Genomic DNA, 1,129,872 nt, shown 5'->3' with positions numbered 1-1,129,872 from the left:
AGAGCCTATGGGCTCATTTCAGTTTCAGTTTCTATGACATGACGTCAGCTAAAGGTGCACGCTGATAGTCATTTCAAGAAGCCAAAAAATATAGCCCTTGGAGCTGGGTAAGCTCTTCCTCAGCTCCAGAGTCTATTTGGGGGGTGGGGAGGGAATCACTCTGGTGCCTGCACCAGAGGTATTCCCTGTGCCATGGCGTTAGACGCGCTGGAACCGCACTTATGCCTCGGGTGTCTCCCACGCGTCCAACACATGGAACAGGTTAAAGGAACCAGACCTGCTTTAAAAAAATTGTTTTTGTTTTATAAAGCTGCAGTAGTCCCATATATCACTACCTACTCCCACTGAATCTGCGCCAGATTGCCAAATGGAATAGGTCACAAAGGGACCTCTTCCCATTTGCGAACCAATTACCTCTCCAACTTGGGAGTTGGTATCTGATCAATGGTTTGCAACTTGAATAGTAGTTGTAAATCATTGATACACAGGTCAACAAATCACTATTTGGAATGCCCCTAACACGTCTCTTACAAATTGCAATTCAGTAATCATTTCTTAACCCATTTTAGAATTTTGGAGAAACATTTCCAAATTGCAAAATAGTTCAGTAGATACGTAATCGGGTTGTTTTGAACACAAACCCAATGTTTTACTGAATTTCAGGATTTTGCAACTGCATAAATCCCTTGTGCATTTGGCCATCAGTTTGCCAAAACGATTCATACTTAACAAAATGAATCCCGCAACTCGGTTGGAATTCATTCATGACACAGAAACATCATGGTTGGCATCTTTAGAACATGCCTGCTTGCCATTTCAATGATGCTACAGTATGCACAATGGGAACTTTATATTTACGTGGATTCAGGATCCAGTTTCTGCATTCAAGGGATTTTAAACAGCCACTCTACACAGTATCCTTGGGGTACTAAAGCCATAAAAAGTCTTGAATCCTAGGGACTCCAACCAGCCACCTAGCACTATAATTGAAGTTACAATGAACCACCACATTGTGCATTACATTCTAGACATGCTACCCCATCACACTGCACCATAGAGATTCTTACAACCCACACCACAGCATTTGCAGTGCAGAAACGAGCCATGCTACCTTGCATCTTAGGAACACTAACTCTAAAAACTGCATTGTATTGTAGGACGCTTACATACCACATGGAAGTGCATTATATTCACACTGATCCACCATGTTTTACAGTCTGCTAGGAATAATACACCTCTCTGCTTCCAAAGCTTAAAATCCACCACATTGCACTGTATCTTAGGGGTGGACACGCAGAATAGGGAAGAACCTTTGCTGGTAGCCATTCAATTATTTTTCTGGGCCAGGGTGAGCTGGGCTGCCTTTTCCTGAGGCCCAACCATTCTCCAGCATTTCATTTCCGTGCCCACCTACCAATTTCCTCTGCTTTCCTACTATAGGTGGAATGGTTCAGCTGTGGCAGGGATAGGCACTGGGACGGCCATACGCAAAGTGGCTTTTGAAGAACTCTCAGTCTTCACCATGTGTGTTCGATCAGCGTTCCAATCCCAAACAAGCCAGCAGGCTAGTGAACATCATTCAGTGCCCCCTAGTCTGGTCTGGGCTTGAGTTGTCTGGCTGTATTTTTGGCATGAGTGAGATAGTGACAGAAGAAGGCAACATAACATGCTGGGGAGCTGGAGGTGGTGCTCAATGGTGCTGTGTTAAGCAGGAGTCCAGCTCTGAATGTTTATTGGTGTGCATGGTATTTAAAAAGTAAGCATGTATTTTTTATGTTTTACATGTCTTGCCAGTGGAAAACCTCCAAAGTAATTTTTCATTGTGGCAAGGCTGGCTCTTCACTAGGGAAACACTGCAATACATTATCAATCAATCAATCAATCAATCAATCATGAAATTTGTATAGCGTGCTACTCACCCGGAAGGGTCTCAAGGCGCTGGGGGGAGAGGGGTCCGTTACTGCTCGAAAAGCCAGGTCTTGAGCTGCTTCCTGAAGGAGAGATGGTCCTGGGTTTGCCGGAGGTGGATGGGGAGGGAGTTCCATGTCTTGGCTGCCAGGTAGGAGAAGGATCTTCCACCGGCGGTGGGTCTGCGGATGCGTGGAACGGCGGCGAGGGCGAGGCTTGTCGACCGTAGCTGGCGGGTGGGCGTGTAGAAGGTCAGGCAGTTGTTGAGGTACTTGGGGCCCAGGTCGTGGAGAGCCTTGTGTGCGTGGGTGAGGAGTCTGAACGTGATCCTCTTGCTGACGGGGAGCCAGTGCAGGTCTCAAGGTGGCCGGAGATGTGGCTGTGTTGGGGGATGTCCAGGATGAGTCGTGCGGAGGCGTTCTGGATGCGCTGGAGTCTTTTCTGTAGTTTGGCTGTGGTACCGGCATAGAGGGTGTTTCCGTAGTCCAGTCGGCTGGTGACGAGTGCCTGGGTGACTGTCTTCCTGGTTTCGGTAGGGATCCATCGAAAGATCTTTCAGAGCATGCGCAGGGTGTTGAAGCACGATGATGAGACGGCGTTGACTTGTCTGGTCATCGAGAGGGAGGAGTCCAGGATGAAGCCCAGGTTACGTGCGTGATCTGTTAGCTTGGGAGTGGTGCCCAGGGCAGGGGGCCACCAGGAGTCGTCCCAGGCGTAGGGAGATGATCCCAGGATGAGGACTTTTGTCTTGTCTGAGTTCAGTTTTCAGACGGCTGTTCTTCATCCACTCGGCGACGTCTTTCATCCCTTCGTGTAGGCTGGTTCTGGCGGTGGCTGGGTCGTTGGTGAGGGAGAGGATCAGCTGGGTGTCGTCGGCGTAGGAGATGATGTTGAGTTTGTGTTGGCGTGCGATGGCTGCGAGGGGGCTCATGTAGACGTTGAAGAGGGTGGGGCTGAGCGATGATCCCTGTGGTACGCCGCAGATGACCTAGGTGGCCTCGGATCTGAACGGGGGGAGGCGGACTCTCTGGGTTCTTCCGGCGAGGAACGAGATGATCCACTCCAGTGCCTTCTCTTGGATTCCGATGTTGCTGAGGCGCTGCACTAGGTCGCGGTGGCATACAGTGTCGAATGCTGCGGAGAGGTCCAGGAGGATGAGGGCCGCTGTTTCCCCGTTGTCGAGCAGGGATCTGATGTCGTCAGTGGCTGCGATGAGGGCGGTTTCGGTGCTGTGGTTGGCTCGGAAGCCGGACTGCGAGTGGTCGAGGGATCCGTTCGTCTCGAGGAAGGCGGCAAGCTGTCTGTTGACGGTCTTCTCGATGACTTTGGCAGGAAAAGGGAGGAGCGAGATGGGGCGGAAGTTCTTGAGGTTAGTGGGGTCCGCAGTTGGTTTCTTTAGGAGGGCGCTGAGCTCGGCTTGCTTCCAGCTTTCCGGGAAGGTGGGGGTGTTGAAGGAGGCGTTGATGATGTCCCGGAGTTGGGGTGTAATGATGGAGTCGGCCTTGTTGAAGACGTGGTGGAGGCAGGGGTCGGTTGGGGATCCGGAGTGGATGGTGTTCATCGTGCGGGTGTTGTCTTCGGTGCTGACTGGGGTCCAGGCGTGGAGGGTGGTGGTGGGGGACGTTGGTTCGGTGGTTGGGTGCGTGGTTGGTGGGCCTAAGCTGTTGTGTATTTCGGCGATCTTGCGGTGGAAGAACGAGGCGAGTGAGTCGCAGAGATCTTGTGAGGGAGTGATGTCGTTCTTGGAGTTCTTAAGTTCGTCGGTGAACCAAGAGGTTTTTTTGCTGCTGTGTCTGCTGGGGGGGGGGTCTTCAGTGGTGCGAGGTCGTCTGCGCAGTTGGTGATCCACTGTGTGAGGTTGCTGGCTGCTTCGTTGGGTCCGTTGTGCTGGCAGGAGGGTTCTGGCTGAGGCAGGTGGTGAGCTGGTCGGCGGTGATCTTGTTCCAGTTCCTGCGAGGAACCTGTTGCGGGTGGTGGGTCGTGGTTTTTCTGAAGCTGAAGTGGACGCAGCTGTGGTAAATCCAATGAAGTCCAGTGGAGTGGCTGAAGGAGATGTACTTGCTGGAGGAGAAGAATGGGTCAAGCGTGTGGCCGGCGTTGTGGGTGGGGGTGTTCACCAGTTGCTTGAGACCGAGGTTGGCGAGGTTGACCAGCAGGGTGGCGGTGTTGCTGATCTTGTTGTTCTCCAGATGGAAGTTGAGGTCCCCTAGGAGGATGTAGTCAGCGGAGGGGAGGGCGTGCGGGCTGATGAAGTCTGTGATGTCTTTGCTGAATTGTGTGCGTGGTCCCGGGGGTCTGTAGATGAGGGTGCCTCTGAGTGTGGTCTTGGGGTTGGTGTGCATCTGGAAGTGGAGGTGTTCGGCGGCGGTGAAGGTGTCGTCGGAGCTGGTCGTGATGCGGATGGTGTTCTTGTGTATGATGCCGATGCCTCCTCCAGTCTGGTTGACGTGGTCCCTCCGGGTGATCTTGTATCCGTCCGGAATGGCGATGGCGATGTCGGGCGCTAAGGAGGCGTTCATCCAGGTTTCCGTGAGGAAGGCGACGTCTGGTGATGTTGTGTTGAGCAGGTTCCAGAGTTCGACGGCATATCTGTGGACGGAGCAGGTGTTGAGCAGGATGCACTTGAGGTGGTTGCTGCTGGTGCTCGGCTTGGCGGGTGCGGTGCAGGTCCGAAGGCAGGTGTATTTGCAGGTTTGGCAGGTAAAGGGTCCGTGGGTGCGCCTCGGGGTGGCTTGATAGCAGGCGGGGATTCAGCCGGTGTTGAGGGCGTTGAGGGTGGCGGCGTCGTAGGTCCGTCGTGTGGTCTGGCATCGGCGGGGGCCAGGGGTCTTGGCGCTGGGCGCGGTCAAGGCACGGATGGGCGTAGACGGGCTTGCCTTTGGCGCGCCCGTTGCGCGTACGCGCGGTCTCCATTTAAGGCGAAGTGGGAGGGAGGAGCAGCTGGGAGGCGGGAGCGGGGAGGACACAGAAAGAAAAGGGGGCGGGCCGCAATGTAACTACGGCGGGAAGCGGGGAGCAGAGAGGGGGTCACACCAGGGGCACAAGCGGCAAAATCGCTAACCTACAGAAAAAAACAGAGTTACAGTGCAATACAAAAACGAAACAAAACAGAGGCACAGGGGGGCAAAAACGGAGGAAGAACGAGCAGCAGCGAGGGGGCACCGAGGTCAAGGGCGGACCTGAGGTGCTGGACACAGACTCGCTTACAGCTGGAGGGCCGTGCAGCGTGGGGGTGTCCTGAGGACATGTCACACTCACCTGCGCCGCGTGGTCTCCATTTAAGGCCAAGTGGGAGGGAGGAGCAGCTGGGAGGCGGGAGCGGGGAGGACACAGAAAGAAAAGGGGGCGGGCCGTGATGTAACTGCGGCGTGAAGCGGGGAGCGGAGGGGGGTCACACCAGGGGAACAAGCGCCAAAATTGCTAACCTACAGAAAAAAACAGAGTTACAGTGCAATACAAAAACGAATCAAAACAGAGGCACAGTGGGGCAAAAACGGAGGAGGAACGAGCAGCAGCGAGGAGGCACCGAGGTCAAGGGTGGACCTGAGGTGCTGGGCACAGACTCGCCTACAGCTGGAGGGCCGTGCGGCGTGGGGGTGTCCTTATAATGCTTCATTTTGGTTTGGAAGCAGCTAGGAAAATAACTCAAGGACTTATTTATTTGCATAGTATTTTTAAATCCAACTTAATGTATATTAATGTTATGAAAATGACACTGTTAGAAAGATGTCATTTTCCAAACTAAGCTAAATGTGACTTTCTGCCTGTGTTCAGTGTTTCATGACTGGTGAATGGCTCCCCTGTGGTGAGATGTGAATTGCTCCCAGACAGTGGACAAAAAGTCTATGCTTGGGGGTGCTTGTTTCTCTTCCTTGAGCAGGATAGTTTTGGGTGCTACTCCCAGACCCTTCCTGAGCTTCAAAGGCTTCCTACTCTTTTTTACTGGCAGATAGAACTCACATCTAGGCCTGCCCCCCTTGTCGTCTACGTCAGCTTAGCTCCAAACCTAGTGGGGGATGAGGGGATGCTGTCCCAGAACTGGTACAGAGTGACCACCATTGAGTATTTGCCCAATATCTTAAACACACATTTGGGTGGGCACAGGAAATTCTGATCAGGGGAAGAAGTGTTCTGCCATGTTGCATTTAGTTAGAATGGGGAACTGTGGGATAGATTACAGTAAAATGCATAGGAAGTGCTGAACAAATTGCCTAGGGCCACCCTGAGGAACTTTTACCCCAGTGGGTAGTGAGTGGCCAGGAGTTTTCCCCACCCACAAGCACAATGGACATAAATGTGGCATCTCCAGTACCCTTCATAGAACAGTCGGGGATCTTTGTGGATCAGAGAAAGGGCTGCTCTTACAGTCTGAAGTCCCTGAAATAAGACTGGGCCTTAAACCTAGGACTTCAGAAGTTGGCTGACCTCCAGTTTGAGCTGCAGGGCCAAAACAAGCTTCTAGTGCTCTTTTTCTGCTTCCAGCTGACCAGCCCTAACTGCACTTGGTTCTCTCTGATGGTTGCTTTGAATGAGTCCTGGAACCCCAGGAACTGTCCCCAATGTCAAGGACTATGGTTGGAGTTTATTCCTCCCTGCTTAGCTGCAAGCCTAACCAGGCTCGATGTCGATAAGCACCCAGTCAACAACCTGGCCAGACTTGGTGCGAGCAGCCACCAAATAATGACTTCATGAGACTCAGCATTGAGCAGCCTGTTGTATTTACTTGTGCTTATTATGATTCATATGTAGAATCTCTTGGTTGTCATGGGGCTAATGGGGTTCTAATTCTTTAAAGAGTCAGTTGGTGTTGCCCAGTGCCAGTGCATGGTGCGGTGGCTCGTTGCTCTGAGAATAAAGACACCAAACTACAATACTTCAGTTTCCTGTACTTTATGTGGAACCCACAACATAATTTTGGCGACGAGGACTAGGAGTTAAAAGAAAACGAGCCACTGCTACAAGATTCGTCGCATTTTTCAACACTTGAATGAGCACGACATTTGAAGAAGCGATCTTTCTTAAAAAGGTTTTGTTTAATCCCCTGCGACCCCACGACCTTCTCCAGCGGCTGTAAATCTGAAAGGGAAATTTATTTCCCCAGAGGCAGCGCATACATCTGTCTACTTAAAAGGTGAGGAGGTCGAAGGGTATGGGATTTTAAAGAAAGAATCTTCGGCTGTGGATAAGCTTAATTATATACGAGCTCACCCTTTGGTTTGAAGATTGCGTTTGATGTGGCGTGGAAGACTCGTTTCGTCTTAAACTCCTGTTGCTGCTGCTGTCAGTTGGTGGTACTGCGAGGTCCTTTCTTTCGGTGAGTTAAACTCAACTGATGACGTTGTGGAACGTACTGCAGAAGTCGGCGAAGGGACAGCGCGTCATCAGAGTATCAGCGCGTCTCTTGAGCATGCGCATGGGACAGCGTGTCATCTGAGCTTCAGCATGTCACAAGAGCGTGCGCATCATCGCGTCTGACGTATGCTCGATCAAAACGTCGTGTGTTACCGGAGTTACAGCGCGCATCTGAAGCTTCTACTGTTGTGTTAGTTTTTTCAAAAGAAACCTGAAGCAAGATACAGATCGTCTCAGCAACTGCCTATTTGTAAAACGGTGTTTACTTGAATTACATTCGTTGTGTTGTAGTAAGGTTTTATTTACTTCTCTGACAGTTTATGTCATTTTAGTTATTATTAGATAATAACACTTACTGCTCATTTCTATTTTCTTTTCATTGCTTTTATTTGTTACATCCAGAGCTGGTAACATGAAAAGTGTGTAGAATAAGTGTATATTAAGCAGAGGTTTTTCCAATATTCTTTGAATTTGAATTTGTTGTGATTTTTTTTTCTCAATATGAAATCTGTCAATCAACCTCCTCCTTTCTTGGAAAGTCCTGGTGCACCACAGATTCAGTGGAGGCAGTGGTCCGATGCATTTGAGACCTATATAGGTGCTATAGGTGCTTCTAGATACAGAGCAGAAAGAAAGACATTTTTGTTATTAAATTGCTTGGGATTTGAAGGGAGGGAGGTGTACAAACACTTACCTGATTTAGTTCTTGCTGTGGGTGAAGTTCTTGATGAATATCAGGAAACAATAAAGAATCTTGTTATTAAATTCGATGTGCAACTAAGTTTGGTTGTATTAAGGCGCAAGTTTTTCAAGAGGGCGCAACTCCAGAGTGAGGATGTTGATTCATATTTAAGTGCCTTACGCAGAGTGTCAGTTCGGTGATTTTAGGGATCAATTAGTGAGGGATCAATTTAGAGCACATTGTAGCGATAAACACATTCAGCAGAAACTACTTACCATGGGAAACCCTACTTTAGAAGAGGTTATTAAAGTGGCTAAAAGTCTTGAATTGGCTCAAACTTCCATTAAGGAATTGAGCAAATCAGATGTACAAAAAGACAGTGTGAATGCTGTTGTTTCTCAAGTACCAAAGAATACTTTTTCTAAGAAAGAGAGATTTAACGAGAAGGGGTCTTTTAAAAAAATATGTGTTATAGATGCGGGTATCCACCACACTCTAAAGAAAATAGTTTTTGTCCTGGCAAGAATGCAAAGTGCTATAAGTGTGGAAGATTAGGTCATTTGGCCAAAGTATGTCAATCCAGTTTGAATAAATCTGAAAAGGTCAGTGTGTGATGGAGGATGAACGTGTTTCGGAATGTGACATGGTGGAAGAGTTTAACCCCTTCGACGCTCATGACGAGCTCAGCTCGTCATGGAGTTTCCATTGATTTCAATGGAAATTCAATGGTCCTCCTAGCACACCCCTTAGCATCCAAGTGGTTAAGGACATGATTGTCACTGTTACTGATGATGGTGTTGTGACCGGGAATCCAGATGAATGTGTGGATCCTTATGTTGATATTCTGGTGGGTGATGTTTGTTTAAAGCTTCTTGTAGATCCTGGAGCAAGGATAACAATGATTACATTGGAGTTATTCAAACAATCTTGGGCAGACAGGGAACTCTTTCCTCCAGACAGGGCACCTGTCTCTTATGAAGGTCGCAGGATAGATTTGGAGGGCTACATTGAAGATGTTTTGCAGTTCAAAGATAGGAAGATACAGGGAAAGATATATGTAGCTGTACGTGGGGTGAACATTTTAGGTTGGTTCCATCAGGGCCTGTTTGGCATGATGTTGAAACCTGGGGCTAAAGTACTTGTTGTGCTGGATATGCCGGATTCAATGTGTCTTGAGAAAGAATTTCCCAGGGTTTTTTCTGATTCTCTTGGAGAGATCACAGGATTTAAACACAAAATCTAAGTCAACAGTGATGCTGTGCCTGTGAAACATAAGGTCAGGTCTGTTCCTTTTAGTTTGAGGGCAGATCTCAAAGCTGAACTTGAGAGACTGGAGAGTAATGGCATAATAGAGCCCATTGAGTCTAGTTTGTGGCTTAGTCCTCTTGTAGTCGCGCGAAAAAGGAATGGTGAGATTCGTCTCTGTTGTAATCTCAGGAGTCTTAATAAAGAGATCTGGGTGGATGCCCGCCCACTTCCCAAAATTGGTGATCTATTGGAAGAATTGAGACGTGCGCAGCGGTTTTCGGAGATTGATTTGGCTTCCGCATACCACCAAATTGTTTTAGAAGCTGAGTCGAGGCACTATACCGCTTTCAATTCTCCTTTCGGGACTTTCGAATTCTGTAGAATGCCGTTTGGGCTCGCCTCTGCGGCTTCGGTCTTTCAAGAGTCATGCAGAGTGTTCTTAAGCATGTCAAGGGAGTAGTAATTTTTCAAGACGATGTTTTGATTTTTGACACATTTTTAGATCAACATGATTGCACTTTAAAGTCTGTTCTTAAAAAATTTGATGAAAAAGGGATTGTTGTTGAAAAGAACAAGTGTGAGTTTTGGAAGAAGGAAATCGAGTTTCTAGGACATCTGGTTTCTGATAAGGGTGTTTCTCCTCGACCTGGTTTGGTTAAGGCTGTGGTTGAGTGTCCAGTACCCAAAAATAAAGATGAATTACGTTCATTTTTTAGGGTTTGTGTGAATTTTATTCACGTTTTATTACAGATTATGCAAGTAAAATGAAGTCTCTTTCAAACATGCTTAGATCTAATGTTACTTTTGTTTGGGATGAGTTCTGTCAACAAACTTTTGATCTGGTTAAATCTGAGTTGGTCATGCCAAAATTTTGAAGGCTTATGATCCTAGTGTCAGTTGTACCATTACAGTTGATGCGAGTAATTATGGTTTGGGAGCTGTGCTCACACAAAATGTTGATGGGAAGGAAGTAACTATTAGTTATGCTTCAAGGGTGTTGAGAGATCCTGAGGTAAATTACTCAGTGATTGAAAAGGAACTGCTAGCATGCTATTGGGCTTGTGAAAAGTTTCGGACTTACATTTGGGGAAGGAAGTTTGCAATACAGACTGACCATAAGCCTTTGGTTTATATATTGTCTGGAGATCATGTTAAGTATGCCACACCACGTATAGCTCGTCTTACGACCAAACTGTTGCAATATCAGTTTGTTGTCAAACATATACCTGGAAAGGATAATTGTACGGCTGACATGCTCTCTAGACTACCTTTACAAGACAATGATGGTATGGATTTGGATGAGGATAGAGAGGATTGCTTCATTGCTACTTTGGATGTTGTTGAAAACGTTGGTTGTGGTGAGAATGAATGGTTAGATGCCATGAAGTCTGATGCAATTTTGGTTAAAGTAAAAGATTATATTGTTGCTGGTTGGCCAAAGGTAAGAAATGTACCTGTTCATATTCAACCTTTTTGGAAAGTCTCTGAAGAACTTTCTATTGAAGATGGAGTTGTCATGAGGGATGAGAGATGTAGACCTCCTATGAACTTACGAGTGAAATTAATAGATAGGGCACATGATGGTCATTTAGGGCTCTCAATGACGAAGAGGCGTTTGAGATTACACTATTGGTGGCCGTCTATGGATAGTCATGTTGAAGAAAGAGTCAAGGAGTGCTGTGTTTGTGCATCTGCGGAGAAGAGTTTGAAGGTTGTTACACCTCCTTTGCAGCCTATACCTTTTCCCTCTAAACCCTGGCTGAAAGTAGGAATTGATCTGGTGGGTCCCTTTAATTTTCTTCCCTCTCATTTAAGATTTGCTTTTGTGCTAATGGATTTCCATAGCAAATGGCCAGAGGTTAAATTCTGTGCCAATCCCACTGCAAAATGTGCCATTCTTTTTCTAAGAGAAATATTTATGAGAGAAGGATTTCCTGAGACTCTAGTTTCTGACAACGGTGTCCAGTTTATCAATGCAGAGATGCGTGTTTTTTTGTCAGAGTCAGGAATAAAGCACCTTAGAAGCTCAGTGGGACATCCCCAAACAAATGGTCTAGTTGAGAGAATGAATCGTGTGGTGGTGGAGTGCATAAAGTGGGCTAAGAACAACAATTTTGATGTGGAAAATGCTGTGAGATCTATGATTTGGTTTTATCGCACTACTCCACATTCTGTCACAAAGATTGCACCTTTTGTTTCTCCCAGAGGAAGATTACCTACTTCAACACTCTATCCTGCATGGCTATTGAGAACGGTTGATCAAAAAGTTTCTTGTCACTTAGACAACTGTGATGAATTGCAAATGCGTGTCAAGGTTGCTCAAGACAAAATGGCACTCAGATACAATGACAAGAAATCAACTAAAACAGTCTATGTTTCACCTGGTGATATGGTGCGTGTTAAAAATTATAGAACTGTTAGGAAGGGTTGTGACTCTTTTGGTGAACCAGTTTGTGTTGAGAAAGTGTGTGGAAATGCTGTCATGGTTGAGGGTGGACATTGGTGGAATCTTGCTGAAGTTATCAGAGTGAAAGAATGTGACAATGGGTTGAGTTCCTATCGAGGATTTCAACCTGTGTCTCCTGTTCCTGTGGAAAAGCCTAAACGATCTGTACCGGGACGTGTTTCTGAAGTCACTCCCATGTGTGGTGGTTCTGTGAGGAAGTCTACTCGTGTGACCCGTCTACCATGGAAACTACGTTAGTTTTTGTACTTCTTACTGAGATTCTGCATTTTCAATTTCCATGGAATCTATGTTGGTTCTTGTTCTTTTCACTGTGGTATTGCCTTTTCTGCTGCATTTTCTTTTTCTTTTTCTTTTGTTTTTTTGTACTTTGTTATTTTAAACTGCTCTTTGGAAAAAAGAGGTAATGTTGTATTCACTTGTGCTTATTATGTTTCATATGTAGAATCCCTTGGTTGTCTTGGGGCTAATGGGGTTCTAATTCTGTAAAGAGTCAGTTGGTGTTGCCCAGTGCCAGTGCATGGTGCAGTGGCTCGTTGCTCTGAGAATAAAGACACCAAACTACAATACTTCACTGACACCCTCCATCAATGAGCCAACCGGGACTTCGCTCTTCAGTAACCTGCCATCATTGAACCCAGCTCCGGATCTAGTTTGCAGCTTGCCTCCCTGACTGCCCTTAGAAGACCACGGTTTCTCCATAAACATTTCTAAGTCAGAGGGTAAACTCTCCACTGCGCTGAAACTGGTACCTGTATCCGGCCTGTGCTCAATCGTGGTCGGCCTTAACTTTTGACTATGTAGTACCAGTTAAGTGCAATCAGAAGACGGTGGTTGGTGTTCAGTGTATTTTGGTGCTATTTTCAACTAAAACTTTACAAATTCATAACCCTAGCTCTACTGTTTGGATTTTTGTTGTTTTGGGATCATTGTATTTATTGACATTTCTCTATATTTCTAATCTTTTTGTGAATTTTCTTGTGTGTTTTCACTTTATTACTGTGTGAGAAAAAGCACCCTTCCCATCTTCCTTGCAGAGATGCCTTTCCAAGTGGCTTAGATAGAACTGATTTATCACTAGGTCCCCTTGATGATTCCAAATCGGCTGATGACCCTAAAATATTGTCCACCTTCTCCCTATGAACATGTGATCACGTCCACAGCTTACTCAATAATATTAAATCTGGCGTCCCATTGATCCCTGCCCTTTGAAAATTATGCATCTGGCACCAGAGATAATAAGAGGAGATGATGGACAGAGCGCTGAGACTTTTCAGACACTCACCCCTAGTCACAGATTTGGGTTGAATCCAGCATCGTTATTTAGCTCACTTTGCCACTCCAGTTCAGACCCAGCTATATGCAAATCAGTCTTGATTTTGTATCTCATGGGAACAGTCCAGCTCGGACTGGCAAGACAGGTCTTCCCTGGACCGGATCACATTGGTATACCTAACTGATTTCTTTAATATGATATTCACTTCTGGCTATTTCCCAAAGGACTGGAAAAATCCTCAATCTTGCCTCTCCTCAAGAAGCCATATCTTGACGCCACAGATTCTCTCAGTGGCATTTGACACGATCAATCATGACCTGCTTATCGAATGCCTTTATTCCATCGGAATTACGGAAGGGACCCTCACTCGTCTGAAATACTTTCTCTTTGAACAAGGGTAATTCATAGTGCTGGAGGATTTTAAATCATCCTCTTTCTCAGTACTGCGTGGTGTGCAAAAAGGCTTATCCTTAAGTCAACCCTTTTTAATCTTTACACGACCCCCTGGCCAGTCGAATTAAATACTTCGGGTTCTTGTTATTATCCTACTTAGGGGTGGGCGGAAGTCGTGTAAGGGACTTACGCGGAGAGGCACGGAGATTGAACCAATCTCCGTGCCTCTCCGGAATATTTCAGTTACGCGACGCCCGCCCGCCTCCCGCCCGCAATATTAAATGACATTAAAAAGCCTAAAATAAGATTTAAATAAAACGTACCTTATTGCGGGGTCATCCTTGTCCATCTAGCCTTCTTCTTGGAACTGCGCATGCGCGGGAGCCTGCGCATGCACATTCCTCACCAGGAATGCGCATGCGCAGGCTCCCGCGCATGTGTAGTTCCAAGAGGAAGGCTAGATGGACAAGGATGACCCAGCGGTAAGGTAAGTTTTATTTAAATCTTATTTTACGCTTTTTAATGTCATTTAATACTGGAGGCAGGCGGGAGGCAGGCGGCCAACTTCCATTACGCCCCCGAATGTGCGGAGACTTGCCTTGTTTCTCTTCCTTCATTGTGAAAGGCAGAAGAGGCAAATCTCCGCACATTCTGTGGGCGGAACGGAGATGTACGCCCACCCCTAATCCTACTCCAATGACACTCAGCTTTTGGTGTCTGTGGCTAGTAATCTGGAGGCCACTGCCATTAGATTTCACAACTGTATGCATCAGATTAGCACACGGATGAACAAAAATTGTATGAAACTGTGCTTTGGTAAAACCGAGGTTTTGTTGTTTGGAAGGAACAACTACTTCTGCTCCACTAGCTGGTGGTCACAGGAACTCGGTCACTTACCTATTCCTGTCACAAAAGTCAAAAACCTAGAGATTCTATTTGATAATAAGCTATCATTTGAAAGTCAGATTAATGCTGTCACCTCCTCTTCCTCCTTTAACAGCTTGAAACAGATTAGGAAGGTTTTACTTTTCATTTCACAACAGCTGCAGAAAACAATGTTTATACTGTCCAAATTGGACTATAACAACGCACTATTTATCAATCTGGAGAAAAATTTAAACAGAAGCCTCAGATCTTACAGAACGTGGCAGTTTGTCTGCTATTTGGGATTCCCAAGCATCAGTCTGCCTCACATGCCCTGATCCAACTTTGTAGTCTATCCATGAAGAATTATATTGACCTTAAGGCACTCTGCATTGCATTTAAGGCTCTACTTGATTCTGGACCTGATTACCTTACACTATGCTTTCAGTGGTATCCCTTCTGGGCCTCTAGGCTTTTCCTTAACTCACAACGTAGTGGTTCCTAAATCTATAAGATCAAACTGGGGTGGTAGGAACTTTGAGACCTGCACCTCCAAACTTTGGAACATTCTTCCTTTTGACCTAAAATAAATTACAAGACAGCTTTGTCTTTGAACAGCTTGGAAAACCTGGCTTTTCAATCAATAGACCTCATTCACTCCACTTACTAACACAGGATCTTCTGGTTACTTTCTTCAGTAGGCTAGCACCTCAACGCCTAAGGGCATTAGAGTGTTTTACAAATGTAATTATCATTTCATAAATACTTTACATATTGCCTCTAACTTATGCCTGACGGCTTTCTGCCAAGCTACCAGAGAGCTAAGCATAGGTTTATTTAGTGACATTTGTGGTTCACCCTGACACGGATTATGATTATTATTTGGGGTGAGTTGTCAGCCCCTCAACTAACACTCAAATCTCTTACAGGTCCAGCAGTGAGGCTTGGTGATTGCTACCTCTTCTGCTCTATCTTAGGTAGGTTTCCACATGCTTAGTGCTTAGCAATGCTTGAAAAGTATATTTGTTGGTAATCTCTCTACCTCAACAAATGTCTCTTTGCAACGTATTTAGAACATTGGGGTGCCAACAAAAAACTGGTTTTGGGTCTCCATGAAACGCTAATAAATGAACTATATTCCAAAACCTACAGCCACATACCTTAAAAACAAATGGCAGCTGTATATTACATACACAGAATCTGAATGGTAAGATGTCCTGGTGACTCATGATAGAAGCCTTCGTGAAGCCCGGCTGAAATTTAGCAACTTTCTAATAATCCATGACTGGCATTGGTCACCATACGAACTACACAAATCAGAACTGATAGCTAATCCAAATTGAGGGAGCTGCAACCATGAAGGTCTTGACATGGTGCATATTTATTGTGTCTACCCAGTTAAGCAGGCCTTTGGGAACTCAGTATACCATCAACTGAAAGAATCTATTGACCTGGTTATAACTCCGTTGGCATAACTAGCACTGGTTCATGATACACAAGTTATTGTTGGCCTAAAACAACCTTAATAAGCTATGGTTTTACTGTCCATTGCAATGGCAACTATCTGTACTCTGAGATACTGGAAATCCAAAGTACCTCTGACACTTAATGAATGGTCTGAGACTAGGATGAGAATGGCATCACACAAAGGAATGACTTATAAACTGATCAACTGAATATATTTGTAGAGATCTGAGGAGAGATGCTGAGTGGTTATCAGACATAGATAAATACATTCTTGATAATCTTAATCTTGCATTTTACACGTTCTGGTCTTTTTCCTTATGCTATAATGTTAACTGGTATACTATTTCTATATTGTAAAATCAATTAAAAAAGATTTAAACCTGATACTTCGAATGAGACACATGGAGGGAGTCTGCACAACTCGTCCCATACTTTACTTCCTGTGCTAGTCAGAGTCCTTTCCAAGGTGGTCCATTTGCTTGCCTCTCCTAAAATGAAGTGAGAAGGTTATGGCATTGGGAAGGTCAAGGAGGATGTATGCTGGGAATCTCGGGATCTGTGAATCAAATCAGGAATCAATCTGATCTAGGATTTGTGGTTAATATGTCCCCAGTGTATGGCAGTCCCAGATCAAGTGGGTAAGAGTACCTGGCATGCCGCAACCTCTCCAGCACAATGGGCTACGTGAGGGATTACATGTCTGGAAATTTTAAGAGTATGTTTGTTTTGACCTTGTTTAGTGTCACATGTTGCAGTATCAGAAGAAGTGGTACAACATTAGCTGTGTAAACAAATGTAGAAGAGGTTGAGTGTATGGATTTCTAGAGCATTTTACCAAGCACCGTTCCACTATGCGTTTAGGCTTGGTCTGCCAAAGTGGACCGGCTGGGGATGAGATAGCCTACAGCCATAGCATCTTGGGTTTTCGCCAGAGCTTGCACAGTTCCATTGTCCTCCTTCAGCCCCTACTCCCCCACTCTTCCCTTTCCCTTTCCCTCTCCCGCACTCTCCTACTCCCTCAACCCCACTCTTCCCATCCAGGCCAACATGCTGGCTCTATTTAGTGGACTTCCATTTGTTTGACGTCCAGGCTCCTGGGTTCTACTGGAACTCATGGTATGGAGTACACCACTGTCATCCCTGCAGTGCCTCAATTGAACATGCGCTTTGAGCTTCGATCTGCACCTTCATGTGGTTTTCTGTTCTTCTGTTGTGTCACTTTGAATGGATTCCATGAAGCGTGCTAATTTGTTGTCTGCATCTTGGAGGTAATTGTGCCTCTGTCACACTGAGTGGACTTGAGGAAGTGCTAGTTTCCTTTCACTGTTTGCTGCTGGTGGCATAGCACTGAAGGCATTGGCCGGCATCTAAATTGTGGAGCTGGGCAGCGTTCTGTAATAAAACTTTGCCCATGCCAACATGTTTGGTGGCGGCCCTGATCTCTTTTGAGTCTTGGGCTTTCACTGCTATAATGATCTCTTTTGAGTCTAGGGCTTATACTGATATAAATATTGTATACTGCAGTTAATATGGCACTGTAGAGTTCATTGTTTATACTGCATAGAAATGTATGATACCTACCACCCCAGCCTACTGCTTGATTCCTGATTACGACTCAGCATTTCCACCATTCAACCTTGCGCCCGCCTAACCCCACCCGGAACTCTAATCTCGTGCATTATGGACCCAACTCCTGGTCCATTAACTACCCAAACAAAATGACCAGTAATGCAAAAAAGAACTCCTACTCTAAAACAACACCCGGAAATACTCATTGTAGATAACTTCCACTCAGCGACCAACGGCAACACGAAAACGAACTTCATTTTTTACAGGAATCGTCCGGCTAAATGGAAAAACACCTTCTCTCTTCACCTTCCAGTCGCCAAGTCAGTAATCATTCCTTATGGTGAAAAATTCTCCACTACCATATCCCCGACCCTCAAAGGGTAACTCACCATTTTCATCTACAAAACTGGAACCATTCTCATACAGGCCACCGACCCGCACCTCACTACTTTTGACCGCCACTTCCCTACACTTCTCCCCTCGTTAACTCAACTGAACCATCAAACCCTATCTCCCCTATCCCCCTCCACCCTCACTAATAACGTGGAACTAACCCAATCACCCTGCCCTGAAGAACCTCTTCTCAACTCATAGACATCCACCATCACTCACTACAATCACACTACCCCTATCATTACTCTCCGTCGCCAAACACCCACCATTATCACATCAACTGATCACACCAGGATCACCAAACTCACAATTAACAAACACCACAAGGCCGATCTTGACAACTTGGTCTCCAACCTTAGTCCTCCTGTGACTATAATCCCCACAGACATGCCCCTCTCTACCACTGATAATCTGAACTCTCCCTCACAATCTACCCTTCCTCCTACACAGATCCTGTTACCACGACCCTTACTTCCCCCTTGTCCAATGTCATATCCAATCCAGTGGTCACTCTCTCCCCTACCTCCACTGCTAATCTCACTGACATTCCCTGGAACTCTAACTTCCTACCTAGAATTTCTCTCCCTCCTCACTTGGACACTAGTCCCACTTCTCCTCCTCTGAACTCCTTGATTGGGAACATTACTAATCTGGCTCCCCGCGTCCAACCTCTCCCCTCTCCTAATCCCATGGATTCCATCCATTCCGGCCCCTGTTCACTCTCCCTCCATAGACCCAAGTCATTCTTGGCCCCTGCCTAAAACCTTAAACTTTTTCAGCTCTTTAGCACAGCAACTGAACAGAATGGAGAGGAAAATTAACTCCCTTGCTGCCGATTTCCTATGCTTACAACAAGACCTTCTCAACAGGACCAAGCCACAGTGCTCCCTCTCCCCAGGTAGGTTTGCTCCTACCACACTCAATACCACTCCCATGGCCCCTCAGAAGACCCCTAGACCCTCCAGTCCATCATGGAGTCAGGCACTTCTACCCAACCGTGATCGCCAAACCTTTTCGGTACCGAAATCTGATGAGATCACTGACTCAGACCTTGCATTGGGCTGGAAGTTAGCCCCTTTTCCCATCCGTTATTATTGCCACAAACAGAATCTCTAAAACTGTCCACTCGCCTAGACCTCCTGCTCAATACTCCTCTAGCCACCTAACTCCCCCCATCACCGTGGCTCCCCCCTCTCTCTTGCATGCTTCTAAACTGCAGATCCGCTGTACAACATGCCACAGACATTGCTGAAGCTCTACTCGCTGAAGAAATTAACATCGCTTTCCTCACAGAATCCTGGTTCAATGTCCACTCTACCCCCATTTTTGACATTCTCACCCTTCCAGGGTACAACATCATCAGACAAGACTGGACGATCAAAACTGGGGGGGAGCAGCCATCCTTCACAAAGCTGGAATACAGATTACCAAACTTAAACCTGCAGAATACCTTTTGTTTGAATACCTGGGTGTTGAACTCACTGCCAAAGGCACCTCACCCATCAAATTCCACACCATTTACCATCCTTCTGGACAGCTTACCCTTTTCCCCGAAGAACTAACAGACCTAATAACACGGTTCTCCATGACAGACACTAAAGACGTGTTCCTGGGTGACCTCAATATCCACTGGAACGACCCAGAAGACTCCACTGTCCAGAACCTATCCAACTTACTTGAAATATATATCTCAAACAACACTGCAATAAACCAACTCACATCAAAGGTGCAACACTGGACGTGATCATTACCAACAATGAACTGACCTCTTTGAGAGCGATTTCTCCCATTAACTGGGCCGACCACCACCTCATTCTGTTCACGATTGACGCACTTGTCAGACACCAACCTATTCGTGATAACAAACCTAAACACTGGACGAGAAACATCAAAAAAGTTCCTTTATCCAAACTTGAATCCAGGATTCATGCCCATCTTCAACTCCAACCAGGGACGGCTGATGACCTAACTACACACTTTAACTAAACAATTACAGAGGTTTTAGACCAAGTAGCTTCACTCAAACTCAAACAATTGAGGCGAACCAAATCTAAACCCTGGTTTAACATGGATCTGAATGATGAAAGACATCAACTCAGACAAACGGAAAGGTCTTGGAGACTAAACCCCTCGACCTTGCACCTAGCACAACTTGGATCTGCTCAGCAGGCATCCAAAAAACACATTTTCAGTGAAAATGTGTCTTTCTTCCGCAGCCAACTAGATCTGGTGAAAAACAGACTGAAAGAACTCTTCAACATTGTCAAAAACCAAACAAACTGCACTCCCTCTCAGGAAATCAAAACCACCATAGAGTGATGTGAAGGAATTGCCACCTTCTTCTCTAAGAAAATCTCAAGAATTGATCAATCCTTCATCCGAACCTCTAACCCTCCTTCCCTCTTAACCTGCCCCCCTTTAACCACCCTTGAGCATTCAGAAACAGTTCTTACCAAGGACAAACAGGTCTGCCTCCAGCTAAAAAACAATGCGCCTTGGTCCGACTTTGAGCTAATGTCGGAAAACTAGGTCTTCAGTATAATCTCTAACCTTAAACCTTCCTCCCAAACTATGGACCCCCTCCCATCCACAATTATAAAAGAACTCAACCACACCATTTCTCCTTTCTGGACAAAAATCATCAACGCCTCTCTCACCTCAGGCTGTGTCCCAGACTCCCTTCAACTAGGACAAATCACACCCATTCTCAAGAAACCTGGGGCTGACCCTAATGATCTTAACAACCTCAGACCCATCTCCAACCTCCCCTTCCTTGAAAAAACATTGGAGAAATGCGTTCTCCACCAACTCAACAAACACATTGATGAGTTCAACCTCCTCGAAACCTTTCAATCAGGATTCAGGAAAGGCAGTAGCACGAAAACAGCTATGCTCACCTTCTCTGACGATATTCACAAGGCTTTATATGAAGGTGATGCCTGCCTACTCATTCTTATTGACCTACCTGCGGCATTCAACACAGTAAATCATGCAGCTCTTCTGGAGACATTGCCAAAGCGCTCCGGCATTAATCGCACAGTACTAAAATGGTTCACCTCCTTCCTGCAACAATGCTCGCAACAAATTAAAATCAACTCCTGTCTCTCGACGCCAACAAATGGCACACTTGGGGTCCCGCAAGGCTCGATCCTCTCCCGTCCCTCTTCAATCTCTTCATGGAGCCCCTCACAATCATCTTGAAAAAAGCTGGAGTCAATTAACACCTTTACCCTGATGACACTCAAATCTATTTCAAAATCAAGTCTCCCAGCGACATCCGACACCTCAATGACACTCTAACCGAGATCTAGACTTGGTTCAACGCTAACCATTTAAAGCTCAACCCAGATAAAACTGAACTAATCCTATTCTCATCAAAAAGCAACCATCGACCAATCCAAGAGTGTCTCAAGAACCTGGTTGCCCTAAACTGCCCCCTTGTCTTATCCGACTCAGTTAAGTTTCTAGGCATCACGCTTAACAAGAACTTATCAATAAAGGCCCACATCAAAAACTCTGCAAAAAGTGTTCTTTTCTCTCTAAAACATTTCATGAAATTTAAACCTTTTTTTCCCCATGATGACCTCAAGACAGTAGTCCAATCCCTAGTTTTCTCTAAAATCGGCTACGGGAACGTTATCCTAACAGGGATTCCAAAAGCTCACCTAGCCTCACTAAGGCCAGTGCTGAACATGGCAGCTCGACACATATCTGGAGTAAAAAGATTTGAACACATCACTCCAGCTCTCAACTCCCTCAACTGGCTTCCCATAGAAGGGAGGTGTATTTACTAAGCATGGGCGGATCTAGCGGATCTCGCGTACGCGAAATTGCGGATTTACGGATTCGCAATCCGCGAAGATACGCGAACTCTAGCGGATTTGCGGATTTTCCCGTTTTATGTGTTGGCGCGCGTTCGCGCCGATTTTGGGACAAGTTCGCAATTGCGAACTTACTTTTCGGCTCGCAACGGCCACGACTATGTTGTTTCTACGTCTGGTTTATCATCACAGGTTCACAGCACCCTCTGTTTCACCACTGCCACCCTCTGGGACACCCATGCCACCCTCTGGTACATCCTCACTGCCACCCATTAGGTTTATTTATCACTGTAGATTATGGTGGTTGAAAAAAGCAAGCACACCTGCCCTTCTTCAACTGCCATCAATTAATTTGTGGGTCATTAATGTGTCAGTAATTTTGAAAGTTCCAGTCTGGCTGGCACCTGCTTCCTCCCTTATCTGTAATTTGCTTTTTGTTGCAGTGAAATTTTTTTTCACAGGACCTTTATGGTCTACTTGTAGCTATTCTATGAGCCTGCTGTTTGGGTCATAGCAGGGTCATAGAATAGTTGCAAACTCTGGAGGGGCCCCTCAGGAAGCACTACCTTGAATGTTACTAATGTTAAGTTTGAACTTTTGCACCTGCTCATTGCTTTCAGTTTAGCTAAAATCGTTTTTTCTGCAATTTCGCGCGTTTTTTGGGGCGCGAATCCGTGCGAGATCGATTTCGGAAGCCGCGAATACGTGCGAATACAAAATTGTTTTTTTTGCGACGTGTATGTTCGCGTGATCTTGCGCGTGTTCGCGAGGCGCTTCTAGCTATACGTTTGCCAAGTTACCCTATCGGTCGTACACGGGCGCGGCCATCTTGTTTGCGTGACGTAATTCCGTTTCCGGCCGCTATGTGTAATCTCGCAAAGTGTGCCGCTCGCTAGTACAATTTCGCGCGTGCTCGCGAGGAAAATCTCGCGCGAACTTACCCACGCGGTCGTGAACGGGCGCGGCCATCTTGTTTCTCATTCATTGCTATGGTTCTGGGCATGCTTTCTCTATCCTCTCTCAATCTCTGCCATCCTTTGCTTGTTTGAAGTTTATTTGATCTAATTTTACTTATTATCTATCCCTCTATTTTTCTAGCTCTATATTTTTGTGTTTTCTGCTGCTTTTAGTTACTTTTAAACTACTTTTTAAAACTCTTTTCTTTTCTTCTTCACTATTCTATTTCTTGTTTATCATTTAACTGTATTTCTGCCCAGACCATGGTAAAGGGAGCCGGGAAGCACCCTGAGAAGGGGAAGGGTCCCGCACCCCGTGCCCGGCTCCCGTGCGGGCGTTTGAGGGGGGAGCAAGTGGTCCCGCGGGAGATCTTCAGCGCGGAGGAAGTGGCGGCACTCATCTTCCACGTCCAGCGCCGCCTCCCCAAGACGATCCTGGGAGGCGGCAAGATCGCGACTGGCTATGGCATCCGGGAGCGCCGCAAGCGGTGGGAGAAGGTGTGCCGGGCCATGTATAAGCTCTCTGGGGTCCGGCGCACATATAACCAGGCCACCCACCGCTGGACCGATGTCATGGACCGGGAACGGGACTTGCTGGACGCGCTCGGCGTAGAGGTCCCCGGGCTTGGTGAGTAGTAGTAGCTATTCATTTACTACTCTGTTTTATCCGGCTCTGTTATTTGCAAGAGCAATAATGCTGCCGATTACATTGAGGTAAATTATATTTCAAAATCTTCTATGCATTTCAGGTGCACTGCTCTCCTTCTCAGTAGCCTTGCTTGCTACTATGCTTCTTTGTTTTGTATGTTGTGTTCAGAAGCATTTCATTGGCCTGAGTGTAGTGTAAAGATAAGAACTGCGTAATGCTAGACACTAAGGGTCATATTTTCAATTACCGGCGCATCCCTGCAAAGTAGCAGGGATGCGGCAGGAATTGTGTGCCATGCCACCACCACCCATTGGCCCAAAACGTCACAGAAGCCTTACGCATCTGTGCCGTAAAGGCAGCGCATTGCTGGAGTTGCGTGCCAACGATGGCGCAGCTCCAGCAATGCTCTGGGGTACCCTATCTCCCCAATGCTGCATCAAGCCGTACGTCGGCTTCAAGCGCGCAGGGTTTGAGTCATGCATCATTGTCCTAAAAGTGACTGATTGACATCTTGTAGATTTCCCTCAGCCACTTTTAGGATTCGTTCCTGCGCAGGTACGCCCTCCCTTGCGCCGGAACGCCCCCTGATGGCGCAGGGCTTTACAACGTGATGCATCGCCCATATGCCCATATGTGTTTTTTTTTAATATATACGCCGCACCAACACCATGGCGAGTCTTTTGTTCTGCCGCTGCGTCACAAAAGGCACGCAACAATGGAGGAAAATGAGCCGCAAGGGACTTCTAAATCAGCCCCAACAGACTGAAGTCCAGTCCTTCCTTTAGACACATGGCTATAAGAAGAAATAGTGGCGGTGGTGGGTGGATTGATTTGAGTATTCACTGATCTGCAAGCAGGATGGACTTTGTCTGTCACTTCGCGTGCTGCGGACTGCTGCCTGCAGTGCCAGGCCTAGGCAAACCTCTTTAGTAGTCTGTTTATTGAGTTACATAGGAACTTTCTAAGTCAACGTTCCGCAAATCAGGCAATACGAATAACGTAGTATACCACATGAGATAGATCCCGTGGAATAGTTGTCTATCTATTTGCTATTTCTCCAAAATATTTTGTTATTGTTCTTTTGAAATGTTTGATTTGGTTGAAAAATCTCATCCATGTTTTCTGGTTTTTCTTTCTTTCATGTTGTACATCAGCTCCCCCCAAGGGCAAGAGGACACAGGAGGAGGGTGCTGAGGATGCAGGCCAGGATCGGGCAGGCGAGGGCTCCTTTGCTGGCCCCAGTAAGTTTACATTTTAATAAAGAGTACCTATTTTTTCCTAGCGTTCCTCATTCGATTTTTTCTAAATCGTCTTTGATCTTCTTGTAGACTGGATATAAATTCTTATCCTGCCTCGAATATGACTCCCTGTGGTATTACTAGACTATTCTTATTAGTCTGTCTGTGTAGCTAACTAAGATTGGACATTTGGCAATTCCATTGGACTCCCATTCTATTCAGCAATAGCTCTATGCACTGTCTCCTTACTGACTAGATAGTGTGGCAGAGTCATTCAGCTCCCGAAGTCACCGATTATTGATCCCCAATGATCTCTAGATTATCGTACGCAGGACAAGAGAGTACGGAGTCACAGCACAGTCAAGAAGTGTCAGAGGCACTCATGCTTGCAAAAATTCCAAAACCTTTAGCTCATCCACTCTAGTCTGGAGGAACAAAAACCACAGAGTCTATTTAAGTTTAAAAGCTTTATTAAAAGTAAACACATTTATTAAAATCTACTTTGTCATAAAACTATTTAACTGAAAACGGAAAAGTGGTTAGTGCTGACGATTAATTGGACACATTTCTTGTGGTCGAGCCGAGCTCTCACCTGGTTTGAACTTGATCCTGGTCGTGTTCTTAGGAGTCAAGCTTCTGTCTGTTAGGAGAAAAAGTGGTGCGTGTTAAAAATCAAAAGCAAGCATTCATCAGTTGTGCATAAAAGTGCAGCAAGACAACAGCCTTCCCTGGAAAATGGGACATTTTTACTTTGGAGTAGACAGTCACAAATTATTACATTGTATTCAGTTTTTTTAACATTTCTCCTAGACCAAATATTATATAGTAGTGAGTGGTGTATTCTAACATTCTTAAATGTACTTTGTAGGTGTAACATCTGGTGACGGGGCCAGCGCGGAGGTGGCTGTGTTGGGCGAGGACTCGGCGGACTCTGGGGAGGAGGCGGTGCAAGAGCCGGCGGACGGTCCTGTGGGGGTTCAAACGGTGGTGGCGGAAACAGGTAAGCTATATATTCCTTACTTATTGAGATTGAAGACTGCATAGTGTGCTTTCTGCACGGGTGTATTACAAATCAACCAGGTAGTAGCCTCCTCGAAATGTACTTCGACTTAGCTGTGAAGTTTTTGGTGAGAAGAATCCCAATAAGTTCTTAGACGAACGTGATGGATGGGATGAACGAAAAGCGAAAGAAGGGTGTAAGTAAGTGGGACGCGAACTTGTATGATGGCTGGCAAAGAAGAACGATATGTGTTTGCTTGGCCCCCGAGGTGGCTGGGAAGGAAAGAATATGGTATGGTGCATGGCTGGGTCAATGATGAAGCAAGGATGGGTGGAAGGACAGCAGCCTGGGTGGGTGAAACAGAAACTGTATGTGTGCGTATACTTTGACTGAATGGATGCCTGGAGCATGGTATTCTCTGACTCTTAGATAGCACATGTGTATCTAGAGAGAGTAGATGGTCGCCAGATGAAGTAAGTGTTATCTTGAAGAGCATGTACCACCGCACCCGCACGTCCGTTCCAGTGCAGGGAAGGCAAGGAAAAGAAATTGTAAATGTGTCCAATACTACCATGAATAGTAGCAGTACTTTGTATTGCGTCTGCAATCACAGCATATATCTGGTTATTACGGTGGACACTCCGTACCTCTCTTAATAACTTTAGTTTACTTGTAGTACGTCATTCATGTGTGGGTGTATCACTGTTCACTCAATATTAAGCAAAGCACCTAAAGTCATCCCATATGTCATCAAATACGTCCCATGTGAAGTGATAGATAATCAAATTAGCTTCTTCATTTTCCTTTTCTAGTACTCATTTGCACTGTGGGGTGAACGGTAAATTAATTAAGCAGTAGCCCTTGTAACAGAGTATTCTCAGTGCCACCCGTAATAGAAAAGTAATAGCTTCACCACCTGCATGTACTGGACCGGTACAGTAACGCAAGTCTGTCTCACTCATCATGGTGTGCAACTTTTTTTCTCGGGTGCAAGTTCACTGTGCTGTCCATGTCATTCTGCCGGCTTGAATAAGATTACGTACCAATTTCCCTAAACAAGAGAGAAGAAGAAGAATAAGACTGGTGTACTGTCATAGTCGACTGTAATGGAAGTCCATAGTGGTCGTAGAATTTGTTCATTAAACTACCACTAATGTTAGAGCAAGGATGCAGAAGTGGGAGGTTACATAGATACTGTCCTCAATAGTTATGTACTGTGCTTTCAATTTGCTACTTGTACTGTGACCCAACTTTCGGCTCAATCACTTTGTGTTATTAATGCTAAGGAGCATTGGTTACAGACTATGTCTTTCTTTCTTCATATAGTTGCTCCTTCCAAATCAACAACACGGAGGGAGCAGGCTAGAATGGCCCGGCAACGGAGGCTGGAGGCCACTGTCGCCGAATATCGGCGGCTGGTGGCCCTGGAGGAGGAGGAGGACACGCAGTCGAGCGGGGCAACAACAACATCCTCGACTGTGACCACTGCATCCTCCTCCGTGACTAAGCCAGCGGGACCGAGCCGGGCTAACAAAGACAACCGCCACCGCCAAGCAACAGAAATACCAGCTGCCCCCCACAGGAGCTGCAAGGAACGCCAACGCCGCCTACGAGTCCGAATGTCCAACCTGGAGCAGGAGGTCCTGAAGTATAAGAACTTGGTTAAGGGCCTCCGCTCCGAGCTTGCCACCCTCCGCAAGGAGTATGATGCCCATGCCGCAAAATGCACCAGCACCAGCACCCTCCAGTAGTGTCCCTTGCCCTTTTTTTATAGACTTTTGGGGGGTGGGATTTGGGAGTTGGGATCGTTTTGGGACGTTTCAAAGACAATCGTTGGGGTTAGGGTGGGTGAGGGAGATTATTTTGTTAGGGCTACATAAATATATTTTTAAACTTTATCTGACCATACCTGTTTTTTACTGCTTTTCAGTCTGGTGGGTGGGGGGCGGGGGTGTAACAGTAACTTTGTTTTCCTGAACAGTCGTAGGACTTTAGTAGTACAACCGTCAATCTCTTGTCTACTCCGAAATAATACTCCATTATACTACCTCCCACCAAACGCTTATCTTACCTGTAATTTGTGTTAGAAATTAGGGCTAGACCCAGGGCTGGCTCCACGTGAAATGGGGATTAACGTTGTCAATCCTGGGCGGGTGACATTTCCTCATTGCGGTGGTACTAGTGGTGTGACACAGTGGCAGTTGCATGCCTATGGAAAAAAAGAAAACGAAACCTTGTTTGTCCTTACTGTAGCATTACAACAGTTACGGTACGATCGAGAATATAGCAGGTGACAGACAGAACAGTGCCATAATGTAGCCTAACAAATGGTAAAATATTTTGCTTGCAAGTATAACTAGTACTTGCGTTGAATTTATTTGACATTGGCTACTACTACTAGAAGATATAGTACTGAAGCTGAGTAAGTCTAGAAGATATCCTCGTATTCCTTCACCAGCCTGTTGCTATGACCTTATCCTCCCCAGCAAGTGTGTGGAATTATTGACGTCATTTTAGTCAGACATCAAGCAAAACAACACAGCCCGGGGGAAGAGGGTTAGGGTTTGTAAAATGGATGGGAATGGGGGTTTCTTTTTGGGTAGGTTTTGTTGAGAGAAGAAAAAAAAAGCAGAGCATGGACAAACAATAATTGAAGATAAAGACAATCTTTGGTTACAAAGTAAAGCTAAGCACATGCAGTCACACTCATAGAATAAAACAATGGATACTGTATCTGTATTGCGTATGTTGTTGGAGTTGTCCTTGAATTTGGTAAGTAAGTTGCATGCAGCAAACAATTCCTCTTATTGGCGGCACTCCTCCATTCCAGCTGACGCTTCGTCCATCAATGTTGGTGACCACCACTGACAGAAGACACCCTGTCCACTGCCTGCCTGGCGGATGTTGACTGAAACCCGGCCTGTAATTATTGAACGGAAAACAGGAAGTGCTATTACAATACCACTGATAAATAAATAAAAGGTATGTACGCTGTGTGGTTCAAAATGTGACACTTTGATTTCCCTAATAGACAGTACAATATTTTTGAAATTGCGTGCTCTGTCTGAGTCACCTTTTTAAGGATAAATAAGTATGGCCAAAATATTATAGCGGATCTTTCCCCTCAAGGTAGGTGTACTGTAAACTGTGTTTTAGAACAAAATTTGACCTTCCCAGCAATGCTCCCACCAAGACCCTTACTAAAGCCAGTCGCAAAAATGTAGAAGAACCCCAATCAGATCTCCAAAAACGATGCCTAGCAGAAAAATGGTTACAAAACGTACTTTGAAAGTAACAGTAGGCCCAAATACAGACCGTGGATTGTATTCAAACCACTTGCAAGCAAGCAAAAGTATCCATAGCCAGCATCGCTCCAACAGTGCTCTACAACACCAGAACTGCGTTGCAATAGAACCCCCCGAAACACATGCAATCCTGCTGCTAGGGCTAACCCTAACGAACCCTAACTTACAAAAAGTGCCAAAACTGGTGTTTCCTTCAGGATTTTGTCCAAAACACTTCTATCCGGTATTAGACCTTCCCAGGAATGCCCCAGGCAAGACCCGCAAACCCACCCGGAAAAAATCACCCGACAACACCCCCAAACAGCGAAAAAGCTAAATCTCATACTTACAATATCTCTCGGCCTTCGGTCCAAACGCGGCGCTGTGCAGCTAGGTCATCATCATCATCAATCATCATAACTCCTGTTTTCCACCACGGATTTCCTGAAAAGCAAATGCAATCAAGATTAGATTGTCGCAGCAGTGCTTCGACAGAGACCCCGGCCGCAACCCACCCACGAACAGCAGGAAGCCCCCCAAAACGCTACATTGAGCAAGATGACAGAAGAAATAGCAAAAAAAAGGCTGTTCCTTCAGGATTTTGTCCAAAACACTTCTATCCGGTATTAGACCTTCCCAGTAATGCCCCAGGCAAGACCCGCCAACCCACCCGGAAAAAACCACCCGACAACACCCCCAAACAGCGAAAAAGCTAAATCTCATACTTACAATATCTCTCGGCCTTCGGTCCAAACGCGGCGCTGTGCAGCTAGGTCACTCATCATCATCATCAATCATCATAACTCCTGTTTTCCACCACGGATTTCCTGAAAAGCAAATGCAATCAAGATTAGATTGTCGCAGCAGTGCTTCGACAGAGACCCCGGCCGCAACCCACCCACGAACAGCAGGAAGCCCCCCAAAACGCTACATTGAGCAAGATGACAGAAGAAATAGCAAAAAAAAGGCTGTTCCTTCAGGATTTTGTCCAAAACACTTCTATCCGGTATTAGACCTTCCCAGGAATGCCCCAGGCAAGACCTGCCAACCCACCCGGAAAAAAACACCCGACAACACCCCCAAACAGCGAAAAAGCTAAATCTCATACTTACAATATCTCTCGGCCTTCGGTCCAAACGCGGCGCTGTGCAGTTAGGTCACTCATCATCATCATCAATCATCATAACTCCTGTTTTCCACCACGGATTTCCTGAAAAGCAAATGCAATCAAGATTAGACTGTCGCAGCAGTGCTCCCAGACACCAAAAATTACCCACAAACACCCGGAACCCCGCCAAAGAGCACCTCAAAGGCAAGCAAGTCAGCAAAAATGGCAAGAAATTTCCACCTCATATTTGGTCCAAAACACTTTTGTCCATTATTAGAGCTTCACAGCAATGGGCCCAAATCCGTCAACTCACCCGCAAAGAAGTACAACACCCCCACAAGTGCTGAGTCTTTCTTCATTGGGCGTAATCCAGCACTCTGCTTTGAGGGAAATCGCAGTCTGGAGGAGGAGGATAGAGGAGCATGTCCTTCAGAACTTGTGAACCTGAGGAATGTAGACTGTGGCACCTTCAAATCAATAAGCAAACAAGTGAAGACAGTTCTGATGATGGTCTTGTTTTTGGGATTAGGTGATTAAAGTTTGAATTAAATTAACTGTGCAAAACAAAGAAAGAGAGACACAAAGCACACAGGAATAAAAGTGAATAAGGACGAAAAAGAAAGTTCTTGATTGATTGTCTCATTTTCAGGGCTCGGTGTCAGGGAATAAGAACAAGATTTCGTCATCATACTCTGCGAATTCAGGCTGGATGAGGTCAGTGCCAACGAACAGAGACCAAATCCCCTCATCTACGTTGCCGTCCTCCTCGTCTTCATGCGGCGTGCTTTCTCGTACTTTGTAATCTGGTGGTATGAGGTGCTGATTCATCTTGATCATTGTCAGCCGCTCCACATTTTTGGGCGAGAGGCGGCTCCGTTTGGGAGTTACAATGCCACCAGCAGCACTGAAAACACGTTCAGAAGACACACTTGCGAGTGGGCAAGACAAATAGTTTATAGCCAGGTTGAAGAGCTGTGGCCACAATTGTTTTTTGCCATGCCAATACTGCAATGGCTCATCATTAAGAAAGACCTCTGTTGAGTCATTCAGATAGTCCTGCACCATCGACTCAAGGTCATCAACTGTTCCTCCACTTTGCTTACTTTTTGCTGTGCCTGTGACATTTTTTCGAGAACCATACCCCATCAAACTTAGCCAATCCTCCTCCGCAGCCACTGTTAGTGTTGTCATTGTGTGTGGTGCAGATGATCCAGTTGCCGGTGTCTTTAACGGCTGAGAGGTCACTTGTGCCCCAGCCACAGGTGCAGAAGTGGATTCTTGTGACTGGGGATGGCCTGCTGATGCTGATGCTGATGTACTGGCTTCTCCTTCAATAACCTGCCGTTCTTTTTCAAACCTCTTGGCTGACCAGGCTAACCAATGTTTGTACTTTTGAACATCTGCATCAGCAAAAGGAAAGAATGCTTCGCCTGCCAGCGCCTTTTTGTAGCGTGGATCCAGAATAGTAGCACAAATGTAATGCTGTTCTGAGTTGATCATTTTAAGACGTTCATCACCACGTAGGCGCTCTAATAATTTCTCAGACAAAATAAAATGGTCTTTTTTTTTTTCATCTTTTTCAAACTCAGAAGATACCGCCATCAGTTGGTGCTCCAGCATGCACAACAATGGGATAGCTTTTCCCAAATTACAGTCCTCCTGGCTGACTGCACGCGTGAAGAACTCAAAAGGACGAAGCATGTCTGTCAGGCTTTTAACTATGTCCCATTGCGCCGCACCCATCCGCATGTCCTCCTTCTGAGATGTAGCCTCCGTGAAGAAATAGTGATCGAGTACCGTATACTGCTCATACAGACGCTCAAGCATGTAGAAGGTTGAGTTCCAACGTGTTGCCACCTCCTGGATGAGTGCTTTCACTGGCATTCCACGTTGAAGTAGCAGTCTCCGCAGATGCTTCCGGGCCTTAAAAGAATGGCTGAAATGGTTGCACATTTTGCGGCAGGTGGCCATTACCTCGAACGCTGGACTCTGTTTATCACTCAAGAATTTTTGAACTACCAGGTTGATACAGTGCGCCAAACACGGCACTCTAAAATGGTCACCCTTAAACATGGCCTTAACTACATTGGCGCCATTATCCGTGGAAACATAACCAATCTTGCGTTTTAGGGGGGATAGAATTTGCAAGACCTTTTTGTTAAACTCTTCCAAAAGGTTTTCTGCTGTGTGACTTTTCTCCAAGCCAAACATGGCTAGTGTTGCATGTTTCCGAGCAGCTTTGAAAACTTTGTCCGGGTCAACACCTGCGTTTAGCTTTGCTTTAACACCTGAAAAAGAGACCCAGTGTGCAGTGATGCACATGTAATCAGCGCCTGCGCCACTGGTCCACATGTCTGTTGTCAGATGTATTGTGTGAACAGCACTCTTCTGCAAAGCTGCCCCAATCGCCTCCAGCACATCTTCATGTAGTGCTGGAACCGCAACTCTGGCAAAATAGAACCGGCTCGGAACCTTCCATTTAGGGCAGAGCGTTGCCACTAATTCAAGAAAACCTACCGCTTCTACAAAAGAAAAAGGTAGAAGGTCCACAGCTAGCATTTTAGCCAGCTTAGTGTTATACAGACGCGTCAGTGGGTGGTTGCGTTCATATGGCACATCTGAAGTAAGCATTGTTCTAATGTTGCCCTGGACCAAGCATTTACGGGCTGATAATGACTTCGTTGACCCAATTTTGCTCGCTGGTGAACTTTTGTGCGTTGGTGTCTCACTCGCTCCAACACTCTTAGTGTGCCTCACATTGGGTGTGCTGCTGACAGGGGTACTGGGTGTAAGGGAAGTGTTTGACACGTCTTCTTCCTGCTCGTCATCATCAGATGAAACATCAACGTTTCCTTGAATTTGGCCTTTCTTGATCGCATCTAGGTGCGCAAACCATTTGACTGTGTGCTTTCTCTCAAGATGACCTCTCTGGCCACCGGTACCATAGTTGGTACCTGACTTACCACGACTAACTGCAAGCTTACAAATGGTACAAATGGCAAACTTTGGATTTTTGGGACAAACAGTAAAGAAGTCCCAAACTGGGGACTTGAAGTGTCTGTGGGACCTGGAGGAGGCGGCGATACTGGTGGTGGTGGTCATGAAGCTAATGCCAGATGAAGTGGAGGATCTGGATTGCCCAACTTTTGTACGTTTTGCACTTTCACCGCCACTAATTAAGGTCAAGGTTGACGGAGGTCTCTTCTTGCCAGAAAGAAATATGGAAGCGGGACGAGTTGGTGTACTACTTAACTCCAATGATTGTGGTGTTTCCACTGCCTCCTCATCGACAACATCATCATCATCATCATCACGCTCAGCAGCTCTTCGGGCTAGGGTCAAAATGTCTGTTTGCTGCATGCCCGCTGTGGCTGCAGTGACCTTTATGATGACTGGGTCGTCGTTGGCAGAGTCTTCATCAGCAGCAGTATCCGCCACTTCTTGTTGAGCCTCATCACACTCCATAACTCTGAGACTTTGGACGAGCTTCCTTTTACGCTTAACTACCTTTGTTGGATCATGGTGTGCCTCACTCTCAGACGGCTGTGGTGCTGGTTCCCAAGTTTGATCCGTATCATCAGAAGGAGGTGTGCTTGAAGAGGATGTAGACACCACCCTTGATCTCTTCCTTGCTAGGGGTGTGGAAGACAATGAAGGATCATCAGGAGAAGTGGCTTCCTCAAATGATACCTCGCCTTGATTGTCGATTTCCTGATGTGCCCCTACTTCGGGAGGAACAACTATTGTGGGCACTTGTGACCCTCCATGCACCTCTGCTTGCGCATCTCCTTGCGCTGCCTCTCCTTCCACATGTACTTGGGCTTGTACTTGCACATGTGATTGTTGTTGCGGCTGTGGTTGTTCAACACTCGTCAGATGAGCTACAACAACCTGTGTTGATTGAGGGACATTGCTGCTGCTTTCTTGCGATGAGCCAACATCACTGGTCGATGGTGATTGAAGAACTATACTGGCTGCCTCTGCAGCACTCAAGGGCTTGGACTTAAGTTGGCGTGGTGGTGGTGGTGGCACTGAGCCCAATGGAGCGGGGGTGCTGCTGCCAGCTTGGTCCCCAGCAGATCCCGCTGCTGCTGCTGCAGGCATACTTTTTTTTTTACTCCCAAAAAAAGGGGCGGGCGGCACACCAGTGTCCTTGGTAACTTGCTTCTTCTGCTCCTTACTGGCACCTTTCTTGCTAGAGGAGCTATGGGTTACTTTTTTTGGGGCCATCTTCTTCAGAGCAGGTCAGCAGGCAGCAGTTGCACGAGTTGCAGAGGGTTCTGTGTCCAGACGTGACGTCGCGTGACGTTATGCTGCACACACACACCGCTGCAGGACTTCTTCCTGGCACTGGTGGTTCTCTTGAGTCTTCTTGTGCACCTAAAAGCAATGGAAGACAGAGGAACATCAGTTCAGTTATACACCCCAAAAAATCGACAAAACACAGAAAAATGAGCACAATCCCATGCCATCCATGATGTTTACATTGAAGACACCCCACAGAAAGACTAGGGACATGCAAGTATGCAACACTCACTACCCCTGGGCATAATGGATGAAAAGTAGGCAAAATAAGTGCATGCCTCAGACACTGCCTCTCTTCAAAATGGCCCCTTACACCCCAAGCACATGTTGCCTGTACCAGCCAGCACTCAAGATGGCCACCACCACCACCCACATGGCCAGTCCACATCAACAGTACACCCCCAAAAACAGAAAAACAGCCAGAAATCACCACAATCCAATGCCATCCATGATGTTTACATTACAGAGAGTGAGACCACACCACAGGCACACTCAGTCCATGCACCACCACCCCTGGGCAAAAGGCCACACCAGCAGCCCCCCAAAAACGACAAAAAACAATAAAATAAGCACAATCCCAGCCCATCCATGGCCTCAATTATGTTTAAATTCAAGAAGACACCCCACAGAAAGACTAGGCCCATGCAACACTCACCACCCCTGGGCAAAGGGCCCCACCAGCAGGCCCAAAAAAACGACAAAAAACAATAAAATCAGCACAATCCCAGCCCATCCATGGCCTCAATGGTGTTTAAATTCAAGAAGACACCCCTCAGAAACACTAGGCCCATGCAACACTCACTACCCCTGGGCATAATGGATGAAAAGTAGGCAAAATAAGTGCAGGCCTCAGACACTGCCTCTCCTCAAAATGGCCGCTTACACCCCAAGCACATGTTGCCTGTACCAGCCAGCACTCAAGATGGCCACCACCACCACCCACATGGCCAGTCCACATCAACAGTACACCCCCAAAAAACAGAAAAACAGACAGAAATCACCACAATCCAATGCCATCCATGATGTTTACATTACAGAGAGTGAGACCACACCACAGGCACACTCAGTCCATGCACCACCACCCCTGGGCAAAAGGCCACACCAGCAGCCCCCCAAAAACGACAAAAAACAATAAAATAAGCACAATCCCAGCCCATCCATGGCCTCAATTATGTTTAAATTCAAGAAGACACCCCACAGAAAGACTAGGCCCATGCAACACTCACCACCCCTGGGCAAAGGGCCCCACCAGCAGGCCCAAAAAAACGACAAAAAACAATAAAATCAGCACAATCCCAGCCCATCCATGGCCTCAATGGTGTTTAAATTCAAGAAGACACCCCTCAGAAACACTAGGCCCATGCAACACTCACTACCCCTGGGCATAATGGATGAAAAGTAGGCAAAATAAGTGCAGGCCTCAGACACTGCCTCTCCTCAAAATGGCCGCTTACACCCCAAGCACATGTTGCCTGTACCAGCCAGCACTCAAGATGGCCACCACCACCACCCACATGGCCAGTCCACATCAACAGTACACCCCCAAAAAACAGAAAAACAGCCAGAAATCACCACAATCCAATGCCATCCATGATGTTTACATTACACAGAGTGAGACCACACCACAGGCACACTCAGTCCATGCACCACCACCCCTGGGCAAAAGGCCACACCAGCAGCCCCCCAAAAACGACAAAAAACAATAAAATAAGCACAATCCCAGCCCATCCATGGCCTCAATTATGTTTAAATTCAAGAAGACACCCCACAGAAAGACTAGGCCCATGCAACACTCACCACCCCTGGGCAAAGGGCCCCACCAGCAGGCCCAAAAAACCGACAAAAAACAATAAAATCAGCACAATCCCAGCCCATCCATGGCCTCAATGGTGTTTAAATTCAAGAAGACACCCCTCAGAAACACTAGGCCCATGCAACACTCACTACCCCTGGGCATAATGGATGAAAAGTAGGCAAAATAAGTGCAGGCCTCAGACACTGCCTCTCCTCAAAATGGCCCCTTACACCCCAAGCACATGTTGCCTGTACCAGCCAGCACTCAAGATGGCCACCACCACCACCCACATGGCCAGTCCACATCAACAGTACACCCCCAAAAAACAGAAAAACAGCCAGAAATCACCACAATCCAATGCCATCCATGATGTTTACATTACAGAGAGTGAGACCACACCACAGGCACACTCAGTCCATGCACCACCACCCCTGGGCAAAAGGCCACACCAGCAGCCCCCCAAAAACGACAAAAAACAATAAAATAAGCACAATCCCAGCCCATCCATGGCCTCAATTATGTTTAAATTCAAGAAGACACCCCACAGAAAGACTAGGCCCATGCAACACTCACCACCCCTGGGCAAAGGGCCCCACCAGCAGGCCCAAAAAACCGACAAAAATCAGCACAATCCCAGCCCATCCATGGCCTCAATGGTGTTTAAATTCAACAAAACAGTTGTATCATGCACCCCTAACCAACCCTGGTCCTACTGGATACTGTGGCTACCCACAATATAATTTATTTAATGTTCTGAAAAAGTTCCCAAATTTTACTTGCAGCAACTGTAATGCCCCAAACAAACTTACTTGTGAAAGTTGATTTCTAATCCAAAAGTGATCCAAAGACAGTCAAAAAGGCCTCAAATCCAAATATCCAGCAGCACCCACAAAAAGTAATCCTTCCAGCTCCAGATCCAAATGAAAGTGACCAGGAGATGGACAAAGCACTGGGAGGAGCCTGCTGGACAGGAACAGGAAGTTGGAGACTGTGGGGCACTTCCTTCCTCCCCCCCCCCCAAAATGGACTCCTTGCAAAAAAAAAGGCCATGCAAATGTCAACCTGAGGAGTGATTCTGATAAAAATCATAATTTTCTGAAGGTTTATCCTGTTTGCTGGTGATTTTCTTGTGCGAAATTGCAAAATCTCTATTTCGCAAGTGCGAGATTGTTCCTTTCCGCTGCAACTACGTGTTCACAATTGCGAACTCTCGCGAGGTGTGCTGTGCAAGGTGGCAAGCCGCGATTACGTATTCGCGGGCGCCAAACTCCCGCGGGAACACGCAGCAAGATCTAAAATGGCGCGTCACTCGCAAAGAAAAACAACTCGGCAAACGCTAAATGACGGAAAGTGAACGCCGTGCACCACGCCGCACGCCGCAACCAAGCAAAAAATCCGCCGCCAGCGGATTCACGGATTTTTGACAAATTCGCGAGCGTTCGCGGATTGCGAATTTGCCGAAAATCCGAAAAATCCGCGAGCGGAGCGGATTTTACGCCCATGCTTAGTATTTACAAGCTGACCTGCATCACACACAAAACCCTTCACTCTCTGGCCCCCAACTACCTGAACAACAAACTGGTAAGAGCAGGTCAATCTAGAACACTGTGAAGCTCCAACTCACTCCTTCTTATTCCTCTGAAACTGAAAAAGAAAACCACCCAAAACCGATCGTTTTCTGGCAACGCTCCCAGGACGTGGAACGCTCTCCCTAGAGTCCTCAGTTGCAACCCCTCCTTCTCCTGTTTCAAAAGGGACCTGAAATTCCATCTCCTTAACCAATACTTTCCTGACCAACATCAACTAACCTAGACTTCAATATCCAAATTGACTCCTCTCTCTCTTGACCCCAATACCTCAACCCCAATGTCTCTACTTCCACGCCCCCAAGAGAAACCTCCACTCAGCCGACCTCTCCCTATCCACCATCCCATGCTTCTACAGGACCAGAGCAGGTGGAAGGTCTTTCTCATACCTAGCAGCCAAGACCTAAAACGACCTCCATCTTCACCTCTGGAGAAGCCCGACACTGTCCCAGTTCAGGAAGGATTTCAATACCTGTTAAGGGTTAAATCTGGTTAACTATAGACATCAGATGTGCAATGTTAAAACCTTCTTGACATCCTAACGTTTTGTGCAGAATAGATTAATGGTAAACTCTTAGAATGTCTCAAAAACTACTCGTGTTACATTTGAAGCCGCTTGTAGGTAGCATTGCTTTTTTGACTCTTGTTGTTAGTCTTGTGTGGATTGCTGTCACTAACATTATGGATACACATGTGGTTCCCGTACTCAAACTGCAGACATTGGAACACGTGCATAGCGTTAGGTTCATTCTGCTTCTCACGTGCAGTCATCTATATAAAACCCACCCCGCTGCCAAACGGTGCTTTGCTTCATCGGACCCGCTTAGAAACACCGCCCCCTCAAGAACTCCCGGACCGGCTTACCTGAGAGAGGACGCTGCCTCTGGAGTCGCTCCTGATTTCCTCAGCTCCCCGGCTGCCCCTTGACTCTCGGATGCTCATCGACGACTTCCAGGTTCAACACTCCTCCCGACTGCTTTCCTCAAAACCTGTGGAGAAAAAAGGAAAAGTACAGTGTTCGAACAATCGATAAAACCATTTCATGCACGCTTCTATCAAAAAGAATACCGGTAAGCTTTTTGACATTAAAGAGCATTCTTGGCATCTTTTGGATGGTATGCAGACAAAATATCGATATTTAAATATCGATATACAATTATATCGAAGTTTAAATATCGAAGGGACATAATATAGAAGGTAAGTAATATCGATAGATTTAATATCGATATTAGTAATATCAAAGTTTGAAATATCGATGTCAGTAATATCGATGTTAATAATTTCGATGTCACTAATATCGATTTTTAAATTATTTGTGTGTATATTATTATGTATTTATTATGTTTTTAATTTATTTTTATGTAATTTAATTAAATTTTGTATTTTAGTACTGTAGCGGGTTGTGGGTTTATAGGGGAATAGTGTGGGAATTAATTTATTTATGTTAAATTAATTATTAATTAGTAGGAATTATCAATTAAGTTTGATTAATTGGTAATTAATTTTAATTAATTGGTCATTAATTTTTATTAATTGATTAATTGATAAATATGTTTTGTAGCGGGTTGTGGGTTTATAGGGGAATAGGGTGGGAAGTAATTTAATCATGTTAAATTGATTATTAATTAGTAAGAATTATAAATTAAATTTAATTAATTGATAAATATTTTTAATTAATTGGTAATTAATTTTAATTATTGATTAATTGATAATTATGTCCTGTAGCGGGTTGTGGGTTTATAGGGGAATAGGGTGGGAAGTAATTTAAATGTAATTAAGTAGTAATGTTCTTTAATTAATTGTTTTGTTAATTATATAATTTTCAATTAATTATTAATTGGTACTTAATTATTATTATATGGTATTTTTTATTAATTTCTTTGGTTAAAAATACTTTGCTAATCATGTTTTTAATAATTATGTATTGGTATTTGTAAATTGTTTAGATTTATTTAATAGTTAATATTTTTATTATTTAAAAAATACATTTATTTTAAAACAAATTATTTTTACTCCTACGCTATCAGTAATTGTTACCCCTACGCTATCCAACACTTTCCCTACTGTTGCACTCTCCGGAGTGGGAATAGCAATTTTTACCTCTATTCTATCCAACACTTTCCCCACTGTTGCACTCTCTGGAGTGGGAATAGTAATTTTGACCCCTACCCTATCCAACACTTTCCCTACCGTTGCACTATCTGGAGTGGGAATAGTAATTTTTACCCCTATGCTATCCAACACTTTCCCTACTGTTGCACTCTCTGGAGTGGGAATAGTAATTGTCACCCCTACGTTATCCAACACTTTCCCTACTGTTGCACTCTCTGGAGTGGGAATAGTAATTGCTACCCCTACGCTATCCAACACTTTCCCTACTGTTGTACTCTCCGGAGTGGGAATAGTCATTTTTACCTCTACGCTATCCAACACTTTCCCTACTGTTGCACTCTCTGGAGTGGGAATAGTAATTTTTACCCCTACGCTATCCAACACTTTCCCTACTGTTGCACTCTCTGGAGTGGGAATAGTAATTTTTACCCCTACGCTATCCTACGCTTTCCCTACTGTTGCACTCTCTGGAGTGGGAATAGTAATTGTTACCCCTACGCTATCCAACACTTTCCCTACTGTTGCACTGTCTGGAGTGGTAATAGTAATTTTTACCCCTACGCTATCCAACACTTTCCCTACTGTTTCACTCTATGGAGTTGGAATAGTAATTGTTACCCCTATGCTATCCAACACTTTCCTTACTGTTGCACTCTCTGGAGTGGGAATAGTAATTTTTACCCCTACGCTATCCAACACTTTCCCTACTGTTGCACTCTCTGGAGTGGGAATAGTAATTATTACCCCTACGCTATCCAACACTTTCCCTACTGTTGCACTCTCTGGAGTGGGAATAGTAATTTTTACCCCTACGCTATCCTACACTTTCCCTACTGTTGCACTCTCTGGAGTGGGAATAGTAATTGTTACCCCTACGCTATCCAACACTTTCCCTACTGTTGCACTGTCTGGAGTGGGAATAGTAATTTTTACCCCTGCGCTATCCAATACTTTCTCTACTGTTTCACTCTATGGAGTTGGAATAGTAATTGTTACCCCTATGCTATCCAACACTTTCCTTACTGTTGCACTCTCTGGAGTGGGAATAGTAATTTTTACCCCTACGCTATCCAACACTTTCCCTACTGTTGCACTCTCTGGAGTGGGAATAGTAATTTTTACCCCTACGCTATCCAACACTTTCCCTACTGTTGCACTCTCTGGAGTGGGAATAGTAATTGTTACCCCTACGCTATCCAACACTTTCCCTACTGTTGCACTCTCTGGAGTGGGAATAGTAACTTTTTACCCCTACGCTATCCAGCACTTTCCCTAGTGTTGCACTTTCTCTAGTGGGAATATTAATTGTTACCCCTACGCTATCCAACACTTTCCCTACTGTTGCACTCTGTGGAGTGGGAATAGTAATTTTTACCCGTACGCTATCCAAAATGTATTTAATTTTATTTATTAGTTTTACATTGTTATTAATTGTTATTTATATTATTATTTTATGTATATAAATGTATTTGTAATTTATTATATTTTCATTTATTTATAAGTTATTAAAATAATTATTTTAGAGTTATAATTAATGAAGTATATACTATGTATTATATCATTATTATTATTCGTTTTTATTACATTATCTATTAATTTTAAATATTATAATATAATTTTAACAATGTTTATTACATTTATAAGTATTATTTTGTTATTATTACATTGTTTTTTTATTAAATAAAACGATATTTTCTAAAAAAACAATCTTTTTGACATTAATATATATTTTTCGATATTTTTGTACTTACCTTGTTAGATATAGGATCTCGATATTATTGTCCTCGATATTTTTGTTGCGATATTTTGGTAGGTAGATATTTTTGTAGTCGATATTTTGTCATAGATTCCTTTTGGATATTATAGAAAAGTGCTTGGGTGCATTTTAAGGGTATTTAAGTCAAAACATCAGATTTAATAACATTTCAAGGAAATCCGCCATCTGGAATCCTTTGTAGACATTCCTGCGAACAGAAAAAAACTTACTCAGAACTCCTTTGACATTTACAAGAACTGTTCTAATTTATTCTTACTGTTTAATGTTTATTTGTTAATTAGTGGCTGACACTCGAGCAACAGAACAAAAGTAGTGCAACATCTCTAACCGAAGATCACTGAAAGTGTTCTGCATAGTATTTCTTTTTATTGTTATTTTAATTTCAGAATCCCTTTTCAACTGAGTCGTCCCAGATAAGTAAGGTATGTTTAGAAGTTAATAATCCAACCTTAACCCCTTCGCTGAGGGGGTTATTCCCCCGCTGTGCTTTGCTTTAACTACCAAAAGAGCACCGGAGCGCCGTGTCTCATGACGAGCTCAGCTTGTCATGAGCATGGGAGGGGTTAAGACGACTAACCACCTAACTAAAACAAAGAGTAATATGCGTTATGATTAATGTTTTATCCTTTGTTTCTCTTGGCATAACACAGTCATCTTAAGGGACGTAAAGCTTTATTTCCTTCGAAGTGTGTGCATGAGTTCTCAACTATTAGGTAGGCCAGCACTTGAACTTGGAACAATATTGTTAATGCTATGTTAATACTAGTGAGTGCAATATAGCTATTATGTTTCCCCTTTAATATAGATCACATGGTGAAAGAGAGAGCTCAGAGTCACTTCAAGTTGAGAAAGCATCGCTTGGAAATTCAAGAAGAAGCAGTCCAGTGTTTGTCTTGACTTTTCTCATTCCACTTCCCCTTTCCCCCAGGGGTTACTCAGATTGACGGAATTACTAAGATTTGTTAGTTTGATTGGTTGAGGGGGGATTTTGGAACATTCAACGCCAAGAAGAACACAATTGGAGACTCGGGAGATTCTGGTGAGTGACATCGTGACAATACCTGGCTCTTCAAATGACCTAACGGAGCTGCTTACACCCACCCCTCAGCGCCTTGAGACCCTAACGGGTAAGTAGCATGCTCTAAAAAACCCTGATTGATTGATTGACTGAAGGATTGATTGGTGTACTGCTCTGGGAAATCCAGCCTTTCCACTACCATGGCCTGGCTGGCACTGATGTGCCTTGGAGCATTGACAGGGATCTCATTCACTTCACCTAGTGGAAGTGTTTAATCCCACCCTCAGGGAACACTAGCTCACATGGTTTCATACAAACTGCAGTTTCAGAAAGAGACACGTTGGATGGGTGTGAAACCGGTGGGGTTTAAAAACCCAGCTTGAGCCGGAACAGCACGTAGCTAACACCATCCACAAGGGAGTGCAATCTTCCTACTGGGAAACAAAAGAGCAATTATCTCCTTCAGGAAGTAAATATTAAGACACACCGACACTATACAGCAGCAGAATTAGTAACGAGACGTGTCGAGAAAATGCAGAATGAGTTAATCAGTGCACATGCGCAGCACAGAAGTCCTGTGCCCAGGAGCTAGAGATAGCACTGATATTGCTCATAGTGGCCTGGTCAGTTGTACTGGCTCAAGGAATGCTTCACTTGTCAGGGAGGCTGCCCCCTGCGAGGTATTTAATGAGGTAAAGCTGTCCATGTGATCTAATAGTGTGTACGCACGCACGCAGACAGTAGAGCCGCGTGCCATGCCTATTAGAACAAATACTTCAGGTTATAAACAAACCAGGTGCGAGGGCAGGGGACGCGCGCGCATACACCGCACGTGGCATACAAGAGGATGATTTAAGTGCAAGTTTCAAGCGCGAAACCCAGTGGCGGAACAAACCCACATTCTTCCATTAAGCAATGGAAAAATCACATTTAAACAAGGAAGTACTAAGGCTTGAGGCACTCATGTCTGCTTAGAGCATGCACATCCTGTAGTGCTTGGCGCTGGTAGGAGGAAGGTAGGCACTCAATGAACTCCAAAAGAGAACAAATTAGAATTAATTACCAACCAAATAGCCTAGCTCCATATTAAAAGTACGGATTTAGGAAGGCTAATGCTTTGCCTCTCCTGCGCAGAAACTATGACAATGGCAGCTGGATAGTTTGAAGTAAAAGCTAGATTATTTTAGTAAACTCCATTTAAGATTTCACTTGGTGGCAACTAGAGGACGACTTCATGTTAGAAACATGCAGCATGCTCTTAGGAAATTAAACAATTCGACATTGAGCCGCAAACATGCACACATTATTTGGTCTTGCCTATGGACGAGCAGTTACCGACCCAGGAATGCGATGCTCTGGTGCCGAACAAACATGCGATAACAAGCCCGCGAGTGGTGGACTCCCGCTGTTTTCGTGTCTGGGCACGATAATTGAAAACAGATGTGGCCTGTGCGTGTAACCGCAAGCAATAGGCCGTGGGCGGAGCTAAGGCGGGACATGCGCCGGCCTTTGCCCAATTGTGTGCAGTCTTTCTTAGAAAGACACACGCAAAGCCCAATAGCCTGCGACGAAAACAGAACCACATGCACAAGCGTGTGGTGAGAATTCAAAAGCCCTTACATAAAGTCTTCACCAGAACAGCGCATGCAAGCTACTACAGGTTCGATCTAAAAACAGTGATTGTATTATTTCTTTTTTCTAAAGGCTTTTCAAGTAACTCTGAACAGAGTCAGACACTTTGAGTTGAAAAATAAATTACTTTTAATTGATTAGTATGGCATTATGCACTATTATGCAGTACAAATGTTGTGCTAAAATAATGAAGCCATGCTCATTGCTAGCCAGCGCTTCTGCAAGTTTGCTTCTGGCTGCAGCTGTAGTTGACAATTATCTAATTCTAATGGCCCTGATCTTTGCCAAATGCATTTTTCTTTCTACAGTGTCTCCAAAGAGGCCGATGAATAATAAATAAGATATGTCAGTCACACACCTCATCTATGAAATGTGTATATTGATATATTATCCTGTTTGCTGTAAAGTAGATGTTGAGGAAAATGAATCTAATGAACTGCACAACAGGTAAAGGAACAGATTTTATAGATTTCATTTGGCACATTTGTCACTGTGTATCCTATATGCCAAACTTGATAATGAATCATGCACTTACTCCCACTTTACTCTGTGGCCTCGCACGCAATCACATTTTCCAGTAAATTCATTTGCTGGGCAAGAACCAAGGAAAGGAAACTTGATTTTCTCTATTGCTGGGAGTAGGGTAGAGAGATTAGACAGGTAGGGTACTGCTTTTTTATATATACTAATTATTGAGCCACTACACCGTGTAGTAAGGCTTATAGGTCCATTGTCGACAATTGCTAAGTTAGCATGAGCTTCGCTGCCATAAGGCTGCTTTTGTGCACGACCTTGCAAGCATATATTTCACAAGACTTCGTTTTTGCCCCTTATCACATGAGAACTGTCTGCCTTGCAGGTTCTTTGCTGTGCACTGAGGTTTAGTCTGCACATGATGTTCAAGGTTAAACAACAATGCCCCTTGTTATTCTGTTCTGATCTGTCCCTCGCACCTAGACATAACATGCTACACACAGCTGCACTTCTGGAAATCGTGTTCTTTTTGCAACCGCAACCTGTATTTGCACACTCGGAGAGACACCTTTCCAGAGAGAAGGCCCATGTTTGTCTTGCGATGTGAACATTGCATCTAGGCCTTGAGGTATGAGGGTCTACTGACAAAGCACAGAGGTCTTCTGTTTTATAAAAAACTATCTCTTATCATGGGGAGAGTGGTTTGGTTGTTTCGTCCTTTTCCATTATTTTCTATACCATGACATCCCTGTTAGTATTCTATGGTATTGTAACAATGCTGACTATATTGTGTTTATGCATTCTGCTGCTAGTATTGGCTCGTGTACTGCACTATAGAGCGCGTTAGTTGAAATAAACATTCTAAACTATACTGCGTCTCTGATTACTCGCATTGTGGACAAGTACAAGTAGCTAAGCGAAAGCGTGTCTGGCTCCTGCGATTCCCAAGATAGAGTGACGTGTTCTGGGTTGTCTAATCATTGGTAGCTTCACTATAGATGGAGAATGAATGAGACACTATAGCTAGTCGGTTAGGGATTTTGGGTACGGAAGTGGTAGGTTGGCACACCACCTATTCACTGAGGTCCTGTTTTCCTGTGCATAGTTCTGTATATGTGCAGAATCCCGGCAACATGGCGCCACCAACATTTGGCCTGGTTCTTCTCTGCGAGATGCTTAAGTAGTGCTTGTGCTTGTCCACGATACCCTCACATCCACCTCCAGAGGCGGCTGTGACGGGACAACCTCCGATATTGAAATTTTTATAGGTTCTTTCAAGCTTGAAGTTATATACAAAAGGTTACTCTCTATTAATAGCCCTTGCTGTGCTGCCTGTAGTTAAGTTGTACTTCCTACTTTTTTATGATGGGGCTTAATATTGCCGCACACAGTCATGCCCCGCTCAGGGAATTCTTAAGAAATTTTGAGGTCCCTGATGCTGGGGTATCTTTAATTTTTGTGGTTGAAACTGATCCTACGTATCTGTTCATAGTCTTTTATTCTTTGGTTACTTTTCCGGCGGTTAAGGCAGATGATAGTCTGTTTCATGAGTATACCACCTCAGTGGTTCCGGTCGCATATTGTCCCTATCAGACCCTAGAGGTTCCGCTACCTGCTTGGCAAAACCGAACTTGGTCTAATATCACCCTTCCTCACACGTTTACGCCTGTCCGTTTGGGTTCTTTGTCAGTCAGTCAGTCATATTCACTTTATTCGGTTAATTAAAACCATAAAAGCGTACTACAAAATACACAGTAAAATTATTTACAAGAATATTACAAAATCACATTCATCACAAAATATCAAAGACAAGATCTAATTCATCAATATGCACATTAGAGAAGTTTCATGAGATTTCTAACTGGGATGCTTATTATTAACAAGTCTTCCTTTCCTCCTTAATCTGACAGCTGCGCTTAAAAAGCTAGCTATGCTACAAATTTCCCAAACGTTATTTAACATTTGTAGATAAATAAAAGCTGGTCTAGCCTGGGTAAAACTTTTGCCTTTTAAAATGGGTAATATGAACCAGTTTTGAATGTGCAAATAATGGTCACAAAATAATACAAAGTGCATTGAGTCCTCAATGGAGAAATTATCGCAAGTACATACTTTTAGATCCTCCACCTTTTTCCATAACATTGGTACAGCAAGGAGCAAATGTAATTGATTCAATCTGAATCGTACCAGAAGAAAACTGATTTGTCACTATATTTAAATATGGCTCAATCGTTTGTGATGTACATAACAACTGGTGTGCCCGTACGAGGGGTTTGCTTAATTCCTTGCACTATCTATCACTTTGCGATATCTGAACGTACATGCTTTTGACCCAGAGCATGTCCGCCTTTAGGAGTTTCTCCAGGGAGCTAAATAACTTAGGTCTCCCCAAATAGGTTGCAATGCTTTTAACATAGTTTAACCACGGGATACTGCTAGCTAAATCAAGAGTTAAACAATCACGAATAATAACGCACTTCATCTCAAACTCTGGATTTGTCCAGATACCTATCCATTTGAGTAAAGGAGCCATTCCTATAATGTCTATTATAAAACCTATACCCATTTCTTGGTGTATGATATAAGTAGAGCTTGATGGCGGCACGGATAGCACATTTCCTAGAAATTTGATTTCCACTATTTGGACATCCTTCGGCGTCCCTGTATCCCCAGAGATCAGAGCCATAACTAGCAATAGCAAGGCGTTTAGCCCTGTAGATATTTAACATGGTATGTATAGGTTTCGATCCCAATCAGTGGGCAAAATCTAGGACTGCAATAGTAGATCTTGTCATTACGTTTCTTTTGGCTTTCATTTGTGGGATCCATGTGCCTCTTTCATCAAATAACACTCCTAAATATAAAAACAACGCCACCCATGTGAGTTCATTCCCCTTTCAATATTGGGTCTTAAATTTCTTCAGCTTAACCCCCATAATCATAATATGGGACTTAGAAAAATTTACATCTAAATCCAAGGACTTCATAAAAGTGGCAAAAGTTGTTAAAAGATGCTGTAGGCCATTCGCCGTTCTGGCTAATAAAGCAGCAGCATCCGCGTATAGGAGCACCGGAATTAATCTCTCTCCTATAGGGGGAATGTCCAAACTAGCACCCGATAACACTGTTTCTAGATTATTAATGTATAGGGTAAATAAAAGTGGGGCTAAAATGCAACCCTGTCTCACTCCTTTAATAATACGGATGCTATGTGTTAGGTTGCCTTTTTGGTTAAATCTTACTGTGGCTCCAAGATCTTGATGCAGATTTGCCAAAAAGTTTACAATATTTTCAGGCAATCCTAACTTCAGTAGTAGATGCCATAGCTTGGATCTTTTGACACCGTCAAAAGCCGAAGAAAGGTCCATGAATTCCAGTTGGAGTGAGCCCTTCTTAGCGATCGTGTATTTCCCAGATAACAGAAGTCAATTTAGGCACTGGTCCATAGTGCCTCTCCCTTTCCTGAATCCATACTGAAGATTTGAGAGGATGTTGGCATCCACTCTGTAAGTGTTACCAAAACCACTCTGCCTAAAACCTTCACGGCTGAATCTATCAGAGAGTTTGGCCTATAGCAGCGGGGGTCACTTCTAGTTCCCTTTTTAAAAAATGGTATTATTACTGATCGTGACCAAGATTGTGATACACCTACTTTAAAGGCTTTATTAAAAACATTGGCTAGCAATTTAGACCAGAGGGGTGTATTTGGTATGACGAGATCGGCAGGAACCCCCTCCGGGCCGGGAGCTTTTTTTCTTGACATTTGGGCTATGGCCACGTAGGTGGGACTCCTGGTATCACCCTGATCCCCATATATAACTTTAAAATGATTAAACCAATCCTCTTCGGGGATGTTACACTCCAATAAACTACCCTTATTATCAGACAAGAAAGGTCTACTCACAACATTCCAGAATTCGGAGCTATTCTTTAACACATCAGTTGACATTAATCCTTTAAAAGCATCATTTTTAATCTATAAATTACGGGTATTTATTGCCAATTTATACTCCTTCCTGCAGGCAGCGATCAAGATCTTGTCTTGAGGTCTATTTTATAGGGCACTGAAGAACCGGGCCTTATGGGCCTGGCGGCGCAGGGCACGCCTTAAATCTCCAAGTTCACCTGCTTTGTCGGATAGAGACACGAGACACTCTGTTAGGCGTAGAAAACCAGGTTTATTAGCTGCAGCTAAGCACAGTTGTCCCAGAAGTACAAAGTAGGTTCTCAGGAGACTGCCACTTTACTACGTGGCGCACAATCTTTTATAGCACTCATATTTACAACGTATACTCCCAATACATACAAGGCTAACCAATAGGAAAAGTTGAAAAACAAGCTATCAAGTGTCCCAAATACGCCCTTCTTTCAGACCCTGTGTGCCACCCCTCCTAACAAGTTAATCAATGCTAGTGCCTGCAATCTAATTTGCAGGTGGCAGGACGCATTTGTGTGCCTCAAAGGATAGTTGTGTAACAAGAGAATACAAGGAGAGAATAGCGAAGGCCAGTCGGATAAGATAAAGTAAGGAAAGAATAGGGAGAGCCAAACAGTCAGTCGAGACAGGGATCAATCAGCCCAGACAGAGATTAGTAGACTCGGCCAGACCCTGACATCAGTTTCGTAAACAAGGGCAGGGGGTTACTTTTTAATAGAAGATACACGTAACAGCTGGAAAAGGCAAAAACACTCCGTTCGCCGTGCTGCCTGAGTGAAGGCAACACAAAATGGCGACGGGACACAAAATAGCGGCCGAATACGGGACAAAGTCGAAAATTGAAGAACCTCAGCACCCATTAGTTTTTGGTGCGCCACTGAACATCTATGGTCAAACCATCTTTCTCCTTTATTTACATATTCTGTACGGCAGTATGAAAGATCTTGTGTTACCTTAATACAAATTTTACCAAAGGCAGTTAAAACCCTGTTATCTCCGGCCCCACTGTCGCAACACAGCTCCATTTGTGGCCCTACTTTGTTGACTAATTCATTACAGAAATCTTCTTGGATAACCAGACACAAATTCAGTCTACGGCCCTGGTCTGTATTCTTAACTTCTGCTGTGAGAGCCCATTTATTAATTCCGAGTTAAGGTCAATTTCCCCCCTCAAGATCAAATGTTTGGGATTGTGGTCACTAAATTGTGACAACAGTACAGTATAGTCATGAACATATAGTTCAAGGGCAGGGTTTATAAAAAAAAAAATCAATGGTCGTGTGGTTTCCCCTACCTTTGAAGGTTGGAATAACACCCATATTACATAGATTAGTTGGATACAAAAGACCCAGGTCTGCTATGATTTGCTCCAGAAATTCGCCTTGCGAAGTGTGTTCAAAGTGTATCTCTGTGAACCTGTCAGGCCCTAAACTCTCAGAGACACAACAGCGCTTATAACATAAGTGTATATTAAAATCCCCTAAAATAATAACCGAATAAGGTGTAAGATGATTCTCCTCATAACCCCCTAGGTAGGTTTTAAGGCTAAACAGGTGTTCAGTGACTGTGTTTCTATCAAATGAATTATAAAAGTTAACAATTAAAACTCTAATTGAATTTACAGGCGTAATCTCAACAACTAGACAGTTTGCAAATCCTGTTTCTAGTTTATGATGACTCCCAGAAACCTTCAAAGCAATCAAAGGGATCAAGCCCCCTTTCGGTCTTCCCATAACAGATGGCGTAGCAGGTTCAAAGTAGGAAGTAAAGCTGTCTATCCATAATAAACTATCTACTTCCCATGATTCCTGGAGCCCAACAATATCATAATCTTTTAAAAATGTAATACAGTTAGCATCCTCCATTTTGTTTCTTAACCCAGCAATGTTCCAGCTAAGTATTTTTACTAGTCCAACTTCATATGTCATACGTGGTTGGAGCAAATAGGTTGTCCCCTTTCTCTGTATATCATCCTCCTGCACCTGGGTGGTGATGCACACTTACAACGCAACTTTTACGTCGTAATGCTGTTACAACGCAGCTATTACAACGCAGGATCCATTACATCGGATGCCATTACAACGCATGGCATTACATCGCATATGCTATTACAACGCATACCATTACATCGTAAGTATTGGTAAGTATATACATTTTTTTTATTTTATTTAATATTATATAATTGATTTAATTATTATTAATTATAAATAAAAATAAATAAAAATATTTATTTATGTTTTTAAATATTATAAATTAAATTTATTAATTTAAGTAATTTTTTAAATAAGTATGAGTATAGGAGTATATGTTTTGGTGTACTGAGGTATATGTTTTGGGGTGTTTGGGTATTTTTTGGTTTTATGGCAGGATTTGGGTTTTGGGGTACAGGGGTGTTTTTAGGTTTCAGGGCTAGGTTTGGGTTTTGGGGTACAGGGGTGTTTTTAGGTTACAGGGTAGGGTTTGGGTTTTGGGGTACAAGGGTGTTTTTAGGTTTCAGGGTAGGGTTTGGGTTTTGGGGTACAGGGGTGTTTTTAGGTTTCAGGGTAGGGTTTGGGTTTTGGGGTACAGGGGTGTTTTTAGGTTTCAGGGTAGGGTTTGGGTTTTGGGGTAAAGGGGTGTTTTTAGGTTTCAGGGTAGGGTTTGGGTTTTGGGATACAGGGGTGTTTTTAGGTTTCAGGGTAGGGTTTGGGTTTTGGGGTACAGGGGTGTTTTTAGGTTTCAGGGTAGGGTTTGGGTTTTGGGGTACAGGGGTGTTTTTAGGGTTCAGGGTAGGGTTTGGGTTTTGGGGTACAGGGGTGTTTTTAGGTTTCAGGGTAGGGTTTGGGTTTGGGGTACAGGGGTGTTTTTAGGTTTCAGGGTAGGGTTTGGGTTTTGGGGTACAGGGGTGTTTTTAGGTTTCAGGGTAGGGTTTGGGTTTTGGGGTACAGGGGTGTTTTTAGGGTTCAGGATTGGGTCTGTGATTAGGGCTAAATAAATTATAGTTACCATTTATAAATTAATTAAAATATATTTATTAAATTAAATTAATTATATTATATTAATTACATTTTAATTAAATTAATTAAATTAAAAAAATTATTTTAATTAATTTAATTTCATTACAATTTTAAACATATTTAAACTAAAATAATTTCATTATATTAATTAATTAAAATTAATTACAATTTTTATTAAAATTAAATTAAATAAATAGATTTAAATTTATTAAACTAAATTAATTACTATTTTAACATGTATTTTAATTAAATTAAATAAATTAAATTAATTAAATTAAATTAATTACAATTTTTTAAAAAAGTATACTTACCTATACTTACGATGTAATGCCATGCGTTGTAATAGCATCTGCGATGTAATGCCATGCGTTGTAATGGCATCCGATGTAATAGATCCTGCGTTGTAAAAATTCCGATGTAACGGAATGCGTTGTAATAATCCGCGATATAGTGACACCAATCCACCTGGGTAAGTGGAGCAATAGTTAGTCAGTCATTACCATTCAACTGGGGTAGTGGGTCAAATCTGTTTGATGTTTCCACCCCACTGGTTACTGAAACAACTCCCCTGGTACCCCACGAAGTTTAAGGGATTGTAGGGATACCACTAACTAAGCAGCGATCCTAAGTGAATGTGGGTCTGTTGTCCAATCTTTGTCTATTCACTCTTAAGTATGGCCCTAAGGATGTCAATAAATTGTTTGGCCTTTCAGACATTTTAGGTGGGTAAAACACCCCCAGTGGAAATGCTCTAATTACCCCCTTATCGCCAAGCTGTTTTCCCCAAAGAGCCAACCTGCTACATCCTTCTTGCCAAAAGTGACCACCACACAGTCTCCCTTAGTATTTTTAGGACAGAGGCTAACCCAATCAAAGCGTCTGGACATTATGATATAGAGTGACGCCATTGAACCTCCCTCAGAGTGTCTTGAGCACCAAAATTTCACTTTACAAATTAAATCTTCTGTGGTTTCCTTAATATTTGCTTTAAGGGTGGACACCAGTGAGAACTGCAACTAGTGGTGTAGCTTCCAGAGGGAAATGGACCCTAACTTGGCTCACCAGGCCACTTGACTTGGGCAAATGATCCACTGGTTTGGTATCGACTCTCCTATGGGATTCTATGTTAACCTGCTGATTGGGATCTCTGCCCCTATCCTGGGGGAGCTCAATAGGATTTCAGGGGCTAAAACCAGAAGTACTGGCACATTCTACTCCTACTCAGACCCTCTACCCATATTTACATTACTATTCCTGCAGTGTGATTCACATTGTCCATTTCCACCCTTGTCATTCTCATTCACTTTTGTGATACCCTCGCCCATTTCTTCTCAAGATATGAAAATGTCTTCATAATTCCATCCACCCCATATTTCATACAGTTAATTAGTTAGTAATGTCTCAAACAAGGGTCAATATGAGTCAGAAAAATGTCCATAGAAATATCCAAGGATGTAGCTCCAGAATGAGCGGGATACCTTTCTGTGACATTTAAGTGACTGCCAAGCACCACCTGGTGGGGCAAAAACTTTTTTAATGCCTCCTCCCTTAGCCCCCTTAGCTCCTTTATTTCTTTTTTTCTTTATAGACGTTAGAAACTGATCCGTAGGAGAGATCGCAGGTGTGTTATTAGCAATTCCCAATGGATGTTACTGGCAAGGGTGCAACATAGTTTCTTTCCCTTGAACACAGTCTTGGGCTCCCGCTAAAGTATCCTTAACAGAATCAGATACTGAAGTGCAATGGGCTAAGAATGGATGGATATTAGCAGCCAGGTTCACATCACCCATCCCCAACTGGGCTTCTACATTATGGATCTCCGTAGTAATTGCCCCTACAGCACTAGTTAAATAAGACATTTAGAGGCGCAGTTGCAGTGAATTTTAGCTTTAGTCTTTGGCAAGTCATTTGAGCATGTTCATTAACGCTTAGCCATGTTAGCTTCCACACGTCAGAGAGGTTGCTCAGCCCAGCCCAGCCCAGCCTCTGTCAGTCGCCGATGGGTGCAGACGGGCCCGCCCTTGGCCCGGGCATGCCCACACGCGTCCCGCACTGCGGAAGCCCTTGGAAGTTTATGAAGGCACCTCCTGGTGCGGGACTGGTATTGGCGACGACGCAGCTTTGCTGGATGCTGCATGGGAGTGTAGTCCTGCACTCCCCCAGCACTAGGGTCCGCTCTCCAACCCTCCTTCACCTAAACCTCCAGACTTTAACCCCTTCGTTGGGCGAACAGCGGCAGCAGAGCTTCCCGCGCTGTGGAAGCCCTGGAGAGTTTATGAAGGTGCCTCCTGGCACGGGACAGGCGTTGGCGGCTATGCAGCTTTGCTGGATGCTGCAAGGGATGCTGGGGAGTGTAGTCCTGCACTCCCCCAGCTCCAGGGTCCACTCTCCAACTCTCCTTCAGCCAAACTTCCAGACTTTAGCCCCTTGGCCCGGTGAACAGGGGCAACAGATCTTCCCGCGCTGCGGGAGCAATTGGGAGTTTCTGAAGGTGTCTCCTTGTGCGAGACAGGCGTTGGCGGGGGCACAGCTTTGCTGGATGCCGCAAGGGATGCTGGGGAGTGTGGTCCTGCACTTCCCCAGCTCCAGGGTCCGATCTCCGACCCTCCTTCAGCCAAACCTCCAGACTTTAGCCCCCTTTGTCGGGTGAACAGCGACAACAGAGCTTCCCTTTGTCAATTGAAGGGGCCTCATGGCCGGTGTTAGCTGGGTATGCACCTCACCCGCGTGGGTTGCTTTCCAGGCCACTCTACCTGGGGTTGTCGCACAACCTGCGGGGACTGGTGGTGTGACTATCTGTCCTGTTATGGTTAATTTGGTAATGGGCAAGCGCCTGACAAACAAAAATGAACCACCTTATTGGCTTGCAGTGAAATTTTGACAGCTTGAAGCTATTTTTCCTAATACCCCCCCTGTATAGAAACATCAAATCTTAACTATAAGTTTGCCTAAAGATTTGATTCCCGAGTTAGCTGATTGTAACACCTGGGGAAAGGTGTTTGCAGCTGTGTACTCGAAGTGTTTGGATACATCATCCGTGACTGTCCTCCCCTCCATTATAAAGCGTGTTCATGATGAACATGGCGCTGAAGCGGCTGTAGAACTGGGGATGTGTATGGTAGGATTATTCAATGTCAAGTGTATGTGTGGAACTCTGGGTGTATTCACGTTGATCAATTCCTTTAATTATTATTAAACTTAAATGTTCGGGTGCTGGCGGGGTGCTCCCTCTGACCTGGTTGAGTTTAATTATGAGACGAAGACATTGTTGACCATAACAATGTACCAGCCGCACTCCTTTGTGAGACAAGGTGTCTTCGGTGAAGTTTAACTCAAAAAGTAAACAAATGTAATTCCAATAATTCCATTCGTACGCATCCAAGCAGTCTATGTGTTTTTATTCTCAACAAAATTTAGTCCTTTCAACTGTTACATCACAGTTTCAATTTTGCAATTGCATTATCACTGTAGTTCTGGTTGACACAACAGTGGTATTCAAATAATTGCTCTGTTCAAGTTCAATCCCTATGCATTTTGTGCCACAGCACTTCTTCAGGGGAAATGTGTAAGCTCTACAATGAAAATGAGTGTGTGTAAATGATATGGAAGTAGGCTGGCATGGTTTCAACTAAAATATGAAAGTCACAGCAGATACTCATGCATGTCGTGTCTTATGTCTGTTGCGTGCTGGTCAAAAACGGGTAAATGGTGAAAAATGCTACAAGCAAGTGTGAGAACGTGCAGGAAAATCCCCAGGTGAGTGAACATGACTAACGTGTGAATCAAAGGTTGGCCATACTGTCTGGTCGTATTATAGACCCCGTGTTGTGAGCCTATTAAAGTGAAACTCAGGAGTGGAGAACAAGAGTGAAAAAGTACACGAAGTATGCATATAAACACCAGTGCTCATCTGCTGATTAAAAGGATTCCCGTCCGCGGTGGAAAGCATAAACATTGCAAAGTGCAGTTCAAGTTTTCCCGAGTGTTAAAAAAAACATGCTCAATGGTATCTGAGCTCTCACCGATATGCGGCAATTGGTGTGGGTTCAGCGGCGCCTTCGCGGTAACACGGTAAACAGTGTAAAACGCGGCGCATGCGTATAACGCCACTAGGCTGTAAACATCAAAAACGGACTAACCCAAAAGTGTGTGCGTGGGCCAAGAAAGTAAACAACAGACTACGGTGCAGGTGGTCCCGTGTTGAAGTGGTATTGCGAAAAGAATGACTGAAAGGAAAACAAAAAATCCGGCAATGATTTAGTAATAACAAATACTGACCTATCAAATACAACTTGGGACCCCTCATAGGGTTGAATCTCTTGTGGTTTGTGTGTATAAGTATAACTGCAGACTGAATGAGTGAGAATGTTTGGTGAGAATAAATAGGTATAGGTTGCTGTGGGTTTATGTGTAGGGAACTCTACATGGGGGCCACTGCCCGGGTTAGATATGGAAAGGGTGGAGAATGTACTGATCCCTTTACCGTATCTAGAGGAGTGCGGCAAGGCTGCGTCCTCGCTCCATTTTTGTTTACACTCTATATTAACGGTCTGGAAAAAATATTGTTAGAGGAGTGCAGGGACATGCCACTTGTTGGGAGAAGATCTGTACCTGCACTCCTTTATGCTGATGATGCAGTTTTAATGGCCAGAACATCGCTGGCAATGCAAAAGGTGATCAACTAATTTACAGGCTTCATGACTAAACTTGACCTACAAATTAACTGCACGAAGACCTTTAGTATCATATGCGGCCCGGGGCGGCATAGAAAGGGTAGAAGAATATTTATCGGTCCTAAGCGTCTTGAACAAACTCCGACGTTTCCATATCTTGGTGTACTGTTTGATGAAACAGGCCGATGGTCTGAGGCAATACAATCTAGGAGGCTACTGTTCTGTAAATCTATTACAGCTTTGAGAACATTCAGTAGAATGATGGGCAAAACACCTGTCAGGGAGCTTTTGGATGTGTATAATGCCCCTTGTGTGTCAGTTGCTACCTATGGTGCGGGGGTTTGGGGCTATGTAAATATAAAATCAATACAAGTAGTAGAGAATAATTTCCTAAAATCCCTGCTAGGAGTACCTCATAGTGTATCATCCTATGTTAGTCATGCTGAGTTGGGGGTAACATATATTGAAGATATTATTAAGGTTGCCCCGGTACTCCTGTGGCACAGGATTTGTTCATCTGAGGAATGCATCCTTAATCGCTCTATCCTAAGGGATGTCATGGGCCTAGAAAATGTAGGGAGGGTGGCTTGGTTGACATATGTAAGAATGTTTCTTACAAAAATAGGGTACAAGGAATATTATGATGACCCTCCCAGAATTCGTGAAATATCTAGGAAATCTTTAAAAGAAGTTTGCATGAGGCATTTGTGCGACCTTAGGATTAATACAGAAATGGTAAAGAAAACGGTGGTCGCACATCAGCTGACTTTGACCTCTGCTTACATGCAGCCATATATAAAGGTAAAAATGAGTGATATTGACCCATTTTAGACTAAACCTGTTGCATCGATCTATTAGTTTTCCTGTTATGAATAGTTGGATTAAGCAATTCATTAAATGCCCATGTGACGATCTTTTAGAACAATCAGATATCCATATTCTCTTCTTTTGTAGATTTTATACTGTCCCGAGGAAAACACTGATTGTGTCCCTCCTGAAAATTATGGAATGTAGAAAGTGTTGCCCTGCATTTTTAGAACTTCAAAAACTGGACGATATTTTAACCATTGCACATTTGTCTGCCTATTTTAAATCTGTTTTTAAATTTCGGAAGACTATGATTTAAATGATTTAAGGAAAATGGTTTTATTTAATTTTTTAATCATTGTAAATTGTTCATATTTTGTATTATGACGAATTTTATATGCACTTTTATGGTTGTTTTACTTGATAACCAAATAAAGTTAAACTTGACTTGATGTATATATGTATTCAAAGTAATGAGTTTTGGGTAAGCCATTAATTTTGGCGCTACTGTTTGAAAAGATAACGACAGTATTGTATGAATATATGTATTTTTGAAAGAATTCTATTTAAATGTACATGAAAAAGATAAATTAATGTAATTTATACAAATAAAGCTTTTTTAATGTTTAAGAAAAAATGCTAGAGAGGCAGAAAAAAAGAAAGAATAAATCATAATTTGCTTCAATTTTGATGGTCCTGCAGAATAATGGAGGATTTATTGACATGTTAGAACCTGTTTAGGTCACATAGAAATGAATATAGGTCAGAACAGAGGTATTTTGTGTTAGTAGGTCTAAAATATGCATATCGCCAATGAATATTCCGCTCTTTACTGTATACAAACCCGATGGGCTGTACCGCATAGTTTTTGATTACCGGCATTTGAACTCCCATTGCCGGACCTTTGGGGTACAGAATACCCATAGTTCTGCCCTAGTGGACAGCATAGTTCATAAAAAATATAAAACAACACTTGATATTTCCAATGGTTTTTACAGCCACAACCTGTCCCCTGAATGCAGTCAATGGACCACATTCACAACAGGTGGAATACAGAAAAAATACAGGCGCTTGCCAATGGGATACAAAGCTTCCCCGGTGTATTCGCTGCATGTGTTGTCTCTCTGTTAGATAGCATTGACTCAGATGCATATTCGTATGTTGATGATATCTACCTCACAAACGACGAATTATGGCCGCATCTGTGCCGAGCTGACCGCATCATTCTGCACTTTGTGGACTACTGTTAAAAGTTTAATTTTGCCAAGTCTCACATCACTTTTTATGCGGTGCTCTTCTTGGGCTATAAGCTCAAAAATTAAGGTCTAGGCCTGGCTCCTCATTTTCTGGAGAAATGAGCACGGTTGCAATCTCCAAACACACAGAAAAAACTTCAGTCCTTGCTGGGAGTTTTACATTTTGGGCATTCTTATATACACCGAATATGCCCAGCGTATCAAGCCACTTAATGCTTTGATACAACCTACCTTTTCAAAAGCCAGCTGGTTACGGGAACATTCTGCCATTTTGATTTTTTTGGAGATTGACTTGCCACTCACACATGTTATACATACTATTGGCCATTAGAGTGATTGGGGCAATCCTTGACAGCTAGAGTCTTAGGTACTGGCAGGAACTGGTTATCCCATTTGTATGGCACCCAACGAGCACTTGATAATCTCCTTAAAAGACCTTATACAATGGCATCAAAATGATTGTGCCAGATCTTGATGGTCTAGACGTTGCATCAGCTACTGCAACCTTTGACGTAGATAATCATTCTGCTATGTTACAGAATCTACAAGAGACCCGTGCCAGCCTTGCTACCGAATATTTGTCTTCAGCAACTGATGCAGCACTCCAGAATTCGGTGGTTGGCTGGCTTCCCAAAGTTGGAGATCTGATCCTAGAAAAGGTGGACAACAGAATTTGGTCCCTCTTATCGTACACCGGTTCCAGTGCTTGGCCTTTAGGGTACTCGAACAGTAATTTTACCTCCTCTTCCAGGTCGCAAAGACAACAGATACATCTCAGTGCACAATGTCAAGTTACAACATCTGGTCGATTCTGAATAGCGTGACACCTGCTGTTCCGTGTCTAATAATTTCAAGAAGCAGAGAGAATATAACATCTTCCAATTTGCCAAACGACACTGTCATCGAGATGGTCACTGTCAGTCCTACGTCTACACTCCTGTTTATATTATTCCAATGCGCAGAGCCTATTGGGAATATAGGAACTACACTACATGGCGCCCAACGTTTGGTAAGGCGATAATTTAACGCAAGACACTAGAGTAACTCATTCGTGCTTTTTCACACAGAACCCTTTTTCCCGTAAAAACTCCAAAAGACGTCTGGAGTGGGTAAAAGGTTAATATTCGCCGGAACTTAGTAGATTCCTATGTATAGTTTTTGGTTTAGTCAACGTTGAAGGATACAGTGTTCCAAAATATTGTGCACCTAATCTTTGTTCCCTTGAAACGTGCTCTGAAACAAAAAAACTTTCTGTCAGTAAAATGCCGGACGGTGACGAAGAAAGAGAGGCTACAGCGTCTCAACTGTTGTTAGATGACACAACTCTCCAACAGAATGGCCCGGATGCAATTATCATCCCGGCAAATATAAGAAGAACTATAACTATTAAACTTATAGAAAATGGACTATCATCACGAGGTGGTACAGTCATATTCGTGGTAGAGGCCCATGAATATCGGCAGACGGAGGTATTTTATTCATGGATACAGTTTCCAGCAGCAAACGCTGTAACAAAAGAATTCCACTATTACAAAATAGAGGAACCTCCGGATGAATACACTCCTTTCGAGGAGGTTGAAATCCCACTAAATTACCAAGAGCACCTGCTTTAGTTTAAAGGCGCCCTAAAACATCAAAATCACATCACCAGGCTCGGTCCATTAGGTAGACCAGGAGCCACGTGGCCGGTTCTAGCCAGCTACACACCAGAATCCGACATAGAAAAAATGTCAAGCGAAGAACTTTTAGTTAAAATAAAAGAATTAACAAAAGCATATAGAGAATTAGTTCAATTGGCAATGGACGACATAACATACCTGCAGACATTGAAAGAAACAGATATAGCAGAACAACCATTTGAACTTGCCAGAATCATAGAAAAATCCTACGAAGAACTAGGAAGAGATAGTTTGGGTGGGAAACCAGTAAAACCCTAACTAACTGAAAATCCTGAAAAAACTTTTATTTAAAATAATCTAAATACTCCAAAAAAGAGTTGGGATGGTAATAAACAATCCACTCCCAAAGAAAAACGATTCCAGTCCAGAGGAAGGTCTCCTCAATGGAGAGAGATATCTCCAGACCGAGGACACAAGTCTCCCCAGAGGGAGCCCTCTGAGAAAAGATACAACCTTAGAGATAGGGATAAATTGAGAAAACCTGATAGATATCAAGATATGGATACACGTCCCTCTCAATCTTTTCAAACTTCCTCACAGAAATCGGAAAGAAGAGGACGGTCAGAACACAAAGAAGAGGACGTCAAATCCAAAGACAAGGAAACTGCTCATCAAAGTAAAAAATTACAATTTCCAAGAAAGAAGGTAGCCAGTATTAAAATAATAAAACATGCAGAGGATACTGAGGACTCAACTGAAAAACAGAGAGTGGGCCCAGACAATGCTAGACAGTGCAGCAGAAGTGACCATAGCTCGCAAGATCCTGATGAATCTTCTGGAGACAGTGGACACGAATGAATACATTCAGGTGGAAACTGCAGATACCAGAGTTAGCAAATCTCATAAAATATACGAAATAACATTACGTATAGAGGGGGACAAGACTAGGAAAGTAAGGGGTCTCTTTTGGGATAACCTTTCGAAAGGCTATGACATTCTGTTAGCTGAGAAAGACTGGCCACCAGAGTTTGTCCGAGAATGCCCACATGGCGAAGAAATGATTATGCCTGCCTTCTCAAATCATATTCCAATTCATAAAAAATATACACTTGCAAGAAAATGGGCAGTGGCCCAAGCTCCTGCATTATACAAAAATCATGTAGGATGGGATGAGGACTCTCCTCCTCACAAAATCCAGTTAAAAAGTCAACCCACTGCACAAAGGCAGTACCCAGTTAAAGAAGAAGATAAAAAGCAAGTCAGGGAGATCTTAGATCAACTTGAATATCAGGGGGTGATTGAAACATGCACCTCACAAATGAACAATCCTTTGTTTCCTGTCTCCAAGCTAGACGATTCATATCGTCTAGTTTTGGACTACAGACACTTAAACTCCTGTTGCAAAACATTTGCAGTACAAAACTCACACAGTGCAGCACTGATGAAAAACATCGTGCGCAAAAAGTATAAAATGACATTAGACATCTCTAATGGAGTCTTTTGTCAAAACATTGCACCTGAAAGCAGGTATTTACCCGCTTTCTCAATAATGGGGTTGCAAAAACACTTCTGTCGACTCCCACAGGGATTCAAGAATAGCCCAGGATTATTCTCAGCAAGAGTAACAGAGTTACTACAAATATATGATGATGAAGCATTATCTTATGTTGATGACATCTATCTCACAGACGATGAACTGGAGACTCACTTGAAAAGAGTGAACACCATAATACTTGGGTTCGCAGCTGAGGGTTACAAATTCAACTTTAAAAAGTCATGAATTGTCCATCTAACTGTCCTGTTTTTAGGATATGAATTATCACGTGAAGGCAAGAGCCTAGCAGACAACTTCTTAGAGAAGTGTGCTGTACTCCAAGCACCTAAAACGCTGAAGAACTTACAATCAATACGAGGTTTCCTGAATTTCGGACGAACATACATTCTAAATTATGCAGAGAGGGTTAAACCTCTCTATGAATTAATTAAACCTGATTTCAAACCAATAAATTGGACTCAGAAACACACAGAAATTTTAAGATCATTGCAAACAGACATGTTAGCTAAAACAAAATTGCAAACTCGCGAAAACATACGCAACCTTATAATTTGAGTCATCCCAGGAAGATGCGGATTCACGTATCTAACCTCTAATGAGGGAGAAACGGTACCAATAGCTTACAAATCAAACTTGTACACACAAGCTGAAATGAAATTCAGTTCAACTGAAAAAATTCTAACTGCGGTTCAAACTGCTGTAGCAAAAGAAAGAGCCCTAGCACAAGGTAAGCGAATAATAATCGTTACACCAGTACCTGCCCTAGAAGCTGTAGCAAAAGCAAGCATTCCAAATGCTAAAGCACTACATCCGAGATGGATACAATGGGGTAATTCTCTTGCTGCAACAGACGTAGTATACGAATTTGATCCTAATTAAAAAACACAAGAATTACTCCAATATGAATATGAATGTCCTCTGCCGACCGAAATCCTGCCTCTAGAACATTACGGCTGTATAATATATACAGATGGATCAGCACAACCCGCAGTTGGGGGTAAACAAGCTTACAGTGCTGCGTGCGCGATTGTTAAAGGTCGGTGGCACGAAGGAAAATTTAGACCACTGGTCACTAAAACCCAATCTCTAGGAGATTGGACAGCTCAGTGAGCTGAACTACTAGCATTTAAGATGGCGCTTGAAAATACCGATCGCGAATTCCCCACACTAATAGTGTGTGATTCATATTACTGCGTTCAGTCTTATAATGAATACTTGCAGAACTGGGTTCAAACGGCTTCAAAGATGCAAAAGGTGGCACAATCAAGCATAAAACGCTTTGGGAACAAGTAGTTCTTTTACAGAAAGCACTACAAAAGACTCACGTGATCCATATTTATTTATTTATTTATTTATTTATATTCTTATATAGAGCAGGTCTCGACCCCCTGAGGGGTATCTCCGCACTTGCGCTTTTACCAAAAAAGCCCTACCACGATCATAGACTGTGAGGGAATCAATATTTTTAATATTTTAAAAGGCCGAAAATAAATATGTTTTTAGAGTCTTCCTAAAAGACTGAAGGTTGGTGATTTGTTTCAGAGTAGGGGGGAGTGAGTTCCATAAGATGGGGCCTTTGTAAGAGAGAGCTCGACCTCCTGCCTAGCTCTTCTAATCCTTGGAACCTGGAGCAGTTGCTGACTACTGGAGCGCAAAGTGCGTCCAGGACTGTAAGGGTTGAATTTTTCATTCAGATATTTGGGTCCCGTGCCAAACAGACACTTATGTATTGTGCAGCAAATTTTGAATTTTACACGTTGCCTAACCGGCAACCAGTGAAGTTTGTCCAGGAGGGGACGTGAAGCAGTCCTTGGCTGAGCATTGAGAAGAAGTCTCGCTGCAGTATTCTGGACCACTTGTAATCTTTGTAGTTGTTCCACATTGGCCGAGATGAACAGGCCATTACAGTAGTCCAGCCTACTGATTACCAACGTCTGTACTAGTATTTTCCTGTAGTTATCAGGTAGGAATGGAAAGAGACGTCGTAGCAATCCGATGACACGGAAACAGGATCCTGCAACTTGATGTGTATGTTCTTTAAACAAAAGTGCCTTATCAAGCCGCACACCGAGATTTTTTACGGTCTGTTTGGGACTTGGTGCTGGTCCCAAATCCAGGGGCCACCATTCTGGAGACCACAGAAGCGTGGCCTCCCCGAACAGCATGACCTCCGTCTTGCCTACGTTGCACTGGAGGCAATTTAGGGCCATCCAGTCCGATATTGCCCTCATTCCTTCCGCAGAGGATTTTTGTATTGCGGGCGTGAGGGTCTGAAAGGGGAATAAAAGCTGAGTGTCTTCAGCATACGACACCGGGGTGAACCCATGTGCTCTTACAATGTCTGCCAAGGGGGCCACATACACATTGAAAAGTGTGGGGCTTATACATGAGCCCTGTTGCACTCCCTTGGTGAGCTCCCTTGAGATGGAATGATGGGAGCCCAATCTGACTCCTTGTAAGCGGCCCAAGAGAAAGCTCTCCAACCAGGATAGAGCCGCACCTCCTATGCCCACCTCCCTCAGGCGACCGAGAAGTATCTCATGTGACACCGTGTCAAAAGCAGCGGATAAATCTAACAGCACCAGAATCATGGAACCCCCCTCCATCCAGTGACATCCTGATGTTATCGGTCACTGAGAGGAGGGCAGACTCGGTGCTGTGATTGGGCCTAAACCCGGATTGAGAAAAGTCTAGACCCTCCGCTGCCTCGATGTACTTGGACAGATGGGTGTTCACATGTCTATCGGTCATTTTGCTAAGGTAAGGCAGGAGGGAGATGGGTCGGAGGTTTGAGAGGTCTGTCCATGGAAGTGCCGCGTTCTTTCGGATAGGGTTCACCACCGCTTTCTTCCACTCCGTGAGCACATGTCCTTCTCTGAGAGAATGGTTTATTACTGCTTGGATGTGAGGTCCAAGCAGAGTGCTCAGGGAGGCAACCATTTTGGCGGGCAAGAAATCATCGGGAGACCCCGATTTTATGTGACTAATGAGGGAGGGAAGATCTAAGTCACTGACTGCTGGAAATGTCATGAGTGAGATATCTCCATGGATGGGCAGAGTAGGGGGGATAGAGATGTTGCTCTTTTGGCTGGGGGCCCTCATAATTTTATCATAAATCAAATTGATTTTATTTTCGAAAATCAAAGAAATTTCATCACATAGGGACTGGGAAAAATCATCTGGGCTTTCACATGCTACTGGTTTCACAAACGCCTGTAGTATTTTATATAGTTCCTTGGAGGAATTGCCCGCCTCTGCGAGTTGCTGAGTAAGGCTGTTCTTCCGTGCCAGTTTGATATTTTTATAGTAATTAGACTGGGCTTCATGATGTACTTTCTTGCTTTTCTCTGTTCACGTTTTCCTCCATATCTTTTCTATCTTCCTACACCCCTGCTTCTCTATTCTGAGTGCTTCAGTATACCATGCTTCCTGCTTGGAGGTGGGATATTGCTTATGTAGCTTCAGAGGGGCTAGTTTATCAATTGCCTCTATAAGAGAGTTGTTGAATTTGGATAATGCGGACACCACATTATCCTTTTCTATAAAGATAGGCTGCTCCCATACCCTCTGCAGCTCCTCCACCGTTACTTTGTGCCACTGTCGACGCCAAATTGGCAGGAGAGTGTTCTTTTGTGAGGGTTTGTTCACTCCTAATAAAGAAAATTCCACTATAAAGTGGTCAGACCAATTTATTTGAGCAGTGGGTTGACACCGTACTTTAGAGCAATTGGAGAAGAGCAAGTCTAAGGAGTGGCCTCCTTTGTGTGTGGGTCCGCTGTTCTGCAAATCTAAACCAAGGGTGGATAGGTCAGCAAGCAGAGATATGGTTGAAATATCTGCATGAATATTAAAATCACCGAGAAGAATAAAATCTTCCTTTGCTTTAAAATGTGGAGCTAAAAGCTCCAAAAGAGAAAGAGAGTAGCCCAGGCTAGGTCCCGGTGGGCGATAGACTAAAGTTCCTTTCCAAAAGATTTTTGTGGCTGAATTAATTTTAAGCCCTTCCACGCTGATGACCGCCCCCAGCCGTCATGCACTACAGTGCTCATGTGCTGATGACGGCTGGGGGCCGTCATGACCGCACCCGCGCTGAAATCTTCAGCACAGGAGCAGAATCGGCCCAGCATGAAAGGGTTTAAAAATCATTATTTCTGATTGTGGGCAGTACTTTTGTTCTAATATAGTAACCTTCAGGTGTTCTTTGTACATGATGGCTAGACCACCACCTATTTTTTCTGGGCGATCAAGGTTTACAAACTTATATCCTAAGGGAACCCCCAGTGCTATAGCAGGGAGGGTATGAGGTTTTAGCCAGGTTTCCGTTAGGAAACATAAGTCTGGTTGCAATGTGTGTACTAAGTCCCATACTTCAAGTTGGTGTTTAGACAGGGAACGGACGTTTAAGAGAAAACACTTTATCCCTTTTAATGGTGTTGCTTTCGCTTTATTTTCCTCGATATTGGAGCTAGCGTGGGATGCTTGAAAATGACAGTTGATACATGAAAAAGGGCCCTCTGGACATGGCCAGGAGTCTCTGGTGCATCCTTTCAGTGGGATTGTCCTTAAGTTTGATAAAGTTTGGGCAGAGTAGCTGATATTGCGTGTCCCTGCAGATGATTTGTCCATTTGAATCGGGCCCATAGCCCTTAGCCCCGTCCAGTCGCGGACGAACGCAGACGGGCAGCTCTTTGGCTGCTCTTTGGCGTGTCTTCGGCTGCGCGTGACCGCTGCGTGCCCGGTAGGGGGCGAGGGCTAAATAGCCCCTGAAGAAAAACCACTAGAGCGCTACCCGCTCTAGTGATTGCCGGAAGTACCAGGCTCTCACCTGCCCGCCCTCCTCACAACGGTACTAGTTAGCCTGTCGGAACGGGGCGGACAGGAAGGAGAGTTGAGCCAAGGCTTCTCACTGCCCTCAGGAAATGAAAGACTGAGGGCATACACTGAGTCATCAACGTGATGGGGTTCACGTTGCGGGGAATTCATTGGCTGATGAAGCCGCGAAGGCAGCTGTGCAAACGGCTTCCGTAGCTGCAATCACTCGGTCAAAAACAAAAATAGACAGCGATATAATGCAGGCTGTCAGTGCTTCAGTAAAAGATGATAGAAAATCACTCCCGAAAGGCTTTCCAGTAAAGTACTCATACATAACTGATGCGAATAATGTTCCTTTTGCTCGAATCCCTGGAGTGGGGGATAGGGCAATTCCAAACATGGAACACAGGTTAGGACTAATTACAGCGGCACACGAAGGGCTGGCTTCTGCACATGCTGGTGTTTCTGCCACAATATCGTTATTAAAACAGAGATATTGGTGGCCGTGCATGAGAAAACAAACTAGGAACTATGTTCTAGAATGTGAAATATGCCAAAGAATGAAAGTATCAACAGTGAAACGACCAGCACAGACGCCCCTTCTAATATCAGATAAACCATTAGCTTGTGTTTACCTGGACCACTGTGGTCCCTTACAAAGGGATGGCAACTATAAATATATCATGGTCGCAGTGGATTCCTGCACGAGATTCATTTGGATGTGGCCCCAGCGCTCGGCTGACGCCAGAACTGTTATAAAAGATTTGCGAGTCTTTATCGGCACATACGCAATTGGCATGCTACATTCTGACCAGGGTCCTGCGTTTAGCTCTCGAGCTTACAAGGAGGCCATGGCCAGCATGGGCATTGCATTGTGGTACTCTTCTCCATTCCATCCTGAGGGAAATGCGGTAGTGGAAAGAAAAAACTGGGACATAAAGCAATCTATAACGGCGAGGGTATTAGGTTTGGGTGATGGGTGGGTCAAACATTTAACAAGTGTCCAACGTAGTCTTAATAATCTGCCAAGAAATTCTCTAAAAGGTCTCACTCCATATGAACTATTGTTCGGTACTAGAATGTACATTCAGGATCTTGATAGTCAAGCTTCAGTGGTAAAAGAAAAATGCTTTGACATCAAAGACTGTTTGGCTGTTTTACAGGACTTAAATGAAACAAGAAGAAACTTGAGTAACATAAAGTTAAAACAACAGCCAACAGCCACTGAAGAAAAACCACCTGTCCCAGCAAGACCTGTTTGGATTCCAAAGATTGGGGATCTGGTCAGAGAGAAGATCGCGGTGAAGAAGGAATTTGGGCCTTCTTACAGAAAAGCAGTACCTGTCTTAGCTGTCAGCAGAACAAGAACAGTTGTACTGCCGCCCCTTGCTGGTAAAAAGGAGAACCGAGTTGTATCCATCGACCTGGTAAAACCACAATCATGTGGCCAATAATAAGTAGTAGGCCCAGTGGACTCCCAAGAAATAGCAGATTACCAAAATTTGCTACAATCCAAGAGGTTCAAACTGAGAGACTAATCACATTTGATAAACCTGCAGTGAATAAAAAAGGACTATGCAACAAAGCCATGGAACTTGTGCCTCTTGAAACCCAAATTGCAACAGTTCGTCAAGAAACACCTGTCTACAATGATGTAGCATCGGACTATACTAATGTCTCCAAGAAAGATCCAAAGACTAAAGAAAATCCGGAAGCAATTCCAACAATTGACAGAACTGCATCTGGCTAGTTCATCAATTTCGATGACTTTTCTGATGATCCAAGTGAACATGAAGAAACGCCAGCAACAAAAACTTTCAAAGACAAAGTAACTGAACTCTTTTATCAACTCAAAGAAACCTATCTGATTTCTCCATGGATTGAATTTTGGATTGTGTTAGGTGTACTTTTCCTCCTGCTTTGGCTCATCATGGTTCTTTGTTTGGGAAAATTCATTGAAGGAAAATACAGTACAATGGACACAGCAAGTCAGAACATCAACTTGGTCCTAAAGCCTCACATGTCATCTCACATCGAGAAAAGAGAACTGTCATCAGTGAACATCACAGCCAATCCAATACCCGGTGGGGTAGCATGGGACAAAACGGATTATGAAATTTATGGCCCGATTGAGCTCTTGAAATATCCACACTAGTTTAAGGTTTACTTAAGTGACTTTGTAAAACCAAGTACTTTCTCTGATGATTAGGACTTTGAAAATATTAATAATATGATGTCAGATTTAGTAATGTCAGCTAAATTCACAGAACATGATTACTTGCAGGGTTCGTCAAATTATGAAGAAATGTACTGCTATAATCATTTTGGTCATCACTATTTGCATAAATCTGCACAGCCTAGAAATGTTTTTAATTATAACCAATGGGAACATTGTGCAACACCGCATAAAGGCAGCTCAAAAACATTTTATGAGAAATTCCCATACTTCTCAGGGTTTAACATAAGTGATGCAGAAACGTTTTATTTTAAAATGTTAAATAAGACAGGAATTCAAACAATGTTGACAAATACTAAATTGATTTATTCTGAAACATTTTATGAAAAATGACTACATTTGGTTTTGAATTCTGGAAAAACAAAATTGAAACAAAAACCATCTGGGGTACAAAAGAATGGCAGGTCCAAGGTTTAGAAGCATTATTTAGAGCCTGCATGATCCCAGAACAATTAATATTCCTGAATGACACCATTCAGCAAACAACCTGTCTTGGTCTAGCCAAGATAAAAGACTTCAATAAACCGTCTATTCCGAAGCCCATACCTGATAGTAATAGCACTACAGAAGTGGAGATAGACGTATCCCATATTTTACACCAAAACAGAACATATCCTGATTGGAAAAAATGGTTGATCTGGCCCACAGACACAAATACCTGTCAAGATAGATTCCTGAACAAAATACAGGGGTTAAAACTGAAAAGGCCAGACCCAAGATACTCCCAGAGACAACATCCAGGGATAGTTACAACATACAGTGTAGGGAAACTATGCCTCGAATGGCTACAGAAATCCACACTGGCTGAAATTAAGCAACACTTGACTTTACTTAAAGACTGTGCTGACTTGCGTGATTTCATACTGGGACCACGCAAACAGCGTCAAAAACGTTTCATAGCGGCCGGTATATACGCTGCATACAACAAGGCTTGGAAAGAAACACAAATTGAAACAGCAGAAAAAATATGACAAATTGATCGTATTAATTTGGAAAAATCACTTTCTGTTGTGGACAATGGGTTAACGACTCTGTCCTCCAGAATATATTCACTGGACAGTATTGTATCATCTGCTATTGATATAATAGAGCAGGACTTACTAATGTTACAACATGGTCAGTCCCAATTACGTTCTATTGTACAGCTTGGCTGGACGTTGCAAAATCTGTGTTCAGGCTACGTGCCATGGCGTTTAATCAACACAACGTCATTATTTTCTATCTTTAACCTTACTGATAAGCAAATCAGTTTGGCACAAAAAGGAGCGGACTATACGATTCTGGGCATTGAAAAACTTGAGAGATTACCATTGACAATGTCAGAAAGACCTGTCATTGAATGGCTAATACACGGAATTATTACAATTCCGATAACAACTTTCCAGTTTAAATATTGCCAAGAGTATATACCAGCGGGCCAGTATGAAAGGTTGGGTAAAAGATACATCAAGTCAACATGGAAATTACCTTATACACACAAATGTTATAGTGAAAAGAAAAAGGAGGTATTTCTTAGTGATACAATTGTAAAAACTCGCTAAGCAGTACACTTATGTGTCAAGGTATTAACTTGCATGGAGCTTGTGAAGGGTCTTTGAATAACCTTTCATGTCACCTGCACGGCACTCCTACAACTCAGATAGAGCCATTTTTCAGACAGCTTTCCAACGGCAGCTATGTTCTAATAAGTGACGACAGCTGTTGTGGCATGGTGGCAGGAAAAGCCTATCTCGTGAGCGTTAGTTCCATGGTCACTTGCTGTATGCAAGTATTGTATCCAAACAGCAATCCAGACATGGAGGCGGCAATATGGCCTTATTTGAATATCTCTTCTATTCGAATTGATACTTTAAGCAGAATGAAGTCTATTCTTTTACAGACAACTGTGCCTTTGACCTCGTCCAAAGAAACGTATGATCTGCAAGTTGCAAGGACAGGGCAGAGATACATTCCCTATTATCATCAAATTGCCCCGTGCATTTCGTAGAAATGTTAAGTCAAATCTTAAACATGTCTGATACCAGTGGCATCGCACATCTATTTAAGACAATTTTTTCCAGACTGTTAGCACCCTTTGAAACAGTTCTGGGCATTATCCCGAATTTTGTGCATTCCATTTTTGGCGATGTGCCTCTTCTATTGGGGCTCGTAGCAGGAATTGTATTTTTGATTCTTCTGCTCCGATATGGCAAGCCAAGCCACAGACATGACTCCGGCAACGATGGGAGAAACGATCCAAGCTATACGCTACCGGGACCGCATCACTAAAGTCCTCGGATTTGCCCGGCTAAGAGATCTTAGTACAACTTGGTTTCTTTCATTCAGACCAATCTGGCAAGATTGCATCTTACCTGTGCTTCGGTGTATGCTATGCGGAGAAGAATGCGTGTTGGACTTCTGTCTTACACTACCATCAGCAGTACCAATGGATACAGATACCTTGCTAGGTCCGGTAACGACTCATGCATCGTGTTGTCCCCAGCGGCTACCTATTCTGATGACCGCATTCGTTGAGACTTCACCACTACGAGTATGTGGCGGTGGAGTACGAGATGAAAGCAGCACCACACATGTACAACCTTCTGTGAGCATTGCTGATTCTGACATCGATGATAGCAATCATTCTCACACATGCACTGTTACAGCATTTTCAAACTTGGTTGAACTTTCACCTGATGTCGTAGACCAATTTTTTGCAAGTCTATCTGATATGATGTTCTCCCCTGAACAACGAGAATAACTTTTAAAACAACGAGCACACAGCGTTCCCTGAACTCTGAATTCGGCCTTCATTTTTTGATAAACACAGCTACTGAAAACATTTGCAACTATTTTTTCCCCTGAAAGCGAAATTATTTTTTTTCACTTCCAAAATATTTCCCTTTTTCTGGCACATGGTAATCTGCTTAAAGTGGAACTATTCTTAGAGAACAGAGCTTCTATTTTAGGATAACTAGAGACAATATTTTACCTTAGCCTCTAGCACATGTACAGCATTTGTATAAATATGTGATGAAATGGTCTCGACCTTCTTTTCTGTATACAGAGCCATTTCATGTGTAATTTTCGCAATTCATTCAGCTGATATATATATGCATTTAACTGAATGATGAAACTGCTTAATAAGCGTACTGTACCAATACTCATTTTCGTGTATTTACCATATACCATTTCAAATGCGATTTATGTATTTTGGGGTGGGTTGGAAAACACACATGCATCGATATGTTTAAAATTGCTTCGTTTTTAGTAATGATGGACATTAATCCGTGGAGTGGGTGTTGTGTTTCTATCTAGGACCCTAATTCGATATTCCCGATTTATGCCCTTTTATATAGTTATAATAAATAATATCCTTATAAAGGCATAAGAATCATATGCATATTTAGTAATAGCCCATGCAGTCCAAATACGGCAAGGCTACTCCCCTAGACTCCTAGAAAGTACAACGCGTTCTTTAAACAAAACAAACCTCCAGCAACCTGGGAAGTCCCCATGCTTTTGTTTTGATTTGTCCTAGAACTCCTGCGAGCACTGAAAGAACAGCCAGTTCTTAGTGACATCTTTTATTGACATCTTATGTCCAACCTTACGTCAAACCCGGCACCTTTCAGGTATAAATATACCAACGTTGCCTTAAGCAAACACACTGTGGTTTGGAGCAGAGCGGCTATCTACTTGCCTGAGAGCCCAGATGATGCGAGAGCCCACGGACGCCGCCCCTCCCTTTTGACGCACTGAGAAAGACGCTGTCTTTTTCTCCAGCCGAGAAAATTCCAGCTCTGGTGTTTCCAGCCACCCTTGCGGGTTTCTGGGATATCGAGTCCTGAGAGAGAGATACCAGACCTCCTACATTCTATTACCAAGGTACGGAGCTGACTAAACCCTTAAGAGAATTCTTGATTCAGATTCCTTGGCAAAAACCAACTTAACTTAAACTGCTACTTACTTACTCCTTCCCACGTATTAGGCTTAGGTCAGGTAGGCGTACATTAGAAGCACCAGTTGAGTACGTTAGTCAATGTATTTATGTATGTATATATTTTATCCATTTTAAAGTATCATATGGTTAAGAAACCATATCCATGCTTTTACAGTATTATTTCATAATACTCATTTTACTGTACGCACTTTACTTTATGATAAGTATTGCAATTGTGGCAATTCATTTCTCTTGCATGAGAAAGAAGACTGCTCAATAAATAACACCTTTTATTGAAAACGCCTGTCTCTCTATTTCTCTGCACTCTGGTGAAACTAAGTATGCACGATTGACTGAGTAAAATAGCTGTCGATTGTTTTCACACGACTCTAGAGATACACTCTTATTCTGAGGGAGCAAAGTTGTCATGTTTATGCGGTTTTCTAGCACAATTTTTCTAACAAAAATAAAAAATACGCAAACACAAAGACGAACACTATTGTAAAAAGTAAAAATTAGGGGTAGAAAAGTAATAAAGGAGGTGGATGACAAAGATTAACAAAAGATTTAAGATCAGAACCATAACAGAGAGCAGAAAAACAAGATGGCTGCTCCCATGCGAACCATGTGGAGCTGTTTGCGCGTGATTTAAAACATGAGCATACTTCAGGACAACATAGTGCTGTTCCTGTGTGATTTTGAAGAGGTCGGACACACTCTGTTTCCAACACAACGCAAACAGATGCACTGGCAAACTCCGCCCATAGCACAGAGGAGTTTTTTGCGACTCTGCGCAATTCCGAGTAGTGGGTCTCCTCAAACTCCTACCACCCCTAGTCATGAGGCACAGTCAGCGACAATGCCCTCAGTTTCGTTCCCGGAAGCTAAGATCGTAGAGGGCAGTAAACAGTGTCACAATGCACAGCCATGGGTTCTTCCAGCGGGGTATAGACATCCCCGCACTGTAGTCGTGATATGTGAGGGGATGTGGATTGATAAATGATTGCAGCGGGTCTCAGCTTGCTGTTAGACGTCCATTCCTATTGCTATCTTGGATATGCCACATCACTGAAAACACAGTTAAGATTGGCGTGGGCAGAAAAGAAACCTAGATTACAATTAATTACTTTGACAATACCATTCTCCAGACCCTGAAATGGAATTAATCATTTATCTGCCCAGGCTAACCATGCTATTTAGTGATATGAACTCACTCCATTTCTTCATCACTTGACATTGATGGCCCGACCCCCCATCATCTTTTCTAGGCTCCTCTTCTTGTGTCCCTTCAATCGCTGACACCACTATGGCCTGTGCCTCAAAATTCTGGCATAGACTAGACCGTAAAACATGTAAGACAATCCTATATTCTCCTTTGGCTTCACTCGCATTCTACCCCTTGTTGCCAGTACCTTATGAGTCTTTAGGTAGACAGCTACCCCAAAGTCGTGGATTCACACAAAGAGGGATCTGTATCAAGATGGCGTTGAGAGAGATAGTTTTGAATACTATTTCTCTAATTATGATTCAGTGTTGCCAGAAGTCCCAAATTATAAGCAGATGAACAAATGGGACTACTGGAAGAGTGAAGACAGATTGGCCAAGTTCTTCATTCCTTGGATTACCTTAGATACTTCACATGCCCGTAGAAATAACCTGACATGCAAGGTGTCAGAAGTCGAGAAGAAGTTCATAGGGCAGGTGGATGATCGTTACAGGAGACAAAAGATTTTGAAAAAATCAGGACAAGGGAAAATAGATTGGACCGAGGAAGAGAAGTCACATAAGAGAAAGGGTAGTAGTGGTCCAATAGCTTTAGATAAAGCGCAGAGAGGAAAGTTATGTCTTCACCGAGCCAAAACGTATTATGAAAATGTATACGTGGGTGAAGTTGACTGTGAACATGCTTTTAATTTAGAGTACTACACTAAGGATTTCCTAAAGGGAATGCAAGTGATTCCAAATGTGTATTTTGTATGTGGAAGAAATGCTTACGTGAGACTACCTGATAACTGGTATGGATCATGTTACTTGGCAATTGTCTTCCCCAAAATATATCATGCACAAGACTTAGTGATCATTGAGGGTCAGACATCATCGAGAGGAAGGAGAGATGTAGGTGATACCGAAATGGTTGGAGATGTCTTTGGAGCTATGTTCCCTCTTTTGGGAATAATCCTTAATGATGTTAAAATTAGACGACTGGCAACAGTTGTCGACAGGTTGTCTGCCAGCACTGCTCAGTCCTTAATGCTGGTAGAAGGAGAGATGCAATCGATAAGGGCTATGGTTCTTCAAAATCGTCTTGCATTAGATGTCCTACTAGCAAAAGAGGGCGGAGTCTGTAAAGCTTTGAAGGTCCAGGAATGTTGCACTTACATTCCAGACAATTCGAAGCCCCTTGAGAAAGTTATTAAGAACATAACTAGTGTTCACAAGGAGATCGAAGACTTGAGTAGAGAAAATGTCTGGGAAAAGGTGGGCCACGGAATGAGTACAGTTGGAGGGTGGTTTTCCACCTTAGGCAAAAGCTTTGTATGGTATATTCTAAAGCCTATCATCATAATATTGATCTGTGGGATAATATTGTGGGGATTGGTGAGGGTATTCAAATGGTACAGAGCAAGAAGGTCAGAAAGGGCCCAAAGAGAGCAGCTGCAGAGATTGGCTGCCATACAAGATAATCAGTACAGGAGCCTGAGGGCTCTGGAAGCGCAGAGAATGCCAGCAATAACTGCAGTTTAAATGTTAGTGATGACCCCGAGAGGTCATCAAAGGGGGGAACTGAGAGAGCGCAACTGACTTAAATGTATGAGTACATCACACTTACCTGTAGTAAGCGCAAATCATGAGGAGAAATGCCATGAGTGCTAATAGTATCTGCAATTATATTCTGAATGTATAGTTAATATAGAGATTTAAGTAGAAGTGGAACTAATACAGAAATGTGTGACATTATATGATTTTATTAGACGTGATTATTTTTGAATCCATGTCGTGAAGCTGCTAAAACATAAGATGGTATGTGGTTAAAAGCAGAACGTGGTAGGCCTCAGGGCCAGAGCTGGAGGGAAAGGGAAGGTGGTTCTTTTCACGACACAGATTGCATTAAGGTTTTTGGTCATTGCATTTAATAGACCATGATTTATAGAAATGTTTACTTAATAATAGAATAAGAGTATTAACATGCTTTAATTAAATGAAGAAGTTGAATGCTATAATCATTATGAGAATATTGTAGGCCTGAAATGTTTTAGCATTTATTTACACGTACATGTCTGGGCTGAGAAATGTTGCAAGCCTTTTTAGAAGTCTATGAGAGTTGGGTTCTTGGCTACAGATATCTGTCTGCAACAGGAAAGGGGGGATCCAATTATAAATGAATGAATAGAGGTCTGTTCAGTAGACGGCCCAGACATGGAGGAGGGTTTTGGAATGTTTAAGGGGTATCAGCGGGCCGGAGAAGAGTCTGAGAAGCAAGGTCAACTCTAACGCATGAGGCCCAAGACAAAGCATCATGGAAAAAGCCAGAAGTTGCACCACGTGAGGGGCGTTCCGCAAGGGGCGTCTCAAATGTTGTTGACTGTTTTGTATTAGGGACAGCACCCCTGGGTGGAGTTAGAGCAGATACCTGAGGACCCTTTAGAGAGCGGATGGGTAGGCAGTGAGGGGTCATGACTGGAGAACTATAGGTTTTCATCAAGAGATTTAGAGTGAGTGACTTCCCTTGGGGGTCATTCACTGCTGACACCTTTGTTAGGTTGGGATTTGGTTAAGTAGGGATACCATCTAGAACAGGGTAGGGACGCCTAACCTGTGTTTGTTTTCCTCCAACCTAAATGAAGGAGAGATATGCGTCTATGCTGATAGCTTTATTATTCTTAGAACTTGTGTTAGTGATTTCTGTTGCTCGTCTGAGGGCTTTTCGAGAGCACATGTATGTAATTGGACCTGTGTATCTCGTGAATCTCATTCTGAGATGCCTGTATTTGCAGCTCATTATATCTTTACAATAAACTTCGGAAAACTAGAAGTTGTCCGTGATCTTTGGGAGTAGAGTCCTTTCTTGGGTGAACTAACTTGGAAATGGGTGTACTGTTTTCCTCCAAGACAGGCAATAAAGGTTCAGTCGACCAGATCGAGGTTTAGATCAATAGATATAAGGTATCGATCAAAATCTCGCCCTTTCAGCGTCTTCCTCTCCCAAAACGAATTCTTGAGTTGCAAGCCAGAATCCCCATTGGACGTTTTTATATACATTGGTTTGCGACATAACGCTAAGGCAAACACGGCTGATTTTCTGACTAAACCTCTCACCTTTGTCACGCTACACACCATGCTACAAGCAGACACTCCACAACTTTCAGTCTCATTTTTGTACTGATCTGTGCATGCTGAATGCCAGTGTGTTCAAGGGCAGGCACAATTGAAATGGGAGACATCTTGATATTTCTCTCTGGGATGAACATTTGAAGTAATGCTGTGCTCAAATGGGACAGATTGCTCCCAGTAGTAGGCTTCGCATCAGGGATTATAAAATCTTACACTAGATATATTATACTCCAGTTAGTTGAAAACGTTATCAGCTCCGACCGGATGATGTCTGTGACAGATGCAGTATCGCTAGGATGGACTTCCTCCACCGGGCCTTTTCCTGTGATTTGCTGCAGGCCTTCTAGTGCGAGTTAGGCATTGCGCTACCTGCCATGATAAGTCAATCTTTAACACTAACCTTTGTTGTGGCATTCTTGGATGATACTGATGCGCTTGACGATGGCTACAGGAAGTATGTAGTGCTAGCTCTGCTACTGTCCAAAAGGAGGGTTGCCTGCCACTGATGGCATGGGAAGGCACCGAAATTCAAGGATTCATTTATGGATCTAATTTATTGCAATATCCAATTTATTCCAATCCATTTATTCTGAACCACTGTCTCCCACTTGTAGACCTCGGGGCATTTGGAATCCACTCCGTACTTTTTAAAAATGAATATTTGTATTGCATTTTTGTGAATAACAAACAAACAAACAAAAACAGAAAAATAGAAAAGAAGAAACAGAGACATATCTTTTTAGCATCAATGTACAGACCATCCAACATCACAAGTTACCATACATTATTGTTGTTACAAGGAATATGATCCTGGCACAACACGTTGCAGCTCACATCAAGAAAATCAGGAAAACAGTACAGCATGTTGTGATACTAATAGATAATACCAGCATCTATTAATGCCTACCTGCCCGCTGAATCTATGCAAACCCATAGTCGGACATTAGGACCCCAAGGAAGCACCCAAGATGTGCACACCATACTCAACTACGCATCATGCCTTTGCTCGACTTGCTTTTGTTCAGGATGGCAGCACTCGTTGTCTCGTTATCTTTGATAGCCTATTAGGTTTGATATAGTTTCTAGAAGTTTTTAGGACAATTACGAGGAGGGAGTAGATCACTGTAATACTCAGTCTGTGTGCTGCAGTACACCATGTCTCTCGACCAGCATGTCATGGTGGGAGTCGGGCCACGAGACCAGCAGATCGCCACTCTGCACCTAGCTATCAGTAGCCCCCTATTTATCATTTGTCATACTGCTTTTGGCTGCAATATACCCCAAAGTTTTCAGATCTGGACCCAGAAGTTGGCGATCCCTTGGCATAACCAGGCAAGATGGTAAAAGTCTGCTGAGCTTTCACCACTGGTTTCACACTCTGCGGAGTCCTGCAGCCCATACCTGCAAAGCCGCTCAGGGGTATAATATGCCCTGTTCAGAAATTCTAAATGTATCAGCCTGTGGTGTCCGTTCAAAGAAATACGTTTCGTGCTCTCACAGCAGTATCATCACATTTTATCATCTATAACTTTGCCTAGATCTGCTTGCCACGCCAGTCTAGCCTTGGTGTAGTGATTTTCCTGGTACCCTTGAGCCATTGTGTACATTTTAGAAACTATCTTCACTGGGGAGTCAGTTTTTGTTATATATGTAAGAGGAGCTACATCAGGCAGTTCGTCTAAGTCACAGCCTAAAATGCCCTTAAGCGATTGCCTCGTCCTGTGAAACTGGAAACGTGTTAGCAGTGTGATGTGCTGTCCCGACATCTCTACCTTACCCTATGTCCTCACTTTGCCGTCTGTAAACATATCCCCTATTGTCGTAATATTTATGGAGTTCAAGGCACGAATCGTCTCTCTGCCTTTGCATGGTGGTAGCCAGAGGCACCATTCCAACGGAGTCTGTGAGGAATATAAAATAGCGACTGCTTATAATTTTCAGAAGGTAATGCCAAGCATGTACGGTTGCGTTGATGGAATCCAAGATTCTATTTCTACAGTCAGGAGAGTTAAACAAGAGTGCTGGCAATGGAAGAGGATCAGCTACCACCTGCTCAATCTGAACGTGCTTAGTACCAGTGGGGCCATGAATCCAATAGTGAGCATGTGCGCTTTGTGCCGCCCTAAATTACAAATCTAGGTCCGGGGCACCCAGTCCGCCCATGTGATAAGGTAGCGTGAGTATACCCCACCTAACACAAGCATGCTTCCCGGCCCTAGCCAACCTGACTAGCAGTGATGTAATCATCCAGAAGAAAGAAGAAGTGAGGACTATAGGAATGTTTGCAAACAAAAACAGAAACCATGGTAGGACTACCATCTTCAGAATCGAGACCCTACCAGCCAGGGACAAAGGCAAACGAATGCATCTATCAATATCTTCTTCCAATTTGCTGACGCCTCTCCCGTAGTTTTCCTTGAAAACTACTTCTGAGTCGGTGTGCACTTTAATTTCCAGGTTATGCACCGGATCAGTGGTACAACTTAGCGGATATTCAGTGGTAAAGGGAGTGGTAGCCTTAGTGAGCGGGAAGATGATCGACTTCGTCCAATTGACCTTAAGGCCTGATGTTGCTCCAAATTTAACTGCTTCACGCAGCACTGGTGACATATTATGGTCCAGTTCTCCTATGTATAACAATGTATCATCTGCATATGTGGAAATAATCCAATTGTAGCCCGGAAAACGAAATCTCCTAAAACTGTGATACTCATGAAGAGCGCAGGCAAGGGGCTCAGCCACCAGGGAGCATAGTGACACGTGCCCCTAGTTATTCTAATTGAGTCAGTGCCCATGTTACCATTTTTGATTCTGGCTTTGGGGTTATTGTATAATACGCCTATCATTTGTTGAAATATGCCTCCCAGCCCTAGTCTTATCAGAACTTGATTCATGAATGACCATTCTAAAGAATCAAACGCTTTTTCCATGTCAAGGAACACAGCGACTGCCTGTATATCTTGCCTGGTGTGTTGTATTGCCCCGAACACCGTTCTCAAGTTGTATGTTAGATTCCGACATGGGACAAATCCAGCTTGCTCAGGCGCAACGAGTAGAGGCACCAGTGGAGCCAGAGGGTTCCCTAAAATGTTTGCATATATTTTTGTGCCAATGTTCAGGAGCGATAGCGGTCGATACAATGAGCATTCAGTCGGCAGCTTATCAGGTTTTAATATTGTAACAATTAAAGCTTCCCTCATCAAGGGCGGCATCAGTCTGCACCCACTCATCTCCTCAAACAGTTTTGTTAAATGCGGTGTTAGTAGGTCTCTAAATTCTTTGTAAAAGGAGATCGTCAAGCCATCAGCGCCTGGAGCACTACCGGGCTTCATCCCTGCAAGTGCTGGGGCTATTTTCTCTGCCTCTAGAGGCCGCATGAGATATTCCCTGTGCTCATTCGTCAACCAGGGTAATTTGATACGTGCCAGATAATCAAGGGTTTCGGTTCTGTTTGCCCTACTCTCTGAGCTATATGGTGACAAGTAATACTGCCTAAATCTGTTCGCTATCTCCTTTGGATCTATTAGCAATTCCCCTTCCTCATTGTGAAGTTCAACAACACCTGTCGTCTCTCTACGTTTCTTTACTAGCGAGGCTAAAACCGAGCCTGGCCTTACTCCCTCCCCGTAATTTCGGGCTGTTGAATATTTACTTAAGTGTTTGATTTCTGTATCAGCCTTATCATGGTACTCTTTCAGTAAAGCTTGAAATTCCTCTTTCGCACTTTTGTCTGTGTTGTGTAGAAACCTTTGTTCTAGAGACTTGAGACTGCTCTCCAAGTCCGAAAGTCATTTTCGGAGCGCGTGAAGAACTCCATAGTGTTTAGTCATAGGAATCCCTCTGATGTAAAAGGCTCCCATACCACAGAGAAGGTGTTGACTGATCCTATATAATTTTTTTATTGTATTTGTTGATTTTACAACATTCCAGTCATGTCAACCCACAAAAACAAATGCTAACAATAGCCAGTTCCAGCGCACGTACAGTATACATAACATATCCTCACATTGCAGTACAAATCTCATATCTTGTCAATTTCCATGTATCAATGTGAAATTGATAGACCGGTTGGGTGTACAGAGGATATCACTTCAGCAGACATCTTCAGGAGACATATATACACAGTTAATAACACTTGGCTTAGCAGGTTAGGCTGGTGTTTACAACATACAAATAAAGACTGGGAAATAATTATTGCAATACCTCAGGGGTTACATCACCCAAGTCCGCACTCGTCAGTAGTACATGTCCACCTGTCATAGTTCTTCAACGCAGAAAACCTAAACTTGTACAGAGACCTCTGCGCTTGATTGCGTCCACTCTAAGAATGGCTCCAATATTTGCCGTGGACGGGAAGCGGAAGGCATCTGTTCCCAAAATAGTTTCAATTGAGTGTGCCCATATGTCACATCCGATAGCCAGTCAGCAAATTTCGGGATCCTCTTCCTGCCCCACCGGATGGCCACCTGTCTGCGAGCATAAAGTAGCAAGAGTGCATGTAGTTTTCTCCTCTTTGGCACTGTTTCACGTACATATCCTAGTATCCCCAATAACGGGGATTGTGAATCAGCCCTTCCAACAATCTAATTTACAACATCAAACACCTCTTCCCAGAACGCGCTCAGCTTCGGGCAGTCCCAAGCCACATGTAAGAACGTCACCTGCGCATACCCACACCTCCAGCATCTATCGTCTTCCCTTAAGTGCATGCTATGTAGGTTGATCGGTGTCCTATAGAATCTGTGTAAAAATTTAAAATGAATCAGCCTCAGGCGATAGTTGGGTGACAGCTCAGCCAATTGGCCACAGCAGTATTCCCACTGGTCCTCTGTAATCTGCGGGTTTAATTCGCCATTCCAGAGTTCCATGGATTTGGGCTTCAGAACCGGATATGTGGTTTGCATCGCGGTGTATAACCGTGTCACCAATTTTCGAGCCGAGGGCGTTTTGAGAACATTTTCAAGCAGCAATATTGTAGGGGGGCCTCGGGTAAATTCGTGCACAGCGCCCAGCATGTAGCGCGCAGTTCGTGGTATAAGAATGTTTAAGCGAAGGATATATCCTGCTCGTCTCCCTCAGGCAGGGGAGGTCTAAACTTGTTGTCCGGGTAAAGATCAGCAAAGGTCTTTAGCTTCATACGCTCAGCCAAGGCCTTGCCAACGCCTCCCTCCATGCATGGCATCATGGGATTTTTCTCTAACAACATGGATGGTGCATAGAGTAACAGCAGCCCCGCCCTCTTCTGTAATTCACGCCATGCCCACCTCACCATTTCAGCAGTGTCAACGTCTTCTCTCGGACGTTTCGCTTTGTGATACAAAGCGACGGCTAGCGGCACCGGGGCCATAGCGTCTCTCTCAACCGAAACATGTGGCTGGAATGGAGTTTAATGTACCCATAAATGGAGGAATTGAGCCTGTGCACATAGGGCATAGAGCTTCATATCCGGGGCTCCCAGTCCCCCCTGCCTCAAAGAAAGGGTCAAGAGATCCCATGACACTCTGGCCTGCCCATTTGCCCACACCAGGGATAGCAATTGCGAGCGTAGGAGTCCATAAAAATGCTGGGTCAGAGGAATGGGCACATTCACAAATAAATAAAGGAATTTAGGCAGGATGACCAACTTCGCCAGTGCCACCTTTCCTGTCATAGATAGGGGCAGTTTGGACCAGAGACTTTACCCTCCAACCAGGTATAAGCTCTGCCAAAATTTAGGTTCCAGATGTGTTGGAGATTCCTACTCAGCCACACACCCAGATATTTCACTGCTGCTGCCTCCCACCGTAGCGGGAACTCAGAAGAGATCTCCCTTGTTCCGTCCGTCAGTGGGAAAATTACTGACTTTGCCCAGTTTATAGTTATACAAGCAAATCCTCCAAATCGTATAAACTCCCGCAGCACTGGGTCAAGATTTTCAGCCGGGTCCAGTATCTATAGGGTAACGTTATCAGCGTATAGAGATATCTGAAGGCTTTGTGTACTAAACCCAATGCCCCTAGGAGTTTGGTGCTGACGTATTCTAGCCGCCAATGGTTCCATGGCTATGGCGAACAATAGAGGCGACAGCGGACACCCCTGTCTTGTCCCTCTTGAGATGGGCAGCGAGTCCGACACCATGCCATTCACTCTAACGCGGGCCGTGGGGAGATCATATAATATCTTAATCCGCTTTACAAATAGTGGACTGAAACCCATGCGTTGCAACACCTGTAAGAGATACGTCCACTCCAAGGAGTCAAACGCCTTTGTCGCGTCTAAAAATATTGCCGAGGCCTGGACACTTGGGTGTAGGTAGTGTATAACTGAGAACAGCGTGCGCAAGTTATGGGACGTTGATCTCCCCGGAATAAATCCGGATTGATCAGGGAGTGCAATTATTGGGAGCAGTGGTTGTAGACGGTTAGCTAAAAATGTTGCATCGATCTTAACATCTACATTGATGAGTGATAGCGGTCGGTAGGAATCTAGTTCTACTTCCGCTTTGTCGGGCTTCAATAAAGTAATGATCAAGGCTTCATGCATGGAAGGTGGCAGTACTTGCCCCTCCAGGGCCTCCTCATACACAGCCAGTAGTCTGGGCGTTAACTCATCGACATAGGCTTTATAAAAAGCAGTGGTTAAGCCATCTGGTCCCGGAGCTTTGTTCAACGGGAGACTTTTTATCACTTGCTCTATATCGTCTTTTGTGATGGATAAGTCCATGTATTACCTGTGATTGTTATTCAACCATGCAAGCGCAACTGACTCAAAGAATTCAAGCATATTTTCAGAGTCTCGCTACCCTCGTAATTCATAGAGGTTGGAGCAGAACTTATGGAATTCGCTCAGCACTTTGCACTGTCCTCTCACCATCTCACCATCCATTCCCTTAATCTCATGCACAAATGAAACATCCTTGGTGGTTCTGATCATGTTCGCCAGTGTCCTTCCCGGTCTGTCACCCTCTCCATAACGCCTCGCCTCCACATTCTTCTCAAGGAACTTAACCTCTCTGTTTGCCTCCTCTTCAAATTCTAGTAACTTAGCTTTGAGAAGGCCCGCCGTCTTAGCATCTGCATTGGAATACATCAGCCCTTCTAGGTCTTTAATCTTGGTCAGGAAACACCCTTTACAACGCAACTTTTACCACGCAGTGCCATTACAACGCATTGCGCTGGGGGCGCTCTAGGATAGGGAATAGATTTAATTTACTATCCAACACCTTTCCTAGTGTCCACGGAGACTGGAGTTGGAATAGTAAATTAAACTATTCACTATCCAGCACCCCAAAGCGCTATGCGTTGTTACGGTATGCGTTGTAAAAACTGCGTTGTAACAGCATGCGTGGTAAAAGCATGCGTTGTAACGTCATACATCCTCTTGGTCTCTAGCTCCGCCAGTGTCCCCCTAGTGGCCTTTAATACCCCCACCTGCCGCGCTATACATTGCCCCCTTATGACCACCTTAAATGCGTCCCATAGTGTGGCTTCGGTGTCCACTGATCCTGAATTAGTATCAAAATATGTGTTGAATCAGACCTGATTTCTTCCTTAAATGCCTCGTCTAGTAGTGCATTCTGAAGTAGACGCCAGGTAAAGGCGCGCGGAGGGACCCCAGGAATGGACAGCTGGAGTAAACAGGGTGCATGATCAGGTAGGGACCTCGCCATGTGTGATACTGCTATCGTCCATGTAGCCACCTCCCTAGACACTAACCAGAAGTCCATCCTGGACCAGGTCATGCAGTGCGTAGAGATACAGGTCCCCTCCCTAAGTGTAGGATTACGTTCTCTCCAAATATCTAAAAGATTCTCATCTGCCATTATGTCCGCATGGGCCATTCGCGCCTGTGGGTGTAGTGTCCTCGCTGTACCCTGTCTATCTGCGTCATCTGACAAAACAGCATTAAAGTCTCCACCCCAAATAATCGTACCACAGCCAAGAGCCGCAATCCTCAGCCATACTTGCCTAAAAAAATCAGGTGAGTCTGTGTTTGGGCCATAAATTGCTGCTAATGTCACTTCTCGCACGCACAGGTTCCCTTTCAACAGATTGAAGCGCCCCTGTGAGTCTACGTAGGAGCATGTACATTTCCAATCAGATCCTTTCTTAACAAGAATGGCCACCCCTCTCGCATAACTGGAGTACACAGCTGAATATATCTCCCCCATATGGTATTTTTCAGTTTCTGGGACGGCGTTACATTAACATGCGTTTCTTGTAGAAAACATATAGCTATATTATGCCGTGCTAAATATGCATGCACCAGTTGTGCCTTTCTTCCATCATTTAAGCTTCTGACGTTCCAAGTGATTATGTTTAACTTATTTGCATGTGACATCAGTTAGAAACTACAGTACTTACGTCCACTCCCAACCTTGTCATATCTAGAACTAGACATACGTTCTGCTGACCATACGCTGCTTCTGAATCATGGCTTTTAAACAAACATTCAAACTCCCCCGCCACCCACCACCCACACCAACCCCCCAATCAGGTTGTAGTACATCCCCCCAGAACCCTTAACCTTATAGAACAAATATAGCATAGGGATCCTTCCCATGGGGGCGAGGATAGACCAGCATACACCCCTACTTTCGCAAGGTGGCCAGTGTTGTTACATAAAGTGCTCTATTTGTGATAGGTGAATGTACAAATCATATATACACCCTCCCCTTCGGGGGGGGGTCTCGTGGGGCTACACCTCAGATCACATCGGCCCAACATGTATTAAGTAACTAGACTTGCATATGGTCGTGGACAAACCCCCATAGAATTACAATAAACCCAACAAGTTAGTCATTGTCACTCATCCTTTCTTCAGTGGGCTTGTCCACTTCCCCTTTTTTCCTGGATGGCTTGCCAGCGACATGTTTGGCGAATTTTAGGGCAGATTTCGCATCCGTAAAGTAATGTGCGGTGCCATCATGAGACACCTTCAGTTTAGCTGGATATAGAGGGGAGTATGGAATTTTCGCCTGTAACAGTAGTCTTTTCGCTGGGAGGAATTCTCATCTTGCAGCTTGCACCAGCGGTGTGAAGTCTGGATAAAAAGAAATGGAATTTCCTCGATAAATGATCTGACCCCTCTCTCGCGCCAGGTGCAAAATAACATCCCTGTCCTGGTAGTTGGGGCGAGGTGTGCTGCCCACCGGCGGTTTTGGGCCTAGTGTCCTGTGCGCCCTTTTCCACTATGAACACCGTCGATAAATGCGGATCAAAGAGCTCGTGGAGGAGATCAGTCATGTACATTTCCATCTTGGACATTGCTGTCGTTTCCGGAATTCCCGTGACTCGGAGGTTACTTCTTCTAGACCTCGCCTCCAAATCATCGTTCTTTGCTCTTATTTCTTCTAGCATCTTATCCATTTGCAGAATCTGGCCTTTTGTCTCCGTTTGAAACTCGTGAAATTCCACATGTTGGTTTTCAAGCCCATCTAGTCTGGTTTCATGCACAGAGACTTGAGTTTTGACAGTGTCCAGCTGTTGGGTCAGCGCGTCCAATTTGGAGTCAATACTTCTGAGGCTAGTGCGCACCTCTAGCAATAGGGCCTTCACGTCGACCCCCTCTGCATCAGCCTGCATCTCCGTGTCGGGTCCTCCTTGTGCACCAGTCTCGGAATCCGCCTGCCTAGTCGACCGGCGGGTATCAAAAGTTATTTTAGGTTGCTCCAACTCTTGTTTCCCCATGTCTGGCACCAGAGTTAAGGAGGCGGGGGCAGCTGTAATGTGCCGCACTTTAGACAGGGTAGGTATAGTGTGGCAGCGTGGCCGCACCCTCCGCAGCTCGCTCTTCCATGCGGCTCGTGGCTGCTAGTATCCCCCCCGCTGGCGCTCTAAACTCGCTGAAGAGGAGAGTACAACTGCAGCGTCGCTTCAGTGTCTACATACAATTGTGGCACCAATTCAGGAGCGCCCGTCGCACAGGATGGATATCACACTCTGGCTTCACCCAACTCAGCTCTGCCCCAGCGATGCGGTGCCAGTCCCGTTGTATACCCTCACTGCCCAATGTACCTGTTAGGGTATGTGTGCAAAACCGTGTGGCAAGGTCTCTGTCTAGTGCGCACAAATGGATCCCCCGCAAAGTCTCCTTACTGGACAAAATGGCGGCTCAGTGCATCACCTCCCCTTCACACAGGATCGTAGCCCAAACATCCATTTATATTGCCAGCCGCCAGGTCCTCTCTTCATCGCCCTGCGACAATTTCACAGGCAATCATGACACTTCACCTCAGGGCTTTTTAGTATCTGAGATAGGCAGGGGGGCTACATTCTTATCCACTCCTTCGCCCCGCAACGTTAGCTCCCGGTGAACAAAATAAACATATACCACTTACTCCGTGGCAATCAGATGAAGCAGCCAGACCACCAAGACATCCTCAAGTGTCCTCATATGATTGCACAGCATCGGCGAACAAATAGCAGAGCGCGTCCCTCAGTGAGCCGCCATTTTCTTTGCGACTCAGGCCTTGGCTCCGGGAGCGCACAGCCACTCGCCCAGCGTCTCCGTGTCAGGGCTGAGACATATGTCCAGCCGCACGCACGTCTTATAACTCCCCCGGTGTATATCTTCTCACCTCGCGGCAGCGCACATGGGGAATCAGCGATCCGCCGCCCGTAGCCCTCCTAGGCCTCTGACACCTCGGACTTTATTTTCAAGGCTGCCCAGCGCCCTCCGGCCTCCGCCTTTGCGTCACAGTCGCCTCCACAGGTCTCCGTTCGGAGCTTCGCTAGTTCGGCGCTTCTGCCCCCAAAACTTGCACCACCGACTTCCCCGAGGTTCACCTCTTCAGTGCACGTCAGAACCACAGTTTCTGACACAAATGGAGCAGGATAAATGCAGGATTAATCACCTAGCCGGCAGAGCTCGCCTAAGTAGCGGCCATCTCGCAGCTCGGCTAGCCACGCCGACTGATCCTATATTTAACAAACAAAAAAATCCTATGGCTTCCAGATAGTTCTGCTTTAAATACAGTATCAAGGAGGGGGTATGGAGGGAACTGCCAGGTAAAGGGGGGATATGTTTCTGTGGACTATCTATGACCAGCAGCACCGGTGAGTGGTCAGAGACGGTATGAGGAAGGACAGCACATTCCCGGATCTGAGTATACATAGCCCTTGAGGCAAGTCAATAATCGATCCTAGTGTGTAAATCGTGATATACAGAGTAGTGTGTGTACCATCCCCTCCCAGGTGACCGCGTTCTCCATACATCACACAATTCTAGTTGTGTCGCCGCATCAATAATAGATCATGCAGTGGCAGTGGGGCGTCGCTCTGGGCCTCCCGACCTATCAAGCCGCGGGTCAAGTACGCAGTTAAAGTTGCCCCAGCAGAGTTGGTGACTATTCCCACATCTGTGCATCCTCTCCAGTAAGTCTGCATAGACGTGTCGATTATCGTAATTCGGGCCATAAATATTCGCAAGAACCAAATCAACTCCCATCCTGCTGCATCTTGAGATAGAAAATCTCCCATCTGGGTCCGAGTCAAGCGCTTCCAATTTAAGTTCCGATTTTGGATTGACCCAAGTGATCAATCTCCTGGCGTGTGACGTGAACCCGGCAACATGTACATTTCCCTGCAGCCCTCTGTAGTGTAAGATTCTGCTGGAAAGGGGCAAGTTTGATTCCTGCAAAAGAGCAACATCTATGCCTTGTCTAGTGAGATGAGCTAGAACCTTCCTCAGTTTCCTATGATTCTTTAGACCACAGACATTCCAAGTTAAAATGTTTATCCTACTGGTATGTGTCTGCGCCATTTTCCTTGGTAGGGTACGCGATAGCAATGTGTACGTCTGTTTGGATGACTCTTCGTTCTACTGTGTTGCGGAATAAGTGATGTGTTGTTAGCTCCGGTAGTTTCGTATATATAGTAACAAATGAAGCAGGTCTCTGAACTCCCCCACCCATGTCTTGTGCACCTCAACTTTATATCCCACCCACGTTGCATCACCCCCAACTTGACACAAACGGTTATCCCCCCTTCCCAAAACTCAAATAAAAGAGGCACAGTGCCTGCTGGCGGAGCACACACGGGGCGGATGTTGCTTCTCTGCTAGCGCACCCCTGGACAATGCCAAGAGTACTAAATCGCCATGTAAGACTATAATGGCAGAAAATTGCAGCACCCAGGTTGAGTGTGCACTCCCAGCCCACCCAGGAACCAAAAGTCCAAAGGCCATCCTTCAAGCTAGATGCATCGCTTTATCCATCTCCAGCTTTATGGGCATCGAAGCATCGGCCCCATTCGCATAGGACCCAACGAAACCCTCAACCAGTCTTAATACAATGTGGTTCCTTTCGAGTGTGAAGCCACAACCCCCATCACTGAGGCCACGGTTCTACGATGGGCTCAGCGCTAATGCATAACTCCCTCCGGGTCTAGCGAACACTCGCATCAGGGGGTGCGCAGCGACAATGTGCCTGCCTATAATTTCTAACATAATGACACAGAAAAAATAGAGAGAGTTTCACATTTTAGCAGTCGCAATGAGCAATCCAGCATCACACCTAAGTAAATTATCCACCATCTGATGGATTGAGCGATCCATACTAGTTAACAATCTTAAATGTAGTCACTTATCTCTAGCGCTGATAAAAACTACTATAAAAGGCGAGGTTTGCGCTATGTTTTAGTCATTTTCATCTAGAGTACCTCCTTCTTCCCCTTGCGATCGATCCGAAGTAGCTCCATGTTGCTGCTCCTTACTGTATTCCTTACTGTATTCCTTGAGCACTTTCTGCAGGGACTTGGGTTCCTGATAGATCTTTGAGACATCATTCATGGTGACTCGCAGGCATGCAGGATAAAGCATAGCATAGTCTAGTTCCTGGGCTCGTATTGCCCGCTTCAGTGGGGTAAACTGTCTGCGCGCTTCTTGAACCCTGGCTGTGAAATCTGGGAACAGCGAGATCGTTGAGCCCTCATATTGTAGTGTCCCAAGTTCCCTGGCCTTCCTCAGGGCCGCGTCCCTGTCTCTCTAGTTCAAGAACTTAGTGATAATTGGGTGCAGGGGTGCACCCGGAGGCGGGCTTGGGCCCAACGAGCGATGCACCCGCTAAATAACAAACATAGCAGAAAAAGTGTTGCGGCCCAGCAGTGAGACCAAAAGGGTTTCAGTAAACGCTTCCATATTTCCGGTGGATGGCGATTCGGGCAAGCGCGTAAGGCGTATATTACTCCTCCGTGACCTAGCCTCAAGGTCCTATGCCTTACCCTGCAGCTGCGTTAGGGCTTTCCCCATCTGCTTCTGTGCAGTGTCTGTCTCCATTTGTGACTCCTCTACTTCAGTGATGCGCCTCTCAGCCATATCAAGCCTCTCCGTGTGTTTATCAAGCAGTTCCAACATGCTGATGACGTGGTAAACCAAGGAGTCTATCTTACAGTCTATAATAATAATAATAGTAGGTCTTGTAGAGCGCAATGGTGACGCACAACGGCGTGTCCCCGCGCTGAGATGTGAGCGTGTTCAAAGGGTGTTCTGAGGGGAGGGCCCGCTATCTGGTATAGAGAAATGTTTTCAGCTTGGCTCTGAAGATAGACTCTGATGGTTCCAGACGCAACGCTACCGGAAGTTTATTCCAGCAGGATGCGGCGAGGTACCCGAGGATGGAGCTGAGACTGGATTGTATGGTGGCCAGTCTTTGAGAGAATTCCGCAGGTGCCTCCCCACCCGATGATCCCTGCTCAGGGAGGGACTGAGTCTCATCTATTTCTTGATTCCTGGTTTTGCGCTGAACAAACTGGATATTGGGTTGAAGTTTATCCACCTTCCCCATAACTGCCAGGGAAGTGCCCCAGAGTCATTGCCTGAAGCAGCAGAAGTAGCAATGCCTCAGGAGCCACAAGATAGACTGGTGCAATTCCTCCTGATAGTCCACTAGTATGAAGTTTCCGCAGACAGGGTAGCAAACCAGGGGGAATTCAATCAAGGGCCTAATGAGACCAGCACTAGTATGCTGTAGTAGAGAGTGCTCACAGTTGATACCACCCTCCTCTAACGTATCAGGTATGAGGGGCTATTGTTGTCTAGGACAGGTGTGCACTCGGTTGCCGGTCCGCACTGTTGAGCTAAACTCTCTGATGGGCGCTGTCACTGTGGCGCAGCCATGTTGATTGTGCATAGCCTCTCACCTCTCATCTGCGCGGTTGCCTCAGGGTCGTTCCCGGTCGTGAACTTGAGCAGGCAGGGGCGCCGAGCAGACTGAGGTGTCATAGGTGGTTATGCGTGATGCGGCCTCCGCAAGAGAGGTATGGAGCTGAGGGAGGCAATGTAGATACGAGTGAGCCCAGTGCTGCTGACTGAGTATGCAAACCGCAAGGCCGCCGGGCTGCTGCGCCGCCCCGCAAATCACCTCGAGGGGCACAGCGCACCGGGACACTGCAACAATGTCCATGCGAAGTGGATTAACCCACAGATGCGCAGCCACCTCCTCAAGGCCGGCCCCAGCTGGGCAATCCAGAAGGCTAGGGGCACCAGGCAGGTCAGATGGGGCAACGCACATTCTGGCTCGCTCGCCTATGTGGGTGCACTCAACTCAGCGGGATGGCCTGGCTGCCCCGCAAATGCTGATGACAGGGAGAAAAGAAGAAGTCTTGCAGCTGGTCATGCAGGAAAGCCCGTTACTCACAGCTCAGGCAACAGGCCAGGCGGCAGTCTCCAGGACCAATCCGGGGAGCCAGCTAGTTAAGGCGCCTTCGTGCGTCAGGTCCAGGCCGAGATTCGGGCCCACTGCAGCAAGTCTCGCAATGCCTCTTCGCCGGTTCACCAGGTCAGTCATTGTAGTGTTGCTGCCAGTGGGGTGTACCACTGCAGCACACGCCCCCTCCCACTGTTTCCTGAATGTTTCCCCCTCATACGTGCAGGGGTTTTGGTATCCCCCAGACGTGAGCGTGGAGACGCTACTTGGTTAATAAATAGCCCAGGGCCCTGGGCGTGGTCAGTACGTTACTAGCCACAAACAGTAACGCATGTGTCCTGTGTCCTTACACTGTAGGCCCATACAAGGACATTACATTGGCGACGAGGAGGTCTATCTCCTACCCACCGCGTGCCCTGCCGCACCGTGACCCTGCCGGTCACCTACAACTGCCCCGCTGCCCTGCAGCGCGCCTCCCTGCAGGTGGCGCGCCTCCCTGCCTTCCGGGGCCGCCCGCAGCCTCGGCGACGTTTCCGACCCTCACCTGGCCCGCCTCTACCTCGGCGGAGGGGAGTCCAGCGCCGCCTCGCCACCCCTGAAGACGTCCTGCCTGTCAGCAGCTGCCTGCGCTGCCTTCCGGTGCCTCCACGTGGCCTCCGCCTCCCTTCCAGGTACGGGCCGCTGCCTGCCCGCTCCACACGGCTGCCCCTGCGCCCTGCCTCAGTCTCGCTCCTGCTGCCCTGGGCCCGCGCACACCGTCTCTTTCGGCGGTCCCGCGCATGCGCAGTGGACACCCGGCGGCGCACCCTCACGCATCTCGCGTGTCATCGGACCGTTAAGGCTGCCATTCCTCACGCTTCTGGCGGAACGGGGCCCGCCTGTGCCCCCGGGGTGCCTGCTCCTCCCTGCTGTGCGTGGGTGGACCGAAGAGACCTGCCTCTGCCCGCCAGTGCTGTGAGAGTGCCCCGCCTGGCCTTTCTGCCGCCAACATGGCCAATATGCCGCCCCTGGAGCCATTTTCCATCACCGGTACGCCGCCCTCACAAGCATCTCAGTGGAAGAAGTGGGTGGAACGGCTCGAGACCTACTTTATTGCGGCTGATATCACAGTGGCAAGACGCCGAGCAATGCTCCTACACCTGGAAGGGGAGGCGATCGACGACATCTCCAAAGACATCACGGAAGGCGACCCGCCCCACACGTACGCCACCCTGCGTGACGCCATTACAAGATACTTTGAACCTTTCACCAGCACAGACTACGAACGCTTCCTGCTCCGACAAGCGCGCCAACTCCCTGAGGAGTCTGTCGATGTGTTCTACGCGCGTCTTAAGAAATTGGCGAGCACGTGTACGCTCCCGGACGCGGAAGACGAAATTTGCGCCCAATTCATTCAAGGGTGCGCCTCTCTGAAGCTGAGGGAGAGAGTACTCGAAACGGACGCCATGCCCATGCGCGACATCCTCACTTTAGGACGGTCCAAAGAGCTCTCCAAAGCCCGAGCGGCCCACATGGAGCCGGATCCTGCCGTCAAAATCAAGTCGGAGCCAGTGTGCGCAGTCAAGACACAACGCCCGGATGGCCGGCCGAGGCCTCAGAAGACCGCTCAGCCCCATCAATCCCAGTCCACCCGTGATCAGACCTGCATGTGGTGCGGTGGTGCCACTCCGCACAAAGGAGCCTGCCCAGCTCAAGGTAAAATTTGCAGTGCGTGCGGCAAAGCCAACCACTTTGCGAGCGTCTGTTTGTCGTCTCAACGGAAGAAGCTCAGCGGCCCACCCAGGAGGGCGCGACAGGTGGCGCCACTTCCAGACACGTCACCCGGCAGCGTCATGGACGACGACGCCGAAGACGCCGCGTCGGTTCACGTGGTGCGCATGCTTAACACCCTGACTGCCACATCATCATCCGAACCGATGTGCACTGTCCAAGTCCATGACCAGGCAATCAGAGCCCTCATCGACACCGGAGCGACGATAAACCTCATGGCGGCCAGTGTGTACCAAGACCTGGTGGACACTCCCGCACTTCACCCCACCAGAGTGCAGGTGTTCGCCTACGGGACTCGGCGCCCTCTACGCCTGTGCGGAGTATTCAGAACAACCATATCCCATGATGCCAGGCAACTGCAGACGAAGGTCTATGTCTCCCAAGAAGGGTCAGGGTTCCTCCTTGGCTGCAAGACGGCACGTGAACTCGGACTCATACACTTTGCCCTTACGGTACTGTTCTGCTCGATTTTTGGGCTCTATTTATGAGTGATGGTGACTTTAAGCTTGCTACCATCCTGAATCCTTATTCTTGCCTTGTGTTGGTCATTTTAAGGCCTTTTTGCCATACCTAGAAGCATAAACTAGAGGATAGCTGCTTAATATGATGATAGATCCCTGATTATTGACTCTAATCCATCTATTGCCTATCGGCTTTGACATAATTATGTGTCCTTTCATGATTCTACCTATAGTAGAGGGTGGATCCTGTTGTCTTGACTTCATATTACATATTGGTATGGTTTGTGTAGGTACTCTGATAGAGCTAAGTGTTATTTCATCCTTCTCAGGCCTGCAAGGCCCAGAGCTAGAGAGACTCCATTTTGCTTTCTGTCCCTGCAGACTGAGATGCTTGCAGGGTAAAGGTAATGTTTTAGTTATGAGGTGTTGTTCGCTTGGAGAGAACCGGTTCAGGCCGGCCCTTGTCGAAGGATTGTATTTCTCTTCGTGCTGAAGACACAACATCGGGCCGGCCGGCTTGGGGGTGTGTCCTTGGTACGGGGAGGTGCAAGAATTTGGAGGGCGGCAGGCTGATGCCTGGAACTTTCCATGAGGAGACAGCATTCCATATTAGTGAAGTGCAGAGGCGGAGTCAGAGAGAAGAACTTTGGGCTGGAAGGAGTGCAGTCGTGGATTGGAACGGAGAGCGTTAGCAGTGGATGCTTGGAACAGAGGGAAGACAGACAGCCAGTGAGCTGGAACCAGAGAGAGAGAAACTAGAAGCAGTTGTGAGTAGATGGTGTTCTGAACAGAGAGAGATGAAGCAATGTTTGGAGCTGAAGACAGCAGTTAGAAGTAGTTACTTATCCGGAGGAGTTGTGATCAGCTGGAGTCTGAGGTGGTGCCTTTTGGAAGAGACTGAAGTTATACTAATCTGTGAGAGCAGCTGGAAGGCGGAGACAGTTCGTGGGGGAGAGGTGTCCAGTGCAGAGTGATCAGCGCAGATACACGTCCAAGAGTGCAGAGGAGAATCACAGACGAGGGAGGAATCCAGATGACAGCTAGAACAAGACTCCATTCTAATCATGTGATACCTGTCCTGTTATGTTAGTGTCCATGAAACGTTATTACTAATCCTTTTCCTTTCAGCAGTGTGCAGTCTATTTACAGTTTCTGTTAGGTAGATGTGGATGTGGTCTTTCCACCAGAGAGAGAGAGAGAGAGAGAGTCCTCCTAATAGGGTGAGGTGTTCTAAACTAGTTTGCTTTACACTTACATTAATCCTTGCTTTTATTTCCTAGGTTAGATTCCCTACTGTAATGTTTCATTGCATTGCTAATCCTTTTCCTTTCAGCAGTGTGCAGTCTATTTACAGTTTCTGTTAGGTAGATGTGGATGTGGTCTTTACAGAGACCCTGCAGATCTGTGTATGTGTCTATTATGTGTTATCAATGTTGTTTGTTAAATAAAGACCCCATTGTGTAATTGTTGTTGTTGGTGAGGCTAACCTTTCTTCTAGTCAGGTGCAGGTGAACGGATGCATCTCCCGTCCATGTGGGTCTGAGCAAGGGGGGTAGAGGAGAGCCCATACTTAATAATAACCTTTGCATAGTGTGCTCCTTATTCTTGCATGAAGAGATAACCTCTTCTTCTAGTCAGATGCTGCTATGTGAACAGAGGCTAACCCTGATCAGGTAAGTGGTAACTGAATAAGGGAGAGAGGAACTCTCAGATTGACGGATAGGTGGTACATCACCTAATTTGGCAACCATTGTGTGATCCCCAAAACAACGTAGTACTATACCCCTGATGAATAGTGAGATCAATCCCTTTATGTAATGGTAATCATAGGATAAGCTGCCGGTTGGGTAGGTGACTGGGTTCGACTGGAGCCGCGAGGTCATTGATTGCTACTGCTGCCGATTGGGTAGGTGACTGGGTTCGACTGGAGCCGCGAGGTCATTGATTGCTACTGCTGCCGATTGGGTAGGTGACTGGGTTCGACTGGAGCCGCGAGGTCATTGATTGCTACTGCTGCCGATTGGGTAGGTGACTGGGTTCGACTGGAGCCGCGAGGTCATTGATTGCTACTGCTGCCGATTGGGTAGGTGACTGGGTTCGACTGGAGCCGCGAGGTCATTGATTGCTGATATCATAGGAGGTACATGGTATGTATCTTAGGAATTCCCTGTCCTTAGGTAGTAGATATATATATATGTAGAGTGTAAAGAGGCCCTAGGGAGAGGGAGGTGGTAACGTTCTGGCTGGGTTAGTGAGGCTCTGAGGAGCAGGTTCTATCTGATCCGAAAACCCAAGCAGAACATTTGGCGTCACTGAACCGTTTACGTTAACCTGTGTGAAAACCCTTTGAAAGTTTGACATCTGTGTACAGTCTGTGAATTGCATGGTGGGGTGTGGTCCCTGACCTATTGGCTTGAACAGTTGGAGTATGAGGAGATTGCAGTACATCATGGCATCTGACTTATGCAGTGTAGGAGACATGCTTTTCATCTTAGTGTTTGGCCTGTCAGGCTGGAAGGGTGTCTGTGTGTGTGAGGGGGCCAATTACGTGGTCCCTGACCTATTGGCTTGAACTGTTGGAGTGTAGGGAAATTGCAGTATATCATGGCATCTGACTTATGCAGTGTAGGAGAAATGCTTTTCATCTTGGTGTTTGCTCTGTCAGGCTTGAAGGGTGCCTGTGTATGAAAATGTCTTGTAAACTGCTTATCAAATGGCTTGCTGCATTTGCTTATGCTGTGAAGTGTGAACTGTCTTCTGTGGTATAACTTGCTGAAAATCTTGTAAATTGCGCCTTCTGTCTAAGGCTTGCGTGCCTTGTGCATAGCGATTTGCGCTTCTCACTTGTGACTTTTTCAGGATCTTGTAAATAGCGCCTTGGGTGTGACTAGTGGAGTTATTTGTGAATTGCGTCTCCATGTGCGTAGTGCTTTGTGAGTGACTAGTTGAATTATTTGTGAATTGCGAATCCATGTGCATAGCGCCTCGGGTGTGACTAGTGGAATTATTTGTGAATAGCGCCGTGTGCTTAAGGCTTTTGAGACTTTGTGGATAGTGTATTGTAAATATGGTCTGTAGTGCCTTGTATATTTGGTCTGTGATTAGCGTGTTATCATTGTGTTTCTTGTGAATAGCGCCGTGTGCTAAACATGTATGAGTGGCTTCTTTAGACCATGTGCATAGCGCTTTGTGCCTGAGATTCGTGTATAATTTGCTCCATTGAGCAAGGATGGGTTGAATCCTTTCTGTCTGTTGGGGGAGAAAATGTGTTTTTGAAAGGAGCTCAACTGTTATGTGAGAACGTGAGTGTTTAGTCCTGGGATTTTTTCCCTTGTGTCTGCTGCGCTCGGGGAAGGCTTACATTTCAGCGGCTAAAGGGTTAATATCTTGAATTGAGACAGCAGTGTTCTTTTTTTTACGTACTGTTTGGAATGCATCCACGGGTTTCTGTGTGTCTTCCCTTTGTACACATGATTTAATGTGTTTGACTCGGAGGTGTACATCAACCTGTCGGAATGTGAGGGGGTGTTTTGATGGTTTTCAGCTGTGCACGGATGGTGCAATCTTTGGTTGTGGAAATGAAATTATTTCAATGTAGAATGTGCTTTAATTGGTGAAATGCAACCGTGTGTTTTTAAATGAAATGATGCATCTGGCCCCTTTTTATAGGTAGAATGGAAAAGGTTGCACATTTAATTATGGATTCTTGGTTATGCAATGTAAAATGTTTTGTTGCCCCTTGTTTAATTTGATGGTGTTTCACATGTTATAAAAAATGAAATGTGTTTGCATGCGTTTTTGGTCTAATACTTTTTCCCTTTCAGCAAATAGTGAACTGTTATGTCATACTTGTTTGATGTTTGTGTATACAGTCAAGGGTGGTTGTGAGGTTCTATTTTGATTTTGACTTTATACACTCACATCCCTTATATCAGTTTAAAATTGTTCTAGTGCAGAATGCCGTCTTTTGAATGTTGGTTAACTTTTCATATGGCTATAGAAAAATAATAGCTTAAGAATTTGATTACATTAGTTAGAGAAATACGGTACTTGTCTGAGGGGAGAGGGGTGGAATACCAGCTGCATGGAGTTTCATATAAAAATGTGTGAGCACAAGGCAGGGAAAGAAAAATGTTGTTGTAACCTTGAACGAGATAACTCAGGCCCGTCCTCAGACCAGATGGTGGGGGCCTTGTATGAGTGTAGGCTCCCTTTGGCCATTACTCAATTTCAGAGGAGAGAGAGCTGTCTCCTATTTTTGTTATGATTGGAATTGAGCCAGCCCCTGAGCGCGGATGGCTCTGAAGGGAGGGGCTGTTTCTCAAAAGGGTAAGAGAGAGTGATTAGGCCCCAGCCCTTCTGACTTGTGTAAAAATTTTTGGGGGGGATTCTGCCCAAACAAATTATGGTTTAGATAGAGTGTTCAAATTATCCCTTGGATTTGGAGAGTTCTTTTCAGGAATTAGGAGGTTTTCTTTGCTTACAGAAATGAAAAGCACTTGGGGTGCTTTTTTGAATGGAAAATTTTCTTTTATAAGATGATTGATGCTTGTCTCTCGTTTCAGGTTGATGGCTTGTGCGGGAGTGCATGGATTGTCTGCCCCGCCCCGTTTGTTATTTTGGTTTGTTATGTTCTTGTTGTTATGTTAGTTTGTTATTTTCTGAAATGCGGAACCAGCTTGGGCCCAAATTACACCGGAGCTGATGGCGAGAAGCGGTGTCTTACGGCGGATAGCTGGAGTTCCATGGATGACAAGATCAGATGGGATTCCCTCCTGGAAAAAGTACTTTGGAGCGGTGTGTTTTGCACACTGGAGAACTGTCATACCTGCTTTCTGTTTTAGAAAAGAACAGACTAATTTTTTGATAGAGACACTTTTAATTAAAATCCTTTTTTTTGGTTCAAATTGTAGATCTTCAGTTGGATGCTTCAGCAGTACCATTCCTGGATTTCCTAAAATATTTTTTTTTTGACAAAGCCAATAGTCCGATGTTTGAAAAAAGAAATTTTTGTTTCAAGTGATGATCTAAAAGAACCCATTGGTATTTAGTTATAACAATGTTCCTTTATGGACGGAGTCTATAATGTAATTCCTTGACCTGCATTCTTGAGTCTCATGTTTTTATTTCAGATGGACATGATGCCACTTTTTACAGTTATCACAAACAGGTCCCAATGATAAGGTTAAATTTTCAGTCCTGATTATGCTTTTGATTTTCCAGTTTGAAAGATGCAGTGCCACATTTATAATTTGGCCTTTGGTTTAATGATTCCTTTTACTATATACAAATGATTTTGTTTGAAAGTTATAGGGCGCAGTATATAATTAGTGAGCTGCTTTAGTAATCTGATGCCCTGTGATACATGATATTTTGATTTTAGTATGCTATGCTAGTACAGATTAACTTTACACCTGTTTATCTTTCACCTATTAGATAGTTTTTCTGTTTTTTGTAAAACAGTGTTGCCAATGAAAGGAAAGTAGTGTTCTGCATGATGGTGCACACATGTGTTCCACAGATTGATACAGAGGGATTAGTGCACACGGTTTCCTGAGTTAGATGACTTATGACCTTTGCCTATTGACTTTGGCATGGTCTCCTATCACTTAGTTTTTCAAGTCTAAGTTTCAGTTATTTTAGCTATAGGGATTTCTGGACAGACTATGTCTGAATTATCTTTTAGAAGAGTATATGCACCACACTTAGATCACTGTTTCTGATTTCTTGCTTGATATGCATAGTGCTACACCAGCTATTTTGTAGGAATGGGGTTGTCCTTGTTTTCCTGTTATTACTCTGTTACTTTGATCCATCAACTTTTAATTTGAGCAGTGGGATTAGTTCCAAGGGTGGTCACCCTAGACTTTAAGTTGTCCCGGGAGGTGTGTCATTTAGTTAGGTCGTGTCCTAGATTTACTAGTAATAGTTGCCCAGACATTGAGGACCCTTTGTTATGTTTATTTGTCAGACTTTACCAAATCCTTTCTTAAGTTGACCGAAGTAGGTAGGCCTCATTTAGGCCCTTTGTTATTTTTTACTTTACAGACATGTCCCTACATTGATAGATTTCATGGGTTAGTACTAGAAGCTGAGGCACGTTTAGTCCAAGGGTGCTTAGGTTAGTTTCTTAAGTTGGCTGAAGTAGGTAGGCCTCATTTAGGACCTTTGTTATTTTTACCTCACAGCTACATTGATAGATTTCATGGGTTAGTATTAGAAGTTGAGGCACGTTTAGTTCAAGAGTGCTTAGGTTAGTTTCTTAAGTTGGCCGAAGTAGGTAGGCCTCATTTAGGCCCTTTGCTATTTTTACTGCACAGACATGTCCCTACATTAATAGATTTTATGGGTTAGTACTAGGAGTTGAGGCACATTTAGTTTGAGGGTGCTTAAGTTTGTTTTTGTGGTTATTAGATATTTTGTTTTGTTATTTCCTTGGTTGTCATTCATTTTAGGGAGTCTTTTTGTTTTTGATTTTGTTGATAGATCATGTCGATGTTTGTTTATTTGGTTGTTGTTGTTTATAGATGTTAGCAAGTTAAAGTCAAAGGGTGTAATGTTCTGCTCGATTTTTGGGCTCTATTTATGAGTGATGGTGACTTTAAGCTTGCTACCATCCTGAATCCTTATTCTTGCCTTGTGTTGGTCATTTTAAGGCCTTTTGCCATACCTAGAAGCATAAACTAGAGGATAGCTGCTTAATATGATGATAGATCCCTGATTATTGACTCTAATCCATCTATTGCCTATCGGCTTTGACATAATTATGTGTCCTTTCATGATTCTACCTATAGTAGAGGGTGGATCCTGTTGTCTTGACTTCATATTACATATTGGTATGGTTTGTGTAGGTACTCTGATAGAGCTAAGTGTTATTTCATCCTTCTCAGGCCTGCAAGGCCCAGAGCTAGAGAGACTCCATTTTGCTTTCTGTCCCTGCAGACTGAGATGCTTGCAGGGTAAAGGTAATGTTTTAGTTATGAGGTGTTGTTCGCTTGGAGAGAACCGGTTCAGGCCGGCCCTTGTCGAAGAATTGTATTTCTCTTCGTGCTGAAGACACAACATCGGGCCGGCCGGCTGGGGGTGTGTCCTTGGTACGGGGAGGTGCAAGAATTTGGAGGGCGGCAGGCTGATGCCTGGAACTTTCCATGAGGAGACAGCATTCCATATTAGTGAAGTGCAGAGGCGGAGTCAGAGAGAAGAACTTTGGGCTGGAAGGAGTGCAGTCGTGGATTGGAACGGAGAGCGTTAGCAGTGGATGCTTGGAACAGAGGGAAGACAGACAGCCAGTGAGCTGGAACCAGAGAGAGAGAAACTAGAAGCAGTTGTGAGTAGATGGTGTTCTGAACAGAGAGAGAGATGAAGCAATGTTTGGAGCTGAAGACAGCAGTTAGAAGTAGTTACTTATCCGGAGGAGTTGTGATCAGCTGGAGTCTGAGGTGGTGCCTTTTGGAAGAGACTGAAGTTATACTAATCTGTGAGAGCAGCTGGAAGGCGGAGACAGTTCGTGGGGGAGAGGTGTCCAGTGCAGAGTGATCAGCGCAGATACACGTCCAAGAGTGCAGAGGAGAATCACAGACGAGGGAGGAATCCAGATGACAGCTAGAACAAGACTCCATTCTAATCAGGTGATACCTGTCCTGTTATGTTAGTGTCCATGAAACGTTATTACTAATCCTTTTCCTTTCAGCAGTGTGCAGTCTATTTACAGTTTCTGTTAGGTAGATGTGGATGTGGTCTTTCCACCAGAGAGAGAGAGAGAGAGAGAGTCCTCCTAATAGGGTGAGGTGTTCTAAACTAGTTTGCTTTACACTTACATTAATCCTTGCTTTTATTTCCTAGGTTAGATTCCCTACTGTAATGTTTCATTGCATTGCTAATCCTTTTCCTTTCAGCAGTGTGCAGTCTATTTACAGTTTATGTTAGGTAGATGTGGATGTGGTCTTTACAGAGACCCTGCAGATCTGTGTATGTGTCTATTATGTGTTATCAATGTTGTTTGTTAAATAAAGACCCCATTGTGTAATTGTTGTTGTTGGTGAGGCTAACCTTTCTTCTAGCCAGGTGCAGGTGAACGGATGCATCTCCCGTCCATGTGGGTCTGAGCAAGGGGGGTAGAGGAGAGCCCATACTTAATAATAACCTTTGCATAGTGTGCTCCTTATTCTTGCATGAAGAGATAACCTCTTCTTCTAGTCAGATGCTGCTATGTGAATAGAGGCTAACCCTGATCAGGTAAGTGGTAACTGAATAAGGGAGAGAGGAACTCTCAGATTGAGGGATAGGTGGTACATCACCTAATTTGGCAACCATTGTGTGATCCCCAAAACAACGTAGTACTATACCCCTGATGAATAGTGAGATCAATCCCTTTATGTAATGGTAATCATAGGATAAGCTGCCGGTTGGGTAGGTGACTGGGTTCGACTGGAGCCGCGAGGTCATTGATTGCTACTGCTGCCGATTGGGTAGGTGACTGGGTTCGACTGGAGCCGCGAGGTCATTGATTGCTACTGCTGCCGATTGGGTAGGTGACTGGGTTCGACTGGAGCCGCGAGGTCATTGATTGCTACTGCTGCCGATTGGGTAGGTGACTGGGTTCGACTGGAGCCGCGAGGTCATTGATTGCTACTGCTGCCGATTGGGTAGGTGACTGGGTTCGACTGGAGCCGCGAGGTCATTGATTGCTGATATCATAGGAGGTACATGGTATGTATCTTAGGAATTCCCTGTCCTTAGGTGGTAGATATATATATATGTAGAGTGTAAAGAGGCCCTAGGGAGAGGGAGGTGGTAACGTTCTGGCTGGGTTAGTGAGGCTCTGAGGAGCAGGTTCTATCTGATCCGAAAACCCAAGCAGAACAGGTACAAGCTCAAGGCCTGGATCATCTGGTCACTGAACACTCCTCGCTGTTCGAGGGCATCGGATGTCTACGAGGGCCCCCCGTCCGGCTCCACATTGACCAATCGGTGCCCCCTGTAGCCCTCCGGCACAGGCGGAGCGCGTTCCACCTCCGGCCCAAAGTAGAAGCCGAGCTGAGAATGCTAGAACATGCAGGGATCATCGAACGAGTGACCGGGCCCACCCCGTGGGTGTCCCCCATCGTGGTGGCGAAAAAACCGAAGCAGCCCGATGCAGTAAGGATATGTGTGGATATGCGACTTCCCAACCTGGCCATTAAAAGGGAACGTCATCTGACGCCGACCATTGATGACATCATCGGGGAGCTCGCAGGGTCCAAGTGGTTCTCCAAAATGGACCTGAGATCAGGATACCATCAGATCCCGCTTCACCCACACTCGCGCCCAATCACGACGTTCTCCACACATGCTGGCCTGTGGAGGTACACGAGGCTCAATTTCGGCATATCAAGCGCCGCCGAAGTGTTTCAGAACATTATTCACAACGTCCTTCAAGGTCTCGACTGAGTACTAAACGTGAGTGACGATATCCTGCTGCATGCCCCGACTTTGGACGAACACATCCGGCGCGTCCACGCAGTATTCGACCGTCTAAAGGAGAGAGGACTGACTCTTCACAAAGACAAATGCGAGTTCCTGCGAAAAGACATAAGCTTCTTCGGATACAAATTCTCCGATCAAGGAGTAGGCCCGGACCCAGAGAAAGTCCAGGACATCCACAACGCGCCCACACCCACCTCAGTAACAGCAGTCCGCAGCTTTTTGGGCATGGTGACCTACTGTGGGCATTTCATAAAGGACCTGTCTGACTTAACTGGACCACTCCGCGATCTCACAAAATCCAACCCCACCTGGACGTGGGGCCCGGAGCAATAAGAGTCGTTTGTGAACATGAAAGCGGCCCTCTCAGCCGACACGACGCTAGTGTACTTCAACCCCCAAAACGAATCACAACTGCTAGTGGACGCCAGCCCCACTGGTCTGGGAGCCGTCCTGTCACAGCGTCAACCATGCGGGGAGTGGGCCCCCGTTGCATACGCCAGCCGCACCCTCACACCCACCGAACAACGCTACTCCCAAATCGAGCGGGAGGCCATTGCAATTCTGTGGGGGTGCCGCCACTTCCACATTTACCTCTATGGACATCCCTTTTCAGTGGTTACTGATCACAAACCCCTCATACCCCTCTTCCAAGGCTCTTCCTCTCGCCCTCCCCCAAGGATCGAGAAATGGGTGCTGCAGTTGCAGGAGTTCCAATTCACAGTGGAATACCGACCAGGCTCGCGCAATCCTGCAGACTACTTGTCAAGGCACGCCCGACCTGTTTCTGATGCGGAGGCAGCCGAAGCAGCAGACACTGAAGAGTACGTCCGACTGATCGTTGAAAGGTCAAGACCACGTCCCATGTCCCTGGACGAGGTGTCGAGAGCCACTAAGGATGATGATTGTCTCCAGATCGCGATCCATGCCATAGAGTGCGGAGACTGGAAGGCGCTCCAGAGCCCGGCATCCTTTCGCACATCGGACGCCCAAGCCATCCTGAAGGCCCTGTATCAAGTCCGACACGAACTGTCCGTATCCGCCGAAGGATGCCTCCTGAGAGGCCCTCGCCTGGTGCTGCCCAGCAGCCTGACCCAACAAGCCGCGGTACTAGCACACGGATCACACCAGGGAATCGTCAAATCCAAAAACAGGCTCTGAAGCAAGGTGTGGTTTCTGGGGCTCGACAAAGCTGTGGAAGAAGTGATCCACAGATGTCCAGTGTGTCTAGCGACGAGCCTCCCAAACCCTCCGGCGCCAGTAGTGACCGAGGAAGGCCCCACATCCCCGTGGGTGCGAGCGAGTGCAGACTTCGGTAGCCTCCCTGGGGGCAAGTACATGCTCGTCGTGGTGGATGACTTCTCCCGATACCCGGAAGTAGAGATTGTGTCGTCAACCGCAGCGTGGGAAGTGATACCGAAATTCGAAAAGATACTGGCCACCCACGGGCTCGTGAAAGAAATCCGCACTGACAACGGACCCCCTTTCAACGGCAACGAATTCACGGACTATCTTCAAGGCCAAGGTATCAAACACAGACGGATCACGCCCAGGTGGCCTCAGGCTAATGGAGAGACTAATTGGAGAAGCGTGGCTCAGTGGTTAGAGGCGGCAGACCCGGAAGTTGAGATCGACCATGGACCAGGGTTCGATTCCCCGCCTCGGCGGGTCTTGGGCTCAAAAATTCCACGGACTCGACAATTCTCGCTCTGGTGCCTACTCAACTCACGGGGTCACACTCTGCAACTCTGGGCAATAGCTTGCTTAATCTCCACTACGGCCCCTCGCGGCGGGATGCCTGGCTTTCACCTTGTGGACACCCTGCCGGGGTTTCTCACAGGGGAATACCAGGACGGGTTCCCTAAGCAAGCGCCGGGACGCTCACGGGCAGCCGTGCGCTTTACAAATCCAGCACATTCACATACAGGTCGAACGCCTAATGAGGACTTTGAACAAGACAATACAAATTGCGGTTGCCGACGGCCAATGCCTGGAGCTAGCCATCTACCAGTTCCTCAGAGAGTACCGCCTGACCCCACATTGCACTACAGGAGTCTCTCCAAGCCGACTCTCCTTCAATAGAGTCGTGGTAGACACCATCCCGCACCACCCCGCGTGGGAGATCGCCCCTCACCCGAGGAACCGGTCCATGGAACAGCGCACCAAAACCAATCAAGAAGCGTCCCGACGAAGACGAGCAACGGACAGTCCAATACAAGTCGGGGATAAGGTTCTGGTGAAAGACCGCCACCCCGGAGGGAAGTTCCGCATGCCCTTTGAACTGGACTCATGGACTGTGACGGAGGTAAATGGAACCATGGTTACAGCTACCAGAAACGGCGAATCCGTCACTAGAAATGTCTCATTTTTCAAGCAAGTACCTGAGGAGAGCATAGACTGTGACCAAGACGAGTGGTACCCGACCCCTCCATATCGGCCCTCAGGCTCTGTGGAAACCGACGCTGCAGCAAGCCAAGCGGAGGACACTGCCCCGAGCGTCCATGTCACGCAGAGACCCGTGGAGGACTCCACTGCCCACGAATCCAGAGACCCTGAAGAATCACCTGCAGCCACAGGAGAAAGCCGAAGCCAAACAAGATACAGCCTGCGTCCGTGCCCAAAGCCTTCCCAGAGATATCGCAACTTTGTGGCACAGTGTTGGCGCTGAACTGATCGAGATGGCTGACCCCGCCGAGAAATAAAGTAAGACTGTTCTGTTTTGGTATTTGAAATGTTATAGCGTGTTGCCAGTTAAGCAGAGACTGAACCAGAGACAGTTGGTGAACTCTTGTGTGGATGCTGTCATCCCCATACCACAACACGGTCGCCGACCGGATAGACTTTGAGCATCTGAATGTTTTGTTTCTTTCTGTTTTTCATCCCTAGGTAAAGGAGGAATGTAGTGTTGCTGCCAGTGGGGTGTACCACTGCAGCACACGCCCCCTCCCACTGTTTCCTGAATGTTTCCCCCTCATACGTGCAGGGGTTTTGGTATCCCCCAGACGTGAGCGTGGAGACGCTACTTGGTTAATAAATAGCCCAGGGCCCTGGGCGTGGTCAGTACGTTACTAGCCACAAACAGTAACGCATGTGTCCTGTGTCCTTACACTGTAGGCCCATACAAGGACATTACAGTCATGCTGATAGTGAGGGTAACAGAGTCTTTCAGCCAGCTCGGGTGCGCCACTTGTTAGCGAGAGTCAGCCACGTCCCTGCAATCATCAGGTGGTCGGGGTGTCTCATCCAGTCGGAGCTCCGCACCAGGCCTCGTCTGCGCAGCTCCGCGCTTCACTGCAGAACGTAAGGATCGCACCGTTTCCCAGCTCCACACAGCTCTAATTTTCGAGGTAGATGCCCCAAATCAGCACCGATTATTGCCATAGAGCCTCCGATCCCAAAGGCGCCCAGGTGCAGGTGAGTTAGAACACTGATTCCGCCAGGATAAATAAGGATAGCGTTGTGGCGTAGCGGAGCTCAACTAACAAGTTGATCTTGTTGAGCCGGCAAGCTCCGCCCGATCCACTCCGTACTTATCTGCTCTTGCATGCCCCTCCGGCAGACTTTGTGGATGAGACTGTTACTAATGGATACTGCACTGCCCCCTAGGATGTCATGGGCCCTGGCAGGTTGTCATCTTATTTGCTTATGCGACTAAGGTGAAAACTTTATAATTTGGGTTATGTTGGACCGAATTGCCTCCATTTGCACTTAATGAGATTGATGAGTCATAAATAAATGGAAAGAGAGATTTAATTGATGATCTTTTGGGGGATAGTGGGGTCCAGGGATCGCTGCTATCGCTGTACACTCAATAAATTCATAGCACAACTGTTATGGTTCATGACTATTTTTATTGCTAATGAAATTCAATAAGGAAACAATTCTATAAATTTACAGATTCTCGCACCCAAATGTATTGCTTTAGAGTCACTGTAGCCTCATAGCATAAACAGACAATCTTATTTGGGAAACCCTATATTTATTCACAAATATCAAAATCAAAACTCTAGGCAAACACATCAAAATACATACTTGCTGCAGAAATGTCTAAATCCCTTGCAATTAAGGTCTTCCTCCTGATTCGCTTGCTGGAAAACCCATCATATGTCTTACTTGACCATTAAAGTTCTTGAGAACGTACCTTGGATTCCTGCCCTTATAATGCTCTGTTGCTTCCAATCTAATACTGCCTTTTATGAGTACCCTACATGCCTACAGGACCTGTTTTGTATGACATTTCTTAAAAGATAGCATTTTTATTCTGCCACACACAAAATAAATCACTAGGGAAACTGGAGCTAGATATTAGTTCAGAATATCTTAAATGTAAGGGTCAATCGAGGTGTATGATTAATATAGGTTTGGAGTCTCTTTTGGGGCTGACCCCGAAAAAACACATTGCTGATTGAATGACAAGGCACCAGAATATAAATGAGGTTCATGTGCTGTGTATGTTATTTCAAGGAAAGGCTCACATTTCTATTGGGCAGTCCTCGTAAACTGACATGCCAGCAGGACAGGTGGGCCTTGGGATATCCTTAGTGTAAAAATACCAGAAAAATATGGGTTGCATTTTGGGTCAGGCCTGAGAATAATTGGTATGACCTCCCAAACTGCTTTTAGATATCCTCAGGTCCACTTTTTTATTTGGGGTGCCAACCACAATTTGCAATTCTGAAGAGTTACCAGGGATTATGATTTGCAGCCTCAGAGTACTTAGTGAGATCGGTAATCCCATCTCGGTCCCTCAGGTTATTTCTCATTTCCCCCTGGAGTTTCAGCTGGACATTGTGGCTGCATATCTGCAGCCAAAGTGTCTAGGTTAAGCCCACCATGGAGTTACAGTGTATACCTTAATGCCGATGGGTGCAGGGAAACCTTGACAGGATTTCCTCTGCACTTGTAAAGAGGACTTCGTTATATATGGCTCTTCTCTTGATAACACCGATCATTTGTCACATTAAGGTCCTGAATATGTTTGGATTTTTTGGGGAGTATCTTTCTCTCAATTTTATTTACTGACTTCTCTTTATCATACTGTGGCATAATAAAGTTTGCTTTCAACGAATATGTTGCTCTTTCGAAATATGTCAAGAATTTGTTGCCATGTATGCAACTAATACTGCGGTTACATCTTACCAAGATCGTACAGTTAAAACCCCATTCATGCTCCAGTACTGTCACTGTTCGGCTCGCGCGCAGGCACCAAAGATTTTGGAGCTAACTAGTGTTGTCGCCATCAATGCACACACTTTACTTACTCCATAAGGATAGACGTGTGGGCACCGGAAGGCCTAGAGGGAAACGTGGCTCATAGGAGCTCTTCGCATGGTCCCTGTAGTAATACACACAACAGGATTGGGAGTGCTGGTACCCCTGCCAAAGACATAGGTACCTGTGGGAAAATACAGATTGGCCAATGGTCTCAACAAAGACGAGTAAATATTTAAAGGCCAGTGACTGCGACATCACCGGGATCGCCCAGGGTGAAAGATAGAGCTGTACTCCTTTTAGGGCATTGCAAAGGTAGAACAGCAGATACTTCAGCAAAACTGTTGCCACTAGCAGCACAGGACCTCTACATGAGCCCTTCATAGTTTACTTAAAAAAGCACCCACTCTAAGTCTTCCAAGACCTTGTATGGGTTACTCCAGGACAGGTTTGGTCTGATTTATATATCCATAGCGCTGGTTTTTTGTTGTGCCCTAGAAGTGCATGGACACACTGAGTTTCTGGGTCACCTACGATGGCCATACAGTGTGGATCAAACTTAGAATGACAAGTTTCATTGGTGAATGAGCAAAATATTGTTTAAAAAAATATTGTGCTGCAACAATATATTATCAAAAATATTGTAAAGTCAAAACTATCATAGGACAGACTATAGAAGGTAAAAATATTTCTTTAGGTATTATTATTATTATTATTATTATTATTAACCGAATTTTGTAGAGCGCAAACAACCCGAAGGCCTCGTAGCGCTAAGTACCGTCATACTAAAAGAAAGGAAGGGATCAGATGAACAGATGGGTTTTTAAATTCTTCCGGAATTTTAAGAGGCTAGGTTCACTGCGGAGGGAGGTGGGCAGAGAGTTCCATTCTTTTGCAGCGTTCCATGAAAAGGAGCGCCCGCCCCATCTGGTCCGTCTGATTTTATTGACAGTAGCCAGGAAGGCAGTGCTGGATCTTAAGGACCTGTGAGGAAGGTAGGGTTTTGCCAGGGAGCAGATCATAGTAGGGGCATTTTTCCACATAGCCTTGTGCATAAAGCAAAGAGACTTAAACAGCACTCTGGCCCTGACCGGAAGCCAATGCAGTTTCCTGAGGGCAATGCTAGCTGAGTCTCGTTTATTGAGGTCTAACAGAAGACGGGCTGCAGCATTTTGGGTTACCTGTAGCTTTTTGATTGTAAAGGCAGGAGTTAATAAGTCACTGGAAGCACAAGGTAAGCCACCTTTCCAAACGCCCTCATGACAAGCCTCACAGGTCAGATTCACCTGCAACTTTCTGAAGCCAGCTTCAGCACAAACGGCTGGAATGCATCATAAATATAAAGGAGATAGGGGGAAGGGAAATACCATAAGATTATAGCAAAAACAGAGCTACAACAACTTTATACAAAAATAGATATTAAATCAGATGGAAGATGAATTACAACACATCTTCCTCCTTATATAAATAAAGAAACCGGGGAGGAGTACCTACATTTGACATGTGATAATCATCATGCCACTTTGGTGAGGATCTGGGATGTATGACGGTACAACGCGTACTTTTACAACGCGTACCGTTACCACGCAACTTTTACAATGCAAGTCGTTACAACGACTTGCGTTGGGGGGCGCTGGATAGTACATTTTTTAATTTACTATTCCAACGCCAGTCCCCGTGGATAGTAGGGAAGGAGTTGGATAGTAAATTCAATTTATGTACTATCCTGGAGCGCCCCCCAGCGCAAGTCGTTGTAACGACTTTCGTTGTAATAGTTGCGTGGTAACAGTACCTCGTTGTAAAAGATTTGTTGTAATGGATGTTCACCATTTTTGCCCATTGTCCGTGACCCCGTTGTGTGACTCCAACTATCCACATCGGTCCAAAGAACTTAGAGGCACCCTGGGACTTTTCATTATGTTTTTTGACATACACACAGTTACCCACCACCCAAACCCGTCTTTTTGGTGCCATTTTGTGGTTGTATGAAGTTTTGTAATCATTTTGATAGGAAGTTATTTTATTTCTAGTGTTAATCGAACTGTCTTCCACCTTCCCACCTCCTCCAATCTAATTTGGAAAGAACTTTGTACATTATTTCCTTCTTATGAAGGAGCAAAAGGGGGATATGCCGGTGACCTGGTTAGGCGTAGTGTCGTATGCTCAGAGCATGTCCTGTATCACCCTCTCAACAGGAAGGTGATTAACACATGCTAGTTGTATAAAATACTTGACCATTCTGTTAATTCTTTCCACTGGGCCATTAGCCCTGGGACAGTACTAGGCTATTTTAAGGTGGGTGATGGCTAATTTTGAAAGGAAATCAGTCATGAGAGTAGAGGTGAATTGCACTCTATTGTCCGTGACAAGGATGGATGGGATGCCTTCTGTTGTAAACATGTCAATTAGGAAATCGATAAGAAATTCTGTGGTGATCAGATTTACCATCCTTGTGACGGCCCAATGGGTTTGGTAATCAACTAAAACAAATGCAAAGCGTTTCAGAACACCTTTACAATTAATGGAGGATATTATATACAGAGCGAGGAGTTCTCCAATGCATAGAAACTGGAGAAAAAGGAGTTTTGAGAATGACCTTGGATTTGTCACTAATCCCACAAATTAGACAGTTCTTAACCTTGGATTCTACAAGCGAACCCATGTTGGGAAACCAGTAATGTTCTCTAAGCCAGGCTTCTATCAAACTCCTTCCAAGATGACCTTTATGTACAAGGTCAATCACCTTATCTCTTATGCCTTCAGGGGGTATTATTTTGTGATTCATGAATATCAAGTTTTGATTTAAATTTGATTTTGTGATGGATTTCCTAGAATCCCTTGGCCCCCTCGATGACTTTACTGTAACACTTGGGTAAACCTAGCCGGATATATGTCCTAAGTTGGTCAAAAGTCTTATCACGTGCAGAAAGAACACTCTTACCATTCCTCAGAAGTTAGGGCTGAAGAGTGGATCTCCAAAATAGGATATTGTGGAGTGTCAAATTGTTCCTATTTGTTCAGAGGGGCTCGAGATAAGAAGTCAGCTGCCTTGTTTAGATTACTAGGGACATATTCCACTTTAAAACATTCCAAGCCTACTAAAACTACTGGAACAAAGAATGGGCTTATCAGTGGCTGTATTACATTAGTTCGCTTCTTTCCTCCAAAACAGATCCGTACGAGTCAAAATTAATCAATCTCTATCTAAGCCACAAGCGATAACTATGGGTGATAATAAATTCTTTATTGCAATGATAATAAATTCTTTATTGTATAGTTAATAAAAACCGTTACAATATTCCAATCAATAAAATACTTTCCTTTGCGTGCTATTATACATTAAATACAATTTTAAATCTGCCTTTGTTAAAAAATTAACAGATACAGGAATTTTTTATGCAACTTGGTAAGTTATAAGTTTGGCCTTTTTGTCCTTTGCATGTGTTCTCGATATTAAGAAATAGTTTCGGAAACAAGTTCTAAATCAACCAATGTAAATCGCGAGATCAAAGTTCAAAGGTTCGGACTTGTGTTAGCTTTTCAGTAAATTTTCAAAATTGATTACATATTTAATTATTCGACAAATTAATTGTGGGTCCATTGAATCCAACGCGTTTAACATTGCTCAGCGGCATGTGCGAATACATTTTTCGTTGAACTTCCCCCTGAGTAAATTCCGGCGGACACACTCCAGCACTGGACAGATGCAAATCAGGTGTATGAGATCTTGCACTGCAGCGCCACATAGATTACAATCCTTCGGGCCCGGAGTCCTCCAGCCAGGTTGGTCGGCCTTTGTTGGCAGTTTTCCCATGCGTAACTTCAAGTACTTTAGTTTTAGATGGGGAGGAAAAGCGAGGCCTAGATAGGCAGCTGGTACCGGCCTTTTGTAGGATTGTATAATCATCCATGCATTTGCACGGCGTCTTAAAGTTGTTTTATCTTCGAACAGCGAGTGCATGTTGGCTGCTTTTTTACGATGTGCTTAAATGCTGATACTGGTAACTTCCTTTGCCAAACAGCTGTCATCTCAGTGCTTTTCAGGGAGGAATTTAGGAACTTCGCATAATGAGATTTGAGGTTGCCTCGCAGGGCGGCCCAAATGGCAGAGTTAATTTCTATATCACAGTTGAGCCAAATGTTGTACCAGAATATAATTGACTCATATCTTTTATGCAATATTTTGGACAGCAATCCAAATTCGAGACGTACCTGTGCTGGTGAAGCATCGCACGGTAAACAAAATACGCGTTTGTACACTCTTGTTTGGATTTTATCTAATAGCGGTGCACATCTTCCATTATGTACCACACTGCCATAAGCTATCGTTGGAAGTAGCTTGGCTTTGATAACTGTGAGAAGGGGAGTGAACAAGGGGCCTTTTAGCTGTTTGGATAATCTGCAAAATGCATGCAATAGGACTATTCCCTTCTTTTCGATAATGTCGAAATGCCTGGAGAATGTGAGCCGTCTATCCAGATGTATCCCCAAATATTTGTAGCTGTCCACTACTTCCAGGTTCATGTTATCAATTATAAATTTCGGCTGTTTAGAGCGACGATGCGTTATGATCATGACCTTTGTTTTTTTACTATTTATTTCCATCAGATTCTTTTTGGTGTATTGAGCCAGCTCATGGATTAGACGTTGCAGTCCTATTCTCGTTTAACTAAGAAGGACAACAACGTCTGCGTCAGATAGATGCGTACGGGGCATAGTCCCTAGCCGTGGCGGATGTGCATTGACCCCATCTAGCCTTCGTCTCAAATCGGCCATAAATAAATTAAACAGATGAGGGGCCAAGGCGCAGCCTTGTTTTAATCCTTCACTAGTTGTAATCTTCCTTGTTAGCCTTCGAACGTTATCAATCTTAACCTGCATCCAGATGTTGGTATAAAGGTCCATAATTGGGTTTAGGATCCTGTTCGGCAGGCCCTGTTGCTTTATTGTGGCCCATAATGTTTGGCGGCTAACACGATCAAAGTCCGCCTTGAAGTCCACAAAACATAGATGTAGTGCTTGACAGTCTCGTAGGCTTTTTTCTGCAATCAGGCATATTGCTATGACATTTGCCATTGTGCCTGTGCCACACCGAAACCCTGACTGATTGGCGGGGATTTTTTTATTATCATCGGTCCATTTTACAAGGTCGGTTAGAACCAATGAAGCGTAATATTTGGCCTTCCCATCTATCAGCGCGATCAGGCGATAATTTGCTGGATCCGTACGATCCCCGCCCTTATATATTGGGTTAATGATCACGCCTCTCCAACTCTCCGGAATGCGACTGGTGACATTAATCGTCCAAAACAGGTTGTTGAGTTTACTGGCCCAATAATATGGATCTTGCTTGTTGATTGCCTGGGGGACGCCGTACGGTCCTGGTGCACTGTCTTGCCTACTTTTCTTTATGATTCGCAGTATTACTACTTCAGGGTAAGCTCGGGAAGTTTGGCCTAAATCTTCCTTTTTCTGATCCAGGATGTTTATCGAGTCAGAAGCGATTAAGAGCTGAGTCTCTACGTTTTTACTTTTGCATGCTGAGCTTACAGCTAATGGCAGCTGTTCCATGGTGTTTATTGAAAATGTATCAATTAGATGCTGGGCCCATGCCATCTCCGAGATGCAGGTCATGCTTATGGTGTTTGTGGTTCTATTCATTGAGTTTACCTGCGATGAGAATGCTCTCGAGTCAGATTTTTTTGCATTCAAAGCTATTTTTGTCCAGAAATTGGTGTCCTCGTTTTTTTTCTCATTCCAAATTTGTTTCTTGTATTGTTTCTTTAAGGAACGTACATTCTGCCATACTTTCGATTGAGAATTATGACTTTGGGCTCTCCTCAGAGGCTGTCTCAAACGCCTTCTCAAGGCTCGTGATATCTGGCTAAGATGGCTGTTGTTATTCCCATTATGCGTCATTTTGGTGTTGACTCCTACTTTTGGTAACTTATTCAGGAAGGCGGTCCATGTTTCAACAGTCAAATGGTTTTCTGGGGCAAGCGTTAGCATTAGATGTTTTGCATCTTGAGCTATCTGTGGTAGTGAGGCACACGTCCACCTTAAACGTTTCAGATTTGTTGTAAAAGTTACCCCAGCTATTATTGGGGCCTCGAGGTGTTTTGGAGGAGTTATTTTACGCTCAATATGCTGAGCCGAGTGATCACTGTCAGGTGAGCATTTGAATTGAAACTTCTTAATTAACTTTAGGAGGGGAAGAGTGACTATAGTATAGTCCAAGATTGAGCTTGAACTGGGACCGATATACGTGCAATTAGCGGGCCTATCCTGTTTTATTCTCCCGTTTAACGCACGCATGCCTAGCTATTCAAGGTCCCGCATTTGTTGCCTGCCCACTTTGTCCATTCTTTTAGCCAACGGGATCGCCTGCATTTCTACTGCCCAGATTTCGTTTGCTGTGATGTTGTTTTCTTCCTCTTCATGGGGGTGTAATAAGTTAGCATTGAAATCTCCTGTAAGAATTATCTCCCAAGTTGGCTGTGCAAGGCGAAATTTCGCTATAACATCACTGACTTTTTTTAAAAGCTCTTGTTTTATTTTAGTTTTTGGGTGTGCATATATATTAATGAGTATAATGGTGCCTATACCGACTGATAGTCCCATTTCCAGTTTTATTATTTGCATGATAGAATTTTTATGGAGGCAAGACCGGTTTTACCACCCTGATCATAATTTCATTCCTCTCTAATTCCTCTATTAGTTCTGTACTGATGCTCAGATTTTGTACTTTCCGCCCCCTTGGCATCTTGCAACACTGAGTATATGATACATTTTTCTGTTGAAATTTTTTCTTTTAAGACGCCTGTCATTAGGAAAGGGGAGGGGTAGCCTGGTGTTACCTCTTCATTGAGAGAAATCCCCCACTCATCAAATTTGATAATTTCGTGTAGTATGTCTTTGAATATTTCTGCGTTCCTCCAAGTTGCTAAGGTGCCTTCCTTTGCTGTGTTGTTTCCAGATTTTACTAAATCTGTTGCTAATAGGTCGGCAGATGTTATGTGTTGTAGACTTGGGATTTCTGCCAATAGTCGTAGGATATTTCCTCTGTTCAGATAGTCTTGTGGACCTTGTGATTGATAGTTTGGGGTGAATAGTATCCTTCTTATTGTGTTCAATGTATTGTCATCTTATTGCACGAAAGAAGTTAATGACTGCTCATTTATCTGGTGTCTCCTTCGGTCTTTATGGTCTTTATCATTTATATCGTTAGGTTGATTTTTTGCGTTCTTGTTGTTATCCTTCCCGATATTATCTCAAGACTCGTTTACTTTCGCAAGTACTTTCGAATTACCTATCTTTAAGCCGCTAGTGCTAAAGATTCGGCCAAGTTCTTGCGCGGTTGTCAGGTAAGCTGGACTCAACCTTGTTTCTTTTTCTGTACCTCTGATGATCTTTGGGCCGTATGTTCCATATTTATGTTGACTAATAGCTGGTCTCGCGAGCTCTTGCCAACTTTCACACTAACTTGCCTAGGTTTTTTAGTGTCACATTTACTAAGATTTACTCTGGGACTGACCGTCGTTTGCTGGAAGAGGCTTACTTTTTTTTTTATGATTGTTGACTTTGTTTGTTACGTCCCTTAGGCATCCTTGTTAACCCACCCCTAGATTTAGGTCTTTGATGGTTTTTCTATCTGTTGCGAGACCATTCTCTACATCTATTGTAATCCGTCCATTTTAGGGCTGTATTGGATGAATAGTTTGTTTAATTTTATTTCCGGTACTTTTAGATTGTCCCGTTGGGCTCCCCACTCGATAACTATGGGTGTTCCTCAAGGATTCGCTCTCTCCCTCATTCTCTTTAACTTATTCCTGGAACCACTAGCAAACCTTTTAAAATCCGCTAACATCCATTACCATATGTTCGCTGATGACACCCAGCTATATCACGAGATTGACTCTCTAGATGACATTATATCCCTCAACCCCGTACTACGAATACACACCTCTGGCTCACGGTTAACCACCTCAAACTGAACGCTGCTAAAACAGAATTTCTTCTCATCTCTCCACCAAATAATAACATCAAGATTGATCTGTGGCTGAATCAACTTACAGCACTCAATTGCACGCCCCACATCATAGACTCTGCCAGATCCTTAGGTATTACATTAGACACACACCTAAATATGCAGATACACATAAGGGCTGCCACCAAAAGGAGCAAACTACCAACTGAGAATTCTGCGGAAACCGAAACCCTACTTACCTAATGCAGATCTAAAACAAGAGGTACAAGCCCTAGTATTACCCAGATTGGATTATGGCAGTGCCACACTGTGTGGCCTACCTAAATACAAACTAGCACCACTAAGAGCCTCTCTCAATGCAGCAGCAAGACTGGTCTTCGGAACAAAAAGAAATGCACACATTTCACCAGCCCTAAAAACCTTAAATTGGCTACCATGTGAAGCAAGAATCCATCTAAAAATTGCTTGCATGACACACAAAGCGCTACACTACAACACTCCCAGCTACCTGGCACAAAAGGTAGAAAAAGTAGGGGGCAGCAGATCCTCACGAAGTGCGCTCACCTTGTTGCTGAAACCCCAACGAACCCACAAAAAGAAAACGGGGGCTAGAGCATTCTCAGCTGTTGCTCCCAAGATATGGAACTCTTTACCGCCGGACCTTTGCCTAATCTCCTCCACCTACGCCTTCAAAAGAGAAGCCAAATCATATCTACTGACTAAGTTCTTACCCTAATTCAACATTTCAATGACACTCAATAGATTCAGATAGCACATTTTTATGTAGTCTATCCTGTCTTGGATGTGCTTTATGTTACTCCAATCACTGTTAGCCTATTCTTAACTGTTGATTTGTGTGTCTCACGTATATGTTTGCCTGTTGATCAGACCAAGTGCTAATCGTGATATCGCCATGTAAAGCGCTCTGATACCCTAGAGTGTCACGTCCGCGCTATACAAAACTTTCTAAATAAAATAAATAAATAAAAGCATAAGACCCAATGCGGAGGGTACTGTTGGAGGATCCTTTGGGGCTGTCATGCATGCTTGTGATTTATGGCCTGTGCGAATACAAAATTGTAGACCCCATAGGAAAAATGTTAAATGTTTCACAGCCCAGAAACATGCACGGCCTCTCTTTCGACCACTGAGTAATTAATTTCAGGTCTAGTAAGGATACGCAAAGCAAAGCCCACAATTCTTTCTTTGCCATCAATTATTTTGGATAACATGGCCCCTAATCCTTTATTGCTTGCATTCGTGGTTAATACAATTTTCCTGCAAGGGTCAAAGTTGCAAAGATATGGAGCTGACAAAATAGTTTCTTTGATTATCTCAAATGAACTTTGATGTACATCAAGTCATTTGTATTGTGTGTGAGTTTTGACGAGATCCCTGAGCGTTCTGGTTAAATCTACAAAGTTTTTGACATATTTGTTCATGTATTCAGCGAGTCAAAGGAACAACTTCAGTTCTTCTTTTGTATCTGGAGCAGGAGAACCCTTAACAGCTTCGAGTAGGCACATTTTCGGTGTGAACCCATCTTTGGAAATCATAAGCCCCAAATACTCTACAAACCTGACACCAATTTTACACTTCTCTTTTTTAAGCGTCAGACCCCATCTTTTAGTTTGGTTAAGACCTTCCTCAATATCATATTGTGTTCCTCCACAGTGGGCCTAGATATTAACACAGCATCCATGAAGCACAAGGTTTTAGATATGCCTTCTAATATTTTTTGCATTATTTTGTGGAACACTGTGGCCGCGGACGCAAGTCCGAATGGCATTCTGCAGAACATGAATGTGCCCATTCGTGTGGTGAACGCAGCGAACCATCTCGACTCAGTATGGGGCTAAACTTGATGGTAGGCCATGGAGAGGTTCAAAACACAGAAGCAATTAGCTGCCCTCATAGTGCTCAACATCTCGTAAATACGAGGTAAAGGATGTCTCTCAACCAAAATGTTGTTGAGGTCACGTAACTCGACACATAATCTGATATCATCTCCTTGGGTTTTTTTCGCTATAAAAATGGGAGCTACCCAGTTGGAACAATCAATAGCTTGTATGATGCCTATTTCTTTCAGCCTCTTGATTTCTTTTTGTAAAGGGTGCCACATAAGGTGTGGTATGGGTCTGGTTTTATGCACAACTGGTACAGCATTAGATTTAAGCTCAATTTTATTTTGAAAGTCTTTAAGCATCCTTAAATTCTCTATGAACACCTCAGTAAATTTATTGCATCCCCGTGACAAATTCCTTCATGGTATAGACTTAAGGTTATTAGGATCTAGTTTTATCCCTAATTCTTTCTGATGTTGCAATCCAAAGAGTTTGGGACCTTCTTCAACGACGTACATGTTCCCTACTGTTGATCAGAATTTAAATGTAATGAGGGTTTTAACCATTCCCTTGAGGGGAATGGAATCCTTGGTGTACCCATTGGGTGAAATGTCAGCAGTAACTAAATTCTCCTTGAATTTCATGGTCATGGATTTGTAGTCTGAGAAATTAATGTACACGGCGAGCACGAATCGGCGAACATTTTAATGGGCTTACCATCTAACATAATATCACATTCAGGGTAATTAATTTTACTGCATGATTGAATATCCATCACTTGAAGTATTACTTCTTGACAAATAAGGAACATCCTTCCAGACTTTCATTTTTGACTCCATCAATTTTCTTACAGTTGTTCCTGCGTAGCCTAGCTTGGTGGCATTTCTTGTTTTATTTCCAACAAACAACTTATCTAGCCTGGCAATTAGGGTTGTTAGCTAAGTGATTGCTCCTGCCACAGGGGTAACATTTTAGCTTATTTCCTACTGGCTACTCTGATTGGTGTACACTTTTGGTATTTTTAACATTACACTCAGTAGTTTCTGGTTCCGGTTCCTGGTGTTTGCCAACAATCTCTGACATTTGCCCATTAATGGTAGGTGTGCTAATTTCCATCCGACATAGATAGGGCTGTGTGCTCAATGGATTTGGCTATTTCAATAGCCTCTTGAAGATTGGGTTGTTTTTGTAGAAGTGTTTTCTGTATTCTAGTGTTGTTAGTCGAACACACTAACTGGTCTCTGATGAGTGACTCAATTAATTCTGCAAACCAGCATAACTTACTTTTTTTTAATGATTTTTATTGATTTTAACAAGGGAATATCCAGAGCATTTGCATAGTAGTTAGGGTATACTTTTGACAGTGCAAATTTAGCAAGACAATCGAATGGCTTGGGCAGGGGGAGAAGGAAACTCATAATCAATTAACACTTCCACGACTACTGGGCAGGGCGGCTCACTGCTTTACTCCGCAGCGCCGCAAAGCTGAACATAGGCAAAGTACAACAAAATTATCAAATGGAGACTCGGGCATTGCTCCGCAAATCCAGCCCCATGACATATCGCATACCTTTAAAAGAGACAATATGAATCCGGATACAAAGAACTCAATTAACGAAATAAGGAAAAGAAAAGAAAATCCACATGTGGCCTGAATAAGAGAACAATAGACCGGTACCTTGTATATATAAAACTTCAGTGCAACCACTATGGCAGGTCTGTTGTGATAGAAAGTGACATGGATATAAACATAGGGACATGTGAGGACGTGTGCTGATGTGTCGCGCAGTCGTGTCATGCACCTAGGAAAAAATGGAATAATGGAATAAAAGGGCAAGAGGGAAGGGAGGAGAAAGAAGGCACGTTGGGACCGGGGTGGAGGAAGTGAGGTAAATGGGGGGTGAGCAACCTCGCGTCCCCTGTAATGCGGGCGGGAACATTTGGTGAGAGGAACGTCCGCAGCAGCACTAGCCTTGATTGCCGTTAAAAAAACTCTGCCATTGCGCAGGGGTGTGCTGTGGGGGGAGAGGCGCCCGCGCCTCTGCCTAATGCTGATTTGTACATTCCGAGACCAGTGCCCTTCGTAGGTCCAGCAGCCACACCGCAACCCTGGGGCCCGCCTGCGCCTTAGAGGCCTTGGCAATCCTTCACTTAGCCAAACCAAGAACAAGATTCAGGAATTTATTCACACTCTTTCAAGTCGAGTTACATCTCGTAACTCCCAACAGGAAGTGGAGGGTTCCACAGTGGCGTAACGAAACTTGAGGGGGCCCCGTGCAAAGCACATGCAGGGGCTCCCGTGGGCCAGCCCACCACCTACCACTTTGCCCTACCACAGGTCAAAATTCAGGATAGGAGGTCAAAATTCAGGACATAACTTCGGGACAAAAGGTAAGTTTTACAGACACATCAGAGGAGGTCGTGCAATAGTATATAAGTAAGCACATCCATATCCAAACATATTCAACCATTTGCAAACATATCCATCATGTATCCTTCCATCTATCATTTCACTCATCCATCCTCCATTCACCCTTTCACTCATCCATCCATTACCATCCATCCACCCTTTCACCCTATCCATCTGCACACTCATCCATCCACTCTTCCACCCATCCATCCATTCCTCCATCCAGCCATGTACCCTTTCACCCATCCAACCACCCTTTCACTTACTAATACATCCACCCAGTCACTCATCTTTCCACCCATTCAACCTTTCAGTCATCCATCCATCCTCACTTTCTCTCTCTATCAACCCTTTCACTTAGCCATCCTTCCTCCCACCAATCCATCCATCCATCCATCTACTCATCCACTCATGAATCCATCCATTGATCTTATCGCTCATCCATCCTTTCTCTCATCCATCCATCCTTTCACTCCTTCACTCATCTATCCTCCTTTTGTCCATCTACCCTCCCTTTCACGGACTCATCCATCCTTACAGCCACCCTTTCACTCATTCATCCATCCATTCACCCTTTCACTTATCAATTCATCAATCTGTCATTTCACTCATCCATTCACCCACTCACTCGCTCATCATCCACCCTTTCACTCATCTATCCATCCTTCCACTCATTCATCCATCCTTTCACTCATCCATCCACCCATTTACCCATCCATCTACCCTTCCACCCATACATCCACCCTTCCACCCATACATCAACCTATTTACCTTTTCTCTCATCCATCTTTCCACTCACTCATCCATCCTCTCTCATTATCCATCTATTTAAACTTTCATTCGTCCATTCACCCGTTCACTAATCCATTCAGCCATCCACCCCTTCACCTTTGTCTGCAGTTTTGCAGACATAAGAGGCCCATCAAGGACTTCGCCGTAGTCCCTAAAGCAAGGGGCGGGTTCGGTGGGGGAGGGTTCACTATGCCTCTGCACATAGGCAATCTGGAAACTTGTCATGAGTCATGCATGATGCACAGTGCCAGGCCATGAGGTGACAGTGACATGGTGCTGTTTCTGGGGCTTTAAGTGGGATTATAAATATGGGGGGTCTCTCCAAAGTGTGTGTTCGATGTAATTACAGACGTGGCTAAAATACCTAAGCTAAAAATCTGTGCTAAGTATAGTGTACCACCCCTGGGCCTCTGCAGGCAACACAGACGCTGCCCACCTCCCCTGAGGCTCCGCAGGCAACACAGACACTGCCCACCTCCCCTGGGGCTCTGCACCCAGCACAGACACTGCCCACCTCCCATGGGGCTCTGCAGGTAACACAGACACTGCCCACCTCCCCTGGGGCTCTGCACCCAGCATGGACACTGTCCACCTCCCCTGGGGCTCTGCAGGCAACACAGACACAGCCCACCTCCCCTGTGGCTCTGCAACCAGCACAGACCCTGCCCACCTCCCCTGGGGCTCTTCTGTACCCAGCATAGACACTGCCCATCTCCCCTGGGGCTCTGCAAGCAACACAGGCACTGCCCACCTCCCCTGAGTCTCTGCACCCAGCACAGACACTGGCCACCTCCCTTGGGGCACTGCAGGCAACACAGACACTGCCCACCTTCCCGGAGGCTCTGCACCCAACACAGACACTGTCCAAATCCTATGGGGCTCTTTACCCAGCACAGACACTGTCTACCTCCCCTGGGGCTCTATAGGCAATACAGACACTGCCCACCTCCCCTGTGGCTCTGCAGGCAACACAGACACTGCCTACCTCCCCTGGGGCTCTGCACCCAGTACAGACACAGCCTTCCTCCCCTGCGGCTCTGCAGGCAACACAGACACTGCCCACCTACCGTGAGGCTCTGCACCCAGCACACACACCGTCCACCTCCCCTGGGGCTCTGCACCCAGCACAGACACTGCCCACCTGCCTTGCTTCGATGGAGCCACCCAGAGTCTGCTCACCTCTCCTTGGCTCTGCAGTGAATGCAGCCACTGCCCACATGCCCTGCTGCAATGGAGCCCACCCAGAGTCTGCCCACCCCTCCTTGGCTCTGCAGCAAAAACAGCCACTGCCCACCTGCCCTGCGGCAATGGAGCCCACCCAGAGTCTGCCCACCTCTCCTTGGCTCTGCAGCCAGCGCAAAAAGGGCCAGATCCCCACATACTGCTGTGTGTGAGAGGCCCTCAGTTCTGAAGCAAAGAGCTTCGCCATCACCACTGACTCCCCACGGCATCCATGCCACCTGTCCATAAGACAGGTGGCACAAGCGGATTCAGTGTCTGCCTTTCACCCCACGCCCTGGCCGAGCCCACGGTACACCCTGCTCTTGAGAAGCATCATTACCTGTGACGGACCCACTAGTTTAAACATTGTGCCCCTCTACCCTAAGTGGTCTTTCTTTAGTCTTTGAATACATTTTGTGTGTGCCCCGTTGCACTGGCTGCATCGACGAAGTCGTTGTCATGAGTACTCCTCCTTTCACTTATTAAATGTGTGAAATGTACTTAAGGCCCAAATTAGTTTACTTTCGACATGAAACCCATGGACAATATGTACTGCCCTGCAATATTTCAGTTTTGAAAGTTACCATAGCAAAGTGGTTCTTTTCTGAGAACCTTTCTCGACTGTGTGCAAAACACAGGCACAGCAGCACACACTGCACTGTCCCACACGGAGACAAATAACTGCAAAGACTGGAGCCTTCTGGTAGCAGTCGAATGATGAGGTGATCCAGGGAGGCTAAGAATCCAAAGAACAGACATGGAGGTGAGGCTGAGCAGCATAAGACACACTATGGGGCCGATTAGGATGGCGGACGGACTTGCGTCCGTCCGCCACCCTTGAGGAGGAGGGAACGTCCGCAGGGGCTGCGGCGTTCCCTCCGTGCTGATTAGGATGTGACCGCCAGGGTGGCGGTCACATCCTCTATATTTAACATTGCGGCGGGTGCAGCTTCAAGCTGCACCCGCCGCAATGTTAAAAAAGCATGTTTTACATTTACATGCACAAAGCGGCCGGCACCGCATGGTGCCTGCTGCTTTGTGCACGCAAATGCAGGGGGGTACCATAGGTACCCCCCATGTGCACCCCCCACCCCCCATTCACCCAGGGGGCCCGCAACGGGCCCCCAAAGTGAATGTCCGTATGCTTTTCCATGGCGGAAAAGCCGCCGTGGAAAAGCATGTATTCACGAACATCCTAATATGGCGGACGGTGTCTCATAGACACCACCTGCCATGTTATGGCTTTTCCGCCACGGTCGGAAGCCGACCGCGGCGGAAAAGCGGCGGACGGAATTCCAGACCCACCAGCCATCCTAATTTGGCGGTGGGTCTTTGGAGGCTCCGCAGCGGTTTTTCCGCATCCTCCAGGCCGGCGGACACTTCCGCCGGCCCGGAGGATGCAGAAAAACCGCCATCCTAATCGGCCCCTAGGTTTGTTTTACTTTTATTGCCGGCCGGGCCCCACCATGATGCCCTCCCTGAATCCAATCTAAATTATCTGATCATTCTGATTGCCACCCCGCCACCCACTGAGACTCTGACTGTCGTCACCACCACCCACGGACTCTCCCTTGCTGCTACTAGGCTCGGCCTCAGACGAAGTCTCACCTGACCTGAGGGCTGGGCCTGGCCTGCAGCTTCAGAGTTAGGCGCGAGTGGGACGGGCAGGCAGCAGAAGGCAAGGGCAGGCAGGGCAAAGCTAGCCAGGCAGGGGCTGAGGGGCTAGTAATACATTAATTTAAATGATGGCCCGATGACGGACTTCGGACAGTGAGTCCTGCGTAGGAGCGTGGCTGGGTCTTCTTGGGAATGGATGCCACACCTCAGTCTCACTTAAACTTTTAATTGTGCACGCTCAATGCGCATGTCAGGACAAATTCAAATCAGGGTGTTGGTCACCAGCCCTGCCCCACCCTGAATAACGCGCATACGCTTCCCGGAAGCAACTGTGTGCGGCGCGCCGCTAGCACCCACCATGAGCCACCATAACGATTTAATATAAAGAGCCTCAGAGGCCCGGCCCGGGCCGGTGACCATTTATTAAGAGCCTCGGGGGCCCCGGCCGGGGCCGTTCACCATTTATTAAGAGCCTCAGAAGCCCCGACCAGGGCCCGCGCGTGTGCAGCAGTTGTTGTTGTGCACCATTTAATTTGTGCAGACTGGGGCAAGCCTCCGCACACGCATCATTTAGTTAGAGATTAGCTTCTAAGGCCCGCCTCCCGGTGGGACCCAGGCATGCATGCCGTGCGCACCATTTATTATTAAAGGCGCACGTGCACTATTCAATTCATGATGAAGTAAGTGAGGGGGTCCCTGGAGCTCGTGGGCCCTCCACACCGCGGGGGCTGCGGGGGCCTGTGTTACACCCCTGCCTACAAAGGTTACAAAGGTTAAAGGTGGGCGGCTAAACTGTGGAACTGCCTTTCTGCCGGGAGTCAGGGAGAAGTCACCACACCTTGATTCTACAAACATCTAACAACTTCTGTAGAGCATATTATGACCAGGTTGTGGGTCCTAACCACGAATGAAGAACTTAGGGGCATATTTACGAAGAAGAGACGGAGTGTGGCATTAGCCTTCTTGGCTTAACGCTGTGCTCTGCCACTTCTGAAACACAGGGCTGCACCGTATTTACAACAATACAGTGCATCCCTTCAAATCCCCCTGCGCTGGTGCTTGCACCATAGGGGTGAAAGTGACAAACCCTGGGATAGTAACAACAGAATGAATAAATAAAACCACTTACCTTGCACTCGTCGCATCGCCTAACCCCCGGGCCCCAAATTTATGAACATGTTATATCTGCGCAGCTCTACAGACAAAAGCTCTTAGAAACATAGGGCCAGATGTAGGTAGGCTTTTACCGGTCGGTAACGGCCGATTTCGGCCGTTACCGACCGGTAAATGGATTTTGAGATGTAGGGGGCATGTTCTTACAGAATCGGTAAATTTACCGATCGGTAAATTTACCGATTCTGTAAATTACCGAATCAGTACCTTTTACCGATTCGGTAAATTTGAGATGTAGGTGGGACTCTTCTGAGTCCCACAAGCCTTACAAAATCGGTATTTTACCATCAAAATTTTTTGAAATTTTGGAAATTTTAAATTTAATCTTTATTGTTTAGTTAATTAAAACCATAACAATTTGTATATCGCACGACCATTGTAAAAAATGTATAAGCTTTCCATTAAAATAGAAGAATTAATTAAAAAGCATATTATAAAAACGGGTAATAAAACTCAATTATATTCCTGAAGTTATTCATATCATTATAGAAAATCACAGTAGCAAAAAGTCAAATCATTAACAATTCGAATCTCCATGTTGTTTAAGATGTTTTTCAAATGCCTGCAAGAACTTCACCAGGTTGCAATGTAAACGAGGAGCAGTTGTGTCCAGGCTTCCAATCATGGCAGATCTACATGTTCGTAGCCTCTTAATCCGAAAACTAGGCTTTAAAAAATATGTATGTTCCTTGGACAACATCTTACAATGACAAATTATATGTATTAGATCTTCTTTGGGGCTACCACACAGTCGACATGTGACAGCTACATGCTGTTTCCAGCCCGGCTCCTCAGCTAAAGTTGGGAATTTACCTAGCCTCAATGCCATCAACTTTCTCTTAATAAAAATGAAATAAGTTGTTTCCAGGTACAATGCTGGGGTTAATGTTTTATAGCCGTTTATCACTAACCAAGAGTGGGAACGATGTGAGAAAATTTCTTTATCCATAATCAATTAATGAAATTTGGCCACTTTGTTTAAAGCCTGTTTTAATACTTCAAATGACAGATTTTTGTCCCAGAGGGTTTTTGTGCAAGTAGCCTCCAAAGCATGTGTAAGAAATTGATTTGCTTTTGATTTTTTTTGTGAATTAAGCTCCTGCCATAGATAGATATTAAGATTATTGTTGATTGCTTTTTCCTTGATCTGGCTGGTACCACACCTTGATGTACGAATATAATCTGCCCAGTGTTTCGTTTTTCAAGCCAAATTCGAGACGTATTTGTGCTAGTGATGACATGCTGGGTAATCGAAGAACCTTCTTGTAAGTTTTAGTTATTAATCTGTTTAGTAGGACCGCATCCTTTCCATGCATAGCCACACTTGCATACGTCAAAGTTGGAAGGACTTTGTTGTCCATCACGATTAATAAAGGTTTAAGTGATGGGCCTTCCAATTTTTTTGTCAAAGTACTTAATCCAAATGTCAGGGCTCCCGCTCTTTGCGTCAGATATTTAGTTTGATCTTTTAAGTTAAGCTTATCATCTAGAAAAAAGCCCAAATATTTGTATGCTGAGACTTTCTCTAGTATTTTTCCTTTCAGCCAAATATCTTGACGAGATCCACGGCGGTTAGTTATCAACATAGTTTTGGTTTTTGAGACATTTAAGGCCAACTTGTTTGCCGACAGGAAATCTGAGAGTTCCGATACTAATCTGGTTAAACCCACCTTTGTTAAGCTCATTAATACTATATCATCGGCGTAAGCCAGATGGGTGAGCTGTAGATCACCTAGTTTCGGTGGATGAGCATTACAATTATTCAGTTTCCCGGAAAGATCTGAAATGAAGAGATTAAATAAATGAGGTGCAAGGACACACCCCTGTTTGAGTCCAATAGATGTAAAAACTTTTCTCGACAGCCGTGTGCCATCCCCTATTTTTACTTGCGACCAGGTATCGGAGTAAAATAGCAGCAGACCCCTTAGAATACTCTCCGGTATGGCCCATGCTTTCAATTCCGACCACAATAAGTTACGGTCTACGCTATCGAAGGCGGCCTGAAGATCAATACAACACAAGTTCAAGTCCTGTTTACTACTCATGCACTTCTCCGCAATCATAGTGATGGATAGGATATTTGCTGTTGTTCCAATCCCCTTCCTGAACCCCGTTTGATTATTGGGAATCAGCTCTTTATCAGCTGACCAAGTGACCAAATCGTTTAGGAGAAGCGATGCAAAATATTTTGCCTCAACATCCTGCAACGCTATTAGACAATAGTTATTCGTATTTGATCTTTCGCCACCTTTATAGATTGGCATGAATATGGATCCTTGCCAGCTTTCAGGTACTCGGTTCCGGTTTTGCACATCAGCAAACAGTTCAGTCAGACAAGCTCCCCAAAATTCTGGTGCGTATTTATACGCCGCTTGCGGAATACCATTCGGGCCTGGTGCCCCATTAGATTTCGCTTTTTTCATTATTTTAATTATTTCGTCCGCCGTATATGAATTATTCTGTCGGTCGGTACTTAGTATGTTACTGTGGTTGCTAGCCATAAGTTGACTCCCCTGTTCATATACGGGGCACTTTTTGTTTTCACTTTTTGGCCAAGGATCACTACTTAGTGTATTTGCCGAGGTATCGGTAAACTTTGTCGCAAGAAACGTTGCCCACTCCGATTCCTGCACATTCGATGTAAGAACGTTACAGGGTCTTGTTAGCTGATTTATAGATTGCCAAAATGTGTTAGTGTTCCGGAGTTTTGAACTGAAAATTAATTTGGACCAAAATCTCTCATTAGTTATCCTTTTAAATTCCCAGACCTTATTTTTATATTCTTTTCTTTGCGCACGAAAACTGGCCCATTCACATACATCATGGTCAGCATACTGTAGATTCTTTTGAGTTTTTCGGAGTAATCTTCGCAAATCTTGGAGCTCTATCGAGTGTTTTTTCTGTGGTCCATCAGTGCTCGCATTCATAACAGGCAGCTTCATTTTTAGTTTTAGTTTTTGCAAGATAAGAGACCATGCTTGGATCACATTTGTTGCAACATTCCCAATCTCATTCAGTGTATCCTTCATTATAATAAACCACTCGTTTTCATTTATGTTAGACCAATTTATACGTTTCAGGTTAACAGAGCTTAGTTGGCCTTCCAGTATATATGACAGTAGCAACCTTTCCTTGTTGAGATTAAATATGGTATGTTGCATCGCATGATCACTCAGCAGGGAGAACTCAATTTGAAAGCTGATTACCAAAGGGATTATTGAAAGACTAACCAATGTAAAGTCCAAGGTAGATTGGGAGTGTGGACCATAGTATGTTTTACTGGGGGGTTGATCATCGGGAAACCTCCCGTTCAGTACACGCATACCAAGAAACTCTAATTCAGTCACTAATTGGATTGCTGGTTGATCCTTCTGTGTTCCTGCACCACCTTGTATCTGTTGTGGAACACCCCAGTAGATATTATCCGCTGATATTTTATCGTCTTCGTCCGATGATAGGATCAGGTTAGAGTTAAAGTCACCAGTGATTATAATGTTGGAAAATTGATCTGTGGTACGTAAGTCCATAATAACTTTGCACAATAACGCATTTTTTGACTTTTTCTGCTTAATTTTAGGTTGCGTGTAATAATTAACCAGAATTGTTGACGTGGAATTATTAGTGTTTTGATCTGTTAGTTTGATTAACTGAATGCTAGAATCTGGTGATTGTAATTGTACTGAGTTAATTTTTAATGATGTTGACACATATACTGAGAGGCCACCAATGGCACGGCCATAGATTTTACACTTTTCAGCAGCTACGCTATAATGTATAAACGCAACAAGGGCGATTTCTTCTTGTAACCAAGTTTCCTGTAGCGCGATTATGTCACATCCGCGCCATTCTTCCAATGGTAATCCTCCATCTAGTAATCTTTTTGCACCTGCAATGTTCCCGGATAACACATGTATATCCTTATTAGTTTTTTGTTTCTGTTCTCTGTTGAGTGGTCAGACCTTCCGTTTTTCATTTAACATACCAGGAAGCCATTGCCAGTTATCCATAGTATTTTGCGATTCCACGTAACCCTGTTTTGTTTCTACACAAGCCAGTGGGGATTCACTTCTGCCCTTTGCATTGAATAGAATTGAGTAAACAGGCTTTTGTTGATTTGTATGTGCATCATCAATTTTCCTGATAAGTTGAACTCCACCCGACCTCATCAGTGGTGTCGGGTAGCGTGGGGAAATTTGGTAAGTTATTTGAATACCCCAAGATTGAAAAATATCCGATTTCCCCATAATTGCTTCGCCAATTTCTGTTGATTTCCAGATTGTCAAAGTTTGGTCAATATATGCGTCGTTAGGGCTTTCAAGAAATAGAACCTGCTCAAGGTCACCTGTTTTAATTTCTTTTAGGTCCTCAAATCCAGCCAACAACTTCAGGATGTTGCTCCTATTCAGTATATCGTGGGCCCCCTGTGTCTTATACTCTGGAGTCCAGATTATTTTGTGCAACTCAATTCCGGATTTATGATTGAGTTCCCGTATCAAGGTGCCAGATTCCATCTTTGCTTGAATCACTTCTGGATTTGTTACACAAAATTTTAATGATTTCTGCATTGGGGTGCTTAGCTCCATGGTCAGTCTTTGATGCTCACGGTGAGGTGTATTCTTTCTGGTTGGCATCTCCGGATCTGTTAATACTTGTGTAGAGGGAACTAGAATTGCCTTTGGACCTTCAATGCTACACACTGACATTTGAGCACGGCAGATTAAACTCTCTGAGGCAGTATTTTTATCTGCCGGTTGTATGACTGCCGACGTTTTTGATGGTATTGATTTCGATGAACTTCTGCTTGATTGTAATTGCCTTTCCTTGGTATCATTGACCGGGCCTTGGGCAATCGTTTCCGTGGGCTTCGTCTTATGCTCAACAACTGACAGTATGACCTGTTCACCATTTTTCTTACTCATTTTGTCAGAGTTTGGAATAGACAAATGATGTTTGCCAACCTTCTCAGTTTGCTGCATTTTTGCGACGTATAAAGTTTTCGTCACGGAACCTGATATCTGAGGGTTTTTAGGAGCATTTTTTGTCAATACTTTGTCTCCATTAGAAATGATGTTACTTACTGACGTGTCTGAATCGCTTCCGCTGTTTTCTAAATTTTTGTATGGACCTTGTTTCAGGTTAGAAAAAATGGGATGTACTCCAATTCCCATATTTGAAGCTACCTCAGATTTCTTACTTTCCTCTCTTTTTTTCGTTGTCTCTTTGTTAGCTTATGATTTGAAGTCTCATTATTTCTGGACTCTTTCTCTGCTGTTATATTGGTTACTTCACTCACGTTGGACTTTACAAAAGCCATATTATCCTCATTGGTGATTAACGCGTTTAGGGTATTTTCATCATCCTGTAAATTTTCTTCGGTTTTAGGAATAATCGGACCGTCCAACTTCAGATCTGTGTTAATCAATCTTTGATTTAAGGTTAGAATCTGTTCAAGGATGATGGGAAGAGAGCTCAATTTATCCAAGACAGGACCACAGGAGCAGGAGGACAATGATTGATAGGTATATGCTTGTGCTCTGTTTATTAGACTATTCAGGTTGTCCAGCTTTGTATTTATCCCTGCAATATTGGATGCAATAATGTTCATTAAATCGATTTGAATGTCCAACTTGTCAGATTGCATTGTCAAAGTTGTTGTTGACGTTTGCAAAGCTTTAGGAGAGGGGCAACCAAATTCACAAATGCCATATCCATTTGAGATTTAGACAGAAGTTCCTCTTTTGGTGGATCCTTGTAGTTTGTACTGGGTGCTGGCACTTGATCCGCCCTGGGACCCGTTGGTCTCTGTGGGTGTACTATGAGGCGCTCACTGGTCAGGAGCTTGTCCTCTTTGTAACTCTCAGTTGCTCCTACTCCCACAAACTCCCTATTTCCTAGGAAGATCTCAGCCGGCTCATCATCCCAAACACTTTTGTCTATCGTTGGGCTTGTGTTAGGACTGAGAAGAGCCAAATCATCGGGGGCCGATTCCATCAAAGCCGCACGTTTAACAACCTGATTTACTATGGAATCTGATACCATTGATAACACTGAGCTTGGATTGGTAGTTGTTAGCATTTTTGGAGACTGCATTTTTGATGAAGTTGTTGGTTTGACCTCGGGGGTAGGATGAACTGATGCTACTGTTATAACTTCACATTTTTTCCCCCAAAGACCAGTTATTTTTCCTGTATTTCCTATTGTCTCCAACTGTTCAGTATATTTACAGGGATCACATGTTTCGCTTGACTGGGGACTTTGTCCCCCAATGGCGGTTATTGATGTTAACATTGACGTTGAAGAAGCTTCAATTAGCGTGGCCTCCACGTGCGCCCCCGGGGAAGTCATAATAGTGGGTGCAATAGGTGTTGATAAGCCCAGGACTCCCTCCGTTGAGGAGAACAAGACGGCCCCCGGGTCTTTCAAAAACTGGAATCCGGAAGATGAAAAATATTTATTTTGAATTGACTTTTTAAAGAGGGAGGCAATTGGTGAAATAAGTGGATTCTGTATTGGACTGTTTGCTTTATTAGCATTCAGTTTTTCCAGTCTTTTCCGTTTAAGAACTCCTCGTGAGGCTGGTGTCTTGGTCCCTGGAGCTTTCCTCACTTTGCCAGACCTCATGGTGTGACCTGATGGTGAGACCCGATGGCACCAAGTCTTCACTTGACTTTATCTTTGTTTTGTTACTTGGTCCGGTCTTTTGCGGACAATATGTAGGAGTTGACGGATCCCTAGCTGAACCCTCTTTTCAACCTGCGATATATTCCGAGGCGTAGGGCTCACCAGATGTTACAACGCTTCACAATGATACAACCACTCGCGGGCAGGGCAATCACACTTATAATCAGCGCAGTTACTTCATTGGTTAACCACAGGCTGATGATTTCCTAACGCTAGTCCAGCTTTTTTATTTTTTCTCTGGGGGTCTCGCGCTTTCTCCGTCAGACCAAAAACATACAAACCTCTTTCGATTATTTCAATTGCTTATTTCGAAGGCTCTGGGCTCCAGGCTCTAGGCTCTCGGGTCTGGGATCCTATTCGTCCCAACCAGCAACTCCCAACTCTCAGCAGAGTCCTGGCAAAGTCTTGACTCCTCCCCGGTCCTCAGGGTCCAGTACTTCAGTACTTCAATACTTCAATAGCCCAGAGTCGCCGAGCTCTGCTAAACACTCAATTCAACAATTCTGGAAGCTGACGGTTATGCTGTTTAAAAGGCGCGAATGGCGTAAAAATGGGTTGACGCGCTCCAGGCGTTATATTGAGGTTTTTGCGCAACCCCTGCCGTTTGGAGGCCCCGCCAGCCGCCAACAAAGATACTCGCGGCTCTGGCTCCGGCCGCTATGTGGAGGTTATTGTGGCTCCGCTGCTAGAAAGACTCTTGTGGGAGGAGACCTTAGTTCCTTGCACCGTGCTGGTGTTTGGTTTTTTTCCTGGCACCAACCGCCGGAAGGACACTCGCGGTACTCGACTCCGACCCCCAGCTCCGGCCGCTGTGGGAGAAGGCGTGATTTTCGCAGCTTTCGCGGCTCCTTGGCTTCCAAGAGAGTTATACGAGGCCGGGGGGGAAAGGGGGGGGAGAGGTGCTGTGAGGGCGCCTATGGCTTACGGAGACAGAGACAGGCAGCCTCACGAACCCAGCACACACCCAGCAGCCGCTCAGCTACTTGCACCTTGCTCGCTCCTTGCTCAGCAAACCCCTCTCCTCCAGTAGATGGCGCTCCAGTGTTATGTCCTTACACTGGATGCTGCAGCCTCCTCCAAGGGCGAGCCGCGTCTCCGAGTGCAGCAATCCAGGTGGGCCAGGTGAGCCTAATGCGGGTCCTGAGGGCCAGGTGCAAGTCTGGTCTGGTGCGGGTCTGAAGCCCGAAAGCCCGAGTCCTATGCCTGCTAGAAACCGGCTGGAAACAGGCTCCGAATCGCACCGCACGTCCGCACGTCTCAGCCCCACTGGCCCCCCAGGCCCGGCGCGGCTCACAGATCACGGCACCCGGGGCATGGGAGAGGACGCGGAGGGGAGCGCAGGTAACACCGGGGAGCAGCACTGCTCCCTGCACTCGGCGTCTGTCGTCACTTCGTGGGCGGAGTAACAGGTACGGCCTTTCCCAATCAAGCACACTATGATGCCACCTGCTGTATTTTACCATCAAATCCAATTTGATGGTAAAATACCGATTCCGGTGTGCATGCACATGTGTGCATGCACACCTCTGCCATGTGACAGGCAGACCTGCCCTTGGGGCATGTATGCCTGCCACATGGCACCTGAGCCTGTTTTGGGGGGGCCAGAGGGTGTCAAAGTGACACCCCCTGCACCCTTGTGAAATTCGGTATTTACCGATTCGGTAAATACCGAATCGGTAATGCCCATTCATTCCTATGGGCTTCAAAGCCCATAGGAATGAATGGGCATTACCGGTCGGTATTTACCGAATCGGTAAATACCGAATTTTACCGATTCGGAAAAAAACATCTGAATTGTCCTACATCTCCCCCCTTGATATTTACCGACTCTTAAATACCGAATCGGTAAAATTCGGTATTTAAGAGTCGGTAAATATTATTTACCTACATCTAGCCCATAGTCTGGAAACCCCATACAGAGGTGGTGAGGGGGGCAAAATAAATCACTACAAAGGGGGCCCAGGTGGAGAAAGGAAGAGAAAAATAGGGAAAGTGGAAGAGAGAGAGAGAGAGAGAGAGAGAGAGAGAGAGAGAGAGAGAGAGAGAGAGAGAGAGAGAGGCAGGAAGGAAGAGAGAAAGGAAGGACATACGAAAATAGGGACTGAACTTTTACAAGAAGGAAGGGCCAATATGATTTAAGACTAGAGGCAAGGATGAAAATATTGACGGATGGAATGGTAAAAGAATATTTACATGATTGAGCGAAAGAAAGTATGGAAGGGTTGATAACACATAGGATGAATGTGTAGTTGGAAAAAAAACAGATTGAAGAGTGAAAGGATGTGTTTGGGGATTGATAAAAGGAGGGTGAAATAATTGGTGGATGCATGAAAAAGAGTGCATGGATGGGTAAAAGGATGGATGAATGGTTGGAAGGATGGTCGAAGAATGTAATGATAAAAGGGTAAATGGGTGAAAGACTTAGGCCCACATGCATCATTGTTACATTTTGCACTTCCTAATTTGCGAAAAATAAGGAATCGCAAATTAAGAAGTGCAAAATGCTATGCATCATTATTTTCGGTATTCATTTGGGATTCGGTAAAAATCGCAATTTTTACCGAATCCCAAATGAATACCGAATTCTTAAGTACATTTTCGCAATTCCCATTGATTCCTATGGGCCAAAAGGCCCATAGGAGTCAATGGGAAGGCATCAGCAAATTGCGAGTGGCACTTAGAAAATTTCATGGGTGCAGGGGGGGGTCCAAAGGACCCCCCCCTGCACCCCTGAAATGTATTGTTCTCATCATGTTTCACACACACATTTCCAAAGGACATGTGTGTGTGAAACATGAATGTTGAAAAAAAAACATTTTCACCATTTTAAACACTTTTTCCAAATTTACCGAGTGGTTCAACCACTCGGTAAATTTGGCACCCTAACTGCGAATTTCCACTTGTAAAAGTAATGATGCATTGCTTTTAAGAAATCGCACATATGCGACTTCTTAAAAGCACCCGCAATTTTAGAACTCGCAACAATGTTACGAATTCTAAAATTGCTTCATGCATCCCAAAAAGCACTTTTGCATTCGCAAACGGCCGATTTTAAGGAATCGCACCGTTTGCGACTACAAAAATGCTTGATGCATGTGGGCCTTAAATTCTGGAGATATTGATAGACAAAGGACGGATGAAGGTACCTCTTCTTGGTTGGGAAGGGTGTATTTGCTTCACTCTCCAAAGACATTCGAAGCATACATCGAAGTGAGGGTGTATTTTAAATTTCTGCTTACTCCCTTGTACTATTTCCTGCATGGTACTGAGAGAGCAAGCACACGGAGTGAGAAAACCAAGCGGTCCCAAACTTACCTATCATTTTTCATTTCCCTCTATGCCTCTGCCTTTCTTCTTTCTCCTCAAGTGTCGCCTTTCTCCGTTTCTTTTTCTCAAAAACGTTATAGTTTTTATAGTCATCCCCTTGTCATCTTTTCAATCATATTTTGCCTCCTCACTATGTTAGCCTTTTTTTAAATTGAAAGCCCCCTTACCTCTCACTTCATTCTCTTTCAGGTTATTTATGGGGGGTGCCGCTGATGCTTCTGTGCAGTCTCAGATCAAAGCTAAAGAGGTGATACAATGCAGTTTATTTTATTTATTTATTTATTTTAAAACCTTTATTGACATCAAAAGAAGACAAGTCGAGGCCCACAACCAAGCTGGCCGGCCGCAGTGTACAAAACAATCAGGAGGCACCAGGCAAATATTACATAATCAATCAATACAAAGCAGAGGCCGTACAATCGCAATAGGGGAGAAGAGATACAGAAACTAAAGGGCTAAAACACAGGAGTAAATAAGGCTTAATTTTATAATATGGGGAGAGGACATATGACAGGCTCACTTGCAATACGGAGGCATCCGACATCCCGTAACCAACCTCAACATTAAGAAGGGGGCATGGGGCAAAATAACAGGGGGACAACACAATGCAGTCAAGAAATCAGGATATGTGAGACACAGTCAGCCCCTGAGCATTATCCTCGTAACACGCCCGCCACCCGAGACACCACCAAGCCAGAACAGAGGGGTCGGAAGAACAATGCATCAAAGCCCGCCCGTCATAGTACCTTCTGGGACACAGGAAGGAAAAAAAGTGGGGGGGGGACTAAGTAGGGAGGGGGGAGAGGAAGGGAAAGGAAAATGGAGGGAAGAAAAACAAAACAATAAAAAGGGAAGAAGAAAGTATGAAAAAAAAAGGAAAGGTAGAAGACACGCCGACACAGGACCCCCGTGGCGGGAAGACAGGAGACAAAAGGATTAGCGGCACAAGTGGGGGCATGGCGATCGGGAAGAAAGACAGCCGAAATATAGCAGGAGGAGTAACGACGCCATACCCCCACCCGAAACACACCATAGGAGGTCGGGACAGACGCGGCCTCACGAAAAAGAGATACAAAAGGGCCATAGAACCAGAAGACAAACAAAAAATAGAGCCCAACCCACCCGTCCCACCCTGCACCCCTGTAGAAGGCTATGGCCTACCCTTCAAACAGCGTGCCTGTCGCCCTAAACCAGAACCCGAAATATAGCGAGAAAAAAGAAAGAAAAACGAGAAAAAAAGGCAACAAAAGCGGAGAAAAGAAGACATGAGGGAGGAGCAGAATAACTATAATCCAAACGGTCGGCCGCAGCCCTCCGCCCAACCGGACAAGCACATTCTAAAATAGACCAAGACTACACCCCATCACGCACCACAAAATATTAGGAGAAGGGGATCTCCCACCTTCCTACGATCAGAAACAATTGTGCAACAAACTCATATACCGGGAATCAAGCAGAAATCGTACATTTCACCCCCAACCCTTTCGAGCGACAAACCCCACCCACCTCATGGCAATGTATAACCACATACTAAATACGAAATCAGCATAGAATCGGGTGGAATGGTGACTAGCATAGCTACGTGGGGGGTAGATAGATCCACAAGTGAGCAGTAGTCCAAACTGAGAGTATCGATGCATCAACAATCGAAGCACGAGCCATGAAAAACAGGAGTTCAGTTGCGCCACTGGAGCGGGCGAGGTGGTCCCCATTATAGACACAGGCAAAGTCATCGAAGCAGGCACAGGAGGAAGTCCATCCATAGTTTCAGGCAACCATGTCGAACAGGGTCGCAGTACAGCATCTGAGTCTCCGGGGTCCGAACCTTGAAAAGCAGGGCGCCCCAAAGTCACCAGCACACTACACGATCCTCGATCAGTGGTGGAGACACTCAGGTCAATCGAGGGGGGTGAGGCAATGAAGTAATCGAAACAAGAGGGCGACAAGAAGAAACGGCCGCCCAAAATGGCGGCAGATCGTGGCGGACCCACCGAGACGCCCAGGGCCAGGGAAGCGTGTAGGGATCTCAGGGCTTCCAGGATATCTCTGACTGTCGGCTCACGCCCACCAGATCCGATCCCCACACCATCAGGCAACTCGGGCCCGCCGCCACAGGGTGACTCTCGTTCCAGAGGGCCGGCCGCCATTTCGTGAATCAGCCCAATCGCCGCCCACTAGGACCCCCGGAAATAACAGTTCTCAAATGTAGGACTTTACAAGCGCCGGGGGTCCCAGCAAGGGCGGCCTCGATGCCAAAAGGATGTCCGCCCAAAACGGGTCTCCGCCAGCACCAGCACCGGTGCCCCAAACAAGCGGAGTCCGGGCCCCGAGGACCAGGGCCGCCGGACAAAGAAGCGGCGGGGGGAGACCCCTTCTCAGAATCAGGTCCCGGGGCTTCTCACCCACGTCGGCCGCGCGGCCATCAGGGCAGGCCCGGGTCGGGATCGCCGGGATCTTCGCACATCGGCTCCCAACACTGGTTCTCGCTCTCGGCCGGGGCCGAGAGCCTTCGGATCCCACCGGCCAGGTCCCGGTCCAAGTCTCGCAGAGGCCCCGATCTCTCGGAGGCCACAACTCCGGAGCCACTGCACGCCGAGACCCCGGGGTCAGATGGTAAGTACCAACAAGCCGTTATGTTTCCAATTCCCCAAAAATGTGCCGTCCCGGGACAGGATAAAAGACAGGATAGGCAATCAGGATGGAGGGCTGCGGGAGCCGAGCTAAAGGGCGACCATCACGGCCGCGAGCTAGGCTCCTCCCTCGATACACTGCAGTTTAAATATCTTAATGTGACAGAACGATGATGGCACCGGGGAAAGCTCACTGCTCTCTCCCGCCGAATGAGGGGGCCCCTGGAGTGTGGGGGCCCCCGCACCACAGTGGCTGCGGGGGCCTGTGATACGCCCCTGGGGTTCCACCTCCACCCGCGCATCTGTTGCCGCTGTAAGCACAGCAGCCACCTCCAGCCAAAATACGCGTATGGTGGTTCAAGTCCAGACCATGTGGGTAAAAGTAGCTCCCTGATTTCCGCATCTGGGGCAGTCATCCCTGGCCATAGGGTGCATGCGTGCCAGTCGATGAGGGGTGAGATACGTATGGTGAATGTAGTTAAATTGAGTATATTTCACCCTGGCGTTTGTTGAGATAGTTTTGGGGTTCCCACATAACTTACTTAACCCTCTAAGTACAGCTGCATATTTAATCCCAGATTCATGTTTACCCTGGGACCGACTGAAGAATTTATGACGTTCAAGCACAATATTTATTTTATCACTGAATTGATTTTGCAACTTGAACAAATTGATTTTGTTCTCATCTACTTCATCCTCTACATCTTCCCTGTCTCGTTCAATACGGGGAATTACAGGGTCAGGTAAGGTCTCCAAAATCCTACTACCATGTGTGCCCAAACTATACAGTAAAATATGCTATTTCACTACAGAACTAACCTTTTCTCCCTCAATGGCAACTAAACATGGTTTGAAAATGTTATCCATTCTTTCCAAGGCATCACAGGTTCACCTAAGTCTTTTAGAAATGGTGCAGGTTGGAGCATGCTTGCAGCTGCCATGGCAAATATAAAGGGAACAAGGGGAATAAGAAGACACACTGGAATGAATGGAAAAAAATGCCAGGAGATAACAGGTCCAGTGTGCAAGAGATACCAGAGTAGACGAAGTAACAATTTTAAGACAGATATATAGGACATAGTTACTCCTTAGATAAAAGGAGTGACCCCACACACGCAATATTTATAAAAACGTATCCTAATAAAAGGTAAATATACTATGTAGATATAGTCCTTGACATGCAGACTGAACGCAGGACATGCACCCGAACTGCCACAGGTTGAGGAAGTGTGCGAGTCACTGAACGCAGGTTACGCCCCATAAATGCCACAGGTTGATCAAGTGTGCGGGACACGCACCAGAAATGCCAAAGGTTGAGTAATGGTGTGAGTCACTGAACGCAGGACACGCACCAGAAATGCCACAGGTTAATGAGGTGTGTGAATCACTGAACGCAGAACATGCACCAAAAATGATACAGGTTGATCAAGTGTGCAAGTCACTGATGATTGACCAACAACAGTGTACTCACAGCCAAGAATGAAGCTAAAGAGGAAAGGCTTCCAGATAACATGGACTGCCCTTCGCAGTGGAGCTAGCAGAAAATACCTCCATCACCACTCCGTCACCGCCCACAGCCGACTTTATATAACAAATAGGTCATTGGAGAAAACTTCTCTCTCCGCCCAAGCCCGGCAAACATCAAGGCCCAGAACAGGCAGGAAGGACAGCCCAGCACCAGACAGACTCAGGGCGTGTTTCCGCAGTCTGGTAAAAACACCTCCATCTCCGCCAGGGTCGGACTGACTACCGGGCAGTTTGGAATGCTGCCAGACTGATTTATTTGCAGTGGGGGCTGATTTCATTCATGGAGACCCGCGTGTGCTTCGAAATAATGAAAGGAAAATGAATTTCGTTTAGTACACACAAGTCCCCATCAACTAAATCAGCCCCCAGCTCAGCAGCATTCCAAACAGCCTGGTAGCCAGTCCGGCCCTGATCTCCACCCACCGCTGACATCCACAACTGCCCAGAGCCAGGCAGGGAGAAGGCGTGGCAGGACTGATAAAGACCTCAGGAGCAAAGTCAGCCGGAAAGAAAATAAGGGGAAGCGAGTGTCCGTCTTATAGGACGAATCCAAAATATAGCATAGAACACTATCTTAACGTTGTGGATGCAAGGTGAAAATGAAGAAAAGTTCCAGCTGGCAGGGTCAGAAGTGGAGGATAACCAGAAGGGGAGGAGGCCATGGCATCTGCCCCCTTTAGCAGATTGTCACCAGCGTTAAAAAGTCACTGGAAGTGCTGGTCTTTTGTTGTGCCCTAGAAGTGCATAGACACACTGAGTTTCTGGATCCACCCTGATGGCCTTGCAATGTGGTTCAAAGTTAGAATTACAAGTTTGATTGGTGAATGACCAAAATATTGTTTGAAAAATATTGTTCTGCAACAATCTAATATCAAACATAGTGTGAAGCCAAAACTATCATAAGACAGACTATAGAAGGTAAAAATATTATATTTCTTTAGGTATGTGTTGAAAATTCACTGGAAGCACAAGGTAAGTCAAAGAGACTTTATTACAAGTCTCCACTCTCCACCTCTCCACCTCTCCAAACACCCTCACGACAAGCCTCACAGGTTAGATTCACCTGTCAACATGAGGTGTGGCTCACTGGTTAGAGGCGGCAGACCTGTACGCAGAGAACGGCCCGGGACCAGGGTTCAATTCCCGACGCGGCAGGGTCTTGGACCAGGGTCAACGGACTCGATAATTCTCGCCTCTAACCAGGGAACACACTTGGTAACTCTGGGCATTAAGCTTGCCTCATCTCTACAACGGCCCCCCAAAGATGCCGGGGATGCCTGGTTTTACCCTGGAGATACCCAGAAAGGGACCATCTTACAGGGAAAACCAGGACGGGTTCCCCAGCGGTCTACAGCGCCAGGACACTCAGGTAGAGTAACAGTGCGCTTTACAAGTATCCAACATTTACATTTATAACATTCTGAAGCCGGCTTCAGCACAAACAGCTGGTGTGCACCATTTATATAAAGGAGATGGGGGAAGGGAAATACCATAAGATTATAGCATGAACAGAGCTACAAAAACTTTATACATGATAAAGTAATTAAATCAGATAGGAGATGAATTACAACAGTATGTAATGTTTTCCAAATATTGTTCTTAATAATATTTTTTACTTCAATAAAATTTGATTAAATATAATTTTTGATATCTTAATTTATTAGTTATAATTTTCATAGGTGTTAGTATTTTTAATAATAATTTTGATATGTGTTTTAGTATATTTTGAGAATTGTAATGCATAGTAAAATGTTTTCAAATGTAATTAGTAATTTAACATTTTGTAGTGGGTGGTTTAGGTCCTGTGCTGCTTGTGGCAACAATTTTGCTAAAGTATCTCCCTTTCTAGTTTTCCAAGGCCCAAAAAGGAGTAGAGAACTATCTTTAACACTGGGCGATCCCTGTGATCTTTGTAGGGGAATAGGGTGGGAACTTATTTAACTAATAAATTATTGTTTGTTATTTTACATTTATTTTAATGTTAATTCAATATTTCATTGGTAATTATATAAATTATTTAACTGCGTAATTGGTATAATTGTTCAAGTATATTTTGTGATTTTTAATGTGTAATTTAAATGTGTATAGTTTTTATTACTAATTTATAATTTAGTAGCGTGCTATTGGGTTCAAAGGGAATAGGGGGCAAAATGATTTAAATGATATATTATTGTTTATTTTAAATTAATTTTTATGTAAATATTTAATTATTTTAGTTATTTACTTTTTTAACGTGTAATTCAAATATACTAACTTTTTTTATTTTTGTTTTATATAGCGCGAACTAGACCTGAGACATCAGGTATCAAAGTGCTTTACATGAGCACCAGTTTTGTTACTGACTGACACATTCATTTTTGTTAGGCACAGGAAGATTAAGTGATTTGCCCAGAATCACAGGATGTTGAGCGTTGTTGCCGAGACTCGAACCCGGTTCCCCAGTTTCGAGATCAACAGCTCGGCTACATCCTCTCCCCAAGTTTAATTACTATCTTATAATTTACCAGGGGGTTTTGGAGTTTGAAGGGTATAAGGGTGTAAACTTATTGAAAATACTAATTATGATATTTTATTTGTAATGAGTTTTTAGATTCATTTAGATTACTTAGTAATTAATTATGATTACTTTATTTACTATCTCAATTATTAGTTGTACTTGAATTAATTGTTAATTAATTTGTTAATAAGTGTTATTAATGATAAATGTTTATATTGATTTTATATTTATTTTTTGTGTTCATTTTATTTAATGTTGCTAATGTTTATTTATAATTTATTTTTACTTTGTATTGCTTTTTTATTGTAGTGGAAAGGGAATAAATATTTTATTTTATATTTGTTAAAATATTTTAAATATTCCATTTTATTTTTTTCTATCACATTTAATTTCATGTATTTATATAGTGCTTGTATTGGAGAATAGTAAATCTAACCACTCCAAAGTCCAACACTTCACCTATGGTTGCTTAGATTGGTGTGGAAATAGAAAATCAGTGGTTGCTAATCTGTGGTCCGCGAGGCCTACTCATGGGGTCTTCAACTGGTTTACAAATTAAATATTATTAAAATTAATACATTAAAATTAACCCTGTCGGGAGCCGTCCGACATCACAATGGGCATGTCCGTCGGACGGCTCCTGGTCATCCTAGCACCCACCCACGGGGTAAGCACTGGCGCTCCCCCCTGTGGGCCGCCCTTCAAACTTCCCCCACCGGGGACGGCAGGGGAAGTCCTCCGCTTCCACCCCCCACCACGTCATTTAATGACGTCAGCGTGCAAGGCGCGCTGATGTCATTAGAGGATACTGGATGCGTTGAAAGCCATTCGCTTCCAGTGCGTCAGGAGGATAGGAGGTGAGTTTCTCCTCAGGGAGGGTGGGGGTGTGTTTAAAAAGGCATCGGAGGAAAGGAAAGGGTTTTCATTTCCTCTGATGTCCCTTTAAGCATTCCTGCTGCACGATTGTGCATGGGGCGCGATTGTGCAGTAGGAATGCCTGTGTTTTTTTTTAAATGGCCTTTGTGTTGGGGAGCGGCCCCTTGGGCAAGTGTCGCTCCCCTTGGGGGAGAATTTTGTTTGGGATGGGTCTGCCACCCTTGGGAGAGGGGGGGCAGATCGTGTTAAAAAAAAAAGTAACTGTGTGCCCACTAGGCCACCATGGATTTTTTTTTAAAATATGTGTTTGGGGAGTGGCTCCTTAGGCAAGGGCCGCACCCCTTTGGGAATCATTCGGCCTTGTTATTCTAGGCCCCAGGCAGAAGCCATTAGACATCGGGGATTGTTTTACTGTTGTTGGGGGCAGCCTCATGGGCAAGGGTCGCTCCCCTTGGGGGAGTGTCAGACGGGACCTGACCCCAGGCCTTTGGAAGCTGCCCCCTTACCTCAAACTGAAGCCGCTGTCACCTGGGGCAGAGACCGATCACTCAGCAACCCGGATAACTCCTGGTCCGGGACCTCTTTCCCACAGGAACATGGGCGTGCCAGACAACGAAAACCAATCAGGCCGGGAGCAGTGAGAAGAAAAGGCAGAGCAGGAAGAAGAGCGTGGTGACGTCGAGGAACCCGGAAGGCGGAACAGGGAGGAGTCACGAGGAGCTGAGGATACGGAGCCGGAGAAGACGCTGGGACGAGGCGAGGAGTTCGGGAGAACCACGGAAGGAGCCCCGGAAGAGTAGTGCAAGGAGTGGTAGATTCCACCCCAGGGAGGACGTGAATGCCGTCGTAACTCAGGAGAGTTACGGCCCGGACTGTAAGTGATACCATATACGAGCCTAGGGCTCAAAGAGACTGGAATCGGGTGGAAGTACGAGGGAGTGGGGAGGACGGGAGGGAAGGTACAGGTCACCAAAGCAACGTGGGCACTATTCAGAGGAGAATTTGTGTGGGGATTTTTGGGCACTATTCCATTTAGTTCTCCCCCTCTTTTTCCCAGCTTTATCACCTCCCCTCACCGTGGCACGTAATCCTTGTATTCTAAAAGACCTCAAGAGAGAAGTATCTGCTATGACCTGAGGAAATGGCGTACTGAGTATTCTCTCTGACACTTCCTTACTATATTTGCTATACACGGGGTGTGGTGATGGTCTACGGCATGGCTCTCTTATACCCTTAAATTCTAGTAGTGCAGAGTACTTACTGTTCTCTTTTGTCTCTTTCTCGAGATTCCTGGGGGTCGACGGACAGAGTGAACAGCCCCTGCCAAAACCAAGGAGGAGACAAGTCAAGGGACAGTGGTCAAATAACAAGATGGTGCACAGAGGATATACTGTTCACCAAAACTCTCAATAAAATTCAGCCATTGACAAGGCACGCAAGCCTCCTAGTTTCTATTTCCGCCCATCCCTCCCACAGGGAGCAATATGTTTTAGGGAGCAGCCCCTTAGGGGAGCTTTTATTTGGGCCATTTCTCCCCCACTGGGAGGGCAGATCGGCCCAAATAAACAATTAATTTTATTGTATGCCCACTGGGCCTCCAGGGATTGTTTTAGTGTTGTTGGGAGCAGCCCCTTGGGCAAAGGTCGCTCCCCTTTATGGAGTGAATATTGTGACCATTTCTGCCCCCTTTGTGGGCAGATCAGCCATGTGTTTTCATGCCCGTCTGTCCCCAAGGGGGCAGAAGCCACTAGACACCACAGCTTTTAAAATGTTGGTGTTGGGGAGTGACACCTTGTGCAAGGGTAACACCCCCTTTCTGAGGGTGAATTTTTTTACTGTTTCTGCTCCCTGTGGGGGCAGATCGGCCTAATGCTTTTAGGCCTACCTACCACCGTTGCTTGGCTGATGGATAGTGTGTGGACTAGTGCATTATTCGCATATGTGATTGTAATGTTTTATTTCTCCTTTTTATTCTAGTGCAAAGCTTTTCATTCTTCTTTGCGGTTTCGGCAGTGGTTGATCTGCAGTTTTGCGTAGTTGCATTCTTTTGGTAAGAACATTTTTCTTGTTGTGTTTACTCCAAATGAGTATTAATGTCATGCATGAATGAATTTTTTGTAAGTGGTGTCATAATAGCTGCATATTTAGTTAGTTTTTTTAGCATGACATTTTTGCGATGTGTTTTGCATTGTCTTATGTGTAATTTTCTTTTCTTTTTCTTGTGAGATATTGGTGGTCCCTACTGTGTCTGTGCAGAGTAGGTGGTGGTGAGTCTAGCTGCTTCTGGCAAGTGAGTGGTATAGTGTTGGAGTATATAGGTTTTTGTGATAAAGCCACATTTTGTTCATTACTAATTTTACAAAGTGTTTGTTGTTGTTGACTTGTTTTAAAAGTTACCTTTATTAGTAAGGATTATGGCTAACTTTAGAATTACTGCTCAGCAGGTGGTTGGTATGCTTCTTCAATCTTCCTCAGAGCAGGATTATGAGACTGAGAGATTTCGTCTGAGGGAAAGGAGGGAGTGCAAGATTCTGGCAGTGAGTCTTCTGTCCACGAGGAATCATCTGATGATGAAGCTGCTCTCAGTGCAGAGGAAGTGTCTGTTTTAGAGGAGGACACTGATGGGATTATAGTGCTGCAAGAGACATCAGGATTGCAGCTTAAGGCTGCAGGGCTTCCTACTGGAAGTGCAGGACTCTGGGTTGATCTAAACATGGTGTAGCCGGTGTTGCCTGCCTTTAGTGGTGATGCAGGGTGTAGAGTGGATTGTACATTTTTTTTACCTATACAGTTTTTGCAGTTGTTTATGGATGATGTATTTTTGGCTGAGTTTGTTGAGTAGACTAATTTGATGCTGAACAATTTTTGCGGGACAACAGTGCCAGACTTAGGCCCCACTCTAGAGCAATCAGGCGAACTCCCACACATCTGGATGAGATGTACAAGTTTTTGGGTTTTACTTTATTAATGGGCTTGATAAGGAAGCCGTACCTTGCTTCATATTGGTCTATAAGTCACATGATGGCAATGGCCATATTTCCTGCAATTATGAGTTGTGAACTGTATTCGGCCTGGAGGAAGTGAGGACTTGGATGATGGACTCCTGCTTGAAGCTCAACGACGACAAAACCGAGCTCATGCTCCTAGGCCCGGCAACCCCCTCCACTCTAGAGCTGCTATGGCCAGCAAGCATGGGGGCGGCTCCTGCCCCCAGCGACAACATCAAAAGTCTGGGGGTATGGTTAGATAAGTCGTTGAGCTTCAATACCCACGCCACAAAGGTGGCAGCCACCTGTTTTGGCCTCCTTAGGGTAATCAAGAAAATCCTTCCCCTTCTCCCGTTGGAGGCCAGGCAGATAATCATACAGGGCCTCGTCCAATCCCGCCTGGATTTTAACAACGCATTATACCTTGGAGCACCGGACTACACCCTACAGAAACTCCAGCGCGCCCAAAACTGTGCTGCTCGTACGCTACTGGGAGTCCCACGCAGGACCTCAATAACTGCTGGCCTAAAAGCGCTGCATTGGCTACCTGTTAGAAGCAGAGTTAAATTCAAGGCCCTGTGCATTGCCCACCAGGCTTTCTGGAAAATGGGCCCAGAAATTAACACCTCCCTCATCTCCCCATACCTGCCCAACAAGGAGCTTCAATCCTCCTCTGCTTTTTTGGCCAAAGTCCCTAAAATTTCCAGAGCCAGATCAGGGGGACGTTCCTTCTCCTTCAATGTGTCGAAACTGTGGAACTCCCTCCCCCTCCACATGAGAAGCAACCCTAACCTCATGTGGTTCCGGAAACAACTTAAAACCCTCCTCTTCCAGTAACCTAGAGCTTCTTGTTTCTAGAGGGCTTTTCTGAGAGTCATAGCGCCTGGACGCCTGAGGGCAATTGTAGCGCTCTATAAATGTTATTTTCATTTCATTTTCATTTCATTTCATTTACTTTTGCTTTGGATGATGCATTTTGTTGATAATTCTTTGGCGTTGCCACGAGATCACCCTGACCGTCTTTTTAAGGTTCAGCCTGTTCTTGATCACTTTGTAGATATATTTACAGATATCTATACTCCAGGGAAAGAAACAGCTGTTGATGAGTCTTTGGTCGTGTTCAAGGGCCATTTTGTTTTTTGACAGTACATTCCTAGCAAGAGGGCATATTATGGAATTAAGATGTATATGTTGTCATAGAGTAGGACAGTGTTAGATTTGGGGTCTCTAGTTGGCACAGGTAGGTACTTGTGACAAATAGGTACCCTTGCCTCTAGTCAGGATAAGGGGATTACACTCCTAAAATAATGCCTGTTCACCCCTTTGGTAGCTTGGCATGAGCAGACAGGCTTATCTCAGAGGCGGTGTGTTAAGCATTTGTGACCACATACAGTAACCCAGTGAGAACACTACAAATGGACACCACACAGGTTTTATATAAAAAATAAGTATACTTTATATAGAGTTACCAAGTTTCCATAAAAGACAAAAATACATAATACTGTTACTTTAAGATGGTAGATTTAGCTTAGTTCAGTTTAGTTTTTAGGATGCGACACTTTGCGTCAATGTACCTTACGATGCGTTGCGCTTCCACAACAAACAATGTTGCAGCGATGGAAATGCAGTGAAGTTCGGGTGCAAAGAAATAAAGATGACGCTCTGTCCTTGATGTGATACGCTTCCCGGTGATGCTGCGGTGTCTGTGGCGACGTCAATCCTCTTCTCTGGCAATGCGAGATACTTTACAAGATGCGAGCCGCGACTGGCCCTGCAACAAGCTTCCCAGCGATTCAGCAGCATCTGCAGCAACGTTGATCCTCTCTACTGGTGATGCGAGTTGCTTCCACAACAATGCGAGCCGCGACAGGCCCTGCGCCACTCTCCCCGGTGATGCGGCGGTGTCTGCGGCGACGTCGATCCTCTTCTCCGGTGATGAGCCGCGACAGGCCCTGCAACACGCTTCTCAGAGATGCAGCGGCGTCTGCGGCGACGTCGGTCCTTCTCTCTTGTGTCACGCTTCCCGGTGATGCGTCGGCATCTGCGGCGACGTCGATTCCCTTCTCCGGTGATGCGAGCGCTTCGTGTTGTGAATCGGCAGCGGCGGTTCTGCGACACGCTTCTCGAGTTGGTCTTCCAGCTCCCTGCGACATGCAAATCCCCCACAAAGTCCAGCACAGCTGCAGGCACTTCGGGAAGACTTTTAGGAAGCTGGTGGGTGAAGTCTCTTGTCCCTGAGACTTCAGGAGGAGGCCAGCTCTTTTCCAGGCCCTTGGAGGTCCTTCACAAATTGAAAGTAAAGCACACAAAGTTCTTTCTCCTTTCTTTGGCAGTCAGCCAACCACTGCACTCCAATCCCCCAAGCAGCACTTTAGCTCATGGATAGTCTCTCCTCAGTTTCTTCAGGTTTCTCTCCTCAGCAAAGGTTTCTTCTTGTAGTCCAAAGTGATCTAATTTCATGGGATCAGGGTCCCAATATTTATACCCCAAAATCCTTTGTTCTCTGAGGGGAGAGGGGCCTTTGCTCAGTCCAAACCAGTTCTGTAGCACTCTGTTTACCAGACTTCTCCTTTCCTTTCACAGTGCATGGCAGGCACATCAGACGCCCCACAGGAGGTGGAGCCAGCATTGTGGAAGGCAAGTACAGTCCTGGAGCACTTTATTTACAGGACTCCTTCTCTTCTTTCAGTGTGCAGGGCAGGGACATCAGCCGCTCCCCAGGGGGTGGAGCCAGCATTGTGGAAAGCAGGCACAGCCCTATTCAAGGTCCAGGTGCAGCTCCTCCCTCCCAAATAGATGCAGATCTATCTATTCACCACTGGGCTGACTCATCCTGTCTCTTGGAATTCCCCAGCCCTGTCACTCACAAAACCAGACAAAGGAATACACAACCTAGCAGAGTCAGGCTTGAAAGGTGAGGCAAACAAATACCTACTTTCTAAAAGTGGTATTTGCAAACACAGAATGTTAAAACCAACTTCACTAAAAGATGTATTTTATCAGTCTGAGTTCAGGCATACTAAACTCGAATTTCTACCATGTTCTCTGAGACAGTTAGGATTATGAACATGTAATAATCTAACAGCCCATTCTGGCCTATGAGGAACAGGCAGCCTTGCAATAGTGAAAAATGAAACTGGCTGTAATGCACTATTAGGACATGCCACCCACATCAGGGCTTGTCTTACCTCATACTTACATTGCACCCTGCCCTTGGGCCTACCATAGGGGTGACTGATATGAAGAAAAGGGAAGGTTTAGGGACTGGCAAGTGGGTGCACTTCCCCAGTCAGGATGACAGTACCAGACTGTACACAGGCTCTGCAATGGCATACCTTAGACACACTTCACAAGGCTGCTTCTGTGGGTGGCACAATCAGTGCTGCAAGCCCACTAGCAGCATTTGATTTTACACGCCCTGGGCACACTCAGTGCACTAGACTAGGGTCTGACAAGTAAACCAAATAACCAAACATGGAACCACTGATTAGTACATCAATTTACAATAGGGAGCACTTGCACTGTTGGCACTGGATAGCAGTGGCACAGTGCCCAAAGCATCTAACACCAGCAAAAATACATAAGGCAACAGCACAAATGGAAGGGAGACCCACACCAATGGTGCCAGGTCTAACAGACAGGATATGTCTATAATTTCCGGGTGTACACTGGTAGGGATTCCACTATTGGTGCTTGGCTGGCAGTGTGTGTGTGGGCTGACTTTTGGCTGGCAGTGTGTGAGTTGTGACTTGCTGCTCGTCATTACAGACTCTGCTAGTCAAACGCCACTACAGACACTTTGTCAACTACCAGCCAGTGTGATTGCAGTGTCAGTCATGTTGGCATATGAAAGAGATGGGCCCTTGAATGGTGCTGTCTGTTGATGTGAATGTGGTAATGTGCCGGGCCCTCGGTTGGCGGTGTGAATGGTCTTGTGTATCATATCTTATCTTATCTTAAGTGGAATTTATAGAGCGCACTGACACCATGAGTTTCCTGGCGCTGAGAAAAAAAGTGCGGAAGTTGTAGAGGGAGGGCTAACCAGATTGGATGAAGAGCCGAGTTTTCAGGAGTTTCCTAAAATTCAGTAGGGAGCCACTGGATTTAATTGAGAGAGGGTGAGAGTTCCAGAATTTAGGAACCAAATAGGCAAACCTGCGGCCACCGAATTTTTTGAGTTTTAGTATCATGTATGAAAGGTGTGTGAATGGCTTGTAAAGAGGTTGGTGCCTTGCCATGATTTTACAGCTCTCCTGAACCTGTTGGTTCAGGTTTTTAACCTTTTAAATATTAAGAGTGCATTTCCGTTTTGTGAAATCTCTTGCTAATAGAATTTGACACTCTGAACTTTCACTCACCCGCGTGCCAAATCCAACCAGTATGTGTGAGTACTTATGAATTGTTCATTTTGAAGTAATATTTGTCTTATCTGTCTCTCTCTGCCAGGGTGTACATTGTCTCCACGGTGTCTGTGGATGGGAGTGTTGTAATGTACTGGGGCCTCAGCTAGTGTGTGTCAAGAATGAAAGGCGTGTGAATGGCCTGTAAAGATGTTGGTGCCTTGTTGTGGCTTTACAGCTCACGAGCTGTGAGTCATTGGTTCAGGTTTTTAACCTTTTAATTATTAACAGTGCATATTCTTTTTGTGAAATCTCTTGTTAATGAAATATACGTTTTGAACCTTTCACTCACCCTCATGCCAAATCCAACCAGTATGTGTGTTTACTTGAAGAACAGATGGATAGCCTGTCATATTTGTCTTATCTGTCTTTCTGTGCTAAGGTGTAGTCTGGCTCTAAGGAAAATGTACCAACTTTAGATATTTCTGTAAAGTAAAAAGCAAAAGGGGAGTGCTGGGTGGTGTGCCTCTCACGGATCGCAACACGTTTTGTTTACTTACAATGCCATGCGAACTTCAAAATGTGACTATAGTCTTGCATTCTCCTTGCATTACTGTGTCATAATATTCTGGTGTCAGAAAAAACACAATTTTCTTACCACCCAGCATTCTCCCCATGTCTCCCGATAAAAATGGTACCTCACCGGTGTGGGTGGGTCAAGTACCCATGACAGGCAAGGGCCCAAAATGTATTGAGGCGAAATCAAAATTAGCTATCACAAAACAACCTGGTTTTGCAAGGGAGGGGGTCACCTGGGTTTTTGGCCTCAGGCACGGCAGCCATCTACGGAAACTACCAAACTCACCCATTTCTGGAAAATATGGCTTCCATAGATCCCCCAACGTTTCCCTAACCAGAATCTCCTGCAAACCTCAGAACAAATGACCCCTTGCTAAATTCAGAATTTTGCCTACTTTTCTAGATTGTATAGCTTTCCTGGATCCATTATTGCTTTCATACCCATTTCAACCATTAACTGGGAGAAGGTTGAAGCACAAAAAAATAGCACAGGTAGGCTATGTCCCAGTAAAATACAAAAACTGTGTAAAAAATGTTGACTTTCTGACAAAAGTCTGTCAGTCCCTGAAAGCTGGGAAAATTGTGATTTCAGCCCCACAAACCCTTTGTTGATACCTTTCATTTGCAGCACTTTCTTCCCATTTTCCCACAAAAAACTAATTTAGCTATATTTTGGCTAATTTCTGGATCCTCTCCAGGGTAATCCACAATACCTGGGTACCTTTAGAATCCCAGTGATGTTGGTAGAAAAGGACACGAATTTGGCATGGATACCTTATGTGATCAAAAAGTTACAGGGGCCTAAGCACAAACGACCCCAAATAGCCAAAAAAGGCTTAGCACAGGGTGGGGGAAGGGGGAGGCCTAGCAGTGAAGGGGTAAATAAAGAAGCAGAATACAAAAAGTATGACTTTTTCTATTGAATTAAACAAAATATTTTAATATTTGAGAATTCGTTTGGAGCATACTTTTTTCTATAGCTTTGTGTATTGTTCACATCATAAAAATAGGTCAATGTCAATAGCATGAATTTTTAATAGTGAATGTCATAATATGTGCATGTCTGTGGTAATATCTTGAAATGTGGTATAATGGTGTAATGCTTAGATCCCCTTGTTGAATATATAACGACAACTTGTAAGTTAGTCTGAGGTAGTAAGAGTGTATACCCCCTGATTTCCTATAGGCTCTTATGGGAGTATTGTAGTTTAAATGGGTGGGATTAAGTCCACATTTAGAGTATTATTTCACTTCTATGACCTTTCTTGAGTGTGCCACCTGTGTACTTGTTTTAATCTTTAGATGGTGTTCCATTGATTTTCCATCTGTAATTTTGTACATATTTACAATTTTGTGTGTATTATTTAGTTTTCCTTGTCTTAAAGTGTTTTTCCTTTTTAAAGAAAAAGTATGACTAAGCATTGACTTATAAAGTGTTATTTTCTTTGTTGCTAAGTTCTCAGTTTGGAATCCTCAGCACCTTCCTGCAGAAGCCTTAAGCTGCTCTGCCTCACAATCCTGAGACTCAAGTGCTAAAAGGCGCACTTTGTTCCCAGTTTGAGAGTCTGAATTATGGTGGTCCAGAAACACCAAAAGTAAAAGACTCTTGTTCTTATAATTGGGACCACCTATGGATAATAAGTGGCTCCATGTCATGTATGGAGGTACCGCCTCCATTGTAGGGTTAGGAGTCCGAATGCCTTCCCTACAGTACCCTTTATCTTGTTGAAGACGGCAGTCCTATCCCTCGACCTCTGAGGTCTGACCGGCTGCATTGTAATGCACTGGTCGGACCGATGCCCTGGATGGCAAGCGGACAACCACTGACGGCCTATCAGTGTTGGACGGACCACTATCATAATGAGGGCAAAAGTTATTATTTATAAGCTTTTTAAAGAAGAGGGTTGAATAGCAGTGAGCACTTAACTCATTGAGCATCTTGCTGACTTTAAAAGTTAAGAGAGTAGCTCAGCACATGCTTAAGCATTCAAAATAAATACCTGGAGGAGGGCACAAACTTTGCATCTCCCAAACCACAATACCTTAAAAGTCCCTATTAGCAAGTTTAGTCCCAGGGTGAGTTTCAGTCAATTTCTGCTGATTTTGTAAGTATCGGTTGGAAGAAATCAGACTTTATGTAGTAAATAGGTCACTGGAGAAAACTTCTCTCTCCGCACACAGCCGGCAAACATCAAGGCCCAGAGCAGGCAGGATGGACAGCCCATTAGCAGACAGACTCAGGGCGTGTTTCCACGGTCTGGCAGCAACACCTCCATCTCCGCCCACCGCTGACATCCACAACTGCCCAGAGCCTGGCAGGGAGAAGGCGTGGCAGGACCGATAAACACCTCCGGAGCAAAGACAGCTATAAAGAAAATAAGGCGAAGCGAGTGTCCGTCTTTTGTAAGTATCGGTTGGAAGAAAGATCTCCAGCGTATGATGATTTTGGAAGCACTCTGAATTTTTCGTAGATATCTTAATTGCCATTACTACATTTTCTTTCTGAACATGTAGTAATGCTAATCCTTGGATATAAAACTTTTAATGATTCCAAGCAGCGACTGAATTCTCTAACTCACTTTGAAAGATGGCATTAAAGGTATGGTTTTACAACTCTGAAACATGTGACATAATATTACTCCACCTGTCACTAAGAGCGTCACATTCACAGGTTTTGGGGCTAACAACCACAGCCTTATTTATTTATTTTTTTTATGCGTTTTTATATAGCGCGGACTTTACCCGAAGGCGTCAGAGCGCTTCACAATAGGAACAGAACTGATACATGAGGAGAACATTACACGTGAACAGATTACAAAAGCAGACGTTAAGTTGCATGAGGTAAAAGTGACAATTGTGAGCAAACAAAATACATGAGGTAGCAAAAAGTGCACAGGAGGAAAAAGTGACAAGTGTGCAAGTTACAAGAGAAAACAAAGTACAATTAGAGGTATAATACTGCAATATATGCTAGACACTCAGCAGAACAAACGTTACGTAGGCAATGGTGGCACTTGTGCAAGTATCAAAGGCAAACAAAGAGTGAGAGGGAGCAAACCGTGTGTTACAGGGGAAAAGTGGTGTGTGCATGTTACAAAGGAGTACCAAACACTAGTACAAGGATAATACTGCAATAAATGGCAAACACTCCAACCACAAGAACACACTTGGAAGGCACTTCCATAGTCATGGAGAATAGAATTTTCAGTAATGGGAGGTCTTCCTTCAGATAATAGAGAGGACGTGAATTACTTTTGGAGGTGTCTTTGGAGGAGGAGAACTTTGAGGTCCGTTTTGAAGGCCTGGGAGGAGGCGGTGGTCCGGAGCTGAGGCGGAAGGGTGTTCCAGATTCTCACCGCGTTGCCTGAGAGGATTGGGCCATCGTTCTTTCCTTCTTGAAAGTGGGAGGTTCAAGCAGTAGATTTTCCGCATTGCGTGATGGTCTAGATCCTCCAGAGAGTTTGAGTTTATTCGTCAGGTAGCGAGGAGAGGAGGAGTGCAAGGCTTTGTGGGTGATACAAGCAGTCTTGTAGATAGCTCTAGCCTCGATGGGAAGCCAGCGGAGGGTGGATAACATCGGTGTGATGTGGTCGCTTCTTTTGGCCCCATAAATGAAACAAGCAGCTGAATGGAAAACAGATTTAAGGGGGGACAAGTGGGATTTGGGGAGACCAGTAAGAAGAGAATTGCAGTAGTCTAGTCTGGAGAGGACCAGCGATTGCACCAGGGTTATAAGGTCCTGATCTCCCACATCAATTCCATTGCAAAGTCTGCTCGATACCAACTGCGCCTTCTTTTGGGAATCCGTCGCTTCTTCCCGGAGCAGATTGAGTTTTTTGTCGAGTATGACACCAAGGGGTTTTGCGCTGTCGACAATGATGGGTTTATTGTTAAGTAGATTCATCTGATCCATCCATGATTGCACCTGGGGAGGAGAGAGTGAGGAGGAGAAGAGGAGGAATTCAGTTTTGGAGGGATTCAGAATCAGTTGAGTTTACATCCAGTTTTGAATGGAAGCGAGAGTAGAGCTTAGGATAGAGAGATCGTGAGAGGAGGCAACCTTGAGGTAGATTTGAGTGTCGTCTGCATAGAGATGATAGTGGATCCCGGATTTACTTAGGAGATTTCCCAGAGGTTCTAAATAGAGATTGAACAATGTGGGTGCAAGTATAGCGCCTTGAGGAACCCCTTGACCTACCGCCACAGGAGATGAAAGACTGTTCGCTATTTTGATCATTTGGGATCTATCAGAGAGGAATGAGGCAAACCATTTAAGCACAGTGCCGTCCATGCCCGTTCTCTGTTGAAGAATATTGAGGAGGGTGTTGTGATTGACAGTCTTAAAGGCTGCAGAAAGGTCAAGGAGACTTAGAAGACAGAACCCCCCCGAATCGAGTATCCGCAGCGCGTCATCAATCACTTGCAGCAGGGCTGTTTCAGTGCTGCAGTTTTGAATGAAGCCAGACTGGAAATTGTCAAGTAGATCATTGTCCTTGATATGACGAGAGAGTTGTTTCGCTACACATCTTTCTGTGATCTTCGCAAGAAAAGGTAAGTTAGTGATGGGGCGGAAATTGTTGAGGTCAGTCGCATAAGCAGTTGGTTTTTTAAGCAGAGGGGTGACCTGCCCAGTTTTAAAGGAGACAAGAAGGGAGCCTTGACAGAGGGAGAGGTTAACCAGAGTGGTCCAATAGGAAAGGGAATGGGTACAGAAGTCAATGGCAATGGCAATGGGGATGGGGTCTAGATAATGGTTGGAGGGCTTTGTTTCGCGGATGCACTTGAGAAGGGCATCTTCAGATATGGGGTCAAAGTTCTGCCAAATGGCTAAGGATTTGCACTCCTCTGGAGGGGTAGGATGAGCGACCTGATCCACAAGTGAGTTCACTTTTTCAACGAAGAATATAGCGAAATCCTCTGCTCTCTTTGCAGAATCCTCCAACTTGGAGGTTGGGGGAGAGCAGTTAGGAATCTTGATGAGATCGAATAGTTTTTTGGGTCTATTTTTGGCTGAGTCAAGGAGGGTTTTTAAGTGCGCCGCTTTCCCAAGGAAGATGTGTTTGTGGTATTTGGATCTTGCTGAGCGAAGCGTGGCCAAGTTATCGGTGGAGGGCACTTGCCTCCATTGTTTCTCCAGGAATCTTAGCTGCTTCCTTTCTTCATAGAGGGATTTGTTGAACCAAGGTGCTGAGGGAGTGGGCCTATTCCTTTTGCTTTTGAGTGGAGCGACATTATTGATTTCGGCTGCAAGAACTGTGAAGCATTGGGAGGTGAGATCGTCAACATCTAGGTTCGGGTCTAGCCTTGGGAGTGATATCAAGGCTGATTCACAGAGGGGACCGACATCAATATTTTTAGCATCACGGAACCAGGAGATAGCCCACTTGGGTTGGCCGAGAGTTATAGAGTGTGATAGTTGAAGAGAGAATGGGATGAGGAGGTGGTCAGACCAGTCTACATGAATAGGGGTAGTGATAGAAAGCATGCCTGCTTTAGAGATAACAAGGTCCAAGATTGAGCCCTTAGAGTGTGTTGATTCTGTGCAGTGTTGGATAAGATCGTTTGCAGAGAGGAAGGTGGCCAGGGAGTTTGCAGAAGAGTCTTGCGGTAAGCCCCAGTGGAGATTAAAGTCACCCACGAAAGTCTGATTGTCACTTTGCGAGTATTGGTCACTGATGAAGTCAGTGAGTTCCTCCAAAATCGAAGGGCCACTACGAGGCGGGCGGTAAATGACATGGAATCTGAGGGGTGAACAGTGGTGCAATTGTAGCTCAAGAGAAAGGCATTCAAAGGTGTGGGGGGAGCTGATAGGAGATGCCTTAAGTTGAAGGGAGTTTCTAAAGATGACTGCAACACCTCCCCCGTGCTGTCAGTTCTGTCATTCCTAAATACCACTACGAGGCGGGTGGTAAATGACATGGAATCTGAGGGGTGAACAGTGGTGCAATTGTAGCTCAAGAGAAAGGCATTCAAAGGTGTGGGAGGAGCTGATAGGAGATGCCTTAAGTTGAAGGGAGTTTCTAAAGATGACTGCAACACCTCCCCCGTGCTGTCAGTTCTGTCATTCCTAAATATAGAATAGCCTGTGGGTAAAAGGAGATCAAACATAGAGTGAGAGGTATCTTTGAACCAGGTCTCTGTGAAGAAGAGCATGTCAATATTGTGATGGGTGATGGAGATTTCAAATTTGTGTTTTACTGCAGATCTGCAGTTGTGGAACAGACAGCGCAGCTCTGTCAAGTCTGTTTTGGTGACGGGGGCACTTGGGCTCTGAAGGGTGATCGGGATGTTGTACTTATGCGGGGGTGCTCGGGAGGATTTAGGTGGATGCTTGGTTTTGACAGAGGAGATGGTCGGAATAGTGTAGATAGTAGGGTTGCTATGGTATGCAGGTTGAAGAAGGGCGTCGTTCAAGGGCTTGTGTGGGTTAACGAAATTTGCAGATGACAGGTTGAGCTTGTCTATATTGGGGTGAGGGGGCGAGGTGCATCTCGTGGGAAGTTGGGAAGGAGTAGAGGTGCAAGGAAAGGTGGTAATCTAGGGCCAGATGTAGGTCGGTCGGTAACGGCCGAAAATCGGTATTTTCGGCCGTTACCGACCGGTATTGCAGGAATGGTATGTAGGGCTCTTAATTTTACAGAATCGGTAAATTTACCGATCGGTAAATTTACCGATTCTGTAAAATACCGAATCGGTATTTTTACCGATTCGGTAAATTTGAGATGTAGGTGGGACTCTTCTGAGTCCCACAAGCCTTACAAAATCGGTATTTTACCATCAAATCCAATTTGATGGTAAAATACCGATTCCGGTGTGCATGCACATGTGTGCATGCACACCTCTGCCATATGACAGGCACACCTGCCCTTGGGGCATGTATGCCTGCCACATGGCACCCGCGCCTGCTTTGGGGGGGCCAGAGGGTGTCAAAGTGACACCCCCTGCACCCTTGAGAAATTCGGTATTTACCGATTCTGTAATTACAGAATCGGTATTGCCCATTGATTCCTATGGGCTTCACAGCCCATAGGAATCAATAGGAAATACCGATTCGGTATTTCCAGATTCGGTAAATACCGAATCTTAAAGATTCGGTATTTACACATCTGGAAATACCTACATCTCCCCCCTTCATATTTACCACTTCTTAAATACCGAATCGGTAAAATTCGGTATTTAAGAAGTGGTAAATGAGAATTACCTACATCGGGCCCCTAGAGCTTAAAAGTGAAATGGCAGCTGTTAGCTGGGAGATGGAGGTGATAAGAGAACCTAGCTTATTTTCCGGCGGGAGAGTAAGGCAGAGCACGAAGGTTAGGTGGCTCGATGGAAACAGGGGGGGGCGGAATTGGTAGTGGAAGGCAGGGAGAGGTGGGGGACAGGAGGTGATTTGGAGTGTAGGGTACACAAGTGGGGAAAGGTGGAGGTTGAGAGCGGGAGTTAGTGAATCGGAGGTTATGGGAGAGTTGTCTTTGTTGGTGTTGCAAGACGGAGAGGAATTAAGGACAAATTTAGGGGGAAAAGGGTGCGGAACATGGCGGTGGGGTAGAAGGGGAGGACCGTACGGAGTCATGGGAATGTAGGAGGTTTGGGAGGAAAAGGGGTGAGGTGGTTGTGGAGTGCATGTCAGCTAGGAGAGGTGGCTGTGAGGGAACGGGCATCTGGCAGAGTGGAGGGGTTGAGAGAAAGGGAAGTTGGGGAAAGGAAGTGGTACTGCTGGACCCGAGGGTGGGAAATGGAAGGGGTAACCAAGGGGGGAAAGGGAGTTGCACAGCCTTGCTGGAGGAGTGGGAAGGAGGAGAGAGATGCAGTGGGATTGTGGAGAAATCCGGGTGAATAACGAGGGGAGGAGGGGGTAGAGAGGAGGGATGGAAGAAGGGATAAGGGGAGTGAAGGGAAAGTTCACTGGGGGAGAAGGTTTGAGGAGAGGTAGACTAAAAAGGGGGGTGACTGGAAGGAAAATGGGAGAGGAGAAGAGATTGGAGTACCGGGATGGTGCAGATTGGACGAGGAGCGTATTAGCTAGCGGTAGGGCTGAAATGATGTGGGAGGGGGCATACTGTGAGGGGGGAGGAATAGGAGGGGAGGTCACAGCGGAGGGGGAGGGAAGAGGGCCGACCTGTGCTTCTCGAGAGTGCAGCCAATTGGAGTGTAGGGGGGTCAGGGGAGGAGAAAGGGAGTAATGAGTGGAGCTAGAAGGAGAGTCAGGGGAAAATCCGGTCGCAGATGAGGGGAGTAGGGAGGGGAAGAGGTGGTCAAAGACCGAGAGACAGGTGTCTTTGCCTTGGATCATGACAGTACCGTTGTTATAGAGTGAGATAGTGAGGTAACCGTTGAAACGGGCAGAGGGGGACATTTTTAGTTGTTTCCCATGAGGGATAGAGGAGGAGGAAGTGACGTTAAGGGAATTGTATAAGCTGGTGGACCAAGAGGGGGTGTTGTGAGTGAAGAAAATGAAATAGTTTTTGAGCCTCCCAAAACGACCATTGTAAAATTGATCAACAAAAAGGGAATCCGGGAAACGTTCAAAAGTGTTATGCTTCAATCGTTTCATTGCAGCTTTAGTCAGTCTGGTAGGATAAATGATTTTGTAGCAATTAGTTCCAGCCTTAACTCGAGTGGTGGCCATGGTGGGAAAATGAGGAGGAGGAGGGTGGGGGGGGATAAGAGAAGGGTGTTACTGGGAAAGCGGAGGAGAGGAGAAATAAAAGGGCAAAAAGTGGGCACATAATCCAGACGTCAACTGGAAATACAAGGTGCCACCTGGCACTAGATAGAATTTACAAGGGAATTGTTTACATATGATAGGACCAACTTGACCACTTTCAGAACCATCACAAAGTAAATATAGTCAGAGTAGAACAGAGTATAAATGAACACCCAGTGTCCATTGGTGAACACTGTACTTAACACCAGCCTGTAAACAGAACCACATTCGGCACCAACTGCATTGTACGCCCAAGATCTCAACAGACTACTATTGGACCCTAAGCTCCTGAGAATCACTAACATTAGGGGTAAAGAGCATAGGGTGGAGCAGAATCTGACTAGCAAAGACTAAATATGCACAACAACCTCGTCATCTTAAGACCACTTGTAGAGGTACTCAGAACAGGGTGCGGAAAATATACTACATGAAAAGCATTTCCTAGCACCACATATACGTACAAGGGCCTGGCGCCCTACAAACTTTGCAGTCCTCCCTGGCCAACTGGCCATCTCAGAGGGGGACTCAAATGCCCTGGATCCATAGTGTCAATGGTGCTGCCACTGCAGCGGGAGTCCAACTCAATCAGAACTGTCCCCGCGGAAAAAGTTACTTAAAAAGTGCAGCTGGCACTACTAGCCGCGCAGCTGTGAAGGGCCTAAACGGTGCAGCTGGCACTACTTGCTGCGCAGCTGTTAAAGGCCTAAAAGGTGCAGCTGGCACTACTTGCTGCGCAGCTGTGAAAAGGCCTAAACAATGCAGCTGGTCCTACTTGCTGCGCAGCTGTAAAAGGCCTAAACAGTGCCGCTGGCCCTACTTGCTACACAGCTGTAAAAGGCCTAAACGGTGCAGCTGGCACTACTTGCTGCGCAGCTGTACCTTAAGTGTTTCATGAGCGCCTCTTCCAATGGTTTACTAGGAAATAAAATTAAAAACGCTCTGTAGGTTGTACCATTTAACTCAAAATCCACAAATGTTGCAAAGAAAGACGCCGAACTGCTGGAGAAAGACAGGTGTGTTCCTTTGATTGCTGGCTCAGTGCATTTGAGGGGTGAATATATTTGCATTTTACCATGTTCAAAGATTTGCTTTTGGAGCAAGAAGCTGGGCTGGAGGGAGTGACATTTGGGAGACATAAAACACAGTTCGAGGTGACCTGCAATCTGAAAGGAAACCGAGAGGGGTGGAAAGACCCACAAGAAGGGGGGGGTGGCTGGGGCAGTGATGGGGCCCCGCCCCTTTTGGTGTTCCCCTTCTCTTGAGCTTTCATCCAGTTTCGTTTTTCCCGAGATTCGATTTCTTCCTCTCTGGGCCTTCAGCCATATAGTTTTGTAGTTCTTGCAATAATGAGCGAAAATTGGCTTCCTGCTCAAAATCATGGAGCCGGGTATCCTCGTAGTTGCTGTAAACTAACGGGCCAGGAAGTGAGCGCACTTCGCTGATTTCAGCATTTACTACGCTTGCCCCTTAAAGTTACTATGTAAACTTACAACTCCCACCCACTTCATGACGAGCAATACGTGCTACCTCTGCCAGCTCCCCTAGGTCAGAGCCAGAGGCCAGAACAGAAGCGCTTTCAAAGTGGAGGGGTAGGTGCAGGTGCCGTCAGGGGTCCCAGCAATCTCTCACTGCTGATATAAATATGATTACAAGCTTTCAGCGATTTATAATTTAATTATTATTATTTTATTTTTTCAAGCACTGCATTGCCGATTGATGGCCTGAGCTGTCACTCCGCGACACTATATCCATAAATATTATACAGAAATGGCATAATTGAGCACCAACCTGAGCCCTCTCTCTCCCAGCAGGATCTCCATGGTGATACATGTACGTGAGGTCCTGGGTGAAAAATGGAGGATTCTGTTTACGTTGTATTTTCAAATCATACGTGCAGAGGGCTGAGGTCGCCGGCAGTCGTTTTGTCTGCTGCCGAATTCCTTGCACACAGTCACAGGGGGGGGGCACAGCGCTCTCCTCCCAGGGTCTAGTCTTGGCACCTCCAGAAGGTTGCCACCGAGACAAGAGAGCCAGGCACCTGGCAGTCACCGGGCCTCCAGCCCCGTCGCACTGGGCTATAAGGGCTCGCCGCTGGCCCAAAACAGATGGTGTCGGCCCCGGGTGGCTGCGCTGGTGAAAGTGCCTTACCGTTAGAGCCGCCCCTCACTCTCAGCAGGAGACGCTGCCATCTTGCGGGTTGCAAAGCACGGGCCAGTTCGCCGCATCAGAACTTCGCCACACCTCCGTAGGTTCATTATGGGGCACCCGCCGCGGTCTGCCAGTGCTCCGCCTCCCGTTGCTGCGGTTACGTTCTCCGCAGCGCCAGGGCTACGAGCTCTGCATAAGAGAATCTGCCATCTCTTGTACATTCCTGACAAGAGAGCTTGTCAGGAATGTACCCTGGCCCCCTGGCCTCACTAATCTCTTGCAGATTTTGATGGGTTGGGTAAGGGTAGAGTAGTGGCAGGGTCATCCCCATGCGTCCTGCAGATCAACAGTAAAAGATACTGGCAAATGCGACTGCTCCATTCTTAATGACAAGGGTCTGACATCTAACCCAGGGTATCCAAATGTGCCCTCTGACAGAAGCTTGTCTTGCAGTTATTAGAACTTTATTTTTAACAAGAAAGGGCGATACATTATCGCCGCTTATATCGGCAGGAAAGTGCCGCTAAAGCGGCGATAATGGGCTTGATAATATGCCCTTGTGAATTTCCATAGCAGCCCAGGTTCTGGTGTTAACCTGGGTTTCTATGGGAATTCACAAGGGCATATTATCAAGCTCATTATCGCTGCTTTAGCTGCAGTTTCCTGCCGATAAAAGCGGTGATAATGTCTCGCCCTTTCTTGATATTATGGCCCTGTGTCTTTTATCACAAAACTATAAGGACCCCTCAACTTCTCATGCTCAAGTATTGCCAACTTCCATCCAGATAACTAATGTATGCATCCAAGCCCTCGAATTTCTCAGGTACGTATGCCACTTTTATTTACGCTGTTCAGGTTTTAGAATAGTGACCTGGAGTTTATGAAAATAAAGGCCTCCTTGGCTAACGGTCATGGAATCCGTGAGCATGTGAACTGCAAGCCGATGGATATTACAAGAAATCTTTCCAGAGTTAGGAGTCCACACCTTTAGAACAATATGTGCCACCAGGCTAGAGGCAGCCATGATTAACAAACCACATTAATCCAGGATGGCTCCTAAACTGTATTTTTTTAATTCAATATCCTTTACTGCAAATAAAGTTATAAAGTGTGGAATCTTCTGATGCTGTTGCTAAATTTCAGGCAACTCTCAAGAACACACGGTTTTACCACAGGAGGTGACAGACACAGTTGAGATCAGAAATAAGTTACTGCTCAACCAAACTACACTCAGATTAACCATCAGATTCCGAGTCAGAATAAAGAAAATAATAAAAGACAACAGTGACTGACAACACAACCTTAGACAGACTTGTGGAAGTTGACAAATCCTCTAAAAGAGGAGTGGCGTCTTCAGATTCTAAAATCTCTAGTAACAAGGAAATGATTGAGAGCCAAGGTTTTTAATCCACTTACCAGAAGGACAATGTAGACTGTCTGGTCAACTTCAGATGTACCGCAGCACTCTACCACTGCGTATATGGGAAAACTTGGAGCATTATTTCATATTACTCTTCCTATTTCAGGGCAGACTCAAAAGGGCTTTTGGTACTCCATCGTGTCATACTGCGCATGACACGACTCAAAATAGGAGCTAAATCCTTTGACTTAATCTAAGATACAAAGGAAACAATTTATATAATATAGCCCCAGAATATTCTGTCCTAAACCTTTATTGATGGGGGGTGGACATTTTTTAATGAATAACGAATCATGAAAGCCATAAAAATATGCACTTTAAATCGACTGTAACCTAAACTGAATTCAGGTAAATTGTTAAACCAGTAAATTGAATCTTAGAAGCAGTTTGCAATGGATTGTTCTATCAACAGAAGGATGGTTCAGGTCACGTTGATGCACTTTATTTTCGAGCTGTATGATACATTAAAATAATTGAATTTGGAAATGTAGATATCACATATGATTTGAAGGTTAGACGAGGCTTATACAGGTATTACGGCATGATTGTGGTGTTGCCACTGACAAATAGACAATGTCAATTTACTGAGTCATTTTCTAAATAATGTTCTGCAAAGTTTCACATAGAAGTATCAGTGTAAGTGGAATAGCGATTAATACATTCATTTATTAAAATGTACCACTCTGGTTCAGCACATCAATGCATTCACTGCAGTTTTTAACCAGAATTTGTTTCTGGTCACCAGTGAAACACTGGTGCTCCATGCTCACACTTCCCTTTGCTGCAATTTTTGAGGAGCACCTGGATTCACGGATGTCCTTAAGTCCTTCTCCGTGAAGACCAACAAACGTTATGGCCAAGGGGGCATTTCTTTTTTCTGTTTTATATAGCACAAACTCAACACCAAGGCATTGGGATACTTTACCTGAGCACCAGTTACATTACACAAAGTCCCATTCATTTTTAAGCACAGGAACATTAAGTAATTTGCCCTGAATCACAGGATGTTGAGCCGACAATGAGAGTCGAACCTGGTTCCCAGTTCCAAAGTCAGAAGCTCTGATTGTAACACCACATACTCTCCAAAATCCTTTTGTCAAGTTAAAACGGCTCCACAATATTATTTGGTAGCTGTGTTTTCAAATACATTTCTGCCAGCTCGCAAAAATCACTTTATCATTCGATGAAATGTAATCAAAAGACAGGGGACACTGTTCTCTAATTAGTATAAATCTGAAAAATTATAAAACAGCAACAATATTATATTTATTTACATTCACTGTATTCCTTTGCAGTATCAAACCATATTTTCTCCACGGCCTCTTTGCCAAATTCTGCCATAGTCAACAGATGCTTCCAACCTGTTTTTGCTGTGACCATTAGATATTCTTCATTCTCTGGGTGCTGAAGAACACTATGCCTGGCAATTACCAGCGACTGTGCAAATCGGCCCATGACCAATAAAAAAAGGGCATCCCTCTCCATGGGTTTCAGGGGTAAAATACTTTCAAATCCAGCAAGAACATACCCACCAGCCTTAAGTGGGTCTTGACTTTCAATCATTGCGTACATCATTGCTATTGCCACTTCAAATACATAATAACCATTGCTCATGAGATTAAAGTCCAAAATACCAGATATCCTATAGGAGTCTTGTTTTTTGCCAAGTGAATCCTTGCTCGTTTGCTGTAATAAAATATTGTAGTCATTCAGATCTCCATGATTTAAACCTAAAAGTGAGAAATATTATAAAAGTTATTATCAAGTATTTAGAATGTATTCTGAATCAAAGACTCATCGTTGAACATAGTAACACAGAATACTGTCAAAAAAACATAAACGGAAATGTATTACATTGAGTTGTCTTAGCCAAATATTAATGACGTGTTGTATAATCACAGAGTTTCAGCCAGAATCCAGTGGTAATCCTTTTTGCAAATGAAACATTCCTTTTATATTATGGTTCACAGGAGCAAAAAAAACGCAGTATTCATCACAGAATGATACTAAAGTGGTTATTACTGTAGTTAATAAACGCAGACCCACTGTGTATGCGTATAAATAGGTATCAGGTGTAGAAAACTGTAAAACTCTGCACTGCACCTGATTCACTCCTGAGCTGAATGGAGGGATGGTAAACACCTAGGGGCAGATTTCATAGGCCCCTTACACCACATTTGCGCCGCTGTTCCATCACTTTGTGACGCAGCCGCAGCACAAAGCTAGCGCCATGCTGCAGGGTATTTACAACCTGACGCATCCAGGGAGATGCATCCCGTTGTAAAGCCCTGCACCGCCTGTGGGCGATCTGACATGGGGGCGGGGGGGGGGCGTTCCGGCGCAGGAACGCCTCGTAAAAGTGGCTGAGTGAAATCTACAAGATTTCACTCTGTTACTTTTGAGGCCATGCTGCGTCAAAACACTGCGCCTGCTTGAAGCAGGCGTAAGGATTGACGCAGAATGTCAGGCATAGGGGCACCACAAGTCTTGCTCGGGCTGCGTCGCGATTGTGACGCGACTCCAAAAATGCGCCACCTTTCCGCCGGGGGATGCGACATGCATCTGCCCTTCCGTGCGCCACGGTGTACCGCATTGTAAATGTGGCGCATCACTGGTGTCGCAGAGGTGGTTTGGCGTGTCGCAACTGTTCTGGTGCATCTCTGCTGATTAGCAGAGATGCACCAGAAGTTGTAAATATGTCCCCTAGGGTCTGTCAGTCAGGCTACAATCCAAATAGGGACCCATCAGTCCAACTGCTGGCAACCAACTGACACCAAACTGCACATCTGTTTTTTATGTCAGTCTCTTTCAGAGAGCCTCTATAATTTATTTCAGTTTCTGAAATTCATAACTCCTTAATATGACAACACAACAGTTGATAGCAAAACTAGTTTTGCACTTGTGATGTCATAAAGGCCTTCCAGGCCCGGTGACTGGGCTCTCCGAGAGCCCATCAGCACAGCCCAGCTTGTCTGCTTTGACTGAAATCAGAAAGCACAGCTGCAGAATGGGGAAGGAAGGGAGAGAAGGTGGTGGGTTTTGGTTAAGAATATCAGGCAAGATATTTATTTTACACATTTGCCTCAGGGAGGAGACGGCATGTTATGTATAGCTCTGTCATTATCATGTCGCCCTGCGGAGTAGTTTTTTTTTTTTACTTTATTTTTGCAATTTTTAAAATAGAAACATCATACATTCTCATAACATGTCAAGTACAGAGATGACGCATACCGGGCAGTTTACCAGATTTCAATATTACAGGCTACAAGAATGCAAATATCAGCGACAGAAAACAGTTTCACAGAATCATATCGAAATAGGCAATGTGTTCAAAGCAAATACTATCATGACATAGCATCAAAACAAGTATGGTAAAGCCACATTTTTTGTATAATAAGCGGGCAGCACCCTCAATCCATAAGGTAGCACTAGTACATTAATGCCCGGCCAATGTGTCCATACCAAGAGGCAGTGCAGTCTCACACGTTCCCTTACCCCTGCGTTTCTGCAGTTTCTCCACCTGTTTGTGTTGTCCCTTGTTGTAGCATGTAGATCTGTAAGGGACCCCAGATATCATTAGGTCTGGAGGCGATTGGTTGAGTCTCTGCATACATTTTACCCTGTTCCTGGCAATATAGCATGTCCTGCAACCATTCTTTGAACTTTGGGGCCCTCCCTCTCCCCCATCGACAGGCAAGTCGTCGCTTGGCTAGCAACAAAGAAACATCTAGAAATTTTCTGTAGGTCCTAGGTATCTGTGCAGTATAGCTCAATAACAGGGTCAATGGATCTTTGGTAAGGCTAGCCCCCTGCGGAGTAGTTTAAGACTGGGGCAGAGGATTTTAGGGGCCATACATAACATAAAATTGTGGATGGATAAAAAGTGAATTACCAGGATGTTTTTTACCTGGAGTGACATCATAGACAACTCGAGCTTTGCTCTTGTTGTCTATTTGACGTCACTCGGTACCTCTTGGTGAAAAATGTCCCCGTAATTCACTGTTACCCATCTATAATTCTATTTGTTCCCTTTGAGAAATATTGGTGTCATTGTAAGTTTCTGTAGAATGTGTCTAATATTGTCTCGACTTTGAATACATTTATGTACAAATCATAATATTTCACTACTGTGTTTGTGATGGAGCAAGGTTTCACACGTACAGAAACTTGCTTGGACTCAGCCCTCTCGAAATAACATTTAACATATTAATCAACATGTTTTGTCTATTAATATTTGCATTACACGACATATTTAGTATCCAGGGGAAGCTCTTCTATGTGCTTTTACTAACAATAACCTGAATGCCTTAAAATGGCCGCCGCATGCGTCTGCCACATCTACGTGGTATGACGTCCTTTGCTTTGGTGGGAAATTCTTGCTTCTGCGCACTAGTGCCAAGATGGCTGCTTCATGCTTACTCATACTAACGCACAGGCTGCTGCTTGTACTAAACTTTATTCGTTCTGCTAAACTACTAATGCTATAGTATGACTAAAGTAATGGGGTTAGAGTAGAGATAAATGGTATACAGTGCATTCATTTATTTTTGTTTTCTAATGTGTCTCACTTTGACTTTACTAGCTCGTATTTGGGCCTGAAAGTGACACAAACTCCATATTGAAAAGCTGCGTCTGTGCAGAGAATCCCTGAAAATCATGAAGCCTCTGTCATTGAATGGCTGCCAACACTCTTCTTACCCATGATGTTCCTGGGAACCTGCACATTTGACCTCAAGAGAGGAAGCAAACAAACTGTATCAAATACAATGTATTCAAATTGTATACTAATGTTGCTGGGTGGAATAAAGGCGTGAGAAATTAAATTATGGGCGGGAACTTGATCAATATCAGTCAATGAAGAATGATCTCATCTTAGTATGGTGTGACGACCTCTCCTTATCTTTCTGACCAATCACTGAAGGGGAACACATAGATTTGCAACATTTAGAGGTGGTACATTGCCCTGGAAATAGTATAACTAAGGTAGGTTTAGTTAGAGAAATTGTCCGACTTCTCCGAGTAGCTGACCTGTCACTGACCCAACGCATGCTATAGAAGATCGAGAGCAGAGGTGCTGGCGTAGCACTCTGTCAGAAGAATCAAAGTGTTTGTGCAGAAAATTATCGATTACCCAATCAGGATACCAAATTTGGCTAGAGAGGGGTGTTATGCTGGCATTGCACTTTGCGGAGGTCACCTGTCCTCTGGAGTCAGCCGCCACGGCCGCTGCGCCACACCTCTCCCTCCCTGATTGTATCTCCTCAGAACCTGTCAAAGCTCCATTGCCTTTCGTTAGGTTTGCACAAGTATGTGGGAGTGCACCACCAGAAGCATAGATAAGACTTCAAAGTATTTTATTTCTATTTTTCTTTACTATTTTGTCACTGCTTTAAGACTTGTTTTTGGACTGGTATTTCTTTGAAAAATCTGCCACTTGGCGCTAGTATTGTATTGTTCTTTTGTACAGTATAACAGCCTGGTCGTGTATACCTCACCTTCAGGTCACCACCTAGCCACTAGAGCTAAAGCATGTGAGTTTTAAGCACAATAACGAGGCATTTAGCGTCTTTAGGCCTCCAGTAGTCCCAGTACTTACAATAGACTTGATCAACGTATGACCACTGCAGGTTTTCAGGTATCTCTGCCCCTTACACTTTACAGCGGGCGCCTACTCTGATTATGATCTATGATGCCTTAATGTGTATTCACAACGCGCTCCAACACCTAGTGTATGAGAGAGTGCCAGAACGGCTCATGGTACATTATATGCTGCTGTAAATCGAACTCGGAATTATATTTTAAAAAACGAAACTTTTAACTTGTTTATTGTGTGTTAGGGACTACTTTCACTCTTCCCGGTCAACCGCGAGCACCGCTCGTTTGTTGTGGAGGGAGATTCTTCCTTTCACTGCTTTGGCTAAAATACTCACTTCCGGGCTAGGGTCAGCGCTCTAGTGTTCAAACGCTTGGACCCCATAAAACCATGTGCTGGGCGACGCGCAGCGGACGCGCTCCAACACCTAGGGTATGAAATAGTGCCAGAACTGCTCATGGTACATTATATGCTGCTGTAAATCGAACTCGGAATTATATTTAAAAAAAAAAACCTTTTAACTTGTTTATTGTGTGTTAGGTACTACTTTCACTCTCCCCGGTCCACCGCGAGCACCGCTCGTTTGTTGTGGAGGGAGATTCTTCCTTTCACTGCTTTGGCTAAAATACTCACTTCCAGGCTAAGGTCAGCGCTCTAGTGTTCGAACGCTTGGACCCCATAAAACCATGTGCTGGGCGACGCGCAGCGGACGCGCTCCAGCACCTAGGGTATGAAATAGTGCCAGAACTGCTCATGGTGCATTATATGCTGCTGTAAATCGAACTCGGAATTATAATTTTTAAAAACAAACCTTTTAACTTGTTTATTGTGTGTTAGGGACTACGTTCACTCTCCCCGGTCCACCGCGAGCACCACTCGTTTGTTGTGGAGGGAGATTCTTCCTTTCACTGCTCCGGCTAAAATACTCACTTCCGGGCTAGGGTCAGCGCTCTAGTATTCGAACGCTTGGAGCCCATAAAACCATGTGCTGGGCGACACGCAGCCTACGCGCCGATGGCGCGCCGAAGGCGCACCTAAGGCAAGCCAGTCTGCGCCCGTCCGCGCCTGGGTGCCGCCAGGCGCCATACCCCTTATATTTTTGCCGACGGACAACATACAGGGCTGCAGACAAGATCACAAATATACCAGATCTGAGTTGCGGAACATCGGGAAGATTAAAGGGTAGACTAAAGGTAACGGTGATTGTACTACATGTACTAATCGGCTCCCTCCCAATATCGAGGGTAGCTTCACATGCGTCAAATGCAGATTTGAGAGCCTACCCCCCCTTTAGGGGTGGGATCCCAGACCACACAATGTATCGACTCCAGGCCCCATAAATCCAACTGGCATTGTTTTTTAGCGAACGTTCGCTCGCTTCCTAAACATGCAATAAACATCTGGGATCTTTTCTCCACGTTAGCCTCTGACATAGGCTTCCTAACGGAGACCTATTTAAGATCTGCTTCGGCTCCTGATATTGCAGTCGCGGTACCAGTGGGCTATCATATTCTAAAACTGGATAGGTCCCACAAAGTAGGCGGTGGAGTTGCCATAATTTACAAAGACCCAATAAAGGATAGCTTGACTCCAGTGGTGTGGCTATCCAGGCTGATGAAGGCTGATAGCCAGAAACCGGTCCTTGGATGCTTGATTCCGGTCTGGGAAAGACATGGCTTGGTAGTTCGGACTGGACTGTTCCCATGAGGCACAGGGTCAGAGCTGATTTGCATATAGCCAGTGTCTAACCCAGGGTGGTGTGGAGTGCAAAAAAATGATGGATTTAGGCCCAGATCCTTGTACTGGGGTGAATGTATGACATTGTTCTACATTCTGTCCATCAACTGTGTTTTTTGCAATTTTCACCCCGAGTGGGCTGGGTATGCTCACACGTGAGTCCCAGGCTCTCCACACCACTGGAGTCAAGCTATCCTGGCTGATGAAGGCTGATAGCCAGAAACCGGTCCTTGGATGCTTGATTCCGGTCTGGGAAAAGACATGGCTTGGTAGTTCAGACTGGACTGTTCCCATGAGGCACAGGGTCAGAGCTGATTTGCATATAGCCAGTGTCTAACCCAGGGTGGTGTGGAGTGCAAAAAAACGATGGATTTAGGCCCAGATCCTTGTACTTGGGTGAATGTATGACATTGTTCTACATTCTGTCCATCAACTGTGTTGTTTGATAACAGTCCAAGACACTGAATTATTACTAAGATCCGCTAAGTCAGGTTCACCTACTGACTTAATTCCTGCTAAGTTTGTTAAGAAGCTGGCAGAAGAATTAGCTGAACTTCTTTGCTCTGTTCTGAACCACTCTATCAAAGAGGGTAAACTGCCTAAAGCTTGGAAAGTTGCCCAAATCATGCCAATCCGTAAAAATGCAAAATTGGCCTCTGATGTTATTACCAACTACCGTCCTATCTCCTTGCTACCCCTATATAGTAAACTCTTGGAGAGACACGTCATCTGTCGGCCTTTTTGGAATACTCCAATTGCCTGGACCATTCTCAATCAGGCTTTCGGCCAAAGTATAGTACTGAATTGGCCTTGGTGAAGGTAACTGATGATATAAGAATGCTGGCGGATGCAGGTCAGTCAGTAATTTTGGTGCTGCTTGACCTGTCCGCCGCGTTCGACACTATATCTCACCAAATCTTAGTAGACAGACCTTGTCTCACAGGGGTTCAGGACTCAGCTTTGAACTGGATACAGGACTTTTTAACTAACAGGACCCAAATAGTAAATCTAGGCCCTTTTCAATCAAAACTCAGTCATGTAACGAAAGGTGTGCCACAGGGCTCCTGTCTTAGCCCATCTCTATTTAACGTCTACGTCGCCCCATTGGCTGCTCTGCTTAGGAAAGTTGGGTTTTTCCCAATTTCCTACGCAGATGATACACAGCTGATATTCACTTACAACAAATATACCCCTGATGTTCAGAAAGTGTTCTCTGAAGGTATGAAAACTATAACCATCTGGATGAAGAGAAACTTTCTGCAATTAAACACAGGGAAAACTGAGATTATGCTGTTTAAGGATGCTATTTCGAGATGGTCTCCTGGGTGGTGGCCTGAAGAATTGGGTGTAGCTCCTACCCCAAAGACTGTGGTCAAAAACCTAGGAGTACTAGTCAACAGAGACCTTAACTTGAAGGGTCACATTGCAGCAGTTAAGAGATCCTGTTTTTATGCTCTGAGTCTGCTCCGGAGGATTTTTCACTTTCTGCCGATGGGCACACGCAAAACGTTAATTCATGCTCTGGTCCTTAGCCATTTGGACTATAGCAACGCTTTGCTGATATCCGCTAAGGACTCTGAGTTACAAAGATTAAAGGTGGTGCAAAATACTGTTGCCCGTCTGGTGACTAGTGCTCCCTATCGTGCCCCTTCCCTTCTTCTCCTGCATAGCCTACATTGGCTTCCAATTCGCAAGAGAATTCATTTCAAAGTGTGTTGCTTGGTGTTTAAAGGCCTTAATTCTATGGGTCCAACATATTTGACAGAAAAACTAATTAAATATACCCCTATGCGCTCTCACTTCAATCTGAAGTCAAAAGCCTGCTCACTATTCCTCGCATTAAGCAGACCAGATTGAGAGGCAAATCCTTTTCTTACTTAGCTCCTACATTATGGAATCAACTGTCAGTAGATCTTTGTCAGGAAGTCAACTATATGTCTTTCAGGAAGAAACTTAAGACTCAGCTCTTCTAATCTCTTTCTCCCCTTGTGTTATATGTAATTTTGTCCTCAGCGCGGAGATAGCCCATTTGGCGTGAGTCAGGCGCTTTATAAATGTAATAAATAAAATAAATAAAAATATATATGCACCACTTCATGGTATAAGGAGATATTATGCACCGTGCATTAAAATTGCATTTGCATACAGGCATCCTGCAATATGGGAATAGCGTCACAAAACTGTATACAAAATAGACGCTGAAACCAAGTTTGGTATTACAAGAAATGGCACCCATGTGTGTAACTATGTATATATTTGTCGCTGTATATATGTACATAAGCCATTTGCACTATTCAAACTGAACTATGCACAAATTCATTATGGTTTGTAATTTGCACATTCAAAGATGGCCGCTGACTACAGAACTGGTAGTCTGCTTTCTATTGGCAGTATTGTTAATATGTAAACTAAAGCGCTGCTTGGGTTCCTCGTGCGAACAAGGAAGTTCGCTTCCGAAACACGTAACCTCGATTAAATTCATTTGGGCAAAGACTTCTGAGAGCGCGTGTTATTGGATTACTCTTTTGATTATATGCCGGTCTGTGCACCGCCGGCGATTGTCGCGCCACCGGTCAATGGGCGGAGTTTCCAGAAGGGGCACTTGACTCTGCAATATTTATGGAGGAAACCTGGCGGCCGTCTTCTTTCAAAGTGACGGATTTTTCCAAATGAGTGGAGCCAGGACGACCTTCATCAACAGTGCTGACTCCCAGGGGCATCGGGACCGACGTCCCAAAGGTAAGCCACATACCGGCGCAGACTCGAGATGGCCGCATTTGCCTGTGTCCGCTTCTTCGAGTGCTGCGTTGTGTGGGGGGTGGTTTCTCTGGCTGGTCGGTGTCTGAAGCTCTCTGGTGGGAGGGAATAGCTGGGAGATCATCTACATGGCATAAAGCCAAGAAATATCTCTACTCCCAACCCGCGAGGCAGGCGTGACGCTCAACCTCCGTGATCCGCATTTTGAGGACACCATTGTAAAGGCGGCAACCTGAACCTCCAATCTGGAGGGGAATTTACTCAAAAAGAATACGAAGTATATTTGAGGAGCTTTGAACTCGAACAAGGTACTACGAAGGCAAAATCAAGCTGTATTCAGCTCTGTGAACAGGATCATCTCTGGTCATATCTGGTGGCAGCATGGATGAAAAATTCCAGAGATGCCTGGCAGCCCAAACCTTTCTGGCAAGGGCACCAGGAAAGACACAGATCAATGTAGCAGCTACAAAGGACAACGGTAATACACTTACTACCCAGTTAAGAAAATACGAAAAACTTTAAAAAGTTGAAACATCTAAGTGGTGGGAGGCAGTATCCCTGTAGGACTATGTTGACAAGAACATGATCCCCAGCGGACTGTGCATCTACACCACACCCTCCTATGAATTTCCCAACCCAGGCATGTTGGAGGAGTGGGCAGAAAATTCTGAAAAAAGTTCCAAGAATATGCTCTGCATCCTGATAAAGTATGCGTGGGAAGATCCAGACACCTTCATTAAAGAAATCACGAAACTTGAAGAAGAGCTCAAGAAAAACTCTGACCAGACTACAATATCCAAATTAAAGGATGAATTAAAAAAACGGATGACACAATACGAGGATGACATCAAACGTAGAAAACAATGGAAACTGCACCGTGACTGTGCAGATTACGAAAGTGGACGCATCTTAACCTACAGCAGGAAGTACAATCACCTATATAACTTCCAACCTCAATAAACAAGTGGTTCCCAAGATCAGGCAACAACACAAAGTGAACCAAGAGCGCCTGTACCAGACACCATGACCAGTGACTCTGAAACTGATATCTCAGTGCACACTTTCAGCACAACCTCAGAAGTAGAATTTCTTACATGTCTAGCTCCTTTTTTAGACGATACCGTACGCTGAGGAGGGGGCGGCAATCGGCGAACACAACCTCCCAACCAACACCAAGAGGAAGAGGCAGGGAAGAGGCAGGGGCAAAGTAAACAACGACGAAGGCGGCGCAAACACCAGATACAAAAAAGAAAACACAAAACCAGTGGGAACCGGACGGTGCATGAGAAAGAGGAAGTCACCATGATGGACACATGATGGACACAACTATGGTAAACAAAACCATCATTAATTTAACCACTCGCACCCTCCCACCCCGTGAGAAAAGTACTCTTTGTCTAGGGCTATTGTTCTGTCCCACAGAAATGTTTAACTACTCTGAGACCTGAATAGACATTTTTAAATTTGTAAGGAAGCTCAAGTTGACTAAATGGCATACCTTATAAGGTAGCGTTATCCTGGACCAACATAAAACTAACGTTACCGGTCTAACTATTGGGGACTATGACGTTTTTAATGCCATGCAAGAACTTGATGACATACAAGGAACGGAGGAAATCCCCACTGCTAGAGCTGCTAAAACTCCCTTCAAACCCCAATCCCTCTTTTATCCGATTCTCCCGCATGACAATGTTGATACATTTCATGAGGTAGTAACCAAAGCACTCATGGAATACAAACCCACCAGAGCCGCACATAACTTTTTTGCAGGCAATCCGACTATGAAACAAAGAGCCATCATATCCTCCCTTGCTAATGATAAAGAAATCGTCATCCGCCCGGCGGATAAAGGTGGGAAATTTGTACTTTTGAGTAAAAATATGTTTATAACTGAGGCTCATTGACAGCTGTATAACACTTCCTTTTACATACGAACAGACAATAAAACGTACAATTACAGCATTCTTGAAACATGGAGCAAACTAACCAGATGGCAAGAAGAGGGCCTTATCACATGGGAAGAATACCTTTTCATGAAAAAAGATTACCCCAAATTACCCATTATTTACTTTCTACCGAAGGTGCACAAAGATTCCCCTAGTGCCCCCAGGGAGACCAATTGTCTAATCGCTGGGGAGTGTTTTTGAAAACATCTCTAAATATGTCGACCATTTTCTTCAGGCATATGTGACCTTACTACCTTTCTACATCAAAGACACGAAAGACTTTTTATGTAAAATCAATGACATAGTTTGGACACCAGGGGGCAGATGTATCAAGATACCATTTTGCGATTCTCAAATAGCGATTTTTAAGGAATCGCTATTTGAGAAGTGCAAAATGGTATGTATGTAGAAATTCGCTATTTTTTAGCGATTTCTTAAAATTCCTTAATTGCGATTAGAAAATTGCTAATCGCAATTAAGGAATAATTTCCCATTCATTTCTATGGGCCTGGAGGCCCATAGGAATGAATGTGAAATTATTCTCAATTTGCGATTAGCAATTTGCTGATCGCAAATTGAGAATAATTTAAAGGGTGCAAGGGTGTCTTAAGGACACCCTGCTGCACCCCTGAATTTGACATGTGTGCGCATATGGCGCACATACATGCCCTAAGGGCATGTATGAGCGCCATATGGCACCTTTAGAATTTAAAAAAAGTGCATTTTGAAAAGAATTCGCCAATTACCACCAACTACAAGTTGGTGGTAATTTGCGAATTCTTAGTAAAAAATCGCAACACTGAAATGCTTAATACATTTCAAATAAGAAATCTCAATTTGCCATTTCTTAAAAGCCTCGCAGTATTAAGGAATCGCAAAATTTGCGATTCCTTATTATTGCGAGGCTTTTTGCATGATGCATTCCAAATCCTGTTTTTTTTGTCGCAAACGCTGCTATTTTGCGAATCGCAGCATTTGCGACAAAAAAAACGGATGATACATCTGCCCCCTAATGACATATTTATTACCATGGATGTCTCAAGTCTTTACACAATCATTGATCATTAACAGGGTGTAAGAAATGGGGTTACCAAATCTCCAGGGGGGGTAGCACGGAACCAAGCGGGCAGGCCAAACTTCGGAGGACATGTTAAGCACTCACGCAGTACCCACAGACAACACACCAGGCACACCACAAAAGAGGCAGGACACCAGCTTGAGTTGGAAAATTAGTAAGTAGTTTAGTATATCTCCAACCTGCAAGGCAAAAATGCATCAACAGTGGTATCACAACACGGCGCCACACGGCACCAGAGCCAAGTGTATCAGGGGGGATTATTTACATGGGAAGTAAGGGCTGAGTCCGTAAGTCCATGGCTGAAATAAAGACGGTGATTCAATTTGTCATTAAACCTGGGTTCACTATGGCGGGGCCAACTAAGGCTCTCATCCTTAGCAGTAGACTGTAACTACAAAGTACAACTTTAGCATCAGGACACCCCATTCAGTATAACTCCAACCCGACCCCTGTAAAGGAAAAGCTTCATGGCATCACAGCAAGTCCCAACAGACAGGAGCACCTGTAATAAATCAGCAAGGCTTGCTCATTAACATGGGATATAACCAGGGGCCTAGAATGACACGTCAGGCCAGCATAGGGGTAGGACACCTGTAGCCAAAGGGCACAACAAGGTTTACTCCAACATCAACCTTGGTGCTGCATGAACTCTGTTTAACCTGGGGGCTTATACCTTCAGCATAAATCACATTACTAGGGCCTAAACATTTCAGGGAACATCAGGCAACCGGTAAAAAATGTACCTTTCATTAGGCATATCATCTGGCTGTGCATATCAAACATTTCCCTGAGGGCCACTACAACATTCTACATTTCCCCCGTGGCCTTTATGATGAGCAGGGGTCTCTGTAGGCAGCACAACGCATGGGGATGCCCACCATTAACAGGGGCATTAACACTAGGCCATAAGCACACTGGGCGCAAAACCATCTGCCTAAACATCAACCCATTTGGCAAGAGAACTGGGCATTTCATTAAGGCACCTTTAACCCAGCATTCAGCAAAAGCACTTCCTTACGCCACGCTAACCCAAACACCAGGCCCTTCACTAGCTGGCGTTCAACTGGACACCCCCAGGCAGGGGTTAACTAATGTCTTGGCCCAGCTCCGAGGCCTGGCAGTCCCGCAGGTACTTCTCACTCGGAGCCCTCGCCCAGTCCGGGGCTCTAGTGTACAATTAAGGCCCAGGAGCTCAAGTACAATGTCTCCCAGGGGGGGGGGGGGGCCTGCTCTTCCTTAAAGCAGTGGGGGCCAACAGGGCCCAATCCCGATTTCCCAAAAGAAGAGGAGGGGGCGAGCACCGACCATGTGCCCCGACTCCAGCCCCCCAACCAACTGACACGAGGGGCCCTACAGTCCCCACTCACCGGGCTCCTGATGTCCTAGGGGCAGGCACCAACACTGCCTCGACACCCCCTTCCTCTTGCTCTATCGCGGTGGGCGGAGCGGGGCTCTCCTCTTCCTCGTGAGAGCCTCGCCAACAGCTTAACTTCTCACCCGGGTCACCCTCTCTCCCACGGGGACCCGGGGTTTCTGTCAGCCTCCTCGGGCTCCCCTCGGGGCAGTCTTCACCAGGATTCCGAGACGGAGGGGGCCAGGCACCGGCAATGTGCCTCGAGGCCCCCTCCGTGCTCTGGCAGCCAGCCGCGGGACCTGCCGCAATACTCGGGGCACTCCCTCACCGGCGGAGGCGGGGTAGGCTCCCGCCCTATGCTCTCTCCTCACTGCGGCGTCACCCGGGCCCCTCCTCCTCACAGGGGGCCCGGGGGTTCAAAACGGCCTCGGGGCGGCCACAGGGGACGAACACGGTGACCTGGCCCACCTGGGGGAAGCCCGCCTGGCTTTCCTCCCACCTCACACGGGGCTCCCTCGACCTCCCGGGAGCCCCGCCACGCCGTTGGGTCGCTTCTTCTGTGGCGGCGGGGCTGGCACTGACAGTGTGCCCCGGCCCCACCTCTTCCACCGGCCCCTCACTCCAGGGCACAGACCGGCGGGGTGGGCTCCCGCTCCGGTCGCTCTCTCTTCGGGGCTCCCCCTCGACCACGGGGGCCCCGCACCGGCACTTCAACCCGGGTCCCTCTCCTACCTCACGGGGACCCGTGGCTTAGGCTCGGGTTCTTCTGGCTGCCCGGCTGAGCAGCCAATCAGCTCGCGGCTTCTGGGGGCGCGGCCGCTGGGCCAATCCGTGCGCGGCGTTGGCGGGGGCGGGCCGATGACGCGGCCGGGCGCCCCCGTCACGTGATGCGGGTCCTGACGGCTTCAGGGCCTAGCGCGGCCCTCACCTCACACCGGCGGCCCTCTCCTGGCACCGGGGGCCGCCACGACGATGCCCACAGCAGTGGGGGGTCCCTCAAATGCAGCGCCGGGCCGCGGCGGTGAGATCGGCGGCAACAAGGGGTAGGCTCCCTTTTATTTAATTATTAATATTGCGGGGTAGATATCCGACCCGATCACGGGGCCAAAAGCGCGCCAAAACGCGGGGTAAGCTCCCGTGGCGCTATTCCTCTCAGAAAAAGGGCGCTATTCACGGAGCACAGCTCCCCCCTTGGCCCACACAGTTCCCAGGGCCAACAGCACTTCGGGGGCCACACCAGTCACAGGGCACAGTGCTTTAGCATGCCACAGTCCCTCGGGGGCACAATCCTCCCCAGGCGGCGCTTCACAGGTAGCAACAGTCTTTGGACTCACAGCGCTTAGGGGGCAATACCGCAGTTTACGCCAGTCAGTAGTCCACATCCCTTCACCGTAGGCACCTCACAGCCCAGTGCTTCCAAAGGGGCCACAGCTTCACCAGAGGTAAACAGTCTCACTTCTCACCTCCTGGGCGCTTCTCCCACGCAGCGCTGGCGTGGTACCCGGTCCAAACAGCGTCAGCGACCTGGGTAGGGGCCCTCCTTTGTCAGGGGCCCGGGGGACAGCAGAGGGGGAGGGTTTAGGGGTGCAGGGCCCAGCTCACAGGCCCATGTGGCGGTAGCACCTCGCAGCAGGTCCCCTCTCTTTCTTGTCCCAGCTCTGACTGACTCTCTGGTGGCACATCCCTCTTACTTATACCCTCCTCCCAGGCAGTGCAAGAACCTTCTAGAATGTTGGCAAAGCTCGCCTAAACTGGCTCAAGGGGAGGGGTTGAGCACACTGGGTGCCAGGCTTTCCCTCCAAAAGCTAGGGGTGGCTGGGTAATAATACCTAGACCGCTGACCTATGGCAGTCCGGTGGCAAAACCCATGGCCATGGCATCCATGAACATTTTAGTTAGGTGCATTTCTAAAATGGGGGAAATTTACAAGTGCTCACACCATTACATGACATTACAATTTTAAAACAGGGCAACTCCTACCACACATGCCTATACAGGTTTATTACCATGGGGGAGACATCCTAGACAAGGGAGTCAAAAGCGAAAAATTTTGGGGGAGAAGGCCAAGTCCAACACAGGGTATTTGTGCATGTATTCATTTTCTAAATGATAGAAATATAGCATATCTTGAACATACTAGGATGTTAACCGAGATGAGGTACCAATGCTTACAGAACAACATCTTTATGTTTAATAGGGTACTTTTTAAGCAAATACTGGGGACCGCCATGGGCACATGTTTTGCCCCCAGTTTTGCGGGGCTCTTCCTGGACCTGTGGGAAGAAGAAATCCGGAAGGGCGCAAGTCTTTCTCAGGATTTCAAGAAAGTCAAAACTTGGATGCGTTGCATCGACGATCTCTTTGACATCTGGGAAGGCAGTGAGGAAGAGGCTAATGAGTTTGTTAAAAAACTTAACAGCAATACCTATAATATAGTACTCACTCAGCACTTTAATAAGAGAGAAATCGAATTTCTTGACGTCAAAATCAGAGCAGTAGATCAGAAACTCGAGACAAGGCTCTTTAGGAAGGAAACTACAGGCAACAGTGTTCTTCACGCTCTCAGCAATCACCCCGTCAATCTCAAATGGATTAGTTGGGGGAGTTGCAGAGAGTGAGAAGAAACTGCAGTATGGAAGAAAACTACCAGCGAGAAGAACAAATCATGTTAAATCGCTTCAGAGAAAGAGGATACCCTGAATGGGTACTGAACAGAGCAGTCAACAAACTTAAATGTATTGATAGACCAACCACTCTTGTAAGAAAGATAAAGATACCAACCCACCAGACACCAGGGTCATCCTCACTTACAAAAAAAGTTCCCATAGGATACAAACATTTCTCAATGATAACTGGCAAATTCTGAAAATTGACAATATCGTAGGACCCACCATTAGTGATTGACCAAGAATTACTTACCGCAAAAGCTGCAGTCTTAGAGACATGCTTATGCGAGGCGATATCACCACTACCCTCAATACTAGCACTCACAACCTTACAGGTTTTTACCCTTGCGGACATTGCAAGGCGTGTCGATCTAGACAGATGGTCAAAGAATTTAGCATGCCCCTCACAGAAAGGAAGAAAACAATCTCCCAATTACTTACATGTAGTACCAACTATGTAATTTACATACTGACATTCCCATGTAAAAAACATTATGTAGGGAGCACCACACACATGGCCAAAAAATCAAAGAAATACTAGGAAGCCCCAGAGGAGGCAATTGTAAGCTGAAACTTGGAAAAAAAGAGTCTAAGTGGATTCTAGAACTCGAGACAAGATACCCTTATGGTCATAATGTGGATGAAGAATTGGCAACCCATTTGATTGAGTAGTGGTGTGAGACTCTTATGGATCTCCTCCGGGGTAGCTGCTTACACATCCTATGCTGTTTTTTTGCATATGTATAACTTTTCTTCACAAACATTTGTATCTGTATATGTAAAAGTTATATTTTAATATTTTAACCCATTTCTTCTCTCTTTCTATTTTTCACAGGAGGAAAGGAAGGGGCCCATCGAACACTTTCGGGCAATTCACGGGCCACCTACCCTTTTCTTTATCACCTCTAAGTGTGCACCACCAGAAGCATAGATAAGACTTCAACGTATTTTATTTAAATTTTTCTTCACTATTTTGTCGCTGCTTTAAGCCTTGTTTTTGGACAGTAACTGGTACTTCTTTGAAAAATGTGCGACTTGGTGCTAGTATTGGATTGTTCTTTTGTACAGTATAACAGCCTGGCCGTGTATACCTCACCTTCAGGTCACCACCTAGCTACTAGAGCTAAAGAATGTGAATTTTAAGCACAATACCGAGGCATTTAACGTTTTACGCCTCCAGTAGTCTCTGTACTTACCGTAGACTTGATCAACATATGACCACTGCAGGTATCTCAGCCCCTTACACTTTACAGCGGGCTCCATATCTGATTATGATCTATGATGCCTTACTTTGTATTCACAACTGTATATATGCACCACTTCATGATATAAGGAGATATTATGCACCTTGCGTTAAAATTGCATTTGCATAGAGGCATCCCGCGATATGGGAATAGCGTCACAAAACTGTATACAAAATAGACGCTGAAACCAAGTTTGGTATTACAAGAAATGGCACCCATGTGTGTAACAATCTATATAATTGTCGCTGTATATATGTACATAAGCCATTTGCACTATTGGAACTGAACTATGCACAAATTCATTATGGTTTGTAATTTGCACATTCAAAGATGGCCGCTGACTACAGACCTGGTAGTCTGCTTTCTATTGCCAGTATTGTTACTATGTAAAACAAAGCGCTGCTTGGGTTCCTCGTGTGAACAAGGAAGTTTGCTTCCGAAACGCGTAACCTCGATTAAATTCTTTTGGGCAAAGACTTCTGAGAGCGTATGTTATTAGACTACTCTATTGATATATGTCTCTATATATGGATATATATATATATATATATATAGATATATATATATATATTCACTGAAAAAACCATAGGTTATAGACCATATATAGTTAGGAATTAGCATTTAAAAAACCTTATTTTACTCACACAAAACCATTGAAATTCCATATATAGTTAGTTGCTCTAACTATATATCGCGCACCCGCAATCCACTGCTGATCATGTCACATATTACATCATTCATGACATGGTCAGTGACATCACTGATGACATCACTGATGACATCTCAAATGACATCACTGATGACATCACTGATGACAACATCCAGTGACAATGTTTCTGTAAAGTTAAAATATGTCTTACATATTGAAGAATGAGTGGATGTATAAGTGTCTGGATGAAGGATTTAGTAGGTGCATGCCTGACTGTATGAGTGAGTGATTAAATGTGTCTCACTGAGTGCATGGGTTAGTGACTAAACTGTCTTAATTTGTGCATCATTATGTCTGTTGTTCTGTAAACTGCTGCATGTGTTGATCAGTAGCTATATGAGTAACTATATGGGTTATTGATTGGTTGCCCAAGTATTTGTATGGGAGACTGAGTGTGTGTGTGGGTGGCTGGGAGGTGTATGACTCTGTGCATAGATGTGTGAGCAGTTGATTCACTAGATGTATGGGTTCAAAAGTGCAGGTGGAAACAGCTGTATGGGCGGTTGACTGTGTGCATGAGTGTATTGGTGAGTGAATGGATATCTCAGTGCTGCATGTCAAAGTAAGTACATATGTAAAACACAGTACATGTGAGAGTTGACATATATAAATAACTGTGCATAAGAGCCAGTGAATGTGTGAGTGGCTGTATGGATCACTGTGAACTTGTATCAGGGATTGTATAATAGAGTAAATATGTGTTAGTATATGTTTGAATAAGTAAGGTGTGTATAACTGTATAGTTGAGGAAATGGAGGTGTGATTGATTCTTTGCATGACTGACTAGGTGTGTGAGTAACTCCATGGATGAGTGACAGTCTGTGAGTGTCTGTTTACACTGAGTGTATCTAAGGTTATATTAGAGTCTGAAGAGGTTCATCGTATTATCACATGAATGATGTCATCAGTGATGTGATCAGTAATGTCAAATGAGATGTCATCAGTGATGTCATCAGTGATGTCATTTGAGATGTCATCAGTGATGTCATTTGAGATGTCATCAGTGATGTCATCAGTGATGTCATTTGAGATGTCATCAGTGATGTCATCAGTGATGTCACTGACCATGTCATGAATGATGTAATATGTGACATGATCAGCAGTGGATTGCGGGTGCGCGATATATAGTTAGTGCAACTAACTATATATGGAATTTCAATGGTTTTGTGTGAGTAAAATAAGGTTTTTTAAATGCTAATTCCTAACTATATATGGTCTATAACCTATGGTTTTTTCAGTGAATTTTCAAGGTTTTGTAAATGCTAATTCCTAACTATATATGGTCTATAACCTATGGTTTTTTCAGTGAATTTCAATGGTTTTTTAATAGCAAATATCATAAGCTGTCGAATGTCAAGTACGTGGTAAGTGAAAACATTTTCGTGTTTATGCACACTGATCTGCTTTGAATGGTGCCCCCCCCCCTCATTTCTATTAGGAGTACTCTCTCTTTGCAGATAGTGAAAGGTAGTTAACGCAGGCCTTTGCCCCCGTTGTAATCCGTCGTGCCTGCTTCTCTCTCCATTTGATTGATTGTTATCCAAGTATTTACTGTTTCAGAATTAGTTCTCTTTGGTTCATTCTCTATTTACAAACAAACACAGAGTCGCAATACTCTGTTTAGTCTTTGCAGATAACGAAAAATCGTGTAAAAAAAAGGAAAAGGAATCGAGTAAAATCAGTAGGCCACTAATGGGATCTCTTTTTGACCTCGCTAAAATAGAAACATTAGGAACAACCCCTCATGACAAATACAAAACTAGTGAGATGAACTGAACTCCACACAATGATGGCTGCAAAACAGCTCGGCTCCGCCACCCACCCCGCCCAAAATAACGATAAAGAGCGGCTGCCATGATAGGTTGCGGAATGGCCACAACGGAGCTACGAAATGGTGCTGCTCTCATGCTAACCCCAGCTTCAGTCTGAAACATCCAGAAACACTGTAGACTACCAATTCGATCAGTTCCGGTAGCGCCCCAATGTAACCCGGTAGAGAAGAACTAGCCCTCCCCTCTTTGACTGATGGTTCTTGTTGCCTGTCCCTTCTGTTGTCATTTAACAGAACTATTTAGCCTGCTGAAAGGGGTTGTGTTTCGACCGCTGGTTGGTGGAGACATTTTGACTATATTCTGGACCTGCGTTGTCGCGTAATGCGTCATATGACGCGCCGCGTTAGCGCATCCGGAAGTCATCCGGGGCGCGCAGCGCGTAACGTAAGCATAACAAGTCATGTGACTTGTTAATAAAACTTTTCATTGGTTCATTTTACTTTTCTTATTGTAATGATGAAAGGCTTGGTCATATCACCTAAAAATTACGCTTTTAATTACTTCCGAACATTATTTTTTCTTAAATATATGTTATAATGTTCCAGGCTAATGTACTTTCCCGGAAATTTTACAACTGTCCTGCAAGTAAAATATATTCTTTTTTCGAGAAAAAGAGCGTTTCTTCGTCCCATGACGGAGCCGTTGAGCAAAAGAGGGTCGACCTGCTGTCTTAGTCGCCGATACGCCTGAATATGAGATTCTTATCGATCACTTTATGTTGCAGGAATAGAAAACACAACAGCCCTTGACCATTTATCTTTACTGCGTTCCTTCGTATTATACCTTTTACCCTTCATGTAATTGGTCTGCTTTATTTCACTTGCCTTTTAATGATTCTAAAACAGTGACTATTATTAAAAACTTTACCAATGTATATACTACTACCATGTTTTCTTTTAAAAACCTTTATTGTGAAAATTTCATTATACAAATACGAGCCTATAACCACGTGGGCCTGCCACGGAGCAAACTGTAATCGTATATGATGAATAGACATTTACACTGTAGAGGAACGTAACGGGCGGGCCATTAGGTTGCAAGAACTAAGGTGTCTAACAGTTACGGAATCGGTGGACGTACATTTTATAATTAAAATACGACAGGGCCAGTTACAATAAAATTATCTAGATATACATTTGCGGGCAAGTACCATGGGTGACGTTAATTCGAATTTTCAACAGTACAGTAATCAATAACACATCAGAACTTAATATCAATAGGGATGTCGAAATATTCAATCAATTCTCGTCCCCGCCCGCCATGTGCTTCAAAACTGCATACGTATCTCGTGATTTCAAGGTTCTGCAACCAGTACACAACAAGGAGTTACGAGTCCCATTTATTCCGGCGCCATTTTGGGCGAGGACGGGCAGGTCCAGGATATAGTCAAAATGTCTCTACCAACCATCGACTATGATGATGTTCATATGCTGTATTTATTAGAGTAACACTCATCTGTCCACATGAAATTAATTTACCACAATCTAAACATGTCATTTTAATCTTTCCAAAGTTCTTCTAAATATTTGGGACCGTTTCCCTTGCCTCTGAAGCTCTCAGTGCCACTTCTTTGATGAATGTACTAGCAGGTCAGGGGTTCTCCTCCAAATCTCTCTTTTATGCAGCACTATAATTAATTGGTGCCACCTCTCCATATGACGATGCATGGTATAGTTACCACAACTATATTTTTTTTCGGTTCCTCTGGAGAGTTCATCGTGGCAGATGAAGCGTGTAACGTACCGGGCATTTACCTTTTTTTGCATGTACAGGAAAGGAAAAAAAAATCGAGCGTCCGAGTTCTAAGGTGTCCCAGGGCCATTTTAGTGGACCAGGCCCAAATCCAAAGACCAGGCCGCCATTTTGAGAGTCCTCTTGCAGCCGCCTGTCGCTGTAGCATCAAGAGCAGCCGAAACTCAGCTGAATGGCAAGTGAAACGGTAAAGGGGCGCCCCACTACATTTCAGCATTGTAGGATGACCACACCAGTACAGCAACTTGCTAGACATCACCTCGGTGCCATCCGGATCTCGGCGCCCCACTGCAGATGAAGTGCCTCTCAACTATGAAACCACCACGGTGACATCCGGATCTTGGCGCGTTGTGCTGCCTTCGGCCTATTCGCACATCGGTCCGCTACTGACGCCATCTCACAGGCTAATGGGGCGACCCACGCCGAGTTTCAGCATTGTAGGATGACCACACCAGTACAGCAACTTGCTGGACATCACCTCGGTGCCATCCGAATCTTGGCATCTCAACGCCTAGTGGTATCTTCCATACAGAAAATATTGTTACGCTGCCTTTGGCCCCATTCGCACATCAGTCCGCAACTTAGACATCACCTCGGTGCCATCCGGATCTTGGCATCTCAGCGCCTTGTGGTGTCAGTCAGAAAATATTGTTGCGCTGCCTTTGGCCCCATTCGCACATCAGTCCGCTACTGACACCATCTCACAGGCCAATAGGGCGCCCCACGCCGACTTTTACCATTGTACGATGGCCACACCAGTGGCACAACTTGCTAGACATCACCTCGGTGCCATCCGAATCTTGGCATCTCAACGCCTAGTGGTATCTTCCATACAGAAAATCTTGTTACGCTACCTTTGGCCCCATTCGCACATCGGTCCGCAACTTAGACATCACCTCGGTGCCATCCGGATCTTGGCATCTCAGCGCCTTGTGGTGTATTCTCTTCAGAAAATATTGTTGCGCTGCCTTTGGCCCCATTCGCACATCGGTCCGCAACTTAGACATCACCTCGGTGCCATCCGGATCTTGGCATCTCAGCGCCTTGTGGTGTCTTCTACTCCGAAAATATTGTAAAAAATATTGTTGCGCTGCCTTTGGCCCCATTCACACATCAGTCCGCTACTGACACCATCTCACAGGCCAACGGGGCGCCCCACGCCGACTTTCAGCATTGTAGGATGGCCACACCAGTGCGGCAACTTACTAGACACCACCTCGGTGCCATCCGGATCTTGGCACGTTGTGCTGCCTTCGGCCTATTCGCACATCGGTCCGCTACTGACGCAAACTCACAGGCCAACGGGGCGCCCCACGCCGACTTTCAGCATTGTAGGATGGCCACACCAGTGCGGCAACTTACTAGACACCACCTCGGTGCCATCCGGATCTTGGCGCGTAGTGAAGCTGCAGCAGCTGCAAATAAGCTTCAGACAGTGTTACAACCGCTGCTCAGAACTCTCAACTATGACACCACCTCGGTGCCATCCGGATCTTGGCGCGTTGTATTGCCTTCGGCCTATTCGCACATCGGTCCGCTACTGACGCCGCCTCACGTGCCAACGTATTTTCTCCGCATTTTATACCCTATGCCGCATAACAGGTCATGTGACTTGTTTATAAAACTTTTCATTGGTTCATTTTACTTTCACAAACGATGAAAGCCCCACCTTGTTTCTGGATGTTTCAGACTGAAGCTGGCGTCAGCATGAGAGCACCACCATCTCGTAGCTCAGTCGTGGTCATTCCGCGAGCAATCATGGCAGCCGCTCCCCACCAGAAGCCTGCAGGAGTCGGAGCCCCCAAAACTTTTGATGAATTCTCAAGGCAGAGGGGACGCTTTCGAGAATGGGGTCCAAGACCTAGCAGACAAGCGTCCGATTTCCAAGGTGTCCCAGGGCCATTTCAGTGGACCAGGCCCAAAAAGGAAACAGCCTGCCGCCATTTTGAGAGTCCTGTGACAGCCGCCTATCGCTGCACCGCAAGACTGGGCGCAACTCAGCTGAATTGCGGCTTTTGACACAGTGGACCAAAAACGGACGGAATGGCAACTGAAACGGTAAAGGGGCGCCCCACTACAACAGATGACACTCCACCTGGAGAGGCCCGTTCACGCCGCCTCCCCCGGGGCGCCCCACGCCGTTATTCGGAGCAGCATTGTAGGATACCAAAACCAGTGCGGCAACTTACTGGACATCACCTTGGTGCCATCGTTCTGCTGCCTTGGAACTATTCGCGCAACAGTTTGCTACTCATGACCCACCCCCCGCGACACCCCATGCCATTATTTGCTGGGTGGCAACTTACTAGACATCACTTTCGTGTCATCTAGATTTCAGCGCGTTCTGCTGCCTTGGAACTATTCGCACAACAGTTTGCTACTGATGACCCACCCCCCGTGACGCCCCACGCCGGAAATCTGGACGTTGTGCTGCGTTGGGACTATTCGCACAGCCGACCGCTACTTCGTTGTTTTTCCCTAAAAATGTTTATATGTTATTACTATTTTTGTTTTCTTGTATATATTTATAAATTATTAAAGTTTTATAATCTTACTACTTTGTCGGAGTGCTATATATTTTTAATGTGACACATAATTGTAAAAACTTTGATGTACAAAGAGTCATCCCTGGAATCTTCCGCTTCAGGCTCGGTCCCCTCCCCAATCACAATACAGGATGGTTTTCAGATAATAGCAACGCTTCTGCTGTGACGGATCTCATCGAGTGTGGGCCTTGATCTACTATAACTCCTTTGAAGAGGGGTGATTCTTTACAGCTGTGGCCATAAACTACATCTGCAGGGCTAGCTGATACCCTAGGACCAGCCTGGACAATCGGACACAGAGGAAAAGGAGTGTCAGAGGGTGCGGTAGTGAATAGGGCGAAAGGGAGGTGTCGGGCGGGTACAGGGTGTGATTCTCAGGGAAGAGCAGCGCAGATGGGGGGAGGTTTATTACCCATGCATAAGACAGAGAGCGGGGGTGACCACTGCCTGGGGGAGATGCTTGCGAGGGTGGGGAGCCATGCTAAGGATCGACAGCGTGCACAGAGTGGGTCTGGTCAAGGCATCTAAAATGGCTGCCGTGCACGACAAAAGTGTGGCATTTGAAAAAAGACAAGATGGCGCAGACAATGTTTTTCAACACTTCCTGATTTCCTTCGAATCGAACGTTAACAGACGTTGGGGCATATTACCAAAGTTAAGCGATAATTATCCCTAACGATGCTTAGCAACGATTTTTTTACCGTCAGAAATTATCGCAGATAAACCTTGCTATTATCAAGGTTTATCGGAAATACGATAAAAAACGACCGCAATGCATTAATATCGCTGAAAACTCAGCGATATTCATGCATTACCGAGCTAATGCTCTTAGCCATGTTATCCACCTCCCATTGGATAACATGGCTAAGAACTGCTCAGGGCAGGTGGTAGCTTTTGGAGATATTCGCGCTTATCTCGAATATTTCCAAAAGTTGATAATAGGAGATAGCGATGTTAGCGACTGTTTCCAGTCGCTAACATCTTGGCATGCCCACTTTGCATGTCATTAGTGATAAATATCACTCACATGCAAAGTGGGGCCCAAGATGGTCGCTATCTTCTACTAGCCGTCGCTAACTGGTGTTAGCAACAGCTAGGTAATACACATATAATTTTATCTCCGCGAAGCGGAGCGCTGTTACAGATATATATCTTGTTTTTGAACGTTAATTTCTCAAAATGCACTGAAGCACATATATTGAGACCTAGCAAAGGCACATCGGGCTACCAGTCCCTCATATTTTACCAAGTTTCGTGCAAATCCATTCAGCCGTTCGATTATTATTATTATTATTTTTTTTTGCCCCGCGGGGCCCTTTTAAAACCTCCACATCAAACCTAGGGGGTCAGCGAGGATCTACTATGCCCCCTTATGGTCATTTGCCCCTTCGCTTTGGCCTCCTCTTGTCTCTCGATCCTACCGAGAGACAAGATGGCGGCCGCTACGGACTGTTTGGAATGTTTACAGACACCGGAGAGCCAATCAGCTTCGCTTCGCAAAGCTCCGTAACGCGAAAAGTACGCGAAGCAGTGCGCTGTTACAGATATATATCTTTTTTTGAACGTTAATTTCTCAAAATCCACTGGAGCACATATATTGAGATCTAGCAAAGGCACATCGGGCTACCAGTCCCTACAATTTTGCCAAGTTTCGTGCAAATCCATTCAGCTGTTCGATTATTATTATTTTTATTTTTTTTTGCCCCGCGGGGCCCTTTTAAAACCTCCACATCAAACCTAAACGGTCAGGGAGGATCTACTATGCCCCCTTATGGTCATTTGCCCCTTCGGTTTGGCCTCCGCTTGTCTCTCGATCCTACCGAGAGACAAGATGGCGGCCGCTACGAACTTTTTGGAATGTTGACAGACGCCAGAGAACCAATCAGCTTCGCTTCACAAAGCTCCGTTGCGCGAAAAGTACGCGTCCTGGGACGCTGCCCGGTCCGCTGTTACAGATATATATCTTTTTTTAAACGTTAATTTCTCAAAATCCACTGGAGCACATATATTGAGACCTACAAAAGGCACATCGGGCTACCAGTCCCTACAATTTTGCCAAGTTTCGTGCAAATCCATTCAGCCGTTCGGGCTAAAAGTGAGGCCAACCGCCCTATGGAAAACTCAATGTTAAAAACACGTTTTGGGACCCCCCTTTTTTCTCGGCCCCCCCTTGACGAACCCCCCCCAAATTTTCAAGGGCTGCTCAGAAACAAAATGTGCCATTTTCCTGAAAATTTCAGCCAATTCCGTCCACAAACGCCAAAGTTATTAGACATAGAATTTTCAAAAATCCCATAGAGAAAAAATCCTAACTATATATACCTACTGGCGACTGCCAGTAGGTAATATCTATATATATATATATATATATATATATATATAGATATATATATATATATATCTATATATATATAGATATATATATATATATATAGATATATATATATATATATTCTACAATTTCTAGTTGGAAAACAATGGGCTGTTGCTGGCGGTACGAGACGGGATGGCGGAACTCCCTCGTATACTTTGAACAAATCCCGTTAATAACAGGAAACACTCGGGCTCTCTGGAATGCTGCAGATATCTTTATTGGCAAGTTCAGGGGAGTAGGCAAGATGGCAACTGACCAGCCTTAGGGAGTAGTCGCACTCATTCTCCCCTCCCTAGATGCAAGGATGCTGTAGTATGCTGAGCATTGCTATTTGGTTGGAGCGCTTACTGGACTGGTCACTGGGGTTGGAAATCTGGCAGGTCAGGCTCCCTCAGCGATCTCTTTTGTGGCAAAATCGCTGAAGGCGCACGTTCACCGGAGCCTAGAGAGCAGAATGGCGCTGAGGGGACCTAATGCCCCGAAAGAACAAAAGGAATCCTCTGATCCCAAGGAACCACAAAAGGAAGCAGCGGCACCAACTCCTGCTCCGGCTCCTAACCTACAAGGCACAGCGCAGTCATGAAGATTGGTCGCCAAGAATGCGGAGGCCCCTGAAAATGCAGGCGGCGGCAATAGCCTCAGCGGTTACACTACTGGAGAAAAAGAGACTGCAGCCACCGCCAGGAAAGGTGCCAAGAATCGGCAAGACGTGGCACTAGAACTAAGGGGAATTCGCTTCGCCAGCCTACCTTGTTCGAGTCTTTCCTCATAGTACCGACGGAAGCTCCAGGAGTCCTCGCGGCGGGCGATGCTGGATACAGTGTATCCCAGGATGAGACGCCGACACAACGCGCCCCAGAACCTGCAGAAAGCCAAAGCAAGTCGAGCGGTGAGTCCACGGAGGAGTTGTTGGATGAGCAGAATCTTCAGGCATCCAAAGCGGAACTGGAGGCATAGGCACGATCGGCGGCTGGTAAAGGCACCGACTCTGAGCACGGGGGGCGCTCTTCCTGAGGCGGAGGGTGGATCTGGATTAGACACTCCAGGTACAGATAAAAATGCTAGCTCTAGCACTGCCGTTATTCATGAGTTACTCCCTGCAGGGCCACAGCCGGTAATCCCTCCATCATGTGCAATTGTAGGGCCGGCTGTTTCTAAGCAGCTACAGAAGGTGGGTGTCCCTAGTTCAGTTCCCGGCTCACCTAATGATGATTGCTTCTTTTCCCTCAATGACGACTCAGGGTCATCAGTATCGAGTGGGGAAAGTCTCACGGGGGATTCAGACTCGGAGTTCTCTGAAGCAGAAAGTTCCTCACTCTAGAGGGCATCAGCCACTCAGAGGGCTAAGCTCCAGAAAGTTCAAAGCCGGTCTAAACCAAAGTCGACAGAGAGCCTGTCACAGGCAGAGGTTGCTAAAAGACTTTACTGGGACTACTCTGCTACGTCTCAGTTGTACCAGGAAGACGGGGCTGTGAATAGCACTCTTCTAGCCCATCGCAGATCCCCACTATGAATGTACTGTACACCACCTTGAAGCAAATGCAGGGGGAGGCTAGGTCAGAGAGCCGAAGGGCAAAACAGGCAACTAAAAACAAACAGGGGTCTCTAAGGAAAATGAATAAACTGTATGTCCAACGTTCAGCGTAGGGTTATTAGAGTGTTCAGAAATAGGATGGCGCTCTACAGATAGTGGTTGTAAGTTGGATTTTGTTAGTAGTAGTCGGTGCTGCTTGATCAGAGATAACCCTATTCTCTGAAAAGGAGGGGAGAGAGGAGCTCTACCTTCTGTTATGTCTGTATGCAAGGTCAAGCGCACACAACCTAATTGAGTTCAGTAATATGTTATGTATCTTTTAGTGACAGGATAAGATCAAACTTCACTTTTATCGATTCATTTCTTATTTATTTTGTCCATTGATGGTATTTGTTTTTACACGAAAAACCAGCCGACACGTGTTTCGTCAATAGCGGGGTGGACCCGTGACTCTTCAGGGCTGGGGAGATAAAGTAAAGTAAGAAACAATACTAGGGTAAGGAAATAGTGACAGAAAGTTGGTATCCGGAAGGGAGGTCGAGTGAGGGCCAGTGTGAGAGGATGTGATGAGAAGGAGAAATTGACTGGAAAGCCAATCATAAAGATGTGTAAACCCAAAGGATTGTGTAAAGGGATGGGCTAGGTGTGAGCCTATGACAAGGAAAGCACCCGAGTGTAACATACCATAAAAAAGTGAGTGTGATCAGAATGATCAGTGTGGTGGTGAGCTGCTAATCTTACTAATTATAACAATAATGATGGTGCAGCCACGCAGAACGCAAAACCACATGGTGTGTGTCATGTGGGGGACAAAGTGACAAGCTGTATATCACAGATACTATGAAATAATACATGTTCAATAATAAATCCTGCGGAAAAAAGAAAACATATATATGTATATTCGAAGACCAAAATATCTAATAGTAGCTCGAATTAGATGTGGTGGTGCGTGGGGTGTGGTGACCTTACATTTGTCATGCACAGTTCCATAATTATCTTCCTTCTTCCAATGTTCAATAACTGATAACAAGGACCGAATATAACATACATTTTCAAGAATTTGTATCCGACTTTTAGGTTGAGTTGTAGAAAATTATGGTGTTCACATTCTCAATGTAAAATATAGCTAACAGTTCTCTATTATGGCCTCTATCTGGTGTATATCCATCTACGATAGTATGTGTCTATGTTTAACTAAACAGATCTAGTGTGATTATCTTGTACATACGAGGATAGAAAATATCATGAAGCCAAAGAAAGTAGAAGATTTCTCATATGTGAAGTAGAAAATATCGTGTTCTATTTTGTATGGAAGTTATAATGTCCTTACTGATGTCAGTAGGGGTATGGTTCGATAAGCAGATCTAGATTGTCCTTGGTACCGGTTTATATTTTCACTTCTTGGTACCGGTTTATATTTTCACTTGAGTTGAACCCTAGCTGTAATGTGCGATGAAACATGTGTGTATTGTGGTAATTGTAGTTTTGTCTTCGAGATAGCAGGATAGAAGTATAGTAATTAATCGGTAGAGGTGGGCTTTTGTGTCACGAATAAGTTACAAATCATCACAAACATCATTCCCGTAAAACAGTGTTTAGTTAAGTTGACCGTAGATGTCAGGCGGCGCTGAAAATTAAAAAGCAGTCTAATTAAGTCCACACCCACGAGTGTCCTACGTAATGAAAGATTTTTTACAGCGGAGAATGACGATATTACAAGGTCAAAGGGGCATGGCAAGATGTGCTGGCATACCTGTAGACGTATAAGCTGAAAGCAGTATCTGTAGAATCGAAAAACAAGAAAAGAGGGCACAAAAGATAATTGATATAAAAACTATATATCCGAGAAGTAGGGGTATACTAAGTAGTTACGAGCCTGTCAAGGGATAAGGAAGGCTGGACTCACCGTCAGACCGGTGATAATTCTAACCCATCCTAATCGGGTGTCAGAAAATATTTGCGGACTTATAGGGTGTTCTTCCCACGTGTCTAGAAGATCTAACAGGGTGGAAATGTGCCGCCGTCGGGTATGCGGTCGGTCACAGAAAGGCAAGCCGATCCGCTTGCCCCATTTTTTAGGCTGTAGAGGATAAAAATTATTATTAGTCTAGTTAGGCCACGAGGTGGCATTCTCCCAGTAAACGCGCTAAAAAGGAAGAATCTAAATGTGTGTCTCTCAATGACACTATGGTAGATTGATTTACCTTGTTGCTGTAACGTGACAGACGGGAGTGGTCCGTCGATTTCTCCGGGTGTGTGAGAACCGAGTGCCAAGCGAAGCCGGTGATATGGCGAATGTCTAGTGACGACATCACATGGCGCCTGGCTACCGGTCGTAAAGACTAGAGCGTTCCTATGTGGTTCGTGACTGAACTCGCACTAATAGAAGAAAGACTGCACAACTTTCGTAAAAGTTAAACACACACATTAATAGATCCATAGTGAGGGTGGATTCTACAATGTGTCAAAACTTGCTATAAACCGAAAGAAAGGAAGTGGGAAATGCGGGAGTAATGAAAAAAAAACAAAAAACACCGACAGTATTGTGCGCTTGGCTTTCTAAAATGAAAATCGGTATACATTAGACACAAAAAAGTATCAATGTGGTAATTCATAGGGTCATAATTCAGAAAGCTCATCAAAAAAGTGGTGTTACAGCTAATGTCCAATATTTGGAACGAAATCTGTATATATCCATATGCTGGGTGTCGTTTAGATGTCATGGAAAGACAGAATAAATAGGCCGAGTAATGCAAAGATGCGGACGAGATAATCAAGAAATACGGTGCGTTCATGGCTATGGTCCGAAAATGATTGGATAAGCAGAGAAATTAGTAGTCCTAATGAAACAAAAGAAAATGGAAAGGGGCTGGGTCCGGAGTGATGGACAAAATCCGGTTCAGACAGGCACGTTTGTGTTATGATGAGAAAAATCAGTCCATATGTGTTGTTGTAAATATCGAGAAACTGAATGTGAGACTGTGGGTAGGACATCTATACAGCAATGTCAATATGAACAAACTTTGTAACATTTATAATTGTTTCAGACAGTTCTCAGACAACGATGGTGCTTATTCACAAGAAATAATGAAGTTCATCATCAGTGTTCTGGCCATGTTTGAGGCTTTGGGTTCGCATGATCCAGATTGCTTCCTGACGTCTCAATCTTAATTCTCGATTGCCGCCTCTTGCATGGGGTTCGATCGTGTCAATGCCATAGAAGTTGAACTTTTTGTTGGATCCTTGCGTAGGGCACGTGGCCATGTGAATGGCCATAGGATAACGTGAATCCTGAGTCAGAATGGCACGTGCATGTTCTCTGATTCGTTCTCTCAAAGGTCTGATGGAACTGCCAATGTATTGGCTGTGACAGAGGCATCCAATAATGTACACTGTGTATTTGGTGTCACAAGTTATGTTCATGTTTATTATAAATTCATGTTTATGGTATCCTTTGAAGGATTTGGTGTTATGTTTGGCCCAACGGCACATGCTACAGTAACCACATTTATAGAAGCCTTTCGATTTCTTTGTTAGCCAAGTAGTTGGTTTGGCTGCTCGTGGCATGGTAGGGCATAGTCTGGTTCTGAGGTTTCTCCCTTTGCGATAGGTGATTTGAGGTATGTTGGTGATTGTGTCTTTCAATGCTCTGTCTGCCAGGAGAATCCCCCAATGTTTGTTTAGGCTTTTTCGTATTGTTAGGCTAATCTCATTGTAGTCCATGATCAATCTTACAGGTTGTTTAGTTTCATTCAGCTTGGTCTTGTTTAGTAAAGTTGTGGACCTTTCAATATGTTTGACCTTTCTCTTTGCTCCTTCCAAAATGTTTCTTTTGTAACCTCTTTTTGAGAAACATTGGGTCATGTCTTCAATGCAGCGTTCAAATTCAGAGTTTTCGCTACAGTTTCTTCTTGCGCGTAAAAACTCTCCATATGGGATGGTGTTAATTTGGTGAGTCGGATGTGCGCTGGTCGCATGTAGATTTGCGTTGCAGGCTGTCTCTTTTCGAAAAAGACGGCTGTGTAGAGCATTATCCTTGGTATATAGCTCTACATCTAGAAAAGTTAACTTAGTCATGCTGATGTTTCTTGTGAACCTCATGTCCATGTGGTTGTTGTTGAGGTGTTCACAGAATTCCAGAAGAGAAACATGTGAGCCTGAACAGATTAGTAGGCAATCGTCTATGTATCTCCCCCAATATATTATGTTGTCAATCCATGGTTTCCCCTTGTTACCCCAGATGTATTCCGCTTCCAGAGCGCCCATGTATAGGTTTGCAAAAGACGGGGAGAATCTAGACCCCAAGGCCACACCTCTTGTTTGTCTGTACCAAGTTTGATCATAAAGAAAGAATTTGTTCATTAGAATGATGTGCATCATTGTTGATAGCATTTTGGTGTGTTCTAGGAAAGGTATGGATCTATTATTTAGGAAGTTGTTCACCGCTGAAAGACCCATTTCTGGGTTGATGGATGTATACAGTGAGACAACATCCAATGTGGCCATAGTTAGATCTGGTTGCCATTCAATGTCTGTCAAAATGCTTAGAATGTGCTTAGTGTCCTGGATGAAAGATGGGAGGTTTTTAACCATTGGATTTAGGAAGATATCGACATACTGGGCTAGTTTTTCGGTTGGACCACCTATTCCGGAGACGATGGGTCGGCCCGGGGGAAAGGCCCCTGTTTTATGGACCTTGGGTAGAGTGTAGAGGTAAGGGTATGTTGGTCTAGTGACTCTCATGTATAATGCCTCTTCTTCACTGATTAGGCCCTGTTCCCTCCAGTCATTTAAGTGTCTGTTGATTAGTATTGTCAGAGGTCCTGTAGGATTATATTCCAGTGGAATGTAACAGGCGGTGTCTGAAAGTTGCGTGGTGATTTCATTGTGGTAGTCTATTTTATTCATGATGACCACGTTGCCACCTTTGTCTGCTTCTTTGATTATCAATTCTTGGTCTTCACTGAGTGTTTTTAGAGCAAGCCTCTCATCCCTAGTGAGATTGTCATTATATCTCCTTCTTTTGTTGAGAGATTTCTTTTCCTCTTTTTCGATGTCAGCCAGTACCAAGTTATAGAAGGTATCAACTGGGTTGCCACCAGGGAGAGTGGGTGTCCATTTGGACTTATTCTTTAGGCCACTGTCTAGGCTTTGATTAGTATCTAGTTCTAAGTCATTCAGAAGGTTATCAAAGGAGTTGGGGGGGTCATCAAAGTCCGTGAGGGACAGCAGAAGGTGTGTAGCTTGTACATCTTTGATGGTCAGGCTATTAGGTAACAAATCACCATGATCATTTGGTCGAATGTCCTGAGGGTCATCTCTGCATGAGAAATGTCGTTTCAGTTTTAGATTGCGATACATTTGAAAAGGTCTACTCTGGCTCTACAGGGATCCCCTCTTTCGTGAGGATTGAAGCTGAGGCCTTTGCTTAAGAGTGAGACTGTGTTTGTGTTGAGTTGTTTGTTGGAGAGATTTATGACTTGTACCTCCTTGTTGTCTAGTTCTTCTAATTCTTGTTCCCGGATCGTAATTTTTCTTTGTAACCGTCTCGGGCCGGCTCTGTTGCCTCTCCTTGTTTTCTTTCCATTGTTTTTGGACGGGAGCGATTCTCTCGTCTGATGGTTTGTATCTCCCGAAATTTTTTTTCGATGAAGAGGCGGTGGCTGTTGCTCCGGTTTCGGGTGTGGTTGTCGTTGAAGATTGTTCATCTGGTTCGCTGTCACTTGGTGGTATGCTGTTGAGTGAGGTTGAACTGGTAGAGATGGAGGATTTATTCATTCTGGAGGTTTGGATGTTGCGTGTCGTTTTGTTCACTAGTTGGTCATACTTCCTGGCAAATGTGAAGACGCGACCTTCTCGATAGTCAGCTTCATCTCGTCTCAGTTGTCTAGTTTTGCGGTCCTTGATCTCATTTTGGTGTCTCACTAGGACATCTTCAAGTATTTTGTAGTTTTTCTCCGTGGCATCTTTCAAATTCATGTCTGAGATTTCTTTTTCGAGTAAGGTGATTTCAGCTTGTAGTTTTGTCACCTTGCGTTCTGCACTTTCAATTAAGATCAGTATTAAAGTTTTTGAGCCCAATGTGAGCGTTTCCTCCCATTTGTTAAGGAGGTCGTCGTCAAGATCCTCGAAGGTGGGAAAGGTTTGAGAACGTAAACCTCTTGGCACTCTGTTTAGTCTCAGATATTGCTTCAGTGTAGCACTGTCCCACCATCTGGAGTTTTCTGTTTTTTTAAGTTTTTCAAGCTTGATAAATTTCTCCTTCAATCCTAGTTTTGGTGGAGTGTTCCCACTGGTACTAGGTGTGCTGTGTGTAGCGTTACTGGCCAGATTCTCAAATAGATCGGAAGCGATCTTATCTCTATCCATATCGAAATCTTTGTGTTGAGAGTAGTGTAGATCACTGTGGCTGCCTTTCTGAGTCTTATAAGTACAACGTTCAGCGTAGGGTTATTAGAGTGTTCAGAAATAGGATGGCGCTCTACAGATAGTGGTTGTAAGTTGGATTTTGTTAGTAGTAGTCGGTGCTGCTTGATCAGAGATAACTCTATTCTCTGAAAAGGAGGGGAGAGAGGAGCTCTACCTTCTGTTATGTCTGTAATATTTTATATTGAGAATGTGAACACCATAATTTTCTACAACTCAACCTAAAAGTCGGATCAAAATTCTTGAAAATGTATGTTATATTCGGTCCTTGTTATCAGTTATTGAACATTGGAAGAAGGAAGATAATTATGGAACTGTGCATGACAAATGTAAGGTCACCACACCCCACGCACCACCACATCTAATTCGAGCTACTATTAGATATTTTGGTCTTCGAATATACATATATATGTTTTCTTTTTTCCGCAGGATTTATTATTGAACATGTATTATTTCAAAGTATCTGTGATAAACAGCTTGTCACTTTGTCCCCACATGACACACACCATGTGGTTTTGCGTTCTGCGTCGCTGCACCATCATTATTGTTATAATTAGTAAGATTAGCAGCTCACCACCACACTGATCATTCTGATCACACTCACTTTTTTATGGTATGTTACACTCGGGTGCTTTCCTTGTCATAGGCTCACACCTAGCCCATCCCTTTACACAATCCTTTGGGTTTACACTATTTCCTTACCCTAGTATTGTTTCTTACTTTACTTTATCTCCCCAGCCATGAAGAGTCACGGGTCCACCCCGCTATTGACGAAACACGTGTCGGCTGGTTTTTCGTGTAAAAACAAATACCATCAATGGACAAAATAAATAAGAAATGAAACGATAAAAGTGAAGTTTGATCTTATCCTTTCACTAAAAGATACATAACATTCTACTGAACTCACTTAGGTTGTGTGCGCTTGACCTTGCATACAAACTGTATGTCCACATTGCAGGCAGAGTTGCCCAGGTGGAGGAAGGACGGGGAGACTCGAGGACGATGTCAGTAAATGGCACGCATTCACGGAAGCTCAAGAGAAGGCTGTGGAGGACGTTCAGTGGAAGCTTGATGACTTCGAGAATCATCAAAGGCAGAACAACATCAGATTGCTTGGAGTGGCAGAAGGGGCTGAGGGGCAGGATGTCCGGGCATATGTTTTCGCCTTGCTGAGAGGGGTCTTTCCCTGAAATTACTTCATGGAATTGGGAGAATGAGGTGCAGCGGGCACATTGGTTCCACCTGACTCAGAGGAATTGTTGTCTATGTGGGGAATTACCTTCTCAGACAGGAGGTTATGGAAAAGGCAAGACTCGAGGCCAGGCGTTCTTTTGAGGGTACGACATTCTTCGCCCGCCCAGACTTTTGCCACGCTACTGTGGAGAGGAGATGGCGGTTAAGACAGCTGATACCTGCTTTGCAGGGCTTGGGCTGCGAGGCCTTCTTGTTATTCCCATCCCGTCTTAAGGTGTTGGTAAATGGCCAAGTCAGGATGTTCTTCTCTGAAATCAAGGCCCAAGCGTACCTGGCAGAACTGAGAGAAAAGAAGGACAAAAGGGTTGACCTGCATTGTAAATAAAGGCTCAGTAAGGCTTGCATGTTGATTGATGAGACTGCCGAGGAGATTTAGTATTAGATTCAGTATTGGAATATTTGGGAGAGCACAGCTACAGCGCAAGCATACTAAGTTTGGTTATAAAGGGAAGGGAGGGGTACACGACTCGCTATGGGCTCAAAGCTGTTACACATAGGTCATGACTGTAAGGGGGGTGGGAGGGCTCTGAGGGCTGGGGTGCTGGGGGGTGGGGATGAGCACAGGGCACAGCACAGTTAGGCACTTGGGAGACTACAGGGATCGTACATGTTGGACCATACAAAATAAAAGGGTTGAGGCCAAGGATTTTGGGAAGCTAGAAGACAATAAGAGGAGTTTGAGCGCTTTCTCACTGGATATTTGAGTAGGAAAGGCACCAGATGTGTTTTAATGTGTACACGAATAGCTACACTGGATGTGTGCGGCCTAAATGATCATCTCAAGAGGCAACGAATATCAGCAGTGTAAAGAGCAATGCGAGCGGATTTCGTATGTCTGCAGGAGACACATATTGAGGGGACCAAGGGCTTCTTACTAGAGCAACTGGGGTTTCATTTGCTTGCTCATTCAAAGCAGGGGGGTAAAACTAGAGTAGCGGGTATACTTTCTAGATTAAAAGATGTTGTAATTAGGAAAAAGCTTGAAGACCAGTGGGACAGATGGGCTTTAATAGAATGTATGATTAATGGGGACTGGGTACTCTGGGGTCAATATACAGATCAACAGAGGAAGATCCGGAGGTATTTGCTTTTTTAGATCTAGAATTAGCTACATGGGCTCCACATGTAATTCTCTGCAGGGATTTTAACATAAACGGGGTAGGAGGTTTGGTTATGGAACCTACAGAACGATATCAAGGCCGGAAGAAAAGAGTGTGTCGCACAATTTTAAGCCTAGCAAGGAATAACTCGTTAGCAGATGTCTGGGCAAAGTTGAAGCCCAATGACCCTGGAATTACTTTTTTTTCCACCCTTCACAAGGTCTGTGTTAGACTGGATTATTTCCTTGTCTCCAACAGTTTTTTGTGAAAATCCCAGATTGACAAGCTGCCTCGGATTATTTCCGACCACAACCCCCTAGATTTTTTCCTTAGACACCACAAGGGCAGTCAAGTATGAACGCATGTGGACTTTTGAGCCGTGATTATTAAAGGATGATAATTACGTTCGGCATATGAAAGGTTGGATTAAAGGATATTGGGAAGTCAATAGAGGCAGTACTTCCTCAGGAATCTCTTGGGACGCTTTTAAGGCAGGTATTCGGGGCAAGACATTGAGCTTTAGTTTGTTTAGACAAAGGCAGGAGCGATTAAGAGCTATAGAACTGACCAAGGCACTCACAGATGCCGAGAAGGACCTGGCTTCGCGTTCTGCAGTAGGCGCACCCCTGGATCAAGCACTAAAAGTCGCTAGGGCAAAAGCTGAGGCAGAGGAGAATATATCCAGTAAAGTGGCTGCCACTTACTTAGCAAGAAGGGCGCAGTGCTACAAATTAAGTGAGTGCGTTGGTCATACTTTAGCAGTTCGCGTAAGGCAAAAAGCGGCTCTAGACGAAGTTAAAGGGATTACTGATGGCTCTGGGGGATTACTCACAGACCCAGATGGAATCAGAGAGGTTTTCAGACAGTTTTATGTGACATTGTATGATGAGGACCCCACGGAAATTCCGTCATATCTTAGCGATATTTCTGCTTCACTCCTTTCTGAGGAGAATAGAGATGCCCTAGACTTGCCCTCTGGAGCGGAAGAGATCCTTGCGGCTTTGGCGAGCCTACTGTCAGGCAAGGCAGCAGGTCCCAATCAGATCCCGACAGAATTTTACAAAACTTTCCAGGATGTAATCTCCCCAGACTTGATTGTTACAGTACAATAGGCTCAGTTAGGGATATCTGTTCCAAACACCTGGGCAGGAGCGGATATTGTAGTTATTTTAAAAAAGGGGAAGCCATCTACAGAACCAGGGTCTTATAGACCAATAACGCTGATGAACTCCGATGCAAAAATTTTCTCTAAAGCTTTGGCTTACAGGTTATCTAAGGTTATAGACTCACTGGTTAGTGCAACTCAACATGGATTTATTCCGGGGGGAGGCACCACGGAGCATATACGCAGAGTTATTACTTTATTTGATGCCACAGAAGTCCCAGGAGATCCGATGGCAGTCATGTTACTCAACACCGAAAAGGCATTTGATCGGGTCTCCTGGTACTACCTTTGGTCAACTCTAAATGGTCTGGCTTTGGAGAAGGCTTCATCAAGGATATTCAGGCTTTATATTTAGCCCCTACAGCTCGAGTGAATATCAGATATACGATGCCCTAGCATATTAAACGGGGCACGAGGCAGGCTGCCCGTGCTCGCCACTGCTTTTCGAGTTGTATATAGATCCTTTACTTTGCAAGTTGGCGGCGAATGATAGGATTCCCCCTATAAAGACTGAAGGTGGAGAATGCAAAATTCTGGCATATGCCGACGATGTGGCTATTGTCACCCCAGCACCCAAGAGGCCATAGGAGAGGTTGAGTTGGAAGCCCTAGTTTTTGGTCGGGTGTCCACATACGCCCTGAATGGTCCCAAGACGCAGATAATCAAGAATGAAAAGGCCGAGTGCTCTGACACTCGAGTAGTGGAATCCGGAGTTTATCTGAGGATTAATATATCGGCGGACCGAGATAAAGTGGTGGAAAGGAATATAGAACCTATAATAAATAAAGCCAAAAAAGATCTGGATAGATTGTATAATCTTAATTTTTCTATAATAGGGCGTTGTAATATTATCAAAATGATCCTCTTAACAAAGTTTCTTTACCTCTTTAGGGCAATCCCACTCATTTCAGGCGAAATGGTTTACTACATTAGAACATTTGATAAATAGATTTATATGGGCGCATGGAAAGACTAGAAGGGCTCTACAATTTATGGCACTGCCTAAGGATAGAGGAGGCTGGGCTGTTTTTGATTTTAAAATGTCCTATTGGGCAGCAGCTTTGCAGTACATGTCTGGCCTTTTAGGGGGAGGAGCACCCGATTCAGTGGATACTTTAGGGTCTATAGCTATATACTCGCTACTGCTTGGAGGGGAGGCAGAGAATTGCTTTCTGAAGTATACAGATCCCAGCTATTTTAAAAGAACCAAGTTTAAGACGCTGATCGCTGCACACAAGATATGGACATCGTTAAGGAAAAGAAGTGGTTTAGGTAGGTTTAATGCATATACCGATTGTATAGGAACTATACCCTTCCAGTGGAAATATTTGCAGATTCTGTCTTTGCAGAGTGGGGGCGATGTGGGGTAACGAAATTGGGGGACCTGATGGACCCGAATGGAATGTGCCAGTTTTCTGATATTCAGGTGGCATATGGGGTTGAGAGAAGAAACTTTTTAAAGTATTTACAAGTCAGGAGCTTTCTAGTAACAAAAAAGGGTGGGCCGGCTGGGTTTGGGAAAAATACAATTATGGATGTTATTGAGGGTAGGGCGTGTTGCACGATTAAAAGGCTTTATGTCGGGCTGATTGCGATTAAAGAGGATGACCTTGGGAAATATGAAAGCTAGTGTGCCAAGAAACTTGGGATAGGACATGAGTGCTTTCATCTTTCGTTAGAGTTAGGGCAAGCTATCCTATGCTCGGCGGCACTTCAGGCCCAGCACTATAAAACAATTTACTTACTATTTTATACACCTGCAAGGATTGCGCAGTGGGGAGGAACAGCGGGCATCACTTGTCCTCGTTGCGATAGCTCAGATGCTGAGATAGTGCATGTCTTTGCCACTTGCCCGCACCTGCAGCCACTCCATAGAGCCATAGCATCTTTTTTAGGGAGATCACTGGGAATTGAGACCCCCCTTACATCATCAAGAATCGTGCTAGGGGTAGATGGCGATGGCACGGATGATCCCACATGTCATTTTATATTCTTGGCTATGGCAGTTTTACAAATTTGTATTGGTTCGGCATGGCTTGACAAGACCCCACCCACCTTTCATCAATGGTTGGCGAGATTGCTCTCTGTTTCTAATCTTGAGAAAGCGATATATGCAAGGAAGGATAAAAGGGGGAGGAGATTAGGGCTAGGTATATGGGAGCCTATTAATACATGGAAGGAAAGACAAGAAATATGTGTTTAGATACTTCTCCCTCTTAACTTCACTTTATTTATTCATATTGTTTCATGCATATATTGACTCATTGATTGATACTTGTCTACCTAGTGTAACTCTTGTGTTACTGTCTTTGTTTGTCTTTGCTCCTGGTTCCACATTGTTTTCTGTAGGTTTTATTTTTATTATGATGCTGTGCTCTGTAAAAGAAAAGGGAAAAAAACCCAAAAAATATATTAAAAACAAAATTGGCAAGTTCAAAACGTCGCGTTTCGACTTTACCAAGGCGTAAATCTGAAACCCGTTGTTTTGTACTTGCGAATATAGATATCTACAGCATTTCAGAGAGCCCAAGTGTTTCCTGTTATTGACGGGGATTTGTGCCCAAGCAGTGAGCTGTGCTCCACACGAACGTTAGGCACAAGGTCTTTCTTCAGGGTAAAAACATATTGCTGGCTGCTGAAAGTCCTTAACAGCCATTCCTGCGCATTGCCTTAAGCGTTTTGAAAAATCATTCTTTCCTCCTCCCTCAGAGGCTGCGTGAGGAACAGTGACGTGCAACTCAGGACCTAGCGCCCACATTATTCGGCTGAATTTCACGCCCCAGATGGGCCTGTCCAATGACCTCGCAGGGCCTTATGTGAGTTGTGGTCCTGATCACGGATGATGGCACTAACTACTGTCTATATTTAGAAGCCCTGTATGGACCTCAGCAGTCAGTGTCTGTTATGGAGCCCATGTCGTGATCCATCCAAGCAGCTGGGTGTATCCCATGCCTCGTGGCCCCCTCACATAGCAGGTTGGTGCAAGCTCGGGAGCGGGGCTGCTGCCGCATATGTTATGCTCCAAACCTGCCCAAGCAGTGAGCTGCACTCCACACGAACGTTAGGCACAAGGCTTTTCTTCAGGGTACAAATGTACTGCTGGCTGCTGAAAGTCCTTAACAGCCGTTCCTGAGCATTGCCTTGCGTGTTTTGAAAAATCATTCTTTGTTCCTCAGAGGCTGCGTGAGGAACAGTGACGTGCAACTCAGTCCTTAACAGCCATTCCTGCACATTGCCTTAAGCGTTTTGAAAAATCATTCCGTCTTCCTCCCTCAGACGCTGCGTGAGGAACAGTGACGTGCAACTCAGGACCAAGCGCCCACATTATTCAGCTGAATTCCACGCCCCGGATGGGCCAGTCCAATGACCTTGCAGGGTCTTATGAGAGTTGTGGTCCTGATCACGGATGATGGCACTAATTACTGTCCATATTTACAAGCCCTGTATGGGCCTCAGCAGTCAGTGTCTGTTCTGGATCACACGTTGTGTTCCATCCAAGCGGCTGGGTGTATCCCATGACTTGTGGCTCCCTCACATTACGGGGTGCCACCTCATATGTTATATATATATATATAGGAAACTGTGTTTGGTTACAAGAAGAAGTAACAGGGAAATATAACATCAATCCTGTCAGCAATATAATGCATTTTAAGCAGTAATAAGTTCATTATTGATTTTGATAGTTTGTTTCACTGTGTATCATAGATGAAATGTTATGCAAATAGTGTAAATTGGTGTATATATATATATTTATCTGTATATATTATCATAAACTTTTTACGCTTATAGATTATATTTTCTTGTAATTCATACATTAGTCCCAATGTTTAACTGTTATTTATTGAACAGTTTTGATGTGATTCAGCATTCAAGCAGAAATATTATAGTACCCACATTATTTGTAATGAATTGACGTGGTGTTTTGTAAAGTATTTTCTTTATGTTTACCATGTGACCATGTGATACACTTGAGAGGTGGAGCGTCACTTTAAAAAAAAGTATATATTAAGTCAGCTGACCGGGTGTACGGTGTGTGAACAAGAGCACTTGTTGCTCGAAACGCGTCGCCCGTTGAGAGGTCAACAATGAAATCTACCTTGCCGACAAAAAAAAAAAAAAAGTGTGAACAAGATCACTTGTTGCTCGAAACGCGTCGCCCGTTGAGAGGTCAACAATAAAATCTACCTTGCCGACAGCCTGGGGTCCGTGTCTTCATTTCACCGTTTTCCGGAGGTGGTGAAGATCGTTGGTGCATATATATATATATATATATATGGCCGTGTCTTTACACGCGAGCGCACATTATATATATACATATATATATATATATATATATATATATATATAATATATACATATATTTATATATACATATATATATATATATATATATATATATATGGCGTAGCTTGTCACACCGAACCAACAGAAGTCCAATAATAGCAACAAAGAGCCGACCCATAAAGTGCTGGTGAACAGTGGTTTATTCTTTGAAAGCCAGCGCTGCCGCCATGACGCGTTTCGCCTCCCAAGGAGGCTTGATCACATGACAAAGCAGCGAGCAACGAACTCGACCTTTTAAAGTGACAGTGCATTGAGTTGTATCATGGAAATGAAGAAAATACTTCAAAGCCTAATTGCTGTACACATAAGTATAGTGGGGAACTGCATCAAGCCCAAGTGGGACATCAAGATTCAAGATTAAGTAATATACACATTTACAACCAATGACATTTTTCAGGAAAAATAACCGCAAAACTGTAGAAATATGTCGTAATTACAAAACTTGATCTATAAAACAACATACACTATCAGAAAAGTGTCCATGATAAATAAATTCATCTATGTACATTCCGTAGTGTTGTAAACCCACATTATTATGAAGAATGTCTAATATTTACAAGTAGTGCAAATAATAGAAAATTTCAAATAGCAGCAATTGAATAACACAATGCAAATATATTCTTTTTTTCTCGAATGAAGCCACAATGGGCAAGTCACTCAGATGGTCATAGGCAATTATAGTGCAAGATTTAAAGTGCAAAATTTGAAAGTGCATAATGCTTATCAATTAATGATTCCAAGGTTAAAATCAAAAGCAATTATATGCTGAAGATAAAAAAAGAGAATTCATCATATATACATCAGGAACCAGGTTTTCAGTTTTTACAGGGAATAAATCAATAATCATTAAAATATCCGGACAGGCAATTTACAGTCATAACCAAGAAAAGTTGAAATTTTTAAAGTTTTTAAAGGCAAGTGTAGAGGTCTTCCCTGTCATTAAGGCCATTTGGATTTTTGGTATTCAATTCCAATATATAACGGGTCTCAAGGAGACGGAGCTTGGCCTCACGGTCACCTCCTCTCCTTGAAGCCTCAACACAGTCAATAAGGAAGAATATTAATGAATCAGGGACACCAAGGTGTTTGTCCTGAAAATGCCTGGCAACCGGATAGTTCTGGTCATGTCCAGAAATTGCTCGTATGTGTTGGAGTATCCTCTTGTGGGCGGGCAGCTTAGTGCTGCCCACATATTGGAGCCCACAAGGACACTCCAACACATAAACAACATATTCTGTTTTACATGTCAGCCATTTTGAAATGGCAATAGGACTTTCACAGAAAGGGCTTTTAAAGTGTGTCCTATTGGTGCCAAACCGACAGGCTTTACACTGGGGACAGGTCTTGAAACCCTTCCTCAATGCTGACCAAGTTGTAGAAATCTTAGGTTCTAGGGTGTTGTTAACTAAGGCCTTAGACATTGAGGGAGATCTTCTAAAAGTAAGAATCGGTTTGGTGTCCACCATGTGACCAATCACTGGGTCACTGCGGACCAAATTCCAATTCTTGGTAAGTATTTTCCGAAGGGCCCCGTGTTGCCTATTATATGTTAAAATGGCTCTAGGAGAACACTTCTGGACATCCTTGGTTGCCTCGCTATTCAGTTGCACATCTTTCTTTTTGGTTATGAGAGCTTCCTGCCTGCTCACCGAATTGGAACGTGTAATAGCCTTAGTGAGGATTTCAGTAGAATAGCCCCTAGCCAGGAAGCGTAATCTGCAAGCCTCTTGCGCAGCCGCGCATTCGGCATCAGTGCTGCAGATTCTTCTAATTCGGAGCATTTCCCCAAAGGGAATGCTCCGAATTAGGTGTGCTGGGTGTTGGCTATTGGAGTGTAAGATGGTATTACCAGCACTCGGCTTCCTGTACAGTCTGGTATTGAGGCTATTACCCTCCACAAATACTTCCACATCCAAGAAACAAATGGACTCAGAGCTAAAGTTTGCTGTGAAAATAAGATTAACGGTGTTTAAATTAATCGAATTCACGAAACTCCTGGCCTCCAGCTCACTTCCCCTCCAAATCAAGAACACATCATCAATGTAGCGTAAGTACAAAACAATATTGTAAAGAAAATAATCATGGTGCTGACCGACTAGGACCTGTTCCTCCCACAGCCCAACGTATATATATATCTTCAATGAAGAACGGACACGACCAGCTCCAATTCACAACCGGAGCGTCCGAAACACCACAGCACAAACAGGGTCTAACACTCGTTTTCAGGTAGGTTATTTTATTATTCCAACACCATAGTGCAGACAAAAGAGGACGGTCGACGCGTTTCGGCGATTGCCTTCGACTGGACCATAGAGTCCTGCAGTCCAAACAGTCCATTTAAAGTGCAAGGTGCTTAAAGTCCCTTCTTGATTACCATTAAAAACAGACTAGACTGTTAACCCTTCTAATCACTTATTTTTCAGTGGCCATTTTAGACTTTCATTTATGTACACAATTTTGTGAGCAAAGAGACATATAGGTAAAGTACCCTATAACTGAGAATGGCAGATTAAACCTCTTTTGAGCCACATCCCTCCCATCATGAATTCTAATTTAAAAATGCAAATTTCCAAGGTTACATAAGAGTAAAAAAGAATAAAGAAGTTGAAAATAGTTAAAAAAACGTTAGTTTGCAGTACATTATAATCCTAATAACTATATCCAACAATTTCAATAATTCCTAGCGGGCGCCAAGTAATTCCGGGACATGGATCGGGTCTAGAGATCATCAGTCTTACAAGTACTTACTTGCACCCACTTGGGTGAACCACTCTTCTACACCAAGTACCAGAATCCCAAGGGGCGACCCAGAGGAGGGGCTAGCGGAGTGCGGTCCATTGCTTCTGTTTCTACAAAATGGCTCCCTTGAGCCTTGAGCCGACGGGCTCCTGGACTACGCACCTGCGTGCCGGTTTGGGCAACAAGGCCTTTGACGGTTGTTTGGCGGCCTTCTCTTCCACCCTAAACCATTTCTCTACTGATGAGGGAAGTCATCTCGAAACCCGAGCCATGTCTCGGGCGACATCCAAAAACCCGGGACATGGATCGGGTCTAGAGATCATCAGTCTTACAAGTACTTACTTGCACCCACTTGGGTGAACCACTCTTCTACACCAAGTACCAGAATCCCAAGGGGCGACCCGGAGGAGGGGCTAGCGGAGTGCGGTCCATTGCTTCTGTTTCAACAAAATGGCTCCCTTGAGCCTTGAGCCGACGGGCTCCTGGACTACGCACCTGCGTGCCGGTTTGGGCAACGATGCCTTTGACGGTTGTTTGGCGGCCTTCTCTTCCACCCCTAAACCATTTCTCTACTGATGAGGGAAGTCATCCCGAAACCCGAGCCATGTCTCGGGCGACATCCAAAAACCCGGGACATGGATCGGGTCTAGAGATCATCAGTCTTACAAGTACTTACTTGCACCCACTTGGGTGAACCACTCTTCTACACCAAGTACCAGAATCCCAACGGGCGACCCGGAGGAGGGGCTAGCGGAGTGCGGTCCATTGCTTCTGTTTCTACAAAATGGCTCCCTTGAGCCTTGAGCCGACGGGCTCCTGGACTACGCACCTGCGTGCCGGTTTCGGCAACAAGGCCTTTGACGGTTGTTTGGCGGCCTTCTCTTCCACCCCTAAACCATTTCTCTACTGATGAGGGAAGTCATCCCGAACCCGAGCCATGTCTCGGGTGACATCCAAAAACCCGGGACATGGATCGGGTCTAGAGATCATCAGTCTTACAAGTACTTACTTGCACCCACTTGGGTGAACCACTCTTCTACACCAAGTACCAGAATCCCAAGGGGCGACCTGGAGGAGGGGCTAGCGGAGTGCGGTCCATTGCTTCTGTTTCTACAAAATGGTTCCCTTGAGCCTTGAGCCGACGGGCTCCTGGACTACGCACCTGCGTGCCGGTTTGGGCAACAAGGCCTTTGACGGTTGTTTGGCGGCCTTCTCTTCCACCCCTAAACCATTTCTCTACTGATGAGGGAAGTCATCCCGAAACCCGAGCCATGTCTCGGGCGACATCCAAAAACCCGGGACATGGATCGGGTCTAGAGATCATCAGTCTTACAAGTACTTACTTGCACCCACTTGGGTGAACCACTCTTCTACACCAAGTACCAGAATCCCAAGGGGCGACCCGGAGGAGGGGCTAGCGGAGTGCGGTCCATTGCTTCTGTTTCTACAAAATGGTTCCCTTGAGCCTTGAGCCGACGGGCTCCTGGACTACGCACCTGCGTGCCGGTTTGGGCAACAAGGCCTTTGACGGTTGTTTGGCGGCCTTCTCTTCCACCCCTAAACCATTTCTCTACTGATGAGGGAAGTCATCCCGAAACCCGAGCCATGTCTCGGGCGACATCCAAAAACCCGGGACATGGATCGGGTCTAGAGATCATCAGTCTTACAAGTACTTACTTACACCCACTTGGGTGAACCACTCTTCTACACCAAGTACCAGAATCCCAAGGGGCGACCCGGAGGAGGGGCTAGTGGAGTGCGGTCCATTGCTTCTGTTTCTACAAAATGGCTCCCTTGAGCCTTGAGCCGACGGGCTCCTGGACTACGCACCTGCGTGCCGGTTTGGGCAACAAGGCCTTTGACGGTTGTTTGGCGGCCTTCTCTTCCACCCCTAAACCATTTCTCTACTGATGAGGGAAGTCATCCCGAAACCCGAGCCATGTCTCGGGCGACATCCAAAAACCCGGGACATGGATCGGGTCTAGAGATCATCAGTCTTACAAGTACTTACTTGCACCCACTTGGGTGAACCACTCTTCTACACCAAGTACCAGAATCCCAAGGGGCGACCCGGAGGAGGGGCTAGCGGAGTGCGGTCCATTGCTTCTGTTTCTACAAAATGGCTCCCTTGAGCCTTGAGCCGACGGGCTCCTGGACTACGCACCTGCGTGCCGGTTTGGGCAACAAGGCCTTTGACGGTTGTTTGCCGGCCTTCTCTTCCACCCCTAAACCATTTCTCTACTGATGAGGGAAGTCATCCCGAAACCCGAGCCATGTCTCGGGCGACATCCAAAAACCCGGGACATGGATCGGGTCTAGAGATCATCAGTCTTACAAGTACTTACTTGCACCCACTTGGGTGAACCACTCTTCTACACCAAGTACCAGAATCCCAAGGGGCGACCCGGAGGAGGGGCTAGCGGAGTGCGGTCCATTGCTTCTGTTTCTACAAAATGGCTCCCTTGAGCCTTGAGCCGACGGGCTCCTGGACTACGCAACTGCGTGCCGGTTTGGGCAACAAGGCCTTTGACGGTTGTTTAGCGGCCTTCTCTTCCACCCCTAAACCATTTCTCTACTGATGAGGGAAGTCATCCCGAAACCCGAGCCATGTCTTGGGCGACATCCAAAAACCCGGGACATGGATCGGGTCTAGAGATCATCAGTCTTACAAGTACTTACTTGCACCCACTTGGGTGAACCACTCTTCTACACCAAGTACCAGAATCCCAAGGGGCGACCCGGAGGAGGGGCTAGCGGAGTGCGGTCCATTGCTTCCGTTTCTACAAAATGGCTCCCTTGAGCCTTGAGCCGACGGGCTCCTGGACTACGCACCTGCGTGCCGGTTTGGGCAACAAGGCCTTTGACGGTTGTTGGCGGCCTTCTCTTCAACCCCTAAACCATTTCTCTACTGATGAGGGAAGTCATCCCGAAACCCGAGCCATGTCTCGGGCGACATCCAAAAACCCGGGACATGGATCGGGTCTAGAGATCATCAGTCTTACAAGTACTTACTTGCACCCACTTGGGTGAACCACTCTTCTACACCAAGTACCAGAATCCCAAGGGGCGACCCGGAGGAGGGGCTAGCGGAGTGCGGTCCATTGCTTCTGTTTCTACAAAATGGCTCCCTTGAGCCTTGTGCCGACGGGCTCCTGGACTACGCACCTGCGTGCCGGTTTGGGCAACAAGGCCTTTGACGGTTGTTTGGCGGCCTTCTCTTCCACCCCTAAACCATTTCTCTACTGATGAGGGAAGTCATCCCGAAACCCGAGCCATGTCTCGGGCGACATCCAAAAACCCGGGACATGGATCGGGTCTAGAGATCATGTGAGTTGTGGTCCTGATCACGGATGATGGCACTAACTACTGTCTATATTTAGAAGCCCTGTATGGACCTCAGCAGTCAGTGTCTGTTATGGAGCCCATGTCGTGATCCATCCAAGCAGCTGGGTGTATCCCATGCCTCGTGGCCCCCTCACATAGCGGGTTGGTGCAAGCTCGGGAGCGGGGCTGCTGCCGCATATGTTATGCTCCAAACCTGCCCAAGCAGTGAGCTGCACTCCACACGAACGTTAGGCACAAGGCTTTTCTTCAGGGTACAAATGTACTGCTGGCTGCTGAAAGTCCTTAACAGCCGTTCCTGAGCATTGCCTTGCGTGTTTTGAAAAATCATTCTTTGTTCCTCAGAGGCTGCGTGAGGAACAGTGACGTGCAACTCAGTCCTTAACAGCCATTCCTGCACATTGCCTTAAGCGTTTTGAAAAATCATTCCGTCTTCCTCCCTCAGACGCTGCGTGAGGAACAGTGACGTGCAACTCAGGACCAAGCGCCCACATTATTCAGCTGAATTCCACGCCCCGGATGGGCCAGTCCAATGACCTTGCAGGGTCTTATGAGAGTTGTGGTCCTGATCACGGATGATGGCACTAATTACTGTCCATATTTACAAGCCCTGTATGGGCCTCAGCAGTCAGTGTCTGTTCTGGATCACACGTTGTGTTCCATCCAAGCGGCTGGGTGTATCCCATGACTTGTGGCTCCCTCACATTACGGGGTGCCACCTCATATGTTATATATATATATATAGGAAACTGTGTTTGGTTACAAGAAGAAGTAACAGGGAAATATAACATCAATCCTGTCAGCAATATAATGCATTTTAAGCAGTAATAAGTTCATTATTGATTTTGATAGTTTGTTTCACTGTGTATCATAGATGAAATGTTATGCAAATAGTGTAAATTGGTGTATATATATATATTTATCTGTATATATTATCATAAACTTTTTACGCTTATAGATTATATTTTCTTGTAATTCATACATTAGTCCCAATGTTTAACTGTTATTTATTGAACAGTTTTGATGTGATTCAGCATTCAAGCAGAAATATTATAGTACCCACATTATTTGTAATGAATTGACGTGGTGTTTTGTAAAGTATTTTCTTTATGTTTACCATGTGACCATGTGATACACTTGAGAGGTGGAGCGTCACTTTAAAAAAAAGTATATATTAAGTCAGCTGACCGGGTGTACGGTGTGTGAACAAGAGCACTTGTTGCTCGAAACGCGTCGCCCGTTGAGAGGTCAACAATGAAATCTACCTTGCCGACAAAAAAAAAAAAAAAGTGTGAACAAGATCACTTGTTGCTCGAAACGCGTCGCCCGTTGAGAGGTCAACAATAAAATCTACCTTGCCGACAGCCTGGGGTCCGTGTCTTCATTTCACCGTTTTCCGGAGGTGGTGAAGATCGTTGGTGCATATATATATATATATATATGGCCGTGTCTTTACACGCGAGCGCACATTATATATATATATATATATATATATATATATATATATATATAATATATACATATATTTATATATACATATATATATATATATATATATATATATATATATGGCGTAGCTTGTCACACCGAACCAACAGAAGTCCAATAATAGCAACAAAGAGCCGACCCATAAAGTGCTGGTGAACAGTGGTTTATTCTTTGAAAGCCAGCGCTGCCGCCATGACGCGTTTCGCCTCCCAAGGAGGCTTGATCACATGACAAAGCAGCGAGCAACGAACTCGACCTTTTAAAGTGACAGTGCATTGAGTTGTATCATGGAAATGAAGAAAATACTTCAAAGCCTAATTGCTGTACACATAAGTATAGTGGGGAACTGCATCAAGCCCAAGTGGGACATCAAGATTCAAGATTAAGTAATATACACATTTACAACCAATGACATTTTTCAGGAAAAATAACCGCAAAACTGTAGAAATATGTCGTAATTACAAAACTTGATCTATAAAACAACATGCACTATCAGAAAAGTGTCCATGATAAATAAATTCATCTATGTACATTCCGTAGTGTTGTAAACCCACATTATTATGAAGAATGTCTAATATTTACAAGTAGTGCAAATAATAGAAAATTTCAAATAGCAGCAATTGAATAACACAATGCAAATATATTCTTTTTTTCTCGAATGAAGCCACAGTGGGCAAGTCACTCAGATGGTCATAGGCAATTATAGTGCAAGATTTAAAGTGCAAAATTTGAAAGTGCATAATGCTTATCAATTAATGATTCCAAGGTTAAAATCAAAAGCAATTATATGCTGAAGATAAAAAAAGAGAATTCATCATATATACATCAGGAAACAGGTTTTCAGTTTTTACAGGGAATACATCAATAATCATTAAAATATCCGGACAGGCAATTTACAGTCATAACCAAGAAAAGTTGAAATTTTTAAAGTTTTTAAAGGCAAGTGTAGAGGTCTTCCCTGTCATTAAGGCCATTTGGATTTTTGGTATTCAATTCCAATATATAACGGGTCTCAAGGAGACGGAGCTTGGCCTCACGGTCACCTCCTCTCCTTGAAGCCTCAACACAGTCAATAAGGAAGAATATTAATGAATCAGGGACACCAAGGTGTTTGTCCTGAAAATGCCTGGCAACCGGATAGTTCTGGTCATGTCCAGAAATTGCTCGTATGTGTTGGAGTATCCTCTTGTGGGCGGGCAGCTTAGTGCTGCCCACATATTGGAGCCCACAAGGACACTCCAACACATAAACAACATATTCTGTTTTACATGTCAGCCATTTTGAAATGGCAATAGGACTTTCACAGAAAGGGCTTTTAAAGTGTGTCCTATTGGTGCCAAACCGACAGGCTTTACACTGGGGACAGGTCTTGAAACCCTTCCTCAATGCTGACCAAGTTGTAGAAATCTTAGGTTCTAGGGTGTTGTTAACTAAGGCCTTAGACATTGAGGGAGATCTTCTAAAAGTAAGAATCGGTTTGGTGTCCACCATGTGACCAATCACTGGGTCACTGCGGACCAAATTCCAATTCTTGGTAAGTATTTTCCGAAGGGCCCCGTGTTGCCTATTATATGTTAAAATGGCTCTAGGAGAACACTTCTGGACATCCTTGGTTGCCTCGCTATTCAGTTGCACATCTTTCTTTTTGGTTATGAGAGCTTCCTGCCTGCTCACCGAATTGGAACGTGTAATAGCCTTAGTGAGGATTTCAGTAGAATAGCCCCTAGCCAGGAAGCGTAATCTGCAAGCCTCTTGCGCAGCCGCGCATTCGGCATCAGTGCTGCAGATTCTTCTAATTCGGAGCATTTCCCCAAAGGGAATGCTCCGAATTAGGTGTGCTGGGTGTTGGCTATTGGAGTGTAAGATGGTATTACCAGCACTCGGCTTCCTGTACAGTCTGGTATTGAGGCTATTACCCTCCACAAATACTTCCACATCCAAGAAACAAATGGACTCAGAGCTAAAGTTTGCTGTGAAAATAAGATTAACGGTGTTTAAATTAATCAAATTCACGAAACTCCTGGCCTCCAGCTCACTTCCCCTCCAAATCAAGAACACATCATCAATGTAGCGTAAGTACAAAACAATATTGTAAAGAAAATAATCATGATGCTGACCGACTAGGACCTGTTCCTCCCACAGCCCAACGTATATATATATCTTCAATGAAGAACGGACACGACCAGCTCCAATTCACAACCGGAGCGTCCGAAACACCACAGCACAAACAGGGTCTAACACTCGTTTTCAGGTAGGTTATTTTATTATTCCAACACCATAGTGCAGACAAAAGAGGACGGTCGACGCGTTTCGGCGATTGCCTTCGACTGGACCATAGAGTCCTGCAGTCCAAACAGTCCATTTAAAGTGCAAGGTGCTTAAAGTCCCTTCTTGATTACCATTAAAAACAGACTAGACTGTTAACCCTTCTAATCACTTATTTTTCAGCGGCCATTTTAGACTTTCATTTATGTACACAATTTTGTGAGCAAAGAGACATATAGGTAAAGTACCCTATAACTGAGAATGGCAGATTAAACCTCTTTTGAGCCACATCCCTCCAATCATGAATTCTAATTTAAAAATGCAAATTTCCAAGGTTACATAAGAGTAAAAAAGAATAAAGAAGTTGAAAATAGTTAAAAAACGTTAGTTTGCAGTACATTATAATCCTAATAACTATATCCAACAATTTCAATAATTCCTAGCGGGCGCCAAGTAATTCCGGGACATGGATCGGGTCTAGAGATCATCAGTCTTACAAGTACTTACTTGCACCCACTTGGGTGAACCACTCTTCTACACCAAGTACCAGAATCCCAAGGGGCGACCCGGAGGAGGGGCTAGCGGAGTGCGGTCCATTGCTTCTGTTTCTACAAAATGGCTCCCTTGAGCCTTGAGCCGACGGGCTCCTGGACTACGCACCTGCGTGCCGGTTTGGGCAACAAGGCCTTTGACGGTTGTTTGGCGGCCTTCTCTTCCACCCTAAACCATTTCTCTACTGATGAGGGAAGTCATCTCGAAACCCGAGCCATGTCTCGGGCGACATCCAAAAACCCGGGACATGGATCGGGTCTAGAGATCATCAGTCTTACAAGTACTTACTTGCACCCACTTGGGTGAACCACTTTTCTACACCAAGTACCAGAATCCCAAGGGGCGACCCGGAGGAGGGGCTAGCGGAGTGCGGTCCATTGCTTCTGTTTCTACAAAATGGCTCCCTTGAGCCTTGAGCCGACGGGCTCCTGGACTACGCACCTGCGTGCCGGTTTGGGCATAAATGCCTTTGACGGTTGTTTGGCGGCCTTCTCTTCCACCCCTAAACCATTTCTCTACTGATGAGGGAAGTCATCCCGAAACCCGAGCCATGTCTCGGGCGACATCCAAAAACCCGGGACATGGATCGGGTCTAGAGATCATCAGTCTTACAAGTACTTACTTGCACCCACTTGGGTGAACCACTCTTCTACACCAAGTACCAGAATCCCAACGGGCGACCCGGAGGAGGGGCTAGCGGAGTGCGGTCCATTGCTTCTGTTTCTACAAAATGGCTCCCTTGAGCCTTGAGCCGACGGGCTCCTGGACTACGCACCTGCGTGCCGGTTTCGGCAACAAGGCCTTTGACGGTTGTTTGGCGGCCTTCTCTTCCACCCCTAAACCATTTCTCTACTGATGAGGGAAGTCATCCCGAACCCGAGCCATGTCTCGGGCGACATCCAAAAACCCGGGACATGGATCGGGTCTAGAGATCATCAGTCTTACAAGTACTTACTTGCACCCACTTGGGTGAACCACTCTTCTACACCAAGTACCAGAATCCCAAGGGGCGACCCGGAGGAGGGGCTAGCGGAGTGCGGTCCATTGCTTCTGTTTCTACAAAATGGTTCCCTTGAGCCTTGAGCCGACGGGCTCCTGGACTACGCACCTGCTTGCCGGTTTGGGCAACAAGGCCTTTGACGGTTGTTTGGCGGCCTTCTCTTCCACCCCTAAACCATTTCTCTACTGATGAGGGAAGTCATCCCGAAACCCGAGCCATGTCTCGGGCGACATCCAAAAACCCGGGACATGGATCGGGTCTAGAGATCATCAGTCTTACAAGTACTTACTTGCACCCACTTGGGTGAACCACTCTTCTACACCAAGTACCAGAATCCCAAGGGGCGACCCGGAGGAGGGGCTAGCGGAGTGCGGTCCATTGCTTCTGTTTCTACAAAATGGTTCCCTTGAGCCTTGAGCCGACGGGCTCCTGGACTACGCACCTGCGTGCCGGTTTGGGCAACAAGGCCTTTGACGGTTGTTTGGCGGCCTTCTCTTCCACCCCTAAACCATTTCTCTACTGATGAGGGAAGTCATCCCGAAACCCGAGCCATGTCTCGGGCGACATCCAAAAACCCGGGACATGGATCGGGTCTAGAGATCATCAGTCTTACAAGTACTTACTTACACCCACTTGGGTGAACCACTCTTCTACACCAAGTACCAGAATCCCAAGGGGCGACCCGGAGGAGGGGCTAGTGGAGTGCGGTCCATTGCTTCTGTTTCTACAAAATGGCTCCCTTGAGCCTTGAGCCGACGGGCTCCTGGACTACGCACCTGCGTGCCGGTTTGGGCAACAAGGCCTTTGACGGTTGTTTGGCGGCCTTCTCTTCCACCCCTAAACCATTTCTCTACTGATGAGGGAAGTCATCCCGAAACCCGAGCCATGTCTCGGGCGACATCCAAAAACCCGGGACATGGATCGGGTCTAGAGATCATCAGTCTTACAAGTACTTACTTGCACCCACTTGGGTGAACCACTCTTCTACACCAAGTACCAGAATCCCAAGGGGCGACCCGGAGGAGGGGCTAGCGGAGTGCGGTCCATTGCTTCTGTTTCTACAAAATGGCTCCCTTGAGCCTTGAGCCGACGGGCTCCTGGACTACGCACCTGCGTGCCGGTTTGGGCAACAAGGCCTTTGACGGTTGTTTGCCGGCCTTCTCTTCCACCCCTAAACCATTTCTCTACTGATGAGGGAAGTCATCCCGAAACCCGAGCCATGTCTCGGGCGACATCCAAAAACCCGGGACATGGATCGGGTCTAGAGATCATCAGTCTTACAAGTACTTACTTGCACCCACTTGGGTGAACCACTCTTCTACACCAAGTACCAGAATCCCAAGGGGCGACCCGGAGGAGGGGCTAGCGGAGTGCGGTCCATTGCTTCTGTTTCTACAAAATGGCTCCCTTGAGCCTTGAGCCGACGGGCTCCTGGACTACGCAACTGCGTGCCGGTTTGGGCAACAAGGCCTTTGACGGTTGTTTAGCGGCCTTCTCTTCCACCCCTAAACCATTTCTCTACTGATGAGGGAAGTCATCCCGAAACCCGAGCCATGTCTTGGGCGACATCCAAAAACCCGGGACATGGATCGGGTCTAGAGATCATCAGTCTTACAAGTACTTACTTGCACCCACTTGGGTGAACCACTCTTCTACACCAAGTACCAGAATCCCAAGGGGCGACCCGGAGGAGGGGCTAGCGGAGTGCGGTCCATTGCTTCCGTTTCTACAAAATGGCTCCCTTGAGCCTTGAGCCGACGGGCTCCTGGACTACGCACCTGCGTGCCGGTTTGGGCAACAAGGCCTTTGACGGTTGTTGGCGGCCTTCTCTTCAACCCCTAAACCATTTCTCTACTGATGAGGGAAGTCATCCCGAAACCCGAGCCATGTCTCGGGCGACATCCAAAAACCCGGGACATGGATCGGGTCTAGAGATCATCAGTCTTACAAGTACTTACTTGCACCCACTTGGGTGAACCACTCTTCTACACCAAGTACCAGAATCCCAAGGGGCGACCCGGAGGAGGGGCTAGCGGAGTGCGGTCCATTGCTTCTGTTTCTACAAAATGGCTCCCTTGAGCCTTGTGCCGACGGGCTCCTGGACTACGCACCTGCGTGCCGGTTTGGGCAACAAGGCCTTTGACGGTTGTTTGGCGGCCTTCTCTTCCACCCCTAAACCATTTCTCTACTGATGAGGGAAGTCATCCCGAAACCCGAGCCATGTCTCGGGCGACATCCAAAAACCCGGGACATGGATCGGGTCTAGAGATCATCAGTCTTACAAGTACTTACTTGCACCCACTTGGGTGAACCACTCTTCTACACCAAGTACCAGAATCCCAAGGGGCGACCCGGAGGAGGGGCTAGCGGAGTGCGGTCCATTGCTTCTGTTTCTACAAAATGGCTCCCTTGAGCCTTGAGCCGACGGGCTCCTGGACTACGCACCTGCGTGCCGGTTTGGGCAACAAGGCCTTTGACGGTTGTTTGGCGCCCTTCTCTTCCACCCCTAAACCATTTCTCTACTGATGAGGGAAGTCATCCCGAAACCCGAGCCATGTCTCGGGCGACATCCAAAAACCCGGGACATGGATCGGGTCTAGAGATCATCAGTCTTACAAGTACTTACTTGCACCCACTTGGGTGAACCACTCTTCTACACCAAGTACCAGAATCCCAAGGGGCGACCCGGAGGAGCGGCTAGCGGAGTGCGGTCCATTGCTTCTGTTTCTACAAAATGGCTCCCTTGAGCCGACGGGCTCCTGGACTACGCACCTGCGTGCCGGTTTGGGCAACAAGGCCTTTGACGGTTGTTTGGCGGCCTTCTCTTCCACCCCTAACCCATTTCTCTACTGATGAGGGAAGTCATCCCGAAACCCGAGCCATGTCTCGGGCGACATCCAAAAACCCGGGACATGGATCGGGTCTAGAGATCATCAGTCTTACAAGTACTTACTTGCACCCACTTGGGTGAACCACTCTTCTACACCAAGTACCAGAATCCCAAGGGGCGACCCGGAGGAGGGGCTAGCGGAGTGCGGTCCATTGCTTCTGTGGCGCCAAGTAATTATTCATTAATGGCAAAAGTAGGGGAAGGTAGAGGTGAGGGTTAGATGGATTGAGAAAAGGGATATCATTTATCTATCTGTCAGGTCGGTCCATAATTTCAACTTTGAATAAAGTGCCAAGTGTCATGTGCAAATTATCATATGTAAACATATTTTGTGCAAATAGTATAATGTTCAAAAACGCATTCCTATCCTTGACCTTTCACATATCCCTTCTTGACCCAATCTCCCCCATTAGCCCATATGCATCGAAAAGCCGTGACGATGTAAAATTACCCACTATCTGTTATATGATCAAGCTAAAGTAGACTTACACAAACAGAACCTAGTGAGCTACAAAATGAAAGCACCGCCTTCAATGATTCAATATGCCCTGCCCTAACATTATGTCATTAGGTATAAGCATCTATGAAATGCTCATATAGTCATTTATTACTTTTACTCAATTATGTAGGACTTTTAAACATTTGTAATCTTATTCCTTGGATTATTATTTCTCTCATCCAGTTCAACCAACCATATTTACACGTATCATCCAAAGATGCTGTTATTCTATAAATGTACATAAAGTTCTGCGTCCAGGTTATGTCCAAAAGGATTCTCTGTTCCCATTGCCAAGATGAACCTTGATTCTGCTCTTCTTAGCTCTAAGGTTCTATCTCCTCCTCTTTCCTGCTGCTTGACCAATTTTGCACCAAAAAATTTGAGGTCTTGATTATTACTGGAGTGTTTCTCCTGAAAGTGTTTCGCCATTGGGTAGGCGAGATCCTGATTCTTGATCGCCCTAAGGTGTTGTAATATACGTAGCTTCAATTTGTTTATTGTACTACCTACGTATAATTTTTGGCATGGACATTGTAGGACGTATATTACAAATTTGGATTCACACGTTATGTGATCGGTGATTCTTTCTATGTTTCCATTTTGTAGTTTATATGAGAGTGTGTTTTTGCCATGCTCACAGGCTTTGCATTTGGAGCATTTCCAAAAGCCAGGTGTTTTCAGCCATGCTTTGTTGCCTTTCTCATTCTGTGGATTGATAACAGATAGGTGGCTTTGCGTGAGGATATCGCCCAGAGAAGCTGTCTTTCTGTAAGTTATTTGGGGAGTTGGTGGAAGGTTTTTTTTCAGTGAATCATCCAACATCAGGATTTTCCAATTTTTCTTTATGATTTTTTTAAGACTCTGATGTTCTACATTGAAATCCATAATGATGCGAGTTGTTTCTTCAGTTTCCACCTTCTCCTTTGATTCCAGTAGTGTGGATCGTGGTCTTTCCGGGATTTTTATCTTAGCTTGTTCAACGACCTCCACAGGATATCCCCTTGCCAGAAATCTGAAACCAGTGTCTTCAATAGTTTCTTCTATATCCTTTGGTTCTGAGCAGTTTCTTTTTACACGGAGCATCTCTCCATACGGGATGCTCCATTTCAGATGATCCGGATGTCCGCTACTAGCATGAAGAACACTGTTAGTGGCAGTGGGTTTCCTGTGTATTTTTGTGCAGAACCGTTGATTTTTTACAAAAACTTCCACGTCTAAATAGAACACTCTGTTTTTGCTACAAGACGATGTGAAAGTTAAATTCAAATCATTGTGGTCTAAGTCCTCCAAAAATTCCGATAGTTGGTTTTGATCTCCTTCCCACAAAACAAACAGATCATCAATATACCCTATCCAGGTACGTATATTGTGCTTATATTTGCTTTTTAGTATGTTTTCCTCCCATACTGCCATGAAGAGATTTGCGTATGTTGGAGCTACAGATGTTCCCATGGCAGTGCCCTGCCTTTGGAGATAAATTTCCCCATTAAAGAGAAAAACATTGTGGGTTAGACAATAGTTCAACATGTCCAGTAGCATATCTGAATGTTCGAGGAAGCTAAGTGACCGTAAATCCAAAAATTTCCTCACAGCTGAGAGCCCATTTTGATGTTGAATGGACGTATATAGTGAGTTTACATCTATTGTAACCATGGTGAGATTCTCATTCCACGTGAGGTTTTTTAGTTTATTCAGGAAGGCAGTTGTGTCCTTCAGGTAGGACGGAAGAGATTTCACGTACTCCATCAGGAACATATCAATAAAAAGTGAAGTTTTCTCAAGTAGCGAGCCCATCGCACTCACTATGGGTCTGCCAGGTGGACAAGTGAGAGACTTATGTACTTTCGGCAGAAAGTATATCGTTGCTGTGATGGGATTCTCTACCTTCAAGTACATAAATTCCTCAAAATGTATAAGTCCTCTATCTTTCCAATTCAGAAGTAGCGAATGATATTCTTTAGTCCATCGTTCAGTTGGATTGGTCTCTAACTTAGTGTAATGATCTTGGGTATTCAATTGGCGGTAGGCCTCTGTAATATACTGCTCTCGATCTTGCATAACAATATTACCGCCTTTATCTGCGGCCTTTATAATGTGATGTCATCAGTGATGTCACTGACCATGTCATGAATGATGTAATATGTGACATCATCAGCAGTGGATTGTGGGCGCGCAAGTTATAGTGAGTCCAACTAACTATAACGTGGGAATTTCAATGGTTTTGTATGAGTAAAATGTTCAGCTAACTAAAACTGGTTTGAAACCTATGGTTTTTTCAGTGAATTTCAAAGGTTTTTTAAATGCTAATTCCTAACTATAACGAGTGTCAAACCTATGGTTTTTTCAGTGAATTTCAAAGGTTTTTTAAATGCTAATTCCTAACTATAACGTTTGTGAAACCTATGTTTTTTTAGTGAATTTCAAAGGTTTTTTAAACCATAATTCCTAACTATAATGTTTGTGAAACCTATGGTTTTTTGAGTGAATTTTATAGTTTTTTTAATAGTAATTCCTTTGTATATTGACTTTGTAACCTACTATTTTTTTGTTATTAGCTGTTTTTTATAACTATTATATTTTTTGAAAAAAAAATATTTGTTCAATGTATATATATTTTTTTACATTTTTTTCTGGTGCGCTCAGGGTGCGCGCACCGGTAAGCTCTCCCGAGAGCGCACCAAGAGAGCTATTTCAGCGTTCGTAAAAAAAATATGCATGAAAACAAAATAATAATGGAAGACATTTAGTATCGTACTTATAAAAGCAGTATTTTTGATTTATGAAATGAAAATGATATTGCATTTACGTAAAGCTATCAAAACGTCACTCAGGCGCGCCGCGTAAGCGCCCCCGGAAGCGCCTATGTTCGCGCCGCGTGAGCGCCCCCGGAAGCGCTCCGGTGCGCGCAGCGTAAGCGTGTCAAGTCATGTGACCTTAAAATAACTCTTTTCATTGGTTGCTAACAGTTTTTTTTACAAAGATTGAAATCCCCACCCATTTCCTTCACTTCTTCTTTCACTTTTGTGACTGCAAGACCTGCCTTTTTGCTGTCGGATCTTTGTGGGAATAAAATCTTGGATTATCATGGCTGCCAGACCATCCAGCAGTGAAGATGACTCCAATGAATTTCTTGATGAAGAGGCTCCTCAGCCGAAAGTAAAAGAACACTTTATTTGGAATTTTTTTTCTATTCCTGATGACCAGAAGAAAGTAAATGCTCCAAAAGTGGAGTGCAGGATTTGTCACACTATCCTGTCACGGGGTGACCCCACTAAGAAATATTCTTTTGGTAACTCCACAATGATTCGCCATGTGGAGAGGAGGCACCCCCAGAATTTTGCCCGGGAAAGTGTCAGGGCTCTGGCACGAGAGGCTCCCAGTGATGGGGCCTCTACTTCAACCAGAGGACAAACTGCATCAGGGAGGGAGCAATCACAAGAGCAGATTCCCAACATCCATCCTGCTTTTAATAAAGGCGTCATTAAATGCAGATATTGCGATAAGTTACTTTGCTATGGGGAACAAAGTGTTCTGCTCATGGTTCGAACATTGGAGAACCATCGCTGCCGTTCCCAGCCCTAATTTTGTTTTGTTTTTTTGCTCCTGTTGAGCAGTTTCCCATTCCCTGTTTTTGTTTTTGTTCTAAAAAAAGAAAAAAGAAGAAAAAAAAAAGTTCTTTTCAGAACTACCTCCAATTCTCATCAAAGAGCTGTGTTCTTAAATAAATGAAAAAGAGTAAGTGAAGTGGAGTGCATTGATCAAACGAGAAGAAAATGAGTGAGAAAGCACAGAAAGGGACGAGAGGAGAAGGGAAGTGATGTAGGGGGACTGAAAGAAGGTGAGTGTGGGGAAGGAGAGTGAGGAGAAGGAGAGTTAACATGGGGAATGTGGATATGTGAAGAAAATGTAGTAAAGGAACGGGGGTGTGGAAGGGTAAGAAAAGAGCAGTGATGTTTTGGAAAGACTAGAGATACAGACTGGATAAAGACAAGTAAGTGTGAGACCAGGTAATTAAGGCAGTGAAGAAACAGAGAAAGTGAAAGAAAAAATAAGAGTAGAAGACTGAAGTCCTCATTTTTGCACCTGCCTCACAGCAGGCGTAACACTGACGCAGGTCCTTTAACATGGGCCTGGCCCCATGTAAAAGGATACATTGCTGGGTTTGCGTCACTTTTGTAACACACTCCAGCAATGCATCACTTTTGCACTTACCGATACGTCACAAATACTGACGTATCTGTAACTTCTTTCGACATAATGTGTCATACATTAAATATGACGCATGAGTAGAGGACTGTAGGTCTCATTTATGAGGCCATGCGTCACTTTTACGCCACCGGTGCGTCACTTTTAGTGACGCACCAGTGCTGTAAAAAATGCACCTTGTTGAGTCATATTTACAAAGTGACGCATCTAGGTAGATGTGTCACTTTGTAAACCCCTGCGCCACATTATACCTACATCAAGTGTAATGTATGCAAAAGGGGCGTATTGACGCACGAAAGGGTCGTAGAGGTGAAGCAGTGAAATCTAAAAGATTTCACTTCGTCACTTTTAGGACGCCGTTGTGTCAAAATCTTGCGCCTGTCTCACAGCAGGCGCAAGACTGACACAGGCCCTTTCACATGGGACTTGCCCCATGTGAAAAGATGCATTGCTGGAGTTGTGTCACTTTTGTGACACACTCCAGCAATGCATCACTTTTGCGCTTACAGATACGTCAGAAATACTGATGTATCTGTAAGTACTTCTGACATAATGCACCATCATTGCACCATCAGGATTCAAGCAAGCCGGGCCGAAGAAGGCTGAAATGCCAGAAACCGGTCCCCGGAAGCTTGTTTCCTTCCCAGTGTAAGAATTGGCTTTTGTAGTCTGGTCTGCCCTGTTCCCATGATGCACTAGGCCAGGGACAGACTAATTTGCTTACAGCCGGGTTCTGAAACTGGGATGGTGCAATGAGCTAAAAAACGGTGTTGGATCGAGCCCTGATCTCTTGACTGGGTGAGAGTACTCTGCTTAATTCAGAGACTCTGTCCATCACCACCCCTTGTTGTAAATAATTTTGTCCACCCTAAGCGTGGAAGGGTATACTCAGATGTGAGTCCCTTGCTCATTGCACCATCAGGATTCAAGCAAGCCGGGCCGAAGAAGGCTGAAATGCCAGAAACCGGTCCCCGGAAGCTTGTTTCCTTCCCAGTGTAAGAATTGGCTTTTGTAGTCTGGTCTGCCCTGTTCCCATGATGCACTGGGCCAGGGACAGACTAATTTGCATACAGCCGGGTTCTGAAACTGGGATGGTGCAATGAGCTAAAAAACGGTGTTGGATCGAGCCCTGATCTCTTGACTGGGTGAGAGTACTCTGCTTAATTCAGAGACTCTGTCCATCACCACCCCTTGTTGTAAATAAATTAAATATGACACATGAGTAGAAGACTGAAGGCTTCATTTATGAGGCTATGCGTCACTTTTACGCCACCGGCACGTCACTTTTTGTGACGCACCAGTGCTGTAAAAAAAAATGCACCTTGTTGAGTCATATTTACAAAGTGATGCATCTAGGTAGATGTGTCACTTTGTAAACTCCTGCGCCACATTATACCTACGTCAGGTGTAATGTGTGCAAAAGGGGCGTATTGACTCAAGGAAGGGTCGTAGAGGTGACGCTATTTCACTGCGTCACTTTTAGGACGCCATTGTGTCAAAATATTGCGCCTGCCTCACAGCAGGTGTAAGACTGATGCAAGCCCTTCCACAAGGGGCTGGCCCCATGTGAAAGGATGCATTGCTGGAGTTGTGTCACTTTTGTGATACACTCCAGCAATGCATCACTTTTGCGTTTACAGATATGTCAGAAATACTGACGTATCTGTAACTACTTGCGACATAACACATCATAAATGAAATATCACGCATGAGTAGAAGACTGAAGGCCTCATTTATGAGGCTATGCGTCACTTTTACGCCACCGATTCGTCACTTTTTGTGACGCACCAGTACTGTAAAAAATACACCTTGCTGAGTCATATTTACAAAGTGACGCATCTAGGCATTATATATATATATAAACGCCAAAGTTATTAGACATAGAGTTTTCAAAAATCCCATAGAGAAAAAATCCTAACTATATATACCTACTGGCGACCGCCAGTAGGTAATATATATATTGATTTTCCTGGGATTTTGGAGCTAATTTGTAACTCGGGCACACCCCCGATTTGGCGTGCACCCACTCGCGTGTGCAACTGGTTGGTGTTTGAAGCCTTCTATATATATATATATATATATATATATATATATATATATATATATATATATATATATATATATATATATATATTACCTACTGGCGGTCGCCAGTAGGTATATATAGTTAGGATTTTTCTACTGGCGACCGCCAGTAGGTGATTAATATATATATATATAATATATATATATATATATATATATATATATATATATATATATATATTACCTACTGGCGGTCGCCAGTAGGTATATATAGTTAGGATTTTTTCCCTATGGGATTTTTGAAAATTCTATGTCTAATAACTTTGGCGTTTGTGGACGGAATTGTCTGAAATTTTCAGGAAAATGGAACATTTTGTTTCTGAGCAGCCCCTGAAAATTTGGGGGGGGGGTTCGTCAAGGGGGGGCCGAGAAAAAAGGGGGGGCCCAAAACGTGTTTTTCCAATGTTAATTTCCATAGGGCGGTTGGCCTCACTTTTAGCCCGAACGGCTGAATGGATTTGCACGAAACTTGGCAAAATTGTAGGGACTGTTAGCCCGATGTGCCTTTGCTAGGTCTCAATATATGTGCTCCAGTGGATTTTGAGAAATTAACGTTCAAAAAAAGATATATATCTGTAAGCGCGCTCTGGGCAGCGCTCCGGTTCGCGTACTTTACGCGTAACGGAACTTCGCGAAGCGAAGCTGATTGGCTCTCCGGTGTCTGTCAACATTCTAAACAGTCCGGAGCGGCCGCCATCTTGTCTCTCGGTAGGATCGAGAGACAAGAGGAGGCCAAAACAAAGGGGGAAATGACCATAAAGGGGCATAGTAGATCCTCCCTGACCCCCTAGGTTTGATGTGGAGGCTTTAAAAGGGCCCCGCAGGGCAAAAAAAAAAAAAAAAAAAAAATTGTGTTTTTGCGTGGGGAGCGCCCGGTTCGCGAACCGGGAAGCGTACTGGGGAGCGTACTATGAGTAAAAAAGAATGATAGACTTTTAAAATATTGTATGTTTATTGATTGTTCGTTTTGTTGTTTTTTTTATTTTTTTTTATTTAAGTAGCAATATGTAGGTACCAATGCAGAGTCAAAAAATTAATATACACCGTCTCCTTTGTAGATATCTTGCATGTTGTTTCAGAAGTTATTGTGGAATATGGAATCCATATCATAGTCTGTCAGGAAAGCAGAAAGAACATGGAGGCAGGAGATGAAAAAGAGTTGTTAAATACACATTGGAGATAATATAGTTGGAGAAAGGAAGTAACTATGAGCAAAATTACTATGTAACATAAAAAAGTTGCACAGTATACTATAAGTCTGACTTTACATTATAATCAATTAGGTACTAGTTTATGAATTACATATAAAAATAATTAAAGTCTCGAACAATTTTTGATTATTAAATAATTTTATTTTTGTGATTCTTTTTCGAAATTTAACAGAACATTTAACAACAAATTGTCGGAAATGTCCTCATTTTCAATCAGCGAATCTACTGCATCTACACATTGAACTAATTCATGGTCCCGTGATTCATCCATGAAATCTGAGTCATCATTGTCCTCAATAACTTCTTCTGTGTTGTTCTCCAGAACAATTTTGAAGGAAATAATCTGCTCTCCTTCCATTTTCTTGCTGTAATTTGCATAAAAAATAAATATATCAGTAGAGATAGGGCACTGTTGGGTTTAAGTTCAGACAGGTACTTGTGAGTTTATAACAGAGAAGTTATCTATGGGCACTGTATGGTTTCAGGCGTGAAGTAGTACTATTAAAAAGTGCCTGTGAAGAAGTCTAAGTAAATTCATAATTATAGCACAGAAACCTAAATCAATCCATAATTATAATAAACAAGCCTTTCTCAATGTCTAACTCTTACAGAGGGACAGTATATAACTATCTGAAAATGTTTTCCCAAATTAATTTAAAGTGCATAACATAGTTCTCCTTTCAAATTTATAAAATAACATCTTACCTTTTAAAAACAAGTTTAAGTTGTCAGTGAAAATGCACTTACAATGTACTTCAGGAAGTAGTAGTCAAAATGGCTGTGTTTCTCTCTCTTTTTTTATATATATTCAGGTACATAACCAATCAAATGTCAGGTAAAAAAAGTAGAAAATGAAAGTAACATTTTAATTGGTTGTCAATTCCAACACTTCAGATGTGTTTTGTGAAGTAATTTACCTCAGGGTATTTAGAGAGGTCTACAGGCTAAATGGCTAAATGGAATTCCAACCAAATTTGTGCAAATGGTAGGGATTGGTATGTAGTATGAGCTAATCTATATTTGGTGAGAGTGTCTCCAGTCGTTTTTCTGTAAATTACTTTCCCACCTTTTTTGATGGTGCGCTTCCCGGGGATAGCCCCCGTAGGCGAACTGGCGAGCGCCCCGGTACGCGAACCTTAAGCGTTACGGGAGTCCACCATTTTGTGTTTCGGTCGACTTAAGATACAAGATGGAGGGCAAATAATGTTCAGAATGGGTAGAAGGGGGCACGGTAGACTTATCTTGACCCCCTAGGTTTTCTGAGGGTGGCTGAGGAGGCTTATATGTGCGAAAAAAAACATTTTTTTAAAAATTTTCGCGAGGTTAGCTTCCGGTTCGCGTACCGGGTAGCGCCCCGGGGAGCGTACTTTGTTGAAAATTAGTGAAAAAAGTTAGAGTAAAATAATAATTGTGAGTGATCAGATGTAGGGTAGCTCTGAGAAGAGCTTTTGGGTTTATGGTACATTTAGGTACTTATAAGTAGGTACCAATGCACAGTCTTAAATTCAGAATGAAAATTCTGTTGCCCTCATCTGAGAAATGAACTCCATCTCCTCTGTAGATATCTTGCATGTAGTAACGCAAGTTATTGTTGTACACGGAGCCCATTCCATGGTCTCTCATGTAAGCTGAAACAGATTTGTTTACATGCTTCCTCGACTTCTCAATTTGTGGACAAAATTGGTTTGACCACCTCCATTTCTGTCTTTGGCATATATTTGAATATACCAAGGCAGTCTGAGGAAAAAGTGCCATTAATTGCTCAAAGGTGTCCTTTAAAAGCATTTCCAGACCTACCCCAGTCAAAGTGCCCAAATCATTACCTCCACAGTGCACAATTAACAGGTCAGGTTTTGGCAAATGCATAAAGGTTTTCACCAATGGTATCAATTGGTGACATTTTAATCCTCTGTGGCCAAACCACTTAATTTCCACATCTTGTAAATTGAGGTTAGGTAAATTTCTGTTCTCAGCATACCTCTGAGCCCAATAGATGTAACTATGTCCAACAATCCAGACAGAAAACATGGTGAGAGAAGGTTCTCGTGCAGTCAGATGAAGTGTGGCAATGAAATGGCAGTTGAAAAAATAAGAGTTTAAAATGAAAAAAACTGTGGAGTTTCTGTGTTAATGAAGCAGTAACAGTGATTGGTGGATTTTGATTGCTGAAAACAGAAAGTTAGGGTGCATGGATGAGTTCTTTGAAAGATGTATTTTGAGTGGTCAAGAAAAAATCATTAAATGAAAGAATGCACTGGATATGAGGTGCACTGAGAGTTCAGAGTTCAATTGCAACATTGTTGTGTGAACTTGCAAACACCAGAGGTCTTCCAAGAGGTGGTTGCTATGCAAAAAAGGCAGAGAGGGCAGAGGGGGGAAGGGTTTTGATTTGAAAAAAAGTGAGGGGAGAGTTTTGATTGGGTGACACGAGAGATATGTGTGAAAAATTACAGCATTTCTGTGCTTTTGATAGCTGCAGACTCTGGAGTGCATACCTTTTGCTCTGCTGAAGACAAATTGGTGTGTTTCTGAGACTGTTTTGAAACTCAAAGTATTTGCTAAGGTGAGAAAAGATTTCTTTAATTTAGATAGAGAATAGTGTGCTTTAAGGAGAAAATTATGAAGAAAGTTGTATTTTTCAAATGTTGCTTTGTCTCAAGTGTTTTACAAATAGATTTTGTTTCTTTGAGAAATTGTAATTGGAGAAAATGTGAAGTATTAGTACTGACAGGGTTTTTTTGTGCATAGGAGCTGTGGAGTGTTTTCAAATTATGACTTGAAAATCGTTTTTGAGGAAAAGTAAATGGTTTTAATATTTATGACAAGGACATAATGGTGTATGCTTCTTTATAAGGCAATTGAGTGTCTCTGATGTTATTTTTCACATTTTAATGTAAGACCTTTCCTTGTGGAGCAAATTGCTTGTAAATATGCTCCCACCTGTGCATGGCAAATTTAGATTTTGAATGTTTGCGTTACATAGCCATGTTAAAAGTGACCCAAACATGCTGCAAAGACAATCAAAAAACGCTTTCATGTGTCTTAAGGACATTTTAAGTCATTTCCCCATGTGGACTGTTTTCAAATTATGATTTGAAAATCGTTTTTGGGGAAAAGGAATGGTTTTAAAATTTATGACAAGGACATAATGGTGTATGCTTCTTTATAAGGCAATTGAGTGTCTCTGATGTTATTTTTCCCATTTTAATGTAAGACCTTTCCCTGTGGAGCAAATTGCTTGTAAATATGCTCCCACCTGTGCATGGCAAATTTAGATTTTGAATGTTTGCGTTACATAGCCATGTTAAAAGTGACCCAAACATGCTGCAAAGGCAATCAAAAAACGCTTTCTTGTGTCTTAAGGACATTTTAAGTCATTTCCCCATGTGGAGTGTTTTCAAATTATGATTTAAAAATCGTTTTAGGGGAAAAGGAAGGGTTTTAAAATTTATGACAAGGACATAATGGTGTATGCTTCTTTATAAGGCAATTGAGTGTCTCTGATGTTATTTTTCCCATTTTAATGTAAGACCTTTCCCTGTGGAGCAAATTCCATGTAAATATGCTCCCACCTGTACATGGCAAATTTAGATTTTGAATGTTTGCGTTACATAGCCATGTTAAAAGTGACCCAAACATGCTGCAAAGGCAATCAAAAAACGCTTTCATGTGTCTTAAGGACATTTTAAGTCATTTCCCCATGTGCAGTGTTTTCAAATTATGATTTGAAAATCGTTTTTGGGGAAAAGGAATGGTTTTAAAATGTATGACAAGGACATAATGGTGTATGCTTCTTTATAAGGCATTTCAGTGTCTCTGATGTTATTTTTCCCATATTAAATTAAAAGACCTTTCCCCGTGGAGCAAATTCCTTGTAAATATGCTCCCACCTGTGCATGGTAAATTTAGATTTTGACTGTTTGAGTTACATAGCCATGTTAAAAGTGACCCAAAAAAGTTGCAAAGGCTTTAAAAAAACACTTTCATGTGTCTTAAGGACATTTTAAGTCATTTCCCCGTGGGCAGTGTTTTCAAATTATGACTTGAAAATCGTTTTTGAGGTAAAGGAATGTTGTTAAAATTTATGTGCGCCATATGCCCCCAAATTTCTTTTTCAGGGGTGCAGCAGGGTGTTCTTGAGACACCCCTGCACCTTTGGAAAAATTCCTAATTTGCGATGAGCTAATTGCTAATCGCAAATTGCACCTTCATTCCTATGGGCCTCTTGGCCCATGGAAATGAATGGGTAATTTGCAATTAGCAATTTGCTCATCGCAAATTAGGAATGGTAAAGAATCGCTATTTATTCCTTAAAATTCGCTATTTAGGAAATGCAAAATAGTTTGATGATACATATGGCGGTTCATCTCTAACAAGATAAGAAGCTTAGGGATACATTTATGATGACTGGCGCAATGAAGTGGACATCACTTACTTCATTGGTAGACCTTTACATGTATTATCTCCTCTGTATTCTTCATCAAGCGTAACTTTCATCTGCAATCCTGATAGGCCTCACCTTAAACAAACCTCTGGATAGGCCACACCCTATCGTCATCCTGAATTAATCATTTAAAATGCTAGGGACAGATTTATGATAGGTGTATGCCTCTTTTGCGCCACTGTGCGTCACTTTTGTGATGCAGCGGCGGTGCAAAAGATTTGCTATGAGGCGACAAAATTACAAATTGATGCATTTAGGCAGATGTGTCATGGTGTAAAAAACACCGTGCCACATGAAACCGATGCAGCAGTGATGCAAAAGATGCACCATGTTGCAAGACAGGCCTCACTTGGGGCCATATGTATCAAGCTAATTAGCATTCGCAAAGGCCGAAATTCTGTGAATTTCGGCCTTTGCGAATGCTAATTAGACAAATGGTATGTATCAAACAAGTTTGATGCAAAATAAGGAATAGCAAAATTTGCTATTCCTTATTTTGCGATTGCACTGAAGGATTTGCAAATTTTGTGATTTCTTAAATGCAATGTATCAAACAAAAAATATGCAAAAAATGCCATTAAGGATTTGCAAATTACCACCAACTTCTAGTTGGTGGTAATTTGCAAATTCTTTTCAAAAAGCTTTTTTTCCAAAAAACAAAAGGTGCCATATGACGCCCATACATGCCCTTAGGGCATGTATGTGCGCCATATGCCCCCAAATTTCTTTTTCAGGGGTGCAGCAGGGTGTTCTTGAGACACCCCTGCACCCTTGGAAAAATTCCTAATTTGCGATGAGATAATTGCTAATCGCAAATTGCACCTTCATTCCTATGGGCCTCCTGGCCCATGGAAATGAATGAGTAATTTGCAATTAGCAATTTGCTCATCGCAAATTAGGAATGGTAAAGAATCGCTATTTATTCCTTAAAATTCGCTATTTAGGAAATGCAAAATAGTTTGATGATACATATGGCAGTTCATCTCTAACAAGATAAGAAGCATAGGTATAGATTTATGATGACTGGCGCAATGAAGTGGACATAACTTACTTCATTGGTAGGCCTTTACATGTATTATCTCCTCTGTATTCTTCATCAAGCGTAACTTTGATCTGCAATCCTGAGTAGGCCTCACCTTAAACAAACCTCTGGATAGGCCACACCTTATCGTCATCCTGAATTAATCATTTAAAATGCTAGGGACAGATTTATGATAGGTGTATGCCTCTTTTGCGCCACTGTGCGTCACTTTTGTGATGCAGCGGCGGTGCAAAAGATTTGCTATGAGGCGACAAAATTACAAATTGATGCATTTAGGCAGATGTGTCATGCTGTAAAAAAACCGTGCCACATGAAACCGATGCAGCAGCGATGCAAAAGATGCACCATGTTGCAAGACAGGCCTCACTTGGGGCCATATGTATCAAGCTAATTAGCATTTGCAAAGGCCGAAATTCTGTGAATTTCGGCCTTTGCGAATGCTAATTAGACAAATGGTATGTATCAAACAAGTTTGATGCAAAATAAGGAATTGCAAAATTTGCTATTCCTTATTTTGCGATTGCACTGAAGGATTTGCAAATTTTGCGATTTCTTAAATGCAATGTATCAAACAAAAAAGATGCAAAAAATGCCATTAAGGATTTGCAAATTACCACCAACTTCTAGTTGGTGGTAATTTGCGAATTCTTTTCAAAAAGTTTTTTTTCCAAAAAACAAAAGGTGCCATATGACGCCCATACATGCCCTTAGGGCATGTATGTGCGCCATATGCCCCCAAATTTCTTTTTCAGGGGTGCAGCAGGGTGTTCTTGAGACACCCCTGCACCCTTGGAAAAATTCCTAATTTGCGATGAGCTAATTGCTAATCGCAAATTGCACCTTCATTCCTATGGGCCTCCTGGCCCATGGAAATGAATGGGTAATTTGCAATTAGCAATTTGCTCATCGCAAATTAGGAATGGTAAAGAATCGCTATTTATTCCTTAAAATTCGCTATTTAGGAAATGCAAAATAGTTTGATGATACATATGGCGGTTCATCTCTAACAAGATAAGAAGCTTAGGGCCGCTCGTGTTCCAGAACTTGTTTGCGCTACTGATACTGTGCTGCAGAGCTCTACCTGAGGTCAATTGGAGGCGGAGGAGCTGATTTTAAAACCTGACTCGTCGTGGGAGCATTTTAAAGTACCTGGTGACCGCAGTGGAGAGAGAGGCGCCGGCCCCGGGACTGCGAGGACCAGCAATCACCACCTTTCAGCTGGTCCTCTTCCCGCGTGAGCCGCGCCCCCTCCCAGAGTCACACCCCCAGCAACTCAGATAACTTCTCGCGGCCCCCGCTTCGCGGGTGCCGCTCGTGTTCCAGAACTTGTTTGCGCTACTGATACTGTGCTGCAGAGCTCTACCTGAGGTCAATTGGAGGCGGAGGAGCTGATTTTAAAACCTGACTCGTCGTGGGAGCATTTTAAAGTACCTGGTGACCGCAGTGGAGAGAGAGGCGCCGGCCCCGGGACTGCGAGGACCAGCAATCACCACCTTTCAGCTGGTCCTCTTCCCGCGTGAGCCGCGCCCCCTCCCAGAGTCACACCCCCAGCAACTCAGATAACTTCTCGCGGCCCCCGCTTCGCGGGTGCCGCTCGTGTTCCAGAACTTGTTTGCGCTACTGATACTGTGCTGCAGAGCTCTACCTGAGGTCAATTGGAGGCGGAGGAGCTGATTTTAAAACCTGACTCGTCGTGGGAGCATTTTAAAGTACCTGGTGACCGCAGTGGAGAGAGAGGCGCCGGCCCCGGGACTGCGAGGACCAGCAATCACCACCTTTCAGCTGGTCCTCTTCCCGCGTGAGCCGCGCCCCCTCCCAGAGTCACACCCCCAGCAACTCAGATAACTTCTCGCGGCCCCCGCTTCGCGGGTGCCGCTCGTGTTCCAGAACTTGTTTGCGCTACTGATACTGTGCTGCAGAGCTCTACCTGAGGTCAATTGGAGGCGGAGGAGCTGATTTTAAAACCTGACTCGTCGTGGGAGCATTTTAAAGTACCTGGTGACCGCAGTGGAGAGAGAGGCGCCGGCCCCGGGACTGCGAGGACCAGCAATCACCACCTTTCAGCTGGTCCTCTTCCCGCGTGAGCCGCGCCCCCTCCCAGAGTCACACCCCCAGCAACTCAGATAACTTCTCGCGGCCCCCGCTTCGCGGGGGCCGCTCGTGTTCCAGAACTTGTTTGCGCTACTGATACTGTGCTGCAGAGCTCTACCTGAGGTCAATTGGAGGCGGAGGAGCTGATTTTAAAACCTGACTCGTCATGGGAGCATTTTAAAGTACCTGGTGACCGCAGTGGAGAGAGAGGCGCCGGCCCCGGGACTGCGAGGACCAGCAATCACCACCTTTCAGCTGGTCCTCTTCCCGCGTGAGCCGCGCCCCCTCCCAGAGTCACACCCTCATTCCAACCAATAGGGTGTCACATCACTATCATAAAAGGAAGCCCAATTACGCGCTAAGCGGGACGCGCGCGGGGCAAAGCTCGGGGCTAAGCCCGGGCAAAGGGCGGGCCGTCTGTGGCCGTCCGTGGACGACTGAGGACGGGACGGGCCACCCTACTTGCGGTCATCACTTCAGGTATCTGTCATTTACAAAGTCTTCACCGAAACGTCACATTCAGTGGAAAATAATTTCTTCTGTTCATTGTTAGTATATTGGGTTAAATAAGATTTTCCAAAAATATCAAATTCTCCAAAGATATCAGTAACGTTATAAGAGATCCATTATCCCTGACGATATTTGGAGCACAAATGGGTTTTAAGAAACTGAGATCTCGGACAGTCTATATGAAAAGAATGGGAACGGAAAATGCAGTGCGAAACACCACTGACAAAGCTATAAAACAAGGTCGTTTAGCCCATACTCCTGCCATCACTGCATATTTCTCCGCATTTTCGCCCAAACAAAGTCAAGATATACTATCGCTAAGCAAGGAAGTTAATCTCAACGTAACAGACTCAGCTGGGGAGACTAATAATCCTCCATCAAAATCTACCCCTATGAATCTTAGCTTACAACTTAAGGAGGAATGTTCGGAATCAGACTTAAGCAACAAATTATCTAGTACTCCAAAAGACTTTCTTCTGTCATATCATGAAACAATCAAGCTGAAAACGGTAACACCTATAAAAAGCAGAGGGAGCGTAACCCTTTTCGATGATATAAATAACAGTAAACAAATTATTGCGATAGAGCAAAAGGATCTAGGAACAACTAACAGTATCCAGTCAAAAACTTCTTCACCTATCGCTTTGTGTGATCCCTCAATGGACCCCTTCAACCTTAAAAATTACAATAACACAGCTGATAACGTTCCTCCAATATCAAAAGCTCTATTTTCTCTGCAAGAGATATTGGAATCTGTTCTTTCATTTCTTGAAAATATTCTTGAAAATTCTGATCAGACATTGGACGTCCAAATAGGCATCTTAAAGTATTTGGTAGAAGAAAAAAAGAAAAAAACTTCTCATGAAGTAGATAAAATCAATACGTTATATAAAACCAATTTTGACCAACAAAGCTTACCAAAAGATCACAAAAACAATCAGGAGGAAAAAATGCGTGACTTTGGTACACAAACTGTGGACATTCAGATACAAGAAAAACAGAAAATTGATAATTTGAATGATTCAATGACATATTCTCTGAAAAGTTTATTTAGAGAGAAACATCAACAGAAAATAAAACACTTTCCAGTATTTTCGAAAACTCATGGAAAGAAAAATCCTACCAATGCTAACGTCCCTGAAATACAGGAATCAATAATTAATATCAGTAATGCATTGAGCGAAGGAAAGGAAGACACGTTAACTAATAAGAACAAGGAAAGGATCACTGCAACCGGGAAAGGAAGGAGAAGAAAGCCAGCGAGAAGGATCCAAAAACGGAAAAATCGTAAACTAAAATTCCAAAAAACTGTAATCTCTTATAATTCTGAAGAAAAACAATGTGATATTAAAGTAGAGTCTCAAAATGTTAAAAAAGGCACTTCCAGTAATAACGTTGAAAATATGGTGCCTCAACTAGACCCGACAGTAAAAGAATATATTCCCACCAAATACCCTAAGCAACTAGATCAAAATAAAAACATCTTTATAGAAGGAAACAGTTGCTGCTATAAAAAGGTGGAAGGGCCTCCTTCCAAAACTCTTCAAATTGAGGAACTTTTTCCTATTGATTCAGCACCACTCAATAGAGGAAGGATTATAAATTTATTACGACACATAAGGCCATTAGCCACTATAACCAGTAGCGAAATTGATCTTGTGTCCTTTCCCAAAAAAGAGAACAAAAAATTGACAGTGGTAACCTTTTGGTCAACAGTCCTCCCAGGCATAATATTAAAAGAGAAAGAAACACTACACAAGCACGGATATGATGTACTGGAAATAGAAGATCCAAAGGACCATAATACTCCCAACGGGTACAATGCTCAAATACAGGCAATTACCAATTCTCAAGTCAGTAAATACCAGCGGAAAAATGGCGTCACTGAAGATCTAGACAACACAAACCTAAAAATTCTGGTGAATAAAGGCCATAGGGCAGTTTGGTATAAAGTTGACATGGAACCTGAAGAGCATAATACTACTGATTCCTGGGCTTGGGTCTCTGAGACTCTGAACAGTAACAAAATCAATAACTTCAGACAAAATTCTGTTTAGCACGGGATTAAGGATTGCATCCTGGAATATCGCTGGCAGAACTAAAAACAAACTGTCCATGGTTATGAGAAATCTCCCCGATATACTGCTTTTACAAGAAACATGGGATACCGCATCTTTCATTCTTAAAGGGTACTTTATATATGAAAAATTAGCACTACCCACCAATCGAGGTCATGCTAAAGGAGGGTTAGCCATATTGTTAAGAGAAGACTACCTATGGGAACAGGAAATAATAGACACAAAATCTCACAACTTGCAGTGCATCCAAATATTTGTAAAAAAACATAGCACTGCTTCTCCACAGGCAGTCTTACTTTTCAATGTCTATGCTCCTCCTGGGAAAGAAAATGACAATACATTTTTGGACATAATTGAAATGATTACGCATATTACGGAGACCCATACACATTCGTCTTTCTTAATTGCGGGGGATTTCAATAGCAAAATCTCCAATTCTGAAATTAACAGGTGGGCAAATTTATATGCAGAAGAAGGTCAGGAAATTATAATTCCACAATTCCCCGAGGGTATTTTAACCAATAAAAGAGGCGGATTGCTATTATCAGCAATAACAAATCTTAATGGACTAACGTTGAATGGAGCCGTTGAAGGTGACATTCCAGCAAAGTATACCAGGCGAGGCAATGGGTCTCCATCCATCATAGATTATATCATAAGTAGTATGGATTTGTTTGATACTGCTCTGCTATTATCTAATCAATTTTGTCTGGAGAGCGATCATGCGATTATGCAACTAACAGCAGATCTGTTACCCAAAACATCCCAACCTAGACATATTATTTACATTGATAGTACTGTTCTAATAGAAAGTGAACGGAGACGTATCTACTGGAATTCCTTGACCCTTGAGAAAATCATGACGAAGATTGATCATTCAAAGTTCCTGGAGCAGAGATTCTCCAAAAATCCTACAGAAAACTTTGAATATATAATTAAGGATTTCAAAAAACTCATCCTAAGTAAGACATCATCGGGTGCAAGAGGTAAGATTAAAAAGAAGGAAGGTAAAAATGTATGTTCCCACAAGCATTCAGAAGTTAAGAAACAATTAAATAAACTTTTACGTGCTCAATACATGAACTTTTCATCAAGTGTAAAGAGGGAAATAAATAGATTGAAGAACCAACTGAGGCGGGAGAACCAAAAGGAAAAAAGAGCCAAAGAAGATCGAAATTGGGTCGACATTCAGATTGCTGCAAGTAATTGCAATCAACGTAAATATTGGTCCTTAATAGCGAAATTAACTGGCACAAAGAAAAATCTACAAACCATCCCGGTTCCCCCGAATGACTGGAAACTATACCTCTCAGATCTTTACAAAGTAAATCTAGCAAATCCTATAAAAACCAAAGTAAGTAGTACAGATTTGAATTATGATAAAGATGAGAGTTCTCTAATACAAACTACAGCCATCTCGGTGGAACATAGTATACGCAAAGCAAGAACCACAGGTGCCTCTGGACCAGATGAAATCCCGATTAAGGCATTACAAGTAGCACCAAAAGAATGGAGCAAGCTATTATGCCCTCTCTTCAATTACATCTTTGAGAGTGGTCATGTTCCAAAATCTTGGCAGGGAAGCATAATTATCCCTATCCATAAAAAGGGAAGTAAAACCCAAGCTGGAAATTATCGTCAGATTGCACTCATGGATGCAGCAGGTAAAGTGTTTGCGGCAGAGGTATTAGATCGCCTGAAAGAATGGGCCTTTTCGTTAGGTCTGATTCCCATGTGTCAAGCAGGCTTTAGGCCTAGGCACTCGGTCACAGATAACATAGCAGTAATCCAGGTTATCTTTGATAAGTACATTACTTTAAAAGCCCAGGTAGTTTATGCCGCATTCATTGATTATTCAACGGCGTTTGATCGGGTTGATCGATCTACCCTATGGAAAAAACTTAGGAGCCTTGGAATCCAAGAACAATTGCTGCAAGCAATCATAAGCCTCCACACCAACACCTGGTGCCAAGTCCAGATGGGGGGAGAAAAAGGTCTTACAAAAAGAATCGAAACAGAGAATGGGCTGAAACAAGGGTGCCTTTTAGCCCCGCTCCTCTTTTCCCTCTATCTAAGTGACCTGCCTTACCAATTGCAATCTGGTTCTAATCTACCGCCGAAGATTGCTCAGCAAAATATAATCTCCTTACTCTACGCTGATGATATTGTATTATTAGATCTAACCCCTTTCGGACTGCAAGCATCACTGGATATTTTGTATCAATATTCGAAGGAAAACTATCTAATACCAAATATAAAGAAAACTAAAGTGATAGCTTTTTCAGGAAGAAAACAAAGCGCCAAGTACTCCTGGAAGATCGGCGAAGAAAAAATTAGAAGAGGTAGACAACTATCCTTATCTCGGAAGGATTCTCTCCAAAAATCTAACAAACTCAGCACAGGTATCAAACCTACAAAGGAAAGCCGATATACATGTCTCTGCTCTCCTGAAACTTTACAGCGCAACCGGGAATAGACATTTCTCTGCACTGTTAGGCACATACAGAGTAAAAATTCCACCTGTATTATCATATGCGATGGAATACATCCCCATAAAACAATGGGTTTTCATGGACCAAAAAGAAGGGAAAATATTAAGAAGGATCATGAAAGTTTCAGATGCTGTACCTGTACAGGCATTGAGATTAGAACTGTCAATCGTAAGCTCATATGCTATAGCTATCGCTAATGTAATAAGGTGGGCCTACAACCTGATCCATGCGAAGAAGAATACTTTAAGGTCAGTGCTGAAAAAAGAGTCTTTTGGGGCAGTGCCTAATAAGCTAGTCTTTTTGGAAAACTTGGCTGTTGCATTTCGGTTGGCAAACATTAAAATGGAAATGTTGAGTACCTGGTCTCCGGCACATTTAAAATTGTTCTTAAAAACTTTTACCCCTAAATTGAGCTATGAATTGGACTGTCTGCACTGCAATAAATTAACTATCTATAAGCCATTTGTAGAAAAACTTGAATTCAAGCAAACTCGACCGTACATTGGGTTTACCCTGACACATGGCGTAAGAAGAGCGATCACTATGTACCGGTTGGGTATTTTACCACTATTAGCATTTACCTCCAGATGGCTTCCAGGAGGCTCTACTATATGTACTTTGTGCACAGGGGGTGACCAAACTATCGAACATTTATTACTTGTGTGTCCCAATCAAAAAGTAATTTTAGCTCGTACAAGATACCTTAATCCTATATTTCGCTGCTGTAGAATAACTAAGGGGAGTGAACTTTTAGATATGTGTAGTCTACCCTTGAATGAATTTATTTGTTATAATCTGTACAAATTTTTAAAACAATTTTTATCTCTGTATTAATATAGTTGCATTTTTTGTAATATGTTGATTTCTTTTGTGGTCCTCTGTCGAGTACCATCACAAATACATTTTTGACTTGACTTGACTTGACTTGAGAAGCTTAGGGATACATTTATGATGACTGGCGCAATGAAGTGGACATCACTTACTTCATTGGTAGGCCTTTACACGTATTATCTCCTCTGTATTCTTCATCAAGCGTAACTTTAATCTGCAATCCTGAGTAGGTCTCACCTTAAACAAACCTCTGGATAGGCCACACCTTATCGTCATCCTGAATTAATCATTTAAAATGCTAGGGCCAGATTTATGATAGGTGTATGCCTCTTTTGCGCCACTGTGCGTCACTTTTCTGATGCAGCGGCGGTGCAAAAGATTTGCTATGAGGCGACAAAATTACAAATTGATGCATTTAGGCAGATGTGTCATGGTGTAAAAAAACCGTGCCACATGAAACCGATGCAGCAGTGATGCAAAAGATGCACCATGTTGCAAGACAGGCCTCACTTGGGGCCATATGTATCAAGCTAATTAGCATTCGCAAAGGCCAAAATTCTGCGAATTTCGGCCTTTGCGAATGCTAATTAGACAAATGGTATGTATCAAACAAGTTTGATGCAAAATAAGGAATAGCAAAATTTGCTATTCCTTATTTTGCGATTGCACTTAAGGATTTGCAAATTTTGCGATTCCTTAAATGCAATGTATCAAACAAAAAATATGAAAAAAATGCCATTAAGGATTTGCAAATTACCACCAACTTCTAGTTGGTGGTAATTTGCGAATTCTTTTCAAAAAGCTTTTTTTCCAAAAAACAAAATTCTTTTTCAGGGGTGCAGCAGGGTGTTCTTGAGACACCCCTGCACCCTTGGAAAAATTCCTAATTTGCGATGAGCTAATTGCTAATCGCAAATTGCACCTTCATTCCTATGGGCCTCCTGGCCCATGGAAATGAATGAGTAATTTGCAATTAGCAATTTGCTCATCGCAAATTAGGAATGGTAAAGAATCGCTATTTATTCCTTAAAATTCGCTATTTAGGAAATGCAAAATAGTTTGATGATACATATGGCAGTTCATCTCTAACAAGATAAGAAGCTTAGGGATAGATTTATGATGACTGGCGCATCACCAGGGATGTGCCAGTCATCCTGCGCCGCTGTTCCGCCACCCATGGTGTGCTGCATTTACAATGCGGCGCAGCATGGGGCAAAAATGGCACAGATGCGTGACGCATCTGTGCCGTAAAGGTGGCGCATTGCTGGAGTTGTATCGCAAGTGCGATGCAGCTCCAGCAAGGCTCAGGGGTGCCCCATCTCCACAATGCTGCGTCAAGACCTATGCCTGCTTCAAGCAGGCGCAGGGTTTTGACGCAGTTTTGTCCTATCTGATTGTAAATGCGGCACACCATGGGTGGCAGAGCAGCGGTGCACGTTAACTGGTGCATGCCTGGGGATGTGCCAGTTAACATAAATCTGCCCCTTTACATTTAAGTATGTGCAGGGGACACAGAGTCGGTGAGGCTTATCCAAGGTTAAGAAGAGATGAGTCCTGTTCACTGAAAAATTGGACATAGGCTTCACCTTCTCAGCATCGCTGGACATGGCAAAATAATAGCTGCAAAATGTTACTCTTGTTAAACAATTTTACTATTATAGTCTCTGAGATTTGTGCCTTACTCTGCAACATCTCATTGTTGTTCTCTTTCTTTAAAGATACCGACAACATCAACATGAGCGACAATCAGCAATCAGTTGATTACGACCTCATCATTGAACTCGTAATTGAAACATCAGTGGATGTTGATCCCTTGGATGATTTAAATCCTGAAGATGAAGAAGAACGTGATGAGGATGCAGATTTGTCAGAATTGTATGACATAGGATGAGAAGCTGACGTGCTTGAGCCTATGGAACTATAAACATTTATTTTAAAAATGTAAATTAAATAAAAAGTAAAAATGTAAACCGTTTAATTTAAAAATAAAGACACCTTCAAAAACAGGTTATGTGTAGTGTCTTCAATAAAATATTAAAATATGCTCATAAAATTAGATCAGATTCACATATAAAATAGCACAGGTAAAATGAATATAAATTCCATTTCTTTTCTGCTATTTCTGTATTCTAAATTTGCCAAGCACTAAAAAATCTTCTATGTAAAAATGTCAAGTAGTGTTTTAAGTTTTTGATTACTGTTATTGATTTACTGTTGGGTAATAGTGGTTAATAACATTTTTAATATATTTTACCACAGATTCAACTGCAGATCATTTCAAGATTTCACCATGCCAACCAAAGAAAGACTGAGAAAGGCTGCAAAACGTCAAAGACAGCAGGTCAATGAAAAAAAGCAGCAGTCCTCTAACAAAAAGATTTGTCAAGTCACCAAGAAAGCACCGGGTAAGAGTACAAAAACATTCATAAGAAATATCTGTAGTAAAAAAAATATTACTACAGAAAATGTTTCAGTCCAGAAAAAGAGAAGCAATTCAAACGGAAAGGAAAGGCCAATGAAAAATGTTACTGCTAGAGCAAGAGATAACTCTGTGCATGATAGTAGAAGGAAACAACAGTTTAGGGACATTCGTAAACGAATGTTCCGCAACAGGATAATTGGCAATTTGTTAAAAAATATTAAGAAAGGTCAACAGAATGTGGTTTTTTATAAGAGAAAAAAAATAGTTGAGAAAGTTATTGATCAGGCATTTGAAATTAAACGTAAGTTATTTATTTTGATAATCAATAGAATTAGGAAGCTAAACAAGGCAATTTATGATTTCAAAAGAAATAGTAGATGGAAGAGAATAGTTAATCATAGTAATTTTTGTGAGGTTTTTTCTAGAGAATGGATGCATAGTTCAAGCTGTGAGGCATTTTTTAATGAGGAGAGTTATTTCCAGGATAATGATTTGGTGCATGCAGTTGACACCAGTGGTCGAGCTTATGAAGTCAAAGATGGTTGTCCAGTTGAAAAAGAAAAACTTGTGACAACAGAGGCAGAAGAGGTGTTAGGTAATGAGGTTTTAGGAAGACGTCCTAAGGGTCCTGTGTACACCTGGAAGTGTAGTAGTATTTGCAGTGTGCGACAGGATTCCATCAATTTGCTTTGTGATTTTGTACGGTCATTTAATAAGAAAAGTTTGAAGCAGAAAATGAAGTTGTTGCAAGAATTAGATCCTTGCAGAGTGAGAGAAGTGACAGGTTTGCATGGTCATTCACTGGCTTGTCTTTCCAGGAGAGTATGCCAGAGTGTTTTTCATCATTTCAGGATGCTAGCAGTGCATCATAATAAAGTGAGGAAATTAGTTAGAATGTTGTATTATGCTAAGATTCCAGCAATTATGCTTAAACAATTATGCGCTGCTCTTTTGCATGGTTCTGAAATAGATGTGAAGAATATATGTGAAGAAATTGAGTTTTGTTACTTTGGAAGTAAAGAGGAGAATGTTGAAATTGACCAAGAAGAAGTGGGTAATGTGGAAGATAGTGTACAGGTTTCCAGTACAGATAATTTCCAGAGGGAAATTGCGACGTTTCAGGTGAAATCAAGTGAGAGGCCAAATTTCACTTGTGTGTGTTGTCGACGCACTTATTATAAGAATCAGACTAAGTTAGTGGATTTATATGCAAAAAGTGAAAGGGAAAATAATAGTGAATGGAAGGATTTCACAACATACTTGATGGTAGAAAATTGTTTTGATTTGGGATTGGATCAACGTGTGTGTACTTATTGTTGTAACAAATTAAATCAAAACCAGATGCCTGCTAGAGCAGTTCAAAATAATCTGGAATTGGTTGAGATTCCTTCTGAATTGAAGGATTTAAATACTTATGAATCTATTTTGATTCAAAGTATCCATCCCTTTCAGGCTATTGTAAGAATGGAGCCAAAGACAGGGAAATTGCCTCCATCAGATTTACAGAGAGGATTAAAGGGAAGAGTTGTTTATTTGCCTCTAGATTTGAAGAAAAACATTAACACAATTGGAGTAGAAAAAGTGGAAGAGGAACCTCTGGTTATCTTAGTTAATGGGGTTCCGACAAAGAATAAGAACATATGGCAAGATTTAGTGGATGTTAGGAAAGTTAAAAAGGCAACATTGTATTTGAAAAAAAATAATAAATACTATAAGAATGTATATGTTGCAGAAGAGGAAGTAAGTGAGGAAGTGGATAGCGATTTGTGTGCTGGTCAAATTGAGAAAGTAGAACCCTCTACTAGTGAAGAAATATATGAACATTATAGTGTTCATCCTTTGCATTCCAAGGAAGTCATGGGGAATGCTATTGAGTTGTTTCAAATGAAACAAGCCAAAGGGAGTCCCATTAGTGTTTGGGAGGAAAGTTTGGAAGCTCGGTGTTTCCCACAGCTTTTTCCAACAGGTCAGGGAGGAAGATATGATGAGCGACCTCATCAAATTCCTGCTTCTGAATACCGGACTTTGCGATTGTATGCAGGAGATGCTAGGTTTCGACAATGCATTCCCTATTTGTTTCATCTCCTGTTTGAAAGCGATCTGTCTGGACTGTCATATGCAGTGAACCACATCTTGAAAAGTGGTATACACATGCAAAACATCTCGGCAAGTGACTTTATGGATAAAGTCAATGTCCAAGACAGTATTTTGGATTCTCACCTGATTAATCTCATGGCGTGTCAGCGTGGTACTAATGAGTACTGGTACCGTCGTCATGGTGATTTAAAATGTATGCTGAGGAACTTAGGAACTCCCACATGGTTCCTCACTCTGAGCTGTGCCGAGTATGGCTGGGAAGACTTACTTGAATTTCTACGAGAGGCAAATGGAAACATCGAAAACATCGAATTCAAGATACCCGGAGAACTGTGCTCTTTGGATCCAGTCAATGTATGTAGGTACTTCAATCATAGATTTGAAGCTATGATGTCTTTCATCATGAATAAGAAGAATCCACCTCTTGGAGAGGTGTTGGATTTCTTCTGGAGAAAGGAGTACCAAGCAAGAGGTGCTCCTCATATACATATGTTGCTGTGGATCAAGGATGCACCTAAATTTGGAACGGATCCAGAAGACTCAGTGATGAGTTTCATACAACAGTATTCTACGTGTGCTGTTCCAAACGCAAAGGAGAAGAAAAGCCTAAGAGAAAAAGTTCTACGTTTCCAAAGCCATCGATGTGGAAAGTACTGTCGTCGTAAATTCCGAAACAAGGACAAGTTCTACACCAAATGTCGTTTCGGCTTTCCACGACCGGTGATTTCTAAAGGAAGAGTAAACAGTTTGATGTCTTCGCTGCGACATAATGTGATGAAGAAATCACCTAAAAACACATACAATTTGAAGAGGAACGAAGAGTCTAAGTACATCAACGACTACAACCCGGTGATTTTGTCCATGTGGAATGCTAACATGGATATACAGTTTGTGGCTGATAACTGCATGGCTGTGGCTCGGTATGTGACATCTTACATCACCAAAAAAGAGAAGACAGAATTGAAGGATATGTGGGAGGACATTTCCCATGAAAAGAGCCTCAGCAAGAAGTTGTACAGTTTCAGTCTGAAGATGTTGTCGCATTGAGAAATCGGAGCTTACGAATGTTCTGACCGGTTGTCTTCAGCAAGTCTCTATGCCAAGTCCAGGAGTATCGTTTGGGCGAGTCTTGGTCTTGCTGCAACGCGTAATCGAGTTCTCAAACCTGTGCGGGAAATTGAGTATTTGGCGGAAAAGGAGCCAAACAGTACCGACATTTTGAAGACCAACATGTTGGATACATATTATCCAAATCGAAGCAGTCACCTCGAGAATGTTTGTCTGTATGAGGTTCTTCAAAATTACATATTCAAGAGGAACATCAAAGAAGATACTGAGAAAGGAGTGTATGCTGTAATAGGAAGTGAGGGATGTCTGGTCAAGCAAAGAAAATGCCACTTGGTAAACCATCGAAAATTGAGTGGCGAATCTCCTGAAAAAAAGGAGTTTTTCTATTTAGCACTTTTGCAACTTTTCAAGCCTTGGCGTGCAGAAGAGGAACTGCTTGGAGATTTCCTCTGTTACGAAGACTCTTTCAATGCTGCCAAGGAGACCATAGAATGTCCTGCTTTTCCCAAATATGTAGAAATGTTGAATGCGGAAATTGAGCAGGAAGCAACGATTGCAGCCGAGATTGCCAGAGACAGTTCTCAGGACAGTCAGAGTTCTGCTTCATTGAGTCAGGATCCACTAGGAGGACCTGTTATCGAAAATGAAGCTGCCACTGCTATGAATGAAGTGGAAAGAGCCATGGCACATGCTCAGGAGGATGCGGTTAACTTAGAAGAGTTGGAAAGACAACTCAACGTTGAGCAGAGGAAAATATATGACGAAGTTACTATGCAAATTGATCATGGATTAAGTCATGACAAGAAAGAGTGCTCATGTACATCGTTGAAGCCTGTCCGACTGTACGTGAGTGGAGAAGCGGGAACTGGAAAAAGTTTCCTTATTAAAGCAATTTCATGTTATTTGCAGGAAAGGACAGAGTCATCGCTGTCTTGTGTTGTCACCGCTCCAACTGGACTGGCAGCACATAACATTAAAGGGATTACTTTACATCGTTTACTGATGCTGCCAGTGGAGCATGACAACAAATTACAATATCAAAAGCTATCTGGAGATGCTTGTTGTGAAGTTTCAAGAATCTTGAGGAAAATGAAACTTCTTATCATTGACGAAGTAAGCATGGTTTCCAATGTCATGCTTGCCTTTGTGCATTTGAGAATGCAAGAAGTTCTCAAAACAGAGTATGATGTGTTATTTGGTGGCAAACACATTATTGTTTTCGGAGATCTTCTGCAGCTGACACCAGTGAAAGGGCAACCTGTGTTCAAAATGCTCACGCATGAAGATACCAGGAAGTGCCTAGGGAGCATTGGCAACGTCAATATATGGTTAAACTTCAATTATGCTGAACTGCATGAAAATATGCGTCAGGCGAAGGATGAAGTTTACAAGACTATTCTACAAGATGTTAGAATTGGAAAAGTGACCGAGCATGGGAAAGAAGCTTTACATGCACGATTACTGACAAATTTATATCCAGAACAAGATGTTGTGCCTGAGAATATTTTTCAGAAAATTACTGAGAAGAAATCTGGAATATGTTTGATGCCAACTCTTGCAGAATGTGCCAAATTCAACCACAAAATGTTGCATTTAGAAAAGCAAGAGATTGTGAAACTGGAAGCTATTGATAGAGTAGAGCATATGGGATCAACAATTATTTTGTCTGAGAATTTGAAAACAAAATTGGATTCATTAGAGAAGACTATATCTAAAACTGCAGGTTTTGAAAAGACTCTGAATGTGTGCTTGAACTGCCGTATAATTTTAAGAAGGAATTTACATGTTGAAAGAGGTCTGGTAAATGGATCAATGGGTAATGTTGTTGATTTTGTAAAATACAGAAATAGAGATGGAATTGAATTTTTAAAAATTAAATTTGATGGCATTGAGGAAGTACAGCTAATTGGTCGTTGTTCTGCTAGATTTTATCTTGTAAAAGACTTATATGTTCGCCGTAAGCAGTTTCCTGTTTGCTTGGCATATGCGGTGACAATCCATAAATCGCAAGGTTTAAGTGTAGACAGTGCATTGGTGAATATTGGCAGTTCTGTGTTCAAGGAGGGTATGGCATATGTGGCATTGTCACGAGTTAGAACTTTATCGGGATTGTACTTGATTGAGTGTGATGTCACAAACATTTGTGCGGATCTAGATTGTGTTAAGGAATACAATAGGTTAAGAAGAGAGTATGCGCCACATTTGCCTCAATATCCTTTGTTTGAGAAACGTGTGGTAGGCCGGAAACGAAGAAATGTGACCAATACTGGGGAGGTTGTAGCAAAAAGACGAAAAGTCGATGAACCTGAAATTATAAGCAGAAACAAAAAGAATTCTGTTGAAGATGTTGTTGGTTTTCAATTTGAAAACAGTTCTGGTGTCAACTGCTATGCTAATGTAGTGGTTAATGTTTTGTTTTCTCTAGAAAATGTAAAAGAAGAGATTGTGGTCAATTCTGATCAAAGATTTTGCAGTTTGTTAAATTCTATGTTAGAGAAATGTAGCACTGATAGAACAAAAATAGAAAGTGTGTCTGAAATTCGAAATCTGTTAGACAGATGTTCAGGCCAAACACAATTCTCTCAAAATATTCAGCAAGATTGTCAGGAGTTTTTAATGTATATGCTTGATGTATTGCATGCTGAAGGTGTAGATGTAGATCACCTGTTTGGGCTTTCTTATCAATGGCAGCATGACTGCGAGAACTGTAGGGTATCAAGTACTACTAGTGTAGACTCAGAAAGATTTATATATTTAACTTTGCCAGACAGTAAATCAGTCTCTTTTAATAAACTAGTAAAAGCAGCTGATCACAACATGGAGTGTAGCCAATGTAAATCTGAAATGATGTCCACATTATTTATACGAACATATGGCCAGTATGTTATTTTAATGTTCCAACGATGTAGGCCTGATGGAACAAAATTGACAACTTTAATTAAACATTTTGTGGCTTCACAGTTGTCAATATCAGGAAGGACTTTTGTAACTGCAGCAATTATATATCATGACGGTCCTTCAATAACATCAGGACATTACACAGCTTATTTAAAGTCTAGAAATGGCTGGTCATTCTGCAATGATTCTGTTTTAATTTTCAAAAAAAAATTGCCGTATGACCTTAAAAACTCTTACCTGGTGTTTTTAAAACCAAAATTTTAGGGAAAGAATCTCGGGATGTGCTCTGAGGAATTTCAAGAAGTTCTAATGGCTCCTACACAATTTGGCCTTGAGGATAAGTGTAGTACAGAGACATAACTTCTTACCATAACACTGGACGTCATGGAGAAATAAGTGCACTTTGATTGAGTTCAGAAAAACTGTTTCTTTTTATAAGCTAATTGAAGCAGCCAATCAAAACATGGAGTAGAGGGAATGTAAGTCTGCAATGCTGTCTACTGTTTTACATTGCTTTGTGATTAAAAGTGATGTAGAGAATTAAATAATTGTAGTAGTCATAGAGGTAGTGTAAGTCTGCTTCATAGTAAGCAGTATCAGTGTCATAGGAAATGTAGAACATGACTGAGCAAGAAGGGGAAGATATTACTAGTCCAGGATTGTGAAAATGATCTTCAACATTTTAATTGTGAAAGTTGCGGAAATACAACATGACGGGATTGGCTTACAAGAATTCTAAGAGTTATAAATGGCTCAGACATGATTTGGCTTTGTGGAAACGTGTGGTAGAGAGCAAGAAGTCATTTATTGTATGTAACATGTTTTTCAAAACAATGGAGGTTTTCTTTCAGAAAGTGGCGGTCTGAAAGTAATAACAGCACAAAAGAGTGTAAGCTGTTCATAGGACATCCTTCGACGTCATGGAAAGTAAGTTAACTTTAAGGAGTTCTGAATTCTGATTTGTTATGTTGTATGGGTTTTTTAAACACAATCATTTTGATTGTGTTTTTTTTCCCCGCTGTTATATGATGAATACCTTCAAGTCACTGTTTTTAGTGAAATTTGATACATTCTGAGAACAGCAAAAATAAACCATTTAACATGTATAATTAGTTCTGTACTGTTTGCATTTATGATGTACATTTAGAACTGTGTAGGAGGCATGGAGAAGGAGAGGCTTCTGTAAGTGTCAAAGTTGTTGCATACAGTGCTCATATTCTACGTAGTATTTCATATGATAGACTACATTTCCACAATGAGATACCTAAGCAAAGGAAACACAGGTGATATGATTGTGGAATGGGCAAAATAAATTGCATGTTTTTCAATTATATTACCTGTGTTTCCTAACATTACACATCACATTGTGTAGATGAGGTTTAGGCCTGTTCCTGGAGACAGAGGAGGTCTGACATTTGTTCAAGAGTGCAGTGGACATGACTCACTTCGTTGGTAGGCCTCCACATGTATTATCTCCTCTGTATTCTTCAACAAACCTAAATTCCATCTGCAACCCTGAGTAGGACTTACCTGAAACAAATCTGTGCATAGGTTACACCTTATTGGCATCTTGAAACAATCATTTAAAATGTTAGGGTCAGATTTATGGTGGCCGTGCGCCTCTTTTGCTCCATTGTGGGTCACTTTTGTGTAAAAGATGCACCATGTTGCAAGATAGGTTTCAGTTCATCTCCAGCAAGATACCATCAGTTTAAAATGTATATAATTAGCACTGTGTAGGGAGCATGCAGAAGCTGAAGCTTTTGTAAGTGTCAAAGTTGTTGCATGCAGTGCTGCACTTCTGGGTACTGTTTAATATGCTGCACTACATCTGCACTATGAGATACCTAAGCATAGGCAACACAGGTGATGTGATTGTGAAATGAGGAAAAGAAACTCCACATTTTTCAATGAGATCACCTGTGTTTCCTAAGTTTACGAATGACATTGTGCAGATGAAGTTTAGGTCTGTCCACGGACACAGAAGAGGTCTGGCCTTTGTTCAAGAGTGAAGTGGACATGACTTACTTCATTGGTAGGCCTTCACATGTATTATCTCCTCTGTATTCTTCAACAAGCATAAATTTGATATGCAATCCTGAGTAGGCCTCACCTTAAACAAACCTCTAGAGAGGCCACACCTTATCGTCATCCTGAATCAATCATTTCAAATGTTAGGGACAGATTTATGATAGGTGTATGCCTCTTTTGCGCCACTGTGCGTCACTTTTGTGATGCAGCGGCGGTGCAAAAGATTTGCTATGAGGCGACAAAATTACAAATTGATGCATCTAGGCAGATGTGTCATGCTGTAAAAAACCCGTGCCACATGAAACCGATGCAGCAGTGATGCAAACGATGCACCATGTTACAAGACAGGCCTGACTTCATCTCCAACAAGATAAGAAGCTAAGTCTTCTGTAAATGTCAAAATTGATGTATATACTGCTCAACTTCTATGTACTCTTTGATATGCTAGACTCCATCTGCACTATGAGATACCTAACCAAAGGCAACACAGGTGATGTGATTGTGAAATGAGGAAAAGAAACTCCACATTTTTCAATTACATCACCTGTGTTTCCTAAGTTTACGAATGACATTGTGCAGATGAAGTTTAGGTCTGTCCACGGACACAGAAGAGGTCTGGCCTTTGTTCAAGAGTGAAGTGGACATGACTTACTTCATTGGTAGGCCTTCACATGTATTATGTCCTCTGTTCTCTTCAACAACTCGAAATTTCATTTGGAACCCTGAGTAGGCCTCACCTCAAACAAACCTCTGGATAGGACACATCTTATTGGCATCCTGAAACAAACATTTAAAATGTTAGTGTCTTGCGACACTTTTGTGAAACAACAGCAGTGCAAAAGATGCACCATTTTTTAAGATAGGCCTCACTTCATCTGCATCAAGATACTGTTAGTTTAAAATGTATATCTTTAGGACTGTGTAGGGGGCCTGGAGAAGCAGAAGCTTCTGTAAGTGTCAAAGTTGTTGAAAAACTGTTTGTCCTTCAATCTTTTCCCTTGTCTTTTCTAATTTTTAAATACATGTTTTAATATTTTTTCAAATGTTTGTTCTCTCTTTCACAGATTGAAAGTATAAAAACAAAAAGTGAGTAAGTTAATGACAATTATAAGGTAAATGTTTTGTACTCTTTTCGTTACATTTCTATCACATTCACCTACTAGTAGTTTGACAGCTTCATTTCTTTAACCCTCAGTTTCCTGCCTTTGCTACTTCCCTCATTCCTTTCTCTATTACCTACTTACTCTACTCCTTCCACTCCTTTTCTCAGTCCCTCTCTTCTCATAGTTCCTCACTCTTGTTCACTCACTCCGTCTCTATTACTCTTAGTGTCTTTGACTGATCACTCTTTCACTACTTGTTCATTATGCTTCTTCTGTGTAGTTGAAGCACACTAAGGGGCATATTATGAACACAGCCAATAAATTTATTGCTGTTTTTATTGGCAGAAAAGTGTTGCAAAAGTGGTTTTAGCTGCAGTTTTCCGTCGCAAAAGCGGCTTTAGCGACACATTTCTGCCGATAAAAGCTGCAAAACTTTTATTGCCTATGTTGATGATATGGCTCTATGTTATTTACATTTCTTTGCTGTTTCAATTAATCTTTTTCTGTTATTTTTTCTTTTTTGTTTTCTGTTTTTTCTCTCTGTTATTCCACATGTTTTACTCTGATTTTGAACATTCACTCACATTCTCCAAGAAACTCTTCTTTGTTATTGTTCTACTCTCTTTTTTTCTTTCACTTCCTTATCTATTTTGTTTTTCACAATTATACCCTCTTCCATCTTTTCTTCGGTAAATAGATCTATTAAACAGTATCTCTGGTTTACTCCCTATAGCTGTCTTTCTTTTAACATTACTCTCTGTTTACTTCCCTTATACTTACTCTTCTTTTTTTTTTTTTTTTGATTCGCTCCCGGTTCGCGAACCGGGAAGCGAACGGGGAAGCGAACTAAAAGAAATAGAGCTTGCCAGAGTGCTAAACATTCTAGCAATTTTTTTTTGAAAGGGGAGGTAGTTCTGAAAAGAACTTTTTTTTAATGTTTTGGTTGTTTTATATATATATATATATTTTTTTGAACATTTTTTGTTTTTTTTGTATTTTTTGAAGAGTTTTATGTTTTTTTTTTGTTTTTGATGGAGGGGAAACAACAAAAAACAGGCATTGAAAAGGGCTCAACAGGAGCAAAAAAAATTTTACTGTCTGGGGCGGTTAGGGCAATTGTGATTTACATAAGCTAGGTTGATTAACGTAATGCTCATGTTACCACATGATAGCAATGCACCGCAGTACATACAAGTAAATTTCATATGCGCAAAATTCTCCTGGATGTTTGGCACGGTTTCCCGTGCCTCTGCTCCTGTCAACGATATTAGTGATGTTGACCTGGCCACAGGAGTTGTTGTTGGGTTATCTTGCATGTCACGTATCTCCGCCTGGCTGTAGTTCAATGGATGCCACCTGTTCATGTGACGATGCATTGTATAGTTTCCGTAGCTATATGTTTTATCAGTGCCTCTAGATAACCGGTCTTTACAAATCAGGCAGGTGACATACCTAGCATTTACTTTTTTTTGCCCTCGAGGGAGTGAAAAAATCTGCCAAATAAAGCTGGCTTTCCGACGGGAAACCCGGGGCACCTCCTGTAAGAACTGTGGTCCTTCGGTCTCCTCTTCCTCTAGTTCATCCTCTTCCTCCTCTGTCTGGCTGATAAACTGGGGAGGTGGTCCTCTCTTCCCATGAGGAGGTGGAGGTGGTGGTGGGGGTGCACCAGCTGAAGCAACTACTGAAGCCATTGCTCAACTATCAAAAATGGTCTTCATCTCACAAAGATGAAAGTCAGAGTGAGGAAAGAAGGAGGGGTTTTCATCATTTGGGAAAAACAATAGTTCTAAACCAATCAAAAGTGTTATTTTTAGGTCACCTGACCTAGCCTTACATCATTATGAAACCAAAAAGGGATTGAACCAATGAAAAGTTTTATTAACAAGTCACATGACCTCTTACACTTAAGTTACGCGCTGCGGAACGCGCCCCGGATCGCTTCCGGGTCGCTGCGCTTCGCGCCTCGGTTCGCGCTCCGGAGCGCTTCCGGGTGCGCTAACGCGGCGCGTCATAAGACGCATTACGCGGCAAAGCGATACGTCGCGCTTTCGCGACGCGCCGCGGATCGCTTCCGGGGAGCTGCGCTTCGCGTCTCAGTTCGCGTACCGGAGCACTTCCGGGTGCGCTAACGCAGCGCGTCATAAGACGCATTACGCGACAACGTGATACGGCGCGCTTCCGCGACGCGTCACGATGTTGATTTCTAACGCGGCAGTTGCGCTAACGGAACGTTTACCGGTTCGCGGACTGGGTCGCGGCATCAAGATGAGCTAACGGGAAGCTTCCCGGTTCGCGAACCGGGAGCGAACAAAAAAAAAGTATTAACATTTTTTTTATTAATAAACATATAAAATATATTTTGGGATTTAAAGAAGAATACATTTTACAGCTACAGATATTAGCTTTTAAAAAACCAATGAAATTCACTGAAAAAACCATAGGTTATAGACCATATATAGGTAGGAATTAGCATTTACAAAACCTTGAAAATTCACTGAAAAAACCATAGGTTATAGACCATATATAGTTAGGAATTAGCATTTAAAAAACCTTATTTTACTCACACTAAACCATTGAAATTCCATATATAGTTAGTTGTACTAACTATATATCGCGCACCCGCAATCCACTGCTGATGATGTCACATATTACATCATTCATGACATGGTCAGTGACATCACTGATGACATCACTGATGACATCTCAAATGACATCACTGATGACATCACTGATGACATCTCAAATGACATCACTGATGACATCACTGATGACTACATTCAGTGACTGTATAAATCTGTAAAGTTAAAATATGTCTTACATATTGAAGAATGAGTGGATGTATAAGTGTCTTGATGAAGGATTTAGTAGGGGCATGACTGACTGTATGAGTGACTGATTAAATGTGTCTCACTGAGTGCATTGGTTAGTGACTAAACTGTCTTAATTTGTGCATCATTATGTCTGTTGTTCTGTAAACTGCTGCATGTGTTGATCAGTAGCTATATGATTAACTGTATGGGTTATTGATTGGTTGCCCAAGCATTTGTATGGGAGACTGAGTGTGTGTGTGGGTGGCTGGGAGGTGTATGACTCTGTGCATAGATGTGTGAGCAGTTGATTGACTAGATGTATGGGTTCAAAAGTGCATGTGGAAACAGCTGTATGGGCGGTTGACTGTGTGCATGAGTGTATTGGTGAGTGAATGGATATCTCAGTGCTACATGTTAAAGTAAGTACATATGTAAAATACAGTACATGTGAGAGTTGACATATATAAATAACTGTGCATAAGAGCCAGTGAATGTGTGAGTGGCTGTATGGATCATTGTGAACTTGTATCCAGGATTGTATAAGTGAGTAAATATGTTTTAGTATATGTTTGAATAAGTAAGGTGTGTATAACTGTATAGTTGAGGAAATGGAGGTGTGATTGATTCTTTGCATGACTGACTAAGTGTCTGAGTAACTCCATGGATGAGTGACAGTCTATGAGTGTCTGTTTACACTGAGTGTATCTAAGGTTATATTAGAGTCTGAAGAGGTTCATCGTATTATCACATGAATGATGTCATCAGTGATGTGATCAGTAATGTCAAATGAGATGTCATCAGTGATGTCATCAGTGATGTCATTTGAGATGTCATCAGTGATGTCATCAGTGATGTCATTTGAGATGTCATCAGTGATGTCATCAGTGATGTCACTGACCATGTCATGAATGATGTAATATGTGACATCATCAGCAGTGGATTGCGGGTGCGCGATATATAGTTAGTACAACTAACTATATATGGAATTTCAATGGTTTTGTGTGAGTAAAATAAGGTTTTTTAAATGCTAATTCCTAACTATATATGGTCTATAACCTATGGTTTTTTCAGTGAATATATATATATATATATATATATATATATGTTCAAAAAGTTCAAAACCATAGGTCAGGTCCGCAATCTCCGGAACGCCAACACAGCAAAGAACACGAGACCCAGGAATCAAGTGAGTTTGTTATTTTAATAGCACCTTCGCCAGCATAACGTTTCGGCCTGCACAGAGGCCTTGGTCACATGACGCAATGGAGAGCGTGGGCAAAATTTAAAGTGCAAGTGCTTGAATTTTAAAACATTTGATTGGACAGCAGCGTGAATAGGAAAACACCATAGAAGACAGACTTGTCACGGCACATATTGAGATAATCCCAATAACTAAACACATCATTCCAATTTAGGTGACACATGCATAGTTAGTAAATCCGTTTTGATTCATATCATTCACAATATAGGATAGGAAAAATTGCAGTTTGGAAGCTCATTCCCTGATAATATTTTCAAGGTAAATGCAAATAACATTATTTACGGATAAGCCCATGTACTATAAATGAACAATCAGCTGCCACCAACTAATCCACCCCTTCTGGCACATGGTTGGCATGCTATCATCAGATGTGTATCCCCACCATTCAATAACTGTATAAATACAAACAATACATCTGCTTTTCTCCTTAATGTGCCTAAGTTTTCAAAGTAATCTAATAAACACACTTACTATGTCCAATTTCATGCGTGATAAGTGAATGAATAAAAAATACAAAAAGTTAAAAAACATACAAATGATTTGTGGTGTTATTGTAGGCTGCTTCCAACCTATACATTTGATGTTGATGACCTAATATAATACCAGGAACCAGATTACAAATGTACAAGCTACGACCCAACCTGCTGAGAATACTATTTTGGTTAGGACGTATGGTCAGAGACTGTCATAGGAACCTGTACTGGGCATGATGGAATGAAAAGGCGAAATGAAGGTGCGCTATATAATTAAGGCCCAATGAGCTACATAGGGGGAATTTTTATAGACAAGTATAAAGATCTTCCGTAGAATTCAGACCCCAAGGGGTCTTACTGTTCAATTCTAGTATGCACTTTGTCTCTAGAGGTCTGAGAATGCCCTCCCTGTCACCGCCTCTTCTCAGGGGACCCACTGTGTCAATCGCATAGTATCTAAGGAGTGCACTGTTGTTACCATGACACTCCCTAAAATGCCTAGCAACTGGGTACGAGGCATCACTTGTATTGATGGCTCTTATGTGCTGGAGCACCCTCTTGTGGACCTGCAATTTGGTACTCCCAACATATCGCAGGCCGCACGGGCACTCCAGCACATATACCACGTACTCACTCTGGCAGGTTAGCTGTTTTGTGATTTTGCGGGGCATAGGAGAAAATGGAGTAATATACTCGGTCTTGCTGACTCCATGTTAGCAAGCCTTGCAGCTAGAGCACTTCCTGAACCGTTTACTGCCTGTAAGCCAATTTTGTGGGGCAATCACTTCAGGACTAGATTTTACTAATGCATCCTGCATAGAGTATGCTTTCCTGAATGTGATCGCAGGTTTCTTTAGCATATGCTCACCAATAACCGGATCAAATCTTACTAGATCCCAGTGTTTGTTTACAATTTTTCTCAAAGCCCCATGCTGCCTGCTAAAGGTCCAGATCAATCTGGTAGGTTGCTTGTTCTCATTGACAGTGGGTTTCAGCATCTTTTTATGAACCAGGGCGGCCTCTCGGGTTAGGGCATTTGCTTTCGTCATTGCCGCATCTAAAATGCTTTCCCTATATCCACTAGCTAGGAACATTTGTTTACTGGCCTCCTGAGCTAGTTTGCACTGAGCTTCTGTGCTACACACACGCCTGATCCTGAGCATCTCCCCATAGGGGATGCTCCTTATCAGGTGTGGCAGATGATGGCTCATAGCGTGAAGCACCGTGTTGCCAGCCGTAGGTTTCCTGTACAGAGTTGTTTCCAGACGGCTCTCAATGATCTCGATCGTGACATTCAAAAAATGAGCTTGGCTCTGACTAATATCTGAGGTAAAAGCCAGGTTGTAGTTGTTACAATTTAGCTTTTCAATGAACTGGATAGCTTCTACCTGTGTCCCCTGCCAGATTAGAAATACATCATCGATGTATCTATACTCCGCATACTCCTGTCAGAGCCTCAGCCGAACCTGCCCTGAAACTCCTTCACTGGCTCCCAGTGAGGTAACGAGTAACATTCAAAGCCCTAAGCCTGGCCCATAGGCTACTGCAGAATCAGGGCCCCCCCATTCTGAGGAAATTTATACAACCTTACAAAGCCCCTAGATCTCTTCGATCGGACAAGGAGTCCCTCATCACCGTGCCCAGATTCAAGAAAGCTCGCACGGGTGGTAGACGTTTCTCAATCCACACAGCGCGTCTATGGAATGCCCTTCCTCGTGACCTGCGGAAAGAACCGAACTACCTGAGATTCAGGAAACGACTCAAAACTCACCTGTTTCCCTAACTATAACCACCCCGATTCAAAATTGCTGTTCTAAATACTGCTTCTGTTTAAAACTACTTTCGCCCCTTTTCCTCCCCCTGCCTCCACGGGTGTAGGGTTCTTCAGCGCTGGGATACCTCAGGGTGACTACGCGCTCTATAAAAATTTTTAATAATAATAATAATAATACCACCGTATGATGTGCCTCTTGCAGATGTCATGGTGTTCGCCATAGAGGACCTGTCTCTCCCAGTAGCCCATATGCATGCAGGCATAACTGGGAGAAAAACAGGCCCCCATGGCGATGCCCCATACCTGCTGGTAGTGTTGATTGTGGAACATAAAATAGTTGTTATGTAGGCAGAAGTTAATCATGGAAATCAACGTTTTATTATGTTCTAGCAGTTCAATCGGTCTTTGTCCCAGATAAAACTGGACTGCTCGTACCTCATCCGCATGTACTATATTAGTATACAAGGATGTAACGTCTAACGTTATCAACCAATATTCCGGATTCCACTCAATTTCCCTGATCTTTCTTAGAAAATCGCTGGAACCCTGGATATATGATGGAAGTCCACAGACGTACTCCTGTAAGAACGAGTCCACATAGACTGTAGTCTTTTCTAACAGCCCCCCACATGGTGAGATAATAGGTCTCCCCGGGGGCTTAATAGCGTCCTTGTGGACTTTAGGGATGAGGTATAGGACTGGGGTAATGGGGTGATCGTTCTTCAAAAACTTTAGTTCATCCATGCTGATAAGACCTGATGACCGCCAACCCATCAGTAAGGAATAAAACTCTGATTGAGCTTTTCTGACCACCCCTACGTCACAATGTTTGTAGTAGTTAGTGTCATTCAGTTGATGGAGTGCTTCCTCCATATACAAACTTCTTGGCCACAAAACGACGTTGCCGCCTTTGTCCGATTGTCGAACGATCATATTGACATCTTTTTGGATTTTGTTCACGAGATCAGAATATTTCTGGTTTAGCCTGTATTTGTGTTTATTGATTTTAAGCATCTTTACATACAGGTCCTTTATCTCCTTGGTTGTTGCCTCATGACAAATATCAATGTTATCAAATGTCATCAGTGGTGTGAAGGTGGAACGAGGTTTGAACTTGGTTTGACTACTTAGATTGGTGATTGGTACATCCTGTACACTTTGTGAGACCGATTGTTCTAATCTCAATGCATCCATATCCTGCATTAATGGTACATCATTTACCGCCAATATATATATAAAGTCTTTAAGCATAGGATTTGTCAGGCATGAACGTCCGCAGCGCCTACTACGTCAGGATTGAGGAAACATACAGAAACTACATTTACCATGATACCTTTGTTTGAGGCTCATAGGTATTTCAGTAAGATACGCACGTCGACCGGCGTGCACCATTCTCACTCCTTGTTCCTGTTGTTTTGGATTGGTTTCAGCGAGGCGAGTTTATGGATGTGCTTCGTCCGTAACCGAGTACTGCTTTCCAGCGTATTCTATGAAGTTAGGGGTGTATCACAGGGCTGGGCGTGCACTCACGGCTAGACGTGGCTTCTTAAGCTGTTCTAGGATTATCGGCGTCTTTGAAAGGAAGGATGCAGGTATTTTGTGTTGGAGCTAGTGCGGTGGTCACACAGAGTTGCATCCCGCCTAACGGAGAAGCTCTGTTTTTTTAACATAACACTTGGCTACAGTAGAGGAACCAGGATTGGTTTACATTGGTGTTCTGTTGTTTTGCTTTGTTTCATTGAAGTGGCTCAACAATGTCATGGTATGACTAAACAATACCTCATAGTAGATTAGCGTTCAAAGTAAACATGACGATGTGCAGGAAGCATGAACTTGAATCTTGAATCTTGGTCCAGTATTGTACTAGGTTTGACATTGTTTAAGGAAGTATTCTGGAGGAGCTTACCTAGGCACTTACAAAGCTGCCATTCTCTTGCCTCCTCTATCCGAATTCATGTTTCCTATCTAAATGCATAAAAAGGGGTATGTATGAGGTATGAAGTATGAGGTGAGAGGTGTTCATGTTGGTAGATTACTAAGGCACAATCATATGATGCTTTCCAAAGAGGTTTACTGTTCTTTGTTTCTTGTTTTACTAGGTATATGCAAGGAGCAAAACATAGCAATACATAGATGGTTTATCACGGAAATTCTGTCTTTTAGAGGAATCCTGCTATATGTCTAAGGTATTTATGGCTTCTGAGCGAGATATATTGAGAGTATAATTGAGTTTGCCCTTTATTTATATTGTTTTTATTTGTTTCTCCACAGATTACATTCCCTGCAGTACTTTTCCTTTCCCCTATCCTCCGCTTGACCGCCTCACTACTCTGTGTATCTTTATATCAACGGAGTTTGGGAGGTCAGGAAGTGGAATCCTTTGCACATCATTCCAGTCCTGATGAGCTGTTTTATGCGCCTGACAGAATTTGCACAGACAGACTTTGCTGTAGAAATGGCAAAAAACGTTGTCCCTTTCTATCTCGGCATGGATGGCACTGTGCTAATCCTATGCTTAAAGACTTTTATATAAAAGCTGACATTTGAGGTGAGCAGCTATAGAGTGTCGCTGGTGTTGAGAGTCCTCTATACAGGAGCTGCTATCCACCTAAACTTGAGAACTACCCAGAGTTCTCTGCTTCTTTTTTTGCATAATTTATGAGTCACTCAATGCCTGAAAGTGGGTGCTCCCTAGTGTCTGGACAAAGCTATACCTCTCTGAAGAGCTCTAATGATAGCAAAATACTATGTCAGGGGTTGCTTCTACTCATTTCAGGTTGGTTAGGTTGGTATTTTACCAATTCAAAGCTGTAATACTGTGCCTGGAGTGGTACATTGATTTTGTCATTTTAAAGCTCTGCATGGACAGCACTGTGCTAGTCCTGTGCTTAAAGTAAGTAAGTAAGTAAGTATTTTTATTTGCATAATTAATTAAAATCATTGCAATTTGTACAGACAGTAATTGCGATTAAAAAAGGAAAACTGTAAGCAGCACATAAAAGAAAAGGGAGATAATTTTAGGGAATAAAATTCATTCTTGGGGTAGTAAATGTTTGATTCCTAACATAAATTTTACAAAGCGGGTGGCCATCTGAGGTGAGTCGCCCCTTATACACAGTTCTAATGCTTCATGACATGTCCTAATGTTGAAAGAAAGCCAGATCGGACGAAGCCAGAAGACGCGTAGGGCAAACAGGGGTCGACAAATGCATAGAATGTGAATTAGATTTTCTTCCGCTAGGTTGCAAAAATGACAATTTGTAGAAATTCCTTTTTTATATCCTTGGCCATATTTGTACGCCATTAGTGGGATTAGGCCAAACCGGAACCGGATTAATTGGTGCTTAATGTATGGTTTCATTAATGATGAAAAGTAGAGCGGTAGTGTTTTTGGAGCGTAGAGTTTAGAAGGTCAGCTGCCATGGAAGAGCTTTGATACTGATAGAGCATCGTTTTCATTGGTCAAAATTTTTGTTTGCTTAGTCAGAAGTTTTAATGTCGTCTCTATGGGTAACGATGCTGACCATATGTCTTGGGCTTTTAGCGAATTTAAGCAGTATGACAGATATTTGTTCCAAGATGTATCCGGATTGCTGAATAATGACCATATAGTGCTCTTTAAAGTATTGTGGCGAGCTAGTTTTGTCTTTAGGCTATATGCAATGAACCTTGCACTCATGACCCAGTGTTGGGAGGACAAAGAAAATTCCATTCGGATTTGAGCATGAGAGGTGGAATTTGGTAATAAAAACACTCTGCGATAGCATGCTGATTGATCTCTGTCCAGCCAGCATGACATTTTGTCTTTATAGGTTATAGCACCGAAAGCTATCGTCGGCAGGAGTTTTGCGCCTATAAGTCTTATTAGTGGGGTGAGATCTGGAGAGTGGAGCACGCTCTTTGTTCTAATGAAGGCTCCCTCTAAACTTCGGGTGACACTCTGCATTGCAGTAATGTGAGCGGTCGGTCTCCCCTTATGGTCTATCCAGACGCCCAAATATTTGTATGTGGAGACTGATTCCAGTCGATGCAAAAGGGGATGATGGACGGAGCGTTTGAGCAAATCAAACACTCACCCCCAGTCAACTGATCTGGGTTTAATCCATCACCATTCTTTAGCCCACTCAGCCACCCCATTTCAGACATGGCTATATGCAAATCAGTCTGACCCTGTGCCTCATGGGAACAGTCCAGCCCGAACTGCCAAGCCATGTCTTCCATGGACCGGAAACAAGCATCCTGGGACCGGTTTCGGATTCATAATCCTCATCAGCCAGGCTATCTTGAATCCAGTGGCCAAGTGAGCAAGGGACTCACGTCTGAGCATACCCTGCCACACTTAGGGCGAACAAAGCAATACAAAAGGGGATGATGGACGGAGACTGATTCCAGTGCCTTGCCCTCGATGAACCAAGTGCTTTTTCTTGTTTTCAAAGATGAGACTGTCATGACTTTCGTTTTGGCAATGTTAATCTCCAGAGTATTGATGTTACAGTACTGCACGAGAGAATTGAGTAGTCTTTGGAGTCCCACCTGGGTCTGATCGAGTAAGATAGTATCTTCAGCATACTGCAAGGTTTGGATCTTTGTTAGTTCGATTCGCGGGGGAAGGCTCGACATCCGGCTAAGCTTTTAGGGAGATCTGCTAAATACAGGTTGAAAAGTAGGGGTGCAAGGATACATCCTTGTTTTAGGCCTCTGGTGGTCAAAATTTTGTTGGTTGTAGACCACCTCGAGGTGACTCTTATTTTGACCCAGGTATCTGTATGTAATAAAATGAGAGCTCTCAATAAGGGCTGCGGAATGCCCCATTTTGCCAATTTTCCCCACAATTTGGGGTGAATCACACTGTCAAAAGCCTTTCGAAAGTCAATGAAGACCAGGTATAAAGATTTTCCTTTTGAGGCTAGTGTGGATTCGATCATATGGGATAGACAGATTAAGTTGTCTTCAATATGACAGCCCTTTTGGAAGCCAGTTTGTGTAGAGGGGATTAAATTACAATTTTCAACCCAGGTTGTAAGTTCTGATAAAAGGACACTCACGTACGCCTTTCCATCTACGTCAAGAAGGGCTATCATCCGATAGTTGTCGGGGCTGGAGCGAGAGCCTTTTTTATGGATAGGGACAAGCAGCGACCCTCGCCAGGATGCCGGGATGGATCCACCCAGAGTTGCGGTTTCGAAGAGAGGAGCCAGCAGGGTGGCCCATTTCCGAGCCGGCGCTTGGTATACTTTGGTAGGAATTCCGTTTGGTCCTGGGGCACCCGCTGAGCGCATTTTCTTTATTATGAATGCAACTTGGTTTGGGGTGACCTTGATAGCTGGCGTCTTGTCGTCGGGGGAGCTGAAGTGGGGGAGAATGGAGAGATCGTTACAAGTTATGTCACTTGGTTCGGTATAAAGAGCTTTGATATAGGCCTCCCAATCGGATGGAGAGATGTTTGTTACACTTGATGGTTTAGTAACTTTAACAGCCTTATTTATCCAACTCCAGAACTTTCGCTGATCTTTTGTTTGTATAATCTCGTGAGCAGCCACTCAATGGTGTTCTTCTTCCAGTCTCTTTAGAGTGAATCTGGCCTTTCTGTATTCCTTTCGAGCGACTGCTATTTCGCCCCGGAGAGATTTATATGTACTTTTGTGGTTGACATTGTTGCGCTGAAGCCTATTTAGTTTATGTTTGATACTAGTTATAAAGCATTTTTGCTTGGAGATGGAAGATGAAACTGGAAGGTCTTTACCTTGAGTGTTTATCAATTTTGAGGCTAATTGGTCTCTGAACTCTGTCATGAAGATTTCCCATGAAGGAGATATCGGACGACAATTGGAGTCTGGTGCCCATTTAGTCAGTAGATCGTCTACCTTTGCTCCCATAGTTTCCCGGTCATCCTCAGACCATCTTAGTTTTTTGGTGATCTCTTGGTTGGATTCTTTTCCAATCAGTGCTATTTTCGTGCGGTGGGAATGTGTAATATCAATTTTACACGTGAGAGTTGCATGGTCGCTTTCGAAAGAGGGGGTTACCAAGAACTGCTGTACTAACTGGAAGTGAGTAACAGATATCCATATATAATCTAGGGTGGCCATTCGAAAGGGAGATGAGTGGGTGTAGGTCGCCGGCTGGTCTGACTCGAATCTTCCATTTAAAATACGAAGGCCCAGTTGGTTTAGGTGCGTTGAGAGCTTTATCCCTTTTTATTCCTTCGTTTGAAACTGAGATTTTATCTCCGGAATAGCCCACATTTCATCTGTTAATGATATTTGGGAAATGAGGGTAGGTGCTACCTCCATTAAATTAGTGTTGAAGTCACCCATTTTTAGCCATATGTCGTGTGCTTAAAGACTTTACTGTAGTCCCGAGTGGGACGGGTAAGCCTAGACGTGGGTCCCGGGCTGACTGTGCCAATTGATTCAAGCTAGATGAGGGGTGATGCCTGAAACTAGTCCCAGGATGCTTGTTTACTGTCTAGGGAGGACCTGGCTTGGCAGCTTGGTCTGGACTGTTCTGATGAGGCACAGGGTCAAGACTGATTTGCATATGGCTGGGTCTAAACTAGGGTGGCATGGTAAGCAAAAGAACTATGGATTTTACCCAGCTCTATTGACTGGGGGAGAAGGCTTGATTTGCCCTGCATTCTGTCCATCATCTGTGTGCTTTTTTCTTTCTTGCCGTAAGTGCACCAGCTATGCCCAGACGTGGGTCTGGGGCTCACTCTGCCACTGGATTAAAGTAAGCCTGGCTGATGAGGGGTGATGCCCCAAAACCGGTCCCAGGATGCTTGTTTCCGGTCCAGGCATCACCTGGCTTGGCAGTTCGGTCTTAACTGTTCCCATAAGGCACAGTGTCAAGACTGATTTGCATATGGCTGGGTCTAAACTAGGGTGGCATGGTGAGTACCAGAACAATGGATCTAAGCCAGATCTATTGACTGGGGGAGAATGTTTGCTCTGCATTCTGTCCATCATCTATGTGTTTTTTGCTTTCTCGCCCTAAGTGTGCCAAGTATGCTCAGATGTGGGTCCAGGGCTCACTCTGTCACTGGATTCAAGCTAGCCTGGCTGATGAGGAGTGATGTCCCGAAACCGGTCCTATGATGCTTGTTTCCGATCGAGCGAGGTCCTGCCTTGGCAGTGCGGTCTAGACTGTTCCCATGAGGCACAGGGGCAAGACTGATTTGCATATGGCTGGGTCTAAACTGGGGTGGCAAGGTGAGCAAAAGAACAATGGATTTAACTCAGCTCTATTGACTGGGGCAGAATGTTTGATTTGCTCTGCATTCTGTCCATCATCTGTGTGTTTTTTCCTTTTTCGCCGTAAGTGAGCTAGGTATGCCCAGGCTTGGGTCCCGGGATCACTCTGCCACTGGATTCAAGCTAGCCAGGCTGATGAGGGGTGGTGCCCCAAAACCGGTCCCAGGATGCTTTTTTATGGTCCAGGGAGGACCTGGCTTGGCAGTTTGATCGTGACTGTTCCCATGAGGCACAGGGTCAAGACTGATTTGCATAAGACTAGGTCTAAACTGGGGAGGCATGGTGCGCAAAAGAACAATGTATTTAACCCAGATCTATTGACTGGGGGAGAATGTTTGACTTGCTCTGCATTCTTTCTCCCATCATCTGTTTTTTGCTTTCTTGCCCTAGGAGCACCAGGTATGCTCAGATGTGGGTCCGGGCTCACTGTGTTACTGGATTCAAGCTGGCCTGGCTGATGAGGGGTGATGCCCCAAAACAGATCCCAGAATGGTGGTTTCTGGTCTAGCAGGGTCCTTCCTTGGCAGTTTGGTCTGGACTATACCCATGAGGCACAGGGTCAAGACTGATTTGCATACGGCTGGGTCTAAACTGGGGTGGCATGGTGACCAAAAAAATGATGGATTTAACCGAGATCTATTGACTGGGGAAACGCCTGATTTTCTCTGCATTCTGTCCATCATCTGTGTGTTTTTTCCTTTCTCGCTGTAAGTGCGCTAGGTATTCTCAGACGTGGATCATGGGCTCACTTTGCCACTGGATTCAAGCTAGCCTGACTGGTGAGGGGTGGTGCCCCGAAACTGGTCCGAGGATGCTTGTTTCTGGTCCAGGGAGGACCAGGCTTGGCAGCTCAGTCTGGGCTGTTCTAATGAGGCACAGGGTCAAGACTGATTTGCATATGGCAGGATCTAAACTGGGGTGGCATGGTGAGCAAAAGAACAACGGATTAAACCCAGATCTATTGACTGAGGGAGAAGGTTTAAGTTGCTGTGCATTCCCTCTATCATCTGTATGTTTTTTGCTATCAATTTAACCAGCAGCCAACCATGACCACTTACAGTTACAAAACATTCCTAGTGTGAGAATATTGCTTGTTTCCATCAAAGTGTATCCATCCTAAAGGGCCTTTAAAAGTGATTCTGATACCAATCTTGACTTGATATTCGATATTCAAGTGCACTCTTATTTTCACATTGTACTCTTTTCAGTCCATATATGTAAAGCACAGCACAATTATTTATTCTACCCTCAGAGATCCTCCTCTGCTTAAATCCATGACGGGTCCTAGATACCTGTTCTGTGCTCTGCACTCTGAATATGGCCCTTGCTGCCATCCAGTCACATTAAAGTGAATAGTGCATTAAGTTAATTGATTACTCCCCCCCAAAATGTTTTTCATCCTCAGAGAAGTATAGCAGCTATTAACTCCTAAAGTGCAAGGTGTTTAGATCTAGAGAATCTTACAGTTCTACATTTACCTGGATCCCCTATGGCATGCAGTTGTTTTTTAATTATATGGGAAAGAGGAATTATAACGACCAACATAACTTTTATCAAAATACATAGTGCTATGTTCTCAGAGATCCCATATATATATTCACTGAAAAAAACCATAGGTTTCACCCATGTTATAGTTAGATGGACATTTCTCTCATACAAAACCTTTGAAATTCCTCCGTTATAGTTAGCTCAGCTAACTATAACTTGCGCGCCCCCAATGCACAGCTGATGGCGTCACATATTACATCACTCATAACATGGTCAGTGACATCACATATGACATCACTGATGACATCTCAAATGACATCCCTGATGATATTACTGATGACATCATCCAGTGAATGTGTGTCTTTCTGAAAAATAAATATTTTTTACATATGTATATCTAAAGGTCGATGGAAGAATAAATGAGTAAATAAGTGTCTAAATGGATGGGTTTTTTTGTAAAATTGATTGTATAACTGACTTATTAAGTATATCTTAGTGAATAGGTGTACTAGCGAGTAATCTTCAAATATTTAAATATCTGTATCAGTGTCTCACTTTGTATATAAGTGGCTGAATGGGTTGGTGAGTAGCTACATAAGTGTGTATATAGGTTATTAGTTGGTGTTTTGAATACCAAAATGAGTGTTCATACGGTTTGGTGGGGAATATGACTGACTCACTGTTTGGATGTGTTTTAAAGACAGCATGTGTGCACGACTGTATGGGTGGATGAGTGTGTGTATGGGTGTGATAGTGAGTGAATGACTGTCTCAATAGTATCTTTATGAGTAAGTACATATGTTTTACACTAGTATATGTGAGTATTGATGTATATAAGTGAGTATATGTGAGAACGAGAGATTCTAAGACTTCCTGTATAAATAACTATGTGTTTCTATAAGTGATTGTTTAAGAGAGTAAGTATGTCTACGAATCTGTAGAAGTGTCACGAGTGAGGTTATCACTAACCTGTTCAGCCGGATACAGCAGGAGCGATGAGCAGCTAGTTCACTCCCTCCCCGATATGGAACCACCTAGGAGTATTACAAACACCCACCAGATGCCACCATAGTTGGGGAAGGGGTAAAAAGGGACAAAGGAAACAAAAAAGTAGCAGCAGCCAAATGACGTGGTATGAGTACTGTCTTGGAGTTGTGTAGACCTCGCTCCCTGCAGTGACTCAGTGTATCCTGTATAAAAATATAAGCATCCACACATGAATATACAGACAACACTGGCAGTGCTCTATCAATGAATTATGTGTCTGTGATACACTTACAATTATAACTGCTGCCAGCACCTCATAACAGAAAAGGCACAAAAAGGAAAAATAAAGAAAAAGAATGCAAATTGTGTTTGTATCACTTCGTAGCAGTGATAACTCTGAGGCATAACAGGTAATTCTAAACTTCTTAACCACTATGCATTTATCTGTCACCCGTCTGTCCTTTGGTATGCTTGTAGTACGAATAGATGAGCGTTTCTATTTTAGATCCGCTGAGTAGACCAAGTCCAATGCTACATGCACAACTAATCCGAGCCCTCAACAGCTATGAGATTCATTACCTCGTAGCAGAGGTTTAAAAGTCACGTACTGTAAGGATATTGCTCCTTTCTACTCCAGAGGCCACGTGTAAGCCAAGTGCCCCAGGTGTCCAGCGTATAAAAAAAAGGTTCTAGCGTTTCTTAGGTGCGGCGAAGAATAGTGCCCCCAGCGCGGGAGTTACGTGCTATGCTTAGCTCCGCTCGCTGTTCCAGAAAACGATAAGGCGTCACAAGCGCGAAGAAAAAGCAGGGATTCCAGGGCCTCGAGGAGTGGGAATTTTCACACGCCATCCCTGAGGCAAAGTAACAAATGAAGATTTCAGCGCCGTCCAGCGCTTGACAGGAGATAAGGCGCCCAGGTGCGAGGAATTGCAGGACTGCAAGTCGGCTTCTTCTTTCAGGTGACAAGCACCGTTCCCCAGGCAGGAAGCGATTAAATGAAAGAAAGTAAGAAAGGAAGATAGGACTAACACCATCCCTAGGATTCTGGGAGATGTAGTTCATGCATTCAACCCTGTTTCCCGCTATCTAGCCCTTCTTCGGGTATGAATCGTGACAAGAAGTTATTGTAGTGGTATGTGTATAGCTGTTTATGCAACTAAATGGATGTTTGATAGTTTATTTGCTTGTGTGAGTATGTGTGTGAGTATCTCTATAGATGAGTGTCGGTGTATAACAGGATATATAGGTGTACGAGTACATATGATGAGTGAGTACATGTATGAGTGACTATATAGAACTGTTGGTGAATGAGTGGATGTGTATGTAGATTTTGGAATTACTGAATAGATTGTTCTAACTGGAATTGCTATCTCCATTTTTTTGAAAATTTTAGTTTCTATTTTTGATCATGTGTATCAAAGGTTATATTACAGTGAGAGGAGGTCTGCCACAAGGATGATGTCATCAGTGATGTCATTAGGGATGTCATTTGAGATGTCATCAGTGATGCCATGAGTGATGTCACTGACCATGTTATGAGTGATGTAATATGTGACGTCATCAGCAGTGCATTGCGGGCGTGCAAGGTATAGTTAGCTGAGCTAACTATAACGGAGGAATTTAAAAGGTTTTGTATGAAAGAAATGTCCACCTAACTATAACATGGGAGAAACCTATGTTTTTTCAGTGAATTTTTAAGGTTTTTTAAATGCTAATTCCTAAATATAACGTCTGTGAAACCTAGGGTTTTTTCAGTTAATTTCAAAGGTTTTGTAAATGATAATTTTGAAATATACTAATTATTATATGTCTTTCTTTTTATAGTAATTGCCTACATTTTTATTATAAATACTAATAATTATTTTATTTTTAAAGTTACATTTTATATTTTTAATGTAAAATAATAACAAAACTAAATTCAAAAAGAATGCACTGCTAGTGAAACTGCCTGGGTGAATTTGTAAGTGTTTGTTAGGGGCAGATTTACAACACCCTTGTGCCTCATTTACACCACCGTTGCATCACTTTTCTGATGAAGCGATGTTGCAAAAGATGCACCATGGAACGCATTTGGAGGAAGGATTGGGCAGCAAACAGCAAAGCCTCCTATCAGGCGGCCCTAAGACTTTACAAAGTAACACGGCAGAAAACTCAGGCGTCCTTTTTTTGAGGAAAAAATCAACCTGTCTGCCAACTCTTCTAAAGAGACCTTCAAAATTGTAAAGCAACTGCTTAAAACATCCACTCCAACTATCAACCAGGAATGCACCGAAGCTAGGTGTGACCTGCTGGCAGAGTACTTTGTTACCAAGGTACAACGAATACTTGATAGCCTACCACAGACTGTCCCTATTTCAGGCGATGAAGCCCTCCTGGTCCCGATCACTGCACCCCGGCTGGATGCCCTCAGATGCATCTCTATGGATGATTTCTGTAACACGCTCTCCGCTGTGAAGAGTGGCTCTCCATCCGATCCAGCACCCATGTACATCCTCAAACAAGCAGCAGATATCATTGCCCCCCTCGCAACGGAACTATTGAACGCCTCTTTTTCCAAAGGGGTGGTCCCACCCAGCTGGAAGCAAGCCAGAATTAAGACACTTCTAAAAAAGCCGGGCCTTGATACAGCTGACCTAGCCAACTTTCGCCCGATCTCCTTGCTACCCGGTCTGGGAAAAATTGGCGGAAAAAATTGTTAACCAGCAGCTCTCGGGGTTTTTAGAATGTAATAGCCTCTTGAGTTGCTCGCAAATGGGCTTTCGCCCAGGACAGGGCACTGACACAGCCCTCATAGTTGTGGCTGAGGAGGCGAGGTGCATCTTAGATTCAGGGGGGTTGGCAGTTCTGATCCTCCTGGATGTAAGCGCCGCACTTGGTACGGTGGACCACAAAATACTAGTCCACCGTCTTGCTAGACTAGGGATCGCAGGAACGGCCCTGGAATGGATGGAATCCTTTTTGGACAATCGAGCATTCAGGATCTGGGAAAATGGCGTTATGTCCAAGTCTACTCCCCTCCAGTGTGGAGTTCCCCAGGGCTCATCACTGAGCCCTACCCTGTTTAATGTTTATATGGCCCCACTGGAGGAGGTAGTAGCCCCGTTCGGGGTCAAATGCGTCACCTACGCAGATGACACCCAACTAGCCGTCTCGCTGACGCAACAAGTGGGATGCTCAGATAATCTCTTGGCCTGTCTCTCTGGAATTTTTTCCTGGATGACTAATTCTAAGCTCAAATTGAACGGAGCAAAAACCGAGATTCTTATTCTGGGCCAGCAATTTACTTCCCTGCCTAAAACATTCAGGCCGCCCTAGCCTAGGGTTATGGTTTGAGCCCGAACGTACCTTTAGGTCACATGCCCAGAAAGTGGCGGGCGTATGCTTCAGCCTGCTTCGAACAGTGCGGAAAGTTCTCCCCCTGTTACCTTTTCAGTCCAGGAAATCATTGATCCAGGGATTGATTTTGTCCAGACTGGATTACAGCAATGCGCTACTCCTGGCAGCACCAGAAGCCACCATTAACACCTTACAACGGGTACAAAATGCTGCTGCCAGGATGCTTATGGGCGCCCCAAGAAGAGCATCCGCCAAACCATTGCTGAAAGCCCTCCATTGGCTTCCAGTACGTGAGCGAATATTCTTTAAATCATCCTGTATGGTACACAAAGCACTCCAAGGCAAAGGCCCCCAGGTTCTGAGGAGCCTGATTTGTCCTTATAGACCTCCGTGTGTTCTCCGATCGGATCTTGAAAATTTTGCTATAGTTCCCAGAGTTAGAAAAGCCCGCACGGGAGGCCGCCGCTTCTCTGTAAATGCGGCAAAAAACTGGAACACCCTCCTGAGGCACATTCGCAATGAACCTTCCCTCCTCAAATTTCGAAAGCTTCTTAAATTTTTTCTTTTCCCCAAAATTCCTTAAAGATAAATTAATTTTCTGTTCCTTTTGAGTTTTCTGGTATTGATTAGGCAGCGCTGGGACGCTTACGGGCAGCCATGCGCTTTATAAATCCAATTTCATTTCATTTCATTCATGGTATGTGGTATTTAGAATGTGACGTATCTGGGAGGTGCGTCACATTGTAAATCCCTGTACCAGAAGGAGACAGTCCTACATGGGGGAGTAGGGAGGGCGTCATGGCGCAGGAACACCTCCTAAAAGTGGCTCACTAAAATCTACAAGATTCCACTTTGTCACTTTTGCGCTCATGCTGTGTCAAAACCCTGCTCTACCTTCAAACAGGTGTAAGGATTGACACAGCAGTCTGAGCATAGGGCCCCCAGACCATTGCTAGAGATATGTTGCACTTCCAACAGAACTCAAACAATGCACCACCTTTACAGGACAGATACATCACATATATGTGCCATTTTTGTCCCATGGTACACTGCATTGTAAATACGGCACATCCATGGCGGTAGTGTCACGGAGCACAATAACTGACATATTCCTGGGGATATACCAGTTATTGTATATATGCCTATTAGGGTTTTAATGTAGTGATAGGATTACTACATACCGATGAATGAGTCACTACAAAACTAAAACAACAGTGACAGAGTGTTTGCTGGAAGTGTAACGATACAAACTAGTAAATTGAACGTATAAAACACAAATTTGCAAGTACATAGAAGACTGCATACATCGTCTATAAGAGTTTTGAAGCAGTCTATGCCATAAGGCCTATTTTAAAGCATGAGTACTTAGATAGTGGGTGGATGATTACAAGACTGCAAGGAAAGAACCTGATTGAATTTATACCCGCCTCAGTTGTACCACAGTATTCAGATAAACACATACTGCTGAATGGCTCACTACAATATTGAAACATTAGTGTGAGAATGTTTACTGGAAGTATTAGGATACACATTGTGGAATTGAACGTATAAAACATAAGTTTGCTGGTGCATGGAACAGTGCATCCACAGTCCATAGAGGTTTGAAACAGCCTATGCACTAAGTCCTCTTTCAATCCATGACTATCTAGATACTGACTGGATCATTACACTTCTGCAAAGAAAGTTCCTCACTAAATTTATTACAGCTTCAGTTTTACCACCGTACAATCAAAAAGAACATACTGCTGAGTGGCTCACTACAATACTAAAACAGCAGTGTCAGGGTGTTTGGTGGAAGTCAAAGGATACAGATTGGGGAATTGAAGGCATAAAACACAAGTTTGCACCTCCATACAAGACTGCATGTATACTCCATGCCGATTTTAAGCAATCGATACCCTCAAACCCACTTTGCATATGTTAAATCAATACAAACATTTAAAGAATATTCTATAACTGCTTCACTTTTAGTACAATAAATACATTAGCAGATAGTGCTCAAACCTTTATTATTTTTCAACAATAAATGTATTCTTGTAACATCTCATAATTTAACAGACATTCCAATACAACTTCATCAGATATATCATTCAGATCAATGTCCTCATCAGCAGGTTCTGATTTAATGTGTTCTGAAATTTCAATATAATTTAAAACTTCAACGAAATCTCCATCAAAGCTTTCCTCTTCAAAATCACAATTCATGTCTGCAGCACTAATTTCCCCTTCTTCACTCTCATTGCCTGTAACAGATACGATTAGTTCTTCAATTACACTCAAGGTAATATCCAAAATCTCCTGAGTATCAGGCTGTTCTCTTTCCATAACTTTTCCTTTATGTTCTTGCTCCTTGTATAAAAATATAAACAGTTTATTTTATCACTTTTCGTAATATATAATACAAAACTACCGTTTTCTCCTATTTTGACCTACAAAAAATACTATATAAATACCATTATCTAATAACATTCCATTAGTGGACTTTTAGTCCTTTGCAAAATTATATAACTATAATTACCTAACATTCATTAACCTAGGCCTCTCAGTTTATTATCTAATTTTTATATTATTAATTTCCTTCTGTTCTTCTACTAACTTTTCTTTATGTAGTTGCTTGTTATCTATTCTGTCAATCCTTCAATATCTTGTGTTTTTCATTAATGTTCCTTCTTAATTCAAAAGTCTATCTACTATTCCTAATTCAATGTGTTCTTTTCCCTTAAGACCTTGCTTAACACGAATTTTATCGTTTCTTGTTTTGAAAAAGAGAAAATACATCGACTGAGTACATTCAATATTGTCTATAATGTCAGGTAAGTTTACTTAGTCACTAACTTGTCAACAACGTCCTTTAACTCTCACAGAAATGTTTCCACTTTCTCTTCACAAATGTCTAAAGAGCAACTGAAAACGGGTCTGAACTCCGAAACGTCTTCGATGAAGTGCGCACTCGTTAGTGAGCGCGCGCCTCACCAAGGATTTCCCACAACTCTGTGGTAAATGACTAGATCGCAACCGCGTCTCAGCTGCGGCCCGTGCAGGGACTTGCGATGGAGCAGGCAGGGCGGGCGTGGGAGGGGCAGGGTGAGGGGTGATAAACAACGGAATCTGCATGATTGCAGGTAACTAAACAATTCCATTAATAAAATGAATTTCGGCCATATTATCAACAAAACGCGATATCAACAAAAGGCGACACATTATCCCCACTCTTATCAGCAGGAAAGTGCCGATAAAGCGGCGATAATCCATCTCGTTTTGTAGATAATATGACCCGAAATGCATGCTAATGGCTTCGTGGTGACGATCACGCGTGGTTAGGGGGTCGTGCATGCATGTTTAGGCTCTATTTTATTTTTTAAAGAAAAATCGCAGCGTCCTCGTACAGAATTATTTACAATTATGAGCAGGAGCTGCATGCTGATTGGCTGTCAATACTCCAAACCAGGAAGTGTTGCAAGCCATCTTATTTGTCACTGGAGCCGAGTCACAAGGAAACAGTAAAACAAAGTTGACAAATAAGGAAAGGGGGCACGATAGAAACATTCTGAACCTATAGTGTTGCTCACTCAGGGGTTGTAGATTTATTGTACGCGTACCAACTACGTATGGACGACGTACAGCTGTACTGTTGAAAGTCATCACATAAGCGTACGGAAGCAAGAAAACTAAAAATAATTTGAGATATTTATGAAGTGTATTCGTCTATGTGTTGTGTGGCTCTAAAAAGAGCTGTTGTGTTTATTACGAGATTTTAGTACCTACAAGTAAGTACCGATGCAGAGACTTAAGTTTATAAGGAACACTCCGTTCTCCTCATCTGTAAAATGTACACCATCTCTCCTATAGATGCCAAGCATATTGAAACGCAGATTATTGTTGTAAATGGACCCCATTCGGTAGTCTCGGAGAAAGGCAGAAACAGATGTATTCACATATTTCCTAGCTTTTTCAAACTGTGGACAATAATGGTTGGACCACTTTCATCTCTGCCTTTGGCATATATTAGAATATACAAAGACAGTTTTGGGGAACTGGGTCATCAATTGGGCAAAGGTGTCCTTCATGAGCATTACCAGAGCTACCCCAGTCAAAGTGCCTAGGTCATTGCCACCACAGTGCACAATTATGAGGTCAGGGTGTTCGAGATGCATAAAGGATTTCACCAATGGCATCAATTGGTACAACTTTAATCCTCTCTGTCCAATCCATTTAATGTCTATATTTGGTAAACCTAGGTCCTTGTGAATTATTTTCTGTTGTGCGTACCTTTGACTCCAGAAAATATAGCTGTGTCCTACAATCCACACTGTAAGTATTTTGAAGAGAGGTCTAGATGCACTCTGATGGCTTCTGTAAATGAAATGCTAGTTTTAAAAGTAAGATTTTTCTAAAAGGGTGGACAACATGCAGTTTTCAAAAAACAGAAAAGAAATGATTGGTTGTTTGACAACATTTTACTAGGTTTAAAACTAGGTTCCATCATTCTGTTTTTTTAAAAGACTTATTTTTATTGGTTAAGAAAAAGTGATAAAAAAGAACATTACATGAGATAAGCTGGAATATTCTCCAGCCAAGCACACTTGGTGTTTTAATTTGCAACAATGTATGATGAACGTTTCACCTGTGTGCTGAGTAAGGTGTTCCCTGAAGTGTTTCTATGGTAACTGGCAGATTCTGGAACGGGGGAAGGGTTGAAAGTTTTATTCGTTCGAAAGCTTTGGAATGTTAAACCAATAGAAATGTGTGTTTTCTTTTGAATTAATGTGAACGGGATTTTAATTGGTTATTTATATGTATGTATGCGTAAAATGAGAGGGCAAATGTTCAATTTAACGGTTGTGCTGCAAACACTGAACTCCAGAGATTTTATGGAAGAATATCCACTGTGTGAGTGGTATTCTTGTTAATCTAGAATTTAATTTGAAAGGTGAGTTGAAAGGTTGTATGGAAATGCGTGTGTGCGGTGTATCTTTGTACATTAACGAATTATGGGGTATATTATCAAGACTCGGCGATACAATTATAGCCACTTTATCGGCAGGAAACTGCAGATAAAGTGTTGATAATGTTATCGCCTGTATTGATAATATGCTCCTATATTCATCCGTTGTTAAACGTTTTATAATAGTAAATGTGTTTTGCTACAATGCATGCTGTTATGTTTTTTTCTTTAATATCATTTTGTGCCCCTGTACATTAAGGGATTATTGTCGTTTCTATCGGCAGGAAAATGCCAAAAAACCGACGATAATGAGCTTGATAATATGCTCTTGAGAACTCCCATACCAGCCCAGGTTAACACTAGAACTTGGGCTTCTATAGCAATTTACAAGAACATATTATCAAACCCATTTTCGCCATTTTATCTGCAGTTTCCTGTCCATAAAACGTCGATAATTTTAACACTGGTCCTTAATAATATGCCCGTCAGTTACATATTATCAGGAAAGGACGATACATTATCGCCGCTTTTACCGGAAGACGGAAATGGTCTCGATAATTTATCCTTGTGAATTTCCATAGAACCCCATGTTAACACCATAACCTGGGTTTCTATGGGAATTCACAAGGATATATTATCGAGAGCATTATCACTGCTTTACCGGCAGTTTCCTATCGATAAAAGCGGCGATAATGTATCATCCTTTATTGATAATATGGCCCATAATCTATCGCCTTTTGTTGATAATATGTCCCAAAATTCATTTTATTAATTTAATTGTTTACTTACCTGCAATGATCCAGAGGGCATATTACCAAGGGGGCCGATAGGCAATTATCACCGATTTAGCGTCCGTTTTTGGCCGCTAAGCGGGGATAATTCTATCGCCCTATTAGCAACCTGTCGTTAACTGATGTTAGCGACAGCTTTTAGGCGATAGCGAGCAGTTTGGTGCCCGCTTTGCATGTCAACGATGTTTATCGCTAATGACGTGCAAACTGGGCGTACCCAACCAGTTAGGGACTGAAAGCAGTCGCTAACGTCGCTATCGCCTATTAGCAAGGCAGGCATACCCTTGGAAATATTTGTGCTAACCGCGAATATCTCCAAATACTAACACCTGCCCAGACCAGTTCTTAGCCATGTTATCCAATGGCAGGTGGATAACATGGCTAAGACCATTTCGTCTCTAATGCGTGAATATCGCTGTATTCTCAACGATATTCACGCATTTTGCCGCTATGGCTGGGTATTTTAGCACAATGGAGAAAAACGTTGCTGTTTTTTCCGCTAACATATCCAGCGATAGGCAGCGATAAAAAAATCGTCGCTAACCCTATTTAGCGATAAATATCGCTACTTGTTGGTAATATGCCCCCAGATTCTGTTGTTTATCACTCCTCACCCTGCCCCTCCTCCACCCCACCTGCCTGCCCCATCGCAACTCCCGCCACAGGCCGCGGCTGTTTCTATATTCCGTTATATTGTACTGTCTATTTATGCTCTCATTTTTTATTAAATTTTCCTTGCTTCATACTCCTTGTTCTTTAACTGTAAGTCGTCTTATTTTTATACTCCGAGGTTTGTCCTCATACTCCTCCCTCTGTTCTTGTAAGTAATATTATAGAATATTTGATATATATTTTTTTGTAATGTTATATATATTTTTTTATTATAGGTTGTGTTTATCGATACTAAAAATACTGCATCATGCCAACGAAGTACCAAAAGAGAAAGCAACAAAAGAAAAGAAAAGTGTGTATTTGAAGAGAACGCACCAAGAAGATTTACATGAAAAGAGATGTCTTAACAAACAGAAAGAAAGTCCTGGTAAGAGCAGGAGCGCTTTTTTGAGGAAAATACTAAAGACTAAGGGCCAGATGTAGGTCGCCAATTACCGTTTGGTAATGGCCGATTTCGGCCGTTACCGACCGGCATTTAGGATTTGGCATGTAGGGGGCATGTTATTCACAGAATCGGTATATTTACCGATTCAGTAAATTTACAGAATCGGTAAAATACCGAATGGGTAAATTTACCGATTCTGTAAATCAATATGTAGGTGGCACTGTAATCAGTGCCACAGGCCCGTACCGAATCGTTATTTACCATGGAATACTATTCCATGGTAAATAACGAATTCCAGTGTACATGCACATCTGAGGGCATGTATGTGTGTCACATGGCACACAAGGCAGAAACAGGGGTGCAACAGGGTGTCAAAGTGACACCCTGTTCCCCTTGTAAAATCGGTAATTTTACCGATTCGGTAATTACCGAATCGGCATTTGCTATTAAATCCTATGGGCTTCAAGGCCCATAGGAATCAATGGCAAATACTGATTCGGTAATTACCGAATCGGTAATTACCGATTCTTACCGATTCTGTATTTTTACCGAATTTTTTACCTACATAGCAATTACCGAATAGTGAATACCGAATCGGAAAAATTCGGTATTTACCATTCGGTAATTTGCTATTACCTACATCTAGGCCTAAGAGTAGTGTTCAGAAACAAAAAAATGTCTTTAGTGTATCAGCAATGAAAAAAAACTACTAATAATGAAAAGAATAATGGAAAATCAAGTGCAGACAAAACTGTGTATAGTACAAGGAGGAAAAAGCAATTCATGGAAATTAGGAAAAAAATGTTTTATAATAGATTGGTATCAAATTTAATGAAAGAAATTAAGGTATATAAGAAAAAAACTGTCTTTTATAAGGAGAAGAAACCTACAGAAAATGTAGTTGAAAAAGCTTTGGAATTGAAAAGAAAACTGTTAATTTTAGTAATCAATAGAATTAGATCACTAGATAAACCAATCCATTTAATGAAGGGCAAAAGTAGGTGGAGAAGACAAATTAGTAATTTTTGTGAGTTTTTTTTGGGTGAATGGAAACATAGTTCAAGTTCTGAGCCTTTTTTTAATGAAGAAAGTTATCTTCAGAGTAATGATTTGTTGCATGCAGTTGACACTACTGGTCGTGCTTATGAGGTTAGAAATGGCTGTCCTATTGAGAAAGAGAAAATTGTTCCTAGAAATGCAGAAGAGGTGTTAGCTGGTGACGTTTTAGGGAGAGGTTCTAAAGCTCCAGTGTACACTTGGAATTGTAGTAGTATTTGCAGTGTGCGGCAAGAATCTATTGATTTTTTACGCAATTTCTTACGTAATTATACCAAGAAAAGTGTTAAACAAAAAATTAAGATGTTACAAGGACTAGACCCTTGCAGAGTGAGAGGAAATACTGGATTGCAAGATCATTCTCTGCCTTGTGTTTCTAAAAAAAGTATGTCGAAGTGTTTTCCACCATTTCGAAAAGTCCAGCACTAATGTTAAAAAAGTTGAACAGTGCTCTTTTGCATGGATCTGTATCAGATGTAACAAATGTTTGTGATGAAATTGAGATTAGTTACTTTGGTCCTCGGGAAGACAGTGCAGAAAGTGATAGATTAATAGAAGAAAATGTGGAAGAGAATGTAGGACAGTGCAGTGTTGAAGTGTAGAAAATTTTGAGCAAGAAATTATATAGTTTAAGGTGATTTCAGGTGAAAGGGCAAATTATTCTTGTATCTGTTGTCGACGAATTCATCATAAAAATCAGACCAGGACTGTGGATCTGTATTTAAAAAGTGAAAAGGAAAATAATAATGAGTGGAGGATTTTGCAACTTATTTGTTGGTAGAGAATTGTTTTGATTTGGGTTCTGATCAGCGTATTTGTAAATATTGTTATAACAAATTAGAAGAGAACAAAATGCCTGCTAGAGCTCTGCATAATAATCTTGACTTGGTAAATATTCCTTCTGAACTGATGGATTTAAATACCTATGAGTCTATTCTTATTCAATGTGTGCATCCATTTCAGGCTATTGTTCTTATGGAGCCTAAGACAGGAAAATTGCCTCCTTCTGATTTACAAAGAGGATCAAAGGGAAGAGTTGTATATTTGCCTCTAGATTTAAAGAAAAATATTGAAACTATTGGTGTAGAAAATGTAGAGGATGAACCTTTAGGTATTCTTGTTAATAGCATTCCTACTAAGAGTAAGAAAATCTGGCAAGAATTAGTGAGTGTTAGTAAAGTGAAAAAGGCAACGTTGTATCTGGTAAAAATAATCAATATTACAAAAATGTGTATGTAGGAGAAGAAGAAATAACTGTACAAGAAGATACTGACTTGCCATCGGGACAAATTGAAAAAGTGGATGTGTCAAGACCTGAAGAAATCTACGAACATTACAGTGTTCATCCATTGCATTCCAAAAAAATGATAGGGAATGCTATAGAGTTATTTCAAATGAAAGAAGCAAAAGGAAGTCCCATTAGTGTATGGGAAAAAAACTCGGAAGCTTGTTGTTTCCCTCCGTTGTTTCCTACAGGAAAAGGAGGACGATATGATGAACGACCTGTGCAGATTCCTGCATCTGAATACCGGACGTCAAGATTACATGCAGCAGATGCAAGATTTCGACAATGTATTCCATATTTGTTTCGTCTTTTGTTTGAGAGTGATTTGTCTGGACTTTCGTATGCAGTAAACCACATATTGAAAACAGGTGTACAACTGCAAAATGTTTCGGCAAAGGAATTTATGGATAAAGTACAGCAGAAAGATAATGTTTTGGAAACTTAGCTGATTAATTTGATGGCATGTCAGCGTGGTACTAATGAGTACTGGTACCGTCGTCATGGAGAACTTAAATGTATTGTGATCATAAGAGGGAAGAGAAATTTTGCGTCCATTCAGTTCCCCTGAATAGGTACCTCAATCATTATGCAAAGGAATGGACACTTGTATCTACAATAACCATAGGTTATTTTTTGAAAACCCTCATAGACGTTGAGATGTTATGAGTGCGGTGTATCTTTTATCCGCCCCTTCTCTAGCGTCATGGCATATTCATCGGGTTAACAAATGACGTGCTATATGCCTGCCTCACCCGAGGCAACCTCTGGAAAGAGTAGAAGTGTCCAGGAATGAAAAAATGCACTGGTCCAGAGGGTTGTAGTGTAGTGCTAGTGAGCCAAAAATTCTAAAAACAGGGTTGCACCCAAAAGAACAATTTATTATAAAGAGGGTGCAAACTGTAGTCTAAAAAAAAGAATAGTGGTATATAAGGTAATCGAGTTACAGGACTACCATATAACTCTATCTAGGTCGACATGTTTCAGCTCTATTGGGCCCAACGGGTCTGTAGAGCTTTCGTCAGGACAATACAAAAGAACAAAACTGAATACTCACACTATTCGTGTAGTGTTCATTGGAAGTATGAAAATTTCACACTTAATTTCCTGTATAGGGAAAACAAATACACAAAAATATTGTACATAGTATAACGGCATATAGCATGCACAACAAGGGACTCAATTGTGTGGCCCAGTACAGAGAAGTGAAAAAAGTCAATTAAACTCCTTTCTTACATAGTTTGCACCACATTGTGGGTACTATATTACATAGGAGCAGTGAGGATGTGAAGCAATGGATCGTAACACTGGAACTTTAGGATGAACAATATTTTAAAATACAGTTTTTGTAATGAATGATTTGTTGGATAGCAGGTGAAAGTTACTATCGGTTACTCTGGATTAATGTAGTGTGACAAAACAACTATATTTATGCGCTTATAAGCCCATTAATTAAGCGTGTGGTTATAAAAGGTACATCTTTAAAAAAGGCAAAGTTCGGTACACATTCAGCTGTTGTGTGAGGTGTGGCCCGCTTAGGTACTTAAACGGTTGCAGGCACGGAGGTTTAGCATTGTGGGTCGTGCATAGAGTATTCTAGTTCATGCGCTATTATTTAAAATACCTTTTTTGTCAGGAAATCACTCCGCATCAGACGGGCTAATAGAGTCGCTGTACACAGGCATTCGCTAGAATGATAAAAGCAATGAGTTCTGCGTGAAGGTTTTACAAAGATTACAAGAGCGCAGCCGTGACTTACTGCGTTTGGTTAGGTGCTCGTCTCGCGCCATTCTTACCCTCGTGTTAGAAGCAATTACTGCTTGTGCTGACTCTGCCCCTGGGAAGAGGAACGACACTCCCTTGTTTGTTTTTAAAGTAATGGGAAGCAACAAGGGACTACTACCTGCCACAGATGTTAAAGTGGCAGGGAGACATTGTTCGTTGTCTTTCCAAAAACGGCATGGTAACTCGAGCGAGGGACTGTAAGTTCTTAACTCTATCTGGCCAAAAATATGTAACCTGACTAAGTGTCATAAATGGTAGCTTGGAAACTACGTTGTAAAAAATTTCAGCTTGGAGACTACGTTGTAAAAAAATTATTAAGGGCCTCTTATTGACATGGTGGAAATCTCATAAATATATGAGGTCGTTCTCAAATTAATTGGATTTTATAAATAAGTACAGATAGACCAGGAATAAATCTAAGGGGTTGATCAGTAGATCACAACCAGGGAGAACGTTTAGTAAAACTGGTGCCACGGAATATTGTCATTCATCCCCAGTAAATGGGTTCCCAATCGATTGACCCATCGTTGTTCCCTTTCGAATAGTGTACGTTCAGCATCAGTGTGTTTCTCATGGAGTTTTTCCAACACTGTCCATCTGAGATCATCACACGAATGTCCAGCTGTCACGAAATGTGTGCAGAGTTTCGTTGTACTTTTTTAAAGCCGTATGTTGCTCCTATGTTCTCCTATGCGAATCTTGACCTTTCGACAGGTCATCCCCACATATTTTTGTTGACAAGGACACGTTATGAGGTACACCACATGGGTGGAGTTACAGTTTGTGTGTTGCCTCTGTGTCCATAACAAGCTGTCAGTCAATTGTAGGGTCTTGGTTGGATTTGTGAATTTGCAGACTCCACAGGTGCCACAGGGAAAATGGCCAGTTATTGGAGTCATATTGATGTTTCTTATGGTAGTCGTAGTGAGTCTTTTCCTGGGGCGAGTGTGTACTAACACATCTTTGAGATTTTTTGTCCTCCGGTTGGCAAATCTTGGCTTGGGCCAGTCAAAGTTACCTGAGGTCACTATTGGCCAATTCTTCCTTATAAGTTTTTGTACCTGATACGTGGCTGGGCAAAAGGTGGTCACACATGTGACAAGGTCCTTTACTGGTTCCTTTTGGTAACTCTGTAACAGACATTCCCTTGGTTGATTTTGAGCTCTTTTTTTAGATTTAGAGATTGTCTGTGGGGTGTAGTTTCTAGCTCGTAATTTCTTACTCAAAGCCGTAATTTCTTACTCAAAGCCTTGTAGCCTGTTGTTTGTAATCGCTCGCTTTGCTACAATTTCGCTTGTGTCGAAGAAACTGGCTGTAAGGGAGATTGTCTCTGAGAGGTTGAGGATGGAAACTGAAATATGATAGTAAGCTATTTTTAGCTGTAGGCTTAGTGTAAGTCCTTGTTTCTAGTTTCCCATTCTCAGAAAATATGGTCAAGTCTAAGAAGTCTATGCTCTCTCTGTTGGCGATAGAGGTAAACCTAAGCCACCGGTCTCTGCCATTCAGCCATTCCATGAATGTGGTCAAGGAGTTCTTTGTGTCCCAGATCAACAGCGAAATTGTAGCAAAGCAAGCGATTACAAACAACAGGCTACAATCTTGAGTAAGAAATTACGAGCTAGAAACTACACCCCACAGACAATCTCTAAATGTAAAAGAAGAGCTCAAAATCAACCAAGGGAATGTCTGTTACAGAGTTACCAAAAGGAACCAGTAAAGGACCTTGTCACATGTGTGACCACCTTTTGCCCAGCCACGTATCAGGTAGAAAAACTTATAAGGAAGAATTGGCCAATAGTGACCTCAGGGAACTTTGACTGGCCCAAGCCAAGATTTGCCAATCGGAGGACAAAAAATCTCAAAGATGTGTTAGTACACACTCGCCCCAGGAAAAGACTCACTACGACTACCATAAGAAACATCAATATGACTCCAATAACTGGCCATTTTCCCTGTGGCACCTGTGGAGTCTGCAAATTCACAAATCCAACCAAGACCCTACAATTGACTGACAGCTTGTTATGGACACAGAGGCAACACACAAACTGTAACTCCACCCATGTGGTGTACCTCATAACGTGTCCTTGTCAACAAAAATATGTGGGGATGACCTGTCGAAAGGTCAAGACTCGCATAGGAGAACATAGGAGCAACATACGGCTTTAAAAAAGTACAACGAAACTCTGCACACATTTCGTGACAGCTGGACATTTGTGTGATGATCTCAGATGGACAGTGTTGGAAAAACTCCATGAGAAACACACTGATGCTGAACGTACACTATTCGAAAGGGAACAACGATGGGTCAATCGATTGGGAACCCATTTACTGGGGATGAATGACAATATTCCGTGGCACCAGTTTTACTAAACGTTCTCCCTGGTTGTGATCTACTGATCAACCCCTTAGATTTATTCCTGGTCTATCTGTACTTATTTAAAAAATCCCATTCATTTGAGAACGACCTCATATATTTATGAGATTTCCACCATGTCAATAAGAGGCCCTTAATAATTTTTTTACAACGTAGTCTCCAAGCTGAAATTTTTTACAACGTAGTCTCCAAGCTACCATTTATGACACTTAGTCAGGTTACATATTTTTGGCCAGATAGAGTTAAGAACTTACAGTCCCTCGCTCGAGTTACCATGCCGTTTTTGGAACGACAACGAACAATGTCTCCCTGCCACTTTAACATCTGTGGCAGGTAGTAGTCCCTTGTTGCTTCCCATGACTTTAAAAACAAACAAGGGAGTGTCGTTCCTCTTCCCAGGGGCAGAGTCAGCACAAGCAGTAATTGCATCTAACACGAGGGTAAGAATGGCGCGAGACGAGCACCTAACCAAACGCAGTAAGTCACGGCTGCGCTCTTGTAATCTTTGTAAAACCTTCACGCAGAACTCATTGCTTTTATCATTCTAGCGAATGCCTGTGTACAGCGACTCTATTAGCCCGTCTGATGCGGAGTGATTTCCTGACAAAAAAGGTATTTTAAATAATAGCGCATGAACTAGAATACTCTATGCACGACCCACAATGCTAAACCTCCGTGCCTGCAACCGTTTAAGTACCTAAGCGGGCCACACCTCACACAACGGCTGAATGTGTACCGAACTTTGCCTTTTTTAAAGATGTACCTTTTATAACCACACGCTTAATTAATGGGCTTATAAGCGCATAAATGTAGTTGTTTTGTCACACTACATTAATCCAGAGTAACCGATAGTAACTTTCACCTGCTATCCAACAAATCATTCATTACAAAAACTGTATTTTAAAATATTGTTCATCCTAAAGTTCCAGTGTTACGATCCATTGCTTCACATCCTCACTGCTCCTATGTAATATAGTACCCACAATGTGGTGCAAACATATGTAAGAAAGGAGTTTAATTGACTTTTTTCACTTCTCTGTACTGGGCCACACAATTGAGTCCCTTGTTGTGCATGCTATATGCCGTTATACTATGTACAATATTTTTGTGTATTTGTTTTCCCTATACAGGAAATTAAGTGTGAAATTTTCATACTTCCAATGAACACTACACGAATAGTGTGAGTATTCAGTTTTGTTCTTTTGTAATGTCCTGACGAAAGCTCTACAGACCCGTTGGGCCCAATAGAGCTGAAACATGTCGACCTAGATAGAGTTATATGGTAGTCCTGTAACTCGATTACCTTATATACCACTATTCTTCTTTTTAGACTACAGTTTGCACCCTCTTTATAATAAATTGTTCTCTTGGGTGCAACCCTGTTTTTAGAATTTTTGGCTCACTAGCATTACACTACAACCCTCTGGACCAGTGCATTTTTTCATTCCTGGACACTTCTACTCTTTCCAGAGGTTGCCTCGGGTGAGGCAGGCATATAGCATGTCATTTGTTAACCCGATGAATATGCCATGACGCTAGAGAAGGGGCGGATAAAAGATACACCGCACTCATAACATCTCATCGTCTATGAGGGTTTTCAAAAAATAACCTATGGTTATTGTAGATACAAGTGTCCATTCCTTTGCATAATGATTGAGGAACTTAAATGTATGCTAAGGAACTTAGGAACTCCTACATGGTTCCTTACTCTAAACTGTGCTGAATATGCTTGGGATGATTTACTTCAATTTCTTCGAGAGGCAAATTCAAATATACCAAATATCGAATACAAGACACCTGGAGAATTGTGCTCTTTGGATCCTGTTAATGTATGCAGGTATTTCAATCATAGATTCGAAGCTATAATGTCTTTTATCACCAATAAAAAAATCCTCCTTTCTTTTGGAGAAAGGAGTATCAAGCGAGAGGTGCTCCTCACATACATCTGCTATTATGGAACAAAGATGCTCCCAAATTTGGAACAGACTCAGATGATACTGTGTTGTCTTTTATGGAAGAATATGCTACATGTGAAGTACCCAAAAGTACACAAGATAAGGACCTAAGACAACAAGTCTTACGATTCCAAAGCCATCGTTGTGGCAAATAATGTCGTCGAAAGTACAAATCTAAGGACAAATTCTACAGCAAATGCCGTTTTGCATTTCCTCGACCTGTAATATCGAAAGGAAGAGTGAACAGTTTTATGTCATCTTTGCGACATAATATCACAAGAAAGTCTCCAAAACATACCTACAACTTAAGAAGAAATGAACAGTCAAAATACATAAATGACTATAACTCAGTCATTTTATCTATGTGGAATGCTAATATGGATATTCAATATGTTGCAGACAATTCCATTGCTGTTGCTCAATATGTGACATCGTAAATAACAAAGTCAGAAAAGATGGAATTGCAGGAAATGTGGGAAGAGATTTCCCATGAGAAGAGTCTAAGTAAGAAATTATACAGTTACAGTTTGAAGATGTTATCTCATTGTGAAATTGGAGCGTTTGAATGCTCGGATCGCTTATCATCTGCAAGTCTATACTCCAAATCTAGAGGAATCATTTGGGTGAGTCTAGGTCTTGCTGCAACACAAAATCTAGTTCTTAAATCTGTACAAGAAATTGAATATTTAGCTGAAAAAGTACCAGAAAGTACTGATATTGTGAAAACAAATATGTTGTATACATATTATCCAAATAGAAGTCATCATCTTGAGAACATTTGTCTCTATGAAGTTCTGCAAAACTATATTTTTAAACGGAATATTACAGAAAACATTAATAATGGTATATATGCCGTTATTGGTTCTGAAGGATGTCTGGTGAAACACAGAAAAGGACATTTGATTAATCACCGTAAACTGAGTTGCGAAACACCTGACAAAAGGGAATTTTACTATTTAGCTCTTTTGCAACTTTTCAAGCCATGGCGTTCAGAATTGGAATTACTTGGAAATTTTGAGAGCTATGAAGATTCCTTCAATGCAACTAAAGACACTATAGAATGTCCTGTTTATGCTAATTATATCAAAATGTTGAATGACTAAATTGAGCAAGAAGCTACAATTGCAGCTGAGATTGCTAGAGAAAGTTCTCAAGACAGTGAAACTTCTGCTCTGTTGAGTCAGGACCCACTGGGAGAACCAATTGTTCTAAACGAAGCAGCAACTGCTATGGAAGAGGTGGAAACAGTAATGTAACAAGGTCAAGAACATCTAAAAAACTTAGGAAACTTGGAAGAACAACTAAATCTTGAGCAGAAAGAAATATATCAGCAAGTGAGAGAACAGATTGACCATGGATTTCTTCATGAAAAGAAAGAGTGCTCTTGGTCATCATTTGAACCTATCCGTATATATGTGAGTGGACAAGCTGGAACAGGAAAAAGTTTTTTAATTAAAGTAATCACAAGTTTTCTACAGAAAAGAACTGACTCGCATTTGTCTTGTGTTGTCACTGCTCCAACTGAGTTGGCGGCACACAATATTAAAGGAATTAATTTACATCGTTTATTAATGCTAGCAGTAGAGCATGACAACAAATTACAATACCACAAGCTATCTGGAGAAGCTTCTTATGAAGTTTCAAGAGTGTTGAAGAAAATTAAGCTTCTCATTATTGATGAGGTAAGCATGGTCTCAAACTTAATGCTTACCTTTGTGCATTTAAGAATGCAGCAAATTCTTAAAACTGAGTATGACGTTTTATTCGGAGGAAAACACGTCATAGTTTTTGGAGATCTTCTACAACTTAATCCTGTTAAAGGACACCCAGTGTTTAAAACACTGGTGCATGAAGATACTAGAAAGTCTTTGGGGAGTATTGGCAATGTAAACATCTGGTCATATTTTCAGTATAAGGAACTTACTTCAAATATGCGACAAGCAAATGATGTTGATTATGGAACTATTCTTCAAGATATAAGAATTGGAAAATTGACCGAACATGGCAAACAAGCTTTACAGACACGATTACTTTCCAATTTGTTTCCAAATGCAAATATTGTCCCAGAGAAACTATACATGAGAATTGCAGAAAACCACTCTGTAATCTGCTTAATGCCAACACTGCTTCAATGTTCTATATTCAATGAAGAAATGTTAAAGTTGGAAAATGAAGAAATTATAAAATTGGAAGCAATTGATAAAATAGAACATGAAGCAATCAGTATTATTTTGAGTGAAAACTTGAAGAGGAAATTGGATTGTTTAGAGAAATCGATACGTAAAACTGCTGGTTTAGAAAATAATTTGTATGCATGTGTAAATTGTAGGGTAATTTTGCGACGTAATTTGAATGTGCAAAAAGGTTTAGTAAATGAAGCAATGGGTAAAATGATTGATTTTGTTAATCATGTAAACAGAGCTGGCATTGAATTTTTGAAAATCAAATTTGATGAAATTGCTGAAGTACAACAAGTTAGTCATTGTGCAGCTCGTTTTTTGCTTGTAAAAGATTTGTTTGTCTGCAGAAAACAGTTTCCTGTTTGTTTGGCCTATGCGGTGACCATTCATAAACCTCAAGGTTTAAGTGTAGATTGTGCTTTAGTAAATATTGGAAGTGCCGTGTTTAAAGAAGGGATGGAATATGTTGCTTTGTCTCAAGTCAGAACTTTATCTGGATTGTACTTGATTGATTATGATGAGACAAAGGTTTCTGCAGATGCAAACTGTGTGAAAAAGTATAATAGGAATCCGGAAGCACGGAGCTATGGTGGACTGAGGACGCCGCCGTGCAGTCGCAGCTGTGAGAAGCTCCCTACTCCCTGCTGACCCGGTGTGCGATGGTCACTGAATACCGCATTTGAAGAGGCTATGGAACTGCAGATATACCTACGAAAAACGCTAAAGTAGCACGGAAAGCATGGAACTTTTCCAAACGTCCAAGTAGCGATAGTACTTGCCGGTACATCTACAGCGAGCTTGTTGATACACCGTGAGGACGGATGGGAACAGATCGGCGAGATAGAAAATAAGATACGGAACGAAAGCCGAACCGGAGTCGGAGGTTCTTACTGGCACAGGCAGTGGTAGTCACGGATATATCCCCCGCTTGCCTGGTGATTCTTTTTGGGACCTTCTTACAAAGTAAAGACAGAGACACTCTCGGATACATGCAGCGGCTGCTCCAGACATACCTTTTGCTTGTGCGGCGCCTTATCACGCGGCTTGTTGGAGGAACAACGCGTGGCTGGTTTGGTCAAGATCTGGGACGCTGGTCGGAGGCGCGGTCTAACGGAGCCCAGGTGAGCGCGGACCCGTTGCTGAGTAAGTGCTCACAGATGGCCCCTAAGAACTATCGGAGGGATACCAGAGCGAACAAAACCAATGCCTTGGAGGGGACTGAGGCTTTAGGGGTCACAGATACGGCTTTGACGCCGAACATTTTGAAATCAAGCACTGTGACACCAATGTCGAAAGCTGTTAAAACAACCTCGGCTGCCTCTACAACAAATAAAGAAGTGGTTAAACTTATAACAGCTCCACCGGCACTGGGTAAGCAAGTACCTAGAACCCCCGTTTTGACTATACCGGTTCTTGGGTCCGTGAATGTTTCCACCGAAGAAGTAGCCGAAGATCTTATTAACAGGGGTCCCACGAACGGCACTAACAAGGGTGATGGGGGTGATGAGGCTATAGTCACGTCCCCGCTTGCCAAGGGGGGGGCTGCCCCAGTGGTAAATGTAGATGGAGAAAGAATCAGGGAAGAACGACCCGGCGAAGGCTCCTTCTATCTACCTAACGGAAGCTCTTTTTTCTGCTGCAGAGATTATTGCAGACCCCCCAGCTTCTGATTTATTTGAAATTAACCCCCCCCAAGGAAAACTCATATGTGGATGAGAATGGAGATATAGAGGGCGAAGTCTCGAATGAGGAATATGAGGAGCTGTCTGAAACTGCCTCTTTATTAGATAATACTGAATACCCTGCCGGTAGGAGAGACAAGGCTAAATCCAAACCTAAGAATAAAACGAAGACAAAAAAAAGGGAAAGTATTGGGTTTATTGAGTACATCTGTACCGATTTTAGTGCCAGCAGTAAAGAAATCGCTTCTTGTTGAGAAAAGTCCCCTTAGGAAGTGGATTCAAGCCAGGGGCTTGGTAAAGAGCATGACGCTGCGACTCTCTGGGGTAAGTACGCCTGAACAATATATTACCCAAGTCTTTGTAACTTCTATGGAAGACATTCCATCAGTAAAGGATACTTTTAATCTGCCTGTATCTGATATGATCACCATAGCATCGCAAAAGCCTGCAACATCTAACGACTTGGCTAATACCCTTAAAACTTTAGAAGCCCCAGTAAATGCTGTCATTCAGATGGAACTATCTACTAAGAAATCTCCCCATAATAGTCCAACGGTACTGGAGGACGTGGAAGATATTACTTCTTCTGCTAGTACTAGCCCGCTAACTCTACCTGCTTTATTAGCTGAAGATTTATTTGAAGGAGCGGACAATACTAGCATTGGTAGAACATTGGAAGAAGAGTGGGGAGATACGAACTCACCGTTTGATATCATCTTGAAGACTTTGGTTAGCAATAGGAAGGAGGCGCAAGAACATTTCTTAAAATTAAGAGAGGACAACACCAAACTGCCGAACTCGCTACAGGACATTGATGTAAAGATGGGCGGGATGTCGCAAGAAATTGGGGATCTACAGCAACGTGTGGTTAAGATAGAGGAAGGGGCTGCGGGAATGAGCACTGTGGTTAGCCAACATGATGATAAGCTTTTAGCATTGCAGTTAAAAGTTGAGGATCTTGAAAACCGCCAAAGGCGGTCCAATCTTAGGCTCTTCGGTATTCCGGAAAGGGTTGAGGGGGGGGGGGCCCGAGGGCATTTATGGTAGGGTTACTGCAGAAGGCTTTCGCAGATCTCTCAGACTGGGATTGGGACTCCCAGTTACAGAGAGTCCATAAGCTACCAATAACCAAGAGAAACAAACAAAATACATTTCCTCGCCCATTTTTAATTCATTTCGGGAATCATTTGTTAAGGCAGGCCGTCTCTTTAAAAGCAAGGCCCAATCTACCAGTTACGGTAGGTGAAATGTCCTTTTTCGTTAAATCAGACCTTAGTAAGGCCACAATGGACAGACAGTGGCAATTAGGCCAGCTAATTGACCCATTTAAGGCCCTAGGGGGACAAGCATACCTGCAGGAACCGGCTAGGCTAAAAGTTATTAAGGGAGGGCACACTCATTTATTCACAGATGTAAGGGAAGCCAAGGATCTATTAGCCTCATTCTCGTTACTGAGAGAGATACTACTTGAAGTAAAATATTTGTTTTTTTCCGGTTTGACAGCGGCAGAAAGCTGTATTTGGGGGGGGTGCCCTCTCGTTGGAGGAGGATGGGGACAGGAGGGATGGGGGTGATTTGGAAGAGGGGGGTAGGAGGTGGGGGGGTTTGTTTGAAAAAAGCATCACAGGAAAATGAAAATTCAGAGCAGCTGGAGAGAAATGTACTATATATTATACTGTTACAGATTGATAGGGTTGACAGGATGTATATAATTTTTATTTTTAAATGCCTCGAATAAAATGTCTGGCCTGGAACGTTGCTGGCTTGAATAGTAAAAGGAAAAGACGTTTGGTTCGGGAAGAAATAGCTTTGTATAAGCCCAATTTTGTTTTTTTATCTGAGACACATGTTGCCTATGTAGATAGGAAGATTTTGGGACACCTGGGGTATGAGGTGATAATCTGCTCGACATTTAATGCATCAATACGGGGGGTTGCTATCCTAAAAGATAAACGTTTTAAGGTAGAAGTTGGAAAGAGCAATTGCGATAAGAAAGGGAGGTGGGCCATGGTTCGATTATTGATTGAAAAAATTAAATATGTTCTCTGTATAGTTTATTGGTCAAATCTCGATGATGCCTATATTTTCGATCAGTTGAATGTAGAATTGTTGCAGTGGGTAGGCAAACTAATTATAATGGGTGATTTTAACTGCATAATGGACTATAAGAATGACACCACGAGGGGCAATGCCCTTTATGGAATGCGGAGAACTAGGGCAGCCATTTTAGAGTTAGGGCGCATTCACAATATTAAAGATGTTTGGTGATGCACTTTTCCTACTACGCCTGGCTATACATATTACTCTGCCTCTCACAGGCTCTGTTCACGTATTGACATGGTTTGGGCATCGGACAGAGTAATGAGCATTAGTACTATTGAACTTTGCCCAAGAATTAACTCTGATCATAATCCTATATTACTAACCTTTGACACTGAAAAGAATCACATAATACCCCGTACATTTACTTTTCCCAGGCATTTATTTACCAATACTTTGTTCATCTCACAACTTAAGGTATACATTGTAGACTTCATTAAGCTTAATTTAAATTCCACGACATGCCTGATGGTATGGGACTCTTGTAAAGCAAGTATTCGGGGTTTTACCCAGCAATTTCTTTATTACCAAAACTCCGAGCGCCGTAAAAAAGATAAAGCTTTGGTTAATGATATACTTTCTATCGAATTGTTACTGGCAGAGGCTTTGTGCCGACATGCCACGAATATAACCGAATTGGAATTACACCTAGGACGGCTGAAGTCAGCATTAAAAAATATCTTCTGGGACAAGAGCAGTATAAAATTACATAAATTTCAAGTGACACATTATGCGAGCAGAGATAAAGTTGGAAAGCTATTAGCTTACAAAATAGCAGATGAACGCGCTAATACTTTGATAAAAAATTTAAGAGGCCCTAATAACACCATAATTGACCAACCAACCCAAATTTTAGAACATTTTGCCACGTTTTATAAAAAGCTATATACTCCAGAAAATTATCCAACAGTGGCGGCTATCCAGAACTATCTGGATCACTCTCTAGAAAAGCCTGACTTTCTCGAGCTGGAACAATTATCCAACTCTATTAGTGTACTTGAAATTAGAAATGAGATTTCCTTCTTGCCATCTAGGAAAGCATCGGGTGAAGATGCGATTCCATTAGAAATATACAAGCTATGTGCGGATGAGCTCACACCTCTCCTTTATCAAGTCATTAAATTCATCGGGGAAACCAGGGAAGCCCCCGAGGTCTTGGATCAAGGTAAAATTGTTTTGTTTTTGAAAACAGGGGAAACCACCAGCTGAATGCGGTTCTTACCGCCCTATTTTGTTAATTAATACGGATGCTAAAATATTCGCAAAAGTGTTAGCCACCCGTTTAGCACCTATTATACCGAAAATAGTTAGCCCAAATCAACATGGGTTTGTAATAGGTAGGGACACCACAGCACATATTAATATGGCTGTGACAGCTTTTGACATAGCTGAAAAGGAATCCACCCCACTCGGCATGATTATGCTTGATGCAGAAAAGGCTTTTGACCGAGTGGGGTGGGATTACTTGTGGCAAGTCATGACTGGCCTGGGCTTCAGGGGTACATTTTTGAATTGGATACAGTCACTATATGATAATCCCATGGCCAAAATTAGTTATGCTGGTTTATTATCCGCTTCTTTTACTATTGCTCGAGGAACTCGCCAGGGATGTCCCCTGTCACCTCTTTTATTAGCATTATCAATAGAACCATTTCTTCATGCATTACAATTACAACTTGCCATTACTCCTTTTAAGTTTGGCCCTCAATTATTGAAGCTCACAGCTTATGCTGATGAGATCACCATCTATTCAACTGACATTGTAAAGGCGATGCAGGGTATTACAGTAGAAGCCAGTAGATTCGGGGACGTCTCTGGATACAAATTGAACTGAAATAAAACTCAAATAATTGCTAATTATAAACCAGGGGGCCTTGCTGGACTGTGTCAGTCAGCAACATATCTAGGGGTTAAGCTATCCGCAAGTATCAAGGACTTAATTGAATTAAACTACGATGATTTAGTTAAAACACTATAATTCTGTTAAAAAAGTGGCACAAACTTCCCTTAAATATTATTGGCAGAATTAATTTGATCCGTATGATAATTTTACCAAAGTTTCTTTATCTTTTTCGGTCTATCCCTTTGGCATTATGTAATTCTTTCTTTAGAAAATTGGATGGGGTCTTTAGTAGCTTTATTTGGGGGTATCGCAAAGTTCGTAGATCTATTACTCTTTTAAAAGGGGTGTAGGACTTGGCCCTTTTCCCAGAAATTTTTCGCTTTTTGCTCCCCTAATTTAGGATGTCCCCCATTGTAACAAAAGTGAATAGGCCTTGTGTAGTCGAGATGCCCTGCGTAATGTTAAACTAATGTTAAGGTGCAGGTGCCCTCTTCCCCTAACATGGCTGCCACTGACCCCTGCTACTGCAGCGCGGTCTTTGTGGGCGCATTCTAGTGACCAGGAGCTGGCTGGAACCCTTATACATTGTATCAATACTAGCCTGCCAGCCTGCCCATAGCCAGAATGGTGGAACCTCCTAGAACCTCCTGGAACCTTCTGGAACAGGTGAGATGACACCAACTGCCACTGCCAACTGTCAACTGGCACTATAAAAGGAAAGGGAGGGAAACTTTCCTGTCATATTGAGGAAGCACAGACCTGGGGAAGAACCTACGCAGGAGTTTTAGGCAGTGGGGCTTAGTCAGGGTCCTATGATACTGGGAGTGACAGGGCTTAGGTGTTGCCTTCCAAGTGTTGAGGAATCCTGAACTTACCCCCTGATCAGGCCCGGCGGGAGGGGAACCCAGAGTCCACCTGAGGAGACCGGCAGAGGAGATTTGATACCAGCCATCAACTCCAACCCCCCCCCCTTCAAGGAACCCAGAGTCTGTTATTTACAAGGGCGCAAGAAACATAAAGCGCCAAGAAGAAACCAAATCACCACAGGACTATTGAGAAAACAACCAGGTATTGGCTCCCCGCGCTCCCTGACGCCACCTGGGATCCCTTTTGCTGGTTTGCCACTGTTGTGTGGCCTGTCCTGTTGGTCCTGCTGATCGGATTTCAACTTAAATGAACTGACTGCTGGCTAAGCGCTCTTATTCCCTAGCGCTGGCACCCTGAACTACCTGTCCTGTTTAAACTGTGATCTGCCTCCCACTTAAATAAACTACCTGTGAAGCGCTAATGATGAAACTGCCCAAGCGCTGAAATTGCCGAGTGCTGCTCTGCTTTGTGCCCTGGCGTGGAGGACCTGAAGCGCTATTAACGAAGCTGCCCAGTGCTGTAAACTGCCGGAGCTGTTGTGCCCCAGACCTATTGCGACGCGCTGTGTCCTGCATAGCCTGCCGGGGCTCCTCAAGTGCTGTGGACTGCTTTCCCGCGCTGTGCCCTGGGGGGGGGGGGGGGGGGGGGAGTGCCGATCTGTTTTGTGGTGTCCCCTGCCCTGAAACGCTAGATCCCAGAAGCGCTACATCTGCCGAGTGCAGTGCCGCCGAAAGCGCCGCTCGACATACCTCTGGGCCTGGACATCGCCGTCGCGGCCCAGCGCTCTCCTGTGGGCGTCGGTGCCGCTTTCATCACCCCTTCGGCAGCCCTCGGAGCCAGGAGAGGGCCGCCGCGAATTTCAGTCAGGCCGCGCTAGGCCTGGGAAGCCGGGGCACTCACCCCACGTGACAGGGGCGCCAGGCTGCGTCATTGGCCGCGCCCCGCCGGAAGCCGCGCAGACATTGGCTGCTGTTCACCCGCCCCCGGCAGCCGCTCGTCGATTGGCCGCTGGGGTCGGGCCCCTCCACCAGCCTTCTCCCGATTGGTCCCCGGGCCTCGAAGCCAGGGAAGGCCCGGGAACAGCCTGGTGAGACGCCGGAGGGATCTGTGAGAGAGCGGGAGCCCCACCGGCCAGCGTAGGCCCCCGTCAGGCCTGAGAGCAGTCTCATGTCATCGAGGAGGGCTCTAAGAGGGTCCGGGCCCTCCCCCCACCTGCCAGATGCGCCGGAGGGCTCAGGAGGAAGGACAAGCCCTCCCGCACCGCCTGATCACGCCGCAAGGGCCCAGGAAGGGCCGAAGAAGGCAGGTAACCCCCGGGGAGGAGGGCGGAAGGCCGCAGGAGGCCTCGAGTTCGCCCCTCCCCTGGGGTAGACTGTTGTTGGGCCCCATTGGCCCCTGTGATCAAAACTGGGCTAGGGCCCTGTGAAACTCTTGGCCCTCATCAGTGGGAAGAGGAGGGTAACCCCTGATTAGGCTAATATAGCCCGGTTTGAATGAAACGGTTCCCCTGCTGCCCTTCATTGCCCTGAGACTGGGCCAGAGCCTCGAAAGACACCTATGGGGCCTGGGTTTAGCAGTGTGTAACATCAGGCAATAGTAGGCCCTGATGATTGAAACCCATTGTTAGCTGATACCATGGCTGTTTGCCCAATGAAAGACGTATTGCTGAGGAAATGGGGTTCCTAGCCCCAGTGAAATGGTTGCCTACCACCATGAGAGGGTTATTCTTATTTAGAGTGAAATTGCCTGATTCCTAATGAAAAGTTTTACATTAGGGAAATGCTTTGCCTCTAATGAAATGTGGGTTTTTGCATAATGTCATGTTGCCTGATCTTTAAGGAAGTGTTCTACATTCCGGCCCAATGCCATGGCTATTCGGACCCAATGGGATGTCTACCTAATGGGATGTTTACCTAAGGGGATGCCTATTATTGCCTTTTTAAATGTAATGCCTACTGATGTGGCTATTCTTCCCTAGAGAAAGGTTGATGCATTGCCTACCAGTGTATAATGAAATGTGCTACTCTGGTTTAGTGACATGCAAATTTCTGACGCAATGAAATGCTTATTAGGAAGTAATGAAAGGCTATGCCTTTATTGTACGTGCTGCATTGGTGAATTGCTCCCTTTACTCTACCCCAAGGAAATGTGTTGTTGAACTGCTTATCTTTACTGCAGGAAATGTTTACCCTGGTATTGGACTGTTTTAGAGGTCCCACGGCCCACAGTCTATAGGCCTCAATTCATAAGAAGGTTAACCCCTGATAAGGGGCTGTAATAGAATGCTTACAGAACCAGGATGAAGAGTATTAGCGAGGGCTATGCCCAAACCCAGGGATTATCTGTATTTCGCCTAGTGTTCTGTTTAGCCTAGGCCTTATGCATGGTTTACCTGTTGTTAAATGTTTACTTCTGCTCAGAGAAGTCGTTACTCTCTGGATGAAATGTTGGTGCATAACTAATGAAAAGTTCTACTTCTACTATGGAACTGCTTAATGCTCATTCCTGCTGGGAGTGATGCTTAAAATGGTTAATCCTGCGCAAGGGGTTGTTTATCCTTAATGAAATGTTTTCTCCCCTTTAGTGCCGCATTTACTGGAAGCCTACAGTTATTTATTTACATGTTTATTGCTGTGAACGATCACCCTTGCTTGGTGAGAAGTAGGTAAAATGCCTACAGAATTAATGAGATGCAATGTCATTTGGCTGTCTCCTTAATGTATTTCTTTCAGGTGCTGACAAGGAGCAAGGCCGAGGTCAGGCCTGTGGTTATCTATTACTTGATAATATCTAATATTCAGTATTTATCTTATATTTAATATTTATTCACCTAGTATTTATTGCCAAGTGTTGAAATACATGTATTCTGAAGGAAAACTAATGCGATATTGATACTGTAATTCTTGATTTCCCTGACTCTGCTCTTTATAAAAGTTATCTAATTTTTATACAAACTAACTGGAGTGGCGTCACTCATTGCGTGCCCATTTTTACCGTCTCAGTGGTTGTGTGTGCTGTATGGTCGCTTTACACATAAGCTTTCGGATGCCTACCCGCTCAAGCCATGCTACCCACGGGGAGCTGGTGACCCCAGTTCCAACATATTGGTGTCGAGCGGTGGGATCCAGGACCTGTGACCATGCAGCACCCTCCAGTGGGACAGGGTGCACAGCAATTAGGCTACACACCTATTGTGTGTGCAAGCCTAAGTTTTTGACCCCTCCACTGTCTAGCCTGTAGAGTGTATCAAGACCTGTTTGACCTAATCCTGTCACCCACGTCCTGGTATCTTTTCCCAGATTCATCTGAGTCCCCACCTGGCATAATGGAGTTTTGTCAGGGGATGGGGGTGCCTGTTGGGCGGAGAACCGGGAAGAAGGAACTCAATACCGCTTTGAGGGCATGGGTAGGAGCCCACCCAGAGGGGAAAGGGGATGGGGAACAGGAAGGGCAGGTCACACCCAGGGAGGCGGGCACACCAGAAGACCCAGGCCTACTCAACGTTGTTGTGTCTGACAATGTGCAACCGGGAAGATGTTCTGGGGCAGGGAGTAGAGTATCTCGGGGGTGTGCGTCGTCGAAGATGCTAGAGCACGAGAGGGAGAGTGAGAGCCTTGCAATGGAAGAAAGGAAGCTAGTGCACAGGCTTCAGCTAAAAGAGTTAGAGCTGGAAGCCCTTGGAATTATGTGTGCCAGGTACTTCTAATGGTGGCAGCGTACCCGAGGTTCGGGGTTTATACCAGTCACAGGTTGTAGAACCTGGAATGGGGTTTCAGGTTCAGGAGTTTCCTGACCTGGAGGGCGGGGTACCGGTAACTAAGGACCCTACCAGTGTGACTTCTAGGGGTACCTCTCCGGGTAGGAGGGTGCGGAACTCTGGGAGGGGGTGCGGAGGGAGGAAGGACTCTCCTCTGGCACCGGTCCAGCCACAGGGTGCAGATCCCGGGTTGGGTGGCCAGGTTCAGGGGTTGCCTGACTTGGCGGGAGGGATCTCTGTAATCAGAGTCCCCCCGATTGTGACTCTCAGGGGTACAACTGCAGGCGGGAGGGTGCAGAACTCTGAGAGGGGGTGCAGGGAGAGGGAGGACTCGCCCCTGTCACCAGTCCAACCTAAGGGTTTAGACTCTAGGTTGAGAGGGAGAGTGGTCCAAAGGTACCACGGGCCTGGGGCTACTTTCCCCCACTCTGAGAGAAAGCAAGGGCCAGAGGCTTCTGGATTGCCTAGAGGTCAGTCCTGGCCGCATCCCACTAGGGAACACCAGTGGGGTGGTTTGATTGGTGAAGAGCTGGCGGATGCCATTGAAGTAACGGGCCTGCGTCCACCTTTTTCCGCCCCAAGCAGGGAAACCCATCAAGGTGATGATCGGTCTACCCTGGCTTTTGGCGGGGGGGGAGACGTGTAGGACTTGGCCCTTTTCCCAGAAATTTTTCGCTTTTTGCTCCCCTAATTTAGGATGTCCCCCATTGTAACAAAAGTGAATAGGCCTTGTGTAGTGGAGATGCCCTGCGTAATTTTAAACTAATGTTAAGGTGCAGGTGCCCTCTTCCCCTAACATGGCTGCCACTGACCCCTGCTACTGCAGCGCGGTCTTTGTGGGTGCATTCTAGTGGCCAGGAGCTGGCTGGAACCCTCATACAATGTATCAATACTAGCCTGACAGCCTGCCCATAGCCAGAATGGTGGAACCTCCTAGAACCTCCTGGAACCTTCTGGAACAGGTGAGGTGACACCAACTGCCACTGCCAACTGTCAACTGGCACTATAAAAGGAAAGGGAGGGAAACTTTCCTGTCATATTGAGGGAGCACAGACCTGGGGAAGAACCTACGCAGGAGTTTTAGGCTGTGGGGCCTAGTCAGGGTCCTATGATACTGGGAGTGACAGGGCTTACGTGTTGCCTTCCAAGTGTTGAGGAATCCTGAACATACCCCCTGATCTGGCCCGGCGGGAGGGGAACCCAGAGTCCACCTGAGGAGACCGGCTGAGGAGATTTGATACCAGCCATCAACTCCAACCCCCCGCCCCCTTCAAGGGGGCGGGAGTGTGTTATTTACAAGGGCGCAAAAAACATAAAGCACCGAGAAGAAACCAAATCACCACAGGACTATTGAGAAAACAACCAGGTATTGGCGCTGTATCGCTCCCCGCGCTCCCTGACGCCACCTGGGATCCCTTTTGCTGGTTTGCCACTGTTGTGTGGCCTGTCCTGTTGGTCCTGCTGATCGGATTTCAACTTAAATGAACTGACTGCTGGCTAAGCGCTCTTATTCCCTAGCGCTGGCACCCTGAACTACCTGTCCTGTTTAAACTGTGATCTGCCTCCCACTTAAATAAACTACCTGTGAAGCGCTAATGCTGAAACTGCCCAAGCGCTGAAATTGCCGAGTGCTGCTCTGCTTTGTGCCCTGGCGTGGAGGACATGAAGCGCTATTAACGAAGCTGCCCAGTGCTGTAAACTGCCGGAGCTGTTGTGCCCCAGACCTACTGCGAAGCGCTGTGTCCTGCATAGCCTGCCGGGGCTCCTCAAGCGCTGTGGACTGCTTTCCCGCGCTGTGCCCTGGGGGGGGGGGAGTGCCGACCTGTTTTGTGGTGTCCCCTGCCCTGAAGCGGTAGATCCCAGAAGCGCTACATCTGTCGAGCGCAGTGCCGCCGAAAGCGCAGCTCGACATACCTCTGGGCCTGGACGTCGCCGCCCAGCGCTCTCCTGTGGGCGCCGGTGCCGCTTTCATCACCCCTTTGGCGGCCCTCGGAGCCAGGAGAGGGCCGCCGCGAATTTCAGTCAGGCCGCGCTAGGCCTGGGAAGCCGGGGCACTCACCCCACGTGACGGGGGCGCCCGGCCGCGTCATTGGCCGCGCCCCGCCGGAAGCCGCGCAGACATTGGCTGCTGTTCACCCGCCCCCGGCAGCCGCTCGTCGATTGGCCGCTGGGGTCGGGCCCCTCCACCAGCCTTCTCCCCATTGGTCCCCGGGCCTCGAAGCCAGGTAAGGCCCGGGAACAGCCTGGTGAGATGCCGGAGGGCTCTGTGAGAGAGCGGGAGCCCCATCGGCCAGCGTAGGCCCCCGTCAGGCCTGAGAGCAGTCTCTTGTCATCGAGGAGGGCTCCAAGAGGGTCCGAGCCCTCCCCCCACCTGCCAGACGCGCCGGAGGGCTCCGGAGGAAGCACAAGCCCTCCCGCACCGCCTGATTACGTCGCAAGGGCCCGGGAAGGGCCGAAGAAGGCAGGTAACCCCTGGGGAGGAGGGCGGAAGGCCGCAGGAGGCCTCGAGTTCGCCCCTCCCCTGGGGAAGACTGTTGTTGGGCCCCGTTGGCCCCTGTGATCAAAACTGGGCGAGGGCTCTGTGGAAATCTTGGCCCTCATCAGTGGGAAGAGGAGGGTAACCCCTGATTAGGCTAATATAGCCCGGTTTGAATGAAACAGTTCCCCTGCTGCCCTTCATTGCCCTGAGACTGGGCCAGAGCCTCGAAAGACACCTCTGGGGCCTGGGTTTAGTAGTGTGGAACATCAGGCAATGGTAGGCCCTGATGATTGATACCCATTGTTAGCTGATACCATGGGTGTTTGCCCAATGAACGACTTATTGCTGAGGAAATGGAGTTCCTAGCCGCAGTGAAATGGTTGCCTTCCACCATGAGAGGGTTATTCCTATTTAAGGTGAAATTGCCTGATTCCTAATGAAAAGTTTTACATTAGGGAAATGCTTTGCCTCTAATGAAATATGGGTTTTTGCATAATGTCATGTTGCCTGATCTTTAAGGAAGTGTTCTACATTCTGGCCTAATACCATGGTTATTCAGGCCCAATGGGATGTCTACCTAATGGGATGTTTACCTAAGGGGATACCTATTATTGCCTTTTTAAATGTAATGCCTACTGATGTGGCTATTCTTCCCTAGAGAAAGGTTGATGCATTGCCTACCAGTGTATAATGAAATGTCCTACTCTGGTTTAGTGACATGCAAATTTCTGATGCAATGAAATGCTTATTAGGAAGTAATGAAAGGCTATGCCTTTATTGTACGTGCTGCTTTGGTGAATTGCTCCCTCTACTCTACCCCAAGGAAATGTGTTGTTGAACTGCTTATCTTTACTGCAGGAAATGTTTACCCTGGTATTGGACTGTTTTAGAGGTCCCAAGGCCCACAGTCTATAGGCCTCAATTCATAAGAAGGTTAACCCCTGATAAGGGGCTGTAATAGAATGCCTACAGAACCAGGATGAAGAGTATTAGCGAGGGCTAGGCCCAAACCCAGGGATTATCTGTATTTCGCCTAGTGTTCTGTTTAACCTAGGCCATATGCATGGTTTACCTGTTGTTAAATGTTTACTTCTGCTCAGAGAAGTGGTTACTTCCTGGATGAAATGTTGGTGCATAACTAATGAAAAGTTCTACTTCTACTATGGAACTGCTTAATGCTCATTCCTGCTGGGAGTGATGCTTAACCCCTTCAGTGCTGCGCGAATTCCGCTGCGGTGCTGAAGGTTCTAAAGAACCTATGGACCCATTACGGAACGGTTCCGTCATGAGCACAGGCCAACCGACGCTCATGACGGAACCGTTCCATCATGAGCACCGAAGGGGTTAAAATGGTTAATCCTGCACAAGGGGTTGTTTATCCTTAATGAAATTTTTCTCCCCTTTAGTGCCCCATTTACTGGAAGCCTACAGTTATTTATTTACATGTTTATTGCTGTGGAATGATCACCCTTGCTTGGTGAGAAGTAGGTAAAATGCCTACAGAATTAATGAGATGCAATGTCATTTGGTTGTCTCCTTAATGCTTTACACATAAGCTTTCGGATGCCTACCCGCTCGAGCCATGCTACCCACGGGGAGCTGGTGACCCCAGTTCCAACAAGGGGCTTCTGACGCAGGAGGGCTGAACTTCCCGAATTTCAAGTTATATTTTTGGGCAACATTTGTAGGACGCTTACGACATTTAATTAATTCTGAGAATGTAGATAACCAACCTTATTTTCTTACATTTATGCTTAATTTGGACGCGAAAATGTTTTTGTGGAGGATCAATGATTCCAATTACTACAAAAGGGTGCGTTTTAAGACAGCTAGAGAGTTAGTCTAAATTTGGCGTAACATTCAGGCCTTCTGCAAAGTGACCTTTTTTCATCCCAAATTGATTTTGTGGGGAAATCCTGGCTTAACTGGAATATTTAGTGATGGATTAACTAATATATGGTTGGCGCATGGAATAAAAAATCTTGGGGATCTGTATGGTGCACAAGGGCTCTTGAGCTTTGATACACTTAGGATACTCTATAATATTCCCGACTCTACGAGGTTCAAGTATATGCAGATATATGATTATTGTATTCGTAAAATGAAATTACAGAATATTTCTGATTCTAGCATATGGGATAGCCTTTATTCGCAGAAAAATAAGTCATTAATCAGTGGATGCTATAAGTGTTTCAATACTTATAGAAACACGGACTGTAGTCCTCTAGCAGAGAAGTGGAGTAGGATGCTAGGGAGTAATATTACTCCGGCTGTGATTAATTCATCTTTACGCAATATTAACAATGTGGTCTCTTCGTCAAGTTTAAGATTGCTGCAATTTAAAACAACATGCATGCTCTACCATACTCCAGAAAGAATATCGAAATGGGCTTCAAACAGTATATACAGTGAACGAACCAAATGCCCTAAGTGTGCGTTAGTTTCAGCCGATTTGGTGCACATGTTATATACTTGCCCCAAGATATCAGAATTTTGGACATCCTTCGAGAATATAATGACATTGAAGCTAGGGGCCTTATTTTCTTTAGATTCAGCGCTAGTTCTGTTAGATATTAATGGTAGGAGCACTCCACAAAGATCCCTAATCACTATTACGGTGGTGTGCGCCAAACCTATAATCGCGCGCGCCTGGATCTCTCCTAACTCTCCACACATAATGGAATGGTGGTCACTGCTTAACGAAATCCATAGTATGGAACTAGCGTTGGCTAGGCTCAGGGGTACCAAATCTCTAGCTAAATTTGATAAGATTTAGGGGTCCTTTCTACTCTAGGTGAAAATTATTTATTATCTAGATAACAGTTGATTTATGTCGTATACCAGCAACGATACATGCATTTATTCTGTTTGGATTTAATTTGCACTTGTCAAATGATTTAATGTCAATTCCGTATATGCTTAGATTATACCTTTTTCTTTATATTGACTCTTTCCTCATGTTGTTTGTTTTGCTTTGTTTGTATATTTTTGTTTCCTGTGTTGCTAATAAAAAAAAAAAGTATAATAGGTTAAGAAGAGAATATGCACCCAATTTAGGTCAATATACAGTGATTGAAAAGCGTGTGGTAGGTAGAAAAAGAAGATTTGAGAATATCTGTTCTGAAACTGTAGAGAAAGAAAAAAAACAAGATGAAGTTGCGCCTCCAAGCAAAAAGACAAAGGACAGTGTTGAAGAGAATGTTGGTTATCGGTTTGAAAATAGTTCTGGTGTTAACTGCTATGCTAATGTAGTTGTTAATGTTGTTTTTTTTCTTCAAAGTGTCCAACAGCAAATTGTAGAAAATCGGGACTAAAGATTCTGTTCATCGTTGAATTCTGTTCATGAGAAATGTACTAGTGATAAAAGTAAAATACAAAGTGTTTCTGATATTCAAAATGTTTTGGACATATGTTCTGGTTCTAGTCAATTTACACAGAATATTCAGGAAGATTGTCAGGAATTTTTAATGTTTATGCTTGGTGTACTGGAAGATGAAGGTATAGATGTTGAAAACCTTTTTGGCCTTTCTTATAAATGGCATCATGACTGTCGAAATTGTTTGTTTACATGTAGCACTGACATAGACACTGTGAGATTCATATATTTGACTTTACCTGACTATGAATCTGTGTCTTTTAACAATCTAATTAGAGGAGCAAGTCAAAACATGGAGTGTAGCCAATGTAAATCAGAAATGTCATCAACATTATTTATACAAAGATATGGACAGTATGTTATTTTAATGCTGCAACGTTGTAGAACTGATGGAACAAAATTGAAAACTTTAATTAAACATTTTGTAGCTGGTCAATGAGGAAGAACTTTTATAGCTGTTGCTATTATTTTTCATGATGGACCTTCTACCACATCTGGACATTACATTGTTTATTTAAAATGTCTGAAAGGTTGGATACAGTGTAATGATACTCAATTAGGTTTAAAGCAACGTTTGCCCAAAGAGTTACCAAATTCTTACCTAACATTTTTAAAGACAAAATTTTAAGAACAAAATTTGCCCTTTAGGATTACTGCTGTTAAGGTACATTAGTCTGGTGTTGTAGAGTATTTTGTAAGTGAGGGTGAGGAGCTTGAAGGTGATCCTTTTGTTGATATTGAGGCAGTGTAGGTGTATCAGGTGGTGGGTGATGTGGGTGCAGCCGGGGACATTGATGATCAGTCACATAGAGGTCTTTTGGATTTGTTGTAGTTGTTGTAGGTGTTTGGCTAGAATTCGTGTGTAGAGTGTTTTACCACAGTGTAGTCTGCTGCTGATGAGGGCCTGTGTCACTGTTCTTCTTCTTTTGGTTAGGATCCACTTGTAAATGTGGCGGAGCATGTGGAGAGTGTTGTAGCAGTATGAGGACACAGTGTAGACTTGCTTACACATGGAGAGGGAGCAGTTGAGGTTGAATCCTATGTTGTGCACATGGTTGGTAGGTGTTGGTACTCTTCACACTAAAGTCAGGTAGCAGGAGTTGTCTGAGGCTGATGGAGTGGGTCTGAGGATGAGTACCTTCATCTTTCGCCAGTTTGTGTTTACAGTGCTGCTCTTTATGTAGTTAGTGACGTCCTTCATTGTGTCGTGGAGGTTACTTTTGGTAGTATGTGGCTGGGTGTTCTTTGTGTAGGAGATGTTGTTGAAGTTGTGATGGTGGGCTACTTGTGTTAGGGTGGCCATGTAGATATTGAACAGCGTCAGACTGATGGATGAGTCCTGGGGGACCCATAGATGATGTCGGTGGTTTTGAATCAGAAGACTGGGAGGCGGACGATCAGGATTTCTATTGAACAACTACCAAACAAAGGACTTGATGCATACTATTTGGCCGTAAGGAAAAGTGTGCAAAACCATTAAGGACTTTTTGCTGTGTATTTTTTCAGCATCTATTTGTAAGTAACATTATTTACAGTGTAAGAAAATTAATCAGAATGTATTGTTATTTTATGATAGTTTGAGATATGTTATATTTACGTAAGAAATTGCTCTAAGAAAATAACATTTAAGTTATGTTTTATTTTTATTTTGTATATTGTCATTGAGAATGTTGACTGCTTTTTTTTTAAGATATCCTTATGGATTGTCTTTTTTTTGCCCGCTGTTATGTGATGAGTACTATCGAGCTCACTGTTTATAGTGAAATTTTATATATTCTGAGAACAGCAAAAATTTATTCTGAGAACAGCAAAAAAGGCAACTGTGTTTTTTTCTATCTTCCACAGGTGAAAATTTTATAAGATATACTTTTTTTATTATTTATTATGCTTAAGGTAAGTATAAGTTACTGACTCAGCCACGGCCCGTGGAGGGAGTTGTGGTGAGGTAGGCAAGTGGGGGGCGGCAGGGGCAGGACGGGGGGTTATAAACAGCGGAATGTGGATGATTGCAGGTAAGTAAACAATTAAATTAATAAAATAAATTTCGTATCCTGCGCCCTGCATCGCAAAATGCGATGCAGGACACAAAACGAAGGGGCATATTATCAACAAAAGGCAATACATTATCGCCGCTTTTATCAGGCTTGATAATAGGGCCTTGGAAATTCCCATAGCAGCCCAGGTTCTGGTGTTAACTTGGGCTGTTACGGGAATTCACAAGGGCCTATTATCAAGCCCTTTATCGCCGCTTTATCAGCAGTTTTCCTACCGATAAAAGCGGCGATAACCTTAATAATGTCTTTGTGTTGACGAACACGCGTTGTAATGGCTGTGACTTACGTCCTTCAAATTAGTTTTTGGGTATACGTGTGACCAACTCTGATAACATCAGAGTTTAAGGACAAACACCATGGTGTCTGAGCCTCGAAATCTCGTCGATCACAAAGAAAATAGGAGGACGATAAAATGAAAGTAACAGATATAATAAAAACAACGGTGAGAAACTACTAAAATGGCGGTGGACGGAGTACTCATCAACTTTTGGCGCCTCGACACTACGTTCCAAATAAATGTAGATAAAATACGATTATTAATACATTACAAAAGTACAACAGCGGATGACACACACGACCCAGGAAAACAAAGCGCCAAATTTAATACCTGAAATAAAGAAAGCTTTGTTTGTTGAACTTGAAGAAAAAGAAAAAAACGTCGACTTCGAAACAAGGCTGCGCATGCGTAGAGAGTACAATTGCTACACAAAAAAAGGAAAGTTTTACATACTATCATAGAAATGAAGGGGCATATTATCAACAAAAGGCAATACATTACCGCCGCTTTTATCGCCAGTAACTGCCGATAAAGTGGCGATAATGGGCTTCATAATAGACCCTTATAAATTCCCATAGCAGCCCAGGTTCTGGTGTTAACCTGGGCTCCTATGGTTATTCGCAAGGGCATATTATCAAGCCCATTATCGCCGCTTTATCGGCAGTTTCCTGCCAATAAGAGCGACAATAATGTATCGCCTTATGTTGATAATATGGCCCATTGCTCTTTTTTTTACCAGTAAACTTAGGTACATATTATCAAGGACTGGTGTTAAAATGATCACCGTTTTATTGGCAGGAAACTGCCAATAAAAGGGCAATAATGAGCTTGATAATACGGCCTTGTTATTTCCCATAGAAGCCCATGTTAACACCAGAACATAGGCTTCTATGGGAATTTACAAGGACGTATTATCAAGCCCATCCTCCCAACATTAGTAAAAAACTCCACACAATGCAGATACCCGGAGCTGGAAGGTCTTTTTACATATCACTGCCCCAGAAATGTGGCGTTCCCCGCGACGTGAACGGGGAGAGAGAGAGAGCTCAAAACATGGTTTTTTTTTTAAAAAGACCCGCGGGGTGCCGGTCACCGAGACTGCGGGGAGTAGGACCGTAACCCCCGTATACTTCAAAATAAAACCAGAGGAGTGCTGTTCCCCAGTGCTCGGGGCACCTTACAAGCCCCCATTATGCAGAAAAATTGCCCCGTAATTTGCCCCCCCCCCCGGACCTAATGAACAAAACGGACTTCTACTTTTTTTTCACCTTTTCCACGGCGTACAAGTACTGCACGAGTACTCCACCATTTTTTATTTAAAAAAAAATAGATATTGAGCCTAAACATCCACGTACCATCCCCTGACCAACACTATAGGGTCAGAATGTTTCTACCATGTCCCTTTCCTTATTTCTCAACTTTGTTTTACTGTTTTCTTGTGACTCTGCTCTCCCGACAAACAAGATGGCTGCCAACATTTCCTGGTTTGGAGTATTGACAGGCAATCAGCATCCAGCTCCTGCTCGTAATTGTACGTATTTCCATACGTGTACGCCGCGATTTTTCTTTCAAAAATTAAAAAATTAAAAATAGAGCCTAAACATCGATATACAACCCCCTGAGCAAGCCTAGAGGGTTAGAATGTCTCTAGCCTACCCCCTTCCCTTTTTTCTCAACTTTGTTTTACTGTTTTCTTGTAATTCGGTTCTAGCGAAGCCCAAGATGGCTGCAAACACTTCCTGGTTTTGAGTGTTGACAGCCAGTTCCCAGCCAATCAGCATGCAGCTCGCGCTCGTAATTGAACAGATTTCCGTACGCGTGCTGAACTCCGTCTCTAGATATCGCTATGATTTTACTTGTAATTTTCTCAGAAAGTACTGAACGGATTTACACTATTGAACAAAAAGCACAATCTGCGAACAGAACTCTACCTCTCTGCCAAATGTCGCGTAATTCCGTTCAGCCGTTTGGGCTGTAGCCCTGGCTAAAGGTCCGTATGCAAATGTGCATGGGGAAAACACGTTTTGGGACCCCCCTTTTTTCTCGGCCCCCACTTGACGAATCACCCCCAAACGTTCAGGGAAGGAGCGGAACCAAGCAGGCCATTTTCTTGGAGCAATTCACGAAGATTCATCCACTGGTGCCAAAGTTATTCCAAATAGAATGTTGTGGATTTCCTATGGAAACTAGGTCCTAACTATAACTACCTACTGGCGACCACCAGTAGGTAATATATATATATATATATATATATGCTTGGCTTCTGGATGTCCGCGCTCCATCTCTGAAGAAGGCCAAAGGCTTGGCCAAAATGCATTAGAAGAAAAAAACATTCGGAGCGAAATCCCAAATAAACACCTGTGAATTACCGCGATATGTGCAGCTCATTCTTTCCCAATAGGAGAGGTTTATGCAATGTAATGGCGGCATGGTTCAACCGCAGAGCTACGCACCACTCGTGAAAGCGCGCCATAACTACCCAACAACGAACCTCATAAACATTGGGCGAAGGCAACAGGGTGGCGGCTGCCACCAGGACCTCTTGTTATAGTCCCTAGTACACTTGAGAATGGTGCACGGAGGGATCGCGGTAAAATGCCATTGGCTGTAACGACGGACCTCATCCACTGGAGGAAAACAATTGTGAAGCTGACTACAGGGACCACAATGCTTTGAAGCTGCAGTCCACCGTGGCACCCACCAGAGGGTACATCACCGTGATAAAAATGAAGCACTCACTGTGTCTCTGTTTGCTTGGCTTCTGGATGTCCGCACTCCATCTCTGAAGAAGGCCAAAGGCTTGGCCGAAATGCATTAGTAGAAAAAAACATTCGGAGCGAAATCCCAAATAAACATCTGTGAATGACCGCGATGTGTGCGGCTCATTCTTTCCTAATAGGAGAGGTTTATGCAATGTAATGGCGGTATGGTTCAACCGCGGATCTATGCACCACTTGTGAAAGTGCGCCATAACTACCCGACAACAAACCTCATAAACATTGGGCGAAGGCAACAGGGTAGCGGTTGCCACCAGGACCTTTTGGTAAAGTCCCTAGTACACTTGAGAATGGTGCACGGAGGGATCGCGGTAAAATGCCATTGGCTGTAACGACGGACATCATCCACTGGAGGAAAAAAATTGTGAAGCTGACTACAGGGACCACAATGCTTTGAAGCTGCAGTCCACCGCGGCACCCACCAGAGGGTACATCACCGTGATAAAAATGAAGCACTCACAGTGTCTCTGTTTGCTTGGCTTCTGGATGTCCGCGCTCCATCTCTGAAGAAGGCCAAAGGCTTGGCCGAAATGCATTAGAAGAAAAAAACATTCAGAGCGAAATCCCAAATAAACATCTGTGAATTACCTCGATGCGTGTGGCTCATTCTTTCCTAATAGGAGAGGTTTATGCAATATATATATATAGAGACTGAACTCGAGATGTCGGAAGACACAGTAAAGGGGCGGGAGGCGGCCTCGCTTATACTATTTACCAACTTGCCGAAAATTCCTCAAAGAGGAGCTTCTAATACAGCTGGTACATCGGGGGCTATACAATCACAACCCCCATCAGATGAAACGAAAATAAAGGCACTCATGAAACGCTTGGAGAAAGTGATGAAAAATGAGGTCACCAAATGGTGGGAACACAAATCATTGACAATGTACATAGCGGAAGAGCGTGTTCCACGAGGGTTACGCATATTATTGGCACCTAATTACGAGAAACCCCACCCAGAAATGTTGAAAAAATGGGGGAAAAGCAATTTGGAGGCCTCAAAAAATCTAATCCTCATTCTAATAGAGTATGCTGAGATAGACCGTGATATTTTGCTAAAAGAATTATCGACAATTAATGAGGAACTGCTCAAGTTTGAACCAAATGATTTAATTACTTCATTGAGAAAGGAAATTCAGGAGAGAGTCAATGCACATGAGGAGAAAATTAAAACTCGCAAAGCGTGGAAATTTGCACGTGATAAAGATGATTACGAGCATGGTAAAATTTACACGTTTGCACGTAAGTTCGAGGATGCAAAGCGCCTGAAAATTAATCAAAACAAGGCACTGCCGCCAACTGATGGGGGAGCATCCTCGAGTCAATCAAACACAAGAGAGCAACCAAGAGAGCACTCACCCAGTACAAGTGACTCTAACTCCAATTTGAGCAGCATTTATAGTGACAATTCAACAACTGGTGAAGATGGGGATGAGCCATCAATGGTGCTTGATTTGGGCAAAGAAATTGATTTTTTAGTCAACGCCCGACTGCAAACCTTGCGCCCGCGCAAGCAGCTACAAAAGCAGCAGAAAAAAGGGCCAGAATCAACCGCCGCAGGAAAGAGCGACGCCGAAAAAACTGATGCAAGAAACAACAACAAAAAGAAAAAATTCTGGCACAAGAAGAAGAATCAAGCGAGAAAACAATAATCAATCTCTCATCCCAAACTTTAACAATAGCGGAACAGCAATTACTCAGTCTTGGTCTAACTTATTGTACTCTCACGGACTTTAATTATTCGACTACAAGAATAGATATATTCCGCTATATTCGAAAACTCAAATTGTCCAAATTCTTTAAAATCAAGCATAATCCGAGTACATTGGAATCAGACTCAGCTACGCCATCCACTTCTAATCTCCAAGCCAGTGATGTAAGAGGTTTACTCACTCTTTGCCAGTTGGATCAAGGTACAAATGACATGGATGGCAACATATCGACTCAGGAAGAACTAAGAACTGCTGAAATCCCACAGATGGGAGCAGGATCAAGCCCATTTAAACCATCATCTACATTTATGCCCATCATGCCTAAGGATGCAATTGATTCATTTCATGATGTGGTAATATCAGATCTGAAGAAGTTACACCACCAGGTCAAACATCGTGGCAGGATAAAACAAGATAAAGAAAAACAATACTGGGACTTGGTATCAAGATTAAAAAACGACCATCGCAATATAGTGTGCAGCTCCGATAAAGGCGGCAATATTGTTATATGGCCACAAGAACAATATATTGCTGAAGCTATTAAACAATTATCTGATCCATCATGCTATACAAAAACAGATGTCAAAATGTACGACAAGGCAAGGGATAAATTGAGAAAACTCCTCCTCCAGTACAAAAGGGAGGGTTTAATCTCTATTCAAGAATTCAAATTCCTGCATGTCGAATTACCCAGCATGGCACGTTTTTATCTAATACCTAAAGTCCACAAGGAAGTAACACCTGTGCCGGGACGGCCAATTATTTCAGCTATAGACAGTATGGGTGAACACCTTGCTCAGTATATAGACCACTTCTTGCAACCACTGGTGGTTAAATTACCGACATACATCAAAGATACTGGACATTTTTTTAATAAAATCCATAATACCACCTGGACAGATAACTCTCTGCTAATTACGCTAGACATTGAGGCTCTGTATACGAGCATTGAACATCAGAAAGGTTTGAAGGCCCTAGAATTTTTTCTAGGGACAAGGCCGGTTGAATGTTACAACCACAGTAAAATGCTCATCACACTGACAGCATGGAGTCTCAATCATAATTTCTTTATGTTTGGCAAAGATATATATCTGCAGCAGAGAGGGGTGGCAATGGGGGCCTGCTTTTCCCCAAGCTACGCGTGCCTCCACGTGGGGTTTTGGGAGAGGCAGGTCCTCATGGGAACACATCAAAAAATCTTTATGGAACATGTCCAGATGTGGGTAAGATTCATAGATGACGTGTTTTTAATTTGGAGAGGAGATGTTTCTAGTGCACTTGCGTTTATTGATCAACTTAATGACAATGATTATAATTTGAAATTCACTCATCATATCAGTGAACAATCGGTTGATTTTCTAGATGTGAGGGTATACCACAAATCTGGCAAAATTGCAACTACCCTTCACAGAAAGACTACTGCTGGCAATGCAACCCTGCATGCCAGCAGTGCCCACCCGCAGCACACAATAGAAAATATCCCCTATGGAGAACTGCTCCGGCTTAAAAGAATTTGCAGCAGTGAGGATGAATTGGAGAGATGCACTATTGAAGCATTGAATAGATTCAGAAGGAGAGGGTATCATGCTGACATTTTAAAGAGGGCAGTTCAAAAAGTTAACAACAAATCTAGGGACTGCCTTCTACAGCAAAATAGTGGAAGTTCAACCACTGAAGCAAACCCTGAACAATCTGAATTAAGATTTATTACACCGTACAGTTGCCAGAATAGGAAAATTAGATCAATCCTTACCAAAAGCTGGCCAATCTTACAGACAGACAATGTTATAGCATCTGACCTCCCTGACAACCCCAGAATCACCTTCAGGAGAGGGCCGACTCTCCGCAATCATGTCACCAATGCATTTCCCGAAATCCTCAAACAGAAAACATGGTTCTCGCAACATCAGGGCTTCTTCAAATGCTCCAGTTGCCGGGCTTGTAAGTTTGGTGTAAATACCAGTACTTACATGACTCCGTTTAGCCCCATACCTGTCAAAATCAAAGGCAAATACGATTGCAGAACGGAGTTTGCTGTGTATGTCCTGACGTGCACTTGCGGCCTGAGGTACGTTGGGAGTACTCGGCTTGCGGTGCACGTCAGGATTTTGCAGCATCTCCGAGCAATTGTAAATAACGACAATGCCTACCCGGTAGCGAGACATTTTAAAAATGTGCACAGCAACAACTTGGAATGTCTCAGCTACTACGTTCTTACCTCTGTGCCCCGTCCTCGTAGAGGAGGAGACAGAGATAAGTTACTTCGCCAACTGGAATCTAGAATGATATTAGAGCTAGACACTAAGGTCCCGAATGGTCTTAACACCACTGAGGACCTATATCATTTCCTATAAGTCACTGTATTCTGTATACACTAGCCTTGATGTAACGTCCGGCGCGATTTGGCACCACCTTATGTTTAGAGGTTCATTAGTATACCCCGCCTCCCCTCTTAGGTCAATATACTGACTCATTAAATAAAACTAATGATTTTGCACACCCCTTTTTCTGTTTATTAGTAATTTGATTTACTTTTTCCTCATTTCGCCCTATGTATATATTTCACGTTTGAACTTTGAATTAAACCTACCATTACTGTGTGTTGCTGTAGGATATATGTACAACTATTATATTCAAAGGAAAACAATATTTATGATTCTGTTCATTTATGTTTCTTTTTGCATAATGTTACTCACTAGATGTTGGGCACACAATCCCATTATTTTTGTTGAAAACATACTATTAGACGTAGGAGACTTGTTTGGGAAATTAGGGGTTGCCATCATCATTTTGATGTCCCCTCATTAAGTACACCTAGGTGGGGTTGCCATCACTATATAACGATATCCCCACCTACTTACAAACAGGGCATGAATTGATTGATTTTTATGTATATTTGTATATATCTGTACAGTATTTATTGAGTATTAAGATGGTGTCTACTGAATATAGTATTTCCAGCACATATGTACATATGATATATGGTTTCTTGAATATACAGTAAATAGACGACAACAATATGTACATATATAAGTGACATTTGTATTTATAGTCATATTTATATTCTTGTATATACAATGATTATCAATCTTTTGTGTTAATATATTTAGTTAAAGTGTGGTCAGTATGTAATGAAGCCATGGTTTTCAATTTATCTAATTTACTCATTTACTGATGATATACATACATAAATGAAGATTTTTATCATCCTTGCCCTTGTAAACATTTGTAAATATGTGACACTAAGCATTCATGCGGACAGAATTTGTGCCACTATTTTACTAGAATTCATTCAGTTATTCACTTTTTGTGTCAGGGAAGCTTAAGCCACGTTAACACCATGTGTCTTTTTTCCCCTATCCCGAGCTTATGCCAGTGTATACGTAATGATAGTATGTTTTCCGTGTTTATAGGTGTCACATGGTATGCACATGCTGCTTAAAAGTTCAGGTGTGAGGGGTTTCTAATTGACTGTGATCAAGGGCACCTGCCCGAAACGCGTCAGTTTTCTCTCTCTGTTAAGCGTTGCTTAAATAAATAATCTTGCCTGATACTGGATTCGTGGAGTTGTCTGTTTTCCTGGGGACCCGGGACGGCAGTTTTGCTTCTTCTTGTTTCTGAGATATATATATATATATATATATATATATATATATATATATATATATATATTCACTGAAAAAACCATAGGTTCCAGGCCTTATGTAGGGGTCGATTACGATGGCGTACGGAAGGACTGTAGTAGGCGGAAAATGCCGTTTTCCAGTCCGCGGGCCGCGGTCACTCCGTCCGCCATATTAGGATGAGAAACACTGTCAAATGTCCGTACGCGGCGGAAGAGCACGCACCGCCGCGGAACTACACCCGACCCCGCGGCGGACATAACCAATCCTGAGACACCGCCGTACGGAATGACGTCTCCGACCGTCCTCTAAATCACAATGGCGGGAAAACACACATCAAATCGCTGCGGAAAAACAACCTGCCTGAACACGGCGGATTCACCACAGCGAAGATACAACACATTGCAGAGATACCCACCACAAGCAGCTCGCCGTCATGGACCCAGTGCTACAAGCATTTCCGATACTCTTCGTGCTCCACCACCAGCAAGTCATGGACCATCGCCGCCGCCGACGCAGGTACGCCAACACACCAATTGCTGTCGGAAGGGGAGTACCTGCCAGGGCTGTGATGTTGGGAGGGGGAGTGTCATGTTTTAGGAACTGCATTTACGATCACACCAATATATCCACAATTCAAGTACACAACCAGGAATGACAACGACAAACCACTACACATGATTGACTTGCTTTATTAAACATAATAGGGGTATAATCTTAGAGTATCCAAGAGCATGGGCACTGGGTACAACAGAACAGGTACATCTGAAGCAGCACATGAGAGGGGCTATGTGCATCAACAGTCCATGGCAAGGCACAGGTACATTAGAGGCAGCACATGAGAGGGCACAATGCAGTATCAGATCAGCAACAGGGCAGTGTCCATAACAGAGCAGGTACATCTGAAGCAGCACATGAGAGGGGCTATGTGCATCAGCAGTCCATGGTACAGAACAGGTACATCAGAGGCAGCACGTGAGAGGGGCTAAGTGCATCAACAGTCCATAGCACAGAACAGGCACATCACTGCCAGCACGTGAGAAGGCACAATGCAGTATCAGAACAGTAACAGGGCAGTGTCCATAACAGAGCAGGCACTTCAGAGGCAGAACATGAGAGGGGCTAAGTGCATCAACAGTCCATGGCAAGGCACAGGTACATTAGAGGCAGCACATGGGAGGTCAAAATGCAGTATCAGAACAGTAAAACGGCAGTGTCCATAACAGAAAAGGTACATCAGAGGTAGCACTTGAGAGGGGCTAAGTGCATCAACAGTCCATAGCACAGAACAGGTACATCATTGGCAGCACGTGAGAGGGGCTAAGTGCATCAACAGTCCATAGTACAGAACAGGTACATCAGTGGTAGCACAGGAGAGGGGCTATGTGCATCAGTGTTAATGGTACAGAACAGGTACATCAGAGGCAGCACGTGAGAGGGGCTAAGTGCATCAACAGTCCATAGCACAGAACAGGTACATCACTGGCAGCACGTGAGAGGGGCTAAGTGCATCAACAGTCCATAGCACAAAACAGGTACATCACTGGCAGCATGTGAGAGGGGCTAAGTGCATCAACAGTCCATAGCACAGAACAGGTACATTACTGGCAGCACGTGAGAGGGCACAATGCAGTATCAGAACAGTGACAGGGCAGTGTCCATAACAGAGCAGGCACATCAAAGGCAGCCTATGAGAGGGGCTAAGTGCATCAACAGTCCATGGCAAGGCACAGGTACTTTAGAGGCAGCACATGAGAGGGCACAATGCAGTATCCGAACAGCAACAGGGCAGTGTCCATAAAAGAGCAGGCACATCAGAGGCAGCACATGAGAGGGGCTAAGTGCATCAACAGTCCATGGCAAGGCACAGGTACATTAGAGGCAGCACATGAGAGGGCACAATGCAGTATCAGAACAGTAACAGGGCAGTGTCCATAACAGAACAGGTACATCAGAGGCAGCACGTGAGAGGGGCTAAGTGCATCAACAGTCCATAGCACAGAACAGGTACATCACTGGCAGCACGTGAGAGGGGCTAAGTGCATCAACAGTCCATAGCACAGAACAGGTACATCACTGGCAGCACGTGAGAGGGGCTAAGTGCATCAACAGTCCATAGCACAGAACAGGTACATCGATGGCAGCACATGAGAGGGTCTATGTGCATCAGCAGTCCATGGTACAGAACAGGTACATCGATGGCAGCACATGAGAGGGTCTATGTGCATCAGCAGTCCATGGTACAGAACAGGTACATCACTGGCAGCATGTGAGAGGGGCTAAGTGCATCAACAGTCCATAGCACAGAACAGGTACATCACTGGCAGCACGTGAGAGGGCACAATGCAGTACCAGAACAGTAACAGGGCAGTGTCCATAACAGAGCAGGCACATCAGAGGCAGCACATGAGAGGGGCTAAGTGCATCAACAGTCCATGGCAAGGCACAGGTACATTAGAGGCAGCACATGAGAGGGCACAATGCAGTATCAGAACAGCAACAGGGCAGTGTCCATAACAGAGCAGGTACATCTGAAGCAGCACATGAGAGGGGCTATGTGCATCAGCAGTCCATGGTACAGAACAGGTGCATTAGAGGCAGCACGTGAGAGGGGCTAAGTGCATCAGCAGTCCATGGCAAGGCACAGGTACATTAGAGGCAGCACATGAGAGGAGCTATGTGCATCAGCAGTCCATGGTACAGAACAGGTACATTAGAGGCAGCATGTGAGAGGGGCTAAGTGCATCAACAGTCCATGGCAAGGCACAGGTACATTAGAGGCAGCACATGAGAGGGGCTATGTGCATCAGCAGTCCATGGTACAGAACAGGTACATTAGAGGCAGCACGTGAGAGGGGCTAAGTGCAGCATCAACAGTCCATGGCAAGGCACATGTACATTAGAGGCAGCACATGAGAGGGCACAATGCAGTATCAGAACAGTAACAGGGCAGTGTCCATAACAGAACAGGTACATCAGAGGCAGCACGTGAGAGGGGCTAAGTGCATCAACAGTCCATAGCACAGAACAGGTACATCACTGGCAACACAAGTACGAGGGTCAAGCTTCCCGTCCCAAGGACATTAATAATGCAAGAGTGGTTACAATGGACAATCTACACACCAAGTCAAATGACATGTGAGTGATGGGAACTACACCTCACAGCACAGAATCTGGCGGACTGCTTGAACTAGTCGCCTCGGACACACTGCCAGCACCAGAAACAGGAGTGTGAGACACAGCCACAGCTCTAGTGACTGACACATGAGCCATAGACCCCGACCCACTGCCAGCACCAGAAACAGGAGTGTGAGACACAGCCACAGCTCTAGTGACTGACACATGAGCCATGGACCCCGACACACTGCCAGCACCAGAAACAGGAGTGTGAGACACAGCCACAGCTCTAGTGACTGACACATGAGCCATAGACCCCGACACACTGCCAGCACCAGAAACAGGAGTGTGAGACACAGTCACAGCTCTAGTGACTGTCACATGAGCCATGGACCCCGACACAATGCCAGCACCAGAAACAGGAGTGTGAGACACAGCCACAGCTCTAGTGACTGACACATGAGCCATAGACCCCGACACACTGCCAGCACCAGAAACAGGAGTGTGAGACACAGCCACAGATGTAGTGACTGACACATGAGCCATAGACCCCGACACACTGCCAGGACATGTCCCTGTACAGTGACCAACAAATACCATGCCAGCATCTGACATATGAGAGTGGCGGACACACACAGTGCCAGTACCTGAAACAGGAGAGGGCACAACTGACACAGTGCTACTACATGATGCATGACAGCGAACAACAGACACAGTGCCACTATCTGACACATGAGAGTGAACTGCAGCTGAGCCACTAGGACCACTGAAATGATGAGCCACAGGGCTGTATGGGCCAGGAGGCAGGGTGGCTCTGGGAGCTGGGGACAGCTGTACTGGAGCGACATTGGGGTGGTCAGGTGTCAATGGTGTGTGTCTACATTTCTTAGGGATATGTAAGGGCACCCTGGACATGACTGGACTGGTAAGTGGTGCGGGCTCATCTGAAACATCACCCATCAAAGGTGGATCATGTGCTGGTGGGGGTCTGCTCTCTGGGGACGTGCTGGACCCTGCTTGACGTTTGCTGTGGGCCTGCCTGCTGCCCTCTGCATCATGTGTAATAGGGGATGCAACAACAGTGTACTCCTTCCTCTGCTTCTGCGGGGCGTGGATGGGAGTAGAGGTATGTGGGGACTCCACAGCTGACTCATGTGTTTTACGTTCCTTCAACAACATCAGCCTCAGGGCAGCCAGGGGTGATGTATGCCTGTCCTTGATGGAGCTGGAGGTGAACCCTTTGCCCTGGGATGTGCCTTGGCCGTAGGAGGTGTCCTGTCTCTGGAATGTCCCTGATCCCTGGGCGTTGCCCTGTCCCTGGGAGCAGACTTGTCCATTGTAGTGTACCTGTCCTTTGAAGCGTCCTTTTCCTTGGGAGTGTCCCTGCGCTTGGGAGTTGCCCTTTCTTTTGAAGCGTCCTTGTCCTTGGGAGTGTCCCTGCTCTTGGGAGTTACCCTTTCCTTTGAAGCGTCCTTGTCCTTGGGAGTGTCCCTGCTCTTGGGAGGTGGCCTTTCCTTTGTAGTGTCCTTGTCCTTGGGAGTGTCCCTGCTCTTGGGAGGTGGCCTTTCTTTTGTAGTGTCCTTGTCCTTGGGAGTGTCCCTGCTCTTGGGAGTTGCCCTTTCCTTTGAAGCGTCCTTGTCCTTGGGAGTGTCCCTGCTCTTTGAAGGTGCCCTTTCCTTTGAAGCGTCCTTGTCCTTGGGAGTGTCCCTGCTCTTGGGAGGTGCCCTTTCCTTTGAAGCGTCCTTGTCCTTGGGAGTTTCCCTGCTCTTGGGAGTTGCCCTTTCCTTTGAAGCGTCCTTGTCCTTGGGAGTGTCCCTGCTCTTGGGAGTTGCCCTTTCCTTTGTAGTGTCCTTGTCCTTGGGAGTGTCCCTGGACTTGGGAGGTGCCCTTGCCTTGGGAGTACCTTTTGTGGGGGATGCCTGTGTAACATGTGAATCCCTTTCCCCCAACACCCCTTGAGGATCCTGTGTGTCAACTCCAGTGTAGCTCACGTCGTCTTCGTTGAAAGATTTCCCTGTCCTAGGGGATGGTGTCTGTGCCCTCCATGCCCTGCCTTGCTGCCTGTGGCTGCTTCTAGTTCAATAACCAGAAAATGAGGCCTGGTCTGAAATTTCACTCTCCCCTGAGACATCAAGTGGTGTGGATGGGGGAACAGAAGTAGCACCCTGTCCATGCGACTGTAGAATGCTGAAGACACAGTGTTTGCTAATGACTGAACTGTTCTGTGGAGACCAGCAACGTCGCCATGCATCCCCTCCATGAATGCTACCACCTGCCCCAACTTCCTATCGTGGTCTTGGAATGCATTGATCATGTTGGTCTGCCCTACACACATCTGTCGCAGCAGATCAACAGCCTCAGCACAGAGAGCACTTTGTGTCACAGGGGCAGGGGCTGCGGTGTCTGCACCGAAGGCAACTCTGCTCCCCCTACTCTGGCGAGCACGAGCAGTACTTGTTGCAGTTGGTGGCAGTGTGGGCCCTGTGTGCTGTGTCCCGACTGAAGGTGTTGATTGCCCACTCCCTGTCTGTGACAACAGTGCTGACTCACCAACACTGTCTGAAGATGAGGACGATGGTGTTTCCACATGTGAGTCATTTCATTTCATTTCAAGAATCTTTATTCGGTGATTAAAAAACACCATAAAAGCACACATATATATACATAGATAAGAAAACATTAAATCTTAGTCAAGATCCTTGTACATGAATAATACAATAAAATCCCAACATACAGGGCCATAAATTTAAAACATAAAATCCCAGGTCATTCATTCCTCTCCCCTCGTCATCCTTAATCGAACCGCCACCTTGATAAAGTTCATGACACAGCATAAGGTTAGCGGGTCGGCAGCTTGTTGCAGATAGACTAAAGCATCCCTGGCATGTTCCAATTTGGCTTTTTTTAATATGTCTACTAGAAATCTACGCCTGGGCATAGAAAAATAGGGGCAAAGCAAAATAAAATGAAGGGAATCCTGCGGGGACAAATTGTCGCAGCCGCAGGGTCCCTTCTGCTCGATTGACATAGTAAAACCTGCCGGAGTAGCCAACATAAAAGGAAGCAAATTCAATCTGAAACGACACATAAGAAATCTGTCCTGTGCGTTATGTACAAGATACAGATAAGGCTCCATACCCTCCACACTCTTCACCAAGTTATAAGCCCTCACGGACTTTTTCTCTCCTTCAGCCTCCGCACGACATTGGGTTTTCCGCTCTAGGAAAATTTCCCCTACTTGTTTCTTGTGCTGTGCTAAGATGGTTGTGGGGTTCCTGAAGAGATTTCCAAACCCTAACTCTTCAAGAGTGTTTCTCACATATTTGAGCCAAGGGATGCGCATGCAGTGAGTCCTACCCAAGCAGTCCAATAGAATTTCTCTGCTTAAATATGCATCTGGGTTTGCCCAAATTTTAAGCCACGCCACAATTGGCCTAAGTTTTAATGAGTCAACCAGGTGTGGCCTCCCTAGCTCCCTATGAGCTATATGTCCAGCAGTACTAGGTGGTACCCTCAGGATAGATTTCATGTGTCTATTTTCTTCCTGTTCAATTCTAGCAGTGTTCACAAAGCCCCAAACTTCTGCCCCGTAGCTTACTTTAGAACATGTTATGGAGCTGTACAGGATCATCACCTGTTCAGGGCTCCACCTGCCCAGCCTCCTGCCATAACCAGCTATAGCCCCATTGGAGGCGATCATTTTACTGCAGCGTTCTGCCACCAAGGGGTTAAATTGGAGGGCACCATCAAAGGTTACTCCGAGATAGGAGAACGTTTTAACCTCCTCTAAACGATGGGTACCTATTGTGTAAAAGGATTTAGAAGAAGATTTTTTGCCTGCCACGAGCACATAAGACTTACTTAAGTTGACAGATAGGTCCAGATCACTCATAAACTTAACGAACCCATCTATCAAAGTTTGCAAGCTTCGGGGTGTACGCGCAAGCAAAACCGCGTCGTCTGCATAGAGCAGGACAGGGATATGCCGCGACCCGACCCTTGGAGAATCTGTTTTTAAACCCAAGAGAGACTGTTCCAAATTATTAATGTAAAGGGAGAACAAAAAAGGGGCAAGGATACAGCCCTGTCTGACTCCACTTTTACATGAAAAGGAGTCAGACAATCCCCCCTCCCTATTAAATCTTACTTTGGCCGTGGTGTCACTGTGCAGCTCTCTTAATATGGTGATTAGACCACTCTCGATCCCCAAGCCTGCCATCATGTCCCACAGCTTCCCTCTATTGACGTGGTCAAATGCTGCTGCCAGGTCCATGAATCCCATATAAATGGGTTCATCACTGGCCAGAGTGTATTTGGCAGTCAGCATATATAGGTTCAGGCATTGATCGCTAGTGGACCTCCCTGCCCTAAACCCATATTGGGTATCCGAGAGGATGTTATTCTCTTCGGTCCACTCTGACAATCTATTCAGAATTGCCCTTCCCAAAAGTTTGGCCGAAACGTCAATCAGGGAAATAGGCCGATAACACCTAGGGTCATCCTTATTGCCCTTTTTAAAAATTGGCACTATAATCGCTTTAGACCATGATGGGGGGAGACCACAGGAGATAGCGGTGTTTAAGACCCTAGTCATCAGGGGAGCCCATAGGTCTATATTACTAAGGAAGAGGTCAGGGGGAATTCCGTCCGGGCCCGGGGCTTTGTTCTTAGTTAGGCTTTCCATCCCTACAATAATCTCTTTAAGAGTGAATGCTACCGGGGGAGCCTGACTTTGATTTACTGATGGCTCTACAAGGATACCCGGTTCGTGGTTATATAAACTCCTAAAGTGGGTAACCCACTGCTCCGGTAGGATATTGGCCCCTATTTCCGGAGAATCATTTTCTAAAAAGGTCGGTTTATTAATGATACTCCAGAACCCCGCTAGATCCCTTCTTTCCCCTGCCTCTCTCAGATCTGCCCAAGCTTCTGCCTGCAAGGCGAGTTTCCTCCTTTTGGTCTCTTTTCTGTATTTCTCTCTACTTGCCCTGATTTTTTGTGAATCCCGTGGTTTTGACTTAAGAGAGCATTTCAGTTCCCTCAGTGCTTTAGAACAATTCTGATCAAACCACCGGGGATTGACCAGGTTGCGTGTGGGCGCATTGGTCCTTAATAGCCCATCTATTAGATTTACAATATGGTCAAACGTTTCCAATAATCTTGTGCCCTGTACTTCCAGGTCCAGGCAGTCGTTTATGGCCCGCAGACCCTTATTGCTCAAGTTTTTATAAAATTTTACCCCATCTATTCTAGACCACTTCAATCTCCTGCCTTGATCAGTGACCCTCTCCCCTATTAGACGGTGGACATTAAGTCCTGGGCCCGCCCTATATGTAAGCATTAAAACAAGCGGGTTATGGTCACTGAAGCTGTTCCAGTCTATCCCTACACTAGTTACTTTATTGACCAGGGATCTCGAGACCAAAATGTAATCTATAATAGATGAACAACCCCTGCCTTTAAAAGTCGGTGGGAGTGTGCCGTCCGACTGTGGGCCTATCATGTTGATGGTATGCTCTAGGTCATACTTAAGCCGAAGCAACCTAAGAGCATCCCCGGTAGGTGAGTGAGAAAAATGAGGCCCCTTCTCAATTGGGCATTGCGCCCAATCTGTATTTGCTTTAATTAGTGCCGGACAGAGATGACAGTTAAAATCCCCCACCACAAGCAACCCATGGGATGGGCCCTTATTCTGAGATACGATTTCTTGACCCAGCCTTTGGTCGAGTTCAGTCAATACCGGGGTAAGGTTATTTGCTGACTCGGAGTTATACACGTTAAAAACAGAAAATCGTAGCCCCTTTCCATGGAACCGGACTGCCTGGATCCCATGTGAGGCCCAATCTGGGAAAGACCAGGTGCCTGGGAGAACTAGATCTACATAGAGGGACAAACCACCCATTGCTCTCCCAGAACTAGATTTTCGGGCCGGAACAAAAAAGCACTTGTACCCCTGCAGATGATAGTTATTCTCCACAGCCCATGTCTCCTGTACACATATGATATTAAATTTTCTAATGTAGTCAACCCATTCCTTATTATGAAATTTGCCCGCTATACCAGCTATATTCCATGAGATAAATCTCACCCCCTCTCCACTCCATTCTGCACCCCCCGGGTCCCTTGATCTTATTTCCAACATTGGCCTTTGCGTTGCCTGTTCATGTACCCCTCCTTCATTATTATTTTTAACTATTGCCTCAAGTTCTGCGCACATTGAATCCCCCACGCCAATCACCGGGGTTGGTGGAGCCTTAAAACTTTGCCCCTCCAATATTTCAGCCAGGTCGCCCTTTTCAATACAGCCCTGGGGGGTGTTATCTTTATGTCAATCGACCCCCTCTAGTCCGTACAAGCAATTGAACTGATTGTGGGAATAAAATGGTTGTTCCAGTCGACCAGCTATCGGTCTGGGATGTAAAGCCTGGTGTCTCCCCCTCCTCCCAACCCTCTCCCAAGTGTCATGAGTTTGGGGTTGTTGAAATGGAACCGGGCTAATTGGAAAAAAGAAAGACACATGAAGGGTTTGGATGGTGGATTCCCTAGAGCTATTTTTTCCCTGACATATATATGCCACCGTACCTGTATCCCTGAAACTCACTAGTATACAGTCCCCTTTTATGGATTTTTGTGTTCTCCCCACCCATGGCACCCTTCTTACCATTATGATCTCACTATTAAAGTGTGTCGGAAGGGGTCTGTTTATATTTAACCACTTAATTACCCTGCTTTTCAGGGCACAAAAGTCCTCCATTTCGCCTGCCTCAAGTGGGGGACACCCGCCATGACTAGCGTAAAAGCGTTAGTTTCTGGGGGTAAGTTAGGTCTTCGTGGTCTCAGGGTGAGCTTCATTAAAGGGGTCGGGATGATATTACCTCCCAGCTGTGCCGGGGGTACAGGTCCTGGCGGTTGGTTGTGCGTATTCGCAGGGAGGGGTTTAGATATGACAGGCTCTGGCCTTAAAAGTTGTTGTGAGGGTGCCACATTCGCGGCTTGTGAGGGGACTGGATTGGCAACACTATTTGCCGTCGGTTGGGGCACTATGGTAGGGAGAATGGGATCTGATTGCCCTCCTTGTCGGCCAGCTTGAGTTTTCAGACTACCTAATGTCGCCTCCAAAATAGTTAGTCTGATCTCTATCTTTTTAATACTCTCGCTGATCGGCAATAGCAGGGACCTTAGCAGGAATTCTACATTTCCAAGCGGGACAACAGACAAGGGGATATTAGCAATAACAGCTCCTGTTTCTTTTATTGTGCCAGGAGCTGGATCCTTATAAGCAGTGGGTTTTGGGTGTGAATCCTCCGGGGGTTTTCTACTAACACTGGGGTTTTTAAGGACTTACCAAAGTCCGAATGTAGAACCTTGGGTTGGTTCTTTCCTTGATTACCCTTGGATTTCCTCCTACGTTTGTTGGGAGGGGGTCCGAAAACTACTTGGGTGTTAGATGGCTTAGATGTGGCTTTCCTAGGTTTGGGCGCTGGGGGGAATTGGGACACTAAATCAATTGTCGCCCTAGTTGGACTAGGACTATTGGCTGGTGCTATACTCATAACTGCCCCTGGCGAAACATTAGTGCAATCCCTCAGCAGTAATGGGACATCATCAATTCTAGACAACTCTTCCCTGGGTGTAATAACGTGATCTCCAAGGAGAGTATTTTTCATGTTATCAATTGAGCGTCTCCGTTCTGCCCTTAACCTGGACAGGTTACACTCTTTATCCCCCTCCCCTACTGCCCGGGAAAAATAGTTTTCAAGAGTCCGGTTTTTAACCACAACCGGTTTAGATGGAGTACTCTCTCTTACCGGGGACGGCATGATGTCCGTAGTGAGTTAAACTCTGCCGGGGGATCTCAACCAATAGTTGAGCTCAAAAGCTGTGGACACAATCCAAGAGAGTAGGCCCAGCCCGGCCTCCTTCGGCCCCGGACGGCCACAGACGGTCCCGCCCTTGTCCCGGGCTTCTCCCGGGACGCTCCCGCACGCTCCCGCGTAGCGGGTAATAGCCTTCACTTAAATAGGAAGTCCATAGGATTGAAGGCGGGGTGTGGTGATGGCCAGGGAGAGCGGCCAGCTGGTCAGAGGCGCGGTGTGCAGGGGCTTCTGGGATTGGAAGTCCTGCCCCGCACGCTCGCAGCCCTGGTCCTCCCACGCAGGTGTGTTACAAATTACCCTCGACCTCTGGGGCGCAGCGGGACCCGCAAAGCGGGTTCCGCAAGTCGTGAAGGGCTGACAGGGTCCAAAAAGAGTGTCAGTGGAAAGCAGCAACAGGCAGCAAACAACAAGGGACATGTGAGTCCTCAGGGACGGTTCTGTCCCCCTCTCCGGGGCTGCCCTCTTCAGTGTCAGTCTTCGTGTGTGTGATCTCGGATCCGGATGCATTGTCACCACTCATCTCCGTCGTCTGTGTGTTAGTGCCCTCGGCCATAGGTGAAAGAGAGGGAAAAGATGTTTACCTAAGTGCCACACTCACGTACTGAAGGTTACAAATTCACAACTTTCCTTACAGTCGAATAACATGTAGCACCCATCCTGCACACGACCCACCCATACCAGATATCCTCATGTCAAAGAACCGGGGGTGCCTGTGAAACATGTACATCATACAAACAGGGCAAGTGCATGCAGACCACCACACATGTCATGCCATGGGACCACAGACCTCAACGGCATGTCCTGGAACCCTCAACTACAAAGCAACTGGTATGTCCACCTGGCGGACATGGATGCAACCGCTCACTCCGCTAATGGCACCAACATGCAATTGCAGCAAAACAAATGCACCACGGATGTCACTACTGTGTCTGAGCACCAATACATTCATGCACTCACAAGTCACAGACACATACAGTTTGCTTACCGCTAGTTTGCTGTTGATCCCCTCTCAGCCGTGCGGACAGGTCACGATGCGTCACAGCAATGATACGGTACATTAGAGGGGTCATGGTGCGTCGGGGAAGACGGGTTGATCTTGGAATCATCCCCAGTGTCATCTCCGCAACATTCTTGCTGAGCCTGGATATGTCGTCCCAGCGCTTGTGGCAGTGTGTGTGTCATCTATTGCACACCCCCACTGCCCGTACATCACGTGCTATGGTCCTCCACACGGCCTTGAGAAGGTGCAGCTTGACCTACCATGATGGGAGACAAGAGGGGAACGTCAGTGGACAGTTTGACATTCACAAACATCGTAGAAACACGTATCTTTATGCAGACATGCTCAGTACAACACATGTGAAGGTCCCACAGCACACCGCCAAGCTTGCAGAAGCCAGGAGTCAGTGACCACCTCATGCCCACCAACATGTTCCCCACTGCACTTACCACCTGTCTGGGGGCACCGTAGAGCCGTTCATAGTGGCTGAGCACACCGTTCACAAGGACATCCAGCTCCGCTGCGGTGAAGGGACGAGACCGGATCTCTCGCACTCTCTGCATGGCAAGGTCCTGGACTGTGGCACTACAGCAGCAGTTGTTGGTCAGCTCAGCAGCAGCAGGTCGAGGTGATGGTCGCAGGCAGCAGTTGTTGGATAGTTTAGCAGCAGCAGGTCGAGGTGATGGTCGCAGGCAGCAGTGGCTGGTAGCAGTGAATGTGTGCTGCAAAAATTCACACATATATAGGGCCCTGAGCTCATATTAGTGGCACACGTCTGCAGCAATTGGTTGTCCCTGGATGCCTCATTCAAAAAGAGCCAATGACTGGCCCTGGTGTGGCGGTGCACGGCTTCCGCTATTTTTGAATGCGTTTACGCGCCCCGCGTTACATGTTTCCATTGGCTACATGTGCACGGACCGTCACGGTCACACACCGGCAACCGCATGTGCGCGCTATCGCGACGGTGCATCATTTGAAAATAATCACTCACTGGCGTCGCTATGGCGGTGCACGCATTCCGCGGGGGCGGAGCAGGCTAACACATACTTTTGATTTTTAAATTCGAAATGGCAGTTGATACCCCCCTTACAGTCACATTCCAGCACCCACCGCAGACCGCCGGTCCTGGCCGGTCACCCACCGCCGGTCCTGGCCGGTCACCCACCGCCGGGCATGGCCGGTCACCCACCGCCGGTCCTGGCTGGTCACCCACAGCCGGTCATGGCTGGTCACCCACCGCCGGGCCTGGCTGGTCACCCACCGTCGGGTGCTGCCCGGGCACCCACCGCCAGCACCCGGCGATGGGTTTTCGGCCATGACCGGCGGTGTGTGACCGGCCAGGCCTGGCGGTGGGTGACCGGCTAGGCCCGGCGGTGGGTGACCGACCATGACCGGCGGTGGGTGACCGGCCAGGCCCATCAGTGGGTGACCGGCCATGACCGGTGGTGGGTGACCGTCCTGGCCCAGCGGTGGGTGACCGGCCATGACCGGCGGTGGGTGACTGGCCATGACCGGCGGTGGTGACCGGCCAGGCCTGGCGGTGGGTGACCGGCCAGGCCCGGCAGTGGGTGACTGGCCAGACCGGCGGTGGTGACCGGCCAGGCCCGGCGGTGGGTGACCGGCCAGGCCCGGCAGTGGGTGACCGGCCATGACCGGGGGTGGGTGATCGGCCAGGCCCGGCGGTGGGTGACCGGCCAGGACCGGCGGTGGGTGACCGGCCAGGCCCGGCGGTGGGTGACCAGCCAGGCCTGGCGGTGGGTGACCGGCCATGACCGGCAGTGGGTGACCGGCCAGGCCCGGCGGTGGGTGACCGGCCAGGACCGGCGGTGGGTGACCGGCCAGGCCCAGCGGTCTGCGTTAGGTGCTGCAATGTGACTGTAAGGGGGGTATCAACTTCCACTTCGAATTTAAAAATCAAATGAATGTGTTAGCCTGCTCCGCCCCCGCGGAATGCGTGCACCGCCATAGCGACGCCACTGAGTGATTATTTTCAAATGATGCACCGTCGTGGTAGTGCGCACATGCATTTTGCGGGGTGTGACCGTGATGGTCCTTGACTATACAGCATATGTAATGCACAAATGCAGTATCAACGATCATCTTCTGTGTTGGTGGAAGGCGTCCCCACATGGCGTATGTACACACAATGCATGTCTCCGCACACATGTAATGTTCATAGTTATACATGTGTGTTAGGACATGTCCAGAATGCTGCAACAATCATAATGTCAAGTCAATGGCCCGTGGCCACGTGTGTCTTTCATGTCCATTTTTTCCATGTGTGTTCATACTATTGACCTTGCCAGTGGTTAACAAAGGCTATTGATGTGCACCCAAGTTGCATCAGATGTGTATGGCGACGTGTTGACGTCTTGGTTTGGCGGACACACGTTTACATTAGTACAGATCTACACAGTACATCAAGGGTGTGTACACACATTCAGAAGCTGTTGTGAGTGTGTGGTTTGTGTGTGCAAGTAACAATGACGGGGGTATACATGCATTCTGTGTATGCGTATGTGTGTCGCCTGTTGTGTGCCCATGCATGTCATGTGAGGATGCCCAGCATTGTAGGTGGGGTCATGGGTGCATGAAGACAAGGAGGGTGTGTTCCATGTTCGTGTTGTGTGTGCACGTGCATGTGTGTCTGTGGGGACGCATGTCCACATTTGGACCCTCAGTCATGTGTTGTTGGCAGTTCTTTCTACATGTCTGCAAGTTACATTGGACATGTTTACACACAGGATGTTGTTTGTGGGTGAACATTGTGTGTGTAGGTTGCTGTATTGCCTTATATATTGGTCACGTCACACATATAATCAGTGTCTGCAACATGTAGTTTTTGCATTGTGTTGGTCAAGATGTGATAGTGTGGCACAGCTATGTGTTGTTGGTCAATTGACATCTGCTACCGTCTACTCCCACACAGGAGGGCTCCAAATGTGCATCGACCATACACTGTGCTGGAGGACATGGTTGACGAGGAGGTGATCCGCAAATTCCGGCTTGATCGACGTAGATTGCAGGAGCTTGTAGCCCAATTGTCACCTCATCTGCAGCCACGCAGGACATACCCAGGAGCTATTACACCCACAGCAAAGGTGATGGCGGCACTTCACTTCTTTGCAACTGACACTTTCCAGTACACAGTTGGACATGCCGGGGGGATGTCATAATCCATGTTCAGCATGGTACTGCGGGATGTTCTGAATGCCATGATGCTTTACAAGGATGATTACATCCATTTCCCACAGCCAGCAGAGTTGGCAGCAGTCAAAGGGGACTTCTATGCCCTGGCCCAGATACCACACGTAGTGGGTTCCATTGATGGCACACATATTGGTCTCATTCCACCCCAGGCACGTGAACCTGCATATTGGAATGGAAGGCACTACCATTCGATCAACGTGCAAGTGGTGTGCCTGGCTGACAACATCATCTCCCATGTGTGTGCCAGATTTCCAGGGTCCGCACATGACTCCCACATCCTGCGGAGCAGCATTGTCCCCTAACTGATGGCTAATCTGCATCCAGAACGTGCGTGGCTTGTAGGTGAGTGTGCTGTGAGGACAATTGTGTTGTATGTGTGGCATGGTGTTCCCACCAATCCTGGTAATGATATTTGTGTCTGTCATCCCCCCACCTAGGCAACTCTGCGTACCCAAACCGGCCGTGGCTGCTGAGCCCCATACGGAATCCTACTACCCCTGGTGAAATGCGTTATAATGATGCCCATGGGAGGACATGTCGAGTGGTGGAACGTACTTTTGGACTGCTGAAGTCTAGGTTTCGCTGCCTGGATAAAACCGGAGGGGCCCTGCCATACTCACCAGGCAAAGTATGCCAAATCGTGAATGCCTGCTGCATGCTCCACAACCTGGCCTTGCACAATAACATTGAACTGATCATGGACCCTGAAGACCAACAGGTTGCTCCGCCTCCCATCCCACCCATGTCCACTGATGAGGATAGTGGTGAGGAAGAAGGTGTGGACCAGAGGCGTCAGCTCATTGATCGCTATTTTCCTTGAATGTGAGTAACTACCTCTGGTGCATCAATGTGTGATGTATGTTTGCTGGTGAACTGTGGATGTGGTTTGTCTATGCTGCCTGTTCTGGTATGTTCTCTTTGCAAATGTGTGTGGGAGATGGTGTACATGCAAAGATCCCTGATGTGTGTCCTGTGATCCACTTAATTGGTGATGAGTGTGGTTTGTGGAATGTTGCAGTACAGTGTGTTGTGATGGGTGTGAATCACTTTCCTGACCTGTGCTTGTTGTTCTCTCATTATCCCTAGGTCACTCCCACAGAGGCATGATTCTCCAGAACATTGATCCCTGCACCTGGTAATGACAATTTATAGGACAATCATGTGATTAACACATGGAGGTCACACAGCAGTGAGTGTTTACGTGGTGTTTATTAACAGGTTGTGTATTGATGTTGGTGCATATTTACAAGTAGGTGTTGGGGGGAAGTGAGAGTTGAAGGTCATGGCAGATGAAAACACCGTGGGGACACCACATTGTGTGATGTTCACCTAGTCCAACAGACGTGTGCCAATGGTTGGCATTGTGGGGCAGGATAGTTGGCAGGGTGAATGGCAGACTCAAGGAAGGGTGAAGTCAGTGGTGGCCCCTCTTTGAGCAGGTAGATGGTGCATTTACACTGCTCTCAGTTGGATCCAGCCTCGGACGGCCCCTCCGTCTTGGAGCCGGAGTGGAGACAGTTGTGGGGGCAGGTTGATCAGGGGCCACCTCCCTGTCCGTGGCCTGAGGTGTGGGTGGCGGTGGTGTTTGTGACCTGTACCGCTGGGCACTTGGGTGAGGGGGTGGTGGTGTGGCGCGGGATAACCACTCCCTCCACAGAGCAGTTTGCTGGCCCATAAGGTCCACAATTTGGCCAATGCGAGTGTCAATGGACCGCAACAGCTGGCTGCTCTCTTGCGAGTCTTGGTGGGCCCGATCGGACTGTGCCTGCGACCGCTCATAGGAGGCAAGGACTCTGGCGATGACTTCCAGGGTCTCAGCCCCAGGATGGGGTGGGTGTCCTTCCCGACCTTGCCTAACAACTGTACTCCTGGTGGTGAGCTGTGGCCTCACCCGTGTCCTCTCCCGTCCACTCTCCCTGCTTGTCTGGGATGTCGATGGCCCCTCATCGGGGGATGGGTCAGGCAGGGTGGCACAGGCAGGAGTGGTGGTGGTGGTGGTGGTGGTAGTAGCTGCACAGCTCACAATGGCAGGTGTTGGTGTAGTGACACAGGCCAAGGTGGTGGAGGCAGGGATGTCCTGTGAGCCTGATGGCCCTGGGAGTCTGCTTGGGCCAGCATCATCCTCTGCACCCGAGCTGTCAATGGGATCGTCCCCAGAGAGTCCGGGGTGTGAGGGGGGCGACTGGTGCTGGCCGTTGCTGCTTTCGCCGGTCAAGTTGCGATCACCTGAGGGACAAGATTTTCAGAATCAATGCTGTGGACATGACATGTTTTTGGTAGCAATATTACAAATCACTATGGAATCAGGACATGGTTGTTGTTGTCATCATGTTGTTGTGGTCGACAGTACAGGGCAATATGGTGGCGTGGCGGTGGGAAGGCAATACTTGGATATGTGGGGTCCTGTCCTGCTATTGGATGTTCCCCCTGTGAAGATGTCTATCTACCTGTCAGTTTGCTTGAGGAGATGCAGTGGTCAGCAAATGGTGGGCGCACTCAATCTAGCTCTGGAATGAGACATGGGGGCCTCTTGGGAGTTGTAGTGCTGGTCTCTCACTCCCCCACCCACCTCTCACACACACCCCACCCCCCACCACCCTCCCTGTAGATATGGGGGCCTCTTGGGAGTTGTAGTGCTGGTCTCTCACACCCCCCACCACCCTCCCTATAGACATGGGGGCCTCTTGGGAGTTGTAGTGCTGGTCTCTCACACCCCCACCCACCTCTCACACCCCTCCCCACCACCCTCCCTGTAGACATGGGGGCCTCTTGGTAGTTGTAGTGCTGGTCTCTCACACACACACACACACCCCACCACCCTCCATATAGACATGGGTGCCTCTTGGGAGTTGTAGTGGTGGTCTTTCACCCCCCCACCCACCTCTCACACACCCCCCACCCCCCACCACCCTCCCTGTAGACATGGGGGCCTCTTGGGAGTTGTAGTGCTGGTCTCTCACACCCCCCACCCATCTCTCACACACCCCCCACCCCCACCACCATCCCTGTAGACATGGGAGCCTCTTGGGATTTGTAGTGCTGGTCTCTCACCCCCCCCCCACCACCCTCCCTGTAGACATGAGGGCCTCTTGGGAGTTGTAGTGCTGGTCTCTCACACCCCCCAACCACCTCTCACACACCCCCACCCCTACCACCCTCCCTGTAGACATGGGGGACTCTTGGGAGTTGTAGTGCTGGTCTCTCACCCCCACCACCCTCCCTGTAGACATGGGGGCATCTTGGGAGTTGTAGTGCTGGTCTCTCACACCCCCCACCCACCTCTCACACACCCCCACACCCCACCACCCTCCCTGTAGACATGGGGGCCTCTTGGAAGGTGTAGTGCTGGTCTCTCACCCCCCACCCCCCACCACCCTCCATGTAGACATGGGGGCCTCTTGGGAGTTGTAGTGCTAGTCTCTCACCCCCCCCACCCACCTCTCACCCCCCACCACCCTCCCTGTAGACATGGGGCCTCTTGGGAGTTGTAGTGCTGGTCTCTCACAACCCCCTCCCACCTCTCACCGCCACCCCCACCCCTACCACCCTCCCTGTAAATATGGGGGCCTCTTGGGAGTTGTAGTGCTGATCTCTCACCCCCCAACACCCTCCCTGTAGACATGGGGGCCTCTTGGGAATTGTAGTGCTGGTCTCTCACACACACCCCCACCCCCCCACCCTTCCTGTAGACATGGGGGCCTCTTGGAAGTTGTAGTGCTGGTCTCTCATACCCCCCACCTACCTCTCACACACACCCCCATCCACCACCACCCTCCCTGTAGACATGGGGGCCTCTTGGGAGTTGTAGTGCTGGTCTCTCACACACCCCTCCACCACCCTCCCTGTAGACATGGGGGCCTCTTGGGAGTTGTAAAGCTGGTTTCTCACACCCCCCACCCACATCTCACACACCCCCATCCCCCACCACCCTCCCTGTAGACATGGGGGGCTCTTGGGAGTTGTAGTGCTGGTCTCTCACAATCCCCACCCACCTCTCACACCCCACCCCACCCCCCACCACCCTCCCTGTAGACATTTGGTCCTCTTGGGAGTTGTAGTGCTGGTCTCTAACCCCCCCACCCTCCACCACCCTCCCTGTAGACATGAGGGCCTCTTGGGAGTTGTAGTGCTGGTCTCTCACACCCCCACCCACCTCTCACACCCCCCACCACCCTCCCTGTAGACATGGGGGCCTCTTGGGAGTTGTAGTGCTGGTCTCCCACCCCCCCACCCACCTCTCACCCACCCCCCACCCCCCACCACCCTCCCTGTAGACATGGGGGCCTCTTGGGAGTTGTAGTGCTGGTCTCTCACAACCCCCACCCACCTCTCACACCCTCCCCCCACCCCCCACCACCCTCCCTGTAGACATTTGGGCCTCTTGGGAGATGTAGTGCTGGTCTCTAACCCCCCCCCCACCCTCCACCACCCTCCCTGTAGACATGGGGGCCTCTTGGGAGTTGTAGTGCTGGTCTCTCACCCCCCACCACCCTCCCTGTAGACATGGGGGCCTCTTGGGATTTGTAGTGCTGGTCTCTCACACCCCCCACCCCCCACCACCCTCCCTGTAGACATGGGTGCCTCTTGGGAGTTGTAGTGTTGGTCTCTCACACCCCCCACCCACCTCTCACACACACCCCTCCCCCCAACACCCTCCATGTAGACATGGGGGCCTCTTGGGAGTTGTGGTGCTGGCTGGTTTGACAACATGCAAGCCTGGGAACGTAGGAAGCAACATTTGGGTTTGTTCATGGTGGGTGCATTTGAGCCCAGGACTTCACATTTGGGTGACTATGTGGCCCTCATGCATGGATTTGAGCCTGGGAGATGTGTCTTGGCAGTTGTGCAAGGCAGACCATGGCAGTGAGATTGTGGTCATTGGTTTGTACTTACCAGCCTCTAGTCCCTCTTCGATTCCTTCCAGGCTCTCAGGGTGCAGTATGCCCAACGAAAACGTATTGCAATGTCCCTACGTTAGAGAATAATCAAAAGGTGGGGTACCTGCTAAGTAGGCTGCCCACTAAGCAAATTCCTTTACTGGACACAACCACTAGAACTCAGTTGTAAAATAAGTAAGTTCTCATAACAACAGGCTTTTGTTTCAATCATGGACATACTGACATATCGCTGGATAGAAGCATTCATGTGACAAAAAACACTCTAAAAAAGGTTTGATATATATAAAATAAACATAAGTTTATTACACATGTGTCTTAAATTTTTTAAAAAGCAGGTATATTGTACACAACAAATACAACAAATACATAAAAATTATACACAAAAATTTGTTTAAAAATGTTCAAAAGAACCTGTGTTCTTTTGAACATTTTTAAACAAATTTTTGTGTATGTCAGTATGTCCATGATTGAAACAAAAGCCTGTTGTTATGAGAACTTACTTATTTTACAACTGAGTTCTAGTGGTTGTGTCCAGTAAAGGAATTTGCTTAGTGGGCAGCCTACTTAGCAGGTACCCCACCTTTTGATTATTCTCTAACGTAGGGACATTGCAATACGTTTTCTCTGTCATTTCCCCTGGTCCCAATCTGTACTTAAGGGGTCCCCCTATACTTTCTCTGCAGTATGCCCAACACCTTCTCCTCCCATTCTGCAAATGATATGGGCCTTGGGGGAGTGCCGCTGCCAGTGTGGTGTGCCCGCAGGTGGTTCTTGGCCCTGATGCCTATCACCCTTGCCTTGAGGTCGTGCCAGCGCCTCTGGATCTTGTGTTTGGTGCGTGGCACGGTCCCTGACGCATTGACTCTGATCACTATCCTGTCCCACATGTTGTTTTTGGTTGCCAAGGTGGTCTGCTGGACTAGGGTACTGAACAAATGTGGTTCGACACGGATGATTTCATCCACCGTGACCTTCAACTCACTGTCTGTGAACTTGGGATTTTTCTTTGGTGCCATGGTGTGTGATGTGCAAGGTGTTGGTGGGGTGGGGTGGGATGTGTAGGTGTGTGGTGTGTAGGGATGGTGTTGTGGGTGTTTGTGTGGTGGGTGTGTTTGTGTGCAGGTTGTATGTGTGTTTGTGTGTGTCTGCTGCTAGTGGTATTATGCCTCGTGCTTGCAGCTATGCTGTGATGCAAAGGATTGTGGTGTGGGAGGGATTCATTTTATACTCTGTGTGGTGGCTGTGTCCCAATGGTTGTTGCCAGTCAGGTGTTCTGTGGGTGTGGTGACTTTGGTGCATTTTTCGGTGTTTGTGGGGGGTGTCATTGGGGCGTGTAGTTGCTGGGGGTGGGTGTTTCAGGTGGATGGGTGTCCTCTTTAGTGTGTTTTCTATTTACTTCAGTCTGCCATTTTGTAATCGCTTTGACGGCAGGGATGGTGTTAGTGTGGTCTTTCCGCAGTCATGCTCTGTTTGTCGATGCATTGTTTCCGCTGCGGTCGAGGAAGGTGGTGAGTTCCGTTGGAAAGGCGGCGTTATCCTAATCGCGCGGCCCGACCCTCTGCAGGTTTAGCGGCGGTTGGGCCTGTTCCCGCGGTCAAGTCCGTCCGCGGCGGAGGGTGTTTCTTTGGTACCGGCCGCTTACGGCGGTCTTTGATGTGATCCGTCCGCCGCAAACGGTGTTTGATGTTATCAGTCCGCCGCGGTCGGAGTTTCTTGACATAATTAGCCTAATCGCAACCGCGGATTATCCGCGGTGCGGTCAGGAGTGTTTTTGCTGCGACCATGGCGGACGGGACACTTTTCCGTCCGCCATCATAATAGGCCCCATAGTTAGGAATTAGCTTTTAAAAACCTTTGAAATTCACTCAAAACTATAAGTTTTAGGGGTGTTATAGTAAGCTGGACATTTCACTCATACAAAACCATTGAAATTGCTCCTATATAGTTAGTTGTACTAACTATATTTCACGCACCCGCAATCCACTGCTGATGATGTCACATATTAGATCATTCATGACATGGTCAGTGACATCACTGATGACATCTCAAATGACATCACTGATGACATCACTGATGACATCATCCAGTGAATGTGGTTTGCTTCGTTATTTAAATATGCATTATATATATAGCAATTTGCATTGAAGAATGAGTGGATATATATAAATAAATATTTGGATGGAGGATTTAGTAGCAGTGTAATTGACTGTTTACTTGACCAATTTATAATGTCTCACTAAATATAGTGGATAGTGACTAAACTGTGTGAATATCTGTATCACTTTGTCAGTTGTTGTGTAAACTGATTCTACAGTTGGTTACTAGCTATGTGAAAGTCTATATTAGTTATTGATTAGTTAACTGAGTATTTGTATGGGAGTGTGAAAGTGTGGGTGGTTCGGTGGGGGGTGTGTGACTGTCCAAAGATGTGTGAATAGTTGATTCAGTAAATATATGAAGTTAAAACTACATGTTCTAACAGTTTGGGTGAGTGAATCTCTTTATGGGTGTGGTGATGAGCAAATATATTTCTCAATGGTACATGTCCAACAAACTAGAAAAATAAAAGGCAGTGTATGTGTCAGTTGTTGTATATAAATAAGTATACATAAGACTCAATGATTGTGTGAGTGACTGTATGGATAACTGTATAATTGTAATAATGATTTTATAATTCACTAAGTATGACTTCCTATCTAAATGAATAGATGAAGTGGTGTTTGTATAAGTGTTTTGCTAAGTAAATATGTAAGTATGATCCATTGTTTGCATAAGTGAGTAGGATGACTTCATATGTGAATAGGATGTGTGCTGTTGTTTAATGTCGATATAGGTGTATAAGTATTTTTGATAGTGTTCTATTGTTCATTGACAGCATGTATGAGTGAATCTACAGGTAAGTGATTAGATGTGTGTATACGTCTATGAATCACTGAGTGGATTTTTAGATACTTGTATTGCTGTGACAATGGATTCAAATATGATACTCTGTATTTTACAAAGAGTGATGACATTTTTTAATAGTGTATGAAAAGGTGTATGTGATTGTCACGTGGATGATGTCATCAGTGATGTCATCAGTGATGTCATTTTTAGATGTCATCAGTGATGTCACTGACCATGTCATGAATGATCTAATATGTGACATCATCAGCAGTGTATTGCGGGTGCGCGAAATATAGTTAGTACAACTAACTATATAGGAGCAATTTCAATGGTTTTGTATGAGTGAAATGTCCAGCTAGTTTCAGTTTCATACGTCTTTATTTCGATGTATTTCATCATAAAAGACATGGTAACAATAATATCCGTGAAATTACTCAATACATAAAAAACATTTCTTCCCAACATAAAAACATTTCCTTCAGTTAATAAAACCTTATAAATATGAGATAATTCTTCATGTATAAGGGCTCACAATATAGTGTATTAAAAGAATCTAAAAAAGTCATAAAAGCATGATTAAATTCATAGTTAAAGATGTACTGAAAATTAATTGAGATTAAAAAACTGTCACTAGTTCAGTAAGTCGACTGCTTTGAGGGTATCTAGCTCTAATAATCCAGACCCATCCCATAAATTTCGCTACCGCTATCGACACAATCTCAGATGTGTTGGTTCTAAGGAGCCAGAGCGCCTCTGCACCCACGCGTGTCCTCATCTTCAGACATACTGGTTTAAGCCATTTTCTTCGGGGGGCTATATAAGTAGGGCAGACAAAGAAGAGGTGTTCAATGGTCTCCTTTTGGTCAGTGCATCAAACGTACTTATCAGATGTCTGACCACACCAGGGAGCGTACCGACTCTAAACTGATGATAGAGCTTTCTGTCATTACTTCTAATGATGGTATCCCAATAGGCCTCTAGATGGGGGTCTAGCTTATGTGTCTAAAAACGACCCGACAGGGTGGTGGGCTCTGTCGTTACTGCAGAATGATGTCTTACGGACGCCCAGTATAGAGTTTTAAATTCTTTTTTAGATGGGAAATCATTATTACCGGGGTCCGACCACTGCAGGATTAAGCCCATGTTTCCCAATATGGACTTCACTTCTCTGAACCACGAGAGATTCCCAGATCCTAAAATAGATCTAAGATCCGAAATCTCATTGGCAAAGAGGGACAGTTCCGGAGTGGACCATATTCTCCTCCACAGTGCTACCATCCTATACCGTGCTACATCTTTAAGAGAGTGACAGCCCATATCAAGAAGGAGAGGTTTCAATGGGGTTGATTGAGGGAGGCTGACTAAATTACGTAAGAATTTGTTTTGGATTCTAACCAGTGGAGATAAATCCATGAAGCCCCAGAAGTCCGCACCATACAGGATCGCAGAACTTATTTTCGCTTCATAAATTTTTAGAGCTGGTATTATCCTTTTAGTGAATGATGTTTTTTGTTCCTTTAGTAGGCAACCTAGCAAATTTAAGACAATGTGCGTCAATTTGTGAGTTCCATCTTAACCTGTAATCTAAGGTTACCCCGAGATAGGTCATGACTTCCACCTGTTCCAATTCAATGCCATTCATGCTAACGTTTTCAATACATAGAATGCTTCCCTTCTAGTGTTATTTCAAATTTATGATTTTGTGGAGACCAAATAAACAGTTTAATTAAATCTGGTCAGGTATATTTATTTTTACCTTTCACTTAATATTTATGTAGCAAAAAACTCTCATCTGCAACCAAATTTCATAGACAGAGAGAAAAACACAACATACATAATTCACTTATGATTCCATTATTTCATCACAGTGCATTACAAACATTTAAATTGACATAACACATTACCTTATCTTTGGGAAAGAGCCTAAATAATACACCTGATGGTTTTTAAGTATATGACTGAGATGTCAAAGCTCTGTATAAATTACTGTTTGGGTATCTGAAAACCATTTTCAAAACAAAGAAATTTACTGTATAGTGATTGAGATATCGTGTTTTGTAAATGTTTGTTGAATGTAATTGTGTTGATATAATTTTTAGTTAGGTAATGTTTTATGTCAATTTAAATGTTTGTAATGCACTGTGATGAAATAATGGAATCATAAGTGAATTATGTATGTTGTGTTTTTCTCTCTGTCTATGAAATTTGCTTGCAGATGAGAGTTTTTTGCTACATAAATATTAAGTGAAAGGTAAAAATAAATATACCTGACCAGATTTAATTAAACTGTTTATTTGGTCTCCACAAAATCATACATTTGAAATAACACTAGAAGGGAAGCATTCTATGTATTGAATTCATAAAATGGTCCAGCTTTCCCCTCTGTCCCACTAAGGACCTAACTCCTTTCTTTTGAGCAGTCATGCTAACGTGTCTTTTCATTGGTCTGTTTTTCGTTAAAACCATGAATTTAGTTTTGCTCACGTTCACCTGTAACTCATTGAGATTGCAAAACTCCTCAAATTTATTTATCGCCAGTTGGAGACCCTTTTGAGTTTTGAAGAGGATAAGGGTGTCATCTGCAAAGATTAGAAATGGAAACTTTTTGCCGCCCAAAACTGCACCATCTGTGGGTGTGTCTACTAGAAATTGCACAACTTGGTTGATGAATAACAAAAACAAAGTTGGTGCGAGGACACACCCCTGTCAGACGCCACGAGTGACAGGGAATCGTTCTGTTACCTGCCCCTGTCTGCCCCATCTAACCCTTGCCAAATTGTCCTCGTGTAGTCTAATTACAATGTCCAGGAGTTCTCTAGGCATTCCCATGTTTTCTAGGGCAACCCATAGCTTATCTCTTGGGACGAGGTCGAACGCAGATTTAAGGTCTACGAACGCTGCATATATCGTTCCTCCACCCAAAAACACCACCTTCCAGTATATCAAGATAAACCTGAAAACCTGGTCTATAGTGCTGATGTTAGATCTAAAACCAGTTTGCATCGGGGATAGGATTGTCTCATTATCCATCCAGACCAGTATTTTGGCCAGCACCATCCTTGCTATAACTTTCTGTAGTGCGTCTATTAGGCTAATCGGGAGATAGTTCCCAGGAGACGAACGATCCCCCTTTTTGAAAATGGGTAGGATTTCGGCCCCTTTCCAAGAGTCAGGGATCCGGGGACCATTTGTAATTGCATTTGGTAACAACATAATGTAAGGGGCCCAGTTTGACAGGTCATACTTGAATAAGTCAGCCGGAATGCAGTCTAAGCCTGGGGCTTTACCGCATTGAACCTGACGCAGCGCATGCTCTACATCTTTGCACGTGAATACTAAGGAAGACTCCCCAAGCATTATTGACTCAGGGGAAGGGCTAGCCAGTACATATGGTTGCTCTGACTCGGAGCCCGTAAATTGTGATGCATTATGCTCAACCCAGTCCTCGGCAGGAACATGATTTACCAGGACTTGCGAGTCCAGGTTCCTGCCCCATTTTACAACCTGCCAGAACTTAATCTGGTTAGAGGACCTGCATGCCTCATATAAATCCTGCCAGCGACTATCATCCTATGCCCTCTTAGCCACCCTTTGCGCCTTCTTATACGCTGTTCTAGCCATTCTAATGTCTCTACCACTCGGGATTTTATGGCTATAATCAAAGAACTGTGGGCCTGTCGGCAAGTTTTATTATACCATTTGTTCCCTGCCATTACGGAAGCTGGACCAGGTTTAGTAGATTTTGTAAAAAGGGCTTTCAAAGTTTCAAACAACTGCTAGTGGTAATCACTTATTTGTACTAGAAAGCCTGGCGAATTAATCGATGCCTGAATAGCGCTCCGAGAGGATGAAATTTCACGCGAAACCTTGACTAAGATAGAAGGATCTTCTAACATCCTGCACCATCAGACCCTACGCCAGGATAGCCTCTGTTGTGGCGCAGTTAGTAACACTAGAGCGCCCGGGACTGTCCTCGAGTTTCAATCTTAAGATCAGCGGATTGTGGTCACTCTCGGGACGGGCAGAAACTGACATATCTGCCAAAAATGCCCAAAACTCAATTTTAATTAAGATATAATCAATTCTGCTTGTACTGGAGCCATTATCAAAAGTTGCCCGACCATTGTTATCGGAGATTGATCGGCCATTTGCCGCTCTCAGCCCCCACTCAAGGCACAATCCCGACCAATGTAGAGCTGCCTCTGTTCCCCTCTTTATTGGATTCAAAGCAAGATGTGGGACGTTCCATAATTCATCATCCTTAGCATAAATGTCCTCACTCTCGCATAGAAGGGGTTCGAAGGTACAATTTAGGTCCCCAGCCACAATTAGGAACTTGTCCCTCCCAATTGAATCAAGATACAAGTCTAGCTCTTTGATGATGGCCGGACACCTCCCACCAGGTAGACCCCGTGCGTGAATATTAATAATAAAAACATCCTGGTGATTAGCTTTACTGAGCTTGATCCCAAGAATATCGGGATTATGCAGTATCACTTCTGTCGGCCTATAGCTGGGGGACTGACGGACCCAAATGGTTAGTCCACCGGACGCTCTCCCTTTATTACCCCGTATGGCAGGTTTATAAAAATTGAGAAACCCTACTCGAAAGATGGCTTCAGTAGCCCAGCTTTCTTGAAAAATTATTATGTCGTGCTCATCTACAAAGTCGGCCCATTCGCTTATTTCCAATTTACCATTTAGCCCTGCGATATTCCACGAGACTATTTTGAACAGGGAATCCTGTGTGGGCAGTTGGCGATGTTTGGGGGCCATTGCTGATATGGACTTAACTTCACTATTTAAGGATCCCCCAGAAAACCATTCCACACCATTGCCTACGCCCAGGTCCACCATGCCCTCCTCTGTGGGGCTGCCGTGTACTAGATCGCTGCTATCCACCACCCCAACCATTGGACTACTGGATCTCGTTAGCTCCATTCTCGAGCTACCAGACCAAGTTTTACAATCAGACTTGGACAAGAGTCAGTCGACGCCCTCCAGACTTGAAAGGGGTTCAAAACGATTAAACAAGTATGGGTAACATGGAATATGTGATGCCTGATCAAAGGGAAATCTTCCGATGGGATTATTCCATTGGGGCTTGGGTGTATGCAAGAAAGGACCTCTAAGGCCTTTAGGATAAAAATACTGTAAGCCTAAGGATTGTACATCGCCTACCCTACCGAATCTTGGATCTCTGCGAACAAGGTCTAAAATTAATTATGATGCAGTCTCCCTTTAGTCCTTTGGACAGTGTCCCACCTAGCTAACTCTTCTAACATTTAGTATCTCTGTTCTAGTAGAGGGGGGGGAGAGGCCTATCCTTGTTTAGCCAAAAGGAGACTTTATTTTCCAACTCCCTATATGATTCCGTTTTATCCGCCCCAATAGCTGAAACTCCTGTCAGTATGATGGTGTATGGAGCGGACTCGGGGGTAAGATTAACAATTGGGGACACTGCTTATTAACCTCTTTCCCCAGTTGACTTTTCTCTTTGAGGTGTTTACTAGTAGTATCAGGTGGACTTAAAGCAGGCTGCTTAGTAGAGTCCTCACCCTCCTTTGAAGCCCTAACCCTTGTTTTTACCAATAGATTGTTTCGGGTGGGCTGTTTCTCCAGAGGTGGTTGACCTGATCGAGTAATCGGTTTTGCGGTTGGAACTGGAATACCCGCCTTAACTACATCACTAGTCCCTTTTACCTGGGAGTCATTGGAAGGAACAGTAGGGTTTACCAAGGCTTTTACTATTTTCTCTAAGGAGTTTGTATTAGCTAAAACTATAACCTCCAATTGGTCAAGTTTAGAGTTGATCAATTACGTTCGTTCCAAGAGAGGCAACATCAGGGATTTAACAAGGACTTCCATCTTACCCAAAAGCCCATCATCGGTACTGTGAGTGGAGAGTTGATCTGTACCAATCGAAGGGGCTGTTGTGGATATTGGGGGGCTGGTTAAGACATGTGGGGGCTGTAATATACTATTTTAAAAAAAAAAATGCGGCACCCCCTTTCTGGGAACCACCCCCTCTTTTTCTTTTAGTGGGATTTAGATTGCTTAATTCTCACATATTTTGTGCTGTTTGTGGTGGGCTATATTGCAGGGAGCACTCAACATCTCTGGGGATTGGACTACTCAAGGGCATACTGATGATACTGATGATAGATGTACCAGGTATGGTACAGTCCACCTCGTAGCAGGGTGCTGCCGGCGTAATGTCTGGACCTAAGGCATGATTAGTTAATGGGGTTCGATCACATGTTGTAACAGGGGATAGCATTGTTCCAATGGCAACTAAAAACGAGCGTTTGCCCATGACGAGATCCACTGACAAACGCTTCTCAGCGAAGACAGTTTCTTTTTCTAGAATAACAGTTGCCCGTTTGAAAAAGTGGTCTAAAGTTCCCGATACCACCACGCTCTTAGTTGAAATTTGAACAGTTCTCTCTTTCCCAGAACGATGCAAAAACGATGCTATAATTAGGATAAGACCTTCCAATTTCAACAAAAGCTTACGATAAATCAAAAGTAAGGGGGTGGGCCCAGCCCGGCCTCAAACAACCTCGGACGGCCACAGACGGCCCCGCCCTTGTCCCAGGCTTCTCCCGGGACGCTCCCGCGCAGCGGCTAACTAAATCCACTAAATAGGGCGGATAACGTCCTGTGGGCGGGGCAAACAGGGAGAGTGGACCAGGTGTTGCTCGTCAGTCGTCCAGGGACTCCTGGGAGTTTGAGTCCCTGCAGCACCGCTCGCAGCGCTGTTGTGGTCTTCAAGTACCTCTCAGAGTCCTTGTCACCTCCAGCCTGGATGGATCGAGGCTCCCACTAGATGGACGACGAAGCGGCACCCGCGGACGGGTGCAGCGAGCAGTAGGGGTAGATAGTTCAAAGAACAAGTTCCCAGCCACGGGCTCCACTGGGCACAGAGACAAACGCAAAAGGTATCCCACACGGGAGAAGGAAGCAGGGGCTCTTACACCATCGGGTGTCCTCTGGGCGGGGCAAACAGGGAGAGCGGACCAGGTGTTGCTCGTCAGTCGGCCAGGGACTCCTGGGAGTTTGAGTCCCTGCAGCACCGCTCACAGCCCTGTTGTGGTCTTCAAGTGCCTCACAGAGTCCTTGTTACCTCCAGCCTGGATTGATCGAGGCTTCCACTAGATGGACGACGAAGCGGCACCCGCGGAGTGGGTGCGGCGAGCAGTAGGGGTAGAAAGTTCAAAGAACAAGTTCCCAGCCACGGGCTCCACCGGGCACAGAGACAAATGCAAAAGGTATCCAGCTAACTATAACACCCCTAAAACGTATGGGTTTTTTCAGTGAATTTGCAAGTTTTTTTAAATGCTAATTCCTAACTATATAAGGCATGAAACCTATGGTTTTTTCAGTGAATTTGTAAGGTTTTTTAAATGCTAATTCCTAACTATATAAGGCCTGAAACCTATGGTTTTTTAAGTGAATTTGCAAGGCTTTTTAAATGCTAATTCCTAACTATATAAGGCCTGAAACCTATGGTTTTTTCATTGAATTTCGATGGTTTTTTAAATGACAATTTTTAAATGTATTAATTGTTATTTTTTTATACTGATTTACTACATTTTTGCAGGCAGGTGTTCAGAGGACACGCCCCCTTTTTACAACGTTCTGCAGAGCAACCTCTGGCGCGTTTGCAGAGGAGGAACTAATTCCCCTTGCATACTGGGGGTCCCTGCGGGGCAACTAGCCCACCAGGAGCCTCCAGTATAAGCCAGGGAGCTGCATTACAGAGAGGTGTAATGAGGCCTCACCCTTTTTTACACCACACTGCAACGCGGCCCCCGGGCGTGTTTGCAGAGGGGGAACTAATTCTCCTTGCATACTGCGGGTCCCTGGGGGCCAACTAGCCCACCTGGAACCTGCAGTATGCGCCAGGGGGCTGCATTGCAGAGAGGTGTAATGAGGCCACACCCTTTTTTACACCTCTCTGCAGCGCAACCCCTGGCGTGTTTGCAGAATAGGAACTAATTCCCCTTGCATACTGAGGGTCCCTAGGGGCCAAGTAGCCTACCAGGAGCCTCCAGTTGGCGCCAAGGGGCAGCGTTGCTTTGCCCCGGGGGCGGCGGTCCCCGGGGCAGTGTGGGGGGGATTGTGGACCCCCCACACTTCTTTATCACTATGCTGCCGCAATTTGGTCCCCCCAGGGGGTAATTTTTTTTAAAACAGACCAGTTTTTTTTTTTTTTTAAATGTGGCCCTTTTTTGTCCTTGTGGGACCACCTGGGCAGGCCTAGGGGGTCAGGGTGTATCTACCCTGCCCCCTTTTTGTGTTCTTCACGTTTTTTTCTGCCGTCTTGTGCCTCGGTCTATCTACACGCACACATATACACATATAAATATGCATATATATGCATTTATATATATGTATGTGTATATATATATTCACTGAAAAAACCATAGGTTATAGACCATATATAGTTAGGAATTAGCATTTAGAAAACCTTATTTTACTCACACAAAACCATTGAAATTCCATATATAGTTAGTTGCACTAACTATATATCGCGCACCCGCAATCCACTGCTGATGATGTCACATATTACATCATTCATGACATGGTCAGTGACATCACTGATGACATCACTGATGACATCTCAAATGACATCACTGATGACATCACTGATGACATCTCATTTGACATCATTCTTGTGCTAATACGATAAACCTCTTCAGACTCTAATATAACCTTAGATACACTCAGTGTATACAGACACTCACACACTGTCACTCATCCATGGAGTTACTCACACACCTAGTCAGTCATGCAAAGAAACAATCTCACCTCCATTTCCTCAACTATACAGTTATACACACCTTACTTATTCAAACATATACTAACACATATTTACTCTCTTATACAATCCCTGATACAAGTTCACAATGATCCATACAGCCACTCACACATTCAGTGGCTCTCATGCACAGTTATTTATATATGCCAACTCTCACATGTACTGTGTTTTACATATGTACTTACTATGACATGTAGCATTGAGATATCCATTCACTCATCAATACACTCATGCACACAGTCAACCGCCCATGTAGCTTTTTCCACATGCACTCTTGAACTCATACACCTAGTGAATCAACTGCTCACACATCTATGCACAGAGTCACACACCTCCCAGCCACCCCCACACAAACTCAATCTCCCATAGAAATACTTGGGCAACCAATTAATAACACATATAGCCTCTCGTATAGCTAATGATCAACACATGCAGCAGTTTACATCACAACAGACATAATGATGCACAAATTAAGACAGTTTAGTCACTAACCCATGCATTCAGTGAGACACATTTAATCACTCACTCATACAGTCAGTCACGCACCTACTAAATCCTTCATCCAGACACTTATACATCCACTCATTCTTCAATATCTAAGACATATTTTAACTTTACAGAAACATACAGTCACTGGATGTTGTCATCAGTGATGTCATTTGAGATGTCATCAGTGATGTCATCAGTGATGTCACTGACCATGTCATGAATGATGTAATATGTGACATCATCAGCAGTGGATTGCGGGTGCGCGATATATAGTTAGTGCAACTAACTATATATGGAATTTCAATGGTTTTGTGTGAGTAAAATAAGGTTTTCTAAATGCTAATTCCTAACTATATATGGTCTATAACCTATGGTTTTTTCAGTGAATTTTCAAGGTTTTGTAAATGCTAATTCCTAACTATATATGGTCTATAACCTATGGTTTTTTCTGTGAATTTCATTGGTTTTTTAACAGCTAATATCTGTAGCTGTAAAATGTATTCTTCTTTAAATCCAAAAATATATTTTATATGTTTATGAATAATTTTTTTTTTTAATATTTTTTTTTCTTCGTTCCCGCTTCGCGAATCGGGAAGCTTCCCGTTAGCTGACCTTGATGCCGCGAAATAGACCGCGAGCCGGTAAACGTTTCTTTACCGCAAGTGCCGCGTTAGAAAACAACATCGTGACGCCTCCCGTCCGCATGACGTTCCACGTTGTCGCGTGATACGTCATATGACGTGCTACGTTAGCGAACTGGTACGCGAAGCGAGTGCCAAAGCGCAGGTTTCTGGAAGCAAACCGGGAGGCCCTGCAAAGCGCTTAACGTAAACACAGCAAGTCATGTGACTTGGTAATAACACTTTTCATTGGTTCATTTCACTTTTGGTTTCCTAATGATGTAAGACTAGGTCATATAATCTAAAATGAACACTTTTGATTGGTTGAGAACTCTTGTTTTTCCCAAATGATGAAAATCCCTCCTTCTTTCCTCACTCTGACTTTCATCATTGTGAGAGAAAGACCCTTTGTGATCACTGAGCAATGGCTTCTTTAGTAGCTTCAGCTGGTGCTTCCCCACCACCTCCACCACCTCCAAGGAAGAGAGGACCACCTGCTCAAGTTGTAATTCAACAAGAAGAAGAAGAAGAGGAACAGGAGGACGAGCACGAAGAGAGGCAGTTTTTGCCTGAGCAGCCCAAGACGTCTCACCGGAAAGAAAACTTCATTTGGCAATTTTTTAAAATTCCCAAAGGTCAGAAAAAAGTAAATGCAAGATACGTAACTTGCCTTATATGTCAAGATAGACTGTCCAGAGGGACCGACAAAAAATACAGTTTCGGAAACTACACAATGCATCGCCATATGACTAGGTGGCATCCTAACAACTACAGTGCTGCACAGTTTCGGAACGACCTAGATAATCTCCCTATTATGGCCAGAAGATCTGTTGTACCGGAAGTAACGGGACCAGAGGGCAGGGAGATGGTGCCAAATATACAAATGAGATTTGGTGAAGTAAAACACACCTGCGTATTTTGCGATGGATTCATTTCCTACGGAGAAAGAAGCATCACTCTGATCAACAGAGCTATTGACTATCATATGCAAGTTTGTCCGAAACGCCCAAAATAATAAATACTTCTTTTTTTTGTTTTGTTGCTCCTGTTGAGCCCTTTACAATGAATCGTTTTCATTGCCCCCTCCAAGAAAAACCCAAAAAAATATAAAACTGTTCCGAAAAATTCAAAAACATTAAAAAAATGTTCAGAAAAAAAAAAAAAAAAAGTTCTTTTCAGAACTACCTCCCCGTTATTAAAAAATTGGTACAATATTTGGAACTGTGCCAACCTCTATTTCTCTTAGTTCGCTTCCTAGTTCGCGAACTGGAAGCGAACCAAAAACAGTAAGTATAAGGGAAGGAAACACACACTTATGTTAAAAGAAAGACAGCTATAGGGGAGTAAACTAGAGATACTATTACCCATAATCCACTACTGATGATGTCACATATTACATCATTCATGACATGCTCAGTGACATCATCAGCAGAGGATTGCGGGTTTTTTGGCAACATGCCTTATCCACGGTTTAATAACGCTGCCTTTTGCTTTATATAAGTTTTCAAATTGTATGAAATATATACCAATAGGTCTTTATGAACCTTTAGGTAGTGCTTTTGTTCATGAGGTCTGGTCGCTTCCATACACATACAGATGTTTCAAAGATGATCAAGAAGTTTATCTGAATGGAGAGGAATGCACTGAGACGCCAGATCATTCACTAATGTGTAGGCACATACAGTTACACGATTCATGCAACAAACACCGACCAAATATGGCTTGCGTGTTGCAAGGCACGCCAGTTCCTGCTATCATCCCCACGTTCAAGTTGTTGGAAAATGGTAGTTATTTGATGCTCAATAATGAAGATTGTTCTGAGTTAATTAAAAGTATTCCTTTTATCGTAACAGTAAGTGAACGGGTTATTTGCTGCAGAAATGTTCTATTTCCTCCCACACATGAACATAGGGAGTTTTCAATCTGGCCACAAATACCAACCTTGGGACACGTTTCAACGGCATGACAAGAATAAGAGCTCTTTTGTCTCAGAGAGAGGTGGCCTTGAGTTCGGCCCGTGAAACTTTCGTACTTCACATAGCGAACACCCGTACACAGGTTTGCCTTTCAATTTCAGCAACATGTTTCCGACTATCTTTAACGCATCCTCCACAAAATCCCTGGCACACTTTTTTAAAGTTGTTACCAGTGGTCTCGTGACTTCATTTGAGAAAATCTTTGGAGTCATCCCTGCTCCCTTTCATTCCATTTTCTCCACTCTGGTTCGTGGATTGCATTTTTACTTGCATTACCAGCGGACGCTCTTGTGCTTTTTTACATTTTTAAATATGGATGTCCCTCCTATGCAACCTCCGACCCTGCAGCTGCTGACACTGTTCCGCAATCGCATGCTAGAATATTATGGCACAATGCCGTTGGCGATATTAAGCACGGCATATGGATTATCTTTTCGGTTCTCCTACTTCACCTGTGTCCAGCCTGTATTTCACTGCCTGACCTGTGATTTCGATTGGGCCATTGATTTGTGTCTCTGCGGACCGATTTCTCCTGACGTCGACTTTAATCAGCTGATGACTCCTATCATTACTCACGAGTTGGTTTGTCCTGGCGAAAGGATTATGGCTGTGGCATTGATGCATGGACTACTTGGTCCCTGGAATTTACTGGCGGCAGCACAGTCTTTCTTGGAACACAGCTTTCTTGAAAACCCACCGAGCTGTCCTCTGATGGTGATAGAGGATCCGGTGCTGGGAGAGCACGTATGTTCTTTTCCGCTTTTAAATTGGATGGCTGAACTGTTTTCGGATGAAGACGGTGACTTCCTGTTGGAGGCTGTTGCAGCTTATTTTGCATACACACTTATGTCATAGACCTTTTTCATGTTTCATATGCTGAGTACTAGCATTTCATTGACAATTCATTGACTTAATTGTCAAGTTTTTATTATTTACCTTGCCTATTGGCTTAAGACTCGATAAAGTACTTGGCTGTTTTATTTTTCTTTAGCATTGAATTTTCCTAGTTTTTAATGCTTTACCTTGCGGACCGTCCACATATAAACTTGCAATCTGCTCTCATGAGATGGCACTTCTATTATCTTATTCAGTTCGTTTCCGGATCATGGGGAGGTGTCATCTAGGTCCTGGATATCTTTACACCGTGTTAAGTTAGCATGGGCTCATTACCGGTTTAAACGCCATTTTTCCTTTTTTGCAACTTCTGCACACGACATTTAGTTGTTGCTTTAGCTTTCCACCTAGTAGTTCATCGTGGTTTACATGAGAATAATATGTTATTGGTCTACTATCTGCTTTACTTGTTAAACTATATCTGTACAGCGAGTGCTAAAGTTTCAAGAACAACACGATACAGAATTGTTATGAGGTCTGATCTCCACGACTTCATACTCATAACATAAGTGCAACTTCTGCCAATTCTGGGCATGAGGCGGGTTTTATATTGCTTTGCCGAACACACATACACAACAGTTGATGCGGTTCACATGAAGAGAGAGCTGGTGTATGCTGATGTGATTCCTTCAAATCTAAGACACTAAAGTATGGGCACGCCCTAAACCAACACAAAGAGACCTTCTTAGCAAATAATATAATATGTGTATTAGGGAGGGTGAGATATAAGCAGCCGCGGGCCGTGGAGGGAGTTACGATGGGGCAGGGAGGCGGGGAAGGGGAGAAGCAGGGTGGAGCCCTCTCTACCTTGCCCCTCCCCCTCCCCGCCTCCCTGCCCCACCGTAACTCCCTCCACGGCCCGCGGCTGCTTATAAGTGTTGCTAACTCTTATTCATTTACAGCATGTTAACATACTGTCACCATTCGCTTTTTATGTACTAGTAACTATGCTGGTAATTTTGCTACTGATAATATGTGTACTTGTATTCTCCACCCTGCTTCTCCCCCTCCCCGCCTCCCTGCCTCACCGTAACTCCCTCCACGGCCCGCGGCTGCTTATAAGTGTTGCTAACTCTTATTCATTTACAGCATGTTAACATACTATCACCATTCACTTTTTATGTACTAGTAACTATGCTGGTAATTTTGCTACTGATAATATGTGTACTTTTATTATCTAAGGTACTACGCCTGAGAAGACGGCATTAGTAAATAAACATTTCAAATACACATGTGTTCTTCTTAACTCCATGTTCTGGTTTCTAAGAAATATATAACGACCGACTGTTCATGAGTTCCACGTATCCTGAGGTACTATAAGTTCATATTCTGGATTGTCTAAACATTGAGAGTTTGTTATATCCAATGTGACACTGTACCTAGCTTGCTAAATAGTTTTTGATTACTAACGTGAGTTTTGGGACACCCTAATTCGCCGAGGTTCCAATCCTCTGTCCACAGTTCTGTGTGAGAACAGAAACCCTGCGACAGGGGCACCCCCGACCCTTGCTGGAGCTTCATCACACTTGCGATACAACTCCAGCAATGCGCCACCTTTACGGCACAGATACATCACGCATCTGTGCTGTTTTTGCCCCGTGATGCGCCGCATTGTAAATGCAGCACACCATAGGTGACGGAACAGCGGCACAGAATGACTAACACATCCCTGGTGATGCGCCAGTCATCATAAATCTATCCCTATGCTTCTTATCTTGTTAGAGATGAACCGCCATATGTATCATCAAAGTTATTTGCATTTCCTAAATAGCGAACTTTAAGGAATAAATAGCGATTCTTTACCATTCCTAGTTTGCAATGAGCTATTTGCTAATTAGCCGAATGTAGCCCAATGAAGCCCAATGTAGCCCAATGTAGCCCAAAGATGGCCGCCAGACACACAAAAAAACAAATGTAGCCCAAATATCAGCCAGATGTAGCCCAACTATAGCCCAGTGACAGAATGACCAATCAGCTTCGCAAACCTCCGTTACGCGAAGCGGAGCGCTGTTACAGATATATATCTTTTTTTGAACGTTAATTTCTCAAAATCCACTGGAGCACATATATTGAGACCTAGCAAAGGCACATCGGGCTACCAGTCCCTAATATTTTGCCAAGTTTCGTGCAAATCCATTCAGCCGTTCGATTATTATTTTTATTATTTTTTTTTGCCCCGCGGGGCCCTTTTAAAACCTCCACATCAAACCTAGGGGGTCAGCGAGGATCTACTATGCCCCCTTATAGTTATTTCCCCCTTTGTTTTGACCTCCTCTTGTCTCTCGATCCTACCGAGAGACAAGATGGCGGCCGCTACGGACTGTTTGGAATGTTGACAGACGCCGGAGAACCAATCAGCTTCGCTTCACAAAGCTCCGTTGCGCGAAAAGTCCGCGAACCAGAGCGCTAACCGGTCCGCTGTTACAGATATATATCTTTTTTAAAACGTTAATTTCTCAAAATCCACTGGAGCACATATATTGAGACCTACAAAAGGCACATCGGGCTACCAGTCCCTACAATTTTGCCAAGTTTCGTGCAAATCCATTCAGCCGTTCGGGCTAAAAGTGAGGCCAACCGCCCTATGGAAAACTCAATGTTAAAAACACGTTTTGGGACCCCCCTTTTTTCTCGGCCCCCACTGGACGAACCCCCCCCAAATTTTCAAGGGCTGCTCAGAAACAAAATGTGCCATTTTCCTGAAAATTTCAGCCAATTCCGTCCACAAACGCCAAAGTTATTAGACATAGAATTTTCAAAATACCCATAGAGAAAAAATCCTAACTATATATACCTACTGGCGACCGCCAGTAGGTAATACATACATATATAAACATATATAATCTGCATATCTATATAAATACAAATATAAATGCATGCATACATATACATATATGCATACATATGCATGTTATTTACATGAAAGTTTAAAAAACACTATTAAAAGCAAAGCTAAAAAGCCACCTCATTACTAACAGAATGGCTTTAACTTAAACGAGGGCGAGATCTATTGCATTTTCAATGCTTGTTTACTTTGGTTCCATCAAGAAGGCATTCAGATGTGTCACACATTTGCCATGAATTCTGAATGTTAGGACTCTAGTTGCTCATTATATCACTGTAGTAAAGCTACTGCTCACCAGGGAAGTCTGCTGCTGGTATTCAAAGTGCATGTTTCAGTCTGCATGTCAGAATTTTTTTAATGAAATAGAAGAGGATTTGAGAATTCACTCAAAATGTGCCCTAATTTTTCTTTCTGAAGCACTAATCATACTTTCTATGGCAAAATGAACCCCCTCATTTTGTTCCTTTTTAAATTAAATGTTTTCAGACTTACCACTTCATTCCAATCAAGATGGCTTCTGGTGTGCCATACTTTTGTCATAAGTAAAACTGTTAGCGCTCTAGTTGTTCTTTAGAACACTCTGGGACATTCTGTCATTGGGCTATACTTGGGCTACATCTGGTGCTATTTGGGCTACATTTGAGTTCTTTTGTCTCTGGTGGCCATCTTGGGAGACTGCATGTCAGAATTTTTTTATGTAATAGAAGAGGATTTGAGAAGTCACTCAAAATGTGCCCTAATTTTTCTTTCTGAAGCACTAATCATACTTTCTATGGCAAAAGGAACCCCTCATTTTGTTCCTTTTTAAATGAAATGTTTTCAAACTTACCACTTCATTCCAATCAAGATGGCTTCTGGTGTGCCATACTTTTGTCATAAGTAAGACTGTTAGCGCTCTAGTTGTTCTTTAGAAAACTCTGGGACATTCTGTCATTGGGCTATACTTGGGCTACATCTGGGTGATATTCTGGCTACATTTGGGCTCTTTTGTCTCTGGTGGCCATCTTGGGAGACTGCATGTCAGAATTTTTTAATGAAATAGAAGAGGTTTTGAGATGTCACTCAAAATGTGCCCTAATTTTTCTTTCTGAAGCACTAATCATACTTTCTATGGCAAAATGAACCCCCTCATTGTGTTCCACTTCCTTTTTAAATTAAATGTTTTCAGACTTACCACTTCATTCCAATCAAGATGGCTTCTGGTGTGCCATACTTTTGTCATAAGTAAGACTGTTAGCGCTCTAGTTGTTCTTTAGAACACTCTGGGACATTCTGTCATTGGGCTATGATTGGGCTACATCTGGGTAAAATGTGGGCTACATTTGGGCTCTTTTGTCTCTGGTGGCCATCTTGGGAGACTGCATGTCAGAATTTTTAATGAAATAGAAGAGGATTTGAGTAGTCACTCAAAATGTGCCCTAATTTTTCTTTCTGAAGTACTAATCATACTTTCTATGGCAAAATGAACCTCCTCATTTTGTTCCTTTTTAAATTAAATGTTTTCAGACTTACCACTTCATTCCAATCAAGATGGCTTCTGGTGTGCCATACTTTTGTCATGAGTAAGACTGTTAGCGCTCTAGTTGTTCTTTAGAACACTCTGGGACATTCTGTCATTGGGCTATACTTGAGCTACATCTGGGTGATATTTGGGCTACATTTGGGCTCTTTTGTCTCTGGTGGCCATCTTGGGAGACTGCATGTCAGAATTGTTTAATGAAATAGAAGAGGATTTGAGAAGTCACTCAAAATGTGCCCTAATTTTTCTTTCTGCAGCACTAATCATACTTTCTATGGCAAAATATGCCCCCTCATTTTGTTCCTTTTTAAATTAAATGTTTTCAGACTTACCACTTCATTCCAATCAAGATGGCTTCTGGTGTGCCATACTTTTTTCATGAGTAAGACTGTTAGCGCTCTAGTTGTTCTTTAGAACACTCTGGGACATTCTGTCATTGGGCTATACTTGGGCTACATCTGGGTGCTATTTGGGCTACATGTGGGCTCTTTTGTCTCTGGTGGCCATCTTGGGAGACTGCATGTCAGAATTGTTTAATGAAATAGAAGAGGATTTGAGAAGTCACTCAACATGTGCCCTAATTTTTCTTTCTGCAGCACTAATAATACTGTCTATGGCAAAATATACCCCCTCATTTTGTTCCTTTTTAAATTAAATGTTTTAAGAGTTACCACTTTATTCCAATCAAGATGGCTTCAGGTGTACCATATCTTTGTAATAAGTAGGACTGTTAGCGCTCTAGTTGTTCTTTAGAACACTCTGGGAAGCTGCAGTAGAACACGAAGGAATCAACTGACAGTTTCTGTCCTGGTTGGATGTACATGTTTTACTGAGAATGTCAGACTTCATTCTCACGTGACTGAGAAAGATAATGTGAATTTACAGAAAATATGCTTTCCGTTTAGTTTATAGATCCTCTTCCAAACCACTGTGGGAAAAGCATGTGATAATAGTTTTCTTTCAAACATGATTCATGATATCCCAGCAGAAGGTTTTTTCACATGGTAAAATCACCTTAGAACACACCACAATTCCTAAAATTAGTATGGTACCATCAACAAATGATTTATAATGTAACTAAAGTCCTAAAACCTTCAATTAACTGCAATGCTTTTTAATCAGGTGCTATCATGTATATTGGTCCAAAGATGGCTGCCAACACTTCTTGGATGAAGAATTTGAATTTTGAAAACATTTTTTTTTGCCTTGGGGGTTCTTGTGGGACCCCCTGAGCAGGCCTAGGGGGTCAGGGTGCTTCTACCCTGCCCCCTTTTTGAGTTCTACACGTTTGTTTTTCAGCTTTCCTGTGCCTCAGTCTACCGAGGTAGAAGATGGCTGCCAACAATTTCTGTTTTGGAGTGTTGACAGACATTGGCAGCCAATCAGAATGCAGCTCGTACTCGGGAAGGTACAGAGTACAGTAAGCTTACAGTAAGCTTATATAGATATATATGTATTTTTGAAGTTAATTTTCATAAAAACCACTGGAGCAATTTTCTCCAAATATAGAAAATGCACTTCTGCGTACCTATCCCTACAATTTTGCAAAGTTTGGTGTAATTCCATTCAGCGGTTCGGGCTGTAGCCTTGTCTATTCGTCCTATGGAAATTAACATGGGGAAAACACGTATTGGGACCCCCCTTTTTTCTCTGCCCCCGCATGACGAATCCCCCCGAAACTTCCAGGGAAGAAGCGGAGCGGAGCTGGCCTAAATTTTGGAAAATTACATGCAAATTCCTCAACCGGCGCCAAAGTTATTCCCAATAGAATGTTGCGGATTTCCTATGGTAGCTAGGTCCTAACTATATCTACCTACTGGCGATCGCCAGTAGGTAACATATATATATATATATATATATATATATATATATATATATATATATATATATACATTACCTACTGGCGGTCGCCAGTAGGTAGTTATAGTTAGGATTGATTTCCATAGGGAAATCGCAACATTCTATTGGGAATAACTTTGGCGCCGGTTGAGGAATCTGCCTGGATTTTTCAGCATATTTACAACAAGGGGTGGTGAGGGACAGAGTCTCTGAATTAAGCAGAATACTCTCACCCAGTCAAGAGATCAGGGCTAGATCCAACACCGTTTTTTAGCTCAATGCACCATCCCAGTTTCAGAACCTGGCTGTATGCAAATTAGCCTGTTCCTGTCCCAGTGCATGATGGGAACAGGGCAAACCAAACTACAAAAGCCAATTCTTACACTGGGAAGGAAACAAGCTTCCGGGGACCGGTTTCTGGCATTTCAGCCGTCTTCGGCCCGGCTTGCTTGAATCCTGATGGTGCAATGAGCAAGGGACTCATGTCTGAGTATACCCTTCCACGCTTAGGGTGGACAAAAATATTTACAACAAGAGGTGGTGAGAGACAGAGTCTCTGAATTAAGCAGAATACTCTCACCCAGTCAAGAGATCAGGGCTACATCCAACACCGTTTTTTAGCTCAATGCACCATCCCAGTTTCAGAACCTGGCTGTATGCAAATTAGCCTGTTCCTGTCCCAGTGCATGATGGGAACAGGGCAAACCAAACCACAAAAGCCAATTCTTACACTGGGAAGGAAACAAGCTTCCGGGGACCGGTTTCTGGCATTTCAGCCGTCTTCGGCCCGGCTTGCTTGAATCCTGATGGTGCAATGAGCAAGGGACTCATGTCTGAGTATACCCTTCCACGCTTAGGGTGGACAAAAATATTTACAACAAGGGGTGGTGAGGGACAGAGTCTCTGAATTAAGCAGAATACTCTCACCCAGTCAAGAGATCAGGGCTAGATCCAACACCGTTTTTTAGCTCAATGCACCATCCCAGTTTCAGAAACTGGCTGTATGCAAATTAGCCTGTTCCTGTCCCAGTGCATGATGGGAACAGGGCAAACCAAACTACAAAAGCCAATTCTTACACTGGGAAGGAAACAAGCTTCCGGGGACCGGTTTCTGGCATTTCAGCCGTCTTCGGCCCGGTTTGCTTGAATCCTGATGGTGAAATGAGCAAGGGACTCATGTCTGAGTATACCCTTCCACGCTTAGGGTGGACAAAAATATTTACAACAAGGGGTGGTGAGGTACAGAGTCTCTGAATTAAGCAGAATACTCTCACCCAGTCAAGAGATCAGGGCTAGATCCAACACCGTTTTTTAGCTCAATGCACCATCCCAGTTTCAGAACCTGGCTGTATGCAAATTAGCCTGTTCCTGTCCCAGTGCATGATGGGAACAGGGCAAACCAAACTACAAAAGCCAATTCTTACACTGGGAAGGAAACAAGCTTCCGGGGACCGGTTTCTGGCATTTCAGCCGTCTTCGGCCCGGCTTGCTTGAATCCTGATGGTGCAATGAGCAAGGGACTCATGTCTGAGTATACCCTTCCACGCTTAGGGTGGACAAAAATATTTACAACAAGGGGTGGTGAGGGACAGAGTCTCTGAATTAAGCAGAATACTCTCACCCAGTCAAGAGATCAGGGCTAGATCCAACACCGTTTTTTAGCTCAATGCACCGTCCCAGTTTCAGAACCTGGCTGTATGCAAATTAGCCTGTTCCTGTCCCAGTGCATGATGGGAACAGGGCAAACCAAACTACAAAAGCCAATTCTTACACTGGGAAGGAAACAAGCTTCCGGGGACCGGTTTCTGGCATTTTAGCCGTCTTCGGCCCGGCTTGCTTGAATCCTGATGGTGCAATGAGCAAGGGACTCATGTCTGAGTATACCCTTCCACGCTTAGGGTGGACAAAAATATTTACAACAAGGGGTGGTACGGGACAGAGTCTCTGAATTAAGCAGAATACTCTCACCCAGTCAAGAGATCAGGGCTAGATCCAACACCGTTTTTTAGCTCAATGCACCATCCCAGTTTCAGAACCTGGCTGTATGCAAATTAGCCTGTTCCTGTCCCAGTGCATGATGGGAACAGGGCAAACCAAACTACAAAAGCCAATTCTTACACTGGGAAGGAAACAAGCTTCCGGGGACCGGTTTCTGGCATTTCAGCCGTCTTCGGCCCGGCTTGCTTGAATCCTGATGGTGCAATGAGCAAGGGACTCATGTCTGAGTATACCCTTCCACGCTTAGGGTGGACAAAAATATTTACAACAAGAGGTGGTGAGGGACAGAGTCTCTGAATTAAGCAGAATACTCTCACCCAGTTAAGAGATCAGGGCTACATCCAACACCGTTTTTTAGCTCAATGCACCATCCCAGTTTCAGAACCTGGCTGTATGCAAATTAGCCTGTTCCTGTCCCAGTGCATGATGGGAACAGGGCAAACCAAACCACAAAAGCCAATTCTTACACTGGGAAGGAAACAAGCTTCCGGGGACCGGTTTCTGGCATTTCAGCCGTCTTCGGCCCGGCTTGCTTGAATCCTGATGGTGCAATGAGCAAGGGACTCATGTCTGAGTATACCCTTCCACGCTTAGGGTGGACAAAAATATTTACAACAAGGGGTGGTGAGGGACAGAGTCTCTGAATTAAGCAGAATACTCTCACCCAGTCAAGAGATCAGGGCTAGATCCAACACCGTTTTTTAGCTCAATGCACCCTCCCAGTTTCAGAACCTGGCTGTATGCAAATTAGCCTGTTCCTGTCCCAGTGCATGATGGGAACAGGGCAAACCAAACTACAAAAGCCAATTCTTACACTGGGAAGGAAACAAGCTTTCGGGGACCGGTTTCTGGCATTTCAGCCGTCTTCGGCCCGGTTTGCTTGAATCCTGATGGTGCAATGAGCAAGGGACTCATGTCTGAGTATACCCTTCCACGCTTAGGGTGGACAAAAATATTTACAACAAGGGGTGGTGAGGGACAGAGTCTCTGAATTAAGCAGAATACTCTCACCCAGTCAAGAGATCAGGGCTAGATCCAACACCGTTTTTTAGCTCAATGCACCATCCCAGTTTCAGAACCTGGCTGTATGCAAATTAGCCTGTTCCTGTCCCAGTGCATGATGGGAACAGGGCAAACCAAACTACAAAAGCCAATTCTTACACTGGGAAGGAAACAAGCTTCCGGGGACCGGTTTCTGGCATTTCAGCCGTCTTCGGCCCGGCTTGCTGGAATCCTGATGGTGCAATGAGCAAGGGACTCATGTCTGAGTATACCCTTCCACGCTTAGGGTGGACAAAAATATTTACAACAAGGGGTGGTGAGGGACAGAGTCTCTGAATTAAGCAGAATACTCTCACCCAGTCAAGAGATCAGGGCTAGATCCAACACCGTTTTTTAGCTCAATGCACCATCCCAGTTTCGGAACCTGGCTGTATGCAAATTAGCCTGTTCCTGTCCGAGTGCATGATGGGAACAGGGCAAACCAAACTACAAAAGCCAATTCTTACACTGGGAAGGAAACAAGCTTCCGGGGACCGGTTTCTGGCATTTCAGCCGTCTTCGGCCCGGCTTGCTTGAATCCTGATGGTGCAATGAGCAAGGGACTCATGTCTGAGTATACCCTTCCACGCTTAGGGTGGACAAAAATATTTACAACAAGGGGTGGTGAGGGACAGAGTCTCTGAATTAAGCAGAATACTCTCACCCAGTCAAGAGATCAGGGCTAGATCCAACACCGTTTTTTAGCTCAATGCACCATCCCAGTTTCAGAACCTGGCTGTATGCAAATTAGCCTGTTCCTGTCCCAGTGCATGATGGGAACAGGGCAAACCAAACTACAAAAGCCAATTCTTACACTGGGAAGGAAACAAGCTTCCGAGGACCGGTTTCTGGCATTTCAGCCGTCTTCGGCCCGGCTTGCTTGAATCCTGAAGGATTTTTCAGCAACTTTGCCTCGCGGCTCGCTGCTCCTTCTCTGAAAGTTTGGGGGGGATTCGTCAAGGGGGGGCCGAGATAAAAGGGGGGTCCCAAAACGTGTTTTCCCCATGTTAATTTCCATAGGGCGGTCGGTCGCACTTTTAGCTCGAACGGCTGAATGGATTTTCACCAAACTTTGCAAAATTGTAGGGACTGGTAGCCCGATGTGCATTTGCTATGTCTCAAGATATGTGCTCCAGAGGATTTTGAGTAATTTAGGTTAAAAAAAATGTATATATCTATAGCCGCGCCCCGGTACGCGTACCGGGGAGCGCTCCGGGCGCGCCACGCGACTTGCGCACGGAAAGCTGATTGGCTCTCGGGTGTCTGTAAACATTCTAAACAGTCTGGAGCGGCCGCCATCTTGTGTCTCGGTAGGATCGAGACACAAGAGGTGGTAAAAACAAAGGGGGAAATAATCAAAAGGGGGCAGGGTAGACCCTGAAACTAGGTTTGATGTGGGGGCCATAAAAGGGTCCCGTGGGTAAAAAAAAAATGTAATTTTTTTTAGATTTTCGCGGGGGGAGCGCCCGGTACGCGCCCCGGGGAGCGTACCGGTACGCGTACCCTGTAGAAAAAAGATGGACAGAGATTCTTTAAAACTATAGGTTTATTTTTATAAATTAAAGGTAGTTCTAAAAATAACTGTTATTTTATTGTTTTTGTTGTTTTATATTTTTTTTATTTTTTTTTGGAACATTTTTTATTTTTTTTGGCTTTTCTGAAGTTTTATATTTTTTTTGTATTTTTTAAGGGGAGAAACAAAAAATAGGGAATTCTAAAGGGCTCAACAGGAGCAACAAAAAAGGCGGAAAAAATCAATGTTTCTTTGGGCACTTGTGGTTATCCCAAGCAAGGTTAATAAGTGTGATGCTTTGCTGTCCATATGAATTTCTTAAGCCGTCAGTTGCACGCTCATTGATTCTGAGGTTTTCAAAGTTTTTTTCAATATCTTAATTGTGTGCGACTCCCTCGCGTAGTGTTTTGTCTAAGAACACTGTTCAAAAATGAATATATAGATGGGGGTAGAAATTCTGCTTTGCATTACTCCAGTTTTCACCATCAAGCTTTGAAACAACATTTACCGCTATCGCAGTTCATTCGCTACAAAAGAATTACTTCAGAAGCCTTGGACGTTTCTGAAACTATTGACAGACAGATCAAAAAATATGAAAGAAGAGTGTACCCTAATCAACTTCTACAAGAATCAAAAAAGAAAGTCATGGCAATGACAAGAGAGTCTTTACTCACCAAAAAAGATAAAACTGATGAAAAACGTACAGTGTGTGTCTTAAAATATTCAATGCAGTCAACTCAAATTAGTAACATCATGAAGAAGCACTGGTCTATAATCACTCAGGAACCTGATCTTCAACCTTTATTTGCAGATAAAATCACCTTTGCGTATAACAGATCTAAAAACCTTAAAGAATTGTTGAAGAGAAAAGAACAGAATGTCAACAAGGTAACGCACAAGGGCATGCGAAAATGTGAAAACTGCACACATTGCAACAATGTAATAATTGGGTCTACTTTCACACATCCCAAAACTGGCCAACTGATCCCTTTGAAACATTCAAGTACATGCGACACTAAAGGAGTGATCTATGGTATTAAGTGTCCGTGTGGAAAATTATATGTAGGGCAAACAGAGCGCAAGATTAAGGTCAGAATCACTGAACATAAAAGCAACATTCGCCAAAAAAATCTGAAATCTACAGTGGCAGCGCATTGGGTTGAATCAGGTCATAATATTGCACAGCTGAGATTCACAATACTCGAAGTGGTGATTGCACGGCCTGGCTTAGACACTCACAAAATGAGACTCAGATCTGAATATTTTTGGATCAAAAAGATGGCAAGTCTCCAACCATATGGGCTTAATGACAGACTGGAACTTTCTTGTTTCTTGTAAATATGACCATGTGTTTTGTATTGTCCCTGCACTGGCCTCGGTGACTAGTGTTACTCGGCGGCAACCCTAAAATTATTGCTATCATGTATAAACTGATATAACATATGTTGAATATCGCTGATAGACCCCACTCCAAGATGGCCGACTTGTTAGTACTTCGTGATGTGAACATTTTGTTTATATCGTTTTTTGAACTCTCCATTACACGGTTTAATTTTGGCACAACTAAACACAGGGCGATAGTACACACGTCCGCTGTAATTATGAAGTTCGAAATAATATAATTTGACATTTTCACATATTACTCTGCTAAATATGTATCATGTTCAAAAACTCGCTCGCGAGTTCACGATGTAAAATGGTTATGTAGTAGCTTATACATAGTAGTTAAACGGAGTATGATTATATTTAAACATTGGTAAACATTCTGAAAGGGTCGCGGGCACGTGACCATGTCGGTAGCCTTTAAGATTCAAACTCGCAATGAAGAGTGTTGGACGTGAGGTTTACCTGAATGCTATTGGACAGGAGTAGAGGCGGGTCGCCACATTCTAATTCTCGTGAGTAACTGACACAGAACGCTGGTCGTTCGGATTCCATAAACTTATAGCGATATTGATGTTATATTGACTGTAGATATGGTAGCGAATAAATAAGAGGGAGCAGGTACAAGTTATGAGAATGCATTTAATCGTTAGAGTTATGAAGGCTGTTTTCGTTTTGCATTGCTTCGTTTACCAGATGTAACATAGCTTTGGGCTCATATTGTTTTCTTTGGTTCTCTCCATAGAGACCCCTGATGAAGGGTCCAGGTGTACCCGAAATGCATTGGGTTTGATGTAAAATCCTCTATTACAAGGAAGTTGTTGATATTTTGAAAAAAATTGAAATGAAATGATGAGAACATAACTTTCATCAATAAAGAGTATATAATTACGCTTGAAAAACGTTTTGGATGGATTTGTGAACGAACTTTGATGATGTAATATTAGGACCATAAGGTCCACAGTAAAACGTGCACACATTGAAATTGGGAGCAGAATTTCTACCCCCATCTATATATTCGCTTTGCTGTCCATAGCATATTGTTTGTCCACAAAAAATACAAACCATTTTTAAATTGTGAAACTTTCTTTGTATGGTGGAGCACATTTCCCTAACTTCCGGTCCCGATGGGGTGGGATCATTAGTTTGGGAGGTGCTGGCAAAAGATTGGACAGGGTTTCTGGCCAGTTCCCTGACCTCTGCCCTAGAATAGTTATTTGGATGCCTGCGTAGCAAATGCCTGATCATGGTGTGGTTGCCAAAGGAGTACTTTTTGTTGGGATTCCCCCTTGACAGCTCCTGATGGCATATTAAGCAGGTTGCCTTAGGCGCATTTACTTTTTTCTTGTCATTGGGGATTGAAAAAAACTGCCAGATGATGTGCTCTTTAGGTTTGTAGGTAATATTGTCCTCTCGGACGAATCTCCTCTCCTCCTCCTCCTCATCCTCTTCTTGATCTCCCCCACTGTGAAGTTGTGGTGGTCCTTGTGGTGGTGGTGGTGGTGGTGGACCAGAAGCTCCAGCAACTGCAGCTAATGTAGCCATTTTCTACTGAAATAACTGCAGGTCTTCCTCTCTCAAAGCACAAAGGTAGAATGAGGAAAAAAGGTGGGGTCTTTTCTCATTTGGAAAAGAAAACTGTTCTAAACCAATCAAAAGTGTTATTTTTAGGTCACATGACCTGGCCTTACGTCATTAGGAAACCAAAAGTGAAATGAACCAATAAAAAGTTTTATTTTCAGGTCACATGACCCGGCGCGCTTACGCTACGCACCCCGTAGTCGCGACCCGGGGCGCGTAGCGTAAGTGCGTCAGGATGTTGCGCGATCGTATGCGCACACGCGCTTCCGGGTGCGCTTACGCTGTGCGTCATATGAGGCATCACGCGTCTACGCGATACGTCACGATGTTGTTTTCGTTCGCGAGAATAGCGCTAACGGGACGCTCCCCGGTGCGCGCCCCAGGGCGCGCCGTAACATTGCGCTTACCCGTGCGTTCACCGGTACGCGACCATGTCATGAGTGATGTAATATGTGACGTCATCAGCAGTGCATTGCACGCGCAAGTTATAGTGAGTCCAACTAACTATAACGTGGGAATTTCAATCGTTTTATGCGAGTAAAACTTCCAGCTAACTATAACTGGTGTAAAACCTATGTTTTTTTCAGTGAATTTAATAGGTTTTTTTAATGCTAATTTCTAACTATAACTGGTGTGAAACCTATGGTTTTTTCAGTGAATATATATATATACACACATACACACATACATACACACCGCCCCTATTGAAAGCAGCACCAGCGTCAAACATGTGGGCTAAATCTTGACAATTGACTCCTAGACGCCAGGCGGCTGCCACACAATCAGCAACCGTGCAGCACGTAAGAGGAATTTCTCTTCAGAGGAACAACGCAGAAAATACAGTGTGGTAATCTGCATATTCTTTTCTTATACATAAAATGTTAATCTAGAATTGTATGTATGCCATATTGGAATGTATCTAGTGTCATAGTGTGATGTCATATGTTCCAGACAACTTTGGAAGTAAACCTGAACAGTTAGTTCCAGGTTGTCCTGTTGGTGGTTGGATGAGATTCTTACTTCAATAAATCTTTTAAAGAATTATTCCTGCCTTCATACATTATTGGACCTGCTTCATTGGCGTAGTCGGCAGTAAGAAGAGAAGGATCCCAACAGAGGAAGATTGGTGAGGAGCGCATCATTTTTTTATTTAAAAAAAAGGGGAATTTGGCTTTGGATACTTGGAATACAGATAATCACCCTTGGACTTTCTGGATTAATTTGAGGTCTGATGATATCTGTCTAAGTACTTTGGGATTGGGCGCTTTTCGCCGCATTTTCTTAAGACAAAAAATAATTTGGGCTTTGTGAGTACTCGATGCGGGCTCATCCTGACTTGTTATTTTGCCAATTAAAGTTCAAATTGCCCCTCGTTCTGTTCTACATCTCCTGTGCCAACAGAGACTAATTTGTGCCACATCTCCTGTACCAGCAAAGGCCAACTGTAACCACTGCAAATTATATATAATATTATATATAATATATATTTCATCGCGCAGCTAAAGGGTAATGAATCTGACTGAAAGTAAGCCAAGCTTGAAAGGAATTGAAAATAAACAATAGCGCGTGCAGTGTGTTTAACCAAGCATGAAGAGAAGCCAGTCTGAAAAGCTCTAGTTCATGCAGCCAAGGTTGAAAGTTGTAGTGTACTGCTCAGCCAGGATGTGTGACGTGTAGAGAATGTGGAATGTTAGAATGTCGGTTGGATGTCATCAGTTGCTGAATGGGCTGAGCAGAGCACAGACTCCTCCTGGTGGGGCTCTCCTTCATCTTGAATACAACTAAAATAAATACACCATTTAAATCACCAAGAATGGACTTATTCTTGTTCATTACATTGGCGACAATGCGGAAACGCCCTGCGCGTCAACTTTCAAGCTACCTCATCATTCAAGATTTAAATTCTTCAGCAGCTCATCTCTATGGCACCATGAGCCCCGCCAGTGACCTGTCATCGGTCGCCCTCAACATCAATCGTGCCATCGGCAGATTACTCAAATCGCGCACAACTGTGAACTGCCTTCATGCTAGCACCTGCCTTCATCCGTGTTCCTGTGACACAGATCGCCCTGCACTACAGATGTCAGCTGCATCACGTGTCAGCCGCCTTGCCTGTTCTTCAAAATACTCAAGGCTTCATTTTCAAATTGCCGGCAGCCTAGGAACATTTTACTCTTTGCTGACAGCCTACAGTCCACAAGCCTTGTATTGGACTTAAAGGTAGGGTGCAGCCCCTGGATGAACTGCACGGCAGGTGAGCCCATTTTCCCTTCTCTTGCACCCTTTGTGGTCCGGCACATAGCGGTGTCATTTTATTTCATTTTAATTCATTTTTTTTTCTTTTCATGCTTTCTATACTTGCCCTCTACCTGGCAGTTAAACCGCTTTGCCAAATTCAAACGCGCTCGAGCGCCACACCGAGCGCACGCACTCAGCGCATGCCACCTCACCTGTTTCTTGTGCCACCGCGTCACCGTCATCCTCCTCTATGACGTGAGTCAGCCAGCCTTTCTACCACCTCTGGATCTCCTTGAAGCACGCTGACACCGAGAGACATTCGGCACTTCTCACGTCGATGTGCAGCCATTTTTGATTGATCATCTCATGTGCAGTCTTCTTTTTTCCATCTCCCTACGCCATTTCATTATCCTAATTACAGCGATAGGCACGCTTTATTTTGGATTTGCCTATTTCACATCAGCATTTTCTACAGCGATAGGCACGCTTCCACTATTTTTCTAGCCAGGTTTTCCACAGATCTCAGGCATGCCTTCCTGTTTATACATCTATTTTTCTCAAGACTATCGGAGCCTCTTATTAAATCTTCCACAGGTACAGAAATCGCTTTTCTTGGGAACTTTCCTCATGACATCGATCTGCTGTTTCTCCAAGTACAGTACTTTATGTGTTTCAACACTGCCATCTAGCGGTTACTTTTCACTACCGCATCTCCTCAAGAAAACAATATTCCTTGTAATGCATATTTTCATGTGTTCCTTCCGTAATTTTATTTGAAGTAATTTTATCAAACTCAGCTTTGTATGTAGTTACCCACAAGGTTCACACAATTACCATTTGGCATTCACTATTTTTTATTACCTTGATTGAATTTTCATCTATTTACTTTAACTGGTTATTAGCGCTATCACTTCAAATTGCATTTCCACTGTGTTTAAAAAAAATTGCATTTCCACCGTGTAGTTTGTTTTAAAAGTCGTGGATAGTTTTACTATTACGTTGTTCACATCACATGTTTTAAAATTATGTGGCAACCCAATCCACACCACCTTCATTAGCTTATTTATTACACCAGTTATTGTGTGGTTTTTCTCTACACCTTCTTTTCAATGCCAGTTTTTTTTTCTATGTTAACTTGTGTGGTATTTCAAACCTCACCCACTCACACAGTACTTTGCATTACTGTTTTCATTGCTTGTTCATGTTTGTTTGTCACATATTTTTACTAGGCACTCCCATTTCTGTGCCCATGTTACTTTTCACATTTTTGTTTCATACCTGGAGTTCTGGACTTTTTGGTTCCGTCCAGAGGTGTCAGGGATAACACCCGAAGACCCCGGAGTTCCACCTGTCTCGGTGCACAAACAAACAGAAACACGGGCTTCTCGATGGTGGCGTCAAAGACCAAAGGTTTATTACTGCAGGGACACAGAAGTCACAGAAACTACACATGGGCAGTATCTAGGAGCCTGTTCCATTTGTACAAAGAGGGTTGCTCCTTATATACTAAATATTGGGCTTCAGGCGAATTCTTTACATGTTACCACAGTTCTAAACATTCGTGTCTTAAACAATAAATATTTGGCGTTGCACAGGGATCGTCAACAGTATCTGATGTCAAAACATTACAAATGAGGGGTTCCCACTAGTCCATCATAATCCCATGTCAATTCTTCATTCAAGACCCGGACCGCCTCATCGTATATTTCGTTACCTCCCCCTAATAAAAGCCCAGAAGGAAGGGAGCAGAGCCAGGTGCAGAAGATAGAAAGACAGGATAAGAAAATGTTTGTGGGTCGTAAATGGGCACGGTTACCAGCTTCGGCCGCCTAATCATGATCAGGCCAACGAACACAAGAACCAGTATAGCAGGACTGGCCTCAGGCTGGGGAGGCAGTTCTTGCCGAGTCATGCTGCTACAGCGTTGCTGGCCTAAGGTGCACGTGTCACTAGCAAGGTGAATCGCCGGTTAAAGCCTACGTGTCCTTTAAAAAAAAGAGGTCATTGCGTGTCCATTGACTATGTGAGGGCAAGGAAGACAAAATGGCTTCCGTGTTCTAAGATGGATGCCACGGGTAGAACAGAAATGTGTTTGTAACTGGAGTGCTCTTGCTCGTAGCATAGCGAAAACACCAGGATATACAAGATGGATCATTTGCGGTTCGCTGATACCAAAATTATGTATTTACGACAATGTTACAAACACGAGTAAAATCGTCACGGAACCTCAGACCCTCCTTTTGCCCTTACATAGGCAATTACTCAGTCTATATCAGAGTCAGAGTCTAATTCTATGCTCATTAGGTTAGTGACATGTTGTTGTATCATCATCCTGTCTCGTGCCTTTTCTCCTAATGCAGGTGGTTTTCTGAAACAGGTTGCAGCACAGAGGCTACACAGAGCGGGACCACATTGGATAATAAGACAGCACGAGAACAGAAATACTAGGATGACACCAATGACCATCAGAACCTTCCATCCCCACGCTGATACCAGAGTCCAAAACCACTCCATGAAGGACCAGTTTCCCTTATCTATGTGTATAGAGTCGGAAATCTTATGTAGCTTAGAGATTGCTTCATAGACTGTTGGAGCATTATTTGGAATAAAGACACAGCAGCTCGATTGGATCATTCTGCATACCCCACCTCGATCTGCAAGTATTACGTCTAGAACCATACGGTTCTGCAACGTCATGAGACGATCCGCCTGAAGCTCAGCTGTTAAGTTACTAAGGGCACCAGCAGTTTCTGTAATTGTAGATTCAACTACCCGTGTTAGTTGACGAAGGTTTCTACTATTGGCCATAGGCCCCCAAAACGGAAGGAAACCTTTGAAAAAGTCTCCAGCTTCTTGACCAGCGGTATCTTCCTTGCTGAAGACACCTCTTGCTACTCTGGTTTTGTGATAATCTGAAGAAGCAGTGTATGTCGGGGGTAACAATCGAGCAATATAACATGAACCTGAAAAGTCAGCAGGCAGCCATGTATATGCTCTGTCCTGACAGATGAAGTAGGTACCCCTAGCAGTCAGAAAGGCAGGGGAGGAGTTAGACGGAAATACGTAAGTCTCAACGCACTCACTCCTCCCTAGCTGAGCTCTCGGATTTCTCCCATTTCCTTGCAAACAGACCTGACCTCGGTGAGGCACGACCCAAACTGAAGTGGAGCTTTTACGCTTGCTTTCTCCCAAACTAAGGCGATACTCTGTAGAGTTCCAACTCAAATACACCAGTAATTCATCTCTAGGATAAGATGGAGTATTATTGACGTCTTTAATCATATCAATAATTCCCTGGACTAAAGCTTTGTTGGCTGAGTTGTATTTAGTGGACCGTGGTGGACGCGGAGGATAGGTCTCAAGGGCATATGAAAAAATGGTCTGAAAAGCCTGAAATGATCCATTATAGCTGAAAGGCAAGACTAGATAGGGAATGCCTTTATCCATAGTGTGAGGTATCAAGCCACACACCCAGCAGTCTGTAGTATTAACTATCAGTTGGTGTTGATGCAAGAGCTGTACAAATGTATTGTTAATAAACTCTGAGCGTCAAGCTTGTTCGTGTTCAGGAAATGAGTGAAAAGAATGCATAGAAGAAACCGTAGAAGTAGTAGGATCAAGGGAAGGTACTGTAGTTACTGGCATAAAAATCAAATGTACACCAAAGACGATTCCACCCACCAACGTTATTAAAACAATTAAAAATGTAACTGCACATTGCATTAGAAAGCATTTGCTGTGTAGTATTCTGTACAGTCTATTTCTGCGAACATAAATTACATTTTCTCGTTGTAGCTCAGGAAGCTCCATCTTCTACGACCGTTCGCGACCACTGATGATGTGTACGTAGATGAAAATGCCTCTATCAGCCCTGGGAGTTCCCAGAACTAACAGAAAGATCGACCTTGTGTCGGACCCCCGCAGATTCAACTAGGCACACAGCCACGACCCTACGGCTACCCAGACGGCAAGGCAATTTTAAAACAAAAAGAAACAATACAAAGTATTAGCAAACTTCCTGGCTGGAGGCAATGTATAGCAAATTCAAATCTGAAAATAGGCAGTTTCCTGCTTTATTTGTCCATATTGCGAGAACGTAAGTTGTATCTCAGTTTTGCAGGAGCTGTCTGATCTGGAAACAATGTATTTTCAGCTGACGTTGCAATGTTCACGTTCGCAGATGGCAAATGTTCTTTGGGTGTGGATGACAAATGTTCAGGGTTAAAAAGAGCAGTTTCAGGAGGAGAGTCAGAATTTGGTGAATCCGTGATCAGTTCTGCATCGCTGAAAGGTATGAACCTGGGGACTTGTTCCGTTTCAGAGGCACCGATTCCTTTCTTTACCCAGTTGTCGTAAGGAAGTGGCAGAGGCACACGTTTAGCATGTGTCGTATGGATCCAATTTTTCCTTCCGGCCACACGAATAGCAGTTCTCGTTGCTAGCAGGACTTGGAATGGGCCAATGAATCTGGGCTGAAGATTTTTGGTTCTTGCAAAGTTTCTGATGACCACCTGATCACCCGGTTTCAGCTGATGGCCTGGACTCTCCGGTGGCTTTGGTAATGCATCGAAAACCTGTTGGTGAATAAGACTCAATTTAGCAGTCAAGTCGAAAAGGTAATCAATTAACATTGGGTATTCCAGCTGCTTAAATTCTTTCGGTCTAGGTACCCCCCAAACATTTGCAGGACGGCCAAAAACTATTTCGTAAGGACTAAGCCCTACTCTAGAATGTACAGTTGCTCTTGTTGATAGCAAAGCCAGAGGCAATGCGTCTGGCCAGGACAAACCCGTGGATGCTTGTATCTTAGCGAGTTTCAGTTTAAGGGTGCCATTGTAACCCTCGACTAAACCCGCGGACTGGGGATGATTCGCACTATGAAATTTCTGTCTAATCCCTAGGCCGGCACACACACTCTGCATAACTTTCCCTACGAACTCACTTCCGTTGTCTGACCATACAATCCGTGGCATTCCGTATCTGGGGAAGTATTCTTTAAGAAGAATTTTGGCAGTGGATAAGGCAGTATTGTCCTTCAGTGGGTATGCTTCGATCCATCTGGAGAAAGCACAAACTACCACTAGGACGTATTTCAGATTATTGCAACGATCCATGTGAATGAAGTCTAGCTGGATCACCTCAAAGGGGCAGGAAGGAGGAGCGAAGTGACCTGCAGGTGTGGGGATTCCCTTGCCAGGATTATGCATCAAGCATACCATACAATTTCTCACCACTCTCTCTGCACACTTACTAATCCCGTCATTCTTCCAGACCGGAGCCAACATCTTACAAATCCCTTTTGAACTGATGTGCGCTGTTCCATGTGCCATCGTTACTACTGCAAGCACATACGCATCAGGCAACATCCAACGCTGTTGTTCCGACAAGTCAATCCAACACCCACTCGAGTCCAATTTACCCGTGCTCTCTCTCCATGCAAGTTTTTCCTCCTCAGTCGCCTCTTTCTGAATTTCCTTCACGCTTTCCACTGTGTTCTCACACATTCCAGACTCAGAAATCCATCTTGCAGACGTTGCAACATACATTCTACTCATCATATTTCTAGCTGTCTGTTTTGCGATCTCATCAGCAAAAGCATTCCCACGACCAACATCATCCGTGATTGCTTTATGAGCACTGCATTTCACAATCGCAACTTCAGTCGGCAAGGTTAGAGATTCCAACAAGTCATTAACTAGCTGACCATGTTGAATCTTAGTCCCATGGGACGTAATGAAACCTCTTTCTTTCCACAAACGGCCAAAACTATGGGCCACGCCGAACGCGTACTGACTATCTGTGAACACATTCACTCTCTTTCCCTTAGCTAAAACGCACGCTCTTGTTAGCGAGATCAATTCTGCAGCCTGGGCAGAATTCTGACTCACTCTTGCAGTCTCCACAATCGTACTCAAAGTTGTTACTGCATAAGCAGCAGTCACATCACCATTCTCCAATTTGAAGCAAGACCCGTCAACATACAACGTGCCATCTGGTTCTGACAACGGAGTGTCTTTTAGATCGATTCGTCCTTTTGTTTCTTCCTCAGTTTTGAAACAACAGTCGTGTGGTTCGGAATCACTCGACTCTTCGCTAGTCGGCAACAATGTTGCTGGATTCAATACATTGCATCTTTTGATCTGAATATGACTAGCTAACAGTGTCAGTTCATAACCTGATAATCTAGCACTGGTAAGGTGTTGCGTCTTGGTTCGGTTCATGAGTGTATCCACAGCATGGGGAACCATGACTACTAGCATGTTGTTCATTACTAAACCAGCAGATTGTCGAATGGAAGCTGCAGCTGCGGCTGTAGCTCTCAAGCAACTAGGCAATGCTCTAGCTACTGGATCTAATGTTGATGAAAAATACGCACAAGGGCGTTGTTTATCACCAAATTTCTGCGTCAAAACACTCAATGCACAACCTTCTCTCTCGTGGACATAGAGCATGAATGGCTTACTGTAGTCGGGTGTACCCAATACAGGTGCTGAACACAGTGCATTTCGTAACTCAGAAAAACTCTGCTGACATTCAGCAGACCATGGTACCGGACTCGGAACACCTTTCCCAGTCAAGGCTACCAATGGTTTTGCTAGAAGAGAAAAATTTGGGATCCATTGCCTACAATATGAGGTAATACCCAAAAAAGCACGTACTTCTCTCTGCGTGCTAGGAACGTTCATCTGTGTAATTGCTTTTATTCTCTCTGGGGTCAACTTCCTTCCCTCCTTTGACAAGAGATGACCTAGGTAGGTCACTTCTTGGCAGCAGTATTGCATTTTTGAAGGTGACACCTTGTGATTCAAATCTGACAAGTGATGCAATAAAGAAATCGTAGCTGTTTTGCAAGTTTCCTTGTCATCGGCAGCCACTAGAAGATCATCGACATACTGTACTAAAGCAGAACCACTAGGAAGTACGAAGGAATCTAACTGGCTTTTTAATGCTTGACTGTAAATGGATGGGCTTTCACAATAACCTTGTGGAGCGCGTTTAAATCTAAAACTTCGTCCTCCTAGAGAGAAACCGAAGATATCTCTGCTTTCCTCGGCTATCGGAATGCTGAAAAAGGCATTTTTCAAGTCGACAACCGAAAACCATGCTGCTGTAGCAGGAATCAACGTTAACAATGCAGTAATGTCTGGAACCACAGGAAACTGTGGGATCACAATTTTATTAACCTCTCTGAGATCAATTACGAACCTATATACTGGAGGCTTTGTAGGGTCAGTTCGTTTCAAAATAGGCAGTACAGGACTATTACAGACATTTCCTCTAGTCTCTTCTACAACATCTTTTTTGATCAGGTCTTGTACTATCAGTAGGAGCGCACGCTCGCCTTCATTAGAGATTCTGTATTGTGGAATTCGTGGAAGTTTGACATTTGCTTTCAAAGTTACTACATAGGGTGGAATTTCCAATAGACCTACATCATTAGGACCAGTCGCCCAAAGAGTATCAGGGAGTGAACGCAGCTCTGGTGGGAGCGCATCCATCGACAGGTACATCGGAGAGATTATTCTTTTACCCAACGTAAGCTGTACTCCTGCTGGAGAACAGTACAATGTCGCGTACAGGCGTTTTAACAAGTCTAAACCAAGCAGATTTTCGTTACAACCTGTCGTCAAAATCAGGGGTGCTTTCAATTGACGTGGTCCAACAGAAATAGACAAAGGACCAGAAACAGGGTTGTGAACAGGGGCGCCCGAAAAACCTACTGAAACGTTTGTTGAGCCAGACAAAGGTGCGCCAGGGAGTTTCGCATGTATGATAGAACTTTTTGCTGCACCAGTATCCAACAGAAACGGTTCGACTATACCTGATGTTGCTACTGCGACATAAGGCCCACTCTGATCTACTGGAACTGATACTACTCCCTCTCTTTGTCCATGGCTGTCCTAGTATTCACCTTGCTGAACTTCCTCACTAGCTTCATAGTAGTCTTCGACATGATACTGTGGAGACCTATTCTGTTGGGCAGATTGTCCATTTCGCTGGTCGAAATAATTAGAGGGGCGATCACTCGTCTGCGGAGGCATAGCACCTCGTCCTCGACCTCTAGAGTTTTGCATAGAACTACCACGACCTCCCTGAGCTGCCGCAGCATTATTTTGCGTTCGAACTGGACATTCACTTTTGTAATGACCTTCCTTTTTGCAATAAGCACATTGATTCCATTGGTATTGTGGCCTTTGAAAATTATAATCCGTTCTTTGATATGACCCTTGCTGCATATTAGTTTGATTCATGCGAGGCGGATAAGCTTGCTGTAAAAGTACTTTAGTTTTTAAATCTTTCGTCTTTTTATCTGATTTTTCCTTCTCTTCTTTATCCCTATTTTCATAGTACTGAGCAGTCGCAAGTATTTGCGCAGTCGTAGAGACAGCCCACGCACTTTCAGAATTCTTTAATTTACCACTAAGTTCTGGCAACAGATTGTGCACAAATTTATCAACAAATAATCTCTGGCCTCCTTCTGTGCTCATATCCTGACCACTATGATCCACAAAAGTCTCTTCGAATCTTGTGAAAAAGTCGGAGACGCTTTCGTCTTTCTTTTGTTTGCACGCGGACAATTTGTCCCAGTTAACGCGTAATGCTGGCATCAAGGTTTTCATTAAATCGATTATTCTACCAGGCAAATTAGCAATTAAAGGTTCAGGTTTGGAACCACCTATTTGTTGACCATCCGCTGCAATTATAGCTGCCCAGTCACCACCTAGGGCAACTGGATGATTCTCTTTACGAATTTTAGCCCAAATTGGTTGCGGTACTACATTACCAAATAGCAGATCTATGTCAGCAAGATTCAATACACAAGCGTCAACTGTTTGAGCCAACTCTTTGTAGTACCCTGCAGGATTTTTACGCGGATCTGGCAAGGCCTGTTTCACTGCTAATACTTCAGCTCGCTTCCATGGAATATGTATCCAGACTCTCTGGAATTGGGCCGGAGCGGCTGCAATACCAAGGTTTGCATTAGCTTGCACAGCTTCACGCCAAATTGGTGGAACCTCTCTCATTGGATATTGACGATTTCGTTTCGTACTACGTTTCTCTAATTCTCTCGGTGAACGAAGGGATGAGTCATTCCTATAACTTAAAATCAGTTCCATCGCTTCTTTTATATTTTGTCCAACTATCATACCTGCAGCAAACTCTTTCTGAACATTAATTAATTCTCCTAGATTTGATTCAGGGTCATCCTCTTCCAATTCCTCACGTAGAAGGAAACACATTTCATCGAACACATATCGTTGTGTCGGTTCGTTCCATTGCATAAATGTATCTAATACATTTTGTACATTATATCTTCCAACTTTCGAAACCCATCTAAGAGCAGTGGAATCTAATATTCCTTTTTCTTCAGTACTGGGAAGCTGACTATGTCTCTGCACAGAGTCAGAGGTAGGAGTCTTAATCAGAGTTTTATAGAAGGGAGATAGAATATTAGAGATAGAATCAGTGATTCTTCGACGAACAGAAAGCGGAGTCATAATATTAACAGAGGCAGTGAATAGAGTAGCAGTTGGAACAGATAGATCAGGAACAGTAGGGGTAGCAGGAAAAATAGCTTGTGAAGTAGCAGGTGTGAGCGACACAGGCATAGGTAAAGAAGCCGGCAACCCTAGAAGAGGGGTTGTCGAAGGAACATTAATATTGACCACAGGAGGTACAGGAACTTGATTCAGGGGAGCGGGAACAGGGACACCAGGTTGTGCAGCAACCGGTAATTGAACATTCGGTATAGGTGGAGCCGTAGCACCCTGTGCATACGGTGGGGGTGATCGTAACAAGTAAGACAACAGGGGATCCTTTTCAGGGTCCTCTACTATCTTAGCCGTACTCGATGGCAAAGCAGGATAGCACTTGTCTATCGCTAAATTACGCTCTCTATCGGCCACCTCCATCGCTTTCTCAGACTCGTTGAGTTGCAGCTACCTAGCAGACTGTTCTAAAGTCAACTCTTGCTCTTTCTGTTCTTTCTTCAACTTTTTAATTTCTCTCTGTTTAGATTCTTTTCGCCAATAACGGAAAGAATCAAACATTGCCGGCCGGGCTTTCTTCTTAAACAACCTTCTTTCTAGATTATCGAGAACTTCAGGTTCAAAACTACCATGTAGTGGCCAACTAAGGACACCATCTTTTTCTGTGTAGCGGATCCATACCTCATTATAAGAGATAGGGCCCACACCAAATTTGCAATATAGATCATAAAGGGGAGTTCCAATCGGAGGAACCAAACACGAGTCCTCCAACTGGGAATCACTGTTGCAACTAAAACAAGACAACATACGATTTTTCCGACTTACCATTTTATAATCCGGAACACAAAACAAACAAGACACAAACAGAAAAGATGCGCACTCGAACCAAGAACTTAGGCCTACCAGAACTGACAAATGTATCGATACCTGAACTGAACAGAATGATTATCGTAACCAGAATAACCAGTGATAACCTTACAGAACTGAACTGAACTGAGAACTAAAAGGATTATCCAAACAGGAGCAACCCTTACAAAATAACCAACTAGCAACCACTAAATACTTAACTGAGGCACTGAAGACGTCACCAAGGAGAAACCCGTCACGTTTCGCCGTACTGAGGACTGCACCTCGGGTCCAAGACAGGGCGGCGGTCAAGGCAACGGACCACTGCAGCCGTCTGAACGGGAACCCTCGTGGAAGAGAACGTCGGGGCCACTTTTGCGATATGCCGGGATCGATGAAGTGGGGCGCCTCCCTCTGAAATCTTCACACGAAGCTCCTCGAACTCTTCAGGCTTTTGGACCGGTACCGAATGACGTCGCCCCACGTTGGGCGCCAATTGGAGTTCTGGACTTTTTGGTTCCGTCCAGAGGTGTCAGGGATAACACCCGAAGACCCCGGAGTTCCACCTGTCTCGGTGCACAAACAAACAGAAACACGGGCTTCTCGATGGTGGCGTCAAAGACCAAAGGTTTATTACTGCAGGGACACAGAAGTCACAGAAACTACACATGGGCAGTATCTAGGAGCCTGTTCCATTTGTACAAAGAGGGTTGCTCCTTATATACTAAATATTGGGCTTCAGGCGAATTCTTTACATGTTACCACAGTTCTAAACATTCGTGTCTTAAACAATAAATATTTGGCGTTGCACAGGGATCGTCAACAGTATCTGATGTCAAAACATTACAAATGAGGGGTTCCCACTAGTCCATCATAATCCCATGTCAATTCTTCATTCAAGACCCGGACCGCCTCATCGTATATTTCGTTACCTCCCCCTAATAAAAGCCCAGAAGGAAGGGAGCAGAGCCAGGTGCAGAAGATAGAAAGACAGGATAAGAAAATGTTTGTGGGTCGTAAATGGGCACGGTTACCAGCTTCGGCCGCCTAATCATGATCAGGCCAACGAACACAAGAACCAGTATAGCAGGACTGGCCTCAGGCTGGGGAGGCAGTTCTTGCCGAGTCATGCTGCTACAGCGTTGCTGGCCTAAGGTGCACGTGTCACTAGCAAGGTGAATCGCCGGTTAAAGCCTACGTGTCCTTTAAAAAAAAGAGGTCATTGCGTGTCCATTGACTATGTGAGGGCAAGGAAGACAAAATGGCTTCCGTGTTCTAAGATGGATGCCACGGGTAGAACAGGAATGTGTTTGTAACTGGAGTGCTCTTGCTCGTAGCATAGCGAAAACACCAGGATATACAAGATGGATCATTTGCGGTTCGCTGATACCAAAATTATGTATTTACGACAATGTTACAAACACGAGTAAAATCGTCACGGAACCTCATACCGTGTGGTTACCTTCCACACCTTCCACTTGCTGAATGGGCTGAGCAGAGGACAGACTCCTCCTGGTGGGGCTGTCCTTCATCTTGAATACAACTAAAATAAATACACCATTTAAATTACAAAGAATGGACTTATTCTTGTTCATTACAAAAGTATTAACAAGAACACGTGAGCTCTAATGCACGGAATTGTTTAAAAATCTGCAAGTGCGAGAAGAATTTCACTGGTTTGAATGCTATGTGAATGCTATCAAGCAAAAAAGGGACGAATTAGTGCTGAGGGGAAGCTGCCGTTTCAGAGTAAATAAAGTTTCTTTTAAAAGTAAACAAAGCATCTGGAGTTAAGCGCGTGGAGATTATCAGCCTGCTCCATTCTTTATAAACTCACCGAGTTGGCATCTTTCAAAGTCCTTCGCATCATTTCGAATACTGTGACGAAGGAACAATCTTCATTGACAGAGTCGCCTAGCAATCTGTTGGAGTGTGATTCTTGAAGTGCGTTTTGTCAAGCATCTTGGAGAGCAACTTGAACTAAGAAGGATTCCATAGTATTGCGACGGATGACGTTGTACGTCATAACGCTATGCGTGTCAGTCATTTTTGATGCTGTAGGTCAGCTTTCTTCGTTTCATCAGATGTTTTAAGTTGAGCTCTTTCACTTAAATTTGGATTTGGCTCAATAACGTACTGTTTTTCATCATTCTACCTACGATGAACATCGAGTGTATTGTGCTTCGTTTCTAGACTTGAGGTATTATTAATAGTGACATTCCTGCATCGGAAGGTGGTGTAACAGTGCCACCTGGTGGATCTTTATGGTTACTACACTGATCATTTATTAATGGTTCTGTCTCATTCTAACAATCTGCATTATTATTTTTTTGCATTGTTATTGGTCACGTTGTAAAGGCAGTCACATATTAGTAAGAATATATATATATATATATGTATTGCACATATACACGATACATACATACATACATATTGTGATATAAGCATTTATATATCCATTTATTTGGAGTTATAACCAGGGACTAATTGAATATTGTTTTTTTTTTGTTAAAAAAAAAGGAAAAGGTAACAATGCAAAATGTTACTGCTGCACCCTTTTTCTTAAGTGACCCTGGTGATCCTCCAATTCCTTGCAAAAAGTGGAAGGTGGTATTCGAAAGGTATGCAAGGGTTTGCGGTCCTTCCCTCAGTGCTGAAAGGAAATCATCCTTACTGTTACATTGTTTGGGGTCAGAGGGCCAGGATGTCTTCGACCACTTACCGGAATTGTCCGGTGAAGAGGCAAATGGTGTCAATGACTACGAAATATGCATTAAAAAATTAGATAAGCATTTCCTATCCAAAGTTAGCACAATTCTAGAGCGTTACCAATTTGCAAAGAGAATGCAAGGTTCTGAGAAAACAGTGGAAGTCTACATTACGTATCTAAGGAAGCTTGCATTTTCTTGCAAATTTGGTAATCTCACTGATGAAAGAATTTGTGATCAGTTTATGTTTTGATGTAGTATGGAAAAGATCAGAGAGGAATTGTGGTTACGAGATGAGCCAACTTTATACGAGGTACTAGGTGTTGCTAAAAGGATAGAACATTCTTTGAAATGTGTTGCAGTATTGAAGAATGATTCTGATAAAATTTCCAAAGTCCAAGAGAATAAAATAAAGAGCAGAACTGAGTTTCAGTTTAAAGAGAAACAAAAAGGTACAGCGGTGCATAACGAAAGAGTTAGTGAAAAATGGGCAAATGTCAAGTGTTTCAGGTGTGGTAAAACGGGACACTTGGCAAATGATAAAAAGTGTCCAGCATTACATCAAACGTATACTAAATGTAAGAAGAAAGGTCATTTGAGTTCCTTGTGTAAAAGTAAACCTACACGTAAGGTCAAGGAGGTTGAAGTGTATGAGCATGGATGTGAGTGGTTCGGTGGTGATGACTGTGAGTGCGGACAGATTGTTGTACAAACGGTGAATGGTGTCAAGAAGAAGAGTAGTCCTTGTGATTGCATCTTGGTTGAAGGAGCTAGCACAAGAGTCTTATTTGACTCCGGTGCTAAGATAACTATCATCTCTGGTGAATTTTATTTAAAGAATTTGGAATAAAGAGTAAAACTGTTCAAACCAGATATTAGGCCTCTGGCTTATGGTGGGGAACCCATTAAGATACCTGGGTATTTCATTGGTCTCATCGAGTTCAGGGGAAGATTTGTTTCGGGTAAGATTTATGTTTCAAATAAGGGGGACAGCATAATTAGTTGGATTCATCAGGATGACCTTGGTGTGTACTTAGATCCCAATGCTGACCCTCCAATTCAGTTGAGAGAGCTTGTGAATTCTGTAGTAGATGGAAAATCAGATTCTAACTTGCATTGACTTGCGCCAGTTGAACAAATGTGTTGTAGTCGATTAGTATCCTTTACCCAACATAAACAAGCTTTTGATGCTATTAGGGTCATAACATTACCAGTAGTGGTGTGAAGCCTAAGCCTGAGTTGGTCAACATCATTCAGGAGATGAGCGCGCCTTCATGTAAAAGTGATCTCATGAGATTTTTGGGTGTTGTTGAGTACTATTCGAAGTTTGTGAAGAATTTTGCTGATTGTGCGGTCAACATGAGACACTTGTAAAAGAAAGGTGTTGACTTTGTGTGGTCTGAGGAGTGTGAGGATGAATTTTTGAAAATTGGGCAAAAACTTAAATCTGCTCCTTCTCTCAGTAGTTTCAACCCGAACTTAAGCCGATTCTCATCACTGACGCAAGCGAGAAAGGTTGAGGTGCGGTTTTGCAACAGTTGGGTCCTGATGGAATGCAAACACTAATGTTTTTATCTGGCACCCTTATGGAACCTAAGACAAGATACTCAGTGGTTGAGAGGGAATCGTTGGCTGTGTTCTGGGCGGTTAAAAATTTAAAAAAGTTTCTTTGGGGTGTTGAGTTCGAGGTACGAACCGATCACAAACTGTTAATTGAAATATTTAGCGAAAAAGGACTTGATCTAATTCCTTCTAGAATACCACAAAATGGGTGATTGGTTTGCAAGATTATAATTTTGTGATTCGTCATATTCCAGGATTGGAGAACAAAGTTGCCGATGTTTTGTCTCGTTTAACCCCTAAATCGGAGGTTTTGGATGAGGAAGCTGAAGATAGTGATGAGTGGGTTTGTGCAATTGAACATAGTGTAACTTCTGAGGAAAAATGGCGTGATGAGATGCTTGGTGATGAAAGTTTAAATCAAGTTGTGAGATTGATCAATAAGGGTTGGATGAGTAACAAAGAAGGATGTAAGAAATTTTGGCCATTGCGAAATGAGCTTTCCATTGACAAAGGGTTGTTATTTCGCGGTACACGTGTCATTCCGCCCACTACGCTTAGGTAGGAGCTCATTGATAAGGTACATTCTACTCATGATGGATTATCTAAATGTAAGGAGGGATTACGTATGACGAATTGGTGGCCAGGAATGGATAATCAAGTAGAGCATGTGGTTCGTGATTGTGTTACGTGTTCATTAAGTGATAAGTCTAAATGTCCTTGTATACAACCTATGGTGTTGATAAGACGACACTATGGGCCTTGGCAGGATGTTGCCTTGGATATTTTAGGCCCGATTAGTAGTAATGGTACACAATCCTATGTGTTAGCTGTTATTGACATGTTCTCACGGTGACCGGAAGTGTTTTTTTTAATCAAGTATTGATTCGAAACATATCATTAAATGCTTGAAAGATTTATTCTCAAGAGAAGGGATTCCTGGTTCATTGCTGACAGATAATGGTGTTCAGCTTGTTTCGGAGGAAATGAAGAAGTTTCTTTCTTCTAAAGGGATCATTCACAAAACTTGCTCTATTTATCATCCGAGGGAAATGGCATGATTGAGAAATTCAATAGAGTGATTAAAGACACTATATCTATTGCAAAGTCAGCTTCTGTTGACTGGAAATCTGAAGTTTTGAGGAAGGTTGAAGAATATAGATTGTTTCCTCATTCCACAACAGGGAAAACACAGAGTTTATTGTTTAGAGGTAGAGTTCCCAACACTAGTGTAGAACCGGGATGGATCAACAAGTACGAAATAAGCAGAGGTAAAGAAAATAAATGTGATGGTGTTGAAATCAAAAAGAAAGAAGAAGAGAAGGCTAGGGCAAGAAAGTGTTATTTTGATGCAAAGAAAAGTGTGAAGACAACCAAGGTAATGGTTGGAGATCTGGTTATGATAAAACGTCTTGGTTTAATGGGTACTGCTTGTTCAAAATTCATGAAACCTATTAAGGTTATAAAGGTTTGTAGGAATGCCGTTAAAACTCAGGATTACCGTATATGGAACTTAAATAGAGTGGTTGTTGTTAAAGGCAAGTTGGATCACAGCTTGGGGGGTCATGTGGATGGGAGTCAACACGGAGATGGAACACGGAGTTCATCTAGAGTAGGTAAACGACCACTGTATCTCTCTGACTATGTATGAATTATTTAGATTTATTTATAGTAGCATAAGATATTTATTTCAAGTAAAGAGGGGAGGTGTGTGGTAATCTGCATATGCTTTTCTTATACATAAAATGTTAATGTAGAATTGTATGTATGTCATATTGAAATGTATCTAGTGTCATAGTGTGATGTCATATGTTCTAGACAACTTTGGAAGTAAACCTGGACAGTTAATTCCAGGTTGTCCTGTTGGTGGCTGGATGAGATTCTTACTTCAATAAATCTTACAAAGAATTATTCTGAAGAAGGTTGAAATGCCAGAAACCGTCCTTGGTAGCTTGTTTCCGGTCCAGGGAAGGCATGACTTGGCAGTACAGGCTGGACTGTTCCCATGAGGCACAGGGTCAGACTGATTTGCATATGGCCATGTCTGAACTGGGGTGGCAGAGTGGGCTAAAGAACGGTGATGGATTAAACCCAGGTCAGTTGACTGGGGGTGAGTGCTTTTATTGTCAACGCTCCATCCATCATTTCCTTTGTTTTTTCTTTGTTCGCCATAAGTTGGCAGGGTATGCTCAGACGTGAGTCCCTTGCTCACTTTGCCACTGGATTCAAGCAAGCCCGGCTGAAGAAGGCTGAAATGCCAGAAACCGGTCCTCGGTAGCTTGTTTCCGGTCCAGGGAAGGCATGGCTTGGCAGTTTGGGCTGGACTGTTCCCATGAGGCACAGGGTCATACTGATTTGCACATGGCCATGTCTGAACTGGGGTGGCAGAGTGGGCTAAAGAACGGTGATGGATTAAACCCAGATTAGTTGACTGGGGGTGAGTGCTTGTATTGTCAACACTCCGTCCATCATTTCCTTTGTTTTTTTAAAAGAATTATTCCTGCCTTAATCCATTACTGGACCTGCTTCATACAGGCAAGCGGTAACTTGATCCTGAAGACGAAGGACCACGGAGACCTCAACCGGAGGGCGGAGGACTACGTGAAAATCCGCCATTGGGTAAGAGAAACCGCATAACCTGCTTTCTCTATTTCTTCTAAATCAGCAGTGCAACGGCTGCAGGGACACATGTGGCAAACGGGGCTTCCTAACGATATTTCACCAGTGTGACATCGCTTCCCCAAGCACTTTGTTAGCAGACATTCTCCCGTAGAGGGTAGATACAAAATAACTGACTTTACCGGCAATTATATAAAGAAAACAATAAAGCGTTACAAAGTGACACTAAACAGCAGCGCTTAAATTAAGCACAAAACGGGAAGGGAAACTTGTTTTCAAAGTGGATGGGAAAAATAAAAGAAAATATATTTGCCATGGAAAGACGAGAGGCAAAAGAAATGCAGAAATGTCCGTATTATTTGCAATTTCAAACTCACAATGAACAGAGAGAGGCCAAATAACACCCTTGAGCAACACTAAAGAGATACTGGGAGAGACTCTGAAAGAAGGAAATTAACAAATGGTAGGAGCTGATAACACTACAAAAGTATGTAAAAGTAAAAAGAATTCCCAGAGTTCTCCACTTTATGTTAATGCGACGCCATCAAGATACAAGTGGAGAACTAATACAAGAATGGGGAGAACACCTACTAGAATCATCCATGGGCTACATTTTGATCCTGATAAATTGATAAAGATCAATTCAAAAATGGTCAGGCGATTTCAGTAGATGTTTCCTAAGTTAAATTTGCCCGGCGTAAAAACACCTCTAATACCATACGAAGTTATTCAATTTAGAGGCAGGCGCTGGAGACAGGAAGACAGGAAACAAGTTTATTCCGACGGAGTAGAACACATCAGATCAGACAACAAGGTATCGTCTCGAGGTGCTCTCTCAGCCTCTTTGAGACCTGGTCTTTTATACACTGGTTTAAGACATGTGAACGTTCTTTATTACAACAAGGACATTGTGAAGTATGAGAACGACATCCCCGGCACCCCCCAGTTCCGGCCCCTTCCAACACATGACAACAGTAGAGGCCCTTTCCCCTCATATGATTGGGAGGGGGCTATCACGCAGCTGAGTGTTCTGCCGATTCCTTTGGAATGTGTGCGCCTGATCGAATCTCAGGGGGTGGGGAGGTCATGATCAATAGTGGCTCCTTTCAGGAAAAGCGAGTGCATACAGTAGTGGGCAATAAACTGTATCCTCGGGCTAAAGGATGACCAGCAGTTCGTACAGGCAGTCGGGCTCAGAGGAAGGGGTCATCAAAGGAGGGGTATGCATGGACGGAAAGGAGGTGTTGGTCAGGCGCGGGGTGTGATTCCCTGAGACAGAGTCATGGGAGGGGAGGGTTCATGACTTGTGCATGTGAGTGCGGGGGCAGCCAGGGTGCGCGGGGAAGGCTTGCAAGGTTCAGGGAAGTGTGCTGACGGGCGATCGTGAACAGGGAGACCATGGTACCTAAAATGGCTGTCGTGTATGCTCATACGTGAGTCTGCAAGATGGCGTAGATGATGTTCAGTACACGAACTAAAATTCCACAGTCCTCCCTTTAACATGTCTCGCCAGCTTGTCAGTTCGGATCAATCCCCATGAGACCACGCACCTCTATCTCGTATAGGGGACTCATGTGCTCAGTTTTAAAGTTCAAAGTCTTTGGGCACATACAGTTGGAAATGAGTGCACATAAAGGTGGTAAACATTGAATACCTAAGCAACACCCACACAGTATCAGGATTGGTATCAATAAAAACGTGAACAATCTCCATCCCCAGTTCTTCAAAGTGTCCCAGAACCAGCCTCCAAGCGACCATCCTTCCTGCTCCTGGTGAACCTCCGAGGACAGTCTGTGGAGGTGTTCGATTGCTTTGTAGACTGAATGTGAGTTATCTGGCACGTAGGTGCAACAGCTGGAGCCGATGATGCGGCATGCACCTCCACAGTCGGCCAGAACCACATCTAGAACAAGGCGGTTTTGAAGAGCCACCAGGCGGACTGCCTGAAGCTCAGCCGTGTTGTTAGCAAGGATGCCAGTGGTGATGTTAATGGTTGTTTCTACTGCCTGAGTCAGGTGTCGGATAGCGCGGCTATTTGCCATTGGTCCCCACAGAGGAACAAGTCCCTTTGCTGCATCCAGGAACTGTGCTCCGGTGGAGTCGGCTTGTTCAACATCTCCGGCGCGCTTTTGCCGGTGGTGGTAGGCTGAAGTCACATACGTGGGAGGAAGAATGAAGGCGATGTAGCACGTACCCCTCCAGCCTTTTGGGAGCCAAGTGTAAGCTTTGGTGCCACAAACAAAGTACATATTCGGGTAAGCAACAAAGGAGGGGGGTCAGCTGAGACCAATGTTTTGGTGATGCGACAAGAACTGTGACCCACCAGCTGTGTTCCTTGTCCTTCGAGGCATACGAGCCCTGTGACCTTGATGACAGACAGGGCCACGGTCAGGGTGGCAGCCGTTTGTTTCCGCAGGTGGGAGAAGGTGGGTCTGGCTGGATTGTGGAGCACTTGCTTTTCGACCCTTTCTTTGGCAGGGATGTTCGTAAGGAAGGTTGAACCTGAAATTGCAGGACAAAAGGGAGCAGACGTCTTTCCTGTTTTGTTCAGCCAGAACCCATAGTAGAAGTGTGACACTGTTTGACCAGAAGCGGCGTTGTCCTTGTGGCTTTCCTGCATGAGGATCAACCAGGTGAGGCAGGAGGCGTGAACTGAGAAAGGAGAAGCGATGAAGGGGATGGAGTGTCCGGTAGCATGTGGGAGCAACCCACAGATCCAGCAGTTCGTGGCATTTGCAGCAAGGTTGTGCTGGTGCAACAGTTGTACGAAGGAATTGTTCCAGAACTCCTTACGCCTTTCTCGGAGCTGAGGTGAAAGGGTGATCAGGTGGTGCTCTTTCATGGTGGTTGGCTGGACAGTGGTTGGCAACATCTGGTGAGCGGGTGTGCTTTCCTCCAAGATCCAGAAGGAAGAAATGAGGAGGAGGCAAAAGAGGAAGACAATGAAGAAAGCGATTGTCTTTGATTTGTGCAAATTATCAGTCTTTGGGTTCCTGTAGCGGGTATTTCCTGTTGCTTCCGACGTCTTCTTATCTGGCGCTTCCATCATCTTCTTATCTGGCGCTTCCATCATCTTCATCTTCAAGGTGCTCGGTAGTGGGCAGTACCACAGACTTTGTTTAGCTTCTCTCCGGGTAACCCTTGGTTGCTTTGGGTCACCGTTCTGAGATTTTTAACTTAGTCAGTGGCCTACTTAGCCGAAGCTCCCTCCTTTCGACGCAGGAAATACCCTTCTCGGGAAGGCACAGTGGGATCAGAGTGTTTTGCAAGTTCAAGTGCCTCGGTATCAGGATAGCAGTTCAGTGATGGTCGGTCTTTGTTCAGGAGCTCTTCTTGGGTGCTGACGTTGTCTGTCGTGGCCAGGGTCGAGGAAACCTTCTTGCAGTGGTGTGCGTGCAGCCAGTTCTTCTTCCCCTCCACTCGAAGAGCCGTCCGAGTGGTGATCAGTACTTGCCAGGGGCCCGTCCACCGGGGTTCCAGACTCTTCGCTCGTTGAAAGTTCCGGACTAGGACGTAGTCTCCCGGTTGGATATCGTGACCGGGACCCCTGGAAGCATCGGGGATGGCCTGCTGCACCTGTTGATGAATGACAGACAACGTTTTAGTTAATTTGTATAAATAATCTGACAGCAGGACGTCGGGGACGTCGTGAATGGAGGTCGGTTTGGGGGCAGTCCAGAGGTTCATAGGCCGCCCAAACACAACTTCGTAGGGGGTCAAGTGGTGCTTAGTGGGAGTGGAGCGCATCGATATTAATGCCAGTGGAAGGGCATCTGGCCACTTAAGTCCTGTGGTGGCCACTATTTTTGACAGTTTCAGTTTCAGTGTAGCGTTGTGTCGTTCAACCAGGCCAGCAGAGTGGGGGTGGAAGACTGCGTGGAACCTCCGTTTTACCCCCAACCCCTTCAGGATTAGTTGGATAACTTCAGCTATGAAGTGGGGGCCATTGTCGCTCCATAAAATTCGACAAAGGCCGTAGCGAGGGAAAAACTCTTTCAGTAGTACTTTGGCAGTAGTCATGGCAGTGTTATCACGGGCCGGATAGGCTTCCACCCATTTGCTGAAGGCACATACAATGATCAATACGTACTTCAAGCCTTGGCACCTCTCCAGTTGGATGTAATCCAAGGGGTGGTCGGGGATCCCAAACCCTCCCCGGGGTACCACAGTTCCTTTCCCGGGGTTGTGTTGTAGGCAGATAAGGCACTGCTGGACTAGGCGTTTGACCGAGTCGGGGATCTTGTTGTTGTGCCAGACTTTGGAAATGAGTTCAATCATGGGGGCAGAGCCTATGTGTGCAGGGGAGTGTGCCATTGTCAGTATGGGGATCAAATATGCATCAGGCAGCAACCATTTGTTTGTGTCTTTTGTCCGCCAGCAGCCTTCATCGTCCCTTAGACCCACCCGCGCCCACTCAGTCAATTCGTGTGGTGTGCTTGCCGATTGGATGTCCCTGATCGTTTCCCTAGCGTCGGTCCATTTATACATGCGTGTCGTTGTCCTATTCTCAGCTGTGGTTCGGGCAGTGATGTCGGCTAGTGCGTTTCCCTGTCCAACTAAATCTGTCACCTTCTTGTGTGCCTGGCATTTGATCACTGCTAATTGTTTGGGGAGAAGAACTGCTTCAATCAGGGCGGAGACTAAATCTCCGTGAAGGATGGGCGTACCGTGGGACGTCAGGAATCCCCTTTCCCTCCACAGGAGCCCAAAATGATGAACCACCCCGAAGGCGTACTGGCTGTCCGTGTAAATGTTTGCCGTGGTTCCTGCTGCTATGATACATGCTCGTGTGAGGGCAATTAGTTCTGCTGCCTGTGCGGATCGTTGTGTGATGCGGGCTGTTTCAACTACTGTTCGAGCTGTCGTCACCGCATAGGCAGCAGAAGTGGTGCCGTCTGGGAGTTTGATACAAGAGCCATCTACCCATAGTTCTCCATCAGGATCTGTAAAAGCAATGTCTCGGAGGTCAATTCTACTCCTAGTCTGTTCGTCCGTGAGGGTCACACAGTCGTGTATAGGGGGCACATCGGGGTCATTTTCGGGCAAGGGTAACAGTGTAGCAGGATTCAATGTCGTGCATCTCTTCAGGGTGATGTGGGGTGCAAGTAGAGTCAATTCGTACCCTGTCAGTCGTGCACTAGTCAGGTGTTGAGTCTTGGTCTGGTTCAAAAGGGTGTCAACTGCATGGGGCACTAATACCGTGAGAGAGTTCGAAAGCACAATTCCCTCACTCTGGCGGATAGAGACAGCAGCAGCGGCTACTGCTCGAAGGCAGGCAGGTAGAGCTCTGGCGACTGGATCAAGAGTGGCAGAGAAGTAGGCACAAGGGCGTTGTTTGGCGCAGATGGGCTGAGTTAGAACAGACAATGCGCATCCCTCCCTTTCGTGAGTGAAGAGGGAGAAGGGCTTGGAGTAATCTGGTGTTCCTAGAACGGGTGCCGAGCAAAGGGCCTCCCGCAACTCCTTAAAGGATGCTTGGCATTCGGGAGTCCAAGGGATGGGAACGGAACATCTTTGGCCAACAGGGAAAGTAGGGGTTTTATAATGAGACTGAAATTTGGTAACCATTGTCGGCAGAAGGAAGTAAGGCCCACTAATGAACGGACTTGCTTCTGTGTTTTTGGAATGGGGGTGTCTAGGATGGTTTGGATTCGGTCGGGCGTAAGTTTCCTCCCTTCTTTGGACAGGAGATGGCCTAGGTATGTTACTTGGGGCTGGCAGAACTGCAGTTTCTTTTTGGAGACTTTGTGGCCATTCTCCGCAAGAAAGTGCAAGAGTTGGATAGTGGCTGTGATTGCAAGTGGAGTGGTGTCGGCCGCCAAAAGGATATCATCGACATATTGGATCAACACCACTCCATCTGGTAGCTGGACGGCGTCCAGCTGTCTTTTGAGGGCCTGGCTGTAAATGCTGGGACTTTCAGTGTAGCCCTGGGGAGCTCTACAAAATCGGTATGAACGTTTTTTTTAAAGTGAAGCCGAAGAGATAACGGCTGTCTGGATGGATGGGGATAGAGAAAAATGCATTTTTAAGATCAATAACGGTGAAGGTGGTGGCAGTGGACGGGATGAGAGTCAGAATGGTGGCGATGTCTGAGACTACGGGGTACTGTGGCACCACCACTCTGTTGACTTCTCGCAGGTCGATGACGAAGCGGTACGCTTTCTCATCTCCCTCACCTTGCTTCTTAACAATGGGTAGGATAGGACTATTGCAGACATTACTAACCACTTCCTATACCACTCCTGCATCTACCAAGGACTGAATAATCGCTTCCAATGCCTTCTCGCCTTCGGGCGATATCCGGTACTGTGGGAGTTTCGGGAGTATTGCATCTGGTCGAACAGTTATGTGTACAGGATCGATCATCATTCGTCCTACATCCGAGTCGTTTCTGGCCCATAGGTACAGGGGTAGGGTATCGAGCAAGGATAGGTCAGCATCTGCTATGGTGTACATATGTCGTGCGGGGTAGGGTCTGGACATGCTCGGGTTGTCGTACAGGATGACTCGGACTCCATCCGGGGAACACCTAATAGTAGCGCGGAAATGTTTCAGTAAATCAATACCCATAATGGCGTCAGGGGAGTTGGAGGAGTGCAGAAACGTGGTGTCAGTGGGATTGTTTCCTAGGTCAAAGGAGATGGGTACAGACAGGGGATTAGTGGAGGGCGTTCCATCGAAACCTATCGAGGTAATGTGTGAGCCAGACAAGGGTGCCCTTGGAATCAGTCATTTTGATAATACACTACGTGTCGCTCCAGTGTCTACCAAAAATGGAGACTTTGTACCCAGGACCTTAGCAGTGACGTAAGGACCTTGCTGGTCAACACAGAGCTCGACTGGATCCCTCCCTTGCCCCTGGCAGTCCTATGCAGAGTCGTGAGCATTGTTGCAGTCGGACTGTTGGCACTGATTCTGTCGGGGGCGGTCAAATGAGTTTGGTCTGCCAGGTCGGTCATTGGTGGTGTCGCGGGTCTGCCCTCGTCCCTGCCCTCCAGTTTTTGGGCCAGTTGTCATGTCCCTTGTCTCTTTATTTTTAATCATTTCCCCAAGGGCCAGGCATTGAGACTTCCAATGTCCAAATTCTTTGCAAAATGCATACTGGTTCTCATCGAGGTCGGTTCGTGGAGCGCCAGGTGTGGGGTTGCGGTCTCTAGGGGGCGAATTCCTAGGGGCATTCGACTGGTAGTTTCCCTTATACCGTTCCCTTCCTGTAGTCACTTCATGTAATTGAGCAATCATCACTCGTTCCTTTAAGTCCTTTTTCTTTTTCTCATTCGCCCTCTCGTTCTCGTTCTTTTGGTGTTCATAATACTGAGCCATCTGAAGGATAGCTGCAGGTTTGGAGGCTCCCCAACTACTCTCACTCGTCTGTAACTTTTGGGAGACCTCTTGCGATAGCCCCTTTACGTAGTTTTGCACAAATAGGTGTTGTCCGGTTGCGGTGGTCATGTCTTGGCCACTGTAGTCGGAGAAAACCGTCTCAAATCGGGAGAAGTATTCTGATACGTCCTCCTGAGGTTTCTGGCGGCAAGCCGTGACTACCGACCAGTCTACCTTCTTTTCTGGGATCAACGTCTTTAGCTTCTGCACTATTTTGTCGGGGAGTTCCAGTATGTCTTTTACAGGTTTCTTTCCGGGCTCTCGCTGCCCATCTAGTTCAGTGAGTTGTTTCCAGGTGTGTCCGAACAGATCTGTGTGGTCGGCTTTCCGGATTTGCTTCCACACATCAGCCGGCAGACACAACCCGAAAAACAAATCAATGTCCGATAGAGTCATTATGGTTGAGCCCAAGGCTGTGCCTAGTTCGGTATAAAATGCTGTAGGGTTCTTTCTTAAATCGGGCAGGGTTTGCCTAAAAGTTAAAATATCTTGCCGATCCCATGGTTGGTAAACCCAGTTGTACACAACCCTCCCTTTTGCATCTGCGTGGTTGATATCATCGTTTGTTCCCTGACCTCTTGGGGGAACCCAGTAGGGGGCGGCTTCTCTGATAGGCATCATAGTGTTGGCTGCTTCTAATGAGGGCTCAATCGTCTCAGGGACTGTGATCTTGACCTCTGGTTTCTGTTCCGCGAGGTGGCGGAAGACCTCAAGCGTTTGCATGAAGAGGTCCGTCACATCGCTCTCAGTCCCATCTCCAACATCGACCCTTCTATATAGAGTCGTCAGTTTTGCAAGACCCTTATTCTGGTACCTATCCTCATATGCGTTCAGGGTGTGGTAGCTGAACCGTAAAATGAAATGCCGTCTGTGACTACCGGCATGTGAATTATGCATATTCATCGTATATTCTTCGCTCTCCTTCCGTTCTACCAGGGTCTTTGCTATCTGGTCGATTCCATCCCGCTCATCTTTGCTCAACCTATTTGGTCTGGCTGTTAGCTGTTTGCCAGTCTCGAGTTCATCTGGTGTTGTTACCAATGCGGCCGGTGCGAAGGCCGTAAGAGCCGGGGCACTAGCGCTATGGTCACCCACGCCTGCACTTTGAACTGGTGAGTGTTGTGCTAGAGGTTGGCAGGGAGCATATGGAGGAGGCATGTAGATAATTGGAGTACCGAGCAGTAACTCGTCATTTGCCCGCTGTTTGGAGGGCATATCCGGGTAGAGCGTAGGGGTGGTCCTGACAGGGCATTGGCCTGCCAGTCCTGATTCTTGTGTTTGTTTAACTTCCTCTCTTCTTCTTATTTCTTCATCTAGTTCTTTTGCGGCCAGATGGGCTGCTTTTCGTAATTCTTTCACTATTTTTGCATCTTCTCTTTTCCTTCGCTGTTCTGCTTCTTTGCGCCACATGCCAATACTATCGAGCATAGTGGGCGTTGCCTTGTTTATTTTTACAGCTGCTTCTAGTGTTTTTATTTTATTTTCATCAAAAGATCCTATCAGTGGCCACTGACTTTCAGGATCCTTTTTTGTATATTTATGCCATAACTTACTATAAGCTATAGCGACTAGTCCTTGCTTAGTAAACATGTCCTTATTAGGGGTGCCTTCCAGTGGAGCTGGATGGTTCATCTCTAATAAGCGGTCCAGGCTGACCCAACTATTAACCAATGGGGAGAAGATAGGCATGACGGATTACAATGGGGGGCAAAAGCCTGCACTACCTATCTTTTCACTACTTGCAAAGACTGGACAGAATATTCTATTCTACGCTATTTGTAAATAGAGAATACCTCCAGAAAGAACCAATTCCAAAAAGTCAATGTTTGGACAAACAATCAATCAATGAGGAGTGAAATAGGCACGACGGGTTAAAAGCTTGCGTTACCTACCCTTCACTATCGGCAAAGGGAGAGAGAATATTCCTATTCTTCCCCGTTTGCAGGCAGAGAAGATCCTTAAGAGAACCAACTTCGAACAATTCAATGCTCGATTCAAACAATCAATCAATGTGGAGAAAAATAGGCACGGCAGATTACAATGGGGGACAAAAGTCCGCGTTACCTATCCTTCACTATCTGCAAAGACTAAACAGAGTATGGCGACTCTGTGCTTGTTTGCAAATAGAGAATCTCTCAGTCAATAAGTAATACTAGTATTTTCAAACAATCAATCAATCAATTTCGCAATTTGTCGTGTGTCACGACCTTACCCGGACCGCATGGACAGTTTCTCGTCTTCCGCTTCCAGCGCCCGATCGTCCTCTACTCTCTGTTGCTATCGCGGCACTCCTGGTGGTTCCCAGTCAGGACCGTAGATCACTTGGGAGAGGTCTGCTCGGAATCAGTGAAGTTCAGATGATCGGCTGTCAGATGAGGGTCTATCGGACAGGAGCTCTCCCGATCGTTGCAGTCGTTCACTCTGTCGTCGGGACCTCTCCCACTGGATCCACGTGTCGCTGATGGGCCCCGCGTTTGGGACGCCAATTGATAAAGATCAATTCAAAAATGGTCAGGCGATTTCAGTAGATGTTTCCTAAGTTAAATTTGCCCGGCGTAAAAACGCCTCTAATACCATACGAAGTTATTCAATAAAGAGGCAGGCGCTGGAGACAGGAAGACAGGAAACAAGTTTATTCTGACGGAGTAGAACACATCAGATCAGACAACAAGGTATCGTCTCGAGGTGCTCTCTCAGCCTCTTTGAGACCTGGTCTTTTATACACTGGTTTAAGACATGTGAACGTTCTTTATTACAACAAGGACATTGTGAAGTATGAGAACGACATCCCCGGCACCCCCCAGTTCTGGCCCCTTCCAACACATGACAACAGTAGAGGCCCTTTCCCCTCATATGATTGGGAGGGGGCTATCACGCAGCTGAGTGTTCTGCCGATTCCTTTGGAATGTGTGCGCCTGATCGAATCTCAGGGGGTGGGGAGGTCATGATCAATAGTGGCTCCTTTCAGGAAAAGCGAGTGCATACAGTAGTGGGCAATAAACTGTATCCTCGGGCTAAAGGATGACCAGCGGTTCGTACAGGCAGTCGGGCTCAGAGGAAGGGGTCATCAAAGGAGGGGTATTCATGGACGGAAAGGAGGTGTTGGTCAGGCGCGGGGTGTGATTCCCTGAGACAGAGTCATGGGAGGGGAGGGTTCATGACTTGTGCATGTGAGTGCGGGGGCAGCCAGGGTGCGCGGGGAAGGCTTGCAAGGTTCAGGGAAGTGTGCTGACGGGCGATCGTGAACAGGGAGACCATGGTACCTAAAATGGCTGTCGTGTATGCTCATACATGAGTCTGCAAGATGGCGTAGATGATGTTCAGTACACGAACTAAAATTCCACAAAATCACATAGAAAAAGCTTTAAAAGAAATCAGAAAAGAATTAAAAGAACGAGAAGAGGAAATAGAAAAAATGAATTTGTCTGAAGACCAAGAAAAACTAAAGTCTGACATACTTAAAAATCTGGAAAAACATGAATATAGAGTCAAACAGCATAAACAACATGAGTTTCAAAGGGATAAAATAGACTTTGAAGAAGGACGGATCTTCACCTTTGGCAGAAGATATGAAGTGCGAAAGAGCAAAGCACGATTAGAAACTACTAGTAGGGAATTCTCAAGTTACGATTCTCTCACTAGCACGGATACAAGTGATAATGAGAACACCCCATCAGCAACATCGGATATGAGAAAAAAGACCGATTTCTTAACCGAAATGAGAATGGCATTAGAACCACAACAAAAAAACAATCAAAGAAGCGGGACAGGCAGAGGCCGGGGAAGAGGAACAAGAGGAAGACAAGAAGAGGCCAGAGGGGCAGGGCAGGAACCAAAAATGGAACGAATACATGGACAAAGGATCGATTGAGACAACTGAAGAAATAGAAGCATCAAGTTCACAGGAACTTAATGTAATCAACCTCTCTGAAAAAATCTTGACACTGAAAAAAACGTCCTTAAAAAACGTCTGAATTTCTGCCCTACAGCTAATTTGGACATTGCCCAAATCAGAATTGATCTATATAAATTTACAAGGAAGATCAAGCTAGCAAAAATACATGCAGAAAAAACTAAAATAAATTATCCCGCAAACACAATATCTTCAAGCAACATTCTTCTGGCTGAAGATATTCATGGTCTGGAAACTTTATTAACAATGGGGGCGGAAACAGCATCACAACGAAGAGAGGTCTTAACAGAACTAGAAAAATCACAACCGCCAGTTGAAGCAGGGGAGAGTGGCCTCAAGCCAAGATCAAGATTTTATAAAACTCCACCATCAGGCAACAAAGTGGACCTATTTCATGAGGCTGTAATAGAAGATCTATACAAAATAAAACATAGCACTTGTATAAACAACTTATCTAAAAATGAGAGGGAAACATTAAATAACCTACAAAAGGACAAAAGCATCTAAATAAAGCACGTGGACAAAGGCGAAAATATCATAGTCTTGGATAAAAGAGACCATATCACAGAAGCCAGCAGACAACTCATGGATGAAGAATGCTACAACCAACTAACCCATGATCTCACAAAGGAAGTTGTGGAAAATGTAACACAACACCTACACAAGTGGCTTGAGAAAGGACTGATAAATGCAGAGAAACAAAAATATCTTAAGTGTGATCACCCTACCATGGCGACCTTCTATTGCCTACCCAAAAATACATAAGAGCAAAGAAACCCCCCCAGGGAGAGGGATAGTCTCCGCCAAAAGGGCTCAATGCTAGAACCAATTTCGAATTACATCGACCACTTCTTGGCACCATTGGTCAAATACCTCAGCTCCTACCTATGCGATACCATGGATCTACTACAAAAATTGAAAGGAGTCACATGGCAATCAACCTTTAAACCAGTAACAATGGACGTGGTCTCATTGTACCCAAATATTGAACACTCAATTGGGATCCAGGCTTGTCGATACTTTTTAGGCCAAATAAATATTCAATATTGCCAACACAACACTATGTTAATCGAAATTATCACTCTATGCTTGGAGAACAATATCTTCATGTTCAAAAATCAAATTTTCAAACAAACAAAGGGTTGCGCCATGGGCTTTTCATACTTCCCCAACAACGCTAACTTAACGATGGGATGGCTCGAACAACAGGTGGCCTTGGCCCCAAAAAATTATGAATTCTTCGAAAAAAACATCCTAGGGCTTCGTTTCATAGACGATCTAATTATCTGGGATGGCACAGAATTGGAATTCAAAAGATATTTTGAAAGATTGTATAACAACATATCAAACTTGAAATTTACTTTTGAAATCAGTGCTAAGAAAGTAACATTCCTAGATACAAACATCAATGTGGAAAAAAATACACTCCATATAACACTACATCGCAAACAAACATCGACGAATGCGATATTACATGGGAAAAGTTTTCACAATGAGTCTTTAAAATGGAGTTTCCCCTAAAGGGAATTCTTAAGACTCAGGAGGAATTGCTCTGCAGATACTGAATTCACTAAACATAGCCAACAAGCAAGTAACAGATTCATGAAACGGAAATACCCAAGAAAAGTAATTGAATTACAGAGATTGGTAAACCAACAACGAAGGGAAATACTCAATAAGATAAAAATCAAACAGTGAAGAATCTGAAAACTCACAAGTAACAAGATTAATAACAACATACAGTGCGGAAAACAAAAGTCTAATCAAGATCATAAAAAAACATTGGGGTATCGTGCAACGCGACCCAGTATTGGCAAAGATAATGGGTGATCATCCAAATGTGACGTACCGCAGAGCAAAAAACATCGCAGATAAAATCACGCATAGCCACTTCAAAGAAACACCAACAATGACATGGCTACAAAGAGAAGACTTTTGGCCTTGCAAACAATGTAAGGCGCGCAAAATTGCAACACATAAGAGAGAGTTGGACATCCAAAAGAGCACCAAATGGAAGATCAAGCAACATCTAACCTGTAAAAGCAATTATGTAATCTACATGGTGGAGTGCCCATGCAAGCTACGCTACATTGGAAGTACAATCTTTGAAGTAAAGAAAAGAATTCTTGAACACATTCGAGCCACCAAACACAAGGATCGCTCCAATGCCATAGCAAAGCATATGGAGAAAAAACATGACAGTCTGTGGGAATGTCTAAAGTATTGGGCCATTGAACAAGTACCACATTCAGAAAGGGGAGGAAATCGTGAAAAAGTCCTACGTCAGAAGGAATCAAGACACATAGTAGCGTTCAGAACTCTAGATCCAAGAGGCCTCAACCAGGATGAAGAACTTTATGTACATCTCTAAAAATCTCTCAGGCTACTAATCAAGATAACATCAATAACAGAAATTGAAAAAAGAAAAATGAAACAAAGGCAAAACATTGAACAAACAAAACTACTCACCAGAGAGTTAAAACTATTATGAGGAACATTGTGAGTAAAGGAATACAACGTAAAACATCAAGTGATACCAGAATCACAAATAAAATCGGCAAAACATTCAGAACTGCTCACTTGAGAGCATCAAAGAGAATCAATAGTAAAAATGGACAAAAAACTGACATAAAAGCATTAACTGCCATAAGAACAATAAACAAAAGAAATTGTTCAAAGAAATCACACAGAGACACGAGCACTTAAATCACTTTTACCACTATGTTTGTTTTTTAAACTTGTATACCACATTCACCACAATGCACTAAAAGACAACAGGAAGTAACTGTGTGCAGATAGAAATAAAAGAAAGCTTTTCTCTGTAACACACTATCCCGTGAACAAGGTCAAAGCTACTTGACCGAAACAAGTAGGGCATGGCAAATACTTAATAAATCCACCTGAAATTCCTGAAAACTAGTGTGTGCATTCTTCACCTTGCTGAAAGTCAAAATCTGCTCCATATATATAAGGGGGGGTCCCAAAATATGTTTTTTCATGCTATTTTCCATAGGAAACTTTAGACACAGCTACAGCCCGAACTGCTGAATGTAATTACACCAAATTTAGCAGAAATGTAGCCCTTGTGTCAGAAAGAACTCTTTTTGTTAAATGGTGTAAATCCGTTCAGTAGTTCCTGAGAAATGAACCAAAAATAGATTGAAAAAAGCATTTCCCATAGGAAATTTTAGACACGGCTACAGCTGGAACTGCAGAACGGAATTACACCAAATTTGGCAAAATGGTAGTGCTTGCTTCAGAAAGCATCCGTTTTTTTAAAAGATGTAAATCCATTCAGTAGTTGCTGAGAAAATACAAAAATAAAAGTTTCGATATTTAGAGGCACGGAGGATCCGCGCATCCTCCCGAACACAAGCTTTATTCTAATTGGCTGTCAATACTCCAAACCAGGAAGTGTTGGCATCCATCTCGTTCCTAGGTAACCGAGGCACAGTAAAACAGGAAAACAAAGGTGAAAAAAAAGAAAAGGGGGCATGGTAGAAACACCCTGACCCCCTAGGCCTGCTCAGGGGGTCCCACAAGCACCCCCAGGGCCAAAAAAAGCATTAGAAAAATTTAAAAATTGGCAAGATTCGCTCACCCAGCGCTTCGTTATTATTTAGCCCCCGGGTGGGCCAAGTACAGGGGGCATGCAAAAATGTAATAGCGGGGCCCCAGAGAGGCCCCCGCAGCCACCGGGGACCACCACCCCTGGGGCTTTCCATAAATATTGCGGGGCACATGGCACCCCGGTAGCCCGGGGGACCGCCCCCCCTTGGGGCTTCTTATTTTTAATGTGCAGGGGCATCCGAGGCCCCCCCAGTGGTCCCGGGGGCTTTCATTAATTATTTTGCGGGGGCATACAGCCCCACCGCTGCCCCGGGGACCACCACCCCGGGGGCTTTTATTTTTCTTATAACACCTCTGTGGTGGGGCTCAAGCCCCCCCACATGCCCCTGGGACTGCCACCTCCCCGGGGCTGTGCAATAGGTGGGAGGGGGCCGGGGGACCCCCCTCCTTGAGCCCTTCATGGCCCTGGGGACCACCACACCCCAGGGCCAGAATCCTCAGGGTGCCCACCCCCGGAACACTGCTATTTGCAATGACAGGGCGGGAGCCACACGGCTCCCGCCATGTCATTGCAAACTGCTTTGCTTCATTGAAGCGAGAGCAGGGAAACCTGCTCTCGCTTCAATGAAGCAAAGCAGAATTGCTTTTCCATAAGGGGAGCTGCATGTCAGCAGCTCCCCTTGTGGAAAAGCAATACCAGCTCCCGCAGGAGGCGGGGAGCTGGCGGGACCGTGGGGGAATTGGGGTCCCCCTACAGTCCCCAATGGATAGGGCTGGCCCGGGGGGTGGTGTCCCTGGGACCAGAAGTGGCCCAGGAGGCGGGGCACACCGCCCCCCTCCCCTACAATTTTTTTTAAAAGGCAGGCCGGCCCCGGGGCATGAGGTTCCTGGGGCCATAATTGGCCTGAGGAGGGGGGCTACCCGGCCCCCCTCCGAAAAATAAATATTTAAAAAAGCAATGGCCAGGACCCGGGGGATGGGGTCCCCGGGGTCAGCAGTGGCCTAGGAGGGGAGCCACACAGCCCCCCTCCCAAATAAAAAATAAAAAAAATAAAGGCCAGCCCCGGGGGATGGGGTCCTTGGGGCCAATAGAGGCCTCAGGAGGGGGCCACGAAGTCCCCCTTCATAATTAAAAAAAAAAACTTTGGCCATGCCCCAGGGGATGGGTTCCCCCGGGGCCGGAATTGCCCACGGGAGGGGGGACCACACGGCCCCCTTCCCATTAATATATCTATATATTTTTTAATGGAGGTCAGGCCCTGGGGGATGGGGTCCCCAGGGCCCAAAAACTGAAAAAGAAGGGGGACACAGAGCCCTCTTTCCCCCCAAAACAATTACAAAACATACGCGACCGTGCCGGAGGCCCCGCCCCCTCCCATAACTCTCTGCAAATGTGCCCTGTGGCGCTTTTTAAGTTTGGGAATTAATTCCTCTTTAATACTGGGAGTCCCTGGCGTTCAGCTAGCCCACCAGGTACCTCCAGTAAGTGCCACAAGGCTGCGTTGCAGAGAGGTGGTCCAGGCCATGGCCCTTTTTACACCTCTCTGCAACGCAGCTCTGTGGCTCTTGCTGGAGGTGCCTGATGGGCTAGTTGGGCCCCAGGGACCCTCAGGATTTAAGGGGACTTTATCTCCCAACTTAAAATGCGCCACAGGGCGCGTTTGCACAGCGGTGAAGGGAGGGGCGGGCCTGAGGTGACATGTGTGGAAACACGCCCTGTGGCACGTTTTAAGTTGGGGAATCAATTTCCCCCTGGGGGCCAACTAGGCCACCAGGTACCTCCAGTAAGCACCACATGCCTGCGTTGCAGAGAGGTGGTCCAGGCCACAACCCTTTTTACACCGCTCTGCAAAGCAGCTCTGTGGCGCTTACTGGAGGTACCTAGTGTGCTAGTTGGACCCCAGGGACCCTCAGTATTCAAGGGGACTGAATCTCCCAACTTAAAACGCGCCACAGGGCGCATTTGCACAGTGGTGAAGGGAGGGGGCGGTGCCTGAGGTGAAATGTGTGCAAACACGCCCTGTGGCACGTTTAAAGTTGGGGAATTATTTTCCTTTCAATCCTGAGGGCCCCTGGGGGGCAACTAGCCCACTAGGTACTTCCAGTAAGCGCCACTATGCTGCATTGCAGAGAGGTGGTTCAGGCCATGCCCCTTTTTACACCTCTCTGCAACGCAGCTCTGTGGCGCTTACTGGAGGTACCTGGTAGGTTAGCTGGACCCCAGGGACCCTCAGGATTCAAGGGGACTTAATCTCCCAACTTAAAACCCGCCACGGAGGCGTGCTTGCACAGTGGTGAAGGGAGGCGGCGGGGCCTGAGATGACATTTGTGCAAACACGCCCTGTGGGGCGTTTTAAGTTGTTGAATTCATTCCTCTTCAATCCTGAGGGTCCCTGGGGGCCAACAACCCCGCCAGGTACCTCCAGTAAGCGCCACTGTGCTGCGTTGCAGAGAGGTGAGCCAGGCCATGCCCATTTTTACACCTCTCTGCAACGCAGCTCTGTGGCGCTTACTGGAGGTACCCAGTGGGCAAGTTGGACCCCAAGGACCCTCAGGATTCAAGGGGACTTAATCCCCCAACTTACAACGTGCCAGGGGGCGCATTTGCAGAGTGGTGGAAAAGGGGGGCATGGACTTTGTCTACCTTTCACCAATCTTACTGCGTGGGGCTTACTGGAGGTAAAAGGTAGGCTAGTTTGCCCCTAAAGGATCCCCAGCATTGAAGGGGACTTCAATCCCCATCCAAGAGCGTGCCAGGTAGCGCGTTGGTAGAGTGGTGGGCTAAGTGGGCGTGGCCTGGTACGAGTACTTACCAGTGCTGCTGTGTGGGACTGACTGGAGGTAATAGTTTGGGAAGTTGGTCCCCAAGTATGTCCTTGGGGGCCAACTACCCCTCTTTTTACCTCCAGTAAGTCCCACTCAGTGGGATTGCTCAGACGTCTTCGGAGGCCAAGGCCCCTTTTCTCTACCACTCTGCAAACATGCCTCGTGGCAGACCACGGGATGGGAGATGAAGTCTAATTTAATTCCGAGGGAGTTTGGGGGCCAAGAATCCCTCCTGGTACCTCCTGTAAGTCCTACGCAGCAGAATTCCTGATCATTGGTTGGTTGCCCAGCACCCTTTCTCCACCACTATGCAAACGCGACTACTAGTTAAAGTAGCATATTTCTGCACCTCTGACTTAGAGGTAGATTTAATCCCCCTGCCTTATTATGTACTAGGGCCTTACAGAGGAGATCATGCTAATCACAGGGGTACCCCAGCGCATAGTGTTCCCTAGTGTATGTAGGTGTTTTCACTGTATTCTAAGTATCTTTTAGCATAGCACTGGCTCTAGGCCTGGTTAGTCAGAGTCAGTTACCACTAGTACCCGTCTGAAAAAGTTGTGGGCATAGGATGATTTTGCAACAAGGCCTCTTTCTGCTCCTCTCTTGGTTTTTTCTGCACATGTCTTGCTTCTTCCTGCACTTTTCTTCATCTTAATGGACTCCTGTTGCTTGTTTCTGCATTGCTTTTGCTTCTTTCTGTGCATTTTTTTCTTCTTTCTTCACATGTGCCTCCCTCTGTAGGCATAGTTAGAAACTAGCATTTAAAAAACCTTTGAAATTCACTGAAAAAACCATAGGTTTTTGGGACGTTGTAGTTAGAAATTAGCATCAAAAAACCTTAGAAATTCACTGAAAAAAATCATAGGTAGCTGGGACTTTATAGTTAGTTGGACATTTCACTCATACAAACCCATAGAAATTCCCCGTTATAGTTAGTTCAGCTAACTATAACTTGTGCGCCCGCAATGCACTGCTGATGACGTCACATATTACTTCATGACATGGTCAGTGACATCACTGATGTCTGTCATCACTGATGATATATATATATATATATATATATATATATATATATATATATATATATATATATATATATATATATATATGAGAAACCGCAAACTCCGGTATCGTGAGGAAAATTGAATTTTGCCTTGTCATGTGTCCCTAATGTGTTCCCCATTATATGTCATATGTACATGATTGATATGCATATGTACCCCCTTGACCGAATAAAGACGCAATTATAGTTGTGTCCAACGTTAGTATGCCAGTTATCCAGTTCTCGTGAAAGCAACGAGTATTAGGCCTATGTTGTCAACGTTTTACATTGTGCACGTTAATTCACTGAGTTGTCCCCGTTTCTAGGCCTCATGGGGCCCGGACACCAGATTCGAGCTACAGTCTCCTGAAACCACTCCGAGGAGCGATGCAGCCCCTCCCGTATTCCTGACCCTTCGCTTACTTTCTGCTAAGCAGCGCGGTGCCCGGCCTGGCCTGCCTGCCTGTCTGCCAAGAATATGTTATGCCTCTAGTTATCAGTCCAGCTCCCCGGCTTCACATTCCTAAGCTAACGAACCGCATAAACATCTTCAGCTATAGTCTAGTCTTCCTGTCTCCTTGCAAGAGAATTACTGAATTAGTATTCATAGAAGATTCATAGCACACGCAATACATGTAGAATATATGCATGCACCAGCCTTAGTGTCAAGTAGCCTTTGCCCTGATGACATTTAGATTCAATCAACATGTACTCCAAACACGAGATACCAGATATGCTATAGGTACATGTCGTCCTGACATCCCAGACTTTAGTCTCCTCTTCTAGTGCAGAAGTCAGAGCCCCCAGCTCTCCCTAGTTACACGTCATGGCCCGTTTGCGCGCACCAGTAGGTTAAAGGTTCCAGCTGCCCAGGTAGCCCCCTCCATGTATCCACCCATTTATGACACTTCTGTGACGTTTTCATCACATGTCTACGTGCACGCCCTGTGCACGCCTTCTTTGTACGCCCATATGTTCTTATCTTACGTTTTGTCACTTGTTACGCCTACTGTATGTAATGCAATTATACTGTTTTACTATATATACTGTATAATGTTAATGAGACGTTGCAGCTGCCATTTCATTCCATTGCATGCCACTTCATGGTCTTTAGGCTCGAGCCATCCGATTAAAGCCCATTCTGACTCAGATATCACGGATCCTGCCTCTTATTTATTGAGCTATCTGTTTTAATTAATGCATAGAAAAATAGTACCGGTAATTAATTATTTATTTACCACATAAAATGGCGCCCGAATAGGAACGAGCCCCTTCCCCACGCGCCGGCGATGTAACGCAGGCCCCCTGACCCTTCTACAGCCGTGACGGAACCTCTACCGTGCACGTGCAGATATTTCTGCTTCAAGTCTCCCTCAGGCCCACGGAGGAGACGGAGACTGCGGTCCGGCATCCAGACGAGGCGGTGAGGAAGGTGGGTCGTTCCGACCAGAGCCCAAGCCGAGAGAGCAAGGTCCGAGGTATCCGGAGACCCACCTGTAACCGAAGCCCGAAGCCCGAAGCGCATGCGTAGTGCGTAGCAGTCCAGTCCAGTCCAGTCCGAGGCCTTCAAGTTTTGCTTCCCGGTGAGTACCGTTGCTGGGGGTATCTAGACGGGTGTTCATTAATTTGTGCCCGGTCCGACGGGTTTGGGTACACAGATCCGGTCCGACGTGTTCACCTAGGTGGATACGGTATGACGTGTCTCTTTAAGAGACCGGTATGTTCTGTACTGTTGTAGCAGTGCATCCAGTAATTCTAGTAAGTCCGTTCTCGAGAAAGTCAAGTATTGTGTTTTCAATGTATCAGGTAGTATTCTGTCCGAACTGTTATTAATGTGTTCTTGATGTCGTGGTATGAATGATTGTTTTGCTATTCATTACTGTGTTCATTGTGTATTGTGTTCAAGTTCAAGTACGGTTCAAATATGCCGCTGTTTTCGAAATTACGTCAGATAAAAACCAGAAAAGGGTTACTCGAAGAATCAGTTCCTGTCCCTCCTAGGGACAGTCCTGGACATTTCATGTATCATAAGCATGGCTTAGATGCCATACTGTTTCTAGATTTATGGGTGGATTACACAAAACATCTTGAAGAGAAATATAGATGGCCTGTTTCAGGAACATGGGATGCCGAGTGCATCATGAGAGTAGAAGAAGCATTATGGAAAAAGAAAGCCAGACAGTCCCAGAAAGATGCCATAGAATTATGGCGTAAAGAATCTCATAAAAGAACCGAGAAAGAATTCAGAAAAGCAGAATTAAGTAGAGAATCCTCCGAAAAAGCCCAAGAAAGGGAATTAATCGAAGAAGGTGAACGAGTTAGAGCAGAACAGTCAGACAGACAGAGAAATGCCCTTATTAAAGGTATGTATCCTCTTCTCGCCGAGGGTTTGCCGGAGGCGACCCCGGAAGCATCCCGTAATTTTCCGCCACCATTGGTCCCGACTAAACTGCGTCATAAACCGACTGCAGCCGAAATTTTTCTTTCTTCCTATTTAGACGACACTGTTCCCGAATATGCTAATACAGATCCTACCCCGCCAGTCCAAGTTCAAGTCCAGCCCCCTGTTAATAATGTAATTACTGTGCCTCCAGTCGGTGGTCCCGGGAATCCTGTTCATGTGCCAGTTCCCCAGGGTCAACCCACATTACGTACTCCTACTTTGCCAGTCACGTTACCAGCACCCGCACTTTCAGTATTAGTTGACGATTCCAGTTCCGGAGGAGCAGGGGGAGGTACTCCTATCACCCCGCCTCAAACAAGGCGACGGACGCTGAGAGATGTAGCGTTACAGCGTACGCCAAAACTGGCTACGTATGACGCCCTCAGAAAGTATCTTACAGAGTGCGGACCTGATTGTAGATATGATCCAGTACCAGGTGAAGATAGCATGCTAATATATTCCATACGTTTACGTAGAGTTGCAAGTTTCTTGGTTACCATATCGAATATGGAACCACATCTAGACAGAATATACCACTTTATTCAAACAGGGGAGAATCCAGAAAGTATTCACGAAGCTATGGCACACAGGAAAGTCGAGATTCAAGGCATGATTTTGCAATTTCTGATAAATTGTTTGATAAGAGAACAGGATTATCCTGATAAAAACAAGGAAGATATGAAAGTTCTGACAAGATGGAGTGACAATATAGCAGAAGGAAAACACAGAACACAAAATTGTATAGAATCCATGTACAAAAAGATCCGTAAAGAAATTATAAGTATACACCAAAAGGAGGAAGAAAAGAGAGTAGCCGAGAAAGAGAATGACTCTTCAAACGAAGAGGTAGATAGCGAGATTCCCAGTAGAATAGCGTATGTAGGTAGAACGAGACTTTCCGATAGACATTCACGCCTAGATTACAAGAAAGCTTTTCCTCCTCCTGTATCAGAACAGTGTTCTCTTGAACAAGTATTCCAGGCTACAGATAACGTTCTGAAACTACGAATAGGTTACAGTGAGCTTAGTACCATGCATGAACAAGAACTAGCCCGATCAGCAGTCCGATGGGTTAGTGACTCTGCCACGTTTCTAGACGAAGTAGTGGCCCAAATGTTTCTGAAACTGCCCCCAGCCGAGCAGCGACTGGTGGGTATGTACATGATCCAGCACCTCATCACACTGTACGAGAGTCAGCATTCTGATCCAGGTCCCTTATACAATGTATTGAACGAGTTACTCCTAAACAGACGGAAAGGTCTAGGTACCGATTTAATTAGCGTCATTTTAGAACAGCGCCACAAATACAGAACGTTCCTGACTCCGCATTTTGTTCCTGTTTCACCTCCGTTCTACATAGACAGACAGAATCCGTTGCGAGAAGTGCATCCAGTTAAGGGAGCGGGGGGTAACCTCGAACGAGTATTTGTCTACACCCCTATAACGAAAATAGAACTACTAGAAATGAAAAAGTTAATACCCTGTCACGATAAAGATCCAGCAGGGTTCCATCGGGAGTTAAAGGACATGCTCCGTATGGGAGAATACACGTATCCTGATATCATCAAAATGTTAAAGGTCCTGTTGCCTGCGGGCATATATAAGAAACTTAAGGAAAAAGAATGGGAGGTGGGAGAGAAAAAGATAGATTGGACCGCATTAGAGACCGAAGATAATATACGAGTCCCAGGTACTGGTCTTGGGGATAGAGCCAAAGAGTTGCCCGAACTGTTAATACAAGTCTTGCCAAGATTACTAGCCACGAAAAAGGAAGATTGGGATGCCATCTCAGCCTGTAAACAGAAACAAGACGAAGACACTAGTGATTTTTATTCCAGATTTGAGAAATGTTTCATTATTAATAGCGGTCTGAAAACAAGTAGTGAGTCGTATCCACATCTTTTTGTTACCAAACTAGTTGAGAATTCTTTACCGCAAGTTAAAAATAGAGTATTGAAAGTCGAGAGTACTTGGCAAGCTAATACCCCATCTCAAATGCTCCAGATGCTACAGTATCACCAGAATAGAATCAGGGAAGAGCAAGAACGCGAAAGGAGACGTATGAAAGACACGAAAATGAAAGTACTAGTTGCACAGTCTGTTCAACCAGATAGTCAGAAGAGGGGTCTGAACCAGACTAGTCATTCTGCAGCTCCTGTTAAAGGGACATGCAATTACTGTAAACAGCCAGGTCATTATATAAACGAATGTGCAGTTCTGAAACACAACATAGCCACAGGTAAGACGAAAGAGAGACCACGTCCTCCTAGACAAGAACATGTTCCGCAGAATGCCCAGCCACCGCAGAACGCACAACAGACAGTTACAGTACCGCAGCCTATAGCAGCCACACAACACGTTACACAACAGATGTACCAGTATGCACAGTCAGATTATCCAGAATATCAGCAGTATTCATGAAACAGCCTAGAGAGGGAGGTTGGCTTGCCTCTCATCGAGGTTCCTGTAGATCAAGAGGGTCCCTATGTACACAGTCAAGTATTAGGGAAAGACAGAAAGTTTCTGATTGATACAGGGGCAAGTAGGACTACCATCAGTCATGACGAGGTTCCAGGGGCTCCACTCTCAGGCTCAAGAAACGTTTCCCTGGGATTTTCAGGAAAGCCTATTGTTAATGAAATATCGAAACCAGTTTCCCTAGGAGTTGGTCCATTGTCCCGAACTACAGACTTGTTACTTACGAAATCATGTCCTGAAAATTTACTAGGTATTAAAACATTGAAAGAATTAGGAGCAGTGATATGCTGCTCTCCAGAAGGAGTGAGATTGTTTTTACGTGATTTTAAAGGTCATTATGTGTTACGTGATTTTGATCCAAGATTACTGAATGTACCACAGCATTTATGGGCGCAAGGTCCAACTGATGTAGGTTGTATGCACATTACACCCTATCGTGTCACTCTGAAACAAGGTGTTGTATTACCACGAATCCGACAGTACAAATTGCCACCTGAGGCTGAAGCAGCCTTATCGAAAATTATTGACGAGCTCATTGCTCAAGGAGTGGTTGTAGAAACTGACTCCAATCTATGTAATTCCCCTATCATTCCGATTCTTAAACGTACTAATCCAAATGCACCTCCAGTTTATCGATTAGTGATTGATCTCCGAGAACTTAATAAATGTATCATACCCCAGTACCCTGTGGTTCCAGATATCTCTTCCCTATTGACTGCCATTGATTCTGAAGCTACGTTCTTTACTGTTATTGATCTCAAGAACGCATTCTTTAGTGTCCCCATTCATCCAGACAGCCAGTTTCTTTTCGGTTTCTGTTTAAATGGAAGAAGCTATAAATTCACACGAGCTCCTCAAGGTTTCACAGAAAGTCCTAGTATTTACAGTCAAGCACTTAAAAGACAACTAGACAGTATTCACATGCCAACTGACACTGCCCTGCTCCAGTATGTCGATGATCTATTAATCACAGCCCGTACAGAACGTGACTGCGAACGTGCGTCACTTATAGTCTTGTATTTTCTGGCCGAGATGGTGCACAAGGTGTCCCCTTCGAAACTGCAATTCTGTGTCCAGCAAGTGGTATACCTTGGACACTTACTGTCCAAGAGGGGTAGACAGTTGACACCTGACCGTATCCAGTTAATAGCACATCTTCCACAGCCCAAGACACAGAAGGTGGTACGAGCTTTTATCGGCCTCACTTCTTACTGCAGACAATGGATTCCTCAGTACGCATATCTAGCTAAACCACTGATACAGTTAACGACACAGGAGGCAGCGACATCGACTGTCCTCCCTTGGACCCAGGAACATACACTTGTTTTTAATGAATTAAAGAAAGCTTTATGTAATGCACCTGTATTAGCGACACCAAACTACAGCAAGCCTTTTACACTTTTTGTTACTGAACGTGATGGTACAGCATTGTCTGTTCTCACGCAAGATCAAGCAGGACAACACAAGCCTTGTGCTTATTTTTCTAGCACATTAGATCCAGTAGCCCAGGCTCTGCCTGCGTGCCTCAAATCAGTTGCCGCCACAGCTTTAGCTATCAGACAAAGTGATTCCATAGTGTTAGGACACTCCCTGACAGTACAAGTTCCACATTCCGTGGAAGTTCTTTTAAACAGAACACAGACTCAGCACTTGACAATTGCACGTTTAACAGGTTATGAATTGACACTGTTTCAGCCACACATAGAAATCAGACGCTGCAACATTTTAAATCCTGCTACACTGTTACCCTCGATTACATCAAACCCTGCCACACATGATTGTGTGGAAGTTATTAACATCATGACAAAGCCAAGACAAGACTTGACAGACATTGCATTACCTGATCCCGACCTGACACTTTATGTGGATGGTTCATGTATGAGAACAAGTACCGGAGAACTAGTAGCCGCATATGCAGTGACTACTGAAACTGAAGTCATAGAAACACATCGTATTGACACCCTGTCTGCTCAAGCAGCAGAGCTCATCGCTCTGACCCAAGCCTGCATACTAGCTAAGAACCTGAAAGTAAACATATATACAGATTCACGTTATGCATTCGGAGTCGTACACGACTTTGGAGTACTCTGGCAAGAAAGAGGTTTCATGACCTCTCATGGAGCCAAGATTCAGCATGGCCCCCTCATTCAAGCTCTGCTAGAAGCAATACATTTGCCGAGAGCCATTGCCGTTATGAAGTGCAAAGCACATACGAAAGCCACTGACACCATTTCCCAAGGTAACGATCTAGCGGATCGAACAGCCAAGCTTACAGCTCAGACTCCAGACATTCCAGCTAATACTACAAAGACAGATATTCCAGATCAGATTACTTGTATCACAGTGAAGGACCCTACACGAGATGTACTAGACATACAGTCACATGCTACCCCAGACGAGATCAAGAAATGGTCTGAACAAGGAGGGGTCCAGACAGATCAGGGATGGTTGACGAAGGGAAAAACCACATGGTTTCTCCCCGACTCTATGGTTCAAGTCATTATTAACACCGCACATAGTCCAGCGCATTTAGGAGAGAAAGCCATGTTAGACAGTATTCAGAATATTTGGTTTAACAAGCATTTACGATCAGCAGCCAAACAGAAAGTACGTACCTGCATGATATGTTGTCAATTCAATCCAGGTAAAGGTGTTCCGGTGGAACAAGGTGGATTCCATCCTCCTGACCACCCTTTTGAAGTCCTCCAGATGGATTATATTCAGATGGATCGATGTCGAGGTTTCAAGTATGTCCTCGTAGTTGTATGCGCTCTGTCCAGATGGACGGAAGCATATCCAGTCCCAGATTACACTGCCGCGACCACTGCCAGGCAGTTGGTTCGTGAGTATTTCCCGCGCTATGGTTTGCCCAGGGTCGTGTATTCAGACAACGGCCAGCCATTCTCATCCGAACTCATGAAACAAGTATCTCTTCTGTTAGGGTACCAGTGGAAGTTCCACTGTGTTCGACACCCCGAGGCAGCTGGCCTCGTCGAGAGACATAATCAGACTCTAAAAATCCGCATTACAAAGATTTGCGCAGAGAAAGGCGTAGATTGGATGGTAGCTCTGCCAGTCGCCCTTTTTTACATGAGAATGGTCGCTCACTCCCGTTCTGGTCTGTCACCTTTCGAGGTTGTTTTCGGTCGTCCCCCGAATATGTGGGGTACACCAATGCCACGTAAAATAACTGATGTTGACAGTAATATGCTGACAGATTACCTGGCTTCCTTGATGTCTGCACTACTCTCTTGTCGTTCACAGGTTGCGGCTGCCTTTCCAGACAACACCCAAGTAAAACCACACGAGGTCATACCAGGCGACCTCGTTCTAATAAGGAACTTTGATCGTTCAAGTCCGCTGGAGCCCCGCTGGAAGGAGCCGAAACTCGTTCTGATGACCACAAGGACCGCGATAAAAGTGGAGGGCCGCAAGGGATGGATCCACTCCAGTCACGTCAAGCGATTTCATGGACTCCGTCCAAAGACTTTTTTCAAGGACTGCCCAGATACTGACTCTAAACTCCCCCTGTTAGAGAAAACTCCGCAGCAGGAGTATAAACTAAAGCTTCGGTCTAGTAAGTCAGACAGTTTAATTGTCTAAGTCCCTCTCGGGTGAAGCGGTTAGACAGGTTCCTGACATGTATGAGATAGACCCCCATAGTGAGAGAGTTAGACGAAACTCTAAGAAAATACGTTATTGTAAAATCTGCGCAGCAGATGTGTAATCACGTTGTCGTTTATGTTATTTCTGAGTCTTATGGTTACATGCATAAGTTATGTTTTACATGTATATTTTCCTCCTATTGATTCACATGTACATCTTTCTTCTAATGATACAGTAGAGCACACTTTTAGTGAACTACCCCCTCACGAGTTATCCTACCAACTTGCCATGCGCAACAATACTTTTATCCGAATGTTACACTATTCACACCAGACTAGCAATGCCACTAATTGTTGGGTGTGTGGTCGACTCCCCCCTTTCCAGACACCGAAGGGAGTTCTGCCACTCTTTCCCTATCCGTTTTCACACAATGGTTCGTGTGGAGCATGGTTTACGTTAACATCATCCTCAGGCGATAAGTCCCTTCTGAATAGAACATGTTTCCCAGACAAGGAAGGACTTTCCCATAGAACAGGGTTAGATCTAGAAAATGAAGTATATGATCTAGGTAATTATTCCTCGAATTTCATGGTTTTGAATGTTCAGTCCGAGACTACTCCAGATTTGCCTGCTATTACAGTCCTACCAGTGAAAGGCGAATTATGTGTCAGAAAGAATGGTTCAGTACATCTAGGACACAGTGATTGTACTACTGTGGTCGAGTATAGTGACAGTGGGAAATCTACTTTCAAAGCCTCACGTCATTCGTATTTCGTGTGTGGTCAGACCGCATATGTACGCCTGCCCCTAGATTGGGATGGAACATGTTACATTGCCTTCCTACTGCCACCAGTTTTCCTAGCCCCATCCGATTATCACAGAAATACACATCTAGTACACGTCAGACATAGAAGGGAGACCGAGTCCCCAATTGTCGATCAAACTGAAACTGCATTAGAACAGTATACAGACTTCAATAAAGGTTTCTTTTTCTTCATAGGTCCTGTCCAGAATAGTAAGCTAATACGTAGGCTAACCAGGACCCTTGAAGCAGTAGTGAATGAGACTACTTCCGCTTTAGGTAACTTAACCGAAGAACAATCTGCTATGAGATTTGTTGTCCTTCAAAATCGCCTTGTCCTTCACGTCATACTGGCCGATAGGGGCGGAGCTTGTAGAGTCATCGGATCTAGTTGTTGCATTTTCATTCCTAATAACGCACCGTCTGTTTATTCAGCTATAACCAGACTTCACAAAATAGCCCATCAGTTGCACCAGAATCCAGGCACCTGGACATGGTCCAGTTGGCTCTGGAGTATAATATCTGCCTGGGGATGGAAAGTATTGTCATTCCTAGGAATAGTGGTAATGGTCATATTCAGTTGTTGTCTATGTTTACAATGTGGCCCTGCGATTTGCGGCTTGTGCGCTACCTCTTGTATTCCTAGTCCTAAGTCCTGTTCCAAGAAGATTCGAGACGAGCAAATGATGCTGTATGAACAGATAGATGGTATCATGAATATTGATGTTTCCTGAAGGAAACGTAGGGCACAAGGAGGGAATGAGGAAAATTGAATTTTGCCTTGTCATGTGTCCCTACGTGTTCCCCATTATATGTCATATGTACATGATTGATATGCATATGTACCCCCTTGACCGAATAAAGATGCAATTATAGTTGTGTCCAACGTTAGTATGCCAGTTATCCAGTCCTCGTGAAAGCAACGAGTATTAGGCCTATGTTGTCAACGTTTTACATTGTGCACGTTAATTCATTGAGTTGTCCCCGTTTCTAGGCCTCATGGGGCCCGGACACCAGATTCGAGCTACAGTCTCCTGAAACCACTCCGAGGAGCGATGCAGCCCCTCCCGTATTCCTGACCCTTCGCTTACTTTCTGCCAAGCAGCGCGGAGCCCGGCCTGGCCTGCCTGCCTGTCTGCCAAGAATATGTTATGCCTCTAGTTATCAGTCCAGCTCCCCGGCTTCACATTCCTAAGCTAACGAACCGCATAAACATCTTCAGCTATAGTCTAGTCTTCCTGTCTCCTTGCAAGAGAATTACTGAATTAGTATTCATAGAAGATTCATAGCACACGCAATACATGTAGAATATATGCATGCACCAGCCTTAGTGTCAAGTAGCCTTTGCCCTGATGACATTTAGATTCAATCAACATGTACTCCAAACACGAGATACCAGATATGCTATAGGTACATGTCGTCCTGACATCCCAGACTTTAGTCTCCTCTTCTAGTGCAGAAGTCAGAGCCCCCAGCTCTCCCTAGTTACACGTCATGGCCCGTTTGCGTGCACCAGTAGGTTAAAGGTTCCAGCTGCCCAGGTAGCCCCCTCCATGTATCCACCCATTTATGACACTTCTGTGACGTTTTCATCACATGTCTACGTGCACGCCCTGTGCACGCCTTCTTTGTACGCCCATAAGTTCTTATCTTACGTTTTGTCACTTGTTACGCCTACTGTATGTAATGCAATTATACTGTTTTACTATATATACTGTATAATGTTAATGAGACGTTGCAGCTGCCATTTCATTCCATTGCATGCCACTTCATGGTCTTTGGGCTCGAGCCATCCGATTAAAGCCCATTCTGACTCAGATATCACGGATCCTGCCTCTTATTTATTGAGCTATCTGTTTTGATTAATGCATAGAAAAATAGTACCGGTAATTAATTATTTATTTACCACAATCGAAGGAAGCCGTCTGGCAGGGCGGTCCGTGTTCAGGGCACCGGCAGCCCTGTGTACTATCAATCAGCACTCCCCGACTCCAGGAAAGACAACACGGACACCTTGCTCGGTTTGCAGTAAGTTTATTCGAATATTCGACTGCACAGCAACGCGTTTCACCTTTCGGCTTGGTCGGTAAACTTACTGCAAACCGAGCAAGGTGTCCGTGTTGTCTTTCCTGGAGTCGGGGAGTGCTGATTGATATATATATATATATATATATATATATATATATATATATATATATATATATATATATATAAATTCCACTGATCTACTTCATACCTAAGACACACAAGGACCCTATCAGACCCCCAGGAAGACCTATTATATCCACACGTAAGAGCCTTCTTGAACACACCTCTCAATATGTGGATCATTTCCTTCAACCACACGTAAAAGTATTACGATCATATGTGCGGGATACGAGTGATTTTCTCAACAAACTGCTACAGATTCAATGGAAAGATACATATCCATTTATGGCGCTTGATGTATCATCGCTGTATACTAGCATCAGACACTGTGATGGCATCAATGCTATCGAATATTACCTCAATAGTGAGAAAGATCACAATGTGGAACACAAGAAAATGATTTTAGACATGACTTTGTTTTGCGTCACAAACAATGTGTTTATGTTTAACAACATCCTATATCAGCAGATCAGAGGAGTGGCAATTGGGGCCAGCTTCTCCCCTAGTTATGACTGCCTGCACATGGGCAGGTGGGAGGAGCTGGTCCTCATGCCATTGATAAGGAGTAACAACAAGATTGTATCGTGGCTACGGTACATTGATGATGTTTTTGCAATATGGGACGGAACTATGGAATCTGCTGAACAATTTGTAACTGATGTGAACTGTAACGAGCTCAATCTTCATTTATAAGTAGGCATTCGGTAGCATTTCCTGACACTGAAGTGTATGTTGCAAACGGGCAAATTGAGACTAAATTGTTTAGAAAACCTACATCCGCAGCAGCTAATCAGCAGTATTCCGTATGGTGAGATGCTGCGGATGAGACGTCTGCACAGCAGTGAGGAAGACCTTAAGGCAGCCCAAAAAGAGTGCACGCATGGATTTTTAGCAAGAGGCTATTCACTAAGAACTATTGAAACAGCTATTAGCAAATCCATGACAAAATGCAGAATTGAGCTCCTACAAGACAGAAGGGCAGAAGGAGTAGACATGTACACAACTAGCCAGACAAGTGATGAAAAGGAGGACAAAACATTCAGGATGGTACTTCAATTCAGCAATCAAAAGAGGCAAATAGAAACAAACATACAAAAGAATTGGCCACTTGTCCTAGGTGACCCAGTAATTGGTTGCGATTTACCATCAAGACCATCCATTACACACAGTCGGGCCCATCTATGAGAGACCAGCTTGTAGATACCAATCCTGAAACTATTGATTCATCCAACTAGCTAAAAACTAGAAAAGATTTCTATCGCTGCAAGACATGCAAAGCATGCCATCATGGCATAAACAAAACTGAGTACACAACTCCGTTCAGCGATAGAAAATTGACTATCAACAAATTATTAACATGTAAAACTGATCATGTGATATATATACTCCCCTTCCCCGTGCAAACTACTATATGTAGGAAGCACTAAACTGGCGGCACATAAAAGAATATTGCAACATCTCAGGGCAATCAGTAATCATGATAACACATATCCTGTAGCCCGACATTTCAAGGACAAGCACTCATCCAACAATAAAGAGCTTACATTTTATGTAATCGATACGATCCCCCCAAGTAGAAGAGGAGGTGATAGGGAGAGTGCTTTGAGGCTACTGGAGACAAGATACATTATAGAATTGAACACCAAGCAACCGAATGGCCTTAACATCTCAGAAGATATGTATACTGGTCTATAAAGCTGGGTTACCCCGAGATTAGCCACTTAGGGTCCACATAAGTGTTAGGAACTATCAAATGCCTGTGACATACTTCTATGATTCAAATTCCCATATATGTCACATGAAGGGTATATGCTCCACTCTATGAATTTTAGAAATGATCTATTATGGTTGATGGCGTAGCATGATGCTGTTACCCTGGTCAAAAAGAATACAGAGCTTAGGCGGGCTTATGAGATAATGACATTTGTGGGTAGAGTAATGGGAAAATAACTTTTTTATATATTTATGAATTTTATCATATTTATATAATTATTTGACTATTTATTGGACTATGTATTTATACAAATTATTTAAGGTCATATTTATACAAATGCATATTTGCACTATGTATTTATACAAAATATTTAAAGTCATATTGATACAAATGCGTATTTGCACAGTTTACAACAACCATTTTTGTCATGACACATAGGCCCTCTGGATGTTTTTAGGTCAGATGGCAATCGGGTATTTAACCGTAATTAAGTCTTACACTGTAATAATGCCTGGACCTACAGACAAGTGACTGTAACATCTAGAACACATTTCTAATTCTTACTCATACCAGGGGTACCTAACATTAGGACACAAAAGTAAAATTAATTATTCCTGCAGCATTATAGTACTGAGACATTAAACACCATATATCATCAGCCAGGATATTGGATCCAAAAAATATACATATTATATGCACCATCACTTTGAATTATATCTATGTTTCACTTTTAGCACAATACACACCTATTGGGTAATTAGCGCCATAGTGGACAACTACACAACAGAATATATGCCACCTTGAATTGTGAAAATGAGAGTTATTGGACCAACTATATGCTGTATTTAAACAAAACATTTTTTAGCCGTGTATTCGACATACCAGGTATTTGGAATAGTTATTTGTATGAAATCACAAAAGATGTATAAATGCACGCAGTACAAACAAAGGAGGTTTCACTAATATGCGAAAAGTATCTCCACTATGTCTATGATTGTAAGTTGCACGTGAGCACTAAGTAACCAGCACTAGCACTTTAAAAACAAAAAAAGTCTTCCTTACAGTGCCATGTGATCAAGGCTCACCCCGAGCCGAAACACGTCAGGACCGAGCAGGCGAATAAATATTTTATGTTGGCACCAATCTAAGTGGTCCGTCTCCGTCTTAGCGTGGATGCTGCTGTATGACGGAGTGCTGCGATATATATATATATATATATATATATATATATTACCTACTGGCGGTCGCCAGTAGGTATATATAGTTAGGATTTTTTCTCTATGGGATTTTTGAAAATTCTATGTCTAATAACTTTGCCGTTTGTGGACGGAATTGGCTGAAATTTTCAGGAAAATGGCACATTTTGTTTCTGAGCAGCCTTTGAAAATTTGGGGGGGGTTCGTCAAGGGGGGGCCGAGAAAAAAGGGGGGTCCCAAAACGCGTTTTTCCCATGTTAATTTCCATAGGGCGGTTGGCCTCACTTTTAGACCGAACGGCTAAATGGATTTGCACGAAACTTGGCAAAATTGTAGGGACTGGTAGCCCGATGTGCCTTTTGTAGGTCTCAATATATGTGCTCCAGTGGATTTTGAGAAATTAACGTTTAAAAAAAGATATATATCTGTAAGCGCGGACCGGGCAGCGGCCTAGGACGCGTACTTTTCGCGCAACGGAGCTTTGTGAAGCGAAGCTGATTGGTTCTCCGGCGTCTGTCAACATTCCAAACAGTCCGTAGTGGCCGCAAACAGTCCGTAGTGGCCGCCATCTTGTCTCTCGGTAGGATCGAGAGACAAGAGGAGGCCAAAGCGAAGGGGTAAATGACCATAAGGGGGAATAGTAGATCCTCGCTGACCCCCTAGGTTTGATGTGGAGGTTTTAAAAGGGCCCCGCGGGGCAAAAAAAAAAAATTATAATAATAATCTTACGGCTGAATGGATTTGCACGAAACTTGGCAAAATTGTAGGGACTGGTAGCCCGATGTGCCTTTGCTAGGTCTCAATATATGTGCTTCAGTGGATTTTGAGAAATTAACGTTCAAAAAAAGATATATATCTGTAACAGCGCACCGCTTCGCGTACTTTTCGCGTTACGGAGCTTTGCGAAGCGAAGCTGATTGGCTCTCCGGTGTCTGTAAACATTCCAAACAGTCCGTAGCGGCCGCCATCTTGTCTCTCGGTAGGATCGAGAGACAAGAGGAGGCCAAAGCGAAGGGGCAAATGACCATAAGGGGGCATAGTAGATCCTCGCTGATCCCCTAGGTTTGATGTGGAGGTTTTAAAAGGGCCCCGCGGGGCAAAAAAAATAAATAATAATAATAATCGAACGGCTGAATGGATTTGCACGAAACTTGGTAAAATATTAGGGACTGGTAGCCCGATGTGCCTTTGCTAGGTCTCAATATATGTGCTTCAGTGCATTTTGAGAAATTAACGTTCAAAAACAAGATATATATCTGTAACAGCGCTCCGCTTCGCGGAGATAAAATTATATCTGTATTACCTAGCTGTTGCTAACACCAGTTAGCGACGGCTAGTAGGAGATAGCGACCATCTTGGGCCCCACTTTGCATGTGAGTGATATTTATCACTAATGACATGCAAAGTGGGCATGCTAAGATGTTAGCGACTGGAAACAGTCGCTAACATCGCTATCTCCTATTATCAACTTTTGGAAATATTCGAGATAAGCGCGAATATCTCCAAAAAGTAACAGCTGCCCTGAGCAGTTCTTAGCCATGTTATCCTATGGGAGGTGGATAACATGGCTAAGAGGATTAGCTCGGTAATGCATGAATATCGCTGAGTTTTCAGCGATATTAATGCATTGCGGTCGGTTTTTATCGTATTTGCGATAAACTTTGATAATAGCAAGGTTTATCTGCGATAATTTCTGACGGTAAAAAAATCTTTGCAATGCATCGTTAGGGATAAATATCGCTTAACTTTGGTAATATGCCCCAACGTCTGTTAACGTTCGATTCGAAGGAAATCAGGAAGTGTTGAAAAACATTGTCTGCGCCATCTTGTCTTTTTTCAAATGCCACACTTTTGTCGTGCACGGCAGCCATTTTAGATGCCTTGACCAGACCCACTCTGTGCACGCTGTCGATCCTTAGCATGGCTCCCCACCCTCGCAAGCATCTCCCCCAGGCAGTGGTCACCCCCGCTCTCTGTCTTATGCATGGGTAATAAACCTCCCCCCATCTGCGCTGCTCTTTCCTGAGAATCACACCCTGTGCCCGCCCGACACCTCCCTTTCGCCCTATTCACTACTGCACCCTCTGACACTCCTTTTCCTCTGTGTCCGATTGTCCAGGCTGGTCCTAGGGTATCAGCTAGCCCTGCAGATGTAGTTTATGGCCACAGCTGTAAAGATTCACCCCTCTTCAAAGGAGTTATAGTAGATCAAGGCCCACACTCGATGAGATCCGTCACAGCAGAAGCGTTGCTATTATCTGAAAACCATCCTGTATTGTGATTGGGGAGGGGACCGAGCGTGAAGCGGAAGATTCCAGGGATGACTCTTTGTACATCAAAGTTTTTACAATTATGTGTCACATTAAAAATATATAGCACTCCGACAAAGTAGTAAGATTATAAAACTTTAATAATTTATAAATATATACAAGAAAACAAAAATAGTAATAACATATAAACATTTTTAGGGAAAAACAACGAAGTAGCGGTCGGCTGTGCGAATAGTCCCAACGCAGCACAACGTCCAGATTTCCGGCGTGGGGCGGGTCATCAGTAGCAAACTGTTGTGCGAATAGTTCCAAGGCAGCAGAACGCGCTGAAATCTAGATGACACGAAAGTGATGTCTAGTAAGTTGCCACCCAGCAAATAACGGCGTGGGGCGTCGCGGGGGGTGGGTCTTCAGTAGCAAACTGTTGTGCGAATAGTTCCAAGGCAGCAGAACGATGGCACCAAGGTGATGTCCAGTAAGTTGCCGCACTGGTTTTGGTATCCTACAATGCTGCTCCGAATAACGGCGTGGGGCGCCCCGGGGGAGGCGGCGTGAACGGGCCTCTCCAGGTGGAGTGTCATCTGTTGTAGTGGGGCGCCCCTTTACCGTTTCAGTTGCCATTCCGTCCGTTTTTGGTCCACTGTGTCAAAAGCCGCAATTCAGCTGAGTTGCGCCCACTCTTGCGGTGCAGCGATAGGCGGCTGTCACAGGACTCTCAAAATGGCGGCAGGCTCTTTCCTTTTTGGGCCTGGTCCACTGAAATGGCCCTGGGACACCTTGGAAATCGGACGCTTGTCTGCTAGGTCTTGGACCCCATTCTCGAAAGCGTCCCCTCCGCCTTGAGAATTCATCAAAAGTTTTGGGGGCCCCGACTCCTGCAGGCTTCTGGTGGGGAGCGGCTGCCATGATTGCTCGCGGAATGACTACGACGGAGCTACGAGATGGTGGTGCTCTCATGCTGACGCCAGCTTCAGTCTGAAACATCCAGAAACAAGGTGGGGCTTTCATCGTTTGGAAAAAAAAAAAGTTTTCATCCAATGAAAAGTGTTGTTTTTAGGTCATATGATCAAGCCTTCCATCATTAGGAAACCAAAAGTAAAATGAACCAATGAAAAGTTTTATAAACAAGTTACATGACCTGTTATGCGGCATAGGGTATAAAATGCGGAGAAAATACGTTGGCACGTGAGGCGGCGTCAGTAGCGGACCGATGTGCGAATAGGCCGAAGGCAGCACAACGCGCCAAGATCCGGATGGCACCGAGGTGGTGTCCAGCAAGTTGCAGCACTGGTGTGGCCATCCTACAATGTTGAAAGTCGGCGTGGGGCGCCCCGTTGGCCTGTGAGTTTGCGTCAGTAGCGGACCGATGTGCGAATAGGCCGAAGGCAGCACAACGCGCCAAGATCCGGATGGCACCGAGGTGGTGTCTAGTAAGTTGCCGCACTGGTGTGGCCATCCTACAATGCTGAAAGTCGGCGTGGGGCGCCCTGTTGGCCTGTGAGATGGTGTCAGTAGCGGACTGATGTGCGAATGGGGCCAAAGGCAGCGCAACAATATTTTCTGACGAGAAGACACCACAAGGCGCTGAGATGCCAAGATCCGGATGGCACCGAGGTGATGTCTAAGTTGCGGACTGATGTGCGAATGGGGCCAAAGGTAGCGTAACAATATTTTCTGTATGGAAGATACCACTAGGCGTTGAGATGCCAAGATTCGGATGGCACCGAGGTGATGTCTAGCAAGTTGGTGTGGTCATCCTACAATGCTGAAACTCGGCGTGGGTCGCCCCATTAGCCTGTGAGATGGCGTCAGTAGCGGACCGATGTGTGAATAGGCCGGAACCAGCACAAGGCGCCAAGATCCGGATGGCACCGAGGTGGTGTCATAGTTGAGAGTTCTGAGCAGCGCTTGTAACACTGTCTGAAGCTTATTTGCACCTGCTGCAGCTTCACTATTGCCCTGGTGTGGCCTAAGATCGCCCATGACATAGGCGGCCACCTCCCGGGGTCCGGCGGAACTTTTTTCCTTTTCCTTTCTGCATCTTGTCCCAAATTCGTTTGACCTGAAGACACGACCAGGTCCCTGAATGTGTGCAGGGGGACGCTATTGATTGAATCAAAATGGCGGCTTCACACAAAGCTGACTCAAGCGTTTTCTGGTGGTTTCATAGTTGAGAGGCACTTCATCTGCAGTGGGGCGCCGAGATCCGGATGGCACCGAGGTGATGTCTAGCAAGTTGCTGTGCTTGTGTGGTCATCCTACAATGCTGAAACTCGGCGTGGGTCGCCCCATTAGCCTGTGAGATGGCGTCAGTAGCGGACTGATGTGCGAATAGGCCGAAGGCAGCACAACGCGCCAAGATCCGGATGGCACCGAGGTGGTGTCCAGCAACTTGCCGCACTGGTGTGGCCATCCTACAATGCTGCGCCGAAAGTCGGCGTGGGGCGCCCCGTTGGCCTGTGAGTTCGCGTCAGTCAGTGGGGGCTGTTTGAGGATCTGACTGCATTGGAAAGCAATGTGATGCTGTGCGTCGCCCCCAAGATGGAGGTTCCTCGGCTGCAGTGGGGCGCCCCTTGGTGTTTCACTCGCTATGCAGCTGAGTTGCGTGCGCACTTGTGGCGAATAGGCCGAAGGCAGCACAACGCGCCGAGATCTGGATGGCACCGAGGTGGTGTCCAGCAATTTGCCGCACTGGTGTGGCCATCCTACAATGCTGCGCCGAAAGTCGGCGTGGGGTGCCCCGTTGGCCTGTGAGGTGGCGTCAGTAGCGGACCGATGTGTGAATAGGCCGGAACCAGCACAAGGCGCCAAGATCCGGATGGCACCGAGGTGGTGTCATAGTTGAGAGTTCTGAGCAGCGCTTGTAACACTGTCTGAAGCTTATTTGCACCTGCTGCAGCTTCACTATTGCCCTGGTGTGGCCTAAGATCGCCCATGACATAGGCGGCCACCTCCCGGGGTCCGGCGGAACTTTTTTCCTTTTCCTTTCTGCATCTTGTCCCAAATTCGTTTGACCTGAAGACACGACCAGGTCCCTGAATGTGTGCAGGGGGACGCTATTGATTGAATCAAAATGGCGGCTTCACACAAAGCTGACTCAAGCGTTTTCTGGTGGTTTCATAGTTGAGAGGCACTTCATCTGCAGTGGGGCGCCGAGATCCGGATGGCACCGAGGTGATGTCTAGCAAGTTGCTGTGCTTGTGTGGTCATCCTACAATGCTGAAACTCGGCGTGGGTCGCCCCATTAGCCTGTGAGATAGCTGTTCTTTGGATTTGGGCCTGGTCCACTAAAATGGCCCTGGGACACCTAAGAACTCGAACGCTCGATTTTTTTTTCCTTTCCTGTACATGCAAAAAAAGGTAAATGCCCGGTATGTTACACGCTTCATCTGCCACGATGAACTCTCCAGAGGAAACGAAAAAATATATAGTTGTGGTAACTATACCATGCATCGTCATATGGAGAGGTGGCACCAATTAATTATAGTGCTGCATAAAAGAGAGATTTGGAGGAGAACCCCTGACCTGCTAGTACATTCATCAAAGAAGTGGCACTGAGAGCTTCAGAGGCAAGGGAAACGGTCCCAAATATTTAGAAGAACTTTGGAAAGATTAAAATGACATGTTTAGATTGTGGTAAATTAATTTCATGTGGGCAGATGAGTGTTACTCTAATAAATACAGCATATGAACATCATCATAGTCGATGGTTGGTAGAGACATTTTGACTATATCCTGGACCTGCCCGTCCTCGTCCAAAATGGCGCCGGAATAAATGGGACTCGTAACTCCTTGTTGTGTACTGGTTGCAGAACCTTGAAATCACGAGATACGTATGCAGTTTTGAAGCACATGGCGGGCGGGGACGAGAATTGATTGAATATTTCGACATCCCTATTGATATTAAGTTCTGATGTGTTATTGATTACTGTACTGTTGAAAGTTCGAATTAACGTCACCCATGGTACTTGCCCGCAAATGTATATCTAGATAATTTTATTGTAACTGGCCCTGTCGTATTTTAATTATAAAATGTACGTCCACCGATTCCATAACTGTTAGACACCTTAGTTCTTGCAACCTAATGGCCCGCCCGTTACGTTCCTCTACAGTGTAAATGTCTACTCATCACATACGATTACAGTTTGCTCCGTGGCCGGCCCACGTGGTTATAGGCTCGTATTTGTATAATGAAATTTTCACAATAAAGGTTTTTAAAAGAAAACATGGTAGTAGTATATACATTGGTAAAGTTTGTAATAATAGTCACTGTTTTAGAATCATTAAAAGGCAAGTGAAATAAAGCAGACCAATTACATGAAGGGTAAAAGGTATAATACGAAGGAACGCAGTAAAGATAAATGGTCAAGGGCTGTTGTGTTTTCTATTCCTGCAACATAAAGTGATCGATAAGAATCTCATATTCAGGCGTATCGGCGACTAAGACAGCAGGTCGACCCTCTTTTGCTCAACGGCTCCATCATGGGACGAAGAAACGCTCTTTTTCTCGAAAAAGGAATATATTTTACTTGCAGGACAGTTGTAAAATTTCCGGGAAAGTACATTAGCCTGGAACATTATAACATATATTTAAGAAAAAATAATGTTCGGAAGTAATGAAAAGCGTAATTTTTAGGTCATATGAGCAAGCCTTTCATCATTACAATAAGAAAAGTAAAATGAACCAATGAAAAGTTTTATTAACAAGTCACATGACTTGTTATGCTTACGTTACGCGCTGCGCGCCCCGGATGACTTCCGGATGCGCTAACGCGGCGCGTCATATGACGCATTACGCGACAACGCAGGTCCAGAATATAGTCAAAATGTCTCCACCAACCAGCGGTCGGAACACAACCCCTTTCAGCAGGCTAAATAGTTCTGTTAAATGAGAACAGAAGGGACAGGCAACAAGAACCATCAGTGAAAGAGGGGAGGGCTAGTTCTTCTCTACCGGGTTACATTGGGGCGCTACCGGAACTGATCGAATTGGTAGTCTACAGTGTTTCTGGATGTTTCAGACTGAAGCTGGGGTTAGCATGAGAGCAGCATCATTTCGTAGCTCCGTCGTGGCCATTCCGCAACCAATCATGGCAGCCGCTCTTTATCGTTATTTTGGGCGGGGTGGGTGGCGGAGCCGAGCTGTTTTGCAGCCATCATTGTGTGGAGTTCAGTTCATCTCACTAGTTTTGTATTTGTCATGAGGGGTTGTTCCTAATGTTTCTATTTTAGCGAGGTCAAAAAGAGATCCCATTAGTGGCCTACTGATTTTGCTCGATTCCTTTTCTTTTTTTTTACACGATTTTTCGTTATCTGCAAAGACTAAACAGAGTATTGCGACTCTGTGTTTGTTTGTAAATAGAGAATGAACCAAAGAGAACTAATTCTAAAACAGTAAATACTTGGATAACAATCAATCAAATGGAGAGAGAAGCAGGCACGACGGATTACAACGGGGGCAAAGGCCTGCGTTAACTACCTTTCACTATCTGCAAAGAGAGAGTACTCCTAATAGAAATGAGGGGGGGGGGGCACCATTCAAAGCAGATCAGTGTGCATAAACACGAAAATGTTTTCACTTACCACGTACTTGACATTCGACAGCTTATGATATTTGCTATTAAAAAACCATTGAAATTCACTGAAAAAACCATAGGTTATAGACCATATATAGTTAGGAATTAGCATTTACAAAACCTTGAAAATTCACTGAAAAAACCATAGGTTATAGACCATATATAGTTAGGAATTAGCATTTAAAAAACCTTATTTTACTCACACAAAACCATTGAAATTACATATATAGTTAGTTGCACTAACTATATATCGCGCACCTGCAATCCACTGCTGATGATGTCACATATTACATCATTCATGACATGGTCAGTGACATCACTGATGACATCACTGATGACATCTCAAATGACATCACTGATGACATCACTGATGACAACATCCAGTGACTGTATGTTTCTGTAAAGTTAAAATGTGTCTTACATATTGAAGAATGAGTGGAAGTATAAGTGTCTGGACAAAGGATTTAGTAGGTGCATGACTGAATGCATGAGTGAGTGATTAAATGTGTCTCACTGAGTGCATGGGTTAGTGACTAAAGTGTCTTAATTTGTGCATCATTATGTCTGTTGTTCTGTAAACTGCTGCATGTTTTGATCAGTAGCTATATAATTAACTATATGGGTTACTGATTGATTGTCCAAGTATTTGTATGGGAGACTGAGTGTGTGTGTGGCTGGCTGGGAGGTGTGTGACTCTGTGCAGATCAATGTGTACTTGTATCAATGATTGTATAACAAGGTAAGTATGTGTTAGTATATGTTTGAAAATGTAAGGTGCTCTATGTTTAACTGTATAGACAAGAAAATGGAAGTGTCATTGATTCTTTACAGGACTGACTAGGTGTGTGAGTAACTCCATGGATGAGTGGCAGACTGTGAGTGTCTGTATAGGTGTATGAGTGCATATGATAGTGTTGTAAAGATGAGTGATTGTATGTATGAATGATAGTATGGGTGAATGAGTGAAGGTGTGTGTAGACGTAGGAATCAGTGAGTGCGTATGTAGTAACTAGTATTGGTGTGTCAATGGTTTCAAAAATTATATTCTGTATTTAACACTGGGTGAAACAGAGGTTATATTAAAATGTGAGGAGATGCATTGTATTGTCATATGAATGATATCATCAGTGATGTGGTCATTGATGTCAAATGAGATGTCATCAGTGATGTCATCAGTGATGTCATTTGAGATGTCATCAGTGATGTCATCAGTGATGTCACTGACCATGTCATGAATGATGTAATATGTGACATCATCAGCAGTGGATTGCAGGTGTGCGATATATAGTTAGTGCAACTAACTATATATGTAATTTCAATGGTTTTGTGTGAGTAAAATAAGGTTTTTTAAATGCTAATTCCTAACTATATATGGTCTATAACCTATGGTTTTTTCAGTGAATATATATATATATATATATATATATATATATATATATATATATATATACATATACATACATATATATATATATATATATATAAATATCCAACGAAACGCCGCAGTAATTAAACAACAGCAACCACAGACACGTTAGCAGACTTCTCAGCAACACGATTTATTCACAAAAGACAAGCAGGGTGTCAGGAACACTCTACGCGTTTCGGGATTACTCCCTTGATCACGAGTATATATATATATATATATATATATATTTATATATATATATATATATTTATATATATATATATATATTACCAGAATTTCGTTTTCATAGCTTTCTTTCGGTTTTTAGGCGCAAAAAAACGAAACAGACCCAAAGAGGTAGAGTTGCTGAATTTATTTCATTGTGTGCACCACTCCGTCCGCCATGACGCGTTTCGGGCCCTGAAGCCCTTGATCACATGACATGGTCAGCCAATCATTAGTGTTTTTAACGAGTATACAGGCATCATCTGACCTCTGGGCCTGTAGAGATTAACAACAGACTTCAGCCTGATCGTCTGAACATCATCCACAAAAGTTTTTCACTCCTCCCCAAATATACTGTACATAGATTAAAATACCAATGTACATCCTTATTTCCCTCCCCTTGATCACTTCATAATATACACCTTGTCATAATATGATAATTAAAATCGCATTTGTATTTAGCAGTTTCATGAACCATAGTGAATTCAATCTTAAAAGCATACGTAGATATATATCTCTTTCCCAATGTGCAAATCTCGCAATTAAATAAATTCATAAATATACTGTACAAATAAAACCAGTATTATTTGATCTTACATAAAATGTATAAAATTCATGATCTGGTAATATTAATATAATACACTTAATAAAGCAAACAATGTGCAAAATTCCGCTTTTGAGATAAGTGCAAATCAGCAATGTTATAGTTGGGAGAAATATCTACAAGGGGATTGATAGGGAGAGATTATAATAAAGCCCTAGTGGGCTAGATTGATGTCCAGGATCACTGCCTCTATATTGCCCTAGTGGTTCAATTTCTGACACTCGTTAAAAGGAATCAAATAATAAAACGAAAAAGTTATATAGTGTGTTTTTTTATACCCTTGTGCCTAGAAAAAAGGAATCTAAAAATTTACTCTTGTTTTTAAATCAACAGACAGTTAGCGTTCTTGACATTTACTCTTCCCTTTTTACAAAACCGATGCTCAACTGATACTCAATAATGTTGGAGACAGGTATACAAATCCTCTGTAGCATTGAGCCCGTTGGGGGTCTTGGTATTTAGTTCTATAATATACCTGGTCTCCAATGTTCTCAAACAGGCTTCCCTGTCTATATATATTACCTACTGCCGGTCGCCAGTAGGTAGTTATAGTTAGGACCTATTTTCCATAGGAAATCCGCAATATTCTATTTGAAATAACTTGGCACCTGTTGACAAATCTTCGCGAATTTTTCAAAACTTATGGCCTGCTGCTGTCTGCTCCTATCCTGAGCAGTCTTGGGGTGATTCGTCAAGAGGAGGCCGAGAAAAAAGGGGGTCCCAAAATGCAATTTTCCATAAGGACCGTTAATCGCAGCTACAGCCCGAACTGCTGAACAGAATTACACTATATTTGGCAGAGAGGTAGACCTTGGTTCAGAGTCGTGCCTTTTGCTTAAATGGTGTAAATCCGTTCAGTAGTTTTTTTTAGATATTAAAGGAATAAAATACATATATATCCGAGAGGAACCTAACCACACATCTCATCGTGAGATCTGATTGGCTGTCAGCACTTCATCCAAGAAGTGTTGTCAGCCATCTTGGGACCAATATACATGATAGACCCTCATTAAAAAGCATTGCAGTTAATAGAAGGTTTTAAGATTTTAGTTACATTATAAATCATGTGTTTATGGTATCATTCTCATTTTAGGAATTGTGGTGTGCTCTAAGGTGATGTTACCATGTGAAAAAGCCTTCTGCTGGGATATCATGAATCGTGTTTGAGAGAAAACTATTTTCTCATGCTTTTCCCACAGAGGTTTGGAAGGTGATTTATAAGCTAAACTGGGAGCATATTTTCTGTAAATTCACATTATCTTTCTCAGTCATGTGAGATTCTCAGTAAAACATGAACATTCAACAAGGGCAGAGACTGTCAGTTAATTCCTTTGTGTTCTACTGCAGCTTTCCAGAGTGTTCTAAACAACAACTAGAGCGCTAACAGTCCTACTTATGACAAACGTATGGCACACCTGAAGCCACCTTGACTGGAATAAAGTGTTAACTCTTAAAACATTTAATATAAAAAGGAACAAAATGAGGGGGTTCATTTTGCCATAGAAAGTATTATTAGTGCTGCAGAAAGAACAGTTAGGGCCCATTTTTAGTGACTTCTCAAATCCTCTTCTATTTCATTAAAACATTCTGGCATGCAGACTGAAACATGCACTTTGAATACCAGCAGCAGACTTCCCTGGTGAGCAGTAGCTTTACTACAGTGATCTAATAAGCAACTAGAGTGCTAACATTCAGAATTTATGGCAAATGTGTGACACATCTGAATGCCTTCTGGATGAAATCAATGTAAAAACCTGAAAGTATTTCCTACTGAGGAGACTGTAGTAAAGGAGGAAATTAGGGAACTTCATAACAAATAAGTCACCCAAGACGGCCACCAGAGACAAAAGAGCCCAAATGTAGCACAAATATCTCCAAAATGTAGCCCAAATATAGCCCAATGACAGAATGTCCCAGAGTGTTCTAAAGAACAACTAGAGCGCTAACAGTCTTACTTATGGTAAAAGTATGGCACACCTGAAGCCATCTTGATTGGAATAAAGTGGTAACACTTAAAACATTTAAATTGCAAAGGAACACAATGAGGGGGTTCATTTTGCCATAGAAAGTATGATTAGTGCTGCAGAAAGAAGAATTAGGGCACACTTTGACTTCTCAAATCCTCTACTATTTCATTAAAAAAAAAGCTGACATGCAGACTGAAACATGCACTTTGAATACCAGCAGCAGACTTCACTGGTGAGCAGTAGCTTTACTACAGTGATCTAATGAGCAACTAGACACCAACATTAAGAATTTATGGCAAATGTGTGACACATCTGAATGCCTTCTTGATGGAACCAAAGTAAACAAGCAGTGAAAATGCAATAGGTCTCGCCCTCGTTAAAGTTAAAGCAATTCTGTTTGTAATTAGGTGGCTTTTTAGCTTTGCTTTTATTAGTGTTTTTCAAACTTTCATGTAAATAACATGCAGATGTATGCATATATGTATATGTATATGTATGCATGCATTTATTGTATTTATATAGATATGCAGATTATATATATGTTTATATATGTATGTATATATACACATACATATATATAAATGCATATGCATATATATGCATATATATATATATATATATATATGCGCATATGTTTGCGTGTAGAGAGAGGCAGAGAGGTAGAGGTGTAGAGGTAGAGAGGCAGAGGTAGAGGTAGAGAGGTAGAGGTGGACAGGTAGAGAGGTAGAGAGAGAGGTAGAGAGTAGAGGATGAGTAATATAGATTAGAGAGTAAGTAGTAGAGAGTGGTAGAGAGTAGTAGAGAGTAGCAGAGAGTGAGTAGTAGAGAGTAGTAGAGTGAGTAGTAGAGAGTGAGTAGTAGAGAGTAGTTGAGAGTGAGTAGTAGAGAGTAGTAGAGAGCGAGTAGTAGAGAGTGAGTAATGGAGAGTGAGTAGTAGAGAGCGAGTAGTACAGAGAGATTAGTAGAGAGTAATGGAGAATGAGTAGTGGAGAGTAGTAGAGAGTGAGTAGTAGAGAGAGAGTAGTAGAGAGAGAGTAGTAGAGAGTGGTAGAGTGAGTAGTGGAGAGTGAGTAGTAGAGAGAGAGTAGTATAGAGTAATAGAGAGTGAGGAGTAGAGTAGTAGTGAGTGAGTAGTAGAAGGAAGTAGAGAGTAGTAGAGTAAGCAGAAGAGAGTAGGAGAGAATGAGTAGTATAGAGTAGTAGAGAGTAAGTAGTAGAGAATGAGTAGCAGAGAGTGAGTAGCAGAGAGAGTAGTAGAGAGTGAGTAGTAGAGAGCAGTACAGTGAGTAGTAGAGTGAGTAGTAGAGAGAGAGTAGTAGAGTAGTAGAGAGTGAGTGGTAGAGAGTAGTAGAGTGAGTAGTAGAGAGTAGTAGAGAGTGAGTAGTAGAGAGTAGTAGAGAGTGAGTAGTGGAGAGTGAGTAGTAGAGAGTAGTAGCGAGTGAGTAGTAGAGAGTGAGTAGTTGAGAGTAGTAGAGATCGAGTAGTAGAGAGTGAGTAATAGAGAGTGAGTAGTAGAGAGCGAGTAGTAGAGAGTGAATAGTAGAGAGTTAGTAGTAGAGAGGGAGTGTTAGAGAGAGAGTGTAGAGATTAGTAGAGAGTGAGTAGTAGAGAGTGAGTGGTAGAGAGTAGTAGAGTGAGTAGTAGAGAGTAGTAGAGAGTGAGTAGTAGAGAGTAGTAGTAGCGAGTAGTAGAGAGTAGTAGGGAGTAGTAGAGAGTGAGTAGTAGAGAGTGAGTAGTAGAGAGTGAGTAGTTTAATTTAAAAGAAACACAGTGAGGAAGCTCATTTTGCCATACAAATTATGATTAGTGCTGAGAAATGAAAAATTAGGGCACATTTTGAGTGATTTCTCAAATCCTCTTCTATTTCATTAAAAAATTCTGACATGCAGACTGAAACATGCACTTTTAACCCCTTCCATGCTGCCGTCGGCCATTGGTCATTTTGCCATAGATATTATGATTAGTGCTGCAGAAAGAAAAATTAGGGCACATTTTGACTTCGCAAATCCTCTTCTATTTCATTAAAAAATTCTGACATGCAGACTGAAACATGCACTTTGAATACCAGCAGCAGACTTCCCTGGTGAGCAGTAGCTTTACTACAGTGATCTAATGAGCAACTAGAGTGCTAACATTCAGAATTCATGGCAAATGTGTGACACATCTGAATGCCTTCTTGATGGAATCAAAGTAAACAAGCATTGAAAATGCAATAGGTCTTGCCCTCGTTTAAGTTAAAGCAATGCTGTTTGTAATTAGGTGGCTTTTTAGCTTTGCTTGAATTAGTGTTTTTCAAACTTTCATGTACATAACATGCATATATGTATATGTATGCATGCATTTATATTTGTATTTATATAGATAGGCATTTTATATATGTTTATATATGTATATATATATATATATATATATATATATATATATATATATATATATATATATATATATATATATATATATATATATATATATATATATATATATATAAATACATATGAACGAAAACTCCAAACACTACCTCCGATCCCAACTCGGAACGGCGAAGCAAACAGGAGACGGACCACCAGGATTAATTACAGGTTTTCTTTATTGCATTTTCAGCTGGGTTAAAGGGCAAGACGCGTTTTGGGCTGAAACAGCCCTTGTTCACATGCAATAGACCCGATGTAACTTTTTACTTTTTATAATGCCAGTGACCCTCCTGTAACCCGCCTCTAAACTGGTCATGTGACCCTAGAGATAGAAAACATACTGCCTGATGTGCAAAATACGCCGATAGAAACACTGCATGAAAATATCACAAGTGTAAACATTATAATAAAAAACATGATTAGTTAAATCATGAAAATTGAAAATAACAGGATACATCCTTACTTTTCTAATACAGGTCACAAGGCGTTGTATTGTTGTATAATACACAAAAGATATTCCTAAACTATATCCACGGTGCAATATGATACTCGGGCAGGACAGGGGAACTTATAGTGCTACTAATAGTGACACCTAGTCAATGCCTAAAGTGCAAGAAGCTATATTACATGTGCAAACAAAGCGGGAAAAAGTGCTGTAGTGCATGGTAAAATCAACCTGTAATTGCAATGCATAAAGGCTATCTTAACAATAGGGATCGGGCAGAACCTCATTTTGTTAGATAAAAATTTGATTTAAAACATTACAAAAAACGGTTAAATAATTTATCATGATAAAAGTGAATAAAACACCTGGTGTATAAAACAGTTGTAGCAAAAATCTAATAAAATACAAAATAATGAATATATATATATATATATATACACAACTATATACACTCTAGAGGAAAGTGTAGCACTGTTGAAAACGTTCTAATGACTAACAGGGAACCTAACTAGCCAATGAAATGCTGGAATATCAGCAATAAGGATCATAAGATCAGACTAAAAATCCCCGCAGGCAACAGGGAACCTGACTACCTGGGGGTTATGGACACATGCTAGAAGAATGAGACAATGATAAGTTGATAAATAGAGTCCAGACCATATAGATCACAGGAAATATGGAGGTCCGCGGTGTTATTGAGACCATTCGGCCATTTGCTGTCATATTCGAGGATCATGCTGGACTCCAATTGTCTCAATTTCAACTCTCTGTTACCTCCCCTTAGAGATTTCAGCACCGCAGCCACTACATAATAGGTAAGACAGTTTACATCCTTATTATGTTTGCTTTGGAAGTGGCGGGCCACAGGATAGGCAGGATCGCTGTGTAGGATGGCTCGGAGATGCTGTAAAATCCTGACGTGCACCTGTTGTTTGGCACTGCCTATATAGTTTAGGCCAAATGTGCACGTCAGGACGTAAACAGCAAACTCCGTTTTACAGGTATGATTGCCTATGATGGGAATTTCAGTACTGTTAAAAGGGGTACGGTAATGAGTTTTATTTATGCCAAACTTGCAGGCCCGACAACTGGAGCATTTGCAAAACCCGTCTGCGCGCTCTGCAAAAAGTTTCTACTGGTTTGTTAGGAGGCATGTGCCCTAATATGTTGTCTGTTAGAATGATAGACCAGTTCTTATTAATGATCTGTCTGATCTTGGATTCTTGGTCACTGAAGGCCGTTATAAATCTAGGACAGTCATTCTGTGAATCAACAATAACAGGGGTGGATGTGATCACCTCACTGCTTGGAGTGTCAGCCGGAAAAAGACTAGCCCTCGTTCTTAGATTGGCTTTATTCAAAGCTTGCTCAAACATAATGTCCGAGTAGCCTCGATTTTTTAACCTGACACGTAATTCCTTGACACATCACTCAAAGTCATCAGTAGAACTGCATATTCTTTTGAGTCGTAGGATTTCACCTAGAGGAATGCTGTGGATGGTGTGTTTTGGGTGAAGACTCGAGGCGTGCAGAGTGGTGTTGCCTGCTGTGGGCTTTCTATGCAGAGTAGTCTGCACTCTATTGAACTCGTCAATATAGATTTTGACGTCAAGAAACTCAATCTGCTTGGCACTAGTGTGCGAGGTAAATTTCAAATTGAGGGAATTGTTGTTAAGATCCTCAATGAAAGCAGATGCTTCTTTTGCATCACCCTGCCAAACTATAAAGATGTCATCTATATAGCGGAGGTATTTTATGATCTTTTCTTTCACCCACACTTGATGTGTTAAGTTTAGAACCCGCTCCTCCCATCAGCCCACGTGTAAACACGCGTAGCTGGGGGAGAAGCAGGCTCCCATTGCAACACCCCTCAGTTGTCTCCACACTTGTTTATCAAATACAAAATAATTATTGTACAAACACCATTCCATCAGACTCAATAATGCCTTGTTGTGTTCATAAAATTTCGCCGGTCTGTGACCAAGAAAATGTCCTGCTGCTAAGAGACCGTGGTTATGAGCTATACAAGTGTAAAGTGACTCAACGTCCAAAGTTATAAGCAGCATATCTTCCTGCTACTCTAGATCTTCTATTATTTCAGAAAGTCACTTGTATCACGTACAAAACTGGGCAGGTTGCTTACCAGATCTTGAAGAAAAAAGTCAATGTATTGTCCCACTTTTCCTCCCATGCTGTTAATCACTGAGAAAATTGGTCTGCCAGCTATGGGAGAAATTCCTTTATGGACCTTCGGTATTAAGTAGAAGGCTGGCAAGACTGGAAATTCATTATACATATACTTATATTCATCTGAGGAGATAAGGCCCTCTCTGCGCCATCTTGATAAGAGTTTCTTCAGGTTGTCGTTGGCCTTTAAATATTCCTTATTGCTCGATTTGGTGTAACAAGCATTGTCACTCAGTTGTCTATGAGCTTCAGTAATACAGTCTTTTTTGGGCCATATAACGATATTGCCGCCCTTGTTTGCCATTTTGACCACAATATCCGGATTGTTACTTAACTTCCTAATGCATGGTAGTTGGCCCGCTTTTGATTATATTTCTGCCTCTTGTGAGTGTTAGTCTTTTTGTATAGCTCTTTGATTTCCATCGTAATACAGTCATGGAAAGTGTCCACAGTGTCCTTGACCATGAGTGGGACAAATTTGGATTTACCTTTAAAGGGAGTCGCACCCGCTCCTTTTTGTACCATGTTTATTGTTTGCAATCTTCTCTGAGTACTTAGATCGAAATCAGGTCCCATAGGTTGTGAATTGGTTGGATGATTGAGATCATGCATCTCCAAGAGAACAGGAATATCCGCCGCCAAAAGATTTGGATCTTCATAAGCCATGTCAGGACTGGAAGCAGCACCTTTGTCGTCGCTAGCCTTTAATTTTTGCAGAGCGAAGAATTTTTTCAATTTGAGCTTCCGAATGAAACAATATACATCCACGCGTCTGGAGGCATATTTAAAGGGTCGCTCAGGACAAAAGTTCAGACCGAGAGCTAGGAGTTGCTGTTCAGCTTGGGATAGTACGACATCAGAGAGATTTATAATGGATTTCTCGTTTTTTACTACCTCTTCTGCCAGTGTTGATTCGTCTTCTTTTTCTGTATATTTTTGTTTTTGTTTTCTCCTTCTTTCTCGTCTTTTTTTTGTTCGTTCGTTTGTTGCCGCATTTCTTTGTTGTGGTCTTAGAGTTCACAGTCTTTCCGCGACTAAAAAATCAAGTTCCTCCCCAAGATTTAGAATGGTTGCGGGTTGTTTATGACTTGTCGATTTGTAACTTGATTCACTGGTAAGTGAGACAGAGCTCAGGCTCGAAGTATCATCATCCTTGTTGCCGGTTTGTCTCGCTGCCGCTTGAGGAGGCTTTTGTTTATTTTTTTTATCACTGTATTGTTGGCGTTTAATGTCATTATATTTTCTTGCAAATGTAAAAATTTTGGCCGTTTGTATAATCGGCTTGGTCCCGGGCGAATTTACTCACTTTTCTGGTTTTGATTTATTTATTTATTTATTTATTTTTTAGATTTATACAACGCGTACAATTGCCCGTAGGCGTCTCGGCGCTAATCTTTTCCTCATGTTTTGAGCCTTTCCAGCATAGATTCCTTTAGTTTTTTGGTGACATCCGTTTCTTTTATTTTGTCAATTTCCTCCTGTATTTTCTCAATCGTTTTCAAAATCTCTGCCCTGTCGATAGCTGCATACTTAATAAGTAAATGGACTAAATTCATTAACGCATCCAGAATATGTTTACCCCATTCTTTTAACATTTGGGGGTTCGGGTTCTCGAAGCTTGGTGCGAGCATAATTCGTAAGCCTCTCGGCACTCGATTGACCTCAGCGTATTTAGACAGGGAGTAATGCTCCCACCATTTTGTGATCTCAAGACGCTTTTGTTTTTTGAGGTCCTTATACAGAGTCTTGATGTTAGAATCTTCCCGTACTTCTGTAAGTGCCGGAGTTTTTTTAGGTATATTTCCCGAAGCAGAGATTTGGCCTAACAGTTCGTCAGCTTCCTCTTCCCTTGCACGGAAAGCTTCCGCAGACATACCTTCACCTCAGCTGATACATATATATATACATGCATATGGATATATATGTATATATATATGTGCATATGTGTGCGTGTAGAGAGAGGTAGAGAGAGGTAGAGAGGTAGAGGGGTAGAGGTAGAGAGGTAGAGGTAGAGAGGTAGAGAGGTAGAGAGTAGTAGAGAGAGAGGTATAGAGAGAGTTAGAGAGGTAGAGAGTAGAGAGTGAGTAATAGAGAGTAGAGACTGAGTAGTAGAGAGTGAGTAGAGAGTGAGTAGTAGAGAGTGAGTAGCAGAGAGAGTAGTAGAGAGCACTGTTCCCAATAAGCTGCGCGCGTGAGCGCGCGCACACAGAGGTCACCCTAAGCACGCAGTGTGCTGTATTTAGCGTGCACTCCCGCGACACCGTTCGCGCCGCCACTTTTAAAATGCGAGCGGCGCGAAACACTGCCATTTCCTCGTTGCGACTGACTACGATTCTTACAGTGCACAGCTGCGGGGCTTATTGTGGTCCTTTGAATTAGTATTCGTGCAATTAACGTGAATACTAACTCAAGGGGTCACAATCAACCCCGCAGCTATGCACTGTAAGAAAAGGAATGCAGAGTGTGTTTGACTTTGCTTTTCTTTTCTTGCGCTCAATTGCGGGGCTGCTTGTGACCCATCGTGTTTCCTTTCTCCAGCTCTCCTGTAAAGGAGAGATGAACGGTCACCCATAGCAATCAGCAGCTGCTTAAATGCGACACAGTCCACTTGCTCGAAAACCAGACATCTTTGTAATGCATTTCCTCAGTTTTTGTTAACTTACAGCTCATGTCATGAACGGTGTGGTTTCTACGGAACTCAATCGCGTTCTGTTGTACACAATAATTTTGCAAATGTTGGCACTCTTTGAATCAGTGCGGTGCTACGCTGCAGACACTGCTAATAAGTCGCACTTCAAGGAAGTTACTACTAAGCTGCCGACTCGAGACACGGTGTCTTGAGGGCTTAAGTATGTGGCAGTTACCAAACCCGACAACTACAAAGTCACTCACTGTATGCACACTGTCAGCAGCAGCAGTGAGCATACACAGGCCTCCATTCATCCAGTCACAGACGGTGAAAAATTACTGAGCAAACGAAAGGGAAAAGTAGAAAGGCAGAAATAAGTATCTAGAAAATTCTATAGCGTTTATTCTTGCACGTGTTTGTTGTGGATCATTCAGCTGGCTGCGTAAACTGTGCTACCGTGTACACAGGACTATTATTCCTTCTGGCTTGTGTTATAGCGCTATTTTAAGATATTAGAGCTTAAAAGAAAATATTCTAAACTATATCGCAATGCACCATATCAATCACCTCTTTACCTTGTGTGTGGTAAAATGGCTGTAACGTACAGCGCTTGGTGGAGTTACACATGGAGCGTATTTTCTTACAGCAGCGAGCCCTGGTGTCTGCTGCATGACTTCCCTTTGGTTACTGCCCTAAGTTTCTGAAAACACCGCGACCTGCTGTGTGATGTCACCCCTTTCAAGCTGCAGACATTTGCACATTGAATGTTGACCGCTATTGAAGGGAATATCGCAGCTCGAATTAAAATGGTTAAATGTGTAATTAATTAAAATTGCGTGAGAGCAATGTTTAAACACTCGCGTCAGTTCGGCTCAAATTACTACGAATTTAAAAAATATCTGTATCAGATCATATTCTTGCATTCTACCTTAAAGTGCTTTGGTATTAGCATTACAGTCATCGTTTGCTATGACTGGGTAGCATCTATATGTGTACAGAACAAAAGTAATCGTCTGCCTTTGTTTCACTTGGGTTCAAAGTTTGGTCTTTTCCTCTGAAGTAAGTGAAGTCAATCCACACGTGCACTACTGGTTTTAGGTCTGTCTTGAAAGCGCAGCTGTCACGGTTTTCTGATCACCTGAAAATGAGCTTCAAACAGCCCTATTGAGAGAGGGACTCTGGGAGGGTGCAATCCAGTTCACCCTTATAACCCTGAAATGATTTCCAGAGCACCACATAATTGGAGTGTTTTGGTCCATCAATCTGACAGGTCCAATGGTATTGTTCAGAAAGACGTGAGTTGATAGTATATATATTGGGAGTCCAATATATGATAAAACTGTATAGATCTAACTATAGTTCCAAAATGCTTTTTATTTCATTTTTTTTTTTTTTAAACCTTTATTGACATCAAAAGAAGACAAGTCGAGGCCCACAACCAAGCCGGCCGGCCGCAGTGTACATAACAATCAGGAGTCACCAGGCAAATATTACATAATCAGTCAATACAAAGCAGAGGCCGTACAATCGCAATAGGGGAGAAGAGATACAGAAACGAAAGGGCTAAAACACAGGAGTAAATGAGGCTTAATTTTATAATATGGGGAGAAGACGTATGACAGGCTCACTTTCAATACGGAGGCATCCGACATCCCGTAACCAACCTCAACATTAAGAAGGGGGCATGGGGCCAAAATATCAGGGGGACAACACAATGCATTCAAGAAAATCAGGATACGTGAGACACAGTCAGCCCCTGAGCATTATCCTCGTAACACGCCCGCCACCCAAGACACTACCAAGCCAAAACAGAGGGATCGGAAAGACAATGCATCAAAACCCGCCCGTCATAGTACCCTCTGGGACACAGGAAGGAAAAAAAGGGGGGGGGACTAAATAGGGAAGGGGAAGAGGAAGGGAAAGGAAAATGGAGGGAAAAAAAACAAAACAATGAAAGGAAATAAGGAAATATGAAAAAAGAAAGGCAGAAGACACGCCGACACAGGCCCCCCGTGGCGGGAAGACAGGAGACAAAAGGATTAGCGGCCCAAGTGGGGGCATGGCGATCGGGGAGAAAGACAGCCGAAACATAGCAGCAGGAGTAAAGACGCCATACCCCCACCCGAAACACACCATAGGAGGTCGGGACAGACGCGGCCTCACGAAAACGCGGCCTCACGAAAAAGTGATACAAAAGGGCCATAGAACCAGAAGACAAACAAAAAATAGAACCCAACCCACCCGTCCCACCCTGCACCCCTGTAGAAGGCTATGGCCTACCCTTCAAACAGCGTGCCTGTCGCCCTAAACCAGAACCCGAAATATAGCGAGAAGAAAGAAAGAAGAATGAGACAAAAAGGCAACAAAAGGCAACAAAAGCGGAGAAAAGAAGACAGGAGGGAGGAGCAAAATAACTATAATCCAAACGGTCGGCCGCAGCCCCCCGCCCGACCCGACAAGCACAATCAAAAACAGACCAGGACGACACCCCATCACGCGCCACAAAATATTATTAGGAGAAGGGGACCTCCCACCCTCCTACGATCAGAAACAATTGTGCAACGAAATCGTATACCGGGAATCAAGCAGAAGTCGTACATTTCACCCCCAACCCTTTCGAGCGACAAACCCCACCCACCACATGGCAATGTACAACCACATACTAAATACGAAATCAGCATATAATCGAGTGGAATGGTGACTAGCATAGCTACGTGGGGGGTAGATAGATCCACAAGGGAGCAGTAGTCCAAACTGAAAGTATCGATGCATCAACAATCGAAGCACGAGCCATGAAAAACAGGAGTTCAGTTGCGCCACTGGAGCGGGCGAGGTGGTCCCAATTTTAGACACAGGCAAAGTCATCGAAGCAGGCACAGGAGGAAGTCCACCCATAGTTTCAGGCAACAATGTCGAACAGGGTCGCAGTACAGCATCCGAGTCCCCGGGGTCCGAACCTTGAAAAGCAGGGCGCCCCACAGTCACCGGCACACTACACGATCCTCGGTCAGTGGTGGAGACACTCAAGTCAATCGAGGGGGGTGAGGCAATGAAGTCATCGAAACAAGAGGGCGACAAGAAGAAACGGCCGCCCAAAATGGCGGCAGATCGTGGCGGACCCACCGAGACGCCCAGGGCCAGGGAAGCATGCAGGGATCTCAGGGCTTCCAGGATATCTCTGACTGTCGGCTCACGCCCACCAGATCCGATCCCCACACAATTAAGCAACTCGGGCCCGCCGCCACAGGGTGACTCTCGTTCCAAAGGGCCGTCCGCCATTTCGTGAATCAGCCCAATCGCCGCCCACCAGGACCCCCGGAAATAACAGTTCTCAAATGTAGGACTTTACAAGCGCCGGGGGTCCCAGCAAGGGCGGCCTCGATGCCAAAAAGGATGTCCGCCCAAAACGGGTCTCCGCCAGCACCAGCACCGGTGCCCCAAGCAAGCGGAGTCCGGGCCCCGAGGACCAGGGCCGCCGGACAAAGCAGCGGCAGGGGGAGACCCCTTCTCAGAATCAGGTCCCGTGGCTTCTCACCCACGTCGGCCGCGCGGCCACCAGGGCAGGCCCGGGTCAGGATCGCCGGGATCTTCGCACATCGGCTCCCAACACTGGTTCTCGCTCTCGGCCGGGGCCGAGAGCCGTCGGATCCCACCGGCCAAGTCCCGGTCCAAGTCTCGCAGAGGCCCCGATCTCTCGGAGGCCACAACTCCGGAGCCACTGCACGCCGAGACCCCGGGGTCAGATGGTAAGTACAAACAAGTCGTTATGTTTCCAATTCCTCAAAAATGTGCCGTCCCCGGACCGGATAAAAGACAGGATAGGCAATCAGGATGGAGGGCTGCGGGAGCCGAGCTAAAGGGCGACCATTACGGCCGCGAGCTAGGCTCCTCCCCCCTTTTTATTTCTTAACAACTATTGACAAAGCCAATAGTCTAAGCCACACCCTTAATTGCATTGGTTACGCCCCTTTGAAAGATCACTGAGTATTTTCATCCCACTCAAAGCCCTGGTCTACACACGCGGTCAGGTTCTTGGCGCACAAAGCCTTGGCTGCAGCGCACACAGACCTTACTCTGCCGCACACAGAGGAAAATATTTAGAGGGAACATTGGTAGAGAGTAGCAGAGAGTGAGTAGTAGAGTGAGTAGTAGAGAGTGAGTAGTAGAGAGTGAGTAGTAGAGAATGAATAGTAGAGAGTGAGTAGTAGAGACTGAGTAGTAGAAAGTAGTAGAGAGTAGTAAAGAGTGAGTAGTAGAGAGTAGTAGAGAGTGAGTAGTAGAGAGTAGTAGAGAGTGAGTAGTAGAGAGAGTGTAGTAGAGAGTGAGTAGTAAAGAGTAGTAGAGAGTGAGTAGAAGAGAGTGAGTACTGGAGAGTGAGTAGTAGAGAGTAAGTGTAGAGAGTGAGTAGTAGAGCTTAGTAGAGAGAGAGAGTAGTAGAGAGTGAGTAGTAGAGAGTAAGCAGTTGAGAGTGAGCAGTAGAGAGTGAGTAGTAGAGAGAGAGTAGTAGTGAGTAGTAGAGAGTGACTAGTACCGAGTAGTAGAGAGAGAGTAGTAAAGAGTGAGTAGTAGAGAATGAGTAGTAGAGAGTGAGTAGTAGAGAGAGTAGTAGAGAGTGAGTAGTAAAGAGTAGTAGAGAGTGAGTAGTGGAGAGTGAGTAGTAGAGAGAGAGTAGTAGAGAGAAGTAGAGTAGTAGAGAGTGAGTAGTAGAGAGCAGTGGAGTAGTAGAGAGTGAGTAGTAGATAGTGAGTAGTAGAGTGAGTACTATAGAGTAGTAGAGAGCTAGTAGTAGAGAGTGAGTAGTAGAGTGAGTAATAGAGAGTGAGTAGTAGAGAGTAGTAGAGAGAGTAGTAAAGAGTGAGTAGTAGAGAGTGAGTAGTAGAGAGTAGTTGAGAGTGAGTGGTAGAGAGTGAGTAGAGAGAGAGAGAGTAGGAGAGAGTGAGTAGTAAAGAGTAGTAGAGAGTGAGTAGTAGAGTGAGTAGTAGAGAAATAGTAGAGAGAAGTAGAGTAGTAGAGAGTGAGTAGTAAAGAGTAGTTGAGTAGTAGAGAGTGAGTAGGAGAGAGTGAGTAGTAGAGAGTAGTGGAGAGTGAGTAGTAGAGTGAGCACTATAGAGTAGTAGAGAGAGAGTAGTAGAGAGTGAGTAGTAGAGAGTTAATAGTAGAGAGTGAGTGGTAGAGAGTGAGTAGTAGAGAGCAGTACAGTGAGTAGTAGAGAGTGAGTAGTAGAGAGAGAGTAGTAGAGAGTGAGTAGTAGAGTAGTAGAGAGTGAGTGGTAGAGAGTAGTAGAGTGAGTAGTAGAGAGTAGTAGAGAGTGAGTAGTAGAGAGTAGTAGAGAGTGAGTAGCAGAGAGTGAGTAGTGGAGAGTGAGTAGTAGAGAGTAGTAGCGAGAGAGTAGTAGCGAGTGAGTAGTAGAGAGTGAGTAGTAGAGAGAGTAGTAGAGAGAGAGTAGGAGAGAGTAGTAGAGAGTGAGTAGTGGAGAGTAAATAGTAGAGAGTAGTAGAGAGTGAGTAGTATAGAGAAAGTAGTAGCGAGAGAGTAGTGGAGAGTAGTAGAGAGTAGTAGAGAGTGAGTAGTAGAGAGTTAGTAGTAGAGAGAGAGTAGTAAAGGATAGTAGAGAGTGGGTAGTAGAGAGTAGTCAGTCAGTGTCAGCCAGTCAGTGTCAGTTAGTGTCAGTGAGTGTCAGTGTCAGTGAGTCAGTCAGTCAGTGTCAGTCAATGTCAGTCAATCGGAGTCAGTCAGTGTCAGTCAGTCAGTGTCTGTCAATCAGTGTCAGTCAGTCAGTCAGTGTCAGTCAGTCAGTGTCAGTCAGTCAGTGTCAGCTGGAGCAGCTCTGCTGACCTGGTTCTCTGTCTCTGAAGCAGCTCTGCTGACCTGGTTCTCTCCCTCTAAAGCAGCTCTACTAACCTGGTTTCTCTGGCTCTACAGCAGGTCTACTGACCTTGTTCTCTGGCTCCAGAGCAGCTCTGTTTACCTAGTTCTTAGGCTACAGAGCAGCTCTGTTGACTTAGTTCTCTGGCTCTAGAGCACCTCTGCTGACCTGGTTCTCTGGATCTAAAGTAGCTCTGCTGGCGTGGTTCTCTGGCTCTAAAGCAGCTCTGCTGACCTGGTTCTCTCCCTCTGAAACAGCTGTGCTGTCCTGGTTTCTCTGGCTCTACATCAGCTCTGCTGACCTGGTTCTCTGCCTCTAGAGCAGCTCTGCTTACTTAGTTCTTAGGCTCTAGAACAGCTCTGCTGACCTGGTTCACTGGCTCTACAACAGCTCTGCTGACCTGGTTCTCTGGCTCTAAAACAGCTTGGCTGACCCGGTTCTATGGCTCTAAAGCAGTTCTGCTGACCCGGTTCTATGGGTCTAAAGCAGTTCTGCTGACCTGGTTCTCTGGCTCTAGAGCAGCTCTGCTGACCTGGTCACTTGGCTCTAAAGCAGCTCTGCTGACCTGGTTCTCCCCCTCTAAAGCAGCTCTGCTGACCTGGTACTCTCGCTCTAAAGCAGCTCTACTGACCTGGTTTCTCTGGCTCTACAGCAGCTCTGCAGACCTGCTTCTCTGGCTCTACAGCAGCTCTGCTGACCTGGTTCTTAGGCTCTAGGGGAGCTCTGCTGACCGGGTTCTCTGGCCCTCAAGCAGCTCTGCTGACCTGGTTCTATGGCTCTAGAGCAGCTCTACTGACCTGTTTCTCTGGCTCTAGAGCAGCTCTGCTGACCTGGTTCTCTGGCTCTAAAGCAGCTCTGCTGACCTGGTTCTCTCCCTCTTAATCAGCTCTGAAGACCTGGTTCTCTGCCTCTAGAGCAGTGTTTCTATTACTGTAAAGCAGCTCTGCTGACCTGGTTATCTAGCTCTAAACAGCTCTGCTGGCCTGGTTCTCTGGCTCTAAAGCAGCTCTGCTGACCTGGTTCTCCCCTTCTGAAACAGCTGTTCTGTCCTGGTTTCTCTGGCTCTACATCAGCTCTGCTGACCTGGTTCTCTGGCTCTAGAGCAGCTCTGCTTACCTAGTTCTTAGGCTCTAGAGCAGCTCGCGGATCAGGTTCTCTGGCTCTACAACAGCTCTGCTGACCGGGTTCTCTGACTCTACAGCAGCTCTGCTGACCGGGTTCTATGGCTCTAAAGCAGTTCTGCTGACCTGGTTCTCTGACTCTAGAGCAGCTCTGCTGACCTGGCCCCTTGGCTCTAAAGCAGCTCTGCTGACCTGGTTCTCTCCCTCTAAAGCAGCTCTACTGACCTGGTACTCTTGCTCTAAAGCAGCTCTGCTGACCTGGTTCTCTGGCTCTAGAGCAGCTCTGCTGACCTGGCCCCTTGGCTCTAAAGCAGCTCTGCTGACCTGGTTCTCTCCCTCTAAAGCAGCTCTACTGACCTGGTACTCTTGCTCTAAAGCAACTCTGCTGACCTGATTTCTCTGGCTCTACAGCAGCTCTTCTGACCTGGTTCTCTGGCTCTAGAGAAGCTCTGCTGACCTGGTTCTTAGGCTCTAGAGGAGCTCTGCTGACCTGGTTCCCTGGCTCTAAATCAGCTCTGCTGACCTGGTTCTATGGCTCTAAAGCAGCTCTGATGACCTGTTTCTCTGGCTCAAGAGCTGCTCTGCTGACCTGGTTCTCTGGCTCTAGAACAGCTCTGCTGACCTGGTTCTCTGGCTCGAGAGCAGCTCTGCTGACCTGTTTCTATGACTCTAAAGCAGCTCTGCTGACCTGGTTCTCTGGCTCTATAGCAGCTCTGCTGACCTGGTTCTCTGGATCTAAAGCAGCTTTGCTGACCTGGTTCTCTCCCTCTAAAGCAGCTCTGCTGGCCTGGTTTCCCTGGCTCTAGAGCAGCTCTGCTGACCTGGTTCTCTGGCTCTAAAGCCGCTCTGCTCTCCTGGTTCTCTCCCTCTAGAGCAACTCTGCTGACCTGGTTCTCTGGCTCTAAAGCAGCTCTTCTGACCTGGTTCTATGACTCTAAAGCAGCTCTGTGGACCTGGTTTCTCTGGCTCTACAGCAGCTCTGCTGACCTGGTCTTGGCCTCTAGAGAAGCTCTGCTGACCTGGGTCTCTGGCTCTAGAGCAGCTCTGCTGACCTGGTTCTCTGGCTCTACAGCAGCTCTGCTGACCTGGTTCTCTGGCTCTAAAGCAGCTCTGCTGGCCTGGTTCTCTGGTTCTAAACAGCTCTGCTGGCCTGGTTCTCTGGCTCTAAAGCAGCTCTGCTGACCTGTTTCTCTCCTTCTGAAACAGCTGTGCTGTCCTGGTTTCTCTGGCTCTACATCAGCTCTACTGACCTGGTTCTCTGGCTCTAGAGCAGCTCTGCTTACCTAGTTCTTAGGCTCTAGAGCAGCTCGCTGATCAGGTTCTCTGGCTCTACAACAGCTCTGCTGACCTGGTTCTCTGAATCTACAGCAGCTCTGTCGACTGGGTTCTATGGCTCTAAAGCAGTTCTGCTGACCTGGTTCTCTGGCTCTAGAGCAGCTCTGCTGACCTGGTCCCTTGCTTCTAAAGCAGCTCTGCTGACCTGGTTCTCTCCCTCTAAAGCAGCTGTGCTGACCTGGTACTCTTGCTCTAGAGCAGCTCTGCTTACTTAGTTCTTAGGCTCTAGAACAGCTCTGCTGACCTGGTTCTCTGGCTCTAAAACAGCTTGGCTGACCCGGTTCTATGGCTCTAAAGCAGTTCTGCTGACCCGGTTCTATGGGTCTAAAGCAGTTCTGCTGACCTGGTTCTCTGGCTCTAGAGCAGCTCTGCTGACCTGGTTCTCTGGCTCTAGAGCAGCTCTGCTGACCTGGTTACTTGGATCTAAAGCAGCTCTGCTGACCTGGTTCTCCCTCTCTAAAGCAGCTCTGCTGACCTGGTACTCTCGCTCTAAAGCAGCTCTACTGACCTGGTTTCTCTGGCTCTACAGCAGCTCTGCAGACCTGGTTCTCTGGCTCTACAGCAGCTCTGCTGGCCTGGTTCTTAGGCTCTAGGGGAGCTCTGCTGACCGGGTTCTCTGGCCCTCAAGCAGCTCTGCTGACCTGGTTCTATGGCTCTAGAGCAGCTCTACTGACCTGTTTCTCTGGCTCTAGAGCAGCTCTGCTGACCTGGTTCTCTGGCTCTAAAGCAGCTCTGCTGACCTGGTTCTCTCCCTCTTAATCAGCTCTGAAGACCTGGTTCTCTGCCTCTAGAGCAGTGTTTCTATGACTGTAAAGCAGCTCTGCTGACCTGGTTATCTAGCTCTAAACAGCTCTGCTGGCCTGGTTCTCTGGCTCTAAAGCAGCTCTGCTGACCTGGTTCTCCCCTTCTGAAACAGCTGTTCTGTCCTGGTTTCTCTGGCTCTACATCAGCTCTGCTGACCTGGTTCTCTGGCTCTAGAGCAGCTCTGCTTACCTAGTTCTTAGGCTCTAGAGCAGCTCGTGGATCAGGTTCTCTGGCTCTACAACAGCTCTGCTGACCGTGTTCTCTGACTCTACAGCAGCTCTGCTGACCGGGTTCTATGGCTCTAAAGCAGTTCTGCTGACCTGGTTTTCTGGCTCTAGAGCAGCTCTGCTGACCTGGCCCCTTGGCTCTAAAGCAGCTCTGCTGACCTGGTTCTCTCCCTCTAAAGCAGCTCTACTGACCTGGTACTCTTGCTCTAAAGCAGCTCTGCTGACCTGGTTCTCTGGCTCTAGAGCAGCTCTGCTGACCTGGCCCCTTGGCTCTAAAGCAGCTCTGCTGACCTGGTTCTCTCCCTCTAAAGCAGCTCTACTGACCTGGTACTCTTGCTCTAAAGCAGCTCTGCTGACCTGATTTCTCTGGCTCTACAGCAGTTCTTCTGACCTGGTTCTCTGGCTCTAGAGAAGCTCTGCTGACCTGGTTCTTAGGCTCTAGAGGAGCTCTGCTGACCTGGTTCCCTGGCTCTAAATCAGCTCTGCTGACCTGGTTCTATGGCTCTAAAGCAGCTCTGATGACCTGTTTCTCTGGCTCAAGAGCTGCTCTGCTGACCTGGTTCTCTGGCTCTCGAACAGCTCTGCTGACCTGGTTCTCTGGCTCGAGAGCAGCTCTGCTGACCTGTTTCTATGACTCTAAAGCAGCTCTGCTGACCTGGTTCTCTGGCTCTATAGCAGCTCTGCTGACCTGGTTCTCTGGATCTAAAGCAGCTTTGCTGACCTGGTTCTCTCCCTCTAAAGCAGCTCTGCTGAACTGGTTTCCCTGGCTCTAGAGCAGCTCTGCTGACCTGGTTCTCTGGCTCTAAAGCCGCTCTGCTGTCCTGGTTCTCTCCCTCTAGAGCAACTCTGCTGACCTGGTTCTCTGGCTCTAAATCAGATCTTCTGACCTGGTTCTATGACTCTAAAGCAGCTCTGCTGACCTGGTTCTCTGGCTCTAGAGCAGGTCTGCTGACCTGGTTCTCTGGCTCTAAAGCAGTTCTGCTGACCTGGTTCTCTCCCTCTAAAGCAGCTCTGTGGACCTTGTTTCTCTGGCTCTACAGCAGCTCTGCTGACCTGGTCTTGGCCTCTAGAGAAGCTCTGCTGACCTGGGTCTCTGGCTCTAGAGCAGCTCTGCTGACCTGGTTCTCTGGCTCTACAGCAGCTCTGCTGACCTGGTTCTCTGGCTCTAAAGCAGCTCTGCTGACCTGGTTCTCTGGCTCTAAACAGCTCTGCTGGCCTGGTTCTCTGGCTCTAAAGCAGCTCTGCTGACCTGTTTCTCTCCTTCTGAAACAGCTGTGCTGTCCTGGTTTCTCTGGCTCTACATCAGCTCTACTGACCTGGTTCTCTGGCTCTAGAGCAGCTCTGCTTACCTAGTTCTTAGGCTCTAGAGCAGCTCGCTGATCAGGTTCTCTGGCTCTACAACAGCTCTGCTGACCTGGTACTCTGACTCTACAGCAGCTCTGTCGACTGGGTTCTATGGCTCTAAAGCAGTTCTGCTGACCTGGTTCTCTGGCTCTAGAGAAGCTCTGCTGACCTGGTCCCTTGCTTCTAAAGCAGCTCTGCTGACCTGGTTCTCTCCCTCTAAAGCAGCTGTGCTGATCTGGTACTCTTGCTCTAGAGCAGCTCTGCTTACTTAGTTCTTAGGCTCTAGAACAGCTCTGCTGACCTGGTTCTCTGGCTCTAAAACAGCTTGGCTGACCCGGTTCTATGGCTCTAAAGCAGTTCTGCTGGCCCGGTTCTATGGGTCTAAAGCAGTTCTGCTGACCTGGTTCTCTGGCTCTAGAGCAGCTCTGCTGACCTGGTCACTTGGCTCTAAAGCAGCTCTGCTGACCTGGTTCTCTCCCTCTAAAGCAGCTGTGCTGACCTGGTACTCTTGCTCTAGAGCAGCTCTGCTTACTTAGTTCTTAGGCTCTAGAACAGCTCTGCTGACCTGGTTCTCTGGCTCTAAAACAGCTTGGCTGACCCGGTTCTATGGCTCTAAAGCAGTTCTGCTGACCCGGTTCTATGGGTCTAAAGCAGTTCTGCTGACCTGGTTCTCTGGCTCTAGAGCAGCTCTGCTGACCTGGTTACTTGGATCTAAAGCAGCTCTGCTGACCTGGTTCTCCCCCTCTAAAGCAGCTCTGCTGACCTGGTACTCTCGCTCTAAAGCAGCTCTACTGACCTGGTTTCTCTGGCTCTACAGCAGCTCTGCAGACCTGGTTCTCTGGCTCTACAGCAGCTCTGCTGGCCTGGTTCTTAGGCTCTAGGGGAGCTCTGCTGACCGGGTTCTCTGGCCCTCAAGCAGCTCTGCTGACCTGGTTCTATGGCTCTAGAGCAGCTCTACTGACCTGTTTCTCTGGCTCTAGAGCAGCTCTGCTGACCTGGTTCTCTGGCTCTAAAGCAGCTCTGCTGACCTGGTTCTCTCCCTCTTAATCAGCTCTGAAGACCTGGTTCTCTGCCTCTAGAGCAGTGTTTCTATGACTGTAAAGCAGCTCTGCTGACCTGGTTATCTAGCTCTAAACAGCTCTTCTGGCCTGGTTCTCTGGCTCTAAAGCAGCTCTGCTGACCTGGTTCTCCCCTTCTGAAACAGCTGTTCTGTCCTGATTTCTCTGGCTCTACATCAGCTCTGCTGACCTGGTTCTCTGGCTCTAGAGCAGCTCTGCTTACCTAGTTCTTAGGCTCTAGAGCAGCTCGCGGATCAGGTTCTCTGGCTCTACAACAGCTCTGCTGACCGGGTTCTCTGACTCTACAGCAGCTCTGCTGACCGGGTTCTATGGCTCTAAAGCAGTTCTGCTGACCTGGTTCTCTGGCTCTAGAGCAGCTCTGCTGACCTGGCCCCTTGGCTCTAAAGCAGCTCTGCTGACCTGGTTCTCTCCCTCTAAAGCAGCTCTACTGACCTGGTACTCTTGCTCTAAAGCAGCTCTGCTGACCTGGTTCTCTGGCTCTAGAGCAGCTCTGCTGACCTGGCCCCTTGGCTCTAAAGCAGCTCTGCTGACCTGGTTCTCTCCCTCTAAAGCAGCTCTACTGACCTGGTACTCTTGCTCTAAAGCAGCTCTGCTGACCTGATTTCTCTGGCTCTACAGCAGTTCTTCTGACCTGGTTCTCTGGCTCTAGAGAAGCTCTGCTGACCTGGTTCTTAGGCTCTAGAGGAGCTCTGCTGACCTGGTTCCCTGGCTCTAAATCAGCTCTGCTGACCTGGTTCTATGGCTCTAAAGCAGCTCTGATGACCTGTTTCTCTGGCTCAAGAGCTGCTCTGCTGACCTGGTTCTCTGGCTCTAGAACAGCTCTGCTGACCTGGTTCTCTGGCTCGAGAGCAGCTCTGCTGACCTGTTTCTATGACTCTAAAGCAGCTCTGCTGACCTGGTTCTCTGGCTCTATAGCAGCTCTGCTGACGTGGTTCTCTGGATCTAAAGCAGCTTTGCTGACCTGGTTCTCTCCCTCTAAAGCAGCTCTGCTGACCTGGTTTCCCTGGCTCTAGAGCAGCTCTGCTGACCTGGTTCTCTGGCTCTAAAGCCGCTCTGCTGTCCTGGTTCTCTCCCTCTAGAGCAACTCTGCTGACCTGGTTCTCTGGCTCTAAAGCAGCTCTTCTGACCTGGTTCTATGACTCTAAAGCAGCTCTGCTGACCTGGTTCTCTGGCTCTAGAGCAGCTCTGCTGACCTGGTTCTCTGGCTCTAAAGCAGTTCTGCTGACCTGGTTCTCTCCCTCTAAAGCAGCTCTGTGGACCTGGTTTCTCTGGCTCTACAGCAGCTCTGCTGACCTGGTCTTGGCCTCTAGAGAAGCTCTGCTGACCTGGGTCTCTGGCTCTAGAGCAGCTCTGCTGACCTTGTTCTCTGGCTCTACAGCAGCTCTGCTGACCTGGTTCTCTGGCTCTAAAGCAGCTCTGCTGACCTGGTTCTCTGGCTCTAAACAGCTCTGCTGGCCTGGTTCTCTGGCTCTAAAGTAGCTCTGCTGACCTGTTTCTCTCCTTCTGAAACAGCTGTGCTGTCCTGGTTTCTCTGGCTCTACATCAGCTCTACTGACCTGGTTCTCTGGCTCTAGAGCAGCTCTGCTTACCTAGTTCTTAGGCTCTAGAGCAGCTCGCTGATCAGGTTCTCTGGCTCTACAACAGCTCTGCTGACCTGGTACTCTGACTCTACAGCAGCTCTGTCGACTGGGTTCTATGGCTCTAAAGCAGTTCTGCTGACCTGGTTCTCTGGCTCTAGAGCAGCTCTGCTGACCTGGTCCCTTGCTTCTAAAGCAGCTCTGCTGACCTGGTTCTCTCCCTCTAAAGCAGCTGTGCTGACCTGGTACTCTTGCTCTAGAGCAGCTCTGCTTACTTAGTTCTTAGGCTCTAGAACAGCTCTGCTGACCTGGTTCTCTGGCTCTAAAACAGCTTGGCTGACCCGGTTCTATGGCTCTAAAGCAGTTCTGCTGGCCCGGTTCTATGGGTCTAAAGCAGTTCTGCTGACCTGGTTCTCTGGCTCTAGAGCAGCTCTGCTGACCTGGTCACTTGGCTCTAAAGCAGCTCTGCTGACCTGGTTCTCCCCCTCTAAAGCAGCTCTGCTGACCTGGTACTCTCGCACTAAAGCAGCTCTACTGACCTGGTTTCTCTGGCTCTACAGCAGCTCTGCAGACCTGGTTCTCTGGCTCTACAGCAGCTCTGCTGACCTGGTTCTTAGGCTCTAGGGGAGCTCTGCTGACCGGGTTCTCTGGCCCTCAAGCAGCTCTGCTGACCTGGTTCTATGGCTCTAGAGCAGCTCTACTGACCTGTTTCTCTGGCTCTAGAGCAGCTCTGCTGACCTGGTTCTCTGGCTCTAAAGCAGCTCTGCTGACCTGGTTCTCTCCCTCTTAATCAGCTCTGAAGACCTGGTTCTCTGCCTCTGGAGCAGTGTTTCTATGACTGTAAAGCAGCTCTGCTGACCTGGTTATCTAGCTCTAAACAGCTCTGCTGGCCTGGTTCTCTGGCTCTAAAGCAGCTCTGCTGACCTGGTTCTCCCCTTTTGAAACAGCTGTTCTGCCCTGGTTTCTCTGGCTCTACATCAGCTCTGCTGACCTGGTTCTCTGGCTCTAGAGCAGCTCTGCTTACCTAGTTCTCAGGCTCTAGAGCAGCTCGCGGATCAGGTTCTCTGGCTCTACAACAGCTCTGCTGACCGGGTTCTCTGACTCTACAGCAGCTCTGATGACCTGTTTCTCTGGCTTAAGAGCTGCTCTGCTGACCTGGTTCTCTGGCTCGAGAGCAGCTCTGCTGACCTGTTTCTATGACTCTAAAGCAGCTCTGCTGACCTGGTTCTCTGGCTCTATAGCAGCTCTGCTGACCTGGTTCTCTGGCTCTATAGCAGCTCTGCTGACCTGGTTCTCTGGATCTAAAGCAGCTTTGCTGACCTGGTTCTCTCCCTCTAAAGCAGCTCTGCTGACCTGGTTTCCCTGGCTCTAGAGCAGCTCTGCTGACCTGGTTCTCTGGCTCTAAAGCCGCTCTGCTGTCCTGGTTCTCTCCCTCTAGAGCAACTCTGCTGACCTGGTTCTCTGGCTCTAAAGCAGCTCTTCTGACCTGGTTCTATGACTCTAAAGCAGCTCTGCTGACCTGGTTTTCTGGCTCTAGAGCAGCTCTGCTGACCTGGTTCTTTGGCTCTAAAGCAGTTCTGCTGACCTGGTTCTCTCCCTCTAAAGCAGCTCTGTGGACCTGGTTTCTCTGGCTCTACAGCAGCTCTGCTGACCTGGTCTTTGCCTCTAGAGAAGCTCTGCTGACCTGGGTCTCTGGCTCTAGAGCAGCTCTGCTGACCTGGTTCTCTGGCTCTACAGCAGCTCTGCTGACCTGGTTCTCTGGCTCTAAAGCAGCTCTGCTGACCTGGTTCTCTGGCTCTAAACAGCTCTGCTGGCCTGGTTCTCTGGCTCTAAAGCAGCTCTGCTGACCTGTTTCTCTCCTTCTGAAACAGCTGTGCTGTCCTGGTTTCTCTGGCTCTACATCAGCTCTACTGACCTGGTTCTCTGGCTCTAGAGCAGCTCTGCTTACCTAGTTCTTAGGCTCTAGAGCAGCTCGCTGATCAGGTTCTCTGGCTCTACAACAGCTCTGCTGACCTGGTTCTCTGACTCTACAGCAGCTCTGTCGACTGGGTTCTATGGCTCTAAAGCAGTTCTGCTGACCTGGTTCTCTGGCTCTAAAGAAGCTCTGCTGACCTGGTCCCTTGCTTCTAAAGCAGCTCTGCTGACCTGGTTCTCTCCCTCTAAAGCAGCTGTGCTGACCTGGTACTCTTGCTCTAGAGCAGCTCTGCTTACTTAGTTCTTAGGCTCTAGAACAGCTCTGCTGACCTGGTTCTCTGGCTCTAAAACAGCTTGGCTGACCCGGTTCTATGGCTCTAAAGCAGTTCTGCTGGCCCGGTTCTATGGGTCTAAAGCAGTTCTGCTGACCTGGTTCTCTGGCTCTAGAGCAGCTCTGCTGACCTGGTCACTTGGCTCTAAAGCAGCTCTGCTGACCTGGTTCTCCCCCTCTAAAGCAGCTCTGCTGACCTGGTACTCTCGCACTAAAGCAGCTCTACTGACCTGGTTTCTCTGGCTCTACAGCAGCTCTGCAGACCTGGTTCTCTGGCTCTACAGCAGCTCTGCTGACCTGGTTCTTAGGCTCTAGGGGAGCTCTGCTGACCGGGTTCTCTGGCCCTCAAGCAGCTCTGCTGACCTGGTTCTATGGCTCTAGAGCAGCTCTACTGACCTGTTTCTCTGGCTCTAGAGCAGCTCTGCTGACCTGGTTCTCTGGCTCTAAAGCAGCTCTGCTGACCTGGTTCTCTCCCTCTTAATCAGCTCTGAAGACCTGGTTCTCTGCCTCTGGAGCAGTGTTTCTATGACTGTAAAGCAGCTCTGCTGACCTGGTTATCTAGCTCTAAACAGCTCTGCTGGCCTGGTTCTCTGGCTCTAAAGCAGCTCTGCTGACCTGGTTCTCCCCTTCTGAAACAGCTGTTCTGCCCTGGTTTCTCTGGCTCTACATCAGCTCTGCTGACCTGGTTCTCTGGCTCTAGAGCAGCTCTGCTTACCTAGTTCTTAGGCTCTAGAGCAGCTCGCGGATCAGGTTCTCTGGCTCTACAACAGCTCTGCTGACCGGGTTCTCTGACTCTACAGCAGCTCTGCTGACCGGGTTCTATGGCTCTAAAGCAGTTCTGCTGACCTGGTTCTCTGGCTCTAGAGCAGCTCTGCTGAGCTAGCCCTCTGGCTCTAAAGCCGCTCTGCTGTCCTGGTTCTCTCCCTCTAGAGCAACTCTGCTGACCTGGTTCTCTGGCTCTAAAGCAGCTCTTCTGACCTGGTTCTATGACTCTAAAGCAGCTCTGCTGACCTGGTTCTCTGGCTCTAGAGCAGCTCTGCTGACCTGGTTCTCTGGCTCTAAAGCAGTTCTGCTGACCTGGTTCTCTCCCTCTAAAGCAGCTGTGTGGACCTGGTTTCTCTGGCTCTACAGCAGCTCTGCTGACCTGGTCTTGGCCTCTAGAGAAGCTCTGCTGACCTGGGTCTCTGGCTCTAGAGCAGCTCTGCTGACCTGGTTCTCTGGCTCTACAGCAGCTCTGCTGACCTGGTTCTCTGGCTCTAAAGCAGCTCTGCTGACCTGGTTCTCTGGCTCTAAACAGCTCTTCTGGCCTGGTTCTCTGGCTCTAAAGCAGCTCTGCTGACCTGTTTCTCTCCTTCTGAAACAGCTGTGCTGTCCTGGTTTCTCTGGCTCTACATCAGCTCTACTGACCTGGTTCTCTGGCTCTAGAGCAGCTCTGCTTACCTAGTTCTTAGGCTCTAGAGCAGCTCGCTGATCAGGTTCTCTGGCTCTACAACAGCTCTGCTGACCTGGTTCTCTGACTCTACAGCAGCTCTGTCTACTGGGTTCTATGGCTCTAAAGCAGTTCTGCTGACCTGGTTCTCTGGCTCTAGAGCAGCTCTGCTGACCTGGTCCCTTGCTTCTAAAGCAGCTCTGCTGACCTGGTTCTCTCCCTCTAAAGCAGCTGTGCTGACCTGGTACTCTTGCTCTAAAGCAGCTCTTGCTGACCTGGTTTCTCTGGCTCTACAGCAGCTCTGCTGATCTGGTTCTCTGGCTCTAGAGCAGCTCTGCTGACCTGGTTCTCTGGCTCTAGAGCAGCTCTGCTGACCTGTTTCTATGACTCTAAAGCAGCTCTGCTGACCTGGTTCTCTGGCTCTAGAGCAGCTCTGCTGACCTGGTTCTCTGGATCTAAAGCAGCTTTGCTGACCTGGTTCTCTCCCTCTAAATCAGCTCTGCTGGCCTGGTTTCTCTGGCTCTAGAGCAGTTCTGCTGACCTGGTTCTCTGGCTCTAAAGCCACTCTGCTGACCTGGTTCTCTCCCTCTAGAGCTTCTCTGCTGACCTGGTTCTCTGGCTCTAAATCAGCTCTTCTGACCTGGTTCTATGACTGTAAAGCAGCTCTGCTGACCTGGTTATCTAGCTCTAAACAGCTCTGCTGGCCTGGTTCTCTGGCTCTAAAGTTGCTCTGCTGACCTGGTTCTCCCCTTCTGAAACAGCTGTTCTGCCCTGGTTTCTCTGGCTCTACATCAGCTCTGCTGACCTGGTTCTCTGGCTCTAGAGCAGCTCTGCTTACCTAGTTCTTAGGCTCTAGAGCAGCTCGCGGATCAGGTTCTCTGGCTCTACAACAGCTCTGCTGACCGGGTTTCTGACTCTACAGCAGCTCTGATGACCTGTTTCTCTGGCTCAAGAGCTGCTCTGCTGACCTGGTTCTCTGGCTCTAGAACAGCTCTGCTGACCTGGTTCTCTGGCTCGAGAGCAGCTCTGCTGACCTGTTTCTATGACTCTAAAGCAGCTCTGCTGACCTGGTTCTCTGGCTCTATAGCAGCTCTGCTGACCTGGTTCTCTGGCTCTATAGCAGCTCTGCTGACCTGGTTCTCTGGATCTAAAGCAGCTTTGCTGACATGGTTCTCTCCCTCTAAAGCAGCTCTGCTGACCTGGTTTCCCTGGCTCTAGAGCAGCTCTGCTGACCTGGTTCTCTGGCTCTAAAGCCGCTCTGCTGTCCTGGTTCTCTCCCTCTAGAGCAACTCTGCTGACCTGGTTCTCTGGCTCTAAAGCAGCTCTTCTGACCTGGTTCTATGACTCTAAAGCAGCTCTGCTGACCTGGTTCTCTGGCTCTAGAGCAGCTCTGCTGACCTGGTTCTTTGGCTCTAAAGCAGTTCTGCTGACCTGGTTCTCTCCCTCTAAAGCAGCTCTGTGGACCTGGTTTCTCTGGCTCTACAGCAGCTCTGCTGACCTGGTCTTGGCCTCTAGAGAAGCTCTGCTGACCTGGGTCTCTGGCTCTAGAGCAGCTCTGCTGACCTGGTTCTCTGGCTCTACAGCAGCTCTGCTGACCTGGTTCTCTGGCTCTAAAGCAGCTCTGCTGACCTGGTTCTCTGGCTCTAAACAACTCTGCTGGCCTGGTTCTCTGGCTCTAAAGCAGCTCTGCTGACCTGTTTCTCTCCTTCTGAAACAGCTGTGCTGTCCTGGTTTCTCTGGCTCTACATCAGCTCTACTGACCTGGTTCTCTGGCTCTAGAGCAGCTCTGCTTACCTAGTTCTTAGGCTCTAGAGCAGCTCGCTGATCAGGTTCTCTGGCTCTACAACAGCTCTGCTGACCTGGTTCTCTGACTCTACAGCAGCTCTGTCGACTGGGTTCTATGGCTCTAAAGCAGTTCTGCTGACCTGGTTCTCTGGCTCTAGAGAAGCTCTGCTGACCTGGTCCCTTGCTTCTAAAGCAGCTCTGCTGACCTGGTTCTCTCCCTCTAAAGCAGCTGTGCTGACCTGGTACTCTTGCTCTAGAGCAGCTCTGCTTACTTAGTTCTTAGGCTCTAGAACAGCTCTGCTGACCTGGTTCTCTGGCTCTAAAACAGCTTGGCTGACCCGGTTCTATGGCTCTAAAGCAGTTCTGCTGGCCCGGTTCTATGGGTCTAAAGCAGTTCTGCTGACCTGGTTCTCTGGCTCTAGAGCAGCTCTGCTGACCTGGTCACTTGGCTCTAAAGCAGCTCTGCTGACCTGGTTCTCCCCCTCTAAAGCAGCTCTGCTGACCTGGTACTCTCGCACTAAAGCAGCTCTACTGACCTGGTTTCTCTGGCTCTACAGCAGCTCTGCAGACCTGGTTCTCTGGCTCTACAGCAGCTCTGCTGACCTGGTTCTTAGGCTCTAGGGGAGCTCTGCTGACCGGGTTCTCTGGCCCTCAAGCAGCTCTGCTGACCTGGTTCTATGGCTCTAGAGCAGCTCTACTGACCTGTTTCTCTGGCTCTAGAGCAGCTCTGCTGACCTGGTTCTCTGGCTCTAAAGCAGCTCTGCTGACCTGGTTCTCTCCCTCTTAATCAGCTCTGAAGACCTGGTTCTCTGCCTCTGGAGCAGTGTTTCTATGACTGTAAAGCAGCTCTGCTGACCTGGTTATCTAGCTCTAAACAGCTCTGCTGGCCTGGTTCTCTGGCTCTAAAGCAGCTCTGCTGACCTGGTTCTCCCCTTCTGAAACAGCTGTTCTGCCCTGGTTTCTCTGGCTCTACATCAGCTCTGCTGACCTGGTTCTCTGGCTCTAGAGCAGCTCTGCTTACCTAGTTCTTAGGCTTTAGAGCAGCTCGCGGATCAGGTTCTCTGGCTCTACAACAGCTCTGCTGACCGGGTTCTCTGACTCTACAGCAGCTCTGCTGACCGGGTTCTATGGCTCTAAAGCAGTTCTGCTGACCTGGTTCTCTGGCTCTAGAGCAGCTCTGCTGACCTAGCCCTCTGGCTCTAAAGCCGCTCTGCTGTCCTGGTTCTCTCCCTCTAGAGCAACTCTGCTGACCTGGTTCTCTGGCTCTAAAGCAGCTCTTCTGACCTGGTTCTATGACTCTAAAGCAGCTCTGCTGACCTGGTTCTCTGGCTCTAGAGCAGCTCTGCTGACCTGGTTCTCTGGTTCTAAAGCAGTTCTGCTGACCTGGTTCTCTCCCTCTAAAGCAGCTGTGTGGACCTGGTTTCTCTGGCTCTGCAGCAGCTCTGCTGACCTGGTCTTGGCCTCTAGAGAAGCTCTGCTGACCTGGGTCTCTGGCTCTAGAGCAGCTCTGCTGACCTGGTTCTCTGGCTCTACTGCAGCTCTGCTGACCTGGTTCTCTGGCTCTAAAGCAGCTCTTCTGACCTGGTTCTCTGGCTCTAAACAGCTCTGCTGGCCTGGTTCTCTGGCTCTAAAGCAGCTCTGCTGACCTGTTTCTCTCCTTCTGAAACAGCTGTGCTGTCCTGGTTTCTCTGGCTCTACATCAGCTCTACTGACCTGGTTCTCTGGCTCTAGAGCAGCTCTGCTTACCTAGTTCTTAGGCTCTAGAGCAGCTCGCTGATCAGGTTCTCTGGCTCTACAACAGCTCTGCTGACCTGGTTCTCTGACTCTACAGCAGCTCTGTCGACTGGGTTCTATGGCTCTAAAGCAGTTCTGCTAACCTGGTTCTCTGGCTCTAGAGCAGCTCTGCTGACCTGGTCCCTTGCTTCTAAAGCAGCTCTGCTGACCTGGTTCTCTCCCTCTAAAGCAGCTGTGCTGACATGGTACTCTTGCTCTAAAGCAGCTCTGCTGACCTGGTTTCTCTGGCTCTACAGCAGCTCTGCTGATCTGGTTCTCTGGCTCTAGAGCAGCTCTGCTGACCTGGTTCTCTGGCTCTAGAGCAGCTCTGCTGACCTGTTTCTATGACTCTAAAGCAGCTCTGCTGACCTGGTTCTCTGGCTCTAGAGCAGCTCTGCTGACCTGGTTCTCTGGATCTAAAGCAGCTTTGCTGACCTGGTTCTCTCCCTCTAAATCAGCTCTGCTGACCTGGTTTCTCTGGCTCTAGAGCAGTTCTGCTGACCTGGTTCTCTGGCTCTAAAGCCACTCTGCTGACCTGGTTCTCTCCCTCTAGAGCTTCTCTGCTGACCTGGTTCTCTGGCTCTAAATCAGCTCTTCTGACCTGGTTCTATGACTGTAAAGCAGCTCTGCTGACCTGGTTATCTAGCTCTAAACAGCTCTGCTGGCCTGGTTCTCTGGCTCTAAAGCAGCTCTGCTGACCTGGTTCTCCCCTTCTGAAACAGCTGTTCTGCCCTGGTTTCTCTGGCTCTACATCAGCTCTGCTGACCTGGTTCTCTGGCTCTAGAGCAGCTCTGCTTACCTAGTTCTTAGGCTCTAGAGCAGCTCGCGGATCAGGTTCTCTGGCTCTACAACAGCTCTGCTGACCGGGTTCTCTGACTCTACAGCAGCTCTGATGACCTGTTTCTCTGGCTCAAGAGCTGCTCTGCTGACCTGGTTCTCTGGCTCTAGAACAGCTCTGCTGACCTGGTTCTCTGGCTCGAGAGCAGCTCTCCTGACCTGTTTCTATGACTCTAAAGCAGCTCTGCTGACCTGGTTCTCTGGCTCTATAGCAGCTCTGCTGACCTGGTTCTCTGGCTCTATAGCAGCTCTGCTGACCTGGTTCTCTGGATCTAAAGCAGCTTTGCTGACATGGTTCTCTCCCTCTAAAGCAGCTCTGCTGACCTGGTTTCCCTGGCTCTAGAGCAGCTCTGCTGACCTGGTTCTCTGGCTCTAAAGCCGCTCTGCTGTCCTGGTTCTCTCCCTCTAGAGCAACTCTGCTGACCTGGTTCTCTGGCTCTAAAGCAGCTCTTCTGACCTGGTTCTATGACTCTAAAGCAGCTCTGCTGACCTGGTTCTCTGGCTCTAGAGCAGCTCTGCTGACCTGGTTCTTTGGCTCTAAAGCAGTTCTGCTGACCTGGTTCTCTCCCTCTAAAGCAGCTCTGTGGACCTGGTTTCTCTGGCTCTACAGCAGCTCTGCTGACCTGGTCTTGGCCTCTAGAGAAGCTCTGCTGACCTGGGTCTCTGGCTCTAGAGCAGCTCTGCTGACCTGGTTCTCTGGCTCTACAGCAGCTCTGCTGACCTGGTTCTCTGGCTCTAAAGCAGCTCTGCTGACCTGGTTCTCTGGCTTTAAACAGCTCTGCTGGCCTGGTTCTCTGGCTCTAAAGCAGCTCTGCTGACCTGTTTCTCTCCTTCTGAAACAGCTGTGCTGTCCTGGTTTCTCTGGCTCTACATCAGCTCTACTGACCTGGTTCTCTGGCTCTAGAGCAGCTCTGCTTACCTAGTTCTTAGGCTCTAGAGCAGCTCGCTGATCAGGTTCTCTGGCTCTACAACAGCTCTGCTGACCTGGTTCTCTGACTCTACAGCAGCTCTGTCGACTGGGTTCTATGGCTCTAAAGCAGTTCTGCTGACCTGGTTCTCTGGCTCTAGAGCAGCTCTGCTGACCTGGTCCCTTGCTTCTAAAGCAGCTCTGCTGACCTGGTTCTCTCCTTCTGAAACAGCTGTTCTGCCCTGGTTTCTCTGGCTCTACATCAGCTCTGCTGACCTGGTTCTCTGGCTCTAGAGCAGCTCTGCTTACCTAGTTCTTAGGCTCTAGAGCAGCTCGCGGATCAGGTTCTCTGGCTCTACAACAGCTCTGCTGACCGGGTTCTCTGGCTCTACAGCAGCTCTGCTGACCTGGTCTTGGCCTCTAGAGAAGCTCTGCTGACCTGGGTCTCTGGCTCTAGAGCAGCTCTGCTGACCTGGTTCTCTGGCTCTACAGCAGCTCTGCTGACCTGGTTCTCTGGCTCTAAAGCAGCTCTGCTGACCTGGTTCTCTGGCTCTAAACAGCTCTTCTGGCCTGGTTCTCTGGCTCTAAAGCAGCTCTGCTGACCTGTTTCTCTCCTTCTGAAACAGCTGTGCTGTCCTGGTTTCTCTGGCTCTACATCAGCTCTACTGACCTGGTTCTCTGGCTCTAGAGCAGCTCTGCTTACCTAGTTCTTAGGCTCTAGAGCAGCTCGCTGATCAGGTTCTCTGGCTCTACAACAGCTCTGCTGACCTGGTTCTCTGACTCTACAGCAGCTCTGTCTACTGGGTTCTATGGCTCTAAAGCAGTTCTGCTGACCTGGTTCTCTGGCTCTAGAGCAGCTCTGCTGACCTGGTCCCTTGCTTCTAAAGCAGCTCTGCTGACCTGGTTCTCTCCCTCTAAAGCAGCTGTGCTGACCTGGTACTCTTGCTCTAAAGCAGCTCTTGCTGACCTGGTTTCTCTGGCTCTACAGCAGCTCTGCTGATCTGGTTCTCTGGCTCTAGAGCAGCTCTGCTGACCTGGTTCTCTGGCTCTAGAGCAGCTCTGCTGACCTGTTTCTATGACTCTAAAGCAGCTCTGCTGACCTGGTTCTCTGGCTCTAGAGCAGCTCTGCTGACCTGGTTCTCTGGATCTAAAGCAGCTTTGCTGACCTGGTTCTCTCCCTCTAAATCAGCTCTGCTGGCCTGGTTTCTCTGGCTCTAGAGCAGTTCTGCTGACCTGGTTCTCTGGCTCTAAAGCCACTCTGCTGACCTGGTTCTCTCCCTCTAGAGCTTCTCTGCTGACCTGGTTCTCTGGCTCTAAATCAGCTCTTCTGACCTGGTTCTATGACTGTAAAGCAGCTCTGCTGACCTGGTTATCTAGCTCTAAACAGCTCTGCTGGCCTGGTTCTCTGGCTCTAAAGTTGCTCTGCTGACCTGGTTCTCCCCTTCTGAAACAGCTGTTCTGCCCTGGTTTCTCTGGCTCTACATCAGCTCTGCTGACCTGGTTCTCTGGCTCTAGAGCAGCTCTGCTTACCTAGTTCTTAGGCTCTAGAGCAGCTCGCGGATCAGGTTCTCTGGCTCTACAACAGCTCTGCTGACCGGGTTTCTGACTCTACAGCAGCTCTGATGACCTGTTTCTCTGGCTCAAGAGCTGCTCTGCTGACCTGGTTCTCTGGCTCTAGAACAGCTCTGCTGACCTGGTTCTCTGGCTCGAGAGCAGCTCTGCTGACCTGTTTCTATGACTCTAAAGCAGCTCTGCTGACCTGGTTCTCTGGCTCTATAGCAGCTCTGCTGACCTGGTTCTCTGGCTCTATAGCATCTCTGCTGACCTGGTTCTCTGGATCTAAAGCAGCTTTGCTGACATGGTTCTCTCCCTCTAAAGCAGCTCTGCTGACCTGGTTTCCCTGGCTCTAGAGCAGCTCTGCTGACCTGGTTCTCTGGCTCTAAAGCCGCTCTGCTGTCCTGGTTCTCTCCCTCTAGAGCAACTCTGCTGACCTGGTTCTCTGGCTCTAAAGCAGCTCTTCTGACCTGGTTCTATGACTCTAAAGCAGCTCTGCTGACCTGGTTCTCTGGCTCTAGAGCAGCTCTGCTGACCTGGTTCTTTGGCTCTAAAGCAGTTCTGCTGACCTGGTTCTCTCCCTCTAAAGCAGCTCTGTGGACCTGGTTTCTCTGGCTCTACAGCAGCTCTGCTGACCTGGTCTTGGCCTCTAGAGAAGCTCTGCTGACCTGGGTCTCTGGCTCTAGAGCAGCTCTGCTGACCTGGTTCTCTGGCTCTACAGCAGCTCTGCTGACCTGGTTCTCTGGCTCTAAAGCAGCTCTGCTGACCTGGTTCTCTGGCTCTAAACAGCTCTGCTGGCCTGGTTCTCTGGCTCTAAAGCAGCTCTGCTGACCTGTTTCTCTCCTTCTGAAACAGCTGTGCTGTCCTGGTTTCTCTGGCTCTACATCAGCTCTACTGACCTGGTTCTCTGGCTCTAGAGCAGCTCTGCTTACCTAGTTCTTAGGCTCTAGAGCAGCTCGCTGATCAGGTTCTCTGGCTCTACAACAGCTCTGCTGACCTGGTTCTCTGACTCTACAGCAGCTCTGTCGACTGGGTTCTATGGCTCTAAAGCAGTTCTGCTGACCTGGTTCTCTGGCTCTAGAGAAGCTCTGCTGACCTGGTCCCTTGCTTCTAAAGCAGCTCTGCTGACCTGGTTCTCTCCCTCTAAAGCAGCTGTGCTGACCTGGTACTCTTGCTCTAGAGCAGCTCTGCTTACTTAGTTCTTAGGCTCTAGAACAGCTCTGCTGACCTGGTTCTCTGGCTCTAAAACAGCTTGGCTGACCCGGTTCTATGGCTCTAAAGCAGTTCTGCTGGCCCGGTTCTATGGGTCTAAAGCAGTTCTGCTGACCTGGTTCTCTGGCTCTAGAGCAGCTCTGCTGACCTGGTCACTTGGCTCTAAAGCAGCTCTGCTGACCTGGTTCTCCCCCTCTAAAGCAGCTCTGCTGACCTGGTACTCTCGCACTAAAGCAGCTCTACTGACCTGGTTTCTCTGGCTCTACAGCAGCTCTGCAGACCTGGTTCTCTGGCTCTACAGCAGCTCTGCTGACCTGGTTCTTAGGCTCTAGGGGAGCTCTGCTGACCGGGTTCTCTGGCCCTCAAGCAGCTCTGCTGACCTGGTTCTATGGCTCTAGAGCAGCTCTACTGACCTGTTTCTCTGGCTCTAGAGCAGCTCTGCTGACCTGGTTCTCTGGCTCTAAAGCAGCTCTGCTGACCTGGTTCTCTCCCTCTTAATCAGCTCTGAAGACCTGGTTCTCTGCCTCTGGAGCAGTGTTTCTATGACTGTAAAGCAGCTCTGCTGACCTGGTTATCTAGCTCTAAACAGCTCTGCTGGCCTGGTTCTCTGGCTCTAAAGCAGCTCTGCTGACCTGGTTCTCCCCTTCTGAAACAGCTGTTCTGCCCTGGTTTCTCTGGCTCTACATCAGCTCTGCTGACCTGGTTCTCTGGCTCTAGAGCAGCTCTGCTTACCTAGTTCTTAGGCTTTAGAGCAGCTCGCGGATCAGGTTCTCTGGCTCTACAACAGCTCTGCTGACCGGGTTCTCTGACTCTACAGCAGCTCTGCTGACCGGGTTCTATGGCTCTAAAGCAGTTCTGCTGACCTGGTTCTCTGGCTCTAGAGCAGCTCTGCTGACCTAGCCCTCTGGCTCTAAAGCCGCTCTGCTGTCCTGGTTCTCTCCCTCTAGAGCAACTCTGCTGACCTGGTTCTCTGGCTCTAAAGCAGCTCTTCTGACCTGGTTCTATGACTCTAAAGCAGCTCTGCTGACCTGGTTCTCTGGCTCTAGAGCAGCTCTGCTGACCTGGTTCTCTGGTTCTAAAGCAGTTCTGCTGACCTGGTTCTCTCCCTCTAAAGCAGCTGTGTGGACCTGGTTTCTCTGGCTCTACAGCAGCTCTGCTGACCTGGTCTTGGCCTCTAGAGAAGCTCTGCTGACCTGGGTCTCTGGCTCTAGAGCAGCTCTGCTGACCTGGTTCTCTGGCTCTACAGCAGCTCTGCTGACCTGGTTCTCTGGCTCTAAAGCAGCTCTTCTGACCTGGTTCTCTGGCTCTAAACAGCTCTGCTGGCCTGGTTCTCTGGCTCTAAAGCAGCTCTGCTGACCTGTTTCTCTCCTTCTGAAACAGCTGTGCTGTCCTGGTTTCTCTGGCTCTACATCAGCTCTACTGACCTGGTTCTCTGGCTCTAGAGCAGCTCTGCTTACCTAGTTCTTAGGCTCTAGAGCAGCTCGCTGATCAGGTTCTCTGGCTCTACAACAGCTCTGCTGACCTGGTTCTCTGACTCTACAGCAGCTCTGTCGACTGGGTTCTATGGCTCTAAAGCAGTTCTGCTGACCTGGTTCTCTGGCTCTAGAGCAGCTCTGCTGACCTGGTCCCTTGCTTCTAAAGCAGCTCTGCTGACCTGGTTCTCTCCCTCTAAAGCAGCTGTGCTGACCTGGTACTCTTGCTCTAAAGCAGCTCTGCTGACCTGGTTTCTCTGGCTCTACAGCAGCTCTGCTGATCTGGTTCTCTGGCTCTAGAGCAGCTCTGCTGACCTGGTTCTCTGGCTCTAGAGCAGCTCTGCTGACCTGTTTCTATGACTCTAAAGCAGCTCTGCTGACCTGGTTCTCTGGCTCTAGAGCAGCTCTGCTGACCTGGTTCTCTGGATCTAAAGCAGCTTTGCTGACCTGGTTCTCTCCCTCTAAATCAGCTCTGCTGACCTGGTTTCTCTGGCTCTAGAGCAGTTCTGCTGACCTGGTTCTCTGGCTCTAAAGCCACTCTGCTGACCTGGTTCTCTCCCTCTAGAGCTTCTCTGCTGACCTGGTTCTCTGGCTCTAAATCAGCTCTTCTGACCTGGTTCTATGACTGTAAAGCAGCTCTGCTGACCTGGTTATCTAGCTCTAAACAGCTCTGCTGGCCTGGTTCTCTGGCTCTAAAGCAGCTCTGCTGACCTGGTTCTCCCCTTCTGAAACAGCTGTTCTGCCCTGGTTTCTCTGGCTCTACATCAGCTCTGCTGACCTGGTTCTCTGGCTCTAGAGCAGCTCTGCTTACCTAGTTCTTAGGCTCTAGAGCAGCTCGCGGATCAGGTTCTCTGGCTCTACAACAGCTCTGCTGACCGGGTTCTCTGACTCTACAGCAGCTCTGATGACCTGTTTCTCTGGCTCAAGAGCTGCTCTGCTGACCTGGTTCTCTGGCTCTAGAACAGCTCTGCTGACCTGGTTCTCTGGCTCGAGAGCAGCTCTGCTGACCTGTTTCTATGACTCTAAAGCAGCTCTGCTGACCTGGTTCTCTGGCTCTATAGCAGCTCTGCTGACCTGGTTCTCTGGCTCTATAGCAGCTCTGCTGACCTGGTTCTCTGGATCTAAAGCAGCTTTGCTGACATGGTTCTCTCCCTCTAAAGCAGCTCTGCTGACCTGGTTTCCCTGGCTCTAGAGCAGCTCTGCTGACCTGGTTCTCTGGCTCTAAAGCCGCTCTGCTGTCCTGGTTCTCTCCCTCTAGAGCAACTCTGCTGACCTGGTTCTCTGTCTCTAAAGCAGCTCTTCTGACCTGGTTCTATGACTCTAAAGCAGCTCTGCTGACCTGGTTCTCTGGCTCTAGAGCAGCTCTGCTGACCTGGTTCTTTGGCTCTAAAGCAGTTCTGCTGACCTGGTTCTCTCCCTCTAAAGCAGCTCTGTGGACCTGGTTTCTCTGGCTCTACAGCAGCTCTGCTGACCTGGTCTTGGCCTCTAGAGAAGCTCTGCTGACCTGGGTCTCTGGCTCTAGAGCAGCTCTGCTGACCTGGTTCTCTGGCTCTACAGCAGCTCTGCTGACCTGGTTCTCTGGCTCTAAAGCAGCTCTGCTGACCTGGTTCTCTGGCTTTAAACAGCTCTGCTGGCCTGGTTCTCTGGCTCTAAAGCAGCTCTGCTGACCTGTTTCTCTCCTTCTGAAACAGCTGTGCTGTCCTGGTTTCTCTGGCTCTACATCAGCTCTACTGACCTGGTTCTCTGGCTCTAGAGCAGCTCTGCTTACCTAGTTCTTAGGCTCTAGAGCAGCTCGCTGATCAGGTTCTCTGGCTCTACAACAGCTCTGCTGACCTGGTTCTCTGACTCTACAGCAGCTCTGTCGACTGGGTTCTATGGCTCTAAAGCAGTTCTGCTGACCTGGTTCTCTGGCTCTAGAGCAGCTCTGCTGACCTGGTCCCTTGCTTCTAAAGCAGCTCTGCTGACCTGGTTCTCTCCTTCTGAAACAGCTGTTCTGCCCTGGTTTCTCTGGCTCTACATCAGCTCTGCTGACCTGGTTCTCTGGCTCTAGAGCAGCTCTGCTTACCTAGTTCTTAGGCTCTAGAGCAGCTCGCGGATCAGGTTCTCTGACTCTAAAGCAGTTCTGCTGACCTGGTTCTCTGGCTCTAGAGCAGCTCTGCTGACCTGGTCCCTTGCTTCTAAAGCAGCTCTGCTGACCTGGTTCTCTCCTTCTGAAACAGCTGTTCTGCCCTGGTTTCTCTGGCTCTACATCAGCTCTGCTGACCTGGTTCTCTGGCTCTAGAGCAGCTCTGCTTACCTAGTTCTTAGGCTCTAGAGCAGCTCGCGGATCAGGTTCTCTGGCTCTACAACAGCTCTGCTGACCGGGTTCTCTGGCTCTACAGCAGCTCTGCTGACCTGGTCTTGGCCTCTAGAGAAGCTCTGCTGACCTGGGTCTCTGGCTCTAGAGCAGCTCTGCTGACCTGGTTCTCTGGCTCTACAGCAGCTCTGCTGACCTGGTTCTCTGGCTCTAAAGCAGCTCTGCTGACCTGGTTCTCTGGCTCTAAACAGCTCTGCTGGCCTGGTTCTCTGGCTCTAAAGCAGCTCTGCTGACCTGTTTCTCTCCTTCTGAAACAGCTGTGCTGTCCTGGTTTCTCTGGCTCTACATCAGCTCTACTGACCTGGTTCTCTGGCTCTAGAGCAGCTCTGCTTACCTAGTTCTTAGGCTCTAGAGCAGCTCGCTGATCAGGTTCTCTGGCTCTACAACAGCTCTGCTGACCTGGTTCTCTGACTCTACAGCAGCTCTGTCGACTGGGTTCTATGGCTCTAAAGCAGTTCTGCTGACCTGGTTCTCTGGCTCTAGAGCAGCTCTGCTGACCTGGTCCCTTGCTTCTAAAGCAGCTCTGCTGACCTGGTTTTCTCCCTCTAAAGCAGCTGTGCTGACCTGGTACTCTTGCTCTAAAGCAGCTCTGCTGACCTGGTTTCTCTGGCTCTACAGCAGCTCTGCTGATCTGGTTCTCTGGCTCTAGAGCAGCTCTGCTGACCTGGTTCTCTGGCTCTAGAGCAGCTCTGCTGACCTGTTTCTATGACTCTAAAGCAGCTCTGCTGACCTGGTTCTCTGGCTCTAGAGCAGCTCTGCTGACCTGGTTCTCTGGATCTAAAGCAGCTTTGCTGACCTGGTTCTCTCCCTCTAAATCAGCTCTGCTGACCTGGTTTCTCTGGCTCTAGAGCAGTTCTGCTGACCTGGTTCAGTGGCTCTAAAGCCACTCTGCTGACCTGGTTCTCTCCCTCTAGAGCTTCTCTGCTGACCTGGTTCTCTGGCTCTAAATCAGCTCTTCTGACCTGGTTCTATGACTCTAAAGTAGCTCTGCTGACCTGGTTCTCTGGCTCTAGAGCAGCTCCGTTGACCTGGTTCTCTGGCTCTAAAGCAGTTCTGCTGACCTGGTTCTCTCCCTCTAAAGCAGCTCTGTGGACCTGGTTTCTCTAGCTCTACAGCAGCTCTGCTGACCTGGTCTCGGCCTCTAGAGCAGCTCTGCTGACCTGAGTCTCTGGCTCTAGAGCAGCTCTTCTGACCTGGGTCTCTGGTTCTAGAGCAGCTCTGCTGACCTGGTTCTCTGGCTCTACAACTGCTCTGCTGATCTCGTTTCTCTGGCTCTATAGCAGCTCTATTGACCTCGTTCTCTGCGTTCACGATGCATGCACCCGACTTCGCAAAACCATATTTAAAAATAATATAAGTTTGTTATAAGTACAAATATATTATTTTTATGAATATCTTAGATAATCTCTTGCCCTAATATGTATATTAAAGACACGTACATATCATTTTGGAACATCATTATTTTTTGCAGGAGTCGCGCACCCAGCGCGCCCCAGCACCTATATAGTAACAATTCAAAGGGAAAACCCAAAAAACCCTTGTAGGCTTGGGTAACAATAGTATGAACAATTATAAAGTGCCAACAAGGGATTTCGTTTTAAAATCTTTGAAGTAATCTTAGTAAGGCTGGTTGAATGACTCTAACCAACAATCAAGTGAATTAAATCATAGATACAGTTCATATATATGTAACTGCTACACAAAAAGAAAGAGCACAAAGCAGGAATATCTTATCAAAATGTATAAGTCTATTTGATAGGGTATAAACATAAAGTTGTCATTGAATTAGATGCAGGACAAAAACATGAGCAATGTAAAGGCAACTCCAGCCTATATCTCATGAATAAATAGCCAGTTCCTCAAAAAATCTGATTTTGACATATATCATACTTAAACAAATAGTCAAAAGGATACTACTTTTTTTAGTAGTAGTATAGATATTTGTGTCCACGTTATGCGCAATTCAATAAAACAAGAACTGCTTCTATATTCAGAGTAATGCAACTATGGAAAGGCTTATAGGCAAATAATCTATAATAGATTTGTCAAACATAACGAGTTGGTGTTCAAGAGTACCACTGAGATTCTGGCCAGACTCAAATATGTTGCAGAATCCAATTTCCAGTTACAAACTTTTCTGGAGGATTAGCGAGGTGTTAATGATTATGCTTAGCACTCAAAGACCAACGCAGTCTTGAAACGCTGTAGAAATGTCAAGATAGACTGGTGTCTACTTTGGAAATTTTTTACAACCAAGTTTCAATACATCTGAAAGTGTGACCACTGGCGCACCTCGTCCTGTTTGGCTCTTGGCTTGCTGCCATTTTGTTGTTTGTTGTTGTGCCTTCCCAGCCCGGCTCTCCACCCCGCTCCCGCCTCCCAGCTGCTCCTCCCTCCCACAGAAAGGTTAGGCTCTACTCTCCTGAACCAGAGCTGTGAACGTCCTGAGCTCCTCAGAAGCGGTCGCTCCTCACGCTGCTCCCCGCTCACAACCCGGTATTGTAGCGCCATACTGCCAAATTTGCTCTTTGCCTTAAATATCAGCTGCCCATTGCTCGCATTGCCCCTGAAACTATTTGTGCCTTATTTGTGCTTGATTGTAACTGCATCGTAGCACTACATTGCCTGCTGAGCTACGCATTAATTAATAAGCGATTGTGCATTGCTGCCTTCAGCTGATTGAGTTAATTGTGCCTGATTGTGCCGGTAATGCTTCCCTTTTTAGACCGATTGTTGGGGTCCCAGTCTCGTCCTGTTTGGCTCTTGGCTTGCTGCCAATTTGTTGTTTGTTGTTGTGCCTTCCCAGCCCGGCTATCCACCCCGCTCCCGCCTCCCAGCTGCTCCTCCCTCGCCCCCGCCCCCCCACTATCTACATATGACAGATGCTTTTACGCGCAGCGTTCACGTGCGCGGATGCGTGCCGAAGGTGCGCCAAAGGTAAGCCCGTCTATGCCTGTCCGCACCTGGACCGCGCCATGCGCAAGACCCCCTGGCCCCCGCAAACTCCTCTCCAACCGCTGTACGTACGACGCCACAACCCTCTCTGCCCTCAACCCCGGCCGACCACCAAACTGCTACCAAGCCGCCCCAGGACACACCCATGGACCCTTCACCTGCCACTCCTGCAAGTTCGACTGCATCAGGACCCACTCCAAATCCACAAACTCCAAACAGAGCTCCGACACTAACCACCTGAAATCGCCGGACGTCGCCTTCCTTACAGAAACCTGGATGAACACCTCATCAGCTCCCGACATCGCCATAGCCATCCCTGACAACTACAAGATCATCCGAAAGGACTGCATCAACCAAACAGGAGGAGGCATCGCCATCGTCCATAAGAACACCATCCGCATCACGACCAGTTCAGACGATAACCTCGCTACCGCCGAACACCTTCACTTCCAGATCCACACCGACCCCAAGACCACACTCAGAGGCACCCTCATCTACAGGCCAACAGGACCCCGCACACAATTCAGCGAATACATCACTGACTTCATCAGCCCTCACGCCCTCCCCTATGAGGACTACATCCTACTGGGAGACCTCAACTTCCACCTGGAAAAGATAAACGACAACCACACCACCACCTTTCTGGCCAACCTGGCCAACCTCGGACTCAAACAACTCGTTGACACCCCCACCCACTATGCCAGGCACACGCTCGACCCAATCTTCACCTCCAGCAAGCACATCTCCTTTAACCACACCACAGTTCTCCATTGGACGGACCACAGCTGCGTTCACTTCAACTACAAAAAGACCACGCCCCCCAACAACCTCCCACAACCAATTCCCCGAAGAAACTGGAACAAAATTACCACCGACCAGCTCTTCACATCGCTTCACCAAAACCCTCCTGCCAAATCATTGGACCCAAACCAAGCAGCCACCAACCTCACACATTGGATCACCCACAGCGCCGATGAACTAGCACCCTTGAAAAACCATCAAATCAAGCAAGGTAGCAAAAAAGCCCCCTGGTTCAACGATGACCTTAAGAAATCCAAAAAGTTCTGTCGCACCCTCGAGAAAGCCTGGAGAAAAAACCCAACCACTGACAACCTGGCCACCTTCAAGAACGCTACCCGCAAACACCACCAACTGATCTGATCCACCAAGAAGTCAGCATTCAAGGATCGACTTAACAACAACGCCCACAACAGCAAGGAACTTTTCAACATCGTCAAAGATTTTACCAACCCCACCGCCGGCACCAACGACATCACTCCCTCCCAAGACCTCTGTGACTTCCTAGCCTTATTCTTCCACAATAAAATCGCCGACATACATAACAGCTTTGAAAGCCAGTCCGGAGACCAGTCCACTCCACCCACCTCCAAACCAAAACCCCCCTCTAACAACCTTTGCGCCTGGAACCCAATCACCACTGAAGACACCATCCGCCTGATGAACTCCATCCACTCAGGATCGCCAACCGACCCATGTCCCCACCACATCTTCAACAAAGCAGACTCCATTATCGCACCCCATCTCCGAGACATCATCAACTGCTCCCTCAACTCTGCTACCTTCCCGGAAAGCTGGAAACATGCCGAACTCAGCGCCCTTCTGAAGAAACCCACAGCAGACCCCACTGAACTTAAGAACTACCGCTCCCTCTCGCTCCTCCCATTCCCTGCCAAAGTCATTGAGAAAGCCGTCAACAGTCAGCTCGCCGCCTTCCTCGAATCCAACAAATCCCTCAACCCCTCACAGTCCGGCTTCCGAGCCAAACACAGCACCGAAACCGCCCTCATCGCAGCAACCGATGACATTCGAACACTACTGGACAATGGAGAATCAGTTGCCCTCATCCTACTTGACCTCTCCGCAGCCTTCGACACAGTTTGTCATAGCACCCTCATACAACACCTCAGCAACGTCGGAATACAAGGAAAAGCATTGGACTGGATCATCTCGTTCCTCGCCGGAAGAACCCAGAGAGTCCGCCTCCCCCCTTTTAGATCAGAGGCCACTGAAGTCATCTGCGGAGTACCACAAGGATCATCACTCAGTCCCACCCTCTTCAACGTATACATGAGTCCCCTCGCATCCATCGCGCGCCAACACAACGTCAACATCATCTCCTACGCAGACGACACCCAGTTGATCCTCTCCCTCACCAATGACCCAAACACCGCCAAAACCAACTTACACGAAGGGATGAAAGAAGTAGCCGAATGGATGAATAACAGCCGTTTAAAACTGAACTTGGACAAAACGGAAGTCCTCATCTTAGGTTCATCCCCCTCTGCTTGGGACGATTCTTGGTGGCCACCGGCCCTGGGAACCGCACCCATACCTACGGACCACGCACGTAACCTGGGCTTCATCCTAGACTCCTCCCTATCGATGACCAGACAAGTCTACACCGTCTCATCATCATGCTTCAACATCCTACGCATGCTCAAAAAAATCTTCAGTTGGATCCCCACCGAAACAAGAAAAACGGTCACCCACGCACTGGTCACAAGCCGACTGGATTATGGAAACACCCTCTACGCCGGAACCACAGCCAAACTACAGAAAAACCTCCAACGCATCCAAAACGCCTCAGCCAGACTCATACTAGACATCCCCCGCCAAGCTCACATTTCCGGTCACCTGAAAGACCTCCACTGGCTCCCCGTCAACAAGAGAATAACGTTCCGTCTCCTCACCCACGCACACAAAGCCCTCTACGACCTAGGACCCGAATGCCTCAACACGCGCCTGTCCTTTTACACCCCCACCCGCCAACTACGATCGTCCAATCAAGCCCTCGCCGCAATCCCGCGCATCCATAGATCCACCATGGGGGGAAGATGCTTCTCCTACTTAGCGGCCAAAACCTGGAATTCTCTCCCCACCCACCTCCGCCTTACACAGAACCACCTCTCCTTCAGAAAGCAACTAAAAACTTGGATATTCGATAAGTAAAGTACCCCCCTCCCTCAAGCGCCTTGAGACCCCCTGGGTGAGTAGTGCGCTATACAAATGTCTGAACTTGAACTTGAACTTGGAGGATATTGAATGTTCTCTTAAGAAAATAAAAGGTATAGCAACATCACCTTAGTCCGAAAGTAGTCGCTCTAATGACAAATAATAAATTGGACATCGAAATTGATCTGACACTCTTTACTTTTACAGCAGTAATTAAGATATGCCTGCGACTGTCATCTATATAACTCAATCTACGGATAGATCCCGTGTGGACCTTTCCTTAGAAGGTAAACAATTTCATTTCTTTATTGATAGGGCACCTTAAAATGCAACTATAGGTACCCGTCATAAGTTAATCAATATAGATCTGAATTGTTCATCTTTTAAAAAATTTCTCGGGAGTACTAAATATTATTTGTACACACGGGTTATCTTTTTTAAGAGAATAACAGAAGGGAAATGACAGAAACTGAATAATATGTATTGTGTCTTTCCAGGGGTTATATTTCAAATGCAGTAATATATTGTCCTGAAGATGGTCTGAAAGAATAACTTGAACAAAGACCGAAACGACGACTTGATTGCCTGGTTCCTGTATAATTGTTTGATCCTTTTGACTATTTGTTTAATTATGACATATGTCAAAATCTGATTTTTTGAGGAACTGGCTATTTATTCATGAGATATAGACTGGAGTTGCCTTTACCTTGCTCATGTTTTTGTCCTGCATCTAATTCAATGACAATTTTATGTTTATACCCTATCAAATACACTTATAAATGTTGATAAGATATTCCCGTTTTGTGCTCTTTCTTTTTGTGTAGGAGTTCCATACATATGAGCTGTATCTATGATTTAATTCACTTGATTGTTGGTTGGAGTCATTCAACCAGCCTTACTAAAAGTACTTCAAAGATTTTGAAATGAAATCCCTTGCCAGCATGTATATGACGTCAGGCTGGACCCGTCACCGCGCAAGCGTCTCGTACTGTAATGCGCTTTTGTCGTGAATGTGCGGGAGGAGGAGATCCTGATTGGTCGCATACCAATGGCGCACATCACGCAATATGAAATGTTATACAACCAGCCTTACTAAGAGTACTTCAAAGATTTTGAAACGAAATCCCTTGCCAGCATGTATATGACGTCAGGCTGGACCCGTCACCACGCAAGCGTCTCGTACTGTAATGCGCTTTTGCGCTACTTGTAGGGTTGGATGTCGAGTCGTTGTACACGAGCCTCCCTCAAGAAGACACTCTACAGATGTTAGAAGATCTACTATATATGGAAAATTGGACTCACACCACCCCAAGACATTTTGTATTGGAATGCTGTCGATTAGCCTAGAAAACTTCTTTGAATATAATGGTGATCTTTTCCTGCAGTGCCACGGGAAATCCATGGGCAGTGCCTTTGCCCCTTCAGTAGCCGGACTCTACGTGAGTCATTTTGAGAGCCATCATGTACTTAATGATAACAATCCGCACGTTTCCAGTATATTATTCAACCAGCCTTACTAAGAGTACTTCAAAGATTTTGAAACGAAATCCCTTGCCAGCATGTATATGACGTCAGGCTGGACCCGTCACCGCGCAAGCGTCTCATACTGTAATGCGCTTTTGTCGTGAATGTGCGGGAGGAGGAGACGCTGATTGGTCGCATACCAATGGCGCACATCACGCAATATGAAATGTATATAATGTAACTGAAAAACACGCAGCCGTCACACACCGTACGCGGATCCTTCACGACTTTTCTAAAATGGCGGCTAGAAACCATGCACCCACCGTGATGTGTACGCTTTGAGTGTGTGACTCCGAAAAAAATGTAGGAAAACATTTTTTTCAAAGAAAATAGTATACATTTATTAAAATAAAAAATGAAAACAAAAAAATGAATCAATATTTAAGTTTGATTTTTTTTTTTTTTTTGCAATTTTCTGAAAAATATATAATGTTATTTAATGATTAAAATATTTATTAAAAAACAGTTACAAAACTGTAGAAAATCAGTACAAAAAATAGGTATAACTACTATCACACTTAAAAATAAGCATAGGTTTCAGAGACATTATAGTTAGAAATTGACATTTAAAAAAGCTTTGAAATTCACAGAAAAAACCATAGGTTTCAGAGACGTTATAGTTAGAAATTAGCATTTAAAAAACCTTAGAAATTCACAGAAAAAAACCATAGGTTTTAGGGGTGTTATAGTTAGCTGGCCATTTCACTCGTACAAAACCAACTGGTACTCTGTATTTTACAGTGAGTGATGAAAGGTTATACTAGTGTATGTTGAGGTGTATCAGATTGTCACGTGAAGGATGTCATCAGTGATGTCATCACTGATGTCATTTAAGATGTCATCAGTAATGTCACTGACCATGTTATGAATTATGCAATATGTGACATCATCAGCACTGCATTGCGGGCGCGCAAGTTATAGTTAGCAGAACTAACTATAACGGAGTAATTTCTATGGTTTTGTACGGGTGAAACGGCCAGGTAACACCCCTGAAACCTATGTTTTTTTTCTGTGAATATATATATACATACATATATATATTAGGCTCCAGTTTGCACCCAGCGGGTCACTCAAGGGTGGGTGCTTTTTCGTGGTGGTGCGCCACCCTTCTATGCTGCTCCTTACTCCCAATCCTTTTCTTCCAAAGAAGAGTACCATCACTCCCGGGGGGGATTTTCAGATATTTATTCAACAAACAAACGCGTTTCGGATAACCTTCATCAGTGTTTACAAAGCGACACTGCGAGGGGCCATTTTAACTTCTTGTTTCATCATCATAGAAATGGGACTTCACCCTTACAAAACATTCGTAAATCGAGTGGTTAATTTATCATGACTTTTTCATATATACACATCTTATGTACATATTTACAAATAAATGTTTTTTTTCCATGTTATCTAACATTTCACGTAACGTTTCAATTCCTTTTGTTATCTCGCCGTGGATCGGCGTGTCTGCCGTTTTTCGTTTCACAAGCCTACATAGCTATATTTCAAACAAACGGCTAATATGAGCGATTATCATCCCTTCTGACCATATATACATATTTACATTTTGTTGCATGTGTATATCAGGTGAGGGTATATGTACACATCGAGCCGTGGATCGGCAAAGCCACCATTATTGTAGACCAGTAAACTGATCATAGCAACATATATATATACATATATATGTGCACCAGGTTAATAAACAGCTCGAATCTGTGCAACATTCTTTCAATTTTAGTTTTATTTTTTAGCTCAAGTCATAAGCGAACAATTGGCTTCCGGTCCCAGAGCAGGCTTGTAGTGTTGTGTTTCATTGTAGAGTCAGGAATTTAAATAGACTCTCAAAATTATAGTTGATATAACTGGTGAGACTTACAGTCCACATCAAATACATATTTAGTCCTTCTAATTTTTAAACATACGGCTACAATGCAATCCCATGTGCTGTACTTGCAAAATGGAAAAAACGAGGGGAAATGAAAACTTTTTGCATCGTTATGCCTCCCTTGAGGAGTCACAGGATTGTGGTACAAAGCCCTGTCTACAATTGTTTGTATTTCAGCCAAAACCTATGTGTGGTTGCATGTGAACACCCATGTATCACCCATGCAATGGCCTTGATTAAAAATAAAGCAAGACAGCGCATTGCACAGCTTTGCGTTACTTTGGGTTATAATCGTATTGTAAATCCCACAACACTTTGCATTGGATATGCGTTAAAAAAGTAGCACAAACCCGACTTAAAGTGTTTGCAACTCTGGGTCAGGAGCACCAGCTCAGAAGATGCGTATCAACAAGCACATATCGGTCTCTGTTTATGGTCACCCAGGAAGTAGATAATTTTTTTATTTATGACATTTTTATTGATAACAAAAATCAAAACAGAGACATAGCTTTCTTGTTGTTGCAGACACAGTACACAGAAATCAGCATTGTAATACAGGTCCAGCAAACCCAGGTACCCCGTATCTACATAATCCCTCACCAGATCAAAGCAGTAGTCGTTACATTACAATTCAATGGTGTACCCACCTAATACTTAATAGTAAATCTGCGGTCTTCCGCTTCCGACGCCCACGAAGAGGAAATAGAGGACAACGTTCACATTTCTTTCAAGGAAACCAAATACCTTTTTTCCAACCCTACATGCCACAATTCGAAAATTGGTTCAATCCTTTCAACCCAGAGATGCAATAGCCCCCTCAAATGGGCAATCGATATGTGCAGAATATGGGAAACCAACTTCAACCACAGCAGCCTTTTTTAATCGAGAGGCCAGAACCAATCCCGTGGACGAATGAAAAATCTGACTTGGCAAGACCAACAGCCCAATGTCCAAACTTGCAGCATGTCGTCTGCTCAGCCAGGAACGAGCAAGAAGAATCACTGATTGTAAATCTAACAGAGATCAATTTGACCAAGGACCAAATGGAGATCCTCAATAAAGGTCTAGGATTCATCCCGACCCCTCCTTTAGATACCTTCAAATTGAAGTGTGAAATATCAGAGTTTTGCAGGACATTGAAATTGAAGTCTTTCTTCTCAGACAAAGAACAACAACAAAATGAAGGGGATACGACACTGAGGAGAAAATCCACTTTTAATCCTCCTAGTGGCACCGTTCCAGTCGAATTTGAGACTTTTGAACAAGCCCTAATGCAGGGGATAGATATGTTAGACATGAAGAAAAGAAAGACCTTCCAGAACCTCAGCAAACAAGAACGCCTGGCACTTGAAGAATTAAAAAATAACAATGATATAATTATCAAGCCGGCGGATAAAGGGGGAGGAGTAGTGATTCTTACAAAAGATGGATACAACCAACAATGTTTATCATTACTGTCTGATACCAAGTTCTATAAAAAACTTGACACAGACCCGACAGAAAGGTTGAGGAACACTGTTGCGATTATGATACATGAAGCAGAGCTAAACATGTGGATATCCCAAAAGGAGGCTGATTTTTTAACACCGAAAGAACCAAAAACACCTTTCTTCTACTCGTTGCCTAAGACTCACAAAAACAAATCGCCCTCTCCAGGATGGCCGATAGTCTCGGGGATAGGCTCTATATTAGAGCCCCTTTTAAAGTTTGCAGACGAATATCTCAAACCCCTTGTCCAAAAAACTCCTACATATCTAAAAGATACACGTGATCTTTTAGTTCAGATCGTAGGAAAAGACTTCAATTTGGACACTATGGGCCAGATGTAGGTGGCCAATTACCGGTCGGTAACGGCCGAATTCGGCCGTTAACGACCGGTAATTGGATTTTGAGATGTAGGGGGAAAAAACAGGCATTTTCGGTAATTTTACCGAATCGGTAAATATACTGCTTGGTAAAATTACCGAATATGCATTTTCGGTATGTAGGTGCCAAGTTGCACATTGACACAGGGCTTTGAAAATCGGTATTTTACCATGCAATACAATTGCATGGTAAAATACCGATGCAGGTGTACATGCACATCTGTGCATGTACACCTGTGACATGTGGCACACATACATGCCCTTAGGGCATGTATGTGTGCCACATGTCACACAAGCCTAAAACAGGGGTGCCAGAGGGTGTCAAAGTGACACCCCCTGCACCCTTGCTAAAATCGGTATTTACCGATTCTGTAATTACAGAATCGGTATTGCCCATTGATTCCTATGGGCTTCACAGCCCATAGGAATCAATAGGAAATACCGATTCGGTATTTCCAGATTCGGTAAACACCGAATCTTAACGATTCGGTATTTCCACATCTGGAAATACCTACATCTCCCCCCTTCATATTTACCACTTCTTAAATACCGAATCGGTAAAATTCGGTATTTAAGAAGTGGTAAATATGAATTACCTACATCTGGCCCTATGTTACTTGTAGGGTTGGATGTCGAGTCGTTGTACACGAGCCTCCCTCAAGAAGACACTCTACAGATGTTAGAAGATCTACTATATATGGAAAATTGGACTCACACCACCCCAAGACATTTTGTATTGGAATGCTGTCGATTAGCCTTAAAAGAAAACTTCTTTGAATATAATGGTGATCTATTCCTGCAGTGCCACGGGACATCCATGGGCAGTGCCTTTGCCCCTTCAGTAGCCGGACTCTACGTGAGTCATTTTGAGAGCCAGCATGTACTTAATGATAACAATCCGCACGTTTCCAGTATATTATACTGGAAACGTTACATAGATGACATCATAATTATTTGGCAGACAGATAAAGATCTGAACGTATTCATCGAGTGGCTTAACGGGAGAGACAGATGGCTGAAATTCACTTTTATCTCGAACAACCAACAGATAGATTTCCTAGACCTGACCATCTTTTCTGAGCAAGGGAAATTGGAAACGAAAACGTTCACGAAACCAACGGCTAAGAACAGTTTACTGTCCTATAAGAGCTATCACCCGAAACCTCTGCGGGATAACCTCCCCTACAGTCAATTTTTAAGGCTCAAACGCAATTGTAGCAAAGAGAGTGACTATAAACAACAAGCGCTAGAATTAAGTCAAAAACTAAAAGCGAGAGACTATACAGCCTCTACTGTTTCTAGATGCCGTAAACGAGCAAGACACCAACACAGAGAATGCCTTCTCCAGAGCCATGTCAAAGAACCTGTTAAAGATCTAGTTACATGCATAACAACTTATTGCCCAGCAACCTATGAGGTTCAAAAACTAATTAAGAAAAACTGGGGAATGATTACATCTGGCAAACATAACTGGCCAAAACCGAGGTTCGCTAACAAACGTACAAAAAACCTTAAAGACACTCTAGTGCACACACGTCCAATTAAGAGAATGGTGACAACATCAGAAAGAGACATGAACATGATGCCCGTTACTGGACACTATGACTGTGGAACCTGTGTAGTTTGCAAATTAACTAACACAACGAAGACATTACAACTCACTGAAACCCTCCTGTGGACCCAAAGACAGCACACAAATTGTAATTCTACCCATGTGATATACCTAGTGAGCTGTCCATGTCAAAAGAAGTACGTGGGAATGACCTGTAGAAAAATCAAGGTGAGAATAGGAGAGCACAAGAGTAACATCAGACTGAAGAAAAATACTACCAAATTGTGCAATCATTTTGTAGAAGTAGGTCACACTTGTGAAGATCTAAGATGGACAGTGTTAGAGATGTTGACTAACAAAACCCTAAACGCAGAGAAAATACTCTTTGAAAAAGAACAGAGGTGGGTGAACCACCTCCAAACCCATGTCACTGGTTTAAACGATAATATACCGTGGCATCATTTCTCATAAAATCAGCAAGACATACTGGTCGTGAAACACCGTCCTCCTAATCAAGATTGTGTACAATGTATGACCATGCCAATAATTTTCATTTTTGATTATGCTATGAACATATATCTATAAAACAGCCATTATGTGAAAATTTACCTCGAATCATCAAGAACATTTTTGGACACTCACAGGTAAAAACGAGGTATGTGGTAAATGCGCTATAGAAGGTATTTCATAACCTGTTAGTCCGTGTATGAAAATACGACGTTAGTCCTCTTTCTACTTCTACTTCTATGCATCCTAAAAGAGGAACAGGAACTGGCCTCCGTCTACCCAGGGGCAGAGCCAGCACAAGACGCTAGAATTCCGGCAACATGCGGGTAAGAATGGCGGCCAAACTAGATCCTCTCTAACAACCTCACTAAGTAAGTGGCCCGCAATGTAATAACTGTGTTACCTATTGCAGCTAGGGTTACATTGACTTCCCACGCACCCTGAGGAAGTAAGCGAGTATCCGCATTAAGGTAAATGTCTTTTTCCAAAAACGCCAACACGGCAATATGATCAAACATAATGACTCGATATACGAAAGCCTGACTATTATGAATTGAACTCGACTAATGACCAACCATTGTTAAGTTTCGTAGCAGGTTGATAATATTCGATCTTCACACATATACTAACGATACAAAAGAACTTAATTTTTGTGTCTTAAGACTCTACTTACACATAAGACATGTGTTCTTAACCATTACCATCTCCATATTTAATTGTGAACAGTTCCCCTAACGTATTGCACAATTCATTGTGAGAAATTTCTGTAAGTTACCGAGCATATTTCAATCCCAACCTCATTTTGTCACATTCTGCCTTGAGCAGTGAAATCGGCACTTTAGTTCTTTTTTTATAAAAGTACAATGATTGCTTTTTACATCAGTTGCACACTCTGTACTTTATGTATGCCATATGTATTAAACACTGCATAGAATTTTACTAACTTTAAACAAATTAACGCTCAACTTCAAAACGATCGCTCTACATATCATGTCTGCACAAGTATAGACCTCATACGTCCTCATTGTCACTGCTGTCTTTCTTTCTCTTGTTGTTACTGCCCAAAATTAGGTGCATACTGCTGTTCTGTAAATCTGAATACAGATTAGAAATTGCTATATGAAGAAACCTCTGATCGAATAACATTAGAGATGAAAAATTCTCTCTGTGTTTTTGTGTTTTGTATTTTCTATTTCAGGAACCTAAATACCGTTCTAAACGAGTGTTGACTAAATACGCACACCGTATCGAAACCTCCACAAGTTGTATGAGTACATTATTGTTGTTGTATTTGTCCTGACGAATGCTCTATAGACCCGGCTGGGCCATAAAGAGCTGAAACATGTCGACCGTTTACTGAGAGATAGAGGGCAATCTAGTTACTCGATTGACCATCATATCCGATTTATTTTTAACAACAATACATCTCCTTTTATATAAAAGTTTCTTATGTCGGAGAGATATTGTTTTTTAAGTAAAAAATTTTTGTTTGCACTATTTTTCCTGTTGGCACTTCACCTTCCCTTTGGAGGTGTCTTTCGAATCTCTAGACACTGCTATCGAGACCAGAGGTTGCCTTGGATAAGGCTGGCATATAGCACGTTAATTGGACACCCGATGACTATGCCATAACGCTGAGTGTGGGGCGGAGAAGAAATATACACCGCATATAACAACCAGTGTTTATGAGGGTGATCCATTATAGCCAATGGTCCTATAGTTACAAGTGTCCATTCTCCTTTTTTGATTAATTGATTCTAGAATGGGGAACTGAATGGACCTCAACTCCTCCTCCCTACTACTTGATTACTGTCTCAGTATAGGGCCCTTAAGCCAGGTGCCACCTTCCAGGCAGCACCAGGCCCCATATCCTGCAGCATCTACATTCGTATTATGCTTCTAGAGAGTCGGTACGATGTGTGCTGTTTGTCTTAGTGGTCAATTAAGCTAGGTAATGCCCCCAGAAGTTTTTAGGTCGATTGCTGGGAGGTAATAACTCGCTATCGTGCTCAGTTTGCGTACTGCCGTAAGTCATGTCGTAAGTCCAATCCAATAGGGTGGGGTCAGGCCGTGGGACCAGCAAATCGCAACTCTACATCATGCCATAGGAAAGCCCCATATCTACCAGACGCCTGAGTCCCTTAGGTAAGTGTTTGGAATAGCCCAAAAGAGCAAGCATAGGGTCAATGGGAGTGTCAGTGATTTCGCCAAGTGTCATAAAAATCAATACCCAGAAAGACGCTATCCGAGGGCATAACCAGGCCAGATTGTAGACATCTGCAGGGTCTGCTCCACAGGGTTCGCAAGCAGCAGAGTCCCGCAATCCGTACCCGTGTAGTCTCTCTGGCGTATAATATACCCTATTTAAAAACTTTAAAAGTATCAGCCTATGACGTCCCTTTAATGATACTCATTTCGTGTTTTCACAGCACGTCGAGTCATCCAGTACTCGGTTCAGGTCTGTTTGCCAGGCAAAACAAGCCTTCGTGTAGTGGTTAGCCCTATAGCCCTGAGCTATGTTATAAATTCTTGAAGCCGCTTTAATCACATATGTGAGAGGCGCCATCTCCGCCGGCTCCTCCAGCTCAGGACCCAATATGTCTCTTAGTGCATGTCTTACCCTGTGAAATTGGAATTGGGTTAGTGTAGTTGACGTACTACTTTGCCTTCATCAAACAGCTCCCCTATTGTGTAAATGTTTATCGCTTTCATAGCCTGAGCCACCCCTTTTTCCCTACACGGGGGCAACCTGTAACACCAGTCTAACGGTGTCATAGGGGAATAGAGTACAGCACCAGATTGTAATTTCAGAAGGTTATAACAGGTGTGGGTTGTCACATTATTCGAGTCTAGATCCCTGTTCTACCATCCTGAGGCTTGAACAGCAGCACCGGCAACGTAGCCAGGTGCAACCACCTCTTCTATCTGGAAATGTGGGGCATACTGGGACCGTGTATCCAGTGATGAGCATGAGCACCCTGCGCAGCCCTGTAATACAACTCTAGATCCAGCATTCCCAGTCCGCCCATGCGGTATGGGAGCTTGAGTATTTCCCACCTGACTCTAGCGTGCTTCCCAGCCCAAGCTAAACGAACCATCAGAGATGTCAGCACTCGAAAGAAGGAAATCGGTAGGACAATAGGGATGTTGGTGAATAGGAATAAAACTGTGGTAACACCACCATTTTCATAATAGAGATTCTACCCATAAGGGACAGGGGTAATTGTATCCACCTGTTCACGTCATCTTCCAGTTTGGAGATCATTGTCCTGAAATGTTCTTTAAAAACCTCCTCCGAATCAGTGTGCACCTTGATGCCCAAGTACCTGACTGGGTCCGTCATCCAACCTAAGGGGAAGTCTGGTGCGAATTGGACTGTCTCTGTCTTGAGTGGGAAGATAAGTGATTTATTCCAATTCACCTTGAAACTTGACCTGGTCCCAAACAGAATTGCCTCGCGTAGCACCGTCAAGAGATTCTGATCGGGGTTTCTGACTTATAATAAAGTGTTGTCTGCATAGGTGGATATAATCAGATTGTATGTCGGAAATCGTATGCCCCTATAGCTATGATATTCCCTCATCGCACAAGCAAGGGGTTCGGCCACCAAGGCATATAACAGTGGGGATAGCGGGCACCCTTGTCTCATACTTCTAGTGATATAAATAGGGTCCGTGACCAGATCCCCAATTTTTATTCTAGCTGTAAGCAAATTATAAAGAACTCCCAGCATTTGCAAATAGATGCTCACTAATCCCCTTCTGGTCAATCATGCTTCATAAATTTCCACTCTACCAAACCAAACGCCTTCTCCATGTCAAGGAAGACCGCCACAGCAGGAGTGTCCTGTTGAGTATATTGTATGGCCCCAAATAAGCTTCTGAGATTGTAAGTGAGGTTTCTCCCAGGAACAAAGCCAGCTTGTTCTGGTGATATCAGCAGCAGCACTAGGGGAGATAATCTGTTCGCTAAACCTTTGCATACATTTTAGTATAGACATTGAGGAGCGATAGCCGCCTATAGGAGCTGCAAGCAGTCGGGGGTTTCTCAGGTTTTAGGATAGCAACGATCAGTGCTTCCCGCATAGTAGGAGGGAGTATGCCCATTTCAATTATCTCCTTGAACAGGGCCTGTAGGTGCGGGATCAGCAGGACACTGAACTCTTTGTAGAAAGAGACAGTAAGGCGATCTACCCCAGGTGCACTATTAGCTTTCATTCCAGCCAGTGCTGTGGTTATTTAGTCTACTTCCAGCATGCGCATAAGATATTCCCTATGTCCATTCAGTAGACAAGGTAATTTAATATGCGTGAGGTAATCTAAGATAGCTTCATCAGTGCAACAGCCCTCCAAGCTATACAGGGATGCATAATATTGGCTAAATCTGTTGGCTATGTTGAGAGGATCCGTTAGTGGTACCCCCTCAGCATCATGCAGAGCTGTAACATTGAACTTTTTTCTTCTAGTTTTTAACAGGGAAGCTAGTACCGACCCCGGATGATCACCCTCCCCATATACGCGGGCTGTTACATATTTGCCTAGGTGTCGTAACTCAGTATGCACAGTCGAATTATACTCTTCCAGGGTATGGTATAATTCTTGTGTAACACTGTCATCCGCCCCTACTAGTAATTGTTGCTCTAGGGTGGCTAATGTGGATTCAAGGTCTGTAAGGCATTGGCGGATTGTGCGGAGTACTCCAGAGTCTTTGACCATGGCCATACCATTAATGTAAACCGTTACATTTTCGCACACCATGGTAAAAGAGTCGACTGAACCTACATGAACATTCAAAAATGTCTCTATTTTCTCAGTCAGTTCCGCCTTAAAGGCGGGGTCTAATAAGGAATATGGGGGAACCTCCAAGTAAAGGGAAGTACAACTGCATGCGGGGTTTCCAAATCAATCTGTATGGGGGCATGATCCAACAGCGTGCAAGGCAGAACCTCGCAGTCACGGATCTGTGTGAGCCAATTCCTTGAAAGAAAGAAATAATCAATCCTAGTGTGGAGGTTATGATAGGCTGAATAGTGCGTGTAGCCTCCCGGGCCCTGTGATCGTGTGCTCCACATATCGTATAAGTCTAGTTGGGTCATGGTAGACATAATAGACCGGGCAGTGGTGGTTGGATGTCTAAGTGGCCTACCTGACCTGTCTAAAGTGGGGTCAAGCACGCAGTTAAAGTCTCCCCCCGATAGTAAGGGAACTGTGCCATAGCGACTCATGCTCTCTAACAACTTTACAAAAAAAGAAGGGTTGGCAAATTTGGGGCCATAAGTGTTACAATCAATCCAAGCCCCTTCCCACAGCAGAGTGTCAAGGCAATCCAGTGCATATATATATAAAAACAAACAGCTCTGGTCTCTGTAAAATCCTCCCCCCACCCACGGCATGCATTTCACAACTGTGCACACACAGTTTGTTCCCCTCCCATCCAACACCACAGCAATTAGATAACAGAAGTAGGCTCCAGCATCATGGCAGATTACCACGGAGCATCACCCGCTGACTCTCAAAATGCTCAATTAAGTTACCTGAAATGAAAAACGTTGTAAACAGAACTAGTCCCCAATAGTGTGCTTCACATGGAGGAAGATGTTGCTCGCCCAGTAGGTTGGAGAAACCACTCCACGCCGTCTGTCAACATGAAATAAACGGTGCATCATGCAAGTATATAATTGTGTCTACCCTGTCCCAATGATATCTTGCTATAACTGATGAAGAACATGCGAATCATGACTGCCCTGTCTGCGTTTGATACTGGGGCCTAACACCCCCAACAACAATTACCCGTTAACTGGTTCAATGCTAGTGGACCACCAGGGCCATGTCCCCTGCTAGAGTCCTGTGAACCCCCCAATCATTCACACCAAACACCATCTTATCTGTATCCCAATCAGCCGAGTCCTCAGTCCTGGTCATCATGACTGTCCCCTGTTGCTCCTTCCAAGGTGCTTCGCTCCGAGTCCGTCTGTTTTTCCTTGGACCACTCCTTCAGGGCTTTTTGTAGCGTCTTTGAGTCCATAAAAATCCGCGATTTGCCTTGACGATTTACGCAAAGTCTTGCTGGGTAGAACAATGCATAGTATAGGTTTTGGTCCCGCAACTGTCGTTTCAATGGTGCGAATTGCCGATGCGCCTCCTGAACGCCGACCTTGAAATCTGGAAATAAAGACATCGTCGAGCCCTCGAACTGCAAAGTGTGTTTCTCACAGGCCACCTTTAATGCCACATCCCTGTCCCTAAAATTCAGCAATTTGGCGATGATGGGCCACGGGGGAGCTCCAGGGGTAGGGCGCGGGCCCAGCGAGTGGTGTGCTCTTTCCGACATGAACATGGGGGAGAAATTCTCACTTCCTAGCACTGTCATAAGGAGTTTTTCAACGAAGAGTTCCATGTTTCTGACCTGAGTCATCTCCGGCAGGCCCATGATGCGAAGATTACTGCGGCGAGACCTTGCCTCCAGGTCCTCCACCTTGTCGTGCAGGACTTGTAGCGCCTTGCCCATTTGCTTCTGTTCTGCGTCCAGGTCTGTCTGGGCCTCCACGACCTCTGTGACCCTTCATTCGGCCATATCCAGTCTTTCTACCTGCTTATCCATCCACTCAGTCACTCTGTCCATGCGAAAGAACAGGCAATCCAGTTTATTGCCATGGATCGATAAGATGCTCTGCAAGTTCTTTTCCATGGCCTCCAGCAAATAGCACCATCAGCCACAGCTTGCAATGCGTCTTGCGTGGTGTCCCCATCCTCAGGTGCGTCATCTTGCACTCTTGATTTGCGTTGGTCGAAGGTGAGTTTGGGTTGGGATTTGTCCACTCTCCCCATTAAGGTGCAGCAACTGGGAACTACGGCACCCCCACTGACTCAAGCGGACGAATTGTGCATTTCCACTTAGTTGGCAAGCGGTGCGGCCATCCTCAGGTCCCTCAGGAGATGAACTCGCAGCCCACCCAGGGCACCAACGAGGGATCCGGCTCCCTCCTCGCTACAGCAGCCCCAGTGGATCACAGGAGTGCATCAGGTATGTCCAAGGTATGTGAAGAGCCATGGAACGCCCTGGTCTGCGCTCAAGGCCAGCTAGACTGTATGAGTGGCTGCACTAACCAGGATTGGGGCAGCATGAGTTGGGGCACTGCTACAACTGAACACCGCTGGGTCAGCGCACCAGTACAGTCTCGCACACAGAGCCCCACCGCAAATCCTTCAGGCCGCTCCAAATCCTCCGATGCGCAACTCAACTGCCACAGCAGCATGCACAGGTCCTCACCTGTCTGGGCACAGCAGGGTCCAGCAAATCTCACCAGGCTGCACCACCGTTGTCGGGCACAATCAGGCGGTAAGCCGCGCAGCCATCAGACCTCAACATCAGCAGGGACTTCAGTGCAGCAGCGTCCGGGAGTCCAATAAAGCCTCAAGCCAGCATTTCTCCCCACTTGGAACAGCAGCAGGGGGAGTAGTGTTGAGCCCCCGTGAGTGTGGGTAGCAATGGTGGAGCAGCTCACAGCCAGATCCCCAGGCTCCGGGCGGAGCATGCAAGGTCTCCTGTTATCAGCGTCAGGTGCCAAGTGCTGCGCACCCAACAGCAGCGCCGGTCGCAGCTGCTTCACAGTCGCTCCCAGGGCAGCGATGGTACGCCTTGCCCCTGCAGCAACCCTTGGACTTAAGGGGATGGGATGGTTTGGTGAGCAAGGCGCCAGCAGTCGAGGCGCCGCCTCCACGTCACTCTAGGTCAGGGCTTATTGCCCAGAGCAGGAGCGTCGCGATCCACCACGGCAGCAGGGCACAGCAGCAGGCGTAGGGCTCCGAAAATGGCACATCTTGCGCCCAACACCTTCCAGGACGGGCGTTTGTAGAATTCAGGACAAAAAGTAAGCACCCATGTCGGATCACTGGAGGATATTTCGATGGCTCCACTAAGCTATCAAGCTAAGCGGCCATCTTGGGCACAGGCAAGCTCCGCCTCCATGAAGTAGATTATTATCTTGCTATAGTACATGCACAGTGAACTCTAAATAATAGCACACATGGCCATAGTGAAAGTACATGTTAAGGATAACCGTAAAATATCTTCAATAAAAAGTATTGTTGTAAACAAGAGAGCATGTATCACAACCCGGAAAGTCCATCTGCCTTGATAGTAAATTATCCACTGGATGGTTGTGCATTCCTTTTCCTCTTGAGTGTCTCTCCTTTATCTTCACCCACACATAACAATGCCTAGTATATGACCTCTGTATTTGCTAGTCAGTGACCATTGTATTTACAAAACTCATAGGCATTAAAGATACACTTTAGGGGGATGGAGGTACAATTCTATAACAAAGAAAAACATATCCCCAACACATCACTAAGTGCTCAGTACTATCCTAAGTTGTCTCTTGATAAACTACACTTGATATTGACCACGATTCTAAATCTTACCAGACTGTAAAAAGAGGTCAGATATTAGTGGTTGAAGAATAACCATAATGATATACATTATATCTAAATTACAATGAAGGGTATGTACCCGTAGGTAACATCATATAACAATGGATAGCTTTAGTATAATGGTATACAGCCACTAAGACCTATTAAAAGGGTCAATTTTAAGTAAATGATTTGACCATACCTGGACTTGAATACTTTCGTTTCCTACTTTAAGAGTTCCCATCCACCGCTTTGCTTACTCCAATAGCCCTGTTTAACATCATTGTCATTTGTGCTGTTCATTTAATTTTGTTTGTTTTTTCTTATGTTTCAGTATGTCTTCACATATTTGTGGTAACTGCATATTTTTGACATTTGATCTTTTAATGAAATATATGTATATTTATATATAAGAAATGTTTAACAGATATAAAGATAATAATTTACAATAAAAATATAAAAACATCTGATTTATATACAAAAAGCAATTTGAGTTTTGATTAGTTCTTGTCACATGTCATAGTATTTATGTGTATGGTTTCCTTGGGTTTGTTGGCTTATTAATTATAGCTCACTAATGTCTGGTTTACAAAATAGAGTTTAAATTATTCCCTACAATTAGTGATTTCATTAGTAGTAGGGGTCCCCTTCTTTTCAAATAGAGTTTCCTACTTTAAATACATGATGCTGCGGGCAATGAAGTTACAGATTGACTTTGCAAAGCAGCTCTGTTTTGTGGTAGATCCATCGTCAGGAGAATACCCTTTGTGGTCCTAGTACAGGAAACATCTTATGGTAGCAATGCAATGTCCTTCTTTGACTTCAGAATACCTTCAGTGATGGAGGCCTATAGGTAAATATAAGCCTCCAGCTTAGCAAAACGTTTCATCTTTTTCCAGTGTTCCCGTCTCTCCAAATACAGCTTTGCATTGTTGACCATTAGTTCTGGGTGATCCTGTTATATCCTGACTTCAATGTTATGCATGCCCTGCCTATAGAATCCTACAGTGATGACATGCCTTTAGATGTTGTGAGTCAAATGAGACATAGTTAACTGGGCTGAGCTTCCTGTTGGTTGCTCCTGGTGGGGTCTCGCAGTCACCTAGTACCATCTTCAATAAAACCTCTTTGAATCACCTGAACCTGCATGGACTTGATCACTACAGATCCCAAAACGCTTATCCGAATTCTTCACTCAGAGATGATCTTAGAATTGAAAGGTCCAGCATGGACCACTTGATCATTGTCAGGGCTGGAATGTCGATGCTGACATTTTAACAATCAGCTGCAGACTGCTTTTAGACCATTATGGACTGCTATGGTGCCCCTATGGTCCTTTTCTATCCATGGCCTTCTGTAAATGTGGGGCCGGTTTGAATATTGTTTGCCAGGGCTATGTATTTATTGGTATTTATATAGCAAAACTTTAGCTTGGAGGCCTTAGACATTTCTTGGGAAGGGGGGTAGGGGGAGACAACAAGATTGTGACCATCAAGTGTGGATTACACAAATACATTTCACAATTTTTTAGGCACAGGAAGACTGATGAACTGATTTGCCCAGAATCACGTGATGTTGAGCCAAGACCCACGGCGGGATTCGAGCCTGAGCCCCTAGATTCTAAAGGTGGCAGCTGCATCCACTAGGCAACATTTCCTATTCGGCCCTGCTCATTATAGCTTCATACTTTCTCCTAGTTCACGATTGTGTCGCATTACAAAATACGGGAGCTAATCAGATGCAAACGATATGAAAATGATGGACAATTTTCAAGGCATTATTAATTTGTAAAATCTTTTTCCCTGTTCAAACTTGAAATAAGGGCCACCTTACAGTTGTTCTTGTTCCTCTGTGAACAACTTCAAAATGTTCCCACCAAAATAAGTACTGTGTAAAAAAGCTTTTGAATAGTTGGGTCTACACAGTTTAATCAAACAGGAGTGCCTCAGCCATATGAATCTGTATTCTACTAAGGGTTCAGAGAAGTTATTACGTTTTTTTTTCCTCATAAATGTCATGTCAATTCTGTGAACACTCATTTATCACCCATGCCTTTGAAACATTTCTGCATGTGGGATTTCAAGTTAAAATCCAATGATTTCATGCCGTGACTCTTTACAGCTCCTTTTTTAGGACAAAAGCCAGCAACATCTATGGGCAACCATTCATGTCAAAATTACAGACCCCCATAAAGGGTTCATATTACATTCATTCTTATATTTGTCATATTCATTTTGCACCATGCTATGCGCTACAGGAGGTGTCCTATATAGGAATCTGCAATTTTGACATGGATGACTTCCCAAAGTTGCTAGGAAGGCAGTTTCATACTTAAATTGAGAGAAAATGGCACATGCAACAAGGATGGAAATATCACCAGCGTGCAAAATGATACCAGCTCATAAATGAAGCGAAAGACAAGAAGAACTGCAGACAATGGGTAGGAAAGTATCTCACCTAATAAAAACTTTGCAACCCCCATACGTTTTACACCTACAATGTATTCCAGTTGTAATTTTCTGTACTCACTTCTGCGAAAATCACCCAGCTTTGGGAGCATACTTGTTTCGAACTCCAGAATAGTTTGCTCCACAACCTCCCGTGGTCTCTGTTGATCCAAAGCAAACACCATACGTTTCAGCAGAGGGACTTGTGACAAGTTCCAGATGAAGGGACCACGATCCAGAGTGTTTATGTTTGGATGACTGAACTTCTGTAGTAATTGGAAATGTGACAAGAAGTGGTTATAGCTGTGTAGGAATCAGAGTACTCTGAAATATGAATAAACCAATATGCTTTTGATATACAGAAAATTCTTTATACTGCAGAAACATTGTGTATCGTTGCCTACCTAGACTGAGGTGCCTTGTGTGAGCCATTTCGGGTGTCTGGGGCAGGTTTAAGCAAGAGTTCAGACTGACCAAAGACAATATGAACACAATCTGTGATGGTGATAAACAAGTATTACCGATCTAAGAGCATCCTTCACCAGATGCTTCACTCAGGCTCCTTGGCCAGATCATTTGCAAAGTTACTGGTGAGCGATATCTGGTGCGCCCCTTAAATACTGAATACATCAACTCTGGAGTAGAAATGACATGAAATGCCCCAAAAGTTAAGCAAAATTACAGAAAGGGCTTGTTGAGCATTTAGTGATATTATTAGCACAAAATGCGTCCTTGCTCTAATTTTAGGTATGACTTTAGCCAAGATAATTTAATTTTACTAAAATTATAAGAATTATATACTTACTTAAAGGGCCTTTCAGCCACCTCTCTTCATCCATTGCTGTGTTGTTGTGTCATTCACATTTTGCTTCCGCACCCTACAGCATAGGGCAATGGGGCAGCCTACTTCAGCCACTGGTTAACTTCACATTGAGTGACTGCATTTTGTTCTTTCACAGTGAGCACATTTGCACACAAGGAAGTTCACTTCAGTGCCAGAGCTTATGTTTTTACTTTATAATTATTATAGTGTTGTCTTTGGATGTAGAGATTAAGGTTAAAGCAGGACCTTTGTACCAGATGTGAGCACATGCCACATTTGATGCTTTATCAGTTTCTGTCTCCTGCCAATTATGCTGTACATACCTTTTGAAGTGTTGTATGTTTATATGACTATGGGTTTTTCACTCATACAAAGTGTTCTACCTGGAGAGAAAATTGAAAACAGAATGTTTTTCTAAAAAGGACATGGATATTCTATTAACCTGTAGTCTAAGTCAGTTACCTTTTAGCTGAAAAAGAATTCTTACAACCACATTGCAGATATTTCCATTTTGTATTTTGAATCATAGATATAAAACCTATAAGACTGATCATCTTGTATACACAAATCCAAAAAGGTGCTCCAAGTGACAGCGCAGTGAAGAAGTGATTATCCGTGAGCCATTACAACAAAAGTGACATAAAAAATCATTATTTACAGAATGTACAAAATATACACAAATCACCCAAACCCCTTGGATTATTTAGTTGAGCAATTAAAGCATCAGAGTATAAGTATCCAACAAAGAATTTCAGGGGTGGGCGTAAATCAAGATTACGTTTTGTCTCCTGAACTGGATGAATCCACTGGGTCTTCAGCAGGAGAAACCAAAAAGTAGTCACCTATATGGAAAGGTAACAAGGAGTCAGTCCTAGCTCAGTAACAATTTTAACTGAGGAAGTGGTGAAAGTCTAAAAGGAGTTCTCACCAAACTAGAAATAATCAGGCGCCAGTTTTCATGAAAGGGAACCCAACTCACATTTCTTTAGGTGGGAAATGAGAAAGATCCATGCTCATTAGATAAAGGGAATATGTCCCAATTGGAGAAAGTAAAAGGAGGAGTGTAGATAGGAAAAAGCGAAGTAGCATGCACACTAGGAATAGTGCGCTTGTTGTAAAAACTGAAAAGGGTTCCAAGTAAGCCAAATACCCTTAGTTGGTGTGACACATTACAACCTAATAAGTGTCATGCTGAAGTGTCCCTGGTGTGGAAAAAGAAACAAGCATGCACATGTGCGTGTGATATCCAATCTGAAAGTAAATTCAGACATGTGTGAAAACTGGCAAGTGATACATGCAGGAAGAGAAAGACATATCTCACACCTGGATGAGCCCCTGATGAAAACTAACCTCTTCAAAAACCCAACAAAGTCACTGCGAACTGTAAAGGAAACTAAGAAAACAGAAAAGCATGTGACATAGAGAGGACTCTCAGAAAAGGATTAACACATAACAAAATGTCACAGCCCAGCTAATTGCTCCTAAAAGACATAAATCAACTAGGGGAAATTAGGACTCAGTACCTGAATGATAATGCAAAGCCAGACAGTCTGTGTATGAATAAAAACTAGGACTGCATGGGTGATGATGGAATTCTGGTGAAGTTGACATTTTGGGAGTGACACAGTATGCAGCGCCGCAAACGTTCGGGACAATAGGTAAATGCGCCTACAATGGAATTTATTTTTCTCTAAATCTTCATAATATTCTCATATATTCACGAATTCCTAAATAGTGACTTCGGACAATACATTTTTGGAATTAAACATATGTTTTCATCATGAATGAATCTCAAAAGAAAACAGGACGTTTAAATACTTTTTTTTAGAAAAATATAAATTTGGACCAGGTGTGGTCCAACGCATGGATGATGAGAGAAAATGGACTGTCGTACCTGCATGGGTGTGACACAAGACAACCAATGAATGTTCTATTGATATTCAATGTACTCAAACATCATGTCAGAAAAATATATATTTGAATGCCATTCCGCTAGGAAAAGTCAAAAGGGGAGCTAATGTCCCAGATCCTTTTATACCACATCACCGACGTGTCATCATGATATCCATAGTAGACCATGAATTTACGGGACCTACCTGCTTCCCTTTCCATGGGCCTGTACCTCTTTTGATGTATCAACTGGCAAGCAGTACATTGCCTGGATGTAAGATAAAAATGTGTAGAGCCAACTACTTGGACCATATTAGAAATAAGTGAGCCCGGGCTAACAGGCCCGCATTTCTAATTACCAGCCATCCATGTGCACTACATTAGGGGATCCCATTGACAAACAAGCATTTGCAATGCAATAGGTCTCGCATTTGTGAGAGTTAGAGCTATCGGCTTTGTAAATGATAATGTTTTTTACCCATGTATTTTGGTTTGTAGTAGAGTGGATGCATGTGGTGTGGAGTGGAAGGGTTTGAGAGGAACTGTTAGTTGTGAAATTGTATGTGGTGGAATTGTGTGGTGTGGAGTGGATTTGTGTAGTGGAATTATGTGGCAGGATCTGCCGTGGAATTATTTGGTTAGTAATTATGTGGTATTGTGTGTAGCGAAATTTGCATTTGCAGCATGTGCACCACAGAAAATAAAACTGATGGTTTTAGACATAGCTATTTACTGGACATCACATTTAGTAACATTAAGGTACCCAAAGCCTGGCCGAGTAATATTTAGGAGTTCACCACAACATATTATACATGACACTCCTGATTACGAAGTGAGAGGAAAGTGCTGGCACTCAGTCACCAAACTAAGTGCATACAGCTGATGGAGAGCGGTAATTTCTTCTGGTAGTTTCTCAATGCAAAACCTCCATGCTACCTCTAATTTACCGCTCAAAAGGTGTTGGGCCCTTCACACTATGTATTACCTTCAGGAGACTTTAAATAAAGATGAACAGCCAAAATACAATTATTATTGTAAGCCAATAAAGAGAGTTGTTGAGTATTTTAAAGGGTTTTATTTTCTAGTCAAAAGTTAAGTTTTTCTCTGACCCTTTATTCATTAGTAAAATATCAATTAGGTTACAGAATTTGGAAAACAGGAAAAATATCAATAATACAGAACACATTACAGTCTGCATATAAGCATTACATGTAGTTATGAAAAATGTGGCGCAAAAGTCTTAAAGAGTTTCTAAGAAAAATAGTCTTGCAAAGCTAATCAGTACCTAAATAGTTTGCAAAAATATGCTATTAAGAGAAATAAATGCATAAATCAAATAAATCTTTTCAGACCTAATTAATTAGTCAAAACATAAACTTAAAGTTTAGCATCTAATCCTATCCTGATCCATTGCACTCTCTGTCTGTCTGTGTCTAAAGAGGAAAGCAGCCCGCCCTTCACAGGCCTCAAAGGAATGTGGCATGAAGTGCCAAGATATGACGTGGAAGCAAGAAACCTCCCCCTGACACTCCTCGGACGCAAGCCCGCCCTTCAGCAATCTCCCGGGACGTTTCTCGTACCTAACCCATAGAAGCCAGCTGAGCTGAGAAAAAGAAGAAGTGGCAGCCCCCATCCAGAGAGGACAGTATTTATACCATAATTATTGGCAGAGTACACAAAGATGTAACATTTTTCAGTAAAACCTTTACGTGATTGGTCAGTCATGATGCATGAGGTCACACTTCCCTGACTCATTCTAAAAACCTGACTTCACTAGTCTTAACAAAAGAAGCATACATGAATAACTACATTTATAAACATTTGCAACATTTACTAGGAAAAATGTTTCAATCTAATTCATCCTTCCTTCCTTCTCAGCGCAGTAGATGGACACTTTTAACTAACTGGTACATTGGCAGAATTACAAAAATGTAGAGTTCAGGTTGTCCTTGACTTTTTGTCATGAGGAAAGCTGCCACAGTCTGCGCATGCTCCCTTCTCATTAAATTGCAAGTCATAGCCTTGATGGATTCACAGGCAGCCATGTTTTGTGTAGGCCCCAAAAATAAAACAAACACAAAGATAATATTAATTTCATGTAAATCAGTCCATTATGTTTCCCAAGTGCATTATTAATTCACACACATTATAAAAAGAGGTGTTATTAACTGAAAATGTTTATCAAAATATGCAACAAGTCAAAGTCTATTAAGACAGGAATAATAAATTTAGATTGGCAAGGGATGAGCTGGGAAGAGAGAAACACATTTAATTAATCCTCAAAGGTAAAAAGGCCACTTTTTCTCTACATTGCAAAAAAAAACCACATGTAAATTCAGCAAAAGCATTTTCAGACTGAAGTGAATAGGCCTCACTTCATGTTTTTCATGTGCCATGTTTTTAACCTGCACCAAAATGTGCGTGGCAATTTAAATGCAGCCTGTCTGAAGCACAAAAAATAAAACAATGCATGACTGCAGATGAAATCTGCTCCATCAAATCCACCCTTCTGATAATTCAAATCATAATAAAATGATTTATAATTCATCACACATATTTAATTTCACAAGTGACAGTATTTTTTTTTTTTTTTCTTTTAAATTGCAAAAGCTGAGCATATAACAATGTTACTTCTATTTCTAAGGCAAACACAAGTTTGGTCTGTAATCAGATCATATATAGCCAAGTTCAATTGTTTTAGTGCAGAGTTCTGTAAGTAGCTTTTTGGAACAGTTAGTCTTCTTTAAAATAAGAAACTAAAATAATAAAAAAGGAATTCAACATGACAGTTTCAGCATTTCTTTGCTCTGTGTCATCAGCTTGCCATCAGAATGGCTCATAAAGTGTGGCATTCTGTACTTTTTCCATGCAAATTAGACTACTTAGGTGCTGAGAAACTCTGGCAGAGCACCATCAATCCTTTGCACTTTTTCAACCAAGGCCTTTCACTCTTATTTTCACTTTGATCAGATTCAGATGTTTCACCACAGCATCTCTCAGATCAAAACCGTTGCACCATCCATTATGCAGATCTTGTGTAGCAGCTGCAATCTGGTGAGAAACTGCACGCTGTACATCAACCAGACCTACACAGCAATGGCTAGTGTTCTCCTCAGTGTTTTCCACAAGTGCATTTGCATATGCATTTTCAAGCCACTTTAGTGTTGCTGAAACACAGTCTTTTGCAAAAGGTAACTCTGTGCTGCCATTGTGTTGCTTTATTATGCGTGACACTTCAGGCAGATGGCTACAATCCATTTCTTGTCCAATCTGTTGTTCGGCACTCATTATCTTTGAGACCACATTATGATCTGATTTCAGAGAAACTGGCAATCTATACCTGGGCATCAGTCTTTGCAATAACACATTTGCCACTTTGCAGTTGTCATTTTTCTCAAAAACAGTTCTGATACAACCCTGTTGTGCTGCTTCAAAAACATTTTCTTGAGCCTCTTTAAATTTAACTGTGAAGATTCCATAGAATGTACATGCTAACAGAACACAAATTTGTCCAACTGAATTAGCATTTCTCTCTCCCATGACTACAGTGACTCCCAATTGAGCAGATATACTGCATGTTATGGTAAGGGCAATCAATTTCGAATTTTGGGCTGGGGTAATTACTAAAAGCCATGAAGCTTTGACAACATCATGTATAAGGAGCACAGCATGTGCTGCTTTTAATGTGTCACCTTTCAAACTTGGGCCATCTACAAAAAGGACATTGTTGGGCTGACTCAGACGTTCAGCCTTAAAGTCTGAATTTGGCTTTATGCATATTTTCAGGATATTGAGACACTCATTTTCAGTTTCATCATAATCCAATTCATTTGCTGACATTTCTGTGAAGTTAGGGTCAAAGGCCATTGGGCAATACATCACAGACCTTTGAAAACATTCATCTTTTTGAATAAGTAATGAGAGAGCGCAGCCCTCCCTCTCACTGCAAATTAGTGTATTTTCTTTCAAATAAACTTTCATTCCTAGTGCTGGGGCGCGCCATTTTTTCTCTTTCAACTCTAGGAATGCTTTTGTGCAGTTGTTGTCCAATGGAAGCGGATCAGACACACCTGAGTGTGTCAGCCTCAGTAAAGGCTTAGCCACTAGGGAAAGGTTTAGTAACCACTCTCTACAACAGCTAACCATTCCCAAAAATTTCCTGACTTCTTTCTGAATTTGAGGTGAATTCATCTTGGAAATTATTTCCACCCTCTCTGGTGACACCTTTCTACCTCCCTTTCCAATTTTGTGTCCCAGACATTCATCTTCTTTTTGACAGTACTCCTGACTATTCTCATGCAATGGCACTGTGACATGAGCTTGGCAAAAATCAATAAAAATAAGCCATTCTTCACCACATGGAATGTGAAAAAATATATTGGCTGGATTCGGTACCACAGGACAACATGGAAAAAATATGCTTTTAATCTCCTGCACTATTCTGTTCCTTTTATTTGGTTTCTGTGAACCTGTGATCAGAAAGTTACATAAACTTCTAATCAATTCCATCAAAAATCCTTTTATTGGTAAAATTCCTGCAACTGATTGTGTTCCTGAACACATGTGATCTGGTTCAAATTTTAATAAGACATGTTCAGCACATTTTATTAGCCTGGCATCCTTCTCTGTGAACTCTCTTATTTCTGTGTTTATTATTTTTTCCAAAGCAGAAGGTAATTTTTCAACAGTCTTTTCTGAAAACAATGCTACAACTGTCTCTTGTTGCGCCATTTTAAAATGTACATCCTCATCAGGAATCTGAAAAATAGCATTATCTGGTGTACAGTAATCTGTGCTGCTTAATTTGCAAAATAATTGTTTTCCTGCTAGGCCTGAGTCACAGACAACAGTTTTGCAGTTTTCCTCAAATGGGCCTATTTTTGGTGCACATTCTTCTAAAACTTTGTTTGTAATTTCTTTCTTTAAAACTCCTGCAACTGAATCTGGACTTTCCACTACCTTCACAATGGAATTGGTAAATTCAGAATTGTGAGTGTTAAAACTCTTATTTGCAAACAAAGCAACCTGTTTAACTGGGTTCTGTTTTTGTCTCTGGAAATAATTCACATTTACTCTGGGCAACTTATTAAAATTAATTTTAGCATTTTCCATATTTTGTGGGACCATCTGTGCTTGAAAAATTTCTGCCATTGGTACCTGTTTCTGAACTGACATTTGCATTTGCTTAACTGGCATAATTTGCACCTGCATTTCTCCATGTTTTTGTGCATCATGTTTAAATTTAGTTTTCTTCTTCCAATGCTCAAATCTGTTATAAAGATGGCAAAAGGACACATTTGCCAGCAGTACAACATCCATACCTGAATTTGCACTAACCAAAACACCTTTACTTCCATCCTGTGCTCTTTTAATCTGTACCCAATCAACATCCTTTGCTGGCACTCTGCCCTTCAGGAAAATAATCACTGCTATATTTTCCTCCATAACAACAGAAAATGATGGTGCATTCATGCAAACCCTTTTCATTGTCTCTTCACTTGGCCCTTGAACAACTTTAGATTCAAACCACAATTTAGTCTGCATGGCAATGTAAAATAACATTTCCAAAATAATGCACAACTCTTTTAAAAAGTCATCAAATCCATCAACTTGTGGGTACCACAGCACAATTCTGTCTCTCAATTGTGGGAATGTGTTCAGAAATGCTGCAAGTTCACTTTTATTCTGTGGCATAGGAACATGCACTTCTCCCACCATTTCTCTCAATGAGTAAGCAAAAGCTTCTCCCTCATTCTGCTTATTATTTTTCTCAATTATATCTGGTGGCTTCTTTTCCTTATCCAGTTTCCTTGCTAGGTCTGGTGGTTTCTTTTTCTTCTCATGTTTTCTTGCCCACTTGTCTCCTAATTTCTCCAACCTATTGCATTTGAAAATATATTTTATTTCTGCAATGTGCAAATGCATTCCTGAAGAACACATTTTCTCATTTGCTTCATCATCCATGTGTACCCTAAAACTTTTCTGAAATGGAAAACTTCCTGAAACATCAGTTTCATATTTTTGAGCCAAATCTGTCAGTCCATTATGTGTAATTAATGCACATGTAGCTGTTTCCTTACTCAGGGAAATTAATTCTTTTTCTTGACACTGGTTCACATTTTCATTATTTAAACAGCAGGGACAGTTAATTTCTTCATGTTCACATGTTGAATTTAAAACACTAAGCTGTTTCTCTTTTTCAGGGCCTGTGTTGTTATGTTCTCCCATGTTCTCTATATTTTAATCACTGCTGCTTCATCAAAGCAGGTTTGAAAAATCCCATTTTCAAATATATTAATTTTATTCTGGGCTGAAGATGTTGTAAATACCATTTTTCCCTCCTCTTTCAGTGCTTGGGGTAATTTCTGTTCAATCTGTGAATTCTGAGTTCCTGACATAAACCCTGGCAAAATCACTGATTCTGCAGCTCCTTGAACTTTGTCAGTAGGGACCATATTAATTGGGACAGTCATAATTTTTCTAGGCATTATCTTTGCATCTGCAGTTTGCAATTCTTGAACTAAATCAGGCACATTTGAAGCAGTAACACCTGGAGGTATCACTGTCAGTACTGAATCAACAGGTAATGGTTCAATATAAAATGTCTGCACATTTCTCTCAGTCTGTATTTCTCTCTGTTCAACAGAAGCAGTAGCCCCTGTAGTATTTACTGGTGCACTATTTTCAGTCTTTTTCATGGGAACCACATAAAGTGGTGGGCACTCAGTTATCAATGCATCCATTATTTCATCCCCTGAATCATTATTTATTTGAAGCTCTTTGTCATCATTAATTCCATTCTCCTGCATCTGGTGCTTTACCTTTTTATCCTCACTTGCTTTCTCTCTTGCTGTCTTTTCCCACATGCTTACGGCCTCATATTGTGCAGCTTTAGATGGTGTCTTTATTTCACATAACACTTCCCTTAATTTGTCAATGGTTTTCAATTCAAAAGTACCATCTTTTGGAAAGCTCAAAGCACCCTCTTTTTCAGTAATCTTGCACCATTGGTGAACCCACATACATGTGTTTTGTCCCAAATTGGTAGACATAAAATGCACAGGTGTTCCTTCAGGAGCATCACCAATAAAAAACGAATTTTTCACTTTACCTCCTAACAGCTTCTTTAAACCTTCAAACAGTTTAATTTTTGCAATAGTTCAATGCAATTTATTTTCTCCAAAGCTGTCAGTCTCAATTTTAGTCAGTTTTACTCCTACCACTGACCCTCCACAAAATCTTACTTCAATATTTCTCTTAATCAATAACTCTGTTAGTAACAACATAAATACATTCGCTACTCTGTCTGTTGTGCTAAATAAAGGATAGATTTATTCACTGCAAGTAACACATTCCGCTTACCCTTCACAAAGTAAGACTTTCCGTTTACTCTTCAAACACTACAGGTAAATCCCTTCCGCTTACCTTTCACTCAAGCTCAGAAGAACCTGCTACTCCTTTGGACTTATCCTTCAGGATATATCTTAGTCCAAAGTTTCACCAGCGAACCCTTTTGCTGTCACTCAAGCTCAGAAGAACCTGCTACTCCTTTGGACTTATCCTTCAGGATATATCTTAGTCCAAAGTTTCACCAGCGAACCCTTTTGCTGTCACTCAAGCTCAGAAGAACCTGCTACTCCTTTAGTGTGACCCTTTCTAGGTGATATCAGACCAAAGTTTCACCAGCGAACTCTTTGCTATCAATCACTCACACAGAAAATAGTCCCTAATTTAACACTGCCAGCCCTACCTAGCTTCTCAGTGTTATTCCAACAGGCGAGTAACCTCAGTGCAGTGTGGCTTCCATTTACCACCCGCTATTCCTTCCCGGGATTCCACAGGTGTGCATACCTGCGTGTTCCAGACAACATAGAACAAGACACTAACTTAACATGAAGAGTTAAAACATGTAATCAATAACCAAAAAAGTATGTCCTATGAAATTACCAATATAATCAATAACACCATCAATTCAAAATGAGCAAAATATCACCTACAATAAAAAACTTAATATTTTCAACACTTCAAAAAACATGCTAGCATATTAACAACATTTCACAACCCTATTGATACTCACACCACTTCTTGCATCACCTGCCAGTACTGCTTTGCCAGTCTTCAGGTTCTGAGCATTGGAGTCAGGAATCAGGACTTGGACATTTATCTAACTTGGGCAATTATTTTATTTCCCTCTTAAGGTCAATGATCCATTAGTTGAGTAGTTGATGGTGAAATCAATAATTACTAATCACCAAACTAATCAATAATGACCATCCTCTGCTACCAAAAACTGATGGAGAGCGGTAATTTCTTCTGGTAGTTTCTCAATGCAAAACCTCCATGCTACCTCTAATTTACCGCTCAAAAGGTGTTGGGCCCTTCACACCATGTATTACCTTCAGGAGACTTTAAATAAAGATGAACAGTCAAAATACAATTATTATTGTAAGCCAATAAAGAGAGTTGTTGAGTATTTTAAAGGGTTTTATTTTCTAGTCAAAAGTTAAGTTTTTCTCTGACCCTTTATTCATTAGTAAAATATCAATTAGGTTACAGAATTTGGAAAACAGGAAAAATATCAATAATACAGAACACATTACAGTCTGCATATAAGCATTACATGTAGTTATGAAAAATGTGGCGCAAAAGTCTTAAAGAGTTTCTAAGAAAAATAGTCTTGCAAAGCTAATCAGTACTTAAATAGTTTGCAAAAATATGCTATTAAGAGAAATAAATGCATAAATCAAATAAATCTTTTCAGACCTAATTAATTAGTCAAAACATAAACTTAAAGTTTAGCATCTAATCCTATCCTGATCCACTGCACTCTCTGTCTGTCTGTGTCTAAAGAGGAAAGCAGCCCGCCCTTCACAGGCCTCAAAGGAATGTGGCATGAAGTGCCAAGATATGACGTGGAAGCAAGAAACCTCCCCCTAACACTCCTCGGACGCAAGCCCGCCCTTCAGCAATCTCCCGGGACGTTTCTCGTACCTAACCCATAGAAGCCAGCTGAGCTGAGAAAAAGAAGAAGTGGCAGCCTCCATCCAGAGAGGACAGTATTTATACCATAATTATTGGCAGAGTACACAAAGATGTAACATTTTTCAGTAAAACCTTTACGTGATTGGTCAGTCATGATGCATGAGGTCACACTTCCCTGACTCATTCTAAAAACCTGACTTCACTAGTCTTAACAAAAGAAGCATACATGAATAACTACATTTATAAACATTTGCAACATTTACTAGGAAAAATGTTTCAATCTAATTCATCCTTCCTTCCTTCTCAGCGCAGTAGATGGACACTTTTAACTAACTGGTACATTGGCAGAATTACAAAAATGTAGAGTTCAGGTTGTCCTTGACTTTTTGTCATGAGGAAAGCTGCCACAGTCTGCGCATGCTCCCTTCTCATTAAATTGCAAGTCATAGCCTTGATGGATTCACAGGCAGCCATGTTTTGTGTAGGCCCCAAAAATAAAACAAACACAAAGATAATATTAATTTCATGTAAATCAGTCCATTATGTTTCCCAAGTGCATTATTAATTCACACACATTATAAAAAGAGGTGTTATTAACTGAAAATGTTTATCAAAATATGCAACAAGTCAAAGTCTATTAAGACAGGAATAATAAATTTAGATTGGCAAGGGATGAGCTGGGAAGAGAGAAACACATTTAATTAATCCTCAAAGGTAAAAAGGCCACTTTTTCTCTACATTGCAAAAAAAAAAACACATGTAAATTCAGCAAAATCATTTTCAGACTGAAGTGAATAGGCCTCACTTCATGTTTTTCATGTGCCATGTTTTTAACCTGCACCAAAATGTGAGTGGCAATTTAAATGCAGCCTGTCTGAAGCACAAAAAATAAAACAATGCATGACTGCAGATGAAATATGCTCCATCACAGCCATGCAAAACTGATCACCGAACTAAGCACTTACTGCAAAAGCCCAGTGGCACCTGCATGCCAAAATAGCCATATTAAAGCAATAGTTAGTCAACTTTCAGTAATTAAAAAATTATACTAATTAGCATCACAATGAATGAAAGGCATAACAGCTCAGAAGGCTGTCAACACATTCGAGCCAATGAAATGTACTTAAAAGCTGAATGCACAACAATTTATATAATACAACTCTGTTCTTCAAAGTCAGAAGAAAGTTGCACTCTGGAATATCTGCTCCACAGTGTCAAATGCACAAGTTCACTTTTAAACTGTTAACTACAAATTGCACTGCCAATTCTGGATTTAGAACTAGAGGGTGTAAATAGTGTAGTATCAATCTACTGAAACTGTAATATAGGTTAATAAGGTAAATCTCTAAGGATCAGAGTTCCTACCTGTAACATATTAATATGTCAACACAGATACAGACAGGCAACCAATAGTGGCTCGCAAATGTTGTCGATGAGGGAAGTGCAGGACAGGAATGTTGAGCACAGTGGCTATGGGAGCAGACTAACGGGGCTTTGGTAAAGGGAGCCAATCCAATAACCTGACCTTTACTGCTGACGACAACGGGCGTGTTTATGCTAGTAGACGTTTTCAGTCTGGCAGCTAAAGTGGTATTTAACTGCAGCAGCAAGCAATAACCCACATGACATGCAGTTGTTGTATGCCGGACATCTGCTGAATGGGAAGAGTTAAGCCCATGAAGTCTGGTCCTCAGGCAATCTACTGGAAATGTTAGAACATGGAGTGTTAGTACTGGGGGTTTCTAGTTGGCAATGGTATACACCTTTGACCAAATAGGGACCCTTGCTTCTAGGACAGGGAAAGGGGATTTCACTATTCGAGCCGAGTCTGGTGGCTCAGTGGACTAATGCTTCCACGGTATGGGCCTGTGTTCGACCTCATTGTCACAGGTTCCAATCCCGGTGGGTCCACTCAGCCTTTCATCCATCTGAGGTTGATAAAATAGGTACCATTGAGTTGGGTAACAAGAAACAGCTGTTATTCAGCGCCAAGATACCTCCGGGTGAACGTGCGCTTTACAAATACACATGTTATGTTATGTTACTGGATAACCCCTGCTCACCCCCTTGGTAGCTTGGCACGAGCAGACAGGCTTATCTCAGAGGCAGTGTGTTAAGCATTTGTGAATATACATAGTAATACAGTGAAAACACTACAGATGGACACCACACAGGTTTTTATAAAAATAAGTATTCTTTATATAGACTTAACACAAGACCACAAACGACAAAAATCCACAAAACTGTACTTAAAATTGGCTTAAAGATGGTAGAAGTTACTTAATTCAAGTTGGTGTGAATGCGACAAATTGCTCACAAAAGTACCTGGATGTGTAACGTAAAACAACCAAAAGGTTCGCAGGGCTGGAGATGCTTTGGTTCCTTGCTTCGGGGGAGACGATGCATCGAGCCTCAATGCATGCACAGAGTAGGGGATGCGTCTTGTTCCTTAATGGAGAGGAGGTGATGCGTAGATTTTCGTGATGCGTTCCGGTTGCGATGTGGCAAGATGGCGCCGTGATGCGATGCGACGATCCGGTGCGATGCGATAAGATGGCACCCTTGATGCAACGATGTGAAGACGATGCGAGCATGCCCAGCAACCACACGGAGAACTCTGAAGCTTTGGAGCCACGACAGGCCCTGCGACCCGCTTCTCCGGCGATTTGACGGGTAACAGCTTTGATGAAGGCACGCTTCTCTGGTGATGCGGCTGCAACTTCTGCGACGGCAACACGCTTCTCCGGCGATGCGATGGCAACAGCTGCGACTGTGACACGATTTTTCTCGATGCGTCGTGTCTCCAGCTCCCAGCAACATGCAAGATTCTGCAGATAGAATTCCCAGCAAGGAAATTCAGAGGGGAGCTGGTAGTGAAGTCTTTTGTCCCTGAGACTTCAGCAGGAGGCAAGCACAAGTTCAAGCCCTTGGCGCAATATTCTACAAGATGATGAAAGTTCTGTCAAAGTTCCTAGTCCTTTACTTGGCAATAAAGAAACTACTGAAGACCAACCCAGCAAACAGCACACTGGCAGAGGGGCAGTCCAAACTCCCGCAGATTCCTTGGTTCTTCTCCTTGGCAAAAGGTTTGTCTTGTTTCCAGAGGTGATCTAAAGTCTTGGGGTCTGGGTCCTCATATTTATACTCAGATTCTCTTTGTTCTCTGGAGGCCTCTGTCTAGTCCAAACCAGTTCTGGTAAGTCCTGGAGCACTTTGTGGACTCCTTCTTTCCTTTCACAGTGTAGGCCAGGGACATCAGACACACCACAGGAGCTGGAGCCAGCATTGTGGAGGGAATGCACAGCCCTATTCAGGTCCCAGGTGCAACTCCTTCCTCCTATCTGCATGCAGATCTCTCTATTCAGCCTTGTGCTGACTCACCCTGTCTCCTGGAATCCCCCAGCCCCTGTCACTCAAACTCCAGACAAGGAATACACAACGTAGCAAAGGCTGGCTTGGATAGTTAGGCAAGAAAATACCTACTTTCTAAAAGTGGTATTTTCAAACACAGAATGTTAAAACCAACTTTACTAAAATATGTATTTTATCATTCTGAGTTCAGGCATAATAAATTCGAATTTCTACCATGTTTCCTGAGTCAGTTAGGATTATAAGATGTAATAATCTAACTGCCCATTCTGGCCCATGGGGAGCAGTTAGCCTTGCAATAGTGAAACACGAAAATGGCTGTAATTCTCTATTAGGACATGCTACACACACCAGGGCATGTCCTACCTTATACTTACAATGCACCCTGCCCTTGGGCCTACCTTAGATGTGTCTGACATGAAGAAAAGGGAAGGTTTAGGTCAGAGCTTTCCAAAATGTGTGTCCCGACACAGTACTGTGTCGCCTGCAAATGGTGCGTGTGTCACGGGATGACACCAGTATTATGGGCACTTAGCACATAACTGCTACTAATTAAGAGGCATTCCTTTGAAAGAGTGTCGAGTCCGCCACAGCAGCACAGACTCCGAGACACTCTGCTCTATAGGGGCCCGGCGGTTCATAACAAAGCCAAGTAAATGGTCTTTTAAAGACCTGCGAAGTACTCAGTTGGTGCGGCTGGGTATGTGCTCGGGAAGCTGGGGTGAAGTGACAGAGGGTGACAGCCAGAGGGAGAGAGACAGAAGGAGATAGAGGGAGGAAGACAGAGAGAGAGGGAGACAGAGAGAGGGAGACAGAGGGAGAGACGGAGGGAGACAGGGACGGAGACAGAGGGATGGAGACAGAGGGACGGAGACAGATGGACGGAGGCAGAGGTACGGAGACAGAGGGAAGGAGTCAGAGGGAGACAGAGAGGTACACAGAGGAAGACAGACAGAGGGAGGGAGACAGAGGGAGGGAGACAGACAGGGGGAGGGAGACAGAGAGAGAGGGAAACCATGGGAGACAGAGAGAGGGAGACAGGGGAGGGATTTCCGGGGTAGACAGAGGGAGGGAGAAGGAGACAGAGAGAGGGAGACAGATAAAGGAATACAAACAGAGGGAGACAGAGGGAGGGAGACAGAGAGAGAGGGAGACAGACAGAGGAAGACAGAGGGAGAGAGAGGGAGACAGAGGGACGGAGACAGAGGGATGGAGACAGAGAGAGGGAGAGGACGACAGATAGAGGGATTGAGGCAGACAGAGGGAGGGCGACATTCAGAGGGAGGGCAACAGACAGAGGAAGGGAGACAGACAGAGGGAGGGAGGCAGACAGAGGGAGGGTGACAGACAGAGGGAGGGCGACAGACAGAGGGAGCGAGACAGACAGAGGGAGGTAGGCAGACAGAGGGAGACAGATGGAGACAGACAGAGGGAGAGAGAGGGAGAGAGACAGAGAGAGAGAGAGAGGGAGGGAGACAGAGAGGGAGGTAGGGCGACAGAGAGAGAGACAGAGAGAGGGGGAGACAGACAGACAGATAGAGACAGAGACAGGGACAGACAGTGGCAAATAGAGGCAGGGACATGGGCAGACAGACAGAGGCAGAGACAGACAGAGACGGAGAGGGAGGGAGACAGGGACAGACGGACAGATAGAGGCAGGGACAGGGACAGGGACAGACAGAGGCAGAGACTGAGACAGACAGAAACAGAGAGGCAGAGAGGGAGACGGAGAGGGAGAGGGAGACAGAGGGAGAGAGAGAGAGGGAGAAAGAGGGTGACAGACGGAGGGAGAGGGAGGGAGACAGAGATAGAGGGAGGCAGAGAGAGAGAGAGAGACAGATAGAGGGAGGCAGAGGGAGACAGAGGGAGGGAGGCAGAGGGAGACAGTTAGGGGGAGACAGAGAGATGGAGACAGAGAGAGAGGGAGACAGAGGGAGGGAGACAGAGGGAGACAGACAGAGGTAGGAAGGCGACAGAGGGAGGGAGACAGAGGGAGCGAGACAGACAGGGGGAGACAGACAGAGACTGACAGAGGGAGACAGAGGGAGAGAGAGGGAGGGAGACAGAGGGAGAGAAAGGGAGGCAGACAGAGAGAGGGAGACAGAGAGAGAGGGGGAGAGAGATAGAGACAGAGAGAGGGAGAGAGACAGAGAGAGTGAGGGAGACAGACAGACAGATAGAGACAGAGACAGGAACAGACAGAGACAAATAGAGGCAGGGACAGGGGCAGACAGACAGAGGCAGAGAAAGACAGAGATGGAGAGGGAGACAGACAGAGGAAGACAGAGGGAGAGAGAGGGAGACAGAGGGACGGAGACAGAGGGACGGAGACAGAGGGATGGAGACAGAGAGAGGGAGAGGACGACAGATAGAGGGATTGAGGCAGACAGAGGGAGGGCGACAGACAGAGGGAGGGCAACAGACAGAGGGAGGGAGACAGACAGAGGGAGGGAGGCAGACAGAGGGAGGGTGACAGACAGAGGGAGGGCGACAGACAGAGGGAGCGAGACAGACAGAGGGAGGTAGGCAGACAGAGGGAGACAGATGGAGACAGACAGAGGGAGAGAGAGGGAGAGAGACAGAGAGAGAGAGAGAGGGAGGGAGACAGAGAGGGAGGTAGGGCGACAGAGAGAGAGACAGAGAGAGGGGGAGACAGACAGACAGATAGAGACAGAGACAGGGACAGACAGTGGCAAATAGAGGCAGGGACAGGGGCAGACAGACAGAGGCAGAGACAGACAGAGACGGAGAGGGAGGGAGACAGGGACAGACGGACAGATAGAGGCAGGGACAGGGACAGGGACAGACAGAGGCAGAGACTGAGACAGACAGAAACAGAGAGGCAGAGAGGGAGACGGAGAGGGAGAGGGAGACAGAGGGAGAGAGAGAGAGGGAGAAAGAGGGTGACAGACGGAGGGAGAGGGAGGGAGACAGAGATAGAGGGAGGCAGAGAGAGAGAGAGACAGATAGAGGGAGGCATAGGGAGACAGTCAGGGGGAGACAGAGAGATGGAGACAGAGAGAGAGGGAGACAGAGGGAGGGAGACAGAGGGAGACAGACAGAGGTAGGAAGGCGACAGAGGGAGGGAGACAGAGGGAGCGAGACAGACAGAGGGAGACAGACAGAGACTGACAGAGGGAGACAGAGGGAGAGAGAGGGAGGGAGACAGAGGTAGAGAAAGGGAGGGAGACAGAGAGAGGGAGACAGAGAGAGAGGGGGAGAGAGATAGAGACAGAGAGAGGGAGAGAGACAGAGAGAGTGAGGGAGACAGACAGACAGATAGAGACAGAGACAGGGACAGACAGAGACAAATAGAGGCAGGGACAGGGGCAGACAGACAGAGGCAGAGACAGACAGAGATGGAGAGGGGGGCAGAGGGAGGAAGACAGGGACAGACAGGGACAGACAGAGACAGGGACAGATAGACAGATAGAGGCAGAGACAGGGACAAGGACAGACAGAGGGAGAGACTGAGACAGACAGAGACACAGAGGCAAAGAGAGAGACGGAGAGGGAGTGAGAGAGAGGGAGCCAGAGGGTGACAGGGGGAGGGAGACAGAGAGAGAGGGAGACAGAGGGAGGGAGACAGAGGGAGGGAGGCACAGGGAGACAGAGGGAGGGAGACAGAGGGAGGGAGGCAGAGGGAGACAGTCAGGGGGATACAGGGGGAAGGAGAGAGAGACAGACAGAGGGAGGGAGACAGAGGGAGACAGAGAGAGGAAGACAGAGAGAGAGGGAGACAGAGAGAGAGGGAGACAGAGGGAGACAGACAGAGGGAGACGGAGGGAGAGGGAGACAGAGGGAGAGGGAGACAGAGGGAGAGGGAGACAGAGGGAGAGAGAGAGGGAGATGGAGGGAGACAGAGGGAGGGAGACAGAGGAACAGAGACAGAGGGAGGGAAACAGAGGGATGGAAACAGAGGGAGACAGAGAGCGGGAGGGAGACAGACAGAGGGAGACAGACAGAGAGAGGAGGGCAACAGAGGAAGGGAGACAGAGGGAGCGAGACAGACAGAGAGAGACAGAGAGAGGTAGACAGACAGAGGGAGACAGACAGAGACAGACAGAGGGAGACAGAGGGAGAAAGAGGGCAGGAGACAGAGGGAGAGAGTTGGAGGGAGACAGAGAGAGGGAGACAGAGAGAGGGAGACAGAGAGAGGGAGACAGTTAGAGAGACAGTTAGAGAGAGAGAGAGAGATAGAGAGAGAGAGAGGGAGACAGACAGAATGAGTGAGAACCCCCCGAACCCTCCTTAGGTAGTTCGGGCTCGCTCGCTACGCTCGCTCACTACACTGCCTTACTGTGTCCCAAATGGTACATCTCCAAAAAGTGTGTCACCAACATGAAAAGTTTGGAAAGCTGTGGTTTAGGTACTGGCATGTGGGTGCACTTGCCAAGTCGATATGGCAGTCACAGACTGCACACAGGCCCTGTAATGGCAGGCCTGAGACACAGTTTACAAGCTGCTTCTGTGGGTGGCACAACCAGTGCTTCAAGCCCACCAGCATCATTTGATTTGCAAGCCCTGGGCACACATGGTGCACTGTACTAGGGTCTGACTAGTAAATTAAATAACCCAATCATGGAGTCACTAATCAATACATCAATTTAACATAGGGAGCACTTGCATTGTGGCACTGAATAGCAGTGGCACAGTGCCCAAAGCATCTAACCAGCAAAACAGATCAAAAACAGAGGAGGCAATCAGTAACAAAATGGAAGGGAGACTCACGCCAATGATACCAGGTCTAACATGTGTAACCTCCAGCTGAAATGTGGGGAGAACTACCCATCCCCTTGGAAGTTATCTTCACTAAGGCGGAAAAATCTGGACAAACAATCAGCATTGGCCTGTTCTGTACTAGCGCGGTGTTACACCGTAAAGTCCATCTCCTGTAGGGAAATGGACCACATCAATAACTTTGGGTTCTCACCCCTCATCTGCATCAACCATCTGAGGGGCCTGTGGTCGATCTGAACCAGGAAGTGAGTCCCAAACAAGTATTGACTCAACTTTTTGAGTGCCCAGACCACAGCAAATGCCTCACGCTCAATTGCACTCTGTTCCCGTGGAAGTAACCTCCTACTGATGAAAGCTACAGGTTGGTCTAGGCCCTCCTCATTATTCTGTGATAGAACAGCCCCCACACCATGCTCTGAAGCGTCAATCAATCAATCAATCAGGACATTTATAGAGCGCACTACTCACCCGTAGGGTCTCAAGGCGCTAGGAGGGGGGGGTGCCGTTACTGCTCGAACAGCCAGGTCTTGAGCTTCTTCCTGAAGGAGAGGTGGTCTTGGGTCAGGCGCAGGTCGGTCGGTCGGGAGTTCCAGGTCTTGGCTACCAGGTAGGAGAAGGACCTTCCTCCTGTTGTCGCTCTTCGGATGCGGGGGACGGCGGCGAGGGCGTGGCTGGTTGATCTGAGGTGGCGCTTGGGAGCGTAGAAGTTGATCCGGTTGTTGAGGTAGCTCGGGCCTTGGTCGTGTAGGGCTTTGTGTGCGTGGGTGAGGAGGCGGAAGGTGATTCTTTTGTTGACGGGGAGCCAGTGCAGGTCTCTCAGGTGTCCGGAGATGTGGCTGTTACGTGGGATGTCGAGGATGAGTCTGGCTGAGGCGTTCTGGATCCGCTGGAGTCTCTTCTGGAGCTTGGCGGTGGTTCCGGCGTAGAGGGCGTTGCCGTAGTCCAGTCGGCTGGTGACGAGGGCCTGGGTGATAGTCTTCCTGGTCTCGGTGGGGATCCACCAGAAGATCTTCCGTAGCATGCGCAGGATGTTGAAGCATGATGAGGAGACGGCGTTGACTTGTCTGGTCATGGAGAGGGAGGAGTCCAGGATGAAGCCCAGGTTGCGTGCGTGGTCCGTCGGTTTGGGTGCGGTGCCCAGGGCGGGCGGCCACCAGGAGTCGTCCTAGGCGGCGGGTGAGGAGCCCAGGATGAGGACCTCCGTCTTGTCTGAGTTCAGTTTCAGGCGGCTGGTCGTCATCCACTCGGCTACATCTCTCATCCCTTCGTGCAGGTTGGCTCTGGCGGCGGCGGGGTCGTTGGTCAGGGAGAGGATCAGTTGGGTGTCGTCGGCGTAGGAGATTATGTTGAGGTTGTGTTGGCGTGCGATGGCCGCGAGGGGGCTCATGTAGACGTTGAAGAGGGTGGGACTCAACGAGGATCCTTGAGGGACGCCGCAGATGACTTCGGTGGTAATTGCAAATAAAACAGGTGATGGACAGAATGTGGATCAATGTCACACATTCACCCCAGTCCAAAGATCTGGGCCCAAATCCATCGTTTTTTTGCACTCCACACCACCCTGGGTTAGACAATGGCGATATGCAAATCAGCGCTAACCCTGTACCCCATGGGAACAGTCCAGTCCGAACTACAAAAGCCATGTCCTTCCCAGAGCGGAATCAAGCATCCGAGGACCGGACCGGTTTCGAGGTAACACCTCTCATCAGCCCGGCTAGCTTGACTCCAGTGGTGTGGAGTGCCTGGGACCCACGTCTGAGCATCCCCAGCGCACTTAGGGCGGTAATTGCAAATAAAACAGGTGATGGACAGAATGTGGATCAATGTCACACATTCACCCCAGTCCAAAGATCTGGGCCCAAATCCATCGTTTTTTGCACTCCACACCACCCTGGGTTAGACAATGGCGATATGCAAATCAGCGCTGACCCTGTGCCCCATGGGAACAGTCCAGTCCGAACTACAAAAGCCATGTCCTTCCCAGAACGGAATCAAGCATCCGAGGACCGGACCGGTTTCGAGGTAACACCTCTCATCAGCCCGGCTAGCTTGACTCCAGTGGTGTGGAGTGCCTGGGACCCACGTCTGAGCATCCCCAGCGCACTTAGGGCGGTAATTGCAAATAAAACAGGTGATGGACAGAATGTGGATCAATGTCACACATTCACCCCAGTCCAAAGATCTGGGCCCAAATCCATCGTTTTTTTGCACTCCACACCACCCTGGGTTAGACAATGGCGATATGCAAATCAGCGCTGACCCTGTGCCCCATGGGAACAGTCCAGTCCGAACTACAAAAGCCATGTCCTTCCCAGAACGGAATCAAGCATCCGAGGACCGGACCGGTTTCGAGGTAACACCTCTCATCAGCCCGGCTAGCTTGACTCCAGTGGTGTGGAGTGCTTGGGACCCACGTCTGAGCATCCCCAGCGCACTTAGGGCGGTAATTGCAAATAAAACAGGTGATGGACAGAATGTGGATCAATGTCACACATTCACCCCAGTCCAAAGATCTGGGCCCAAATCCATCATTTTTTTGCACTCCACACCACCCTGGGTTAGACAATGGCGATATGCAAATCAGCGCTGACCCTGCGCCCCATGGGAACAGTCCAGTCCGAACTACAAAAGCCATGTCCTTCCCAGAACGGAATCAAGCATCCGAGGACCGGACCGGTTTCGAGGTAACACCTCTCATCAGCCCGGCTAGCTTGACTCCAGTGGTGTGGAGTGCCTGGGACCCACGTCTGAGCATCCCCAGCGCACTTAGGGCGGTAATTGCAAATAAAACAGGTGATGGACAGAATGTGGATCAATGTCACACATTCACCCCAGTCCAAAGATCTGGGCCCAAATCCATCGTTTTTTTGCACTCCACACCACCCTGGGTTAGACAATGGCGATATGCAAATCAGCGCTGACCCTGTGCCCCATGGGAACAGTCCAGTCCGAACTACAAAAGCCATGTCCTTCCCAGAACGGAATCAAGCATCCGAGGACCGGACCGGTTTCGAGGTAACACCTCTCATCAGCCCGGCTAGCTTGACTCCAGTGGTGTGGAGTGCCTGGGACCCACGTCTGAGCATCCCCAGCGCACTTAGGGCGGTAATTGCAAATAAAACAGGTGATAGACAGAATGTGGATCAATGTCACACATTCACCCCAGTCCAAAGATCTGGGCCCAAATCCATCGTTTTTTTGCACTCCACACCACCCTGGGTTAGACAATGGCGATATGCAAATCAGCGCTGACCCTGTGCCCCATGGGAACAGTCCAGTCCGAACTACAAAAGCCATGTCCTTCCCAGAACGGAATCAAGCATCCGAGGACCGGACCGGTTTTGAGGTAACACCTCTCATCAGCCCGGCTTGCTTGACTCCAGTGGTGTGGAGTGCCTGGGACCCACGTCTGAGCATCCCCAGCGCACTTAGGGCGGTAATTGCAAATAAAACAGGTGATGGACAGAATGTGGATCAATGTCACACATTCACCCCAGTCCAAAGATCTGGGCCCAAATCCATCGTTTTTTTGCACTCCACACCACCCTGGGTTAGACAATGGCGATATGCAAATCAGCGCTGACCCTGTGCCCCATGGGAACAGTCCAGTCCGAACTACAAAAGCCATGTCCTTCCCAGAACGGAATCAAGCATCCGAGGACCGGACCGGTTTCGAGGTAACACCTCTCATCAGCCCGGCTAGCTTGACTCCAGTGGTGTGGAGTGCCTGGGACCCACGTCTGAGCATCCCCAGCGCACTTAGGGCGGTAATTGCAAATAAAACAGGTGATGGACAGAATGTGGATCAATGTCACACATTCACCCCAGTCCAAAGATCTGGGCCCAAATCCATCATTTTTTTGCACTCCACACCACCCTGGGTTAGACAATGGCGATATGCAAATCAGCGCTGACCCTGTGCCCCATGGGAACAGTCCAGTCCGAACTACAAAAGTCATGTCCTTCCCAGAACGGAATCAAGCATCCGAGGACCGGACCGGTTTCGAGGTAACACCTCTCATCAGCCCGGCTAGCTTGACTCCAGTGGTGTGGAGTGCCTGGGACCGACGTCTGAGCATCCCCAGCGCACTTAGGGCGGTAATTGCAAATAAAACAGGTGATGGACAGAATGTGGATCAATGTCACACATTCACCCCAGTCCAAAGATCTGGGCCCAAATCCATCGTTTTTTTGCACTCCACACCACCCTGGGTTAGACAATGGCGATATGCAAATCAGCGCTGACCCTGTGCCCCATGGGAACAGTCCAGTCCGAACTACAAAAGCCATGTCCTTCCCAGAACGGAATCAAGCATCCGAGGACCGGACCGGTTTCGAGGTAACACCTCTCATCAGCCCGGCTAGCTTGACTCCAGTGGTGTGGAGTGCCTGGGACCCACGTCTGAGCATCCCCAGCGCACTTAGGGCGGTAATTGCAAATAAAACAGGTGATGGACAGAATGTGGATCAATGTCACACATTCACCCCAGTCCAAAGATCTGGGCACAAATCCATCGTTTTTTTGCACTCCACACCACCCTGGGTTAGACAATGGCGATATGCAAATCAGCGCTGACCCTGTGGCCCATGGGAACAGTCCAGTCCGAACTACAAAAGCCATGTCCTTCCCAGAACGGAATCAAGCATCCGAGGACCGGACCGGTTTCGAGGTAACACCTCTCATCAGCCCGGCTAGCTTGACTCCAGTGGTGTGGAGTGCCTGGGACCCACGTCTGAGCATCCCCAGCGCACTTAGGGCGGTAATTGCAAATAAAACAGGTGATGGACAGAATGTGGATCAATGTCACACATTCACCCCAGAATTTTAAGATCTGGGCCCAAATCCATCGTTTTTTTGCACTCCACACCACCCTGGGTTAGACAATGGCGATATGCAAATCAGCGCTGTTGTGTTTGCAGTTACCGCTCTAAGTGTACTGGGGATGCTCAGACGTGAGTCCCAGGTACTCCACACCACTGGAATCAAGCTAGCTACCTCGAAACCGGGCCGGTCCTCGGATGCTTGTTTCCGTTCTGGGAAGGACATGGCTTTTGTAGTTCGGACTGGACTGTTCCCATGGGGCACAGGGTCAGCGCTGATTTGCATATCGCCATTGTCTAACCCAGGGTGGTGTGGAGTGGAAAAACGATGGATTTGGGCCCAGATCTTTGGACTGGGGTGAATGTGTGACATTGATCCACATTCTGTCCATCATTGTTGTGTTTGCAGTTACCGCTCTAAGTGTACTGGGGATGCTCAGACGTGAGTCCCAGTTACTCCACACCACTGGAATCAAGCTAGCCAGGCTGAAGAGAGGTGTTACCTCGAAACCGGGCCGGTCCTCGGATGCTTGTTTCTGTTCTGGGAAGGACATGGCTTTTGTAGTTCGGACTGGACTGTTCCCATGGGGCACAGGGTCAGCGCTGATTTGCATATCGCCATTGTCTAACCCAGGGTGGTGTGGAGTGGAAAAACGATGGATTTGGGCCCAGATCTTTGGACTGGGGTGAATGTGTGACATTGATCCACATTCTGTCCATCATTGTTGTGTTTGCAGTTACCGCTCTAAGTGTACTGGGGATGCTCAGACGTGAGTCCCAGTTACTCCACACCACTGGAATCAAGCTAGCCAGGCTGAAGAGAGGTGTTACCTCGAAACCGGGCCGGTCCTCGGATGCTTGTTTCCGTTCTGGGAAGGACATGGCTTTTGTAGTTCGGACTGGACTGTTCCCATGGGGCACAGGGTCAGCGCTGATTTGCATATCGCCATTGTCTAACCCAGGGTGGTGTGGAGTGGAAAAACGATGGATTTGGGCCCAGATCTTTGGACTGGGGTGAATGTGTGACATTGATCCACATTCTGTCCATCATTGTTGTGTTTGCAGTTACCGCTCTAAGTGTACTGGGGATGCTCAGACGTGAGTTCCAGTTACTCCACACCACTGGAATCAAGCTAGCCGGGCTGAAGAGAGGTGTTACCTCGAAACCGGGCCGGTCCTCGGATGCTTGTTCCCGTTCTGGGAAGGACATGGCTTTTGTAGTTCGGACTGGACTGTTCCCATGGGGCACAGGGTCAGCGCTGATTTGCATATCGCCATTGTCTAACCCAGGGTGGTGTGGAGTGGAAAAACAATGGATTTGGGCCCAGATCTTTGGACTGGGGTGAATGTGTGACATTGATCCACATTCTGTCCATCATTGTTGTGTTTGCAGATGACTTCGGTGGCCTCTGACTTGTACGGTGGTAGGCGGACTCTCTGTGTTCTTCCGTCGAGGAAGGAGGTGATCCAATCCAGTGCCTTCTCCTGGATTCCGATATTGCCAAGGCGCTGCACTAGGGTGCGGTGGCAGACAGTGTCGAATGCCGCGGAGAGGTCCAGGAGGATGAGGGCCGCTGTTTCTCCGTTGTCCATCAGGGTTCGGATGTCATCGGTGGCAGCGATGAGGGCGGTCTCGGTGCTGTGGTTGGCTCGGAAGCCAGACTGTGAGGGGTCGAGGGATCCATTCGTCTCGAGGAAGGCGGCCAGCTGTTTGTTGACGGTCTTTTCGATGACTTTGGCCGGGAACGGGAGGAGCGAGATGGGACGGTAGCGTCTGATTGGACAATAAATTATTTTGAGAAGTTGTGCTACTGAAGCACGGGTGCTGTGCACATGACAGTCTTCAGGGCTTCAAAAGCCTTCAGACCATTTTTTTTGGCTGCTTCCTGGAAGTCAGCTCAGGCAAGGGTGCAACAATGTTGCCATACCTCTTGACAAACCTCCTGTAGTACCCCGTGAGTCCTAAAAAGGCTCTCACCTGTGTCTGAGTCTTTGGGGGTTCCCATGCCAGGATGGTATCCACCTTGGGTTGTAGGGGCCAACTGGCCGCTCCCTACCTGGTACCCCAAGTACACCACGGAACCCTGTCTGATCTGTCACTTACTCGCCTTGATCGGGAGGCCAGCCTTGCGCAGTGCCATCAACACTTCCCAGAGGTGGCGTAGATATTCTTCCCAACTGGCGCTGAACACTGCAATGTCATCCAGGTAGGCGGCACTGAAATCTTCCAGTCCAGTCAACACCTGGTTGACCAACCTCTGAAAGGGGGCAGGGGCATTCTTCATCCCAGGGCATTACCCGGATTCGGTAGTGCCCATCTGGTGTGGAGAATGCGGACCTCTCTTTGGCCCCATCAGTCAAGGCGATCAGCCAGTACCCAGATGTCAAACCAAATGTGCTGAGGTACTGTGCAGCCCCTAACCGATCAATGAGCTCATCAGCTCTGGGGATGGGGTGTGCGTCAATCCTGGTGACTGAATTGAGTCCTCGGTAGTCCACACACAACCGGAGTTCAGGTGTGGCTCCAGGCGCGGCAACCTTTGGGACCAAGACCACTGGGCTGGCCCAAGGACTGTTAGAGGACTCAATCACCCAAGGCAAACATCTTGGAGACTTCCTCCTTGATGTAAGCTCTGACCTTGTCAGTCACTCTGTAAGCCTTGTGCTTCACAGGAGGACTGTCCCCAGTGTCCATATCATGGACGCACCACTCTGTGATACCAGAAATCAAGAAAAACAAATCAGAGAATTGTCCCAACAGTTGGCAACAATCTTGCTGCTGATCAGGGGTCAGTGGGGCAGAGAGGCTGACACCATCCACTGACCCATCTTGCTCTGTTGCAGACAGGAGGTCAGGGAGAGGCTCTATCTCCTCCTCCATTCCATCATCTGTCGCTAGGAGCAAGCCCACTTCGCACCTTTCTAAGTGGGTCTTTAGGCGGGTAACATGCAGGACCCGCAAAGGGTTCCTTGGAGACCACAAGTTCACCAAATGGGTGACATCACTCTTGCGCTCCACCACCTCAAATTGTCCGGTCCACCTGTCCTGGAGCGTACAAGGCTCTACAGGGGCCATGACCCAAACTTTCTGTCCAGGTTGAAGCTCAATCAGAGTGGCATTCTGATCGTACAACCGCTTCATGTCCTCCTGGCTGGCTTCCAGATTCGTCTGAGCGAGCTGTCTGAATCGCCGAGTCTGGTTCCTGAAAGCCAGCATGTAACTGTATACATCTTGGGCAGGTTTCCTGGGAGATTGCTCCCAGCCTTCCTTGACCAGACTCAAAGGTCCTCTTACCAGGTGTCCATACAATAGTTCAATGGGGCTGAACCCTAGGAACTTTTGTGGCACTTCACGGTAAGCAAAAAGAAGGCATGGCAACAGGACGTCCCACTTATGCCTCATAGGTTCCTTAAGACCCATGATCATGCCTTTAAGGGTCCGGTTGAATCTTTCAACCAGCCCATTACCTTGAGGGTGGTAAGGAGTGGTGAACTTGTATGTAACACCACACTCCTTCAACAGGGACTTCATATAACTGGAAATGAAGTTGGTACCTCTGTCAGACACCACCTCTCTGGGGAACCCTGCACATCAGAAAATCCCCGTCAGTGCACGTCCCACCACGGGGGCCATCACTGTCCTGAGCGGGATGGCTTCCGGGTATCGGATAGCATGGTCCACCAAGACCAGGATAAACCTGTTGTCCATGGCTGTCTTGGGGCCCAGTGGCCCCACAATGTCAAGGCCCACCAGTTCAAAGGGGGTACTGACTACAAGGAAGGGTTGGAGAGGGGCCTTGTCCTTCCACTTTTTGCACTTGCCTGGCAAGTTTGACAAGTCCTACAATAAGTATCTGAACTTTGCCGCATCTGGGGCCAATAAAAGTGGGTGACAAGCTCTTTAAAGGTCTTGTCCTGCCCCAGATGTCCAGCTAAAGGTACATCATGAGCCAACCCCAGTAGGAAGGCTCTGAAGTGCTGGGGTACCACCAGCACACGGGCTGACCCAGGCTCAGCAACCTTAGGCTCGCTACACAGGAGGTTGTTCTCCCAGTAGATCCAATGTGATCCAGACAGATCACCTGCTGACTGGCTTGTGGCCTGTTGCCACAATCCCTCAAGAGAAGGGCACTTCCTCTGCTCTGCACAAAATTCCTGCCTGGAGGGCCCTCCTTCTTGCTGCCAATGGGTCAGCTCAGGTAGGTCCCCCAGTTAAGCAATTTGCTCCCCTGAAGGTTCCAGGGCATCCCCCTCAAGGTCTGCCTCCCCCTGGACCGTGGGAACAATGGGGGCTGGTTTCCAGTGCCCCTACCTCTTCTTTTTAGGGCAGGTTCCCAGGCCAAACCTTCAGGCTCTAGGATCTCTTGAACACCCTTGGCTTCCGTAGACCGAGTGGTCACACACGCCCACTCAGGCTGACCCAACATCTCCAATTGAGCCTTCTTCTCCACCTTAGCCCAAGGGGAGTTCTCTAAATCATTGCCCAACAAACAATCTACAGACATGGCTGGCCTCACAGCTACTTGAAGAGAACAAGAGACCACCCCCACTCAAAGGGAACTTGAGCCACCTCACACTGGCTCTGTGAGTTTTTCTGCTGCAACTACAGTAAAGAATGCATGAGGGAGTACCTGCTCTTTGGACACCAACCGGCAATTGACAGCTGTCACACTAGCCCCGGTGTCTCTTAGAGCCTCCACTCTATAGCCATTGATGGCCACCCACTGCCTGTACTTTTTAGTGTTATCAGGCAGCTGAGTCATAGGGACCATCTCAAAGTCTCCTTATGACAAGGGACATTTCTGCGGGACCCCACCCACCTTGGGCACCCATCTCCTCCCCACCCAGGGCGACACTGGCCATCTGACGGGTGGTGCACGGGGTGGCACATACTTACCCTTTTGGGGACACTGGGGATCATACCAATGGTGTCCCACCTTCTTATACTTAAAACAGGTAACTGGCCCCCTGTGAACGGGTTTACCTGTTGGGGGCTCTGACTTCTTCTCAGGGGGAGGCTGGGAACCCTTCCCTTGGGAATTACTGTGGGGCCCTTTCTGGAACTCCCTCTGTTTACCCTTGTCCCTCCCGCTCTTTTGCTGGGAACCCTACCCCCCTTTGGATGAGTCTCCCAAATGACCCTTGTAGACGGTCCTCCTCCTCAGCAAGCTTCCTAGGGTTAGTTAACTTGCTTTCAATAAGGTGCTGGCGTAGCTCTAGAAAACAGTTAGCAGACAAGTGCGCCCTTACAATCAATTCATAGAGCACTTCAAAAGTATCCACTTTGCTGCCCTTCACCCAACCATCAATAGCTCTGTAAAAGAAAGATACATATTCTATCCAAGTGGTTGCCTCCAAATTCTTACAATTTCTAAACCTCTGTCTATAGAGTTCTGGGGTCAAACCATACCTTGTCATCAGGGCTTCCTTCATATGGGCATAAGACATCATATTTTCTCTGGGTAGGTCTAACAAAGTATCGCTCCCCTCACTCACTTAACTGCCCCACAACCCAGCTCGCCAATCCTTCTCAGGGACCCAGTGGGCCAGCATTGCTTTTTCATAGGCTGCAAACCACTGCCCAATATCTTCATGCTTATGGAAATCTTTAATGACATCTCTGGGGATATATACCCTGCCTTCTGAAGGCACAGATGGTGCGCTGCCACTAGAGGGATTGATATGTAAGCCCTTTGCCTTGATTTCTAACTCCCTCAACATCCTCTCATGTTCCATTCTCATTTTCTCTCTCTCCAAGGACAACCTACTATTATCTATTTCCCTCTGACCCTCCATCTTAAGCTTAGCCATCTCCAGCTTTTGTGCCATAGTTCTCTCCCTGTCTTCCAGCTATCTGGGGGACAGGTATTTGGAAAAGATACTACTGCCAGGTGGGGACAGTACCCCTCCCCTGGTTTGAAACACTGGCCTATCCAGTTGCCCATCTGCATCCCCAGCTGGCTCCACCACCAACTCAGGGGCATTTCTTACTTCTACCCAGGCCCTCACCGCCTTTTGGTAGTCATCCTTTTTAGAAATGCCTGGTGTAGTAAATTTCAATTTCTTGCACAGATGTTCGAGCTGTTTCAAAGTGTAGGTTTCCAACCTCTCTTCCTCAAAATCTAGATCCATAGATGCAACAGATGCTGGTCTACTCATGGTAGTAAGAATTGGCAGTTCTCAGGAAAAATAACAGTTCAGGGAAAAAAAAATTCTAGCAAAAAAAGTATGTGGTCGCGTTTGGTCTGCACTTACTAGTAGTGGAAGGCTTGGATAGTTAGGCAAGAAAATACCTACTTTCTAAAAATGGTATTGTCAAACACCGAATGTTAAAACCAACTGTACTAAAAGATGTTTTTTATCATTCTGAGTTCAGGCATACTAAGTTCGAATTTCTGAGTCAATTAGGATTATAAGGTGTAATAATCAAACTGCCCATTCTGGCCTATGGGGAGCAGTTAGCCTTGCAATAGTGAAAAACGAAAAAGGGCTGTAATTCACTAATAGGACATGCTACACACACCAGGGCATGTCCTAACTTATACTTACAATGCACGCTGCCCTTGGACCTACCTTAGGAGTGTCTGACATGAAGAAAAGGGAAGGTTTTGGGACTGGCAAGTGGGTGCACTTGCCAAGTTGACATGGCAGTCACAGACTGCACACAGGCCCTGCAATGGCAGGCCTGAGACACAGTTTTCAAGCTGCTTCTGTGGGTGGCACAACCAGTGCTGCAAGCCCACCAGCAGCATTTGATTTACAAGCCCTGGGCACACATGATGCACTGTACTAGAGTCTGACAGGTAAATCAAATAACGCAATCATGGAGTCACTAATCAATACTTCAATTTAACAAAGGGAGCACTTGCACTGTGGCACTGAATAGCAGTGACACAGTGCCCAAAGCATCTAACCAGCAAAACAGATCAAAAACAGAGGAGGCAATCAGTAAAAAATGGAAGGGAGACTCATGCCAATGATACCAGGTCTAACTTGGACTCAAAATAAAGCCACAGTACTAGCCATTAAAAAAACATAAAGAATGCCATGGACTCAGGAAAATGAGGAAACGAGACCAGTCAAGCACTTGAAAGTAATGACAGCTTTGGAAACATGTGAATAATTTAATTTCCCCATACTTGATAATCGTTCAATGACAATATGTACCATCTATAGATGTTTGTTGGCACATTTGAATTAACCCGACATTTAGTGAGAGCAAGATGGGATCCAAGAATGAATGATACCTGCCTTCATTGTGAGGTTGTCTCTGTCCACCTGTGACTCTGCACTTTTCAAGTGCTGCAGAGCAGTGTTGTGGGTGTTGATCAGCTGCTGGAGGGGAAATGGGCAGGTTTGAGTCTGGCTCAGCGGCTGACCACCGTGGCCTCTGCAGCTGTAGAGGTGATCCTGGGAGAGGTTGAGCTTGGCCGATGACGAAGGCGCAGACTCCCTAACCTGGCAGTAGGGGTGGGAGAAGCTTAAATTAGGCAGCCTGTTTTTGGTGGTGGGAGGAAGGGCACCCTGCATGGAAATGCAACTTTGAAGCTGCAAGCAAAAAATGAAGCATGGTTCTCGTGAATAGGTGGCGAGCTGAGAGTTAAAGTTGAGAGCTATTAAAAAAATGGAGGAGGGCGGGCCGAGCCGTACAGAAGAAAAGAAAGGCGTGGCCGCCATACTTTCAAATAAAGTGCAGCTGAAATATTCTCTCTTTCTCTCATGCACCGTGTGGAGCTCCTGCTTGGAAGCATGTCATATTTATAACTACAACATGGCTTGTGTTGTTGTAGCCTTACAGTGGGGGCCGAGTTGAAACAGAGCACGGAGCCCATGTAAAAAAACGTATGTGCGTCTCTGCGAGTAAAAGAGGCACCATGGTAATAAATTAGTAGTCCCGGAAGAAATACATAAAGGCCTACAATGTAAGAAAAGTAGTTAGTGGGTGTTCCTGGCCTAAAAAATGGAAGTGATGTATCGGGAGCACCAACCAATAAGGAGACAAGAAATAAGGGTGATGGAGGAGTGAACCAATGGCAAGCAGCAGATGGGATTACACTCCACAGAGGGATTACAGCAGGTCTTGAAGACAGCGCCTGCGGGCTGATGCTCTACCTAAAAATGATAGCTGGCTTCCAGGAACCTGAAGTCCCATAATTCAGTTAACCGCCTCCCAGATGGCATGCCAATTGAGAATCAAGGGTTACTCGTGAGTTACAGGAGAAATGCCTGCTAGTTCAATCGTAGCCCAGGGTCCCTTTACCTTTTCAGTGGAAGTAGCGCGCCTCATCTTGTTAAGTCTTCACTCACCTGAATTCCAGGTACCACAGCTTGAGAGATAGGATGAATGTTCTTTATGCCCCTAAAAATCTATACCAGCCATAACCGTATTTAAATCTCAGTTTGGCTTGAATAGATCTTTGGTGGGAGGGTGAAAATTGGACAAAATAATAAAGAGACAAACAAAAAACACTCCACTTGCTGTATTCTTCTATCTGAAGATTTCACATAACACTGTAAGGAGTGATTCTTCTATGAAGAGCATCTGTATACACACATAATAAAGAACATTAGTATACAGAAACCAGACCTTGTGTTCACCTATATACTGTGAAAACGCACTCCAGTAGATAGCTTTTAATAAGCCTTTTGTTCCTCAATACAGCTTTCTCTTCAGCAGAGGATTGATGCCTGTAAATATTCCTTTATAGAATAAAACAATAATTAGAATATTGTGGTTTTGTTCAAAAATACACTCTGTTATATGACACCTTATGTTTTCACTTACTATAAACTGATGATTATGCCTCCTATAAATATAACCATGAATTATGTGAACTGGGCGCTTTATAAAGTCTTAATAAGAGCCTATTTTCCCTTTCTTCTATTTTGCAGATTAAGTTTTGCTTCGTACCACAAGAAGGATTTTAGAATATCCAAGTTATTTTCAGCAAACAACATCCGAAGGTTTCAGATAAGTATTTGTTCATATGACCTAAAAATAGCAGAGCACGCCTTCCTTTAAATGAATTGTTTCTCAAAAGACCCAAAATGTACAAAGCGCGCTTTCTTTTAAATAAGTTAGTATCAAATACTTGAAGTTAACTGAGCGTGTCTTCTGTTGCAGATTTTATCAAAATGTTGCCTTACTTGAGTGAGTTTAGCCTTCTTTCTTTTTTGTTTCAGGTCGGAAGACTGTGCGAGGAGAAGCCAGAATCTCTAGACGGAAAGGAGAGCGTCGATGGCGTCACCGATGCAACCATGATCGGGACTGGAACTAATGGAAGGAAGAGGAAGGAGCCAAAGTTGTGCGCGTAGTCCTGGATAAATCAGGTAAGTGAAGCTGGAAACAACGACCGCAAGCGCGTTGTTCTGGACAGATGGGTTTAAATCGTTTTGGGAATGGGTGGGGTTCAGTAGGGAATCCAGCGGCATACACGTGAGGCGTGTGTCTCAACGGTAACGGAGTCCACGTATTGCCAATGTAATCCAGTTACCGGCTGAAGCGCGCTCTCATGTTCTTTCAAGAATAGCACGTGTAAACCTGTTTAACTGTGTTCTATACTACATAGTTCATCTTACAGGGGCACCACATTGCATACACAACATTCCTGGAGTTGCAATTGGAAAAAGATCTTAGGGTCTATGATACATTCCCATGAACAAAAATGTTGGTTTCATTGCACATTTGACATGCTATACGTTGCCTACATTTGAAATGGGTCAGGACCGGTGGTAAACCCCAGTGAGAATGAATAGTAGGGACTCTAGTATTGGGTCATGCTGCTCTGATCAGTTGTCTCTCACATTCTGAACTCTTTTGAAGGAGTATTTCCTTATGTTCTTAGATGTCACCTATAAGGTGCCAGTGTCTGAAAAGGATTTTACGTAAGGCATTATTGTGAGTGTTGTATGTACGGAGAAAAATCAGGTGGTCCTCTGTTTCCCTATGTGCCCTGTGGATCTGTGGATGAGTAGGCACTCATTGTGTGTGTACCATGGTCTTTTTCTGGATCTCCAGAGGGGGTAGCCCCTCTCCATAAGACGAGAAATTAGTATATCCGATTCATGAAAAAATCATCCTTCTTCAAGTAATTCCTCCGGATTCAGAGGAATTGCAATTTGGGAGGATGATGACTTGAATATATAAAGTATTTCATGGCATAGTAGATTGGATACTTTCGAAACTGTTCAGTATTTGGGGGCCGATTAGGATGGCGGTGAATCCGCATACTCCGGGCCGGCGGAAGCCACCGCCGGCCTGGAGGATGCGGATTCACCGCCGCGGACATTGGAAACACCCACCGCCACATTAGGATGGCGGTGGGATCAGCGGCGGATGGCAAGTCTGTCCGCCGCTGATCCGCGGTGTATGCTGGCAAATATGGTGGCGGTGTCTGCAAGACACCGCCAGCCATATTAGGATGCAGGCTGAAACATGCTTTTCCATGGCGGCTTTTCCGCCGTGGAAAAGCATGTGGTCTTTTGTGTTTGTGGGCCTGTTGCGGGCCCCCAGGGTGTCGAGGGGTGGGGGGAGCACATGGGGGTACCTATGGTACCCCCCAGCATTTACATGCACAAAGCGGCAGGCACCACGCGGTGCCTGCCGCTTTGTGCATGTACATTTTTAACCTTGCATGCACAAAGCGTGCAATTTTAAAGCATGCATTTTTAACCTTGCGGCGGGTGCTGCTTCGAGCAGCACCCTCCGCAAGCTTAAAGATACGGGTTGTGACCACCAGGGTGTCGGTCACATCCTAATTGAACCGGAGGGACCGCCGCTGCCCCTGCGGACGGTCCCTCCACCTCGGGGGTGGCGGATGGACGCAGGTCCGTCCGCCATCCTAATAGGCCTCTTAGTTAGTCTCTTTTTACTATGCATGCAGTAGCAAATCAAAAGCTTCAATATAACACATGTGAATTAATAAGTGGACAATTCTCCAGAACGCGTTTCTTCTTTAATAAGCGTTGCCCAGGAAGAGAAATCATCCTCATTTAATTAGCAGCACTTGTAACAAGTTTGTATTATTTATTTATTTCCTTCTTTTTTTTGTTTGTTTCTTTTTCCTTCTTTGTTTGTCTTTCTTTCCTTCTTTCTTTTCTTCCTTTTAATTTTTTTCTTTCTTTCATTTCTTTTTCCTTTATTTCTTCCTTTCTTCCTTTCTTCCTTTCTTCCTTTCTTTCTTTTTTTCTTTCTTTCTTTCTTTCTCTTTGCACCTTTGCATTCATTTACATATTGGAGATGACCATCTCCACGACAGAAACAAAATACAGAAGAATGCTGGCACACTAACCCTGCCCCTCCCACTGGGAGTATATATACCGGCCTAACCCAGCATTCGCCCTGAACCATCAAGCCTTCAACAGGAAGGCCGGCTGTCCGGGAGGGAGGGCGGGGCGTATGAATGGGACGAGGACAACAGGACCTGGAGTAAAGAAGATTACTGGTAAGTAATTGAACATTACCCCCAGGTCCCTATGTCCTCTTCCCATTCATCTACATATAGGAGAATACCAAAGCAGAAAAGCCGGCCTTCCCAAAACAACAGAAGCCAACCAAGGAAACCACACCAAGGCAGCCACCGAAGGAAAGCCAAAAAGGCAGAACCACTGAAAACCCCATTTCAAGGAACAAAGGTCCTAAGCAAATAATAATGTACACAAAATAATTAGAATATAACCAATGATGGGTTACTCTAGCCATCCAGTGTCCAGCCGGACAATGGAGTTTTATTTTTACAATGGAGAAAATAAAGTCAGAAATACTTAGAACAGCATAAATAGTGAGGCACAAGCCTGTACCTTTAAAGAACCGGGAAGTGTGGGGGAATGGGGTAACAATACAGACAATCGAACCAAAACAGAAATACAGGCAAAGACTTTGAGCATTGGCCACCTGCATTCAGTTTTAAATAACAGCAAGTTTTGACCAAAAATAGATACCACAACAGTTAAGCACAATGGACATTTGTGGTTCTATTTAGAAATGTCGACGTTTCGATCCCTTGCTCATGGTAAACTGGGATCATCATCAGGACTAGAAAATAACATTTGCCTGGTACAGAACATGTTTGTGCCTGTCAGGATAATTAGTCACAATCAGTAACGTGTGTTCTAATCCTGGACTCCACACACCATTCATCCTTGCTTGCCCACGAATGTCTGAAAGAGAATTAAATGTGTTTATACCTTAAATTCGCTGCCCTACTGTAACTTTTTTGTCAAATGTTTGTCATTGTTTCTTATAGGCCATATTTCTTCCTTTTTTTCTCCTTGTTTTTATCCTGACAGGCACAAACATGTTCTGAACCAGACAAATGTTATTTTCTAGTCCTGATGATGAGGCCACAATGGCAGGAACACACCACACACGCAAGGACCCGAACCCGACCGCAGAGGGACCATTGCAAGCCAGCAGCCAGGCAACCCCGAGCAGACAGCACCAGCACAACCTGGAGGAAAGCCCACCAGGACGCAACCAGGCACCCAAGTGCCAACAGGGAGGGAAGGCCGAAGGCAACCGGAGACCACAATGAGGCACTGCCGGAGGCCAAGCAGAGGCAGCTGTAAGCCCGCAGACCAGGAGCGACCGGAAAACGGCTTTCGGAACAACATGACCAGGGGAAAATCCGAAGGCCCAACCCCGGCTAAAAGAAACAGGACCAGGCACGAACAAGAACACGCCCCTCCCCCCCAGAGAATCAAGTCGGAGAAGAACCACCAGCCCAGATGCCATCCAACAATGAGCGCTGAGGCAACAGAGGCAAAACCAGGCACAACCGGCACCCCCAGGTGTCCATGCAGCGTCCAAGAAGGAAAGCTGAAACCAACAGCCTCAAACAGCATCCAGGCACACCAGGGGCCTCACCAAGACCAGCCCGAGGAGCCCCAAGCAGCATCTGCAGCGCATCTCCCCGACCGGCCCAGCCACAGAAAGACGCGGCCTTCAACCCAGAACAGCCCGGGAGGAGTGGCGCCCCAGCAAGAAAGGACAGTCAGCCCAACAACGCGGCTCCCGGCAAGCCCGGCAGGCCAGGAGACCGTGGAATCAGGACATTGAGATGCCCAGCAGCTCGACGAGACAACAATGAAGACTTCAGGGACACAGAGGACAGCCCAGCAGCCCGACTAGACATCCCAAGAGCCAACAGCAGGTGAGAGCAAACTTCACATCCCAATCTGTCGGAAGACAGAAAAAAAGAACAGGGCGAATGCTGGGTTAGGCCGGTATGATGGTCATCTTCAATATGTAAATGAATGGGACAAGAACATAAGGGACCTGGGGGTAATGTATTTTTTAGGTCTGTGTTAGACAAGACCTTTTGATTTTACTAAAATTATGTGTGGGGTGTAGCTACATATTCGGGGCTTCAGCCAGAATTCATCCATTTGTCTGTGGTTGCATCATTCACATTTTTCTTCAACACATTTAAACACGCAACAAAGGGCAATGCATCAACCCCCTTCAGTCATTGGCTGACTTCACTATGAGTTGCAGCATGTTGCCCTCTCACAATGAGCACACAAAGTAGTTTCCTTCACTGCAAGGACTACTGTAGTAAGGTGTGCTTTTGAAGACCAAAAACATTTTTGCCTTTAGTCAATGTTTTCTTTTTCAGATTGACGAATACCCTGCAGCTTCTTTAACAATAAAGTTTAGCAAAAGCAGGACAAATCAAAACAAGAATTGCAAAAAGGCTGGCAGATGCCCGACCTATCGGCCTTGTCAATGCCTGTTTTAATGTGAATTCATTCTCAAATCCATTTGGGAAAGACACATTTTGCTGTCAAAGAAATAAATAAAATTGTGCAAACTTTCTGTTTGTTCACATTGTTCCTGTGCACCTGCATGACATCTCAATTAACAAACATTGGCATAGCCAATAGGTCTCGCCTTTGGAACCTTATAAGGGTTTAAGCCATGCAACAGTTAATGTTGTTGTAGTAAGGATATTGTGCTGCATAACTAAATACTTTTAAGGTCCCAAAGGCGAGAGCTATTGTTATGTTATGTTATGTTAAATTGCGTTTATATAGCGCTCGGCTACTCTAAAAGAGTGTCCCGACGCTTTCCACAGGCAGCTCAAGTGTAGAACAACATAACAAGAAAAGACAAACTCAAAAGAAAAAGACACCCACTAAACAGAAAGATTAAAAAGCCAGGTCTTCAGATTTTTCCTGAATTGGAGCAGATTGGGGGTGCTGCGTAGTGCCAACGGGAGCGAATTCCACAACTGGGGGGCCTTGAGGCCAAAAGAGCGCCCCCCGATGCGGGCCTTCCTCACACGCGGAACCACAGCAGTGAAGAGGGATTCAGACCGCAGTGAGCGGGCAGGGCGATAGAAAGCCAGTCTCTTCTGCAAATATCCCGCACCTGAGCCAAACAATGCTTTATGCATCAGCGTCAGGGATTTAAACATAATCCGCTTCCGGATCGGCAGCCAGTGGAGCGTCTGCATCAACCCAGAGGCTCGTGCTCGCCTATGCAGACCAAAAATCGCACGGGCTGCAGAGTTTTGTACCACCTGCAGGCGCTGGACCAGGTAATCCGGGAGGCCTAAGAAAAGGGCATTGGCATAGTCTAACCTGGATCCGATGAGCGCCTGCACCGTAATCCGCCTGTGCTCCGCAGATAATAAAGGAAGAAACTTGCGGAGCATCTTCATAATGCCAAAGCAGGTGCCGGACAGGCCGAGAACGTGCGCTCTCAATGAGAGCTTGTTATCCAGCTTAACGCCAAGGTTCTTGGCAACCAAAGAGGATTGTGCCGGGGAACACATAGTGGCCGGCCACCATTGCCGCCACTCGGGGTCGGTGGCACAGCCAAAGAAAAAAACCTCCGACTTGCTGGAGTTGGCCTTCAGACTGTTCCGCTGGAACCATCCAAAAACCATACCCAGGCAGTCCCGAATTCTCTCCCCATCAAATGGCTGATCTTTACCACATGTGAAGAGGAGTTGCGTTGGCTATGCTAATGCTTGGTTTAGACCTTGTACTTTCCAAATGGCATGATAAATGCTGTGAACTCTTGTAATTTGGAATGCAATCTCACCTAGTAGTAAGCAAAGATCAAATCTAGGGATGAAATATACTTTGTACTTCTTTGCATGGATAAAATCCCTGTGATGTTGGGTGGCGGTAATCATCAACAATCAAACACTCACTGGTTTTAGGTCCATAAACAGCCTGGAATAACCATGGTGTTTTCATGCTACTATTGTCAGTGACACCCATTCTGTGCCTTTCACTTCCTCAATAATTTCAATATCCTTAGATTTCCCTAGAACTTTCATGATTTATTCAGTGATTTTACAGTGGTATTATATGTATATTCCTAGTTGTATCTTGCACATCTCACTTTTTCTTCACCTGTAATACGATAGAGTGTCTGCCTTTTTACAGTGGTATTATATGTATATTCCTAGTTGTATCTTGCACATCTCACTTTTTCTCCACCTGTAATGCACCGATGCTACCTCATACATTTACATCATATTTTTACACGCCAGATTATGATAGGGTATCTGCCTTTTACACTGGTGTTATATGTCTATATTCCTAATTGTATCCTGCACATCCCACTTTTTCTTCACCTGTATGCACCGATTGCTACCTCATATATTTTGGCTGCTCACTAGTGTCACTTTTGGTCTCATATAATTTTTGGGTTGCAATTGTATTTTGCTACTGATTCATGTACCTCATTTATTTTTGACTACTCACTATTGTTATATAACATATAACTTTTGTTGCAACTCTATTTTGCTACTGATTCATGTACCTCATTTATTTTTGACCACTCATTTTTGACTACTCACTATTGTCACTTTTGATTCAGGTATTTTACTGTCTGCACCGGTATTTCATTCTAGCATATCGTCAGTATTATACCTACATTTTATTCTGTACTTGTTTGTAACCCACACCAACCTCACTTTTTATTCCTGTAATGCACCGACTAATTGCTCATATAGACCTGTTACCTTTACGTAACCTGCTCCCATTTCAAGTTTTATTCCTGTATGCACCAATTACTACCTCATATACTTTGGCTGCTCATTAGTGTCACTGTTGTTCCATGCAACTGGTTATTAGTGTATGCGTTTGTATTCTGCTCCCGTATATCATTATTGTGCACCCTACATCTGTGCAACCCGCACCCACTACAATTTTTATCCCTGTTTGCATTGACTACTACCGCATATACTTTGGCTTCCCACTAGTGTCACTTTTATTCCATGCAACCGGCGATTACTGGGCACCCTCCCACACCTACCTATTCCGTCATCCCAACATGGAGCTCATCGGCAAGCACACAAATAGAATCAACTACCCACCCTCACTCACCAAAAAAGCCGCTAAACGCTTTAAACACAACTTACTGAGGTCCCACCCTAAAACTCCCTTTGCAGACACCTACTTCTCACCGGTCAATGGTGCCGTAAACATTGATATCATCTTCCACACCACACGCAGAGCTCAATGGAGAAAAACGTTCCTCTCTTTACTCACCGTCTCCAACTCCAGGAAAACCGCTCATGGCCGAACGCTCTCCATCACACCATCTCAACTCTTCCCGGGCAGAACCACCATCACTATCTATAACAACGGGATTGTCCTAATCCAATCCACAGACAGGAACCTGGAACTACTAGACAACCTGTTCCCCACTTTCATACAGCACCTCTCCAATCCGCGGACCCCGACTGATAGCACTCTCAGTCCGATCACCCGTGACTTCACAGCCCCCAACCATAATCATTCTAACCTAGCTCAGCCCCAAAACGACACGCACCTCTCCTCTACCCCCGGCACCTTCGTCATCCACCCACCTACTGTAGCCACCTCACACTCCTCAATCACAGACTTAGATCTCTCCCCCACATTCACCAGCCGCACCCCCTCCCCCCACCAATACCGTGACCTCCATTCATACCACACCCATTCCTTTCACCCCTGACACCACAGCCCCCAACCACAACGCCTCTAACCTAGCTCAGCCCCAAAACGACACGCACCTCTCCTCTACCACCGGCACCTTAGTCATGCACCCATCTACTGTTGCTACCCCACATCCCTCAATCACAGACATAGATCTTTCCCCCACATACACCAGCCGTACCCCCTCCCCCCTTACATCAGCCCACATTCCCATTCTTTTCACCCATGACACCACAGCTCCCACCCACAATCCGCCTAACCTAGTTCAGCACCAGATCGACACGCACACAGACAAACCCCCCCATTCTCAGCCCCCACTTCCACCCATTAACTAATCACACAGAACACGCCGCCTCTATCAACTCAACTCCGCCTCCTCAAAAAAGAACCATATACAATCCCACTTCCCCCCATTCACACCCCCCAATACCCTTCATGCGCCCCCATCACCACTAACATACGCCCATCCTCCACCATGCACTCTCCGCCTACCACCAATACCCTCTTCCATACCACCAACATCCCCCCTATGCCATCCACCCCCAACCCTCCCATCCCCACCACCAACACACATCACACACTAGACTACGTTATGGCCTCCCTCCTCCAGCTCAAAGAAGACATTCACATCATCAAACAACTACTCTGCACGCATTCCAGTCACTCCTCACCCACCACCCTCCTCAAGCTCAAAGAAGACATTCACATCATGAAACAATTACTCGGCACACACCCCAGACACCCCTCACCCGCCTCCACCAGCACCACCCCTCCCAACGGGACCTCCACCCGGTCGGCTGACTCGCGCACTCAACGCCCCCCGCACTGGACCTCAATCCCTGATCGCAATCGTGAAAAGCGTCCCCATCGCTCCTGCAACCCACTATCGGACCTCGACACAGTCACCCTCCTCCGCTCCTACGACCCAGCTCCCCATAACAACATACCCACCACCCTCCGCGCCATTCCAACGATTCATCCAAATCCCCTTAGACCCCCCACACTAAACAACAGAATTTCTATCCTTAGTAACCTGAGAAAAGTCCCCCTCTCTCTAGAACCCCCTTCCTCCCTCGACACACCCCGTCTCAAATGCACCCTCCTCAACTGCAGATCGGCCTCTAGGCACTCCTCCGCAATCGCTGATCTCATCTTAACACTGGACCTTGACCTAATCATCATGACTGAAACCTGGCTAACTGAATCTTCTACACCTATAATGGACATACTGGTTCCCCCCAACTACCACATCACTAGACTAGACAGGGTTGGTCAAAAAGGTGGTGGAATCGCATGTATACACAGGAGTAACCTCTCTGTCCTGAAAGTAACCTCTCCCTCCTTACCCTCCCCAACCTCCTGTGAATACATCTGCCTCGATATTATCAGTGAGGGCAAACCGATATGCTCTCTTCACGGCATTTACCACCCACCAGGGGACAACCTTACCTTCTCGCAACAAATCATGGATTTGATCACAACCAATTCCGGGCGACAACTCACACAAATATACCTTGGTGACTTCAACCTCCACTGGAACGATCATAATGACGCGGTGGTAAATAGTCTTAATCATTTCCTCGACGCCCTTGACCTCACCCAAATATGTAACAGCCCGACCCACGAGAAAGGCTCTATCCTTGACCTTATCATCTCCAAAGAGGACTCTATCCAACTCGAATCTATCCAACCCTGTGACTGGTCAGATCATCATATTGTCACATTCTTCATCAATGAAAAAGTCAAATTTAACCCGGTTCAATCCTTCAAGCCCAAAGTCTGGAAAAGAGACCTGAAAAAACTCAACCCAAACTCTCTACCCCCCAACAGCTGCAACCTCCTACTTCCTCCTACCGGCGTTACGGATGTCCAATCCTTGACGGACCACTATCTCAACGCTATGACCTCTATAGTTAATGAAGCGGCACCTATGCAGCTAAAAAGAGCCTCCACAAAAATGTCCAATCCTTGGTACAACGGGAGTCTCAATGACGATAGACGGGCCATGCGAATGGCAGAGCGCACCTGGAGATCAGCTCCCTCCGCACTGCACTTAAAAATGCTGAAGAAAAAGAGAAATGCCTACTTCAGGAAAATAAAAGGCTCAAAATCAGATTTCTTCAGCCGTCAGCTCGACCAAGCCAAAAATCGTCCGAGAAAGCTGTTTGAGCTAATCAGAACACAATCCAAGGAACAACCCCAACCACTCAGCACCTTGGGCGAAGCACCCTCCTGTGAGGACTTCGCCTCTTTCTTTATCCAAAAAACCGACAACATAAAGAACGATCTCCTCATTGACGTAAGTTTTTACCCCAAACCCCACTGCACAGCACCCACGGAACCAAAAAACAATGCTACATGGTCATCCTTTGTCACCTATTCGGAAGAAGAAATTGGTAGACTGCTCAGCACTGTGAAACCAGGCAATCACCTCACGGACCCCCTTCCTGCCAACGCTGTCAAAGACCTTACCCCGTCGCTCCTCCCACTCTGGACTAAAATTATCAACAGTTCACTTCAACAAGGGACCATCCCCGACTCCCTCAAAGTTGGACAAGTCACACCTCTACTAAAGAAACCTACAGCCGACCCCTCTGATCTAAATAATTACCGTCCCATTACCAATATTCCGACTCTTGCCAAACTGTTGGAAAAATGCGCACAAATACAATTGACTAAACACATTAATCAGTTTGATCTAGTCAACCCTCATCAATCAGGCTTCAGAGCAGATCACAGTACAGAAACTGCTATGACTCACATAATTGACGACGCCCTTCAAATCCTAGATCAAAACGATACCTGCCTCCTCATCCTTCTTGATCTCTCTTCTGCATTCGACACCGTCAAACATGAGAATTTACTCGATCTATTAAACACAAGAATGGGTATATCTGGAACCGTGCTCAAGTGGTTCACGTCCTTTCTACACAACAGATCGCAGAAATTCAAGAGTAACATCTTGATGTCTTCACCAATACCTGTATCGCTAGGCGTCCCACAAGGAACCTCCCTATCCCCAACTCTGTTTAACCTAGTTATGGAACCTTTCACCACCTTGCTACAAGCATCCAATGTTCACTTCCACATGTACGCCGATGACACCCAACTTTATCTCAAATTACAATCACCCAAAGACATTATGCTATTGAATTCAACGATCAGAAGCACCCAATCCTGGCTGGCCGCTAATCATCTCAAACTCAATGCACTTAAAACAGAGTTCCTCTTGATCTCACCTCCTGCGAAGATCACTACCGCTCAAATTTGGCTTAAACACCTAACGGCACTCAATGTTCATCCCACCATCGTGGACTCGGCAAAATCTTTAGGCATAACACTTGACACCAACCTCAACATGCAGGAACACATCAACAAAGCAACTAAGGGTGCGAACTACCAGATCAATACCTTAAGGAAACTCAAACCCTTCCTGCCAGCCAAAGATTTCCAAACTGCGGTACAAGCACTAGTCATCCCTCGAATAGATTACGGCAGCATCGCCCTCTGCGGTCTCCCACTAACTAATACGGCACCCATAAGAGCTTCTCTAAACGCCGCAGCGAGACTCATCACTGGATCAAAAAAACACTCACACATTTCCCCTGACCTGAAAGCCCTGAACTGGCTGCCTTTGGAAGCCAGTATACATCTGAAAATCGCCTGCATGACGCACAAGGCTATCCACCTGAGCTCACCCGGATACCTCGCTCAGAAGCTGACGATTTCTGGAGGCTCCAGAAACACTAGAGGCACAAACAATCTCTTGCTAAAGCCCCAAAGATTCCGCAAGGAAAAAACCTATAAACGCTCCTTCTCAGGAATGGCACCCAGGATCTGGAACTCACTCCCCCCTGAAACCAGGCTCATCTCCTCTACCATACTTTTTAAGAAAGAAGTAAAAGCTATTCTCATGGCTAAATACACTTGAATTATTACTGGGGATGATATTTACAGACGCTGTACCATTCAGTTGTACTGATCTTTTTGCATTTTTGTATGACTCGTGTTATTGACCTACCTGATTGCTTACGCTACCACTTATTTGTACTTGTATCATTATTGATGTATCTGCCTGACTATGCTCCCGCATGTACCTTCCTCACCCCAATAGGTATTTACTCACATGTTGTACCCTTCGTCTGTAAAGCGCTTTGATATCTGCAAAGATCTTGTTCGCGCTATATAAAACTTTCAAAATAAATAAAAAAATAAAATATGATCAAAAGTGTAGCTACCAGCGCTGCAGCCGGCGCAGTGCACCGGGAACCAGAGAGGGGTGGGCCCCATTCTTCCCTGCTCCAGCTTCATTTATTAGAAGCTGCCTTCTCAAATATTTGCCAACACAGAAAATTCATGTGGCTTAGTTTTTTGTTCCCTCTTCAGAGTAGTCAGGGGAGGAAATAGCATAGAAAGAGTAGAAGATAATAGAGAAATATAGGTGTGGAAAGAGATGAAAGAAAATGAAAAGATAGAAAGTACGGGAAGGGAGGAAAAAGTAACAGAATGGGAGAAAAACAGAGAGAAAGAGAAACAATGTAAGTATGAGCAAAAGGGGAGAGCAAAGACGAAAGGTTGTGTCAGAACTAAGGATGTTGGGCGAGAAGGGAGGAAACAATTAAGAACAAGCATTGGCATAGTTAATAGGTCTCGCCGTTGGGACCTTGTAAGTGTTTAGCCATGCACCAGTTGATGTTGTTGCACCAAGGATATTGCGCTACATAACTAAATACTTATAAGGTCCCAAATGCGAGACCTATTGGCTATGCATTTTTGTCTCCCCGTCCCCTACCATCCGCCACTGGCCACTTGGGCAAGCAAAGCAGCCATGGCCAGCATGAGATCCCTGCTCCTGAAGCCTGGGTGGATGGCGCCTTGGGGTATTTAGGGGGGCTTGCACTCCTGCTCTCCCTTTTTTTTTGGGCTGCAAGAGAGGAAAGAACCTCCCACCCACCTGGCACGTGCTGGAGAGCAAAGCATAAATAACCTGTTTCTCTATAGCGTCACAAATGAAATTACTGGACAATCTTAACACGCGAAGTGGAAATTGCTGTAAAATATGGAGATGAAGACGCAAATAGACATCCTCAGACCATAGGGGGCCATGAGAAGAACACAACGGCAGCCTTGTTATCCCAGAAGGGCGGTTGGTATACTGACAGCTGGGGTTGGCCTTAGTTTGCTCCCTGTGGGCACAGGTGTAGCAACTCCGGAGGAGGCTTGTATCGGCCGCTGTCGGGACAACTACATCACTGCGATTCCCAGTGCCTCTGGATTGGTTTCAGGGTGGGTGGTAGCCTTCAACGGCGTAGAACGCTCGAACCACCCGTCAATTAACCCCACCTGTGTATTGCAAAAAGAAATTGTGAATCAACTTGCAACCTTTTTTTTACAACAAATAGCGTGTGGTCTGTTTTGTGAGATGTAAACTCTGCCGTCTGTCCCAAGAGCAAGAATGCAGAGGGGTGGGGGCAGGGTATAAACGCTCAGCAACAAGCGGTGTAATCCAGACTACCTGCCTTGGTATTGGCATCTCCTAAGAGGTAGCGCCGGCAGAAGGTGCAAGACCAGGCACTTCCAGTTTTACAATGTAAGCATTGCCCCGCTAACCAAACACAAATCTGCCAAGGCCCTTTTGGGAGTCCAATCGCAACCAGCCATCCACAAAGCTTCATCATTAATGCTGCTGTGGGCTTCCTGCTTCACCGCATGTAGACACCGCAGAGTCGGGTGCTCATTCTCAATCATGCCCAACTGGGGCCTCTTGTTCACCTCAGTGCTCCACTACACTCACTCCGACTGAACACGAGGAGCATACGGCTGCCCTAGAGAGTGCAAAAAGAACAATTGCTGGACAGAATGCAGAACAATGTCATATATTCACCCCAGTACAGAGATCTGCGCCTAAATCCATAGTTTTTAGGTCTCGCTGAGTCAGCGCGCATGCGCTGACAGAGAGCCATTTAGAAGCTGCTTTGGGAAGTGCTCCAAAAGCGGCGACCAGCTTGCTAGATCGCGCAAAAGCACGCGCATCCCTTGCGTGTTTTAGCGCATCATCGCGATCACTTTTGCTTTCACAGTGATCGTGATCGCGATGACTTTCGTGGCGGCCAATGCTTGTTATTTAGACATTATTACGCGAGCTTAGAGCTGTGTGTCAAAAGCTTGAAGATGTCTGTGCATTCATTTTCCCACATCTTTTCGTTCATACTTGTCAACAGATGATGATGTAGGGCATCCCTTTCTCCTATGCATAAAAATTGTTTTCCTGCATCTCGGACAGCCTCCATCCCAGGACAGGGAGTGAGTGGACTCAAGGTTTGGCCAGGGGTCCAGCAGAGTACATTCTGCACATGCCGGTGACACGCCCTCGTACAGCGTGCTCCTCAGCTGCCCGGCGCGGCTCCAGCCCTTTTCTAACTTTAGAAGCAGCGCTTCTCACCTCCTACGCTATTTTTATTATTTAACAAAACATAAGGTCTCACTGCTCTCTAAACACTTCTTTCAGTTCTCGCCTCCCATCCGGTGCCCGCAGCTGCTCGTTCTGCGTGTCTTTGGAGCAGTGATGGGTGCTCGAGGAGCCGCGCATGCCTCCTCTGCCCTCCCCGGCCCAGGATCGTCAGTGACCAGACAGTGGTGTCAGCAGCTCTCAGCTTGGCTTGCCCTGCAAAAGCTCAGGGTACCAGGCAAGTGAGTACGTCATGAGTACAGCGCCTGCCACAGAATTAAAAGCCTCTGGGCACAGGCTGGGAGAAGAAGCGGTGAAGTTTTCAGCTGTGTAACTGAGGGGAAGGGGGCTGATGTCTGATGCCAGCTTCCTAACTTGACTTTATCGTGTGATCTTGACCAGACGTTTGAAGGGGGAGGGGTAATGGAAAGATGCGACTAAAGGCATGAACTGCGGACATTAGGATAAAGCAGGAGCTCAACTATACTTGTACTTTGGGTGGGGGGGTAAACACTTTGCACAATGGGGGCGGAGCCGTCATCAAAGGCTGAGCCAGAAATATTAGTGGGTATCCCTTCTCTGTTCTGATACGATATAGATGTTTGCTGCATTAAACCAGGCAGGCAGAGGATAAGCGGCCTGGCTAGATCTTCCTACAGCTCTGCGAGTACTGTTGCAATGTAATCAAGTTGTACAGACACACCCGGGGCCGACACATGCAGCACCTAACTCAAACTGAGATCCCAGTAAGGGCTCAATGGTGAAGTACCTTGACAGTGAGACACAGTTTATTAGGCTAGGGGGGTCACAGGTCCCACCTCCTGCTGCCGCCCGCGTTTTTTGAAGTCAAAATATGCAGCTCCTCCTCCCGACTTCGCCACTCTTACCGCAGTGGGGATGAGGTCAGGTGATCAATTTCCGATGTAACCCAAAGCCAGCGGTGGCTGATTTTTGCCGTCATCAGTGGCCTGATCCAGTGCTTCGCTGTTATCGGCCGAGATATTTTGGGGCTCTGAGAAATGCTACTTTGCGGCGATCAGCTTGCTAGAAGGCGCACAAGAGCGCGCGCGCATGCGCGTTATAGCAAGCTGATCACCCACAAGGTAGCACTTGCGGTGATGCTGTGTGTACAACGCGCGTCACCACTCGCGGTTTTTTTTAATTTCATTTCGCGGCCGCGAATTGAATGAGGATTTTCCGATTATGTGCTGTAGCCTCAGCTGCAGGGCCGGTTCTAGGATTTGCGAGGCCCTGGGCTAAAAGGGAACGTGCGAGGCCCCCTCTAACTTAGATAAGTGGCCCCTTGCAACGAGACCATTCAAAGACACTGTGGGGGGCCCATTGTCCAGCATTTTGGCGCCCCCACAGTTTTAAGTTTTACTCCACAAGTATTTCTCACACCTTCAGTCCGATAGGTGTGAGAATTGATTGCGGTCTAAAAGTTAAAACTGTGGGGGCGCCAAAATGCTAGACAATGGGCCCCCCACAGTGTCTGTGAATGGTCTCCTTGCAATTGAGGGAGCATCTCCGTCTCCCTCCCCTATGCCTCCGGACACCATCCATGAGAGGCCCAGGGAGGGGGCCCCCTCCAATGGACCTTAATCGCAGGCGACACCTTTCTTTGTAATAGATCGCCAGGGAAACAACAGGACACATCACCAGTGCGTGGCCCCATGCTGGTGGGCTGAGTGGAAGGCCCTGTGCAGCCGCCCACGCTGCCCATGCCTAGCGCCGGCCCTGCGAGTCAGCTGTGTGGCATTTTCTTCTACAGTGTGTGATGGTCAGAATGATCAGCTATATTTTAGATATTGCATTTCATTGGGAAGAGAACAAAGTAAGGTTGTCTGCATTCTGGGCATTTTGAGTGATATATTTTCTGGCATTTGGGAAATTTACATTGCCTGTGCCTGGGGAGCACTACGTATAACTTCAATGAAGCTACATCACAGGAAGCGGAGTTTCTGCTGGACGGATTCTTCCTGGTATGCACCATCTACATATAGATATTACATTTTCATGCTAGCGTCCATCCGGGGTGGGTGGACGCTTAACATGTACACTTCTTTACTGTGTGCAGGTTTGCCTTCAGAGTTCTTTGATGCATACAGGTTTGCATCAGGAGTAGATGGTCAGGATAGTACTTTTACTGGGAGTAATTTGTTATTTTGAGCTTCCAACCATGTGCCTGTTTCCCGATGTCTGGCAAGCTCAGTGTATTTCCAAAGATGCATAATCAAGCCCTGCATGGTGGAAGTCATTCTTTTTATTTTATGTATAATGATTATGCCCCTTGGGTTAGATGTTTCTTTGTGGAACTGTGTTATTTCTGTGAGGTAGATATTTGTGTGTGGGGTTTGCTTGCTTTATTTTTTTATGAGGTTTGTTTGTTTCACATTTTTGCTCTCTCTATACACTTGCTGTATCTGGGTGTTGAATGTGTGGTGTGTCTGCGGAGTTGAGAGTGCATGAACTGCTGGTCCTGTCATCTGTTTGCCTTTGATTCCGCTAAGTGGCCTCGAAGGTCGCGTCAGTCAACAAAAGCAACATTTGCATTCCATAGTTTGTGTTTCATTGAATATGTATAGATGCATGCATTAGCTTCCAAATGTATGCTCATGTATTAACATAAATGCTTTTGCTGTGCCGGTGTGTGTTTAATAAAAGAATATATACAAGACACACCATATACATAGATGCATATATCAGCTACAATGCAATCTGTACCCCGTCTATGACATAAAGGATGGTATGATAAAGTTGTGACAGCCCTTCTTATGATGAGGTGACATCACTGTCTATGTCGAATAGTCCCTGGCCAATATTTCTGGATGTCTTTTTTTTATGCAGTTTTATATAGCGCGAACTCGACCTGAAGGTATCAGAGCGCTTTACATAAGCACCAGTTCCGTAACAGACAGACTTAATTTTTTTACATTTGAGATTAAGAGATTTGCCTAGAATCACAGGATGCTTGAGACGCCCGCCAGACTCAAACCTGATTCCTCAGCGTCAAAGTCGGCCGCTCTGGCCGTTAAGCCACATGCAACTTTCGGGGTTCAATGGAGAGCAGCTCAAGGATCCAGCCCTAGATGGGTGGCGCTGCACAAAGTTTACAAGAGTGTGTTATGCATGGCTTGGGAGCCAGGCGAATGCGTTCATTCTTGGGTCTTTTCCATGGACCACCATGAACGAGGCTGGGCATTCTTGGGGCGACACTCTGACCTGCTGGTGACCAGCCAGGCCTCTGGAGAGCATGTCTTCCATGGCCTGACACGCACTCCTCCAATGCACCTCTACCCAGGTAACATCTCCGTCTGATGCCTGTCTCCACAGCCGCCTCGTTCCAACCTCGCGTGCCATACATGTACCGTCAACAAACAAGTGTTACTTCCGCCCAACACATTACACGAGACACCCTTCACAGGCTGTATGGTAACAGTTCTAATACACTCCTTTTCGAGGTATCCATCTATCTATCTATCTATCTATCTATCTATCTATCTATCTATCTATCTATCTATCTATCTATCTATCTATCTATCTATCTATCCATCCATCCATCCATCCATCCATCCATCCATCCATCCATCCATCCATCCATCCATCCATCCATCCATCCATCCATCCATCTATCCATCTATCTATCTATCTATCTATCTATCTATCTATCTATCTATCTATCTATCTATCTATCTATCTATCTATCTATCTATCGATCTATCTATCTATCCATCTATCTATCACCCTCACTCTATCTATCTCTCTATCTATCTATCTATCGCCCTAACTCTAACTATAGCCGTCACTCTATCTATCTATTGCCATCACTCTATCTATCTATCTATCTATCTATCTATCTATCTATCTATCTATCTATCTATCTATCTATCTATCTATCTATCTATCTATCTATCTATCTATCTATCTATCTATCTATCTATCTATCTATCTCCCTCACTCTATCTATGCTTCTATCTATCTATCGCCCTCACTCTATATATCTTTCTCCCTGAATCTATCTATCTATCTATCTATCTATCTATCTATCTATCTATCTATCTATCTATCTATCTATCTATCTATCTATCTATCTATCTATCTATCTATCTATCTATCTATCTATCTATCTATCTATCTATCTATCTATCTATCTATCTATCTATCTATCTATCTATCTATCTATCTATCTATCTATCTATCTATCGCTCTCACTCTATCTATCTATCTCCATCACTCTATCTATCGCATCACCACAGCATCACTCAGCACCACCACAGCATCACTCAGGGGCACCACAATATCACTATGCGCTACCACAGCATCACTGAACGCCACAGCATCACTCGTCGCCACCAAAACATAACTCAGCGCCACCACAGCATCAATCTGTCCAACCATTTAACAACAACTGGTTCAAATATGTTCTCTCAATGTTTCAAGCTTTATTACAAATGTCACAAAAAGATGTTAATATTTCACTTCTGTTCTTGGATTTTCATCACAATAAAATACACTGAACATATTCTTCACAAAAGTTATTTACAAAAGTTTAAGCTATTGAGATTATAAATTACAATAACTTTTATTTAAGTATTAATTATTTAAAAAATAAAAAACATTGTTATTTGTAATATCAATACATCTAAGTCACGTTATTACAACACATATTGCATTACAAATGCTATAGGTGTCACATTTGCGAAAGTAAAAAATATTGGCATTGTAAATGACAAAGCTATTAATTTTGCTATTTTCAAAACCAACACATAAATAAAAAAAATGTCATTTACAATACCAATAGCTCAAACTTTCCTAATGCGAGACCTATTGCATTGCAAATGCTTGTTTTGTTCCCCATGCCATTCCAGTTTGGACCCAGCCATATGCAAATCAGAGTTGACCCTGTACCCAATGGGAGGCTTGACCCTGCGGCCCAATGGGAACAGTCCAGCCATGGACTGGAAACAAGCATCCTAGGACCGTCGGGCTTTCAACGTTAGCATAAGGCTGCCATAGAGAGTGCGTCTGCTCGCTATTTGGAAACTGAACAGATATCCATTACACCAAATTGGAGTTCCGAGTGCACCCCAAGCATAATTAATTTCTTGAATGCCCCTCATTGACAAACCCGCTGCTTCCAGACTCAGCACTCTGGAGAGGAAGCCCATGTGGATGAGCACAAGAGGTGGGGTCGGGGAGGGAGGGGGGTGGTATCAACGCCCTCCAAGGTACACCACCTGGCACTCTCTCGGCCACATAGCCTAATTAATGCTGCCTGTGTCCTCGCTATCCTAGTAATTCTAATGCATATATACAGCGCTTGCCACCCCCTGACGAGGCGTTGAAGCGCTTTCAGCCGGAAAGCACACTGCTCCTGAACCCAAGGTTAGCAATACTGATATCTCAAAGGGGGAGCTGATGTTTATGCCACACTCAGCAGCAGCTCAGCCTCGACATCAGGAAAGGCGGGGCCGACATCGGCCCTGCCGCAGTTATTGCGGGGCGCACCAGCCCCCACCCGCCCTGGGTCCCCTGGTGACCCGGAAGTGATTGAGTCACTTCCGGGTCACACAGGGAACAAAGGCCTGGCCGGTTGGATCGGGCCTGGCCGACGTAGGGTTAAAAGTCTGTGCAGCGCGGGAGTCGGCCTCTTTGACTCCAGCGCACCACGGCCTGCCCTTCCAGGCTCTAGGAGGCTGTAATTATTTTTCTTCTTTTTCTTGCAAGGTTGGCTAGTTGGCAAGGATTACGTTGGGGGACACGTCGGCGAGTCTTCTCCTTTTGTCTCCCCTCTTTCAGGTCAGGTCGGAAAAGCGGGCAGGAGCGGCCCTTATCTTTCCGGGTGGCGCGGACATCGATGAGAACGAGAGACAGCGTTACCGGTTCCCTAGCAGGCGGCTTGTGCAGCAGTGGAACAGGAACCAGTTGTGGGACCGGTTTTATTGACCGGAGTAGCGTGAACGCTGCAAGACGCTTGGTCGGCGATCCGGTTGTAGTGTCCTGCGAGACACGTTCTAGTGTCTCGCCAGGCACTGGTTTAAACACCACTCCCCCTATGGGAGTGGGCACACACACCCCACAACCATCCACCACCGGCGTCACGAGTGACGTGACCCAGCTAATAAAAGGGCCCGAGCGCACATGCTCGTGGCCAGTTACTGCACCAAATCTCCTGGTGTCCGTCTCAGTTACTCACGTAATGAGGCTAGACAGCGTTGTTATATTTAGAATGGGGCATTACCAGCAGTTCTTATCAGGTTCTGAGGGTAAGCCTGCGGTGCCCGACTAGTGCTAGGAGGCAGGGTTTGTCTCAGCCTTGTGGGCAGAGGTGCAGCGTTAGCGAGGACTCAACAGTGAGCGGAGCAATGGAGTCTCGGGCTATCAGAACATCAGTTGTTGTCGCACTCGAATTGGGGAATCGACCGAATTGATGGTTTTGACCATTGTGCCTTCTAAAAGGGAGTACCGGCCCCTCACAGGGTGAGGAGGATTTAAAATGGCGCTGTGAGGGTGGCCAAGGAACCAATTGCTCGGCCGTGTACATACTCTGTGTGCAGTGAGGAGATTTCGCCACACGGTGGCACCTGTAGTGTTGCTGGCAGTTGGGCGTACCACTGCAGCACACGCCCCCTCCCATTGTTGTCCTGTTTACCCCTCCAGCGTAGAGGGGTTTGGTTAAGTCCAACGTGAGCGTTGGCGACGTAGAGGAAGCTAATAAAAAGTCCGGGGCCCCGGGCGTGGTTATGTTGAGTGCTGACCACTAACCGCATACACGTGCCCTACTGCCTTTAATTACTAGGCCTGAAACTAGGACACTACAGCACCGTCCTTCTGTTACGATCGCCGTACACACCAAATGTGACATTCGTATGTTAATGGGCTTTTTTCCAGCATCTCACCATTAGTACTGTATTGAGTAACCTCTCTGAGTAATTCCTGCTTGTAGGGCCTGGCAGATGAGGTGCTGGATTAGTCAGACACCTTGTCAGAGGCCGTAACACAACGGAGAAATTATAATTTGGTGAGCAATTGGGAATACTTTTCGGTTGCGTTCACAACATTTATTTTACTATTTCTGAATTCGGTGAAATTATTTTTCAGTGTACCTCTGAATACTAGAATGTTAGCGACCTCCGTCTACAGCCTGCATATAATCGGACTGTAGGTGAGTGTACACAATTATTCCTAAATAAGAATGAAAAGGAAGAAAGGATTGGCTTTGACTGATATTTCTCACCGTTTATACGGATAGGGGAATTGAGACTCACTTAGGAGAAGGAAAGACGTGTGATAATATACTCGATAATAGGTGAGAGTTTACGAAAAATATATTGACCAATAGCTTAGATTATGTGCAGCGAGACTGTTAATGGCACTACTTTATTTTAATAGAAACGTGAAAATAATATGAAGGTGATAATTCACTACTTTCCTATACCCCAGTGATGCAAGTAATAATGGTGAGTTATGTCTACCTTCGCTTACGCGAACCTAATAGGCTAATACTATGAGTTAGTGAGTAACTTTTACTGCTCATGTGTGTAGCTATGATGAGATGATTAAGTTCTATTCCAAGCTTGGAATTTTCTAAATATTGAGAGAAAACTGAAGAAGTATGTTATAGACCTTTGTTAAAGTTAACAATAGAACTCTGGTGGTCTAGTCTTTTGTCGGAACTCCAATGAGGATCCTATTGACTTATGATATTAGTAATGTAGATACATATATAATTATTCAAATAACGAATATTGATACAAGGTTTCTCTTTATAGAGACATTATTTCATTTGATCCAAACACCAATCCAAGAGTTTAAGGAACTGCGAATATATAGGTGAATATCAATATAGGTTTCACTATGATTACTAATTTTCTTTTCTATACTCTTGGTGTGGGACTCTTACTTGACTCACACAACTTTGGAGAATACTTTATAATGAGTGGTTTGACTTATTATTTCTTTCTCTTAAAACTACACACTATGCGGGCTTTCGTATTAAGAGGAAGGTGCATGGTACTCCCGTTTCTTTTAAGTTAGGCTATCGATACTAGTTTTATTAAATGTGGATATTGTTCATTTGGTTTCAGCCCTGAAGAAGTCAGTGTGTTTATTTTGTACACGACGAAACACGTGTTGGCTCTTGTTTGTATCATCATTTGGAATATTGAAGCAAGAAAATAAACGACAAGAAAGACTCATCTATTTTGATTTTGGACGATTTTATCACATATCGGTGATTTGAGAAAAGTGACTCTTGCCTGGAACATTTTTTATTTATATTTACAGACTGCTTTGTGATATGTGTGCTCAGAGGTTATTTTAGAATTTGTAGCTTTCAATTTTGAGAGTTGTGGATGTTGGATACGCATCCAACTTCTAGAGGCACCATTGTACAGTAGTATATACACAGATATCCCGGATAGTAATAAGGTTGAGCGCCCATTAGTCTGTTGGTATCCAAATTGAGTTTTACCTTGTCATGGTGTGTTTACTCAGGGGAACCATCTCTCTTTTTGTCGTTCGGGTGGTGCGGCTTGTGACGAGTTGGTGTGCTGGTCAGGAGGTAGCATGGGCGGATCTAGCGGATCTCGCGTACGCGAACTTGCGGATTTACGGATTCGCAATCCGCGAAGATCCGCGAACTCTAGCGGATTTGCGGATTTTCCCGTTTTTTGTGTTGGCGCGTGTTCGCGCCGATTTTGGGACAAGTTCGCAATTGCGAACTTACTTTTCGGCTCGCAACGGCCGCGACTATGTTGTTTCTACGTCTGGTTTATCATCACAGGTTCACAGCACCCTCTGTTTCACCACTGCCACCCTCTGGGACACCCATGCCACCCTCTGGTACATCCTCACTGGCACCTATTAGGTTTATTTATCACTGTAGATTATGGTGGTTGAAAAAAGCAAGCACACCTGCCCTTCTTCAACTGCCATCAATTAATTTGTGTTTCATTAATGTGTCAGTAATTTTGAAAGTTCCAGTCTGGCTGGCACCTGCTTCCTTCCTTATCTGTAATTTGCTTTTTGTTGCAGTGAAATTTTTTTTTCACAGGACCTTTATGGTCTACTTGTAGCTATTCTATGAGCCTGCTGTTTGGGTCATAGCAGGGTCATAGAATAGTTGCAAACTCTGGAGGGGCCCATCAGGAAGCACTACCTTGAATGTTACTATTATTATTATTATTATTATAGGGGCTTATAAAGCGCCTGGTGACGTCTCTCGACGTGTCCCCGCGCTATGGAGAAGAGTGTTGCTTAGATGGAGCGAAACATCAGACAGTTTAGATGGTGAAAAGATATGTTTTTAGATGTTTCCTAAAGGAAGTTTCACTTTTTTCCTGTCTGATATTCATAGGAAGGGTATTCCACTCCTTAGCTGCGAGAATGCGGAAAGATCTGCCTCCAAGTCTGGCTTTTTTTGGGCGCATTATCTTGAGCAAACCTGTTCCCTTCGAGCGAAGGGATCTGGAAGGTTCATAGGGTAAGGCTAAGTCTGACAAATAGGAGGGGGCTCTAAGGTGAATGATTCTGTGGCACCAGAGAAGGGCCTTGAATATTATTCTTTTTTTTATGGGTAGCCAATGCAGAGCATCCAAGGAAGGTTTAGAAGGAGCTCTTCGCGGGAGTCGTAGCACAAGGCGTGCTGCTGAATTTTGTAGGACCTGTAACTTCCTAATGTTTTTTTCTGAGGTGCCCAATAGAAGCACGTTCCCATAATCAATACGGGATGTGATGAGAGCCTGCGTCATCGTGCGCCTGGAACTCAGAGGAAGAAGATCCAGGGTGCGACGGAGCGTCTTCATCACTCCGAAGCATTTCCCAACTGTTTTTTGGACATGACTGTCAAATGAAAGTTTGGTGTCAATCCAGACACCCAAGTTCTTGGCCTCCTGACATGGGGGCCACCAATCCTTGGTCCAGTTGGTGTTGTTCCCACCTATGACGAGTACCTCTGTTTTTGTTCCGTTTAATTTGAGGCAATGCTCGTTCATCCATGTAGCCAACTTGCACATACATGAGTTGAAGTTATCCGCCTCAGAGGAGGGGGATTGAGACAAGGAGATCAAGAGTTGAGTGTCGTCGGCGTAAGAGACAAGCTCTACGCCGAACGATTGGACCACCTCTGCCAAAGGAGACATATATAAGTTGAACAGGGTGGGACTCAGGGCCGAGCCCTGAGGGACCCCCTGTTCTAAGATCAGACTGTCAGAGAGATAGATCCCTCTTTGGACCTGAAAGCTTCTGTTGGTTAAAAAAGCCTTCAGCCAGCCTAGAGCCTCTTTAGTGACTCCCGCTCTGTTTAGACACTGTAGCAGTATAGAATGAGCTACAGTGTCAAACGCGGCACTGAGGTCCAACATGATCAAGGCCATAGTTTTGCCTTTGTCGGCTCCCTCCCGCAGAGTTTCAGTGGCTCTTAGAAGTGCAGTCTCTGTGGAGAAGCCTGTTCTGAAACCCGATTGTGATGGGTGAAAGGTTTTTTGAGTTTCGAGATGGGTCATTAGTTGGGCGTTGACCACTTTCTCTGCCAATTTGGCAAGGTAGGGGAGTAAGGAAATTGGGCGGAGATTCTCCAGTATGTCTTGGCTTAGGTTCGGTTTTTTCTTAACGGGAAACACTATAGCTTGTTTCCAGTCAGCAGGAAGGGTGGCTGTGGAGAAAGATGTTTCCAACATAAATCTAAAGTGTTAAGTTTGAACTTTTGCACCTGCTCATTGCTTTCAGTTTAGCTAAAATAGTTTTTTTCTGCAATTTCGCGCATTTTTGGGGCGCGAATCCGTGCGAGATCGATTTCGGAAGCAGCGAATACGTGCGAATACAAAATTGTTTTTTTTGCGACGTGTATGTTCGCGTGATCTTGCGCGTGTTCGCGAGGCGCTTCTAGCTATACGTTTGCCAAGTTACCCTATCGGTCGTACACGGGCGCGGCCATCTTGTTGGCGTGACGTAATTCCGTTTCCGCCCGCTATGTGTAATCTCGCAAAGTGTGCTGCTCGCTAGTACAATTTCGCGCGTACTCGCAAGGAAAATCTCGCGCGAACTTACCCACGCGGTCGTGAACGGGCGCGGCCATCTTGTTTCTCATTCATTGCTATGGTTCTGGGCATGCTTTCTCTATCCTCTCTCAATCTCTGCCATCCTTTGCTTGTTTGAAGTTTTTTTGATCTAATTTTACTTATTATCTATCCCTCTATTTTTCTACCTCTATATTTTTGTGTTTTCTGCAGCTTTTAGTTACTTTTAAACTACTTTTTTAAACTCTTTTCTTTTCTTCTTCACTATTCTATTTCTTCTTTATCATTTAAGTTTATTTCTGCCCAGACCATGGTAAAAGGAGCCGGGAAGCACCCTGAGAAGGGGAAGGGTCCCGCACCCCGTGCCCGGCTCCCGTGCGGGCGTTTAAGGGGGGAGCAAGTGGTCCCGAGGGAGATCTTCAGCGCGGAGGAAGTGGCGGCACTGATCTTCCACGTCCAGCGCCGCCTCCCCAAGACGATCCTGGGAGGCGGCAAGATCGCGACCGGCTATGGCATCCGGGAGCGTCGCAAGCGGTGGGAGAAGGTGTGCCGGGCCATGTACAAGATCTCTGGGGTCCGGCGCACATATAACCAGGCCACCCACCGCTGGACCGATGTCATGGACCGGGAGCGGGACTTGCTGGACGCGCTTGGCGTAGAGGTCCCCGGGCTTGGTGAGTAGTAGTAGTAGTACATTTACTACTCTGTTTTATCCTGCTCTGTTATTTGCAAATCTTTGTTCTTTACCAAGAGCAATAATGCTGCCGATTACATTGAGGTAAATTATATTTCAAAATCTTCTATGCATTTCAGGTGCACTGCTCTCCTTCTCAGTAGCCTTGCTTGCTACTATGCTTCTTTGTTTTGTATGTTGTGTTCAGAAGCATTTCATTGGCCTGAGAAATTATGTATGAGTGTACTGTAAAGAAAAGAACTGCGTAATGCTAGACAGTAAGGGTCATATTTTCAATTACCGGCGCATCCCTGCAAAGTAGCAGGGATGCGGCAGTAATTGTGTGCCATGCCACCACCACCCATTGGCCCAAAACGTCACAGAAGCCTTACGCATCTGTGCCGTAAAGGCAGCGCATTGCTGGAGTTGCGTGCCAACGATGGCGCAGCTCCAGCAATGCTCTGGGGTACCCTATCTCCCCAATGCTGCATCAAGCCGTACGTCGGCTTCAAGCGCGCAGGGTTTGAGTCATGCATCATTGTCCTAAAAGTGACTGATTGACATCTTGTAGATTTCCCTCAGCCACTTTTAGGATTCGTTCCTGCGCAGGTACGCCCTCCCTTGCGCCGGAACGCCCCCTGATGGCGCAGGGCTTTACAACGTGATGCATCGCCCATATGCCCATATGTGGTTTTTTTTTAATATATACGCCGCACCAACACCATGGCGAGTCTTTTGTTCTGCCGCTGCGTCAGAAAAGGCACGCAACAATGGAGGAAAATGAGCCGCAACTTCCGCAAGGGACTTCTAAATCAGCCCCAACAGACTGAAGTCCAGTCCTTCCTTTAGACACATGGCTATAAGAAGAAATAGTGGCGGTGGTGGCGGGTGGATTGATAGTTTGAGTATTCACTGATCTGCAAGCAGGATGGACTTTGTCTGTCACGTGTTGCACACTGCTGCCTGCAGTGCCAGGCCTAGGCAAACCTCTTTAGTAGTCTGTTTATTGAGTTACATAGGAACTTTCTAAGTCAACGTTCCGCAAATCAGGCAATACGAATAACGTAGTATACCACATGAGATAGATCCCGTGGAATAGTTGTCTATCTATTTGCTATTTTTCCAAAATATGTTGTTATTGATCTTTTGAAATGTTTGATTTGGTTGAAAAATCTCATCCATGTTTTCTGGTTTTTCTTTCTTTCATGTTGTACATCAGCTCCCCCCAAGGGCAAGAGGACACAGGAGGAGGGTGCTGAGGATGCAGGCCAGGATCGGGCAGGCGAGGGCTCCTTTGCTGGCCCCAGTAAGTTTACATTTTAATAAACAGTACCTATTTTTTCCTAGCGTTCCTCATTCGATTTTTTCTAAATCGTCTTTGATCTTCTTGTAGACTGGATATAAATTCTTATCCTGCCTCGAATATGACTCCCTGTGGTATTACTAGACTATTCTTATTAGTCTGTCTGTGTAGCTAACTAAGATTGGACATTTGGCAATTCCATTGGACTCCCATTATATTCAGCAATACCTCTATGCACTGTCTCCTTACTGACTAGATAGTGTGGCAGAGTCATTCAGCTCCCGAAGTCACCGATTATAGATCCCCAATTATCTCTAGATTATCGTACGCAGGACAAGAGAGTAGTACGGAGTCACAGCACAGTCAAGAAGTGTCAGAGGCACTCATGCTTGCAAAAATTCCAAAACCTTTAGCTCATCCACTCTAGTCTAGAGGAACAAAAACCACAGAGTCTATTTAAGTTTAAAAGCTTTATTAAAAGTAAACACATTTATTAAAATCTACTTTGTCATAAAACTATTTAACTGTAAACGGAAAAGTGGTTAGTGCTGACGATTAATTGGACACATTTCTTGTGGTCGAGCCGAACTCTCACCTGGTTTGAACTTGATCCTGGTCGTGTTCTTAGGACTCAGGAGTCAAGCTTCTGTCTGTTAGGAGAAAAAGTGGTGCGTGTTAAAAATCAAAAGCAAGCATTCATCAGTTGTGCATAAAAGTGCAGCAAGACAACAGCCTTCCCTGGAAAATGGGACATTTTTACTATGGAGTAGACAGTCACAAATTATTACATCGTATTCTGTTTTTTTAACATTTCTCCTAGACCAAATATTATATAGTAGTGAGTGGTGTATTCTAACATTCTTAAATGTACTTTGTAGGTGTAACATCTGGTGACGGGGCCAGCGCGGAGGTGGCTGTGTTGGACCAGGACTCGGAGGCCTCTGGGGAGGAGGCGGCGGTACAAGAGCTGGCGGACGTTCCTGTGGGGGATCAAACGGTGGTGGCGGAAACAGGTAAGCTATATATTCCTTACTTATTGAGATTGAAGACTGCATAGTGTGCTTTCTGCACGGGTGTATTACAATTACAAATCAACCAGGTAGTAGCCTCCTCGAAATGTACTTCGACTTAGCTGTGAAGTTTTTGGTGAGAAGAATCCCAATAAGTTCTTAGACGAACGTGATGGATGGGATGAACGAAAAGCGAAAGAAGGGTGTAAGTAAGTGGGACGCGAACTTGTATGATGGCTGGCAAAGAAGAACGATATGTGTTTGCTTGGCCCCCGAGGTGGCTGGGAAGGAAAGAATATGGTATGGTGCATGGCTGGGTCAATGATGAAGCAAGGATGGGTGGAAGGACAGCAGCCTGGGTGGGTGAAACAGAAACTGTATGTGTGCGTATACTTTGACTGAATGGATGCCTGGAGCATGGTATTCTCTGACTCTTAGATAGCACATGTGTATCTAGAGAGAGTAGATGGTCGCCAGGTGAAGTAAGTGTTACCTTGAAGAGCATGTACCACCGCACTCGCACGTCCGTTCCAGTGCAGGGAAGGCAAGGAAAAGAAATTGTAAATGTGTCCAATACTACCATGAATAGTAGCAGTACTTTGTATTGCGTTTGCATTCACAGCATATATCTGGTTATTACGGTGGACACTCCGTACCTCTCTTAATAACTTTAGTTTACTTGTAGTACGTCATTCATGTGTGGGTGTATCACTGTTCACTCAATATTAAGCAAAGCACCTAAAGTCATCTCATCTGTCATTAAATACGTCCCATGTGAAGTGATAGATAATCAAATTAGTTAGCTTCTTCATTTTCCTTTTCTAGTACTCATTTGCACTGTAGGGTGAAAGGTAAATTAATTAAGCAGTAGCCCTTGTAACAGAGTATTCTCAGTGCCACCCGTAATAGAAAAGTAATAGCTTCACCACCTGCATGTACTGGACCGGTACAGTAACGCAAGTCTGTCTCACTCATCATGGTGTGCAACTTTTTTTCTCGGGTGCAAGTTCACTGTGCTGTCCATGTCATTCTGCCGGCTTGCATAAGATAACGTACCCATTTCCCTAAACAAGAGAGAAGAAGAAGAATAAGACTGGTGTACTGTCATAGTCGACTGTAATGGAAGTCCATAGTGGTCATAGAATTAGTTCATTAAACTACCACTACTGTTAGAGCAAGGATGCAGAAGTGGGAGGTTACATAGATACTGTCCTCAATAGTTATGTACTGTGCTTTCAATTTGCTACTTGTACTCTGTGACCCAACTTTCGGCTCAATCACTTTGTGTTATTAATAAGGAGCATTGGTTACAGACTATGTCTTTCTTTCTTCATATAGTTGCTCCTTCCAAATCAACAACAAGGAGGGAGCAGGCTAGATTGGCCCAGCAACGGAGGCTGGAGGCCACAGTCGCCGAATATCGGCGGCTGGTGGCCCTGGAGGAGGAGGAGGACACGCAGTCGAGCGGGGCAACATCCTCGACTGTGACCACTGCATCCTCCTCCGTGACTAAGCCAGCGGGACCGAGCCGGGCTAAGAAAGACGACCGCCACCGCCAAGCAACCGAAATACCAGCTGCCCCCCACAGGAGCTGCAAGGAACGCCAACGCCGCCTACGAGTCCGCATGTCCAACCTGGAGCAGGAGGTCCTGAGGTATAAGAACTTGGTTAAGGGCCTCCGCTCCGAGCTTGCCACCCTCCGCAAGGAGTATGATGCCCATGCCGCATCATGCACCAGCACCAGCACCCTCCAGTAGTGGAGTGTCCCTTGCCCTTTTTTTATAGACTTTTGGGGGGTGGGATTTGGGAGTTGGGATCGTTTTGGGACGTTTCAGAGACAATCGTTGGGGTTAGGGTGGGTGAGGGAGATTATTTTGTTAGGGCTAAATAAATATATTTTTCAACTTTATCTGACCATACCTGTTTTTTACTGCTTTTCAGTCTGGTGGGTGGGGGGCGGGGGTGTAACAGTAACTTTGTTTTCCTGAACAGTCGTAGGACTTTAGTAGTACAACCGTCAATCTCTTGTCTACTCCGAAATAATACTCCATTATACTACCTCCCACCAAACGCTTATCTTACCCGTAATTTGTGTTAGAAATTAGGGCTAGGCCCAGGGCTGGCTCCAGGTGAAATGGGGATTAACGTTGTCAATCCTGGGCGGGTGACATTTCCTCATTGCGGTGGTACTAGTGGTGTGACACAGTGGCAGTTGCATGCCTATGGAAAAAAAGAAAACGAAACCTTGTTTGTCCTCCTTACTGTAGCATTACAACGGTTACGGTACGATCGAGAAAATAGCAGGTGACAGTACACTAGAACAGTGCCATAATGTAGCCTAACAAATGGTAAAGTATTTGCTTGCAAGTATAACTAGTACTTGCGTTGAATTTATTTGACATTGGCTACTACTACTAGAAGATATAGTACTGAAGCTGAGTAAGTCTAGAAGATATCCTCGTATTCCTTCACCAGCCTGTTGCTGCTATGACCTTATCCTCCCCAGCAAGTGTGTGGAATTATTGATGTCATTTTAGTCAGACATCAAGCAAAACAACACAGCCCGGGGGAAGAGGGTTAGGGTTTGTAAAATGGATGGGAATGGGGGTTTCTTTTTGGGTAGGTTTTGTTGAGAGAAGAAAAAAAAAGCAGAGCATGGACAAACAATAATTGAAGATACAGACAATCTTTGGTTACAAACTAAAGGTAAGCACATGCAGTCACACTCATAGAATAAAAGACAACAATGGATACTGTATCTGTATTGCGTATGTTGTTGGAGTTGTCCTGTTGAATTTGGTAAGTAATAAGCATGCAGCAAACAATTCCTCTTATTGGCGGCACTCCTCCATTCCAGCTGACGCTTCGTCCATCAATGTGGTGACCACTGACAGAAGACACCCTGTCCACTGCCTGCCTGGCGGATGTTGACTGAAACCCGGCCTGTAATTATTGAACGGAAAACAGGAAGTGCTATTACAATACCACTGATAAATAAATAAAAGGTATGTACGCTGTGTGGTGCAAAAAGTCACACTTTGATTTCCCTAATAGACAGTACAATATTTTAGAAATTGCGTGCTCTGTCTGAGTCACCTTTTTAAGGATCAATAAGTATGGCCAAAATATTATAGCGGATCTTTCCCCTCAAGGTAGGTGTACTACTGTGTTTTAGAACAAAATTTGACCGTGAAAAAAAGGCTGTTCCTTATGGATTTTGTCCAAAACACTTCTATCCGGTATTAGACCTTCCCAGGAATGCCCCAGGCAAGACCCGCCGGCGCCAACCCACCCGCAAAAAAACACCCGACAACACCCCCAAACAGCGAAAAAGCTAAATCTCATACTTACAATATCTCTCGGCCTTCGGTCCAAATGCGGCGCTGTTCAGCTAGGTCATCATCATCATCAATCATCATAACTCCTGTTTTCCACCACGGATTTCCTGAAAAGCAAATGCAATCAAGATTAGACTGTCGCAGCAGTGCTTCGACAGAGACCCCGGCCGCAACCCACCCACGAACAGCAGGAAGCCCCCCAAAACGCTACATTGAGCAAGATGTCAGAAGAAATAGCAAAAAAAAGGCTGTTCCTTATGGATTTTGTCCAAAACACTTCTATCCGGTATTAGACCTTCCCAGGAATGCCCCAGGCAAGACCCGCCAACCCACCCGCAAAAAAACAACCGACAACACCCCCAAACAGCGAAAAAGCTAAATCTCATACTTACAATATCTCTCGGCCTTCGGTCCAAATGCGGCGCTGTTCAGCTAGGTCATCATCATCATCAATCATCATAACTCCGGTTTTCCACCACGGATTTCCTGAAAAGCAAATGCAATCAAGATTAGACTGTCGCAGCAGTGCTTCGACAGAGACCCCGGCCGCAACCCACCCACGAACAGCAGGAAGCCCCCCAAAACGCTACATTGAGCAAGATGTCAGAAGAAATAGCAAAAAAAAGGCTGTTCCTTATGGATTTTGTCCAAAACACTTCTATCCGGTATTAGACCTTCCCAGGAATGCCCCAGGCAAGACCCGCCGGCGCCAACCCACCCGCAAAAAAACAACCGACAACACCCCCAAACAGCGAAAAAGCTAAATCTCATACTTACAATATCTCTCGGCCTTCGGTCCAAATGTGGCGCTGTTCAGCTAGGTCATCATCATCAATCATCATAACTCCTGTTTTCCACCACGGATTTCCTGAAAAGCAAATGCAATCAAGATTAGACTGTCGCAGCAGTGCTTCGACAGACACCAAAAATTACCCACAAACCCCCGGAACCCCGCCAAAGAGCACCTCAAAGGCAAGCAAGTCAGCAAAAACGGCAAGAAATTTCCACCTCATATTTGGTCCAAAGCACTTTTGTCCATTATTAGAGCTTCACAGCAATGGGCCCAAATCCGTCAACTCACCCGCAAAGAAGTACAACACCCCCACAAGTGCTGAGTCTTTCTTCATTGGGCGTAATCCAGCACTCTGCTTGGAGGGAAATCGCAGTCTGGAGGAGGAGGATAGAGGAGCATGTTCTTCGGAACTTGTGAACCTGAGGAATGTAGACTGCGGCACCTTCAAAGCAATAAGCAAACAAGTGAAGACAGTTCTGATGATGGTCTTGTTTTTGGGATTAGGTGATTAAAGTTTGAATTAAATTAACTGTGCAAAACAAAGAAAGAGAGACACAAAGCACACAGGAATAAAAGGGAATAAGGACGAAAAAGAAAGTTCTTGATTGGTTGTCTCATTTTCAGTGCTCGGTGTCAGGGAATAAGAACAAGATTTCGTCATCATACTCTGCGAATTCAGGCTGGATGAGGTCAGTGCCACCGAACAAAAATCCCCTCATCTACGTTGCCGTCCTCCTCGTCTTCATGCGGCGTGCTTTCTCGTACTTTGTAATCAGGTGGTATGAGGTGCTGATTCATCTTGATCATTGTCAGCCGCTCCACATTTTTGGGCGAGAGGCGGCTCCGTTTGGGAGTTACAATGCCACCAGCAGCACTGAAAACACGTTCAGAAGACACACTTGCGAGTGGGCAAGACAAATAGTTTATAGCCAGGTTGTAGAGCTGTGGCCACAATTGTTTTTTGCCATGCCAATACTGCAATGGCTCCTCATTAACAAAGACCACTGTTGAGTCATTCATATAGTCCTGCACCATCGACTCAAGGTCATCAACGGTTCCTCCACTTTGCTTACTTTTTGCTGTGGCTGTGACATTTTTTCGAGAACCATACCCCATCAAACTTAGCCAATCCTCCTCCGCAGCCACTGTTAGTGTTGTCATTGTGTGTGGTGCAGATGATCCAGTTGCCGGTGTCTTTAACGGCTGAGAGGTCACTTGTGCCCCAGCCATAGGTGCAGAAGTGGATTCTTGTGACTGGGGATGGCCTGCTGATGCTGATGCTGATGTACTGGCTTCTCCTTCAATAACCTGCCGTTCTTTTTCAAACCTCTTGGCTGACCAGGCTAACCAATGTTTGTACTTTTGAACATCTGCATCATCAAAAGGAAAGAATGCTTCGCCTGCCAGCGCCTTTTTGTAGCGTGGATCCAGAATAGTAGCACAAATGTAATGCTGATCGGACTTGATCTTTTGAAGACGTTCATCACCACGTAGGCGCTCTAATAATTTCTCTGACAAAATGAAATGTTTTTTTTTTTCTTCATCTTCTTTTTCAAACTCAGAAGACACCGCCATCAGTTGGTGCTCCAGCATGCACAACAATGGGATAGCTTTTCCCAAATTACAGTCCTCCTGGCTGACTGCACGCGTGAAGAACTCAAAAGGACGAAGCATGTCTGTCAGGCTTTTAACTATGTCCCATTGCGCCGCAGTCATCCGCAGGTCCTCCTTCTGAGATTTACCCTCTGTGAAGAAATAGTGATCGAGTACCGTATACTGCTCATACAGACGCTCAAGCATGTAGAAGGTTGAGTTCCAACGTGTTGCCACCTCCTGGATGAGTGCTTTCACTGGCATTCTACGTTGAAGTAGCAGTCTCCGCAGATGCTTCCGGGCCTTAAAAGAATGGCTGAAATGGTTGGACATTTTGCGGCAGGTGGCCATTACCGCGAACGCTGCACTGTCTCTATCACTCAAGAATTTTTGAACTACCAGGTTGATACAGTGCGCCAAACATGGCACTCTGAAATAGCCACCCTCCGACATGGCCTTAACTACATTGGAGCCATTATCCGTGGAAACATAACCAATCTTGCGTTTTAGGGGGGATAGCATTGTCAAGACCTTTTTGTTAAACTCTTGCAAAAGGTTTTCTGCTGTGTGACTTTTCTCCAAGCCAAACATGGCTAGTGTTGCATGTTTCCGAGCAGCTTTGAAAACTTTGTCCGGGTCAACACCTGCGTTTAGCTTTGCTTTAACACCTGAAAAAGAGACCCAGTGTGCAGTGATGCACATGTAATCATGGCCTGGGCCACTGGTCCACATGTCTGTTGTCAGATGTATTGTGTGAACAGCACTCTTCTGCAAAGCTGCCCCAATCGCCTGCAGCACATCTTCATGTAGTGCTGGAACCGCAACTCTGGCAAAATAGAACCGGCTCGGAACTTTCCATTTAGGGCAGAGCGTTGCCACTAATTCAAGAAAACCTACCGCTTCTACAAAAGAAAAAGGTAGAAGGTCCACAGCTAGCATTTTAGCCAGCTTAGTGTTATACAGACGCGTCAGTGGGTGGTTGCGTTCATATGGCACGTCTGAAGTAAGCATTGTTCTAATGTTGCCCTGGACCAAGCATTTACGGGCTGATAATGACTTCGTTGACCCAATTTTGCTCGCTGGTGAACTTTTGTGCGTTGGTGTCTCACTCGCTCCAACACTCATAGGGCCTCATTACGATTGCGGATTTCCCGCATCCACCGGGCCGGCGGAAGCCACCGCCGGCCCGGAGGATCGGGAAATCCGCCGGGGAGCCTTGCAAGACCCACCGCCATATTAGGATGGCTGGTGGGTCTTACTATCTGTCCGCCGCTAATCCGCCGCGGGCGGATTCCGCCCGCGGCGGAAAAGCATTAACATGGCTGGCGGTGTCTATCAGACACCGCCAGCCATATTAGGATGACAGCGGAAAGATGCCTTTACACAGCGGCATTTCCGCCGTGTAAAGGCATACGGAATTGTGTTTGGGGGCCCGTTGCGGGCCCCCAGGGGTGAAGGGGGGTGGGGGGTGCACATGGGGGTACCTATGGTACCCCCCTGCATATGCCTGCACAAAGCGGCAGGCACCGCGAGGTGCCTGCCGCTATGTGCATGCAAATGCACAACTTACTTTTTTATCATTGCGGCGGGTGCTGCTTCAAGCAGCACCCGCCGCAATGATAAAAATACAGGATGTGACCTCCAGGGTGGCGGTCACATCCTAATTTGCACGGAGGGACCGCCGCAGCCCATGCGGACGGTCCCTCAACCTCTGGGATGGCGGACGGACGCAAGTCCGTCCGCCATCCTAATCTGCCCCTTAGTGTGCCTCACATTGGGTGTGCTGCTGACAGGGGTACTGGGTGTAAGGGAAGTGTTTGACACGTCTTCTTCCTGCTCGTCATCATCAGATGAAACATCAACGTTTCCTTGATTTTGGCCTTTCTTGATCGCATCTAGGTGCGCAAACCATTTGACAGCGTGCTTTCTCTCAAGATGACCACTCTGGCCGCCGGTACCATAGTTGGTACCTGACTTACCACGACTAACTGCAAGCTTACAAAGGGTACAAATGGCAAACTTTGGATTTTTGTAAAACTGGGGACTTGAAGTGTCTGTGGGACCTGGAGGAGGCGGCGATACTGGTGGTGGTGGTCATGAAGCTAATGCCAGATGAAGTGGAGGATCTGGATTGCCCAACTTTTGTACGTTTTGCACTTTCACCGCCACTAATTAAGGTCGAGGTTGACGGAGGTCTCTTCTTGCCAGAAAGAAATATGGAAGCGGGACGAGTTGGTCTACTACTTAACTCCAATGATTGTGGTGTTTCCACTGCCTCCTCATCGACAACATCATCATCATCATCACGCACAGCAGCTCTTCGGGCTAGGGTCAAAATGTCTGTTTGCTGCATGCCCGCTGGGGCTGCAGTGACCTTTATGATGACTGGGTCGTCGTTGGCAGAGTCTTCATCAGCAGCAGTATCCGCCACTTCGTTGAGCCTCATCACACTCCATAACTCTGAGACTTTGGACGAGCTTCCTTTTACGCTTAACTACCTTTGTTGGATCATGGTGTGCCTCACTCTCAGACGGCTGTGGTGCTGGTTCCCAAGTTTGATCCGTATCATCAGAAGGAGGTGTGCTTGAAGAGGATGTAGACACCACCCTTGATCTCTTCCTTGCTAGGGTTGTGGAAGACAATGAAGGATCATCAGGAGGAGTGGCTTCCTCAAATGATACCTCGCCTTGATTGTCGATTTCCTGATGTGCCCCTACTTCGGGAGGAACAACTATTGTGGGCACTTGTGACCCTCCATGCACCTCTGCTTGCGCATCTCCTTGCGCTGCCTCTCCTTCCACATGTACTTGGGCTTGTACTTGCACATGTGATTGTTGTTGCGGCTGTGGTTGTTCAACACTCGTCAGATGAGCTACAACAACCTGTGTTGATTGAGGGACATTGCTGCTGCTTTCTTGCGATGAGCCAACATCACTGGTCGATGGTGATTGAAGAACTATACTGGCTGCCTCTGCAGCACTCAAGGGCTTGGACTTAAGTTGGCGTGGTGGTGGTGGTGGCACTGAGCCCAATGGAGCGGGGGGGGTGCTGCCAGCTTGGTCCCCAGCAGATCCCGCTGCTGCTGCTGCAGGCATACTTTTTTTTTACTCCCAAAAAAAGGGGCGGGCGGCACACCAGTCTCCTTGGTAACTTGCTTCTTCTGCTCCTTACTGGCACCTTTCTTGCTAGAGGAGCTACGGGTTACTTTTTTTGGGGCCATCCTCTTCAGAGCAGGTCAGCAGGCAGCAGTTGCACGAGTTGCAGAGGGTTCTGTGTCCAGACGTGACGTCGCGTGACGTTATGCTGCACACACCGCTGCAGGACTTCTTCCTGGCACTGGTGGTTCTCTTGAGTCTTCTTGTGCACCTAAAAGCAATGGAAGACAGAGGAACATCAGTTCAGTTATACACCCCAAAAATTCGACAAAACACAGAAAAATGAGCACAATCCCATGCCATCCTTGATGTTTACATTGAAGACACCCCACAGAAAGACTACGGACATGCAAGTATGCAACACTCACTACCCCTGGGCATAATGGATGAAAAGTAGGCAAAATAAGTGCAGGCCTCAGACACTGCCTCTCCTCAAAATGGCCCCTTACACCCCAGGCACATGTTGCCTGTACCAGCCAGCACTCAAGATGGCCACCACCACCACCCACATGGCCAGTCCACATCAACAGTACACCCCCAAAAAACAGAAAAACAGCCAGAAATCACCACAATCCAACGCCATCCATGATGTTTACATTAAAGAGAGTGAGACCACACCACAGGCACACTCAGTCCATGCACCACCACCACCCCTGGGCAAGCAAAAGGCCACACCAGCAGCCCCCCAAAAACGACAAAAAACAATAAAATAAGCACAATCCCAGCCCATCCATGGCCTCAATTATGTTTAAATTCAAGAAGACACCCCACAGAAAGACTAGGCCCATGCAACACTCACCACCCCTGGGCAAAGGGCCACACCAGCAGGCCCAACAAAACGACAAAAAACAATAAAATCTGCACAATCCCAGCCCATCCATGGCCTCAATAGAGTTTAAATTCAAGAAGACACCCCTCAGAAACACTAGGCCCATGCAACACTCACTACCCCTGGGCATAATGGATGAAAAGTAGGCAAAATAAGTGCAGGCCTCAGACACTGCCTCTCCTCAAAATGGCCCCTTACACCCCAAGCACATGTTGCCTGTAGCAGCCAGCACTCAAGATGGCCACCACCACCACCCACATGGCCAGTCCACATCAACAGTACACCCCCAAAAAACAGAAAAACAGCCAGAAATCACCACAATCCAATGCCATCCATGATGTTTACATTAAAGAGAGTGAGACCACACCACAGGCACACTCAGTCCATGCACCACCACCCCTGGGCAAAAGGCCACACCAGCAGCCCCCCAAAAACGACAAAAAACAATAAAATAAGCACAATCCCAGCCCATCCATGGCCTCTATTATGTTTAAATTCAAGAAGACACCCCACAGAAAGACTAGGCCCATGCAACACTCACCACCCCTGGGCAAAGGGCCCCACCAGCAGGCCCAAAAAAACGACAAAAAAAAATAAAATCAGCACAATCCCAGCCCATCCATGGCCTCAATGGTGTTTAAATTCAAGAAGACCCCCCTCAGAAACACTAGGCCCATGCAACACTCACTACCCCTGGGCATAATGGATGAAAAGTAGGCAAAATAAGTGCAGGCCTCAGACACTGCCTCTCCTCAAAATGGCCCCTTACACCCCAAGCACATGTTGCCTGTAGCAGCCAGCACTCAAGATGGCCACCACCACCACCCACAGGACCAGTCCACATCAACAGTACACCCCCAAAAAACAGAAAAACAGCCAGAAATCACCACAATCCAATGCCATCCATGATGTTTACATTAAAGAGAGTGAGACCACACCACAGGCACACTCAGTCCATGCACCACCACCCCTGGGCAAAAGGCCACACCAGCAGCCCCCCAAAAACGACAAAAAACAATAAAATAAGCACAATCCCAGCCCATCCATGGCCTCTATTATGTTTAAATTCAAGAAGACACCCCACAGAAAGACTAGGCCCATGCAACACTCACCACCCCTGGGCAAAGGGCCCCACCAGCAGGCCCAAAAAAACGACAAAAAACAATAAAATCAGCACAATCCCAGCCCATCCATGGCCTCAATGGTGTTTAAATTCAAGAAGACACCCCTCAGAAACACTAGGCCCATGCAACACTCACTACCCCTGGGCATAATGGATGAAAAGTAGGCAAAATAAGTGCAGGCCTCAGACACTGCCTCTCCTCAAAATGGCCCCTTACACCCCAAGCACATGTTGCCTGTAGCAGCCAGCACTCAAGATGGCCACCACCACCACCCACATGACCAGTCCACATCAACAGTACACCCCCAAAAAACAGAAAAACAGCCAGAAATCACCACAATCCAATGCCATCCATGATGTTTACATTAAAGAGAGTGAGACCACACCACAGGCACACTCAGTCCATGCACCACCACCCCTGGGCAAAAGGCCACACCAGCAGCCCCCCAAAAACGACAAAAAACAATAAAATAAGCACAATCCCAGCCCATCCATGGCCTCTATTATGTTTAAATTCAAGAAGACACCCCACAGAAAGACTAGGCCCATGCAACACTCACCACCCCTGGGCAAAGGGCCCCACCAGCAGGCCCAAAAAAATGACAAAAAACAATAAAATCAGCACAATCCCAGCCCATCCATGGCCTCAATGGTGTTTAAATTCAAGAAGACACCCCTCAGAAACACTAGGCCCATGCAACACTCACTACCCCTGGGCATAATGGATGAAAAGTAGGCAAAATAAGTGCAGGCCTCAGACACTGCCTCTCCTCAAAATGGCCCCTTACACCCCAAGCACATGTTGCCTGTAGCAGCCAGCACTCAAGATGGCCACCACCACCACCCACATGACCAGTCCACATCAACAGTACACCCCCAAAAAACAGAAACACAGCCAGAAATCACCACAATCCAATGCCATCCATGATGTTTACATTAAAGAGAGTGAGACCACACCACAGGCACACTCAGTCCATGCACCACCACCCCTGGGCAAAAGGCCACACCAGCAGCCCCCCAAAAACGACAAAAAACAATAAAATAAGCACAATCCCAGCCCATCCATGGCCTCTATTATGTTTAAATTCAAGAAGACACCCCACAGAAAGACTAGGCCCATGCAACACTCACCACCCCTGGGCAAAGGGCCCCACCAGCAGGCCCAAAAAAACGACAAAAAACAATAAAATCAGCACAATCCCAGCCCATCCATGGCCTCAATGGTGTTTAAATTCAAGAAGACACCCCTCAGAAACACTAGGCCCATGCAACACTCACTACCCCTGGGCATAATGGATGAAAAATAGGCAAAATAAGTGCAGGCCTCAGACACTGCCTCTCCTCAAAATGGCCCCTTACACCCCAGGCACATGTTGCCTGTACCAGCCAGCACTCAAGATGGCCACCACCACCACCCACATGGCCAGTCCACATCAACAGTACACCCCCAAAAAACAGAAAAAACAGCCAGAAATCACCACAATCCAATGCCATCCATGATGTTTACATTAAAGAGAGTGAGACCACACCACAGGCACACTCAGTCCATGCACCACCACCCCTGGGCAAAAGGCCACACCAGCAGCCCCCCAAAAACGACAAAAAACAATACAATAAGCACAATCCCAGCCCATCCATGGCCTCAATTATGTTTAAATTTAAGAAGACACCCCACAGAAAGACTAGGCCCATGCAACACTCACCACCCCTGGGCAAAGGGCCACACCAGCAGGCCCAAAAAAACGACAAAAATCAGCACAATCCCAGCCCATCCATGGCCTAAATGGTGTTTAAATTCAACAAAACAGTTGTATCATGCACCCCTAACCAACCCTGGTCCTACTGGATACTGTGGCTACCCACAATATAATTTATTTAATGTTCTGAAAAAGTTCCAAAATTTTACTTGCAGCAACTGTAATGCCCCAAACAAACTTACTTGTGAAAGTTGATTTCTAATCCAAAAGTGATCCAAAGACAGTCAAAAAGGCCTCAAATCCAAATATCCAGCAGCACCCACAAAAAGTAATCCTTCCAGCTCCAGATCCAAATGAAAGTGACCAGGAGATGGACAAAGCACTGGGAGGAGCCTGCTGGACAGGAACAGGAAGTTGGAGACTGTGGGGCACTTCCTTCCTCCCCCCCCCCCAAAATGGACTCCTTGCAAAAAAAAGGCCATGCAAATGTCAACCTGAGGAGTGATTCTGATAAAAATCATAATTTTCTGAAGGTTTATCCTGTTTGCTGGTGATTTTCTTGTGCGAAATTGCAAAATCTCTATTTCGCAAGTGCGAGATTGTTCCTTTCCGCCGCAACTACGTGTTCGCAATTGCGAACTCTCGCGAGGTGTGCTGTGCAAGGTGGCAAGCCGCGAGTACGTATTCGCGGGCGCCAAACTCCCGCGGGAACACGCAGCAAGATCTAAAATGGCGCGTCACTCGCAAAGAAAAACAACTCGGCAAACGCTAAATGACGGAAAGTGAACGCCGTGCACCACGCCGCGCGCCGCAACCAAGCAAAAAATCCGCCGCGAGCGGATTCACGGATTTTCGACAAATTCGCGAGCGTTCGCGGATTGCGGATTTGCCGAAAATCCGAAAAATCCGCGAGCGGAGCGGATTTTACGCCCATGCTTAGCACGAGGAGGAGCACATTTTAAGGCGGTACACTCGGATAGTGCAGCGAGGGCCGGTTATTGTTGTTATGTATAGGTCTAATGGGTTGACAACAGGCGGCTCGAGTATTGCTTGGCTGTGCCGTCCACCGGGGTGGAACTAGGCTTTTCTGGAATTGGCTTCGGGGATCTGGCCACGTCTCCGGATTTTCCTATGGCACGGCACATGGGGGCCCGACTATTTTAAATTGGCGCCACGTGCGGAGGTCGCACTTCCCCCCCCCAGGGTCACGAGGCGGAGGAGGGAGCAGCGCATCCAGTTCCCATCGGGTCCCACAACAGGGTTTGATGGCCAGTGTGCTAGGTCGGGTTGATTATCCGTCATCAGTCGTCGTTTTACAGTTGAGTGGCTGCCGTGCCCTGGTAGCTCACTGCTATTACGTGTGCAGGTTGTCTGGTTTTCCGCCGATGCTCCTGTGGGCTGAGCAGTCGTGAAAATATGCGCGTTATCTGTTCCTGCTGCTCGCGCGGGTTCATTGAGGGTAATTCGTAATACCTCTATGCAACGGGAGGTTTGGTTGGTCTGTCTCTGGTGCTAGGTAGCAGGACTCTCAGACCTGTTTTCCACCTGCCAGGAGCGCTGTCTTTAGTCCCTATCGGGTGTAGGCAGTGGTGGAGCTCAGAGCTGCGAGGCGTCTCTGGGACCAGGGTGTCCTTTTTAGGGTCTTGGGGCTTTAGTGCAGCGGGGCTCATTTTAGTCAAGCAAGGGGGCAAAGCATGCGTACGTGCGGCCTTCAGAAGATGGTGTATATTAGTGCTGATGGCACTGCGGCTGCTGGCCAGTCCGGTTCCTCATCCTCTCCATTAGTCTTATGAGGGCTAGAAATGCTTTACACTTAGGTGCGTACGCAAGAGTGCCGCAGTTAGCTTGATTTTCAGGTTTTAAAGACTGCAGCTCAGTGGGAAGGAGGCATTTGTGAAGCAGGTAGCTGGATAGACAATTATCCGGCCACGGTCAGTCATAAAACAATACTCACACTGACCTGCCAGTGGGCTTAATACTAGGGCGCTCAACCTGGGCAGCTGGGTTCGAGTCTCGGTTACGACGCCGAACGTCCTGTGATTCTGGGCACAGCACTTTATCGCCCCATGCCTTTTATGTTTGTGTCCCACGTTACTTAACAGGTGCTATGTTGTAGGACTCTGTTTCCATCAGTATGCTCACGTCAGGATGAGGTGCTTGCTGCATCACAAGCAATGCGGTCTGTCAGCACGCTCAACGGATAGTTTGAATTAGTATTTACAAGCACAGCAGCTGATTTTTAACTCTGCATCTAACGACATCGACAAAGCCAACTTCCCTGACTTGTCAGGTTGATGTGCTTGCTGCAGCCTTATCCGGATGCAATGTCTAAAACAGCAAGGTGCCAGTCGGGAGGCAGATTGGTTCCCGCAGGCACAGGAAGGCCCGGGTGCAGGTACTCAAGGGGTATCTCTGGGGGCAGGTTTACACCAGGTATTGTACACACTCTTTTTATGCCTTCATTAGCGCGGCTTTACCCGTAGGTGTCAGTGCGCTTCACAATAGGAACAGAACTGATACATGAGAGCACTATAAGTGAACACATTACAAAGCAAACATAAAGTCGGCGGCTATCGTGAGCAATCAATACAAGGAGGTAGCATACGGTGCAGTACAGGAGGAAAAGGGACACGTGTGCAAGTTACAAAAGCGTACAAGTACAAGTAGAGGTATATTATTGCAAGAAAGAGAGGACACTCAAAAACAAGAACAAACGTTTCGTAGGCAATGGTGGCACGTGTGGCATAGGGGGGTGTTGCATGTCCTCGAGTCTCATTTCTAGGGGCAGTAATTGGGCATGCTCCTTGCTGTTTCAGTGCACAAATCTCAGGCAGGTGTATGTAAGAGAATGGTATATCACTAGATATACATTTACATACGTCCACCAGTACCTACAAGATACAGGCATGCCCATTTCACATACTTCGGTGGAGGGCTAGCAATTCCGGGGGCTACTTAGCGACCCAGGGAAGGGTTGGTTCTACACCAAGGGTAACTTTTGGGCAGCAGGTAGGGTTACCTGGGATGGGACTACAGCAATGAAGCTAGAGGGGATTTGTAGGGGTCACCCCACAGGGGATGCAGTGACTGCCCCTGACTTTTCGACAATTGGTACATTGAGACTACAGGATGATTATTTCATTCTGGTAGAACCACAAAAAGCCTCGATTGCAACATGATTCTGAATGTGCCAGGGGAGAGACCAAAACACACTTTACTCCTGCCGTAATATGCCCAGCAATACACAGTTTGGTTACTTGAAACGTGCATTTTAGTTACAGCCTCCTGGGTAGCAAAATATTTTATTGCTGTGGCCTGGATGCACCAGGGAGCCTCATAAGGATGGCGGGATATAGGCTTATCACACTATAGTATCTTGGGACACGTTCCTTTTGACATGTAATAAGGGTAGTTATATGTATACACAGTGGCAAATTGTCTCAAGCACATGTTACTAGCAGGCGACGCTTTTGCATCCACTTGATAGGGATCGTAGGAGTTCTTACGTTACTAAGTGCAGCTAGCAGAATTGTTTTAATAGCTATTGGAATTGTTCAAATCAGCTATTGTTGAACTCCTTTAACTTGCTGGTCGAAAATATACCTGGACGCACTACAATATTTAATTATAATTTCTGTAATGGCATCCACCTGTGTCGCGCAAGGGGGAGGGGCCCCCACTATTTTCCCCGCCTAGTTAGTTACGGGGTACACCCTTGTCAAAATGGTAATTTTTACCCACACAAGGTGAGAGAGTACAGCCTGGACTTCCGGGGGTGCGGCTGTTGCCCGCCACTGCTATTTTCGGCAGCAAGATTCAGCGGCGCTCCACTTTACAGGGTGGTTGTTTCTGGTGTGCGGCACCGTCCCTCATTTGTCATTACAGCACTGTCTGGCTTTCAGAGAGGACCGCTACTACAGCCACGGAGTAAGTCTAGATCTTCGGTGACTTATACCATTGGATTTATCGGTTGTTTAATTTCTAGTGCCCCGAATAAATCGGTCATTATTGGCACGTTTACACCCAGTTAGGGTTGTGTCAGCAGGAGGGCCTGCGGTGGGGTTTTACTGTAGGGTCCAGATGTGGGCAGGTAATTACAACAGTCTTCAAACTAACTGCAGGGGTTCACACACAGAGGAGTGCCCTTAGCTAGGTGTACTAGTATTGGTTCGGCCTGAGTCAAATTTATTTAGTGGTTATTGAGGATCGAAGGTGGGGAGATCTTAGGCAGTATTCCCATACCGGGAAGTACACAGGGAGAGAGTAATAGTGTCCCAAGTTGCCCTGCTGGATATATACATTTGGATGGGGGCTTGGTAATAGCCGCCTTTGGTCCAACGAGTGCCCAATCGGGGCGACTGGTCTAGATATAGACATTGCTAGTTACTCTGCTCGGTGTACTAAAAGGGAGATTGTGTAAGCAGGTTTCAACTAGCCTTATACACATGAGGGTGATTACATTAATGGCAAGCATGCACCAAGTGTTGGATGCTCAAGCCATTCAAGACAGACAATAACACCTGCGCGAGAGCCAGGGAGATAGGCAGTGGAGATAGCTACCAGTTAAATTGTGTGTTGCGGTGCAATAACCTGATGAAAACATGGGGTCTACAAAGACAGTGCGATCAATGAAACATTGATGGCATCCCTAAGGCACTCAATCTGGTGTATTCCTCCAAATTATTCACAAAGATGGTAAATATGTTTAAACCATTATTTTATTTTATTTTTTATTTTATTTTCGAAAAAATGGTATTCAATTCATATCCATTTGTAAAGTTTTTCCAAAAACAATCCAAGTTCATAGATACATGTTATTGGTTCCCTCTCCAATGCATTTCGGGCCACCGCCCTTCATCGGGGAGCATCTAAAATAAAGACGGTATCTAGTTGTAACGCTCATATAATTGAAAACACTCTCAAAAAATGTCTCAAAACAAGCAGGGTGACTAAGATTCCTTAATCCCATAGGGACACCAAAGTGCCGAAGTGTGTGATGCATTCGTTTGAAATATAACCATGGCTACAATGACTGAAGGGTAATAATTCAAAGTCTTATCGAATGGTCGTGAAGGGTGAAAGTAAACATAATTAGGCGTGCAGATTAAACCATAAGGTACTCGCGTTTAAGTAACGTGCAAGTTAAACGAAGGTGACAGCGCGCTTAATGCGGTGCTCGGGGTTTAACGTTACTTACTGTGCTTGGTATCTCGTACGATTCCGGACGCCGAAAACGGCAAAAGTTTAACCGGAAATGTAAACTCGGCCTTCAAAAACAGAAGCCGGGGGAAGTCTGAGTCATGTGATCAAAAGTTAGTGAAGCTAAAAAGAGGACTAGACGGTGCTAACTATTTAACCAAAGAAAACTTAAACAGAATATAATGCATGGGTGATAGAAAGTGTAATAGCATAATGTTGCTTAAATTCGAGCGCTATCTCTTAGATGAATTCAAAATGTATGATTCACATTTGTAATCCACATAAAGTTTTCAGATCAGAACAATAGGCACATGATGTGTTTGAAAAAATTATATACAGTCTATAAATAACAAGAAAACTCAACACGTTCATTTAAACCAAATGGCTTAGTTGAATTAAGTTTATAAATCCAATGGTTTTCTCGTTGTAATAACATCCTGTTGTTATCTCTTCCCTCTGTCTTTTTAATGACTTCCAATGCCATAAACTTGAGTTGTGATATGTATGGTTCATTTCCAAGAAATGTGACGCTACTGATGATTTTAAGTTCTTAGTTCGAATATTGGATTTATGTTCATTGAGACGAATCTTTAATTTTCGTTCTGTTTTTCCAATATACACCTTTCCACATGGACATTTAAGAAGGTAAACAAGATTATTTGAATCACATGTGGCCGTGACTTTAAGGTTGATGTTATAACCTTTCATTGGATGTGTCAATGTATTTCCTGGAATTATATTATGGCAATTATTGCAGTTATTGCATGGTCTGGTTCCTTTAGAGATGCAAAGCTGCTCCGTAGGTTGTTTTAAAATTTCACCCAAATTTTTCCCCCTAGTGTGGGCAAATATCGGTCTAGCTTTAAACATGTCTTTAAAGTCTGTCTCCAACTCTAACATTGGCCAATGCTTGAGTATTATCTTTTTGAATGTTTTGCTAACATTAGAATATTTTGATACTATGACCATCCGGTCACTCTCCTTTTTCTTACTGGGTTGTTGTAGAAGAGTATGACGATCTAGTTTGTCCACCTCATTTTTTGCTTGTTCAAGTAGTTCATTTGGGTACTTTCTCTCTCTGAACCGATCTGTCATTTCTTCCATTCTTGTTTTAGTCAATGTAGGATCAGCGGTGATTTGTTTGACTCTCAGTAACTGGGATTTTGGTAAATTGTTTTTCAGCGTTGTCTGATGAAAGCTGGTGTAATGTAACATGTTCTTACGGTCAGTTGGTTTTCGAAAAATGTCAGTTGAGATTTGATCATTTTGCAGAGTTATTCGGACATCCAGGAATGTTATAGTTTTGGAGTCTATTGTCCAAGTGAATTGAATTCGTGGGTTAGTTGAATTCAAGGTCATCAACGCCAACTCTAAATTTTCCCTAGTGTCTTTCCAGAGTATAAATAGGTCATCGATAAATCGAACATACATTTTAAGGTGATTTTTCCACTTTGGATTTGACCAAATGTTGGCCTGTTCAAATTCTCCCATAAAAATGTTAGCGTATGTTGGGGCAGCGCTATTTCCCATGCTGGTCCCCACTAGTTGCAGAAACCAATTATCTTTGTATGTGAAATAGCTATGATACAAGGTAAACATAACTAACTCCATCAAAAATACTTTCATAGGTTCATCCACTTCAAGTTTCAAAATGGCTTGTTCCATAGGTTCTATACCTTCCTGGTGCGGGATAGAAGTATATAATGAGCTGACATCAGCAGTGCATAGCCATAGTTGTTCGTTAGGATCTATTTGAATATCTTCAAGTTTTCTAAAAAAATCTGTGGTGTCACGAATGTAACTCGCTAAGGACTGAACAATCGGTTGAAGATGACGATCCAGAAATTGACCTACGGGTTGATGTATGCTACCGCAAGTTGATACAATTGGTCGAATCGGTGGGTCCATAAGGTTTTTATGGATCTTTGGTACGGCATATATGTGTGGGCTTCTAGGGTTCGATTTTAACAAAAAAGTCTTGGTTTTTTGATTGATCACTCCCAGTGTTAATGCCTTGTCAATTATTTCTGTTAGAATCCTCATATATTCTGTGGTGGGGTTGCCCGAAAGTTGTAAATATGTGGTATCATCTGATAGGTGATCATTAAGTTTCTGGTGATACATAGTTGAGTTCATGACAACTAATGCACCGCCCTTATCTGCCTTTACACAGGTTATCTCCTGATTGCTGGCAATTTTTTTCAATGTGTCGCGATCTTTTTGTGTCATATTTTTGAACGTATTTTTCTTGAAGTTAATTGACAACGGGTCTTGTTTGACCAATTGTTCAAATAGACCAATCGTTTTGTGACTCTGTGGGGCTTGGAAAGAGCTAAATGTTTTAAGGCCCATTAAGGGATCAGGTTCTCTTTCTCCCACTGATGGCAATATGTTTGTGAAGAAATGGCGTAGTTTCAACTTTCTGATCAGTTTGAATGTGCTAACTTCAAGCTCAAGTAAATCAGTTCTTGTCGTTGGTACGAAGGAAGTTCCTTTTTGGAGTAATTTCTTCTCATGTTCAGTAAAAGTGTATTTGGATATATTTATAACTAATTGAGACTCGGTTTTTTCTTGTTGTCCTTTTTTGGTAGGGTTACACTCCTTGTTTGAGGTGGTCCTGTTTTTTGTTTTACTCCCCCTGGTTCATCGGGTTCTACGACCTGTTCTAAAAAATCCGTGGTGAGTGAACTCGTGGATGTACTAGGTGTTTGTTCAACTGTTGTTCCAGGTCGTGTTGGTGGTTCTGGTTTTCTTTGACGGTTTGTAGTATCACTATCCGAGGATGAGGTTTCAGTATTTTGGGTATAGGGGCGGCTTCTCCTCTTTTGGCCGTACACCGCCGCCCAGGTGTAGACCTTCACTAATTTATAGTCCAGTGTGTCACAGCGGTATTTCCGCAGTTTCCGATCATTTATATCATTGGTAGGTTTTTCTAATTGTTGTTTTATATCGTTTATAAAAGTATCCAATTCGTCTGCTGTCATGTTTTTACTGATTTCTTCCGTAGTTTCAGATATCTCCCTTTCCAGATCGATTAGTATATTCGATAGTTCTTCTATAATAAGAAGGATCAGATCAAGGCTGCACTTATTTAATATGGCGTACCAACGGTCCTGAAACGACTTCGAATTTTTGCACAGTGAAGGTTTCAATGCAATTCGCAGGCCACGGGGTATACGCTGCATTTTATGGTATTTCACCAAGGTGTTTGCATGTAATTTTTTATTTATTTTTCATTTTGACAAATATAAAAGTTGTTTTATGTTCTGTTCTTTACTCCTGTTTGTGGAAGACGGTGATATATCATCTTGTATTAAAGCATATATCCTTGTGGCTTCCTCGTTGGCGAATGCAAAAGTTTCTGCTCCCGCTTCCGTAGAGCGTGCGATATCCTCGTATTCCATGTTGGTTGAGTTTGAAAAATGTTGATATTTTATGGTTGCGTGCAATCGGTTCTTATAGTGATTTCCAATTGATAAATATAAAACACATAGGTCCGTGCACTCGCTGTTAATGACGTATCAAAAGAAAGTCTGGAAACTTTTTAGGTGCTCTTAGGTGTCGCCCATCACCCTTGGGCGAGTAATTGTCAAACTACAAAGACAGTGCGATCAATGACACATTGATGGCATCCCTAAGGCACTCAATCTGGTGTATTCCTCCAAATTATTCACAAAGATGGTAAATATGTTTAAACCATTATTTTATTTTATTTTTTCTTTTCTTTTCGAAAACATGGTATTCAATTCATATCCATTTGTAAAGTTTTTCCAAAAACAATCCAAGTTCATAGATACATGTTATTGGATCCCTCTCCAATGCATTTCGGGCCACTGCCCTTCATCGGGGAGCATCTAAAATAAAGACGATATCTAGTTGTAACGCTCATATAATTGAAAACACTCTCAAAAAATGTCTCAAAACAAGCAGGGTGACTAAGATTTCTTAATCCCATAGGAACACCAAAGTGCCGAAGTGTGTGATGCATTCGTTTGAAATATAACCATGGCTACAATGACTGAAGGGTAATAATTCAAAGTCTTATCGAGAGATACCAAGCACAGTAAGTATCGTTAAACCCCGAGCACCGCATTAAGTGCGCTGTCACCTCCGTTTAACTTGCACGTTACTTAAACGCGAGTACCTTATGGTTTAATCTGCACGCCTAATTATGTTTACCTTCACCCTTCACGACCATTCGATAATACTTTATTTTAGATGCTCCCCGATGAAGGGCGGTGGCCCGAAATGCATTGGAGGGGGATCCAATAACATGTATCTATGAACTTGGATTGTTTTTGGAAAAACTTTACAAATGGATATGAATTGAATACCATTTTTTCGAAAAGAAAAGAAAAAATAAAATAAAATAATGGTTTAAACATATTTACCATCTTTGTGAATAATTTGGAGGAATACACCAGATTGAGTGCCTTAGGGATGCCATCAATGTTTCATTGATCGCATTGTCTTTGTAGTTTGACAATTACTCGCCCAAGGGTGATGGGCGACACCTAAGAGCACCTAAAAAGTTTCCAGACTTTCTTTTGATACGTCATTAACAGCGAGTGCACGGACCTATGTGTTTTATATTTGAAAACGTGGGGTCAACATAATTTGGATTCAATTTGGATTCAATGATTGAAGAAGGCAGGGTGTGCTGGGCCCAAAACCACCCTCACAAAGTCAGCAGGGGTATCAGGCTGTAAGGTGTCTTTGAGGGACGGGCTAGGGTACTATAGGGCTGAAGTGGGTGACACAGCTTTGGCAGGGACACAGTTGGGTCCCAACGAATCACCAAAATGGACTATAGCAAAACATGTGACACAATATCTGGTGGTTCAACACCATTACTGGTATAAGTATCAGGGGTCACAGGTGGATATCAGGGCCCGGGCTTCTGTAGGTTGGCACTTCACAAATTGGTGCAGCGTCTATTGATGGACACCATACTCTTATTCCCTCAAACCTGTCGTGACACGATCGCTATGGGCACCAGGGGCAGTTGAAAGTACTATCAAGTTGTCTGGTCAATGTGGCAAAGTATGAATCAGGGTTAAAGACCACTAGGACCACACGGGGCAAATTAGCAACCAGTGGGGGACAGGTAATTTTCAGTGGTTCTTAATCACCCCTGGCTCCTGTGGCAGGGAGCTTGGCAGGGGAGGCGATGGAGCCTGCGCGCAGGAAGTTCTGCGCTGTGCATAAATTCACTGGGCAGAGGAGACTTGGCATCATTAGACTTGTGTATGCCAAATTCACATGGTGTTTGTGAACGAGGGGGTACATCTGCCCCATATAAGTATGGACCGGTTCTTGCTGGATAGGGGAGAGGCCCTGGAATAGCAGGATGTAAGTAGGAATGCCGGCCTTGGTGGGGGGGCCTGGCTGTGACGGTCGCCACACCCAGGGCTGGGGCGGAGTTACAGGGCAATCCAGAGGCGGAAAGGTACTCAGGGGTACCCTCTTCAGGAGCACAAAGGGTGCTGAGGCCTAATATCCCCAGGAAGTCTGTGCGGTGGACCCTGGGGTGCGACGGCGCCCCGTCTGTCCTACGGGCAGTTGGAAACCTGTACAACCAGGGGTCGCTTGAACGCTCCTCCCCTCGTGGGGGGGGGGCGTGAGCAAGAGGGTGGACTGATGGTTCACCGGAAGTGGGTGTGGCTATCCCCTCACCACAACCGCTAAGCACCGATTGACTAAGGCCAAGATGCAAGTTGGCCCATCAGGTGGTAGGCCGCGAGGGGCGGCTTGCCTTTGGATCGTCTGTAAGATAACCCACCATGTTGGCATATGTGTATGCTAATAAACCTGCAGCAACTTTATCCGAACAAAAAGTTGTCTTGTCTGATTATTTACGATACATGCATGTTGCTGCGGGAGGGCTGGTGAGTGGGCCGATATTGGCACTATGCGGGCCGACCGGCACATCCCTGCAGGGGACACTCATAAGAGGGCGGCCCACTTAGTGCCACAAGATGGCACACGGGGCAGCCCAGTGTTCCACAACCCTAAAGGGTCCTGGACGTCACTTCCGGCCGTGGTGGGAGGCGGGGAGAGGTATATATTCCTCTCCTGCCCACCTGGCGGCCTCTTTGTCCCCTCACCCTGACGCCGTTTCCCTCCCTACCGCTTACCCGGCGCTTCAGGGTGGGGGGGGATGTATGTTCTAATCCTTTTTTATTTGTGTTGCAGGCGGAGTTACAGGGCGATCCAGATGCGGAAAGGTACTCAGGGGTACCCTCTTCAGGAGCACAAAGGGTGCTGAGGCCTAATATCCCCAGGAAGTCTGTGTGGTGGACCCTGGGGTGCAACGGCGGCCCGTCTGTCCTACGGGCAGTTAGAAACCTGTGCAAACCGGGGTTCGCATGAACGCTCCGCCTCTCATAGGGGGGGCGTGACCAAGAGGGTGGACCAATGGTTCACCGGAAGTGGGAGTGGCTATCCCCTCACCACAACCGCTAAGCACCGATTGGCTAAGGCCACGATGCAAGTTGGCCCATCAGGTGGTAGGCCGCAAGGGGCGGCTTGCCTTTCGATCGTCTGTAAGATAACCCACCATGTTGGCATATGTGTATGCTAATAAACCTGCAGCGACTTTATCCTAACAAAAAGTTGTCTTGTCTGATTATTTACGATACATGCATGTTGCTGCGGGAGGGCTGGTGAGTGGGCCGATATTGGCACTATGTATAAGAGCAACCTCTGACCTAAAAAGGCCTGAGGGAAGAAGCAGAAAGCCTAACCAGAGCGATAAGGGCCAAAGCAGTGTTCCTAGTGTGAGGAGCCTGAAAGCAAAGTGAATGCGGCACCGTATTACACTTTTAATGCCCAAGTGCAAATCACCAGGTCCTGAAGAGGGGTCAGCGCAGGAAGATGTGTTGTGGCCTTGAGAGAAGTGTCCCGCTGCGTGCCCTGCTGATACGAGACTGCACCAGCTCGAAAAAATGCAACCATAACAGTGCAGCACTTAACCCAACCCAAGCATTCTCGTGGCCGTAGAGGCCAAAGACTGCCACTGCCGGTGTAGGTGAGCCAGGCCCCCAGTGAAGTACATAACTGCCAAGGGCTGAGCAGCAGGATGATGACACTTCAACAGCACACGGACCTGCATTTCCCCATGTCAGCAGACATCCGCAATTCAAGGAAAGACTGCCGGGGTCTGTGATACCAAATGCTGCACTGCCACCTAGTAGCCATCGGGAGTACGGCACCCCAACATTGTAAGCATGGGCGGGCAGATTCGATAATGTAGGGCAGCCACATTCTCAAACACTGAGTAACTCCCAGCCTCAACTCTGCATCCGATCCATGTCAGTGGGTGAAGACTGAAAAACACCCCCTGTGATCAGACTGTCATTTGGAGGAGAGCGAGTCGGTAGGTGGGACACCACTGAAGGAAATGCACACTACCACCACTGGCAGAATCAGAGGAAATGCCCCTGCGAGCCATCCAGAGTCTCTGTCCCGAGTTAGCAGGCATCAGGACAGCACCCTAATGATGACTATACAAGGGAAGAGAAACTAAACAAAGAGCACCACAAGACACTCACAGCTGCCCATCAGTTGCTACTAGAAAGGGGGAGGCCATTACCCCCGCAAGATGTCACAAGACGCTCACAGCTGCCCCAACACATCCAATGCTCTGCATAAAGCACAAAGGACAATGCCAAGAGAAGCATCAAGGGGCCAAGCAAGGTCCAGTGAAAGTGACAGGACCGAAAAGCAGCCAAGCCCCATGAAGGGGCACAGGGAGAACGTGCGCTGAGCACACACAACCCCCAGTTCCTACTGACGGCACAACAAGCAGAGAAGTTTGTGCCGCCCACCCCTAGTGGTGAATGGCCACTATCACAAGAACAAGGAACAAGCACGCCAAGTGCCAGAAGAGAGTGCCCCAGAAGAAGACAAAGCGCACTACATCAGTTGCGCACAGAAGAGAGCGCCAGTGAACCTGCCAGCACGGGCGATAGGAGAAAGGAGAAAGAGACATCTCCACCAAAAGAAGCACTGCTGAAGACAGAAGGGCGATCCTCTACATCTTCACTGTTCCAGTGAGGATGTATGTTGTTACAACGCATGCTTTTACCACGCATGCTTTTACAACGCAGGTTTTTCAATGCAAGTCGTTACAACGACTTGCGTTGGTGGGTGCTGGATAGTGAATAGTTTAATTTACTATTCCAACTCCAGTCCCCGTGGATAGTAGGGAAGGTGTTGGATAGTAAATTAAACTATTACCTATCCTAGAGTGCCCCCCAGCGCAATTCGTTGTAATGAATTGCATTGAAAAACCTGCGTTGTAAAGGCACTGCGTGGTAAAAGTTGCGTCGTAAAGGATGTTTCCCTCCAGTGATTCCCCGCAGTGGGCAAAAGACAGCACAGTGTTCTCCCTCACACTGCCTTAAGACGGAGTCGCCAATGACCCAAGACAGGCAAGAAGAGAGTCGCACACTCCACGTGGCAAGCTGCCACCACAACGTATGTTCCAATAACTGGCGACACGTGCCCGGATGTCAAGTTGCCCAGCAAGCAAGGAGCACGTCACCCCAACTGACCAGCCTGGACAAGCAAGCTGAAGCGGAGACAGAAGACAGCGCCAGGGCAGCGCCACCTTGAGGTCCAAGCGCCACACCCTAGAAGAAAGAGAGAGTGACAGCCCTGTCACCCCGGCCGGATGAACACAGGTGGGCCGAACAGACTAACAAGAGGAGAAGCCCAAGGACTCGTAACAACACAACCCAAGAACACCTCCAAAGACACCAGACAGACACCAAGGTGGACCGACGGCCCTGGCGACAGCACCAAGGGAGAACCACACGTGAGCCGCAGCAAGCGCAAACCGAGTCTCATCCCAATGCCTCCCCAGGTGAGCGTCAATCGGCGTCCCTGGATACAGCATCAAGGGAGAACCAAGAGTAAGCCGCAGCAAGTGCAAACTGAGTCTCATCCCAATGCGTCCCCAGGTGAGCGTCAATCGACGTCCCTGGATACAGCCTCACGAGAGAACCAAGAGTAAGCCGCAGCAAGCGCAGACCGAGTATCATCCCAACGCTTCCCCCAGGTGAGCGTCAACCGGCGTCCCTGGATACAGTCTCAAGGGAGAGCCATACATAAGCGGCAGAAACGCAAACCGTGTATTATTCCAATGCGTTCCCAGATGACCGTCCACCACAGAGTGTCAGCAGTCGAAGTCAAACTGCATCCATGCTCCTGACTGCAGATGCCATGGGTGAAGATCGGTATCAAGTGTCTTTCCTCACACCCCCTCAAGATGGAGTCGGCAGTGGCCCAAAGCCAGGCAAGAGAGGATCCACACACTACGTGTCACGCCGTCACTGAAACTCAACCTCAGCAAGGCAGAGGTACAGGGCTACCAAGTCCCTCCTGACATCCAACTCTCCCAGTACGTCACCACCACCTGTCATCCTCAGTCACCACATGGCTGGCAACCGCCATCATGCCAGCCATCACCACATGCGTCAAACACCACTCCCAGAGTATCGATGGACTGAAGTCACACGCTGTTGCCACACCAGCCAAGAGAAGAGACTAGAGGCTAATTGTGAACTGGGCACACCCCTGAACCGCGGTAGCGAGAGCAAGCATCAGCCAAGACACCTCCACATCCGTGCGGCCAAGCAACGGCTCCTAGGTGGTCCTGCAGCTGCCCCAGTCGGCCCACAAGTGGCCCCAGCGTAGCCTTCCTGCAGTCCCGCAGCAAACCAGGCAACGGGCCTCTCCAGGTGGGAGAGTGAAAAGAGACTTTGCCCAACCGACGGGTCATCGGTTGTAGCCAGAAGGGTCTACAGAGACAAGTGATCAGGCAACACCTCCACAAACCGTCACCATGAACTCCATCCATGCTCATGACGCATCCCATTGAAAAACTGTTTGAATTCACCACAGACCATCACCGACGTCAACAAAAGGGAAGTCATGCAAGACATGTCATCATAAGTGAACTGTCGCTATGCAGCGGACATCTCCAAGCAGCGGTCTTGTCCTGAACCCTTCAGGTTAAACTACGAGTGCCAACTGAAAAGGTCCTGCTGCAGGCAGAGTCATCATCCCACATCTGGCATCTTCCCGCCACCTGTCACAGAGGACTGATGGACCCTGTGGTGTTTTAGTTAACTGTTTTGTCCCCACAGGTTGGACTAACATTTTGTTTGTTCTTTAATAAAGTTGTAAAGGAATGTAGTGTCCTGCAAGACATGTTCTAGTGTCTCGCCAGGCACTGGTTTAAACACCACTCCCCCATTGGGAGTGGGCACACACACCCCACACCCATCCACCACCGGCGTCACATGTGACGTGACCGGGCTAATAAAAGGGCCCGAGCGTACGTGCTTGTGGCCAGTTACTGCATCAGATCTCCTGGTGTCCCTCTCAGTTACTCATGTAATGTGGGCCTCAGGCCCGACACCACATCGGTAAGGCGCACACGCACTTGCAGGCAACGGAGGTGGCGAGAGTGGGGTCCCGGGCCGTGCAGCACTCGTGGACAATTTCCTCCTGTAATTTCGGAGTTGGGTTGGGTGCATGTTAGCCAGAGAGGTGTTCAAATGGTGGTGGCTGTATTAACAGAGTTGCGTGGCAGGGAAGGGATCGCCGCGGGGAAAGTTATGTTTGAGCTAGTAGGAGCGCTGCATGTGTTAGGAGGGCCAAAAGCATCGGGCTGCTGTACTTAGTTTTGGGAGAAGTGGCTTCTGGGAGGTGACGGGGGTAGCGATGGGCAGAGCAGCGGTTTGTTGCCGAAGCGAGGGAAGAGCGTTAAAGTGAAGTTTAAAGGCTGCTGGGGCTGCTTTAATTTTGAAACTCCACATTAAGAAGTAGATGCCGCATTGCTCTTCCTCACCTTTCAGAGGACGTTTCTGGTTGTAAGCGGCGATCAGGGGATGTAGCTCAGTGGTAGAACACGGGCTTGGCATGTGGAAGGCCCCGGGTTCCATCCGTGGCCTCTCCAGTCATATCGATAAATATATGCTTTATGATATTTGCAAATGTTTTGCAGGTACTAAGGTTAGGCTTTCCTTTACAATGGCTCATTTGTGCAATGGCTTCGTAGGGCGCATCTGAAACCCAGCACAGACGGTTATAATTTACTAAAGGCGTACCGGAGCAATCAGTGTAGCAGGTTTTGAGATCTTTTCGGAATGCAGAGGACTAGATCTAGCTTCCGGTGCTGCAATCTAGTCGTCTTGTCAAAAATGTCGGAAATGAATTGTCTAAATGTATGCCTTTTAGTAGTAATAGATGACTTTTTTCTTCATGGGGAAGACACTGCTTGGAAATAGCCAGCTAGTGATTAAAGACGATAAAGCACATTACTAGCCACGTTCCTTCTGGACCCTGTGGTGCTGGAGCAATTTTTTAAAGAGGTTTGGCCAATGACGTCACCGCACGAAAAGCATAGGGATAGTAGATAGTGCTTTTGTGAAAACCACGAAATGCAGCCATTTGGAAATCATATGAAGGCCCCGTTGATTGTTGGTTCTCCATCTGAACTCTTTCAGGTCTTGTGGTGGTGCTGCAGCACTTCCCGCACCTCTAGCATCATCGCCACTGGTTTAGTCGCCTAGAAGTGGTTTGATGCGCCTTCCAATACCGATTACAATGGGGGAGATAATGTTGCGCTTTCAATGGCACATTATTCAGATTTGTGACTAGGCCAAACGGAACAAGTCCCTGTGCCAGTAATTACGCATAGATCGAGCAATCATTTTGTTGAGGGAAGTCGCTGCCAAAGAATGCTAGCAACACGATCAGGCTACATGGAGAAGTTTCTTTGCTCCCTCTCTGTATGCAAGAGCTGTGACCTTGGTCGGTTCCAGTAGAGTCTGGAGCCATCCAGCTTCCAACAAGCCTGCAGTTGGTGGGGGGGTGTATTATTCTGCCCTATGCAACGGTGCAATGGGTTTGAGCTTCTCAATGGCATTTTTGGCAGGATGTCAATAAAGCTCTTCTCAGATTCGCTTTCCGGTGTATGTATAGTATAATATTCACAATAAGAGGTGGGATCATCCAAGTATAATGCAAATATGGACAAGTACTGCTGCCGTTGGTTACTTGACCACCTATACCCTTACAGAGACGGCAGTCATAACAGTTTGGTGTCTTGTTTATTCACATTTGGCATTAAATATATCGCGATGGTCGACAAATAGATTGGTGTTAATTACCCATCTTAAGGGCAGGGTACCACAGTCACACGATTTGGGCATTGTTTTGCTAGTGAGGTGGTGGTGCCATGTAGGGCCTCACTAAGCGCAGAACTGACACATGTATAATTTACAGAATGTCCATGTACATTTTAGATACAAGAACACAAGACTGTGCATGGATCGCTTGTGTATGTTAGTGCACCAGGCACATGTCAAGCCATATTTTAGGCTTGTGTGGTCATCAAGGGCGGACCATGGTGCGTTGGCCCTTAGCGAATCAATCTTTCCTGTAGCATGCAGGCACGATTGCTCCTCAGCCTCTCCGGAGGCATGACCCCGCCTGTTTCTTGCTGTATTTTAGGTTACAAGCAACTGGGTTCAAAGCGGTGTAGACAGCCCTGTCATGAAGAGACCCACGTCGCCGTTTCGTGACCACCGGAGGATAAAGAGGCTGAGCGGATGGGCCGGTGCGGGATCAGTATCGACAACGGAGAGGGATCTGCTGTGAGGTGCTTCCCGGTTTGCTCAGCTGTTACAATGTAGGTGAACACACATTGATAGCTGATGGGGACTATAATGTCTGATACCCCTGTTGGTGGTAGGAGGTATTAAAGGTTGAAGTGGCTGCATTAGCAGTTACAAAAGTTTGAAACATAAGCGTGGTGCCTTCCAACAGCATAGCCGTCTTGAAGCCTCCATATGAAGTCTCCAACTGTGCCAGTGCGTGACTGGTGTTGCCCTGGGCACAAATATCTGCTTGAATGCATGGGCTGCGGAACACCGCTTGCAGCATCGCCCACTCCTCCAGGAGAGTGGAGGCTGCGTTACTATAAAAGTTTATTAGCTTGCAAGGGGCCGTATCATGGCATTGTAGTACATGTGTTTCATACTGTGTTACTCCTAGGAGGTGTCCAAATATTAAGGTTTCTCCAGCTATATTGTACACTTCATGATCTGAGCCACAAATTGTTTTTTATCTATTGCTTCAAAGTAAACTCTTACATGTTTTAATTAGTGGGGCACTCGCACACGTGGAGTACACTTGCAGGAGGGCGGGTACGTGGTACTTTGTTAAATATATACCTGCTACGGAACTCTTGGAAAATACGCAGAGGTCCCCATGTTTGCAACTGGTGCCATGCTAGGCACCCTCAATGTAAGCCTGATTTCAAGGCTCCTCCTGTAAAACAACCGTTGCTATGCTAAGCGCTCACAGTGGTAAGTCTGAGGGGTATGTAACTGGTGCTAATCTTTGGTTCTAATTTTGGAAGATGTGCCCAGGTATACAACTGGGTTTATGCCAGGCACCCTCATTGAGGGCCTAAGTTCAATCAGCTAGGCGATGGCCACTTGCAAACGTTGTCATGCTCTAAAGGATAATGACGTTAGTACTTATGGCGCAGGCACTAAGTATTCAGCTTCCAACAGAGGGCAGGGCTCCTCCAACTAGTTCTAATAACATAGTTAGCTGGCAGGGCACACTTCCTACCTTTAGTTTAACCACTGAGAAACCCTTATCTGTATCCTGTGCAATTACAGAGCAATGATAGTATTCGATCCCTCACTGTGGTACTCTGACTTATATTCTCAAGGACGATGTTGGGAAGAGAAATAGGGACATTGGTTTACCAGTGGATTGCTAATTAATTACCAGCACCATGCAGTCACCCAACAATGTTCCTACTGGACAAAGACGTCCCAACAATTTTCTTACTCGACTAAACGGCACACGATAGGGTAAATAGCGCTATGTTAAAGCACTCATCAATGCTTATGCCCGCTGTGGAACAGTGGCGGGGGCAGTGTGTCTTATGGTTGACCTAGCTGATTTACTGATAAATCTCTGGGGACCACACATATGTATGTCAGGGCCAGTACGCTAAATGCTGCTTCTTTACATAGGTGACCTCACAAAATCCTACTTGGCAATGGCCTTGGGGAGGGTACTCTCTCAACACTGATGACGTCAAAGCAGCACACCCCAGGCCCTGTGGCCCTGTGGCCATACCTTCAAGGGTATCCCTGCGCACAGTGCTGCGGTACATAAGAATTTGGGGGCCTGTTTCTAAAAGCCCATGGCACCATGTGCTGGTACAAGTAAGCTTTGGTGGGATGTCATGTCACACAGATACGCTCATAGACGTATGTGTTGACGGACTTCAGGAGTACCGTTAGCATCGGCCTGGCTAGAAATGTGCTTGGCTGCGGCAAACTTTTTAGTAACCATGAATGCGCTGTGTCACTGCACTTCACACTGTGTACTGTCCTGAAGTAGTCATGAAGGCACTATTGCATTCACTGTGGACCCCAGGTCTATTCTTTAATGAAGGTCATACTACCGGGCACCCTCTCTGTAACACTAATTCAAAAACTCTGCATGTGACACAGACTGATGCTATGCTAAAAACTTGCAGTTGCAAGTTTTATGGGAATGCATCCGGTGCTAATCTTAGCTAAGGTTTAGCATGTGACAACAATGTAATACAGGCATGTGTACTGCATCTTTCTTCGGGAAGCCAGAAACACTAATCGTTTGTGTTTGTGTTTGTTTTTCCATTTATGTATGGCCGGATGCATGGCGGATACCTGGGAAGTGCTCCACACCGCAACAATTGCAACAGGTGGACAGCCAAGGGGACCCGTACTTCAGGAACAGGAATGGCAAGAAAACGACATCAAGTGTGATGGGAGATCGATCAAGGACTCAAGAGGTGCCAACACTGGGTTGATTGTCTATTGGTGTGTTAACCATAGGTTGGGCTGGCCGCAGTAATGTAGCAGGATGCTGTTTCACATAATATGGCAGTATGTTACTTATCAGGAAACAGTATTTCTACAGTAATGGCACCTGTGCTCGCAGGGCCACCGTGGTCATGATAGTATATTCGTAGGTTACCAATTGGTGGTGCCAGCCGTAGTAATGTGGCAGTGCACAGGGGTGTGCCTTGCCAGCTTGGCCAAACTCAGGAGTAATAGGCGTATGCAACACCTCAGCACCCCTTGTCGGGAAGCCTGACTCTGCCTTTACGGGGCCCGAGCTCGCAGTTACCATTGTAGCAGACACAGCGCATTTGGGGACTTCCATAGTAAGGAGATAGACATACACTGAACATTTCCCAGAGCGTAGTGGTCAGGTGTGGGTGGTTCACGGACTTCACGATCTACCAGTGGGATATTTTGGGGGCCTGTGGTTCCCCGGGTAGCCTTTTCAGTTGCACCAACAGTGGGTGTCAGCGTCCGGAGCACCGTGTCTTATCGGGCGCAGCGTAGTGCCATCAATTAAGCCCATCTGGTGGCCCTATGGCGGCAGGTCTAATTTCCCTGGATCAGACAGCCCTGGCATATTTAGCACGCATTTGGGTGGGGGGGGGTTGAAAGAACAGGTACACCGGGATGCCTGGGTAGTAGTGAGGTCGACATGTCCATACCCAGGGTACACCCTGGCGCAGGCATTCCAGATCTCCCGATAGGGGAAGCAAGTCTGTGAGGACATTGTGCCACTGGAAGCATATACCTAGTAACAACAATAGTGAGGCTTGTTAATTACAGACCATAGCCCAGGGGTGCATCTGGGGGGAGTCGTGCTTCTTAAAAGACGGCGTTCATTTGTCCACAGCTGGGGATGAATTCTCTGGCTTAGTTAAGGGCACATAGGGACAAGGTATGATCTTGTAGGGAGTTGGTAGTCCGATAGTCGGCCTAAAAAATATAACGGCTAGGTTTATCAATTTTAGGTTAGGGCATGACCTTTCAGTGCAGGAGGTTAGGGGGGGCCAGATAGTCGGTCAACTATGCTGGCCTGTGGCGGTAAGGTCATGATTAGTGAGCAGTTAATTTAAGGTCCTTAGGGGGCGGGTGGGATTTTACAGCCCCAGCGGTTTCCGCATAATTATGAATTTGCTGCATACTCCGTCATCTTCTGCTGCAGAATCTCCCCATTTAGACAAACATACATTTGTTTCTAGCTCAAACGGATTCAGTATCTCTAAAATAACAGCAAAGATGCTCCGCAGAGAGCGGCCCTCTGCAAAGGTTCACTGGTCAGCTTTCCATTGCTTATTGCTTTGGATGTCAGACTGGCAGTGATGGACTGTGGCAAAAAATAGGACCCGGCACCAACATTAAAGTAGCCTCCTTTAGCGAAGTATATAGGGAAAAAAGTGGTAGTATTAAGGAAATCAACAATAAAAAACCGGCCCACCTGGCCATAACACCGCCCACAGCTGAAAAACCGGCCCATCGCACGCTGCCTGATTGTCCTATAGGCCAGTACGACTTACTGAGGGGAACCCCTTTGCCCAGATAGTGTTAACGTGTAAAAATGACAAAATTATCAGGTAACACTATAAAAAGAATTTGCCCCATAATTTGCCTTTTCTTCCCACATAATTTAGTATCCCCTGCTTCCTAATTTGGTCCTCCACTGAGCATAATTCCAGTAGCAATGGCTATACAAATGACCCACATTTCTCTGTTGCAGTCTGGTGTGCCATATCCATAAAAATGACTCATTCTATGTGTCTTTCTCCCCACAAGTGGTCTTGGACCTTCTTTGGGTGACTCCTCCTGGAGGTCTCTCGAGCACAGGACGCAGCAGCTTAATTCCAGGGATGGAGTGTTTGCAGCAGACCCTAGCTGCCGTCTCCCCTCACATGGACAGGGCCAGTGAAGCACTCGGTAGTATGAGGGGCAGTTAAATCAGGCAGGGCCTTTGACTACCGCTGTCTGCCTGGTCTAACGCCAGAGACAGCCACCAGCTTTACCCTTCCAACGAATATTAAATGTATTGGATGGCGTGGATATAATCTTGGGTTGGCAACGGGAAATACCAATATGAGTGCCTTAGATATAGCCCTGAGGTTACAAGATGCTCGCTGCAGCAGGCGCGTTATCCTTCTTAGCTATTATATGTACAATTCAATCAGCTCAATACGGCTTAATAATGTGAATTGATGCATTTATTCTCGACGTTACCATACTCTGATTAGATGGATCAGCTAGTTAACGCTCTCTACTGACATCATCAGTTGTAGACAGGTCCGCGTTTGAATCCCAAAGCAAACCCTACCCTCCATTTTTCCGAGGTCAGTAAATTCAGCCCCTTTAAATTCGGTGATAGCAGCAGGTTATTTGTAGTGCTTGAAAGCTGCTGCGGTGATATAAAAGCGCTATGTAAAACTATTTTTATATTTCTTGCGGGTGAACAACCAATGCAGTCATCTGACTCCAGCTTGAAAGCTACACACGCCTTCGGGACGGGTGCTTTAGCCTGGAAGGCTGCCCACATGTCTTCCCTACCACAGGCTTGTGATTCTCGGCGCCTCCCACTCGGACTATTAATCTATCGAGCGCTCTCGCGCCAGTCTAGGAATGACAACAACCTCGCCAGAGCTATAATCGGAAACACGGGTAGAAAAGACAACGAAATGGAGAACGCAAAAACCCCCCCAAAAAAATGTGAGTGGTGATGCGAGTGGTGCGCGCGCGCATCACCGCAAGTGCTACCTTGCCGGCCACCAGCTTGCTATTATGCGCATGCGCGCGCTCTTGTGCGCGTGATAGTAAGCTGGTCGCCGGGAAAGTAGCACTTTTCAAAGCAGCTACTAAATGTCTCGGCCTGATCCAGCGCATGCGCTGGATCAGGCTGAGACCTGAAAAGGAAGTGATAAAACAGGATGAGAGGAAGGGGTGAAGGAGGATAATTTGTAAGAGAGGAAGGAGAAGACAGAGTGATGGCGATAGAGAGAAGAGAAGGAAAGAAAGGTTGAATAGGAGACTTGAATTCTGTAAGCGGGCGTGCATCTGTTAACAGTGCAGCAGGTGCAGTGACACCAATATCCAAAGGTGTGATTGGAGCACTGTACCCAAATTATATCTTGATTTTATTTCTGTACCCGAGGCCCATTTGCATTGCTTGTATGAAGGCCCATGACACCAAGCCTACGCCACTGACCATGATTGGCACATTCATGACTTTAGGGTCAGTCCCCTCCTTGAATGCACCCTTTAAGACATTCCAACTATTTCATACAGACTCTCTCGTGGGTTGGCCTGTCAGTCCAAATCTCACTTACGCCTGATTGCTCCTTCAATCTGTCGACTGATAAAGAACTGGGACCAAGCAGTACACCTCAATCCCCTTTGGTGGAATCAGCTGATTATGGATTCAGCTTATATTGATACATGTATCTAAGTACCCCCACACAGAGAACAGGCTAATTGAAACACTCCAGGCTTCCCTGACCCGTGTGATTGCAGCACAGGCAGCAAAACACTTTTCTTCTCCTGCACAGGGAGCAAGGACTGCGCAGAGAGCTGAGCTAGCTTCCCACACACATAAGGCTGCAGCACCTACTGCGCCTCTCGCACAGGGAGCAAGGACTGTACAGACAGCTGTGCCAGAACAGGTGCAGCTTCACAGTAGCATCCTGAGCTCCCCACTCACATTACAGGGAGAGCTTCGGAGCCAGCTGCACACGCATCCCTTATGCAGTCACCACAGATGTGCACTACAGGATGCAGTGCAAGCTTCCTTCACACACAGACCAAGCTTGGCAATGGCTGCAAATTTGCAAGCTCCCTTACACCCAAGAACAGGTGCTAAACAGGCATTATTCAGGCTGGCAGAATTCCCTCTCGCATTCCGAGAACCGGCTCGGTATAAGCCAACATGGTGCATGTTTAGCTCACAGAGAGAACAGGCGCAGTAAAAACAGCAGCAGAAGTGAGGCGTTCTTCTACAAGCAAACATCCACAGCAGTCTCCTCCTCCCCCCAAATAATGCACATGGTAGCTCAAAAAGTTCCTAACTCACATAAGAGGGGAGAGGGTAAAAAAAGAGTCTCCACTACCCCGAAACCCCTAAAATAATATGTAAGCACATAGAGGGGTAGGGAGAAATGAAATACAACACAGACACGAAAATGGCAAAATTAATATGTTTTGAAAACTACCCTCACTCACACACAAATGTGTGTGACATGCTTCATCATCGGGTCTGCTTACAAAATGCCCTGGCGTAGCCACGCTCAGGATGGAGCGTAAGGAGGGGGGAAACAAATCAAGAAAACACATACAAAAAACAACACAAATGTGACAAAACAGTGATAACACAGTGAATATCACCCTGTGACTGGGTATCGTGATAGAACAAAGTGCAGCATAGGAAGTGGTATAAAACTGGCTCATGGATGCCCTCACAACCTTTATTTATAGGTTCCAGGACCAGGATTAAAAATAGTGAAGGATGGGCTGTGTTGATAAAGAGAATATTAAGTTCTCAAACACCCCCCTTGGACTGCTTGTGCCAACATGTTTCGACCGACTTACTGTGCCAAAGTTAAACTGGTCATCCCGGTCTTCTTCAGGACGTCTATCTATCCCAGTCCTATGGTCCACCTCACCACAGTCCGGCAGATTGATGGAGTAAAAAGGATCCAAAACTGATCAAACATGTGTGGAGGATAGTCAAACATCACGGGAAACAAATACTGTAAAGAAACACAACAGACGGTATGCTATCATGTGTTGTGTATATAGTCATAAACCCAAATAAGTTGGCGTATGTTTAATATCTTGATGCTATCCCCATTAGTTACAAAAATATCGAGAACTGTTATATTAAGAAGAACCTATGTGTGGCTCATAAATCCACCCGACACCCTACATGACATAATGCAGTTACGGCAAAAAGAGTTTGTACAAAAAAAAGAAAACAATTCAAATATACTGCTGCATAAGTTAAACCACGCTCTACTATAGCGCAACCTGCTGCAATTAGTATTACCAAACTAGCGTACATATAGGATGGTAAAAACCTCCTAATCCCCACTATTATGGCGAACTCACCGAGTTTATCAATTTATAAAGCTCGAAAAGGCGCCCGGCGGGGAAGATTCCAAAGAACACAACCTTTGTTCACAAGAGAAAGAGAGAAAGAGGTCAGTGCGAAACCGTTGATTTATTAGTCAGCGGAAAGCATGAGAGTATTCCCTGCATCCAGCACGGTATTCCCTCCGGTCCATGTGTATAATAATAATAATAGCCCGGGTTCCTTAAAAGTTAAATACACAGTTTAAGTAATGCCTCCCACATACGATACTACTTACTGTTCAGATGGATATCTACGTTAATTCGTGCCTGCCTCTCTTGGTTGCCGCCTAGATAGCCAAACGGGAGGCGGCTCCATTAATTTATGCCAAACTCTTCCGCATCCGCCCTCTCACACCCGCTAGAGGACGCGTGCGTGTAATTGCGTCACGAGCACGGGGTTGCTGGGAGGTGTAGTACCTGTCAGACGTTGGCATGGCAACCCGTCCATTAGTAACACTGCACATGGTACACGCAGAGTCCGGACATCGCGTTCCTATTGATCCCGGCCTGCCTTATCAATCCGGTTGTGGTATATTCCAATGAGTCCAAATAAATCACATAACATTCATAAAAGTGGCCGATACACTTTTCGGTAGTTAGAGTTTGGCCTAAAAACACGTTACCCCCATCCCCCATGGTAAAGGAGAGGTGAAGTGACCGCTGGGTAGTTAGATAGCAATCCGCCCATAGTGTAAGGTTAAGAAACACGTTCTCCTCATACCCCATGGTCAGGGAAAGGTGAAGTGACCGTTAGGTGTTTACATGGTAACCCGCCTATTAAAACACTGCATACTAAGAGCATGGAATATGCACACAGTGATCTTCCGGGTCCAAACCTATTTTGTAAATCAGGAGAAATCCCTCCATATTCAGATTAATGGTGATCGATGTCTAAATTTAAATACCCCCCCAAAAAAAACCCACATGTTAAGAAGAAAGGGGAAGGTATATGTAACACCCCAGCTGATGGAGGCAAGAAATTTGAAAAAGGCAGAGGAGGTGGAATATACTTGTAGTGTAGTTCCTATATTCCCAATAGGCTCTGCGCCTTGGAATAATATAAACAGCAGTGTAGACGTAGGACTGAGGTCGACTAGGTCTCTACTGACTATATTAGACTTAATTAGTTTTGCCAGCTAGCTCAGAGGTCACTAGAAACTTTCTCGAATAAACAAGGAGGAGTTTAACTTCCCTGGATAGACAAGAAGGGATTAGCTTCTGACAACCATAAACCATGACTACTTTGCTCCCTCAGAATAAGAGTGTATCCCTAGAGTCGTGTGAAAACAATAGACAGCTATTTTACTCAGTCAATCGTGCATACTTAGTTTCACCAGAGTGCAGAGAAATAGAGAGACAAGCGTTTTCAATAAAAGGTGTTATTTATTGAGCAGTCTTCTTTCTCATGCAAGAGAAATGAATTGCCACAATTGCAATACTTAACATGAAGTAAAGTGCGTACAGTAAAAGTAGTATTATAAAATAATACTGTAAAAGCATTGATATGGTTTCTTAGCCATATGATACTTTAAAATGGATAAAATATATACATACATATATACATTGACTAACGTACTCAACTGGTGCTTCTAAATACGCCTACCCCGGTGTACCTGACCTAGTCCTAATACGTGGGAAGGAGTAAGTAAGTAGCAGTTTAAGTTAAGTTGGTTTCGCCAAGAATCTGAGTCAAGAATTCTCTTTAAGGGTTTAGTCAGCTCCGTACCTGGGTAATAGAAAGCAGGAGGTCTGGTATCTCTTTCTCAGGACTCGATATCCCAGCAACCCGCTAGGGTGGCTGGAAACACCGGAGCTGGATTTTCTCGGCTGGAGAAAAAGACAGCGTCTTTCTCAGTGCGTCAAAAGGGAGGGGCGGCGTCCGTGGGCTCTCGAATCAGCTGGGCTCTTGGGCAAGTAGATAGATGCTCTGCTCCAAACCACCGTGTGTTTGCTTAAGGCAATGTTGGTATATTTATACCTGAAAGGTGCCGGGTTTGATGTAAGGTTGGACATAAGACGTCAATAAAGATGTCACTAAGAACTGGCCGTTCCTTCAGTGCTCGCAGGAGTTCTAGGACAAATCAAAACAGAAGCATGGGGATTTCCCAGGTTGCTGGAGGTTTGCTTTGTTTAAAGAACTCATTGTACTCTCTAGGAGTCTGGGGAAGTAGCCTTGCTTAATTTGGACTGCATGGGCTAAGACTAAATATGGATATGATTCTTATGCCTTTACAAGGATATTATTTATTATAACCACATAATAGCATAAACCAGGAATATCGAATTAGGGTCCTAGATAGAAATACAACATACTTATTGTCAAAAGGAAAAGATAGTGTTTCACAGATGAGGGTAGCCACTCACCAATAAGTGTCAGCAAAAAGAGAGATATCAATGCAACTATCGGCCCACCATAACCGTCACAGCTACCTATAGCTTACATTTTAAGCCCCTGGAATCCATGTTCCAAATTCACATCTGGAGGGGAATCACAGTTCACCTACTCAGACATTGCCACGGTATATCATCATTTAGTCCCACAATATGACTCTTGAGACGGTAAACCCATTTCTGTTCCCGCAGCAATAACGTTCGGTTGTCATCCGCAGTGTGCATACCCAATTGCAATTTCTCCATGACAGTCCACCTCAAATCTTCCGGGGTGTGCCCTGCCTCTTGGAAATGTAAAGTCAGCCTAGTGTTAGATCTGCCACATCTAATAGTGCTTCGATGTTCTGTAATTCGAGTCTTCACTTTTCTACTGGTCATGCCTACATATTGTTTTGCGCATGGGCACGTGATTAGATAAATAACCCCCTGTGAGTTGCAGTTGATATGGGATCTCTGTTCCCACGGGGAATGGAGTCCCTGGTCGATATGCTGAGTGTTGGAGGTGAGATGGCAGACGCTGCACAAGCCATAGCGAGTGTGGCCCATCACTCTGGCTAAACCTGTAGGATTAGTAGTAGTCCCAGTACTCAAAGGCACCCAGGGTCTGGTATGGATGAGAACGTCTTTTAGATGATTCTTGCTCCGTTTAAAAGAAAACAATGGTTTGACCACATTCAAACCACCGGAGTTAAGGATCTTCCAATTCCGTAATATGGTTCTTCTGATCTGGTGTGACGCGGTATTAAATTTTGAAACAACACCAGTTTATTAATTTTAGGTCTGATGGTTTTTGGCAAAAGTGCTTCACGATCAACATTAGTGGCCCTCTTTCTCACTCGTTTGAAAATCCTAGTCGGGTAGCCCTCTGTTGTAGTTTAGATGATAGAAGGTCAGCCTCTACCGTAAAGTCCGCCCATTCAGAACAGTTGCGGCGTATACAAAAGAATTGTCCCACCGGCAAGTTGTCCCTTAGGGACTTCGGATGGAATCTGTCAAATGCCAATAGTGCATTCTTGTCGGTGGGTTTGTGGAATACTTTCGTATGTAGTGACCCTCCTCTTGGTTCTATCACTAAATCCAAGAAGGGTAGACTTGTTTTGGTGACGGTCGAGGTGAAGTGGAGAAGAGGATTTCTTTGATTGAGCCACTCCAAGAAGCGGGCGACTGATGGTTCATCGCCCCTTCCAAACCACCAAGACGTCATCAATATAACGATGCCACAATTTCAAGTTTGGTCCCCATGGGCAGGAGATGTCATAGATCATGGTACGCTCAAAGGCCCCCACATACAATCCCGCCAAACTTGGCGCAAAGACACTACCCATAGAGGTACCATGGGTTTGCAAGTACATCGTTCCTTCAATTTCAAAAAAGTTTCTGATAAGGGCTATTTCTGCCAGGTGTAGTACAAAGGTCTTGGGTGTTTGGTAGAGCCACTCTTTCGCAAACAGAATGTCTTCCAGAACTCTCAGAGTCTCTCTCTGCGGAATATTTGTATATAAGGCCTCGATATCCAGGCCTATGAGGAACTCAGTGTTGGGATCAAAAGACATATCCTTCAGATGGTTCAGGATGTCAAGGGTGTCTCTCAGGTAAGCAGACAGCTTACCTGAGAGACACCCTTAACAGAAACTTTTTTGAATTTGAAGGAACGATGTACCTGCAAACACATGGTACCTCTATGGGTAGTGTCTTTGCGCCAAGTTTGGCGGGATTGTATGTGGGGGCCTTTGAGCGTACCATGATCCATGACATCTCCTGCCCATGGGGACCAAACTTGAAATTGTGGCGTCATTATATTGATGACGTCTTTGTGGTTTGGAAGGGCGATGAACCATCAGTCGCCGGCTTCTTGGAGTGGCTCAATCAAAGAAATCCTCTTCTCCACTTCACCTCGACCGTCACCAAAACAAGTCTACCCTTCTTGGATTTAGTGTTAGAACCAAGAGGAGGGTCACTACATACGAAAGTATTCCACAAACCCACCGACAAGAAACTATTGGCATTTGACAGTTTTCATCCAAAGTCCCTAAGGGGCAACCTGCCGGTGGGACAATTCTTTCGTATACGCTGCAACTGTTTAGAACAGGCAGACTTTACGGTAGAGGCTGACCTTCTATCATCTAAACTACAACAGAGGGGCTACCCGACTAGGATTATCAAACGAGCGAGAAAAAAGGCCACTAATGTTGATCGTGAAGCACTTTTGTCAAAAACCATCAGACCTAAAATGAATAAACTGCTGTTTGTTTCAACATTTAATAACGCGTCACAACAGATCAGAAGAACCATATTACGGAATTGGAAGATCCTTAACTCCGGTGGTTTGAATGTGGACAAACCATTGTTTTCTTTTAAACAGAGCCAGAATCTCAAAGACCTTCTCATCCATACTAGACCACGGGCACCTCTGAGTACTGGACTACTACTAATCCTGCAGGTTTACCCAGAGTGATGGGCCACACTCGCTGTGGCTCGTGCAGTGTCTGCCATCTCACCTCCAACACTCAGCATATCGACCTGGGACTCCATTCCCCATGGAAACAGAGATCCCATACCAACTGCAACTCACAGAGGGTTATTTATCTAATCACGTGCCCATGCGCCAAACAATATGTAGATAGACCAGTAGGAAAGTGAAGACTCGAATTACAGCACTTCGAAGCACTATTAGAAGCGGCAGACCTAAAACTAGGCTGGCTTCACATTTCCTAGAGGCAGGGCACACCCCGTAAGATTTGAGGTGGACTGTCATCAAGAAATTGCAATTGGGTATGCACACTGCGGATGACAATCGAACGTTATTGCTGCAGGAACAGAAATGGGTTTACCATCTCAAGAGTCATATTGTGGGACTAAATGATGATATACCGTGGCAATGTCTGAGTAGGTGAACTGTGATTCCCCTCCAGATGTGAATTTGGAACATGGATTCCAGGGGGTTAAAATGTTAGCTATTGGTAGCTGTGACGGTTATGGTGGGCTGATAGTTGCATTGATATCTCTCTTTTTGCTGACACTTATTGGTGAGTGGCTACCCTCATCTGTGAAACACTATCTTTTCCTTTTGATAATAAGTATATTCCACCTCCTCTGCCTTTTTCGAATTGCTTGCCTCAATCAGCTGGGGTGTTACAGATACCTTCCCCCCTCTTCTTAACATGTGGTTTTTTTTGGGGGGCATTTAGATTTAGACATCGATCGCCATTAATATGAATATGGAGGGATTTCTCCTGATTTACAAAATAGGTTTGGACCCCGAGAATCACTGTGTGCATATTCCATGCTCTTATTATGCAGTGTTTTAATAGGCGGATCACCATGTAAACACTTAACGGTCACGTAACCTTTCCCTGACCATGGGGTATGCAGGGAATGTGTTTCTTAACCTTACACTAACTATGGGCGGATCGCTATCTAACTACCCAGCGGTCACTTCACCTCTCCTTTACCATTGGGGATTGGGGTAGCATGTTTTTAGACCGAACTCTATCTACCGAAAAGTGTATCGGCCACTTTTATAAACATGATGTGATTTATTTGGACTCATTGGAATATACCAGAACCGGATTGATAAGGCAGGCCTGGATCAATAGGAAAGCGATGTCCGGACTCTGCGTGTACCATGTGCAGTGTTACCAATGGGCGGGTTGTCATGCCAACGCCCGACAGGTACTACACCTCCCAGCAACCCCGTGCTCGTGATGCAATTACACACACGCGTCCTCTAGCGGGTGTGAGAGGGCGTATGCGGAAGAGTTTGGCATAAATCAATGGAGCCGTCTTCCGCCTGGCTATCTACGAGGCGACCAAGAGGCAGGCACAAATTAACGTGGATATCCATCGGAACAGTAAGGAGTATCATTTGTGGGAGGCATTACTTAAACTGTGTATTTAACTTTTAAGAAACCCGGGGTATTATTATTATTATACACATGGACCAGAGGGAATACCGTGCTGGATGCAGGGAATACTCTCATGCTTTCCGCTGACTAATAAATCAACGGTTTCTCACTGACCTCTTTCTCTCGTGAACACAGGTTGTGTTCTTTGGAATCTTCCCCGCCGGGCGCCTTTTCGAGCCTTATACATTGAAAAACTCGGTGAGTTCACCATAATAGTGGGGATTAGGAGGTTTTTACCATCCTATATGTACGCGAGTTTGGTAATACTAATTGCAGCAGGTTGCCCTATAGGAGAGTGTGGCTTATCTTATGCAGCAGTATATTTTAATTGTTTTCCTTTTTTTATACAAACTCTTTTCGCCGTAATTGCATTGTGGCTTGTAGGGTGTCGGATGGATTCATGAGCCACACATAGGTTCTGCTTAATATAACAGTTCCGGATATTTTTGTAAATAATGGGGATAGCATCAAGATATTAAACATACGCTAACGTATTGGGGTTTATGACTATATGCAAAACACATGATAGCATACCTTCTGTTGTGCTTCTTTTCAGTATTTGTTTCCCGTGATGTTTGACTATTCTCCACACGTGTTTGATCAGTTTTGGATACTTTTTACTCCATCTATCTGCCGGACTGTGGCGAGGTGGATCAATAGACGTCCTGAAGAAGACCGGGGGGACCAGTTTAACTTTGCACAGTAAGTCGGTCGAAACATGTTGGCACAAGCAGTCCAAGGAGGGGTGTTTTGAGAACTCAATATTCTCTTTATAAACTCTGCCCATCCTTCTATTTTTAATCCTGGTCGTGGAAACTATAAATAAAGGTTGTGAGGGTATCCCTGATCCAGTTTTAAACAACTTCCTATGCTGCACTTTGTTCTATCACGATACCCAGTCACAGTGTGGTAAATAAATAAATAATACCTCTCTTTTTGACTAGACATATATCATAACAGATAGCTCAATAAATAAGAGTCAAGATTCGAGGTAGTAGGAGTTTTTGCAGGTTTAATACAGCATAAGGACAGGAACAGGACAACCTGCATAGGAATAGGATGACAGGGCCCAGCAGCTGCTGGGGCTGGATCTGGGATGAGCGCGCTGCCTTTTAATAACAATACATGAGCATATATACATAACGCAAACACATAGCATTACATTGCAATAGGCGTAGCAGTGGGTGGAACAGAAGGCGTGACGCGTAGCAGTCGCGAAAGATAAGGGCGAAAAGAGGTGTAACGGGGCGTATACATAGACATGTGATGCAAACGTAACAGAATATGTCATGAATGGGGCGGAAACCATGGAGGGGGCTACCTAAGGAGCCGGGACCTCTAACCTGATGGTGCGCGCAAACTAGCAATGACGTATCACTAGGAGAAGCTGGGGGCTATGAACTCTGTGCTAGGAGCAGAGACTGAAGTCTGGAGAGTCAGGGCGACATGTACCTAAACAGTATCTAGTATCTGATGTTTAGAGAACATGTTGATATAAACTAGAAGTTAGGAGGGGAAAGGCTAACTTGATTCTAAGACTGGACCATGCATTATTCTACATGTAGTGCGTGATGAAGAATATTAAATGACCATTAAATGCAGTATTTCTCTAACGTGGAGACGTGAAGGCTAGACAATGACGGAAACTATTGATGCAGTTCAGTAGTTTAGGAATGCAGAGAAGGAGGACTGAACTGATAGCTGGAATCATAACATATTCTTGGCAGACTCAGAGGCTGAGCCAGGCTGGGCCGGGCACTGCGAGGCAGGAAGTAAGTGAAGGGTCGAGGATACAGGTGGGGGCTGGATGGCTCCTCAGCGAGGCTTCAGGAGACAGGAGCTGAATCTGGTGTCCAGGCCCTTTTGAGGCCTAGAAACGGGGACTTTATAATAGAATAACGTGCACACTGAGAAACGTGGCAACGTAGCTTTACATAGGCCTGATATTCGTAGTATTCACGAGAACTGGAAACTGGCATACTAGAGGTGGACACAACTGTAATTGCGTCTTTAATCAAACATGGGGAATAACATATGCATATTTATCATGCACACATAACATATTATGGATGACACGTAGGGACACAGAACATGGCAAAATTTACTTTTCCACATTCCCTCCTTGTCACTACGTTTCCATCAGGAAACATCAATATTCATGATACCATCTATCATTTCATACAGTATCATTTGCTCGTCTCGAATTATCCTGGAACGGGATTTAGAACGGGGCTTGGGACTAGGAATACAAGAGGTAGCACAAATGCCGCAAATCGCAGGGCCACATTGTATACAGAGGCAGCAGCTGAATATGATCGCTACTGCAATACCTAGAAAGGACAATATTTTCCATCCCCATGCGGAAATTATATTCCAGAACCAACCGGACCACGTCCAGGTGCCTGGATCTTGGTGTATCAGATGGGCAATTTTATGGAGTCTGGTTATAGCTGAATAAACAGACGGCGCGTTATTTGGAATGAAAATGCAGCAACTAGATCCGATGACTCTACAGGCCCCGCCCCTATTGGCCAGTATGACGTCAAGGACGAGACGATTCTGTAAAACGACAAATCTCATAGCAGATTGCTCTTCGGTTAAGTTACCTAGAGCAGAGGCAGTCTCATTTACTACAGCTTCGAGGGTTCTGGTTAACCTACGGATCAGTTTACTATTCTGGATAGGTCCTATAAAGAAAAAGAAACCTCTGTTGAAATCTGTATACTGTTCTAGAGTAGTTTCAGTATAATCGACAATTGGGGACTCCCTTCTATGTCTAATGTGTACTAGATGTGTATTTCTATGATAATCAGATGGGGCTAGGAAAACAGGTGGCAGTAGGAAGGCAATGTAACAGGTTCCCTCCCAATCGAGGGGCAGACGAACATATGCAGTTTGACCACAAATAAAATAAGAATGACGTGAAGCTTTGAAGATAGATTTCCCACTGTCACTATACTTGACAATAGTAGTACAATCACTGTGTCCTACATGTACAGAACCATAATTTCGGACACATAATTCGCCTTTGACTGGTAGTACTGAAATAGCAGGTAAGTCTGGAGTAGTATCAGACTGAACATTCAGGACCATGAAATTCGACGAATAATTACCTAAATTATACACTTCATTTTCTAGATCTAAACCTGTTCTGTGGGGGAGACCTTGCTTGTCTGGAAAACATGTACTGTTAAGAAAAGACATATCTGTTGAGGATGACGTTAACGTGGACCATGCTCCACACGAACCATTATGTGAGAATGGATAAGGAAAAAGTGGCAGGACTCCCTTCGGTATCTGGAAAGGGGGGAGTCGACCACACACCCAACAATTAGTGGCATTGCTGGACTGGTGTGAGTAATGTAACATGCGGATAAATGAGTTGTTTCGCATAGCGAGGCGGTAAGAGAGTTCATGAGGAGGCAGATCACTAAACGTGTGCTCTACTGTAGCATTAGCAGACTTATTTACATGAAAAACTGGGAAATACAAGTAGAATGCATAACTCGTGCAGGAAATCATAATGCTGAGAAACAATATGAAACATAGAAAAACGATACATCGGATTGAGTTTTGACTAACTCTCTCACTATGGGGGTCTATTTTATACATGTCAGAAACAGTCTAACCGTTTCACCTAGGGGAGGACTTAGACAATCAAACTGACTGACTTATTTTACTAGACCGAAGTTTTAGCTTGTACTCCTGTTGCGGAGTTTTCTCTAACAGGGGAGGGGTTGTAGCAATGTCTTTTGCGGGACAGTCCTTGAGAACAATATTTTGGCAATCCTTCAAATCCTGGGAAATGTTCTTTAAGACGGGTTTCAGTCCATTAAAAAGTTTGACATGAGAAAGGTGTACCCAGCCTTTGCGTCCTTCCAACTTCACGGCTGTACGGGTGGTGAGGAGGACCTGTCGGGGCTCTTTCCAACGAGGCTCCAGTGGACTTGATCTGTCAAAGTTGCGGACCATCACCATGGATCCTGGAACGATTTCATGCGGTGCCACCTCGGTATTGTCTGGAAATGCGGCGGCAACCTGTGAACGACATGAGTTGAGGGCAGACATCAAGGAAGCTAGGTAATCTGTCAGCATATTACTTGAAACATCGGTAATACTTCGGGGTCTAGGAGTACCCCACATGTTAGGGGGGCGGCCGAAAACGACCTCATACGGGGACAGACCTGATCTGGAATGTGCGACCATGCGCATATAAAATAAAGCGACTGGTAGTGCTACTAGCCAGTCCACACCTTTTTCTTTACACACTTTTGCAATACGGATTTTCAGGGTCTGGTTATGTCTCTCTACGAGACCGGCTGCTTCAGGATGGCGTACACAATGAAACTTCCACTGGTACCCTAGCAAAAGGGAAACATGCTTCATGAGTTCAGATGAGAATGGCTGGCCGTTGTCAGAATATACGACTCTAGGGAGTCCATAACGGGGGAAGAACTCACGAACCAACTGCTTGGCAGTGGTCGCGGCTGTGTAATCTGGGACTGGATATGCTTCTGTCCACCTGGACAAAGCGCATACAACTACAAGGACATACTTGAAACCTCGACATCGCTCCATCTGAATATAATCCATCTGGAGGACTTCAAAAGGGTGGTCAGGGGGCTGGAATCCACCTTGTTCCACCGGGACACTTTTACCTGGATTAAACTGACAACATATCATACAGGTACGGACTTTCTGCTTAGCTGCAGCTCGTAAATGCTTGTTGAACCAAATGTTCTGGATACTGTCTAACATAGCTTTTTCTCCTAAATGTGCTGGACTATGTGCGGTATTAATAATGACTTGAACCATAGAGTCGGGGAGAAACCATGTGGCTCTACCCTTTGTTAACCATCCTTGATCTGTCTGGACCCCTCCTTGTTCGGACCATTTCTTGATTTCTTCGGGAGTAGCATGTAACTGGATATCTATGACATCTTGTGTAGGGTCCTTAACTGTCATACATGTAGTCGGATCTGGAGTGTGTGTCTGATTAACTGGAATGTCTAGAGTCTGTGCTGTAAGCTTGGCTGTGCGATCTGCTAGATCGTTACCTTGGGAAATAATGTCAGTAACTTTCGTATGTGCTTTGCACTTCATGATAGCAATAGATGTCGGCAAGTGTATGGCATCTAACAGAGCTTGAATAAGGAGACCATGCTGAATCTTGGTTCCATGAGAAGTCATGAAACCTCTCTCCTGCCAGAGCACTCCGAAGTCGTGTACAACTCCAAATGCGTAGCGTGAATCTGTGTAAACATTAACTTTCAAGTTCTTGGCGTATATACAGGCTTGTGTCAGAGCAACTAGCTCTGCTGCTTGAGCGGACAGGGTATCAATACGGTGTGTTTCAATAACTTCGGTGTCAGTAGTCACTGCATACGCGGCGACTAGTTCTCCTGTACTTGTTCTCATACATAAACCATCCACATAAAGTGTCAGGTCGGGATCTGGTAACGGAATATCTGTCAGATCTTGTCTTGGCTTTGTCGTAATGTTAACTACTTCCACGCAATCATGTGTGGCTGGATTTGAATTAACTGATGGTAACAGTGTAGCAGGATTCAGGATGTTGCAGCGTCTGATTTCTATGTGAGGCTGGAACAGTGTCAATTCATAACCTGTTAAACGTGCAATTGTCAAGTGTTGAGTCTGTGTTCGGTTTAAAAGAACTTCCACGGAGTGTGGGACTTGTACTGTCAAGGTATGTCCTAAGACTATGGAATCACTTTGTCTGATAGCTAGTGCTGTGGCTGCAACTGACTTGAGGCACGCAGGCAGAGCCTGGGCTACAGGATCTAATGTGCTCGAAAAATAAGCACAAGGCTTGTATTGTCCTGCTTGATCTTGTGTGAGAACAGATAATGCTGTACCTTCGCGTTCAGTGACGAAAAGTGTAAAAGGCTTACTGTAGTTCGGTGTTGCTAGAACTGGTGCTTGGCATAGGGCTTTCTTTAACTCATTGAAACTAAGTGTATGTTCAGATGTCCAAGGGAGGACAGTCGATACGGCTGCCTCCTGTGTCGTTAACTGTATCAGTGGTTTGGCTAGAAATGCATACTGGGGAATCCATTGTCTGCAATAAGAAGTAAGGCCGATAAAAGCACGTACCTCCTTCTGGGTCTTGGGCTGAGGAAGACTCGCTATCAGCTGGATACGGTCTGGTGTCAACTGCCTACCCCTCTTGGACAGCAAGTGTCCTAAGTAGACCACTTGCTGGACACAGAATTGAAGCTTAGAAGGGGACACCTTGTGCCCCATCTCGGCTAGGAAATACAAAACTGTAAGGGATGCTCGCTCGCAAGCACGTTCAGAACGGGCTGTGATCAGTAGATCATCGACATACTGGAGCAGGGCAGTGTCAGTTGGCATGTGAATGTTGTCTAGTTGTCTCTTGAGTGCTTGACTGTAAATACTAGGACTTTCTGTGAAACCTTGAGGAGCTCGTGTGAACATATAGCTCCTTCCATTTAAACAAAATCCGAAAAGGAACTGGCTGTCTGGATGAATAGGAACACTGAAAAATGCGTTCTTGAGGTCTATGACAGTGAAGAACGTGGCTTCGGAATCAATGGCCGTTAATAGGGAAGAGATGTCTGGGACAACTGGGTACTGAGGAATAATACATTTATTAAGCTCTCGTAGGTCAATCACTAATCGATATACTGGGGGAGCATTTGGATCAGTACGTTTCATGACTGGAATGATCGGAGAATTACATACATTGGAGTCAGTTTCTACAACCACTCCTTGAGCAATAAGCTCGTCAATAATTTTGGATAAGGCTGCTACAGCCTCAGGTGGCAATCTGTACTGTCTGATTCGTGGTAACACTACACCTGGCTTGAGAGTCACACGATAGGGTGTGATTTGCATGTAACCTACATCAGTTGGACCTTGCGCCCATAGATGCTGCGGAACATTAGACAGTCTTGAATCAAAATCTCGTAATACATAGTGACCCTTGAAGTCACGTAGGAACAATCGTATTCCCTCTGGGGAACAGCATATAACTGCACCCAACTCTTTCAGTGTCTTAATGCCTAATAGATTTTCTGGACATGACTTAGTAAGTAACAGATCAGTAGTACGGGACAATGGACCTACTTCTAGAGTAACTGGCTTTGAAATCTCATTTACGATAGGTTTTCCTGAAAATCCAAGGGAAACATTTCTTGAGCCTGAGAGCGGAGCCCCTGGAACTTCGGCGTGACTAATTGTGGTCCTACTTGCCCCTGTATCAATCAAAAACTTTCTGTCTTTCCCTAATACTTGACTGTGAACATAGGGACCTTCTTGATCTACAGGTATCTCGATGAGAGGCAAGCCTACCTCCCTCTCTAGGCTGTTTCATGAATACTGCTGGTACTCTGGATACTCAGACTGTGCATACTGGTACATCTGCGATGTAACGTGCTGTGTTGCAGCGATAGGCTGCGGTGCGGTAACTGTCTGTGGTGCATTCTGTGGCTGAGGAATCTGTGAAACTTGTTCTTGTCTAGGCGGACGTGGTCTTTCTTTAGTCTTACCAGTAGCTATGTTGTGTTTCAGAACTGCACACTCATTTATGAAATGACCTGGCTGTTTACAATAATTGCAATTCCCTTTAACGGGAGCTGCAGGATGACTGGCTTGATTCGGACCCCTTTTCTGACTGTCTTGAGGAACAGATTGTGCAACTAGTACTTTCATTTTCGTGTCTTTCATACGTTTTCTTTCGTGTTCTTGCTCTTCTCTGATTCTATTCTGATGATACTGAAGCATTTGCAACATCTGGGACGGGGTATTAGCTTGCCAGGTACTCTCGACTTTCAGAACTCGATTTTTAATTTGTGGACTTGAATTCTCGACTAATTTAGTAACAAAAAGGTGAGGGTATGACTCACTACTCGTCTTGAGGCCACTGTTGATACTAAAACACTTTTCAAATCTAGAATAAAAATCACTGATATCCTCATCTTGCTTCTGTTTACAGGCTGAGATTGCATCCCAGTCTTCTTTTCTAGTTGTCAATAATCTAGGTAAAACTTGTATTAATAATTCTGGTAATTCTTTACATTTATCTCCAAGACCGGTACCTGGTACTCGTGCCTTGTCTTCAGCTTCTAGAACTGCCCAATCGATCTTTTTCTCTCCCACCTCCCATTCTTTTTCCTTTAGCTTTTCATACACCCCTGCGGGCAACAGGACCTTTAACATTTTAATTATATCTGGGTATGTGTATTCTCCCATACGGAGCATGTCTTTTAATTCTCTATGGAACCCTGCTGGATCTTTGTCATGACAGGGAATTAATTTCTTCATCTCGAGGAGTTCCATCTTTGTAATTGGAGTGTATACAAACACTCGCTGCATTTCGCCACCCGTTCCTTTAACTGGGTGGACTTCTCGTAACGGATTCTGTCTCTCCATATAAAATGGTTTACCTTCTGGAGGTGAGGCATGAACAAAATGCGGGTTCAGAAACGTTCTATATTTGTGACGCTGCTCTAGAATGACACTAATTAAATCGGTACCTAGACCTTTCCATCTATACTGGAGTAACTCGTTCAGGACATCATGTAACGGACCTGGATCAGAGTGTTGACCCTCATACAATGTAATGAGGTGCTGAATCATATACATACCCACCAGTCGTTGCTCGGCTGGGGACATTTTCAGAAACATTTGTGCCACTATTTCGTCTGGAAAAGTGGTAGAATCAGTAATCCATCGGACTGCTGATCGGGCTAGTTCTTGTTCATGCATGGTACTTAACTCACTGTAACCGATTCGTGATTTCAGAATGTGATCGGTAGCTTGGAACACTTGTTCTAGAGAACCTTGTTCTGGTGCTGGATGATGGAAAGTAGACTTGTGTTCTAGGCGTAAATGGCGATCTGGAAATCTAGATTTTCCTACATACGCTATTCTGGCGGGATTCTCGTCCTCTACCTCTTCAGTATCAGAGTTACTTTCTTTCTCGCTTACTTGTGCTGCTTTACGTTGTTCGTGTATCTTTATTATTTCTCTACGGATTTTCTTGTACATACTCTCCATAGCACCGACGGTCTTGTGCTTACCCTCGGCTATATTATCACTCCACCTTGTCAGGATTTTCATTTCGGCCGGATCTTTAGACGGGTAATCTTGTTCTCTTATTAGACAATTGATCAGAAACTTTAATATCATGAGCTGGATCTCGGCTTTCCTTTGAGACATGGCCTCGCTAATACTTTCTGGATCATCCCCTGTACGGATGAAACGATATATTCTGTCTAGATCTTCTTTCATATTCGGTAAGGTGACTAGATACTCGGCCACCTTTCTTACGCGGAACGAATATAAAACCATATTATCCTCGCCTGGGACTGGATCATAGCCGCATTCGGCAAGGGATTTTCTTATTTCTGCTACAGTCTGATGTCTGGGCGTACGCTGTGACGCTTGTGCATGTAATTCGGCTGTCGTTAAACGCTTGTGTGGCGGCGGGGTTTGAGGAGGACCTCCCCCTGCGGCCCCTAAACTGGAGTCTAGGTCTACTGAGGCTCTTCGTCCTGGCAGAGTGGGAAATGGAAATGTAGGCTGGACTTGTATGGCGGGCTGGACCGGGGGTACCGTAACAGGTACTCCGGTGTCTGGAGAAGCGGGAAGTGCCTGATTTACAGGGACTGGCGGAGCGCGAACAGGATTTGCATATTCTGGGACTGTGTCGTCCAAATAGGACGAAATAAAAATATCAGCTGCGGTCTGTTTGTGACGTAGCTTGGTCGGAACTAATGGTGGCGGGAAATTACTGGATGCCTCTGGGGTCGCTTTTGGCAAGCCCTCGGCAAGGAGAGGATACATACCCCTAATAAGGGCATGCCTCTGTCTGTCTGACTGTTCGGCTTTGACTTGTTCACCTATCTCGATTAGTTCTTTTTCTTGTGCTCGTTCTAAGGATTCTCTACTTAATTCTGACTTTCTGATTTCCTTTTCAGTTCTTTTATGAGCTTCTTTGCGCCATAACTCGATGGCATCTTTCTGTGACTGTCTGGCTTTCTTTTTCCATAATGCTTCTTCTACTCGCATGATGCACTCGGCATCCCATGTACCCGATACGGGCCATCTATACTTTTCTTCTAACTGTTTGGTATACTCTACCCATAAATCTAGATACAATATGGCGCTTATGCCATGCTTCTGATACATAAAATGACCTGGACTGTCCCTCGGCGGAACAGGAACTGCTTCTTCTAACAAACCTTTTCTAGTTTTTAGCTGACGTAATCTCGAAAAGAGAGACATTGTAAACTTGAATCGGAACACAATACAATACACGAGGAACAATAACAACTGGGAAAACAATTCAGGCATACCACGACATTGGAAATACATTGAACAACATCATAACATAACAGTTCGGACAGAATATTACCTGGAATACTGAGAACAGAAACACAAGAATTTCTCGAGAACGGAACAGACTAGAGTTTACTGGATGCACTGCTGAAACAGTACGGAACATACCGGTCCCACAAAGGGACGCATCAAGACCCGTATCCACCTAGGTGAACACTTCGTTTGTGAGTCTGTGTACCACCAACCCACGGACCAGAGTCAATTTAGATTGACCCTGTCTAGATACTACCCCAGTAATGGTACTCACCGGGCAGCAAGAACGGAAGGCCTCGGACTGGACTGGACTGCTACGACGACGGACGACGAACTTCGGACTTCAGTTACGGGTGGGCCTCCGGATACCTCGGACCTTGGACTCTTGGCTTGGGCTCTGGTCGGGACTCGCCGCGTTCCTCCACCGTCTCGTTTGGATGCTGGACCGCCTCCTCCGTCTCCTCCATGGGCCTGAGGGATACTTGAAGCAGAAATATCTGCCGGTGCACAGAAGAGTTCCGTCACGACTGCAGAGGGTCAGGGGGTCGGCGTGGCTTCACCGACGCGTGGGGAAAGGGCAAGTCCCTATTCGGGCGCCATTATGTGGTAAATAAATAAATAATACCTCTCTTTTTGACTAGACATATATCATAACAGATAGCTCAATAAATAAGAGTCAAGATTCGAGGTAGTAGGAGTTTTTGCAGGTTTAATACAGCATAAGGACAGGAACAGGACAACCTGCATAGGAATAGGATGACAGGGCCCAGCAGCTGCTGGGGCTGGATCTGGGATGAGCGCGCTGCCTTTTAATAACAATACATGAGCATACATACATAACGCAAACACATAGCATTACATTGCAATAGGCGTAGCAGTGGGTGGAACAGAAGGCGTGACGCGTAGCAGTCGCGAAAGATAAGGGCGAAAAGAGGTGTAACGGGGCGTATACATAGACATGTGATGCAAACGTAACAGAATATGTCATGAATGGGGCGGAAACCATGGAGGGGGCTACCTAAGGAGCCGGGACCTCTAACCTGATGGTGCGCGCAAACTAGCAATGACGTATCACTAGGAGATGCTGGGGGCTATGAACTCTGTGCTAGGAGCAGAGACTGAAGTCTGGAGAGTCAGGGCGACATGTACCTAAACAGTATCTAGTATCTGATGTTTAGAGAACATGTTGATATAAACTAGAAGTTAGGAGGGGAAAGGCTAACTTGATTCTAAGACTGGACCATGCATTATTCTACATGTAGTGCGTGATGAAGAATATTAAATGACCATTAAATGCAGTATTTCTCTAACGTGGAGACGTGAAGGCTAGACAATGACGGAAACTATTGATGCAGTTCAGTAGTTTAGGAATGCAGAGAAGGAGGACTGAACTGATAGCTGGAATCATAACATATTCTTGGCAGACTCAGAGGCTGAGCCAGGCTGGGCCGGGCACTGCGAGGCAGGAAGTAAGTGAAGGGTCGAGGATACAGGTGGGGGCTGGATGGCTCCTCAGCGAGGCTTCAGGAGACAGGAGCTGAATCTGGTGTCCAGGCCCTTTTGAGGCCTAGAAACGGGGACTTTATAATAGAATAACGTGCACACTGAGAAACGTGGCAACGTAGCTTTACATAGGCCTGATATTCGTAGTATTCACGAGAACTGGAAACTGGCATACTAGAGGTGGACACAACTGTAATTGCGTCTTTAATCAAACATGGGGAATAACATATGCATATTTATCATGCACACATAACATATTATGGATGACACGTAGGGACACAGAACATGGCAAAATTTACTTTTCCACAACAGGGTGATATTCACTGTGTTATCACTGTTTTGTCACATTTGTGTTGTTTTGTGTATGTGTTTTCTTGATTTGTTTCCCTCCTCCCTAGGCTCCATCCTGAGCGTGGCTACGCCAGGGCGTTTTGTAAGCAGACCCGATGATGAAGCATGTCACACACATTTGTGTGTGAGTGAGGGCAGTTTTCAAAACATATTAATTTTGCCATTTTCGTGTCTGTGTTGTATTCCATTTCTCCATAGCCCTCTATGTGCTTACAGCTCAAAAAGTTCAACAGCATGGCTTTGTATATTTAGCTCTGTCCAGAATCCTAATGCCACTGGTTAAAAATCTAATTCCTAACACATGAGAAATGCAGCACTGTTTCATAGCCAACACCAAACAGGCAGAAAAAAGAACACACAGGAAACAAATGCAGCACTACCCTGGTCTGGGGAACTAAACATTATACCCTTATGTACCACTGATGGCAGGGCAATTGCAATGTCCCTTGGGACTTAATCTGGTTTTGTACAAATATCCAACTGAATGTAATAATTTTATCGGCCTGGCAAGAATGAGATGTGGAGCCTGCCCATTGAATTCTGAACCACGGGATAACAAAAACTGGCAGAGAGCTTACAGACAGACCCAAGGCGCTGCAGTAATCGAACTCTCAAGCGCCATCTGCTGTCCTGTATCGTAAACACATCTGGTAAGAATGAACTGGAATCGAATGTACCAAACCACGCTTCCCAGGTAAAGAGACGGACATCTCTCACCGGAGGTAAACTAAGATGCATGGCCTTTCTTTTAGCATCGTAAAATATAAAAAATAAAGGCTTGAAATTCCCAAACTATTAGCAAACACTAATTTGAACTTTTTGCCAGGTGAACCCTTCAGAATAGCAGTTAGTATTTCGTAAGAGTAGATTGGAAACGGACATATATGCACGGGCAAGAAATTACTTAGGAAGAGATAGAAGAGTGAAAAGAAAGGAAAGGATGCAGTGTTACGAGTGAAGAGGATGGATGTTGCTGGGAAAGGACGCAGTAGTTGGGAACATGGCAAGGATGGGTACAAAGGAATGAGTGTTGAAAATGAAGGCCACCATCTCAATGAATAAAAACCATTAAAAACTTTCACCCTCAACTTGCTCCCAGGCCCTCAAAAAGGTGCAATTGTCAGTTTCCAGATGCAGGCTGCAATAGGCTGATGAAGCAAGTCCACGCTGTACCAGTGTTGGAAAGCATGACGATAACGAGAAACAAGTTGTGTGCGCGCACGCAAAAAGGAAATTAAAAAAAGAAAACGCGAGTGGTGAGCGAATTGTGTGCGCGCGCGCATAAAAGGAAATAAAAAGAAATGCAAGTGGTGAGCGCGCTCCAGATGGCGCCTGATCGGGCGCTGAAAGCTGCGGGCGTGCACGCGCGCATAACTGCAAGCGCTAGGCCAGCAAAAGCTGTGGTAGCACTTTTAAAAGCCCTGTTACTAAATGTCTCACAGACAGCGCATGCGCTGGCTCAGGCGAGACATAATAATATCATAATACCGTTACCTCAAGCATTTGTATAACAAGCACAATGCAAATCCTGAAAATAACATGAGATTAAGGTGAGCGTAAACTACAATCTGCCTGGGCCTAATCTGTAACAGGGATGAATACATTCGGGAAAAATAACAGTCATGTAAGAACGATTAAAAAAAATGGAAGAAACCCCTGAGACTGCTAATTGATGCTGCGGATACAAGCAGATCTGAAATAAGTATTTCCCCTTCTGCACTGCTGAGGCAGAAACCTCCACCAATAAACTACCTATGAGCTAAAGAGAACTGGTGGCCACCCATGAGCAACAATCAGTTCTGATTCTCAAAAAATCACAGCAAAATCCTTTTCAATTACAATATGACTGTTTCGTTGCCTAATGTGTGTTCTTTCAGTCTTCATACAAGATTGGTTACTGACACTAACCTTGAATGACACTCCCTTTCTTCTGTTCTACATGGGTTGTCAGAATATCAATATAAATATCATCTAATATATTGTGGCATAAAATTATTTATAAAAATATTACTATAGTGGGTGTAGATTTTCTATGAATAATTGCAAGGGGACAAACGTTTGGCCAATAATGTTTAGGACACAATATATTAGCTATTAAATATACAGCCCATGATATTCTGTTATCATAGGTCTACATAAGGGTCTCATGCTGCTGTAGAGGGAAATATACTCCCCTGGAAGGAAATATACTCCCCTGGAGGACACGTCACCTATTGGATGTCCTAAGTATAACAGTTTTAAAATTTATTTTGGTACTATGCAGATTAGTCCGCTCAATTCATGCAAAAGGGATTTCTTCCATATAAGCCAACCCTCCAGATTCACTGCCACTGGATTCAAGCAAGCCTGGCTGAAGACTGCTGGAATGCCAGAAATCGGTCTAGGAAGCTTGTTTCCGGTCCAGAGAAGGCATGGCTTGGCAGTTCTGGCTGGACTGTTCCCATGAGGCACAGGGTCAGACTGATTTGCATCTGGCCATGTCTGAACTGGGGTGGCAGAGTGGGCTAAAGAACGGTGATGGATTAAACCCAGATCTTTTGACTGGGTGTGAGTGTTTGATGGGTTCAGATGCTCCGTCCATCACCACCCCCTTTTGTACCGCTTTGTCGCCATAAGTTGGCAGGGTATGCTCAGACGTGAGTCCCTTGCTCACTTTGCCACTGGATTCAAGCAAGCCTGGCTGAAGACGGCTGGAATGCCAGAAACTGGTCTAGGAAGCTGGTTTCCGGTCCAGGGAAGGCATGGCTTGGCAGTTTGGGCTGGACTGTTCCCATGAGGCACAGGGTCAGACTGATTTGCATGTGCCCATGTCTGAACTGGGGTGGCAGAGTGGGCTAAAGAACGGTGATGGATTAAACCCAGATCTGTTGACTGGGTGTGAGTGTTTGATTGGTTCAGATGCTCCGTCCATCACCACCCCTTTTTGTACCGCTTTGTCACCATAAGTTGGCAGGGTGTGCTCAGACGTGAGTCCCTTGCTCTCTTTGTCATTGGATTCAAGCAAGCCTGGCTGAAGACGGCTGGAATGCCAGAAATCGGTCTAGGAAGCTTGTTTCCGGTCCAGGGAAGGCATGGCTTGGCAGTTCGGGCTGGACTGTTCCCATGAGGCACAGGGTCAGACTGATTTGCATATGGCCATGTCTAAACTGGGGTGGGAGAGTGGGCTAAAGAACGGTGATGGATTAAACCCAGATCTGTTGACTGGGTGTGAGTGTTTGATTGGGTCAGATGCTCCGTCCATCACCCCCCCCTTTTGTACCGCTTTGTCACCATAAGTTGGCAGGGTATGCTCAGAAGTGAGTCCCTTGCTCACTTTGCCACTGGATTCAAGCAAGCCTGGCTGAAGACGGCTGGAATGCTAGAAACCGGCCTAGGAAGCTTGTTTCCCGTCCAGGGAAGGCATGGCTTGGAAGTTCGGGCTGGACTGTTCCCATGAGGCTCAGGGTCAGACTGATTTGCATATGGCCATGTCTGAACTGGGGTGGCAGAGTGGGCTAAAGAACGCTGATGGATTAAACCCAGTTCTGTTGACTGGGTGTGAGTGTTTGATTGGTTCAGATGCTCCATCCATCACCACCCCCTTTTGTACCGCTTTGTCGCCATAAGTTGGCAGGGTATGCTCAGACATGAGTCCCTTGCTCACTTTGTCACTGGATTCAAGCAAGCCTGGCTGAAGACGGCTGGAATGCCAAAAACCGGTCTAGGAAGCTTGTTTCCGGTCCAGGGAAGGCATGGCTTGGCAGTTCTGGCTGGACTGTTCCCATGAGGCACAGGGTCACACTGTTTTGCATATGGCCATGTCTGAACTGGGGTGGCAGAGTGGGCTAAAGAACGGTGATGGATTAAACCCAGATCTGTTGACAGGGTGTGAGTGTTTGATTGGTTCAGATGCTCCGTCCATCACCACCCCCTTTTGTACCGCTTTGTCGCCATAAGTTGGCAGGGTATGCTCAGACGTGAGTCCCTTGCTCACTTTGCCACTGGATTCAAGCAAGCCTGGCTGAAGATGGCTGGAATGCCAGAACCCGGTCTAGGAAGTTTGCTTCCGGTCCAGGGAATGCATGGCTTGGCAGTTCGGGCTGGACTGTTCCCATGAGGCACAGGGTCAGACTGATTTGCATATGGCCATGTCTGAACTGGGGAGGCAGAGTGGGCTAAAGAACGGTGATGGATTAGACCCAGATCTGTTGACTGGGTGTGAGTGTTTGATTGGTTCAGATGCTCCGTCCATCACCACCCCCTTTTGTACCGCTTTGTCGCCATAAGTTGGCAGGGTATGCTCAGACGTGAGTCCCTTGCTAACTTTGGCACTGGATTCAAGCAAGCCTGGCTGAAGACGGCTGGAATGCCAGAAACCGGTCTAGGAAGTTTGTTTACGGTCCAGGGAAGGCATGGCTTGGCAGTTCGGGCTGGACTGTTCCCATGAGGCACAGGGTCAGACTGATTTGCATATGGCCATGTCTGAACTGGGGTGGCAGAGTGGGCTAACGAACGGTGATGAATTAAACCCAGGTCTGTTGACTGGGTGTGAGTGTTTGATTGGTTCAGATGCTCTGTCCATCACCACCCCCTTTTGTACCGGTTTGTCGCCATAAGTTGGCAGGGTATGCTCAGACATGAGTCCCTTGCTCACTTTGCCACTGGATTAAAGCAAGCCTGGCTGAAGACGGCTGGAATGCCAGAAACCGGTCTAGGAAGCTTGTTTCCGGTCCGGGGAAGGCATGGCTTGGCAGTTCGGGCTGGACTGTTCCCATGAGGCACAGGGTCAGACTTATTTGCATATGGCCATGTCTGAACTGGGGTGGCAGAGTGGGCTAAAGAACGGTGATGGATTAAACCCAGATCTGTTGACTAGGTGTGAGTGTTTGATTGGTTCAGATGCTCCGTCCATCACCACCCCCTTTTGTACCGCTTTGTCGCCATAAGTTGGCAGGGTATGCTCAGACGTGAGTCCCTTGCTCACTTTGCCACTGGATTCAAGCAAGCCTGGCTGAAGACAGCTGGAATACCAGAAACCGGTCTAGGAAGCTTGTTTCCGGTCCAGGGAAGGCATGGCTTGGCAGTTCGGGCTGGACTGTTCCCATAAGGCACAGGGTCAGACTGATTTGCATATGGCCATGTCTGAACTGGGGTGGCAGAGTGGGCTAAAGAACGGTGATGGATTAAACCCAGATCTGTTGAGTGGGTGTGAGTGTTTGATTGGTTCAGATGCTCCGTCCATCACCACCCCCTTTTGTACCGCTTTGTGGCCATAAGTTGGCAGGGTATGCTCAGACGTGAGTCCCTTGCTCACTTTGCCACTGGATTCAAGCATGCCTGGCTGAAGATGGCTGGAATGCCAGAAACCGGTCTCGGAAGCTTGTTTCCGGTCCAGGGAAGGCATGGCTTGGCAGTTCGGGCTGGACTGTTCCCATAAGGCACAGGGTCAGACTGATTTGCATATGGCCATGTCTGAACTGGGGTGGCAGAGTGGGCTAAAGAACGGTGATGGATTAAACCCAGATCTGTTGACTGGGTGTGAGTTTTTGATTGGTTCAGATGCTCCGTCCATCACCACCCCCTTTTGTACCACTTTGTCACCATAATTTGGCAGGGTATGCTCAGACGTGAGTCCCTTGCTCACTTTGCCATTAGATTTGAGCAAGCCTGGCTGAAGACGGCTGGAATGCCAGAAACCAGTCTAGGAAGCTTGTTTCCGGTCCAGGGAAGGCATGGCTTGGCAGTTCGGGCTGGACTGTTCCCATGAGGCACAGGGTCAGACTGATTTGCATATGGCCATGTCTGAACTGGGGTGGCAGAGTGGGCTAACGAACGGAGATGAATTAAATCCAGATCTGCTGATTGGGTGTGAGTGTTTGATTGGTTCAGATGCTCCGTCCATCACCACCCCCTTTTGTACCGCTTTGTCGCCATAAGTTGGCAGGGTATGCTCAGACATGAGTCCCTTGCTCACTTTGCCACTGGATTCAAGCAAGCCTGGCTGAAGACGGCTGGAATGCCAGAAACCGGTCTAGGAAGCTTGTTTCCGGTCCAGGGAAGGCATGGCTTGGCAGTTCGGGCTGGACTGTTCCCATGAGGCACAGGGTCAGACTGATTTGCATATGGCCATGTCTGAACTGGGGTGGCAGAGTGGGCTAAAGAACGGTGATGGATTAAACCCAGATCTGTTGACTGGGTGTGAGTGTTTGATTGGTTCAAATGCTCCGTCCATCACCACCCCCTTTTGTACCGCTTTGTCGCCATAATTTGGCAGGGTGTGCTCAGACGTGAGTCCCTTGCTCACTTTGCCACTGGTTTCAAGCAAGCCTGGCTCAAGACGGCTGGAATGCCAGAAACCTGTCTAGGAAGCTCGTTTCCGGTCCGGGGAAGGCATGGCTTGGCAGTTCGGGCTGGACTGTTCCCATGAGGCACAGGGTCAGACTGATTTGCATATGGCCATGTCTGAACTGGGGTGGCAGAGTGGGCTAAAGACCGGTGATGGATTAAACCCAGATCTGTTGACTGGGTGTGAGTGTTTGATTGGTTCAGATGCTCCGTCCATCACCACCCCCTTTTGTACCGCTTTGTCACCATAATTTGGCAGGGTATGCTCAGACGTGAGTCCCTTGCTCACTTTGCCATTAGATTTAAGCAAGCCTGGCTGAAGACGGCTGGAATGCCAGAAACCGTTCTAGGAAGCTTGTTTCCGGTCCAGGGAAGGCATGGCTTGGCAGTTCGGGCTGGACTGTTCCCATGAGGCACAGGGTCAGACTGATTTGCATATGGCCATGTCTGAACTGGGGTGGCAGAGTGGGCTAACGAACGGAGATGAATTAAACCCAGATCTGCTAACTGGGTGTGAGTGTTTGATTGGTTCAGATGCTCCGTCCATCACCACCCCCTTTTGTACCGCTTTGTCGCCATAAGTTGGCAGGGTATGCTCAGACATGAGTCCCTTGCTCACTTTGCCACTGGATTCAAGCAAGCCTGGCTGAAGACGGCTGGAATGCCAGAAACCGGTCTAGGAAGCTTGTTTCCGGTCCAGGGAAGGCATGGCTTGGCAGTTCGGGCTGGACTGTTCCCATGAGGCACAGGGTCAGACTGATTTGCATATGGCCATGTCTGAACTGGGGTGGCTGAGTGGGCTAAAGAACGGTGATGGATTAAACCCATATCTGTTGACTGGGTGTGAGTGTTTGATTGGTTCAGATGCTCCGTCCATCACCACCCCCTTTTGTACCGCTTTGTCGCCATAAGTTGGCAGGGTATGCTCAGACGTGAGTCCCTTGCTCACTTTGCCACTGGATTCAAGCAAGCCTGGCTGAAGACGGCTGGAATGCCAGAAACCGGTCTAGGAAGCTTGTTTCCGGTCCAGGGAAGGCATGGCTTGGCAGTTCGGGCTGGACTGTTCCCATGAGGCACAGGGTCAGACTGATTTGCATATGGCCATGTCTGAACTGGGGTGGCAGAGTGGGCTAAAGAACGGTGATGGATTAAACCCAGATCTGTTGACTGGGTGTGAGTGTTTGATTGGTTCAGATGCTCCGTCCATCACCACCCCCTTTTGTACCGCTTTGTCGCCATAATTTGGCAGGGTATGCTCAGACGTGAGTCCCTTGCTCACTTTGCCACTGGTTTCAAGCAAGCCTGGCTCAAGACGGCTGGAATGCCAGAAACCGGTCTAGGAAGCTTGTTTCCGGTCCGGGGAAGGCATGGCTTGGCAGTTCGGGCTGGACTGTTCCCATGAGGCACAGGGTCAGACTGATTTGCATATGGCCATGTCTGAACTGGGGTGGCAGAGTGGGCTAAAGACCGGTGATGGATTAAACCCAGATCTGTTGACTGGGTGAGAGCGTTTGATTGGTTCAGATGCTCCGTCCATCTCCACCCCCTTTTGTACTGCTTTGTCGCCATAAGTTGGCAGGGTATGCTCAGACGTGAGTCCCTTGCTCACTTTGCCATTAGATTCAAGCAGGCCAGGCTGAAGACGGCTGGAATGCTAGAAACCGGTCTAGGAAGCTTGTTTCCGGTCCAGTGAAGGCATAGCTTGGCAGTTCGGGCTGGACTGTTCCCATTAGGCACAGGGTCAGACTGATTTGCATATGGCCATGTCTGAACTGGGGTGGCAGAGTGGGCTAAAGAACGGTGATGGATTAAACCGAGATCTGTTGACTGAGTGTGAGTGTTTGATTGGTTCAGATGCTCCGTCCATCACCACCCCCTTTTGTACTGGTTTGTCGCCATAAGTTGGCAGGGTATGCTCAGACGTGAGTCCCTTGCTCACTTTGCCACTGGGTTCAAGCAAGCCTGGCTGAAGACGGCTGGAATGCCAGAAACCCGTCTAGGAAGCTTGTTTCCGGTCCAGGGAAGGCATGGCTTGGCAGTTCGGGCTGGAATGTTCCCATGAGGCACAGGGTCAGACTGATTTGCATATGGCCATGTCTGAACCTGGGGTGGCAGAGTGGGCTAAAGAACGGTAATGGATTAAACCCAGATCTGTTGACTGGGTGTCAGTGTTTGATTTGTTCAGATGCTCCGTCCATCACCACCCCCTTTTGTACCGCTTTGTCGCCATAAGTTGGCAGGGTATGCTCAGACGTGAGTCCCTTGCTCACTTTACCACTGGATTCAAGCAAGCCTGGCTGAAGACGGCTGGAATACCAGAAACTGGTCTAGGAAGCTTGTTTCCGGTCCAGGGAAGGCATCGCTTGGCAGATCGGGCTGGACTGTTCCCATGAGGCACAGGGTCAGACTGATCTGCATATGGCCATGTCTGAACTGGGGTGGCAGAGTGGGCTAAAGAACGGTGATGGATTAAATCCAGATCTGTTGAGTGGGTGTGAGTGTTTGATTGGTTCAGATGCTCCGTCCATCACCACCCCTTTTTGTACCGCTTTGTCGCCATAAGTTGGCAGGGTATGCTCAGACGTGAGTCCCTTGCTCACTTTGCCATTAGATTCAAGCAAGCCTGGCTGAAGACGTCTGGAATGCCAGAAACCGGTCTAGGAAGCTTGTTTCCGGTCCAGGGAAGGCATGGCTTGGCAGTTCGGGCTGGACTGTTCCCATTAGGCACAGGGTCAGACTGATTTGCATATGGCCATGTCTGAACTGGGGTGGCAGAGTGGGCTAAAGAACGGTGATGGATTAAACCCAGATCTGTTGACTGGGTGTGAGTGTTTGATTGGTTCAGATGCTCCGTCCATCACCACCCCCTTTTGTACCGCTTTGTCGCCATAAGTTGGCAGGGTATGCTCAGACGTGAGTCCCTTGCTCACTTTGCCACTGGATTCAAGCAAGTCTGGCTGAAGACAGCTGGAATGCCAGAAACCGGTCTAGGAAGCTTGTTTCCGGTCCAGGGAAGGCATGGCTTGGCAGTTCGGGCTGGACTGTTCCCATGAGGCACAGGGTCAGACTGATTTGCATATGGCCATGTCTGAACTGGGGTGGCAGAGTGGGCTAAAGAACGGTGATGGATTAAACCGAGATCTGTTGACTGAGTGTGAGTGTTTGATTGGTTCAGATGCTCCGTCCATCACCACCCCCTTTTGTACTGGTTTGTCGCCATAAGTTGGCAGGGTATGCTCAGATGTGAGTCCCTTGCTCACTTTGCCACTGGGTTCAAGCAAGCCTGGCTGAAGACGGCTGGAATGCCAGAAACCCGTCTAGGAAGCTTGTTTCCGGTCCAGGGAAGGCATGGCTTGGCAGTTCGGGCTGGAATGTTCCCATGAGGCACAGGGTCAGACTGATTTGCATATGGCCATGTCTGAACTTGGGGTGGCAGAGTGGGCTAAAGAACGGTGATGGATTAAACCCAGATCTGTTGACTGGGTGTCAGTGTTTGATTTGTTCAGATGCTCCGTCCATCACCACCCCCTTTTGTACCGCTTTGTCGCCATAAGTTGGCAGGGTATGCTCAGACGTGAGTCCCTTGCTCACTTTACCACTGGATTCAAGCAAGCCTGGCTGAAGACGGCTGGAATGCCAGAAACTGGTCTAGGAAGCTTGTTTCCGGTCCAGGGAAGGCATCGCTTGGCAGATCGGGCTGGACTGTTCCCATTAGGCACAGGGTCAGACTGATTTGCATATGGCCATGTCTGAACTGGGGTGGCAGAGTGGGCTAAAGACCGGTGATGGATTAAACCCAGATCTGTTGACTGGGTGTGAGTGTTTGATTGGTTCAGATGCTCCGTCCATCACCACCCCCTTTTGTACCGCTTTGTCACCATAATTTGGCAGGGTATGCTCAGAAGTGAGTCCCTTGCTCACTTTGCCATTAGATTTAAGCAAGCCTGGCTGAAGACGGCTGGAATGCCAGAAACCGGTCTAGGAAGCTTGTTTCCGGTCCAGGGAAGGCATGGCTTGGCAGTTCGGGCTTGACTGTTCCCATGAGGCACAGGGTCAGACTGATTTGCATATGGCCATGTCTGAACTGGGGTGGCAGAGTGGGCTAACGAACGGAGATGAATTAAACCCAGATCTGCTGACTGGGTGTGAGTGTTTGATTGGTTCAGATGCTCCGTCCATCACCACCCCCTTTTGTACCGCTTTGTCGCCATAAGTTGGCAGGGTATGCTCAGACATGAGTCCCTTGCTCACTTTGCCACTGGATTCAAGCAAGCCTGGCTGAAGACGGCTGGAATGCCAGAAACCGGTCTAGGAAGCTTGTTTCCGGTCCAGGGAAGGCATGGCTTGGCAGTTCGGGCTGGACTGTTCCCATGAGGCACAGGGTCAGACTGATTTGCATATGGCCATGTCTGAACTGGGGTGGCAGAGTGGGCTAAAGAACGGTGATGGATTAAACCCATATCTGTTGACTGGGTGTGAGTGTTTGATTGGTTCAGATGCTCCGTCCATCACCACCCCCTTTTGTACCGCTTTGTCGCCATAAGTTGGCAGGGTATGCTCAGACGTGAGTCCCTTGCTCACTTTGCCACTGGATTCAAGCAAGCCTGGCTGAAGACGGCTGGAATGCCAGAAACCGGTCTAGGAAGCTTGTTTCCGGTCCAGGGAAGGCATGGCTTGGCAGTTCGGGCTGGACTGTTCCCATGAGGCACAGGGTCAGACTGATTTGCATATGGCCATGTCTGAACTGGGGTGGCAGAGTGGGCTAAAGAACGGTGATGGATTAAACCCAGATCTGTTGACTGGGTGTGAGTGTTTGATTGGTTCAGATGCTCCGTCCATCACCACCCCCTTTTGTACCGCTTTGTCGCCATAATTTGGCAGGGTATGCTCAGACGTGAGTCCCTTGCTCACTTTGCCACTGGTTTCAAGCAAGCCTGGCTCAAGATGGCTGGAATGCCAGAAACCGGTCTAGGAAGCTTGTTTCCGGTCCGGGGAAGGCATGGCTTGGCAGTTCGGGCTGGACTGTTCCCATGAGGCACAGGGTCAGACTGATTTGCATATGGCCATGTCTGAACTGGGGTGGCAGAGTGGGCTAAAGACCGGTGATGGATTAAACCCAGATCTGTTGACTGGGTGAGAGTGTTTGATTGGTTCAGATGCTCCGTCCATCTCCACCCCCTTTTGTACTGCTTTGTCGCCATAAGTTGGCAGGGTATGCTCAGACGTGAGTCCCTTGCTCACTTTGCCATTAGATTCAAGCAAGCCAGGCTGAAGACGGCTGGAATGCTAGAAACCGGTCTAGGAAGCTTGTTTCCGGTCCAGTGAAGGCATAGCTTGGCAGTTCGGGCTGGACTGTTCCCATTAAGCACAGTGTCAGACTGATTTGCATATGGCCATGTCTGAACTGGGGTGGCAGAGTGGGCTAAAGAACGGTGATGGATTAAACCGAGATCTGTTGACTGAGTGTGAGTGTTTGATTGGTTCAGATGCTCCGTCCATCACCACCCCCTTTTGTACTGGTTTGTCGCCATAAGTTGGCAGGGTATGCTCAGACGTGAGTCCCTTGCTCACTTTGCCACTGGGTTCAAGCAAGCCTGGCTGAAGACGGCTGGAATGCCAGAAACCCGTCTAGGAAGCTTGTTTCCGGTCCAGGGAAGGCATGGCTTGGCAGTTCGGGCTGGAATGTTCCCATGAGGCACAGGGTCAGACTGATTTGCATATGGCCATGTCTGAACCTGGGGTGGCAGAGTGGGCTAAAGAACGGTAATGGATTAAACCCAGATCTGTTGACTGGGTGTCAGTGTTTGATTTGTTCAGATGCTCCGTCCATCACCACCCCCTTTTGTACCGCTTTGTCGCCATAAGTTGGCAGGGTATGCTCAGACGTGAGTCCCTTGCTCACTTTACCACTGGATTCAAGCAAGCCTGGCTGAAGACGGCTGGAATGCCAGAAACTGGTCTAGGAAGCTTGTTTCCGGTCCAGGGAAGGCATCGCTTGGCAGATCGGGCTGGACTGTTCCCATGAGGCACAGGGTCAGACTGATCTGCATATGGCCATGTCTGAACTGGGGTGGCAGAGTGGGCTAAAGAACGGTGATGGATTAAACCCAGATCTGTTGACTGGGTGTGAGTGTTTGATTGGTTCAGATGCTCCGTCCATCACCACCCCCTTTTGTACCGCTTTGTCGCCATAAGTTGGCAGGGTATGCTCAGACGTGAGTCCCTTGCTCACTTTGCCACTGGATTCAAGCATGCCTGGCTGAAGACGGCTGGAATGCCAGAAACCGGTCTAGGAAGCTTGTTTCCGGTCCAGGGAAGGCATGGCTTGGCAGTTCGGGCTGGACTGTTCCCATTAGGCACAGGGTCAGACTGATTTGCATATGGCCATGTCTGAACTGGGGTGGCAGAGTGGGCTAAAGAACGGTGATGGATTAAACCCAGATCTGTTGACTGGGTGTGAGTGTTTGATTGGTTCAGATGCTCCGTCCATCACCACCCCCTTTTGTACCGCTTTGTCGCCATAAGTTGGCAGGGTATGCTCAGACGTGAGTCCCTTGCTCACTTTGCCACTGGATTCAAGCAAGTCTGGCTGAAGACAGCTGGAATGCCAGAAACCGGTCTAGGAAGCTTGTTTCCGGTCCAGGGAAGGCATGGCTTGGCAGTTCGGGCTGGACTGTTCCCATGAGGCACAGGGTCAGACTGATTTGCATATGACCATGTCTGAACTGGGGTGGCAGAGTGGGCTAAAGAACGGTGATGGATTAAACCGAGATCTGTTGACTGAGTGTGAGTGTTTGATTGGTTCAGATGCTCCGTCCATCACCACCCCCTTTTGTACTGGTTTGTCGCCATAAGTTGGCAGGGTATGCTCAGACGTGAGTCCCTTGCTCACTTTGCCACTGGGTTCAAGCAAGCCTGGCTGAAGACGGCTGGAATGCCAGAAACCCGTCTAGGAAGCTTGTTTCCGGTCCAGGGAAGGCATGGCTTGGCAGTTCGGGCTGGAATGTTCCCATGAGGCACAGGGTCAGACTGATTTGCATATGGCCATGTCTGAACTTGGGGTGGCAGAGTGGGCTAAAGAACGGTGATGGATTAAACCCAGATCTGTTGACTGGGTGTCAGTGTTTGATTTGTTCAGATGCTCCGTCCATCACCACCCCCTTTTGTACCGCTTTGTCGCCATAAGTTGGCAGGGTATGCTCAGACGTGAGTCCCTTGCTCACTTTACCACTGGATTCAAGCAAGCCTGGCTGAAGACGGCTGGAATGCCAGAAACTGGTCTAGGAAGCTTGTTTCCGGTCCAGGGAAGGCATCGCTTGGCAGATCGGGCTGGACTGTTCCCATGAGGCACAGGGTCAGACTGATCTGCATATGGCCATGTCTGAACTGGGGTGGCAGAGTGGGCTAAAGAACGGTGATGGATTAAATCCAGATCTGTTGAGTGGGTGTGAGTGTTTGATTGGTTCAGATGCTCCGTCCATCACCACCCCTTTTTGTACCGCTTTGTCGCCATAAGTTGGCAGGGTATGCTCAGACGTGAGTCCCTTGCTCACTTTGCCATTAGATTCAAGCAAGCCTGGCTGAAGACGTCTGGAATGCCAGAAACCGGTCTAGGAAGCTTGTTTCCGGTCCAGGGAAGGCATGGCTTGGCAGTTCGGGCTGGACTGTTCCCATAAGGCACAGGGTCAGACTGATTTGCATATGGCCATGTCTGAACTGGGGTGGCAGAGTGGGCTAAAGAACGGTGATGGATTAAACCCAGATCTGTTGACTGGGTGTGAGTGTTTGATTGGTTCAGATGCTCCGTCCATCACCACCCCCTTTTGTACCGCTTTGTCGCCATAAGTTGGCAGGGTATGCTCAGACGTGAGTCCCTTGCTCACTTTGCCACTGGATTCAAGCATGCCTGGCTGAAGACGGCTGGAATGCCAGAAACCGGTCTAGGAAGCTTGTTTCCGGTCCAGGGAAGGCATGGCTTGGCAGTTCGGGCTGGACTGTTCCCATTAGGCACAGGGTCAGACTTATTTGCATATGGCCATGTCTGAACTGGGGTGGCAGAGTGGGCTAAAGAACGGTGATGGATTAAACCCAGATCTGTTGACTGGGTGTGAGTGTTTGATTGGTTCAGATGCTCCGTCCATCACCACCCCCTTTTGTACCGCTTTGTCGCCATAAGTTGGCAGGGTATGCTCAGACGTGAGTCCCTTGCTCACTTTGCCACTGGATTCAAGCAAGTCTGGCTGAAGACAGCTGGAATGCCAGAAACCGGTCTAGGAAGCTTGTTTCCGGTCCAGGGAAGGCATGGCTTGGCAGTTCGGGCTGGACTGTTCCCATGAGGCACAGGGTCAGACTGATTTGCATATGGCCATGTCTGAACTGGGGTGGCAGAGTGGGCTAAAGAACGGTGATGGATTAAACCGAGATCTGTTGACTGAGTGTGAGTGTTTGATTGGTTCAGATGCTCCGTCCATCACCACCCCCTTTTGTACTGGTTTGTCGCCATAAGTTGGCAGGGTATGCTCAGACGTGAGTCCCTTGCTCACTTTGCCACTGGGTTCAAGCAAGCCTGGCTGAAGACGGCTGGAATGCCAGAAACCCGTCTAGGAAGCTTGTTTCCGGTCCAGGGAAGGCATGGCTTGGCAGTTCGGGCTGGAATGTTCCCATGAGGCACAGGGTCAGACTGATTTGCATATGGCCATGTCTGAACCTGGGGTGGCAGAGTGGGCTAAAGAACGGTGATGGATTAAACCCAGATCTGTTGACTGGGTGTCAGTGTTTGATTTGTTCAGATGCTCAGTCCATCACCACCCCCTTTTGTACCGCTTTGTCGCCATAAGTTGGCAGGGTATGCTCAGACGTGAGTCCCTTGCTCACTTTACCACTGGATTCAAGCAAGCCTGGCTGAAGACGGCTGGAATGCCAGAAACTGGTCTAGGAAGCTTGTTTCCGGTACAGGGAAGGCATGGCTTGTCAGTTCGGGCTGGACTGTTCCCATGAGGCACAGGGTCAGACTGATTTGCATATGGCCATGTCTGAACTGGGGTGGCAGAGTGGGCTAAAGAACGGTGATGGATTAAACCCAGATCTGTTGACTAGGTGTGATTGTTTGATTGGTTCAGATGCTCCGTCCATCACCACCCCCTTTTGTACCGCTGTCGCCATAAGTTGGAAGGGTATGCTCAGACGTGAGTCCCTTGCTCACTTTGCCACTGGATTCAAGCAAGCCTGGCTGAAGACGGCTGGAATGCCAGAAACCGGTCTAGGAAGCTTGTTTCCGGTCCATGGAAGGCATGGCTTGGCAGTTCGGGCTGGACTGTTCCCATTAGGCACAGGGTCAGACTGATTTGCATATGGCCATGTCTGAACTGGGGTGGCAGAGTGGGCTAAAGAACGGTGATGGATTAAACCCAGATCTGTTGACTGGGTGTGAGTGTTTGATTGGTTCAGATGCTCCGTCCATCACCACCCCCTTTTGAACCCTCCAGATTCAGGCAGGAGTCTCCCACCTCCTGAATCCTGCATGCAAAAACCTAATTCCGCAGCAGGATTCAGCTGACTGGGTCTGGTATTGTGTAACTCGGTGTATGCACTGCCAGTAACCTGCTCCCGCAGGCCAGTGCACACTACCTTCATCACGCTCTCTCTGCCTGTCATAGCGCTCTCTCCGTGCTTCTGACAGGTAAGAAAACAATAATGTACGTTTGGGTATCTAATATCCGATCCTGCAGCAGCACACTTGCAAAGCCCATCCATGACAGTGACCTAATTCAGACCACAATAGAAGTCGATGGGGGAAATACATTCCCCCGATTTTTAGGTTTCACCAGCACAGCTTGTGAAGTCTCTCGTATTTAATATATCTTAAAAGGGGGCTCTTATCAGTTCCCACATCCGAATTACTGGTTCTTTGCTTTTGTATGGACCTTTTTTTTTTTTTGGTAACTTCCCCTGGCTGCACACATTTACGATACGTCTCTAAATCTGTTCAAACTGTTAAAGTCCCTTTCACTGTTCAGATAATACCTCTTCCCACAGAAAAGACAGACAGCTTCTAACAGTATGCTGCAAAGCTTGTTTTTATTACTTAGTTGTGTATAGCAGATGCTTTAGCCCTACAACGTTACTGATATTTCCTATTCAAGACTCAGTACCTTTCTTTGCACTTTTTAGGCATTACTGGATTGATTTTTTAACTAATCTATTTTGTCATTATGATCAAATTCTAAATGTTGTAATAAACATTGCACTTTAAAAATAAAGTTGACAAACAAGAACTATGCTATATTTTATTACTAAACATGCAGTCAGAAGTGCAATTATCTTTCAGGCACTGGGGTCATGATTTGAACGGTGCAGTGGCACCGGGCAAAGAATTTGAATTTGAATTTGAATTTGAATTTTTGAGTTATTTATAGAGCGCACATACACTGAGCAGTTTCTTGGCGCTATAGGATTTCAAACTGAGGGAAAGAAAGGTCTAAGGATTGAGAGCTTGCTCAAACAGAAAAGTCTTAAGAGCTTTACGAAACTCCATATATGAGGGAGAGGATCTGAGAGGGGGGAGAGGGAGAGGGGGTGGGAGGGAGTTCCAGAAAGTTGGTGCCAGTACCGAGAATTTCTGGCCACCAGATCGTTTTTTTCTGAACCGGGGGATGACTAGTAGAGACTTAGAAGAGGAGCGTAAGTCTCTGGCGGGGGAGTAGTTAGTAATAGCAGAGTTGATAAATGCAGGGGCAGTGCCTGCCCGAGCTTGGAAAGTAAGGCAACCGAGTTTAAAGAGAGCTCTTTGTTTGATTGGAAGCCAATGGAGAGCCATCAGAAGAGGGGTAGAGTGATGGAATTTTGGAAGGCCATACACCAGTCGGGCTGCCTGGTTCTGCACCATCTGGAGACGTTGAAGACGTTGAGACGTTGAAGTGCGTAGGCGGGACAAAGAGTTGTCAGAACTCCTCTAAACACTGAATATTGCTTTAATTTACTACTAAAGAGGCAGTCACATTTTCAGTTACATTGCAGTTGAAAGGGGCTTGATTTAAAAAGTGCAGAAGGTGCAGTGGCGCCAGGGCCAAACGTTGTCATACCTCCATTAAACATCAAATATTGCTGTAATTTACTAATGAACAGGTAATCACAAGTGTAGTTTCCTTGCAGACAACAGAGTCATGATTTGAATAGTGCAGCAGGTGCAGTGGCACCGGGCCCAAAATTTGTCAAGACCTCCTCAAAACACCTATTATTATAATATTCTACTAATATACAGGCAGACACAATTGCAGTTATCGTGCAGTTAAAAGGGGTTTGAGTTGAATGGTGCAGCAGGTGACGTGGCACTGGGGCCAAAACCTCTGGGGACCCCACTAAACACAGACTATTGCTAAACTTTGCTACTAAACGGGCAGTCACAAGTGTAGTTATCTAGCAGGTACTAGGGCCATAATTGCAATGGTGCTGCAGCAGCAGTGGCATGAGGGCCAAACATTGTAAGAACTCCTCTAAACACCAACTATTGCTATATTTATTTACTAAATAAGCAGTCACAACTGTAATTACCTTGCCAGCACTAGGGTCATGATTTCAATGGTGCAGCAGGTGCAGTGACACCGGGGCTAAAGCTCCAGGAAGCCATCTAAACACCAATTGCAATATTTTACTACTAAACAGGCAGTCACAAATGCAGTTACCTTACAGGCAATAGGGTCATGATTTGAATGGCGTAGCAGGTGCAGTGGCATAATATTGCTATTACATGAACTAATTCTGTTTTTCTCTCTTTCATTTGACTTTTTAAATTGTTACTATTACTTACCTACACTATACCACTAGTAATAGCACAAAGGTTTGCCCTGTTGTACATAACAGGTCATAAGACTTTAACAGACTTTCTGTAACTTATATTGTACTACTACTCTGCAAGCTAAAACTTACAACAAAAAACAGCTTATTATTAATCACATAGGCGAAACCTAATGCATTGGCCAATGTTGGTTTTTGTTTTGTTTTTATACATCTCCCACTTTTCTCTTCGAAAATGTTGGTGTGTATGTTCATACCCTGGACAAAGAAAGATCTTTTTTTCTATCAAGATTATTTATGTGGGGAAGTTGTGAAAAGAGGTCAGGACGCAGAATGCAACATAATTTTAGGCGTATACTTATAGAATGTATTAGCTAAAAGTAAGAGAAAATCATCCGCCCTGGTCACAGCACTGCTGAGACTGCGCTCTTGGCAGTGACCAAACATCTTCGGACCATTCTGGACGAGGGACAGACAGCGGCCTTGATATTGCTCGATCTAAGCGCTGTTTTTGATACAGTCTCTCACTGGATCCTTCTACATCGCTTAGAGGAGGCCGGGGTGGTGGGTTTGGCCCTGGATTGGTTTAGATCTTTTCTGTCTGACAGAACATTCCAGGTCACTGCCCCGCCCTTTCTCTCCTGTGTCCATTCTATCAAGCAGGGGGTCCATCAAGGCTCGGCCTTGAGTCCCGTACTTTCAATCTGTATGTGCAACCCCTGGCTGAGGTGGCAAGAGATCATGGTTTGACCATGGTCTCGTATGCCGATGACACAGAGCTGGTGGTGGTCCTCTCTGATGATTCCACACGTGGCGCTACCAAATTTAGGAACGGTCTGGCGGCGGTCACACTTTGGATGACCACCAACTGCCTTCAGCTTAATGCTAATAAGTCGGAAGTGCTGTTGGTGGGGAGAGATAAGGGGCTTTGGAGCACGCAATAGTGGCCGTTGAGCCTGGGCAGTGCTCCCACCCCGAAGTCGGTGGTGAAAATTCTGGGGGTATGGCTCGATCCCACTCTTGGGTTCCAGGAATATACTAAGAGGGTGGCAGGCACCTGTTTTGGTCTTCTTCAGAGTCTGAGGCCTATGCTAGGTTTTTTCGATCCACCCACTCGCCAAGTAATAGTCCAAGCAACTATTCTATCTAGGCTTGATTACTCTAACTCACTCATGGTAGGCGCCAATAAGGGAGAAGTGACTCGTTTTCAGCGAGTCCAGAATGCAGCTGCCTGAGTTCTGTTGAGGCTCCCCAGAATGTTTTCCGCAACGGGTGTAATATACCGCCTGCATTGGCTGTCGATAGCCAAAAGGATCAAATTTAAAACGCTATGCTTGGCCTTCAAAATATTAAAGCTTTTGTCCCCTGAGATCATATCCAATCTCCTGGCCCCATATGTTCCCACCCGTCAACTACGCTCTGCGGAGCAACACCTGGTTATGGTCCCTCGTGTGAAGCGCCTTGGAGAGGGTGGCCGGTCTTTCCGGTCTCTCACAGCGAAACTCTGGAACTCCCTCCCTGTTCAGATCCGTCATATGGATTGCTTACTGTCCTTTCGTAAGGCCACCACAACTCACCTGTTCCCTCTGACTTAGCCCCTGATCCTCCTCTGACACTGCTATCAGCCCCGGGACTCCTCTTCGCTGAGGCAGCTGTGCGCTGTATAAGAATACTTAACATTAACATAACAGAAAATCAGATGCATAAAGCATGCTATTTAAAAATTAACGGACTTTCTAACTAGAAGCCTTTCTGAAATGGGAATAGATTTTGTCAGACCTAACAACACTCCAGGCATAATGGTAGCCGATTCAAAGCCTCTTTAAATTAGGCCTTGGTATACTGGGTTATAGAAGTCAAGGCATAAGTACACTAGTACATTGTCCAGCAACTTAAATGGGAAACTGAAAATTGTTTCCCATGTGCCTGGGAACTCAAATCTGATGAAAACATGATTGGTATTCCGCTGAAAGGTAAGCACTCTAAGATAGTTTATAGTCCATTAAGAGCCCAGGATTCCTGACAACTAGTTGTCTGCCACTGCCTGGGATATCAACCAAGTGGGGTGAAATAAGTAGGGTGAATCTCCAACTTAATGTGGTTAACATTCATCCACAACTGCATTGTATCCAGTGATCCAGAAGCTTTCTTTCTTGATTTTTGGCTCTGGAGGTAAGAGATTGAAGAAGAGCAAACATAGTGGTTTGGGCATGGGAGGTCTTAGCACTTCATTAAATAAAGGAGGTACTAGCACCTCATGGAGTAATGGAGGTCTTCGCACCTCGAATCGCATGGGTGTCCGTTGCGGCACAAAAAGTACAGGTGTCCTAAGCGACACACATTTATAGACGAATATGTCCTAGATCTCAACGAGAAGGACCAAGATTTTGGAGATGCATTCGAAGATGCACCATCCTCCTCAAAGGACGTGATTCACAACCCCTTAGGTGAAGAAATTTCTTCACCTCAGAACCTGAAACACCCTCGGAGCTCAGAGTGTTGTCCTCAAGAACATGTTGCGAAATTTGATAAGAAATGGATAAGATATCCCTTAGAAAAGGAAACACGCTATATTTTGAGGGCAGAATGTTCTAGACCCTCTGTTGGTGATAAAGCCTGTTACACCCCTAATCTCGACCCGGACTTGATTAAATTCCTTTTTAAACTAGGGCGTGACCCTAGAAAGGGTATGGAGAAATCTTTTAAAAGTTGCCAGGATCGTCTACTCGACGTCCTTGGTCCTCTCACAAGAATCCTTGACTCTGCCGAAGAGAGCCATACTCAGGGCACCCATCTCGATACAGAGATGATAAGAGGTTGGAGCCAGAGGGCCATTATACTCTTAGGGAATGCCAATGCGAGTATCAACGCCAAGAGGCGTAGAGTCGTCCTTACTTGGATCAACCCTAAACTCAGCGATCTCGCTGATAAAGAACCCTCTAAGAACCAAAAGGACTTCTCTTTGGAGAAGATCTAATAAAATCACTAGGGAAATACGTTCCCACATTTACTGCCCTCGACAGAGCGCAACAAAACATGCGCAAGGACTTTAACACCAGTAATAACCTTTTTGGAAGCGCCCGAAGATGAGGCCAATCTTCCGGCCGATTCAACCAGAGGGCCAATTTCAGAGGATGTGGGACTGGCAGAGGGTACCAACAATACCACAACCCACCGTTCTATCCTCAAAGGGGTAGAGGACAACGTAGCAGGGGATTCAGATCACGCGGATCAAACAATCAAAGCAATCCCTCAGGTGAGTGTTCCCCACTTTACCTCCACATTCTTTCCCCTTAAAGGTGGGCGGCAGGCTAAAATACTTCCTAAAGAATTGGAAATTGATTACTCAGGACAGCTGGGTTCTACACACAGTAAAACGCTTTACAATAGACTTTGAACACCCATCCACCCAGAAGTGCTTCCCAAAGAGTATTCCCCTATCTCGAGATCAACAGAATATCATAGAAGAAGAAATCTCATCAATGATTCAAAAAGGTGCAATTTTGGAGGTTCCTATGGAACCTCTTCCTGGTCGAAAAGAAGGAGAAAAGTTGGAGGCTGGTCATAAACCTGCGAGAACTGAACAGATTCCTTACATACAGACACTTCAAAATGGAAGGAATTCACCTTCGCAGAGACTTGCTTCTAGATGGAAATTGGCTAGTCAAACTAGACCTCAAGGACGCCTATTTTACTATTCCTATGGCAGAAACTCATCAACCCTTCCTCCAGATTCTTTGGAAAGGTCACCTGTACCAGTTTCAGGCACTTCCATTTGGTCTCTCTTCCGCACCCTGGTGCTTCACCAAGGTAAATGTAAATGTAAATTGATACTTGTATAGCGCACTACTCACCCGCAAGGGTCTCAAGGCGCTTGTACGAATACCGCTGTGGAACCCATCCTGGCTTTCCCTGTGAGGTGTCCACTCCTGGGCACCCCCAAGGGGGAGGCCAGGCATCCTTAGCGTTGTGGGGGCCGTTGTGGAGATTAAGCAAGCTATTGCCCAGAGTTGCAGAGTGGGACTCCATGATTAGAATAGGCACCGAGGCGAGAATTATCAGGTCTGTGGAATTTTTGAGCTCAAGACCCGCCGAGGCGGGGAAATGAACCCTGGTCCTGGGCCAGACCTCTGCATCAGGGTCTGCCGCTCTAACCAGTGAGCCACACTTCTCCACGGTCATGAGAGCCGTCATCTCTTACCTAAGGGCAAGGGGCATTTGTCTGATCATCTATCTGGACGATATTCTCATTATGGCGCAAGATTACTCACATCTAATCCAAGATCTGAACTTTATGATGAATCTTCTAGAGAGTCTAGGTTTCATCATAAACAAGGAAAAATCATGCCTGATCTCCTCAAGATCTCTAGAATTCCTGGGATTCGCAGTCGACACATTCCGTTGCCTCCTCCTTCTTCCCTCAAAGAAAATATCGAAGATAAAGAAGCAAATAAAACACGCTCTCAAACGTCAAACCCTCTCCCTCAGGGACTTGGCAAGGCTCCTAGGCCTCCTTTCATCTCCCATACAAGCCATTTTTCCAGGTCCCCTCAATTATCGAGCTCTTCAGAGAAACAAAGCAAGAGCTCTGAGATCCGGACTTTGGTACGGAGATCATATCTCCCTAGACCAAGAGTCTCGTTCAGAATTGAGTTGGTGGCTAAAGAACCTGGAGGCATGGAATTGGAAAGCTATTTTTGACTCAACCCCAGAATTCGACTTGGAATCGGATGCCAGCCTACATGGCTGGGGTGCCGGTCTTCTGGGTCAGAACACTGGAGGACTTTGGTCTCCGGAAGAATCTCTGCACCACATACATTTCCTGGAATTGACCGCCGGGCTCTATGCATCATGAGCTTCAGACATTCCCTTCAAGGGAGGTCTGTCCTTTTAAAGATAGTCAACATGTCAGCAGTAGCCTAAATCAACCGCCTAGGAGGCACCAAATCTGCAGACCTCTCAGATCTAGCAAGGGAGCTCTAGATGTTTTATCTGGAGCACAAGATAGCTCTCAAAGCGGAATATCTTCTTGGAGCAGTGAACACCTCTGTGGACTGGAACTCGAGATTCCTCGTAGATTTCAGCGATTGGAAGCTGAATCCTTTTGTTTTCAAAACCCTGAACCAAATTTGGGGTCCTCTGGAGGTGGACCTCTCTGGAGCAGACTCACCTCCCAGCTCCTGAATTATTTCAGCTGGATGCCCGACCCGGGTGCTCTGGCGTTCAACGCTTTCCTTCAATCCTGGAAAGATATCCGAGGATATGCTTTTCCCCCTTTCGCAATGATTCAGAGGGTCCTTCAGAAAGTGAGACTAGATCAATGTCTCCTCCTTTTGATAACCCCCTTCTGGCCTTCCCAGGCGTGGTTCCCTACCGTTCTGGAATTGACTTGCAGTATCCTCTTCTTGATTCCTTCCCTAGAGAATCTTCTCACAGATGTAGACGACCAAATTCATCCTCTAATTCTCAACGGGAGTTTATCCCTTCTTGCCTGGAGAGTGTCAGGAGATCTAACAAAATCTCAGGCCTTTCGGAAACGGCTTCAACTCTCCTCCGGGAGTCTTGGGCACCAGGCACATATTACAGATACAACAGAATCTGGAAACTTTGGGTACGTTGGTGCTTGGAAAGGGACCTGGATCCCTTGGAGGCCCCTATTGTTGACATAACCAATTTCCTTGTTGAACAATTTGAGAGAGGACTTAGTTATAGATCCATCAACTGTTTTAGATCTGCGATTTCTGCCGGTCATACTCTTGTCAATGGCAAGACTATTGATAAAAATTTCATCATCTGTAGAGTTATGAAAAGTATACGTCTTAAGAGACCTCCTAAAGCTAGATATGAAACGCTTTGGGATGTTAATTTGATTCTTTATCTATTTAATAATTGGCCCTCCAACTCTCTCCTTAAAAGGAAGAATATTTCTATTAAACTAGCTACTCTTTTATGCCTGGTTTCTTGCAGAAGATCTTCGGATATCAGGGCTCTGGATATTGCCTATCGTTCCTACAATATGTTTGGTGTTAAATGCGACATCCATATAAGAACTAAAACAATGTCTGACTCCATATTTTATCCTCGTTTTGCCCTTTGTCCCAAGCTTTGCGTTGTTGAATGCATGAAAGAATATGATCTTAGAATGTCTGAACTCCGTCCTCTAGGTGTTAATCAATTGCTTATCTCCTTTGTTAAATCACACAAAGCAATTAGTTCCTCTTCTATCGCTAGATGGATTAAGTCCGCTATGTGCTTAGCTGGTATTGACCAGAGGAAATTTCAGGCACACTCTCTTAGAGGTGCTATGGCCAGCAAATCCCTTTGGTCCGGAGGTAAGTTGGATGACATCCTGAAAGCTGCTGACTGGTCTAATGCCAGTACCTTCGCTCGTCACTATTGTAAACCTATTCAACACATTTCCGATACTGTTTTAGGGAACTACCAACATCCATAATGTAGCCTCCGGTCTTGTAATGAAAATGCGATTCTCATATTTACATGACTAGCGAATCTGGATTTCATTAAAGACTCAGAGGCTGACATTATCCCTCTCTCCCACCTCTGGTGGCATTCCAATTAATTTTGTTATTTTATACAATTTATTGTAATGCTTTACGATCTCTATAGCATGTTTTATGTTCCCTTTGAATTTATATATTTGAATATATATGACATGTTTGAATTTTTTATATATGTTGATTCTTGGACTAATTTAATTATCTTTTCAGATAACCCCTGATTGTGGTCCCTGATTGCGACTTTTTCCTTCGTTGGATTTTCCTGCATGAATCTCTTCACCTTCCTGCTTCTCCAATTCGAGTTGTGAAGAATATCTTTTGGATTTTGACGTCTCAAGTTTATTAAGAACTTATCTTTGTTCATTTAAAAGAGGCTGTCTGTTGTTGCCTCATAGCCTTTAGCTGTTGCCTTTGTTCTAATTGGAACGTTTATATTGTAATGTATGCAGCTGCTTGGGTCTGCATTAAAGGTAAATGCATAATGTCAGCCTCCGAGTCTTTAATGAAATACAGATTCTCTAGTCATGTTAATATGAGATTCGCAATTTTCACCATGATCTGAATATCATCTGTATTCTTGTCTAGTGATAGGACATGCCTAAGTGCAAGATGTACTAATGCACTATATTTAACTGCAGCTGAGATAGAGTGGACCTTGATGCACACCCCCGGGAGCTCGTTTGTGGGATGCCGTGAAAGAGCCAAGATGTATTGATTGCCTTCTTATTGTCAAAATTTACTCAATCAATATAAGTGATATGATTAAAAAAATAATTTGGTGATCAACGCTCTTGAAAGCAGCAGCAGCAGACTGATGTAAAACCTGCAAGGCTCCAACTCCACCATCATCCATAATCCCACTAAAATCGTCAAAGACTGAGGTCACCAGCGCCTTACTTACATAGCTATATATATGAAATGTCATGAAATGGATCAAATAGCCAATTGTTTTGCAAAGACGTCTGACGTAAGATGGTGGTTTTCTGGGATGGAGGTCTGCAGGACCACCAGGCTCTTTACTCACTGACAGAAACTTAGCCTTGCTCTATCTAGAGTCGCGAGAGGGGAGAATTGTTCAAAACCTGGAGAACCTACCACATTTGCTGTTGCAAAGGTACAGAAATTGATTATAAGGTACCCTGGGCATATCCTTGACATTAACTTCGTTTTGGAACTCTCTTTTTAGCTGCTTTTATCATACCTTCTGAATGTATATGCTAAACTGACCAAGATCAGGAGTTCTGCTGCTGCTAGATATTTTCAAATGTTTTAGCTTAAGTAAAAACCATTTACACTGTAAGACTGTAAGGCCATATTTAGAGAGTAGGGGGCCCCAATGTACTTGAATAGAGGGGCATCGGATACTCTCCACCTTTGGAAGATGGGCTGCATCTACCAAACAGTATTTTTGTATTTTGTATTTATTAAGTTTGATATAGCGCTGGCTAGACCCAAAGTTATCAGAGCGCTTTACATAAGGAACAAGAGCTATTTAACAACAATAATAATTTTAAAAAAATTCGCGGAAAATTTCAGAGTGAATGCACAAATAAAGGGAGGCAGAGAGGGATGGGGGGACAAGAATTTGAGTGAGAGGAAAGCTGGGGAGGGGGAAAGGGAGCCGGTGGGGGAGAAGAGGCAGAAGGGGTGACAAGAGAAAAACATTTGATTCACTCATCAAGCATCATAGCGATTCACATGGGGTAAAAGTAAAGTAATTAAAGATCGAGTAGCAGGGATTTAACAAGGATAGTGCGAAAATCAAAACGGGTGCGAGAGAGTGTAGAGGGGGAGAAATAGTGTTATGCGAGAGGGTGCGGGGATAGGAGGGACGGGGTGGAGGGTTAAGTAAGGCAGACCAGAAATAGGGAGAAATACATTTTAGGATCATCAGCGGAAGAAACGGAGGGGAAGGGGGGGAAAGGACATAGGTTAAACAAAATGGTGGGTCCGGGTCCGGGGAAGCGGCAGTGATCAGCAACAAAAAAGGCAGGCAGGGCAAAAGTCAAAACAGCAAAAAGTTCATAGATGCGAGCCAAGGAGCATGAAACGAGTGCCAAAAGGAAGTCGAAGGAGGGTACGTAGTTCAAAGTTAGGGGCGGGAGGAAGGGTGAAGAGGCGAGCAGGCTCGGTACCACAGGGGTAGCGGTTTAGCTAATCCACTGGTCATGGCACCCACACCCCATACCTTGTGACAGTCTCACGGGTCTTCAGAAGACGGGGACGAGGTGAAGCACATCCAGGCAAACGGCCCGCATGGTGAGGCAGCGTGGGAGCAGCGAGTAGAGGCAGACCGGAGAGGGAGAGAAAGCTGCGCCATGGGAGGCACCATCATCAAACAGTAAATAAGGCCCTCAGTTTTAGTCTGAATAGTCTGCATCAGAGCTAAATCAACCGGGGCTACAGTAAGGATATATTTTGGGTGGTTTATGTGAGAAGTTGGCCCGGTATATGCTGACCACTAATTATAGTGGCCACCTTGTACCAGTCCAAACAACCCTTATTGATGATTAGGTTAAAGACAACCTTCATTGAAAGCTATCCTAGTGGTAGCTATGGAGCGCAGCCTTCAGGCTAAGTCTCGAAGGAATGTAAAGCAGCTTGGTTTACCAGATTATAACCTCCTTAATGACCAAATGAAAGGAGAACCACACAAGATATATATAAAATATATGTATTTATTACTAAACACTCTCTACTAACCTCCTTATGAGATTAGAGAACAAGGCACACAATATTGCAGTACCAGAACAACAGTAAATAGCACAATACACAGCGGGCTCCAGGGGGAGACCGAACCATATACTAAGAAAGTGGTATAACAACCACAACTTGACTAGACACAGCGCCTAGAGCACGTAGAATCACTGGGACCCCAAGGAACCACCCAAGGTAGTGACACAGGGGACCCACGGGGGACGTGTGCAGTCTGAGCACACAGCCGCAAGCTCCGTACAACTCTTTAGGAAAGTCGAGGTTGGAATTTTAAAGAATAAGGACACTTAGGAGAGGACTTTGAGCAAACCCAGCACCCATGTAAGCACCGGAGTACTCGTGTTACCTAACCAAAGGAAGCCGTGTGCATTGGTGTCAAATGGTGTCATTTTGAATGGTGTGATGCTGAAAAGTGCTGCTGCTGTGAAGAGGAAAAGTGTCTGGTGTGATCCAAGCCTGGATCGAAGCTGAAAAGAACCTGAAAGCAGAGGGGACAGAGTCTGGGTCACTTGCCAGTGACCAGGGGCACAATAGACTAATGCCCACCGATGTCGGGTGTTTCAGGTGAGATGAGGTGAAGCTTGACTCTGCAGCCACGAGGACCAGGAGATGTCAACAATGACCAAAGTCCACAGACGAGCTGTCCCACTAAGGATGTCAAGTGCTGGGGGGTCAGTGTCCGGATTGAACACCAACAAGCCTTGGCAAATACAAGCCACGCGGTCAGAGAAAAGATGCTTCTGTGAGGACCAGCAACGTTCTGGGGACTCTCCAAGCAATGGAGAGTCAGAGCACATCTGGAGCAACCAGGAAAACCCTTTGGAAGTTAAAGTTGCCTCCACAGGGACCCGCAAAGGGACCTCCTGAGGAATCACAAAACACCAGCCCACGGAACACTTGTGGAGTGTAGGCCAGTAATCTTCAGTGGAGTTACTGCTCAGGTCTGGACTACAAGTAGCCCAAAGCACATCTTTAGGGATCGCCGGAAAGCAGATGCTTATGCAAATGGACATGGTGCCCAGGGGTTCAAGTTGCACGGTCCCCACGAGGGATAAGGGTCTCAGGTTTGCTGATCACACTAGTCAATCTCAGGGACACTTGGGAACCCACCTCCTGTGTTGCAAAAGCCTTCGGAGTCCTCAGGAGCTTCAGAGTTGCAAACCGGTCAGATGCGTATTTGGTGCCTGCTTAGCAGGGGAGTAACTTCTTTACTCCAAGGGAGATTCTTCAGTCATTTAGCGCAGTGTAGATCGTCAAAGTACTTGGTTTCTGTAGCAAAGTTTCATCCAGGTAATTCTAAAGTCCTGTAGCCAGGGTTCCTACTTTATACCCAAGGAAGGAGTAAGACAAACTCTGGGGACCACCTATGGGAGGGTCAGGACAGAGGAGTGGCTACACCCATATCCCTTGTCCAGTTTCATGCCAGAGCTGGGGCTGAGAGCCCCTGCAACCGGTTTGAGCTGGACTATGTACAGGGACACCAAATGTGCCCCAGTGCAGACATCAAAGCACTCTCAGAGTGCACCCACCCAGCCCCAATACACTAAAGCCTGTCTGGGAGGAGGTTACACCTCCCTGTGACAGAAAACCTATTGTCCAGCCTCCCCTGCCAGAGTTTCGTCCAGCAGAAGGAGGGCAGACGAGTGTCTGTGGCTGGCAGCATACATCTTGTGATGCCAGGGTTCTGTTAAGCTGGTACCGAGTGCAACGGTGTTGTCATATTTTTCCCTCTAGGAGGGAAGAATAATACCTCCCACAGCTGTTTAAAAGTTAGCATTTACCGCAAGGTTATAATGCACTTAAAAGTATATGGTATGGCTGCTTCACAGAACAACCTCGGAGAATAGATTCCAAAGGCTGCAGAGGGGCTCTGCTCATGCATGGGTACTCTCTCATATAAAACCCAGCACCCTGCCTTCAGGATTGATAAGGCCTGCCATAGGGGTGATTGATAGGTTTATTTGTGCAGTGAAAAGGTAGATATGATGAACCTATATCTAAGTAAGGGGTGCATGCACCACCTTACACAGGTTGCAGTAGCAGACCTGTGGTGTCAATTTGAGTGGCCTCTCAGGGGTGGCACAATACATGCTGCTGCCCCTGGGAGGCATCTGGGGTACCTACGCCCTGGGTATATAGTATACCATATACTAGGGACTTATAAGGCTAAGGGTACCCCAGAATCCAATCTGAAGTGTACCTAAAGTGCATGCAATCAGTTTAGAGGAGAACGCAGCTAGGCTGGAGTCCTGAATAGCGGGATCCCAGCAAGACTAAGTCGAAAACAGTGAAACATCCGCAAAAAGTGGGGGTAACTATAAGAAGCAGATCCTACGCTCCTACAGTTTAGTATTATTCTAGGTCCTCGATTCTCAATTCGAGAAGGTGCACCTGTGATGAATCTAATAAAGTAATCAGACAGACACTCTGTTGAAACTCTCTTCATTAAATACTGGGGATACTTATCCTCCCCCTAAACCTTGCGGTAGCAAGGGCACTAGAGAAATGGTCTTACCATAATATCCGGCCTAAAGAGTTTAAGATTGGATGGACTAGGTCCTCAACGAGGGAGGCTGCTTCGTCAGACCTCTAACCTTTCTATATGTACAGCGTTATGTAACACTATTACTATTATTCACTGCCAATCAATAACAAATTATGAATTAATCTGACCTGTGGCTAACAAAAGAACAGGATGGCAGCCAGTGCAGAAATTGGAAACTACAAAGATTTGGTGAAAATTGAAGGTAAGTGTCCCAGGAATGAATATCTACAATGCTCAGATCACCATCTTTTTAAAGCCTCTTTGACAAAAGTGTCACATTACCATCTAGGAAAGCACCACAGACTCTCAAACAAGCTGTCATATAACCTGATTACCCATGTTACACGACACAAGATTAAGTAGTAGCGACTTCTCAACTTCTTCACAATCTGCAAGACAATTTTGTTATCAAGGATTTCTGGTTGAAATCAAACCTCATAGTGGGACCCATGCTACACTACTAAACATCAGTGAATAGAATAGAATTTCCTGTGCTTCTGGCTATGCATGTGCCCTCACATTGTCATACCTCTTTGCGGTTAGACTAGTCTGTGACTTTTGTCGACATAAACATGTCTCTGTGAGCCCTTGCTCCTACCCGTCTTCTGGTAAAACAGTATGTAAAGTTCAAGGCTTCAAGTACGGTGTAACGGCAATGCCCTTCTTTACAACTTCATGATATTCATTGTCCTGTGAGATCAGTAAGATGAAAGGCTCCACTGTTGCATCGGTTGTTGGCTTTTAACTGAGCCCAATGCAGATGTAGGATCTTCTGTTTTGGCGCCCAGCTTTTGGGTGAACTGTCACTGGACCTGCACAGCATCATGGACTATGCACAGTTCCAAGCAGGGATTTAAATATATATATTTTGTTACTTCTCCCTGTATTATCTTTTAGTACTTTTAGCACCACAGGTAGTTGCTAGTAGGGGTGGGCGGAATTTTCGTAATTGACTTTCGCAAACTATCGCGAAATTGCGCAAAATCTCCTCAAACATGCGGAACTTTCGCGAAGATGTGGAGATTGCTTTTCCCGCCCGTTCGCGTTGTGTTTTTGCGTGTTCGCGGGAAAATGTACCTCTAACTTGCCCATGCGGTCGCTAATGGGCACGGCAATCTTACTCCCGATGCTTATTTCCTCTTCCGGGTCGAATGACGTCGAATGACGTGTTCGCAATCGCAAACTCGCGTGGGATAGCGTGACCGGTTACCAACAATCCAACATCGTGGCTCACGCGAACGGATAGGAAAACTCGTCGGCGAACGCAGGGTTCAGGTAAGTCGCTACCGCACGTGCAAGAACGCATTTTTTCGCACTCTCCGCAGAACGCAAAAATGTCAAAGTATCTCAAATTCCGCGAGCGTAATGAAATTTACCACCCAGACCTAGTTGCTAGCCATATGAACAAGGATTGATAATGCATCAGTTTCGCCTAAGTAATGAATAAAGAGTTGTTTTAATCAATCATGGTCAGGAAGAAGAAAAGAGCTCCCTGATTGATAACACAGGAGTGGAGAGGATTTCATTTCATTTCATAAGAGAAGAATAGGAGGAACAAGCATTGGTAAATGCAGGAAAATATATTACAGCCAATAGAAATGGAGGAGGAAAGGTAAGTAGCACACACAGGAACCAATGAGAAGCTAGGAAAGAGAGGAGGCAAGATGTAAGTCCCTTTCAAGTTTATATTAAAAACTATAGTTTTCTCAAGAACGGCGCAAGCGCTGTGCTGGCAAAATCTAATAAATAAACACCCATAATGAAGTCAATTCATTGGCTTCTAACTAAAGATAAGGTGCGGTTCAAGACACTGGCCATTGCTGGAGGTTGTCTAAGTGCAACATTCTGTCCTTACACCAAGCCTGAAATGTTGCTGTGGTGACAGATCTAAAGTCGAAACCTCAGGAACAAGAAGGTTTTCTTGCGCTTTTGCAAATATTCAGAACACACATTTTCCATGCGTCGCCTAAACCCTTCGGTGCTCATGACAGAATGCTTCTGTCATAAGCAGCAGTGCTCATGTGCTCATGGTTGATCCATTCCGTCATGCACACACGAGCACAAAATCCCTCGGTAGCAGACAGCAGAGGGATATCATTTTTAAAATTTTTGCCTCGGGAGGTGCGCAAGAGCTTCCCCAACCTCCGAGGCTTTTTTTCCTCCCAATGTAATGTCGATCGCGCGCATGTCGCGCTGACGTCATTACATTGGAACTAAAACTCAAACTGTTTCGGTTCTCATGGGGCTAGCTCAGCCCCTTAAGCACAGCATCACATGAGAGAGGTATCGTTGGAAAGGAGAGTATCTCCTGTTTCCAATGGTATCCTTCCCTTGTGGATCCCTACGTGGGGATTGCCCCAGGAGGGCAGTCTCCAAGTAGGGATTTACCCACTTGGCACCAGGGAGGGAAGAGCGGCCCCTTGGACAAGGGCCCTGCTTCCCAATACAAATTGCCATAACCAGTCTTTCTGCCCCTGCGGGGGTAGAAAGCACCCTAGATACCAGGGACTATTTTTTTTATAGGTATGGAGTAGGGGCTGCCTGGAATGGGCATGCCAATGCCTCACCCTTCCCCAGGCTCGACAGCATCTAAGGAAACCTATCATACCTAGGCATTTCCGAAAACTAGACACCGTTGGGAGTTCAGGGAGATATGGCTTGCATGGATCCCCCAACATTTTCCTACCCAGAATCTCCCACAAACCTCAAATTTGGCTACAAAAATCAAATTTTCCCCACATTTCTGCCAGGGTTCATGGCGCCGGCACAAATGTGCTACCGCCCAGGGTTCCCCTCAGTCTCCCGAGTAAAATGATACCACACTTGTGTGGATGGGCCAAGAACCTGCAACTGGGGGGGGCCAAAAACATAGGTATTGAGGGGATAGCACAGCGAACTCTAAGCACTATATTGTTTTTAGATACATTTTTAGGGGGTTCTGGATTGGACACCCACACAAGTGACGTATCATTTTTATCGGGAGACCAAGGAGAATGCTGGGTGGCAGAACATTTGTGCTGGCACGGTGATCCCACACAGAAATGTAAGCAAAATTTGATTTTTTTAGATACATTTAAGGTTTATAGGAGATTCTGAGTAGGACAACATTGGGAAATCCATGCAAGCCACTCCTCCCTGCACTCCCCTGGGAGTGTAGTTTTCAGAAATGTGTGGGTTTGGTGGGTTTCCCTAGATGGCCGCTGAGCCCGGGACCAAAAGTTTTGTAGTTTTGTGATAATTTTTATGTCTCCACAATACTTTTTGGTCCCTTGCCTGTTGTGGGTACTTGGCATACAAAAGTAAGAGATCTGGGGGAATTCTGTGTGGTAGGAAATTTGTGTCAGCCCAGTGAGCCCTCAACTTTCCAACACAGAAATGTGAGTAAAATGTGATTTTTCAGCTAAATTTGATGTTTGCAGGGGATTCTGGGTATGACAGCATTGGGGGATCCACACAAGCCACACCTCCATGCACTCCCCGTGTTTTCTAGTTTTCAGAAATATGTGGGTTTGATAGGTTTCCCTAGATGGCTACCGAGCCCTGGACCAAAGACGCAGATGCCCCCCTTGCAAAACCAGGTCGTTTTGTGATAATTTTTATGTCTCCACAATACGTTTTGGGCCCTTGCCTGTTGCGGGTTCTTGGCATACCCACACAAGTGAGGTACCATTTTTATTGGGATTCTTGGGGAAATGATAGGTGGGTGGAAGTTTGTGACTCGCTAATTATTCCAGAACTTTCCAACACAGAAATTGAAGTAAATGTGTGTGTTTTATTTTTTAACAAAGCTTGGGCTTTGCAAGGGATTCTGTGTAACAGATACTGGAGCGATCCACACGTCACCCCATCCTGGATTGCCTCTGATGCCTAGTTTTAAAAAATGTAGAGGTTTTTAGGTTTTCTACGGTGCAGGCAGTGCTAGGGTCCAAAAACCACAGCTCAGCACATTGCGAAAAAAGGGTAATTTTTCACTGGATGTGCCTATGTTGCTTTTTGGGCTGTTTCCTGCCGCAGGTACTAGGCATACTTACTCAAGTCAGGTACCATTTTTATTGGGAGACTTGGGGGGATGCTAGGTGCGTGAAAGTTTGTGGCTCCACGAAGATTTCAGAACTTTCCATCACAGAAATGTGAGGAAAATTGTTTTTTTTTTACAAACTTTGAGGTTTTCATGGGATTCTGGGTAACAGAACATAGTGAGAGCTACACTAGTCACCCCATGCTGGATTCCCCTGGATGTCTAGTTTTAAAAAATGTATAGGTTTGCTAGATTTCCTAAGGTGCAGGCTGAGCTAAGGTCCAAAATCCACAGCCAGGCACATTGCAAAAAAAGATTCAGTTTTCATTGAAAAAATGTGATGTGTCCACGTTGTGTGGTGGGCCATTTCCTGTTGCAGGCACTAGGGCTGCCCACATAATTGAGGTACCATTTGCATCGGGAGACTTAGGGGAACACAGAATAGTAGAATAAGTGTTATTACCAATTGACTTTCTTTGTTTTTCTGTCTTCCAAATGTAAGGCAATGTGTAAAAAAAAGTCATTAAAAAATGCCATCTAATTCACATGCTTTTATGGTACCAACAATTTCGGAGATGTGCAAATAACCACTGCTTCTAAACTCTATATTTTGTTCCCCGTTTCGGAAATATATAGGTTTCTTTGGTACATATTTTTCACTCTTTATATTTTACCAAATGAATTGCTAAATACGTGGGCCACAATGAAAAACCATTGCCAGATGCAGCTCAGGTATTGGCTCTGGGTACCTCGGGCGTCCCGCAACCAGACGGGTCCAAAAATCTGCCATACATGGAAGAAGTTACAGGTGAAAACGTTAGCAGAAATGGCTGTTTTTTCCAACTCAATTTCAATATTTATTTATTTCAACAGTTCGTTTCTATAGAAAATTCTTGATGGATCCACATGAATGACCCCTTGATGAATTTATTTATTTATTTATTTATAAAGTTTTATATAGCAAGTCAAGTCCAGTCAAAAGAAGTCTTTATTCGATTGTTCATCTTAAAAGACATGCTACACATCCAACATTATGTCTCAATTTCTAGAGTGCACGGATAGTTGTTTAAAAAAATAACTTAATATGAAGTTAAATACATAAACTAAGACAGAATTAAATCATTTATACACGACTTCATTTGCAAAGTTAAAAGATAAACATAATAAAAAAACAGTTATTACAGGATGTCACAGTCTAATTGGGACCTTGTAGCTTATTTATAGCACGAACAAGATCTCAAGGGATATCAGAGCACTTTACAAAGGAAGGACATAAATCCAGTATTGACAACAAGTCAGAAAATACAACAGGAATAATCGCATATATCCCAGACAAATAAACGCATAATTTCCAGAAAAATGAAACAAGGAGAATAGTACAATAAACAAGTATGTAACAGTCTAAGAAGGGAGTATATCATGCGGAAAAAGGAGCATAGATCCCGTATGGACATCAGGTATGAATACACAACAGGAATACTTGCATGTTTCCCAGACAAGTGAATCACGGATTTAGAATTGCGTTTACTTCTCAGAAATGTATAGTTCACAGGGATTCATTATTGCTTTCACACCCATTTCAACCACTAGCTGGAAAGAGATTGAAAGCACAAAAATAGGAAAAATAGGCAATGTCCCAAAACCGTGTAGAAAATGCTGGCTTTCTGACAAAAGTCAGCCTGTTCCTGAAAGCTGGGAAGATGGCAATTTTAGCATCCCAACCCCTTTGTTGATACATTTTTCATGTAAAAAGACAGACGCTTTCTTCTGCAGCACTTTTTCCCCATTTTTCCTAAATAAAAACCAAGGATATGTTGTATTTTGGGAAAAGAAAAGATGGTGGGGGGTCTATGGGTTGTTTTATCAACCTATATATCTCAAAACCCAATCAATATCAAAAAACATATACAGGAGATATAAAGTCAAGATATGTGTTGTACTTAATCTTTGAGATAAACTGAGTCATGGAAAACACCAGAGATTACATGTGGCTGAAAAACTCCCATCAGACCACCATTATGGCGGAGTATTGTCACGTGGGATACGGATGGTTAATCCAAGTCTTACCCAACCCATCAGGTGATGGTGTAGAAATGGATTAAAATAACGCCCCATAGTGTGAAAATATGACTATGTGAAGGCGTAGTGCAGAGTGGTCTGCACTACGCCTTCACATAGTCATATTTTCAACCTATGGGGCGTTATTTTAGCTTTAACACTGTGACAGTACCTATTAAACATATTTTCTGTCACAGTAGTTAATTTTAGTACACACTTTTTTCACATAGCACACCATCACCACCTATTGATACATTGTGGCTAGAGGGTTACCTTTAATCCATTTCTACACCATCACCTGATGGGTTGGGTAAGACTTGGATTAACCATCCATATCCCACGTGACGATACTCCGCCATAATGGTGGTCTGATGGGAGTTTTTCAGCCACATGTAATCTTTGGTGTTTTCCATGACTCAGTTTATCTCAAAGATTACGTACAACACATATCTTGACTTTATATCTCCTGTATATGTTTTTTTATGTTGTATTTTGGTCATATCTCGGTCCCCTCCAGGGTAATCCACAAACCCTGGGAACCTTTAGAATCCTCAAGATGTTGGAAAAAAGACACAAATTTGGCGTGGATACCATATGTGCACCATAAGTTACAGGGGCCTAACACTAACTACCCCAAATCGCCAAAAAATGGCTTAGCACGGGGTGGGGAGGCTCAGCAGCGAAGGGGTTAAGGGTAAGTGATATTCGAATCTGCATATACCTACATACTGCAACTTATCTTTCACAATATGGTAAGCAGCTAAGATTTCCCTATCCTGCTCATTTTAGCATTAGCACTCATCCGGTCAAAGCCGTCATTCATTGGTGCTCTACTAAACAGCACGAAGGCGTTTATCTATAACGTTTATCCATCAGACAGAACAATGTCATGTAAGATGGTTTTTATCATCAATGAATCATCTATTCTATATGTAGCCATAGTATGTTTTCCCCTTCACTCAAAGTGCTTAGAAATAAATGAAGAGGAACACAGAGCCGATTATGAATTATTCTATGTATTACATAAATAAATTGCAGAGGGAAACGTATTCGCGCTATATAAAACTTTATAAATAAATAGATAAAATAGCATACCACATTCAGGAGGTCTTTTGATTGAGTTAAGGGTAAAGCTCAAAGCAGATATTACGCTGGAAACTTTACAATCGGTTGTTGATCTAAATAACCATAGATTGTTTATTTATATGACCACAGATTTCACAAATGATTCAGCGAATAGTTATTACAGGAGATTACACCACTTAGGTTTAGGGGCCTTATGTATCAAAATGTTGTTTTGCGATTCTCAAAATGCGATTTTCAGCAAATCGGAATTTGAGAATCGTAAAATGCAATGTATGTGGGATTTTTAAATAATTTTGCAAATTCCGCATATTCCTTTTTTGCTAATCGCAAATTGAGATTCACAAATTAGGAATACCTTCCTATTCATTCCTATGGGCTAGGAGGCCCAAAGGAATGAATTGGAAGGCATTCTCAATTTGCAATTAGCAATTAGAGAATTGCAAATTGAGAATGCAATTTCAAGGGTGGCACGGTGTCTAACGGACACCCGGTTGCACCCCTGAAATGTGCATGTGTGCACATGTGGCACACATACATGCTCTAAGGTCATGTATGTGCGCGACATGGCACTTTAAAAAATGCAAAATAGTGCATTTTTAAGTGAAATCGCAATTTACCACTAACTTGAAGTCGGTGGTAATTTGAGATTCCTTATTGCCAAATCGCACTTTCTTTTGTGCTTCTTACATTGCATTTAAGGAATCGCAATTTGCGATTCCTTAAATGCAATTGCAAAATAAGGAATCACAAAATTTGCGATTCCTTATTTTGTGAGGGGATTTTTGTGTGCTACATTGCATACTGCGAATTTCATCATATGCGATTGCAAATAGGCTTCATACATATGGCCCTAAAGGTACTAGGATCCATAAGTTAAAGAAGGTAAGGCACAAAGCCATGTTTTATCTATTGTTCCAAAGTCTCTTTTAATCTGTTAACTATAGATCTGCATATTAAACAGAATATCGCTCCCAAGCAAAGAACAAATTAACATTCAAAATTGATCCATATTAAATCATCAGTCCAATAAAATGTCCAGATTCAAGATAGGCTATTGGCTACATTTGGTGATGTCATCTACATCAACTTACCCACTATGAATTATGTATAATACATCTACGTTTATAAGGATAGCGGAAAACAAGAAAATAAAGAGAAGAAAATTATTTAAGAACATCCTGAATCTGGACATTTTATTGGACTGATGATTTAATATGGTTCAATTTTGATTGTACATTTGTTCTTTGCTCTGGAGCGATATTCTGTTTACTGTACATACGCTGTGTACTTTTAGTTACAGAGGATTATTGGGACGTGGGTGGCCATTTCCATTTTGTTCCCTAGAGCAATCTCAAGAGAATTTTGGTCATACTGTTACTTAAATATTGGTGTTGCGCAAGGTGTAACCTGGCCATGCTTCTAGGTTTACTATAGATCTGGATATGTCTGTTGATAGACGTTTCTCATAAGCTTATCATTGTGCACTAAACTTACTGTGGTGACACAACTATGTGATGCTAAATAAGTTGATAGGCTTGTAATAGCTCATGCCCCAGATATTGGCAACCATACAAGGGATATATTCCTTAATCCTTCTTGTCTTGAAATGTCTGATTTAGCTAGGTAGATAGACAGATATACATTTGAGAGCTGCTGATACTCAGGAACATGGGCATAACAAGTTTTATATTGTACTGGAAGAGGTGATTTTTACTTGAATTCAGTAGGGAGTAGAGTACATGCCCCAAAAGTCAGAAATCTACAACAACTGTAGGACAAATCTAGATTATCTGTCCAACTATTACAGTCGATGTATTCTCAGTCAGGCCCATTGTGTGTACATTTGCTTTTTAACTCAAATACAAAGGAACTCTAGTTGTTAATATAATTTTCTTCTCTTTCATACTGTTCTCCTGTACTACCATCTATTCATTTAACACCATTCTTGCAAGCGCTTTTGAAGCAACTACCTTTGTTCCTATGCTATCTATGGAACTATTTGCTTCATTTATGTTAACTGAATGTCTGGGATTTGCACATGTTCACATTGTCTTGGACAGACATAAAATGTATTTAAATACATTTCTAAAGTTGTTTGGTTGAGTGCCGAGGATTGGCTTTTGGTTACTGCAGTGACCTGATATTCTACTGCGATCATTTAGCCCAGTGGCCTAGCTAGGGGGGGTGGGGAGCGCTGTGGGGGCAGACTGCCCAGGTGGCACAGGTTTTGGGGCGGTGGCCAGCCCCCCTTCCCCTCTCTTACTTGTGGCTGTAAGAATTGGCATTAAGCCCCCCAACACCCTGCTCTTATATGGCCGGGATGCCCGCCACCCCCTCCCAACACGTTTCCCCAAGAATGGGAAGTCGGACAATAGTTGAACTTTTGGAAGGCGGGAGGGAGTCACCCTCCCGGCCGTATTTATTAAAATATGAAACAAAATTTAAAACATTAAATAAAAGTTTCATCATTATGCATAATGTACAATTTGTCATTTATTACCTTTCGATGCAGTCATGTACTTTTGGCTAACATCCTGAAAATGCATACACTCTAACTCAAATTGTACATCCTAGCATTAAGGGCCAACGGCAAGGTCTTAACCGGTGTCAGATCCCTACTACCAGACTCCCGCCCTCACGGTGTGAGCGGCGCATGCGCAGAGGACTGTACCCTCATTGCCAACTGTAACTTCCCTTGTCGTGGTGGGGCCCCCCTTTCTACTCGACGCCATCTTAAGGGTCGTCCGAGTTCCCGTATGAGGTCTCTGTAGGAAGGACAGCGTGGACTCCCCCCCCATCCCCACACTCTCTATCCGCCGTCGCGGATATCCGGCCCTGGGAAATTAGTAGGAGGGGCATTTAACCGCCTCCCCCCTGGGAGGGGCCCATGGCCATCTCCCCCTAGGCGCCCCATCCTTAGTGGGTGCCGCCTCCCCGTGGAAGGGGCCAATGGCCGACTTCCCCCGGGCGCTCCCATCCATTGTGGGTGGCGCCCCACTCTAGGGACCTTGAAATTACTGCTCACCGATCATGACCTTACCGCCACAGACCGGATAGTTGACCGACTATCCTGTCCCCCCAAATCCTCCTAAAGGTCATGCTTCCTCAAACCCCTTAGCCATGCTACGAAGTCTCCTATGAGCGAGTCATTCCCCTCCCTGGACAGGTGAACCCCATCGTTCAGATACATTTGATCACCCCGAATACACCCATGAGGAATGTTATGCAACTGCGCAGAACGGAACAATCTACCTATTTTATTATTGACCCGTTTAACTGAATGGTTCAGTGCTGACACCGAAAGGCCCCCCTGCCACATCTTCCTAGGAATCATGTGGGACCAGGCAATCGTACACCCCGGGACTCTTTTAGCCAACCAGCTAACCGCTGACAAAATTTGTTCAAGTAACACTCGTCTACCCAGTGTCACCAAGTCGTTGCCTCCCAGGTGTACTATGACTACAGACGGCGGTGACCTATACCGCCCTAGAAGCCCCTCGAAAAATGATTCAAAGTGGTCAAAAACGAGCCCACCCTTCCCATGGAAGGACACTCTGAACCCGTATTCCCCAGGTGCGTGAATCGCGTCACCTTCCTTGAATACGTCGCCGGCGCGCCTCACGTATGAGTGGCCCACGACCCATACCATCCTCTCTCCAGTCGGTGGCCTCTGACCGCTGGTCTCCTGGTGCTGGGTCGACCTCAAATTCCGCCCCGCGTGGCAGGCTCGCGAAACTGTAAAGTAAACAAAGACAGAAAACGTGAGTGCATGTCAATTGATCACTCACAACATGTGCAATCGCACATACCTCTTGAAGCAATTCGAGGACCAACGGCCCAATTGTTTCACTTCCTCAGCACTCTGACCCCTGGCTGTAGCCTCAGTAGCAGCCCCTATCCTAAAGGAGTGGGTCCCAAAATCGCACGGGTCCATGCCCGCGTCAGCGATTGACAGTGCTAGCACCCTCTGAAACTGAAATCTCGTCAGTGGAGTGCCATCCTTGTGTCGGAGCAAGCTCCCCCCCCATGCGGCCGCCCTTAGCACCAAATAGTCTTCCACACACTTCAACGGGCAGATGGGGGACCCACGCTTGCGCTGTACGGCCACACTGTTTCCCATAGCCCACTGGTCAGTCTTGGGCCTGGCTATCACGATCACCATCGAATCATCCCTTATTTGGATGTGATCCCTGCACAAGCCTCCCTCCATATCTCTCTTGTTCCTTGCGACAAGTTCGCTCACCCTCATAGCCCCATGGAATGCCAATGTGAACGCTGCCCGGAACAGAACTGCTTCAAAATGGGAGGAACACGTCTCATCCAGCTTTGCTAAAAGCAGAGACAGTCTGTCTAAGCCAATCGGGTGCCTCGTATCTTGCTTGCAACCCTCAAGGCGCTGCCAGCCGCGAAGGGCTTTTTTCACCAAAAAGGAACCTGTAGGGTCTTTTATGCCGTGTACCTGGGCCATGAATGAAATGGCCGCCCTATGCCTACTGGCCGTTGCCGCTGATCGGCCCTCTCTGTGCAGCGCTACCAAGTACCCCAGGAAGGATTCCTCCTGACCCCATTTCTGACTCTCTGTGGGACCCAAATATGTGCAATAGGAACGAAACGCTCCTTCGTATGCTTTCCTTGTCCTGGGGGCTAAACTCGCTGCCACGAGGTCTTGTAATCCGGGGCACCGATTAGCCATATTGTTTCGGGGAATGGTGCTGCCTCTAGGTCCGCTGTGGGTAGATAACCCCTGAATGCCTGCATATGTGAACGAGAGAGTGCATCAGCCGCATGATTCAGTACACCTGGCACATGTTTCGCCCTGAACTGTACATTCAATCTCATGCAAAGCAGCACAATTTCTTTCAACAATCTCAAGATCAATTTGCAGCGTGCTGCCTGTTGGTTAATGCACTCGACAACAGTCATATTATCAGACCAAAACACCACTGAGCGGTCCCTGAAGTCATCAGACCATGTCATCAGAGCAACCCAGATGGGGAATAACTCCAGGAAACCAATGTTACTTGTGAGACCGTTGGAGTGCCACCATGTTGGCCATGTTTGTGCCGACCATCGATTACCTAAGATTGCGCCAAAACCCACGCTCCCTGCTGAGTCGGTCCATAGACCTAGTTCATCTGAAGATTCCGGCGGGGAGTTCCACACGACTCGACCGTTGAAGTCCGCCAGAAATGCCATCCAAATACGCATATCCTGGCGAACCTCCCCTGACAGTCTCGTACGGTGGTGACCCTCTTTGAGACCTACCATAGCTTGCGCGATAGAGCGCGAAAAGGGGCGGGCCATATTAAAAGCAAAATTAACCTGACCCACTGTTTGTTGTAACTGGTGCAGGGTCACTTTCTCCCCACTCAGGCATTGCATCAGGGAAGCCCGAAACTTGACCACTTTGTCCATTGGCAATCGGAAACACCCCTCCACAGAATCGAGTTCAATTCCCAGAAACTCCAGTGAAGTAGATGGTCCAACCGTCTTACCTGGTGCCAATGGGACTCCAAATTCACTTATGAGGATGCAGAAATCATACAGCGCCTGCGCGCAGTTCGTATCACCGGCTGCCCCCAAAAACAGGAAGTCATCCAGATAATGCATAACATGTCTATGCCCTGTAGCCTCAGTGAATGCCCATTCTAAAAAACAGCTAAACATTTCAAAATACGCACAAGAAATGGAGCAACCCATGGGCATGCATTTTTTCCATGTAATAACTCCCCTGAAATGCAAAACCTAGCAGGCGCTGATCCTGCGGGTGCACCGGAAGCAACCGGAACGCTGCTTCGATATCACATTTCGCCATCAGCGCCCCAGGGCCTAGGTGGTTCAACATGGCCAAGGCATCGTCGAACGATGCATATCGTACTGCACAAACTTCTGGGTCAATGGCATCATTCACCGAGGAACCCTTAGGAGCAGAAAGATTATGTATGAGTCTAAACTCCCCTGGGTCCTTCTTCGGGACAACCCCCAACGGGGAACAGATGAACTCAGCCACCGGCGGGCAACGAAAGGGCCCAGCCACTCGCCCTAAACTGACTTCTTTTGCTATTTTCTTTTCTGCCACGCCTGGGTTGTGCTGTACCGATAACTGGTTTCTACAAAAGGAGTTCCCCCGAAAATCCCCCGCCGGGATGTGGAAGCCATGTAAGAATCCCTTCCTCAACACCCCAGCGGATACATGATCAGTGTATTTGTTTAACCAAGGAATCATAACCATGAGATCAACGGGTGTAGGCAATCGGTCACAAAACTCTACCTCACTCCTGTTTAGACCCGCCTTTACCCCCCGTCCCGCCAATTTTTGATCTACATGCACTTTCCGGGTGTGAGGAATTCCCACAGCCGGCACACACATGCTTAAACTTGCATGTCCCCTGTGGTCTGTTACAGTTGCCTCTATTGAAGCCCCAACAGACCCCCCCTTTTCCGCCATTCCCGCCAACTCTGGGCTGGTAGCCCCCCCTGTGCCTGCTCGAAAGGGCACCCCGGGCTTTTGGCGGACCACTCCGGACCCGCTCCCGCCTGGCGAGGACGTACCTGTCGCCCCTGGCAGGAGCTGCTTGTGCCATGACACCGAGTCCAAACAATCCCAAGACAAAGAAGCATCAAATTCTTTTGCTTTACGGAATTTCATGTCATAGCCTTTCCATTCTTCCCCCTCATACATTGAATAGAAATCTATAATGCGATTCTGATAGCAAATCAAATCAGTCATAACCTCGGGTTTACGTTCCCCCATCACTGCGGTAAATATAGAGAAGGCCTTAACCCAGTTCGTCACTGTCTCGTCCACCCTGAACTCGGCCATCTTGGCGCGCCAGACACTCGGGTGCCACAAATCTTTCTGTGTTTTAGCATACTCCATCTCGCGATGGTCAGTTAACAATGAAAACATGTTGACATACTTGTCTCCCCATATTAACTCTTTCGTGGCCATGGGAATGTGCTGTGCAACCTTTTCCCGCCTTGAGGGTATTGAGCCCTCCCCCACCATCGGCAATGCGAGCTTACCCGGATCGGCCATTGCTGCCGCCGTCTTTTCCTGACCAGCTGCTGGTACTCCAGGTGCCACCTGTGGGGGAACAAGAGGAACACTCGCCTTTGCGACATCTCTCGATTGCCGCAACTGCTTTATTAATACTCTGGCTTCCTCGGCCGGATCTCCCAGGGTCACTGTGCCCCCGACTTTTGTTTTGAGCCATGCCGTCAACTGTGCGGCCAATTTTGGGGGCATTTCATCATCCTCGGTCGAGGTGATCACCACCGGGATAGGCTGGCCTAAAACTGGTTCCTGAACCGGGTTACCAGCCGGTACGAGGGGGACGATGGAGGGTACCTCTGGGACCTGGACCCCCCCCGAGACCGCCCTTTCTTTGACCCGCTTCCCTCTTAACCCGGGGACGACTCCCGGTAAGGCCGGGCCTATTACCTTTTTCGGCTGACCTAGGTCGTTCAATGCGGCCAATTGCTTCTTCACCTCTGCTAGACCTCTCCCGAGCGATTGGACTTGTCCGAGCTTTCGGTCCATACAAGCCATCCGGTTCGACAACAGGCGTAACACCCTCTCCGTCTCGGAACCCTTTCCTGCTTTCTTGTTAGGCATGGTTTCGAGTCTTCCGCCCGAGGTCCTGAAATCTGTGAGCCTTCGAAACTGAAAGAGAAAAACAAGATTAACAAGTTCAAAATTGCTGCCTGTTCCGTCGAGGGCTCACGGGCAACGAGTGGTGCAGCCTTCCGATCCGAGGAACAAGAGGACGCTCCTCTGGATTCCCGCTCCTTTATTCTTCTGCGGGAGGGCGTGTACCCGTCCCCGGTACGCCTACGGGGCGTGGTCGTCTTCCGTTGAGGTGTCTAGGACAACCCCTCTTGGGCGGGGGTAGGCGCGCCCCGGCTACGCCGCTTCGGGCATACCAGCCGGGCTACGCCCACCCCGCCCAAAATGGTTTCCCGGGAGGTTCGGGGCACCCATCCATACGTTCGGGGGGACCGAGTGGTCGCCCCTTTCCATGTGCGGCTGTCGCGCCCGCATGAAGCGCCAGTATCTCCCTCTCCCACGCTCTTCAATTAGGCTGCAGGCGGCAGATTCAGTAGCCGCCACTGGCGGCCTAAGGCCTAGCTACGCCACTGATTTAGACCAATTAAGTAGTACCAGGTAAAAAAAACACACATGTGGAAATAATATTTGCTATATGAATTGAGCCTGTTTAAGCACTAGATTAGGACCTTGTGGTAAATAATGGGGAATAATATGAGCAAACACTTTTTCTACCCGTATTATTCGTGCACCATTTTTTTCCATGGACCTTTGCATGCTCTATGCTGATGGTAATCTTATATGAAAAACCCAGAGGAAGTGCAGTTCACCCTCATTCCTAAAGGGAAATAGTAGTAAGTTGGTCGCAAATGCGATTTTACACCCCTATCAGCACTTACACATGATATCAAGCACTTCTTATGATACCAAGCAGTGTCAAAGGCCTGGAACAGGTGGGGTAGGTGGGTTGCAATGTCTAAGATGAGGATAAGTTGGACTAAGAGTAATTGGACCATTACCTCTATGTCCCTCGCCCTTGCTCCATTCAATATGCCATGAGATATAATCAAGCTATAAGGCCTGTGACACCATAAATGGAAAAACACATCTATATACATTGCACAGTACCATCTCCGAGACACTAGCTGAGACCTTTGCTGCTGGCCACCCTGCCACTCAATGATGATGTTAACTTTACCAGTATCGTTTTGAGATAAATACTTTGAAACGTGATCGTATATGTTTTTACAAGTCTTCTCACTATTGGATTTAGGATTTAATACAAGTATACTATCTAGAGCCCTGAAGAAGTCTCTCCTGAGACGAAACACGTTGGCTATATGGCTCAATGGAATGTGTGAATATTGGATTTTAATGACTGCACCAATTTATCCATTAGAAAATAATTTTGATTATAAAGAGAAATCTAGACCTGCCATTTTCCTCAAGTCATCATGGACAATTGATATAATTTGGACTCTAAACAATACTTTAATTTGATAGGTGCTGATTCCATTTTTTTGTGCTTGTTTTTTGGGGAATCACCCCAATAGGAAGTGTAGAGGGGTGCACTTTCTAGTTTGCAAGCACCATCACTAAACTAGGTAGCCATTTGAAGCGACAGATGTGGGCATTTACCTCAACCCTCTTTGTGTGTTTTTTCTTCTATATTACACAGTAGCAGAGATCACAGTGCAGTTATAGTGAGGTAAGAGATTCATTAAGGAAAGCGTTTTTAGGTCAAGCCTAGCAGTGCGCATGCGCTGCACTGATGAGGCATGCTGTATCTGGTTCGGGTGCTTAGGCCAAACCCACCGCATTCCATTTGGTCCTTAGTCTGCCTTTCTGAATGCATTTGTTTTTATTGGCAAGACGTTGCTCTTTGACCCGCCATAAGGTGTGTTTTTCACTTTGTGGCAACCACCCATGTTACAAGCACCCTTACAATCTGATTGTATTTTCCTTTGTTTGCCACACTCTTTTTTCACAAACGTGGCCCTGTGCTGTGAACACAGCAGCTCTTTGTCTCTTCCCTGCCAAGCACGTTTAAAAAGTCCCTCATTTATGTTTTTGCTCCCTCGCCACACACAAGGTCTCTTGTTTATTTTTGTTTTTTGTTCAGGTTCAGGTTCATGACAGCACAATATCTAGGATCACGCTCCGTCTGGATCACTTAACGCACTCAATTAAGGACTTCTGATACAGTGATTCACGCAAATGCTGTTGAAAGTTCGGGGCAAGCGACATAAGCTGGCCACCTTCCTCGAGACTAATGGATCCCTCGACCCCTCGCAGTCCGGTTTCAGAGCCAACCACAGCACAGAGACCGCCCTGATCGCAGCCACCGACGACATCCGAGCCCTTCTCGACAACGGGGAAACAACGGCCCTCATCCTCCTGGACCTCTCCGCAGCGTTCGACACTGTCTGCCACCGCACCCTAGTCCAACGCTCGGCAACACTGGCATCCAAGAGAAGGCATTGAAGTGGATCATCTCGTTCCTCGCGGGAAGAACACAGAGAGTCCGCCTCCCCCGGTTTCGCTCCGAGGCCACCGAAGTCATCTGCGGCGTCCCGCAAAGATCATCGCTCAGCCCCACCCTCTTCAACGTCTACATGAGACCTCTCGCAGCCATCGCACGCCAACACAACCTCAACATCATCTCTTACGACGACGACACCCAGCTGATCCTCTCCCTCACCAGAGACCCCGCCACCGCCAGAACCAGCCTCCACGAAGGGATGAAAAACGTCACGGAGTGGATGAAGAACAGCCGCTTGAAACTGAACTCAGACAAGACGGAGGTCCTCATCCTTGGACCATCACCCTCCGCCTGGGACGACTCCTGGTGGCCCCCAGCCCTGGGCACCGCCCCCAAGCCGACAGACCACGCACGCAACCTGGGCTTCCTCCTGGACTCCTCCCTCTCGATGACCAGACAAGTCAATGCCGTCTCCTCTTCATGCTTTCACATCCTCCGCATGCTCCGCAAGATCTTCCGATGGATCCCGATCGAAACCAGGAAGACGGTCACCCAGGCCCTCGTCACCAGCCGGCTGGACTACGGAAACACCCTCTACGCCGGAACCACAGCCAAGCTACAGAAAAGACTACAGCGCATCCAGAACGCTTCCGCCCGACTCATCCTGGACATCCCACGACGCAGCCACATCTCCGGCCACCTGAGGAACCTGCACTGGCTCCCCGTCAACAAATGTAAATGTAAATGTAAATGTAGTTGAGCTTATATAGCGCACAGCTACCCGCAGTGGGTTTCCCGGCGCTTGCTTAGGGAACCCGTCCTGGTATTCCCCTGTGAGATATCAGGGTATCCACAAGGTGAAAGTCAGGCATCCCGCCGCGAGGGGCCGTTGTGGAGATTAAGCAAGCTGTTGCCCAGAGTCGCAGAGTGTGAACCCGTGAGTCGAGGAGGCACCGGGGCGAGAATTATCGAGTCCGTGGAATTTTTAGCCCAAGACCCGCCGAGGCGGGGAATTGAACCCTGGTCCAGGACCGATCTCAGCTTCCGGGTCTGCTGCCTCTAACCCCTGAGCCACACTTCTCCACAAGAGGATCACGTTCAGGCTCCTAACCCACGCACACAAATCTCTCCACAACTTGGGCCCCAAGTACCTCAACGACCGCCTGGCCTTCCACACGCCCACCCGCCAGCTACGATCCGCCAGCCTCGCCCTCGCCGCAGTACCACGTATCCACAGAGCCACCGCCGGAGGCAGATCCTTCTCCTACCTGGCGGCCAAGACATGGAACTCCCTCCCCACCCACCTTCGGCTGACCCAGGACCACCTCGCCTTCAGGAGACAACTCAAGACCTGGCTGTTCGAGCAGTAGCGGCCCCCCTCCCCCAAGCGCCTTGAGACCCTTCCGGGTGAGTAGAGCGCTATACAAGTGCTGTGATTGATTGATTGATTGATTGATTGATAAGCACATTTTTGAGGTAAGAATATCTATGAGTGTCTACATTTTATTGGTTGATACAGCACGCTAAGGGTGCACGCTATTTCTTAGTCACCCCTTGCCTCTGCATCAATGTGTGAAGTCTGCATGACTGGTACTACCGGTGCATATGCGTGCTTCTGAATAGCAGTGGGGGCCAAGGTCTCCACTCTGCCTGCATCACGGTGTATTCTGGGCTGAAAAGTCTGCGCCACACGAGGAAGAGTCATCCAAGAATGACCAGTCCTTGTCGACTCGTCACGCCGCCTAGGCAGGGCTGACATGGATCAATTGGCCGCCTTCCGCATAGGGCGCATTGGGACCATGGGGCAACGTCCACATGGTTTGGAGCGTGAGAGCCGGAGCTCTTCAGCGCGGGTCACGCTCCCGGGATCTACTGCCATTAGCTGCTGTCGGGATCAACAGAGGACTGTGGACACACGTAGCTGAGCAGGGGAGACCGCTGTCCTTCGTTCCTTCGATGGCAGCCTAACCTGGTAAGAGTGGGGTTGTTCACTGTCCTTGGCAGCTGCACCTATGCGCCCGCAAGCAGCTGCCTTGGTTTTCTTAATGCACAGGGAGACCCAGCAAGACCTCCCTGCAGACTGTGGCAGTGTGTGTGCCCTCCCCCCGTGAGGCTTACCGTGACTGACTGCGGAGCAAGTAATCTGCTTTTCTAATGTATTGCCTGTGTTGTGATCATGTTGTAAATTGTAATGTGACTTCTTACAAATGCGTCTGCTGTGGTCTGAGATAGTGTTTTTTTTTTACATTTTAATTCTATGGCAGGACGGAGGCTCCGATTATGCTGTCTCATTTCTATACTGAAAATTACAGCAGCCAATCAGAACACAGTAAAGAAACCAAAAAACTACATTTCCCATGAGCACCTCTGAGGACCATAGAGGCTAGATAGTATAAAGGGAACCATAGAGGACAATACTTCCTCTTTCTTTGCTGCTCCGCTGCCAGTTAAGTGCACTATTACTTATGCTTATGCTTTTTTGCTGAAAACGTTCTTGATATATGTGCGCTGCTTGCCTTTGTATTTCGCCGCTTCATTCAGGTTGTTATCCCCTGTAATTTTTTGCTTCGTGCTCTCTTTGCCCTTTTCAGTTGCGGCGTTCTACGGGAGCGCGTGTCCCCTCCTGGTTTGCTGGCGCGCTTCGTCCGCGCCTGTATTTCCTTTGTCAATTTGGTGGAGCGGGAGTGAGGGGGCTGAGAGACGCGCGTGTAGCTCGCGCGTGTCTCTGTTCACCGGCAGCGCTTGTCACGCGCATGCGCGGTATCTTTGTTGACACTTCTGCTCCGGCTGGACACACGCGTGCGCAGTGACAGCTTTTCTCCTCAGGAGAGTTTATATAGCGGCTTCCCTGGCCCGAACCCACCTGCCTGGTCTAATTGCCTCCATCTACGCCCCTACTCTCAACAGTTCAGGGGCTGTAAAATAGTGCAAAGGCTTTGCCTAGAGTGTTCTTTGGTTTGAAGCAAGCCCTCCCTCCACTCTTAATTCTTTTTCTGGTGCTTCCTGCATTGTTTTTGGCTTGCTTTGGGGTTACACTCCCCCTGCATTGCCCTTTGGGTTGTTTATATTATTTTACTCCTCTTGTGGGCATTCTCCAATTTCTATTGGCAATATGGGAGAGGAGTTGGCCTAACGGCTAGGGCGCTCACCCTCGGACCTGGGGATCTGGGTTCGAGTCTCGGTAACAACGCCAAAACCTCCTGTGATTCTGGGCAAGTCACTTAATCTCCCCGTGCCTAAAAATGAAAGTGTGTGTCCTCATGTAAAAACGTAACTTGTGCTATGTAAAGCGCTCTGATACCTGATTCGGTTCGGGTCTAGTTCGCGCTATATAAAACTCTACAAAAATAAATTATGAAGGTGAGGAGCATTACTACGTTGAAGATGAGCCCTCAGGCTCGGTGGATGGAGACTATATGGGTCAAGCCTTATTTAAAGCGGCATTTGTCTGAATATGCCACTCAACAGGGTTGGCTGCCACCTTCCTCTGGGCATTCAAAAAAGTCTCCTAAGAATACCCATCATGCGGATTTTGCGAAATTGGCTAGGACTTTGTCCTCTTCTTGTCCTTATAATAAATCTGCGAAGTCTGTGCCTACACCACAAGATTTTTCTTCTGATACTGATTCCACCACCACAGATTCCTCGTCCTCTGATCCCGTGGTTCCTCTGCCAAAAAAGAAGGCTCGTAAGGAGCACTTTGTAGATGCCCCTTCCCAGCCCCAAGTTGTTACCTTTGACCCTCAGACATTATTCACCCTAACTCCACAGCCTGGCTTCCTTCCCCTGAAGTGGCGGACTATGTGCAAGCGCATATTCGCTGTCCCTTTGATACAGATGTTCGGGCCCGATTACGGTCGGAGTGTCCCTGTCCAGATCTTTCAGACAAGTTGGCAGATACGCCTGACGTTGACCCAACCATGGTGACATACATGAAGAAGTATTCCAAGGATCCAAAGAAGGGTCTGGATAGGTCTTGGAGGTCCTGTCAGGACAAGATGTTGGACCTTCTTGGTCCGCTGACTAAGATTCTCGACTTGGCGTTCACAGCTAAACAGTCTAATGCTCTCATTGATCCGGATGAGCTGGTTGGCTGGTCACAGAGGGCTATCTGCATGTTGGGCAATGCGAATTGCACAATTTTGTGTGAGCGCCGCCGTTCCATCCTCTTAAAACTGGATCCAAAACTGACTGATTTGGCTCCCTCTGAATACGGTTCCCTGGCCCAGGGTTTGCTTTTTGGTCATCCTTTTCTCAAGGAACTTACTAAATTTGTGGCCACCTTCAGTGGCCTGGACAAGGCGCAGTCCAATTTGCGTCGGGTTTTCCGCACAGTTTTTAGACGGGCCGGACGTAGGGGACGTCCGTCTGGCCGGGGAAACACCCAGCAATATCATCGCGGTGGCCAGTCCCAGAGAGGTGGAGGACAGGATTCCTACAGCTCCAATAAAGCTAACTTCTACCCCTCTCGCAAAGGGAGAGGACAATTTAAAAAAGGTGGATACGGTGGAGCCCAAGGTGGACGTCCCGATTCCTCAAACTCAGGTGAGCTTGATTCTAGCTTCAGAGGTTGTTCTGGGGGGCAGGTTGAAGTTTTTCCTCCACAATTGGCAGCTAATCTCAAACGATGCTTGGGTGTTGGAGACGGTGCAAGGTTACAGAATCGAGTTCTACGAACACCCTCACCAACACCGCCCTCCTTTACCCCTTGTTTTTTCCCAACAAGATCAGGCGTTCATCTCCGAGGAAATCGACTCTCTTCTAGTCAAAGGAGCCATCGTTCCCACTTTTCTCCATCTGAACGGCTTCGTCAGCAATGTTTTTTGGGTGGAGAAAAAGGGTGGCGGTTCACGCTTGGTCCTCAATCTGAAGGACTTCAATGGCGGAGTGGTCTACCGCCATTTCAAGATGGAGGGCATCCATCTCTTAAGAGACCTTCTTCAAGAAGGGGACTGGATGGTCCGCCTCGACCTGAAGGACGCTTATCTATCGGTTCCAATTTATGAGCCTCATCGCCGCTTCCTTCAATTTCAGTGGCTTGGGAAGTGGTTCGAGTACGCTGTCCTCCCATTTGGTCTCTCTTCAGCTCCGTGGTGTTTCACAAAGCTTCTGCGTCCAGTGGTGGAGTCTTTGCATGCCCGCGGGGTTTGCTTGATAGTGTACCTCGACGACATTCTCATCGTGGCTCAATGTCCTCTCCTTTTGCAGACTCATTTACTTTGGTCCATAGAACTCTTACAATCACTCGGTTTTCTAGTGAATTCTCAGAAGTCTGATTTCCAAACCCTCTCAGACAATGGACTTCCTCGGGTTTCGGATCAACTCTGTTTCTTGCCAGCTCCTCCTTCCTGGTCAGAAAATCAGGGCCATCAAGAGAGAATTGCGGACGGTTCTGTCCAAACAGATGGTCTCTTTGAGATCAGTGGCTCGAATTGGGGGTCTTTTGTCATCTTCGATCCAAGCGATCTTTCCAGGTCCATTACATTACCGGGCTCTTCAGCGCCTGAAGATCAAACATCTTCAGAAGGGTCTTCGCTACTCCGATCTCATTCCTCTTTCGGAGGATGCTCGCTGGGAGATGTTATGGTGGCTGGAACACATGGAGTCTTGGAACGGTCGTGCGCTGTTCGGGAAGACTCCGGATGTGGTGATAGAATCGGACGCGAGTCTTTGGGGTTAGGGAGCCAGGTGCAGTCCGGTTGCAACGGGGGGCCATTGGTCCCAGGAGGAGTTGACTCTTCACATCAATTGCTTGGAGCTTCTAGCTGGCTCCTTCGCAATTCGTTGTCTTATCCCTCAAGCGTCGAACTGTTGCATTCTCCTCTGCATGGACAATATTTCGGCGGTGTGCTACGTCAACAAACTGAGGGGTACCAGGTCCAAGCTCCTGGCGGAGATTGCGAAGGACTTTTGGTATCTTTGTCTGCAACGACAGATCACAGTTATTGCAGAGTACCTTCCTGGTCGCGACAATCGGATAGCCGACTGGAACTCTCGCCATCTGCGGGATTACAGCGATTGGAGGCTTCACCCTCGGATTTTTCGGGCATTGTCCCGGATTTGGGGTCGTTGTCACCTCGACCTCTTTGCCTCTCGCCTCAACAAACAACTTCCCCTATTTTACAGTTGGCGCCTGGTTCCGTAGGCCCTAGCCACGGATGCCTTTCTCCAGTCTTGGCCTCCTCTCCTGTGTTATGCCTTTCCACCTTTTGTGATGATTCCCAGGGTTCTGGCCCGCACGAAACACTTTCTGTCGGAGCTCATTCTCATCACTCCTCTTTGGAGAGCCCAAGCTTGGTTTCTGGTTCTTCTGAAGATGAGCTGCTCATCGCCGATCCTTCTTCCACACAGGTGGAATCTGTTGCTGGACCCTCTTCTAGAACCTCACCCTCTTGTGCTATCGGGTCATCTCCGTCTGGTGGCGTGGCGGATTTCGGGGGTCGCTGGCAAATCCCAGGCCTATCTTCAGACGCTGCCAGATTTATCGGTGAAGCTTGGGCCCCCAACACCCAAACGTTATGTGTCAGCTTGGAAACGGTGGTGCGATTGGTGTTCACAACGGTCAGTGGATCCCGCTTCTGCGGATGTAGCTTTGGTTCTGAATTTTCTTGCGTCCCTTGCTTCGTCTGGGTTGGCATACAGAACTGGTAATAATTTTTGTTCTGCCATTTCCGCTGGGCACGTTTCTGTTGATGGTAAGCCTGTTGGGGAACATCCTTTGGTTTCAAAATTACTCAGAGGCATTCGGATGGTAAAACCTCCTTGTCCTAAGTATGTTGCTTTATGGGATGTTTCCGTTGTTCTGCGTTTCTTAGAATCGTGGCCTTCCAATCCCTTGTTGACACGCAAACAACTGTATGCCAAACTGACTATGTTGTTGTGCCTGTTGTCTTGCAAGCGTGTTTCAGATGTTAGTGCTTTGGACCTTGCTGGTCACACGTTCTCCCCGGAGGGTGTTTCCTTTGTTCTTTCACGTCGTACTAAATGTAACACTTCTTTTGTAACTTACCCTTCTTTTCCACACAATCCTAAACTTTGTGTGGTTCAATGCATCAAGGATTATGAGGTGAGTACTGCTCCTTTTCGACATGATTTACAAGGTCAGCTGTTAATTGCTTTGCAATAACCTTTCAGGCCTGTGACTCCTGCTACTTTGGCGAGATGGGTGCGTTGGCTCATGGTGGAGGCTGGCATTGACGTTTCCCTCTTTGGTGCTAACTCTGCACGGGGTGCCATGGCCTCTAAAGCTTTTTCCTTGGGTGTCAGTCTCCATGATATCATGAAGGCCGTGGATTGGTCTTCGGAGTCTGTATTTAAAACGTTTTATTTCAAACCTATTGTGGATGTTGCTTCTGTTGTGGTGGCTAAGCTTTGAACAAGCATAATCGGAGCCTCCGTCTTACCATAGAATTAAAAATTTGCTAACATTCGTGCCAAGAATTTTCAATTCTATTAAGGACAGCAGGCGAGGATTATCCCACCCTTGTTTATATTTGGCATTGGATTGTTCATTATCATTGCTTTGTATACATTTGTATTATGCTATGCTTCATGCTGTTCTATGCCTTAATTTTTTCCCACCCTATTTTATTTTCATCTGTATTGTACCCATTTGGGTGTTCTGTATTACGGCTCTGTTTTTCCTTTCAGGTTCAGATCATAAATGAGATGCTGTTCCCGTTTTCCACGTTGCCTGGAACTGGTGCTTTGCACGGAAGATCTTCGGCTCCAGTCTCCTCGTTCTTCCTTCCGGTGGACTGTTCTTCGTGACCTTCTTCATGGTTCCTTTGGCTTCTTGAGACTTTATATTTGTTGCACTGTTCTGGACAAAGAAAGAGGAAGTATTGTCCTCTACGGTTCCCTTTATACTATCTAGCCTCTATGGTCCTCTGAGGTGCTCAGGGGAAATGTAGTTTTTTGGTTTCTTTACCGTGTTCTGATTGGCTGCTGTAATTTTCAGTAAAGAAATAAGACAGCATAATCCTCGCCTCCTGTCCTTAATAGAATTAAAAATTCTTGGCACGAATGTTAGCAAATTTTTAATTCCTCACTACGCATGGACATGAACACATTTTTCCGGTTACCGAAAAACTCTGTGGTGGCCTTCTTCTTTCTCTTCTCGCTTTCCTCGTCCTTCCTCTACTTCATCTACATCGCACCTGGAATATGTAAGACCCCATTTTCCATGCCGTGTGTTTTGGTTTGTGTTCAGTTATGGAGTATGTCCTTTTTATGGAGACTGTGACAGGACCCAGTGCCCCCCTTTAACCAGAGATCCGAAGTCCGACCCCAGAATGCAGCACATGAAAATGTTTTTGGAGAGTAAAATTCCCTGGACTCCAACTGGTGGGAGTTTGTCTCTTTTCTGCGGTTACTTTCATAGAATGCTTTCCCAAAGAGTGATTTTTTTTGTTTGTTAAAGAGGTGAAATATGTACACATTGAGAGCCCAAGGGCAGCTCTTCAGACATTGGAATCAATTAGAACATATTACTGCATTCATTTTACTATTTCTGAGAAGAAGCAGTTGGTGGTTGAGCTTTCTGTCCCTCTCCCCCATTCCGCAAGTATGTTTTTATCATATGCCTAGTTCCCTTGTGTGATCTGGAAGGTTTGGAGTCCCTTCATCACATTCTGCACGGGCCCCATCATTTGACGTTACATCACTGGAGGTATACAGTGATATATGCACAGTAGGGCTTGACATTGTTACCATATTCCTTTCTTCATTTTCCTTCTTTCCTCCACAGCTTGTTCTCCCTTAGCCCCCTGAGAAGGACATTGGACTTATTTATACACAGTATACTAGGATACCACGTGGCATAACATAATATTGTCCCTTGTCCCCAATAACATACTATTTTTTTGCTTTCTCTAAACCTGCGCCCTTCTTTTTCTGTTCCCGTCATCGCGTTTTGACACAGCCTTAGTCATATAAGCACTACACAAGGGCACACATGCCCTGTAGTTTATGTTTATGTTTATGATTATGCAATTTTTATAGCGCGCAAATACCCGGGGGTGTCTCGGCGCTCAGAATACCGAACCATAGCTACGGCAAGCAATTATGATGAGAAGAACCATGTTTTTAGTTTTTTTCTAAAGCTGATGAGGGTGGGGGCAGTTTTGATGTGGAGGGGTGATGTGTTCCAAAGTTTGGCTGTAGAGATTGTAAAACACCTGTCACCCCAGTTGGCCCTTTTTGTTCGCGGGACTTTGAGCAAATGAGCAGAGGAGGAGCGAAGTGTTCTTGAATGTTCGAGCGGACAGAGAGCCATTCTAAGGAACTGTGGGCCCACGTTGTTGACTGCTTTGTAGGCAATGCACAGTGCCTTGAATTTTGTCCGGCTCCTGACTGGGAGCCAGTGCAGTTGCCGGATATATGGGGAAATGGATGTGAACTTGGGGACGCCCAGTAGAATTCTAGCCGAGGCATTCTGGACTAGCTGCAGTCTATTGATGACTTTTTCCTGGGCGTTCAAGAGAAGGGCATTACAATAATCTGTTTTGGAAAAGACCAAAGTGCTAATTAGAGTTTTACCGGTTGACGAGGGGAGGTATGGCAGCAGTTTTTTGATCCTTTTCAGGATAAAAAAAGATGAGGAGACCACGGAGTTGACATGATGATGAAAAGTTATTTTATCATCAAATATGACTCCAAGGTTACGAACCTTAGTGACTGGCTGAGGTGGAGCTCCCATCTCGGGTGGCCACCATTGAGGGGACCAAATAGGTTCCAGTTTCCCGAATGTCATCACCTCTGTTTTGTCAGAGTTTAATTTGAGACAGTTTGATGACATCCAGGAACTGATAGCCCGCATTCCCTCTTGGAAGTTTGCCGCAACTGATGTACCATTGCTGTGTACAGATAACACCAGTTGTGTATCGTCAGCGCAAGTTGTAAGGGCAATTCCGTAAGATTTTATTACCCTCGCTAAGTCCGAAACATAAATGTTAAACAATGTCGGACTTAGGGAGGAGCCCTGTGGGACGCCGCAGGGAAGGGTGAAGGTGTGGGAGGTGAAATGGCCCATTTTTACTGTTTGTGGACGGTCAGCTAGGAAAGAAGCGAGAAGTTCTTTCGCTTTGTTTTTAATTCCTATGGCTGAGACACGGTCGATCAAGATGACATGATCGACCATGTCGAAGGCTGCAGAGAGATCTAATAATATTAATACAGCTGCTCCTCCTTTGTCCAATGTCATCCTTATTTCATCTGCTGCTTTTAATAACGCAGTCTCTGTTCCATGACCCTGTCTAAACCCAAATTGGGTATCGTCCAGTAGGTTGTTTTTGTCTATAAATTTCAATAGTTGTATGTTCATTGTTTTCTCGAAAATTTTAGCTGGGAAAGGAAGACATGCAATGGGTCGATAACTGGCAGGGAGAAGGGGATCGAGTATAGTTTTTTTTAGAAGTGGCTTAATGATAGCCTCCTTCCAGACTGAAGGGTATGTGCCCGTTGTGAACATAGCGTTACAGATGGTCGTCAGAGCGGGGGAAATAGCTTCAGGGATAAGATTGAGAATGGCAGGAGGGCAAGGGTCTAAAGGTGATCCTGATTTAGTACCCGAGACAAGTCGATGGACTTGTTCCTCCGTGATAGCTTCGAAGACCGAGAAGCTAGGTATATTGCTGTGTGGTGATAGAATCGTCATGGTAGTAGGGGGGGCGTGAGTGAAAGCTGAGAAAATAGCTGTGACTTTGTCTTTGAAAAAATGGGCAAGAGAGTCGCAGAGGGATTGTGTTCCATCAAAGCGCGGGGAAGAGGGGTTGGAAAGGTGAGTGACCACCTGAAACAATTCTTTTGATGAATTTTTTGCCTGGTTGATTTGGGAAGTGTAGTAGGATGTCTTTTCTGCGGTGATAAGATCTTTATATTTGGAGAGGGCGCTTTTGTACACAATTTTGTCCGTAGGATTATAATAGCGGCGCCAATGTCTTTCCAAATTTCTGCAGTGTTGTCTCTGCAGTCGAAGGGATTCAGTGAACCAAGGGGCCGAGGGGAGTTTTCTGCTACGATGGGAGATTTTGAGGGGAGCTAGGTCGTGGCAAGCCATATTTAGGCTGTTAAGATAATTAGTGGAAGCTAGTGAGGGATCCTGTTCTGTAGTGATAATGATGTCAAGCAGCAAAGCAGCAAGGTGGGGAGGATTGATATTTTTCCAGTCTCTGAAAGTGATAGGAGAAGAGGATGAGGAGGAGAAAGGAAGGGAATTCAGTTTTATGGAGAAACATACTGCTGAGTGATCGGTCCAAATAAGAGGGATCACCTTAGGAGCCAGAATGTGTGGGTTGCTGGTAAATAACCCATCTAGGGTGTGTCCCGCTTTATGGGTGGGCTGATTGACAATTTGCTGTAGGCCGGCCGCTGCTAGATTGTTAATTAGCGCCGCGGTGTCAGGGTCACATATGGCTTCAAGATGGAAATTGAAGTCTCCCAGTATGGTAAAATGTGGCGCTCCTGCTGAGACCTCGATTAGGTTATTAAGATTGTTGAGAAAATTCGATCTGGACCCTGGGGGGCGGTAGAGTAAAATGCCTATAAGTGATTGGTTACCAGAGAGGCTGATGGTAAAGGAGAAAGCCTCACACTCACTATATTTAGAGTCTGTAATTTTGACTTTGAGATGGTTCTTATAAATGATGGCTATTCCCCCACCCTTTCTTTTAGTTCTATTTAGCCTGCATACGCAGTAGTTTTCTGGGGTGGCTGCTTTGAAATCTGGACCTGAGGAGTCATCACCCCAGGTTTCGGTAATGAATAGAAGGTCTAGGTTGTGTGACTCAATGAAATCTGAGATTTCAGTTTTGTGCTTAGGAACAGAGCGCACATTGATAAGTGCTGCTACAACCTGGGGGGTGGGGATAATGGAGAGGATAGGAGTAGTGCAAGTAGGACATTTGTGAGGACCTATGATAGGATTGGTGTATAGCAGATGTGGCAAAGGATGTGGCAAGTCTGCTGAGGTGTTCAGTTTTCGGAGTTGTTCAGAAGTGTATTTGAGTGCACTCGATTTGTGAGAGGTGTGAGGCACATCAAAGTCAGGGGGGATGGCCCTTGGCCCGGCCTCGGCGCGGACGAGCGCAGACGAGCTTGCCTTAAGCGCGCCTTCGGCGCGCAATCGTCGCGCCCGCTGCGCTCGTCCGCTGCGCCAGTGACCAAGCATGTTTTATGGAGGAAAAGGGGAAGTGGAGAGGGGGCGTGGCCAGCACGAGTGGGCGTGTCCACTGGGCCAGGGATGGCGGCAAGAGTTAACCAACACTCACCCGCGGCAGCGTGTAATCGGCTGGGCGGGGTGTCAGTGGCTGCAGTGGCAAGTAGCCGTGGGGTAAGTGAGTCTAAAAACACAGAATTATTCACACCAAAGTTTTTAAAAAATCGCTGTAGTGGCTCCCGGCTTTTCGCCTCAGGAGGGGTTCAGTAAACACAACGCTTTCAGTCAGCGCGCGTCTAAATACCAAGGAGAGGGGGCGTGGCCAGCACGAGTGGGCGTGTCCGCTGGGCCAGGGATGGCGGCAAGAGTTAACCAACACTCACCCGCGGCAGCGTGTAATCGGTTGGGCGGGGTGTCAGTGGCTGCAGTGGCAAGTAGCCGTGGGGTAAGTGAGTCTAAAAACACAGAATTATTCACACCAAAGTTTTAAAAAATCGCTGTAGTGGCTCCCGGCTTTTCGCCTCAGGAGGGGTTCAGTAAAAACAGTTGGGTGCTTAGTGGGGCAACCTTTAAGCACCTTCATATGTGATATCAGGTTTGAGTATAGACCCTCTGTCATGAGTATCTTCCAACAATGGGGGAGGGGGCATGTTGGGTCCCGAGTAGGGACATGCCAAAGTAATCCGAAAAAAATAATGAGAAAACATGAGTGTAAATCACATTTATTTCTGTAACATGTGACAGCTAAGATCTGTGCATTATTTTGACATCAGCACTTACTATTCAAAAGTCGACACGTAAAGATTTATAAAACGTATTAATTAAAAAAACAATAATTGGGATATTTTGGCTGCTCGGCATGCTCCACGTTGAACAGTGAGGTGTATGCGGAAGAGCAGAGTGTAGTTAGATTTTGATTCCTGCCCGTCAATAACAAAATGCTCACTTTCGCAGAATGCCTTGTTTTGGAGCAGCATGGCGGCGGTTTGGCAGACCCCAGGAACTGCATAACAATCTCCTGCTAGCTGTGATCTAAGCATTGTGTAAGTTGCCTGTAACAAACCTACTCACGTTCATGCGCATGGGTTTATTCCTTTGTGGGCTGCAACAAAGCGCCTACACCACCAATATGTTGCTTTAGAGATCTGAGCGGTAGTTGAAATCTCTTCATGTTCTTAGCTGCCTAAGCAGACAGCACAGCTGTAGCCACGTCTGATATACTAAACAACTAAAACTAAAAAGGTCACAAAACATCTCTGTTTACTGGCAGCGCTTCACCATCCGTCTACAAGCTTCCAGCTCACCATGATGCATTCGAAACGAACAAGTCACAACCTCACCACGTGGCAACGTGATAACAACTTCTAAAGCTTAAGGGACAGATTTCCTAAAACGCACACATTATTTGGCGCATTCATTGATGATTGAAACTGTACTATAATCGAGTTAAATATCTTCTCTACAGCTCTGAATTCACTGCCCGGCTCCGGGAAGTTGCACCCTTACCTCAAGACTAAGCATGAGCGTAGAATCCGTTCCGCTCGCGGATTTTCGGTCAATTCGCAATCCGCGAACTCTCGTGAACTTACCGAAAATTCGTAAATCCGTGGGAAGCGGATTTTTTTGCTTGGTCGCACTTGCCAACTAGAATACTATACAATTTCACGGGAGTAAACACTCGCGAAAACGTAGATGCGGCGGGCAGCGACAATCTCGCAATTGCGAGATTGCAAAATTTGCAATTTCGCACAAGAAATCCACCAGCAGGCAGCATAAATCTTGAAAATTATGATTTTTATTAGAATAACTCCTCAGGTTGACATTTGCCTGCACTTTTTTTTTGCAAGGAGTCCATTTTGGGGGGAGGGGGGGAGTGGGAGGAAGGAAGTGCCCCACAGTCTCCAACTTCCTGTTCCTGTCCAGCAGGCTCCTCTCAGTGCTTTCTTCATGTGCTGGTCACTTTGATTTGGATCTTGACCTGGAAGAACTCAGCAGGTGCAAATGTTCAAACTCATCATTAGTAACCATTCCCTGTAGTGCTTCCTGAGGGGCCCCTCCAGAGTTCAGTTGCCTACTTGCAACTATTCTATGACCCTGCTCTGACCCTCACAGCAGGCTCAGAGAATAGCTACAAGTATACAACAAAGGTCCTGTTAAAAAAATTACACTGCAACAGAAAGCAATTACAGATAAGGAAGCAGGTGCCAGGGATCTTGACCTGGAAGGATTACTTTTTGTGGAAGCTGCTGGATATTTGGATTTTTGCAAAACTGAAAGCACTCAGCAGGTGCAAAAGTTCAATCTTATCATTAGTAACCATTCCCTGTAGTGCTTCCAAAGGGGCCCCTCCAGAGTTCAGTTGCCTACTTGCAACTATTCTATGACCCTGCTCTGACCCTCACAGCAGGCTCAGAGAAAGCAATTACAGATAAGGAAGCAAGTTCCAGCCTGGAAGTTCAAATTCAGTAACACATTAATCAGCCCCTAATTCATTTATGTCAGTTGAGGCAGGGCAGGTGTGCTTTTCCACCCATAATCTACAGTGATGAACTAAAGGGTGGCATGGGTGAGCCAGAGGGTGGCATGGGTGAGCCAGAGGGTGGCAGTGGTGAAACAGAGGGTGCTGTGATGAACCAGATGTAGAAACAACATGTTCGCGACCGTTGCTACCCGAAAAGTAAGTTCGCGTTTGCGAACTGGTACAAAATACTGGCGAACTGGCAGAAATCCTTGCGAACACAAAAAAAAAAAATCTGCAAATTCGCGAGAGTTTGCGGATTTTGCGGATTGCGAATCCATAAATACGCAATTTCGCGGATTGCCAATTCCCAAAATCCGCCCATGCTTACTCAAGACCAGTTGAGTTCCTCAGGGCTATCATAAATTTGCTTTTCATTAAGTAGCACAGAAGCCCACCCTTAGGTGTGCGGCCGTTCACCAGTGCCACGTGAAATAACAGTACATGTTGCAGCACCCAGGATATTGTGCCGCATGGCTACATACTTAGAAGGTCCCAAATCGAGACCTATTGACTATGCCAATGCTTGTTTGTTTTGCTAATACATTTGGCAACGTTTGGCGGATCTGCCAGAAACTTCCCCCACAAAGTTTTCTTCATCAAATAAATCATGGCTTCTCTTTGCTGACACTTACAAAGGGATTCATGATAACATCCAGTTCACTGCTGGAATAAATTAGCTAGATGCTCATTCAACATTGGTAGGTTTTTTACAACAACAAAAAAAGAAGCAAAGTCCTTATTCTGTCTATTTTTTAATGTTGTGTGTTTGATGCATTTGAATTTTCCTCTGGATGTTGTTAGCTGATATTGTAATTGTAATATGATACATTTATATATCTATATATACCTATTTGTATCGATATAGACGTGTGTGTTTATGTATCTGAACATATATATATATTCACTGAAAAAACCATAGGTTATAGACCATATATAGTTAGGAATTAGCATTTAAAAAACCTTATTTTACTCACACAAAACCATTGAAATTCCATATATAGTTAGTTGCACTAACTATATATCGCGCACCCGCAATCCACTGCTGATCATGTCACATATTACATCATTCATGACATGGTCAGTGACATCACTGATGACATCACTGATGACATCTCAAATGACATCACTGATGACATCACTGATGACATCTCAAATGACATCACTGATGACTACATCCAGTGACTGTATAATTCTGTAAAGTTAAAATATGTCTTACATATTGAAGAATGAGTGGATGTATAAGTGTCTTGATGAAGGATTTAGTAGGGGCATGGCTGACTGTATGAGTGACTGATTAAATGTGTCTCACTGAGTGCATGGGTTAGTGAATAAACTGTCTTAATTTGTGCATCATTATGTCTGTTGTTCTGTAAAGTGCTGCATGTGTTGATCATTAGCTATATGATTAACTGTATGGGTTATTGATTGGTTGCCCAAGCATTTGTATGGGAGACTGAGTGTGTGTGTGGGTGGCTGGGAGGTGTATGACTCTCTGCATAGATGTGTGAGCAGTTGATTGACTAGATGTATGGGTTCAAAAGTGCATGTGGAAACAGCTGTATGGGCGGTTGACTGTGTGCATGAGTGTATTGGTGAGTGAATGGATATCTCAGTGCTACATGTCAAAGTAAGTACATATGTAAAACACAGTACATGTGAGAGTTGACATATATAAATAACTGTGCATAAGAGCCAGTGAATGTGTGAGTGGCTGTATGGATCATTGTGAACTTGTATCCAGGATTGTATAAGTGAGTAAATATGTTTTAGTATATGTTTGAATAAGTAAGGTGTGTATAACTGTATAGTTGAGGAAATGGAGGTGTGATTGATTCTTTGCATGACTGACTAAGTGTCTGAGTAACTCCATGGATGAGTGACAGTCTATGAGTGTCTGTTTACACTAAGTGTATCTAAGGTTATATTAGAGTCTGAAGAGGTTCATCGTATTATCACATGAATGATGTCATCAGTGATGTGATCAGTAATGTCAAATGAGATGTCATCAGTGATGTCATCAGTGATGTCATTTGAGATGTCATCAGTGATGTCATCAGTGATGTCATTTGAGATGTCATCAGTGATGTCATCAGTGATGTCATTTGAGATGTCATCAGTGATGTCATCAGTGATGTCACTGACCATGTCATGAATGATGTAATATGTGACATGATCAGCAGTGGATTGCGGGTGCGCGATATATAGTTAGTGCAACTAACTATATATGGAATTTCAATGGTTTTGTGTGAGTAAAATAAGGTTTTTTAAATGCTAATTCCTAACTATATATGGTCTATAACCTATGGTTTTTTCAGTGAATTTTCAAGGTTTTGTAAATGCTAATTCCTAACTATATATGGTCTATAACCTATGGTTTTTTCAGTGAATTTCAATGGTTTTTAATAGCAAATATCATAAGCTGTCGAATGTCAAGTACGTGGTAAGTGAAAACATTTTCGTGTTTATGCACACTGATCTGCTTTGAATGGTGCCCCCCCCCTCATTTCTATTAGGAGTACTCTCTCTTTGCACATAGTGAAGAGTAGTTAACGCAGGCCTTTGCCCCCGTTGTAATACGTTGTGCCTGCTTCTCTCTCCATTTGATTGATTGTTATCCAAGTATTTACTGTTTTAGAATTGGTTCTCTTTGGTTCATTCTCTATTTACAAACAAACACAGAGTCGCAATACTCTGTTTAGTCTTTGCAGATAACGAAAAATCGTGTAAAAAAAAAAAGAAAAGGAATCGAGCAAAATCAGTAGGCCACTAATGGGATCTCTTTTTGACCTCGCTAAAATAGAAACATTAGGAACAACCCCTCATGACAAATACAAAACTAGTGAGATGAACTGAACTCCACACAATGATGGCTGCAAAACAGCTCGGCTCCGCCACCCACCCCGCCCAAAATAACGATAAAGAGCGGCTGCCATGATTGGTTGCGGAATGGCCACGACGGAGCTACGAAATGGTGCTGCTCTCATGCTAACCCCAGCTTCAGTCTGAAACATCCAGAAACACTGTAGACTACCAATTCGATCAGTTCCGGTAGCGCCCCAATGTAACCCGGTAGAGAAGAACTAGCCCTCCCCTCTTTGACTGATGGTTCTTGTTGCCTGTCCCTTCTGTTGTCATTTAACAGAACTATTTAGCCTGCTGAAAGGGGTTGTGTTCCGACCGCTGGTTGGTGGAGACATTTTGACTATATTCTGGACCTGCGTTGTCGCGTAATGCGTCATATGACGCGCCGCGTTAGCGCATCCGGAAGTCATCCGGGGCGCGCAGCGCGTAACGTAAGCATAACAAGTCATGTGACTTGTTAATAAAACTTTTCATTGGTTCATTTTACTTTTCTTATTCTAATGATGAAAGGCTTGGTCATATGACCTAAAAATTACGCTTTTTATTACTTCCGAACATTATTTTTTCTTAAATATATGTTATAATGTTCCAGGCTAATGTACTTTCCCGGAAAATTTACAACTGTCCTGCAAGTAAAATATATTCTTTTTTCGAGAAAAAGAGCGTTTCTTCGTCCCATGACGGAGCCGTTGAGCAAAAGAGGGTCGACCTGCTGTCTTAGTTGCCGATACGCCTGAATATGAGATTCTTATCGATCACTTTATGTTGCAGGAGTAGAAAACACAACAGCCCTTGACCATTTATCTTTACTGCGTTCCTTCGTATTATACCTTTTACCCTTCATGTAATTGGTCTGCTTTATTTCACTTGCCTTTTAATGATTCTAAAACAGTGACTATTATTAAAAACTTTACCAATGTATATACTACTACCATGTTTTCTTTTAAAAACCTTTATTGTGAAAATTTCATTATACAAATACGAGCCTATAACCACGTGGGTCGGCCACGGAGCAAACTGTAATCGTATATGATGAGTAGACATTTACACTGTAGAGGAACGTAACGGGCGGGCCATTAGGTTGCAAGAACTAAGGTGTCTAACAGTTACGGAATCGGTGGACGTACATTTTATAATTAAAATACGACAGGGCCAGTTACAATAAAATTATCTAGATATACATTTGCGGGCAAGTACCATGGGTGACGTTAATCGAACTTTCAATAGTACAGTAATCAATAACACATCAGAACTTAATATCAATAGGGATGTCGAAATATTCAATCAATTCTCGTCCCCGCCCGCCATGTGCTTCAAAACTGCATACGTATCTCGTGATTTCAAGGTTCTGCAACCAGTACACAACAAGGAGTTACGAGTCCCATTTATTCCGGCGCCATTTTGGGCGAGGATGGGCAGGTCCAGGATATAGTCAAAATGTCTCTACCAACCATCGACTATGATGATGTTCATATGCTGTATTTATTAGAGTAACACTCATCTGTCCACATGAAATTAATTTGCCACAATCTAAACATGTCATTTTAATCTTTCCAAAGTTCTTCTAAATATTTGGGACCGTTTCCCTTGCCTCTGATGCTGTCAGTGCCACTTCTTTGATGAATGTACTAGCAGGTCAGGGGTTCTCCTCCAAATCTCTCTTTTATGCAGCACTATAATTAATTGGTGCCACCTCTCCATATGACGATGCATGGTATAGTTACCATCACTATATATTTTTTCGGTTCCTCTGGAGGGTTCATCGTGGCAGATGAAGCGTGTAACGTACCGGACATTTACCTTTTTTTGCATGTACAGGAAAGGAAAAAAAAATCGAGCGTCCGAGTTCTAAGGTGTCCCAGGGCCATTTTAGTGGACCAGGCCCAAATCCAAAGAACAGGCCGCCATTTTCAGAGTCCTGTTGCAGCCGCCTGTCGCTGTAGCATCAAGAGCAGCCGAAACTCAGCTGAATGGCAACTGAAACGGTAAAGGGGCGCCCCACTACAGCAGACGAGCCTCCACCTGGGAAGGCCCGTTCACGCCGCCTCCCCCCCCCCTTCGGGCACCCCACGCCGTTATTCGGAGCAGTATTGTAGGATGGCCACACCAGTGCGGCAACTTGCTAGACATCACCTCGGTGGTAACCGAATCTCAGCCCCTTGTAGTGTCTCCTCTTCAGAAAATATTCTTGCGCTACCTTTGCCCCATTCACACATCGGTCCGCTACTGACGCCATCTCACAGGCTAATGGGGCGCCCCACGCCGAGTTTCAGCATTGTAGGATGACCACACCAGTACAGCAACTTGCTAGACATCCCCTCGGTGCCATCCGGATCTCGGCGCCCCACTGCAGATGAAGTGCCTCTCAACTATGAAACCACCACGGTGACATCCGGATCTTGGCGCGTTGTGCTGCCTTCGGCCTATTCGCACATCGGTCCGCTACTGACGCCATCTCACAGACTAATCGGGCGCCCCACGCCGAGTTTCAGCATTGTAGGATGACCACACCAGTGCACCTTACTAGACACCACCTCGGTGCCATCCGGATCTTGGCATCTCAGCGCCTTGTGGTGTCTTCTATTCAGAAAATATTCTTGCGGTACCTTTGCCCCATTCACACATCGGTCCGCTACTGACGCCATCTCACAGGCTAATAGGGCGCCCCACGCCGAGTTTCAGCATTGTAGGATGACCACACCAGTACAGCAACTTGCTAGACATCACCTCGGTGCCATCCGGATCTTGGCATCTCAACGCCTAGTGGTATCTTCCATACAGAAAATATTGTTGCGCTGCCTTTGACCCCATTCGCACATCGGTCCGCAACTTAGACATCACCTCGGTGCCATCCGGATCTTGGCATCTCAGCGCCTTGTGGTGTCAGTCAGAAAATATTGTTGCGCTGCCTTTGGCCCCATTCGCACATCAGTCCGCTACTGACACCATCTCACAGGCCAACAGGGCGCCCCACGCCGACTTTTACCATTGTAGGATGGCCACACCAGTGCCACAACTTGCTAGACACCACCTCGGTGCCATCCGGAGCTTGGCATCTCAGCGCCTTGTGGTGTCTTCTATTCCGAAAATATTGTTGCGCTGCCTTTGGCCCCATTCGCACATCGGTCCGCTACTGCCGCCATCTCACAGGCCAACGGGGCGCCCCACGCCGACTTTCAACATTGTAGGATGGCCACACCAGTGCGGCAACTTACTAGACACCACCTCGGTGCCATCCGGATCTTGGCGCGTTGTGCTGCCTTCGGCCTATTCGCACATCGGTCCGCTACTGACGCAAACTCACAGGCCAACGGGGCGCCCCACGCCGACTTTCAGCATTGTAGGATGGCCACACCAGTGCTGCAACTTGCTGGACACCACCTCGGTGCCATCCGGATCTTGGCGCGTTGTGTTGCCTTCGGCCTATTCGCACATCGGTCCGCTACTGACGCCGCCTCACGTGCCAACGTATTTTCTCCGCATTTTATACCCTATGCCGCATAACAGGTCATGTGACTTGTTTATAAAACTTTTCATTGGTTCATTTTACTTTTGGTTTCCTAATGATGGAAAGCTTGATCATATGACCTAAAAACAACACTTTTCATTGGATGAAAACTTTTTTTTTTCCCAAACGATGAAAGCCCCACCTTGTTTCTGGATGTTTCAGACTGAAGCTGGCGTCAGCATGAGAGCACCACCATCTTGTAGCTCCGTCGTGGTCATTCCGCGAGCAATCATGGCAGCCGCTCCCCACCAGAAGCCTGCAGGAGTCGGGGGCCCCCAAGACTTTTGTAGAATCCTCAAGGCTGAGGGGACGCTTTCGAGAATGGGGTCCAAGACCTAGCAGACAAGCGTCCGATTTCCAAGGTGTCCCAGGGCAATTTCAGTGGACCAGGCCCAAAAAGGAAAGAGCCTGCCGCCATTTTGAGAGTCCTGTGACAGCCGCCTATCGCTGCACCGCAACAGTGGGCGCAACTCAGCTGAATTTCGGCTTTTGACACAGTGGACCAAAAACGGACGGAATGGCAACTGAAACGGTAAAGGGGTGCCCCACTACAACAGATGACACTCCACCTGGAGAGGCCCGTTCACGCCGCCTCCCCCGGGGCGCCCCACGCCGTTATTCGGAGCAGCATTGTAGGATACCAAAACCAGTGCGGCAACTTACTGGACATCACCTTGGTGCCATCGTTCTGCTGCCTTGGAACAATTCGCACAACAGTTTGCTACTGATGACCCACCCCCCGCGACGCCCCACGCCGGAAATCTGGACGTTGTGCTGCGTTGGGACTATTCGCACAGCCGACCGCTACTTCGTTGTTTTTCCCTAAAAATGTTTATATGTTATTACTATTTTTGTTTTCTTGTATATATTTATAAATTATTAAAGTTTTATAATCTTACTACTTTGTCGGAGTGCTATATATTTTTAATGTGACACATAATTGTAAAAACTTTGATGTACAAAGAGTCATCCCTGGAATCTTCCGCTTCAGGCTCGGTCCCCTCCCCAATCACAATACAGGATGGTTTTCAGATAATAGGAACGCTTCTGCTGTGACGAATCTCATCGAGTGTGGGCCTTGATCTACTATAACTCCTTTGAAGAGGGGTGATTCTTTACAGCTGGGGCCATAAACTACATCTGCAGGGCTAGCTGATACCCTAGGACCAGCCTGGACAATCGGCCACAGAGGAAAAGGAGTGTCAGAGGGTGCGGTAGTGAATAGGGCGAAAGGGAGGTGTCGGGCGGGCACAGGGTGTGATTCTCAGGGAAGAGCAGCGCAGATGGGGGGAGGTTTATTACCCATGCATAAGACAGAAAGCGGGGGTGACCACTGCCTGGGGGAGATGCTTGCGAGGGTGGGGAGCCATGCTAAGGATCGACAGCGTGCACAGAGTGGGTCTGGTCAAGGCATCTAAAATGGCTGCCGTGCACGACAAAAGTGTGGCATTTGAAAAAAGACAAGATGGCGCAGACAATTTTTTTCAACACTTCCTGATTTCCTTCGAATCGAACGTTAACAGACGTTGGGGCATATTACCAAAGTTAAGCGATATTTATCCCTAACGATGCTTAGCAACGATTTTTTTACCGCTAAGCATCGTCAGAAATTATCGCAGATAAACCTTGCTATTATCAAGGTTTATCGCAAATACGATAATAAACGACCGCAATGCATTAATATCGCTGAAAACTCAGCGATATTCATGCATTACCGAGCTAATGCTCTTAGCCATGTTATCCACCTCCCATTGGATAACATGGCTAAGAACTGCTCAGGGCAGGTGCTAGCTTTTGGAGATATTTGCGCTTATCTCGAATATTTCCAAAAGTTGATAATAGGAGATAGCGATGTTAGCGACTGTTTCCAGTCGCTAACATCTTGGCATGCCCACTTTGCATGTCATTAGTGATAAATATCACTCACATGCAAAGTGGGGCCCAAGATGGTCGCTATCTCCTACTAGCCGTCGCTAACTGGTGTTAGCAACAGCTAGGTAATACAGATATAATTTTATCTCCGCGAAGCGGAGCGCTGTTACAGATATATATCTTGTTTTTGAACGTTAATTTCTCAAAATCCACTGAAGCACATATATTGAGACCTAGCAAAGGCACATCGAGCTACCAGTCCCTACAATTTTGCCAAGTTTCGTGCAAATCCATTCAGCCGTTCGATTATTATTATTATTTTTTTTTTGCCCCGCGGGGCCCTTTTAAAACCTCCACATCAAACCTAGGAGGTCAAGGAGGATCTACTATGCCCCCTTATGGTCATTTGCCCCTTCGCTTTGGCCTCCTCTTGTCTCTCGATCCTACCGAGAGACAAGATGGCGGCCGCTACGGACTGTTTGCAATGTTTACAGACGCCGGAGAACCAATCAGCTTCGCAAACCTCCGTTACGCGAAGCGGAGCGCTGTTACAGATATATATCTTTTTTTGAACGTTAATTTCTCAAAATCCACTGGAGCACATATATTGAGAACTAACAAAGGCACATCGGGCTACCAGTCCCTAATATTTTACCAAGTTTTGTGCAAATCCATTCAGCCGTTCGATTATTATTATTATTTATTTTTTTTGCCCCGCGGGACCCTTTTAAAACCTCCACATCAAACCTAGAGGGTCAGCGAGGATCTACTATGCCCCCTTATGGTCATTTGCCCCTTCGCTTTGGCCTCCTCTTGTCTCTCGATCCTACCGAGAGACAAGATGGCGGCCGCTATGGACTGTTTGGAATGTTGACAGACGCCGGAGAACCAATCAGCTTCGCTTCACAAAGCTCCGTTGCGCGAAAAGTACGCGAACTGGAGCGCTGCCCGGTCCGCTGTTACAGATATATATCTTTTTTTAAACGTTAATTTCTCAAAATCCACTGGAGCACATATATTGAGACCTACAAAAGGCACATCGGGCTACCAGTCCCTACAATTTTGCCAAGTTTCGTGCAAATCTATTCAGCCGTTCGGGCTAAAAGTGAGGCCAACCGCCCTATGGAAAACTCAATGTTAAAAACACGTTTTGGGACCCCCCTTATTTCTCAGCCCCCCCTTGACGAACCCCCCCCAAATTTTCAGGGGCTGCTCAGAAACAAAATGTTCCATTTTCCTGAAAATTTCAGCCAATTCCGTCCACAAACGCCAAAGTTATTAGACATAGAATTTTCAAAAATCCCATAGGGAAAAAATCCTAACTATATATACCTACTGGCGACCGCCAGTAGGTAATATATATATATATATATATATATATATATATATATATATATATATATATATATATATATATATATATATATATATATATATATATATATATATATATATATATATATATATATATATATATATATATATATATATATATATATACATATATATATATATATATATATTTATATATATTTATATTTAAATTGTATGTACTTTTATTTCTTTTTCTAAATTAGTTTTTCTTTTTCAATAATTACATATTATGGGACGTTTTATGAATTGTATATTTATATTAAACCTTTACACAATGGAGACAAACAGTTAATGCATATGTTGTACATGAAATAAGAAAGTGTTGTTATTTTTTACTGTTCATGATCTTTATGAAATATTGTAAAAGTTGGTAGTTTTGGTCATCTTCAATAAAGAATAACAACAACAAAAATCTAACTTATATTAATCAGGGCACTGTCTGATTCCAAGATCCTGTAACTTTATTCATGGGTATACGTACGTTCATTCTGAAAACCTGGTTCAATGTCAAGTAAAATCAAGATGACTATTCATTATGAAATAAATTAGCATATCTAATAACATTTTGGGCACCATTTACTGTCATTTCGAAATCCATTTAGTTTGAATCTCTAAAATTCAGAATGTCAAAAAGGGTCAACAGATATGTGAATTTGCATCCTTTAGTTGAAAAAATGTATCATTGTGCGGTGGGTAAGGAATATAATGGAATGTAATAGTTGCAGAAGTGTGAGAAATGAATGGCAATGATTCCTAACATATGTATGTATGTATGTAGCTTAAGAGTTGTGGAGCTCTGAACAGAATGCATGGCCCACAGGAAGAAACAATAATTGGGAGATGGTCAAGGCTGTCTCTCAAGTCAGCTGTACTGCTCCATGAAGAGGTGGTGCCTTCAGCTCTATTCTGAATTGTAGGAGATTTGATGTTAATACGGTGCTGTTCCAGATCCTAGGGGCATGAACAGAGCCTTTTGGGTTTTTTCCCCGTCTTGAAATGTTTTGTTTCCAGTCTGGTAATAGTCAGGCTCTTGGTCTGGCATGGTCCCCAGATGTGTCTAGTTTGTATGCCAAATTCTACCCATATGGCCCTCCAGGTCCAAACAGGTGATGGCGTTGTCTATGTCCACCCTTAGCGGGGAGCAGTGGTGGTGGAATGTCCTGAAGAATTGACTAAAGTAGTAAAGAAAGCAGGAAATGACGCTTAAAAAGCAGTGGTGCTTCTTTTTCAGGGATGTGTGCCGGGAAATACAGTGTTTTCATAGGTATTTATTAATCTTATTATAGTTGCTCGTAACTTAAACACAGCGAGACAGACTATGGTCACAGTCAAGCAGCAGGGGAGAAGGTAGTCAGCGGCTTTTAGGAGTACAGTCTGAGAAAGAGGCAAATCCTTTGGGATTTCCTGGGAAACGATGAATGGGGTGAGTGCTGGTCTAGGTTGGTAGATGAAATCATAGTTTATTGTGGGTGGGGGTAACACATCAGCTATCAAAGTAACACATACATCTGGATTAAACAGTGGAAGGAGGTGGTTCTTGATGGTAGATATATGTGTGGTAAAAAAGGACAGCTTTTGTTTCACAAGAAACAGCAGGTTGCTTCTGGTGAGACAGAATACTCTGAAGTTAGGTATGACCCTCAAGGATAGCTATTGCAGGATTTTCAGAATGGGTGAAATGTTCTTTTCGTCCACATTTTAAACATTCTGTTGGCATTCAGACTAGGATTTTGGGATTCCTCACTTGGCCTTGAGATACTTTTCATCTAGGTTTTACAGCACTTGGTATCACATTTCGTTGCTGTTCTATAGTGCTGTACAGTAGATGATACAGTGTCACTCAGGATGGTAACCTGCTATCACCTGTGCAAAAATGAAAAATATTTAGCCCATTCAGTGGGTAAACCCAATGGTTGCTACTACGGAACAGAAGTGGTGGGCTTAGGGGGGAGAAAAAAAGAAAAGATCACTTACCGGCTGGTCGCCGCCTCTCTGTCAAGTTCTCACTACGTCGTCCCTTACCTTATCTTGTGGATTACGTAGTAGATTTCGCAGAGACGCAAGGGACCAACTTCCCAAGAAACTAACTATAAACTTGGCTGACTCAAATTCACAGCTAAGGTTAAAACTAGAAATTTGGGAGGAGGGCCGGTACTGGACGTAGATGCGAGGTTTTTGGCTTGCTGTCGACCTGCGAAACAACAAGTGAGGATGATTTAGTTTACCAGTACCTAAAAACCTATTTATTTCTTAAAACTAGTGTTTTCTCCTCCTTAAAGTTTGCGCAGAGTATCACAAGAATGACTCCTACCTGCGATCAGAGCTGCTCTATCCTAGTCCAGTATTTCTTTGTCTTGTGATGTCGGGAAGTCTCCAGATGTTCGGGTCAGATGTTCTGGGATTAATTGGGATATATGTCCTCTGTACTTATCTATTAAACAAGAGAAAATACCTTTAAAATTACTTCTCACAAGAGTTATTTATTTCCCCCTTGGCGCCAGAACTTACTTGCAAATGTTTTCATATGACGCTCTTCATTGTTTTCTAAGAAGACTCATGTGATCCCAGAGAACCTGTAGTAAATGCAAGAATGGAAAAACAAGGCTCTTCCCTAGCGTACACCCTTTTTATGAAACCCCCGAGACTATTGACAGTTTTATAAAACAAAAAAAAAATAACATTCTAATTACAATACTTTCTTGTAATGAATTTTCTCACAAAAATACAACAGATTATTTCTAGTAGTCAGTTCTTGTCTCTTCTCTTGTAATGTCCTGAAAACTTGCTTTCTTTTAAGCTTTCTCAAGATGCAAAGCGTTTTTCCTTCTAATGAAGAAAAGAATGTCCCAAAATCGGAATTAAACTTTCTTGCGTTGGGCGCCTGAATTGTCAAAATTATAAAGTACTTAACTCTGTTCTTTCTTTTGTTTCTGCAGGTTCCTCGTGAAGATAATTGGTCCCAAGTCAAGCCTCTGGAGCTGGATTTCTTCTTGCAGGTAAGATCGCCGAGATTAATCCAAACGCGACCTCTCTCCTAGCTGGCAGGAAGGCAAAGCAACTTCTTGAAGCCTGGGTGCGGTTTAAATAGCCGACCTCACCCAGGAGATAACGTGCGCACGTCACGTTTTAAGCCGCTGCGAGAGAGATGCTCTCAAGCGGTTTAAACGTGCAGATCACTCACAAGATGCCTTGCAAAAAGTACGCCTTCAGGAATCTTCCCCCCAAACCAACTCGTTATTCACGTCTCCCTTTCTGGCCCCATCATGGCATTTCCTTCACAAGCAAAAAACGAACCAAAGCACAATCAAAATGAATTACTGCAAGCTCATCACTGTAAGCACACCAAACCCAAATACATACACTTTTAAACATACTGAGTGCTGGTGCACGGGAAAGGGGTGGGTTTTCTCAGAACCTAATCGGAAGGCTTCAGCCTAGGATGAGGGGATCATGACACTCTCCTCCGTACTTTTCTGTACCTGGCGAGTCCCGGTAGCACACAGGCTCCCAGACTCTCCTAAGCTAATCATGACGCTGCTGTCATGCTGGTAATTTTATTACCAGCATGACAGCAGAGTTGTGATTGGTCTAAGCAACCTTGTTTGCAGCACAGACAGTGCCTGTGAGCCTGGGACTGTTGTCCACCAGGCTGTGCAACGCAGCTATGGGTCTCTTCTGTTCCTGTCGACTCCCAGCAACACACAGGCTCGCAAACTCCCTTAAGCCAATCAGGACGCTGCTCTCATGGGGCTAATAGTAATAGTATTACCAGCATGACAGCAGCTTTGTGATTGGTCTGAATCAAAAAAAGAAAATAAAGCCTACGGAATAGTAGTCTATCTGTCTAATTTCCTAAGACTGGATACCATTAATTATCCATTCTCAGAAAAATCATTTTTCAAAGGACATAATCCCAAACAATTATATGTGTAGAGTTTCTCCAATAGGGCAAGCCATTTACCCACAAACAATCTCTTAATGTAAATGGTTTAGATATTTCTTTTAATTAAACCATGTTTCTTCATGAAATATTATTATCTCACATTTAACATAAATATACACACTTTGTACATATATATAAAACAAACACCACTAATACATTTACACTTATATACAAATTGTTTAGAACCAAATTTAAAGTTCTTTTTGCCCAACTTATTTAGAAAAAAGGATGTTTATCTACAGTATCTCTGACAATATTCCTTATTTATAGATCACCAAGACAAAGCAAAAGAAGTGTCTAAGGATAGGAATTATTAACCTTACTCTCTTTGACACTACTAAATTCTTATTTTGTCATCCAAGTCAAAAACACTTATTTTGTGTTGGTGTCTTCAACAAAACTGTGTCAACGCGTTTCAGCCTCTTATCAATCCAGGCCTCATCAGGATTAAACGGGCAAACATAATATAAACATTTAGCAATATTAGCCAGAAAGCATGAAGAACACAAGTCTCTTCCGGATGGCTCTTAGAGTCTTGATAAACTTACTGCAATGGACGCCACAAAAAAGAACCAAGTCGGCAATTTAGTCCATTCTGTTCAATCCTTCTGCTCGTTACTGAATCACGAGGGGGAGAAATCCTATCCGATTGGTCAGAGCAGCCTGGTTTGCCGCTCAGAGAGCGCCTGGGACTGCTCTCCACCCAGGTGTGCAATACAGCCAGTAGAGAAATGCTAAGTGTGCCTGTCAGTTTGGCCATCTTAAGACAGCCGGCCAAACTGTTATGCACAATGTGTGCCCACCACTCCTCCTCCCTGCTCGTGTCGACAGCCATTAATGTACAGCTATATTCACCAAAATGAAAAATGCACATAAAAACAACTACCAAAAAAAAGCAAAGAAACACCACAGATCCTAGTAAAGCATGTAGTAACTGAGTTATTGTATTGGCAGCATGACTATCTGAAAGCCAGGCCATATAAATGTTGGATGTTTCATAACAACCTCAGTTTCAAAAGGATATTTTTTGGTCACTGCACTAGCATGCATACTGCTGCTTAGGTCACTACCTGCGTAGACACGCCTGTTTTTCACTGACTAGGTGAATGAAACCTAAGCCTTCATTAAGAAAGGAGGTGCACAGACTTCGCATTTGCATACATGTGCAAACACACGCATATACAGCACCACCCCATTCTGTATGGATGGGGAAGTGCCACCCATCTCATTTGTCACACAAATGGTTGGTCTCATGTGCATACACAAATAGAAAGACTGTATGTCTGAAAGAAGGTAGGCGAAAACCCCGGAAAAACTGCTGAAAAAGTTGCCCTGAAAAGGCTGAAAGAGCCATGGGATGCCCCCTCAAATACTTCAGGAACTGGGGCAGCGTCTCAGTTGCACTCACACTCATGGGTGGCGTGAACAGTCGAGGCTGGTATGACCTGCGGATGGGCGGCAAGGGAGGTGCGCGGGCACGGGTTCGCACGGGGTTTAATTAAAAAAAAGTTAACTTACCTTTGGCTGTACGGATGTATGACATTACAACGCATGCTTTTACCACGCATGCTGTTACAACGCAGTTTTTACAACGCATGCTGTTACAACGCATAGCGCTTAGGGGTGCTGGATAGTGAATAGTTTAATTTACTATTCCAACTCCAGTCCCCGTGGATAATAGGGAAGGTGTTGGATAGTAAATTAAATCTATTCCCTATCCTAGATTGCCCACAGCGCAATGCGTTGTAATGACATGCGTTGTAATAGTTGCATCATAAAGGCACTGCGTGGTAAAAGTTGCGTTGTAAAGGATGTTTTCCGGCTGTACGGTCCTGCATCACGTCGTTCTCGCAGGAAGCAGTTACAGGCAGCCTCGCTCCACTCCCCTAAGCCAATCACAATGCTGCAATGGCAGCGTTGTGATTGGCTGGGACACCGACCCCACAGGCACCTATGGGGAGGCCATTTTCTGCCTGATGCCCCCCGAAGAGACACTGGCAGTGTGGGCCTGAGAGACCCCTCTACCTCTCTTTGAGAGTCAATTAGTGGTTGAAGTGTAGGGGGGGATCGGATGGGCATGACGTGACCATACTTTAATTGAAGGAAAACAGTTCTCCTACTTTCTGAGAAGAGATGACCGTCATCCCGGGACGGTTAATTCCAGGCAAATATAAAGGGAGCTTGGAAGACGGTGTTAGCTTTAATTAATGGAATCACTTGACACTTCCTGATGAGACAGATATATTATTTTTGAGTGGTGTTGGAAAGAAGTTACCAGCTGAGGTATGAATTGTGTGCTTTTTAAAGGGGCGTAACACAGACTTCTGCGCAGAAGGGGCTGCAGAAGCCTATGTTAGGCCCTGACTATTCGCCACTGTTTAAATCAGGATTTAGTTCTGTGGCACTCTAGTTACAGACACAGACCACTGCACTGCATTAACTAATAGAGGTTTCATAAAATACGACAGTGCATTTCCCACTGATCAACTAGTTGACTTCCATTTATTTACATTTAAACTGTATGCTATTTTAAATGTACATACCTGAAAGTGGAAGACCCCCCAAAAAGTTACAGAATATTTTGTTTTTTTAGCCACGCCTTTGACCCTGCTACCATTGATACAGCATCACAGTTCCCTTACTTTTTTTAATGCACTTCGACTGCTGTAATTTCCACCACCCTTGCTACAGTGCAGCATCTACAGCTGGTCCCTAGCTCCCGGTTCAGAGGGCCCGGAATATACTGAATTGTCACACTTTTAGGAGTTTGATGGTTATTAATTGTGTTGGTACTGCCATTGGCAGCGCTGGGAGGGACAATGAGTGGTACAAGCTGCAGTGGCCTCCTGACGAGGGCCCTGGCATTTATTTATTTTACAAATTAAGCACTGTAACGCTGATGCAATATGTAAGGCACAAATATTAGACTTCAGGAGTGTTACCTACCTCAAGGACTTTATCCAGTTTTGCTGCTAGTTGTCCAACCTCGTACAACAGGTCCTGTCCTGCATGCATTTTACCAAGAGGAACTCCTGGAAGATAGGTCATCAGCCTCACCACATGGTCTTTTTTTCCTGAGCCATAATCTAGCAATGAAAGGAACAAACAATTATGTCTAATATTTGGGATTTCCTGTTTTCAGTTTCTATTTTTGGTAAATTCAGATGGGGATTTTTCAGCGCTTGTAAGTGATTTCAATACCTTAAAACAATGATTATCAGTAGTTATATATTTTTGCGCCATTAAAAACAACAGAAACAGTGTGTTTCTGGTGTTTATGAAACGTTATGCTTTTATTATTGCTTTCTGAACTGATAGTGTATGGACTATATAGACAGTGTAAGTACAGTGTATATGAGGTACAAATACTCTGTTACTAATCAGACTTATTGTAGTCCACCAAACAACACTTTTTCAGTGAGCCTTTGGTCATGTGCGATCGCTCTTTCCTACCCATGTAAACTTTTATCTGTGAATATGCCCTCTCAACATTGTCGGTCGACACCAAACAACACCAAAACAGCCAGTACACAATTTGCTAACTCTGGCCACTGACACAGCTTTCCATGCCAATAGTGGTGCACCTGAAGATTGCGATTATCTGGGACAGGTTCTGCAACAAATGTGTTGAACTGGGCGCATATTCCCTCACAGTTATTGAAGCAGTCAAAAATGAGGCAGCACTTTTTAAAGTCTGGAGAAAATTCCTTTTTACAGATGGGCTCTAGAACTTGTGCAGAGTACCACAGTGAGGCTTCAATGACTTAAAATGCCATGGTTTGTGAAGGGACATTTCTTTGCACCATTGCAAGCCATTTCTCATACATTGTAAAATACAATTTCCTGAATTGTTCCTCTACATTTCGTTGTGGAAAGCACTCTAACAATGAACAAGTTACAGTACTAAATTCACTTAAAGTGTCTATCCAGCCTACTCTCAAGGCTATGTTTCACATCTACACCAGTTATGTTGAACACTTGGTAGACAGGGGTGTTCTCAGACTCTAGTTATTTTTATAATGTCCACTTGAGCAGTCATGTTTTCCTGTAAAAATCTAAGAATGCAGTTGAGTGCACTTTTTCACATTACTAACCCTATTGTGACCGAAGATCCTCATATTTTTAGCCTTTGACATCATCACTCTGCAAAAATTCTTTAAACGGCCACCACATGAATAATATAGCATTCACGGCAGTGCTTAATATGTAAAATATGAAGTCCAGCTGCTCAAATTTTTGTCGGAGGCCACACCCACTTTTCACAACTCCACTCACTTTCTCCACTGGCTCCACCCTTTTATTCTATTGTCTCCATCCACATAATTAACTGGCACTGCTGAAAGGTAGATGTAATACCCAATATGAATTTCAGAAATGGGTTCATGCTCAAGTAAGGTTTTGATAGGAGCTTCACCTACCCAGAGAATTGTTTTTAAAAAGATGAATTAAAAAGTAAATTTAAAGCACAATTTTGAAATAAATGAGCTAAAATGACTAATGCATTGAAAAGGGACATGTGGAATATTCCAGTACTCTACATGCTGATTTGGGTAAAGAGCAATATTTTGAAACTGGTCCTAGGATGTTTGTTTCCAGTCCAGGAAGGACCTGGCCTGGCAGTTCGGGCTGGACTGTTCCCATTGGGCACAGGGTCAAGACTGATTTGCATATGGCTGGGTTCAAATTGGAATGGCATGTTGAGCAAAACAACAATGGCTTTAGGCCCAGATCTCTGTACTGATGTATGACATTGTTCTGCATTCGGTCCTTCAATTGCTATTTTTGCAATACTTTGTGTTGTCATTTTTAGCAGAGTCTATTTGTGTCATGAATTCAAAGATATAACTTATAAATATCTTATGTGACAAAACAAAATGTTCTGAAAACACTCTAAACAGATACATTTAATAAAATCATATAGTACATTTTAATGAGCCATTTGTGACTTCCGGGGGCCAAAGAAGTTTGGTTCATAAATAGTTGATTCATTTACCAATTTAACTTCTTACTATCACTCACTACCCTGGAGCAATATATGTGCATTTATTAAAATCCAAAATAGTAAAAAACATGGAACTTAACTGCTGTTTCTAAATGGAGTTCTGTATCACAGATAAGATAAAGATTAAAGAAGAGGCACATATGTTTTCTTATATGCACTGTGTTTCTTAAAATCCACTTGGTCATCAAAATATTGAAGAAACATTTGTGAATCTGGATGTTCCCAATGTTAGATGTGTTGGGGTTTCATTTCTAGATTATCCAGCTGCTCTTTAAATATTTTCCCTAAATTAATGTTGATTTAATCCTGAATCTGAAATCAAGATGCATTTCAGAATTCATCACTCCAGCATAAGGTTCCACTCAACTAAGCACTAGCAGCACAAATTATCCAACTGCTCTTTTGCTAATTTCTCACATATAGAATTTAAACCTGCACACATGCTACCTCTCTTAGACCCGTATTCTAAATGTTACTACATGCCACAGAGCATGCAAATTGTCTTCCCAATAGAACATTTCAGATCATGCCACATTGAAGGCTTATTTAGATAAAGCAAATGTCTTCGCAGCCTTTTCTCTCTGGTAATGTATGCTCTTTGAAAGAGCACCTATTTCCTGGAGTTGCAGATTCATGCATGTTAACAAACAATATGAATTTGTTTATACCGCATAATACACCAATCCCATCCTTTGTATGTTTCAGAGTATATTTATCAAAGGCACAGGCAGTGGTAAACATGCTAAGCACTAAACACTGTAACACACAAATCTATAGCCTCACCCAACTGTTGGTCCCTCTAAAATAACTGTCAGCTAGACACACAAGTCAAAATATGTTTCTCTGGACATATTCCTCTGCCCTGATAGTCATGAAATCTGTGATAGCATCATCCAGTGATGATTGTTTGCAGACATTCTGTTTCACCACATCTAGGAAATGCATAAGGCATGCATATTTCCCTTGGGGGATTATATTTTGCAAAATGTCACTTATGTTACCCAAAGGTGCACCACAGCGCAGTGTACCCGGTGCATATTACTGGCCCTGGTCAACGAAATTGAGTGCCTGAGTCCATCACCACCTGCTATCATAGGAGCAGATTCAGCACTGACCCGATCGTACCACAAGTTACCTCCAGCTAGCACAGAAATGTGTTGCCTTAACACCATAGTGCTTAGAGCTCTGAGACCAATTTAAAGAATTGCTTCATGAATCAAGCATTAGTGAACAAAGGAAAAGAACATTTCCAATTGCAAAGTAAGGATAGCAATTAAAAAAATGGACATTAGCTTCTTTAACCAGTGTGAGCTGCTCTGCTCTAACATGCAAAATACTTCAAATAGAAACATTTTGGTAAGAATTTAGAAACAGATCTGACCTTCTCTTTCTGACAAGACCGTGATTGATGGCTCCCATTAGAAGGCTACATACAACGCCATACCTGCTTTTAAGAGCAGGAGAGAGAGAGCACGCACACAGAATACATTTAATCATGTAGAAACCACATAAATCCATGTTCTAAGAACTAACCATAGTTAGTGTACGCATGGTTTCAATACTTTTTACACATATAAACAGGTTATCCTTATATAACATCAGCTGGTAGAATAAGGTGTGATTAGGCACAACAATGCCATAGGTCAGGGGCACAAGTGGTTAATAATTTCTTAGGTTAATAATTACTTAAGTTAAGGTTTACTATCATATATTATGTAATGCCTTAAGATATAATGGGTCCCTGGCAAGTTGGCTGGTTCATAACCACTCGATATATGCTTTAGAAAATCTGACCATCATACGTAAAATTTAACGTATATACAGGCATATCTAATCATGCTTTGTAGATATGAGTTGCGTTTACTTTTTTTATGTTACTCGTTTCTCAACAACATCTTTTGTAAATTTAGTGTCCTATGAATGGATATCATGGACCAAATACACACAATAGCCATATACACTTCAGGGGACTACATTTCCCATGATTCCTTTGTTGACCAGACGTACTCGCGTGCACAGCGTGATCTCGCGAGTAGTGGGATCGCGCGATGCGTGATGACGCGGAAGTCGGCTGCAATTGGGAATACTCACGATTTTCTTATAAACACCCGGAGCTCCAGGCATCGGTACCTCCCCGACGGCTTGGAAGACCGTCAGAGGTACCGACCGCCAGGTAAGAGGTGGCGCAGGCAGTGTAGAGCTTTGTCGTCCCGATTGACTGAATCTGAGTATGCGATCAATTTAACAACTTGAGATTGAGTGACATACCGAGTGGAGTTTTGTGTTTTCTCTGTGAAGTTTAACTTTATCAAGATCAGGGACTCACTAACATGAGCCCTGCTAGCCCGGATGGGTCAGTGACAGGGTTATACGTTGATGAACGGATGAGCATGTGATGACCGGTTTTATGTTACACGATCTTGCTTAACTGAAGGAGGTGGTTGCCTGTAATGTACATGTTCTGTTAATTGAATACTGATTTATAGTAACCGCACTACAATATGATACAGTGCTAATGATCACGGATGACATTCTCCTTTTGGGGCGGTATATTTAGATGATTTTGGTTGTTTGGTGTCACATTTGCTTTTTAGTGTCACGGACGATACAAGTATGTAATATGAAATGTAAAGGGTGAACAATCCACCATAAAAATTAATATTTTGGTGTATTCTGTTCCCCTTCTAGAGCGGTGCCTCTTTTCTCTTGAGCTGTTGCCAGGTGTGGTGAGGTATTTCCTCCATACTTTTGAGGTAAGGCTCGGTGGATGGGTGCCGACTATGAGGGTTAGTCTGACTAACAAATTATGGTTGCATAGACTGTTGATAGGACATATATACTGTATTTCAAGACTTTTTCTTTGTACCACTTAAATCTTTTATAGATCTTTCAAAAGATACGATAATTGAGAACTGTGAGAACCAAGCTGCAAAGTTGTATTGTTCCACATTGTATCCTTTTTGGTACTCTTTCACAATTGTGTATTTCACTTCACGTTGCAGTAGCATCAATGTTAATTAGGTCCCTGAAGAAAGCATCAGGTGGACTTTACCTGTTCATGCTGAAACATGTTGACAGTTTGATTAGTTATGGACAGCTATCTGTTGAAACTGTTCTTTTGCACTGTTTTTAACTTTTGACCGTATCAGACAATAATACATTTGGGGTCTGATTACGCTTCAATTTTAGATTTCACATCACTTTGCACTGCACTTTCCCATACACTCTATCAACATACTTGCTCACATCTGTATTGATATCAAAAAACATCCTTGGGCTCCTCCTTCATTAGGGTGGAGTTAAAGCCCTATCAAAGGAGACCCAGATGAAGCATGTCACCTGGAATGGTGAGTGATGGGAATCCATAGAATTTTTGTATATTCCACTAGAGTCTTGGATTTAGAGTATTTGTGTTCCTGAACGTTAGACCTCGGGATATTTGTTGTGTTTTTTTAACGTTCTTTATGGGGCTGTATATCCAGCTGAGTCTTTAAATATTGGCCTCTGACCCTACCCTAAGTATAGTGTGTTATGTAATAATAATAGTGCCTAGTTGCAAATATTAATTGAAGCACGATATATGCAACATTTATTTAACTGATGTTCCTCTGGCTTTCTTTGCTTTTAGGTGCACAAAGAAAACCACGGATCAATCATCATCATCGTTCATCATCAGTGCCAGGAAGAAGTCCTTCTGCGGTGTGTGCAGCACAACGTCACGTGACGTCACGTGTGGCCACAGACAACTCTGCAACTCGTGCCACTGCGGCCTGCTGTTCTTCTGACATCTTAAGAAGAATGGCCCAAAGAAAGGTGGCCGTGCCACTGCCAGTAAGAAGGAGCAGAAGAAGCAAGTGGCGCCACTTACCAAGGAGACTGGTGTGCCCACAGACACTTTTTTGGGGAAAATAAAAACTACGCCTGCAGCAGCGGTGTCCACCGGGGACCAAGCTGGGAGCAGCACCTCAGCTTCATTGGTCTCAGTGCCACCAAAGCCAAGTTAGGCCCAAGGCCATGAGTGCCGCAGAGGCAGCCACTTTAATTGCTCAATAACCATCGACCAGTGATGTTGGCGTTCACTCATCGCAAGAAAGTAGCATCCAATCAACGCAGGGTGTAACTCATCTGACGAGTGTTCAACCACAGCCGCAAGGACAACCACAGGTGCAACAAGGAGAGGCGCAAGGAGAGGCGCAGGAGAGGCGCAAGGAGAGGCGCAAGGAGAGGCGCAAGGAGAGGCGCAAGGAGTGGCACAAGGAGTGGCACAAGGAGAGGCGCAAGGAGAGGCTCAAGGAGAGGCGCAAGGAGAGGCGCAAGTAGAGGTGCAAGTAGAGGCGCAAGCAGAGGTGCAAGTAGAGGTGCATGGAGAGGCGCATGGAGAGGCACAACTGCCCACAATGCTTGTTCCTCCAGAAGTAGGGGCACATAAGGAAATCGTCGAGATTCAAGCGGAGGTATCATCTGAGCAAGCCACTCCTCCTGATGATCCATTGTCGTCCAGATCCGCAGCAAGAAAATGGCCAAGGGGGGCTAGTACAAGTTCTTCTTCAAGCCCTCTTCCTTCTGATGATCTTGATCTAGATTGGAACCCACCAATGCAGTCTGAGAGGGAGGCACGCCATGAGCCGACAAAGGTAGCCAAGCCTAAAAGGAAGGTTCCCGCAAGGCTTTCACTTATGGGTGATGACGACGAACAAGAAGTAGAAGTGATGTATTCTGCTGCTGATGAACAGTCTGACGATGACGACCCAGCGGGCATGCAGCAGACAGACATTTTTACCCTATCCCGAATTGCTGCTGAGCGGGATGTGGGCGGCGTGGCACTGGTACCACCACCAACACAGGTGACTACTAACCCAACACGACCTACAGCTGCCATATTTTCTCTTCAGAAGAAGGGCCGGCAGGGACCTCCATCCAGCTCGACCTCCGTTACCTCAAGTAGTGGTGCTGTAACTTTAAGTTCACAACAGAGTCAAATTCGGCCACGCCCATCCTCCACTTCATCTGGCATTGAAAGTAGCACCTCCACCACCACCACCAGACATCTCAACTCTCCAGTTTGGGACTTCTTTAGTGTTAGCAAAAAGGCGGAAAACCTAGTTATTTGTTCGATTTGTAAAACTGTAGTAAGTCGGGGTAAGCTTGGTACCAACTATGGTACCGGAGGCCAGAGAGGTCATCTCCAAAAACACCACACTATCCAGTGGGAGGCGCACCTAAGTAAGATCCGGGAAGCCAAAAGTACAAATCCAAACGTAGACATTGATATTGCATCTGATGACGAAGAGGTGCTGATCGTGCAGGGGGAGGTGAACAACCGAGAGACATTTTTTCTGTACACACAGAACCCCTGGCAGCAGCACTGCAGTGGTAGCGCCCACACCCACCTCTACCCCAACAACATCAAGGAGGCACAGTAGTCTGGTAGAGACACCAATGCGAAAAAGTACATCAATGAGCCTAACTGGGTTGAAGAGGTCTGCATCCTCATCACATATGAAAACGGTCCAGACCACCATTAAAATCATGTTTTGGTCGGAGGCGCCATTGGAACGCAACCACCCAACGGCACGTCTTTACAATGCAATGTTGGCTAAAATGTTAGCACTGAACCTTCTCCCTTTTTCTTTCGTGGAAGGGGTGAGTTTTCGACAATTTGTGGCAACAGTCTGCCCTAAATGGAAGGTTCCTAGTTGGTCCTATTTTGCCAGAGTTGCGGTTCCCGCACTACATCAAGATGTGCTGGAGGTGATTGGGGCAGCTTTGCAGAAGAGTGCTGTTCACACTATCCACCTGACACCAGACATGTGGACCAGTTGCCAAGCCCTTGATTACATGTGCATCACTGCACACTGGGTCTCTATTGCAGGGGTTAGAGAAAAGATGTCTGCAGGTGTTGACACTGCCACAATTTTTCAAGCTAGTTGGAAACATGCAACAGTAGCCATGTTTGCCATGGAGAAATCTCATACTGCAGTAAACATTTTGGAGGAGTTTAACAGTAAGGTCTTTAAATGGCTGCATTCAAGAAAGCGCATGATTGGTAAAGTTTCCACGGATAATGGCACTAATATAGTTAGGGCCATGAATGATGGTGGCTATTTCAGAGTGCCGTGTTTGGCGCACAGTATTAACATTGTTGTTCAAGATTTCTTGAAAAAAGAAAACACAGTCAGCAAGTTACTGACCACCTGCCGAAGAATCTGCACACATTTCAGCGATTCTTTTAAGGCCCGGAAGCAGCTGAGGAAACTTCAACATGAACGTAGAGTGCCAGCCAGAGGACTCATCCAGGAGGCGGTAACACGTTGGAATTCAACCTTCTACATGCTTGAGCGCCTGTCTGAGCAGTGCTTGGTAATCAATGAGTATGTCTTTGCACTGGGTTCTACTATGAAAGACATGAGGCTAGAGTTGGAGGAATGGGACCTAGTTAAACACCTGACAGACATGCTTCGCCCTTTTGAGGTCTTCACGCGTGAAGTCAGCAGGGAGGACTGTACTTTGGGCAAAGCTATCCCATTGTTGCGCATGCTAGAGCACCAACTGAAGGTGTCTTCAACGTTCAAAGATGATACTGACAAGCAAGACGCATATGAGTTGGCGGAGAGCTTATTAACCCACCTAGTTGACAATGACAGGCTTAAAAGAATACATACAGAATAACATTACATTTGTGCCACTATTCTAGATCAACGGTACAAAAAGGCAGTGGCCAGCAAAGCATTCATTCCTCTTACTGAAGCAGATGTTTCAAAGTACAAACATTGGCTAGCTCTACAGCCACTCGATTGGAAAAAGAGAGGCAGGAAATTGAAGGAACCGGCAGAAGTACTACTGAATCAGTAGGCCCTCCGGCGTCAAGGTCCACTTCTGTGTCCGAAGGCAGTCACTTTCCCTCACAGCCGTTACCTACACCAGCAACCGTATCATCATCCTCACCTGCATCAGGCCCAGCCATAATATTGTCGGAAGCGGATGGATAACTCATTAAGGGTTTGCTCGTTCCAGTGCTGATGCAAAGGCCACAGATGGTACGCAAAGAGGAGCACCCCTGGATGACCTTGAGTGGATGGTGCAGGCCTATCTGGATGATCCAACAGAGGTCTACATTGATCACAACACATTTGTGTATTGGCATGGGAAAAGGCCTCACTGGCCACTGATCGCCAAGCTGGCTCTAAATTATTTGTCTTTCCCACTCGCAAGCGTGTCTTCTGAACGTGTTTTTCAGTGCTGCTGGTACCATTGTAACTTCAAAAAGGACCCGCCTCTCGCCCAAAAATGTGGAGAGGTTAACAATGATCAAGATGAATCAGCACTTCATACCACCAGATTACAAAATACGTGTATCCACACAGGAAGAAGAGGACACCGACTTAGGTGACGGTAGTTCTTCTCTGTTAGCTGACCTACTCCCGTCTCAATTCACAGAGTTTGAGGACGAGCTCTACTTCCCTGACACCTAGGCCTGAAACTGACTTCCTTTTTTTTTTATCCTGACTCCTTATTCACTTTTACTCCTGTGTGTCTTTCTTTGTTTTGCAACTTTTACCACAACAAAACTCTAATCACAACAAATCCATCAGCAGCACTGTCTTCGTCTTATTTCCTTATTGAAGGTGCCGCTGTCTGCAATGCTGAAGTTCACAACTCAGTCATGCACCTTTATCCTCCTTCTCCAGACTCCCCCTATCCATTTCCCTCAAGGCTGGATTACGCAGAATGAAGTCAAGTCAAGTCAAGTCAGGAGATTTATATAGCGCGCTACATACCCAGAGGGTCTCAAGGCGCTTGAAGAAGGGTGAGGAATTACTTGTCGAATATCCACGTTTTAAGTTGCTTTCTGAATGCTAGGTGGTTCTGAGTAAGGCGAAGGTGAGTGGGAAGTGAGTTCCAGGTTTTAGCTGCCAGGTAGGAGAAGGATCTACCTCCCATGGTGGTTTTGTTGATGCGAGGTACAGTGGCAAGGGCTTGGTTGGAGGATCGTAGCTGGCGGGAGGGGGTGTAGAAGGACAGTCGTGTGTTGAGGCATTCGGGTCCAATTTCGTAAAGTGCTTTGTGTGCGTGGGTTAGGAGGCGGAAAGTAATCCTCTTATTGACGGGGAGCCAGTGGAGGTTTTTCAGGTGACCAGAGATGTGTTCTTTACGCGGGATGTTTAATATGAGCCTGGCTGAAGTGTTCTGGATGCGTTGGAGTTTTTTCTGGAGTTTTGCGGTGGTACCGGCGTATAGGGTGTTTGCGTAGTCCAGGCGGCTCGTGACCAGTGCGTGGGTGACCGTTTTTCTAGTTTCGGTGGGGATCCAGCTAAATGTTTTTTTGAGCATGCGAAGAATGTTGAAGCAAGATGAAGAAACGGCGTTGACTTGTCTGTTCATCGAGAGTGAGGAATCCAGGATGACGGCCAGGTTCCGTGCGTGGTCCGTCGGGATGGGTGCTTTTCCAAGGGCCTCTGGCCACCAAGTGTCATCCCAGGCGGAGGGGGAGGTGCCTAGGATGAGGACTTCTGTTTTGTCTGAGTTCAGTTTCAGACGGCTGTGCTTCATCCATTCGGCTACTTCTTTCATTCCTTCATGCAGGTTGGTTTTGGCGGTGTTTGGGTCTTTGGTGAGTGAGAGGATCAGTTGAGTGTCATCAGCGTAGGAGATGATGTTGAGGTTGTGTTGGCGTGCGATGGTCGCGAGGGGGCTCATATATACGTTGAAGAGGGTGGGGCTGAGTGAGGATCCTTGTGGTACGCCGCAGATGACTTCAGTGGCCTCTGACTTGAATGGTGGGAGGCGGACTCTCTGGGTTCTTCCGGTGAGGAACGAGGTGATCCATTCCAGTGCTTTTCCTTGGATTCCGACGTTTCTGAGGCACTGTAAGAGGGTGCTATGACAGACTGTGTCGAAGGCTGCAGAGAGGTCGAGGAGGATGAGGGCGACTGTGTCTCCATTGTCCAGTAGAGTTCGAATGTCGTCTGTTGCTGCGATGAGGGCGGTTTCAGTGCTGTGTTTGGCTCGGAAGCCGGACTGTGAGGAGTCGAGGGATCTGTTGGTTTCGAGGAAGGCGGCGAGCTGGTTGTTGACCGCTTTCTCAATGACTTTGGCCGGGAATGGAAGGAGCGAGATAGGGCGGTAATTTTTGAGTTCGGTGGGGTCAGCTGTGGGTTTCTTCAGGAGGGCGCTGATTTCGGCATGTTTCCAACTTTCCGGGAAGGTTGCGGAGTTGAGGGAGCAGTTGATGACGTCTCGGAGGTGCGGTGCTATAATGGAGTCTGCTTTGTTAAAGATGTGGTGAGGGCATGGGTCTGTGGGGGATCCTGAGTGGATAGAGTTTATCAGACGGATGGTGTCCTCAGTGGAGATTGGGTTCCAGTCATTGAGGATGTTCAAGGGGGGTGGGGGTCCTGCAGAGGGTTGGGTGGGTTGGTCTTCGGGTCGGTTGTCGAAGCTGTTGTGGATGTCTGCAATTTTGTTGTGGAAGAATGAGGCTAGGGAGTCGCAGAGGGCTTGAGAGGGGGTGATGTCGTTGGAGTTGGCTGAGGGGTTGGTAAATTCCTTGACGATGTTGAATAGTTCCTTGCTGTTGTGGGCGTTGCTATCTAGTCGGTCCTTGAGAGCGGCTTTCTTGGCATTCCGGATCAGTTGGTGATGTATGCGGGTGGCGTTTTTGAAGGCGTCCTTGGTGCTGGTGTTTGGGTCTTTTTTCCAGGCCTTCTCAAGGGAGCGACAGAGTTTCTTGGATTTCTTAAGATCATCGTTGAACCAGGAGGCCTTCTTGCTGCCTAGTTTGATATGTTGTTTTTTCAGTGGTGCTAGGATGTCGGCGCTGTTGGATAACCATTGGGTGAGGTTAGTGGCTGCTTGGTCGGGGTTTGAGGAGTGGGCGGGGGTTTTTGAAGAAGCGATGAGGAGATCTGGTCGATGGTGATTTTGTTCCAGTTTCTCCGCCGAGTGGGTTGGGGTGGCTGTTGGATGTGGACTTGTTGTAGGTAAAGTGAACGCAGCTGTGGTCAGTCCAGAGGAGAGCTGTGGTGTGGCTGAAGGAGACATGTTTGCTGGAGGTGAAGATAGGGTCGAGTGTGTGACCTGCGATGTGGGTGGGGGTAGTGACAAGTTGTTTAAGTCCGAGGTTGGCGAGGTTGTCCAAAAGGGTGGTGGTGTTGCGGTCGTTGTTCTTTTCAAGGTGAAAGTTGAGGTCTCCCAAAAGGATGTAATCCTCGGAGGGGAGCGCGTCTGGAGTGATGAAGTCTGTGATGTCTTCACTGAATTGTGCGCGGGGTCCTGGTGGCCTGTAGAGGAGGGTGCCTCTGAGTGTGGTCTTGGGGTCAGTGTGGATCTGGAAGTGAAGGTGTTCAGTGTTTGCGAGGTTGACGTCTGAGCTGGTTGAGATGCGGATGGATTTCTTATGGACGATAGCGATGCCTCCTCCTGTTTGGCCGGCACGGTCCTTGCGAATGATCTTATAGCCTTCCGGGATGGCAATGGTGATGTCTGGGGCTGATGTGGCGTTCATCCATGTTTCTGTTAGGAAGGCGACGTCCGGAGAGATGGTGTCTAGTAGATTCCAGAGGTCGATGGCGTGCCTGTGGACCGAGCGGGTGTTGAGCAGGATGCATTGTAGGTGGTTGGGGTCGGATATTTGTTGTGTGTTCGTAGATGAGGAGTTGTTCTTGGTGCCGTCAAACTTGCAGGAGTTGCAAGAGAAGGGTCCATGGGTGTGTCCAGGAGCGGTTTGGACGCAGTTGGGGGGACGGCCGGGGTTAAGGGCTAGGAGGGTGGTGGCATCGTACGTAATGCGGGAGGGGAGGGAGGTACGGGGCCAGGGGGTCTGGCGCTGGGCGCGGTCCAGGCGCGGACGGGCGTAGACGGGCTTACCTTTGGCGCACCTTCGGCGTGGCCGTAGCGCGTGGACGCTGCGCGTGGGCGCATTTGTCATTAAAAGGACTTTGAGGGGGAGGGGCGTGGGAGGGGCAGCAGGGAGGCGGGAGCGTGTCGAGGAGGAAGGGCTCAGGGAGACAACAACAAACAAAATGGAGGCGGAGAAAAGTCGAGTGAGGCTGGGGCACTGTTATAATATTCACAAGCGCTTTAAAACATGCAGCGTTAATGTGCACAGATGGAGCGCAGCTCCGTTTCCGTCGCGCTGTTTAAAAGGCACAGACAATGCTGCGATGCAGAACACCAGAAACGCTGTAGCGTTATTAAGTGGCACAAATTAGGAAGGCTGATAAATTACCAGAAGCGCTATTGCAAATGCACAATGAGAAGTACAGACACACAGATAGTCGGTATTCAGTGAATGAGTAACGATACCACCAGGAGCCAGGGCGCGTGGGAGCGACCGTGTCTGACGAAGTCAGGACGGTCACAGCTGTGCTATCTACGGGGTCTGCAGTAAGGGTCAGTGGGTGGGAGGGGCAGCAGGGAGGCGGGAGCGTGTCGAGGAGGAAGGGCTCAGGGAGACAACAACAAACAAAATGGAGGCGGAGAAAAGTCGAGTGAGGCTGGGGCACTGTTATAATATTCACAAGCGCTTTAAAACATGCAGCGTTAATGTGGACAGATAGAGCGCAGCTCCGTTTCCGTCGCGCTGTTTAAAAGGCACAGACAATGCTGCGATGCAGAACACCAGAAACGCTGTAGCGTTATTAAGTGGCACAGATTAGGAAGGCTGATAAATTACCAGAAGCGCTATTGCAAATGCACAATGAGAAGTATAGACACACAGATAGTCGGTATTCAGTGAATGAGTAACAATACCACCAGGAGCCAGGGCGCGTGGGAGCGACCGTGTCTGACGAAGAAACTTGCTTCGTAGACGAGTCCCCTCAAAAGAAGTGCGACTGGAATTACTGACTATATGCTGATTGCTGACAGTTACTTCTGAAATTAACACGAGAGGCTGCCCTGTGAGCCTCCACTTTAAGAACAAGATGCGGACAAAAAGTGGAACAGGTAATGAAAAATGAGATGGCATGCAGTGGACAGCACTGGCTGTCTGGCTCTGATAAAAGCAATTGCTGTTTGTTTGTGCATGAAATGAATCATCATATGTCTTCTGTTATTATTTGATCTTTTACACACTAAATGTAACTCAAGTCTACTCTGTTTTTTTACCTTGTTTTCATTCAAATTCTACTTCTACTGCAGGGGCCACTAAGTTGCATTTTTTAATACGCAAAATGTCCTTGGCACACATTTTTGCCCCCAACCTGGCAATTCTCTTTATGGATGCTCTGGAAACTGGCTCAATCCTGATAGATACTAACCCTTTTCATTCAGGCATTGGGCTGTGGCGCCGATATATTGATGATATTTTCCTCATATGGAGTCTTGACATCAACACACTAGATCAGTTCCTGCACTGGTTGAATAACAATTGCGCTGACCTCAAATTCACACTCTCGCATGACAAAGCAAAGATTGCATTCCTGGACCTGACAATCTATCACAAAGATGGTGAATTACTCACATGTCTCTTCAGAAAACCTACGGAGCGAAACATGCTCCTGAGCTATGACAGTAATCACCCTAGGGCATTAAATGACTCTCTGCCATATTCCCAATTTCTACGGATAAGACGAAATTGTTCATGCAAATCCGATTACTTTAGGGAGGACAACATTCTATCCAACAAGCTCAAACACCATGGCTACCCAAAAAGGCTAGTTAAAACTGCATCCAAAAGGGCATGGTATTGCCCGAGGGAGGTACTATTGACACCAAAAGTACGTGACAAATCAGAAAGGATAGCGTGCGTCAATACCTTCTCGCCTGTATCAAATAAAATCAGGAAGTCTATCCTTAAGCATTGGCCCTCGATTAATGCAGGCCCCGTTAACTTAGAGAGACCCCTCTTTGCCTTCCGCAAAAGTAATAATCTTAAGGACCTTGTGGTTAGAGCAGCACTACCTGCCCCTGCATCAAGGTCCACTATTGAATCAAATTGGAATCTTCCCCCACTGCTAGGACACGTCAAATGAGGTGGTTGTAACGTCTGTGGCTATACAATTGAAACACGCTATTTCAGCCATAATGGTGTCAATATTGAACTGAAATCTTTCTCTAATTGTAATTCCAATAATGTTGTTTATGCGATACTGTGCCCTTGCCAGAAAATGTATGTGGGACAGACTACTCAAAAAGCAAAGACCCGCATTTGTCAACATAGGAGTCGGATCAGGTGCAGGACCCCCAACGCACCACTGGTGGAACATTTTGCAGAAAAGAACCACACCGAGGATGACATTCAATGGACAATACTAAAGGTTGTCAAATTACCACCAAGAGGTGGCAACCTAGCTCAGCTCATGAACCGTGAAGAACTAAAGAGCATCATCCAGTTTGACACTATGCGGACTGGCCTCAACAGAAGTGAGGACTGGACTACACTATTGTAGCCTGATATCCACATTTGTACCTGACCTCATGAACTCTTAATGTGCAGTATGCTGAATAACCTTGACCTTCACCAACTACAGCATTGCCCTCTCAATTATAAATGTGTAATAACTTCAGAATCTGTATATAAGTCACGGTTTTGTTTCACTGTCACTGTACCTTGCCCTCCATTTGCGCCGGTTTTAATAGCACTTTTTGATTCAATTACACCTTATTATTATGTCATCATTCACCCTTACAAGATGTCCGCCGCAGTCACATGCCTTGGCAGTAATGACTCGCAGCCTCACGGGCACGTGACATAGTATCACCTGACACTGACGCTTTAATATGGCCGCGTAATTCCCCTCAGGTACACCGAGCGGTAAGAGCACTCAGGCAGATTCCTGCCGTCCTCGCTGATAGCACCTGACATCGTTCAGCAATGTGGTAAGTCGACTATTCCTTGGGCTGCCCGCTCCTCACTCACCCCCCACCACTCCCCGTAACCCAGTCCCTTTCTCCCCACAGCGGATCTTCCCATTCCAAGACCGCGCGGAAGGACGTGTAATTTTACACGAACACTGACGTTTCTCAGTACCAACAACCAGTGTCAATTTCGGTAAGATATAGGCACATCGACCACCACGAGCGCTGTATCTGATATCCCCTATGTGACAGTTAACTCTAAACCCTTGCCTTCACAGCGCAAGCCTAATACCCTTTTTGGACATAAGTTTGAAGCTACGTACGACACGCTAGTACTTCGTTCCCTCGCAACCGAGGTAAGCCTGCACTCGCCCTGACAATAACGGCATCGAATTGCACAAACACTAGTCGGCGGTCAGTTCACACGCTATTCCCACGCAACTCCTATGCTGGTTGCTAACTCCTGAACGGGACACTTAGTCTAAGGCGGCTCCCTTTATACTGGCATGACTTCTATCTAAATGATCCAAAACCAACACTAGGTCTGGGCTCACCGGCAATAAGGACAAGCCTCACTATATAGTACAAACCAAAAAGAGCACCAGTATTGCCAACCTATTCGCCAAGGGGCTATCTTTTGCCTCGTCACTAACTGAACTAAACAGTAAGTCACAGGGTTATTTTGTTTTCCTGAATAAATCAATTATTTTTATTTTATAATTCAACAACACATATTTACGAAAATTAACATCATATTTTGAACATTATTTACATCATGTCACATTTAATCAGATTGCTAGGTTAACCCACATTTCATACATTCAATCATCCATACACTACAACCACAACATAACAATATTTGCCTCAGTTATTAAACAATGTTATTTACAAGTATTATACAAAATAACAGCATTGGGGATAGTTTCAACAACTTTTCACTTTAAGTAATCCCAAAAAGTACTCCTAACGCTGTGAAAAACAAGGTCTACGCGTTTTGAAATCCCTTAATTAGAGGGAAATCTCGTAAGGACCACGTAGCTCCATCAGGTGCTCTTTGATCTTTGAATGCGGACTATTTGTCCCTTTCCCACCGCAGTTATTCTTAAGTCAGGCGGGCGAGTGTAAATGTTTGAAAGTTGGCATTTCCCGCCTCCAGCAGTGTGTGACCAAATTACGAAGCTGGAGACTACAAATTGGAGACAGGCGGAGCGAGTAGTCGGAAACTTTACCGACTTCGGTGAACACACGGCCGATAGCCAGCTTCGTAATTTGGTCACACACTGCTGGAGGCGAGAAACGCCAACTTTCAAACATCCCCAATGCTGTTATTTTGTATAATACTTGTAAATAACATTGTTTAATAACTGAGGAAATTATTGTTATGTTGTGGTTGTAGTGTATGGATGATTGAATGTATGAAATGTGGGTTAACCTAGCAATTAAGGCGAGCAGATTACTTGCTCGGCCTTGGACAGGTGAAAGCACGCACGCGCGCTACGCTGCTGTGTTTCTTGCATAGCGCTGCATAATTTTAAAACTACCGTTTTTTGCCTTTATGTTTCTCCTAATTTGCATTTTCCCCCTGATTTTATAACTGCTGCTTTGCCCACACACTCGCACTGTAATCGTGCCCTCCACCGCGCATTTGAGCGGACCTGTAGTGTAGTGTTGTCGACCTGATAGCAGGCAACCGGTCGCTATCTTGGGAGTGGCGAGTACAGAACGTGCCACTGGTCAGAGCGCTCTAGCGCTTCTCAGGAGCCAGGTGAGCCGATATTTAAAGCTCGCTATATTCGCGCAGCGGTGACGCTCAGCGGCGGCGCCTGACTCGCGCCTGAGTCAAGCCAGAGTCCTGCCCGTCTGCGCCCGTCAGCGCTAAGGCAGGGCTATGGCAGGGGACTCTGGCTCCCGCAGGATGATATCGGCTGCGACCTTGCGCTCACTGCGCATTAAGGTAAGAGATTGCCTACATGGCTCTCTGGACCCTTTAAGTGGGCCCTTTCAGTGTCCCACCTGTTGTTTTAGTATCCCAAAGCCGCAGCCTATTAGTAGCCTCTTAACTAGATCCCCCTGTGTCTGCAAGCCAGACTCTGCGGTAGGTGTTGTCACTCAAACAATTCTTAAAATATTTCATCTGAATGTCAGATCTCTGACATGTCATTATCAAGATGCATTTACTCTGATTACAGATGATAAGCCGGACATATTTTTCTTCTCCGAAACGTGGTTGCATGACCAATCTATGGCTGTTATGAACTTAGCCCTCCCCCCGGGATACACCATGCACTCTTCACACCGTAATACTAGAGGTGGAGGTATCGCAGTTGCGGTAAAATCCTGCTATCCATGTGTTTGGAAGCCCACCACCATAGCTGGGTGTGAGAGTGCGCATTTTAACATCTCAGTGAACCCCCATTTCACTTTCTCGGGACTATTAATCTATAGGCCTCCCGGCCCCGAGGGCGCTTTTCGCCATAGTCTTTTAGAGGTTGTTTCCTCCTTGATCATGAAAACAGTCAATTTCACGATTATTGGCGACCTTAACTTACATATGGACGCTCCACTCTCCAATTCGGTTTTCAGTTTGCTGTCTGACCTTGAAGCATTTCAAATAAACCAACTGGTGCAACTACCGACTCATATCGGTGGACATTTGTTAGATCCTCTTCTGACGAATCTTGCTACCAACATTTTAGTGCTTCAACCTAGGCCTATGGCCTGGACACACCATCATCTGATCGAAGCCCATATCACCACCCCCACTCCTCCCCATAGAAACAACACCCCGGATCTTTTTAAACGCCCTTGGAGAAACCTGAATCTTGAGCACTTCCATCAGTTGTTGATGGAACATCATCCTCATCCCCCCTCGGAGGTCTCTCTTGGCTACGATAACTTCTGTGAGTGGCTCAATCACTCTCTAGATATGTTAATACCTGCTAGGTGGAGCAAGACCAGATCTAGCCCTTCCAGCCCCTGGTATGATGAATCCCTCAGATTGCTCAAATCTACCTGCAAAAAAGCGGAACGCGCATGGCGCAAAACTTACGACGTGGACCTCAAGTCGGCTTATAGGGCCTGCACTAGAGTGTACCACCGGGCCATCTGTTCTGCTAGGGCTGCCTTCTACTCCCGGGAGATAAAAAATAGTACGAATCCCACAAAGGTTATCTTTAGGGTCTGTAAGGACCTTACAAGTAAAAAGAACGAATCTACCACTCTTGTAGCCTCCCTAGAGCACTGTGAGGATCTGGCGTCATTTTTCGTTGAAAAAGTCGAGGCCATTTATAGGTCATTCTCCCAGCCTTCCATCGAGGAGAATAACATCGTACCTAAGGCCTATGCACCATTGCTGACTATTCCTAGTCCTACTCTAGAGGAGTTCAAAGCCTTGACAATGAAGGTTAAATCCGGCTCACCGGACGACCCCATGAGACCCATTCAATTCCAGGAACTTGCTGAGTGCTGCTACCCGGCCATGCACAGTCTCATTGAGCTGTCCTTTAACACCGGCAGCGTTCCTAGTGCATGGAAGCAGGCCACCATCATTCCTATTCTTAAAAAGCCGGCCCTTGATCCCACTAAATCGGAACATAACCGGCCTATTTCCCTGCTCCCCTGGCTAGCTAAATTAGCAGAATCACACGCTAATCGCATCCTGTCATCCCATCTGCAGGAAGCTAAGATACTGGATAACTCGCAGAACGGGTTCCGTGCGGGTAACAGTACCGAGACGGCTCTTCTAGCGGTGGTGGAGCATATCAGGAAGATGCTGGACCAGGGTCAAACGGCGGCACTGATCCTATTGGATCTCAGTGCCGCCTTTGATGCGGTGTCCCACCAGATTCTCCTACACTGCCTTGAGGAGGCCGGAGTTGGAGAGAGAGCACTCGAGTGGTTTCGATCTTTCCTCACTGATCGAACCTTTAAAGTGTCCACACACCCTTTTGTTTCTGCTCCTCGCTCGATCTCGCAGGGTGTCCCGCAGGGATCGGCCCTAAGCCCTACCTTATTTAATTTATATGTTCAACCGTTGGCGGAGGTTGCCCATAGTTTTGGTCTCACCATGGTGTCATACGCCGATGACACGCAGTTGGCGGTGGCACTTAATGGTGAGCCCAACTTGGATGCTCCCACTTTTCAGTCCGCGCTAAAAGCTGTGGCGGGCTGGATGGGGAACAATCGACTCCAACTTAATGCCTCTAAAACCGAGGTTATTATTTTTGGTAGGGAAAGCGAGCTCTGGGGCGACCAATGGTGGCCATCTGAATTGGGCCCTGTTCCCACTCCAGTGGCCGAAGTCAGGAACCTTGGGGTGTGGTTGGATGATAAACTCTCATTCACCACCCACACTAAACGGGTAGTCGGTACTTGTTTCGGTGCCCTGCGGTGCCTCCGACCTATTTTCAAGTTTTTTGATGCGGACACTAGACAGATTATTGTCCCAGCTAGAGGTCCTGGCTAGATTAGATTACGCTAGCTCTCTGCTTCTGGGCGTCAACCAGGCAGAATTAGTTCACCTGCAGAGGGTGCAAAATGCGGCTGCCAGGAAGTTGGTCGGCCTTCCGAAGTTTGTTTCTGCACGCCGTACCATTCAGGATCTTCACTGGCTGCCTGTTGGGCAAAGAATTACATTTAAGGCTCTTTGTTTAACTTTTAAAATTCTTAAGTTAGCCTCCCCCCCTATTCTTTCACAAACAATCTGTCACTATGTGCCTTCCAGAGCCCTTCGATCTTCAGGGTCAAATCTTGCCACAGTGCCACGATTTAAAAGAGCAAGGATGGGCGGACGCTCCTTTTCTGTGATGGCGGCAGCTCTCTGGAACTCTCTGCCTGTCCCTCTTCGTTCCATCCCTGATCTGCTCTCTTTTAGGAAGGCCTTGAAGACCTTCCTATTTTCCACTGTTTAGTTCTTCCCCTTGGTCTTATTAGTTTTCGTGTTGTGTTTCTACCATATCCTAAGCGCCGGGACGCCACTTGGCTGCGGCATCTGTGCGCTTTATAAAATAAAATAACATAACATAACACAACATAACAATCTGATTAAATGTGACATGATGTAAATAATGTTCAAAATATGATGTTAATTTTCGTAAATATGTGTTGTTGAATTATAAAATAAAAATAATTGATTTATTTAGGAAAACAAAATAACCCTGTGACTTACTGTTTAGTTCAGTTAGTGACGAGGCAAAATATAGCCCCTTGGCGAATAGGTTGGCAATACTGGTGCTCTTTTTGGTTTGTACTTCTATCTAAATGATGTCAGCTCCGCCACAGCCACACACTTCGAAACGATATGCGTAACTGTGGCCATTCACTTAGCAGTGAATTACACGCCAGGCATTAATATGACGTTTCACCGCAGCTTGCACCCACTTCACAGCATGGTCACCCTCGACCTTCACAAGGCCATCTCGTGGTCCAATTCAGTTCGTAAACTCACCTTTCACGTGTTTTCACCAATTCCACCAACGGCACAACACCAGTGGGCTCACTGCGTTTCCGAAAAAATGCTAATGTGGTAATACTGCCCTAAAATGCTGACTTACCTTACCTTCTAAGAAAAATATTTTTGTCCTTTTCTCCCTGTTTTACTTTCTTAACAGGCGTACTATTTAAACCAGGCAAAATAATTTCAATTTTAGTCCTGATGATGATCCTTTTTCATTAGAGCAATGGATCGAAACGTCGTCGACTTTTTTAAGTGGACATACATGTAACTATTGTGTATTATTGTGTATAGTCTACGCTGGAGAACACTACTTACACTGATTTAAAAAGTGTCCATGTTGCTCTGTTTCTTTGCCTGTAAATTCTGACTTCTGAATTCTCTCTACTACTCTGTCTTCCTTACAAGTACGGTACAGGACTGTCCCCTACTTTCAGTAAATGTCGCTTTTGTATTTAATTATATTCTTCTATCTAAATAAATCCCTGGTCCGGCTGGACAGGAGAACTATATAGTTACCATTGTGTTCTATATAACATTTGTTTACATTTCTTAATGTGCTCAGGACCTTTGTCTCGTGAAATAGCATACACCCTTGGCCCTTAGCTACCCTTTGGGTCCCCCTTGTTTTCTTATAAACTTGAGCGCAATCCCCAGATTGCAGGGGTTTGTAACACAAACCAATACCTCGGTTCACGAGGTGGGCGCTCCTAGTTCCTTTGTACAGTCACTCATTTACCTTTATTTTACTTCACCTTGTCACACCAAGATATGTCAGCACATGCCCCTCTTTACACAGCAGACTACATCAAGCATTTGTGTTCAGGTCCCTCCCTCCTTTCCGACATCGCAGATGCACCCCCATCTGCTGATTCCTCCCTACCCGACCAACTAGAAAAACTTAGGAAAAAACAGGTCCGACTTCAACTGATGGTACTAATGCTAACAGATTATCTGAAGGCTGACGTTATACCACTAGGCCTCCAAGTCCGAAATATTCCAGGGATTTTTACAGACAATCAAAAATATATCTCCAACTTTAGTTATATTGGAACAACTTGCTCTAGGCATTGGTTGGCACTCGGTATAGATATAGCAACGGAGACATTGAAATCCCTAGAACAAGAAATAAATGATATTTTGAAACAGATTAACGACTCAGATCCCAGTGCTGAATGCAAAAAATTGCTTGTCCAAGTTGAGAAAACCGTAGCGGACTTCAACCGCATTGAGCAAAATAAAAAGGCCAATAAAATAAAAAAGATATCAAGGTGTATAATATCGAGAACACCTACCCTTACCTTAAGAAAGATTTCTACATCAACAGAGCTTATTCTAACCCCCAGAATAGTAGACCGTGGGGCCGCTACAATGAACATCAGACCCTAGTAGGATTTTCCGACACATCTGCGGAATCCTCGGATAATTCAGATCCTCACGAAGGGGCCAGTAACTCAAGGCGTGGTGGTGGAGCACTGCACAATTTTTTAGGCAGAGGCCAACAACAAACCCCACAAAGAGGCAGGATGAAGAAACCACAGAGATGGGTCAACCCACCAGGAGAGCGCAGGACGAGGAACAACTACTACCAATGGTAATTTCCAATGAGGCACTGGATCCCGCATGGGATGTCTCCTTGGATTTTACATCTGAGATTATCCCCATATTTCACCTGTCTGACCATAATTTGCTAAACCCTGAACTTAAACTCCTCAAAAAAGGCCTATCGTTTGTTCCAACGATCCGTCCTAACTTCATGGACCTACAAACGGAACTCATGAGATTCTTCAGGTTAGTCCGTTTAAAAGCCTTTTTTCAACTACATCCTTCACCCGCCATCCACTCGAGTACACCCTTTCGCCCACCATCCACATTTTTGCCCTCTGCAAACATGGTTCCCTCTGAAATCGTGACTTTTGAAAAACTGGTGCTAAAGGACCTCCAAGCCCTAGAGAAGAAAAAATTGTTTATTCCCTACAACATTTCCCACGAAGAGAAGGATGCCATTGGCACACTTAAGAACAATCCTTCACTAATAATAAAAAGTGCAGATAAGGGAGGTGGGATTGTGCTTCAGAACATTGACTCCTATAAAGAGGAGATTCTACGCCAATTAGCAAATACAGATCACTATCAAAGATTAGCAGGGAACCCCACTAAGGGCATCCAGGAAACCATACTCAGACTAACTTCCGACGCTTGTGCTGAAGGATATCTGAGTAAGAAGGAGTTTAATTTACCAGTCATATACACTCTCCCTAAAGTGCACAAGAGCATTGACAGTCCACCAGGGAGACCAATTGTTTCGGCCTGCGGCTCAGTCCTCGAACCATTGGGTGCTTTTGTTGATTTTTTCATAAAAGACTTTGTACCAGGAACCATCTGTTATGTTAGGGACACTATGGCCATGGTCAACCTAGTAGAACACTGTCCCTTTGACCCATTAGTTAATACCTTATGCACACAGGATGTAGAGTCGTTGTATACCAACATCCCCCAGACAGCGGCTCTACTTGTCATCCAGAAAAAACTCGACTCTCGTCCACACCCACATAAAATACCAACCCTTTTTATTTTTCAACTCCTGGAGTTGTGTTTGACTAGGAATTTCTTCACCTTTGATAATGTGTATTATCAACAGATAAAGGGGACTTCCATGGGGGCCATTTTTGCCCCCAACCTGGCAATTCTCTTTATGGATGCACTGGAAACTGGCTCAATCCTGATAGATACTAACCCTTTTCATTCAGGCATTGGGCTGTGGCGCCGATATATTGATGATATTTTCCTCATATGGAATCTTGACATCAACACGCTAGATCAGTTCCTGCACTGGTTGAATAACAATTGCGCTGACCTCAAATTCACACTCTCGCATGACAAAGCACAGATTGCATTCCTGGACCTGACAATCTAGCACAAAGATGGTGAATTACTCACACGTCTCTTCAGAAAACCTACGGAGCGAAACACGCTCCTGAGCTATGACAGTAATCACCCTAGGGCATTAAAGGACTCTCTGCCATATTCCCAATTTCTACGGATAAGACGAAATTGTTCATGTAAATCCGATTACTTTAGGGAGGCCAACATTCTATCCAACAAGCTCAAACACCGTGGCTACCCAAAAAGGCCAGTTAAAACTGCATCGAAAAGGGCATGGTATTGCCCGAGGGAGGGACTATTGACACCAAAAGTACGTGACAAATCAGAAAGGATAGCGTGCGTCACTACCTTCTCGCCTGTATCAAATGAAATCAGGAAGTCTATCCTTAAGCATTGGCCCACGATTAATGCAGGCCTGTTAACTTAGACAGACCCCTCTTTGCCTTCCGCAAAGTAAGAATCTTAAGGACCTTCTGGTTAGAGCAGCACTACCTGCCCCTGCATCAAGGTCCACTATTGAATCAAATTGGAATCTTCCCCCACTGCTAGGACACGTCAAATGTGGTGGTTGTAACGTCTGTGGGTATACAATTGAAACACGCTATTTCAGCCATAATGGGGTCAATATTGAACTGAAATCTTTCTCTAATTGTAATTCCAATAATGTTGTTTATGCGATACTGTGCCCTTGCCAGAAAATGTATGTGGGACAGACTACTCAAAAAGCAAAGACCCGCATTTGTCAACATAGGAGTCGGATCAGGTGCAGGACCCCCAACGCACCACTGGTGGAACATTTCGCAGAAAAGAACCACACCGAGGATGATATTCGATAGACAATACTAAAGGTTATCAAATTACCACCAAGAGGTGGCAACCTAGCTCAGCTCATGAACCGTGAAGAACTAAAGAGCATCATCCAGTTTGACACTATACGGACTGGCCTCAACAGAAGTGAGGACTGGACTACACTATTGTAGCCTGATATCCACATTTGTACCTGACCTCATGAACTCTTAATGTGCAGTATGCTGAATAACCTTGACCTTCACCAACTACAGCATTGCCCTCTCAATTATAAATGTGTAATAACTTCAGAATCTGTATATAAGTCACGGTTTTGTTTCACTGTCACTGTACCTTGCCCTCCATTTGCGCCGGTTGTAATAGCACTTTTTGATTCAATTACACCTTATTATTATGTCATCATTCACCCTTACAAGATGTCCGCCGCAGTCACATGCCTTGGCGGTAATGACTCGCAGCCTCACGGGCACGTGACATAGTATCACCTGACACTGACGCTTTAATATGGCCGCGTAATTCCCCTCAGGTACACCGAGCGGTAAGAGCACTCAGGCAGATTCCTGCCGTCCTCGCTGATAGCACCTGACATCTTTCAGCAACGTGGTAAGTCGACTATTCCTTGGGCTGCCCGCTCCTCACTCATCCCCCACCACTCCCCGTAACCCAGTCCCTTTCTCCCCACAGCGGATCTTCCCATTCCAAGATCGCGCGGAAGGACGTGTAATTTTACACGAATACTGAAGTTTCTCACTACCAACAACCAGTGTCCATTTCGGTAAGATATAGGCACATCGACCACCACGAGCGCTGTATCTGATATCCCCTACGTGACAGTTAACTCTAAACCCTTGCCTTCACAGCGCCAGCCTAATACCCTTTTTGGACATAAGTTCGAAGCTACGTACGACACGCTAGTACTTCGTTCCCTCGCAACCGAGGTAAGCCTGCACTCGCCCTGACAATAACGGCATCGAATTGCACAAACACCAGTCGGCGGTCTGTTCACACGCTATTCCCCACGCAACTCCTACGCTGGTTGCTAACTCCTGAACGGGACACTTAGTCTAAGGCAGCTCCCTTTATACTGGCATGACTTCTATCTAAATGATGTCAGCTCCGCCACAGCCACACACTTCGAAACGATATGCATAACTGTGGCCATTCACTTAGCAGTGAATTACACGCCAGGCATTAATATGACGTTTCACACTGGCTTGCACCCACTGCGCAGCATGGTCACCCTCGACCTTCACAAGGCCATCTCGTGGTCCGATTCAGTTCGTAAACTTACCTTTCACATGTTTTCACCAATTCCACCAACGGCACAACACCAGTGGGCTCACTGCGTTTCCGAAAAAATGCTAATGTGGTAATACTGCCCTAAAATGCTGACTTACCTTACCTTCTAAGAAAAATCTTTTTGTTCTTTTCTCCCTGTTTTACTTTCTTAACAGGCGTACTATTTAAACCAGGATAAATAATTTAAATTTTAGTCCTGATGATAATCCTTTTTCATTAGAGCAATGGATCAAAACGTCGTCGACTTTTTTAAGTGGACATACATGTAACTATTGTGTATTATTGTGTATAGTCTACGCTGGAGAACACTACTTACACTGATTTAAAAAGTGTCCAGGTTGCTCTGTTTCTTTGCCTGTAAATTCTGGCTTCTGAATTCTCTCTACTACTCTGTCTTCCTCACAAGTACGGTACAGGACTGTCCCTACCTTCAGTAAATGTCGCTTTTGTATTTAATTATATTCTTCTATCTAAATAAATCCCTGGTCCGGCTGGACAGGAGAACTATATAGTTACCATTGTGTTCTATATAACATTTGTTTACATTTCTTAATGTGCTCAGGACCTTTGTCTCTTGAAATAGCATACACCCTTGGTCCTTAGCTACCCTTTGGGTCCCCCTTGTTTTCTTATAAACTGTTCTTGTTGTAGCCATAATCATCAATGCAAATATTTTTTTCCCATACTCATCTTCAGCATTGCTTAGGCTACAAATATTATATACTGTTCCTTCTAATACTCCTCTCAGGCCACTCAATGTTATTTCCTTTTTTTCATATGCTGCTACTGCAAGTGTGGTACCACTCCTACTACCACCACAACAATGGAATTTCTGTCCTGGATTGATTTCATGGGCAACCGTAATCGCCATTTGCCATGCAGCCAGCGCTGTGCCTAGCTCTATTCTCAAACACGAATCACAGGTAAGATAATCATTTTGGGGAGGTAGAATAATGGGCTAGGACTCGGAGGAGAGGAGAGACTGACAGTAGTACTAGTAAAGTACTAGTAGGGCAATTGAATTCACTAACTCTGTTAGTGGCACTTTTGTACATTTTTGGACGTTTTAGATAATTCATGCTGGTAAGTTTGAGGAAACCAAACGTGCAGTAACCCCCGCCCACAACCCCACAAAATAATATGAACGCATACACTATGTTGAAGTATGTAAAATAATAATTATATTTTCCCTAACAGATGCGGGACAGGTGGTCCCGCATCTCTTTGCGGAAGTCCTGGAGCTGGCGCGTCAGCTTCTCAACTGCGCTCTCGAGGTAGTCCACTCTCCGGCGGAGACAGCGCTGATGTGCCATCCAGGCTCTGAGGGGGGGGGGGGCAACTGCTGTGTTTTTTGCTGCTCTGCGGCGGCGGGAGGCTGTCGGACCACGGTGCCGTACCATTGGAGGCTCCTGGCTGCTGGACGCAGGGGCACTGGAGGAGGATGTAGCTGTTGCCGCCTCCTCCTCCTGCTTCCGAGCCACCAGCCGCCGATATTCAGCACAAATGGCCTTCAGTTCTGGGCCCTGGCCCGGACAGCCATCAGGTGAGTTTTTGTGGAGCATCTATATGAAGAAAGAAAGAAAAATACTGTAACCAATACTCTTTAACATTAACACAAAATAATTCAACAGAAAGTTGTCTCACAGTAACACTAGCAACTTGCAAGCACAGTATAACATTTTGGCATGTATCTTTCCGCCGTCTTTGTAGGCCTGTAACATTAGTGGGAGTTTCAGGAATTCTACTAGCAGCACTATGGACTCACTACATAGTCAGAGAGTCAGAGAGTACACCAGTCTTCTTTTTTTCTCTTGTTTTGCGAAAAAAATTACTTGTACGTGAACTTGTGGTAGCCGACGGGGGGCGCTAGGTGGCGCCAAACCAAGATGGCCGCACTGGAGTGAGGCTCTCGCCAGACCGGGCACTCTTCTCTATCCTGCAGCATCCTGATCGATGATATTGGTCCAAAACCCACACCACTGGATCCATCGAGTTGCCCTGCACACGGCGGTACCACATTTGCCGAGTTTGCCCTTCCGGCTGCCTCGCGAAACAACGGAGCTTCTGGGGCGGACAGTGGGGAGGGCGCGAGGGCTGCAGAACGCCGGGGCCGCCCACCAAGAAAGACCGGTGCTCCGGGGCCTGTACGGCACTGCCGGGTGGCGCCAACTCAAGGCACGAGCTGCTCCTCACACCCAGCCTGGGAGGCTAATGCCATAAGACCCTCACCACTGTTCAGAAAGGTGAGCGCCGCCTAAATCCTACTAGCCCCTCCGCCGAGGGTAAAATCAGGCCCCGCTCGCACTCCAGAGGGAAATTGGCCGGCACCGGAGGCCAGAGCGTTGGCACGGAGGGCGGGACATTTCCTCAAGACCACATTGCGGGCTGATCGTTGTAATCCCTGGGGTCTTGCCCCTAAAATAAATGACGGGTAACATCCCTTGCCCGCCCGACTGCAGTGCATGCCTGGTACTCCTCGCCGGTCGGAGCGGCGCATCACGCGACCCCGTGGTTGTGCGGCCTGTACGGACCTGGCCGGACATTTTAGCCGGGACCAGTGTGACAACCCAGCTGCCGCCCTGAACACTGGAGATTGCCGCGATTGGGCGCTACAGTCCCCCCCTGGGCTGAGCTGCCGGGAGAGACCTTCTGACTACATCGGCCTGCATCGCCCTGCATCACTAAGGCACCCAGCACCGTGAGCCTCACTGGGGGACTAATCCACGTTTGGCCGCTGGACTACTCCTGCCTCGGGCCCTGATGCCAGCTATCTCCTGCATGCCTGTGGCCCCCTAATCCTGCTGACAAGACACGTGCACAGGCCTGCTGCTACGGCCTACATGGTTTGGGCCGGATGGTGGGCCGCTGACGCACTTTGCACACTGGACTGGCTGGCATTGGCACACGGCCACGGGGAGTCCTCCCAGAAAGCGCAGTAGTGACCGCACCATACGACCGGGAGCTTTTCATTGGTAGGGCTTACCGGCTGATGCGATCTACCCCTGCCAAACATTCGCGCCCTGAGAGCTTCAATTTCCCGGCCTTTGCGAAACTAGAGAAATCACTCTTCCCAACTGGATTGTGGCCCCCACTGTCCCCCCCCTTCGTCTGCGCAACACCCCCTCGCCCTGGCGACATCCGTGGGACCCGCAGTTGCTCAAGGACCTAGGGAATCAGCTGCCCCCACCTCTCGTCCCTGACACTGGGTGCCGAAACTGAGAAGGGACACATTCCCTCGTTACAACCAGTGACTCGAGGCCCTCCCGTTGCCTGCTGCGGACCAGCTGCTACTGTCAATGCCTGACGCGTGGGCGTAGGTACACGGTGGACACGGCCCCCCCTTGCTTACCTGTGGTTCACGACAGCCAGTGCTCCTCACCAGCGCCTCTGCCCACGTCAGTCCTCGACGTATCTACATCGGACGCCGTCCTGGCGTCCTCTTCCTCTGCAACATCTCAGACTCCTCGGCGCGAAATGGGCCGCAATGATGCTAGACAGTCCAAAATACCCTTTGAGTCCCAAAAAACTTCCAAAGCGACGCCGCAGACGGAGACGAACCCTACCGCCTCAGCCCCCCAGGAGGAGGATTGGAAATCCCTCCTGCTGGGCATGAAGCAAAGCCTGTCAACAATTGATTCCAAAATCGACACCATCAATACACGCATGGATAGCGTTGTGGCAAAACTGGAACATCATGACACCCGCATCAAAGAGACCGAGGACAGAATCTCTGTGCTGGAAGACGGGGCCACCTCGACAACCAAGCAAGTCACACAAATGGACAGACTGCTTAAAATAATTGCGGACAAAAACGAAGATTTGGAAGCGAGGTCCCGCCGCAATAACATCCGCGTCCTGGGCCTTGCGGAATCCACCAACACAGGAAAAATGGAGGTTTTCATGGAAAAACTTGTGGTGGAATTATTCGGGAAAGAATCCTTCTCCTCACACCTCATTGTGGAGAGGGCCCACAGATCTCTCGCTGCACAACCTCCTCCTGGGGCTCCGCCGCGACCCATCATCGCTCGCTTCCTCAAATACAGGGACAGGGATGCAGTGTTGCGTCGTGCACGAGAAATTGGAACTGTGACTTATGGCAACACGACGCTCTCCTTCTTTCCCAATTTTACCCCCTTAGTCCAAGACGCCAGGCGCAAATTTGCAGGGGTAAAAAAGAAACTCCAAGCTCAAGAGATCCCCTATGCCATGCTCTGTCCAGCGAAGTTGAAAATAACACACCACGGTACACAACACTTTTTTCATAACCCGCAGCAGGTGGAGGAGTTTCTTAAGCAGCACAGGAAGGAGTGGCCCAGGGATGAGGGGGGGAGGCGGCGATCCGGATCACAATCTCCGATGTCCCAACAAGACTAATACACGACGATGTCATCCTGGTCACAAAGATGTCGGACACTGCTCCTATGTGAGCTGGACACAGAAAATACCGGTGAGGTACCAATTCTGATTTACTCTCTCATCGATCTGAGACATAATTGAGTGCTTGATCACTCACCTCCGTCCCACATATGTCGACTGGGTTCCGACCCGGTTGCCTGCGGGTGCAAGTAAGGAGGTGGAGGGCAGGTCTGGCGCCCCTAGATTCCGCCTCCAATGGGCGATCCCCTAAACACCTCTTCCCCTTCCAGGGCAAGAGCAACTGTGATTACTATCTTGTTTTTGGTTCTATTTGGGTTCAGGGAGGGGGGTGGGGACTAACTGCCCGGCCAGTTGGGGTTGCCGGTGTGGGTGGGCTGACACTATGCTTCAAATCTGCAACCCTTAATATGCCAGCTATAATTGAATTGTTCAGTCGATCTTGGGTTGATGGACGAAGGATTTTCCGGCCAGTTGGGGTTGCCGGCATGGGTGGGTATTTAGTCTGGTTTCATTCTGTTGGTTCAGCTGCTGCAGTTATACCTATGGCAGGGGGGGATTATAGAGCAGTGTTGGAAAATGATCAAGTTAGTAAGTTTACTGATGTCTGTGTGCCGCTGATTACTACATATACATGCCACAATTATCTTTCACTGTGGGGATGGATGACGTAACGGATGCGCTACCAGCTCTCCAATTCCAGCTGCTGTCGTGGAATGTGCGAGGGTTGAATAACCCTAGAAAGAAGCGACAGATACTGGGGTGCCTGGACTGGCATGGAGTATCTATAGCTATGCTACAAGAAACACACTTAGTGCCAAATGGGTCCCCTTTGCTCGCATCTAGATGGGCATCGTGCAGGGTTTTCTCATCTTACTCAAACTATGCTAGAGGTGTAACAATCCTGATAAAGAAGGGTGTGGGATTTACCCCGGCAGGCTCGGACATGGATTCGGGGGGGAGATACTGCATGGTCTGGGGGAAACTATACTCTCATACGGTACTCTTTGCATGTTACTATGGCCCCAACACAGACGATCCGTCTGCACTTCTCACTATGTGGGGCAAAATTCAAACTTTGGGCATAGCTCATGTAATACTGGGAGGAGACTTCAATACTGCTGTGAAACCTGCACTGGACAGATCACACCCACAGCCACTGCATTATACGCATACCCAACGCACCTTATTGGGCATCATGGAAGACCATCATTTGACGGATGCAAGGCACACATTTCTCAGCAGTCCACTCCACCTGGGCACGCATTGACTACATTTTTCTGTCCGCAGGCCTCACATCCTGGGCGGTTAAAGCTCTACACCTAGCTCGTACATTCTCAGATCACTCACCAGTCCTCCTTTCCTTGCGCGTCCCCCTTGATGTCTCCCCTTACTTAAACTGGCGCCTCAACCCTGCGCACCTCACAGACTCGGCCTTTAGGGCGGACATTGAGCAGGACATGAAAGATTTCTTTGACCGTAACATTGACTCTGTCTCAAGCCTCACCACCGTATGGGAAGCCTTTAAGGTCACCGTGAGGGGATGGTGCATTTCCAAAGGGGGGGGGAGTCCTCAAATCCCTTCGTGGTGAACTGCGTAAGTTAGAAACTGAAATACGTACTCTTGAGCGGGATATTTCTCGCGGAACGAGGGGACATGAAGTGCGAGCGCAGCTAAGAGAAAAAATTAATCAGTACACCGAGGCTGCCGATAAGGAATGTAAATTTCTAGGGAAACCCTTCATGGCACGCACATATGGAGAGGGAGACAGGCCGGGTAAAGCCCTGACTTCGGCTGTTAGGCCCCCCAGACATCGAAATTATGTCACCACCCTGCTCGATGATCGAAAGGTGCCACAGAGAGACCTCCCCGGACAGCTTCATGTACTTACTGACCATTACACAACACTGTACACCTCCCAAAGACAGTCACCACTTGACCTGTGTACATACCTTGAAGACACTGCAATTGCATGGTTGGGCCCGACACAACAGAAGTTCTTACACCTCGAGCTAGAGCTGGATGAAATAAAAGACGCTATTATGTCCATGAAATCTGCCAAAGCTCCGGGGTCAGATGGCCTACCGATAGACTTCTATAAAACCTACATTCATTTGCTTGCTCCCATACTGAAGCAGGTGTACTATTCAGCTCTTGATGAAGGCATCCTGCCGACTAGTATGCGTGAAGCCCTGATAACATCACTGCTTAAACCCGGCAAACCACCGGAGCACTGCGACTCCTACAGACCTCTTTGATTATTAAATACTGACGTTAAAATACTGGCGAAGGTTCTGGCGACACGCCTGAATCTCCTGATGAACAGGCTGGTCCTTCCGGACCAGGCGGGATTTGTCCCAAACTGCGCGACTTCACACAACCTCCGCACCTTACAGGCTGTAATACAGGATATTGACCCTAGATGTGAGGCAGCTGCGGTTTTCCTAGACGCCACTAAGGCGTTTGATTCCCTGGAATGGGACTACCTACTGTCATTAATGGAACGGATGGGAACTCCCTTTAGCTCTCTAGATTGGATCAGACTATTATATATTAAATCACAAGCCTCGGTCCTACTGAATGGATCCCGTTCAGCCCCCTTCGAAATACATAGAGTAACTCGTCAGGGATGCCCACTATCCCCAGAACTTTTTGCAATAGGTATTGAGCCCCTCGCTGCCAAACTCCTGCAACATCATAATCATCGATCCCTGATCTATCCGGAACGGCAGCTGCTCATTTCATTATATGCAGACGACATGACTTTATATATTCATAAACCGCAAGACAATCTGAACCCCCTACTCCGCAAAATTACCACATTTGGAGCCATAGCGGGGATACAGATAAACTGGTCTAAGTCCGCTCTGTTCCCCCTAACAGACAAAACACCACAGTTTCCTCTCAACTACCCACTGTCAAGGGAAAATGACGAGATAAAATACTTGGGGATCAACGTAACCAGGAACCGTGAAGCCCTGATCAGGGCGAACTACGGTACTGTCCTTGACAAATTGACAGACAGCGTTACTAAATGGATCCACCTCCCGCTGTCCATGGCTGGACGTATATCCCTGATTAAGATGGTAATCCTTCCTAAGATGCAATACCTTTTCACTAATATTCCATACAGTCCAGGTTCGTACTTCTTCCGCGCCCTTGATTCCCAGTTGTCGAGACTTATATGGGGTGTAAAGCAGGCCAGGATGAAACTAGGGACGCTCATGTTGCCCTATCACCAGGGTGGATTTGATGTACCAAACTTTCGGCTGTATTATGACTGCGCACAAGGCCACTTTGCTGCATACTGGCTCCATCCACCTCCCTTCATGGCGCACCTGGCCGTGGAAGATGGGTACATGAGGCCTGAAAAGCCGTCGGGTTATCTCTACTCGGAAGCCCGTATTACTGACGTGACCCCTCTACAGTTGATTGCACGGTGCGCGCCTGGCGTAGGATTGCAGAGCGTATGGACGTCGCCTTTTTATATTCCCCGCGCATGACCCTAGCACATGACCCTAGAATAAGTATCACCCGTGAAGAAATTGGACGCAAAATGCTCACCAAACTAGCTCTTTATACATGGGGGGACTTGTACATACAGGGACAGTTTCGCACGGCGGCTCAATTTTTTGGGGAACATACACCCTCTGTCATGGACACGTTCCTTTACACACGATTACGACAGAATATTAAAACCATTACGCCCAGCTTTCCTGACGAGCCGGAAGTCATGGCGCCCTTGCAAGCTCTGCTTCATACTGACACCCCGAAACATGTAGTCTCCATGCTATATAAACATGCGTACGCTGCCCCCACGCCCCCAGATCTCAGAGCGAGACGCGACTGGGACGTAGACCTAGATTCCCCACTCTCGGACGACCAATGGGAGGAAAGCTGCTCACACACGAATTCAGTGACTGGTAATGCCCGCCTTAGACTTGTCCACTTTAAGTTTTTACATCGCCTCTACCATACCCCCACCAAGCTGTGCCGCTTCGGACTGCGTGACAACGACCGCTGCCTCAGATGCAAGCGGGCAGGAGCGGACTTCATTCACTTGGCATGGTCGTGCCAAGCTGTTGCCTTATACTGGGTGCAGGTTTTCGAAGCCATGTCTGCAATGATAGGGGAGGAAGTCGAACCCTGTCCCAAAATTGCCTTGCTAGGCCACTCCACCCCTGCGAATAAAAGTCACCGGAAATTTTTCGCGCACGGTTTTCTACTTGCAAAACGCCACGTGGCATGTAGATGGGGCCGTGGACGTGCCCCCAAATTCAAAATATGTCTAACTACTATGTCAACTTGGCAGGACCAACTACACAATGATGCCGACCCATTACCCCATAAGTCACGCCCCAAAGACCTCTGGGGTCCACTCTCCGCCTATCTACTTCGGGCCCAAGCTGACGACGAGTCCGTACCAGACAATCAGGGGGACGCGGGACAAGATGCACAACCCTCCGTGCCCACAGGCACGTCTGACCCACTACTGACTGACGCTGCTGGACTTCCCTCCCCCTCCCTCTAGGTACACTACAGGACAGGGGATTTCGATGCCGACATAGATCCCGTTCATGGTCCCAGGCACACTAATACAGATATATACTAGCACATTCCACATGCCCTGAATGACCGGGAGACGGACCTATAACCCTCCCGGCTCCTGCGTTATACGCACCCCACTTTTTGCGAACCGTGTAAACCATGGCATTCAAGCAAGTGGCGATCTCTCCAGGGCACAGATACGATCACAGACTACACATATCCCCCCCCACAACATTCATGTCGGTCACTAAGCTGCAGAGTTCACCCATTTCTAGCACAAATGGATCCCTGATGTGGGAATCATTGCATCCTTGCTCTGCGTTAATAGGTCCTCTGAACCACATACTACGTATGGTGGCCACATTGTGGCCGGGGACTGACCACCTTGGTTTTCATAGTTTGCTATGAAAGGTTTAGAGTTCAACAAAAAGAAGAAAATGAGACCTCAATTGTTCAGTGTTTGTCATTAACTGGTTATTTACCTGCGAAATGACGCATTCTTTCACGGCTTTAGGCACTTTACATCACGGCCGGCCCAGATGGGTTGTAGGCGGCATGCTGTGTTAACACAATGCTACATTTCCCAAGGTTACTGGGTACGATGACACTACTTGTTACTGCTGCCGGCCTGCTTCCTCAGGTTGTAGGCGATAAAGCTGTGTACTAAGCATGTGACTCCAATAAAGGTCTTAAAAAAAAATTATAATTGTGGTAGCCGACATAATGCCAGCTCAGTCAGCTTGCACCCAAGAAAATCAGACACAAGCCATGATGACGCAGACTCGCATTACTTTAAGCAGTACATGCAGGTGGGGATAGGGAAGCTCTTACTTTTCTATAAGGGTGGCACTGGCCATACTCGGTTACATCAAGGGCTACTGCTCAATGTAATTTAGATTTCGCACTGCCCCCCCCGGGCCTTGACTACTACACAAGGAAAATGAAGATTATTCATTTCTGATCATATATCCAGCCGATCACATGATCTTTTCTTATATGATGGATGACTTTAGGTGCTTTTTTTGATAGATTGAGTGAACAGCGATAGGCCACCCAAGAATTGACACAGCTGAAAGAATATTATTAACATAGGGAGTGAGTGTGGTACCCATAATTGCCGGAGGAAGGGACTTGACTTGATATAATGTGAACTATACAATACATACACAATATATGCTGTGCTTGCAAAGTAAACTACTGTACTGTTAGTCAAGGGAGTAATCACAACTTCTAGTATTTGGATTTCCTCTGCTTTGCTACTCTGGCACGGACATGCTGTTCAAAGTAACACTCTTCATCCACTGAGCGTCTGCTCCATACACCTCTGCTATCTATGAGGAAGAAGATACCATCCAGGCTTCCAAAGTAAACATCTATCATTCTTCTTAATGTCTCAACTGGACCAACTTTACTTTTTCTCAAAAACCAACTAACACCCTTTTTATTTTATTAGGTAAACCAAAGTCTTGACTTGCATTTGAGTTTCACCCAAATGATATATTGCAGTGCACACCACACATGCATTTTCTGATTCACCTACACAGGTAGTCATCTTTGCTTTCTCCTCCAACCATCCTTGCTTCAAGCAGCCATGCATCTGATTCCTTCCTATTGGCCACCTCTGCATGTATTCAATAACACGTATCATTCTTTACAGTCATAAATGTTACACCTCGCTCGTTCTTCCTTACACCCTTCTCCCTTTTAGTTCATCACACCCCTCAAGTTCATCTGATCTGACTTGGCTTCACGATAAAAGTTTCACAGCTGAGTTGAAGTCAAATAGAGGGGGCCATTGCTTACTCGAGAACTACCGCCGCTAATGCTATTGCTAAGTCAAGGGTGACTGTCTTCTCCGTGATTGGTAAAAAAATGGAGTTCTAAATTAGTAACTGTTCTTAACAGTACAGTGTACTTGCACTAGTGTACTGTCTACTGTACAGTACATCATACACCCCTTTGCGAACCTACTCTAAAATGTCAATAAGTAAGGAGTATAATAACTTACCACCGTCCTCCACTGCTGAGCCATCCCCCACAGCAGCTCCTCCTGGTGGCGCTTGTGGTGCCGCAGCATCAGCCCCTGAAGTGGACGCCTCTGCGCTGCTGGCCCTGGCACTGGTGGTAGGTGCCACATCCGATGTTGTGACACCTAGAAAAAACATGTCATATTTTTAGATGCCATGCACCACCCCCTATTTCGTCTCGTAATGGAAGAAAATGTTAATACATAAACTATTTTTAATTATTGGGACTGAAAAAAAGTGACGGTTTTGGGGAGGGTGTTAACTTATTATATGCTTAGCCATAACATGCAACCCTTTTTGGCACAACTTATGAATGCTTGCTTTTTAACGTGCACCATTTTTCTAATTACAGACAGTAGATTCCATTGCCCTTCTGCCAACAAAAGATTTTCAATTTTCATCACCACCAATCCTCATCACCACCAGTACTTGAAGTTTGCTCAAGGTGAGGGCTCCAGCACAGTTATTATAATAATTTGATGTGTTAAGTTGAAGTATATTCTAGGGAAGGGTGTTTAAACTTTAACGTCATCTATCACCAATGCTCGCTGGGAATACTGAGCTATTAAAAATAAAGAAATTGTTTTTTTATTTGTTATTTGAAAATAAAACTTTAAAACTAAAAAACACTGTGTGGTTTTTGTTCAAGAGTGAGTGATGAGCGGAAGGGTTTGCAGTTGCAATACTGCACTTTGCAAGCATGCTTCCGTGACTCTGATAGGTCAGGACTTGGTAGTCTTCTTCTGTTCTTCTGGGTCGTATAATTAATCATTGGTCAGACACACTAGATAGTCGGTCAGGGGATTGGGGGTTCAACTTCTGTTCTGACTGAGGTATGTGGAAAGTCGAACTGCACCTATCATCAACAATGTCCTATTTCTCTTGTCCATACCTCTGTATGTGCAGAATAGTCCCTGAAACACAAGCGGTATGGTATGTGCTCCTATCAAATCAAAAAGCCAACTACTAGCTTATTCTTGGTGGACATTGACATTTTGTTGTGGGGAATTGTCAAAGCACTAGCCTTAAGACTGGAATACACAGCAAGGGCAACCCAGAGGACTGCACTCAGTGCCTAGAGCTATTGCTGATCAGAGTTTTGTTTAACACCGTTTGCCGACTAGGCAAGCTTAGCTACCTACACAGACCGACTCATAATAATAGTAAATAGTACTAGCACAGAGAGTGATAGTAGAGGCAGGATAATGTAGAAACAGTCTACAAGAAGATCAAAGACTATTTTGTAAAAAATAGAATTAGGAAACAGTTTGGAATGAATAGGTGCTGTAAAAGTTAGGGAAGTATAATTATTAATATTAACAACAGAACAACATACTGGGTCCAGCAGAAGAGACCTCTGAGGACCGATCCTGCCCACCTTGTTCCGCCGGCGTCTCTGTTGTCGTCTTGACCCTGGCAGGTGCTGCTGATGATCATGAAATAAACACAAACATGGATGATTGTTTTTTTGAAATATTTGATTTCTTTGACCACAATCTAAAATTATCTCGGGAAAACAAATTACCAACAATTGCACTACATGTATTGACCTATCTGATCTGGTCAACTAGGAGGATAGTACAGTATTGCTGGATTCGCAGACCGTCTACTTCGAAAGTTATGTTGTAAATCACTAACTAAACCAACAACAAAAAGGTTCTACTAGGACTGGGAGCACTCAGCAGCACGCAATGTGACAGACACAGTCCGTCATGATTGCAGACCACTAAAAAAATTCCTACTAGATAAGAAGTCATAATATACTCAACCTATCAATCCACCACCACTATCTCTTCTTAGTGGTAGGAGTACAAAGGAGGGAATGGACTTGAGTCTCTAGTCTCTAGCATTACGCAGTTCTGTAAAGTACAGTCATACATAATCACTCAGGCCAAAGGAGCACGAAATTGAAAACCAGTAAGCATAGTAGCACCGCCACTGAGCAGGCGAGCACCTGCAATCACAGAAGCTTTTGAAACATAATTAACCTGCAATGTAATCGGCAGCATTCTTGCTGTTCGGAAAAAACATACATTTGCAATATAACACAGAGCAGAAGAAAACAAAGTAGTTATTAAATAGCTACTAGTACTCACCAAGCCAAGGAATCTCGACGCCAAGCAGGTCGAGAAGGTCATGTTCCCGGTCCAGTATGTCGGACCGCTGGTGCGTCGCCTGGTTGTAGGTAAGCATGGGCGTAAAATCCGTTTCGCGGGCGAATTTGCGGATTTTTGACGATTTCGCGATCCGCGAATCGCGCAAATTTACCAGATAATCCGCAAATTCGCAAGCTACGAATTATTTTGACTGGTCGCGCTTGAAAAATACAATATCGCGTGCGCGGCGTTGACTTACCGTGATTCTGAGTCCGCCGAGGTGTTTTCTCCCGATTTTTGCGTGTGCTGCGCCATTTTCGATCTTGCTGCGTGATCGCGTAACAGTTTTTCAAACGCAATTACGTTATCGCGGCTTGCCATCTTGCACGGCGAGAGTTTGACGGCGAGTACGTCATAAAGGCCCGCGACGGCGCGCAGCTGACTTCCGGCGGGAGGTTTGAACAGCTTGCGTTCCCAAAATTGCACAAATTGCAATTCTGCACAAGAAATCCACCGCAGGAAGCATAAACATTGTAAAAATGATGATTTTGATCAGAATAACTCCTCAGATTGACATTTGGCTGCACTTTTTGGTGCAGGAGTCAATTGTTTGGGGTGGGGTGGGAGGAAGGAAGTGCCCCAGAGTCTCCAACTTCCTGTTCCTGTCCAGCAGGCTCCTCCCAGTGCTTTGTCCATGTCCTGGTCACTTTCCATTTGGCTGTGGAGCTGGAAGGATTAATTTTTGTGGCTGCTGGTGGATATTTGTATTTGAGGACTTTTTGGACTTTGGAGTTTGGATCACTTTTGGACTTGAGATTTTACAAGTAAGTTGGTGTTGTTTGTTTGGGGCATTGCAGTTGAGGCAACTCCAGTTCTAAAACTTTTTTCACAACTTTAACAAAATATATATTGTGGTGGGTAGCTAGCCACAGTATCCAGTAGGCCCATGGTTAGTCATGGATGCATGATACAACTGTTTCTGTGATTTTTAAAAAACTTAATTTATGTCATGGAATTTTAGCTCACTGTTATATGTTGTTTTTTTTTAATTTTGGGGTGCCTGTAAAGCCTCATTAGCCAGTAGGCCCAGGGGTAGTGAGTGGTGCATGGACCAAGTCTTTCTGTGGGGTGTCTTGAATTTAAACATCATTGAGGGCATGGATGGCATTGGATTGTGGTGATTTTTATGTGTTTTTCGATTTTTTTGGGGTGTTGTTGGGGCCTGGCCATGTGGGTGGGGGCCATTTTGAGGGCTGGTACAGGCAGGGCCTGGCCATGTGGTGGGGGCAAGGGGCCATTTTGAAGGCAGGCAGTGTGCTCAGGCCTGCACCCAGTTTGCCTTGCTTTCAACCATTATGCCCAGGGGTACTCAGTGGTGCATGGGCCTAGTCTTTCTGTGGGGTGTCTTGAATGTAAACATCATTGAGGGCATGGATGGCATTGGATTGTGGGGATTTTTATGTGTTTTTCGATTTTTTGGGGTGTTGTTGGGGCCTGGCCATGTGGGTGGGGGCCATTTTGAGGGCTGGTACAGGCAGGGCCTGGCCATGTGGTGGGGGTCAAGGGGCCATTTTGAAGGCAGGCAGTGTGCTCAGGCCTATACCCATTTTGCCTTGCTTTCATCCATTATGCCCAGGGGTACTCAGTGGTGCATGGACCAAGTCTTTCTGTGAGGTGTCTTGAATGTAAACATCATTGAGGGCATGGATGGCATTGGATTGTGGTGATTTGTATGTGTTTTCCGATTTTGTGGGGTGTTGTCGGGGCTTGGCCATGTGGGTGGCGGCCATTTTGAGGGCTGGTACAGGCAGGGCCTGGCCATGTGGTGGGGGTCAAGGGGCCATTTTGAAGGCAGGCAGTGTGCTCAGGCCTGCACCCATTTTGCCTTGCTTTCATCCGTTATGCCCAGGGGTACTCAGTGGTGCATGGACCAAGTCTTTCTGTGAGGTGTCTTGAATGTAAACATCATTGAGGGCATGGATGGCATTGGATTGTGGTGATTTTTATGTGTTTTTCGATTTTTTGGGGTGTTGTTGGGGCCTGGCCATGTGGGTGGGGGCCATTTTGAGGGCTGGTACAGGCAGGGCCTGGCCATGTGGTGGGGGTCAAGGGGCCATTTTGAAGGCAGGCAGTGTGCTCAGGCCCGCACCCAGTTTGCCTTGCTTTCAACCATTATGCCCAGGGGTACTCAGTGGTCCATGGGCCTAGTCTTTCTGTGGTGTGTCTTGAATTTAAACATCATTGAGGGCATGGATGGCATGGGATTGAGGTGATTTTTATGTGTTTTTCGATTGTTTGGGGTATTGTTGGGGCCTGGCCATGTGGGAGGGGGCCATTTAGAGGGCTGGTACAGGCAGGGCCTGGCCATGTGGTGGGGGTCAAGGGGCCATTTTAAAGGCAGGCAGTGTGCTCAGGTCAGCACCCATTTTGCCTTGCTTTCATCCATTATGCCCAGGGGTACTCAGTGGTGCATGGACCAAGTCTTTCTGTGGGGTGTCTTGAATGTAAACATCATTGAGGGCATGGATGGCATTGGATTGTGGTGATGTTTGAGTGTTTTTCGACTTTTTGGGGTGTATAACTGATGTTCCTCTGTCTTCCACTGCCTTCTCAAGAAGATGGCCCCAAAGAAAGTTGGCCGTAGCGCCTCAGCAAAAAAAGTTTCCAGTGCCACTGCCAGTAAAAAGGAGCAGAAGAAGCAAGTGGCACCACCTACCAAGGAGACTGGTGTGCCCACCGACACCTTTTTTTTTGGGAAAAAACTACCCCTGCAGCAGCAGCGGTGTCCGCCGGGGACCAAGCTGGAAGCAGCACCTACGCTTTATTGGGCTCAGTGCCACCACGCAAACTTATGTCCAGGACCATGAGTGCTGCTGCGGCAGCCACTTTGGTGTTCAATCACCATCGACCAGTGATGTTGGCTCATCACAAGAAAGTACCATCCAGTCAACGCCGGGTGTAACTCAGCTGACGAGTGTTCAACAACCACAGCCGCAATGACAACCACACGTGCAACTAGTACAAGCGCAAGTACATGGGCAAGGAGAGGCGCAAGTAGAGGCGGAAGTAGAGCCGCAAGGAGAGGCGCAAGTAGTGCCGCAAGGAAAGGCGCAAGTAGAACCGCAAGGAGAGGCGCAAGTAGAGGCGCAAGGAGAGGTGCATGGACAGGTGCATGGAGAGGTGCAACTAGAGGTTCATGGAGCGTCACAACTGCCTACAACGCTTGTTCCTCCAGAAGTAGGGGCACATCAGGAAATTGATATTCAAGAGGAGGTATCATCCGAGGAAGCCACTCATCCTGATGATGATTATCCATTGTCTTCCAGATCCCCAGCAAGAAAAAGGTCAAGGAGGGATACTACTACTACTACAAGTTCTTCTTCAAGCCCCCTTCCTTCTGATGACCTTGATCATAATTGGAACCCAGCCATGCAGTCTGAGAGTGAGTCACGCCATGAGCCGACAAAGGTAGCTAAGCCTAAAAGGAAGGCTCCTGTAAAGCTTCCACTTATGGGTGATGACGACGAACAAGTGGTGTCTTCTGCTGCTGATGAACAGTCTGACGATGACCCAGTCATCACAGTCATCACTCCAGCCCCAGCAGGCATGCAGCAGACAGACATTTTCACCCTAGCCCGAATGGCTGCTGAGCGGGATATGGGTGGCGTGGCACTGGTACCACCACAGTTAACTACAACACCAACACGACCTACAGCTCCCATCTTTTTTAGTCAAAAGGGCAGGCATGGACCTCCATCCAGCTCGACCTCAAGTTGTGGTGCTGTAAGTGAACAACAGAAACAAATTCAGCCACGCTCATCCTCCACTTCATCTGGCTTTGAAAGTCAAAGTAGCACCTCCACCTTCAGTAGACATCACCAGTCCCCAGTTTGGGACTTCTTTACTGTTAGCCAAAGGGCGGAAAACATGGTTGTTTGTTCAATTTGTAAAACATTAGTTTGTCGGGGTAAGCTTGGTACCAACTATGGTACTGGAGGCCATAGAGGTCATCTAAAGCAACACCACACTATCATTTGGGAAGCACACATGAGGAAGATCGAGGAAGGTAAAAGAAAAACAAATCCAAATGTATCCCTTGATATTGCATCTGATGATGACGAGAGGCTGATCGTGCAGGGGGAAGTGAAGAAGCAACAGACATTTTTTCTGGTACACCCAGTTCTGCTGGCAGCAGCACTGCAGTGGTATCGCCCACACCCTCTACCCCTGCAACATCTATGAGGCACACTAAGAGTGTGGGAGAGACACATATGCGAAAAACTACATCAATGGGCCTAACTGGTTTGAAGACGTCATCATCATCATCATCACGTAAAATGATCCAGCCCACCATTCGCCAAATGTTGTGGTCGGAGGCGCCATTTGAACGCAACCACCCAACGGTACGTCTGTATAACACAAAGCTGGCTAAAATGCTAGCGCTGGACCTTCTCCTTTTTTCTTTCGTGGAAGGGGTGGGGTTTCTAGAATTAGTGGCAACAGTCTGCCCTAAATGGAAGGTTCCTAGCCGGTCCTATTTTGCCAGAGTAGCGGTTTAAGCACTACATCAAGATGTGCTGGAGGTGATTGGGGCAGCTTTGCAGAAGAGTGCTGTTCACACTATCCACTTGACAACAGACATGTGGACCAGTTGCCAAGCCCTTGATTACATGTGCATCACTGCACACTGGGTCTATTTTGCAGGGTCTTTGACAGGCGTTAGAGACAAGTCAAGTGCAGTTGTTGACCTGGACACAGTTTTTCAAGCTACTCGGAAACATGCAACATTAGCCATGTTTGCCATGGAGAAAACTCATACTGCAAAAAACATTTTGGAGGAGTTTAACAGTAAGGTCTCTGAATGGCTGCAACCTAGAAATCGCATAGTTGGTTATGTTTCCACGGATAATGGCAGTAATATAGTTAAGGCCATACAGGAGGGTCAATAATTCAGAGTGCCGTGTTTGGCGCACTGTATAAACCTGGTTGTGCAAGATTTCTTGAAAACTGAAAACACAGTCAAAAAGTTACTGACCACCTGCCGAAAAATCTGCACACATTTCAGCCATTCTTTTAAGACCCGGAAGGAGCTGGTGAGCATTCAACATGAACGTAAAGTGCCAGTCAAAGGACTCATCCAGGAGGTGGCAACACGTTGGAACTCAACCTTTTACATGCTTGAGCGTCTGTCTGAGCAGTGCATGGTAATCAATGACTATGTCTTTAAACTAGGTTCTGATCATAAAGACAAGAGGCTAGAGTTGGAGGAATGGAAGCTAGTTAAAAGCCTGACAGACATGCTTCGTCCTTTTGAGGTCTTCACGCGTGAAGTCAGCAGGGAGGACTGTTCTTTGAGCAAAGCTATCCCATTGTTGGTCATGCTAGAGCACCAACTGAAGGACGTGTCTTCAACGTTCAGAGATGATGTTGGAAAGCAAGATGCATATCGGTTGGCGGAGAACTTATTAAGCTGCCTAGTTGCCAATGAAAGGCTTCAAAACATACATACAGAACAACATTACATTTGTGCCACCATTCTGGATCCACGGTACAAAAAGGCAGTGGCCAGCAAAGCATTAATTCCTTTTGATGAAGCAGATGTTTCAAAGTACAAACATTGGCTAGCTGTGTCAGCCAGTCGGTTTGAAAAAGAGCGACAGAAAATTCAAGGAGCCGTAAGGAGTCCAACTGAATCAGCAGGCCATCCAGCGGCAAGTTCCACTTCTGAATCTGTGGGCGAAGGGAGTCACTTTCCCTCACAGCCGTTAACAACACCAGCAGCAACCGTATCATCATCCTCACCTGCACCAGGCCCAGCCATAATATTGTCGGAAGCGGATTGGCTAACTCATAAAGGGTTTCTTTGTTCCAGTGCTGAGAAGGCCACAGATGGTACGCAAAGTGGAGCAACCGTGGAGAACCTTGAGTTGATGGTGCAGGCCTATCCGGATGAGCCAACACAGGTCTTTGCTAATACGAACCCATTGCTGTATTGGTACAGGAAAATGGATCTATGGCCACTGATCACCAACCTGGCTATAAATTATTTGTCTTGCCCACTCGCAAGCGTGTCTTCTGAACGTGTTTTCAGTGCTGCTGGTGCCATTGTAACTTCAAAAAGGACCCGCCTCTCGGCCAAAAATGTGGAGAGGTTAACAATGATCAAGATGAATCAGCACTTGATACCACAGATTACAAAGTGTATGAATGCACGCAGGAACAAGAGGACACCGACTTAGGTGACGAACGTTCTTCTCTGTTACCTGACCTACTCCCGTCTCAATTCATGGAGTTTGAGGACGAGCTCTACTTACCTGACACCGAGCCCTGAAAATGACTTCCTTTTTTTCGTCCTTATTCACTTTTATTCCTGTGTGTCTTTCTTTGTTTTGCAACTTTTACCACAACAAAACTCTAATCACCTAATCACAACAAGTCCATCAGCAGCACTGTCTTCATCTTATATTCCTTATTGATTTGAAGGTGCCTCAGTCTGCATTCCTGAGGTTCACAAGTTCACAACTCAATCATGCTCCTTTATACTCCTCCTCCAGACTCCCCCTATCCATTTCCCTCAGCGTTTAGGCCCTGTTCTGTCCCTGTCCTCAGCTGCCCAGCAAGTAGTGGGCAGCTGCTAAGTTTAGGTTTTGGTGCAGTGGCGCAACCTGGACTTTGATGTTAAGTTCTGTGCTAAGGTAATTTCTGCGAATTCTCCTGTGCTGTCGTAATTTGGCAGCACCTGAGTTAGCGTTTAGCTCAGCTACACGACCTTTTCTGTTAACTTGACTTAAGCGTACGGGGGCCATTTTGTATTTTGTGGCTTCCATTTTGTACGAACATGCGGCCTCGTGGTAGAGTGCCCTTTTGTCCTTTCTTCATGCCAATGAACCTTCACTTTGCCCGGCAACAGGCTATTTTTAGCGATGGTCAGTTTCACGCATGCGCAAACACGATCTCTGGACTAGAGAGTGGTCACTCTTTAGGAATGTTCCCCTAACTGACCAGTGGTATTAAGCTCCTCCCACATGCTGGCTGTGCGCCAAAAATGTCCTTATATGTACCTAAAACTGTTCAAATGTGTACCGCCTTTCTTTTTATTACCTTTAAACTGTATAAAAGAGGTCGCGCACCGATGTTCGGGGTGATACTTCTTGCATTACCGAAGGGTGCTGTAGGAATGTACCACCTCCCCATGGGGTCCTAATAAACTTGTCTTTGCATTTTTCAGTTTCCGTGCCAATTTCCGTCTATGGTGTTTAAGTGTTTTTGCAGAGTATGTAGGCCTGACAGAACCCGATACCTCAATTGGCGACCACGAAGGGACTCATCGGCGACTCGGATGCCCGAAGGAGAGGTCACAACGAAGGATTGGAAACTTGCTATAGACGCGTACGCTGCCACTGAGTGACCCGAGTCTCGGCACCCACGGTGTTTTTCCCTTCCTTCTGATCTGACCTTCCAGGTGGCGTCGGTCTTCGACTGAGATCCTGATCGGTTGGTTTGTCGTGTAGTGCCCGTTTTGGCTGATTTGGCTACGGAACTTGGCAGTTGGAAATCTGGACACTTTTGCAGATATTTGGTAAGCTTATGTTTGGTAAGGTAGTCTACTGACACTTACTGTGGTTTTTTTAATTTGAATTTGAATTTGTATGAGTTAGCTAACGTTTGGACCTATGATTTGAATTATATGTGGAGTGCACCTCACTAAGCATGGGCAGATCTAGCGGATCTCGCGTACGCGAATTTGCGGATTTACGGATTCGCAATCCGCAAAAATACGCGAACTCTCGCGGATTTGCGGATTTTCCCGTTTTTTGTGTTGGCGAGCGTTCGCGAGGATTTGTGGACAATTTCGCAATTGCGAACTTACTTTTCGGCTCGCAACGGCCGCGACTATGTTGTTTCTACGTCTGGTTTATCATCACAGGTTCACAGCACCCTCTGTTTCACCACTGCCACCCTCTGGGACACCCATGCCACCCTCTGGTACATCCTCACTGCCACCCATTAGGTTTGTTTATCACTGTAGATTATGGGGGTTGAAAAAAGCAAGCACACCTGCCCTTCTTCAACTGCCATCAATTAATTTGTGGGTCATTAATGTGTCAGTAATTTTGAAACTTCCAGTCTGGCTGGCACCTGCTTCCTTCCTTATCTGTAATTTGCTTTCTGTTGCAGTGCAATTTTTTTTCACAGGACCTTTATGGTCTACTTGTAGCTATTCTATGAGCCCGCTGTTTGGGTCATAGCAGGGTCATAGAATAGTTGCAAATAGGCAACTGAACTCTGGAGGGGCCCCTCAGGAAGCACTAGAGTGAATGTTACTAATGTTAAGTTTGAACTTTTGCACCTGCTCATTGCTTTCAGTTAAGCAAAAATTGTTTTTTCTGCAATTTCGCGCGATTTTTGGGGCGCGAATCCGTGCGAGATCGATTTCGGAAGCCGCGAATGCTTGCGAATACGCAAATTTTTTTTTGCGGCGTGTATGTTCGCGTGATTTTGTGCGTGTTCGCAAGGCGCTTGTAGCTATACGTATGCCAAGTTACCCTAGCGGTCGTACACGGGCGCGGCCATCTTGTTTGCGTGACGTAATTCCGTTTCCGGCCGCTATGTGTAATCTCGCAAAGTGTGCTGCTCGCTATTACAATTTCGCGCGTGCTCGCGAGGAAAATCTCGCGCAAACTTACCCACGCGGTCGTGAACGGGCGCGGCCATCTTGTTTCTCATTCATTGCTATGGTTCTGGGCATGCTTTCTGTATCCTCTCTGAATCTCTGCCATCCTTTGCTTGTTTGAAGTTTATTTGATCTATTTTACTTATTATCTATCCCTCTATTTTTCTTGCTCTATATTTTTGTGTTTTCTGCTACTTTTAGTTACTTTTAAACTACTTTTTTAAACTCTTTTCTTTTCTTCTTCACTATTCTATTTCTTCTTTAACATTTAACTTTATTTGTGCCCAGACCATGGTAAAGGGAGCCGGGAAGCACCCTGAGAAGGGGAAGGGTCCCGCACCCCGTGCCCGGCTCCCATGCGGGCGTTTGAGGGGGGAGCAAGTGGTGCCACGGGAGATCTTTAGCGCGGAGGAGGTGGGCGCACTAATCTTCTACGTCCAGCGCCGCCTCCCCAAGACCATCCTGGGAGGCGGCAAGATCGCAACCGGCTATGGCATCCGGGAGCGCCGGAAGCGGTGGGAGAAGGTGTGCCGGGCCATGTTTAAGCTCTCTGGGGTCCGGCGCACCTATAACCAGGCCACCCACCGCTGGACGGATGTCATGGACCGGGAACGGGACTTGCTGGACGCGCTCGGCGTAGAGGTCCCCGGGCTTGGTGAGTAGTAGTAGCCATTCATCACTACTCTGTTTTATCCGGCTCTGTTATTTGCAAATCTTTGTTCTTTACCAAGAGCAATAATGCTGCCGATTACATTGTAGGTAAATTATATTTCAAAATCTTCTATGCATTTCAGGTGCACTGCTCTCCTTCTCAGTAGCCTTGCTTGCTACTATGCTTATTTGTTTTGTATTTTGTGTTAATTTCATTGGACTGAGAAATTATGTATGAGTGTAGTGTAAAGATAAGAACTGCGTAATGCTAGACACTAAGGGTCATATTTTCAATTACCGGCGCATCCCTGCAAAGTAGCAGGGATGCGGCAGTAATTGTGTGCCATGCCACCACCACCCATTGGCCCAAAACATCACAGTAGCCTTACGCATCTGTGCCGTAAAGGCGGCGCATTGCTGGAGATGCGTGCCAACGATGGCGCAGCTCCAGCAATGCTCTGGGGTACCCTATCTCCCCAATGCTGCATCAAGCCGTACGTCGGCTTCAAGCAGGCGCAGGGTTTGAGTCATGCATCATTGTCCTAAAAGTGACTGATTGACATCTTGTAGATTTCCCTCAGCCACTTTCAGGATTCGTTCCTGCGCAGGAACACCCTCCCTTGCGCCGGAACGCCCCCTGATGGCGCAGGGCTTTACAACGTGATGCATCTCCCATATGTGTTTTTTTTAATATATACGCCGCACCAACACCATGGCGAGTCTTTTGTTCTGCCGCTGCGTCACAAAAGTCACGCAACAATGGAGGAAAATGAGCCGCAAGGGACTTCTAAATCAGCCCCAACAGACTGAAGTCCAGTCCTTCCTTTAGACACATGGCTATAAGAAGAAATAGTGGTGGTGGTGGGTGGATTGATAGTTTGAGTATTCACTGATCTGCAAGCAGGATGGACTTTGTCTGTCACTTCGCGTGCTGCGGACTGCTGCCTGCCAGGCCTAGGCAAACCTTTTTAGTAGTCTGTTTATTGAGTTACATAGGAACTTTCTAAGTCAACGGTCCGCAAATCAGGCAATACGAATAACGTAGTATACCACATGAGATAGATCCCGTGGAATAGTTGTCTATCTATTTGCTATTTCTCCAAAATATTTTGTTATTGTTCTTTTGAAATATTTGATTTGGTTGACAAATCTCATCCATGTTTTCTGGTCTTTCTTTCTTTCATGTTGTACATCAGCTCCCCCCAAGGGCAAGAGGACACAGGAGGAGGAGGAGGAGGGTGCTGTTCAGGAGGATGCAGGCCAGGATCGGGCAGGCGAGGGCTCCTTTGCTGGCCCCAGTAAGTTTTAATTTTAATAAAGAGTACTTATTTTTTCCTAGCGTTCCTCATTCGATTTTTTCTAAATCGTCTTTGATCTTCTTGTAGACTGGATCTAAATTCTTATCCTGCCTCGAATATGACTCCCTGTGGTATTACTAGATTATTCTTATTAGTCTGTCTGTGTAGCTAACTAAGATTGGACATTTGGCAATTCCATTGGACTCCCATTCTAGTCAGCAATAGCTCTATGCACTGAGTGCAGTCCTCTGGGATTGTCCATAATGTCTTTTCAAGTCTTCTAAATGTTTATGCTTTGACAATTGCCAACAATAAAAAGGTGAATGACCACCAAGAAAGAATAAGATACTACTTTACTTTTGGTTTGGATAGGAGGACAATCCATTCTACTACTGTTGCAGGGACAAATCTGCACAAACCGAACTATGAACACTAAATAGTGCATTGTTTATCAATTATAATAGGCGCAGGTAGACTTTCTTTCCACATACCTCAGTGATATCAGACTTTGAAGAACCCCAATCTCCTTACTGACTAGATAGTGTGGCAGAGTCATTTAGCTCCCGAAGTCACCGATGATTGATCCCCAATGATCATTAGATTATCCTACGCAGGACAAGAGTACGGAGTCACAGTCAAGAAGTGTCAGAGGCACTCATGCTTGCAAAAATTCCAAAACCTTTAGCTCATCCACTCTAGTCTGGAGGACAAAAAACCACAGAGTCTATTTAAGTTTAAAAGCTTTATTACAACTAAACACATTTATTAAAATCAACTTTGTCATAAAAGTAAACGTTTAACTGAAAATGGAAAAGTGCTTAGTGCTAACGATTAATTGGACACATTTCTTGTGGTCGAGCTGAGCTCTCACCTGGTTTGAACTTGAGCTTGACCCTGATCGTGTTCTTAGAAGTCAAGCTTCTGTTAGGAGAAAAAGTGTTGTGTGTTAAAAATAAAAAGCAAGCATTCAACAGTTGTGCCAAAAAGTGCAGCAAGACAACAGCCTTCCCTGGAAAAAGGGACATTTTTACTGTAGAGTATACAGTTACAAATTATTACATTGTATTTCTTTTTTTTAAAATTTCTTTATTCCTCCTAGACCAAATATTATATAGTAGTGAGTGGTGTATTTCTAACATTCTTAAATGTACTTTGTAGGTGGAACATCTGGTGGCGGGGCCAGCGCGGAGGTGGTGGTGTTGGGCGAGGAGGACTCTGGGGAGGATGCGGTGCAAGTGCCGGCGGACGGTCCTGTGAGGGTTCGCACGGTGGTGGCGGGAACAGGTAAGCTATACATTCCTTACTTATTGAGATTGAAGACTGCATAGTGTGCTTTCTGCACAGGTGTATTACAAATCAACCAGGTAGTAGCCTCCTCGAAATGTACTTCGACTTAGCTGTGAAGTTTTTGGTGAGAAGAATCCCAATAAGATCTTAGATGAACGTGATAGATGGGATGAACGAAAAGCGAAAGAAGGGTGTAAGTAAGTGGGACGCAAAATTTTATGATGGCTGGCAAAGAAGAATGATATGTGTTTGCTTGGCCCCCGAGGTGGCTGGGAAGGAAAGAATATGGTATGGTGCATGGCTGGGTCAATGATGAAGCAAGGATGGGTGGAAGGACAGCAGCCTGGGTGGGTGAAACAGAAACTGTATGTGTGCGTATACTTTGAATGAATGGATGCCTGGAGCATGGTATTATCTAACTCTTAGATAGCACATGTGTATCTAGAGAGAGTAGATGGTCGCTGGATGAACTAAGTGTTACCTTGAAGAGCATGTAACACCGCACCCGCACGTCCGTTCCAGTGTAGGGAAGGCAAGGAAAAGAAATTGTAAATTTGTCCAATACTACCATGAATAGTAGCAGTACTTTGTATTGCAACTGCAAGCACAGCATATATCCGGTTATTACGGGGGACACTCCGTATCTCTCTTAATAACTTTAGTTTAGTTTTAGTACGTCATTCATGTGTGGGTGTATCACTGTTCACTCAATATTAAGCAAAGCACCTAAAGTCATCCCATATGTCATCAAATACGTCCCATGTGAAGTGATAGATAATCAAATTATTTAGCTTCTTCATTTTCCTTTTCTAGTACTCATTTGCACTGTAGGGTGAAAGGTAAATTAATTAAGCAGTAGCCCTTGTAACAGAGTATTCTCAGTGCCACCCGTAATAGAAAAGTAATAGCTTCACCACCTGCATGTACTGGACCGGTACAGTAACGCAAGTCTGTCTCACTCATCATGGTGTGCAACTGTTTTTCTCGGGTGCAAGTTCACTGTGCTGCCATTCTGCCGGCTTGCATAAGATAACGTACCAATTTTCCTAAACAAGAGAGAAGAAGAAGAATAAGACTGGTGTACTGTCATAGTCGACTGTAATGGAAGTCCATAGTGGTCATAGAATTTGTTCATTAAACTACCACTAATGATAGAGCAAGGATGCAGAAGTGGGAGGTTAGATAGATACTGTCCTCAATAGTTATGTACTGTGCTTTCAATTTGGGGACTTGAAGTGTCTGTGGGGGCCGGAGGAGGCGGCGATACTGGTGGTGGGCATGCTGCTAATGCCAGATGAAGTGGAGGATCTGGATTGCCCAACTTTTGTACGTTGTGCACTTTCACCACCACTAATTAAGGTCGAGGTGGATGGAGGTCCCTTCTTGCCAGAAAGAAATATGGAAGCGGTACGAGTTGGTGTACTACTTAACTCCTATGATTGTGGTGGTGTTTCCACTGCCTCCTCGTCGACAACATCATCATCATCACGCTCAGCAGCTTCTCGGGCTAGGGTCAAAATGTCTGTTTGCTGCATGCCCGCTGGGGCTGCAGTGACCTTTATGATGACTGGGTCGTCGTTGTCAGAGTCTTCATCAGCAGCAGTATCCGCCACTTCTTGTTGAGCCTCATCATCACACTCCATAAGTCTGAGACTTTGGACGAGCTTCCTTTTACGCTTAACTACCTTTGTCAGATCATGGTGTGCCTCACTCTCAGACGGCACTGGTGCTGGTTCCCAATTTTGATCCGTATCATCAGAAGGAGGTGTGCTTGAAGAAAATGTAGACACCACCCTTGATCTCTTCCTTGCTAGGGGTGTGGAAGACAATGAATGATCATCAGGATGAGTGTCTTCCTCAAATGATACCTCGCCTTGATTGTCGATTTCCTGATGTGCCCCTACTTCGGGAGGAACAACTATTGTGGGCACTTGTGACCCTCCATGCACCTCTGCTTGCGCATCTCCTTGCGCTGCCTCTCCTTCCACATGTACTTGGGCTTGTACTTGCACATGTGATTGTTGTTGCGGCTGTGGTTGTTCAACACTCGTCAGATGAGCTACAACAACCTGTGTTGATTGAGGGACATTGCTGCTGCTTTCTTGCGATGAGCCAACATCAATGGTCGACGGTGATTGAAGAACTATACTGGCTGCCTCAGCAGCACTCAAGGGCTTGGACTTACGTTGGCGTGGTGGTGGTGGTGGCACTGAGCCCAATGGAGCGGGGGTGCTGCTGCCAGCTTGGTCCCCAGCAGATCCCGCTGCTGCTGCAGGCATACTTTTTTTTTTACTCCCAAAAAAAGGGGCGGGCGGCACACCAGTCTCCTTGGTAACTTGCATCTTCTGCTCCTTACTGGCACCTTTCTTGCTAGAGGAGCTACGGGTAACTTTTTTGGGGGCCATCTTCTTCAGAGCAGGTCAGAACAGCAGGCAGCAGTTGCACGAGTTGCAGAGTTGTCTGTGTCCAGACGTGACGTCGCGTGACGTTATGCTGCACACACACACCGCTGCAGGACTTTTTCCTGGCACTGGTGGTTCTCTTGAGTCTTGTGCACCTAAAAGCAATGGAAGACAGAGGAACATCAGTTCAGTTATAAACCCCAAAAAATCGACAAAACACAGAAAAATCAGCACAATCCCATGCCATCCATGATGTTTACATTGAAGACACCCCACAGAAAGACTAGGGCCATGCAAGTATGCAACACTCACTACCCCTGGGCATAATGGATGAAAAGTAGGCAAAATAAGTGCAGGCCTCAGACACTGCCTCTCTTCAAAATGGCCCCTTACACCCCAAGCCAGTCCACATCAACAGTACACCCCAAAAAAACAGAAAAACAGCCAAAAATCACCACAATCCAATGCCATCCAGGATGTTTACATTAAAGAGAGTGAGACCACACTACAGGCACACTCAGTCCATGCACCACTACCCCTGGGCAAAAGGCCACACCAGCAGCCCCCAAAAAACGACAAAAACAACAAAAAACAGCACAATCCCAGCCCATCCATGGCCTCAATGGTGTTTAAATTCAAGAGGACACCCCACAGAAAGACTAAGCCCATGCAACACTCACCACCCCCCCTGGGCAAAGGGCCCCACCAGCAGCCCCAAAAAAACGACAAAAAACAATAAAATCAGCACAATCCCAGCCCATCCATGGCCTCAATGGTGTTGAAATTCAAGAAGACACCCCTCAGAAACACTAGGCCCATGCAACACTCACTACCCCTGGGCATAATGGATGAAAGGTAGGCAAAATAAGTGCAGGCCTCAGACACTGCCTCTCTTCAAAATGGCCCCTTGCACCCCAAGCACATGTTGCCTGTACCAGCCAGCACTCAAGATGGCCACCACCTCCACCCACATGGCCAGTCCACATCAACAGTACACCCCAAAAAAAACGAAAAACAGCCAAAAATCAGTAAATCACCACAATCCAATGCCATCCAGGATGTTTACATTGAAGAGAGTGAGACCCCACAGGCACACTCAGTCCATGCATCACTACCCCTTGGCAAAAGGCCACACCAGCAGCCCCAAAAAAACGACAAAAAACACAAAAAACAGCACAATCCCAGCCCATCCATGGCCTCAATGGTGTTTAAATTCAAGAAGACACCCCACAGAAAGACTAGGCCCATGCAACACTCACTACCCCTGGGCATAATGGATGAAAAGTAGGCAAAATAAGTGCAGGCCTCAGACACTGCCTCTCTTCAAAATGGCCCCTTACACCCCAAGCCAGTCCACATCAACAGTACACCCCAAAAAAACTGAAAAACAGCCAAAAATCACCACAATCCAATGCCATCCAGGATGTTTACATTAAAGAGAGTGAGACCACACTACAGGCACACTCAGTCCATGCACCACTACCCCTGGGCAAAAGGCCACACCAGCAGCCCCAAAAAAACGACAAAAACAACAAAAAACAGCACAATCCCAGCCCATCCATGGCCTCAATGGTGTTTAAATTCAAGAGGACACCCCACAGAAAGACTAGGCCCATGCAACACTCACCACCCCTAGGCAAAGGGCCCCACCAGCAGCCCCAAAAAAACGACAAAAAACAATAAAATCAGCACAATCCCAGCCCATCCATGGCCTCAATGGTGTTTAAATTCAAGAAGACACCCCTCAGAAACACTAGGCCCATGCAACACTCACTACCCCTGGGCATAATGGATGAAAAGTAGGCAAAATAAGTGCAGGCCTCAGACACTGCCTCTCTTCAAAATGGCCCCTTACACCCCAAGCACATGTTGCCTGTACCAGCCAGCACTCAAGATGGCCACCACCACCACCACCCACATGGCCAGTCCACATCAACAGTACACCCCCAAAAAACAGAAAACCAGCCAGAAATCACCACAATCCAATGCCATCCATGATGTTTACATTAAAGAGAGTGAGACCACACCACAGGCACACTCAGTCCATGCACCACCACCCCTGGGCAAAAGGCCACACCAGCAGCCCCAAAAAAACGACAAAAAACAATAAAATAAGCACAATCCCAGCCCATCCATGGCCTCAATGATGTTTAAATTCAAGAAGACACCCCACAGAAAGACTAGGCCCATGCAACACTAACCACCCCTGGGCAAAGGGCCCCACCAGCAGCCCCAAAAAAACGACAAAAATCAGCACAATCCCAGCCCATCCATGGCCTCAATGGTGTTTAAATTCAACAAAACAGTTGTATCATGCACCCATAACCAACCCTGGTCCTACTGGATACTGTGGCTACCCACAATATAATTTATTTAATGTTCTGAAAAAGTTCCAAAATTGTAGTTGCAGCAACTGTAATGCCCCAAACAAACTTACTTGTGAAAGTTGATTTCTAATCCAAAAGTGATCCAAAGAAAGTCAAAAAGGCCTCTAATCCAAATATCCAGCAGCACCCACAAAAAGTAATCCTTCCAGCTCCAGATCCAAATGAAAGTGACCAGGAGATGGACAAAGCACTGGGAGGAGCCTGCTGGACAGGAACAGGAAGTTGGAGACTGTGGGGCACTTCCTTCCCTCCCCCCCCCAAAAATGGACTCCTTGCAAAAAAAAAGGCCATGCAAATGTCAACCTGAGGAGTGATTCTGATAAAAATCATCATTTTCTGAAGGTTTATCCTGTTTGCTGGTGGATTTCTTGTGCAGAATTGCAAAATCTCTATTTCGCGAGTGCGAGATTGTTCCTTTCCGCCGCAACTACGTGTTCGCAATTGCGAACTCTCGCGAGGTGTGCTGTGCAAGGTGGCAAGCCGCGATTACGTATTCGCGGGCGCCAAACTCCCGCGGGATCACGCAGCAAGATCCAAAATGGCGCGGCACTCGCAAAATATGATCGAGAAAAACAACTCGTCAAACGCTTAATGACGGAAAGTGAACGCCGTGCACCACGCCGCGCGTCGCAACCAAGCAAAAAATCCGCCGCGAGCGGATTCACGGATTTTCGACAAATTCGCGAGAGTTCGCGGATTGCAAATTTGCCGAAAATCCGAAAAATCCGCAAGCGGAGCGGATTTTACGCCCATGCTTACACCTCACATAGGCAGGCATGTAGGGATATTTCTCTGATTTTGAATTTGTTTGAACGGCACATAGTGCGTAAGTACCTTCAGTGCCATTTGTTGTAATATCACGTTCCTGTGATATTTTGAACATGCCTGTTCTCAGCACACTCCGAGGAATGTGCTGTTTTGGAAATGGTACCAGTTATCGATTAAATGAATCTCAGCCGGCTCCCCCAGAGGGGACTCCTAACCGTGAAATGTACATTAAATTTGGCCTTCCTCCCATAATGTATAGCACGTTATGGCACAAATATACAAAATCTGATCGTGAATTGCAATGGCCACTACATGGGTCATTCGACTTGCGAAAAGTCCAGTATGTGGAGCAGTGTTTGTTCCAGCGCAGGTCTAGACAGGACATGTTTGATTGTGTGCGTATGTGGGAGAAAGCGGTGCGTGAACGAATGAAGCGTGAAGAAGCCTTGGCGGACAAAGAGCAGCGCAAGGCTGCTCGGGATAAAGCTTTGCAGCTACAGGAGAAAAAGAACAGGAACAGAAAGGAACAGAAAGAAAAAGAGAGTCGAGAGCGTAATTTACAAGTTAATGGTCAGTTTCCTCTTCGGCGTCCTCTCTATCCTGTCCTTACTAATGAATTAGATGATTTTTCATTGTTAGATCGTTGCCCGCCTCCGTATGTTCAGCCTACGGCTCCGGATGTGGAATCGGACGAGGATAATCAGGACAAACAACGTACCAGGTTACATGCTGAGGGTATGACGGAATTACGTTCGATTGCCCGTAAACTTAATGTAAATTCTATAACTGTTTCAGAGGTTGATGATTTTATGAGTAAGTGGTCCGACAAGGAACGGTTGTATTTTTTAGATCATTTTGCAGGTGAAGTTGTTGAGCGGTTTAGAAAACCATCTTCTGAGTTTGAACCTAAGGATATATCAGTTGGTCGTGAGAATTTTCGTAAAGGTGTTTTTGCTCTTTCAGATGCGGAGGAATTTTTCCGACGGTTGATTTGGTTACGGGATGAGGCGACACGATTGCGAGCGGTGAAAAAGGCATCGAACCCACCAGCGTCTGAATCGACGGAAACTTCTCGAGTGTGCCCTATCTATGGATCAGATAAGATTGTTGCGATTAATGTTTTGCCTATGCGGGAAGCCGCACCTTTGTATGTCCCTCCCAAAGGGGACGGTACGGATGATGATAAGATGTCTAAAGATTCAAAGGGCTATTTTGTGTATAATTGGGTTTATACGCCATGGAATAGAGCAGATGTTATGGCACTTAAGAATGCTTTGCCTGACCCCCGTAAAAATCCAGCAGCCTTCTATGAAGGTGTGGAGGGCGCTATTTCTTCATGTATTATGACGTTAGTTGATATTGATCTTTTCTTTGGGTTGATATTGCCTCCTGATATGTGGAGGGCGATTCGTAAGTCTGATGATCGTACGATATTAGGTGCAGATTGGAAGGAGATAGTGAGAGCTGACCTAGATAGGGAACCTGCATGTAAGCCGTGCCAGTTAATTTTAGAATTACGGACGGCTATCTTGACTAAATTAAAAACGCTTGTCCCCCCTAAGAAGATAGATTGGACAGTAGTGGCATCTTGTAAACAGAAGCTAGATGAATCAGTATCTGACTTCTTTTCACATTTCGAGGAAGCATTCCATGATTACAGTGGTCAATCATTAACAGAGGACACGGGCAGGCATTTGTTTGTAGACAAGTATGTGGCTAATCTCCTAACGGAGATTGCAAAATGATTAAAGGCTAGTGAAAGTTCATGGACCACTGCAACGCCCGCTTCTTTATTAACCATGGCTCAGTATTATGAACGACAGGAATTAGAGGCAAAAGAAAGTAGTGATAAGAAAGTGAAAGACTTAAAGACGAAGGTGATGTTGGCACAAGTTCATGCTACGCAATCGAGAGCGAATGATAGGGGTAGACGGGGATCATACGTTACGTCTCCCCCTCGTTCCGACATTTCTGAGGATCAATGTGCATACTGTAAACAGTTTGGACATTGGTTTGCAGATTGTCCGGTACTTTGTGAACAGCGTAGCCAGAGGGGTCGAGGAAGTGGAAGGTCACGGAATAGTTATTCAGGACCGAGAGGTGGAGCGAATGACCGTGGTAGGTTTGAAGAGAGGGGCCGTGGTCAGGTTGAACATAATACTTTTGATCGACGGAATCAATATCAGGTAGCTGAAGGAGAACATATTGAGTCACAGGATAATAGACATGCATAGGATTGCGTAGGATGGGGTGTGGAATCGGTTGAGGTACCAGTCGATCAGAGGGGTCCATATGTATCAGCACATGTTTTGGGTTCTACTGATCAGTTTCTGGTTGACACAGGAGCTACTCGTAGCGCTCTGTCCAAACACTTGGTTCCAAGGGCTCACCTGTCTGGCGAAACAATTACAGCAATAGGGTTCGATGGAACACCTTCTCTAAGCCCATTGTCTCAACCTCTTACATTTCATGTTGACAAATTCACTGCCCCATGTCCGTTTCTATTATCCCCAAATACACCAGATAATATTATGGGACTTGATATGCTAAAGCATTTTCGTGCAACAATACGCTGTGCCCCTGAAGGGGTGCGGGTTATTTTGAATGAAAACTACCCAGAAATTGAGAGATTGTGCCTCATGCAAGAGTCCGATGCATTAGCTTCCCTTCCAAGCACGTTATGGGCCACTTCTGATACTGATGTGGGTCAAATGATTATTTCCCCTGTGCACATTACTGTGAAGGAGGGAGCGGTTTTACCTCGTGTTCATCAGTACAAGATCTCTAGAGAAGACGAACTGGCTTTGACACATATTGTGAATGACTTGATAACGGAAGGGGTGGTGGAGGAAGTTCCCTACAATGTTTGCAACAGTCCAATTTTGCCGATTCTAAAGAAAGATACAGACTCCAAGATTTATCGTTTCATTATTGATTTGAGAGAAATTAATAAGATAGTTGTACCCCAGTATCCAGTAGTGTCCGATATCACCACATTACTTACTCTGGTTCCACCCACAGCTACTACATTTACGGTGATCGATTTGAAAAACGCTTTCTTTTCGATCCCCATTCATCCTGATAGCCGATATTTGTTCGGTTTTACATTAAATAATAAATCTTATAGATTTTGTCGAGTTCCTCAAGGTTACACAGAAAGTCCAAGCATTTACAGCCAGGCTTTGAAAAGACAGCTTGATTCTTTTGATTTGCAGTCTGGGGTGGCGCTTATCCAATATGTTGACGACATTTTACTTGCGGCAGACACACAGGAGCAATGCGAGGAGAGTACGCTCTCCCTGCTTTCTTTTCTTGCTGAACATAATCATAAGGTTTCACGGAAGAAGCTGCAATACTGTAGACCAAAGGTGACATATATTGGTCATCTTTTGTCTGAGGAGGGACGTGCATTAACATCAGACCGAATCCAAGCAATTTTAGATACACCAGTCCCTTGCACACAGAAGGATGTTTGTGCTTTCATAGGTTTGACGTCCTTTTGCAGGCAATGGATATTAGGATTTTCATACATTGTAAAACCTTTGTTAGCATTGCTGTCCAAAACTGCACCAACCTCCCTTGAATGGACGGATGAATGTCAGAATGCCTTTGAACAATTGAGACAAGCTCTTTGCTCTGCACCAGTGTTAGGTACACCAGATTATACAAAACTCTTTACACTGTATGTACACGAAAAGGATGGGTGCGCATTGTCAGTTTTAGTACAATTGCACGGAGACAAACAAAGACCCTGTGCATATTTTTCAGCGGTACTCGATTCTGTGGCTCGAGGACTGCCTGGATGCCTTCGAGCAGTTGCAGCAACAGCAGTAGCTATACGGCAGAGTGAGGGAATAGTTTTATCGCACAAATTGTTGGTGTTAGTTCCCCATGCAGTAGATGCGCTATTGAACCAAACGAAAACGCAGCATCTAACCAGTGCCCGTTTAACAGGATACGAGTTAACACTGCTGGCGCCACACATTACATTGAAGAGGTGCGCCACTTTGAACCCCGCCACTTTATTGCCATATCCTGTTACTGAGACCCAGGAAGAAGAACAACATGATTGTGTTTTTCTGACTGATGAACAAACAAAGGGTCGTGTTGATTTACAGGACACGCCACTTCCAGATGTAGATGGGGAATTGTGGGTTGATGGGTCGTGTGTGAGATTGCCAGATGGTACGGCTTCCGCGGCCTATGAGATCACGACACTTAAGACGGTGGTAGAAACAGCACGGATACTGCAGAAATTGGCTCAAGCAGCTGAATTGATAGCCTTAACGAAAGCATGTGAGCTAAGTGCTGGATTATACAAAACAACTGGGAGGTTTTTTAGGTATTCCAGAATTCCAAGGCGCACAGCCAGAGTGCCCGTAAGGTAGAATTTAAAAAGATTTTTACATGGACAGTATAGGCAATAGGGCGAACGGTAAATCCTCACAACCGCTCATGGATGGACCAAGAACGATCCATATGAAACACAAGAAAACAGCAATGCCCCTGCACTATACAATAGTGATAATTGATTGTTTAGTGTATAGAATGTCAATTCAATAAATGAAAAACCACAATAGAACACCACCCCATTCAGTTGGACATTTTAGACATGGGCGAACAGTTTTGACAAAATGAAGGTGTAGAGAAAATCCGCTGTTGGTGTGAAAGTTCTGTTTATTGTTCCTATACGTAGGCCAACACGTGTTTCATCGCAGGGAAACAGACTGCGAATCTTCAGGGCCTAATAGCCGAGGGGCATCAACACCTCGGTTTGATACGTGTTAAGGAATCCTGTGTTTGGAGTTAAGGATATACGTGGCATCCACTCCAAGAGACTTGATGAGTCTCAAAGGTTTTGCAAGCTTGTGTATACCGGGAGGAGACGATAACTAAGTAGTATCCAAATAACGTCGCTGTTTAAACGATAACAAGGCGGGTGCACCTGTATCTCTTCTTTCGTGTTCTCCCTCTTGAAGTTCCCGGCGCCGTTTTCCTAGGAGGGAGAAAAATATGCACAGGGTCTTTGTTTGTCTCCGTGCAATTGTACTAAAACTGACAATGCGCACCCATCCTTTTCGTGTGCATACAGTGTAAAGAGTTTTGTATAATCTGGTGTACCTAACACTGGTGCAGAGCAAAGAGCTTGTCTCAATTGTTCAAAGGCATTCTGACATTCATCCGTCCATTCAAGGGAGGTTGGTGCAGTTTTGGACAGCAATGCTAACAAAGATTTTACAATGTATGAAAATCCTAATATCCATTGCCTGCAAAAGGACGTCAAACCTATGAAAGCACAAACATCCTTCTGTGTGCAAGGGACTGGTGTATCTAAAATTGCTTGGATTCGGTCTGATGTTAATGCACGTCCCTCCTCAGACAAAAGATGACCAATATATGTCACCTTTGGGCTACAGTATTGCAGCTTCTTCCGTGAAATCTTATGATTATGTTCAGCAAGAAAAGAAAGCAGGGAGAGCGTACTCTCCTCGCATTGCTCCTGTGTGTCTGCCGCAAGTAAAATGTCGTCAACATATTGGATAAGCGCCACCCCAGACTGCAAATCAAAAGAATCAAGCTGTCTTCAAGAGGGAGAACACGAAAGAAGAGATACAGGTGCACCCGCCTTGTTATCGTTTAAACAGCGACGTTATTTGGATACTACTTAGTTATCGTCTCCTCCCGGTATACACAAGCTTGCAAAACCGTTGAGACTCATCAAGTCACTTGGAGTGGATGCCACGTATATCCTTAACTCCAAACACAGGATTCCTTAACACGTATCAAACCGAGGTGTTGATGCCCCTCGGCTATTAGGCCCTGAAGATTCGCAGTCTGTTTCCCTGCGATGAAACACGTGTTGGCCTACGTATAGGAACAATAAACAGAACTTTCACACCAACAGCGGATTTTCTCTACACCTTCATTTTGTCAAAACTGTTCGCCCATGTCTAAAATGTCCAACTGAATGGGGTGGTGTTCTATTGTGGTTTTTCATTTATTGAATTGACATTCTATACACTAAACAATCAATTATCACTATTGTATAGTGCAGGGGCATTGCTGTTTTCTTAAGTGCTGGATTATGTGTGAATATCTACACCGATAGTCGTTATGCCTTTGGAGTAGCGCACAATTTTGGCCTACTCTGGAGGGAACGAGGGTTTATGACTTCACATGGAACACACATTATGTACGGAGAGTTGGTATGTGATCTCCTGAATGCACTATTATGCCCAAGGAAGGTGGCGATAATAAAATGTAGTGCACATAAAAAGGTGACAGACAAAATAGGGCAAGGAAACGCTTTTGCAGACCGCATAGCGAGAGAGACTGCTATGTTGCAAAATGACTCCCCTATGTATGTGGTGAGATCGCAAGCTGAGCGATGGCATGATGCTAGAGAGGAAGTTTTAGACATAAAGAAATCAGCGTCTGAAGCGGAGCTTGCAGCATGGGCAATAGAGGGAGTGTTGGATGATGAGGGTTGCTGGAGAAGCAAAGACATGAAGAGATGGAAATTACCTGCTGCTTACTTGCAGGCAATGGTTCAAATGACGCATGGGCTGGCACATATTGGAGCTCTTGCGATTACTAAATTGCTTACATGAGTTTGGGAGCATCCTGAGATTACCAGCACGGCTAGGAGAATAGTATAGACCTGTCTGATATGCCTACAGTACAATCCTGCTAAAGGGACCTCTACTCCTAAAGGAGGGTTCGTTCCACCTACTGCACCATTCGAAGTACTGCAAATGGATTACATCCAGCTGGAGCGCTGTAATAACCTCAAGTATGTCCTGGTGGTGGTGTGTGCTTTCAGTAAATGGGTTGAAGCCTACCCCACGAAGGATAATACAGCATTAACAACAGCTAAGGTGTTACTGAAAGAGTACTTCCCACGTTATGGTGTTTGTAAATTTTTGTGGAATGATAATGGTCCTCATTTCGTTGGGAAAATAGTGGAGCATGTCCTGAAAGGATTGGGAATAAGACAAAAGTTCCACGCTGTATTCCACCCGCAGTCAGCAGGTCTAGTAGAAAGGTACAATGTGACTCTGAAGCTGAAGCTAGCAAAGATCGTGGCATCCACGTCATTGAAATGGCCGGACGCTTTGCCATTGGCATTATTGTCTATTAGATCTGTACCACACTCTCGGACTGGCCTCACACCCTATGAGGTGGTGTTTGGAAGGCCCATGAATATCTGGGGAGTTCCAAAGCCTCGTTTGATACATGATATGCCTTGTATAATGATGAACGATTATTTAGCACGATTAACAAATGATTTATCTTCTATTCATCAACAGGTTCGAGAAGCGCTCCCCGACAATTCCATTGGAGAGGCTCACAATCTTCATCCTGGCGACTTCGTGATGATCAGGGTGTTTGAGAGATCCAGCAGCTTGGAGCCGAGGTGGCGTGGCCCTGAGCAAGTGCTGCTGGCAACGCAGACGGCTGTGCGTGTCACGAATAAGAAGCGGTGGATACATTCGACGCACTGCCGATGCGTCTCTCCAGATCTGGTGAACACTACTGTGCTGTCCGACTACAGAAACATCTTGGACGCGGAGAAAAGCCCAGCTGGTATGCCTCACGAGTCGGAGGGAGCCTTCCCGGACCACACTGATTCTGGTGGAGTGAAGTACAATCTACGGCCATGGAAATAATTTTTTTTGTATTTTTCGTATTTTTCATGACTGGTTGGTAACCGTTCCGAGGTTTGTGAAACGGAAGCCGGGAATATCAAGGGGGGGGGTCAGTTCTGTCCAGTGTAGCGGCACCCGTCTTGAATCTCGGAGAAAAACTCAACGGCAGCCTCGGTTCTCAGCACCATATTTTTTATTTTTTAGTTTGTTTCTTGAGACGTCTGTTCATTGTACCATGGCACCTATGACATTGAGAAACAGAAGAATTTTGGGTGCGGTTCTTTTTGTTGCGACAATAGTGGTAATAACAGTAATAGCTTGGACTATAGAAAGACTATTTCCTGCACGGGACTATTTACTGCCTACCACTCCAATTCCATCTGAACATTTTCATTTTACTTTGCCCTATCACGAAGAAAGACATAGACAGACCTATTTGAATAATAGTTTCATTCAGATATTACATCACACGCATAATATGACCAACACGTCCAACTGTTGGGTATGTGGGATGTTACCTGGGCATCAGAAGAAGGGAGGAACCCCACTTATTCCTCTTCCTTTTTCTCATAATGGGTCATGCAATGCTTGGTACACTCCTCTCTTTACTTTGAGATGGCCAACAAAAGGTGGACTACTTTTTCGACTGAACAAGGTCTGCTATAATGATCGAGATGGCTATCCACAAGCAGAAGGAACTAAGTTCGAGTGGGAAGAATATCGACCGGACAATGTATCTGCACCTCGCATCTTCACTAATCAGAGACTTACAAATATGTCCAGTTTACACGTAATTACTGTCATTGATACGAAAGCAGATCTCTGTATTAGGAATAAGGGAACAATTCCGGTGGGGAGAAGTGAATGCAATATTACTCTTGCTTTTGATACTCCCAATGGTATTTCATTTGTGGCCTCACGAAACACTTATTTTATCTGTGGTAATAAAGGTTATCATCGTCTTCCTCTTGGATGGTTAGGCACATGTTACATATCCTTTGTATTACCCCCTGTGTTTATTGCTCCTCCTATGTACCATAATGATTTTGTATTATATCATGATTTTATTTTGAATAGAGTTAAGAGGACATTGGACATTGATGGTGTTGACCAAACTGACACCTCCCTACAACAATATGTGGATTTTAATTTAGGGTTATTTTCCTTTGTGGGCGCTGCTCTAAACAGCAGGAAAATTAGGCGGCTAACACGTGTTGTGGAGGCAATTGCTAATGAAACTGTTTCTGCTTTAGGGAATATAACTGAAGAGCTCCAGATTACTAGAATTGTTATGCTTCAGAACCGAATGGTTCTGGATGTAGTGTTAGCTGATCGTGGGGGTGCATGTCGTATCATCGGAAGTAGTTGTTGCGTCTATGTCCCTGATAATTCGCCTTCTGTGTATGATGCTATTTCCAAATTGCACAAAATCGTCTCTGAAATTCACACTGACAATGGTACTTGGACTTTTTCGGGTTGGTTTTGGACTATGCTCAGTACATGGGGCTGGAAACTGCTAACGATTCTATGTGTAATTATTGGAATATTCTTCTTTTGCTGTTTATGTATTCAATGTGGTCCTGCTCTATGTTCTGTATGTATTACGGCCTGTATCCCATCCAAACGAGCTATTGCTAAAAATTTACAAATGAGTAATGCCGAAGTGAAGCGGATCATGATGATCGATATCGAGGATGAACATCCGGATTATTTCCATTATGAGGTAGCTTCAGCTAAACGCTAAAAGGGCCGTCTGTCGTAATTTGGCAGCACCTGAGTTAGCGTTTAGCTCAGCTACACGACCTTTTCTGTTAACTTGACTTAAGTGTACGGGGGCCATTTTGTATTTTGTGGCTTCCATTTTGTACGAACATGCGGCCTCGTGGTAGAGTGCCCTTTTGTCCTTTCTTCATGCCAATGAACCTTCACTTTGCCCGGCAACAGGCTATTTTTAGCGATGGTCAGTTTCACGCATGCGCACACACGATCTCTGGACTAGAGAGTGGTCACTCTTTAGGAATGTTCCCCTAACTGACCAGTGGTATTAAGCTCCTCCCACATGCTGGCTGTGCGCCAAAAATGTCCTTATATGTACCTAAAACTGTTCAAATGTGTACCGCCTTTCTTTTTATTACCTTTAAACTGTATAAAAGAGGTCGCGCACCGATGTTAGGGATGATACTTCTTGCATTACCGAAGGGTGCTGTAGGAATGTACCACCACCCCATGGGGTCCTAATAAACTTGTCTCTTTGCATTTTTCAGTTTCCGTGCCAATTTCCGTCTATGGTGTTTAAGTGTATTTGCAGAGTATGTAGGCCTGACAGAACCTGATACCTCAGTGCTGCACCTCTGAATGTGTTTTGATGCATCATGTGCCTTGTTCTTACACCTCTGAATGTGTTGTTTATGCATCATGTGTTCTCCTGTGCTGCACCTCTGAATGTGTTTTGATGCATTATGTGCCTTGTTCTTACACAGCTGAATGTATGTTAATGCATCATGTGTTTTGTTCTCAGGCCTATACCCCTAAATGTACGGTGATATTTAGTTGGTTGTTTTCTCCTAGTACAGGTGGTCCCTGTGAGGGCCTAGTTCCCTGCGTAATATTCTCCTAAGGTGGTTAGGGTTGCGTAGGTGGTACTTACCGGTTACCAGTAGTTACTGGTTGTGTGCTAAAGTGATTTATACTCTATGTTCTAAGTGCTAATTCTAACAGTATTTCTAGTTATAAAAGTGCTGATTCCTGACAGTGGTCCAGGTGGCCCTGTCTTGTACATATCCCCTGTAAATTCTGCCCATGCCTGTTGGCACATTGTAAAGTGTGTGTTTTTATCTAATGTGTTTTGGTGTAATACAAAGGCTATTTTTATACATAACCTTGTGTGGAGTTTCCTTTGTGGTGGGCCTTGGGTGATGTTGCTGGGGGTGCATGCGCAAACACTTAACTCACACTGCCTCTGAGTTTAGCCTTACTGCTCGTGCTACGTTAGCAAGGGGGTGAGCAGGGGTTATCTTGGCGCGTAACTCCCTTGCCCTGATGTGGAAGTGGTGGTCTCTGACTGATTTTGGCGCAAGCCCTGGCCGGCCAGGGATCCCATTTCTAACATTGGCTCGTTCATAATGATTTTGGCAATGCTTTAGAGGGGTTTGATGTTCTTTGGTCCAGAATTGGCAGAATTTTGGCCTTTTTAGGTGTTTTGCGGGCGCGTGTGTTTGGGTGAAAACTAAGTGAAAACTAGTCGTGGACCTTGTTCTTCTTCAAAGAGCACAGTGGTTCGATTTTGTTCTGCCTTGCTGAGATTCTTGTGAATCGCTGAAACAAGTGAATGTCCAGGTGAGTTTCAAGAGGATCGAAGTAGTGGAAGTGCTGAAAACAGCAATGTTTTGTGAACAGCGCAATTTGCCATGTTTTGAATATACCAGTATTGCATGTTTTTGGGGGGCTGTTTGGGGGGCTTCTAGGTTTCTGTGGGTGGGTTTTGGGGTCTGGGAGCACTGCTGGCACAGTCTAATGTTGATTGCATTTGTTGTTCAGGAAATCCATGGTTGAAAAGGGGAGTTAGGGCCTAGCTGCAGAGCGTATTTGGAATGAATTGAAGGTAGGCCCATTCTTGCTTTTTGCCTGTTTGGGGGTGTTCTGCTTTTTGGCGGGTTGCTGCAGAGGTCTGGGGGCATAGCTCGGAAGGTCTAATATCGGATAAAAGTGTTTTGGATAAAATCCACGGTGAAAAAGTTTTTTGCATTTTTGCTCACTTGCCTGTCTTTGGGGGGCTGTTTGGGCGGCTTCTAGGTTTTTGTGGGTGGGTTTTGGGGTCTGGGAGCACTGCTGGCACAATCTAATGTTGATTGCATTTTTTTTTCAGGAAATTCATGGTTGAAAAGGGGAGTTAGGGCCTAGCTGCAGAGCGTATTTGGAATGAATTGAAGGTAGGCCCATTCTTGCTTTTTGCCTGTTTGGGGGTGTTCTGCTTTTTGGCGGGTTGCTGCAGAGGTCTGGGGGCATAGCTCAGAAGGTCTAATATCGGATAAAAGTGTTTTGGATAAAATCCACGGTGAAAACGTTTTTGGCATTTTTGCTCACTTGCCTGTCTTTGGGGGGCTGTTTGGGGGGCTTCTAGGTTTCTGTGGGTGGGTTTTGGGGTCTGGGAGCACTGCTGGCACAGTCTAATGTTGATTGCATTTGTTTTTCAGGAAATCCATGGTTGAAAAGGGGAGTTAGGGCTTAGCTGCAAAGCGTATTTGGAATGAATTGAAGGTAGGCCCATTCTTGCTTTTTGCCTGTTTGGGGGTGTTCTGCTTTTTGGCGGGTTGCTGCAGAGGTCTGGGGGCATAGCTCGGAAGGTCTAATATCGGATAAAAGTGTTTTGGATAAAATCCACGGTGAAAACGTTTTTTGCATTTTTGCTCACTTGCCTGTCTTTGGGGGGCTGTTTGGGGGGCTTCTAGGTTTTTGTGGGTGGGTTTTGGGGTCTGGGAGCACTGCTGGCACAATCTAATGTTGATTGCATTTGTTTTTCAGGAAATTCATGGTTGAAAAGGGGAGTTAGGGCCTAGCTGCAGAGCGTATTTGGAATGAATTGAAGGTAGGCCCATTCTTGCTTTTTGCCTGTTTGGGGGTGTTCTGCTTTTTGGCGGGTTGCTGCAGAGGTCTGGGGGCATAGCTCAGAAGGTCTAATATCGGATAAAAGTGTTTTGGATAAAATCCACGGTGAAAACGTTTTTGGCATTTTTGCTCACTTGCCTGTCTTTGGGGGGCTGTTTGGGGGGCTTCTAGGTTTCTGTGGGTGGGTTTTGGGGTCTGGGAGCACTGCTGGCACAGTCTAATGTTGATTGCATTTGTTTTTCAGGAAATCCATGGTTGAAAAGGGGAGTTAGGGCTTAGCTGCAAAGCGTATTTGGAATGAATTGAAGGTAGGCCCATTCTTGCTTTTTGCCTGTTTGGGGGTGTTCTGCTTTTTGGCGGGTTGCTGCAGAGGTCTGGGGGCATAGCTCGGAAGGTCTAATATCGGATAAAAGTGTTTTGGATAAAATCCACGGTGAAAAGGTTTTTTGCATTTTTGCTCACTTGCCTGTCTTTGGGGGCCGTTTGGGGGTCTTCTAGGTTTTTGTGGATGGGTTTTGGGGTCTGGGAGCACTGCTGGCACAGTCTAATGTTGATTGCATTTGTTTTTCAGGAAATCCATGGTGGAAAAGGGGAGTTAGGGCCTAGCTGCACAGCGCATTTGGACTGAATTCCAGGTAGGCCCGAAATTTGCTGTCTCACTTTTTGTGGTTTTGCTTTTTGGCTGTTTGGGGGGGTTAAACTTGTTTCCACCTGGGTTGACGGGTCGGGGGGCATTGCTGTGAAGGTCTAATACCGGATAAAAGTGGCTTGGAGAAAATTGGAGGTGAAAAAGTGTTTCCATTTTCAGGCATTTCGCTCACTTTAGTGTTTCGGGGGCCTGCTTGGGGGGGTTCCTGGTGTTTGTGGGTGGGTTTTGGGGTCTTGGAGCAACGCTGGGTATGGATACTTTTGATTGCAAGAGGTTTGAAGAAACTCCATGGTGGCAAAGGGGAGTTGGGGCCTAGCTGCAAAGCGCGCACGGAGTGCTCTGGGAACTATGCAGAAATTTGTCAAAGTGCCCATTTTTCCATTTTTGCTTTTTGGCTGTTTGGGGGGGGTTAAACTTGTTTCCGCCTGGGTTGACGGGTCGGGGGGCATTGCTGTGAAGGTCTAATACCGGATAAAAGTGGTTTGGAGAAAATCGAAGGTGAAAAAGTTTTTCCATTTTCAGGCATTTCGCTCACTTTAGCATTTTTGGGGGCCTGCTTAGGGGGGTTCCTGGTGTTTGTGGGTGGGTTTTGGGGTCTTGGAGCAACGCTGTTATGGATACTTTTGATTGCAAGAGGTTTGAAGAAAATTCATGGTGGCAAAGGGGAGTTGGGGCCTAGCTGCAAAGCGCGCACGGTGTGATTTTGGAATGAGGCCAAAATATTTCTAAGTGCCCGTTTTTCTATTTTTGCTTTTTGCCTGTTTGGGGGTCTTCTACTTTTTTGCGGGTGGGTTGGCGGGTCTTGGGGCATTGCTGGGAAGGTCTAATATCGGAATCAAGTGGTTTGGACAAAATCCATGGTGACATTTCTTTTCTGTTTTTGCTCACTTGTCTGTTTTTGGGAGGCTGTTTGGGGGTTCATGGGGCCAGATGTAGGAGCCATTTACCGACCGGTAACGGCCGATTTCGGCCGTTACCGACCGGTAAATGGATTTTTGGGATGTAGGGGCACTTTTTTTACAGAATCGGTAACTTTACAGATTCTGTAAAATACCGAATCGGTATTTTTACCGATTCGGGAAATCTCAGATGTAGGTGGGACTTTTCAGAGTCCCAAAGGCCCTACAAATTCGGTATTTTACCACACAATCCTATTGTGTGGTAAAATACCGAATTCAGGTGTAACCACCTATGCCATGTGACAGACAGACATGCCCTTAGGGCATGTCTGTGTGCCACATGGCGCACATGTCAATTTTTGGGGTGCCAGAGGGTGTCAAGTGACACCCCCTGCACCCTTGCTAAAATCGGCATTTACCGAATCTGTAATTACAGAATCGGTATTTCCCATTGATTCCTATGGGCTTCACAGCCCATAGGAATCAATGGGAAATACTGATTCTGTAATTACAGAATCGGTAAATACCTAATTTTAACGAATCGGTATTTCCACATCTGGAAATACCTACATCTCCCCCCTTCATATTTACCGACTCTTAAATACCGAATCGGTAAAATTCGGTATTTAAGAGTCGGTAAATATGAATTACCTACATCTGGCCCATGGTGTTTGGGGGTGGGGTTTGGGGTCTGGGAGCACTGCTGGCACAGTCTAATGTTGATTGCATTTGTTTTTCAGGAAATCCATGGTGGAAAAGGGGAGTTAGGGCCTAGCTGCTCAGCGCATTTGGACTGAATTCCAGGTAGGCCCGAAATTTGCGGTCTCACTTTTTGTGGTTTTGCTTTTTGGCTGTTTGGGGGTGTTAAACTTGTTTCCGCCTGGGTTGACGGGTCTGGGGGCATTGCTGTGAAGGTCTAATACCAGATAAAAGTGGTTTGGAGAAAATCGGAGGTGAAAAAGTTTTTCCATTTTCAGGCATTTCGCTCCCTTTAGCGTTTTCGGGGGGCTGTTTGGGGGGGTTCCTGGTGTTTGTGGGTGGGTTTTGGGGTCTTGGAGCAACGCTGGGCATGGATACTTTTGATTGCAAGAGGTTTGAAGAAAATCCATGGTGGCAAAGGGGAATTAGGGCCTAGCTGCAGAGCGCGCACGGAGTGATCTGGGAACTATGCAGAAATTTGTCTAAGTGCCCATATTTCAATTTTTGCTTTTTGGCTGTTTGGGGGGGGGTTAAACTTGTTTTCGTTTTGGGTTGACAGGTCTGGGGAATTGCTAGACAGGTCTAATACCGGATAAAAGTGTTTTGGATAAAATCGGAGGTGAAAAAGCTTTTCCGTTTTTGCTCACTTGCCTGTTTTTGGGCTGCTGTTTGGGGGGGGTTCCTGGTGTTTGGCGGTGGGTTGGGGTGTCTTAGAGCAACGCTGGGTATGGGTAGTTTTGATTGCAAGTGGTTTGAAGAAAATCCATGGTGGCAAAGGGGAGTTAGGGCCTAGCTGCAGAGCGCGCACGGAGTGATTTTGGAATGAGGCCAAAATATTTCTAAGTGCCCGTTTTTGTATTTTTGCTTTTTGCCTGTTTGGGGGTCTTCTACTTTTTTGTGGGTGGGTTGGCGGGTCTTGGGGCATTGCTGGGAAGGTCTAATATCGGAATCAAGTGATTTGGACACAATCCATGGTGAATTTGTTTTCCGTTTTTGCTCACTTGCCTGTTTTTGGGGGGCTGTTTGGGGGGTTCATGGTGTTTGGGGGTGGGTTTTGGGGTCTGGGAGCACTGCTGGCACAGTCTAATTTTGATTGCATTTGTTTTTCAGGAAATCCATGGTGGAAAAGGGGAGTTATGACCTAGCTGCACTGCTCGTTTGGACAGAATTAAAAGAAGGCCGAAAATATTCTAAGTATGAGATTTTCCTTTTTTGCTTTTTGCCTGTTTGGGGGTGTTCTGCTTTTTTGCGGGTGGGTTGGCGGGTCTTGGGGAATTGCTGGGAAGGTCTAATACCGGATAAAAGTGGTTTGAAGAAAATTCATGCTGAAAAGCGTTTTGGCACTTTTTTTAACGTAGGGCTCGTTAGGGTTAGCAGCGTTATTGCATGTGTTTGGGGGTGTTCTAGATGTTTGCAACTGGGTTCTAGGGTCTTAGCGCACTCGTGGGAATGTGTCATTTTGGTTCCAAGTGGTTTGAAGAAAATCCATGGTGGGAAAGGGGGGATTTGGCCTAGTTAAAGAAAGCGTTTGGCACTATTCTTAACTTAGGGCTCGTTAGGGTTAGCAGTATTGTATTGCATGTGTTTGGGTGTGTTCTAGATTTTTATGACTGGGTGGGGTCTTGGAACAATTGTTGGAATGTCTAATTTTGATTGCAAGTGGTTTGAAGAAAATCCATGGTGGGAAAGGGGGGTTTTGGGCATACTTTCTGAGTGCGTTTTGGCACGATTTGAAATTAGGCCTCTGCGAGGTAGCAGCAGTATTCTGCACGTTTTTGGGAGGGTAATGTGGGGTGTTCTAGATTTTGGGGATTGTCGTCTCTGAAAGTGAAAGTATAATTTTTGCACTACACAGCGTGCCTTATATATTTTTTTCTCCGAGGTGTATTTATCACTTACTGTTGTGATTTTCCATCATCAATTACAGGCAGGCTTTTACCCTGTGCCATCGATGTACTACTCAGGCTTACAAATAGCGATCCGCAAATCCGCATCAGGCAGGCAGTGGACAGTGTGTCTGGTCACCAAGAGTGATCGACGGAGCATCCGATGGAATGAAGGAGTACCGCGAATAAGAGGAATGGCTGGATGCATCAACTTCACAAATTCAACGGGACAACTACAAAAAACAGTAACAGTATCCAAAATTCTCCTTATCTTTTAAATGATATTCTTGTGAACTTGAACTTACTTCTACGAGTGTGACTCTGTGCGTTTGTTTGATCTCTGCTTTAAATTCATCCCTCCAGCTATTTGATACGTCTTTGCTATGTTTAACATTAATTTAATGTTCTAAGTGTTTATTCTCTCTGAGGGCAGAGAGGCAAGTGAAATTGCGTAATGACTGCAGCCCTGTACTGTCAACTTGTTTCTTCGTAGTTACTAGTAAGTTGCAGTAAGTAGTAGTACTACTTTTCAGTAACCTAACCATCCATTTAGTAAACAACTTCTGGCATGTAGTAGTGCACTTCCTTTATGTCCCTTTAAAGATGTATCAATATCTTCAAATCCAAAGATTTGTTTCTCTTCATTTGTTGTTTGACTGTCCATGCTGTGTTTTTTTTCCTCTCTACCAAACTTTCCCAAAAATCCCCATTCCCATCCAATTTTCAAACCCTAACCCTCTTCCCCCGGGCTGTGTGGTATTTCATTGAGGTGTGACTGATAAAAACAATAAATTCCACACACTTGCTGGGGAGGATAAGGTCAAAGCAACCAGAAGTTCATGTGCGCCATCGTGGATTGATAAGAACATCCTCCTCCTACACGACGTGAGCAATCAAATGCTTAATGCTTACCTCACGTTGGCACTGCTTAGGCTACAATTTAGGGCACTGTTCTGTACCGTACTATCTATTGTACTGTTTCTAATGCTACGCTCAGGCCACTCAATTTTTAATTTCCTCTTTTTTTTCATATGGTGAAACTGCCAGTGTGTACCACTACTGCTACATGCACAACAATGATATTGCATCCGTCGAGGATTCAAGTCAACAACCAACCTTAATCACCATTTGCAATGCAGCCAGCCCTGGGGCTACCCCGATTCTCAAACACAAATCACAGGTAAGATAAGCATATTGGAGAGGTAGTAGAATAATGGGCTAGGAGGACTAAGTTGGGACGAGAGTAGAGACTGACAGTACTACTAGTAAAGTACAGTAGTAGGGCTACTAAATTTACTAACTCGGTTACTTGCATTTTGGTACATTTCAGGACTAGATGTTTCATTCATGCTGGTAAGTTTGAAAAAAACGAACGTCCAGTAACCACCGCCAACCCCCACACAAAATAATATATGAACGCATATACTGTGTTTTTGTAAGAAAAATAATTATCAAGAAATATATATTCGTGTTGTTTTCAGCACAACAATAAAATAAATTACCCAAACTCACCCCCCTCCCTAACCCAACCAATGTCAAAAAGTCCAAAAGTCCCCTTTCCCAAACACCCAATTCCCACCCCCCCAACAGTCTTTAAAAAAGGGGCAAGGGACAGTCACTTCCTCCGGTGGCGTAGTTTGGCAAGCTGTTGCTGCATGTCCCGCTGCTCTTTGCAGAGGTCCCGGAGCTGGCGCTGATGTTTTTCGGCCAACCACTCCAGGTAGTCCGCTCTTCTACGTAGCCGGCGCACACAAACCATCCAGGATCTGGGGGGGGGTGCTGATTTTGTTGTTGCTGTGCGGCGGCGGCGGGAGGCTGTCGGGCCACGGCTCCGTTTGGCTGGAGGCTTCTGGCTGGTGGACCCGGGGGCAGTGGAGGAGGATGTAGAGGTTGATGTCTCCTCATGCTCCCGAGCCCACAACCGCCGATACTCGGCACAAATAGCCTCCAGCCATCTCCTTATGGGTGAGCTTTTTGGGAGTAGAATCTATGAAGAAAGAAAGAAAACTACTGTAACCAATAGTCTTTAACATAAAGTCAAAATAATTCAACGGAAGGTTGACACTCAGTAACACCAGCAAGTAGCAAACACAGTATAACATTTTGGCATGTATCTTTCCGCCGTCTTTGTAAGCCTGTGACATTACTGTGAGTTTCAGGAATTCCACTAGCAGCACTATGGGTGGACTCACTACTACATACATAGTCAGAGAGTACTAAAAAAAGGCCTTTTTTACTTTTTTTCTCTTGTTTTGCAAAATAAATTACTGGTAGGTGAACTTGTGGTAGCCGCCATCATGGCAGCTCACTCAGCTTCCACCCAAGAAATACAGACACAGGCCATGATGATGCAGACTCGTAGTACTTTAAGCAGTACATGCAGGTGGGGATAGGAATGTCTTACTTTCCTCACATGTCTGGGTGGGTAAGTGGTAGGATCACCACGCAGGCACAACTTTCTTACCACCCAGCATTCCCCTTGGTCTCCTAAGAAAAATGATACCTACTTGTGTGGGTGCCCAAAGTAACGTCAGCCTAAAATCTTATAAGGAAACAACCCTTTTGGACCCGTTTTGGGCCCCCCTCAAACTCTACATGTTTCTGGCCCTTACATGTCAAAGTCACTTGTCCCCTCCACACAAGTAAGGTATAATTTATATTGGGAGACTAATGGGAAAGCTGAGTGGTAGGAAATCTGTACCGTGCAGTGATCCCACAAGTTTCCCACACAGACATGAGAGGAAAATTTGACTTTTCTGCTAAATTTGAGGTTTGCAGCAGATTCTTGGAAGGAAAGTTTTGGGGGACCAAAGCAAGCCACATCTCCCTGGACCCCCACGGGTGTCTAGTTTTCAGAAATGCCGGGGATTTTTAGGTTACCCTAGATATCTGCAGGCCCGGGACCAAAAACACAGGTACCCACCTATCACAAACCGACCTCGTTTTCAAGGGGGTCACCTGTGGTTTTGGTTGCGGGCTTGATCTAGGGAAACCTACCAAACCCAGACATTTCTGAAAACTAGACACCCGGGGGAGTCCAGGGAGATGTGGCCAGTACCAGTTTTATCGGGCCACTTTGGGGAATGCTGGCTGGATAGAAGTTTGTGGATCCACGCAGATTACTGAAATTTACATAACAGAATCTGAGGAAATCTGTTTTTCTTTCCAAAGTTTGAGGTTTGCAAGGGTTTCCTGGTGACAGCCACACAAGTCACCCCATCTTGAATTCCCCTGGATATCTTGTTTTAAAAAATGGATAGGTTTGCTAGGTTTCCCTAAGGTGCCAGCTGAGCTAGGGTTCAGAATCCACAGCAAGACACTTTGTAAAAAAAGGGTCAGTTTTCACTGAAAAAATGTGATGGGTGCACGTTGTGTTTTGGGCTGTTTTCTGCTGTGGGCACTAGGCCTACTCACACAAGTGATGTACCATTTTTAACTGAAGATTTTGGGGAATGCGTAGTGGGTGGAAGTTTGTGGATCAATGCAGATTCCAGAACTTTCCATCACAGAAATTTGAGGCAAATGTGATTTTTTGACAAAGTTGGAGGTTTGCAAGGGATTCTGGGTGACAGAATCTGGTGACAGCCACACAAGTCAACCTAACCTGAATTCCCTGTGGTGTCTAGTAATCAAAAATTGATAAGTTTGCTAGGTTTCCCTAGGTGCCGGCTGAGCTGGGGTTCAAGATCCACAGCTAGGCACTTTGTTAAAAAAAGGGTTCGTTTTCACTGGAAAAATGTGATGTGTTCACTTAGTTCTTTGCTCCATTTCCTGTCACAGGCGCTAGACCTACCCACACAAGTGAGGTACAATTTTTATTTAGAGACTTTGGGAAATGCGGGGTGAGTGGAAGTGTGTGAATCCAAGCAGATTCCAAAACTTTATAGGGTATGTCCCAGTAAAATGCCAAAACTGTATAGAACATTTTGGTTTTCTGACAAAATTCTGCCTGTCCCTGAAAGCTGGGAAGATGGTTCGTACACTCACAGCAGAGGAACCAAAGGCAAGGGCGGAGAAGCCGAAGCATCCCACTCCCCCACAAGGCAACATAACATCCGCCAAAGGCCAAGACAGGAAAAGGTGAAGAAGAAGCCTAGAGGGCCCAAGGAAACGAGGAAAAAGAAGGCAAACCCACTCCCGATGGAGAGTAGCCTGCCAGCCAGAACAGCGCCGACAGTCAAGCCGCCAGAAACAAGAAGAAGTAGAAGAACAGCCTGAGGCCCCAGGAAGGCACAGTAGGCAGCGCCTGGCAAGGTAGAGCACAAGAACATCCCAGACCTCAGGACAGGAGCAGGGAAAGGAAGAAATGCTTGGGCACACCACTACGAGTGGCCACTCACACAACCTCAAGGAGCAAAAGCAACCTACACAAATGCAATGGAAAACAGGCACCCGAAGGCGACCAGAACCCTGCAGCAGTGCACAAGCCATATGACCTAGGGTACGACAAGTCCCAACATAGGAACCCACTTTGGAAGAACTTCCGCAGCAGAGGAACAAACAAAAGAGCCACGGGGAAAAAAACACCCCAGCGAACGGCTTGACAAGCAGCCCAAGCAAACAGAAGGCCTAATCTCAGGGCCACGTCTGTGCAACAATTCCAACACATACACATAATCAACAAAGGGGCCGTCCAGCAGCCAACAATATCAAAGTCCCAAGAAGGACCAAATGGCCAGAAAACACATTCCACAGCCAGAACAACCGGCCTAAGAAGGCCCAGAATCAACCCGACTCAGGAATCACAGAGGAGGGGATGGAGGATGATAAGGCGGAGGAGGAGGAGGCGGAGGAGGAGGAGGACGGAGCCCTGCCAAGAGCCTCTGGATGGCAGAGTCAGCAGGGGCATGGAACAACAGGCTGCCATTAAACGGAAGATCAATGAGTCGCTCCCGAATATTATCAGGGAATACTCCATCCCGAAGCCAAGCATGGCCACGGAGAGCGTCCGAAGAAGCCATGGCCCGGCCCAACACCTCTGAGATGTCCAGGGCGGAGTGGAGAATAAACGCCGCCAGCTCCCGGCCATCCAACGCATGATGCCTTAAGTCCATTTGACCACCCTCCGGGGACGCCGCGGATCCCAGAGACTCAGCTGAGTCCCGCAAACAAGAAGCGGCCTGCGCCACCACACACAAGGTGTTCAGAGTCTGCAGGGCAGTGCTGGTCAAGCCAAACATGTTGCGCCTCCAAGAGTCCAGCCAGCGGGCCTCTGGGGACGGCAGAGTCAACAGTGGCGGCAGGGAGGGAAAAGCAGTCCACAAAAGAGGACTGGAGGCCGAGGGGTGGAGGGAAAGGCACGCCTGGTTACGCGGCGCCGGGAGATGCCGGTGCAGAAGATGCTGAGGCACCGGGTCCCCAAAGGCAGGATGCCTCCAAGCCCCTGTCAAGGAAGAAAGGAGGGAACCTTCAAAGGGGAGCAAGATCTCCCTCCCACCAGAGCCCTGGTTTAGGACCTTCAATAGAAAATGAGCCACCGGGACACCCATACGCAGGATGCCCACAGCCGTGGACACCGCATGAGCAAAGGCCACACCCAGCTCCATAGGGCCCGCGGCAGGGAAAGCAGCTCCTCCGTGGGCGACGGCTGCAAAATAAGGCAGCTATCCCCGAGGCCAAGTGGGGCGGGCAAGGGCCAGACCTGGAAGTCAGAAGGAGCAGACGAATGAGGGACCTGCCGCTCTTCCGACGAACAGCTCTGCCTCAGGAAGGGCGGGGAGCCGCCCTTCGATGCCGCTGAAAAAGACACCACATGGCGACCAGTCTCCGGGGAGGATAACAACAATATACAGGCTGCCTCTGGAGAAGAAGAAGCGTCCAAAGACCCATCCGCAGTACGACCCCTGCGCGGAGCAGTAGAGTCAGCTGCCTGAGGCGGAGTGCCGGCACCATACGGCATCGCCGGACAAAGTTCTGCCCAGTCACCGGGGACCGGAGCGGAGACCGGAGCGGGGCTGGAGCCGAACCGGCCCAGGGGCAGCGCCGACCCGACCTCAACTGAGGTAGCCATCCGCGTGGGGGAACGAGACGGCCCTGGGGAGTGACACGAAGCCCTCCACCATCTTCAGGCCAGAATGAGGCGTAGATCGCTCGGCAACCCATGAGGCGGTGCCAGGGACGATTCCACCTCCGACTCGCCCCCGTCGAGATGTAATCTCGACAGGAAGCACTTACAGATAAAGCAGGTGCCCGAGTAGAAGCTTAAATTCTGTAACGCATTGATCAGATAAAAAAAAAATGTGAGCTTGGTCGAGGCTGGGCTGGGCACTTACTGATTAGCCAGTAGAAAGTCCAGCTGAGTGGAGGAATTGCATAAAACTGTGGCATCTTCTTGGATAAATATGAAGGGCAGGATTCATTCTGGCACCATGCTCGTCTGCCCCTCAGACCCTGCATAGATTACAACTGGCGCAGCAAGAAATCTCAGCAAGCACGCAAAATTCCGCTCGCTCGCGGAGATTTGTTGCCGTTTCACGGAATGTTGCATAGAGCAACTCCGCAAATTCCACCCATCCCTAGTGTATATGCACTGCATCACCAGCAGTTAGCACCCATTGTCACTTTGAAACACTGGCCACTTTACAATTGCGCCTCTCCTTGACAACCCTTGAAAAATGTGTTTCTAAAAATGGTTTGTGAAAACTAAAAAGTAACAAATAATAATAATTTTTGCAAGCAATTTTGAGTCTTTGTTGTGTTCCAATATCTATGCTGTTGCGCGCTGTGATTTATCCCATTTGTACTCTCTCGCATATCCGTTACGCAGAGTCACATAAAGTATTCTTAACAAGATTCATCTTTATTTGCGATGTAATTGCTTTCTTCCCGACATAGCCATTGGAGCGTTACCTATATTTATCCAGGTTGTGAGGGACACAGAGTTCCCCCATTGTATCTATTCGATAAATAATGTGGTGTGGAAAAGTTCTCAGAAGAAAACTGACGTAGGCGTGCCGGGGCGGGTCTTATGTGACCTCGCTGAATTCACTTGCGCCAACTACACCTGGGCGGAGTCACGTGATGTGGCCCTGCCCCCGGGGGCGCAGGGATGCTGTGGCAAAAAAGTTTGCAGATCCAGTCTCACGCCTGGGGATAATTCTACGTGAAGGAATCCTCGGCTAGAATCGTCTCTACCAGATACATCATTACCGAAGGTAAGTAACTCGTAAATTAATGACTTCTTGCAGCCATGGGTGTTGGAGACCAAATCGAATGTGCGGGACTCCAGGCACATTATCCAGCTACTGGAAGGTCGACCATTTGATGCCATCACCCAATTTTTGGTGACACTCGACATGTCTTCCCTGTTTACCAGCATACCACAGGGGAGGGCACTTGAAGTAGTCGGGGTCACTCTGGACAAACGACCGAAACCCCACTGGGTACCAACTGAATTTCTTATTTCAATGTTTGACAGTGCAATGACGAAGAATTACTTTGTCTTTAAGAATCAATATTACTATCAATGCTAAGGCGTTACGATGGGAGCAGGGTTCGCTCCCAGCCTAGCCACCCTCTTCATGGATCATTATGAAGATGAATATTTGTGATGATGATATGGACCGGCAGTGAAACTAGTCTTCTTGCCGTCAAGGATTGACTTAATAACAGATCCAGGGACATTCATTTCACCATGTCCCACGGCAACGATTTCATCAACTACCTTGACCTCACTTTCAGAATAGAAGAAGGGGCACTTTATACTGACCTCTATAGGAAACCTATGGAACGTAATACACTTCTGAAATATGACTAGCACCACCCCAGAAGCCTGAGGGACAACCTTCTCTATGGGCAGTTTCTTAGGATGAGGTGAAATTGTTCCCGAAGAGTCGATTTCTTCAAGGAAACTGAGACCCTCACCAACCGACTCAGAGAGAGAGGTTACCCATTGGGATTACTCAAGCGGGCGAGAAAACAAGCATGGCATTGTCCCCATGACCTTCTCCTACAAGTGAAATCCAAAGCCCCCTTACAGGAGAACATTGTATACGTTACCACGTTCAATACACGAAGCCAGGAGATAAAGAAGATCGTAAAAAAGTAATGGGGCCTAGTGTCTAGTGAACTAGGCATCAAAAAAGATCCTATCTTTGACTTTAAGAGAGGAACAAATGTAAAGGACACTGTGGTAGAAGCTTATCTCCAACCCACAAAACCTCCTGATATCAGGTGCCAGTTGGGCCTGCCCCCCCTTACGGGACATCACTAGTGCGCCCACTGCAAGGCCTGTTAACAAACCGCGGTAGGAACATCATTTACGTATGAGAGCAGGACATACAATCTCCCCCAGTACAGAAACTGCAACAGTAGCAATGTTATATTTGCAATAAAATGTCCCTGTGACATGCTATACATAAGACAGACCACACAAAAGGTGAAGGCAAGGGTATTGCAGCACATGAGTAGGATTAAATGCAAAGTACAGTGAGCCCCACTAGTTGAGAACTTTAATTCCCTTAACCACACATCCGAAAGTCTTAAATGGTGGGTATTGGAGAAATACGAGTGCACTCAAGAGGAGGAATGGTCGCCACTTCCCTAAACCTCAAAGAGTGTAATTGGATCCATTCCTTGGACACAGTCGCCAATGGGCCTAATGAATTGGAAGAGACATCAAGACAAATGGGTCTGTTATGAGTGGCAACACTTACATGGTCTATTCCTCCTTTAAACCATAGTCCACACACGCCATGCCTTTGGCAAAGCACTCCAATTGAACAAAGAAATGCCAGTACTGTCTCACTTTTTTAATAAATCCTAAGAACCATATGAATAATACACTATGGTACAGTGACACGGTTATGTCTGAGTGAATCTTTTGTTTTATTTTTAGATTTTTCTTTCACAAAAAAGACGTTTGGTTATTAATTCACCAATTCATTATACATTACAAGACCTCCAATACACAATATATAATTTCACACAATATTTACAAGCAGGCCTTTATACAGTTACAAAAATATAGATTATACACAAAAACCCAATTGTACTCTCATACATACACAGCCATTCATAATTCAATACATCAACTACCTTGACCTCACTTTCAGAATAGAAGAAGGGGCACTTTATACTGACCTCTATAGGAAACCTATGGAACGTAATAACTCAATTGGCACTGATTGGTTAATTTTTTACACAGGTCTGTTGTTCTGTTTGACTAATTTGTTGTCCCGTCGGGTTAGTGCACAACCCAGAACTAGCCTAAGAGCTTTAGAGGTAAGAGAAGGAAGCTTGTGTGATGAAGGTTGGAGCTAGGCGACCATGATCAGTCATGTTCCTAATAGAAAGGTTTTGCTCTCCTTTTCTTTTACAGCTTTTTTGTCCTGATGAGAATTCCCCCATTTGTGTGAGTTCGAAACGCGTAGACAATTTGTGCCATCTAAACAAAAGGAGGAAAACTTAAAACTTTTTTCAACAAAACTTTATTGATAGGAATGTATTTTGTATGGCTTACTGTGAATATTTCAATTCCAGTGTGTATGTGTATTGAGTTATGAATGGCTGTGTATGTATGAGAGTATGATTGGGTTTTTTAGTATAATAAATCTATATTTTTGTAACAGTATAAAGGTCTGTTTGTAAATATTGTGTAAAATGTTATATTGTGTATAGGTGGTCCTGTAATGTATAATGAATTGGTGAATTAATAACCAAACGTCTTTTTTGTGAAAGAAAAATCTAAAAATAAAACGAAAGATTCACTCAGACATAACCTTGTCACTGTACCATAGTGTATTATTCGTATGGTTCTTAGGATTTATTAAAAAAGTGAGACAGTACTGGCATTTCGTTGTTCAATTGTAATTCGTGGCTCAGCCTTGCTGTTGTAAGCCCAGACCCAGTGTTGTTTTTTTTGGCAAAGCACTCAGCATGGCTGACTGTAATGACCTATGACCCCATTGCTCTGTGCCTTTTTCCAATTCACTGTAACTAAGACTAGGTATGCGCTTATAACTGTACCTATGATCGGTGTCTATTGTACTTTGTTGTCACATCCATGAATTCGTTGATTTGATCACTGTAACCATCTGGGCTTTATACAATTAATTCCAAGAGTTGCTCCTATTATACAACCAGAAACGTTTCTCGACTATATAATCTTTCTTTCCATAATTCTGCCCTTTGTAACAGCCTGGGCTCTATCCAATGCAGGCCAGGTACCTTTCATAATTTATAACCAGAACATTTCTGACCATATAATTTTGTTTCTGCCTAACTACATCCATGCCTACTAAATATTGTAAAATAGATTAATTCTACCTAGGACTGGTTAGAACAACCATGTGTTTAAATTAATTCACAATAGTACTAGTGGTTTAATTATTTGATTTATAACTTTGTGAGCAATTAATATGCCAACTGTATGATAACTGAATGCCTATTTCTAATCTTGGTTATCATTGAATAACATGGAGTAGTTTATTTACATATGTTTTATTCACAATATGTTATTATGCAATACTATTTAATCGTTTGGGCAATCTTTTGACATACAGGAAGATTTGAACTTTATGACAACGGAATGCCTATTTACAATCCTGGTTGCCACTGAATAATATGGAGAAGAAGTTTTGCACCCGCAGTCACCGATTATTCACTGAAATTTAAGGCATTATTAACGCTGTACAAATACCGTTCTTGCCAGCATTGTTTCCATTTCTCAGGATGGTACTAATGTGCCCCAAGGGGGACTTGAGGGGGTGGACGACCGCAGGGAGGTCCCCCCCCCCCGGCGGTTTGGGAGGGGCGGGGGGGGTGTGGGGTTTAGCTGATCACTGTCGGGCATTTTGGGTTTGGGCTCCTTTTAATAGCTCAAAGGTAGCCCAAAGTATGAGTGCGTTGGGCTACTGCTCCCAGCCACCATTTTGTTTTTGGTGACCTAGTGGCTGGGAGCTTTAGTCAGGAAAGTTTTTGCCAGGGAGGTTTTTGTGATAATAGTTAGCGTGTGTTATCGAAGTCATCAGGTTTCTGTGCGAAGGTCGCTTGGACCTTGTAATTGGTGAAGTAGCTGGGCCGCCGCGTCCTGCGCGGCAGGCCTCAGCGGGCTTAGCAGCGACGGTGGCTGCTTGTACGTCGCCAAACGCCTGATAATTCCTCTGGTTTTGGAGCAGGCCACCCGCATTCCAGAAAAGGGGCCCGACTCGGCGCGTGTTGTCCGGCAGTGTAGCTAGCGGAGGTGAGGTGAGTGGTGGGCTGCTGGAGGGCGGAAGGAGTGCGGCAGGGGGGAGCGCGGCCGAAGTATTACCTTGGGAGCAGATGCCCGTCTTGGTTCCTGGGCAGCGGGCTTCATCTGCCCCCGCGTAGAATGGAAAGCGCGGGGAGGCCCGTCCGGCAAGCGGCACGCCGCCTCTCTCTTCTGCGGCTGCATCGCCTGCGGTGGCGGTGGGGGAGGTTTTTTTTTTTTTAAATCGATCAACGCACCCCCCCGAGCTGAGTTTTTTCAGGGAGGGGGGCACAGGCAGGCTATCACCCATGGTTTATCGGGGACAGAATTTCCTGCAGTTGCCAAGGAGGGGGAGGGGGTACAGCAGGGTCACATTGCCACCGTCGTTTTCATGGGCCAGCAATTGGAGGCCCCTCGTGCTGGGAGAGGTCAGGGGGAGTGGAACGCAGAGGTGAGGCTTCCTTTTAGGCCAGGTTGTTTTGTAGTTGGGTGTGGTGGTAGCGAGGAATCTGTGGGGCTGCAGGTCATGGGTGGGAGGGATACAGTTACCCCCCTTCTTTTTTACCCCGCACCTTCTTCTAGAGGGGAGGTGGTGTCGGTGTGTGGCATTTCTGAGGGGGAGAGGGAGGGGGAATGGACCCAGGTTGAGGGTGGGGAGGTTGCAGCATTTTGGGGTGTCTCATAAGCAGGTCTTGGAGGGGAGAGAGAGCAAGGTGAGGTATTTTGGATTTTCAGAGGTGGAATTGGATACAGGCTGCAGGAGCGCAAGCTTGGGAGGTTTTGGATCTCTTCCCTTCTGGGGCAGAGGGGGTTAGGGACATTGGGGTTGGGGGTCACAGGGACCTTAGTACCCTCCCTTAGAGTGAGTCCCCTTTAAGGGGCGCAGGTAAGTCAAGGGGTGAGGATGATACGAGGTTGGGATCCTTTCGGGCTGTTGGGAGTGAGGGGAGACCTTGCCACGCGGTGGCCCCCTCTGTGCCTGGATTTCACGGGATGTTTGAGTGCAGGGGGGATGTGGCGGAGGGGGACCCCTCCCTCTCCGTCGCCCCCCGGGTAAGTGCTGTGAGTCTAGCCCTGCGGGGCAGGGTGGTGATCGTTTTTTTTAGGGTGGTCTTTGGGCCAGGAAGGTTGGTAGGCCAGTTAGTTTTTTGGGAGCTCCTAGCACACCAGTCCAAAAAATTTCTGTTCACAAGTTAGGGAGTGCCGCAGGACAGCAGACTCGGTAGGGCGAAGTGCGACCCAAACCGCGCCGAGGAGAAGGGAGGTGGAGTCTTGCGTGGCACATTCCGTACCTGCGGGGGATCCTGGCGCGGCCAGCACACGAAGGTCAGGCGCGACCTCGCTGGCCCCAACGGCAAGCAGGACACGTTGGTCAGCAGGGCCACTGGACAGGAACGCTCAAGACAGTCAACGCAGGGGGGAGTACCGCCGGGTACAGTCGGCTCCCCCGCCAGGAGTATTTTCAAGGGCCGCTAGGGCTGGGGTAAGCAATGTAGGGTCGGCTATGGCCCGTAGTGTGAGTTTTCATCCTCTACAGATAGAGGAAGCGAGTGTACTGGATTCTGATAAGGAGAGCCCCGAGGAAGGGGAGTGGAGGGGCAATGAGGAGGGGGGTACCTTCTCATGTGTCTCTTAGTGTTTTACAGGCACCAGAGGTGGTGCAGCCCATGAGGGCAGTGACGGTGGGACCCAGAAGAGAGCGCGGCCCCTTGGTGAGGGCTTCTTGGACGGTGGACCCGGTTGAGCTGGCATGGAGATCGGCGCCTGGTTGGGCAGCCTTGTTAGTGCCAGGTGAGAATGTTGTTCTACTGCCCACACCAAAGATGGTGTCGGTGGGGACAGGGGATGAAGACGTATGGGAGGAGTGGGTGATAAGCTCCATAAAAGAGGAATCCGTTAAAGATCAGAGTGAAGATGATGTCTCACGGGCCAAACCCAAAATGGTGTCAGTGGAGACAAGGGGTGATGATGTACGGGAGGAGCCAGGTGGTAAGCTCCACAAGAGTAAATATGTTAAACATCAAGGTGGGGGGACTGGTGAGGTGGTTGCACCAGGCATTAAAGTGGAGAGTGGCATGAAGACGGAACCGAGATGCCAGGTAAAGAGCCTTTACAGAGCAAAGAGTTAAAGTTTAAAAAGCTCCCATACATTGGTGTGACAAAGCCCCTGGGTGCACGTTTGATATGGGCCGCTATAGAGCGCATTTGGAAGGGGGGAATACGTTGAAATTTTGAAGCGACTTCACAGGTGCGGTCCGGAGAGGGGTCTAAGGAGAAGGAGTAGGAGCTGGCCAAGCGGCCTAAGGTGCTGTTGACAATGGAAAATGGGATGGCGGCGTTTTTTCAAATATGCCAGCGTCTATTGCGAAAGTTTTTCTGAGCGCTGAGTAGCCATTTTAAATATATGGATGTCATTCAGAAAGCGCAGATTACGGGTAGTGGGTATGCATTGGCGCAATATGAGGAGGAGTTCAGGGCCCATATGGCTTGGGATCTGGAGGCAATGTGGGGGAACTGGACTCTGATTTATGGCAACATACCATGGGGGTATCAGCAGGGGGTAAGACTATATTTATCACAAGTGGTTTACCTTTAGTGTACCGGCCCTTTCAGGGGAAACTCACCCGGGGAGGGGTGGGGAGTACAGCAGCTACACAGTCGGGTTCAGGAGCATGCTGGGAGTTTAATAAAGGCATGTGCACGAGGGAGTATTGTAAGTTCAGGCACAAGTGCTCTCAGTGCGGAGAGAAACACCCCTTGGTTAGGTGTCGGGGAGTCAGGTTGTAAGGAAGCCAGCAGTGGCAACAGACAGGTGCTAGCACATCTGGGCCATCACAGCAATGTCAGAGTGGTAAAGGAGGAAAGGGATCTCAGGGGCCTGGGCCCAAGGGCTCCTACGCCGGGTTAAACTGGCAGCATTGGCGTCAGGTTTGAGGGGGTATGAGAATTTGGAAGCAAAACGGATGCGGTTGGAGGGTTTTGAAGAGGGGTTTCGTTTGGGTTTCAAGGGGCCTCGGCAGAGGCGGTGGGCACTAAATTTGAAGTCGGCATTTGAACATAAGTCAGTGGTGCAAGACAAATTGGAGAAGGAAGTTTGTGAAGGTCGGATGGCAGGTCCTATTGATGACTGGCCAGTGGATGATTTGATTGTTTCTCCAAAAAAAGAAGAGGGTCAGTACAGTCTAATGCAACACCTATCGTGGCCTGAGGGGTCTTCAGTAAATGATTTTATTGATGAGTAAGCAGCCTCAGTGTCATATTCCTCAGTTGACTGCTATGTCACTGGTGGTGACCGCGGGCGCAACTGCAGGGATGGCGAAATGCGACAAAAAATCTGCATTTGTTTGCTTCCCGTACATACGGATGATTGGGGTCTTTTGGGAATCCATTTTGAAGGGCGATGGTAAGCGGATAAGGCTTTACCGATGGGTTGTTCAAGGTCGTGTGCTTTGCTTGAGTGCTTCAGCACTTTCTTACAGTGGTTTTTTACACAGCACACGGGTCAGAGGCCGGTAACACACTACTTAGATGACTTCCTTTTGTGGTTTCCCAGGGCTCCACGGAGTGCTAGGTAGCGCTGGACACGTTCCATGGGGGAGCTGTGTGTGCCCTTGACACAAGAAAAAACAATGGGCCATGTAGACCATGTCATTCTTAGGCATTGAAATTGGTTCAGTAGGAATGCAGGCACGTATGCCAGTGGATAAGAAAGCAAAAATGTTGGAACTGTTGGAAGGAATGCTGGCAAAACATAAAGTAACATTGAAGGACATCTAGGTTTGGTGGGGCCATCCCAATTTCACCTGCAGGGTAGTCAGGGCTGGGAGGGCCTTTTGCAGGAGCCTGGGACGGGCAATGTCAGGACATTAGCTGCCTCACCACCATATCCGATTGAAGGAGGACCTGCGTATGTGGAAACATTTTGCATTCCTTTGATGGTATAAAACATAAAAAATATATATAAAAGAATTTTTCTAAAAGTAAATGATGAATACTAAATAAAAAATATAAATGAAAGAAACCATTGTATTTGATATGCTTTGAAGGACTATGTTTGAAAGTAGGAACTACATGTCATAATTAAAATTAGTAAGGCCGTGAGGGAATCTTTTTTGTTGTGATATTGCTCTTCCTCTCTCTTCCCTGGCCGAAAGTATCCATAGAGGGGGTCCCTTTGATATGTTGATTCCTTTGATGGTATATCCATGGTTATAGATGATGACTTTCAGTGGGATGTTCAAATCTTTTCAGATGCAGCAGGCAGCGATGGTTTTGGTATATACTGGCAAGGCAGGGGGTGTGCAGAGAAGTGGACTGAGCAGTGGAAAGATGGTGGGAGGATCATTGCCTTTTTAGAGCCTTTTTTCCTGTGCTGGTGGCATTGACGCTGTGGGGTGAGGAGCTGGCACATACAGTTTTGTTCAGTATTGACAACATGGCAGTGGTGGAAATTATCAACAGGCAGTCGGCTAGAGATGAGCAGATTTTGAAGTTGTTGCAGGTGTTTTTGGCTGCCTTAGGCATGATATTGCGTTCAGGGCACTTCATATCCCTATGGTGGACAATGACAATTGCGGATGCTTTGTCTCATTCGCAGTGGGAGAATTTCCGTAGACTGGCCAAGGAGGCGGACAGGACGCCGACTCCAATGCCGGAACATCCGGGGTATGTAGGCAACGTAGGGTTATACAGCTGGTGGTAGGTTCATTGTCAGCTTTTACTCGAGTGGCTTATGCTCTGGCCTGGAGAGAATTTATAGCATCTGCTAGGGAGCGGTGGGGGGACGTTCAGTTCGCAGGCCATTATCATGGCACACTTTAGCGCGTCTGTTAGGGGCGTTGCCTGTTGTTTGTAGGGATGGTTTTGAAGTATGTTGGTTTTCTACGCTCATGGTTTGGATGTTTTGGAGCCTTTAGGGTATCCAAGCTTGTAGGTTCTAGGTAAAAATTAGGTGTTACCTGGGAGGGGGTTTTCTTTTCTGAGACGGGGATTCAGATTTGGCTGGCTAGCGCTAAAACAACCCGGAGAAGTAGTGGCGAGGGAGTATGGCTGGAACCAGTTTCCCCGGTGGCGACGTGACCTTTACATTGGGTTGGTAGTGCGAGGGTTTTTTAACATGCCGACGGGGACCGTGTGACGGACTATCAACTACGCATGGTGCTCAGCAGGGCATGGAGGCAGATTGGTCTGGATGGGTCTCAGTTTGGGACACATTCCTTTAGAATCGGGGCAGCAAAGGAGGCTTGAAATCAGGGCTGGTCTAGGGGGGACATTATGCAGCTTGGGTGCTGGTCATCCAGCTGTTTCCGACGCTCTGTGCGGAGTACTGCAGAAGAAGCGCTTGCGTCATCCTCCTTTTCATGTATCTCATATTGTTTTTTTCTTGTTGCAGGTTCTGTAGCGGGCCCTCGCTCCCCGGAATTGACCATTTGGAAAGTGGGGCACCTTTTAGTTAAATGGGCTCAAGTTCAAGCTGGCAGTTGTTAATTCGGGATAGTGTTGGGTTTCAATGAGCGTTTGTTTAAAATGGTTTGGAAAGGGAAGGGAGGGATGTTGTGTAGGAGTTGGTTCCTGCCTTGAACAAGTGGTTGGTAGGGGGCCAGTGCTCGATTGTTCTTTTAATTAATCTGGGAGAGAATGACCTTTGTGGGGTGAAGTGTGTTGTTCTTTTGAGAGCTATAAAAAGGGGATTTGGTACGTTTGCGGGAACAGTGGTCTGGTTGCCATGTTTTGTGGACGGAGCTTGTGCCGCGTAGTATTTGGAGGGGAGCTCGGAATCCCAGGGCGGTTGATAGGGTGCATAAGTAGGTCATCCTGGAGGTTTCTAGATTTTGCACGAGTTTAGGCTTTGGGAGAGTGTGCCATAGGGACATTAGGTTTGTGTCAGTGGAGTTTTTCAGGGGTGATGGGGTCCACCTATTCAGGATGGGTATGGACCTTTATGTGTTGGAGGTTAGAGAAGTTCTGTCCAGGTGTCTCAATGTACAGGAGCGTTCGAGAGAAACATAAATAAGATGGTTGATGGGGGGCAGAAAGGGGGTAGTATCCTCCCCCCCGGCTTTCTGGGTGGCGGGGATTAGTGAAAGTTTGCCAGGGTTGGCAGAGTTTTTGTTGTTTAGTTTAAAGCTGGGTCCTCGACAGGGATTCTTTAGGCAGGTTGATTGGTGGGGTACTTACAGAGGTTGGGTGATCGTAAGTGGTGATGGGACAGGCAGGGGAGTTTTGGTGTAACAGATGTTTTAGATTTATAAGCTTATATGTTTATGCATGGAATTATAGTGTTTGTAATTTTGTAATGTTGTAATGCTCGGATGGGGGCAGGTTTCGAAGAAATGTTAGGGGCGGGGGAGGGGGGCAGGGTTAGGTAATGTTTGTTTAGTGAGGTATAGTTTTGTAAGGCATTAGCGGAAGAGTTTAAATTGTTATGTGCACCTGTTCCAATAAAGCAACCTTTTACACACATAATCTGTTTGTGGTCTGCTTCCCCCCCCCTCCCTCCCAATGCTGCCGGTACTTCTGATCTACATACAAGCACAACATCAAGTTACACGTTGTACTAATGGCGTTTTATGCCCCCATAGAATTGCCAACATAGAATTACCATTTACACCATAGATAGAGGAACGGACAAGCCTCATTTACTTTTGTACTACAAGGCACAGCATCTAGCTGCTGCCAGTGGCAACGGTATTGCACAACTGGTGTCACGTGAGCAGCATTCAGCTGCTGCCCTGCATCACGCTTAGACGTGCACGCTTGGGTCAGTCAGTCAGTCAGTCAAAAATACTTTATTCGGTTCATATCAAAAACCATAAAAGTATACTACATAATTCATCAGAGTCAAGACATAAATTTAAAAAAAAGATATGATACATTGATTTGTAATCCTATCGCAATGATTTCATATATATATATAAAAACGTACATTTATAAATATTGATAAAAAGGATAAAACCAGCAGAAAGAACAATTTAAGAGAAATGAAGCGCTTTCTCCTACATCCTAAGTATACCCCTTTGTACACTGTATCCAGTTAATTTTCCTCCTCAGTCTCAGTGCTATTGTCAAAAAATGTGCTATATTAAAAATCTCCCATGTACTTGACAACAGCTGTAAATGTAAAAGGGCAGGTCTAACTTGTCTAAAGCCTTTGTCTTTAATGAGGGGAATGATAAACTTTTTACGGATAGGGCATAAATGCTTACAAAAAAATACATAGTGTCTTTAATAGAGAATCCATCACAAGAACAAATCTCCAGTTCCGACTCCTTAGTCCAACCTGGGCGTTCTGTAAGGAGAAGGTGAAATTTGTTCAATCTAAACTTGGTCAATGAAAATCGATGATTCATGTTATTGACGATTCCCAAATAAGGTTCTATACCTTTGGTAGTTGTTAACAATTGATGAGCCCTTACAGTTGGTTTTCGTAATTCATTTTCCTCTCTTTCCAAATATGCCAATTGTTTGTATGTCTCTTTGGCCCATTTCATGTCCCCCTTCAGCAACTTGTTTGGGGGTCAAACAATTCCGGTCGACCCAATTTAGTTGCCAGTTTTTTTATATAGTTCAACCAGGGGATAGAATGGCCATACTCCAGTGCTAAACAATCCCTCAAAATCTCGTGGTTCAGATCTAATTCAGTGTTCAGCCAAATAGAAATCCATTTCAATAGCGGGGCCAAGGCTATGCGATCTTCTAGATATTCAACCCCACACTCTTGGTGAACAATGTATCCAGGTGTAGACTGGGGGACGCATAACATAGATTTCAGGAACTTGTCCTCAGCCACCTGCAAGGCCTTTACATTTTTTAACCCCCACAGGTCAGCTCCGTGCATAGCTATTGAAGTGCATTTGGCGTCATAAGTTTTCAACACTGCCTCTATAGGCTTCACCCCCAGTTTCGTGCGAAATCCAGGACATCCAAGATAGACCTAGAAAAGGCATTACGTTTGGCAACCAACTGGGGCAACCAGGTAGAATTATCATCAAAGATTACCCCCAGGTAGGGAAATCTTGTAACCCTAGATAAAACGTTCCCTTCACAGATCATAGTCTTAATTCTTTTGGGTTTACTGCCCACGATCATTACATGTGATTTAGGAAAATTTACACTAAGATCCAGCGCCTTCATAAAATTAGCAAATGAATTTAAAAGACATTTCAACCCCACTGCTGTGCGTGCTATTAAGGTGGCATCATCGGCATAAAGTAGTGCCAGCCTTTGGTATGTCTTTACACGCCTCGGTTAAGACAGCACCTAGGTCGTTAATGTAAAGGGTAAAAAGTAAGAGGGCCAAAATGCAGCCCTGCCTGAGTCCATTGATGATCCCAATCTTACCCGTACTGTTACCCAAACGGTCATACCTAACTGTAGCTGTGAGATCCCTATGTAGATCAGCAAGAAAATACACTATATTTTTATCAACACCTAACTTGAGAAGCAATTCCCAAAGTTTGGACCTATTCACTCGGTCGAAGGCCGAGGAAAGGTCCATAAATGCTAGGTGCAGAGTACCCCTTTTAGCAATGGTGTATTACCCTATTAGCAGTTGAAGGTTGAGGCACTTATCTATAGTGCCTCGACCTTTCCTGAAGCCGTATTGTAGGCATGAGAGAGTATCTGTGTCTTCCAGCCAAGAAGTTACTTTACCAAGGACCACTCGCCCTAACACCTTCACTGCAGCATCAATGAGGGAGATAGGGCGATAACAACTAGGATCCCCCCTGTTTCCCTTCTTAAAAATGGGTACGATGACAGATTTGGACCAAGTGTCCGGAATACCTGCCAAACAGACCCTATTAAAAACGTTGGGTAAAACTCGAGACCAGGTCTTGACATCTGATTTAAAGAGGTCGGCAGGAACGCCGTCGGGACCCTTGGCCTTGTTACTAGTCATCTTCCTGATTGCGTCTGCCACCTCTGAATCTGTGACCGTTAAAGTATAGGGATCTAAGATAGGGGAAGATATGATCCCCACCCCAAGATGTTCCCCTTCATAGACTGACTTAAAATGAGAACACCATGCCTGTTCCTGAATACCACAATCTAATTGGTCATTACATGGGTCGTGGAAGAAGGGTTTATTAACGACAGCCCAGAATTTAGCACTGTTCCTGAGCACGTCTACGGAGATTAGTTCATCCCAGGCCGCCTCCCTGATCTCCCGTCTTCTGGTGTCCAGAGCTTTCTTATAATTTTTCCTTAATAAGGCCACAGTGGCCTTATTCACTGATTTACAGTTCAATGCGGCTTTAAGTTTTTGGTTAGCTGACGAGCAGTTACGATCGAACCACCCCAGCTCAGCAGAATCCTTGACTTTCCCCATATGTCTAAGGTCTGCAGAGACCTGGGTACAGATTATTGAATAAGCCTCTAAAACCTCCTCGTTCCCTGCTTCCAAGTTCAAGCATGTTTCCAACTCAAGTCCTACTTTAGTTATTAAATTGGTTTGGAAATCTCCAGGTATGATTCTCCTCCATCTAAGTCTACGTGCCTGATCAGTCGGACAAATGTCTGATTTGTCCGTTCTATTTTGAGCTATCGTAGGCTTTATGATCAGATCCGAAACACTGAGGACCACTGGATTATGGTCACTAAAGTATGACCACACAGGCAAATATCCATGTATCCTATCCCCCAGTGTTGAGCTGATGAAGATGTAATCAATGACAGAATTACAACCATTCCCCTTAAAAGTAGGTATCTCCTTATCCAACATTATTGGGAGCATCAAACCATTGTCTGCCAGGATTGTCTCAAGGAGACCGCTGTTGGAACTGGCCCTTCTTGCAGGGTCATCCCCAAACTTTTTGCTTCTCCCTCCCCTATTTTTCCTGACCCGTGGCTGTTGGCAATAGGACTCTGCGCACTTTACCACTGCTGATCAGTGCTAAAGTGCATATGCTCTCTATGTAAAGTGTTATTCTGATTGGATATACATGTTTGGCATATTTGTATCACCATGAAGTCCCTAGTAAAGTGCACTGGGTGTGCCAGGGCTGGTGATGACAAATGCTACTAGTGGGCCTGAAGCACTGATTGTGCCACCCACAGGAGTAGCTCTAAGATGGTGTCTCAGGCCTACCACTGCAGTGCCTATGTGCAGTTTAGAACTGCCATGTCCTCCTGGTCAGTGTCCCCACTGACCAGGCCTAACCCTTCCCTTTTCGTGCACATCAGTCACCCCTATAGAAGGCGCAAGGTACCCCCCTGGGCAGGGTGCAGTGTATGTAAAAGGTAGAGCATGTACTAGTGCAGGTGACATGCTCTGGTAGTGAATGGCAGCCATTTTCGTTTTTCACTACTGTAAGGCTATCTTGCTCCATAGGTTAACATGGGGGATGCTGGCTACAGTGGTCAACAGCATTTCTTCCCATAGGAACAAGATAGGACATAAGTATCTAGTATCCCTGAACTCAGAATTTAATAACACATCTTTTAGGAAAGATTGTTTTTAAATCCTGTGTTTGAGAACAGCACTTTTAGAAAGTTGCTGTTCTCTTGTCTGACCCTTCTGTGTGCCTGGGCCTGTTTGTGTATTGACTGTCTGGTTTGAGAGTGACAGGGGCTGGGGAATTCCCCAGGAGGATGGATGAGTCAGCACTAGGCTGAATGACTGCATTTGCAACTGGAGTGGTGGGAGGAGTTAGCACCTGGGCTGAATAGGGCTGTGCCTGCCTTCCACAATGCTGGCTCCACCCCCCTGCTGGGCGGCTGAGGACCCTGCCCCTCACTCTGAAAGGAAAGAAGCAGCCAGCAAAACAAAGTACTCAGGAAACCCCAGAACTGGTTCAGACCGGGCTCAGGGCCCACATGCTCATCGAGAACAAAGACTTTAGGGGTATAAGTACAGGACCCCTGACAACAGAACATTAGATCATCCTGGAAATCAAGAAGGAACCTCTGCCAAGGAGAAAGCTGACTCTGAAGAAGGAAGATTGTCCTGCTGTTGCTCTGCTGGACTGACCTGCTGTTGCTTTCCTGCCAAGGAGAGGGGAAGGACTTTGCTGTGTGCTGTGTCCCCTGTCTTGAAGGAATCTCCAAGGGCCTGAGAAGAGCTGGCTCCCTGTTTTGAAGTCCCAGGAACAAAAGGACTTCACCCCCAGCTTCCCTGAACTCTGCTGAGAGAGTTCTGTCCCTCCTAGAGTGCTTGATCCAGTTGTGGGGCCTCTGGAGGTTGGACCTGTGCTGGGAAGCTTGAAACTAAGCTTGAGTGACTTTTGAAACTGAAAAGTGTCGCATCGCTTGCTTGCGGAGCGCATCCCCGACAGTGCGAGAAGTTTCCCGCCGCTACGGAGGTCGAGATCGTCGCAGCGCCTGACGCCGCTGCCAGAGATGTCGCATCCTTCGTTTGCGGGACGCACCAGACCGGTGCGGGAGAATCGAACATCGCTGCGAGTATCGTCGCAGAGCCTGTCATCGCTGGGTGAGAACGCCGCACCGCTTGCTTGCGGACCGCATCACGTCGCTGCGAGTGCCGTCGCAGAATCATCGCATCGAGGAGCTGCGAGAGAAAGGATCGCCGCTGGACCGCGCATCGTTGCCCCGGAGATCGTCGCAGCACCTACGAGATCGTCGCATCGTGCCTTTGCGAGAACAGACTTCCTACGGAACCTACGCACCGTAATCCATACAAGTGGCCTTCCTCCCCATACAGACCGGATTCGTCGCAACACGCCCGCTGCTGCAGCGGGGCTGTCGCATCGCCTCCCCAGGGTCTCAGGAGCAACGCATCGCTTGTTTTCCACCGCACCAGCTTCTGCTTTTGGAACTTTGTTGCAACTAAAGGTACTGTGAGTAAACGTGACGCAACTGTGAACTTTTCACGCAACTGTGGTTATTTTTGCCGCAACTTGAAGAATTTTAACGCAACCCTAAGAACTCTTTTGAAACCATATTCTTGAACTGTGTATGTTGGATTTTTGTCGTTTTGGTCTTGTGTAGTTTAGATTAAAAATACCTTTATTTTTCTAAACTGTTGTGGAGTCAGTTTGTGGTGTTTTCACTGTGTTACTGTGAGTGTTGGTACAAATACTTTACGCATTGCCTCTGGTTAGCCTAGACTGCTCGCGCCAAGCTACCTAGAGGGTGAGCGGAGGTTATCGCAGAGGGTTATCTCCTTGCCCTGACTAGAAGCAAGGGTCCCTATTTGGACAGTGGTACCTACCTCTGCCAACTAGAGACCCCCAGATCTAACATTGGTGGTCAGGCGGTGGGATTTGAACTTGTATTTGTACTTGACCCACAGTAATTGGTGTACATCACTAGTGAGTGCAGACCACTACGTCACCGCATACTAAATTTTTTTTTTTTGGTTCTATTTTTGATCATAACCCTGAAAGAATCCAAGCATCATGTCTCAGAATGGTAAACCAGCAAGTGATGTTGCAGAACTGGAGTTTGATGTTGAAATGTTAAGTGATTACAAAGTAGGTAAACTCAGGCAGTTCTGCAGGAACTTTGGATGCCCCATGAAGCGCCGCTCCGAGAAGGAGGAGCTACAGGAGGCCTTAAGGGCCTGGTGGGAGACCAAAGAGGCTGGGGAGACAGATGATGCAGAAGTGGATGAGGATGCACAAAGGAATGGTTTCAGGCCACAGGATCTGCCTGTGTCCAGAGCAGCCTCAAGGACTGGCAGCAACCATTCAGCTGAAAGTTTTTCCCTAGAGGAGTTGGAGGAAAACCAAAGGGCTAGAGATCATAAGTTAGAAATGTTGAGGCTTGAAATGGAGCTGAAGCAATTGGAAATGGATAAAGAGAGAGAAAGGGCGGTGGAGGAGAGCAAAAATGCCCGTGCCCTGGAAGAATTGAAATTGACCTTGGCCCATGAATTAAGAATGAGGAAGCTTGAGTTGGAGCTCCAGAAGCGTGAGGCCATGAGGGTCTCAGCTGAAGAAGTAACATGGGTAGCTCAAGAGGTGAGCTTTGCTGAGTTGGAGGTGGAGTCCAGCTCAGATGGTGGCAGCATGATTATGATATCTAGTGTGGAAAGAAAGGTACAAACACCCAGAGATGTGGCGCCTGACTTGAGGGAGGGGGTCGACATACACCGGGGGTTTCAGGTTTATGATGTAGTTCCAGTGGAGTGCAGTGTCCCTGAAGTAGATTGGGGGACTGGCACAGGGGACCATATTCGTAGTGGTGGGAGGGACACTCTACTGACTCTAGATGAGAGGTACAGGGAGAGGGGTTCCCCCATGGTAGAAACCTTGGTGTGTGTGTGTGAAGACCAGCCAGAAGAGTGTGGGTTGTGTGACAGAGACAGTCAGATACTGTCTTGCCAGTCTCAGGAGAGTGGTGTGGGGTACGTGTGTGAGGCACTGGAGGGTGAGGCAAAGGGTAGCTTGGTTAACCACTGTAGGGGGCTGTGTGATTCATTTGTTGGAGAGCATATTTTAAGTCCCTGTTTTCAAGAGCTATGCCAACACCCGGTGGAGTGTGAGTTCTCTGACCCCAGAGAGCTTGCGTTGGAGGCAGACCTCTTGGTGGATTCCAGAGAGTCTGAGGAGGCATTGGGGAGTGATTCCAAAAGGAGTGGCTTAGATATCTTCCAGACCTGTGAGGTGGAAGAGGTTCAGTGTAACCCGGTTAGGTCCCAGTGTAGTGGGAGGGGTGTAGGGGCTCATGTCCGGTCTCAGTGGAGAAGGAATGAGTGTGAGACGGTGTGTCTCACGGTGCCCAAAACCCAGTCTCAGGGCCTGGAGGGTTCCTTGAGGGAACACCAGGTTGGGGGCCTAGACTGTACTTGTAGGCCTTTTGGGGAGGATCTCCTAGTGTCTGTTGAACGGGGAGTGCCTGTAACCAGGCCTCCATCAGTTCTGGTGTCTGGCAGTGCCGCTCCATTTGGGAGGGTACAGAAGTCCAGACTGAGGGGTGAGAGGGGGAAGGAGTCCTCAGTGGGAGAACCAGTGGGTCAGGGACCAGTCGGAAGGGCTGAGTCCCCAGTGAGTGACCATGGTGACCTCACTTCTGTCCTGGGGGATCTTTCTGCGCTGTCAGGTAGACAGGGGTCGGGAGATCTGCGCCAGGCAGACTGTCACAGGACACGTGAGTTGTGTGTCACCCTCAAGGGGGTACTATGTGAGTCCCCAGAAGTCCTGGCGTGCCAGGCAAATGCACAACCGCAGGTTTTGGTCCCTGGGTTGGGAGACCAGGTTCAGGATTTGCCTGACCTGGAAGGAAGGACATCTGTAACCAGGGTCCTGACCAATATGGGTCCCTGGGGTACCCCTCCAGTAGGGAGGGTGCAGCGCTCTGGAAGGGGGTGCAGAGGGAGGGAGGCCTCGCCTCTGACCCCGGTACAACCTGAGGGGTTAAACCCTAGGTTGGGAGACCAGTTGCTGGAGGGAGGTCCTGAACTGGTAGGAAAGTGGTGTCCTTGGTTGTCTTGGTGGACAGGGTTGCCCCTGGAAGGAGGGCAGGAGTCTCACCCTGGGGGTGGACTGGGCCACACCGTTGTGTTGGCCAGGTGGGTACTGTCTACCAGTATAGGCACCTCAGTGAGTGAAGTCCTGGTGCGCCAGGCAAGTGTTCCACTGCAGGGGTTAGTCCCTGGGTGGGGAAGCCAGGTTCAGGTTTTGTCTGACCTGGAGGCTTGGGAGCCTAGGTTTGAGGGCCAGGTGTGGGGTGTCCCCCCTGGCCTGGAATACCAGTTGCAGGATAGCACCCCTGAACTGGTGGATGAATGGTGCGGGACACCTGCCACAGGTGCCCTGGCTATTCTAGAAAGGTGTACCACTCCAGGTGGGAGGGTACAGAGCCCCAAGAAAGAGGAGGACTGGGTGTGGAGAAGCCCACCTCAGCCTCCTGTCCAGCCGCCGGATACAGGTCCGGCACTGGTGGGTCAGTGCCAGGATGTTAGACCTGACTTGACAAGAGAGGGGGTGGACAAAGGGTGCCAAGCACCTGGGGCTACTGCCCCCCACCCTCTGATGCCACAGGGGTTTGAGAGCCATGAGAGGCGTGAGGCCTGGGTCTCATCCCTGATCACTGTTGGTGGTCACTGTGGCTTGCTGTCGGTCTGTTGGGACACACCTGTGAGGAAATTATGGTTAGGCGCTGCACAGGTGGTGTCCACAGGTGAGGAGAAGGGTTCCACATGGATTGGCATGATGGACCCTGAGAGTATGGATAGAGTGATTGAACTGGGTTTAGGACGGCGTAGAACAGGACTGCCCTGCTGTGTGGGCCAGTTTCCATGTTCTATCGCCTCAAGCAGGGAATACCATCGAGTTATTGTTTGGTCTACCCTGGCTTTAGGCTGGAAGGGGGTTGTGTTGGAACTGGCCCTTCTTGCAGGGTCATCCCCAAACTTTTTGCTTCTCCCTCCCCTATTTTTCCTGACCCGTGGCTGTTGGCAATAGGACTCTGCGCACTTTACCACTGCTGATCAGTGCTAAAGTGCATATGCTCTCTATGTAAAGTGTTATTCTGATTGGATATACATGTTTGGCATATTTGTATCACCATGAAGTCCCTAGTAAAGTGCACTGGGTGTGCCAGGGCTGGTGATGACAAATGCTACTAGTGGGCCTGCAGCACTGATTGTGCCACCCACAGGAGTAGCTCTAAGATGGTGTCTCAGGCCTGCCACTGCAGTGCCTATGTGCAGTTTAGAACTGCCATGTCCTCCTGGTCAGTGTCCCCACTGACCAGGCCTAACCCTTCCCTTTTCGTGCACATCAGTCACCCCTATGGAAGGCGCAAGGTACCCCCCTGGGCAGGGTGCAGTGTATGTAAAAGGTAGAGCATGTACTAGTGCAGGTGACATGCTCTGGTAGTGAATGGCAGCCATTTTCGTTTTTCACTACTGTAAGGCTATCTTGCTCCATAGGTTAACATGGGGGATGCTGGCTACAGTGGTTAACAGCATTTCTTCCCATAGGAACAAGATAGGACATAAGTATCTAGTATCCCTGAACTCAGAAGTTAATAACACATCTTTTAGGAAAGATTGTTTTTAAATCCTGTGTTTGAGAACAGCACTTTTAGAAAGTTGCTGTTCTCTTGTCTGACCCTTCTGTGTGCCTGGGCCTGTTTGTGTATTGACTGTCTGGTTTGAGAGTGACAGGGGCTGGGGAATTCCCCAGGAGGATGGATGAGTCAGCACTAGGCTGAATGACTGCATTTGCAACTGGAGTGGTGGGAGGAGTTAGCACCTGGGCTGAATAGGGCTGTGCCTGCCTTCCACAATGCTGGCTCCACCCCCCTGCTGGGCGGCTGAGGACCCTGCCCCTCACTCTGAAAGGAAAGAAGCAGCCAGCAAAACAAAGTACTCAGGAAACCCCAGAACTGGTTCAGACCGGGCTCAGGGCCCACATGCACAGAGAGAACAAAGACTTTAGGGGTATAAGTACAGGACCCCTGACAACAGAAAATTAGATCATCCTGGAAATCAAGAAGGAACCTCTGCCAAGGAGAAAGCTGACTCTGAAGAAGGACGATTGTCCTGCTGTTGCTCTGCTGGACGGACCTGCTGTTGCTTTGCTGCCAAGGAGAGGGGAAGGACTTTGCTGTGTGCTGTGTCCCCTGTCTTGAAGGAATCTCCAAGGGATTGAGAAGAGCTGGCTCCCTGTTTTGAAGTCCCAGGAACAAAAGGACTTCACCCCCAGCTTCCCTGAACTCTGCTGAGAGAGTTCTGTCCCTCCTAGAGTGCTTGATCCAGTTGTGGGGCCTCTGGAGGTTGGACCTGTGCTGGGAAGCTTGAAACTAAGCTTGAGTGACTTTTGAAACTGAAAAGTGTCGCATCGCTTGCTTGCGGAGCGCATCCCCGACAGTGCGAGAAGTTTCCCGCCGCTACGGAGGTCGAGATCGTCGCAGCGCCTGACGCCGCTGCCAGAGATGTCGCATCCTTCGTTTGCGGGACGCACCAGACCGGTGCGGGAGAATCGAACATCGCTGCGAGTATCGTCGCAGAGCCTGTCATCGCTGGGTGAGAACGCCGCACCGCTTGCTTGCGGACCGCATCACGTCGCTGCGAGTGCCGTCGCAGAATCATCGCATCGAGGAGCTGCGAGAGAAAGGATCGCCGCTGGACCGCGCATCGTTGCCCCGGAGATCGTCGCAGCACCTACGAGATCGTCGCATCGTGCCTTTGCGAGAACAGACTTCCTACGGAACCTACGCACCGTAATCCATACAAGTGGCCTTCCTCCCCATACAGACCGGATTCGTCGCAACACGCCCGCTGCTGCAGCGGGGCTGTCGCATCGCCTCCCCAGGGTCTCAGGAGCAACGCATCGCTTGTTTTCCACCGCACCAGCTTCTGCTTTTGGAACTTTGTTGCAACTAAAGGTACTGTAAGTAAACGTGACGCAACTGTGAACTTTTCACGCAACTGTGGTTATTTTTGCCGCAACTTGAAGAATTTTAACGCAACCCTAAGAACTCTTTTGAAACCATATTCTTGAACTGTGTATGTTGGATTTTTGTCGTTTTGGTCTTGTGTAGTTTAGATTAAAAATACCTTTATTTTTCTAAACTGTTGTGGAGTCAGTTTGTGGTGTTTTCACTGTGTTACTGTGAGTGTTGGTACAAATACTTTACGCATTGCCTCTGGTTAGCCTAGACTGCTCGCGCCAAGCTACCTAGAGGGTGAGCGGAGGTTATCGCAGAGGGTTATCTCCTTGCCCTGACTAGAAGCAAGGGTCCCTATTTGGACAGTGGTACCTACCTCTGCCAACTAGAGACCCCCAGATCTAACAACCGCCCTGTGCAGAATGTTCAAAATGAGTGTCCCCTTGTTCTACAGGTCCTAATAGGTCTAAAGACAGACACTCATCCGGACACCCATGAATATTAAAGTCTCCCATAATTATAAAGAAGCAATGAGTTTTATTGACCTCCTTGTATTCTGCCAAAAACAAATTTAATGCGGCCAAGTGATCGGTCAGGGTGACTCTATCAAATGAATTATAAAAATTGACGATTAAAATAGGTCCCACCCCACTCAAACAAATTTGTACTGCCAAACTATTTCGTGAGCCAGTATCTAGTTGTGTGTGAGTACCAGGGATGGTAGCAGAAATTAGGGTGACCAAGCCACCCTTCGCCCTCCCCATATTCGATTGTACCGCCGGGATGGAATAACACGAGTAACCATCCAGACTCAAAATGTTACCCGTGTCCCAGGTTTCCTGTAATCCTATAATATCGCCCATACTGATGAACTCTCTCCATGCTGGGTCATCTATTTTGTTTTTAAGACCAGCCACATTCCAGGTTACCAGCTTTATCAAAGTATCCCGGGGACCTTTAGCTCTTTTCGCTTTCGCTGCATTGGGTATACTAACTGCAGTAACAGGGGTAATAATAGTTTTTTGGCTCCCTAGTCACTCGTTTTCACCCAAACTTGAAAGATTATCAAATTTGTTGAAAACAGGGACAGACAAATCATAGGGTGATCTCCCTTTGAATAATCCACTATTTATTTGTCCAATCTGATGTGGTGGATAGAAAAAGCCCAATGGGAGTATGTTTACATACTCATTTTGGATTCTGGCTGACCCTGCCTGTCTCAATATGTCATCAACCAGCCTGGGGGATCTGAAGCTAATGACGACACAGTCGCCCTCTAAGCTTTTTTTGGTCTTACCCACCCATGGGACCCTCCTAACCATCTTGATATTATTTTCCAGGTGTTCACCCAGATCTGTTTTATTTGACATGTAATACAGGGTTTTATTTCTTAGTGAGGTCCAGTGTTCATTTTGACCAACCTTAATTTTTGGGACATTTGCAAGGATTATCGTATAGGGGCAAGCCTCAGCTGGTAAATTTAATGGTAACTGAGCTGTTCGTCATCCAATTTTACAGTGCTAGCTCCCTCAACTACGTAATCTTCCTTTTCTAGGTTTTTGATAGGTGTAACAGCTTTTTTTCTAATAGAACGGGTGCCCATACGTTTCGACTATGTTTTTCGGAATGCTCTAACCACTCTGGATACAGGGGTCGGGGGATGCTGTACCATGGTTTCTATCGAAACGTCCAGCTTGACAGGTTCAGGCATTTCCCTATCAGAAGCTTCAGGGTTAATGGGGTTACTACAGTCACCCTGACCCAGTACAACCGGGGGAGTGCACGTAATAGATGGTAAAGGGTCGCAGCTTAGACCTAAAGACTGTCATCTTTCACTGTTTATTTTGTTAACCACCTTAACTAAGTAGTTATCCATGGTGCCAGAAGCAGGTGGGGCACTATGTTTCGACATACTACAAACTACAATGAGGGAGACCAAATGCAAATCAGGTATATTACACAAAATATGCAACACACACCCCTATCACTTTAAAGGTGCTCTTGTTAGAGCTTATCAAACCGTTATACAAGAAACAGGTATCATTTTGGATCTCACTGTATCTTTGAGGTGTGGAATAGGGGAAGGCCTCAAGATCCCAGCACCAAAGTCTATGGCCCAGCCCTGCCTTGGTCTGCCCCGGACGGCCACAGATGGCCCGCCCTTTGCCCGGGCTTAAGCCCGGTGCCGCGCGCGCGCGTCCTGCGACGCAGAGGAAGGACAGGACTCTTAAGCGCCTCCTGGCGTGGAAATGCTGCGTGTGGGCGAGTCAGTCCCGCTAGGTCTGCTGGGGATTGTAGTCCCCCCGCACTGCGGCCGCTGAGCTGGTGGTTTGCGGCGGCGGGGGGGACAAGCTGTCTTTTTAGCGCACTCGTAGCGCTGGGAAAGTTCAATTGCCCTGGGGTCCTCATGGGCAGCAAGAGGCAAAACAGCTGACCGTCCTTCCTTCTTACAAGTCTCCCGCTCCCCCGAGGGAGGACAGGACTCTTAAGCACCTCCTGGCGCGGAAATGCTGCGTGTGGGCGAGTCAGTCCCGCTAGGTCTGCTGGGGATTGTAGTCCCCCCGCACTGCGGCCACTGAGCTAGTGGTTTGTGGCGGCGGGGGGGACAATCTGTCTTTTAGCGCACTCGAAGCGCTGGGAAAGTTCAATTGCCCTGGGGTCCTCACGGGCAGCAAGGGGCAAAACAGCTGACCGTCCCTCCTTCTTACAAGTCTCCCACTCCCCCGAGGGAGGACAGGACTCTTAAGCGCCTCCTGGCGCGGAAATGCTGCGTGTGGGCGAGTCAGTCCCGCTAGGTCTGCTGGGGATTGTAGTCCCCCCGCACTGCGGCCGCTGAGCTGGTGGTTTGCTGCGGCGGGGGGGACAAGCTGTCTTTTAGCGCACTCATAGCGCTGGGAAAGTTCAATTGCCCTGGGGTCTGCACGGGCAGCAAGGGGCAAAACAGCTGACCGTCCCTCCTTCTTAAAAGTCTACACGCTTGGGTCGTTTTTAGGTCTCGCTGAGTTAGCTTGCATACGCTGCTTGGAGAGACATTTAAAAGCTGCTTTGGGAAGTGCTCCCAAAGCAGTGACCAGCTTATTAGAACGCACAACAAGCACACACGCTTGCGCGCGCATGACTTGCGTGTTTTAGCGCGTCATCGCGATCACTTTCGCTTTCACAGCGATCGTGATCACGATGACTTTCGTGGCCAATGCTTGTTTGCCTTCCCTTTCCCACTTGGCTACTATCCAGCGGCATCAATGTCCGCCTCCTGAATTGCCGTTCCCTTGCAAGCAGTCAACATTTGCTGCTTATGGACTCAGCGTGCGCCTCTTCGGCTATCTTCACCTAGCTGGCTGTGCATCGGTATTGCTCCTGTCTTTGGAGGCAGCGTTCACTTTCCTGGTTACTCTAGTTTGACTGGCTAGGAACATTGGCTCTAGTACCTACAAAAAGAGTGCATTGTTTTCTACATTTCTGCCTGGATAATCCCCGTTATTCAGTGGCGGTCGCCGCCTTCCCAGCTACCGGCTCCTGACTAATCTGCAGTCGCTTGTTCTGATCCTGCGTAATTAATGGAATTTGACTATCTCTCCAGAAAGGAACTATTCTGCAAAATGGAAAATGATTCTAGTCTGAAATTAGATAAGATCTGCGTGATATATTAAATTGAAGAAACTAATCTACGTGATCCATAACCAGTCCAACTAATCATACCATAATACAGGCAGAGTTCAAGCTACTGAACACTGTCAAATTTTCTCTCTCTCTCTCTCTATTTCCCCTGGGAATTAACCGCTGGTGCTTGCATTATATTCAAGAGCATTGGGAGTTGCTTAGCAGGCGATTGAGGTGGACTCTGTTTTCTCCTGTAGATCCTGGTATTCAGGTGAGTGGTTCTTGACATCATCTACGAAAGAAGGAAGGATGACTTTTGGAAATCAATACATATTTATCCTTGTACAAGGACACTTCAAATAGTGATTAACAAATGGAATCATAGAGATTTCTACGATGGAATGATTATACAGCCAGTTGAGAAGGGAATTGAATTTGGGAAGTCGAGTACTTTGCCACAGTTACAGTCCACTTAACTACATAACTAGGGTCAACAGGCAGCAGTGGAAGTTGGTGAGGAAACCATGTTTTATTTTGTAAGCGCACAATATGTGTCAGTGTGTGTCTCTCCGTCTATGTCTATCTGTGAGAGTGTCTGTGTTTGTGTGTGAATTTGCCCTGCTACTGATTATGAGTCTTACCCACATAAATACACACACCCATGAACTATGTGTATAAATGAACAAAGAAAGAGTCAGCCTGCAATTCTGTTTTGCTACCTCTTGCAACCACTATACATATGCAAATTGAAAAGAATAAATAATGTTATCCAATGCATCTTAGTATAACATAAAATGTGAGTTAAATTGTCTATTGACTGATTTACAGATAAGCAAAAAGCATGCATTATACCTTCTGATTATTAAAAACCATCCAAGCAGCCTTCTCCCAGTGTTGGTTATTCCGTTTCACGTGTGCAGTTTTAAATTTCTCCCAAACAGTAATAATATGTACTGTCTCAGCAATATGTGGTGATAGCAAGGCTGGCGCCTGCTGCCCACACAGATCCACACAGCACCTCCTGCATGCGTAGAGTTGCATGCAACTGTACATGCTCCCCATGTGTAGAGAGCCACAACATACCTCCATTTCAGCCACACAGTGATAATTGCCTTCCTCAATGAAGCATCTACTACAAGAACAACAAGCATTGGCATAGCCAATAGGTCTCGCCTTTGGGAACTTATAAGTGTTTAGCAATGCAACAGTTGATGTTGTTACACCAAGGATATTGTGCTGGATAACTAAACACTTATAAGCTCCCAAAGGTGAGACCTATTGGCTATGCTAATGCTTGTTCTTCTTAAATGCGGGAAGGGCAGTCACATTCAGGACTGCAGATTGAGACGCGCTGAAATCCAAGGTAAGCGCTCCTCCAGGTCACTTCATTCTCCTTTGTAACTAACCAATCCATCACGTTAATTGGATTTTAGATCGTGCATTAACCCATCTGCGCTTTGTCTTCCAGGACTTTTTGCCTGGATTTACTTTGAATTATCCTTCATTGCACTGATTAACTGCCAACTCGACATAGGTAAGATTCAGTCTTGGTTTTTCCTAGTGTGGCATTCCTTTAATTGATAAACTGCAATGTATATGAGTTGACCTGCACACCGTGTGTAAGTTATGCCCCACGATCTAGAAACAGAAGTGAGCTAATCACTTAGTCTTGTGTTTGCATGCTAGCTCACTGGGGGTATAGCCCTAACCCCTGTGCTACAATGACATATTTCAAAGCCTGGGATCACCCAGGTCTATGGGATGCACTGCTTAAGTCCTTACGGTTTCAACAACTTTTAACAGTCTGTTTAACACATTTAATGTTAATCAAAACAATACAGGCCATTTAAATTTCAGAAACATTATATTTAGGCAGTCCAGAATTCGGTTAAAACCGACTCTGCACGATAATACCCTACAGGATGAAAATAAGCTGACCTGGTTTAAACCGAGTGCCACTGATTTTCAGAGTTGTTGCGCCTTTTGGCCACTTGATGGAGCCAAAGCATTAGAAACCATTGGCCTGCCTATGGTGGCCTGGTGCGGAGGTGTCAGGAGAGCCGAGGTGTGAATGGCCCGAGGGCCAGAGCAACACCAGGCCCCCTGCCTGGCTCACATGGGGGGGAGAGGAGCTGTTGTTGTATGCCGTCTGTCTTACTGCGGCCGCACCCGAGTACTTCACAGGTCTTTAAAAAGACCATTTACTTAACAAGGCTACCTTTGAAAATCGCTTGGGGAAGCACAGGTGCTGCGAACTGATTAGATGGCCAGTCGTAGGTTTAGGGTAGCTGAATTGTAATCCTGGCTCCTCGACAATGTGTGATCCTGGCCTTTGCCTCGTCCTTATGCACTGAAACAATAGACGCCTAGGAGCACGCATGCACTCGACATCATAAGGCAGAGAAGGTCTGTACAAGTGATGTCCAAAAAAGTTATTAATACGGCGTACCTGTCTGCGGAGATGTGGGCTCTCCTTGCTGTCCCAGCAGAGAGGCCTCCTCCTGCCTCATACCGTCCGCCATTGCCCTGCCCATCAGTACAATCAGTGAGGGGCGTCTTCGGGGAGCTTTGGACCCTCAGTGCAGAATGGCAGCACTGGGCATCTCTCACTGCTCCCAGCACTGCCTTCTCTACGTGCATCTCTGCTCCCGCCCCCCTCCCACCAGGGACTGCGCTCAAAGCACGGCGAGCAGCTGCGCTGGTCTAGGGGTGTCCAATTGTTGATGGATTCACACCAGGAGCGTACGCAGGTGAGAGATGTCAGAGAGCGCACAGAGGCCGGGTCTGGGAGTCAAAGATTCATTCACCACCTCGAGGGCAATGGTGAGAAGTGCATTAATGTGCTCTCCTTCCTCTCCACCCGGAAACCAAACTTCTAAAATATGTACGAATTCGAGTGTTATTTAAAATAAAATTTTAATGTGTTTTTAGACTGCCAACTCTTCCTTGGATAACTGGTCTCATTAAAAAAGTTCAACGCTTTTTCAATGGCTTTTTTCATACAATTTGGGACGACCAGTTATACTATTGCATTTCAGAGGAAGTGCTCTTGCCGCTCATTTGGAATGTGGTTTGGTTGACAAGGTCTTGAGCAAGGGTTGTTCCTTTTCTAGTAGTTAACAAAAGTCTAAGACAAAAACTTTTTATGCCGTCCCCAGCCACTGGGTTGTACCAAATAAACACAATGGGGGGCAGGCAGTCCTTAACAAGGGGCTTATGTCCACTGAGTGTTCCAAGAGCTGTGGTGAGACAAGAGGATCACAAATCGGCGCTTAGCAAGAGGGCAAGGCAGAGTGTGCCCCAACCAAGCCACTCTGTCTGACCCACCTCCCCAGTCTCAGTGAGTGTAACAGGAAAATGGCATTCAGTTAATAGTTGCGGGCACGTAATTAAATCGGAGAACAAAACGACCTTGTGTGTGGAATGTGTCTCCAGATTTCGATTTGCGACAGAGATTAGAACGGCCCCTTGCCCGGCCCGAAGTAGCACCTGGGTGTTTATTACGAATGTATTTATGTTTAACAGGGCTTACAACCCTCTCCCCACTTGTGCCAATAAACAGCAGCGTGTCTGCCTTTTGTCCCAGCCACCCGTTATGCGTGCACACATGCCATGTGTATGTTCATACTGGTGCCACCTGCTTTCGGCGTTCAGGCGGTAAATTTAGACAGGACACATCTCATAGGCGTCACATTCAAGACTTTTAGGTTAAAACGCATTTGAAGTTCGTTATCTCCGTCTTCATTTTTGTTACATAAAGTAGGTAGTTATAGTTAGGATTGATTTCCATAGGGAAATCGCAACATTCTATTTAGAATAACTTTGGCGCCGGTTGAAGAATCGGCCTGAATTTTTCAGCAACTTTGCCTCGCCGCGCTCCGCTCCTTCTGTGAAAGTTTGGGGGGGATTCGTCAAGTGGGGGCCGAGATAAAAGGGGGTCCCAAAACGTGTTTTCCCCATGTTAATTTCCATAGGGTGGTCGGTTGCACTTTTAGCTCGAACGGCTGAATGGATTTTCACCAAACTTGGCAAAATTGTAGGGACTGGTAGCCCGATGTGCCTTTGCTATGTCTCAAGATATGTGCTCCAGAGGATTTTGAGTAATTTAGGTTCAAAAAAATTTATATATCTAGAGCCGCGCCCCGGTACGCGCACAGGGGAGTGCTCCGGGCGAGCCACGCGACTTGCGCACGAGAAGCTGATTGGCTCTCGGGTGTCTGTAAACATTCGAAACAGTCCGGAGCGGCCGCCATCTTGTGTCTCGGTAGGACCGAGACACAAGAGGTGGCTAAAAATAAAGGGGGGAAATGACCAAAAGGGGGCAGGGTACACCCCGCTGACCCTTAGGTTTGATGTGGGGGCCATAAAAAGGTCCAGCGGGACAAAATTATTATTATTTTTTTTCGATTTTCACAGGGGGAGCGCCCGGTACACGCACTGGGGAGCGTACTGGGGAGCGTACTATGGAGAAAAAAGAATGACAGAGTTTTTAAAAAAATTTAGCATTTTTTTTATAAATTGGAGGTAGTTCTGAAAAGAACTTTTTTTTAATTTTTGTTTTTTTATATTTTGTTATACATTTTTAAAACGATTTTATATTTTTTTGGGATTTTTTTCAGGGGAAAAACAAAAACAGGGATTCCAAAACTGCTCAACAGGAGCAAAAAATTGTGAAAAATTAAGGACGGGGAGGGCAGCGGTGTTCCTGTCTCTTTATAGCAATGAGTTCAACGCTCTGCTCCCCATAACAGAGCAGTTCATCACAGTCCACGCATAGAAATTTTATGCCTGCAAACACCGGCTGCACGTTAGGGACCATTCTTCCACGTGGTGTTCCTGAAGGTGTTGCTCCACCAGTGGAGGTGCTGCTGCCATCTCTTGGTAATTTCCGTGCCAGGTCCCTCACACTCTCCCTGGCATAGTTTTTTGGGTGTCTTCTCTGGACATGCCTAATTAAATTGGCATTTCCAAAGCTATATTTTTTATTAGGATTGCCTCTGGATAAAATACTGCCACATATCTTGCAGGTTACCTTAGCAGCATTAACCTTTTTTTTTCCTTCAGGGATGTCATAACATTTCCAAATGAAGTGGTCCTTTGTTTTGTGGTGAGGAGGGTCCTCACGCAAAAAAACATCATAATCACTGCTGGATGACTCCCTTGCAGCCATTGCTGTAGATCAGGAAACTTTGAGAAGCAGATAATGCAAAGAACACCTCTTGCTCTCTCCAAGTACAAAGCAATAGTGAGAGAAATGGGTGGGTTTCTCAATATTTTGGAAAAAAAAATGTTCTGAACCAATGAAAAGTGTTATTTTAAAGTCACATGGCTTGGCGCGCTTACGCTACGCGCCCTGGGGCGCGTAGCGTAAGCGCGTCGGGCGCTTATGTTGCGCGATCTTATGCGATCGCGTGCTTCCGGGTGCGCTTACGCAGTGCGTCATATGACGCATCACGCGGCTACGCGATACGTCACGATGTTGTTTTCGTTCGCGGGAATAGCGCTAACGGGACGCTCCCCGGTACGCACCCCGGGGCGCGCCGTAACATTGCGCTTACCCGTGCGTTCACCGGTACGCGCCCCGGGAGCGCACCAGGCAAAAAATATTTAAAAAAAAAAAATTACATATTTATACAATATAAAATTCATTATAAAAAATAATATTTCATACCTATAGAGATTTGCTATTAAAAAACCGATGAAATTCACTGAAAAAACCATAGGTTTCACACCAGTTATAGTTAGGAATTAGCATTTCAAAAACCTATTAAATTCACTGAAAAAAACATAGGTTTCACACCAGTTATAGTTAGCTGGAAATTTTACTGGCATAAAACCAATGAAATTCCCACGTTATAGTTAGTTGGACTCACTATAACTTGCGCGTGCAATGCACTGCTGGTGACGTCACATATTACATCACTCATGACATGGTCAGTGACATCACTCATGACATCACTGATGACACCATCCAGTGAATGTGTGTCTTTCTGAAAAATAAATAATAGTGAGTAATGTTTAAATATTTAAATATATGTATTAATGTTTCACTTTGTGTATAAGTGGCTGCATGGGTTGGTGAGTAGCTACATGTGTAGGTATATGGGTTATTAGATGTTTTTCTTAGTATCAGTATAAGTGTTTGTATAGTTTGGTGGGGGTATTACTTAGCACATAGATGCATGAATGACTGACTCTCTGTTTGTATGTGTTTTGAATATAGCACATGTGCAGGACTGTATGGGTGGATGAGTGTGTATATGTGTATGTTAGTGAGTGAATGACTGTCTCACTAGTGTCTTTATCAGTAACTACATATGTTTTAATGTAGTATATGTGAATTTTGATGTATATAAGTGAGTATATGTGAGAGTAAGGGATTGTAAGAGTTCCTGTTTAAATAAGTATGTGTTTCTATAAGTGATTGTTTAAGAGAGTAAGTATGTGTAACGTTCCTTAGAAGTAAGGTGGTAGTGTGTGTATAGCTGTATATGCAAATAAATGGATGTTCAATAGTTTATTTGCATGTGTGAGTATGTGTGAGAGTATCTTTTGGATGACTGTCGGTGTGTAACAGGATGTATAGGTGTATCACTACATATGATGAGTGACTACATAGAACTGTTGGTGAATGAGTGGATGTGTATATAGATGGTGGAATTACTGAATTGGTTGTTGTAACTGGTATGGGTATCTCCATTTTTTGAAAATGTTAGTTTCTATTTTTGAATTTGTGTTTCAAGGATTACATTACAGTGAAAGGAGGTCTGTCACTCTGTCACAAGGATGGTGTCATCAGTGATGTCATGAGTGATGTCACTGACCATGTCATGAGTGATGTAATATGTGACGTCATCAGCAGTGCATTGCACGCGCAAGTTATAGTGAGTCCAACTAACTATAACGTGGGAATTTCATTGGTGTTATGCCAGTAAAATTTCCAGCTAACTATAACTGGTGTGAAACCTATGGTTTTTTACAGTGAATTTAATAGGTTTTTTAAATGCTAATTCCTAACTATAACTGGTGTGAAACCTATGGTTTTTTCAGTGAATATATATATATATATATATATATATATATATATATATATATATATAAAACACATGCTCAGGGCTTGTACTGCAACCAAAATGTTTCTCCACAGAGACGTTGCACACAACCTTTTCGCTAACTCATCCATTATACAGCTGAAAATCTGCCTTCCTCAGAACTTGGGACCTTTAAGTCCCCAGACTTCATATTAATGCTCTGGCTTCCCACTCTGAACATTAGAACCATCCATCTGGATCCAGTGCTGAAGACTAACTGTACTGTGGCCACCAGCAAACATCAGTGCGGTTGTCTAGAGAAGAATATTTGCTCTTTTTTTATTGGAGTGTCAACTATTAACTTTTATATTACTGAAGTTCATGACCTTCCGCTTACATTTTTTAATATTTTTAAATACAACAAAATTCATTAAAAAAGGTTTCATGTTTAATGTTTAAATCCAGTATAACTACTTTGTACAAAAATCAAATTGCAACTTTCAGTCCTAACTTAAAAAAAGTCAAAACACTTCTGTTATTTATTTTATTGCAAGGGTTTTAAGTAATCATGCAAATAAAATTCTTATCTTATCTTACATACTCAGGGGGACAATGCAGTGACAAACGTATGTACAGAAAATATGTGTGTGTGTATATATATATAGGGAAAGGAGTTGGCCTAATGGCTAGAGCTGTTGACCTCGAATCTGGGAAACCGGGTTCGAGTCTCGGCAATGACGCTGAACATCTTGTGATTCTGGGCAAATTACTTAATCTCCCTGTGCCTAAAAAAAATGAATGTGTCCTCATGTAATGCAACTGGTGCTATGTAGAGCGCTCTGATACTCGATTCTGGGTCAAGTTCGCGCTATATAAAACTCTGTAAAAATACAAACAAAAAAAAACACCCACACCCTGTCCCATCACAAGACAAAGGCCGGCTGCACAGTGCCGCCATTACAAACAACGCCACTTGGACATTTTATTTGCAGGTGGCGCCAGGGTCTGGGGTGGTGAAGCAAAGCGGAAACGCCAACACAAGCTGCTCCGAACTTGACCCGTCTGCGGGATCCTTATCTCAGGCCTCAACTGCCTCTGAGCTCAGGAAACGGCGGCTGAGGGAGGGGACAGCAGGCTAAAAATGGAGAAAGAACCTGCACGAAATTCACCGGCACATCCTCAGATTGCAGACCGATAGCTTGTTGGCCCGGGTATGCAGGGAAACTGTTGACCGTAGAAATGACAGCGGCATTCATACCAACCAGCACTTGCACCAATCTACCACCCCACCACCCCACCTACTCTCATACCCGCAGCATTCCCACACTCCAAGACAGACCACCACATCCACCTCTTCACAAGCACCTTTCTGGCAGTCATTTATTTATAGGCGTCTGTGGGAGAAATGTGCTGCAGCACAGTAGGCATCAGACCAATGCTTTTACCCTTAGAATTGGTAGTTAAGCACCTTCTGTAGGGCCTCTGTTGAGGGATTCCTTGACTAGGTGTAGCATAGATGGGTGCACGAAATGTCTTCGAGAAACAAGAAATAACAAAAGCAAAGCGTTCCATAAACACCGGTAAAACACTGTTTCAGTTGTTTTTTTACTGCGCGAAAACGAGTAACCACTGAAAAGCACAGAATTTACCAAAAATAGAAACTGAAAACAGGAAAGCCTAATTATATTATAAGGTATAAACAATATTAAAATCCTACTATTGCCTATGTGTAAACATTCAAAAATGAAAAGGTGCAACTGACCGTTTCCTGTACATGTTCTTATTGTCAAAACATCAGAACACGCCAATTCATATTAAATTGCATATGAAATCAAATATACAAAAGCGAAGAAATTCTCAATGCATTTCGGTTTATAGAAACCCTTCCTCAGGGGTACTTTCACTTCAATAATGCGATGTTGGAATTCAGTTCTTTCCATGTGGAACTACAACAAATGTCCAAAATATACAGAGATGTCACAAAATGTACGAAGATGAAACAATGACATGATGACGCTAGAATTTGCACATTGTCAGTGACGCTAGTGAGGAGAGGAGGAAAGAGACAGTAAGTGAAAAGTAGAAACTGCTAGATGCCCCAAGAAACAATACCTGCGGTGGCCGACTCAAACAATCATACCCTGCGTAAGCGGAGAGTGATGAAGCGTAATTCAAAAAGCGTTACCCTGACATAATGTTTGGCAAGGGTGTGCACCAAGTTCAATGATATGTGCCAGCAACATGGTTCATTAGAAGATCAGACAACACCTCATCCGAGGAAAGTGTTGCTACGGATCAGGATTTAACACTACAGAGACCACCGGCACCCACTAACAGAACATTAACAGAGGAAACAGCAACCACTTCGACTGATAAACCGTCTTTTTTGGCCGAGGGCCAATCCTCAAACTTACCACCGAAAAAAACAGTTCAACTAAAAGAAAGTATGCCGGAGGGGACAAACCAAAAAAAGAAACAGAAAGCGGCAGACCACAGAGGAATCCCAAGAAACCAACCTAGTGATGAACATCTCTAAAAAAACGTCAGCATCGAAGAATTACGAGTATTGAACAAAGGGACTTCGTTTGTTCCCACATTTACCTCCAACGCTCTTGAGACAGAAATTGCCTTGTTTCAATTCATGTGGCGCTTAAGATTGAAATGGTTCTTCAGTACAATAGAGCATCTAGATTCAACCAAACCACCAGAGATTTTTCGCCCTAAAAGCAAATTTATGGCTCCTACATCTCACAAGAGCCTAGACAACTTTGAAACGTTGGTAAAAAAGGATTTAGGAAAGATCAAATACAACAGACTCCAATACACGTACCTAACAAAGAAGGAGCTATGGATTCTCAACGCTTTGAGACAAGACACTAACATAATTTTTCAACCAGCAGACAAAGGTGGAGCGCTTGTGGCTATAGACTGGGAGTTCTATGAGCAAAGTGTGCCTCAGCATTTTAACAACAAGCAAACATACATAAGGTTGGAGACAGACCCGACAAAGGAATTTATGGAGTTATTGGAATCTATTTTAACTAATTCAGAAGAAACTGGGTTGATCAACACCAACACTAGAAAATTCTTACAGGCTTCAACACCCAAAATTCCACATATTTACATATTACCAACGATACACAAACACGCAACCAATCCGCCATTTTGTCCAATAGTAGCCATCTGCGGGTCGATACACAAACCTATTGGACAATTTGTGGATCACCATCTACACCTATTGGTACAAAGTTGGGGGACATATGTAAAGGACACCACTGACTGTCTCCTTAAACTTGAAGCATTCTTCACCATTTTAAGGACCAAATCTTACTCGGCACCATAGACGTCCTCGCTCTATACACTTCAATAGCTCATAAAGAGGGTTTAGAGGCCATGGAATGGAGATAACTCAATAGCTCTATGGAAGAAGACAAAGGTGTATTTTTACTGGAGTTACTGCACTTCTCATTATATCACAGCTATTTTGCTTGGAAGGAGAATTTTTATTTACAAAAAACAGGCACGTCTATGGGATTTCCAGGAGCACCATCGTATGCGAATACCTTTATGGCCTACTTTGAGGAAACACACATCCTGCACAATCCAAGGTGGCAAGAGAACATCATCGCATACATGAGTTACATAGATGATGTATTAGTCATTTGGAAAGGAAATCAAGACACTTTGGAAAACTGTATACGAAAATTGAACATGTGTAACCCAAGGATACAGTTCATACATAACATTCAGCCAGAACGGATCCTGTTTTTAGATATTGAGATTCAAAAGACATAGTCTATAGAATGTTAACAATGCACTCCATTACTCCAGTGCTCACCCGACTTCTCTTAAAAATCCCAGTTGACCAGAATCAAAAGAATTACATCTGAACCTGAACAATGTGAAAACCTCATGAAGGAACAACTGGAGAGGTATAGGGCGAGAGGATACCAGGAGGAGGTACTACAGGAAGCAAAATCAAAGGTTGAAGAAAAAAATCGGAATGACCTACTCAACCATTCGGAGAGAGCTAAAGGCCAACGGGAAGTATTTGTTCTCAAGCATTCCACAGTTGCCTCTAAGATCAAAAGAATAATAGAAAATCGATGGGAGATCATTGAGCAAGAACAAGACTTCTTTACCATATTCAAAGACAAACCTCTATTTGCTCACAACCGTTCTAAGAACTTAAGAGAATACCTAAAAGTCAAGCCCATGGTTAGAACCACAAATCACACCGGGATAAGAATATGTTGGAGCTGTGGCCAATGCAATAACACCATTCCTGGCAATAATTTTACACATCCCCACACAGGTAACAAAATCATGTCATGTTGCGACATACATCGGATTGTAACACAGAGGGAGTAATTTACGCCATTCAATGCCCCTGTGGGCTTGTCTATGTGGGGAGAACTTCTAGGAAAATCAAAACTAAAATCATTGAAAACAAGACCATGATTCGACCAAAAATTTTAACTCTTGTTTAGCCAAACACTGGGTGAGCAGATCACATACCATTCCACAAATCAGGTTCACTATCCTTGAGAAAGTCGAGCAGGTTCAAAGGTTGGTTTTTAACACATCTCTGGCACGCAGAGAAACTTTTTGGATAAATTACTTCGGAACCATAATTCCGGGGGGGGGGGGGGTCTCAATGGCCACTACGAATTACTATGTTTTTTGTAACCCTCATGACATGATTATATCTTGCCTTTTACTGTTTTGAGCATTTAGTTAATGCTTCGTATATGCGTCTGTAAAGAATTTGCACAGCTACATTATCTGATTCATTAATGTTCATTGTATCTCACCCCACCATGGGTTACTGCGCTGTCTTTTGGTTTTTTACATGGGTCGTCAAAGTGCTTTTTACTTTCTATTTCTATCAGGCACTTCCCTTTGTATGACTTTTTTGCTTAAGTAGCATTCTTTGTGGCAAGCTTTTTGATGTACTTGTAAGCGTGGAGGTTAGCACCCACATTTGTGTTCAATAAAGTTTTTGGATCGCACTGAGCTCGAAAGTGGTCTTGAGGTTGATATTCCTTTAAATAGCACGCACGAATTCACGTACGGCATGACTCTAGTGTAATGCGAGCGGTGGCGTTTCGGTGTTCGGTTGTTTAATATTTTCGGTAAGCTCCACATCATAAGATTCTTGCACGTTTAGATATGTTGCAGTTTTCTATCACCACTTTCTAATGAAAGATTAATGTATAAAGCAGACATTTCACTTTTGTCATTTCAGTTACTACCAACGTTGACACTGAGACCGGTAAGCTTGTGTTTTTCTTTTTGCTTTCAGCTTACGTTTCACGCTTCACAGCAGCAAGTATGTTCATGGTAGATTATGTTTCATTGTAGTGACAGTGAAACCGTAATTGGTACTCAAGTCGCTAATACCCGAGTGATGCCTAGCACACTTATCCTTGTTATCACTTCACGAAACTCGGCGGAGGTTCCGTGGTAAGCCCTAACTGTGTTTACCTTATAGTAAATTTCCACATTCAGCACCAGGGGCCTCATTTATGAGGCTATGCGTCACTTTTACGCCGCTGGTGCGTCACTTTTTGTGACGCACCAGTGGCGTAAAAAATGCGCCTTGTTGCGCCATATTTACAAAGTGACGCATCTAGGTAGATGCGTCACTTTGTAAACCCCTGCGCCACATTATACCTGCGCCAGGTATAATGTATGCAAGGGTGCGTATTGACACAAGAATTGCTCGTAGAAGTGACGCAGTGAAATCTATGTGACTTTACTGCACCACTTCTAGGACACAAATGCGTCAATTTCTTACGCCTGCCTCACAGCAGGCATAAGACTGACGCAGGCCCTTTCACATGGGGCTTGCCCCATGTGAAAGGACACATTGCTGGAGTTGCGTCACTTTTGTGACACACTCCAGCAATGCGTCACTTTTGCGCCTACAGATACGTCAGAAATACTGACGTATCTGTAACTCCTTGCGTCATGATACGTCATACTGTAAATATGATGCATAAATGGTGTCGCAAGGAGGGCGCAGTGAAAAGTGACGCATCGCTGCTTTCATGCAGCGATGCGTCACTTTTCATAAATGAGGCCCCAGTTCTTTAAGTTTTCACGTTGCACTCCCTAACTTCTGTTTTTTCTGCTAGAACTGGGAGACCCTCTGTTACTGCGTGGGTATGTGTTTGCCTACGAAACACACAGCATGACGCCTTTTACTCTTAGGTTTACACCTTGCATGTTGCTGGCACATATCATTGAACCTGGTGCACACCGAACATTATGTCAGGGTAACGCTTTTTGAATTACGCTTCATCACTCTCTGGTTACGCAGGGTATGATTGTTTGAGTCGACCACTGCAGGTATTGTTTCTTGGGGCATCTAGCAGTTTCTACTTTTCACTTACTGTCTCTTTCCTCCTCTCCAATGTGCAAATTCTAACATCATCATGTCATTATTTATTTATTTATTAACAGTTTTCTATAGCGCGTACAAGACCCGTAGGTATCAGAGCGCTTAACATCGCATGGCATGAGTTGAAACAACAATGTGTAGAAGTCAACAAGATCTAGCAACAAAAAAACTAAATTGGTATTACTTTAGACCTAGTCTATAAGTATCTAATATACTGTTTTCATTTAAGGCTCTTCCAGTTCCATTCCTATGGTGAATTTCTAGCGATCGCCCCATAATAAGTCTTAACTTAACTATGTCGTTCCTATGGGAGGAACTTACTCATAAGAAAGAGCTTAATTTCCCTCTTAAATATGATAGAGTTTGTGATTTTTCTGATGTTAGCGGGAAGGGAGTTCCAAATTCTGGGGGCTACGCCGGAAAATGACCTCTCATATGTTCTTTTCTTCTTGAAGATTGGTGGTCTCTAGAGTAGGTAATTTGCCCGCGGCTGGTCTATTTCTTCCTGCAATTTCTATTTTGTTGGCAAGATATCTAGGTGTGTTGTGATGAATCGCTTTATGAGTGATACATGCTATTTTCAACTGTACTCTAGCTTCATATGGTAGCCAGTTTAAAGCTTTCAGGTGAGGGGATATATGGTCAAATTTCCTCGATCCTGTAATAAGTCTTGCTGCTGCATTGAGGCAGGCTTTTAGGGGTGCTGTAGAGATTTTTGGAAGTCCTGCTAGCGTTGTACATCCATATTTGATCCGTGATATAACCAGTGATTGCACAGCTAGTTTTAAGTCAGTTTCCGATAGAAAACATTTCATTTTTCTCAAATAGTTCAAGTGGAAACGTGCGTTTTTTGCCATTGTTTTGATATGAGTTTTCATATCAAGGTTCTCATCCAATGTGATTCCGAGTGATTTCGCCGAATCAACTAGGGTAGGGATGCAATTTAACGCTGTGATCATTTTGGACCATTCCTTCACTACGGATTGATTCTTTTGTGGTGTGATAAGTAAGAATTCTGTTTTGTTCGCGTTTAGCTTGAGATGGTTGTTGGTTAGCCATTTTAGCAATATTTTGAGGGCTTCATTCATTGTGGTAATGTCTTCCAGGTTCGAAATCTTGATGTAAAGTTGCGTGTCGTCCGCATACATGTGGTATGATATTTTTGATTTCTTCAGAATTTCTTTAAGCGGTTCAATGTACAAGTTATATAAAAGAACAATTCCCTTGGGTAAGGTCATTCACATAAACACCATAAGTGAAGAATAACAGTAACTATAACAACTAAATAAAGGTTAAAAAAATTTCACATTTTATTGTATACAATAAGGTTAAAAAAGCAGAACACAAGATTAACTGCTAGACACAAATTAAAACATGATAAAAATAACATTCCATTTCAATATTGACCAGCAATATTGCTGAAAGACAGAAACAACAGTAAGACATACAAATTATGCAATACACGGTATGTGTTCTAATGTTCTTTTTGGAACAGCGGTGTTGTGCAGATAGAATATTATTCTGTCAACAGCGATGCATGAACCATGAATCACACTGTACTGGGGCGTCGACGCGTTTCGGTGGTTGATTGAAATTATTATCCACCTTTATCAAGACAAAAATTTCTATTTCTGTCGTACTTTACAGATTTTCCTCTATGATGTGGGTGTTGATGTAGAGTGTTAGTGCGGTCATCCTCTGTAGGGGCGTTCTTGCTTAGGTCGTGGTTATTCGTAAATGGTTTTCAAGCTTTGATTTTAGTAAAAAGCCCTTGTCTTGGGTTTGTTTGTGGTTTGTAGCACGGTTGGTCGAATTTGGTGTCAGATAGCGATCCTTCTGCCCTTATTTAAAATGACTTCTATTCTAGTGAAGGTTTTGAGTCAGCCTGTTGCGTGAGATAGCAAGGTAATGCCCAACTTTCTTGATGTGTAACGCTTTATATTCAAACGCGTTGCATCTGACCAGAGGCGCCTAAGTCTTGCCCCAGAGACGTGAGTAATGATTCCCTCTACGTCTGCTGTCGGCTGCACGCTTCTCTGGTCATTTCCATTGAATGTACAAGTTAAACAATGAAGGAGATAACGTGGATCCTTGTGGAACTCCGATTGTGTTTGGGCAAGAACGAGAAAGCGATTGGTTTACTAGGAATCTCTGAGTTCTGTTCTGTAAGAATGATTCGAACCATTTCAGTACAATGGCAGATATTCCCATCCTGTCATGAAGTCTGTTCAGTAAATTTTCGTGATTAACTGTGTCAAATGCTGATGACAAGTCTAGGAGGATGAGTAGACAAGATTGATTGCGATCTAGTGCTTGAAGTGCATCATCGACAATGAGTAGGATAGCTGTTTCCGTGCTGTGATCAGCTCTGAATCCCGATTGACAGTCATCTAGCAGTGAGAAGTTGTCGATATGTCTGCTCAGCTGATTCTGTACACATTTCTCTATCAATTTGGCCAGAAAAGGGATGTTGGTCACTGGGCGATAGTTGTTTGGATCTGTTGGGTCGACTGTGGGTTTTTTGATGATCGGGACCACTTGTCCAGCCTTCAGGCTTTTTGGGAGGACCCCCTGGGAGAGTGAGGCGTTTATAATTTCTGTCCATATTGGGATCAAAGTATGGCTGATTTCTTTTAGGCATTTCGATGGTAATGGGTCGTTATTATGGTTGTTGGGTTTAGTGGTCACTAGTGTTTTAACAATCTCATTGTGGTTCAATAATTTGAATGAGTCCCAGTGTGCTCTGTTTTTAGTCGTCTTGTCCGCATGATTTGGATCAGCTTGTGATGGTGGTGTATTGTCATTGATGTTATCTGCAGCAATCTTAAGTTCTTCTTCCAACTTGTTGGCTTTGTTAGCGAAAAAGGTAGAGAATTCTTCACAACTTAGTTGCGTTTTGGTGACCTCTTGGACAGATTTTGCCATCTTGTTTGATTGCTGTTTTATGATTTCAAACAATTTTCGTGTTCTGTTTTTAGCGTTATCCAATTCTGTTCTAATAAATTCCTTTTTTGTGTTGGTGATCCTCTTGTTATATTCGCTTCTGATTTTTCTGAGCGATTTCAGTTCAGGGGAAGATGGGTGTTGTCTCCATTTTCTTTCAGTGCGTCTCAAATTACGTCTTTCTTCATTCAATATTCCATTAAACCATGGGTTTTTAATCTTTTCCGTTACTGTTTTCAATTTGAGTGGTATGGTGGCATTGACTATTTCCGTTACTGAGGTATTGTAATGGTTCGTTAGGTCGTTCACCTTTTTCATGTTGGCAGGTGGGTTTAAGTCTCTCTTGCAGCTTTCAATTAGAAGATCCATATTTGAGTCTCTGGTATCTCGTATCCATCTTTTCATTTTGTTAGTATGAATGTTTTTTATCTTCTCCCGCGATGGTATTAGGAAGGTTATGGCGTGGTGGTCTGACCAGTCGCAAGGTTTTGTGGAGAGCATTGAGATGTCATTATTCTTTGAGATGATCCAGTCCAATGTTGCTCCTTTCTAGAGTGTTGGTTGAAGACAAGCTTGGGATAGATTTAGATCGGCTAGGAAGTCTTTAAGGGCATTGACCTGTTTGTCGTTGTTGTCGTTCCAGTGTAGATTGAAGTCACCTAAAAATATATGATTAATGTCGGTGTTGGCGTTGGCAGTGATGATCTCCATCAGTTGGTCAATGAAGTTCACATTGTTTCCTGGTGGGTGATATATGGCATGTAAGTTGCAAATCTGTTTATTTGCCGATCTTACATTGAGCCCTAGGTATTCGCATGATTCGAGGGGGTCGGATTGAAATTGGCCGACTTCTAAGTTCGATCTGTGGATACAGGCAATACCACCCCCTGTCTTTTTCTGTCTGTCCAATCTCAATATGTTATAGTGTGGGGGCACCAGAAGGTCCAAGACTGGGGACGAGGATTCAGATAGCCAGGTTTCGGTAAGGATTGTTATGTCTATTTCCTGATTGATGATGATGTCAGCTATGTCAGAGGCATGCTTCGCTGCGGATCGACAATTGAGCAATAGACATTTTAAAGATTCCTCCGTTCTGGTTGTGATCACGTTTAATGGATCAGTGGTTAGATGGATTTGTTGTAAGTTGTTGAGATTTAGTTTCCTCTCATTCCTCGTAGCTGTTCTGTTGACGTCTATCGGTACACTTTTGATTTCCTGCGCCTTCCTGGGGTCTGATGTCTCGTATTCTCAGAGTAGAAATAGTATGTCCTCTTCAGTTAAATAATTTTGATTCCTATCCGGTCTGTTTTGTCTGTTTGATACTGGCATCGATCTTTTGTTGTTGATATCGAATGCTGTGTTTACTAGCTCTCTGATGCGTTCTACTTCGTTGTGAGTATTTTCTGTGATAGCACATAGATTCTCTATCCCTTTCATAGCGTTTTTCATTTCCTGTGATAGGTTGCTAATTTGTGTATGGATCTCGAAGATTTTACTCATGATCTTCGGTGCCGTAGAGTGAGTACTCTTCAGTATGTTTTGATCTTCACATTTTTTTGTTCCCGCATTTCCGTTCTGAGCAATGTATCAAAGACTTCTTGGTACTTTCCTTTGGTCGATTTTCTCCTTTGTTATTGCTTGCGTCGTTGATCGTTCTATCCAGGTTTGGGGAACCACGTCTGTTGTTATTATTATTTGTATTTCGCGTTCTCTCTAATTCATTCCCGTTTAATATGTTTTCTTTACCGCATATGGCTGCTGGTTGAATGAATTGTTCCTGTGGGCTTCTAGCTGGAGTGCTGTTTAGTTCGTTTTACTGACTGTCTCTGTCTGGGGTAATATTTATAGGGTCGATATCTGATGAGACTAGGTTGTCTGTTGGCATATTCTGGAGTTGTAAAGGCCAAGTGTCTCTTATTTTCTTATCTCTTTTAGGTTTTTGTCGGTCACTGGCCAGGGTAATATTTATAGGGTTACTGTCGGGTGAGACTAGGTCTGTTGACAGAATCTGGAGTTGTAAAGGCCTGGTATCTCTTCATTGCGTACCTTGATCCGGTTCCAAGAGGTCTCTGGTCGGGGTAATATTTGTACTTATAGGAATACTGACGGATGAGACTAAGTTGTCTGTAGACGAATTCTGGAGTTGTAAAGGCCTCACGTCTCTTAGTTGCGTAACTTGATCCTGTTCTTGGTGGTCTCTAGTTATTGAGCTACTACTAGTAGGGTTGTTGTGTGAGGCAGAATCGTCTTCTGTATGAGCCCGGTGTAGTCGAGGGTTCATGTTCTCCATATTACTTTTTAAGGCTGAGAAGATATTCTCGAATTTTTCCAGTTCGTCGTTAGTGGCTTGTATCAATACTATTCCATTCTTGAAGATTGTTATGCAAATGTCCGCTCTGAGGTTAGGTGATGCTCTGGTCATAAATTTTGTTCCATGCGGAATGTTGGTTGTGGAATTAATATATAGCATGTTTGTAAAGGCATTGCGCCATTTCGCCCTTCTCCTAGTGAAGAATATCAAATCTTTCAAGATGATTCCTTTATCCATGCAAAAGGAAGTGTCAGAGATCAATGTGTCTGGGTTTTTCCTCAATAGGTTATGCTTGAATTTTTTGGCTGCATTTTTCAAAAGATAGGTAGGGTATTTTATGATGTATGCATTCCTACCTATTCGTTCCAGGTAGTTGTCCTCCATATTGAGTTGTGTGTTGGCGTACTAAGATTAATTGCCTTTTTCCTGATGGAGTGGGTATTCTCTTTGCATATATTACTGACTCAAAAGTATAATTATAATTATAATTAAATCTGGTAGTAACCTAAAAATATTCTCTTTATTGTAGTAATTAATTAAAGAAACTGATTTAAGGTTCCTCCTCAGGTAGGTATGGGTATTCTTCTTTGCATATGTTACTGGCTCAAAATTATAATTATAATTAAAAATTATAACTGGTAGTATCCTAGTAATATTTTCTTTATTGTAAGCAATTACTTAATTGATTCTGATTTATGGTTCCGCCTCCAGGTAGGTAGTTTCTTCTGGATTCCTCTGATATCAGTGAAAATTTGATAGTTGAGTACTATGTGCTTAAGATGTTTGTGTAGACTTTCCAAGATGTCCGCCGTTTTCATTAACTTTCTTAGCCTGATGTCTTTCTACCTTTTCTATTAGTCTTCTTTCCCTTGTCCTATACTGTTTAAGTCTTAGAAATGGCATTAGTCCTTTTTTAGTTGCTCCTCTATCGTGCCGCCATTTTGGAGAAGTTTATATAGTGATATGCATTGTTTGTTTGACCTAATAGGCAGCAAGAGCTATATTTGCAGATTGAAATGTCCTACGCGGCGGCCATTTTAAAGTCAGGCGCGCCGCTTCGTTGGTTCCTCTTTCCTTATACTTTCAGGGTTAAATATTTGTTTCTTGTTCAAATATAGCCTGCGCTAGGGAGAGCCAGGTCCATCCATCTCTCGGCTCGTGCCTCTGTTCCAGCGCCGCCCCGTCCCCTCTCCTGTCTCTCTCTCTCTCATTGTTTCTTCTTCATACATTTTGTGACATCTCTGTATATTTTGGACTTTTGTTGTAGTTCCACACGTGTTCTGATGTTTTGACAATAAGAACATGAACAGGCAACGGTCAATTTTACCTTTTCATTTTTGAATGTTTACACACGGGCAACAGTTGGATTTTCAATATTGTTTGTACCTTATAATATAATGTTTCTGAAATTTAAATGGGCTATATTGTTTTGATTAACATTGAATGTGTTAAACAGACTGTTAAAAGTTGTTGAAACCGTAAGGACTTAAGCAGTGCATCCCACAGACCTCTGTGATCCCGGGGATTGAAATATGCCATTCCTTTAATTGAACCACACATTGCATTAATTTCCCAATAGTGGTTTCCATGTTTAACTTTCAATGCGCAATAATCTCTTTGCGCTTTTCTTCCAGGATACGGTCCGGGATGGTTCAACACTGTTGTGTTGTTTTAAGGCGGATTTAGTCATTTAAACTCATCTGAGAGGTAAGACCAGATCTTGGCTATTCCAAAAGGTTTTCTTCTTCTTCAGACTAGCACAGTTACCTGACATATGTATACTTATCCTTAGATTCCACTTACCTGAGCCTTCCTGACAAGTGCAGATCTTTCTGGCAGCCCCCACTCAGCGAGGAATGCCAAGGGATACCTCCCACTTGCTGGGTGAGTAATGGGCATTAGTACGTCTACCCCGTAATGTCCGCTAGACCTGAAACACAATTTAATAATCTCTCTCCTCCCTTTCAGGCTGTCTTTTTGTCCTGAAGAAGACCCACAATGGCACCACATTAACACATTATGCAGTCGTGGAAATCTGGAGATATCTATAGTTTTGCAGTTATCATTATATTGGCAATTGAACTATGATTCATGCTGTCAATTGCCATAAGGACAGACATTGTTTTATGAATTTAGCATTCATTATGCAAGTCAAACCTAATAACGCTGAAAAAAGGCTTGAGGTATTTAATCTTCTGTGTTCATTTAATGTAATGATTTTTGAAAATTAAAGTCTGTAAAATTCAAAATTGCTTGTGGCTACAGTTTCAGGAAACACTCGGGCTCGGGCAATGCATTGTATTTTTTCCCCCAAAATTAAAAACAGTTACACGAGTTACCTATAGATTCAAGTGAATGTATCCGACCATCTCTTGTTGGAACTGCTGTAGCGGTGGGAAAACCTTTTTCCCTCACAAACATCATCACACGGGTTTGTACATCTATGAGGTTTTCATTTTCACTCTCTTGGCAATTGGTTATTTTGAGGACAAAATCCGTCACATTTGTAGTTTTCTCCAGATCTGTAGTTACTATATGAAAGTTTTGATCATAATAGCTGGGGAGCGGCTTGATCTCAGATACCTTTAGACCAAATACATCTTCAACCAAAAGTGTGGCTTGTGCGTCACTCAGTGCTGGCTTTCCCACACCATAGGAAGTTTGGGACGGATTGTTTGCGCTTGACATTTTATCTAAAAAAAATAAAATAAACATTTCACAACTGATACTTGGCTAGAACGGCACATTAAGAAGTACCCCAGAGCAAAGTCGCATACATTCATCAAGGTGAAAGCAGAACTTAAACCTTAAAAATATCTTAATGTACTAATAAATATATTTTGCATGATTCATAAACATTATACAATTATAATGTGTGAAGCAGTTGTGTACATGTGGAACACTGTGTGGGCTGAAGGATATCAAACAGCAGCTTCTCCTTCGTTTACATGGTGAATGCTAAGAATTCCAGAAAGGGGTGTGTGGAAACCATTTTTAAGATGATGGTTAGCCCAAGAAAGAGAACAGGACTGAAATTCCCAATCCAAGAAGAGGCTGCGTCTCTGTTGTGAAGTCAGTTCCTGTCCGCATCATACATGAGGAGTTACGTGATATGTTGGAACACATTTGTTCCTTATTTTTTGTTCTGTTCGCCTTCCCTCTGCTTCCACATTTTGACCCAGATTTTTGCTTCTGGTTTTATAGCAATATTCTGATTCTCTTCGCATGGAGTTCCTTCTTAGTTCTTTTTCCTCCTTCCAGGTGCCAGAAGCAGCTTGGTGCCTTGCTGTTTTTCATTAATCCAACCTTGATTTTCAACTAAGAGCTACAAGATGGCTATGATTTATTCTGCAATTCGGGGGTTTCCTCTTCATTCTGAGCCATTTAGATCAACTCGACCCATTTCATGCATATTATTTTGTGAAGGGTGGCACCAGGGCTAATGCGAAGAGTCACCATGCCCTTTGGAAGCCTTGCCCTTAAACAATCAAGAAGACAATATTTAAGACCATTTTAGCATCTGGTCAGTAAGAGCCATTCCGCATTATGAATTAAGCAGGAATGAGGGGAAGTCATTTTGTTCTGACATTCAATTCATTAGACACTTATTTTGCTAAGCCAAGAAGCATGTTCAAAGTAAATGGGATACATGTGAAATAATGAATTTGACAGTGACAAAGACCACGGTCAAGAGATTGATTGCTCAGGATCTAAACAGATGGGTAGGTAAAGCGATAAAACACTTGGGTGTTTCACTCCAGAACAGCCACGGCCCGTGGAGGGAGTTACGGTGGGGCAGGAAAGCGGAGCGGGGGAGGGGCAGGGTGGGGGGTGCTAAAAACCGTAATATGGATAATTGGAGGTAAGTAAACAATTTAATTAATAAAACGAATTTCGTAGCGCGCATTGCATCACATTTTGCAATGCAGGGCGCACTACGAAATTCGTTTTATTTATATTAAATTGTTTACTTACCTCCAATTATCCATATTCCGGTTTTTCGCACTCACCACCCTAAACCTCCCCCCGCCACGCCTTCCTGCCCCACCGTAACTCCCTCCGCGGGCCGTGGCTGCTCCAGAAGTATCTAAAACAGCGTTTCCCAAACCGCGGATTGCAAGACGATTTCTGGTGGTTTGCAGAAGAGCAATAAATAAAGATGTGTTCATGTTTTTTATTTATCTTGTCACGTTTGATGTGCTTCAAACACAGAGTTCAAATGTCAGGCTACGCCTTCTGACAGATTGCTGCTTCTTTTACCTTGAGTGCCCTCCTGTCATTCATCAATCCAATCTTGATTTTCAACGAGGAGCTACAAGATTGCTATGGTTTATTCTCCATTTTGGGGGTTTCCTCCTCATTCTGCACCTCTTAGAGCGACACAACCTTTTTCATGCTTACTATTTTATGCAGGGTGGCACCAGGGCTAATGGGAAGAGTCGCCATACCCTTTGACAGCCTTGCCCTTTAGCAATCGAAAAGATAATATTTCAGACCTTTTCAGTAAGCATGGGCGCAAAATCCGTTCCGCTCACGGATTTGGCGAATTTTCGGCAAATTCGCAATCCGCGAATTCCCGCGAATTTGCCGAAAATCCGCAAATCCGCGAGCGGAACGGATCCAGGGGGCAAAAGTTCTAGCTTCAAGCTTGTAACTATTTTAGAATGGCGCCGGCAAGCTGCCGGCGCCATTCTATAATAGTTACTCAGTTAGCTTCAACAGGAAGCACTAATAGAAGCAGGTGCTCGAGTTTAACTGAATTCGAGCACCTGCTTTATTTTATCTATTAGTGCTTCCTGATGAAGCTAACTTAGTAACTATTTTAGAATGGCGCTGGCAGCTTGCCGGCGCCATTCTAAAATAAAACGAGAGGGGCAGAGGGCAGAAGGGCACAACAACGAGTGTGGCAGAGGGCAGAATGGCACAAAAACGAGTGGGGCAGAGGGCAGAAGGGCACAAAAACGAGTGGGGCAGAGGGCAGAATGGCACAAAAACGAGTGGGGCAGATGCAGAAGGGCACAACAACGAGCGGTCTCGCCCAAAAAAAAACCACGAACACGCAAATCGCCCCGCGAACACGCAAATCGCCCCGCGAACACGCAAAAATAAAAAAATCCGCAAATTCGCACGAATTCGCCAATTTTGCGGATTGCGAATTCGCAAATCTGCGGATTGCGAATTCGCAAAATTCGCCCATGCTTACTTTTCAGCATCCGGTCCGTAAGAGTCATTAGTACTCCTTACCTCCGTTCACCCGAATCAATCTGGGTCCATACAAGACAGACAGAGACATTAGCCTAAAAGAGTCATCCACCAAATTGAGTAAAAACATAAGAACATTTCATATATTTTGATTTCCTTCGATGCTGAAAAAGCTTTAGACCAAGTAGACTGGCTGTTCATAATTGATGTCTGATGTAAAGTGGGGTTGGGCCCTAAGCCCACGATGAAGGTCTTGGGCAATAATTTCTCAAAAATATCAAAAACTGTGCTTGATGGAAGGGATATGGAACCAACAGCACTTCAGAGGGGCACCATAAAAAGGATGTCCCTTCTCTGTGTTAATTTTGCCATGATCATAGAATCACTGGCATTCCACATTACGAAGGAAGAGCGAATGAAGCGTAGCCAGTTTGTTCTGACATTCAATTCATTAGAAACTCACTTTGCTCGGCCAAGAAGCAGGTTTCAAAGTAAATGGGATACATGTGAAATAATGAATTTGACAGGGACACAGGCAATGGTCAAGAGATTGATAGCTGAGGAGGATTGTGAACAGATGTGTAGGCAAAGCGAAAAAACACTTGAGGGTTTACATCACTCCAGAAGCATCTAAAACAGCGTTTCCCAAACTGGGTTGCCAGAGGATTTCTGGTGGGTCACAAGAGAGCAATAGATAAAAATGTGTTCACGTTTTGTATTTGTCAGGTCACATTTGCTGTGCTTCGAAAACTGAGGTCAAAGGTCAGGCTATTCCTTCTGACAAATTGCTCCTTCTTTTAACTTGGCTATTGGTGTTTACTTACTTTCTATGGCTGCAAAGTGAGAGGAGTTTTTACAGCGATATTTGTGACAATCTTAAATAATGTCGAGGCAAAACCCTCCCCTCACCGAGGTCTCTGGGAAACGGTGCAAGCATATTGTGGACAAGCACACGCGCTACTCTTGGGTCCAGTGAATAAGTACCAGACCACACGTTGGCTGCGCCATGTTTCAGGGATTCTGCGGGGTCACAGATCGATGATTGGGATCGTAGAAACTTAGTTGGCAGGGACTGAGTCATCCTAGCACCTGAGTACCCATGAGCCAGGGACTGACTAGCTATAGTGTCTTACTTGCCCTCCTACTCACTCACAGAGGATCAAGTGATCAGACACTACAGAACATAACGCTCCTGACTCTCCCAGGAATCGCCGTTGCAGGACACACCCTTTCATTCTCACACTTGTACTAGTCCACAATAAGGTCTGACAGAGACACAAGAAAGGTTTAAAATGTTTATTTCAACTATCCTGCTCTAGTATGCAGTATACATGCTACAGTGAGTAAGAAAATGCCTCACACAAATACAGTCAGCATATTAAGTAGTCCATAAATAATAAAAGGAGCCGTCATTATACAAGACAGGGTAGCCTAACCCCTTTCTACAGAAGCAAAATGATTATATATCTGAAGATCTCTCGCTGGTTGCTGCAGATCCCGTACCTTAGCATGCACAGATGAAAGTTCTACATCTCAGGTGCTGTCACAATCTCTTCTCTGGAAAGATCCCTCTCCAAGTGTGTTGTTACCTATTCATGCATACCAACATGGCAAAAGTATATGTTTTGAAACTACAGATGCATTTGTGTGTTTTGTCTAGTTGGCGAGGCCTAACCAGAACAAAATAAGAAATGGTATTGTTGTTCGACCTTGTCTATGGTGTGTAGACTAAATCCCAGGAGAGAACAGAAAGCAAAAACAAGCATTTGCAATGCAATAGGTCTCGCATTCGGAAAGTTTGAGTATTGGTATTGTAAATGACCAATTTTTTATTTATGTGTTGGTTTTGAATATAGAGAAATTAATAGCTTTGTTATTTACAATGCCAATAGTTTTAATTTTCGCAAATGTGACACCTATAGCATTTGCAACGCAATGTGTGTTGTATTTAAATGACTTAGATGTATTGATATTACAAATAACAATGGCTTGTAATCTTTTTAATAATTAATACTTAAAAAAGAAGTTATTGTAATTTATAATGGCAATAGCTTAAACTTTCGTAAATAACTTCTGTGAAGATTATGTTCATTGTATTTTATTATGACGAAAATCCAAGAACAGAAGTGAAATATTAACATCTTTTTGTGACATTTGTAATAAAGCTTTAAACATTGAGAGAACATATTGGAACCAGTTGTTGTTGAATGGTGGCGCTGAGTGATGTTGTGGTGGCGACGAGTGATGCTGTGGTGTTCAGTGATGCTGTGGTAGCGCATAGTGATGTTGTGGTGCCCCTGAGTGATGGTGTGGTGCCCCTGAGTGATGCTGTGGTGGTGCTGAGTGATGGGAGAAATTCAAAGGGTTACAAGAGGGTTAGAGAACGAGGCAAAGAGAAACGACAAGAGAGAGGCAACAGAAGGAGAAGGGAGTGAATCAGGGTAAAGGAGAAGGGAGTGAAGCAGGGTGAAGAAAAGATGAGAAGGCTTTAGAAGAGGGGTAGGAGCTAAGAAAGGAATGAAGGGGAAAGAATGGGAGGAGATAAATGAAGTGGAGATGGGTGAAAGGAGGAGGACAATGGGAGAGGGAGGGCGAGAAAAAGGATTAAAAGAATAAAGCATGAACCCGTGTCAGAGGCTTGGAGACATACAAAAGGAGGAACAAAGAGGTAGGCTGACAAAATGAACACAGCGCTGAGTCTAGAAATAATGAGTGTTGTGCAGTTCACAGTTTTCACCCTTCAACAAAGTTGCCCCGTTTCCTTTGCCACGTTTTTTCTCCTCTTAGGAAGATAATGTTCTCGTTAACAGAACCCAGCCAAGCCAGTGTTATTCACGCTACTTACTTATGAGTCCTAATTCCGTGCCGAAAACGAACGCAGGCATTTCTGTGCAAGTGTGCATTTTGCAAGAAAGAACACCAACTTTCTTATTTACAGAGTATACCATTTTTTTTACCAGTATCTGTCTACGGTTCACAGTCTGCGAACTAAAAGTGTCTCCAAAGAACCGATTTATAGGCTGAAGTACAGTATTTTATACACATATGATAGGATATAAGAAATCTTTGCACCCACACCACTTGCAAGAATAACACTTAGGGTCTGACGTGTACGAAAGAGCCAGGTTAAACACATATGTTTGTACTGCGATGTGCCGAGCTGCTCCTTTTGCGGTTGAAGGGGAACGCAAAGCCCTTGTGCCTCTACAGCTTGCAAACCTTCTGCCGCACACACGTCATTGGGATGGCATTCAGATTATTTCTCCATGCGAGCAGTTGCAAAGGCTGTGGTTATGGCTTGCATGAGACAGCACAACGCCTGTCTTTTATTTCGTTTTAATAGCAGCCCCTGACGTAATTAAAACAAGATAGGCAAACTGTGAATGGCACCGAGAGAGAATGTAGCGCCTCCCTCCACCTAGGGCTGAGCCCACATACCGGAAGTGGAAGCGGTCCCTCATGGACGGGTTCCACTTTGCAAATCCAATCCCCTCTCCTTTGAGGAGGCAGTGTGGCATCATTGGTTTACTAACGCTATGGTGGTCGGAAACCGCTGATATCCTGCACATCACGTAATTTGCCCTTGCCTATAACGAATGCATGTGACCTTGTGCAATGTAAATGGCCCTCACGTGAAGTTCTTCAATACCGTGAAGTCAAGTTCGAGCTATATAAAAACTACAGAAAGTGTGCAAAGAGGTAAGACAAACTACCCACACAAGGAAAGGCAGATATATACCCAGCCTTACAAAGTCAAACCTAGATCTGGATAAATTGCGGAATCTCCGCTTAAATTGTGTAATATTAGGCAATTTTTTACTTCACCAAAACTCCCTTTTCCTGTTTATCGTGTAGGAAGGACCTTCCAAATATACGAGTTCAGATTACCAGCAGTACAAAACCTATTATGTTTCATGTATCAGACTATAATGTGGCTCTATTATAAATAATCAGGACCACGTACTGGGTTTACATTAACTTTCAATAAGTACTTCTCACTGCACTGCCATCATTTTTTTTTTTTTTTTTTTAAAAGACGTTTATTAATGGTCAAAGGTACAGTACACATAGCGAAGCCTACAACCCTGCGGGCCGGCTGCAAATGAACGGTGAATCGTGAGGGTGTGGGCCATCATAAAAAGGGGCATGTCGTTGTGTCCCTTGTGTCCCCGGTGTGCTAGGACATATAGAAGATAGTCACATTTTCTTAAGTCAAGAAAGGAAAAGTCCATAAATGACGCCTTATTTTCCATTTTTTTCCTAGAACTGAGCCATAAAAACGGCAAACTAAACAAAACAGTTCGTATCGGTATGTCCCAATGTTCCTTTCGCGGTTTCCCCACTCGAGGTCCGTCCCACTGGCACGGTGTTAGTAGGTGCCACCCCTGAACGGTGTGTTGTTTGCCGATGCTGCTGCAGTGCAGCCGGAGGTCAGAGGTGTGCGTGCGCAAGTGTGCCTGAACCCGGAGTGGGGCGGCCCCTGCGGGCCATGGTGTGTCATTGGTCGCCGGCCTTGTTATTGGAGCATGTGGCATTCAGGTGGAGGAGCCTCGCCGTCGGTGTGGCCATCAGCGTCTACGCCAGCAGTCACCGTCTGTAGTACCGTCAGTGGCTTCTGCCCACGTCAACACTAGGGGTCAAAGAGGCCACCATCCGTGAGCAGGGGTCCGATACTGTAAACAGGTAAACATATATGTGATGGTGGGTGGGGGGGGGGGGTTGGAGTGTGCTTGCGGGGGCGATGTCAGCGACTTTGTGTTTGGGGCGAGCTGCTGGGCAATGGCCACTGATGGGCGCCTGCGTGAGCGTTAGGTCGTGTCTGAGGTTTACGCGTTGGCTGTGTCTTGTCTGTGTCAGGGGGGGAGGTGGGGGGGGGGGGGCGCCGCTTGCGGTGATTCCTGCGATACAGCATTAGCCTCTGTGACCCACCTCTGGCTTCACCCAGTCTACGTGAGCCCCCTGACAGTGCCCTCCCCCTTCAGGGACCCCAGGATACCATCCCAGAGCTGAGCTATCGGGAACTGTCGCAGGCCCGCCGTTTCTTCCCGGTGGAGCGCCGTGCTTTCCGCCCCTGCCCAGTTTGTAAAGGATGCGAACCAGTGTTTTGGGGTAGGCGGTTCCCGCCGTTTCCAGTGGCGCGTAATCAGCCGTTTGGCCGTAACGAGGCCCAGATCCCAGAACCGCGCCTGCGTTTTGTTCAGCTTAGTTCTTTTATAGAGGCCGAGAATGCACGCCTCCCACGTGTCCGGCAGTCCCGGGCCCGTGCTGTGGTTCAGGAGCGAGGTCACCTCCCCCCAGTACGTGGTCAGGGTCGGGCAGTGCCAAAGCATGTGCAGGATATCCGCGCCTAGCAGGTCGCACCTGGGACAAACGGCAGTGTCGATCGCGAAGTATCTGTTTATTCTATCTGGCGTTAGGTATGCCTGGTGCAATATGTACAGTTGGATGACACGGAAGCGGGAATTGCGGGGGATGTTCACGGGGCTAGCTAGTACTAGGTTCCACTCCTTGTCTGTCCAGTCCCTCCCACGATGCGCCGCCCATTTAGCCCTAATCTGCTGCGTGGGTTTTTGCGTGTGAATGAGAAGCGCCTGCGCTAACCAATGCGTGATGTGTGAGCCTCTGCCCATTACATGTAGATATTGGACCAGGTGGTGCATCGGCGGTTCATCCTGGATGTCGCCCCAGGAGTCAGTGTATGCCCGCATTACCGTCGCATGGAGTAGGAACTGCCCGGCCGGGAGCCCCGTGGTGTCAGATAACTCCGCAAATGAGAGCAGGGCCCCGTCAACATACAGGTCACCCATGGTCTCTACTCCAGCCGTGACCCAGTGGTCCAGATTGCGCTGCGTAACCGTCCCGCTCCTCCTGGGGGTGCCCAGCAGGGGGAGGGCAGGGGCATATGGTCTGGTGCTTTGCGTCAGCTTCAGGCTGCGGAGAAAACATTTGCGGGCCACGGCCACGTGCATGGGCAGGGGGCGGGGTCCCTTGGTCAATGGGTGAAACAGGGCGCAGGTCTGAGGATGCGTCCACTGGTAGGCCGCTGTGGCCGTATCGTCCAGATGTGCATCGCTGAGCCAGTACGTCACCCATTGGAGCTGTGCGGCCAGGTAATACAGCTCCATGTTGGGGACAGCCAATCCTCCCTCCGCGGTCGGGGAGTACAGTTTAGCCAGCGCCACTCGAGGTCGCCCCGTGTTCCAGATCAAGCCACGAAGCATTGATTCCAGATCGCGGAATATCCGCGTGGGGACATACGTGGGGATATTCGCGAAGTAGTATAGCAGCCTAGGGAGCGCTATCATTTTAATAAGAGCTATGCGGCTGGGCACGTTCAGCGGAAGGGTTTTCCAGAAGGACATCTGAGCTCGCAGAGAAGAAATGGCGCGCACCAGGTTGCCCTCCAGTAAGTCCTGTGGGTCTCTATAGATGCGCAGTCCGAGGTATTTAAACGTGGTCGGGTACCAAGCGAGTCTGGCCCCTCCAAGATGCACATCGCATTCCTCCTGATCACGGCTAAACGAGTACGCCCCGGACTTGGCCCAGTTGACCCTGAGGCCCGAGACCTCTGCGAAGGTCCGGAAGATGTCCGACAGCTCGGCTGGCACCGCGGTGAGGTCCCGCACATAAAGCAGCAGGTCGTCTGCGTAGAGTGAGACTATGTGCGTTCCGTCAGCCAATGGGATCCCCCATTCCGCTCCTCTGTCCCGCAGCAGAGCTGCTAGTGGCTCAATGGCTAAGGAGAAGAGGAGGGGGGACAGGGGGCAGCCTTGCCTGGTGCCTCTGCGCACCCCGATCTTCTCCGACAGCAGCCTTCCCGTCCTCACACGGACACTGGGTCTCTGATAGATCAGACCGACCATGTCAGCAAATGCATCTCCCACCTCAAATCTGTCCAGCACGGCTCCCAGGTATGGCCACTCTACCGAATCGAAGGCCTTCTCCAGGTCCAGGACCAGGCACCCCGATCTAGGCCAATGCGTCAGAGCCGCTTCCTGAATCCGGAAGAGGCGGCGTAGATTACGAGACGTGCTCCGCGCCGGCATGAAGCCATTCTGATCGGCGTGTACCAGAGCCGGTGCCTCCAGGGCTAGGCGGCGGGCCAGGAGCGAGGTGAAAATTTTATAATCTGTATTTAGCATGGCCAACGGCCTATAGGACCCCATGAGTGCGCCATCTCTGCCCGGCTTCAGCAGCGAGACCAAGTTTGCCTCGTTAAGCGAGTCTGGGAGTGCTGATTCTTCCATTGCTGTATTGTACAACTTGAGCAATTCCGGAACCAGTGTGTCTGAGCACGCCTTAAAAAATTCGGCGGGCAGTCCATCCGGGCCAGGTGATTTGCCGTTGGACAGTGCGAAAATGGCCTCGCGTATTTCGTCCGCGGAGAGTGGCGCCCCCAGGGCGTCCTGCTGTGAGCCTACAAGGGAGGGCAGCGGGATGTCCGACAGGTATTCCGCTATGTAGGCCGCAGTTACTCTCAGTTGCGACTTGTATAGGGCCCGGTAGTGTCCCACAAATGCCTGGTGTATCCTATTTTGGGTGTACACTAGTTCTCCCTCAGCCGTGCGGACGGCGGAGACCGGCTCCGTGCGTTCCTCCTGCCTGACTAACCAGGCCAATAACCTACCGGGCTTGTCACCGTGCTGGTGCACTCGCGCCGAATGGGCCGCGAAGTTAACGTGCCGCAGCCGTTCCAGCAGCGTTTCGTGCTCCGCCCGGGCCGCCTGCAGCCGGTCACCTGCACCCCCCACCGCCTCCCGCTCCCCGCCTAGTAGGTCCGCCTCCACCCTGCGCAAGTCCTCCTCCAACTTCCACCGTATGCCCCCCTGAGTGCTCAAGCAATGTCCCCGTACCACCACCTTGAATGCGTCCCACTCTACTCTCGGGGAGGATGCTGTATCTGAATTGTCTTCGAAGTATTGCGCTACGCTGGCCTGCAGGGAATCTCTGAAGGGGGCATCTAGCAGTAATGCAGGTTGCAGTCGCCACGTGGGGATAGGCGGGCGCGGGCGCTCCCAGGCCATGTGCAGTGTATGGGGGTTGTGGTCGGAGTGTGTCCTACCCAAGTATTGTGAGCCAGTGATATGGGGCAACATGTCCGCCGACACCATGTATCTGTCGAGGCGAACATGTAATGCATGTGCTCCCGAGAAGTATGAGTACACCCTAGTGTTCGGATTGTGCGCACGCCATGCGTCTTTCAGACCCCACTGCGCCGCCCACTGTGTGAGTGTCCTCGTGGCCCCCTGGGATGCCGCCTCTGGCCTCGGCGGGACCGAACGGTCCAGCACTGGGTCTAGTACCGCGTTATAATCGCCCCCCAGGATCCATGGGACGCCGTGCCAGGGCGCTAATTTCCCTGAGATACGCGCCAGGAAGGTGCCTTGATCCGTGTTTGGAGCGTAAATGGACGCCAGGACCACTGGTTGCCCGTCTATGCGCCCCTTCACCAGGACATACCTCCCCTCCGCATCTATGTGTACTTCCGACATTACGAAGGGGGTTCCCGGTTTTACCCATAGCAGTGCCCCGCGGGCGTACGAGGAGTATTCAGTGGCGTACAGTTGTCCCCTCCATCTCCGCCTCAGCGCTGTCACCTCCGCCCCACTCAGGTGTGTTTCCTGCAATAGCGCGACCTGCACGTTCTGCCTCTTCAGGTAGGAGTAGATTTGGTACCTGCGCGCGGGTGTGTGCATACCTCTAATGTTCCACGTGCATATTTTTAAGGCAGTGGCGAGCGCCGATCGCACACCATCGTCCAGGCGGCCACTGCCAACCCTTCCCTCGTCATGGCTAGGCCAGTGCAGACATCCCCCGTAGGATCAGTGGATCAGGTCTGAGGTTTGCGGCGTGACGATGGGCAGTTCCATCGAGATCTGCGAGTTCGGGATCCCGTATATGGCCTCGTCGTCGTCGCTAGGTACCGGCTGTTGGCCGTCCTCCTGGGCCGCCTCACGGGAGGATGAGTTGCTTATTTGGGAGACCTTCCGTAGCGCGTCGTGCTGTTCACGGAGCATCTGGTCCAGCGTGGGGGAGAGTCTCACCCCCTCCTCCGCGTGTTGAGACTGTTGGGTCCTGTGCCTTCGGCGTCGTCGCGGTGCTCGCGGCCTGGTCCTCGTCTCGCCTCCGCGAGAGTTCTTCGGTGCCGTGTCCGTGCCTCCGTCCAGCCACTCGTCGGCCTCCTCGGGTGTGTTGAAGAAGTAAGTGCTGTCTCCCGCCACCACTCTCAGCCTGGCAGGGAATAGTAGGGAGTACTTGAGGCCCGCGGTGCGTAGTCTCCTCTTCACTGCCATAAAGTCGTGTCTCTGGCGCTGCACCTGGATGGTGTAGTCGGGGAAGAACATGATTGACGCGTTGTCTATGCGCACCTCGCCCAATCGCCGTGCCTCTCGCAGCACCGTGTCTCTGTCCCTATAGTTCAGTATCCTGAAGAGCAATGGCCTCGGGTTGGTGCCGGTGGTGTAGGGTCTCGTTGGCACCCGGTGTGCGCGCTCCACGACGAAGTGTGGTGACAACGAGCCTTCGGGCAAAAGCGTCCGCAGCCAGTCTTCCACGTGTTCGGCCGGGCGGGCCCCTTCCCATTTCTCCGGAACCCCCACAAGGCGAATGTTGTTGCGTCTCGCCCTCCCTTCCGCGTCCTCAGCCCTGTCCTCCAGGAACTCCACTCTGTTCAGGAGGTCCTGCACGCGTCTGTCCGTCTGGGTGACCTTGGGCTCGATCTCCTTCACTGCGCCTTCCAGGGTCTTGGTTCGGTCGGACAATTTTCTATGGTCATCGCGCAGGAGGGTCAGGTCTACTGCGACCCCGTCGATTTTGGACTCCAGGGAGGTTCTAGTTTGCTGGAGGGACTGCTCCATCCGTTCCACCGCTGCCAGCACGCTGTCAAGCCTCGCAGCCAGTTGCTCGGCTGCCATTTTGTGCACCTGTCTGTCCGTCTTCCCCTTCGGCTGGGCCCCTCCAGTCCCAGTGCGGGTCCGCACTCCCCCGGACATGTGCGGGTGGCGCCTGTCCTGCAGGGTCGGCCCCTGGCGTTACTCCAGTGACGGTGCCCCCTAAGGTGCTGTGCTCCTGGGTTGTGGCCCCGCTAGTGCTGGTTGGTCCCTCAGGTTAGGCCGTCGTTGTTGTCTCCCAGTGAGGGAGGCCCTCCTGCGGGTGGCCTTGTGTGGGGGCCTCGGCGCAGGCGGGGGGGTCCTGTCCTCTCCCTCGCCCGTGCTCGTCCCTGGCGGTCTGCGGCCGCGCCGGCTGCCCTCCGGAGCGCTAGCATGTGCGGCCCTGCCACTCCGCCCCAGTTGAAGTGGGGGCCGGGGGGGCCAGCACTGTGCGTGAGTTCGAGGGGTCCAGGCGCCGCGGACGGGGCTGGTCACCAGTTCCGGCCCGGGTCACAGCCTCTCATGTGCCTCGCCGACCCTCAGGCAGTGATGATCCTCGTGGGGGGGCCCCGCAGGCGGGCCCGGCGTGGAGCACACCGTCGCGTGTCTCCGTCCCAGGGGGGGGCGGCCAGCCTGTCTCTGGCAGTGGTGTGGCAACCAGGCGAGGGGAGGGGCGGTCTGTCGTACTGCGGGCCCTGGGGCCGCAATGCCCGGGCTGTCGCTCCGTGTGGGCTCCTCTATGTTGGTGGGCGCAGAAGGGACTCACCGGGTGGCACCGATGGTTGCACAGTATCTCGGAGAGGGGCCCCCGCTGGTCGGGGCCGCCACTTCACCGGCGCCTCTCCGGTGCCCCAGGCGTGTCTTCAGGAAAGCCAAGGAGCCCGCCAGCTCGCATGGCAGTAGTCGCGCGGCGGCCGCGATGTGGGGGCTGGGGTCCCGTTTTCCGCTTGGCCCGGGCCCTCCGCTGGAGTCCTGCTGCAAATCAAGGCGACCACCGGGCCACCGGAGGTTGCCCACAGCGCGGCAGCAGCCGGCCAGGGGGCCGTGGACAGTGTGGTGCGGCCTACCAGTTGGGGCCTGTGAGCTGGGCCCAAGCCTCGGTCCCCCGTAGTTGCCCCGCCGGCCAGGTGTCAGTGGGTCCCGCAGGAGGTCCGCAGGATAGGTCGGGGTCAGCCTCGTCGGAGCCCCGAAACAAAAGTCGGCCAGATTGCCGAGGAGAGCACCGGGAGGGTCCGCCAGCAGTTTCGGGCGGCTAGGGTTAAATGTGGCGGAGAAACGGCTCAGGGAAGGGGAGCTTAGCACGGAGCTCTACCCTAGTGCGTCCTCCGCCATTGCGTGCTTAGCCACGCCCCCACTGCACTGCCATCATGAGCCGTTTGAATGTCAAAGCTTCCACATGTTAAACTACAGACTCCCCTTACTCCTGAAATGGACTCTCCTGACTTCACATAACTGCTCACACTGTCTGTGGGGGCTGCCGGGGGAAATAAAACAAAGGCCCCCAGAACTCTGATCATGCGATTCCTAGGACAGGGAATAAAACATGTGCGAAAAACAATTCCTAGGCAATCATATTAGATACAAAATATATAGGCGGAGGGTATCACAAAAACCAATGACAGATAACAATGTACATAAAGTAAGGTTTCATATTTTAATACATCATCAGTTAAAATTAAAAACTATAATACATTCCAATAATAACTCAAAGTCTCAATTCATAAAAAAGCAGGTACAAAATACACAGTCAATAGGCAATAAAGTTATACAATCAGTAATAAATCAGACAGTGATAATCTAATAAGAAAAAACAATAAATTATACAAAAAGGGAATCAAGTAGTAATAATTCGACGCGCGTTTCGGCGTAGCGGACGCCTTCTTCAGGAAATTACTACAACAACTAATTATTGAGTGGCATCTGGGAATAAACTTTAAAAGGTCACTTATTTTCTTAAATTTGTTGGCTTATGATAGATTTTTTTTTAAATGTCCCTTTTTCCCCTTAATATCGGGATCGATAAAAACAATTGTGATAATCGGAAATTTTCATTAAAATATCAGATCCAAGGATATTTTACCTGATTTTATGAATTGAGACTTTGAGTTATTATTGGAATGTATTATAGTTTTTAATTTTAACTGATGATGTATTAAAATATGAAACCTTACTTTATGTACATTGTTATCTGTCATTGGTTTTTGTGATACCCTCTGCCTATATATTTTGTATCTAATATGATTGCCTAGGAATTGTTTTTCACACATGTGGGGGCTGCCTGCGCATGCGCGCTATCCCCAAGTTTCGTTTTAGTAGCGAGCCCCGGAGCAAAAACGAAGTGCCGCAGCTGAAGTCCCGGGTCCCAGGAGGGGGCCCGGGTGAAGACCAGCGGGGAGACTGCGGGGCTCCCATGCCTAAGGGGAGAGCCGCACTTCGTGGCCTGGCAGAGGAGCTCGAGTGCTCTGTGGTGCTCCGATGAGGATGAGAAGCCCGGCGTTCCAGATGGTGCGAGCCCGGTAAGGGAGGGGTAGGGGTGTGTGCCTGCGTGTGTGTGCATGCGCGCGTGTGTGTGTGAGTGAGTGTGTGTGTGACTGTGACTGTGAGTGTGTGTGTGTGTGTGTGTGTGCGCGTGCATGCGACCGCGACTGAGAGAGGCATGGCTGACTTCCTGGCAATCTGAGGCAGGGGATGTGCACTGCGCCGGGCTGGGCGTGCGCGCCCACGAGGTGAAGTCGACGCTCGTGCCCATCCCCTGTCTCAGATTCCCAGGAGACGGATGACTATAGTTGTCGAGCTAGACACATGCTTCGCATGTGTATTCTAGCTCGACCTAACAACGGCAGGTTCTGTGTGAAAGTACAATGTGGCACTAAGCAAACTACATTTGTATAGTAAAGTGCGCAAAGCAGGAAACAGTCTGCAACATACTCATGGTAACATGGTAACATGGGGAAAAACGACAATGTGACTGCATGGGACATGGAATGTGAAAGCTATGACTTCAATGATATAACACTAATGTAGGCACCACCACTGCGAAAGTTATTCCAGTAACACTGGTGCAAAAGTGTGGAACTATGTCCCAGAGTCCAGTTTTAAAAAAAACAAGAACCTTTCAGTATTTTTAGATGCAATTCTTTTACTTCACAAAGCAATTTTAGCATGCAATGTCCTCACTAAACGTAATCATGTACAATCATCCCACTTGTGTATGACTTTCACACATAAATTGAGATTTAGGGATGTGTCCTAACAGACACAACTGCTGACTTTGGATCTGGGGAACCAGGTCTGAGTCACTTAGTCCAGGTGCTCAAAATAAAATGAACTTGATATTTTGTAGTGTAACCTGGTGGTCGGGCAATGCACTTCAATGCCCTTGGGCAGTATTTGTGAATATATATATTTTTTTTCACTGAAAAAAACATAGGTTTTATGGACAATTATAGTTAGAAATTAGCATTTAAAATAGCATTGAAATTCACTGAAAAAGCCCTATGTTTAAAGCTTGTTACAGTAAGAAATTTGCATCTAAAAAACCTTAGAAATTCACTGAAAAAACCATAAGTTTCCAGGACGTTATAGTTAGATGGACATTTCACTCGTACAAAACCAGAGAAATTCCGGTGTTCGAGTTAGTTCAGCTAACTATAACTTGCGCACCCGCAATGCACTGCTGATGACGTCACATATTACATCATTCATGACATGGTCAGTGACATCACTGATAACATCACCGATGACATCTCAAATGACAGCACCGATGACATCATCCAGTGACTGTGTGTTTGTTTAAAGTTTAAATATGTTTTATATGAATGCCAAGGTGTATTGATGAATGAGTGGGCATATAAGTGTCTGGAGGGAAACATCCTTTACAACAAAACTTTTACAACGCAGTGCTGTTACAACACAGGTTTTACAACGAAAACCATTACAACGCATTGTACTGGGGGGCGCTCTAGGATAGGGAATAGATTTAATTTACTATCCAACACCTTCCCTAGTGTCCACGGGGACTGGAGTTGGAATAGTAAATTAAACTATTCACTATCCAGCACCCCAAAGCGCTATGCGTTGTAAAGGTTTGCGTTGTAAAAACTGCGTTGTACCTGCATGCGTGGTAAAAGCATGCGTTGTAACGTCATACATCCGTGTCTGGATGGAGGATTTAGTAGATGCAGGACTGACTGTAAAAGTGAGTGATTAAATGTGTCTTACTGAATGCATGGGTTAGTGACTAAACTGTGTGAATGTCTGTATCAGTCTATCTGTTGTTGTGTAAGCTGCTGCATTGGTTGGTCAGTAGCTACATGAGTGTCTATATGGGTTATTGATTAGTTGCCTGAGTATTTGTATGGGAGACTGAGTGTGTGTGTGTGTGGGTGGGTGGGAGGTGTGTGACTCTCTGCATAGATGTGTGAGTGGTTGATTCACTGTGTGTATGGGTTCAAGAGTGCATGTGGAACAGCTGTTTGGGTGGATGATTGTGTGTATAGGTGTGGTGGTGAGTGAATGGATGTCTCAGTGGTACATGTCCAAGTAACTACATATGTAAAAGGCAGTGTATGTGAGAGTTGGAGTATATAAATGTCTATACATGAGAGTCAGTGATTGTGAGACTGGCTGTATAGATGAGTGTGTACTTGTATCAGTGATTATATGAGAGAGTAAGTATGCGTTAGTATCTGTATGAATAAGTGAGGTGGTGTGTGTATAACTGTATAAGTTAGTAAATGGGAGTGTGATTGATTCTTTGCATGACTGACTAGGTGTGTGAGTAACCCCACGGATGAGTGACGGCATGTGAGTGTCTGTATAGATGTATGAGTGCATATGATAGTGTATTGAAGAGTGACAAAAAGAACAATTGATGGACAGAATGCAGAACAGTGTAATACATTCACCCCAGTACAGAGATCTGGGCCTAAATCCACCCTTTTTTTGCTCACCATGATATTCCAGTTTGGACCCAGGCATATGCAAATCAGTCTTGACCCTGTGCCTCATGAGAATAGTCCAGACCGAACTGCCAAGCCAGGTCCTCCCTGGACCGGAAACAAGCATCCTGGTACTGGTTTCTGGGCATTACCCTTCATCAGCCAGGCTAACTTGAATCCAGTGGCACAGTGAGAAGGGACCCACGTAACAATGCCCCGGGGAGGTGGCGGTCCCCAGGGCAGCGTGGGGTGAATGGGACACCCCCGGTGGGACCCCCAGGCATTGTTTAATAAATAAGCCCCGGGGAGGTGGCTTTCCCTGGGGCTGTGGGGGGGCGTGCCCCCCCACACAATGAGCATAGCCCCAGGGAGGTGGCGTCCCTGGGGCCCACGCTATTATTTTTTGTGCAAGCCTCCAGGACCTGGCCCACACGCGTGCCTCATTAAAATGAATCTTAGGAGCTTGTGCTTCATTTTTTAAAATATTTTCGGCAGGATTAGTGACCCCAGCACAAATTCCACCGAAAGTATAAAAAAAAATGTTTTTTGGGCGCTAGGGGTCCTTCTGGGATCCCCTGAGGAGGCCTAGGGGGTCAGAGTGTTTCTACCCTGTCCTCATTTCTTGTTTTTTATCTTTTTTTCACTTTTTTCTTGTGACTTGGTTCTACAGAGTCACAAGATGGCTGCCAACACTTCCAGGATTGGAGCGTTCACAGCCAATGAGAGTGAATTTAGTGCGTGGGAGGGTTCCCGAACCCACCGCGGCCATAGATATCACAACTTTTTCTTTTTCTAATTTCTCAGGAACTATTGAGGTAACTTTCTGCGAGGACGTCCTCACCTGTGGCAAACTTTTAGATGGATTTCAGCGGCTTTTCCTAGCCGCGAGTAATACCCGCCGTGCTAATGCAGGTCCGATGAGTTGCGAAGACTCGACGCTGTTGAGGGAACAGAAAAGCTCAAACGTGAGTGATCAAGTAATAGCAACACATTCTACATTCCTAGCCTTCATCAACCCACTGGAGACATTGATTTGATGACACTTAGGAAATGGTTACAGCATCCACTGGGAATGTTATTTCAAGCAGAGACTGCAAAGACAATAAGGCAGTCAGACACGCGCCCACTGAGGTGAGAGTACAAGCCCATATGGGCTGGACCTTTTGAATAAATCACAGGTGTTCTCTGCTATGTATGCTGTCCATTTTCTTGAAATGAGGCTTGTGAACAAGAATGAAAATTTGAAATGCGTTGAGCTGATCATTTTGTGATGAAGCGGAATACGGATGGTAATGCTGAACTTCACTGCAAGAGTTACATTTCTGGGAGAACGTCCTCACCTGGGGCAACCTTGTAGTGGATTAGAGCAGCTTTGCCTAGCCGCGAGGACAACCCGCCACCCAAATGCGGATCCTATGCGTTGGGAAAATTCAACGCTGTTGAGGGAACAGAAAAGGTCAAACGTGAGTGATCAAGTAATAGCAACACATCCTACATTCCTAGCCTTCATCAACCCACTGGGGACATTGATTTGATGACACTTAGGAAATGGTTACAGCACCCACTGGGCTTGGTATTTCGAGCAGAGACTGCAAAGACCATAAGGCAAATGGACACACGCCCACTGAGATGAGAGTACACTCCCAAATGGGCTGGACTTTTTGAATAAATCACAGGTGTTCTCTGCTATGTATGCTGTCCTTTTTCTTGAAATGAGGCTTGTGAACAAGGATGAAAATATGAAACACATTAAGCCGGTCATTTTGTGACGAAAGCGGAATGCGGTTGGTATTGCTGACGTCACCGCAAGAGGTAACTTTCTGGGAGGACGTCCTCACCTGGGGCAACCTTTTAGTTGGATTTGAGCGGCTTTGCTGAGCCGGCCTAGCCACGGGGATATCCCGCCGCGCAAATGCAGATCCTATACATTGGGAAGACTTGCCGCTGTCGAGAGAACAAAAAACCCCAAACGTGAGTGATCAAGTAATAGCAACACATTCTACATTCCTAGCCTTCATCAAGCCACTGGGGACGTTGATTTGATGACACTTGGGAAATGGTTACAACACCCACTGGGCATGGTATTTCGAGCAGAGATTGCAAAGACAATAAGGCAAATGGACACACGCCCACTGAGATGAGAGTACATGCCCACATGGGCTGGACTTTTTGAATAAATCACAGGTGTTCTCTGCTATGTATGCTGTCCTTTTTCTTGAAATGAGGCTTATGAACAAGGCTGAAAATGTGAAACACATTAAGCCGGTCATTTTGTGACGAAAGCGGAATGCGGTTGGTATTGCTGACCTCACCGCAAGAGGTAACTTTCTGGGAGGACGTCTTCACCGGGGGCAACATTTTAGTTGGATTTGAGCGGCTTTGCCTAGCCGTGCGAACGATCCATCGCGCATATGCGGATCGTATGTGGGAAGACTCGATGCTGTCAAGGGAACAGAAAAAATCAAACGTGAGTGACCAAGTAATAGCAGCACATTCTGCATTCCTAGCCTTCATCAACCCACTGGGGACATTGATTTGATGACACTTAGGAAATGGCTACAGCACCCACTGGGCATGTTATGTCAAGCAGAGACTGCAAAGACCATAAGGCAATCGGACACACGCCCACTGAGGCAAGAGTACAAGCCCACATGGGCTGGACTTTTATAATAAATCACAGGTGTTCTCTGCTATGTATGCTGTCTTTTTTCTTGAAATGAGGCTTGTGACCAAGAATGAAAATTTGAAACACGTTAAGCTGATCGTTTTGTAATGAAAGCAAAATTTAGATGGTATTGCTGACCTCACCGCAAGAGGTACATTTCTGGGAGGACGTCCTTACCTAGGGCAACCTTTTAATTGGATTTGAGTGGCTTTTCCTAGCCGCGAGTAATACCCGCCGTGCTAATGCAGGTCCGATGAGTTGCGAAGACTCGACGCTGTTGAGGGAACAGAAAAGCTCAAACGTGAGTGATCAAGTAATAGCAACACATTCTACATTCCTAGCCTTCATCAACCCACTGGAGACATTGATTTGATGACACTTAGGAAATGGTTACAGCATCCACTGGGAATGTTATTTCAAGCAGAGACTGCAAAGACAATAAGGCAGTCAGACACGCGCCCACTGAGGTGAGAGTACAAGCCCATATGGGCTGGACCTTTTGAATAAATCACAGGTGTTCTCTGCTATGTATGCTGTCCATTTTCTTGAAATGAGGCTTGTGAACAAGAATGAAAATTTGAAATGCGTTGAGCTGATCATTTTGTGATGAAGCGGAATACGGATGGTAATGCTGAACTTCACTGCAAGAGTTACATTTCTGGGAGAACGTCCTCACCTGGGGCAACCTTGTAGTGGATTAGAGCAGCTTTGCCTAGCCGCGAGGACAACCCGCCACCCAAATGCGGATCCTATGCGTTGGGAAAATTCAACGCTGTTGAGGGAACAGAAAAGGTCAAACGTGAGTGATCAAGTAATAGCAACACATCCTACATTCCTAGCCTTCATCAACCCACTGGGGACATTGATTTGATGACACTTAGGAAATGGTTACAGCACCCACTGGGCTTGGTATTTCGAGCAGAGACTGCAAAGACCATAAGGCAAATGGACACACGCCCACTGAGATGAGAGTACACTCCCAAATGGGCTGGACTTTTTGAATAAATCACAGGTGTTCTCTGCTATGTATGCTGTCCTTTTTCTTGAAATGAGGCTTGTGAACAAGGATGAAAATATGAAACACATTAAGCCGGTCATTTTGTGACGAAAGCGGAATGCGGTTGGTATTGCTGACGTCACCGCAAGAGGTAACTTTCTGGGAGGACGTCCTCACCTGGGGCAACCTTTTAGTTGGATTTGAGCGGCTTTGCTGAGCCGGCCTAGCCACGGGGATATCCCGCCGCGCAAATGCAGATCCTATACATTGGGAAGACTTGCCGCTGTCGAGAGAACAAAAAACCCCAAACGTGAGTGATCAAGTAATAGCAACACATTCTACATTCCTAGCCTTCATCAAGCCACTGGGGACGTTGATTTGATGACACTTGGGAAATGGTTACAACACCCACTGGGCATGGTATTTCGAGCAGAGATTGCAAAGACAATAAGGCAAATGGACACACGCCCACTGAGATGAGAGTACATGCCCACATGGGCTGGACTTTTTGAATAAATCACAGGTGTTCTCTGCTATGTATGCTGTCCTTTTTCTTGAAATGAGGCTTATGAACAAGGCTGAAAATGTGAAACACATTAAGCCGGTCATTTTGTGACGAAAGCGGAATGCGGTTGGTATTGCTGACCTCACCGCAAGAGGTAACTTTCTGGGAGGACGTCTTCACCGGGGGCAACATTTTAGTTGGATTTGAGCGGCTTTGCCTAGCCGTGCGAACGATCCATCGCGCATATGCGGATCGTATGTGGGAAGACTCGATGCTGTCAAGGGAACAGAAAAAATCAAACGTGAGTGACCAAGTAATAGCAGCACATTCTGCATTCCTAGCCTTCATCAACCCACTGGGGACATTGATTTGATGACACTTAGGAAATGGCTACAGCACCCACTGGGCATGTTATGTCAAGCAGAGACTGCAAAGACCATAAGGCAATCGGACACACGCCCACTGAGGCAAGAGTACAAGCCCACATGGGCTGGACTTTTATAATAAATCACAGGTGTTCTCTGCTATGTATGCTGTCTTTTTTCTTGAAATGAGGCTTGTGACCAAGAATGAAAATTTGAAACACGTTAAGCTGATCGTTTTGTAATGAAAGCAAAATTTAGATGGTATTGCTGACCTCACCGCAAGAGGTACATTTCTGGGAGGACGTCCTTACCTAGGGCAACCTTTTAATTGGATTTGAGTGGCTTTGCCTAGCCGCGAGGACGACCTGCCGCGCAAATGCAGATCCTATGCGTTGGGAAGACTCGACGTTGTCGAGGGGACAGAAAGGCTTGAACGTGAGTGATCAAGTAATAGCAACACATTCTACATTCCTAGCCTTCATCAACCCACTGGGGACATTGATTTGATGACACTTAGGAAATGGTTACAGCACCCACTCGGCATGTTATTTCAAGCAGAGACTTCAAAGACCTTAAGGCAATCGGACACACTCCCACTGAGGCAAGAGTACACGCCCACATGGGCTGGACTTTTTGAATAAATCGGAGGTGTTCTCTGCTTTGTATGTGTCCTTTTTCTTGAAAAGAAGCTTGTGAACAAGAATGAAAATTTGAAACACCTTAAGTTGATCATTTTGTGATGAAAGCAGAATGCTGATGGTATTGCTGACCGCACCACAAGAGGTAAGTTTCTGGAAGGGCATTCTCAGCTGTGGCAACCTTTCAGTTGGATTGGAGCAGCTTTGCTGAGCCGGCCTAGGCACGAGGATATACCGCCGTGCAAATGCAGATCCTATACATTGGGAAGACTTGGCTCTGTCGAGGGAACAAAAAACCTCAAACATGAGTGATCAAGTAATAGCAACACATTCTACATTCCTAGCCTTCATCAAGCCACTGGGTACATTGATTTGATGACACTTAGGAAATGGTTACAGCACAAACTGGGCATGGTATTTCAAAAAGAGACTGCAAAGACCATAAGGCAATCGGACACACGCCCATTGAGGCGAGAGTACACACCCACATGGACTGGGCTTTTTTAATACATCCCTATTGTTCTCTGCTATGTATGCTGTCCTTTTTCTTGAAATGAGGATTCTGAACAAGTTTAAAAATTTGATACACGTTAAACTGATGATTTTGTGATGAAAGCGGAATGCGAATGCTATTGCTGACCTCACCACAAGAGTATACTTTCTGGGAGGACGTCCTCACCTGGGGCAGCCTTTTAGTCGGATTTGAGTGGCTTGCCTAGCCACAAGGACGACCTGCCGCCAAAATGCAGATCCTATGCGTTGGGAAGACTCAACGCTGTTGAGGGACCAAAAAGGCTTGAACGTGAGTGTTCATGTAATAGCAACACATTCTACATTCGTAGCCTTCATCAACCCACTGGGGACATTGATTTGATGACACTTAGGAAATGGTTACAGCACCCACTGGGCATGTTATTTCAAGCAGAGACTGCAAAGGCCGTAAGGCAACCGGACACATGCCCACTGAGGCAAGAGTACACTTCCATATGGGCTGGAACTTTTTGAATAAATCGCAGGTGTTCTCTGCTATGTATGCTGTCCTTTTTCTTGAAATGAGGCTTGTGAACAAGAATGAAAATTTTTGTTAGATATGGTTCATCAGGAGCAGTACCCTGAAGAAGCCCACCTTCAGGCAGTCTTGACTCTGCACTCAGGTAACACCAGAGTATCAAGATGGCCAGATGGGGGGAAGGGAATTAGGGAGGGTACTGTGGGGAGGGAGATCTGGAAAGGAAGTAAATGACTGTTGAGCTAATATTCTTCAGTCTCTATTGTAGGTTCATACAACTGTAATCATTGTACATATTAAATATATTATAAACAGCTAGTACCTGTAAAGGAAAAAGATCAAGCGCGCCCTTGTAGCGATTCATCAGATACTGGCAGGTTGAAATTGTGCATGTCTGGTTTTCAAAGAAACAATAGGATATTCCGTAGACAAACTGACACTGTCTGTAAAATGATATTCTGAAAGGCTGATTTAAGTTTTACGCCATGGCTTCCAAAGAAACAATCAGAGATTCCTTAGACAAACTGACACTGTCTGTAAAATGATATTCTGAAAGGCTGATTTAAGTTTCACGCAATAAGTTTCCGAGAAATGGTTCAATAGTGTACTTTAAACTTGCTTTAAAATGTTTGCACTTGGTTAACTATTCATTGCCTCAATGTTCATTATGGTCTCATTATTTGAAGCCCAGAAGTGAAGGTTTTTGAACATGAAAAGTGAAATAAACACATCTAACCAGAAACAGTGTTTTTAAAAAAAATGTTATTGTCCTCATACATGCCTTCAGGGACACTCTAGATGGGATTCCTCCACATCTTCCAAACAGGCAAATTCGATGTCGACCCTTGTAAAATGCCTATGGGAGGGGAGCGAAGTTATCCCTCAAGATAAGCTGTTACCTAGTCCCACTCCCGATCACAGCACCTGGAAGACCGTGTGTTACTAGGGAGGACCGGACCAACAGTACCCTGGCATAATCATTGGACAGATTTTACTTCTCCCTCCAGGCCACTAAGGTCGCCCAGATCTTACAACAACTTGTTTCATCACAGGCCATGTCAAATTGACTAATCAAAATAGTGTACTTCAAAAAGTCCGCAAAGGAAGGAGAAATTTCAGACTTCCATGCTCTACAGATTTCTCTTCTGGCGATAATTATTGCATAGAACACAAATTTCAAAGCTGGTACATTCATACCATAGTCCGACATGAGACCGAGCAAGATTAACCTTGGACTAACCTCAATCCGCAGGAGCAGCACATACTCAAGAAAGCACATACCTCTGCCCAGAAGGGCTTGTTTCTTGGGCAGTCCACAAACATGTGCAAATCGTCTGCTGCTGGATACTTACATCTGTGACAGCTGTAGATCCCCCCCAGTTACTTTGGATAATTTTTTAGGAGTCCAATAAGCTCTGTAAAGAGTATAAAGGTGATTCCTCTTGAGTGCGGCCGGTTTCACCACTGCCTGCAACATAATAAAAGAGTCACACCAGAGTTTCCACGTTGCCTCCCCATCTCCTCCGAAAACACTACCCCAGAGTTTCCCAACCTCCAGTTCCGGATGATCACCAGCTTCCAAAATGGCCCCGTACCAAAATGAAACTTCACATTTCCATGTGCCTGTTCGAGAGACTGAATCAAATTTGAGACTTACGTTCTCATTGCCCCATGACTGCATTGCCCACCATGCGGATAGCTGGTAGAACTTAAATCTTGTCAAAGTCCCGCTGGTCAAGCCGGAAATTGACTCCCAGCTGATCAGTTGTGAGCCCTGCTGGAGATCTCCCCACAGTCTAATACCGGCTGATCTAAGTGGTTGGCAAAGTTGGTCCTGGAGGCACTCAGGGGTGCCGGGAGAACTCCAAATTGGGGCCTGTGCTGCATAGTATGGCATTTTCAGGACCCTTCTGATGCACATCCAGTTATTAAGTGCTGCTCGCAGGACCTTAAGTCGGACCTTCTTGTAGAACGTGAGTCGCCAAATTTATATAAAAAAAACTCCTGTCCCAGCGGTACACCCTGTAACATGGCCTGGAATAATAGACCGAGAGAGGAAGAGTCGGCGTTATTTGCAAGAATTCTGAAGTTCTTAAAATGAAATGCGTGGCAATACAAGAGTAAGTCGGGTAGAGCAAGACCTCCCAGTTTTAACCCTCTCCTGAGCTTTTTCAATGCGATTCTCTGGGTTTTTGTGGCCCATATAAAAGACCCAATTTTGCCTTGCAGTATAGCAATATCCTTAATGCTAAAGGATAACGGAATTGAATTAAACAAAAATGTTAATTTGGGCAAAATTATCATTTTAACGAGATTGACCCTCCCATAGATATTCAATGGGAGGTTTGCCCAGCGTACCAATAGGCTGCCAACCTCCTTAGACACCTTATTCCAACTGGTCTTTGATGTATCTACCAGAGTCTGGGCAAGATCGATCCCTAGGTATCTCATTTGACACTTTGCCCTCTGTGATGTATTCACACAATTCCATTCCATTATATCAGTCTTTTCCTTATTGATTTTATAACCCGAGACTTCGCCGAACTTCTCAGCCAAATCAGACAGCCTGGGTATAGATTCTACAGGATTCGAAGTATACATAAGAAGGTCATCAGCACATAAAGCAAACTTTAACTCCAATTCAGCAATTTTAAAAGGCCTAATAAGGGGATCTGCCCTGAGAGAGCATACGAAGGGTTCAATATAAACATTGAGTAATAATGATGACAGAGGACACCCCTGCCTGGTGCCTCTTGAAATACTGAACCACTCCATAAGAGCGCCATTAACTAAAACTTTTGCTTGGGGGTTAAGATAGAGAGATTTGATAGCCTGCACAAAGTTTCTCGGGAAAACGAATTTTTGCAAGGTATCCCATAGATAAAACCAGTTCACCTGATCAAAAGCCTTAGCGGCATCTATTGCAACTATCGTAAGCTTTTTATCTATTGCAACATCAATCGCCCCTATGACTTGAAAGGTGAGCTAATTTAACTGCCTACCTGGTATAAACCCTCTCCGGTCTAGATGCACAATAGTCTTAATAATTTTTGCCACCTTTGCAGCCAGTATCCCGGCAAAGATTTTATGGTTGGAATTTAAAAGCGAGATGGGTCTATAAGCCTCAATTTTCTGTGGATCCTTATTCGGTTTAAGGATTAAGGACACTGTCACCTCTGACCATGATAGGGGGGTGCACTCTCCCAGCATGTATATTTTGTTAAACAGGGTTTTTAAAACCGGCCCCACCTTATCCAGTAGTCCGAGATAGAGCTCTATTGGGAGTCCATTCGGACCGGCTGCCTTGCCCCTAGTCATTTTCTTTAGTTGTGCTCTAATTTCTCCCTCGGTGATACTAGTGAGCAGAAACCGCCTATCATCATCAGACAGTTGGGGAAGATCCCTAGAATTTAACCATTCCCTGACTTCCTCTGACTTCCTCTGGTCTAGAGTCAATATCTTCTTCATACAGATTATGCATGAAAGATCTTGCCTCTTCTCTAATCATGTCATCATCATACAGTAGAGTTCCTGACCCTCTTTGAACCAAGCTCTTTATATGGTACCTGACCCTATCAACCCTAGACTTCCATGCCAGAAGGGAGACGCATTTTTCGCCATAGGCAAAATGATGTAATTTGCTGGCATCCCATCTATCCTTCAGAGTCTTATCAAGATTGGCCTGAAAGTCTGCCTGAAGAAGCACCAACTCTCTTTCCAGCTGCGGTATAAGATTCCGGGCGGACAGGGCGGCCCACTGTAGCTCAGTCTCCTTTTCCTTGATCCTCTTAAGCCTATTGGCTTCCGCCTCTCTCATGGATCTTCTTTTATTGATCATAATGGAGCTTAATGACCCCATTAAATAGGCTTTAAAGGCCTACTAACTCGGACCTCACCCCCTCGTTTAATAGCAACACCCAATCAAGAATCCACCTCCTCTGGCGTTCTTTATGCTTAAAATTGAGTGTCAGTTCCACCGCAGAATGATCTGATAGAGTCGCCGCAATGTAGGCTGTATACTCGACCTCCGAGAATTAAATCTGATCCACAAAGAAATAATCGATTCTGGAGTGGTGTTTATATTTTTTGCTATAGAATGAACACTCCCTTAAGTTACCATTCTTCACCCTCCAGATATCTAACAAATTAAACGCCAAAGACCCGGTGGCAGTGGGTTCGTGGCAGCTGTGCTCGCGTATGGGAATGCCCTGAGAACTTTTTGTATTCATTCTTGCCTGATTACTAGCTTTTAAAGATTTTAAATTAAAAGACTAGTTTTTATCTAAATTGCACTTTACCTGTTCATCTGCTGTTTACCTGCTGCTCGCCTCCCTCGCTCCTCCCGCTCCCCTAGCCCCGGTCCGGCACGGCTGAGTGACGATTGCTCCGGAGGGCTGACGGGGTAGCGGGCGCCATTTTGGGTGAGGCGGCGGGGCTCACAGGGCAGCGGACTAGCCATCGCGGCTTGAGTCTGATAAAACACCGCCCCATGCGAACGCGCAGCGGACGCCAAAGACCCAGTGGCAGTGGGTTTGTGGCAGCTGTGCTCACGTATGGGAATGCCCTGAGAACTTTTTGTATTTATTCTTGCCTGATTACTAGCTTTTAAAGAGTTTAAATTAAAAGACTAGTTTTTATCTAAATTGCACTTTACCTGTTCATCTTCTGTTTACCTGCTGCTCGCCTCCCTCGCTCCTCCCGCTCCCCTAGCCCCGGTCCGGCACGGCTGTGTGCCAATTGCTCCGGAGGGCTGACGGGGTAGCGGGCGCCATTTTGGGTGAGGCGGCGGGGCTCACAGGGCAGCGCACTAGCCATCACGCCTTGAGTCTGATTAAACACCGCCCCATGCGAACGTGCAGCGGACGCCAAAGACCCAGTGGCAGTGGGTTCGTGGCAGCTGTACTCGCGTATGGGAATGCCCTGAGAAATTTTTGTATTCATTCTTGCCTGATTACTAGCTTTTAAAGATTTTAAATTAAAAGACTATTTTCTATCTAAATTGCACTTTACCTGTTCATCTGCTGTTTACCTGCTGCTCGCCTCCCTCGCTCCTCCCGCTCCCCTAGCCCCGGTCCGGCACGGCTGTGTGCCGATTGCTCCGGAGGGCTGACGGGGTAGCGGGCGCCATTTTGGGTGAGGCGGCGGGGCTCACAGGGCAGCGCACTAGCCATCGCGCCTTGAGTCTGATAAAAACACCGCCCCATGCGAACGCGCAGCGGGCGCGCTGGCGGCGCGCCGAAGGTGTGCCAAAGGCTAGCCCGTCTGCCCCTGTCCGCGGCCGACCGGGGCCAGGGGCCCCCCATCCTGCCCGTTTTTTCTCATATTCCACTCCACAACTACTGGCCCTACAGGTACAGTGGCTTCCTCAGGCAGCCATTTGCGCACGGATTAGCAAACTCGGTCTAGCCCGCCCCTTTTCCTATGCTGCTCTCCATGTCATAAAACCTTCCCTCCCCTCCCTTCCTCTGGCTTCCCCCGGGCCCCCTCCTATCGCTCCTTCGCCACTCACGTCGCCCCATCTTTCAGCCTTTCTACTTAACACCAGATCGGCTGTCAAACACCACTTAGAATTGTTTGACTTCTTGGACTCTGTTAAGCCTGACCTGCTATTCCTGACTGAGACTTGGTTTGGCACCGACTCTCTTCCCAGTGTGTTATCTGCCCTTCCCTCCCCCTATGTAATCCTTAGGGCCGACCGACGCGAGGGCCGAGTAGGTGGTGGAGTGGCCCTGGTTGTTCGGGCGGACCTCTGTTTTGAAATACTTCCTTTCCCTTCCCTACCCATGGCGATTGCCTGATCATCCGCTCCACCTTCTCCCAGGTCCCTCTAACATGTGTCCTTGTCTATCGTCCCCCTCCGCCCTGCCCCCATTTCCTTCCTGCTATTTCTGATCTCCTAGGAACCTTGGCAATTAACAACTCCTCGGTCTTACTTCTTGGGGATTTCAACTTCTGGCCCAATGATCCAGCAGAAGATGTGGTTTCCCGCAATTTCACTGAACTTCTTCTTAGTCTGAACTTTGTCTCTCGTGTCCTTTCCCCTACCCACATCCATGGCCACACATTAGATCAAATCTGGACCCTTAATACCTTGGTATCCGCCCTTTCGGTCCAGCTTGTCCTTGGTCGGATCACTCTTTGATTTCTTTTTCTTTGGATCTCAGTATCTCTCCCACTACTCCATTCTCCAAACACACCTGGGCGAGGAATTGGAGCAGAGTTGACATTCCTGTCCTCTGTTCCTCTTTATCTGCCTTTGATCCTGACCTGGCTGACCTCACGCCATCCAGGCAGCTGAATGCTCTGAATAGCTGGCTCTTGAGGGCCTGCGATCAAGCTGCTCCTTTGAAACGTGTTACAGTCAAACGCGCCCATGATGCGAATAAATGGTTCTCCCCCGCCCTCAAGGTTAAAAAAACTGGAGATACACCAAGCTGAGAGAGCCTGGAGGTGTGCCTATTGTCCTCTTTTGAAATCCCGTTACACTTCTACCCTCAAAGAATATAAAAATGACATCCTCCGGGCAAAAACAGCCTATTTCTCCGGGCGAGTAGTGGCTGCAGAGAACCAGTCTAGGGAAACATTTGCTATAGTCCGGGAACTGTCCTCCTCTGATAGAGTTTCCTCTAAAATCCCTCCTTCCCAGCTGTTGTGCAACTCTCTCAACTACTTTTTCGTTGAGAAAGTTGCCCTTATCAAGGCTGAGATTCCTCCCCCCCTCTCCTACTTTTGTGACCCCCAGCCTTCCCCCATACCTCATGTCTGACTCTTCTGCCCCCCTGACTAGAGACACCTTTCTTTCCCTACTGGTCCGTGTTAAATCTGGATCCCCTGCGGATATTGCCCCGGCGTGCATTCTTCGCAGGCTCTTCACGAGCTGCTACCTTCCCCCCCTTACCTTCCTTAACGATTCCCTTGAACAGGGGATAGTTCCAGCCCCTCACAAAACTGCCATTGTCATCCCCCTTTTAAAAAAACCCGGGGCCGACCCTGCCTCCCCCTCCAATTATCGTCCTATCTCCCTCCTCCCCTTTCTGGCTAAGGTCCTGGAGGCTCATGTCACCCAGGTCCTAGGTGCCTTCATGGAGGAGAGTGGGGGATTTGCTTCCCGGCAGGCCGGTTTCCGCCCCGGCACTCCACCGAGAAGGTGGTTATTTCTGTGATTGACGACCTTAGAGAGGGGCTAGACACCAACACTCCCCAGGCCCTTGTCCTTTTAGATCTCTCCGCCGCCTTTGACACGGTTGACCATTCCATCCTCCTCACCCGTGTCAAGGCGGCTGGCATCGAGGGCCTCGCCCTGGCCTGGATCAGCTCCTTTCTAAGAGATCGCTCTCAAGCCGTCCATCTGGCGGAATTCACTGCCCCCCCTCACTCAGTCCGGAGTGGTGTTCCTCAGGGTTCTTCTCTCTCTCCTTTATTATTCAATCTTTACATTTCCACACTTATCTTTGCACTTCAGCAAATGGAGGTCACCGTGTATAATTATGCCATTGACCTCCAACTCATCTTCCATCTGTCACATTCCCCCAACAGTATACTCAATTTCCAGCGTGTGATGCTGTTCATCAGTGATTGGATGAACAGCAACCATCTGAAATTAAATCCGGACAAGACTGAACTTGTTGTCACTGGTCGCACTCCCAGTCCCTGGTCCCCCAATTTCTGGCCTTCCTCCCTGGGTACCTCCCCTTCACCTTCCCCCTCCGTAAAAACCTTAGGGATCTCACTTAACAAACACCTTACCCCCCATTCTCAGATCAGTTCTGTTGTCTCTTCCTGTTTCTTTGCCCTCCGCACTATACGGAAAATCTCCCGGTTCTTCTCTGTTCCTGCCCTTAAATTAATTTTGATGGCGATGGTCCTGTCCCGGCTGGACTACGGGAACATTGTTTATAATGGCGCCCCTGCATATGCCCTACATCGCCTTCAGCTAGTCCAAAATCAGGCCGCCCGCCTGATCTACGGCCTGCCCAGATTCCATCACATCACCCCCTACTTCTACTCCTACATTGGCTGCCTATCAAGGAACGGGCCCTCTTCAAATTGGGCTGCATTACTTTTCAGGCTTTGGCGGGAACTGCCCCTGAGTTCATTTCTTCCGCCATTTGCACTTATTGCCCCAACAGAGAACTCCGCTCCTCCACTAAATTCTTTCTCTCGGTCCCTCGGTTCAAGAAAAATAAATACGGGGGCCTGAAATTCACTGTCCTTGCTCCCACTTTCTGGAACTCCCTCCCCTTTCACATTAGATCTATTCCCTCCTACCTTGAATTCCGCAGGGCACTCAAGACCTTCCTTTTTTCTCACGCCTTCCCACCCCAGTAATTCTGCCACCCCAGTCACGGGTTAAGCATCCTTAAAGTGCCAAGAAACCGCGTGGTATACGTGCGCTATATAAATTCCTATAAATTCCAAATTCAAATTCAAATAAACTCCTTAATAATATTTTTAAGCACAGAGAATGTTCTAGGTAGAATAATATATCTTGCTTTCGAGGTCCGATCTAACAACTTATCAAATAGCAAATTAAAATCTCCTCCAAGTATAACAGGAGCAGATGTATTCAGCATGCTGGTCTCTAAATTCAAAAGAGCCCCCGAGTTATCATCATTTGGCCCATAATAGACAGCACAAACTAGCGGGGAGCCACAAATTGTCAGGGTAGCCACCAGCCATCTCCCTGACTGATCCGTGTTTCGTTTTTCGACCTTAATCCCCATATTACCTCTTACGATGAGTGCCACCCCCCTCGTACAGCCAGTTTGTTTAGAGCATAGTATATCCTGCACCCAGCTAAACTTACTAAACCCTAGTTTGCATTCCTGGGCCTCTAAGTGGGTTTACTCTAGCAGGCATATATGCGTTTTGCTATTCTTTAAAAACTCAAAAACCCGGGACAGCTTCAAACTATTCCTCAAACCATTACCATTCCAGGTGAGGAATTTTATTTTATTCGACTTACTCATATTTAAAGCAAAGGACTTCCCAACTTAAGCGGATATGGTCTACTTTAACTCGTACAAGGACATATTTTTGTATTTTTACCCCCATTCTCCCAACACCCTGTGCAACCCTCCCTTGCCCCCCCATGAGGAACCCCCCTAACATCCCTTGGCGATAAAAGGAACAGCCTGTTTGGGACCCCCCCGGAACAGCAAGGGCCCTAACCCAAAAGGGAAAAATCCAAAATAATACCCGGTAGGCCATGGGCCCTGTGCGTTTTATATACGCATTTCTTTTCCCTTTCCTTAATTTTATTAAATTGCATCCATTCTCTTCCTCTTTTTTTATTTTTTATTGTCCATCATGTTCGATCCATAGTTACTGAAAAGCATATCAAGACCCTGAGCCCTAAGACTACCCTTTCATTTTGGCCAAAAAAGAGTCCACATCTTCTGGGGAGCTAAAATTATGCATTTTATTTTTCCACATTACTTTCAGTAATGTCGGGAATTTCATTTGAACATGTGCCCCCAGACTCCTCAGCTCTGGCATTCTGGAACCAAGCTCCCACTGCCTTTGCGCAGTCCTTTTTCAGATGTCAGAGCGGATTTGGTAAAGCCCAGAGTCAAAATACAACGCCTTCTCAGTTAGGGCTCTACCCAGGATCAGCTCTTTCACCATATATGTCTGAAAATTGACTAATATTTTTCTGGGGGCTTTCCGGTCCGGGTGTAGCTTAAAAGGATATCTGTGCACTCGATGAATTTCTGACTCAAGATCAATTTGCTCTCTGTCTTTCAGCACACCATCCCTTAGTAATTTGCAAACAAACGCCTTAATGTCCCCTTTCTCCGATCCTTCAGGTATTTCGAGAAAGTTATTCCTCCGAGCTTGCATTTCAAGCCTCTCCATATCTGCCTGTAGAGATCTATTTTGAGTTCTTAAGGACTCTATGGCTGTCCTGTTACTTTGCACAGTTTCTGTGAGGGATTTGACCTCAAGTTCAAGAGACCCAGTTTGTGCACAGATATCATCCAGTTTCGTCTCCATGGCTTCGCATTTCTCGTGAATCCCCTTCTGATTTGCCTCCGATATCTCAAACTTGGAGATCAGGTCACCCCTAAGGGACTGAAGCAAAGACTCCAGCTGCGACTGACTACCGTCTATTCTCTCACCCCCAGATGCCTGAGTTATAGAGCCATCATCTACTACCCTACCTGCCACTGAACCACAATTGCTGACTATAGTGAATGCAGGTGCTGACGGAACTGATGAAGCTAATGAGGCTATTGGAAGGTGAGCAGCGGTGGCAGTAGCATCAATGGAAGCTGAAATACCAGCTGAATCCCGGCACTGATCTGTTGCTGGAAGAATATTGCCAGAAGGGGGTTCCAGTTTTTTGGTCCCAACAGCAGCGCCAGTAGTTTTCTCCAATTCAGGGAGGCCCGCAAGTGGAGAAAAAAAATCCTCAAGTAGAATTGGAGAAGAGCTCTGTAGAGAGGCAGAGGTTGGCTCCCTGGGAGTCACCGCCTGCTCCATTTTTTTGACGTAGGATTTAAGAGGGGTTGGTTTTTAATGGGGGGCGTGTTGTTTTAGACCCCCTTATCTTCTTAACTTCCCCTAATTTGGTAACCCTCTTTTTGCGTGGGGTCGTATGAACCACTCCTATACTCTGCAATATCCTGGCCCCCTTTAGGCTTGGATTCTTACTGAGATCACAGCTGGTATCGATTTTTCGCATGAGGGAAGCCCAATACAGGAGCCCCCCCCCCCCCCCCCCCCCCCCCGCCCAACTTGCAGCTTCCCCAGGGAATTGATCTCACACTCAGGAAACCGCACCACTGCCACTACCTCTCCGCAAGCCCCAACGCCAGAGTTACTTATCAAGTCAGGGGCGGCGGTGGGGACATAATCCATGCGCCTGCCCTTACTCCCGATCGACATCCATCTTACTGATTTGCAGCATAAAACGGAGAGATGCCGTGATGTATTGCACCCTGCCTGGGCCGCTTGTCGATGTGTGTCTCCCAACAAACCACTTCCACCCCTCGGAAGCCGACTCTCACAGCTGCAGCCTGGATCTGTAGCCAGAGCTTAGAGCGACGACCTCCATATCCACAGTAAACCATTTGCTTCGCCTCCAACCCCATACGAGCCTCAGCTGCTGCAGGAAAGCGATGAAGCCGGCACCCAGCTCCCAGGCAAGCAGTTCAAAGAGAATAAAACAATATAAAAGAAAACATGTGAAAGTTGAATGTTCCCAAAAAATATTAATCGAGCGCCACGCTCTTACCGGGCATTTTGCTGTAGGCGGCTCTTAAAACAACGCCATATAATGTCGCTGTTCCCGGAGCTCCTGCGACCGGCGTCAGCCCACCGCCATGTTCCTCCAACCCCATCCACAAAAAGTCTTGATAATAGTATTTTCGAATGTTAGTTATTCTTAGAAGGAAAGTCATAGGTTTTTGCTAAATAATAGTTGAACGAAAATGAGACTTGACAGGAAGAGCTTTCCAAAATGATTTAAGACTAATTAGATATTTAAAAAAATCTGTACTAGCCAGGTTATATTTATGCTGCAAGTAAAGAGAGGAAACAATTTGATCCCCCTGATATAAATCTCCTAGTGTACGCATCCCAGCTAGAAACCATCTATCCATCACCTGATCCCTAAAAACATCCGGTAATAGATGACAGTTATTTAAAGGTGTAAAATAATACAGGTTAGAGTTCAAACCGAACCTACCTTTTATTTTTTTCCAAATTTCAAAGGCAGTCAATAACATTGTTTTAATGAAGTTTTTTGGATCAAAAAAAGGACCCAGAATCAAATTATGATCGATAGAATCGATATAGTTGAAGCAATTTGAGCCAGGTTTAAAATTGGTCCAATTTATCAACTTCTGCTAAATAGGTTAGATGATGATTTGTGTGTTTTGGAGGATAAATGGCAAAGAAAGCTTGAAATTGACAAAGTGGATATGACTAGAGCAATTAAATTACTCTCTACATACTACCTGGAGATAGCAGCATACAAGTCTAAAGGAGTAAGAAGAAAGCTATTTGGCCAGAATCTTTGGTCTTCTTTGTCAAACTGGATGTGAATTTATGGACCATGTTTAATTGTTTTTGTTTTTTTTGTTTTTCTTTGTATTTTGTATCATGCTGCAATACTTTGTTTAAATAATGGTTTGCGTTATGTATACATTGAAGTTGAATGCTTATTCAAAATGGCTGCTTGCTGACAGAAATTGTAATAAAAAAATTATACAAAAAAAAGACTAATTAGAAAGAAACACACGCACACTGAAATGTGCTCAGTCAAGTTCTTTTAAGTGAAAAAATGTCCAAAGTCTCAATGCAAGTTTAATTCTTTAAAGCACTCGCTCTCAAGGATTTCGAAATAATGCCAAGAAATGCTGCCAATATGTAAAAGGAAAACAACGTTCCCTACCTGAACTGGCAGCTGCAGGAAATTTGTTCAGAAATGCCACACCGGGAATTAACTTCTTTTGAAAGACGCGAGCTGAACTGTGTAGAGGAGATACCAATAATAATCTGTAGTGTGTGTCTGGGTGCGGTTGCTATAAATAGCGAAGGAAGCAGGAACAGCGGCCGCCAGAGGGCATAATAGTGCTACAATTTAGGAGCTTTTGAAGTGGAACGCTTTTCCACAAAAACTAAAATAAAATAAAGGGCAATGTTCAACACACAAAATAAAAGTCAATGCTCAACAAAGGCACTATTTGATATGATATAAAAGACATCAAATGCACTTCCTTTTAAAAAAAAATTGTTTTATTGAAGTACTTGGGATCAAAAATAACCATGGCATACATACAAACAATAGGTAAATGGAAAGAAAAAGGTATATCAAAAATTTCAAAATACAGATATAAGGATAGATCAAAGTATACTTTTTAGACATCAGACATTTATGTACAATTAATCAAAAAATGATCTCCAAATTTTATCAAACTTTCTAGTCCCTCCAATTCGTTGTGCATATAGAAGCTCAATCTTTCGGACTTTTTTCATTTTATACAACCATTCTAAAAACAAAGGATCCTGTGTTGACTGCCAGTTCTGTAGAATCAAGGATCTTGCTATGGCTGAAACTATATACAGCAGTTTAACCAAATGATCTGCTAGACCAAGATCGGGATCGTAGCCGTAAAGCATTAATTGAAGGCTACGAGTAACCATAATATTATAATCTATACCGAGGAAATTAAAAATTTCATTCCAGAAAGACAGGATTTTCGGGCAAAATGCAATTATATGGGACCAATTGGCTGGAGCAGATTGCTGACATCTAAAGCAGTTGGCAGAAGTGTTATCATACAATTTAGCGATAAGAGCAGGAGTACGATATAGTAACCATTTATTAAAAAAGAGCAGTCTGCGCCAGTTGGACCCTCTCAATACACAGAAGTTTAATTTATTTAAGGTTTTCCAAGTATTAAGGGATATGTTATGATTCTCATGTTCCTGCCATTTTTTGATTGCTTTTAAACTAAGGTCTATCTCAATACTCTGAGCAAGACAACGTTTCCAATCCCCCGGCTTTCTAACCAATGAGGTTAAAAAGAGATCATTCCATAACTGATTAGGGGCACTAATATGTGTAAGATCAAGTGATTCCAACATTTTATAAATCATAATATAAGAGCCAATTAAAAGAAAGTTTCCTTGAACTAATCGTGACATCTGTGCCGGGGTTATCCATCTGCCCTCTGTACAAAAATCTGCTAATATAATAAACCCTGCACAATGCCAGTTAACTACGATTTACGAGCTGATTTTTATCCCAGTATGTGCAAAAACATATGTTAAGGGAGTCATAAGGTTAAACTGCAAAAGAGAATATCTTTTAAGCATGGTGTCTCTTCTTTTAAGAAACCAGTTCATAGTCTTATATCTAACGAGTTTCGGAGATCTAGGCACTAATAACGGGGAGGGAATTTGAGCTTCAAGACAAATTAGATCCGAAAAAAAGTTAATAAATAAGTCTAGGCCGTGTATTTCAAATTTAAATCTATTTAAGTATTGTGCCAAATAGGCGTTGTAATAATCTTTAATGTTTGGTAGCGCAAGGCCTCCTTGTTCTGTATCGGCATAAAGTGTCCCTATTGCTATACGAGGAGTCTTCTTACTCCATATAAAACCTGAGAATAAAGACTCTAGTTTTAAGAAAAAAGAACCTGACAGAAAACAAGGAATTGTGGAAAATACAAAATTAAAATTGGGAGAATAGACATTTAAATCAGGGCAATACGGCCCAGAATGGATAATGGGAGCTGGTTCCATCTATTAAACATGGAGCGAACCTTCTAAAAAAGTGGATCAAAATTGAGCACATATAGATCTGCAACATGGGCGGAAAATAGGACCCCAAAATACCTTTTAGGCCTGGGGTTGATACAGCTAACTAGATCTGGATGTAGCTCTGGATCTGCGCCCCCACAGACCAAAATTTCGTTTTTTTTCTTATTGATCCGATAACCTCCTAGAACTTCAAATTCTTCGAAAATCTGTAAGACATGGGTCTGGGATTGCAGGTCAGGTTTAATTAATAACATAAAATCATCCGTATACAGTTTAATTTTGGACATAGAAATAATCGGAGAGTAATATTCGCGGAATTCCAAATTGCTGTGGCCAATGGTTCAATAAAAAAAGCAGAAAGAATAGGTGACAGGGGGCAGCCTTGTCTGGTACCACGTTGTACTAAAACTGAGCCCACCATAATGGAATTAATAATGATATTAGCTTTGGCACCAGTGTATACATTTTTAATTAAAGTAATAATCTGTAAAGGAATTCTAAAGTGCGTTAAAATAGAAAATAGAGTTTCCCAAACCACCAAGTCAAAAGCTTTTTCTGCATCTAAAAACAAAATTAACGCAGGAATTTTCCTTATCTGAAAAAAATCCAATGCCTCAATTAAAAAGTGTGTGTTAGTGATTAATTGACGACCTGCTATAAAACTATTTTGATCAGAGTGTATTAAATCAGCAGCAATTGTGTTAAAACGAATGGATAGTAGTTTAGTAGTAATTTTATAATAAGAATTCAATAGAGTAATCGGTCTATATGAACTAGGATCTTTCGAATCTTTCCCCTTCTTCAGAAAACTCACTACCGTGCCTTCATTAAAAGAATCTGGAACTCGTCCGCCATTCAACATAGAATTTAATAATTTTAATAACAGTTCGGAAAAAGAATAAAAAAAACTTTATAAAATTCAGAAGTCAGCCCATCTGGGCCGCAAGTTTTAGCAAGTGGTAGATCCTTGATCACCAATTCTAATTCGATTTTAGTGAATGGACTCAACATTGTCTCCTGATCAATTTCTGAAAGAGAGGAAATTGGATATCTACCAAGAAAATTAGAGAGCTTTTGATGGTCTATAACTTGATGTCTACTATAAGTCTGTTGATAATGTGAGAGCATTATGGAGCTGATTGCCCCCGACTGTGATATCTCACTGTTTTGAGCAGGGCATTTTAAGCAGCGAATCTGGTTTGCGACAGCTTGTTCTTTAGCCTGCCAAGCTAGAAATTTTCCTGTAAAGTTGCTTTCCTCATAAATTTTTGGAGTTTGTCTAAGAAAAATAGCCTCACTTTGCGAAAATAAATTAGAACAAAGTTCGCGTTTGGCTTCATTTAATTGGATCTGAACCTGGCTCGAAAAATCAACTTGTCGTTTCAAAGTTAAAATCTGGATTTTTTCTTGTAGTAAGTGTCTAGCTTTTTTAATGTTTGACCACTCAGCTGCGTCCTTGCTGATAGCAATACCAAGGATAAAGGCTTTCAGGGAATCCCAAATAATATGTAAGGGGGCGGTATCAAAATTACGAGCTATAAAGTCTGAGATTTCTAATTTGAGAGAGGTGACCCAATCATCATCTTGTAGGTATAATTTATTAAATACCCATCGCTTCGAAGTTCTAGAATCTTCTCCCAGAACAAACTCGGCTACCAGCATTGCATGGTCTGAAAAACCATTATAAAGAATTCTCTGCTGGGAAAATTTTAATTGCCTGGAAGCCAAAAAAAAATCAATACGTGAGGAAGATTTAAACCTCCCTGACCAGCAGATAAACTCTTTTTTTTGTGGGTTCTGCAAACGCCATGGGTAACATAAATCAAAAGTTAACATGTTATTATTAATTGTTTTACGTGATTTAGGTTTAAGCTGTTTTATGGAGAGTGTGGTAGAATCCAGCTTTGTATCCATCAGAATATTAAAATCCCCCCCAATAACAATATCCCCCCCCTACCATAAGCAGTGATTGATACAGATCTTCATAGTCTTGTGGGTTATCGTCCACCGGAGCATAAAAAGAAACAAAAGTAATCGGCCTACGTCTATTCATAACTAAACATGTAACCCAACACCACCTACCTCCACTACCCTGACTGTATAATTTCTGCATTCAGATTCCGATTTATGAAAAGGGCGACACCTCATTGGGATACTGTAGTGGACGAGAATCCACAAAATGTAGCCTATGTCTTAAACATGGAAAAGACATAATTTTTTGCGGCGGGGATATGAGTTTCTTGTAAAATAACAACTGCGGGATTTTCTGTTTTAATCCATAATTCGATGGCTCTCATTTTTTTCTTATTGTTTAGACCATTAACGTTAAAAGAAATTATTTTAAGCCCCCTATTAATAGACATTTTGATTAATGCAAATTTCCAATGACCATTCCAACAAAATGAACATTTCTGTCCAAATAATTTTCTCCCTATTAGTAATATATGGTAGAAAAAAAAAACCCTCAGCCACAAATATAGACAAGATCCAAGATACATCAATATTTTTTCTTTTTTCACTCCCCACACCAGTGACCACCCCAAACTACTCCCACCCCTATGGCCCTGTCCCCATGCTGGCCATACAGGAAAACCCCTAATCATTGAGGCGCCTTGTTACTGCGCCCCTTAACCCCTCTAAGAGTCCTATCCTGGTACCCCACCCCTCCCCTGAGAAAAAAAACCCAGAGAGAAACATAAAATACTCTGCAGCACTACCATAAGGTCACTGAATAAAAGGAACCCCCGTCAAATCGGCAAATCGTAAGGCACACATCTATAAGAGAATCTGAGGAGAAAAAAAATAAAATAACACAAGATTGAATCAGCTAAGTTAATCAAATCAAATCTCATTAATCTTATGAGATCTTACGAAGCAACGCTTGTGCTTCATCTATATCAGTCAGCATATGAAATTTGCCTTTAACAAGAACTTTTAACTTTGATTGCTGAGCAATCATGGCTTGAGCGCCCTTGTCTTTGAAAAGTTGAAGCATCTTTACAAATTCCTTCCTCCTCCTGGCTGCTGCAGCAGACATGTCTGAGAAAATCCTGCATTTAGTGGTAGCATTGGCGGCAATATGCCTTTGTTTAAAGGCTTTGGAAAGAATTAACTCTTTGACACGAATATCCGAGAAATTCACCAGAATGGTCCGAGGGAGTGTAGAGTTAGAAAGGGGTTGCGCTGGGACTCGGTGGGCACCAGTTATCATTAGATCTCCTTTGTATTCCGGTGTAACCTTGTGAAGGAAAAAAGAAATAATCCATTGTTTCATATCTGATCCCTCAATTTTCTCGGGAACTACAACAATTCTGAGATTCGACCTCCTTTTATAATTTTCCAAGTCATCAAGCTTGGCTTCAAATGATTTTGAAGTTTTAGAAAAACTTTGGACCTCCTTTTTCACTTCATTAATGTGATCTTCCAGGCCCGATATCCTAGTTTCAGCTTCTTGTAAGCGAGCGGGGAGGGAAGACAAAGATTCTTCAATTTTATCTAGACATTGATTAATAACCGCAAGTTCAGTCCTTTGAAATTGCTTCATTTCCCTCACCTCACCTAGTATCATGTTTAGCATATCTTTGACCGAGATCTGTAACTCTCCTGTAGTCTCGGTTTCCATCCCTAAAATCGGGCTATGAGAGTCAGTGAGAGGAGAGGATACAAGATCGACATGGGACATTGCAGTGGCTTGTGTTCCTTTACTCTTTTCCATTCCCATTGGATCAGGGGGATTAAGTGTCAAACCCCCAGTCTTAGAAACAGCGGTAGCAGCTCCGATAGCTCCTGTGGCGGAAGTCTCCTGGAAGGAGCTAGAAATCATGCCAGTGACAGACGGTGCAGGAGTAAAAGACATCGGTGTGATGGATTTCCTCTCAAATAGGGGAAATTGTTTAGGAGTCTTAGGGGCCGCCGAAATCAACCATTCTTTAGATACCTGTGCACCAGTTTGAAGAGGAGGTTCAGTCAACTCTATCGACGTGATTCCGTGATTGTCATTAACCACTACAGATAGCTCTTGCGCAGGATTGTTCCCTGATTTAGGTTGGGTCAAAAGGGTAGAAACAAAACCCGGAGACTCCTCCTCCTCCTCTTCCCCAGAACTTTCAGAGATATCTGCCGCAGGGTCTTCTTTACCCACTCCTGTGTCTGCATTTTTTACAGCGTCAGCATCGTCTTTCACTTGCTGGCGACGAATTCGTGCTTTCGTGCGTGCAGTTAATTGTTTCCCCATTGCAAAAACTGCTTGTATGCTGGATAGATAATAACGAGGAAGTCAAAATATATTTTGAAGAGTATGCCCGTTGACTAGTTGTAGTGGGAAGACCGAATTTATAATCCCAGGCTGGTGCTCTCTCGAGGTTCTCTAAAGGTGAATTGGTAGTGCTTGCCTTCTGCGAATGCCTGCTGTAAGTACCTCAAGGAATACTGGAACTTCGAGTTCGCCCAAACTGCGGCCGCTGACTGACTGTACGCAGCTTCAGCGGCAGAGAGGACTCTCAGACAAAGCGGTAAAAGGGCTCAAGCAGTAATATTCAGACAGTTTGTGGAGCAAAAAAAAAGAAAGAAGCAAAAGACGGGAGACACACTGAGGGTGTTTATCAGCGATGGAGTTTTCTTCGGCACCACGGTGATACAATGTATCCCGAGTCCGTTTTCAATAAACAGTGCCACTCACCTCACATCTCCACGAAAAAGCAAACTCAGTGTCCATTAGTCTTCCTGCCGATAATATCCACACAGTGCCAAAAAGCAAAGTCAGCAGGCATTCAGAACTTCTTCAGCAAGCACACCAACTCGTAACGAGCAGCTCGCCAAACCGCAGCAGTCGCCATCAGTCTTCAAGGTGAGGGGGGGAGGAGCCAGGAACAGGAACTCCAGGCTATGTGGAGGCGTGGAACTCCACCGTAGCGGCCACACAGCCAGGCTTCAAATGCAGTTCAACAAAGAAACACATGGGCTGCAATTCAAGGAGTCACAGCCCGATTAAAGATGTTTGCTACCATGCCCACGCAGTACAGTGTGACTATAGTTTAACCTTGGAACAAGCATGGCAAGAGTGATTAAGATCCAAGCATGGCGCATAGGATCCAATAAACAGCAAATCACAGAGCCTGCATATCTAACCAGGCGTAGAGTAGCAGAGGATCAAGACAGTAACGCAATAAGCGGATCATTTTGTGATGAAAGTGGCATGTGGATGGTATTGCTAACCTCACCGGAAGAGGTAACTTTCTGGGAGGACGTCCTCACCTGGGGCAACCTTTTAGTTGGATTTGAGCGGTTTTTCCTAGCCGCGAGGACGACCCGCCGCATAAATGCGGATCCTATGCATTGGGAAGACTCAATGCTATCGAGGGACAGAAAATCTCAAATGTGAGTTATCAAGTAATAGCAACGCCATTCTACATTCCTAGCCTTCATCAACTCACTGGGGACATTGATTTGATGACTCTTAGGAAATGGTCACAGCACCCACTGGGCATTTATTTCAATCAGATACTGCAAAGACCATAAGGCAATCGGGCACACACCCACTGGGGCGAGAGTACACTCCCACATGGGCTGGACTTTTTGAATAAATCGCATGTGTTCTCTCCTATGTATGCTGTCCTTTTTCTTGAAATGAGGCTTGTGAACAAGAATGAAAATTTGAAATGCATTAAGCCGATCATTTTGTGATGAAAGCGAAATGCGGATGGTATTGCTGACCTCACCACAAGAGGTAACTTTCTGGGAAGATGTCCTCACCTGGGGCATCCTTTTAGTTGGATTGGAGCGGCTTTGTCTTTCCGCAAGGACGACCCGCCTTGCAAATGCGGATCCTATGCTTTGGGAAGACTCAACGCTGTCGAGTGCACAGAAAAGCTCAAACGTGAGTGATCAAGTAATAGCAACATATCCTACATTACTAGCCTTCATCAACCCACTGGGGACATTGATTCGATGACACTTAGAAAATAGTTACAGCACGCACTGGGCATGGTATTTCAAGCAGGGACTGCAAAGACCATAAGGAAATCGGACACACGCCCACTGAGGCGAGAGTACATGCCCCCATGGGATGCACTTTTTGAATAAATCGGAGGTGTTCTCTGCTATGTATGCTGTCCTTTTTCTTGAAATGAGGCTTGTGAACAAGAATGAAAATTTGAAAAACGTTAAGCTGCGTTATGCCGATCATTTTGTGTTGAAAGCGGAATGTGGATGGTATTGCTGACCTCACCACAAGAGGTAACTTTCTGGGAAGATGTCCTCACCAGGGGCATCCTTTTAGTTGGATTGGAGCGGCTTTGCCTTTCCGCAAGGATGACCCGCCGCGCAAATGCGGATCCTATGCTCTGGGAAGACTCAACGCTGTCGAGTGCACAGAAAAGCTCAAACGTGAGTGATCAAGTAATAGCAACACATTCTACATTACAAGCCTTCATCAACCCACTGGGGACATTGATTCGATGACACTTAGGAAATAGTTACAGCACGCACAAGGCATGTTATTTCAATCAGGGACTGTAAAGACCATAAGGAAATCGGACACACGCCCACTGAGGCGAGAGTACATGCCCCCATGGGATGCACTTTTTGAATAAATCGGAGGTGTTCTCTGCTATGTATGCTGTCCTTTTTCTTGAAATGAGGCTTGTGAACAAGAATGAAAATTTGAAAAACGTTAAGCTGCGTTATGCCGATCATTTTGTGATGAAAGCGGAATGTGGATGGTATTGCTGACCTCACCACAAGAGGTAACTTTATAGCAGGACCCCCTCTCCTGGGGCAACCTTTCAGTTGGATTTGAGCGGCTTTGCCTAGCCGTGAGGACGACCCGCTGCGCAAATGTGGATCCTATGTGTTGGGAAGACTCTCCGTTGTCAAGGGAACAGAAATGCTCAAACGTGAGTGATCAAGTAATAACTACTTATTCTACATTCCTAGCCTTCATCAACCCACTGGGAAGTCTGTCCTCTATGAAGCTAGGATTAGTGAGGCAAGTGATATGCAAAAAGAGACATTCGCCATACTCAGAGAGCTGAGTAGGCCGACGGAGCAAAAACCAGTCATCACTCACGTTGAATGTGATAACATACAGAGCTTCTTTCTTTCTAACTAAAGTGGAAGACATCGTCATGGCTATTAATAATACACATATCACCCCCTGCCAATTCTAGGCGGAGGAGTAGCCCTCTAACTCTCTGGGCTTCTCTCTGTCTCAGTTTCCTGTGCTAGAGTCACACGACCCGGCCCCTTTAGTGGCTAAAAGGAAATCTGGGTCACCTGAGGACCTGTGTGACCTGGCCCGTTTAGTGGCTAAAGTGAAATCTGGGTCACCTGAGGACCTGTGTCCTCCAAAGGTGCTCAAAACGATCATTCCCTTTGTTGAAGCTGAGGTGCTGTCTGTCCTTAATCTATCTTTGACTTCAGGAACAGTACCTCAGAAATTTAAGGTAGCTATAGTACTTCCACTGTTGAAGAAAGAGGGGGCAGACACTAGGAATCTGAAAAACTATCGCCCCCATCTCTCAACTTCCGTTCCTGGCCAAGGTACTTGAACAGCATGTCCTGAGAGCCCTTGCATTATATACGGAACAACACCACCTGCTGCATCATCGGCAAGCTGGGTTCTGTGCGCATAACAGCACAGAGTTAGTCATGCTTTCAGTCTTGGACAATCTACAACTGGCAGCAGACAAGAAGATCCACTCGGCCTTAATCCTACTTGATCTCTCAGCCGCCTTTGATACGGTGAATCATGGGCAGCTACTATCTCGTATGCGCGGCTGGGAGTCACTGGGACGGCCCTTCAGTGGTTCACTTCATTCTTGGAGGATCGCCGGCAGAAGGTCCAATTAGGAGACCTCTTGAATAAGCAGGGCAACCTTTGCTGGGGGGTCCCGCAGGGCTCAGCATTGTCACCCCTGCTTTTCAACATCTATCTCCAACCTCTGATTGAGGATCTGGCAAAGGCAGACTGCCAGGTGCTTAACTACGTGGACGATACCCAGCTAATAGTCTGCGTCGACAACTCCTGTGACTCACAGCGGAATGCCCAGAACATTCTCCGGTTCACTATGAATTGGATGACCTCCAATTTATTAAAGCGGAAACCGGATATGACTGAAGTTCTGGTACTCTCCCCAGTCTCCTCCCAATGGTCCATCCTTTCTTGGCTCCAAGAGCTTGGCACTATCCAAACGTCAGTGCCAGTGGTGAAAGGTTTGGGTATTAGACTGGACACCAGATTGACCATGAAGATCCAGGTGTCTGCTGTCGTGGGAAGCTGAATCGGGCTGTTGCGCCAACTCTGGAAACTATTGACCCTGCTGTCTTCCGCCACTATGCAGGCGGTGGTGACTGATTTAATACTATCTCGTTTAGATTATGGCAACGCAGTTTACATTGGCCTTCCTGGTACTCTCTTGAGGAAACACCAGGTGGTCATGAATGACGCAGCTAGGCTAATATTCAAACTGCCCCGTAGAACACATGCTACCCCCTTGCTGCATCAATTGGACTGGTAGCCTATTAAACAAAGGGTAAGCTTCCAGGGCTTGTGCATTGCACATAAATCCCTGTTTGGTGAAGCCCCCAAATATATCAAGGACCGTTTGAAGCCCTATGCATCGGCCCGCCAGCTTCGCTCATCACAGGCCAGTCTTCTTGCCTGCCCTCGTGTCAGTATGGCCGCATTTGGAGGCAGGGCCTTTTCGGTCTGTGTTCCCTAGATGTGGAATAAGCTACCAGATGATATGCGCAAGGAAGATAGACTGCTCTCATTTCGTAAAAGGCTCAAGACAATACTGTTCATAGAGGCATTTAATCAGGCCTATTAGGATTAATGTCAGGTTCAGTGGCACAACGGAATTCGGACTGTCATTCTATGATGCAACGCTTAGATACCTCTGGTGATTAGCGCTTTCTAAATGTAATTTAATATTAACATGAACATTGAGTTGATGACACTTAGGAAATAGTTACAGCACCCACTTGGCATTTTTTTCAAGCAGACACTGCAAAGACCATAAGGCAATCGGACACACGCCCACTGAGGCAAGTGTACATGCCCCCATGGGCGCTTTTTTTTAATAAACTTGAGGTGTTATGTATGTTGTCCTTTTTCTTGAAATGAGGCTTGTGAACAAGAATGAACATTTGAAACACGTTAAGCTGATCGTTTTGTGATGAAAGCGGAATACGTATGGTATTGCTGACCTCACCACAAGAGGTAACTTTCTGGGAGGACGCCCTCACCTGGGGCACCCTTTTAGTTAGATTTGAGCAGCTTTGCCTAGCAGGGAGGATGACCCGCTGCGCAAATGCGGATCCTATGCGTTGGGAAGACTCACCGCTGTCGAGGGAACAGAAATGCTCAAACGTGAGTGATCAAGTAATAACTACATATTCTACATTCCTAGCCTTCATCAACCCACTGGGAAGTCTGTCCTCTATGAAGCTAGGATTAGTGAGGCAAGTGATATGCAAAAAGAGACATTCGCCATAGTCAGAGAGCTGAGTAGGCCGACGGAGCAAAAACCAGTCATCACTCACGTCGCATGTAATAACATACAGAGTTTCTTTCTTTCTAACTAAAGTGGAAGACATCGTCGTGGCTATTAATAATACACATATCACCCCCTGCCAGTTCTAGGCAGAGGAGGAGCCCTCTGGGCTTCTCTCTGTCTCCGTTTCCTGTGCTCGAGTCATACGACACGGCCCGTTTAGTGGCTAAAATGAAATCTGGGTCACCTGAGGACCTGTGTGACCTGGCCCGTTTAGTGGCTAAAGTGAAATCAGGGTCACCTGAGGACCTGTGTCCTCCAAAGGTGCTCAAAACGATCATTCTCTTGGTTGAGGCTGAGGTGCTGTCTGTCCTGAATCTTTTTTTGACTTCAGGAACAGTACCTCAGAAATTTAAGGTAGCTATAGTACTTCCACTGTTGAAGAAAGAGGGGGCAGACACTAGGAATCTGAGAAACTATCGCCCCATCTCTCAACTTCCGTTCCTGGCCAAGGTACTTGAACAGCATGTCCTGAGAGTCCTTGCATTATATACGGAACAACACCACCTGCTGCATCATCGGCAAGCTGGGTTCTTTGCGCATAACAGCACAGAGTTAGTCATGCTTTCAGTCTTGGACAATCTACAACTGGCAGCAGACAAGAAGATCCACTCGGCCTTAATCCTACTTGATCTCTCAGCTGCCTTTGATACGGTAAATCATGGGCAGCTACTATCTTGTATGCGCGGCTGGGAGTCACTGGGACGGCCCTTCAGTGGTTCACTTCATTCTTGGAGGATCGCCGGCAGAAGGTCCAATTAGGAGACCTCATGTCTAAGCAGGGCAACCTTTCCTGGGGGGGGGGTCCCGCAGGGCTCAGCATTGTCACCCCTGCTTTTCAACATCTATCCCCAACCTCTGATTGAGGATCTGGCAAAGGCAGACTGCCAGGTGTTTAACTACGTGGACGATACCCAGCTAATAGTCTGCGTCGACAACTCCTGTGACTCACAGCGGAATGTCCAGAACATTCTCCGGTTCACCACGAATTGGATGACCTCCAATTCATGAAAGGGGAACCCTGATAAGACTGACGTTCTGGTACTCTCCCCAGGCTCCTCCCCATGGTCCATCCTTTCTTGGCTCCAAGAGCTTGGCACTATCCAAACGCCAGTACCAGCGGTGAAAGGTTTGGGTATTAGACTGGACACCAGATTGACCATGAAGATCCAGGTGTCTGCTGTCGTGGGAAGCTGAATCGGGCTGTTGTGCCAACTCTGGAAACTATTGACCCTGCTGTCTTCCGCCACTATGCAGGCGGTGGTGACTGCTTTAATACTATCTCATTTAGATTATGGCAATCGTATCGTATCGTATCGTAAGGGGTGCTTATAAAGCGCACTGACACCATGGGTTTCCTGGCGCTGGTTGGAAATAGAGGGGACAGAGAGACTAACCAGATTGAGGGAAAAGCCAAGTTTTTAGAGATTTACGAAAAAGGGTCAGAGAGTTGGAAATTTTAAGAGAGAGAGGGAAAGAGTTCCAGAGCTTGGGGGCCAGGTATGCAAATCTCCGGCCTCCAGATCTGCAGAGCTTATAAGAGGGAACAGTCAAGAAATGGAGATAGGAAGATCTCAAATTGCGGGACGGGCAGTAGGGTCGGATGAGCGATTTTACAAAGATGGGGCAGGAGCCAGCCAAAGATTTGAAAATGAGGCAGCCGATCTTAAAGGCTGCCCTAGAAGCAACAGGGAGCCAGTGGAGTTTGACGAGAAGGGGCCTGGCAGATTGCCACTTCGGAATCCCTAAGGCCAATCTCGCCGCCTGATTTTGGACCACCTGTAGTCTGCCCATCGATGTTTTAGGCAGGCCATGGTAGATCGAGTTGGAAAAATCTAGGCGGGAGAGGACGAGGGCCATGATAACCTGCAGGAGGGCATCAGGTGTCAGAAGATATGCCACTTTCCTGATCCTGCGCAGTTGGTAGATGCAGGACGAGACCACGGTCCCCACCTGCGGCCCTAGGGATAGAGCGGAGTCAATAGTGACCCCTAAGCTCTTCACCGACGCCACAGGGGTGGGAGAAGGGCCCAATTCCACCGGCCAGAATTGAGGCCCCCAGAAAGTGGAGCTCCTACCAGGGAGGAGGAGCTCCGTCTTACCGGGGTTCAATTTTAACTGGTTATGGCCCATCCACTGAAGAATATGGGACATAGCTGACTGAAAGTTAGAAATAGCGGAGGGGGAATTAAGAGAAAAGATGAGCTGCAGGTCGTCCGCGTAATTAAACACGGTAACGTCCCACAGCCTCAGAGAAAAAAGAAGGGGACGAAGATAAAGATTGAAAAGAAGAGGGGACAAAGAAGAACCCTGGGGGACCCCGCAGAGCGAATGCTCTCTAGGAGCCCTAAAAGCACCCAGGCTTAGGGTCTGAGACCTACCCGTCAGGAAGGATCTGACCCAGGCCAGAGCCAGGCCCTGGATACCAGCCTCCTCGACACGGTGGAGAAGGATGTTATGATCCACCGTGTCGAAGGCGGCTGACAGATCTAACAGTACCAGGGCCTGGGGGGTACCCTTGTCAACACCGTCTCTCAGGGCATCCAGCACGGCCAAGATCACGGTCTCCGTAGAGTGGCCGGGTCTGAAGCCAGCTTGGTTGCCCTCGAGGAAGTTGGAACTCTCGATAAACTGCGAGAGACAGGTGGTGACGTGGGCTTCCAGGATTTTTGAGAAAAAAGGTAAGAGAGAGATGGGGCGGTAGTTTGCCGGAACAGCGGGGTCAGCCCCCGGCTTCTTCAGAAGAGGCACCAACACGGCCTCCTTGAAGGAGCCCGGCACCGTCCCAGAAGAAAGAGAAGAATTTAGCAAAGGGAGGATACAGTCAGGTAGGGTATGACAGATGTCCCTAAGAATGGAGGGGGGGCAGCAGTCATCCGGGGATCCCGACTTGATTCGAGTGGCAAGGGTGGCCAAAGAAGTGAGGTCTAGAAGAGGGAATTGTGTAAAAGAAGAAAGGTTGTGAGGGGGGGGAGCAGATCCAGCGCCAGGAACCGTAACAGGGATGGTGTCCTTAATCGATACGATTTTTTCAACGAAAAAAGTGCTGAGGGCATTACATGCTTCCTGTGTAGGGGCCTGAGTAGGACGCGTCCTGGGGTCGGAAGTGAATTCATTAAAAATTTTAAAAATTTCCTTAGACTGGCCAGGGGCAGATAAAATTTTACCGGAGGCATAGGTTTTTTTGGCAGCCAAAATGGCAAGTTTATACCCATTGCGGGCGACCACGTAGGCATCTCTGCTCACAGAGCTGTAGTCTCTCCTCCACTTGCGCTCGAGCTGGCGGAGTTCCAGATGGAGGGCTTTTAGGTGGGGGGTGAACCATTTGTGGGAGTTACTGTGCCGGGATTGGGGAAACTTAGTGAGGGGAGCAAAGATGTCACTGGCTGTAGTAAGCCAGTCTGCCACGAGGCCGTGGAGCTCATCGGTACCAGTGTCATTAGGTGGCAGAGGATAGGTTTGGGACAAATGAGCCAGGAGTTTGGAAGAATCGACAGCCTTCCACTTGCGAGCCATGCCATTCTCCCGTGGGGGAACCTTGATCTGGCCGACCGCTGAAAAGGTGGTATCAATCAGGCAATGGTCCGACCACACACAAGGTGTTATTAGTGGGCAAGAGGACGTGACTCCATGGGTCCAAACATGGTCGAGGATGTGGCCACCCTTATGGGTGGCAGACCTGACTAGTTGGGTAAAGTTCAGGTTTAAAAGACCCTCGAACAGTTCGGAAGCATGTGGGCCAGCGTCCACGTGTTGAAACCAGTAGTTAAAGTCCCCAATGATGATAATACGGGGGGAGCAGGTAGCAATACTGGTTAGCTGATCGATAAAAGATGAGGGGAAAGACGGCATGAAATGGGGGGGACGATATAGTAGCACAAGAGTAACTGCACCTACCTCGGTCCCCAGGCTAAGAACCAGGGTGTCTACATCCTGTAAGGTCATGGCCGCAGAAGCCAAGTCAAGTCAAAGGATCTTTATTCGGAATAAGAAAACATCCATAAAAGTACAAACAAAAAACATATCAAAAACATTCAATTCAATAATTACAATTGGAGAATAATACAAGAAAAAACGAGCACAATCGAATCAAAATCTATTACAATAATTTCACAACTATACCAAATTTGTCCTTCCCTAATAATAGAGTTAAAAATTATTAAGAAAGGAAAATGTTGAAAAGCACAATTTTAAAACCTTTGTTTAAAAAAAGACAGACATCCCATTATTATAATATTATCTATTTACACATAATTACCAAAGATAAAAATGGTAAGTTTAAAAAATTCTTTATCATAAAAGTGCAAAATAGAAAGTGCAGTGTGCTATAGTTATGCATCAATATTAAGGGTGGCTCTCGATCTAACAGCAGCTTTGAGAAAACAGCTCATCCTAAAGATAACTTCGTCTGATCCCAATACCTGGAAGGACCGGAGTGCCAATTTAAAATTAGTCAGTTCATTTTTCTTACAATAGGGCATTAGATAATGTACAGTGAGTTTTTTATAAAAACCACAGAAGAACAGGAAATGCATGAGACTTTGCTTCATGTAAGGGTTACAGGGGCAATTTAAAGTTTCAAGATGTTTATTGTATCCCAGAGGGAAGTTCAGTAAATTAACTATACTCCCCTCTCGGAAACGAAACAATAAACCCCTTACCCATCTACCAAGATGCAAACGCAAATATCTGTACGGTAGGCCAGGTTTTTTAATGTGTGGTTCAGAATAGGCCATATATTTTACAACCGTGCATTTGATCTGATTCTTTCTGTCCCGCTCTTCACTATATAAATCATACAATGCCCTTAAGATAATGGTCTTATGGGAGCGATTTATTAGGTGTGGTGATGTGAACAAGGAAGCCAAACCCACGCTTGCGAGGCACTCTTTTACTGATTTCAGCCATGGAATATGGTGTCCCCTGTCACACTTTAGACAATCCAAAATAATGTCACGGGTCAATGTAGCAGCCGTATTGTTCCATAACTTTATCCAGAACAATGCTGGTCTTGATCTCACAAAATCCTCTATGTAGGAAATATTTAGTTCATTATGACATACATAGGTTGGAGAACAGATGACCCCCCCCAATACCTTACGACAGAATCTATTTTCTTCTGTTTGAATGGAGGAGCACTTAGTGTAACCCCAAACCTCAGCGCCGTAAGTGCCGGTTGGCATGCATTGGGTTTGGTATATCTTCACCAGGGGAGTTATCACATCAGCTTGGGTGGGCTGCCTCAAAGAGGTTACACAATTGATGGCCTTGCCCAGCTTATTCCTGGCATAAGAAACATGGGCATGCCACGTACCACTATTTGAGAATAAGAGCCCTAAATAGGGAAAAGTGTTGGTACTTTTTAAAACATTTGACCCTGAAATAATCTGGGGAATTTTGTGACTTTTTGGCCCACAGCTCATAATCAGTGATTTTTTAAAATTGGTTGTTAAGCCTAAATCGGCCATAAAAAGGACAAACCCTGAAATTAAAATACGCAGTGCCTTCGGAGTACGGCCCATCAGGACCGCATCATCTGCGTAAAGAAGGGTGGGTATAGGGGCTCCGTTAATGTAGGGCACATCACTAGTTAGGGTGCTCAAAGTGCCGCTTAGTTTATTAATATACAAAATAAAAAGGAGAGGGGCCAGCACACACCCTTGTCTCACCCCCCTACCGATGTTAATATCATTGGAAACTTCACCCATTTGATTCACACGTACACAAGCTTTAAGATCACGGTGTAAAAAAGCTAAAAAATGTACCAGATGGTCATCCAAACCATATTCGAGAAGGGTAGACCAAAGCCGGGAGCGATTAACAAAATCAAAAGCCGAGCTCAGATCCATAAAACCAAAATATAAAGGGGATTTCTTTGCAATATTATATTTTCCCATGATCAAATTCAGATTCAAGCATTGTTCCACCGTTCCGACACTACTGCGGAACCCAAACTGGCTAGGATGTAGGATGTTGTTCTCATCTATCCATGTTCTTATCCTTTTAAATAAGATCCGTCCCAAAACTTTTAAGGTGTTATCTATTAAAGAAATTGGGCGATAACACCCAGGATCCAGCCTATCGCCCTTTTTAAAAATGGGAACAATAATGCTACGTGACCATGTTTCCGGAATCTCTCCTTCAGTTAAATTATTGAAAACATTGCATAGCAAAGGAGCCCAAAACTCTGGTTCACATTTTAATTGGTCTATGGAGAGCCCATCAGATCCGGGTGCTTTGTTCCCGGCGCTTTCTAAAATTGCATCAAAAACCTCAAGCGTGGAAATAGACATTGGGTGTGGAGGGGGTAGCGACAAAGGAGTATTATCTGGTGTTGCGTAAATTTTGCCAAAGTGCGCAACCCAGATCGGACCGGTGATGTTACAGTTAATTTCCGTCAAATTTGAGCCGATAGATCTTATTTCCTTTACCTCCTTCCAAAACCCAGTGGTATCTTTTAGGTCAGCAGACCGTGCCAGGGAATCCCAGTGGGTTTTCAATAAATCGTTTGATCTGGTACGTAAAGCAAGCTTATACTCTGCTCTAAGCAGCCTTACCCGCAGTGTGTCCCTTGGTTCAGCTTTTAAGGCAGCTCTAAGCATCCTATTCGCTTTTGAGCATGGGGCATCGAACCACCTAGGCCTTTCCTCAGCCTTACTAGAGGCTGGTCTAGAAATGTCACCTTTAATTACGTTGCAGAGTTCAGAAAACGCTTTAACCACATTTATCCCTTGGTCCTCTGTGGTAAGACAATCTTTAATCAAAGATGGATATTTCTTACATACTTCAGCCAGGATTCCCTTATTGTCTGCACCCTTCCAGATTACCCTCAACTTGTCTGTCGAGACTTCCAGACGCCTTGCGCCTAGTTCGCGTTTTGGACACTTACCCTTCGGTATTGATAAATGGATGGCAATTGGGTAATGATCGCTGTAAATTTCACACACTACTTCTGCCCTTATTAATGCCTTTGCAATGGCGTATGAAACAAAAACATAATCAATCGTTGTGCCACCCCCGTGACCAATAAAGGTGGGGAATGGGGATGCATGGTTTTCCATACCTGCATACTCCATGCAATTAACAAGTTCATTAGAAGAGAGAAAATCTAACAGTTCTATACCTCTTTTACATGGGGGATTTCTTGAATGTACATGTGCGTTAAAATCTCCCCCTAAACATATGCCATCAAATTTTCCATACACCTGTCCATCCATGATTACATTAATAAAATCAAATAAGGAGATAAAATTAGGGTTAGGTTGGGACAAAAAATCATTGTTATAGAAATTGATTAAACACAGTTTTATCCTCTGGGTATACGAAAGTGCCATGAAACTAGGACAATTTGTTTGTAGTTCGTCAATTTTCACTTCGGCAGTAATTTTTATCCAAATGGACAATCCACCACTTGGACGACCAACCAGAGGGGCCAAAGCAGTCCTATTATGGCAACTATACCCCTCAAACAATAAGTCCTCAACACACCAAGTTTCTTGGAACATCATTATGTCATAACAATTGACGCAATCCCTCCATGAAGGAATTCCCATTTTGGACTTCAGGCCCGCAATGTTCCAACTAAGAATTGTTAGATTATTATTTTTGTTGTTCCTCAAACATGCACCCTGGTTGGTGCTTGGGGCGGTTTTAGGTATAACAACGCTTTGTTGAACACTTAGTAAACTAGATGGAGAGATCTCCAATGTTGGCAGGGTCGCCTCTAGGGGTGATTCCTCTGACTGTGCTGCCTCAGAACACACAAGAAGTGGTTTAGTGGTTTCAGTGGGCAGTCAGTCCAAAGAGTCCAGGTCCTGGAATATTCCAAACCTATTCTGTAACGGAAAAACTGGTGGCGGTTGCATCAACTTGTTGGGAGGACGGTAAAAATATTTTAAGGGAAGTGGGGTCACCACAGTAGACGGGCCATACCGACCAGGATTATTGTTCAGCAGATATTTCGCTGTACCCGGATTTCTAAAATTTATTACAATGCAGTCCCCATTGATGTTTTTATATAGAGGACCGACCCAGGTTACTCGCCTTGTGGTTATGATTTCTTTTGCAATATCATAACCCACCCCCTTATGCTTTGTTAGCCAATCTATACACTTGTTATGAAGTTGAACCCATGATTCTCCTTGACCTTCCTTAAGCGGTGGGATTCCAGCCAGAACTAGAACATAGGGACAAGCCTCAGGTGGAAGATGTAGGGCCGGGCCTTGATGTTTGATAGGCCTATTGTCCTCATGCATAATCTTTTTGTCGTGCTGGCTGTGATTGACAGGACCCTTCTGGGCTAAGGTGGTCTGCTTCGCTGCATTACTCTTTCGAATAGAATTAGTTGATGGTCCGCTTGCGTCGTTAGCGGGAACAGAGGATTTAGTCGAAGCAACATATCCATGTGTAGGGTTACATGGGGGTAAGGGGATGTTGGTTTGACAAGCAGACGAGTTGCTGCCTGTTGTGCCCTTAATTTTAGATGCCTTTGGTGTATCAGACTGTATTGGATTAATTACAGCTTGTTGTTCCACTGTCCTTGTATTGCCATGGTCACCTGTAATAAGGACATGGGTAGTAGTTTCAAGGTCTTTTAGCAATCGTTCTACTCTCATTTTGTCCAAGTTTGCTATACCTTTTCTCTTAGCATCCTCGTTTTTAATTATATTCTCCAATTTATCAAGTCTTTTAAAAATATTATTAAATTGTTTGATCATCTGACCTTCCAAATTTTTAAAAATTGTATCGACAACAGTCTCAATAAGGTTCCCCTCTGACTTGGAATAATGACTGGATTTGTCAATTCCGTGGAGGGGCTCAGTCTGGGTGGAGATAGATATATTATTTGACCCCTCGTTATTTATAACGACCATATCACCCAGATGCAGTTGATCCTGTATGGGTACTATATGCTGGACCAATTTTTGTCTCTTCCCCTTGTTCCACATACTTTGTGGGGTTGGTTGGTTAACAGTCCTAAGTGGCTGCTTCCGTTTGTTGTAGGTTATTTTTGCAGGGCCCCTCTTTCTCTTGGCTGCAACTTTATCAGATACCTTATTTTCGGCCTCTGTCGGTGTTTTTACTGAGGCATGGCCAGGGGTCACTTCTGGTGCTATATATGTTACAGTGTCATCATCGTCTAGGACAGTTGGTACTTCTGTATCGGGATGTGAGGATTTTACAACAATTATTTCAGGAGTTATATGGGTATTGCCATTACCATTGAGACTGGCAGTGGCATGTAGTAAATTGATACTCGTCGGACCCATTGAAAATCTCCTTTCAGTCTCAACTATCTCGTTGAACGCAGTATCTATTAATGTCTCAAACGATGTTAGCAGTATTACAGGGGACTCAGCGTCCTGAATCAGGATGTCAACATTATCACTTGTAGCGGTGCAATCAGCCATTATGGACAACTTATTAGGTAACTAACCTTATTGACAATGTTGGTGGGGTGGCCCGCCCGACCACTGTTGACCTCTGAGGGCCTCAGAGGGCCCGCCCTTTGCCCGGGCTTCGCCCCGGGCGTCCCGCTCGCGTCCCGCGACGCGGGGGTACTCCGCCTTTATGGGTTTGTCGTTGGCGCTCTCAGGGCGCTTCCGCGTCACTCTGACGCGCCGCCGCGGTGCCTGCCGGGATTTGCAGTCTCCCGGAGCGGCGGCGCGGAGTCTGGTGTATTATGACTCTTAGCGGCGGTGGCGGCGAAGTGGGCTACGTCCTCTAGCCCTCAGGTAGGTTTTTCTGACTCTCGGCGGTGGCGGCGTTACTGCACAGGTCTCCCCCCGCTCTGCCGGGGTACTCCGCCTTTATGGGTTTGTCGTTGGCGCTCTCAGGGCGCTTCCGCGTCACTCTGACGCGCCGCCGCGGTGCCTGCCGGGATTTGCAGTCTCCCGGAGCGGCGGCGCGGAGTCTGGTGTATTATGACTCTTAGCGGCGGTGGCGGCGAAGTGGGCTACGTCCTCTAGCCCTCAGGTAGGTTTTTCTGACTCTCGGCGGTGGCGGCGTTACTGCACAGGTCTCCCCCCGCTCTGCCGGGGTACTCCGCCTTTATGGGTTTGTCGTTGGCGCTCTCAGGGCGCTTCCGCGTCACTCTGATGCGCCGCCGCGGTGCCTGCCGGGATTTGCAGTCTCCCGGAGCAGCGGCGCGGAGTCTGGTGTATTATGACTCTTAGCGGCGGTGGCGGCGAAGTGGGCTACGTCCTCTAGCCCTCAGGTAGGTTTTTCTGACTCTCGGCGGTGGCGGCGTTACTGCACAGGTCGCAGAAGCAATAATCTTAAGATCCTTGCGTATTACCGCCGCCACCCCTCCCCCTATACGGCCCCCTGATCGGTTGTTGTTCAGTAAAAAGTAGTCAGGGGGTAACGTAGCCAAGATGTCTGGGAGAGAGTCGTCGGTAAGCCATGTCTCAGATACACAATAAGACATCAGGGCTCTCCGACATGAGAAGATGCAGGATGTCAGTTTGGTGCTTAACCAATGCAGTTTACATTGGCCTTCCTGGTACTCTCTTGAGGAAACACCAGGTGGTCATGAATGACGCAGCTAGGCTAATATTCAAACTGCCCCGTAGAACACATGCTACCCCCTTGCTGCATCAATTGCACTGGTAGCCTATTAAACAAAGGGTAAGCTTCAAGGGCTTGTGCATTGCACATAAATCCCTGTTTGGTGAAGCCCCCAAATATATCAAGGACCGTTTGAAGCCCTATGCATCGGCCCGCCAGCTTCGCTCATCACAGGCCAGTCTTCTTGCCTGCCCTCGTGTCAGTATGGCCGCATTTGGAGGCAGGGCCTTTTCGGTCTGTGTTCCCTAGATGTGGAATAAGCTACCAGATGATATGCGCAAGGAATATAGACTGCTCTCATTTCGTAAAAGGCTCAAGACAATACTGTTCATAGAGGCATTTAATCAGGCCTATTAGGATTAATGTCAGGTTCAGTGGCACAACGGAATTCGGACTGTCATTCTATGATGCAACGCTTAGATACCTCTGGTGATTAGCGCTTTCTAAATGTAATTTAATATTAACATGAACATTGAGTTGATGACACTTGGGAAATAGTTACAGCACCCACTTGGCATTTTTTTCAAGCAGACACTGCAAAGACCATAAGGCAATCGGACACACGCCCACTGAGGCAAGAGTACATGCCCCCATGGGCGCTTTTTTTTAATAAACTTGAGGTGTTATGTATGTTGTCCTTTTTCTTGAAATGAGGCTTGTGAACAAGAATGAAAATTTGAAACACGTTAAGCTGATCGTTTTGTGATGAAAGCGGAATACGTATGGTATTGCTGACCTCACCACAAGAGGTAACTTTCTGGGAGGACGCCCTCACCTGGGGCACCCTTTTAGTTAGATTTGAGCAGCTTTGCCTAGCAGGGAGGATGACCCGCTGCGCAAATGCGGATCCTATGCTTTGGGAAGACTCACCGCTGTCGAGGGAACAGAAATGCTCAAACGTGAGTGATCAAGTAATAACTACATATTCTACATTCCTAGCCTTCATCAACCCACTGGGAAGTCTGTCCTCTATGAAGCTAGGATTAGTGAGGCAAGTGATATGCAAAAAGAGACATTCGCCATAGTCAGAGAGCTGAGTAGGCCGACGGAGCAAAAACCAGTCATCACTCACGTCGCATGTAATAACATACAGAGTTTCTTTCTTTCTAACTAAAGTGGAAGACATCGTCGTGGCTATTAATAATACACATATCACCCCCTGCCAGTTCTAGGCAGAGGAGGAGCCCTCTGGGCTTCTCTCTGTCTCAGTTTCCTGTGCTCGAGTCATACGACACGGCCCGTTTAGTGGCTAAAATGAAATCTGGGTCACCTGAGGACCTGTGTGACCTGGCCCGTTTAGTGGCTAAAGTGAAATCAGGGTCACCTGAGGACCTGTGTCCTCCAAAGGTGCTCAAAACGATCATTCTCTTGGTTGAGGCTGAGGTGCTGTCTGTCCTGAATCTTTTTTTGACTTCAGGAACAGTACCTCAGAAATTTAAGGTAGCTATAGTACTTCCACTGTTGAAGAAAGAGGGGGCAGACACTAGGAATCTGAGAAACTATCGCCCCATCTCTCAACTTCAGTTCCTGGCCAAGGTACTTGAACAGCATGTCCTGAGAGTCCTTGCATAATATACGGAACAACACCACCTGCTGCATCATCGGCAAGCTGGGTTCTTTGCGCATAACAGCACAGAGTTAGTCATGCTTTCAGTCTTGGACAATCTACAACTGGCAGCAGACAAGAAGATCCACTCGGCCTTAATCCTACTTGATCTCTCAGCTGCCTTTGATACGGTGAATCATGGGCAGCTACTATCTTGTATGCGCGGCTGGGAGTCACTGGGACGGCCCTTCAGTGGTTCACTTCATTCTTGGAGGATCGCCGGCAGAAGGTCCAATTAGGAGACCTCATGTCTAAGCAGGGCAACCTTTCCTGGGGGGGTCCCGCAGGGCTCAGCATTGTCACCCCTGCTTTTCAACATCTATCCCCAACCTCTGATTGAGGATCTGGCAAAGGCAGACTGCCAGGTGTTTAACTACGTGGACGATACCCAGCTAATAGTCTGCATCGACAACTCCGGTGACTCACAGCGGAATGTCCAGAACATTCTCCGGTTCACCACGAATTGGATGACCTCCAATTCATGAAAGGGGAACCCTGATAAGACTGAAGTTCTGGTACTCTCCCCAGTCTCCTCCCCATGGTCCATCCTTTCTTGGCTCCAAGAGCTTGGCACTATCCAAACACCAGTGCCAGCGTTGAAAGGTTTGGGTATTAGACTGGACACCAGATTGACCATGAAGATCCAGGTGTCTGCTGTCGTGGGAAGCTGAATCGGGCTGTTGTGCCAACTCTGGAAACTATTGACCCTGCTGTCTTCCGCCACTATGCAGGCGGTGGTGACTGCTTTAATACTATCTCATTTAGATTATGGCAATGCAGTTTACATTGGCCTTCCTGGTACTCTCTTGAGGAAACACCAGGTGGTCATGAATGACGCAGCTAGGCTAATATTTAAACTGCCCCGTAGAACACATGCTACCCCCTTGCTGCATCAATTGCACTGGTAGCCTATTAAACAGAGGGTAAGCTTCAAGGGCTTGTGCATTGCACATAAATCCCTATTTGGTGAAGCCCCCAAATATATCAAGAACCGTTTGAAGCCCTATGCATAGGCCCGCCAGCTTCGCTCATCACAGGCCAGTCTTCTTGCCTGCCCTCGTGTCAGTATGGCCACATTTGGAGGCAGGGACTTTTCGGTCTGTGTTCCCCAGATGTGGAATAAGCTTCCAGATGATATGCGCAAGGAAGATAGACTGCTCCCATTTCGGAAAAGGCTCAAGACAATACTGTTCATAGAGGCATTTGATCAGGCCTATTAGGATTAATGTCAGGTTCAGTGGCACAACGGAATTTGGACTGTCATTCTATTATGCAACGCTTAGATACCTCTGGTGATTAGCGCTTTATAAATGTAATTTAACACTAACATTAACATTGAGTTGATGACACTTAGGAAATAGTTACAGCACCCACTTGGCATTTATTTCAAGCAGACACTGCAAAGACCATAAGGCAATCGGACACACGCCCACTGAGGCAAGAGTACATGCCCCCATGGGGGCTTTTTTTTATAAACCTGAGGTGTTATGTATGTTGTCCTTTTTCTTGAAATGAGGCTTGTGAACAAGAATGAAAATTTGAAACACATTAAGCCGATCGTTTTGTGATGAAAGCGGAATACATATGGTATTGCTGACCTCACCACAAGAGGTAACTTTCTGGGAGGACGCCCTCACCTGGGGCACCCTTTTAGTTAGATTTGAGCCGCTTTGCCTAGCAGGGAGGATGACCCGCCGCGCAAATGCGGATCCTATGCGTTGGGAAGACTCGCCGCTGTCGAGGGAACAGAAATGCTCAAACGTGAGTGATCAAGTAAAAACTACATATTCTACATTCCTAGCCTACATCAAGCCACTGGGGACATTGATTTGATGACACTTAGGAAATAGTTACAGCACCCATTGGGATGTTATTTCAAGCAGAGAGTGCCATGACCATAAGGCAATCGACACACGCCCACAAAGGCGAGAGTACACGTCCATATGGGCTGAGCTTTTTGTATAAATCGCAAGTATTCTGTGCTACGTATGCTGTCCTTTTTCTTGAAATGAGGCCTCTAAATGAGAATAAAAATTTGAAACGCGTTAAGCCGCTGATTCTGTGATAAAAGCGGAATGCGGATGGTATTTCTGACCTCACCGCAAGAGGTTACTTTCTGGGAGGACGTCCTCACCTGGGGCAACCTTTTAGTTGGATTTGAGCTGCTTTGCCTAGCCGCGAGGACGACCCGCCGTGCAAATGCGGATCCCATGCGTTGGGCAGACTCGTCGATGTCGAGAGAAGAGATAAGCTCAAAGGTGAGTGATCAAGTAATAGCAACACATTCTGCAATTGTGGCCTTCATCAACCCACTTGGGACATTGGTTTGATGACACTTAGGGAATGGTTACAGCACCCACTGGGCATTTTATTTCAAGCAGAGGCTGCAAAGACTATAAGGCAATCGGACACATGCCCACTAAGACGAGAGTACACTCCCACATGGGCTGGTCTTTTTGAATAAATCGCAGGTGTTCTCTGCTATGTATGCTGTCCTTGTTAGGTCTCGCCTATGCAGCGCTCATGCGCTGCCTAGGAGGAGACCTCTTGTAATCGATTCGGTTTTGAGGCCAAAAACGTGCACGCATTGCATTGCTTTCAATGGCAAAGCGTGCACGTTTGGCGATTCTCTTGCGGGAGCAAGCTTTGAACCCATCTGTTTGCAATTAAGTTTCAAACAGATGGTGCCCTTGGTCGCTCCCGCAAGGGAAACGCTGTGTGTGCTGTGGGCGGCAATCCCCTCACCCCTCCCACTTGGTTTATTGCCACCTGTCACACGCCTTTCCTCATCTTAACCTTCCTTCCTTCTCCCACGGTTTCCTTCCCCCTTCTTTCCCTCTCTACCAGTACCTCTACATCTCTTCCTCCTCTCTACCTCTACCTCTCTTCTACTCCTCCACCTCACTTCGGCCCATCTACCTCCACTGTACCTCTCTTCTACCCCTCTACCTCTCTTCTACCACTCTACCTCTCTTCTACCACTCTACCCCTCTACTACCCCTCTACCACTGTTCTACCCCCTGCCCCTTTTCTACCCCTAAACACCTCTACCCCTCTTCTATCCTTGTACCCCTCTTCTATCCCTCTATCCCTTTTCTATCCATCATCTACCCCTCTACTCCTCTACTACCCCTCTACCTCTCTACTCCTCTTTTACCCCTTTTCTACCCCTCTACCCCTCTTTTTCCCCTCCATCCCACTTCTACTCCTCTACCCCTCTACCCCTCTACCCCTCTAATGCCCCTCTACCACTTTTCTATCCCTCTAAACCCCTCTTCTACACCTCTACCCCTCTTCTACCTCTCTATCCCTCTTCTACCCCATACCCCTCTACCACCCCTCTACCCCTCCTCTACCCCCTCTTCTACCCCTCTATCCCTCTACACCTCTTCTACCCCTCTACCCCTCTTCTACCCCTCTTCTACACCTCTACCCCTCTATTACCTCTCTACCCCTCTTCTACCCCTTTACCGTTCTACCCCTTTATCCCTCTGAAACCCCTCTACCCCTCTTCTACCCCTATACCCCTTTACCCCTCTTCAACTCCTCTACTTCTCTTCTTCACCTCATCCCGTCTTCTAACCCACTACCTCTCCACCCCTCCTCTACCCCTCTTCTACTCCTCTACTACCCCTCTACCCCTCTAATACCCCTCTACGCCCTACTCCTCTACTACCTCTCTACCCATGTTCTACCTCTCTTCAGCCCCTCTGCCCCACCCCTCTACCCCTCTTCTACCCTTCTACCCCTCTTCTACCCCTCCACCCCACTTCTACTCCTCTACCACTCTTCTACCCCTCTACCCCTCTACTACCCCTCTACCTCTCTACTACCCCTCTATAACTTTTCTACCCCTCTACCCTGCTTCTACCCATCTACCCCTCTTCTACCCCTCTACCCCTCTCCTACAGCCTCTACCCTACTACTACCCCTCTACCCCTCGTCTCCCCTCTGCCCCTTGTCTACCCCTCTACCTCTTAACCCCTCTTCTACCCCACTACTACCCCTCTACCCCTCTTCTACCCTCTGCCCCTTTTCTACCCCTCTACCTCTCTTCGACCCTTCTACTCCTCTACCCCTCCACTACCCCTCTACCGCTGTTCTACCCCTCTACCCCTCTTCTACTCCTCTACCTCTCTTCTACCCCTCTACTACCCCTCTACCCCTCTACTTCCCCTCTACTTCCCCTCTACCCATCTTCTACCCTTCTACCCCTCTTCTACCCGTCTTCTACCCCTCTACCCTTGTACCACTCTACTACCCCACTACCCCTCTTCTATCCCTCTAACCCTATTCTATCCATCTTCTACCCCTCTATCCCTCTTCTACCCTCTACCCTTCTTCTACCCCTCTACCCCTCTTCTATCCCTCATCTATCCCTCTACCCCTCTACTACCCCTCCACTTCTCTACCCCTCTACTACCCCTCTACCTCTCTACCCCTCTTCCCCACTCCCGCCCTTCTACTCTTCTGCCACTCTTCCACCCCACTACCCCGCTACTAACCCTTTACCCCCCTACCCTCTACTACCCCTTTACCCCTCTTTTACCACTCTTCTTCCCTTCTACCCATCTACCCATCTACCACTCTACTACCCCACATCCATCGACCTCTCTACCTCTCTACCCCTCTTCTAACCCTCTACCCCTCTACTTCTCTACTACCCCTCCTCTACCCCTCTACACCTCAACCCCTCTTCTGCCCCTCTACCCCTCTTCTACCCATCTTATATCCATCTAGCCCTATTCTACCCCTCTACCCCTCTTCTATCCTCCTACCCCTCTACCCCTCTTCTACCCCTCTTCTATCCCTCATCTACCCACTACCCCTCTTCTACCCCTCTACCTATCGACCCCTCTACCTCTCTACCACTCTTCTACCCCTTTTCCCCTCTACCCCTCTTCTACCCCACTACTACTCCTCTACCCCTCTTCCATCCATCTTCTAGCCCACTACTACCCCTCTACCCCTCTACTACACCTCTACTACCCCTCTACCCCTCTACTACCCCTCTACTCCTCTTCTACCCTTCTACCTGTCCTCTAACTTTCTACACCTCTACCCCTCTTCTACCCCTCTTCTACCCCTCTACCCCCTCTTCTACCCTTCTACCCCTCTACTAACCCTCTACTCCTCTTCTACCCTTCTACTCCTCTACCCCTCTTTTAACCTTCTACACCTCTTACTCTCTTCTACCCCACTACCCCTCAATTACCCCATACCCTTTTTACCCACTACACCTCTACCCCTTTACTACCCCTCTACCTGTTTACCCCTCTACGCCTCTACTACCCCTCTTCTATACCTCTACCCCTCTTCTACCCCTCTACCCATATTCTACCCTTCTCTCCCCTCTACTACCCATCAACCCCCCTCCTACCCCTCTACCCCTCTTCTACCCTTCTCTCCCTCTACACCCCTACTACCCTTCTTCCCTACTACCCCTCTACTATCCCTCTACAACAACCCTCTACCCCTTTTCTACCCCTCTACCCCTCTTCTACCCCTTCACCCCTCTTCTACCCCTCTACCTCTCTTCTACCCCTCTACCCCTCTTCTACTCCTCTACTACCCCTCTACCCCTCTAATACCCCTCTACGCCCTACTCCTCTACTACCTCTCTACCCATGTTCTACCTCTCTTCAGCCCCTCTGCCCCACCCCTCTACCCCTCTTCTACCCTTCTACCCCTCTTCTACCCCTCCACCCCACTTCTACTCCTCTACCACTCTTCTACCCCTCTACCCCTCTACTACCCCTCTACCTCTCTACTACCCCTCTATAACTTTTCTACCCCTCTACCCTGCTTCTACCCATCTACCCCTCTTCTACCCCTCTACCCCTCTCCTACAGCCTCTACCCTACTACTACCCCTCTACCCCTCGTCTCCCCTCTGCCCCTTGTCTACCCCTCTACCTCTTAACCCCTCTTCTACCCCTCTCCTACCCCACTACTACCCCTCTACCCCTCTTCTACCCTCTGCCCCTTTTCTACCCCTCTACCTCTCTTCGACCCTTCTACTCCTCTACCCCTCAACTACCCCTCTACCGCTGTTCTACCCCTCTACCCCTCTTCTACTCCTCTACCTCTCTTCTACCCCTCTACTACCCCTCTACTTCCCCTCTACTTCCCCTCTACCCATCTTCTACCCTTCTACCCCTCTTCTACCCGTCTTCTACCCCTCTACCCTTGTACCACTCTACTACCCCTCTTCTATCCCTCTAACCCTATTCTATCCATCTTCTACCCCTCTATCCCTCTTCTACCCTCTACCCTTCTTCTACCCCTCTACCCCTCTTCTATCCCTCATCTATCCCTCTACCCCTCTACTACCCCTCCACTTCTCTACCCCTCTACTACCCCTCTACCTCTCTACCCCTCTTCCCCACTCCCGCCCTTCTACTCCTCTGCCACTCTTCCACCCCACTACCCCGCTACTAACCCTTTACCCCTCTACCCTCTACTACCCCTTTACCCCTCTTTTACCACTCTTCTTCCCTTCTACCCATCTACCCATCTACCACTCTACTACCCCACATCCATCGACCTCTCTACCTCTCTACCCCTCTTCTAACCCTCTACCCCTCTACTTCTCTACTACCCCTCCTCTACCCCTCTACACCTCAACCCCTCTTCTGCCCCTCTACCCCTCTTCTACCCATCTTATATCCATCTAGCCCTATTCTACCCCTCTACCCCTCTTCTACCCTCCTACCCCTCTACCCCTCTTCTACCCCTCTTCTATCCCTCATCTACCCACTACCCCTCTTCTACCCCTCTACCTATCGACCCCTCTACCTCTCTACCACTCTTCTACCCCTTTTCCCCTCTACCCCTCTTCTACCCCACTACTACTCCTCTACCCCTCTTCCATCCATCTTCTAGCCCACTACTACCCCTCTACCCCTCTACTACACCTCTACTACCCCTCTACCCCTCTACTACCCCTCTACTCCTCTTCTACCCTTCTACCTGTCCTCTAACTTTCTACACCTCTACCCCTCTTCTACCCCTCTACCCCCTCTTCTACCCTTCTACCCCTCTACTAACCCTCTACTCCTCTTCTACCCTTCTACTCCTCTACCCCTCTTTTAACCTTCTACACCTCTTACTCTCTTCTACCCCACTACCCCTCAACTACCCCATACCCTTTTTACCCACTACACCTCTACCCCTCTACTACCCCTCTACCTGTTTACCCCTCTACGCCTCTACTACCCCTCTTCTACACCTCTACCCCTCTTCTACCCCTCTACCCATATTCTACCCTTCTCTCCCCTCTACTACCCATCAACCCCCCTCCTACCCCTCTACCCCTCTTCTACCCTTCTCTCCCTCTACACCCCTACTACCCTTCTTCCCTACTACCCCTCTACTATCCCTCTACAACAACCCTCTACCCCTTTTCTACCCCTCTACCCCTCTTCTACCCCTTCACCCCTCTTCTACCCCTCTACCTCTCTTCTACCCCTCTACCCCTCTTCTACCCCTTAGACCTCTTCTACCTAGCCAACAGGTCTTGCCTTTGGGGCCTTATAAGTGTTTAGTTATGCAGCACAATATCCTTGGTGTAACAACAACAACTGTTGCATGGCTAAGCACTTATAAAGTCCCAAAGGCGAGACTTATTGGTTATGCCATTGCTTGTTTACATTGGTAATAGCTTAGTCACTGCCATTGGAGTACAGGTGGGAGGGTTAAGACTAAATAGGAAGATGACTAAGGATCCCAAATAACAGGTAGCGAGTGGGATATAGGGCAAGATGTAGGTAATTCTATTTTACCGACTCATAAATACCGAATTTTACCGATTCGGTATTTATGAATCGATAAAATAGAAGGAGGGAAATGTAGGTAAAATCGGTAATTGAATTACCGAATCTGTAAAAATCGGTATTTACCGAATAGGTAAATACCGATTCGGTAATGCCCATTGATTCCTATGGGCCTTTGAAGCCCATAGGAATCAATGGGCATTACCGAATCGGTATTTACCGATTCGGTAAATACTGATTCCAGCAAGGGTGCAGGGGGTGTCACTTTGACACCCTCTAGCACCCCAAATACAGGCATGTGTGCCATGTGGCAGACAGACATGCCCTAAGGGCATGTCTGTCTGTCACATGGCATAGGTGTGCATGCACACATGTGCATGCACATCTGGATTCGGTATTTTACCACCCAATTGGATTGGTTGGTAAAATACCGAATCTGTAAGGCCTTTGGGACTCAGAAGAGTCCCACCTACATCTCGAAGTTACAGAATCGGTAAAAATACCGATTCGGTATTTTACCGATTCGGTAAATTTACCGAATCGGTAAAATTGGCCCCCTACATCTGAAAACCCAAATACCGGTCGGTAATGGCCGAATTCGGCCGTTACCGACCGGTATTTGGGCTCCTACATCTGGCCCATAGTCTTTGCCTATACTAAAGAGACAATGCTAGTTTTAGACTCGCACTGTTCTAGGTTTTTGCCAAAAAAGTATTTTTCTCCTGTGGTCTTGCATAAGATCCATCCAACCAATGCTGATTTCTGTTCATCAGGGGTGTGGAATTTTTTAAAATATCTACTTTTCCATGGGGCAGGTTGCTTCATAAATCTACTTGTCCTTGTAACATAATCCACTTGTCCCTTTTGTGCCATGTATTGCAGCGACAAATTACCGGAGCAATCTCATTGTATAAGAGTTCTGAAACAACCTCTCTAATTATGCCAGGGCTTGTACCATAGCAGGGTTTGTATACTAGCAATTCCCTTATTTTGCTACGTTTCTGCAGGTCTAAATACTGGGGCTGAAGGTAGTAGCAAGCAATAGTTCAAGGGTTGGAATGCCATTTTGAGTCCGTACAAACCTACTAACTTGCATGTTTTAGGGGGTTTCACCAACTCTTTTCTAATGTTTTCCCATACTGAATAAGGTTGGACATTTACTCCTGACAGTGGCAGACATAAATCTTTTTACAGGGGTGGGAAAAAAGTGGTTGGATGAAAAGTGAACTTGAAACATTCAGATGTTCACGTGAGCAAATCTACTCATGCACATTTGCTCATGCTTAAATACAATTCACAAATATTTTCTAGGAGTACTAATTCTAGGCCTACTTCTGTAAATTCTTGTGAATTCACGGAAACTGTATATATGTATTTAATGCAAGGTCATATACCATGGATGCACTTTAGAGACTTTCTTTAATAATTGGGCCTCTAATTAGGGATGGTGTTAACCATGACCTTTTGTGTTTCATAAAATTCGGTCTCTCTATATTTCTCTCGATCTATCAGCTGGCTTCACTGTGAGTGGCAGTATTCTGCTCTTTTACAAGAGGCATATTGGCACACAAGGTAGTTTTGTTCAGTGCTCCCGGAACTGCTGTGCCAATGTGTGCTTTTTGACACCAAAAACGATTTTTGCTTTTGGCAATGCTTGTTAGAATGGTGAGGGCCCAGCAGCTTCCACACTGATATGGTTTTACAAAAACCATGCCTAAACAAGTCTCGCATTGACAAAACCAAAAGGCTGATCACCAATTTCAGACCTACTAGTTTTGCCATTGCTTGTTTATTTGTTTGCCATAATCTTATTTAAACTGGTTACACTGTTTTTCCATTATGAATATTTTTTGGTAAATACAAGCATACATCAACATGCTACTAAATGATGCTGCAGAGATATGGTACCTAAAATCTTACAGTAGTTTAGCAACTTGCATTTTTTTTGTGAACATTTTATATTGAAAGCAAAGAATCAAGCTCCTGCAAATATTTGCATCTAATCAGAGAGAATTTTGGGAGCATTATACATAGCCTCATATTACTAAACTTTGAAAACGTGTGTACACATTTTATACTGGAACCACCATCAGTAGTTCAGGCCGAGCTTACAACATTTACTTTTAGTGCACACCTTAATATTAAAGGCTTTGCATTCATGAACCATAAATACAAGTTTGAACAGCATGAACACAGGGACACATATTACCTTAACTATAGAAAATGCCCATCACTGATCCATAATGTGGTACTGTAAACTGGCAGCCAAAGGGTTTGTGAAGTAGGGGTTGAGCCCACTTGTCCCAAGGATAAAATACACATGAAAAGTGTTGACCACAACAATATGTCCAGGGTGTCGGGTTATAGGAATTCCACATCCCTGTGTCTGTGGTGCAGGGCTGCTGAGGCTGATCTTTTAGGTTTCGCCTATGCAGCGCGCAAGCGCTGCTTAGGAGGGACCTCTTGGCATCGCTCTGTACTCTCTTGGAAACTCATGCATGTTTTGCACTGTTTCCAATGAGTACTCGTGCATGCAGAGCGTTTGCCATGCGGGAGCGAGCAGTGGCGCCACCTGTTTGTTATTATGCCGCCTGCCGCTGCTCGCTCAGGCAAAGGAAAACGCTTTGCATGCACGAGTACTGTTTAACTTTCACGGCTGCGGGGTCGTGCTTGTTTCTCATCTGCCATAATTCTCCCACAGAAGGAGGGATTAGCCCCGACAGTGATACAAAACTAACAAAGAGAAATCCAATTGCTTTCGCAATTTTTTGGTTCATCGTTTGTGCAAATTGCACACACATAATCAGAGACTCTGGCACATTTACTATTTTTTTTTATTCTGAGAGTGGAGATTTCAAAATATCCTATAACCCTGTCTGTAGGCTGAACCCCATATAAACCACGGCAGCCTCCCTGTGCTCACCCCTCCTCCCTATTGCTTCCCCAGAGTCCAGGCGCAGACAGACAGCAGGCAGCGCTGCCCGCTCAGCCTCTCTCGAGATCGCCTCTAGAGCTGCCGGGGCCACGGTGATCTGCCACTGAGCCGGGCTTAGACCTGCCCACCTCCCCATCTCCCCTGCAGCAGCTGATCCACCGCCGCCTCCACCGCTCTGCAGCATGCAAGATGGCGGGGTCGCTGGTGGAGAGAGACAGCCGCCTGGCAATGGTAGGTGCCCTTCCCGCTTGTGTGTGTGCTCGTGCGAGAGAGGAGAGGTGGTGCGGGCCAGGTCTGGCACCGGGTCTTGGCACGACCACAGTCAGTGCCTTGCACTCAAAGCTCCTCATGCTCCACCAGCCCAGCCCACATTAACAGGCAGCAGCAGCAGTACCTGGCTGCAGCCAGCGCAGCTCAAGCCTGCAATGCCAGCTCCCTTCCTGTGACACCGCCCGCAGCGACATGTGCCTCGCATGTTTACAACAGGGCTGGAGGCTCACGGGCACATGGAAAGCATCCTGGAGGAAGTGTTTCCAGGACTGAAGCGCGAGCTCACCTACTACCTTAGGGTTTACTCTCTACTCTACGGAATGGCTCATCTTGTTTACTAAATCTTCTTCCTGTATTAAAACAGACTGACCTCATCCAACAGTTCTCCCACGGACAAGGTTATGGGATATTTTGAAATCTCCGCCCTCACCTGTCTTGGGAAATTCTTGCAGCCCTTTCTCACCTTCCTCCTTTTCTCTGCCACCGTCCTCCCTCCCTCGTGATCCTTCCCCCATCGCACCCCAGTAACTCCTAGAGTCCAGATCCCATCTTAATGCTCTGCCCGGGGCTTCCCAAGAGCATTCAACACCTCCCCACTTTCATGGAGAAGACAGAGAGAGGAGTTGAAGAGCGAAAGGATAAAGAGAGATCCGATTGGGCCTTATATTCCATGTGGAGCCCGGTCACACTACTTAAATTGATGGCATTTTGCATGGAACAGCAGGTTTTTGTGCTATTCCATCTTTGTTTGGCTCCTAGCCTTGAAGAATTTGCTGTTTGGCACCACGTGATGTAAAGACCTTCAGGCTGCCCTCGTATTACCTTGTGGTGAGTAGAGTGGCACTCAAGGAAGGCGAGTTAGTAATGTATGCCCAGACACCAGCTCTGTCTGCCAACTTTCCCTAGCGCTGTGTTTTGTAATTCTGTAAACCTAGCACCAGACAAAGCGCTTAGTTAACCAAAGGGCCCTCTAAAGTGGGCCTAAATCTTTCCACCCTGCCATTAGAGTTATTTCCCAGCAAATAACACCTGAGTATTCTGTGAACTTTGCAAATTCTTCACCATTGATCGGAGAACTGTTATCTGTTTTGGGTAAATTAGGACTACCCTAGGCTGCTGGGGCTCTGGGCTTGGTAATACTGCGTTAGCAGTAGACGACACCTAACCCACCAGTGGGAGCAGGAAAAAGTCGTCAATGAAGACTTGTAGTGTTTGGAACTTAACATTACCAGGGACACATGTATTTAAGTGGGGTCTCCGCACCTTTTTTCATAAAACACACAGAGAATGCTGGACCAGTATATCACAAGACTTTACTTCTACCCGATCTACTTCAGAATATATGTAAACATTTCACCTTTGATATCAAGTAAGTAGTACGACAACTATGGATAAACAAAGAGTAAACAATGTAAAAACAGCAGAATATTACATTTTGTTGATTCCTTTCTTGTTCCGGCTAATAATAATATTTAGCACTGAACAGTCTGCCATTGCGAGAGATGCGGTGCTTCTAGTCACAGCAGGGCCAGTCACCAGTGACACGTGAAGTAACAGGAGATGTTGTAGCACCGAAGATTATGTGTTGCATGGCTAAATACTTCTAAGATCCCAAAGACGAGACCTATTGGCAATGCTTGTTCTTGAAATGAGGTTTGTGAACGAGAATAAAAATTTGAAATGCATTAAGCCGATCATTTTGTGATGAAAGCGGAATGCGGATGGTATAGCTGACCTCACCGCAAGAGGTAATGTTCTGGGAGGACGTCCTCACTAGAGGCAACCTTTTAGTTGGATTTGAGCAGCTTTGACTAGCCTCGAGGACGAGAACCACCACGCAAATGCGGATCCTATGCATTGGGAATACTTGGTGCTGTCGCGGGACAGAAAAGCTCAAACGTGAGTGATCAAGTAATAGCAACACATTCTACATTCCTAGCCTTCATCAACCCACTGGGGACATTGGTTTGATGACCCTTAGGAAATGCTTACAGCACCCACTGGGCATCCTATTTCAAGCAGTGGCTGCAAAGACCATAAGGCAATAGGACACACACTCACTGAGGCAAAAGTACACTCCCACATGGGCTGGACTTTATGAATAAATCGCAGGTGTTCTCTGCTATTTATGCTGTCCTTTTTCTTGAAATGAGGCTTGTGAACAAGAATGAAAATTTGAAACTCGTTAAGCCAATCATTTTGTGATGAAAGCGGAATGCGGATGGTATTTCTGACCTCACCGTAAGAGGTAACTTTCTGGGAGGAGGTCGTCACAAAAGGAAACTTTTTAGTTGGATTTGAGCGGCTACGCCTAGCCGCGAAGACGACCCGCCTCTCAAATACGGATCCTATGTATTGGGACGACTCGACGCTGTCGAGGGAAAAGAAAAGCTCAAACATGAGTGATCAAGTAATAACAACACATTCTACATTCCTAGCCTTCATCAACCCACTGGGGACATGATTTGATGACACTTAGGAAATGGTTGTAGCACCCACTGGGCATGTTATTTCAACGGGAGACTGCAAAGACCATAAGGCAATCCACGCATATAGTGGGACACACTTTGGACTTCGTTTTTTCAAATTGCCCCAAAATCCGGTGCCGATCTGTGACTCAAGTGAGTTGGTCAGACCATCTTATGGTCGAATTTTCTCTGTTGGGCGTAGATAAGTCATTTCAAAAACCCCCTCTTCCGCCCATCTGGCGCCGTCAATGGCACAAAGTGACAGTGGAGGAACTACAGAGGGTATGGAAGAAATCCACTATCCTAGGGACTGATGTGGAATCTGCCCTACTTAAGTTTAATACATCTCTGGTAGAGGCTGTTGATTTGCTGGCCCCTCTGAAATTACATAAACAGTACCCCACATCTAAACAAGAAGTGTGGTACACGGAAGAACTCAGAGTGGAGAAACAGGGGTGTAGAAAACTCGAGAAAATATGGAGGAAAACACACACTGGGGAACGTAAGAAAGCCTATTTAGCTGCCCAGTCTAGTTATCACAAAAATATCAGGCTAGCGAGGAGGAACTGTCTTACTCTGCAATTGGCTGAAGCTGGCAATTCCTCCAAAGAACTGTATAAGATCTTACAGACCTTTGTAAAACTGGTAGCCTGTGAGAGTCCTGATGATTTTTCTCAATCTCTCTGTGAAGACATTTCTCTGTTTTTCGAAAACAAAATAGAACTTATTCATGAAAAAATCATGAAGGCCACACAACCTATGAGTAACGTCACTAGCGCCCCCTCATGTCATTTACGCAGGATGGTAACTCACTTATGACGTTTCCAGAGGTCAACTACTCTGATATCACCTCCCTAATCAGTCAAATTAAAACAGGGTCCCCTGATGATTTCTTGCCGGCAAAAATGGTTGCCTCTCTATGCACCTTACTTTGGCCTGAGATTCAGCTAGTAATAAATCTTTCCCTTAAGGAGGGACTAGTGCCCCAAGAGTGGAAGAAAGCTGTGGTGAACCCTATCCGGAAAAACGCAGAGCTGCCATGGCACATGGCACAACAGCACCGAAACTACACTCTTAGCGGTGACAGACAGTATCAGAACCATGGTGGATCAGGGTAGAACAGTCGCACTGATACTCCTTGATCTATCAGCGGCTTTTGATACCGTGCCCCACAATCAACTATTGAACATCCTGGCTGAGAAAGGAATACTGGCCAAAGCATTAGGATGGCTACAATCGTTCCTAGCGGATCGAACCCAATCAGTACGTTTGGGTGACTACACATCCCCTCCACGACTCATAAAATACGGAGTTCCCCAGGGGGCGTCATTGAGCCCAACTTTGTTCAATGTATTCGTCTCCTCGCTGGCAACCATTGGCAAAAAGTGGGGTGTCGAAATGTGCTCCTATGCTGATGACACTCAGCTGATGGTCACCATCGATGGAAATGATGACTCCAAAACTAGATTGACGAACTGTTTGACTGAATTGGCAACTTGGATGCAGGACCACTGTCTTAGATTAAACGCCGACAAATCCGAAATCCTACTGTTCGGCAGAGGTACACAGGCCTGGGACAACAGCTGGTGGCCAAGTGACTTGGGTTTGCCTCCCAATCCCACTGCTAAAGCAAAAAACTTAGGAATAATACTGGATAGGGACTTATCCATGAAATCCCATGTTTCTATAACCTGTGGAAGGAGCTTTGGACTTTTGAAGTTGCTTAGACGTGTCTTCCCCTGGGTGCCAACGGATTGCAGGAAAACCTTAGTCCAGTCACTACTGATGAGTAGGCTGGACTACGGTAACTCTCTGTTTGTAGGAATGGCGGATTACCTCTTTTCTAAATTACAGTTGGTTCAGAATGCCGCTGCCAAAGCCATCTGCAATAAAAGAAAATATGATTCAGCTAAAAGTTGCATGCGTGAGCTTCATTGGCTCCCAATGCGGCAACGAGCCATTTTTAAGCTTTTGTGTATTTCTCATAAAGTACTCCACGGCTCAGGCCCCACCATCCTACACGACAGGGTCAGATTTCATAAACCTTCTAGACACCTACGATCTATGACGTTAGGAAGAGCAGTCATCACCCGAGTCCGTACTGTCAGGATGGGAGAGCGGGCCTTCTCTCACATTGCGGCAACAAAGTGGAACGAGCTACCCCCTAAAATTAGAACAAATGACTGTTTTGTCTCATTTAAGAAACAACTGAAAACATTCCTCTTTCCCAGGCCAGATCAATAATCTTCAATCAGAGCTGATGTCAAATCACTTGCAACTTTCTTCAGCGCCGTGATGTCCTTGTAGGATGAATGTTAGCGCTTTATAAATAAATAAAATAGAAATACAAATACAAATAAAATACAAATACAGACCTCTCTAACCTCCGCCCCAACTCTCTTTTGCCATACTTAAGCAAGATGACCGAGAAACATGTGAACACCCACTTGTCTAATTACATCGAGGCAATGGAAGGTCTAGACTATACTCAATCAGGGTTTAGACCGAATTACAGCACCGAATCTGCCCTCCTCTCCGTGACCGATAACATCAGAATGGCTTTGGACGGAGGGGGCTCTATGATTCTGGTGCTGTTAGATTTATCCGCTGCCTTTGACACGGTGTCACATTATATTCTTCTCGGTCATCTGCGAAAGGTGGGGATAGGAGGTCCGGCTCTGTCCTGGCTAGAGAGTTTTCTCTCGGGCCGCTCACAAGGTGTCAGATTGGGCTCCCACCATTCCATCTCTAGGGAGCTCACTAAGGGGGTGCCACAAGGCTCATGTCTAAGCCCCACACTTTTTAATGTGTATGTGGCCCCCTTAGCTGACATTGTGAGAGCGTACGGGTTCACCCTGGTGTCGTATGCCGACGACACCCAGCTTTTGTTCCCCTTTCAGACCCTCACACCTGCAATTAAAAAGTCTTTTGCCAATGGTATGAGAGCGGTGTCTGATTGGATGGCCTCCAATTGTCTCCACTGCAGCGTGGGCAAAACGGAGGTCATGCTGTTTGGGGAGGCCCCTCTTTTGTGGTCACCAGTATGGTGGCCACTGGATTTGGGGCTAGTGCCATCCCCCAAACTGGCAGTAAAGAACCTGGGGGGGCGACTAGACCAGGCACTGTTGCTAAAAGAGCATGCAAACCAGGTAACCAGGTCCTGTTTCCGGGCCATTGGACTCCTGAGGCGTGTGTTTCCGTTCCTGCCCGATAGTTACAGAAAGACTCTGGTCCAGACCCTTGTGGTTAGTAGGCTGGACTGCTATAACGGCCTCTTTATATCTGCCAATGAGGAACAGCTTAGCAGATTACAAGTGGCCCAGAACACCGCGGCAAGATTGGTCCTTAATGCTCCTCCCAGATCCCCTCACGCCCTCTTCTTGACAAACTCCACTGGTTGCCCGTTCGGCAACGTATCAAATTCAAAATTTGCTGTACAATACATAAGAGCCTTTTTGGCTTGGGCCCTAAATATCTGGCTGAAAAATTCAATCTTTATAGTCCTGGTCGTCCTTTGCGTTCTAGCAATCAACTGCTGCTTCAGGTCCCTCATGGCAGGAAGGTTAGACAAGGAGGCTGAGCACTATCCTACAAGGGCCCTAAACTCTGGAATAGGCTCCCCATCACTCTGAGAAAAATTACAAATTACCAGACCTTTAGGAAATCTCTCAAAACCCATCTGTTCTCGACACCTTAAAATAACAGTACAGCGTAACTCTATTCATGTTTTGGGCACTATAGCTGAAGCACAAGCGCGGAGATACCCCTTTGGGGGTCGAGTCCTGCGCTATACAAGCGAATAAATAAATAAATAAAAATCGTACACACGCCCACTGATGCGAGAGTACACGCCCACATGTGCTGTACTTTTTCAATAAATCACAGGTTTTGTCTGTATGTATGCTGTCCTTTTTCTTGAAATGAGGCTTGTGAACAAGAATGAAAATTTGAAAATTGTTAAGCCGATCATTTTGTGATGAAAGCAGAATGTAGATGGTATTGCTGACCTCACCCCAAGAGGTAACTTTCTGGGAGGATGTCTGTAGTATTCACTGTATTGTGCCTCCCTGGCACCTGTAGTTAGAACCCCTGTGCTTGTGTGTTCTATGGCTTTGTTGTAGAATGATTCCTGCCAGGTTCAGATAACCTTTTGCTTCTGTCTTTCCTCTTCACTTCCTGTTGTGTTTTCTTTCCTCTCCACTTCCAGTTGTGTTTTCCTTTTCCTCTTACTTCCCATCCAATTTTCTGGTTTCTTTTCTTCTCTTTTCTTTTCTCTTCTTTTCTTTTCCTTTCTCCCCTCCTTCTCCAGCTACGAACGTTTCTTCTTTTGTTTTACAGAAAAGAGGATAATGTAGTATTCACTGTATTGTGCCTCCCTGGCACCTGTAGTTAGAACCCCTGTGCTTGTGTGTTCTATGGCTTTGTTGTAGAATGTTGCCTTCTGGCAGTTGATAGCTTTGCCTGCTCCTTGTCGCTGTGCTTCTCCTAAGCTGAATAAACCTAGTCTACAAGCTATCCTGTTGTCCTGCCTACTTCAATACTACAATGTCCTCACCTGGGTCAACCTTTTATTGGATTTGAGCGGCTTTGCTTAGCCGCGAGGACGACCCGCTGCGCAAATGCGAATCCGATGCGTTGGCAAGACTCACCGCTGAAGAGGGAACAGAAAAGCTCAAAAATGAGTGATCAAGCAATAGCAACACTTTCTACATTCGTAGCCTTCATCAACCTACTGGGGACATTGATTTGATGACACTTAGGAAATGGTTACAGCACCCACTGGGCATTATATTTCAAGCAGAGACTGCAAGGACCATAAGGCAATCGGACACACTCCCACTGAGGCGAGAGTACACGCCGACATGGGCTGGACTTTTGAATAAATCACAGGTGTTCTCTGCTATGTATGCTGTCCTTTTTCTTGAAATGAGGCTTGTGAACAAGGATGAAAATTTGAAACACGTTAAGTCGTTTATTTTGTGATGAAAGCAGAATGCAGATGGTATTGCTGACCTCACAGAGGTAAGTTTCTGGGAGGAAATCCTCACCTGGGGCAACCTTTTAGTTGGATTTGAGCGGCTTTGCCTAGCCACGAGGACGACCCGTTTCGCAAATGCGGATCCTATTAGTTGGGAAGACTCTCCGCAGTCGAGGGAACATTTCAAACGTGAGTGATCAAGTAATAGCAACACATTCTACATTCCTAGCCTACATCAAGCCACTGGGGACATTGATTTGATGAGACTTAGGAAAGTGTTGCAGAACCCACTGGGCAAGTTATTTCAAGAAGAGACTGCAAAGACCATCAGGCAATCGGACACATGCTCACTGAGGCGAGAGTACACGCCCACATGGACTGAGCTGTTGGAATAAATTGCAGGTGCTCTCTGCTATGTATTCTGTGCTTATTCTTGAAATGAGGCTTCTGAACAAGAATTGAAATTTGAAAGGCGTTAAGCCGATCATTTCCTGATGAAAGTGGACTGCAGATGGTATTGCTGACCTCGCCCCATGAGGTAACTATGTGGGAGGACGTCACTACCTTGGGCAACCTGTTAGTTGGATTTGAGCGGCTTTGCCTAGCTGCGAAGACGACCCGCCACGCAAATGCGGTTCTTATGCGTTGGGAAGATTTGACGCTGTCGAGGGAGCAAAAAAGATCAACCGTGAGTGATCAAGTAATAGCAACACATTCTACATTCCTAGCTTTCATCAACCCACTGAGGACATTGATTTGATGACACTTAGGAAATGGTTACAGCACCCTCTGGGCATGTTATTTCAAGCAGAGAGAGCAAAGACCACTGAGGTGAGAGTACACGTCCACATGGGCTGGACTTTTTTTCATTTTTATTTTTTAGTAAAGTTTTTTATTAAAACAACGATGATCTGCATGTGTAATGTCACAGTCATAATGGCATTTCTTTACAGTCACTTGACATACATTTCTATATTGGCCCACATATGACTTTAACAACATAACAAATCCTCATCTGAGTCGCTGTCTTCTTCCGGGAGGGTGCAGATATTTCCCCTATACACGTTCCATTTTCCCCACAACCTTTCCCAGTTTTTGGGGCATTTCCTATTTATAAATGTGGCCTTCACCGCTACCATGATCATATCCTTATCTTTACACCAATTCAATAATGTTGGTACGGTCCCCACACCCCTCTTCTGCGCTATGTTCCGTTTAGCAATTATCATATCTGTCGTTGCCCACTGGCGTTCGGCGTGATTAAGGTCAGTTGGACCCCAGACTTTAAGGAGGCAACATTTAGACTCATATGCAACATGTTTCTCTGTGACTTCTCTGATCGTTCCTACCACCTCCTCCCAATATGGTATCAGTTTTGGGCAGTCCCATAAGGTGTGATAATAGGTACCTACATCTCGACAAAGGCGCAAGCCGCCTGGGTCAGGGGCCTTTCCTATCTTGTGTAATACTGTCCGTGTGTAATAGGTCCTATGCAATATTTTAAATTGCACCAATCGAAGGCTAGAGGAGATCGCTACCTCCTTCGGCGAAGCCAGCGCCTCTCGCTAGTTAGGGTCCTCCATGTCTCCCACCACTGACTGCCAACGTTCCCTGAGCCGGTCAAGTAGATCGGCCTGGTTGTTAATAATTATTTTTGTATGTTAGTGAGGTAGCTTGTTTGTGTAGGTGGTCAGTGAGTAGTTGGTCCTGTAGGTGATATGATTCTGGGAGCGTTTCATCTACAGAGAGGGCTGCCTCTATCACATGTTTGATTTGCATATACCTGAACTGTTCGCTCTGAGCCATTTTGTACTGCTCCTGTAGATGGGTGAAACTAATGACCTTCCCATTATGCCAGAGATCTCCCAGCTGGGAAATGCAGATCAGATCCCATTTTTGAAATCCTCTGCTGTTGCCCAGTGTCCCAAGTTTACTCATGTCCCACAAAGGGGTGTGTTGTGTAAGTCTTCCAGACCAACTCAGATGTCAATTTACTGTGTGCCAGATGTTGATAGTATGTGATCGTGGGCCAAAAAGGTCACAGGCTTTCTGATTGTTATATTCTATTAAACCCCACCTTTTCCTAGAGTCATTCTGTCAAGGTGATAAGCCGTATCTGTGTCTGGCACGTGAAGCCATTGATTGACAACTGTGAGTTGTGAGGCCCAGTAGTACGCTTTAATGTCAGGCAGGGCTATACCACCATCATACCAACTCTGCACCAGTTTATTCGCTGCCACTTTTGCCAGTTTGCTATCCCAGAGAAGAGCCGCAACCTCCGAATTTACTGCTCTAAAGTATGAGTCACTATGCGCTGTGGGTCCGACGTGCGTTCTCCCTCATCAGTCTTTTAATCTGCACTATCCATAATAATAATCCACATTTGTAAAGCACGAACAATCACCCGTAAGGGTCTCTAGGCGCTGGGGGCTGTCGGGAAGATTAAGCAAGCTATTGCCCCGAGTCACATGGTGCTGGGCTAATCTGCCGCCAGCACCGGGGATCGAACCATGATTCCCAGATTCCGGAGTCAGTCGCCCTGGCCGCGGCGCCACACCTCTGGCATCTGTGCGCCCTTTTTCTCTTGTCTAGCCATGCAAGAAGTTTGCCTGCTTTGTCTCCGGACTCATATCCGGTATTGGACTGCGTGCAGATGGATTGGGCGTCTACCCAAATATATTCGTTGTGTTCTTGTCTTTTCATGCGTAATGTGTGTCCCGCCTCCTCAGTGGGTCTTGCTGCATGTAGGAATTCTAGGCCCTGTACTTTCTGCTCTAAGGTCTCTATTACATTCCATTTTCCCTTAAATGCCCTTCAATGAGGGAGATAGCCTGTCCTCTTATTACTGGTTTGTATGCTTCCCATAGTGTTAACAGGAAGGAGACCGACGTTTCATTTTCTCGAAAGTACTGCGTGGTGGCAGTGGTTAAATTCTTTCTAATCTTAGAGTTCATAAGGAACCCTTGATAAATGGGGTACATATGACTTTGAATAGTATGGTGCGTCCGAATTTCCGCCCGTATCGGGGAATGGTCAGAGATTCCTCTGGGTAAATTTGTGATCGCCCCGATCCTTCCCAGACCGTCCACCGCTGTGAGTACATACTCTATACGGGAGAGGCTATTGTGGGCTCCAAAGTGGAAGTTCTATTGTCTCTCAAGTGGGTTTTGGAACCTCCATATATCCAATAGGCCTTGCGTTTCTAAAAAGTCAGCCAGGTGTGAGCTATCGCGTTGCTGTGGGCGAGGAGGTAAAAGGTGTGGTACAACCCATCATTTATAGTCATGTTGTAGTCACCCCCTATTATTAGATCTCCATCTGGTAGCGTTAGGAGGAATTTGTCCAGATCTTGAAAGGCGGGGGAGTGCAGGGCCGGCAGGACATAAACAGTTACTAAGCTGAACATGCGACCCTCCCATTGTAATGAAATTACTGCAAAGCACCCTAGGTCATCTTTAAAGGTGCGGTGAACAATGAGGGGGGATCATTTTCTAACCAAAATCCCCACTCCCCGGGACCCTGTAGTGTATTCTGAATGTACCACCAACTGAAATCCCCACTGGTCGAGAGCCCTACACATGTAGCCCATCAAGTGTGTTTCCTGAAGTAATATAACCGCTGGGGAGATGCGTTTTAGATATTGTAGCACAAGTCCCCATTTTATCTTGTCCCCCAGACCATTGACATTCCAGGAGATGAGTGACACCGTTGGCACTGTGGTACATTGTGTCATGGGGTCAGACGAAGACATTGGGGATGTGGGTCATTGTGACCTGTTGATTAGCGAAAGTCATTGTGAACCTATTGACATAGTGACTGTATGTCGATAGTTGCAGATCGGTAACCATTGAAGCATCAACAATTAACACATTCCCATTTTGTAAATAAACATTACCTGCTCCTGCGTCTGTATTTCACTGTCTGTTCGTTCGGAATCTCATCCTGTATACAACAGAACACTTTATCTTCTTAACAACAGAAAACGACAATCGGACCCTCTCCCTCATCTCAAACATAACAGACTCCCCCTCCCTTCATCCCTGCCTAGTAGGTCTAGAACTAACAACATCCCCAAAAGCAGAGCACCTATGATCTAAAAAAAAACCACGAACATTGAATGTAGGGTTGTGCGCTAATGGTGCCTAAGAGCCCTTCCCTCCCGGGCCAGCAACCATGCCCCATCGTTATTGAGGGTGAATATCACTGAGGAGTTCTTGTCCCCTCAGCCTTTGCCAGTCCAGCATTGAAGAGTCAATGTGGAGTACAGCACACCAAAACATGGGAGCCCCTCCACCCTAACCCCAAGTGCCACCTTATAAAGGGAGACAAGTACAGACCATTAGGGTTCCTGCTTACTGTCATTGTCTCACTTGCGCAGTGTTGCTTCCAGGGCTGCCAGAACAGGAACTTCAGGATCTGGAGGGCGTTCGGTTACTGTTTTCACGCCAGGTGAGCGAGTCTTTGTGATGGAGGCCTGAGAGTTTCCGATCTGGCTCTTCCCGTCGGTGATGTGTCCGGGGAGGGCTCTTGTCGAGCCATCGTTGAGCCTTCTCCGGCGTCATGAAGATCCTGGATTTATTGCCGTCTATCACTTTAAATTTTGCGGAAAAGAACATCATGTATTTGAGACCCTTTAATCTAAGGGCTCGCTTTATCCCTTCAAAAGAGCGACTTTCTCGCTACACCTTCAGTGTGAAGTCCGAAAAAAAGTGAATCGTCTCATTGTCATATGAGAGATCACCCTTTACACTCCCGCATCCCGGTCGCGAACGTTTAGAATACATGCAATGATGGTCCGTGGCGGCGCACCAGGGTTCGGCCTCAGGATCGGGGCTCTGCGTGCCCCCTCTATTGAAAACAGCGATGGGAGTTTCTCAGGCTTTAGATGGTGCAGGATAAGGTTTTTGAGAAAGAGTTCCACGCTAGGCCCTTCCGCCCCCTCAGGCACTCCTACAACACAGATGTCGTTGCAGCGAGCGCGTCCTTCCTGATCATCCAGGTGGAGGGATATTTCCTTATGTTGGTAGACCAATATTTGAACCCTGTTCTCCAATTTACGTGCTACTGACTGTAGTCCCTCAATGTTTTCATCTGCGGCTGTGACTTTGTCAATTTTGGTCTCAAGATTCGTGCCCACTGTCTGAATCGCCGCCATGATTGAACTAGAGAGGGTTTGCCTTTGGACATGTTATCATCTTGTGTTTCTTCCTCTGGATCGTGCCGTCGCGGTACTGTATATTTATCAAGTCTGCTGGTCTGTACAGATGCCGCAGCCCCTTTCAGCTTCGTCATGAAGCTGTGTGGTATTGGTATTATGCAGTGTGGTATACTCTGGGACCCGTATCCCCTCTGAGTGGCAGATCGGACCTCCGCCTAGGGTCCGGCGTTTCCTTGATCACTGTGTCGCCATGGGGTGCAAGACCGGATGGTTATGCCGTGTTGGAGGGAGACGCAGTGTGAGGTGCCGTTAGCAAGTGTTATATGCACTCCCACTCTGTGCCACACCCCGCAACTCTCTTGCCCGTTTTGTAAAGCATCACCGTCTAGCGCGTTCTCTTTCGTCCCCTTGCGCTGTAGACTAGGGTTGTCATCTACAGGTGCCTTTGTCAATTTTCCGGACCGGCTAGGACCAGGGGCCGGTATCCCTTCTAAATCACTGACATAAACTCGACAGACCGAATATCGAGTAGAAAAAATATCGATGATTAATTATCGACTACACAAATATCAAATACCTATACCCACCCTTCCATCTCTAGGGAGCTCACTAAGGGAGTGCCACAAGGCTCATGTCTAAGCCCCACACTTTTTAATGTGTATGTGGCCCCCTTAGCTGACATTGTGAGAGCGTACGGGTTCACCCTGGTGTCGTATGCCAACGACAACCAGCTGTTGTTCCCATTTCAGACCCTCACACCTGCAATTAAAAAGTCTTTTGCCAATGGTATGGGAGCGGTGTCTGATTGGATGGCCTCCAATTGTCTCCAATGCAACGTGGGCAAAACGGAGGTCATGCGGTTTGGGGAGGCCCCTCTTTTGTGGTCACCAGAATGGTGGCCACTGGATTTGGGGCTAGTGCCATCCCCCAAACTGGCAGTAAAGAACCTGGGGGGGGCGACTAGACCAGGCACTGTTGCTAAAAGAGCATGCAAACCAGGTAACCAGGTCCTGTTTCCGGGCCATTGGACTCCTGAGGCGTGTGTTTCCGTTCCTGCCCGATAGTTACAGAAAGACTCTGGTCCAGACCCTTGTGGTTAGTAGGCTGGACTGCTATAACGGCCTCTTTATATCTGCCAATGAGGAACAGCTTAGCAAATTACACGTTCCATTTTCCCCACACCCTTTCCCAGTTTTTGGGGCATTTCCTATTTATAAATGTGGCCTTCACCGCTACCATGATCATATCCATATCTTTACACCAATTCAATAATGTTGGTACGGTCCCCACACCCCTCTTCTGCGCTATGTTCCGTTTAGCTATTATCATATCTGTCGCTGCCCACTGGCGTTCGGCGTGATTAAGGTCAGTTGGACCCCAGACTTTAAGGAGGCAACATTTAGACTCATATGCAACATGTTTCTCTGTGACTTCTCTGATCGTTCCTACCACCTCCTCCCAATATGGTATCAGTTTTGGGCAGTCCCATAAGGTGTGATAATAGGTACCTACATCTCGACAAAGGCGCAAGCCGCCTGGGTCAGGGGCCTTTCCTATCTTGTGTAATACTGTCCGTGTGTAATAGGTCCTATGCAATATTTTAAATTGCACCAATCGAAGGCTAGAGGAGATCGCTACCTCCTTCGGCGAAGCCAGCGCCTCTCGCTAGTTAGGGTCCTCCATGTCTCCCACCACTGACTGCCAACGTTCCCTGAGCCGGTCAAGTAGATCGGCCTGGTTGTTAATAATTATTTTTGTATGTTAGTGAGGTAGCTTGTTTGTGTAGGTGGTCAGTGAGTAGTTGGTCCTGTAGGGGATATGATTCTGGGAGCGTTTCATCTACAGAGAGGGCTGCCTCTATCACATGTTTGATTTGCATATACCTGAACTGTTCGCTCTGAGCCATTTTGTACTGCTCCTGTAGATGGGTGAAACTAATGACCTTCCCATTATGCCAGAGATCTCCCAGCTGGGAAATGCAGATCAGATCCCATTTTTGAAATCCTCTGCTGTTGCCCAGTGTCCCAAGTTTACTCATGTCCCACAAAGGGGTGTGTTGTGTAAGTCTTCCAGACCAACTCAGATGTCAATTTACTGTGTGCCAGATGTTGATAGTATGTGATCGTGGGCCAAAAAGGTCACAGGCTTTCTGATTGTTATATTCTATTAAACCCCACCTTTTCCTAGAGTCATTCTGTCAAGGTGATAAGCCGTATCTGTGTCTGGCACGTGAAGCCATTGATTGACAACTGTGAGTTGTGAGGCCCAGTAGTACGCTTTAATGTCAGGCAGGGCTATACCACCATCATACCAACTCTGCACCAGTTTATTCGCTGCCACTTTTGCCAGTTTGCTATCCCAGAGAAGAGCCGCAACCTCCGAATTTACTGCTCTAAAGTATGAGTCACTATGCGCTGTGGGTCCGACGTGCGTTCTCCCTCATCAGTCTTTTAATCTGCACTATCCATAATAATAATCCACATTTGTAAAGCACGAACAATCACCCGTAAGGGTCTCTAGGCGCTGGGGGCTGTCGGGAAGATTAAGCAAGCTATTGCCCCGAGTCACATGGTGCTGGGCTAATCTGCCGCCAGCACCGGGGATCGAACCATGATTCCCAGATTCCGGAGTCAGTCGCCCTGGCCGCGGCGCCACACCTCTGGCATCTGTGCGCCCTTTTTCTCTTGTCTAGCCATGCAAGAAGTTTGCCTGCTTTGTCTCCGGACTCATATCCGGTATTGGACTGCGTGCAGATGGATTGGGCGTCTACCCAAAGATATTCGTTGTGTTCTTGTCTTTTCATGCGTAATGTGTGTCCCGCCTCCTCAGTGGGTCTTGCTGCATGTAGGAATTCTAGGCCCTGTACTTTCTGCTCTAAGGTCTCTATTACATTCCATTTTCCCTTAAATGCCCTTCAATGAGGGAGATAGCCTGTCCTCTTATTACTGGTTTGTATGCTTCCCATAGTGTTAACAGGAAGGAGACCGACGTTTCATTTTCTCGAAAGTACTGCGTGGTGGCAGTGGTTAAATTCTTTCTAATCTTAGAGTTCATAAGGAACCCTTGATAAATGGGGTACATATGACTTTGAATAGTATGGTGCGTCCGAATTTCCGCCCGTATCGGGGAATGGTCAGAGATTCCTCTGGGTAAATTTGTGATCGCCCCGATCCTTCCCAGACCGTCCACCGCTGTGAGTACATACTCTATACGGGAGAGGCTATTGTGGGCTCCAGAGTGGAAGTTCTATTGTCTCTCAAGTGGGTTTTGGAACCTCCATATATCCAATAGGCCTTGCGTTTCTAAAAAGTCAGCCAGGTGTGAGCTATCGCGTTGCTGTGGGCGAGGAGGTAAAAGGTGTGGTACAACCCATCATTTATAGTCATGTTGTAGTCACCCCCTATTATTAGATCTCCATCTGGTAGCGTTAGGAGGAATTTGTCCAGATCTTGAAAGGCGGGGGAGTGCAGGGCCGGCAGGACATAAACAGTTACTAAGCTGAACATGCGACCCTCCCATTGTAATGAAATTACTGCAAAGCACCCTAGGTCATCTTTAAAGGTGCGGTGAACAATGAGGGGGGATCATTTTCTAACCAAAATCCCCACTCCCCGGGACCCTGTAGTGTATTCTGAATGTACCACCAACTGAAATCCCCACTGGTCGAGAGCCCTACACATGTAGCCCATCAAGTGTGTTTCCTGAAGTAATATAACCGCTGGGGAGATGCGTTTTAGATATTGTAGCACAAGTCCCCATTTTATCTTGTCCCCCAGACCATTGACATTCCAGGAGATGAGTGACACCGTTGGCACTGTGGTACATTGTGTCATGGGGTCAGACGAAGACATTGGGGATGTGGGTCATTGTGACCTGTTGATTAGCGAAAGTCATTGTGAACCTATTGACATAGTGACTGTATGTCGATAGTTGCAGATCGGTAACCATTGAAGCATCAACAATTAACACATTCCCATTTTGTAAATAAACATTACCTGCTCCTGCGTCTGTATTTCACTGTCTGTTCGTTCGGAATCTCATCCTGTATACAACAGAACACTTTATCTTCTTAACAACAGAAAACGACAATCGGACCCTCTCCCTCATCTCAAACATAACAGACTCCCCCTCCCTTCATCCCTGCCTAGTAGGTCTAGAACTAACAACATCCCCAAAAGCAGAGCACCTATGATCTAAAAAAAAACCACGAACATTGAATGTAGGGTTGTGCGCTAATGGTGCCTAAGAGCCCTTCCCTCCCGGGCCAGCAACCATGCCCCATCGTTATTGAGGGTGAATATCACTGAGGAGTTCTTGTCCCCTCAGCCTTTGCCAGTCCAGCATTGAAGAGTCAATGTGGAGTACAGCACACCAAAACATGGGAGCCCCTCCACCCTAACCCCAAGTGCCACCTTATAAAGGGAGACAAGTACAGACCATTAGGGTTCCTGCTTACTGTCATTGTCTCACTTGCGCAGTGTTGCTTCCAGGGCTGCCAGAACAGGAACTTCAGGATCTGGAGGGCGTTCGGTTACTGTTTTCACGCCAGGTGAGCGAGTCTTTGTGATGGAGGCCTGAGAGTTTCCGATCTGGCTCTTCCCGTCGGTGATGTGTCCGGGGAGGGCTCTTGTCGAGCCATCGTTGAGCCTTCTCCGGCGTCATGAAGATCCTGGATTTATTGCCGTCTATCACTTTAAATTTTGCGGAAAAGAACATCATGTATTTGAGACCCTTTAATCTAAGGGCTCGCTTTATCCCTTCAAAAGAGCGACTTTCTCGCTACACCTTCAGTGTGAAGTCCGAAAAAAAGTGAATCGTCTCATTGTCATATGAGAGATCACCCTTTACACTCCCGCATCCCGGTCGCGAACGTTTAGAATACATGCAATGATGGTCCGTGGCGGCGCACCAGGGTTCGGCCTCAGGATCGGGGCTCTGCGTGCCCCCTCTATTGAAAACAGCGATGGGAGTTTCTCAGGCTTTAGATGGTGCAGGATAAGGTTTTTGAGAAAGAGTTCCACGCTAGGCCCTTCCGCCCCCTCAGGCACTCCTACAACACAGATGTCGTTGCAGCGAGCGCGTCCTTCCTGATCATCCAGGTGGAGGGATATTTCCTTATGTTGGTAGACCAATATTTGAACCCTGTTCTCCAATTTACGTGCTACTGACTGTAGTCCCTCAATGTTTTCATCTGCGGCTGTGACTTTGTCAATTTTGGTCTCAAGATTCGTGCCCACTGTCTGAATCGCCGCCATGATTGAACTAGAGAGGGTTTGCCTTTGGACATGTTATCATCTTGTGTTTCTTCCTCTGGATCGTGCCGTCGCGGTACTGTATATTTATCAAGTCTGCTGGTCTGTACAGATGCCGCAGCCCCTTTCAGCTTCGTCATGAAGCTGTGTGGTATTGGTATTATGCAGTGTGGTATACTCTGGGACCCGTATCCCCTCTGAGTGGCAGATCGGACCTCCGCCTAGGGTCCGGCGTTTCCTTGATCACTGTGTCGCCATGGGGTGCAAGACCGGATGGTTATGCCGTGTTGGAGGGAGACGCAGTGTGAGGTGCCGTTAGCAAGTGTTATATGCACTCCCACTCTGTGCCACACCCCGCAACTCTCTTGCCCGTTTTGTAAAGCATCACCGTCTAGCGCGTTCTCTTTCGTCCCCTTGCGCTGTTGACTAGGGTTGTCATCTACAGGTGCCTTTGTCAATTTTCCGGACCGGCTAGGACCAGGGGCCGGTATCCCTTCTAAATCACTGACATAAACTCGACAGACCGAATATCGAGTAGAAAAAATATCGATGATTAATTATCGACTACACAAATATCAAATACCTATACCCACCCTTCCATCTCTAGGGAGCTCACTAAGGGGGTGCCACAAGGCTCATGTCTAAGCCCCACACTTTTTAATGTGTATGTGGCCCCCTTAGCTGACATTGTGAGAGCGTACGGGTTCACCCTGGTGTCGTATGCCAACGACAACCAGCTGTTGTTCCCATTTCAGACCCTCACACCTGCAATTAAAAAGTCTTTTGCCAATGGTATGGGAGCGGTGTCTGATTGGATGGCCTCCAATTGTCTCCAATGCAACGTGGGCAAAACGGAGGTCATGCGGTTTGGGGAGGCCCCTCTTTTGTGGTCACCAGAATGGTGGCCACTGGATTTGGGGCTAGTGCCATCCCCCAAACTGGCAGTAAAGAACCTGGGGGGGGCGACTAGACCAGGCACTGTTGCTAAAAGAGCATGCAAACCAGGTAACCAGGTCCTGTTTCCGGGCCATTGGACTCCTGAGGCGTGTGTTTCCGTTCCTGCCCGATAGTTACAGAAAGTTTCTGGTCCAGACCCTTGTGGTTAGTAGGCTGGACTGCTATAACGGCCTCTTTATATCTGCCAATGAGGAACAGCTTAGCAGATTACACGTTCCATTTTCCCCACACCCTTTCCCAGTTTTTGGGGCATTTCCTATTTATAAATGTGGCCTTCACCGCTACCATGATCATATCCATATCTTTACACCAATTCAATATTGTTGGTACGGTCCCCACACCCCTCTTCTGCGCTATGTTCCGTTTAGCTATTATCATATCTGTCGCTGCCCACTGGCGTTCGGCGTGATTAAGGTCAGTTGGACCCCAGACTTTAAGGAGGCAACATTTAGACTCATATGGAACATGTTTCTCTGTGACTTCTCTGATCGTTCCTACCACCTCCTCCCAATATGGTATCAGTTTTGGGCAGTCCCATAAGGTGTGATAATAGGTACCTACATCTCGACAAAGGCGCAAGCCGCCTGGGTCAGGGGCCTTTCCTATCTTGTGTAATACTGTCCGTGTGTAATAGGTCCTATGCAATATTTTAAATTGCACCAATCGAAGGCTAGAGGAGATCGCTACCTCCTTCGGCGAAGCCAGCGCCTCTCGCTAGTTAGGGTCCTCCATGTCTCCCACCACTGACTGCCAACGTTCCCTGAGCCGGTCAAGTAGATCGGCCTGGTTGTTAATAATTATTTTTGTATGTTAGTGAGGTAGCTTGTTTGTGTAGGTGGTCAGTGAGTAGTTGGTCCTGTAGGGGATATGATTCTGGGAGCGTTCATCTACAGAGAGGGCTGCCTCTATCTTTTTGTATGTTAGTGAGGTAGCTTGTGTGTAATAGGTCCTATGCAATATTTTAAATTGCACCAATCGAAGGCTAGAGGAGATCGCTACCTCCTTCGGCGAAGCCAGCGCCTCTCGCTAGTTAGGGTCCTCCATGTCTCCCACCACTGACTGCCAACGTTCCCTGAGCCGGTCAAGTAGATCGGCCTGGTTGTTAATAATTATTTTTGTATGTTAGTGAGGTAGCTTGTTTGTGTAGGTGGTCAGTGAGTAGTTGGTCCTGTAGGGGATATGATTCTGGGAGCGTTCATCTACAGAGAGGGCTGCCTCTATCACATGTTTGATTTGCATATACCTGAACTGTTCGCTCTGAGCCATTTTGTACTGCTCCTGTAGATGGTTGAAACTAATGACCTTCCCATTATGCCAGAGATCTCCCAGCTGGGAAATGCAGATCAGATCCCATTTTTGAAATCCTCTGCTGTTGCCCAGTGTCCCAAGTTTACTCATGTCCCACAAAGGGGTGTGTTGTGTAAGTCTTCCAGACCAACCCAGATGTCAATTTACTGTGTGCCAGATGTTGATAGTATGTGATGCTGGGCCAAAAAGGTCACAGGCTTTCTGATTGTTATAGAGCGCTCTATTAAACCCCGCCTTTTCCTAGAGTCATTCTGTCAAGGTGATAAGCCGTATCTGTGTCTGGCACGTGAAGCCATTGATTGACAACTGTGAGTTGTGAGGCCCAGTAGTACGCTTTAATGTCAGGCAGGGCTATACCACCATCATACCAACTCTGCACCAGTTTATTCGCTGCCACTTTTGCCAGTTTGGTATCCCAGAGAAGAGCCGCAACCTCCGAATTTACTGCTCTAAAGTATGAGTCACTATGCGCTGTGGGTCCGACGTGCGTTCTCCCTCATCAGTCTTTTAATCTGCACTATCCATCATAATAATCCACATTTGTAAAGCGCGAACAATCACCCGTAAGGGTCTCTAGGCGCTGGGGGCCGTCGGGAAGATTAAGCAAGCTATTGCCCCGAGTCACATGGTGCTGGGCTAATCTGCCGCCAGCACCGGGGATCGAACCATGATTCCCAGATTCCGGAGTCAGTCGCCCTGGCCGCGGCGCCATACCTCTGGCATCTGTGCGCCCTTTTTCTCTTGTCTAGCCATGCAAGAAGTTTGCCTGCTTTGTCTCCGGACTCAGATCCGGTATTGGACTGCGTGCAGATGGACTGGGCGTCTACCCAAAGATATTCGTTGTGTTCTTGTCTTTTCATGCGTAATGTGTGTGCCGCCTCCTCAGTGGGTCTTGCTGCATGTAGGGATTCTAGGCCCTGTACTTTCTGCTCTAAGGTCTCTATTACATTCCATTTTCCCTTAAATGCCCTTCAATGAGGGAGATAGCCTGTCCTCTTATTACTGGTTTGTATGCTTCCCATAGTGTTAACAGGAAGGAGACCGACGTTTCATTTTCTCGAAAGTACTGCGTGGTGGCAGTGGTTAAATTCTTTCTAATCTTAGAGTTCATAAGGAACCCTTGATAAATGGGGTACATATGACTTTGAATAGTATGGTGTGTCCGAATTTCCGCCCGTATCGGGGAATGGTCAGAGATTCCTCTGGGTAAATGTGTGATCGCCCCGATCCTTCCCAGACCGTCCACCGCTGTGAGTACATACTCTATATGGGAGAGGCTATTGTGGGCTCCAGAGTGGAAGTTGTATTGTCTCTCAAGTGGGTTTTGGAACCTCCATATATCCAATAGGCCTTGCTTTTCTAAAAAGTCAGCCAGGTGTGAGCTATCGCGTTGCTGTGGGCGAGGAGGTAAAAGGTGTGGTCCAACCCATCATTTATAGTCATGTTGTAGTCACCCCGTATTATTAGATATCCATCTGGTAGCGTTAGGAGGAATTTGTCCAGATCTTGAAAGGCGGGGGAGTGCAGGGCCGGCAGGACATAAACAGTTACTAAGCTGAACATGCGACCCTCCCATTGTAATGAAATTACTGCAAAGCGCCCTAGGTCATCTTTAAAGGTGCGGTGAACAATGAGGGGGGATCATCTTCTAACCAAAATCCCCACTCCCCGGGACCCTGTAGTGTATTCTGAATGTACCACCAACTGAAATCCCCACTGGTCGAGAGCCCTACACATGTAGCCCATCAAGTGTGTTTCCTGAAGTAATATAACCGCTGGGGAGATGCGTTTTAGATATTGTAGCACAAGTCCCCATTTTATCTTGTCCCCCAGACCATTGACATTCCAGGAGATGAGTGACACCGTTGGCACTGTGGTACATTGTGTCATGGGGTCAGACGAAGACATTGGGGATGTGGGTCATTGTGACCTGTTGATTAGCGAAAGTCATTGTGAACCTATTGACATAGTGACTGTATGTCGATAGTTGCAGATCGGTAACCATTGAAGCATCAACAATTAACACATTCCCATTTTGTAAATAAACATTACCTGCTCCTGCGTCTGTATTTCACTGTCTGTTCGTTCGGAATCTCATCCTGTATACAACAGAACACTTTATCTTCTTAACAACAGAAAACGACAATCGGACCCTCTCCCTCATCTCAAACATAACAGACTCCCCCTCCCTTCATCCCTGCCTAGTAGGTCTAGAACTAACCACATCCCCAAAAGCAGAGCACCTATGATCTAAAAAAAAAACACGAACATTGAATGTAGGGTTGTGCGCTAATGGTGCCTAAGAGCCCTTCCCTCCCGGGCCAGCAACCATGCCCCATCGTTATTGAGGGTGAATATCACTGAGGAGTTCTTGTCCCCTCAGCCTTTGCCAGTCCAGCATTGAAGAGTCAATGTGGAGTACAGCACACCAAAACATGGGAGCCCCTCCACCCTAACCCCAAGTGCCACCTTAGAAAGGGAGACAAGTACAGACCATTAGGGTTCCTGCTTACTGTCATTGTCTCACTTGCGCAGTGTTGCTTCCAGGGCTGCCAGAACAGGAACTTCAGGATCTGGAGGGCGTTCGGTTACTGTTTTCACGCCAGGTGAGCGAGTCTTTGTGATGGAGGCCTGAGAGTTTCCGATCTGGCTCTTCCCGTCGGTGATGTGTCCGGGGAGGGCTCTTGTCGAGCCATCGTTGAGCCTTCTCCGGCGTCATGAAGATCCTGGATTTATTGCCGTCTATCACTTTAAATTTTGCGGAAAAGAACATCATGTATTTGAGACCCTTTAATCTAAGGGCTCGCTTTTTCCCTTCAAAAGAGCGACTTTCTCGCTACACCTTCAGTGTGAAGTCCGAAAAAAAGTGAATCGTCTCATTGTCAAATGAGAGATCACCCTTGACCCTCCCGCATCCCGGTCGCGAACGTTTAGAATACATGCAATGATGGTCCGTGGCGGCGCACCAGGGTTCGGCCTCAGGATCGGGGCTCTGCGTGCCCCCTCTATTGAAAACAGCGAGGGGAGTTTTTCAGGCTATAGATGGTGCAGGATAAGGTTTTTGAGAAAGAGTTCCACGCTAGGCCCTTCCGCCCCCTCAGGCACTCCTACAACACAGATGTCGTTGCAGCGAGCGCGTCCTTCCTGATCATCCAGGTGGAGGGATATTTCCTTATGTTGGTAGACCAATATTTGAACCCTGTTCTCCAATTTACGTGCTACTGACTGTAGTCCCTCAATGTTTTCATCTGCGGCTGTGACTTTGTCAATTTTGGTCTCAAGATTCGTGCCCACTGTCTGAATCGCCGCCATGATTGAACTAGAGAGGGTTTGCCTTTGGACATGTTATCATCTTGTGTTTCTTCCTCTGGATCGTGCCGTCGCGGTACTGTATATTTATCAAGTCTGCTGGTCTGTACAGATGCCGCAGCCCCTTTCAGCTTCGTCATGAAGCTGTGTGGTATTGGTATTATGCAGTGTGGTATACTCTGGGACCCGTATCCCCTCTGAGTGGCAGATCGGACCTCCGCCTAAGGTCCGGCGTTTCCTTGATCACTGTGTCGCCATGGGGTGCAAGACCGGATGGTTATGCCGTGTTGGAGGGAGACGCAGTATAGCTGGTACTGTCCGGCTCAGGCCATTGAGGTGCCGTTAGCAAGTGTTATATGCACTCCCACTCTGTGCCACACCCCGCAACTCTCTTGCCCGTTTTGTAAAGCAACACCGTCTAGCGAGTTCTCTTTCGTCCCCTTGCGCTGTTGACTAGGGTTGTCATCTACAGGTGCCTTTGTCAATTTTCCGGACCGGCTAGGACCAGGGGCCGGTATCCCTTCTAAATCACTGACATAAACTCGACAGACCGAATATCGAGTAGAAAAAATATCGATGATTAATTATCGACTACACAAATATCAAATACCTATACTTAAACAAGAAAGTACATAAATATCGATTCCACAATATCGATAGTAAAACATATCGACTACAACTTTATCGACCATCAATACTATCGCATGTAAAAAATATCGACTCTCAAACCTTAACAAGAAACACAGACAAAATATTGACCACCTCAATATAGAATACAAAAATATCGGAAATTATATAAAATCGACTTTACTAAATACAGGCTAAATTACGTTTCTAATAAATAAAACATGTTATACACATCAGAAATAAACATAAAATACTTTAAATAATTAATACAACATACAATAAATATTGCAACAATTTCTAAATAAACATTTGCATCAAACACATAATTTAAATCACATAAACAACATTGCAAATAATAAAACATTTCTTAATACACATTATAAAGATTCTTTCACTTTAAAACAGAAAAAAAGACCTTCCCCCTTAAAAAAAAAAAGTAATTGGCGTCAGGCATGTAAGAAAACCAACTGACAAAACAATTAAGAGAATTCCAATTAACAAATAAGAAAACGCTATCAATTTAAAACACCAATAAACTTGCAGAAACAATTTAACTAACGCTATAAAAAGAATAATCAAACCAGCTAAAATTACACTACAAACCACCAACGAAAAGGAGGGTAAAACTCTGCCAGATTGCTGAGATAAAACTGATTAACTTCATCAGAAAACCAGCTACACCTATCTAAAGTAAGTACTACCACCTTAATATATTTAAAAACGTAAATCTAAAACTTCTAACCTGTATTAGAAAACAAATAACTAAAACAACTCTTTTATTTGTACTCTATTTCCTACAGAGAGAAATAAAACAAAGAAGACCTGCACAACATCTGCACTTCAAAGAATACATTTAAAAAGTAAGTATATAATTTAGAAAATGACTGAAAACCCTAAAGAATGCAAGAAAAGAGTAAAAACTAGCTAGCAGTGCACAACAAAAGAATCCAATTTTTTTTTAAAATATGCTAACACATTTTATCCATCTCCACAGGTACTGAAGAAATACGCAGAAAAGAAAACTTAAAAGAAAATAAAGACCTCAATTCAACAAAGAAAGAAACTGGTAAATAATGAATGTGCAAAACAGTGTTTTTTTAATACAACATGCATAATTTAAATACGTTCCTAATATTGTAATGTTTAATGTCTCCTAGCACAAAAAACAAAGCATGACTGAAGGAGCAAAATTTATGTCTTCTCAGAAAGGGAAATTACTTCTTTGTTACATGGGATATGTTTATACTCAAGAGAAACAGAAAGATATGAAAGTTTTTTGGAAGTGCACTAAATACTATTCTTCAAAATGTTATGGTAGAGCTATAACTGAGGAAACTACTGTGACTTATACCAAGGAACATAACCACCCACCCAATGTAACAGAAATTGAGATTAGAGAAATGCTTGATTCCCTTAAAGAAGCTAGTACTAGTACTGATCGAGCAACAACTGCTATTCTAAAACAGCATTTACGTTTTCTGCCCCAACATGCCTCTAGCCAACTACCATCTGTAGATTCACTAAAAAGAACAATAGCTAGACAAAAAAGAGCTACATCAGCTACTCCTCCCACACCTACAACTTTTCAACAAGTACAAATTACCCCTGAACTCTGTGTAACTCACAGTAATGAGCCATTTATCCTATATGACAACAAATCTAAAGATAAGAGAGTAATAATATTTGCTACTGTGGACAACATGACTAAACTGCACCAATGCAAAACTTGGATGATGGGCGGTACTTTTTCAGTATGTCCTAAACCTTTTTACCAATTATATTCCATCCATGGTCATTATCAAAATGCTAATATTCCATTCCTATATGTTCTTCTACCAAACAAACAGCAATCTACCTACCAAGAAGTCCGAACCCAAGTCAAACAGCAAACTAATGACTATTTTCCAGAAAGAATTATCATTGACTTTGAAAAAGCAATGATAAACAGTATCCTGAAAACATACCCTCACACAGCAGTACAAGGTTGCTATCATCATTTTAATCAATGTATATGGCGCCATCTCCAAAAATCTACATTAAGGGGTCCATTAGGATGTCGGGCGGTGGTGGCGGGGTGGAAAAACAGCTTTTTCCGCCCGCGAGCAGCGGAACTCACGTCCGCCACATTAGGATAGGTAAACATAGGTCATTTTCCGTCCGCCGCGCACCGCCTTCAAAGTGCGGTGGCGGGAGCCAATCGAGACTCTCCGCCGTGCCGAATGACGTTCGCCCTGCTCGACAAATTTGGATGGCCCAAACAAGCAGACGCACCGCAGCGGAGACACTGCCCAGCCTGAGCAGGCGGAAACTCGACAGCGGAGCAAGATAGCCGAGACCCGGTCCCGAACGCCATGAACCCAGCCCTCCATATGCAGATGGGCCGCCGCGGACGCCGCCGCAGGTACGCAAATACACATATACAACACACAACACACAGGCCGACACAGGGTCCAATCACCACACAGACACCCTGCTGGGGGACACAACACATCCACACGGGCACCCACACATCACCCACCTCACAACAAGGCACCCCTCAGCATCCGGGACACACATCGACCGCTATCCAGCAGCAACGTCCCGTTACTGGTCAAGTCACCGCCGCGGTCAACACATGCGCACTATGCAGAAGGCAGGGCCACTCCAAGGCATGGGCAGGGCACAAACACCACAGGGACATACAGACCCCAACCACACAGCAACACACCCCATCAACCCACAGGCCAGGTGCCCTTCCCTTGCACCCCCATGCACACCAACAAGCACTGCAACAACAAGCACAATACACACTCTCTGCACCACACAACACACAACCAGGGAGACAGCCACTGCAGGAGTGGCTGACAAGGAACACACAACATCACTGCCACATACACTCAAGGCTCACAATCCTTGCCAGCACATACACACACACAAACAAACGCACACCCTGGGTGTAGCCACAAACACAACACACACACAGGGATGCCTCAACCGATACCTGCACAAGAGCAACACACGAACACTACAGGAACACATACTGAACTCCAACAGAAAAATACATACCCTGTTAGCCAACAGGGGAAAATCAGTGTGAGAACAGACACAACAGGAGTACACAACAACATCACGCAGGAACAAAACACACACACCATAACACAAATCACACAAGAAGTGCATCTGGACCAACACACACAGCCACATCAAACCCATCACAGATGCACATGAAACCTCAATCAACAAACACCACAAGACATCAGGGGATGCACATCAGGCAATGCCAAGGCCACATACACACAGCACCGCATGCACGACAAGCAGTGTCTGCATAACAGGCATGATTGACACAACCGCACCACACACCACAAATCAGCACTGCACAAATACAACACCACACCCAGGAACTGAAGCAATACCACACCCTACATCCACAAATCCAACACAATAACTACACATGCACCACTCTGGGATACAAGAGCACAGCCACCTCCACCAGAGCACTGGCCAGCACACACAGCTGAAGTGCACATGACCACCACAGAATGACCAATAGCACAAGGACAGCACACATAAACCATTGGGGCAATGTCCAGAGTGGAACAGCACTTATGGCCCAAGAACTGCACCACAAAGCACAAGCCAACATATGAAGTGATGGTGAGGCACACACACATGGAAACCAAGGGCAAAGCTGACATCAAAGTTAAACAGCCTGCATGTCAGTAGCAGACATGTAAGGGGTGTACCACACCCAAATAGAGGGACGGAACACCCACAATGGCCAGGCACAAGTGGCACACATAGGGGATGGCCTAAAACCTCACACACCATGCCATAGACGAGTGGAAAAACCACCATGTGCCTGCAATGCATCACAAACACAATGCCAGTGTGGAGCAGCAGGTCCACACAGTGCACACCAAAACACCCAAGACACATTGAGGATCAATCAAACACAACACTGATGTGCAACTCACACACTTTGTACACTTCAAACTTACAAACACAACAAGGAGGAGTCACACACAACACCATGGACACACCGACACACAGCACAGTGCAATACAAACAGCTCACACAAGTGCATACAATCCTCTACCCAGGGTAAGACAAAACAAACAACAGGCATACAACTCCTGGATGACACATGTGTGTCTCACACAATACAGGGGCGCACACACATCCACAACAAACTGACACCTTCACACTGCACACCTCTGCTACACCCAACACCACTCATCTCATGTAGGCCATGGCACCAGGACCAAGGGCCAACACAATATTACCATACACATACAAGGTTGGGCACACAGAAAGCAATCCACACACATACTTCATTACATATCCCAGCCAGCTTCGAAACATTTGCACAGCATTACACCCTGTGTTGGCAGTGTCCCCCAACCAGACATGTGAACAGTGTAGGCAACAACAGCAAATCACTAACAAGATGACTGCATGCCAGGTAAAATAGCCATCACAGTTCCCACAATTATGCAGGCTCAGAATGGACTTAAGACCCTGTCACCCCTGCCCAAAAGTATGTTGGCTGCAAAGAGCCTTGCAATGTTGAAGTGATACATGGAGCATGGTGCACAGGCAATCAAATTCGAACAGAAACAGAACTTTAATCAGCAAGGACACTGACAAAACACACACCAGAAGTAACTGTATTTATTCACATATTGCACAGATGCAGCGGAACAACAATAGTAGACAAGAGCAAGGCTCAAAATGATGCTATATACCATGCACAGGTGAAACACAAACAGGAAGGCCATTGGCCATAGCACAGGGGAGAGTACAGCACAGCAGAGCATCAGGGCCAGTGTCCATGGAAGTGGATAGGCCAAAACAGCAGAGCAACAGGGCCAGTGTCCAAGTCACAGGTGAGAGTATGACACAGCAGAGCAACAGGGTCAGTGTCCAAGGCACAGGTGAGAGCACGGCACAGCAGAGCAACAAGGCCAGTGTCCATGGCAGGGGAGAGGCCAACACAGCAGAGCAACAGGGCCAGTGTCCAAGGCACAGGTGAGAGCACGACACAGCAGAGCAACAGGGCCAGTGTCCAAGGCAAAGGTGAGAGCACGACACAGCAGAGCAACAGGGGCAGTGTCCAAGGCACAGGTGAGAGCACGACATAGCAGAGCAACAGGGCAAGTGTCCAAGGCACAGGTGAGAGCACGACACTGCAGAGCAACAGGGCCAGTGTCCATGGCAGGGGAGAGGCCAACACAGTAGAGCAACAGGGCCAGTGTCCATGCTTGTAAACAATGGTCAGGACTAGCACACCTGTATGAGGCACAGGCGCATGAGGGGGATGTCAACTCACTCCTGGCAGTCATGCAGACTTGGACCTGGCTGTGTGTCGGGGACAGCAGGCCCACTTAACTGGGGTGACAGAGCCCCAGGTGATGTGGGGCTAACAGTGGCTTGGCAAACTGGAGGGCTGTGTGGACCAGGTGGCACAGTGGCATGTGGAGGTGGAGTCACGCAGACTTCTGACACAGTGTGGGTGGGAGAGGTTGGAGGGGTGCCCTTCCAATTTTTGGGAATATGAATTGGCTTCCCTGTCTTGGGGTTGATGGGAAGTGGTGATGACACAACAGGCACACACACCAACTGTCCCACATCAGGTGCAGACACTGGCACTACCTCTGGTGATGTGCTGGATCATGCGTAACACTTGGTCTGGGTATGCCTCTGTACCTCCTTCCCCTCTTTACCTGGTGTGCCCCCTACAGTGCCCTGCTTTGCCTTTTTGCCAGGGGTGGTGTCTACAGTGACCTCCTTTGCCTTTTTGCCAGGGGTGGTGTCTACAGTGACTTCCTTTGCCTTCTTGCCAGGGGTGGTGTCTACAGTGCCCTGCTTTGCCTTTTTGCCAGTGGTGGTGTCTACAGTGACCTCCTTTGCCTTTTTGCCAGGGGTGGTGTCTACAGTGACCTCCTTTGCCTTCTTGCCAGGGGTGGTGTCTACAGTGACCTCCTTTGCCTTTTTGACAGGGGTGGTGTCTACAGTGCCCTGCTTTGCCTTCTTGCCAGGGGTGGTCTCTACAGTGCCCTCCTCCACCTGCTTTAATGGACTCTGAATTGGGGTAGATGTGGTGGGTGGATGTGTCCCTGTGCTCTTCCTAGGTGTACCCCTGATATGCAACACCTCCTCAGTGGACACAGACACTGCATGGGCAGGTCTGTGTGAAGTGTCAGTGACAGGAGAGTCTTTTGCTGGTGATGCCCCTGCGGCATGTGAGCCTGATGTCTGCCTCATTGATCGCCTGGCCTTGATCTTCCGTGACTGGCTCTTGTCTGTGCATTGTGGGGTGTCCCTGTTCTTCAGTGGGGATGGTTTCTGTAGGCGGGAGTTCCTGGGTTGTGTCTGTTGTGTGCTCCTTGTGCTGTATCTTTTTGGTGACGCAGGCGAACCGTGGTCACTGTCACCTGATGTGGCCACTGACTGGGGGGTGGACAAAGGCACCTGAGCTGCAATGGGACCATGTGCCTGTTGAAGTGCTGACGTGACTGTGGATGACAACGCCTGGACTGTACGGTGTAGCCCACCCACGTCAGAGTGTATGCCCTCCATGTATGCAAACACCTGGCCTGATTTATTGTCATGGTCACTGAAGGCATTGAGCAGGGCGGTCTGGCCCACACAGAGCTGGTGCAGGAGCTCTACACACTCTGCACTGAGGGCAGCAGGGGGGACAGGTGCAGGGGCAGCGGTGTCAGGTGTGAATGTGACTCGTCCCCTCTTAGTGACACGGATACGGGCAGCACTAGAGGAAGTGGATGGGAGGCTGGGCACTGGCCGCTGGGTGGTAGATGATGATGCAGACTCCCCATCCCCTATGCCTGCCAACATGGATGCATCCCCGCTGGCATCAGATGATGTGGTACTCTGTGTCTCAGCCACGGATTCTTCCTGCATACTTCTGTCCCCCTCAGATGCGCTGGTGGGCTCTGTGTCACTGGCCTCCACTGCAGCTGTAGTGCTGATCTCGCCACCACTGGGTTCGGGCTCATGTTCCTTTGTGGTCTCTTGCGAATCTGCATGAGAGAGAGATACAGGGTTGTGTAAGTGTCATCATCTGGTCACACGAATTCAAGACAATGCACCACAGGAGAGGCCCAATTCTACATGGTAACCACTACACCCTGCAATCACTGTGCAGCTACACACAACATAAACCAAAACAGTGCATGTAACGCAGAATATCTGCCATGAGTGAGCCATGTTGATGCCACACAGCACTACACCCTGCCCGTAGAAGAAGTGTAGCACACACACAACTTGGCCTGCCCACACCTTGGGACATGATGAGGGTACAACCCTTGTTACCACTAACAGACCTTCAGGGAACAGGAGAGGACAACACACACACCTATTAGGACATCACAGTCCCCAATGCCACGTAGGCCATTGCATCGCAATCGGACCCACACAGCGGCACGCACGTATCCAGACATCGCTCTAATCCCCGCGGATCCTTGAATTCAATCGACCGCGGTTCAACGAAGGTGATCTAGCCCACGTTGCTCTCACAACCACTATACCACGGACACCCCGACAGGCTTCTAATCCAATGAGCCTACGCATCTGCGTGTCCAACCCTGCGCCCCAAGGAATCCAGCCAAGCTCACCATAACAGCACTTAGCGCGTATCAATCAGTTACGCCCTTCTACCTACGCCCTTAACCTCGGCGGAGGCGTACATATTATTGAAACCAGAGAAACTAATTTTCAAAGTCCTGAAGATGATCCCTCTATAAATTGAGCAGGGGATCGAAACGTTGACTCCTTTGAGTAGACATACGTTTAACCAATGTATATTAATGTGTGTATGTGTTACTCCAGGAAACACTGATAATATTGACTTAAAACAGTGCCCTGAAACACTTTTCCCTCTACTACCTTTTCTCTTATCCTTTCACTTACCTTTTTAGTATGGTACAGGACTGAGCCTTACTGCAATGAAATGTTTTGTTGCCAAATGTATCTAAACGTTTAATAATTGACCTGATAAATAAATTCCCTGTCCAGCTGGACAAGGGAGAGAAATATATAGTAGCCTATTGTGGTCTATATAATATTATTGTATGATTTTGCTTAAGCTGAGGACCTTTGTTTTCCTTAAACTTATCTGATACCTATGGTCCATAGCTACTTACTGGGTTCCCCTTGTTTTTCTAAAAAAAAAAAAAGAAAAAAAAACATAGGCCATTGCAAGCACCATGTGGTAATCTGGGGCACATTATTTGCAGATGTTGGGGAACCAACTATCATGGTGCAGGCAAAGTAGGCATACATGAATTCAAACTCAGCAAGTGGACACTGCTGTTCACCCCATAATAGATTACCCACAACATCCCAACGTTGAATGACCATGTAGAGCCCAACACATCTGGCAATGGGAAAGTACAGCAGGGAGTATCTGCTCAATAAGGCCAGGGTGGCACAATACCTGATACAAGCACACATCACAGCAGCCACTCACATGACACAGCACAGCACAGCAACACACGCACATCACATGGCTTACCGCTGGCACATGCCCTGTACACATGCATACACTCCAAGCAAAAGTCACGCTCCCCAGATACTCACCAGCCCTGCTTTGCTTGCCATGCTCCTTCAGACGTGCATCCAGGTCTGGATGAGTCACTGACAAGATGCGGCCCATTACTGGAGTCATGCTGCGCCGTGCCAAACGCCCTGTGCGTGGTAGCATCCCCAATGTCATCACAGCCACGGTTTTTGCAAGCCGACTGATGTCGTCCCACCTCTTGTGGCAGTGTGCGCGTCGGCTGTTGGATACCCCCAGGGCTCGCACCTTTGCCGCAATGGCCCGCCACACGGCCTTACGCTGGTTTACCTTGAGCTGCAGGTATGAGAGAAAAGAAGGGTAAATGTAGTTACACAATGTCAGATAACAACATCTATCAGAACAGTAGCAAGACACACACTCATGACTAAATGTAACCTCCCTCCCTCCAAAACTGGGGGACCCCTCACAAGGGCACTTTGCATGGCCCACACAGATGTAATTGCATGCACACATTGGGGCGTAGAGGGTCCAGGATAATCTCACAAATGCAGGATGCATGAACATAATGTGCATCGACAGAAGTGTGTAAGTCTGCAATTACACATGGCACAGATGGGGCATATCTACTATTCAGTGGGAAGGAACTGGTGCTAAGACCATGTATGTCTGGTGGTGTTTTTTGTTTGGGGGGCAGCCACTGGTCCCAGTCTCTGGGTCACACTGAGTCAGACAACAGGGGCACACAGAAATATTCACACAAGCAATTACTGTCCTGGCACCTACATGGCAAACATTCCGTGGCTCTGTATGGCTGACAATGTAACACTCCCCACTCACACATACAGGTGCAGGCATGGAAAAGAGTGACATTGTGACACACACACTCCCTAGCCCTGGAGACAGCTTGTCTGTCAGTGTTTGACACAACCCCACACCCTCAGGCATATAATGCAGCAGCACAACTACACTTCTGACACCCCCCTGCCCGACAGCTATCTTCATGGTGACTTACCACGACATTGGGACCACCAAATAGCTTTGGGTACTGTGCCAGCACCTCATCCACAAGGACCTCTAGCTCCTCGCTGGTGAATAGACTGGCACGGATCTTCTCTGTCCTTGCCATCCCTGTGGACATGGAACACCTGTGGCGGAAGTGAGTGGTGAGGGGTCCCCCAGGCAGCAGGCTCAGGAGGCAGCAGCAGGAGAGGGTCCCAGGCAGCAGGCTCAGGAGGCAGCAGCAGGAGAGGGTCCCAGGCAGCAGGCGCAGGAGGCAGCAGCAGGAGAGGGTCCCAGGCAGCAGGCTCTGTGAGCAGTGGAAATGTGAGGCTCACTCCCACAAATGTATAGCCCCCTGGGGTCATCTGTGAGCTGCAAAGCAACACCAATTAGTTGTCCAGGTCTGCCTCTTTCAAAATCATCCAATGACCGCCTCTGCGGTGGCGGAGCACACCTTCTCCATTTTTCAAATCTGCATCATGCCACCGCGATCATCGCTCCCATTGGCTGTAGGCAATGCTCCGTGGCGGTGATGCACCGCGGGTGCCCGGGGTGCGCTACCGCGATGGTGCATCATTCAAATGCATCCAATGACCACCTACGCGCTGGCGGAGCATGCCCACCGCCATGTACACATGTCCATATGCCAATGGCTACCGCACTTGTGAAGGGGGTGGTGCTGGCGTCACACCGCCGGGGACAGGCGGTAGGTACCGCGATGCATGCGGCGGAGCATGCCCACCACCATGTACACATGTCCATATGCCAATGGCTACCGCACTTGTGAAGGGGGTGGTGCTGGCGTCACACCGCCGGGGACAGGCGGTAGGTACCACTATTTTCGTAACCATTAATGGCGATGTCAATCAAGAACACTGTATCAGTAACCAGCAGCAACATGGTGAAGGGCGGATGTATGACGTTACAACGCATACTTTTACAACGCCTACCTTTACATCGCAAGTTTTACAACGCATACCATTACAACGCATAATGCTTTTGGGCGCTGGATAGTGAATAGTTTAATTTACTATTCCAACTCCAGTCCCCGTGGATAGTAGGGAAGGTTATTGGATAGTAAATTAACCTATTCCCTATCCTAGAGCGCCCCCAAGCGCTATGCGTTGTAATAGTTTGCGTTGTAAAAGTTGCGTCGTAATGGTAGTGCGTTGTAAAGGATGTTTCCCTGAAGGACACATCATTGTACACACAATGCCATACTTCCATGTCATCCACAGGTGTACACACATTCAGTGTGACACACTTTGGTCTGTGGTCCCTGCCATGTTCGTTATGCATATGATGGCTGATGATGCTTGACACTCTTGAGCTGGTGTTAATGAAGTAGTACAAATCAATTTGTTGCGGGTCAGTGCTGACCTAGACAAGGCTTGTGTCACTGCATTGTTTCGTACCAGACTGGTGCTTTCACAACAGCTCATGCACACAACTGAACGTTTTCCTGCTGCTGTGATCATTGTGTAGATGGATGTGTGCAGAGTTTACATGATGCATTGAGGTGTGACAGGTACAGCAGATGGGTATGATACAGACATGGTAATTTACAAAACATTGGCAGATGTTGCAGCACCTTGCCTGCACATGTGTATTGTGTTCTCCAGTATGTGTGCATTCACATTCCCCAATGTGTTTGTGGCACTTGTATATTGTCAGTGGAGAGGTGTGCCCTCTGTGTGTATCAAAAGGCCACCCATGTAACCTGGTGTGCCATGCGTCTCTCAGGCAGTCTTTGTTTTTCCATAACATCATAGATGGTATGTGCTGTGGCCATCTCATGATGGTTGTCACTGACATTTTCTTATTTACATCTCAACTAGGAGGAGGCCGAATCTCCTACGTCACCTGACAGTGCTTGAGGACATGGAGAATGAGGCGATAATCCGGAAATTCCGCCTGGATAGACGAACACTGAAGATCCTGTGTGATCTATTGGAGCCCCACCTGCAGCCTCTCCATCACTATCCGACTGCATTTACACCCACATACAAGGTGATGGCAGCACTCCACTTTTTTGCAACAGGTTCCTTCCAGGAGACTGTGGCTAGCTCTGGAGGGATGTCACAGCCCATGTTCAGCATGGTGCTGAGGGATGTTCTTGCAGCCATGATGCTCTATTGGAATCGCTACATCCATTTCCCTAGGGGAGGAGAATTGGCTGCCGTGAAGGGGGACCTTTATCCCCTTGGGCGCATCCCACATGTTGTTGGTGCCACTGATTGCACCCATGTAGGTCTGGTGGCACCACAGGCAATGGAGGACATATATAGGAACCACAAACATTATCATTCCATCAATGTGCAGGTGGTGTGCCTTGCGGACATGACCATTTCTCATGTGTGTGCAAAGTATCCTCGCTTGGCGCATGATTCGTACATCATCAGGAACAGTATAGTCCCACGGATGATGGAGAATATGCATCCCGAGCGTGCTTGGATTGTGGGTGAGTATGCCTACTGATATAGTGTGCTGTGTGTTACCTGCTGCACTCTGGCTGTGCAACATTGCAATGGGTGTTTGTCATTCACAGGTGACTCTGCATATCCCAGTCGGCCATGGCTGTTGAGCCCCCTCAGGAATCCCAGGACCCCGGCTGACATCCGCTACAATGACGCCCATGGCAGGACCCGACGGGTAATCGAACAGACTTTTGGGCTGCTGAAGTCTAGATTCCGCTGCCTTGACAGGACAGGAGGCGCACTGGCATACTCGCCTGGGAAGGTGTGCAAGATCATTGTGGCATGCTGTATGCTGCACAACCTGACTATCCACAAGAGGGTCCCCCTGCTCCTGGACGATGGTGAGGAACCAAGGCCACCACCTGCTCAAGGACCTGAGTCCAGTGATGAGGACAGTGGAGAGGATGAAGGTGTAGACCTGCGCCAGCAGCTCATTGAACGCTACTTCACTTGAAGGTGGGTGACCAGGTACAACGTGTAAATTGTCTGGTGTGGTTGCTGTTGTTGTGAAGGGCTATGCGCGGATGTAACAGACAGCCACACGCTCAGTCACCTGTGTGTGGTAAAAGTAAGTGACGTTCCATGTGGGAACATATGCTGGACCCTATTTGTTCACACCTGCAGCCCATTGTCTAGTATGCCTGTAGTGTCTTGTGTATGTTTTGTGTAGTGTTCTGCCTGTGATGCCACAATGAGACCAGTGACTGTTGTTCTGTTGTGTCTCCCTAGGTGCTACAGACAAATCATGCTCTACATACTGTACATCATTTGGACACATCATGGATCTTGTCAACATTGCAAATATTGCACTAAAAACAATACTGCACAAAATCTGGTGCGTCAGGTATTTTATTTTGACAGTGGACATGCGATTTGTGCGGGAATATTTACATGACAGTGGGGAATGAGCAGTGAGTTGACAGTCCTGTTTGATGAGATGCAAGAGTAGAGTAGAGTGACCCAGTCCAACAGACAGGTGCCATTGCCAAGGAAATGTGGGGAAAGACAGTCCACACAGTCAATGCAGTAGGGAAGAGGGTTGTCATCACGGCTGGCTCCGTGACTGGCGTGTGGCAGGTGCTTTGCCTCCGGAGACTCCCAGGCTCTTCTTTGGACGCCCCCTAGATCTTTTTGGTGGTGGGGGGCCTGCTGAATGGCCAGCGGCGTGAGGGGACTCGCCCCTCCCTGTTGGCGCAGGGGAGGATGGTGCACTGTCATCCTGCGGCACAACAGGAGGGTACGGGGAGGTGGCTGGGACACAGGCCTGTCCCTCTGCAACGCCACTTGCTGGCCCATGGGGTCCACCATCGGTCCAAGGCGGTTGTCGGTGGACCTCATCAGCAGGATGAGCGCCCTTAAAAGTTCATCCGACCGGCCACTTTCCTTGGACCTCTTGGTATGCCTCCACTACTCTGGTGAAGTGGTCCACTCCTCCTGAGGTCTGGTGGTGACCCTGGCCCTCCCACCTGCTCTTCTGCCACGGACCTCTTGCCTCACCACTGTGGGTCCACGCACTCTCTCCCTGCCCTCCACAGTTGTTGCTGTGGGCTGGTCATCCCCTGGGACAGTGAGGGTGCTGCAGGGGTTACTGGTGGTACTCGTGGTAGTGGTGGAGGCGGTGGTGGTGGCTGCGGTGGAGGCAGAGGCCGTGACAGCAGGGATCTGCTGCGCTGTTGTTGCAGCAGACGTGGTGTTGGGGAGGAAGGGGGCCTGGGACCTCTGGATCTGTGGCACACCAGATGGGCCGTCCTGGAGCTCATCGTCCAAACTGTCCTGGGAGTCCACATCTGAGAGTCCATGTGCTGGGGGTGGAGACTGGCTCTGCTGGTCGTTGGTATGGTCCTCAGCAGTGAGTTCTTCATCACCTGTGGAGTAGATGGGGAATGGTCAGTGTTGGGCACTGTGCAAGTATTGTGTCAGCTGCGTATAATCGACTGTCTGTACACTACACAAATATGAAGTAACCTGTAGTACAATTAATGGAAACACTGTGTGTAATTTCATAGTGCAGAGGAACATCATTTACTCATACATGTTGGATCTCAATGCATTGCATGCAATTGTTGCTGCGTTTAGAATGCAGGTCTCCCACACACACCCACTAGGAAGAGTTAAGATAGCTACCTACCTGTTAGGTGAGGGTGAAGAGTGCAATGGCTGGCACATGCTCCTGGGTGGGGAGGCCTGTATCCTTCTCAGCTGTGGGCCAGCGGACATGGTGGGAGTGGTAGTGCAGGCCTCCATCCAACAGACAGACATCACAAGCAACATAGGTACCTACCTGTTAGGTGAGGGTGAAGAGTCCAATGGCTGACACTTGCTCCTGGGTGGGGGAGGCCTCCATGCTGCTGGAGTGTGGGCTAGGGGGCATGCTGGGAGTGATAGTGCAGGCCTCCCACCCCCAAACAGTCCTCCCAGTGAAGATGGCTACCTACCTGTTAGTCTGCTTGTTGAACTGTGCCATGGCTGACACTTGCTCCTGGGTGGGGGAGGCCTCCATGCTGCTGGAGTGTGGGCCAGTGGGCCAGCTGGGAGTAGTGATACAGGCCTCCCTCCCCCAAACACCGTCCAAGTGAAGATGGCTACCTACCTGTAAGTTTGTTTGTTGAACAGTGCTATGGCTGATACATGCTCCTGGGTGGGGGAGGCCTCCATGCTGCTGGAGTGTGGGCTAGGGGGCATGCTGGGAGTGATAGTGCAGTCCTCCCACCCCCAAACATTCTTCCCAGTGAAGATGGCTACCTACCTGTTAGGTGAGGGCAACGAGTTCAATGGCTGTCACTGGCTATTGGGTTGGGGAGGTCTCCATGCTGCTGGAGTGTGGGCTAGGGGGATTGCTGGGAGTGATAGTGCAGGCCTCCCATCCCCAAACAGTCCTCCCAGTGAAGATGGCTACCTACCTGTTAGGTGAGGGTGAAGAGTCCAATGGCTGACACTTGCTCCTGGGTGGGGGAGGCCTCCATGCGTCTGGAGTGTGGGCCAGGGGGCATGCTGGGAGTAGTGATACAGGCCTCCCTCCCCCAAACACCCTCCAAGTGAAGATGGCTACCTACCTGTATGTTTGTTTGTTGAACAGTGCTTTGGCTGACACATGCTCCTGGGTGGGGGAGGCCTCCATGCTGCTGGAGTGTGGGCTAGGGGGCATGCTGGGAGTGATAGTGCAGTCCTCCCACCCCCAAACAGTTCTCCTAGTGAAGATGACTACCTACCTGTTAGGTGAGGGTGAAGAGTCCAATGGCTGACACTTGCTCCTGGGTTGGGGAGGCCTCCATGCTGCTGGAGTGTGGGCTCGGGGGAATGCTGGGAGTGATAGTGCAGGCCTCCCACCCCCAAACAGGCCTACCAGTGAAGATGGCTACCTACCTGTTAGGTGAGGGTGAAGAGTCCAATGGCTGACAATTGCTCCTGGGTTGGGGAGGCCTCCATGCTGCTGGAGTGTGGGCTAGGGGGAATGCTGGGAGTGATAGTGCAGGCCTCCCACCCCCAAACAGGCCTACCAGTGAAGATGGCTACCTACCTGTTAGGTGAGGGTGAAGAGTCCAATGGCTGACACTTGCTCCTGGGTTGGGGAGGCCTCCATGCTGCTGGAGTGTGGGCTAGGGGGAATGCTGGGAGTGATAGTGTAGGCCTCCCACCCCCAAGCAGGCCTACCAGTGAAGATGGCTACCTACCTGTTAGGTGAGGGTGAAGAGTCCAATGGCTGACACTTGCTCCTGGGTGGGGGAGGCCTCCATGCTGCTGGAGTGTCGGCTAGGGGGCATGCTGGGAGTGATAGTGCAGGCCTCCCACCCCCAAACAGTCCTCCCTGTGAAGATGGCTACCTACCTGTTAGTCTGCTTGTTGAACTGTGCAATGGCTGACACTTGCTCCTGGGTGGGGGAGGCCTCCATGCTGCTGGAGTGTGGGCCAGGGGGCATGCTGGGAGTTGTGATACAGTCCTCCCTCCCCCAAACACCCTCCAAGTGAAGATGGCTACCTACCTGTAAGTTTGTTTGTTGAACAGTGTATGGCTGACACATGCTCCTGGGTGGGGGAGGCCTCCATGCTGCTCAGCTGTGGGACAGGGGGCATGGTGGAACTGGTAGTGCAGGCCTCCCTCCCACATACAGGCCTCCTAAGCAAGATGGCTAGCTACCTGTTGTGTGAGGGTGGATAGTGTAATGGTGTTTAGGTATTGCAAGGAGGTACTTCTCAGTGTGTTGTTTGCCATTTGTTTGTACTTACCAGCCTCCGCACCCCCGGCTACTCCTGTGAGACTCTCAGGTAGCAGTATGGCAAGCACCTTCTCCTCCCATGGTGTGAATGTTTTCTGTGGGATGGGAGGGCCACTGCCAGTCACGTTCGCCAGCGTCCAGTTCTTAATCCTCCTTTCCTTGAAAACCCTATTGAGATCATGCCACCGCTTCATGATCTCCTTCTTGGATCTTGGGGTGGTCCCTACTGCATTCAACGTTTGGACTATCCTTTCCCACATTTGTGTCCTCGTGGCTAATGGTGTCTGTTGGACCAGACTACCAAACAGTTGTGGCTCAACTCTCACAATCTCATTAACCATGACTGTCAACTCACTCTCGATGAATTTGGGCATTTTTTGTGCTGTCATGGTGTGTGGTGGTTGAGGTGTTTGTGGGTGCAGGTGTGTGGGTGCAGGGTTATGGTGTTGAGGTGTGAGGTGTGTTGTGTGCTGGGGGATAGTTTAAGCTGGTGTAATGGTGGTGGTGATGGTGGTGGTGGATGTGTGTGTGTGCTGTGCTCTTTTGCCTCTCCTGTTAGATATGGGCTATGGCCTTCTATTCTGGAGTGTTGCAAAGGATTGTGGTTGGTGATGGGGGTGGCTTTATACTCAGCTGTGTAGGTGTATCCAAGTGGATGTTGGGTGTCAGGTGTGTTGTGGGAGTTGTCCTGTTTTTTTTTTCTATTTTTTTATTTACTTATTTTATTTGTATGTGTGTTATGTATTTGGGGAGCATGGCTGATTTTATTTGTGCAATGTTTGGCATCACTGCGGTGTTTTCGCATCGTCCGCCATGTTTTTCATGTCCCGTCCGCTGCGGTGTCTATGCTGCAGCTCTTCTGCTATTTTTCACATTCACTCCTGTGTGCGACCGCGGCGGTCGGTAACAGCGGTTCCAACCGTGACACCCTCGGGGTTATCTTAATTTCCCGTGCGGTGTGTCACTGTCCTTGCGACGGCTTGTTGCTTTTCTGCTGCTTTTCTGACTGCCGCGGTCGGTTTTTAGCCGTCACCGACCGCGTCGGACGGTTTTGCTTGGCCTGCTACCGCCGCGGTCAGTCTTTTGTGGCAGTTGATCCTAATGTGCCCGCCGGTGTTTCTCCGGTGCAGGCGGGCGGTTGGTTTCCGCCTCCATGGCGGTCGGGGTGGTTTTCTGCACGCTATCCTAATGACCCCCTAAGTGTCCAATACGCCACAGACAGCACCCTTGCTTACCAAATCAAAAAACTAATTTCCCTGGCCTATGTTCCTGTGACAGAGGTTGCAGAACACTATAATATTCTCATCGACAGCCCCTATTACAAAAGAAAAGAAGAAAGACTAAGCCCTATGCTTGACTACTTTGAAGATACATGGGTAGGAAGGCTACACCGATCTAGACATAGAAGACAACCAAAATATCAAATTCCCTGGCGGAATGTCTACCTTAGCACCTTAAATAAGGAAGCCAAAACAAACAATGCAGTTGAAGGATGGCATAATGCCTTCCAAGCAACCACAGGCAGAGGGACACCTACCCTTCACAAATTACTACAATCCCTACAAAAAGAGCAGAGTTACCAAGAGCTCAGAATGGAGCAATCAGTAACCTTGATTGGACCTAAATTAACTAAGCAAACAACAAAAAAATGTATAACACACTCCAAAGCCAAGTTAGCCTCAACCCAACTACCAGAGGACTAGAATATCTCTCAATGATAGCTAAAACGATTCCCTAAAATATATCATAAATTAACATCAAACAATTAACATTTCTAAATATAACTGTTCCTTCTTTTTTATGTCTAACAATTTTTAATTAAATTATCAAATACATTTTAAACACATATATTAAATGTATTATGATAATTTATTTTCAAACTGATACATATAAATTAGCAATATAACAAATAAAAACAACTTTCCCACCCACAAATATTTTTTAAAATACTTAGGGGTCCATTATGATGACGGGCGGACTTTGTCCGCCCGTCACCATAGTGGGGAACGGGACCGCCCGCCATAAGGGCGGGGGTCCCGTGGGGGGAATTAGGATGTGCCCGCCACAGTGGCCACAGTGGCGGGCACATCCTGTAGTTTTAGCATTGTGGCGGGCGGTGCACTCTGCACCGCCCGCTGCAACGCAATGCGAAAAATGCTTTGTTGCATTTGCATATGCAAAGCGGCAGGCACCGCGCGGTGCCTGCCGCTTTGCATATGCAAATGTGGGGGGGTAACATAGGTACCCCCCATGTGCCCCCCGACAGTGTTGGCAACCTGGGGGCCCTGCAGGGGGCCCCCGCAGCAATTCCCGCCTGCCTTTCCGTGGCGGCATTGCCGCCGCGGAAAGGCCTCTACTTGGTGCCATTGTAATATGGCTGGCGGTGTCCATTGAACACCGCCACCATATTAATCCATTACCGCAAGGCGACCGCGGCGGTGAAGCGGCGGACGGTCTTTCCGTCCGCCGCTGTCCCCTCCGCCATCCTAATCTGGCAGAGGGGAAAACGAGAGTGCTTGTCGGGCGGATTGCCTCCGCCAGGGTGGCGGTGGCCACCGCCACCGCCACCCTGGCGGAGGCAATCCGCCCATCATCATAATGGACCCCTTAGTTTCTGTCGCTGCTTTCAAAGTAATCCAATGATGACAAATCCATACCAGTGTTAAAAATACCCATACAATCCAAGGAAACCCCCCAAAAAATAAAAAATACAAGCAAATCCATGTCGAGTCCTCTCCAAAGTAATCCACTCGATATACCCTTCAAAACCCAATAGGTATTTAAAAAAAGAAACGCTCCAGGAAAAGCCAAAAAACAAAGTAAGTGTGTATATAATACTCGTCACACTACTTTTAAAAAAAAAACGTGTCTCCTCCAAAAACTTAAAGGGCTTCGACAACCTGAAAAATAGAAAAAAACATACCCACCCACACAAATACACCCATACATATATCTAAATACATTTTAGTACTCTAAACATATGCATGTAATAACTATTAAACATATTTCTACACCTCACACACCTAGGCCTCAAAGGCGGAAAAAACAAAATATCGGACACTCTACCTAACACCTAAAACACAGCATACGATCGATAATATAATCTAACTAAACCTAAATACACCACACATACACTCAAAATAACTTTATTAACTATTAAAATAATTCAAAATCAAACTTACCCTCTCAGACGCGATGCTGCATCCAACCGCGAGCTCTTCCGGAACCAAATGACACAAAATAACATTACGCGGTTATAAAATAGTCCCTGTATATTAGAAAAGGCTATTTGTTTTCTATTTTTCAACACGTAAAAATTAAAAAAGAAGTGTTACATTATATGTTAATGTTCATAATTTTTTTTTTTTAAATGATAAAATTTTATTTGCTAAAAAAATATTTACACTGTTATTTCACTAATGAAAAGAAAATATGATTTATATGTACAGTTTGTAATTAATTTAAATGTTGAAATTACTTCGACAATTAATTTTGTGTTAAACAATATTATTAATAAAGTGACATATGTATTTAAATATGATTTTGATTATTTACCTCTGTAAAAATGTATATTATTAATATTTTCAATATTCATTTTTATTAATTTCTAGGTTAACCTATTACCATTTTGTAAACAACAAAAATGTTACTATTTTTTTATAAATGTATCTATCAATGTTCTCTACTTTAAATGATAAAAAATAGTATGTACAACAAATATTAAAATTATTTTCATCATGTATATTCTTAAACTATTTCTATTTTGTGTTTGATATACAATAAATCTTTTTTCAAATATGTAAATTTTTTATTATGCTTGTCATCTAAAAATAGATTGTACACATATGTGAATAAACATAATAATTATTTGATTTCAATTTATAATTTTTTTCTCAAGCAAATATATACTTTCTATATGTATTTTGGAATAAAGACTATTTACTTATAAAATTATACGTCTAATAAATGATTTTTCCTTTACTTTCCATTTCTTTACTACTTTAATAAACTATTTATATTTATCTCATTAACCATGTGTGTATGTACTTTATTAAATATTTATTTAAAATATAATATACAAATTATTTTTATTATTTATTAACACATTTTAAATGTATTAAATATTGTGATATATATTTAAATGTATTAGTTGTCTAACAATATTTAAACGTACTACTGTAGTTATTATATTTTAAAAATTACTATTCCCACTCCACCAAGTTTAAACTCAGGGAAAGTGCTAAACATTAAACCCATATAATTTACTATTCCCACTCCACCAATTATAAACTCAGGGAAGGTGCTGGACAGTAAACCCATATGAATTACTATTCTAACTCCACTAAGTATGTATAGAGGGAAGGTGCTGGACAGTAAACCCACATGAATTACTATTCTAACTCCACTAAGTATGTATTCAGGGAAGGTGCTGGACATTAAACCCATATAATTTACTAATACCACTCCACCAAACATAAACTCAGGGAACATGCTGGACACAAAACCCATATAAATTACTATTCCAACTCCACCAAGTATAAACTCAGGGAAGGTGCTGGACATTAAACCCATTTAATTTACTATTCCCACTCCACCAAGTATAAACTCAGGGAAGGTGCTGGACATTAAACCCATTTAATTTACTATTCCCACTCCACCAAGTAAAAATTCAGGGAAGGTGCTGGACATTAAACCCATATAATTTACTATTACCACTCCACCGAGTATAAACTCAGGGAAGCTGCTGGACACAAAACCCATATAAATTACTATCCCAGCTCAAAGCAAGTATAAACTCAGGGAAGGTGCTGGACAGTAAACCCATATGAATTACTATTCTAACTCCACTACGTATGTATGCAGGGAAGATGCTGGACATTAAACCCATATAATTTACTACTACCACTCCACCAAACATAAACTCAGGGAACATGCTGGACACAAAACCCATATAAATTACTATTCCAACTCCACCAAGTATAAACCCAGGGAAGGTGCTGGACATTAAACCCATTTAATTTACTATTACCACTTACCTAAGTATAAACTCAGGGAAGGTGCAGGACAGTAAACCCATATACATTACTATTCTAAATCCACTAAGGCGTCGATTCCGATCCGTGAAAAAGCGCTCCGAATAGCGGTTGGGAGCGTTTTTCCCCGTACGAATCGTACCCGTAGGCGTCCACGTACGAATCTGCAAGTACGATCACAATCTAAAGCGTCACTCCGTACGGCTCGGAAAAAACGCCGTCCGAATCGAAAGTCCATACGATTTGCAGTCGGCTGACGTTACACGCCACGTTCGGACGTAAAAAGACCGCATCTCCCGAACCAGGAAGTACGATCCGTGTAGAACACACTCCGTACGGCTCTAATTGTACGAGAGCTCTAAACTACCGTAAAACCACACTCCTGCACGAACCGCACGCCGGTACGTGACAAGCAGGACATGAACGCCATCGTTCGTCTCATCCCTATCCTGTACGGCCACCACCTCGTACTTAGAAACCGACGACGGCGCAGAAGGTGAGTACAACGAACTTCAACTTACCTGTACGTGTTGCCACACGCGCACATCTCCATTGCACGACTGTAATGTCTGGGTACGTTGTGCCACACACTCCCGCACTTCACCAGTGGAAATCGGAGACGTACCGCACCTACGTCATCGTCCTCGGGGTACGGTACGTCACCGCACAACACCAGTGGAATACGGACACGTACCGCACCTACGTCATCGACCTCGGGGTACGGTACGTCACCGCACAACACCAGTGGAATACGTGTCGCATGTACGTCATCGACCACGGGGTACGGTACGTCACCGCACAACACCAGTGCAATACGGAGACGTGCCGCACCTACGTCATCGACCTCGGGGTACGGTACGTCACCGCAAAACACCAATGGAATACGGACACGTACCGCACGTACGTCATCGACCACGGGGTACGGTACGTCACCGCACAACACCAGTGGAATACGGACACGTACCGCACCTACGTCATCGACCTCGGGGTACGGTACGTCACCGCATAACACCAGTGCAATACGGACACGTACCGCACCTACGTCATCGACCTCGGGGTACGGTACGTCACCGCACAACACCAGTGGAATATGTGCCGCATGTACGTCATCGACCACGGGGTACGGTACGTCACCGCACAACACCAGTGCAATACGGAGACGTACCGCACCTACGTCATCGACCTCGGGGTACGGTACGTCACCGCACAACACCAGTGGAATATGTGCCGCATGTACGTCATCGACCACGGGGTACGGTACGTCACCGCACAACACCAGTGCAATACGGAGATGTACCGCACCTACGTCATCGACCTCGGGGTACGGTACGTCACCGCACAACACCAGTGGAATACGTACCGCATGTACGTCATCGACCACGGGGTACGGTACGTCACCGCACAACACCAGTGCAATACGGACACGTACCGCACCTACGTCATCGCCCTCGGGGTACGGTACGTCACCGCACAACACCAGTGGAATATGTGCCGCATGTACGTCATCGACGTACGTCACCGCACTTCACCAGTGTAATAGACGTGTGGGACATACATCTGCTAAGTAATTGTATGTGTAAGTATCAGAGTGTGTGTCTGAGACCCCCCCTGCCCACCAGTGCCCAGCATCAGAGTGTGTGTATGGCTAACACCCCCCCCCTGCCCACCAGTGCCCAGCATCAAAGTGTGTGTATGGCTAACCCACCCCCCCCCCACTGCCCACCAGTGCCCAGCATCAGAGTGTGTGTATGGCTACCCCCCCACTGCCCACCAGTGCCCAGCATCAGAGTGTGTGTATGGCTAACCCCCCCCACTGCCCACCAGTGCCCAGCATCAGAGTGTGTGTATGGCTAACCCCCCCCCACTGCCCACCAGTGCCCAGCATCAGAGTGTGTGTATGGCTAACCCCCACCCCCCACTGCCCACCAGTGCCCAGCATCAGAGTGTGTGCATGGCTAACCCCCCCCCACTGCCCACCAGTGCCCAGCATCAGAGTGTGTGTATGGCTAACCCCCCCCCCACTGCCCATCAGCGCCCAGCATCAGAGTGTGTGTATGGCTAATGTTGGACCCGGCCTCGTGGCGTGGCCCGTCTCTGTCCCTCAGAACCCTGCGAGCGTAGGCCTGTACCCTGAGCCCCTGCGCAGCGTCCCCGTAAGAATAGCCTGCACCCAGCCGCCTGGTCGTCTCACCCCCGATGAGCCCGAACCCCCGTAAACCCACGACCAGGCCGCACGTCCCCGTCCCACTCCCGGCTCCGAGCGCCTAAACCTGGCATGCCCCACAAGGCCCGGACGCCATCTTCCCTCTCCGACATCCCTGTCTCCCTGGGCCTAGCGTGACCCCGGCCCCAGCGAAACCCAGACTCCAAAGGCGCGCCAGTCCCAGCCGGTGGGTAAAGGGCTCCCCGAGTGAGATAAGCCAGGGAGTTTCGATGGCACCTCCGGCCTCCCCTGAGAGACCGGTATCTGTCACACCTTTGGGCCTCCCCTGTGGCCCAGTTTCGATCACCCCTCTGGCCTCCCCGGGGGCTGGCTCCAGACCCGCTGGGTGTCTGGGAATTCTCGGACCCATCCTTCAAAGGGATCAAAGAGCCAACCGCCGGACCTCGCCAACGACCAGCCCCCAGGGCTTGAGAGCTCCGCCTGCGAGGGTCCGGAGATCAAAGAGCAGAAGGACTATAACTGGGCCCGCCCGACAACTAGAGGGCAGTTGTATCTTGGACCTGAAGCCCTGCTGATCTGATCACGGCTGACCCTAAGAAGAACTCATCTGGAACCTCGGAGCCCTGCTGACGCTGTCGTAGCTCAAGCTGAACTGAACCATCGGAGCCCTGCTGACGCTGTCGCGGCTCAAGCTGAACTGAACCATCGGAGCCCTGCTGACGCTGTCGCGGCTCAAGCTGAACTGAACCCTCGGAGCCCTGCTGACGCTGTCGCAGCTCAAGCTGAACTGAACCATCGGAGCCCTGCTGACGCTGTCGCGGCTCAAGCTGAACTGAACCATCGGAGCCCTGCTGACGCTGTCGCGGCTCCCCCGAACCTCTCCAGACCGAGCCCTGCTGACCTCGTCGCGGCTCGAGGAATACTCTGGTCCGGCTGGACCATCGAGAGCACCGTCACGACCGAGCCGACTCGACGGAGGTGAGGCAACCAGTGCGACTATCATCTCGTACCCCCCCGGCTCGAGGATTGAGAGCTGTGCGTAGGGTACGGCTCGTATTAACCCAGAGACTAAAAGACTGTCCCGCTTCCCCCTTCCCGAATCCTCCAAGACTTTGTGGTCCCTTGACCACTGTGTATATAAGAGTGCTTCCTTCGTTATTTGCTTATATAAAGATATTGTTACTAAAACCCACCGGTGTGGTGTCTGTTCGTAGTGTGGTGTGAGCTCAGTGTGTACGATCCTAGACCCGAAGTCCTCCCCGGTGAGGACCTCACAATCAAGACTCGGCAAGTTCTGTGGGAGACGTGGGCCCTGGTGTGGTCGGGTGAGCACCACCTGACCCTCGGGGATCGCCCCTTCTTACATTGGTGGCAGCGTCGCGATAAGAACCTACGTATTGGGATCGTACAGTACTGACACACTACCCGAACGAAGAAGCAGCCATGAGCGTCACGGCCGACAAGACCACCTTCCAGATGGAGCTTCTGGGAGACTATTCGCACCGTGAGCTCAAGCAATTCTGCAAGGATCTCCGTATCCCGTCAACGGGATTAAACAATCGAGGGACCAACTTCATCTCGAAATACATGAAGTCCCTCTGGCAGCAATGTGGGGTGACCTACAAGTTCACCACCCCATATCACCCCCAGGGGAAGGGTCTGGTGGAACGCTTCAACCGGACCCTCAAAGGGATGATCATGGGTCTCGAAGAGCCCCTGAGACGTAAGTGGGACGTCCTTCTCCCCTGTCTCCTCTTCGCGTACCGCGAAGTCCCCCAGAAGTCCCTGGGGTTCAGCCCCTTCGAGCTGCTCTACGGGCACCCCGTCTGGGGACCCCTCACCCTGGTCAAGGAAGGGTGGGAGACGGCGGCCCCAGAGCCCCCTCCCGATGTGTTTCCATACATTTTGGCCCTCCGGAACCAGACGAGGAAGTTCCAAGAGCTGGCCGAGGCAAACCTCGAGGCCAGCCAAGAAGAAATGAAACGGTGGTATGACCAGAATGCCACTCTGGTCGAGTTCCAGCCCGGACAGCGGGTCTGGGTGATAGCCCCCGTAGAGCCCTGTGCCCTGCAAGATAAGTGGACAGGGCCCTTCAAGGTGGTCGAACGCAAGAGTCAGGTGACCTACCTCATCGATGTAGAGTCCCCCAGGAACCCCTTGCGGGTCCTTCACGTGAACCGCCTCAAGCCCCACTTCGCCCGGTCCGAGTTGAGTTTGCTCCTCGCCACGGACGATGGGGAAGAAGAAGAAACGGAGCCTCTCCCCGATCTCCTGTCCACGAAAGAGAAAGATGGCTCCGTAGAGGGAGTGAGTCTCTCCTCCTCCCTCTCTCCAGAGCAGCGTGAGGGCTGTCGCCAGTTGTTGGGACAGTTCTCGGACCTCTTCTCCCTCACCCCCGGCGTCACCAACTGGTGCGTCCACGACGTGGACACCGGGGACAGCCCTCCGGTACGGCACAGAGCCTACCGCGTCCCTGACCGAGTCCGGGCCTGTATCAAGGCCGAGGTATCGAAAATGTTGGCCCTCGGGGTGGTCGAAGCCTCTGACAGCCCATGGGCTAGCCCCGTGGTCCTGGTTCCGAAGGCAGCCGCCCCTGGTACCGCTCCCGAGCTGAGGTTCTGCGTTGACTACCGCGGGCTCAACGCAGTCACCAGAACCGATGCTCATCCCATCCCCCGAGCCGACGAGCTTATCGATCGTCTCGGGGCTGCTCGCTTACTTAGCACATTCGACCTGACCAGTGGATACTGGCAGATCGCCCTCACCGAGGGAGCTAAGGAAAGGTCCGCTTTTTCCACCCCAGATGGTCACTACCATTTCCGGGTGATGCCCTTCGGGATGAAGAACGCCCCCGCCACCTTCCAGAGGCTGGTTAACCAGGTACTGGCTGGGTTGGAAGAGTTCAGCGCTGCGTATCTGGACGATATCGCGGTGTACAGTTCCCACTGGCCCGAGCACCTCCAGCACCTCTGGGCGGTGCTGACCGCCCTGAGGAGGGCAGGTCTCACCATTAAGGCAAGCAAGTGCCAGATCGGACAAGGGTCCGTAATCTACCTCGGGCACCAGGTCGGAAGCGGCCTCGTAGCCCCCCTCCAGCCCACGATCGATGCCATCGTGGCCTGGGAGGCCCCCACGACCCAGACGGAAGTGCGGGCGTTTCTAAGGCTCACGGGGTACTACCGCCAGTTCATCAAGGATTACGGCAGCATCGCAGCCCCCCTCACGGAGCTAACCTCCAAGAACCAGCCGAAGAAAGTCAGCTGGACCTCCGCCTGCCAGGAGGCATTCGAAACACTGAAAGACGCCATGTGCACCGCCCCCATCCTACAGGCCCCCGACTACTCACGAGAGTTTGTAGTCCAGACGGACGCGTCCGAGCATGGCATCGGAGCGGTCCTGTCCCAGGTGAACGAGAGCGGCCTAGACCAACCAGTGGCATTCATTAGCCGAAGGCTACTCCCTCGAGAACAAAGGTGGAGCACCATCGAGCAGGAGGCCTTCGCGGTGGTTTGGGCCCTGAAGAAGCTGAGACCCTACCTGTTCGGTACTCACTTCCGGGTCCAGACCGACCACCGACCTCTCCGGTGGCTAATGCAGATGAGAGGGGAGAACCCCAAATTGCTGCGCTGGTCCATCTCCCTCCAGGGGATGGACTTCACTGTTGAGCACCGGCCTGGCTCTGACCACGCCAACGCAGACGGCCTCTCCAGATTTTTCCGCCTCAGCGAAGAGAACCCCCAAGAGGATGGGTAGTTCTCCCCGCCTTCAGCTGGGGGGGACGCGTGTTGGACCCGGCCTCGTGGCATGGCCCGTCTCTGTCCCTCAGAACCCTGCGAGCGTAGGCCTGTACCCTGAGCCCCTGCGCAGCGTCCCCGTAAGAATAGCCTGCACCCAGCCGCCTGGTCGTCTCACCCCCGATGAGCCCAACCCCCCGTAAACCCACGACCAGGCCGCACGTCCCCGTCCCACTCCCGGCTCTGAGCGCCTAGACCTGGCATGCCCCACAAGGCCCGGACGCCATCTTCCCTCTCCGACATCCCTGTCTCCCTGGGCCTAGCGTGACCCCGGCCCCAGCGAAACCCAGACTCCAAAGGCGCGCCAGTCCCAGCCGGGGGGTAAAGGGCTCCCCGAGTGAGATTAGCCAGGGAGTTTCGATGGCACCTCCGGCCTCCCCTGAGAGACCGGTATCTGTCACACCTTTGGGCCTCCCCTGTGGCCCAGTTTCGATCACCCCTCTGGCCTCCCCGGGGGCTGGCTCCAGACCCGCTGGGCGTCTGGGAATTCTCGGACCCATCCTTCAAAGGGATCAAAGAGCCAACCGCCGGACCCCCAGGGCTTGAGACCTCCGCCTGCGAGGGTCCGGAGATCAAAGAGCAGAAGGACTATATCCCGACAACTAGAGGGCAGTTGTATCTTGGACCTGAAGCCCTGCTGATCTGATCACGGCTGACCCTAAGAAGAACTCATCTGGAACCTCGGAGCCCTGCTGACGCCGTCGCGGCTCAAGCTGAACTGAACCATCGGAGCCCTGCTGACGCTGTCGCGGCTCAAGCTGAACTGAACCATCGGAGCCCTGCTGACGCTGTCGCGGCTCAAGCTGAACTGAACCCTCGGAGCCCTGCTGACGCTGTCGCGGCTCAAGCTGAACTGAACCATCGGAGCCCTGCTGACGCTGTCACGGCTGAAGCTGAACTGAACCATCGGAGCCCTGCTGACGCTGTCGCGGCTCCCCCGAACCTCTCCAGACCGAGCCCTGCTGACCTCGTCGCGGCTCGAGGAATACTCTAGTCCGGCTGGACCATCGAGAGCACCGTCACGACCGAGCCGACTCGACGGAGGTGAGGCAACCAGTGCGACTATCATCTCGTACCCCCCGGCTCGAGGATTGAGAGCTGTGCGTAGGGTACGGCTCGTATTAACCCAGAGACTAAAAGACTGTCCCGCTTCCCCCTTCCCGAATCCTCCAAAACTTTGTGGTCCCTTGACCACTGTGTATATAAGAGTGCTTCCTTCGTTATTTGCTTATATAAAGATATTGTTACTAAAACCCACCGGTGTGGTGTCTGTTCGTAGTGTGGTGTGAGCTCAGTGTGTACGATCCTAGACCCGAAGTCCTCCCCGGTGAGGACCTCACAATCAAGACTCGGCAAGTTCTGTGGGAGAGGTGGGCCCTGGTGTGGTCGGGTGAGCACCACCTGACCCTCGGGGATCGCCCCTTCTTACAGCTAACACCCCCCCCACTGCCCACCAGTGCCCAGCATCAGAGTGTGTGTATAGCTAACCCCCCACCCCCCACTGCCCACCAGTGCCCAGCATCAGAGTGTGTGTATGGCTAACCCCCCCCCCCACTGCCCACCAGTGCCCAGCATCAGAGTGTGTGTATGGCTAACCCCCCCCACTGCCCACCAGTGCCCAGCATCAGAGTGTGTGTATGGCTAACCCCCCCCACTGCCCACCAGTGCCCAGCATCAGAGTGTGTGTATGGCTAACCCCCCCCACTGCCCACCAGTGCCCAGCATCAGAGTGTGTGTATGGCTAACCCCCCTCCCACTGCCCACCAGTGCCCAGCATCGGAGTGTGTGTATGGCTAACCCCCCCCACTGCCCACCAGTGCCCAGCATCAGAGTGTGTGTATGGCTAACCCCCCCCCACACTGCCCACCAGTGCCCAGCATCAGAGTGTGTGTATGGCTAACCCCCCCCCACTGCCCACCAGTGCCCAGCATCAGAGTGTGTGTATGGCTAACCCCCCCCCACTGCCCACCAGTGCCCAGCATCAGAGTGTGTGTATGGCTAACCCCCCCCCCACTGCCCACCAGTGCCCAGCATCAGAGTGTGTGTATGGCTAACCCCCCCACTGCCCACCAGTGCCCAGCATCAGAGTGTGTGTATGGCTATCCCCCCCCCCTGCCCACCAGTGCCCAGCATCAGAGTGTGTGTATGGCTAACCCCCCCCCCACTGCCCACCAGTGCCCAGCATCAGAGTGTGTGTATGGCTAACCCCCCCCCCCACTGCCCACCAGTGCCCAGCATCAGAGTGTGTGTATGGCTAACCCCCCCACTGCCCACCAGTGCCCAGCATCAGAGTGTGTGTATGGCTAACCCCCCCCACTGCCCACCAGTGCCCAGCATCAGAGTGTGTGTATGCCCCCCCCCACTGCCCACCAGTGCCCAGCATCAGAGTGTGTGTATGGCTAACCCCCCCCCACTGCCCACCAGTGCCCAGCATCAGAGTGTGTGTATGGCTAACCCCCCCCACTGCCCACCAGTGCCCAGCATCAGAGTGTGTGTATGGCTACCCCCCCCCACTGCCCACCAGTGCCCAGCATCAGAGTGTGTGTATGGCTAACCCCCCCCCCACTGCCCACCAGTGCCCAGCATCAGAGTGTGTGTATGGCTAACCCCCCCCCACTGCCCACCAGTGCCCAGCATCAGAGTGGGTGGCTGAGACCCCCCCACTGCCCACCAGTGGCCAACCTTTACATCACAAACCTACCATTGATAACCACATTACCATCAGGAGAGTGACACATGTCATCATACTTATATTCTAACATCACATCAACTCCCAGGCACACAGCAGTCACAGACATTTTCACACAAACAAAAGTTCTGAAAAGGAAACATATAGCTTTATTCAGCTGGTGCTAAAATAGCAAAGCAAATAAGAGTCCTCGCTCATTAAAGGCCAATGGCCAGTCCAAAAAAGTCTCTGCAACAGTTTGTGCCTCCATGGGTGTCATCACACCTAAACCTGCCTGCACATGGCGTTTAATCCGCTGTGGTGACTATGGGGGCACCATCTGTGGAATCCTCCGGCACCGCATGGACAGGAGAGGGAAGGACAGGTGGAGTGGGTGCAGGTGTAGTGGATTCATCCACACTGGCTGGGTCATCGCCGAAAGTAGCTTCAAAGACCTGGCTGCACACCTCAGCCAGTGCGGAAAAACTACCACCTGAACCCGGGGACACATTGGGGGTGGAGGTACAGGGCTGTGAGGCAATTCTACTGGGTGTGTGGATGCGTGTGTGAGGTGTCTCCCCTCTCTCTGTGGGTGTGCCTACTTCCCCTTGAGAATAGGTGCGTGGAGCTTTGAGCTTCTTATGCTGTGTGTGTGCGCTTGGTGTGTCTGACCTGTGGCGTGTGCGTGTATGATGTGTAGGTATGTGAGAGGCAGAGGTGGATGGGTCTGAAGGATGGGGGGACAGATGCTGCTGGGTGTACATAGCTGCCGTCAGTGCTGACTCCATGACAGCCACACTCCGACGTAGATCAGACATGGCTGATGACATGCTCTCCATGAACGACACCACCTGTGTAAGCAGTTGTGTATGTCCATGGAGGACAGTCAGCATGGATGTCTGACCTACTGCAATCTGCCGGAGTAGGTCCACAGTCTCAGCACTGAGGGCAGCAGGGGACACAGGGGCAGGGGCTGCGGTGCCGGGAACAAAGGAGACACGGGGGCTAGCACGGACCCTAGGAACACTAACGACTGGGAGGGTGGAGATGGTACTGGAGGAGGGGAGGGCAGCTGAAGAAGATGTTACCATTGCTGCATATTCCACCCCCTCCTGAGAGTCTGTCTCGGAGTCGTCGGCATGGTAAGATTAGTCAGTCACATGTCGTCCGGCCTGCAGACTCTCCTCACCCTCCGTGCCACTGCCTCCCTCTGACACCTCAAAGCAGGTGGCACTGTCGCTGGGTCCCTCGGCCTGGTCCGCACCTGTGTCTCCTCCAGATTCAGATGATGATGCTGTGGGCAAGGAGAACAACAAAAACATATCAGTCACTTGTACACATCAGACATATCAGCTACAATACATTATGGCTCATTTCGAAACATGGCATGCATCATGAGGCACATTACACAGAACTCTGCACAATGCAAAGTCTACTTGTGGCCAATTGGGAGAGACACAACGCTCAATGTACAGTAGGATACAAGCAAAATGTAAGCTAAAAACTAGTATGAGATACACAACGATGATCCACTGCCTGGCAACAGGATAGCTGATTATGCATCCCTGCTCATTTTCCCACCCTGCCACCCAAACCCAGAACAGGACATGTTGGAATTGCTTAGACCTTGTGCCACATGGGAAAAGTCCTGCCTGTACTGAAATGTTATGCCATCCTGGGACCTGAACCAAGTGTAACATCACCTCACACTGGCATCACAGCTGTTGACACCCAAAGCCTCATTGTGTGGCTGACCATCATTATTAGTTAGAAACAACATTATACATATTTGGCGCATATGCACACACGCACTGCCCAGTGTGAGTATGCATAATGCCAAAATATTGCACATGTACATTGTGCACCTGTATCCAACACATTACAATTTGAAAGAGTACCATGGTCCAAAGCCACTGAGGCAGACTCGTGCAGAAAACACATGTTTAGACTCAAGATCAGTGCACAAATATGAAGAATGGCAGACACTGTGAACATGTGGTGCTACATGTAATGTACCAACAGGTGTCACAGACCCACCTCAAACATGATGATGTGCAAAGGAATATGCATACTGAGACATTGCACCATAGGAGTACATGTGAAAAATACACATCAGGCAAAGCGCAGGGCAAATGTGGAGTAGGGCAAGGCATGCAAAGAAGCAGCTGCAGAACCTGGGACATTCTAATGCCAAAGAATGGAGTGCCTGTCTGACCACACCACTCAAACTATGGGAGTGTGAACATGCCATGAAGCACTGCAGGGAGCATGTGACACACATGACAACAAACAGACATGTACCTACCCCCTACTTGCTGCTGTCCCTCCTGCAACTGCCTATGGAGGTCTGGGAACACCACTTCCAGGACCCGGAGCATGTTGGGGGTGAGGTGGCGGGTGCCGCCATGCCGGCGTGGAGCTTCCAGATGCAGCTGGACTCTGGCGATGCGGCGGGTCCAGCACCGGAAGTCCTGCCACCTCTTCTTGATGTTCCTGAGCCTCCTGCGAGGCCCCCCCTCACTCCTGACAGCCCTGGCGATGTCCAGCCAGATTTCACCCTTCTCATAGGCAGATACCTGTCACAAATGTAAAGTTAAAGAGCATCAGTACACCTGGTCCATGTTCAAAAGACACACATATGTGCACAAAAGACTTGATGACAACAGGGCATCGTAGGCTCCACACATTAGCATCATTGTCCAGGAGTATGTGGCCTGTGAGCAAACACTGCTGCATTACATGCCATTGAAAGACTACAGATGACATGACGTGGGCTAAACACTCAGAGCATGGCAATCACAGAGCAATGTATGCTACATCTGGGTGCACTGCAGCCTGTGACACGCTGTCACACACCCCACTACAAGAAATAACCCTCTTTACACAAGACTGTACACCCTGGCATTCACTCCCAACAACATTGCATCTATACACCATACATACACAGTGGGCATTATGTCACACACACAACAGGTGCACACTCCAAGGTATTGCACCAATCACTCACCTGATCCTCTGGTCTCCCATACAGCTTGCTGTAGTTGGGCAGGAGGGTATCCAGCAGGGCCTTGTTCTCAGCATCAGTGAATGCAGGTGCCCTCTCCATGCTCAGCTAATCAGGGTCCAGAGGATTCAGAGACAGCAGCTATGGTTACCACACCAATGTTGTGCAGCCAAGTGCCCTCCCACAGCCACATGCTGCCTTATATCTGTGCTGCAGAGGGTCTGTGAGTCCAAGGAGTAGTGTGTGATAGGCCACCATAGTTAGCATCCTATGTTCCATCCAATCACATCACACATAAGCCCATTACACACATATGCATGGTTTGAAAATTGAGCCTGAGCTGAACAACAACTTGTGCAACATTGTATACTTTAGCCAAACTGATTTTTCTAGAACACCTGTAGGAGCCTCAAAAAACTCTGTATCCATGACAACCTGGTTGCATTTTGATCAGTACACTGTTCCCCTAGTTGTTCACTATTATTTATCTAAAATGCCCACACGAGTATGGTGACATAGCGTTGCTAATGCAACCCAGTCAATGGTGTAACGAGGCGTACACACGCAGTACCTTGGGGTACGCTTTGCTCGCGCATGGCCAAAAAGCAATAGGGAAACGAGGCATACACACGCACGTACCTTGGGGTACGCTTTGCTCGCGCATGGCCGAAAAGCAATAGGGAAACGAGGCGTACACACGCACGTACCTTGGGGTACGCTTTGCTCGCGCATGGCCAAAAAGCAATAGGGAAACGAGGCGTACACACGCACGTTCCTTGGGGTACGCTTTGCTCGCGCATGGCCAAAAAGCAATAGGGAAACGAGGGTACACACGCACGTACCTTGGGGTACGCTTTGCTCGCGCATGGCCGAAAAGCAATAGGGAAACGAGGCGTACACACGCACGTACCTTGGGGTACGCTTTGCTCGCGCATGGCCGAAAAGCAATAGGGAAACGAGGCGTACACACACACGTACCTTGGGGTACGCTTTGCTCGCGCATGGCCGAAAGCAATAGGGAAACGAGGCGTACACCCGCACGTACCATGGGGTACGCTTTGCTCGCGCATGGCCAAAAAGCTATAGGGAAACGAGGGTACACACGCACGTACCTTGGGGTACGCTTTGCTCGCGCATGGCCGAAAAGCAATAGGGAAACGAGGCGTACACACGCACGTACCTTGGGGTGCGCTTTGCTCGCGCATGGCCAAAAAGCAATAGGGAAACGAGGGTACACACGCACGTACCTTGGGGTACGCTTTGCTCGCGCATGGCCGAAAAGCAATAGGGAAACGAGGCGTACACACGCACGTACCTTGGGGTACGCTTTGCTCGCGCATGGCCGAAAAGCAATAGGGAAACGAGGCGTACACACGCACGTACCTTGGGGTACGCTTTGCTCGCGCATGGCCGAAAAGCAATAGGGAAACGAGGCGTACACACGCACGTACCTTGGGGTACAGTGCGTCAGACATGGTCAAGTGAAGGGTTGTGTAGCCTGAGTCCCTGTCCACCTTCATGTCACCATTGGGAGAATCACACCAGGAAATCACATAGCAGGGATGTAGTCTACACTCATGTCGACGATGTGGTGCATACATCAGCATGGCATACTGTTAGAAGGGGCAATCTCAGAGGGCCAGGTTATGCTCACCCGGTCACCCCAAGACCCACCTCTCCCACAGATCTTGCCGAGTCTTATCGTGAGGTCCTCACCGGGGAGGACTTCGAGTCTATGATCGTACCCACTGAGCTCACACCACACTCACGAACAGACACCACACCGTTGGGTTCTTAGTACAAGTTCTTTATATAAGAAAGTAAAAGAAGGCAGCACTCATATGTACACAGTGATCGATGGATCACGAAGTCGTTGAGAGTTCAGGAAGGGGGAAGCGGGACAGTCTTTTAGTCTCTGGGGCGTATCCTACGCACAGCTCTCAATCCTCGAGCCGGGGCATACGGACGATGATGGTCGTACTGGCTGCTTCACCTCCGTCGAGTCGGCTCGGTCGTGATGGTGGTCTCGATGGTCCAGCCGGACCAGAGTACTTCTCGAGCCGCGACGAGGTCAGCAGGGCTCGATCTGGAGAAGTTCGTGGGGAGCCGCGACAGCGTCAGCAAGGCTCCCGTGGTCTTAGAGGTCGAGCCGCGACAGCGTCAGCAGGGCTCCGATGGTCTTAGAGGTCGAGCCGCGACAGCGTCAGCAGGGCTCCGATGGTCTTAGAGGTCGAGCCGCGACAGCGTCAGCAGGGCTCCGATGGTCCAGTTCCTGGTTGCGAGGAGGGAGCCGCGACCGCGGCTGACCCTAAGAAGAACTCATCTTGAACACCTGAGCCCTGCGGACGCTATCAGATCAGCAGGGCTTCAGGTCCAAGATACAACTGCCCGCTAGTTGTCAGGCGGGCCCAGATATAGTCCATTAGCCCTTTGATGTCCGGACCCTCGCAGGCGGAGGTCGCAAGCCCTGGGGGCTGGTCGTGGGCGAGGTCCGGCGGTCGGCTCTTTGATCCCTTTGAAAGTAGGGTCCGGGAATTCCCAGACGCCCAGCGGGTCTGGAGCCAGCACTCGGGGAGGCCAGAGGTGCGATCGAATCTGGCCCACAAGGGAAGGCCAGAGATGTGAGAGAAACCAGGCTCCCAGGGGAGGCCGGGGGTGCAATCGAAACTCCTTGGTCTTATCTCACTCAGGGCCCTTTACCCCCCAGCCGGGACTGGCGCGCCGTTGGAGTCTGGGTTTCGCTGGGGGCCGGGGTGACGGCAGGCCCAGGGAGACAGGGATGTCGGAAGGGAAGATTGGGTCCGGGCCTTGTGGGGCAAGCAATGTTAAGTGCTCGGAGCCGGGCGTGGGACGGGAAAGGCAGGCCTGGTCGAGGTGCTAGGGGGATCTAGGCTTAACTGGAGTAGGGCGACCAGGCTTGGGGTGCAGGCTACGCTAACAGGGGGGCTGCGCAGGGAGTTCGGGGTACAGGACTACGCTCACGGGGTGCGGAGGGACAGAGGCGAACCACGCCACGAGGCCGGGTCCAACACATACATACATCAGGATGCCCATGGTGTGGCAGACATTGAAGAAGCACAGGGATTGTGACCTTGTGCCTCAGTTGATGTGTGAAGAGCTTGCGAGACATGTCATCAATCATATTGCACATGTGCATCACATGCAGTCAACACTTTGCACCGGAGTAACGTCAGCAACATGTTGCAAGGAACATCAACACTGGAATGGCTCACCATTCAGTACAGGGAACTGGCACATGATGACAGCAACATGGCCACTGTCACTGAGGTGTAATAGCCGCACTGCATGACCCTGTGTGACCACGTCATGTGTGTGCCATGAGCGACATTGTGCATGCCGTTTGCATATGAAATGAACAGGTCAGTATTTTATAACTCACCTTAGTATATCCCCACATGTCATCCTGGATATGTCCATTTCTGTTCTGTAGTACAATTGTGTGTCGGTAGGCATGTCCTATGGCTCTGCATGGGTTGTTGGCGTCATGTGGGCCGTGATGACCTTGTCAGAGTACTCATACGTCACCTCTGCGTGCACACGTCAGGTCCTCTTTTTTAACAACACCAGCGCTAGTCCCGTATAAGTGTAACCTTACACACTTTTGTTGCCACTTTCATAGTACAATCACTTCAGACCTTTTACCTTGGATTCTCTGACTCTGGCCGGTGCCAATAGGGATGTCATTTTCAAAGCCTGTGAGGAATACAAACTAGTCATGTTGGTGACTGACCCTCACCGTCTGTGTCTCCACTCTTATCACGTCAAGCACAACAACAAGAGCAGCTCCCACTGCCGGGACCAGACATATGAATCCAGGTGTGATTGGTCCCACAAGCCACTCTGACTCCAGCAGTTGGCACTGCACCACAATCACTCATGGGCTGGACGTAGGACGAGTGCATGGGCGTTGTAGTTGAGACATCACTGCCCCTTAATTTGACATCAGTGCTCCCGGGCAAAGTTGTCAGGTTAACTAAATAAGTCAGATATATCTGATAGCAAATCCAAATCACCATAATGCACGTGCAATGCTGCATGGGATTCGGGTGACACCAACCACGCGGCTCTGTCAGAATTGCAGCCGTCGTAGCCAGCACCACGACCTCCGGTCCCTGCCCTGCATGTGACGCAGGATGAGTTAGTGCACTTCCTCATGTCCATGATGTCCCTCACCCCACCAACGGCCTACGCGTCGGCTTCTGGCACAGCTGACCCGTCTGGGGGCACTAGCGCGTCTGTTGAATCGCCCCTGACGCCATCACTCACTTACTACTGGACGCAGGCGGCGCATATGTCCCAAACCGCCGGGACAGACCGGATCTGAATGTTCATCCTGGTCCCCGCTGGTTGAACTCGCAACCTCACTGGCAACTATCACCCAGGTGTCAGCCGTGGCGCCGTTCTCGGGTGGTGATGTCCCCGATACCACACACTGTACGGCTCCGGCGTGGGAAATGTGCAGCAGAACTCCCCTAATAATGCTGCATGGGGAGTTTAACTTCAATGAGCCGGGCAATGCTCATTACAATGGTTGTCAATGAGTATTGGGAGGGTCATGAGGAACCACTGGCACGTGAGTGTCAGTCCCAAGACAACAGGACAGGTGGACTGGGGGATGCAAGTGGTCTGGACACCTAGCCAGACACTGGTGATGTCTCTACTCCTAACGTGTCTTAGGATGAGCGGGCAACGTACAGTGGCGTGTTAACGTGGGAGGCCGGAGCCTTGGCCCTTCATCTCCCCGTTGCTGCCATGAGGACCAACTCCTCACTGAGGTCCTTAAACTTCACTCCGGCTCAGCTGATCCTCTGCAGGCATATCTTGAGGAATGTACTGTATCAATATTGGGCATCCTGTACAGCCACGCATCATGTTTGGCTGTAGATAGGCACCTTGTCAGACCCCCACACCCCGCCCTGGACTGACCATGTTCCCTTTCCTCCCACCCCACCCCAGAGAGCATGGGCATCCAGGCCTCCAAATCACAGTCCACATTCCCGTTATCTCTGCTGTAGAGGGTATCCAAGAGGTATGGGCACTACGGAAAGATGTCATCATCCTCCCTGAGTCTGGGACTGAGGTCTTCCAACATTACATGCATCTTAGTCCGCTACCCACACTCTCGGTGGGACATGGTTGTGTAACTGATGGCAGAGTGTGCGGTGTAGGTACGGGCAACACTTGGGCACGCCCTTGTAGGATGTCAATCTTCGGCACTGTCATTTTTCCTGTGTGGCCTGGATACCCCCGACTCACTGTGCAGAGCGATGGCATCCAGGGATGCAAATAGGTCAAAAGCCTGGTATGTATTGAAAGTCGGGAATATGCTTCTAACTACTGTTGCTTACTGATATTTTGTTACAAAAGGTAAGTAATCCGTCCTTACTGTTCAGTACATCTGCTGTAGGAGCATCTATGTAGTATCCTTGCCGTGATGACAGGGTTACTAATGTACGCACACCATGCCACGTGTGTTAATGACCTGTTCATATGTGTGATGGCATCACAGACCATTTGTGAGAATAACACATTTATGCTGTATGATGATGGATATGTAATAGTTAGGGAAGCTACACACCGCAACATGACTAAGGCAGAACTGTGCAAATGATGGCACATGTGGTGTGTGTGTGTGTTTATTGCTGTCAGATGTCTGGTTGTGCAGACAACCTACTACAGACATTCACATGACCTTTGTCACTGACATGATACATTGTCATGCTCACTAAGACCTTTCCATCAGATTGTTTGTATGCATGTCATATCCATTCCACACACCACAGGTCTTTAATTATTCACGGAGGAGTGGCTGGGAGCTGGCACACGTTACTTCAGTGTGTATGCCACGCCACACTCCAAATTGTCTAGATTATTTGAAGCAGTCTTGCTTGTGCCATGTACATTGTTACAGTCTCAGTCAGACAGTTGAAGACATTTCCAATAAATTGTGTATTGCAGGGCACCCCCTCTGGAAAGGCCATTGCCTGACTTGGAAGCCATGAGGGAGCGCAATTGTATTCGGCGCTATCGCTTCAACAGGCAGTTGATCAAGGAGCTGACGAACAGGCTTGAGGCTCACCTACAACCACGCCACAGGTATCCAACGGCACTGACACCCAAGGTAAAGGTGATGGCAGCCCTCCATTTCTTTGCCACAGGTACATTCCAATTTACAATAGCTGATGTGGGAGGGATGTCTCAGACAATGATAAGCCGGGTGTTGAGTGATGTTTTGGCTGCTATGTTGCTCCACCTAGATGAATTCATTAGATTTCCGACTCCTGAAGAGTTGACAGATGTCAAGGGGGAATTCTATGCCCTGGGCCGCATGCCACATGTAATTGGTGCTATTGATGGTACACATGTTACTTTGGTGCCACCACAGGCTCAGGAGCAAGCGTATCGCAACAGGAAACACTACCACTCAATAAATGCCCTGGTGGTGTGTCTTGCCAACATGATTATCTCACATGTTTGTGCACGTTTTCCAGGATCGTGCCACGATGCTTTCATCATGAGGCGTAGCAGGGTACCACAGATGATGCTGCAGCTGCACAACCACCGGCATGTCTAGTTGGTGAGTATACACTGTCAGCTCTGTATGTCAGTATGTCACAACTTCATGATCTGCATCATATTAATCACTTTTGTACTTGATGTCTATTTGCAGGAGACTCTGGATATCCTAACATGCCGTGGTTAATGACTCCACTACGCAACCCCAGGACAGCTGCAGACCAGCGGTACAACAATGCCCATGGCAAGACCAGGCGGGTGATTGAGCGAACCTTTGGACTCCTAAAGAGCCGGTTCAGGTGCCTAGACAAGACAGGCGGAGCCCTCCAATACAGCCCACGCAAGGTGTGTGACATCTTCACCGTGTGCTGCATGCTACACAACATGGCAGTGGAGAAGGCTGTGCCACTCTACCTTGATCCTGATGAGCTGGAACATCCGCCCGTTGAGGATGAAGGCCTTGCCCAGGATGCCAGTGACGAGGAGGATGAAGATGATATCCGGAGTCACCTCATCCGCAACTTTTTTGCATAATGGTGAGTCATCGCAGCTTTTCAGCAACAGATGGACTCTAGAGTAGCATGGGTAGCATGCTGTGTATGCAACAGACTGTATGCAACGTCACTTGGATGTGTGTTGTGCAGTGTCACACATGTGCAGTTCTAATGCAACACACATACGTGCTATGTGTGCACTTGGAATGTACAGGTGTTCTACAACATCTGGCTATTCAACAGGACATTGTGATAATGACATTATACAGAACTTGACCCCTTGTGTGCCACTCTCATCCACAGCTCGCCCTGCTTGTTGTCTGTTGGGGTCATCGTGGTCATCCTGCTATCGCTCATTATGATTGCAACGTCAGCCAAATCAACGGAGCATGCATGGACATGTGTAGAAGTCAATTTGGGTAAGGACGCATATGAGGCTGTTTAGCGTTGGTATGTTTTGAAACGTGTGGTACATGTTCATGTGCATGTAGTGAGACCATGCATACATGCAACTACATTATGTTACTTATTACATGTATGCCCACTCCCATGACAGGATATTCACCCCATCTGACAGTCATCTGTTGTAGTTAGAGACTCTGGTGAATGCATCAATGTGTGTAGACATTGGCACTGCAACATTGCAAATACCTTGGGTTTACATTGTGTCAGAGGTCACAACCACGGACTCTGTGGGGGATTGCAGCCTCACTGTGTGCATTAGATTGTGACTGGATCCTCACCTCCAGCTTGTGGCCCAGTCCAGTTTGATTACCATGAAACTATGTGGTGTGGGTGTGGCCAAGTGTATGTTCCACATGTTAAGACAACTGTCCTGTGAATCAGTTAGCATGGATGCATTGCCCCTTGTCGCTGTATATCATGTCACTGTCATGTCGTTACCTCAGTGCAGGTTGAGAATACTGCTACGCCAGCCTTCACAGTGAGTAGCAGTGCTGTTTAGACTCACATGATGCCAAGTATGTTTTGTATGTAAAGTCAAATTGTTGGGATGATGCATATGTGATAAATTGTGTTGCACCAGTGGAGTGCAGTCATTCACATGAATCTCTGGTCCCGTGCTGCATTCCTGTGTAATGGTAAGGTCTCATTATGTGTCTCGGATCAACATCACTAGCACTTTATAGTTCTTCTACTAGCATGTGATGTTTTGCATAGTAGTGCTAACTTGACACATCAAAAAAATGGCTACAGAGTGCCTCCATTGCAAGTTGGTCATTAGCTTCCTCTACATATGTGATAGTTACAGCTGTTGTGGCTGAAGTAAAGTTTGCCTACATGGCCCTTATGGGTAACCAATATCAGACAGACATTACAGTTAGGGTAAGTAGCATTTCCATATGTTTCCATTTGTTTGTAAGGTCCACCTCATCTGAGCCAGTGAAAGAGTTTTTTACAACATAGATCTAATTGCATGGTAGCTCAGTTGTGAGCGGTACACATGACTCTGATGGATGACAGACTGTCCTTGGTTTAATGTGTCCGTGTCATAGCATCAGATCTCATGTGATGGCATGATTAATCATCTAAACTTGTCTCCAGTTAGTACACTTCACAGGTGTGAGTGGTACAGTGTATCAAATGTGGTATTTGAAATGTCAGTGACATGAGAATGTAATCCTAATGGTTATATGCCTGTGTTTCAGGTCTCCTTCCCAGCAGTTCCCATCCTCTCCTTCCCTCGCCTGATCACCCTTTTGTGTCTGTCGTTTGTACTCAGACCAAGGGGCTATTTGGAGGTGAAACCCTTTGAGCATCACACCACTCTGAAGAAGAAAGGTATGGCCAGTCCTTGACAGGCTAGTAGGTAATAGTACTGCTGCATTACAGGTGACATCAATAATAGTGTAATTTGGACTTCTTGCCAATGCACATGTATGTTTCATGATGCTCCATGGGCTCACAATGTAAATAATGATGTTGTGCATGACGTCTGACTTCTACGGAATATTGTGCCGCCTTGATGTCAACGCACATCTCCTTCTAATGTGCATCTATACTATTTGTCATTAACTTAGCTTATGCTTGTTATGTGTTTACCTGTAAAGTGACCACACGCATGGGGTTGGGGAAGGCTAGTATACTATGTTGTGTGTGAGGTAGATGGCTTTGTAGCTGCTGTTTAGCTTTGAAAACACTAGCTGTAGTCTACACCTGATGATGCTGTGTGTCCTGTGCCCCACTTGTCCGTAATGTCCCTGATCCAGTGACCTTGGTGATTACTGTGCCATTTATTTTTCAGTGACCCTGAGTGAGGCAGACACTCCAGCCTTCACATACACATGTCACTTTGTGGCTTGCCAATGGCGTTGTGGTATGTGCTTGTTTTGCATGTTGTCACACCCCTCCTGCCGTCATGTCTTCAGTCATTGCTGCTGCTGCATACACAAGCCACCATGCAGCGCACACCATTCAGGAACACTGACACCTACAGGATGACCCTCCTTACATCCATTTATGGAGCATGCTCCTGCCACCCTACACACAGACATAACCAGACAATCAGCATCCTGGTATCACAATGCTTCCGACTCAGCCATTGCTGCTGCTATGCCTGTGTGTGCGACACATACTGGCACGACTATGCAGATTCACATGACATTGGGTCTACGTACCACCAGGTCATGTGCCGTGTCCAGCACAGCCCCCCCTTCCACGGCACAATATTGTACAGGGTTACCTTGTTAACACCACTATAGCACTAAAGTGCTTGCTTACAGTCACGTGGCTGTACACAACCTGCTCACACCACTGCAACATGGCAGTCACAGTCAGTCAAGTTGCCACATGGAACACACACCATGAGCATGTCTCTTGGGTGTGGTGTGATTTCCCCGTTGTGGTGTAGCTACCATTACAGTAGTATAGTACTTGTAGCTACATAGGGGTAGGTCACCTATTCAGGTGTGCTTGTGTGGAGTGCTACAGCCCATTGCCCACAGTCTGTCCTGCCAGCCTTGTCCTGTGCGCCACACATCACATCCACAGTACTGCATCATGCTGATGATAGCTCACATACCTGAGGACACAGTTGTAGGTACTCCCTACGTGGACCACTACTTTTGTGCCACTGATATGTACACCTCAAAGACACTCTCCTGGGTCAGCCTGTGATAGAATTTTTGGGATCCATACCCCCCTCCTGCATTTACTGTCCCACGCAGGTATGTATTTCCATCCATGTATGTAGTTGATAGGATTTTCTGACCAATGTGTGTCCTCAGTCAAATTCTGATCGAAGTGTGAGGCTGACTGCTGTTTGTTGTATACCCTTGCATTTTATACATTTGCACACACATATCAGTTTATGCTGTTTAAAAGATAACTCACCTAAAGCGTATGAGGTGTAGAATATTTATTGGGTGATATTGTGCAGGAAACGTGAATAGATGCTGTACAGGAAGGGGTGGAATCCAAAGTTCACTGCTGGAGATGAGATGCCTTACAGTTTGAGTCACCAGAGTCCAGGCCACAGTGCTTGGCAACACTGGGCAGACTGTGACCAGCAAGTCCATGTGGGAGAGTCTCATAGGGGATGCTGTTGCAGCCAGGGGCAATATGCCAGGTCCAGTGTCCTGGGAGATGTCCATGGCCCGCTGCCCCTCAACGTCTTCGCCGTGGACGACCCACCTTCCTTGGGGAACCCTCATGTGCAGGCATGGACGGTGCATGGGACGCTACGTCAGGGGGTACCTCCTCCTCCTCCTCCTCCCTCCCTGTGGCTGGTGTTGCACTTTGCCGTGATGTTGCTGGCCTTGTGACACAGGGAGGGGGCCGCATGTTGGCAGCCATCTGACGTAGCATATGGCAAATGTCCCGATGCACCATCAAGAGCTGAGCCTGGTGTGCCTCCACCCGTCCATAATGCTGGTCTTGCCTGGCTATTTGCTCTGCCTGCTGTTGTCTGACCTGGTTGAGGGCCTCCGCAAGCTGGCTTACCTCCCTGGTGTCCCGCCGGTATGCCTCCAGGATGTTAGCGAGTTCAGGCATACCGGGTGCTGCAGCTGACTGTCCAGATTCTCGGCTCCGCCTTCTGCCACTCCCACCACCCTGACCCACATGAGCACGGCCTGCGCTAGTGGGCACATCCGCTCGACGGTCCCCCCGATTGCTGGCAGGGTGGAGGTCGTCACCATCCTCAGGGGCGCCCGACAAAGGGTGTCCCTCATTTTCAGACTGGCTCTCTTGTGGATCATGGGCAGGGCTCTGACCTGTCTGCTGGGATGTGGTGGGAATGGGTCCGGTGGTTGGCTGAGATGTAGCTGGTTCAGTTGCTGCAGTGGTTTGGGATCTAGAGGAGCCAGGTTGGTTGGGGTCATCCACAGTGCATTGAGGGACGGCGCTGTTGGTGGGGTCTGGGTCCTGCTGAGCCTGGGACTGGGATCCTTCTCCCCCCTGGTTGGGGGGGACCGCCGCACGTTCCCCTGTGTGTGGGAGAGACAGACACTGTTAAGGCACTATCAAGTGACATCTTGTTTACTTATCCATTATCAGCATCACAGTTCCACAAGCTTTACATTGTTGACATTGTTAAGTTGTGTATGTAGTGGTACTAAATTAAAATGTACTCTGGGCAATTTACATTCTTCCTTTATCTTGACAATGACTTGCACAGCCATTGCTGTGTCTTGTGTTGCCGGCAGCACACGTGTTAAGCATTGCTCAGTTTCACGCAACATCCAGGATACGGTGTAAATCCTTATGTCTGCGTCATGCATGCACAGAGTTCATATGCTTCAGAAAAGGGGGTGGTGATGAACAGAGTGCCTGAATTAAGCAGACCACTCTTACCCAGTCCAAAGATCAGGGCTTGATCCATCACCGTTTTTTAGCTCACTGCACCATCCCAGCTCAGAACTTGGCTATATGCAAATTAGTCTGTTCCTGTCCCAGTGCATGATGGGAACAGGGCAAACCAAACTACCAAGCCAATTCTTATACTGGGAAGGAAACAAGCTTCCGGGGACCGGTTTCTGCCATTTCAGGCGTCGTCTGCCCGGCTTGCTTGAATCCTGATGGTGCAATGAGCAAGGGACTCACATCTGAGTATACCCTTCCACGCTTATGGTGGACAAAATGATTCAGAAAAGGGCGTGTTGATGTAAGAGACAGAGCATCCTTAATTTGCATGTCCTCTACTACTTTGGATGTCTTTTGCTGTCCCATGCTGGCCAAACAATGCCAACACACCTGGACCTGTAGACACACAGTTATAGATCATGGCTTTTGAATTTGGCACTTCTCAAACACGCATCACCTTGTCGATACCCATGTCCATGTCAGTACTTACGTGCATACACAAAGTACATGAGATGGCATTGTTTGAGAGGCACAATGGACGACAGCATCTGCTATGTGCATGTATGAGTTGTATGCATATTCATATGAGTGAGTGTTTTGTTGTGGTACATGACAATTGGGACAGTGTTGCACTCCATTGCCTGTCCCCTAGGGCTGCCTTTCTGTATGGGGGTGTATGACAAGGCATGCTATTACTTAGCTTGGGAATTGGAAGCGTCAATCGTTCATGATTTGGCTGTCCCCTGATGTATCATGCTGGCATGATCGTGTTTTTGTGTTGTTGCCCAGGGTGTGTGACCTTGTCCTGGTGTTTGTGTTAGCAGTGATCACAGGAGGGACTTGTGCTGCCTACACCTGTGCCCATTGTGTACTACAGAGCATTCCGAGAAGTGTGTCCTAACACAGTACAGTGTGGACTGCAAATGGTGGGTGTGTTGCAGGCACATAGCAGATGACTGCTGGTACTTGTGAGACATCCCTTTACATTCAGATCTATGGTGTTTGTTAGGCCTGTGCAGTGCTTAGGTGCAACTGTGTGTGTGCCCAGGGAGCTGCGGTGAGGTGACAGAGGGAGGAACACTGAGGGATGGATACAGAGGGAGAGGGCGACAGAGGGAGAGGGCGACAGAGGGAGAGGGCGACAGAGGGAGAGGGCGACAGAGGGAGAGGGCGACAGGGATGTAGACAGGTTGTTTGTGCTTGTTTGCTTGCTACACTGCCTTACTGTGTCACAAAATATTGCATCTTGGGAAGGTGTGTCCACAACATGAAATTGATTAGGAGCTGTGGTCTACTATCTTGTGTGATATTTCCCTATCCCTGTACATTGGGCATGGTGCTTGAGTGAGGCCCTGGGACATATGGGATGAGTGCAGCCTCCTACCCTCCACCTTACACCCTTTGTGGGTTCCACTTGCAACAAACCACTTTTAGATGTGTCCTGCTAGGACTCATGGCCACCCACTCCATGCTGCTGGGCACTGTTGTAAGTCCACCCATGTGACATGTATTTTTTGTACACTCACCAGACTCAACGGCTCCTGGTATTCCATGTACTCCCACCGGTGGCAGCAGGGCCATGACTCTCTCCTCCCAGGGATTGTATACAGGAGGTCTGCGGGGACCGCCGCCTCCTGTGTGGTGTGCAGAGGCGTAGTCCTGGTCCATTTTCTTCTTGACCATCCTCCGCAGCTCATACCACCTGGACTGGCATTCCACCCTGGTGCGCCGGATGGGTGCAACAGCATTGACCCGGTCTACAATCCTCTCCCACAGGCGTGTTTTTTCTGCCAGGCTGGTCTGTCTGACCAATGCGCCAAACAGCTGTGGCTCGACTCTGATGACTTCATCTGTGAGTATCTCATTCTCCGGGTTAGTGAACTTTGGATTCTTGGGTGTGGTCATGGTGTGGGGTGTATGTGATTGAGGGTGTGATGGTGTGTATGGATGAGGGTGTGTGGTTGTGATTGTGAAGGGGGTGGTGTGGGTGAAGATGTGATGGTGTATGTGTGAAGGTATGTGGCTGCAATTGTTGGTGTGCTCTCAGTTTCCTCGCAAGATTGGGTATGTTGCAAAGGATGATGGGTTGTATGTGTGGACCCTTTTAATGGCCAAAATATGGGTGTGGCTTAATTTGAATTGGGGTGGGGGGTGTTATATGGGGTGGGTGTTGGTGTTGACCTCTGTTTGGCTGTGACCAGGACAGTGATTCTCAATGGAGTGTACACAGGAGACATGTTCAGTGTTGTTGTGCGACCTGTTTGGTGAGTCCTTGTGCTGCATTGGGTGTTGGCGTTATTTGTGCGTGTCGTACTTGTGCGTGCGGTTGACTGGTACGGGCCGTTGGCGGTTGGGGCTGTTCGCGTGGGCTGGTTGGGGGGGTGTGCGTGTCGTACTTGTGCGTGCGGTTGACTGGTACGGCCGTTGGCGGGTGGGGGGGTTCGCGTAGGGGGGTGTGCGTGTCGTACTTGTGCTTGTGCGAGGGGTACACGTGTGGTATGGTTTGACACTGCTTGATGCGACCCGATATTTGCCGTACGAATCATTGTTTATGTCCGAATACTTTGTCCCGTCCGAATCGCTGTCAGGCTTCTCGTACCGGATCGTACTTGTGTGTTAGTACGGGTGTGATGTATTCCTATAGGTTCTGAATCGATCCCCCTATTCCTGACCCTATTCTGGTTAACAAACCAACAAGTTAACTAGCAGTCAGCCCATGAGGAAGCAAACCCCCATGATGCAGATACCGTTATCTGACGAAGCCACACTACGGCACAGGAACGTGTTATCTGATTAGGTCATAACGCTTGCGATCTAATTAGACAAGCGATATTCCTCCAGCCCCTGATAAGGCATACGGAGTTCTCATAACAAATCAAACCTATGACAACCTGGGAAAAACCCTGCGGCCATTGTTTTGATTTCACCGAGAACTTCAGCAAAAGAATGTGCTAACGACCTGGTCGTATGACATCCTTATTGACGTATCTATGTCCATCCTTACGTCAATCTCGGCACCTTAAAGGTATAAATATTACCGATATTGCCCTATGCAAACACACGCGGTGGTGACGAGACGGAGCAGCCATACTTGCCGAAGCCCAGAGCAGAGCAGACCCCGCTGGCGCAGCCCCGCCTTCCTGACGCGCTGAGAGCAGCTGCTTTCTCCTGCCAAGAAATCCAGCACCGGCGTTTCCGGGTAGCCCTCGCAGGCAGCCTGGAATATCGAGACCAGAGACGAGAGATACCATCACTCATTCATCCTAACTTCCAGGTACAGAACTGAATAACCCCTCGCAGAGAATTCTTTAGTCAGTCACTTGGCAAAAACAAACTTAACTTAAACTGTAACTTTCTATTCCCGCCCACGTATTAGGCTTAGGTCAGGTACACGGGGTAGGCGTATTTAGAAACACCAGTTGAGTACGTTTAGTCAAATGTATATGTGTATGTAATATATTTTATTCATTTTAAAACCTTCATATGGCTTAGAAACCATATCAATGTTTTTACAGTATTATTTTATACTTCTGCTTTTAATGTATGCACTTTACTTAACTATAAGTATTGCAATAATATCGATCCATTTCTCTTGTACGAGAAAAGAGACTGATCAATAAATAACATCTTTTATTGAACACGCCCGTCTCTTCCTTTTCTCTGCATTCTGATGAGACTAAGAATGCACGTACTGACTGAGTAAAATAAATTGCCTTTTGTTCACACGACTCTCGAGATACACTCTTGATTAGGGGAGAGCAAAGTTGTCATGTTCTATGGTTGTCAGAAACTAAATCCCTTCTTGTCTAATCAGGGAAGTTAATTCCTTCCTGAACATTCGAGAAAGTTTCTAGTGAACTCTGAGCTAGCTGGCAAACCCAAAACTTTAAGTCTAATATCGACAGTAGTAGACCTAGTTAACGTCTGGTCTAGGCCTATACTATTGAAGGTATTATTCCAATGCGCAGAGCCTATTGGGATAATAGGAACTACACTACATGGCGCCCAACGCGTTTGGAAAGGGCGATAAAACTAACGTAAGACATTTAGAGTAACTCAGTCGTGCTTTCTCACTCAGACCCCTTTTCCCCATAATACTCCAAAGACGTCTGGAGTGGGTAAAAGGTAATATCCGCCAAACCTCGCAGGAGGAAACTCCTATGTATGGTACTTGGTTTAGTCAACGTTGAAGGATACACCGTTCCAAAATATTGTGCATCTAATCTTTGTTTCCATAAGAAACCTGATCTGCAAACAAACAAAATAACCATCCTGTCAGTAAAATGGGAGACAGTGATGAAGAAAGAGAGGCAGTTAGATTAGCAGCTGACATAGCAGAAGCTGATACTGCACTACAAAATGCAGACCCGGAGATAATACTCATCCCGGTCATCAAAAGGAAATCTATAACCTTAAAACTTATAGAAAATGGACTGACACCTAGAGGTGGTACAGTCATATTCGTAATTGAGGCACACGAATATCGGCAGACAGAGGTATACTATTCATGGATACATTTTCCAGCAGCAAATGCTGTAACAAAGTACTTCCACTATTACAAAATAGAGGAACCTCCTGAAACGTACACTCCTTTCGAGGAGGTGGAAGTACCACTCAAATTTCAAGAGCACCTGCTCTTATTTGATGGCACCCTAAAACATAATAATCACATCACCAGGCTCGGTCCTTTAGGTACACCAGGAGCAACGTGGCCGGTCCTAGCCGGATACACACCACATCCAGACATCAATGGGATGTCTGCAGCAGAGCTTTTAACACAGCTAAAACAACTAATAAAAATACACAGACAATTAGTCCAGTATGTGATGCGGACTTCAACAATTCAACCAGCGATTAAAATTCCACAGCTGACCCCTCACCAGGGGAACACAAATAAAATTACACCACAGAACATACAGTCCTGCCTAGGTAAAGTACCGGCTAAACGGGAACAAATACCATTCTGGTTGGCACAGAAAATCACCCAAATAGAGGCGGTGTTTCCTGACACCACCCCATTAGAAAAACACAGGATTCTGACTATCTGTCTTCCAATGGGAATCGCACCACACATTGAGGACTGTGACACTTGGGTACAGTCTTTGCTTCCATCTACACAAAAACGCACGGTGTTACATCCATTTCGGTAATACCAGATGTGCTAAAACAAATTCAAGACGAATATGGTCCAGAACCCGCTTTAACTCTTGGTATGAAATTACTAAAAGACTTCAAGCAGGTCTCAGCTATATTATTAGCCAACATAAAGGGAGAAGCAGCAAACGTGGCGATCCGCCAGAGGTTAAAGGAGACAGATATAGCAGACCAACCAGCTGAAATTGCCAGAATCATAGAAAAATCCTATGAGGAACTAGGTAGAGATAGTTTAGGTGGAATACCAGTAAAACCACAACTAATTGAAAGTCCTGAAAAGATATTTTTTAATAATAATTCAACATCACAGAAAAAGAGCTGGGATGGAAACAAACAATCCAATCCTAAAGAAAAGAAATTCCAGTCCAGAGGAAGGTCTCCTAGGCGAAGAGAAAAATCTCCGAACCAAAGACACAGGTCACCCCAGAGTGACCCCTCTGCGAAAAGATATAACCTTAGAAATAGGGATAATATAAAAAAGCCTGATAGATATCAAGACATTGATACACGTCCCTCTCAATCTTTTCAGACTTCCTCGCAGAAATCGGAAAGAAGAGGACGATCAGAACAAAGAGAAGAGCACGCCAAGTCCAAAGACAAGGAACCTGCTCAGCTAAAAAAGAAATTACAATTTCCAAAAAAGAAGGTAGCCAGTATCAAGGTAGTTAACAATGCCGAGAATACTGAGGACACAACTGAAAAACGGAGAATGGGCTCAGACAATGCTAGACAGCGCAGCAGAAGTGAGCATAGCTCGCAAAGTCCTTATGAATCATCTGGAGACAGTGGACACGAATGAATATCTTCAAGTGGAAACTGCAGACACCAGAGTTAGCAAACCTCACAAAATATACGAAATAACATTACGTATAGAGGGAGATAAGACTAGAAAAATAAGGGGACTATTTTGGGATAATCTATCCAAGGGCTATGACATTCTTCTAGCTGAAAAAGACTGGCCACCAGAGTTTGTCAGGGAGTGCCCTCATGGCGAAGAAATAATTATGCCTGCCTTCTCAAATCATATCCCAATTCATAAAAAATATACACTTGCTAGAAAGTGGGCAGTAGCTCTAGCTCCTGCTTTATATAAAAATCACGTAGGATGGGATGAGGACTCTCCTCCTCACAAAATCCAGTTAAAATCACAACCTACTGCACAGAGGCAGTACCCAATTAAGCAAGAAGCTAAAAAACAGGTAAAAGAAATTCTAGATCAGCTAGAATACCAGGGGGTGATTGAAACTTGCACCTCACAAATGAACAACCCTTTGTTTCCGGTCTCCAAACCAGACAATTCATATCGTCTAGTTTTGGATTACAGACACCTTAACTCATGTTGCAAAACTTTTGCAGTGCAAAACTCGCATAGTGCTGCACTAATGAATAACATAGTGCGCAAAAAATACAAAACAACATTAGACATCTCTAATGGATTCTTTTGTCAAAATATAGCACCAGAGAGCAGATATTTGTCTGCATTCTCAATAAATGGCACTCAAAAGCAATTCTGTTGGTTAGCCCAGGGGTACAAGAACAGCCCGGGAGTATTCTCAGCGAGAGTAACAGAATTACTACAAATATATGACGACGAAGCATTATCGTATGTCGACGACATATACTTAACAGATGATGACTTGGAGACTCACTTGAAGAGAGTGAACACCATAATACTTGGGTTCGCAGCAGAGGGTTACAAATTCAACTTAAAAAAATCCAGAATTGCCCATCTGACAGTCCTGTTCCTAGGATATGAATTATCAAGTGAAGGCAAAAGCCTGGCAGACAATTTTCTAGAAAAATGTGCCGTACTCCAAGCACCTAGAACACTAAAAAACCTACAGTCAATTCTAGGCTTCCTAAATTTCGGAAGAACATACATTGCAAATTACGCAGAAAGGGTCAAACCCCTTTATGATCTGATAAAACCAGATTTAAAAGATCAAATTGGACTCAAATACACACAGAAATTTTGAGATCCTTACAAACAGACATGCTAATTAAAACAAAATTAGAAACACGTGATAACACGCGCAATCTTGTGATTCGAGTCATCCCAGGGAGATGCGGATTCACATACCTGACCTCTAATGAGGGAGAAAAGGTACCAATTGCATTCAAATCACACTTGTACACTAAGGCTGAAATGAAATTCAGCCCAACGGAAAAAATTCTAACTGCAACACAGACAGCTATAGCAAAAGAACGAGCCCTGGCACAAGGTAAACGAATAATAATCGTGACACCGATACCAGCCTTAGAGGCTGTAACAAAAGCAAGCATTCCGAATGCTAAAGCGCTCCATCCGAGATGGATACAATGGGCTAATTCTCTTGCTGCAACAGACGTGGCGTACGAATTTGATCCTTACTTAAAAACACAAGAATTTCTCCAATATGAATTTGAATGTCCTCCGCCGACCGAAATTCTGCCTCTAGAACACTACGGCTGTATAATATATACAGACTTTTTTCTTTTTCTTTTTTTTTTTTTTAAAGTTTTATATAGCGCTGGCTAGACCCGGAGGTATCAGAGTGCTTTACATGAGCATTGGATCATAGTTACAGGTTACATCGTTACAAAGGTTACACAGTTCTTAGAGCATGGCAACATAGTTACTTGTAAGGTCGAGATAAACAATAAGCACAAATACGTAAGTGGAAAAGAAGGCAAGGTGAGAGATTATGGGGAGGGGGGTTGGAGATGGGGAAGTAGACAGATAATGAAGGCGGGAAAGAGGGGAGGGTGAGAGACACAGCATAGGGAGAGGAGGGGGAAGTGTGACGGGGACACAAACCTGTAGACGAGTCAAGGCAACGTCCAAAGTCCAGTAAGCTGTGATCCCAGGGGAAGTGGTATCCCTTCCCTATCTCTATTGCGAGAGGCACCCTTTACGCAGTGGACTCTGAGGGGTCTCTGAGGGGTCTCTGAGACTCCAATGCCTACATACTGGATCCTTCCCCAAAAAGGAGAGAGGGAGTGCTTAGGCAAGGGGTGCCATACCATACCTCAAGTGTGAGTGGCTCCCTTGGCACAGTGGACTCACTCAGCGGGTTCGCCGAGACTCCAGAGTATAAATATTGGATCTTTCCCCAACAAGGGGAGAAGGAGTGCTTAGTCAAATGGCACAAAGGACAGGGGGGTAGGCAGATTACAGGGGAGGGGGAATCATATCGCCCGACGCCCGAGACATGTTTTTTACCAAGGGCAAGAAGATTTAATGTCTATTTTGTCCAACGGACAAGTAGACATTAAACCGCATACATAATACAGGCTGTGGGTTCTCCGGAACTCGCAGCCAATCAGAAAGCCTGACCGAGAGCCGGAGACGCTTTTGAGCCCTGTGATTGGCTAGCAGCCCATGACTGGGCTCTAGCCAGTGATTGGCCGGGTGACTGAAACGTGAGTCTGAAAAAGCGGTATTCTCTGCAATCGGGTGTATTGCTATCTCAAGCTAAAAGGAGTGGACATGAAGAACCACGAGGAAGCAGTCTCAATTTTAACACAAAAGGGTCAGAGTAATATCTTGCTGCTGGTGGCGCGACCTGAGACAGGTGAGGAGAAGGGGTGGCATTAATGCTACGAGGTTAATGCCAAGTGAGCTTGCGGCACCAGGGGGCGGGGCATAGGAGTACAATTAACTTTATCCTCTCTGCTTCAAGAAGGGAAGAGAGGCAAACATCTTGCGGCACCAGGGGGCGGGGCGTAGGAGTACAATTAACTTTATCCTCTCTGCTTCAAGAAGGGAAGAGAGGCAAACATCCTGCTGAGAGCTCTAGGATTGCGGTAAAGAAAACGGCATTTCGCTAGTGCTCAGTTCTGATTCCACAATAGAAAACAGAGCGCGCTAACTTGGGGTTTGGAGCGGACTGTCCTTTAATTGGAGTTCCACTATGCAACAGCTCATATTATGCTAAATGTGGAGTTAAAGAATTGTACCGGGTAGTAAACATTTGAAATTCCCATGATCAGTATCTCAGCTTCAACAAACGGCCCATTAGAGCAAATGAGCAATATGTTTGTTTTACCTCGTACTGCCCATAACAGCTGGTGGATTTTAAAAGGGGTGGGGCGGATGGGTGATTTATATTAATTTCCTTTAGGGACAGAAGCTGCAATACTTTACCTGCCAAGTGCCTGTTCGAAGTACTCTACTTTTTGCCTGGGTGAGAATTGAGGTTATGAACAGTGAGTCGCTGCATGCGGATACATAATGTACATAAAGACGAAAAGATGTTGAAATTGCAGTGTCCCGAATCAGTCACATATCTCAGACACTCATTCATTGGTGGGCTAAAAGAGTGTGCTTCTCACATTTCGCACAATTTGACATGAGTTAACACTATCGGTCTCGTTCACTCTCGCTCGCCTTATTTTTCTCACGGGCCCATGTTTCATGCTCTCTTTCCTGCTATTTTTGGGAACATGTCGGTTTAACTACATTTTGAAATAACTGCTTGGCTCGTGGGGATCTTGAGTGCTGCCTGCAGCCAAGTGCTGCAAGCGCATTAGCCCTGCCTCTTCCACCTCCCTGAAGACGGATCAGCAAAACCCGCAGTGGGGGGTAAGCAAGCTTACAGTGCTGCGTGCGCGATCGTTAAAGGTCGCTGGCACGAAGGAAAATTTAAACCAGCAATCACTAAAACACAATCTTTAGGAGATTGTACAGCTCAGCGAGCTGAACTACTGGCGTTCAAGATGGCGCTTGAAAATACCGATCGAGAATTCCCCACACTCATAGTGTGCGATTCGTATTATTGCGTTCAGTCTTACAATGAATACTTGCAGATCTGGCTTCAGAATGGTTTCAAGGATGCGAAAGGTGGCACAGTCAAGCATAAAATGCTCTGGGAACAAGTAGTTCTTTTACAAAAAGAACTACCAAAGACTCACGTGATACATACGCTGAGTCATCAACGTGATGGCGTTCACGTTGCAGGGAATTCATTGGCTGACACAGCCACAGCGGTAGCAACCAAATCGGCTTCCGTAGTTCGAAAAAAGCGTACAGTGAAGTATATTGACGGTGAAACAGTGCTGGCGGTGAAAACGTCATCAAAAGGCGACTGCTCAGCATTACCGATCAACTATCCACTCAATTATACATACATAATCGATGCAAACTCCGTCCCTTTTGCTCGAATCCCTGGAGTGGGGGATAGAGTGATTCCAAACATGGACAGGAGAAACTTGTTAATCGCAGACGCACATATGGGCGAGGGTCTCAGACACCTCAAACTAAAAGATTCTCTGGAAGAATTACAATCAAGGTACTGGTGGCCAGGCATGAGCCTGCATCATACCATGTTTGTGAAAAACTGCCCAAACTGCAACAGAAATCGCAGTGGGGAGAGAAACAGTGTAATACCTCGTCGTTTCACTCCAGAAATAATCAAGAGTAAAAAAAGCAAGGCTTGCGATTAACATATACAGGCTAGTTTCCACTTATAATGTAGATCACCAGCACTCGGCTGACGTCTGGACTGTTATACAAAGATTTGCGAGTCTAAATGGCATATACGCTAAGAGCATGCTACGTTTGACCATTGTTTTCACTCTAGCCCTCCAGCCTGAGGGGAAACATGGCCAAATGAGCATAGCACAGCGGGAATCTTCTCACTTCCTTCCTGAGGGATACGGGATGGTGTAAAGAAAAAACCAAGGCATAAAGCAATCTATAACGGAAAGGATATTAGGTTCGGGAGCTGGGTGGGTCAAACATCTAATAAGTGTCCAACGTAGTCTAAATAACTTGCCAAGAAATTCTCTGAAGGGATTCAGTCTGTACGAATTATTATTTGGAACTAGGATGCTAATCTCTGATCTTGACAGTCAAACTTCAGTGGTGAAGGAAAAAAGCTTTGATATCAAAGACCGTTTGGCTATTTTGCAGGACTTAAATGAAACAAGAAAAGACCTGAGCAACATAAAGTTGAAACAACAGCCAACAACCACTGAAGAACCACCACCTGTCCCAGCAAGACCTGTCTGTATTCCAAAAGTCGGGGATCTAGTCAGAGAAAAGATCGCGGTAAAGAAGGAATTTGGGCCTTCTTACAGAAAAGCAGTTCCTGTCTTGTCTGTCAACGGGACAAGATCAGTTGTACTACCGCCACTTGCTGGTAAAAAGGAGAACCGAGTTGTATCCATCGACCTGGTAAAACCACAATCATGTGGCCGATAACAAATAGTAGGCCAAGTGGACTCCCAATAAGTAGCAGAACACCAAGGTTTGCTACCAGTACAGAGGTCCTAACAAAGAGGCTCATCACATTCGAAACGCCTACAGAAGAACAACAAGGACTATGCAACAATGCAATGGAACTTAGACCTCTGAAAACCCAAATAAAAACATTTAGCAGAGACACACCAATCTATAATGAAGTAACAAACGACAATGCAAGAAAGATTAATCCTGAAGCAATTGGAACTATTGACAGAACTGCATCCGGCTACTTCATAAACTTCGATGATTCCTCTGAAGGCTTCAGTGAATCAAAGACACAGCCATCATCAAGAACCTTTAAAGATAAAGCTAAAGAACTTTTGAAACAACTGAAAGAAACATATCTGATTTCTCCATGGATCGAATTTTGGGTGGGTTTTGGTGCATTTATCCTCATACTTTGGCTCATCATGGTACTAACTTTGGGACGCTTCATTGAGGGAAAATATGCTAAAATGGACACAGCAAGTCAGAAAATCAACTTGATCCTCAAACCACACACATCTTCACACGTCGAGAAAAGAGAACTTTCTTCAGTCAACTTCACAGCCAATCCTATACCGGGTGGGGTAGCATGGGACAACACAGACTACGAAATATATGGTCCGGTTGAAATCCTGAAATATCCACACCAAATTAAGATCTCATTGAGTGACTTTGTAAAACCAAGCTCATTTGCTGATGATTGGGACTTCGAAAGCATTACTAATATGATGTCTGACTTAGTAATGTCTGCTAAATTTACCAAACATGATTATTTGCAGGGTTCTACAAATTATGATAGTATGTACTGTTATAACCACTATGGTAACCATTTTCTACATAGATCTGCACAACCTAGAAATGTTTTAAATTACAATCAATGGGAACATTGTGCAACCCCTCCAAAAGGAAGCTCAAGAACCGTTTACGACAAATATTCATACTTTTCAGGTTTTAACATAAGTAATGCTGAAACATTTTATTTCAAATTGTCAAACAAGACAGGGACAAAGACCATGATAACCAACACAAAATTGATATATTCAGATTCCTTCTTTGAACAAATGAATACCTTTGGTTTTGATTATTGGGACAAAAATGTTGAATTGAAAAGTGTTTGGGGTACAAAAGAATGGCAAGTACAGGGTATAGAATCTTTGTTTAGAGCCTGCATGATCCCAGAACAAATTATATTTTTAAATGACACTGTTCAACAAACCACCTGTCTTGGCCTAGCCAAAATCAAAGACTTAAATAAACCGTCTATTCCAAAACCAACAATGAACAGCAATAGTTCTACAGATGAAGAGATAGACGTAAATTATGTATTAAACCAAAACAGAACACATCCAGATTGGAAACAGTGGTTGATCTGGCCCACAGATACTAATAACTGTCAAGACAGATTCCTGAACAAAACACAGGGGTTCAAAATGACCAGGCCAGACCCTAGATATCCTCAAAGACATCACCCAGGGATAATAACCACCTACAGTGTGGGCAAATTATGCCTTCAATGGCTACAAACTTCCACACTGGCAGAAATTAAGCAACACCTAACTTTACTTACTGATGGTGCTGACTTGCGTGATTTCACTATGGGACCACGCAACCAGTGTCAAAAGCGTTTCATAGCAGCCTCTGTATATGCAGCATACAATGAGGCCTGGAAGGTTACTCAAATTGAAACAGCAGAGAGAATACGGGAAATTGACCGTATTAATTTGGAAAAATCACTTTCTGTAGTGGACAATGGGTTAATGACTCTGTCCTCCAGAATTTTTTCTTTGGACAGCATTGTGTCTTCAGCAATCGACATATTATCGCAAGACTTACTGTTGCTACAACACGGTCAGTCTCAATTGCGTTCTATTGTACAGCTTGGCTGGACGTTACAAAATCTGCGTTCAGGCTATGTGCCTTGGCGTTTAATCAACATAACGTCACTATTCCATATCTTTAACCTTACTGATAGACAAATCAGTATGGCCCAAAAGGGAGCTGATTATACAATCCTGAGCATTGAGAAACTTGAGAGATTACCAGTGACAATGTCAGAACGACCTGTCAGTGAATGGATAATACATGGGATAATAAATATTCCAATTTCAACCTTCAGGTTTCAATACTGCCAAAAATATATACAGGCTGGCATGTACGAGAAATTGGGAAAAGGGTACATAAAAACAACATGGAACCTGCCCTATTCACATGCATGTGTCAGTAATAAAGGACAGAAAGTGTTTCTTAGTGGCAATAATTGTGCAATGTCACTAAGCGGTACACTTCTGTGTAACGGAATTAGTTTGCATGGAGCCTGTGAAGGGAACTCAAATAACCTTTCATGTCACCAGCAAGGCGCACCTGCAACAGAGATTGAACCATTCTTTCAAAGACTCTATAATGGGAGTTACATTCTAATTGTAGATCGCAGATGTTGTAGTCTTATGCGAGGGACTCCTTATCTCGTAACTACGACTGCGAAGGTCAAGTGCTGTGGACACTCATTGTTCCCCAGCTCCTTTCCAGACAGGGAGGCAAGGGCATGGCCCAACTTGAAAATTACTTCTATTCGAATAGATACTTTAAGCAGAATGAAAACAGTGCTTCTTCAGACGCCTACCAGGCTCACGTCATCAAAAGAAACGTATGATCTCCAAGTCGCAAGGACGACTGCAGAGATACATTCATTGTTATCAACTAATTCCCCCATACATTTCGCAGAAATCCTGAATGAAATCTTAAATATTTCTGATACCAGCGGTGTCTCAAAAGTATTTAAGACAGTATTTTCGATGGCATTAACACCATTCAAAGCCATACTGGGTATTTTTCCAGATTTCGTCCACTCGATTTTTGGCGGACTTCCCCTCATTTTAGGACTGATTGCAGGAATCCTATTCCTAGTCCTTATATTTCGTTATGGCAAACCATGTCACAGACAGAACACCTGCGACAAGGGAAGAAACAATCCTAGCCATTGGATACCGGGACCGGATATCAAAAATCCTGGGACTATCCCGGCTTAGAGACCTGAACATGACTTGGTTTCTATCATTTCGACCAATGTGGCAACGATGTGTTTTACCTGTATTAAGGTGCCTGCTATGCGGAGAAGAATGCGTGTTAGACACCTGTCTGACGCTACAATCGGATGCGCCAATGGATGCAGAGACATTGTTGAGTCCAATCAAGGCTCACGCTTTGTGCTGCCCTCAAAGGCTACCAATCCTGATGACGGCATTCGTGGAAGCTTCACCACTACGATTAAGGGGTAGTGAAGTACAAGATGAAAGCAGCATCGATCAGGTACGACCTTCTGTCAGCAATCCAAATCAGAATGTCAATGGAGACAATCATGCGCACGAATGCATGGTTACACCTATTTCCGAATTAGTGGAACTCTCCCAGGAAGCTGTTGACAACTTTTTCGAGAGTCTAAATGATATGATGTTCTCACCAGAGCAGAAATAGAGACTTTTGAGCAAGCTCGCACACGGCGTTCCCAGAATTTGGCCTTCAACTTTAATAATAAAGTCACATGAACAAATTTCGCTCCAGTTCACGGACAGCAATTTTTTCGGCAGCCCCAAAATATTTTTGCATATTTTTCGGGACACTATCTTCTGCTTAAAGTAAGAACTATTCTTAGAGAACTAAGATTTCTAAACTTAGATAGCTTATAGACTTTAGCTGCCCGCTGGGGTGTTCATGAATATTTTATTCTGTGATGAAATGGTCTCGAACTTTTTTTCTGTATTAAGAGCCATTTCATGTGTAAATTCTCATATACCGAATAGCAATAATGTATACAAATGCGTGATTTCTTTAGCATTATTCTACAGCTTGAGTGCATACAATACATGTAACTGTTTTTTTTCCGTATATTTGTAAATTTCAAAATGCATTTATGTATTTTGGGGTGGTAAGGTATACACACTACTCTATAGTATGTTGTACTATGTTTTACTATGCATAGATTAGTAAATATGACCATAGTTAGCGTGGAGTGGGTGTGATGTATTCCTATAGGTTCTGAATCGATCCCCCTATTGCTGACCCTATTCTGGTTAACATGTGGTAAATAAATAATTAAATACCTGTGCTATTTTTGACAAGATATACTAATAACAGATAGCTCAATAAATAAGAGTCAAGATTCGAGGTAGCTGGAGTTTTGCAGGTTTTAATACAGCATAAAGGACAGGAACAGGACAACCTGCACGGGAATAGGATGGCAAGGCCCGGCAGCTGCCGGGGCAGGATCTGGGATGAGCGCGCTAACTTTAATAACAGTGTACAACATATATATACTAAAACAATTGCATTACAGTACATACAGTAGGCGTAGCAGTGGGTGGAGTTTGTAGCAGTCGCGAAAGATAAGGCATGAAGTGGGTGTAACAAGAGGCGTATACATAGACATGTGATGTAAACGTAACAGAATATGTCATGGATGGGGCGGAAACATGGAGGGGGCTACCTAAGGAGCCGGGACCTCTAACCTAGTGGTGCGCGCAAACTGACAATGACGTGTTACTAGGAGGAACTGGGGACTATGACTTCTGTGCTAGAAGAAGAGACTGAAGTCTGGAGAGTCAGAGCGACATGTACCTAAACACTATCTAGTATCTGATGTTTTAGAGTACATGTTGATAGAATCCAAAAGTTATCAGGGCAAAAGCTAACAGACTCTAAGACTGGTGCATGCATTATTCTACATGTAGTGCGTGTTGAGGAATATTAAATGACCATTAATACAGTATCTCTCTTACATGGAGACGTAAAGGCTAGACTATGACTGAAACTATTGATGCGATTCAGTAGCTTTAGGAATGCAGAGAAGGAGGGCTGGACTGATAACTAGAATCATAACATACTCTTGGCAGACTGGCAGGCAGAGCCAGGCCGAGCCGGGCACTGTGAGGCAGGAAGTAAGTGAAGGGTCAGGGATACAGGGGGGGCTGTATCGCTCCTCAGCGAGGGTTCAGGAGACAGGAGCTGAATCTGAGTCCGGGCCCTTTTGAGGCCTAGAAACGGGGACTTTACAATGAAATAACGTGCACACTGTGAAACGTGGCAACGTAACTTTACATAGGCCTAATACTCGTAGCTTTCACGAGAACTGGAAACTGGCATACTAGAGATGGACACAACTGTAATTGCGTTTTTAATCGATCATGGGGAATACATATTGCATATTAATCATGCACATATAGCATAAGATGGGGAACACGTAGGGACACAGAACATGGCAAAATTTACTTTTCCACAAACAAACCAACAAGTTAACTAGCAGTCAGCCCATGAGGCAGCAAACCCCCATGATGCAGATACCGTTATCTGACAAAGCCACACTACGGCACAGGAACGTGTTATCTGATTAGGTCATAACGCTTGCGATCTAATTAGACAAGCGATATTCCTCCAGCCACTGATAAGGCATACGGAGTTCTCATAACAAATCAAACCTATGACAACCTGGGAAAAACCCTGCGGCCATTGTTTTGATTTCACCGAGAACTTCAGCAAAAGAATGTGCTAACGACCTGGTCGTATGACATCCTTATTGACGTATCTATGTCCATCCTTACGTCAATCTCGGCACCTTAAAGGTATAAATATTACCGATATTGCCCTATGCAAACACACGCGGTGGTGACGAGATGGAGCAGCCATACTTGCCGAAGCCCAGAGCAGAGCAGACCCCGCTGGCGCAGCCCCACCTTCCTGACGCGCTGAGAGCAGCTGCTTTCTCCTGCCGAGAAATCCAGCACTGGCGTTTCCGGGTAGCCCTCGCAGGCAGCCTGGAATATCGAGACCAGAGACGAGAGATACCATCACTCATTCATCCTAACTTCCAGGTACAGAACTGAATAACCCCTCGCAGAGAATTCTTTAGTCAGTCACTTGGCAAAAACAAACTTAACTTAAACTGTAACTTTCTATTCCCGCCCACGTATTAGGCTTAGGTCAGGTACACGGGGTAGGCGTATTTAGAAACACCAGTTGAGTACGTTTAGTCAAATGTATATGTGTATGTAATATATTTTATTCATTTTAAAACCTTCATATGGCTTAGAAACCATATCAATGTTTTTACAGTATTATTTTATACTTCTGCTTTTAATGTATGCACTTTACTTAACTATAAGTATTGCAATAATATCGATCCATTTCTCTTGTACGAGAAAAGAGACTGATCAATAAATAACATCTTTTATTGAACACGCCTGTCTCTTCCTTTTCTCTACATTCTGATGAGACTAAGAATGCACGTACTGACTGAGTAAAATAAATTGCCTTTTGTTCACACGACTCTCGAGATACACTCTTGATTAGGGGAGAGCAAAGTTGTCATGTTCTATGGTTGTCAGAAACTAAATCCCTTCTTGTCTAATCAGGGAAGTTAATTCCTTCCTGAACATTCGAGAAAGTTTCTAGTGAACTCTGAGCTAGCTGGCAAACCCAAAACTTTAAGTCTAATATCGACAGTAGTAGACCTAGTTAACGTCTGGTCTAGGCCTATACTATTGAAGGTATTATTCCAATGCGCAGAGCCTATTGGGATAATAGGAACTACACTACACGGGTAGTTTACGAATCGTACGGTAGGATTCCCGATGCATGTTCGTACGGATCATCGACTGTGATTCGGACGGTTAGATGATATTCGTACGGAAATAGACGGGAACGGATCGGAATTTGCAGGTCGGACGTAAAGTTCCCATTTGTACGGATTCGGATATGAATGCGATTCGTACGGCGGATTATTTTACGGGATCGGAATCGGCCCCTAAGTATGTATACAGGGAAGGTGCTGGACTTTAAACCCATATAATTTACTATTCCCACTCCACCAAATATAAACTCAGGGAAGATTCTGGACACAAAACCCATATAATTTACTATTCCAACTCCACCAAGTATAAACTCCAGGATGGGGCTGGACATTAAACCCATTTTATTTATTATTACCACTTACCCAAGTATAAACTTAGGGAAGGTGCAGGACAGTAAACCCATATAAATTACTATTCTAACTCCACTAAGTATGTATTCAGAGAAGGTGCTGGACATTAAACCCATATAATTTACTATTACCACTCCACCAAGTATAAACTCAGAGAAGGTGTTGGACATTAAACCCATATAAATTACTAATCCTACTCCACCAAGTATAAACTCAGGAAAGGTGCTGGACAGTAAACCCATATGAATTACTATTCTAACTCCACTAAGTATGTATTCTGGGAAGGTGCTTGACTTTAAACCCATATATTTTACTATTACCACTCCACCAAATATAAACTCAAGGAAGATGCTGGACACAAAACCCATATAAATTACTATTCCAACTCCACCAAGTATAAACTCCAGGATGGTGCTGGACATTAAACCCATTTAATTTATTATTACCACTTACCCAAGTATAAACTTAGGGAAGGTGCAGGACAGTAAACCCATATCAATTACTATTCTAATTCCACTAAGAATATATTCAGGGAATGTGCTGGACATTAAACCCATATAATTTACTATTACCACTCCACCAAGTATAAACTCAGAGAAGGTGCTGGACATTAAACCCATATAAATTACTATTCCAACTCCACCAAGTATAAACTCAGGGAAGGTGCCGGACAGTAAACCCATATGATTTACTATTCTAATTCCACTAAGTATGTATTCAGGGAAGTAACTAGACATTAAACCCATATAATTTACTATTACCACTCCACCAAACATAAACTCAGGGAACATGCTGGATACAAAACCCATATAAATTACTATTCCAACTCCACCAAGTATAAACTCATGGAAGGTGCTGGACATTAAACCCATTTAATTTACTATTACCACTTACCTAAGTATAAACTCTGGGAAGGTGCGGGACAGTAAACCCATATGTATTACTATTATAACTCCACTAAGTATGTATACAGGGAAGGTGCTGGACTTTAAACCCATATAATTTACTATTCCCACTCCACCAAATATAAACTCAGGGAAGATGCTTGAAACAAAACCCATATAAATTACTATTCCAACTCCACCAATTATAAACTCCAGGATGGTGTTTATCATTAATCCCATATATTATATTACTCTAACTCAAATAAGTATACACTCTAACAATATGCTTCATAATAAACCAATGTAATTAACATTACAAAATTTTACATACTTCTCTAATATTATTTTACATTTTATATCAAACTTACTACACTTTTACAATTTATTTTTTGTTTTATGAATTTTTTTTGTTACTTTTCCTTCCTTGAATATAAATATTATAGTAAATATATTTTAAATAATTAACAATAATGTTTTGTTCTTATTCACACATCTATTTAATAAAGTAGAACATTGTTAATGTATTTATTTCACAAAATTATTAATAATATTTAATTTATAGAAATTTTATAAAATATTTAAACAACAAATTCCAAATTTAAATAGCAAAATAATAGTTTATATTTTTTCCTAAATTTCTATTTCTAAATATATTTTGAATTATTTTATGTTAAATTTATCAAAAAATTAAATCCTAAATTATTTGTAAAAAATGTTCTTTTTTCTTTTTTTATTAATAACAAATTCTAAAAACATTTTTTATTTTTTTTCCAAATTTACATTAAATATTTTAAAACACTTCCCACCATATTCCCCTAAACACCCACAACCCACACATTAAAAAATAATTTTTTTCAAAAAACATTAAATTTAAACTAAATTATTAAAAATTTGAAAATGTTTAATATAGTTTTTTAATTTAAATTTTAATTATTTTAAAATACTTTCCACCCTATTCCCCTAAAAATCCACAACCCGTCCCTAAAATTTAACAATTAGCAAAAATGTTTTACTTTTAAATACATTTTACACAAATCTAAATTTTTAAAATGTTTTCTAAATTTAATTATATATATTTTAAAACACTTCCCACCCTATTCCCCTAAAAACCCACAAGCCACCCCTAAATAAAAAACATTTTTTAAAAAGTTTAAATTAAAAAAAAAATTTACACAAATTAAAAATGTTCACATTATTTCAAAATGAAAATATATATATTTTAAAACACTTCCCACCCTATTCCCCTAAAAACCCACAACCCGCTCCTAAAAATGTACACATTTTCAAATTTTTTATTTTTTTATAAAATTTTTTATTATAACATTTTTAATTTATATGCATAATTATATTATATATTTTAAAACACTTCCCACCCTATTCCCTGAAAAACCCACAACCCGCCCCTAAAAATTTACAAATTTTCTAAAATTTAAATTTTTTTTTTATTATACATTTTTTCAATTATAGCCATAATTATATTATATATTTTAAAACACTTCCTACTCTATTCCCCTAAAAACCCACAACCCGCTCCTAAAATTTATTGTACTTTGTTTTAAAATTATTTTTTTATATTTAAATTAAAAATATAGATACTTTTTTACATTATTAAACAAATGTAAAACATTTTTATGCAAAAACATTAATATTTCTACATTATAAACAGTCTATATTTAACAAATCGATATTCTAACATGACATGCGATATTCGGACACTATATTTTGACATTCGATATTCTGACACTATATTTTGACTTTCGATATTTTTCACTAACACTAAGAAACGATATTTTAAACAATCGATATAAACTACTCTTTATTTTTACCTTCGATATTTTTTTTACAACTTAAAAATCGATAAAACTTACCTCGATATTACTTACCTCGATATTACTGCTATCTCGATATTCTGGAGTCGATATTATGTCCAGTCGAAATTAAAAACTCGATATTGAGACTGTACACCATGTTCAAATGAGGTGCAGCTTGGTGCTGGCTTGGTTCTGTCCGAGGTCTATGTTGCTAGCACGTCTTTCTCACTTCAGGATTGTATTATTCATGCTCAGTTATGTTTGGATACGAACCCCCTTCTACTTGGATATCACTTATGTTGACAGATATTAGTTGCACCTCTGTCCAAGCGATGGAGTCCCTCAAGAGGTGTGTGGGCTGATTTCTTTTTGCTGTTTGTGGCTCTGTTGCATCACAAATCTCTGTAGAAGCATAAATGCACTTATCCCCTTACCTTGTAAAACACATGTACAGCATCTTGACAATCTCCAATCTGCCCCACTTGCAAATGTGGTCCTCTTTTTTTAAATTCTTTTTATTAGTTTTAAACAGTGTAACAATACATGTCTGCTAATCTTTGCAATCAACACAAGAGACATTTCACAACATGGCAGTAACTCCTTGTATGTATTTAATGCTTGTAAAGCACGGCTGTCACCCAAAAGGGTATCCTGGCGCTGAGACCAAATCTAACATCAGGCAGGGTGTCTTACATTGCTCTTGGAAACAGGTAGGTCTTGAGATTCCTTTTAAAAGCGGGCAGATCTTGACAGCTCCTTAAAGCCAGAGGCAAAGTATTCCATAGTGTGGCGGCCGTGAAGCTAAAAGCACGGCCGCCCATCCTCACTCTGTTAATCCTGGGAATTCTCACCAGGAACGCTGAGGAAGATCTCAGAAGTCTGGCAGCTTGATACCAAGAGAAGAGATTCTGAATTGGTATTGGTCCTAGTCCGTGCAGGGCCCTGAAAACCAGGCATAGAGCCTTAAAGGCAATCCTCTGCTGGACTGGCAGCCAGTGTAGATCGGCTAATGCTGCTGAAGAAGAGGCAGATCGTGGCAGAGATAGAGCCAATTTGGCAGCCATATTTTGGACCCTCTGCAACCTTAGAATCAGGGTCTTGGGGGCTCCCAGAAGTAGTGCGTTGCAGTAGTCTAACCTACTGAGGATAGAACTCCGCACTACTTATGCTCTGGCTTCCCGAGGAAGCATTGGTAAAATTTTGCGCAAGGCACGGAGCAGGCCCATACAAGTCGCTGCAGTCTTATTAACAGAAGCTTCTAGCTGCAAACTGGGTTCGAACTGAACTCCTAAATTGCGAGCCGAGTCTGCAGCTTCCACCGAGCCCTGAATAGAAGCAGGCCAAAAGTTGTCTGGTAGCCCACGGGGGAGGCGATCTAAGGAACAGTGAAGTACTTCTGTTTTGGACCCATTAAATTGAAGTGAGTTGGCTCGCAGCCAATCAGCTGTAGCTGACATACAGCGGTGAAAGGTGTCCCTCGACACTATCTCAGTACCCTCAAATGAAAAAATCAATGGAGTGTCATCGGCATAATTGATGACTGATATGCCGAATGACTTAATTAGATCTACCAAGGGTCGGAGATATAAATTAAAGAGGATCGGGCTGACCGCTGACCCTTGAGCGACGCCTTGATTCACCTGTCGTGTGGCTGATCGAAATGGTGGTAACGCCACAGCTTGCTGTCTGTTGCTGAGGTAGGATGTCAACCAGCTTAGAGCCAGACCGTTAATTCCCACGTTTTGGAGACGGGCCAGTAAGACCTCATGGTCTACCGTGTCGAACGCGGCCGACATGTCAAGCAGCACTAAGAATGCTGACTTGCCCCTGTCGACACGCGTTCGTAGATCATCCAGCACGGTGACCAATGCAGTCTCGGTGCCATGGGCCGGTCTGAAGCCAAATTGGGCAGCATCCAGGCAGGAATTAGTTTCTAGAAAGTTGGACAGTACTCTCGTGACCCATCTTCTCAAGAATTTTTATCGCAAATGGTAAAAGCGATATAGGCCTATAATTGGCCGAGCATAGGGGGTCTAGAGAGGCCTTTTTTAGCAATGGAGTTACCATTGCCAACTTCCAGCTGTCTGGAACTGATGCTGTAGTCAATGATTGGCAGCAGATGGAATGAAGCGGAGGAAACAACTCATCTTGAAATGCCTTCCAGATCTTATGAGGCATTGGATCAAGTGGTGAACCTGATTATACGCTATTGGCCAAAACGCAGAAATCCTCTAGCGAGGGAGTAGGAAAGCAAGACAACTGAGAGGAGGCTATCATATCCTTGTCCCTTGCAGGTGTCAGATGGCAAGGGGATTCCAAAGGACAAGATAGAGACAGCGCAGACTGTCCTGGTGCTGAAAGTCCATTCAGGATAGTCCTAATTTTCTCCTCAAACGCGAGGGCCAAAGAATCACAGAGTTCCTTGGAAGCCGGAATAGCTGGTACCGTACACGACGGATTAGATACGTTGTTAACCAGCTTAAATAAGTTCTGCGATTTATTAGAGGCCTTCGCCAAGGTGTCCTCTAAAAATTTTGCTTTAGCGTTTCTTAACTGGGTCTTATACACCTGCAGAGTCATTTTATATGCTATCCTATCCGAATCCTTATACCCTCTCCTCCAGGTGCGCTCCGCTTGTTTACAGCTGAGCTTATGCTGTCCAAGTTCGTCAGTGAACCAGGCATTGGCTCCTCTAGGTCTATCCTTCACCCTTCTCAAAGGGGCCAGCTCATCCAACGAAGTCAAGATTTGCTGGCAGAGGACAGCATAGCTCTTAACCACACTATCTTCCATCCGAAAAGTCCTGGACAGTAGGGTGGGCCGGGTCGGTTCCCTCAAGAGGCAAGACCATTGTCGACTAAACCTAGTGCCGCCCGAGTTACTTGATTTTAGCAGCGCGGGCAAGACAATTGACATATTATTCAATAAATGATCGGTCCAGCACTGGGCCACGACCTCATTCACCTCCACCAGTTCTTTATCGGCAAATACCAGGTCTAAAGTGTGCCGCTTGTCATGAGTAGATGATAAAACCAGCTGTGCAAGTTGAATATTGCTACACGCTTGGCAGAGTTCTCTGTAGGCCAAATCATGAGGGCCAGAAGGCCAGAGATTAAAATCTCCCAATACTAAGAATTTAGTATAACAACACTTTCAGATATATTTTCATCCGGGTCTTTCTCTCTTTCTGTCTCCTCCTGCTAGTTGAGTGGATGGAGATGCGCAGATTTCTCCTCTGTATGAGTTCCATTTTCCCCATTTGTTATCCCACTTTTTGGGGTAGCCCCTCCTTTTGAAAACCTCCTTCTCTGCTAAAATACATTTATCCATTTTGTTTGCCCAGTTTCTCATTGTTGGTGGGTTCCCAACTCCCCATCCTATAGCTATACTACATTTAGCTTGTGTAAGCCAGAGGGGGGCCTATTGTTGATCAGTGCTAGTGAGATCTGTGGCGTCCCATACATCGAGTAGTCCCAGTTTGGGTGTGAGCGTGATTTCTTTTCCTATTGCATTTTGTATCTGTTGTGTGATCTTTTCCCAGAATGGTGATATGCTGGGGCAGCTCCTTAGTACATGATGGAATGTTGCTTCCTCCGTGCAATGCTAGAGACAGGGTGCGCTTTCCCTGCGTCCACGTTTGGTTAATATGGCCCCGGTTAAATACGTTATGTGTAGAATTTAAAGTTGAATCAGATGGAGTCTGAGTGGTATGGCCGCTTCATTGGGGGACATTAATGGGATGTATGATCCTACATCGCGCACCAACATATCGCGCACCAACACATCGCAGCGAATACATCGCAAAGGGCAACACTTGCCCCTCTGTTACATCGCACACATTTACAACAGCAATGAGTTCATTCCTAGTGGCAAGGCTGAAACATCGCAGGCGCCTAGATCGCACGTCACGACAACGTGTGCTTTGCCTTTTTCATTTGTTAAATGCTGCAAATGTAAACATTCCACCTTTAAACACCGAGTTAATCTCTATGTTGTGACAGCGAGACCATACCATTATCACAAGACACCATCATGGCATGTGGCGTGCTTGTATAAAGCACAACCAAGCACCATCAAAGTAAGAATGACTATCAAACTAAGATTTCTCCAGTTCAACCGATGGCTTTCCGCGATGCACACGAAAGAACGCCCAGAAAATGAATGAGCGGAGATACTAAAACTATTTTTCCCAGTGTCATACAGCGAGTTGTCTGATCATTTATGAAGTTGTATTCTGATTGGATGCAGGGTCCTGCTCTTTTAGCGTCGCTCCTTGCCCCTTTCTTCTCTTTATTGCCTTGCATACTCCTCCTATAAAAAACAGTCCACCCTGCTTTAATATTTACTGTCAAAATAACGACGAGGATCAGTTTATTACCAGAAATGTATCAATATTTCGTAACAAGCATTTGCAATATTAATTTATGAATATTAATATTACTAGTAATGTCACCCAAAGTTTCCAAATATTAAAAAAACACAATACCTTGAACGCAAGGGTTGTCCCGGTTCTTCAGCATGTGACGTCACACAACTGCAATGTAAGAATATGTTATTTACGCGCAGGTATTTACTCTGCCACCGTAATTGGCAGGGTTGAGATGTAAACACTCGATTACTAGCCGGTCTCCTCTCCTTGATGACTGATGCAGAGACAGACATTGTACACTGTTTACATTTGTGATGGCCTGTGTGAGTTAGTGCAAAAGTAAAGAGAATGTAATCTGTTTGTTTTAGTTTTGTAGGTGGATGCGTCAAAAGACTTAGGGGGAGATTATGATTGCGGTGAATCCGCATCCTCAGGGCCGGTGGAAGCCACCGCCAGCCCGGAGGATGCGGATTCACCGCTGCGGTGTTTGTAAAGACCCCTCGCCAGATTAGGATGGCTGGGGGGTCATGGGCAGACGGGGAGACCGTCCGCCACTTTTCCGCCGCGGTCGCCTTCAGACCGCGGCGGAAAAGCTCTAATATGGTGGCGGTGTCTATCAGACACCGCCAGCCATATTAGGATTAGCCTTGGGACATGCCTTTCGGCGGCGACAATACTGCCACGAAAAGGCATACGATCTTTTTTTTGGGGGCCCATTGCGGGCCCCCAGGGTGAAGGGGGGTGGGGGTCCACATGGGGGGTACCTATGGTACCCCCCTGCATTTGCTTGCACAATTCGGCAGGCACCGCGCGGTGCCTGCCGCTTTGTACATGCAAATGCACTGCATGCAGTTTTAACATTGCGGCGGGTGCTGCTTCAAGCAGGGCCCGCCGCAATGTTAAAAATACAGGATGTGACCGCCAGGGTGGCGGTCACATCCTCATTCGCAAAGTGGGACCGCCGCTGCCCCTGCGGACGGTCCCTCCACCGCTGGGGTGGCGGACGGACGCAGGTCCCTCCGCCATCCTAATAGGCCCCTTAATTTGTATCTTGTTTGGGGGTATTCATTGTCCTTTGCTCTATCAGAGTACAGAGCTTTATACAAGCACGCCACATGCCATGATGGTGTCTTGTGATAATGGTATGGTCTCGCTGTCATAACATAGAGATTAACTCGGTGTTTAAAGGTGGAATATTTATATTCTAAGTTTACATACGTTTTGTTTGTGATTTATTATACACAGTAAGTATTTAAATTATGCATTGAGCAACAGTTCAATTGCGTGCTAATTCTAAGTTTACACACGTTTTGTTTGTGATTTATTATACACAGTCCGTTAGGAATCCACTACCCAGCCAGCAATCCATACACCCATCCATCATGCATCCATCCATACACCCATCAGGCATCCACCACCCATCCATCAATCCATGCACCCATCCATCATGCATCCATCCATCCACCCATCAGGCATCCACCACCCAGCCACCAATCCATGCACCCACCCATCATCCATCCATCCATTCATCATGCATCCATACCCATCCATTCACCCACCCATCCATCCACCCATCCATCATGCACCCGCCACCCAGCCACCCATCCATCCACCCATCCATCATCCATCCACCCACCCACCGTCCATCCATCCATCCATCCATCATGCATCCATCCACCCATCCATCCATCCACCCATTACACACTTTACTCTCTATTAATTACGTGTCAATTTATCTGCGTGCTCTTGTCGTAAAACACGTTTTAAATTATGTCATTATTCCATTTCACATTTCGGGACTCTCATTATGTCACAGTAAGTATTTCGGGAGGCATGCTACCCTATCCCAGCGATGCAAGTATTTTGTGACATGAAGTTGTATTCTGATTGGATGCAGGGTCCTGCTCTTTTAGCCGTCGCTCCTTGCCCCTTCCTTCTCTTTATTGCCTTGCATACTCCTCCTATAAGAACGGTCTACCCTGCTTTAATATTTACTGTCAAAATAATGACGAGGATCAATTTATTAACATAAATGTATCAATATTTCGGAACGAGCTGTGCTCTGTCGTAATACACACGTTTTAAATTATGCATTGAGCAACAGTTCAATTGCGTGCTAATTCTAAGTTTTCACACGGCTTTTTATTATGCACAAAGTATGCATTGAGCAACAGGTCAATTGCGTGCTACTTGTCATTATTTCATTTCACATTTCGGGTGAGTATTTCGTGACGCATGCTACCCCATCCCAGCGATGCAATCGCAAGTGATGTATAAGTAGCCGCGTTGTTGTAGCATGCGTGCCGAAAGCATGCATTGTAACGCCGCCCGCGATGTAAAAGTCGCGTTGCAATTGCAGCGCGAACGAATGCATTAGTTGTAACGGGTGTTTCCCCATTAATGCAGTTTGCCACTCGTCTTCGAGGAGCCCTATGGCATCCTGCCCGTGTTCTCAGAGGCATGTGATTAGTTGAGCTTTTGACCTTTTTGTTAAACCTGCTCTTGTTGTATTTATGTATCGCTGAATAACTCTGAGAGTTTAAATCTGCTTGAGATACCTGCTGGCACATAGCGTGTATATTGCTCAGAGGTGCGTGGCACTGGAAGGGCCTAGCTTCAGCAACATTTCTATCTACATGTTGTTATATGACATCCCTTTATGAATGTAATAACTGCACTTTCACAATTGCTTTATTAACCTTCTTGCTTCTCAAATTTGCTTGAAAATGCGCTATCAAAATTTTCTCGGTGGGAAAACCCCCCCGAACCCCTCTTAAGATGTTGGGGCTCGCTCGCTGCGCTCGCTCGCCACGGTGCACTTGACAGGAACTTTACGCCCACCACTTTTAAATGCCACCAGCCACCACTGCCTTATTCTAATCGTATCAGGGCTTGCGTTGCGTCGTACCTTAAACAGAGATTTAAATATTTTGACAACTATTTTATTTTGTATTACTGCAGCTTTACCCCGCATCACCTCGCGCCTATACGAGACAGTTGGTAAAAGTTTTGCATATATTATCTTTAGTAGTGGTTGGTGCCTAAAACCTCATAGTGATCTCTGTAGGGAACGAAAAGCAGAGAGTAAAGTATTTCCTTTTCTTTGTAACTCCATTTTATGTTGCTTGAAAGAGCTCTTTTTGTCAAATATTACACCAAGATATTAATATGTTTTCACTTGTTCTAGTTGCAGAGTTTGCAGAAACCACTTATATTTTTTATGCATCTTATTACTTACTTCCATCACCTTTGTTTTCTTTATATTTATTACCATTCCATTAAGTAACAAATAGTTTAATATTTATCAGTCTCTGCAATTGAACCTTTGCTTGGCTCACCACTGGCGTAACGAAAATTGAGGGGGCCTCCCTGCAAGGTATGTAGTAGGCTCAATTAGGAGCTCTCCGGACAGAGTGCAGTGCCGAGGGGGCCCCCTGGTGCTTCGAGCCCCCCCGCACCGCGTGGGCAGCGGGGGCCTGTGTTACGCCCCTGTGGCTCACCAGAATCACATCATCAGCATATAAGAGAATTTATAAATATTTCTCTCTTAACCTTCGGGGATGCGCATTAACTTCATCCAGATTTTGAGTTAAATCAGCCAAAAACAAATTAAATAAGTATTAACACAGCTGTGATCATTTTGTTAAGCTATCCATCTGCCCGAGCCTGAACTTTCAGGGGCACACACATGACAGTGGAATGCTGTTGAAGTGTCTTAGATAACAAGATAGCTTATGTATTTTTTCTCTGGCAGTAGCACAAATGGGAGAAGGGCAATCCATAGCTGCCAAGGTTTCAGATTGTTATGTATGACATTTTCATTATTTTAGTGTAATTATGAGTGACATTTTCCCACAAGCAAAATCAAGGGAGTGTCTGCCAGGATGTGCGCTTGCTGTAAGGCAGGAGGTGGGGCTTGAAATAATACTTACCTGACCGGTCCCGCGCTGCCTCTGCTCCTGGGCCAGGTCTGTGTTTTCCTTCTCCTGAACAGGAACAGGCATGCTCCCTCCCCTCCTGTAAGCCAATTACAACACTGCAATGGCAGCGTTGTGATTGGTCCGGAGTCCCGGGCAGCGCCCAGACAGGCACCTGTAGGGAGGCCATTTTCTCTATGTAGACTGCATGCAGCCTTACAAAGAGAAAATATAAAGTGTGGATGACTGCTTTGGTCATAAGCCAGCATAGCACCAGGCAAAAAGTGGGGGTAACCGTGCCAAAGGATCCTACCTTCCTACAATCAACAATAAAGCCAGTCTGGGGCCTGCCAACTCGCCGCTTCCTCGTGAATTCGCGGTATGAGAAATTGTTACTATTTTGTTTTTATCTCGTTAGACTGCCCTCCAGCCTCGTACTTGCACGCTTTGGAAACTGCTCACAATCGAGTTATTAAACACATGATTAATTCTGACCTCGAAGAAAGTCATAAAATGCATCTCACGTCACCTGTTTCTACTTTAAAAAAAAAAAAGAAAAGAAAAGTCTTACCAGCTCACTGCAGCTGCTGGATGCCCTGGCCTCCTGTTGGCCTGGAACTTCTCTTCTCCTGTCGGAAATAAGCAAACGCCAAACCAGCCCCACTTCACCCGGCCCACTCACTGGTGAATCGTAGAGGACAGAAAAATAGGTGTTGCTGGACATGTAGGAAGCCTCCCCTTCACTTCTCCAAGGGCCATGAGCTAACTGGAAGAGATGCGTCCTTCGTATTGTTTGCCTCCGTTAACTTTTTAACGTTCTTAAAAAGACAATTTTTTAAGGATGCTTAGAAATTAACAAATTGGCGAAAAATGTTCTACACCTTCCAAGGAATAGCTCTGAGCCTGTCGCCTGTAGACCAGATTTCACCTACTGGTGATATTTGTGTACTACCGGATGACTACAATGGTGCAAACCCCCTATCCCCGCACTTCAGGTGCAGCTCATGTCATGCCATGGATTCTGTGCTTCCCTGGTGACAGACTTCCCCGCACGATTGGAGGCCTGAGGTGTGGGTCGACCACAAGAACCTTATTCAATCAGAACCGATCACCACATCTTTCTCCAGAAGTGTGAGTACCTATATACCATAGTTATAGGTCAGTGGTTAAATACAGGCTAGAAATAACCAGGCGGCATATTATTAAGACAGGCGATAACATTTTCGCCGTTTTAGCAGCATAAAACTGCCGCTAAAACGGCGATAATGGGCTTGATAATATGCTTTATGGAATTCTAATTGGAGCCCATGTTAGATGTCCTTCACATTTAACATGGGCTTCAATTTGAATTTCATCACTTGTCTTTTTTTTTTTTTTTTTTTTTTTAAAACCTTTATTGTACAGAGAGTGCTCACAAATACGGGCCTACAACCCAACGGGCTGGCCACCACATAGCAAAAGCATTATTAGCAATACAAAAGTGTCCACAGGATATGACGGCAAGGAGACAGGAGAAACACCAAAAGCCATAGAGCAATCGCAGCAACAGGAAATTAGAAGGGTAGTTTTCTTTTTTTTTAAATGGGGCGGGGAGTACAGGATCATGACGGGCAGTGAGGCAAACCACAAGGGAGGGGCCGTGGTGAGCCGCGATCCGGCGATCATAAAAATACAGGACAAAACCAACATGAAGGAAACATATCAATAAACACAGGCCCAATCAGAGGACCACAAGGAGAGGCAATTGCGCTCGCCGTCCAACGCCCACCCACCACAGCAACCACCCGACTTACCAAACATCAATGAAAAAGGACCCCATCGTAAAAAACAATACGAAACGCACCCCAACAAAAGGAAGGAAACCCCCCATAAAGGGGGGAGGGGAAGGAGGAAAAAGGAAAAAGAAGGGACTCCTACCCAATCCCGCGCCCCCCGGCGACAAAGCAGGAAAACAAAATCCGGTACAAAGTATACAGTAAAAGTCGATGATAGAACACATAGCTAACCATAATCACAGTACTACCGGAAGGTAAATACATCAGAAACACGCCAGGGGGACACATGACGAGACAGAGCCCCGAAAAAGGGAATACTCAAGAGCCATAGAACAAAAAAGGGAGAAAAAAGGGGGAGGATTCATCACTTGTCTTGATAATTTGCCTCCAGCACTTTTGTAAACCAAAGTCCTCCCCTGATCATTCTTGTTGAAACTTAGTTTAATGACACATCATATATCTTCACTAACTAGCTAAATTGTTGCTCAGTGTTACTGACAAGGCACACTAGGTGTACGGGTGGCAGTCATACATAACAATTCCTACACTGTAACCAATTAGTGTCTGAATCCCCCTCGACCTTCCAGGGCCCTCTCATGGAAATCTAAGCCTCAAATGCTGCTCCTGTAAGGCTAAATGTCACCACCATGCCCACAGGACAAGTCATCCTTCATCGAAGCATGTATGTATTACATCGACTCGCATCTCAGCCTCTCATAATCCAGTATTTTCATTGGTGATTTTAAACTTCACTGGAGCAGTCCTACTGCGACAACTGATAATAATCTTATGTCGTTCTTTCCAGAAACCACCTCACACAATACTGCCTAAAACCTTGTCACAAGATGGTGGCATCTTGGATGTAATCATTAACAAAACAGCCCTTCTCACGGGCGATGACCCAAACCAGGTTGACTCCTCTGATTATCACAGGTTCCTTTTTCTCTGTTTTCTATACAGTCGAACAGTTAGTCAATACAAACAGGCGGTAACTACATAACTGTCAGACCTGGCATCCATCTAGACCAATTTGAATCAATTGTCTTCAATCCCCATGGGGATTTTTTTCCTACTCTCTTCAATTGGCATTTTTAATCTTTCAATTCTCCCTGATTGCCATTTTTCCTCTTTATTCTAAATCATGTCTCTGACTGGAGGTCTCATAACTGCACCTGCAAGCATGGATTTTGAGTTGTCCAAGGTGGAGACGTACACAGTACAGCAAGGATTTTTGCAAGGAGTTTGAGGTTTCTACCAAAGGCATCTCCAAGCAGGTGGAGCTGCAAAACGCGCTGAGGGCGTGTATAGAAGCTAAGGAAGAAGCACATGAGATTCCGAGGAGGAGGATGATAAGGAGATAGAGGATGATGAGGAGGAGGATCAAGATTTGGTGGACAGTCTGGGTTTACTTGTGTGCCAGGGAGCTTATACCTTTCAAGGGACAGTGGTGCCGCCTGGGCCATGAAGCAGCAAGTCCTTTAATGGCCTGTCGCCAGAGGAGCTGGCAGACAGGAGGAACGGGAGGAAATTAAAATTGAAGCTTGCTAAGCTTAAATTGTAGAAGGAGAAGGCTTTAGAAGAAAAGAAACATGCCTTGTAGGAGAAGAAATTGGACATTGGTGACAAGAAGATTAAATGGACTTAGGAGTTGAGCTTGAGAAAGCTGAACATCAAGGTCGGACAGATGGAGTCCTGCAGTGATGGTGGAAGCAATTCTTCTATGACCTCCGATAGCAAAGGCAAGCGGCCACCTCCAAAACTCAACCCCCCGCCGCTCCCCGATATGCCACTGTACTCAAGGGGCCAAATGCACAAGGCCCCTGAGGCAGATTGGGGGCCTCTAATGGAGGAGGTATTACCCCATGAAGGAGGCCTTAATTAGTTTGGTCTGACCCCACAGAAATACAGACAGAAATTCAAGAATAGTCAGCAGATTTCCCAACAGACCTGGGTGTATTTTGCAGATTCTTTATGCAAAGCACTGGATGGTTGGGCGAAGGACAGTGAGGTAAAAGATTATCAGGGGCTTTATAATTTGTTCACTACAGAGCATATGGTCAATCTTTGCTTTCCAGATTTGCGCCTACACCTATTTGATAGTAAGTTCACTGACCCCAGAGAGCTTGTAAGGAGGAAGAAAACTGGGTCAGCACCAGGATCCAAAGGAAGGTAACTAGGGGGATCACCACAAGCATGGGTAAGGGCCTCAACAGAAAAAGAGGAGGGGACAAAAAGAGCAAAGAGTTCTCTAAAGGGCCCCAAATAGTTCTGTGGATCAGGGTTCCTAGCCCCCTGCTGAAAGAAGAAATTGTTCCCTGCCAGTAAGCCTGCAAAGAAGGCTCCGGTGAAGTGCTGTGAGAGACAACAGGAAGTGCACTATAAAGGGGATGCCAACTGTCTCAAGCTGGCAAAGCCCCACAGACAGTCAGTGGGTTGTTTCGTATAGCGTTTGGGAAAGATATTGCTCTAGATAGTTCTGGGGAGAGTGTGCAGTTAACTCTAGTGTCCCCGGGTAATGGAGAGGTGGTAAAGAAAACCCACATGCCTGACAATACTAAGAAGTATAGTCAGTGGGGACTGAGAAACACAGGAGACAGTATGACTACCGTCATGTGTCATCGGGTGTCTTCAGAACAGGTAGTCCCTAACACGTTCCACCAAGTTGTTGCTGCTGACAACTGAGAGAGTCGCTACCTTGTGCCTCCGGTTCCCTTTGAGTAGGGGGGGTCTCAGGTATGTTGAGGGTAACTGTGACTCCATCCATGCCTTTGGATTGTCTGCTGGCCAACGACCTGGAGCACACCATCTGGAAGGAAGTGGAGCTCAGGTTTCTGAGCCTGGTGCACAAGGTGTGTTGGTGGCACCCCAGCCTTTAGGCCCTTCCTACTGGGTCTGACTCATCATGTACCACTGACTGCTCATTGGGCAAGACAAGACCTTGTTCAACCGTACTCTCAAAGGCAAGATTATGGGTCTACCTGAACCCATAACGCGTAGGTGAGCCTTAAGTCCCCTACCTGAGAGATATGGAGATGATATGGAAAGCTTTTCTGATGATGACCATGGTCTTGAGCTGCCGTGGGCATGGGCACAGGTCTCCAACCTGAGGGAACTCCTTACTGGTAGAAGTCCTCTTGGCTGCATGTGGCACAGCAGGGTCTGTATTTCTAGGCTAAAAATGGCAGATTCTCACCACATCAGACAGCCTTCCTCATTCTCCCACCAGGCTTAGCAATCATAGGTATTTTAATTACTCCTTACCTAAATTCTTCATCCTGTCACGAGAGAGACAGAAGCCTTCTGCCTCTAATTACAGATTTTCCCCCTGCGAGTGCACAGATCTCTTCTGGTCAAAAGGTGAAGTTCCAAAGGTAAAATGCTTGGGCCCACTCTTGCACATGCCTGAAAGGAGCACAGTTCCCTTACTGCTTTCAAATATACAAAGTCTCACTTCAACCCATTCTTAGTAAACATCACTAATGGTGGGAACTACAAACATCCAAGGCATCCTGTACAGCAACAGAGTTTGCTGTCACCAAAGATTGTATAGCTAAAAGTCCACATATTAATTCCTTAGCAGACGTCTCTCCTATGACCATGTAGAACAGAGGTATACCTGGATCAGATAATATACTACCACATGTCTTATCCTATTTCATGGTATCTAGAGGCAAAGAGCAAGGCAGTGTGAGATCTGCAGTCCAAAAGTATAATTTTTTAATTCATTCACTTTATGTCATTTCAGATATAATTACAGCAGCACAACGGTGTGTTAAGTTTTCCCCATTAACCTTTTATCTGCTGGAATCAAATCTCAATGGGTGCAAAGGTATCCCCATCCACGTACATCCTAAACAGAGTGATGGACTGGACTTCTAGAAACAGGAATATGAGTGCTGGGAAATTAGACTAGCAGGAAGCTGAGGGAAATAATGAAAAGTTACCTCAGACTGCAAATATATGGTAAAGGTGCAGACAAAATACCTAGGAGCAGGAAAGAAGGGAGGAACAATTAATAATAGAAATAAACAAGGGAGGGAAGGAAATAAAAGACAAATTCTTTATGAGCACCAGAAAAACACCATCCCCATGTTTTCTATAGAACAAAAAAGGGTAAACACTAGCCACTGTTTTTTACAGTTTGTAAAACCATTGGAAATGCTGGAAAAAAAACACCAGAATTCACAACATACAGAAACTTTAAACAGGAACCCTATCCACACCCCATGGTGTAACCCTACCCACTTTTGAAGCATTTCCTATTTGCCTTTCTGCAAACAGGCCCAAAATTCCATGTTTCAGCGCAAACACAAAGAGATGATGGAAGGAGCGCTGACACTTTTCAGAATCTTACCCCCAGTCACAGATCTGGGTTGAATCCATCATCATTCTTTAGCTCACTTCACCACCTCAGTTCAGACACAGCTATATGCAAATCTGTCTTAACCCTGTGCCTCATGGGAACAGTCCAGGCCAAACTGCCAAGCCAGGTCTTCCCTGAACCAGAAACAAGCATCCTGGGAACAGTTTCTGGGTAACACCCTTCATCAGCCAGGCTAGCTTCAATCCGGTGGCATACCCTGCCAACTTAGAGCAAACAAAGCACACACAAGGAGATGATGGAAGGAGCGCTGAAACTTTTCAGAATCTCACCCCAGTCAAAGATCTCAGTTGAATACATCAGCATTCTTTAGCTCACTTCACCATCTCAGTTCAGACCCAGCTATATGCACACCAGTCTTGACCCCGTGCCTCATGAACAGTCCAGCCCAAACTGCCAAGCCAGGTCTTCCCTGAACCGGAAACAAGCATCCTGGGACCGGTTTCTGGGTAACACCCTTCATCAGCCAGGCTAGATTGAATCCAGTGGCAAAGTGAGCAAGGGACCCACGTCTGGGCATACCCTACCAACTTAGGGCTAACAAAGCAAACACAAGGAGATGATGGAAGGAGCGCTGAAACCTTCCAGACTCTCAACCCCAGTCACCCATCTGGGTTGAATCCATCATCATTCTTTAGCTCACTTCGCCACCTCAACCCAAAATCCCATGCTTCAGGCCATTTTTTTAAAGATGGTAAAAGTTATCTGCCACACTAAACTAAGGCTCTGAGGGCTGTTGGTGTGAGTGCGAGTATACTGTAGTAATACTAGTGTTCTTCAACATCTAACACTGAAATCCAGTTTGAAGCAGGCACTGTAACCACAGTTCTGGTAGGAGAAAAGCAGGGTTCTTCAGCAACCAGACATGTGATACACAAAAATAGTTTCTGCATCCTGTTCTCTCCCTTTCAAGTGTGCCCAGTGTTACTTGTGACTCAACGGACTTGTGAAACAGGATATGACAGTAGGATGTCCCTGGATGCTAACAGCGTCCATTCTGAATATTCTATGGAGTACAGAGGAGTCCTCTCTGCTCCACAGGTCAGCCTAATATTTGCTCATGGGGGGCTTTTCGCACCTTATTCACACTTATTTAAGGCTGAACACAGGTTGATAGCCGGCAGAAGCTTATGCTCATTAGTCTTCAGACAGTTCGGTAAGGTAAAGGGTAACTATCTAAAATGTACTTTTCCTTAATATGTATTTAAAAAACCCACTGCATCACATTCCCTACTTTTAGATATCGGGCAACTTACAATGTGGGCTACAAGTCCTACATAGGAGCGACTTAGCAATATTTCAAAAAGTGAGATTTTTACATGTCAAAAAGTTTTATTTTAACAGGTCACAGTGCAGGTTTTACACTGCAGCAATCAGGCTACAATGGTAGGCATAGAGCCACTTTTCCTTTCACCACACAAGTGGATGGCACAATAAGTGCAGTAATCCATGGATTACAATTAACATTTCATGGTATGGGTGTTCAGCCGCAACATGCAATTTGGCCTTATAAAAAGCTTAAATACGCCATTCAGGGATTAGCCAATTTATCCATGTTTTATGGGAAAGAGTACATACACTGAGTGCTGGACAACAGTGACACAGTGTGGAAAGTCTAAAAAACAGCAATAAAATATGGTCCAGCAAAATGGGGGGAAATCAGGGAAGACCAGGCAGAAAAGGTGCATTACATGTATCATAACATATGACTGAGAATGCACTTGGAAGGTGTATGATGGAATTTGAAATAAAGAAAGATTGCATGGACATTTTGAATTTGCTTCTAAGAAATATAGCTCTTGCACCAATTGTTAGGCTTCCCCAATTGTCCGAATTTCCTTGTTCAGTGAGAGAGCCGAGGTATCACCTCTTTCTATAGAAATCCCCTAGTACCGGGCCCAATCGGCCTACATTTTTTATTGTTTTTGTGGGGAAACCTTGGCTGCATCAATGGGGATTTCTAAGCTCATACACCTGTCTGGGACTGCACTTCATTTCTGGAGAGGCTCTTCGCATTTCCAGGTCTTGGCTATGAGCCACATCAGGGCCGCCTGATCCTACTGCTTTCAATGCCTGTAGTGCCATCTAACATAGCGAATTTGGGATCTCTAGGTAGTCTCCACCCTAGTTTCAGACCCAGGCATTTGAGATTCCCTTCCAAAAGGTCATCAACCTCTTGCAGGCCCATAGCGTATGTAGTAGGTTCCCAGTTTGCATACCACATCTCAGACATTTTGGAAAAACTATCACCTGTATTTTCCATAGCCTTTCCCATGTAAAGTCGACTCTAAGGAGCTATTCAAGTTGGATCAGTTAAAGTAGTGAGGTTATTGCTGTCTCTCTGGGGGATGCAAGTGCCTCCCTCCAATCGTTGACTGTCAGTGGACCTAGTTATTAATCCCAGGCTACCTTTAGTGTATTAAAGGTGTTTTTAGAATTACTGTAGTAATACTAGTCTTCCTATAGGCGACTAACTCGGAGCTACGGTAGGACAAACGCCAGTCGGCTGCCTATACCTCTCTTGGAGCAACAACGTGCCACGCTTCCCCCCGTCAGCCTTAGGCTTCGTAACTAGGGGTGTACCGTACTACCCAGTACAAGTCTACTAGGGTACTCTGGTAATTAGCTCAAAGAATTATAATACCAGACGGTAGTGCACCATTCACATTTAGATATTCCAGTCCTGATGAAGTGCCAACTGACCCTTTAGGGGCTATCGAACAGTGAACAGAACCAAACGTTTGCAAATGTTGCTGAATCAAGGTGTGGACCTTCCTTTTTAAAAATGTTTGCACTCCCTGTATACAGATCTCTCTGCCAGAGTCCACTTACATTCTTATGGGGAACTTTCTTCTGATGTCCCACTGAAGAGTGGAGTGAGGCATTGCTGTGTACTGACACCCTTATTATTTATTTTATATATTAATGGTTTAACAGCCCATTTGTCTTACGCCCATCCAGATAAACCTAGAATTGCAGGGTCCCCAATTACAGTGCTCAATCAATCAATCAGAGTACTTGTAAAGTGCACTACTTACCCGGGAGGGACCCAAGGCACTGAGGGGAGGGGGGTGCTGCTACTATTCGAAGAGCCAGGTCTTGAGGAGTCTTCTGTAGGCGAGTAGGACTTGGGTCTGCCGGATGTGGGTAGGGGGCGTGTTCCAGGTCTTGGTGGTGAGGTAGGCGAAGGATCTGCCGCCGGAGGTCATATGTTGGATGCGGGGGACAGCCGCGATGGCGAGGCTGGCGGAGCGGAGCTGCCGGGTGGGGGTGTGGAAGCTGAGTCTGCTGTTCAGGTAGGCTGGTCCGGCGTTGTGGAGTGCTATGTGCGCGTGGGTGAGGAGCTTGAAGGTGATCCTCTTGTTGATGGGGAGCCAGTGTAGGTTTCTCAGGTGGGGGGTGATGTGGCAGCGGCGGGGGACGTTGACGATCAGTCGGCCGGAGGCGTTTTGGATGTGTTGTAGTCGTCGTAGGTGTTTTGCTGGGATTCCTGCGTAGAGTGCGTTGCCGTAGTCCAGTCTGCTGCTGACGAGGGCATGTGTCACCGCTCTTCTTGTTTCGGTCGGGATCCACTTGTAGATCCTGCGGAGCATGCAGAGGGTGTTGTAGCAGGAGGAGGAGACGGCGTTGACGTGTTTAGACATGGAGAGGGAGGAGTCGAGGATGAATCCTAGGTTGCGTGCATGGTCGGTGGGTGTTGGTGCTGTTCCCATTGTGGTTGGCCACCAGGAGTCGTCCCAGGCTGAGGGGTGGGTCCGAGGATGAGATCCTCCATCTTGTCCGAGTTCAGCTTCAGACGGCTGCTCCTCATCCAGTCGGCGACGGCCCTCGTGGAGATTGGTTTTGGCGGTGTGTGGGTCCTTGGTGAGGGAGAGGATGAGCTGGGTGTCGTCGGCATAGGAGATGATGTTGAGGTCGTGATGGCGGGCCACTTGTGCGAGGGGGGCCATGTAGACGTTGAACAGCATCGGCCTGAGCCCTGGGGGACACCGCAGATGATGTAGGTGGCTTCGGATCAGAAGGGTGGGAGGCAGACTCTCTGGGTTCTGCCTGAGAGGTAGGACATGGTCCAGTCAAGGGCCTTCTCTTGGATTCCGGCTTCTAGGAGGCGTGTCTTTAGAGTGTGATGGCATACCATGTCGAAGGCAGCTGACAAGTCCAGGAGGATGAGGACTGATGTTTTGCCATTGTCTAGTTGGCGCCTGATGTCGTCTGTTGTGGCGATGAGGGCTGTCTCGGTGCAGTGGTTGCGTCTGAATCTGGATTGAGACGGGTCTAAGATGTTGTTGTCTTCCAGGTGGCGGGCCAATTGTATGTTGACGATTTTCTCGATGACGTTTGCCGGGAACGGGAGCAGGGAGATGGGCCGGAAGTTCTTGACGTCTTTGGGGTCCGCTTTGGGCTTCTTAAGGAGGGCGTTGATTTCAACGTGCTTCCAGCTTTCCGGGAATGTCGCTGTTTCGAAGGAGATGTTGATGACCTTCCTTAGTTGGGGTGCGATGGCTGCGTCTGCTTTGTTGAATACGTGGTGTGGGCATGGGTCTGACGGAGATCCTGAGTGGATGGAGTTCATGATCTTGCGTGTTTCATCATCTCTTGACGTTGGACCAGGAGGTCACGCGGTTGGCGCTGGTGGTGTTCACAGGGGAGGTGGCATCTGGCGTAGTCGGGACAGTCGTTGTGTTGAAGCTGTCGTGGATGTCAGCGATCTTGCGGTGGAAGAAGATGGCTAGTGAGTCGCATAGTTCTGGTGAGGGCGGGATGCCGTTGGTGTTGGCGCTGGGGTTGGAGTGTCATGTATTTCTATAGGTTCTGAATCGATCCCCCTATTCCTGACCCTATTCTGGTTAAACTAACTATCAAGTTAACTAACAGTCAGCCCATGAGGCAAGAACAGCCCCCATGATGCAGATACCGTTATCTGACTATTTGATGGCGCCCTAAAACATAATAATCACATTACAAGGCTCGGTCCTTTAGGAAGACCAGGAGCAACGTGGCCGGTCTTAGCCGGATACACACCACATCCAGACATCGATAGGATGCCTGCAGCTGAACTATTAACACAGCTGAAACAATTACTAAAAGTTCATAGACAATTAGTTCAGTATGTAATGCGGACTTCAACAATTCAGCCAGCGATTAAACTACCACAGCTGACCCCTCACCAGGGGAACACAAATAAAATTACACCACAGAACATCCAATCCTGCCTAGGTAAAGTTCCAGCTAAACGGGAACAAATACCATTCTGGTTGGCACAGAAAATCACCCAAATAGAGGCGGTGTTTCCTGACACCACCCCATTAGAAAAACACAGGATTCTGACTATATGTCTCCCAATGGGAATCGCACCACACATTGAGGACTGTGACACTTGGGGTACAGTCTTTGCTTCCATCTATACAAAAACGCACGGTGTCCCATCCATTTCGGTGATACCAGATGTGCTAAAACAAATTCAAGATGAATACGGTCCAGAACCTGCTTTAACTCTTGGTATGAAATTACTGAAAGACTTCAAGCAGGTCTCGGCTATATTACTAGCCAACATAAAAGGTGAAGCAGCAAACGTGGCGATCCGCCAGAGGTTAAAAGAGACAGATATAGCAGACCAACCAGCTGAAATTGCCAGAATCATAGAAAAATCCTATGAGGAACTAGGCAGAGATAGTCTAGGTGGAATACCAGTAAAACCGCAACTGACTACAAGTCCAGAAAAAATATTTTTTAATAATAATAATTCACCAAAAAAGAACTGGGATGGAAACAAACAATCCAATCCTAAAGAAAAGAAATTCCAGTCCCGAGGAAGGTCTCCTAGGCGAAGAGAGAAATCTCCAAACCAAAGACAGAGGTCACCGCAGAGTGACCCCTCTGGGAATAGATATAACCTTAGAAATAGGGATAATATTTAAAAACCTGATAGATATCAAGACATTGATACGCGTCCCTCTCAATCTTTTCAGAATTCCTCGCAGAAATCGGAAAGAAGAGGACGATCAGAAGAGCACGCCAAGTCCAAAGACAAGGAACCTGCTCAACTAAAAAAGAAATTACAATTTCCAAAAAAGAAGGTAGCCAGTATCAAGGTAGTTAACAATGCCGAGAATACTGAGGACACAACTGAAAAACGGAGAATGGGCTCAGACAATGCTAGACAGCGCAGCAGAGGTGAGCATAGCTCGCAAAGTCCTTATGAATCATCTGGAGACAGTGGACATGAATGAATATCTTCAAGTGGAAACTGCAGATACCAGAGTTAGCAAGCCCCACAAGATATACGAGATAACATTACGTATAGAGGGAGATAAGACTAGGAAAATAAGGGGACTATTTTGGGATAACCTCTCCAAAGGCTATGACATCCTTCTAGCTGAAAAAGACTGGCCACCAGAGTTTGTCAGGGAGTGCCCTCATGGCGAGGAAGTAATTATGCCTGCCTTCTCGAATCAAATCCCGATTCATAAAAAATATACACTTGCTAGAAAGTGGGCAGTGGCCTTAGCACCTGCTTTATATAAAAATCATGTAGGATGGGATGAGGATTCTCCTCCTCACAAAATCCAGTTAAAATCACAACCAACTGCACAAAGGCAGTACCCAATTAAGCAAGAAGCTAAAAAATAAGTAAATGAAATACTAGATCAGCTAGAATACCAGGGGGTGATTGAAACTTGCACCTCACAAATGAACAATCCTTTGTTTCCGGTCGCCAAACCAGACAATTCATACCGTCTAGTTTTGGATTACCGACACCTTAACACATGTTGCAAAACTTTTGCAGTGCAAAACTCACACAGTGCTGCACTAATGAATAACATAGTGCGCAAAAAATACAAAACAACCTTGGACATCTCCAATGGATTCTTTTGTCAAAACATAGCACCAGAGAGCAGATATTTAACTGCATTCTCAGTAAATGGCACTCAAAAACAATTCTGTCGGTTAGCCCAGGGGTACAAGAACAGCCCGGGGGTATTCTCAGCGAGAGTAACAGAATTACTACAACTATATGATGATGAAGCATTATCTTATGTCGATGACATTTACTTAACAGATGATGACTTGGAGACTCACTTGAAAAGGGTGAACACCATAATACTTGGGTTCGCTGCAGAGGGTTACAAATTCAACTTTAAAAAGTCCAGAATTGCCCATCTGACGGTCCTATTCTTAGGATATGAGTTATCAAGTGAAGGCAAAAGCCTGGCAGACAATTTCCTAGAGAAATGTGCCGTTATCCAAGCTCCTAAAACACTAAAAAACTTACAGTCAATTCTAGGCTTCCTAAATTTCGGAAGAACATACATTGCAAATTACGCAGAAAGGGTCAAACCCCTTTATGATCTAATTAAGCCAGACTTTAAAAGATCCAGTTGGACTCAAACACACACAGAAATTTTGAGATCCTTACAAACAGACATGCTAATTAAAACAAAATTAGAAACCCGTGATAATACACGCAACCTTGTGATCCGAGTCATCCCAGGGAGATGCGGATTCACATACCTAACCTCTAATGAGGGAGATAAGGTACCAATTGCATTTAAATCACACTTGTACACTAAGGCTGAAATGAAATTTAGCCCAACGGAAAAAATTCTTACAGCAACACAGACAGCTATAGCAAAAGAACGAGCCCTGGCACAAGGTAAACGAATAATAATCGTGACACCAATACCAGCCTTAGAGGCGGTAACAAAGGCAAGCATTCCAAATGCTAAAGCACTCCATCCGAGATGGATACAATGGGCTAATTCTCTTGCTGCAACAGACGTGGTGTACGAATTTGATCCTTACTTAAAAACACAAGAATTCCTCCAATATGAATTTGAATGTCCTCCACCAACCGAAATTCTGCCTCTGGAACACTACGGCTGTATAATATATACAGACGGGTCAGCACAACCCGCAGTAGGGGGTAAACAAGCTTACAGTGCTGCGTGCGCGATTGTTAAAGGTCGTTGGCACGAAGGGAAATTTAAACCAACCCTCACTCAAACACAATCTCTAGGAGATTGCACAGCTCAGCGAGCTGAACTACTAGCATTCAAGATGGCGCTTGAAAATACCGATCGAGAATTCCCCACACTCATAGTGTGCGATTCGTATTATTGCGTTCAGTCTTATAATGAATACTTGCAGATCTGGCTTCAGAACGGTTTCAAGGATGCGAAAGGTGGCACAATCAAGCATAAAATGCTCTGGGAACAAGTAGTTCTTTTACAGAAAGAACTACCAAAGACTCACGTGATACACACGCTGAGTCATCAACGTGATGGCGTTCACGTTGCAGGGAATTCATTGGCTGATGAGGCCGCGAAGGCAGCTGTGCAAACGGCTTCCGTAGCTGCCGTCACCCGGTCAAAAACTAAAATAGACAGCGAAATATTACAAGCTGTCAGCGCTTCAGAAAAGGATTCGATAGAACCACTCCCTAAAGGCTTTCCAGTAAAATACTCATACATAACTGATGCAAACAATGTTCCTTTTGCTCGAATCCCTGGAGTGGGGGATAGGGCAATTCCAAACATGGAACATAGGTTAGGACTAATAATAGCGGCACACGAAGGGCTTGCTTCTATCCATGCTGGCGTCTCAGCCACAGTATCATTATTAAAACAGAGATACTGGTGGCCACAAATGAGAAGACAAACGAGGAACTATGTTCTAGAATGTGAAATATGTCAAAAAATGAAAGTATCAACGGTGAGACGTCCAGCGCAGACGCCCCTTCTAATCTCGGATAAACCATTAGCCTGTGTTTATCTAGACCACTGCGGTCCCTTACAAAGGGATGGTAACTATAAATATATCTTGGTCGCAGTGGACTCATGCACGAGATTCATATGGATGTGGCCCCAGCGAACGGCTGACGCCAGAACTGTTATAAAAGATTTGCGGGTCTTCATCGGCACATACGCAATTGGCATTCTGCATTCTGACAATGGTCCTGCTTTTAGCTCTCGGGCTTATAAGGAGGCCATGGTCAGCATGGGCGTGCAATTGCGGTACTCTTGTCCATTTCACCCTGAGGAGAACGGAATTGTTGAAAGAAAAAACCGTGACATAAAGCAATCTATAACGGCAAAGGTATTAGGTTCGGGAGCTGGGTGGGTCAAACATCTAATAAGTGTCCAACGTAGTCTAAATAACTTGCCAAGAAATTCTCTGAGGGGATTCAGTCCGTACGAATTATTATTCGGAACTAGGATGTTGATCTCTGACCTTGATAGTCAGACTTCAGTGGTAATAGAAAAAACCTTTGATGTCAAAGACCGTTTGGCTATTTTGCAGGACTTAAACAAAACAAGAAAAGACCTGAGCAACATACAGTTGAAACAACAGCCAACAACCACTGAAGAATCACCACCTGTCCCAGCAAGACCTGTCTGGATTCCAAAAGTCGGGGATCTAGTCAGGGAGAAGATCGCGGTAAAGAAGGAATTTGGGCCTTCTTACAGAAAAGCAGTTCCTGTCTTGTCTGTCAACGGGACAAGATCAGTTGTACTACCGCCACTTGCTGGAAAAAAGGAGAACCGAGTTGTATCCATCGACCTGGTAAAACCACAACATGTGGCCGATAACAAACAGTAGGCCAAGTGGACTCCCAATAAGTAGCAGAACACCAAGGTTTGCTACCAGTACAGAGGTCCTATCAAAGAGGCTCATCACATTCGAAACGCCTACAGAAGAACAACAAGGACTATGCAACAATGCAATAGAACTAAGACCTCTGAAAACCCAAATAAAAACATTTAGCAGAGACACACCAATCTACAATGAAGTACCAAGTGAAAATGCAATAAACAAAAATCCTGAACCAATTGGAACAATTGACAGAACTGCATCTGGTTACTTCATCAACTTCGATGATTCCTCTGAAGGTTTCAGCAAACAAAAGACACAGCCATCATCCAAATCCTTTAAAGACAAAGCGAAGGAACTTTTGAAACAACTGAAAGAAACATATCTGGTTTCTCCATGGATTGAATTTTGGGTGGGTTTTGGTACATTTATCCTCATACTTTGGCTCATCATGGTATTTACTTTGGGACGCTTCATTGAGGGAAAATATGCTAAAATGGACACAGCAAGTCAGAACATCAACTTGGTCCTCAAACCACACACATCTTCACACGTCGAGAAAAGAGAACTTTCTTCAGAACTTTCTTCAGCCAACTTCACAGTAAATCCGATACCTGGGGTGGTAGCCTGGGACAACACTGACTATGAAATTTATGGTCCGGTCGAGATCCTGAAATATCCACACCAAATCAAGATCTCCTTGAGTGACTTTGCAAAACCAAACTCATTTGCTGATGATTGGGACTTTGAAAGTATTAATAACATGATGTCTGACTTAGTAATGTCTGCTAAATTTACAAAACATGGTTATTTGCAAGGTTCTACAAATTATGATAGTATGTATTGCTATAACCATTATGGTAACCATTTTGTACATAAATCTGCACAACCTAGAAATGTTTTAAATTATAATCAATGGGAACATTGTGCAACACCTCCAAAAGGGAGTTCAAGAACCGTTTATGACAAATATTCATACTTTCAAGGTTTTAACACAAGTAATGCTGAAACATTTTATTACAAATTGTCAAACAAGACAGGGAAGAAAACCATGATAACCAACACAAAATTGATATATTCAGATTCATTCTTTGAAAAAATGAATACTTTTGGATTTGATTATTGGGACAAAAATGTTGATTTGAAAAGTGTTTGGGGTACAAAAGAATGGCAAGTACAGGGTTTAGAAGCTTTGTTTAGAGCCTGCATGATCCCAGAACAAATGATATTTTTAAATGACACTGTTCAACAAACCACCTGTCTTGGCTTAGCCAAAATCAAAGATTTAAATAACCCGTCTATTCCAAAGCCAACAATGTTTAGCAATAACTCTGATACAGATGAAGAAATAGACATGAACCATATACTTAACCAAAACAGAACACATCCTGATTGGAAACAATGGTTGATCTGGCGCACAGATACAAATAACTGTCAAGATAGATTCCTGAATAAAACACAGGGGTTCAAAATGACCAGGCCAGACCCTAGATATCCCCAAAGACATCACCCAGGGATAATAACAACCTACAGTGTGGGCAAATTATGCCTTCAATGGCTACAGACTTCCACACTACCTGAAATTAAGCAACACCTAACTTTACTTACTGATGGTGCTGACTTGCGTGATTTCATAATGGGACCACGCAAACAGCGTCAAAAGCGTTTCATAGCAGCCTCTGTATATGCAGCATACAATGAGGCCTGGAGGTTACTCTAATTGAAACAGCAGAAAGAATACGTGAAATTGATCGTATTAATTTGGAAAAATCACTTTCTGTAGTGGACAATGGGTTAATGACTCTGTCCTCCAGAATATTTTCATTGGACAGCATTGTGTCTTCAGCAATCGATATATTATCGCAAGACTTACTGTTATTACAACATGGTCAGTCACAATTGCGTTCTATTGTACAGCTTGGCTGGACGTTACAAAATCTGCGTTCAGGCTATGTGCCTTGGCGTTTAATCAACACAACGTCACTATTCCAAATCTTTAACCTTACTGATAGACAAATCGGTATGGCGCAAAAGGGTGCTGATTATACAATCTTGAGCATTGAAAAACTAGAAAGATTACCAATGACAATGTCAGAACGACCTGTCAGTGAATGGATAATCCACGGAATAATAAATATTCCAATCTCAACCTTCAGGTTTCAATACTGCCAAAAATATATACAGGCTGGCATGTACGAGAAATTGGCAAAGGGGTACCTTAAAACAACTTGGAACCTGCCCTATTCACATGCATGTGTCAGTAATAAAGGACAGAAAGTGTTTCTTAGTGGCAACAATTGTGCTATGTCACTAAGCGGCACGCTTCTGTGTAACGGTATTAGTTTGCACGGAGCCTGTGAAGGGAATTCATACAACCTTTCATGTCACCAGCAAGGCGCACCTGCAACTGAAATAGAACCATTCTTTCAAAGACTCTATAATGGGAGTTACATTCTTATTGTAGACCGCAGAAGTTGTAGTCTTATGCCCGGGACTCCTTATCTAGTCACTACGACGGCCAAGGTCAAGTGCTGTGGACGTTCTTTGTTCCCCAGCTCCTTTCCAGACAGGGAGGCGAGGGCATGGCCCGGTTTGAAAATTACTTCTATTCGAATAGACACTTTAAGCAGAATGAAAACAGTGCTTCTTCAGACGCCTACAAGGCTCACGTCATCAAAAGAAACGTATGATCTACAAGTCGCAAGGACGACTGCAGAGATACATACATTATTATCAACCAATTCCCCCGTACATTTCGCGGAAATCCTGAGCGAAATCTTAAATATTTCTGATACCACAGGGGTCTCATTTAAGACAGTATTTTCGATGGCATTAACACCATTCAAAGCCATACTGGGTATTTTTCCAGATTTCGTCCATTCGATTTTTGGCGGACTACCACTGATCCTGGGACTAATTGCAGGAATCCTATTCCTAGTCCTTATTTTTCGTTATGGCAACCCATGTCACAGATCAAACTCTCGCGACAATGGAAGATACGATCCTAGCCATTGGATACCGGGAACGGATATCAAAAATCCTGGGACTCTCCCGGCTTAGAGACCTAAACATGACTTGGTTTCTATCATTTCGACCAATGTGGCAAAGGTGTGTTTTACCTGTACTAAGGTGTCTGCTATGCGGAGAAGAATGCGTGTTAGACACCTGTCTGACGCTACAATCGGATGCGCCAGTGGATGCAGATACACTGTTGGTTCCTACCAAGGTTCACGCTTTGTGCTGCCCTCAAAGGCTGCCAATCCTGATGACGGCATTCCTGGAATCTTCACCACTACGATTGAAGGGTAGTGAAGTTCAAGATGAAAGCAGCATCGAACAGGTACGACCTTCTGTCAGCAATGCAAATCAGAATGTCAATGGAGACAATCATGCGCACGAATGCATGGTTACCCCTATTTCCGACTTAGTGGAACTTTCCCATGAAGCTGTTGACAGTTTTTTCGAAAGCCTGAATGATATGATGTTCTCTCCAGAACAGAAATAGAGACTTTTGAGTAAACTCGCACACGGCGTTCCCTGAATTCGGCCTTCAACTTTAAAAATAAAGTCACATGAACAATTACAATCCAGTTCACGGACAGCGATTTTTTCAGCAAGCCCCTAAAATATTTTTCTACATATTTTTTCCCGGGACACTGATCTTCTGCTTAAAGTAAGAAACTATTCCTAGAGAACTAAGATTTCTATTTTTAGATACTTTATATAGACTTTAGCTGCCTGTTGGTATGTTCACAAATATTTTATTATGTGATGAAATGGTCTCGAACTTCCTTTCTGTATAGCCATGTTAAGAGCCATTTCATGTGTATTTCTCATATACCAAAAAGCAATAATGCATAACAATGCGTGTTTACTTTTGCATTTAATTCATAGCTTAAGTGCATACAATATATATGACTGCAATTTTTCAGTATATTTGAAAATTTCAAAATGCATTTATGTATTTTGGGGTGGTAAGGTATACACTATACTCTATAGTATGTTGTACTATGTTATACTATGCATAGATTAGTAGATATGACCATAGTTAGCGTGGAGTGGGTGTCATGTATTTCTATAGGTTCTGAATCGATCCCCCTATTCCTGACCCTATTCTGGTTAAACTAACTATCAAGTTAACTAACAGTCAGCCCATGAGGCAAGAACAGCCCCCATGATGCAGATACCGTTATCTGACGCAGTCACACTACGGCACAGGAACGTGTTATCTGATTAGGTCATAACGCTTGAGATCTAATTAGACAAGCGACATTCCTCCAGCCCCTGATAAGGCATACGACGTTCTCATAACAAATCAAACCTATGACAACCTGGATAATCCGTGCGGCCATTGTTTTGATTTCACAGAGAACTTTAGTAAAGAATGTGCTAACGAGCAAGTCGTATGACATCTTTATTGACGTATCTATGTCCATCCTTACGTCAATCTCGGCACCTTTAAGGTATAAATATTGCCGACCTTGCCCTATGCAAACACACGCGTGGTGACAAGACGGAGCAGCCACACTTGCCGAAGCCGAGAGCAGAAGCAGACCCCGCTGGCAGCAGCCCCGCCTTCCTGACGCGCTGAGAGACGCGCTGCTATCTCAAGCCGAGAGACCCAGCACCGGCGCTTCTGGGCAGCCCTCGCAGGCAGCCTGGAATATCGAGAGCAGAGAAAGAGATACCATTCCTCATTCATCCAAACTTCCAGGTACAGAACTGAATAACCCCTCACAGAGAATTCTTTAGTTATTCACTTGGCAAAAACAAACTTAACTTAAACTGTAACTTTCTATTCCCGCCCACGCATTAGACTTAGGTCAGGTACACGGGGTAGGCGTATTTAGAAACACCAGTTGAGTACGTTTAGTCAAATGTATATATGTATGTAAATATATTTTAATCATTTAAACATCATATGGCTCAGAAACCATATCAATGTTTATACAGTATTATTTTATACTATTGCTTTTAATGTATGCACTTTACTTAACTATAAGTATCGCAATAATATCGATCCATTTCTCATGTATGAGAAAAGAGACTGATCAATAAATAACACCTTTTTATTGAACATGCCCGTCTCTTCCTTTTCTCTACATTCTGATGAGACTAAGAATGCACGTACTGACTGAGTAAAATAATTGCCTTGTGCTCACACGACTCTTGAGATTGACTCTTGATTAGGGGAGAGCAAAGTTGTCATGTTCTATGGTTGTCAGAAACTAAATCCCTTCTTGTCTAATCAGGGGAGTTAAATCCTTCCTTGAACATTCGAGAAAGTTTCTAGCGAACTCTGAGCTTAGCTGGCAAACCCAAAAATTAAGTCTAGTATCGACAGTAGTAGACCTAGTTAACGTCTGGCCTAGGCCTTTACTGCCGTAGGTACTATTCCAATGCGCAGAGCCTATTGGGAAAATAGGAGCTACACTACAGGAGAGTTCCTTGACCATGCTGAAGAGCTCTTTGCTGTTGTGTGCGTTGTTGTCCAAGCGGTTTTTGAAGGAGGATCTCTTGGCTAATCTGATGAGGTGGTGATGTGTGGCATCCTTGTGGGCTGCGTGGTTGTCCGTGTGTGTTCGTGGAGCCATGTCTTCTTTGGTTTCTGGCATGCTCGTTTGGAGGTCTGGAGCTCGTCGATGAACCAGGTGGCTCTCTTGCTGGCGTGGCTGTTAGAGGGTTTCTTGAGCGGGGTGAGGGTGTTGGCGCTGTCGTAGATCCACTGTCTGAGGTTGTGGGCTGCAGCATCTGGGTTGGTGGGGTCAGTGGGTGGGTTCTGGGTGAGGGTGGTGATCAGCTGGTCGTCGGTGACTTTGCTCCAGCAGGGGCGAGGTAGCTGTTGGGTGTGGTTGGTTTCTTGAAGGTGAAATGCATGCAGCGGTGGTCGGTCCAGTGGAGTTCGGTGGTGTGGTCGAAGGTGACATGGGAGCCTGTGGAGAAGACGGGGTCCAGCGTGTGGCCAGCGGTGGGTGTGGGTGGGTGTGGTGACAAGTTGTCTGAGGCCGAGGTTGGCGAGGTTGTCGATTAGGGTGGCGGAGTTGGCGTCATTGTTGTTCTCGAGGTGGAAGTTCAGGTCCCCGAGGAGGATGTAGTCCGTGGAGGCGAGTGCGTGGGTGCTGGCGAGGTCGGCGATGGAGTCGCTGAACTGAGCCCAGGGTCCGGGGGTTCTGTAGATGAGTGTTCCCCTGAGGGTGGTGTTGGGGTCGTTGTGGATCCGGAAGTAAAGGTGTTCGGCAGTGTTGAGGGTGTCTGCGTGGGTGGCGACGTTGAGGGTGGATTTGTGGACGATGGCTATTCCTGTGCTACTGTATGCAGATGACGCGGTGTTGCTAGTCCTCACTCCAAATGCAGCTGAGTGGCGACTAGCTCGGAGCTAGGGTAGGACAAATGCCAGTCAGCTGCCTATACCTCTCTCGGAGCAACGACGTGCTCCACTTCCCCCGTCAGCTTTAGGCTTCATAACTAGGGGTCCACCACACTCCCCAGTACAAGTCTGGTAGGGTACTCCCTAACATTCAGGTAATTAGCACAAAGATGTATAATACCAGATGGTATTACACCATTCACATTTAGTTATTCTGATCCTGATGAGGTGTCAACTGACCCGTTAGGGGCAATCGAGGCACGAAACATGTTAACCAACTACACCTTGGTAGCCCTTTAGGAACATCACTTCCGCGTAAGAGCACCCACACTGCTTTTAATCAGGCTTTATTAAACTTGACCTAGTAGGACTGCTCCAGACCTATTTTGCTTCACTTTCCTGTGCACTACCCAGCCCTCACACCCGCACGCACCCTACGGCGCCTTCAAAAATATCTACGATAAAGAACCCCGTTCACGGGAGCCCGTCAGGCATTGCAGCGCCGGCCTGACGAGGAGCAAAAGCCCAATGATGAAGCATGACATCCTCCGGGGTGTGTGAGGGCATCACGAAGAAATATCTACCTGTTCCCTCACACTCAGCCAGGAACTGCTCACCCCCTTAAACATACAGGTCATCTGCCTTGATTATGGGAAGAAAAAAAGCATGCGATTGCGCTGCAATTTCATCTCGGCTAGTAAAACCCACCTCAATTGATCAAATGTTAGAAAGGGCTGTTATTGCCATCAGTAACGAAATTGCCAGTCCAGAATGGAGGCTTTCCATAAATTTGGATGGCAACAGCGGGGGATTTTCCCTGTCTATCTCCTCGTTCTCCTCCGGACACGCCCACAGTACCACCCTGAAATGGTGCAGTTTCTCTCACTATCCAAGGATCTACAATGAATCGTGAGGTTATTTCTCCCACAGCTATTCCATCCTCTAACTCTAATGATGCAGGCAATAAGTCTGTGCACACTACACTACCATAGAGATCCAAATGGCAAGTAAGCATGGGCGTAAAATCCGTTCCGCTCGCGGATTTTGCGGATTTTCGGCAAATTCGCAATCCGCGAACTCTCGCGAACTTACCGAAAATTCGTAAAATCCGTGCAAAGCGGATTTTTTGCTTGGTCGCACTTGCCAACTAGAATACTATACAATTTATCGGGAGTAAACACTTGCGAACACGTAGATGCGGCGGGCAGCGACAATCTCGCAATTGCGAGATTGCAAAATTTGCAATTTCGCACAAGAAATCCACCAGCAGGCAGCATAAACCTTGAAAATTATGATTTTTATCAAAATAACTCCTCAGGTTGACATTTGCTTGCACTTTTTCTTTGCAAGGAGTCCATTTGGGGGGGGGGGTGGGAGGAAGGAAGTGTCCCACAGTCTCCAACTTCCTGTTCCTGTCCAGCAGGCTCCTCCCAGTGCTTTCTTCATGTGCTGGTCACTTTGATTTGGATCTTGACCTGGAAGGATTACTTTTTGTGGATGCAGCTGGATATTTGGATTTTTGCAAAACTGAAAGCACTCAGCAGGTGCAAAAGTTCAATCTTATCATTAGTAACCATTCCCTGTAGTGCTTCCTGAGGGGCCCCTTCAGAGTTCATTTGCCTACTTGCAACTATTCTATGACCCTGCTCTGACCCTCACAGCAGGCTCAGAGAATAGCTACAAGTATACAACAAAGGTCCTGTTAAAAAAATTACACTGCAACAGAAAGCAATTACAGACAAAACTGAAAGCACTCAGCAGGTGCAAAAGTTCAATCTTATCATCAGTAACCATTCCCTGTAGTGCTTCCTGAGGGGCCCCCTCAGAGTTCAGTTGCCTACTTGCAACTATTCTATGACCCTGCTCCGACCCTCACAGCAGGCTCAGAGAATAGCTACAAGTAGGCCACCAAGGTCCTGTGAAAAAAATTGCACTGCAACAGAAAGCAAATTACAGATAAGGAAGCAGGTGCCAGCCAGACTGAAAGTTTAAATTCAGTGACACATTAATCAACCCCAAATTAATTCATGTCAGTTGAAGCAGGGCAGGTGTGCTTGCTTTTTTTCACCCCCATAATCTACAGTGATAAACAAACCAGAGAGTGGCAGTGATGTACCAGAGGGTGGCATGGGTGTACCAGAGGGTGGCAGTGGTGAAACAGAGGGTGCTGTGAACCTGTGATGATGAACCAGACGTAGAAACAACATAGTTGCGGCCGTTGCGAGCCGACAAGTAAGTTCGCAATTGCGAACTGGTACACAACCCTCGCGAACTGGCAGAAATCCTTGCGAACACAAAAAAAAACCAAAAATCCGCGAATTCGCGAGAGTTCGCGGATTTTGCGGATTGCGAATCCGTAAATACGCAAGTTCGCGGATTGCCAATTCGCAAAATCCGCCCATGCTTAAATCAAGGCATGCAAGCAGATGGTTAGTCCTCTTCCTTCTCCCCCTGAGACTTTACAAGCATTCGAGACAGAGCTTTTCACTGTTTCTATATCCAACCCAGGAGTCCAGGTTTTACCCCTACCTTCTCAGGACAAGTCTTCCATTATTAATCCAATCAATTACATTTTGGTCAGTCACCTGGAGACTTTCTCAGAGAAGCTGTTTACAAAGATTAACAATTTATTTTCTCCCCTGGCCTCTCACTTGGATGCTACTGAGTACAAATTGGTCCCACTTTGTGCTGGCCACTCACTACCTTCCTCAGGAACAGTAAATAACGCTCACAATACACAGTGTACTGAGAACAATATACTTGATGTACCTTTGGTAGAGCATAGTTCACTAACACAGGCTCTGTTTGCTTCTAGTAACCCATTCGAGGTCATTCTCGAAACAAAATATTAAAACCAGGCAGAATGTCGTCCAATTGCCTACCTTAATTCCTAATTTTTCTAACGCCATGAGGGTCACAGAGGATAAAGTCATTCCAGCACACCCAGAGACACAATTTACCAGTTATTAATCTTCCTTCAGCTGCGTGCCCATACGTGGCTGTCATGACAGGGGTACCCTCACAGAATTTTGATCAGCACTAAACATATTTGCAACTTTATTTAATAAAACCTTAGACTTACTGGTACGACATAGAGGTATGACACTCATTCATGCAAAAGATGTATTCCATGTAAGGAGATATGCATGAAGTGGGTGAAATCCTCCAAAGTCCCAGGGAAATTGTATTGTCGTAAAATTTAGATCTCCAAACCTAGTAAATCATCTGTTACTTAATGTTAGATCCAGTACTCTGGCAAGTACCTCCATTACCTTGATCCCAATAGGTTTTTTCTAGAGACCCCCATTCCACTTTAAGCAATGCCCAAGTAATTTATCCCTAGGTCGTAGTGCACATGACATAAGCCAAGTTACACACCACAGGGCCATCAATGCACATTCAGACAATTCCAAACAAGCAGATATAGTCAGCATACCATCTTCTAATGTAACAGTTTTAGCTCCCACTGCATTCATCTTCTGCCCTGTGCCCTGCACCTACATCTACTAGATTTGACGTATTCTCTGGTTTGGATTGACATATTGGTCCAAAAGCAGTCCCAACATCTGCTTCAGCTTGCAGTACATATATGACTGATAAACCATTAGTATCATCTATTCCACTCCCCTATATAAGGACATCAGTAAATACACTTCACATTTCGACCGTGCACTACAGAACTCTATCCATACTTATTTGGAACGTAGCATGCCTTAAAGGGAAGATTAATAACGAGGACTGGGGGATATTTGTTCCCAAGTTTGATATAATTGTGTTGCAGGAGACCTGGCTCACTGTTGCACTACATTTTGAGGGTAACGCCTGTTATTCCAGTTGCGCTATTCCTTCCATTCGCATTCGGCGGTCTGGCAGACTAGCTATTTTGGTCAGTTTAAGTCTCGAGGTAGAGGTATCACAGTTTCAATCTTGGTCATCTTCTTATTTAACGCTAATAATTCACGCCACAAAGATAAATATGATTTTTTATTTTATCAACTTTTATAAAAATGATTTTATAAATGTGAGCTATTCACATTGGGAAACAACCATTACAATACAGTCATTACAATGCACTACCTTTACAACGTGGCTGTTACAACTCAACTGCATTTACATCGCATGCCATTAGAACGCAGACATTACAACGCATGTCACTACAACGCATGCCATTACAACGCATTATAAGGTAAGTAATGGAGTTATTTTTTAGGTTTAGGGTTGGTTTGGGTTGGGGGTACATGGGAATAGTAATTTTCACCCCCACACTATTCAACACTTACACTACTATTGCACTCACTGGAGTGGTTATAGTAATTTTTACCCCTACACTGTCCAACACTTACCCCACTGTTACCCTTAAAGTATTATGCGCTGTAGTGGTATGGGTTGTAATGGTATATGCTGTAATGAAATGCGTTGTAAATGTAGCTTCTAAAAATATGTTGTAATGGCATGCATTGTAAAATCATGCGTTGTAAAGGTAGCTGCAATGTAAAACCTGTGTTGTAAAGGCATGTTTTGTAATTATTTGCGTTGTAACGACATATATTCATACACATTATATCAGTCTGTTTAACTTTATATCCCACTTACAAACAAGGGCTGATAACTGTGATCTTCAAGTTTATCTTTTTCTTTGTGGTGATTTTAATGCACAGCTCAGTGGGGTCCTCATGTCACAAGATACTCTCATGGAAGAACACTGCAACTCTCAGGACATAAGGGAGGGGGGCAAAGTGTCTTAAGTATCTTACAGCCCACGGCTTGGTTGACCTACTCGAGACCCTAGGGGGAGGGAGTATCATGTCACCGTCCTTTAGAGGGGGGGAGAGACTCTCTTATAGACTACATGTTTGTAAGCCCCAATTTTTTACACTGGTTTTCCAAAGGAGAGATCCTGCCCACAGAGTTTGGTGACCACAATGCCCTGTGCACCTCTATGCTTTTACTGATTAAGAGACTAGCTCTTAACAGTAACCTAGCCTCCGTCACGAAACATTCCTTAGATGGATTAAGATTAATTTGGTGCCCGGAAAAGCCCAAAGACACATTAGCAGCCTTACCTAAGTCACAGTTAGACGTATTTCTAAATTGTCTAGCGGAGAGCAAAAAAGAGTCGATGGATTTGTATCATAATAGTTTAACATGCACAATCAAGGAGTCCATGCTCAAACCAATCCATACATCTAATGCAGATCTAAGATGGTTTGATGGGGCTTGCTCCCAGGCAAACTGAAAGCTGAAGAAAGTACTAAACGCTTGCCCCAGAGTAAAGAGCGATATCTCCTTGACACGTACTGAGTATAAAATCGCACTCACAAACAGGAAGAGGGAAGTATATACACATGACTGGGAGCTATTCGAATACACTTCCCAGGGAATGACAGTACATCCTTCTGGGACCTAGTAAAACAAATTAGATCTAGGAGCTCCCCTTCCAACCCTCTACTGCAAAATAACATCTTGGGCAGGGACTGGGTTACCCACTTCGCTTCTATCTATTGCATTGAGGATGCCCCAATTATGTCAGCTGCATTGTGCAATAGATTCCAGAACTCCCCCCACCCCCCACTTTTATTAATGTGGCAGGAAGTGAAGTTGACCATCCTCCATAGCAAAGTTGGGAAAGCGCCACGCCCAGACGGGGTACCTATGGATATGTTGAAATCCATGCCTGAGATATGGGCCCCTCTTATCACTAATACATTTAATATTTGCTTATCAGTTAATATTCCTCCTTCCTGGACTACTCCAAAGATTGTGCCTATATTTAAAAAGGGGGACCGTATGTCGCCTAAGTGCTATCGGCCTATTTCCCCTATCAACAGCACTATTAAAATCATAGGAAGAGTTATATATGACGATTTGGTCAAATGGGCAGCTGCCAAGGTCATACTCTCCCCCTTTCAATTTGGTTTACGGCCAAAGTTAGGAACTAACGAACAGTGTCTGAACCTGGCTTTGACAATTTCCAAATATAATAAGGCTAGGCGCTCCCCTACTTCCTTAGCTTTTATGGATTTCTCCACTGCCTTTTATTCAGTGAACAGAACCAAACTTTCGCAAATGTTGCTAAATCAAGGTGTGGACCTTCCTTTTTATAAATGTGTGCCCTCCCTATGTACAAATCTCTCAGCCAGAGTCCGCTTAAATTCTTATGGTGAGCTCTCTTCTGATTTCCCACTGAAGAGTGGAGTGAGGCATGGGTGTATACTGGCACCCCTATTATTTATTTTATATATTAATGGCCCATTTGGTCTAGAATCGCAGGCTCCCCAATTCCTGCGCTACTGTATGTATATGATGCGGTCCTCACTCCAAATGCGCTGTGAGATCAGGTGAGCTGTTTTGCCTCCTTTATGCAAAACTTTAACCTAAAAAACAACTATGCTAAGTCCCACATTATGTCTTGTGGCCCGGATAAATTAAGGTTAAACAAAATAAGTATCAACGGGCAAGAATTGACGGGTGTTGATAACTTTTGTTATGTAGGGTTAACCTTCAGCTCATCAGGGTTGTGGAATCCCCATCTTGCTCAGGCTAGCCTTAAACTAAGCAAATCTGCCAGTATAGTCTGTAACCTTATCAGACTAGTCATCAAGGGGACTGTTCTACCACCATTGAAGGTATATAACTCGGAATGCATTACCTCGGTTTCGAACTACTGCAGTCTTTTATACACATATTCTGCAACAACAAGGGAACCCAAAAAAAAGTCGACCAGGGACTTTGGGAGTCAATTTTTTTCAACAACAGTGGCCCCTAGTAAGTGGAATTGAAACAAAAAATGAACATAGACTCAATCGTGGTTGTATTTAGTGGACTTGTCCAGCCGGACAGAGGTCTGATATTTACTTGTAGGCTTAAGAAACAGAAATACCCAACAATACATAAAATGGGACACAATCCTGTGTCCTACTTAGCCAGTAGAGTACAAAACAAGGGAGAAAATAAACAACAGGGGGCTCAGGCAAAGGTTTTTGGTTTGTTACACAAAGGAAATATACAGTGTCATGGGAACAAATCAAAACAAACACCTTTACAACGGAATAAACAAAAGTTTTTTTGCATATAAGGTGTATTAAGGTGTCAACAACGTTTCGATCCGTTTGAGAAATGAGTGAATCATCATCAGGACATTAACATTATGCCTGTTAGATAGAGCCTCATTAGCCTGGAGAGCAAGGTGGGGAGGGAAGATACATAAGCAAAAACAATTAGGAGAAGTTCAGCTCAACAAAAAAGTCAATGGTGACAACGCATTAGCGGCAGCATGCATTTCAGACTGGAGGTTCTGATTAGCATGCATTAAGATGCGAGAACAACATGGGCCAGTGAGAGGCATGAGGTGCAAGAGCGGTATGAGACGTGAAGATGGCTGGTGTGCCAAGGTTGTGTATGAGCCACGTTCATAGTACGGTGTGAAGACAAGGTGTAGCGGACAACCCATGTAGGGCATGGCCACAGTGGGGTAGGTGAACAAAGAGTTAAACACGTCGCTGTGCCATGCTTGGTAGTTAAGAGCACTTGTAGGTTTACTAGTGAATTTCAGACATAGCGCGTGCACATGCTGCGGAATCAGCCATAATCACAACGCGTAAGGGCGGTGGATTTAAAGGCATGCGTAATTTCTGGAAGTCACTAAAATGATCCCAAGAAGCGGCAGTACAGCACATAGTTTGTCCTAATCGCATAATTTATCAAGTGTCTCAATGCGGCATATACTAGTGGTGATGTGGAGCATAGCCAAGGTTCGTGGCAGGGTGACCTAATCTGCAGGTTACATCTAACCAATGAACCAAGACAGTAGGACGGTTACTAATTAAATGAAACCGTACAGTTCTAACAGTTGCATAAGTTGTCCAAAATACGTACTTATTGAAGCGACTCAGTGCGGCATATAATAGTGGTTTCGAGGAGTGACGGGGTGGGGTGATCTCATTTTGCATATAACCAATGAACAAGGACATTTGGCAGTTGCTACTAAATTAAAACAACATCAATATGATTATGGAGACTAAACATTTGCAAATGGAGTACAGTCCATAAGTCTAAAGATTGGTGTGGTCGTGAGTGAAGGGGAAGGTGAGGGGCATGGGGCGCTATCGTGTGGAAAAACATGCACCTGGGCTCGTTATAGCATGTCTTACCACAAGTCCAGGTAGAGGGAGCTTGGTCGGGGAGACGGGGGCTGCAGTAATGGCAGCTCCTAAAAGAGGAAACTAAGTAATTACACATATATACATTGGTTTAAAAGGCCAAGTGAAAGAAAAGAAACTCACCAATTATGATGAATTCCAGGTTGGATACGGGGGGGTCCCCTTCGTGTACTCTAACGGCTCGATCGCCTATAAAAGGGGAGGCAAGTTATTGCGCTGCCTGCATGAAGTTGAAGGCATACACGGGGGGAGCGGGGCTAACGCTTACTGTTTTTCGAGGTGAAGTTGCTGAATAGCAGAGTTCTTCCGGGTGTGATTCCGAAAAGCGCATCATATGACCTTCTTAAGTAGCGGTGCGGGAGCAAGGATTGGATCACTTAGGTCAGGTGTAACGGTGCTTACAACTGAGAGTGGACTACAGGCCATAACCCTGGAGAGTGGTAGTAAAGAAGGGACTATATGAGGGACAAGGTGCTAGTGTCATTTTGGAAGTGTTGGTTGTGCACAGAAGAAGGGTGACATGTAATTTACAATTGCACACAGAAGAAGGGTGTCATGTAATTTACAATTGCAAAAGAAGATATTCTGAAGGCAATTTAAAGAGCAATAATAGCATAGGTCATACACATAGGAGTTATGTTATATCAGTGAGGTCCAGTCCTCAATGCGGTTCAATCCTGTATTTAGGCTGTCTGTTTTCAGGATCCATTTAGTTCCTCTTTGTTAAATATTTTTGAGATGTCCTCTCTAGGAGGTATTATCACCACAGTAATAATAGTCCAACAGATATCGTTTTCAGTGTCCATTTTGCTCGAAATGTTCCACCAAGGGTGCATTTGCTGTTTTACACCTGATTCTGCTCCTGTGCTGGGAGATTCGTAGATGGATCTTTTGTGTGGTTTGCCCAACATATATTTTGTTGCAAGGACAGAAGAAGGCGTACACAACATTGCATGTATTACAGTTTGTGAACATTTTCAATTCAGTCTTGATATCTTTAAATACAAACTCTTTAGACTCAATTGTAAAGTCACATACCACGCAGTTACCGCATTTTGAGTGCCCTTTTAGAGGTGCAAGGGACCAGACATCATTCAGTGTAGGGTGGCTCTTTTTGTTACAAGGTAATACTGCGCGGACAAGATGATCTTTAACATTTTTCTTTTCTTAAAAGCGAACATTGGTCGTTCCAAATTAAGGGTTCCAGCATTAAGAACCGGCCAATTTTTGATGATAGTTTTCCGTATTGCATTTGAGACTGGAGAGAAGATAGTAACGCATACCAGACAGTTAGAGTTGACTTTTGTTTTAGGCTCTAGTAGAACCTCACGGGGCAGTACCATGCTCTTATTATTGCATTCCGAACAAGTCTGCGGGGGTAGCCTCTACTAGTCAGTTTGGTACATAGTGTTTTGGCTTCAAGGAGATAATCGTCCTTTAGGGAACAGTTCCTTCTGACCCGTAAGAATTGGGAGAAAGGAAGTGAGTCCCTAAGTGCCCGGGGCTGGTTGCTATCATAGCTCAGTGAGGTATTCCGTTCCGTTGGTTTGCGAAAGAATCCGGTTATGAGAATGCCATCATTATTTTTAATTTTTAGGTCAAGGAATGAGATGGACGTTTTATCATGAGTAAGGGTGGCATTCTCATAACCGGATTGTTTCACAAAGCAAAGGAACGGAATACCTTACTGAGCTATGATAGCAACCACCCTGGGCACTTAGGGACTCACTTCCTTTCTCCCAGTTCTTACGGATCAGCAGGAACTGTTCCCTAAAGGACGATTATTTCCTTGAAGCCAAAACACTATGTACCAAACTGACTAGTAGAGGCTACCCCCGCAGACTTGTGCGGAATGCAAAGAAAAGATCATGGTACTGCCCCCGTGAGGTTCTACTAGAGCCCAAAACAAAAGTCAACTCTAACCGTCTGGTATGCGTAACTACCTTCTCTCCTCTCTCAAATGCAATACGGAAAACTATCATATAAAATTGGCCTGTTCTTAATGCTGGAACCCTTAATTTGGAATGACCAATGTTCGCTTTTAAGAAAAGCAAAAACATTAAAGATCATCTTGTCCGCGTAGCATTACCTAGTAACAAAAAGAGCCACCCTACACTGAATGATCCCTGTTCCCTTGCACCTCTAAAGGGGCACTCGAAATGTGGTAACTGCATGGTATATGACTTTACAATTGTTGCTAAAGAGTTTGTATTTAAATATATTAAGAGTGAATTGAAAATGTTCACAAACTGTAATACATGCAATGTTGTGTAAGCCACCTTCTGTCCTTGCAGCAAAATATACATTGGATGGGATGCGAACAGGGAACGAGAATGGAAAACAGGTTTTGTTTATCTGTTTCTTTGTATCTATTTTTGCTTTGTTTCTCTCTAGCTCTCTTATCTCCATTTATCTGTTTCTTTGTATCTACTTTTTCTTTGTTTCTCTCTAGCTCTCTTCTCTCTATTTGTTTCTACTAGCTTATACACCTGAATATAATTTCTTCTCTTTTGTTTTCCTTTGGAAGAAAGGAGGATATGTAGTATCCTTGTTATTATGTTTTACATGCTTTCCAGTCCTCCATCTGTAGAACACTCTTGAGTTGCTGTCACTTAGAATGTTGGTGTATGAAGCAGACAGTTGGAGAAGGGCTGAGCGCCTTGCTGGGTGCTCCTGGTGGGGCTGATTACCATTGTACTTCTAATCTTCTAACTAACATCAATAAATCCTCATGAAATACTACTATCAGCGTGGACCTGATTACTACATTTTACTGGCGACGAGTTAAAGAAAGAACCTGCGTCTACCTCGCAACTCTTAGTGGAAGTGTCTGGGAACCTCAAGATATCTTCACTGCTGTCAACCAACTGTCAAGATAGCCCCACCAGTGACCTCTGCACCGGTCGCCCTCATCAAACTTCAAGTTTGTTCCCAAGCTGTGCCCTCAGTGAGGGTAACCAAGACACTCTACAACCCCTGTCTTCGGCTGTGGTTTCTGTGAGGGTAAGAAGCCACTCCTCAACAACATTGCTCATGTGTTGAATCTTCAACACAGGGTGAGCATACCTACTTTTCTGTTGTGCTGTGCCCTCGAGCAACAGTAGCCCATCTACATTTACATTGTCTGGTGCCTACAGGTGCTGAAGTTTCTGCAAGTTGTGCCTACATCGTTCTGGTGTATTGGGTGAAGGTTCATGTGTGCTTCCTGACAAGAAGTGAAACTGCTTTCTAACCTGGCGCATTCCCATATACTTCTGATTTGTATTTCGGCTGTGCCGTTGGTTATGAGAGGTGCTGCATGCATTTTTTTTAAGTTGCGCATCTGAAACTTGGTCACGAAATTGCCCCAAAATAACTAGTGAACAAACTACTGACTTGAGATGTCCAATGGTTGTTGAGCGAATGCAGGACATCACGGCAAAATACAGGAGGCTGTTAGCATGCTGAAGACAAGAGGATGGTGCCTGTTATGGATTTTGGTGGAGCCGGGACCTGTGTACTTTGCGGTTAGTGTCCTCCTTACTTTATTTTCTCATGTTTTGGGCTCCAGTGGTCCCCTCTAAATGTTGACTGTTAAACTGCCCTCTAACATTATAAATTAACTTTGCGTGGCATGTTCAGCGCGCGCTCTCAACTCGAGTCTGCTGCCTTGCGGAGTTCTCCTGTGCTTCTGATGACATCTTCGACTTCTCTGCTGTTGGATGCTGCGTACGGACGTTTTGGCAGCAGGAGCGCGCCGTGAGTCTCTCGGCATTACGTCTCTTTTGCGTCCTGCCCTCTTGAGGTAGGCGGGTGTTTCCCTGTGTCCTCATCTGCTTCAACGGTGGAGATATTTCTTCATTCAAGTAACTCAACAGTCGACACAGGTTTTGGACATTTGTTTTCTTTTTCTTCAATCTGAACATTTGGGACGGTAGTTCTTCTTGTACAGTCGGAGATCCTTGCCCACATTTTTTTTGTTCCTCGTTTCATCGTCATCTCCGATGGGGTGATGGGTGGCTCAAGGTATTATGCTCATATGTCAAGTTCTTTGTTTCTTTGGAGTTATGCATTTGTTACAGGTTACCTTCAAGTATGCACCATTCAAGAACTGATGCTTGTCTTTCATCGTGGTGACAGGCACACCTTTGATCCTGGTTAAATAGCATTTAATCTTTTGGTTATGTGTCAAATGCCTCACTTATGTGCAAGTTTTCAGAAAACTTTATTTATGTTTCACACACGTTCATTTGGGCATTAATCGTACTGTATTCCTTTTTAATGTTGTGCATAGTACACTTTCGCTTTCAGGGTGCAACACATTTTATTTCTCTGACTGCAGCTTCTAGTTTTCGTGTTATGGTTTCCTCTCACAGTGCACTATGTTTTTCTTTGTATGGTACAGTGGAGTATAGTTTAATCCTCACAGTTCACTTTTCATATTATTGTACAGTGCACAACAGTGTTTTGTTTTCTCTCGTGCACTATGTTTAGTTTCACATTTTTACCCTACTTAGGGTGCCGTGAGGTTTTCGTTCATTGGATGGAGTACTTCTTATCTACACCTCACATACCTCACCTTTGCACAACGTTACTATCTCTACTGAGGTGCGTTCTTTTGTTGTTTTCACCCATTGTCACAGCGGATAGTGTCTTCCTTAAGTTCATGCGGTACAAGAGGGGGTGGTGATGGACGGAGCATCTGAACCAATCAAACACTCACACCCAGTCAAAAGATCTGGGTTTGATCCATCACCGTTCTTTAGCCCACTCTGCCACCCCAGTTCAGACATGGCTATATGCATATCAGTCTGACCCTGTGCCTCATGGGAACAGTCCAGCCCGAACTGCCAAGCCATGCCTTCCCTGGACCGGATACAAGCTTCCGAGGACCGGTTTCTGGCATTCCAGCCGTCTTCAGCCCGGCTTGCTTGAATCCAGTGGCAAAGTGAGCAAGGGACTCATGTCTGAGCATACCCTGCCACACTTATGGCAGCCAAAAGTGGTACAAAAGGGGGTGGTGATGGACGGAGCATCTGAACCAATCAAACACTCACACCCAGTCAAAAGATCTGGGTTTGATCCATCACCGTTCTTTAGCCCACTCTGCCACCCCAGTTCAGACATGGCTATATGCAAATCAGTCTGACCCTGTGCCTCATGGGAACAGTCCAGCCCGAACTGCCAAGCCATGCCTTCCCTGGACCGGAAAAAAGCTTCCGAGGACCGGTTTCTGGCTAAAGAACGGTGATGGATTAAACCCAGATCTTTTGACTGGGTGTGAGTGTTTGATTGATTCAGATGCTCCGTCCATCACCACCCCCTTTTGTACTTCCTTAAGTTCATGGGATGTTGTGTGGTCTAGCGTCCCACTCACAATGACACAACTTAGTCACCTCTCCGCGAGGTGTGTTTGGGGATTCCCCCTATTTCATGTGTCTCATGTTGCAAGGTTTTTCCCGCATTTATTATGCACATAGTCTCTTGACCTCCCCGCGAGGTGTGTTTTTCCTCTCCGTGAGGTGTTTTTGGGGTCTTCCCCAATTTCATGTGCTTTTCAGTTGACCTCCACTTGAGGTGCGTTGCGTGGACGTGTGTCCCGAGCTTTCTAATGCACACTTTTGACCTCTCCGCGAGGTATGTTTTGGGGTTATTTCCCAATGTTGTGTGGACTGTAGTCCCACTCACACATGCACGACTCTTGACCTCTCTGCGAGGTATGTTTTGGGGTTATTTCCCACTTTCATGTGCATATTACTTGACCTCCATTCGAGGTGCGTTGTGTGGACGCGTGTCCCGCATTCACTAGGCACATTTTTTTTACCTCTCCGGAGGTGTGTTGTAAAGTGCACATTTACCATTATTAAGGTGTCTAGTGTGGGTCATATCTTTTTGGGTAACAGTGCACGTATCCTTACCTCTACTTGCCCATGCATTAGCAAATGTTTACCATCAGCGGGTGTATGGTTTTAGCCGCCATAGTGCATGGATTATGTTACTCTGGACAATTTTCTTTATTGTACTAGTTTCGTTTTCAACACAGTAGCCCAGTTGTTTTTTTTCTATTTGTAATTTATTCATCAAATATTTGATGGAAGTATGAGTATTTGCATTTCTCTTCTTCTTCGTCATTTTGTTTCCTCCTGATGTGAGTTGCCTTCTTGCGTGCTTACCTGGCCAGTAGGTGTGCAGCGGGGAGTCATTGATGGTTTCTCTTTCTATTCTTGTCCTTTCTGTTTTCTTTTCTTTCTTGCTTTGGAAGGGATGATGTGTGTTGTTCTATTTTCTTATTTCCTCTCCCTGCTTCTTTCCGCTCCTCTTGCGTTCTTGTTCTGGTTGCACCTTCACTTGAGTTCTTCTCTTTCTTTCTGGTCTTTCAGCTTTCTTTGTTCCTCGAGGCTGCGCCCACTTCTTCTCTTTTGAACATTGTGTTGTTCCTAATATGGGCGCTCCTTTCTGTTTTCTTTTTGGAACGAAGGAGGAAATGTAGTATCGTGGGTTGCTATTATTTATGCTGTACTTGTGTAACCCTGCCTGGGTGATGTAAGATGGAATGTTGGGTGTGAGAACTCACAGTTGGAGAAGGGCTGAGAGCCTGGCTGGGGGCTCCTGGTGGGGCTAATAACTACTGTACTACTATGCTGTAACCAACCTGAATAAATCCTCATGAAATACTACTATCAGCTTATACCTGATTACTACATTTTTGTTTTAATTTAGTAGCGACCGCCAAATGTCCTTGTTCATTGGTTATATGCAAAATGAGATCACCCCACCCTGTCACTCCTCGTCACCACTATTATATGCCGCACTGAGTTGCTTCAATAAGTACGTATTTGGGACAATGTATGCAACTGTTCGAACTGTACTGTTTAATTTCATTAGTAACCGTCCTACTGTCTTGGTTCATTGGTTAGATGCAACCTGCAGATTAGTTCACCCTGCCACGCACCTTGGCTATGCTCCACATCACCACTAGTATATGCCGCATTGAGACGCTTGATAAATTATGCGATTAGGACAAACTATGTGCTGCACTGCCGCTTCTTGTGATCATTTCAGTAACTTCCACAAATTACGCATGCCTTTAAATCCACCGCCCTTACGCGTCGTGATTATGGCTAATTCCACAGCATGTGCACGCGCTATGTCTGAAATTTACTAGTAAACCTACAAGTGCTCTTAACTACCAATCATGGAAAAGCGACGTGTTTAACTCTTTGTTCACCTACCCCACTGTGGCCATGCCCTACATGGGTTGTCCGCTACACCTTGTCTGCACGCCGTACTATGAAAGTGGTTAATACACAACCTGAGCACATCAGCCATCTTTACGTCCCATACCGCTCTTGCTTCTCATGCCTCTCACTGACCCATGTTGTTCTCGCATCTTAAAGCATGCTAATCAGAACCTCCACAGTCTGAAATGCATGCTGCGGTTACTGCGGTGTCACCATTGACTTTTTTGTTGATCTAAACTTCTCCTAATTGGTTTTGCTTATGTATCTTCCATCCGCCCTCCTTATTCCCCCAGGGTAATGAGGCTCTATCTAACAGGCATAATATTTATGTCCTGATGATGATCCGCTCATTTCTCAAACAGATCGAAACGCCGTCTACACCTTAATACACCTTATACGCAAAAAAACAATTGTTCATTCCACTGAAAAAGTTGTTTGTAGTGATTTGTTCCTGTGACACTGTATATTTCCTTTGTGTAACAAACCGAAAAGCTTCACCTGAGCCCCCTGTTGTTCATTTTCTCCCTTGTTTTGTACTCTACTGGCTAAGTAGAACACAGGATTGTGTCCCATTTTATGTATTGTTGTGTATTACTGTTTCTAAAGCCTACAAGTAAATATCAGACCTCTGTCCGGCTGGACAAGTCCACTGAATATAGCTACGATTGAGTCTATATTCATTTTTTGGTTTCCATTCCACTTTCTGGGTGCCACTTTTATACACAGGCAAACCTACCATGTACTTATCTTTTGATTTGTCAAGATGGGAGTTGTCATTTCTGTTTCGCTTCAGAGCAGAATCAATTAATTAGTCCTTATTTTAAAAAAAGATTCTAGCTCCAGATGGAAACGTAGTATCCACCTGCCCATGTGACAATCACTCTGCACAATCGCTATTGTCCTTTATGTTCTTCTGCAAGTTCCACAGCTCACCACAAAAGCACTTTCTGACACCTTTGTTACAGAGGCTAGGATTCCTGCGCTGTAGACCAGCTCTCCTCCATTTACAATTTCTAAGTTTACCTGAAACTGCTTAATGTATTTGCCCTTTTCTGACAGTAGCCATTAGGGCCAGAAAAACTATGATAAGTTAATCGTTCAAGTCATATGTGCAATGTGGGTTAGTATATGGAGATTGGTTGAGTCATTCCGGTCTAATTTGAGGGGATAGTAGGAGTACGTAGCAGACCCGATTAGTGGTTTTTGCTCTCTCTCCTTTCCCATCACTCTTTTAAAACCCAAGCCATTTTCAATATCAGTGAAGCGGTATTTAAAAAGTTTTATCACGATTTGCTTTTTTTACTCTTTTTAAACATGGTTATTTGACATACTGTGGAATTTTAAAGCTGTTCATGTACATATATATTTTTTATCTGTTCTTAACTCAATGTAAGTTTATTTTTAACTTTTTATGAGATCCTGGTTACGTGCAATTTTTCTATGTACTTTTATGGTCTATTTTGAATAAAGATATTGAATTTACTTGAAATGCTACTAGTGGGCCAAAGTACTGATTGTGCCACCCACTACAGTAGCCCTCAGCCCTGGCACTGTAGAGCCTGTGTGTGCATTTTAAACTGCCATTTCGATCTGGCAAGGTCACCTACTTGCAAGGCCTAACTCTTCCTTTTAATTACATGTAAGTCAGCCCTAAGGTAGGCCCTAGACAGCCCAGAAGGTAGGGTGCACTGTATTTAAAAGGAAGGACATGTATGTTTAAGTGTTAGTTTTATAAATGTCATTTTCAATTGGGAAAGGCAGAAATTCAAAGTTTTGCGCCTCTGATACAATTTAAAATTACAATTTATGTTAAAGTTGGATTTAAAACTTTAAGTCTGAAAATGTCAACTTAAAATAAGTTGCCATTTTTTGTTTTAACCATTCTGTGCCTCTGCCTGTCTTGAAATATATGTCTGGGGTGCATGACAACTGGGCTGGGCTATGTGCATAACCTCTAGACTAGTGATACTCAAAGTATGGCCCGGGGGTCGCTTGTGGCACTCTTGGCCTTTACATGCAGCCCCCCTGGTGAGCAGCAGCACAAGCTGCTTTTTAGTTGTTGAGCACTAACATTTAGAAAAAAATTTGAATAAACGGGCAAGCATTCATCAACCTGCAAATAAATGCTTGCCCATTTTTTAGGTCTCCTCACACCCACCCTGATCCACCGAGATCCTCTACTGCCACCATGCTGGCATCAGTGCGACCCTCGGTCACACCAAAGACCATACTTTGTGGCCCCAGGGCAAATGTTTGTGAGTACCCATACTCTAGACAGTCACACACAAAGGGATCTGGGGTGTGACACTCAAATTCTGATGGCACATCACCAAGCTGATGGACCTTCATGAGCTAGATTGGGAGGGAGAAGCTGACACTTGCACCTGAATAGTCCTGTGTCTATCCCAACACAAGGAGCTGCATAATTCCCTTTAGTTAATCTAGAGCCAGGACAGGAAAGGCAGGGACCTGTTGTTCTTCAAAGGCCTTGTTGAAGTCCCCAACACTTCAAAGCCACAACTGGTTATAAATATTGAATCCGTGACACCACCAACTCAGTACACTTCTGGATCTGAGGGCATTCTGCCAGGAAGAAGGATTACTGTGTAGCCAGGAGGGACTGCCACTCTGCTGAACTGCTTTGGTGTGTTGGCCTGCTGCCTGCTACCTCCTGCCTGGGAGTGAGCAGGGCTGGACCTGTTTCTCTACACCCTCCAAGTACTTAAAGGGCTCCAAGGGCTTGCTGGCTTGCCTCCTGGTCTGAAATCGCAGGGCCATTAAGGACTTCTTTCAACCCTGCTTTAGCTCCTGGACTCTGCCAACTGTGATTCCTTCCCTGTCAAGAGGTGCCAATCCATTCCTGAGCCTTGAGAGGGGGTTCTACAACTGTTTTTCTACAGACATAGGCACTGTGACTACTTTGAGCCAATTGGAACCAATGCAGAGCAGACCGAGGCAGCACCGATTCAAAGACAGCCCTGCGTGACTCAATGACAATGCTGGACCCAACTGTGGGCTCGATGACAGTGCAGCACTTGCATAGTAAGGGGTTTCACGACAATGTGGGACCCAACTGCGAGGCTCGACAAGAACGCAACATTTGCATCGTAAGAGGTTCGACGACGATGCAGGACCTGACTGCGAGGCTCGGCGATGATGCAACTGCCAGTCTTAGTGAATCGGAACCAATCCATCGAGTCTTTGGCGCTGATGCTTGCTCCACCTAAGGTACAATTGCAGCAGGTCCAGCATGGGTCCTGTATCCGGCCTGCCCTCCAACGCATTCAGCCTGAACTTTGGATTTATCCCAGCTCAGAGTGACCTCAAGTAACCCCTGCTCTTTATTGGCTTTTAAGCACTATATTGAAGTTAGGTCTTTAAAAATTCATATTTCATGGTGTACTTATTGGAATGTTATTGTTATAGTCTTCTTTTACTCATAAAAATATTCCTTATTTTACTAAATTGGTGTGGAGTCTTGTTATGGTGTCTTTACTGTGTTACTGTAACTTAAGAGTTGCACAAATACTTTACAAATTGCCTCTTAAGTTAAGCATGACTGCTCTGTGCCAAGCTACCAGAGGGTGAGCACAGGTTAATTTAGGTGGTGTATCTAACTAACCCTAACTAAGAGTGTGGTCCCTATTTGCACAGGGTGCAAACCTCTGCCAACTAGATACCCATTTTCTAACAATAACCACTAGCTAAATGCTACAGCCTCTACTCACCTACCTGTCATTATTCCCAACCAAGATTTCAATGTCTACACGTCAATTTAGGTTTAAATCTTTTTATTTGAGAAACACAATAAGATGCAGTAAGCAATACAGACCTCATGTTGGGAGCCAAATCCATTCGCAATTAACCCTGGGCGTAGTACTTCGCTACGCCCACGGAGTGGGTGTAGTGTTGCCTACTTCGCCATTTGCGAAGTAGGCGTAGCAGGCAACACTACGCCCACTCCGTGGGCGTAGCGAAGTTGCCCGCCACCTGCCTCCCTCCCGCCCTCCCTAAATACTTAAATAATGTATTTAAAAAGAATAAACACCACTTACCTTGTCGGCTGCGTCTCCGGGGCTCCCTCTGGTAACCACGCCGCCATCTTGGATACTAATGCGCATGCGCAGCCGCCCGCGCATGCGCATTTCTCACGAGAAATGCGCATGCGCGGACGGCCGCGCATGCGCATTAGTATCCAAGATGGCGGCGCGGTTACTAGAGGGAGCCCCGGAGACGCAGCCGACAAGGTAAGTGGTGTTTATTCTTTTTAAATACATGATTTAAGTATTTAGGGTGGGCGGGAGGGAGGGAGGCAGGTAGTATTTAGTGAGGGCGGGAGGGAGGCGGGTGGCGCGTAGTGGGGCTACGCGAAGTGCGTAGGTGGACGTAGTTTCTGTCCCACTTCGCGTAGCTTTGCGTAGCCCCACTACGCCTACTACGCCCAGGGTTACTCGCAATGTGATATAACACATCATAAAAAGAAAGAAAAACAAACAACTTCCTTACTTCCCTCCCACTCCCCTCTTTCCCTACCCCCACCACCATTTCATCGGACCATAAGAGAAAAAGGGCACGAGTGGCGCAGGTGTTTCAATTTGCTGGAGGTTGGGCTGGATTTTGCAGCAGCGCGGGAATTCGGAGCAGGCGCATGTATTTGGGAAAGTTAGCTTGCAGCATTCGTAGCATAACAGGGCTATAAAAGATACCACAACTCAGCAAAGGAGGCCCCATCCCCCTGGAGTGAAAAAGAGATGCGTTCCATACCCAGCACATACCACAGCCTGTGCAACCACCCCTGTAGCGTGGGAGTGCTATCCGTGCCTCAGTGGTACAGTATGTTCTGTAGTGCCGCCCTCAAGGCTATTCCCATCTGCCTACCCTTATGAGACTTAAGGGGGAAGGTGAGCCTATCGGGCATACCCAGGATACCATACTCCGGTAAGCATAATATTTTGGTGTCAAAATATTTATCGATCTCATCTAGGATTTGTTCCCAGTACAGCGTAAGAGCGGGTCATTCCCATAACAGGTGAATCGCTGTGGCCTCTGCCCTGCAACCCCTCCAGCATCCCGAGGAGTGGTTGGATTCACTCCTGTGTGGTCTAGGGGGCCGGGGGGGGGTGAGATACCAGTATGTCATTATCTTGGTGGCAGACTCTATACTAGAGATATTGTGCACTGAGTATCTGGCCTTATAAAATATATCTTCCCACTCCTTTGGGCATGGTGCCTGCCCCAGGGTAGCCTCCCATTGCTTCTGGCCTGGGGATTTTGGCAGCTTTCTGGGCGGCGTAACAGGTGGTAAAGCTCTGTAATTAGCCTTTTATTTGACATTTTGGAGCTCTCGTAGGATGTGAGCATTCTCTCCGCTCCCTGGCATGTCAAGGACTGCATTATCCAGTCGTGTATCTGCTGATTATTATATTGTTTGGTTTCTGGCAGTGCAAAGTCAGAGTGGAAATCTTGGAAGGACAGGGGGCCCTCTTCGTCAACGAAATGACCTATTGATCTATGCCACTCCCCATCCCAGTGTCTAAAAGCTAACAGTTTGAGGCCCGGAGTAAAGTCAGGGTTGTTGGTTATGGGGGTGAGTGGTGATGGGAAAGTGGTAAGGCCACTACATGTAGCTGTTGCATCCCAAGCCTTTCTGGTAGCCAGTGTGATTTGTGATTGTTGGAAGTGGGGGTCCTTATCCCTCACCGCTGCCGCCGAATGCTTGAGGCGGAAGTCCCTGTCCCACACCGATGTAGTCAGGTGCGAGATCCGGACCCCTCGTTTCAATGTTAGACTAAGTAAGGACACGTCTGAGATAACCCTGCTCACCCCCTTAGTAGCTTGGCACGAGCAGCCACGCTTATCTCAAAGGCACAAGTGTACAGTATGTGCAACCACACTCACAGCAACCCAATGATATCACCACAAATACACTCCACGCGAGTTTTCATAAAACGAATATAATCTTTATATAAGAAGATATATGATATGATCACACGATACTAAACCAACATATAATAAGGGGTAATATTGCTTCCGGTGGATTGGTAGGTGCTAATCCCAACCACCGCTTCTAACCAAAAGTTAAGCTTACTTCTAACCGTTTGCAAAAAGGTTAGGCAGGTCGTATTGCTAGAATCACACACGCTGCAAAAGAAAAGAAATAATGCAATGCGTAACAATATACTCCTGTACTGTACAATAGAGAAACAATGCCATATGTAGCGCCACAGTCATGTACTTTGCAATAGAAGGAATAATGCAATGCGTATCACTACCAGCATGCCCTGTGCCAGTAAGAAACAAAGCAATGCGTCACGCTACAATCATGTATTGTGCAATGAAGAGATAATGCAATGCGCCACGTTATAATCATGTACTGTGCGATGAAGAAATAATGCAATGCGCCACGCTACAATCATGTACTCTGCAAGGTAAAAAAATAACGCACTGCGTAGCTCACCAAGCATGTAGTTCATCAGGCACAAATAAGGTCAGGCGTCATACGACAGTCCGATAGTTCGTTAGCATATGACAGTCTAGGTGCTCCGTTAAAAGTTGCACCCAACAGGGATCAATGATGACACAAAAGTAGCGCTTCAAACTCCGGCCCTACTACTGCCCCTCCTTGGGCCAGCACGGTCCTCGATCCGAGCCGAAGCAACAGGCTCACGCAGTTGACAGAAGCGAGAGGCCGAGAGAAAGTTCTTCTGAGCCCGCACCCCACCGCAGGTGGTGATGCATGTTATATGGGTGGAGGGCAACCCCACTCTTTTCTGCTCCTTCAGCAACTTGGGCCTTGATCCAGAACTCTGACAATGGGCACAGCAAGCTTGGGCCGGCGGCTCAGCTCCTCCGGTGCTGCCGGTCCGGCCCTCTACTGTTTCACTCTGAGGGCCCAATGACCCAGCCCTCCTTCCAGCGGTCTCAATGAACAGCGAGACCTGTACTCAGCACTGTGGAGACTTACTTCAATTTCCGTGCGCACACTACCCAGGCACGCCTCGCCAGCACCTCTGGTTGCACCTCAACACGCACTCTGCATGTCCGAGACATCTTTTCTGATGCACACTATGACCATGCGCTCTTACCCAACGCCTCGGCTTGCACCTCGACCAGCACCCTGCGCATCCGAGGCTCACTTCTTTGCTCGGTGCACACAACGACCAGGTGCTCTTGACTAATGCCTTGGCCTGCAGCACGACCCGCACCCTGCGTTTCCGAGTCTCTTCTCCCGGTGCACACAATGACCAGGTGCTCTTCACCTATGCCTTGGCTTGCGTCACGACACGCACCCTGCGTTTCCGAGTCTCCTCACTTCTCCCGGTGCACAAAATGACCAGGCGCCCATCACCAACGCCACACACCCTGCACGTCTGAGACTCAGTTTACTCCTGTGTGCCCACGATCACAAGGCAAACTTCCGGGGGTCTCAAGCTGCAAAAGCACACACACACCACGTTGCTTAGGACTTCACCAGAAACTGTTATGTTCCTGTATTTCCAAACAGGGAGCCAGCTCACCTCAGGCCCTTGGGGTTCAGTACACAGCACAAAGCACAGTCATGTTGAAGAAGGGGGGGGCATCACCCACTGCAATGTCCCTACAGTCTCTTTCTTAGTAAAAGCTACAAACTGCAGGCCAGCCCCAGATCACAAAGCAAGGGTCAGTTCTAACCAGCAGCCCATTAGCAACTTCTTCCTTGGCAGAGGTTCTTCTTGACCACAAAAGAGGTCAAAGCCTTTGCAGACCCGACCTGTCCATTTTGCCATTCAAACCTACACCAAATTCTAGGGGTTTCAGTTCTCTTAGTTATACCTCTTCATGTCTTTGAAGTTCTTTGTGCTCAGGGGTCCCTGACCTCTGCCTAAATCAGGTCTGGATGTCTCCCTCCCAGTATCACCTTTTTCCCTTTGATACTGGGGGTCTGTATCTTTAATCACTCAGCAGGAGATGGGTCAATTGGTTTATAGCACCAGTCCGGGCCTTTTCACATCCCCCTACTCTCCAGATGCAGGGCAGCCTGGTGCCATCTCAACCCCTCCCTGGGTCAAAACCTCTCCCGGCTCCTCTCACCTCTCAGATCCAGTCACTCATTCCACATTCAGCAGAGACACACAGAAATGCTTAAAGCACAAAACTCAGCCACTTTCTAAAAGAGTGGTTTCTGAACACACAGTGACAAAACCACTTTCACAGAAAGATGTGTTATGACACTGAGTTCATACATACTAAACTTCACCTCTCCATTTTAAACTTATAGGAAACTAGGCTAACAAACACAACACCCAGCCTCCCCCATTCTGTCCAATGGGCAAGATGGCCTTTCAGCAGTGAAAAATGAAATGGATTGTTTTTCACTGTCAGGACATAACACACACCATAGTATATGTCCTGCCTTTTACTTACACTGCACCCTGCCCAGGGGTTACCCGGGACTTACCATAGGGGTACCTCCTGTGTATGTAAAAGGGAAAGTAAGGCCTGAGAAGTGGTTGCACTTGTCAGGACAACATGCTAACTTAGAAAAATGCACGCAGGCCCTATACTGCAGGCCTGAGTTCCCTTCTCCATGCACCTTTGCATTACTAGCCCAGGCACACACAGTGCACATCACTAGGGACTTTACTAGTAAGGCAAACATACCAATCATGGCCAACCAATTACCATTACACTTTACACAGGGAACACTTGTACTTTGTCACTGATTAGCAGTGGCAAAGTACCCAAAGCATCTAAATTAGCAACTCTATGTCAGGTAAATGGTCTAGGGTGAAAGTAAAACGTTTAGGGAACTTTAGCCAAAAAGGCCAAGTTCTACAGTGATCCATATAGCCCAGGAGGTCGAGAGGCTTTACGGAGGAAACGGATCTTCCACAGGGACTGGCCAGCCAATGCTCGCTCCATAAATAGCCAGTGTTTCTCGGATTCTCCCTGAGACCACTCCAGCAAGGGTCGCAGTTTAGTGGCTTTATAGTAGCGGTCTCTGTTAGGGATACCCAAGTCCCCCTCTCCCTGGGGCTCTATAGATCATGTCCTTGCTCATCCTCAGTTTCTTATCTGCCCAAACAAAGGAAAGGAACTCATTTTGGAGCTGTTTCAGCCCTCCGGGGGAGGGGGTGGTGGGTTCAAGGGCAATGTCTGGAAAAGGTACAGTATTTTGGGGAGCATGCTTATCCTGAAGGCTGCCACCCTACCCACTGGCCAAATGGTTGCCAGTGGTGCAAGTCCCACCGGGTCTGTGTCAGCAGGAGAGAATAGTTTAAAGAAACTGTTTCCTGAGTGGAAATCGCCAGTTTAATGCCTAGGAAAGGTATAGATTTCTGATCCCACCGAATGGGACACACCTGCTTCAGGATGGCCATAGTAGAGAGAACCCTAGGGCTTGTGATTTTAATAGATTGAATCGAAAGCCCAATGCGGCCGCAAATGTCTCCAGCTCAGTGAGGAAGGCCGGCATTGACGTCACGGGGGCCGCGAGCGTGGCAATAACATCATCTTCATACAGACTGTTGATGTGGCGTTCTCCCCCAAATTGAACCGATATGATCTGTTGGTTCTCCCGCACCCTCTGTGCTAACTGCTCCATATATAGGGCGAACAACAATGGAGAGGGCGGACAGCCCTGTCCAAAAGGTGGAGCAGCCTGCTTATGTTGTCGCTACATTGTCTGGCTGCCAAAAATCTAGCCTTATCTGGGTCTAATAATCCCAGCATTAACGTCCTCAATCTAGCCGCTAGGATCTCTGTAAAGAGCTTAAGATCAATGTTCAACAGGGATATAGGCCTCTAGGGAGTGCAGTACCGACTTTCCTTGCTGGGCTTAGGAAGGACGACTACCGAAGCCAGAAGCATCGTGGGCGGGATCTCAGAGGTATCCCCAATTGCATTAAAGAGTCGTGTCAGTATTGGGGCTAAGATGGAGCAAAATGTTTCATAAAAAATGGCAGTAATATTGCTCTACAGTAAAGCGAGTTGATGGACTCCTCCCAACGCATATACGGACGGTGGTGAGAGTGTGGAAGGGGGCTGCAAAATACCTGGGGTGGAAGAAGAAACTCTCTGGGTTGACTCTTCTCTGGGCAGGAGATTTTCTTAAAGAAGTGGGCAGCTTAACTGGTTTCGCCAAATGGGAATAGAGACATTAGGGGACGTCTGGAGAGGAGGAGCGTATGTCACTTTCAAAGAGCTGCAGCGAGACTAGACGATGGGACAGGGGGAATGGCTACTATACATGCGATTAGGACTTGCACTCAGGGAAGGAAAAACAATAGAAGAGGCCGGTCCACTAGAGGATAGAGTAGTTAAAGAGCAGATACGCGGAAAGACAATTTCTATCTTCTATAAAAAAAATTATCAATAATGCTCCAGATCCCACAACCACACTTTGACAGACATGGGAACAAGATAATGGCGGCACATCAGACAACGAGCAATGGGTGGAAGTACTCCAGGACCCAAGGGAGGTGGCAATCCGTGCCAGATTTAGACTCATCCAACTCAAGATACTGCATAGAGTGTATTACCCTAGGTCAGTGCTCTCTAGAATGGGGAGATGTGAGGATGTGAGCTGCCACAGAGGGTGCAGGTTGGAGAGATCCTTTTATCACTTGCTCTGGCAGTGCCGGAGCATTCATGCATTCTGGATAAAGATCGCCAGAGATATGACAGAGGTGGTGAGTGTGGAAGTTCCACTATACCCCAAATAGTTCCTTCTAATAGTGGAGGCTAACAAAGACTGTCCTCTGCATTTGAAGTTATGGTTGGCATTGGCGGCAATAGTAGCTAAACGAAACATTGCAAGGAAGTGGGGAGCGATATCCACCCCAACCCGGGCGGAATGGCAAAATGACCTGTGCTGGTGCTGGCACGTGGAGTCAGTAATTTATAAAAGTAGAGGGTGCCCCAAGAAAGGAGAGAAAATTTGGGAGGCATGGCGAGTACAGCGTGAACTTTAAGAGGGATGCAGGGTACAACAGTATTCTTTGTTGATGTGGACCTTTACTTGTCAACAACAGTAAAAATTTCAAATGTAAAATAAGATTGACACTACATTATAAATGCTCTTTGTATGTACATCAATGTAATAGTTTAATAAAAAGAGTTTAAAAAAAATAGCGGAAAACACAAAGGGCCTGGGAATTTGAGAAGTTTGAGCTGGGCTATAGCTGAGATGACCTCCTCAATACGGATTGGGCTATCAAGGGAGGAGGCCTGATTTGGCATAAGGCGGGAATGAGTTATTCCCCGGAGATAGTTAAGGGAATCCTGTTCTGGTATTTTCTGCGCTGAATATAATACGGCACAAAAGTATCTGAATGTGCAAGAAAGGTCTGCCTCTTGAGTATATTCGACGCCCTGAGTGTCGCAAATCTTTTGAACCGAAGCTGCCTGGCGCTGAGCGCGTAATTTGTGGGCCAACAAGCGGCTGCATCTATCCCCCCAGTGTAAAACAGGTGTTTCAAGCATAGGGCAGCGTATTCCATCCTATGCAGGTCAATTCTAGCTAGCTAAGATCGCGCAGCCTCTAACTTTCTCCATACCTGGGATGCCCCAGTCCATTTGTGTATTCCTTCTAATTCTAAGACCTGTTTAGAGCGCTCCTCTCTTTTCTCCCTATGAATCGTATTGTCGGCTGAGGATGTGGCGATAAAATCACCTCTTGCCACTAATTTAAGCATTTCCCATAGAGACACTATAGAGGTGTCTGGAGTATTGTTAACAGATAAGAAATCCTCAAGTGTCTTAGTTAAGCATGCAATGAATTCAGGGCAATGATGGAGTGCCTCCCTTAACCGCCAGGAATATGATTTGCGAGGTGTAGGGGGGGGATGTCAGTGTTATAGTTAATGCTGCGTGGTTAGATAGTGCCCAGGGTGCAATGGTTTAATCTTGCGCCAGAGAGAGAAGGGACTGGGAACCGAGAAAGTAATCTAACATGGCAAAGGTCTTATGGGCATGGGAGTAGAAGGTGTAACCGGTTGTGCAGGGGTGGAAATGACGCCAAATATCAACTAACCCCAGGTCTTGTAGCCAATGTTGCCCGCTTTCGGACAAAGCCCCAGTCAGTCCCTACCTTTGAGCTGAGCAGTCCAGTTGGTAGTTGAACACTGTGTTCAGGTCGCCCCTGTATGTATCTGCCTGTCTGGAGAAGTCATTAGGTGTGCGACTGCCTTGCGGAGAAATGTCTCCTGACCCTCATTAGGAGCGTAGAAAGTGGCCAACGTAAACGTGTGCGTGCCTATGGCTATGGAGAGAGCCAAGGATCTTTCCTTGAGCTCAGATACATTTGCCCCTACCACCCCTGTGAAATTGTGAGGTATAAGGATGGCTACCCGGCACTCTTCGTGAGAAGGGAAGAGAAGTATTGCTGTGGAAAGGCCTTAGAGCGTAATCTATGGGCATCGCTGTGTAGTAGATGGGTCTCCTGAAGTAAGCATATATGCGCGTTCGAGTTCTCTAAATAGGACAGAATGGCCCTTCGCTTGGTAAGGTTGTTGTGCCCTTTTAAATTCTTAGCTAGGATTTAACGCTCAACAGTATACGGGCTGGGAACTGGGTGCACTATTGAAGCGGGGCATCAAGATGTGTCAAAAATTCCTGTGGATGGGTGAAATCTTGTGTGCGAGGACCAGGGCTAGCAGAGGCCGTGCGCGATTGTGTGAGACTGATGAGACACAAAGAGAGGGGAGGAAGCCCACCAAGAAAAGGCAAAAAATGACATAACAACAATATGAATATGATGAAGAATTGTCTGACTGTCCAATGTCCAGAGCTTACGACTTCAGGGAGAAAGAGTATTTGGTACCATTGGCCGCGGTCTCCCCGCTCCCCACAGGCACAACCCATGCTCATATTTGAAGCAGTTCCAGTGACGGGCAGGGGAGCCAGTTACTGACCATTGGTTCTCTTCTTCAGATTGTCCAGGCTTATTCCGAAGATGCTTCAGTCGGGGATGCCAGAACCGCCTGCCGCTCCCTGGCCATAGTGTCTGAATCAGGGCACGACGGTGGGCTAGGTGGCTTGATGGTGGTCCAATGCCTTTACAACGCAAGTCGTTACAACGACTTGCGCTGGATGGCGCTCTAATTTAAGGAATAGTATGATTTACAATTCCAACACCTTCCCTACTGTACGTAGACTGGTGCTGGAATAGTAAATCATACTATTCCTAAGTCCAGCGCCCTCCAACGCAAGTCGTTGTAACAACTAGCGTTGTGAAAACTGCGATGTAACATACCGCGATCATTTTGATCGCGTTGTAACGTCACATATTTATTGAGAGAGAGAGGATCTGCTTGAGCTCTCCTTTAAAATGGAAGATCAGCCAAAAGGGATGGTCCCAGGAGTATTTGATGCCAGCTTCTCTTAGATGGGTCGTGATCGGGCGGAATGACTTGAGTTTAATTAGGGTGGAGGCTGCCAAATCTTGATATAGTGTAGGTTTTTGACCTTTCTATTGAAAGTCTGTATTGTCCCTGGCTTCAGGAAGTATGCGTTCCTTTAGCTGATAACCATACACACAGGTCAAAATGTCCACTGGAGGGGCCGGGTTACCCTCCTTGGGCCTACTCTATGAGTGCGGTCCAGTTTGATTTGAAAGTCTGGTGGCTTACCTAGGATTGAACGGAAAAGGTCCACTACCAGCGCTTCGATGTCACTGTCCCCCACCCCATGTGCCATGCCGTGGATGGGGATGTTGTTCCACCGGGACATGTTCTCCAGGTCCTCCGTATGGGCCTGGAGATCGAGATTCTGTTCCTGCAGCTTGATGACTTCTTGTTTAAGGCTCTCGAGTTCCTCGTTGTGCCCTGTTTTGTGTTCCTGTAGGGTATTAACCCTCTCTCCCAGCAAATCCACATCCCGATGCATCTCCTGCAGGTCCACCGAGACATCCAGTTTCATGGCGGACAGATCATCACATTTGGAGGAAAAAAGCGATTCTAGAAAGGATCGGCTGACTGGAGCATCCGGTCCCTCCGCTCCCTCAGCCTTTTCTGGACCCTTTTTTAGAGATTGGCCCTCCATCTGTGAATTCATTGAATTGAGCAGCATTTCTTTCACCGTTCTGTCCTTTTGCCTTTGGCAGCTGCCATAGCTCTGTGTTGCTACTATCGTCTGAGGGAGTTGTGGGCCTTATATTGACATCTTGTGGGCATGAAGGCGCCGCACAAAGGCGCACAGACTGTCCCTTTTGACTTCTCCAGATGAGCCACAGCAACCCCATGTTTGTCTCCTGGCCTCGTTGAAGTCTCCTATCTGGTCAGGACTATTCTCAGGCCCAGACCACGTATCCGTGATGCATAGGGGCGGCCTTTGAGTCGCAAATCCAGCCAGGTCGGGGACTGCACAGCCAGGGGCCCTGATAGGCGCTCCTCCGCTTCTCTTGTCTTGATTCAGCCTTGTGTGGTCTACTCAGGGGTCTCTGCAGTGTAGCTCTTCGCCACCCTATCTCCACCGAGGCTGTGGGACCCATGGACCTTTCTATCAGGATGTTGTCTCAGCCCCGACTTCCCCACCCCGCGGCCTGCTAGCAGTCTCAACTAAGCGTGGGCGTAAAATCCGTTTAGCGGGCGAATTTGCAAATTTTTGACGATTTCGTGTTCCGCAAATTGCGTGAATTTACCCAATAATCCGCAAATTCGCAAGCTACGAATTATTTTGCTTGGTCGTGCTTGAAAAATACAATATCGCGCGCTCGCGGCGTTGACTCTGAGCCTGCCGAGTTGTTTTTCTCCCGGTTTTGCGTGTGCTGCGCCATTTTCGATCTTGCTGCGTGATCGTGCAAGAGTTTTTCGAACGCAATTACGTCATCGCGGCTTGCCATCTTGCACGGCGAGAGTTTGACAACGCGAGTACGTCATAAATGCCCGCGACGGCGCGCAGCTGACTTCCGGCGGGAGGTTTGAACAGCTCACGTTCCCGAAATTGCAAAAATTGCAATTCTGTACAAGAAATCCACCGCAGGAAGCATAAACCTTGTGAAAATGATGATTTTGATCAGAATAACTCCTCAGATTGACATTTGGCTGCACTTTTTGGTGCAGGAGTCCATTTTTTGGGGTAGGGTGGGAGGATGGAAGTGCCCCAGAGCCTCCAACTTCCTATTCCTGTCCAGCAGGCTCCTCCCAGTGCTTTGTCCATGTACTGGTCACTTTTCATTTGGCTGTGTAGCTGGAAGGATTACTTTTTCTTGCTGCTGGTGGATTTTTGTATTTGAAGACTTTTTGGACTTTGGAGTTTGGAACTTGGGATCACTTTTGGACTTGAGATTTTACAAGTAAGTAGGTGTTGTTTGTTTGGGGCATTGCAGTTGAGGCAACTCCAGTTCTAAAACTTTTTTCACAACTTTAACAAAATATATATTGTGGTGGGTAGCTAGCCACAGTATCCAGTAGGCCCAGGGTTAGTCATGGGTGCATGATACAACTGTTTCTCTGATTATTTTTTAACTTAATTCTCATTTATGTCATGGAATTTTAGCTCACTGTTATATGTTTTTTTTTTATTTTATATATATTTTACAAATTAGCATAACATTTGTATATGTATGTATAACATTTGTATATGACATCATTTGAAGAACAGCATATTTATGAGAATGAGGAATGGAGACAACAAGTATCGATGTTTGTTCGATTCTTAGAGGATATATTCATCCTTTGGAAAGGCCCTAAGGAATCATTACAGAGACAATTGGAGATTTTAGACACTAAAGACGAACGCATAGGATTTACATGGCAAATAAGTGACAGATGCATTCAGTTTTTAGATGTAGAAATCACGAAGGAGGTGAATCAATTCACTACCAATTTATATCGAAAAAGAACGGACAGAAACAATCTCCTGAAATATGAGAGCCATCCCCCTCAAACACTCAAAAAAAATCTACCCTACTCTCAGTTTCTCAGGGTTAAGAGAGTGGTCTCCGAGGATACACAATGTGAGAAGGAACTAGAAAAAATGGCAATAAGATTCCAGAAAAGGGGATACCCAACCAAATCATACAGGAAGCATTGACACGAGCGAAAAACAAATCAAGACGTGAACTCTTGACAGCCAAAAAACCCACAACAGAACAACGGATTACATGTGTGAGTAAATACTCTAATGTGACCTTCCAATTCAAAGCGATCATAAGAAAACACTGGCGAATCTTAACCTTAGAACGAGACTTCAAAGGAATTTTCTCTCAAGAACCACTATTTGTTCACACTAGGGCGAAAAACATAGGAGAATTGTTGAAACATCCTAAAGAACAACCATCGGTGAGCACATTTCGGGGTACTATTCCCTGTCTGAAGTGCACGAACTGCCACAACATAATGAAGGGCAACTGCATCACCCATCCTATGAAAGGACATAAGATTTTCTTGAAAGTAAAAGCAACATGTGATACGAGTAGTGTATATGTTAAAATGCCCATGCGGTTCGGTATATGTTGGACACACGGAAAGAAAACTAAAAACCAGGCTCAATGAGCATAAAAGTAATATTCGCACTAATTCTCCTAAATCTACAGTAGCAGTACATTTTCACGAAAAAAACCATCATATCAGCCAGTTGAGAGTTTGTGTATTGGAAATCATCCACAAGAAAGAAGGACAACTGAACAAAAAGAATTTACTAAAAAGAGAGAACTACTGGATATACCACCTTAATTGTTTAAAGCCAAATGGGTTAAATGGCAGGACGGAATTTATGTGCTATTTATGAACTGTAAATTAATTGTTCGATTACATTGCCATAATAATGAAGTATACGTTCTTTGAATGTTCCAAACGCCATATGGCGACACATGGATAATGGCTATATAGCACGTTTTTTGATAATCCTTCAGTAAACCTTTCAGTGAATGTCAGTATTGTAAAATTTCAATGAAGTTTTCTTTAGCGCAATTACCCCATAGTGCGCAGACGCGAGAAGTAGCTAGGGTAAATAACACGTGATCTACACGTTAAGGTACACACCCAAGAGGAACAGCCGTAATGGCGGAACTGAGAAACACACGTTAGAACAAACGAGGTGAGCCTTTAGATAAAAGGGTTCGAAAAGCTCATAACACGGTAAAGCATTGCTTTCAGCGAACCGGAGGACTACTAATGAGTATTGAACAAGTGAAGTTAAGCCGCGCGAATAGTTAGATGGTTTGTTAATGCGCTAAATAAACAGAAAGTTTACCATCATAGGGAGAAAGGAGGGAAAGCCGACAGCGGCTTAGTAAAACAACACCGAGAGTCATTGTTTTTAACACTTCCTAGAATAGACATAAGGCAAAACGCGGCAGGTACGAGCCAGCAATGCAAAGTTTTTCCTTGGTAGAACTTTAAGCAGAAACCAAGTTAGTTGCATAAAAGACAGCAAGCACCATCAAACCGAACGGAAGGTTAAGACCAATATAATAGAGAAGCATATAAGCACAGCTCTAATAAGATACACTCGCGAGCATAAAATGCAATAAGTGCAAGCGTAAAAATCGTATAGGGGAGAATGAGAAATTGTGATTATAGATACCACTGTTAAGTATAAAATTGTATATATGTAAAGGCCAGTTAAGATATAAAAGGTGATTAAGATTGTTTATTAATTCACAGATTGTTCCCTGATGAAGGAGCAGGAGGCACCGAAATGCATTGGAATTTGTACATATGTATTTGGAAGATGAAGATATAAATATGTGAATGAAACATGCGTATGAACAGATAATCATGATGGAAGAATAAACTAAACATTGAACTAAATAAGGAGTCTGAACACATTGTTGTAAAGCATGAATGAAATGCGGGCTGAATAGGATTCAGCTTTAACCCAGTGCCTAGGGTGACAGACCTACAAGTAGTAGAGCTGCAACTTACGGATCATTTACACACACTCCAGGAGGGGAGTGATACCCTGGTATAGCACGGAAAATACAGATAAACAGAGGCAGTGCACAACCCACAACCACAAGCGTTTCTTGAATTTAAAAATCATTGAGGGCATGGATGGCATGGGATTGTGGTGATTTTTATGTGTTTTTCGATTTTTTGGGGTGTTGTTGGGGACTGGCCATGTGGGTGGGGGCCATTTTGAGGGCTGGTACAGGCAGGGCCTGGCCATGTGCTGGGGGTCAAGGGGCCATTTTGAAGGCAGGCAGTGTGCTCAGGCCTGCACCAATTTTGCATAGCTTTCATCCATTATGCCCAGGGGTACTCAGTGGTGCAGGGCCTAGTCTTTCTGTGGGGTGTCTTGAATTTAAACAACATTGAGGGCATGGATGGCATGGGATTGTGGTGATTTTTATGTGTTTTTTGATTTTTTGGGGTGTTGTTGGGGACTGGCCATGTGGGTGGGGGCCATTTTGAGGGCTGGTACAGGCAGGGCCTGGCCATGTGCTGGGGGTCAAGGGGCCATTTTAAAGGCAGGCAGTGTGCTCAGGCCTGCACCCAGTTTGCCTTGCTTTCAACCATTATGCCCAGGGGTACTCAGTGGTGCATGGGCCTAGTCTTTCTGTGGGGTGTCTTGAATTGAAACATCATTGAGGGCATGGATGGCATGGGATTGTGGTGATTTTTATGTGTTTTTTGATTTTATGGGGTGTTGTTGGGGACTGGCCATGTGGGTGGGGGCCATTTTGAGGGTTAGTACAGGCAGGGCCTGGCCATGTGCTGGGGGTCAAGGGGCCATTTTGAAGGCAGGCAATGTGCTCAGGCCTGCACCCATTTTACCTAGCTTTCATCCATTATGCCCAGGGGTACTCAGTGGTGCATGGGCCTAGTCTTTCTGTGGGGTGTCTTGAATTTAAACATCATTGAGAGCTTGTGGTGATTTTTATGTGTTTTTCGATTTTTTGGGGTGTTGTTGGGGACTGGCCATGTGGGTGGGGGCCATTTTGAGGGCTGGTACAGGCAGGGTCTGGCCATGTGCTGGGGATCAAGGGGCCATTTTGAAGGCAGGCAGTGTGCTCAGGCCTGCACACAGTTTGCCTTGCTTTCAACCATTATGCCCAGGGGTACTCAGTGGTGCATGGGCCTAGTCTTTCTGTGGGGTGTCTTGAATTTAAACATCATTGAGGGCATGGATGGCATGGGATTGTGGTGATTTTTATGTGTTTTTTTATTTTATGGGGTGTTGTTGGGGACTGGCCATGTGGGTGGGGGCCATTTTGAGGGTTGGTACAGGCAGGACCTGGCCATGTGCTGGGGGTCAAGGGGCCATTTTGAAGGCAGGCAATATGCTCAGGCCTGCACCCATTTTGCCCAGCTTTCATCCATTGTGCACAGGGGTACTCAGTGGTGCATGGGCCTAGTCTTTCTGTGGGGTGTCTTGAATTTAAACATCATTGAGGGCTTGGATGGCATGGGATTGTGGTGATTGTTATGTGTTTTTCGATTTTTTGGGGTGTTGTTGGGGACTGGCCATGTGGGTGGGGGCCATTTTGAGGGCTGGTACAGGCAGGGCCTGGCCATGTGCTGGGGATCAAGGGGCCATTTTGAAGGCAGGCAGTGTGTTCAGTCCTGCACACAGTTTGCCTTGCTTTCAACCATTATGCCCAGGGGTACTCAGTGGTGCATGGGCCTAGTCTTTCTGTGGGGTGTCTTGAATTTAAACATCATTGAGGGCATGGATGGCATGGGATTGTGGTGATTTTTATGTGTTTTTTGATTTTTTGGGGTGTTGTTGGGGACTGGCCATGTGGGTGGGGGGCATTTTGAGGGCTGGTACAGGCAGGGCCTGGCCATGTGCTGGGGGTAAAGGGGCCATTTTGAAGGCAGGCAGTGTGTTCAGGCCTGCACCCAGTTTGCCTTGCGTTCAACCATTATGCCCAGGGGTACTCAGTGGTGCATGGGCCTAGTCTTTCTGTGGGGTGTCTTGAATTTAAAATCATTGAGGGCATGGATGGCATGGGATTGTGGTGATTTTTATGTGTGTTTTGATTTTTTGGGGTGTTGTTGGGGACTGGCCATGTGGGTGGGGGCCATTTTGAGAGATGGTACAGGCAGGGTTGGCCATGTGCTGGGGGTCAAGGGGCCATTTTGTAAGGCAGGCAGTGTGTTCAGGCCTGCACCCATTTTGCCTAGCTTTCATCCATTATGCCCAGGGGTACTCAGTGGTGCATGGGCCTAGTCTTTCTGTGGAGTGTCTTGAATTTAAACATTATTGAGGTCATGGATGGCATTGGATTGTGGTGATTTATATGTGTTTTTCGACTTTTTGGGGTGTATAACTGATGTTCCTCAGTCTTCCATTGCTTTTAGGTGCACCAGAGAACCACCAGTGCCAGGAAGAAGTCCTGCAGCGGTGTGTGCATCACAACGTCACGCGACGTCACGTGTGGCCACAGACAAGACAACTCTGCTACTCGTGCAACTGCGGCCTGCTGTTCTGACATCTTAAGAAGATGGGCTCAAAGAAAGGTGACCGTAGCGCCTCAGCGAAGAAAGTTGCCAGTGCCACTGCCAGTAAGAAGGAGCCGAAGAAGCAAGTGGCACCACCTACCAAGGAGACTGGTGTGCCCACCAACACCTTTTTTGGGAGAAAAAAAAACTACGCCTGCAGCAGCAGCGTTGTCCGCCGGGGACCGAGCTGGAAGCAGCACCTCCGCCTCATTGGGGTCAGTGCCACAATGCCAAGTTATGTCCAAGACCATGAGTGCTGCTGAGGCAGCCACTTTACTTTCTCAATCACCATCGACCAGTGATGTTGGCTCATCACAAGAAAGTGCCATCCAATCAACGCCGGGTGTAACTCAGCTGGCGAATGTTCAACAATCACAGCCGCAACGACAACCACAAGTGCAACTAGTACAAGCGCAAGTACATGGGCAAGGAGAGGCGCAAGTACATGGGCAAGGAGAGGCGCAAGTACATGCACAAGGAGAGGCGCAAGTAGAGGTGCATGGAGAGGTGCAACTAGATGTTCATGGAGCGGCACAACTGCCTACAACACTTATTCCTCCAGAAGTAGGGGCACATCAGGAAATTGATATTCAAGTGGAGGTATCATCCGAGGAAGCCACTCCTCCTGAGGATGATCCATTGTCTTTCAGATCCCCAGCAAGAAAAAGGTCAAGGAGGGCTGCTACTACTACTACTACTACAAGTTCTTCCTCAAGCCCCTTTCGTTCTGATGACCTTGATCGTGATTGGAAGCCAGCAATTCAGTCTGACAGTGAGGCACGCCATGAGCCGACAAAGGTAGCTAAGCCTAAAAGGAAGGTTCCCGCAAGGCTTCGACTTATGGGTGATGACGACAAACAAGAAGTGGTGTCTTCTGCTGCTGATGAACAGTCTGATGACGACCCAGTCATCACAGACGTCACTCCAGCCCCAGCGGGCATGCAGCAGACTAACATTTTCACCCTATCCCGAATGGCTGCTGAGCGGGATGATCATGTGGGCGGCGTGGCACTGGTACCACCACCAACGCAGTTAACTACAACACCAAAACGACCTACAGCTTCCATATTTTCTCGTCAGAAGGGCCGGCAGGGACCTCCATCCAGCTCGACCTCCATTACCTCAAGTAGTGGTGCTGTAAGTGAACTACAGAAACAAATTCAGCCACGCCCATCCTCCACTTCATCTGGCATTGAAAGTCAAAGTAGCACCTCCACCACCAGCAGACATCTCCAGTCCCCAGTTTGGGGCTTCTTTACTGTTAACAATAAGGCGGAAAACATGGTCGTTTGTTCGATTCGTAAAGTATCAGTTAGTCGGGGTAAGCTTGGTACCAACTATGGTACTGGAGGCCAGAGAGGTCATCTCAAACAACACCACCCTATCCAGTGGTATAAGCACCTAAGTGACATCGAGGAAGCCAAAACAAAAACAAATCCAAATGTATCCCTTGATATTGCATCTGATGATAATGAGAGGCTGATCGTGCAGGGGGGAAGTGAAGAAGCGACAGACATTTTTTCTGGTACACCCAGTACCCCTGGCAGCAGCACTGCAGTGGTAGCGCCCACACCCTCTACCCCTGCATCATGTATGAGGCACACTAAGAGTCTGGGACAGACACCAATGCAAAAAACTAAATCAATGAGCCTAACTGGTTTGAAGTCTGCATCATCATCATCATCATCATCATCACGTAAAACGGTCCAGCCCACCATTAGCAGCATGTTTTGGTCGGATGCGCCATTTGAACGCAACCACCCAACGGTGCGTCTGTATAACGCAAAGCTGGCTAAAATGCTAGCGCTGGACCTTCTCCCTTTCTCTTTCGTTGAAGGGGTGGGTTTTCGTGAATTGGTGGCAACAGTCTGCCCTAAATGGAAGGTTCCTAGCCGGTCCTATTTTGCAAGGGTTGCTGTTCCAGCACTACATCAAGATGTGCTGGAGGTGATTGGCGCAGCTATTCTGAAGAGTGCTGTTCACACTATCCACATGACAACAGACATGTGGACCAGTTGCCAAGCCCTTGATTACATGTGCATCACTGCACACTGGGTCTCTTTTGCAGGGGTCGAAAAACAGTTAAAACACAAAGATGTTGACACGGAATAAATTTTCAAGCTACTCGCTAACATGCAACAGTAGGCATGTTTGCCATGGAGAAATCTCACACTGCACCCTTTGGAGGAGTTTAACAGGAAGGTCAATGAATGGCTGCATCCAAGAAATCGCACAGTTGGTTATGTTTCCATGGATAATGGCAGTAATATAGTTAAGGCCATGGAGCACGGTGGCTATTTCACAGTGCCGTGTTTTGCGCACAGTATTAACATCGTGGTGCAAGCCTTCTTGAAAACCGAAGCGCCAGTCGTCAAATTACTGACCATCTGCCGAAGAATCTGCACACATTTCAGCCATTCTTTTAAGGCCCGGAAGCAGCTGAGGAGCCTTCGATATGAACGTAAACTGCCAGTCAAAGGACTAATCCAGGAGGTGGCAACACGTTGGAACTCAACCTTTTACATGCTTGAGCGTCTGTCTGAGCAGTGGGAGGTAATACATGAGTATGTCTTTAAACTGGGCTAATTGCAAGCCTGACAGACATGCTTCGTCCTTTTGTGCGATTCACGCGTGAAGTCAGCAGGGAGGACTGTTCTTTGAGCAAAGCTATCCCGTTGTTGCGCATGCTAGAACACCAACTGAAGGAGGTGTCTTCAACGTCCCGAGATGATGGTGAAAAGCGAGAAGCATATGATTTGGCGGAGAAGTTATTAAGGCGCCTACTTGACAATGAAAGGCGTAAAAACATACATACAGAACAACATTACATTTGTGCCACTATTCTTGATCCACGGTACAAAAAGGCAGTGGCTAGCAAAGCATTCATTCTTTTTGATGACGCAGATGTTTCAAAGTACAAACATTGGCTAGCTGTGTCAGCCACTCGGTTCGAAAAAGACCGCAGAACCTTCAAGGAGGCAGCACAAGTACAACTGAATCAGGAGGCCATCCGGCGTCAAGTTCCACTTCTCAATCCGTGGCCGAAGGGAGTCACTTTCCCTTACAGCCGTTAACGACACCAGCAACCATATCATCATCCTCACCTGCACTAGGCCGCAAACAAATATTGTCGGAAGGGGATTGGCTAACTCAGCAAGGGTTTGCTCAGGCCACTGATGAAAAGGTCGCAGATGGTATGCAAATTGGATCAACCCTGGAGAACCTTGAGTCGGTGGTGCAGGCCTATCTGGATGACCCAACAGAGGTCTGTCATAATGAGAACCCATTGGGATATTGGTATACGAAAAGCTCTGTATGGCGACTGATCACCAACCTGGCTCTAAATTATTTGTTTTGCCCACTCGCAAGCGTGTCTTCTGAACGTGTTTTCAGTGCTGCTGGTGCCATTGTTACTTCAAAAAGGACCCGCCTTTTGCCCAAAAATGTGGAGAGGTTAACAATAATCAAGATGAATCAGCGCTTCATACCACCATTTCCTTATTGATTTGAAGGTGCCGCAGTCTGCATTCAGATGTTCACAAGTTCCAAACTCACTCATGCTCCTCTATCTCTTCCTCCAGACTCCCCCTATCCATTTCCCTCAAGGCAGATGGATGGATTATGGAGAAAAAACTAACTTTGTCTTCGTAGACGAGTCCCCTCAAGTGGGACTGAAATAACTGACTGACTACATGCTTGCTAATTGTTGACAGACCTACTTCTGAAATTTACAGGAGAGGCTGCCCTGTGGGCCCTCACTTTCCGAAGAAGATGCGGACAAAAAGTAGAACAGGTAATGAATAATGAGAAGATGGCATGCCGTGGACAGCAATGGCTGTCTGTCTCCGTTGAAACCAATTGCTGTTTGTTTTTTGTGAACAGCGCAATTTGCCATGTTTTGAATATACCAGTATTGCAGGTTTTTGGGGGGTTCTTTGGGGGTGTTCTAGATTTGCGGTGCTGGGTCGGGGGGTCTGGGAGCACTGCTGGTACAGTCTAATGTTGATTGCAATTGTTTTTCAGGAAATCCATGGTGGAAAAGGGGAGTTAGGGCCTAGCTGCACAGCACATTTGGACTGAATTCCAGGTTGGCCCGAAATTTGCTAAGTCTCACTTTTAAAGGTTTTGCTTTTTGGCTGTTTGGGGGTGTTAAACTTGTTTCCGCCTGGGTTGACGGGTCTGCGGGCATTGCTAGGAAGGTCTAATACCGGATAAAAGTGTTTTGTAGGAAATCTGTGGTGAAAAAGTTTTTCACTTTACAGAGTTTTCGCTCACTTTCGTATTTTCGGGGGCCTGCTTGGTGGGGTTCCTGGTGTTTGGGGGGGAATTTGAGGGGGCTTGGAGCAACGCTGGGTATGGATAGTTTTGATTGCAAGTGGTTTGAAGAAAATCCATGGTGGCAAAGGGGAGTTAGGGCCTTGCTGCAGAGCGCGCGTGGAGTGATTTTGGAAATTTGCCTAAAAATTTCGAAGTCCCCATTTTTGTATTTTTGCTTTTTGGCTGTTTGGGGGTCTTCTACTTGTTTTCCCCTGGGTTGATGGGTCTGGGGGCATTGCTGGGAAGGTCTAATACCGGATAAAAGTGGTTTGGAGAAAATCGGGGGTGAAAAAGTTTTTGCGTTTTTGCTCACTTGTTTGTCTTTGGGGTGCTGTTTGGGGGGGTTCCTGGTGTTTGGGGGTGGGGTTTGGGGGTCTGGGAGCACTGCTGGCACAGTATAATTTTGATTGCATTTGTTTTTCACGAAATCCATGGTGGAAAACGGGAGTTATGGCCCAGCTGCACAGCGCGCTTGGAGTGATTTTGGAATGAGGCCTAAATATTTCTGTGTGAGTTTTTCCGGTTTTGCTTTTTGGCTGTTTGGGGGTCTTCTACTTTTTTTCACCTGGGTTGACGGGTCTGGGGGCATTGCTAGGAAGGTCTAATACCGGATAAAAGTGTTTGGGAGAAAATCCGTGGTGAAAACGTTTTTCACTTTACAGAGTTTTCGCTCACTTTTGTGTTTTTGGGGGCCTGCTTGGGGGGGTTCCTGGTGTTTGGGGGGTTGGGGGGTCTTGGAGCAACGCTGGCTATGGATACTTTTGATTGCAAGTGGTTTGAAGAAAATCCATGGTGGCAAAGGGGAGTTAGGGCCTAGTTGAAGAAAGCGTTTGACACTATTTTTAACTTAGGGCTAGTTAGGGTTAGCAGTATTGCATGTGTTTGGGGGTGTTCGAGATTTTGCCAACTGGGTACTGGGGTCTACTCTAGGAGCACTTGTCGAGAAGTGTCTAATTTTGGTTGCAAGTGGTTTGAAGAACATCCATGGTGGGAAAGGGGGGATTTGGGCCTACTTTACTTTCAAAGTACGTTTTGTCACCATTTTCCACTAGGCCTCAGACAGGTAGCAGTATCGCACGTTTTTGGGGTCTGATTGGGGGTATTCTACATTTTAGCGTCTGTGTTTAAGGGTCTGGGAGCACTGCTGGGAAGGTCTAATTTTGTTCTAAAATCGTAGTTTACACTACACCTAGCTTGAGGGGAAAGATCTGCAAAATTCGCCCATACTTATTTATCCTTCAAAAGAAGACTCAGAGTACGCCCTTTCGAAACTATTGTACTGTCGATTCTGAAACTGAAAGTGTGACTTTTTGCACTACACAGCGTACGTACCTTATATTTTTTTCTCGGTGGTGTTTTAAAATCACTTCCTGTTTTTCCATCAACATTTACAGGGCGGCTTTCACCCTGTGCAATGGAACAAAGGATGAAGTCAGGCTTCACATTAGCGACCTGCAATTCAGCATCCGCCAGGCAGGCAGTGGACAGAGTGTCTTCTGGTCACCAACATTGATCGACGGAGCGTCAGATGGAACGGATGAGTACCGCAAATAAGAGGAATGGCTTGATGCATGCAACTTCCCAAATTCAACAGGACAACTACAACAACATACAGTACTAGTATCCATTCATTTCTACTTTTCTTTTAAGTAATGTTATTGCTGTGAACTTCTATGAGTGTGACTCGGCATTTCTTTGCTCTCTGCTTCTAAATTCATCCCTCCAGCCATTGTATACTTTTACTTTGCTATTTTTCAAACTAATTTAATGAACAAAGTGTTTCTCCGAGTGCAGAGATAGGCAAGTGAAAACGCATAATTACTGCAGCCCTGTACTGTCGCATTCTTTCATTCATTAGAAAGTACTACTTAGTTAAAGTAACCTAACCCTCCATGTAGCAATCAACTTCATGCCTGCAGAAGTGCAAGCACTTCCTTTATGCCCCTTTATGGATATCTACGTATCCAAAGATTTGTTTATCTCCATTTGTTGTTTGTCCATGCTGGTTTTTTTTTCCTCTCACAACAAAACTTTCCCAAAAAACCCCATTCCCATCCAATTTCCAAACCCTAACCCTCTTCCCCCGGGCTGTGTGGTTTTCATTGATGTGTGAGTAAATGACAGCAATAATTCCACACACTTGCTGGGGAGGATAAGGTCATAGCAAATGAAAATGAATTACATTTCAAGGCTGGTGAAGGAATCGAAGGATATATTCTTAGTCAGCTTGACACAGACCCATGACCATTGGCAAATCAAAGCAGATTTTCATTGGCGCCATGAAATGGATTGATCATGAAGAACATCCTCCTCCTACACGTGGAAAATGATTACGCTGCTGTGTCCTTCACCTTCAGTACTATTTCTTGTAGTAGTAGCCAATGTCAAATTCCACACAAGTAGTAGTTATACTTTCAATACTTTGGCATTTGTAAGGCTACATTTTGGCACTGTTCTAGTGTACTGTCACGTGCTATAGTATCTAATGTACCGTTCTAATGCTCCGCTAAGGTCAATCAAGGTGTCAATTTCTTTTTTTCATATGCTGCAACTGCCACTGTGTACCACCACTAGTACCACCGCAATTATGCCATTTCAACCGCCAAGGATTTCCAACCTTAATTGCCATTTGCCATGCAGCCAGCCCTGTGCCTAGCCCTAATTTCAAACATGAATTACAGGTAAGATAAGCGTTTGGGGGAGCAAGAATAATGGAGTAGTATGAGAGACGGGAGACTGGCGGTAGTACTAGTAAAGTCCTAGGACAATTGAATTCACTAACTCTGTGAGAGGCACTTACTTTTGTAAACATTTGGGCAATCACTTACACAATTTGAATCAAGAAGCCACTTAAGTTTCCGGAAAACAAACTTACAGTTAACCCCCCCCCCCCCAGCCTCAACTGCAGTAAAAACACGTATGCTATGTTTAAGTTGAAAGTAATAATTATTTATATCCCTAACAAAAATAAACTATCCCGCAAGACCCGACCCACCCCCACCCCTTAACCCCAAAGAATGTCCGTGAAATAAAAAGTCCCCAAAGTCCAAAAAACCCAACTCCCAATTCCCACCCCCCAAAAGTCTTTAAAAAAGGGGCAAGGGACAGTCTCTCCTTCTATAATGCCGCCGGCGGTGTACTTTCTGGGCCAGGTGGTCATGCTCCTTGCGGAGGTTCTTGAGCAGGATTCTCAGCTTCTTCTGCTCCTGCTCAAGGTAGGACACTCTGAGTGTTAGGCGGTGCACGCGTGCCTTGCACCTGCTGTGGGGGCCGCTGATTTTTTGGCTGCTTGGCGGTGGCGGGTGGCTGCGGTACCATGGCTCCGTACTGCTGGAGGCCTGCGCTGACTGGCTGACCCAGGGAGCACGGAGGAGGATGCAGCTGTCCCTGTAGATGTTGTGGTGGTCTGCGACTGCGTTCCCTCCTCCTCCTGGGCCACCAGCCGCCGATATTCGGCGACAGTCGCCTCCAGTTTCCTTTGCCAGGCCCATCTAGCCAGCTCCTTCCGTGACAGTTTGGAAGGAGCATCTACATGAAGAAAGAAAAACATAGTCTGTAACCAATGCTCTTTAAGATTAACACAAAATAATTCAGCAGAAAGTTGTGTCACAGTAGAACTAGCAACTTGCAAGCACAGTACATAACATTTGTGGCCTGTATCTATCTAACCTCCCACTTCTTCAGCCTTGCTCTAACATTAGTGGGAGTTTCAGGAATAAATTCTATGAGCACTATGGACTCACTACATTAGAGTCGACTATGACAGTACACCAGTCTTATTCTTCTTCTCTCTTGTTTAGCGAAATTGGTACGTAAACTTCTGGAAGCCGGCATAATGCCAGCGCAGTCAACTTGCACCCGAGATAAACAGACGCACGCCATGATGACACGGGCTTGCGTTACTGTACCAGTCAGTACATGCAGGTGGTGAAGCTCTTACTTTTCTATTACGGGTGGCACTGAGAATACTCTGTTACAAGGGCTACTGCTTAATTAATTTAACTTTCACCCTACAGTGCCAATGACTACTAGAAAAGGAAAATGAAGAAGATAAATAATATGATTATCTATCCCTTCACAGGATATGTATTTGATTAAATATGGGATGACTTTAGGTGATTTCTCTTTTATTGAGTGAACACTGATAGGCCACACATGAATGACAGAGTTGTACTAAAATTATTAACAGAGGTAGTGAGTGGCCCCCGTAATCGCCGGATATATGCTGTGCTAGCAATACAAAGTACTGCTACTATTCATGGTAGTATTCGGAAAAATGACAACTTCTTTTTCTTGCCTTTTCTACACTGGAACGGACGCGCGGGTGCGGTGTTACATGCTCTTCAAAGTAACACTTAGTTCATCCAGTCCCCGTCTACTCTCTCTACATACACATATGCTATCTATGAGTCAGATAGTACCATGATCCAGGCATCCATCCATTCAAAGTAAATGTCAATCATTCTTCTTAATGTCTCAAGTGGACAAACCTTACTTTTTTTCACGGGAAAACAACATTTTCATTTTCTTTTCGAAACCGCAAGCCATGCATCCGTGCTTGACTTGCATTTGAATTTCAACGTAAAGGATATATTGCGCACACATACAGTTTCTGTTTCACCCACCCAGGCAGTCCTCTTTCCTTTCTCCTTCCACCCATCCTTGCTTCATCCTTCAACCGGCCATGCATCATATTCCCAGCCACCTCGGGCAGCATTGAAAAACACGTATCATTCTTTGCCAGTCATCATTACTTTCAACTCGCTCGTCCTTCCACAGTTACTTACACCCTTCTTTCCCTTTTTGTTCATCCCATCCATTAAGTTCATCTCTGATCTGACTTGGATTCTCGAAAAAACTTTCACAGCTGAGTTGAAGTCAATTTAGAGGAGGCTACTGCCTGGTTAATAAAAACTTAGCTCTAAATTTGTAAGTCTTCTTAACAATATAGTATACTTGTCCTGTACAACATATACACCCGTGCGGAGAGCACACTCTGCAGTCTGCTATCTCAATAAGTAAGGAATATAATAGCTTACCACTGTCCGCCACTACCGTGGCATCCCCCACAGCAGCTTCCGCTGGCTGTTGCACCGCCTCGGCCCCAGGAGTGCCCACCTCCGCGCTGGCCCCGGCACCGGTGGATGGTTGTGCCGATGTGCCGCCTAAAAATACATTTCAGATTCTTAGATGCCATATACACCACTCCCTAGTATTTTGTCTAGGAATGAAAAAATGTCACTACGACTACACAAACAAATGTAATTATTTGTGACTGTTTAGTCAACTCAAAACTAAAAATTGCACTTTTTTTCAGGGAAGGGTGTTGCTTGTCTTGCTACAGTTTTTGGCACAACTGAGCTTTTTAACATGCACCGTTTTTCTCATAACAGACAGAAGCTTCCCTACTAAGAACAAGAGCAACATCAGATCATCATCACTAGGACGGAGTCAGCAATGATTCAGCACCACAAAGAAGATTTGAAGTTCCAACCAGGTGAGGGCTCGCCCACAATTAATGTGTGAAATCACTAAGCACTTTTCCATTTTCAATCCGCCGTTTATGTTGTATGATGAACTTGATTTTAATAAATGTTTTTACTTTTAATAAAGCTTTAAAACTTACATAGACTCTGTGGTTTTTATAGTCATAAGTGAGTGAGCGAAAGGGTTTGCAATTTGCAAGCATGAGTCCGTGGCTCTGACAGTTCTGGACTCTGACTCCGTAGTCTTATGTCCTGGGTTGGATAATCATCATTGGGGATCAATCATCGATGATTTAGGGAGCTAAATGACTCTGTCACACTAGCTAGTCAGTAAGGAGATGGGGAGTTCAAATTCTGTTGTGACTGAGGTATGTGGAAAGTCTAACTGTGCCTATTATAATTGATAAACAATGCACTATTTAGTGTCCATAGTTCTGTTTGTGCAGAATTGTCCCTGCAACAATAGTAGTATGGATTGTCCTCCTATCCAATCAAAAAGTAAACTAGTATCTTATTCTTTCTTGGTGGTCATTGAAAGTTTCTTGTTGGGAATTGTCAAAGCATAAACATTTAGAAGACTTCAAAAGACATTATGGACAACCCAGAGGACTGCACTCAGTGCATAGAGCTATTGATGAATAGAATGGGAGTTTCGTTTAACACCTTTTGCCAACTGTGCAAGCTTAATTGGCTACACAGACAGACTAATAATAATAATCTAGTAGTACCACAGGGAGTCGTAGTAGAGGCAGGATAAGAATTTAGAAAGAGTCTACAAGAGGATGTAAGAAAAATCGAATGAGGAACGTTAGTAAAAAATAGGTCCTCTAAAAGGTAGGGAAGTATAATTATTAATATTAACATGAAAACTTACTGGGGCCAGCAGAGGAGCCTTCGCCTGACCGATCCTGGCCTTCCTGGTCCTCAGCCGCCGGCGCCGCTACCTCCTCCTCCTCCTCTGTCCTCTTGCCCCGGGGGGCAGCTGATGTACAACATGAAAGAAAGACCCAAACATGGATGATTGTTGTCAACCAAATCAAACATTTCAAAAGAACAATAACAAATTATTTCGGGGAAATAGCAAATAGACAACAATTGCACTACATTTATTGACCTATCTGGTGTGGTCTACTAGGATATTAGTATTGCTGGATTAGCGGACCGTCGACTTGGAAAGTTATGTAACTCACTAAACCAACAACAAAAAGGTTCGACTAGGACTGGCAGGTAGCACTCCGCAGCACGCGAAGTGACAGACAAAGTCAATCGTGATTGCAGACCAGTGAGAACACTAAAGTAAGTTTCCTACTACATAACCAGTCATTAAAATACTCAAACTATCAATCCACCACCACTCTTATTAGTGGCAGGTGTACAAAGGAAGGACTGGACTTGAGTCTCTACGGGCAGATTTACAAGTCCCTTGTACCTCTTTTGCTCCGTCGTTGTGTGACTCTTGTGACGCAGCAGCAGCGCAAAAGAGGCGCCATGGTGCGGGGTATATTAACAACGTGACGCATCTGGGATATGCATCACGTTGTAAAGCCCTGCACCTTCAGGGGGCGTTCCGGCGCAAGGGACGGCGTTCCTGCGCAGGAACGCATCCTAAAAGTGGCTGAGTGAAATCTGCAAGATTTCACTTAGTCACTTTTAGGCCAATGCTGCGTCACTCAAAACCCTGCGGCTGCTTGAAGCAGACGTACGGCTTGACGCAGCATTGGGGAGATAGGGCACCCAAGAGCATTGCTGGAACTGCGTCGTGGTTGCGACGCAACTCCAGCAATGCACTGACTTTAGGGCACAGATGCGTGACGCTTCTGTGTCGTTTTTGCCCCATGGTGCGCCGCATTGTAAATGCGGCGCACCATGGGTGGTGGAGGCAAGGCGAACGCACAATTACTGGCGCACCCCTGCTGCCGAACCAGATGGTGGCAGCAGAGGTGAACAAGAGGGTGCTGTGATGAACCAGACGGTGGCAGTGGTGAGTGCTGAACCTGAGGGTGGCAGGGTTGGACCAGAGGGTGTCAGTGGTGAACCACAGGGTGCTGTGATGAACCAGAAAGTGGCAATGGTGAACCAGAGGGTGGCAGTGGTGAACCACAGGGTGGCAGTGATGAACCAGAGGGTGGCAGTGATGATCCTGAGGGTGGCAGTGGCGAACCAGAGGGTGGCAGTAATGAACCAGAGGGAGGCAGTGATGAACTAGAGGGTGGCAGTGGTGAACAAGAGGGTGGTAGTGGTGAACCACAGGGTGACAGTGGTGAACCAGAGGGTGCTGTGATGAACCAGAGGGTGGCAGTGGTGAGTTCTGAACCAGAGGGTGGCAGGGGTGAACCAGAGGGTGTCAGTGGTGAACCAGAGGGTGCTAGTGGTGAACCAGAGGGTGCTGTGATGAACTAGAGGGTGTCAGTGGTGAACCAGAGGGTGGCAGTGGTGAACCAGAGGGTGGCAGTGATGAACCAGAGAGTAGCAGTGGTGAACCAGAGGGTGGCAGTGGTGAACCAGAGGGTGGCAGTGGTGAACCAGAGGGTGCTGTGATGAACCAGAGGGTGGCAGTGATGAACCAGACGGTGGCAGTGATGAACCAGAGGGTGCTGCTGTGCCCATACACAACCCCATGGGTAACTTTGCCGTGCAAGCAGCCCGGGAACACGCAAAAAGCCCCGCAAACACGCAAAAAAACAAAAATTCACAATTTCGCACGAATTAGTGAATTATGCGGATTGCGAATTCGCTTTCGCACGATTTCGCGGACCGCGATTTCGCAGATTTCGCCCATGCTTAGTCTCAAAGTGACCTTGCCCCAGAGCCTACCCAGTCCCCAAGAGTTCAGCCCCGGTAACAACCACTGGGGCCCAGTCTTTCGTGCTTTGCCTCCTGGATGCCTGGACTGCAGCTGAGCTAAGCGCAATGTCGAATACAGCAGTATTAGAGGGTAAAGGAAGCTTCTCGTACCTCTGCTGTGTCTGCTATGCCGGTGTGTGGCCAGCGACCCAAGGAACACCTTCCAAGATGTTGTTCGTAGGTGCCACAGCAGCTACAGCACCTCCATTGCTTCAGGGCCACTGCCTCTTGGTGAGTCTTTGTTGCAGCCTACCGCTTCTCGAGGCTGTACCTCCGGTGCAAATTCCCACCAGCAGCCCTGTGGCCGGGCCTCCCTTAGTTCGTCGGGTGCGTCTCAGACGGAAGGATTCCACCTTTTGTCACCGCTGCGATTGGTGATCGGGTTCCGGCCTCGACAGGCTCAAAGTCCAAGGGTGAATCCAGTCGATGGAGTCCACCTATACCTCAGCCCCCCTAGGATCGCGGGACGCAATCTCAAGGCCTCTGCCCTCCTTTATAAAATGGTAAAAACTACCATTTTATGTTTCTGCTTCTGCTACTCGCACTGCGAGAAAGCAGAAGTGCCTAGTTGGGGTGGGAGGGTGGACGGTCCTGCTCGAGGGCAGGGGGGAGTGGCTTGCCCACTGTTGTGGGTATTGACTGTTTGGTCCGACCCAACAGTTAATACCCACAACATTGGGCAAAGCCACTCCTCCCCTGCCCTCGAGCAGGACAGCCCACTCTCCCTTTTTCTCTATGAAGGCTCCTGCATGCAGCAGCCTACATAGAGAAAATGGCCCGTCAGGGGCGCTCTCTGCTTCGCCTCACCAATCACAACGCTGCCGTTGCAGCGTTGTGATTAAGCCTGGACAAAGCACTACGCTACGCTCGCGTAGTTTGCGAAGTTTGCGCTACTTCGCACTATGCGAATTGCACGTAGCGCACTGCAAACACGCGTAGCGTAGTGCAGCGGTCATTTTTTGCTTACTCGCGGTCCTCAACGTCAAGATGGCGACCGCGAGCAAGTAAAATGACATCCTTGATAGACTTTTTCCTCATTAGTGATCAGCAACATCAAGTTGCCGATTGCAAGCGTGGAAAATAAACCTCCCGGCGAGCATCACAAAGTGGGGAGGTCAGGGTTCTCATTGCGAGTGGTCGCGTATGCTCGTGACCGCTCACGATGAGAAACTACCAGTCTGCGTTGCGAAAGCTGCAGCTCGACTAGAAATCTACTCGAGCTGCAGAAAATGACCTCTTGCATTGTGCAATCTGCAGTTTGCACTGACTGCACAGTGCGGACAAGCATCTGGCACTGTGCAATCAGTGCTAACAGCATTTTGCATAGTGCATTATGCAGTTTGCGTAGCTACTCGTAGCTCGCATAGTGCGAAGTGCACTTCGCGTAGCTACGCGTAGCGCTACTTTGCAAACTACACCCAGGGTTAGTTGTGATTTGTTTAGGGTAAGAGAGGGAGGCTGCCTACTGGCTGCTTCGGTGCTGCTACCTGTTCCTGCAGGAAAACGTGGCACGGGACCCTGCTGCAGCATTACACCATCTAGGAGTGGAGGCCAGGCAGCGCGCATGGTACCCGGTGGTAAGGTAGGTAAAGCTTCTTTTTTTCTATTTTTATTCTCCACTCAGTAACCTTGAACAGCCCCCCCTCTCTCCCGCGAGCAAGCCGGCCGTGGCTGCAGTACCGTCGGCCTACATGTGTACCTATGCTGAGGCCACAGGCGAGTCTGTGGCTGTAGGCGCCATGAGTAATACAGCAGTGCTTGCCTTTTGCAAAGGCTACCCACAGAGGGGAGGCTGTACCATACAGGGTGCTGCTCACAAAGGCAGGTAATGTCCGTGTGCAAACTTCCAATGTCTAGCTTTACAGCGCAGTGGTCAAATCTCTCCCAGTAGTCAGGCCGTTGAAAACACAGTGGGCTGATTCCAAAATGGTATGATTGGATAGAGGTATTCAGCAGGACAGGTTAGCACCTGGAGCGAAAATCCATTGAATGCAAACAGCAAGAACTGCACATAATTCTACTTGCTAAATGTGGGATGGAATGCTCATTGTCCGGAATTATAGTCTATGGAATTTCGACTGCGCCACATTGGTGGTAACAAGAACATTGCAATTTGACGAGCAAAAGAAGAGCAAAATGTGATTCTTTTCTACTTTAACCACTTATATCTTGTTGTTGAGTCTCGAGGCGCCCACTCAACTGGAAATATTCCCTTTATTTCAACTCTGATGGAAAGGATGCACGTCGCCAGACAGGCACATTCATTTGCAGCGTTGCAGCACATATGGTACAGTGGCACTGTGCAGATCATTAGTTATGTGTTCTGTTCATTAAATGAGAAGCATTGAAGGATTTAGCTTTCGCGTGACTGCAAATGATTTTTATACAGGACAGGGAGAACAAAGTCAAAGTCCTTCTTTTTCTTCATTGTCCAAATTAAAGCACCTTCAAAATCCTGTGTTACAAATTCCAGCAGTACAAAAATATATTGTATTTGTTTTAAAAGACATGTTCCATTATCTTCAAGAACCTGGAACACATACAGTGGGCATGTGACACCTGTTTAGCCTCCTAGTTCACTACTGGCACTTTCACTAGGGTGGGGGCAGAGTGGTTGTAAGTTCATGCATAAAAACTATCGCTTTTAATAAGTACTTCTCAGTGTAGTGCTTTAACATACATATTAATGTATTAAACAGCACCCGGCTGCAGATAAGAAAGCTTCAAGTAGATGATAATCAGTGTATTTAGCTGGATTTCAAACATTCCGCACCTTAATCATTTCTTTTTATGCATGGGCACTCCATCAGCCAATCAGATGCTGAGGTGAAGGTGCTGGTACCCTGGGCCCGGAGGCAGCGAGAGAGAGTGAGTGAGCGTGGAACAACCTCAGGTAGAGCTGGGCCGGAGGGTGTGCGGGCCACTGAGGGTGACGGGGAACAGGAGCAAGAAGCAAGTATGGAACAGTGTGCTCAAGGTAGACACTAGGAGCCAGAGACGAGTGTGAAGAGGTGTGCACGAGGTAGGAGCGAGAGACAAAGGGAAAGTGAGGCAGAGAGACAGAAAGAGAAAGAGAGGGAGTAAGAGAAAGAGGGAGGGAGGATTTCACTGGCAATCCCCTGCAAGAGAAATGAAAACACGTCTTAATTACCATTACAGAAAGAGGTTTAAAACAAGGTGGGTAAACTGCTAAGTACTAGCGAACAGATTAGAGGAGAGACAACAGCTAAAGCACAGGCGGCTCCCAAGAACGTAAAGTAAACAGGGTTTATGTGTTGCTGAACGCGAGGACGCTGGGTGCATTCCTGCATCTTCGGTTAATAGTGAATGTAGCACGACTGACACTTTGCTTTTTCTTTTTAATATGAAATGCAACATTTAAAAAGAGGATATTATTATAAAAATCTGATTAAGAAACACAATAAAAACAAAAGACAATATGGTTTTTCTTTCTTTCTGCAGTCTCTGCGGCTTTTATTGGTTTGCAAAGCACATGCTTGTTTACTTTCTAGAATGTCTGTTTGAACATTGGGACATCATGGCAGGGCGCACGTGGAGCCTTTCTCAGGGACCCTTCATATTATCCGACTACATTGGCACATCTTGATCATTGTGTACTTTGTGGAGTAGCCAGTTGTGGTAGTTTTAAACAAATGGCCATCTCTGAAGTTGTGCTTCGGAGGACGTGACAGCATATGAAAGAGTGCCATTAGCGAGGAAGTGTCTTTGGCATCCATGAAATGTGGAAACGAATTTTGCAGTATTGTCCGACTACTCCCAGAGATATGTTTGCCAAGCCACCTCTTTCTCAAATTTGCTTGAAAATGCACCATTTGCCCACTCTTTTTAAAAAATTTCTCGGGGGGCAAACCCCCCGAACTCCACGTAGGGGTTTCAGGCTCACTCGCTCCGCTCGCTCGCCACATTGCAGTATTTACGCCTCACCACTTTCAGATGTCACCAGCGGTCACTGATCAATTTAAACCATGTCTTAAGCCTGCCTCTGCAGCCTACAGTGCAGTTTTACACTACTATTTCAAACTGTCAAAATAAATCTCATAGGGCATGGCACATTGTAATTAAAAAGTAGAACATGTAGTCTAAATTGTTACATGCCCTGGTAGTAAAAAATGTCTAAATTGTTTTTTCACTTTTATTAGGCTTATATCTCCTATTGACTAACACTGGCTTACCTTATTGTATTTAATAAGTGATAACATGTGATTAGGGTGGTAATGGATATTCTGTTTAAACTCAAATGAATTGTAATTTAAAATAATTTTTAATGGTAAAGCCAGATTTTAAGTTTTAGAAAGTTAGCATTTTCTTGTCCTAACCATTTGTACCTTCTACCAGTATCCTGGGTCAGGTGACTGTGAATGTCTCTGCTGTTGGATTTTGTGTACTCCTGCCAGACAGTGACACAAAAGCAGACTAGATGTGGGCAGGATAGTTCATCCTGATAGGATGACTGAGGGAGGAGTCATACCCAGCCTCACTTACACTACAAAGAGCTTGCCTTCATCACATACGAAGGACCCTGACACCGGCCTTTTGTTGCCTCAAATGTCTAGGAACCTTGACAAGGGAAGGCAAGAACTTTCCAGGATCAGATGTGCGGGTAGGACAGGGTGTTACGCCTCCCACTCACGAAGCTGGCACCAGGTATAAATACTGGACTTCTTGAGACATTCATCAGTAACTCCTGGAACTGTGGACAGTACAGAAGAAGGACTGCCTTGAATCCCAAAGGACTGTCCTGCTGCTTGAGCCTGCCTTGTTTCCCAGGGGATTGCCCTGTTGCTGCAAAGGACTGGTTTGCTTCTTCTCTTCTTGAGGACTGCCTTGACCCCAAGAAGGCTGATTTGCTGCTTGAGGACTGACTTGCTCTCTGAGAATGAAGACATGAAAACGGAAACTGCCCCCTTCATCCTAGGTTACCTGAGTGACTCCAAGGATCAGTTGGCTGGTCTCTGGTCTAAGCTAAAGGGAGTCAAAAAGCTCCCTGCAACTACCCAGCTGACCTGCTGCACTGACCTGCAACTGGACCTGCCTGAGCCCTGCTGGTCTCTGCTGGGGTTCCAGATCCCCAAGAGGTGCCTCCCCTGGTCCTGGACCCTTGGCTGGCATCAATTGGGCATAACCCAGGAATCTTTGCCCTGATTGTCTACTTTTTCCAAGCTGTGCCTCCACAGGAAGGGTGGGGGGGGGGGCTATATGAGGCAATGTGTGTGACGTTTTGTAGATAACGAAAATTAATATGATGTTGTCCATAGAATGGGGCTTCTTTTGCACATTGCATTTAGGGACAGTTCCACTCGGAATGGCTTCTTAGCTTTGAGGTGGGCAGAAGAAAATCGGCACCAAGACTGCAGTATTTCTAGTCAGGTTTATAAAATAAGGTGCAGCGCTCACTGCCAAATATTGCCACGTAATGTTGCCCGATTTAGCCAAGTTAAAACTGAGGCACTGCTCTAGCGAGGCTCCCTGACTTTTGTATTGTAAGATTCTGTGCCCTTCGTTCCACCAATTCCCTTTCCACGTGTTCTACAAATTAATTTTATATCTGAAATGGTTATTTTTTTTCATTGAGCCTATGTGCACTGCATTGGGAAACATAGAAAGAGCCCAGACAAATAATTAAACGATTTCTGTTGCTGGAGTTAGTTGTGCATGACGTTTTCTGCCTCAACAATACCAATGGTCCATGGTAGCAGGCAAAAACACTGCGTATTGCTTCATGATACCACCTTCAAATATGTGAGTTACGGATGTGTACACATAAATTCTGTTGTTTGATTTGGCTATCATGTTGCTCAATTTATAATAAGAATGTAACCTAGGTATAGGGTAGAAATGACATCTTACGCACCTCTTAGTTCACAAATGGCTATGTCGTGGGAGGTGCAGGGGCTCAAGGAGGCGAGAGGGTATGAATGTTTTTAAGTTCTTGTTTAAAAGCTATCACTTTTAATAAATGCCTCTCAATGCAGTAATATAATCTTGTGAACTAAGGGGAAGCACTTCCGCATGTTAAAGAAATACGCTTTTTTGAATTTTGAAGAGACTAGTTTTTAATTAGGTTTGTTGCACACTTTACAAGCTAAACAGTTTCAAGGCCTGGATAGTGCACGGTCCCTACGAGCTATGCTAGACTCTTGCCTTGGTTCTCCCCATTAATTTACTGTCTTACCCACCTCTAAAAATGTAAGAGCAAGAGGGACATTTTCTCTGTTGAAAGAAATCACAGGGAGAAACCACTCCTCTCTACCCCCACTTTCCCATGACATGGGATATTGGCTTGCTTGCATGATGCAAACGTGGGTATGGGTTTATGCCCCACCATGTCCAAAGTTCACCAAGCACCACAGGCTCAAGGAGTTCTTTCTGACTGTCTCAAAGTGGGCCAGATCACACCTGTACTGAAAAAGAAATTTACTGACTCAAGGGAACATAATAAACTTCCAACCTCTTTTGGGGCTTCCTTTCCTTGCTAAGAATTTGAAACGTTGAGCTGCCACACAACTTGTTCCACATATTGCTGTATGAATTATAATTTATCTTCTGGAAAGGCTGAAACATTCTTGTTTCAGGTAGCACATGAAGCTTTACACATCATTGACGCATTCTATTTGATTTATCTGCTGCTATCTATACTGTTAACCATGTTACTCTTATTACCATTACCATTCTTAGAAAATGTATGGGCATCTGAGGCACTTCCTTAAACTGGACCAGTCCCTTTTTTCCAAACAATCCTAACGGGTGAAACTTGGGAACTATATCCCAAGCTTAACCTCCTAGTCACAGGGTGTTCCTGAGGGATCAGCTTTGGCTCCACTCTTTTCAATCTTTGCATAGAACCTCTTTGATCTTTTCTCAAACATTACATTAATGGCACACAGCTTTACCTCAAAATCTACTGACCTCCACTTGCTCGCTCCTTCACTGAAGAAAATGTAAGATTGAATGACTGCTCGTAATCTGAAAAAAATCCCTCTAACCTAGTCCTATCACCATCCCCCACGAATAGACCAGTTTCAGTACTGAATTATTTCTTTGACTCTAAACCTATTATGATTGTTAGTGCTAAATCTCTTTATGTCATTCTGGAGAAAAGACTCAACATTCAATCTCAAATAAATGCCAAAAGTGCATACTTTCATTTGGGGCTTTTATGAGGGATCCATAAATTCAATCCTGTGCAATACCTAAAGAGTTCAGTCTCGGATACTGTCCGGAATTTACTAAGGTAAATATACTGGCCTCCCAAAGGCCAACCTTGCTCCTCTCAAAGCAGTGATGACAGCCAGTCATGAATATTGTCACTCCAAGTAGCACATTTGACCACATTGCCTATCTTGGTTAGGTTTAAATAGCTTCACATTGAAGCTAAATTTGTTTTTAGGACCACATGTACTACACACAAGAATGTCACCACACCCACTTTTCAATACCTGACTACCAAAAAGATTCTGTCAGGTGGCCGAGGCTCTCTTTGGAGAGTGGGCATGCTTACCATACTTCAGGAAATAATGCATGTTGCTCAATCTTTCTCATGCAGTGTGACCAGAATCTAGAACCACTGCAGGCCTGCCTGACGCACCACCAATTTGCTTGCTTTTCACAAACTTGCTTCCCCACAAAGCAGTACAAAGAGCACGAGAGCGGACAAGGAATGGAGGACCGCCTCCTCTGAAATGGGTTTTGTTCTTTCTCCGCAGGAGGATGAATGGGTTAATCCCACGGAGACTACGGAGGAGGACGCATCAGCATTTCCCGGCATCGGACCCTTTAATTAGGAACTTGGAAAACAACGCCTACAGCAGTGACGTCACAGACACTGGACCTATTAGTGAGGCGCTGACACCAGGGAGATACGTACAAGAATCTGGAAGATAGCTGAAGGAGGTGACTGCGACCTTGAGGAAAGCCGCAGAGACGCCGACCGCTGAACCAGAGAAGCCATGGAGAACGTTGAGAGAGATCAGAGGCCATAGAGTGCCAGGAGGCCAACGTCCCCGCTCTGCGCCCCGCCACACTTCAGGAGAAGCGTGGCCCAACCATTTATCCAATAGCGTTGTGGGTGGGTTGGGAGGAAGGATGGGGCCGATGAGTAGGGCTCTACATTCCTCTTCTCCTTCTGCGGTTCCTATACTAAAGTTCACGCTCTTGTCACAGATGGTCCGGTTGGAGAACTTTGGGAGAGAGCAGAGGCCATAGAGTGCCAGGAGGCTAACGTACCTGCGCTGCGCCCAACCACACTTCAGGAGGAGCGTGGCTCAACCAGGTATGCAACCGCTTTGCGGGTGGGTTGGGAGAAAGGAAGGGGACGACGAGTACGGCTCTACTTTCCTCTTCTGCAGCCTATACTTAAGTTCACGCTCTTGTCACAGACGGTCAGGTTTGCACTGGTGATCCCTCATACCCTTCCCTAATACACTTGGTTGGACAGTACACAAACGCCTGGCATACCCTTCTCTGTTTTTACCAAGGGACTGATATGAGCCTCCCGGGAGAGAAGAGAAGACCCCAGAAACACTTAGAAAGTAACCGCAGACTGGATAAGACAGATTATCCCTCTACTGTTTACTTTGAACTCTGGCTTCTAGGCGTAAACATGTATATATTAACATGATGCCACATTTATTACAACGCTGTCCCAACCTCGATCCTTGCGAAACCTCACACATGGAGGAGGATGTGGGCAGCTCCATTAGTGCTGAAATAATGGATGCCTTAATCCAACATCTAATAAAGGGACAGGCCGCAGAAAGGCAGTTGTCCTCGGCCCAGGGACAGGGATGTCTTTAAGAACACTATCGCCGCTCAGATCAATGTCCTTCAGAAGCTGGTCACAGACCCAGGTACCATATGATCCACGAGTCTCAGTAGCACCCCACCAGGACCAATGGGCATCTCGCTACAAAAATACATAGCAGGAGAAGATCTGTATGCCTTTTTACTCAATTTCGAGAGGGCTGCAAGAGCATGTAGCTGGCCGGAAGACAAGTGGCCTCTTTTCTGGCGCCCTTGCTAACGCAAGTGGCACAAGCCCCCTACCAGGTGGCAAACCACAGAGTGCCGAGATTAAAGACATCATCTTAGACCATTTAGGTCTGCACGCTGAGGCATGCAGAGTGCGGGGTCAGAAAAGAAAAAGGGCATCCCGGCGAAAACCCCAAAACTCATTTTTTTCAGCTGAAAGCTGCCACAGATAAGTGGCTCAAACCTGCGGAAAGTACGAAGGAGGGGATCATGGACCACATTTAACTTGAAAAGTATTTAGAGGCCCTGCCATATAACACTCAAAGGTGGCTGCATCAACATAGTCACCTTACCACCACAGAGGCAGTAGCGATGGCCACTACCTTCTCCAGGGCACAACCTCGAATGAGCCCTTGGGAATCAGAAAGACCAAATCGTCCATTGGCAGGGAAACAAGAAAAGAAATACATTAGCCCACAGTTGAACCTCCAAGACCTCGATCCCAAAAGACCGAGACCCCTTTAGTCAGAGGCCCACAATGCTTTGATTGTGGAGACTGCGGTCATATTGCCAGAGCCTGTCCCAGAAAGAAAAATGCAGAGGAACCCACGGAAGTTCCAAAAGCAGTGCAGAGAATCCCTCCTTCCCCCTCTGGTTGACATCATGAATAGGGCGATGGAGGAGGGCGTTTTTCCCCAGCAGTGGAAAAATGCTGTGGTAAAACCTCTGCTCAAGAAGTCTTCTCTTGACCCTGGGGTATTAAAAAACTTTCGCCCCATTTCTCTGCTCCCGGCTCCCGCAAAGATGTTAGAAGCCCACCTAAATAAACATCTTGCTGCATTTGTGGAGAACTCCGGATGCCTGGATCTTTCCCAGCATGGATTCAGGAGGGAACATAGCACCGAGTCTGCCCTCACCATAGTGCTTGATAACATCCGCACGCGGGTTGATGGGGGACAGACCTCCCTCCTGATCCTCTTAGATCTCACGGCTGCTTTCGATACCCTTTCTCCCTCAGTCTTAACATCTCGACTGAGGGACATTGGAGTTCGGGGGGCGGCCCTGGGACTCCTGCTGTTATCAAAGATTGCAAACTAAATTCACGAGCATGTAAAACAACAAATATATTCGAGATTGGAAGGGAATAAATCACAAAAACACTATCACATGGGCTCATCCATTCATTAGATAGGGTTTTCTACTCTTTAAAAAATATTTCCCTTTATTGGTCTTGCACTTATTAAATGCCAACCTATTTAATAACTTTATTTTATATGTGAATGTTTTTATATGGACAGATTGGGGACCTACTCTTGGATGTGAGAAGAAACTTGAAACTTTGATAGATCTCATATTTTCATATTCTATTTTCATAAAGACAAGTCTGAGATTTGTTGTGCTTATTACTTATCGAAGGTAATCGCAGTATGTACATTTCACTTTTTGTGTACTCCGAAATGTGTTGTCATTGAAACAGCACAATTATTCTTTTTTTTACAGAAGGTATTTCTAATTCTCAGTTGGGAGCTTATTTGTAAATAGGTTTTTTCAATTTGTAAAGCACCTTTTTTAGAATGTTTCATAAGGTATAATAGTCTTTAATAATCCCAAAATATTTCCTAATCGATGTAAAAACTATATCTAAATTGCTGCATGGTGGCGACCTAATGGCAATATGTAGACACTTCAATTTTAGACTTATATTTGTCTTTTGTGTAGTACTTATTTCCTGTTTTTTTTCACTTGATTAAGTTGACGAACTACAATTACCTAGTCTAAATTTGCACTTGGCAGCCTTGAATGGATCAAGGTAAAAATATGCAGTGTACGAGACTTTAATGTGTGAACTCCCTGTACTGCTTCCTGTCTTCAGATTCTTTTTGACCTCTCTATCTACAAGGCTACTGTTTGGTATTTCCTCTATCTGAATCAGAGTACTGCTGCTTTTCTCAGATTGATAACCTCGTGAGAGCCACATTCAATCATTTGAATCCTTGTATAGTTTGGTATAGAGAAAGCACACAAGTAGGTCATGGGAATGGGAAACTGCACATTATTGGCTAAATGCATTAGTGTTGTAGTAATGCATGCAGGTCCGTAAATGATGAGCAATTTGAAGAGTGTTTGCACCTATTGCCAAATCAAAAAAGTTTTAGTTTGAAAACATCTAGTTCGTTTTGTGGTGTTAGGGGGCACTTGATCTCAGCCCATACATTTTAAAAATAGCTACAATCGTGTTTTTAGGGTATTTTTTTTAAGAAGTAAAACATTTTGTGAAGCTTGCCGGCCCCTGACACCCCTTCTCTCCTTCCATGGCGTCATTTAGGGAATAATAACACTGCAAATTTTGGTCTGCATGTAAAAGTACCATTTGGTGGCTCACACTGAGATGTCATACAATTTAAAAGGATCCATGTGCCCCTATCACTTTGATTAGCTTTAAAACCTGGCTTTTTGCCCTTTAGATTCCCCCTCTTTCATTATGCTGACTCTGTCTTCTTTATTTCTGTGTTGTGTTTGTCTTTCTCAGGTTGTCAATAAAGCGCCGGGACACTCTTTCTGAGTAGCCGTGCGCTATAAAAGACAAAATTAACATAACATAACATAACATAACATAACATAACATAACTCCTTTCCTCTTTTCTCGATCATAGAGAGCAAAGGGTGATGCTGGGTCAGTTTCTATCTCCATCCTTGTCTGTGCATTGTGGGGTCCCTCAAGGGTCAGCGCTTAGTCCTACCCTTTTCAATATCTATGTGACCCCCCTTGCCAGACTTATTAGATCTTATGGGATGGAGGTAGTCTCCTATGCGGACGACACCCAGATCCTCGTCTCTCTCTCCCAATCAGTTACGTCGACTGCCGCCAACTTTAGATCTTGCATGGAGGCAGTCGGCCAATGGATAATTCACAATTCATTGAAACTGAACGGGGAGAAGACTGAGGTGATGGTGTTTGGAGGGAGGGAGGATATTTGGTCCGCCGAATGGTGGCCGGACTCTTTGGGTGCCTGCCCGGATCCCACATCCTCAGCTAAAAACCTGGGGGTCATGATCGATCCTATCCTTAGCATGTGCCAACAGGTCAACAGGACTGTATCGACCTGTTGGGAGATCATCCACATCCTTAGGAAAATCAGGCACTATCTGTCCTTACAGGCAAGACAGCAACTGGCTGTTGCCCTGCTGGGCTCGCGTCTGGACTATTGCAATGCGCTGTATGCTGGACTTAATAAGTGCCAGCTGCAGCGCTTGCAGGTGGTTCAGAACGCAGCAGCCAGATTTGTTCTCGATCTACCCCAACGCGCCTCTGCCACCGCTGCTCGGAAGCAGCTGCACTGGCTCCCCGTTGCGGACCGCATCCTCTTCAAGTCCATGTGCATGGTTTATAAGGCCTTAGCTAAAACCAGCCCCACTGGGATTGGATGCATTCTGTCCCGCTATAATCCCGGTAGGAACCTCCGTTCCTCAAATAGACTCCTCCTCTCCGTTCCCCGTGTTCGGAAGACCAGATGGGGTGGCAAGGCTTTTTCAAATCTGGCCCCTAAATGGTGGAATGCTCTCCCTCTTGAGGTAAGGTCTCTCCCAACTCTTCAAGCCTTTAGATCTGCCCTAAAGACTCACCTCTTTGTTCGTGCCTACCTGTAGTAGTGCTGCTGTAATTTGCTGATCTTTTTTGGATAGGCGCCTTGACACCTTCGGGTTGAGTATGCGCAATACAAATCGCTTAATAAATAAATAAATAAATAAGTTGGCTATATCCCCTGGTCCATCCTGTACACCGCTGAGCTTGGGAGTGCTTTTTATATAAGTGTGTAGGGTGTGAAGGTGGGTCAAAGCCCTTCTTGACTTGACGTAGGCAGTCCGTCGTCCTAAAAGAACTAGTATGGCCCACACAGATAATACCCGAGGCAGTGGTACATATAAGGTGTGTACATGGGGATGTAAAACCCTACCTTGTAGCCACCATTGAAATCACATATGGAAAGGAGGCTCCGTGTAAAGTTAGAGTGGGCGTCCTAGCAGAACTCCCTGAGGACCTGATTATAGGGACAGATGACCCTGGGTTTTTAGGGATGTTTCTTTCCACTATCCATGCACCACCAAAGGAGAGAGAGAGGGACCCCTCTGTTAAACCACTCCCTGCCCTTATAACCCCTAAACCATGACCCCTTAACCGTAACTTCCGGTTCGCCCAGAGAAATGACTCCACCCTTCAACATGCCTGGCAGAACACAAGAGATGATATCAACACCCCAACACTCACCTACCCTTGTTTCCTGATCATCAACATTCTATTGTACCGAAAGGGCTCCAGTAAAGATGCACCCCAATTACTGGTTCCCCAAGCCTTTAGAAACCAAATCCTTTTTTTTTTCTCACTCGCACCTCCGGTCACATCGGTATAGAAAAAACAAACCAAAATGTCTTACGTCACTTGTATTGGTCTGGTGTATCTGGTGATATTAAGAAACACTGCCGCGAATGTGAGGTGTGTCAGAGAAAAACTCCCTACTGTCCACCCCCTGTACCCCTTCAAACCATGCCCGTAATAGGAAAACCTTTTGAGAGGGTGTGTATGGACCTCATCAGACCCATACCAAAAACAAGAAAAGGACATCAATATGCCATCAATATGCCATCATACCCGGAAGCCTTCCCGCTAAGAGCACCCACCCCTCAGAATATAGCTGATATAGCTGATAGACTGGTTGAGCTCTTCACAAGAGTGGGCTTCCCGAAGGAAATTCTAACCTAGCAAGGTACATCCTTTGTTTCCCACCTAATGAAAGAGGTGTGCAAAACGTTGAACCTTGGGCATATTAAGACGTCGGTGTACCACCCCCAAACCGACGGTATGGTGGAACGGTACAACGAGACCATAAAACTGATTCTAAAAAAATGCTTAACATGGAAGGAAAAGAGTGGGATCAACTTCTGCCCCTAGCCCTATGTGATACACAGCCAAGTACAAAGTAGCCTAGGTTGCTCATCATTTGAAATGCTATATCGAAGACAGCCCACTTCACTTTTGGACATGACAAAAGAGGCCTGGGAAAAAGAGGAAGGAGACGAGGGCAGGGGAATACTCGAATATACCCGGGACCTCAAAACCAGGATAGGGAAGTTGAGGAACCTTGCGTACTCGCACCTTGAAAAGAGACAAGAAATACAAAAATTCTTCTACGACAAAGGAAGTAGGTGGAGGAAGCAAGACATAGGTGACTGGGTTTTGGTATTTCTACCTTCATCCACGAGTACGTTTAAATCCCAATGGTTGGGTGCCTAGGAAGTGGTGGGTACTGTTGGGAGAACTAGCTATAAAATTCGAATGAGACCATCGCGCATACAAACCTACCACACCAACTTACTTAAAAAGTGGTTAGGACCAGTACCAAAATCAGCCAATCTGACCCTACCCCTGGGAGGTTCCCATTCCTGTCAGCTACGCCAATTGGTGACCAACGAAGCCCTCACAGAACAGGAACATTCTCTCACTAACAGGGCTGCTAGAATCCTTCTCTGAGATAATCTTAGACATACCAGGGAAAACCACCTTGGTGGAACATAGCATTGACACAATCCCGGGTAGGGTAGTAAACAGCAACCCAATTGTATCCCTGCAGCACGAAGACAAGCCATTCAGGAAAAGGTTAAAACTTTATGTTAGACCTCGGGGTCATTCGCCCCTCCCAGAGCGAGTGGTCCTCACCTATCGTAATGGTCCCCAAACCCAATGGTTGGATAAGGTTCTGTATGGACTTTAGAGCCCTTAACTCGGTGTCGAAATTCGACTCCTACCCCATCCCAAGAGTCGACGAGTAAATTGATAAGTTGGGAGAAGCTAAGTATATAACCACCATGGATTTGACCACGGGTTACTGGCAGGTCCCCTTGAACGTATCTGCCAGAGAAAAGACAGCCTTTGTCACACCCAATGGCCCTTATGAGTTCAATGTCTTGCCCTTCGGCTTGCATGGTGCACCAGCCACCTTCCAACTCTTAATGAATACCATACTCCACAAACATCAAACCTTCTCATCAGCCTTTCTTGATGACATCGTGGTATTCAGCACCTCCGCATAATACTCCTTGTTCTGTAGGAAGCTGGTCTCCATGTTAATTCAAAAAAATCAAGGGTAGGTTTTCAAAATGTCCGATACCTAGGTTATGTGCTAGGACATGGGGTGATTGCCCTGCAAGAGGAGAAAGTAATGGCTATCAGGGATACTCTTTTTCCGATCACAAAACCGGATGTAAGGGCCTTTTTGGGTTTATTAGGATATTACCGGTGCTTCATACCCCACTACTCAGACATAGAAGAACCCCTCACCGACATCCTGCAAAAAGGGGTGAGGGTACAGACTATACAAACCCCCACTGATAAGATGTTAGACTCCTTTGAACGGTTGAAGAACGCTATTACCTCTAACCTGGTCCTGGCCTCTCCCGATTTCGCCAGACCATTTATACTACAGACTGATGTATCAGTACACGGGGTGGTAGCAGTATTGTCCCAACTGTCCCCTGAGGGTATAGAACATCCCATCCGCTTCATCAGTAGGAAGCTGTTCCCCAGGGAAAGTACCCTACGATAGAGAAGGAGTGCCTCACAGTAAAATGGGCCATAGACAAATTGCGTTACCATCTGGATGGGACCCGTTTCACCCTATACACCGATCATGCCCCCTTACAATGGATGCATCACAATATGGGCCACAACCAGGGGGTTTTGCGGTGGTTCTTTTCCCTCCAACCCCTTTCCTTTGTGGTCAAACACCAAAGAGGCTCTTAGAACGGGAACACTGACTTTCTGTCAAGGTTGTTTCCTCTCCCCAAGCTGGAGAATCCTAGAGGTGGGTGTCACAAATTCGATTCCCCACAAAGCAGGACGATGAGCCCGAGAGCGGACAAGGAATGGTGGACTGACCCCTCTGAAATGGGTTTTGTCCTTTCTCTGCAGCAGGACGAATGTGTTAATCCCACTGAGATTATGGAGGAGGACGCATCAACATTTCCCTGCATCGGCCCCTTTAATTGGGAATCTCACCTGGAAAATACTGCCTACAGCAGTGATGTCAAAGACACTGGACCAATTAGTGAGGCGCTGATACCAGGGAGTTATGTACAAGAATCCGGAAGTCAGCTGACGCCAAGATGCCGACCACCGAACCGGAGAAGCCATGGAGAAATTTGGGAGAGAGCAGAGGCCAGAGAGTGCCAGGAGGCCAACGTCCCCAGGATGCACCCAGCCACGCTTCAGGAGGAGCGTGGCTCAACCAGGTATGCAACCGTGTTGCGGGTGGATTGGGAGGAAGGAAGGGGCTGACAAGTACGGCTCTACGTACCTCTTCTGTGGTGCCTATACTTAAGTTTACGCTCTTGTCACAGACAGTCAGGTTCGCACTGGTGATCCCTCACACCCTTCCCTGATACACTTGGTTGGACAGTACACTAACGCCTGCCTTACCCTTCTCTGTTTGTACCCAGCAACTGATATAAGCCTCCTGGGAGAGAAGAGAAGAAGACCCCGGAAACACTGAGAAAGAACCAAAGACTGTATAAAATGGATTATCCCTCTACTGTTTACTTTGAACTCTGGCTTCTAGGTGTAAACGTGTATATAGTAAAATAAAGCCACATTTATTCCAACGTTGTCCCGACCTCGATCCTTGCGAAATCTCACATGGCTATACTCAAGAAAGATCTCAAGCTCTTTTCTTTCCAAGTATATTATCACTCGGGATGTACCTAAATGTACTTCCTCACATGTGGACACTCCTAATTCTTGCTCATTGTTTCTGGAGATTTGATATATTTACCTATGCTACCCTGCACTATTTACTAATTTTGCCTATTATTATTTTTACCACATTGCATTATTTTCTCCCGTATGTTTTGATCCCTGCATCACAGTACCACTAGTACCGACCCCTAGTCAATCTTTAGGTTCAACATATTATACTTCCATCTTCCTCATTCTGCTTCTGGGTCAATTCTAGCTTTAACTATGATGTAATCTATTGTGTTCTGTTCATGCATTGATACTGCTTCCATTTTTTTGTAAAGCACTCATATGTCCTTGAGCCTCCTATGTTATGTAACACTCCATAAATAAATATATAAATACATAAATGGCTTGTGAATAAATAAGGCAGCTATCAATTATACATGTTTGGAAAACATGCTTACATCAGAGTTCTTCAAACTGTGGTGCAGGACTCAATTAGGGGCCAAGAGCAGTTTCCAGGGGCGCAACAGATTCCCACAAACAAGAGACAGCTGCCGCCTTTGGATGACTACGTAGGTCCTGAATCAAAAGGAACACGGTGGACCTGGCCTGGCAGTTCGGGCTCGACTGTTTCAATGGGGAACAGGGTCAGAACTGATTTTCAAATGCGTGGGTCTAAACTGGAATGGCATGGCGAGCACAATAACAATGGATTTAACTAGTGGCGGCTGGTGACATTTGAAAGTGCTAGGGCATAGCTAACAATGCTGAGTACCTCACAGAAGTTAATCCATAGTTTGCTGGGAAAATCACATAAGAGAAAAATGATTGAAGAGGCTCCTTACTATTTGAGTGTTGGCAAATACATGTTAGGCACAAATAACCATGGAGGAGTTCAGGTGAGTATGGAGTAAGGTGGCCATTAAATGTTGTCTTTATCTTGTCACATGCACATTTGCTGGGTGTTCAAAGACAGAGGTGAAATGTCAGTCAGTGTCGTCTGACAAATTGCTGCTTTTCTCTTCGGATTGACATTGAAGTTTGCTCTGACTGCAAAGTGAGAGGATTTTGTAATGGTAAACAAATGCGTGACAATCTTGTTGCGTGTGCTAAAGGAGGTGTTAAACTGAGAAAAAGGCTGTATTATCAAAACACATTTGTAACACAGTAAAATGCCTTCAAATAAACTGTACATATGTTTCAAAATATATAAACGGTTAGGAAAAAAAATAATTTTCCACACATTGTAAGTTTAACATTGTATCAGATCTGCTACCGTCCTGGTCACAACATTAAAGGCAAGGCTAGGATTTCCTTCCCCAAAAGTTACACCACAATAGAGTGTGGCGCAGATGTGTGTGGGCGCAGAGCAGTGTTTATGTTGCTATTACGCTGGGCAAACGTGGAGAACGTAGCCTGTCATACCCGCGATTCCATGTAAACAAACAAGACCTTGGCACAACATGGAAACTCTCACCAACGCAAATCAGGTTTTGCAACCAAGTCCAGGGGGTGAGTCAGCATGTGATGCCTTGTTATGAGGGCACCTCATTTTTCCACCCAGAGTCTTCCTCAAATCATTATTTTTGGGTGTGGTAGTTCATTGAATGTACTGAAGAGGTAATAGAAGCGTAGGTCGGACTCCCTGATGGCGTTCCGATACTGAATCATTAGGCAACCTTAGCACAAAGCACATTGGATGATAAAACCCCAGCTGTTTTCGGTTAGTGGTATGAAATGTGTCATTATTTAAAACCACAGGAAAGTGCATCATAATGACACCCGTGGAATTATACTCTCAAACTGCAGGCAGCAGAGAGGGGCGCACCAAGGCCCCGATGTAGGTAAATCTTATTTACTGACTCTAGAAGACTGAATTTTACCGATTGGGTATTCTAGATTCGGTAAATGAGATGTAGGAAATAATTTGGTAATTTTTACCGAATAAGGCCCATAGGAATCAATGGCAATTACCGAATCAGTAAATACCGATTCGGTAAAATTACCGAATTGTCAAGGGGGACAGGGTGTCACTTTGACACCCTGTTGCACCCCTGATTCTGGCTTGTGTGCCATGTGACACACATACATGCCCTAAGGGCATGTATGTGTGTCAGATGGCACAGGTGTACATGCACAGATGTGCATGTACACAGGAATTCGTTATTTACCACAAGATATAATTTGGTGGTAAATAATGAATTCTTAAGGGCCTGTGGCACTGTTTGCAGTGCCACCTACATCTAGATTTACCGATTCGGTAAATTTACCGATTCGGTATTTTACAAAATCGGTAAATTTACCGAATCGGTAAATTTACAGATTCTGTACATTTTTGGCCCCCTACATATCAAAAACCAAATACTGGTCGGTAACGGCCGAAATCGGCGATTACCGACCAGTATTTGGTGTCCTACATCGGGCCCCTAGTCACATCTTGTATACGTACCTATAGGCTTTACTAGTGTTACTACACCAACCATAATAAACAGACAATTGGATGCTGCATTGCAGTAAAGCAGAAATGTATTATTACAGAACTCAATTGTGCACTCATTATCAACCTCAGAATGAAATAATAATTGAACCCAAAAGGCTTCAAAACTGTAACTATAAGGTCAAAGGCAGATTTCTGAATTTGATACATCGATCCACAGACCTGCCAGATTCAGTTTTAATATCCTCCTGTGTGCCACCTTAGTTGGATTCGAGTAATGACATTAAAAGGGAACTGTAAAACTAAATAGCCAAGGAAAAATAAAAAGAGAAATGCAATAGCCAAACCTCAGCTGACTAATCCGATCAAACGCTAAACTAGCAATGGCAGCCGGAAAGTAAACGTAGGTGCTCTCTAAAGACTTTTCCTCTCATCATAAAATAGAAATGCCATGTAATACATTTATTTACTTTTTTGTAACAATGTTATGAATTGCTCACAGACAAATATGCATTAACAGAGTATACCACTACCGCTGACATCCTTATAGTGCATCCCTACTGGATATAAATATTTTTAAAGCAACATGATTTGATGAAGCCCGTTAGCATTAATCCCAGAGTAGGCCCTGCGCCACAACAAGCACCACTGACATCCGATTAACACTTACAGCAAGCTGTCTGCTAGAGGTCTAGGCGGTTTGTGATAGGTTTATTAAAAGTTGATGAGGCCGTCCAGTAATATAACGTATCAGCAAACCACTTTGTGAAAGCCTGTTCTGGATGGTTTTCATTTTGGTTTAACAAACATATCTTAAAGAAGTGCACACTATTTTTACAGTCACTGTCTGTCTCTCTGTCTCCCCCTCTCTCTGTACCTCTCTTCAAATGTCTCCCTGTGCATGTGTCGGTCTGTCTCTGCCCATGTATCTGTTTCTCCCCCTCTCTCTACATCTCTTTGTCTATTTGTTTCTGTGTGCATGTGTCGGTCTGTCTCTCTCTGTCTCTCCCCCTCTCTCGACGTGACGTCTCTTTGCCTACATGTCATCGTGTGCATGTCTCTGTCTCTCCCCCTCTCTGTATGTCTCTTTGTCTATATGTCTGCGTGTGCATGTTTCGGTCTGTCTCTGCCTCTCTACCCATTTATGTCACTCCCCCTCTCTCTCTACATCTTTCTGTCTCTTTGTCTATATGTCACCATGTGCATGTCTCTGTCTCTCTCCCTCTCTGTATGTCTCTTTCTCTATATGTCTCCTGGTGCATGTCTCTGTCTCTCTCCCTCTCTGTATGTCTCTTTCTCTATATGTCTCCTGGTGCATGTCTCTGTCTCTCTCCCTCTCTGTATGTCTCTTTCTCTATATGTCTCCTGGTGCATGTCTTAGTCTGTCTCTGTCTCTCTGCCCATTTATGTCACTCCCCCTCTCTCTACATCTTTACGTCTATTTGTCTCTATGTCTCTGTGTGCATGTGTCGGTCTGTCTCTGTCTGTCTCTCCCCTTCTCTGTACGTCTCTTTGTCTATACGTCTCCATGTGCATGTGTCGGTCTGTCTCTGTCTGTCTCTCCCCTTCTCTGTACATCTCTTTGTCTATATGTCTCCATGTGCATTGGTCGGTCTGTCTCTGTCTCTCTCCCTCTCTGTATGTCTCTTTGTCTATACGTCTCCATGTGCATTGGTCGGTCTGTCTCTGTCTCTCTCCCTCTCTGTATGTCTCTTTGTCTATACGTCTCCATGTGCATTGGTCGGTCTGTCTCTGTCTCTCTCCCTCTCTGTATGTCTCTTTGTCTATATGTCTCCATGTGCATTGGTCGGTCTGTCTCTGTCTCTCTCCCTCTCTGTATGTCTTTTTGTCTATACGTCTCCATGTGCATGTGTCGGTCTGTCTCTGTCTGTCTCTCCCCCTCTCTGTACATCTCTTTGTCTATATGTCTCCATGTGCATTTGTCGGTCTGTCTCTGTCTGTCTCTCCCTCTCTCTGTACATCTCTTTGTCTATACGTCTCCATGTGCATGTGTCGGTCTGTCTCTGTCTGTCTCTCCCCCTCTCTGTACATCTCTTTGTCTATATGTCTCCATGTGCATTTGTCGGTCTGTCTCTGTCTGTCTCTCCCTCTCTCTGTACGTCGCTTTGTCTATACGTCTCCGTGTGCATGTGTCGGTCTGTCTCTGTCTGTCTCTCCCCCTCTCTCTACGTCTCTTTGTCTACATGTCACAGTGAGCATGTCTCTGTCTCTCTCCCTCTCTGTATGTCTCTTTGTCTCTATGTCTCCGTGTGCATGTGTCGGTCTGTCTCTGTCTGTCTCTCCCCCTCTCTCTACGTCTCTTTGTCTACATGTCACAGTGAGCATGTCTCTGTCTCTCTCCCTCTCTGTATGTCTCTTTGTCTCTATGTCTCTGTGTGCATGTGTCGGTCTGTCTCTGTCTGTCTCTCCCCCTCTCTGTACATCTCTTTGTCTATACGTCTCCATGTGCATGTGTCGGTCTGTCTCTGTCTGTCTCTCCCCCTCTCTGTACATCTCTTTGTCTATATGTCTCCATGTGCATTTGTCGGTCTGTCTCTGTCTGTCTCTCCCTCTCTCTGTACGTCGCTTTGTCTATACGTCTCAGTGTGCATGTGTCGGTCTGTCTCTGTCTGTCTCTCCCCCTCTCTCTACGTCTCTTTGTCTACATGTCACAGTGAGCATGTCTCTGTCTCTCTCCCTCTCTGTATGTCTCTTTGTCTCTATGTCTCTGTGTACATTTGTCAGTCTGTCTCTGTCTGTCTCTGCCCCTCTCTGTACATCTCTTTGTCTATATGTCTCCATGTGCATTTGTCGGTCTGTCTCTGTCTGTCTCTCCCTCTCTGTATGTCTCTTTGTCTCTATGTCTCTGTGTGCATGTGTCGGTCTGTCTCTGTCTGTCTCTCCCCCTCTCTCTACGTCTCTTTGTCTACATGTCACAGTGAGCATGTCTCTGTCTCTCTCCCTCTCTGTATGTCTCTTTGTCTCTATGTCTCTGTGTGCATTTGTCAGTCTGTCTCTGTCTGTCTCTCCCCTTCTCTGTACGTCTCTTTGTCTATACGTCTCCATGTGCATTTGTCGGTCTGTCTCTGTCTGTCTCTCCCTCTCTGTATGTCTCTTTGTCTCTATGTCTCTGTGTGCATGTGTCGGTCTGTCTCACCCCTTCTCTGTACGTCTCTTTGTCTATACGTCTCCATGGGCATGTGTCGGTCTGTCTCAGTCTGTCTCTGCCCCTCTCTGTACATCTCTTTGTCTATATGTCTCCATGTGCATTGGTCGGTCTGTCTCTGTCTGTCTTGTCGTGTATTTCTATAGGTTCTGAATCGATCCCCCTATTCCTGACCCTATTCTGGTTAAACTACCTAGCTAGTTAACTAACAGTCAGCCCATGAGGCAAGAAATTCCCCATGATGCAGATACCGTTATCTGACGCAGTCACACTACGGCACAGGAACGTGTTATCTGATTAGGTCATAACGCTTGAGATCTAATTAGACAAGCGATATTCCTCCAGCCCCTGATAAGGCATACGACGTTCTCATAACAAATCAAACCTATGACAACCTGGATAATCCGTGCGGCCATTGTTTTGATTTCACAGAGAACTTTAGTAAAGAATGTGCTAACGAGCAAGTCGTATGACATCTTTATTGACGTACCTATGTCCATCCTTACGTCAATCCCGGCACCTTTAAGGTATAAATATTGCCGATCTTGCCCTATGCAAAACACACGCGTGGTGACAAGACGGAGCAGCCATACTTGCCGAAGCCGAGAGCAGAAGCAGACCCCGCAGGCAGCAGCCCCGCCTTCCTGACGCGCTGAGAGACGCGCTGCTATCTCAAGCCGAGAGACCCAGCACCGGCGCTTCCGGGTAGCCCTCGCAGGCAGCCTGGAATATCGAGAGCAGAGAAAGAGATACCATTCCTCATTCATCCTAAATTCCAGGTACAGAACTGAATACCCCCTCCTAGAGAATTCTTTAGTTATTCACTTGGCAAAAACAAACTTAACTTAAACTGTAACTTTCTATTCCCGCCCACGCATTAGACTTAGGTCAGGTACACGGGGTAGGCGTATTTAGAAACACCAGTTGAGTACGTTTAGTCAAATGTATATGTGTATGTAAATATATTTTAATCATTTTAAACATCATATGGCTCAGAAACCATATCAATGTTTTTACAGTATTATTTTATACTATTGCTTCTAATGTATGCACTTTACTTAACTATAAGTATCGCAATAATATCGATCCATTTCTCTTGTACGAGAAAAGAGACTGATCAATAAATAACACCTTTTATTGAACACGCCCGTCTCTTCCTTTTCTCTACATTCTGATGAGACTAAGAATGCACGTACTGACTGAGTAAAATAATTGCCTTGTGCTCACACGACTCTCGAGATTGACTCTTGATTAGGGGAGAGCAAAGTTGTCATGTTCTATGGTTGTCAGAAACTAAATCCCTTCTTGTCTAATCAGGGAAGTTAATCCTTCCTTGAACATTCGAGAAAGTTTCTAGCGAACTCTGAGCTTAGCTGGCAAACCCAAAAATTAAGTCTAGTATCGACAGTAGTAGACCTAGTTAACGTCTGGCCTAGGCCTTTACTGCTGTAGGTACTATTCCAATGCGCAGAGCCTATTGGGAAAATAGGAACTACACTACATGGCGCCCAACGCGTTTGGAAAGGGCGATAAAACTAACGTAAGACATTTAGAGTAACTCAGTCGTGCTTTCTCACTCAGACCCCTTTTCCCAAATACTCCAAAGACGTCTGGAGTGGGTGAAAGGTTATTGTATCCTCCAAAACCTCGCAGGAGGGAACTCCTATGTACGGTTCTTGGTCTAGTCAACGTTGAAGGATAAAACAGTTCCAGAATATTGTGCATCTAATCTCTGTTTCCATAAAGAAACCTGATCTGCAAATAAAAATAATACCATCCTGTCAGTAAAATGGGAGACAGTGATGGAGAAAGAGAGGCAATTAGATTAGCTACTGAAATAGCAGATGCTGATGCTACCATGCAAACAGCAGACCCGGATATAATACTCATCCAGGTCGCCAAAAGGAGATCTATAACCTTAAAACTTATAGAAAATGGACTGACACCTAGAGGTGGCACAGTCATATTCGTAATTGAGGCACACGAATATCGGCAGACAGAGGTATACTATACATGGATACATTTTCCAGCAGCAAATGCTGTAACAAAGTACTTCCACTATTACAAAGTAGAGGAACCTCCTGAAACGTACACTCCTTTCGAGGAGGTGGAAGTACCACTCAAATTCCAAGAGCATTTGCTCTTATTTGATGGCGCCCTAAAACATAATAATCACATTACAAGGCTCGGCCCTTTAGGAAGACCAGGAGCAACGTGGCCGGTCTTAGCCGGATACACACCACATCCAGACATCGACGAGATGACTGCACCAGAGCTATTAATACAGCTAAAACAACTACTAAAAATTCACAGACAATTAGTTCAGTATGTAATGCGGACTTCTACAATTCAGCCAGCGATTAAACTACCACAGCTGACCTCTCACCAGGGGAACACAAATAAAATTACACCACAGAACATCCAATCCTGCCTAGGTAAGGTTCCAGCTAAAAGGGAACAGATACCATTCTGGTTGGCACAGAAAATCACCCAAATAGAGGCGGTGTTTCCTGACACCACCCCGCTAGAGAAACACAGGATTCTGACTATATGTCTCCCAATGGGAATCGCACCACACATTGAGGACTGTGACACTTGGGGTACAGTCTTTGCTTCCATCTACACAAAAACGCACGGTGTTCCATCCATTTCGGTAATACCAGATGTGCTAAAACAAATTCAAGATGAATATGGTCCAGAACCTGCTTTAACTCTTGGTATGAAATTACTGAAAGACTTCAAGCAGGTCTCGGCTATATTACTAGCCAACATAAAGGGTGAAGCAGCAAACGTGGCGATCCGCCAGAGGTTAAAAGAGACAGATATAGCAGACCAACCAGCTGAAATTGCCAGAATCATAGAAAAATCCTATGAAGAACTAGGCAGAGATAGTCTAGGTGGAATACCAGTAAAACCGCAACTGACTACAAGTCCAGAAAAAATGTTTTTTAATAATAATAATAATTCACCAAAAAAGAACTGGGATGGGAACAAACAATCCAATCCTAAAGAAAAGAAATTCCAGTCCAGAGGAAGGTCTCCTAGGCGAAGAGAGAAATCTCCAAACCCGAGACAAAGGTCACCTCAGAGTGAACCCTCTGGGAATAGATATAACCTTAGAAATAGGGATAATATTAAAAAACCTGATAGATATCAAGACATTGATACACGTCCCTCTCAATCTTTTCAGAATTCCTCGCAGAAATCGGAAAGAAGAGGACGATCAGAAGAGCACGCCAAGTCCAAAGACAAGGAACCTGCTCAACTGAAAAAGAAATCACAATTTCCAAAAAAGAAGGTAGCCAGTATCAAGGTAGTTAACAATCCCGAGAATACTGAGGACACAATTGAAAAACGGAGAGTGGGCTCAGACAATGCTAGACAGCGCAGCAGAGGTGAGCATAGCTCGCAAAGTCCTTATGAATCATCTGGAGACAGTGGACACGAATGAATACCTTCAAGTGGAAACTGCAGATACCAGAGTTAGCAAGCCCCACAAAATATACGAGATAACATTACGTATAGAGGGAGATAAGACTAGGAAAATAAGGGGACTATTTTGGGATAACCTATCCAAGGGCTATGACATCCTTCTAGCTGAAAAAGACTGGCCACCGGAGTTTGTCAGGGAGTGCCCTCATGGCGAAGAAGTAATTATGCCTGCCTTCTCGAATCAAATACCGATTCATAAAAAATACACACTTGCTAGAAAGTGGGCAGTGGCCTTAGCACCTGCTTTATATAAAAATCACGTAGGATGGGATGAGGATTCTCCTCCTCACAAAGTCCAGCTAAAATCACAACCAACTGCACAAAGGCAGTACCCAATTAAGCAAGAAGCTAAAAAACAAGTAAATGAAATACTAGATCAGCTAGAATACCAAGGGGTGATTGAAACTTGCACCTCACAAATGAACAATCCTTTGTTTCCGGTCTCCAAACCAGACAATTCGTACCGTCTAGTTTTGGATTACCGACACCTTAACACATGTTGCAAAACTTTTGCAGTGCAAAACTCACACAGTGCTGCACTAATGAATAACATAGTGCGCAAAAAATACAAAACAACCTTGGACATCTCCAACGGATTCTTTTGTCAAAACATAGCACCAGAGAGCAGATATTTAACTGCATTCTCAGTAAATGGCACTCAAAAACAATTCTGTCGGTTAGCCCAGGGGTACAAGAATAGCCCGGGGGTATTCTCAGCGAGAGTAACAGAATTACTACAACAATATGATGATGAAGCATTATCTTATGTCGATGACATTTATTTAACAGATGATGACTTGGAGACTCACTTGAAAAGAGTGAACACCATAATACTTGGTTTCGCTGCAGAGGGTTACAACGTCAACTTCAAAAAGTCCAGAATTGCCCATCTGACGGTCCTATTCTTAGGATATGAGTTATCAAGTGAAGGCAAAAGCCTGGCAGACAATTTCCTAGAGAAATGTGCCGTAATCCAAGCTCCTAAAACACTAAAAAACCTACAGTCAATTCTAGGCTTCCTAAATTTCGGAAGAACTTACATTGCTAATTACGCAGAAAGGGTCAAGCCCCTTTACGATCTAATTAAACCAGACTTTAAAAGATCCAGTTGGACTCAAACTCACACAGAAATTTTGAGATCCTTACAAACAGACATGCTAATTAAAACAAAATTAGAAACCCGTGATAATACACGCAACCTTGTGATCCGAGTCATCCCAGGGAAATGCGGATACACATACCTGACCTCTAATGAGGGAGAAAAGGTACCAATTGCATTCAAATCACATTTGTACACAAAAGCTGAACAGAGATTCAGCAACAAAGGAAAAATGGTTCAAGCAGTTCAAACCGCAATAGCTAGAGAAAAAGACATAGCTGATGGTCGACATATCACAGTCAGAACAGCTGAATCAGCCTTCGAGGCATTAACAACACCGTGTAATTTACCAACAACAACATTGGATCCAGATTGGTTGCAATGGGTAAATTCAATCACAACGGACAAAGTATACTACTTCTTTGATCCAGAACTAGAAGAATTGAAAAATCTAAAATATGAAAAAATGTATCCTCTGCCAATCGACATTCTGCCTCTAAGACATTACGCCTGTGTAATCTATACAGACGGACATGCTCAACCCTCCGTTTGGGGAGAACATGCATACAATCCCACATGTGAGATTACAAAAGAAGTGTGGCACGGAGGTAAACAAAGACCTCTATTAACAAAATCACACTCAGTAGAAACTAATTCAGAACTGCAAACTGAAATATTAGCTTTGAAAATGGCGCTAGATAATGCGGATCGCGAATTCCCGACGCTTATAGTGTCAGATTCATATTTCTGCGTCAAAGCATATAACAAGGATTTGCAGACATGGATTCAGAACGGTTACAAAGATGACACAGATGCACCAATAAAGCAGAGACTTCTCTGGGAACAAATAGCTCTTTTGAAGAAAGAACTACCAAAGACTCACGTGACTCACTCACTGAGTCATCAACGTGATGGCGTTCACGTTGTGGGGAATTCATTGGCTGAGACAGCCGCAGCGGCAGCCACTAAATCGGCTCCCGTAGATCGAAAAAAGCGTACATTAAAATACATTGACGGCGAAACATTGCTGGCGGTGAAAACGTCATCAAAAGGCGACTGCTCAGCGTTACCGATCAATTATCCACTCAATTATACATACATAATCAATGCAAACTCCGTCCCTTTTGCTCGAATCCCTGGAGTGGGGGATAGAGTGATTCCAAACATGGACAGGAGAAACTTGTTAATCGCAGACGCACACATGGGCGAGGGTCACAGACACCTTAAATTAAAAGATTCTCTGGAAGAATTACAATCACGGTACTGGTGGCCAGGCATGAGCCTGCACTACACCATGTTTGTAAAAAACTGCCCAAACTGCAACAGAGATCGCAGTGGGGAGAGAAGCAGTGTAATACCTCGTCGTATCAAGGCAGATAACATCTCCACTAAAAAGAATGGCTTGCGATTAACATATACAGGCTAGTTCCCACTTATAATGTAGATCCACAGCACTCGGCTGACGTCCGGACTGTTATACAAGATTTGCGAGTCTAAATGGCATATACGCTAAGAGCATGCTACGTTCGACCATTTTTTTCCTTTTCTCAGGCAATCCAGCCCGGGGGGGGAAAGAATGGCCAAATGAGCACAGCCCAGCGGGAATCTTCTCACTTCCTTCCTGAGGGTATGGGATGGTGTAAAGGAAAAACCAAGACAGAAAGCAATCTATAATAGAAAGGATATTAGGTTCGGGAGCTTGGTGGGTCAAACATCTAATAAGTGTCCAACGTAGTCTAAATAACTTGCCAAGAAATTCTCTGAAGGGATTCAGTCCGTACGAATTATTATTCGGAACTAGGATGTTGATCTCTGACCTTGATAGTCAGACTTCAGTGGTAATAGAAAAAACCTTTGATGTCAAAGACCGTTTGGCTATTTTGCAGGACTTAAACAAAACAAGAAAAGACCTGAGCAACATACAGTTGAAACAACAGCCAACAACCACTGAAGAATCACCACCTGTCCCAGCAAGACCTGTCTGGATTCCAAAAGTCGGGGATCTAGTCAGGGAAAAGATCGCGGTAAAGAAGGAATTTGGGCCTTCTTACAGAAAAGCAGTTCCTGTCTTGTCTGTCAACGGGACAAGATCAGTTGTACTACCGCCACTTGCTGGAAAAAAGGAGAACCGAGTTGTATCCATCGACCTGGTAAAACCACAACATGTGGCCGATAACAAACAGTAGGCCAAGTGGACTCCCAATAAGTAGCAGAACACCAAGGTTTGCTACCAGTACAGAGGTCCTATCAAAGAGGCTCATCACATTCGAAACGCCTACAGAAGAACAACAAGGACTATGCAACAATGCAATAGAACTTAGACCTCTGAAAACCCAAATAAAGACATTTAGTAGAGACACACCAATCTATACAGAAGTACCAAGTGAAAATGCAAGAAACAAAAATCCTGAACCAATTGGAACAATTGACAGAACTGCATCCGGTTACTTCATCAACTTCGATGATTCCTCTGACGGTTTCAGCGAACAAAAGACACAGCCATCATCAAAAACCTTTAAAGACAAAGCGAAGGAACTTTTGAAACAACTAAAAGAAACATATCTGATTTCTCCATGGATTGAATTTTGGGTGGGTTTTGGTGCATTTATCCTCATACTTTGGCTCATCATGGTATTTACTTTGGGACGCTTCATTGAGGGAAAATATGCTAAAATGGACACAGCAAGTCAGAACATCAACTTGGTCCTCAAACCACACACATCTTCACACGTCGAGAAACGAGAACTTTTTTCAGAACTTTCTTCAGCCAACTTCACAGCAATTCCAATACCTGGTGGGGTAGCCTGGGACAACACTGACTATGAAATTTATGGTCCGGTCGAGATCCTGAAATATCCACACCAAATCAAGATCTCTTTGAGTGACTTTGCAAAACCAAACTCATTTGCTGATGATTGGGACTTTGAAAGTATTAACAATATGATGTCTGACTTAGTAATGTCTGCTAAATTTACAAAACATGATTATTTGCAAGGTTCTACAAATTATGATAGTATGTATTGCTATAACCACTATGGTAACCATTTCTTGCATAAATCTGCACAACCTAGAAATGTTTTAAATTATAATCAATGGGAACATTGTGCTACACCTCCAAAAGGGAGCTCTAGAACCGTATATGACAAATATTCATATTTTTCAGGTTTTAACATAACTAATGCTGAAACATTTTATTACAAATTGTCAAACAAGACAGGGATGAAAACCATGATAACCAACACAAAATTGATATATTCGGATTCTTTCTTTGAAAAAATGAATACTTTTGGATTTGATTATTGGGACAAACATGTTGATTTGAAAAGTGTTTGGGGTACAAAAGAATGGCAAGTACAGGGTATAGAAGCTTTGTTTAGAGCCTGCATGATCCCAGAACAAATGATATTTTTAAATGACACCGTCCAACAAACCACCTGTCTTGGCCTAGCAAAAATCAAAGATTTAAATAACCTATCTATTCCAAAGCCAACAATGTTTAGCAATAACTCTGATACAGATGAAGGAATAGACATAAACCATATACTTAACCAAAACAGAACACATCCTGATTGGAAACAATGGTTGATCTGGCCCACAGATACAAATAACTGTCAAGATAGATTCCTGAATAAAACACAGGGTTTCAAAATGACCAGGCCAGACCCTAGATATCCCCAAAGACATCACCCAGGGATAATAACAACCTACAGTGTGGGCAAATTATGCCTTCAATGGCTACAAACTTCCACACTGCCTGAAATTAAGCAACACCTAACTTTACTTACTGATGGTGCTGACTTGCGTGATTTCATACTGGGACCACGCAAACAGCGTCAAAAGCGTTTCATAGCAGCCTCTGTATATGCAGCATACAATGAGGCCTGGAAGGTTACACAAATTGAAACAGCAGAGAGAATACGTGAAATTGACCGTATTAATTTGGAAAAATCACTTTCTGTAGTGGACAATGGGTTAATGACTCTGTCCTCCAGAATTTTTTCATTGGACAGCATTGTGTCTTCAGCAATCGATATATTATCGCAAGACTTACTATTATTACAACATGGTCAGTCACAATTGCGTTCTATTGTACAGCTTGGTTGGACGTTACAAAATCTGCGTTCAGGCTATGTGCCTTGGCGTTTAATCAACACAACGTCACTATTCCAAATCTTTAACCTTACTGATAGACAAATCGGTATGGCGCAGAAGGGTGCTGATTATACAATCTTGAGCATTGAAAAACTAGAAAGATTACCGTTGACAATGTCAGAACGACCTGTCAGTGAATGGATAATACACGGAATCATAAATATTCCAATCTCAACCTTCAGGTTTCAATACTGCCAAAAATATATACAGGCTGGCATGTACGAGAAATTGGGAAAAGGGTACCTTAAAACAACTTGGAACCTGCCCTATTCACATGCATGTGTCAGTAACAAAGGACAGAAAGTGTTTCTTAGTGGCAACAATTGTGCTATGTCACTGAGCGGCACGCTTCTGTGTAACGGTATTAGTTTGCACGGAGCCTGTGAAGGGAATTCATACAACCTTTCATGTCACCAGCAAGGCGCACCTGCAACTGAAATAGAACCATTCTTTCAAAGACTCTATAATGGGAGTTACATTCTTATTGTAGACCGCAGATGCTGTAGTCTTATGCCCGGGACTCCTTATCTCGTCACTACGACGGCGAAGGTCAAGTGCTGTGGACGTTCTTTGTTCCCCAGCTCCTTTCCAGACAGGGAGGCAAGGGCATGGCCCGGTCTGAAAATTACTTCTATTCGAATAGACACTTTAAGCAGAATGAAAACAGTGCTTCTTCAGACGCCTACAAGGCTCACGTCATCTAAAGAAACGTATGATCTACAAGTCGCAAGGACGACTGCAGAGATACATACATTATTATCAACCAATTCCCCCGTACATTTCGCGGAAATCCTGAGCGAAATCTTAAATATTTCTGATACCACAGGGGTCTCAAAGGTATTTAAGACAGTATTTTCGATGGCATTAACACCATTCAAAGCCATACTGGGTATTTTTCCAGACTTCGTCCATTCGATTTTTGGCGGACTTCCCCTGATCCTAGGACTAATTGCAGGAATCCTATTCCTAGTCCTTATTTTTCGTTATGGCAACCCATGTCACAGAACAAAATCTCACGACAATGGAAGATACGATCCTAGCCATTGGATACCGGGACCGGATATCAAAAATCCTGGGACTCTCCCGGCTTAGAGACCTAAACATGACTTGGTTTCTATCATTTCGACCAATGTGGCAAAGGTGTGTTTTACCTGTACTAAGGTGTTTGCTATGCGGAGAAGAATGCGTGTTAGACACCTGTCTGACGCTACAATCGGATGCGCCAGTGGATGCAGATACACTGTTGGTTCCTACCAAGGTTCACGCACTGTGCTGCCCTCAAAGGCTGCCAATTCTGATGACGGCATTCCTGGAATCTTCACCACTGCGATTGAAGAGTAGTGAAGTTCAAGATGAAAGCAGCATCGAACAGGTACGACCTTCTGTCAGCCATGCGAATCAGAATGTCAATGCAGACAATCATGCGCATGAATGCATGGTTACACCTATTTCCGACTTAGTGGAACTTTCCCATGAAGCTGTTGACAGTTTTTTCGAAAGCCTGAATGATATGATGTTCTCTCCGGAACAGAAATAGAGACTTTTGAGTAAACTCGCACGGCGTTCCCTGAATCCGGCCTTCAACTTTCAAAATAAAGTCACATGAACAATTACAATCCAGTTCACGGACAGCAATTTTTTCAGAAAGCCCCTGAAAATATTTTTCTATATATTTTTTCCCGGGACACTGATCTTCTGCTTAAAGTAAGAAACTATTCCTAGAGAACTAAGATTTCTATTTTTTTAGATTCTTTATAGACTTTATATAGACTTTAGCTGCCCACTGGTATGTTCACAATATATTTTATGTGATGAAATGGTTTCGACTTTTTTTCTGTATAGCCATATTAAGAGCCATTTCATGTGTATTTATCATATACCAACAAACAATAATGCATAACAATGCGTGTTTACTTTTGCATTTGATTCATAGCTTAAGTGCATACGATATATATGACTGCAATTTTTCAGTATATTTGAAAATTTCAAAATGCATTTATGTATTTTGGGGTGGTAAGGTATACACTATACTCTATAGTATGTTGTACTATGTTATACTATGCATAGATTAGTAGATATGACCATAGTTAGCGTGGAGTGGGTGTCGTGTATTTCTATAGGTTCTGAATCGATCCCCCTATTCCTGACCCTATTCTGGTTAAACTACCTAGCTAGTTAACTAACAGTCAGCCCATGAGGCAAGAAATTCCCCATGATGCAGATACCGTTATCTGACGCAGTCACACTACGGCACAGGAACGTGTTATCTGATTAGGTCATAACGCTTGAGATCTAATTAGACAAGCGATATTCCTCCAGCCCCTGATAAGGCATACGACGTTCTCATAACAAATCAAACCTATGACAACCTGGATAATCCGTGCGGCCATTGTTTTGATTTCACAGAGAACTTTAGTAAAGAATGTGCTAACGAGCAAGTCGTATGACATCTTTATTGACGTACCTATGTCCATCCTTACGTCAATCCCGGCACCTTTAAGGTATAAATATTGCCGATCTTGCCCTATGCAAAACACACGCGTGGTGACAAGACGGAGCAGCCATACTTGCCGAAGCCGAGAGCAGAAGCAGACCCCGCAGGCAGCAGCCCCGCCTTCCTGACGCGCTGAGAGACGCGCTGCTATCTCAAGCCGAGAGACCCAGCACCGGCGCTTCCGGGTAGCCCTCGCAGGCAGCCTGGAATATCGAGAGCAGAGAAAGAGATACCATTCCTCATTCATCCTAAATTCCAGGTACAGAACTGAATAACCCCTCCTAGAGAATTCTTTAGTTATTCACTTGGCAAAAACAAACTTAACTTAAACTGTAACTTTCTATTCCCGCCCACGCATTAGACTTAGGTCAGGTACACGGGGTAGGCGTATTTAGAAACACCAGTTGAGTACGTTTAGTCAAATGTATATGTGTATGTAAATATATTTTAATCATTTTAAACATCATATGGCTCAGAAACCATATCAATGTTTTTACAGTATTATTTTATACTATTGCTTCTAATGTATGCACTTTACTTAACTATAAGTATCGCAATAATATCGATCCATTTCTCTTGTACGAGAAAAGAGACTGATCAATAAATAACACCTTTTATTGAACACGCCCGTCTCTTCCTTTTCTCTACATTCTGATGAGACTAAGAATGCGCGTACTGACTGAGTAAAATAATTGCCTTGTGCTCACACGACTCTCGAGATTGACTCTTGATTAGGGGAGAGCAAAGTTGTCATGTTCTATGGTTGTCAGAAACTAAATCCCTTCTTGTCTAATCAGGGAAGTTAATCCTTCCTTGAACATTCGAGAAAGTTTCTAGCGAACTCTGAGCTTAGCTGGCAAACCCAAAAATTAAGTCTAGTATCGACAGTAGTAGACCTAGTTAACGTCTGGCCTAGGCCTTTACTGCTGTAGGTACTATTCCAATGCGCAGAGCCTATTGGGAAAATAGGAACTACACTACAGTCTCTCCCTCTCTCTGTACGTCGCTTTGTCTATACGTCTCCGTGTGCATGTGTCGGTCTGTCTCTGTCTGTCTCTCCCTCTCTCTGTACGTCGCTTTGTCTATACGTCTCCGTGTGCATGTGTCGCTCTGTCTCTGTCTGTCTCTCCCCCTCTCTCTACGTCTCTTTGTCTACATGTCACAGTGAGCATGTCTCTGTCTCTCTCCCTCTCTGTATGTCTCTTTGTCTATATGTCTCCGTGTGCATGTCTCTGTCTCGCTCCCTCTCTGTATGTCTCTTTGTCTATATGTCTCCGTGTGCATGTCTCTGTCTCTCTCCCTCTCTGTATGTCTCTTTGTCTCTATGTCTCCGTGTGCATGTCTCGGTCTGTCTCTGTCTCTCTGCCCATTAATATCTCTCCCCCTCTCTCTCTACATCTTTCTGTCTCTTTGTCTATATGTCACCATGTGCATGTCTCTGTCTCTCTCCCTCTCTGTATGTCTCTTTCTCTATATGTCTCCTGGTGCATGTCTCTGTCTCTCTCCCTCTCTGTATGTCTCTTTCTCTATATGTCTCCTGGTGCATGTCTCAGTCTGTCTCTGTCTCTCTGCCCATTTATGTCACTCCCCCTCTCTCTACATCTTTACGTCTATTTGTCTCTATGTCTCTGTGTGCATGTGTCGGTCTGTCTCTGTCTGTCTCTCCCCTTCTCTGTACGTCTCTTTGTCTATACGTCTCCATGTGCATGTGTCGGTCTGTCTCTGTCTGTCTCTCCCCTTCTCTGTACATCTCTTTGTCTATATGTCTCCATGTGCATTGGTCGGTCTGTCTCTCCCTCTCTCCCTCTCTGTATGTCTCTTTGTGTATACGTCTCCATGTGCATTGGTCGGTCTGTCTCTGTCTCTCTCCCTCTCTGTATGTCTCTTTGTCTATACGTCTCCATGTGCATTGGTCGGTCTGTCTCTGTCTCTCTCCCTCTCTGTATGTCTTTTTGTCTATACGTCTCCATGTGCATGTGTCGGTCTGTCTCTGTCTGTCTCTCCCCCTCTCTGTACATCTCTTTGTCTATATGTCTCCATGTGCATTTGTCGGTCTGTCTCTGTCTGTCTCTCCCTCTCTCTGTACATCTCTTTGTCTATACGTCTCCATGTGCATCTGTCGGTCTGTCTCTGTCTGTCTCTCCCCCTCTCTGTACATCTCTTTGTCTATATGTCTCCATGTGCATTTGTCGGTCTGTCTCTGTCTGTCTCTCCCTCTCTCTGTACGTCGCTTTGTCTATACATCTCCGTGTGCATGTGTCGGTCTGTCTCTGTCTGTCTCTCCCCCTCTCTCTACGTCTCTTTGTCTACATGTCACAGTGAGCATGTCTCTGTCTCTCTCCCTCTCTGTATGTCTCTTTGTCTCTATGTCTCCGTGTGCATGTGTCGGTCTGTCTCTGTCTGTCTCTCCCCCTCTCTCTACGTCTCTTTGTCTACATGTCACAGTGAGCATGTCTCTGTCTCTCTCCCTCTCTGTATGTCTCTTTGTCTCTATGTCTCTGTGTGCATGTGTCGGTCTGTCTCTGTCTGTCTCTCCCCCTCTCTGTACATCTCTTTGTCTATACGTCTCCATGTGCATGTGTCGGTCTGTCTCTGTCTGTCTCTCCCCCTCTCTGTACATCTCTTTGTCTATATGTCTCCATGTGCATTTGTCGGTCTGTCTCTGTCTGTCTCTCCCTCTCTCTGTACGTCGCTTTGTCTATACGTCTCCGTGTGCATGTGTCGGTCTGTCTCTGTCTGTCTCTCCCCCTCTCTCTACGTCTCTTTGTCTACATGTCACAGTGAGCATGTCTCTGTCTCTCTCCCTCTCTGTATGTCTCTTTGTCTCTATGTCTCTGTGTGCATTTGTCAGTCTGTCTCTGTCTGTCTCTGCCCCTCTCTGTACATCTCTTTGTCTATATGTCTCCATGTGCATTTGTCGGTCTGTCTCTGCCTGTCTCTCCCTCTCTGTATGTCTCTTTGTCTCTATGTCTCTGTGTGCATGTGTCGGTCTGTCTCTGTCTGTCTCTCCCCCTCTCTCTACGTCTCTTTGTCTACATGTCACAGTGAGCATGTCTCTGTCTCTCTCCCTCTCTGTATGTCTCTTTGTCTCTATGTCTCTGTGTGCATTTGTCGGTCTGTCTCTGTCTGTCTCTGCCCCTCTCTGTACATCTCTTTGTCTATATGTCTCCATGTGCATTTGTCGGTCTGTCTCTGTCTGTCTCTCCCTCTCTGTATTTCTCTTTGTCTCTATGTCTCTGTGTGCATGTGTCGGTCTGTCTCTGTCTGTCTCTCCCCTTCTCTGTACGTCTCTTTGTCTATACGTCTCCATGTGCATTTGTCGGTCTGTCTCTGTCTGTCTCTCCCTCTCTGTATGTCTCTTTGTCTCTATGTCTCTGTGTGCATGTGTCGGTCTGTCTCTCCCCTTCTCTGTACGTCTCTTTGTCTATACGTCTCCATGGGCATGTGTCGGTCTGTCTCAGTCTGTCTCTGCCCCTCTCTGTACATCTCTTTGTCTATACGTCTCCGTGTGCATGTGTCGGTCTGTCTCTGTCTGTCTCTCCCTCTCTCTGTACGTCGCTTTGTCTATACGTCTCCGTGTGCATGTGTCGCTCTGTCTCTGTCTGTCTCTCCCCCTCTCTCTACGTCTCTTTGTCTACATGTCACAGTGAGCATGTCTCTGTCTCTCTCCCTCTCTGTATGTCTCTTTGTCTATATGTCTCTGTGTGCATGTCTCTGTCTCTCTCCCTCTCTGTATGTCTCTTTGTCTATATGTCTCCGTGTGCATGTCTCTGTCTCTCTCCCTCTCTGTATGTCTCTTTGTCTCTATGTCTCCGTGTGCATGTCTCGGTCTGTCTCTGTCTCTCTGCCCATTAATGTCACTCCCCCTCTCTCTCTACATCTTTCTGTCTCTTTGTCTATATGTCACCATGTGCATGTCTCTGTCTCTCCCCCTGTATGCCTGTTTCTATGTATGTCTCAGAGTGCATGTCCCTCTGCCCATGCACCCGTCACTCTCTGTTTGTGCTTTGGGATGCAGCAGTTTCATCTCCTCCCTGTAGTGTGAGTCAATACTTCCCACTGAAAGGACCTGTTCAACAGGAGCGTCAAAGGAACATTTGTCTCCCACCTCCCGGTGCAGGGGGCAGTGATGCCTGCACTTCACTGGGGCCAAAGGCAGCGGTGTGCTTACCAGGTGGGCTCTAGGCACCTCAGAATATACACTGGGCAGCGCCGTGCCTGCCAGGTGGGCTCTATGGGTCGCGGGTCGCAATTCTCGGGGCGTTTAGTGACAGTTAGGAGATGGCAGCCTTGCTCATGGTGTAGCAAAGGGAGAGGATGGAGCTATTGGGAGGGTGAGTGTTGTTGGGAGCTTGAGTTTATAGGGAAACGGAGTAGGGTTGTTTACTTAATATGAAGCCATATTTGCCAAAGCAGGGCGGAGACAAAGTCATGGGGTGGAAGCCATCTGCCTATCAGGTGAGGTATCCCCTCAATGTTCTTGAACTTTAAGCTATAGAATCAGTGTTGTGTGTGGTTAAATGTCAAATTACAAAATTGAGATAATGATAACAAAGTTTCTAGAAACTTTATTTGCAGCAAGTGGCCAAGAAGATTTAAAAACAAGAGGAAAAGGGCTGGGTTGAGGACTGGATAGAGGAGGGAGATATGAAGCTTTGAAAGGAAAAACGCAGGGGACAATAAAAAGGAGGTTATGAGTACACATCTAAACTGTGACTCAAGGGTTCCGCAGACTGCAGAAAAGGGACACGGGCAGTGTAAAGATTATTAAAATGTAATGCTCTGTTTTCAGTCACAATCTTTTGATTACATGTATAGGGATGCAACATGTGATATAATAATATTAATTTCCTTATTTCTAAAAGGAAAATAGTGTGTCCGGCACTAAAAGGCTGTCGGAAGCTGTCTCTGGGGTCCCCCAGTAGGGCCCCCATGGGTGTGAGGCTGCCGGAAGGCAGCCTTGGGGCACCTATGGTGCCCCTCCGTTGATCCCTGCACCCGGTGGCAGTCACCCTGGGGTGACGGCCACAGGGTGCAGGGATGAACTGCACCCCTGCTTTCAGCAATGCCTGCATGCAATGCATGCTTGTATTGCAAAGTATACGAATGCGACCAAACCCTGTTCGGTCGCATCGTACTAGCAGGGCTGTAACCGACGACAGCAGGTCCTGGCAAATGTCGGAAGGACTCATGTCCGTCCGACATCGGAATCGGCCCCTAAGACTGCTACTTCAAAAAAAAGTGTGAGAAGGAGGAGATACGCATGGTGTTCTTTTCGTTCATGAAAGGTCTGCTGCAGCAGCTGCATGGTTAACCGACTTAGAAATGATCCCCAATCTTGAGAGTATGCAACTAAGATGGAGAGGCACAGTAACCTTCTCATAGCCTATGCCCTTTCCTCTTCCTGCTCCCCCTCCATCAGCACCGCATGGCAACACAAGGAGTCAAGGCGGTCAGCATCTACCTTTCAACTCCTCCATCCTGCCGGCTGCATCCTCCTGCACGGCAAGGGCATGGCATATGTTGCCTTCCAGGCAAGGAGGAAAAGGGTCTGTAGCAAGGCCTCTGCCCCTTCAGTACTCATGTTTGTTTTAGATGTAGGCAATCACTTGCAATATTATCACTCCGGCATATCCCCATCCCTTATTTTTGGAGGCAAGTGAGCTTGTGCATTTACTTTTTGGGGGGTTTTAAATAGTAATTTTGATACTTGCTTCAGTTTACTTACAGACAAGGCAGTGTAAGATGGAGAATGATGTAGGAAGATTTTGAGGCGATGGTAGCACTGAGGCCTACAGTACAGTTTACGTTACAACAAGTATGTATGTGTTTTCAGTGCTCAACCTTTAAATAAATGTAAGGCACCTAGCGCCCGCTGTAGTAAAAAACGGTGCAAAAAACTTGTTAGAAACGGGATCTCTGGCTGGCCAAGGCTTGCGCCAACGTCAGTCAGAGACCACCACTTCCAAGTCAGGGCAAGGGAGTCACACACCAAGGCAACCCCTGCTCACCCTCTAGGTAACGTGGCGCGAGCAGCAAGGCTAAACTTGGAGGCGGTATGAGTTAAGTATTCGCGCACGCACCCCAGCAACAACACCCAAGGCCCACCACAAAGGAAACTCTACACAAGGTTATATAAAAATAGCCTTTGTATTATAGTAAAAACACATTAGATAACACACAATTTTACAATGTGCCAACAGGCACGGGCAGAATTTACAAGGGATTATGTACAGGACAGGGCCACATGGACCACTGTCAGGGGTAGGCACTTGTTAGAAATAATACTTGTAGGTATAACACTTAGCACATAAACATATAATGACTGTAACACAGAAATAGTAAATGTAGCATACAACCAGTAACTACTGGTAAAGGGAAAATACCTCCTACGCCACCCTAAACACTGTAGGGAAATCACGCAGGGAACTAGGACCTTATCATCAGGACCTATGGAAGGAAAACCTATCACCTAAGCAAGTCACATTTAGCAAAGGGAAGGAAACCTAAAATAATCACCTAAGCAAGTCACATTTAGCAAAGGCAATAAAACATCAACAATCCTCTAAGCAGGTCACTTTTAGCAAAGGGGAATAAAAACATAAACAATTACCTAAGCAGGTCACTTTTAGCAAAGGTAATATCAAACAATCCTCTAAGCAGGTCACTTTTAGCAAAGGGGAATAAAAACATAAAGAATCACCTAAGCAGGTCACTTTTAGCAAAGGTAATAACATAGACAATTGCACATGAAACATTAAAACACATTCAGAGGTGCAGGTAGAACATTTGCGCAGGAATCACATAAGCAGTAAATCATAAATTGCGCAGGGTGCACGTAGCACCACACTAGAGATGTCCCTCAGGCCAACTGGCCTCGCAAGGGCTGAAATGCCCTGAGTCCAATGTCAGGGAAGCTGCGCAGGCAGCACAGCACATAAGCCTAAACGTAGCAACTGTCCACTAAGTGCTGGACAGTTGTGAATCACAAATGGGCACACGTTGGAGCCTCGTGGGCTCAAGAACACAGGTGGGGGAACACAGCGTGGGAGCCACGGGGCTCTGACCAACTGACTGCCTGTGTCCCCCAAGAGCCCCTCTCTGGGCTCTAAATCAATTATGCTGGCACTAAAGAGCTTCAGCGCTCTTAAACAATTAAAATGCCCCTAGAGCCACTTGTGGGCTCGCAAAGTTACTGTGGGCGCCGTTGGAGTCCCTCACGGGGGACTCAGGAGCAACGGTCAATGTCACACGAGCCTCTCTGGGCTTGAAACCACTAGGCACCCTTCGAGCCTCTCGGGGCTCTGACACCACCAGGGGGGACTTGTGGGAGCGGCCCGTTGCCAACCGGGGCCACTCTAAACAAACACAAAGGACCCTGTCCCCGCACTCACCGGTACCTCGCTGGTGCTGGGGGGGGGGCAGGGACACTGCCGGCTCTTCTCGCGCTGCTCCTCTCTGGGCAGCGCTGCAGGGGCCGCGGGCGGGACTCCCCTTCACTCGGGAGCCTCGCAGAGATGCTGCAGGCTGCTTCCTGCGTCTCCCGCCTGGCCTTGTCTCGCTGCCCTCCGCCTGACTTCCGCTGGGGCTGCCAATGGCAGCGCGGCCCTGGGGGTCAGGAGGCGGGACTTCCGGGTCGCACTAGGCAGCGGCCCGGCAACGGTTTTCAATGCTCCTGGGCTGCAGCGGTGATCACAGGCGGCCAATGCCGGGTGGGCACCGGCTTGTAAATAATAAAAACACAACGGGGCAATGCCGGGTGGGCTCCGGCTTCAAAATAAAATATAAGCGAGGTAGGCCCTCGCCATGCGCCGCAAATTCGGGCAAATGCCGGGTGGGCACCGGCTGCACAAAGAGCGCTCCCCAGCGCTTCAGGGACAAAAATAAAGCGCTTGGAGCGCTAGAAGGCAAAGCAAAGCGCTATTGAGCGCTGGGGTAAAACTAAAGCGCTCCCAGCGCTATAAGGCAAATAAAAGCGCTTTCAGGCGCTCTGGCATAAGGTAAAGCTCCAGCAGGGTCTGGAGGCAGGCAGGGGGGCAAGGCAGGGCCAGAGCCAGCACACTGGGTCTCCAGGCAGGAAGACAGGCCAAGTGGCGGTCCTCCTGGCCCCAGCAGCAGCAACAGCCCCCTCTGGCAGGATCCAAAGGAGAACAATTTCTGTGGGGACACAGCCCCATTTTTATACAGAGAAATCCTTTGTTTCAGGGTGCAGGGTGGGGGGAAACCAGTTGCAGCTGGCTTGGGAGTACCCTTGATGGCCCAACCACCCCTTTCATTCACTGGGGAGGCTTGGGTCGTTAGACAAACCACAGGGGGGCGGAGCCAGCATTGTGTGGGGAAAAACCCAGCCCATCCAGGACCCAGGTGCACTCCTCCCACACATCACACATGCTGATCTCACACTCACCACCGGGCAGACCCATCCAGACTTCCTGGAGCCTGGCATGCCAGCCAGCTCCAGCCAATGACGCTCCAGCACCCTCACTGCACACATACATCAATGTCCAGAAGTAGCACTTCCCTTCTAGACACATACATGCCGAATACACCATCTCGCAGCATTCACTCTCACGAGTTCACACATACCAAACTCGAGCCTGCACTCCCCACGCATCAGGAACTAACATGGACACACACATTCCCCATGCATTCCTATGGGAGCGCAGGCCAGGCATACTGCACGCACGCACTTTACTCTGGGACACAGGGAAAAACTGCGCAGAGACCCAAAAATCACTAACACTGGGTCACAAATAAAAGCAAAAAGATTAGGGGTTAACCTGCCCTAAGGCCCAAGTCCAACACAACCCCCTTCCAGCCAAAACGCAGGGCAGACCAATCACCACCGTGATGGACTTCCCTGCTTGGGGCGATAAAACACGGACGCGGGCCCACAACTGCAGGGACACCCTCCTGTTTTACGCCACGGTGAACCCCTAGGGTTCCTACTAAAACTACTGTAGGGACTAACTGGGCTACCCCACTGGTACTCTCCAGCTGCCCTCGGCCAGGACCAGGCCCTAGGCCACCCAGGTGCCACTGGACCCTGCCTACTCACAAAGTGGGGGGTAGTAACCCCTGGCACATAATAGCCATGCTCCACTCTTCCTGTCTGCAAGACAGGGCTAGACTGCCACTGGTTCTCCAGCCTAGGGTCTACAACTTCAGGTGGACCAGGAGTCTCAGGGAAGGCTCTCCTCCCCCTACCTCTTCTTCTAGGGTTCCTCCTCCTCCTGCGAGGGGTCCCCTCTAAACAACATTCTCCCAACCTAGGGTTTAACCCCTCAGGTTGCACCGGGGTCAGAGGTGGGCTCTCCCATCCTCTGCACCCCCTTCCAGAGTCCTGCTCCCTCCCAACCGGGGCGGTACCTCTGGAAAAAGAACTGGTCAGGACACTGATTACAGTAGTCCCACCCTTCAGGTCAGGCGGATCCTGAACCTGGCCTTCCAACCTCCGGTCTAGAACCTTTGGTGGAACCAATGCCTGGCACTCCAGGACTTCTGGGGACTCACATACTATCCCCCAATCACTCCTTTCGCTGGACTCCTGTACCCTCCCGACTGGAGCGGTACTGCCGGACTCTAGAACGATGTAAGCTCCGCTTACAGATGCTCCAGGTCCTCTACACACTAGGAGATCTCCCTCAAGTGAACTAACAGGCAAGCTTAGGTTCCCATCCTGGTGTTCCCTAAAGAAACCATCCTGGCTCTGTGACAGGGTTTCGGGCATCTGGGGACTCTCGGTAACACTCACTCCCGCTCCACTGAGAAAGGCAGTCAGCCCCTACACCCTCCTCACTAACCTGGGACCTAGCTGGGCTACTCTCACCCTCCTCCACCACGCTGGGCTGGAAGACACCTGACCCACTATTGTTGGAATCACTCACTAGTGACTCTAAAGAACCTCTCGCACTGTCCCAGCGCTCTGCTTCCTCTGCGAGGGTGTCTGGATCAGTCAACCCATATTCCAACAGGTGTTGGCGCAACCCTGGCAAACAACTATTGAGCACCTGCTCTCTTAGAACCAGATCAAATAGCTTGGTGAACTCAGTTCCCATGTGAACCTCTAGCCAATCAGACAGTGCATCTTGACATTCATCCACAAACTCTTCCCAAGACTGGTGAGACAGTTTCCTAAGGTTCCTGAATTTCAACCTGTTCTCCTCCTCTGGGGAAACAGGCACCACACTGGGGAAACTGGGAGTGGGACTGTCTACACTAACACTTAAATAGCTGCCACCACTGGATTCAACCCTCCCTGGGGAATCCAGAAAACCACAACTGCACTCAGGGGATAACCTACCCTCTAGGGTTACCTTCTCCCTGAACAAGGCCCTTTCAGCCTCTAGCTTGGCGTGCTCCAACCTGAGCTGTTCCATCGCTAGCTGATGCTCCCGCTCTTCCCTCCTATCTAACCACTCCTCTGGGGACAGGACAAGGGATGGGGCGCTGGTACTGACACTGGGCTCAGCAAGGGACTCCCTACCTATGGGGTCCTCACTATCTGCTGATATCCATCCACTGTCATCATCATACAACTCACATTCTTCAGGGCTCTCCACAGACTCACCACCCTCATGGCGTGCGCCCCGCGCCCTATCTCTCTCACTGCGCTCAAGATCCCACTGACCCTTTTGCCATAGGATCAGGCTGCTCCTAAGTTCTGACTGAGTATCTGACTCATCCACCCCTATGTCTCTCTCTTCACAGAATCTGACCAACTCCAACATACTGTATCTAAACAGATCACAGAAATCAAAAGTAGGCTCCGTTTTGGCGGACGTTCTCAAGAAAAGTTTGACACAGGGAACCTGGGGGTCTGAGCTAAACAGGAGTATACAATTAACACAATTCAGCAAGATTCCTATCTCAGAGAACTTGCACTCCTCTGTCCAGTGTAACACACCACTCATTCACACACACCCTCCCCTCGGACCGGTAAGGCAGTTTCTACCACCCCTGACTTCTCAACCTGACCACAAGTGACACAGGTACCAAACTCTGGAAGCAGGGCGGGGAACAAATGTACTGGACAGAAATGACAAAATGACACCTTTCAGGAGAAGCAAAACTGAACTTCCCTAAAAAACAATAATCCCCAAAATGCGGTTATCTAAAACTGTAGAGCTTTGTAGTGTGGCCTGTTGCCACTGTGGTACAGCGCAAACACAAATCCTTATCCTCACCGCTTGCCGCCAATGTCAGAAACGGGATCTCTGGCTGGCCAAGGCTTGCGCCAACGTCAGTCAGAGACCACCACTTCCAAGTCAGGGCAAGGGAGTCACACACCAACGCAGCCCCTGCTCACCCTCTAGGTAACGTGGCGCGAGCAGCAAGGCTAAACTTGGAGGCGGTATGAGTTAAGTATTCGCGCACGCACCCCAGCAACAACACCCAAGGCCCACCACAAAGGAAACTCCACACAAGGTTATATAAAAATAGCCTTTGTATTATAGTAAAAACACATTAGATAACACACAACTTTACAATGTGCCAACAGGCACGGGCAGAATTTACAAGGGATTATGTACAGGACAAGGCCACATGGACCACTGTCAGGGGTAGGCACTTGTTAGAAATAATACTTGTAGGTATAACACTTAGCACATAAACATATAATGACTGTAACACAGAAATAGTAAATGTAGCATACAACCAGTAACTACTGGTAAAGGGAAAATACCTCCTACGCCACCCTAAACACTGTAGGGAAATCACGCAGGGAACTAGGACCTTATCATCAGGACCTATGGAAGGAAAACCTATCACCTAAGCAAGTCACATTTAGCAAAGGCAATAAAACATCAACAATCATCTAAGCAGGTCACTTTTAGCAAAGGGGAATAAAAACATAAACAATTACCTAAGCAGGTCACTTTTAGCAAAGGTAATATCAAACAATCCTCTAAGCAGGTCACTTTTAGCAAAGGGGAATAAAAACATAAAGAATCACCTAAGCAGGTCACTTTTAGCAAAGGTAATAACATAGACAATTGCACATGAAACATGAAAACACATTCAGAGGTGCAGGTAGAATATTTGAGCAGGAATCACATAAGTAGTAAATCATAAATTGCGCAGGGTGCACGTAGCACCACACTAGAGATGTCCCTCAGGCCAACTGGCCTCGCAAGGGCTGAAATGCCCTGAGTCCAATGTCAGGGAAGCTGCGCAGGCAGCACAGCACACAAGCCTAAACGTAGCAACTGTCCACTAAGTGCTGGACAGTTGTGAATCACAAATGGGCACACGTTGGAGCCTCGTGGGCTCAAGAACACAGGTGGGGGAACACAGCGTGGGAGCCACGGGGCTCTGACCAACTGACTGCCTGTGTCCCCCAAGTGCCCCTCTCTGGGCTCTAAATCAATTATGCTGGCACTAAAGAGCTTCAGCGCTCTTAAACAGTTAAAATGCCCCTAGAGCCTCTTGTGGGCTCGCAAAGTTACTGTGGGCGCCGTTGGAGTCCCTCACGGGGGACTCAGGAGCAACGGCCAATGTCACACGAGCCTCTCTGGGCTTGAAACCACTAGGCGCCCTTCGAGCGTCTCGGGGCTCTGACACCACCAGGGGGGACTTGTGGGAGCGGCCCGTTGCCAACCGGGGCCGCTCTAAACAAACACAAAGGACCCTGTCCCCGCACTCACCGGTACCTCGCTGGTGCTGGGGGGGCAGGGACACTGCCGGCTCTTCTCGCGCTGCTCCTCTCTGGGCGGCGCTGCAGGGGCCGCGGGCGGGGCTCCCCTTCACTCGGGAGCCTCCCAGAGATGCTGCAGGCTGCTTCCTGCATCTCCCGCCTGGCCTTGTCTCGCTGCCCTCCGCTGGGGCCGCCAATGGCAGCGCGGCCCTGGGGGTCAGGAGGCGGGACTTCCGGGTCGCACTAGGCAGCGGCCCGGCAACGGTTTTCAATGCTCCTGGGCTGCGGCGGTGATCACGGGCGGCCAATGCCGGGTGGGCACCGGCTTGTAAATAATAAAAACACAACGAGGCAATGCCGAGTGGGCTCCGGCTTCAAAATAAAATATAAGCGAGGTAGGCACTCGCCATGCGCCGCAAATTCGGGCAAATGCCGGGTGGGCACCGGCTGCACAAAGAGCGCTCCCCAGCGCTTCAGGGACAAAAATAAAGCGCTTGGAGCGCTAGAAGGCAAAGCAAAGCGCTATTGAGCGCTGGGGTAAAACTAAAGCGCTCCCAGCGGTATAAGGCAAATAAAAGCGCTTTTAGGCGCTCTGGCATAAGGTAAAGCTCCAGCAGGGTCTGGAGGCAGGCAGGGGGGCAAGGCAGGGCCAGAGCCAGCACACTGGGTCTCCAGGCAGGGAGACAGGCCAAGTGGCGGTCCTCCTGGCCCCAGCAGCAGCAACAGCCCCCTCTGGCAGGATCCAAAGCAGAACAATTTCTGTGGGGACACAGCCCCATTTTTATACAGAGAAATCCTTTGTTTCAGGGTGCAGGGTGGGGGGAAACCAGTTGCAGCTGGCTTGGGAGTAACCTTGATGGCCCAACCACCCCTTTCATTCACTGGGGCGGCTTGGGTCGTTAGACAAACCACAGGGGGGCGGAGCCAGCATTGTGTGGGGAAAAACCCAGCCCATCCAGGACCCAGGTGCACTCCTCCCACACATCACACATGCTGATCTCACACTCACCACCGGGCAGACCCATCCAGACTTCCTGGAGCCTGGCATGCCAGCCAGCTCCAGCCAATCACGCTCCAGCACCCTCACTGCACACATACATCAATGTCCAGAAGTAGCACTTCCCTTCTAGACACATACATGCCGAATACACCATCTCGCAGCATTCACTCTCACGAGTTCACACATACCAAACTCGAGCCTGCACTCCCCACGCATCAGGAACTAACATGGACACACACATTCCCCATGCATTCCTATGGGAGCGCAGGCCAGGCATACTACACGCACGCACTTTACTCTGGGACACAGGGAAAAATGCGCAGAGACCCAAAAATCACTAACACTGGGTCACAAATAAAAGCAAAAAGATTAGGGGTGAACCTGCCCTAAGGCCCAAGTCCAACAAAACTGCTCACAATTTGGGACCAATATTTAGAGATTGAGTCATAAAATTTGAAATCGGAGTGGGTCATAATCATACCAACCTCATAAATATTAATGTGGTAGGTAAGTAATTGAGACTCACTCTGATTGGTTAACTTCCCAGGGATAATGGCCTGCTAGGGTCAACATGTCATCATGTCTTAGATCACATTTTATTAAAGTAATGTTTTTTCAGTGTGACTTGTCTTTCTAAAGTAAGTGTTGCTACTTTTAAAATACAAGTTTTTAAAAAGTTTGTTTGAGATTTAGAAGTGGTCCACTGGACCACTGCTTATTCCGAAACAAATGTTTGTTTTACATTCAGAAAAGTACAGAGGTCTCGAGGATACCCCTTCCCTTTAATGAATGCCTTATTACCCCAACTCAATGGTTGGTAATTTTTCAATGTTTTGCGACTGGATTTCGGTCACAAAACATATGTTCATCTCATACCAAATCACTATTTGGAAGGACCCCTACAACTCAACACTTCCAAAAAGGGATCCAGTGTAGAGTCACAGAGCCATTATAGGACATGGGCAACGTTTACAACTGATAAAATAGGCATATGTGTAATAAAAAAGTGTTTTTTGTGGTCGCAAACAGCAATCTGTACAGATTGAGATGGTAAAAATGTTTTGTACTTGTTGGAAATGACCATCTTTTGTGTGCTATTCCCCCAGGTGTTTGCCTTCACTACGCTATTTTTGCTGAACCTGTTTCTGTTGGCTTTAGGACTTCTGCTAACCAGTGGTAAAGTATTTGTGCTCCCCCTTCCAAATATGGTAAAATCGTGAAACCCTGATTGGCACATTTAATTTACACGTCCCTAAAATATGGTACTACAGGCACCCAGCGCTTGTAAATTAAATGTTGCCACACTCATTGCGCTAAACACTTTTTATAGATCTGAACACATGTACTAGGATTATATTGATTTTCAACACTCAATATCTACATTTCTCTTTTGCTTTTCTTCTATCACTCTCTCATTTCCTCTAGTTTTCTCTATCTTTCTTTGTCGCTCTTCCTACCAACTACTTTCCCTTTTTATTTTCCTTTTCCTTTCCCTCTCCCTTTTTCTTTTGCTGTCTCTTTCTCCTTTCCTCCTCTTTTTCCTTCATTAATTCTCATTCGCTTTCTCTAATTCTCATTCTCATTCTCATTCTCATTCTTTCTCTTTTCTCTTATTTCTCATTCTGTATTCTCTCTTGCCCTCCTCTTTTTTCCTCCCTCGCTCTTTCATGCCCTTACCTCTCACCCTCTCTCTACTTTTATATCTTTTTCTTTTTTTTCTTTTCTGTTCTGCCTGTCACCATCTCTTTCCTCTCTTCTCTTCTCTCTATCTCTCTCCCTCCTTGTCTTTCTCTCTCTCCCACTATCTTTCTCGGCCATTCTCCCTATTTCTCCCTTTCTCATTTCTTCCTCTCTCTCGCTACCTCTCTCTCTTTCTCCCCCTAGCAGACTCTCCATCTAGCTCTATCCCCCTCTGCTTTTCTATACCCTCTCTCCCTTTCTGCTCTCTCACACAAACACACACTTTATCTGCCATCACCCACTATCTCCAACTAACCTCGTCTAATGATAGTCAAAGAGTTCTTGTACGTCTTAAACGTTGTAATTGATTTGCTTGTAAATCGGCAAGACACATAATCAATTTACAAGTAAATCAGAAAAAAATAAAATCGATAGCACAGAAGGGTAATTGCAGCATATATGGAGACCATGTGAAATTCATTGCGTGAGATCAATCCCATTGGCCAAAAGCAATTGCCTGCGCCGAAGAACTGCTTAGTAACTAATGTATACTTGCATCTTGCCCTTTGTAGTCGGGGATCTGTTTTCTGAAGTGCACGTCACATTTATTGCAGTAGAAACGTGTAAACCAGCAAACTATGGAAAACTGCGGTTCATTCACAAACGCATAATTAGAAACAAACAACATATATAGCAATTAACACATCAGGACTTGAGCTTCATTAAAGAAGGATGCAAGTCGCAACATACACAATCATTTTAGTAATTGTTTCGTCTACAACACGCCCCAGCTTTGAAGCTTGACACAAGATACCTCCTAAAAAATCCTGTTTTCCAAGTGTCTTAGCAAGGAAACTTTACAACGGAACATCAAAATCCAGTAAATGTCTATTTGCACCATTTTTGCAACTTGTGAAATGTGAAATGGAGCAAATTTCATCTGCACCATTGGTTTAAACATAGACTAAACTCATTTCAGAACATTTTGCTCTTTATAAGTGGATACAGCACATTGTCTGCATTGTTAATTGTGAAATATGGGACTGTGCTTCAAGCAAAATCAGTTTGTTTATTGCATTAGTAGCGATATGTTGCATCTGGGCCCATAAACCGTTTTCTACATTCCCTATTACATGTATTTGCTCATTATTATTATGCACCAGTGCTACATTCCTGTGAAATGCCCCCATTATTCTATATAGAAGACGAGCAGCCCGTCCCGACGTTGTTCGGGTATGAAATAGAATGTGTGTAATGTGTGTATTTGGCAAGGGCAATTTATTTTAAAATCTCGCGGTAGACACCATTTTTTGTTTCACTAGAATAGGGACGGAGAAGGCCTAGCTGCAGCCCTGGTTGATATTAGCAGGCGTGTGTAATTGGTGTAGCGATCCGCCGCCTGAGCCTGGCTAAAGCCCTGGTTGATGTTAGCAGGCGTGTGTAATGTCGTTAAATGAGAGAGTTATCAGCCGCGGGTAAATCCGTTTAATGAGTGACAGCGATTAGGAGAGGCTGCAGTATTTATCCCCGCAGACACGCTCATTTGCGTGTTCCCCCGGTTGAGGCCCAGCTGCAGGCCTGTTTGATGTTAGCAGGCGCATGTACTTAGTGTACTGATCCGCCGCCTGGGCCCGGCTAGAGCCCTCGTTGATGGTAGCAGGCGCGTGTAATTTCGTTGAATGAGAGAGTTCAGTAACAGCGCGCAGGAGAGGCTGCAGTAATGTTACTTACCAGGCCTCCATGTGAAACCGTTTGTCACGGCCACAGCAGACGATCTTCTGATTAATGTACGACCCACATGGCATGAAGTGCAGAACGTAGCACACGCCCCCAGCGTGCCCCTTGATGCGGCGCAATTGCGTTCACATGGCATGAAGGCCGGACACACGCCCCCAGTGTTTATCACGCCCCCAGCGTGTTGCAGCCCCAGCGTGCCCCTTGATGCTGTGCAGCAACGTAATTGGCGCTTGTATGTACGACTCACACGGCATGAAGGGCGGACACACGCTCCCAGCGTTTGTCACGCCCCAAGCGTTTGTCACATCCCCAGCACACGCCCACAGCCCACAATGTGATGGCCGTATCACACGCCCCCAGCGTTAGTCACGCCCCCAGCCCACGCCCACAGCACAACGCAGAGACGCCCACAATGGACTACTTTGCTAGCACGGTTCGTTTACCTTTTAAATGTATATGGTGGCCATCTGCATAGCCTATGTCCTTCTGCTGCAATTGCCCTTTCTAACGCTGTATTGGGTGTTGTGATTGGTGCTGTGGTTACTGAGATTACCCGCCTCAAAGGTTTGGGCTCTCTCTTTATAATATTAGTATGGATTGCATGGTTCAATTATCAGTTTGGCAAACTTCTCAAAGGCCGTTTTGTAGAGCCCATTCTGAATTAATAATTTATGTAATACCATTAAGATACTAATGATTTTAACAACCCATATGTACTGTTAGACTCCTTTTGATTACTTGGGTGCTGACTCCAAGTGTTTCCTAAATGCAAAAATACACACCTAATCCAAGAAGAGTGGGTTGAGGTTAACACGCGGGCCAGTGTTTTGATCTTCGATACCACTTGAATTGCCTATTCTCTGACCACTCTCCATATCAAAATGTGCTTGGGGAACATTGCTGGTGTCGATTACTACACAACCAGACATCTTGATTCGTGCACAAACTCTAGTTTGCAAATGAATGAGGTAATCCGCACTGAATAAACACATACGTTAATATATCAGGGGCCAGAAAGCCACTTTGAATGTATAGTTATTGTTTGTAATAAGTGATTAATGGTATGTCCAGATATGCAAAAGGCTCACTGCATTAGAATAAAATGCACTCTACACTATTCCTCACTAAACAATTAGCATGGCCTTGAGGGTTATATTAACAACAATGTTTAATAATACACTTCCGCTAGTTTATCCGGCAAGCTAAGACATTAATTGTTTTAATGGCTGCCAATTTCTTGATCTAGATCACACCTACATCCAATCGCATGTCCATGGTGACAGTAGCAGAGCTCACTCAAGAATTAGAACAAATGGTAATTTTCAATGCTAACTAGTTAACTCATTCCAAGACTCAACAAATACGCCACATACATGACTCTATAAATCTCCTAGGCAGATTTTATGAAATGTCCGCCCCAACTTCAGAGTTATCTTTTCACTTAACCAGGCATCAAGGGTTTGTTTTGATCTAAATGAGCCCTCTAGTATGATTCAGCTCCAAAACGTATGCCTAAAATGCCACGACTTGACATTTTTCACCTTTGTGTCACTCGTAAAAAAGCTATAACTGAAGATGTTGTTGGCCACCAAAACCAAAGTGTTCAAAATGCGCCAGTGTTATTTTCAAAGCTATCTCAAGTATGAGCTATGATCACTAAATTATCTGCAAAAATGAGGTTTGACAAAATTCCCTGCCTAAGTGTAGGGACACCTGTTTTGATGTAAAACAGGGCCACTGCCATGCCATTAAGCAGTAGGTTATGAATAGGCTAATATATGTGGGTGCTCAGCCCAGTACAGTCGCATAGCAGGCATCATGATAAGTGCATACTAGTCCTTTCCATCCACGAGGTTGGGGGCTGGTGGGTATCTAAGCTCATTGCGGTTGCATTGTTGAAGGAATGGCTTTTATATTCCACCTTTTTTTTTAATCTCTTTTACTGAATTCTAAACAAGAGTAAGGAGTTGACATAGGACAAGATACAGTTCGATTCAAACATAAGTACAGAATGTAAAAAGTAGGCCAGCATTATTATGCTACAGAGTGTGTGATACAGGACATTGCTACATGTAACAGGTGAACGTATTTGGTAATTCATGGAGAATAGAGTGTAAGTATGCCTCAGTGCAATGGTGTCTTGCTGACTGCGTGTGCGGAGACCACTGTAAGGCCCAGGACATGCAATGTTGGTAAAGGTACACATAATATACAAAATCAATAGCAAAGGGGTACAATGAATGAAGTAAACCTGCCCATACAAGGCTCCAATCCCTCCCCTGCCCCAACCAATCACCCATATTTGTCAACAATCCTCATGGTTCCAACCACAGACCTGGTGAATCTTAATTATGGTGCAGAGTGTGCCTGTAAGTACCAATCGACGGTCCGTGTGGCTGAAGCAAACTAAGTTGTCAGGCCTCCATGCCTGCCTTGCTCTCTACTCTGGGGGGGTCCGGGGATCTCAATCATGGTGTGTTTCATTTTGAAAGTCATGCAGTATGGCGTCCCAGTTGGTAGTTATAGGAAATTTACGCAGGCTTAACTTATCCTCTCGGTGCAATGCAACGCTCTCCGCCTGGGTCCACACCAGGAGGCACTGCCTTCAGGCCATGAGAGCCGGTGGCTCGGGTGATCTCCAGCGCCCTGTGATTAGCTGTTTAATTGTCAGCATGCCCAAATGAAGGAAACAGGAGGTGACCTTCTGCCTCTTACCCCTACGAAAGAGATCCAAGATACATACTACCCATATGTGCAACACAGTGCACTTTGTGCAGGCGGACAACTAGGTCATGACGCCTCACCAGTAAATAGTGAGAAGCTGACTGGCTCACAGCATGTGAAGGAGGTCTGCGTCGGGCAGGTGACATCTAGGAAAATCAGCGTGGGTGTGGGTGAAAGTAGCAGTTAATTTTAGCAGGAGTGAAGTAAGCCCTTTGGACAACGTAATATTGAATCAGGCGGAAGCGAGTGTTGCGAGTGACTCGAAATGTGCTCTCTCATGGTAGCCCACTCTTTGCCCATCCAGGGATGAGCCAGATCCTCCTTCGAGTGGCGTCCCAAAGGCAAAAGTGGTGTTGCCATGTGGTGGTTTAGCTAATCTGCAAACCAACATGGGAGATGTCTGCCTGTCCTCATAATATTTAAGTATTGTTTACTAAGGTGCATTAATTGTTCCCACATCAGGTCACACCATTTGTCGCCTAAAACCGCAAATAATGAGTTGTGTAGAAGAAATTGGCCTGGCACAGGCCCTACTCCTCCACTAGTGTGTCATAGGGCACAAGAGTAACATCCCGGTACAGATCCGCCAGGGTTCGCAAACCAGCCTCCAGTCGTGGTGGTGGTACAACCTCTGTGTGAGCCCGGTAGTGGTGATGCCACGGCTTATTGAATCACTGATCAGGTAAGATACAGTCTCCGATGGTAACAACGACACGTGACATCGAGAAGCAGTGATTCTGGTGGTTTTCCGTGAGTACAGGGGTGAAAGAGTCGAAGGATCCTTGGGACAATCACAGTGGAGTAGCAAGGTCAGGTGGTACCCGGTGCAGACATTTTCTTGTCACCCCCGGCTTGACAAAATGGCAAAAATATATGCTTAAAACGCATATTTTTGCCATTTTGTCAAGCCCCACTCAGTGATGATACCCGGGGCGGACCGCCCCCAACGCACCCCTCTTCCTACGCCCCTGCCGCGGGAGAGTCCAGGCTGGCGACAGCATGGTAGTGTCTGACAAATGTGAACCCGCCAACCACCTGGCCATCCATTGGAGTTGGGAGGCAAGATAATATTGTTCCAGGTCCAACACTGCAAGCCTGTCTATGGAAATAGAGTTTTGACAACACCACCCTGCAATAAGAGTTACTCCAAATGAACCCTCTCATGGTTCATAATAGAGCAAACGAAGTAGGACAGTCATTTTGAGAATGGCTATGTGGTCCATTACAGATAGCGGGATCGTATGCCAGAAGGATACCTGGGACCTGATGACTGTTGTAGCCCTCACTAGGTTACCATCAAACAAGTTGGCGCTTCACAGGACCTTTCCGGCCGGTGGATTGATTGTTTTTGCCCATAGTGGAGAGTGATATATCTACTGACATTACATGAACGGACCTGCACATATAACCCGGCAGTGGGAGACTTGAAAGAAGAATATACATCACTATCACCTTCTGAAAGTCTGCACCAAGAGCGGACTTTACCTTACCGCATTGAACATAAAAAGATTTTGGATTATCCGAGTAAGTCATCATAATACAATCTACCTAGCCTGGCTTGATCCACGTTCTAGGTTAACTATTTTGTATTAGACTAGAAAATACCTACATCTGAGGCTGCTTTTCCTGAAGAAGGCATGTTGTTGCGGAAAAGTACGTGGAGAAACCACCCAGGAACTGCATACAGACATATTGAATCATGAAAAGAACCTAGTCTTTCAGAACAATATGTGAAATAGTTTTGAGATAATTATTGGTATTACTGTGACAAACATATTAGAATTTACTCTAAGCATCACTGACCTAAGAACTTTCTAATGTTCTAAAAAGCTGTACATATCTTGACAGATAGTGTGAATGAGTAGATAGAGGAATGTGGTATGTATGTGGTTGCGTTATTTTTACCTTATGTCAATGATTATTATTTAAAATATCATGAATAGAATTTTTGGGGTATTTTTCTATCATATTAGTGTCTGTCTCTCCTATATATGTTTGAGTATATTCATGAAGTTTCCCTAGGAACTTTATACAGTATGGGCTGGCTGATGATACAACCTGGCTCCTAGATATCGAAATGTGTCTGGCTGCCACGGTATCGGGACTCCACTAAGGACAAAAGTCAGGTCGGGGTGTGCAGAGGTAAAGGTCAACAGGCACGATTTAGGCCAATTAACTCTCAATCCAGAAAGAGCTGTGAAGCCATTGAGCGCATGTGCTATAGCGTCAGGAACCAAACCTTTGTCCCGAATGTACAGAAGGTCGTCGGCATTGAAAGACATCATGTGGGTGGTGTCTCCCAGTGGGATGCCCCATTTCTCACCTTGGGTTCGGATTGCCGCAGCAAATGGTTCAATGGCAAAGGAGAAAAGTAATGGGGAGAGTGGGCAACCTTGGTGGGTGCCCCTGCGTATTAGAATTGTATTTATAGGAGCCTGTCTGACTTTAGCGAAGAATTGCGTGTAAAGCAACTGAATCAAGTTGGGAAATTGACTCCCGATACCGCATCGAGGCACTGTGACAAAAAAAGGTCCTTTCTAAGGAATCAAAAACTTTCTCGAGATCCAGTACCAGCCATTGGAGTGTGGCCATTGATGCATGGAATATTTAAATACGTGAAAGAAGCACTGCAAATTTAAAGTGGTATTGCGAGCCGAGCCCTTCCACTAATAGGTGGGCGTGAACTGGGTCATGTATCGACCAGGTCTCATGACGTAGAAGCGTGCACTTAATACGGGAAATATCGCCATCAAACTGTTTGCGAATATTCCATTTCATGTCCAAGCAATGGCCTCTGATGGTCACATTAAAGTCGTCCCATTCTATCAGTCTGTCTTAGGCAGAGTTGCCATTAAATTGAAAGTCGTCTGCAATAGCAGTGCTGAGAGAGGTGAAAAATGGTGGGTCCTCCAGTGCTGTAGGTTGGAGGTGCCACATGGTGATGGAAGGTATACCTTCCTCCTTATGCACACTGTAGGAATTGGGGCTTGTGGTCCTAGTGCATATGCCCCAAGTAGTCTGTTTGCAGGATAGTAGGGAGTAGGCTGGTCGGCCCAACAAAGAGGTCTATTCTAACATGCAGATTGTGCGGGACGGAGTAAAAGGAAAAGCAGGATAATGAGCGTGCATATGTCTATGAGTTGCCAGCACTGGAGCCAGTCACTTAGTGCTTTGGCATTGGATGTGGCTAGCATGCAAGGTAGAGGACGAAAAGAGCGGTCAAGAGCTGTATGAAGAATGGAGTTGAAGATACCTCCTATGAGCCACTGGATCCCACTCCAACAGGACAGTCGGCCAAATAGTGCATGTAGGAACGAGGTCTGATCTGTTTTAGGGCATGTATGGCAGCCAGCCAGAGGCAGTGACCATCTAGGTGGCCCTGTATTAACACATATTGGCCTTCAGTGTCCACCACAACCTCATCTGCTACAAATGGGGTCCCAGGCTTCACCCAGATCAGTACTCCTTTAGCGAAGGAGGAATAATCAGTGCTGAATACTTGGCCCTGCTACCAACCTTTGGAGTCTGCTAGCCTCAGCTAGTGTTAAATGCATCTCCTGTATTAGTACTATGTGAGTGGATGAACACTTGAGGTAAGAGTACACAGCATAAAAGTGCTATGATGTGTGCATGCCCCGCACACTCCAGGCTTCGATGTTAGTGTGGGTCATGTGGGAAATGTGACATTGCCACGCATGGGGTTAGCCAATTCAGGGCGGGGGGTCTTGTGACACACAGCGGTAACAGCAGGTGAAACCGATCAGGAGGGCTGGGCATTCCTGGGGAACCATCATAACTAGGGACGGAAAAAGGGATATAACATGAAACATTATCAGAGTAGAGGGACAACAGGTATCAGGCCAGAATGTCAAACTACCTCCCTAAAAGCTGTTGGAAAGAAACATGGGGGGAGGAACAGAACACTAAGATGCTATACCCCACATGTAAAGGATATGTAGATACAGAGTACAGTGATGAGCAACCATATGATAGTACTTCACAATAGGGCACAGGCTAAATGTGCATCATGAAGGAAAGATTCCAATAGGAACTAGGACCCCAACAACTGCAATAGAACACATGCATAAATAAAACAACACAAGAATGGAACAGCAAACGGTAAAGCAGAGAGGACCCTAGGAATATTAGTTGTGGGCAAGTTAGATAATGTCATCTGCTGTCTGTGGGGTCACCTCAGGTATGGCCTGTGAGTCCACCCTAGAGGACTCACAGGCCATACCTGTTGGACGAGCCGTTAACACTGAGAGATTTTGTGAAGCCTATGTCAGGGTCTGGGCCTGGAGCATGGTCCCGTATCGTGGATGCCATTTGTAGGGCCTGACGACTCTCAAAAATTACTTGCACTAAGTTCAGAGCAGTGTTAGGTTTTGGAGGACCACGTACATGCCAACAGCGCCCACGAGGGCGGCTCCCGGTTGTGCTTTGAGGTTGTGCCATTTCAGATGGAGTGGGGCATTAAGTCTTAAGTCCAGTGGACTCCAGACACTCACATGCCTCCTCAGAGGAGTTGAACAAGTGTGTGGCCCCCTCGGCCACCACGCGAAGGTTTGCCAGGAACAGGAACGAATGTCTAGCTCTCAGAGTCAACGCTTAACAGCCAGGATGGAACTCCTCTGCCGCTGTACCACCATGGTACAGTCAGGAAAGACCACAACTGAGGCATTATCCACCTTGATGTTCTGTAGTTTACGTGCCTCACACAACATAGTATTGCGATCCTGGTAATTTAGCAGATGGAGCATAAAACGCCTAAGATTGACACCACAAGGGTACTTACACATCGGCACACGGTGGGCACTTTCAATGGAGAAGGGAGAGAGAGCCGCAAGGAGGAGCAAAGCGTGGATTCAGTTTTCAACGTAAGTCACGGCGTCCTGGTCCTCAAAACCATTAGGAAGGCTGACTACGTGTATATTGTACCTCCTGGAGCGGCCCTCTGCATCCTCCGCTTTGCACTCCAGAGTGTGACGCGGTCAACTAGGGCCTGCAGCAAAAATTCCGATTTGTGAGTTGCCAGTTAAAGCTCGGCTAGCGTCTGCTCAACATTGTGCACTTTGTCTACTAATTTGCGGTGGTCGACAAGTAGTAGTGTGAAGTCCACCATTGCTTTATCGATTTGATTTTCAAGTGACATGTGTGTTTGATCAAGTCAAGAGTTACCCCGATCTTGTCTAGAACCTGTAGCACAGTGTCCAGTTTGGTACCAAGGGACAGAGATGAATTTGGTGGATCCGCAGCTTCGAGCTCCCTGGGGGACTTTTCCATAGTTGATGCCTGGTGTGGCGTCGGGGTTGGACTCCCAAGTGGAGGCATCCCAAGGCCAGCTGGCATGCGTTGAGAATTTGAGAGTGTAGTACCAGAGGCACTCCAATGTATTGGGACCACATGATGACCTTTGACTACCATTATTTTAATTGACTTTTGGTGTTTTACTTTAGCCTAGCCTGAATGTACAACATCATTTTTCCAGCATGTGCACTTTTCCTTGAAGATTTCTTTCGTGTCTCCTTGTAGTTTTTCATTGGGAGAGCTTTCACAGAGTAGAACAGCCATGCCGGGAACAGAATGTGTAGGATGGGCATTTGAAAGCATGAGAGAGAAAGAGGTGTGGAATGTACTTCGGAGTGTAGTGGTATATGCAGTGGTGCTCAAATGTGCATTATGTTATACATTGGTAGATGAAGTGTGTAGTGCTATAGGCAGTGGTGCACAAATGCGCATTTTGCTGTACATTAGGAATTATTATAAATTCTTAATATTGGCTTTGACATGCCCTCATGCCATCTTGAATTCTGACTCTGTCTAGGGAGGCCCCCAGATTACTCATGTTGGTTAGGCTTTTCACCTTCAAGGTTGTTTTCTGTACTTTTGGAGAGAGTTTTCTACTTCCTCAAACTTTGTTAAGATATGAGACTGGAACTTGTGGGGCCATAGAAGGATACTCTTTTGCCTTTGGAATGCTTTCATGGAGAGTGGCTAACTCCAGTAAGTTTCCTTAGCGCAGAGGACGTCCTCTCAGAAACTTCTAGTGCTTTGAAATTATAAAACTGGGGTTTGTTAACTTGGACACCGGGAATTGGACCTGAATGGAAACGGACGTGTCTACTTCAGGGTAGGAACCCGGCTTGCTGAGTCTGTTGACCCCGGCTGTGAATTGCCCAGTCTGGAGTGGGCCAAGATGCAGTGTTTGCAGCCAGTGAAGTGTTTTATTTTTGATTATTGACTTTGTGATGTGTGTCCGTGTTTGGGCACTCATGCAAGTCTCCAGTGATTATAATCATCTGATGTAGTTAGTGTTTATATCTCTCTGATTTTTTGCAGCGGACGTCCAGTATTATTATCATCTTCTTGTATTGTGTTTCATGTAATTTATTTCATGCATTTAACAGTTGCATTTGCTTACTTATAAGAGTGTTATTATTGCTTGCACATATATATACTACATATATCTCTATATACATTTGAAAGTTGTTCATTTGACAACTTGGAAAGCCTTTTGTTAAAGTGTTGCACAAATAAAACCCCATGCCATATTCTGAGAACAGTCTTTTGATGTGCCTCATTTGATGAGTGAAATCCCTTTCCTGTTGTTTGTATTGATTCACCCTGTTTGTGCCTCCGTGTGTGAGGGTGGTATTTTCTATTATTTGGGAGGGTGAAGCAGTACAGAGGGGCCAATGTTGTGCGTGATATGCCTAGTATCCCCCCCACATGGGCCAGCTGTATGATCTAATTGCTCGAAGGAGTGTCTGCAGTACAAGGTGTGAGGCCCACTAGAGATGGAAATAAGCATGAAGAAAGGGTGTGCCTGCTGTAGGTGTCGGAGTCCATTTGGAGGCTCGATCAAACAGGGCTCGCTTGAACGAGTTTTAGCGTGCAACTGGGTATTTATTTATTTAGGACGTTTTATATAGCGCTAGCCTGACCGAAAGGTATCGGAGCGCTTCACATAATTATTGAGCGGTGCAAAACAAAGCAAAACAATACAGTACAGCGAGACATTCAGGATACGAATCATAGTAAGGAGAAAGAAGAAGAGATCCATTGCAGGGTTTTGGCATTCCCCATCCGGGAGGGGAGCAGAGTCTCTTTAGCCACTCCAAGCTGCTCCTATCTGATAGCTAAGGAGCGGTCAAGGAACAGGATTTTGAGCTGACTTTTGAATTTAGGGAAGGAAGGAATAGTTCTGATGTGGAGGGGGATAGAGTTCCATATTTTAGGCGCATTTCTGGCAAAGGACCGGTCCACTTTCTTTGTTTTCGAGTTTTTAGTGGGATCAGAAGTAGGGTGTTTGAGCTTCTGAGGTTCCTGTTCTGACCTGCTTTTTTAAGTTTGGACGCCAGATATTCGGGTTTGCCTGTGAGAAGGGCTTGTGGGTGAGGCAGGCTGGTCTAAAGTTTGCCCGCATTTTTATTGGTAACCATTTGAGTTCTTTTAGTGCCGGAGAGATGTGGTCAAATTTCTTTATTCCAGTGACCATTCTGGCAGCCGCGTTAAGGGTTGTTTTCAGAGGAGCAAGAAGAGTTTTGGGTATTCCAGAGAGGAATGCATTTCCATAGTCAAGTCTTGATAGCACCAGTGCTTGGGTGACTTGTTCGAGATCATTGGATGGAATGAAAGGTTTTATTTTGCTTAGTAGCTTCAGGTTAAGGAAGGCGCTCTTTGCCGAGATCTTGATGTGTTTGGTCAAGTCTAGTTTGGAGTCAACCGTGATGCCTAATGATTTGAAGGAGCTCGCTAGGATGAGGTTCCCATTAAGCGCGTCAATATCTTTTAGCCACTTGATCATTTGTAGGGTTCTCTTCTTTGTTCGGGATGAGGAGCGATTCAGTTTTGTCCGGATTCAACTTTAGGTGGTTACTTGACAGCCAGTGTTGCACTTTCTTTAATGTTTCATTGCGCCTGTGAATGTCTTTAGAGGAGGAGATTTCCAGATAGATTTGGGTATCATCCGCTTAGAGGTGGAAGGGGATATTAGCTTTCCTGAGTAGGGTGGAGAGGGGTTCCATGTAAATGTTGAAGAGTTGAGGGGAGAGCACTGATCCTTGGGGAACTCCCCTCTTGACTGGATGAAGGTCAGACTCAGACTCAAAGCTTCTGATTTTGATTCTTTGGGAGCAGTTGTGCAGGAATGAGGAGAACCAGTTGAGGACCACATCATCTAGACCAGCCCTTTCTTCGAAGGCTTTGAGGAGAAGAATATGATCAACTATGTCGAAAGCCGCCAACAGGTCGAGGAGAATGAGGAGGCAGCATTGGTCTGAGATCAGTAATTTGTGTATGTCATCAATTATGTTGAGGATTGCGGTTTCCGTGCTGCACTCTTTCCTGAATCCTGACTGATGTGAGTCGAGGGGGTTGGTTTTGTCCCAGTGCTGTGTTAGTTGTTGGAGTGCCCATCTTTCTAGGATTTTGGAAAGGAGAGGAAGGTTAGAGACGGGTCTGAAGTTGTTTAAGTCATTTATGTCCAGCCCTGTTTTTTTTTAGCAATGGGGTGACTTGTCTCACTTTCAGGCAATCTGGGACGATTCCAGTTTTTAAGGAGCTGTTAATAATCCTGCACCACAGTGGGGCTCGGGAGAGTTTAAAATTTTTGGTGAGTAGAGCAGGAAGGGGGTCTAGGGTGTGAGATGAAGGTTTAGAGGTGGAGATACGTTTGACAATTTCCTCTTCTAGAATGGGCTGGAAGAGTGACCAGGGTTTAGTAATTGGTGGGGGAGCGCTACCAAGCACCCCCCCATGTTGCTATAGGAGAGGAGAGAGCAGTTGATAACCAGAGAGCGCTCGATCTTGGAGACCTTATCATTGAAGAAGTTGGCAAAGTTGTCGCAATGTTCTTTGTAGGCCTGCCCCAGGGAGGAATCCGGTTTGGAAGTTTGCTGTCTAATAATACTGAAGAGCTCCTTGGCTCTGTTTTTCGCGCTGTCCAGAGCAGAGCGGAAATACATGGATTCTTTTGTTTTTGATATGATTGTTGTACTTCTTCTGGATAGTTCTGAGTTTGTCTCGATGGAAGATAGTGGGCACGCTTCTCCATCGTCTATCTGCAGCTCTTAGTTGTCTTCTTTCTTCATTAGTGTCAGAGTCGAAGTTCTGGATGGAATGGTTGGTTTTTTCTTTGTTTCAATGGTGCTAGTTGTTCAAGAAGGTTCACTATATTCGTGTTATAGTGTGAGGTGAGGTCGGTGGTGGATAGAGCTTTGTCGCTGGGTAGGAGCAGCTTTAACCTATCTTCCATGACGTCCAGAGATTGAGAGATTGTTGGACCATTTGAGGGGGTCTTGCACAGGAGGCAGGGATAAGACTCTTTGGTTGATGTGGAATAAGATCATGTGATGATGCGACCAGTCTACTGGGAGGATGTTGTCGATTGTAATTGTGTCTTGGTGGGCAGTGATGGCATCCAAGGTCGCTCCTTTGTTGTGAGTTTCTTCAGAGCAATGTTGGGAAAGGTTATTGTCAGAGGAGAGTATTGAGCGATTGAATTAGTGTGTTGTTGGACTCGTTCCAACGTAGGTTGAGATCACCCAGAAATATGTGGTTAGTGTCTTTGAGTGCACATTGGGCTATCAGGTCAGATAGATGTTCACCAAAAGTAGAGGTGTTGCCGGGTGGGTGGTATAGAAGGTGGCCAACTAACGGGCTGTTTTCCTTAAACTTAATGGTGACAGATAAGCACTCAAAGGAGCTATATTCGCATGGGTCCATTACAGTGATGTTGTTGTCATCTTTATGGATGATGGCTACACCTCCTCCGCGCTGGTCTATTCTATTTTTATTGATGATGTTGAAACCTGGGGGCACCAACATGTCTAAGAAGTGTGGGGAGATCTCATTTAGCCATGTCTCCGTGATGAATGCAATGTCTAAGTCCTGAGAGAGGATGGCTTCAGCAAGTTCCGTTGCATGCTTGGGGGCAGATCTACAGTTAAGGAGCATGCAGTTGGTAGATATATTATTTTTGTTCATATGATTTCCTAAAGGGGACCTCGGTATGGAGGTGAGGGAGGGTGGGGGTCTAATGAGCTTCACGGGCGGGAAGTCTCTTCCAAAGCCTGTGATCACTTGAATCATGGCATTGGTGGCAGTTGGGAGAAGGGAGACATAGGTGGAGGCTAGGTCCATAGCTTCTTCATCAGACATTGCTGCTGTAGATCTGAGAGGTCTATTTGATTGGATCTCCACATCTTTACTGGTGTGCGTCTGTGCTTCAGATGCGGGGGCTTTGATTCTTGTGGGAGATTGAAGTGGGATCACCGCGTCGGCTCTAGGGGGCCTTGGCGGCCGGATCTGAGGGCGGGTTAATTCCCGACTCGGGGTTTAAGAGGAAAAGAGTCAATCGGCCCGGAAGCCCTGAATTGGACATATTGGAGCTTACGAGCCTTGTCTAGGTTGGAAAGGATTTCATCCAGGCTACTGAATATCATTTCTAACTGATTTTCTAGTAAACCCAGCCGGTGCGCCATATTTTCCAGGGCTGACTGTCACCCTCTGGTTCATCACTGCCACCTCTGGTTCACCACTGCCACCCGCTGGTTCTACCCTGCCACCCCCTGGTTCACCACTGCCACCGTCCGGTTCATCACAGCACCCTCAGGTTCACCCTGCCACTCTCTGGTTTACGACTGCCACCCTCTGGTTCATCACAGCACCTCTGGTTCACCCCTGCCACCCTCTGGTACAGCACTGTCACCCTCTGGTTCACCACTGCCACCCTCTGGTTCACGACTGCCACCCTCTGGTTCATCACAGCACCTCTGGTTCACCCCTGCCACCCTCTGGTACAGCACTGTCACCCTCTGGTTCACCACTGCCACCCTCTGGTTTATGACTGCCACCCTCTGGTTCATCACAGCACCTCTGGTTCACCCCTGCTACCCTCTGGTACAGCACTGTCACCCTCTGGTTCACCACTGCCACCCTCTGGTTCACGACTGCCACCCTCTGGTTCATCACAGCACCTCTGGTTCACCCCTGCCACCCTCTGGTACAGCACTGTCACCCTCTGGTTCACCACTGCCACCCTCTGGTTCGCGACTGCCACCCTCTAGTTCACCACTGCCACCCTCTGGTTCACCACTGCCACCCTCTGGTTCATCACAGCACCCTCTGGTTCACCACTGACACCCTCTGGTTCACCCCTGCCACCCTCAGGTTCAGCACTCACTACTGCCACCCTCTGGTTCATCACAGCACCCTCTGGTTCACCCCTGCTGCCACTCTCTGGTTCAGCACTCACCACTGCCACCCTCTGGTTCATCACAGCACCCTCTGGTTCACCACTGCCACCCTCTGGTTTACGACTGCCACCCTCTGGTTCATCACAGCACCTCTGGTTCACCCCTGCCACCCTTTGGTTCACCACTGCCACCCTCTGGTTCACCCCTGCCACCCCCTGGTTCACCACTGCCACCCCCTGGTTCACCACTGCCACCCTCTGGTTCATCACAGCACCCTCTGGTTCACCCTGCCACCCTCTGGTACAGCCCTGTCACCCTCTGGTTCACCACTGCCACCCTCTGGTTTACGACTGCCACCCTCTGGTTCATCACAGCACCTCTGGTTCACCCCTGCCACCCTCTGGTCCAGCACTGTCACCCTCTGGTTCACCACTGCCACCCTCTGGTTCACGACGGCCACCCTCTGGTACATCACAGCACCTCTGGTTCACCCCTGCCACCCTCTGGTACAGCACTATCACCCTCTGGTTCACCACTGCCACCCTCTGGTTTATGACTGCCACCCCACTGCCACCCTCTGGTTAACCACTGCCACCCTCTGGTTCATCACAGCACCCTCTGGTTCACCACTGACACCCTCTGGTTCACCCCTGCCACTCTCAGGTTCAGCATCAGCACTCACCACTGCCACCGTCTGGTTCATCACAGCACCCTCTGGTTCACCCCTGCTGCCACCGTCTGGTACAGCACTCACCCTGCCACCCTCTGGTTCATCACAGCACCCTCTGGTTCACCAGTGCCACCCTCGGGTTCATCCCTGCCACCCTCTGGTTCATCCCTGCCATCCTCTGGTTCATCACTGCCACCCTCTTGTTCATCCCTGCCACCCTTTGGTTCATCACAGCACCCTCTGGTTCATCACAGCACCCTCTGGTTCACACGTGCCACCCTCTGGTTCTTCACTGCCACCCTCTGGTTCATCACAGCACCCTCTGGTTCACCAGTGCCACCCTCTGGTTCATCCCTGCCACCCTCTGGTTCATCCCTGCCACCCTCTGGTTCATCACTGCCACCCTCTGGTTCAGCACTGCCACCCTCTGGTTCATCACAGCACCCTCTGGTACACCAGTGCCACCCTCTGGTTCATCCCTGCCACCCTCTGTTTCATCCCTGCCACCCTCTGGTTAATCCCTGCCACCCTCTGGTTCACCCCTGCCACCCTCTGGTTCAAGACTGCCACCCTCTGGTTCGCCACTGCCCCCCTCTGGATCATCATTGCCACCTTCCGGTTCATTACTGCCACCCTCTGGTTCATCACAGCACCCTCTGGTTTACCAGTTCCACCCTCTGGTTCTTCACTGCCACCCTCTGGTTCATCCCTGCCACCCCCTGGTTCATCACTGCCACCCTCTGGTTCAGCACTGCCACCCTCTGGTTCATCACAGCACCCTCTGGTTCACCACTGTAGATTAATACATTTGGGGCTGGTTAATGTGTCACTGAATTTGAGCTTCAAGTCTGGCACCTGCTTCCTTAGCTGTAAGTGCTTCCTGTTGCAGTTATTTTTTTTACAGGAACATTGTGCCATACTTGTAACTATTCTCTGACCCTGCTTTGAGGGTCAGAGCAGGGTCAGAGAATAGTTGCAAGTAGGCAACTGAACTCTGGAGGGGCCCCTCAGGAAGCACTACAGGGAATGGTTACAAATTAGCTTGAACTTTTGCACCTGCTAAGTGCTTTCAGTTTTCCAAATTTCATTTTTCTGCCATTTCGCGAGATTCGCGGGGCGCAAATTCATGCGAAATCGAACTTGTAATCTGCAAATTCGTGCAAATTTGCTGATTTCTTTTTTTGCGTGTTCGCGCGTTTTTCCGCTTATTCGCGGACCGCTTGCAGCGCACCGACCCCGAGGTTGCCCATGCGGTCGTGTATGGGCGCGGCCATCTTGTTTGCGTGACGTGTTTCCATTTCCGGGCGCTTGTTGCATGCTCGCGTCGTATGCGGCGCGCGATTACATATTCATGGGCGTTTTTGCGTGCTCGCTGGGAAAATATCGCGGAAACTTACCCACGCGGTCCTCTACGGGCGCGGCCATCTTGTTTTTCATTCACTGCTATGGTTTTGGGCATGCTACCTTTCTATCCATCTCACATCTTCGTAATCCTATGATTTTCTGAACTTTTTTCGTCTTTTTTTGCTTATTATCTCTCTCTTCAATTTCCTACATCTATATTTTGTGTTTTTTTTTTACTTTTTGTTACTTTATTACCTACTTTATTTCTTTCGCTCTCTCTCTTATTTTTTTCACACCTATTATTCTTTCCTTCTTCTTGTGCCCAGGACCATGGCTAAGGGAGGCGACAAGGGCAAGGGGAAGGGCACAGCACCCCGTACCCGGCTCCCTTGCGGGCGTTTGAGGGGGAGGAAGTCCAGGCCAGGGAGATCTTCTCCGCGGTGGAGGTGGGCGCCTTGATGGTGTTTGTGCAAGTCCACCTCCCTAAAACCGTGGCAGCAGGTGGGCGGATTGCTTCCGGTTACAGCCTCCGGGAGCGTCGCCAGCTGTGGGAGAAGGTGTGCCGGCGCATGTATAAGGAGTCTGGGGTCCGGTGCACCTACCAGCAAGTGACGCACCGGTGGAGTGACATCTTGGACCGGGAGCATGACATGCTCGACCTGCTCGGTGTGGAGATCCCTGGCCTTGGTAAGTAGCTATTTAATAACTACTTTTTTTCCTTCTGCTCTGTTATATTGCTAATCTATTTTTTTCCTGAAGAGTACGAATGCTGCTGATTCGATTACATTGCAGGTAAATTAATGTTTAAATAGCTTCTGTCATTGCAGGTGCTCGCCTGGTTATTGGCGTTGCTACTATGCTTACTTGTTTGCAACTTTTTAGTCATTTGAGAGCATTACTGAGTAATGCTAGAGACAGTAGACTCAAGTCTAGTCCTTCTTTGTACTCCTGCTGCTGCCACTTTGAAGAGATAGTGGTGGATTGATACGTTGAGTATATTATTTATTACTTGTTATAGGACATTTGTTAGTGGTCTGCAATCATGATGATGGACTGTGTCTGTCACGCAACGTCTCGTGCTGCTGAGTGATGGCAGTCGTAGAAGAACCTTTTTGTTGCTGATGTAGTTAGTGAATTACATAACTTTCCTATTAGATGGTCTGCGAATCCTGCAATACTGTACTACTATCCTCCTGGTTGACCAGATCAGATGCAATTGATGTTAATTTGTTTCCCCGACATAATTTTAGATTGAGTACAAAGAAATCAAATATTTCCCAAAAAACAATCATCAATGTTGTGTTTTATTATTTCATGATCACCAGGACATCCCAGAGGCAAGGAGGCGGCGGCGACAGAGACTCCGGTGGCAGAAGGTGGAGAGGCTCAGTCCCTTGCAGGCTCTTCTACTGGCCCCAGTAAGTTGTTCTATTGTTATATTAATACTTATACTTCCCTAACTTGTACAGCTCCTATTCATTACAAACTGGTTCCTAATAATTCTATGTTTTACAAAATAGTCTTTGATCTTCTTCTAAATAGACTACTTTCTACATTCTTATCCTGCCTCTACCATCACTCTCTGTGCTACTACTATTTACAATTATGAGTCGGTCTGTGTAGGTAGCTAAGCTTGCCCATTCGGCAAACGGTGTGAAACAAAACTCTGATACAGCAATAGCTATAGGCACTGAGTGCAGTCCTCTGGGTTGCCCTTGCTGTCTATTCCAGTCTTCTTAATGTAAGTGCTTTGACAATTTCCAACAACAAAATGTCATTGTTTACACCAAGTAAAAGGTAGCAGTTGCCTTTTTGATTTGAGAGGAGCACATCCCATACCGCTAGTGTTTCAGGGACTATTCTGCACACAAAGAAGTATGGACAAGATAAATAGGACATTGTTGATGATAGGTGCAGTTTGACTTTCGACATACCTCAGTCCGAACAGAAGTTGAACCCCCATTCCCCTGACCGATTATCTAGAATGTCTGACCAATGATTTTACGACCCAGAAGAACAGAAGAAGACTACCTCCGAGTCCCGGCCTATCTGAGTCACTGAAACATGACTGCCAAGTGCAGTAGTTCAAACCTTTCCGCTCACTCACTCGTGAACAAAAACCACACAGTTTTTGTTAGTTTTAAAGTTTTATTTTCAATTAAGAAATGAAAACATTATTTCTTTATTTTTTATAGCGTAGTATTCTGATGGATGAAGATGACGTTAAAGTTTAAACAACATTCCCATGAATGAAATTAGTATGACTCAAACCTAATAATAGTTAACAGACACAGGAAATTATTAGAATAACTGTGCGTGAGCCCCCACCTTCTTTAAAGTACTTAAAGTACTGCTGGTGATGACTCAGTAGTAGTTGGTGAATCGTCTGGCAGAAGGGCAATGGAATCTTCTTTCTGTAATGAGAAAAATGGTGCACGTTAAGCAAGCATTCATCAGTTGTCATAAGAAGAAGTGTAGCATTTAATGGAATAAGCATATAAAAGGTTAACACCCTCTCCAAAACCGTTACTTTTTTTCAATCCCAGTAATAAAAAATGTGTTAAGTAACATTTTCTTCCATTACGAGACAAAATAGGGGGTTGTGTATGGCATCTGAAAATATGACATGTTTTTCCTAGACGTCACAACATCTGATGCGGCACAGATGACCACCAGTGCCGGGGCCAGCAGTGCGGAGGGGTCTACTCTGGATGCGGCGGCGCCAACAGGAGGAGCTGGGGGGAAGACTCAGCGGCGGCGGATGGTGGTAAGTTATTATGCTCCTTACTTATTGAATTTTTTTTGTGTAGGCTGGTAAAGGAGTGTATGCTGTACTGTACAGTAGTACACAGTACACTAGTATAAGTACACTGTACTGTCAAGAACATTTACTAATTTAGAACTACTTTTTGGGCTATCACGGAGAAGACAGTCAACCTTGACTTTTAATAGCATTAGCGGCGGTACTTCTCTGGTAACCAATGGCCCCCTCTATTTCACTTCTACTCAGCTGGCACATTTTTATTGTTAAGCCAAGTAATATCAGATGTAGTTTAGGGATGTGAAGAATGAAAAGTTAAAGAAGGGTGAAACGAAGGACGAGCGAGTCTTAATATTTATTTATGACTGTAAAGAATGGTTTTGTTGAATGCAATTCAACATAAGAAAGAAGACGGCGGTTTCCAAAATATAATGAAAAGGGTGTTAGTTGGTTGTTGACAAAAAGAAATGTTGGTACATTTGAGACATTAAGAAAAACCATAGACGTACTTTGGAAGCCTGGATGTTATCTTCTTTATCCTCCCCGTCGATAGCAGAGGTGTATGATGTAGTAGAGCAGACGCTGAGTGGATGAAGTATGGCCAGTGGCAGTGCCACCCCTATAGAAAAGTAAGACATTCCTATCCCCACCTGCATGTACTGCTTAAAGTACAGCGAGTCTGCATCATCATGGCCTGTGTATGTATTTCTTGGGTGAAAGCTGAGTGAGCTGCCATTATGGTGGCTACCACAAGTTCACGTACCAGTAATTTCTTTTGCAAAACAAGAGAAAAAAGTAAAAAAGGCCTTTTTTTAGTACTCTCTGACTACGTATGTAGTAGTGAGTCACCCTATAGAGCTGCTAGTGGAATTCCTGAAACTCACAGTGTCACAGGCTTACAAAGACGGCGGAAAGATACATGCCAAAATGTTATACTGTGTTTGCTGCTTGCTGGTGTTACTGAGTGTCAACCTTCCGTTGAATTATTTTGACTTTATGTTAAAGACTATTGGCTACAGTATTTTTCTTTCTTTCTTCATAGATGCTACTCCCAAAAAGCTCACCCGTAAGGAGATGGCTGTCCGGGCCAGGGCCCGTAAGCTGGAGGCTATTTGTGTCGAGTATCGGCGGTTGTGGGCTCGGGAGCATGAGGAGACATCAACATCTACATCCTCCTCCACTGCCCCTGGGTCCACCAGCCAGAAGCCTCCAGCCAAACGGAGCCGTGGCCTCCCGCCGCCGCCGCACAGCAGCAACAAAATCCGCGCCCCCCCCCCCAGATCCTGGATCGTTCGTGTACGCCGACTACGCAAAAGAGTGGACTACCTGGAGCGGTTGGCCGAAAAACATCAGCGCCAGCTTCGGGACCTCCGCAAAGAGCAGCGGGACATGAAGCAACAGCTTGCAAAACTACGCCACTGGAGTAAGTGACTGTCCCTTGCCCCTATTTTAAAGACTGTTGGGGGGGTGGGAATTGAGTGTTTGGGAAAGGGGACTTTTGGACTTTTGGACATTGGTTGAGGTTAGGTAGGGGGTTGAGTTGGGTTAATTTATTTCATTTTTTGACTACCTCAATACATTTCTTAATAATTATTTTTCATACTAAAACATAGTATACACATTCATATTATTTTGTGTGGGGGTGGGCGGTGGTTACTGGGCGTTTGGTTTCTTCCAACTTACCAGCATGAATGAAACATCTAGTCCTGAAATGTACCAAAGTGCCAGTAACCGAGTTAGTGAATTCAGTAGCCCTGCTAGTACTTTACTAGTAGTACTGGCAATCTCTGCTCTCCTCCCAGTCCTAGCCCATTATTCTACCTCTCCAAAATGCTTATCTTACCTGTGATTCGTGTTTGAGAATCGGGGCAGCCACAGGGCTGGCTGCATTGCAAATGGTGATTAAGGTTGGTTGTTGACTTGAATCCTCGACGGATGCAATATCATTGTTGTGCTGGTAGCAGTAGTGGTACACACTTGCAGTATCACCATATGAAAAAAAGAGGAAATTAAACATTGAGTGGCCTGAGCGTAGCATTAGAAACAGTACAATAGATAGTACGGTACAGAACAGTGCCCTAAATTGTGACCTAAGCAGTGCCAACGTTAGGTAAGCATTAAGCATTAGATTGTTCACGTCGTGTAGGAGTAGGATGTTCTTATTATCAATCCACGATGGCGCACATGAACTTCTGGTTGCTTTGACCTTATCCTCCCCAGCAAGTGTGTGGAATTTATTGTTGTTGTCAGTCACAACTCAATGAAATACCACACAGTCCGGGGGAAGAGGGTTAGGGTTTGAAAATTAGATGGGAATGGGGTTTTTTGGGAAAGTTTGGCAGAGAGGAAAAAAAACACAGCATGGACAGTCAAACAACAAATGAAGAGAAACAAATCTTTGGATTTGAAGATATTGATAAACCTTTAAAGGGACATAAAGGAAGTGCACTACTGCATGCCAGAAGTTGCTTACTAAATGGATGGTTATCTTACTGAAATGTAGTACTACTACTTACTGCAACTTACGAGTAACTACGAAGGAACAAGTTGGCAGTACAGGGCTGCAGTCATTACGCAATTTCACTTGCCTCTCTGCCCTCAGAGAATAAACACTTAGAACATTAAATTAGTGTTAAACATAGCAAAGACGTATCAAATAGCTGGAGGGATGAATTTGAAGCAGAGATCAAACAAACGCACAGAGTCACACTCGTAGAAGTAAGTTCAAGTTCACAAGAATATCATTTAAAAGATAAGGAGAATTTTGGATACTGTTACTGTTTTTTGTAGTTGTCCCGTTGAATTTGTGAAGTTGATGCATCCAGCCATTCCTCTTATTCGCGGTACTCCTTCATTCCATCGGATGCTCCGTCGATCAATCTTGGTGACCAGACACACTGACTGTCCACTGCCTGTACATCGATGGCACAGGGTAAAAGCCTGCCTGTAATTGATGATGGAAAAACACAACAGTAAGTGTTAAAGACACCTCGGAGAAAAACATATATAAAGCATGCTGTGTAGTGCAAAATTATACTGTCACTTTCAGATGACACCCCACATTACCCTCCCAAAAACGTGCAGAATACTGCTGATACCTCGCAGAGGCCTAATTTCAACCCCCCTTTTCCACCATGGATTTTCTTCAAACCACTTGCAATCAAAATTAGACATTCCAACAAGTGTTCCAAGACCCCACCCAGTCGTAAAAATCTAGATCCCCCGCCCAAACACATGCAATACAATACTGCTAACCCTAACGAGCCCTAAGTTAAGAATAGTGGCAAACGCTTTCTTTAACTAGGCCAAATCCCCCCTTTCCCACCATGGATTTTCTTCAAACCACTTGCAACCAAAATTACACATGCCCACGAGTGATATAAGACCCCAGAACCCAGTTGTAAAAATCTAGAACACTCTCAAACACATGCAATACTGCTGCTAACCCTAACGAGCCCTAAGTTAAAAAAAGTGCCAAAACGCTTTTCAGCATGGATTTTCTCCAAAACACTTTTATCCGGTATTAGACCTTCCCAGCAATGCCCCAAGACCCGCCAACCCATCCGCAAAAAGCAGAACACCCCCAAACAGGCAAAAAGCAAAAATGGAAAATCTCATACTTAGAATCGGCCTTCTTTCAATTCTGTCCAAACGCGCTGTGCAGCTAGGCCATAACTGCCGTTTTCCACCATGGATTTCCTGAAAAACAAATGCAATCAAAATTAGACTGTGCCAGCAGTGCTCCCAGACCCCAAAACCCACCCCAAACACCAGGAACCCCCCCTAAACAGCACCCCAAAGACAAGCAAGTGAGCAAAAACGCAAAAACTTTTTCAGCTCCGATTTTCTCAAAAACACTTTTATCCGGTATTAGACCTTCCCAGCAATGCCCCCAGACCCGTCAACCCAGGCGGAAACAAGTAGAAGGCCTCCAAACAGCCAAAAGCAAATATACAAAAATGGGCACTTCGAAATTTTCAAGCAAATTTCCAAAATCACTCCGCGCGCGCTCTGCAGCTAGGCCCTAACTCCCCTGTGCCACCATGGATTTGCTTCAAACCTCTTGCAATCAAAAGTATCCATACCTAGCGTTGCTCCAAGACCCCAACACCCACCCCCAAACACCAGGAACCCCCCCAAGCAGGCCCCCGAAAACACGAAAGTGAGCGAAAACGCTAAAAAGTGAAAAACTTTTTCACCATGTATTTTATCCAAAACACTTTTATCCGGTATTAGACCTTCCCAGCAATGCCCCCAGACCCGCCAACCCAGGCGAAAACAAGTAGAAGACCCCCAAACAGCCAAAAAGCAAAACCGGAAAAGCTCACGCTTAGAAATATTTAGGCCTCATTCCAAAATCAGCTAGGCCATAACTCCCGTTTTCCACCATGGATTTCCTGAAAAACAAATGCAATCAAAATTAGACTGTGCCAGTTTGGTTTTGACTCTGTGATTGGTTGTTATTCGACCTGGAAGTGGCCACATTACGGACAAATGACATGCCTTTGAAAGATCAACAACGGAGGCAACTATAAGGCGGAATTTATAGACGCACCGTGTTTGAAGAGGAAGAAATCCCCATCTCCATCCTCTGTTCGCCTAGCCTAGCCTGAGCCACGCCACGCCCTCGCCAGACCAAAGCAGTCGAGCGGAAGCCAAGCAGGAGCAGGAGAGTCACGGAGAGCGTCGGAGCATTGGAGCCAAGGAGAGAGTACGGAGGCAGTGCCCGCACTCACAGCAGTACAACCGCCGCTGGACGACCGCTCACATTTCACCTGCGGTAAGCGGCAAGCGCCTTGATTGCGGGGAAGCAGGAAAAAACGCACCGCTAGAAACTCCGTCCCCCGCCTGGGTGCACTACGGAGCCCGCGGGGGGGAGGAGACGCGAGCCGGTGAGCCGCCAAGAGTCAAGGCAAGAGTCACGGAAGAGGGACTCTAGTGAAGCGGCAGCCTTAATTTAGTGCACACTTCAGCGCTAACTCCTAGACAGCGCTAGCACTCCATAGTACCCCTCTGACCAAAGCTGACCCGGACATTTAGCTGGGGCAGGAGTAGTAACCAGCAGAGCCAGCGGAGCCAGCAGTGAAACAGGGAAACAGGGAAATAGGAGTCCACAATTCTGTAAGGGTGGAATCCTAAAGGCAGTAAGGCAGCAGGGAAGAATAAATTAACTAAGAATATAGGTTCAAAGAAGCCGGGAGCTACTGTGAAGCAGGAGGTCCATTAAAAAAACGACAGAAAGGGCAAGAGTGGCAAGAAGAGCGGAAGGAGAGCAGGCGGAAGGCAACTAGGCAGAACAGAGGTAAGTGATTAACGTGAAATAGAGAAATTTAATAATCAAGTGTAACACCTTCATTTACACAACAGCTCTTGTACCCAGCAATGGTCCCCAAAAGAGGGACGAACTTACGTACAGGGGACGAACAAGGGAGGAGTAAAATAACGGAGGGCTCAAAATCTCTGGAAGAGAGCCAAGAAAGTCAAGCATCATCCCCGGACAATAGTAAGGGTAAAAGAAAGAAAAGAAAAGTTAAAAAAGTAGCGAAGAATGCACAGAAGACAAAAAGAGGTGGCAATCAAACGAATAACAAACAGAAAGAGAACACGGGAGTGACAAAGTCCATAAAGGAGTTCGTGGGGAAACACTATAAATCATTGAACCCAGCGATTACATCAGAAATAGATGAAGAAATAGTGGAAATTGTCGGGGAAATTGATGGAAACCCCGGCAAACCGGACGAAAGTCGAAGACAGCTAGAAAAGGGAGGAAACCACGAAGAGGCGAGCCCGGACAGCAAAGAGGAGGGGGAGAACCACATTACTATAAATCTAACTCTTCAAAGCTTAAATGACCAAATCTCGGCGCCTCGACTATCATCATCTCCCAAACTGTTCTCTCAGCTGTCACTAAGAAATGAAGACCCTAGGGGAAATGAAGAGCAGAACCAGAGCGCAATCTGGGGAGGCGCGCCAGATCAAATCCAGCAGCTCTACCAATTGCAAAAATCATCAATGCATCATGAGAGCAAAAGGTCTGGTAACCCAGTAAACCCTGCCAGAAACACAATACAGGATTCAGCGATCTCGGAAACGCCTACATCTTCGCTGATAGAGGTAATCTTGTTACTCCAGAAGGCATTACAAGGAATCCTGGAAGTGAGTCTCTCAAATAATGGTTTGATGAAAGCTCAAAAACAACACCTAAAGAAAATAGAAGAAGAACTAGGAGAAATAAAGAGCAAAATGCCATTTAAGGAAATGTCTATGAATTTAACCCCGTCAAGGGAGAAAAGTGACATGGTAATAATAGAAGAAGAAAGTAGTGTATCCCTGGGAAGGGACCCCCAACCCGCAAAACAATCAGCAAAGGAGGCAGACGAGTCTGCAGACAACGTATATATATCAAGAAGACCTATGTTGATAAAAAGGCGCGGGGGGTATGTCACACG

General features: G+C 45.8%; 1 protein-coding gene across 1 annotated transcript; it reads right to left on the bottom strand.

Annotated features, from left to right (window-relative positions):
- Positions 1 to 164,072: 164,072 nt before the first annotated feature.
- Positions 164,073 to 815,014, bottom strand: LOC144826298 (hydroxylysine kinase-like). Its single transcript, XM_078684643.1, has 4 exons — positions 814,666 to 815,014; positions 688,368 to 688,507; positions 491,889 to 492,072; positions 164,073 to 164,536 (listed from the first exon to the last, which is right to left on the bottom strand). Exons 1-4 carry the CDS (start codon positions 815,012 to 815,014, stop codon positions 164,073 to 164,075), a joined length of 1,137 nt encoding a protein of 378 aa, XP_078540769.1.
- Positions 815,015 to 1,129,872: the final 314,858 nt, after the last annotated feature.

Source organism: Lissotriton helveticus, chromosome 3_2, assembly GCF_964261635.1.
Source record: "Lissotriton helveticus chromosome 3_2, aLisHel1.1, whole genome shotgun sequence".
Taxonomy (NCBI): Eukaryota; Metazoa; Chordata; class Amphibia; order Caudata; family Salamandridae; genus Lissotriton; species Lissotriton helveticus.
Note: the sequence above shows the minus strand (reverse complement) of the source record. Positions and strands in the feature narration are given on the sequence as shown.

Bases quoted from the DNA above. Each gene is read 5' to 3' on its own strand.
- LOC144826298 (XM_078684643.1), bottom strand. From the start codon at position 815,014: ATGTCAAGCGCAAACAATCCGTCCCAAACTTCCTATGGTGTGGGAAAG. The intron at 688,508-814,665 runs GTAACTCGTGTA...TTTCATTGCTAG, and splicing joins ACATTCACTTGAATCTATAG to ATTATGGCTCAGGAAAAAAA. The intron at 164,537-491,888 runs GTGAGTACAGAA...TCTCACTTTTAG, and splicing joins GCTGGGTGATTTTCGCAGAA to GTTTAAATCATGGAGATCTG.